This window comes from Ovis aries, chromosome 20 (genome assembly GCF_016772045.2).
Source record: "Ovis aries strain OAR_USU_Benz2616 breed Rambouillet chromosome 20, ARS-UI_Ramb_v3.0, whole genome shotgun sequence".
Taxonomy (NCBI): Eukaryota; Metazoa; Chordata; class Mammalia; order Artiodactyla; family Bovidae; genus Ovis; species Ovis aries.
Genome location: NC_056073.1, coordinates 18,109,252 through 19,138,239, shown reverse-complemented (window position 1 = coordinate 19,138,239; position 1,028,988 = coordinate 18,109,252). Strand labels below are relative to the sequence as shown.

The 1,028,988-nt window shown below is 41.6% G+C and overlaps 2 protein-coding genes, 1 long non-coding RNA gene and 2 other non-coding genes across 17 annotated transcripts; 3 read left to right on the top strand and 2 right to left on the bottom strand.

Annotated features, from left to right (window-relative positions):
* Positions 1-156,624: 156,624 nt before the first annotated feature.
* LOC132658283 (uncharacterized) lies at positions 156,625-223,861 on the bottom strand. Its single transcript, XR_009597692.1, has 3 exons — positions 223,651-223,861; positions 211,441-211,522; positions 156,625-156,838 (listed from the first exon to the last, which is right to left on the bottom strand). It is a non-coding gene; the product is annotated as an uncharacterized LOC132658283 (long non-coding RNA).
* A 3,934-nt stretch (positions 223,862-227,795) lies between these two features.
* Positions 227,796-571,936, bottom strand: RUNX2 (RUNX family transcription factor 2). Of its 9 annotated transcripts, none has more exons than XM_060403664.1 (9): positions 571,770-571,936; positions 571,480-571,602; positions 479,368-479,723; positions 470,351-470,507; positions 464,354-464,458; positions 402,627-402,800; positions 383,063-383,224; positions 349,550-349,615; positions 343,469-347,802 (listed from the first exon to the last, which is right to left on the bottom strand). In XM_060403664.1, exons 2-9 carry the CDS (start codon positions 571,535-571,537, stop codon positions 347,324-347,326), a joined length of 1,557 nt encoding a protein of 518 aa, XP_060259647.1. In that variant the 5' UTR covers positions 571,538-571,602; positions 571,770-571,936; the 3' UTR covers positions 343,469-347,323. The 9 variants fall into 9 exon arrangements, with proteins under 9 accessions (XP_042093070.1, XP_042093072.1, XP_042093071.1 ...); XM_060403659.1 differs by having other exon boundaries at positions 571,806-571,936; XM_042237136.2 differs by lacking the exons at positions 343,469-347,802; positions 349,550-349,615; positions 571,770-571,936 and adding an exon at positions 227,796-229,049.
* On the top strand, positions 399,911-399,983 carry TRNAE-UUC (transfer RNA glutamic acid (anticodon UUC)). The gene has a single exon. It is a non-coding gene; the product is annotated as a tRNA-Glu (tRNA).
* On the top strand, positions 525,951-927,525 carry SUPT3H (SPT3 homolog, SAGA and STAGA complex component). Of its 5 annotated transcripts, XR_009597733.1 has the most exons (14): positions 525,951-526,235; positions 536,529-536,629; positions 725,157-725,241; positions 787,403-787,489; positions 791,015-791,105; positions 795,916-796,055; positions 825,876-825,951; positions 832,768-832,880; positions 833,636-833,743; positions 837,304-837,471; positions 846,707-846,817; positions 859,222-859,311; positions 923,580-923,665; positions 924,630-924,692. XR_009597733.1 is itself a non-coding variant. In XM_015102735.4 (13 exons), the coding sequence occupies exons 2-12, from the start codon at positions 536,529-536,531 to the stop codon at positions 923,619-923,621; spliced, it is 1,122 nt and encodes a 373-aa protein (XP_014958221.1). In that variant the 5' UTR covers positions 525,951-526,235; the 3' UTR covers positions 923,622-923,665; positions 924,630-927,525. The 5 variants fall into 5 exon arrangements, 3 of the variants coding, with proteins under 3 accessions (XP_014958221.1, XP_014958220.1, XP_014958218.1); XR_009597732.1 differs by lacking the exon at positions 924,630-924,692 and having other exon boundaries at positions 923,580-923,720; XM_015102735.4 differs by lacking the exon at positions 859,222-859,311 and having other exon boundaries at positions 924,630-927,525.
* On the top strand, positions 873,972-874,044 carry TRNAG-UCC (transfer RNA glycine (anticodon UCC)). Its single transcript has one exon. It is a non-coding gene; the product is annotated as a tRNA-Gly (tRNA).
* Positions 927,526-1,028,988: the final 101,463 nt, after the last annotated feature.

Here is a 1,028,988-nt window from a genome sequence, read left to right as displayed (position 1 = left end):
ACCCACTGAGCCTCTGGGGAAGCCCATAATCAACTACATTTCAATTAAAAAAAGAGAAAAGAAAAACTAATAGAGGAATAACAGAAGGAAAAGCAAAAAGCATTTGACCCAGCCATCTAAAAAATGGATTTTTATTTTAGCAAGGCTAGAAATCCTATCGTAGTCCATGAGTCAGGTGAAAAAAATATACTGATGTTCCTTCCTGGGTCTCATTTCAGTTTCCTACCTGTATTGTACCTGGGGTGGGTCAGCAGTGACAGCGCAGGTGTGATTAGCACCTTAGAATACTGGCTCCCCTGCACTGAAAAGACTCTTGGCTCTCAATGGCCTCACCCTATCAGCCTTCCTGACCTGAAACTCCCACCCTTACCATCATGTCACTGACTCTGGATTAAGGTCTCCAGAATCCTCAGGAAGATTGACCTGGGGTCAACACAGCACCCGAGGAGTGCCTCTGTGAGCATTCGCGTTGCTGAATGGTGCAGCGTTCTTAGCAGTACCCTGAGCTCTCTGTGCGGCCCCAAAGTCTTATCTTCACTTTGGAAGAGATCAGACCCTTGCCCCAGGGGAGTCTTGGCAGGAGAAGCAGCTTGGAGCTCAGAGAAGATGCTGTTGGTGGTCATCTCTCCATCCTGACCACCCCTGTCTTCCTCTGGCCGATCTGATGGGCTCAGGAGTCTACTTCCCCATCCCTCCCTCCTCCGCACCCATCCACTCCCTCCTCCCCACCCATCCACTCCCTCCTCATCTTCCTGTGAGTCAGGTGAGAATGGTTCTAACCTCAGGTTCAAGGGTGAATCATAAATGGTCTAAGCCTGTCCTCCTGGCTGTGGTTGGTTTCAGAATGGGCTGTTGACCAAGTTTCCCCCAGTACTGTGAGGAGGTTTGTTCAGGAGATTCTTAGAAACATTCTATAGGAAGTGACTCCCCAAGTCACTGCCTCTGGTGCTGGGATGTGGGTGTGCAGTCTGGAAGGGCTGCTGCTCTCTGGTGACCATGAGGGGCAAGCCTCAGGCAAAGGCAATAGTACACTGAAATGTGGCAAGAGTGGAGGGAGCCCGGGGCCTTGATGGGCCCAGAGCTGCTGAGCTGTCAAACCCTAAAGTTGGTTCTGATCTTACATTTCCTGTCCTATAACACATTCGAGACTGTCTGAGGGTGTTTATTGTTTATTGTGTTGAGTAGCCAAAAACAACCTACACGATACATTAGCCAAGTTTGTTGTTGTTGCTCATAGCCAGTTAGATCAATAGCTGGCTCACCCATTGTTTGAAAGCAGAGGGTCTACTGTGCAGGTTGACCAAGAGCTGGGCGCTTGGGTCTTCACCTCTCTGTACCTGTTTCCTTCCCCATTTGCTATGATGAGACCAAGGGGCATGCAAGTGGCAATCACTGTGCTTGGCATTGAGGAGAATGGAGCCCTGCTCCAGAGAGATTTCCAGAAGGCGGACTTGAAACGAGAGCATCTTGTACACTTCAAAGATGTGCGCTGTGTCTGTTTTACTTTTATGTCTAGTAGCTAAGGCCCCCAGAGTCCTCAGTAAGTTTCGCCTTGTGGGGAAAGACATGGGTGTCAGTTTGGAGAGGTAAGAAGCTGAGGATTAAAAACCAAAGTCAGAATTTGAATCATAGGTCCATCACTAGTTTACTATGTGATTTGATGCAAGGCCCCTTTTGAGTCTCAATTTCCTCTTGGTGGGATTAGGAGTAGGTTACTAAGTCCACTTGCCTATGAGACTAAACAAATCCAAATGATGAAGCTTGGAGCAGAGAAAGGTTTATTGCAGGGGCAAAGCATTTTTAAAAGCCAGGTGGTGGCAGGTGGTAGAGGGAGGGTAGCAGGGTGTGTGATCAACTTGTGTCCAGTTCTCTGATTGGCTGATGGTGAGTTTACAGGGCGGGGTCACAGGGTTAACTTTATCAACCCTTAGGCTTCAGGAGGCTTGGAGTTCTGTGCTCAGGGTCATCAAGTAGTTAATATCTTCCATTTGGTGGGGGGTGGGGCGGGGGCAGGTTTCACATCTGCAGAACAACTCAGGAAATTTGCATCAAATACTAGTAACTATTCAATAGGTTCTTCCCCAGTGGCTCAGTGGTAAAGAATCCACCGGCCAATGCAGGAAAGCCAGGTTTGATCGCTGGGTTGGGAAGACCTCCTGAAGAAGGAAATGGCAACCCACACCAATTTTCATGCCTGGGAAATCCCATGGACAGAGGAGCCTGGCAGGCTACAGTTCATGGGGTCACAAAAGAGTTGGACGTGACTTAGTGACTAAGAAGCAACAACAGCGACAACACAACAGATACTTCAGAAAGGAGCTAAAGCAGAGGATACAAGGAAAGGCTTGTCCTGGGCAAGGGCCATAGGGTCCTGCTCTGTTACAAGAGGATGGAATCCCTGGTGAAGAGTATTCATGAATAATAAAGTGCTATTTCAAGTGGAATGACATTTCAGCCAGTTGGTATCTTCAGTCTCTTGGAAGCTTTCACTGTGGTTGTTAATAGAAACAGATGATCACCAGAAAGCACACAGATACTAGGAATTCATGTGTGGAGTCGAGAAGGTAGGGCTCCTTTAAAGAAAGTTGTGTGTGTGTGTTGCTCATTTTCAACCCCATGGACTGAAGTTCACCAGGATCCTCTGTCCACGGGATTCTCCAGGCAAGGATACTGAAGTGGGTTGCCATTCCCTTCTCCAGGGGATCTTCTCAACCCAGGGATCAAACCTGGGTCTCCCACGTTGCAGGCAGATTCTTTACCATTTGAGCCACCAGGGAAATTTCAGGCTATCCAGGAGTTCCTATCCATACCAGTCTCCTATCTTTCTTATCTGTATTGAATGAAATCTCCTTCTAAATGCAGAGTAAATTATTGTGGGCCCTGCAGTTAGCTTCATTGAGCTGCATTTATCTACTCAGAAAGTAAAGTAGACTGAAGTTTTGAAAAGATTGTCAATAGGAAGTATGGAAATTTTTTAAAGTTTGAGCTTAACCCATCTTTAACTCGAATACCTCAATATCCAAGCCTTCAAATCAATAAATTTGTTATAGGACTTGGAGTCTAGATCATACAAGATGCATAACACAAATATAATAGACAAGTGTAAAATCAAGCCCTGGTCCACCTGGGGCTTGCTTATATGCCATTTTGTAGCTACTTGAAATTGCTCCCTGTGTGTCAATCACTCCTTATAGCTCCCACTGAAAACTAAGCTCTTTCAGGGACTGGAACATAGGTTATTCAATTTTTATGCCATGCCTCTCCTGTCCAGCACTCAGCAAGTATTAGACGTGCCAAAAAATCAACTATACGCCAATAAATTTTTTAAAAATTTATCAGTGGTTGACTGGAGACGCATGAGACATATTCTAGCCTTCTGGTTCACCTTGGATCTTACTTTTCAATTCCTTGGAGCCCCTGACCCGTCACTTTGTCATCCTCCTGAAAATGGAGTGATAGCAGAGTCTAGGTCAGAAACGCATGTCTGGGTTTGTTAAAATATGCTTTCAATATACATCTGGAAAATGGATCCTTCTAATACAGTCTGTATAGTGCTATTCTGTCTGTTTGAAAAGATTAAAAGTTGTCTAATGCGTATTGAATTGCATGGTTGTGATTAGATAGTGATTTAGCCAATTTTCTCAACTTGGCAACAAAATTCTGCCTTGATTTGGTGTTGTGTCTAGAAATACCTTAGAAGTTTTGACATGAAGGCAATACTGGATACTCTAGTCCTCAATTACCTGGCTCAATATGAGTTGAACATATACTTTTTTTCTGAGTCTATGTTCATTGATAAAATCTAGAAAATACAGATAAACAAAATAAAAGAAACTAGAAGAACACCTGTAACTCCTCCACCCAGAGACAACCACCTTTAGTTTATATGTAATTATCTTCCTAGACTTCTTCTAGTGAGATTGAAACATAAATATGAATAACATTTCTAACAAAAAGAGAGCTGCTATTGACAGCTGAAACTAATGTACTTTCTTGTCTCTAGGATAAACAATGATGGGTACAACATATTTTCCTGTTTCTGTGCCAAACCATACTGGGACTAGGCAAAAATAAACTGCTATTTGCTCCAGAAAATACTGGCTTACTTATCAAGATCAACAGTTTGCTCAACAATGTTTGCTTCAAGAACTTACTGTGCCCATCAATCCAAAGCTGTTATAAATCATTCAGTCCCCACCAGCTCCCTACCTGGTAAGACCCATCTTGTAATCAATCACTCAGCTCTGACATAAAGCACTTACATTTCCTCCTCTAGCTTCCCCTTCCTGCTATATTACCAAGACTCTGTATTCATCCTTATTGAAATAAATCTAATAAACTTGGCTTTTCCTGATCAACAAGTTTCTCCAGTGTTTGTTTTGGCTTGCTTTTTAGCGTGTGGTATGGACTATAGCCTGCTAGTCTCCTCTGTCCAAGTGATTCTCCAGGCAACAATACTGGAGTGGGTTGCCATGCCTTCCTCCAGGGGATCTTTCCGATCCAGGGATTGAACCCACATCTCTTTTGTCTGCTGTATTGGCAGGCGAGTTCTTTACCACGAACACTACCTGGAAGGTACTTTGCCTTTTTTTTCTGGGGGGTGGGGGTGGGGATTGTGATAACTGTCAGCTAATATTCTTTATAAGGACTGATGCTAAAGCTGAAACTCCAATACTTTGGCCACCTCACGTGAAGAGTTGACTCACTGGAAAAGACCCTGATGCTGGGAGGGATTGGGGGCAGGAGGAGAAGGGGACAACAGAGGATGAGATAGCTGGATGGCATCACCGACTCAATGGACATGAGTTTGAGTAAATTTTGGGAGCTGGTGATGGACAGGGAAGCCTGGCGTGCTGCAATTCATGGAGTCACAAAGAGTCGGACACGACTGAGTGACTGAACTGAACTGACTCTTTATAAAGTTTTTTCAATGTTTCTTATATATCAAGAACATCTTTCTAAGCCCCTTTTCATCTACCAGCCCATCACCATAAAACCCGACATTACAAGCCACGCAACAGAGCAGTTCTCCTGGGTTTCCTTACCCTGCTGCTCTCCACCCGGGTGCTCTTTCCCAATAAAATCTCTTGCTTTGTCAGCACATGTGTCTCCTTGGACAATTCATTTCTGAGTGTTAGACAAAAGCCCAGTTTCAGGCCCTGGAAGGGCTCCGCCTTCCTGCAACAAATGGCGACTCTGGCGGGGACTCTTCTTCTCTGAGACTGACATCCTGACCACTCGGGGTACTCAGGGGCCAGCTTGCCTGACCCAGCAGCTGCAACTGGGACCTTTTTGTCCCTGGTCTCCTCCTGACGTGGACAACTGGCCAGAGTGCCCCGACCAGTAAGGAACAAGAGACTTTATCGACCTCTCTTCTCTTCCCTCCTCTTCCCTCTCCCTTTCTATTCTTCCCTGTTTTTCTAGTCCTCCGGTCCTGGATGCAGGAATCTGGTCGAAGGGCCCACAGCCTGAGCTGAGGGTTGGAGACTGATCACCTCTTCTTGGCAGAGAACTCGAATTCTGGTTCTGGTCTGTTCTGATTTCTGGTAGGGCCAAGTTCCAGTCCTCCCTTCTCTGGAGGCCCAGGGAAACGTCCCATAATGCCTGGGTATCTGTAGGTGGCAGGAGACGTCTGTAAGGCCACCCCTTTCCGCCCCCTTTCCTGCCTCCTCCCCCTTCTTCTTTCAACCTGGCTTCCTTTCCTCCCTTGAAATCTTTGATGTTAGTACTTGGATCTGAAGTTCTGTGTCTTTATAGGAGGTTTTCTGAGAGACTGTATTCTTGTATTTAAGGGCTTCCCTGGTGGTGCAGAGGTTAAAGCGTCTGCCTGCAATGTGGGAGACCTGGGTTCGACCCCTGGGTCGGGAAGATCCCCTGGAGAAGGAAATGGCAACCCACTCCACTATTCTTGCCTGGAGAATCCCATGGACAGAGGAGCTTGGTGGGCCGCAAAGAGTCCATGGGTCGCAAAGAGTCGGACACGACTGAGCGACTTCACTTTCGACTTCACTTTCATCTACAATATCATTCTTACATACCATAATCCATTTAACCAGTTTCCTATTATTCGGTCTCTAAGGTATCACTAATTTTTTTACTCATACTCATTGCTATCATGAAATTCCAAAAGGGGAGATTCTCTGTTAGTTCTTTTTTTTTTTTTTCTTAAAATAAATTTCTGAAGGTGAAATTGCTAAATCAAGTTTCGATTGCAGATCTTAAGGCTTCTGATATATACTACTGATAACTTTGCCTTCAGACTGTTTCAACTTACTCTCTCACGGGAAGAATGTGAGTGCTTCTAATTTTACATCATCACCAGTATTGAGTTATATCATTTTTCAATTTCTCAGTTTGAGAGGTGAAATATACCTGACTGCTATCTGTTTATTCACTTGTTGAAGATCTCTCTTAAGTGCACAATTCCACTTTCTTTACTGACATTAGGTTTTCTCTCTTCCAGTGGGAAATGTGCTTATTTCCTCCACTACAACTCATCTGCTGTGTACCCATGAGGCTGCCCCTTCATGGAATGAGTTGAGTATAAGCTGGTTCTCGGGGAAGTTGTAGATCCCCTTGGGACTTCTTGGTATATTTTTAAAGTAGAAAGAGAAAAAGGGTGTAGAATTCCTCCTTTAAGTAAAGCACACAAAAATTAAAAAAAGAAAAGATCTTTACTTTAGGCCACATAAGATTAAGCCTAGTGTACACTCTGCCAGAATAGTCTTAAAAGTATTGGGGACATAACATGGAAAAATGTGTGTGTGTTGATGGTGGGTAAAGACAGCGTCCTCTTTTACTTACAGCTTCAGAAGCATTAATATTGGACATGTGAAGTGCTATTTTCTACTAGGAATATTCCACCAGAAATTCTTGCTATTCATTGAATTTCTGGCTTCAGAATAAAGTTGGGGCCATCCTTAGGGAAGATGAGTGTGGATAAAGTGAAGAGAGAGAAAAAGGCAAGTTGGCAGGTCCCCCACTGAGATTTATAAAAGTATGATAGGAAAGTGGCAAGAGAGAACCTGAAATCCAAGTCTGTATTTCTATAATGCATGCATGCTCAGTCACTAAGTCGTGTCCAGCTCTTTGCAACCCTGTGGACTGTAGCCCACCAGGCTCTTCTGTCCATGGATTTTCCAGATAAGAATACTGGAGTGAGTTGCCATTTCCTCCTCCAGGGAATCTTCATGATCCAGTGATTGAACTTGTGTCTCCTGGATTGGCAGGCAAATTCTTTACCACTGAGTCACCTAGAAAGTCGTATCTCTAGGGTAATGATCTCCAAAGCATTGTGACCTCTAAAATAAAACCCAAGAGGTAGACAAAGCTTCGGTCTTAAATCCTGGATTAGTTATTGGAGACTTCTCTTTCACTCCTACCACATTCTCACGACTCCTTGAGCACAGTCTCTTACCACAGTGTCAGTGATTCTCAGAGGAATTCTCAAAGAAAAAAAAAAAAAAAAGACCAAGATGACACTATCTGGCCCTTGATTTATCAAGATGCCATATAACCTGAAAACACACACTAGGAGAAAGATGAGGATGAAGAATGGGAACGATCATGAAATTCTAACTGAATCACTATATAAATAAAGACCAAAACAGGGCCAAGTTCAACATCTGAAAGAGACATGGAGCCCAAAAGCTATCATGTGGTTATTTAATTCTAGAAAAGGGAACTATATGAGAGTGTTGAGGGGGGTAATGAAAGAGCAGTTAAAATGTAAATTGCCCTCTAGAGACTATTTTAAAATGCTCTTTTGGAGTACCTTACAAGGATCTCCAAAGTCAATAATAAAAGACCCTATAAATGCATCAAGGCAGAAAGCCAACTAGATAATCAGTGAGACCAATTAACCCAGAGCTGCACCGGGAGATGAAACAGAGAGAACACGGGGAGGCAGCTTTTCCTTTCAAAGACTGGAAAAGTGAAGAAAGACACGGGCGTCCTCACTTCCTCTTTTGAAAAACATTGTTATAAATAGAGATAAACATAAATAAGCCTAGTGGACTGAGGGCAACAGATGGCAACAAGAGGCATCTTGGTGGGGAGAGGGGGAATCAGTAGACACAATTTATGCTTAAAAATGAAAATAAGCTTCCCTAAGAGGAGCTGCACCCAGAGAATATTGAATTCTGAACTATTGTTGGTAGCTGCTTCTCTGAAATATAGACCCAAGGCTATTGTGGCCCAAAACACCAGCCAGACACTGGACCTCACCACGGGAATCTTGGGTCCTTGGAATAGCCTTGGCCATGACACACAAAGCTTGCTTCTCCTGGCGGAAAACCAGGCTGTGGTTCCTCCTGTTTACAGTTCCCATTGCCACACCCCATGGACTATGAATGATGGTAACAGCCACCATCTTGAAAAATGCCTACTCTTGGGTCCGCATGTGCTGGTTATTTCAAACTCTTACAGCATCATTGTAATGTATTCGATTTTTCTTTTATGGGTAGAGAATCTGAGGCCCAAAGCAGTTAAGTCGCTCATGTTCACAAGCCAGTAGGAGTTAGGATTTCAACCCCAAAGACTAATATCAAGTCTTAGAGGTGGGGAAAGAAAGTCGTGTCTGACCCTGCAACCCCAGGAACTGTAGCTTTCCAGGCTTCTCTGTCCTTGGGGTTTTCCAGGCAAGAACACTAGAGTGGCTTGCCATTTTCTTCACCAGGGGATATTCCCAACCCAGGGGTTGAACCCAAGTCTCCCGCACTGCCAGTGGATTCTTTTACTAGGTGAGCCGCAAGGGAAGATGGGGAAAGACAGAGCAGAACAAAAAACAGGCACCCTCGATTTGAAAGGCAGGGATGTGACATGTTCAAGCCCAAAGTAACGAACATTGGTATGGGTTGATCACCAAGTAGAAGTGATAGGTAACACAAAGTATGGGAAACCCTGAAGCAGTTAAAATTAAAACTACATGGTTTCACAATGTATCTTGGAAACTTCTGTATAAGTACATAAAAAGCTTTCTCAGTGGTTTGTTTTATAGTTGCAATGTTTTTTTCTACAAATATACTTTTGTTTGTTGATTTGTTTTAAAATATTTTTAATTTAAAAATGCACATAGTAGAAGTCATGTAGGTCAAAATCATGACAATGAAAAATAGGTGATCTGCCTTCTTCACATATTCTCACTTCCGTGCCAGAAGCCACTGCCGTGAGCAACTTTTATATTTCTGCTTCCAGGAATTTTCCATGTGTAAACACACACACACACACAACACAGAACATCAAGTTCCTTTGAATAAAAATACAGGATACCTGGGAGGATGTGTGTATATCAAATTTATTTTACCAAAAATTGGAGCACAATGCTTTTTTATATCACATTTTTTACTTTATATATCTTGGAGAGTTTTCCATATCAATAAATGTTCCACATTCTCTGGGATATCTGCATAATATTTCATTATTTGAATGTAACTTAATTCACTTAACCAGTTTACATTTAATATCCATTTAGGTCATTTCCAGCCTTTTGCTGTTGAAATTATCCTATAGTGAACTTCTTTGCAGATATCTTTGAACACGTGTGAGAAATATTTGTAGGGTAATTCCTTGTAGTATAATTATCAGATGCTAGGGATGTGCATCTAATTAATTTCTTTTAATTGTATTTCTTATTTTAAAGAGAAAACACATTTGCATGATTCAAAAATTAAAATACTGTAACAATAAATATTGGAAAGTTTTATCCCCTTCCCCATCTCTGATCATTATACTTCCTTCAGCATCTGTGAGCAAAGACGTTATTCGTTTCTAGTGAATCCTTCCAGATTATTTTTTATTCTGATGCAAAAATGCAAAATATTTTTGTTTCCTTTTTTCTTACCCTGAATACATACTACATATATTGTTTGTATCTTAAATTATTTACTTAATATATCCTATAGATCTTTCCATGTAAATACATATGTTTTTTGCATTACTATGCATTACTTCATAAAGGAGATATTCCATCATTTAACTAGTCCCCATTTGTTGGATACAAAAATTATTTCCAAATTTTTGCTTTTGCAGACAACAGCGTAATGAATAAGCGTGTATATACCCCACTTTGCCAAGTCACTTTAGTCGTGTCTGACTCCTTGCCAGCCTGTCAGGCTCCTCTCCCGGGGTTCTCCAAGCCAGAATACTGGAGTGGTTTGCCATGCCTTTCTCTAGGGGATCTTCCTGGGACTGCACCCATGTCGGTTATGTTTCTTGCGTTGGCAGGTGGTTTCTCTACCACTAGAGCCACCTGGGAAATCCCATATACCCCATTTTATACCTGTACAAATGGTGGTAGGAAAAAGCATATCGCGTGCTACGTGGTGTGTTAGTCAGTCGTGTCCGACTCTTCACAACCTCATAGACTGTAGCCCGCCAGGCAGCTCTGTCCATGGAATTCTCCAGGCAAGAATACTAGAGTGAGTAGCCATTCCCTTCTGCAGGGGATCTTCCCAACCTAGGAACCGAACCCAGGTCTCCTGCATTGCAAGGAGATTCTTTACCATTTGGCCTACCAGGGAAGCCCGTATAGCATGCTACTTTGATGTAAAAAAATAAAGGAAAACAGAATTGCATATCTATGTTAGCTGGAAAATTTGTAAGAATTCCATGGAGGAATAAATAAAAAACTACTACAATGTTCTTTGCTGGAAAGGATAAGAATTGACCAGAAAGAGAAAAGGTAGGAAGGAGATTTTTTTCTCTGTACAGCTTTTCATGTTGTATTAATTGGATTATGTGACTATGCTACAGTGCTGAATACCAATTTTGAAAATTATGTAATATGTGTCAAAATCGGTTTATGGTAGGTTCAGATGAGCTCACAGGATTTATTTTTGAAAGCAGACCATTCACAGCATCTTTAGGCTCCTGAAGCAAGCTTATAGATAGCCATCATACTTCTCTTCCAGATTCATCCCTTGGTGCTCAACCTGGCTTGCAGAATCACCATCCGTATTGATTTTCATGTGCTTTCTCCTCCAGGTGGTTAATTCAATATTGCTAGCATTAGCCGCTTTTCCTGAAACCTTAGAAATATTACAAATGCCAGCTAAGAGAGCCTTCTACAGAGTTCAATGAAGAATTGTAATCAATAGAACTTTATCACATGTAGACCAGATCCAAGGGCAGGTGAAGAGAGGATGCATGGCTGTGGTGAATCCCTGGGCAACCTGGTTTACATGGTCCTGCCCCCTTAGCTCATGTGTGATGTGCACCCAGGCACTACTTTGGTAGTGCCCCTCCCTGGGTGCCCCTGGGGAGAACCCCACAGACCTGCTCTCACTTCATTTCTCTTCTCAGCACCCCTAGTTCTGTAAGCACCCAACATTCTCCGACCACAAGGATCTTCTGGAAATGTTAGGACTACACACTCTAAACTGGCTCAGATGGTAAAGAATCCACCAGCAATGCAGGATATGTGGGTTTGAGCCCTGGGAAGATACCCTGGAGAAGGGAATGGTTACCCACTCCAGTGTTCTTGCCTGGAGAATTCCACCGACAAAGCAGCCTGATGGGAAAGAGTCGGCACTACTGAGCAACGAAGCGCGCATGCAATATAAGCCTGTGCTGCTTTGCTAATTTTCCTCCAACCATACTGCCTCATCAACAAGTCATGCTACGATCTGCCCAAGGTATTGGGGAATTTCAATTCACTAAGCTTCACTGATTAGTTTTCTCCTGCTTCCCAATCCTCTCCCACTTCTCAGAACACTTTCTGTGACAGTGAGGTCCTCAGCAGCTTCCCTGCCCCTTAGACAGAGAGCCTTTTCAACTTATATTACAATTTCATTATGCCTGAGTTTACTATACGTTATATTACATTATACCAGATCATCTCCTTTTAGAATTAAAGCCGAAAACAAAAAAGTCTTTGCTTCTGTTAGAGGATAAACTCAAACTTGAAATGACAATAGATTCAGTAAGTCATGTGAATAGCAACTTTGCTTTTTCACAGATCCATGAGGTATGGGTTAATTATGCTCCCCCAAGAGACATGCTGAAGTCCTACCCCCAGTACCTGTGAATGTGACTTTATTTGGAAACGGGGTCTTTGCAGATGTAATCAGGTTAAGGTGAGGTCATTAAGGTGAGGATTAAGATGGACCCTAAGGCAAGATGACCAGCAACCTTATAAGAAGACAAAAATTTGAACACAGACCAACATACTGGGAACACGGTTGTGGAAAGACAGAGGCAGAAGCTGGAGAGATGCTGCCACAAGCAAAGGGACATCTGGAGCCACCAGGAGCCAGAAGAGCCAAGGAATGATCCTCTCCCATAGGCTCTGGAGAAGCAAGGTCCTGCCAAGGCTTTGACTTTGGACTTCTGGCCCCCAGAACTTTGAGGGGGCCTCTGTTGTTTGAAGTCACCCAGACTGTGGTACTTTACTACAGAAGCCCCAGGACATGAAGAGATCGTGTCTTTGCTCATTTCTGAACACATCCTACGTGTGCCCCTTTCTGTTTCCACATATTCCAGCCAACACTGGATGCCACTTAAGCATCTCTAGCACCAGCTAAGAGCATTTTCAAGCATCACTCAAGCATCTTCAGAGAGGCTATCTGCTGCATCAAATAGGTTTGCATCTGGTGCCCTGAAGTCTGAGACCAAAAGGCTTGTTTGCACCGCCTCGCTGGAACCCACCTTATAAGCACTGGAAGGTGTCTGCATAAACAGGGCACTGGTAATGTCCCAGAAAGTCTGAGGAGATCAGAGGTCTGGCTCCATGCAGTTATTTCATGCATCATCCCACATCCAAAGGGCTTCCCAACCTGGCTGTGCCCTGACTCCAGGCAATTTGGAAAACACGCCTTCCTTTGCTTCCCTCAAACTCCTCCTATGAGGATGCACCCTGCAGCTTTGTCCACCCCCAAATACCCTTGAGTTCTGCAATGACAAAGGGCAGAAAAGACCCATTTCAAATCCATTTGCCTGCAGAGCACCTGGAAGATTTATTTGGCAGGTTCTTCCTTAGATTTCCTTTCAGGGGATCACAGATTTAGCCCTTGTGGGGCCCTTGGCAAATCCTCAAAGACAAATCAAGATGCACCATTCTTCTGCCCCATAATTATGCTATCCAGTCACTCCCTGTGAGCCGTGATAAAAGGAAATCTACTTAGTGGGTGCTTGACAGGCGGCCTTAAAAGGTTTAAACTGCTACCTGAAGCTGGGCTGATGAAAGGCGTCTGTGCAGGTGTGACTTGGGCAGAGGAGGACAGACACAGTTATCAGCTGGGGCCTCTCGGAGGGGCCACGGAGGGGATGGACAAGTGTCCTCGCTGGGTTCACCTTCATTACTGACCTGGATGCTGAGGCTAAAGCTTGGGCAGCATTAGAGTGATGGGCGGCACCTGGGAGAGGCGTTGGGGACTCTGCTGCCTTTGGTCATGTGGTACCACCCCGAACCACAGACCAATCCACATCAGGACTTCTTCTGATGAGACCCCAAAGAGCCCTTTATGATGGCTTTAGAATGTCAAAAGGCTCAGCTCAGGTGGGACTTAGTCTTCTGGATTCCAGCCAACTGGTCCCACTCCTAAGCAGCCATCTTCAGTAATGTTCTCCTACTTTTATTCCGTGGAAATTTGCAGCCTTTCTTGTGCCATGTTGGTTTCTTTAGGTGGGAACATTTTATCCCTTGTTTTTATTATGTTTTCGGAATTTTGAGGCTCTCTCATCCCTCCTGGGCTGTGTCCACATTTGAAGCTTCTTGGCACAGCATCCTATTTGTTTTTCTCTGAGCTCCTTGACTATCTTCCTAATGTCTACTGCCAACACCCAAGAATCCAGTGTTCCCTTGGCTTTCAGGGGCTCTGGGGTGGGAGAGACACTTTCTCCCTGGGTTTTCATGAATTTCATTTTATCAGCCTTCCTTTGGTATGAAATTAGTTTCTGCAGATGTCCAGAGAGTGGCAGTTCCCCACCTTTCCATGTTTTCTTTGTCAAATTTGTATCCGCAGTGGCACATCTTCCACATGCATCCATTTTGGGGGGCTGAATACTCCCCAGCCTTTCAATCACAGCCTTTCTTGGAGAAAAATGAACTTCTGTTGACCTCCTGGGTATAACATGAGTGAAATATTTAGGGGAGAGTGATCCTTCTTGGTAGTGGGCAGGGGTGGGGTGGGAAGTCTCTCAATAAATCTTTCCACTGAATTGTCTTTTTTTTCCCCACCCTTGATGAAAATTTTGTTTGTTTTTTTTTTTTTAACTTATTTCATGAGATACTCAGCATTTTTTCGTGTGCTTTTGACAGTTTATCACATATGAGCAGATATAAGTCATTATTAATCTCTGGAGAGATGAAAGGCTGAGTTTCATCAGTAATTGCCAATACGCCCTCTCTTCCAAAAATTGCCATGGTTGAGCCTTAAATCTCATTCCTCACCCATGAGGCCATTTTGTCTTCCCTTGTTACTGGTCATTGGGGTCCACATGTACCAGAAAAGGGATCCAACTGCGGCCATCAAAAACCACCGTATCTCTCGGCTCAATGGCATAAAAGACTAATATTCCACTGAGGACACAGCCCAGCTGAAGTGGCTACATCCTGAGTAGTGTCAAGATGATTGCATTCTTCTTCACCAGACACTCAGTGTCTCTGCCTTGCTTGTGCTGGGGGTGGCCATGTAACTAAACTTACAACTAGAGGGAAAGCAAGTCTTTGGGGGCTGCCTGGGAGAATTGTCTTCCATGAAGAACGGAATGCACTTTTTCAAGAGAAGTCAAGTCTTGCTAGGAAACTGGTGTCAGCGTGCAATACTTGTTAGATAATTTTAATTCTAGACCATCTGCTGCCTCTGGTCTCTCTTATCCCATTCTTGCCTTTACATTGCAGCCCAGTGACCTTATAAAAAAGACCTATGGATCATATCACTTCTTTCTGTAAAAAAAGAAAAAAGCCTGGCTTCCTTTGCTTATTGGATATCTTCAAATGCCCCTGTTCAAGGATAAGGCATATCACCCATGAGAAAGATGCCTGGTTCATGGATGCCATCTACTGACATGAGGCAATAGCTTAAGGATGAGAACCCAGAATGACGAGGAATAGCCAAGTGCAGGAACAGGAGGAGTCGACTTCTTATTACGAGAGATAATTAAGTCACCTCTTTCCATTGTTGCTGTTGTTAGGGTGTAACTCAGCAGTTAGACCCTTCATGGTCTGGTCCCAACCTAACTCATTAATCCTCGTTTCCTCCCTTCATCACGATGTGTCTTGCCCTCTAGCTGCTACAAGCTCCTTATGCACGCCCATGCTGTTTCCCCTTTATTCATGCTCTTTTTCCTTTCCAGAATGTTCGCCTTCTGCTTCTGTTCCAGGCACTTAGATATTCACACCTGCCTTCTGCTTCTGTTCCAGGCACTTGGATATAAACACCTCTCCTTCACAGCACGTGAAACTCAGGATCTGTTTCTGATGGTTCCTCTGTGGGAAGCCTTCAATGCCATGCACAGTCTCCTTGGGGTACTTTTTCTCTAGCTCAGTGACCAGCCGTTTTACTGCATCTGTTTGTTAACACCCAGTCTTCTCTGTAGGTCTTCCCGGTAGCTCAAACGGTAGATCCCATGGAGAAGGGATAGGCTACCCACTCCAGTATTCTCGGGCTTCCCTGGTGGCTCAGATGGTAAAGAATCTGCCTGCAATGTGGGAGACCTGGGTTCAACCCCTGGGTTAGGAAGATCCCCTGGAGGAGTGCATGGCAACCCACTCCAGAATTCTTGCCTGGAGAATCCCCATGGTCAGAGGAGCTTGGTGGGCTACAGTCCATGGGGTAGCAAAGAGTTCAGCATGACTGAGTGACTAAGCACAGCACAGCACATGACCCTCTATTAAGTACACTAAAGGTACTTAATGTTTCTTTTTATATAAGTAACATTTGTTTTTTGTTTTGTTTTGTTTCATTGAAGGATTTACAACATTGTTTCAGGTGTACAGCACTGTGATTCAGTGTGTCTGCAGATTATACTCCATTTGAGGTTATTATAAGATAATGACTACCCTTCCCTGCGCTAGGCAGGAAGTCCTTCTTGTAGATCTATTTTTATACATAGTAGTTTTATCTTATTACTTATCTATTTTTATATGTACTATTATTAAGCCTGCCATGCTGCAGTCCATGGGGTCTCAAAGAGTTGGACACAACTGAGCTACTGAACTAAACTGAACGAAAGACGATCAGAGTAACTCCTTCACTGTAGAACTTCTATGTCGGGAACTTCTTCTTTTTTAAACTTTTATATTGGTGTAGAGCCAATTAATGCTTCCCTGGTGGTTTAGTGGTAAAGAATCTACCTGCCAATGCAGGAGACTCGGATTCAAACCCTGGACCAGGGAAATCACCTGGAGAAGGAAACAGCAACCCACTCCAGTATTCTTGCCTGGGAAATCCCATGGACAGAGCAGCCTGGCAGGCTAGCGTCCACAAAGTCGCGCGAGAGTCAGACTCGGCTTCGCGACTAAGCAACAACATAGCCGATTAACAATGTTGTAATAGCTTCAGGTGGGCTGCAAAGGGACTCAGCCATACATATACATGTATCCTTTCTCCCTCAAACTCCTCTCCCATCCAGGCTGCTGCATAACTTTGAGCAGAGTTCCCTGCGCTGTACAGTAGGTCCTAGCTGGTTACTCATTTTAAATATAGCAGTACGTACATGTCGATTCCAAACTCCCTATCCCTTCCCCCTGTTCCTACCCCCGGGCAACCAGAAGTTTGTTCCGTAAGTCTGGGAGTCTGTTTCTGCAGTGAACTAATTTTACATTACCCTATGATATTCTAAGCTGTGTTAGGAATCTTTGAGAAAGGAATATAGCGGCATTTCTCAATGCCCTGCTTCCCGTTCCACCTCCTGCTGTGGAACCCTTTTCTCTTGAAGCTTCCCCTTGGATTCGGTGCTCTGGAGCACACCATGGCTCACTCTGATGCACCCCAGGCCCCTCATGCTGCAGGTGGGAATGCACTTCCTTGGGTCATTGTGCCAAACCAGCAACGAGGCTGTCTGCCTCCCGGCTCTGTTCCTCTGTTCCACTTCATGGCTCCATCTTGATTTTCTCCACCACTTCTGGCCACACCACTGATTTAGCGCTTTGCATGGTTGGTTGTGTATGCACTTATGTCTGGAACTAAATTATAACTTTCTCAAAAGGAGGGGCCCTTTCAACACTCTTCTTATCTCCTCCCAATTGTGTGGAGAATCAGGCATGAGGCCCAGATGCTCTTACTGAAGAATGAATGGCGGGGAAATGAGTGAGAGGGGTAAAAGTTTATCACAGAATTTGAAAAATGAGCATGTGTTTCTCTGGGGACTAGGATAGATGCACTAGTGTTCTTTTTTCCTCTTCTTTTAGCCACATGAAGGGGTTTGCCGGATGTTAGTTCCCCAACCAGGGATTGAACCTGGGTCCTCTGCAGTGAAAGCACCTGACCACTAGACTGCCAGAAAATTCCCAATGCACCAGTAAAAAGGGAAGTGCTTTCTGTCACTTCACCAAATTACTTTATCACTGTCGATTGTAAGGAGTATCCTAATTTCAGGGATGTTAAAAACAATCCTATATCTTAAAACTAACAAAATAAGGACTTCCCAGTGGTTAAGACTTCACCTTCCAGTGCAGGGGATGTGCTTTTGTTCCCTGCTTGGGGAGTGAAGATTCCACATGCCTCGTGGCTCAAAAAAGGCAAAACACAAAACAGAAACAATATTGTATCAAATTCAATAAAGAATTTTAAAATGGCCCACATTAAAAAAATTTTTTTAATTAATGAGCAAAGACATTTTCTCAAGGCAAAACTCAGTTCTACAGATAACCTCATTCTACTGCAAACACATTTCGAAATTTCCTGAAGCCTCAGAGTGGCAGAGGAGTGGGCAGGGAGTGGGAGAAGGGAAAGTCTGGAGTCAAAGGGCTGAAGAAGGACAGTGGAGGGAATTCTGCCAAAGGCCAAGGTTGTGAGTGCCTTGAGGTTTCAAGGGTGGTGGCCATCGCCATTGGGTGGGCTCCAGCTGAAACCCAACAGTCAGGGCACACAAATGGCATCAATTAATCTGAGATCAGTAATGACATGTTTGTTTTGGATGGGAGGGATGCTATTGTGGCTTTCATGCAGTGGTTGAGTTGCTATGGACGGAGGGAGGGGAAATGTGTATTCTGGGTACAGCTGTGCCATGGCCCTTGGAAGCTACCCAAGAGGGTTTAAGTGAAGAAGTGAAGTGAAAGTCACTCAGTCGTGTCCGACTCTGCGACCCCATGGATAGCCCATGGAATTCTCCAGGCCAGAATACTGGAGTGGGTAGCTGTTTTCTTCTCCAGGGTCTCTTCTCAACCCAGGGATCAAACCCAGGTCTCACGCATTGCAGGCAGATTCTTTACCAGCTGAGCTACAGGGGAAGCCCAAGAATACCAGAGCGGGTAGCCTATCCCTTCCTTCTCCAGCAGATCTTCCCAACCCAGGAATCAAACCAGAGTCTCCTGCATTGCAGGCGGATTCTTTACCAGCCACAAGGGTTACTGGGTGGGTTGTTTTTTTTTTTTTTTTTGGTAGTTGGGAATCTCTGGGTTAAAAGCATTTTCTCAAAGAACCTCAAAAAACAAACAAATAAACAAACAAACAAAAACCCAAATCAGTAATCGCTCATTCTAAACCTGTGAATCGGAAGATAAGGCTGACATGCCAGTGGCCACAAGGTAACACCCTAGAGTTGATCGGAACATCTTCACTTTTTTTTTTTAATTGGAAGTCTTCTTTCTCTGGCTGTATAAACACTGGGACCAGGACAAGTCATTTCCCCATTGGCAGAACACTGTTCAAATTCACGAGTTTGACATTTCAAACCAGACCCGTGCCCTCAGCGGTCAGGATGGTTTTCCTTTGACCAAACAAGACCTTCTGCACTTGAACGGGGCAGCCCAGGGTAGAAGGGCACTGACAGGGCTTCTGAAAAAGGGCACCAGAATCTGCTGGGAGAGAAAAGAACTCATTCCAGAGGGGTATTCATGATTAAGTGCAAATGAATCCGAAACACATGGGTCAAATTTCCCTGTAATTACACACAGTTTTAAAAATTAAAGGGGGGAAAGGGAATGGTTTTCCCAGTAACCCCAAAACATATGAAGAAGAAGCACACACACTCGGGCACAGGAAAACAAACCCAGCAATGGTGTCTGAGGCCTCCTGGAAATGCAGGCTCCAGCTGAACTCACGTTTCCTTGGTGAGTGAGGCTGACATCAGCTCAGGGGGAGACCCTGGGGCTGGGAGCCCGTCTGCCGCTGAAATGCCCTGCAGTTTTGAAGAGGGAGGCAGGGCAGCCTGGGCAAAAGCCCATTTTCTGTCGGTTAAGCCCCTCCATTAGTTACCTTTACCTTTATGAATGCTGCTAAGATTCAGGCTTTAACATACATAACTTTAAATCAGTGATATCCTTCATGGTCCCATGATTTGTTGACTCCATATGTAACCTCTTGGCCCATTCAATTGGCTCCAACTCAAACCCTGTAGTCCCTTTACTTTCAGCTCTCTTTGTGTTGGGAAGGGGCATGGAACAGAGCAAGGAGCCGGCCGGAGAAAGGAGGAGCTCGAGAAAGAAGGACAAAACGGAATTCTTTCTACTGAAACTTCTCAATGTGGAACTCATTGTCTGTACTGGCTTTGAGGTAGGAAAAAAAAAAAAAAGCTAAGAGTTTAAATGTTTGGTGAAGTCTAGATTTCTCCCTGTACCCGTCCCCCCCACCCCCCAACAACACTCCCCCCTCAACCCCGCCATTCCCTCTTGTAAAATTAAAGCTGAAGCTAGCAGTTCACATCTCGCTCTTGAAATGTCATCAGCAACACTGCTATTATTCTGATGTTCTGGGCAACGCCCGTCGGTTCCCGGCTGCAGCTCAATTAAGCGGACTTTGCTTCTCTAGGATCTGGCCTGACAGCTGCATTGAATTTGGGTTCTTGGGGTGATTTATCGGGCTTGCTGATGTACAGCCGCCTGATTTAGGAGTGCAAAAAACCCTGGAATGCTCCAAAAAGCAATATATGCATTATTAATAATAATAATAATAAAGATAAATGTCAGCCCCAAGTGACTCTGGTGGCCCTTGCCACTCCATTTAACATTTTAACGGTGGCATGTGGCCCCTGCGTGGCACTTGGTTCTGTCTGGTGCCTTCAAGGAGACTCAGGAAAGGTTATTTGTCAAATGCTGGGTCAGAGCTGGGAGGCGGGGTGGGTATTTTTAAAGCTCTAGGTCAGCCCAGCCCAGCTGCATTCCTGTCCCTGTCATTGAAGGAGCTGAACTTTGTCACATTATTAAGCTGTCAGCAGCACCAGGGCGTTGTTTAGATTTCTGGTGGGAACTCCTCACACATGCTCCAGGGCTCCATGGGGATTTTATCAACACTATTGTAAAACATGCACAAATGAGCTGTGCTGGAATTGCCCTGGGAAGACCAGGCTCCCTTGGCCTCGTCAGGCGGCAGTACTAGAGCCAGGCTTTCATGCCACCCACAGCACCCTTCCTGGTGCCTTCGGCAAACACCCACGCACGGCGGGTCCCTCGACTCATCTGGGTCCTTCCTCCCTGAGGGCTGACGGCTGACAGCCCTGCTGTGGCCTTGGCCAGACTGGAGGCTGAGAAGCTCTGGGTTCAGATTCAAACAGATAGCTGAATTCCACCATATTCATCCAATATGGCTGTGGTTCAAGTTCAAGTTCAGCCTCCCCGTTTATCCCTCTTTCCCTACCACAGGTCGGTCCCCCCTCATCTCTGAGAGCCAAACGTTCCCATATAGTTCATCTTCCAGACTGGGAGCTAGGAAATCTCCAGATACAAACTAGGGAGGCTGAATGATCAAGAATTATGGGGTGCACTGTCTCAGTAACGTAGGGATGCATTCACAGGGGGCTGGAATCCAGAGCTGGGCTTCACATTTTAGCTCTCAGCAGTCAGACTCCAGGGAGGGGACTCAGAGCTGGGGGTTTCCAGCAGCCCTCAAATCACATCACTGCACACAGCCCACACTTCATGTCTGCACAGAGCTGCCTCCAAAGAGTGCATGAAGGGATGAGGAGAGGGGCATGGGAAAATCTGAGCAGTGATGAGGACCACTGCAAGGATGCTCCAGGATCCCTGAGGTCTTTATAAAGCTAGGAAAAAACATTGTCCCACCACAGACAACCGCATTACTGGAAAGGAAGAGGGGAGGATAGCCCAGGACTCTTGGGATCCATTCATGTAGCGGACTAGTCTTGTGTGCGTGCTCAGCGGTTCAGCTGTGACCTACTCTTTGCAAGCCCATGGATTGTAGCCCACCAGGCTCCTCTGTCCATGGGATTCTCCAGACAAGAATACTGGAGTGGGTTGCCATGAATTCCTCCAGGGGACCTTCCTGACCCAGGGATTGAACCTGAGTCTCCTGTGTCTCCTGTATTGGCAGGCGAATTCTTTACCACTGAGTCACCAGGGAAGTCCCCACTCTAGCCTCGAGCAGGGTGAAAAAACCTTGTTTCCTACTGCCTCCGTGACCTTGAGTCATGACCATCTATACAGCAGATAGAGCAGCAGCATGTGCCTTGTGCGCTGGTGTAAGGACCAAACAAGGTTGTGCAAATCACAATGCTGATTGCTCTTCAGAACGTAACAGGCAGCTCTGCCAGGCTGATTTTTCTAAAGAAAGCAGAACCCGGTCCCTGGTGCTCCTTGGTGAGTCTGTTTATTTCTGCTCTGACTTGTGGCTGCTGCAGATCCTGGGCTTGGCTATGTTTCTATCCAGCTGCATGAACTTGGGAAGTGACCCTCTGGTCAGTAAGTTAGGTACACTCGTGACTCAGTCCTCCTATGATTCTTTCTCAACTTAGATGATCAAAACCAGAGTGAGGGAGCCAGAGCCACTGTTCAGAACCCCGGGGCAACATGGGGCCAAAACCATGTAGGCAGTGACACTTGCACAGCCGAGCACCTCACACCTAAGTGAAAACACATGGCCGCGTCCCCGCCTGTTTCCAGGGCACATACCACGTGGGTGGTCTCCACAAGGAAGTAGAAAGTATCGTGTACCTGCTCAGAGGATTTTTTTGGATTTTTTTTTTCCCATATAAGAGGAGCCCTAGATTTTTCTCCTGACCGCCCACTGCTGGCAACATGGTCCGTCACCTGGCAAAGAGCTCCCCAGAGATGGGAAATTTCTCCTAACAAGGTCCCTTGTGACCACCGTAGGGAGGCGGTTAACAACCTCATTAGACTGGGTTTGTCCAGACCTTCAGACGGATGCTCTGGGCACATCAGGTAGAAGCCACAGGCCTCTCCCGAGACCCGGAAGGCACTGCGATTTGCCCTCCTTCTGAATCTGTGGTGGTGGATATTGTTAATGACAGTCACAGATGGTACCACGTTCATTAGCAAGCAAGGCCAGTGAAAGACAAATCGTCACCTGTGGAGACGAGCCCCCAGGATGCTGGGACAGGTCACTGATGCATCATGATTCAGACTCAAGAATTATTTACTTATTTTTGGCTGTGCTGGGTCTTCGCTGCTATGCGTGGTCTCTCTAGCTGTGGCGGGCAGGGGTTACTCTCTAGCTGCAGAGCATGGGCTTCGCATTTTGGTGGCTTCTCTTGTTGTGTAGCATGGGCTCTAGAACAAGCGGGCTCAGTAGCTGTGGCTCATGGGCTCAGTTGCCTCAGTGCCTGTGGAATCTTCTCGGACCAGGGATCAAACCCATGTCCCCTGCATTGGCAGGCGGACTCTTAACCACTGGACTACCAGGGAAGTCCCAGCTCTAGGATTCAGATGGAGGGGCGCAGAGCTACTCCTGGTTCTGCCATCACATGACCCTCGGCAAGCTACTCTCACCACTCCACCTCCTCAATCCAGAATGCAAAGAATGAAGATATACTTGCCCTCCTTAAAGGGCTCAGGAGATTAGGAATAAGCGGGAGTGAGCTTTTAACAATACCCATCTCCAAGAGGATTTCGTAAAACAATACACCTAAAGTTCTTAATACAGAGGTGGGCATGCTGTAGGAATTCAGTAATTATTGGCCATTGTTACCATTATTAATCTGTCTCCTTTCTAGATGTACTTAGTGTTGGAAGCTGAGCTGGATGCCGTGAAAATACTACTTCACTTCATCCTCACACCTGACCACGTCAGTATTCTTTGGCACATTTCACAAGTGAGGAAGCTGAGGCTCAAGAAGATGCTTCCCCCTACCCACTCAAGGCTTCTAGATGGGGGCAGGAACTCATACCTAGGCCTTCTAACTCCAAAGCTGGTGCTTTTTCATTTCTAACTGAATAAAATAACCTAACACTAACTGATATTTTCAAGGTCACAAGAGCAGTTACATACTGCTGGCAGGTAATTGACATAGACATTTTGGTGCCAAGGGTGCGCTTTGGGAAACTTTGTAAAATGTTTTGGAACCTATGGACCTCGGTTTCTCAAAGCCTGGGCCTTCACCACCTTCAAAATCTGCATCAGAATCTCCTGAGTGCTTACTAAAAGTTATGATTCCTGGACCCCATTTCAGATTCCCTGAATAAGAATCTCTCTGAGTTAGGACCACATCTGCTATTTGAACAAACTGTCCAGATGTTTTATGAACCAAAGATTGGTACCTGCTGCCAGAGGGGTTGGCATTTCCTCCAGAGAAGGCTCACATGGACAAGCTCTAGGGCAGGGAGAAGGATTCACTAAGGACCCAGGCAAGACCTCCATGAAGACAGGAGAAGAGACAGGAAACACAGGGTAAGAACCTCTTGGATCTATTTAATCACTGTCAGTCAGAGCTCTGTAGGATTGTAGAGGCTGAGAAATTTGTTCAGTGCTGTGAATTTTCTCAAAGGAGTCATGCTGGGAAAGGAGATAAAGTGGGAAGAACCACTTTCCTGAGACTTGGCTTATACTCATCTCTCAGTCTTGGGCTTTATTTTCAGGATTAATTCTGTGGAGAATGTCACTGGGGAAGTCTGACAACTTGGAGGACAAATGGGCTAAAGACTCTTTATTTGTTTTCATTGATATGTAATAGATTACCAAAAGTTTGAAGCTTAAAAAATCAAACGTTTATTATTTCATGGCTCCTGTGGGTCTGGAGGATGGTCACAGCTCAGCTGGATCCTCTGCTTCAGAAATTCTCACAAGGCTGCAGGTAAGATGTCATCTGGGGCTGTGGTCTAATCTGAAGGTTTAACTGGGGAAGAATCTGCTTCCAAGCTTATGTCATTGTTGACAACATTTAGTTCCTTACAAGTTGTTGGATGAGGATCTTGGCTCCTCGTCAGCTACTAATGGAAGACTTACACGAATTTCTGATCATATGAGCAACTTACTTCAGCAAAGCCCACAAAGGTGTCTGCAACCAAGAAGTGACAATGTTTGTAATCTAATCATAGAAATATACTGAGATCATATAATCTAATCATCATTGCTGTGTTCCCCTGAAGCAGTTCACTTAAGGGAAGGGGATTATGGAAGGCTCTGAATATCAAGACGTGGGGATCATTGGAACCACCATATTGAAAATTTTCTCTCTCAACCAAAGTGGGTGAAACCACTGTAGAGAATCATGGATAATGCAAATCATGATGTGGGCAGGATTATATTAATCCCTATATATATCATCTCTCAAGTTACTTACTATGTTAGCTAGTCACCTCATACTTATTCATGAAATATTATTGATGACAGTCTAGAGGTAGGTGTTTCCAGGCAAACTCAATGTATAAAACAGGGGCCTTCCCCCAAGAGGACTTTAATCCAAGAGCAGAGATAAATTATTATAATACTTGTTGTTAAAATTCTTCTTGCTGAAATCCTCACTCTGAAGCCACTTCTGGGAGTGAGAGCACAGGACCTTCTAAAGGTTCCTATTAAATGCACATATATTATCCCCAGACAGAGAACACAAGTGATATATTTCAGCGAGATGTGGCTGACAGTCACAGAACAGGTGGAAGCAGAAACATCAGCTCAGACATGGTGACAGACTGATGGGGATCAGGCCTTGGGGGCTACAGAAGGGCCCCCTTCTTGCCTGGGGAGGGGGCTGTGGTAGCAAACCCTGGAAAGGTGTAGGCAGGCACTACCAAAGGGACATTCTTCACTGACAGTTCTGTTAGCAGTGGACTCCAGTTTCAGCCAACAAAAAGTTAGCAAAGAAAGGTGCTTGGTAAAATGTAAAATCGTTTAACCAATACTCTCCACTTCCAAGAATTATTAATGTGAAAGGAAGGATAAAAATAGGGTCATTCATTACTTTCACGCACCTAACTTTTTTTTTTTTTTTTTTTGGCTGCGTGGAATCTGTGCTCCTGTGTGTAGACTTTCTCTAGTTGCCAGAGGGGGCTACTTATCATTGTGGTACACAGGCTTCTCATTGCAGTGACTTCTCTTTCTGTGAGCATGGGCTCTACGGTGCTTGGGCTTCAGTAGTTGTGGCCTACAGGCTTAGTTGCTTTGAAGCTTATGGGATCTTCCAGGACCAGGGATCAAACTAGTGTTCCCTGCATTGGCAGGTGGATTCTTAACCACTGGACCACCAGGGAAGTCCTACACCCAATATCACTGTATTGAATTCTTTCTCTGGGCAAAGCATGGAGCCTTGTCTCTGCTCCCATGCAACTTTTTGTGGGACCGCAAAAAGATCCCACATGTCTAAGATCTTAGATAACTTCGTGGTTCATGGTAATAGACAGGGAGAGTTACTCTATGGCTCCCACAGGAGTCCTGCCAAGCAGGATAAAATACGGCCTCAGCCCTCCTTTCATGAAGCTCTCCAGGAGAGAACGATGAGAGAAGCCAGTCTGACATTTATAAGGTGGGAGCCTCAAGTGAAAAGCGCATTTTGGAAAGACAGCAGGAAGACAGGGGCACAGAGGTTTGGAGACTGTGTTTGATAACAATGGCAAAAGGGCAGCTCTTTTGAGGGATTTTCACATGTGCACTCAACTCTAGTGGTGGAGGGAGATACTGGGATGAAGACCTGAATGAACTGTCTATTGGAAGGAGGCCCAGTGCCAGGCCAGGTATCAGGCTCACTCCAGGCCAGAGCGGCAAGTGGGTCGGGTCTCCAGCCAAGGCTCCTGAGCAGAGTCCACTGCTTTGTGATCTCCAAAAGTCACTGTTGGAGGAAGAGAGGAGAGAATATTTACAATGCAAACACCTGATCTTCTTCTATTATAAATCTGAATTTCTTTGTTAACACTACGAGCTACATACTGCATACCTAATTATGTATCTATTTTGCTTTTATTTTTAAAGACTTTTTAAAAATTAAATGTGGGCAATTTTTTTAAAGTCTTGAATTTGTTACAATATTGTTTCTGCTTCACGTTTCGCTTTTTTGGCCCTAAGACATGTGGGATCTTAGCTTCCCGACCAGGGATCAAACTTACACCTCCTACGTTGGAAGGTGAAAGTTTAACCACTGGACTGCCAGGAAAGTCCCCAGTCATGTTTTAACCTTGCCTGGGCCCTCAAGTTCATGACAGCTCATGGAAACCCCTTATGTCAAGGAAGAGTGCTGGAACCAATGTCTCTGACCTAGGGTAGCCTTACAAGTTTGGGGCCATTGTCTCGGTATTCAAGAGCTCTTGACATTCAGCTCATTCTATGCAGCAGGCATAGGGAAGCTTCTCAAAGATGGACATTTAGAAGCTTTGGCATCTAGAATGGACATCGAAGCCCAAGGGCTCTAGAGGCAAGAATTGGAAACTTCAGCAGAGCTTAGAAACATTGAGACTCTAATCACAAGATGAAACTCATGGCCAAATGAGGTAACAGGGTGTTTCTCTGTTAGCAACAGAATAGCTTGTCTCTTTTGGAACACATCTTACCATCTTCCATAGATGCTGAGTGAGAAAAATGCATGGCAGCTGGAGAGGACAGACAATCTAAATGGGTGGTGGGTCTTTCCTGAGACTGTGCTCATGGCCTTCCTTTATATTTTAGTTTCTCTCCTGATTTTAACATGTGTGATCTTTATACTGTCTGAGAACAGAGAAGTACATAAAATCATCACAATTTACTATGTTGAGTTTATATAATATTATGATTTGCTTTCTTTCGCATTTCTAACATTTACTCCTTTCCTCCCAGTTGTTTTTCTTCTAGTGCGTGAGGACAATACATTAAGAATCTCCAGGGTGACACATATCTGAAAAAAACTCTAATTCACAAAGATACATACCCCTATTTTTCAAAGCAACACTATTCACAATAGCCAAGGCATGGAAACCACCTAAATATCCACCGACAGATGAGTGGATAAAGAAGATGTGATATATATCTCTCAGTTCAGTCGCTCAGTCGTGTCCGGCTCTTTGCGACCCCATGAGCCGCAGCACGCCAGTCCTCCCTGTCCAATACCAACTCCCAGAGCCCACCCAAACTCATCTCCATTGAGTCGGTGATGCCATCCAACCATCTCATCCTCTGTCATCCCCTTTTCCTCTTGCCCTCAATCTTTCCCAGCATCAGGGTCTTTTCAAATGAGTCAGCTCTTTGCATCAGGTGCCCAAAGTATTGGAGTTTCAGCTTCAGCATCAGTCCTTCCAATGAACACCCAGGACTGATTTCCCTTACGATGGACTGGTTGGATCTCTTTGCAGTCCAAGGGACTCTCAAGAGTCTTCTCCAACACCACAGTTTGAAAGCATCAATTCTTCAGCACTCAGCTTTCTTTATAGTCCAACTCTAACATCCATACAGGACTACTAGAAAAACCATAGCATATTCCATCGGTAAAGAATCTGCCTGCAATGCAGGAGACCTGGGTTCAATTCCTGGCTCAGGAAGATCCCCTGGAGAAGGAAACAGCAATCAACTGTGGTATTCTTACCTGGGGAATCCCACGGACAGAGGAGCCTAGAGGACTATAGTCCACAGGGTCACAAAAGTTGAACACGACCGAGCAACTGCACACACACACACCACCACCAAACATATATATGTATATATTCACTTATATACACTTATATATGTATTTACTTAAACACACAGTGGAATCCTACTCAGCCATACAGAAGAATGAAATAATTCCATCTGGAGCAACATGAATGGACCTCGAGATGATCATACTAAATGAAGTTAAGTGAGACAGAGAGAGACAAATACCATGTGATATCACTCATGTGTGGAATCTAAAATATGGTACAAACGAACTTATTTATGAAACAGAAACAGAGTCACAGACACAGAGAACAGGCTGTGGTTACCACAGGGGAGAGAGGGTGGGAGAGGGGTGGGCGGGGAGTTTGGGATTAGCAGGTGCAAACTATTACATAGAGGATGGATAAACAGCAAGATCCTACTGTACAGTACAGGGAAGTATACTCAATATCCCAGAGTACATCATGAGAAACGCTGGACTGGAAGAAACACAAGCTGGAATCAAGATTGCCGGGAGAAATATCAATAACCTCAGATATGCAGATGACACCACCCTTATGGCAGAAAGTGAAGAGGAGCTAAAAAGCCTCTTGATGAAAGTGAAAGAGGAGAGCGAAAAAGTTGGCTTAAAGCTCAACATTCAGAAAATGAAGATCATGGCATCCGGTCCCATCACTTCATGGGAAATAGATGGGGAAACAGTAGAAACAGTGTCAGACTTTATTTTTTTGGGGCTCCAAAATCACTGCAGATGCTGACTGCAGCCATGAAATTAAAAGACGCTTACTCCTTGGAAGAAAAGTTATGACCAACCTAGATAGTATATTCAAAAGCAGAGACATTCCTTTGCCGACTGAGGTCCGTCTAGTCAAGGCTATGGTTTTTCCTGTGGTCATGTATGGCTGTGAGAGTTGGACTGTGAAGAAAGCTGAGTGCCAAAGAATTGATGCTTTTGAACTGTGGTGTTGGAGAAGACTCTTGAGAGTCCCTTGTACTATAAAGAGATCCAACCAGTCCATTCTGAAGGAGATCAGCCTTGGGATTTCTTTGGAAGGAATGATGCTAAAGCTGAAGCTCCAGTACTTTGGCCACCTCATGCAAAGAGTTGACTCATTGGAAAAGACTCTGATGCTGGGAGGGATTGGAGGCAGGAGGAGAAGGGGACGACAGAGGATGAGATGGCTGGATGGCATCACGGACTCAGTGGACTGAGTGAGTCTGAGTGAACTCCGGGAGTTGGTGATGGACAGGGAGGCCTGGCGTGCTGTGATTCGTGGGGTCGCAAAGAGTCGGACACGACTGAGTGACTGAACTGAACTGAACTGAAAATATAATGGAAAGGAATATGAAAAAGAATATGTATATGGGTAACTGAATCACTGTGCTGTACTGCAGAAATTAACACAACATTGTAAATCAACTATACTTCAATAAAATAAATTTAAGAAAGAACTATCACCAAGGTGGTAAGCTGTGACATGTGAGTACCGGGAGGGAGAACAAGCAAGTGAAGATGGAAAGGGATTCTCACCCATGTCAAGTCTCTTCTGCTCCCTTGAAGTAGACAAGCTGGAGACCCTGGGCTGGGTAGCTCTGCCCACCAGGCCTGGGCTAGAATGGGTTTACCTTCAAATGGTTGGGAAAAAACGTACACAAAGAGTAATACTTTATGCCACATGAAAATCACAAGAGTTACATCACACTTTTGAAACTGATCTGGGAGCAGCTTTCGCCCCCTGGAGGGTGCTGGCCCTCCAGCAACGCGGGCAGGGTTGGTCGTACTCACGAGCTGGAGCAAATCTATCAGACTGACAGAAAAGTTATTAGAAAATGAGGAATCTCTGAATTTTAACAGAAGGAGCCACTTGGAGGATCCTCTGCTACAATCCATTCTCAGAAGTCAAGAAAGAATAGGGAATGTGCTCAGGTCACAGCAAAGAGCAATACTGGGACACCATGCCAGCTGCGTCTGGCTCCCAAGCCAGGATGCTCTCCTTATGCTGAGCCACCAGTGAGAAGCTTAGACACTGACCACAGAGGGGTTCGTGCATCAGACCTGTTTCTCCTTAGGCCATCTGCATTGGCCGCTTTCTGCTTGAGAACATAAATCTCTGTCCTTCCCTACAGTGGATAGGAAACACATATAAGCTTATCTCCTTTCTTGTCCCAATTCTTGTGTCTCTTCCCTGGTGTTCGCCATCACCCCCCAGCCCCCGCCTCACATATCCAGTCATTCTCTGGACCCCAGTACACAAGAAGAGGCTTGTCCAGTTGAATCGAACACCATGGTGGCAAAGGATCTTACCCACCTCTCTTTTGTAGATTCCTTGAGGCTAATCTTGTAATAAGATCTTCCCTGGTGGCTCAGTGGTAAGGAATCCTCCTGCCAATGCAGGAGACGTAGGTTTGATCCCTGGATTGGGAAGACCCCCTGGAGAAAGAAGCAGCAACCCACTCCAATATTCTTGCCTGGCACATCCCATGGACAGAGAAGCCTGGCGGGCTAGGGTCCACAGTGTCGCAAAGAGTCAGACACAGCAACTAAACACTCACACACACAATCTTAGTACTACTTAACACAGAAATGAACAATGGTTAACAAGCGGAATCTCAGTCAAGGGATAAGTGAATATTAAAAAGGCAAAGACTATCTTTCAGCACATAGAGCAGGGCTGTTCTGGAAATAATCTTTCGATATGCCTCTCATGTAACCCTTAAAAAATATAAGACCCTTGCAAAACCCCCTATCTTTAATTTCTTTTGTTGCAATTTTCCAATAAAATCTGGCCAGGGCCCAAGTTCTCAGAAGACTAATAAGGATAAGAATGTCCCTGATTTTCCTTCAAAATGAGAAATCATTTCAACGTGAGGAGTCCAGCCACAATGGGCACAATTCCCCTGGGTCTCTGGATTTCAGGAAAATGGACCTGGGCCTCTTTCTCTCTGGTCATCCCAGCAGCCTTCCAGACTTATAATTATTCAGTCAGCAGCCCAGAATTGTGGCCTACTTAGTTTTCTCTAAAAGCACTTAAGGACAGTTTAATGAAAGGAAAGAGCAGCAAAGAAGGTGGGGGTGGGGGATGCTTTTTTTAGGAACAGGACAAAATATCATGTTTTCTTCTCTCTCTATCTTTTTTTTTCCCCCTTTTTGCAATATTTCTCCTCAGAGAAAATTATAGTCTTGAAAGCCAGCAATGTGCTCTGTGTGTTTTGCTTATTACAGTGGTTAAAACGAGAACCATGGGTGATGGAGTATCATTATAACATTCTTGATACCCCTGATATATTTGTGCAAACATAGCTGCGGGAGAGGCCTGCCCAGCGATGAGCCTGTGTTGTCCAGCAAGTCTTCTCTCCCCGCCTTTGTTCATTCACACAGCCTTCCGCCTGTCTTTGGAATCCATCCTTTGTATTCCTTTTTTCAGTTTCTGCCCCTTATATCTCCCTGTTTCTCGACCTTACCTTCTTTCCCACCTCCCCTGAGGGGCATCGCAATGCTTCCGTACCAAACAATTTGCAAAGGAAATGGTTCAAGTTTAAATGGAGTAAAATGGAGGCTGTAATCACCAATGTAGGATTTCGGGTGGTGACCCCTTCATTTCCTTTAGTTTGTATCTGTGTCTTTCTTGATTTTCTGTTTCTGTCAGTAGGATCCCAGCAGGATGCCCCCACCTCTCCTAGCTGGGGGGTGGGAGGTGGTCTAAAAGTCAAAACATAGAAAAATTAGATCATAATACCAGTCAAAGGCAATATTGCCAAGCACTGTGTGTCTGTGTGTGTGTTGGGGGGGGAGGTCACTCAGTCATGTCTGACTCTTTGTGACCCCATGGACTATAGTCCACCAGGCTCCTCTGCCCATGGAATTTTCCAGACAAGAATACTGGAGTGGGTTGCCAGCTCCTTCTCCAGGGGATCTTCCTGACCCAGGGATTGAACCCATGTTTCCTGCACTGGAAGGCGGATGGATTCTTTACCACTAGGGCTACCTGGGAAGCCAAACACTGAGTCAAATGCTATTGGGGCAATGAGGAATAATACCCTTCTCTCTTCCATTCCTTCTTCTAAAAGTATTTACAGTGCACAGAAATGAAAGATATGAACCCTTAATAAGGCCAGACAGGTCAAGGGCCATAAGAGTTCAGAAGATGAGGGCCCTCTGAGGCTGGAGGGTTCAAGGAGGGCTCCATGGAACAGCTGAGCCCTGAAGGATGGATGGGGAAAAGCGGTGAGAAGTTAGAGGACTTTTCAAGCAGGAGAGGCTGTAAGCCTTAAAGTCAGCCCCTCATGGTTGTCCTGTAGGTCAATCCAACTTGGGAAGGCTGGTGGGACGTTTCATAAGAACACTTGCTAAGTTATATTCTAGATGGATTTATTCTAGATGGACTAATGTGCTCACTTTGTTGGACTCTGGTGCTAATAATGCAAATTTTATGAGTTTCAGCCTCTTAAAATTTAGTGGCAGCCTAGTTATTCAATTCTGGCCATTTGGGACACAAGCACCTTGGGATTCCAACAAAAGTTATGGGCTGTCTCCTTAAAAAATTCACATGAACACCAAATGATGCTTGTAATTGCAGAAGTCTCCAGAAGCCTCTTTATGAAACCCAGGTTAAGATGCTTTGACTAAACCACCCCCGAGATAGAGACTGACTTTAGTTTATTGTGCTGGAAGCCCAGTGAGCTGTTTTTTTGAACAGGCTTTGAAAAAAAAAAAAAAGGAAAGAAAGATGATCCAAAATTTGGAAATAACACAAAAGACAACTGAGTTCCCTTTTGGAGTCATACCAGAACACTTCTCCACAAGCCTTTTTAAGAGTGAGCTGACTTTGTCCTGGGGATCAGGACTTATTTTTTAATATTGACTTATTTAATATTAAGAGCCAGACTTTGTAAAGTTAGATGTTAACTTATAGAAGATTGATAAATGACATATAATTTTTATCTAGTAAAGTTGTAAGTAAAGTCTAATAGAAAAAATAACTTCAAGGGATATGGTTTTATGGTCCTGTAGGACATTACCTAATTTTGTATTTAAAGTTTCTATCTTATTCCATCAATCTGTCTTTTATTGACTATATATACTGCAGTCTCTTTCATTCTCTTGGAAAATAGTTTTAGCATCCTGTAGCTTTCTTGATTAATGAGTTCAGTGAATCTGTGAACTCACTCTATAGTTGTATGGGAATTCTGAGTTTAATTTTTTGTAGACTATCTTCTCAGTAACCTCAGATATGCAGATGATACCACCCTTATGGCAGAAAGTGAAGAGGAACTAAAGAGCCTCTTGATGAAAGTGAAAGAAGAGAGTGAAAAACCTGGCTTAAAACTCAGCATTCAAAAAACAAAGATCAAGGCATCCGGTACCATCACTTCATGGCAAATAGATGGAGAAACAATGGAAATAGTGACAGACTTTATTTTCTTGGGCTCCAAAATCACTGCAGATGGTGACTGCATCCATGAAATTAAAAGACGCTTGCTCCTTGGAAGAAAAGTTATGATCAACCTAGACAGCGTATTAAAAAGCAGAGACATTATTTTGCCAACGAAGGTCCAGCTAGTCAAAGCTATGGTTTTTCCAGTAGTCATGTATGGATGTGAGAGTTAGACTATAAAGAAAGTTGAGTGCTGAAGAATTGATGCTTTTGAACTGTGGTGTTGGAGAAGACTCTTGAGAGTCCCTTGTACTGTAAGGAGATCTAACCAGTCAATCCTAAAGAAGATCACTCCTGAATATTCATTGGAAGGACTGATGCTGAAGCTGAAACTCCAATACTTTGGCCACTCAATGCGAAGAACTGACTCATTCAAAAAGACCCTGATGCTGGGAAAGACTGAAGGCAGGAGGAGAAGGGAATGACAGAGAATGAGATGCTTGGATGGTATCACTGACTCAATGGATAAGCGTTTGAGCAAGCTCCAGGTGTTAGTGATGGAGAGGGAAGCCTGGCATGCTGCAGTCCATGGGGTCACAAAGAGTCAGACATGACTGAGTGACTGAACTGAACTGACCTGCTACATTTCAGCTATGGGCAGAGGCCAAAGTCAGAGGTATTTTAAGACCCAGAGAGCTGTAAGGTAGCACTTCTCAGACTCCAGTGGATGCACAAATCACCTGGGAACCTTTTAAGATGCAGATTCTGATTTGATGGTTCAGGAGCGGGGCACTTACAAGCCTCCTGATGCCTGGTATGCTGGTCCATGGACAAAACATCAGTGAGGCTGTAGAATGTAAGCAGTCTTCATTAACGATCTGTAAATCTGTGTCCCCCTCTCCCCAACTTACACCGCTGCCTCTGCCCTGTGAAAGTCACAGCAGAACCAACCAAGAGGCAGCCCCGGTTGCAAAGACCTGGGCCTGGCAGAGGATTTCTGGAAACTTTGGGGGGATATCCAAGTGTTGTGTAGAGGGGAGAGGGTAGGAGGGTGGGGCTACCGAAAGGAAATGAGGTGATTCATGATCAACTGCGATTGCAGGAACATTAAATACAATCAGAGGGAAACTCAATCTCCCCACTGCAAAGGGCAACGTCCAACTTGGAATACGGCTCTCCAAGCAATACAGCCTCCTCCCTCTCCTGACAGACCCACCCAGCCTCTTCCCCAGGGAGCCCTGAGGCAATGCTCAGGCTTTGTGTTTTCCGTGGGAGCTGAGCTCTTTGCACCTCCTTTGGGAAGAGGAGAGGTGGGTCCCTTTTGTTTTCAGTGGGCACATTTCAATTCGTTGGTGGCCCGTCTCCACTCTGCTACACACTCTTACATCATGGTGCACGCATATTTTTAATCCTGCACATTTCTCGGAAATACAAGGATCTCGGAGACTCCAAGAAACACACAACTGGTTTAGTTCACTCTTACCCCAGGGCCTCTAACAAACCAAAGAAGGATCTGTTCCCAGAGAAAATGGAAAGCTTCATTTCTGGAGCTCAAAGACCTGCTCATGGACTGCAGTGCACTGTGATGAGAAGGAGAGAGAGACAAGGGAGGAGGAGGAGGAGGAAGGGGAGAGAAGAAGGAAGGAAGCCAGGGAGGAAAGGAGGGAGGGAGCTGCTCACAAACCTAGATTTATCCTATGAAAGGGGTGTCCTTCACTCTGAGAGTATGTCCGCTTTATCTTTCTGGAGGTCATGTTAGATATTTTCACTGAGATGATACTCGTAGTAGATGACAGATTTAGGATTTTTTTGTTTTTACTTTTGTTTCTAATGTCCATGTTCAGTAAAATTTAAACATTGGCAATCCCATGTTAGTCCTCCAATTTAGGGGGAAATTCCTCTGCTCTGCCAAGCTACCCACCAAAGAACCACTCATCTGGTGCTCTCAGACTACAGATGGGAGACCCCTGAATAACTGAGTCCTTTCTTCCATCTTTCTAGAAAATCAGGCTTTGATTCCTGGGGCTGGCAGCGTGGGAGTAGAAACCCTTTTTCCAGACCTGGGAGCCCTTCTGTTCCTCCCATCACCTGTCTGCGTAAAGGGCAGAAACACTGGACAAAGCAGACAATGGAGTATCTTTGACAGTGATTTAACAAGAAGTATGGAGACTGGGTATGAGTTGGAGTTTGAATACCTGGGAGTGAGTCTTGGTTCCTCCACTTGAAAGCTGTGAACTTTTGCAAGTGGTATAATAATTCTGAAGCTGAAAAAACTTTCAGAGTTGCCAAGAGAATAAAATCTGTAACATATATGAAGAGCTCTTTAAAACATAATATAAAAGAGCTGTGAAAATATAATCTATTGTTACAAGACACCTCCCTTCTACCAAATTTCCCCACACAAATGAAACATTGTTGGGTTGATAGCTAAGATTTCTGGCTCCCTTGTGCCCACTTTTGGTGTGGGGACAATTAAATGATCTCAGAGACAAGCAGTCTGATTTTCAATTATTGATTAGATTTTTTTCTGGGGTTTGTCAAGGCATCAAGAGCTATCTGGGTAATTCAAACATGTATCCAAGGTCAATAACCACTGTTTACAGAAACTGGGGAAGAGAAAAAAAGATAACCTAACCTAACTAATGACTTGATGGAGATGAGTTTGAGTAAGTTCTGAGAATTTGTGATGGACAGGGAAGCCTGGTGTGCTGCAGTCCATGGGGTCACAAAGAGTCAGACTTGACTCAGTGACTGAACTGAACGGAACCTAACTAAGTTGCAGCTTATCAAATGCTCTGACATAACCATCTCATTTAAGTCTAAAAAAGATGAATTTTACTGTTCCCAATCACACATGAAATGCAGAGGTTCTAGAGACTAAATTATTGCCCAAATTCACACCATCAGAGCGACAAGGACAGGATGCTAATATATTTCAGGGTGACTCAGAAACCCTGCTCTTTACCCATCACTACCCTATGCTATCAGAAAGTCAACATTGAAGCCAACTCACTCACCATGGGGGAATAGTTTGGACAGGGTACCAACTTGGATAAATAGTCCCAACTTGACCATTTATCAGTCTTCCTTAGTGGCTCAGACACTGAAGAGTCTGCCTGTAATCTGCCTTGATCCCTGGGTCGGGAAGATCACTTGGAGGAGGAAATGGCAGCCCACTCCAGGATTCTTGCCTGGAAAATCCCACGGACTGAGGCGCCTGCCAAGTTACAGCCCATGGAGTTTCAAAGACTCAGACATGACTGAGCGACTAACACAACACTGATCATTTATCAAAAGTGTAACTGTGGACCCATTTCTTTTGATAGATCCTGTACCATTCATATAAGAAATATAATATCTTCTCAAATACTTTGCAGGAAGTGATTAAAAAAAAAAACCCAAATCAAAGTACTTTGCAATTATAAAAGTTATCATCATTAACTTTCTCTAACGAACTAACTTACCATTAGCCAAGACTTGCTGTTTTTGCCATAAATGAAATGTCATTCATTTTTTCTTGGTGGGGCTGGTAAACAGAACCACTCATATCTGAAGGGTTAAATAAAATATTTTATACTATTTACATTGAAAATTAGTTAACTCTCTGGGCTAATATTGGATATTATCCCATAAATGTACACTAGCTGTAGCATAGGCATCTGTTACTGATGCTAAACATCTAATTGGGGGAGAGGGAATATAATATAATAAGGAGAATGTGTATATGAAGAAAACTTTAAATTACAGCATGATGCCTTCCACTTTATTTAATCAAGTCCTTTCTTATAACTTGGTTAAAATGAGAGGGAAGAGAAGAAAGCGGGAAAGTAATACTAAAATGTATCCCTAATTTTAACTCTGAAGTATACAATAATCATAGTGATTTGGTGAAATAGTTTGAAGTTTCCAAAGCAAAAATAAAAAAAAAGAAGAAGAAGAATAGTTCAATGTTTTTCCTTTAAAGAGTGTCCTCAAGATGATAATTACAGAAACTTTACCTTAATCATTCTAATATTCTGATCAGTTTAATTTAGATGTTGGTAATGTTAACGCAGGGGTTTCCCTCACTTGCACAGGGGTTAAGATCATTAAAAAAAAAAAAAAATCTGCCTGCAATGCAGGAGACCAGGGTTCAATCCCTGGGTTGGGATATCATGGCAACCCACTCCAGTATTTTTGCCTGGAGAATTCCATGGACTAATTCTCTGAGCCTGGTGGGCTACAGTCCATGGGGTCGCAAAGAGTCAGGCATGACTGAGGGACTAACACTCACCCATACAATGTTAACACAGATGCTGTGGAAATAGACATGGACCCACAGTGGTGGGTCTGGGTGAAAAGGGTCAGTGCCAGAAGGTTCCTGGGGTCCTTTAAACCTCAAAAAATAGACAAAACCAAATTTGACCAAGTATTTCAGTTAAATCTGGAGAGGCGACCCAAATTAACCTTGAGAGCTACAAGTCTGCTTCTATGAGTTATGAGTATGTTTGATTTTAAAATGGCAGGAGGAAGTAGAAAATAAAATCTGTGTCCCCAAAATGTGCTTAATCTTGTCCCTCTAACAAGTCATCTTTCTTTCTTCCTTCCAGTTCTTCCTGTCCTAAAGTCACCAGAAGATGGAGAACACCAATAAAGACATAGCAGCATGGTAGGACACACTCTGTGTGCCTTAAGGGTGCTGCCCTATTAAGGGTCAACAAACTGCTCCTTTTTTATTTTTAAATAAAGTTGTATTGGAACAAAGCCATACCGTTATATATGTATCACAGAGGACTGCTTTTACACTAGGAAGACAGAGTTAAGTTGTTGCCGTTGAGATTGCATGGCCCACAAAGGGTAAAATATTTACTACCTTTACAGAAAAGGTAAGACAACTCTTGTACTAAAAAGAAAACCAGCCACAGAGCACCAAGACTGGTATTTTATCAACTCCCAAACTCTAGTTCTCAATCTTCCTGTAACCTTAGCACATCTTAGGGGAAAAAGCATATATCCATCAGTAATACCATTCTCCTCCTCAACGGAGGAAAGATTTTCCATGAAGCTAATGCTACTTAAGCCTCATGTCAGTCACTTGCACAAGATCTTGGGAGGGGCCCTAGTGGTGTGTCCACATGGCTAGATGTTTTTATAACATCTGTAAAAATGAAAGATAGAAGCTATTGTGTCTTTCCCTTCCAGCTTCCCTTCTTTCCAATCTCCATATCTTGGGTAGTGATGGAAGGCAAGTGGGCATCTCATGGATCAAATTAAGTAGAAGCTGAGACAGAGGGTTGGGGATATAGTTAGTTTTGTTTAATGAGAACATGGATAGAGAGACAGACAGACAGGCAGACGCTACCTCATAGCCGCTTCTCTTTAGGTTAAGTGCTTGCCAGTCAGTCTTCCCAAGATAGGAATAACTCTCAGGATTCTTCCCAATGCCCACAGCACCAGCTTACTGTTGGTGTGACATAAAAGCACGGCCTTAGCTGTCCTAGCACAGCACAGATATGTCCTACGGCCCCCATCATTGAAAGTGCGTGGTTGTAGGGGAGAAAAAGTTTTGAAATGAGTGAATCTAGAAGCTAGTCTATGGGAAAGTTACCCAAGCTTACAGTACATATATGAAAAAAACTTGATACATTCCCCCCCCAAATGTGAACACAGTCTTAATATCAAATGACAATTTGGTCAAATATCAAATGACAGTTACAAGCGGTGATGCTGCAAAAAAACCTTTTCTGTCAATATTAAATTTTTTAAATCAACCACACTAAAAAAGGTCAAAATATCTATTTCTCTTATAATAACTTATAATGGAAAATAATTTGAAAATAATATATATATATATGACTGAATCACTTTGCTGTACACTTGAAATTTATGTGTGTGTGTGCTCAGCTGTGTTCAACTCTTTGTGACCCCATGGACTGTAGTCTTCCAGGCTTCCCTATCCATGGAATTTTCCAGGCAAGAATACTAGAGCGGGTTGCTATTTCCTTCTCCAGGGGATCTTCCCAACCCAGGGGTTGAACCTGCATTTCTTGGGTCTCAGGCATTGGCAGGCAGATTTTTTACCACTGTGCCACCTGGGAAGCCTGTTGAAGCTTATATAACATAGTAAATTATACTTCAAACGAAAGAAAGAAAGTATCTCTTTCTGTAGAAAATAATATTACAACAAAGTGATTATATAAAGAAATGGTCAACGAGTATGCAGCCAACACATATAGGAAAACAAGTATTAAAAAGCACATCAAACAATTAATTAACAAAAATACCATGTTGTCTTCTAGATTTTGTGATGCTTGTGATCAGCTTTTTAAAAGTAGTAATTCATTCTTAATAAATTGTATATCCTTTTTCATAAATAGGGGCCTCTAAATCAATTCTGCTTTGGGCCCATAGGAAAAAAAAAAAAAAACCTTACACACACTCGTGTGTAATTAAAATTCTTTACCAGCAGCTGAGCCACAAGGGTAGCTGAGTGGGTAGCCTTTCCCTTCACCAGGGGATCTTCCTAACCCAGGGATCAAACCCAAGTCTCTTGCATTGTAGGCGGTTCTTTACCAGCTGAGCCACAAGGGAAGCCCAAGAATACTGGAGTGGGTAGCCTTTCCCCTCACCAGGGGATCTTCCTAACCCAGGGATCAAACCCAGGTCTCTTGCATTGTAGGCGGTTCTTTACCAGCTGAGCCACAAGGGAAGCCCAAGAATACTGGAGTGGGTAGCCTATCCCTTCTCCAGGGAATCTTCCCAACCCAGGAATCAAACCAGGGTCTCCTGCATTGCAGGAGGGTTCTTTACCAACTGAGCTATGGATGGAAGGACATAAATTGCAGGGTTTGCTTGACCTGGATCTGAATCCTGACGTCACTCTTTTGCCCTGTGTGCTCCCGAACAGAATACTGAATGTCCCTGAGATTAAGTTTTGTTGTTGTTTTTTTTAATCTGTCAAACAGGGAAATTGGTGCCAACTTCATAGGGTTCTCATGAAGGTGAAATGAAGGAACCAGTATTAAAGATGAAGCTCAAAGCCTGGCCAGCAGCAGGTCCTCCGCTCAGCGGCTCCTTCCCTTCACCATCAACATCTCTCTGGAAGCCCCCAGTGGCTCCTGAGCAGAGAACACAGCTGGCAAAGAGACACACAGAGGAAAGCCTCTGTAATTAATGTCATATTCACTCAATTTCAGGTCTAGACAATATTTTTCTAAAACAATTGCTTCCAAGGGCCAGTAATAAAAACAGAACAATGTCAGTCATCAGAACTCAGAAAGGGGAGGATAAATAGTGCCTGACGGGTCCATTCTAACTTTGATCCGAAATTCTGCATTCCTCTGGGAGACTTGTAGTAAATGATTTCCACACTTCTCCACGGCTGTTGGTCCTTGCTGTCCACGGCCCTGTGTCTCAGGAACAAAAGACAGGAATGCAGAGAGAAGATGGATTTAAGACCCATTTAAGGGATTCAGAAGGCTCAGCGACTGGGGTGGCAGATGCTAATTGTCCTCCAGAGATCACTGTCCCAGATACAGTGTAAGAGAGGTCCCCACAAAGCTATGAGTGTGTTAATCACTCAGTTGTATCTGACTCTTTGTGACTCCATAGACTGTAGACTGCCAGGCTCCTCTCTCCACAGGATTCTCCAGTCAAGAATACTGGAGTGGATAGTCACTCCCCTTTCCAGGGGATCTTCCTGACCCACGGACAGAATCTGGCAGATTCTTTACGTCTAAGCCACCAGGGAAGCCATGGGTAGCCCCAAATCTTTGACCTGAGTATTTCCCCAACCAGCATGCCAGGGTCTGAAATCCCATCTGCTATTTAGAATAGCTGCCTGTTGCCCTGAAGAAGCAGAAAATGAGATGAAAAGGAACTGGAATTGTCCCTGGTATTGGGCCCGTTGAAGGGGGTCTCTATTCTTCCTTGGCCCACCTCTACGCTCACCCCATCCTTGTTCTCCCTAGCTAGTTAAGTGCAGGGACTCTGGAAGGCTCTGACCAGAGTCCCCATAGTATCTTGACTCTGAGAAGGCACCATTTTGGTGGAATTCTCTGCAAATGGCACCTCCTGGAAATGGGCCCGGTTGTAGTCCAGATGCTGGCAATTTAGATCTTCAGTCCAGAGAAGTTTCTTCACCTCTCCCTTCATGAAGAAAGAGACCAAGAGATTAGAAACAGAGAGAAAGGGAGAGGAGGACCAGAGGAAAAAGAGGCGGTTCAGAGGGAGACACAGAGCAAGGAAACAAAGCAGAGGCTGAGTGGCCTTTGTTACAGTCCAAGGGAATAAAGCCAAGGCTCTTCAGTAAATTGAATTCAGCAAAGCCAACAGACATCCCCACAAACACAGGGCACAGACCACCCAGCACTCAGACTCCTTCACCACATCCTGGGTGTTGCTCCGAAGGAGTGTCTTGCTCTGCAAGGGCCCTAGGAGTCAATCCTATCTACCCATAGAACTTAGACTCCCATATTTGAATGAGGACATGCCTTTGCGATTCAAAAGGAAAATCTGCATCTCTCCCCCTCCCTCCCCGAACCCAGGTTCAGTAGCTCCTCACGGCAAGAAGGAGCATGCTGCGTCACTTCAGTGAGAGTCTGACTCTTTGCAACCCTATGGGCTGTTGCCTGCCAGGCTCCTCTGTCCATGGGACTCTCCAGACAAGAATACTGGAGTGGGTTGCCATGCCCTCTTCCAAGAAGGAACAGCTCAGCCCAAAACTGCACATGGCCTCCAGGGCATGCCCACCAACCAGGCACCAGCAACCCATTTTAAAGTTGACCTTCCCTCCTTTAAAATAGGGCTTCCTCCTGTAATTTCTCCAAACCAATCCAAAATCCCCTTTCTCTGATGAAAGTATTCCCCACCAAGGCAAAGGGGAGCTTGACTTAATTAAATCTTATGTCTGAGTGACTGATGATCTTCCTCAATCTTTCCTGGAGCATTTACAATATCAAAAAGCAATTTGTGGCAAAAAGAAGCAAAGAACCATGGTGATGAATCTCCCATTGGCAGGGTTGAAGGGGCGAGTGAAGGGAAGGATGAAGTTCAGGGAAAGTGGAGTCTTTGTGGCCACATGAGCTGTTCTGCCAGGGCCCCCAAGCCACAAGTCACAAGGGCAAGTGTTTGCTTTATCTAGGTCAAAAGCTGCTTCAGCATCCAGCAAGGCACACCTCTCCTCAGATGAGAAAGCAGATACATCTGTTTTCTGTTGTGGCATCTAACATAGCCAGGGAGTATGAAGTAGAGGTTCTTCAAGTAAGATCCCCACACCAACAATTCTATGAGAAATGCAAATTATCAGGCCCCTCCCTTGACCGATTGAATCAAAAACTCTAGGGTGGGACCCAGGAATCTGTTTCTACAAGACCTCTAGGGAAATCTGATGTACCTGAAGTTTGAGAGCTTTCTATGGAGTATGATAAATCAGGAGCCTATGTCTTCCTCCAGCCAGTCTGAAACCCTAAGTAACTCTGTGAACTTCTGGAAACCTCAGTTTCCTCAAATATAAAATAATATGATGGGTTTTAATAAGTGTCCTAGGGAAAAAAAGTTATGACAAACCTAGACAGTATATTGAAAAGCAGTGACATCACTTTGCCTACAAAAGGTCCTTAAAGTCAAAGCTATGGTTTTTCCAATAGTCATGTATGGATACGAGAGTTGGACCATAAGGAAGGCTGAGCCTCAAAGAAGTGATGCTTTCAAACTGTGGTGTTGGAGAAGGCTCTTGAGAGTCTCTGGAACTGCAAGATCAAACCAATCAATCCTAAAGGAAATCAACCCTGAATATTCATTGGAAGGACTGATGCTAAAGCGTCAATACTTTGGCCACCTGATGGGAGGAGCCTACTCAGTGGAAAAGACCCTGATGTTGGGAAAGATTGAGAGCAGGAGGAGAAGGGGGCGACAGAGTATCAGATGGTTGGATGGCATCACCAACTCCCGGGACGTGAGTTTGAGCAAACTCTGGGAGATGGTGAAGGACAGGGAAGCCTGGCCGGTTGCAGTCTGAGGAGTCACAAAGTACAGGACACGACTTAGTGACTGGACAACAACAAGGGAAAACTGGTTTCATCAAATGCTGTTTAAAAAAAAAAAATGTATAGCCAGCTTATTCTGGGAAATCGCACCTTAGACATCCTTAATACGTATTAGTCTCTTAAAAGCTTCAAAAATCCAACCATGAATAGAGAAGCTTGTTTACCTCCATGCTTGGGGACCATATTTGAGTGTGGATTGAGTGTGAATCAGCAAATGCTAGATACCATTTTGGGTTCCCCTGATGACTCAGTGGTAAAGAATCTGCCTGCCAATGCAAGAAGACACAGGTTCAATCCCTGGGTTGGGAAGATCCCCTGGAGAAAGAAATGGCAACCCACTTCAGTATTTTTGCCTGGGAAATCCCAAGGATAGAGAAACATGATAGGCTGCAGTCCATGAGGGTCACAAAAGAGTTGTACATGACTTAGTGACTAAACGAACAAACCTCTTAGTCATCACGTCCATTAACATCAGGAATATAAAGGTTTAGGTGACTGCCAGGGTCTTTTCCAAATATAGCATATTGTGGGTCTATATCATCCTGCTCCAGGGAGGCTGGCTCTCTCTGGTCTGGCCCATGTCTGCTGCAGCACAAATAAAATCAGCTCCAATAAGCAAAAGTTTGGCTCATAACAGGACCTGGGCCATCTACAGCAGTTTATCTACATTATGATTTACATGCAGTCAGTAATTTTGTTAGTGTCATTTACAATCTTACCCCTCTCCGCCACCTACTTGAAAAACCACATGATGGAGAGGGGCATTAAATAATTCTGAGGGCAAGAGGTGAGGCATGTGGGGAACAGCAGGAGAGGTGTGGAAGACATCCCAGGAGGACGGGAAGGGTGGTGGAGGGTGACTTCTTACAGAGAAGAGCGCAGCCCTGGGGAAAGATGAAGCTGACTGTCCCCAGCTATCTGCAAGACTGCCAGTAGCTCGCCACAGTTCTCTTTTTTCCCAAGTTATCTTATTTTAGGGCTTCCCAGGTGACAATAGTGGTAAAGAATCTGCCTGCCAATGCAGGAGATGTGAGTTCGATCCCCAGTTCTGGAAGATCTCCTGGAGTAGGAAGTGGCAACCCGCTCCAGTGTACTTGCTTTGGATAATCCCATGGCGGGTCCCTGCCAGGCTCCTCTGTCCATGCGGTCACAAAGAGTGGAACACGACTGAGTGACTGAACATGCACACATATTTTATTTTAACTTTTTACTTTATATTGGAGTATTGCTAATTAACAATGTTGTGATAGTTTCAGGTGGACAGCAACGAGACTCAACCATACATATCACAGTTCTCATCTCTTAATCCCTTATCCATCTCAGAGGGCAGAGATGAGTTGTGTGCATGGAATACCCTGCCCTCTGAAAGCAGTGATACCAAGAATCATGATTACTAACCAATAATTATCAGAATGTTCTACAATTTACAGAGTATTTCTGTTTAGATTCTTCCTTAATCTTGGCAATAACAAAGTTTTGATATAGGAATTACCTTTTATTCCCATTGTGCCAGTAAAACTGAGGCTCAGTTGGAATTTTTTCCCCCAAGGTCTAATGCTCTGTAAGTGGGAGTAAGTGGACTTACTTACTTGCTTGCAAGGACTCTTCCACTGTCCCAGGTGACAGTGGTCTCCAAGAGCATGTGATCTACCCTTCTAAGTCAATTTCCATTCACAAGTTCTCTCTGGTTTGTGCAGTGTTGAATTAACTTCACACCAGCCCACTGAAGCCTTGACAATACAAAGCCCCTTCCCTGGTAGTGTAATGACTGAAAACTTGATTCTAGGATTGACTGGTCAGGGTCAAGCCTCAGTTCCTCACACTGGTTGTATGATTTGGGGGTTTGTGGAGCTAACAAAGTAAGGTTTTTAGCACAGTGCCTGACATAGTAAGTGCTCTCTGAATGTTGGTTGCTCATCCATCGTTGTGAGAAGACAAATCTTAGCTGAGTTCAGGCACCAGGAAAGGTAGTAGTAAGCACCAGAGGGATGAAAATTCACGGACTATCTCGAGACCAAGGAAAGCAGCAATGCAAAGAACAATAGACTTGGGACTGAAGACTTTGGCTGGAATCTTAACTTTGCCAATTTCATTCCAAGTGTCTTGAGCAAAGAACTAAAATATTTAATTTTCTATTCTGTGGGTTGGGGATTGTCATGCCTAGCTTTCTTTTTTCTTAATTAAATTTAGCTGTGCTGGTTCTTAGTTGTGGCACATGGGATCTTTCCTTACAGCATGTAAGATCTAGTTCCCTCACCAGGGATCGAACCCAGGCCTCCTGCATTGGGAGTGTGGAGTCTTAGCCACTGGACCACCAGGGAAGTCCCATGTCAGGCCTTGCTTTCTCCACAAGGCTGTTGAAGGTCAGATAGAGCAGCCATTACCTTCTAGCAGACACTCTTTGTTGCCTAACTGATAGCCACTCACCCAAACTTCTTGATAATAAAACCCCAACTTTGTCCAGGTTTTGCCTCTTCCCCACAGTCCTGCCCTTTAGGGGATGCGCTCTGGCTGGTCTGAGCTCACAAAGGCAGCTCCATTCCTTCTGCCTGTGACTGGTGGAAGTCAGGACTTGTAACTGACTGGTCAGGGCATGTAACACAATTCAGACCTCTGGGATGTGAGATCAGGTCTTCTGGGGTCTTGGGGGAAAGATTTGTTTGATTTTAAAAAGACGCATAAGGAAAAACTGATATTTTCTTCCCCTGGACATGGCATTTGGGATATGCCCTTGAAAATACCTTGCTATCATAGGGGGATATGCTTGAGCATGATGCTAACTCATGTGGGATGGCAGAGCAGAGAGACAGGAAGCACATGGGTCTCTGATGGTGTCTATAAACCACTTAATTAGCCAGTTCTAAGAGGTCTCATCTCTGAAATTCTTTAAGAACAGTGGAGTCAGAGTGCTGGGCTGCTGACACTGAGACAGCTTGAGCGTCTCCCAGGTTATAGATCACTATAAAATTCCATTTTATGTATCGATGGAACTATCACTTGCACTGAATGCTCCAAACTCTCTGCAAAAAGGGGAGAATAACAACAAATGACCCAGAAAAACCCCAGTGGGTCATAGCACTCAGTAACAAAGTATAGATCAGGGATGTAGAATAGAATCTTGGTACAAAATCAGCCTAAATGAGTTTCACAGCTTATTTCCCAATGATGATGTTCAGAAATGCACTCTGACATGCTTTGTGTTCAACAAATGAGTGTCTTGGAACTTCCCCGGTGGTCCAGTGGTCGGGGCTCACCACTTCCACTACCTAGGCCTTGGGTTCAACTCCTGGTCAGGGAACTAAGATCCTGCAAGTCAAATAATAAAACTAAAATGAGCAAATGGGTGTCCTAGACAAATCACATAAGATAAAGGAGCCAAGCTGCTACTTTATAAACTTCACATGGCCTCTCCTTTGCCATCCTAATTTCCAAAGCGGACATTTACTGTGCATCAGGACACAGGCAAACCAACTGCATGAAATTGTCCAGAAGTCACAAGTTCATTGCTTCAGCTTTTTAAAAAGTGAAATAGAGAGACGCTGGCGGCAGCAAGTATTCCATTTTCTAAATAGAATGCTTTATTTGGCCAGACCAGCTATGACCTAATGACAGAGATTCAGTTGCATCTGAAAGGAACATAAATTAAGATATAAGTGGTAAAATTGCATACTCTTACTAAACTGAGCATATCACAGGATTTCTTTTCTTCTAATAGCTGTTCATTTTCCCTGGGTTGACAGTAAGCGGTCAATATCTTCTGAATTATTTGAAATCCTGTGGGATTTTGTTTGTTTTAAATTTGGTATGGGAAGGCAGGAAACTTCCTGGTAAAGACCCAGGATACTGTCACAGGGACAATGTCTTGATTGGATTTGTGACTCTCTGTAACTGCAAAACCCACGTTCATTCCTGGTGCATAGTAAGTGGTCAACAAATCTATTTTTCAAGCCCAGTACCCTGTTTATTCTAAGCAGGAGACCCTGAGCACCCTCTCAAGGAGGCAGTGTAATGTTCTACGAACAGGTCTGAGATGTAAATTGTCGTAGAGTACTAGAACAAATATTGTCTTTATTGGAAAACCTATGATTTTCCAAAAATCTATGACAATGGTAATTGATGAACTTGATGAGCCACTGTGATTCATAACCTCTGAGTACTTTAAAGTGAAGTCGCTCAGTCGTGTCTGACCCTCAGCGACACTATGGACTGCAGCCCACCAGGCTCCTCCGTCCATGGGATTTTCCAGGCAAGAGTACTGGAGTGGGGTGCCATAGGGGGGGCATTATCATAAAGATCATGAAATCTAGAGTTCACAGAACTAGGATTCTGTGCCTTGCTTCTCCATGTAGCAGTTGCATGACCGCAGGCAAGAAACCCAAATCTGCACCATAGCTTCTTTTTTTTCCAAAACAAACAATTTTTTACCAGCCCACCTAACCTGCCTCTTGAGAAATCTGTATGCAGGTCAGGAAGCAACAGTTAGAACTGGACATGGAACGACAGACTGATTCCAAATAGGAAAAGGAGTACGTCAAGGCTGTATATTGTCACCCTGCTTATTTAACTTCTATGCCGAGTACATCATGAGAAACGCTGGACTGGAAGAAACACAAGCTGGAATCAAGATTGTCAGGAGAAATCTCAATAACCTCACATATGCAGATGAAACCACCCTTATGGCAGAAAGTGAAGAGGAGCTAAAAAGCCTCTTGATGAAAGTGAAAGAGGAGAGTGAAAAAGTTGGCTTAAAGCTCAACATTCAGAAAACGAAGATCATGGCATCCGGTCCTATCACTTCATGGGAAATAGATGGGAAACAGTAGAAACAGTGTCAGACTTTATTTCGGGGGGCTCCAAAATCACAGCAGATGGTGATTGCAGCCACGAAATTAAAAGACGCTTACTCCTTGGAAGAAAAATTATGACCAACCTAGATAGTATATTCAAAAGCAGAGACATTCCTTTGCTGACTGAGGTCCGTCTAGTCAAGGCTATGGTTTTTCCTGTGGTCATGTATGGATGTGAGAGTTGGACTGTGAAGAAGGCTGAGCACCGAAGAATTGATGCTTTTGAACTGTGGTGTTGGAGAAGACTCTTGAGAGTCCGTTGGACTGCAAGGAGATCCAACCAGTCCATTCTGAAGGAAATCAGCCCTGGGATATCTTTGGAAGGAATGATGCTAAAGCTGAAACTCCAGTACTTTGGCCACCTCATGTGAAGAGTTGACTCATTGGAAAAGACTCTGATGCTGGGAGGGATTGGGGGCAGGAGGAGAAGGGGACGACAGAGGATGAGATGGCTGGATGGTATCACTGACTCGATGGACGTGAGTCAGAGTGAACTCCGGGAGTTGGTGGTGAACAGGGAGGCCTGGCATGCTGCGATTCATGGGATCACAAAGAGTTGGACACAACTGAGCAACTGAACTGAACTGATAGTTGATTTATAACCTTGTATTAGTTTCAGGTTTACAGCAAAGTGATTCAGTTATATGTATGTATATACATATATGTATTTCAAGTTCTTTTCCATTATAGATTATTACAAGATATTGAACATAATTCCTTGTGCTATACAGTAAGACCTTGCAGTCTCACACTCCTAATTTACTGCTTCTCCACCTTTCCCCTTTGGTTGCCATAAATTTATTTTCTTATATTTTTGAGTCTATTTCTGTTTTGTAAATAAGTTCATCTGTATCATTTTTTTTAAGATTCCCCTATGAATAACATCACATAATGTTTCTCTTTCTCTGTCTGACTTAGTATAATCATCTCTAGGTTCATCCATGTTGCTGCAAATGGCATTATTTCATTCTTTTTTTATGGCTGACATAGTCTACTGGGGCTTCCCGGTGGCTCAGATGGTAAAGAATCTGCCTGCAATGCAGGAGACCTGAGTTTGATCCTTGGCTCAGGAAGATCCCCTGGAGAAGGGAATGACTATCCACTCCAGGATACTTGCCTGAAGAATTCCATGGACAGAGGAGCCTGGCAGGTTACAGTCCATGGGGTTGCAAAGAGTTGGACATGACTGAGCAACTAGCATTTTCACTTTCAATATTTCATTGGGGTTTCCCTGGTGGCTCAACAGTAGAGAATCCATCTACAATGCGGCAAACATGGGTTCAGGCCCTAGGTTGGGAAGATCCCCTGGAAAAGGAAATGGCAAACTGCTTCAATTTTTTAAAAAGTGAAGGGGTGGGCTAGAGTCCAGGGGGGTCACAAAAGAGGCAGACACAGCTTAGTGACTAAACAGAAACAATATTCCATTACATTTGTATATATATGTACATATGCAAACATGTATACATATATCTACACACACCACATCTTCTTTATCCATTCATTTGTCAATGCGCATTTAGATTAAACTTTGGGGTGTATGGATTTTTCGAAATTAGATTTTCATCTTTTCTAGATATATGCCCAGAAGTAGGGCTGTAGGATCATATGGTAAATCTATTTTCATTTTTAAAGGAACTTCCATACTGTTCTCCATAGTGGCTGCACCACGGTTTGTTTACTGACCAAATGGATGATGAAAACAGTCTACGTTATTATGTGGTTTTGAGGATTAACTGAGCTAATGTGTGAAAATTACTCACAAGGTGTCTGGTGTATTCATCTTTGTCAGAATCACCCAAAATATAACACACTCATGAGTGTGAGGAAGGCAAAATGAGCTATGTTGGTGATAGCTTTCAAATCCAATCTATGATACCGAAGCCTACTTCTGTATGACCAATTCAAGATGACACATAAAAACTCAACTAACCAGATTCTTTGATTAATCAGTGTGCACGCTTATGACTGTGCTTTCCTTATAGTGTCTTCCTTATCTGTTTGCAATTTTCTGTGTAATCTTTCATCTTTTTAACGCCAAGACGTAGCCCAGAGTTTGGCACATAGTAAGCACTTAATAAACATTTGTCAAATAAGTGAGTGAGTGAATGAAGAATTTTCCCTGGGGTCAGAATTCTTTTCTATGAAATATTAAGTGATTGACAGGGGGGTCCATTGGTAGCTGCTAAGACAAGTCAAGATGAAGCCACAAGCGAGAGCCCTCTCTGAAGGCTAAAAACTACACATCCTCACTGCTGGCCCTGCTGCCAGATGAAAACCGCACCACGTGGCTATTTACATTGTGTTCTCCTAACACGGAGAGATTCAAGACAGCCTGGCTCCTGCCATCTTAGGAACAATTCGGCCCCAACACACTGGCTACTGTTCTCTCTATTGAATTGCAACTTCTTTTTTACCCTGGGTATCGATAAACAGCTGCAGAGTCAAATTAGTACTGTTTACTGTCAAATTAAGATGGAAACCGATCCTTTCTGTTCTTTGTTTACAGTGCCTGTACGGCTTGTCCCAAACCTCCTGAGTAACTAAATGCAAACGGACGGCTTCTGACGGTGGATGCTGTCCCAGATCAAACAGAAGGCAGATTTTGTTTGTCTTCTAAAATAAACTATCTTTTCAGGTTCATGGGCTCAGAATAACAGCTATCGTATTTCGCCAGCTGTTTTTTATTCCTTTGCTAATTTTACAGCTTGGTCTTTCAGAAGGAGTGCTCTTTGTTCCATTCCTATGGGGCTGGTTCTGTGCCAGGGGAACAGAATATTCATAGAAGTTTAGGAAGCAGAGAGAGAGAGAGAGAGAGAAGAGTGTGTTTGTAATTTGGATGCATGGATAATACTGTTCTGAAAGCTCATCATGAAATAACCAGTGTTTATTGTCAAAATAAACGAAATACTATAGCAGTCTCTAAATATTATTAGAGTTTTAAAAAATCCTAAGTCTTATTACTTAACATTTATATTCCTTCCAGGGCCTTTTCCATTTGCATATTTGATAAGCAAATCTTTTGTATATTCTTCTAAGTTTTTTCCTGAAAATGTTGAGCTCAATGGGTAGCATGGCGCTTAGAAACCATCTGCAGTTTGAGATCACTTTGATGGGTTTCATCACTCTGGAGGGCCTGTTTTCACACCAGCCCGTGCGCTCTCCTCCTCACCACTTCAATCTTGTTCATCAGCCTGTTATGAGGAAGAATCCTGCAAAGTTGCCTCACTGAAATTCTTCTGCGTATTCCGAGCAACGCTTACAACCAAGCGAATGGTATTGGGCCTGCATGAAGGGTGCTCAGGGAACCCAAGCTGCTTCCTGGACATGACAGCTTCTTAATGTCATGCTTGTAAACCACAAACCATGTTCTCAATCGTTTGATCTAGAATCTCACCCAAGAACCCTACCGTGTCAATTATTTAATAGTTAGTAGAATCTATCCTCTTACCTTTTATGGAAATGGGACTGATAATTTGCCAAATTCATTTACCATTCACAAATTTAATCTGCATGATGGTTTTATAGGAAATAGCTCCACTTTATTTTTTTTTAAAAAATCACACAGGTTAAATTCTAGAGCAAGAGTTGATCCTCCTGTTTGCATCTCTAGTTCAAACCCTCCCGCCACCATGCCCTGCCTTCCCCTGCCTGGAATTCACAGCCTAAAACCTGGCATTGAAGCCCTCTTTACTGTGACCTCACTCTTCTTCCATTTCAAATTTCCACTCTTCTTCCACTTGAAGCTCCAATCAAACTGGATTACTCCCTGAACCTAAACATGTCTGTATAATCCTGCTCCATGTTCACGCCATTCCTGTCCTCTTCACACAGCCAGGTTCCAGTTAAAAGGTCTCATTTTCCACCATCCTTCACACAAGCTCCCTCAGAGCTGTTGCAATGCTTGCTCAGTCACGCGACAATGAAAAGAAAGAGCATCTTGCTGGGAGGACTATGGACTTTGCAGTGTTTCAAGTCACTGAGGGACCGGGGCAGATCATCCAGGATAATGTGGTTGCATCAGTGGCTGGCATCACTCTGCTTCTCTCACCCACATTATACCTGGCGATGCGGATCCTTCTGCCATGTTTAGTGCATCAGATACAGGAGGAAACATCAAACTCGTATAATCTTTGGGAGAACTGCAGTCTTCTGCTAGGAAACTGCAAGGGAAAACTGCAGCTGGAATTCTTCCTATTAAAACAGTATGCACAGGTAGTCTCCTCGATCTGTGAGAAGCTGGAGCTTTTTTCCAATCGACGTTTCATTCCATCATTCCTTCAATAGGAAAATATTAACCACGACTGCTGAAAAGTACTCAAGAGGACGAAAAGACGGATACGAGATAGCCTTGCACATCAAAGTTACTGTTTGGTGAGAAAAATAATCTCCAAGACCACATAACAAGGCAGCAGAAGGATATAAAGGCTTAATGGCGCGTTCGAAAACAAGACACAGTCCAAGTTCAGAAAGGGAGCCCTTCCTACTGGATTTAGAGACAAGCTAAAAATGGAGGCATGGGAAAGAAGAAGGGAGTATGGATAAATGTGTGAAGGTGGAACTTGCCAGATGAGTTCAGAGGATGGCGAACGGAATCTAGGCTCCGTACAGATCATAGGGACCAATCACGGTGAGGCTGATGTCACCTGTGAGCACCAGTCTAATGAATGGGTACTCTTTGTACGCTCCTGTGTGTGTGATAGCGAGCCCTTGAAGGCTTTGGGGCAGAGGAGTGACGTGGCAAACACAACGTTTAGAAAGGTTAATCTGATCATTCTGTGGGAAAGGGAACTGTACAGGTCACAGGCTTTAACTTCATCATAGTTGGAACTCCTGAATGATCTGTGAAGCTCATTTTTTACTCATCCACACTCATCATGAATTATAAGGAAGCCCGGGATGGAGTCCCAACATATTTTTTAAATGCTTTTAATGAACAATATATCTGTATTAGTTCTAGTTATGAAAAACAATGACTATGGTCTGGTCAACCAAGGTCCTAATAATTGGAAAAACCTCAAGCTGAGGACCTTGATCTGGAACAGTACAAACTGTGTCATCACTGTCATCATTATCCATCATCATTATCGCCACTAACAGTTACTGAGCTCTCCACCAAGTGTGTGCTATAGACTCCTTTATTCCTTGTCACACTATAAGCTAGAGGGAAGGGGCTGACTTTTATCCTTGATCATCACAACATTTTGATTCCAGATTCTGTTTGGTTGTGTCCCTTGTCCAGGCCCAGAATAGAATTTTCAGCCTACATCCTGGGAACCAGCTCAAGGCCCAAGCTGGTTATAATCTGGAAATCTTATTTCTTTCAATCTTTGGTCCTGATCAATATTCAAATCTGAGTTTCTTCTTTTATTCTTCAAATATTGCTTGAGCATCTGGTAGGCACCCAGCACTTTAGTGACCAAGAAGCCGGGTGAGTTTTGCTCAGAATGAGTGAAGGTGGACACCTTCACACCCCTCTCATGATAACAAAGAAGTCTGGATATAAGACTTCCCCCAGAGGCTAATTATTCCGGGACCTGAGTGAGCATCTACACCTCCCTGAGCCTCAGTTTCCCTGTGGTTAGAAAGACAGGATTCACCTGGAGACTCTCAGATCTTCATCAGAGTCTGGTTTCCAGGGTTTAAAAAGTGAAGTTATGCTGCCATCAGATGACTTTCCATCTCCCCATCTCAGCCTTTCTGCTCTCCAGGGCTGCACAGCCTGGCCGTCAGTGGCTCAAACCTGCCCCATTGCAAGCCCTTCCCCAGTGAGGTTAATTGGAATCATTCTCCTCTCCCCCGACTCCACGTCCCACAAGAGCCTGAGAGGTCCAGCCTGGCTCTTTGTTCAGCGTCACTCTGGATCTAAACTTGCTCATTTGGAACATGACATTGTGTCTCTGTTTACTTTACCTAATAAGCAAATCATTTCCCTCATAAAAAGCTCATTTGGGGGATGGAGTGGTGTTCAGAAAAAGGCAATACTGGTCATTTTCCCTGACCTCTTCCATTAGCTAAATTACTTGCTGAGAGGTGATGTCATCCCCTGAGACACAGGCTAGACATACAGGGATAAACAAAGTCACTCTTCTCCTCCCATTGGAAGAGACCATGCCAATGGAGTTATACTGAGCTCTTCAGAAAAGGGAACCCAGGAACTCAATACCATTCTCATTACATAGACCCCACAAAGTTTCTTTGAACATAGGACTCTGTTGACTTAGAACATGCTGTTAAATTGAAAACAGGATTAAGCAAGGCAGTTGCAAATCACAAGGCACTTGAGCTGTCATTTATTTTCACCCTTCTCTCCTTCCAAATGAGCATGCAATTTCCTTTGTTCAATGGCATTTGGCCTCTGCCAACCCAGAGGCATTTTGATTTTTCATATTCACTGTGGTTTCAGCCATCCATTAGAGGCCTATATTTTGCCTTTATGCCCACATGAAAAAATTCATAATAGAACATGAAGTTGATGAGAAGACTGGAACTCTTTCACTGAGAGCCAAGAGGAAAAGTATAAAGTATTCAAAGAAGTTATTTAACACTTTTAGCCAACCGTGATGTTCTCTGAGCCTCAGTCTCCTCCTTCAGAAAAGAGGAATTGGTAGCAGCAACCAGAAAGCTGAGGGATTTCAAGTAAAACATATGTTCATTCATTCAACAGTTAGTAAGTACCTACTTTGTTCTACCGGGCTTCCTTGGTGGTTCAGATGGTAAAGAACCCACCTGCAATGCCGGGGCCCTGGGTTTGATCCCTGGGTTGGGAAGATCCCCTGGAGAAGGGAATAACAACCCACTCCAGTGTTCTTACCTGTGAAATCCCATGGACAGAGGAGCCTCGTGGGCTACATACAGTTCACGAGGTTGCAGAGTCAGATACAACTGAGCAACTAACATAGACACACACACACACACACACACACACTTTGTTCTATACCAGGATAACTTTTAACTCCCTTGGAAATATGAGAGTGCAGACCAAACTACCAATCCTATTAAAAAAAGAAAAAGATGCAAAATCACTGTATTTGCATAACCTTTTCCTCTTTATCTTCTTCTTTCTTCTCCTGGCCCAAACTTCAGTGTGGAGAAAAACTTCTTCCTTCAACAGCCCCAACTTAACTCCCTTCTCCATAAATCTTTCCTTGGATTCAGGAAATCAGACCTGGAGAACATGTCTTGGAGAACAGACACCTATGAGAAAAAATGGGTGATTTTTGATTGATTTGGTTTCCAGTGAAAACTTGAAGAGTAACTTCATTCAATCCCACAAACATTTAGTAAGTGCCTGTTAGACACACTGCCATGCCATGTGCTAGCTCACAAAGAGCTGGGTTCTAGTTGGCATTCCATTGCTAATTGATTCCTGACACTGGTCAATTTCAATTCTATTGCCTTTCTGGATGTCTTTCTCTATAAGAGGGGCTGGAAAAGATGGTCATTAGTGACCTTTCCAACACTAACATTTTATGATGCTGGTGAGTGCAGGGAAAGTAACTGAAAACTAGCTCTTGCAAAAATGGAACAGCTTTGCCATTTCTGTTCTTTTTTTAACCGCAGTCACTTAAATTATTTAGAACATATTTCCATGTTGAGGTCTAATTACAGAACTTCCTAATTTTTTTTTTTTTTTTTTACTGTTGTTGTTGCTGCTTGAATCCAACTTGTTTTGTTCGTTGCCTCGGGTGGAAACTTTTAATACTGGGCATATTTTTACGAGTGTCTTTAGAAGAGAGATTTAGATTCAGCCCTTTGGCCTCGATATGGAATTCCCTGAAATTTACAGGAGAAAAAAATATCTAGTCACTTCAAATCTAGGTCAAACCAAATTTTAATATCCAAAGAATTTAATCAGAAAGCTGGAGTCTACATTACTGTTCTAAGATACCAGATTTGGCAAGGATTCTATTTTGTTATGAAGGACACTACCCATCTCAAGGCTAATGCAGTACATATTAGCATTCAAGACCTCAGGAAATCTCATTTTGTTTAAAATTTAACTCTATATATCCCAGCATTTGCTAGATAAAGGGATCTCTGCTTCAGATGTAGTCTCCTACATCATATCAGATTTATTTCTCTCACTTATGATGTTCCAAGAGTTAGTTATCAATTGATTCAACACATTCCAAAAAAATCTGATAATATTTCATTAATTCAGACCTCACTAGTTTAGAATTTATGCACCTTGGAGGTGCAGATAGGCATGCCAAAGCCAGTTAGTGTAAATGACATTTAGGAAAATTTTAACGTTCTTAAGAAGGCATTGTTTTAAGTGCGTTTAAAGAATGCTTGCATTAAAATTAAAAAAAGTGCTTATGGGAACTCTGCTCAATGTTATGGGTCAGCCTGGATGGGAGAGGGGTTTGGAGGAGAATGGATACATGTATATATGGCTGAGTCCCTTCACTGTCCGCCTGAAACTATCACAACATTGTTAATTGGCTACACACCAATACAATGTTTTTTGGTATTAAAAAATAAAAGTTAAATTTAAAAAATTAAAAAGGTGCTACATACAAATGATCCTAAGTTAATCTCCAAAGTTAACACAGTACCCCCTCTTTGCACGATATATTTTTAGCCATTATTTGTGATACAGTTTAGAGTAGAAGTCATTTTTTAAAATCCATTCTGCAACTCTTGCTTTTTCCTTTTTGGTTTGGGTGTACTGGTGCCATGACTTAGTAGAAATTAATAACATAGTTGCTACAGAATATGCTATGTTGGAAAATGTGATGTGTTTGATCACAGTGTGAAATTTGCTTTCTATGACTCACCCCAGGGTAATGCTGAAAGCATTTGTGGTGGCAAGAATATTTGATTTGAGTTTGGGTAAACATAGAAGGAAAGCCTGTCATCAAAGAATTGACCCAATCACCTTATGATGAGAAAGGGAGGCCCAGGGAAACAAACTGTTTTGCCTGAGTTTCTTCAGTTTAGCAAGAAGTGGAGCAAAACATAGAAAGCATGACTCTTGACTTTGGGTTCAGGCTTTTTCACTACCCATTCTTCATTTGATGAAAGGGGGAAACCTCTCTAGTGCCACCTTGCTCTGCCATAAACGCTCTTATGCTGATCCTGAGCCTTCACACTAAACAGCCACAGAACCCCTTGTCGGAGGTACAATGAGAGCCTGCCTACAAAATTGTTCAATTTCCCCCCAAAACCATTTACTTAGCCTCAGGATTTGTTTTGTTCCAAGGCATCTGGTCCCATCACTTCATGAGAAATAGATGGGAAAACAGTGGAAACAGTGTCAGACTTTATTTTTTTGGGCTCCAAAATCACTGCAGATGGTGACTGCAGCCATGAAATTAAAAGATGCTTACTCCTTGGAAGGAAACTTATGACCAACCTAGAGAGCATATTGAAAAGCAGAGACACTACTTTGCCAACAAAGGTCCGTCTAGTCAAGGCTATGGTTTTTCCAGTGGTCATGTATGGATGTGAGATTTGGACTGTGAAGAAAGCTGAGCGCCGAAGAATTGATGCTTTTGAACTGTGGTGTTGGAGAAGACTCTTGAGAGTCCCTTGGACTGCAAGGAGATCCAACCAATCCATTCTAAAGGAGATCAGTCCTGGGTGTTCTTTGGAAGGAATGATGCTAAAGCTGAAACTTCAGTACTTTGGCCACCTCATGTGAAGAGTTGACTCATTGGAAAAGACTCTGATGCTGGGAGGGACTGGGGGCAGGAGGAGAAGGGGACGACAGAGGATGAGATGGCGGATGGCATCACCGACTCGATGGACGTGAGTTTGAGTGAACTCCAGGAGATGGTGATGGACAGGGAGGCCTGGCGTGCTGCGATTCATGGGGTCGCAAAGAGTCGGACAAGACTGAGCGACTGAACTGAACTGAACTGAACTGAAGGCATCTGATTCAGTGGCCGCCCCGTAGAGGAACATTGCTGTTTGGGTGGAGGTGGGGAGAGTAGAGGAGACAGATACTTATAAAAAGATCCTGCCACATTATCGAGCCTGACCCTTCTGCCTGTTTTCACCCCTTGCTTACTGGTAAACCAAGGGTAAGTGGGTATATTAAGGAGAATGTACTGACTGATCACCCAAGCAATGTGAACTCAAGTTGAGCAGAGAGCCACAGGCCACTGTAACCTGATTCTCAAAATGTTCACCACTGACCTTGGCAGATGTTTGTTCTCTGGTTTGTGATTTTCAATAAGATCTCAAACAACCAAAAGGAAGGAGGAGAAAAAAAAAAAAAAAGAGCAAGCAAAGGGAGAAATATCCCTAACCTTCCCAAACCAACCATTTATCACAGTCATTCACACAACGACCTCAAGGGAGGTCACCCGCTACTTAAGAATTGGCGACGGTGCTGTGGTGAGCACCGAAGGGCATTTTTGGCCTAACAGACCAATTAGCCAATGATCATATCCACTTCCTTGCTCCTTCCTGAATTTCTTAAACATGTGTTTCTTGGAATCCACCTCTATTGCCACATAGACCCAAGCGACAAATCATCAGCCCCCAAGAGCCAGCGCTCTGCAGCAAACCCACAGCACACGCTGCAGCTGCCAGAGGGCAGGAGGGAGTGATAAGCCAGACTACCAAATTTGGTTACAGGAAAAAAAAAAAGGAAAGGAAAAGCCTGTTTGCCTTGGCTGAGCAGTATATTCCAAAGTGCAGTGGTGGCACTAACTTCTTTGCAAAATGTTCTGAAATCCGTTACCCTAAAGAGGAAGTTTGGTGAGAGGGAGGGTGTCGTTGGGGGCAGGCTGGCCGGCTCCCAGGGAAGCAGTAGCAAGATGAAGCTCCTGCAGTCCACACACTGGTCCTGACCCCTGAAGCTGCAGCAGTTAGAGTTACCCCACACGGACCCGGAGATGATAGGTGAAATTTCTTACAGGCAGGTGTTTGATAACCAAACACACGAGGGGCTGATGCTAGTATGCCTCTAGATGGATCTGGGCTAGTGTGCATCTGGGATTTCTCTCTCCCCTCCCATCCCTGCCTGGAATGAGCCTCCAGAGATGAGATGTCTAAGTCTTCCACTTACAGTTTTAGACACGTGGTGTTGGGAAGAACTTTCCAGAGACTGGCTTCTGGCTCCACACCTTTATACTTGGCTTCTCCTCCACAGTCTCACCCGACCAGGGCCAGGTGCCTTAGGACACAGTCAGAATGAGATGATCTTGATTTTGACCCTGTGCCTTTAGGCCGGGATAGAGGTCAAGGCCACCCACCAGGTAGTAGGATTATTCCTGCTGTTCCTCCACCAGGAGTGTTTGCAATGACTTAATCGTGCATGAGTATGATGACAAAGCATGCGAACATACCCCAAGAAACCTGAACTTATGTATCCCCAACTCAACTGCCCTTTATCCAGATCACCGAAGCGCCCACAGCCACTCCAGTGTCACCTGACAGGAAGGGAGGTATTGGAGGGAAGGTGCAGGAGAAAAGACAGAAATCTCGACTACCTTAAAACAGCTTGTGTTTGCCAATTTTACAAAGACTTATGAGCACTAGGGCCTCTTATATGCAAACAGGGGAGGGAGGTCCTGAAACTTCAGCCTCATCAGCTTCATAGTAAATCCAGGCCTTAAATCTGGACATGCCAGACCTGTTGATAAAGCTCAGTGTACCCTTCTCCCCCCAGATGGCTCACCTGACGTCTGGGCTGAGGAACTGATCGTCTAGGTCTGCAGCTAGTGCATAGGGGTGGGGGGCATCCCAGATAATCCTTAAAATAAATCCATATGTGGCTGGATTTGTCAGATGAGTGGGGAGGAGAGTGAGGAACCAAGACCAGCAAACATCTATATTCATGGGTTGATTAGCATCGTGAGGGAAGGAGACCAGGAGGCAGCCTGGCTGGAGTGTGGGAAGCTGGGGCTGGAGGAGGGCGACAACTTGGAGTCTCTCTCTTACACACACACACTCACACTCATACCTGCCAGTCCAAATGTGCAGGGCCAATGGCTGGGGGAGAGGGCTGCTGGAGGACTTGGTGAGTTACGGGCACTCTGATCATCACCTGCTCAAGCTCTGGGTGACTGAGTGTGTGATGCAGAGTGAGGCAGCAGCCGTTCCCCATTCAAAGAGAACCCAGCAGGGCTCTGGCACCTTTAGGACCCGCCACTGTCTGGGAAGATGGCCCCGAACGTGGACGGCGATACTGCCGTGGGGTTGCAGGCAGCTAGGAGAGGTGGCTCCAGAAACTAAGGCACAGCGAGTGCTTCATCAGGAGGGCCTCAAGCAGGAGAGGAGGGGGGGTGGAGGCCGCCACGTGCTGATCACCCCTGGCACATGTGGCACGTCCTGCCAGGATCCCCACAGTGACTGGGTGGGCTCTTGCAGGCCTTGGTGCGCAGGCAGGGGCAAAACCACACTCAGACTGCATGGTTGTCCTTAAGGCCTGGCAAGATGGGAGTTCCGTATCATGGACACTAGCATCTCAGCCTTTTTTTTTAATAACTTTTTTTCTTTTTTAATGGATGGATTGTATTTATTTATTTATTAAGATTTTTGGTGTGGACCATTTTTTAAAGTTTCTATTGAATTTGTTACAATACTGTTTCTGTTTTATGTTTTTGGCCTTGAGGCATGTGGGATCTTAGCTCCCTGACCAGGGATCGAACCTCCATCCCCTGCATTGGAAGGCAAAGTCTTAACCTCCGGACCACCAGGGAAGTCCCTCGGCCTACTTTTTATAAGAACCCTATCCAGGAAATATTATTGCTCTGATTTTGAAGGTTGAGGAACCACATGGCAACCTCAGATCCATCAGTTAGGGGTGAGAGGGTCAGATGATTATGAGATTCTGCTTATGCATTTATTCCTTTGTTCATTTCCTCTTTGTTGAGCTCCTACAAGCTGCCAGGTATGATATGGGGTAGCATCTAGAGTTCCAGGTGATAGACTGCTGAGGGCACCGGCCATCTCTGAGTTAAGGCATCTCCATCTCACAGGAGCGGATGTGCAAACCAAGTGGGAGGCTACATCCCCTGAAGGTCAAGGGTGTGGACCCTGGAGCCAGATGACCCGGGTTTAAAGTCATAGCCTCTTTTTACCAGCTGCAAGGACTCAAGCCAGCTACCTCATCTCCCTGAGCCTCGGCTGTTGTGGTCCCTGCCTGTAAAATGGGAATAACTATATTTGCTTCCAGGGTAATTTTGAGGATTAAAGTGCAGAGTCCGCAGAAGTGTTTGGCCTCGTGTCTGGTGGCACAGGAAAAGCAAGAAGAGTGGGCCTGCTTCAGGGTCTATTCGTATGAGCGTGATTCTCTCCTTGTCCCCCGCTGGGTCTTGTTCTGCAGCACAGAGCTATGAGCCAGACCAGCACTCATTAAGATGCAGGACAGAAAGCACAGGCTTCTGCAGGTAGGAGCAGAGGACAGGACCGGGGTCGCTCTCAGCAGCTGCGGGGACCCAGCAGCCCGCTTCCCCTCATCAGAGAAACGGACTGACAAGTGCCACGAGGGAAGTGGCAGCCGCACACAAGCACACGGATGACGTCTTCTGAAGACTTTCAGGAAAACTAGAGGAGGGAGGTTTGGAAGGACCAAAGCTCCGCTCCCCCAGCCCCTCCCCGGCCCTCCTGTCGCCTTGCTTCCCCAGACACACCTTGCTCTTTCTCACTTCCGCATCATGCTTTCCACCCTCAGTGACACTGGAAATGCCCTCTTGCTCTATCTTCCTCATTCCTTCCACCCAAGATCCAGAGCACACTCCTTATCTTCCACTGGTCTCCCCTAGTCAAGACAGTCATCATCCCAAATGACAGTAGCAGTAAGGACAGTCCCATGCTGAAGCCCGCCAGCCAGACACTGTGAGTGCTGGCCTCAGCTGAGCACTCCCTCATTCTATAAAAAATAAGGAGCCCCTGTGACAGGCCAGGGACCAACCAGGAGCAGGGACCTGGCAGTGCACGAGACAGACCAGGGCCCTGTCCTCTCGGGACCCCGTGGTGCTAGCATCACAGGGGTCTTGGGAATAAATGGGCTGTCCTACACACACAGGGGCTTCCCAGGTGGGGCTAGTGGTAAAGAACTCATCCACCAGTGCAGGAGATGGAAGAGACATGGGTCGGGAAGATCCCCTGGAGGAGGGCATGGTAACCCACTCGTTTTCTTGCCTGGAGAATCACATGGACAGAGGAGCCTAGCGGGCTACAGTCCACGGTGTTGCAAAGAGTAGGACATGACTGAAGTGACTTAGCATGCACACACACATACATGCCCTGGGATGAATGTCAACGAACTCCTGCATTCAAGAACCGCTAGTTGCCAAGTTCCGCCTTTTAGAGTCAGTGAGACAATAAGAACTTGCTGGTTGTGTGTAAGAGCACTTATTTTTCATTAACATGGTAATTAATTCTCTGTCACTCAGAAGCATGGAACTAAAACTGAAAGGGGGATGTACAGGAGGCAGGCAGTGGCTCAACAGAGGCTATGTAATAAGAAAAAAGAGTTTCTGTGGTAGGTAATGAGCTCCCCATCAGCAGAAGTGTTACAGCTCGGGCAGCTGCAGGACATGATGGTCTATGCCCCAGGGACAAGGTGGGAAGACACCAGCATGAAAGCCCCTTGCCCCTCGCCCCCAAGCCCTGGCAGTCAATCTCAACAGGTTTCTCCAGATTTGCCATTTCCAAGACAGGCGCTCAATCAGCAGGAGGTGGCAGATGAATCAGACCAGCCTCAGCCTCCCAAGTGTTTGTAGCGTGATCCTCAGATTTTCAAACATCATCTTCATAAAGTTTCTGGGAGGAATTTCATTCCTTTTGTCTCCTAAGAATAAGTGCCTTCTGACCGGCCCAGTCACTCTCTCTGTTCTCTGTCTGACTCCTGAGAACCCTATGGGGATCCAGGTTTATTTTTTTAAAAAAACAAACAACCGAAACACTTGTATCATATGTTCTATGTCGCTGCCTCCACAGAGGAAATTCTCTGTGTTACTGTAAATAATAATTTGCAGGTCAGTGAAGGTTGTTAAATGTCCCTGATGCTTTTGCTCACTTCCCTCTAGACTTTCGTAATTACTACTGCCCTGAACGCAGCTGGCAGAGAGGCCTAGTTCTCTGTCCAGGAAATGACGGCAGTGTGGTACCCTCTTAGTGTGGTGAAAGCCTTTATGTCTGTGGATTGGGCCTGTCCTGAACTCGCATCAGAGCCACTCACATCTCTGCATGAAAATAGCCATATGAGAACTCATGCATTGCAGCCCCAAAGAGCCGAGGCTGCGGGTCACGATAGCTGGGTCCTAAAGCTGACTGTGCCACGATATGCGTGACTTCAGATAGTCACGGAACCTCCTAGGCTTCTGTGTCTTCACCTGCAAAGCTGAGAACACAGTAATTACCCTGACCAGTAAATATCATTGCTGGGAGAATTCATGCTTTTATCCAATATTTCATTCTAAATCCTTATAGATCATCGCTAATGGCCGGGGGGGTGAGGCCCTTTGTAGTCCCTGGGGAGAGGAAGATGCAATGGTGAAAACTGCTATGGTTAGCCATTCAGTCGTGTCCAGCTCTTTGCGATCCCATGGACTGCAGCCCACCAGGCTCCTCTGTCCATAGGGATTCTCCAGGCAAGAATACTGGAGTGGGTTGCCATGCCCTCCTTCAGGGGATCTTCCCAACCCAGGGATCAAACCGTGGTCTCCCACATTTCAGGCGGATTCTTTACCATCTGAGCCACCAGGGAAGCCCAAGAATTCCGGGGCGAGCAGCCTATCTCTTTTCCAGGAGATCTTCCAGACCCAGGAATCCAAGTGGGGTCTCTTGCACTGCAGGCAGTTCTTTACTAGCTGAGCTACCAGGGAAGCCCTTAATCATGAAAAAGGCAAACAAAAATCTCTCTCCTCCTGCAGCTCCACTGGGGGAAACACAGAAATAAGGGAATAAGCCAAACATACCGGATTTCTAGTGGTGCTAAGCGCTTTGACGAAAGATAAAGCAGAAGAAGGAGGTGGGAAGTGCCGGGCAGTGATCGGGAGGGCATCTCCAAGAGGTTGCAACTAGGACTGGGACCCAGAAGAGGTAGGGAAGTGAGCCCAGAGGACATTTGGGGGAAAAACATTACAGGTAGTTGAACAGCAGGTACAAAGGCCCTGGAGCAAGGGGTAAAGATGGGTTCAAAGATGGTGAGGCCAGCGTGGCTGAAGCAGAATGGCTGGGATGAGAGATCACGCTGAGGCCCCAGGGAAGTGGGACCAGACAGGGCAGGGCCTTGGGAAACTTTTGACTTGGACTCTGAGTGAGATGGGAGTCACTGCTTGGAGCAGAGGAGTGACATAATCTGACTTGAGTTTGCAAAGAATCTCTCCAGCTGCTGTGTTTAGAAAAGAGAGTGCATTGAGAAAATGTTTGCAAGTGTTTTCAGAAGCACAAAGCATGACCGGAAGATGAAGTACAGGGGAACCTCAGCTCTCTATAGTTCTGGAGACCTGGTGTGGGTGAGATATAACCACACAAAATCATTGTCACTTTCCCTTTTGAAAAGGGGAGAACATGCCTCTTCCCTTCAGTCTTGTTGGGCCGGCAATGACTTATCAAATAAGATGCAGTGGGATTAACGCCAGGTATTTTTTAAAGGTCCAGCAATACAGAAGTAGGACGCAGGGCTCCACCTTCCAGGCCATTGTTCCATCATCAGCTTCTCTGAGTACAATCCTCCACTGTGATCTGTAAGCCACCAGTGAGGCCAGGAAGCCCCAGAAATACCTTCCTATGAGGGATGGTGAAGCTCTAGGGGAAATGTTTCACTTGGCCCCACTACTTATCAGCCTTATGAGACTGCATGAGTTGCTTAGACTGTCCAAGCCTAGTTAATTCAGAATAAAAATTCCACTCTCCAGGATCGCTATGAAAAATCAATGAGAATACATTAGTACCTAGTTCAGTATCTGGCATTCATTTAATTACCATCAGTTCCTCACAAATGTAGAAAACAAACTTATGGTTACCAAGAGGGAAAGAGGCAGGCAGGGATAAACTGGGGGATTGGGATTGACATATACGCACGGTGTGTGCTCACTTAGTCATGTCTGACTCTTTGAGACCCCATGGACTGTAGCTGGCCAGGCTCTTCTGCCCATGGAGTTTTCCAGGCAAGAATACTGGAGTGGGTTGCCATTTCCTACTCCAGGGAATTTTCCTGATCCAGGGATCGAACCTGTGTCTCCTGCATCGGCATGCAGATTCTTTACCACTGAGCCACCTGAGAAGCCCCATACACACTACTATGTATGAAATAGATGACTAATGAGAACTCACTGTACACAGAGAACTCTGCACAGTACCCTGCAATGACCTACATGCGGAAAGAATCTAAAAAAGAGTGGCCATAGGTGTATGTATAACTATGTCACCTTGCTGTAGAGCAGAAACTAACACAACATTGTAAATCAACTATACTCCAATAAAAACTAACTTTAAAAACTACCATCATTTCTTTGTCATGTCCTGTGTCAGGCTTAGCCCTAAAATGGCATGTGAGGCTTCCTATATGGCTAGATTAAAGCTTTTCTTTCTCCTTGTGACTTTACCTACTTGATTGGACTATTCTACCTCTAGACCCTCCCATCTGGGAAGGAATTTCGAAAGGCAGGAGGCTGTCCAGGAAAGGCGTCTGCTGAGATGTGTATACATGGTGGGAGGCATTATGGAGAGAGCCCAACCAGAACAGAATCCAATTTTGCTGAGTCCTGTTTATAGGACCCTCTGCTGGGCAAGGGCTTCCCTGGGGATGGGGAAGAAGCCTGGTGTGCCAGAAAGCGAATGTTTAAAGAGGGGATAGAGCCCTAGGAGCCAGCGATGAGATGTAAATGCTTCCCATCCCACACCTCCCCCATCACTTCCTGAGGATGGTGAGGCCCCCAATACTTGTTTTGGAGAGAATTTTAGTCTGTGCTCAGAGGAAAGAGAGAGAGAGAGAGAGAGAAAGCCAGCAAATCAATAGCAGATTTTCCTTCCCATCAGTTGGTTTCAAGGTTTGAGCCAATGTCAACCAATCTAGAATTTCTAAGTTGTAAATAAAAAATTGAATGGTAAGATTTTTATCTGAGCTGCCTCATGAAAGGCACTATTCAGAGTCTTGGTTTATCACACTCCTCACGTAGTCTGAGCTAAGGTATGGGTGCCACACTGCACGCCAGTCCAGGAAATGCAGTGTGAACGTTTTCACTTCTTCCCATCTTGGGCTACCCGTACTCAGATGTGGCCCTTTTACTGGGTCTTCTTGTTTCCCCTCCATTAGTTTCTTGCCCTCTGAACTAAGCATACAGAAATGGTCAAAGCAAACGAGGACATTAATAGGACACAACCTCAATGTTCAGGATTAAACAGGCATTCAACTTACCCATCACTGTACCAGGTACTGTGGAAATTAACGACAACAACAACAACAATAATAGTAGCGATGGCAGCTTACTTACTGAGCTGGCCACTCTTCCTCTTATTTCTGATGCTTCAGAAAAAAATGGATCAAGTGGGTGCCATTGCTGGTTTTATGTGCTTGTCCACTAGAAATAGGCACTTGCCACTGGTGCTTGCCAACTACCTCCATAAGGATTAAATCAGGTGCTGTTGCAGCTGCTGATTTTCAACACCTCCTGAAAGGAGTTTAGAGTGGAGAGTAGAAATGAGGCACATTCTGTGCTCTGGGAAAACCGGCAGAACAGGTCTTTCTATAGTTAGATATTTTCAGGAACTAGTTTTATGAGCCCAATTCTTATATTTCCTCATATCTAGAAAAGCACTAAAATCCTTCATGGTGGCGACTGCTCCTTGTGGTTTTTGCCAAAAATATGTTTTTGATTGCATGTACTCTTCCTTCACCAAAATCACATATATACTGACCTTGACTCCTACCTCTTTGGAGCAGTTTCTCAGAGCTATATGAGGTGCTATCTCCCAGGCTATAGTCCTTATTTTGCCCCACATAAACCTTAGCTTGAAACTCTAAGGTTTTGCATTTTTTTTCAGTTGGCATATTGACAAACTGAGACTTTGAGAACTTAGGTAAGTTGCTCAAGGTTGCCCAACTAGTGAAAATAAAGAAACCATATGATCAATTTCTTGCTCCAAAGAGTTTTAAGAAAACCATCTTTTCATCAATCACCCAGAATTTTTCTCTTACTTCTAGCCATTTGCTGACATTCCTTCAGCAATAAATATGCATAAAGTACTGATGTGTATCTGTGAACACAACACTGGCAAAAGAGGAAAAAAATACAAAGAATGATGATTTTTCCAATGTGGTAGAATATAATGAAAGGCCAGAGTAATAGGATAGTGTGGGCCAGAGAAGCCAGGGAACATTTTACAGAGAAAGTGAGACTTTAGTTGAGTCTTAAACAGTGGGGAAAACATTTTCAAAGGGTCTTCCTTGTCAGGGGAACTGACTAGGATAGGCAAAGGCACCGAGGCTTGGAAAGTGTGACAGGATGATGAAGCATCCTGGAAGGAAGTCTGAAGTGAAAGAATGACGTATTTCCCACCCACTTCAGGGGTTGGGCTGGGGGTGGGGAGGAGGGCATTTGACTATGAATTGAACTAAAAAGGTTGCAAATGGTAATTCCAATGCTTCACATTTCTTATCCTCAGAAGGTTTGAGAGTCCTTTTAAAAGAAGACAAAGAAGAATCAAAAAAACAACCAATCAACCAACCAACACTGCTAGTTGTTAATACTTGAATCACTAACTCTACTATGAGAGCAACAGTCTACCAAACATGGGATCACTGAGAAAGTGTTTCTGGGGATTTCCCTGACCCATGCTTCCACTGCAGGGTTCATGGGTTTGATCCCTGGTTAGGGAATTAAGATACTAGATGCCTGCAGGGCAACTAAGCCCAAGAGCCACAACTAGAGACAGCCCAAGAGCTACAGCAAAGACCAGTCCAGCTAAAAACAAATACACTAACCAATTTAAAAGTAAAAAAAAAAAAAAAAAAAAAAATGTAAGTGAAAAACAGACCTGATTCAGTCCAGATATGAAGAAGGTTTTTTCTTGCATCATCAACAATCCTAGTAAAGAAGAGAAACCAGGGGCCCTGTGTTAATTTTGCCTAAACCACCAAAGGTGATTTTAAGACCCTTCTCAATCCAAGACTTTTAGTAGCATCAGATAGGGTTTCAGTTCTGAGCCATCATCCACGGGGGCTCTATACACACACAAAAAAAAATTGGCAAAGACCCGTGGTCTGTGTGGAAATATGGCTGAGAGGAACTCACCACACATTTATGGCACAGAGAATAATTTTTGTAAAAAAAAAAATTGTTTAGAATGAAACACAAGACAGAGTGGAACAAATTCCTCTAAAAATTTATTTTTAAAAATGTTTGCTTTTTTTTTTTTTTTGTTCAGTCACTTCTATTAAAAAGCCATTCAGCAGGATTTAAGTAGCGGACCCCACTTGAGATGATGTTTCACTTTAGCAAGGGAAAGAATTTGAAGCTGAAAAGCCAACTGCTACTTCATCACTTAAATGGAAATCCCCCTGAATTCTATGATATACTCAATCGTAGGCTCCTAGGTTGAGTCACAAAAAGGTAAACAGTGGTCAGGAAGAAAGGCACTGAATTGTGAAAAGCATTTCCATTTGGCTTTAGTACCTTTGAACCTGTTATTGTAATGGTTCTGGTGGAGGTGGGTGGGAGTGGAATTAAACATCGCTCCTTCATTCAGCAAATATTTATTTAGTGCTGCTACATGCCAGGCACCATGTCAGGTGTCTTTAAAAATGGATGTCAATTAGGGAAAGAAGTACTTCTCTGACGTGTGTAGCCTGCCTGTCCTCGTCCTTGGTGTGTGGGGGATCCGATTTACATTATTAGAAAAATTGTCTCATGGGATGCAGAAGACCTGAGTGCAAGATTCACTTCTGGGTCTAGTTGTGCAGACCTCGATCAGTTACCAAACGTCTCTGGGACTTGATTTCTCCATCCTCAAAAATGAGGGAAGGTCATGCTAGTGGTTCTCAATTATGGCTTTCACCTGGGGAGTTTCAAGGATATATCAATTTTTGTATCCTATTCGAGACTGGTGGAGAAGGAAATGGCAACCCACTCCAGTATTCTTGCCTGGAGAATCCCATGGATGGAGGAGCCTGGTAGGTTACAGTTCATGGGGTCGCTAGGAGTCAGACACTACTGAAGTGACTTAGCAGCATTCAAAACCAGCGGTCTCAGGATCTCTGGAGTTGGGGCTTGGGAGCAGGTTTTTCTTGGAAAGCTCTCCCTGCCCACCCACAGTGGTTCTTCTGGTTTTATCCTCTTTGCTAAAGACTAAAGACAAAATGCCAGAGCATGGGGTCCACCTAAAAACAAGGTGGCAACTCTGACTTCCTGGGCACCACAATTTTTAATGAAGAGGTCATGGCTTGCCTCTTCTCCTCCACTTCCGGTCTTAGCATGTTTATGCTTTCCTTCCTCCATTTCCACCCCTGTTACCAACTGTTTCCTGACTCCCTTTCTCCCCCGAGCCACTTGCTATGGCCTAGTGCCTGCTGTACTTCCCTTCTGCTTTTGGTAAACTGTACAGCAGTATCTGGGGCCTCCCAGGTGGCTCCGTAATAAAGAATCTGCCTGCCAATACAGGAGATGCAAAAGACACAGTTTCAATCCCTGGGTCAGGAAGATCCTCTGGAGGAGGAAATGGCAACCCACACCAGTATCCTTGCCTGAAAAATCCCATGGACAGAGGAGCCTGGCAGGCTACAGTCCACGGGGTTGCAAAGAGTCAGGCACGAGTGAGCACAGTATGCACACACAGTAGTTTTCATTTGAAGCTAAGAAAGAATTCATCTCAAGAGTTCCTGCTCTCAGGAAGGATGACCTGTAACAGGAAAATGAAAGGCCCTCTAACCCTGAGAATACAATTATAGTTCTCAAGAAAATAGGACAGGATACTTCTAAGAGTCAGGAGCAAAGCTAAATCAAACCCTGTAAAATAGTATCTTCCCTGATTATGCAGAAGAGCATATGCCTTCCAACCAGTGGAAAATTAGACACAATTGGACTTCCCTGGCAGTCTAGCGGTTAGAACTCTGTACTTACAATGCAAGAGGTGCAGGTTCAATCCCTGGTCAGGGAGCTAAGATCCTACCTGCTGCTCAGTACAGCCAAAAAAATAAATAAATAAAATAAATGAAAAGAAAAGTAAATTAGATGGAATTTCTCCAGGATTTAACCCCAAAAGCTAAAATATTGAAAGTCAATTGGGAAGTCTTTTGGTCAAACATTTCAGCCCCATGCTCAGGTTTCCAAGCCCATGAAAGTGACTTTACTAGATGTGTTTCCATTTGTGGGTATTCCCCTTTTAAAAATGAAAGTACCATTAAATTAAAACATGTTTTTAAAGATATCTATACACTGAAAACCCCAAGGGGCCCCTGTAAAGTACAGTTGTTTTATCTGCTTAAAGACAAGCAATGGGTTGAACATAGAGGGTATTCAACAGATGTTCCCTTCTTCTTATGAAAAAAGTAAAATTTACACTATTAAAGTTAACATGGGACCTTTTTGCTCAATGCCTTTCTTTTGAACCCCAAACCGAAACACTTTGGAGGGATGAGAAGAGCACTCCCAATTCAATTTTTATCACTTAGCAGAGGTTTTGGTACGAGGTTGAATGAATGAATGAACAACTCCCTCAATGGAAACTTCTCCTGAAAGTTTTCTCTTGCATAAACCATTCTCCTTTGCTTATTCTGAAAATGGCACTATTTGCCATCACAAGATTTAGACTGACTATTCCAAGGCGAAGCGACAATGCCTAAATGCTGCCCACACCACACCACCTGTACGGTGACCAAATGTCCCCTTCACTTCCCTTCTCATGTACCTCATGAAGCTGTTGCTCATGAAGTGGTGGTGTGGCCCCACCCAGACACTCAGAAAGAACTTTCTACTCTGGGTGTTCCATCTGGCCCCATGAAGCTGCCTTGAAGTTTCAGCTGAAAGGTTATTTATTCATTCATATCCCATTTAATAATCTATTTTTAGCTTTGTATTTTGAAATACTTGTATGGTCAGCAGTTCAGTTCAGTTCAGTTCAGTCACTCAGTCGTGTCCGACTCTTTGCAACCCCGTGAATCACAGCACGCCAGGCCTCCCTGTCCATCACCAACTCCCGGAGTTCACCCAAACTCATGTGCATCGAGTCGGTGATGCCATCCAGCATCTCATCCTCTGTTTCCCCCTTCTCCTCCTGCCCCCAATCCCTCCCAGCATCAGAGTCTTTACCAATGAGTCAACTCTTCCCATGAGGGGGTCAAAGCATTGGAGTTTCAGCTTCAGCATCAGTCCTTCCAGTGAACACCCAGGACTGGTCTCCTTTAGGATGGACTGGTTGGTATGGTCATGGGAAGTTGCAAAAAATGTACAGAGAGGGCCCAGGTACTCTTCACCAAATTTCTCCAATTCACCAAACTAATATGCAATTTGTCAGAATCACTTTTATCAGGCCTTTTTACATGAAGGAATGGGAAATAGAGTGACCAGCCTTCCTGGTTTGCCCAGTGTGTCAGGGGAGAGGGGTTTCCCACAATATGGGATCTTTAGATTTAAAACCAGGATAGCCCCAAGCCAACAAGTGAATCACCCTAAAAATATCCATATTAATGTGCTAAGCAAGCAATGTTTGGGATCCCCGTTACTCTTTCTGTCCTTCTAGAACTGGTTCCGTGACCCCTTCTGTGCTCTCCATTTCTCTGTTCCATTCCATTACTCCTGTTTGCAGGCTCTCAGCTCTCGCTAACTGGATCTGTTTCTCTTTCCTCTGCTTAAGAACTATCCCCTCACACTGTCCTGAGCCCCGCATTAGCTATCAAAATTTCCATTTTCTCAGCTCACACTGCTGATTTCAACAAGGTATTCAGAGGAAAGCTTTTCATTCCAATGCAGTGAAAAAAAGCCCTGGACTCAGAATCAGGAAGCAAGGGTTCACATCCTGCTCCTGCTGTTGGTTGAGTGACATGGTGTAAATGGTTTTCCAACTCTGAACAGTTAGTCTGAAAACAAGGTAACTGGTCAAAAACAGGCTTTCTCACCTACTGACACTATTGATTTCTGGGCCTGATTATTCTTTGTTGTTAAGGTCTATCCTGTGTCTCATATGAGTAGGATGGTTAGATGCATCCTTGGCCTCTGCTCTCTAGATGCCAGGAGAAGCCCAAAGCTGTGACAACCAAACACGTTTTCAGACACTCCAAATGTCCCCTGGGGAGTAAAATCACCCAGGTTGAAGACTGCTCTAAAACATTTTCCAAGTCACTTTTAGTTCTGAAAGCACTTGCTATCATCAAGTGAGTGAATGATGGTCTATCAGTCGTGTCTGATTCTTTGTGACCCCATGGACTGTCGCTCACCAGGCTCCTCCGTCCATGGGATTCTCCAGGCAAGAGTACTGGAGTGGGTTGCCATGTCCTCTTCCAGGGGATCTTCCCGACCTAGGGATCGAACCCGGGTCTTTTGCATTGCAGACAGACTCTTCACCATCTGAGCCACTAGGGAAGCCCTTTCACTGTCATTAACCCTTGGTAAATTAGAAGTGATTAATAGTTTCCACTTCACCTCCCTAGAATATTTGCATTTTCAAAGTATTACCTGTTCGGAGAAAAGTCTAGAAGCATCTTCACCAAAACATTAAAAACAGCTCTCTCTAGGCTGTGTTAGTAGAGGTTTAATTTTTTTTTTCTTTTCTTCTTTTCCTTCTCTTCCTACCCCTATTCTTCCTCTTCTTCTTCTTCTTCTTCTTCTTTTTTTTGGAGGGATGGTTAATATCAACATAATCTTACGTTATCTGAGTTATTTTTTAATTGGATGTTTTAAAATCCAGATGAAATCAGTAGGTTTTCAAGCCAACACTATGAGTGAAACAGGAGAGATTACAGGAAAAATAGGGCCTCACTAAGTCACCTCATTCTGAGTTCTCATACCTTTTCATATAGCTGTATTTACTTTGAAATTTTTATGATATATTATCTGAATCAGATTATTCTGGCAAGCAAACAAGATTTTTCAAAGTACTCCTCATACCAAAAGCATCCTTCCAATTCAGGGTCCCTCCGCTAGAATGAACAAAACCCCCTCTCAGAAGCACGTGTGTGCATGCCAAGTTGCTTCAATCAGGTCCGACTCTTTGTGAACCCCGGGACTGTAGCCCATCAGCCTCCTCTGTTCATGGGATTCTCCAGACAAGAATACTACAGTGGGTTGCCATGCCCTCCTCCAGGGGATCTTCCTGACCCAGGGATTGAACCTGAGTCTCTTCCATCTCCTGCATTGGCAGGCAGGTTCTTTACCATTAGGGCCACCTGGGAAGCCCCTCTCAGAAGCACAGTCCACCCCAAGCCCTCAGCCTCTGATATTGGGACTGTCTGGTTGAGGGAGGGTTCTAAACCACAGACTTCCAAAGCTCATGGATTATTCACTTCATACAAATGTGCTAAATATTTGAATGAGTCATATAAACTTACTGATAGCTGACTGTTTCTGACGTACAAAAGCTGCAATCTTATATGGGTTTCCCTAATAATATTCAGGAAGTGTCAAATAGATGAATCCCGCTTATCAACACTGGTCCTCCAGTCAAGTGCCTTGACATGAGAAGTGGGTAGAAAGGGTAGGTGGTAGAGGAAAAGCCTGGAAGGAGGAGATAGAGGAAGCTAGGCCTCTTATGAGTGATGGAGGACCCCTGGGGATGATGGTGGTCCCCCAACTGTCCTGATCCACGATTTCACCAAGACAGGTTGAGTCTCGTGATTCTGTCCTATGCAGAGTGTAAGCTCCCTGACAACAGAAACCATACCTAGTATATGCATCTGTATGTCTCATTCTGGGCCTCTCTCTCTGGGTTACACACAGCAAGGACCTAGTAATCACTGCTGAATGGTTAAGTGCATAGGAATATCGAGATCCTATTGTGCTATGAAATGATTCATTTACACCTTCCCTCATGTATGGGTTCCTCCATCCACTGTGTTTATTACCTAAACATGCAAAGAAAAATGTTATTTCATGTGGTCTGATCAAAAATCTTGCTCCAGCTCTCAAGATATTTCTAGCCCATGCAAATTAGGCCTAAAGAAGTGGTTTCCATGCTAGAATCCAAGTTCAGTGTGCTCCATGTGAACGGTTTCATCATTAAAGCAAGTGAACCCAGGGAACTCCCCCTTGAAGTTATATTTATGACCCCAGTCTCTCTGACAAATGACAATACCCAGTTAAAGCAAAGGAAAAAGTCTACTTGGAAGAGGGAAAAAAAAAGTTTACTTCATTAAAGACCAAATCTTTTCATGCTCACCAACTCATTTTTGGATTCTCAAAACCCAGGAGTTTGCCCCTGTCATCAAAAATACACAAAGGCTCTGAAAAGATTCCAGTACGCAAAAGTCAGACTGAAGCACTGATGAGGCGCTCATTCAAAATCTTTCCGATTATTTTTGAGGTGCTTTTTCCCTTTTAGAGCGTTTATAGTTTATGAACAGAATTGACTAGGATCAGGCCTTCTGAGTCATAGAAAGCCAATTAGATTTATTCCAAATGATTAGGGCTACTAGCTCTGACTTGAGGTCAGTAGAATAAAGGAATCATTCATTCAGGGATGAATGGTCTCACGTTTTTTATAAGAAGTTCAACAAAGTCCTTAAAATCTGACAAGCTCCTATGTTTGGATCATTTTCCTGTTTTGCCTTGACATTTGCATAACTAACAGCTCCATCCAACATGGCTTTGACCGGTGTGAACTGACTGCCAGAATTTGGACAGGACCATTTGTAGAAGGCCCAGCCCCCTATCAGCAGCATGTGACTGCCCCCCGAAACCCACTGACTCTCTCTTGGTTACCATGATGGAAAGACTGGCAATTTCCATTGAGTCCAGGTATTTATTTCCAGGAACCTGACCGAGCAAATCTTGCTTTCCTGACCTCTGATTTAAGAATACAGGATCTCCAGTGGAAAAGGAAACTGCCAGAGGACAGAAGAAATCTCAGTGCAGGACAAAGGTCATCAGGAGCTGTGAACCCAGGGACTGTAGCCCACCAGGCTCCTCTGCCCATGGGGATTCTCCAGGCAAGAATACTAGAGTGGGTTGCCATGCCCTCCTCCAGGGGATCTTCCTGACCCAGGGATTGGACCTGAGTCTCTTACGTCTCCTGCATCCCACCTTTCTGCCTCCTATGGTACACATAGCCAGCCACGCGCCCATTACAGAGGTGAATTAAATCGAAAATTGCTTCAAGGTCTAATTCTCTATAATTCTATGGCCACTTAGGAAAATAAGCCTTCCTCTCTTCTGCCCTTGCTCCTTCCCTTTCTCCCCCTCCTTCCTCAATCCATCTCTCTCTTTCTTTCTCCCTCTGCCTCCTGCCCCTTCCCTCCTTCCTTCCTCCTTCTCTCTCTCCCTCACTCTTTCTCTCCCCCTCTCTCTTTTTTCCATAGGGCTTACTAAGTCCTGGCAAATGCTTCCCGGCAGCCAAATAGAAGTCATTACCAGAAGCACCGCAGCTAAACAGAGGGAAATGTTTAGGTAAGCATTATAATGGGCATGGAAATAAAGAGACCACAATTCAAAGCATAAGTCATCGTAGATGAGAATGCACATGTCTGGGGCTTAGGTTTATGAGAAATGAACGGGATGAGGCTGGGCTGGCGAATCCCTGGGCTCGTGTTTTCTTAATGCCAGGAGTGATTTATTTTCTGGTAAACAGTTTTGCTCAAGTAGGGCATCCAATTACTACAAACCTTGTTTGGTATAAAAACTAACTGCATAGAAAAATATTGCTTTAGCAAGGTTTAACTGGTTGTTAATCCAAACATGTGGCAGAGCCCGAATTCCAGGGCTCAAAATATCCTCCTGATTCTTAGCAGCATCCGAACGTCCAGAGGAGGTCATAATCATCACTCTTAATGAGGCGTGACGCGGAGGTAGCCTATGGAAAGAGGACATTTCCATAAAAACCATGGTATGGAAACCAAGCCTGCTGGGGGAGGCAAGCGGTCCCTTAGGTAGGAGTTCTGCTCAGCTGCTTTGAAGTATGAGGCTGGGCTGCTTCGGGAAGATGAAAAAAAGTTTCAAAAATCCTCCTTTCCACACAAATCTCGTCACATACAGCTCTGTTCCCAGGGATGTTTCATCACCTAAAGAAATATATTTAAAACAGACACAAGTAAAAGTATCCTTTTATAAGGAAAGCAAAGCTCTGAGCTTTTATTTTTTAAACAACAACAACAAAAAATGTAATTGCCTCCTTCAAATTCTCTGGGTTCACCTCTCAGCATCCATGAAACCTAATTGTCATACTTTAAATACTTTGTTTTTAAGTTAAAAAAAAAAACAAACTTGAAAGAACTCAAGAAAGGAAAATGAAAGAAAGAGAGAGAGAGAGATCTGGTCATCAAGAACATTTAGCTTCTATGTTAAAACAAAAGAAAAAGTTTTAAAAAGAGAAAGAATGATAAGTTAATATCCACATCTTCCCAGCTTCCCACATCTCATTTCCACGGGGTTTCCTGCTGCTAATAGCTTACAGTTGCCTCTACGAGGTGTCCGGTGACCGTGTATTCTGAGTATGGCAAATACACCCATCCGCCTGCACGTCCTGGAGGGTTTGTTTAAAATACTTTTCCTATTTCAAGGTGGCAGTTGGCAGTCAGAACGGTCCTAAATGACTCTGGAGCCATTCGAGTCGAAAGGATCGCGAAGTGTCGGCTTACTCGGCACACAGACCAGGAGCTTGGCCACGAGGCAGCAAGCTCTGGCTCTGTGCACTGGGTTCGCTGCCACATGCAATACCCTCAGCACAGCGGAGTCGGGGCGCCCCGGGGGGACTTGGCCCACAGAAAACCCTCGGCTCGGCCATCCCAGGCAGATAACTAAACCAATCCACCGCGTTGATTCACGCCGATCACATTCATTTAAGAATTCGAAAGATGGGGATTTCATAATCTCCCTTGGTTATTCGTTCCAATGTCTTACAACGCTTCAACCAGGACCTGCTCCTCCATCTCCAACCCTAATCTCCCCTGATGCAATTCCAGCCCCTCCAGGTTTTTTTTTTTTTTTTTTCTGTCTTCACTAGAAATGAAAAACAGCTGGACACCATCTTCTGCATAAAAACCCTCCATAAACTAGGAGACCATTACTAAATCAACCCGGTCTTTGTCTTCTCCAGGTTACACGATGGATGCCAATGCCTTCAGAGTTCCCTCTGGGTGCTGGTTTCTTATTAGTTTCCTGACTTTCTGTGTCACTCAAAGCATCAAGGCCCAAGCTAGAAATTTTGTGAGAATTTGTCTCATAATAAATGTGTTCGTGTGTTCATGCATGTATAGGAGGAAAGTTAATTCACAGTGCCAATGAGTTAATTTTGCAAACTCTTCTGTTGTGAAAAATAGTAAAAAGAAGTTTACATAACATACACGCACAATTTAAAAAACAAAATAGAGTCAGAACTCACACACCCAGCACAAGTTATTTTTTCTATTAACAGTGACCTTGTGTTGGATTTGCCTTATTTGAGAGAGGAGGCTGAGAGTTATTTTGCCATTGTTTGTATTTTAAGTTACATTTACGTTGAAATTACACTTTGTTTTAAATCCAATGATGCTGTTTTAACTCTTTCACACACATTTGTTATAGCCTCTCTCAAACCTGACAATATTGAGCTAAGGCATCAGAAGCTTTATAAGATGGCCCATTCTAAAAAAAAAAACTGAATCCAAATTAAAAAAAAATTCTTTAAACCGGAATGTTTTCAATGAGCCAAGTTTACTAACAGTCTGCTGCTGCTGCTGCTAAGTCGCTTCAGTCGTTTCTGAGTCTGTGCGACCCCAGAGATGGCAGCCCACCAGGCTCCCCCGTCCCTGGGATTCTCCAGGCAAGAACACTGGAGTGGGTTGCCATTCCTTCTCCAATGCATGAAAGTAAAAAGTGAAAGTGAAGTTGCTCAGTCGTGTCTGACTCTTAGTGACCGCATGGACTGCAGCCTACCAGGCTCGTCCGTCCATGGGATTTCTCAGGCAAGAGTACTGGAGTGGGGTGCCATTGTCTTCTCCGTTACTAACAGTCTAGTTCTCTATTATTGAAATACTCATGTCTGAGCTAAAATACAATGCTTTCATCAATACATGTCAGGAAACAGGCCATTTAATCATGTTTCTAGCAGATGATATTTGATTGTATTGTTTCCATCATCCTAGGAAACTACTGAGAATCAGATGTGCCCAGCTTCGGTTGAGTTAGAGATGCAAGCATCTGTAGATGTAACATCATGGATTTTCTACTTCCTATCAGTCAAAGATGTTGCTTCACGAAACCAGTTGAGATGAAGCAACATGAACAAACCACTATCATTTTGTATATTTAAGGGGAAAAAAATGTGTGAATCAGATCTTCCTTTATGGTCATCCTGAATCTCTGCTTGAGTCAAAAGCCAGAAGGCTTCCTGGATATTAAGCCACAGTTCTCAGTTCAGCTGATGTGAAACCACGAGCCTGTGCTTATTGTCCAGAGGTAGCTGTAATCCCCTCTCCCACCCATAGGCGGCCCCTCTTCATTATTTTTTTTTATTGAAGTACAGTTGATTTACAATGTTGTTATTTATTGCTGTACAGCAAAGTGATTCATTTATATATATCACACTTTTATGTTCTTTTCTATTATGATTTATCATAGGATATAAATATAGTTCTTTGCTATACTGTAGGACCTTGCTGTTGATCCATTCTATGTATAAAAGCTTACATCTGCTAACCCCAAACTCCCACTCCATCCCTTCCCCAACGCCCTCCTCCTTGGCAACCACCAATCTGTTCTCCATGTGTGAAATTCTGTTTCTGTTTCATAGATAAGTTCATTGTGTCATATTTTAGATTCTACGTATAGGTGATATCATATGGTGTTTGTCTTTTTCTGATTTACTTCACTTAGTGTGATAATCTCCCAGTCCATCCATGTGGCTGCAAATGGCATTATTTCATTCTTTTTTACGACTGAGTAATATTCCACTGTCTAGTCAAGGCTATGGTTTTTCCAGTGGTCATCTATGGATGTGAGAGTTGGACTGTGAAGAAAGTTGAGCACTGAAGAATTGATGCTTTTGAACTGTGGTGTTGGAGAAGACTCTTGAGAGTCCCTTGGGCTGCAAGGAGATCCAACCAGTCCATTCTGAAGGAGATCAACCCTGGGATTTCTTTTGGAAGGAATGATGCTAAAGCTGAAACTCCAGTACTTTGGCCACCTCATGCCAAGAGTTAACTCATTGGAAAAGACTCTGATGCTGGGAGGGATTTGGGGCAGGAGGAGAAGGGGACGACAGAGGATGAGATGGCTGGATGGCATCACTGACTCGATGGACATGAGTCTGAGTGAACTCAGAGAGCTGGTGATGGACAGGGAGGCCTGGCGTGCTGTGACTCATGGGGTCGCAAACAGTCAGACACAACTGAGCGACTGAACTGAACTGAACTGAATATTCCACTATACATACGTACCACATCTTTTTTGTATATTCATCTGTCAGTGAACATTTAGGTTGCTTCTCTGTCTTGGCTAGTGTAAATAGTCTTGCAAAGAACATTGGGAAACATGTATCTTTTTGAATTATAGTTTTTTCCAGATGGAAAAAGGAAACCCTCGTACACTGTTGGTGGGAATGCAAATTGGTTCAGTAACTGTGGAAAACAGTATGGAGGCTTTTCCAAAAACTAAAAAATAGGACTACTTGCAATATACGTTCTGCAATCCACTGCTAGATGTATATCTATCTCTTCTTAATCACAGACTCTACCTTGGTCTTTCCACCTTGGCTCTGCTTTTTCCAGAATTCTCCACTGCGAACTTTTCCTGTCCTAGAAAAGGAGCAGAAGTCAAAGCTCTGTTCTCACCACTTTCATATCGATTTTTCCTCAAGCAGACCAAAGAAAGCATTTCTTGCTTTTTGTTATTTTTATTGTTGCTGTTGGGTTTTTTTTTTTTTAATTGACCTCTACTGTCCACCGATTCACTACAATGGTTTGGTCTATATCATCTCACTTGTTTTGTGTTTACAGGTCCTCCTTTCATGACTAGATCAAGGTTTGCGACTTGGCAACAAACTTATTTTTGTTTCTTTCAAGATTCCAGATCCGTTTTGAATTCAGACCTCGGTTGGCTTCAGAGCACATTCCCACAAAGCTGTGTGGAGGCTGGCTTCCTGCATCCAGTCTCTTTATCCAACACCAACCTTCCGTTGGCTTCAGGTTAAATAGTTTTAAACCATCGCCACGCTCGCTGAGAATTTATAAAGACTGTTCGCTTCCATTTTTTTTTTTCCCAAGCTGATGCCCATGTTTTATTCTAATTCCCTTTGGTAAAAGTAAGAAATATGCAGGGTGTTTGATTTCTCTTTGGTAGCAACTCCACTGTGGACACTTCTTGCAAAGATTTTTCTCCACCTGTCAGAACCGTGGCCAGACTATTTCCCATCCTAATGGCTGCTCCAAGTTCCAGAACAAGGCTAGACCCACCTGGCAGATTCTGTGTGGGATCCAAGGTTGGGATGAGCCAGGATACCTGTCTTGGAAGAGAGAAACTTCACCATTAGGACCACCCACCTGATACCATCCTGGAGCTTTGGGCTGGCCTTTAAAGAGGGAAAGGGGGGAAAAGAGAAAAAATAACATAGCAAAATTGATCTCAGCACTACCCGTGGAGTCATTAATGTGGTTCCTTGCAAACTGCTCATAAAATTCATGGCAGCAGCTAATTGCCACCATGTTCTTCCTCATATACTCTCATATTAAATTTGAAAGAAAGAAAGAAAAGCCCTTTCAAAGCCATATTAATCCATGCACAGCAGTGGAATGTGTGATCTAAAGCAAGCCTCTCGCATCGCCACAGCTATGTAGACTGGCTGGCAAGCGGTGGATTGCATGTCACTCACAATACAATGAACAATGCCTTTGCCAGCTGCTGGCTCTGCTTGGACCCAGCTCCCCTGAACCCCAACAGCCCTAGCCAGCATGGAGTGCCTGTGAGTGCCCACACGTGAGCACTGGCATGTGTGCCTGAGTGTGTATATCAGCCTCTGAGCCGACTCGATGGAATGCAAGCTAAACTTAGCATCTGTCTTTCTGTCTCCACCCCCCACATATGCTTGCTTGAAAGTTCTCAACAAAAGAGAGGTGGCCCGTGGCCAAGCTCTGGCAGCCGCTTTACCCTCACAGAGAAGTTTCACTGCGTTTGCCATGCAATGTGCTAAGAAGACCAGCCTTGCCTCGAGGCACCTCTTGCAAGAATTCAAAGAACTGCAAACTCCACAAGCCACTCATACTTTCTGAAATTCTCACTTGTAGAAGGCTCCTGTTGGAATTCATTATTCCAAGCTCTCCTGGGACCCAGGCTGCCCTTCAGCTGGTCTGCACAGGTGTGGTGCTATCAGTTTTGATGGGTCGTGGCATCCCTTCTGATTGGGTGTGGCATCCTTCCAACTGGTTCTGGCACCTCTTTTGATTGCTTGAGCCAGTGCTGAACTGATTTGTCCTTATTGTAAGTGTATTAAATGCCATAAATCTAGCCAAGAAACCAATATGTTTAAACAATATATCACAATAGCTGGGTGACAACTCACCTAAGACATGGCTGGGTCTGCAATGAGCAGTTCATCTGAGAATTTCCTGCTGCTGTGTGAAAATATCACCCTCTCCTAGGTTTATCCAGAGATGGTGTTGCAGAATTGCTACAGATGAATTTCTTTTCCCAAATCTGCCTGAACAGTAAAGCTCAAAGAGGACTAATATGGGTCTCCATGGTCAAGAAAGATCAATCCTGTAGCATCTTATGAATGACTCTTTGATCCCCCTGTCTTGTCCCAACCTCTCTTCTGACAAGAACTGAACTCTTTTCATTACCATTACCCACTGTGGCCCCAAGTCACCCTAACCAAGCCAGGCAGCAAGCCAGAAGCCCCATTCCAATCAATGGGTATGTTTGGTACTAGTCTACAATTAGTCTTGGAAGTTGATGGAAATGAAGCAACTGTTCTGTGTCCTGTCCACCGGTCTCTAACCTTAGCCTCATCTTCACAGGCATCCTCTCCCTGCATCCCATCATTTCCACAGTGATGGATGCCCTGCTCTTTATCACAGTCCACTGATGTTCAATCTCCACACTAACGTAATAATAGTGACACCCTCTCACCTCTACAAGCAGCCCAAAGCCTCCTGCTTCTCTCCAGGTGGCTTCCCCAATCTTCTCATCCCTCAGCCACATCCAAGAGGAAGAGTTCTGAAATCATGGAGTCTTGGGACAATTAGATCTCCACTCTGGGTAGTGAACTTGGAGATGGGAAGAGATGACATGGGCCTGAACTTGACCAGCATTCTTTTTATTTTGAGTTCATAATTTTATGTGCATCCTCACTATAGAAAGGGTGAGAGTGGAACCAGAGACAGACTCATATGTATATAGGTGGAAGAGGCCACAGAGATACGACTCTAGTCTTGGATTAGAAGGAAAATATAAGTTTCAGCTTCAGCATCATTCCCTCCAAAGAAATCCCAGGGTTGATCTCCTTCAGAATGGACTGGTTGGATCTCCTTGCAGTCCAAGGGACTCTCAAGAGTCTTTTCCAACACCACAGTTCAAAAGCATCAATTCTTCGGCACTCAGCCTCCTTCACAGTCCAACTCTCACATCCATACATGACCACAGGAAAAACCATAGCCTTGACTAGACGGACCTTAGTGGGCAAAGTAATGTCTCTGCTTTTGAATACGCTATCTAGGTTGGTCATAACTTTTCTTCCAAGGAGTAAGCGTCTTTTAATTTCATGGCTGCAGTCACCATCTGCGGTGATTTTGGAGCCCAAAAAAATAAAGTCTGACACTGTTTCCACTGTTTCCCCATCTATTTCCCATGAAGTGATGGGGCCAGATGCCATGATCTTCATTTTCTGAATGTTGAGCTTTAAGCCAACTTTTTCGCTCTCCTCTTTCACTTTCATCAAGAGGCTTTTAGTTCCTCTTCACTTTCTGCCATAAGGGTGGTGTCATCTGCGTATCTGAGCTTATTGATATTTCTCCCAGCAATCTTGATTCCAGCTTGTGTTTCTTATGATGTTGAAGCTGAAACTCCAGTACTTTGGCCACCTCATGCGAAGAGCTGACTCATTGGAAAAGACTCTGATGCTGGGAGGGATTGAGGGCAGGAGGAGAAGGGGACGACCAAAGATGGGATGGCTGGATGGCATCATGGACTCGATGGACATGAGTCTGAGTGAACTCTGGGAGATAGTGATGGACAGGGAGGCCTGGCGTGCTGCGACTCATGGGGTCGCAAAGAGTCGGACACGACTGAGCGACTGAACTGAACTGAACTGAACTACAGTTCACATATGACCCATCCCAGGGCCTCAGGCAAAACATCAGATAAGGATCTGGGGCCTAAGTATACGCCAGAAATAAAGGATGCTCCCTTTGTCCCTCTCTCTTAGGGGTCTGTGGCAATGATAAGCAGCTGATTAGGTACTAGAGATTCATAATTTTAGATTCATTTCAATAAATATATGGTTTTAGCCAGGCATCTTTCTCTAGGTTCGAAGCCTGTTTACTAAACCCTTCACCAGTGCCTGGGGTCCTGCTTCTCACAGACAGAAGTCCCTGGATGGCATGTCTCTGGTAGTCCAGTGGTTAAGACTTCACCTTCCAGTACAGGGAGTGTGAGTTCTGTCCCTGGTCAGGGAGTTGAGACCCCACTTGCCTTGCAGCCAAAAAAACAAAACAAAAAGCAGAAGCAGTACTGTAACAAGTTCAGTAAAGACTTTCCGTGGTGGATTCATGTCAATGTATGGCAAAACCAATACAGTATTGTAAAGTAAAATAAAGTAAAAATAAAAATTAAAAAAAAGAGAGAGAGAAAAAAAAAGGCTTTCAAAAAATTGTTTTTTATAAAAGAAGTTCCTGGATACACAAGTTAGCCACCCTCCAGACAAAAAATATCACCCCTGCCCAAACACTCTTGCTGTTAAGTCCTACCCACCACATTGGCATCCTAGGATGTTTTCATCACCACACATGCAAACCAAGTTCAAGCATTGATCCTTCTTTTTTTTAAAAAAAAATTCAAGACTGTTTTGATGTGGACCATTTTTTAAAGTCTTTATTGAATTTGTTACACTATTGCTTCTTTTTATGTTTTTGTTTTTTGGCCCCAAGGAATGTGGACTCATAGCTCCCTGAGCAGGGATCGAACTCACATCACCTGCATTAGAAGGCAATGTCTTAACCACTGGACCCTCAGGGAGGTCCCCAGGCACTGATTCTGTGATGCAAATGCAGCTATCCTCCTTCAGGACCAGTCTTGATTCCGTTGCACACTTTCCGACACACTCCCCTCTTCTGTAGTCCTATCTCAGAAGTTTCAGATCACCTTGCAGCTATAATAATAGAAGTGTTTGGTGCAGGTCCAAAAGTTTAACTGTTGTCTCTGAACACTGCTACGTGTCTGTGATTGTGTCAGGGAAAAGTAGCAAAACATGAGAAAATTGTTATTCAAGTTTAATTCTCAGTGGATGAGAGTTCAAGCAATAGTGTTTCTGAAAGTCTGTTGAGAGATCTGGTATCTTCCCTGATGGTTTTAGCTTCTCTGCTATTCAAAAAGAAGGATCCTCATAAATAGTACAACCCAACTGATTACAGGTCCATAGGCTTTGGGTACTATCTTCAGTCTAATATTCGTATAAAATAATTCATCTTTATCTTCTGTAACTGTGGGGAATCCAATGCTTTTCCAGTATTTCTCAGGATTTTGGAAGCTTGTCTCTACCCGCCAGCCCTAAACACTTGTTCCTGATTCCTCCAATCATCTCGGATTTCAGCGCATGCTCCTCACACCCTCATCACTGCCTCCAGGGGCCAATCAGCCTCCTTTTATTCCTCAAGGCAAAACCAACACTTGCTTGTGTGGAATAGACTTTGAAAGATTACAGCAGAGGACAGGAAGCAACTTAAAATTGGATATCTAATACAGATGCTAAGAAAGTTGGTTATCCTAGCCCTTGATGAGGGCTTAGATATCTACCATCCAAAATGGTGACTCCAGATCCTTCACAACCAGAGGAAAGTAGCAAATTGGGTTTCCTTTCTGATCACCTTTCTTCCCCAAGCTGCTGCTTGCCATTACCTCTTTTCTCCAATGCTGAACACTTAGACTAATCCAAAGGACACTGAAATTTTCATAAAAATTATGGAAAGTCATTTTAGGCCTCTCTTTGACTCAAAGGCATCCATATAGTTAAAACCTGATGTATAATCAAAAGCTCTTTAAAATGCTTTCTTTAAAAAAAGAGCAGCTCCCTGTTTAATACAAGGTCTGTCTTCCTCACGCCCTCTGCATTGGAAGTTGAAGTCTTAATCACTGGACTCTCAGGGAAGTCTCATACTCATGAAGCATTTCCAGGTGGAGTTTAAAGGTATCCTTGAGAGGAGGAGATGAGGAGAACTTACCTGAGAACCAGCATTTAGTTTGGTGCATAAATGAAGAGAAGTTAAGATGATCTCATGGACTGTGTTCTCCCAGGCATCCCCATGTCTTAGTGGGATGGATCTTAAAACTGGAATTCAAAAGAAGAGGACATTTTTCTGGAAAGGGAAGCTGAAAAGGCTTCCCCGGTGGCGCAGTTGGTGAGATGTGGGTTTGATCCCTGGGTGGGGAAGATCCCCTAGAGTAGGAAATGACAACCCACTCCAGTATTCTTGCCAGGAAAACACCATGGACAGAGGAGCCTGGTGGGCTGCAGTTCATGGGATCACAAAGAGTCGGACATGACTGAGTGATTGAGTATGCATGCATGCTGAGTCACACAAGTCAAGGAGATAGACGGCTATGTTAAAATTCCCAGACCTGCTATGAAAAGGTTTCTGGAAAGCATGTGAGTGAGGGGACCAGGACAAGGGAGAGGGTGCGCTGTGGTCAGAGTAAGCCGTGGTCAGCTAGAGGGCACTGACGGTGCCACCAGAGCAAATCTGGGAGATACTGAGAGCAGAATGCCTGACTAATGCTAGAATGTGAAGGCATTATTCCATGGCCCTGTGAGTCAGGCCGGGAACTTGTCTCTCAAATGTTGGAAAGATCTTAAAAAGGAGTGGGGAGCAGTTTTTCCTGTGGTGGAAAACTAAGATCTTTTGATCTCAAGTGCAAGGAAAGAGGGAAATGCCTCAAGTTTGGTGGAATGTTTTAATTTGGGGATTTTATTTCCTTTAGCTCATGGTACTGATTCCTATATCCCTTTTTAATAGCAGGGAACCTGATGTAACTTTCAAGAAAATTAAAAGTTGGTCTGGCTTGCTGTCATTTTTGAGAACTTTAGTATCCATTTAAAGCCAAAGAGTCACAAAAGAGATAGTACAATGTCCCAAGCTGGTTGCAAATGTGTGCCTTCTGATTAAGACTAATACAGATCTCAAAAAATCCCCTCTCTTAACTCAATACAACACAGCCTTCTTGTGGTTTCAGCTCCTTCCCCAAATAACATTAGAACCACCCAAGTCAGAAAGTGGAAGCAAGCTGTGTACGAAGGGGGATATTAGCAGGAAGCATGGGGTCAGCTTGGAGATACTTGGGCATCCTTGTGAGCCCTTGATTGTTTGTTAAGCTCCAGGAATTGGCTGTGCTGTAGCCTCCTGCCTTTCTGTACTGAGTTACAGGTCACCTGGCTTGCTTTCCTTTATCTGTGAAGTAAGATCAGCCTCTTGGTGTTTCAGATCCTTGGCGTCATTCTCTTAGTCAAGTGTGGGATGGTTTAGAATTCAACTGAAAGTCAGGAAAGAACCCAAGTAGCAAGCCAATTCCTGGAGCAGCTCTGAAGCCACACCCAGGATGCTCATGGGGAAAGTCCCAAGTAGCAGTTTATTCAATAGAAGTCAAATGACATCTCTACCTAGCCTTAAAAAAAAAAAAAAAGTAATGCAAACAGTATTCTCACACAACTCAGAACTGTATTTAAGAAATAGAGACAAAAGATGAACGGTCAATTAAACATGAATATAATGTGAATATATGTACAGGTTTGGAGAAAAAGAGCCTCAAGGAGGTCACAGTCCTGATAGGGGTGACCAGCTCTTTCTGAGAATGAGAGTTCCCAGGATATGGAGAGTTCAGTGGTAAAACTGAGGGAGTTCTAAATAAATCAGAACACTTTGTCACCTTGGTCTACAATAAGTGAGGTTAGTGATGATGCAAGTGTCAAAAGAGATTTCTCTTTTGTGGCCAGCATGGACTAACTACAGAATCAGAGAGAGGTCCAGGGGCCGATCTCAATGTTGCAGACTTGGAGGATGATACAATGAAAGCAGAGCACTCAGACTTCTGCTTTGCTTGTTCTCTCTGGAAAGAAGAAAAATCTTCAGGCAACAAAGAATAAAAGCAAGATTGGTGAAGGGTCTATCAGTGCTCAAGATGAATGTAGAGCTAATAAGAGTTCATCCAGATGCTTGAAATGAAATCATGAGTACTAACGCAGGAACTTTGAACCTGAAAGAAACAGCCATAGCAACTACCAAACTGCTATGGACAGTATTTAGAGTTCTCAAACATAAGTGTCCTTGATGTCCTCCTGGGAAGCTTGTTAAAGTTGCAGGATCCAGGGCCCCACCTTCAGATAGTCTTATTCGATGGGTCTCAAAAGTGAGGGTCTGCAGTCTCAATGAACACATCAAGTCATTCCCTTAAAAGTGGGCTTTTGTGGTCTACTCTTTGAAAAATACTTTTTTAAAAAACATGGGTGAGCAAACAATTACTGAGCAAACAATTGGTCAACCCCAACAACTGGTGAATGAACAAACAAAAAGATTAGGGATTTAAAAAAAGAACAAATACATACATGGATGTCTGTATGCCTGTGTATGCACATAGACATGTTTAAGTTTCAAGTCAGAAGTTTCCAAGATGGGTTTCACAAAGTTTAATGAGCTACTTGCCAGATTCTATCAGATGCAGGCGAAGGCAATGCCTCTTGGGAGGGCAATGCAGTTGGTGGTGGCAGAAGCTATACTCAATCCTCTCACGTCCAGACTCTCTAGAGACCTTTGAGCTGAGCACGCCATAGAAACATCTGTTTAGAGTCAATGCCTCCACCCAAAGGAATGAACTTCAGGTTAAAAATTGAAGACACCCTGACCAGTCAAAGCTTAATATACATCATTTGGGTATATTTTTGTCATTAGTGGGCTAGACAGTTACAGGTATGCAAATCAGGCATCACTGAAGACGCCAGGGCTGGAACCTCCCCTCTACCCAGACAATCTATATTCTAATAATGGCATTTCCTGCCTGTCTGGTCACTAATTCTCTGAGATGCAAAGAAGAAATGAGAAAAAAAAGAAAAAGAAATGATCTGCCAGCTAGCTCTATGGAAAAATTCCTGCTACTAAGTGAAATAAGTCAGACAGAGAAAGATGAATACTGTATGATATCACTTATATGCAGAATCTAGAAAACACAACAAACTAAATTAGTGAATATAGTAAAAAAAGAAACCGACTCATTGATACAGGGAACAAACTAGTCGTTACCAGTAGGAAAAGGGAAGTGGAGAGGGATAAGATAGGGGTGGGGGAATAAGAGGTACAAACTATTACATAAAATAAGCTACAAGGATATATTGCAGAACACAGGGAACATAAGCGATATTTTAAAATAAATATGAATGGAGTCTAACCTTTAAAAATTGTGAATCACTATATTGTACACCTGTAACATATAATATTGTATCGACTATATGTCAATTATAAAAAGAAATTCCCCCCCAAATTAAGATTTGTATCTCTTCTTAACTTTGGTTTCTGAAATAATAACTAATATGCATATCCCAGGGGACACAGTGGTAAAAAATCTACTTGCTAATGCAGGAGGCAGAAGAGATGTGGGTTCAGTCCCTGGGTGGGGAGAACCCCTGGAATAGGAAATAGCAAACCTGCTCTAGAATTCTTGCCTGGAAAAATCAGTGGACAGAGGAGCCTGGCAGACCACAGTCCATGGAGTCACGAAGAGCTGGACATGACTGCGTGAGTATGTGTACACAGACACACACACACATGCCTCATGCTTTATTCCTTAACAAAGTCCTTTTGAACGAATATAGTGTGTGTGATATCATCTCTTTATCCTCCTGTCAGCCCCTTGAGGTAGGTCAGACAGAGGGTTTAGTAACACCTAGGTCCTCCAGCTGAGAAGGGGCAGAGCTCAAATAATCAGAACTGAGACTCTATTCAGTCTCCTGATTGCAAATTTGAAACCACAGCTCTCTGAACCAGACAATCACCCCCTTAAATCCTTCAGGGAAAAAAGGAGGGGTGCAGATTACTTAATGAGCTAATTCTTCCATTGAAGAAATGGCTCAGACAGTCAGGGCTACTCTTAGGCTCACCATTACATTTGTGTTTGCTTTTCCTTAAAATTAACTTCATTATGTTCCTGAGTGGTGGATGCCAACACGTTTATCTGCAGGGAATTACAATTCTGGGCTGAAAGGAAGCTCCCTCTTGGACGCCTTGCAAGACCCATCAAAGAACCTGATGGAAATTGAGCCTGTCATTAATGAGACAAGGCAATTTGGCGCAGAGAAAACAATCTTCTAAAATGACTATGTTAGCAACCTCATTGGACTCCCTCCCTGAAACAGAGTAGGGATCAGTTCCCAGAGGGCAGAGGCCATGTGGTTACACATTTATATGCTCTCTGGTACTGAACACAGTGCATAGACTCAGTGGGGGCCCAGAGATGTCTATGAGATGGACTCTTCAGGATGGATGTGTGATTTGTGAGCTAGAAAGAGGTGCAGAGAATAGAGCCAAAGAATAATAAATTAAGGTCTGAGGGTTTTCATCCCAGCTCTAGCCTGTAAGAGCATTTTATTCTTCTTTCTCATGGGTAAAGTTCTTTAGTGAAGAAAAGGACAAGTTAAATATCTTGTTTTTCGATAATCAATATAAAATCTGCCAGAGGTGGGTAAGCAAGCAAAACAGTTAAATCAATTTAGCAACAGAAGGGAGGTAGTCCAAATTCAAAACTGAGCATCCTAGCAAGGAGAAAAAAAAAAACAAAACAAAACATAGATCACTTCCCTTTGTAAAACGATCCCCTGGCTAACACAAGGTTGATTATGCTTAAGGGTTAAATGCATTACCAGCTAGCAAAAGACTCTCTGGAGAGAGAAAGGGGAAGCAAGAGAGGCCAACGCTTCAGAAGTAACTTATTTAATAAAAATCATCTCCCTCTCGCATTTCTGACACCACCAGCCAGTCACACCTTCCTGCCTCAGGTCACCAGACATGGCTTCGCAAATTCAGAGGAAATTATTGAAATCCATCATGGCTGAGTTTTCTGAACTAGTTATTACTCGCTGCTTTTTATCTTCCAAACGGTTCCTAAATTTAATTGCTTCGTTGTAATGGATTAACCTCTGAGGTCCACAGTAGCATTTATATTGTGTTCAAAGGGAAAGTTGCAGGTTCTGAGCTCATTTGTGGAGTAGGTTTCATCAGACCAAAACGTCCTTGCTCATTGCAGGGTGGCTCTGACTGCTGCTTATCTGCAGAGATCACACAGAAATCCAGGCAAGGAGTAACCCCAAAAGACTTTTATTTGACCTGGAGAAATCAGTGTACGTCCCCGAAGCTGATTTCAAGATAAAAGAGGAGTGGGCAATGACTCGGGTCAAAGGGCAGTGTCACTCTCCAAACAGATGTTAAAGTACTGGTTTTCAGGGAGGAGTAAACACAGGTCTTACTCTCCTGCCTCATTTATTCCTCTGCGTCTTCTGTCCAATTCCCATCAGCAAGCAAACAAGTTCTATTATCTCCCATCTATAAAAAGGTGCCTCTCTTGGCCCCAGAATCTTTGCTATACTTTTAAAACAAAATTCTTAAAAGTATCACCTATCCTCCCCTCTCTTTTGGCTCAAACATTGCTTATCAGTGACCAACAGTCTTCATGGAGTCAGATGCTATAGACACTTTTTTGGGTTCATCTTCATCAGTTCGGTAGTGGCATTTGATACAGTGGACAAGTCTCTGAGTTTTAAATACTGCTCCCTCCTAGATACTATGAAACCCATGCTCCCCGGCTCTTCCTTCTACCTCTCTGGCCATTCCTTTCCCAAGGCCCTTCACTGGGTCCACTCCTCTTCCTACGCTCTCAACGTCAGGGCTTTGTTTTCTTTTTCCCCTGAGCCCTCTTCTCAGTTCTATTCTTTCCTAGAATTTCTCACCTGGGCCCTATGGCTCTAAATGCCATTTATACACTGATAACTCTAACATGTACATTTCTAGCTTCTGACTTCTTTATTGAACTTCAGGCTAACATATTCATAGTTTATCTGACCCACAATGAAATCCTTGAGCATTCACCATCTCAAGAAATGACTCCTACCCCTCTCTACCTCCAACCCACTGGCCTTTCATGTTGAATCTACCTCCAAAGTATATCTCATTGGTTTCTGACACAGGGATTTGAGCCAAGGTCATTGTTCTGGGAGATAGCTTCTTGGGGTGTCTGGAAATCATGTTCAGTTTTCATATATGTGTTGGAATTGGAGAGGCAGATGTGGAGCAGATGTATCCATCTTGAGTTCGAGGCCTGTGAGTACAAAGTCTAGGAGACAAGCTTGGAGAGATTGGAAAGCTGCAGTGGTCACTATCCGTGGTGCATCCTCCCTCCTTCCTTCATTCAATCGATTTTTCCCACAAATTGTCACACAATACCTCCTGTATGCGCCAGACCCAGTCCTGGCAGCTGGGGACCTCAGATGGAGAACCAAGGGGACATAGCCCCTGCCCAGATGGCACTACAGGTGGAGGAAATAGATATTAACAAACACAGAAAAATGCCATATTTCTTTTTCTCTATGATATTATGGATTATAAGAAAGTTCTTCATCACAGGTATACATGGGTAAGATGCAGCCCAGTGCCTTAAAATATTGGAAAGGAAGAGAAGTTTCTTGGAATGCAAGAGACAAGACACATAATTGTATAACTGTGATATGTGCTATGACGAAAATGCACAAAGCATCATGAGAGAATGCACAAAGCATCATGGGAGAAGATCAAGGGGTGTAGGCAGGACTAATTTAGACTATGGGAGTCATGGGATCCTTCTTGAAGGAGTAATGGTCAAGGTTTCTCCTTCCTTGAAATTCCCTTTGTCTCGCATGTGACTTTGGGAGCCATAGGAGGTAGTTAGTTTTGACCTGGGAACATCTCCATCATATCTTTTACAAATTTCTTCTTAAACAACGTAAGGACTTTTGAACAGATTCTCTTCTCAAATATTTGAAAAGATACAGCATCAATTGATGATAAAGTAAGTGTAAGTTCTGTGTCCCAAGTCCAGTCCTGCCTTTAGTCTTCATCATGCTGGGCAGCTCCCTTCACAAGCATGGTCTGAACAACAAGCATGAGAGAGAAAAAAGACTACAAAATGTAAATGTCCACGTACACTATCAATAATCCTAAGAACAACAACAATGATAACAACTCAAGCCACACCAACCACATCCTCCTGGTATTGGCGGGTGATGACCTCTCAAACCCATTTCTCACTCATATAATGATCAGAAAAGCCCCAAGTGTGACTCTGCCTAAGCTTTTTCCTCCTTTCCCTTCAAACCCACATGGACTTTGAGGTAAATCTAATCCACATGTTTCCGATTCATTTACACTTAACTCATCAAAATGTTGTTTTCGAACAGCTATGTGATGGCCAAGAAGTCATTCTTAAAGCGCCTTTCTTAGAAATAGGATGTTGTGGTTTGCCAAGAGAAAAAAAGGCTGAGCCCCCAAAGGTTTAAATTTTACTTGAAACTAAGAAATGGTAAAGTTTGGGCCAAATTTGGCCTGATGCTTTCTCATTATTCCCAAGAACCTTTCTCCCCTAGGTGATTTTTCAACTCTTTCTTTAGTGTTGGACAGAGGGAAAATGCTTGGATTAGGCAGGATTGTTTGTCCAGGATTGCCTTTGAGATGAATTTGAACTAGAAAATAGGATGCGTTCAGAAAGGATGTTTTTCCGTCGGCTCATTTTCCCTCTCTTGAAATTCCCGTTACCGCCGTGGTTTACAGTAAGCCTCTTGTCAGCTAAATAGCAGCTCCTTGACTCACCCTGGGGTGCTCTCCCCTAGAGTCCAGCTACTCATGGTGCATGGAACCACTGCCTCTTTCTGCATTTCCCCCTCTCAATGAAAGCTCTGTGTCAAAGGTTTCAGTAAAACAAAAGTCCTGGAGCATGAAGAATTTCATGGCCCTGCAAAGAAACAGAAGATACGTTAGATCAGATTTAGGCTGATAAACTTACCAACTCTCCTTAGCTTAAGACTTTAATTGAAATGACCCTTGTAAGGAGGATGAAAAATAAATACTCATTCATGGTTTTGCTCTGGAATCCCATAAAACCTACACAAATACACTGCTTCTGGTTTACTGTAGCTTCCCAAGACACCCTGCCCAGATGGATTTGATTCTTGCCATTTGGAATTAAGACAAATCTTGAGAAGCCCTCACAAGCATAGAGACTCTGATCTTCCTCCACGTTTGTTTCTCTTTGGGCAGCTTCCAGACATGGGCCACTGGACACATGGTACACTAGCGAGATGAGTTTATGAATTCTCTCTGGTGATGGAGCAAACTGTGTAGTCTGGTGGCAGTAACTAGGACACAATAAATGTCCACAAATATATATATGTTGAGTTAATGTCTATCAACAAAACTCAGTGGGCCTACAGACCTAAAGAATAGGGAAGAAGAACCATATTCATACTTTGCAAAGCAAAAGAAGGAATTGACAAAGCAAGGAGAGAATGAAATGAGGAGAAAGGCACATAGAAGATGCCTAGGAAAGTCATTTTTCAACTCCAACTGTTGTCTTTTCTCTTGAGATTGTGTGTGTGTGTGTGTGTGTGTGTGTTCAGTCTCTCAGCTGAGTCTGACTCTTTGTGACCCAGTGGACTGTAGCCTGCCAGGCTCCTCCATCCATGGGATCTTTCCAGGCAAGAATATTGGAGTGGGTTGCCATTTCCTTCTCTAGGGGATCTTCTTGACCCAGGGATCGAACCCACATCTGTTTCGTCTCCTTCCCTGGCAGATGGATTCTTTACCACTGTGCCACCTGGGAAGAAGCCTGTATGCATATAAACGCTCAAAAGTCCTTTGATCTTCATTTGGAGAAAGATGCCATTTTTAAAGATGAAATTAAAAGTTATTATATTAAACTTAAAAAATGTACACACACATACATATGTACACACACACACACAGTGAAGTACTAATTAGCCCTGAAAAAGAAAATCCTGCCATTTGTGACAACGTGAATGGAACTTGAGGGCATTATGTTAAGTAAAACAAGACAGGGAAAAACAAATATGGTATGATGCTATTTATATGTGGAATCTAAAAAACAGACAAACGTCACCAAACTCATAGAAAAATTGATCAGATTTGTTGTTACCAGAAGTGGGAGGTAGCAGGTGGGGGAATTGGATGAAGGTGGTCAAAAGGTACACACGAGCAGTTATACGATACAGAGTACTGGAGATGTGATGTACAATGTGATTACTACAGTGAGTACTGCTCTATGCTGTCCTGGAAAGTTGCTGAGTGACTAGATCCTGAAAGTTCTCATCACACAAAAAGCTTTCTTCCTTCTTTTTGTATCCACGTGAGATGACGGATATTAACTAAATTTATTGTGGTAATCATTTTGCAATATATATGTAAGTCGAGACCTTACACTGTACAGTTTAAACTTATACAGTGCCATGTTAGTCGTATCTCAATAAAACTAAAAGATAAATAAATGCCAACAGTTAGAAAATTTTAAACAGACCTTTTTTTAAATTGAAGTGTAGTTGATTTACAATGTTGTGTTAGTTTCAGGTATATAACACAATGATTCCGTTTTATGCATATATATTTTTTTCAGATTCTTTTCTTGTATCAGCTCAGTTCAGTTCAGTCACTCAGTCATGTCTGACTCTTTGCAATCCCAGGCACTGCAGCCCACCAGGCTTCCCTGTCTATCACCAGCTCCCAGAGCTTGCTCAAACTCATGTTCATCAAGTAGGTGATGCCATCCAACAATCTCATCCTCTGTTGTCCCCTTCTCCTCCTGCCTTTAATCGTTCCCAGCTTCGGGGTCTTTTCCAATGAGTCCGTTCTTTGAATCAGGTGGCCCAAGTATCAGAGCTTCAGCTTCAGCATCAGTCGTTCCAATGAATATTTAGAACTGAGTTCTTTTAGGATAGACTGGTTTGATCTCCTTGCACTCCAAGGGACTCTCAAGAGTCTTCTCCAACACCACAGTTCAAAACCATCAATTCTTCAGCACTCAGCCTTGTTTATGGTCCAACTCTCACATCCATACGTGACTACTGGAAAAACTATAGCTTTGACTAGATGGACCTTTGTCATCAAAGTAATATCTCTGCCTTTTAATATGCTGTCTAGGTTGGTCATAGCTTTTCTTCCAAGAAGCAAGCATCTTTTAAGTTCATGGCTATAGACACCATCTGCAGTGATTTGGGAGCCCAATAAAATAAAATCTGTCACCGTTTCAGTTTGTCATAAAGTGGTGGGACTGGATACCATGATCTTAGTTTTTTGAGTATTGAGTTTTAAGCCAGCTTTTTCACTCTCCTCTTTCACTTCCATCAAGAGGCTCTTTAGTTCCTCTTCACTTTCTGCCATAATGGTGGTGTCATCTGCATATCTGAGGTTATTGATATTTCTCCTGGCAATCTTGATTCCAGCTTGTGTTTCATCCAGCCAGGCATTTTGGTGATGTACTCTCCGTATAAGCTAAATAAGCAGGCTGACAATATACAGTCTCGATGTACTCCTTTCCCAATTTGGAACCATCTGTTGTTCCATATCCAGTTCTAACTGTTGCTTCTTGACCCGCATACAGATTTATCAGGAGGCAGGTAAGGTGGTCTGATATTCACATCTCTTTAAGAATTTTTCAGTTTGTTGTGATCCATACAGTCAAAGGTTTTGATATAGTCAATAATGCAGAAATAGATGTTTTTCTGGAACTCTCTTGCTTTTTCTGTGATCCAGCCGATGTTGGCAATTTGATCTCTGGTTCCTCTGCCTTTTCCAAATCCACCTTGAACATCTGGAATTCCTCAGTTCACGTACTGTTAAGCCTCACTTGGAGAATTTTAAGCATTACTTTGCTAGCGTGTGAGATGAGTGCAATTGTGTGATAGTTTGAACATTCTTTGGCATTGCCTTTCTTTGGGATTGGAATGAAAGCTGATCTTTTCCAGTCCTGTGGCCACTGCTAAGTTTTCCAAGTTTGCTGGCATATTGAGTGCATCATTTTAACATCATTATCTTGAAATAGCTCAACTGGAATTTCATCACCTCCACTAGCTTTGTTCATCGTGATGCTTCCTAAGGCCCACTTGACTTCGGACTCCAGGATATCTGGCTCTAGGCGAGTGATCACACCATTGTGGTTATCTGGGTCATGAGATCTTTTTTGTACTGTTCTTCTGTGTATTCTTGCTACCTTTTCTTAGTATCTTATGCTTCTGTTAGGTCCATTTTTTTCTTGTATAGGTTTTTACAAATATTGAGTAGAGTTCCCTGTGCTATACAGTAGGTACTTGCTGGTTATCTATTTTATACATAACAGTGTGTATATAAACAGACATGTATTTTGTGGAAGATAAGAGTTTTTGTCTTTTACTGATATCAATAAATGGAGATGGGGCAAAATAAACAAAGCTAAGCTTAGTGATAAAAGTGTGAAATAAATATCAGTTCTTGAAATGGGACAAAAGTTTGAATAAAAACTTATCAATAAACTCTCATGAATTTTTATAAATTTGTGAATTCCTTATGGAATGTGATTAATATGATCAGAGCACATTCCTTATGAAATGTGGCTAATATAATCTCTATTAAAAATATATGCATACACATTGTTGGATAGCAGAAACCTAGACAACCCTGTAAAGCAATTATCCTCTAATTAAAGATAAATTTTAAAAATATATGTATATATACCTATATGTACGTACAAAAATGTACATATATATATATACACACATATATGCCCACACTTACATATACACACACACAAGTGCACCCCCATTGAAGAAATGCAGTGATTTATGCTATATATCTATTTATATAGCAAGATTTACTTGGGCTAACGGTATTAAAGAAGGAACAAGTATTTGGAGATTTAATTAATTAGAGGCATGCATTCATGTCAGCTCATTGTTTGAATCATATTTTTGGATAGTAGCAATCCAACCAGTCCATCGTAAAGAAAATCAGCCCTGAATATTCACTGGATGGACTGATGCTAAAGCTGGAACTCCAATCCTTTGGCCACCTGTTGTGAAGGACTGACTTAATTGAAAAGACCCTGATGCTGGGAGAGATTGAAAGCGAGAGGAGAAGGGGATGACAGAGGATGAGATGGTTGGATGGCATCACCAACTCAATGGACATGAGATTGAGTAAGCTGTAGGAGTTGGTGATGGACAGGGAAGCCTGGCATGCTGCAGTCCTTGGGGTCGCAAAGAATTGGACACGACTGAGTGCCTGAACTGAACTGAATGCTTCCATAGTTTAAACCACTTTATAGATTTATTTCCTAAAAGATACTCTTAAAATCACATTGACAAGTAATCATACTCAAGCTAAAAATTTCATAATAGAACTATAAATAGAACTCTAAATAATGCATGTGCAATCCGATTATAAAAAGTGTAGGGCCCAGAGCCTCTGCCACACCTCCTATTTCTTCGGAATTAATTGCTCACAGCATGTGGCTCAGAGCTCAGTGCCTTAACAGGTAATTGAAGAAAAGACTTGACTGTTAACCAATTTAAGTTAAGCCAAGTTAAGACTTTACCTGAGTTTCTTTCATGTACACACTCACACATACACACATGCACACACACACACACACACAACAGAGACAGTCACATCTGTAGTTAAATTAAAGCCTCATTTATCTGACATTGTTAGTACAATTCCCAAATAAATAAAGCTCACCCATTGAAAGTTATATATTTTAATTGGGATCAAAAAACCCTCTGAAAGAAAATATGCACTACTCAAACTTCTTAAACATGAAATTCTCAGCACAATATAAACTGTAAACAAAGAGTCATGATGGTTGTAATTATGAACATCAGCCATTTCGCTGGGCCTCAGACTTTACGGAGGACCTTGTAGCAATCCTCATGTTATTTATTATTTCTAAACTGCATTCTAAACAGCTGAGACAGGGAGGCCTCTCCACCTTCTTCAGTGCCATGCATCTGGAGGCAGACTTTGCCTTCTGAATAAAACGTGAGCACTGATCCCTGAAGACAATGGATGTTCTGCTTGGGAAAGATTCGGGTGTGGGGTTGAGTTTGAGATTGTATTAAATCATTTGGTGACAGTAGCCATCTCTCCCATTCGATTCTTTTTTTTTTTTTTTTGGCTATGCTGGGTCTTCGTCAAGGGCTTTCTCTGCTTACAGAGAGTGGAGGCTGCGGTCTGGCTGTGGTACACCTGCTTCTCGGTGCTGTGGCTTCTCTTGTTGTGGAGCATGGGCTCTAGGGTGCTTGGGCTCAGAAGTTGTGGCTCCTGGGCTCTAGAGCACAGGTTCAATAGTTGCCATGCACAGGCTTCATTGCTCTGTGGCATATGGGATCTTCCCAGACCAAGGATCGAACTGGTGACCCCTGCTTTGGCAGGCAGACCTCTGGACCACCAGGGAAGTCCCCCATTCAATTCTTAGGGAAATAAAAAAGCAGCTCTACCCAAGAGTAAAACACACTGAAAGTTAATATCCCCAAATAGAAGCCCTCTTTCTTTTGCTTTTCTGTGGGCTGTCTAGCCTGCTCCATGCAGGGTACCCCATATGGAAGCGCATGCCATGCCCAAGTAAGCAGAGTAAGAAGGTTGTTCTCCGATTTATGGGAGAGGACTGTTAAGCAAACAGCCCTGTGCAAAAGCAGGGAAACCCTAAAACCAAAGGTCATCCAATATGGAAGGAAAGTTGATTCCATAACAGGGAAGGATCAGGTGAATAAAGCAATCTATTGTTATTCACAGAGCAGAAGTGACATTTTAAAAAAAAAGTGTGATTAGTATCTACAGATAATTTTAAGATGATGATGCATTCGGAAATGGAAAACAGAGTGCAGCAAAAAAGAAGCCTTCAAAGAACAAGAAGGAAGAAAGAACAACAAAAACAACATTCTTGGAAATTTTAAAAATGTTTTTCAAAATAAGGCAGTCATATGAACAGAGCACAGGAGGTTAAAAACCAAGGTGGTTGCCTGGAATTTGTAACTGGCAAACATTCCATAATATAGGGCAATATGACAAAGAGATGGAAAATGTGATAGGAAAATTAAGAGACATGAAAGAAAAATCTACTAAATCCAGTCTTTGTCCAGTAAGGGTCTTAGAAGGAGAGAACAGAGACAAGGGAAGGAGAAAACAATCAAAGACAGGAGGGAGGGATAACTGCTCCCTGAGCAGAGGAATGATAAGAATCTCCAGATGGAAGGTGCCGGTAAAATCTTAGAAGAATGCCTAAAGAGATCCCACCTAAGGGTACGAGAGATTTCGGGATTTTGAAAAATAAAGAGGAAGGCTTAAAAGCTTCTGAGAGCAAAAGTAGCTCTTATAAGGGGGATTTGAATCAGAGTGACATCGGACTACAGTAGATACTGGAAGTCAATAAAGCAGTTAGAAACACACAGTTTGGAGACAAGAGGGGACCCAGAAAATGACCCTGTGTATTATCAAGTAGTCTCGTGGCTGATACTGTTAGTTTCTCGCCTAATATTAGTGGTATCTTCTTTGCTGACAGAAATCCATTTTCTTAGGAAGGGGGATATCAATATTGATGTTGCTGCTGTTGTTTAGTCACTAAGTCGTGTCCAACTCTTTGCAATCCCATGGACTGCAACATGCAAGGCTTTTCTGTCCTCCACTGTCTCCTGGAGTTTGCCCAAATTCATGTCCATTGAGCCAGTGATGCCATCCAACAACCTCATCCTCTGTCATCCCCTTCTCCTCCTGCCTTCAAACTTTTCCAGCCCCAGCATCAGGGTCTTTTCTAATCAGTAAGGTCTTCACACCAGGTAGCCAAAGTATTGGAGCTTCAGCTTCAGCATCAGTCCTTCCAATGACTATTTAGGACGATTTCCTTTAGGATTGACTGGTTTGATCTCTTTGCAGTCCAAGGGACTCTCAAGAGTCTTCTGCAACCCCACAGTTCAAAAGCATCAATACTTTGGTGCTCAGCCTTCTTTATGGTCCAACTCTCACATCCATACGTGACTACTGGAAAAATCATAGCTTTGACCAGACAGACTTTTGTTGGCAAAGTGATGTCTCTGCTTTTTAGTATGCTATCTAGGTTGGTCATAGCTTTCCTTCAAAGGAGCGAACATCTTTTAATGTCATGGCTGCAGTCACGGTCTGCAGAGATTTTGGAGTCAATATCAGTGTACCCAGATAAAATTAGTTACATCACTAGACTCTCGTGATGCTAAGAATGAGCACAGTATCCAATTCTGACCAATGAGAATAAGCAGAAGTTGATAATTGGAAGATCCTGGATGGATTTTTCCAGGGAGACAGAGTCAATAACCTGAGTTTTTGTCCATTTTTCCTTTTGCTCTTATCCCTGCCTGCTTCTCAGAATGTGGACTTGATGCTTGGAAGTTCACAACCATCTTGTGACCAAAAGGATCACAGTCTACACAAAGAAGGGGAGAAAGAGCCTGGATCCTTCATGAAAAATAAAATCATAAAAGTATTAAGAGAAATGTGGGAAAATTTTTAAAATAGTTTTGGAGGAGAGAGGACCATTCTAAGTACATGACAAGATGCAGAAGCCTTAAAAATAAAGATCAATATACTTGATAAATTAAATCTTTAAACTTACAGTATGGGGAAAAGAATCCCACCAAAATCAAATAATCAAAGAGAAACTGTGAAAATAACATAGCTGCAATTCATCCTAAAAAAGATCATATCTTCAGTATATCATGAAATCCCTACAAACTGGTATAGAAACAAAGACTTAACTCAAAGAGAAAAATACACTAAGGATAAGAACAGTTCACAGGTAAAATAACACTATTGCACTTCTATGAGAAGATGTTCAACTCATAAAAATTAATGTAAACTAAAACTATGGTGAAATACCATGTGTGTGTATCAGTCACTCAGTCACGTCTGACTCTGCAACCCATGGACTGTAGCCCGCCAGGTTCCTCTATCCATGGAATTCTCCAGGCAAGAATACTAGAGTGGGTTGCCACTTCCATCTTTAGGAAATCTTCCCAACTGAGAGATCGAACCCAGGTCTCCTACATTGCAAGCAGATGCTTTACGGTCTAAGCTACTAGGGAAGGCCCAAAATACCATGTAGATATAGATATACAGATATATAGATATATTTCTGTTCAAGCTCATATATTCATTAAATATTCTGGACAGATAAGTAGGAAAAATTCCCCTGGAGGGAGGAAGTGGATGACTAAGAAACAGTGATGGATGGAACACTTACTTTTCATTGTATACTTCCCTTTATAATTAAACTTTAAAAGAAAAAAACAGTTACTTTTTAAAAAAATTAGTTAATTAAGTTATGTTTGTTTTTTTCTGGTGGCTCTGTTCATGGCTGCACACAGGCTTTCTCCAGTTGCATAAGCAGGGCCTGCTCTTCTTACTCTTCATTGTAGAGCCCCGGCTTCTTGTGGTGCTGGCTTCTCTTGTTGCCGAGCACCAGCTCTAGGCTCTCAGTAGCTGCTGCTCCCAAGCCTTAGAGCACAGGCTCAATAGTTGCGGTACTTAGGCTGTGTTTATCCACAATATGTGGGATCTTCCTGGATCAGGGATCAAACCCGTGTCCCCTACATTGGCAGGCATATTCTTAATCACTGGACCACCAGGGAAGGCCTAAACATTGTATTTTGAGGTAATGATATAGGCATCCTTGGTAGCTCAGCTGACAATCCACCCACAATGCAGGAGACCTGGGTTCGATCCCTGAGTCAGGAAGATCCCGTGGAGAAGAGAATGGCTACACACTCCAGTTTTCTGGCCTGGAGAATTCCATGGACTGTATAGTCTGTGGGGTCGCAAAGAGTTGGACACAACTGAGCGACTTTCACTTTCATAGGTTCATAGGCAGTTTTACAAAATAATACAGAAATAATACAGAGATTCCTTACATCCTTTAGCCAAGGTCCCCCAGTGGTAACAATTTGCAAAAATCTAGTACATTATCACCAGAGAAGGCAATGGTGCCCCACTCCAGTACTCTTGCCTGGAAAATCCCATGGGCGGAGGAGCCTGGTGGGCTGCAGTCCATGGGGTCGCACAGAGTCGGACACGACGGAGCGACTTCCCTTTCACTTTTCACTTTCATGCGTTGGAGAAGGAAATGGCAACCCACTCCAGTGTTCTTGCCTGGAGAATCCCAGGGACGGCGGAGCCTGGTGGGCTGCCGTCTATGGGGTCACACAGAGTCGGACACGACTGAAGTGACTTAAGCAGTACATTATCACAACTGGAATATGGCGAGTGATACAGTCAAGACAGAACATTTTCATCACCACAGGATGCCTCATGCTACAGCTTTACAGCCGCATCCACTTCTCTCTCACCCACAATCCCTCCTGAGCCCCTAGCAACCACTCATGGACATTTCAAGAATGTCACACAAACAGAATCACATATTATGCAACTAACCTCTTTGAATTGGCTTTTTTGCTGGCATAGTTATCTGGAGATTCATCCAGGTTAGTGCATGTTTATCAATAGTTTGTTGCTTCTTAGGGCTGAGTAATTTCCATGGTACTGTTCTTGTCTTGTTGTCATTCTTAGGGGGAAAGCAGTCTTTCACCATTAAATATAATGTCAGCTGTAGCTGAGGTCCTTATTAAGGTGAGGAAGTCCCCTCTATTTCTATGTTTCTGAGAGTTTCCTTTGTCTTTGTTTTGTTTAGACTGTGCAGGCTGTTTGTCGCAAGGCTCAGGCTCTCTAATTGTGGCACACGGGCTTGCTTGCCTGGAGGCACATGGGATCTCCCCAGACCAGGGATCGAACCTGTGCCCTCTGCATTGGCAGGTGGAATCTCAACCCCTGGACCACCAGGGAAGTCCCTCTGAGAGTTTTTATCGTGCATGCGTGTTGGATTTTGTCAAGTGCTCTTTCTGAATCAATGGATATGATCATCTGATTTTTCTTCTTTAGCCCGTTAAATGTGGTGAATTACATTGATTTTGTTCTGAGTATCGAAACAGCTTTGTATCCCTGGGAGGTACCCATGACAAGGATTATTAATGCAAGTCAGTTGTGGTATCTTTGAGCCTCATCTAAGGTGTTCTTTCTCCGAGCTCCGCCATGCTTCCTCACCTGCGGGAGAGGTGGTCAAGGCTGGCTGCAGCGGACACCGATTCAGGCAAAGATCACCAGGCCATGGAGCTAGCAAATCTCACAGGGCAGCTGGCATGCCAAAGAAGAGAATATTGTGGGTGCATCAGACTGAATCAGGGAGGAGTAAGGAAGAGTGCCCACCATGCCAAGTTTGCCACCTGCAGAGCCCAGTGAGGTATCAGCCTTCAGCTGGCCAACAACTCCTACTTGCGAGCAATGTGGCTGATTAATTCTGATTAACTTTGCCCATAAACATGCAAAGCGTGAAGGGAGTATGCTTCCAGCTATCAGTGGAATGCTGTACTTGTCCTAAGACCCTCAGGTCAGCTTACTTTGCCTTGCTATTGTTCTAAGAATATATTCTGCATTTTTATTTGTGTGGAACCAATTGCCCTCAACAAATCCCAGACTTGGTCACATTCATCCAATGCTCAGTCATAAAAATCACCCACAGACCTTGAACATTGCTCATAGACTAGAGCGGTGCATCAGTAAGAGATGAAAATGTGGAGACTATTCCTTCAAAGTCTGTATAACATTTCAGCTGCCTGGAGAAAACAGGCAAGATTTTGTGTGGGGAGGATTGCTCTCTGCTCCTCAGACCCCCCAGGGAAGCCAGAAAATACAGGCAAATCTCCATTTAGAAACAGAGGCCATGTATAAACCCACTTCTTTCATGTGAGTCATCTAGAGAGGAATTTATATGTCTAGTCAAAGTGGAAAAACATGATCCAGCATTTTAGACTGAAAGGGCTCCATTTTTGGTCTATTTTTTTCTTCCCTAGATCAGTGTTTCACAAACATGTTTCATTATATCTCCCTCTAAGGTGTCTTGTAAGACATTTCTTTTCTAATGTCCCCTTGCTCCCATGAAGAGTGAATACCACAGATATAGAGTGTATCTGTATACTTTGATGGGTCAGATTAAGTTTGGGGGGACCAAAATCATCATAATATCTAATTCTCTCCCAACCAATTCTTCCCCCTAAGGAGCAATTTTGCCTTGTTAAGGATGCGTATTTAGATACAGGAGTATCTAGATTCTTCACCAAAGTGGAAGAAAGGAATATTCTTTTTTTTTAATGGAAATTTCATTTATTTATTTTATTTTGGGCTGTGCTGGATCTTCCTTGCGGAGCGAGGGCTTTCTCTAGTTGTGACAAGTAGGGACTACTCTTCATTGTGGTGTGCGGCTTCTCGTTGGGGTGGTTTCTTTTGTTGAGGAGCGCAGGCTTTAGACACGTGGACTTCAGTAGCCGCAGCTTGTACGCTCAGTAGCTGTGGCACATGGGCTTCATTGCCCCACAGCATGTGGGATCTTCCCTGACCAGGGATTGAACTCGTGTAACCTGCATTGGCAGGCAGATGTTTTAACACTGAGCCACCAGGGAACCCCCCAGAAAGGAATATTCTTAAACCATTTTTAAAGTTGCTCCCATATCCTGTCCTCAGAATTACAATGACAGTTATTCTCCTTTATCTGGATTCAAGTATACATACTTTAGTCCAGAATCAAGTAAAAAGAGATTTATTATAATTAAGGGGCTGTCAGGGAAGTCAGTTTCAGAAAGTCCTAAAAGACTGAGAAAGTCACCCTCAGGCAGCTATCTTCCCCTTCACCCACTAGATTCTAGGTAGAGACTCTCATCTGCTTTTGCCCAGGGCTCTGTCTTGTGCAAAATCCAAATGCCTAAATCCTTCATCCCCACAAACGTCCAATGTCCCTTCACTGTTATGTTAAGGACAAGGGGTAATGGAGGGTGAGTTATATGGCACCATTTCAATATCTGATGGCCAGAGTCAGATGCAATGTTTAAGTGGACCAGCTTAATTTAAGACATTATAAAAAAAACTAGCATGTCTTAGAGTCCAACAGATTTTTGGTACATGAACCGTGACATATTTATCTAGGGTGGTAACTGCAATGTAATAATGAAGTTGGGTAGCTGATTTACCCACATTAAAGGTTTCTTTGATTCATTTCTATTGGACTTGAACAACCATAACAATGATGTCAGGTAGCAGGAAATCTGAAGCTGTGTGGAAGACGCTCAGCGTGCCAGGGTAGCAAGGTTCGCCAGGGAAGACACTTGCTGGGTTTGAGGGCTTTCTAACAATCTCTCCAGTCCTATAAGGAGTCTCAACTCACTGGGAGATAAACCTGAAATAGTTTGATTAGTTGAGTATCTGCTACCAACTGGGCTCTGAGGACCTGCCCTTTCTTCTGGATGCCTCACTGATAACCATAGCTGAGATGGCAACATGCCTTTCCCATTACCTTTCATGATCAAAGCGATCTCTTTTCAGCTCTTAAGAGTCAGTGCTGTCAGTTTAAAATCTCCAGTTCCATATTCAAGGGGAACATTTCTCTTTCCACCTTCTGGACTTTGGAGTAGGCTATGCTGGGAGCTCAACTGGCTTAGCCAGAGGGAGGGAAAGTGAGACTCAGGCTGCTCTTACACCCTTTCTCCTTCCTCCTCTACACTCTCATTTGGAGCTGGAGAGCACAGGATTAGAGGTATGTATCTTCTTATGTGGCCACTCATAGTGAGCTTTCACGCTGTCCCTGACTTCACCTTTGTTGGTCCTCACTGCCGACTTGGCTCATTATCTATGAATTCAAAATGGTCAGGTTGGTAGTTCCAACAGCCTTGCTGATAAAGGGCTCAATTTAGAGATGCTCCGCTAGGCATAGCTGATCTCTTGGGAGACTAAACCACCTCTTTCACTTGTTCTCCAGCCAATGGCTTCACCTAGTTGCACTGATATTTCAGAGCAACTTTTTCTACTTGCTGGACTTACTTTCATGAGACTATAGGAAAACTTATGAGTGATTCTCTTGAGATCTCCATCCTTTGACTTCAGAAAGTTAAACCTCCTTGGGAAGGGAAAAGGAGGATGGTTTGAGAGGCTCACAGCACTCACTCAAGTAGGAAGTCTCATTCCACCCCCAGTTGCCCTCTTCTACTGGGAGGAGAGATGGATGGACAGCAGCAGAGGCCATGCCTCTTGGCAAGCCCAATGGGAGTGCCTGATCCATTAGTGATGTGAAAACAGGATCTCACTCCCCCACTACATGGATCTTTCCAAGTCCCTCAGGTTTTTTTCCCTCCACGGTGATAGCTTGCAAATATGGCTTTGGGTTGCTATATTAACAGATTTGGCTACCTGACCTCAACTCTATTGCTCAGTTCCAACTACCTCAATCTCTGAGTTTCAGTGCATATTTTCAAAAGAGGGAGTCTGGCTCTGCCTTGGACAGATGTTCACTACTGGTTCAACCTAACGTGAACAGAAGAACGGGTAAAAACACATCTTCATAGTCCTACTCATTCATCAGGTCTAGGTTGGAATTACGATGTCCTCACATCCATCAAACTGAGACATTCGGAAGAGCAAGAGATGGGACCAACAATTCTTCACTGACAATAAAAATGGGATTATACTGAGCAAACCAATAAATACACTCATCCTACCCAGAGGAAATTTCAAAGAAGGAATAGTGGGTAGACAGGTGTCCCAGGTACATTTCTGATGTAGTGAGCCACAGAGTAGTCAGCAATCTCCTTGAGGGAAGAAAGTGTGTCTTGTACATTTCACACATTGGAATCTAACAAAGTGTCTGTCAGATAGGAGACACATAATGAATATCTGTAGCATAAATGAAAATTTAACAAGCTCCAATATCTCGGTGAAAAAAATATAGCTAATTTTAACACATGAACATGGAATCTTTTTTTCCTACAAGAGGGAAAATGTTCAAATTATTCTAAGAGATAATTTTATAGTCTTGTTGATCAAGTTGCCCATATAATGATGGAGAATTATGAAGCATGGGACATTGACCTTCTTGGAATTTAGCCTAAAACATAGCCTGCACCAAAGCAGCATCTTTTCTTTCATTTACGACATTTGTGATTCTTAAGTCTCTTCGGAATTTCAGTCCTTATATTGGGTTATATTGGCAATCTTACTTCAGGAATTTAGGCAGAAATGCAGTTTCCCTCCATCATGGTTGGACACTCCCAGCTGCAGGATAATAAAGCAAATCAGGAAGATGGAATATGGCTGGAGCTGGCAGAGTGAAAGATACAGAAAAGAGAAGTAAGAGAGTAAAAGGCAAGAAAGATACCCATAGACCAGAGAGAACTGGGAATAAGTTCTGTACATCATCTCCGGTCAGTTCCAGGTAAGTGGTACATCCCAGTGCCTCTGAAAACACACCAACTCCCAGCTACCTTCCTTCTCAGGAACTATCAGCTCCTCTCCCATGTAGAACTTCTTTAGGCATCTGCAGCCCATCCATACACCCATCTAAAGTCATCTCCAAGAACAACATCTTTGGAACCAGCAGAAGCACCCACAAGCAGCTAGACTGACCACCCTCCTGCCCCTTCTGCACCCAAAAAATCAGAGGGCACTTTCCTTACAGCTCTGTTAATATGGCCTTGGTCCTCTAGCTCTGTTCTGGAAGGCATCTCTGAGTCTGGAGACCCTAACAAAAATAAAACCTATCAAGTTTGTGAAAAGAAACTTTATTGCAGAGTAAGATCATTATCTTATTATTCTATTTTAGATGAATTTATATTTAATGATTTTAGATTTTTTCCTATTTTTTGGCTGTGCTGCATGGCAAGTGGGATCTTAGTTCCCCAACCAGGAATCAAACTCACACCTTGGAAGCCTGGGGTCTTAACCACTGGACCGCCAGGAAGTCCCTAAAAGGAAAAAACCCTGATACTGGAAAAGAATGAGGGCAGGAGGAGAAGGGGACAACAGAGGATGAGATGGTTATGTGGCATCACTGACTCAGTGGACATGCTGCTGCTGCTGCTAAGTCGCTTTAGTCGTGTCCAACTCTGTGCGACCCCAGAGACGGCAGCCCACCAGGCTCCCCTGTCCCTGGGATTCTCCAGACAAGAACACTGGAGTGGGTTGCCATTTCCTTCTCCAATGCATGAAAGTAAAAAGTGGAAGTGAAGTCACATGAGCTTGAGTAAACTCTGGGAGATGGTGGAGGACACGGAAGACTGGCATGCTGCAGTCCATGGGGATGTAAGGAGTTGGGCCCAACTTAGCGACTGAACAAGTGAAGTATAGGGACTGAACAACAAGAACAAAAATGAGAAGTGACTTGTGTAACAAGAGAAAGAGAAGAGATAAAGGGAAAAAAACTACTCAAAAATACTACTCCACCTCCTCATCTCTCCTTTCATATTTTGACACTACAAACCTATTTAAATTATCATAGATGCTGTATTTTGTTGATTCTTATCCTTATAAATGTTTAAGTTGCTTTATCTCTTTTCCTTTTAAAACTATATGCATGCATGTGCACTCAGTCGCGTCTGACTCTTTGTGACTCTGTGGAACGTAACCCACCAGGCTCCTCCATCCATGGGATTTTCCAGGCAAGAATACTGGTGTAGGTTGCCATTTCCTACTCCAGGGGATCTTCCTGACCCAGGGATCGAACTCGAATCTCCTGCCTCTCCTGCATTGTCAGGCGGATTCTTTACCACTGCGCCACGTGGGAAGAACAAGACTATATACTTTTAATTAAGCCATTGACTAGGCAATGTCCATTTCTTTGGGAGGAAAGCTCCCCACCTTCACCCTCCAATCTTGTTCTGTGGGAGAAGCTCTAATGCCAGGCATTTCCCCGCTCTGGGTGGCTGAATCACAGACAAAAAGCCTCAGAGTATTTAACTTGGCTTTAGAGAGTCTCCTTGCAAGCTTGAACTTAATGAGGACAGGAAAATTATTACAGAGGTGTTCTTGATGGCGTCCAGAATGAAAGCACATTTGCTATTGGTCAGTGACAACATGGTATACCTCACTCTGTCGCTGCCAACTTCAGGCTCCTGGAATTTCCCCAAGGCCTGGTTGTCTCAAAAACCCAATAAACAGTCCAGGTTGTTTACTGGAGAGGGGCTCTGCCTCTCCCCCACCTCTCACCATTGCCCTGGGTGGCCTGACCACCCTTGCTTTCAGGTTGGAAAATGGTAAATTGAGGGCCACATTTACACACTGCACTGAATTATCACTTGTAGGAAGAGAACAGAGAGAAAGTGAGCCTCAAGAAATCAGTTAATCTGGGAATGAGAATGTGAATGCATGTATAACATAAGGAAAATAGAAGGGTTAGAGGTTTTCTTGCCTTTTTAAGACTTCAGAATGTTTTGTGATGGTTTATGCCGATTAGATGTCACATTTTAGATCACAGGTTGACCACTCCTGGCCTATGGGCTAGATCTGACCAGTCATCTGTTTTGCTTTGCTTTTTATGGTCCACACATGTCTTCAGAGGTTTTCTTTTTTAAATTTATTTTTTATTTTTTTATTGGAGTATAGTTCACTTACAATGTTGTGTAATTTTCTCCTCTACAGCCAAGTGAATTAGCCATACTTATACATCCACTCTCTTTTGGACCCTAGCCATCTGTTTTTATAAATAAAGTTTTATTGAAACACAGCCACACACACTTATTTACATTTTGCCTATGAGTGCTCTTGTGCTGCAAGGCTGAGTTGAGTATGAAGAGACCATATGTGTCCATATGCATCCATAAAAGCTAAAATATTTACTATCTGGCCCTTTACAGAAAAAATTTACCAGCTCTTGATTTAGACCAATATGGAAGTACAGTCTCATTTTCCTAATTTAACAGGAGGACATTTATATATCAATGCAAACTAGAACCTAGGACCCTCCCTCGTAACTTATGATCACGTCATTGATTTTCTGCAATGTGGATGTGGATGTGGATGTGGATGTGGATGTGAAGCATCCTTTCAGTGGATGTGAAGAGAAGCATCTCCCCTCCATGCCTGCCAGGTGTGAGACTTTGGGCCAATTCTTTAAGTTCCTACATGCCTGTTTTCTCATCTGTGTGGGAGAATGGCAATTGGACCTCGCTCATAAGATTATAATGAAATTATGTGAGAGAATGTGAACATGAACGTGTTAGTTGCTCAGTTGTGTCCGACTCTTTGTAATCCCAAGGACTATAGCCCTCCAGGCTCCTCTGTCCGTAGGATTTTCTAGGCAAGAATACTGGAATGAGTTGCCAGTCTCTTCTCCAAGGGATCTTTCTGACCCAGGAATTGAATCCAGGTCTCCTGCACTGTAGACGGATTCCTTACCATGTGAGCTACCAGGGAAGCCACTGTGAAGGAATACACCTTTTGTATTCATGTCCAGACAAGTCAAGGATAGTGCCTGGCCATCATGTAGCCTCCGTCTACATCAGCTCTTGAGTGGTCCCTTTTTATTGCTGAGTCATCCCGGAACATCCAAAGTCCATGAGACACACGTTTCTAAGAAAAAAGGAAATAAGAGAACATGGAAAAGAGGTAGTCACCCACTGGCAATTTGTTTACTTTTTTAAGATTTTTTTTATTAATGTGGACCATTTTTAAAGTCTTTATTGAATTTGTTACAATATTGCTCTTTTTTGCATTTTGGTTCTTTGGCCCCAAGGCATGTGGGATCTTATATCCCTGATCAGGGATAGAATTTATGTCCCCTACATTGGAAAGCAAAGTCTTAACCACTGGACTCCCAGGGACGTTCCCACCCATTGGCAATTTAGCTAGATCTAAGTTCCTACCCCTTACTTTTTTTTTTTTTCTTAGAATCATTCACAACAATCCATGACTGGTTGTTCTAGGACACAGCCAACAGAATGGCTCCTATAAAATCCAAATGGACAGTGGATGAGAATGACAATACTTCTTTGCACTGTTGAGTTGAGTTTAGTCTCTCAGTCCTGTCCGACTCTTTGAGACCCCATGAACTGCAGCACGCCAGGCCTCCGTGTCCATCACCAACTCCCAGAGTTCACTCAAACTCATGTCCATTGAATCGGTGATGCCATCCAACCATCTCATCCCTGTTGTCCCCTTCTCCTCCTTCCCCCAGTCCCTCCCAGCATCAGGGTCTTTTCCAATGAGTTAGTTCTTTGCATCAGGTGGCCAAAGTATTGGAGTTTCAGCTTCAGCATCAGTCCTTCCAATGAATAATCAGGATGGACTGGTTCGATCTCCTTGCTGTCCAAGGGACTCACAAGAGTCTTCTCCAACACCACAGTTCAAAAGCCCCAATTCTTCTGCACTCAGCTTTCTTTATATTCCAACTCTACATCCACATATGACTACTGGAAAACTGAAATCCACTCAATTCACTGTCTCTGCAGATACAGCTGTGGCAACTCTCTCTCATGATCTAGTGGGCTCCTGTTCCTTGGATATGCTCAGCACCCAGCTCTCTTCAAAGGGCTCTCTACGTGTACCCATCTATGTGCCATGGAGTCAAGATGCACAGGATCTGGGCTGACCTAGGCTTGCAAACAGGAAAGCTAATCAAGTCATTGCCCCAAGGGAGTCCAAAGAGCACGTAAGTCATTTGCCTCAAGCCCCCAGCTCTGGTTGCCCTTCAACAGAATGGCTGAATCAATTAGTCTAATTAAATGAGGTGGAAAATTACTCCTGCAAATAAGTTGCCATGAAAGGCAAGTCTTAATTTGGCCTAAGGGAAAGCAAACAGTTCGCCCCTGTGTCTTGCCAGAGAGTCTATGAATGGGGAATAATTGGCAATTTATGTGTGTGTGTGTGTTTAAGGCCATGGTACGAATATGTTTTTGTTGACAAGCAGCTGAGGCTTTCCCTGGTATAAAGAGGGTTCTAATTAAAGGATAGTCTAATTGTGTATGTTGGCTGAAATGCTGCATGTGTACTCTGGCTGCACACATGGGGCCTGGGACCCGACCCACTGCGGGGAGCTGGGGCTGGGGCCAACATTGACCCCAGGAAGCAAGACCTCACATCAGCCCAATCAGCCTCTGCCTCCTTCTTGAGGGACATTTCCCAGCTCAGCACACCATGCAGAGAGAGTCCGAGGATTCTACTGAAAGCATCCTAGAAAGATAAGCTATGGAATTGGAAAGTAAAATTAAAAAGGGTGCCTTCTTGGCTCAGACGGTAAAGCATTTGCCTACAATGCGGGGGACCTGGGTTTGATCTCTGGAGTAGGAAATGGCAACCCACTTCAGTACTCTTGCCTGGAAAATCCCATGGATAGAGGAGCCTGGTAGGCTACAGTCCATGGGGTCACAAACAGTTGGACTTGACTGAGCAACTTCACTTTCACTTTCATCCCATGGAATCCCATTAAGAATGATGCTGGAGAAGTGTTATTTCTGAGTATATTGAAATTACAAGGAAATTATAAGGAAAAACAAACAAACAAAACAGCTGCATGATGATCTATGTCAGTGTGGATGTAGCCATCCGGCTCATCCATCCACAACCCAGCACCCAACCTCTGGGATCATTCCAGCACAGCTCCCTCACCTGCCCCCAACCCTCTGCACGGGAGACTCTGAGACCTCTGCGAAGCTCAGGGGCTGTAGGTCCTTGGGATCCTCAGAAAGGGGTATCTACAAACACAGCCTAGCTCTCTTTTGCCCATATTGGCCCTCTTGGGCACTGTAACTTTGATATTCTTTTCTAGGGTGGAGGAAGTGGGGGGGAGAAAAAGAAAGCAAAATGTCTTTTTTGGATGTCTTTCTCAAAGATCTCTTCCCCAACAGAGAAGAAGTCTTGAAAGGAAGAAGGATATGAGGGAGAAAATTTCTACTCTAGCAGAAGCCTAGTTACCTATAGCCTGTAGTTACTATAGTAGCCTATAGTTACTCAGGTAACTGAAAAGTTAAAATATTAATATAATCACAGGATGTGATCTTCTCCCAGCACCCTCTTCTAGGGGACTGGAAGGACCCAGAGAAGTGTGGTTCTGAGCCTGACAGGGAGGGATGTGGGATTCTCAATCAGCTCGGCTTCCTCCTCCTCATCCTTCCTTCACCCCCATTTTCCTGGTCCCTCGCATACAATGTGACCCTTGTGCATTTCTAGACCATGGGCTGTATCTTACAGGCTCCTTTCATCAAGCTGGGATGATAAAGGATTAGCTAATAACCCAGAATGGGGAAGCATCGATAGATCTAAGGCTCCCTTAGAACAGTGGGCTTGCAGTGATGGAGAGACCCAACAATCTTGTGGATGACCTAGGAGTAGGGCTGCATGCCTTGCAGATACAAAGAAAACCAGTCTCAGTCTCTCTTATGCCATGACAGGGCTCAGGTTCTGAGATATTATGTGTAAGAAGCAGTGTAGCTTGGGGTTAAGAGCAAGTTCCCACTAAACGCCCATTTTTTGCTCGGTAGCGTGTATCCATCAATCCCAATCTCCCAATTCATCCCGGCCCCTCCCTTGGCCCCTGCCTTGTCTACATGTCATCTCTACATCTACTTCTGCATCTCTCTTCCTGACCTGCAAATGAATTAATCTGTACCAGTTTTCTAAATTTCAAATATATGCTTTAATAGACGATATTTGTTTTCCCTCTTGCTCACTTAAAGTTCTGAAAGGATACATTAAAATATAATGTCTAGCTATTGAAGATACAGAAAAATGAGCATCCGTTCTGAAAACAGGCAACAGGAAGGAGGGAGAAAGAATGAGGGGAACGTGCTGACTCCAGCTCCATACGTGCCATGTGCTGTCTTTTAAAGACATTGTCTCACTTAAGCCTCTTCCTATGGAACCTATGGAACCAACCATCTGAAGAAGGGCATTTTAAAGAGCCCTCTTGCTAAAGCTCAGAAGCTATGTCATTAAATGTTTCATTTTTATCTGTAACCCTCAGCCCATCTGGGACCCTCACCCCTATCTCTGAGCATATTCCACTCTCAAACTCCATTTCACTCCTAAGATGAGGCTCAGAGATGGACAAGAGGCAAGCTAATGTCTTCCTTCTAAGCAACTTGATCATTTTTTAAAAGCTAATCATTTGGGGACTTTCTTTGAGTGTGGTAAAATGTAGTGTGAATGTCAAAATCTCTACCTCGGCCATCAGAGTGGAAGTGAAAGTCGCTCAGTCATTTCCGACTCTTTGCGACCCCAGGGACTATACAGTCCATGAATTCTCCACGCCAGATTACTCGAGTGGGTAGCCTTTCCCCTCTCCAGGGGATCTTCCTGACCCAGGAATTGAACTGGGGTCTCCTGCAGTTGCAGGAGGATTCTTTACCAATTGAGCAATAGCTTCCCTGATAAGGGAAGCCTTTCAGCCATCAAAGCGCTGAGTCAATTAGCCATGGCACCCACCATCATCCCTCATACAGATGAGGGCTCAGAGAGCTTCACTATCTGGTCCACTTACTGAGCTACACAGTGCTGGAGCCAGGGTTTCAAAGTAATATGTGTTGCTTTGTTTGAGTACATGGCCTCCCACTCCACCACACTGCATCCCCCCATCCCAGAGGCACCCCTCATCCATCTGTGCGCCCACAGCCTGGGCCAGGATGCAGATTTTCTTTCATGTCCAGAATCATGAACCAGCTTGAATCAGTCCCTAGCACCTCCTGCCTTAACTGTGCATGTCCCAGTAGCTTATTGTATGGCACTGGTTTAAAATAGGTCTGTTCAAAAAATTAATCTTGTGAAACGAGAAAAAAAATTCAAAAAAGATGCTATAAGAAAAAGCTTCCTTTTCTGACAGGTGCCATTTTGCTCAAACTCCCATGGATTTAAAGTGGACCAGGGGCTTCCCCGGTGGCTCAGTGGTAAAGAATCCACTTGCCAATGCAGGAGACATGAGATTGATCCCTGATCTGGGAAGATCCCGCATGTCATGGAGCAACTAAACCCATGCACCAAAGCTATTCAGCCTGTGCTCTAGAGCTGGGGAGCCACAACTACCGAGCCCAGGTTCTGCAGCTACTGAAGCCCATGCACCCTAGAACCTTGCTTGGCAGCAAGAGAAGTCCCTGCAATGACAAGGCCATGTACTGCAACTCGAGTAGCCTGTGCTTACCGCAACTAGAGAAAGCCACACAAAGCAATAAAGGCCCAGCACAGCCATAAATATTAATAAATTAAGAAATAAAATTATAAAAATTAAAGTGGACCAAGGCTGCTTCTTTTGGAATAACACAAGGATCAGGTGACTGGATCTGTGGTGCCAGTCTCTATTTTTCACTTACTTTGAAAGTGTTCAAATAATGTGAGCATGGTCAGGTGTTTAGAGGTTGGAGACGCTGTGGATCTTGTGAACAGCAAGATCTGGCAAGGAGTGTCTGCCAAGGGCCTGAACGGGACCTCGAGAACATCCTCGGGCTGTAGTTTTCATGAGGGCTTGTTGGACTCAGATTCCCGCTAAAGTACTATTTCTTTCCCTTGCTGCTTGTTGATGAAGTTTTCCTTTGAAACCTAAACGCATGAAGCAACTGATCCTTCCAACCAAACTCAAGAAGAGGGCCATAATGAACTAGAACTGACTCTCTTTTCAACTTTTTAGAAATGGGAAAGGGGTGGCAAGAACTTTTATCTTATTTTGTCAAAGGACATCAAGCTTCCATGATTCATCATTTTCTCATTTGATGCACATACAGGAGACTGAACAGAGTGGGTAGATATCTCTTTGTTCTAGCCCCAAGGTTACTCAGAGACAAAACGATTCTACCGCTTTCTCTACCCCTTCAAGTCTGACAAACATTGATTGTCTCTCATTTCTCACGTCTGTCAATAGATTTTTTATTTGAAACGTGTCCTAGTTGGAAAATGAATAAGTGTTTTTGGAAAGAAATAATATCGGCTGCCATTTACAAAGGTTTCTCATCTGTCCTAGGTTAAGACCTAAGTAGCCAGGAAATCAACCCTGAATATTCATTGAAAGGACTGATGCTGAAGCTCTAATACAACAGCAGACTCATTGGGAAAGACCCTGATGCCAGGAAGGATTGAAGGCAAAAGGACAAGAGGGCGGCAGAGGATGAGATGCTTGGATGGCATCACTGATTCAATGGACATGAACTTGGCTGAACTCCGGGAGATGATGGGAGACAGGGAGGCCTGAATTGCTGCAGTTAAAGGGATCGCAAAGAGTCAGACATGACTGGGTGACTGAACAACAGCAACAAAGCCAGAGGTTTGGAGGAAAGCGGGGGAAATGGGCTGACTGAAGCCCCTTCTCTGAATGCAGAGCATCTTTGGGTCCACTGTGCTCTGACTGTGACACAGGCTTATGGGCTTTGTCATCCAGAGACGCATCTGCCCAAGAGTCTGGAGGAAGCTGAAGTCCTCACCCACCCTGGTGATCAGCAAGACAGCGACAGGCAAAAACAAAAACAGATACAAAAAATACAGTTTTAAGCCAGAAAACAGCCCTGCTCCTAAGACAGCAAGGATTCCACACCCATGTCTACACCTTCCCCACACCGCAGAATAAGTCAAGATCCCCAACAGCGTATTCACGCCCCATCCCCAGTGTCATCCCTGGAAAGCAGCCCCCCATCAGTAGCCCCTCCTTGAGGCTCCTAAACGGGGACTCTCACTCCAGGAAACCAGTGGGAGCCCCAAGAAGCAAGGGCTTTTCCCACATAGCATTTTGCGGTCCCTTGAAACCTCTGCGTCTCTGCTAGATCTGTAAGGCTCCATGGAGTTGGGTTGGAGCCAAGCTGGGATTAAGTGGAAATGTAGAAGTTTTCCGAATAAGCAGTTTCCTACTATTAGCAACTTCGCACCTCCAGTGAAGGCTCAACTTCCCCCCACTCCCTTTCTTAGCCAAGAAGTATATGGAATAATTCTGTTGTGTGAGATAAATTGTGTGTGCGTGCATGTGTGTGTAGCAGGCCACATATGTGTCTGCACCTCTCTACATAAGAACTGCATGGCCATATCCTCACACCCCCTGCACTGCAGAGTTGGCCAAGTCCCAAAGAAAACATGCATTTTGGATGTCTGTGTAAGTGCTTTCAGTGTGTGTGCAGGTGTATGTATGCATTGTGTGTGTGTGTGTGTACAAACACAGATGCATATATATGTATATATAAATATATATATCCTTTCTCTCTTTGTTGATTCTCTTCCCAAAATTTCATGAAATCTGATAACCATTCTTTTCCATTCCTATCTACATCCAGTTTTCTGGTTTGTCTGCTTCAAATACCACAAAACAAAGGTTAACTTTTTTAACAGCCTCCATCATAGGACCTAGAGCTGCTGTTTCCACATCCTTGCCGGCCTTGACCTCGCTGGGCTATCTCCCACCAGAATCCCCCAGACACATGCCATCAACCAGCATACACGGCCAGGCATCTCAAGTGCTCCTTCTGGGTTGTGTTATAAATTTTGGCTGAGACATTGACACATGTCAACATGTTACTTTCAGTGACGTGTTTGTCTTTTCTTTGTTAGCTTGGTCCAAGGCCTTGAATCCATTTGGAGAAGCGACATTTCCAAGCCTAAGCAGAAGTCTTCTAATCTGCTTCATGGATTTTGGGGTTTCTCCATGCCTCCCCTCCTCCTTCCTTCGGTCTCCCTCCCCACTTATTTTTCTTAGAAACCCAAGTGAAAAGAATATTTGGTGATCAAAGGGAATTCAACTGGCAGGGCATGAAGGAAACAAACCAATGAGCTCCCGGTGACCTCTGTCTTTGGTTGGAGCTTGATGAGATCCATCCTCGGTACCCACGTTTGCTGCCTCTGGGGGGATCGCAGCCGTGTCTCCTGCTTTTCATCTGAGAGCTACAGTTCTTTTTTTTTTTTTTTAATCTTTTCAATGACAACAGTGGTCTATGGTGAGGTTTTAACCCTGCTTTGTCAAGTCTCTTCTCTCCTTGGTCATTATTCAAAAGATCTTTGATCTTTTTGAAGTCAGATTCCAGGGTACCTGCAACGTTTCTTCCAGGAGTTTTGAGAGCTCCAAAGCCATTTCCCTTTGCCCAGGGGACCTGCTTCTCTGCTCACTTCCTTTTGCCCTTGAGAGAGTAATTTCCTTTGAGGGTGGTTTGATTAGCTGCTGTGGGTAAGGAGGAGTCAGATCAGTTTGGCTCAAAGACATGGTATATGAAAAGTGGCCTAAAAGTGAAGATGTGTTACACATTCCTCAGGGCCAGCTGAAGGTGGCCAGCAGGAAGCTGGTTTACAGCAAAAGAAACATGGTTTTATTGCCTCTTTCTTTAAAGAAATGCTGCTTGGGCTTTGAACAACTAATATTCATATAAAGCTTGAATACACATCTTAATCATCAACCTTAAATCTAAATCAGTTTTGGCTGTCCCAGAAATCCATTCACAAAGGATAAAGATTTATCCCCATTAGTATAGCATAAAGAATTAGTCACAGACTCTTAAAAAAAAAAAAAAGCTATAGCAGGAGACAGCATGTGAGAATGAAAGGGGCAATTAAACCAGAAGTCAGACAACTGGATTCTAACGCCAAGACTGCTTCTGTATGACCGTGGGCAACTTATTTAATGACCTTAAGGTTTAATTTTCTCATCTGTAAAAAGGGAGGGGGTAGATTTAAACCTCTGAATTTCTATGGTTTTCAAATATGTTCTGAGCAAGCAAGCCATATTAGAATAAGCACATATTCTCCTAAGGTGACTACTTTGAAGGAAAAATATATTTATTTGGATATACAAGTTCTGGTGTTTGTTAAAAAAAAAAAAGATTTTTATTGCTTTATAGTCACACCTCGTATATTCCAGCTTCTGTTAGAAGCCTTTTATGACTCTGTCATTCATAAATTTGTCTAAACTCTTTTTTAATCCATTTACATTTCCTGTCTGTACTGCCTCTCAGGGTAATGAGTTCCATAACTTTATTACGTGCTAGGAGAGTATTATTTCCTTGTTTTCCCTAACTTACCTCAAGCTTCCAAGCTGCCTGCTTGCCCGAGTATTTCAGAATTAGGTGAAAAAGTTCATCCATCGTATTTGCTTTATAAACTTGAGTTAAAATCATTTTGGGCTGCTTCATAAAGCAGCAGGCCACCCTATACCGTTCCCCAAATCGTAATAATTACTTGTACAATAAATGTAGGTGCTGATGCTGTAAGAAAGCCTTAGCTTCAAATGGCTGAGAGTCAGGAGAGCCTGGAGGCCTAAAGCTTAGGCTCCAGAGTCAGACAAACCTAGATTCCGATTCCAGCTCTGCTATTTGCCTTGTGGTCTTTCTGAACCCCATTTCCTCACCTGGAAAAGAGAAAACAGTCCCTACAATAGAAGTTGTTGTAGAGCTGACAAATATAATTTTTGGAATGTGCTCAACACAAAGCCAGGGACATTGTAAACATCTCCCCAAATCTAGTGGTTGGTTTGGTGATCATTAATGGGTGCCGTGACACTGCTGCTGCTGCTAAGTCGCTTCAGTCGCGTCCGACTCTGTGCGACCCCATAGACGGCAGCCCACCAGGCTCCGCCGCCCCTGGGATTCTCCAGGCAAGAACGCTGGAGTGGGTTGCCATTGCCTTCTCCAATGCATGAAAGTGAAACGTGAAAGTGAAGTCGCTCAGTCGTGTCCGACTCTGAGTGACCCCATGGACGGCAGCCCCAGGCTCCTCCGTCCATGGGATTTGCCAGGCAAGAGTATTGGAGTAGGGTGCCGTTGCCTTCTCTGGCCATGACACTAGATAGACTTTAATGGGCGAGGTGTTCTAGAATCATGGCTTGTACCAAGAGCAGGGCCTAAATAAGTGGTTGATGAGCAATAATCTAAGTTTCAGCGCCTGAGATGATGGAAAGCATGGGTGGGAAGTGATGTGCTAGACACGTCCGAGTGGGTAGAGTTTTGAAGGGAGATCTTTGGCAACAGATAAAGAGGTGATGTGATCTCAGCTTGAACTAAAGTGGTATCTGATCATGGGCAATCAACATTGACAAGGGGTAGAGGATATTTTAAACCAAAGAAGGCAGGGGAAGCCAATAGTCTCTTTCCAAATCAATGGCCTGTGTGTCTCACAGAACAGAAATTCAATTTCTAGGTCTTATTAACAGTCTGGATGACTGTAATTCAAAGCTATCTCTAAGTCTAGGTTCCCTTGTGCACAGAAGGGAATCAGTCTAGTTCACTGACTTACAAGCCCTGTTCTTTAGAACCTGTATTAAGGAAGAGAGATAGGAATGAGGATAGGATACTAGTCCTTCAATCCAAGTGGCTCCCCTTCTAAGTTCCTAAATTGACTCATAAAGAAAAATTGCATAGGGCCAAAATCACTCTTTAAAAAACCCTTAATCACTCCAATGTATACTGTGATAAGTTTAAAGGAATCAAAACCAAGTGAAGAAAAGCAAAGTCACCTCTTCTATCTCATGCTCACTCAGGTTTGCCATCACTGAGCCAAGAGGTAGGTGAGTTCTCTTTCTTCTCTCACACACACGCATACATCCATATGGTTAAATACATGTATGAACTAAAGCTATTGCAATGGACTTCCCTAGAAGATTTATAATTTGGTTTGTATAAAGGTTTGCTAAGCTATAAAGAACATAACTGACACCACTAGATTAGATGCTGAAGTGCCTTCCACTCTACAGAATGGGATTCCAACCAAAAGACTGTAAGCATTGGCTCCAGGATTCTTATTAGAGAGATTTGGAGAGAATCCATAAGAGGAAATTGGGACAATTTATTTGCACACCTAATCAGACAACCAACAGGTGTGGGAAGTGGATGGAAAATAAGCCAAAATACGTAAGCATTTTTGCAAGAGTCTTGGAAGCCTAACAGCAACAACAACAAAAAAAGAACACTTGGCATCCAGTAGATCTATAACCCAACTGGGGCCTCTGCAAGAAACTGGTTACAAGAAAGGAATGCAGAAGACTCCACTGGTTATCCTCTGAAGACATGATCCCAATGTGTATTCAGGGCCAAAATGACCAATAAAATTCCAGGCACATCATCAGCATGATTGCTTTTTCAAAAATACATAAATACTTTATCCAACTCCTGAATACAAGCATGGTGCAACTCAAATAAGGTAATTCACATTGCTCTCATTCTTCCACCTCAGAAAGACATACTGAGCTGGGCAAGGCAACTCAGGAAACAAAGAGAGATAAAATAGAGCAAAAGAAGCAAGAGGAAGAGAGGGAGGGAAAAAACAGACTGAAGCATTTCAAAGAGTGGGTTTACAGTGATAAAAGATTCTTTAGTAGAGACTATTTGGAAGGGATGTTACCAATATCCACATACTACCGACAAAATTACAAAAGAGAAAACAAGGTGGCCGTGGTCTTTACCTTCCCCTCCCCCGCCATTCGTAGGGCCTTAGAGAAAGGAGCATGAGGACTAACAAAAAGCATACTCCATCCAATAAAGCAATGTATATTTAAAGGATATCTCACAGGTATAGTGCTCACATTTACCCATAGGAAATGCATGGAACTGGTTATTTCACCAGGAGAATTCAACAGATGTTATAAAGAATTCAAGAAAGCTTAGAAAAAAGATATAGCTAAATTTGGGAATTTGATTTAAGGAGAATGTAGCTCTTCATATGTCTTTGGCCAAAGAACAGACCATTTTTTATAGAATGTGTTATGTCTTCAACCGGGAGCATGATTCTGGAGAATACTGCTCAAGTGTTTCCACATTTCCCCATTAGTTTTCTAGTCCCTAAAGCCAAGGACCAGCTCTTATACTCCTTCATGTCCCTCTAAAACTCCTGTCAATCATGCTACCTTGTACAGAGTCAGCAATCATTTATATTTGCTGAAACAGACTTAATTGCATTGACTCTTTGCAGGAGCTGGTAAATATCATCTCTCTACAAGCCTTCTTGGTAATTTCAATGTTCCCTGGATCCATAAGATCAATCCCTAATAATCTTTACATTTCTTGTCATTTGGAAAATACTTATTTTGTATGTTTTTAAATTTTCCTTGGAAGTTCCAATTTATTGGGTTTCCCAAGCATTCCATCTAATACTCCTTTTTATAAAAGTATGCAATTTGAATAACATCAGAATAGATGCAGCTTTAGTCTACTGTGGTACTAGGAAATAGCCAGTGTCAATCAATTTCAAAACAAACCTCAGGGTTAGTGCATCCAAACACAATGGCAGTCAATCAGCAGTTTTCTTCAGAGCATGACTGTTAGTGCTGAGCCTGTGAAGGAAAGGAATATCTGTGAGGTCTCAGGGTTTGTCATCATGCTCTTGGAGGAGCAATCAACCCAAATGTAGGGCTTCCCTGGGGGCTCAGGGGTAAGGATCCATCTGCCAATGCAGGAGACATGGGTTTGATCCCTAGATCAGGAAGATCCGCTGGAGAAGGAAATGGCAATCCATTCAAGTATTCTTGCCTAGAAACTCCCATGGACAGAAGAGTCTGTCAAGCCATGCGGTCGCAAAACAGTTGGACACGACTTGGCTACTGAAATAACAACCTGGTTCTAAGAGATGCAAAGTCTAAGACCAGTCATATCATGAAAGCACCTGTGGCTTCAGGTGAATGATTTATCCCCCCTGAGCCTCATTTTCATCATCTGTAAAATGCAGAGGTTACTGTCTCAGATCATAATTTGATCTCAGCCTGGAATTTGATCCTTTTTAATTAAGGAAAACACTGTTTCCATAAAATGATATTTTGATCTCTATATTTGAGAATACAGATTCTCTAACTTACTTTAACTTAATTATGGGTCCATAACATATTTGGAGACCTGGAAAAGACTGTGTGTATGTGTGTGTGCACACACGTGTGAGCATGGGTGCACATGTGTATGTGGTGGGGAAAGTGAGAAGGGTTGTATAGGGCAAGAGATTAAGAATAAACTCCTAGGGTTCTAGATGAACTCCTTGGGTTCTAGATGAAAACTATTTTTTTCTCTGTGATGTGACCACACTTCATGTATTTCCATTTATACATTTATCAAGGAGACAATCCTCCAGGAAGAAACATTTTTTTCTGAAAATCTTCTTAAGATCCATATTTTACTGCACTCTAGAATGAAAAACTCCTGGAGAGTAGATACTTTGGGCCTCAGTCCTGGAATGGTTCAAGAAGTGGAAAAGAAGAGTCCTGTGTGAAAAGAATGGATCTAAAAGAGCTGTGGTCATGGAGAAGGATTAGATGCCTTGCTGGAAAAGTCAGAGAGGTGAGTCTCATTCATGACAGCTTCAAATCCACAAGAAGACAGAAGCCTGCCCCAGAAGATTCTACAATCATCCCAGAATTCCAGTTCTTTACCAGCACATAGAATAGACATTGGTGAATGACGTACCACACAGCACTTTACTAATGGGCCAAGATAAAGAAAATGACAGGAAAGGGCATGCTTTTCAAAGGTTCATGGATCAGCATGGCTAACGATTGGCTCCTGACAAACACTATGAAGAGTGTTTGTAAATAAATAAAATAGAAATAAAAGCTCTTGTTGTTCAAAAGCTACGTGAACTAGAGACTGCCACAGACATCTTGGAATGCTTTCAGCAATGTTATCTATAAGATTTCTCCATTCATATAAACAACAGGCCTGAGCTGTGACTGTGTCCTAATAAGAATGGATGGTGAAAGGTCTGGTGTACTTGCAGCCAACTTTGTAGGAACTGGAGACATGCTTTGCTCTGTGATGACAAGGAATATAACAAAATAGAATAAAAGGACTCTACCTACAAGAACACAGCAATCCAGTGGGTGAGGTAAATGATGCATGTGCCCAAAGTTAAACACCTCTCCAAGAGACACCCTCAGACAATATAAGAAAGAGCAAAAGACTAGTACAGACAGAATGTGTGATGAGCAAGAAGGATATGGATATAAGAAGGTCAGGGAAGTTTTCACAGAGAAGAGCTTTGAATTGTGGGCATGGAGGACACAGTGGAGACAAACAAAGAGACTTCCAAGAAACTGGAAAAGTAAATATGGCTAGGCACCAACACTGGGGAAGAATGAGCAGATCAGGCAGGATAACATGGAGAACCTACTTGGTGACAATATCATATGACTCTACAATGACTGGGTTGATCAGCTGGCTAGACTAAGCAACTCTGATTTTATCCTGATTCCCTGCTACTGCTGCTGCTGCTAAGTCGCGTCAGTCGTGTCTGACTCTGTGCGACCCCATAGATTCCCTAAGGGAGTCTAAAATTTTGATCATTGGTCCTTGCTCCATTGAGTCTCTGCTCCTTGTAACCATAGAAACACTATTCAAAGTTGCTCACATCACATGTAGTTTTAACAAATTTTCTTTCTAAGTTACAAGCACCCTTGCAAACTTGAAGAGGATCCTAGAATTGGAAGAAGTCTAAGAAGTTGCCAAATAAGTTTCTCATGAATGCAGACATTTTTCCTACAAGACTCTCAAGTGCAATGTATTCCCCAAGCTGAACCTAGGAGGAACTCAGGAAAGATTGAGGAGTAAGCCAATAAATTCAATCACTTCATAACCTTGGTCATTTGAATTTCACTTACAGGATTGGGCAACATTTATTTCTTAGAGTTCTTTCTTCCTTTGAGTTAATTGTGTCCTCCTATTTCTGCCACCCATGGGCTCTATTCTGTCATCCAAAGAAACATAAGAAGTTTACTCATTTTCCCATGCCCCTGCTCTTTTAATATTTGGAGACATTTGTTGAGTCTTAACCTTTTCATCTTCAATTAAACATCTCCAGTTCCTCCTTAGAGCTCAAAGTAACCAACTTGCTAATGTAAACAATGCTAGATTCTCTTGTATCTCTTAATTCATTGAGAAAAATGGGCTGCTGAGGGGGTTGGGTTATAAATTTTAGGGGGAGGTGTCACCCAGAGGCTACATCAGTGAGTGTTTGAACTTTTGCCATGCTTCCCTGGGATCTATGTTCTGTCTCCACTGCAGCTGAGACCACTTGGCCATTTTTTCGGAAGTCCTGACGCTTTCTCTCCCCCCACTGTTGTTGTTCAGCCACTCTTTGCAACTCCATGAACTACAGCAGGCCAGGCTTCCCTGTCCTCCACTACCCCCCAGAGTCTGCTCAGACTCATGTCCATTGGGTTGATGATGCCATCGAACCGTCTCATCCTCTTTTACCACCTTCTCCTCCTGCCCTCAATCTTTCCCAGCATCCGGGTCTTTTCCAATGAGTCAGCTCTTCTCATCAGATGGCCAAGGTATTGGAGCTTCAGCCTCAGTTCTTCCCATGAATATTCAGGGTTGATTTCCTTTAGGATTAACTAGTTTGATCTCCTTGCTGTCCAAGGGACTCTCAAGAGTCTTCTCTAGCACCACAGCTCAAAAGCATCAATTCTTTGGCACTTAGCCTTCTTTACAGTCCAATTCTCATATCCGTACATGACTTCCCCTCACTCCAAGCTCCCAAACTTCCCATGCTGTGGGGTCTATGTGACCTGTCATCCTCCCACTGCTTCCATTTCCATCAAATGGCGTCTTTCCAGGAAGGAGCTTTCTCATCATCCCACTGGCAGCTTTTACACTAGCCTGTCTACTCTAAATCACAGCCATTACCATTTAAGCCCACTTCCTCCAGCTTGGTCCCCAGCGCCTCAAGCAAGCAAAAGCAGCTGGTTCCTCATCCTCCATACCATAATCCTTCAAATCCTAGAAAGCCATCATTAAATCACAATTCCACCAATGTCACCACACCCCTAAGCTTCAGGGAATGCTAGGCTACAAACCAACGTTTCACCTTCTCAAGCAGAGGATCACAGTCAACATTTCTAAAAAGCAAAACAGAAAACACTCAAGTTCATCATACTTAATAAACATAAATAAAATTTCTAGAATTTGGGGGGTTTATATGCAGTGATAATTTTTTTAGTTATATACAAATATATTCTATATTTATCTATATAAATATTCTTCAGGCACTTCAATGTTAAATGCCTTTGAATTGTGGATTTTGGTCAAAAGAATTTGCTGAACAGTTTTTGTACATATTGACACATATATATAGTATATATGGTGTATATGCTCTACCATGTATAAAATACATAGCCAGTGGGAATGGGCTTCACTTGTAGCTCAGCTGGTAAAAAATCGCCTGCAATGTGGAGTCCTGGATTTGATCCCTGGGTTGGGAAGGTCCCCTGGAGAAGGGAAAGGCTACCCACTTCAGTATTCTGGCCTGAATGCTGGAGAATTCCTTGGACTGTATAGTCCATGGGGTCACAAAGAGTCGGACACAACTGAGCCACTTTCACGGTGGGAAACTGACACATAACACAGGGAGCTTGGCAGGGTGCTCTGTGATGACCTAGAGGGGTGGGATGGGGATCCGAGGGAGGCTCTGGAGGGATTATAGCTGATGCACATTGCTGTACAGCAGAAGCGTACACAACGTTGTAAAGCAATCATCCTCCAATTTAAAAAAGTATCCTACGATAAACCACAATGGAAAAAATATTTTAAAAGAATATGTATATTTATGACCAAATCACTTTGCAGTGTATGGAAATTAATAACATTGTAAATCAACTATACTTCAAAAAAATAGATAAATAAGAAAAAAAGAATTTGATAAATGCAATTTTCTACTAGCCCAAAGCTGTGGCTGGCCCCACTTAAGGGTTGTGTAATAAAAAGATGGATTCTGAAGGTAGACACCACATCTATCTTACTCACCTTGGCATCTTCACTCAGTATCTCCATGAAGTAGGAGTCTAATATTAACGAATATTTGCTAAATAAATGAAAACCACTCCCTGGCTGGGTGACCTCTGGGACTCCATCCTTTCATTTATAAAATGAGTTTTCAACACTTCTTGGTGAACTCTGAGTCCCCTCAAACCCTACCCAAAGCATCCATGACCATCTCTGGGTCCTGGAAAATATGTTTGCCATGACAAAGTTTGGTTCTGGTAACATCTTTCTTCCCCCAAACTCACACTGTGCAAATAACCACCTCTGGGTAGGAAGTGTAAGGATAAACTGGTGCTGAAAATGAGCTAAGCAAAAAAATTAAAAAATAAAGTAAATCCTGCCCAGTGGATGTCAGGCTGTGGTTTGTGTGAGATTAATGAAAGCCCCACATGGCATAATTGTGTTTACAGTGAGCTTATAGGAGTTTTCCCTCAAGGTAGGGAAAGGGGATCAGGTTAAACAAATTATTTAGCTTTTCCTGACCTGAACTGGCAACAACGATGGGGAGTAGGAGCTGAGGAATGGCCTTCCCAATCCTGCCTGGATTATGCTCACCTTGAGTTCCTCTGCAACTAGATGCTGGTCTTCCATCATGGAAAGGGATAAAGCCCCTAACTGTTTCCACTAAGCAAACAGTACTCTATCCAGTTGTATAGAAGTGACTTTCAGCTACTAGATAGCAAGTGACTGGTATTACAGGAATGAAAGGTCCTGCTTTTTGGAAGGAAAAAATGAAGCAAGTAAGCAAATCTGATTCCCTAGAAATGAAATCCTAAATTAAGTCAGAAAGAGAGAAACAAATATTAATGAGTGTATGTGGAATCTGAAAAATCGGTAAAGAAGATCTTATTTACAAAGCAGAAATAGAGACAGACGTAGAGAGCCAAAGTATGCATATCAACAGGTAAAGGGGAGATGGGATAAACTGGGAGATTGGGATTGACGTATATACACTATTGATACTATGTATTAAATAGGTAACTAATGAGAACCTACTGTTTAGGTCAATGCTCTGTGACCTAAACAGGAAGGAAATCCAAAAGAGAGGGAGTATGTGCGTACGTCTAGCTGATTCACTTGGCTGTACAGTAGAAGCTAACACAAGATTGTACAGCAGCTATGTGTGTGCGTGCTGCGTGGTCCTTCAGTCATGTCCAACTCTTTGCAACTCCATGGACGGTAGCCCTCAAGGCTCTTCTGTTCATGAGATTTCCCAGGCCAGAATACTGGAGTGGGTTGCCATGCCCTCCTCCAGGGGAGCTTCCCAACCCAGGTATTGAACCCACGTTTCCTGCGGCTTCTGCATTGCAGACGGGTTCTTTACCGCTGGCTTCCATGGTAGCTCAGCTGGTAAAGAATCCGCCTGCAATGTGGGAGTCCTGGGTTCGATCCCTGGGTTGGAAAGATCCCCTGGAGAAAGGAAGTGCTACCCACTCCAGTATTCTGGCCTGGAGAATTCCATGGACTATAGTCTATGAGGTCGCAAAGAGTCGGACATGACTGAGTGACTTTCACTTTCTTTACTGCTCAGCCACTGGAGAAGCCCAAAGCAGCTATACTTCCATAAAAAAAAAAAAAACAAAAAAAACCAAACTTAGAGTCCTGCTAACTTTATTGCTGTGATCCAGCTCTTCTTCCTGAAATGGAAACACTTCACGAAGTTACAAGCAACCCACATCAACAGGAGGGTGACCGGCAGTTCTGATAAGAAAACATCAATCCTATCTGAGTCTACACAGCACCCAAAATCTAGTTTGAGTGAACACTTCTCTGAATGGATTCAATGAATGATGTATTGCTGGGGCATGGTTGACTTCGGTCTAAAAGCAAATTAATTTTAACTACAGCTTGGGGGATATGAACATAATGTTGCTTAGTTTTATGGTGGTTTTTTTTTTTTCCAGTCAATCCATAGCCATTGCCAGTTTCTCTTTAGTCTCTGAAGATATTTTTAGGTATGAGACTGTACTAACAGGATGTATGTAATTTATTGGCAGAACTTTTGCTGTCAACCTGTCAGTCATTTCTGATTCCAAATTACACGGCCCAGCCCAGGTCTGGGATGCATTCACATTAAATGATTGGGGATCATTTATTTCAGAAATGATAGGTTGGAGAAAATGTGCTTTGCACATGAGAAATGAAATCCCACAGCACGTCAAGTTTCCTGTTTCCTTGAGATCCTTCTTTTTCCATTTAGTCTCTATTTTTGCTTTTTCTTCCTCTCACTTAAATTTCTTGAGAGGATCCAAATGCAGATCAGGAAACACCTAGCCACCCCCTCCCAGTCCTGGAGTTGCCTAAGACGACATTCCCAGGGGGAGAGGACTGAAGGAATTACCATCACAACTGACACTTTATATGGCCCTTGGGAGTCCAGCAAGCAAGGAGAGGGGTGTGAATACCCACTTTGCAGGCTCAGCTGGATTAGGTGAGTTGGCCAAGACAGTATCCCACCCAGAAGGGATGAGGATGCTGGAACATGACCGTGTGCTCTCGTGATGCTGAACGCTTTCCTCCCCACTGTTTGTGTTTCCTCCTGGTTCCTTTTACCCAGCACGGTATCTATATCAATGAGTCAAATCCCGTATCAGTCTGAGAAGCACAGCCTCTGTGAATGTCATGATGGACGGGATGCCTTCTGAGGGTAGGTCTTCCCATGGAGAAATTGGGTTACTAGGCTTCTATAAATCTTTTGCCTGCCATCAGCCGGGAAAGGAGGATAAAGGTAAAGTGGGAAAGGCTAAATCCAACAGGAAGGATATGCCTTGAAGCAAAATGATTTTCTTTAATAGAACTCCTCCATTGGGTGTCTATGCCTTACAATCAATCATAAAAACCTAAAAAGAGCAGGTCTCCTGTCTTGCAATATTTTTTCACTTAACTGGTGTGAAAATCATTTCACATCAACAGATATATATGCAAAGATTTAAAAATGGCTATGTATTATTCCATTGGGTGGCTAAAACATGAAATCTAACCAGCCTTCTGCAATTTGACCTTTAAGCTTCAAGGCCTTGCTTTTCCCCTTACTTCTTTTTTTCTTTCATCTTTTCCATATCTTAAATAGCAGTTTATTTCCATAAAATGAATTGCCAAATAATTCTTAGCTTATTTTAATCAAGTAAATGCAGAGACCAAATATACCCTCCTTCTGAAAAGATCCAAGAAGTACGTAACACTGAGTTTTACCAGAGGTAGCAAAACCACTACCCAACTTTCAAATATATAAAATGATCTTATCTATAACTTGTTCTGAAAGAGTTTGGTACATAATTTCCCCTTAAAAAACAGTAAGTGACATTCCCAGTAAAAACATCTTAGGAAAATTAAATACTTGCTCATTAAATAATATTGATTACTATAGTATATAGTATAGTTGGGCTTCCTCGAACCAGGTTCGATTCCTGGGTCGGGAAGATCCCCTGGAGAAGGAAATGGCAACCCACTCCAGTATTATTGCCTGGAGAATCCCATGGACAGAGGAGCCTGGCAGGCTACAGTCCATGGAGTCACAAAAGAGTCAGACATGGCTTAGCAACGAGAGAGAGAGAGAGAGATAGCTGATTAACAAAGTTATGTTAGTTTCAGTTCAGTTCAGTTCAGTCGCTCAGTCGTGTCCGACGCTTTGCGACTCCATAAATCGCAGCACGCCAGGCCTCCCTGTCCATCACCAACTCCCAGAGTTCACTCAGACTCACGTCCATCGAGTCAGTGATGCCATCCAGCCATCTCATCCTCTCTCATCCCCTTCTCCTCCTGCCCCCAATCCCTCCCAGCATCAGAGTCTTTTCCAATGAGTCAACTCTTCGCATGAGGTGGCCAAAGTACTGGAGTTTCAGCCTCAGCATCATTCCTTCCAAAGAAATCCCAGGGCTGATCTCCTTCAGAATGGACTGGTTGGATCTCCTTGCAGTGTACAGCAATTTATTTTTTGGCTGTGTTGGGTCTTGGTTGCTGCACAGGTTTTTCTCTAGTTGAGCGAGAATGGGGGCCACTCTCCAGGTGTGGCGCATGGGTTCTCATTGCAGTGGCTTCTCTTGTGGAGGAGTACGGGCTTCTACGGTGTGCAGGCTTCAGTAGTTGGGGCACGTGAGTTCAGTAGTTGTGGCTCACAGGCTCTGAAGCACAGGCTCAGTAGTTGTGGTACACAAGCTTAGTTGCTCTGCAGTGTGTGGGATCCTCCTGGACCAGGGATAGAACCCATGTCCCCTCCATTGGCAGGCAGACTCTTCACCACTGAGGCCACAGGAACACCCCAGGTTTACAGCAATTTGATTGGAATCAGAAACTGGCTTTTGATTAGAAGACAAAACTTGTGTATTTTCTTGTGAAACTGAAAAAGTGAAAGACTTAAAATGAAATGATTCAAAATAGTGGGGCATTTTATATATTCTTGGTGTTTATAATGTACTTGGACAAGGAACAGACTTCAGATGGATGAAAGAGAGCAGATGTCACAGCCTCTGTCCTGACCAGTGTAAGGACAGAGCTGCATGGTGCTGGTCCATTCTGCTGGCTTTGGACGAAGACTGCTCTTCTAAGAGCCAGATCTGAAAGCTCAGATACTAGTTATGCCTAATGAGGATAATTGGATCCCTCTTTCTCAAATCATAGGCTTGAGAAATTCCTTACTAAAGTGTTCCCTAAAATTAATTTTATTTTTAACTTTATTTTATAGCTAGAGCTCATGAAGCTCTGACTACTGAACTCAGGTAGCTGTGCTTTTCAGGGTGTTCGGGGTAGCAGGGGCAGCCCATATTTCTCTCTGAGTTTATTTTTCCCCAGTTGTTCCTCAGCCTTTGAATGGAATGGATTTTAAAGGCTTAGAGGGCTCCAGCAGCCACTTTAATTATTCCAGACAAATTGAATTTCCAGGAGTTAGAGTTATTTAGGAGGAAGAATGACAGGCAAAGGCCTGTGGTCTATGAGACAAAACCAAGGGGTCTGTGGGGTGTCAGCACAAGTCACTGCATGGCTGAGTCTGATGAAAAGTTCAGGCAACATGTTCTCCCTAAATTCTTAGATTATGTGACCCAGTTATCTCTGGGAGGACTTGAAGTTCTTTCCTAAAAGACTTAATCGCTTCGTAACTTGGAAATTCTCATTATTGTTGGACATAATTCTTTGAGGGGGAAAAAAAAAAAAAACCCCAGTCATTCCCTTTTGCCTTCTTTTAACTGCTGTAGGGCAAGAAGTTAACTCTACTTCTCCTTGGGCTTGGAAGCTCATAAAGAGAATGTTCTTAGCATGGAGCCTCTGTGAACCATCATAGCCTTGCTATCATTTTAAGTAATTCAATGGAGTTTAATAGCAAGGGTTTAATTCAACACACTGAATGGAATCCACCAGCCCAAGGCACCCTAGACTGACGATATTGCCGGAGACAATAGAAATTAATGAGTTTCCATCTTACTTCATTCAGACAACTAGCTGAATTTCTCTCCCTTGCCTGAGTTAGCCAACGCTCTGGTTCTCCTCTCTCTTGCTTCCTGATCACCTTGTACACCCCAGTGCCTTTGTGATGTGTGCACTTGGGCATATGGAAAAGCTCAGCTGACTGAAGATCCTGAAGGACTCTGGACGAGGGAATGAAGGTCAAACCGCAGAGAATTAGCCTAAAGCTCACTGTTAACTTATAGCCCACCGTTTCCATAGCAAAAGAGCAATTTTAATGCAAAAAAATTAGATGGAGACTCTGTAATATCACTTGTATCATGAAAATTGGGAGAGAAGAGTCTTCAAAGATGGGAGAGACCTGAGTGAATGAAACAGTCATGCTCACATTATAGGGAAGGGAAGTCCACTGGAAGACAAACCCCAGAGCCAAGGGAAAGGCAGCTTGTTGGAATCTTCCCTAGCTACCTTTTCAACCTCGGGGACCCCAGGGACCAACTGGATGGACAGTGAAGGGGGAATAAAGAGGTCATTGTTGTTGAGTTTGCAGTTGACCTTTCTTGACTTGTTTTAAGCTGATTTCACAGTCATAACAATGTTCATTTCACATTATCATAAAGTATTGAATACGAACTTGGGAAAGGAGCAGAGAGAACTAATTTAGGGCTGATGTCCCATAGCTAGGTTGGTCCAAGACTTTAACTTTTAGGGGACATCCCTTGAGGAATTTTAAGAAATGGACATGAGGAAAGAAACAAACAAACAAAAAAGGTATCCCTAAACTCATCCTTTGTCTATGTCTTGCATGCATGCTAAGACACTTCACTCGTGTCTGACTCTTTGAGACCCTATGGACTATAGCCCTCCAGGCTCCTTTGTCCATGGTATTCCCCAGGCAATAATACTGGAGTGGGTTGACATGCCCTCTCCAGGGGATCTTCCCAACCCAGGGATCACACCTGTGTCTCTTACATCTCCAGCGTTGGTAGGCGGGTTCTTTATCACTGAGCCACCTGGGAAGCCCGTCTATGTCTTAAGACATAAGAAAAGAGATACTGAAAGCTGTATCGTCAGAACTCTATTCATGCAACTCAACTTGGGAAAATGTCATCCTGTGAGAACCTGCTATATTTTGGAAATCTCCATTTGTCACGTGGCCCTAGAAAATAATTGTCATCCAGGTAGAATTTTATTTCTACAGTCTCCTGCTGCAATCCAGTTTTGTGACAAGTGTAGCTTCTATGTGAAGCTTAACTGCCTCTATGGATCTTTTTTTAAATAAATGCAAAAGAATATAAACTGGGAATATTGCCCACTAATATCTCATAACATACATTTTATTTTACTGATAGGACTTTTTTAATATTTAGTTATATAATGTTTAATTTATATTTTTATGCATATTTCAATAAATTTTCAATTTGGATAATATCCTGTATGCTTCTTTTTTCTTAGTGGTAGATATCCTTTACAAATTTAATTTGGTTTTGCATATATAATTACATACTTTAGAACTTTAGGTACTGAGCTTGCAACGTTATAATGCAATAAAGTGACTCAGAATAGAAAATCAAAAAGAGAAGTTCTAGGGACTTCCCTGGTGGTCCAGTGATTAAGACCACGCCTTCCAATGCAGGGGGTGTGGGTTCAATCCCTGGTCTGGGAGCTAAGATCCCACATACCTTGTTGCCAAAAAACCAAAACCATGAAACAGAAGCAGTATTGTAACAAATTCAATAAAGACTTTAAAACTGATCCCCATTAAAAAAAATTTTTACAAAAGAGAGCGGCTCTAAAATTTTTAATTGGGGAATATTGTTTTGTTAAATGCCTGCAATGTAAGAGTAAACACATTTGAAAACTAAATTTAGCTTGAAGCTCCCTTGCAGCCTTGGTGAAAATGGAAACATAGATTCTAATGAGACAAAGCCTTTCCCCAGGGCTGAAATACAATTGAAATATTACACAGAGCCCTCAAACTGAGACCTTAAAAATATAGTGGATTTCCTCATCTTGAGTTTTATATAAGACACAAAAATTGTTTTCAATATGGCCATACAATAAAATATGAGAGTACATTACCCATCAAGATGGACGGGAAACTTGAACATGGGGGCAAAATCCAGCACTTTTCGTGGCATTGGCCTGGTTGATAGTAATAACCCTTAACAGTGGAGGTAAGATTTCCCCAGGGAAAAATGAAAGTCCTAAGAACAGACCATATGTAACTATAGGAAGAAGCTCTCCACTCTGACACAGAGGATCTCTTACTCAAAAGGATAAGCATGACAACCCAGAGGTAACCTAATCTCATAAGTCATGTTCTAAAGTCACTCAATTCTCTGTTTTTAAACTCTTGCAGAAAAACCTTAAAACTGTAATTCTTTTCAAATGAATTTGGGGCATTTAAGGTTGTATTTTGTTAAATCAACACACCATATTATTTTGGTCAATTTCATCTACTAGAGAAAAAGCAAAGCAGTGAAACACTGACTTTGAATGGTGTAGATACCTCCAGAAAAGTAAAGCAATCAGAAAAAAAAAAAAAAGCCTTCTTTTGTATCTCTCTCTCCTCCATTGTACCAGAGCACCAGTTCCTAAGAATCTCAGATGCAGTAGAGAAATAATTATTAAAAAATTGAATTCTTGTCTACACAATGCCAAAACATCTAGTAAGTCTGGTTAAAAAAAAAAAAAAAAAGTCAATCCAGATGTTTGGCACTGTACAGACAAAACATCCAGATGACTGGCTGAACTTGCAAATAAACTGCTGAAATGGGCCAGATGTTCTGCCTTTAGGGCCTAGGGGTCCTTGGGGACACCAGCAGACACCAGCCAGTGTCCACTCTGGACCTTCACCACCTGCGTGCCTTCCTTGGAAACTGAAGTGGGTGTGTAATGGCAGGGTTTCAATTAAAATGGTCAACAACTGCTTTAGCAAAATCCAGCAAAAAGTACAAAAAAGGACGTAATGTGATATTTATCTGAAATCCATGTTTAGGGAAGTCACTGAGTCACAGCTATCTTGAGGCATTGTGGCTACATGTCTAAATATTCTCCCCCTATAGACTCTCTCTTTCAACCCAAGCTCTGGGTCACCCTTGCCCAACCCAGGGGACAGAGGGTTTTTCAACAGGCAACAGTTAAAACCTACAACATTCTTTTCCCCCATCATTTTGTCCCTTCCTTGATCTCTTCTTCATGGTTCCTGTTCTATCTTTTCTTTCTTTACAGGAGTGTGCAAAGCAGGAACTGGAAGCATCAGAATCAAGCCACGGGTTCTTCTGGTACAGCTCAGCCATGGGTAGCCCTGGGGGAAAGGCTCCATACCAGAGCTGGCAGGGCAAGCAGAGGGATGGAGGTAAGATGCTGAGGGTTGCTGCCTCCAGAAAGAAAAAGACCCACATGGCTGCCAGCCAGCCAGCCAGCAGAGGCTCCAGCAGCACGCAGGCAGCTATTAACTGACAGGGTGGGACAGAGCCACGGAAGCTGGTGTCCCCTCCAGCAAACTTGTCTAAAATGGTGCCTCGCAGGAAACTGAGGGCAGCAGAAAGGAAAGAGTCTCACCAACCACCATGTGATTACGGGCTCCCAACTGTATTTAGAAAACAGCTTTGGCTTCCGTCAGATCAGAAAGTTCCGAGATGCATTTAATCCGTGATCTAATTTTTGTTTTCAGAAAGGGGATCTGTTTTGTTTCATTTTTTTTAAAAAAGAAAGAAATCATTAAAAGATTTCCCTTGAGTCCATCTTTTCTGGAGTCTCCTTGCCTGGGAGACTTTTTACCACTCTGCAAAGAAAAGCTGGGATTGCTTTCTTCTCCTCCTCCAGGGGGACTTATTCAAAAGATCTTGCAACTGCCACTGGAGGAGGAGTTTCTGCGTCTCTCATCAGGATACAATTAATAGAACAAATGAAGTGATGTGGGAAAGAAAATAGAAAAAGGCAACGCTCCCAGTGTTCCTCGTGAGGCTGGCCCTGTACTCTCTGCTGGACTGATGGAAGTCAGAACAGCAAATCTGAATGTTGAAAGAACAGCAGCCACCCTCCCACCACCACCCCAAGACCCACAGGACACACCCTGATTTCACTCATATCAAAAGATGGTAGAGACAGATGGGACAATTTAAATACAAAAATAAAGAGTGTTTTTTTCCTCTCTTTGGATTAAGAAAAAAAAAAATCCCTTCTCCCATTTCTAACCACCTCCATCCTCTCCCCTCCCCTCGCCCCCTCCTCTCTCAGGGATTGGCTCTATTTAAAAAACTATATTTCTGCCCAGGCATTCAAAAATGCTGAGTGCCTCAAGCAAAGTAGTAGAATAAGCATGTTTCTTACTGCTTCTTGGCAACTCTGCGGCCCAAGACCTGCTTCCAATTAGGGATCATGTGGCTTCAGTTTAGTATTATCATGAAAATGAAATTACCACTTTAGAAAAGTCAAGTTATTTTGGAAGTGAAAACTGCAGGTCAGAGCCCACCAAAATTCCAAAAAATTTGCTCAAGAAACATCTTGTCGAAGGGTCAAACTGGCCTGGCTGATAAACATCCTGGGGTTAGTGATACGCACCTCTTCTCCGGCAGCACACCCATCACCCCCCCTCCCCCCGGCCTTAGGTCAAGTTCATTGTCCTTGGGAAAAAAAGCAGCCTGCTGATGGCGGATCCAAACTCTCTCTGCTTGCAGAGCAACAGCGCCGGCTTTTCGGATCCTCTGATGTACTTGAACCCATGGACCTCAACCAATCACCTGGCTGGGACATAGTTTACCTTAGCTGGCTTTTTCTCTACTGAGATTTCTATTCGCCACCCCCTCCTCCAATCCCTTCTCCCCAAACACAGGAGACTGTAAATTCCTGAGAGCAAGGGCCGTGTCTTTACTTTTTTGTAGCTTCATAAATTCTTAGAACAGGAAAGGACCAGGTCCAATCGCTTCAATTTAAAGATAAGGCCTATTAACTAGTTTCTGGCAGACACTGCTGAGGACTGAGGGCTCTGGCCACATCCAGGTCAGTCCTGAGCCCACAGTTTTCCTGACAGCCAGTTGTTGTTGCTGCTCAGTTGCCCAGCCTTGTCTGATTCTTTGCGACCCCATGGACTGCAGCAAGCCAGGCCACTCTGTCCCTCACCATCTCCCAAAGTTTGCCCAAGTTCCTGTCCATTTTATCAGTGATGCCATCCAGCCATCTTATCCTTACGGCCAGGATACCCTTCAAAAGTGCTTCAGACCAGACCCAGGAGACCTTGTATGGCTGCACAGCGGTTAAGACCCTTGATTCAGAAAGACTGAGTTCAAATACTAAGGCCATCACTGGCACCTAAGACAAATTGCTTTATCTGTTTTAGGCTTCAGTTACTCACATACTCCAGTACTCTGGCCTGGAGAATTCCATGGACAGAGGAGCCTGGTGGCCTACAGTTCATGGGGTCACGAAGAGTTGGACACAGCTGAGCACATACACGACCACAACTATTCGTGTGCAAAGTTGAGAAAATACAGTTTGCTGAGGATTAAAGAAGGTAATGTATGTATTTAGTCCCTGTATCTATTGTTAAGATGCACTATATAAATGGATATTGTTTTATTATCATGATTATTTGGCATGTTTGATGGAGCCCAAACAGAGGTATTCTTTTACAGAAAGCTCCAGCCTTTGTCATATGAAACGTGGGTTTATTTGGAGGAAATGGTCTGTATCGGCTTTTTGGAACCATCTCTGTTATTATGAAATTCCAGGAACTGGAATAAAATAACAAGGGGGTGGGAGAGAGGGTGAGTGGATTGTTCACAAAGCAACTGAAACCAACCAGCCAGGAGGTCACTAATCAAATGAGTCCCCCTCTGTGTGTCAGGCACTGTATCTGGCGCTGTAGGAAGTTTAGGCCATGTTAAACTTGGGGTCTGTCTTCAAACGCTCAAAGTCTACTTGGAGACCTAGAATTCATGGGCATAAAACTAAAATTCCAGCTGTGGGTAGTCTGTCTCGAGGAGTCTGTTGATCACAAATACTACAGAAGTTCAGGAGAAACGGTGATGTCTTCCAGGTGGCACAGGCAGCGAAAATGTCGCAGAGAAGGTGAAACTTACAGCAGGATTTGAAATTTTGCCATTTGTAGCAACATGGATGGATCGGAAGGCATCATGCTAAGTGAAATAAGTCACACAGACTTGATGACTTCACTTATATGTGGAATTTAAAAATACAACAAACTTGTGAATATAGCAAAAAAGAAACAGACTCATAGAGGACAAACTAGTGGCTCCCAGTAGGGAAAGGAAGGGGGATGGGACAAGATAAGAGGTGGGGGAGTGGCAGGTACAAGCTACTGGGTGTAAGATAGACTACAAGGATGTATTGTACGGCACTGGGAATATAACCAATATTTTGCAGTAACAGTAAATAGAAAGCAACCTTTAAAACTATAGAAAAATAAAATAAGATAAAGTAGCTTTTGAAAGACGAGGAAGACCCAGCTAGGTGGAGATGAGGGAAGACGTGTTCCTTTATATTAAAGGAAGAGTCTGTATGAAGCCCCTGATGTTGGAATTTCATGCTGTTTGAAGGCATGATCTGGCTGGCTAAAGTTAAATGTACATCTGTAGATTAAGGGAACATAAGATTAGAAGAGCCGCTTGAGCATGTACTAGGAAGAACTTTGAATGCTTTGCTTATTATGGAAACCTGTGACTGTGCCGAGTATGAGTCACCTTAGCATTGTACAGTGTACAACCTGAACAACTGTACCTAGCAGTCTGGCTGAATCTTTGGATGTCATCCTACAGATAGCTGTGAGGCACTGAAGATTTTGGAGTAAAATATCAGGCTCTGGTTTCTAAATATGTTGTTGAGGATATTGCACTCAACTTGAAGAGCTTTAGAACTGGGCATCACCAATTCCATGAAATAACTGACTACCAATTACGATTTGGGTGTGGAGAAGAAGAGAAGTCAACGTGCTTCAAAATCCTGGGTCTTGGCAATTCAGAGTCTCAGCATCTTTGGAGTTTAAAGAATCTTGTTCCAAGTGAACAATTTTTCAGAACTGACTAGGGGGGAGGGAATCAGAATCAAACATACTCCAACCATCCAAACTTGATTGTGGGCTCTTCTAAAATTCTCCTTATCTAATTCCAGAATGTCTGGAGGAGGTTAGAGGACAAGGGGCAGAATGAGGAGGTGGAGAGACAGCCATGGTGCTAACTCAACCTCCTCAGAGGCAGGAAATAAAGCAGCAGGTGGAAGAAGGGACCCAGTCAAAAATCTTCCATTCTCCTTTTCATTGTCTTTGAGAACAATTGTTCTATGACCTACATCAAAAAGAGAAGAAAATCCAGGATAGTGCCAAGAAAAACTCCCCTGGATGTAGCACAACTTTGAGCCTAACATGAGGTGGAGGGCAAGGGGCGGGAGAGGATTGCAAAAGAAAATAGCCATGTGTGGTCCTCCTCCCAAATGCTGGCAATTGATGGGTGAGTTTCTGTATCACAGGCTACTTTGAGTGCCTCCCAGCCCCGAGTCTCTAGTCAACTGCTCGGGGCAGACAGCCCCAGAGTATCCTGAGGTTCCAAGAGGCCCCCAACTCTGGGTTCCCCACGTCATAGCTCCTACTGACCGCCAGGGAAGACAGAAGCTCGAAGGAGAACAGAAATCTTCTGTGAGGCGGGAAAGGTGTGAAGCAGATGCCGGGAATGAGGGTTGCCGAGGGGATGGGAACAGATGCTGGGAGTTTCAGCCATCAACACCTACTTGTAGATTCGAGTTTGAGCCATCATTTGCAAATGCCTGTGTAAAATAATCCATCTCCCATGACCTCAATGAACATGACTTGGCTGACGGGGCAGAGCCTCCTGAGGAGGAAAAGCAGCTTGCCCGGATCTTCACAGAGAGCTGAAAAGATCCCAAGATGGGCCCCACGGCTTTAGGGCAGGAAGGCAAGATAGAGGTCAGGGACCCCATGGCCGCACCAAAGGAGACTTTCCTCCTGCTTGACCTCAGGAGGAAGAGACGTGCAGGGACAGCACGGGTGGCTGGCTCTCCTGCACACCCTCCGGGTCCCTGGGGAGCACTGGGGAGCACTTCCCCTGCTCCCTCCCCTATCCGCCACCCTGACACACCCAGAAGAGTCTCCCTCAGGGAGGGGGAGAGAGGCCCAGGCAAAGCCCAGCTGACCCCACAGCATCCCCTCCTGAGCTTTCCCAACCCAGGGCAGACACCTAATGGATGTGCCTGGGGCCCCCTGGAGGCCCCGGGCACGAAACCAGAATGGAAAAGAAAATGACTCGCAACTGTTGACAGGTAGCCCCTCATCTGCGGACTGCAAATGTTTGGGGGGAATGTGCAGACAAGCCATGTGGCCACCAGAGCCGGCTTCTGCCTGGCTGTCCTCCCACCAGCATGGCCACCAGGATGGCAGGGAGGATTAGCTGCATTTGGCCTTTTCCTGTCATTATTGCAAATGCTGCTTGGACCATCTCGAGATCAGGGCCTCGCATGGGACTGCAGAGCACCTCCAGGGCATTCAGTGTGCTATAAATTCAGGATAAGAAGATGCAGAGAAACCCCTCGCCTGTGGTCAGCACCACTCTTTGTGATGAACTGGACGTCCTTGACTTCCTGTCTTCTGCTGCTTTCTCTCTGCTGTCTTTTTCACCCACAGAAGATGCGTGTGTGTTGTTGCTGGTGTTGAGCCGTCCAGTCATGTCTGACTGTTCGGAACCCCATGGACTGCAGCACACCAGACCTCCCCGTCCCTCCTCATCTCCTGGAGCTTGCCCAAGTTCATTTTTCATTGCATGAGTGATGCCATCCAGCCATCTCATCCTCTGACATCCTCTTCTCCTTCTGCCCTCAATCTTTTCCAGCATCAGGGACTTTTCCAATGAGTCGTCTGTCCGCATCAGATGACCGAAACGCTGGAGCTTCAGCTTTAGCATCAGTCCTTCCAGTGAATATTCAGGGTTGATCTCCCTTAAGATTGACTGGTTTGATCATACACATATATGTATGTACGTGTACATGTTCATATATATCTATGTATGTGTACATATAGAATAGGTCCCTAGTGGTTCAGATGGTAAAGAATCTGCCTGCAATGCAGGGACCCAGGTAAATACCATAAAATATATGAAATATAGCGTAATATAATACAATGCAATAGATCCTTGGGATCAGCACAGAGGTCAGGATCCTTGAGACAGACTTTCTGGCAGGGGCCAGTTTTATCAGCCCCGCACTCTGAAAATCAGCTCAGAGCAGAGTCCACTCAAGATCTCTGGTCTACCACTATTTTCAGTGGAGAAACCAGGTGCATTTCCCTACAAGTGTTGCAAGGGTTCTCTAAGAGTAGACTCTTCTACTCAGTTCATGAAATCAGAAGCTTCCATGACAGTCACATCGACAAGTGTCCAAGGTGGGGCCAACAGTTGGTTACGCTGGAAGATGGGGAAGGGTCCCCTCTAAGCACCACAGGCCTGTCTGCCTCTTTTCCTGACTCCCTCCTCGCCTCACCTCTCCTGCTGGCCCACAGTGTTTGGAGAAGGAGCCAACGTCCCACCTATGCACTGTCCTGGCTCCACCCATGCCTCTAGATAGATAGCAGCAGGCACACCTCTCACTCTGTTAAGTGGCTGATGCCTCATCCTTTCGGTCTTCTATGTCACCAGACATGTAGAGATAAAATTCCAAGACAAGTGCTCCAATATCTCTGGGCATTCGAAACATCCACTGAGGCCATGAAATCTGAATCTGTGCATCTCCCAAGCTGTCACCACCGCCCAGAATCACCTCCTACTCTTCCTGGAGCTACTTCATCTCTGGCTAAACATGCCTGCTTCACATTCCCTCAAGGGGTCCTGCACTCATTCGTGCATCAGCCAATGTTTATTGAACATGCGTTACGTGCCAGCACCGCTGGTTCTAGATGCTGGGATAAGGTAGTAGGAGAAACTGCCAAAGTCCCAGCCCTCATGGGTCTTACAGTCAGGGGAAAAAGGAAATAAATATGTCATGTGTGAATACAGATGCTGTGCGTAAAACAGATAGCTAGTGGAAATCTGCTGTATACCACAGGGAGCTCAGCTTGGTGCTCTGTGAAGACCTAGAAGGGTGGATGGGGCTGGGTGGAAGGGAGGTCCAAGAGGGAGGCGATATACATAGCTGTACATATATGTACACATACAACTGATTCACTTCATTGTACAGCAGAAACTAACACGACATTGTAAAGCGACTATAGTCCAAGGGGAAAAAAAAGAAAGAAAATAAATATTTCATAATATGGCAGGGAGTGGTAAGGTCTAGAGTTGAAAACAGACCTACTTAAGAGGATTGAGAGTGAACTGGTTTGAGGGATTGGGTAGCATAGCAGATGGTGAGGTGCTGTTCAGGGGAGCCTCTCTGAAGGGGAGTCACGTGGCAGGAACTGAAGTGCAAGCAGAGAGTGTGCAGGGGGACATCTTCCACTTGTTAAAAAACCCTGGATTCCCCACGGCCATGGAAGGTGGTGATAAAAATTAGAGTGCCTCCTGTTACGTCAGCACTTAATCACTTATCACGCATGTGCATTACACTCACCACTTCATTTGCTTCTCACAACTCTCTGAGGTGTTATTTGCACTGTAAAAAAAGGCTGAAACAGAGTCTCAGAGAGGGAAAGGGACCTTCCCAAGGCCATTTAGAAAAACCAGTGACATGGCAAGATTAGAACCATAACATAATGCGATACAATGCAGTAGATCCTTGGGATCAGCACAGAGGTCAAGATCCTTGAGACAGACTTTCTGGCAGGGGCCAGTTTTATCAGCCCAGCACTCTGAAAATCAGCTCAGAGCAGAGTCCACTCAAGATATCCTAATTCCCACTCAAATACTCTTTGGGAGAATAGAACATGGTGGATGATCCTATTATTAGGCATAGTATACTCAAGTTTTCAGTCAGAGATACCAAGGGAAAATTTTAAGCAAAGATGAGCACAATAAAGGACAGAAATGGTATGGACCCAACAGAAGCAGAAGATATTAGAAGAGGTAGCAAGAATACACAGCAGAACTATGCAAAAAAGATCTTCATGATCCAAATAACCACAATGGTGTGATCCCCCACCCAGAGCCAGACATCCTGGAATTCAAAGTCAAGTGCCTTAGAAAGTTTCACTACAAACAAAACTAGTGGAGGTGATGGAGTTCCAATCAAGTATTTCAAGTCTTAAAAGATGCTGTTGTTAAAGTGCTGCACTCAATATGTCATCAAACTTGCAAAACTCAGCAGTGGCCACAAGACTGGAAAGGCCAGTTTTCATTCCAAACCCGAAGAAGGGCAATGCCAAAGAATGTTCAAACTACTACACAATTGTACTCATCTCACTTGCTAGCAAAGTAATGTTCAAAATTCTCCAAGCCAGGTTTCAACAGTATGTGAACCATGAACTTCCAGATGTTCAAGCTGGATTTAGAAAGGCAGAGGAACCAGAGATCAAATTTCCAATATCCGTTGGATCATCAAAAAAGCAAGAGGGTTCCAGAAAAATATCTACTTCTGCTTTATTGACTATGCCAAAGCCTTTGATTGTGTGGATCACAACAAACTGTGGAAAATTCTGACAGAGATGGAAATACCAGACCACCTTACCTGCCTCCTGAGAAATCTGTATGCAGGTCAAGAATCAACAGTTAGAACCAGACACAGAACAACAGACTGGTTCCAAATTGGGAAAGGAGTACGTCAAGGCTGTATATTGTCAGTTTGCTTATTTAACTTATATGGAGAGTACATCATGCAAGATGCTGGGCTGAATGAAGCACAAGCTGGAATCAAGATTGCTGGAAAAAATATCAATTACCTCAGATATGCAGATGACACCACCCTTATGGCAGAAAGCAAAGAACTAAAGAGCCTCTTGATGAAAGTGAAGAGGGATGTGAAAAAGTTGGCTTAAAACTCAACATTCAAAAAACAAAGATCATAGCATCTGGTCCCATCACTTCATGGGAAATAGATGGGGAAACAATGGAAATAGCAAGAGACTTTATTTTGAGGGGCTCCAAAATCACTGCAGATGGTGATTGCAGCCATGAAATTAAAAGACACTTGCTCCTTGGAAGGAAAGTTATGACCAACCTAGACAGCATAGTAAAAAGTAGAGACATTACTTTGCCAACAAAGGTCCTTCTAGTCAAAGCTATGGTTTTTCCAGTAGTCATGTATGAATGTGAGAACCGGACTGTAAAGAAAACTGAGTTCCAAAGAACTGATGCTTTTGAACTGTGCTGTTGGAGAAGACTCTTAAGAGTGCCATGTGATTTAAAGGAAATCAGTCCTGATATTCATTGGAAGGACTGATACTGAAGCTCTAATACTTTGGCCACTTGATGCGAAGAACTGACTCATTGGAAAAGACCTTGAACCTTGGAAAGATTGAAGGCAGGAGAAGAAGGAGATGACAGAGGATGAGATGGTTGGATGGCATCACTGACTCAATGGACATGAGTTTGAGCAAACTCCTGGTGTGCTGCAGTCCATGGGGTCACAAAGAGTCAGACACAACTGAGCAACTGAACAAAACTGAAGTCTTCAGTCAGAGAGACTTCCCTTCCCAGGTGGTCCAATAGCTACGTATCCACACTCCCAATGCAGGGGGCCAGACTTTGATCCCTAGTCAGGGAACTAGATCCTGCATAATGCAGCAATGATTGAAGATTCCACATACCTCAAGTAAGACCCAACAGAGCCAAATAAATAAATAAATGTATTTTTTAAAAAAGACTTCAATCAGAGATGCACACTCCAGACATATGCCTGTGTGTGTGCCGCCTCAATTCCCTTCCTCCTGGACCTAAAACATAGATACATGGTTACAAACAAGCAAACGAGTCCCTAAATCACTATAGGTATGCCACTCTTATTCCCTGGTGGGTTAGTGGTAAAAAAAAAAAAAAAAATCTGCCTGCCAATGCAAGAGATGCAGAAGGCACCAGTTTGATCCATGGGTCAAGGAAATCGGCAACCCACTCCAATATTCTTGCCTGGGAAACCCCATGGACAGAGGAGCCTGGTGGACTACAGTTCATAGGGTTGCAAAGAGCCAGATGCGACTTAGTGACTGAACAACAACAACATCCCACTCTTCAGTGAATCAGAGCTGAATATATTCAATCAGAAACCCGACAAAGAGGTTAAGAGCAGAGAGAGCACAGTATGTCTACTATATTTGCTGTAACTACTGCATACATGTTTGTGGGCTTGCTCCCCTCTGCATGTTAATAAATGGATGTCTTCTGGATTTTTGACTGTTGGGTCCCAGGTTTCCCCCTAGATAACAGATTCTAAATTGGAAAGCTGCCAGTCCTATGTGACTTTGGATAAATCATGTCCCCTCTCTGGCCTCAGTTTCCTCTTTTGTAAAATGAGCATTTGAATTAGATGGTCTGTAAGTTTCTTTCCCCTCCTGGTATCTTACAATTCTATACAAACATGTATTTTTTTAAATATTAAACAAAGATAAGGTCCTAAGTAAGCCCTTTGGTGCTATGCTAACTGTACCTGGCTAGAGACTCTCAACAATACCTTATCACCTCCTTGATTCATTTTCCCAACAAAGAGGCTCGCCCAAAACTAAAAAATTCCTGAGCCTTGCTGAGAAGAGAGGTGCAGAGATTGTTCATTTTTTTCTCTAATCAGTGTCAGTTCCTGACTAAAACACTGAGGCAGGATTAAGCCTTTGGGGATAAGTGTGAGAATGAAAAGGAACAACAGGAAAGGGGCAGGAAACAAGAAAAGGAGAAGAAAGAGTAACAGGAGGTGAGGAAAGGAGAGAAAAGAAGGGGTGGGTGGGGGGTGGGTGATGGAGGGTAGGGGCAGGGACAGGAAATGTCCTGGAAAGTATTTCCAGAGTTTTGTGATCTGTTTCTTGTATAAGGCATACGGGCTTCATTAATAAGAAAGTGTGAGTGTGTGTTTGTGTGTGTCCTGAAACATGTATTAATCATGCTGGTGACGAGCAGATGAAATCAATGATTCCCGAAACTTCCTCTGAAATCAACTCGAGAGACCACGTACGTGATGTTTCCTCAAACTGGCACCAGTCGAGTCATCCTTCATGGGCTGGGGTCCAGGACCCTTTCCTCGTAGGCTTACCCGTCACTCAGATGCAGCCCCAAGCTCTCTCTCTGCTTCTCCAGCCCTATCACTGGCTTTGCCTTCTCTCCTGGAAGGGGAAAATTTGTAATATCTCCCTTAGCCAGCTTCAGCCAGCGAGTTACTTACACACATTTTCTATATGCTTTGAGACTTTTACTCCAGTTTTTTCTTTCTGCTTTTGTCTCTTTTTAAAATATTTACTTATGTATTTATTTTTGGCTTCATTGGGTCTTAGTTGTGGAACATGGGCTCTTCGCTGCGGCATGCAGGCTCAGTAGTTTCCGCGCCAGGGCTCAGCTGCCCTGCGGTATGTGGGATCTTAGTTCCCCAACCAAGGATCGAACTCACAACCCCTTGCATTGGAAGGTGGATTCTTAAGCACTGGACCAGCAGGGAAGTCCCTGGTTCTCTTTTTCACTGCGGTCTTTCCATTTGCTTCACCTTCACCTACACCTAGAGCATCTTGTGTCTTATGGAAATAATCTTCAAGCTGGGTGTGTATACACCCCTACGAGGAATCATGACTTTCGGGGGGAAGGGAGAATAGTGTATATTTGCAAGAACAATGAGAAAATAGTGTTCCAGATCCTGAACACCCACAAATGCTCTTTAAATCAGCACCTCCAGTCTGCGGCATCTGCTTTCACTTTGCCTTCCATGCTCACCGCTTTCCTGCTTGACAAAGCAGAGTGTATTTCTTGCCCATCCAGATCTTTCTTTGGGGTATGACTTGGTGAGTAAAATTCTCTGGGACACCAGACAAGGGACAATTCGATAATGCATTGTTCCGAAAGGAACTCCTTGACAGCAAAGCCTGGAGGACTTGACTAAGAATTATTAAAAGGGCAGAACCTTTTTTCTTCCTGGAAACCAATTAATGACATGACTCTGTGACTTTAACTGTGGAAATATCTACCCATCTACGAATTAGAAATCAAAAGTTGCCATAGGAACATATCAAAAAGTGTATTTGAATTGAAATTTTAAGTTAGATTTTTTTTCTGACAAAAAAACAAGACCAATCTGACTGATTTATTTGAACATGAGAACCACCTTTGCCAAGGGGTTTTTATGTGAGTGGAAATTTTCACAAACTGAAGTTCTAAGGCCATGACAAAATATATTTAAAGTACATATGCACTATGCCAGAAATGATAACACTTGCAACTATTAAGCTTATGACTGAAAGAATTTAGATGTTGTGATAGATTGCATTTTTATCTCCAATTTTTGCTGTCCCATTCTTATAAAAGGGATATACTGATACCTGGGTCAGGCTTGGCCGTATGACTTGCTTTGGCTCACGGAATGTGAGCAGAAGCATTGTATACCATAGCTGCACAGCAGCTTTAAAAGTCATCAAACGGTTCTGCCAGAGCTCTTTTTCCCCCTCTGCCATAAGAATGTCATGTTCCAAACAGCAGGTGCTGCCTGCTTAAGCCTGGATCCTGGAAAGGAGAAGACATATGGAACAGGGCCATAAACAACCTGCAGCCAGTGTATCAGGTAAGCCAGAAATAAGACCTTGTTATATAAGCCACTACGCTTTGGGTATGTTTGTCAAAGCAGCATAACCTAATAAAATCTAAGTAGAGAGTAACATATGATCCAGCAATTCCACTCCTGGGTAAATATCTGGAGAAAACCATAATTCAAAGAGATACATGCACCCTTGTATTCATTGCAGCAATACTTGCAATAACCAACATATGGAACCAATCTAAATGTCCATAGATAGCTGAATGGATAAAGAAGATGTGGTACATATATACAATGGAATAATAGCCTGAAAAGAACAAAATAATGCCATTTACAGCAACGTGGGTGGACCTAGAGATGATCATACTGAGTGAAGTTAGACAAAGACAAATATCACATGATACACTCACATGTGGAATCTAAAAAAAAAATGATACAAATGGACTTATTTACAAAATAGAAATGCACTCACAGACTCAAAGAACAGACTTGAGATTAACAAAGGGTAAAGGTCAGGAGGAGAGATAAATTAGGAGGTTGAGATTAATGTATGCACACTATTATATATGAAATGGAGGCTTCCCCAGTGGCTCAGTGGTAAAGAATCTGCCTGCCAATGTAGGAGATGCAGGTTCAGTCCCTGAGTCAGGAAGACCACCTGGAGAAGGAAATGGCAACCCACTCGAGCATTCTTGCCTGGGAAATCCCATGGACAGAGGAGCCTGGAGGGCTATATTCCATAGGGTGGCAGAGTTGGACACAAGTTAGCAACTGAACAACAGCAACAATATGTAAAATAGATAATCAACAAAGACCTACTGTAAAGCACAGGAAATTCTAGTCAATACTCTGTAAAAACCTGTTTGTGGAAATAATCTGAAAAAGAACAGATGTATATGCGTGTTAGTCACTCAGTTATGTCCAACTCTTTTTGACCCCACGGACTATAGCCTGTCAGGCTCCTCTGTCCATGAGATTTCCCAGGCAAGAATACTGGAGTGGATGAACATTCCCTTCTCTAGGGGATCTTGGTCTCCTGCTTTGCAGGTGGATTCCTTACCATCTGAGCCGCCTGAAAAGCTCTAGATATATGTATATGCATAACTTAATCACTCTGCTATAAACTGAGACTAACACAACATTGTACTGCTGCTGCTGCTGCTACTGCTAAGTCGCCTCAGTCGTGTCCGACTCTGTGCAACCCCATAGACGGAAGCCCACCAGGCTCCACCGTCCCTGGGATTCTCCAGGCAAGAACACTGGAGTGAGTTGCCATTTCCTTCTCCAATGCATGAAAGTGAAAAGTGAAAGTGAAGTCGCTCAGTCGTGTCCGACTCTTAGCGACCACATGGACTGCAGCCCACCAGGCTCCGTCCATGGGATTTTCCAGGCAAGAGTACTGAAGTGGGTTGCCATTGCCTTCTCCAACACAACATTGTGAATCATATTATATGCTCAACTGTATACTCCAATTATAAAATTTAAAAATTTAAATAAAAATTTAAAAGAAAGCTGATTAAATATAAGTATCAACTCAGAAACATCTGACAGGAAGGGCAAATAAATTTTCAAAATTTATTTAGGGAGTATAACAGTGAAAAGGTTGCCAACCTCCATTTTAGATGAATGATCATTCCCCATTAAATAAGCCACCTTTTACACCTGGGCTTCCCTGACGGCTCAGCTGGTAAAAAATCTGCCTGCAAGGCAGGAGACCCCAGTTCTGATCCTGGGTCAGGACAATCCACTGGAGCAGGGATAGGCTACCCACTCCAGTATTCTTGGGTTTCCCCTGTGGCCCAGCTGGTAAAGAATCCGCCTGCAACATGGGAGACCTGGGTTTGATCCCTGGGTTGGGAGGATCCCCTGGGAAAGGGAAAGGCTACCCACTCCATTATTCCAGCCTGGAGAATTCCATGGACTGTATAGTCCACAGGGTCCCAAAGAGTTGGACACGACTGAGCGACTTTCACTTTCACTTTACACCTAGATGAGCACCTAGAAGCAAAGAGAACCTTCCTGTGAAGAGCAGGGTGTGGTAATGGAGTGGGGGTTCAAGGGACATAGAGAAGACCCATCTGTTAGAGAGAGGAGAAGGAGAATATAAAGAAACACAGGAAGAGAAGGATGAGAAAGTTGGTTGAAGGCAAATTTTTACCTCAAAAGCTTCAGGATCAATCGCTATCCTTTTGAGCTCATACGTCCTTTGCCTATCCACAATCATGTCACTCCCTATTCAACACCTTTTAATACTTTCCTGTTATCTTTGGCATAAAGTTAACACTTTCTCCCAAGATCTATAAGGCAATGCTCCATCTTGCCTCTGCCTAGCTTTCTGGCCTCAGTTCATATCCCCAAAATCCCCAGCATCCTGGACTCATTTCCTCAGAACACTCTGGTCCTCTATACAGCTAGGGTTGGCAGATGGAGGACAATGTAGGGAAGCTCTAGGCAGGGTTTCCCTGGACTCTCTTCACCTCAGTTTGGAATCCTTCTTTGCCCTGCAAGCTCATGGCACCTGCGTCTTATAGCAATTATCATCGCTATTATTACAGCCCTGGGTGAGTTGTTGAGTGTCTGTGGGTCTAGCTAGACTCCAGGAACCTAGTCTGTGTTGTCCACCACCATATCCCCAGGCTGTGTCATGCCTGGCACAGAGCTGACATGCAATAAATATTGACTCGATTAGTGGGTGGATCCATGGGCCCACCCTCGGCTGGAGGGTAACCCAACATAGATGACAGGAACCAAAGCTTGAAAGTTACATTCCTACCAGTGCTCACCCACTCAGGACAGACTTGCCACCAGACACAAACACACACCTCTAGCCGGCAGCAAGTGAACGTACCTCTACTGCCATCCTCTAAAGACGGAAAGAAGGTGAAAGGGATTGGGCCTGGTTTGCTATCTCTACACATCATATCTCCATGACTACATCATGCTTTTATTGGCAAGTGCTCACCGCAGACTTATGGATTGTTTTTTTTAAATCACCCCTCAACAGATAAGAAATCAAGAGATTTTGATACGCCTGGGGTCACATGGCAAACTGACAGTGGAACTAAAGGTTTAAACTCAAAACCACGAGATAGTCGACATATTCACTGAACAGGCATGATTCACACGTGAGCTCTTTGGTTTCATCTGGTGATTTCATTCCAATTGTATGTAGACTGAGCGAAACCCCAGTCTGGCAGAGGACTTAGTATTCAGAATGTAAGAGGATTTAGAATTTGCTGGGGTTGATGCCAAATACTGGACTGAGGACAGACAGTGAGTTAAGAGGAAATCAATGCCTGAGAAGAGTGGCCTTTTTCGGAGAGGTTAAAGGGGATGGGAGAGAGTTGATAAGGACTCAGGTTGGGATGCTGGGGGCCCTAGCAGGTAATGAGCAGGAATGGGTCAATGTCCGGTATTTTTAGAAACACAGAAGGGTGTTTAATCATGGAGCCACTAGGCTGGCTCTGCATCCTGTCTCTTCCTTTCTTAGCAACTGCAGAAAAGTGACTTAGTTTAGTTAACTAGTACCTATCTTATGAGATTATAATACAAATTAAAAGGGAAAATTCTGATTTATCAAGTCAGAGTTCAAAGTATAGTCTGTGGGCCAAACTGAGTAAAAAATTTTTTATTGAAGGATAATTGCTTTACAATATTATACTGGTTTCTGCCACAAATCAACATGAATCAGCCACAGGTGTACACATGTTCCCTCCTTCCTGAACTCCCCTCCACCCCTCCAGGCTGTCCCAGAGCACTGGGTTGAGCTCCCTGTGTCACACAGCTAATTCCCACTGTCTGTTTTACATACAGTGATGCGCAGGTTTCCATGCCACTCTCTCGATTCGCCCCACCCTCTCCCTCCCACACTGTGTCCACGAGTCTGTTCCCTATGTCTGCATCTCCATTGCTGCCCTGCTAATAGACTCACCAGTACCGTCTTTGCAGATTCCATACACATGCATTAATATACAGTATTTGTCTTTCTCTTTCTGACTTACTTCACTCTGTGCAATAGCCTCTAGATTCATCCACTTCATCAGGTCTGACTCAAATGCATTTTTTACAGCTAGGTAATATTCCATTGCATACATGTACTACGATTTCTGTATCCATTCATCTGTCAGTGGACCTCTAGGTTGCTATTATGTCCTAGCTATTGTGAAAAGTGCTGCGATGAACATTGGGGTCCATGTGTCTCTTTCAACTATGTTTTTCTCAGGGCACACACCCAGTAGTGGGATTATTGTGTCATATGGTAGTTCTATCCTTAGTTTTTTAAGGAATCTCCGCACTATTCTCCATAGTATCAATTTACATTCCCACCAACCCATCCTCTGTTTTTGTAAATAAAGTTTTATTGAAACACAGTTATACTCATTTGTTTACATATTGTCTGTGACTGTTTTCATACTGCAGTGGCAGAGTTAAGTAAACACAGCAGATATCATATGGCCTACAAAGCTGAAAGTACTTGCTGTAGGGTCCTTTCTAGAAAGCATTGCTGATTCTTTTTTTTAAAATTACTTATTTATTGGTTGCTCTGGGCCTTCGTTGCTGCTTGCGTTGCAGCAACGTTGCTGCTCAAGTTGCGGAGAGTGGGGGCTACTCTCTAGTTGCGGTGCGTGGGTTTCTCATTATGGTGGCTTCTCTCATTGCAGAGCACAGGCTCTGAGCCCACTGGCTTCGCTGGCTGAGGCATTGGGCTCAGTAGCTGTGGCTCTCTGGCCCTGGAGAGCAGGCTCAGTAACTGTGGTGCACAGGCTTTAGTTACTCTGTGGCACATGGGATCTTCCCAGACCATGGATAGAACCCATGTTGCCAGCATGGGCAGGAGGATTCTTATCCACTGTACCGCCAGGATCTTCCCAGACCACGGATAGAACCCACGTTCCCGGCATGGGCAGGAGGATTCTTATCCACTGTACTGCCAGGGAAACCCCTGATCCTTGATGTAAAGCATCTATTACATGTTTAGTGTAATAATTTAGTTCTGACTGTGTACACGGACACGACTGAGTGACTGAACTGAACTGAATTGTGTACACATTTAAATGTGCTTAATACACAATCTGGCACAAAGTAAGTGCTTCATAATTATTAACTCATTATGGAATCCCCTCCTGTTAGATGAAGGCCCAGAGAGGGTGATTTCTCCCAGGGCTGCTGAGTACATTGTATTAAAGAAACACGATCAAGAAAGAGGATCAAGTGCCAAACAGGGCAATCAGGAAACCTCACCCTCCACCCCCAGGGGAATGCACCAGGACACAGGAAGTTCAGTTCAAGAAGTCTGCTTGTCAAATCCAGTGTCTTATGAGTTGGGCTGGATATAAAACAAAAATTGACTATAATCAAGAAGGAAAAGCCAAGGGGAGTAACTTTCCTCATGTGTGTTCCCTCATCAGGAAAATCCAGGAAGTTTTCATGAAGGTTGCCTTTTTCTCCCAAGTGATGATTGTGACATATTACCCAAAAGTGATGAGATCAGCTAGAAAATCTTCATCTTAACTAAGGTTGGAGACTGGCTGGTCACTGCAGTCTATGATTTCCATTTCAAGCAAGTAGATTGAAAAACTTTTCATCTCATCGTGTGCTGTAACCCATCAAACACAATCAAGACAGTAAATAATGAAAACAGACCCTGTCGGGTCAATGATGCCTTTGTACAATCAAATAACTATTTGGGTGTATTTGAGGGGAGGCAGTTATTGTATATCAGAAACTCTTGAACAAGCATACAGTTACTTTTTTGGCAGTTACTTTTTTTTTTTGGTTGCACCATGAGACATGCAGGATCTTAGTTCCCTGACCAGTTATTGAATCTGTGCCTCCTGCAATGGAAGTACAGAGTCTTAACCATTGGATAACCAGGGAAATCCCAAGCATGCAGTTTTCTCATGAAGTAGCAAAACTGGAGATGAAAGTAATCTTGTTACTGAGGTTTATATTGCTTTATTTATTTATTGCTTACTCAGTGGAATCTAACACAGGGGTGGCAAATACTGATCCTGTATATACTGATCCTGGGTGCTTCTATTCCTCTATCCACGGCAGACATTACTAATTGATCTTGGTACAGTTTCCCAAGCTCATACTGAGCTCAGACTGCTTGAGAATTCTCTTCAGTGCGTGCAAGATGAAATAAAATTGCTATCCCTAGATGCATGGCGCATGGTTAATGATTATTAAAATTCTCTTGAATGATGAATAAATAAATAAATGGATGAATAGGTGGATGACTCAATAATGGATCTTCCTAAGTGCTGTAAACTGCTTTGTTTGTTCATATCATTGATTATAAGAGAAGCCAGTAAGGGGGTGATTAGAGCAGATTAGGGAGTTTTGCTGGAGGAAAACAACTCTGGCATATCCTTGGAGCCTGGAATTAATGGTAATGACTACGTCTCTGAAGAGGTGAGCATGGGGTACTTCCCTGGCAGTCCAGTGGTTAAGAATTTGCCTTCCAGCGCAGGGAATGCAGGTTCAATCCCTGGTCAGGAAACAGACTCTACGTGCTATGGGACAACTAAGCCTGAGTGCCACAACTACTGAGTCTGTGTGCTCTGGAGCCTGTGCACCACAACTAGAGAGAAGCCGCAGCCCACAGTGAAAGATCCCGCGAGCTGCAACGGAGACCTGACTCAGCCAAACAAACAAACAGAATTAACAAAACAAAAACCGAACATGGGAGGCAATGGCTCTCAGATCAGCTTGTTGCAGTTATTCAGAAGGGTGGCTCACTACAGTGAAGCCTCACTCATTTGCTCATTCAATAAATCTTAGTATCATCAGTCATGACTCCAGCAGGACACAGATAATGGTGAAAACAGATAAACTCAAGTGGAGTCATTTTCTGAGTTTAATGAAGCAACTATTACAAGGGACAGTACGGGGCCCTGGGACTAGAAGGAGGGAGGTGTTACCACCCCTGGGCTGACAGGGGCTGTGGCTGCAGCCCAGGGACTCAGCCAGCTCCTTGCTAATGCTCTCTGTTGCCTTCACTGGCTGGATCCAATGTCAGCCAGGGTTATCCAGAGAAACAGAACCAACAGGGTATATACAGACATGTATAAGCTTGACAGTGGGCATTGGCTCATGTGGTTTTGGAGGTTGAGAAGTCCCACTGTGTGCAGTCTGCTGGCTGTAGAACTGGGAAGGCAAGTGGGCTAAGAGAATCAGGGGCCACTGGCGTAAATCCTGGAATCCAATGGCCTGAGAACCAGGGTCTCTGACGTCTGAAGACGGGAAGAGATGGACACACCAGCTCAAGAAGAGAGAAAGGGAATTCACTCTTCCCTGACCTTTCTGTTACATTTGGGCCCCCAATGAGTTGAATGATGCCAACCCACATTACTTGGTCTATCAAAATAAAATGCTAAACTCTTCTAGAAACACCCTCAGAACCACTCCTCCAGAAATAATACTTTACCAGCTATCTGGGGGCCCATTGACCCAGTCAAGTTTATCCATAAACTTAACCATCACAGAGCCTTGTGGACGCGGTTGGTAGGAGACAGCCCCAGGGCACAGAGTGGGTGAGGAAGGGTATAGACGAGAGGCACAGTGTCTGGAGGGGCAAACAAAGACACCCAGATCGAAACCAGCTGGCAGTGTTGGTGACGCAGAGGACTCAACAGAGGATGAGGCGGGCAAGGTCCTGACTCACAGGACGCTGACAGTCCAATGATGGGAAAAGAAGTACAATGCTAATAAATAGGTGAAAATAAGATGATTTCACATATTTCAAAGAAAACCCAAAGCTGGTGGTATTTTACCAATATTGTTTCATCTACTTTTACTTAAATCAGAAGATAAGCCATCACCAGAAGATGACGCAAAAGCCAAGAAAGGGCCTTCTGTCCATTCTCAAAAGAGAAATGAAGCACGATTTTCCTATCTTGTCTTTTAATCACTAGCTCACTACCAAAGTTATTCTTTCTTTGATAATTTCAGAAAACGGATTTTTGGTTTTGGAATGGGTGACTTGTTTAATCCTGGTTTCTGCAATCTTGGTAAATCAGGGAGAAAGATATGTCCAGTGGACAACACAAGAATGTTTTATTTGCTTAAGAAAAAAAAAAAATAGAGATTTTTTTTTTCTTGAGTTGCATGAATCAAGTCTTGATCATACTTTGGTGTTTCACATCCATTCATCTCGGGAAAGTCTTTATTTCCAGTCTATTCTGGATTCTCTCCAAAGAGAACTATGACACTTCTCTTTACCAGTAATGTCTTATAGCATAATACGCTATAGGAGCTTTCTTAAAGATTCTAAAATGAGACAGGTTTGGTCAATGGTTTTGATACTTTTCCTGGAGGGATCTGAGTGAGGGGCTGGCAAGTGAGAAAGGGGAGAGTTTCTTTTTTATTCGAATGGTGTTTTTGTGTTTTTTTTTTTTACCAAGATACCAAGTACCAATCCCCAAATTGACAAGCCATGCCCAAAGTTACAAAAGTGGAGAAGGGTTGGCTGAACTTACCCGAAAACCTTACAATGAGTTCACAATCTGATGGGTTCACAATATTAAATGAAATCTTCAGCAATCACAAATCTTACAACGCATTCCAGAACAATGAAAAAAGAGAGAAAGGGAAATAAAAACCCCTTCCCTCCCCAAACCAACTGAGCCAGTATTTAAAGCCATTTTAATTTAACAGAACCTAGTTTTTACAGTATCCAGGATATGTTGCTGGCTTTTCAAGCTGTCACATGATCTCCCGTCCAGATGTGCGGGTGTATATCTGAGATGGGACCAGCCAAAAGCTTCAGCACCTCATTCGGGCTTGAAGCTCCATCCTGTGACTCAGATTCGTCCTCTTGGCTCCAGAAGCCCCGCATTAACCTGTGGTGGAACAACAGTCACACAGGAGGGGCCAAAGTTAACCGAAATATTCACAGGAATCTGGAAAAGCAGAGAGGCAGCGGGAGGGGCTGCAGGGGAAAGAGCGCCAACTCAGAATTTTATTGGTCAGCTCTGCACAGCCCTGAAAGTGAAACCTCCAAGTGTGTGGTGGTCTGGAAACTTCCTTTTTTTTTTTTTTTTTTTTCACCTACTGGGAACAGCTTTTACCCGAGGACAAGCCTGCCTGGAGCTTTCCCCAGGAAATTAGCAAATGCCTCTGTTTGGAACGTCAGGTGGCAGGAACCCACAGCAAGGCCAGCAGTGCCTCAAGAACCACAGAGAACAGGGCTTCTCCTTCAGAGAAATTTCTGGAAGCCCAGGCCTTCACCACAGAGGGGCAGGGATGGGCAGCCAGGGGGCAGCCGCCTGCCTGGTGAGTCTCTGCCAGTGACCTTTGGGGGGACTAACCCATCAGGCTGCTCGGCGAACTGCTGGCAATCAGTTCAATTGGTTAAGCCTCGATTTCTTCCTGTATGAAGTGGGGTTATTAATAGAACCCGCCTTGAAAGGTATTTTCAGGATTTGATGGAATCACTGTGAAAGCACTTAGCATAGTGCCCGTCACATATGAGGGTTCTGATTCATTCTTGAGTCAAAAATGCTGGCAGACCATTGGTGCTAGAGGCTTGGGGACATCCGTGAATCAGAGATTTTGGCCACTGTGAGGACCTTGCTTCTGGGGGGTCAACAGAGCCAACATCATAAGTAAACAATTTTATGTCTACAAAGTAGGCAGCACGTGTTATGGAAAAGAGAACAGAAAGCCTGGAAAAGGGGACTGAATGTTAAGGGCAGGCCCCATGGAGAAGATGACTTTAAAGTTCATTCAGTAGGGGCTTCCCTGGTGGTCCAGTGGTTAAGCTTTTGCCTTCCCATGCAGAAGGTGTGGGTTTAAACCCTGGTCAGGAAGATAAGATCCCACATACCTTGAGGCCAAAAACCCCAAACATAAAGCAGAAGCAATATTGTAACAAATTCAATGAAGACTTTAAAAATGGCCCACATTAAAAAAAAAAAAAAAAACCTTAAAAAATAGAATAAAATTCATTCAATAAAAACATGTGATTTACAATCTTATCTAAATTCATAAAGGACATCTATCAACTCCTTAATTTACAAACGACATCTATCAATTCCACAGAATTCCTAGTCCTAACCTTTGAGAACAAGGGACTTTCTCTGAATGAATGTGAGCATGTGGAGAATGTGGGAGTGTCTCCGTTATGTTTTTTGTTGTTTAGTCGTTAAGTTGTGTCTGATTTTTTTGAGACCCCCATGGACTGCAGCCAGCCAGGCTCCTCTGTCCATGGGATTTCCCAGGCAAGAATACTAGAGTGGGTTGCCATTTCCTCCTCCAGGGGCTCTTCCCCACCGAGGAACTGAACCTGAGTCTTCTGTATTGGGAGGCGGATTCTTAACCACTAAGCCACCAGGGAAGCCTGGGGGTGCCTCAGAGAACTCCCCCATTTAAGACCCAGACCCCAGTCTGCTGGGCTCATCACCCCAGACTCGATCAGGAATTGCTCCAGGAGTTGGTGGAATTCGCCTGTGTGTTTCTCCCTTTTGTAAAATAGAGGTTAAGACAGATAGAGCCCAGGGTCCCCTTTAGGATTCTCCACTAAAGGGGCATGAAAGGTAGGAGAGCTGGAGATTTATTAAGGGGAGTCTTTATATTCTTTTCTGCCTTAACTCGCAGGCTCTCAGTCCCACAGCGCAGTTGCTAGAAGGGCATTCTACATTGGCCCCTCACCCTACTCATACAGTTTTCAGGACCTTTTTCCCTCTTCCCTGGAGTGTCAATCCTCCCAAAGCCTCTGTACTCTACTAGGTTTGACTTCAGCTCGAGTGGTGAGAGGAAAGATTTATTTCCACGGCTTTCTGTGCCGAGTGTTTCACAGAAGATGTATTGTTCCGAGTGAGATTTTCACCGGGACAGTGAAAGAGGCAAGAAAACCTCCCTTCCTCACCTCCCTAGAAATCATGTCACATTTCTTCAAAATCATGGACTCTTGGGAAAAAAAAAAAAAAACTATAATCATTTCAGTTAGGTATAGGCAGAAATCTATATTGTATGTTTAAATATATGTGCATGTCTGACATAATACATACATACACACGTTAAATCATGTAATCTAAGGGTCAGGAGGGTATGTCTAGCAGAAGCCCTTCTCCCACTGTTGTGTGTTCTGAATGATGTCTGCTTGAGTGTGATACAGCCGGGGAGACACAGCCACCCCTCTGCAGTCTAGCCAGTCTGCTGCAGTTCTGCAGATGGCACCGACCAAAGGTAGGACCTTAATTTATAGCCTGGATTATGACAATTTCAAAACACTTTCATTTAATGTAAGCTGAGTTTAAAGGTGAAGAAGTTAGTACAAGGATTCACTGAGGTTTTTAAAATATTTTTATTTATTTACTTGGTTTATTTATTTATCTATTTATTTATTTACTTGGTCTTAGCTGTAGCATATGAGATCTTTAGTTGTGGCACGTGAAGTCTTAGTTGCAACCTGTGGGGTCTAGTTCCCCAACCAGGGATGGAATCCTGGTCCCCTACATTGGGAGCATGGGATCTTCACCCCTGTTGTTGTTTGATCATTAAGTTGTGTCCGACTGTCTGCGACCCCGTGGACTGTAGCCCGCTGGGCTCCTCTCTCTGTCCATGGGATTTCCCAGGCAAGAATACTGGTCCATTAGCCATTGGACCGCACTTACTGAGTTTTAGTGGTGGTTTTCATCTCTGGGTACACATTAGAAACACCTGGACCCTGGTATTTTTAATCCATACCTGCAGAGAATCTGTTTACAGCCAATTTCAGTGATCACTACGCTAGGTTCATCTTTTGCAACAGAATGAAATGTTTTGCCTATAACAATGAAAACTTCTGGCACGAAGGCTCATATGTAATTTCCCCCCAATGATGTTTAAAATATATAAATCATTCCCCTCTCTACCCCATAGTCATATTCTGATATTTTTCACTGGCCTTTGCAGAGGCCTTTGGATTCCTCTTGTTGCAGTTGTGGGTATAGTTGAGAATTGTGCTTGAGGAACCTAGAAACACGGTCGTCCCCTCCTTTGACATCAACTAGCTGTGTAATTTCAGGTGAGGCCTTTCTGGCCTCAGCTTGCTCCTCAATAAAATGGGCAGATTGTCCTAGGAGATCTTGAAAATCTCTTCCTTCAGAAAGAAGGCATGGAAATTATGGAAGGAGTCAGAAAGATGGGAGTGTGAATCCAGTTCAATCTCTTCCTAGACTTGGTCTCTGTTTCAGAACAGCCATTGCTAAACATGTCCTGGGAAAATGAATTGAGACGGCAAGCATGAAGCACTTTTGCAAAAGACACAAATATTCATTTCCATTCCATCTGGTTCCCTTCCTCCCCTCAGGCCCCTTCCTGAGTTGACAGAAGACTCAAGTCAAACACAAAAAGGGGTTCAGAAACCCACCTGAATGATGAAGGGATTTCTACTTGGCACTATTTTTTTTTAAAGTCTAATAAATTACTCTTCTCTTTCCAGGTAGCCTAAGGGAGACAGGGCATTGCTCACGCTGGCAGTGATCCTTCAACGTTCAGTGTGCTTCCTGGAGTAGATGACCCCCTTGGGGACACCAATGGTGGGCATTTGGGGCTACAGGAGAGACATTTTGGAGGCAAGCCCTGGATGGAAACCTCCGAATCACATTCCACGGTCACTCACTGGTTGTTTCAGTGTTAGATGAGCCCGACTGGTCTCAGCAACTGCCTTTCATTGCATGAGGGTCAGGCCCTCTGAGTAGCATCTTTGGATAAATCTAATGTTTCAGTCTTTTCAAGAGAGGAAAGAGACTGTTGATTCAAAGAGGATAGAAGGGAAAGCACACACTTTCTTGCAATTTCTGAAAGCATTATTCCTTCCAACAGCCCGGGTAGACTGGGAATTTGCTTAGTTATCTATGTGACGGGCTTTCTACCCTGAAAAGAATCATCTTTTTGACAAGTTCAGCATGTCAAACCCCGTGGTAGATAAAGCAAGTGTAATGCCCTACCATGTTTAGCTTTTATAGCTATAGAATATAAGCTTGTTGTGTCTATGGTTTTTCGAGCCTGGCAATTGGAAAAACATCTACCTCGGACTTGTTCCCTGAATGAATATGATCGGGGGTGTGGGGGTGGGCGGGAAAGGAGAAAAATGAACTGGAGCTGTGTGAAATTTGACAGTTTCAGTTCACAGGGCTCTGAGTTCACTCCTTTCAGTTTCAGTTCATGCAGGTTTCCCTCCCTTGGAGAGAAATTTTGACTTTCAGGTTGAAAGAAGTTAAACGGAGCCTAAACCACATTATTTGACGTACTTTCAGGTTGAGTCGAGGAGGAGAAAGAGGTGGAAAGGTCACCCCAGCTTCATTCCAATTTCTCCTACAAAAACTTGCCCCTGGTTCACCTCTAGAGTTCTGTGATTCCTGGTCAGCTTTCCTTCTAGCTGATTCAAATGAATTGGCAACCCAAATTCCCATTTCTTTAGCCTCTCCTAGAGCCTCAGTCCCTAAGTCCAAGCCCATTCTGGGGGAGAGGGCCAGTCACTGAGGGAGGGGCAAGACCTACCCTGAAAGACCCACCCGTCTCCAATGTCACTCTGCTGACCTTTCTGAAATCCCACTTGGGGCCTGGGATGGTGATCAGGGGAGAATCTGGGTTGGAACCCCACCTCCACAACCTATTATCTGTACAATCTTGCGCTGTTGTTAATCATCAAACTCTTGATGCAAATGTTAATGATTTTTTAAAATTCCTAACATTTGTCTGACTACCTCAAAAATCACGTTGTCACTCCAAGTTCGGTTCAGTGTGTTGATGTATTTAGTATAGGACTCCTCCACCGGTAACTGGCCCATTCCCCTGAAAGTGCTAAGTGGTTTGGGGAGAAGTTAGTAATGAAGCGGTTAAGAAATGTTTAGCAGAATGGGAGACCTGTTAGACACTTGAGAGGGACAAAGACAGGCTGCGTAAGAAGCAGCAGAACTCTAAACACAGGAAGCCCAGGAGGGAGAAGGAGGTTTATGAAGTGGAGCTGGTGGGCACCGAAGCCAACTCCACTTGCTCCACAATTTGGTCACAGAGAGGAGCTGTTGTTGTTCAGTCATTAAGTTGTGTCCAACTCTTTGCAACTCCACGAACTACAATATTGCAGGCTTCCTTGTCCCTCACTATCTCCCTGTTTACTCAAACCCATGTCCATTGAGTCAGTGATGCCATCCAACCATCTCATCCTCTGTCACCCCCTTCTCCTCTTGCCTTCAATCTTTCCCAGCATCAGGGTCTTTTCTAATGAGAGGAGTCACTCTCATACCAATGTGCTTAGCTCCCCCAAAAACCAAATGGCCCGTCACTGGAGGCTGTGAGTACAGGAGACCCTCGCAAGGCCACCCTAGGTCTGACTGAGGCCATCTTTCTTTCCAAACAACATCCTGTGCCTTCTGAGGTCTCTGCTGAGGAAATGGGTCACAGGGTAGCCAACACTCCTGCCTCGCATTCGGTGGCATTTCCAAATGGAAGGAGTGAGGTGGGGAGACAGAGAGCAAAAAAGAGAGATTTTCCTCCATGTAGAAGGAAGCACTGCTTCCAAGGTTACTCTGATTTCCAGAAATTAATTAGTGTACATCCTGACAAAATTCCTGCAGCACGTGGAACCACTTTAGATAGGGATCGCTTATTGGAACGAGAAGGAAAGATCAGGTCCGGAGTAAGAAGAAGAACTCTAATGAATACAGACAGGCCACAGACAGCAAGAATGTGATTTGCTAGATGTTTCAAGTGACCAGAAGGTCTGTATTACATGGTTAGAGGAAAAACCTTAAGGAGATCAAATAAGGCGATGAGTTTGTCTCTAGAAGAAAAGCATCTCAAAAGTTCCAGGTCTGATCTGGGCTTTAGTATTATATCGAGTTCATCTTTGACAATAGAAATCACAGGACCTGATTCCTGTGACTTATAATACTCAGGATTTTATGGACACAAGTCAGATTCCTTCAGTGTCAACCCATGGGCCAACGGCCAAAGTATAGACACCCACTGTGGGCAGGGGGACATCTCTACCCTGTGCAGTGATTTGCTGGACCGTGACTCAGAGAGGCAATGGTTTGGGGAGATGGAGGTACTTTTAATGAAAATCCTTGAAGTATGAATCCAAAACTCTTAGCTTGAACCCAAAGGCATCCTGTTACCAAGACAAAGATGGCTAAACAGTCTTTCCCCAAAATCCAAAAACTCCTTGTAGCAATGATTACTGACTGTCCCCTAATACATATTCTGTCCATCTGTAGTCCTTTGGTGCACAATTTTTTGTGGGGCACCCAACTAAAGACTACATTTCCCAGCCTTCTTTGCTGTTATGTGATTTCATAATTCAGTCCTGGCCAAGGAGGTTAAAGCGGTGTGTGTAACTTGCAGGGGGTGGCTTTAAAAGCAAATTATGCCCTTTGTCCCCACCTCTCTCCCCAGTCTTTTTCCTTTCCACTGGCTGGAATGTGGCTGTCATAGCTAGAGCCCCAGCAGCAAACTGGGATGATGACATTCTAGAGAAGCCACGCATGACGGAAGATACAGATTAAAGATGCCTGGATCCCTGTGGCCACAGAGTCCAAGAATGCTCTGAATCGCTTGCCTCCAAACTTACTGAATGCAAAGCAGGAAGAAATTTCTACTTGGTTTGCAAGGTTGTTCACTCTTAAACTTATTCATAAGTGATACATTCCCTCAACAGGCTGCATGTTTGCTTGCTTTGTTTCCTCTTCCTTTATTCCAAACTTAGACCTCTTCCTGTTCCAATCATTGAGTTAACAAAAATTAAAATAATCATACCTGGCATTTATGGAGTACTTGTTATGTGCCATGCACTGTTCTAAATGTTTTATAGGAATTGTTTGTTTGTCACAACAACCTATGAAGCAGGCCCTGCTTTTTTTCCCCCCTGTTTAAAGATGTTTACCATGAGAATGTTTGCAATGACAAAAAAGGAAGTAAAGTATAGGATAGGGGACTGATTGAGCGGACGTGTGTATGTGTGTGTTACACAGCTCTATATATTGAAATGGACACTCTCCTAGGTGTGTTGCTAAGTGAAAAAAAGCAGACTATTAAAGTATGATTTTACCAATCAGGAAACTGGCATAGAGTACTTTGGGAACTTGTTCAATGTTGCATTTCTTATAGTCTGATATGCTCAGTTGCTCAATCATGTCCAACTCTTTGTGACCCCATGGACTGTGGCCTGCCAGGCTCTCCTGTCCATGGAATTTTCCAAGCAAGATGGAGTGGGTTGCCATTTGCTCCTCCAGGGGATCTTCCAGACCTAGGGATTGAACCTGCATCTCTTGTGTCTCCTGCATTGGCAGGCAGGTTCTTTACCACTAAACCAGAACAGGTTTGTAGTTTGACACTTGAATTCAAATGGTCTGACTTCAACTCTGGAAAGTGAGAGAGAGGGAAATGGTTGGCCCAGGTTTTCAGCTGCCAGCTGAGGTTCATAGTGGTGGGGAATTTATCCACTGAGCAGAAAGCTGGATCTGATGATTTCCAAGATGCATTGTATTTATAAAATTTCCATAATTGCATGATTAGGAGACATTGTAAGATCCTCAGGCAACCAATGAAGATTCAGTGATGCGTATCACAGCTCTTCCTGAGACAAAGAGAGTGAGCTGGAAACTTTCAACCTCTCTGTTCCAAACTGATTCTAGATTCATCAGAAACTCAATCAGAACTCGTATTTCCCTAGGTTTCTGGTGAATCAAATCCTCTTCTCCATCTAGTCATGATTCATCCAGTCAAGAGCAACCTAACTAAATCCTTTCCACATTCAAGTCACTATGTTCCCTGATCAGAGAGACTTAATAAAATAAACTAAGAACATTGTTCATCCCCTAAGCCTATGAACTCTCAGCATAAAAGAATCATATAAAAGTCTTTGGCTTGAGTTCAGAAGATCTTGGCTTATGTCCTAGACCTTAAGAAAGTCACTTTTCTTCTTTGAGTGTCAATAACCTCATATTTGAGTTGGGATTGGTTTGGATCGAAGCATTAGCATTCAGATTAAGTAGGGTAACACACCATTGTCAAAAAACCCTCAAACCATGTGCTGTGCTTAGTCACTTAGTCGTGTCTGACTCTTTGTGACCATATAGACCGCAGCCCTCCAGGCTCCTCCGGACATGGGATTACCCAGGCAAGAATACTGGAGTGGGTTGCCATTGTCTCCTCCAGGGGATCTTCCCAACTCAGAGATTGAGCTCAGGTCTCCTGCATTGCAGGTAGATTCTTTACCATCTGAGCCACCAGGGAAGCCGGTATAATTCTTAACTGCTCTTTATAATCTCCATAACCCTCTCTCACACTTTTTCAATATCCTTTGTTTCTTATTACAATTCAGCAGGACAAGTCACATGAGTAATGTCACCCCATTTTGCAGAGGAGGAAACTGAGACCCAGAAACATGAATTAATCTGACCAAGTTCAAAGTTGCTCCAAAAAAAGTCAGCCCTTAGGGAAGACACCCTGAAGCTGAAATCCTGAGTGTACCATCTCCAGATGGTAAAACAGCAGACAGTGATTTCAACTGGAGCCAGGCTCCCCAAGTGTGAATCCAAGATCTGCGACTACATCATGGGCAACTCTAGAAAAGTGATCTAACCTTTCTGAGCCTCAGCTTCATCATCTGTCACGTGGAGAAGGAATAAGGTTAGAAGGTGAGGAAAGTTTAAAGATTATCGACAATATTTTGCTCAAATACTGGAAATTTCACTTTCAAATCTCTCCATTGTCTTTCTAAAGCACAGGACCAATCCTGCGCTTGGTTTGAAGGAGATTTCAAGTCTCTTCCTTCAGTTCATGAGGTTCTGGGGTCCACACCTGTTGCAATGGCCCAAAACCTTAAAGGAAAAGGCCATCATAAGAGGTACATTGGTTTCTCAGCTAGGCGCCAGAACGCTAAGCTATTAACTTCACCCCATGCAGAGCATTTCCACCTCTGAACAGGGAAGGACAGACTTTGCTGAACACCAGAGGAGAAGCAGGAAGGAGGGATCAAATCCTAACTATCCAGGCTCAACTCTCACTATGTAAACACTCCCTGGCTGTACACAGACACCCACGGCCACACTGGTGTATACATTTACACTGGGACCAAGCAGATGAATTGGCTCAATTCACTAACACTCTTGTTTAATTTGGAGCCTTGAACGTCCAACTGCCAAGTGAAATGGCTGTCTTAGAAAGCGCCTGTGTATTTTAAAGGAACATTGCATGCATTTTAACCAGAGATTTCCGCTGTGTGTTTATTTCCAATAGTAGAAGTGCCAAAGGGTGCTAAGTTTGCTGCCTCTCATCTGTGGTTGTTGGGACAAGATGACTGGCCTGCCTAAGGACGTTGAATGATGGGCTACAAGGAGTGAATTGGAAATCATAGGGGTTCCTCTGTGCCCCCATTGTCTAGCAACCAGGGAGAGGAAGGGGCTACTTGTATTCCGAAGGCCAGGGTGCTTGCAGATGCTATATTTTATCCAAGCCATCCATGCAATGTTTGGATATAGCTTTGAAGTTAGAATTCTTTCACATGCATTCTGCATGTCACTGGGCAGCAGGAAGGCTGCTGGTCTGGTTACACCAGGGCATCTCAGGTTATATGTACAGCCTGACACTAGCAAGAGCCATCGCCTAACTTAATTGATGACACATCCCAGCTGTGTGGTCTTGGGACCACAGGTCACTTGACCTCTCTCTGCATCTCTTTCTTCACATCTCTGCTTGTGGAGTTGTTAGAATTAAATGTCAGTGCGCATAAAGACCTTAGTGCCTAACCCATAGTGAGCACACAACAGGTTTAGTGACAATGATGCTAAGGATGGTCATGATAGTAAGGATGGAGGTGACGATGGTGGTGGTGATGATGGTGATGACAACAAGGAGGCTTCTCTCTCCTTTTCAGTAAAATAACAATAATAATAGAGTCCAATCACTTGAGGTCTATTGTGAGTCAGGAAGTCACCCTCTTGGGCACTTTGTAGACACTGTATTCAAGCTTTGATGACCTATATGTTCTAGTTGGGAAATGGAGACTCTGGCTGGTAAGTAGCCGGCCTGAGGTCACTGCCTTAATAAAAGGCAGAGAGTCTGGGTCTGCGGTTACCTTCCGACCACACAGCACACACCTCTGCTGCATCTCTGGGCAGTTTAGTCCTCTAAAATATTTTCCAGAGAAGGTGATGCATAATATGAATAAATGAGCGTACACGCAGATCTTTTGAAAGCTGAGTTCTTGGCTGCTTCCCCTTCCTCTCTGCATTTTGTGTCACTTGTATCCTGATTTTTCCACCACTTCCTAACAGCTTCTGTTTCCAAGTTTTCTGTTCACAACACCTCTTATAAAGAAACTATATATATTTTTAAATTTGAGGATGATTGTTTTACAATGCTGTGTTGGTCTCTGCTCTACATCAGCTTGAATCAGTCATCATTATACACGTACATATCCCCTCCCTCTTGAGGCTCCCTCCCCCCGATCCCACCCCTCTGTATTACGCACAGGCTCCCTGTGTATACAGGAGCTGTCTGTGTTATCTATGGGCTCCCTGTGTTACACATCACCTTCCCACTGGTTATCTATTTTACATATGATAGTGTCTATTTGTCAGTGCCACTTTCTCAATTTGTCCTACCCTCTCCTTCCTCCAGAGACATTACTTTGCCAACAAAGGTCCATCTAGTCAAGGCTATGGTTTTCCCAGTGGTCACGTATGGATGTGAGAGTTGGACTATAAAGAAAGCTGAGTGCCGAAGAATTGATGCTTTTGAACTGTGATGTTGGACGAGACTCTTGAGAGTCCCTTGGACTGCAAGGAGATCCAACCAGTCCATCTTAAAGAAGATCAGTCCTGGGTGTTCATTTGAAGGAATGATGTTGAAGCTGAAACTCCAGTACTTTGGCCACCTGATGCAAAGAGCTGACTCACTGGAAAAGACTCTGGTGCTGGGAAAGATTGAAGGCAGGAGGAGAAGGGGACGACAGAGGATGAGGTGGCTGGATGGCATCACCGACTCAATGGACATGAGTTTGAGTGAACTTCAGGAGTTGTTGATGGACAGGGAAGCCTGGCGTGCTGCGGTCCATGGGGTCGCAAAGAGTCGGACACAACTGAGCGACTGAACTGAACTGAACTGAACTCCTCCCTCCACTGTGCCCACCAGTCCTTTCTCTACATCTGAATCTCTCTTTCTTCTAATGCTCTGTGAAACAGAACAGCTTTTCCTGAGTCCCAGGCTATTACAATGTTCTTTTGGAAACCCTGGGTTAAGTGGACTATGTATTGATTGGATACGACAAGTTGCCTGGCTTATTTCTGTGGACCTGTGGGGACCAAGCACCTGACCTGTGCCAAAAAGCCCATCCTGCGCATAGGAACGAAGCCCCCACTCCCGCAGATTTGCATACTGGAGGATGATACACACAGCCCCCAGACCCAGAAGAGAAATCATTGTATCTTCTGTGTTAAACCAAAGTTGCATTCTTCACAGGAAAAGGCATGCATTTCAAAGCATGCATATTTTCAGCCTAGTCTGGAGTCAAGAATTTCAGAATCCAAGTCCAGTGTGGAGACAAGGTGTTAGGGACACTCAGATTCAAGCCTTGGTGCTATTTTCTTCATCTGTGACCTCAAGCAAGCATGAGCCCCTCTCATCTTCAGGTTAGTCCTTTGTAACAAAGATGACACCAGATGGAGCAGGTTAACCTAGTCCTTGAGTGCACACACACTGAATTCAAGTCCCACTTTTTCATTCATGCATGTGTGACTTTGGGAAAGTTACATGATTAAACAGATAGATGAACAACCATGGTTCGGACACACTAAGATGCTAATGTCACACAGGTAGCTAGTGAGCATCTTGAGAAAAGGAGACCACTTGGGTCTTGTTCACCACCATGTCCCCTGCCCCATTGCCTGGCATGCTGTTACTCCGCCTGTCTCACCTGGAGGAGATGGCCTGCTGAGAAAATCTGAACCAACTGCTACATCTGGAAAGGGACTGAGGACATTGTGCCAACTTTGTAGTGGTAAAACAGAACCCAGGGTTCCACCCGGGGGTGTGACAGATCCCCAGGCCACCTGGAATCTTGGGTTTTGAAGCCAAAGAGTCATGAGTTCTGATCCTGCCTCTGCCCTTCTGACTTATGGCACCTGGGGAAAGCCTCTCAACTTCCCAAGCCTCAGTTTGCTAATCTGAAAAATGGGACTGTGGGTATCCATCTCAACTGGGTTGATGAGACGATAAGTGTCAAGATGTTTGTGAATCACTGAGACCTGAGCGGCCTGGCTGTGTTCTGAGTTGCATTCTCCACCAACCTCAGGATCAACCGCTCACTCCATGCCTATGAACCTTCATACAAACATACCCATTGCCGTAATTTAATTTTACATTCAGAAATTGATTTTTTTTAATTGTTGTCATACTACACACCACAAGACACAAAGTTCAACAAAACTTTAGCCGGTAAAGATGCAAATTGAAAAAAGACCCAGACCTGTCCATAGCAGGGACCAGGGTTTGGTCGGCATAAAACTATCGTGCTCTCATTAGGGGGCAAGCGTCTTTAAGGTTGAAAATCTTGGACTCAAGGGTCTCCTCAGGGTCCCTCTGGCTACAGGATTCTAAGTCTGATTTGGGGAAGGCTGCAGAAGAGAGAATGTTATCCTCCAAGCCTGATGAGATCAGGGAATGAGGAGTGACTGTCTCAGGACTTGTCTTTCTCATCCTCCTTGGAATGGTGTATAGGACTGGGGGAGCTGGAGCACTTTTAGAAGCAGAGCACTTTCTGTGAGCCCTTTTATAACAAAGGACAAATACCAGAGTTCAAAAGACTGTAGTCCAGCACTCTCCAGAATCTTCCTGGAAGTTCTCAAGTTATTAGCCAAGTAGTCTCTCAACACCTAAGTGTTGAGAGAAGGAAAGAAAAGGAAAGAAAGGAAAGGAAAGGAAGGAAAGAAGGAAAAGAAAAGGAAAAGAAAGGGAAGAAGGAAAGAAAAAAGGCATCTTCTGCTTCCAGGGTGCATGCTGCCAGTCACCTCACTCATCTTCCAAACCTAACTTCCATCTCCCCTGCCACTTGAGCCAAGCACACAGAGGATTCTGGGTAGCTTCTGTACCCTTGACATCAAGTTTTAGCTTTCTGGAGAGCCAGAGGCCGATCACCACCACATGCACTGGCTGGACTGCATAGGGGCGTCCTAGTCTCTGTTGGGATATGACAATTATAGAGATTAGAAAGCAGCTGGACCCCAGCCCTCCCTTTCCCTGCCCAGAGTATCCATCTTCTGTCACATCTGCTTAACCTGATGGACTACAAACCCATTTTTGCAAAGGTAGGTTAAGGCCAGAGCCAAGAAAGCTGCAGAAAGAAGCAAACTGCTTGCAGATCTCCAACTGGGCTACCAGTTCACTCTGGTCCTAGAAATGACTAGACCCCAGTTGGGCATCCAACTGGTCCATCCATGATGGTCAGCTGGCCTCTGATGAAAATAAGGTCAAGGGAAATCTGGGCTTCCACCTTTTGGGAGCTGTGTTGATGCCGGTTACACCTGTCTTATTCACATAGGTGCCTTGAGAGAAGCACGTAGGAATGGAGAGATGCCCCAGGCCAGTCTAGGGAGGAGCCTGGAAAATCTGTAAATGTATACAAGATGCCGTGTTTACAAGGCCAAGTGTGGATACCCAGGTAGGTCATGCCCTTGAGCCATGGATGCATCCTCCCCTTACCTGCAACCCGAGCCAGCTGTCTTTATATCTGTGTGTAGACAACAAAAAAGCCAGGTGAGAGTGTGGATGGCTCTTGGAAAGCAGTCCCCATGGCCACAGGAAGACCCAACCAGCACTGGGGGCAGAGATAGGCTAGCATCATCTTGAAATGTAGAAAGGACCACCCTTCTTAGCATCTCCATCACCGTGGGTACCGAACACCTTCTCCACCCACTCAAGTGGTGGCAGGGATGGTTCATGATTGTTCAGGGCTGGAGAAACCATGTTAGTAGGAGTCCTGATCCCAGACCTGAAAGCAACATAGAGACTTCCATAAGCACAAGGCTCTCCTCCCCAAAGCCTCTTCCCGCTCTAGTCCTATGCTCTAGGCATGGCAGCCTTACATCAGTTTCTATGACAGGACTGATTTGGCAGAAGAGCCTCCTGCCTCCGGTCTGGGCTGAATCCAGGTTTCCAGTCAACAAGTCATTGCACTGACCACCTGGAGGAAGTGGATGCTCTCAAAATCAGTTGGCTAAGGTTGGATGATGTACGTGGAGAAAGAGCTTTCCGTTTCAAATCTGGTTGAATTATGTTTCCATACAATTTCTGCTACAACTATTTTTATCACACAATGCAACATGGACAAAGAGTCGAGTTGACAAATAAGAATCTCATGGAAGACAATGCTGTGACCCCCTCTATATACAACCCCTTAAGGACCCCCTTAAGGGACCCCCTAAGGCCCCTCATCCCCAAAACCTCTCTCTAACTGGCTTGCCACCATCCAAGGTATTGCCATCTTTATGGTTTCATTCCTTTGGGTTAAGATAGTGTCCCCTGTCAAAGTATAAAATTCCTGGGAGGATAACACACTGAGTATCGGTCTCCAGCATCTTAGAATCCATTCATCATGCTTTCATCACCTCACCCCGACCTTCACAGAGGCCCCCTTTACTGGCTGCCTTGCTCTGTTCTCTCCTCCATCCCACTCATCTTCTCCTCTTCTGCCAGTGATTACTTTTTAAAAAAATCAATCTTGTCACTTTACTGCCTTACAAAACCTCTGTGAACTCCCCTTCTCCTACAGAATCTAATTCAAACTTCTTAGAGTTCAGTCTCTCAGATTTTAGCCCCGGTATGGAGATGGAGGGTCTCCATCACCCACACCCTGAGCATTTGTTTACCAAGGGAATCAGGTTCTTTTGAATCTGTTTCCTCTGTGGTGTTCCACTGGTCTTTTCTCCTCCCTTCCTCCTGAATTGAGATGTACCTGAAATTGTATCCTGCTTGGACTGAGTTTCCCATGATTATGTATGAATCTATTGAATATAATGTAGAAAATAGATTACACTCTTTCATATATATATATATGAATACAATAGATATAATAACATTTCTTCAACTGTGAACTCTTTGTGGATCAGAACTTTGTTTTATTCATCTATGTGCCCCAAATCCCAGCCCCAATAGACAGCCAGCCTTCAGCCAATATGTGTTCTCTTCTATCTCTGACAGTCAGCTAGGAGAGTTGGACATGGGGAAAAGAAGTCATGGGCCAGAGGCTGGTAAAAGCAGTATATACTTTGGGCTTCCCAGGTGGTGCTAGTGTTAAAAACCCACATTCGCAAGAGACGCAGGAGTCGCAGATTCAATCCCTGGGAAGATCCCCTGAAGGAAGGCATGGCAACCCACTCCAGTATCCTTGCCTGGAGAATCCCATGGACAGAGGAGCCTGGCGGGTTAGAGCCCATAGGGTCACAGAGAGTTGGACACGACTGAAGTGGCTTAGAATGCATGCATGCATTTTGGTCTGAAGACATGAAGCTGTCACTTGAAGACTGGATGAAGGAAAAGCACCATGAAAGGTAAGAACCCAGGACCTTCATCACAACAAGAGCAGTAAAATAAGTCTTTCCAAAATGAAGACCTGGTCTCCAGGTCAGCCCAAGCTTAGCAAAGAGTGCCAGCAACTTAACCGTGTCTAGAACCTCTCTGCCAGCATCTATGTCGTTTCATCTGGATTCCCATGTTTACATTTCCAAATACATGTGGGTCATTATTCTGTTCTTGGTTTCTAATTTAACAGTACTGTAGTCAGAAAACATGGCCTGCGTGTTCCTGAGTTTTTGAAACGTAGTAACCTTTATTGCCTGATACACAGCCAATTGCTATAAACATTTACACAGGAAAGACTATGTAAGCCCCAACTGTGGGGTGCAGGGCTTCTTGGATGTCCACCGAGTCAAGCTTGTTCAGTGAGCTGTCCAAACCCTCGACAGCTGTGCTAACTCACGGTCAGCTTGGTCCTGAGGCCATTGTGTGCAGCATCTCTTGCTGCGATGGTGCGGGTCACAGGCGCTGCTCCCTCTCTCTCTCTCTAAAATGTGTCTGCTCCCACTTGCCTCACACAGCTGTCAGATCCAGGGAAGAAAGGGTTTGCGAACCATGAAGCTTCCCACGCAGGTTAATTATTCCTGTCGAGCATCTTCCGATAGCTCTCATCATCTTGAGACGAATAAAAGCCTCTTTAAAATTTTTCAGTTTTATTTCCGTGTTTTTTGGTTGTGCTGAGTCTGTGGCTGGATTCAGGCTTTCTCAAGCTGCAGCGAGCGGGGGCTACTCTCTAGTTTCGGTGCTGGGCTGTGCTTAGTCACTCAGTCGTGTCCAACTCTCTTCGACCCCGTGGACTGTAGCCCACCAGGCTCCTCTGTCCATGGGGATTTTCCCAGGCCAGAATACTGGAGTAGGTTGCCATGCCCTCCTCCAGAGGATCTTCCCAACCCAGGGATCGAACCCAGGTCTCCCACATTGCAGGCAGGTTCTTTACCATCTTAGTTTCAGAGCTGCTGCTGCTAAGTCGGTTCAGTCGTGTCCGACTCTGTGCGACCCCATAGGCAGCAGCCCACCAGGCTCCCCCATCCCTGGGATTCTCCAGGCAAAAACACTGGAGTGGGTTATCATTGCCTTCTCCAATGCATGAAAGTGAAAAGTGAAAGGGAAGTCGCTCAGTCGTGTCTGACCCTTAGCAACCCCATGGACTGCAGCCTACCAGGCTCCTCCATCCATGGAAGTTTCCAGGCAAGAGTACTGGAGTGGGGTGCCACTGCTAGGGTTTCTCATTTCAATGGCTTCTTGACTTGTTGTGGAGCAGAGGCCCCAGAGCATGCGAGCTTCAGTAGCTGTGGTGCAGGGCTCAGTGATTCCGCAGCATGCGGGATCTCCCTAAACCAGACGCTGAATTCATGTCCCCTGCATCAGCAGGCAGAATCTTAGCCACTGGACCACCAGGGAAGTCCAAATAAAAGCCTTCTAGTTCTTATAAGGCTTCTTCCCACCTTTCTCAGCATCCCTTCTATGGCTGAACACCAACTGTATGTGGGCTCTGTTCATTTCATTCCTGGTTTTCCCCTCCAATGCCTGTGAGGATGTGTCATTAGTCGCAGAGGGAAGAGCCATGCTCAGACCCCAAGTTAATAAAGCAGCGGAGCCTGGAGCAGAGCCCAGGTTGGCTTACCTCCAAAACCTAGGCTTTTATTATGTTTTGTTTCATTGCTTAAATTGTTTTTCTAATGATGAAATATTTCATATGTATATATAATCACATACATAGCACTATATAGAAAGTATGGAGAATAATCCCCACCACGCAAGCCATAAACACAGTACATTCTGGGTGCTTTCGAACTCACTTGTGTGTCCACCCCATTCTCATCCCCTCCACCTTTTCCTCTGGGGTACCCACTCTCTTCTCTTTTCCTCACCTTGCCTTTTCCTTGACAGTGTTACTATATATGTATATAAATATGCATATATATGTATATCTAGATAGATAGATAAATATAGATATTGATATGTATAATGACATTTTATTGAGTTGTACATAATTCTGCACTTTATTTGAATGGGTTCATACTACACATATTCTTCTACAACTTAAGAGATCCATCTTTATTAGTATGACTAATGGGATATATTCATTTTCCCTGCTGTATCATATTCCATTGTATGAAAAGGGAGTCACTCAGTTGTATCTAACTCTTTACAGACCCCATGGACTATACTATTCATGGAATTCTCCAGGCCAGAATATTGGAGTGGGTAGCCATTCCCCTTCTCCAGAGGATTGCCCCAACCCAGGGATGGAACCCAGGTTTCCCACATTGCAGGCGGATTCTTTACCAGCTAAGCCACCAAGGAAGCCCTTCCATTTTATGTATATATATATATATATATGTATATATATATATTTCTTTCTTTCTTCTACTGCTGATGAATGTATAGCTTGTTCTTACCTTTTTCTAAACAATGGTGCTGTGAATATACCTATTTCTTGGTGTACATGTGCAAAAGTTTCTCTAGAGTATAAATATTAGGGGTAACCCTTACCTTGGGCTGACATTTAAAAAAATACCATAGACTGGGTGGCTTAAACAGAAAAAAATTATTTCTCAAAGTTCTAGAGGCTAAAAGTCTAAAATAAGGTGCCAGCATGTGCATTATCTGGTGAGAACTCTCTTCCTGACTTGCAGACAGCCACTTTCTCACTTTGTCTTCACATGGCAGAGACAGCAAGCTCTCTTATGAGGGCACTAACCCCATTATGAAGACCCCACCATCATAGTCTCATCTAGCTCTAACTATGTCTCAAAGCTCCATTTTCAAATACATCCTATTGAGGATTAGGGATTCAATACTTGAATTGGAAAGGGGAGCACAGTTCAGTTCAGAGCAGAGTGAAATTGCTGGGTCATAGCTTACACTTATCTTCAGCTTTACTAGATATTATCAAACCATTTTCTGAAGAAGTCCGTTCAACCTCCATGCTCCTGGCCAGCTTCTTAACTCGGCCACCTGCCTCCTTCAATATGCCCCTCATGGTGTGCGTGCCAAGTCTCTTCAGTCGTGTCTGACTCTTTGCGACCACGTGGACCATAGACCCCCAGGTTCCTCTGTCCATGAGACTCTCCAGCCAAGAATGCTGAAGCAGGTTGCCATGCCCTCCTCATGCTTCCCATTCACATTCTTCAATCAGATTTAAAGTGTTCTTTATCCAAGAGTGTAAGAATCTTTTGTGGCATAACCTGTTTCTCTTCCCTGCCCCCTTGTCTGGCTACCCTACCTTGTTCATCTCCTCCCCACCATCCCTTCTCCCCACCTTCCCTCTGATGACACAGACTGGCTGGCTGACACACACCCACACCATACCTGCACTCCAAGAGTCTGTTGTGCTTCCAGGGTCAGAGCACAAAAGAGTATTTGTCTCTCAAAGCACACGGAGAGATGGTGCCGCAACCTCCCTTCTGTTAACCACCGTGAAGGATTCAAGCAGTGGTAGAATCAATGGGCACTGAAAATCTTCAAGGCAGAAGGCGTGCGAAGAATTATCATCTCCCCCCCCACCTTTTACATAGGAGGAAATGAAGAACGGGCTTTGCTCAAGCTCCTCAAGTCAGTGAGGGGCCGCTGGGCTGGAACCCTAAGACCTGAAGTTGCCATCCTGGCAGTTTTTAGGGACCAGGGTGACATTACTCTACCTCTGAGCTTTAGATACAAACAGTGAATCTCATTAAAGAAAAAATTTAAGTTGTCCGAAATAAGCCACCTATTTGGAGAATGTATTGTTGAGGGCTAATTTTATGTCCAACCAAAGATGACAATTATCAGTACATTATAGCAAAGTTTTTTTTATAGAGTAGAACAATAAATACCTTGTTCATACCTTCATTCATTCAAAAAGTTTTTATTGAACAGCTACTATGTGCCGTATTCTAGGCACTATATCAGAGGGGGAAAAAACAGGTGAAAATCCCTGCCTTCTTTGAACTTACTTTCTAGAGGATGATAAGAGACAATAACAAATCAAAAAACACAAAAAACCGACAAACACATAGAAACGTCAGCGTGTACGTGTCTGTGCAAGCGTCAGATGGTAATGACCGCCGTGAAGAACACAGCCGGGTGAGAGAGACAGAAAATAACCAGCCAGAAGGGGGCGCTGTTTGTAATGAGGCCTATGGAAGGTCAGTTCAGTTCAGAAGGAAATGAAGCCAGAAAGACGGCAGGACCAGATCACTTCTGGTCCCTAACCCTAACCCTAATCCTAATCCTAACCCTAACCCAGTTTCCAATTGCTGCTACAACAACACAAACATCTTGGCTTCAACCGTTTCAAATGTTTCATCTTGCAGTCCTGGAGGACAGCAGCCAGACACGGGTCTCACTGGGCAGAAATCGAAGTGTCAGCGAGGCTAGGCTCTTTTCTGGGGGCTCAGAGGAGAAGCCCTTGCCTCCTCCTTTACAGAGGCTGCGTCATTCCCTGGCTCATGAACCCTTCTTCACCTTCAGAGCCAGCTGCTGGAGGTCAGGTCCTTCTCACCTGACATTCCTCTGAGCATCCTTCCAGGCCCACACTTCCACTTCTCTGACCTCAGCCCAGCAGGGGGACTCATGGGATTAGAGTTGAACCCACTTGGGTGGCCCAGGGTGCCTTCCCCAGGAAGACCCATCCTCTTGATCACATCGGCAGGGTCCCTCTCACCAAGTGAGGTAGCACGCAGGCTCCAGGCATAAGGCCATGATGTTTGGGGGCCATCAGTCTGCCAACCACCAAAATCACTGGAGGATTCTGGTAGAAGAGTGACCTGGTTTCTGAACGGCTGCTTGACCGTGAACAGACCACAGAAGGCAGACGTAAGGGAAGGGGACTAGCGAGGCAGCTGGTGCCAAGTACCCAAAAAGGGGGACGGGAAGGGAGACATGGATCAGAGCCACGGAGGTGGCCTTTTTTTCCTGAGTATATTTTAAATTTAGAGCCAATAGGATTATCTGACCGACTGAATGTGGAGGGAATCAGGTAGAGAAGTGGCGTGATTCCAAGAATTTTGGAGAAATCCATTCTCTTCCGAGAATGGACTTGCTCATTGGAGGAGAAGATACGGAGAGAAACAAGGGGTGGGGAGGGATGAGACTGGGTAATACTTCCACCCATGGAAGTTAAGCTAATGAATCGACTTTGGCCCACAGCTTTCAGGATCTTGTATTTCAATGGGAAAATCAAGACACACAAGATATCAGAACCGATTACTTCTGATATATCAGAACTTACTCCAACAAGTGAACACTAACCCCAAAGCTGTCATCTCGGGAAGCCATGCACATTTATTCCAAGGCTGCTGCCAAAACGTCCTTGGAATTCCTGTCTAGGAGCTGGATTGATTTCTGAGCTGTACAGAGAAATCAGCCTTGCTTTTCTCTCTCAGAAGTTCAGTTTGAATGTTTACTTTATTCACCTGACCTGATTCGACCTTTCAAGAATCAAAATCATTTTCCTAAGGTGACAACTGGCCTCCAGGGAGGACAGTCACCTCTCCAGTTGTGACCATGTCTCTGGAAAAGTCAGCCACCATCTTCAGGAAGGATTTCCTTCTACACACAAACATCCCCTCCAGTGGAGGTGAGTGCCACCTCCCTTTAGGAGCTCCAGTATGACACCATTAACATAGAACAGAGGTCGAATAGCCCAGTCTCCATCTGAATGCATAGATTTGGGTGTAATATGGTCTAATACTGTACTGCTTGATGATAGTGGATCATCCATGTATTTCACAAGAGATGTTTTTCTCTGGTTTTAATACCAGGCATATTCATGTTTCCCTTAAGCTACTAGACTGTTCATATTGTATGGTCCCAGTGAAGATGTTGCTGGTCCTATTTTGTCCTTCATTCCACAGACTAGAAAATCTGCCTATTTTCTCTTCATTTCATATATAGCAGAAGTAATCAGTTGTGATATCTGATATCTTGTGTGTCTTGATTTTCCCATTGAAATATAAGATCCTGAAAGCTGCGGGCCAGTGGATACATTAGCTTAACTTCCGTGGGTGGAAGTATGACCCAGTCTCATCCCTCCTCACCCCTTGTTTCTCTCCACATCTTCCCCTCCAAAGAGCAAGTCCATTCTCAGAGTTGTGGGTTTTTATCTTGCTCCTTTGTCTGCAACATAAAGCAGAAACTAACATACCACTGTAAGGCAACTGTGTGCCAATAAAAATGTCATCAAAAATTTTCATAGAAAAGAAAGTATGAAAGAAGAAATTGAAAACAGAAGAAATGAATGCATTAAGTAACAATAAACAAAAAGTTGATAATATGTTATTAAATCTAAATAAGAATAAACTTTAAAAAAAATCTGGATCTAGTTTGCTCAGTTATAAAATATGAGTGTTCATTGTATCTTCTTAGGGTCGTTTTGAGGAGGAAATCAGACATTTCATACAAAGCACTTCACTCGATGCCTAAGAAACTCTTGAGAAAGCATATTAACCTCAATCCATGTGCAGGATCATGTTTACCAGACCATTGCTCACCTTATTTTTTCCCCCCAAAAGAACTTACTCCTTTTAGGCTCCAGGAGATTGCATTGCTTGGTTTTGATTCTTGTCTGGTTTTCCCACAACTCCGCTTGAGTCACTGGCTGTCCAGTAGGTTGTGGGGATCAGGTGGGTGAGCCATGGTCTTCTCCTACACCCCCTTTCCCTTGTCTCTCTCCTCTGACTGCCAGGCCATCCCAGAGACAGGCAACAGTCCTGCCATGCCAGCATCCTATAAGTCATCAGTCTAGCCTGCTGCCTTCATGACTGTCAGGACGCAGAGGCAAAACGGACCTGTTCCACACTTGCAATGAGCAATGAAGAGTGCACAGGCTCCGGGTGAAAAGCTTGGTCTTTGCTGTTCCCTGGATGCCCAGGGAGAGAGGTGAGATCTCAGTAAAACTTTGGGTCCCCATCCCTTTCATTTAAATCAACCCCCAAGTTTTCCATGAACCTGAGAAATAATTACATGCCAGTGCCAGGTAGACATTTCTTCTCTCAAAGGGAATTTTAGGGGCATTTTAACAGGGGCTCCAGGAGGTTGTGTGTGGCTCCTGCTTCAGATCTGATACCCTAGTGACCTAGCTGTTTGGAATCTTAGTCCAATGGAGGAGACAGTTTTGACCAGAATATCTTTCATGAGCACCCCAAAAAGACAGTGAATGAAGGCCCTTTTTCTCTGTCTGTCCATGAGATAGAGTGCCCCAAAGGGCAAAATGGGGCTTCCCAGGTAGCTCAGTGGTAAAGAATCTGCCTGCCAATGCAGGAAGGCATGGGTGCAATCCTTAGGTCAGGAAGATCCCCGGAGAAGGAAATGGCAGCCCACTCCAGTATTCTTGCCTGGGAAATCCCACGGACAGAGAAATCTGGTGGGCTACAGTCCATGGGGTTGCAAGAGAGTCAGACACGACTTAGTGACTAAACAGCAACAAGGGCAGTGTAAGGCCCTCCCTCTCTACCCTCCTGCCCTCTTTCTCCTCCTTCCCGACCCCACCACGCCCTTAAAGAGGAGTCATCACCCATGGTTAAGTGAACACCATCTCCTGGGAAATAAAATCTGAAAAGTTAAGAAGGGAAAAATAGAGAGATATGACTTTTTAATCCTATTCCAGATGCTCAAGTACCCTCCTCAAACAGAACATAAATTCAATGAGACCACTGTCCTCATTAGATGAGAAAGTGGATTTTAAAACCCCCTGCTCTGTTCCTGGCACCTAATGGGTCTTTTATCACTGTCAGGTTAACTATTTCTACCCCACCATTCATGTTTGCCCACCAACCCCACGAAGTCCAGACCCCAAAAGACCGTGTGCTGAGGCTCTGAACTGACTGCAAAGGTCCCCCCTCCTCCAGGACCTTCTCCAGCCCAATTATAACTCCCCAGTCTTACTACAGCTGCTGATGGACCAGCCATGTCCATCTTTCTTTCTGAGGATGTGGGACTTTATAGAAACTTCCAACTGCTTGATTTGACAAATGACTTTCTGAGTGGAAAGGGGTTTTACATTTAATACATATCATAAGAGACATCAGAGCTATGCTCAGGAGATCAAATAGTTTCTTCAGCTAAGAATGTAAGAATGATTCCCATTAATATCTTTCCAACAAAAGCCCTGAGCTCCCCACCCCTGTTCCTCTATGATCTCAGTTTATTAATGTGGCCGCCCCCTCCTCCGGTTAAGCTGCCCTCACCGCAGACTCTCATTCCAGTCTGATGTACACCCTCCATAGAACACACCTCCTTGGCAAGCATTTAATGTTTAAAAAAAGAAGAAAAGAGTCCTTCATCATCTTCAATCGTAAAATCAAACGACTGAACACCATCTCCTGGGAAATAAAATCTGAAAAGTTAAGAAGGGGGAAAAGAGAGGGCTATGATTATTTTAATCCTTTTCCAGATGCTCAAGTAGGATCCCCAAACAAAACCCAAATTAAACATGAGCCTTACTCAAAGGGATGATAAGCATGCAAGTGTCTAAGACAAGGTTTGGCAAATAGTAGGTGCTCGGTTAATGTTTATCTAAAAATAAATAGGAACGTCCATACAAACAGCCCCATGGACTGCCCTCTGTCATGCCCCAGCCTGAACAGACAAGATTGTTACTACAGTCCTCACCCAGACCAGGGTGACACGATTTTTCAAAGCACCTTCATGCTTCCTAGCTGCTTTGATTAATGCAGCGTAGCAAACCTTGCACCTGATCTCCAGAGAAGCGGGGCCTCTTCCAGGTCCCTGAAAGACAGGATTAATGCAGATACCACGCACTGACACCCACCAACACTGGGAAGATCTGGTTTTCCTAAGAATTTGGAAGCATCTTAAGATTTGGGGATCTCTGTCAGCACCACAGAAACTGCTGAGATCAGAGCACTGATTCCTTATCAAAACTAGACTGGATAAAAACCTCTTAAATTCCAACACCAGAATGTGTCGGAAGGATACTGACATTGTAAGATGGATATCTTGGCCCCTTTGGTCAAAAGGGCCAGTATACCAGTCAGAAAAGCTCTCTTTTTACTTAACCACTGAAATCAATGTCCAAGTCCTGTCATTCCCTGGGTCTCAGTTTACTACATCTATAAAATGGGAACAAAGAGATTGGCTCCATCTCCTGGCTGGCATTCTTGAGCGAATAAAATTACACAGGGTAAAAAAAGAATTTTCAAGAACGGAAACTTATATGTACAAATCGGCCACCACCAGCGAAGGGCTGATGATATGGGTACCAAAGAGAGCTGAAGAGGGAGCTCCTTGCCAACATGGTATCAGGTGACAGGAGCAAGGATGCTTAGATCATCACAGGTCGTGTTCTTCCTTAGAGGGCTCTGTCGTATCTTCCAGGTTCAGGTCACCCAGCTGTCCTGGGTGTGAATCCCAGAGCTGTCATCCACCAGCTAAATAACCTCATGATCTCACCTGTTCCCTTGGCCTCACGGGCTCTTTGCCTCCTTTCGTACAGAGCGGACTAATATCTTTTCCCTCATAGAAGACAGCTAGGATGCTCTGTAGGGATGCAGAGGGAACGTGGTGCTACCCAGATGTGAGCCCAACCTGCAAGCTTGTCCTTCAAAGGAACCATTTGACTCTCAGAGACCCTCAGATGGGAGGAGGAGCTTCCTTAGAATTGCTTGTGTAAATTTGTCTCAAGTTCTGCCTCATTGCTCTGGGTTTCCTCCCACCACCCTTTCTGTGGCACTTCCACGAGCCTTGGAGGGTCGCATGCTGGGAAGCAAATGGCCCTTCACCTTATGCTCCATCTCCTGCTGGTGGAGGCGGTGCCCAGAGGGGAGGGAGGCAGCCTGATGGGGTCGCTGGGGGCAGCTCTAAACCAGCATCTCCCAGAAGCCCCCAGGCAGTGCCCTAAGGCAGAAGGGAGCTTCCCAGGTGGCTCAGTGGTAAAGAATCCACCTGCCAGTGCAGGAGATGCACCAGACTTGGGTTTGATCCCTGGGTCGGGAAGATCCTCTGGAGTAGGAAATGGCAACCCACTCCAGTATTCTTACCTGGAAAGTCCTAGGGACAGAAGAGCCTGGCGGGCTACAATCCATGGGGTCGCAGAGTCAGACACGACTGAGCGACTGAGCACAGAAGCAGAAGGAAGAAGCAGGTGGAATCCTCTTGCACGGCTTTCCCATTCGCGTTTCCCCACCCTCCCCAAACAAGGCCGGATGTGTACAAGCGGTGCCGCCCGAGCTCACCCGGCCCCAGGTCCTCGTGTCCAAGCCTCCTTAGCCTCAGAACTCTGGGACCCAGTGGGATGCAGAGAGCATCCCTTCTAGGTTCTGATCTGGGTCCCTGAGCCCCCTAAATGTGCTGACAGGCAATAATTGGGGTGCTAGAGATTCTCTAACTGTTTTTCAAAGCTGCTCAACAAACAAGTGCCCCATGTGAGACTAGACAGGTTAATTATGTCTCTGTGTCTTTTGAATGGAATTGTATCCATTCAATGTGATCACTCTGGTTAGCTCATGCTGATAAAAGTTTTAATCAACAGTATATAATTTTTAAATGTAACAATGACTACTTCATGAATGCTGTTTGTAGCACTGACTCTTATTTTTTCTAAACAGGAAATCCATGGGGGGTAAAAAATAATGAAAAGCCTCCTTAGTGGCAAAGGGACAAAGACCACCAATCTGCCCCATTTCACAGGTGAGGATATTAGATAGCGGGAGTTAGATCTCTCCCAAACCCGAGCAGCTTCTCTGGGGTAGAAGCAAGATTACAAATGACAACCCCAGGAGTTTTGCTTCCAGTTCTGTTTGTACAAGCTGCTCTGCCCCCTGGGTCCCGTGCCCTTCAGACAGCCTTGATAATTACCAGTTGACACCAAACAAGGAAACTATATCTTGTTGGCCAGGTGACAGGACACATGTCAACAGATCCTTCTAAAACTGTATTGTCCATTAGGTAAGATACATGTGGATATTTAATTTCTAATTAATTACAATTAAACTTCAGTGTTTTCATTCATATTCGCCACATTTCAAGTGCTAAGTAGTCACATGTGGCTGGTGGCTACCATATTGGACCATATGGATATAAACCATTTATTGAGTTGGCCAAAAAGTTCTTATGGATTTTCCATAAGATCTTATGGGGAAATTCAAATGAACTTTTTGGCCAACCCAATACTGGGCAGCACTGGTCTAGGAGTGATTCTGACAGAGAAGAGCCTAGAACCTGTGGCTGGGCAGGGCTTAGAACTGCTTTACACATCAGGTCTGTGGGTCATCAAGGACCTGGAGACTTTGAGAGAGAAACAGTGTAAGGAACCACCTCCCTCCTAGACTGTTCCTGAGTTTCTATGACCAGAACCGCTCTCGAGATGCAACCACCGTGAATATTTACAGGCCACGTTGTCACAGGCGAGACAGCACTAAAATAGGTGTCCAAGAGGGGGTTTCAACCCCAGGGCTGCCTTTTGCCAGCCATGTGTGTCTTGAGCAAATAACTCTTCTCTAGTCCTCAACCCCCCACCAGGGAAACGACTCTGTCCTCTGAAGTCTGAAAATTTAATGCTGCCCCATCCTCCATGCGTTCATCAATCTTGGGACTGTGTCTCATCTTTCTTGGGTGTGTGTCCAGGCCACCATCAGGATAGGTATTAACATACAGAAAAACCATCTGAAGATGCTATGGGATTAGAGGGACTTTGGGCTACTGTTCTCCAGGCAAGAATCCAGTAGAGGGCGCTGTTGCCTAGAGGCGATTTTCTGACAGATTTTTACCTCAAGTGTGTCATAGTGGGTGCCCAGGCTCGCGGGGCAGGAAATGTGTCTTTTTCTTCCATGCGGGACCCCAAATGTCTCCAGACACCCAGACTTAATGAATCACCTTCAGAAGACCCAGAAAAGCCCCTCGTGCCCTTTCTGTGCCTTTAGCCCTGAGAAATGTTCCCTTTTCCAAATTATAAAATCGAAGCTATTTTCTCAGATTGTCTTTTTCTTAGCTGCTGCCAAAAGTTGGAACCTGGCAAGATCAATGACTCTTTGCCAGCTCAGAATTCACTCCTGTTCCAGGTGGGTTTTCCCCAGCTCTGCCCTCCTACTCTTTCCTCGGAGCAAACTTGCAAAGTCCAGCAGGTTTGTATGAGCCCCTGGCTGTATATGCCTCTTTCCATACAGAGCACTTTTAAGAAAATAAGTGCATCCTCCTCCCCCCATTCCCTTTTCCCCTAATTGCCTCATTTTCCTTCCCACTTTGACCATGGGACTTAGTCCCTCTCCCTAGATGAAGGTTGATTGGCAACCTTGATCCACAATCTCTCACCATTTTCTGAGAATAAGACTCATCCGGCCTCAGCACCAAACTGAGAGACAAAGCGTTCATCAGAATTTCCAGCTCCTCAGATTTCTCCCTTCAGTTCTTCAGAGGTAAAGATGAGGGCCAAAATGTCGAGAAGGCCCCTGGCTGTGCGAACCCATGGCGAGAGTTTTGGGGGACAGAAGGGCACACAGCTTTTGCAACTTCACCATGAGACTTCCGTAGAAGGGCTCTTTTCCTGTAAATGGCCCATTTAAGGCTTAAGGTTCAAGAGGGTCCCTGGATTCAGCCTGACTAGCATCGCTGGGCCCCAGACTTTCCAGGGCTGGGAGGAAGGAGAGGAGGGACGCAGAGGATGGTGGCAGTCTGGCAGGGGCCCCTTCTGTTGAAGAAGAGGCACCTGTCCTGGTAAGTTGAAGCTGTGTGTGCAGCTCAGCTGCTCTCTTAAAGCAATGGATGAGAACGTGTGCTGTAGGTGTAGGGAGATTTCGTTCCCTGAGATTGGTTCCAAGTGGAACAGACAAAGGAGCAAGAAATGGGGGAAATTCTCAAGCAGAATAATTCGCATCAGTATTTGCTGATCTATCTGAGTGAGAACTCTTGAAATATTTTCTAAAGCTCTGATCTGTCTGGAGAAGGCAGGCAGAGTGTAGAGGTAAATGCCTTGTGCTCCTTAGGAGAGCCCATGTGGATAAAAGGAAGAAAGAGTCAGGCTTTGGGGCTGAATGTTGGTTCAAATCCCAGCCTCACGAGCTTCTGCTTGGATAACTGTTCAAATTTGTTGTTGCTGTTTTAATTTTACTTTATTTTACTTTACAATACTGTATTGGTTTTGCCATACATCAACATGAATCCGCCACGGGTATACATGAGTTCCTGATCCTGAACCCCGCTCCCACCTTCCTCCCCATACCATCTCTCTGGGTCATCCCAGTGCACCAGCCCCAAGCATCCTGTATCCTGCATCGAACCTAGACTGGCGATTCATTTCTTACATGATATCATACATGTTTCAATGCCATTCTCCCAAATCATCCCACCCTCTCCCTCTCCCACAGAGTCCAAAAGTCTGTTCTATACATCTGTGTCTCTCTTGCTGTCTCGCATACAGGGTTATTGTTACCATCTTTCTAAATTCCATATATATGTGTTAGTATACCGTATTGGTGTTTTTCTTTCTGGCTTACTTCACTCTGTATAATCGGCTCCAGTTTCAAATTTTTTAATTTATTTATTTTATTTTTGTTTTATTTTTTATTTGTTTTATTTATTGTTTATTTATTTGTTTTATTTTGGGCTACACTGGGTTTTTATTGCTATACTCAGGCTTTGTCTAGCTGCGGCAAGTGGCTCCTCATTGAGGTAGCTTCTCTTGCTGTGGAACATGGACGGGCCCTAGAATGTGCAGACATCAGCAGCTGGGGCGCGTGGGCTTAGTTACCCTGAGGCGTGTGGGGTCTTCCTTGACCAGGGATCTCACTGGCAAGTGGATCCTTCACCACTGAACCACCAGAGAAGCTCCTTGGATAACTTCAGACAAGCCGTTTAGACCCTCTGAGTCTTCATTTTCTCAACTTTTGTAGAGTATTGCCAGTCATCAGTGAAACAATCTGTGTGAAGGCACTCACCTCTGGGCCTGGCATGCAGTGAGCACTCACATGTTAGCTACGGTCTTAATTTGGCAAATAAAATAACACCACAAGTTATTTGCCCTTCTAAGTTAAGCAGAGACAAATGAGAAAATTGTCTCTTTCTGAAAGCTACATGAATGTCTTTAGGTTTAACAATCATGCGATTTAAGACTGACCCCCAGAGAAAGTCACAGGGGCATTTGACACCAGCTTCCTAAAATTTGCTGTTCTCCCTGGTGACTCAGATAGTAAAGTGTCTACCTACAATGCAGGAGACCCCAGATTCAATCCCTGGGTTGGGAAGATCTCCTGGAGAAGGAAATGGCAACCCACTCCAGTATTCTTACCCGGAAAAATCCCATGGACAGAGGAGCCTGGTAGGCTACAGTCCATGGGGTCACAAAGAGTCAGACATGACTGAGCGACTTCACTTTCCCTTTCCCTAAGATTTCCTTCCTGTTCTCTCTGATAGCACTTGTGAGTATGGAGTTCTGTCACTGAAGTCACTTGGTCAGTATAAATGGTAGAGGAGTCACCAAAAAACCATATATTTCTCAGATCCAGTGAAATCCTGTGAAAAGACCATGCCCTGACTCCTAAATTAAAATCAGAAACAGAGATTGGGCCCATCATCATTCCAGCCCTGACTATAATAAAATGACCCTATGGCCCATTTTGGGCTTCCCCAGTGGCTCAGCAGCAAAGAATCCGCCTGCAGTGCAGGAGCTGTGGGAGATGTGGGTTTGATCCCTGGGTTGGGAGGATCCCCTGGAGGAAGGCGTGAAAACCCACTCCAGTATCCTTGCCTAGAGAACCCCATGAACAAAGGAGCCTGGTGTGCAGAGTCTGACGTGACTGAAGTGACTGAGCATGCTTGCATGGAATATTGTGGACCTCACTTAAAGCATCATAGAAGAGTGTGTGGATGTGTGTGTGGGGGGGGGGGGGGGTATGTGTGGGGCATGTGCCAACAGCCCCCAGGATGGGAAAGCATTGCCCCAATTGTGTTAAACAGCATGTGTGTGGTTCCCATTCTTGTTCTTCAGTCAAGGTCAGGTAGATGTTCTTGGAGCAAGTCAGTGGAAGCACAATTCCTAACGGTTCTAACCCCAGCCCAAGTCTAAATCCTGCATGTGAGAGTTACATTATCATGGGATAAAAACCTTGAGCTTGCACAAATAGTTAAAAGGGAGGGAAGAAAGGGTGTGGTTTCCAAGTTTGACGACCTCAAGATTTTCTAAAAAGAAATTAGCTATGACACGTGTGCCAAGCGATCAATAACATGTTGCCACTCACAATGGAAAAGTCGACTGGTTTATTCATTCATCTCACAAACCTTTATTAAGCACAGTGGCATGCCCAGGGCCAGACCCTGGAGAGTCAAGAGTGAACTGGACACAAGGTCAGTTTCCAAAAATCTCACAAGGGAATATGAGAAACTGACCATGCCTAGCAACAAGTGCCGGGTAGGGTAAGCACAGGGCACTGTCAAGCCCACAAGAGGGAGAGACTGTTAGTTGCATATAACTCTGCCTTGAGCCAGGAGATCAAGGTCTTGAGATGGGAGAGCCGGCATGCACAGAAGTCCTCCTGGGGGTGTGGAGGAGGAGACTTTGAGGCCAAAAAAGTCCACAGGGATCAGATCAAAAGCTCTGAGGAGGAGCAACCTGTGTGAGGGGGCATGCCCATGTTCTCAGTCACTTCACTCATGTCTGACTCTTTGCAACCTCATGAACCAGGTTCCTCTGTCCATGGGATTTCCCAGGGAAGAATACTAGAGAGGGTTGCCATGCCCTTCCTTCAGGGAATCTTCCCCACCAGTGATTGAACCAAGTCTCCTATGTCTCCTGCATTGCAGATGGATCCTTTGCCGCTGCACCATCAGGGAAGCCCAGATGGGGGTGGAGGAGCCTAATTCTTCAGCCCACATTCCTCCCACAGTTTCTCCGAATGATAGTTGCACTCAGATTCCAAATACACAAAGTCGTGGCACAATTAGCACTGAACTTGAGAGAACACAACATATATGCTTATTCTGGAACCAGGAGAGATTTGCAGGTGTCCTTGGAAATTTACGACCCTAACTCTCAAACACTGAGTGACAGCCACGTGTGAGGTTTCAAAGCTCTCTAAGGAAGCATGCATGTCTCAGAGATCTTTGATGACAATGTCTGACCTCCCTCCCCGAAGATCAGGAAACATTTCTTCACTTGGCCCCTTGTCACATTGTAAGTCAATTGACTATTACTCAGCATGCATTGTGAGGCGAACGTGTAAACCGCTACACTACAAAAACAGCTTCAGCATGCATCATGAATAAAGCTTAATATTATTCCCTTAATATAACTTAAAAAAAAAAAAACCTCATAGAGTGTTAGAATGAATGAAACGCCCCAGACCATACACTTAAGCCCTCTCTCTAAGTCAGCAGCTCCGAGTGTGAACGCTGGGTGTGAGCTGGTTGATCCAGTCTACGTGCAGACCCAAAGCCAGCTCGGCCCCACACTTAGGTAGGATTTCAGAGGCGCCAAGAAACCTACCCTTGGTGGCAGAATTCCAATAAGTTATTCATATTTTGAGTGAAGGTAGTGAGAGTTTGGGGCTTTGTTTGTTTGTTTTTCCCCCCCTTTTTTTTAAAGCAATGGAAACCTTCCTCCACATGAAATCCTGCAGAGTGCCCCGTGTAAAATCATAATAGCAGATTCTTCAATAGTATTTATTATGTGCCAGGTTTTTAACTCGTTTAGTCCAACGGCAACTCCATAAGACAGATACAGTGTACTGATACTGTTCAGTTTTCCCCAAATGACAAAACTGAGGTTAAATAACCTGCCCAACATTAAGCAGCTGGTCGGTAGTGGAGCTGGGGTTCAGATCAGGGTGGTCTGACTCCAGAGCCCACCCATTACTGACCGCCGCTGGGTGGCCCCAAAGTAGAAGGCAAATACTATCAGAGCCCATGGGGTGGATTTCCAGGGTTTCCGGGCACCATGGGGTGATCCTCGGGTACATTCATGGAAGGATTCCATGAAACACAACTCTAATCATTGCATTGAGGTGTTATCTACCAAGGGTTACTTTAAGATAACACCTCCTTGGAGGAAGTGAGGTATTAGTGTATTATAATGAATAGGTTTTAAAAACCTGGTTCTAAGGCCAGGGAGATCCCAGCCTCAGGACATGCATCTGGCGAGGACAGAGCTGGGTTAAGGAGGGGGCCGGACTCCAGAGTTCGAGTAGTAGGAGGGGCTGCTTGTGGAGAAATGGCATCTCCAAGACAACATGCTCCTGCCTGGCAGGTGAGCCGGAGATCAGGCCAAGAGCGAGGTGCCTGTGAGGGCCTTTGGAGAAGGCCTTAGGGTGGGCCATCTTCTGGTTGCTGAGTACAAAATAGGGGGTGCCTCCCAGCCAAAGCATAGCGTGACTAGAGTTGTGGGGAGTGGGTGAAAAGAACAGCCTGACGTGAGTGTCAGGGCTCCTCGTAAGGTGACACTCAAGAGTTTTCAGTTTCTATCTTAATAAAATTTTGCGATTTTCAAAATTGCGGAACGAATAGCAATGTGACTCATACTTCACAATTTGCTGGCAAATTTACTGCACTATCGCAATTCTGCCCATCACATGTTCTTCAGGGAGGGGGGTGGATGTCAAAAGAGAGTGTTTGGCAGAAGAGGTATGTGATCATGGAGGGACACCCACAGACTCCCCTCACGTCTCATGTTCAAGATCAGAGCCAGAGATTTATGTGGGTTATGGGACTCAGTGGCCCTAGGGATACAAGTCTTGACATATCTACCATGTGTGTGTTTGGTCTGCTTTTTAATCAGCTGTGAGCCACGTTTCATCCTCTGTAACTTCACCGGAGGAATTGCTTGGGACTCATCATGAACAGGATTAAAAATCGGAATGAGTTTGCAAATTGAAACTTTTAATGGTAAGAATTTGAGCAGAAATTCTCAAGATAATCTAATTTAAGAGGTGGTGATATGCACAATTAAATCGTGACGTTTTAAAGGCACAATTAAAATACCAAGTGAAACTGAAAAACCAGAGTTCTGCCCTTTGGTTTTTAACTGAGGAATCAAGTCAGAAAGTTTATGGTCTCCTGTGGAAAAAATAGACGTGGGAGACCACGGGAAGAAGTAGACAAGTTTCGTCACCGTTAGATGACACCTAGCATCTTGTCAGCAATAGAAGAGATCATCTCGTATTTGTTGAATGAATGAATGATAAATACATATATACAAACACTCATATATGTAGTCTGTACAAGTTGAAGCTCCAATACTTTGGCCATCTGATGAGAACAGCTCACTCATTGGAAAAGACACTGATGCTGGGAAAGAATGAGGGCAGAAGGAGAAGAGGGTGACAGAGGAGGAGATGGTTGGACGGCATCACCGACTCGATGGACTTGAACTTGGGCAAACTCTGGGAGATGGTAAGGGACAGGGAAGCCTGGTGTGCTGCATTTCATGGGATTCATGCAAGGAGTCGGACATGACTTAGCAACGGAACAACAACGGCACAAATTGACATACAATCTTACCATACTCTGGGACCATTTTCCTCTAGGATTTCGCTGGTATTTGTTCCTTTTAAAATGAGTTTATTAATCTCAGAAACTAGCTTATACAGAAAGAGAAACTGCTTCATATCTTGCGTTTGGTCACCGCCTTTCCCTCAGGTCTCATTGACATTGTCCGTATTTTTAATTGTCAGAGCACCAGCGGGCCATTCAGGCAAAGGTCATGGTCTCCAATACCTCACACCATCACGCTTTTCACTCTCTCTCTCGGGGGCCTTTGTGGAATAGAAACTACTCTATTAACTAAGAGACTAGTCTCATTAGATGATTCATTCAAATAGTCTGAAACTAGTATCTGGTGAATTGCCTGCTTCTATAGACATTGGGACAGACCCTTAAGCGTTATTTCATTTAATCCTCGCAAGTGTAGTTTTGCCCATTTTAGGAGATGAGGAATTGTGGGCAGAGAGATTTATCCAAGCCACCAAGATAGGAAGAGACAGAATTAGGATTCTAAGTCAGGCTGAGTCCAGCGCCCCTGATAGTTACATCAAGGGCTAACAGCGTTAGTTCAAATGGAGGAGGATGGAAACCAGCACCCTAACACAGGCTAGAGCCAAATGAGAGAGCCTTTAGGCCAGTGGGTGGAGCTGATATTTGGGGAGACCTTCTTGTTGCACCTCAGTTCTCACTGTGTAGCAAGTTGACCAGTCAGATGCTACAAGGGCCTCCCCGCCAGCCAGGAGCCCAGTCTGGTCCCCAGTCCGGGCCTCCCTCCACACTCAGCCAGAGTGATTAAATGGCAATTTGGTGAGGTCACTGTCTCATACAAAGCCCTTTAGCACCACCTGTTGCACTCAGAATGAAGACCCCAATCCTCACCTGCCAGAAGGTTCCCCCTGACTGGCCCCACCTGCGTCTTCCAGCTCATCCCCTCCTTCTGCCCGAGCTCTCTGCTCTCCAGACCCTGGGCATTCACTTCCTCCTTCCTGCCACAGGGCCTTTGCAAGGACATCCTGCTCCTTCAGGGTTCCATCCCACCTCGCTTTCTGTCAGGCCGCCTTCTTCCCACTTTTCCTCTCTCAGAATAAATGTCCCTTGCTCAGAGAAGTCACCCCCTTTTTTTTAAAACAAATACTCATCCCTTTATTGTTTTTTTTTCTTTTTGAAGTTTTCCTTATAAGTTTTTTTTTGCCATTTTATTTTTTTAATTGAAGGATATTTGCTTTACAGAATTTTGCAGTTTTCTGTCAAACATCAACAAGAATCAACCATAGGTACACCCATGTCCCCTCCATCTTGACCTTCCCTCCCATCACCCTCCCATCCCACCCCTGTAGATTATCACAGAACCCCTGTTTGAGTTGTCTGAGTCATATAGCAAATTCCCATTGACTACCTATTTTACATATGGTATTGTAAATTTCCATGTTACTCTCTCCATACATCTCAATCTCTCCCTTCTCACCTCCCACCGTGTCCTTAGGCCTGCTTTCTATGTCTGTTTCTCCACGGCTACCCTGAGATAAATCCATCAGTACCATCTTTCACATATATGCGTCAGTATATGATATTTATATTTCTCTTTCTGACTTCTTGATGAACAGTTTAGGCCCCCTGCAATGCATCCCAGGGCACAGTGTCCTGATCTTTTATTTAACTTATCACTGAAAGACTGCCACAATTACGTGCATGACTGTGTGTTGAATGTTATCTTATATGCCCCCGACCCAGAGGGAGATCTGACTTCAGTGACACTCATGCGTCAGGGACCCATCCATCTTGTTCATTACTGTATCCCCAGCATCTGCTTCAGCACTTGACATATAGGAGATGCTCAAAACATGCCTTTCCCCCTAGGAGGCAGATCATCACAAAACTAGACACTTGCTCATCTAGTTTCAGGCCCAGAGCTCAGGAAGCCCCACACTCTTACAGTCTGATTTCCTTGAGTTGAGAAGCCAGAGGAGCCAGCTTGTAGCATCCCTGTCATAGGAAACCGCTCACCATCTGGTGATCCTCTCTCCACCACGTTTTAATAAGCCTAACAGCAACAGCAGCGAACATTTATTAAGTGCTATGTTCTCACCAGTGGGTTAAGAGATTTTTATTCAACCTAAGTCCACACAGCATGATCCCGTTTCACTTACGTCGGATCCTGCCCCGGCTGTGTTCGCCTCCTGAGGCTCCATCTCATTTACAGTAAAAGCCCCCGTCAGAGGCCTGGCCCGCAAGGCCCAGAGGCTTGGCTTCTCTCTGACCTCATCCCTGGGACTCTCTGCCCCTCTCACTCCGCTCCAGCCACACCGATCTTACAGCTCCTAGAACACTTCTGGCAGGGAAGCCCCAGGGCCTGTGCACCTGCTCGTCCCTCTGCAGGGACCCCTCTTCCCCTCAGAGAGCCACGGCGCTAGCATCTACTTTAAACATCGCCTGCTCTCTGAGCCTCCCCGACTCCCATCCTGTATTCCCTCCAGCCTTTGCTGGGGAAATAACAATAACTATAACAATAACAATAACTATAGTATGTTATAGAATAACATACTATAATGTTAGATGTTCTGTTGTTATTATTTAGTCATTGTGTCCAACTCTTTTGCCACCCCACGGACTGTAGCCCACCAGGCTCCTCTGCCCATGGGATTTCCCAGGCAAGAATACCAGAGTGGGCTGCCGTTTCCTCTTCCAGGGGATCTTCCTGATCCAGGGATCAAACCCGAGTTTCCTGCATTGGGAGGCAGATTCTTTACCACTGAGCCACTTGGTAAGTCCCAGATGTTCTGTTAGCTGCCATGTATCTGTTTTTTTATTGCCTCTCCTACCCCCTTGGAATGGAAGCACCATAAGAGTTGAGGGGTTGCCTGTTTAGCTTATGGCTGTGCCCTCCTGCCTGGCACAGACCAGGAGCTCAGCACACAGTGACTCCACCAGTGAAGCCTCTCCTTCCTCCTGATGCTCATCCCGAGGACACAGCAGGAGGAAAGGGGGGGTCTTTATGCTGAGTGCAACAGGTGGTGCTAAAGGGCTTTCCTGGAGACAGTGACCTCCTCAGATTGCCATTTAATCACTCTGGCTGAGTGTGGAGAGGGGCCTGGATCAGGGACCAGACTGGGCTCCTGACTATTTGGGAGGCCCCCTATAGCATCCAACTGGTCAAGCTGCTACACAGTGAGAATTGAAGTGCAACGGGACAGTCTCCCGAAATATAAGCTCCACCCCCAAACACCTGTCACCCCAACACCTGCCTGGCCACTTGGGTCTGACGAGGCTACCCCTGCCACTGCACCCTCTAGGGGAAGAGAAGAGACCAGGAAACCCAGCCTCCAGACATCCGTGTGTACCACAGCCCCTAAAGCGTGATCTGAGACAGGCGCCCTGTTTCAACTTCCCATTTCTTCAGTGGAGCCAGAAGAAGCATTTCCTTCCCCATCAGCTCGCGCATTTGTTGGTGGAGGCGCCGCCCTTGGTGAGGGGACCCAGGGTTAAGAAGCTGGGAGGCATCCCAGCGGCCTTGTGAGCTTCTTTCTGTTGCACTGTTTTCCTGCTCATTTATTTTTCTAATCTCAAATATAGATTTGTGTTACCTTTCAAAATACGGTGCCTTTAAGAAAAGCAGTCTTTTCAAAAAGTGCTCAGGGCTAGAACTGAGAGCACTTCTTTCATACCTCGCGGCCCCAACCTCCAAGGGTGAAAGGGCTGCAGCTTGGTCCCAAATAGGAAAACACAACATTTTTTTTTAACCAGACAAGGGCTGTGTTTCCACACATAGGACAGGTTCTGAGTCCTGGGGCAGCAGTGAACTCGATCGTTTTTCATCTGGGATGCCACATCTCTGATTTCTTTCCCCAGCCCATGACGGCTCAGCATTGCTATTAGTTGCTCCAAATGTTTGGCTCGTGTTTAAGGCCACAGAGTTATTGCTCAATAAATACCCCAAACATGCTCGCGCCCCGCTTCCTATCCTCATTCCTGCCACTAGCTTCACAGCTCTGTCGTTCTCAAAGTGGTCCCGTGTACTTAGGACAACCTGTTTCTCCTGCTTCATCAAACCACCCTGTTTCAGATCCCTCCCTCCCGAGTGAAACCTTCTACCGTGGTCTCACGAGGAAGGTCCCTCCCTCTCGCCACCCCACCCTGAGAATCTGGAGCGGCAGGAGTAACAGCAGAACTGAAATAAAATGTCAGTTTCGGTTAACCCGAGCCGGCCACACTTCCACCAGGTGTTTCAGAGCTCGCCTCCTGGGGCAGACGAGGATCAAAAGAGTAAAGGCTGAGGAGGACCTCTTGTCCCCAAGACTACAGCCTAGACTGTCAGAGTCAGCACCTGCTTTGCAACGGACAGGGTATGGACTTGTCTACACATTTCGATTACAGGAATGAGCAGGGTATCATGCATCCGTTAATTCATCAACGTCATCCTTCAGTTACGTAGCAAATAGTGATGGGGAGGTTTAGTTGTTTGATTGCTGAAGGTTTTACAGTCTAACTTTAAGCATGTCCCAAACTGCAGATCTTTTCACAACATATTATATCTGACAGAACACACTTGAATTTGATAGAATGCAGCTCCTTCATTTGACCCTCCATGGTATTTTGCAGTGCAGTTAAAGAGCACTGGACTGGGGCTAAGGAGAACTGGAGAGGAATCCTGTCTCTCCTGCTTAACAGTGGGAAAGTCACATGACCTCTCCCACCCTAGCCTCAGTCTCGCTTATCCATAAGATGGGTGCGATAACACTCCTGCCAACACCACAGGAGTTGCTGTACCTTATTAATCTCAGTGTCTTTGGCCATTGACACAAGCTGCCCTGCCTACATCACAGGAGTTGCTGTATCTTATTAATCTCAGTGTCCTCGGCCCTCAATAAAATGCCTGATGTATAACAACCTTTCTAAAAACATGAGTCAAGTGAGTGAAATCGCTTAGTTGTGTCCGACCCATAGACTATAGCCTACCAGGCTCCTCCGCCCATGGGATTTTCCAGGCAAGAGTACTGGAGTGGGTTGCCATTTCCTTCTCCAGAGGATCTTCCCGACCCAGGGATCGAACCCAGGTCTCCTGAATTGTAGGCAGACGCTTTACCAACTGAGCCACATGACGCCAAAATGATTATAGTTGTTAATCCATTGAGAAAGTAATAACAGAAGACCTTTTGGTTGAATCAAGCATGACAGACACAAAAGCCTCATCTCTACTTAACAAAATTCTATGCATCCTTTAAGACCTAATTCAAATGCAGTTTTACCCATAAGTGGCCCACCTCTCAACCCTAAGATAGAAAAGAGTCGAGGAAGTCAGGTAGCATCGGGGCACCTGGCCATACGTAGGAGGTACTGCTCCGTGGACGGAGCTCTGGAGAGCTGCCAGGGGGAGGGAGCCAGTGCAGGTTATGGAGTGTGGACACCCAGGTCCTGCCTGGGAGGAGGGGCACACCAAGGTCCCAGAGCAAAGCGGGACTCTGAGCTACGAGGGCAGAAATGGAGCAGATGGGACATCTGAGAACAAAGTGGCAGGGAGGAGGTCTGTGGAGCCAGCAGAGACGGTGACATGTTCTCTGAATCAGGTTGCATGGAGACCTATCCTGTCCTTTCTCAAGGGGCACTTTGCCCTTCCTGGGGCGCAGCCCACACTGCCTGTCTTTGTGTTTCTTCAAATGTGCACATCCTTCATCCCTCCCCTAATATCAACTCTTTGAAGGCAAGTCCAGACCTTACTCATCTTTGTACCCCTTTCCCAGCCTACACCCAAAGCCTAGCCCAATGTCTTGCCTCGAGCCACTCTAATAAATATTTGTTTGATGGATTATGAAAACATGACTCTCCTTGGTTTCCAATAGGATCAAATAAAACATGGTCTGAGATACCACTGAACTTTATGACCTAGTTCACTCATCTAGTTTTATCATCTGAGTTTTGCGTTTTCTTTCTTATCCTTTAGCGTTTTACAGCACACAGTGTTCTTATCCACGATCACTCACTGCTCACCGGGCACTAGGTGTCATATGAAACCATTTGGCTCCCATCTGTCGAGCCTTGTGGCAAAACTGATGGGCGTTGGCCAGAAACATTGGGCACCCCTTGCCGAGTGCAGAGTTATTGCTCAGAGAGCCTGCTAGGCTGGGACTGTATTTCTCAGCTCTCCTTACACCCAACTGAGGCTCCAGTTCTCATCACGTCATGTGATCAAAGTGGGTGCCTCTCACCTCTAAGGATACTGGAAAACAAATAGGGCTTTTCCACTCTCTCCTTCACCACTTGAAGGCAGAGAACTCGAAGGTTCCAGAAGATGGGAGAGTTACAGGATGGAAGCCTAGATCCCCAAGTCACCGCATGGAGGAACACCTCCTGTTTCCCTGGGGAGTCTGTTACCAGAAATAAACTTTAATTATACAAAACCACTGGAATTTGGCTCTGAACTGTTCCAACAGCTAGGGTTACCTTAATTATTTCACTAAATGCTTATAATAGCTTTGCATGGTAGGTACACTCACCAGCTCTCTGTATTTTCCAATTGAGTACACTAACACGTTACTTAGATAAGGTGTCCAGGCTAATAAGTGCCAGAGCTGGAATTTAGCTTAGGTTTGCCTGTTTCCAAATGCCGTGTTTTCCCTCTATGCCTTGTCCTGTCTCCCATCCATCAGTGACCTTGGACTCCGTCTGTGACATCATTTTTAAATTAAGGGTTTCTGACCTACTCTTTTAAAAAGAAGTTTAGAGGCATGCCTCCTCTTCCCTTCACAGAACTCCTTCTATCACCTGGAAGAATTATGGATGCCAAACCCTGCAGTGTTCTACAAAGAACTTAATTTCTTTCTCACCTGCCTTGACACTTTTTTTTTTAACCACCAGAATTAAATTATTTCTCTAAGGAAATATTTAAACTTAATACTGTTTGGCTTCTGTGTTTTCTACCAGTTGGAAAGGGTGAGAAGAGAATTCATTTGGGGTTTTGAGTGGAGAAAGAAAATGGGGAAAAAAAGAGAACCCATATGGATTCGTTGAGTCCAGCCTGGCCTTTGTTGCCTTCAGTAAGCTCTCAAAAGCTTTGTACTTGTTCTCAGGCACTTTGTTGATAAAATGTATGCCACCGACGGTTTTGCCTGGGTTAGTTCTGTTTCTTTTTCACCTTCTGATTGAGGCATAAGAAAGTTCAAATGACTTATCCAGCATCATATGTAGCAAGTGACAGAACTGAAAAGCAAATTATATCAGCCTGAAAAGGAATAAGAAAAGAAAGGTCAGTGCAAATTCATCTGCAAGAAGGAGCTTTTAAAATGACAGGGGTTTCTTTCTTTCTTTCTTTCTCACCCTTAACATATAAAATGACAGTAACCCAGCTCAGAAAGGGGGAAAAAAAGCGTAGGCAATTCAGATTCAAATAATTGAAACCAGCTCTTTTAGCTACTTTTGAAAGTCACCTTTCTAAAACATACATACTGGTCACCCTCTTAAAGTATATTAACCATTCCTTGTGACTCCAGATAAACATCAGTCTTTAAACTGGGTTGTGAATAGAGGGTGCCTTCAGAGAATGCTGAAGAAAGCAAGGCTTTTGGTCTCTACACTCAACGTCCTCAAAGTGGTGTGTGTCACGGGTTCCATACCGCCCTTGAGGACGGGGACGTTAGTCCTTTTTGCTCAATAACGTAGCTCAAGGACCTAGACTAGTCCTGGCACGTAGCAGTTGCTCAATGAGCACGTGTTTAGTGATTGAATAAACAGATGAGTGTTTTACTTTCTAGTGATTTCATCTCCTCCTTCTTTATCAAGTCATGTGTTGACATCATTCCCTTGGCCCTTAATTTGCTATTCCTAATCTACTTTGAGTTGGGAAACTAAAATAGATAGACAGATAGATAGAAGACATCGTGATATAATTTCATAGAACTTTTAGAACTTTGCACAATGCTGGAAATTCCTCTGTGTGCTATCAACTTACCACTACTGAGTCATTGAAGTACGGCTAATTCTGCTAAGGGAATGAATTTTACTCATTTTGTCTAATTCTAGTTAGTTTAAATTAAATTTAAATAACCGTGTGTGGCTGATGGCTACTGGCCTGGACAACACAGGTCTTGAACAAGACGCTAAATAAGAGTCAATAAGGACTTGTCTGAAAGTCAGGGTATGAATATTTTGAAAATTCAGCATTTTTTTTAAAGTTTATTTCTGCCCTGATATGAGTGAATAATGAAGCCGATTGAAATGCCCTCCAACAAACCCAGGGACTGAAGGGGAGCTGGACAACGATTTGGTTCAAGGAAGACAGTTCAGTTTTCATGATAACCGATGGAGGGCAAAGGTGGCTGAAGGTGAGAAGCAGGGAAGCTTGGTCAGGAGTGTGTCCAAGTCCAGGAGAGTCTGCACAGAAGAGCTGCTTTTTTCAGGAATTCCTTCCATCCTGGTCACTCAGGGCCAAGAGCAGGGCAGGCAGAACCGCCCAAGACACCCAGGACCAGTTCGGAGTCCCCTTGGGCCCAACACACACACGTGACACCAGCCTGGATGATGATAGTATGCTGATGAGGGTCCTCGGGCTTTTTTAAATCCCCACGCTTGCTCATGATTTTTTCCAACACAAGGCTTCAAGCAACCAGAATAGGTACCAGTGCTCTTCTCTATTTGTATCCTAAGAGGCGAGGATCGTTCTAATGTCACTGGGAAGCTTCAGGATCTATTATCTGAGTAGATACTGGGTATTCTAGGGTGTCTGTGTTCTGCAGGGGCACTTGCTGGCTTTCTGAGTAGGATAGGAGTAGCTCAGCTGGCTGGAGGGAGTCCATCCATCTTTTGCATCTTTGTCTAAGGTATTCCCTGAAGCTCCAACAACCTCAGCAAGTTAGAACTCAAGAATCCTACACCAAATTCAAGGTCGGCTGTGTTCAGAAATGGCATCTGTCCATCTCTGCAGGGAGAGAGAGCCACGGTTCTGGATGCTGACACACACATACCTCTTTCCCGGGCAAGGATAATGTTGCTCGTCTACAACCTGTAGGTACTTGCCACCGGCTAGCACAGCTATCAGTTCTTAGTGAAAGCGACAGCTCTGATCTCAACCACCCACACTGAGGCACCAGGTCCTATTTCAGCATCAAATCTATGCAGTTCTTTAGTTTTTGAAATAAAGATATGCACAGTTAAATATTCATGTGCCTATTTAACAGAATATAAAAGCAATAACTGGGACTCCTCTGGTGGTCTGGTGGTTAAGAATCCACCTGCCGACACAGTGGACATGCATTTGATCCCTGGTCACAGAAGATCCCACATGCCGTGGGGCAACTAGATCTGTAAGCCACAACCACAAAAGTGTGTGCACTAGAGCCCGTGCTCCGCAACGAGAGAAGTCACCACAGTGAGGAGCCCGGGCATTGCAAGGAAGACCCAGTGCAGCCATAAATAAATATCTTAAATAAATAACATAAAATCAGTAACTGATCGTTAAAGAAAATGTAAAAACTAACGCGTAAGCAAAAACATCGTAAGACTCTCACCCAAAGGCAACCTCAGGTACCATTTGGTTGTTTCTTGCCTGTCATTTCTCTTTACATTGAGAGTTCCCCCTCTTGACCTAGTTACAAACATGTTATAATCAGAGTCTTGGCTTTTTGCTCCATCGAGAGCTTTTCCCTTGTAATCATACAGATTTAGCAAACATCATTTGTAATGCCCACACAGTATTGCGTTAAAGGAACTATCAAACTATCATATGTGCTTACTCATTCCCCTCTTGAAACACAATTTTTCCCAGGACTGCGCATTTCCAAATTATGATAGCAAATGGCTCTGTCTGCAAAGGCTTTCCCCCAACATATGCCACTTTTGGGGAAACTCTCCTCGGGATGGACTCATAGAAGAGGAATTTCTGAAGTTAGGGTCAGGAACAAGGAGCCAAGGTCCAGAATGGACCAGAGCCAAGCTTATGAACCAATAATCTTGACCTTCTTGGTGTTCCAGCTCCCAAACACTAGACATACTGCTACAGGATTACCTGGGCATTACCAGGGCATTATCAGCAACCTGGGGTCACCAAATTGCTAGGTGAGTTCTTGCTAATCACTGCTTGTGATCAATAGGAGCTCCAGGCGGGAACACATTTTGAAGAATGTGAGCTTTCTGTTTACCTGTTGCTACTAAAACATTGGCTCAGTGGTAAAGAATCTGCCTGCCAATGCAGGAGAGGAGGGCTCAGTCCTGGGGCTGGGAAGATCCCCTGGAGAAGGAAACGGCAACCCACTCCAGTATCCTTGCCTGGGAAATCCCTTGGAAAGTAGAGTCTGGCAGGCTACAGTCTATGGGGTTGTAAGAGTCGGACACAACTTAGCACCTACACAGCAACAGATTAAAACTACAGATAACAGGGACTTCCCTGAAAGTCCAGCAGTTAAGACTCCACAACTCTACTGTGGTGGGGGTAGGTTGAGGGTTCCACCCCTAGTTGGGAATTAAGAGCCCACATGCTCCATGGCATGGCAAAAAAATGAAACAAAACAAAATCCCTGCAAATAACAGGCCTATTCTTAACCCTGGCTTCTTGGCAGGGGGAAAAAAAAAAAAACCTCATAACAGCAATCAGTTCATTATTTAGCTCCTTTTTTGAAGTATTCATCTAAAAATTTTTAATCATCCCACATAGAGATATGGAAATTGAAGTCCAACCGATTAAAAGGCATGCCTTTACCTTATAAGATCTCTGAAACTTAGCCCTTTCTAATGCGGACTTCTTATTTTTTAATAGGAGTATAGTTGCTTTACAATGTCGTGTTAGTTTCTACTGTCTAGCAAACTGAATCAGCTGTATGTATATAGATATCCTCTTTTTTGGATTTCCTTCCCACTTAGGTCACCACAGAATATGGGGGTCCCTGTGCTACACGTGGGTCCTCATTAGATAACTCATTCAGACTTTTTTTTCCCTTGCTGAGTCTATCTACAATTTCCACTGTCAGGATTCTGGAGTCTTTTTACTGGGAGACACGGAGAGGGTCTCATCAGTTTTCATCATGACCCTAGAAGAGGTAGGGTGATTCCGTGGGACCAGAATCAGCAATTTGCATCACGGAACATTACACATCCACCAGAGGAAAAGTGATTGGGAGTCGCTGATGGGATCCTCCAAGAAGGAAATGGGAACCTGGCTCGAACCCAAGGAGTGCACAGAACACTCAAAACTCTTCCGCCTCCCTGAACCCAGGCCTGCTGCCTTGGTGTTCCTTTAATTAGGAGCAATGACTTCACACAAATCAAAGCTGAGCAGTAATGACAGAGTCAGAAACTGAGTCAAAAAGCAGAGACCATATTTGTTTTTCTCCTTCTGACTTTTCACTCTGTATATTAGGCTCTAGGCTCAACCACCTTGCTAGAACTGACCCAAAGAGTCTATTAATGCATGTATATGGAATCTAGAAAAGCTATATTGATGAACCGACTTTCAGGGAAGGAATGGAGATGCAGATGTAGCTAGAGATTGGGCTTGTGGATGCCGTGGGGGAGGGACAGTGAATGAATGGAGAAAGCAGCATCAACGCAAATGCACTGTTTCAGGTATAAGATGGAAAGCTGGTGACTAGTTGCTGCATAGCCCAAGGAGCCCAGTCTGGAGCTCTGCGGTGACCTGGAGGGGTGGGATCGGGAGAGGGGAGAGAAATTCCGGGGGGAGGGGAGGGTGTACGTGTAATTATGGCCTATTTGCCAAAGCCAACACACGATTGTAAAAATTTTTTTAATAAAGTTTAAAATATATATATACATACATATATTTAGCAAAGACCAATTTTGGAGCATGCAGAACTTCAGGCCAAGGTGGGTGTGATCCCAGGGGCTGCCACCCAATGGGGTTGGAGGGAAGCGTCCTGCCTCCTGCGTCCTGGCCCTGAGTCAAAACCACTCTCTCAGAGGAGGCACTGGAAAGGTGTCTGGGTATTAATTTGTCTGTTGTGAGAGGTTTTAGTGCTACTATAAATCACTCCAGATCACAGACACCCTCCACGGAGGTATCCCTGAGCTGCCTGAACTTGGTGAGACCTGAAAAGAAGACACTTCTACCCATGTTGGGAGGGGGAGGAGGGAGCCAGACTAAAGCCAGTGTTAATCAGCTGATGTGGTTAAAAGGCTATGGTTCTGGTCCCACAGAATCACCCCACAAGCATGAAACTGGTGGGTGTCATGTCCTGGTAGTCAAGAGATTTTTAAGGAGGATTTCTCAAAAATAAGATGTGCTGAGACTCAGAAGCTGTGCCTCAAGGTAAAAGGGACGGGGTCATGGAAGGGCCATATGCAGTTGTCTGGGAGAGGCTTCCTTTTAATATTAGACAAGCAGTCAGCCGGATTCAGATAGAGAAGTTGAGAGGCTGGTCCATGAGGTGGGGACCTGGCTGGCTCATGGTGTCATTTTAAAGAAAGAAAGTTCGCTAGAGTTTGAAGTCATCTCACCAAGTCTTCAATGATTCTCAGGCCCAGGCATGGCCTGATACAAAGAACCTAACCCAAGGTCCAATCTCTAGCATTCACAAGGAGAACAGAGGCCAGGGCAGAGTAGTGGAAGCAAGCGCTTGTGAAAAAATCTTATTTTCTAACTTTTTTCATTAAGATACCCTTTCTTTTTAGAGTGGGTAAGAAAGGCTGGAAATTCCAGACCCATTCGCCAAAGGTCTTTAGGCAGGTCCAGGAGTCTGTGATGTTAAGTGGCCTCCTGCCCCATCACGTGGTTCCAGTATCGGTGGCTGAAGGACCCATTGTAATCAAGACACCCCTGGAGCCCCAAGCATGGCTCCATTCAGGGGCCCCCAGTGTAACACTTGCAGTGTTGAGTAACTCCCAGATAAGCTCTCTGCTCCTGGGGTGAAAAGGCCATGAATTCTTGGCCCTTCTTTTGGAATGAATCACAGAAGGAAGACTCTGCACTTATTCTCTGGGTGTGCAAGCCAGTGATTCAATTCTGGCAGCAGCATTCTTGTAAGATGGCCTTTGGGGGCCACATAAGCCAAAGAGACAGTCAAACACACTGACTCAGCCAGCCGACTGGGGCCACACCACCCCCTCAGAGTGACCTTTATTGATCACGTTATCATCCCCCAAATGTTTATTCCCCCCTTCTCATTCCACCAGAACTGCAACCAAGCAATAGAGGATAAGCAAGAAAGAAATGTTTGTTCTTTTAAACCATTGAGCTATTGGGGGTGCTTCTTACTGGGGCAAAAAGCTGCTTGACAGACACAGCTCTGCACCCTGATAGACACAGGAATGTGGGATATTCTTTCACCCAACATACTTATTTGCCTACTCTATGCAAGGTAGTATTCAAGGATAAATGTACAAACTTTACAAATATAGCATCTGGCCATCCCTTACCATTCGGCATTATCCCCTTCTGCTACAGAACCAAATCATGTCACTCTTCCACTCAGAGCCCTTCACTGGTTCTCCAGCCTATTTATTTATTTTTTTTAATTTTATTTTTTTGACTGAGTGGCATGCAGGATCTTGGTTCCATGACCAGGGGTTGAACCTATGCCCCCTGCAGTGGAAGCATGACTTCCTGACCACTGGACCGCCAGGGAGGTCCCCTCCAGCCAATTTAAAATTAAAGCCCAAGTCCTTTATGATGGCCTGGAGGGCCCCCCAGGGTCTGGCTCGTGTCTCCTCTGTGACCTCATTTGCTACCACTATTATCACCTGTCCCTGCTGCCACCCTGGCTTTCTTGCTGTTCTCAAAATATGCCAAATGTGCTCCTGCTTCAGGGCCTTTGCACTTGCTGTCTTTTATTCCTTGACCTAAAGCTCATTCCTTCCCCTCCTTTCAGTCTTTGCTCAAGTGTCACCTCCTCCTAGAAGCCTGCCTTGACCACTAGTTTGAATTGAACCCTTCTTCCTTTGCTTTCTTATCCCCCTTCCCTGCTACAACTATCTCCATTGCATATATCACCATCTAAGGAGTTCTCAGAGCACGGTGCACCAACTCTGAAGCTCTCTGAGACTCATTCAAACTATTTTCATAACACAAAAATGCTATTTGCCCTTTTGCGTGTGTTGACGTTTGCACCAATGGTACAAAGGCAGTGTTGAGTAGAACTGCTGGCACCTTGGCATGAATCGGATCAGGCACATCAAACTACTATTGGTTACTGTGTCTCTCGCTGCCCCACTCACAATAGAGAAGGTTCTAGTTTCACATAAGAATACCCCTGAGAAATGAGTGTAGACTATTCATTTTATTAAATCTTGACCCTTGAGCACATGTCTTTCTAATATTCTTTATTAAAAATATTTATTTGGCTGTGCCAGGTCTTGGTTTGGACACCTGGGATCTTTAGTTGCGGAATGCAAACTCTTAATTACAGCATGTAGGATCTAGTTCCCTGACAGAGGGAACCTGGGTCCCCTGAATTGTGAGTGCAGAGTCTTACTCACTGGATCACCAGGGAAGTCCCTCTAATATTCTGAGGAATATGCACCAAGCTCTTCTATCACCTACCAAGAAGGGATAATTTTTGTACTTGTGTGATGCTTTGAGTTGTAGGCTGAATCGACTGCTTCTTTCATGGACTATGTTTTACTTAAAAGAATGACTGGCAAATTATGATCATTCCAACTTGGGTATTTGGCAGATATTTTCTAGAGAATAACGGATGGTGTTTGCTGCCAAAGATAAAATACTGGCTTTCAAGCAAAAATTTAAAATTTTGGAAGACTTGGATCTGTTACTTCCCAAAACTTTAAGCTTTTTCTGATAAGATTGGAGATGACATGAATAAATGTAATTTTGGTATTGGATCACGAAAGGCATGAACTTTTGAAAGAATCTGCATAACATGGCGAATCAGTTCTTTACAAATGACCGATTAGTAAGGCATGGGTAAAAGACCCATTGAAAGTACAAGCTTAGACCAACAGATTTTAAGGAAATAGAATATTGACGTGGTTTCAGATTCAACATTGCAACCAACCTTTAAGAAAAGACTCCTTGTTGAGTTCTGATGTAGTATGAGAGAAGAATATACACAATTAAAAGGCTATTCAAATATTCCTATAGGAACTTCTAACTGCCTATCCATGTGAGGCCAGATTTTCTCCATCCACTTCAGCCAAAACAATATACCACCACAGGCTGAGTGCAGAAACAGATGAGAATTCAGTCAGAAAAATAAAGAGCTCTACCAAAATATCAAATATGCCACTCTTCCTCTAAATTTTCATTTTGGAAAAAATAGCAGTTTTTCACTAGATATACGTTATTTATACTCAAATGTCATGAGCATATTGTTGCTTTTAAATGTTCATATATGAATATTTTCAACTGATCAGTTTTTATTTCTAGGGTTGTAATCTTCCATAGTGATAACCTATGTAGAAAAACGGAGAAGGCAATGGCACCCCACTCCAGTACTCTTGCCTGGAAAATCCCATGGACGGAGGAGCCTGGAAGGCTGCAGTCCATGGGGTCGCTGAGAGTTGGACACGACTCAGTGACTTCACTTTCACTTTTCACTTTCATGCATTGGAGAAGGAAAGGGCAACCCACTCCAGTGTTCTTGCCTGGAGAATCCCAGGGACAGCAGAGCCTGGTGGGCTGCCGTCTCTGAGGTCGCACAGAGTCGGACACGACTGAAGCAACTTAGCAGCAGCAGCATGTAGAAAAAGAGCTCTGAGTTCCTCAGTCATTTTTAAGAATAGAGTGAGTTTCTGAGACCAAAGTCTGAGAACAGCTACTATATATAACATGGGTTATTTTTTGTCTTCCTCTTTTAGAATGCAAACTACATGAAGGCAGGGGCTGTTTCTGTCGTGTTCACTGTCCCAGAGGTTAGAAAAGTCCCTGGTGTTAGGAGGCACTCAGCAAAGATCTGTTAAGTGAATGAACACCATCCAACCATACCCTCACTTCTCTGAACATCTCTGCGGCACGATCCACAAGACCAAGCTAAGGCCTGATACTCTTGCATCTGCTGTAAAATATTTTCCAGCTTCCTGCCATCTTCTAACCAAACCACTCTTGCCCCACTATACCATTCTGAGCTCCTACTGCACCGACACATCTCACTCATTGTGACCCCAAGGCCACCCCTTGCCTTGTCTGTGTTACCCACTTGCCTTTCCATCAGCCTCTGAGACCCCAGTCCCATGTCATGATCCCTTATCTCTTCCACGGCTTGAAGCCCAGCACTGAAGAAACACCTTTGAAATGAATAAACGCCTTTTACGTGAACAAATGATATGCAAGATGAACATCCTTTCACACCAATAAGCTTATGTATATAAATACGCAGAAGAATGTTGCTAGCATCCGATCAAAACATTTCTCCGGTACAGCCTGAATCTCACACATTTTGAAGGTTCGCTGGCTGACCCTCACTGGCACTTGCACCAGAGCTAGTCTCCCAGCCTCTACCTTGTGGCCACAGGTCCAGGCATTGATCCCTTACAGGAGTCCTTGCCTTAGTGGTAACAGTAGCATTTCTTGAGCATCTACTATGTATCAGTCAAACATATATTTAACCTCCCCAGACCTTCCCACAACCTCATAAAGAACCCAAAGAAACCAAGTGCCATGTCTAATGAATTTGTCGTTTCTCCAACCCCTAGCACAGTGCCTGGTACACAGTATGTGCTCAACCAGTATTTAGAGACTATGTAGATTAATGATTGAGTCCCATCCCATTTTACAGATGAGCAAACTGAGCCTCCTCAAGGGTAGGCAGCCCGTCCATCATGTGATTCTCCTTCCACATATTCAGGGCGCCAATGGTATACACCTTCGTTTGGCCCCCAAGCCTCTCTCCCCACTAGCCACTCAGTTTTCAACCACAGACCCTCCAGTCTTGGCTCGTCCCACTGTTCATTCAGGAACAAATCTCTGGGTGGCAGCCACCTGAGACAAGGCACCTTGGGGCTCCCAACCCTGCCATCCTCGGCACAGCAAGCAGGTATGCTTTCAAAGCAGGTATGCTAAACCCTGGCATGAAACTTCTTGATCTCAGCTGGTTGGTCCAGAGCAGCGACTACGAGCAGGAGGACCAGCTCACAATGCAGAGAGCAGCAAGCAGGAAGCTGTCCCACTTGCAATGAGCATGAAGCTAAGGGCCCTTCTTTCAGTCCTCCTCAGCTTCCGCTACTGGGGGAGAAAAAGTGAAGCAGGAGGTCGGGGAAAGGCAGACTGACCTGTACACTCAAAATGCTCCCAGTCTTGCCACCTGCGGCTACTGTTTTTGCTGGAAGGCTATAGACACGTGACCTGGCCAAGCCTAGGTTAGCTCATGCTTTACTTTCTGAGGGCTTCTAAGAGCTGCACTTAACTGGAGGAAACAGAGCCAGGAAGGCCAAGATTGGCCCCTCCAAGGGCTGGCCATAAGCATCCTTCACTCAGTTATTGCCACCAGCAGTACAGGGAGCAAGTGGGCCCTTGTGTATATGAGCTGACTGTGCATCAGAGAAGAAGCACCAGGGACCCAGATGGGATTGGAAGGCCTGAGCCTGGGTGTCCCCAAGGCCTCTGGTGTTCACTGTGGACAAACAACAGTACCTACTTAGCAACCGATTGGAGAAGAGACAGAAGAGGGCCAGGCCCTTCTCTTGCAACCGCCTCAGAGAACGAAGTGGCTGGGGTGCGGTCACCCCTCCCCTAAATTTTTTTCTTGCTTTGCAACTTTAAAAGTGATAAATTTTAAAAGGAGAAAATTTGACTAATACATAAAAGCCCTAAGAAGAAAACTAAAGTGAAAGTGTGAAAGTGAACTCACTCAGTCGTGTCCGACTCTTTGTGACCCCGTGGACTGCAACCTGTAAACCCACCCACAAACCTTCCAGTTCCTTCCTGGACACATGCCTTAACGTTTGTAACATTGCGATCTCATAATGGGCTTCCCTGACAGCTTAGTTGGTAAAGAATCTACCTGCAATGCAGGAGACCGTGGTTTGATTCCTGGGTCTCATTCATTTGATCTCATAATGTTCACACTGTTCTATAAACAAACAGTTTTATACCAAGCCCTGCAGGGTTAGTGTTTTCTTTATCATAATAAATAAGATGGTACTATTTTTAAAGCATACAGAGTAGCATGCTATTATATACTATTGTGCAGTATATTATACAACTACATAGCATACTGTATACTGTTTATCATCATCTGGAATTTATTGAGGCATTCATTATTTTTTTACCTCTGCCCTCTTATTATTGAACTTTATCACTTTTCTAAACAATGTGCTGAAGATCTTAAATTGGGCACTTCAATGATTGCCTTAGGACTTTGACTAGAAATGGAATTATTGGGTCAAAATGTACACACACCTTTGTTTTTTTAACAGATGCATGAAGGTATAAGGCTGCCCTGGTGACTCAGACAATAAAGTGTCTGCCTGAAATCTGGGAGACCTAGGTTCAATCCCTGGGTTGGGAAGATCCCTTGGAGAGGGAAATGGCACCCCACTCCAGTATTCTCACCTGGAAAATCCCATGGATGGAGGAGCCTGGTAGGCTACAGTCCACGGGGTTGCAAAGAGTCAGACACAACTGAGCAACTTCACTTTCTTTTAAGGTATAACTAACATACGATAAGTTACAGGTATCTAAAGTGCACAGTTTTGTCATTTTTGACATGGGTTCACACCCATGAAACCATCGCCATAATCAAGGTAAGGAATGTGTTCATCATCCCTGTAAGTCTCTCTGAGTCCCTTTGGCATCTCTTGCCCACTCCACTCTCCCTCTCCCCGGCACCACTGTCCTGCTTTCTGTCACTGAAGGCTGGTTAGCATTAACTAGCATTTTATGTACACAGATCAGACAGGATGGACTCTTTTCCCTCTGGATTTTTCACTTGGCATAATTACTTTGCAGTTCATTCACATTATTGCACATATCAATAGCTCCTTCTTTTTTATTGCTAAGTAGTATTCCACACACATTTTTAACATTCTTAATATATACTACCAAAGGTTTGTGGGGGAGGGCTTCTCAAAGCCCTCCATCAGAACAGCAAAGTGATTCAGAGCAGTAGTCATGTATGGATGTGAGAGGTGGTCTACAAAGAAGGCTGAGCGCCAAGAATTGATGCTTTCGAACTGTGGTGTTGGAGAAGACTCTTGAGAGTCCCTTAGACAGCAGGGGGATCAAATCAGTCAATCCTAAAGGAAATACAACTCTGAATATTCATTGGAAGAACTGATGCTGAAACTGGAGCTCCAATACTTTGGCCACCTGATGCGAAGAGCTGATTCATTGGAAAAGACCCTGATGCTGGGAAAGATTGAAGGCGGGAGGAGAAGGGGACGACAGAGAATGAGATGGTTGGATGGCATCACCAACTCAGTGGACATGAGTTTGAGTAAACTCCGGGAGACAGTCAAGGACAGGGAAGCCTGGTGTGCTGCAGTCCATGGGTTCACAAAGAGTTGGACATGACTGAGCAGCTGAATAACAACCCCTGAAAACCTAGGATTGAAATGCCACTTGTCAACACCACTCTGTCTCCTGAATTGCTTGGCCTCTAACACAAATTACCAGGAACAAATAAAAATGACCAAGAATAACTGCAAGAGCAGAAGGGCGGGGATGGGCAGCAGAGGGTCCTTGGGGTCCTGATGGTTCGTTCACACCTCAGCCCTCCAAGCCCAGAAGGGACCCATTTCCTGGATGCTGCATTGCTGGCAGGAACCTGCAGTAACTCAGCTTCTGATCACTGGCAGTCATGAGCAATCCCTGAGCAGGGTACGGGGACCATGCAGCCCATGCCAACAAGTGTGTGCGGGGCACCTCTGCTCTTCTTATAACCATGTACTAACATTGTGTCAATACAGGCAAATGTAACTATAAAACAGCAAAAAAGCCAGAAAACAAACAAACAAACCGTATTTGCTTTGCTACTAGACTGTAAAACCACTGCGGGTAGAATTTGTGGCTGACTCATCTTTCCCCACAGCCTCTCACTCTGGTAAATTCTCAGTACACTTTCGCAAACGCTATTGATGACGTGCTGTTTGAAATAGCTCAGCCCCTGCCCAGCACCATGAGAGAGAAATCAGGTGACCGCAGGGCAGACCAGCTAAGGGCTAGGGACTAGGGGCTGTGGGCTGCTACGATCAGGAAGGCTATGTCCTTCAGAGGACAACGAATGTGTGAGTAGCTGTGATATAGTTCATTTCCTGGGTCACACACTAATGTGCTCGTAACAAAATCAGGAGGAACGCTCATGACAATTGCAGGTTTCATTTCTATAACTGATCACATGGTAGCTGGTGTTTATAAATCCCTTCTCCCACTACCTACTCTGTATTCCCTTTGCCATCAGCAAGAACCTCTGCTGGTTGTGGTTCTTTACCTGGTGGGACGACCCAAACCTTCTTTCCCGAAAGGTCTGAGTCATTAGTAGTCCTGCCTGGGTTGGGGTGTTGTAGTTTTCCACTGACCTTAACCACAGGGCATGGAGATATTAAGACACGCCCTAAGGAGCTCCTGTATTTCAAACACACTCTTTCTTACCTCTGTTGTGGAGGAGCAGTGCTGTTTCCCCTTGGGAGTCAGGTTCAGTCACCCCAGTTAATGCTGTAACTCCTTTCTGTACCTGTTGATTCAGACAAAAGAGGAGGCCAGAGTGGCTTGTGGCCACCTTAGCTTCCAATTTAACAGAATCATTACTGCATTTGCTGGTGGAAGCCTTCCTCCCTCTGGAGCTAAGACCTCTAAGCCAGCAGAATTTTCTTCTCCAATGCATGAAAGTGAAAAGTGAAAGGGAAGTCACTCAGTCGTGTCCGACTCTTAGCGACCCCATGGACTGCAGCCCACCAGGCTCCTCCGCCCATGGGATTTGCCAGGCAAGAGTACTGGAGTAGGGTGCCATTGCTTTCTCCGAAAGTCACAGGAACAGAAAGCAAAATCTGCGATGGATGCTGGTGCTGGGAGAGATTGAGGGCAAGAGGAGAAGGAGATGGCAGAGTATGAAATGGTTAAATAACATCACTGACTCAATGGACATAAGTTTAAGCAAACTCTGGGAAATAGTGAAGGACAGGGAAGCCTGGTGTGCCGCAATCCATGGGGTCCCAAAGATCCGGACATGACTGAGCAACTGAACAATAACTCCAGGACTATAGCCTTCTTCCTACTCCCCTCCTACAAGCTCTTCTGCTTCCTTCAACACACAGCCACATGTCTTCTCTTTAAACCCACTTCTGAATTCCCCAAGTGGAGTCAGCCACTCCTTCTGTCCCCCTTGTTTTCCATTTTGTTCAAATAACTTGTCTATTCATTCAGTGAATTTATTGGGAGCCTCCTGTGTGCCAAGGACCCTGACCCTTCGCCATATGGAATCCAGAGTCTAGGGAAGCCAGACGACTGGAAGCAGTTCAGTTCAGTCACTCAGTCGTGCCCGACTCTTTGCGACCCCATGAATCGCAGCACGCCAGGCCTCCCTGTCCATCACCAACTCCCGGAGTTCACTCAGACTCACGTCCATCGAGTCAGTGATGCCATCCAGCCATCTCATCCTCTGTCGTCCCCTTCTCCTCCTGCCCCCAATCCCTCCCAGCATCAGCGTCTTTTCCAATGAGTCAACTCTTTGCATGAGGTGGCCAAAGGACTGGAGTTTCAGCTTTAGCATCATTCCTTCCAAAGAAATCCCAGGGCTGATCTCCTTCAGACTGGACTGGCTGGATCTCCTTGCGGTCACCCGTCCATATGTCAGGAGCAATGATGAAGATGTGCAAGGGGCACCACCAGCCGTTGAGGAAGAACACCTGTCAGAGGGTGGGTAGGGAAGTAGCAGTGGCTTTCTGGAGGAGCTGGGCCCTAAAATAAACCTTGAAGAATGAGTATAGGAGTTATCCTCTTCATCAACTCACAGGAGCAGTGATCCAGGGTAACAAATGAAGCAGGGCACAGGGAACAAAGGCAGAGAGGTCGGGGTGGGGGGGAAGGAGGTGGGTGCAGAAGGAAGAGTCAAAACCCCTACCCACCAAGAGGACCAGAGGCCAGTGCAAAGGGTGGAACCGTCAGCCTGGAGGTCAGGAGCATCTACTAAGGCGCAAAGCTGGAGAGACAGGTGCAAGCAGGGGCACCCAGGATTCTGCACATGGTAAGTGGGCCAAAGGGAGCCACTTGAAAGTTTGTCTAAGTGACTTAGTAAGATGTATATTTTAGGCGAATCTCTTAAGAAACAGTGTGGGAGAGTGCTGCAGAGGGATGAGACCAGACCAAACAGACTGGCCAAGAGGAAATTCCAACAATCAACAAAAGAGGCATGAAGGATCTAAACTAGGGGATTCTTGGCTGGGATGCAGAAGCAGAGACGAGTATGACAGATGTTTTGAAGGTAAAATTCACGAGACTCAGGGACTGATTGCAGTGTGGGGGCAAAGAGGAGGGAGAGTCGACCGTGATGGGCAGGTTTCCAAAGTGGCTCGAGCGTGGATGGTCGTCGCATCAGCCAGGACAAGCTTGTCCGACTCACCTTTCCATCCTCAGAGGCCAATAGAATGTCTGAGATACAGGCAGTGCATAAAATTATTTCTGAATGAAGGAATGCACCAGTCAAGAGTGGGGCCAGCGTCTTACCTCCATGCCCAACTCCAAGGAGACATCTACACAGAGTGCAGAGGGGTCAGTGCCCTGGCATTGGGCAGCTGGAGACCCTTGGCTTGGGGATGGTCCCCGGTCACAGTAGCCTGAGTGTCACAGGGAAAAGTGCTAAAAAAGGACTTGGCTACGGCAAGGAACGGAAGAAGCCAAATAGCCACAAATGGAGGTAGCTTAGATCCTTGTCACTTTCAAGCTATTGACGGTTTATCAGGTCAATGGCAGAACTCCAGGAGCTAGAGGGAGGGAAGTTTCTGGAGACTTTAGTCAGCAAAAGGAACTGAACGTGGACAAGATCCATGTTTACAAAGTCATGCAGAGGCTACCTAAGCAAGGTGGGTCTAGCCTCTTCTTAGTATAAAGAGGTTATTGACAGTGTTAGTCACTCGGTCATGTCTGACTCTTTGCGACCACATGGAGCCTGCTAGGCTCCTCTGTCCATGGAATTCTCCAGGCAAGAGTTCTGGAGTGGGTTGTCATTCCCTTCTCCAAGGGATCCTCCCAACCCAGGGATCAAACCCAGGTCTCTTGCATTGAAGGCAGATTCTTTATCATCTGCACCACCAGGGTTATTAGAGGTCAACTAAATGGAAACTCTAGTCCCTGTAAAGGAAGCACATAGAATTGTTGAGGGGAGGAAAGATCAAAGACTACAATAGAATATTATAAGTGTTCAATTGATGATGGCTGATAGAATTACCAGAAGTTATTGGGTTTTGTGGCACATCCCTTGTACAGGATGGGAAGACGAATGCTATTACCTTCCATCTCCTTCGTTTTTGTCTTGGTTGAGGACTCCTGTACCAGCTATATGGATCCCCACTGGGAACCTTCCTAGCTGAGTGTCCTTGAACAAGCTTTCCATCTCTCATTCTTCAGATTCCTTCCAGTAGAACAGTCACCATAATATCAACCTGGGAAGACTTAGGGTTGAATAAGATCCTGCACATAGTATGTGCTCAATATTCTTAGAGACAGAACCCCATCTTTAACTCAGACAAGATCAACCTTTCTGAATTTCCCACCAAAAAGGCATGACCAGGTTTTGAGAGAATTCAATGAGATAATGGAGTATTTTGTACCCCAGGAAGAATTTTCTAAAGGAAAAAATGATTGTTGTGTGGGGATGAGGAAGGAAAATCAGGCCCTCGACCCCCCTGCAGATAGTGAGGATTTTCATCCAGAGCAAGGAACGTTATGTCTTTCATTCAACACCTATGATTCAGATCAAGGATCTGCACACCAGGTTGCTTGAGGGCTGGGCTCAGAACCCCCACTCCAGGACCACCCAGGAGTCCGAGCAGCCACAGATGCCTGCAGCTTGTTGACTTAAGAATATGAGCCATTGGAATGTACTACACCTGTCTGGACTGGCTACCTAGTCTTTTAGTCCTTCAAGGTGTTTAATTTAATCTGCAGAACTCTATGCTGTGGGACCATCATTCCCTCTGAGGTTACTGCTTGCTTTTATAACATCAGACTTGGAAGTTATAAAATTTTCAGAATGTGGGAAAAATACCAAGGGCCTAACCTTGGTTTGACCACCTACAAACTCTGTGGTCCTGAGCTAATCATTTCACTTCTCTAAGCCTCAGTTTCCTAGCCTGTAAAACGAGTTTTTTAATCCCTGTTTATCTCAAAAGGTTAGGAGGATCAAGAAAATATTTTGTGCAGTATAAGCAATTATTTAAAATAAATATATGAAATCTGTCTGGTCATTTCTGCTATATTAGTTAGGTTAGGCAACACCATGCTCCAAGAATACAACTAAGAGTCATTTCTTGTTTAAAGTTAAATGTGGATTGGGTGGCTCTTGAGGGTAATGCTCCTCCACGCAGTGATTCAGGGATCCAGGCTGCCTGCATCTTGAGATGCCAAAACTTCAATATCCAGCTTCCTGGATTACGGAAGAGGAAGAGGTGGATGGTGACTTAGCCAGGATGTTGTTGCAGGCCGTGCTTGGGTTAGTTGTACATCACGTCTGCCCACATCCTGTTGTCAGAAACCAATCATATGGCCCCACCCTAATTGGACACGAGAGTTAGAAATGTAGGGGAGCCCATGAACCAGTGGGCAAATACCACTATCTCAGCTACATCTGCACTAGTAACAGTGATTTCACATGCTTAGGAAAATGCAGGGCAAAGTACAAAACCCTTAGAATCAGGCCAGCTGGATCCAAATCCAGGCTTTGTTGCTCACTAGCTGTATGAACTAGTTTGTTTAACTTTTCAGAACCTCAGTTTCCTCATCAGCAAAATGATTCAGCCATATGTGTGTGTGTGTGTATTTTATGTAGTATATATTATTATATATATTCTTTTTCAGATTCTTTTCCGCTATAGGTTATTACAAGACATCAAATATCGTTCCCTGTGCTATACAGTGGGTCCAGGTTGTAATATATTTTTAGAATGTATCTTTACTCATTTTTTCCTATGCATTATTTAAACAAAGACAAAGTCAGTGCTATTGAGAATTACAAATTCAACATTTTGCAATAACACATAATGGAAGATAAACTGACATATATGTAGGTATATGTGTATATATATGTATAACTGAACCATTTTGCTGTATACCTGAGCTAATACAATGTTGTAAATCAACTGTACTTCAGTTTTGTTCATAGAAAGAATTGCAGTAAGCTACAAGTTGAAGAGAAGCCTGAGAAACAGGAGCATAAAATAACTTAGAAGGCTTGTTTTTCCTCATGTAATTAGAAGTCCACAACGAGGGCTTTCTCAGCACAGATCCCATGGCCACACTCTCAGAGTTCTTCATCACATTCTCACTCCAGGCTGGAAGAATGAATGGACCAAAAGGTGTCCTCACCCCCACACCCCTTCAAGGAGCACCACTCATTTGCTTCTCATTGGCCAAAAGAGTGTCACATGACACAACTCCTATCTGCAGGGGAAGCTGGTAAATGTAAGTTTTTAGCACATGGTTCTGACAGTAAGGAAGAAGGGATGAATGGATACTGGCTGGACCTAGCAGTGTAGACCAGATGGTATATGTAACCAGCTGATTCACAAAAGGGTTAAAGGGAGGAATAAAAACTGTTAAGAGGTAACTCCCCACATCAGTCATCTATATCCACAGTAATTCTGCTGTTACTGACCAGGGTCCTTGGTCTCCTTAATCAATAGAAATTGATCGGAGGACAGATGAGAAATTCATGCATGGCTTTACTGGGGCTTGTGGTTTGTGCTACAGCATGAAATGGAAAACAGGCAGCAAGTGCTCTTGCTTGCTCCGCGAGGGCAGGTGAGCTGATCCCTCACTCCCCTTGATCAGCGGGTTGGGCCTGAGAGGTGGCTTAGCGGTCTGCCCACCCCCTTGGTGGTGCTGTGTTCAGGAATCACTCACAGTACCCTGCTTTTGTTCCTAGCACCTCAGAAGCGGCAGCTGCATTTGGGCCTTTTTGTATCTTCCTGTTCATAATTTGCCTCAACTGTGCATGCATGCATTTATCTTCAGTCCTTTATTTGTATTCTGTTGCTTGAGGAGATGTTTATCTAAGTTCAAGCACTGCAGTAAAGAGTCCCAGGTCCCAGTCTTTACCATCACTAAGCCTCAGTGACACGTAAGAGTCAACATCTAGGGTCAGCCGGAGGTCAGCTATGAGGTTCTGCTAGTCTAGGCTGGACTACCATGTCTGGGAGTTGGCTGGCCCTTGGCTAACCTAGACTGGCCTCATCTGGAACAACTGGGATGACCTAGCTCTGCTCCCTGATGTCAATTCCTTCAACAGACTAGCTTGAACATGTTGCCATGGCAATGAGAGGCACAAGAGAATGAAAAGAAATACGCATGACTTCTTGGAATCTAGATTCGGAACCAGTGCACATCACTTCCATTTGATCCTACTGGCCAAAACAATCTCCTAGCTGAGCTCAGATGCAGCCTTGGAGGTCAATGCAAAGTTACATGGCAAAGGCATGGATACAGGAGGGATGCAGAATTAGGACCATTTTTACAATCCTTCCCATCCGCCTCCATGGATGTGGGCCCTCAGACCTAGGGGCTAAAAGCAGAACTAAGTGGCTAAAAAGTGTTCTCTAGTCTATAGGGTCCGTCACATTCGCACTCACTCTTAGGTCTGCTGATAGAAGAATACATCCGAGCAACACAATCTTGATATTCCTTACAGTCTGTTTGGGGAGTTAAATGTCTTTCCAGAAAGCATAGAGAGAATGCCAGAACTTGCAAAAGGTGGGAGAGCCAGACATCAGGGGCATCAGGGTGAGGAGGGCGAATACAGATCTTCCAGCAGCAGAAATAATTCCTTCACCTGAACTTGACTCTTTGCCTAAACTTGGAACTGGTGGAAAACTAAGCCTGTTTCAAAGCCGCCTTCCTGCACAGAGCTGCTATTGTGCGGTGGGTGGTACAGACTCAGCTAACCCTACAAAATCCATTTCCCTGGACACATCCTGCAAGGTTTCTGCGGCCACCGGTGTTAAAACACCAACATGGAGCTCATTCGTCAAAGAGCGCTGTCATTCGGCCCCATTCCTCCTAGGGGCACACGCTGGAGGGGAGAATTTCTCTTCTGGGGCCTTGCGCTTGTCTGCTCACGGCCTTGTAAGGAGAGAGGAAAACACGGGGGGAAGTGAAACTGTTTGAAGGAAACAGTCAACTTGAATAGAAATGTCGCTTTCACACCGTGGCTTTCAGGAGAGAGTGACAAGGACTGTCTTTCCCCTCAGGGAGAAAGACAAGAATTTAGTTAGCATAAGGCTTGCCCCAGGATGAAGTGACCTGGTTTGCAGAAGGACTGAGTTCTACTTTAGATGAGTGATTACTCCTCTCTGGGTCTCAGTTTCCCCAAACAAGCAGATGAAACAGGGTGGGACTGAAGTCCCTTCCAGCCCTTAGAGTCTGTGTTTGGAGGCCATCACTCAAGGGATGTGTATGGCACCATGCGCGTGTCCTCCCCAGCAGGGAGAGGACAGCACGCTCATTGGACATTGGTGTGACTGGAGCAGAGTAAGCAACCTCAGCAAGGGAGAGTAGACCACTAACAATATGGCCTTAGGAGGGCAGAAGGATGTGCATGGTGCCCCCAACTGGGGCCATCAAACTGGGGGGCAGGAAGGTATCATGAGAGCAGGTTTTGGAGAAGGGAGTTTTGAAAAACAAACTTTGCATTAGAACTCAGAGGAACTGTGATGCGATTCTCTCTGCATGTGTGGGGGCAGCCTTCATAGCATACAGCTTTTGCTCCCAGATCCAAAAGGGTGACCCTGTCCCACAGGGATAGTCAGATGGCATTTCTGAACCTGACGTGCAGTTCTAAGAGGAGAATGGATCATTACCTCTAGTAATGCAATGTAGGGGCTCAGAGCCCTTCAAGGAATTAGAGCTAAACACCCAGTCATTACCCAAACATGACCTGATCACCCACTGTGTGCCAGTGACTTGGGGGGCGGCTTGCTCTCTTCCTGCCTTCAGGCCATGGAGACCCCAGCCAGGGAGACACCGCGGAACTTCAGATCAGTCTTGACCGGAAACACAACAGGACAGCCTCTGTTCCCCCAGCCTCCCTTCTAGACTGAATTTCCTGCTCTGAAAAGCTGTCCGCAGGCAGCCCAAGAAGCCAAAAAAAAAAAAAAAAAAAAAGGCCTTTTAAAATTAAGGTTCTAAGATACGGAGCTGGTGGGAGGAAAGGATGAAAAGAAGGATCTTGGAAGGACTCCAGCTATTTCATTCCAACTTTTTCATTCCAGTTTGGAGATCTGGGACACGTTGATTCACAACTTTATAGTTCTTATTCAGCCTTGATTTATGAGTTGACCAATCTGGGCCTAATCAGTTGGAGAAGGATTGGTTTTTTTTGGTCCAATAATGTTATATTTATGAGCCCGTGAAGTGCACTGGGGCTGCAGCCCTGCCTGGAGTCAATAGAACAGAACTTCTAAGATCTCGGAGAGGGGAGTTCACAGACCATTTTCTGCTCCCAGATCATGCTTAAAGCTCCCCTGTACATTAAAGGCTTCTGGTGTCATCTTATATTTAAACTCCAAACTGCCTGCCCATAAATCTTTAACGACTGTGAGCGGCTCCGACAGTTGGGAACGTTCCTGGTTCCGACTGCCTGTCACTTTCCCCCTCCCACCCTCTTTCTTTCTCTGACTGTGGAAGTTACTAGCCCGAGGCTGGAGCTGCAGACACCGCTGGGTGCTGGCTGGAGATCTCACAGCTGCAGAGAGAGGCCAGGGCAGGATTTGAATGTGCACACAGAGACGCCCGGCCAAGGCCACGAAAAGTTCATCGGGTTATCGTGGGCTTCCGGTTCGACTTGTGGTTATTCTGGTTCAGTGACTATAAAGAAATGAGCAACCTGGAGAGACAGGAACTCGTGGAGTAGCCTTCCTGCCGTGGTGAAGAGGAAATAGACTCACAGAGCATGCATCTCTGTGTTTCCCTTTGATGGGAAAGAAATTTTTCTTGCCACTCTCTGGGCAGTTTTCTGTTCCCAGCCCCCACCTCCGGGTCATCCCCAGCTCATCACTCTCAAGCTACCTCCAGGCAGCAGCCCCACGGTGGGTACCAACAGTCAATGTCTTGCCAGCCTTGACCCCCTATTTCCCTGTCGGAAGTCTTCCAGACAAGGGGGTCACCTCATGGTTTACCCTCAGAAGAGAAAATCTAGCAACAGCAAGACACCACTCAGCAAAGACACAAACCTCTGGGGATGAAGCCCACCAGGCTCCTCCGTCCATGGGATTTTCCAGGCAAGAGTACTGGAGTGGGGTCCCATTGCCTTCTCCGGGGGATGAAGGGAGAAGCTGCAAATTCTAAATTTCAGAGTCCAAGCCCTGTAAAGATGACCAGATCGATCTATAAAGAGGATTTTTAGCATCCTGGGAAGATCGTTTACCATCCCTGGATGAACAGTCAAATGAATTGTCCAGACCAGCAATCAGCAGACCTTTTTAATTTTTCTGCAGTCAGAGAGTAAATATTCTTGGCTTTGCAGGCCACATACAGTCTCTGTCATCTATTCTTTTATCAGGATTCGAATGTAAATGCAAAATGTTAAAAATCACTCTCAGTTAGCAAGCTAAATAAGAACAAAGTTACAAGCCAGGATTGCCTGATCCCTGGTTTAGAAAACTGAAAAATGTCCTTTTCATCTTAAAATGTTGATGCCTCTTCCATGTGTGTACATGTGTGTGCTGAGCATACGAGTGCCCCCTCTGCGCTGGAGGAGGCAGGCCAGCGGCTCATATAGCAATGGAAAGATTCACTCCGGGGAGCCAGGAAGAGTGCCAGCTGAGAGAACACAGGGTGCAGAGGACATCCGCCTGGCACCCCTGAGCAAGCCACTCCACATTTACGATCCTTCCTATACTATCTGCAAAGTGACAGGGGTCAGGTCGGATGTCATCCAATCTCATTCCTGGATGCGCGATTCCATTTGGCCATCTCAAACATTTTTGGAAACCAAGTGGGAGGCAAGAGAAAGGACTGGATAAAATTTGCTGGATCTGTTCACGCCAGCACAAAGCACAACGAGGTCGGAGGTGACTTGAGGTGATCACCGCCCCCCACCATCGGAATATCCCGCTTTGGGAGCAGAACCCCTCCCCATCCCCCAGGCAGTAGCCCTGCTCTGGGAAACCCTGAAGGAATGCTGAGCCCCAAGCGCCAGCCTTCCCTGCCATGCTCACCACGGAAACAAGCCATGCGGCCCGCACACCGCGCCAAGAATCCGGGCAGCTGAAGGAGCCATGCCATTGTGGGCAGACACCGAGGCTCCCAGAAAACAAGCAAAGGCGAGGCCTGGAAGCTGCAGCGGAGGCAGGTCGTCATGACCTTCCCTCCCGGGCCAGCACCAGACTGGCCAGCCGACAGGTCTTCATCTCCATCCAGGCGGCCCCGGGCAACCCTCAGGTGGCAGGAGGTGGTGCCCACCGCTGCCAAGCTGGACGCCCGGGGACTGCTCCCTCCATCAAGATTTCTGAGCATCAACTCCTTGCCCGAATGCTGCCGGGCACCGAGGGGACCAGGAAGAGATGGCCAGGCTGGAGAGTCAGTGCCCTCCGGAGAGCGTGTGGGCAAGAGACATAGCCCTTGGTGCACTTTGGAGGAAGAAGCTGAGCCGGGAACCTTGGGTGATGCCCTGGTGGCCCCCCATCAGAGGCTTTGCATATTTGTTTTATGGAAATGGTTTTTGAGCTGCCAGGTACCTGGCCAGCCTCATGTATGAAAGCCAAGGTTAGTCAGCCTGCTTGTCATTTGCGGCGGTCCTTAGGCGGATTCTTTACCACCTGAGCTACCAGGGAAGCCCTACTCTGCAGGAGGCTTAGCAATTGCCCCCGGGACACAGGATTCTAGTGCAGGTGCCTTGAGACCTGCAGAAATCCTCCCGATTTCTGGTTCTCCAAGCAGAGACGGTTGTTGGAAGCCAGGTAGCCCGAGGGGGTAAGGAGTGAGGGAAACAGAACACAATTATGGCTGAGTCTCCCTGTTCATGTGATGTGGCCAGTGATGCTGACCTTAAAGGACCCGAAGGTTACTCGAATTTCAGGACTACGGAGCGGGCTCAGCCCTCCCGAACTCACCTCCTCCACTCCTTCCTGTACCTTGTCTCATCCTCCAGTCCCCCTGCACACAACATCATTGGGCAGCGGGGGTTAGTGGTGGGGAGTCCCCTTTTGTTTTATGATTTATTGTTCCAATTTTCCAACATTTTGTGATATTTTTCAGGGACCTGTTACTTCCAGAGAGCAATATTGTTGCCATCCTGGGGAAGAATCATCAGCCAAAGGGTGTTCATTGGTCCTGGATCTTTGACCTACTTCTGAAAAGGGGAAGTCTAATGTAAGAGGCGGAGAAGGTGATGGCACCCCACTCCACTACTCTTGCCTGGAAAATCCCATGGATGGAAGAGACTCATAGGCTGCAGTCCCTGGAGTCACAAAGAGTCAGACATGACTGAGCGACTTCACTTTCACTTTTCACTTTCATGCATTGGAGAAGGAAATGGCAACCCACTCCAGTGTTCTTGCCTGGAGGATCCCAGGGATGGGGGAGCCTGATGGGCTGCTGTCTATGGGGTCGCATAGAGTCGGACACGACTGAAGCAACTTAGCAGCAGCAGCAGCAGTGTAAGAGGCAGCAGCGTGCGGGCACAGCCAGGGCCTTGGAGATAGACAGATCCAGGCCCTGTTGGTTACCAGCTGTGAGACCATAAGCAAGTCACATAACCTCTTTGTGCCTCAATTTCCTCATCAATGAAATGGACATGATAGGCCCTAGCTCCCAACTTGCTTACACATGCTGTGAGACATAAATGCAGTCCTGCACATAGCAGGGCCAGGCACCTGCTAGGACCCCAATCAATGATCATGCAGATGTCTTATAGATAAGGGAAGATGGCTCAGGGCTGACTTCCTGCTCTAGAGTGGCAATGAACACTGGTTAACCTATGATTATCCAGAAACTAACAGCCCACCAGAGCTTCCCCAGTTGTTCAGCAGTAAAGAATCTGCCTGCAAAGCGGAAGACTCAGGTTCTGTCCCCGGCTTAGGAAGATCCCCTGGAGGAGGGCATGGAAACCCACTCCAGTATTCTTGCCTGGGAAATCCCATGAGCAGAGGAGCCTGGAGGGCTACAGTACAAGGGGTCGCAGAGAGTCAGGCACGACTGAGCTCTCGAGTCCCTGCTGAGACCGTCACTGGCTTGCTTGTTGTCAGTCACGTTCCTGCTCTCCTTTGCTCTGTTCTGCATCCTAAGGGCTGAGGCCCCACACCCTGCATCTCCTAGACTTCCTCCAAAGGGCTTCCCTCTAGGTTCCCAGAAGAGGAGGTGCTGGCAGGGAAGGTGGGAGGCGGGAAGAAGCAACTCTCTCCCTTCCTCCCTGTGGTTCTTGTTCGGAGGGGAGGAGGCTGACAGGCAGCGGCAACAGCCCTAGTGACAGCCGAGGGTGACTGTGGCAAGGGCCACAGCCTGGCAGGGTGGCTCCTGGGTTCCTGCTGAAGCAGCTCAGCTCTGTAGCCAGGCCCGCAGCATCACACTGATTCAGGATCCTGGGTCCCCTTGGCATCTCCAGCCCAAGGCTGGTAGCACTCACTTGCCTGCAATCACTCGTCTTTGGGGACCTACCTTCCAGCCTGGTGGGTGCCGTCTATGGGGTCGCACAGAGTCAGACATGACTGAAGCAACTTAGCAGCAGCAGCAGCTTCCCCTCTACACTCCTCCAGCCTTCCAACACCCTTGCTTCCGGTTCCTGAATAAGTCCCCTTTGCGTGCAGAACCCAGGCGGTTTCCATCTCCTGACCACACCCGGACTAATGCACCATTTGAGTGACCATTCAAGATTCACACCTCCAGGGTGGTGACGCACCTCTGTTTGCTCCCCCATCTGCTGACTTGAAAGTTCAACATCCAGAAGGCAGACTTGTTTCTATTTCCCCCTTTTCCAGCATCCTGAATGGAACCACCCTAAGGCCCTGAGTTCCACCCACCATCCACTCACTTCCCCTTTGGGAATCTTGGGGAAGCTACTTGTTTAGTTGCTAAGTTGTGTCCAACTCTTTCAACCCCACAGACTGTAGACCACCAGGCTCCTCTGTACATAGGATTTTTTCAGGCAAGTATACTGGAGAGAGTTGCGATTTCCTTCTCCAGGGGATCTTCCCGATCCAGGGATCAAATCTGCATCTCCTGCATTTGGCAGCAACAATCTAAAACAAGAAGTAGGAGCCTTTGACCCTGCAATCACAGCTCTAGGAATTGACAGGAACAACACAGTCACAGAAAAGCCAACACGTGTATCCCAGACATGGTCACTACAGGACTGCTTGTGGCTGTGAGAATCTTGAAGCTGAAATAGAAGATGGACTAAGTAAATCTTGCTTCATATACAATGTCTATTTTTTTAAATAGAGAGATTTTCATCATCTATTATCAAGTTAACAAGCAAAACAGCAGACTACACACAGCAGACATGCTATGATCTGCAGAGCTGGACGCACATGGATGTGTTTCTGTTGAAGCACAGATGTTTCATATGGTAGTTGCCAGAAGACTGACAGCAGTTGTCTCTTGGGGCTGGAATTTGGGGTGAGTTTTATATTCTTCTTTGTTCTCCTCTGTGTTGTCTGAATTGTTACAATTGATGGGTCCCTTTTACAGCACGCTTTTTTTGTTGTTTAAAAGGCAGTATGCTGGGAAGACAGCAGTGAACAAAACAGACAACAGATTTCTTCTCTGCTGACATTCTAAGGACAATAAATAAAGGGAGACCTAGAGCGGGTGGGGTGGAAATTGATGTGAAGCGAGAAAGGAGGAAAAGAAATGCATCTGCAGATCAGAGGCTTAAGGTTAGGAGAAGGTTACTTTTAAAAGGATAATGCTGTTTGAGCAAAAACCTGAAGGAGGTGAGGGAGCAAGCCATGTGATATATGTGGTCCAGGCTGAAAAAATAGGCAGTGCAAAGGCCCTGAGGTAGACGTGTGCCCAGTGCATGGGAGGAGCAGCAAGGAGGCCTGGGTGACCTGAGTGGAGGAGCATCATAAGAGATGAGATCGGGCAGGTAACAGGAGATCAGATTATGTAAAACTTTGGCTCTTCCTCTGAGATGAAAGCCACCGAGAATCTTGTGCGGAGGAATAACCTGGTCAGAAATATTTTTGAAAGACCATTCTGGCTGCTCTGTAAGAGACGGGAAGGAGAAGGGAACCTATTTAGGAGGCAATTGCAGTAACTTAGGTGAGAAGGGACAGTGTGGTTTGTACCAGGTAGTAGCAGTAGAGGTGGTGAGAAGTGGCTGGATAACGGAGCTCTCTAGAAGGTAGAACTGAGGTGACATGGTCTTGGATTGGATGTAAGCATGAGAGATAGGGAAGAACCGAGGATTACCCCAAAGTTAGAGTCCTTAGATCCCTGCTCCACCCAGTGGAGAATCCCTTCTGCTGATGCACCACCAGTTCCCCATCTGGGCTCTGCTTGAATGCCTCCAGGAACAGGTCCCTCACTATCTTAAACAGATGAGCCTGGTAACTGCTGGCAGATCCTTCCTCGGCTTCACCCTGCTCTCCTCTGCCATAGGTTTTATGCTTGCCTTCAGCTTGCCACCTTGAACCGTCGTGTGCTTGTCTCAGGCTGTCCCCACCTGTGCAACACCCTACACCTGGGGAAAAGCAGGTATCAGGGCAAGTTCGTGCTCTCCAGAGGGGATGTTCAATCCAGAATCTACAAAACTAGATTTCCTCTTTTCTGCTCAGCTCCTTCAAATTGATATTTTGTTTGAACTCAACTCCATTCCCCTCCCCGTGCCTCTGTCCCAGAAACTATCAAATTTCCTTGGTTATATTTTCTGCAAGATGAAGGCTATCCTGCTCTTCTAACCCTCTTCAGCCCCATTTCCCAAAACCCTACAGCTCTTACTCTAGGGAACTCAGGGATCTAAGGACTTTTTCAGTTTCTAAAGCCCCACTCACCCCAAATGGGAGCTCAGACTTCTCTAGTGTGACTCGATGGGATCAGTGTTATGCCAGCTTCTTCTTCTGATAGCCTCAATCATATATGTGGGGATTCTGATCAAATGATTCAGCCACTATATCTAAATTTATCCAATTTAGGATTTATACGTCAGCCCCTCTTCATTTTGGAAAGGTTTATTTTGTTGCTGTTGTTTCTAATCTCATGCAAAAGAATTCAGTTAAAATGAAAAGACTGTTCATATGAGTAAAGACCAGAAGGTGATGCTCCCAGGTGTGATGCTGGCATTCCAGTTTAGCCGTTTCTTCAGCTAAAGAGTAGAACAGACTGGACCCTTTGAGTCAGGAATTCTCTTCCTGAAAAAATGAAGGTGGTGTGGGGGTTAGTCCCTCAGAGCCAGAGGGACTCAGACCTCAATGTGTGATTCTCACTCTACCCGCCTTCCTGATACAAGACCCAGGAGAGAGGACGTAACGATGCCCACTGACCTAAAATGGCATTTGGACAGCACTTTGGGGGCTGCAAAGCTGCCGTCACGTCTGTGTCTGATTCTGATTGGTAGATGTCATCATCACCGTTTGACACAGATCCGGAGACTGAGGCTTGGAGGGATTAAATAAGTCTACCAACATCAAACGTCCAGAAGCCCAGCCTCCTGACCATCATGCTCACCCTCCCTGCTGATTCCAGAGCCCCTGTAAGCTGCTTCCACACTGGAACTGATAATCCCTCTCCATGCAGGATGGTGGACTGGGAGCCCCTGAAGGGCAGGGCCCTTATTCTATTCATCCTTGGTTGCCCCGGGGCACCGGCATTGTAGACACCCAATAAATGCTTGTTGAATCGATTTAAACTCCACTGAAACTTTTTTAGAACTGGGTGGTTAGACCTAATACACGCTTGCTTTCAAATAGAGAAGTCCCCTCAAAGAGCTGCTTTGAAAGTTGGTTTAGGAATCCAGGTCCCTGCAGGGACAAAGACAAACAGCAGTTTCTGGGGACTAGTGGTGATGGAACCAGCAGGAACCCCAGATTAGACACCCCCTATTCATAACTGCGCAAAGCGTGTCTTCTGGCAAGCAGCATCAGCATCCCCAGGTGCTGATTAGAAATGCTGAGTCTCAGGCCCCACCTCGGAGCTACCAAAGCAGAACCTGCCTTGTAAGCTCTCCACACACAAGTCTGAGAGGCTCTGGGGGTGCCAGAAACGGCAGACACCAGGCAGCTCACCAGTTGTGAGCCCTACAAACGCTTGGGATGGAGTTTTGCTCTGTGCAGTGTGGTTTCCAATACCTGGTTTGTTTCTGGGAAAAGAGCAGTCAATTTGCTTCTGGCAGATGAGCGCACTTCATTAAAATTCTAATCCAAGCAGGAAGGCGAGAAGAGCCCTCCTCCTTATGGGAAGTCAGATCCTGGAGGGCACAGGTTCCTCCAGATTGCTGAAATTCCAGCCAGGTCTCCACCAGGGCACACTGGCAAAGTCTGGAGAGATGTTTGTTCGTCACAACTGGCGCAGGTGGTGTTATGGGCATCTAGGGGGAGAGGCCAAGGATGCTGGCTTCCTCCCTGATGGCCAGTGACTCAGTTTCTGCTCCAATTCCAAAGCAAATGGGTGGATTTACCAAATGTAGGGAGGTCTGGGAGTTTCAGAAAAGAATCACGAGAACCTTTAAAAGCTTGTTCTTACAAGTGTGAGAAAAGTGGAAATAAGCCCCAAGGAGTAAAGGAGGGCTGGTACAGGTAACTGAGAACAGAAAGAGCAGGGAAAGGCAGAAACATGGCACAGAAAAGCCAACACCCAGAGAGTACATACAAAAATCTTGTTTATTATACAAAATACTTTCTTATTCATAAGAAAGACTTAAATACCCCCCTTCTCCAAATACATCAGATTTTCCTCACTTCTCTGTTTTCCAAACCTCTCAAAATGTGGTTATTATGAGAAAAAAGTAAACTTATTTCTCCCAAAATAATTTTTTTTTAAAAGGTGAAAAAATCACAAGAGATCAGATACAGCATCAGCAACTCAAAAAAAGAACACTGGATCTGCCCTCGAGCTGCTGCTTAGGTAATGTGCTGTGCACCTGCCTTCCTTCCACGATTCTCAGAAGCCACCAATGGGGATGGGACGGGATGGTTCTCTGAGCCTTTCCCAGGATCCCACCACTGTCTTAGGGCACTTGTCCTGCCAGGAGCTCAAAGCCTTTACCAAAACAAGAAAAGGACATTTGAAGGGCCAGGAGAGCTCCGAGGACCCAGGTGGGCATGAGAGAAAGCCTCACAAGGCGGAAAGTGTGAGAAGCACCATCATTTCAGGTTGAAATGCCAGGGGAGGTCCATGCCTTCCCATAGGCAGGTTGAGCAGAGTAATTCTGTCCTCTGCTGGGTTTGCTGGGCTCAAAGGTGACTCCAGCAGGGATGCCTGGTGCATTCAGGATCCCTTTACTGCAGAGCTCTGATGCACAGTCGCAGGGCGGCCCCATCACTTGGCATCTGGGGCATCCGGCGGGGTCTGCGGCTGCGGCCCCAGGGACGAGGCCAGTTTGGTGAGGGCCCTCGCGATGACGTCCAGGTGACCGTTCATTGTCCTCAGCTCCACCAGGATGTCCCCAACATTGGCTTCCAAACTGGTGGAGGTAGCAGGCCGGGCGCAGGGCTGTGGGGAGGCGCCCAGGTCCTCAGCGCCCTCCTCCCTGCCAGCTGCGCCAGGGCGCGCGGCGCGGGGCCCCGGCCGGTCTCGCTCATCCCCGCGGGTGCCGGGAGGGGTGGCTGAGGGGCCGCCGGGGAGCCAGTCCAGGAGGCGCGAGGCTGCCTCCGGGGACGAGGCAACCACCGAGTAGAGGCCCGCGCGCCTAGGGGCGCCAGAACCCGAGGCCGAGGGCGCGGGCGCGGTGGGCAGCGAAGGCAGCAGGTGGGGCAGCGCCGGGGGCCCCGGGGAGAACGCCGAGGGCTCGCAGGACGACGAGGGGGACGGCAGTGCAGCGGTGGAGGGGCCTGGCTCCTCGGAGGAGAGGAACAGGGTGGTCGAAGACTGGGAGTCCAAGGTGCTGGGCTCTGAATCTGGCAAGGAAGAAACGAGAAAGGGTCACTGGGGCTTTTATTGACTGTCAACTGTATGCCCAGCGCCATGCTAGGGATAAAAGAGCTGGGTTAGAAGGTGGAAACGTATTTCCTAACCCCCAGATCTAGGATGGAGTAAGGAAGAGTGGGTTTCGGGTACACAAGAAGCTGGAGGCAGGGGAGACCATGGAGTCCAGCAAGCATCTTGGTGAGTAAGGCTCTCCCCCGCTGAGGTCTAGACCTTGAACTGCTGGGAAGTCAAGAGGGAGCTCCAGGCAGGGGTGGGAGGCGACAGTCTTGCCAGGGACAATAGGTCAAGGCTGTAAAAGGAGGGCCCCCTCCTCACTCTCCTCAGAGGATGTGTGTTAAGCAGAGGGCTTGGCCCACTGTCCCAACCAAGCCAAGCTCTCAAGGGGGAACTGAGAGTTTGGGGCCAGGAGCTAGATCTTACTGCTGGTTCCCACTCTGCCTGAAAATGCCATGGAACCATGGGCCAGGCCCATTGCCCTGGAGAACTTGGTTTTATTTCCTCATTTCTACAGGGAAGGTGGGCCCAGTGACTCCCCACCGCCCCCAGGTCCCTACCAGGACTGATCAACTTGCCTTCAAAAGTCTTCAGCTGGAAGCACAGGTCGCAGTTCAGAGGGATGCAAGCAAAGGGTCTACAAGTCTTTTATTGCTAGTTCTCCCCTAATCCTCTGAATTCCCAGGTAGAAAGTGGGTGGCAGCTCTTTGCGACAGGGTATGGCAAGAAGATTTACCAACCTCAGATCAAAGGACCCACCTCCATGCCAACAACCTTAGCTCAGCTGTTTCAGCCACCCCTTTCCTGCCTTTGGGTAGACGGCTAGTGATCACCCTGGAAACAGTTCTGAGTTTTACTGGAGCCAAGCCTCTCAGGTCTTGCTCCCCAATTCCAGCTGGAGTGTCTACTCTTGGCTCTCCTCCTTGGCAGCTCTGGTACCCAGCTTTCTGCCCTGCCCTTGAGGAGAACCCCTTGAGGGGGTTCCAAGGCTTTCCAAGGTGGACCTCACTTTGATTACCCCAGCCTGTTATCTTGCCGGGTGGGGGGGAGTGATATGATGACAGAGCCAGTGAGTAAACACGCTCTGCGTTGCCTGTGAACATGTGTGCTCTCGCCGCCCGTCATGGGTGAGCTGTTGCTTCATGTGGGATCTGGGTCTGGCAGAGACTCAGAGCAGCGCTAATCATCTGGTGAGAGCTTATTCCCTCATCCTGACATCAGCGCCCAACCACGTCCTTCCAGGACTCATAGACCCCAGATGGTCCGAGGTCCAGTCTGTGTGGTTGGGAATCTGGTTGGATGGGAGCAGAGAAGCAACGGCTCCTTGGGGACCACAGTTGAGGAGAGACACGCATGTGCCTGCAAATTCCTCTGCTGGAAGCTGCATGGGTACTCTCTGCTCCTGGCCATCACAGAACGGCCTCTCCTCCTCTGAAACTTAAGTTCCTCCAGTCTCTGTGATGATCTTCTTTTGTAAACCAAGAATCAAGACACTTCTGCGCATGTTACCTCCTGTGAATTGAAAATGATCAAAGTGAAGCCCTACAAACTCTTGGCTCTGCTTTTACTTGCAAAAGATGTTAATAAGCTTCATACATCCAACTCTTACAGCAGGCAGGAGGCCTTTATATTTAATCAAATAGAAGTTCCACATGTAAAATGAGATAGAGACAAGCACACTGAATGATCTAGCACCATGCTTCCTGAATTTTCATGTGCGGACCACTTCCCTGGGACGTTGTTAAAGGGCAGTTTGTGATTCGGCAGATCAGGGGTGGGACCTGAGACTCTGCACATCTAGCCAGCTCCCAGGAGACATGGGTGCTGCTGGTCTGGGGACCACACCTTGCATAGCAAAGGTATAGACCAAATATACAAAGTTGACAATAAAGCTTAGGGTTCACAATCATAGAAATTAGAATCATCAGGGGTAGAGGAGAAACCTGGAAGCCTATATGATCATGAAGATAGGAATAATGCTGATGACCTCATTTGGCTATCAGGGGAATAAGAGAGGTGGTCTCTCCTGCTGTTCAGTTCAATCACTCAGTCATGTCTCACTATTTGCGACCCCATGGACGCAGCACGCAAGGCTTTCCTGTCCATCATCAGCTCCTGGAGCTTGCTCAAACTCATGTCCATCGAGTCGGTGATACCACCCAATCATCCCGTTCTTCTCCTTCCTTCAATCTTTCCCAGCATCCGGGTCTTTTCCAATGAGTCAGTCCTTCACATCAGGTGGCCAAAGTATTGGAGTTTCAGCTTTAGCATCAGTCCTTCCAATGAATATTCAAGACTGATTTCCTTCAGGATTGACTGGTTTGATCTCCTTGCAGACTCTCAAGGGTCTTCAAAAGCATCCGTTCTTTGGCGCTCAGCTTTCTTTATAGTCCAACTCTCACACTTCATACATGACTACTGGAAAAACCATAGCTTTGACTAGATGGACCTTTGTTGGCAAAGTAATGTCTCTGCTTTTTAATATGCTGTCTATGTTAGTCATAGCTTTTCTTCTAAGGAGCAAGCATGTTTTAATCTCATGGCTGCAATCACCATCTGCAGTGATTTTGGTACCAAAAAATAAAAATAAAAATAAAGTCTCTCACTGTTTCCATTGTTTCCCCATCTATTTGTCATGAAGTGATGGGACCAGATGCCATGATCTTCATTTTTTGAATGTTGAGTTTTAAGCCAACTTTTTCACTCCACTCTCCTCTTTCACTTTTATCCAGAGGCTCTTCACGTCTTTGTTTTCTGCCACAAGGGTGGTATCATCTGCATATCTGAGGTTACTGATTTTCTCCTGGCAATCTTGATTCCAGCTTTTACTTTCACCCAGCCCAACATTTTGCATGATGTACTCTGCATATAAGTTAAACAAGCAGGGTGACTATATACAGCTTTGACATATTCCTTTCCCGATTTGGAACCAGTCTGTTCTTCCATGTCCAGTTCTAACTGTTGCTTCCTGACCTGCATACATATTTCTCAGGAGGCAGATAAGGTTGCCTGGTATTCCCATCTCTTTCAGAATTCTCCATAGATTGTTGTGATCCACACAGTCAAAGGCTTTGGCGTAATCAATAAAGCAGAAATAGATGTCTTTTTGGGACTCTCTTGCTTTTCGATGATCAAATGGATATTGGCAATTTGATCTCTGGTTCCTCTGCCTTTTCTAAATCCAGCTTGAACATATGGAAGTTCATGGTACATATATTGTTGAAGCCTTGCTTGGAGAATTTTAAGCATTATTTTGCTAGTGTGTGAGATGAGTGCAATTGTGTGGTAGTTTGAATATTCTTTGGCATTGCCTTTCTTTGAGATTGGAATGAAAACTGACCTTTTCCAGTCCTGTGGCCACTGCTGAGTTTTCCAAATTTGCTGGCATATTGAGTGCAGCACTTTCACAGCATCATCTTTCAGGATTTGATATAGGTCAACTTGAATTTTATCACCTCCACTAGCTTTGTTTGTAGTGATGCTTCCTAAGGCCCACTTAACTTCACATTCCAGGATATCTGGCTCTAGGTGAGTGATCACACCATCATGGTTATCTGGGTCATGAAGATCTTTTTTGTACAGTTCTGTGTATTCTTGCCACTTCTTCTTAATATCTTCTTCTTCTGTTAGGTCCATACCATTTCTGTCCTTTATTGTGCCCATCTTTGCATGAAATGTTCCTTTGGTATCTCTCATTTTCTTGAAGAGATCTCTAGTCTTTCCCATTCTGTTGTTTTCCTGTCTTTCTTTGCATTCATCACTGAGGAAGGAAGAGCAACTCTCTCCTGCTGTTAGTTTGATGGTTTTCTGGCAAAACTTTGAACCAGTGAGCACTGGCTTAGGGAGGGAACCATGAAGCTTGCTTAAGGAAGAAAGCCTTTCACCATTGTTTTAACTAAAACTTCAAACTTTTCTGCAATGACCACACATGGACATGCCTTCTCTCGTCACTGGCCTTTAGCAGAAAGGGACTTATTCCTCCTAAGCCTGTAAGTCAAGGTCTTCTGAGTACTTTCTGTTCCATCAATGCTGAGTCAGACTGAATCGTTTCTTGGCTGGTAACTATGTACCTTGAAAGTAGATCTTTTCTATCTTTTTTACACCCACTTGGCGTTCCCTGTCTCCACCACTTAGACCACCAGCCTAGGGATAGGCTTTCCCTGGGGGAAGCCTGCAGATAAGGCAAAATGTTCAGCTGGCCACTGGAACCCATGATTCATTTGCAAATTAACTCTTCTGATCATCCCCTAAAGCATGTTCCTCTTGCTGCCTTCCCCCTCTCAGTAAGTGACCTTCCCTTAGTTTAGCCAAACACCCAGGACCACCCATCTCTTTCCTCTACTCCCCACACCCAATATGCCAGTAGTGATTGTAGGCTCTGCTTTCAAACTGTATCCAGCATCTGATCAACTCTCACTGGCTCCAGGCAGTGGCCCAGCTATTGGTGGCTGAGCTGAGACCAGAAACCAGGGCTCCTGAGCTCCAGGTCAGTGTTTCCTCTGCAACACACTCCAAAGCTTGAAAATATAAGTCACTCAGTTATGTCCTATTCTTTGTAGACCCCATGGACTGTAGCCCACGAGGCTCCTCTGTCCATGGACTTCTCCAGGCAAGAATACTGGTGTGGGTAGCCATTCCCTTCTCCAGGGGACCTTCCCAATCCAGAGATCAAACCCCGGTCTCCTGCATTTCAGGTAGATTCTTTACCATCTGAGCCACCAGGGAAGCCCCAACCCCAAATCTTACTCGATTCAAATGCATCATTTAGAATTCTCCCCTGGCTCTACTGTGTATCCCTGGCCCTTCTGGCCATTTTCCACCATTTTCCCAGGAAAATTTTTTGTTGCATGAGTCCTAGCCTCTTTTTTTTATGTAAGATAATAGCTATATTTATTCAATAAATATACCATTCAACAGATATTTAGTAAGCACCTACAATATTCTGAGCAGAATGCTCCATGGTGTACAAAGCCAGATCTAAACCCTGATGTCATTGTGAGGGCAGAAAATAATCAAATAATTGCATAAACAAGCATATAATTGCAACAGCTATACAGTCTACATGCTATAAGCATCTGAAATAAGAGACAGAGTTTGACCCAATTGAGGAGGATTCCCTGAGGAAATGCTGTTGGAATGGAGTTCTGAAGGATGAGTAGTTAGGTAGGAAGAGGGGGAAATGTTGATGAATGATCAAGGGCCTGAGGCAGAACGGAGTGTATGTGGGACTCCCAGAGAAAGCCAGTGTGCTGGGAGTGGATAGAGCCAGGGGAAGGAAATGTGAAGGGAGATGAAGCTCAGGAGAGTAGGTGTCAGGAGACATAGTATATGATAAGCACTGCCCGTGTTGTTCAATATCTATTCTCTTCTTCCTTCTTTTCAGCTGGTTCATGGCCATTTAGAATAAAAATTATATTTTCTAGCCTCTCTTCCAACTAATTCTAGCCATGTCACTAAGTTCTGGGCAGAAAAAATGTCAGTAGAAGTGCTATGTACAATTCTTTGTTCCTGTGCCTAGGTTTTGGTTGCAATGGCTGGTGCACAAGCAGCCCCCTTGGACCATGAGGTAGAAATCACATGCTAAGGATGAAAGAGTAGAAGACTGAATCCTTGATAATTAAGAGGAACTGCTATGTCAATCCTAGTTAGTTCAACTGCAGCTGTTTTAATGAGAAAATAAAACCTTATCTATTCAAATTCTGTTAAATTGGGTTTTCTGTCACTGACAGCCAAACCAAATCCTGATAAACATGGCCTTGTTGAACTTGTTGAGGGGTTTTATCATTATCCTATGAGGAATGGAAAACACGTTTTAAACGTGTATGTGAGAGAGAGAGAGAAAGAAAGAGAGATGATCAGTTTTGTATTTTGAAAAGTCCACCTGGCTATGTTGGGCAAGAAGTAGATAGAATAGAAGTTGGGGACACAAGTCAGGAGAGAAATTAGAAAGTGACAGTGGTTTTTACTAGAGATGCGAGGAAGTAGACAGATTCAAGAGGCAGCTGGGACCCAGAAACCTTAGGATTTACTATCAGCAGGGATGCAGGAGGTGGTGAAAAGGTCATCAGAGAAATGGGTGCCCTCCTGGCTGGTGCTTCAGTGCCAGGCCCCAGAAATTCTGACTCTTGTAGGCAACTTTCCCTTTCTTATTCTCTGGAGTCTGGGTGGCCCCTTCCCAATCCATACCCAGCCCTGCAGCATAGCTCAGCTCTGACACACCTCAGTAGAGGCAGCCCGTGGGAACATTTTCTCAGGAGCCTGGAGGGAGGAGAAATGGGGTAGCTTTGGGCGGGGAACCAGGGAAGCAGAAGTCCGTGGGAAGAGGATGAAACCTGTCTGGAGGAGAAGCAACATCTCTCAGCACTGCAGTCGGGCCCTGGCCTTTGATGGTTCAGACTTGGCTGGGCCGCTGCCTGCTGCTTTCAGAAACCCCAGCACACAAAAGGGAGGGTGAGTGTCTGATGAACTCAACCCAATAATATTCACTCCTTTTATTTTCCAGAAACGTCATGAGGCCCACAGGGCAATCTTCTGGTTTTAAGACCTGGTGAGTCACGCCTACAAATACCTCTGACTCAGTGTGATCTCAAGTTCTCACCAGGCATCTCCCAGGAACGTGGCTCAGCAAGAGAGCTGGAGCGGGGCAGCTGGGCAGGGGATAGCAGGGCTGGTGTCTCTGGAGGGGGTGAGAAGGGCCAGTTGCAGTGCAGACCGTGGGATTGCTGACTTGACACTAACTGTGCCCCCAGTAAGAGCTGGCATTGACAGAGTGCACACTATCTTCAAGCCATGTGCTGAGTTCTCTCTTCTAGTCTCCGCGGAATATTACGAGTTGGATTCTGCTCTCTATCCCATTTTTCTGTGGAGGAGACTGAGGCTTTACTACGTTCAGTACCCTTCTCACGGTCATCACATGTGAAGGAGGGCACGTGCTTTATGGGGTTGTAAGGATGAGACAGGGGCTGAGGAGAGCCTACGTTTGTGCAAGGTTGGCCACACTCTGGGTTGATAATTTGCCACCTTGACTGCTTATTAAAATCACTCAGGGAACTTTGTAAATCCTATCGATGCCTCAGCCGATTCGATCATGATCTGTGGGGATGGTGTTCAGCCACCCTACATTTTAAAACTGTGTTAGTTGCTGAGTTGTGTCCGACTCTTTGTGATCCCACTGACTTTAGGCCGCCAGGCTCCTCTGTCCATGGAATTCTCCAGACAAGAATACTGGAGAGGGTTGCCATTCCCTTCTCTAGGGGATCTTCCCAACCCAGGGATCAAACCTAGGTCTCCTGCATTGCAGGCAGATTCTTTACCAGCTGAGCCGCCAGGGAAGACTTATTAACTTTTATGTATTATTTATTTTTTTATTTACTCTTAATTGGAAGGTAATTGCTTTACAATACCATGCTCATTTTTATCATACATCAACATGAATCAGCCGTAGGTATATATGTGTCCCCTCCTCTTGAACCTGTCTCCCACCCCCCACCCTATTCCCCTCCTCTAGGTAGTCGGAGAACACAAGTTTGAGCTCCCTCTACCATATAGCAAATCCCACTGGCTATCTGTTTTGCATATGGTAATTTGTATGTTTCAACGCCACTGTTTCATTCATCCCTCCTTCTCCTCACCATACTGTGTCTACAAGTCTGTTCTCTATGCCTGCTGTCTCCATTTGTAAAGTCTTGATATTCAATTTGTTACAATATCACTTCTGTATTATGTTTTGTGGTTTTTTTTTTTTTTGGCCGTGAGGCATGTAGGATCTTAGCTCCCCAACCAGGGATGGAACCAGCACTTCCTGCCTTGGAAGGTGAAGTTTTAACCACTGGACCACCAGAGAACTCCCCCAAAGGACCCCTTCTATAATATAACACTAATACACAGCTAGGGTTAGTTGACAAAAGCAATTTTTATATGTTTCCCTATTTAACCCTGACAGTGACCCTCTTGCCATTTGCAAATGGAGAAACTGGGGTTCACAGAATTTGGGTAGTTTGGACCAAGCCCACAGCCGCCAAGACTTGATCTGTATCTGTCTGACTCCCGTACCATCATGTTGATTCCATTCTCGCTCATATCAGGGCCTTCTCCATTTTGAAAGTATGTGAACTTTCTTTATGCAGATTTCTTTTTTAATTTGCATATTTTGTGTTCATTTGGAAATACTGTTTAGGCCAGCTATTGGAGAGCAGCAGTATAGCTAGAGCTGCTGAGTAGAACCGGCTGGCCTGAGGCCTCTGAAGCCATAGCATAGCTTCATCCAGGCTCTGCTACTGCCAATGGGCCAGGACCTCTGAAGAGATGCCCAGTAGCCCTGACCAGGATGCACTTGCAAACTCTCCCAGGAGAACACTGCCCACCCACTGGAGTGCGGGCCTCTGAGGATGGGGCCACCCTCTGAGGATCAGAAGGCCCAGCTCAGGGGAGATCTTTGGTCTCTGTCTCCAGGAACATGAGTGACTCCCCAAGGGTGACATGAGAAAAGTCATCGCCCTTTACTTCCAGGTGAATTATCCAGACTCTAATTTCCTAATGGCAGAAGGCTGGGCTAATGAGAAGAGGTGTTCACCATCGATCACCTTAGTAAAAAAGTAGTTGGGAAGGCAGAAGGGCAGGCAGAGACTGATCTGACCAGCCAAAAGGTGCTCCTGCCCAAAGACTACCTTTAAAGAGGGGGAGGGGGGAAGAAGTGACAGAGGTGTCTATCTGCCCACGTTCATGACAGCGTTATTCTCAGTGGCCGAATGTAGAGCATGGAACAGCAGACTGGCTCCAAATAGGAAACGGAGTGCGTCAAGGCTGTGTATTGTTACCCTGCTTATTGAACTTATATGCCGAGTACATCATGAGAAACGCTGGGCTGGAAGAAGCACAAGCTGGAATCAAGATTGCCGGGAGAAATATCAATAACCTCAGATATGCAGATGACACCAACCTCATGGCAGAAAGTGAAGAGGAACTAAAAGCCTCTCGATGAAAGTGAAACAGGAGAGTGGGAAAGTTGGCTTAAAGCTCAACATTCAGAAAACAAAGATCATGACATCAAGTCCCATCACTTCATGGCAAATAGATGGGGAAACAGTGGAAACGGTGGCTGACTGCATTTTTCTGGGCTCCAAAATCACTGCAGATGGTGATTGCAGCCATGAAATTAAAAGACTCTTACTCCTTGGAAGCAAAGTTATGACCAACCTAGATAGCATATTGAAAAACAGACATTACTTTGTCAACAAAGGTCCATCTAGTCAAGGCTATGGTTTTTCCAGTGATCATGTATAGATGTGAGAGCTGGACTATAAAGAAAGCTGAACACTGAATTGATGCTTTTGAACTGTGGTGTTGGAGGAGACTCTGGAGAGTCCCTTGGACTGCAAGGAGATCCAACCAGTCCATCCTAAAGAAGATCAGTCCTGGGTGTTCATTGGAAGGACTGATGTTGAAGCTGAAACTCCAATACTTTGGCCACCTGATGCAAAGAGCTGACTCATTTGAAAAGACCCTGATGCTGGGAAAGATTGAAGGCAGGAGGAGAAGGGGACAGCAGAGGTTGAGATGATTGGATGTCATCACCAACTCAATGGACATGGGTTTGGGTGGACTCTGGGAGTTGGTGAGGGACAGGGAGGCCTGTTGTGCTGCGGTTCATGGGGTTGCAGAGTCGGACATGACTGAGCAACTGAACTGAACTGAACTGAAAATGTAGAAGAGCCCATGTGTCCAAGGATGGATGGGTAAACCAAATGTGATCTCTGCATAACGAAATACTCATGCTCATGCTTGGTCATGTCCGACTCTTTGTGACCCCATGGACTGTAGCCCGCCAAGCTCCTCTGTCCATGGGCTTCCCTAGGGAAGAATACTGGAGTGGGTTGCCATTTCCTTCTCCAGGGGATTTTCCTGACCCATGGATCAAACCCACATCTTTTGCATTGCAGGCAGATTCTTTACCAATAAGCCACCTAGGCAGCATAATGGACCATTTTACTCAATCTTAAAAAAGAAAGAAATTTTGATACGCACTTGTGGGTAAACCTTGAGACATCATGCTGAGTGAAATAAGCCATTAACAAAAGCTGATACAGAAAATATTAGATGATTTCTGTTGGCTGAGGGTCTTGGGGTAGTCAGGTTCATAGAGGCAGAGGAGGAGGGTGTTGCCCCAGGGTAGGAGGAGAGGGGAGTAGCCAGTTAGTGTTTAACAGCTGTAGACTTTCAGCTGGGGAGGATGAGAATGTTCCAGAGATGCATAATGGTGAGTGTTACCTAACAGCAAAGGTATTTAATGCCATAGAACTGTGCGCTTCGAAATGGGCAACATGGTAAATGTACCCTCTATATATTTTACCACAATAATAAAAAAAAGAAAAACGTCGTAACATCCTAATTCACAGTTTTATCCAAGCGCTTGATGGATGACCTTTCTGGGGCTGTTTGTAAAAGCGTAATGAGAAGGACATAAATTATTGTTGAGAACATTACAGATCAATGTTCAATGTAGGTTCAATACCCCCAAAAGTCCCCTAAGGATGAAGACCCTTTCTGCAGACCTGGACATAAACATTGGTGCATCACAGACCACTCCATTTTCAATCACCATGGTGAAAAGTTCTAAAGTAGCTTTGTTGAGACCATGGACATAGGTTCTAAGAAAGTAAAGTCTGGAGTCTGACACATTTAGATCCACTCTTAGACTCATTGTGCTTTCATAAACAACGTTATATCATTCCTCCAAGCACTTCACAGCCAAGCTGCTGGCTCCTTGGGGTCCCCGTTTCTCACTAGCACCACTGGCCACCAAAAAGAGGTGAGAATCGTTTCAGTCCAAGAGCCTCAAGGTTCTCAGCCAGGCTACTAGCCACCCCACCCCTTCCTTGTTCACTCTGGTGCGATAATTCCTTGAAGGTATCAGGCATGTTCCAAGCTCAGGGCCTTTGCACTTGCTGTCCTGCCTGCCATGCTCCCCATTCAAAAATCAACATGGTTCATTCCATTACCTCCTTCAGTCTTCACTTAAAGTCACCTTCTCCAGAGACCTTTTCTGGAATCCCCGGTGGAAAGGACTATCCCCATCCCCCAACACTTGGTGGAGGGCATGACAACCCACTCCAGTATTCTTGCCAGTATTCAGCATTAAAAGAATCCCATGGACAGAAGATCCTGGTGGGCTGCAGTCCACAGGGTCACAAAGAGTTGGACACAAGCATGCATGCATGGACATCCTGTCCACAAGACGCTCTCACTGTCCCACTTATAGCCGGGGAGTCATTCCACATGGAGGGAGTCAAATTAATATGAGGCTTGAGGATTGTGGCCTGAAAGACAATTTGACATAGCAGAAGCATAGGGTACTCAGAGTTGGGAGATTTGCAGGAAATGACTTTACAAGGCAACAAGGAATGAGGGGCTTGTCTGAAGGCTAAGGAATTTGAATTTGAGCAAAGGGAAGCCACTGAAGGGTTTTAAGTAGGAGAGTGATTGATTTGATTTGCGTTTTTAAAAGATTACTCTGGCAGCCAGCCTTGTGGAGGCTGAACAGAGGGGGTGAGGCTGGAGGTAGGAAGACCAAATGTAAAAGGAACCTCTAGGCCATTCAAGGAGCTAAAATAATATTAGAGAAGAAAGAGACACAAGTGTGAAGCCCAGCCAACCAGTGTTAGAACCAAAAAAAAAAATTTTTTTTTTCTAGGAATGCATTAAATTTCCACAAAAAGAGACCTTCCTGCCACCCTTTATGGACAATACTATGAAGGCTGGCTCCTGTCTGGTTCAAGTTGGCCACCCTGGATCTTTCATGCGTCGCCATTCAATAAAAGCAGGCGTGGGTTTTATGGGATTGTTTGTTAAGCCTTGAGCCAGGCTTTTCTACTCACTCAGACAGGACTCCTCTGCCAACTTCTAAATTGGCTGTTCTTTACATATAGGGTGTGAGGGATATCTCTATGTGTCTTTACGAGCACACCCATTTGGAAGGAGACATGTGACTATATATAATGTCTTTATGTGATTTTGGGGAAGAGCTGTTTGTACAACCTGTATACTCCTTGGCATGCCCGTGTTTGTAGTATAGAGGAAGGGAGAGACAGAAGGCAAAAGCTATTCCCACACCATAACCAACTTTGGCTCCCAAAGAAAAATTCAAAATAGATTATGTTCCCTAGCAATGCCTCCAGCGTTGAACAATTTCCAAATCCACCAGCTTAATCCTTCCTCCTGGAAGGGCACTCACCTTTGAACTTCATTTTTTTTTTGTAAACTATCATTTAAAAAAAAAAACAATAACACGGGCCCAGACCAGACCCTGTTGCAGCTCAGGCTCCCTGCTGGCTTCCTTTCCCTCCCCAACAACAAGAGAGCAACAACAAGAGAGCTCACCAAAGGGACCATCTCGCTTGTAAAAAAAAAAAAAGAAAAGAAAAGAAAAAGCGGGCTGCTTGATGAACTTGATGGAAAGAGCCAGGCTGTAAAAGACGGCATTTTGGCTTTAACAAGGCCCACAGCCCGGAGCACGGCCAGCTGGGTAGTCTGAACCAACCCAAGAATATTAGAACCCGGGGTCACCGGGAGCTGGGACGCCACCAGGAATGCGGGGAGGAGAGACAGTCTGGCGGGGGGGCGGGGGAGGGTGCGACTGGGGATCACTGGGGCCCCGTGCTGCCAGCTCCCTGATGGGAGTCAACAGGCAGAGGGAGAAGCCAGGACAGCTGGGCGGGGGTGGTGTGTGCCCCTAGCAAGGGGCTGGCCAGCCCTCTTCACATGGCCAGGCTCCGGGACCCCTGAGGTCGGGCAAGTGGCCACACACATCCACTCACCAGCTCAGCAGGGACAGCACTTCAGGGAGGAAACCTCCTTGCCTTGTTACGATGCCCCCTCGACAAACTGTGGACCCACAGGTAGTGAGGAAGCGGTGGAGCATCCCATCCGCAGAGCGGGTTGGGGAGGGAGGGTCCCATTTCCTGAGGCCTGAAGCAGCAAGGTTCTGGACAGGGGTGTCCCTGGGTCAGTAGCCGAGCAGAGGAAAAGGCTCAGCACCCTCCAGGACCTTCGTTGTCCTCTGGACCAAAATGGTGGCGCCCGGCTCTGGACATGCTCGGTAAACATCTATTAACACAAATCACCCTGTTTTGCTCAGGATTCCATGCAGCCTTGGGAGCAGAGCCTCAGTCTTAATATCTGATGCCTCTGTGTCTGTTGCCCACCCCTCGAACACAGACACAAATAATGCCAAGAAACTGGCCATATGCGTTTCCTCAGCATGTTTAATACCTAGTCCTTTCTTGGAGAATTCCTCAGAGATCGGACCCCTCCATACCATGCCACTGTGTGTCTCCTTGGGAAAGCTTTTCTAATTTGGGTCTGAGCTTTCCTTTTTCTTCATCCCATGCCATCCCTCCTAATGATAACCCTTTGTGCCAGGTTCAATTACACACAAAGCTCAAATGAGCAACCCCAACTCTAAACTTGGCTCTATCCATTGGAATGGGTTGGAGGGGGGTGGATCTTGGGCATCTTGCTCTACCCAGAAAGAGAGATGCTGTTCCCGAAGGAGAAACAAAGCCAAGGATGGGTGGAGGGAGAAGGAGAGCGGGGGAGGGAATCGTCTGCAAAAATAAAAAGTCGCAAATGAGGAAACAGACCAGCGCCGGCTGCCCCAGGGCACTGGGACTGGAGGCTGATGCTCTGTCTTCAGCCAGGCCTGTTAGGACCCTGCCCTGCCCCTGGGCATGCAGAATCAACAGGAGTGCTTTGATTTTTTCCCCCTTTTTAAAGAAACACCCTCCAGCCTGACCCTACCTACGCTCTAACTGCAGGGTCAGCAGAGGGTGAGATGAGACCATTCACTGGGAATTTCCTGACTTATGTGAATTTTTCTCAAGATCTGGCCGTGAGTCAGTGTGAGGCACTGTGACACATGGTGTGACTTGCAGGGCCCCCCCTCCCTCCTGGAACACCCTGAAAAGCACCTCTTGGCTGAGTAACTGAGGACGAAAACCTGTAAGCCTCCCTTTGCCCTCCCCTGACTTTCCTTCCCCATTGTTGCCAAATTAGAGGAGATAAGAAACTCGGTTTCATCAGGATATTCATATTCTTCAGACAGACAGAAAGATTGGTGTTGATGCAGTTGCCTTCCTTTGCAGAATTAAGCTGTCTTGTATGATGTCTGTTGGTCTTGATGTTTGAGGGTTTGGCAGGGGGAATGGCGGCAGGAGCGATGGGGATGAGAAGAGGCGTGGAGGAGAGAGATGATTTCTTAGATTTACAATGTTCTGACAAGATCCTAGAACAGCCCCTGCAAGGTCCAGGTGAGCCAGACTAGGTAGGCAGGTAGATTTATGGGTCCAGTTTTACTGATGTTAACAAGCAATCTGAAACAGCCAAACACAGCAGATTAATTACAATCTTGTGTGTGACTTATGGCTGCCAGGACTAGAGATCGCTTGCCAGTGAAGACCAGCCACGCCAGTCTCTGCTAGTGATGGCTTATAATTCCCTCCAGAGTTTGGGGGGGGGGGGGGGGGGGAGCATTTGGATTGATGACATCTTTCACAAGATCCTGGAAATTAAACTGAAGGGAATACTGCTCAGCCATAAAAAAGAATGAAATTTTGCCATCTGCAGCAACATGGATGGAGCTGGAGAGTATCAACTCAATGAAATGAGTCAGCCAGAGAAAGACAAATACCCTGTGATAGCACTTCTATGTGCGATCTAAGCTATAATACGGATGACTGTATATGCAGAACAGACTCACAGATATAAAGGTCAAATTAGTGCTTATCCGAAGGGAGAGAGAAGGGAGAGGGACAAAATAGGGGTGTGGGATTAAGAGATGCAAGCTACTCTGTTTAAAACAGATAAACAATAAGCTCATACTGTCTGTCACAAGGAATTTCAGCCATTATCTTATAGTAAGTTTTAATGGAGTATAATCTATAAAAATATTGAGTGACTAGGACTTCCCTGGTGGCCCAGTGGTAAAGAAGCTGCCTGCCAATGCCAGGGACATAGGTTCAATCCCTTGTCCAGGAAGATTCCACATGCCCCTGGGCAACTAAGCCCAGGCACCACTGAGCCTGCACTCTAGAGCCCTGCGTTCTGCAGCAAGAGGAGCTGCCTCAATGAGAGGTCTGCGCACCGCAGCTAGAGTAGCTCAAGAGGAGGTACTAGAGAAAGCCCACGCACGGCAATGAAGATGAATCGCAGCCAAAAATACACAAATAATAAGTAAAGTTTTAAACAGACATTGAATGACTATGCTGTACACCTGAAACTCAGGTAATAATATAAATTAACTATGCTTTAATTAATTAATACACACAGAATGTTTAAAGGTGACCACTAAACTGTATGTGGAGCCTGGCCTCACTCGGGGTTCTTGGGAAGGGGTGTAGAAGCATTTTGCAAACTGTCATACATTATGCAACAGCGAGGAATCAGCATCCTTACAGTGTGTTAACACCCTGCCATTGGGCTACAGAAGACGGAGACTTTACAAATAGCGCAAAGAATTTCTAAACATCCTAGTGAGTTGAGAGTGCCTTAGACATCAAGGAGATTGAACCAGTCCATCCTAAGGAAATCAGTCCTGAATATTCATTGGAAGGACTGATGCTGAACCCGAAACTCCAATACCCTGGCCACCTGATGCAAAGAACAGACTCATTGTAAAAGACCCTGATGCTGGGAGAGATTGAAGGCAGGAGGAGAAGGGGACGACAGAGGATGAGATGGTTGAATGGCATCACCGACTTGATGGACATGAGTTTGAGCAAGCTCCAGGAGTTGTGATGGACAGGGAAGCCTGGCATGCGGCAGTCCATGGGGTCGCAAAGAGTCAGATACAACTGAGTGGCTGAACTGAGTGAGTTGCGAGGCCAATGTTTTTATGCTGCCCTTTCAAATGCAGAAAACGAAAGGCAGACACTAAGGGAGTCACCTAGACACTGAGGAAAATGAGGCACCTCGTGCCCTGAAGTCACCCCCGACCCCACCTATGCAGTCCCTTCCCCACCTTAGACCTCCCCCCAGCCAGGAAGACCAGAGCATTCTCAGTTGTAATAAGTCAAACTTGGGAAGGAAAATTCCAGTCTGAAGGAAAGGTCTCAGAGCTCCTACACCTTCTGCCATTCTGAGGCAAACATAAGATGAATATTTTCTGGGGCTCTTTCAACCAAGGTGAAGAAGGTAATTTTCCTCTTCCCCTCACCCTATCTCCCTCTCTTCTCCTTCCCCTAAATCCCCTCCCTTCTCTTCTCATCTTCTCACCACCATCCAAAGAGACAACTCTTTTGAGTTTTCTTCTCATTCTGGGAAAAAAACATTTTTCTGAATTGCTGCCTCTTCACTGACTTGTGAAGGCAAAACAAGAGAATTAAATGAGGCCGTTGGGTAAGAAGGAATTGAATCTTAGTGAACTATGATTTCTAAATTTTAAACAATGTTATTATATATTGTAGATTTTATTTTATACATTTATTTTACATTCTTTTTTTAATATTCTTTCCCATGATGGTTTATCACAGGATATTGAATACAGTTCCCTGTGCTATGCAGTAGGACCTTATTGTTTATCCATTCTAAAATGTAATATGTAGATTTACTTGAAATTATTTTCATTATAACTATATATATATATACACACACACATATATTTTAAACTAACAGAACCTTTCCTTGGCCATCTACCATCTGTTTTGCAGTTTTCTTGCTGAGATGCAATCCTGGGGTGGGCACTGGGGGCAGCCAGGGTTTCTCTGAGCCTGATCTGGTCTCTCTTACTGGCAGGCCCTGGAAACATTTTCTTTCAAACTCACCCCCGGAACCCTGGGCCATGCTGTGGTTCCCCCACGTATAAAATGAGCACCTCCCATGGGCAGGTGGTGAGGTTGAATTGTTGCAAATGTGTCCAGTGTTTTAAAGTCCTGGGATTAAAGAATTTACATGAGAGAAGAAAATACAGTCCCAGAGTGGGGTCCTGCTCCGTGGTCATGAGTTCTGTCCCTGTCTCTTCTTCCCCTTGCAGGTAAAGAATCTGTGTGCAATGCAGGAGACCCGGGTTCAGTCCCTGGGTCGGGCAGATCCCCTGGAGAAGGAAATGGCAACCCACTCCAGTATTCTTGCCTGGAAAACTCCATGGACAGAGGAGCCTGGCGGACTACAGTCATGGGGTCTCAAAGAGTCGGACATGACTGAGCAGCTAACATTTGCACTTTCCTCTTCCCCAGCCCCTCCATCCCTGTGTCTTACATGACTTAGAACAAGGACTGTGAGCTAAAAGGGCTTCAGAAATCCTCTAAGTCATTTCTTGGCCTGCTCTTCTTTATCTTTTAATAAATTCTATTAATAATTCTTCTCCTGCTTTTGTTTTTTTGCTTCTTCAAACACCCAAAACCTTCTCCCTCCTCACGTGAATTATCAGATGAGGAGCCAGCTGGTTGGACCCAGGTCCCCTCTCAACCTGCTACTTCCTCCTGTCTCTGACCCCTGCCTCGCCTCGGCCTGTGCTCCCCATCACATCCCTTGTTTTGAACATGCCAGACGTTTTGATAACTTAAGTCAAACTTGACTCCGAACCCTTGTCGGTAAATTTGCTTCTGCCTCCCGGACAGGCACTCTCTGAAAGGAGCCAGGAGCCTCCTTCGGGGTGTGGGCCACTGGAGCAGGGCCCTGCTGTCCCCAAGGAGGCGCTTCCCTGCTCGGGGCTTTCTGACATCAGCGTCCCACGTGGAATGTGGGAAAACACCCAGGCAGCTGCTGGGGCGGCCGTGAGACAGCGGCCAAGAATGCCCCTGGCCCTGGCTGCAGCTGTGGCCTCAACAGGTGCGGCCTGGCCTCTGGGCACGCCTGAGTGTGTCACCTCCTCCTCTGGACACACACAAACATCCCCGCTTGGGGCCCCCGACATGGCCTCTCTCCACTCCGCCTGCCCGTCCTGAGGCCTTGGAGGCTGTGGGCACAGGACAGTCCCAAAGTGACAGAAAGCAGCCGCTCACGTGTCCTCCGAACTCTGCCTTCAGCGTGAGGCTCACTGGACACATGATGGCCATTCGAGGCCTCACTACAGGGGAGGGGGCGTCTCCAGAGACGGCAGGACCCAGACGGGCTGCCTCCCCACACTGCCTGAGCCTGGGGACAGGTCACAACAAGGCGCCGCCCTCCTGCCCCTGGGCCCCCTCTGGCATCCCCTCCTGCCTTTCTCTCCCACACCTGCCTCAGAGTCTCCCCTCCCAGAGTCCATACTGTCAGGGAGAGTTAGTTACCTTAGGGTGTGTGTGTGTGTGTGTGTGTGTGTGTGTGCGCGCGTGCATGCGTGTGTGTGTGTGTTTTGCCTCCTCAATAAGAGAAGAGTAGGTTGGGACTTCCCTGGGGGTCCCATGGTCAAGACTTCACTTTCCAATGCAGGAGAGGTGTGGGTTCAATCCCTGGTTGGGAAGTTAAAATCCCACATCCTCATGGCCAAAAACCCAGAACATAGACAACAGAAGCAATATTGTAACAAATTCAGTAAAGACTTCAAAAATGGTTCATGTCAAAAAAAAAAAAAAAGAAAAAGAAAAAAAAACACTTAAGAACAAAAAAGGACAAGAGTAGGGGCCATGTTGTCTAGGGGGTCATAAAGCACCCCCACCCCTCACCCCTTGCCAACAATGTTGCATTCACCCCCACAGAAATCAAAACCAAATCAGAAAAACATCACGTGTGAAATCTCCTCTTCCAATCCCATGAGCTTTGGGAAGAAACTTACTTTCGTCTTCCTTATCTATATTTTACTCTCATTGTGTTTTACTTCGCATTTCCCAGAGGCTGATAAATGGAGCACCAGGAAACTTCAGTGGAGAAATGCTGACACATTCGGAGCTAAACAAAGTACAACAGGACTTCTCTGCACCTTAACTTAGTAAAGGCTGCCATAATCACCACGAGAGGAGTGCAGAATTTGGGGGTCTTCCAAATTTGCTTAACCTCGAAACCCCCTCTTTGAAAGGCTATTTCGAGGAACTGACATCACTTCCATCAATGCTTCAGTAGATGTCAGCTCTTCTCACGAAGGATGTACCACACCCAGCAAGGATGGTGCCCCAGGCCAACGCTCGTTAAGGCCCAACACCTCTGCCTTCCTCAGGCCAGAAGAATAGAAATGTGTCATCTTCTGGAACTCTTAATTGTCTCAGGAGGAAGAAGCCCTTTGGCCAAGGAGGGATTCCCTCTGGTCTTTGCCAGGGTGTGTTTCACCCTGGGATAGTGAGGGGATACCCAAAGCTGTTCTTTCTACCATGGGTCCTTTTGAAAAGCCAGACCCCTCAGTTGCCCATCCCTAGCAGTACCAGCATCAGGGCAATAAAAGCAGTGCAAAGCCCAGAAAAGTCCAGCCCCAGCACTGGGGCTGGGACGACTCTTTAAATTACAACCCTCACCCTCCTGCTGGTCACCTTCTTAGACCTGGTCTAACTTCTTTGGAGCCCCTCATGAATCAGCTCTCACCTCCTGGTGCCATGGGGGTTGAGGGTCACTGTAGTGTCAGTGTGACAAGCTATGGGACCTGTGCCCTTGTCCTGGATGTCTCCCAAACACCCTATGACCTGGACACACATCCACCCTGTGTTGCTTTCTTCAAGTCAGGGGGAAGAGAGGGGTGGTCTGCTAGCTTCCGGGGAATGCTGGCAATGTCGGAGAGTGGCCGGGAGTGGGGAGGACTATCAGGGCCAAGCCAACAGACTAGGGCATTTGGAGAAGCCAGGCCAGTTCCCACAGGTCGCCGACATGGAAGCTTTATACACAGAGCTCACTTGCAAAGGACCTGTGTGGCCACTGCCATCCGGGGCAGGATCACTGCTGACAGTGCTTCTGCCCATCACGTCCTCCTCATTTTCCCCCACACTGTCCCTACAAAGAAGGGTGGGAATTGAGTGGGAAGCAAGCAGATCCCCTGGGCAATGTTCAGGGTTTCTAAGAACCATACCAAGCACCTGCCAGCCAGCTCCTGTTTCTTCCTCTTCCTCTCCATGGGCCTGAGTGCCCTCTGGGTACTGAGTTGAAGCACAGCTCAGGGGACACCCACGCTCTGTGCTTTGCTGTGTTTGCTGTGCACCTTGGAGCCTCCGTGTGTTCATCTGTGACGTGAGCACAGTGGTTCCCTCCTGGCTTGTCTCATGGAGAGGAGTTGGCCTCTCAGATTCACAACAGAGAGAAAACTGAAAACGACTCTCCCTTCCATTTCCCCAAAGCTTTCCATTCCTGTTCTTCAGCCTCTCTCCCCAATGAAGATCACATCTGGACTCCCTCTCTGCCAACACCTGAGGCCACAGGAGACCAAAGGTCCCACCTCATTCGATTCCAATCACAGAATTTTCAGGGTGAGAGCCCCTGAGCTGCCCTACCTGGGCTGCAAATTGTATCACAGAAAAGACAGCCCCCACCTGCTTACCACTCATCTGCTCTAACTAGACCCGAGTGTCCCTTCCCCTCTGCAAAGCCCTTTCCTGGGAAGAACTCAGAGACTGTGGCCGAGCAAGTATGCCTTTGATCCTGACAAGAATGAATGCAAGTGACCCTACCTCCATCTTCCCAGCTGGTCCATTTGGAGCGAGAGGGCAGGACCACTGGGAGGAGGAAAGAGCGAAATGGGTTCATTTCTGCCCCCTCCCGACTTCCCCCACCCAGCCGCCAGGACAGTGCTTCCAGTTACGGAGGCTCTAAAACCGGTTCCCAGCATAAGTCAACTGGAAGACGCCCAGGATGATGAGAAGGTGCCTTAGCCCAGACAGAAGAGCCCTCCGGGGCAGCCACGAAGCGCTCAGGATAAGCCCTTTCCTGTTTCTGTGCTGCGGCTCCTTTATCCTCCTGATTGTAACTCACAAAGCCTCCATCAACCCCGTCTCAGACTCCGAGATCTGTAGATGGGAGTCCCAGCCCTTTACACACCCTATCTGTCTGCAGGGAGCTGATGGAGGTCATTGTTCTCAGCCTCCGACTTCCCTGAAGTCCCAGCAAAACCACCAGATCTCAGAGCTTGGGGCCGGACAGGGAAGAGGCCAGAGGAACCCCAAGCTGTAACGTGGGAGGGTGAGGACCCACTAAGCCAAGATGAGAGAGGAGGGGAGACAGAGGGAAGGAAAAAGAAGAAGGGAGGAACATTTCACCACAAAACCTTTCCCAACGGAGCGACGTGACTAGGGAGGAAGGCCGCAAAAGGGTACACAGACAAGTAAACATAAACACGGTTATTTTCGGGCTGGGGGAGGGGGGAATGGATGCTGGTGGTCTCCAGCTTCTTCCTGGTGGGTCGGGCGCTGGTCCCAGTGAGGAGCCTGGGCGCTCTCAGCCCTGGCACAGCAGCCCGACGGGGCGGCCAGCGCGGAACCGCAGGACCAGGGCGGCCCCGGGTGGAGGCTCGGCCGCACCTCGGGGAGGGTCGGGCGGAGGTGTGAGCAGCACTTTGACATGTGGCCGCGCCGAAGGGCGAGTTCTCAAAGCCCCCATTCATGGACCTGACGCGCAGGGGCGGTGAACAGGAAAAAAAATTGTTTCCCCCGTCGGCCTCGAAAGGTGGGTTCCTGTTTATTAATCGAGGACCACATCAAGAATGCTGGGTTACAAATGTTCCTTCTCAGGAGTGCAGTAGCTGGTGGCTGGAGGTAAAAAACTGAAAATTCCATCCGGTGGACAAAAAGCTGCCGCTGTGGGTGTACACACCACACACACACACACTGCGGTCAGTTTCACAAGGAAAATTCTACAAAAGGATGGGGAGGCAGCAAGAGAGTATCTTGCTGAGGGTGAAATGCTTTCCCTAGGGCTGGAAACAGGCCTCCTGCTGGAAGCTCTCTGGTCATGGGCTTAGCAGCAGTCCTTGCACCCCCTTTCTTCCTGCTAGGCCCGCTCAAACCCCCCCGCCCTCCCCTCACACACACACTTCTTCCTTCTGAGCTAGTAGTAGTCAGAAACGCTCAAGGGGATTTTTTTTTTTTTTTTCAAGATCATTAGCAATTAGTTCCCTGTAGAAATCGGGGAAAATCGAAAGGAGGCCCTTGGAAGAGGTTCAGAGAAATTCATTCACCAGGCAAGGCTGGGCCAGACCAGGAGGGTACCCGCCCCGCCAACCCCCGCCATTCGGAGACCAGGCGGCACTTCCCACCTACAGCAGGCACCGTGGAAAAGGAATTAAAGGAGCAAACTGCAGATAAGATGGAGACTCCGGTTCTCCTTTGAAGCTTAATTAAAGCAAACTGATCAGGCCTTACACTGGGCTGGCTGCAGACTTCCCAAACGGCAGGGATAATCGCTAACAGGGAGCCATGTTATTCCAGAGTCCAGGGATGAAGAGGAAGCTGATTCGGGCTTCCAGTGCGGTAGAGAAAAATCTGAACTGTGATAATTAAATACAAATCACGCCAGGGGGCAAAAAAAAAAAAAAAAAATCCTTGCCTTCTCCAGATAAGGGGGAAAAGGAGCAGCGGAGGAAATGGAGGAAGTGGGTTCAGGGCCATCTACATTTCCTTTCTTCCTCTGACAGATCCTAACAGATTTCTAGGTGAAGGGAATCAAAAAGGCCTGTCACCAAGTCACAAAGCTGTCTCAAACACATGCACCCCGTCCACTCCATCCAGCTCCCAGACTAACGGCATGTTTTATAATTTCTTGACACTACAAATACTTGGCAGTGCTGAAATTGCCCCAGTGAGATCAACCTGGGGCTTCATCTGCAGTTCTGAGGTGCTCTCCAAGAGTTTGTCAGAGCCCAGCCCCAAACAACCACCGCTCTACGGTAGGAAAATGCATCCTCCTTCCCATGCCTGCACACCACCCTCTAAGCGAAGGGAAGGTCTCCACTTGGTGTGCGCAGCTGTTGCTTTTGCTGTTGACTTGGCCTCTCTTGTTTTCCGTTCACACGGCAGCTTGGTGGCCTGAGTCAGAAGACCAAGACTCAGACCTTCCCTTTCCAGCCCTTTGGCTGCAGGCCCGCCACCCTCCTGCCTAGAGAAGGAGGCCAAGGCCGAGTCCAGGATGGGAAGCCATAGGGGAGAGCAGCCACAGGGGAGTCAAGAGTCAGAGGGGTCCACTGGAAGGGGACGAGGTAGGGTGAGCAGAGAAGGGAAGAGAAACAGGAAGCAGCTGCCTTGGCGATGCCTCCAGGAGCCCAGGGATGCCAGGCAGGTAGATGCTGTCAGCCGTGAGGTTGCTGTTTGCTTCTGGACACAGAGTAAGATTTCACCCCATGTTAAGACTTTGACATGGGACTTCTCTGGCCGTCCAGTGGTTAAAGACTTCACCTTCCAATGCAGATTGGTCAGGGAACTGGGCTCCAACATGACTCGAGGCCAGAAAACCAAAAGGTACAATGGAAGTAATATTATAACAAACTCAGTAAAGACTTTAAAAATGGTCTGCATCAGAAAAAAAAAAAAAAAACTTTACAAAAATAAAAGACATTGACATATTGACATCTTTCTCTTTGAAGTTAAAAGTTCTTAGAGCTTACAGTGTGCGTTTCACTCAATGCCATTTTGGTCTTAGAGTTGCTGCTGCTTTTAAGTCGCTTCAGTTGTGTCTGACTCTGTGTGACTCCATAGACGGCAGCCCACCAGGCTCCTCTATCCCTGGGATTCTCCAGGTGAGAATACTGGAGTGGGTTGCCATTTCCTTCTTCCTTAGTTGGAGAAGGTGGTATAATTTCCCCTCTCCACAGGTGAGAAGACAGACGTACAGAGAGGTACAGGATCAGGAGGAATCCAGGCAGGATTCCTCAGGCTTATAAGGAAAGACCCTGAAGATCTTTCAGGAAGTTTGGAGGAATCTGTACTTGTTTGCTAACCACCTGTGTCCAAAAGCTTCATTCCATCCTTATCCCCCTCCCTGAGCCAGGCCTGTGGACAGCAGGCTCCATCAGACCCCAGCTTCCAAGTGCCCCTCTCCAGGAATCACAGCTGGCCCTGGATCCCCAAGAGCAGAAACATGAAAGTCTGCCTTGCCCCTCATCACATGGAGACCTCCCCCAAAGCCTCAGACAAGCCCCATGGCAAGGCCAACAGAATTCAGTGTTTCTTCCTAGGCCATGCCATAAACAAAGTGACTACCTTTTAGTGATTGCCTTGTTGATGACATGCTCAACCCTGCTTCTTTCCTCCTGCCTGGGAAATGACTGAGATCTAACTTACTAAACGGGCCCCACTTCGTGTTCACCTGCAATCCAGAATAGCCCTCATTTTCCCTGGTTCCTCCCTGCCCATCATTCAGTCTGAGCCCAGATCTTATAATAAGCCTTTCCCCAGCCCTTCCTCCTGAGATGCCCATGGCTCTTCAGGGCCTGTTCCCCTCACCACAGCAAGTTAGTGAACTTGGCTTTATGTGGTGACGTGCATTCTTGGTGGTTCTTATCTGTTGAAAAGAGCAATGTTGGGGGAAGTAGTTGAGGCTAAGCCTTGCATCTGGCCACAGCCTCTGCAAACCCAGCTTCCTCAGGGATGATACTGATGCTAAGATATCACCTTGTTATCAACACCTGGTTCTCCAGAGAGAGAGGATACAGGCCCCAACCGTGGGGTAAAGGGCTCCGTTTCTTCTCTTCTCTCCTGGAGGCCACATCTCCAGTCTGCATCTAGGATTCCTAGAGGGGAAATGAGCAGAGGGACACCTTGAGATCTGAAATGTATGTTGATTTTGTCTTGTTGTTATTTTTAATGTTTACATTAAAAACAGTCATTTTTTCTGGTTCAAAAAGAATAAACAATTCAAAAAACTCAAACTCTAGAAAAATATAAGAAACTAAAACTAACCTGAAATCCACTAGTCGTTAATCACCACTAACTTTTTGGTAACCCATCTCTTTATATATCTGTCTGTGAACATACATATGCCTTCTGTATAAGTGGGAGATCATACATACTGGTGTTATTTTATAATACACATCTTTTTCTCTTTCACGGTCTTTTTTCTTATCTCCAGTCTCCGCCTCTTCAACACTTCCTCTGCAGGACACCAGCGCTGCCTCATATTCCCACCCTGATCTCCACTCACCTTTCTCCACACAGCAGTGAAAGCAAAAGTCGCTCACTCGTGTCCATCTCTTTGCGACCCCATGGACTGTATAGTCCATGGAATTCTCCAGGTCAGAATACTGGAGTGGGTAGCCGTACCCTTCTCCAGGGGATCTTCCCAACCCAGGAATCGAACTCAGGTCTTCTGCCTTGCAGGCGGATTCTTTACCAGCTGAGCCACAAGGGAAGCCCAAGGGCAGAGGGTGATAAAAGCCCCCATTCCTGGGGAAAGTCTAGATTTTGACAATGGACATTGGACAAAGAGACAAAGACAGATACACACATGAAATTAAGTAATCTCTGATTAGAAGTCAGAAGACGGGGACTTTCCTGTGGTCCAGCAGTTAAGACTCAGCATTTCCAGTGCAGAGGATGCTGGTTCAATGCCTGGTCAGGGAACTAGGGTCCAGCATGCCTTACCACGCAGCCAAAACAAAATAAAATAAAAGTAAGACAAAAGCTGCTATTGAAATGTTCCTATGAGAAACTTTTTAAAAAATCCTTGAGAAAAAAATTATCTAAAAATTAAAATAAAAAGTCAGAAGACTTCTATCTTGTGGATGTGGTGCTATCTATAATTTTAAAGATTGTTGCTGGGCTATAACTGAGTTTTCCTCAAAATATACAGACTGGAAGACAAACAGAACAACCCAATATCCTCCTCCTCTTCCTCCCAAAACAAAGTTGGATAGGGTGGGGTGTTAAGGGGGTGTAGTTTCTATGTGGATTTCAACACACCCCAAAGCCCCTTTAGATGGTACTTTCAGTCTGTTCTCTGCATGTAGCCGTGTTCTGACCCGGCTGGTACCACCCTACCAAACAGAATTCCCCTCTGTGCCTACAGAGCACTTTCTTGCTCTCTCTCACTTCTAATTATCTAAAATCATTCACCGTCTGGTATAACATTCTCAAGATACCAGCTATGATCAATGGCCGCGTTCTAATGCACAGCTTTCCACGGCGTGTGATAAAGATGGATGTCATTTTACTCAACTTTACTTTTTTGAAAATTCAGATGAACACTAAGGGTGAATTTCATGGTAGTTACTTGTTGAAGAATCAACTTATTGCACAAGAAAGGGATATCCTAAGTGAGGCTACAAAAATGCATGATTCACATCCAACTTTTCAGGAGCATGCTTGTTGCCTTAAAGGAGGGTGTGCATCTGAGTGCCTGTCTGGAAGTGTGTGTGTCTGCGTCCATAAGCCTGGACCTCTGGTCTCTGGCCTTTTAAATCAGGACCAGGTTGCCTGCCACATACTTCTCTTCTGCCTGTCACTCACCAGAAGTGGCCCCTTGCAGGCTGGAACTCTGCTGTGAAAACAGGTGCAGCCGAGTTCATCCAAAAGATTAAAAAAAAGAAAGACTCCAAAACAAAAACTTTCCACTCAGAGCAGGCAAGCTTTGCTTTTTTTCAAATAAGTGTTACTTAACAGAAGGTCTTGTAGAGCTCGTAAAACCCTGGAACATCTGGTAAACGGTGTCAGTTTTACACGTCCTCCAACACAGGGTACATGACTCGTGTTTCCACTGGCGTAACTCAAGGACGCTGGTGCGTCTCCGGGCATCCCGCCCATCCTGATTTTCATGGGATGAGCCCAAGCCAGCAGATCTGTCTCTCCTTCCACCAGGCCAGCAACAGACAACAGAAAACCTCAGAACCCAGACCCAAGAGGCGAGAGAGATGGCGGGGAGAGGGGAAGCCGCCGAGGACATCATCGCTACTGTGACAGGCGCACGTGGCATGCCGGGAGATTGGGGAGGGGACACAGATCAGGGTGCTGCACGTGACGGGCATGATGACTTCCCTGGGTGCCTTTAAAATACCATGAGAATCTGTGTCTTTAACATTTAGTCATTTATCCCAGTTGTTAAACAGCCCACCTTTGCCCTGAGTTGGATGCCAGGGGTTGAGGGTTACTCAAAAACATTGAAAATCAATATTTCCAAAGTTGTCTGGAAATGAGGTCACAGCCCCATCCACAGATGCTGTTTGTTATACCTGTTTTTATATCCTGGCAAGAATGAACCCCAAAGGCTCCACCATGAGACTCTGACTTTGCTATCAGAAGACAGCTTCTTGCATCCCTCCTGGACTGTGTTCCCACCATGTGACTGTCGCCCCAGGGACAGCCATAAGAAAACATCTGAGAAACCATCTAAACTTTGAGTTCCCAAGCAAACATCTCAGAAAACAAACTCTTGCTTTTTTGCAAACCCTCACACTCTTGCATTTCCCTTCAGAATATACCTAGGGCTCAGGATTGTCCTAAAACCTGGACACAGGGCAGTGCAAGCACCCAGGAATGAGCTGAGGACCCCTGGCCATAGGAGGGCTAACTGTGTGTATTTGGGCAAGTCCCCCACTTAAGCCTCGCTATCTTCATCAGAGAAATTGCTCTGTTTCTCACAGACTTGATGGGAGACTCACACAACTTAATACCCATGAATGTGGTCTGTAAGACATTCCACAAGTGTTACTTCCAGTTATACCTACGTAATTGCTGACCTCTTTGTCTTTTCTATAGTCTTCCCTAAAAAAAAAAAAAAAAAAACCCAGTTCTGGCTAATGAATTAACAGAAAGTCTGCCGAAAGATTTCTGGGAAAGAAATTTTGCTGCTGATGAAATACACTGATGTTCAACAAAAGAGCCCTCTGGTATGCTCCCTTCTCTGTGCTTCCTGACTTTGAAAGCAGAGCTTCAGCAGCCATTCTGTCATCATGAGACCACAAGCCCAAGAATAAAAACTCCATTATGTTGAAGATGGGCGAAGGCATGAAAAGGACCTGGATCCTTGATGACAACACAGAGCCAACACCAACAAATCCCTCTTTGGGACTTCTTGCTATGTGAAAAAGAATATGCCCTACTTGTATAAGTCCCTGTTGGTTTTCTGTTCCTTGCAGCTGAATGCCTTCTAACAGATCTAGCCCCTCTGTTTGCCGTTTTCATAGGACCTCATATTTTCCTCTGAAGAGCTTATCACAGTTATAATCACTTAATAAAGTATTTCTTAAGTTCAGAAGTTTAGTTACATTCACAACTTGGATGGAATTTATTTCTAAATATTTCAATATATTTGGTTAAATTACTGAAATAAATTATTTAATTATTAGAATGACACCCCACTCCAGTACTCTTGCCTGGAAAATCCCATGGGCGGAGGAGCCTGGTAGGCTGCAGCCCATGGGGTCTCGAAGAGCGATTTCACTTTCACTTTTCACTTTCATGCACTGGAGAAGGAAATGGCAACCCACTCCAGTGTTCTTGACTGGAGAGTCCCATTGACAGCGGAGCCTGGTGGGCTGCCGTCTATGGGGTCGCACAGAGTCGGATATGACTGAAGCGACTTAGCAGCAGCAGCAGCATCTACATATATATATATATATATATATATATATATATACATATATTTTTTTTTTTATAATTATCTATGGGGGCTTCCCAGGTGGCTCAGTGGTAAAGAATCTGCCCACTCATGCAGGAGCCACAGGAGATGTGGGTTTGATCCCTGGGTCAGGAAGATCCCTTGGAGGAGGAAATGGCAACCCACTCCAGTATTCTTGCCTGGAGAATCCCCATGGACAGAGGAGCCTGGTGGGCTGCAGTCCATGGGATTGCAGAGTCAGCTTCGACTGGGCACATAATTATCTATCCAGTGTCTCGGTCCCCATCTAGACTTAAGTCTATGAAAGCAGGAACCACCTTTGCCTGTTCGTTGCCAAATCCTCAGCTCCTAGATCAGGGTCCAGCATATAGAAGTTGCTCAGTAAATATTGGTTGGTTAAGTAAATAGCTCTGGTTCTGAATGGACACTGGTCACTTCACTTCTTAATCCCAGTAGCACTAATGAGGCGTTTGCTCTAATGACTGTTTAGGTTCTGGCAACATGAAGGGGCCTCTCCACCATTTTACTTCCAACGCTCACTAGAGTCAGATTTTTATGCCAGTTGAACCATATCCGTTGTGGAGATAACGCACAACACTGACCCCTTAGAGGATCCTCAGTAGAGACTTGTTGAACAGAATTTGCAGCCTCCCAGAGTTGTTTCCAATAAGATAAATGCATTCTGCTTTCCAAAGGCTGTTTGAATCCTTTCTTCAGAAGTGTGAGCTTCACCCTCAGCTTTGAGAGCAGGAAGACACCTCAGTAACTAATACCCACCCATACACTTTCTTGATTTTGCTTCAAAAAGAAGAACATTTTTCTCGGTGAGAAATCTTCCCATTCTTGCTGCTTCCTGGGCTGTGTTACCACTTCTAGCCTCAGCTGGAACTAGCAACCCCAAAGCTGCCCCAGAAAAGGAGAAGGAAAAAGAATTAAATCACACCACCCACCAGGGATCGGGAGTTTACAAAATAGTTTCCCAGTGGTTGGCTGCGAACACAGTGTGGAGGGTGGTCTCTGCCTCCGTTGCTGGTCCCCGCGTCCTCCCCATGCGCCAGTGGTGTATATTACCTTTCTCTCTGTTAAATGCCAACACACAAACTCCTGGAAAGGGTCCATCAGCAATTCCAAGACAGGATCTCCCACATAAAGCAAGAAGATCCTGAGTTTCAGCTTCCTGTCTCCATTCACAATGTACCTTCCAAATGGAGAGAGAGAGACTGGTTCCCGCGGGGCCATAAAGCATCACAGCAAGGACCAGGATTCCAGACCTGGGAACCCTGCCACTTCCTGGTTATATAATCCTGGCATCTTATCCAAATCTCCATAAAACTCACTCTCTGCCTTGCTCAAACTGGGACGTAAACGAGACAACCCCTGTGAAAGCGCAAGCTTGTCACAAAGTAAGCCTCGAAAAAACTTCAGATATTTTTATCCAGGCTCAACCAGAGACACTATTACCAATTAAGCTTATGCATCAGGAGTTGTTAAATGGCCTTTGAGACCTTTCTTCCTGATTGGCCAGTTCCCCTAGCCCTCTCTGGTCCTGCCTGTGTTGTCTCTGAGTCTACCCGTCTCTCCTAGTCTCACTTTCTAAAGGGGCTCCTCCCGCTTGAAAGATGCTTCCTACAACTTTTGTGGAGCCCAGGACCTGACTCGGTGACTGCCTTAGTCACCCCGAAGTGACTCTGCCAGGCAAGTCATCTTCCTTCAGCTTGTTTGCATCCTCTGAACATCAGGGAAAATAATTGCTCCTTTGCAGCACTGTTGTAAGGTAGGAAAATTAAATAATATTTGTTAAGTGCCAGGCATGTATTGGGCACTTAAGTTTGTTTTGGTTAACTCAGGCACATGCTAGGTTGAATCTCAAATAATAAATATTAATGATATGCATAATAATAATAGTATTGAATGTATAATATTACTGAATATTATTTACTATTATTGAATATTGATATTATGAATAATATCAATATTATTACTGAATAATGTTACTGAATTATTGGAGAAGGAAATGGCAAACCACTCCAGTATGCTTCCCTGGAAAATCCCATGGACAGAGGAACCTGGTGGGCTGTAGTCCATGGGATCACAGGGAGTTGGGCATGACTGAGCAATTAACACTAACACTAACATGAATTATCAGCTTTGAATAATAATGATGGTGATATTGTTTACTACAAATACTAGCAATATTAAGGGCTTTTTATTGCTAGTATTCATAATAAATAATATCACCATTATTATTATTATTCAAGCTAATAATTCAGTAATATCATTCAATAATAATGTTATTGATATTATTCATAATAATATCAATATTCAATAATGGTAAATAATATTCAGTAATGCTATTATTATTATGCATGACATTAGTACTATTATTTGAGATTCTACTTAGCATATATCTAAGTTAACCAAAACAAACAGACACACACACAAACCAGAAGTAAGGGCAAAAAATGTTTTCTTTTCTTAAAGCCGAGATGCAACTTGGCAGTCAGCTGGGGTCTGGAAAGGGAGCCTGCCAGCCACCCAGCGCGCTGCCGCTTGCTTCCCGGGAACACAGAACATTCTGCTTTAAAGCCGAAGCCCCACTGGGCAGGGTCCAGAGACGCCTGGCACGTAACTGGCATCACCACACAAACACAGATGAACGTGTGGTTGCAGACATGTACAGATCTAGATGAAAAATCAAGTCCCCGACGGACCCCACCAAACATATATTTTAGATGGGTTTTCTTTCTCTCTCTGTCCCTCCGTGTGTGTCCCTCTCTCTGGCAATATTCTGGACTCCTGAAAATAGAGGTTTATTATGGAAATGCTGACAGACCCTTAAATAGAGCACTGTATTTGCAACACTGTAATTATGCCTCCATTGAAAAGCTCCAAAGAAAATATGATTTCCTTGTGCAAATAAATCATGCATGACTCTAAAGGCCCAGATTTAAATCACCTGAACCATAAAGAACCGTCGTCTTCCATATATAAAGGGATTACAAATAATAAGGACTTTACAAAAAAAAAAAAAAAACTAGGCCTGTACCAGGGAAACGTAGACACACTTATACAGTCTTCATAAAATTGGACCCACATCTGACTAGCGTCCAACAGCATAAGTTAGCCTTATGACAGTGTTGATTTGATTGACCTAGAAATTGCCCTTGAATAAATAAAAGATCTGTATCTTCTCCCATCCACACCCTACACAGGACTCTCATTTCTCTCTCTTTCTCCTCCTCCCTTCCTCCTCTTATTCCGACCACACCTTCTGACCTCCACCCCCCACCCCAGCCCCACCACTAACATTTGCTCTGAGACATTTCTCGGCTCAGCAGATGATCTAGGGTCAGACCCTGCATTTAACTGCCTCAAGGCAATGCAATCACTCAGGTGTGTCTGGTGGCTACAGATAGGCTCACTCTCCCTGGAAAATGTGTTTCTCCATACTCTCGACACACATCTCATTGAAGACAGGAGGCCACCGATCCTTGAGAACAGCACCTTGACAAGCACCATGTGCCTGACATCCAGCGTGGCTCTGCAGCCTGGGCAAAATTTGCTCCAGATTTTGCAGTCATCCCACGAAGCCCTGGAAAAGGGGTCCTTCTGCGCCTCTGCAGCAGCTCCCAGCGGTAATCAGAGAAGCCCAGTACTCTACTGTAGCATGGGCTTTTTTGTTCCAGCCAGCTTGTGGTTTGCTTATTTTCAAACAGTTATTGATACTTCCAAATGGCAGTCACTAAATGACAAGTTTCATTTAGATGATTATCAAAAACGAAACTCACAGCATTTGAGGCCATCATTCGTTTTCTTAATAGCAAAAGGAAACCTGTGTTCTAATTCTACAGACCTCATGTGCTTATCCACACTTATTTATACCTACGAAAACCAAAACTGTTCTGCGGCATTAGTTTTTTCAACAGCATAACCATATCCAGATATTTTTCACAGATGTAATTTTCATAGTTGGGAGTGAGTTCACTCCTATGAAGCCTTGCACATTACAAATGATTCAATTATGTTCCTTCTGATTTTCTTATCAAATTTATTTATTACCTTCTGATTCTTTGAAAACTGAGTAACAGAGAGTTGCCTAAAACTACACATAACCCAGGTGGCTCAGTGGTAAAGAACTCACCTGACAAGCAGGAGACGTGAGTTCAATCCCTAGGTTGGGAAGATCCCCTGGAGAAGGAAATGGCAACCCACTCCAGTATTCTTGCCTGGAGAATTCCGTGGACAGAGGAGCCTGGCGGCTACAGTCCACGGGGTCACAAAAGAGTCAGACACTACTGAGCAACTAAATAACAACAAAAACCCCTACAAACTCACAGCCCCTGTGACCCAGGCCTGGTAAGGGCTATATTAAAAGCAAGTCAATAGAAAACAAATACACTCGAAAGCAATTTTAAATGTCCTTTTGTTCTTTTTAGAAAACACCAAATTAGGGGTGGAGAAGAAACATGTTTAATATAATAAATCAACTTTAAGACCCTTGTATGGACTGAACTGTGTTCCCCCTCAAAATCCTCTGTTGAAGCCATAGCCCCCAAAGTGACTGTATTTGGGGAATGGGGCCTTTAAAGAGGTAATTAAGGTTAAATGAGATCATGAGGTGGGCCCTAATCCAACATGACTGGTGTCCTTAAAAGAAGAGGAAGAGACGCTAGGGTGCACAGACAGAGAATAAGCCATCTGAGGACACTGCCAGGAGACGGCCGTCTACAAGCCAAGGAGAAAGACCTCAGCAGGAACCAGCCCTGCCAGCACCTTGATCTTGGATGTCCAGCCCTCAGAACTGTGAGAAAATAAATTTTGGTCTTTCAAGCCACCCAGTCTGTGGCGTTTTGTTATGGCAACCGTAGCAAACAAATATCAGCCTCTTTAGATGTTCATGCTTGTTCCCTCGCATCAGAGCTCCCTCCACAAAAACTCCACTTACTCCCTCTCTCCCTACAGCCCCCAAACTTTCCCAAATGCCCATTCTACACCTGCTTTCGTGTCTCTCTTCCTGCTACGCTCTGTGGTTCAGCTCTTTATTACGTATATCAGATGGGCCACCCTCGCCATCTTAGCCTTTGCCCATCTTATCCTGTCCAGTATCAGAGACTCCAGAAAATTAAAAGCCTTTCTCAGAGAGAGGGAGAGAGGCTATGAGGATTATCACAATCTGCTGCCCTTGTTACAGACTTTAAGATGATAACATAGGAAAAAAAAAAAAAAAGATAATAACGTAGAAGCAACTGGGACAAGAAAGAAAACAGTGAAGGTCAAAAAGACAAACGCAAATGCTGTGGTAGCATTGCGGCATGATGTCAAAAGTTTAGTAGAAAGGACCAATTATTTCTCATCATTAAAAACAAAGCAAACAAACAGAAAAGAATCCGAGTGTTTGACTAATAGGTTTGCCATCCTGACAATCTTGACTAAAAACGTTAATGTCCTAGCTACCGGGTAAGAAGGCAGGCTGCTTGAAAGGGTATGTTCGAGTCTTACAAGTCTTACACCAGCTCCTGGCTCTTCCCCAGGTGCAGGTGTAAGAAAAGCAAGCCTCGTCTGGCCATCCCAAACAGAAGAGAAATGAGGGAGAAAGAGGGGAACCAACAGTGCTCAGTGGAATAAGGACCATTTAAAATACACCAACAGAAAGTCTGATTTGTGTGTGTGTGTGTGTGTGTGTGTGTGTGTGTTTCAGAATGGGCTTGTTTACAACTGACTACCAAAATATTTAGAAATGTCATGGGGGAGAAAAGTTCACCACCAACTCCAACAAATTCTACTGTTAGTCAGCAGAGCGACTGCAAATCTGGATTCAGGCATCTGGGTGCAATTATGACAGCAGTTACAACACACCCTTCACCTTCAAAGCCCTTTTGCCAGCATTAACTTAGGAACCCTCCCAACAGCCTGGGAGGGGAGGTGTGATTATAACTATCTTGGAGAGAGGGAATAAGGTAGCCTGAAGAAGGCTCTCCCAGGCCTGACAGAGAGGCATCCTGCATGTCCAATTCCTTGGCAGACACTGGTCCTCTAGGGCTCCCCTGGTCTCCAAGGACTTTCCAGACTTCCTCTGGTATAGGAGCCACCCAGAGAGGTCGCCACTGACTTACAGCTGCTAGTCCCCAAGGACAGACATAGTTCCTCTCCCTTGGGGTGAGGAAAGCTCATTTCTGGATCCAAACAGAGAACTCAGCTCCAACCATTAGTTTTCAGTCTTCTTCCAACACATGCTGCCTTTGTCCACTGTCAACTCAGCTAAGCTGTAACTGGGATTCCCAGAACTCCCTTTCCACTATGGATCCAGATGAGGGCTGGCCACCAGAGAACTTGGAGTGGGATTTGAGGGCTGGAACAGAAGCAGCCTCTATCTCAATAGGAGGGCGGTGTCAAGCACCAAGTGCTTCTGCGGCCCGCACCTGTTGCCGCTGGTCCACTAGCCCGTCTTGTTGGAGGAGGGCTTGCAGGATTGCCTCCGTCTGCAGCTCTGAGTCCCAGGCCAGGCATGCATATAGTGGCATGGAGACAGACACCGGTTGCTACAAGGCAGCCATACAGTTAAGGTGAAAGGTGGTGAGTGACACACCCAGGTTCTAGGAGGCTCTCCCCCACTTCACATCCAAGCTTTTCTTTCCAATTGCTAACACGGACCAGCAGTGATGTCAGGCCACCATCAGACACAGAGGTAAGAGCTTTCCATCCATTTCTTCACCAGCTACAGTTGGGTAAGTGATCATTTTTTTATAGACAATCTCTTATTGACCATATCACCCATAGTGATTTTGCTCCCTTGATCAAACCCTAACTGACACAGAGCATTGACTACATATACAATCACAGAGCCTCCAAACCCAGTGGGCCGCACAGGATGCCTCCAAGGTATGTACAATGGTGTCCACAGTCAGGATGGAACTCCAGTTTCCCCATTTCTCTCTCATCAGTCTACCTGGACTCCGTCTCTGTGAATGAGGACTCAGAAGACCTGTGAATAGGAATTCTAACCCCAAAGCACATCCCCACTCCTCTCTTCTTCCAAGGACTCACTCCCATCCCACTGGTGTGGGCAACGTGGTGACCGCAGCTTGTGCTCTTAGAAGGAGAGTGTTTATTTAACGAGGAGCTGCCTAAAAGGAGCTCCATCCATGCACATTTCGGCAACAAGGGTGAGGCTAATTTGGGAGTGCAGCGGCTTCACTACGCAGTCTACATATTTTCCAAGAAAGGCCAAATAGGGAAGAAAGAGAGAAAGGGTTCGGTACAACCTTCCCAAGGGGCCACCACTTATCCAAGATGAGTATAGCCATATTCCCTCAAGGCATATTCCCTCAAGGCTACAAGGAGCATTGGGGGCATCTATGGATGAATGAGGGCTTCTTAGGTGGCTCAGGTGGTAAACAATCCTCCTGCAATGCAGGAGACCCAGGTTCGATCCCTGGGTGGGGAAGATCCCCTGGAGAAGAAAATGGCTACCCATTCCAGTATTCTTGCCTGGAAAATCCCATGGGCAGAGGATCCTGGCTGGCTACAGACTATGGGGTCGCAAAGAGCTGGACATGACTGAGCGACTAAACCACATGGATGGATGAATGCTGGTCATTTGTCTATTTATCCTCAAATCTGGTCCCTACCATTCCCCTGTTCTCTGTTCACATTCAGAGAAGGTGACCCCAGGAAACTAGCAAGGCTCCCTCGCCCACTGCTACCTGCTTGGTTTGGGCGAAGGGAAGCACAGGCAAGAAAGAGACTGAAGGGTGGGCATGCAGACAGTGAACACTCCCACCCCACCCCATACTTCTGGCTGAGTCTTCCTTATTCGGCATAAACTTCCCCTGAAACCAGATTCCAACAGGTAATCCAGGCTCTTGAGCTCAGGTAACACCTCTACACCCCCAGCCTCAGAAAGAAATAGTGAGCTGTAATTGTTGATCTTAGTGTTGTCTTGCCTTTCAGGGTTGCTCTTGCTATTCTTCTAAAACCTTTGTAACTAATTTCCCATATTACATTTCTTCTATGAAACGCTCTGCATGAGTTTGCTTTTTGCTCAAGAGACCCTGGCTGATACAGATGCTTTCAACCTGGGGATCAGAATTTGCCAAAAACGGACTGCCTTCCAAGATTTCTAAGTTCCCTGAACTAGTATTAGTTTTTAAAATTACTTATAGTCAATGACACACAAAGTGTTGTAGAAGAGGAAAATTTACAGATAACTCTGCACCCAGCTTTTGTGGGTAAAGATGTATAGAACTGATTCAAATCTCCCTGGGTACCCAACAGGAAGAGACCTATGCTAGAGGAGTTTCTCAAGTGATTGCAGTGGGTTTCTACTCATAGTAATGGGTTTCCACACTGTCTTACCCAAAGTATTCTCAGCTTTCATATAATCACCAGCATATGATATGACCTGCCAGGCCCCAGAGAGGTATAATAGGCAATAATGTTACTGACCTCAAGGAACTTTCAGTCTAGTAGCCGAATGTGATCATGTGTGTATTTATTCTAGCCATTAACATTAAAACTGCCCTTAACATTAAAACAAAGAGAATTCAGCTGGCCCCACTGGACTGAGTCTGTGGTTCTAGCTTAGAATGACCAGCTCTAATCACACCAGCCAGATAAATTCATCATAGACTTAAACCTTTGAAGTCAGCTGGGTAGAGGTGCCCAGAAAAATAAGGCTGGGCTATTCAAGTTCAACCTCATGGCAATGCCCATCAGTAAAGCCATTCATATAGGAAAGGCAGCAACATGCACCCTCAGAAAGGAAACCATATGCTTCCTCTCAAAGTCCAGAGTCCAGTCTCTTCCAGGATTGGACATTCCAGACTCCCCTTTCACTGCCCTTGTGTTCTGACTATGTATCAGTCTTACTGACTAAGCCTTCAAGGCTTGCCTTGTCTCACATGTTCAAAAGAGCTTATCTTCCCTCTTTCTCCTTCCCCAAGCCAGACACTGACCCTACCACTCATCTGGTCCCTTCAGATCATGGCTCCACCTCTTCCTTCTTAATCAGCTGTGTGTTTTCAGCATCTGGTAGTATCCGACACGTGGAAGTCCTTTCATGAGCCTCTGCTTGTTGAACTAATGACTGAATGGGCACGTGGATGATTGGTTTGGAGTGGGAAGCAATCACAGATGGATTCCTCAGGAGTTGACTGCAAAACACTGGTCTAGAAATTCTTCTTTAAATATCCACCCTTGATCATCATTAGAGTTGAATGCCAGAAATAAGACTTACAAGGAGCAATGCTGAAACCCCATCCCTGGGCATAGATCAGGACCAGGGTGTGCAGAAGTGACCAGATCTGCAAACCTGTGACCAGACCACAAAAACAGTTTCATCCAAGGATTCAGCTAATTCTGAAGAAATCAAGACTTCTAAGGAAAAGTTTGACACATTCATTTCCCAGAGTTCCCCCACGAAGCTGGCTCAGTGTGGATCCAATGTTTTAAAATCTTCCCCTGGCATTTTCAGTGATAGAAAATATGGATCACAACAGACTACAGGCAGATGGCTCCTTCATTTTCCTTTGCAAAGTGACCTGCAAACCCAACACCCCCAGACAAAGCCCTCTCTCTGCAGAGGATGAGTTAGAAACTATAGGGAGATGTCTGTTAGTAGCTGCAAGACTCTCCCTTTCCCCAGACTTTGAACTTTGGTCTCTAGCTTGTTAAAGATAGAAGGTAGACTCCCCAGGGGCCCAGACTTGTGCCCAGCCTACTAGAAATATTCAGGAAGCCAGAGATGACTCAGCACCTACTTCAGACTCAAGGTGAATTTTCTACCAGCCACTGCTATTGTTTTGAGGTACCCAACCATCTGGGTTCCTGATCTTGCTTGCCTTGATCTCCAAGACTTGTTTGTCCTGTCCTGCCATAACAGATCCACTAGCTGGGCCTCAGGATTGATCTTGGAGGGCAGCAAGTTCACAGTTTTTGGCTTGCAGACCCCTATTCTTCTTTGAGGGGGCAGGATACTTGCCTTACAGTGTTGTGGTGGTCTCTGCCATACATCAACGTGAATCCGTCATAATTATATATCCCCTCCCTCTCGAGGCCCCGTCCTCCCCTAGACCCCTCGTCTTCATTCCTGATCCATTTCTGCATGTCCAGTCCCGACAGAAGCCACCCACACCCCAAAACCCCTAGTACCGCTGCCTCAGGAGACAAACCAAATAAAATATAAATCAATAAAAGCCCTGGATGAAGATTAGATGGCAGATCCGCCGTGACCTGGACGCCATGCAGAATTAACACAGAATGGCTCGTGCCATAAGTTGAGATCACAGCCCCCAAACTAGCCATCTCTAAACACTCGCCACTTGGCTGAGACAAGGTGGCAGAGGCCAGCCCCCTCTCTCCCTTCTAGGCAGGAAGTCTTATATGGCTCTTTGCATTCCATCCCAAAGACAAAAGAGGGGGTGGATTTCTCTGAACCCTCGCCAGGTCGCATGGAGGTGGGTGTTGGGTCTTTTGAAACCGTCAGAATGAGTATGCTTCTGATTATGGGGTTCCCAAGACTCTGAGCCAGCTTTTTTTTTTTTTTTTTTAAAGCACATACATTTTCCTTCTGGACCAGAGCCACGTTGCTCTGGCTATGTTAATCCCCCCAGTAGTCACAGGGCTTCCCAGGGCATCCAGGGAGTTGCTCATTTTAGGGAAATCTGTTAGGTTGAACTCTGTTCAAGAATGTGCTCAGTGTGCTTCAGCCCAGAAGCAAAGTGAATTTTGCCTGGAGAGTTGAAAGCACTTGGGTTGTCGGGGCTGGGAAGGGATGATAGTATGTGAACCTCGGGGGTCAGTTAGCTCAGTCCTGCAGCTTTCTGACCCACGGTCTCAGAGCTGAACTAGCAACTGGAAGGTTCTCAGAATAACCCAGTTAATGAAAGGGCAAGTTAGGACTGATGTGGGATGGACAACTGTTAAGTGGGCCTCACTCTGCCGTGTTCTAAGACCATCCTCTCCCACTGGGTTCTCTGGGCCCACTCTGTGTCTGAGAAGCCCAGGAATTCTCAATGCAATGGCTTTGCAGATCGAGAAATATGTTTCCCTTTCCAAACTTTTACCTCTTATTTTCCCCACTCATCAAAACTCGCCTGTCCTGGGTCCCTACATTGATTATAGGATGTGATCATTCATCTCCGTTAATGCGTTTTCCAGGGTAACCCTTAAAAATAACTGAAGCAGGACACTTACTGTATGATGGGAAGTTAAAAGCACCAGTTGTTTGCTTCCTTCATCCCAAGAACTTTCCACTTGATTCAAGACCATGTAGAGGTTCACCATGATGTTCAACCATGATGGTTATGAACAAGCAAATCAGACGGTCCATATGCTATACGGGACCAACAACGCCACTAAGAATTGGGGACTTCTGTCTATCTTGCGGCTCTGCCATTAATGAGTTATGAGATCCTAGGCACTCACTACAGCTTTCGCTTTATGTACAAAAAAAACTCCAGGAAAGTTAGGAGAACAACGGCAATTTGGTGGTTCAATAAACTCACGCAGCCCCGAGGTCTGCCTGTAGGGGGCGCTCTCTAAATACTGGATGAACAAATGTGCTGGGCCATAGACTAGCCATTTATGTATACTTGTGTGCTCCTGAGATTCTTTCCCAATATTGGGTTTTCTTTGGTGGAGGGAGGGAGAGGGAGAAAGTAAGAAAAAGGGAGAGCGACATGGAGAAAATGAGCCAAAACATAAAACAGGCCATCAGGAAGAGAGAAAGAAAACAGAAAGGGAAAGCAAAGGTTAGCCACACTGAGGAGGAAATGACCCTCCACAACTTCACTCAGACAGCTTCCCTTTCTGGTAACCGGTTCAGATGCACCACAGGGCATGCGGCCCGAGTTAGGCTGAGAGGCTGTTCTGAATCTGAACGAGACTCTATGTCTCGTTTTTAGAAGAGGTATGACCAAGTATTCCTTGATTACTTTCAAAGAAGAGGTTCTGGGAATATTATGTTGCACTCTTTTAAAAAATAAGATTTTATAAAATGTGAACACTGGGAAATTTTAGACATTAACGGGTTTTACTTAATAAGTAATTGCTGAATGTATAAAATTTAATAAACTTAATAAAAACATGCTACTGATATACATAAGGCTCAAATTTGCCAGCAGCCTATTTTTGTTATTGAAAAATCTGTCCCGCTGGCTGAAGTTGGAGGAGACCACATAAAGCGGTTGGAAATTCAGCAAGGAAATGGGGAGCTCAGTGTTATCCCTGTAAGGAACTTGGTTCTGCCAACCCTCGAATGACCTTGGAAGTAGATTCTTCCCCCAGAGCCTACGGAGTCCCCAGACTTCTGTGAGTTAACAAACTGTGAATTAATAAATGGGTGTTGCTTTAAGGTCAGCAAAAAAATCTATCCTCCATCTGTGACATGATGAGTGAAGTATATATGTAACATAACCAAAAAATGAATTGTATATATATGAAGTCCATAAGTTATCTCCACATGACACAGACAATATTAACTATTAAAATATTGGTTGTTGTGCTCAGTTATGTCCAACTCTTTGTGAACCCATGGACTGTAGCCCACCAGGCTCCTCTGTCAGTGGAATTTTCCAGACAAGAATACTGGAGTGGTTTGCCATTTCCTCCTCCAGGGGATCCTCCTGACCCAGGGATCAAACCTGAGTCTCCTGCATCTCCTGCATCGGCAGGCGGATTCTTCACCACTTGCACCACCTGGGAAGCCCTATTAAAATATTGTGTTTGTGTTTAGTCCCTAAGTCGTGACCAACACTTTTGTGACCCTATGGACTGTAGCCTGCCAGGCTCTTCTGTCCATGTTGAAGCATACTAAAAGGAAAGAGAGAGAGAAAGAGAGAGTGTATTTAGCCTTTCTATGCCTTGATCTTCTCCTCTATAAAAGGAGCTCAACATTAGCAGCTACCTCCATGGGCTGTTTGGAGAATTAAGAGTAGCAATGCCTGTTAATCGCTGCCATGCTAAAGCATGTTGAGCCTTCCTCACTCAAGACTCACTATTTGTAGGTCTGTTAATATTTGGGAGGAACATGATGTCCTGCACTCCAGACAGGCGTCTAAAGGAGGAAGTATTTCTTAAATAGGAGGACAAAGGCAGTGAGGTTTGCAAGGCCTCTTGAGTTGAAGCCTGTGAAATGGGAAAATGAGCTATACATGGTGAGCTCCTTTAAGGACATGCATGAGGCCGATGTATAAAGCCCGGGTAATCCACAGGTGCCACGTTACCTGGTGCCCCGAGTGCATCACAGGTTAAAGGTCAGGTCAGACTGCTCAGAGTGTGAGATTCACCACAGCATGGAGACATGATCCCCCAGCTGCATTCAGAAATGTGATGGATCTGGACCAGTGAGTTATTTTTAGCTGAGAATGAACAGAGAGAGATTATAAAGCTCTTCACAAATTAAAAGGTTACCCAGAGATCAGGTTGGCTGGGGCCTAGGGGCACCACACTGCTTGGAGGAAGTGAGGATAGGATCCTGGGGGTGTCTTCTTCTCAAAGTACGACTTGGAATTTTTTTCGCTGAGGATAATGATGTGGATTCACAGTTAGGAGGGCAGAATGAGCTACCAGGGTTTGAGTGTAGGAACCTCCATGGTGTTACAGTGGCTAAGATTCCGAGCTTCCAATGCAAGGGTCACGGGTTTGATCCCTGGTCGGGGAACTAAGATCCTACATGCCATTCAGTAAGACAAAAAAAAAAAAAAAAAAAAAAAATTGAATGTAAAAGAAAATGTATCTAACAGCATGGTTAAGACATATATAAGCCATAGCGTTCTTTTCTGAACAAGTAACTAAATAAAATCCAAAGTCCTCACAATGGCTTCCACACGACCCACCCCTTTTGTGACTCACTAGTGGTCATGAAACCAATGTAATAGACTGAAACAAAAATCTTTATGCAATTAGTGAGAAAAGAATGGAAAATACCACAGTATTTTATTAAACATGTATTTCCACTTTGTGACAGTTTTTTTAATGTCATGAGATAAAAATAAAATTTTCACTCTGGGTCATGGTTAAAAGAGTCGAAAATTATTGATTTAAAGGAATCTATTATAGTCCTGATTTGGGGTGATTAAGGCCTGAATTGAAGTGGAAGCTATAAGAGAAAGAATAACAAAACAATAATAACTATTACTATTATCTTACCCTCCCAATAACCCTGTGGGGTTGGATTTATTGTGTTATCATGATTTTTCAGAGACTGAATAGCAGATCTTAAGTCACACAGCAAATAAGTGGGAGAGCCTGATTCTAACACAGTTTGTGTGCTTGGTTTCTCTGTCTACTCCGGATCCTATGATTAGGCTACCTGCCTCTTCAAGAAGGGGTCTGAGGGAGAAAGCTAAGGGAATGCAGCATCATTACTGAGTCCCGAGTGGTTGAGAGAGTCCTTGTACAAATGTCCAAAATGGACACATCAGCAGAGAGGACTGGTTTGGGAGGAGAGTGGGAACAACCTGAATTTAAAGTTTTTCATGCACCTCAGATGGAGGGACATCCGAGTGCTTCCTTTTCAGGTCAAAAGAGAACTTCAAGCCTTTGGTAAAGATCACTGGGATTCGGGTTTACACATCTTCTAGTCAGAGCCAGCACCTGTCCCTTCCGTGTAAGGGAGCACCTCCTATACCCTAGAAGAGCTGTCTGGCCCTTGTGAATCTACATCATGGCCTCATCATGGTGCCAGTATCCTATTGACAGCTTCAGATTCTGAGGAACCATCAGCCCTTTCCTGTGTGCACACCTCCTCACCCCCTCTGAATTGAAGTCCTCCACTCAGAGCTCGTAGAACATGCTCGAGTCACTTCCTGTTCTGTAGCTTCAGTCTCTGAGGGCCTCTCAAGGCTCCTCTAACTTCACGCCCCCATCAGACTAAGAAGCATTCATCGAACCTCTCCCATGCCTCTGCGGTCAGCCCTTCTGCAGAGCTCGCCCAGTCTCTCTTGCTGCAATGTGAGCCTGCTGCTTTCAGAAGATGTGGGCACCGGACAGGGTGTAGCCTTCTGGCAAAAATCATGACCCAAGGCAACCATACATTCAGTATCTAAACTGAACATTACCCTCATGCCAAAGCAAAAATTAAGCCTCATATATTGAGTGGGGGTCAACCACATATAACACATTAAAAAAAATTTTTTCACAAATATGAAAGTGAAAGTGAAGTCGCTCAGTTGTGTCCGACTCTTTGCGACCCCATGGACTGTAGCCTATCAGACTTCTCAGTCCATGGGATTTTCCAGACAAGAGTACTGGAGTGGGTTGTCATTTCCTTCTCTAGGGGATCTTCCCGACCCAGGGATAGAACCCAAGTATCCCGCATTGTAGGCAGACGCTTTACCCTCTGAGCCACCAGGTTGATGTGAGGCAAACTCAGGGGGTAAATGACTCTTCTCTTTTCTCAGTCCAGGTGGGCCTCAAAGGTGAGGCACAGAATTAATGATCTCTAGTCAGAAAAATAAGCAACAGCAACAACAAAATATACAAATGGCTAAGCTGTTCGCTTAGGGCATTCCTGAACACACATGATTAGGATGTGTGGTCAGTTGAATAATGGTCCTCCTAGAGAAATCCATATCACAGTTCCCGAGACCTGGGAATGTTACCTTATATGGCAAAAATGACTTCGCAGATGTTAAAGATTCTTGAGATGAAGAGGGTATCCTGAGTTATTCAAGTGGGTTTTAAACATAATCACAAGTGTCCTTATAAAGAGAGAGGCTAAGAGAGATTTGCCACACAGAGAGGAGGAAAAGGCAGTGTGACCACAGAGCAGAGGTTGGAGGGATGTGGTTAAAGTCAAGGAATGTTGGCATTCACCAGCAGCCGAAGAGGCAAGAAGCAGGTTCTCCCCTCAAGCCTCCAGGGAGAGTCTGGCCCTGCTCACACCTTAATTTCAGCACAGCAATATTTTTTCCCCTTTTTGGCCACGCTGCATGGCATGTGGGATCTTAGTTCTCCGACCAGGGTTTGAACCAGTGTCCCTGGCATTGTTAGCCTGGAGTCTTAACCACTAGAATAGCAGGGAAGCCCCTAGTCCAGCAATATTGATTACATACCCCTGGCCTCCAGAACTGTGACAGAATGCCCTTCTGTTGTTTAAGCCACTAAGTTTGTGATAATTCCTTCCAGTACCCATAGGGAACTAACAGCCTAGAGCACAGGATATGCAAAATGCAGTAAGTGGTAGGTAACAGACACTCCGTAAATGTCTGTTTCTCATTTGCAAGTCTCTCTATCCCTTCCTTCCTTCGTGCGCTTTCTATATTCTTATCCTCCTTTTAAAAATATATATCCAGGGACTTCCATAGTGATACCATGGCTAACACTCCATGCTCCCAATGCAGAGGGCCTGGGTTTGATCCCTGGTCAAGGAACTAGATCAATGTGTTGCAACCAAGAGTTTATATACCACAGCTAAGATCCTGAACGCTGCAACAAAGATCGAAGATCTTGCATGCTGCAACTAAGACCCGACACAGCCAAATAAATGCTTAAAAATAAATAAATAAAAATATATCCAGTCTGTTAGACATAGAAAAAGGAGCACAGGCTTTGGAAACTTAGTTCAAATTCCACCACTAGCCATGAACTTATGCTAGTCATGAACCTCAGTTGTCACATCTGCAAAGTGGGGATAACACCATTTATTATGTAGGATTCTTGTGAAAAACAAAGGCAATAATACACATTCATCTTTACACAGTTTGTTTGCATCATGTACCCATTTATCTTGTACTTTCAACTTTCCACATTTGGGGGGAAAAGAAAATGAGAGAAAGATAGACAGTAACAGCAGAAAATAACTATTTAAATCATACTAGTCATTAAGCCTGGTGTTTTTCTCCATAGTCATTTGTTGCAAAGAGTGTATGAGATGAAGGATATCAATCTACTCTTCTTTCTATGGCATCCAGCCTCAGGTGCTTCTGTTGAGTGCAGGTTCTGGGTACAAACCCAGCTTTTAAAAAATATCTATTTATTTATTTATTTGGCAATGCTGGGTATTCACTGTGGCATGTGGGGCCTTTACCTGCATTATGTGGGATCTGGTTCCCTGACCAGGGATCCAGCCCAGGCCCCCTACATTAGGAGCAAGGAGTCTTAGTCACTAGACCATCAGGGAAATCCCACAAACCCAACATTTAAAGATACATTTTGTTAGAGAACATGGTCCCTAAACACAGGTGCACTTCTTCATCTGATGTCTAACCCCAAAACAGCAACATGATCCAACCAAGAGGGAAAATCACTGGGATGCCGACCACTCTCCAAAGTGGTGCCTTCCTATGGTAACTTTTTTTCCTATGGTATTTAAGACATTATTATTAAGCATGCATGGTGTACGCTTTATAGCTACATCAGAATGTGGACCCAGGAAAGAAATGCTTCCGCTGTACTGACTGCTCATTATCCTCCCACACAGGTATGCACTTGGCTGGCCGGCCCTCTCCTTCCATCCTCCCACTAATCCAAGCCTCACTGAACTCCCATAGGCACCAAAGGCTACTGGGTTACTGGTCTTCTGGCCATATCATAGTTCTGGAACAATCATCCCACTTGTCTCTTATCTTCATGACATCATTTCAGTGCAAAGCTGCAAAGAGGCATAAAGAGTCCCCAGAGTTGGGGAAATGTAGCAAGCGTCAAAAGTCATGAGACTATTTGAATACCAAGTTACTGCTCCTGGCCATAAGCAATTTCCTCAAAGAAGTCATACATATTTATAGCACACTTGTCTTCCTACAGCATCTCCCACTTCAAAAGTGATTGTCTTTTAATTATAGCAGAACTCATTGCTAAACAACCATGTCTGCATCCGAGAGCTTCAGGGAGGTTATAAAACAGATAAGCAACTCTGTTGGAGTCATAACAGGGCAAAAACCTAGTCACACCACTGCAAACGAAAACCCAAAATTTACCCTACCAGCCTTAGAATGGGAGTCTCTCAGGGGGGAAAAAAAAAGGCTCTGGCTTCTTTAAATATCTCCCTGTATTTAATTTCACTGAAAACCACGCTTTTGGCCCCACAGTGCCAGCAACCTTCTCATTACCTCCAGCAATTTACATTGCATCTTTTTTGAACTCTGAATTCCCGGACAGAGTGTGGTGCAGCAAATTAGTGAATCATAAAAATTAGAGCTGGAAAAGGCCTCTGGGGTCATAGGGTTATCCTCTGCCAATTCTAGATGGTTCTCTGTGGTTTATTCCTGAGTGCTTTGTTCAAACTGGTTTGAAGTCAACAGTGCATCCCACAGGGAGTGGGAAAAAGAACATGTCCCCTGCCTCTCCGCTCCCCCAGCCAGCCCAACCCAGGAGAGGAAGGCTAGGGCCACCGGGAAAGGCGGGATGAATCATGGGATGTGATGGCTAGAAGCGACTTCAGAGGACATCTCATCCAACATCTGATTTCACAGGTAAGGAAAATACAGTTTAGGGAGCTTAATGCACAAGGCACAAGGATTACATGAGACCCATGACAAGCTCAGCCCTTCAGAGGTACTTGACAAATATTGGTCCCATTGCCTTCATCAGCTCAACTTGTACCTTGTGTTTGAGCTGTTGTATGCACGCATTAGGGGGCTTCACAGGTGGCGCTAGTAGATAAGGAATCCTCCTGCCAATGAAGAAGATGCAAGAGACACTGGTTCGATCCTGGGTCAGGAAGATCCCCTGGAGTAGAAATTCCTTGGACAAAGGAGCCTGGCACACTACAGTCCATGGGGCTGTGAAGAGTCAGGCATGACGGAGTGTGTGCACGTGCACACACACAAAGACACACACTAGACTGTGGCTTGTGAACTTCATGTGGATGGAGCCTCTATTTTATTTATTTTTATATCACCCACAGTGCCTAAATCAGAGCCTTGCTCATAAAGGATCGCTTAGTGAGTGCTGGTCATGTTGCATTAAGTTACCAAGAAATGGTCTTTCTTTCTTACACAGATCTTAATAGCCTGCATCCAAATGTGTCCCTACCCCCATCTTCTAGACCAAGGAACAATGGGTGTCCATCACAAGATCAATGTGAACCAAGCTTCCTATGGACAATGCTTTAAATAGACTGGGTTGTTATGGGAGGTGTGTCAGGCAAAGATGGAAACCGGGTAGAGCCATAATGAGGGGACTCAGGAACCCAATTTAAGTTGAGAGTATTGACCTCTGGGGTCCCATCCCACCTTCAAGCTTTTATGATATAAAAGAGCTTTATTTCCAAATGCACATAAGGTTTCAACTAGTTGAATCCCTTAAAAGTCAAAGCCCTCTCAAGACAGATCCCCCTAGCCTCTCCCCTTATAAATCAAAGACATCAAAATATGGCTCCAACCGTGGGTGTATGGGGAAAGGATTGTCCCCAAAGTTTTCTCCCAAATGCACCCCTTGATCTAGGTAAAAGACTTCAAAAGTGATCCTCTAATACACTTTTTAAAACCTCATTTAACATAGTCGAAAGTGGAATTAGTTCTGTGAGTTGGTTTGGCAGAGAGATGAAGTCACATCAAATCCATATCCATTAATCGACATCCCATATGTCATCTGTGAGGATGAATGAGGGCTTTCGTGTGGGAGGAAGGATACTTCAACGCAAATACTCTGGGACTCACAGAGACCTGTCTGCAGTCTTCCTGTTTCGCCTCCTTTTAATTGATTCATCTCAAACGCTGGGAATCCAGGGAGACTCATCTAGTCCAGCTGAAACCCTCTCATGTTTAATATGGTTCTCCCCACTCTTAGCACTCTAAGACTGAAATAGGTCTTTGAAGATGCTGAAACATTCTTCTTTGTTGTTTTTAAAATTAACTTAGTTAAAACTTGGAATGTCATTGTAGAAACGTTAGAAAATGTAGGTAAACGAAAGAAAACCTCTTGGAGAGAATGGCTATGAATATCTAGTAGGTAGGCTGTCAAGCCTTCTTTCTCTGTCTCCATCCTTTAGAGCAGCAGTCCCCAACATTTTGACACCAGGAACGGTCCCATGGAAGACTTTTTTCCACAGACCAAGTTGGGGATGGTCTCAGGATGATTCAAGAGCATTATGTACTGTTATTAGTACGTCAGCTCCACCTCAGGTCATCAGGCATGAGACCCTCGAGGTTGGGGACCACTGCTCTAGAGCAGTGGGAATGAGGGTAGTACTTGGAGAAAAACTTTGTTATCAAGGCTCCACTGAGTGTACGCTGGAACTTCTAGGTCAACCTCACTCTTGGACACTTGGAAAAGCCGACATTAGGGGTATGTGGAAAAAAGTTACAGAAATGATACAGGCTGTTTCAAACCAAACATCCTCTCCCTCTTGGAAATCATTCAGATTTCCATTCATTGTCAATAGAGCAACCTCACTGACTGAACATGTAAAATGTGCTAAGCATCCTTCATCTCACTGAATGGACATGTTCTAGAGCCTTCCCGGGGATATGATGGTAAAGTTTCAAAAACCAGCAAATCTTGAGGTAGAGTTGCCATTTTCTGTGATGTAAATACTCCTATCAGTTTCAAGTTATGACTCAGAGTTGGAAAGAGGAGCACAGCATCACACAGTGGTTTGAGATGTCAGAGTCGTAAGAGGTGATGGCAAAGTAGAGTCATGTAATTAGAAAGTGGTGAGTAGTGTGTATCGTATATTTACTACTTATGTTTCTAATATACTCTAGTCAATGGAAAGTGTATATATCTTAATTTTCATTAATGGCTGTGTTTTGCAAGCTGGCTTGCAAAATCCCTGAAAAGCAATAGATTGGTTCTCATGAGCCCACACACCACAAAGCCTTCTGCACCAACCCTTCCCCACTGTGTGTGTAAGCAAAATGTGATTCGTGAACTTTTGCTTGATACGGTTTTAGGTTTTCTTTTTCTATTTTCCATCCTCAGGATCTTCTTATCCTCCTTTGATTTTGCCTTCCGGCAACAGGATGGGAATGGAAGCTGGACTCCAGAGAGAAAAGCTTTTCTATGGAATAAGGATTTGAAGAAAGGGAGTGAACTAAAGCAAGAAGTGGAAGGCAAGCTCAGAAGCCTTGCTGTCCAACACGGTAGCCACTGGCCATGTGTGGCCACTGAGATTCGAAATGTGCTGTCTAGTTGGAATTGAGATGTTCTACAGTTGTAAAATACACACCAGATTTGGGAGATTTAGTCCAAAAAAATGCAAAATATCCCATTGATGATTTCATATTGGTTATATGTCAGATGATGTTTTGTATCTGTCAAGTTAAACTATGTTACAAAATTGATTTACCTGTATCTTTTCACTTTTTAAAAGACATCTACTAGAAAATGTCAAGATATATCTATAACTTGTGTTATCTTTCTATTGGACATCACTGCTACAGGGAGTTACCAGGAATCAACGATAACCTCTGTTGACAGTTGTTTTGAGTGTTTTCGCCCTAAGTTTCACAAACCGGCATGGTCTCCGAAACCCACTGGCTTGGTGAGAAACCTGATTCCTATAGCATCTTTCAGGAACTCAGATTGACCTGGACTTACTTAGTGCCAACCTTTAGAGTCAGTGTGAACAACAGCCAGCAGTGTGAACAACAGCACACTGCTGGACCCTCACACCATCTGACTTCCTTACTGCCCTACTGTCTCCAAGCCCAGCCACATTCAGCTGGGTCTCATGAGAAAACTGTGAACGCCTGCAGTCAAGTTATATCCCCAAGCAGTTATCACCTATCACGTGCTAGCCCTGAGCAGGTACTATAACAGAGTGGGGGCTCAGGAACACAAAAGACATGGCGTGTGTGCTCAGCTTCAGTCGTGTCCGACTCTTTGCGACCCTATGGGCTGTAGCCCACCAGGCTCCTGTGTCCGTGGGATTCTCCAGGCAAGAATGCTGGAGGCAAGAATACTGTGCCATCCTCCAGGGGCTATTCCCCACCCAGGGATCAAACCTGCATCCGTGCCCTGCAACTTCTGCATTGCAGTGTGATTCTTTATCCCTGAGTCACCTAGGAAGCCCCCAAAGGTGTGGACCCACAGGTATGTGGCCAATTGATTTCTGACACAGGTGCAAAGACATTTCAAGAGAGAAAGGAAATTCTCTTCAATAAATGTTGCTGAAATACCTAGCTATTCATATGTCAGAACAATGAAACTTGGGACTTCCCTGGTGGTCCACTGGTTTAAAATCACCTTGCAATGCAGGGGACCCAGGTTCCATCCCTAGTCAGGTAACTAAAATCTCCCATGCCATGGGGCAATTAAGCTCGTGCGCCACGACTAGAGAAAGCTTTCACACCACAGTGAAAAATCCCACATGCCACAACAAAGATGCCTTGTGCTGCAATTAAGGCAAGATGCAGCCAAATATATAAATAAATGTGTTTTTTTTAAATATACAGTATTTTAAAAAAAAACATCTTGATCCATATTTCACATTCCATACAAAAATTAACTCAAAATTGATCCTAGCCCTAAAACTTAAAGCTATAAAACTTTTGAAATAAACATGGGGGAAAATATTTATAACCTTGAGTTAGGCAAGGTTAACCATTGCTGCCGTTAATTCTCTGCTAAGAATCCTAACAAGCAGACCAGATTGATTCCTTTTAGGATCTGTATCCATAAAGTTCCAGCAAAGGGCCAGCTCCCAGAAGCCTTTCCATCTGTTTCTAGCATCTTCTCCTAGCAGTCTCACCTTTGCTTCCTCTTGCTACCTGCTCTGAGTGCCCTGTGGGGAGCTCTGTTCTCAGCTATTCCTACCCACCAAGGAATCAGTGCCTGAAAAATGTTTGTGTTGTTTCTCTCAATGGGACCTGCATTTTTATAGATCAGTGGAGCAAAAAGGCTTCATTTCTATGAGGGGACATTTCAGACTCTCCTGAGACCTGAGGGATCTTTCCATCACCTGGGCAATCACCCTGAGTTCCTTCTCACCTTCTGCAATCACAAGTCAGGAGACCTTTACTCTTCAGTTTTGGGAGCTGCTGGTAGAAGGAAGCTGACCTAATCTCTTGTTTCCTTTCAAATTGAACACCCAGCAATGAGCAGGAGAGAGGAAAGGCCTGGGGGTTTTGATGCCTGTTGGGAACCCAGTCATACTGGCCAGCAAAGTTCTACCGGAGATGGCGAGTTGCAGGCTGAGAAATGGGGCACAAAACTAGCATCCTGTTGAGACAGGCTGAGACCTGGGACCTGGACTCTTTGTGGCAGTGCCTTCAAAACAAAGAAACTGTAAGGGACTGAAAATAACTGTGCATGCTCAGTTGGGCCAAATTCTGGACAGTGAGATACCAAGTAACAAAAAGAACTGCTACTTCTGAAGGGCCAGGAGTAAGGTGCTGGGAGCAAAAGCAGAGTGCCCCCTGCACACAACACCCCCCAAGGGGTGGGCAAACCACCTAAGTCACTCTTCCAGCCCGACAACCCCTGGATACCCTCACCCCATAGAAGGAACCATCTCGTCCCCTCTCCCTGGGGAACAAGCAAGGAAACCTGTTACTTGTTTTTGCTCCCTCCTGGTGTGGCAGAAGCCCCAGTAAAGCCTTACCTGAATTTCTTGTCTGACCTCTAGTCCATTTGTATTGGTTGGGGAAGGCCAAGAACCCTGATCAGGGTCACCATGAAGGACACCTCCCAGTGAGACCGTGTCTACCAAAGAATGGCTTGGAATCTTCTGGAATGGAATTCTTCTTCCTTCCAAGTAATCACGACGGACCAGGTTAGCTCCCAATGGGGCTGGAGGATGAGCTGGGACCTTGACTGGGAGCCCCTGGGTTTTGAGATGGCCCATTCACCCCTCTGGAGTCCGACCCCCCCCCCACCACCGCCCAGGGCTGGCTGACCCCCAGGTCAGAACCCTGTCAGAGACACAGAACAACAATGTTGTTTCTGGAGTTTTTTTTAACTGCTCTTTAATTCTGTGGACAACTTAACACACAGGATCAGGAAATCTCAGTTGGAGGAACAGTAGCCGTATTCTAGCCTGACTACCTCGCTGACACATAAATCTCAGCTCCATCATCCCTGTCTGCTCTTTGCCTGAATGCTCCCAGTGACAGAGCTCTATTTTAAAACAAGCCCTAATTGTTAGAAAGTTCTTCCTTATATGTGCAGCTGTGAAGAAGAATGAGGAAGTTCTCTTTGTACTGATGTGGAAAAATCTCCAAGATATACTATCAAGTGAAAGGAAAGAAAACACACACACACACACACAAAACCTAGTGTTGAACAATGTGCACCATATACTAACTTTGGAATTTTTTTGAGATAAACAAAAATGATATTCATATATGCTTATATGTGCATCAAGAAACTCTGAAAGAATATACAAGAAACTTAAAAAATAAAGGTGACTTGGGACTTCCCTGGTGGTCCAGTGGCTGAGACTCTGTCCCAGTGCAGGGAGCGCCCTGGTCGATCCCTGGTCAGGGAACTGGATCCCACACGCTATCACGAGAGTCCACATGCGGAAGCGAAACGATCTCACGTGCGGCAACTAAGACCTGATGAAGCCAAATAAATAAATACTTTTTTTTTTGAAAAAATGTTTAAGTTACTTAAGGGGGAACAGAGAAAAATGAAGCCAAGGATAATGAAAGCTAGCGTGTATGTGCAATTTACTTACAGCAAGCCAAGAGCTACTCTTCAGTGCTTTACATGTACGAACCCCTTTCATCATCACTACAATCCTGCCTCATTATTCCTATTCGTCAGATGAGGATACTAAGGCTCAGAGATGTTAAGTAACTTCCCTAAGGCCACACAGCTAGTCAGCAGCAGGGATGGGATGCAAATCCAGGCAGCCTGGCTTCAGAGTCTCTGCTCTAAGGACCCTGCCAAACTGTCCCTTCCAGAGTATAAGGGTGGCAAGGAGATTTTCCCTGTGTTTGTGTTTGTTCTTAGACTTTTTATTAACGTGGTTGGTCGGTTGATTGGTTAATGAGTTGGCTACTTTTTTAACGACATGAATATATTACATTGTGCTAAATAAAATTTTCTCTGGTGGCTGTAAGGGAACAATATTACAAGCAGTGGGTGGGGGAAAGTTTGAAAAGAAAGGAAAAAAGAGAAAAATGAAACAAAAGTTCTCCCATAAGCTGAGGGAAAAAAACAACACCACAACTACTATCCTGAAGTTTTTTGGCTTTTTTGTCCTTGGTTGGTTCTCTGGGCAACTACCAGGTCCTGCTGAAAGTGAAAGTGTTGGATGCTCAGTCAAGTCCAACTCTTTGCGACCCCATGGACTATAGACCACAAGGTTCCTCTGTCCCCAGGGATTCTCTAAGCAAGAATACTGGAGTGGGTTGCCATTCCCTTCTGCAGGGGATCCTCCTGACCCAGAACCGATTGAACCCAGGTCTCCTGCATTGCAGGCAGATTCTTCACCATATGAGCCACTAGGTCCTGCTAAACGGATCCTTTTCCCGAGATGGAAAAGGACACTCTTGATTTTCTGCTGTTTCCTAGATGCCCTGGGCTTTCATGTCCTTCACCATGCTGGTCTATCTTCCTCCAAATACACTCCAAGATGTCACTGTCCTCTTAAGAATAAAGCCCCAAATAGAACCCAAGTCTCCAGCACTGGTCCAGCCAGTATGACTATAAACTCTCTTGTTTTGAGAACTATATTTCTACTAAGGCAACCGGTGTTTACACTTGCTATTCAGGAATCCTCATCTCTCCACTTGCTATTAACTAAAACACCCAACATCCATTCCCACCTGCTTCTGCTTGTTCCCCTCTCCTCTGTTACTTCCTGGCACAGTTGCTTTGAACCGGTGTCCAGGATGTTAAACCTCTTCCCATTAAACTTTCCCTTGTTAGTCTGTTTGACCCATTGGTCCAGCCTGCCTCAGTTGACTCCTGGCTCAGTTTCCCAAAACAGTCAAGATCCTTCCCAGTCAAGAGATTTCCATTTGGTAGATAAGGAGACTGACACCCAGCGAGGGGACTTGCCAAAATGCTCACAAGTGATTCGTGCGGGTGGGGAGGAATGAATCGAGGGCCTCGACCTCCACACTGTACCCTCTCCAGGAGGGTCACAGACCGGTGCCTGCGGAAGACTCCAGCCGGCGGGCATGGTGACATCCTCTGCCTCCCCGTGTGCAGCTCTAGCGCCTCCCATAGGCACCGGGAGAGAGTGCACCTAGGTACTCCGGCAGCTGAGAGTTGCAGTTAGGACGCGCAGGCAGGCATGTGCGCGGCACATGTTCAGAGTTGGCTGGTGATTATAGCGGCTTTAAACATCATGTTCTAGATTAGCTGCTTGGGGTTTTCTGAAGCTTGTGCCGAAATCAGAGATGCCGTGGGGATGACATCTTCCTTATCTGTGAAGTGATGTGATGCGGAGCTATTCAACAAGCAATCCCTAGAGACCACAGACCAAGGAACCCGTCCAGGAATTCCAGTCTCGCCTGCCCGCCCGTCCGCCGGCCAGATGTGCAGGTTGAAGTGTGTTTCGACGCTCCGCCTGCCTTCTCTCCAAGAGATGGGATCAGACAGCTATTTCGAGGATGAGTCCAGAGAAAAAGGAGGGAGTGCCTACCTAATCCTTGTGCTGGTAGCATGTCCGACTTGGCAAAGTGGGTGGAAAAAGTAAACACAGGGAAATTCCCCAGGATAAACGAATCCGTGGTCATGAAGAACCGCAGAAAATGGGGTAGGGGAGACAGAGAGAGTTTGATGGGACGGATCCAAGTGCTCCAGGATGATCGTCCATGGGAAAACTCAGGAAAGGACAAGTGGCAATGAGTGAAAATGCCTTGGAGATGAGGTGACCCCAGTCAGATTCAGAGGCCAGCCCTCTGCATCGTCGGTTTGTCTGGGGTCTGAGACACACCTGTGTGTCTAGAATCAGGTCTCAGAAGCCTTCAGCAACTTCAGCTTGCCTGGATCGGGTGGAACTTCCAATGAAAGCTTACTAACTTAGACCCCAAGAATGTGGTCTCCCATTCTGATCCTGCCTTACCGGAGGGGCTTTTGAACATCATGTCACAAGTGATCACCTCCCTTTCTCCCCTTCAGTGGTGACTCTTGGAAAGGTAAGAAGAAGAGAGATGATTAATAATCCCCACTCTGCCTGCCTAACTGATGTCTTATAAATACAGAGACAATAGCATCAGGAAATTCTTCTGTATTACCTCAAGAATGACAGAGAATAAATACAAGACTTTGTTAGTGCCATTATGCTGCAACTCATAAAACTGCCTATGGGGATATGTTTTCTGAAATCCCAAACCACAATTTTTTCTCAACTATGTAACCATCTTCACCTTATCAAAACACTTAACAGAAAGTCCCGAGGACTCCATCATGGGAAATTAAATCTCTGGAAAAGTAGAAAGGCCTCGAAAATATGCCCTTCTGACCCCAAACAAGGAGCAGGTTAGAGCGAGAAGCTATCTCAAGTATGTTCTGCTGTGAACTGGGTGCAGCTGGCATCTCTTAACGGATAAAACTGGTTCCAAGAATGAGTCATCCTGATTATACCCTTGGGACATCATTCATAAATATCATCTGTCCCCAGAGACTTCCAAAACACAGGAGTCATGGCAAAACACACACACATATATATACATGTAAGCAAGGTTTCTAACAATCGGGTCATTGTTCAGTGCAGAGAAACCAGGCACACCCTTTATCTAAGATAAAAAGAAAATGCAAAAGCAATCAAATGAAATCTATCTGGCCCAACCTGAAAAACAGCGGTTGGATTAGAACACTGTCTATGACCCATTTTTAGTGAATCTCCTTTCTGGGAACATTTCAGCTAGCAGAACACCTTTCCAGGCCAGCTACCCTCCAACCACCATCAAATGAAGAAGCGTTCCCTGCCACCTGTGCCCAGGTTCCCTGCCATGACTATCCCCCCCAAGTTGGCCCCATCCTCGCTTAAGGAGCCCAACATCTGATTAACTATTCTTCTTTCCTATAAAATATGTTCTCAGAAAAATAGCTCTCTTTTTTCATAGGGAGTAAAACTTCAGAAATGTTCATTTCAGGCTTTTGGGCACCTGAAGTTCCAATACTGTGGCCACCTGATGTGAACAGTTGACTCCTTGGGAAAGACCCTAATGCTAGAAAAGATTGAAGGCAAAAGAAGAAGGGGCCAGCAGAGGATGAGATGGTTAGATGGTATCATCGACTCAGTGGAGATGAATTTGAGCAAACTCCGGGAGATAGTGGAAGACAGAGGAGACTGGCATGCTGCAGTCCATGGGATTGCAAAGAGTCAGACATGACTTAGCAACTGGACAACAGTAACAACAAGCTCTTGGAACCAGGGTGAGGGGAGGCGAAGGGGATGGGTACACTATCCTATCCAGTTCCTCAAGGAAGAGCCTGCAGTTCATCACTTAGAGAGATACCTCCCACCACCCTTTTCCAGCCTGCACAGAACAGAAAGTCTGGAGAGGACTAGACCTACACAATGGCCGCTTGGCCCCACTGCAGCATCTTAACCCAGCACAAAGCTTCCCGAAGATGCTCTTCCACAGAAGAACTTAAGAAGAGTCAGCAGACCACACTGCCTAAAGCAAGGCACAGAATGTATTCATCCTTGCTGAGCCTGCAGCCCTGGAATAGAGGTTGGGAGGTTTCAGGCTGTCTCTACCCTCTTGGAGTCCTCCATAGCACCCAGGAGGCTTCTAGGCGCTCCCCTTGGAGAGACGTACTTAGAACTTGGTCCCCACGGCCCCTTCCACTACTCCTCTCTCCACCACATTTAGGAGTCAGGAACTAAGTGGAGTCTAGCCCCTCAAGTGCAAACCCAAGGGTGGCCGTGACTCCTACAATCACACCCTCCTAGAGCACCAATTTTAAAATAGAAATGACGCCCCTGCCCATGTCTACCCTTTAGAGGGCATTAGACCACCAGCCTCGCACTAGACACATATGTTTGAATTCACCCACCCAGGAGTTGTCACCCAAATGGAAAGAATTTTAGCATGATTCTGCATGTTCAAAAACTCATGCAAAGAGAGAAACAGAGAGAGGGAGAGTCTCACAGGCCACTTGGGCTGAAAGACATCCCCTTAGAATAAGCAGGTCAAACCACTAGCTTTTTATTTTTTTTAATTTCTTCAATGGTTATAGATCTATTAATTTTTTACTTATTCAGAGTCAATTCTGTTCATTTATTTTACGAGGAAATTATCCATTTATATTTTCCCTCTAGAAACAGTTATGGAATAATGGAGTAAGAACTTCTGAAAATCAACTCCTCCATAAAAGCAATAAGAACACTGTCAAAAATGTTAAAATCATTTTTTTTCATAATTTATAACAATCCAAGGAACATTATGACTTTTCAAATCAACTTTTCCATTTCTGCAAGAAAGGCAGTTGGAATTTAAAGAGAGACTGCATTGACTCTGCAGATCAATTTAGGAAATATTACAGACTTAACAATATTAAGTTTTCCAATCCACAAACACAGAATATCTTTCCATTTATTTGCATCTTCTTTAATTTCCTTCAACAATGTTTTATACTTTTCAATAGTTAAGTCTTACATTTCCTTGTTTAAATTTATTCTTAAGTACTTTCTTCTTTTTGATTCTATTGTAAGTGGAAATATCTTCTTGGATTATTCATGGCTAGTGTTTTAGAAATATAATTAATTCTTCTATATTGATATTTTTCCTGCAACCATGTTAGACTAGTTTATTACCTCTAAAAGATTTTCTATGGATTCCTTAGACCTTTCTATATTTAGGAGCATGTCATCTGCAAATACAGTTACAATTCTTCCTTTCCAACTTGGTTGCCTTTTATTTCTTTTTCTTGCCTAATTGTCCTGGCTAGAACTTCCAGTATAACATTGAACAGAAGTGATGAGAACAGACATCCATGTCTTGTTCCTGACTTTAGGGGTAAAGTTTCCAGTCTTTCACCGATAAGATTTATTTTAGCTTCTGGGTTTTCCATAGATCCTCTTTATCACTGGTGTGAAGGTAAAATGGTGAAGCTGCTTTGAAACACTCTTTGACAGTTTCTAAAAAGTTTAAACACAGAGTGACTATATAACCCAACAACTCTCCTCTTAGGTATATACCCCAAATAATGGAAAACTCATGTCTACACAAAAACCTGTATGTGAATGTTCATAGAAGGGTTATTCATAATAGCCAAAAAGTGGAAATATCCCAATGTCCATTAAGTGATGAATGGATAAACAAAATGTGGTATATCCATACAATGTATTATTCATTCATAAAAAGGAGTAAGATAAAGATACAAACTACAGCATGGATGGATCTTTAAAATATGCAAAGTGAAAAAAGGCAAACACAAAAGATCACATAGCATATGATTCTATTTATATGAAACATCCAAAATAGGCAGTCTATAGAGAGAGAAATTAATTAGTGTTTGCATGGGAACGGGGGAAGGGAATAATACAGAGTGACTAGTAATGGATATGGAGTTTCTCTCTGGAGTGATGAAATGTTCTGAAATTAGTGGTAAGAGTTGCAAAACTCTCACAGTTATACTGAAAACCGCTGAACTGTACACCTTAAAAGGGCACATTTTATGGAATGTGACATGTATCTCAACAAAGCTGTTATTTAACCAAATTTTCTTCCTAAGCACATTAGCTGCTTCATATAAATTTTTATGGTGTTTTTGTTTTCATTTAGTTAAAAATATTTTCTAATTTCCCTTGTGATTTCTCATTTGACCCACAGATTACTGAGACGTGTCATTTAATTTTCAAATACTTAGAGGTTATCCATATGTATTTCTGTTGCTAATTTCTAATGTAATTCCACTGTGTTCAGCAAAAATACTTTGTATCTTTTAAAGCTTCTAAATTTATTAACAGTTTGCTTTATGACCTGGCATAAAACCTGTCCTGGAGAATGTTCCATGTATGCTTGAAAAGAATGTATTCTGCTGATGTTGAGTGGAATGTTCCATAGATCAAAACAAGTTGGTTGGTAGTGTTATTCAAGTCTTATATCATTTCCAATTTTCTGTCTAGTTACCTATCAATTATTGACAGTGGGGCATTAAAGCTCCTAGATACTTTTGTTGAATTATCTATTTATCCCTTCAATTTCATCCGTTTTTACTTCATATATTTGGGACTCTGTCCTTAGGTGTGCATAAGTTTATAACTTTTATGTCTTCCTGGTAAATTGATCAGTTATCATTATAAGATGTCCCTCCACGTGCCTAATAAGATTTTTTTTTGTCTTAGAATCTATTTTGTTTGACAGTGTAGCTCTCTTACATTTACTTTTTATAAAGTATATCTTTTCCATCCTTTTATTTTCAACCTATCTGTGTCTTTGAACCTAAAGTGCATCTCTTTGTAGATAGCACACATTTGGACTTTTCATTGAAAACTGCCTTTTGATTGGAGTGGTTTAATCCATTTACCTTTAATGCAATTACTTAAATGCCTGGATTTGTGTCTGTCATGTTCTTGTTTTCCATATGTTTCATGCTCTTTTTATCTCTTCCTCCTTTACTACCTTCTTTTCTGTCAAATAGGTATTTTCTAGTATGCTATTTCAAGTCCTTTGTTGGATTTTTAAATTATTCTCTGACTGGTTAGTCTAGGGATTATAGTTTATATCTTAATTTATCATAATTCTCTTTGGATTAACACTAACTTAATTCCAGTACAATATTGAGTTCACTTCAATACAACTCTGTTACATACATAACCCTCCTTTTTGCTATTTTTGATATATATATATAATGTCTTTCTGTAAGCCCCAAAATATAGTTTTAGAAATATTGTTTTATATCATCATATTTTAAATCTGATATGAGAAGAAAAGAGAAAAATATGTAATGTAGTCTGTTATATTTGCCTATGGAATTACCTTTTCCAGTGGTCTATTTCTTCACGTGAATTCAGGTTACTGTTTGATGTCATTTCTTATAAGGTAGTTCTGCTAGCACTTTTCAGTTGGCCTGGAAAGAAGTTTCATCATTGCCACTTTTGAAGGACAGTTTTGTTGGATAATAATACTCTTGGTTGATTTTTTTCTTTCAGTTCTTTGAATTTGTCATCCATCACTTTCTTTCAATATTTCTAATGAAAAGTCAACTTTAGTCATATTGCCTTTCCTAGGTACGCATTGCCTTGTTTCTCTTACTACTTTCAAGTCTTCTGTTTGTCTCTGTCTTTCAACAGTTATACTATGATCTATCTAGATGGTCACTACAGTCTTGGTAGTTCAAGAAACTTGAACTTGGTTTGATCATAAATGCTGCAGATATGAATTGTTTTTATTATGTACAACCCATCATCCAAGTGCCAAGCAATGTCCTAGTGTATTTCAAATTTAATCCTCATCGCAATGCTGAGAGAGGGTGAAACCTAGTCATGCCCACTGTGCAGAGGTGGAATCTGAGGCTTAGAAAATCTCAGTCTTTAAGTGGTAGAGATGTGATCCAAACACTGACCTTAGGCTCTATGACTTACTGTTGAACATGGTTCAGTGTTCTTCAACTGGGATGTCATCTGAACATCCTGGAGTGTCAGCTGAAATAAAGTGAGTAACATGGGAGGAACCCTGGGAAAATTGATAACAATAATGCAAGATTTAGGAGTAGAAAACTTAAATATTGGGGATTATTTGGTCTAGAAAGGAGCTGAAATAACAATATATAAAGTGATATCCATGTTTGCTGGTAAGGACTAGATTATTATTTTCACTGAAGGGAAAAAAGCAAAACCGAACAATAGAAAGCACATTTCTGTCTCATCAGGAAAATCTTGTTCCTTTCAAGGATTCATGAGATGTCAAAATGTGTTGCCCGAAAGGTTGTGTGATCTCATTCTGCAGTAAGTCATTGCTTTTCAAGTCTCCTCAGTATATAGCTTAGGTGAAGGCAAGGGTGACTTCCCAAGACTCTTTTAGCCCTGCCTGTACTGCTCTAGTTAGAATGACAGGCTCCCGATCCACGCCCACCAGAGTCTGAGCTCCATATGCTGCTCACTTCTAGAGCCTCTGCATCTCCCTCTGGTTCACGTAACTAATTAAAGCAAGACGCTTGCATGAAACACCCTTCCAGGCAGGGCCAAATCTCTCTTGAAAAAAAGCAGGCCACCCTATGAGTTCTAACGTAGAGACATATAAAAGCCCCACTTGTTCTAGCTAATCCCCCTGACCAACTGCCATGAAAATCCTCCCCATTTGATTTAATACTTTGAGGTAAGGACTATGCATCACCTTGGGCACATCTGTTTGAGTAGATGGGTACCTCCAACTGGTTAACCGTCTCTTGGGAAGAACAGTGATTCTGAGATAATAATAGCTTACTTAGGTCAGGAGAAATTCAGTTTGTGGACAGGAAGGTAGATAGAAAGGTTGAGATTTTGCCTTGCTGGAGAAATGAGTCAAAGCGGGGTGAGAAAGGAAAAACCAATGAGAGATAAGAGCTAGCTGACATTCAGAAAACACCAGTGCAGACCTGAGACATTCTTGTCCTTCACAACTGTCCTTCAGCCCAGCTTTGACTCAGGTCATGCAACATCTATTCAAGTCCAAGAGTCTGCACCAAAGACCTAAGTGCTGTGCAACTTTGATTGTACCTCTCTCAGCCAGCTGGAATCATAAGCATATGTTTTTACGTTCACTTTTCTATGAACTTCGTTTTGCTAGAGATTTCATTAAAACCCACTTCCAGTGTTGATATGTGCAACATGAAATCCTCCAGATGAATTGGGTCTGTAGATGGTGACAACACTCTCGCCACACTCCATGGATCAAATTGCTCTGTATCCACTTGACTTGGCCGGAATGTAAAGGCAAATGCTAAGCAAATGCTATGAAATCAATAGCTACAGACTGTTGCTTTCTTGTTTTTCTTTTTTTTCCCCCTAGGCAGACCCCAGAGGAGACTGACACACAGATTAGACAAATCACTTTTCATAATCCTAAGGACTGCAGCATGACGTATCCAAAGTATTAATCAAAGGCTGGGACCAAGTAAAATGTGAATTAAATTTCTTAATGGAGAGAGACGTAAACTTTCTATCCTCAGATCTCTGGCTGTGGACATCTCTAAGGCAATGAAAAATTCAGCTACCCAGTTTATAATATTCTGAGAGATATATCACCAAAGTGACACAACTTATTGTGGTTACATTTTCTGTTTAGAGAACTTACTTTCCGACGTGGTTGAAAGGAGCTCAGGGGCAGCTGGCAGAGTTTGAGGGTAGCCCGTGAAACCTAAGGTCTTATATATTTAGGGTCATTTAAATATTTCTTTCCACTGGTGTCTGGGGGCCTGTCCTGGGGTCTCAAACAGACTCCAGGGCCTTAATATTTAGTCCATGGAATTGCAAAGAGGTGAAATCTTTTGCTTTCTAAGCCAGCAAAGCCAAGATGAGCCTAAAAGAAATTAGACTGAAACCAAATGAGATGTAACACTAAAATTGAAAATAAACCTGCACTATGGCTTTTTCAAAGGTCAAACTCACACCATCTAGAGTCCCTGCTATGACTCTGGTTAACTTAGGGATAAACAGCAAGGAAGAAAAAAAGTTAGTCAATGAGGTTTATGAAGCAAATAAGTTTTTTCTCACCCCTCACAGAGATCTATATCAGGGCAGGGGTGGAGCTGGTCATGCAAAGTCTCTCTAGGACCTCTGTCTATCTCGGAAGCAGTGGATGCAGCAGTAGCCAGGCAGGATTCCTTCTCATCCGGCACTCTCTGGCTCCTTGAGGATGGATGGGGCTATGAACACACATGGAATTTTTATAGGATGCAGTGTTTGTGCATAGACAAATTTTTCCTAAGGGGTTAAAAGCCTTTTATGGGCATTATCTGGCTTATCCTCCCCAATCTCCTGGTAGATGGAGGGAAAGGAGAGGAAGCCAGCAGTACAGAGTGGCACACCAATCAGAAATCCACAAAGCCTGCTTTAAGAGGTATCAGTGAACGTCCCTGGTGGTCTAGTGGTTAAGAATCTGGCTGCCAAAGAAGGGGACATGAGTTCGATCCCTGGTCCAAGAAGATCCCATGTGCCGCCGGGCACCTAAGCCCATGCACCGCAACTACTGAAGCCCATGTGCCTAGAGCCTGTGCTCTGCAACAAAAAGCCACCACAGTGAGAGCCCACTCACCGCAACTAGAGAAAGACCCAGTGCAGCCAAAAAGGAAAGAAAACTACTCCAGCATTAAAAAGAAGTATCAGTGACTTGCCCAAGAGAAAGCAAGCTGGTAGAAAAACGAATCAGAGGCATTCACTTTCCCCAGGAGACAGGGGTTGAAGAATTGCATGCCACATGCCACATACACACACACACACACACTCTGGGCCTCCCTGGAACTCGAGATTACAGAGTACACTTTCCAGGACAATTGCACTCATCCCACATGCTAGTAAAGTAATGCTCAAAATTCTCCAAGCCAGGCTTCAGCAATACGTGAACCGTGAACTTCCAGATGTTCAAGCTGGTTTTAGAAAAGGCAGAGGAATCAGAGATCAAATAGCCAACATTCGATGGATCATCGAAAAAGCAAGAGAGTTCCAGAAAACATCTATTTCTGCTTTATTGACTATGCCAAAACCTTTGACTGTGTGGATTGCAATAAACTGTGGAAAATTCTGAGAGATGGGAATACCAGACCACCTGACCTGCCTCTTGAGAAACCTGTATGCAGGTCAGGAAGCAACAGTTAGAACTGGACATGGAACAACAGACTGGTTCCAAATAGGAAAAGGAGTACGTCAAGGCTGTATATTGTCACCCTGCTTATTTAACTTCTGTGCAGAGTACATCATGAGAAACGCTGGGCTGGATGAAACACAAGCTGGAATCAAGATTGCTGGGAGAAATATCAATCACCTCATACGCAGATGACACCACCCTTATGGCAGAAAGTGAAGAGGAACTAAAAAGCCTCTTGATGAAAGTGAAAGAGCAGAGTGAAAAAGTTGGCTTAAAGCTCAACATCCAGAAAACTAAGATCATGGCATCCAGTCCCATCCTTCATGGCAAATAGATGGGGAAACAGTGGCTGACTGTATTTTTCTGGGCTCCAAAATCACTGCAGATGGTGATTGCAGTCATGAATTTAAAAGACGCTTATTCCTTGGAAGGAAAGTTATGACCAACCTAGACAGCATTTTGAAAAGCAGAGACATTACTTTGCCAACAAAAAGGTCCGTCTAGTGAAGACTATGGTTTTTCCAGTAGTCATGTATGGATGTGAGAGTTGGAATATAAAGAAAGCTGAGTGCCAAAGAATTGATGCTTTTGAACTGTGGTGTTGGAGAAGACTCTTGAGAGTCCCTTGGACTGCAAAGAGATCCAACCAGTCCATCCTAAAGGAGATCAGTCCTGGGTGTTCATTGAAAGGACTGATGTTGAAGCTGAAACTCCAATACTTGGGCCACCTGATGAGAAAAGCTGACTCATTTGAAAAGACCCTGATGCTGGGAAAGATTGAGAGCAGGAGGAGAAGGGGACAACAGAGGATGAGATGGTTGGATGGGCTCACCAACTCAATGGACATGGGTTTGGGTAGACTCCGGGAGTTGGTGATGGACAGGAAGGCCTGGTGTGCTGTGATTCATGGGGTCACAAAGAGTCAGACACAACTGAGTGACTGAACTGAACAAGGAAATGACTAAGGAAAAAAAAAATCCATAATAAAGGGCAATTCCCTCCTAAACCCTTCCCTCACCCTTCTCACTGCCATATCCATCTAGAAATGGGCCTCAGAAGAGGGCAGAATGTACAAAGCAGCCAGATTGGCAGCAGGAGTGAAGCTTCTAACAGCCCCTCAAACAAACTGACTATAGATTCTGTATATTCTGAGCTAATATACTGTCCAAGCAGCAGCCCCCAACTTTTTTGACACCAGGGACTAACTAGTTTCGTGGAACACAGTTTTTCCACAGACAGGAGGGGGTGATGGTTTGGGAATGATTCAAGGGCATTACATTTATTGTGCCCTTTATTTTTAATCTTTTATGCTACTGCTGATCTGATAGAAGGTACCGGTCTGTGGCCTGGAGGTTAGGGACCTCTGCTGAAGCACAGACTCAAATGTACTTTGTATTATGTCAGGCTAAGAGTGCACTGAGTCGCTGGCTGAACCTTCACCTTCTTCTGCCTTGCCCGACTGCTCCCCTTTGCCTGTGATGGCCTGGGTGCAGATTTCACCCCTTCCCTCCCTCTCCCCAACTTGGAGACCCAGGGATTTTATCGGCATGTATGCAGTAAATCTTGAAGGTCTATCCACACTTGAACGCAGCGTGCTAGAGCACACCGGGTTACAAGATGCATAATTAGAACTCATTCGGCTGACAGATTGATGGGGGTGCAGTGGAGGCCAGTAGCAGTAAATTAAGCAGCAACACACTGCAGACTCTGGAGTAACGTCAACACCAAACTGCATGACTTTCGTAAGGCCTCTTCAAAGTGTATCTGTTTTAGGAGGGGTTTTCTTCTCAAGGTACCTCAGCATAAATACTTTTATGGGGAGTTTTTCCTCCTGGAATTCACCACTCCACTGACCCAACTATTTCAGAATCACCTACTTAATACACACTGTATATCATTATGGCCTATTATGGGATGAATAGTCATGCATGACAACAATGACTTCTTAGTAGGACTTAGAAATACTCTACCTGACAAGCTAAAACAAAAAAAACCACACACACACACAAGAACATCCAAACAAATCATTTTTTTAAGTTCTGATTACCTGATTCTCTGAAAGTCAAATTGGGTAAGAAGAAAGTTAAATTTCAGAGTGTTCTGAGGGATGAAACAAACAAACCTGAGTGCTATAGGTGTCCTCATTCTATACAGGACCGCTCACCAAGATCTCAGATTAGACAAATTCATGTTTAAGGATACGTAGCCGATCTTCACCCCCACGCCTCCTAATCTGTTTCACTTGTTTCTATCTCCGCTTAGATGTCTGCAATGTTGAGAGCATTTTTCTGATCCCGGCTCCTTTCCGTCTATTAATGAGTTGTCCTCTTTATCTGTGTTTCCAAGCTTTCTCTACATCAGGGATCATCAAGTGTGTGCACTCACAAAAGAAATTTTTAAGACTCCTCTTTTCAGATGACATCTACATTTCATCGTCATGCACGTAGATAGCTATAAAGGATGTAGGCTTCCCAGGTGGCACAGAGGTAAGGAATCCGCCTGCCAGAGCAGGAGATGCACAAGACAAGAGTTTGATCCTTGAGTTGCAAAGATCCCCTGGAGGAGGAAATGGGAACCCACTCCAGTATCCTTGCTTGGAAGATTCCATGGACCGAGGAGCCTGGTAGTCTGCAGTCCATGGGGCTGCAAAGAGTTGGACACACACACACACACACACACACACACACACACACACACCCCCACACACACACACACCCCATCTGGCAGTGGTTATTCTTTACTGGTACTTCAGCTCTGTTTCAACAAACCCTTACTACAACAGGTTCAGGTGATCCCATTTATGGAAAAGGTTTGCTGTCAAAAATGCCTGCTCAAATTGTCCCTTTATTTAGGGACCCAGAGGATATTTAGACCCTGGAGTGATGCTCTGGAGTGAGATTGGAGTTGGTGAGAGAATGTTTTTTTGTTCAACACAGTCTTCTCTTTATTGGTTCTTTGTTACTATTGATAACAATGTTTAAGGCTATTGAAACAGCAAAAATATGCATAGTAAGGTGTTTGCCATTTTCAATATAGCCCCACACCCAGAATCCAAAAGAACATGGACTGTCCCGTACAAGAATTTTTTATTGTAAAATGTGAGAAGTGCAATCATAAAGGGATAATGTTCTCAGGCTGGTGAGTTTTAGAAAAGATGGAAGTGAAGAAACTCAAAACCCATGCCTTTAAAGCCACGTGCATCTGCGTAGCCCTGGAGAATCCAGGTACCCCCAGAAGGATGCATACGACAGAGTGAAGATGCTGTCCTTGAACAAGCCCACCAGACAGGGGTCATTCTGAGACCAGCAGTGAGGAACACCTGATGTGCCACCGCCTGCCTCTATTCCTCCAGTGATCGTGAGCAAGACCGAGAGCAAGAGCAACACTCTTCACTCACTCTTCGATTCATTCAACAAGCACCTTCTCTGTTGAATGACCATTCTCAACCAAATCCGGAGACTCCCATCAATCCTCATTTGTGATTCAGATCATAATTAAACCAGGGGGAGTGCAGAGAGCCACTGGTTACTTGGGAAGAAAAACCTGCCTTTGGTATTTCCAGACACTGGAGCCATCTAGAATTCCAGATCCCAAATAAAAATAAAATAAAAGGGGTGGGGGTGGGGGTTGCCTAAGGGAAGAAGTCATATCCTAAACTCATTGTTAAATTGCTGAGAAGTGTGAGTGATGAAAATGGCCAGAAAATACGATCCTTTGGTGGGTTGGGATCTCACTCATGTTTAATTGGGTCTCCTGTGAGGCATTTAAATCTATGGGCAGCTATCAAGGGTGAGAACTCTGCTCCAGTGGCCCCCAAATGATTTCACCTTCACTTTCATTTTAGTGGTGGAGGAAAGCCAGGACATTTGCTAAAATATTTGAACTGTGGGTGTGTGTTTTAAGGCCTGTCTGTGTGTGGCAGTCGCCATGGAGGAAATTCAGAGTTCCATGATTGCTTTCAGCATGTCGCTTACCAAAAACCAGGGCAGCCACCGTGGAGGTCCAGGCACCTTGTACATGCCCTGGATTTCTGTTTCCCAACACATAATTTTTTTTTTTTTAAGTATGGCTTAGAAATATATTCCAAAATATATTTATAGAAATATATTCCAAAATTTCCAAACTTCCTTCAGCCTGAAATCTAGGTGCTTCCAAATAAACAAAAATGGTTTACAAAGCACTCCTTAGGGACTTCCCTGGTGGTCCAGTGGTTAAGAATCTGCCTGCCAATGCAGAGGATCCAGGTTTGATCCCTGTTCTGGGAAGATCCCACATGCCATGGGGCAACTAAATCCGGGCACTGCAAGTGCTGAAGCCAGCGCTCGAGTCCTCGAGCCACAACAAGAGAAGCCACAATGAGAAGCCTGGGCACTGCAATGAAGAGTAGCCCCTGCTTACTTCAACTAGAGAAAGCCTGTGCACAGCAGGAAAGACCCAGAGCAGCCAAAAGGTAATTCATTAATTTTTACAAAGCACCCCCTCGTCTCTTCACTCCAAATCCATTCAAAATAAACAGGAGAGTAAGATGTTGTTTTGGTTTGGTTTTCAGTTCGACCTCATCATTAGCAACATGGGGACGAGAGACAGGTAGGAAAAGCAGTGGCTCAGGAGGCAGGAGACGGAAGGGTTTAGTCCCAGGTCTGTGGAGAGACCAAGGACACTCTAGAAGGAGGTGGTGAATCTCCACACCACACTCCCCTGCAAAGTGATCTTGGGGAAGTTACTTAAGTACCCTCTGCCTCCGTCTCCTTATCTGTAGAGTGAGGAGCCTCTGAGTGGGTTGGCGAGGATTCAAGGAGATAGGGTGTCGGGACTGCTTAGCCTGGCACAGGCATATACCACGGGCTCGGTCCTGTCTGCCGCTACCGCCAGTGGCATTAGGCAAGTCACTGAGTTTTCTTCTGCCAATGTGGGGAGGAAGAAAAGCACATTTTATGGCTTTACCACAATAAAGTTTTACTGCAAGGTAAATGGATCGAAAAACAGTTTCTCCCTCCATTAAACTGCAAATGTCTTGAGGTCCAGGTCAGAATCTTGCTTTTGAATTCCACTCCAAGCTCCCCAGCACCCCTCCATTGCCCATCAATACCTTATACAGGGTGGGCAGCCATCTATACACGTTCATGGACTTGGTGTGTCTCTAAGTTTATCTTTGTGATAAGCAAAGGAGTGAGGCCGTTTCTGTGGGGGTGTTCAAGTGTGTCTGGGAGAGCGTGTGTGAGCGAGAGTACATGTGTTTATTAGTGATTTACAGAGGAGGTGGGGGAGGGGCAGTTGCTCATTCATATGAGCATTTCTGTAATTACTGAGCCTGTTTTCACTGACCTACTACTAAATTCACAGTTGCACAAATCTCCGGGTCAGTAGATAGAGATGCTGTTATTAAAATTCTAAAATAATAATAAAGAAGCACATTTTAGCTCTGAAATGAATCAGATTTCGACACTGATCTTCCAAGGATAAGTTCATGTGGGGAGAAGAGATGAACTGCATGTTTTCCATCTTTGCCTTCCTTGCTTTGATTTATCCAAAACTCTCATCTAGAAGAGATAGCTTTTTCACTTCAAAACAACAAAAATCAACCCCTGCTTCTGCACAGGCCCCCGCCCACCTCCCTCTGAATAACACCAAGCAAATGAAGCCCTCTGCGACAAGCCTGGGTTTCTTAGACTTTACCTCAGAAACCCGAAGTTAAAAACACGTCTCCGCAGTGGCTGTCCATGTCTATTTCTTTTTATTTTGAAATAAAAGAAAGATAAAACAAAACCAAAACCCCCAGTGTTTTACCTGGCATGCGTTTTGTGATGACTCACTTCAAGAACATTCGATGGGGGAAAAAGAAACCCACTTCACTTTTACCTCTAGGAAATTCCCTTTTCATGGGAATGAAAATCCCGGCTCCCACGCGCTCATATTCTGGGGACTTGAGGAGGTGGCTCCGTCTTCCTGCCCTGGAGCTCCGAGCCCTAGGGCAAGGCAGTGCTTTCTCCCTAACCAGATCATATTTTTCGATCTGAACGGTTTTACGATGGGGGCTTAAGCAACTTCCTACAGTCCCGTGGTTGCTCTTAATTTCTCCGACTTGGAGTGAAACCCCTCCGGGGAAGCCGTAAAGAAAATAAAAGAAAGAAGGGAGGAAGAAACTGTTTCTCTCTTCTTTCCTCCCTAAACCCTCCTCATAAACATCCTACCCCGTGTCGCAAAATGTATGGCGCGCGTTAAGCCTTGGCAGTATTTTGACACGATGCGTGGTCCCTCTCTCCCCCTCTATTCCTTTGAGGTTCATCTTGCAGCCCAGGGCTCTGTTCCTCTGCCAACTTGGTGGGAGTGTTTAGTGACTGGAAGGCTGTGGCCTGCTCTCTCCAGAACTTCACACTTCATTTTTCCATATCCCTGGGAGCAGCAGCAAATATTTCACCAGCCTGGTTTGCCGGCTACCGCCATAAATCAGACTTAGGCCTCAAAAAAATATCCAGGCCTGTCAAGGCATTAAGCTTTTATTTTCTGACTCCATCCAGTGGTAAATGAGAGCCTGTATTTTCCTTTAAAACTGTAAAGGGATTTTTAAGGATTGTCGCTGGATGGTTACCAGCTCCGAAAGATACAATACGGAGTGTAACTGGTTAGGAGAGATTTGAAAAAGTCTTAAGTATGAAAAATGGCTTTTCTGAAAGGTTTTTCAATGAAACGAGAAACGGGGCTAAAATTTCATAAAGTTTTTTTCCTTTTTTTTTTTTTTTTTTTCAGAAAGACCTGAACTGTTCATGAGAAAAGCATTAGGAAGAGTTGTGTTCTTGGAGAAATGTGAGTTACATTGGCGAGGCGTGCCTGTCTCCCTCGCCCCATTCTCCCCCTCTTTCTCTGTGTACACAGATACTTGGGTTGCTTCATTAGGTCAGTTCCTGCCATCATGACGGATGATATGACAGCAAGAACAAACAGAGTGGACAGTTTTATGTGCTGTGTATTAATTGCTTCATCATTGAGGCCGGCAAACCAAGTCCTCTTGGAAAACCCTCGGCTTAAAATTTTAAACAAGTTTGCAAGGTGCAGACCTTGCCTCTGAGGTCACTTCTTCGTATCTCCCCCTGTTGAGGAATCCAGTCTCACAGTCCTAATGCCGAGAACATCCTTGCAGTAGAAGAGTGATGGAGTTAAATCGGCAGGTATTTGCACCAAAACACCATGTCCAGGAAATCTGAGGAAAGGTGCATGGAACCAGGCTGAAATCAGGCACTCGGGGCAGAAAAACAACCCCATGTAGATGCTGTGATGTGTCACATGTCATCAAGGTACGTGTCAATTTTCAGTGGAATACGGTGAAATGAGAATAAGTGTAATATGTCCCCGGCTTCATCCAGGTCATTGCATAGACTTGCCATCCAGGCTGGCAAGGAGGTGTGAAAAGGCAGGGGAGAAATTACTAAGGAAACAAGGAGTCTCTAGTTATGAAGATTTCACTGCATTGAAAACAGCATGAGACGGATCAGGAAGGTAACAGGCCATGTAGACGAAGAGATCTGATTTTTGAATCGGGAACCTGGGCGGTGGATGGAACTGATAAGAATGTCATGGATCCTGGAGGAGGAAATGACAGGTGTGCAGCAGAGCGTCATAGTGGGGAAGACATACCCTGGGCTGACTTCGCATGAACCCCATCCGTCCTGCTTGTGCAGTGACTGATGTACACAGCTCCCATCCACCCCCACCTCGTTAGTTGCATTACATTTTGGGTGTGACTTCCCTGGTGGCTCAGTGGTAAAGAATCCATCTGCCAATGGAGAAGACATGGGTTCGATCCCTGGTTGGGGAGGATCCCACATGGCACAGAGCAGCTAAACCCGTGCGCCACAACTACTGCATCTGTGCTCAGGCGCCAGAGCCACAACTACTGAGATCCATGCGCCGCAACTACTGAAGCCCGTATGCCCCAGAGCCCACGCTCCACAACCAGAGAGGCCACCACAATGAGAAGCCCGAGCACCTGTGCAGCCACAAAGACCCAGCACAGCCAAAAACAACAAATAAGTAAATAAATCAATAAAAACTAAAAAAAAAATTATCGGGCATTCCAAGGTGGGGCATTATTTTCCTGGTTGCTTTGTATTCTTGAGAGAGTACAGCAGAATCTGAAAGCAAACTTTCTGGACCAAAGCACTTTGAGCCATAGTTCAGGGCTCGCTGCCATGCCCACATGGACCCACTACTAACATTCCTCCCAGCTGATCCGGCTCCATGTCTTCAAACCCTTTAGCAATACCTGGAGCCCAGCTTCCAGGGGCTAAAGTCTCTGCAGCCACATCCCTCCCCTCTCGCTCCCACTCAATGGTCTGTGACCACCTTCTGTTAGTTCTTTCCATTTGCTGGGCTCTCACTTGCCTCTGGTCCTTTCCCCTCTGAAAACTGCAAAAAGTATATGAAATTTGGACTTCTATGTCCATAAATCAAGTTCTTTGGGGACATAGCCGCGTTCATCTGCTCACAGATTATCTATGGCGGCTTTCACAGAAGAACAGCACAGTTGGGTCGTTGTGACAGAGATCGTGTGACCTGCAAATATTTACATCGGGCTCTTTCCAGAACAAGCTCGCTGCCCTCTGCACCACTTCCCTTGTCAACCACGCACACCCACGCTGGGCCTGGCTGGCCCCTTCCTCTTCCTCCAGAGCTGCCTGCAGACTAGCCCTCAGGCTGGTGCTTCCCTTCTCGAAAGCTCTGAACAGAGCCTTGCAGAGTGAATATGTCATATGTTGAATTCATTTCTAAATGCTTTTTCACTCAAACTACAAAATGGCAAAACTACTACATGAAAAAATTTAAAAGTCATCCAGCGGTCATTAAAAAGAAAAACAAACAAAAAAACCCTACTAAACAACAAGGTCCTACTGTTTACCACAGAGAATTGAACTCAGTATCCTATGATAAACCATAATGGAAAAGAATATTTTTTAAATGTACGTATACATGTATAACTGAATCACTCTCCTGTACAGCAGAAATTTACACGTTGTAAATCAACTATACTTCAATAATAAATAAATAAATAAAAGGAAACGTTTTTAGTTAAAATTTAAAAATACCCTACTTGAAAACTGGAATCACATAACCAAAATGTCCATATTAGTTATCCACAAAGGGTGATACTTTAGATGAATTTAACACAGTTTGACTTATCTGCATTTTCTAAATTTTTATAGTGTACATCTCCTAACTTTCCTCTCTGATATATATGTTCTAAGTTTCCTAGAACATATATTCTATCATGTTTAAATGTTAATTCTAATTGGACTTTTATAAAAATATATATCGGGCATCTTTTATATGCAAGGCACTGAATTAAGTGCTATGGAAATAATCCATGCCCTCAAGAAAATCTAAAAGCTGGTAGTTTACAAAACAGGACATGCATAATGATGGTGACAATATGCCAGCTTTGCCTGCTTTGTTTGACTATTCAAGAGAGCAACAATCATTTGCTGAGGAAACTGGTTTGTTTTGAGATGACATATACATGTCTATCACCCTCTGTTGTATCCTGCACTTATTTACCAGAAGTCCTTGAGTATGTCTCTATCCTTTTTAAAAATGGAATGTATGTGTTTTCATTTACATTAAAGGTATTCTGGTATAATATCATCCTTTAACTTTTACATTCTTTGAAAGAGTTATTAAAAATCCCCCAAAAGGTTTTGGACAATCCTCTGTTAGCTTCATTCCCAAATTTATTGTGGGCTTAGCTGGTCTTGTGGATAGGGTCTCATTTCCCATATTCTTTTCTAGTTGGTCATCACCGATGGGTCATGAATCTTGAGCTGGTAATCTTGCTGGAGAAGGGAAAAGTCAGTAAAATGCAAAAGAGCCTCTGACAGATCACTGGGCCACAAACTAAGGAGCTGAGTCTGCCCCTGAGGTCTAAGAGCCTGGGGTGGGATGGGGTGGGGCAAGGGAGTCATCTGTATCTTTGTTACTCATCAGAGTATCTCATGCTTTTCACAACTGAGACCCCTGGAGGCCTGCTGCGTGCACCTGGCATTTCCTGACACCACATCACCACCACCCTGACTTTATCCAACCTCACCATCTATACACACCCACCGAACAACCCATCCTTTCCTTAAAAATCCCCTGCAGAGTTTTACCAAGGCTCTAAGCCCATCCTTTCTGCTGTAAATCTGTGGACAAGAAGCAGCACTGGGACTTCCCTGGTGGTCCAGTGACTAAGACCCCACCTTGCAATGCAGGGGACATGGGCTCCATCCCTGGCTGGGGAACTCAAATCCCAAGTGCTACAGAGAACCTAAGCCAGCAGGCCACAGCTGAAGATCCTGTGTGCTGAAACCCGTAAAAACGGGTTGCAGCCTAAGTAAATAAATAAAATAAATATTAAAGAAGGAAAGAAAAAAAACAAAAAAACCAGCACTGACATCTTTCCCTTTACCCCCTCCAGCTATCCTAGTAGGCCGAATGGCCTCCAGGATCCATCACATCCTATTGGGTAGAGCTTATTATTCTAGGGGACTCCCACTGGTTCAATAACATCTGGAGGACTCTGGAATGATCTGAGTAACCCCTGAGATTTCAGGTCTTGGCTGGTCCCTCTTACCACTACCACCACCTGAGCTAAATCATTTCATGGGTGTTATAACGACCTAGTTCGCCAAGGGCTTTGCTGAAAACAAGCGCCATTTTGGCAGAAGTCAAAAGAACCCAGCAAACAGATCCTCTTTGTCCACAATCATGAAATGTGGGGAAGAAGCTTTTGAAAAACTTGCCAAAGGGCTCTAGATAATCAAACCATCCTTAGCTAATGTTTATGCAGGAATAAGCTATGCTACTTCTCACTAGGGCCAGGCCCAACTTTCCCTAGTGAGTTGCCCTCTCTAAGTACAGTTAGTCATCCCAGTTCTTTCAGAAACTAGACGTGGCTCTCAATCACCTGGCTCTCAGCAAATACCAATACTGAGGCCCCACCCCAGAGAAACTACATCAGAATTTCCCCATTTGCTGTGCCAACGGTATCATGCTGGTCTCTGAGCCCGAGCGGGACCTGTCTGTCTGGAGAGGGGGAGGAGTGGGGTGGAGAGCCTGTCCTCCGACCCCACCTCTCTCTAACCACATCTAAGCTAAAACCCACAAAATCAAGTAAACAGGCAAATGAGGGCTGATGCTGTGATTGGAAGGAAGGGGGAGTGGTAGGGTGGGGAGGATGGATGAGGAAAGGAGGCCATGTTTGATTGACAGAGTCTTCCTCAAGGTCAGAATGGACCTTCCATGGAGGAAGTGATCTTGGAGGGTCAGGGGGAAGGACCGTGCCACCAGTGCCCAGGCTGAGGAGACGACTGAGCCTCAGCTGAATCCAGACCAGCCCCAGGAGTTCCTGCCCACCCTCCCTGCAGACCCAGGCTGCCCCCTGGCTCCTCTGTGTGGCCCCTTGCACACACACACACACACACACACATTCACTTCATCACCGCCTGTGCTTCTTGGGTGTTCCATCTGCCTCTGGCTGCCATGTGAGGGAATTCGTTTCCTAAAACGCCACAGCCTCGGCAGGCTGGCCGTTTAGGGAATAGCCAGGAGAGTTGGCACCTGGCTCAGGAGGCTGTGTCTCCACCAACCAGAGATGCCAAGACTCATTCTGGGGGCCCCTGGGGTTGGACGGTTTGCTCACCAGAGGTGTTTCCAAAAAGGAGATCAGCTTTCCCAGGCCTCCACGGACACTTTCACCAAAGTTACAGAGACAGAATAATTCTGCTTCCATCTTCGTTTTCCTGCCCAAAGGACCTCTCTTTCCCAGCCAAGGTAGTCTTTGCTTCATCTCCATAACAATAAATACCTTCAATCACATGCTAGCTAGTACCCAGGGCAGAGTGCTGAGTGCTTTCTGGGTGTACTCTACTGTAACAGTCCACGCCGAGATGAAGAAACAGGGGCCCAGGGAAATCAGGCAGCTTGCCTCACATCGCATGGCCAGTAACTGGCAGAGGACGATCAGAACTCAGGCCTGTCTGAAACCAAAGCCAGAGAAATCATCACATCATGCTGAGGATTTTGTAGGCCAGGGACCCCAGTCGTCAGTAAAGTCAGAGGTGGTGCTCAAAGAGCCCAACCATCTTCCACCGAATTCACCAGAATTCAGAGCCACTTGGTGGCTCCAGAGCAGTATAAGCTAGAGTTGGAAGCACCCACAGGCTTTGAAGTCAAACACTCACTTGACTATTCAAACCTTAACTTCCTCATCTGTAAACTAGGACAACAGTACCTACTTCATAGGGTTGTTGCAGAAATAAAATAATATAGCCCAGGGGAAATGTTTACTACAGGGTCAAGCGCCGAGTAAGAGCTCCATAATGTAGCCATTCTATTGTCAATGGTAGTATTATTAGAAATATAATAACCAGCAAACATTTTCTCTCATTCAGTGAATATTTATAGAGGGTCCTACATCAGTCACTGAGATAGAGTGAAAAAAAAAAAAAAAAAAAAAGCTCATTCTCTCCCCAGTTGGAAAGTCCACTCTGCAAAGCAAGTCACCATGGGAAGTTGCAAGTTGTGGATCATCAGAGAATGATGGCAGGTGTATTCAAGTTGTGATGGCTTGAAGTGGCCCCTTCCCTACAAGCACCTTTGGAGCCAGGCTTCAGGATGGCCTTTCACATGGAGGAGAATTGGGGAGAGAAAGAAGCTTTACGGAGCACTTCCTGGGTGTCAGGCACAAGGCTGTTTGCTTTCATGCAAGGCATTTTCCCCCTATAACTCAGGATGCAGGAAATGCTTGTAGGCAGGACCTGAAATGCTCTGGGTGTCGTGAAGTCAGAGCATTAAATAACTGACTCGCAGTACCGGAGAAGAAATAACACCCTGGTGACCAATCACTTTGATTCCCATTGTGTCTGCAGCCCAAACTAGCTGTGTGCTTTGAGCAAGTGATTTATTCTGTCAGCCTGAGTGCCTTTAGCTAGACAAGGGATGGAAATAATAGGACCAGCTGTCTCATAGGATGGTGAAATACGTGTAAAAAGAGGCTGAACAAAAACAAATATATATTAAAGCATAGATGTGGAATCTAAAAAAAATGGCACGGATGACCTGCAAAGCAGAAGTAGAGACACAGATGTAGAGAACAAATATATGGATACCAAGCGGGAAAGGAGGGATGGGATGAATTGGGACTGAAATTGACATATATACACTGTGTGCGTGAATGCTAAGTCGCTTCAGTCATGCCAGACTCTGCAACTCTGTGGACTGTAGCCCTCCCGGATCCTCCGTCCCTGGGATTCTCCAGGCAAGAACACGGGTGTGAGTTGCGATGCCCCCTTCCAGGGGATCTTTCCGACCCAAGGGTAGAATGCACGTCTCTCCTGAATTGGCAGGCGTGTTCTTCACCACTAGCCCCGCCCTGGGAAGCCCTATATATACACTACTTTGTATAAAACAGGTAACTAATAAGAACCTACTATATAGCACGGAGAGCTCGGCTCAGTGCTCTGTGGTGACCTAAATGGGAAGGAAATCCGAAACAGAGGAGATAGAATATGTATATGTCTGGCTGATTCGCTTTACAGAAACTAACACAGTCACGTGAAGCAAGTGAAAAGTGAAGTCGCTCAGTCGTGTCCGACTCTGCGATCCCATGGACTGTAGTCTACCAGGCTTCTCTGTGCATGGGATTTTCCAGGCAAGAGTACTGGAGTCGGTTGCCATTTCCTTCTCCAGGGAATCTTCCTGACCCAGGGATCAAACCGAGGTCTCCTGCATTGCAGGCAGACGTTTTACCCTCTGAGCCACCAGGGAAGCCCAATGTGAAGCAACTATACTCCAATTTTTTAAAAAAATCTACAAACAAAATAAAAGGGAGGAGAGGATCAACAAGGGGGCGGGAGGGCTCAACAAACTTAATCCATTTCTCTTCTCTTCTGTCAATCTTCTTTAATGGACCAAATAGAGTATCTTAGTTGTCTGTGCTACTAAGTTTATCTGACCTCTAACAAAAAGAGAGCAAACCGCAGGCTCAGAGTTCCACAGACAATAGTACCTAGCAAGGACTTAACAACCTCACTTTTTTTTCCATTGTGGTGTGTGTTATATGAAAGAAAGATTAACTTCTAATTGTATTGAGTGATACTGGTTTTTCATTTTTGCTAGTCACAGAAAGCTTCCTTTTAAAATAAACATCTTTTAATTTAAAAAGAAATCAACTTAAATGCAAATATTAAGGAAATAAAAGGACAGGTGTGTGCTAAGTCACTTAAGTCACATCTGACTCTGTGATCCTATGGAACTGTAGCCTGCCAGGCTCCTCTGTCCATGAGATCCTCCAGGCAAGAACACTAGAGTGGGTTGCCAGGCCCTCCTCCAGGAGATCTTCCTAACCCAGGGACTGAACTCACATCTCTTGAGTATCCTGCATGGGCAGGCGGGTTTTTTTGTTTTTGTTTTTTGTTTTTTTTTTTTACCACTAGCACAACCTGGGAAGCCCAGAAAGACAGATAGTAAGTGAATAGGACCAACATCTTGACTGTGACATTTGAATGATGGAGGTTTGGGAAACGAGGATAGAGAAGCACCCATGTCACAACTTCCAATCTCCAGTTAGAGATGAGTGCCCAGAAGCTTAAGAGCCAGCAAGCCAAGCTGAAGCTTGAAGTGTATGTGTGTGGGGGGGTGCTGGTATTCTGCCTCCCTTGGGCACCTACGTGTGCTCCTCAGTATGCACTACCAACAGACATATGTCTTTGCTTTATAGATACCCATTTTCAGACCCCAGAGAGACCACTGTCCATCAGACATCCCCTTCTTCTAAGAGGTCATGTACCATGGCTGTGGGTTCTTTCCCTGGAGTTTCCTCCTAGGCTGGGGGATACAGCCTTGTCCCCTTGGCAGGATCAATCTGGTTTTCATGTCTTCTTAGAAGCACAACTATAAGGTGACTCTAGGTGGGCCTACTTCTGCACGTGACTCACCCCACTCACAGGCTACCGGGTTCAACTATTAATACTTCCTTCCTTAGATGGCAATGGTGGCGGTGGCAAGAGCTGCTCTGATCCTACAGATGAGCATCTCATAAAACAGGAGCGACCAAAGCCACGTGAAGGATTGTGTCTACTGTGGCTCTTATTTCTGTTTCTCACTTAAGAGAAAGGGGGCCACTGGGCAGACATTACCCGGTAAACAGTGTGCTTTGGCGAAGCTGTGATGGTGGGTCTTAGAAGCCAGTGAACTAGGGAGTCCAGGGGATGTGGCTTGAGAGAGATGAGAATCACAGTATCTGAGATGTCAGCAGTCCCCCAAACCACAGTTCCATAACTCTGCTTCACATACAAGGGGAGTAAGGCTGAGAGGTTACTGGACCTGCCCAAGGTCACATGCCTCCCAGCCAGAAAACTGCCATGTGTCCCTGTGGGCTTCTGAACCCAGTTTGACCCTGAGCCTCATTAAAAATTCTTGCCATGTCTTCTTTCTTCAATGGATAATTTAAAATAGAAATAATAACAAATATAACACCTCGTTGTATATGTGTAGCACCTTTCTTCCAATAAATGGTGTTCTTTCAGCTTGCCCACCAGTGCTGCAGGGAGCGGAAGAGCTTCCACTGTGGACTCTGACACTGGTTATTGACTGAGCCTCGCCTCCAGCCCACACACATACCCCTATCAAAGGTACAGCTCACAGGACAGGGCTCAAGTCCTACAAGAAGATATGTGATTCACTACTTCAGGGTGGTGTTTAAAAAAAAAACTCTCACACATCATATACATGAGAATTATATTTAGAAAGCTAATGTTGTAACAGCTTTTAAAATTACTTATTTTTCTCCTAGTTCTTTGATTCTCCAAGGAATGACAGGCCCTTTTGTGTTTTTAGTAGCTGTTGTACTAGCAGTAAAATAGCAGTGACTACCATCATTTGTTAAATGTAATAAATGTAAGAGTGATTATCATCATTTATTAAACTTCACATTGGAGGCATTTATATCCAGTATCTTATATAATCCTCACAAAAATCTTAATGATACAGGTATTATGCCACTTTTTGAATGAAACAAACTAAAGCTCAGAGAAGTAATCTGCCCAACACAAAAAAGGTAAATTCTTCTATTTCTTTTTTATTTGGCTGCACCAGTCTTAGTTTCAGCATGCATGCTCTTTTGCTAGTAACCTGCAGGATCTTTAGTCGTGGAGTATGAACTCTTAGTTGAGGCATGAGGGATCTAGCTCCCCAACCAGGGATCGAACCCAGGCCACCAGCATTGGGAGTGTGGAGTTTTAGTCACTGGACCACCAGGCAAGTCCCAAGTCTTCTATTTTTGACAGTAAGGTCAACCAGATTTTTCAGAGAATTCCTAAGAGTACTAGGTAAAATATAAATTCTTTATTTTTAGTGCATGACAGATTTGGCTAGAAAGTGAAATAATTCTTTGTTTCCCAGAAATGACCAGCAAGCCAAAATCCAACAGCATCAACGAGTGCTGGAGTCAGCATTTCCCACACTTCAGGAACAAATTCTAAAGCCCAAGCAGAGTGAAAGATCAGAACAGAGACCAAAAATATTGCAGGGAACGCTCTCAGTGAGTGAACCAGAGAAATCCAAATCCCACAGAACAGGAAGGTGGAGATCGTGACCTCTTGGCCTCAGCTCTGAGAGGAGCAGAAAAAGAAAAAGATCCTCCTTCCCTATTTCTAATCACAGGCCTGGACTTTCATGAATTTGAGGCCTGAATACACACAACCATTGCAGGTGGAAGAAAACTGTGAAATGTTAGTTTCAACTGGTTCTAACTTGGTGATATCCTCAGGTACTGGACAGCAGCAAATTCCAGTTTTCACTGGAAGAAAAATGCTCTTAAATGGGGCCTCAATGAATCCTTACACATCAAGTTACAAGGAGAAGAAACTCTTTCTTTTAAAAAGTCACTAAACACACAAGGAAATAAGCCACACTAAGTGAGAGTCGGCTGGAGAAAGAAAGTCTACAATCAGATCTTCAGAGACCACAGATACTGGGACAAATCAAACATAGACTATAAAATTAGTATGACGAACAGGTTCAGAAATACATAGAGACATTGATATAGCAAAGGAAAAAAGAGACTACCATAACTGGCCAGATTTGATAAAAGATCAGATAGAAATTCTAGAAATGAAAAATGTGAACAATAAAATACGGGAAATATGAAATTGTGAGAATATTCTATAGGAAACAATAAAGACAATGAAGAAAAGCAATATTGAAAGAAATAATGCCTGAGAATGCTCCAGATTTAATGGAAAGGTGCCAGTACATGGATTAAGAAAGCCCAGAGAACCCTGAGCAGGATAAGTAAAAAGAAATCCATTCCTGGACATATTGCAGTGAACCTACACAACAGCGAAAACAAACAGAAGATTTTAAAACAATCAGAGAGAAAAAGCTGATAATCTGGGAAAGAATGACATGTTGACAGCTGAATTCTCAAGAACAGCAGGGAAAATTAGATGCATTAATATCAACCAACTAGTATCCAGTAATCAACAAATTAGAATTCTGAATGAGGAAAGCTATTTTCCCAAAGCCTAGGGTAGGGGCAAAATTTTCTCAAAGTATCACAAACTGAAAGAATTTACCAGAACACTCTCATTGTAGGAACTTCTAAAGGACATACATTTTAGAAAGAAGGAAAACGATCCTAGAATGAGCGTCTAAAATGCAGTTTAGTGAGCAAAGGAAAGGGTTGAAATGTGGCTAAACCTAAATAAATATTGATGGTATAAAAGAGCAATAATGTATAATTTAAGGGTTTTTTTTTAATTAAAAGAAAATTAAAATCCTGGACAACCGCATGTAACATTTGGAAGAAAGAAATTAGAATTCAAGAGTTCTTTGCTTCTTTTACCTTTTGGAAAGAGCTTAAATATATTAAATTTTCAACTTTATTATGTTAAATATACATATTGAAATGTCTAGGGTAACCTAGACATTCTTTAACCTAGCATAAAAGAACTGGAAATGATTTTGGGGGTGAATGAAACCAATCAATTCAAAACAAGGAAGCAAAGGAAGGAAAAGAAAAAGGAATACAGGAAAAGCAGGGTATTTATTACCAGAAAGTGCAACATAAGATGGTAGAAATGAATACAAAGAATTCAGTTATTGCAAATGATTTAAATGGATTAGACTCTAATTGAAAGACAAACCCTGTTAGACTAGAGACTGACATGGAGGAAGAAGTTGGTCCAAGTTGAGGAAGGGTAGAAATAAGATGAAGAAGGTGATGCAAAGCAGCACCATGTCACACAGTGATGTAAAAGCTTAGCACATGACCTTGACTCAACAGGGCTTGCTAGTATGAAACAGGGGGCAGGAGACTGTTGCTTTATTACAAGATTTCTTCTATTGTTATTTAAACAATTTTTGTATTTATATGCATGAATTATATTGATAAATATTTTAAAGTTAAAAAAGACTAAAAGAAAGAATCTCAAAAGATCCATCCTTTGGTTTGATGATAGATGGAAAGATAGATGATAATAGATAGATATGAGGTATTTTTCCTTGATACACCTCAATATTATTTGAATTTGGGACAGTGTTATTTAAAAAAAAAACTGTGATTTAAAAAAAAACTCAAAAATAGGTAATGGAATACTGTAGAACTTTGAGTCAGGGGCACTTGAGAATGAGATATTATTATTCGGGAAGCAGACCGCAAGATGGATTGAGAGGTCAGAAGACAACACCTAGAATCAGAGAAACAAATTGCAACAACTAAAATGATTGTCTGGATCAATGAGATAAATGTGGGATGGAAGGGAAGGAAAAATCTGAAAGGAAAGAAATGACGGTATTCATTGACTCTTCTTGTTTCTGCAGGTCAGGGGTAGTCAGAGCAATTGAGTTCCTGAAGATGAAGGAAGAGGCAAAAATTACTTAATGAATGATGGTGACAATGCTTGTTCTAGTCTGCCCTTGCAGGAGTCACTTCTACCCTAAGCCAGCTGCAGAGACTCTATTTGGACATTCTGGAGTGTTTGCAACAATCCCCAGTTATATTGTAACCCCCTGCTTGGTATCTTTCCTGGAAATAATTTGGCATAGCAGAGAACCAAACACTACTGTAGCCTTCAGCACCTCCAAAATACAAGGCAATTTGATTATAATGGGGAAAAAAGATCCTCATTTGCTATTCTTCTAAAACCTCCCCTACTCCCAGTCCACAGCCCTGGAGGATCTGGAAGGATTTTGGAATTTCAGATACGTTATAAAAAAGGAGAGGGCAGTGCCTCAACCATGCCATGGGTCCTGGCATAGGACGGGCAGGTCCATCCTCTGTGCCCTAAGCCAGGTTCTTCCTGGAGCCACCTTGTCCGGTGATTGGACAGGAGACTCTAAATGCCCAAAGGCAGGGAGCCAATTACCCGAAATCACCTTTATCATGACTTTTGGTGCCTCCAGAACAGTATCCAAACTGGCCATTTCCCAGACCCTCTAGAACTTCACCTGTGTGAGCTGAGCAAGCCACTGACTCTCTCTGAGCCCTGGTTTCCCCATCTGTAAATGGGCATGGCAGTAACAGATGTCTAAAGCTTTGTTATAAAGGTGAAATGGGTCAGTGACATAGAAATCATAGAAGGCTTGGCCAAAGTACCAACTTGATACTTATTTGTTACTTATGTTTTTAAAGAGTCTTATTACTTTTTAAAATTTATTTTTAAATTATTTTCAATTGAAGGATAATTGCTTTACAAGGTACTGTTGGTTTCTGCTGTACAACAATGTGAATCAGTCAGAAATACACGTATATTCTCTCCCTTTTGAGCTTCCTTCCACCCCCCATCCCATTCCTCTGGGTCATCACAGAGAACCGAGCTGAGCTTCCTATGCTATATAGCTTCCCAGTAGCTATCTGTTTTACACATGGTTGTATATAAATATGTCAAAACTACTCTCTCAATTTGTCCCATCCTCTCCTTCCCTCACTATGTTCACAAACCTGTTCTCTACATCTGTGTCTCTATTTCTTTCCTGCAAATAGGTTTATCTATACCATTTTTCTAACTTCCATATATATGCATTAATATACAATAGTTTTCCTTTCAGACATATTTCACTCTGTTTAACAGAGAGAGAGCCCTTCTATTTCTGAAGACGTGCCAGTAGAAATATCAAGGCAAGAAAAGACAGGAAAATTAGAGAAAGGGTAAAATCAATAGAACTGAACAACAGAAATGAAAGAGATGGAGTCTTTCATAATAACGCCTCGGTTATTATGGAAAGTGTGTTATCAGTGATCAAAATAAAGATGTCAGGAGGGGAAGTCTTGTCTCTGCAATGAGATCGTAGGATGTTTGAGACAGGAAACTGTGCTTCTTCATCACGATATTGAGCACAGTTTGAACATTATTTTAGTTCTAAAGAACTCAAAGTGTCTGTTGAGTAAATAAAGAATAAGGGAGTGAATGAATGAGAAGGAAAAGGCTGCAGAGGGAGGGAAGGAAAGAGAGCAAATTGTAACACAAGGCAAGTGCCCTCTCCTAAGGCTGAGATAGCAGCTGTCTCATGCTGAGAAGGGGGGAGGCAATGGCAGCCCACTCCAGTACTCTTGCCTGGAAAATCCCATGGATGGAGGAGCCTGGTGGGCTGCAGTCCATGGGGTCGCTAAGAGTCAGACATGACTGAGCGACTTCCCTTTCACTTTTCACTTTCATGCATTGGAGAAGGAAACGGCAACCCACTCCAGTGTTCTTGCCTGGAGAATCCCAGGGACGGGGGAGCCTGGTGGGCTGCCATCTATGGGATCGCATGGGGTCGCCCAGAGTCGGACACGACTGAAGCGACTTAGCAGCATGTTATCTATTCCAAAACAAGATGGGATTCTGAACCTTGTGGACATTTGGACCTGATTTTTAAATTAAATAATTAATTTGGCTGTACCAAGTCTTAGTTGTGGCATACAGGAGCTTCAGTTGCAGCATGTGGGATCTAGTTCCCTAACCAGGGATCGAACCCAGGCCCCCTGCATTGGGAGCATGGAGTCTTAGCCACTGGACCACCAGGGAAGTCCTCCATTTGGACATTATTATGCAGAATCTTTTCCAAGAAGTTAGCACTGGTCCTGAGCATCGTTCCCTCCTCCCTCATAGCATCTCCAGAGGTCTGAGATCTAAGAAATACCCAAGGGTGCCATCCAAGGTCATCACTGGCCTTGCTGGTCACAGGTACAGAGGCAGGGGCTAGCCTGAAGCTTAGAGCTAGCCCACAGCGCTGCTCCAGACCTGGCTCCCACACAAAACCAGTCTCCCCCAGAGGGATCAGCCGCCGCCCATCCTGGCTGGTAAGTAAAGTGGTTTCAGACCACCTTGTGCATGGAGTCAGGACACGGAAGGAAATATTTCTTTTCCCTGCAGACGGCTTGTACTTCTGATAAACTGCAGTCCGATTTTATTAATGCCAATGCTGGAGTGTATTTTCTCATGATTAAGCATCTTTTCCTCCCGCCTCTTTAGACTTTTGCTATAAATAGGAGCTTCTTTGTTCTGTCTCCTCTGGGCAATAATTGGAAACATAAAGTTGTGGGGGGGAGTGGAGACACCCTCATGTCTTTCCGAGTCTCTTGATTGTTTCTCCACAAGCAGGCAGTCGTGCAAACAAACAGGCTGCTTTGTTTGTGTTTTCTCCGAAGTCACAATTTCTTCCACTAAATGTTTATACATTCCAGCATCTTGAGGACTTGAGGACCAAGATTGATGGCATTTTAATATTCGTTTGAACATGTGCACTTAATGTGCTTGGTTAATTAGGGTAATTAGTAGTCTTTTCATTCCAAGGCCGTTGTTGAAATTAAATTGGGGCTGTTATTTCTTTTAACGAACTAACTGAAGAATTTTTATTTTGAAAATGAATCAGGACTGGCAGACATGAAGTTCAGCTCTGCAACAGAGGAGGAACGGACAAGGATGCTGGGGGTCTGGGGGGTCTTTGAGGGAGAGTTCCCAGGTTCACTTAAGCCCTCCAGACTCCCATCTGTCAGGAATTACAATTCCCAGGGTAATATGACTTTGCACCCAAACCAGGACACTTTTGAGAATGAAATGGGGCCCCATTGCTGATTTCAACAGGACCACAGCCCTAAACAGTCCCGGATAAGCCAGGACTATGGGCCCCCTACCCCACATATGTATAGCTCTTTACACAGGACATTCACTATTTGACCTCATCTGCTTTCACTGGGAGGGAGGGGTTGTTCCCATTTAACAGATGAAACAACTAAGGCTGCAAAGCTAAACCACTTGCCCCCAGCAGGAGAAGAAACCACGCTCAACTGAGCTCTTCCTTTGAGCCGTATTCTTCGTCCACCTCTCTGACCCACATTCCTTTTGGTCAGTCAGGAATGGCCACCATGTGGGTGGGGTGGGTGGTAGCATGTGAACGTGTGTAGCGAAACTGGGAGATGGATGGGAAGGTGGTGGAAAGAAGAGCCGCATTAAGGAGCTGGCAGGAGGCTCCGGCCAGGAAGACTGGCGGACGGCAGGCTGGGCTTCTGAAAGAGACTGACTTTCTCCAGGAGCCTCAGAGATGGCTACTCTGGGGTTCCAGCCCAGCATCCCACCCCTCGGACATGGATGCGGCTCAGATGAACTCCAGGGCTCCTAGGTGGCCAAGGGAGCTCTAAAGCAATGGCTGTTGTATAAGAATTTTCCAGGAGATAATATTTGGCCAACTCCTGGCCAGGAGGGCTGGCCACATGCAGCTGTGGGCTGTTGCAGTGACTGTATGTCACCCTCCTCGGTGACTCATCAGACAGGCAGCGCTGCTTCTGTCGTGTCAACGTGTTTCTCTCCACCTCCCGTCTCTCCTGCTGCCCTCATCCTTCCCACTTGGCGAAGGCAAACATCCTCTGCTCAGCTTAGCTAATCCCCTCTGATATCAGCATTTCTATCTTTACAATTTGGCGTCCCTGTGAAGTTTCCCTTTGTACATTTCCCCGTTCCTGTATTCCCATCATTCAGGTATCATCACTCAATAACCATTCGACAGCAGTAATGCTTTGCATATGGAAAGAATTGGTTTTTTATTGATGGCAAATGTTGTGATGAACTTTCATGCCCACTTGGAGCCAGAGGAACTTTTTATTGGGTGAACCGCACTAAGATGTGATTCCAAGAAATGTCTTTGGAGTGTGGACTGAGATGTACTTTTGGGAATGAGTCTTGTGGCAGGGGATGGGGGAGGGAGGGCAGCCTTTTCCTTTATTAAACTCTCATCAATCAAAATGTATAATAACAACATTATTAATAACCCCATAGTTGCATTGTGCTTGGTATTTTTTTCAAACACTTCTTTGGAATATTATTACTTCCATGTTACAAGTTAAGCAACATTGTAACAGGATTGACTGGTCAGGTGAGCAAGGAGTTAGCTGATAAGCAGGTCCCTGTCCCATGAGAAAGATACTTTTTAGCAGGTGTGAAATCCATCTTTGGGCACCTCTGAAGATCAGAAGTCCCTTCCAAGTTAAATTCTTCCCAAGATCCCCTTTGCCTGGTCAAAATACAAGATGAAGGCCAACACGCCCAGGCATAGTGCTCATCTCAAGGCTTCCTTTGATGCGGTTTAGCATCCTGACACCTAATCCAGATGCAGTGGGAAACCAAGGCTTCTTTAGCAACATGTGCCAATGGTATATGGTGTGGTCAACAGAATATGAATGTCATGTATTGTTCCCAAACCAGCGCCGTTCTCCACTCGGACTAACAAGAGAATGGTAAGCACTAGATGGTGGTGGTGGAGATACTGGTGTATTCCATCCACACTAGCTAGCTGTCCGATTTGAATGCCAACCCACCACTGCACTCTTCAAAAGCCATCCTTTGCACTGGCCTTGGTTAAATAAGGGAATGAAGGGACTCTATAGGAACTGGGAAGCCATCTGGGGCTACCACTATCACCATTTCATTAATAAGGAAGCGATTGATAAAGCCTAAAGAGTGAGGAGGAACTTGCCATCGTTAGCAGGGCAAGCCAGGGCAGAGTGGTACCAAGGACCCTCATGGAGAATGTGGCTCTTCACTCAGCCTCCCATATAGAACGAGAGACTCTCCTGACTCATCCTTCCTGACTTTTCTTCTCCTTTCTTAGCCCCTTGGCTCCCCACTGTTACTGGTCTGCAGTTGGTACTCAGGGACTCACCAGTTTATCTGAGTTAAGAGGAGGGTATCCTTCTACACGCATGGTTTCCCCCGCCCCACCCCCCATCCCGCATCACTTCCACATCTTTCATTATAAGAGAGCAGAACTCCCAGATCAGCAGGTTGTACTGGAAGCACTTGGAGGTGGTGTGAAGCGGCCAGATGCTGAAACTCAACGGGGTGCATGGTTAGCATCCAGCCGCCACGCCTGGAGGGGCGCCCTTGGGGATCTGTCCGAAGAGGTGGCCCCAGACAGGACAGATCACTCAGGAATGCTCTGAGAGGAAAGGTGCTTTTGTTTCTAGCACCTGCTCCCATCATTCACGGATGTCCCTCAGCAGGTCCTCAGCCTCGCTGCTTGTCTGACCGAATGGCTCATAATGGAACATCCGGACTCCATGGGGCTCAGATCTTGTGTCCTTTCAGACCTGACCCTCCCTGGCTCATGCTTCAGGGGATGTCTTCCTGACTACCCTCGTGGTTTTCTCTAGCTCTTCGTCTGCTCTTTCCGTTTTGCTTGGCTTATGAAGTGTCATTTTTCATTCTAAGCCAACAAGCTGTTCCTACAGCCAGTCTGTTTCAGTCTCAGAGCACCGAGGAGGGGCCCACATCCCAGTTGGCTTCTGCAGACTCTAGGGTGGCAGGAAATCCCATCCAGTGCATCCCAGCCAGTGTATCCAGTACCCTAGTGCATACCTGTGCCATGTGTAGGGCTCTTCACATTTTGCTTGGAAAACAGAGTGATTTATGGGGACTTTTCCTCCTCAATTTCCTCTCAGCACCATCTAATGGTGCTACTACCACCGAGTTAAGGGGGAAACCAAGGCCACCAGCCAGAGCAGTGGTGGCCAGTGAGGCCCTGACTTCACGCCTGTTACAGCCTCTCTGCCCAGTTCCATCTCATCCTCTGTCCTCATAGCATCTGTCGGGCCTTCCTCAATCCACCTTTTCCAGCCTTTTTCCTCTTGGCTTCCTGGCTGAGGGTAACTTAGGGGTTGCTTCCTCAGATACCCATGGCTGTTGCTCTTTACATTTAGGTTATCAAGAATGAAGCACCGATTCTGGGCCAAACACCGTGCTAGACACGTTGCATGCCTTGTGTGCATTATCTCCTGAAATCTGTACCATGATCTTACACAGGACACGTGGGGACTGAACTCAGAGAGGATAACCATTACCCAAAGTCCAGGCAAGATTTAAATCATAGCTTCCTGAGACCTCCCTGGTGGTCCGGTGCTTAAGAATCTCCCTGCCAATGGTTTGATCCCTGGTCTGGGAACTAAGATCCCACATGCCTCAGGACAAAACAGCCCATGTGCCACAACTATTGAGCCCATGCTTTAGGGTCCAGTAAAGTAAATGCTCTGCAGCAAGAGAAGCTATCACAAGGAGAATCCCAGGTGCTACCACTAGAGAGTAGCCCCCGCTTGCCACAGCTAGAGAAAGCCCGCATGCAGCAATGAAGACCTCCATATTTAGCTAATTCTCATCATATTGCTGAAGGTGACAACCGAGGACTCTCCTTTCAAGAACGCAGACCTAGTGACTACGTACAATGGCGACCTGCACACACATTCCAGTGAACAGATGCCACATGGGTGGGGTCACCAAACCTGAAATAGTGAGCCCTCCAACTTTAGCCATGTAGCCCCAAGGCACAAGCCATTCCCAGATGTCGCTTAGAAGCTGCATCTGTGGTTTCTACATGTGCTTAAACATGATAAGTCCAGGACTTCCAGAGATCCCTAAAGAAAAAGTTCCCAAGTATTTTTGCAGAGGCAGAAAGAAAAAGTGCCCTGAGCCAATTCTCACCAGCCCCTGAGAACCAGCTGTGCCCATCACTTCTCAGTTCTGGCTATAGTGACATCACACTGGTGTTTGAACTTGGCCAAAGAGGAAGTATTTACACCACAGAAATTGGCAAACTACACACAGGGCTTTTGGGTTTGCTCTGGGCAAGAGTGATGAAACTGACCAACTTTTGGAAGGACAGGTAGAATAATGAGAAACAATGGAGTAGCCAGTTTACCTATGGTGGGCTTTGAGGGGCTCCCACAAACCCCCACCTGCTCAAGACTCATTTGCCAGGTTGTCCCTCCACCAACAAGCCTGGGTCACTTCTCAAGACCAGACTGCAGAGGCAAGGGCTCTCCTGGAAGTCCTGGTCACTGTGCCCACTTAGGATCCCACTTGTAGTCCAGACTTTACCCCCTGCTCTGCCCTCAAATACAGAGGCCAGCACCCCTTTTACCCCAGGAGGAAGCTGCCACTTGGAAGCACAGGCGTGACTGGCAAGGACCCAAGAGGACCAGAGGTCCATGCTGAGGAGGACAGCATCTAAGTCTGAAGCTTTCTTACTCTCCAGATTCCTAGTTGTGGGAAGGAGCTACAAGAACACTTGGGGAAAGGAAGAAATGACGTTGCAGAGGCAGGAAGCTGGGTTAAAACTGCAGACTCTAAAGTTCCTGCATTTGGGCATTTCCCTTTTTACCCTCCAAGTTCTGGAAAAGAACTGTCCTTTAAAAAACAAATGACTGGAGTGATATTTATTTTTTCATTTAGTTTTTTGGCCATACTGCATGGCATGCAGGATGCTAGTTCCCTGACCCGGGATTGAACCTGTGACCCCTGAAGTGGAAGTGCCGAGCAATGAGCCACCAGAGGAGTCCCAAGAACTGCTCTACTTTGAGAACATCCAGGCAGGTGCGCCGTGGGCCCTCCTCCTTCCTGAGAAGGAGTCCAGGTGCCCCCACACTTGGCTCCACATTTTAGATGAAGCCTCTGAAGGATGAGTGGCAGAAGGGAGTCAGAAAGGAAAATGGGAGAGAGGAAACAGAGGATAGAAGTAAAGCCAGAGGCAGAGGAGGAGCATCAGAGACAGCGCTTTTGCACTGGAAACCAGAACAAGGAAAGAGGAAGAGGGTGGGGCCTGGCAAGGATGAGGATGCAGGCCAATGTCACCATCTTACTTGTTCCTTCCACAAGGCCTTTCTCAGGACAAATCCATTCTGTAGCCAGCAGCTACATGAACCATCCTACAACACCACTTTCAATAGGCCAAAATTTTCAATGGCTTCTTGCGGCCCCAAATTACTAGCTTTGCACCTAAAGTCTCCATTATCTGGTCCCAATCTGCCTTCTCAAACTCATCTCCCACTGAGCTGTTTATAGAGGATTATTCTAAATTATAATCCTCCTTGCCTGCTCCTTGGAAGAAAAGCTATGACCAACCAAGAAAGCATATTAAAAAGAAAAGACATTACTTTGCCGATAAAGGTCCATCTAGTCAAAGCTATGGTTTTTCCAGTAGTCTTGTATGGATGTGAGAGTTGGACTGTGAAGAAAGCTGAGCACCGAAGAATTGATGCTTTTGAACTGTGTTGGAGAAGACTCTTCAGAGTCCCCTGGACTGCATGGAGATCAATCCAGTCCATTCTAAAGGAAATCAGTCCTGAATATTTATTGGAAGGACTGATGATGAAGCTGAAACTCCAATACTTCGGCCACCTGATGAGAAGAACTGACTCCTTAGAAAAGACCCTGATGCTGGGAAAGATTGAAGGCTGGAAGAGAAGGGGACGACAGATGAGATGGTTGGATGGCATCACTGACTCAATGGACATGAGTTTGAGCAAGCTCCAGGAGTTGGTGATGGACAGGGAAGCCTGGCATGCAGTCGATGAGGTCGCAAACAGTCAGACATGACTGAGGACTGAACCAAACTGAGCCGATTCTAAATGAGAAAAGACAAGAGGCACAGACACTAATGCAAAATGTGATCCTTGGTTGAATCCTGGAGTTTTTCTTAAGTAGCTGTAAAGAATATCACTGGGACAATTTGAGAAATTTAATAGCTCACTATTTGTAATATAGTAACATATTTAAATAATATATTTTAATATTTAAATGATCGTATATCATATGATATATGGTCTTCCCTGGTGGCTCAGACAGTAAAGCGTCTGCCTGCAATGCGGGAGACCCGGGTTCAATTCCTGGGTCAGGAAGATCCCCTGGAGAAGGAAATGGCAATCCACTCCAGCACTCTTGCCTGGAAAATCTCATAGACGGAGGAGCCTGATAGGCTACAGTCGATGGGGTCGCAAAGAGTTGAACACGACTGAGAGACTTCACTCACTCACTCATATCATATGATACAATAGGTCAAAGTCTCATGGGTATGATCATTGTATTTTGGAATACACGATGAAATGTTTAGGTATGAAGTATCCTGATATCTGCAACTTGACTTTAAAATGACTGAGAGAAAAACAGAGGGAGTAAATACGGTGAAATATGAATTGATGAACAAACTAAGTGAAGAGTATTTATTGTAAAGTTCTCATTTCTAAAGATTGGAAAATATTTAAAATTAAAAGTTGATTTAAAAAGAAAATACCAAAGCCTAAAGTAGCTCGTGGCCTCTATCCACCATCACCACCAGCTTCTCTGGTCCAAAGTCCATCACAGCCTACGACTGACTGGTGGTCCATGAACTGGGCCTGGCTCCATCTCTTCCATCTCGTGGCTCTCTCACTACTCTCCAAGCTCATAAGCCTTCTCACTGTTTCTAGAGCCAAGCGTGGGTATTATAACTAGAGAAACAGACAACACATGTATTATCTGATAAAGGTCGCCTTGTGCGAGTGCAAGAAGAAAAACAAAGCATGTGCCTGATTCAGGGCCTTTGCACTTATAGCTCCTGTTGCTTGAAACAGTTTCCCCTGGGGTTAGAGCTTAGTCACTCACTTTCTTCAGGATTCTATTCAAGTATGACCTCTTCAGAAAGATCAGTCCTGGCAATCCTATGTGAAACAAAATCCTCACCGACCTCATTATTCTCTATCCCCTTTCTTCATTTCTTGTTTATGCAAAACACTTAGCACAACTTGACATTATGTTATTTATTTTATTTTTCATTTACTGTTTATCTGCCTTTGTCATCTGCAGTGTCTAGAACAGCAGATGACACATATTTTAAACTATATAAAGAAACAAGTGGATAACTGAATTTTTTATATATTAATTTGACACATAAATATGCCCGACTGGGCTTCCCAGGTAGCTCTAGTGGTAAGGAACTTGTCTGCCAATGCAGGAAATGTAAGAAATGGGGGTTAGATCCTTGCATCAGGAAGATTCCCTCGAGGAGGGCATGGTAACCCACTCCGGTATTTCTGCCTGGATAATCCCATGGATGGAGGAGCCTGGTAGGCTGCAGTCCATGGGGTCGCGAAGTCGGACACGACTGAGCGACTTCACTTTCACTTTTCACTTTCATGCATTGGGGAAGGAAATGGCAACCCACTCCAGTGTTCTTGCCTGGAGAATCCCAGGGACGGGGGACCCTGGTGGGCTGCCGTCTATGGGGTCGCACAGAGTCGGACACGACTGAAGTGACTTGGCAGTTAGCAATCCCATGGACCAAGGAGCCTGGAGGGCTACTCTCCATAGCATCACAAAGAGTCCCACTCCAGTATTTCTGCCTGGAGAATCCCATGGACCAAGGAGCCTGGAGAGCTACAGTCCATAGCATTACAAAGAGTCAGACACGACTGAAGCAACTTATCACGAACGCATACCTGACCGCCTATCGTTGTTTACCTTGTCCAAGTATCTTCCATCACACTTAGTTTTGGAAAGTTACCTTTTTGTTAATTGATTCTTTTTGTTTGTTTGTTTCCCAGTTGTCTCAGTGATAGTCAGAGCTTCCCAGGTGACTCGGTGGTAAGGAATCTGCCTGCAGTGCAGGAGACACAGATTTGATCCCTGTGTGTAGAAGATCTCCTGGAGAAGGAAATGGCAACCCACTCCAGTATGCTTGCCTGGGAAATCCCGTGGACAGGGGAGCCTGGTAGGCTACCTTCCATAAGGTCACAAAAGAGTTGGACACAACTTCTCAATTACACAATAACAGTTTTTCATGAGCTTCAGTCTCTTAACTGAAATAAAATAAAACAGAAACCATAAAGCCTACTTCATAGGCATGAGTTGGATTCATGGAGTAAATGAAACAGATGAATGAGACGCAGCGCCTAACACAGTGCCCTCTACAAAGCAGGCTGCAAGCTTTTCAATGGTCCCTTCACCCCAGGCACAGAAGGAGATGGGGGGCAGCACACCAGGTGTCTTGTCCTGGACCACACGGCTGCTGGGCTGCCTGGCCATGAGCGGGGCACCCCCCCTAGCTGCATCCACCTCAAGGTCACCCAGCTGGCATACACCCAGCCCCCCTTCCTCCCTCCATTCAGATCTCCTGAATGCCCTGACCTCACCCAGCACTTTGCTCTGAAGATCTCTGAGGGCTTCAAAGACTCCTCTTCAGATTCAATACAAAGCATGTTCCTTCTGGGTATGTACACAGGTGGGGGCAAGGCTAGAGGGTGGGGCCCAACCATCCCTCAAAATGAAGCCACAACTCCCTGTGCTCTGCTTTTAAGGAGACTTTCCTGCACTACTATTTCCTCTGGGGCTTCCCTGGTGGCTCAGAGGGTAAAGCATCTGCCTGCAATGTGGGAGACCCAAGTTTAATTCCTGCGTTGGGAAGATCCCTGGAGAAGGAAATGGCACCCCACTCCAGTACCCTTGCCAGGAAAATCCCATGGACGGAGGAGCCTGTTAGGCTACAGTCCATAGGGCTGCAAAGAGTCAGACACAACTGAGCGAACTCACTTTTACTTTCACTATTTCCTCTGCTGTCAGTGGAAAAAAACACAAAGTCCAGTTCATCACCACATAGCCTCTGGGGTGAGGGCTTTGGGGTCCACCAGAACGGTCTTACTCTCACGGGTAGAGAATGAAAATGTCCAGTCAACTGCTTAAAAGCCATACTTTCCCCCAAGATTACCCAAGGTAGTCCCATTTTTAATTATTCTGTCTCTGTAATCTTTTAAAATGCCCCAGAGAGCAAGTGTCCAAGTCTCATCTCTTTAAGACTGCCTTTCTTCCCTGAAGCAGCACCAAAATCCTTTGTTAGCTAGTGAGCTCTCATTATTCAGAGCCCAAGATCACCGTTTGTCCATGATGGTTTAAACTCCCTGGGTACCGGGTCTTTGATGCACCTCCCTTGAGAGACAGGATCCCCTCTTCTGGAATCTGGGTGGACTTGGGACTGCGAGGACCAAAGGATACAGTGAAAGTGACACCATGTGATTCTGAGGCCCCAGCATTAAAGGCCGTGCAGCTCCCCCACCCCAGGTTGACTGGACACTTGTTCTCAGGGCCAAGCAAGAACAAGAGAAGTCCAACAACCCTAAGGCCCTCACACCCAGAGGCGGTCCTGGCTCAGACAACCCTTCATCCAGCCCAATCTAGGCAACCAACAAGTGAATGAAGATACCCCTCAGACCTTCACATGTTCCCAGCTGAGGCCACTTGTGTACCATGGAGACAAGCCTGTTCTAATATCTGATCCATGGAATCTGCGAGTGTAATTAAATATCAACCTCCTGCACCACCATATTTTGGGGTGATTTATTGTTCAGTAACAGATGATGAGGCCCAAGTACCATGTCTCTAAACCGGGGATTCTGGAAAACTTAGTTATACAGACTGAATGCCCTAACTCTCAAGGAGGGGATAGGGAAGGTGGGGGAGGTGGCTAGGCAACAAGTCCACTAGGAGCTGTTGATGGAAGAAGAGGCAAAGTCGTATCCACGTAAGAGTTGTCTGGAGTAGAATTAGCAGGAGAGGACAGATAGACAAAAAGAGACATCTTCTCTTTTATTTTATTGTAATTCTGGACTGATCTTTCAATTAATTTTTTTTAATAAAAAGAAATTGATAGAGAAACAAAGACTAACTAATGTGATTTCAATGGATGGCTTTATTCAAAGATTTTCATGTTGCCTGGAAAGAAAGTGAAAGTGAAAGGCGCTCAGTCGTGTCCTACTTTTTGCAACCCCATGGACTATACACAGTCCATGGAATTCTCCAGGCCAGAATACTGGAGTGGGTAGCCTATCCCTTCTCCAGAGGATCTTCCCGACCCAGGAATCAAACTGGGGTCTCCTGCATTGCAGGTGGATTCTTTACCAACCGAGCTTTCAGTGAAGCCCTGTTGCATGGAACTCTGCTCAATGTTATACGCCAGCCTGGATGGGAGGGGGGTTTGAGGGAGAATGGATATGCATCTGATGGCTGAGTCCCTTCACTGCTCACCTGAAACTACCACAATATTGTTAATTGGCTAGACGCCAATCCAAAATGGTTTCGATATTTTAAAATTTTTTAATTAAAATTAAAAAAATAAAATTATAAGATTTTCGTGTTGAAATTTGCCAGTGTTGGAGGTGGTATTTTGTCTCATTTAGTTTCAATGTTTCTGCAGCATTTTATCTTCTGGTTACCCCAATGTTCTTTGGGGTCGTATGGGGCAAGCTACCAAGAATAAAGGCCAAAGTGGCCACTTTAAGTTGCAGTGTGCTATTGCAACTGAAATACCACGTGTCCTTAGAAGGACTCAGATGTCAAGGAGGAGCCTTGGGCTGAGAGGAGGAAATAAGGATGCACCAGTGTGCTGTGTGCATGCGTGCCGAGTCGCTTCAGCCTTGTCCAAGTCTTTGCGACCCCATAGATCACAGCCCGCCAGGCTCCTCTGTTCATGGGATTCTCCAGGCAAGAATACTGAACCGGGTTGCCATTTCTTTCTCCAGGGGATCTTCTCGACCTAGGGATCTAACTCGCATCACCTGTGCCTGCTGCACTGCCTGTGGATTCCTTACCCGTGAGCCACTGCGTAAACCCTAGTGTGATCCTTAAACCTGGGCAAGTCATGTTAACAAGTCCAGGCCTCAGTCTGGTCATTCACAAACTGGACTCAGTGATCCAAGTTCCCTATTCTAACATTTTGGAGAGAGAGAAGTTAATATTTATTTATTCTATGCTAATATTTAATACTTATGCTAGGGCCCTCTGTTTAGGTTATTTTATTTACTCTTCCAAACAAAACAAAAAAATTCCTAAGAACGAGTGTCCCCGTTTTGCCTATTGGGAAACCAAGGCCCAGTGGGATGAAGGTTTCAGTCCCTGGGAGGTGGAGGGATGGAGCTCTAGAGTCAACAGGGCCACCCCTCAGGGACGCCCCCTCCCTTTCTGCCCCCACAGTGGTTCCCACACCTTGCACCCAGAGGCTTCAAGAGCCCTAGTTCTTCAGTTGGTTCTAATCCTCCATAGTTAACAGGGAAGGTTCTACCCACATTCTTTTGTACTGTCATCAGCTACTTAAAGTGGCAAGAAACAATAGCCTCTTTCTCTGCTCTCCTGGAAGGGTGGCTCTTGGACCCTTGCTGAGTCTTTGAGTGACAACCAGGGCAGACTTTCCAGCCTGACTGCCCCCAGGTGCCCTGGCCAAGTCTAGAGGGATCCTGCCACCCAGGTCTTCCCTGCAGAACTGTTAAGTGGCGTGACCTTCTGCTTTCCCCATAAAGAGAGTCCCCCGACCCTAGTATATTTGGCATATGTTTGATCCATTACAGGACTCAGAAAAGCATATCATGACCCTTTTGACAAAATATTAGGGACTCCTCTTGATAAACAAACCCATTCTCTATGGCCAGAATGCCCCTTATCCAGATGCCTCACACCTGAGATCTCTTCTCCCACACCTGTCACTGCTGTCTGGATCCTGAAACAATCACCAAATGCTGACCAAGTCCCACTGCAGTGGACCCTGAGAGGGGTCATTGAGAACTGTAATATCTAAGGATGTAGCTACAGAGGGGTTAAGCTCATAGGCTATGCCTCTCTTGCGATGAAGAGTTGTGGGGTCTACTTCCCTTCCCCTTGACCCAAGGCTGGCCCCTGTGATTGCCTTTGACCAACAGAATGTGGTAGAAGAGTGACCTTGCCCATCTCCTCTTCAAGGTGGACCTTAAGAGAGATGCAGCTTCCACTTTTGTGCCTCTTAGAAGCCCTGACTGGAAGAATTCTGACTACCCTGGGACCACCATGCCATGAGGAAGCTCAAGCTAGCCCTGCCAAACTGCAGGACTGAGCCCTGCCAGCATTCTTGACCCACGGAATCATGAGCAATACAACAGCTATTGTTCTAAACCACTAAACTGTGATGCTGTTGGTTAAGCAGAAACATAGATAACCAAAAGAATGTAAGAGGATTAGAGCACCAAACTCATGGGGTTCAGGCAAGATACGGTGTCACTGAGCCCTTGAGTCAGAATGGCTAGAAGTCTGCACAGAAGCAGACCTGAAGATTTGTAAGAGGAGATGGATTTGGATGCATGCAAGGACGAGGTGTCGGGGAGGAAATTCCACAAGATCCAGCTACTCCACAGGCCTCTGGGAAAATGCTCTGAACACCCACCAGACTCCTCCTTTATTTTCACTTCGACTGCCTGACTGCAGAGAGCAAACCATTAACCCTGGGGCATCAGCCTGAATTTGACCCAAAGAAGGCAAGGCACCCCACTCCAGTACTCTTGCCTGGAAAATCCCATGGATGGAGGAGCCTGGTAGGCTGCAGTCCATAGGGTTGCTAAGAGTCCGACACCACTGAGTGACTTCACTTTCATTTTTCACTTTCATGCGTTGGAGAAGGAAATGGCAACCCACTCCAGTGTTCTTGCCTGGAGAATCCCAGGGATGGGGGAGCCTGGTGGGATGCCGTCTATGGGGGTCGCACAGAGTCAGACACAACTGAAGCGACTTAGCAGCAGCAGCAGCAGCCCATTATAAGTAGGAGATTTCTCCAGAGTCCTGTTTTATCTCTCCAACTCCTATGAATTTCATATTGCATTCCATACTTTATTCATCTATATCTTAACATTAAAAAATGTTTGAAATTTCTTAGCAGTTAAGTTACCTCAACCACTTCAAGGAAAATAGATACTCCAGGAAAAGGGGTCACAGTGAGATAGACTGTGTAGACCCAAAACACACGTGCACCCTGAGCAGGGGCATCAGGCTCACTCCCACTCTGCAGCCAAAGACTTTGGGATTTTCCTTTCAAGATCCAGTCACACATCCTTAGCAGCCATATCTAGCCTCTGGCATCCCCCCATCCTGTCTCATTCCCAGCTTGAAGCTCACCCTAGGTTCACAAGGGGCCCAGCTCAGGAAAGAACCCGCCAACTCCCTCCAGATGTGGATTAAAAATTACTGTCACCCAACACTTTTGTTCTTCTATCTCTGATCCAGGTTCCAGGTCAGCCACCAGTAAAGTGTTTGCAAAGCAACCTGAGGTGATTCTCAGCCTTTCCAACACACTCAAATGCTCCCCCAAACTTCTTTTTCTTAGAGAATTCACACACACACACACACACACACACACACACACACACACACACACATTCATATCTACAGCCTGTGTAGATACGTTGACACTTGGAAGCAATAGAGAGGAAAGCTTTTATTATTGTTTGCCATTTGAAAATGATTACCCAGCAGGATGATGTGTATTGAAGGAGACAACTCGCAGTTAGCATCCCGGGGAGCACTCCCTCCCTAACCTGGGTGAGCCTGCACCACCTCCCGGCTTCTCCACTGGGGACTGCCTGGTGCCAGACTTGGATGCCGACCAACACAAATTAAAGGAATAAACGGCCTCCTAGATGGGACGCGGGATGCGAGAGAGTGAGAATGCTGAGAATTTTAAAGGGCTCATCACCTCAGTAGGAGACAAAAAAATAAGCCTCAGAAGGAGCAGCTACCCCAACAGATGGTCACCTTCTCCAGTTCAGAACGTCTCTGGTTCCAGGTTACCCAGTGATTACAGAGGCAATCTCCCCTGTGCCCACATCCCTCCTGCCCGCTTTCCCCCTGCCCTGCCCTGCCCAGGGCCTCCAGTCTTCCCTACAGCAAATCCTCTCTCCTCTTGGGTCCTTTCTGGAAATACAGTCAAGCCTTGTTTAAATCATGAGGCTCTAAGACAGCACTCTGTGCAAGAACACAGCTAACCAGCTTGTGTTCAAAAGTGGACCTAGAGGTGGCCCGGGTTTAATGGTATCTGTTTGGGGTGATGGGAATGCAGCAGTCTTACAATGTGGAGAGTGGACTAAACGCCCCTGAATGTTCCCTTTAAAAATGGTTCATTCGGGCCCTTCCCTGGTGGCCCAGTGGTTAAGAATCCATCTGCCAATGCAAAAGACATGGGTTTGAGCCCTGGTCCAGGAAGATCCCACATGCCAAAGGGCAACTAAGCCTCCACACCGCAACTACTGAACTCCCCATGTCACAACTAGAGAGTCATGCATCACAATGAAAGATCCCGTATGACACATTTGCACACTGCAACTAAGACCCAACACGGCCAGATAAATACATATTTTTTACAGAAAGATTCATTTTATGTCATGTGAATTTCACCCCAAGTTGGAAAAAAAATGATCTCACAAGAAAAAAGTAAATCCTTCTAGAATTCTACTAACTAGCCCATATTCAACATTATATGATTGTTCCTAGTTCCTTGCGGGACAGGACTTGAGAGGCTCCTAGGACAGAGAGAAAGCAGAATCAGCGAGCTGCCCAGTAGGCTAAAATTAACCGACCCTCCATGATCTGGATTTGGCAAGTGGCTAAACTTCTCTCCTGATCCTCCTTTGTAAGCTCAAACGTGTCTTATGAGCCTCTTGAGAGGAGCTCATAAAAGCAATGATAGACTCAGGCCAAATCTTGGGGGGGCAGGCTGTATGTTTGACCTCCTAATAACTTAATTTCTTTCTCAGCCCCCAGCCAGCCATCTCCAAGAAGCCCCCACATCGGGCAATGCAGAATTTTTCTTTATATATGATTTTAATCTTCAACAGCTCTGGCTGGTTCAACATAAAGAGAAGGGAAGATACTGGGAGTGTGTCTCCTACAAATTTTAAAAAAGAAAATGAAAGCAGTCTTGTATTCCAACAAGTCCTTGTGATACTCAGAAAAGAACCCTTCTGGTCAAAGAATATTTTATTTCGTGTGTCTATATAAATAGGCTTTTTTTTTTTAATAGAAAGCACATCACTAGAGTCTAAAACAAACGTGGTTTTGATTGAACCAGACTTACATTTATATCTGAAGCTTGTTGGCTAACAATAGAACTGGTTTTCCCATTTGCCAACATCAATGTTGACCTGTTTTCACCTACATTTTATAGACGTCAGGAAAAGAAACTGCGCTAGTCAGGGGCGTACCCTGGCCTTTCTCAGCCACACTCACTTGTATTTTTTGCAGCTCCTTTAAATTCCCCTTGTCACAAAAACTAACAATAAGGTCAAGTATTTCAGAAAGAAATATTGAATTATTATCCAACTTTGTCAAACAGCCAAGAGCCTACGAAAGCTAACCACGAACTGCAGAAGGGCGGATTAACCTCAGGCCTCCCAGCCCTGCCTCCATTGCTCGGGGAAGGATTTTTGGCACTAGGGGGGCACCAGGAGTGTTGGGGGGAATGGGAGCTGGACGGCTCACAATCACGTCCCAGCGTCCATCCCTGGGGAGTGTCTTGTTGCTCTCGTTTGCTGCTGCAAAAGAGCCAGCTTTGATTTTTCTTGGAGAAGGTTCCAGGCACCCTAACATCTCAGTCATGCCAACACCACGAGGCTGCCCAGCTCTCCTGATCCCCTGGCCGTATCCCTGTCCATCAAGGCTAATTTCTATGACAACATAAACTTCACTGTGTCGCCAATAAACTCAAACCCAATGGAACTTGATGCAGCCAGGACGGAGAATGACAGACGGGCAAGATGTCAGGGCTGGAAATAGAACTCGTTCCGCCAGCCAGTGGTTTGGGAGGGGTACAGAAGGATTTATGTGTGTGTGCATGTGTTTTATTTGCTCTAATAAGTCTAATAAAGTTCCATTAATCAATAAACCGCCTCTTGCAGAGACAGGAATAAAATGCAAGGCCCCCTGATGTGAGCTTCAGGTAGAACCAGGACTCTCTCCCTCATTTTCACTCCAGCCCACAGTGGCTAAGAACACGGGTCCCCTATCACCTCACGGCATCTGGGCAGGGTTCTGAGGCAAGAGGGAGAGAGAAAGAAGAATGAGGGTTGGCTTTCAACGGGGCAAGGCAGGGATTAGCCTGTAGGAAGGCAGCAGCTCCAGGAGATGTCAAAAAAACCATCCCAAGCAACTTTTCTGCCCTTTGAGCTGGGTATGTGACTTTGGAAGTGAGGTTTCAGTGGTTCCAAAAAAAACCCTTCTTGAAATGCAAATACATTGGCTCCTTAAAGGTGAGTGTCGGGACATTTTCGTCTTATAAAAGAAGAGGTCCACAGTGCAGGGGTAAATGGTGTGGGCTCACGGAGAGACACAGGGTCCATGGGGGTCCTTCAGGGGCATGGCAGGCCTCCAAAGGAGGGATCTGCAGGGGTGGGTAGAGAAGATCCCCAAATCCTGCTTTAAAGTTTTACATAGGGTCAGTCGTGAGCATAACTCGCATGACATTCTTTGAATAGGTCTCATCCAGGGCATAAACGTGTCCCAACCCTTTATACTTGTCACTCTGCTGAACGCTGAAAGATCTCAGCCGGATCATCTCTCACTTTCTCATCAAGACTCCAGTCTAGGACTTCCCTGGTGGTCTAGTGGTTAAGACTCTGTGCTTCCAATGGAGGGGGCCCAGGTTCAATCACTGGTTGGGGAACTAAAATTCTTCATGCCCTGGCATGGCCCCAAAAGTAAAAGACTTCAATCCACTTGGTAGCAGAGGTTGAACAATCAATTTTATCTGAGCAATCAGATAAAATATATCTACACTTTGTCCTGAAATTTTGATATTTTGTGCTGTCATCCCTCAACGTTTCTTATAGTGGTGTTTCTTTAGTTAAACATTAAGATGGCACATTTTTATCTTCATGCTGTATATTTTGATAACATGGATCTTTAATTATTCTGATATTGAACATGGTTTCTGAAGTGAGACTCATATCACACAGAGATTCTGATTCTGCTCACCCAACTCCCTCACTCTAAAGCCTCTGAGAAGTCCTCTTTCCTGTCTTATTTATGGGTAGGTGATCTGGAACACTACAGAACGCCACAAGCCTGGGATGGCCATATCACTCTCTTTTTCCTTCTGGAGAGCTGTGGGGGCCTGCCTGCTCCCGGGTACCACACTGCAAGGTGGACATGGGGCTTACACTCAAGCTCGGCGGCAGACCCAGAACAGCAAGGAATTGAATACTCATTCTTCCAGATCCAGCTCAAGTGTCATCTTCCTATCGCTCCCAGGGGCTGCTGCCTGTATGGGGTTCCTCTACCCTTGGTTCTCTACCATTGAGAAGGGGACGACAGAGGAGGAGATGGTTGCATGGCATCACCGACTCAATGGACATGAGTTTGAGCAAACTCTGGGAGATAGTGAAGGACAGGGAAGCTTAGTGAGTGAAAGTTGCTCAGTCGTGTCCGACTCTTTGCAACCCCAAGGATTATACAGTCCATGGAAATCTCCAGACCAGAATACTGGAGTGGGGAGACTTTCCCTTCTCCAGGGGATCTTCCCAACCCAGGGATCAAACCCAGGTCTCCCACGTTGCAGGCAGATTCTTTACCAGCCGAGCCACAGGGAAGCCCAAGAATACTGGAGTGGGTAGCCTACCCCTTCTCCAGCAGATCTTCCCAACCCAGAAATCGAACCAGGGTCTCCTGCATTGCAGGCGGATTCTTTACCAGTTGAGATATCAGGGAAGTCCAATAGGGCCTGGTGTGCTGCAGTTCATGGGGTTGCAAAGATCTGGACACAACTTAGCAACCAAACAGCAACAACCCTTGGTTCACAGCTCACCTGTGGCACTGCTGTGCCGCGCTGTCACTTACAAGCTTACTTCTCTGTCTCTCTGAGGAGATGGTGAGTTTTCTGAGGGCACAGAGTATGTCTCATTCACTGTCATTTCCATCATTTCTAGTGAGTGTTCAATCAGTGTTTATTGAATGAATGGCCCTTGCCTCCAGGCCACATGAGAGTCTGGGGTTGTGAAGCAAAATAATAACAACTGTTCTCTCAAGCAAGGGATAGGGCAAAGCTACAGATTTTCCCTCTTCTTAGCCCTCCACTTCCTTCTGCCCTGTAAATGGCTTTGCACTTGTGTCTCACAATCACGAGACATAATAAGGCAGTGCCTATCATTGAACAAGCATTAGATGATTAATCACATTCCAAGTTTTGTCTAATAACACTACACCTGGTACCTGTGTCTGCCATCCTTGCACCACTAGCATGGTTTTCTGGTTACATCTTTAAAATTGAAGATATGTGTTGGTTGTAATGTAACTCAGATAGTAAGCAGATAAAAGGTAAAACTGAGATGAAATATCTGTCTTTTTTCAAGATTAGCTAACTTCTTTAGATGGCTAGGATATCATGTGAATGAAATCCAGAGTGTGGCCTCCTCTCTATAGTCAGAGCATGAAACAGCAAATAGAAAGACCTTGGATCACAGCAAGGTCATGACATCTACCTTTAGTACTGAGGACAAGGGGACCTCTTGTCCACTAAGGGACAATCAGTTTGAAGCATGTTGCCAACAGACAGATCATCTTTGTTCAGGAAAGAATGACATTCATCCTCTTACACCAAATTTCTCACTAGGTCAGACCTGGTATCTTTACCTATGATTTTAATGAAGTCATGTATAATGAGTCTTTCTCAATAAGGTTAGCTGGAAAAGATCCTGATGCTGGGAAAGACTGAAGGCATAAGAAGAGGGTGGCAGAGAATGAGACGGTTAGATAGGATCACGGACTCAATGGACATGAATTTGAGCAATCTCTAGGGGATAGTGACGGACAGGGGAGAGTGGCATGCTGCAGTCCATGTGGTCACAAAGAGTTGGACACTACTTAGCGACTGAACAACAGCTGGAGTATGGTATGGAATTTGTATGTTGTAAATTAATTCACATGTGTGTAAGAAATTTTTAACAAAATTAGTTTAAGTTAATAACAAATGGAAACAGGTTCATAAAAAGTAGAAAAGTAAACAAATGCTTAATGAAAGGATAACGCAGAAGATGCTACTCTAATAAAGGAAGGAAATGCCCCTTCCAGCCAATGAGCTTGAGAACTGCTCGGAAATAGATTCCAACCCTTGACGTCCCCTCATCCATCTACAGCGTGATTCTGCAAAAGTGATTTGACCTCTCTGGGATTTCATTTCCTAATCCTCTACAAAAGGGCCACTTTGGCCAATTCTGTGAGGAACAGTGGACCTCGTTATCTCGCTTAATGCTAGGCAGACTCTAGCTGCCTCTTAAAACTCCCCACAATTTCTCCATTCTGAAAACCACTCCAAATCTATAGGTAAGAGTTGCTGCATGGAACCTTAGCAGACCATCTGGAAGGTAATATATCACTGCCTACACTTCAGGAGAAGGTCAAGAGAGGTTAAGTGGCTTGTTCAAGGTCACACGTTTGGTTAGTAGGGATCTGGAACTCAGATCTTTTTTGCCACTTACTGCTTTCCCCTTTCTTTTGTTTTTATTATTATTATTTATTCATTTGGCTGTGCTGCAGGGCACATGGGATCTTAGTTCCCTGACCAGGGATTGAACCGGTGTCCCTTGCTGTGGAAGTGCAGAATCCAGACCACTGGACTACGAGGGAAGTCCCTCCACTTCCCCCTTTCAATACATTGCTCCACCCCTTCATGCAGCTGCATGGCTGTGACAATAGGAAAGAGAAAATGGAAGAGCTCTTTTTCAACACCAACTCTCCCATATATTATGGTGGAAATGAAAGGCTTGTATGACTAAATATAGATGTCGAGTATCTTACAAATACTTGAGTATTTTAGGAAGCGGGAAATGAAACTGGCTGTAAGCAGAAATCAAAACTATCTAAATTCTCTCTAGAAACGAATCTTAAACGTTTGAATCTCTGTTTTCGGCAACCTGAAACATTCATGAATTTGCTTAGAGAATGGCATGACAAACATCTCTTATTGGGATGGATGAATTGAACAGAGATGCTTGCCAACATGCTTTTTAATGGTGGTGAGCCTTCCACTATATTGCTCTGCTTATAGTAGGTGTTCAATAAATATTTCCAGAAAGAAAAAAGAAAATAAGGCAGAGAATGAAAGGGAAAGAGGTCATTCTATTCTCGGAGATTTCGGGAAAATGGGTATTAATTCCATATAAAATAGATGTAAGGAAATATTCTGTAAAATGCTTTAAGACAGTGGGAGAGAAACCTACTTATTCAGTTAAAGAGATTTAGATGATTTAGGGCAGAAAACACTGACATTCCATTCCCAGGCTCCTCCAGGCCCCTGTACAAGTACACAAAGCCATGTACACATCAGGTATCCCAACTCAGACCTCGGGCCTCCAAGATCAGTTCTGCCTCTTAGTGATGCTAGTTCAGAAATGGGGAACCTGGGTGCTGCTCCTTTGTCAGGTGGCAAGAAGGACCCCAGAGCCACTCTTGGAAAGGCAAGAGTTGAAGTTGATGGGAATTTCTTGGTCTGGGCCTTTCTCTTGTTAAATGAGTGCAATGCTGCCAAATTAGGTTCACTGATACCTTTTTCAGCAGCAACATCAACATGAAACTCAACACACCTAAATGGAAGACCTTGGAAGAGATCACAGATTGAGGGTTGAGGTTGGGGCAGAGTCGATATTTCTGTTTTGAATGTGCCCGTGCATTTTAAATTTGTCCTTTATGCTAAGTGATGTCTCTGAGTTCCTCTAGGGAAGAGGCTATGATAAGCCAATTGCCAAAGTTAGCCATGATGTTCAGTAGAAAATTAGTCTATAAAATAAGCTAAAAAAGACTACTTTGAAAGAGCAACATTTTTTAAATGTCCAAAGAATATTTTTAAAAAAGCATTCCACTTGGGGCTCCAGCTGTATTGAGAGTCAAACTATTTGGAATCTTTATAGACACATTTTAACAGAATCAATTTAGTCATTAGGCATAACAATAACGCTTGTGCATGCTCAGTTGCTTCAGCCACGTCTGACTCTTTGCAACCCCGTGGACTGTAGCCCACCACGCTCCTCTGTCTGTGGGATTATCCAGGCAAAACTACTGGAGTGGATTGCCATGTCCTACTCCAGGGGATCTTCCCAACCCAGGGATCAAATCCTCATCTCTTGCATTGCAGGTGGATTCTTTACCCACTGAGCCATACAGAATCTGCTTGCCAGTACAGGAGGCATAAAAGGTGTAGTTTCGATCCCTGGGTCAGGAAGATCCCCTGGAGTAGGAAAAGGCAACCCACTTCAGTATTCCCACATGTAAAATTCCATGGACAGAGGAGCCTGGAGGGCTATAGTCTATGGGGTCACAAGAGTAACTCTAATAGAATCCATCTGTTTTATATTTATTATGCTACAGACACTTTGCTAGGCTTCCTCATATCTCATTAAGTCATTGACTTTCTCCACTGATGATAAAGGAGAGTGTGTCTAAAATTTTAGCTTAGGGACACAGTCTTTAGAATCATACAGATCTAGGCTTGAGTCTTAATGGCTGTGTCACTTGGGCAAGTCTAAACCTGTTTCCTCATCAGTAAAATGGGGATAAAAACAGTACTATCTTCTTCCTATGTTGCTGGGAAGATTGAGATAGTCTCATGAGACATTCAGCCAAGTGCCAAGGGCACAGTCAAGTGTGCGATGAAAATTAAATCTTGTAAGTATTCTTATTTGAACAGGTTATCAATACCAAATATGACTTTTCCCCAAGAGGAAATTAAAACAATGGCCTTCAGTGCCATCCCAAGAGGTGAAAGAGGTAAATCATCCTCTGTCTCCATTGCCTTCTCCCTGGAATGGTCATGCTAGTGAGGTCTGGGCCTAACAAACTGCAGAGACAGCAATGGAGGAAGAAAACAGTGAGAAAATAGTAGCTAGGGTGTCCTGTCGCATTGCAGGGGAGGGAGCAGCAATCAGGAGAAGGAAGTACCAGGGCTTAGGAGGAGAAGGCAATGGCAACCCACTCCAGTACTCTTGCCTGGAAAATCCCATGGACGGAGGAGCCTGGTAGGCTGCAGTCCACGGGGTCGCACAGAGTCGGACATGACTGAAGCGACTTAGCAGCACCAGGGCTTAGGAGGACAATGGGGACAAAGAAGAAAAGCTGTAAGGAGGACTTCGTTGGTGTTGTTCAGTGGCTCAGTCATGTCTGACTCTTTGCCACTCCATGGACTGTAGTCCGCCAGGCTCCTCTGTCCATGGAATTCTCCCGGCAAGGATACTGGAGTGGGTAGCCATTCCCTTCTCCAGGGGATCTTCCCGAGCCAGGGATTGAACCTGTATCTCCTGCATTGGCAGGCGGATTCTCTACCACTGAGCCACCAGGGAAGCCCCAGGAGAACTCTGGGGACCTGATTACCAGTATGAACCTCTCTACCTGCTCCTAACATCCATTCCTTCTCTCACTGCTGGAGACTTTGGGCACAAAGCCCCAAGGAGAGACAGTAAGGGAGCACCAGGCACCCTTGCTCTCTGGGAAGAACTCCTGGGTGGCGAGAGCCGGCCTCAGTGTGCAGCCGGGTCAGTGTCTGCTGTGGTCAGCCCAGCCCTGCAGAGCACCACAGCAGCTCTGGCAGCTCCCTGGGAAAGAAGAAAGCAGCATCTTCCATGTGTGGCAGACCCCAAAACAAAATAAGAACTGCGAGATTTGATGGACTCTGACAGGGGGAAGAAGAGAGCGAAAAAGATGGAACAAAGATGCCATTTTATAATCGTTGGCTCAGGTTCAGGATTTCACTATTTTCTATGGCAAGGAGCAAGTAAAAAAAAAAAAAAAATCCCTCCTGTTGATGAGTTTCGTGTTTTTTTATTTTACAGTCAGTGAAAGCCGGAGGGCACGGGGCTTCCGATTTTTCCCTCTCGGGGACCTGGGAGCTGGTGCTCTGGAGAACTCAGGGAAGGGCAGGATGGCCAGGAGACAGCAAGGCCCCCAGCAGGCAGCACGAGTGGAGGAGGCACCGGGGCAGGAGGACACACTGTGTTTTCAACTCAGATTCTGTGATCTTTCTGCCAAACGGGGGTTTACAAAGCGAAAACCTCCAGAGCATTCTCATACTTTCTGGCTTATTCGCCTGGTGTTCATCTTAACAGGAATCAGCTGCTTGCCTTCTCACTTCTCCAGCATGTTGCCGGGGAGAATTTAGCATCTGGTCTGGCTATTATTAAAAACAAGAACATCCTGCTCCCTTGGGAGAACAGCACCACTGGCAAGAAATGGACAGAGATATTTGCATTCAGGATTCCAGAGCTGGTTTCGGTTCAATATCTGCTCTCCCCCCCCCCCCCCCCCCGCCACCCCCAACCCAGGCTTTCATTTTGAAATTTCCCCATGCATCTGTCATCCGCATCGTGGTCTCCTCTTGCCCGAAACAGAGAGACAGAGCGTAATTTTTCCTTTCACTGGGAGGCAAGAATTGCTGGAGTTGTTCAAATACTGCCCGGCTCCTTCAGTGTGATAAAGTTGAACTACCAGAGGAAAAAAATTTTTTTTTTTTACAACTGCGGAAATGAAAAAGTAAACAAGACTGGGGCTGCATGGGTATTCAGACTCCAGCTTTTTTGTTGTTGTTTTCATCTTTTGCTTTTTATTTTAAGCATTGGGCTAGAAGCCTGAAGGAACCATATAATATGAAAAACCCTGAGAGGTTTTATTAGCCAATAAAAAAAAAAAAAAAAACTGAGTTCCTATTAACCACTTAACTCCTTGCTAAAGTTCCGCCTTGCATCCCTCTTGGATCCTTCCCTCCCTTGGATGCTCGAGAAGAGTGAAAGTCAGTCCAGAAGTCTCTCCTAAATGGTTTGAGTTCCCAGTGTGCCCCAGAAGTTGCGGTAGAGAATTACAGTCAGTAATAATCTCTGCCTTTCTCATCTGTAGAACCACTAATAAGATCTTGATAAGAAGTTGGATTTTCTGCACCCACATAGCCACACCCAGAAAGACTCTCTGGGCACATGGCTAAAAAGGAGAAAGGTCATTGTGATGTTCAAGATTTCAAAATTAAATGACTGTGAAGGAAAAAGAGAATGGGGTCAAGACATTACTGGAGTCTTATCACAAGTCCCACAAAAGGTTCCTCTCGTTTTAGGGCAGAAGAATAGAGAGAAACTCACAGAGAAACAGAAAGTGAAACTGGCTAGAGTTGCTGCACTGTCAAAGATGGAAGCAGTTATTAAATAATGATCTAATTTAAGAAGGAAAATGCCCAAGGAGATTTAAATCATAAAGCCATCGTATCAAGGCTCTCATGATTACACACATCACATGGTTTTGTGTGTCGGCCTTTTGCTATTTTTAAATAATACATTTGCACTTTTTACACCAAAGCATCCTCTGATTGTGTTTTGGGAGTTGCTGGTACCCTCATCTCTCAAAACCCTGCTCCGGCTCTGCCACTGTGTCCTATATCTCCTGACTCCGTGGATCCCACTCCATCTTCCTCCCTGCACTGGTTTACCTCTGGGACTTTGGCTTCTCAGAGAGAAATGCCGTAAGGCAGTAGGAGAACAGGGCCACAGGAGACCTGGCTGCAACTGTGTGTTCTGACCTCTTCTGCGTGGTGAAGACAAAACTAGTTCTTGAGGGGCTTGTGTGGAAGTTCTTTAGCTTGTCCCTGGCCCTCCCCAGCCCCCATTTTTTTCTAGCATTCTGCTAGATGGTCTTGGTTTCTCCATAAGGATGGTATCTCGGGGTGGGGGCGGGTGCAGGGGGGCAGGGGCGGTATTCCTCCCTTCCTATTGGCTGTGGAGTGACACAGAACTGGGAACAAAGCATGGCAATCACGAAGTGAGCTAGCTTTGTGATGCTAAGACATAAAGTAGGTTTTTCAGAAAACCCCACCGAGTGGTCAGACATCATCGCAACAAGATCGTAAAAAAAAATAAATAAATACGGTAAGTTTTAGTAAACGTTCAGTGGGTTTCTAGAAATTTGATCTTTCTGCTTTCCAACTGGTTGAGCATGTCTGTCAGGACAGCAGGGCCGGCTGAATCATGGAACGCTTGTGAATAAAAATGCTTTACAAAAATGAATAATAGCCCTTCTTAGTCGTCCACATCACTGTGCTTCTCACATCTCAGGGAGGCGGCCGGTGTCCCCGGTCCCTTCTAAATAACCTATTTGAGGAAGAATAATTGCTTGCGGGAGGAAGGTGTGCCTTTTTTTTTTTTTTTTTTTTTTTGCAGAGTTTGCAGGAGCAAGAACATCTGAGGCAAATAAATGCTGTGTCAAGGGGCATCTGTGTGTGCACCGAGCCTCATCTTTCCCTGAGAGATTGCTCTGGCACCTCTTTCCATCCCTTCCCCCTTCTCCTTCCCTCTCCCTCCCTTCAGGCGTGCATGTACCCATCATATACACACACACACACACACAAATACACACAGACACACACCCCACTTAGTGTATTACCCTTTACATCTGCAGTGGATCCTAGGCTAAATTTTGATGAATTTTTTTTTAATTTAATTTTCAAAGCCTCGCAATTGAATGGCTACTGCAATGAAGCCCTGGGGCAACTACAAAAAAAGGTGCTTGTCTTTGCTCAGAGCTCATAATTTAAATAAGGACCTATCCATGTATTGGTTACTACCTGGCCTTCCTTCAGCATCGTCTCCAGGCCCGAGGAGAGAGCCCAGGAAGGAAGAGCAGAGGTCCGGTGGAGAAGGGATAGAAGTGGCCAGGTCACCCAGGGCGAGGGAGAAGCCAGCTGCCCTGCTATCCCACATTCTCTGCACCAACCCCCGGAGAGCTCAGGCGGTGCAGACCTTCCCATGAAGGCATCCTTCCCAGGCCTTCTCAGCTGACTTGAGGAGCTAATGCATGAGTCTGCCTGGGGTCTCACAGGGAAGCTGGCCTGCGCTCACTGAGACAGAGGTGGTCAGTTGACTTCCCCCAGAAAAACTCAGAGACTACAAAATAGCAATCTTATCACAAACCACCCCACAACCAATAAAAAACAAAACAAAACAAAACCCTTGTTTCCTAGGGCAAGTCTCTAAACTAGCTTTAAATGATTGTGACAGACACTGAAACTGGATTGCACCCCCATTAACCTGATCATCTAGGTAGGGTTGTTTGCTTACATCAGACCAGCCGGTACCTCCATTTCTACCCTGGCTCTCGGCTGGGTCAGTGCAATTAACCACCCGCTTCCAAAGGGGTTGAAAAGTCAGCTTGCAAAGATCTGCGGGCCCTGCCCTCCCAGTGAACGAGGAGTGCTTCCTCTACCTCCTTTCTGGCCTTTCCAGACTGTTCTCAAATCCCATAAATATAAACATGTGGCTCTTCAACCGCATCTGCAGATAATAACTTCAGGGGGCTTCCTGTTTACATGGCAATACCCATTTCCCAGCCAAATAAACTCTGCGACAGAGAGCTGAGGTGTTTATGGGGCTGGTCTCGGCTGGGATTGAGTTAACAGGAAACACCCACTCTCTAAGAAATGTCTGATGATTCAATATTTGGGGGGCAGGGGGCACGAAGGGTCAAAAACACTGGAGAAATTGCTTTCTTCTTCCGCCGGTCGTTTCCAGTGAGAAACAGACAGCCCAATGAACACAGCCAAGCTGGACAGTCCTAGCAAAGCCCCACAGCTGTGCTGATCAAGGGCTACGCGGCCCGTGAAGCGGGGAGGAGGGAGGCAGTGCAGAAGGGAGAGCCAGAAGCCGTCTCCTGACACATGCAGACCTCAGGGTGCCATCAGGTGAGGTGGTGAGAGAGGGTGATGGGCATGCCTCCCTGGGAAGTCCCTAGGTGTCCTGCCTGATTCTTCTGTTCGAATGAGCAATGTCTTCTTACACTGGTTCTGCACAGAATGCCTAAGAAGTTAGAGCCTTTGGCCCAATGGTTCTCAATCAGGGCAATTTTGCACCCCACCCCGGCCCCGCCCCACCCAGGGGACATCTGACAATGTCTGGAGACGTTTTTCACCGTCAGGACTGGGTAGCTGCTCGTGGTAAATGGCCGGTAGAAGCCAGGGATGCTGCTAAACATCCTTCATTGCACAGAACAGCTCCCTGCACACACGCCAAAGAATTATGCAGCCTGAAATGTCAACAGCACCAAAGTCTAGCTCAGCACCTTTCCATAAACCAAGAAGCTGAGACCCCCGAGGAGGACAGTGATGCACCCTAAAGCCTGCTGCCACTGGACAAAGGCTGGAATGGCCAAGAGAGCCACCATGCCCACCTCCCATGCAATGCCTTTTAAAGTCACACAGATGTTTAACTTACAAGAATAAATAAATATGCATCCTCAAAGAGCTGCAAACAAGTTCCCCGGCCTAAGCTCACCCCAAGTGCTTTTAGGATGTCTCCTAGGCTTAGAAATGAGCGGTTGCTAAGCTCTTTTAGAAAACAGAGCCAAAGAGGCAAGAACGAGCAGATCTGAAAGGCAGCCTCTAATTCATAGCTTGACGTGGGCCCCCAGCCAGTGGTCATGCTCGTAGGTACTGAGGTTTCCCTGTCTCTCCCTGAAAGTGTGATAAGCCAAGGCATACAGACAGCACAGGACAGAAAGAAAGCAACCACACTAACCCAGGCCCTCGACCTTCTTGCAGAGGAGGGACTTACCAAAAATAAACAGTGGCCCAGAATAAAAGTCTCCAAACTAGAGTTAAGGTCACTACTAGTAGAATTTTTCTGAGGCTAGAGTTCCCCAGGCCAAGGTCCATTTTTACTCATCCTGGTCTTTGGTTGACTTTCTTTTTAGGAACCCCAAAGAGACGTGACGAGGAAAACAGATCGCCCTCCTATGGTTGGGTGGCTTTTGTGATTACAGTCAAGGGTTCACTGCTGGCCCTATATATGTGCCTGGAGATGAGAATCATGGAACCATCGAGGTTGCTCTCTTTCCACCCTGACTGGTCCCCTGGTTGGAATAAGGGGCTTTACCCAAGAGTGGGGTGAGCACTCCTCCTTCAGACAACAGTCTGATAAGGAAGTGAGTGCACTCCTAGATTCTTCACCCACCCATTTCTGTGTCAATCGCTCAGTTGTGTCCAACTCTGTGACTTTATAGACTATAGCTTGCCAGGCTCTTCTATCCATGGGATTCTCCAGGCAAGAATACTGGAGTGGGTAGCCATTCCCTTCTCCAGAGGATCTTCCCGACCCAGGGATCAAACCTAGGTCCAAAGCAGAATCCAGTGCTTACCAAGATGCTTTTCCTGTCACCAATAACATAGGATCTCTGCTCTCATCCAGCCCTGGCAAGTCCTATGACCAATAAGTGCCCAGGTGTAGACAGGAGCAGGCGTCAGACAAGAGAAGAAGCCGCAGATGAGAAAAAACCCAGTGTACACACATAACAAAACCAAAAAAGCCATTTTATTGAAAATTCAATTCAAACTTCAAATTAATATTACAATCATGAGAAAAATGCCAAATAATTCAATTTACAGTTGCAACATACAATACAAATAGTCCCTTTGAAGTTAAGAGTAAACTCATCCACAATCATGACCTGTGGCACAAAGCAGAATTTGTACAATACGTGCACGAAAGCAAGTCTTGGGCAACAGCGATTGGAAAAAAAAATAAAAATTGAAAGCTTGTATTTACACAAAATGCTACAAATATTTTTGTTCCACAGAAATCTAAGAATGGTAAAGCATATCCAAAAGAAATGGAATTTTATTCAGAATACCTAAGAAATGACTGTACGTTATGGTTTTGGCTGATAATATTTCAAAGTACTGCATGAAAAGGCAAACAGTTATTTGTAAACATGAAGTAAACAAACATCTAAAAACTTCTCACATAGAAAATAAGTTTCAAAGGCATTATCTTTTTTAAGGACAACAAATTCAAGGTTTGGGGAAAAGTCATCTTTTATTTATTTATTACGGTTCCTTCGAATGTCATAGGTATAATTATTGTTTTTGCTAATGCTTTGTGTTTTCACATATTCCCCTAGACTCTGAGTCAGTCGCTTTCCTGGGAATGGAGGGAACTCTTTCAGCCAGCACACCCATCTCCTCCCCTCTGATTCCACAATGAATGGGGCCTAATGGTGTGCAGTTCTCTGCTCACTTTTAAAAGGTCCTGGTCGGGGTAAGACGGCCTGAAGCGTGAACCACAGCTAATCTGTTGAATCTTTGAGTTCTAAACTGGATGTCATTTCACAAAAAATCTAAAAATCTTTGGTACCTAATCTGGAACTCTGACACAGGCTAAAACAGGTTTTTTATGTTGTTTTGTTCTTTAAAAAGTAGCCATATTGGTGACACTGTAAACCATGTCATTTTAACCTGAAGAAAGCACACTGCTGGCTAGGTCACGGCTCCATAGTAGCAGTAAGGCTTTGTTTTAATCTTGAAATCACAAATCATGCACGTGACTCAGTGCAAATTAAGGACTTTTTTTTTTTTTTTTTAAAGCAAAATTTAACCCCCAGGCTGAAAAAGGGCCAAATTTGATCTAAGAAATATAAACTGCCCCATTGAAATGGTTAGAGTGAAGAGAGAAGGAAGAAGTGCTTGAATTTTTCCCAAGAAAAAAAAACTTTTAAAGTGTTTCTGGGTTGCTGCCTGCAGCCATTACGAACATTTCAACACAAAAGCGTCCCTCAAGTCACTTAGTATGTGTACTGTAAACTTAAAAAAGCCCTTTTAACATTAAACAAGAATGTACAGATATAGTACCTTTTTTATTAAATAGGGTACAGCTGGCACTGGAGATAACATTTTTATGTCAATTAATTAAGATTGAAATGTGTAACCAGACACTGGCTTTTTTAAGTGCTGCTGAAACAAACACACATATTTTACACTTAAAAATAAATGGACGGTGGTGTGCTTCAAGCTACCACATACAAACAATAAATAGTATCCATTACTACTTCCATCTTTAGGAATAGAAAAGTGGCTTATTTATCTAGGCATACTTGGTATACAACCTTTAGAAGGCAAAGTGTCTTGGTTTGGTTTGGTTTGGTGTTCCCCTTGATTTTTATTAGGGGGAGTCAGGGTGAATTCCCAGGTGAGAAGCACAGGTCCAATGCCCCTTGAGCTGTCCCGAGATGCTTGGTGGGTTTATGAAGTGGGCTGGGGGATGACCAGGGAGCGAGGGGCTTCTGGGGGCTGGAGGCAAATCTCTAACAGGTTCTGCTTAGGGTGGCGGGGGGGAGGGTGGCAGGAGTCGGGCACAGATTTTGAATGAAAGAGCCCTGACCTGTGGGGGAGGTGGGTGGGGATCTGCCTGGTGGTGTCGTGACATGGTCCTGGCTTGGATTAAGGACCAGGAGAGCTCAGAGTGCCTCCGACAGGAGGGCTTCAGCTCAAGTTCACACGCAGTAGTAGACACCAGATTCCACCAAGCCTTGCCTTCCTGACACCCTCCAAGGTGAGAAATACAACGAGTACCAGAGGCTGTGTATGGGTCCCCACAGCCTGTGTGTTCTCAGCTGCCTGTTGGAACTTGCCTGCTCCTTCAGATGACCTTGCTCTCAGAAGACAATGACTTAATTCTGCTCCTTTAAATGCAAATTCTGTGGAGAGCTGCCAGTGGGGCCCAGGCTAAGGCAGATTTGGGTTCCCCTGACTTACTGTCTGGGTAAGGCGGGTGGGGTAAGGCTCCCTGGCACAGTTCTGCTCTCCTGTACCTTGAGTATTGTGACTGATCCTTCAGCTCTGTGTGTGGCTTTAAGCTGACTGCGTCTTTACCGTGAAGCCTGGCAATTTTGAGTTTTGCTTTAACTATGAAACCACAGAACGCCATTCTGCAGTTCAAGGATTCACTTGTGCTTGTCTTTTAATATGACGAGAGTCATCACTATTTCAAAGAAATTAGGAAACCACATCACTCCAGCATTTTATGCTGATAAAGGGCAACATAAGTGATAAAGGACTCAGGGTTGCTTTTTAAATCTCTTAATTATTGCTATTTTTTTAAAAAAGGCAAAGCTGTGTTAGAGGCAATCAAAGATCTGAAAAGAACGAAACATATCAATTCCTTCATACATCGCAAAAACAAGCTACATCTAAAATATTTGGAGATGGAAGTATTTTTTAAAAATCACATTGTGCCTGGATGAACTGAAATTGCTTAGCAATATTTCAGATATGGCTCTAGCCCACTGAAGAAATTTGTTATTTAATAAAGAGCACTTTTAGAGACCGAAGTCAACATATCAATACACTAAGAAATGTTTCAAGGGTCCAAATGTCATTAAATAATTATAAATATATCTTTAAAGTTATATGACCATTCACGTTAGCAAGTTACCTCAGATTTTACACATATTCATAATTTAAAAAAAAAAAAGAAGACAAATAACACACAGCCAAACGCAAACACTATCTCTACCATTATGGCTATAATAAGGTATTGCCATTTTCAGTTTCGAATAAAAGAAGGAGTGGGTTGGAGGGGGCAGGTGGTTCAGGATTGGATTTCCTTTTGGTTCAATGGGAAAAGGAAAAAAGAAGTATGAAAAAGTAAAATAAAATAATCTATCCTGATCAGTATTTTTTTGAAGTCACTTTCTTAAAGTAGGAAAAATAATAATAATAAAAACAACTGAACCAAACAGTTCAAATGAGTACTTGCAGAAAGTATGAAAGCAAAAGTTTGGAACAGTTACTCTGAATGGATGGCAGGGGAGTGGAAGCATTCCTTTCTGCCTCTCTTCCCTTCGCAGGCACCTGGACCGGCTTTGTAAGCGGGTCTGCCCAGGGCACTGGTCCACATGTTGCGGCGCCGTGAACCGTAAGGACGTGTGGTTTCAAAACACAGAGAGGAAGCGGCTTTGCTCTTCCTCCCGGACTTGGAGTCCACCTCTCTGAACAGGCATCTGAACGGATGATTGAGGATAAGAGACCAAACGACAACAGCGAACAAAAAATAACTTTTTTTTTTTTTCCCTTTGTTTGTTTGCAAAGGTACATGTTTAAATAGAAAACGATCTGAAACCTGGTTAGGACTGTCTCTTGGGCCTTTTGCTTCACAAGATTTACCCTCTTAGGGTTGCAAGATCGTGACAGAGTGACTGAATGCCAAAAAAAAAAAAAAAAGAAGAAGAAAAGAAAATTTTCTAAAAAAACAGGCACTTTGTAGATAGCGAGTTGATATACATATATATGCACTCTCTATATATGTATATGTCGATACACTGGGGATGTGGCTCCCCACCGAGACCGCTGGGGCCACTGCTGAGGAAGTTTCAATAGGGTCGCCAAACAGATTCATCCATTCTGCCACTAGAATTCAAAACGGTGGGGGAACTGCTGTGGCTTCCGTCGGCGTCAACGCCATCGTTCTGGGTGGGCAGGTTTGGGTTTAATAGCGTGCTGCCATTCGAGGTGGTGGTGCACGGCGGTAGCATTCTGGAAGGAGACCGATCTCCCCCGGGCACCATGGGGAACTGATAGGATCCTGACGAGGTGCCATAGTAGAGATATGGCGTGCTGCTGGTCTGGAAGGGTCCGCTCTGGCTTTGGGAGGAGCCGGGGTAGGGTGGTGGCAGGTAGGTGTGGTAGTGGGTGGTGGCGGACATACCGAGGGACATGCCTGAGGTGACTGGCGGGGTGTAAGTAAAGGTGGCTGGATAGTGCATTCGTGGGTTGGAGAAGCGGCTCTCAGTGAGGGATGAAATGCTTGGGAACTGCCTGGGGTCTGAAAAAGGGCCCAGTTCTGAAGCACCTAAAAATTACAACAGAAGATGGGGGGGGAAACATCTGTAAATATCAGTTAAAATCATGAAAGAATTTTTTTTTTAACAAGGAAAAAAAAAAAAGAAAACTTTAGCTTTTCCCCAATGGAACAGCAAGCCACAAACAGACTTTCAAATGCACCAGTCACTACACAGTCTTTTGGTTTTTTTTTTTTTTTTTTCTTTTTTCATTGTACAGTCTTTTAGCCTCAAGTACTTCACACACACCCCACCCCCCACCGCCCCAGAGAATCCCAAAGGGCTTTAAAAAACCCAAATACGTGCTAAGTTGTGCATGTAAACCCCATACTTCATGAGATTTCACTCACCAGACTTTAAGACTGAATCCTCATTGATTTTTTTTTTCTCCTCCCTTTCTGTTTCTTGTGGCACCTCAGATATTTGGAAGTGACCTTTATACTAAGTCTGACACATTTCTTTTTCTCACCCAATAATAAAGAAATTCCAAAATGATCCGTTTTGGTATTGATACTCTTAGTAGGGTCCTTTCATCAATGAAGGACTATAAAAAAGATTCCCTAACGGGCCTATCACTTGAACTTGTAAAATAATGTAAAATCCTCATCTTCGTCATCAGTTTATGTATTTTTTTCCTCATCTTAGTAACTGATTTCAAAAAGAAAATCAAACTAGATTTCAATGTTTTCTAGAACTAGCTTATGTACCTGGGGTCATATAGGAAGAGTCTGACCCTTAGAAACTGCTGAGGGTCCTAAGCTAGCAGGATTGAAAGTGGCTGGCACCTAGCAATCACTGCACTTCAAGTCTTGACGGGAGAAGCAAGACCTGATTAAGGCCACATGCCAACAGCAGCTTTGGGGAAAAGCTCCCTGGAAAGGAGAAAGAACAGGAGGGCATCTCACCATCCACCTACTGGGCCCGTATACCACCTCCTACAGAATTAGCTGCAGGCCAGTTTGAACTGGGAACCTGAAGCAAAGACAGTTTTCCCCTAAAACATGAGGTCCTTTAACTTCTAAAACTAACAGGATGCCTTCTTAATAGGTATTTCTGGCACTCAACTTATGAAACCACGGTTAGAAACCACTTCATGTGGAAATTAGTTTTCGGAAATGCCAAAAACTTATAGTTGTGATCTTTAAAGACTGGGTTATGAATTCCTAACACTGACAGAATTGTGACCAGCCTTCGATAATACCAGTGTTCTTAAAGATTTTGTTCACACCTGAACTCTTCCAATCCTTTGGCTCTCATGTATTTGCTTTTCCTACCACTTTTATCTATAAGGGAAAACACTCAGTATTCTTTTAAAATTTTTGGCCACACCATGCGTGGCATGTGGGATTCTTAGTTCCCCCATCAGGGATCGAACCTCTGTCCCCTGCACTAGAAGGCTGAGTGGGCCACCTTAACCACTGGACCACCAGTGAAGTCTCACTTGGTAATTCTTGAAGGCCTTAGTGAGCAGGTACTTCCTCAGCTTCCTTTTTATTTAGCCCCCGTTCTTGGATCCTAAAGGAAGTATCCCAATCCTCTTCTTTCAAGGTGCTGATTGAGAGTTGTTCATTTCTGTTAAAATACACACTGCCTTGTGTTCTTTGTAAAATGCTCAGGTTAAGTGCCTTAGTGGGCACTGATAACTAAAAGTGTTTACTTCAAAGCAATATGTCGTTAACAAAAGTGTTTCTCACTCATCGGGCAGTCTCAGCCAGACAACCCCACCCAGCCCAACCCAGCAATTGTGAAAAGTCTCACCTGCCTGGCTCTTCTTACTGAGAGTGGAAGGCCAGAGGCAGAAGTCAGAGGTGGCAGTGTCATCATCTGTAAAATGAGGGGATGAGCTCTAAGTTCCCTTCTGGTTCTACCATTCTATCACCGTGAATCCCAAGACAGCAGGAGAAGCCACTGCCTTGGGGGAGGGGGAGGGGAGGCTGGGAAGTTCCCACCCCTCACAGTAAACCTTCCCGGAATCCACAGGCCCCATAAGCAGAGGGGGAAAAGCTGGTGAGCAGCTAGCTTCTAATACCGGAAGCAAACACTTTCAAGATGACAAACCAAAACTCGCACAGTCTGGGCAGTTGCTCTCTGCTTTTGATAAATTCTTCCATCCTCCACTGGCCTCTCCCTAACCCCTCCCAAGTACGAAATGCTGACAAGTTCAAGTGTGAAAAGGTGCAAGGAGGGACGAGGACAGAATTGCCCACGGTAGTGCAGACGAGACCTGCCATCTCTCTGCCCCGGGCTTCTGTAGTGCCTGACACGATACAGGCCCGGCATGGAGACCACAGATGCTCTCGGCCAGCCCCATTTTCATCGCAGAGCATCTAGGTGAACTTGAGTCGGGAGAGTTAATAAGTGTAGGCAGGCCACTTCTGTACGCATTAAGTTCAACACTCAGCTCGTGTGAGAGAAACCAGAATAACGTGAGCAATTTCAAAAGGAAAGAAGTCACACTTAAAACAGCAGCGTTTGCTCCACAGAAGCACAGAGCTCACACAAATAGGCTCATCGATGTAAAAAATGCTTCTTGTGAGTATTTATACTTAAAATATCCTGTCCTTATAATTAAAATTCCATGTGGTTTCCCTTATTTTAATGCAGAAGCCCTATTAAAACCCTTTATGTGGGACCCTGCCAGTAAACTCCAACGTGGCTTTGAATTTATCTCTCCGCCCCTTACCCCCAACTTCTCGATTTTACCTGATACGTTTGGCTGATGTTTTTATTATCCATCACATGCCGGGATCACTGTACCTTTTGGGTTTAGAGATGCCGGCTAATGCAAATTGACATTCATTTTTCAATTAATGAGCTCTGGTTGTGGTTTATAGAACACAATGCAACAGGTTTCCGCTAGGTTTATAGAATTTTCACCAATGGCTTCCAGTCACTTAAGACTGTCAGGTCTTGAGGATTTAACTCCTTCTGAGCAAAGAGAGCTGATGTGGACTTTAAAGGGATTATACGGCCATTTTTATAACTTAAAAAAAGATGATTCCCTAGAACTTGCTTAGTTATTTTGTGTCACACTGCAATGCATTCTGTAGGAAGAAATTTTAACAACTTGCTGCAGTCTCACGTGAGATCTCTGATATAATAATCAGTGGTGGGGAGACTGAAAGAATCCTCAACTTAAAAAGAAAGAACTTAAACTCCTTCCTAACTGTCAATTATTTTTTATAATAATTATTACAGAAACAAATGCTATAACTAAATTTTCTTTCTATATGTCTAATCTCTTTTCTGTACAAGAACTGTTTTTCTTTTAGATCATCTTCTCAGGTTGTTCTGATCTTTGTGTCCTAAACTACTCATGCCCACATCACCAACCACAATACATACAACTACAAACCATTTACAGACCTAGATATTATATCAACTAAAGAAAATGTAGTATCTATTTATTAAAAGGATAAGGACGAACACCTGGAGAGTTCTGGAAGTACTCTTACCCCAATCTAATTTTAGAAACATAAAGCCAAAGCTCAGTAACTGCCCCAGTGATCTGCCTTGTAGCCTGAAGCTCCCCAGAGCCCGTTTAAAACTCCAGATCACAACCTACAGATTAAATAAATCCAGTACTGCCAGGAGTTACTTGAAGCCCAAGATAAACATGGTACATCTTCCCAACAGGCTGGCTTTACTCAGTCTGGAAACAAGCGGATGCTGTACGGTAAACACGAATATGATACGGACTAGCACGACTGAAGCGACTTAGCAGCAGCAGCAGCAGCAGCAGCAGCAGCACGCAACACTTGGGTGAGTTTTCAGGCAAACAAAAAAACTGTTTCAACAAAATTTCCCATTTGTAAAGCTTTAGAACACTTAGATGAATTTTTAGACAAATGAAAACTGATTTCAATAAAATTTTGCACTTGGGAGGCTTTAGACTATGCCCCCAGGTTCCCTAAGGTACCCATTTATCCTCCTCTGCTGGTTTGGGGTATTCTGGTGACAAAAATCCAAACTCCTCTTTTACTGTCTAGATAATCCTAATCTAACCCACTAAAAAATAGGGAAGCTAAACAGAGAAAGGGAACCATTTACTCTACAAAATCACCCAGCTCCAGAGAGGCAAAACCACGGTTAGACAAGACCTCTCAGACTTCTAACCTCTCTTCAATCTTAGTCACCCTCAAGGAATTTGGTTGACACAATCACAGATACAGATATATATATATCTGCCTTAAAAGTTCTATATGCTGAAATAAATTTGCTTAAAAATATTTAAGTAGGTTCTTCTGGTGCCCACATGTTGCCCCCAAAGAGAGTTACCGTCCTTGGGAGACTATTTAAAAACTCTTTCAGCACTTGCTGACCTAATTTGCTAAACAGTGAGCAATTAATTCAGTTATTCATGGTGTAATCTGATTGAGACCAAGGTCAAGGGCTTGATTCCCTTAGGACCTGATGGTTCCCTACAGATGCATTTTATTCCAGAATGACCCTCTGCACCCCCTGCCAAAGTCAGAGACCTGCAGATTTCTCTCATCAGAAAGAGAGCTGCAGGAAACTTGCTCATTGAAACGGCGGCAGCGGCGGCAGCAGCAGCAGCAGCAATTTTTCACAATCTAATATACCTGGGGAAGAATATATTGATGAAATGCCCATGAAGCTCCAATAAAAATAAAATCAAAGTTAAAAATAAAAATTCCTTGGGAATTCCCTGGTGGTACAGTGGTTAAGAATCCACTGGTTGGGGAACTAAGATCCCTCATGCTGTGGGGCAACTAACCCCTCATGCTAGACCAAAGAAAGCCCACGCACCCCAACGAAGACCCAGCACAGCCAAAAGGAAAGAAAAGGAAGCACTGATTATTCTTCAGTGAATGCAAAGTCTAATCATTGTGAAAACCATTTTTTAAAAAGTAAAAATTTCTTGCCCCTCCCCTCCAAAGTCTATGGGGAAAAAGGAAATAGCCTGCTTTTACCCAACTATGTCTCTCGCATCTTCTGAGCGAGTGGAAAGTGCGGTGGGGAAGGAGTGAAACCAAGATAAGGGAGAATAAAAGAGAAACTCTGATCTCTGGTTCCTGTGGCCCGCAAACCTCCACTCAGCGCCTTCCACATGCTGCTGTCTAATGCTAGTTATCTTGACTTGTGCTGGACTCCTAACTAGAGGGAGCTACAGCAGCAGTGATCTAATACTCATTCATCTTCCCCTTTTGGGTTTAATAACAACCATGCTTGATGTTTCTTTCCCTAGTACTTTCACATACATTTTCTCATTCAGTAGACACTCAAACCATTATGGCTTGGTTGGTTGAAGATGGGCCAAGACAGTGCTAAAAACAACAGAGATAAGAGCTTGAAAAGAATATTGGACTGGGGTACTTGCCATTCAGGGCTCTCAGCTAGGAAACATCACACCCAGGAACCATCTCCGCTAGGGAGCGGAATTTACACATCCCAACTGCGGAGGGCAGGTCGGGACATAGAAAAGGACCAGGGACCTTGAGTCCAGGTGGAACACAGGTTGACAAATGCAGACTTCTCTGTCCTTTTTTAATGCAAGGGAAAACATATACTGTATGAAAAGCCATCAGACTTCTCAGCAATAAGGTATTAACTTCAAAGCTTCATGAAAGCCTTTTAAATGGTAGGAGTTATCACTTCACCAAATCTCAAGTAACATCCAAGTACTTTTTATTAAGGGCTTCCCTGATGGCTTAGTGGTAAAGAATCCACTTGCCAATGAAGAAGACACGTGGGTTTGATCCCTGGGTTGGGAAGATTCCCTGAAGAAAGAAATGGCAATCCACTCCAGTATTCTTACCTGGGAAATCCCAGGGACTAGGGAGCCTGGCAGGCTACAGTTCATGGGGTCACAAAGAGTTGGACATGATTCAGCAACTAAACAATAACACTTTTCATTAACCCCCTTGCAGCATCTTCTCTATTGGAATAAGAAGCAGCGCCTTTCTCCTCTAAGCATCTTCTTCCCCTTCTACATTTCGGCTGCCGCCTTCCCAACTGCTCTATTATATAATTTCCTATTTCACTCCTGTTCTAACAGCATTTATTTTCCATATCACTCTTTTGGGCCCTCAGCCACTGAATTATTAGCTGTTTCTTAGCCTGTGCTCTCCAACTACAAAGTAAACTTTGGATGGTAAGGTTTATGATTTATTTTCCTCTCATATCCCTCAGAACAGTCTACAGGGTAAGAGCTTAATTTTTTTTAATGTAAGCATATGAATGGATGAATAAATCAATGAACAAGGCAAATGGGCTAGGGATTCAAGAACTCTGTGCAACAGCTGGTATGTTTTTGATGCATTAAGAAAATAGATATTATAATAAGCATTCAGCAATGGTGGCATCAGACCTAAATGTAACTCAAATACAATTCCTAACTTATGAAATCTCATAAAACTCTCTTTAAAGGGTGTTCAAAGCTCTCCCCAAACATCACTACATCACTTGACTTCACGTTTCAGACAGAGGCCCACCAATGGTAGTTGCCACTAGTGAACAGATGCCACCGGGCTATGTCCAGTATCCTGAGAGCCCGTATCTATGTTAAGTCTGCACTGGGGAGTCAGAGGGAGAAAAGAGAAAGGAGAAAGAGGGCCAGGCTACAAGTGCACAGTGAATGGCACATTCCTATCCCCAGGATCCCAGGGTAACTGCTGCCACTAAGGTTTTGTCATTTATTTGGAGTGGGTAGTAGTAAAGCTCACATCCTGTTTGAATTTCTGGACAGTAGATAGAGCCACTATGTCAGCGTCACCCAGAACTGAGGATGGCCTTTATAGATGAAGAAGTGACTGCCTGGAGACAGGTGGATCTTCATGACCCTGAGATGAAAATGCAGTTCTGTCCTAGGCCAGCGTGAACATCTCCCCCTCGGCTGCCCTGACAGTGCATGCCAGCAGGAAAATGCAGAGCGTAGGCTTTAGATCTGAGTTCTCTGAAAACAAACACAGAACGGGAAAATCTTCCACCTTCTCAGGCCACGCAGGTGCAAGGCCTTGAAAAACCAGAGGGTATCACGCCAACCCAGCACAGGTCACGGCTACCCCTTACCAGGTGTGACCGAACAGCTCTGCAAGGCGGACATAAAAGATAATGGGAAAACTACTGGCATCGTCAGAGCTTCCTGTTCTACCCTTCCAAGGTCACATCTCACGCTGCTCAGGATGAACCTTCCTGTTTGTGGTAGGACCCTCACTGCGGCTCTGTGCATGCTCAGACTTACAGCTACTTCCCTGCTGTCTGCCAGACCCGGGTACTATAAGCAGGCCCTTCAAAGCTCACCACCACACAAGGACTTTCAGGTATACAAATCCTTATCATCTTTTCTTTACCCTATATATTCAGGACATTTACATATGTAAATCTTACCACTCTGTGGTAAAAATTTTGTCACTGGTTTTAGAGAAATATTTTCATTTTCCAACTAAGGTATTTTAAAGAAGTACTTAGAATATTTAGTGTTAAGAGTATTTAGAAGTACTTGGTATTTAGAGAAGTATTTTCATTTTCCAACTAACGGGAGAGCAAATGAAGAAGAACCATGTATCCTCCTTTGAGATCCGCCCTATTTCCACAGTATGGTGTTGAGAAAAGATGGGTACTTCCAAAAAATCTGCTAAATGAATTAACTATTAGCATAGTCCCAAGCAGATAACATGACAGAAGCAGAAATGCTGTATAAACATTATCTAAAAATCAACTTTCATCTCTACCCAGATTACTTTGCATTTTCCACACTGAGGCTTTAAGAGATTTTACATCAACTCTCTTTCTTTCCCTGAATTTATTCCTTCACACTAAAATGATCAAGTATTGATCACTCAATTAATTTTACTTTTAATTTCATTAAATCAGTCAGAAAACTACACCCCACATGGAAGAAATGTGATGGGTCAGGCTGGTGGGAAAGAAAGCAGAAAAATGAGAATCTGAAACTGATTTTTTGAAGATAATAAAAGGTCAGACCAGCAAGCTCCATAGTTGTGCAAAAGAGAGGAAAAGTGCCTCGACTATCCAGTATAAATATTTATTTTCGTGTTGTAATGAATTGTACTTTTCCACTGCACGCTCACAAATTCTGAGACCAGCTGATCCCAAGGCTAAGGAAGTATGCTACGTTGAAGGAAAGAGAGAAAAAGGGGGAGAAAAAAAAAAAAAGTACAACCTGGCAATTTTCAAAAACTTCAACCATCCCTTTAACCCACCCAAATTTTGAGGATATTGTTGGAATAATACATTTCCTCTTGGTGAGGGGGAGGAGGGAGGTGTTAGATGCTTAGTGTGTGTGTTCCTGCGTGCACAGGGAGGGAGGCTAAGAGGAGGAAGAAACCAAAAGATGGGGTGGTAGGGGGAGAGAAACGGAGTTTAAAAAAAAAAACACAGAAAACACGAGAGGGCTCTTCTCGCTAGGCCTTGATGAAGAACTTTTTAAAGGCTAGGAAGGGTGGATAGTCTTTGAAACCAGATCCGTAGCAGGAAGGAGGCCAGCACCCAGGACACCGTGTCTTTCAGAAGAGGCCACCCACGGTGCCGCGGCGGTCATATGATTGCTCTGTCACATCCTGAAGCCATTTCCAGCCCATGCACACGTCTGTGCTCCCATTTAGAGAGGATGGGATATATTGGGAACACACATATGGAAACACTTTCAGAGAATCAGTTTCCATGAAATTCATAATGAGCCAAGTGGCTTCAGATGTGGTTGCGTTCCTCCGATTAGCCAGAAAAAAAAGAAGGGGAAAAAAGGAGGAAAAAAGGGACAAATCCACCCTTTCAGACCTTATTTCAGTTTCAGAGAAATTAAAAACCGCTAATGACTTATGGCTACCAAAACATAGAGCCACAATTAAGAGACGAGGGACTAGGAAAAAGGGAAGAAGGCTGGAAAGCATAGCCTTTCCCTCCTAAAAATAACAGCTTCGGTATCAGTAATCTTATCTTGGATCAGGGGGCGGCTTTCCTGTGACTGTATCTGCCTCGGGTGATATAATTAATTTTCTGACATCCTGGCAACGTGGAGTGCGCATGCGCACGTGTGGGGTGGGGCCATGTGGACAGAGGCAGAGGCTAGGAAGACCCACTCTTATTTGATAACATATGTGGCCAATTAAGATTATTTTAAAAATTGCAACTAAATGATAAATTGTTCCTAAGTTAATCTTTCCAAAAAGCCTGAATTTAGAAGGGACAGGCTGGTATTTTCCTGTGGCCTGTGCTAGTGGTAACTCAGGACTATATTAAAAGCAGAAATTTATGAACTGGCTGAGATGTTATATATTAGACATCCAAGCCTAGCTGATAGGAGGGCATGAAATAAAGAAGGGAATACATGGGGGAGTTTTTTTCTTTCTTTTTTTTAAGGACATATTACTGATATTAGTAAATTAAGATGTTATTTTTATATTAAAACCAAAGTAGGCATATCATGGAGGAATATTCACAGGACATGAAAATGCTCTCCAGGCAGGAGCTGGGTGGTTTGAGGTTAAGTCAGCAGATGGGGGAGCAGAGTGTGCGGGAGGAGCTCCAGAGTTCCCTCTGCCCTTTGAGGTGCTTCAACGGGAGAACCTTTCAAGCATGGTATGTTGTTTAGGAATGCCATGAGGATGGGCTGGGGACCAGCATGGACTGGTGCTTAATAGCCCAGTCTTTGTTCCAACCATAGGGATCTTCCAGGTGTTTCTGTAGTCCCAGCATCTCGTGGTGTCACAGATTTTACTAATGGGGAAGAGATTTGAGGATCCCACCTGCAGAGCATCCATGAAAGACGTCTATTCACATTAGAGCATTAAATCCTCAACCCAGGAAGAGAGACGGTGTCACTGATCCCACGTTATGGATGACAGACTGAAGCTCAAAGATTTCCTCAAGGTTACAGACCAGTAAATGGTGGCCCAGAACCTGGCCCCAGACCTGGGGGGCTCCGCTGCCACAGTCCCTTCCACTGTTCAGAGATTCAGTGTCATTTAAAAAAAAATTTTTATTTTGTGTTGGAGCAGAGTCAATTAACAATGCTGTGATAGTTTCAAGTGGACAGCAAAGGGACTTGGCCATACATAAACACGTATCCATTCCTGGGGTCACTAAGAGTCAGACACGACTGAGCAACTTCACTTTCACTCTTCACTTTCATGCACTGGAGAAGGAAATGGCAGCCCACTCCAGTGTTCTTGCCTGGAGAATCCCAGGGATGGGGGAGCCTGGTGGGCTGCCATCTATGGGGTCGCACAGAGTTGGACACAACTGAAGTGACTTAGCAGCAGCAGCAGCAGCATTCTCCCCCAAATTCCCCTCCCATCTAGGCTGACACATAACATTGAGCAGACTTCCCTGTGCTACACAGTAGGAGCTTGTTGGTTATTCATTTTAAATATAGCACTGTGCAGAGATTCAGTGTCATTTTTCTGAGAGTGCTAACATATTGGAGGCCACGCCTACCTGTAGGGCAATGATGAAAAGAGTGCTGATCAACTACCCGTCCTGGGGGTGGAGGCAGAGATGGGATATGGAACTGGGAGATTGGCTGTTCATCCCTATCTTGAGGGCTCCACTCGGACTCTGAATTCCCACATGGTCTTTACCACTGAAGTTCTGAGTGATTGTAAGCAGGTCACACTTTATATTCCTCAGGCTCTCTCCCTGGATAAGACTCTTGTAAGTGAGAACTGGCAAATGGTAAACATCTCCAGCTCACGAGGGTATCCCTTCATATGGTATTATTTGAATTAGAAGAGCCAGAGAAGAAGGAAAATGTGAAAACTGGGGTCCAAGCTAGGAAAAACGTGAGTTTGGAATCAGAATCCTGGAAGCTCCCGATTAAACTCCACACACCCAGTGCCAGACCCAACCAAACTCTTCTGTAAAAATAAACATGCCTCTTGCAGTGGGAAAAGGAGGCTAGGAGAGCAAATAATCACCATAGCGACCACATTCCACCATCCCCTAAATGTACAGACTGTGTTTTCAGATCGGGCTCGATTCTCCCCTTCTTAAAGTCACAATAGATCTGCCCCTCTAAATCCGGCATCAGCACAGCCTGACTCTCCCTGTGACTGACTCGAGCGCTGACCCAGGAAGTCTCCAGGCGGCAGCCACCTCAGAGGGAGCATCCTTTAAAACGTTGACAAGCTCGGGGCACAGTTTTTCTTCAAATAAAATTCCCTTCAAAGGGCTTAGCGCCCTGGTGTGGTCCAACAGCCCTGAAGCCATCTTGAACCTTAATGTCTGTGACTCAAACCACCCAATGCCCCAAGACCTGGAACGCGAACCAGATGACCAAAATGCCCTGGTTCAGTCTCCGAGTCAGCTCCACCAGCTCTCCCAGGCCTCACACGACCCACGTTAATCTGAGATCAAAAGCACAGGCTTCAGCCTCAAGCCGTGTCCTGCGGGACCCAGCCTTACCATGCCCCTGCTCCCGCTCCACTCAGATGCATCCGCTGACCTGCCCCCTCTGCCCAGGCCCTGGGATGGGTTCCCGTCCATGAAGACCCTGTAAGAGGCTTCCTGGCTGTGACCAGAAGGTCGCCCTAGAATCAAGAGCCACTTGTGCGTGTGTTGTATCTGCTGCCCCGATGGCTCATCTGGGTTCCTGAAGCCTTGTCTCCTCCGACTTTCTGGCTCCTGAGGCTTTCCTTGTGGGTGACTGCCTATGTGTTCTGTGACCTCATGCCACGCTTTTTCCTCAGGTTTGTGTACATGTCTAGATCTCTCCATTAGGCACACAGCAAACACTTGCCGGAGGAACAGTCCTGTCCCAACTTGCCTTTCCAGTCTCGTCTCACTGTCCTTTGGGAACTCTACGATCCAGTCAGACTGGACCCCTGTCTGGGTTCTGTCCTGTCCACCCTCTTCTATCTTCCCTTGATCAGGCGCTGGTTTTACAGTCTTCTCTCAGCCTTCAGTGTCCCCAAGCTCACTCTATCTCAGTTCCTTGAGATTCTAAGCAGCCTGTAAAATCTACCTCACAATCCCCCTCGGCGTCCCACAGTCATCTTCCTGTGTCCTTGCTTTAGCCCAGAGTGACCCCTCCCTCCTCAGCACACCCACCCACACCCCCAACCTGTCTGTCTCTTCCAGGCAGGCATGCACGTGCAGAGGGCCTACAGTCACCTCACCACTCTACCAGCCTGTAAATTCCTTGAGAATGACAGCTCTGTCCTGCCTATCTACAAGTATCTGCAAATGCACTGTAGCTCCTCTCCAGAGTGACATTCGGAAAGTTTTTAAATGCGTTGTGTGTAAGGAAAAAGAGATGGTGATGCCAGGTTTGCCCTAAGTCCTCAGCTCTAACTGCAGTTTGCCTGTGCCTTCTGATTTCTGCCGGTCCATCTTCAGCCACCTGCTTTTCCTGACCTACTACACCTACAGTTTACCTGCACCTAAAGGGCTCAGGTCAGTTCTAGATTCACACCTCTGCTTTGCCCACCATTTCTGGGGTGCATCTCTCATTCCAACCTGTCCCCTGCATTTGCTCCCTTATCCTACGAGCTATTCTTTTTCAGTCCCAAGCCAACTCTCCTGTCTCAAAAGTAATAACTGTGTTTAAAAAGCATGCCTCAAATGTATGCACTGCTTTTCAGGTTGTCGCTGTTTTTACGTACATCTGGTTTAAGCCCGACTGACAGGTACCAACGGATAAGGAAACTTAGCCAAGGAAAAAAGGCAGTGATTCGTGGATGCAGCCAATTAGTGGCAGAGCCGGAGTGAAATTGTCAGGTTTCCTAATTTGTGTCCCTTTTCCCCACTAGACTTGTCTCATTGGCATCTACTACTTTTTATCCTAAGAGAAGTCCTGGTGTTTCTTTAACAATAGGGATCGTTTCAGTTGAAATTTTTTTTAAGTGATGACCGACATGCCTTCCCACATTGGAGGAACCAATATCAGGAACCAAAGTACTACCTTTTATTTAGCTGAAAACCTGACTCACTTTGAAAAGGACACTCGCTAGGATTTAGCCTAAAACCATGTACAAGACTCTTCCTACTGTCTCGGTGCAATACTCCTTCCGTAACTTCCCAGTCCACACACAGTGTTGCCGTAACTCATTCCCCCGACAGTCTGAGCTTTCCCACTCAAGCCCTGCACACGGAATTAACTCAAAACTTCTGCAAGAGAAATGTCCCTTTCAGAGTTTGATTTGGCATCCGTTTCAAAGAGCTGTTTGTATATTTTAGAATATGGAGAATTTTCCTTTGATTGAAACCTCTCTTTTCACAATAGACAAGAGATGATTTCTCTTCTGAGTGATTTAAACAAAAACAAACACATCTTAGTTACATAGAACCTTGTTCTCAAAGTGGGTTTTTTGACACAAATCAAAACTTACAGATTGTCAAGCATTTGGCAAAAGCCTTCAAACAGCCAAAGCCAAATAGTGACATTTTCCTTGTTGTAGGAGATAAACAAATACTAGATCAAACTGAAAAAAAAAAGGAAAAAAAAGAAAAAAGGACTTCCTTTCACTTTCTACTCTGCTCGATAACATTACCCTCTCAACACACCCACCCACCCCTGCAGAGGGGTTTCATCCTGTGTTTACTCCTGGTGCTAGAGTCATAAACTCGCCACAAATGGACAATGTCAACATCTGTTGTGGCTACTCCCAGACTCCTTGTATTTCTTTAGGACATGAAGCCCGCTGTCTCCCAAGTGTAAACAGACACACCTAATTATGTATTAAGGTGTCTGAGAGGAGCTACTTGTTTTGATGACCGAAAAAAAAAAAAAAAGAGAGAGAGAGAGGGCCTGGTCAGCTCAGTATCCTTGAGAGAAACACACAAAAACACAGCAAACAGTCCAATGGTAGCTCCCCCAACAGCGGAATTTCTCTGCCTGCCCCAGACCTGAGCCCTACTTTCCCCAGCCTGGGAATACTGTCCACCGAGCCTCCTCTAGATGCGGCCCAAGACAACTGATAGCTGGTCAAGAGAGATGGTGCTATCACAGGTGTGGGGCTAGGTCTACTGAGCCTCTTCATAAGGATTTAATTTGAGGGTGAAAATAGGGAAGGGGCAAAAGAGATAATTCATGGATATCTTTTTCAGATCAAAATGGCCAGGTACAGCAACAGCAACAACAAACAAGGGTCCGTGGCCTATCAGAAATGTAGCAGGAGGGACTTCCCAGCTGGTCTTGTGGTTAAGAATCCACCTTCCAATGAAGGGGGCGCAGATTTCATCCCTGCTTGGTGAATTCAGATCCCACATGCCGAGGGGAAAACTGAGCTCCACAACTGGAGAGCTCACACACTGCAATGAAGACCCAGTACAGCCAAAAAAACAATATCGAAGGAGAATAGGATTCTAGAGCCTTGGACTAGCAGTCAGGCTGAGGTTCTGGAGACAGCATTGCACCCAGTGGGCGGGGTGATGGTGGTGGAGCCCCTTCTCCCTGACCCCACACATTCATCGTAAAATGACAGGACCTGACTCAATTGTCTCTCTTGTTTTCCAGCTCTAAAATTTTGATTCAGCTACACATTACAAAACCTTGAGAATTCCAAAAGTACCTTAAAAAATTCTATTAGAAATACAGTTCTAAAGAAAGATGAAAAAGAGTATTACAGTTTTTTTAATGAGGTATGTCTACTGTGTGAAAAATACCTGGTTCCCCTCTAGATACAATGTGCTGATTAGAAAATGTAGTAAAAAAAAAAAAAAAAAAAAAAGTATAATTGTTGACAATAGTTTGCAAGAAAGCCAAAAGAAAATGCGAACACTATTAGCTTTTTAAGAGTTTTTCACCGTTAACTTTAGCAGGAAAGGGGTTTAAAATTCACTTTAGGCTCATACATTCAACGAGAGATATGATGTAAGCTATTTCTTTTTCTTCTTTGCTCTAGACTCTCAGAGAATTGTTTGGACCTGACTTATCCGAAATTAAAGTAACAATATTTATATCCACCTTTCCAGCTCTTGCAGGGTAGGATATATTGCATGATTTAAGTAGCTTAAGTTTCTTTGCCCCCACATATAAAAATATATACTTTCAGGTTTTAAAATTTCATTAATATATGCATTTTTAGTCTCTACAATAAAGGGTAGATTTACAAAAATCAGAAGGTAGATTATTTCCACTGTTGCTTCTGGTAGGAATCTGGTAAATTTTACCTTATTTTGCGTTATCTGATCTGTTTCAAGCACGGATATTGCCTACTTAGTAAGGAAGACTGGTGTTATGTTCCCTGAGAATACACTGGATGTGATTTAAAAAAAAAAAAATCCCTGAGGATAACACTCAACAGGCTTTTGTAGCAAAATCTGGCTTTGACATAGAGACTCCTATGACCATGCACGGTGGGGAAAGCACACTTGGAGCCCAAAGACTCGGGGTTGAGACCTCATCTCCCCCTTTTTCCCTGTGTGACCTAGAGATCAAGTCTCTGAATGCCCCTGAGCCCCTAGTTCCTGCAAAACAGGGACTACAATAGCATCGGTACCCTGGTGAGCTGCTGTGAGGTTACATGAGGATGTCTGTGAACGTCTTTTCTATAGATTTAAAACACTGTCTAAATATTATCATTATTAATCCTGAGGTTTTCTGTATACCCTTATTTTTACTGTCACCTTTGGACATAGTTGCTGTAACCCTCCCCATTTGCCTCTGCACCTAATTTGTTGTAACATGGCGTTCTTTAGCTGTAGGCTTTATTTATTTATTTTCAATATTCATTTACGGGCTGTGCCAGGTCTTGGTTGCGGCACAAGGGATCTCCGATCTTCCTTGCAGCATGCAGGATCTTATAGTTAGCTGCACCATGTGAACTCAAGGGACTGAACCCAGGGCCCCCTGCATCGGGAGCGCGGAGTCTTAGCCACTGGACCACCAGGGAGGTCCTTATCCACAGGCTTTCATTTCTGCCATTGGAAAAGCCACTGTTACTGACGGAGGGCGCATCCTGGGTCTTTTCAGTTTCCTCTTGTTCCTCCAGTTGCTGAATGAGAGCGGCAGATTTCAAGCTTCCCCATCGCGAGGACAATTCCTTCTTCCTGGTGGTGTCTTCAGTTTTTCTTCATACGTTCAGGGCGCCTGTGTCTCCTGGTCTCAGGGTCTCCATGTCTCCTGGTTAACTCAGCCTTCAGGCCACCATCCCCTAAGCCAGACGAGCTGCTAGAGCCTCTTCGTCCTCAGACTGCACTGGTCACGGTACTCGTCATACCCAGGGATGCTGCTGAAATCTCCAGTCCCAACCCGCAGGGTTATTTGTACAAATCTCTTTGTTCTTCCCGTTTTCCTCAGTGCTAACCTGCCTATTTGTTCTGTTTGTTAGAGCTTACTTGCCATATTTTTCACTATCCAAAGTTTTACCTCTGCATGAATGGCTGCAATTTGCCATCTGCATAACCTTACTTGGTCCTTGCTTTTTCGACTTTCACAAACTTTCAGATTTTTTCCCCAACTTCTAACTAGAAGTTCTGTTATTTGCAATTTGAAATGTTATCTCTATTAAAATGTTAGAAGGAAGACCCTTGGATGGGGTTTGCTTTGGTAAAATTGGTTTTTTTTTTCCTCTTTTAGGCACCGGGGGACATGGCACACAGCAGGGCAATTTCAGGTGGCCACATGCAGGGACCCAGGGCAGAAGCTATGGCTTCAAGCTGACATTTTATATACTAGTTGAGAGGATCTGAGTTGGGGCTGAAATACAACCAGATCACCAAGTTTCTAGCACCAATCAATGTCCCTAAATAGAGGTCTAGTTATATATCTCCCTATCCGCTTTTGTGGTGACTCTTTTAAATTAATTTATTAATGTCTTTATTTTTGGCTGTGCTGGATCTTCACTGCTGCATGTAGGCTTTCTCTGGTTGCAGCAAGTGGGGGCTACTGTCTTGTTGCAGAGCACAGGATCTAGGAGCAGGGGCTTGATTGCCCTGGGGCATGTGGGATCTTTTCAGACCACAGATTGAACCCATGTCTTCTGCACTGGCAGATGGAGTCTCCAACCATTGGACCACCAGGGAAGCCCCAGTGATTTTCAACATAATACTGCAGAGTTGCAGCAAAAAAGAACAGGGCCAAAGTCTTGAAACTGGAGGGAACCATGAGCCTGGTTAAGACCACCCCTCATCTGATGAGGAAGCAAGCCGCATCATCAGTATTCAGACCTCCTGGCTCCTGGGGCGAAAACAGCCCTCACTCTAAACCATGTTGTCTCTAAGTTTTATTCTTTTTAAAAAGTGACTATTTTTTCTCCAGTGGCCTGTTATTTGGTGTTTCTCCCTCTGGTCTTGCATCCTCCTTACACTGAGTCTTTTGGCTTCCATTCTCCTTGGGCCATGTCTAGACAAAGCCAGAGAGGAAGGTAAGAACTAGGTTCCAAAGCTAACGGAAGAGCCCACCTCTTATCCAGAATTCCAATCCAGCATGTTTTCAGAGCCCCTGGAATGATTCTGTCATCCCATCCTATGCGATGCTGATGCCCTTTGAATTGTACTGTATTTTGAGTTCTTTGAGCTTCCAAAACTCCATATAAATCCATCAAAGAAATTTTAAGTAATTAGGTCACTGAGAAATATGCTCCCTAGATTCTGATTTTACTGCACTCCTTTCCTTTAAAACAAGCTGACAAGGGACTTCCCTGAGGTCCCATGGTTTGGACTGTGTGCTTTTAATGCAGGGGGCTCAGGTTCAATCCCTGGTCAAGGAACTAATATTCTACATGCCTTGCAATGGCGTGGCCAAACAAATAAATAAATAAAATTAAAATAAGTTCTCTTAGAAAATAATTTTTTAAATAATAATAATAATAAGCTAACAAATTGTGGTAATGGTTTTAGGATGCTTCCCTCTGTCCTTTGGCATGGCAGGAAGAAGAGGTCACCGGTATCCACAGAGAGCAGGATTTTTGTGACTTCAAACAGGAAATGTTAAGAAGCACTCTTATCTTTATAAGATCTGGAAGCTAATTTCTAGAACCACAGATGGAAGGTTTGGGGGCAGAGGGAGAGAAGACTCTTTAAGGTTCGGTTAGAGGATATCTGAGAAGGGAGTAATCACTGACTACAATGGCAATACAAGTGCCTCAGCTATCTGAAGATTCCTCCGTTAATGTTAGCCTGTGCTTGAGATTCTGCTTAGAACAAGTCCCTCACCTCTTATCAACTCAAGTTATTCCCAATTTAAGCCATGTCTTTATTTTTCAGTCCTCTGGGAAGCAGCTGTGTGGGGTTGTTGACTCCATTCCCAGGGAGGACAAATGCTGGTGTCTCTCCCAGCTTTCCTTGTCTCAGATGCAGGAGCTAGGCTTGCAAGCCTGATGTAACGAGCCCCCAGCCCCTCACTCGGGGGTCTCCTCCCTTCAGGGCTGTTGCCACACGCTTTCTGTATGATCACCTAAAAGCCCCAGCATAGCATTTCATTCCATCTTTAAAAGCCGTGTATAGCAGTGGATAGAGCTTCTCAGATGGTGCCAATGGTAAAGAACCTGCCTGCCAATGCAGAAGACTCAAAAGGCTGGATTTCAATCCCTGGGTGGGGAAGATCCCCTGGAGGAGGGCAAGGCAACCCACTCTAGTATTCTTGCCTGGAGAATTCCATGGACAGAGGAGCCTGGCTGGCTACATTCCATAGGGTCGCAGAGTCGGACATGACTGAAGTGACTTAGCAGTAGATAAAGGCAATGAAAGATATAAAAACACACTACCTACATTTTAAGAGGACAAAATACAATGCTGGTCAGTCCCCCCAATTAATCTCATCATTGCACTTCATTGCACCGCAATCAGGGTTTGCAGCGTGCCAGGGAAAGGGAGCTACTGGAAATAATCAAATTAATGTGTCAATGAAAACACCCAAACCAAACATTTCAGCTCTCAGAGTGGATTGCTGGCCTGAATTTTCCAGGTGGGTGGTTCTGTATTCACCTAATAAATCAAGCAATTCCTGAATGACCGATTCACTCCAGGGTATAGGAACAGTGTATAAACATTAAGGTTTTAGAGGATGCAATATTCTTCCTTTCAAAGTAAATGAATGATGGGGGCGGGGGGGGGGGAGTATGATTAAAACATGTTGATGATACAGGCAGATACCACCGCCCCAGTCTCTCCATCCCCACCCTTCCAGGTTGAGCATAAACCACCATCTTGTTGCCATAGCGACTGCCCCAGCCTCCCAGCCACGTTCTTGGTCTGTCCCTCATCCTCCTACACAATTCTCCCCCAAAAGGCCAAAGTGACCTTTGGAAGATAGAAACACATTTATATTTTGACCCTACTTAAAATCTATGGTGGCTCATCACTGCAGGTCCCTGCAAATCCAAACTTCTAATTCTGACCAGCAAGACCTCGCATGACCCAAAGCCCATCTCTCTGACGCATCTTATCTGTTACATCTGCAGCTGCTGGGCGCCCTGCTCCCCGGTGAGGGTGCGAGCGCTAGCCTTCCCCACTGCCTGGGGGATCACACAGGGCTATGCCTCCTGGCTGTTCGGGTCTCAGCTTAAATGTCACCCTACTCATCAGGTCACCCTACTTTATTTTTTCACAGCACATGTCCATAGATAATATTTTCTTATTTTCAACTGCCTACCCTTACCTAGTAATAGCTAACACGTATTGTGTGCCAGGCATTATTCTAAGGGCTTTACATATATTAGCTACCTTTTAGTCCTCCTTTTGAGGTTAGTGGTAGTAGTATTATTATTAGCCCATTTTACAGATGGAAAAATTGTGGCACAGACAAGCTAAGTAATAACCCCAAGATCACACAGCTAGTGAGTGAAGAGGCCTGGCTCCAAAAACTGAATGTTTAATCACCACATCATATACCAGTAGAAAAAGCTTTCTAAGCTTTTCTCTGATTCATCACCACATTAGTAAAGTTTTTATCACACAGACATAAAAAACTGTGATAGCAATATTTTGCTAAACAATTTTGTTATATATGTCATAAATATAAATATATTTGTCATAAATATAAATGTCTAAATAAATCATTAAATATATAATCTCTATATAGATCTAATTTCTTCAATATAGAAGGTCTGGTCTTTTGATTCCATGTATTCTTTTATTAACAGAATTCACCTGCTCTTTTGTTTTAATAACCTTTAGCTTACAAGATTCTCATTTCTCCAATGAGATAAAGTGTACTTCATTATAACCATCCCCAAGTAAAGAGATGTAACACAGATATACTGCATAAAGCCATGCAAGGATGTGTAAAACATCAATGAGATAAAGTTTCTTAATTCTAAATTGAAGCTAGGGCTTCAGAATCTGTCTGCAGACCCTGACACACACGTACATATATGAGGCTTCACCATGTACAGAAGCTCAGCTGCGGGTAAGGTCTGAATGTACCTTGGCATTAATTAACCGGATCTCATGTTGCTTCTCATCAGAATCAACTGAAGTACAAGACAAAGCTTTCCTCGACATCTGCAGTATTTATTTCTATAAATTTAGCTCATAAATCAAGCCTTTATTCTTATTGGGGTGGCAGTATCCAGTTTTCTTATGTGCTTTCAAGCCTTATTTTAGTATCACAGACATTCAAAGCTTTATGAATATCTAGCCCAACTAACTCACCTCACACCTGAGGAAACTAAAACCCATGGAAATTAAGTGACTTGCTTAAGAACTCAGAGGTACATCCAAGATTAAACGCCAGGTTCCTCAATTCCCAGCCGAGTGCTGTTTCCAACACACTTCCAATGATGCTCTGAGTTTAATCACCATGCCATATGCCTGGGCCTTTCAAGAAATGTTTTTCTGATAAGCCAAGTCAATTCAACACAATTTTACTCAACAACTGCTACTTTTATCACTGTTGGGTTCTACTCTCTTTGGAGGTACATGTCCCAGATTTAAATGTTTCAATCATTTGCTAGATTAAATAGGTTATTTGAGACTTTACTCACCCTTCAAAGAGAAACCAATCCAAGTATATCAATAATCACAATAAATGTCAGTAGTTTAAAGGCATCAGTTAAGACAGAGATAGTTAGAGTGGATCAAAAAACAAGACCCAATTGGACATTATCTACAAGAAACTCACTTTAAATATAAAGGCACACAGAGATTACGTGAGTAATGAGAAATCTCATTCATTGCTGGTGGGAATGCAAAATGTACGGCCACGGTGGGAGACAATTTGGTGGTTTCTTTCAAAACTAAGCATACTTTTACTATGCCATCCAGTATTTGGACTCCTTGGCATTTACCCAAAGAAGTGGAAAACTTATGTTTACATAAAACCTACATGCAAATGTTTATAGATTGCAAGGTACTCACAATACCCATGAAGTGGTATAATGTTATTGGAAGTAGAGCTGGAGCGGTCACAAATGTATATTGCAAACTCTAGGGCAATGACCAAAAAACAAAAAAGGTTAAAAAAGAATCAGAACTGATATGCTAGGAAAGGAGAGAAGAGGAAATCAAATAAAACACTCAAAACCACAAAAGGTAGAAAAAGAGTAAAAGAAAAAATCGAATAAAGAACGACACTAGTACAAGCAAAAGAGTAACGAATACGGTAGATGTGAATCCAGCTACATCAGTAGTCACTTTAAATGTCAACAGTCTAAATGCACCAATTAAAAGAGATTGTCAGAGTGGATCTAAAACCAAGACTCAGTTAATGCTTCAAAGGTAGGGTACCCTTGACAACCAATTAACCTCTAAGGTCGGAAAAAAAATGGAACTTGTTCTGTTAACCACCCAGGAGGTCAAACTCTCCTTTTCAGAATCTTTAAGGTCAATTCTCCAACATATCTTTAGGTAATACCGAGAATCACTGTTTTCCCAAGGTATAGTATGGGAGCTGACAAGTTTGTTATTTTTAATAATGAGTGCCACAACAGTATTATCAGACTTTTTTGTTTTCTCCAAGGCTTGTTTTATTTCCTTTGTAGTTGTTATTTAGAAAGGGTTCTTTTTAATTACATGTGGATGTGACCACATCAGTGGGTATATTATTGATTTATCATGAATCACTGCTCTCCTTGTCATAGGGTGGAGTGTTTATAACCATCCTCATATTTGTTATCATTATTCCATTAATGATAGCATTATTATTAATGACAACAGGGAGCTGGAATGGTGACCATTTAGGTTGGAGAGAGCTGTAGCCAATGTTTGGATACAGAAACATTGGGCTTCTCCAGTCCACCATGCTTGGCTGGTTCTAAGTTGGTCGCTGAAGGTCAAAGTCTCTCTAGAAAAGATATGACACCTTCCAATCCTTTGAGATATTCAGGGACAATGTCACTTGAGCAGACTTTTAATTTACATGACTTTCATAGACTAGACATTCCTGAATTTCTTGAGAGCCACATCAAAAAAAAAATTTTTTTTAGACATTTTAGTCAAATGGGATCCTAGATTTGCTTCACACCAACTCACTTATATTCTGACCTAGTTTAATAATATATGTTTGTTTGTTTCTGAAAATAAACTGTTCAAAACAAAATACAAACCCAAAATGACTTTGAACTCAAGCTAAAGTGCCATCATCTGCATTTTATCATATAAAATTTAAATGATAAAAAAGCTTTTTACCTGTTTAGTTACCTCTTTAAATGTATCTTTCTAAGTTCCCCATACAACTGTTTCTATGTATTAACAAATCTAAAAACTAACTTAATATTATCACACAATTTCTCTTTCCCTTTTTCTACAAGCAGTGATCAATTAATACTTCCTGAAAAGTCAAAGGGCTTCTCTGCTAGCTCAGCTGGTAAAGAATCTGCCTGCAATGCAGGAGACCCTGGTTCAATTTCAGGGTTGCGAAGATCCCCTGAAGAAGGGATAGGCTACCCACTCCAGTAATCATGGGCTTCCCTGGTGGCTCAGACGGTGAAGAATTCACCCAAAATGTGGGAGACCTGGGTTCAATCCCTGGGTTGGGAAGATTCCCTGGAAGAGGGCATGGCAACCCACTTCAGTATTCTTGCCTGGAGAATCCCCACGGACAGAGGAACCTGGCGGCCTACAGTCCATGGGGTAGCAAAGAGTCAGACATGACTGAGTGAGTAAGCACAGCACAGAGAAGTCAATGCTCAATAAAGTAACAAAATAATACTAAAACATGGGGGTTTCAATGGTCCTATTTTTCCTGAAAAAAGTAGTAGCCTTGCTGATGGAGAAGGAAATGGCAACCCACTCCAGTGTTCTTGCCTGGAGAATCCCAGGGATGGGGGAGCCTGGTGGGCTGCCGTCTATGGGGTCACACAGAGTCGGACACGACTGAAGTGACTTAGCAGCAGCAGTGGTCTTGCTGATATATATTAATATTCCAAATAATAGGCCCAATCAAGGATATTTACATGTATATTCATTCTAAATGTAGGGAATAGATGACTTCATGCATATGTGCATATATATGTTACCGCACACAGCTAACTGTATTCCTTCACTTTAAAAGATGATAGTGGAAAATTCTATGATATAATCATGTGCGAGGACCATATCTGTATATATGGAATACGAAATCAGGGTAAATGACAATTGTCCTTAGTCTCCTATATAAACCCACTTCTAGATCTATTAGCCAATTCCTAAATATGGGCTTCCCTGGTGCCCCAGTGGCAAAGACTACCAGCCAACACAGAAGACCTGGGTTTGGTCCCTGAGTCAGGAAGATCCCCTGGAGAAGGAAATGGCAACCCTCTCCAATGTTCTTGTCTGAGAAATCTCATGGATAGAGAAGCCTGGCCAGGTTATAGTCCATGGAGTCCCAAAGAACATGACTTAGCAACTAAACAACAACTACGGTCAGAGCATAATCAACCCTGAGGCACGCAGCCTGGACTATTGGGTTGACCTCTCTTCTGTAGGCAAGAACTTCCCATGAGTACCCACATGCACAGCAGAGAGGGAGTAACAGAGACAGAGAAGGATAAGAAGGCCAGTTCCTTGGCCTAAGGGGAGTCTTCAATCTAGTTGAAGTCTTGGAGAGATAGCAAAGGATTAGGAGGCCCTTGGCCTATGGGAGCTTTCAGTCTAGCTGGGAAAAGACAAGATCTTGTATATTCGTGTCTTAAGAAACATTATGAAACCACATATGTCAACAAGCGTAATCTTTTCTTCAGCTGAAAATGTAACTGTCGAAGCAATTCAGAATAAAAATATCATCTGAGCAGAAGGGAACTGCTTTTTAATTTCCTCAAAGAGAAGACTTTAAGTTTATGCAGGGGTCAAAGGAGATCCCCGTTCACTAAAATCCTGAGCGTTTTTTGCATATTCTGGCATCCATGTGGGCTGGTATCATCATATAACCATGTCATATTCCCATCCTGTCTTCTGAATGAGACTGAAGTTTTCCTGAAGCCCGGGACAATGTCTTTTTATTCACTGCCTGCCTAAGCACATTTTAAGTCATGTACCAAGTATTTGCTGAACTGACTTGAAATGGCTGAAATGAACTGAGGAAAGACATCTCAGGTAGGATAGAAAGAAAGAGGCTACTACCAATATATTGGATGAAATTAATAAAAATTCAAAGTTCCTGACAGGCAGAAGCTATTACCTGAATTAAATAACATAAAACCTAACAGGAGTAAGTGGGTTTCCCTGGTGACTCAGACGGTAAAGAATCTGCCTGCAATGCAGGAGACCTGGGTTCAATCCCTGGGTCTGGAAGATCCCCTGGAGAAGGAAATGGCAACCAACTCCAGTATTCTTGCCTGGAAATGGACATGAGAAGTCTGGTGAGCTATAGATCATGGGGTCACAAAGAGTCAGACATGACTGGGCAATTAACACACACAACAGGAATAACCATAAATTTCCATACTTGAATCTTAAAAAAAAAAAAACCTGAAAAAGTAAAAAAATGGAAGAAATGCAGCTTGACAGAAAGAGGTCCATAAGAAAACAGTGTAACATGGTCACCAAAGAACCAAGGCCACTTTAGCTGGCACCAACAGGGGCTGAGAACGAAAGAGTTTGGTTCTGGATGCCAGGCCTCAAGAGGACCACTTGAGGAAGTGTGGTTTGCCCAAAGACCACTGACCAGGACAGTGAGGTCTTATGTCACAAAATCTCATCGTACAACAAGAGTTTAAAAAGGGGAGAAGAAGAGGGGAGAACAGGAAAAATTCAGAAGACTTTATGAGAAATGATAGTTGTCCAAACCAGATCTGTTGCTTTTTTTTTTTGAGGAAGAGTTTTGCTTCAGTTTATGGCTTAGTTAATATAGTTTCTATCGTTTTCTCAGAAAAGACTTTGACACTTTATTACATGACAGCTATAATTAATGTCAGACTCTAAATTAGAAATCAAAAACTCTATTTGATCATTTGGTTTCAAGCTGGACCTAAAGTATGTTTTGGCATGATTACCAACTGTTAGCAGCAAGTTCTGGAAACAGATGCAGTCTTGATATGTGTTCTAAATGTGAAACACATTTCAGAGAGACTTGGAGATAAAAATATACACTGTTCATGCACACTCTTACTGTGCTATTTCCTGTCCTTATCAGTCAAAAGTTTCTCTTGTTTTGCCCTTTATTTGTTGTCCTAGGTGAATAAAAACTTTTTTTCTTCTTTTTCCTTTTTCCCTTTCTACTTCTAATTTTCTCCCACATGCCCATCTTCCCTTTTTTTTTTTTTTCTTAATTTGCTCTTTTCTCTTTAAATTTGACCAGGCCATGTGACATGTGTGATCTGAGATCTCGGAGCAGGGATCAAACCCTCAGCCCCTGCATTGGAAGGCAAAGTCTTAACCACCGGACCGCCAGGAAGTTCCCTATCTTCTTCTTTCGTTTTTCCCCTGTCATCTTTTCCACTAATATTTGTTCCATTAAACATTTACTGAGCACCTACTATACACCGTAACTGTGTTGGTTATAAGAATACTCAAGAACATGTAAGGCACAGGCTTGTCCTTGAAGAAGCCTGTCTCCTATGGGAGGGTGAAAGCATGTAATCTAACTATTATCAAAGGAAGATACATACACATTAGAGGTGCGTCCAGTACAAAGAAATGGATGAAAGAGTGGTTCGTCTGGAGGAAAGTGGACGGTTGGGAAGAAGATGCCTGAGAAGGATCAGCCCGGCCCTGTCTGGGCAGTGCAGAAAAGTGGGCTGGCCTAAAACTGGAACAGCATAACACACGTGAAGAACACCAGGCATTCTTGGGACATAAACAGCATCCTTTACCTGGGAGAGACGTCCCTGTAGCTCAAACGGTAAAGAACCTGCCTGTGAGGCAGGAGACCAGGGTTCAGTCCCTGGGTTGGGAAGTTCCTCTGGAGGAGGGAATGGCAATCCACTCCAGTATTCTTGCCTGGAGAATTCCATGGACAGAGAAGCCTAGCGGGCTACAATCTGTGGGGTTGCAAAGAGTCGGACACGACTGAGTGACTAACACAGTTACCTAGGAGAGTTGGGTATTTGGGGAGGCAGCTAAGTAGCCACATAAATGGATTGTTATTTTTAGCTGGGCCAGTTCAGTACTTGAGTCAACAGGAACAACCACCTAAATAGTAAATGTTCCTACGAGCAAAACCATTCCTATGAGAAGAAAGTTTTCATTCAAAAATGAGCCAAAGATAAGGAAAGCCATAATCTGGGCCATTTGGTGACAATGGCTAAGACAGAGGAAATGTTCCCCCAGGCAGGAATGCATGAAATGCTTTCTAAAAAGAAATATCACTAAGTCAACTTCTTCAAGGACAAGCCTGTGTCTTACATGTTCTTGAGTATTCTTACAGCCTAGCACAGTTACGGCATATAGTGGGTGCTCAGTAAGCGTTTAATGGAACAAATATTAGTGGAAAAGGAAATGGTGTGGTAGTATTCAGAGGTGCAGCGAGAATGGCCTGAATGCTTTTAAAAATTTAATAACATCCTTACAATGGAATATCATTCAGTGGCAAAAGGAATGAGCTATCTAGCCATGAAAAGATATAGAGGAACCTTAAATGCATAATGCTCAGTGGATTAATCCAGTCTGAAAAGGCTACTTACTGTAATGCCAATTATATGATATTCTGGAAACAGCAAAAATATACAGACATTGAGCTCCCCTGGTGGTTTAGTGATTAAGAATCCACCTTGCAATGTAGGGGACACTGGTTTGGTCCCTGGTCCAGGAAGATTCCATCTGCAGAGGGGCAACTAAGCCCGCGAGTCACATCTACTAAGCCTGCATGCAGCAACTACTGAAATCTGTGGGCCCTGGAGCGCGTGCTTCACAAGAAAAGTCACTGCACTGAGAAGCCCGTGCTCCACAATTAAAGAGTAGCCCCCACTCTCCACAAGCAGAGAACGCCAGCATGCAGCCACAAAGAGCCAGAGCAGACAAAAGTAAAATACATTTTTAAAATATATACTGATAGGAAAAAGATTAGTGGCTGCCAGGGGTGAAGAGGGCAGGTGGGGAGGGATAAGTAGGTAGAACCCAGGAGACTTTTCAGGGCAATGAAACTATTCTGTGTGACTCTGTAATGGTGGATACATGGTACTAAGCATTTGGCAAAACCCACAGGCGCATACAACATGGAGAGTGAACCCTATTGTAAACTATGGACTTTAGTTAATAATAATGTACAAATACTGGTTCGTCAACTGTTAACAAATGTACCAAACAAAAGCAAAATGTTAATGACAAGAAACAACAGCTGGTGCAGATGGTGTTGGGGAGGGATATAGTAACTCTGTACCTTATGGTCAACTTTTTGGAAATCTAAAACCGCTCTAAAAAATAAGCATTAGTTAAAAAAAATATATACATGATAGTATGTTTCTACTCTTTTGAAGGGAATGACATAACTTAGTTCTTCCACTAGCATTTATCAGGTCAGACAAGCTTTCTTTACCAAAAGTCCTAAGAACAACAAATCCCTGGACAGACACAATCATACTCCCTGAAGAACCTCTGAGACAAGTGGCTGGACAGTTTTGAGTAACTCACTTCCACGAGACCATGCAGGTGTAATAAATTAACTGACATATTTGAGAAAGATGCAAAGACTCTTTAGTGACAATGAAACCAAAACTCAGGTTTCCTCAAGTTCAATTGCCTCCACCCTCACGTGGATCCCGGTGAACCACAGAAGCCACGGCGTCATTCGAAAATTAACTTTAATACTTTTGCTCAAGTTAGGTTCAAGCACCCAAACTTCTATGAAAAGAAAGGGATTACAGCAAATCTTTCACTAAAATATGTAACCACGTTTTTGCCATCCCCGCCTAAGCATGATCGCTTTCATTACTGAGTCTTTTCTCCATGTGTGGGTGGCTATAATAAACCCTCAATGAAAACAATCGACACGAACCACGTACACGGTCACAGTTGAACCTTGTACCCAGGTTCATCCTGGGTTTTGGTAGCTCATTCTAGCTACAAATAACAGTAACTAGTCACACAACCAAATTTTGTCAACTTTGTGAGCTGGGCCAACTATCCCTAATCAATCTCATAGGAATGGAAATCATTCTTGTATCCTCAGCATCAGAAACTCAAAAATTATGCTCAGCTGAGGTCCAGGGATGCCCTTGAAACTGGGCCTACAGCAATAAGATAAAAATACCCTCTGCTTGTGTCAGAAAATATCCTATGTCTAAAGAAAGCAAGATGAGTTTTAACTAACAGAATGCAAAAATAACCCAACCAATCACAGTCAATATTATAGGGAAGAATATTGAATATTCACTTGGTAACACAGGGCTTGCCTTTGTTTAGGGTCCATTAAATTTAATAACTTCCCCCTCTGTGGCTTTAAACAGAGAACTTCTTCAAAATAAGAGTGGCTCCTATTAAACTTAATTACTTGCCCGTGGCTGAGATGGCAGAGGTGTGTCTACCCAACAGGTAGGTCTTAATAAAGGAATAGTTCTGTAGTAAAAAGTAGATGGTCTAGTGTTTTATTATAGTTGCTTTACCTTTCTGATTTAATTGCTGGAGTTTTCCTTTTAACCTCTCTGAAGGCGTCACTCCCTCCTGTGAGTTAAGAGAGGCCCTGCTAAAATTAACATCCACATATACTTGGCACATTACTGAAGCTGCTGGTTTCAAACCCTCAAACCGGAGGAACTGACAGAAACTCAGCTATACAAGGGATATTTAAAAATGAACTACATCAAACATTGCTGGCTTTGAAATGACATGAAACAATCCTGCCAAGTGGCCTTGAGTGATCAAATGGAGTTTTTCCTCTGCAATTTCTAGATTTTGTAGAAGTAATAAAATAGTTTTTAGGAACTTTCTTTATCAGACTAACCCCTATTCTGCTGACTTTTGGGAATATTATAGTTTAGCAACTAAGAGTCACAAAAATGGAGACATCTTAGTGGTCCTGTATAGTTGATCAAGTGGCATTTGTTGATATTTAAATATTTTGAAAGAATAAATTCAAGACTGCTTGCTTAAACAGAAAAAAAAAAGATCTTCAAAAAGATTATAGTTCTTAATGCTGTCTTATGTAAAAATAACCCTACAATTGTAAAGAAAAAACATCCATATAACCTGTATTGGTCTCTCCCAGGGACCCCAAGGCAGACAACATATATGATCCTGTATATCTAATTCATGTGTCTTACATCTCTAAGAAACTTCCTAAAAGGATCACAGAGGCCCAAGGGTACAACGACCAAGACCACAGAAAAAAATGCCAAAGAGCAGTACAGACTTAGGCTAATCTAAGATACCTCAGGGCTTCCCTGGTGGCTCAGCAGTGAAGAACCTGCCTGCAATGCAGGGGATGCACGTTCGATCCCTGGACTGGGATGCTCCCCTGGAGGAGGGCATGGCAACCCACTCCAGTATTCTTGACTGGAGAATCCCATGGACTGAGGAGCCTGGCCAGCTACATCCACAGGGTCACAAAGAGTTGTGACTTTCAAGATACAACTGAAGGGACTCAGCATGCACACACACAAGATACTTCTAGGGTCTATGTACCCTAGACTGGTTGGAACCAGGAGGTTGATGATGCTGACTCCCCATTACCTCACCTCCAACCAATCAGAACATCCATGAGCTGATCATGCCCTGTTCCTTGCATGCTATAAGATTCCTCACTACCCACCCCAGGGTAGGTCACACAGTCTCGAGGGCATTAGCCCACTGTGGCCCCCTTTGCCTGGCAAAGTAATAAAGGTACTCTTTTCTGTTTCACCCACCCACCCAAACACAGTACTTAACTTATATGGGTGAGATGGGAGGAATTATTTGCAATGAATAAACCTATGTACAGTCTCCGTTAGAAGGCTAACAATAGCTCATACTCTGACTCATAAGTCAAAGAATAAGATTCAATAAATAGCTAGACATCTTTTCGTAAGAGTATAATTACATAAAATACATTTTGAAAGTCAGTAATTATGTGTCTACATGCTATTTTTTAACGAGCTCCAGAAAAGTAATTATAATCTTTGTGTTAAGCCTCACAAGTGCTTTGAACATCAAAAATGCCACGAGTGATAACAGTATTACAGTGATGAAGCCACGCAGTGGTCTGGTTTGTTGTCAAGTCTCCCTGCCTTCCCACACACCTTGCTCTTTAATAGAAATCAGTGAGAAACAACGTTGGCTACCTCTGTAGGGTGAATGTTCTTTTACAATCATGTAAGATGAAATAAGAGAATGCGTAAAATCACTGGGTGTTCAGGGGTGCTACTTAAATCCCAACTATTATGCGATAAGGCCATGTTTATCATTGTAAGTATGGCAGGGAGAGGAACCAACCCTCAAGGGCTTCCTCTGCACCAGATCCCTCTAGACTGGTTTCTGTTTGATTTTCATAATTCCGCTGGATATGAACTCAACACAATAAGGTCAACCCTATCAGTCATTTATAGGGCTTCCCTGGTAGCTCAGCTGGTAAAGAATCCACCTGCAATGTGGGAGATCTGGGTTCGATCCCTGGGTTGGGAAGTTCCCCTGGAGGAGGAAACGGCTATGCACTCCAGTATTCTGGCTTGGAGAATTCCATGGACTCTTAGATGGGGTTGCTACTTAAATCCCAATTATTATGTGATAAGGCCATATTTATCATTGTAAGTTCGGTGGGGAGAGGAACCAACCCTCAAGGGCTTTCTTGGCATTAGATCTCTCTAGACTGGTTTCCGCTTGATTTTTATAATTCAGCTGGATATAATCTAAACTCAATACAATAAGGTCGGCCCTATTAGTCAGTTACAGGACAACAGCCATAAACTTATAACTGCTGCTATTGTTCTTCTTATAGTACTGAAGGCTACTCAAGGTTAAAGAAATATTTCCTGAATCTTGGAACTGCCCCCTGTAAACTTTGAGATGTCTGGTTTTGCATCTTTATTTGCAGTAAAGTAAGGGATTGCAAGTAATGTATCTTTATCATCTTATTTTATTTACTCCTTGCTTCCATAAAGGATGTGGGGGAAACTACAGAATATATAATTTGAGCAAACTCTGGGAGATAGTGGAGGAGAGAGGAGCCTGGAGCCGCAGCCATGGGATCACAAAGAGTTGGACGCGACTTAGCGGCCAAACAACACCACCACCACCACCAACAGGACATATATACAGGCTTCCCTGGTGGCTCAGTGGTAAAGAAGCCACCTGTCAATGCAGGAGAAGTGGGTTCGATCCCTGGGTTCGATCCCTGGAGAAGGAAATGGCAACCCACTCCAGCATTCTTGACTGGGAAACTCCATGGACAGAGGAACCTGGCGTGTTACAGTCCAATGGGTCACAAAAGAGTTGGCTACAACTTAGTGACTAAACAACAACAGGGTATATATGGTATAGTATTATTGTCTTTATTGTAATTCATTAAGTTTGAGCATTTGCAGCCACACTTGATAAATGACTCAGAAGAAAGAACAACAAAAAAGGAAGTTGTAAAGCTGGATTCTCTGAAGGTCTTTAAATAGATTAAATTGTGGTATTTCTTTGCAATGGTCTTCTCGGATAAAATGGAATTTCCTTAGGAATATTCCTTTCTGAAAGATATTTCTGGTGACTTTTATGCTTATGATCCCTTGGAAAAGAACATTAGTATGCCTAATTACATGTAAGTGTAATTTAACATTTTCTGTCTTCTGACATCATAAATGAATAGTTATTTTCTCCTAGTGCTTTATTGACTTTTTGTGAATGCCTCCCAATTTCTTTTAGCTCTATGAAAATTCATAGTTAGTCTATGGAATAATAACAGTGACAAATATTTATTGAGTACTCTATGTGTTAGGCACTGTGTTACGTGCTTTATGAATGCCATATAGTATTAACTTATTTAAATATTTCATGAGTTTTTGTTTGTTTGTTTTAAATATACTCTGTGACCACCCATTTCATAAAGCAAATAACTCCTTTAAAAGTTTAGATTTTTATCAACTGATTCATTTAAGTCAGGGCTTGCCTACAAATTATAAATAGACATACAATTTTTACAAAACACTTTCAGCTCCTTAATATCAGCTACAATCTGTGTGACACACATATGGTGTGTCAGGCCTGCCCAAACACTTTACACCTATGCATCTCATTTAATCCCCATAGTAACCCTAAGAGCTAAATATTATATCCCCGTTTTACCAATAATAAAAGTTTCCAAGAAGTGAGAAGCTTGCCTAATATGAGCTGGGATTCAAACCTGGGCCTGGACCTCCACCCTTACTGTGTAAGTGATGAATTATATTCCTTCTCACCCAAGCTCATATGAGAATGTTTTGATTAGGGAGATGAGAACGGATTGCTCTACACTAAAAGAAAACAGGAACTATTCTGGAAAGCATCTCAAAAAGTGAACACAGAACTGCTTGGAGATGGCAACAGAGGTTAATATTTTAGCTGTCCATGTTATAGAGACATAGCGTCCTAGAACTTAGGGACACCTTTTGATACTGAGGGGGATAATAACACGACAGAAAGTACGCAATGTGTACCTGAGAATCTATGAGATAGACTTCTGTCCAAGGAGTGTCCTAGAACCAGTCCCAAGGGCACTGGAGATGGGGCTCACTCCTGAAGACTTGGCCCCGTAGTCCACCAGGCAGTGCTCTGGGGCATGGATGCAGCCCCGCACCCAAGAGCAAGGTCAGAGGAAGCAGGGCTCCTCTGGTTCCCTGACAGTTGACATCTAGTTCTTTCTTCCTGATTCGTTACACGCTGACAAGAGGGATTTTCTGTTCTCTTTGCTCTCATGTTTACACAGAACCTCCCACCCTGGCCCCACGCTACTTTGCCAGGAACAACTCATAGAGACGTTTGGGGTGGGAGGAAGAAACTGGACTAAACTCAGGTTTAAACTAGTTTCAAGCAGAAGCCCGTTCCTACCTTTGGCCTCAGATTAATACATGGCTGGATAATAAACCAGTCTCTGCCTCCTCCGTGAAATGAGAAAAGCTGTGTCATATTCGTTCATGCAAATGTTTTCAGTAGATATCATTAAACTGCCTCCAAATAACCTGGCTGCTCCATATTACACATGATAAATGATAAAACGCCATTTAGGCAGCTTTTTTTTTTTCCAGTGTTATTGTCAACGTTTTCCCATTGAATACACCTCAGAAAGAAAATGCTGGAGATAAATGTCTCTAAAGCTGCCATCTCTCCCTGAGGTTTTTTTTTCCCCTCCAGGTAAAGCCAGAGGATGAACAGCTTCAGCCACAGAGGGTTGGACAGACAGAAGCCCCAGAGAACCCTAAACAGAGGCAAAGTTGCACAAATCTGTCCTGGCAAAGTGTCACCTTGGCCCTAGGTAAGACAAAAACAGACTCAGCCTAAAATACGTAAGGGAGGACCAGAACTAACTCAACACCATCCAACATTGTCCCTGTGACCCTGCATCAGCCCTGGTTACCCCTGCTTCTCTCATCCTTTCCCGTGTCCTTACTTGACGTTTGCCTAAAGGAGGGAGTCGTGTTCCAGTAAAGGGAAGTGATCACTACAGCTCTATACTCTGCAGATTCCCCAATAAATACCATATGATTCATGACAATAACAGCAGTTGGAATGAGAAAGGGTCACGTGGTTTTCCCAAGACTCTGAAGGTTCCCGTCCAACCCCCCACCCCTGCTTTCCCTACTCACCCCTACGGGAGTCCGTCTGTGGCAGAAAAGGTGAAGGCCTTAGGACCCGAGAGCCCTTTCCTGCCATTCGCTTCAGAAACAAAGCCTTCCCTCCTCCCAAGTTGAAAGAAATAAAGGAGTCTGAGCTAATCGCAACCTGCAAGCCTGCGGGCGGCCCATCAGCTTGCCAGTGGTGCAACCCGGCGGAGCGAGTACCGGCTTCGAGCTTTTGCAGAAAAGGAGAGAGGGAGAGAAAACAGAGACAGAAACACAAAGAGAAAGAAAGAAAGGCATTAACCTGGCCAGGAGTCAAATAGGTGCATGGAGCCCGAACGCTGAGAGTAGTGTCGGACACATAGAGGGTCCGACTGTGTGTGCTTCTTGCAGAGGGGGTGAGGGGAGCGGGGCAGGGCTGCATCTGAATTGATGGGGGCAGGGCTGCAGTCCGGATGCAGGGGGTATATGACAGATTTTATTTTTCTTATTCACAGGACTCAGAGGGTTGGCCGAGAGCCTTTAACTTTCCTCCACTTGTCAATCTGACATCTTCGTGGATACTCTCTGGTTCCCAGGGACAAACACTCTATGGCGGGGGGGGGGGGGGGGGGGGTGAGGCCAGGATGTTGATCACACACACCCTCACCATGAGTCACAGAATTTCGTGGTGCCTTGGGAAGAGAGGACGGTGAGCCCTGGGGGCTGCCACGTTGCGAGCAACAGCAGTGAGCTGTGTGATTCATGGCGCTGCCTGGGTCTTGAGTTGGCTGCTCAGAGGCCACAACACGTGGCCCTTTAAGCCTCTTGCAGCCTCACTGTCCTTGGAGTGACTCGTGTCTGTCTGACGGGGATCTGAAGTGTGCAGTTTCTCTCTCTCTGAACTGGCTACCTGGAACTCCTGGGTGTTTAAGAGCCTCTAGAAACAGAGGGCTGTGCCTTCAGGCTGTAGTTTGGCTTTCAGGCAGATGTTAGGAACAGAAAGGAACGCAAGCAGAGGAAAGCTGGGTGGGCGGGCACAAGACCCTCAGGAGAAGGCCCCAGTTGGGAGACAGCGCCAACCGAAGGGGATGCAATTCAGCAGGACTGAACCTTGGGGACACTGAGCGTCCTCTTAGCAAAGGATGCCATGTCTGGTGGAGATTCAGGCTCTTGACCTCAATTTAAGTTCAAGCCCTCACTAGCCCTGTAATTCAGAAAACCTGGTTTGCAGCTGTGGGACCCCTGTCCACAAGCCTCTGACGGAGAGTTTACTGTGAGCGTAGCTGAGACAGCTGGGCCCACCCTGCAGCCCCAGTCCCACCCTTGCACCAGAGTGGGCTCTGAGATCAAGTGTGGTCTTTACCTGAAATGCGCCTGGGCACGTCGGTGATGGCGGGCAGCCCGGTGCCCCGCGTGGAGGACAGCGGGGTGGTGGAGTGGATGGATGGAGGAGTCATCTGGCTCAGGTATGAGGGGTAGGACTGGTCATAGGACCAGGGCGGGGAGGACTGCGCCTGCCTGGGGTCTGGGAAAAAGAAGAAAATCCTTAGCACACCAGCCACTCTGGCCTACACACACAACCCCAAACTTAGAAAGGATAAAGCAGGGAAAAAAAAAATCAGACTACACAAGGACGACGACTTTCCCACAACCCCACCCTGCAGGCCCTGCGGAGCGCACAGCTTTCTAGACTCCGAGTCTCTCTGAAAGTAACAAAATGCATCATGCCTAAGGACTATTTGTCTCCCTCACACATAAATATTTCTATTTGGAAAGACTAACAGTCATTTAGAAAACAATCTGTTTTGGGTATCTTCACAAAGTTGAACTCTATTTTCTTTGTTTTCTGTGTTTGTTTTTTTTTTTAAATTTATTACTCCAATGAACATGTATCACTTATTTCTTTTTTAAAAGGAAATGTTGGAACAATTTACTCGATTAAAAAGCAGAGAGATGGTGCCTTTTGCTGCTGCGCATCCAGTCAGTATCCTTCAGACATGCTTTCTGGTTCTAAAAAATGCATGATTCTGTTCATGCATTAGCACAGTTCACGTCCCAGGCAGGTCAATGGGGATGAGGAGTCTGGGGCAGAGACGAGCACAAAGGGGACAGCATTTAAGTACAACAGGAAAGAAAGGAGCCAGTTATGTTGGGCTTCCCAGATGGCTCAGTGGTCACAGGTTCGATCCCTGGGTCAGGAAGATCCCCTGGAGAAGGAAATGGCAGCCCACTCCAGTATTCTTGCCTGGAGAATCCCTATGGACAGAGAAGACTGGAGGGCTACAGTCCATGGGGTCTCAAAGGGTCGGACACGACTGAGCAAGTGAGCATGCACAGTTATGTTATTCTGACGCTAAAGCTACCCCAGAAAATAACCGTTAAGAAAAAAACAAAACTTAATTTCAAAACTAACCAAGAACAGAAAAGCTTTATCACCATCTAGTTTCGATGTAAAGCACATGAGTTTCTGACAGGAAGAAAAAAACCCAAAACACAACAGGGAAATGTCTTTAATCCTATTGGAATCTGTTTAAACGATGTCACATGTTTGGAATGTGGCCTGGAGTTACCTACAGTCACTACAATAATAAAAATAATGGGCAACCAACTGGTTAGAGTGAACGGCTGAGAATTAGTAATATCTTTCAATGTATCTCTAACAGAGTTTTTTGGAGATACACAAAGAATCATAAGCTAATTTCTTTTAACTTTTTTTTTTTTTTTGCGAAGTTCACTTTTTCTTAATTTTAAAAAATTCCAATACACCAGGCTGTTCTCAAAACAGCTTTGTATATCAGAATAGCCATAGATTTTGGAACATGTCGAATTAGGTTCAAGTTCTGAGACTTATATTTCTAAGCTGTGTGATTTTGGGTTAATCACTCAGTGACTCTGAACCTCGGTTTCCTCATCTGTAAAAGGGGATAGGAAGTAATAATATCTGAATCACAGAGATGTGGAAATTGCATGAGAAGACTATGCAGAGAAGACTAGCACAGGAGGTGCTCAGTGATATTAATTCTTGCCTTTTAAAAAAACTTTTGGTGACACAGGAATTGTTTCATGATTAAAATACATCTGAATTGGAGTTAATCCATTTAGAATAGGTTTAATTTTTAAATTATTCCCATATCACCTATCAGCCTCTGAAAATGGAAAGCTTGATTTTTGAAAACAATAAATATATTTGAGTCAATTTAGGTTTATCTCTACCAAAAAAAAGTGGATCACAAGATGTGGGTTTTTTTCTGAGATCATTCCTCCTTTAAAGCCTCTCAGTTTTTCTGTACAAAGCCATTTAGTTTCAGCTATTTCTTGTTTATTTGTTCAATTCAGAAACAATTTATTTAAAGACTATCTAAATGAGACATACTTTCTTTAACTCAAAATAATTAAATACATCTGGATATTTATCGAATGTTTACTGTATCAACAGATATACAGAAAAATTTCATCCAATTCTGTTTTAAGGAACATTTACCTGAGTTTGCAATTTGAATTTAAGTATACTATCGTAAATGGTTCACAGAGACGTTTCCTTCAGAAATTGGATGGATATTTAATCGTTCAAGTAATGAAATTTTGTGCTTTAAACTGTTCAAGGTTGAGATCGTAATAGATCGGCAACCTTTCAAACCTGATCCTTGTTATATATCTGATACAGATATACTTCCTTGTTTTAACCATTAATGTCATTTGCTATTCAGATAAATGGTAAATGATCTTCAGATGGAAAGAGATGCATTCCTTACAACATCAGAAAGCAGTCTCACAAAGACAAGGCCTTCCCTCAAGCACCATTTTTAATAGATACAAAAGACAAGAACCACACAGCAAAATGAGCAGGGCACATGGGACTCAGATAATCTAACATCACTGGATGACTTTCTGAGCAAGCAGTTTCATCTGTATCTCCACTCGCATACTGTAGCATGTTACCAGCAGTATAGGGCTCTCTGCCTAAAAGTGGGGGAAACACAAAGAAATCTAAAGAATGACTAAAATCACTGATGTTTAGACATGTCACAAAGGAATCAGGGGACTTAGCTTGAATGGAAGATACAGCTTTGCATTTCTCCTTAAGCTGAGAGGCAGCTCAGTACAAGGGGAAACAAGGGGCCTTTCTGATGAGAGGATCTGAGTTGGGGTCCCAGCTCAGCTATGTGTGAGCTGGATACCTTGGCTGTACTAGCTAACCCTCTGAACCTCAGTTTCCTCGTCTAGAAAATGAGGCAGCATAGCATGGTGAAGTGAACATAGCCAAGAGTTCATGTGTGCCAGTTGGACAGCCAATTTGGGGCTTGAATCACAGCTCTCCACTTTATTGAGCAAGTCACTTAGATTCTGAGAGCCTCAGTGGCTCACCTGGAAAACGGGTATCAGGATGCTGATTAGGGCTCTGTGAGCATTTACATGGACTAGGCCTTATCTAGTAGCTTATCTGCCACTCTTGGCACATACAAAGTATACAATAAATAGAAATGATCATTGCTCTCTGTAAAATGAGTATAACTACTATCATTTTTGTTTACAGAATTAAATGAAATAACACAAGAAAAGCCTTTTGAAAACTCTAAAGTACTATATGAAAATGGTCATTATTCTTATGGGATGTGGGAGCTCACATCACATGGCCAAGGCCCTGCTGTGTGACATGGGGTGTGTTTCTCAATGTGGCTGAATTTTAATTTCCTCATCTGTAAAATGGGTATGATAACACAGTCTCAGAGAGTATCATAAGGATTAAATAACACAGAGCGAATGGCTAAGCATTATTCAAAAAAATAAAAAAATCTGACTCTAGAGGACAAAAAAAAACCAAAACATAAAACAGAAGAAATACTGTAACAAATTCAATAAAGACTATAAAAATGGTCCACATCAAAAAATCTTAAAAAAAAGAAAATCTGACTCTAAACTATCCAGCGTGGCTGGGTTGTCTACTGTTAGTCTTAAAGATGTTCCAGAGCAGACTCATCACAATTCAATATAATGTCTGGAACATAGTAGGTGCTCAAGAAACAACCACTGCACGAACATCTGGGGTGGCTGGAGTGAATAATGCGATTTTATAAAGAAGTAGTATTTAGTCTTTCTCTAACTTCCCCTTAGGCTATAAAAGCACTTGTGTCAAATGAGGTTTTAGCTTTGATATAAACTTCCTGACTGCTAGAATACACACTTGAACTATCAAAGGATCACTATCCTTTGAGTAGAGGGCCTTTCTGAAGATTTCCAGCGTTAGCAAAAAGAACTTCTCACTATCCCTAAATAAGCGAGAAGATCTATCTTTGCTTTCTGTCTCTCAAAGAATAGGCTGCAGGCTGGCCAATCTTTCTTTCAAGGTCATCATCCTAAGATTCTATGATAAAGACCTACTTAAGGAGAATAGGACAGGGCTTGGCACTGAACAACAAGAAGGAGAGTTACTAAAGAAAAACAAAACACAAGAACCGCCATATGGGGCTTACTAGATCTAGTCTAAGGCATTTCAAAAAGGAACTGCAATCTTAAAAAAAAAAAAGGACTGGTCTCCAAATACCCCAGTCTTTCTCTAACACCCTGTGAAGGAGGCCTCATCAACCCCAGCTCCCTCATTTCTGGCCTGTGGGATCTTGGACAAATTATATAACCTATCTGACTTCAGGGTTCCTAATGTGTATAATGGGGATAAATAAGACTTCCCTCCTAAAGTTATTTTAAAGATTAAATGAGGTCATGTAGGAAAGAGCTTAGCACATGGAAAGAACCCAGTAAATGTTCACTACTATTAAAGCATCTCCTTTACTGAGCCTTCGTTCTGTATTTATGTTTCCAGCCCATAACCTCTTATTCTAGCAAAAGGCCATTTTTAGAAAGCTTCCTGCAGTTCTGAAGTCTGCTGTTTGGAGACTATACCTGAGACTATATCTGGTCACTTCGATAGCCTTTACAATCATTTAACCTGAGTCACGTTCCTTCTTCATCCTAGCTTCTCCTAGACCAAGAAATCCTAATCTATTTAGTGTCTTTTCTACTACTGTATGCGTCAACTTTTTTCAAACTGTTAGTGGGGGAAAAAATGGCTATAAAAGATCGTGACTTCCTAAATGCCCAACCACTAAGAAAATGTAATCTTATAAATATATGATTACAGCATATTTGCTTTGTTGTGGACAATTATTAAGGCTGACAATAGAAAAAAGTCACCTTAACCTGATCTCACCAATGATTTCTGAACTCAACTTCCTGAAGAAACCTGAGACTTCTGAGATTGACTCTGAACTTGGATGACTCAGAGCAGGTGACAGATGTTTTTAGGCATCAATCCTAAGATTACTAATAGGGAATAGTGAGTGTAGGACCTAGGTCTAAGACAAACCTACGAATTAACCATTAATAAACAAGAAACGATCTTCATCTACCTTGGGCCCCACAAGGCTAGTATAATACATTCCTTCCCTCTGCTCCATCCAGAGTTACACTAAAAGTCTTGTCAAGTCTACAGACACATGGAAGGAAGTACCTTGTCCTTCCAACCCAACCCAAATAAGAATATCCTTGATTTGGGGGTCTCAGAGGTTCAAGCCACTGTCTTGGTATCACATCCTGGGTGATCTGAAATTACCTATGAACACCCGTGAGTTCTCAGAAAATAACTGAACTCTATTTCATAAACAAAACTGCTGTTACACTTTTCGTTTTAGGGTGCTTTAAGAACAGTAATTCAGTACTTTTCTATGGCAATCTACAGAAACAGCCTCAATATTATTTTTATTACTATATTCCAGACATTCAAAGCATCGACAGATGTTTTTATATAGATATGATCACTGTAAAACAAGACCTTGGGTGCTGGGGTTTTTTATGGGCACATACTCTTTTGTGCTTGAGAAACCTGAAATATGAAATAACACATGAGCATTTTAATAGGTCTCCACCCCTATTTTTCCCCAAGTTTCTCTCCTATCACCTAAAAGGTGTGTGTGTGCGGGGGTGGGGGTGGGGGGTTACTTAAAGAGAGGTGATAATCAAGTTTGACCTGTAACATAAACTTTGAGAGAGAAAATCAGGTCTTCCTTATACAATGGGCAGCCGTGCTCACAGCAGGATGTGACTGATCACAATGACTCAATGGCAGAGAAGACCTAGGGCTGAGCTCCTGGAGGTGCTGGGGATGACCGAGGAGAGAAGAGCCCCCAGTCTAACTGGGGACTCACACTTGCAACTAGCACCTGGCTTCTGAGGTCAGGCTTATTGGACACCTCAGACCTACAGCTGCACACGTGCAGAAAAAATCGTGGTCTCCTCCGTGTCAGCGGACCAAGTCTAGCTATGAAGAGTGCCGGGTAAATAAAAAGGAGCCAGTCACGCCACTTGACAAAAGGAATCCCTTCAGCTTCTAGCTGAAGCAACGTCCGTTGGATGAACTTTAAAAAGACACCAGAAAGGCACAAACTATCGGGTATAAGACAGGCTCAAGGATGTTTTGTAGCAAAGGGGGAATACAGCCAATAATCTGTAATAACTGTAAACAGAAAGTAACCTTTAAAAATTGTATAGAATTTTTTAATTAAAAAAAAAAAAAAAAGACGGACTTCCCGAGTGGTCCAGTGGTTAAGACTGCTTCCGTTGCAGGGAGCACAGGTTTGATCCCTGGTTGGGGAACTAAGACCCCACAGGCCTCAAAGCACAGCCAAAAGTAATTAAATACAGAGTGAAGATACAAAAAATAAAACAAGTAAATAAAAAGACACCAAAATCCAGGGACCTGCATACACTTTGCACTTTCTCTCCCAACACTTTGCACTTTCTCTCCCAATTCAGTAAGTTGAGCACAAGGTTCTCATTTAGCTGTCCCTTTCTCATCTCCAAAGTACCAATGGTCATAACTGCCACCCTTAAAAGAGCTTTCAGGATGGGGTGGGGAGAGAAGTTTTTACATGGTATTCTGATGAGTCAGCAAACTATCCATTTTTCTTCTCGTGAACAGCTTCTGTAACCTACAGAGCAGTGAGATAGTCTAAGGAATAGATTAAAAAAAAAAAAAAAACCCAAAGACATTTCTTGCTGTGCAAAAGCTTACACAAGCAGGTGGGGAGAGTAAGACTAACAGATATAAAATGACAAGTTAGTTCAAAAACTGTCAAAGCATGCACCTGTGTGTTTTTAAAAGCTCTAAAGATAGACATGAACCATGGTGCCCTGATATCATTGTGGATCTTATCAGAGCTCCTTCTAGAGTGGTGCTCCTTTGGCTTAGGCTACCTGGAGACTGGCCTCACATCCTACAGACCTCAGAACATAAAAGTACCAAAGAAAACATCCCCGGAAGATGCTCAGAAACTGATGCTACCTGGGGGAGAAGTGGTTCATGCATCTCACGTGGTCTCTCTATCAAGCAGAAATGGAGACTTGCATTTATTTAAACCGTGGGTGTGAGAAAAGCAAGATCTCTCCTTTGAGTTAGACCATAGTTTCTGAAATTTAATAATGGGTGTGGAGAAAATGAAGCAGCGTCATGCATTTCCTGAAATGATTTGTAAAGAGTCATGGGATCTAAGAGTACCCAGACTTTTCAAATGACTGAGAAACTACATTTCATGTCTACACACTTGAACTCCGAACACTTAGGGTCATAATAAGAGGAAGGGGGAGGCAGATGGTTAGAAAAAAAAAAGCACTGTAGGTCAATTAAAAAAGCACCAGAGGAAAAACAAGTGACTCTAGGAGAACAGGTCTTTTCTTAATGAATAAGATAACATGGGGAGAGGAGAGTGGGCAGAGAGCTTTAGAAAAGCCCTTGGAGGAAATTCCCTGGGGATATAGTGATTGCAGCTCTGTGCTGCCACTGCAAGGGATGCAAAATCCATCTCTGGTTGAGGAACTAAGATCCTGCATGCCACTGAGCCAAAAAAATAAAACAAATTTAGAAAAAGAAAAAAAAAAAAAAGCCCAGGGAAAGGTACATATGGAAACTCAGGAGTTGCTGTTAACAGGTCCCCTTCGGTAAACACTCTGGTTAGACACCTACAGGTGTGAAAGGACTGCTTCCTAAGAACTGCTCACAACAGGGCACACCTTGGATATGGTGTTCAACTTCACGCAGAGATGGGAGGAGACTAGCCAACGGGGCCAAGCCCAAACCAGCACACAAGTGGCCCCTTCCTGTTTGTGCTGCCAGAGGGTTGCTGGGTGACGTGGCAGGACAGTGGCCAGCGGTTTCTGCCCAGACCGTGCACCCCCCGGGAGCACCTGCTATACTACGGGACCATCATGTTTGAAGAGCATCATATTCCCACCCCTTCTCCTCTACCCACTTCCCCCTCAATGGCACTCAACTCAGGCTGGAAAAACCCCAAATATTTCTTCAGAAAACTGGGGTATTTAACATGAACTGCATAGACCGTTCTCCTGAAGATTTTGCCTTTCTGTTGCAACCAGGGTCAAAGTCAATAATCTCAATGGAGGGGAGCAGATTTACAGTTTCCTATCCTAGGCTGTTTCTGTCATATTACTATCATTCATAATACAAGTAGATGCATTCATTCATATCCATTCATTCACATTTCCTAACATTTATACTAAAAATGTTAAGTTCCATGTCTTTCCTAATAACCCTGCTAATAACTAAGTGGACATTTAGAATGTGCTTTCCCACTCACTTCTGGTTCTCTTGACCAAGAAGAAACATGGGCCAGAAATAGGCTTCTTGGGGTGCAAGAGGAACCCTGGCTGGGGGGCCTCTGGGGCTAACTGTGCAATCAAACACCAGTGATTCGTCTTCTCTGAGTGTCGTTGTTGTCAGGCGTAACATGAGAATGGATGGTCTCTAAGATGTTTTCCCAAGATAAAATGCTGTGATGCTAACCACTTGCAAAGTTGGGTACCCTACTACACTCGGTCCTTTCTGGAGATGGTAGCTGCACCAGAAATTACTGAAGCCCTGCTGAGCTGATCTGGGGTGGCTGGGAGAGGGGAGCTGACACTCAGGGTGCTTCTCATCACACAGCTTGTGACCCATGTCATCACGGAAGACCTCAAAAGCAGGATTCTGACCTCCCTCCTTGTCCCCAGTCAGGGTTCTCTCCAACTGACTAAGGTGGCCAGAATCACTTGGCAGAAGACCAACCCAACCAATTCACAGAGCTTAAGACTGAAATTTGAAACTCCACTCAATGCTCTGATGGTGACCTAAATGGGAAGGCTATCCAAAAATGGAGATATATGTAAAGCTGATTCACTTTGCTGTAAGGTAGAAGCTAACACAACATTGTAAAACCACTACACACCAATTTAAAAAAAAAAAAAAGACTGAAATTTGATCAAAAAAGCAGCAATCTGTTTGGATAAAACCAGATGCCTCACGGGGTACACCAGGCACTAGGAGTTAATACAAACAATGGGAGGAGAGGGTCTCCATGAATCTCCACGAATCTTAAGAGACAATAGTGGAAGAGAGAATGAGAAATGATACAGTCTAAGACATCACAACCTCTAACAAAAGAGTAAAAGAAAAACCAGAAGGAAGCTAAGACAAGGTAAAAAGAGGTATCTTTTCAGTCTCACCAATTTGGGGCTGGAAGGAACTCATCACTGCCCTACAGAAAATGAGGGAATTTCCTTACTTCAGAGAAAAACCTACTAGAAGAAACAAGAGGGCATGTCATACGTCACAGCTAACCCGGTCTCAGCCGCAGCATGTCTAGGGCCTCAGTGTAAAGGCAGTAGAGGAAAGGGAACTAGTCACAAGCAGGTACGGCCAGAATCTGAGAAATGACAGGGACGTGGTGTTGGCCAGGGGACGTGACCTTCGTTCAAATCACAATATTGAACTGAATGCAGTAAATTCAAGTTCAATTCAGGCTATTAATATCCAGGGGGGTGAGCTTATGCAGGGGGAGTGTCACAGAAGGTCCTCAGGCATGGTGAGTCCTTTTGTCAGATAGATGATGCTATTATCTGTGGTTCTAAGAGCTGTCTGCCATCACTCACTCATTGATTCATTCAGAAAATATTTATTGAGCACCTACTCTGGTACTCTGCTAGGTTCTAGAGACATGAATGGTGAATAGTCTGCATGCCCTCAATGGAGTTTACAATTTGGTGGGAGAGACTGACATTAATCAACTAATCATATAACTGTGATAAAGTGCTAAAAAAGAGATGTCCTTGGCATTGTAAGAATGTGCCATGAGGGACTCCAGCCATGCCTGGGGGCCAGGAAAGGCTTCTCTAATGATATAATGATTAAGCCAAGAACTGAAGGGCAAGCAGAAGTCCAGAGGATACTCAGGTGGGGTTAAAAGGGCTGCAGGCTAAGTGACAGCATATGCCCAGTTCTGGAGACAGAGGTAGTACAGTTTCTTTTTTGAAGAGGTGAGAAAGCCAGTGTGGTTGGATGACTGACAGAAGGTTCAAAACAGTTTGAGAAGAGGCTGGAAAACAGGCAGGAAGGACCCAGGCTATGCAGAACCTGTCGGACCACGCAAGAGGTGTTGGTTGGTCTTTATACTAAGAGCAGTGGAAGGTCACAGGGGTGTTTTTAAGTATAGGGTGACATCATCAGATACGCATCTTTTTAAATCTCCCTCTGACAACATCACAATAGAAACAGGGCAGAAGTCCAGCCCAGGACTGGACACACAGGGAAGGGTGTGTAGGGAAAACAGCAGCTGAAAGGGAGGCCAGGGTGGAGTTCAGGAGCTGCACCCAGGGAACCAGGAAGCAGCCAGAGGCACCCAGCTGCCTCTGCACGTGGCCCGACCAGGGGGATGAGCCCCTGAGAGGCCTGGCCTGGAGCAGGTTGGCTCTGGGTGGGCGAGGTGAGCCCCAGGTCAAGGGCCTGGGGCCTGCAGCTGCGATCTGGGCAGGCTCCACCTCATACCTTCTGGTTCAGGGGTAAAGCCTGGGCCTCTGTACCTGTAACAAGTTCCACAGGAGATGCTAACAGACGCCAGAGTTGGAGAACAATGGGCATGATTTTTACTGATGACAGTTAGAAAGGAAAATTACCCAACACTACTTGATTTAATCTTCCCTATCAAGAAGAACAATCTCCAAATAGAACGAGCAGAACAAACATGCTTAAGAGGAAATGAAGGCCCAAGACAGGTGAGAAGATAAGAGAGAGCAACCTACTGCTTTAAATGAATTCAAGTGTCTGCTCCAAGATGAATTATGCCCCACAAAATTGCAAGAATGTATGGAGACTGGCAGATAAAGGGCCTCTATGTGACAGAGCAGGGTCGGCAAAGTTCTTTATATGAAGGAAAGCACGTCTTCCTGGAACTCTGTTCACTCCTAATCTTAGGTTCACCACCTGGGATTCCTTGTCCATATGACAGTTATTAAATTATTTGAAGATAATGCCTTTAAAGTTTACTACATAATTGTACTTTTACATGAGTTCACCCCATCTACCTTTTCTGGAGATGGCATTGCTATTGGTAAAATCTAAACTGCAACTAGCGTTTTGGAATCATTACTTGCAGCCCACTAAAAACACTGGAGTCACTTTTGACAGCCTGTGTACAATCAACGCTTCACACTTGATCCCCAAAGTGAGTATCAGAAAGCGGGATGGGTTCACTAAAAACTTGTTTCCCAGGATTACTTGAGCAATAGGTTAAGGGAAAGGTCCTCTATCTGCTGTGCATCTTGACCTCAGCAAGATACATACCTCTAATGGGATGTACAGGTACTTAAAAGGCCCACCAGAAAGTGATCACTGACATGGGTCATGGTCAGCTTTGAAAGAGGAACACAGTAGTATATTCGAGGGCTTGACAATCCTAGTGACATTCAGCATCTTTAGCAAAGTCTTGAAGGGTGAAAAGCAACTTTCCTAAGCTTCAAGATGAGATGAAATGGGGAGGGAGAGTCAACATAGTGGATGAGGAATCAGAGCTATAAAATAACTACGAGATGGAAAGAGGAGGTGGAAGTGACACAATGAGACTGGCAAAGGACAAAAGCGCAGCTGCAGCCGGTCAGCTCCCAGACAGGCCCAGGAAGGCTGCCTTGAACGCAGCAAGCCTTTTCCATGGCCTGCACACCACAGTGCGATGGGGTGACAAAAAGCCAACCCAGTCCTGGGTGTATTAACAGAGCACACGTGAACCCCTACCCCCAGATGAGACAGTGCTAGAGAGTTGTGTTTTCTCGAGGTGGGGTCAGCCCAGAACCCTGGAGGAGACGGAGCAAGCTGTGGGACCTCCATCTGTCACAGGAGGAATGGTTAAGGGACAGCCAAGAGCTCCCATCCACCCTCAGCCTCTCCCTGGGACATCTACTTCCCACCTGAACTAAAGCTTGGTTTTCTCCCCATCCTTCCTCCTAACCTCTCCCCTGGGCCTCGGCTCATTCTCCAAGGCCACAAGATGAGCCAAATCCTCTTCAGAAATTCTTCTGTCTTTCCTCTAACCTACCAACCTCTAGAACCTTCCTAGACACTGGTAAGAGGTTCCACATCTTTCTTGTTTCCCTGACTTGCACCAAGTCCTACAGAGTTCCACGAGAAATTGCCAATCCCACCGACATCCACCAAAGCAGAGCCCACTTCTATTTACAAACTGCAACCCCTGCCGGAGACAATCATAACTTTGCTGACTGGCTCTTCCTCACATCTCTGTCCTTCCTTGGGTCCTCAGTGATGCTCAAAGTCATTTTCCTTTCCCCGCCCACTCACCTTGCTGACAGCCCCAAAGGTGTACTGTTCTCCTAACTTTTTCCCTACATCCTCCCCACCTGAAACCACCTTGTCAGACTTTACCTTCCCAGCACACTGACTTATAATTTCAGCCCTGAGAGTTCCAGAAACTCTTGACACCTCAGTTTTCTTGTGTGTTAAAGAGGGTTCATAATACTGACTCTGCTGTGAAATCTGTCCTTTAAAGACTGTTACAGCCAACTGTTTTCAAACAGCTAAAAAAGCAAGTCCTTATCAAAATAAACAAAGCCCTGGAAAGAATCTGATGGTCTTCACTGGGAATGGTGCCATACAATTTTATTCCTGGAATACTTCTGCATGTATTAAAATAAAAAAGAATGGAATGAAAATACTTTTCAAACTGATAACATCTGTAATATGTTGTTGCTATTAATACTACATAGTACAATATACTCTGACTCTGAAGCCCTGGGTACCCATCCACAATTCAACATCAAAATACACCATCAGAGCATCCTATAACTGCATACCTGACTTGCCCCTCTCCTGGGTTAGTCCAGGAGGTTGAATATGTCATTATTAGACTCCTGTTCTGATCATTCTGCCCAGAATCCATTGCAAAAGGCAAAAAGGGGAAAGAAGGGTCCCTAGGCAATGAGTGACAGGGGAAGACACAAATACATGTATGTACATATATAGACATATATGTAAAGCTCAAGGTAAAAAGAGAAAGATGATGCTTTGGGAACAAAGGAGAGAAAGAAACACAGACTTCCACGGGGCACAGTCCTAAAGTCAGGCTAGAGATGGAACAGTCTTAGGGAAGGAGAGAGTGAGGTGTTATCAGAGATGGATTCTCCTTATCACAGCTAGATAGTAACTGAGCATCATGTATTCCAGACAGGAGGAAATGACAATGACAAGATTCTGGAACTCAAAAACTTGATTTTTCTTGGAACATTACCCTTCTCATCTTTTTGTAGAAACATAATAAGGCCAGAGCATCTTCATTTAAAAAGGGAATTTCAACCAACAGAAGTCCAGGGACCTTTAAGCAGCTCATCTATGGATGATGTCAACAGCTGTGGGGACAACATGGCACATTGATGGCCAGCCCCTCACAGGGTCATACTGAGCCTTATCCTTCAAAGCCAGCACAAGCCGGACCTGAACTCCACGTTTCCTTATTAGGAAAAGAGATTTGAACTTGTGTTCACTCACAGGACTTAAGCTGTTTCTTCATGATGATTGTAATGGGCAACCTCCTCTACAGAGCCTTCCTGCTCACACATGTGCATGGTTGCAGCAGATTTTCCTGGCTATTCTGCCCACAAGATCCCCAAGGAAGGAGGCAGGACAAGACTCCACAGTAACCTCAGAAATGAAAGCTCAGCACCACCCAAGTGAAAGAATGGTACTTCCAACCACCTGTCTTGAGTGTGGCGATTTCAGTTCCTTAAGACAAAAGATGCCTCTAGGTGAGTAGGACCTCAGCGGTCGAAAAGCAGGAGAGAGACCTCGGCAGACTCCCACTCCCCACATCCTACAGTTCTTCTCACCCACAGTCACGCTTCCTGCTCGGCTCCAGTCACTGCGCCCGCCGTGGGCTCACCCTCCTCACACTCAGAGCCACAGAAACTGCAGCCCCACCCACTTCACCTCCAACTCCTTTCACACTAAAGAATCTCGGGACCACTGGGCACTCGAATAGGAGGACGCTGCGCTCCCCTGTGTCTAACAGGCCTTGCTAATAAATGTTCCAGTGCAAGCCCAGCAGACTGAGGGCTAAGACAGCCAACTATCAACCTGGGCGAAACCCAGCTGGCAGGGATTCTCCTTCATTTTTAATTAAAATTTATTTTACTTCAACTTTAATTGGAGGATAATTGCTTTACAGTGTTGTGTTAGTTTCTGCCGTACAACAAAGTGGATCAGTGCTACGTGTACACATATCCCCTCTTTTTGTGGGTCACCTTCCCCTCTAGGTCACCACAGAGCACCAAGTATATCTCCCTTTGCTCTGCCGCACCTATTTTATACTGAGGACCGGTAGTGTGTATGTCAATCCCAATCTCCCAATCCATCCCATCCCCATCTTTCCACCTTGGTATCCGTACGTTCGTTCTCTTCACCTGTGTCTCTATTTCTTGGGTCCTCTTAATGCTTAAAGGAGCGTGTTTGCCAAGGAGGAGAACACAGAATCAGACTGAAGTTGGGCAGAAAACGACTTCACTTCCGTCAGGGAAACCATCAATAAGACCACATCATTCTACATGATGTCTGCCACGTCGTTTTTTTCAAGATACCCCTAAAAAGGTTACCTTGAGTATAGGTTCATATATAACTGTCCATTAACTATCAAAAACAATTATGCTGCCTTTTAAAGCATAATTCAGATATTCACAATGCATCATTTTTATGAACGTTTTGTCCCTGAGGGTCCTAAAAAGTATCCGAGGGGGAAAGGAAGATGTTGGTCCCTTAGGACACGTGTCAGATTGTCAGCAACCTGCCCAATTCAATGGCCATGATGCTGGTTGCCCACTAAGAGTCTGGAACTCAAAGTCAACTAAACTAGCTCCAAAAGCCTAGAGTAACACATTTCTTGAGAGTCCTTTTCCTCTACCTGCAAAAAACCATACTTTTCACAACTGCTTTAAGGCTTCAGTAAGAATTTTGTGTAAAACTAGTCTGTAAATGGTAACTGCTGCTGCTGCTAAGTCGCTTCAGTCGTGTCCAGCTGTGTGTGACCCCACAGACAGCAGCCCACTAGGCTCCTCTGTCTCTGGGATTCTCCAGGCAAGAATACTGGAGTGAGCTGTCATTTCCTTCTCCAATGCATGAAAGTGAAGCCGCTCAGTCGTGCCCAGCTCTTAGCGACCCCATGGACTGCAGCCTACCAGGCTCCTCCGTCCATGGGATTTTCCAGGCAAGAGCACTGGAGTGGGGTGCCACTGCCTTCTCCGGCAAATGGTAAAGAGCTGCACAAATAAAAGCCTGAAATGGGAGGAAACAGGGACAGGAGAGAAGTTCACTTCAGCCTCCCAAAGACGCTGGAGGTTGAGTGCGTAGGGTCCTCCAGCCATGTGGATCTTGCCCTAATTCTGGTATGAACGACTCACTAGAGGGTAAGTGGGACTCTGAGCAAGTTATTGAGCCTCTCAGACCATCAGTTTTCACATCACCACCTAGCTCATAGACCCGTTGTGAGAAATGCCTGCTACACCATATACAGCAGCCACGGCAGTACTGTTGACACACAGCAGCTAATAGCAATCCAACTCAAAGAAGTACTAGAAAAGAGATTTGGGCCAGAATAGTAACAGGTCACCCTTCCTGAAGAAGTCAAACACCTGCTCATTCATTCTTCACCAAATCTAACGTCGCCAAGCAGTGGGCACCACCAAAGACAGTGGGGACACAGATCAGTAAAACACAGCCCTGCACTTGGAAAATTCTGATGGAGGAGATGGACACGCACACACAGAATTGTCACCGTGTCCAACAGTGGTGTGGAGATTGGACTTGATTTGGGTAGGTTGGAAAAGGCCTAACAGAGGCGCCAGCATTTGATCTGAGTTCTGAAGAAAGAGGAGAAGTGCAACCAGTCTTAATTCCCTCCCAGGTTCCTGCTGCTGTTTCCTGAATGATGACCCTGCTCCTGCCTCTGCCCCCTTAGGACCCGTGCTTCACACAGCAGCCAAAGTGAGTTCTTAAACACATGTGAGTAAAACAGATGACTACTGAGAACCTACTGCAGAGCACAGGGAACTCTGCTCAGCGTTCTGTGGTGACCTAAATAGGAAGGGAATCCAGAAAAAGAGATATACGTATACATATAGCTGATTCACTGTGCTGGACAATGGAAACTAACACAACATTTTGTAAAGCAATTATACACCAATAGATTGTTTTCAATGTGAATGAGATAATGTCATTTGCCTGCTTCACATCTTTCAATAGTACCCTTCTGTGCTCAGAATAGAACCCACTTTCCTGAACAGGGCCTGGAAGACTCTCCGTTATCCAGCCACTGCCCATTCCCCTCGTTCACTCCACTCCACCCGCCGGGACCTTCCTGTCCCCTGAACGCACCACACTTGCAACTCCCTGAGAGATTTGGCCTGAGTTCCCTTTGGCCAGAAATTCCATCCTCAAAGCTCTCCAAAGAGCCCTTTCCCCACTTTCCAATCAAAATTAGCTTCTGCCCTGCTCTCTCTCTCTCTCTCATCCTCCTTTCATTTTCCCAAAGCTTTTACTATTATCTGAAATTATCTTGCATGAATGCTTGACCCAATTGCTGACTATATGTCACCAAAACACAAACCCCTGGCAAAGAGAAACTAGACTATCTTGTTCCCTTACATCCCTGTCTTGCAAACAGAAAGCACTCAATAACTACTTTTTGGAGGAATGAAGAACAGCATGGCAGAATGCCCACCTCAAAGGTTAGATGGATTTCCCAGTCCACCAGGGGCTGAGTCAGCTTTTTACTCCTTCTAGATGCAGCTTACCCTTCCAGAGAGCATTTTGAGTTTAAAAACAGTGCTTATGGGGAATTCCCTGGTGGTCCAGTGGTTAGGACTCAGCACTTTCACTGCCGAGGGCCTGGGTTCGATCCCTGGTCAGGGAACTAAGATCCCACAAGCTGCATGGCGTGGCAGAGATAAATAAATAAACAATAGTGCTTATCATGAGCAATATCTCCTGACATAGTTATCACCACCATTATCACCACATTCTGAATCAAAAGAAGTGGATATTTTTGACAGACTAGGTGTTTCCTAGTACCCAGAGACAGGCAACCGATGTCTGAAAGATTAAAAAAAAAAAAAAAAAAAAAAGGTACAGAAGAAGCAACTTCCTCAGGAAACCATGGGGAGGCCCTGGGCCCTCAGGCAGAACGACAGCCATTTAAGACCTCGACAGTGACAGGTCAGACCAGCGCTGCAAAGAAGCCAGCCCACTGCACCGCTAGGACCCTGAGCCCCAGGAACCGCAAGAGACACTAACATGAAACACTGAAGGCTTAGGACTTCCTCAATTTATAACTCCTAATTTCATGTCGCTCTTCTGGGAGTTCAACTTGACTTTTATGCTGGCAAGTGGGAGAACTCATAGTGATTATACAACCATGATCACTATTAAGAAAATAGATTCTTCTTAAAGGAATCTAACAACACACAAGCTCCAAAGGCCATCTTAAAGACATCAGTCATCAGCAAAATATAATTAGTAAACAGTTAAGGATCAAATTGGGCTTCCCTGATGGCTTAGTGGTAAAGAGTCTACCTGCAATGCAGGAGACACAGGTTCGATCCCAGGATTGGGAAAATCCCCTAGAGAAGGAAATGGCAACCCAATACAGTATTCTTGTTTGGAAAATCCCATGGACAAAAGAGCCTGGTGGGCTACAGTCAATGGGGTCATGAGAGTCAGACATGACTTAGCAACTAAACCACTACCAAGGATCAGAATACAAAAATCACACATTTAAAGAACCCAGGGATTGCCAAATCATAGAACATATATTTTCCTTATATATATCATAATAGCCATCATAGTCCTTCCAAATCACGTATAAACACATTTATATATGTGTACATATGGTTCTACACACACACACACACACACACACACGGAATCTAAAGATTCCTATAAAGACAAAAGGACAGCTATTACGACCCTTAATCACTAATATAAAATCCACCACTTAAACAAACTACTGCATATAAAAAATAAGCTATGAGGATATATTGTACAGCACAGTGCATACAGCCAGTATTTTATAATAACTATAAACAGAGTATAATCTATAAAATTTTAAAATCACTGTTATACATCTGAAACTAATATAATTCTGTAAATCAACTATACATCAATAAAAAATTAAAAAGTCCACTACTTTAAATGCATCAGCACCTATAGCCACAAGCTTCAAATTCACAAGTTAGTGTGAATTTCACCCTGGCATCTTTATCAAGGACCCATGTCTAGTGAATACATTAACCTGACTCCTACATTTCAACATTTGGAGATTTATTTAAATCTAACACATGATTCCTCTTCACAGAGTTCTAAGGATCTTCCCTAATACAGGTATCTGTTTCTCTTCAGTGCTTAGATATTTTATTTTTATAGTTCTATATTATATTAAACACATATACTCAGGCATACCCAAATTTTCAGACTAATATAGACCCACAGAAACATAAGTAAATATCCAAGAAGATATATATCTAATATGGGCAGGAGAGAAGCAGAGGCAGGTCATTTTGTTTATAAACAATTATGCTTACAAACCACTAAGGACACTCAAAACCTAACTGCTACAGACAAAAACTAACCCTTTGAAATGATCCAAGTTTATCATACATTTTATTCTGAATCATTTTCCCTCTCAGCTGGTCCCTCTGCCAACAATAGTAACTAGACGATCTATGAGTTCCTTGCTGCTCTCAATACTGTGATGGCGAATTAAAGATGTACAATGATTAGCACACTTTATCATCACCATGACATAAAAGCAATCAGACTAAGTCCTACAGTAAGAGCTGCCCAAGCCAGACAGGATTAAAAAGAGAAAAAGAGTTGGGAGTCTTAATGCACCAAATGTGAATGATTAGTCTGTAATGCGATGCTGATGTTCATTTTGAAGAAGAAAAGTAAAGCAAGAAGCACGCTGGAATGCATGAAGAAGAAATGTCGCATGAAGAACGGGAGCTCAATGGGAATGGGCGGGGGTGGGGGTGGGGTTCTGTCTGCCCAAGGAGCCGCTCCTTGGTCTTGCCTTGTAACCACCAATCAAGACTTCCTGTTAGCCCTGGGCAGTTTTCAAGCACACTTAATGAAATAGTTATACATGTAAGAAACTTAAGCCCAAATCTGAGCCAGTAACACTAATTTTCTAATAGTGAGGGTGTGATGTTATCCCCCACACCACCTGGACACAATATAGAGAAACACAACACACATTCTCCCAGAGAGCATGGTATAACCATCCCACCTCTGCTCAGACTGACATCACTATGGAGGACAGCATCCATAGAGACTTCCCCCAAGCTTCACCCCCAAGTTAGTGAATATTGGTATTTGCTTTTTATTAAAAAGAAAAAAAAAAAAAAAAGAAGAAGGTCAGTATCTTCAAGTGTCGATCTCTTTCATCGTAAGCCATTTCCCAGCTCCAGGAGTTGTGAAGTGAACGCGTCTCATCTGGAAGCCCCTCACCCCCAGCCTGCCAGAGTCTGCGCAAGTGAGACCTAGGAGTCTGTCTTACCTGTAATCTGACTCTGTCCTTGTGGATTAAAAGGACTTGGTGCAGAGTTCAGGGAGGGCCGTGGGTTCTGAGGCGGGACACCTACTCTCATACTGGGATGAGGAATGCGCCCTAAATCACTGAGGCGATCAGAGAACAAACTAGGTTTAGAGTCATCAAGCTTCTGTCTGTGCCCTGGAAATAGCAAATCATAAAATAAAAGCATATTAATTAGCTGAACAATTGACCATGCTAAATAGATACGTGAACATACATACTGGGGGGAGGGAGGGGTAAGCCAAGGAATTTGCAATACTGATCTTTATAATGAAGCATCTGTATAATTTCAAAGGGCTTTGTAAACATCATTCCGTGGTTAGTATCCCTGGCTTGGTTCTGAATGGAGAGCTGAGGGGTCCGGAGGGGTGACTTGGGGCCCAGTGTCAGTGGTGAGGTCTGGATACCAGAGCCCAAAAGGGACTCTCTGGGCGCCCTCTCTGGCCTCTTGGTGAGGCTGGGAAGGGTGACCATGTCCGGGACGGTGTTTGCTCATTTTAAGAAGGTGGAAACACCCCACGAAAGTTGAGTCTATGCATGGAACACATACTGGGCCGTACTTGGGGCAGAGACAGAGACAAACACACTTGCCAAAGGGACATTTCCATGATGACCATAAGTGACTTTTCCTTTTTTATGTTACAACTGTACCTTATGGCGACTCCTTTCTGAAAAATGAAAACTCAAACTGAGAACCCCTTTAAGAGGGAAACAGAAAAACAGGCAGGGAAACTCAAATTCTCGAGAGGAATGTGGCTATTTTGTGATATGCCAAAGCCTGAAAGTGTATAATAAACTATGTTTGATCAGAGAGAATGCTTTTTTATTTTAAATCGAGTACTGTGGTTCTGCAAGAGAAATTGAAAAATACCCTTTGGGTTACCATGGGAATGTGAGAATCCATTATTTGGAAAAACAAGAACAACAAAAACTTTGCTTTGCCTCTCTTCTAGTTTATTCGAGTATAAAATCCAAGGGAGTTCTAGATATTAAAGAACTATGCAAACTGAAATACAATCAAGATACTAGGACTTTAAAAAAATCAATCATTCTTAGCAAAGAGTATAGTATTGCCTTGGTACAGGTATTAACAGGAAAACATCTGAATCTTGATGCAACATTAGTTTACTATAAATCCATAGAATGGGACTGTGGTGAACAAGTAACATTATGCCTACTGGCTAAACAGAAACACATTTCATATACTGCACCAGTGAAGCCCTAGTATGTTGCCCCAACAGTTTAGTAAAATGTTAAGTAACTGAAGCTAATTTAAAGAAGAGCCATTTAAGATGATGACTAGAATAAGAATTTGCAGGAAAAAATTAAGGGCATTGGCAGTACTATCCATAATAGAATAAACCTTGAAGGCAGATTATTAAGAGCCATTGAGAATGGGAAGGTCAATTCTACAAGTAGCAAGAACACCTCCTCACCCACTTAGTACAGGATAAAAGAGATATATCAGGACAGGGTTAAGCCCAGCATTAGAATTTCCTAACTATAAGCTGTCCTCCTAAGACAAATTCCTTATTTTATTTGCCCCCAAATGTATTTTCCTGTCTCCTTTTTCATTGCCTACCCAGCCCAAAGAAAACAGACAGGAAGCCAAGGATTGGTAATAGGAGTGTAGCTGCCTTCACAGCCAAACATGTTCCAACTAAGCCCCATTAACTGAAGTGCACCCACCACCCTATTTCCTGCCCGTGTTAAGTCTGGGGCCTGCTACAACCGAGGGGCCGAAACTGGGAGAAAAATGATCAGGACAAACTAGGAAAGCTCATTGTTTACTGATGGCTGTTTTCCCCACCATTTATGACATTTTATCCAGATTACAAATAGATTGTAGAAATCTAAAGGACCTTGTGTGTGTCAGTTGCTCAGTCATGTCTGAGTCTTTGTGACCCCATGGACGGTAGCCTGCCAGAAATCCTCTGTCCATGGGATTTCCCAGGCGAGAATACTGGAGTGGGTTGCCATTTCCTTCTCTAGGGAAATCTTCCTGGCTCAGAGATCGAACCTAGGTCTCCTGCATTGCAGGCAGATTCTTTACCGTATGAGCCAAAGGACCTTCAGAGACTATCCAAAACAGCCCCCAGGCCCCAGAAAGAAAAGTGCTCACAGATGAAGTGACTGAGGCCTACAGAGATAAAGCAACTAGCCCGCAGATCTCAGCTACTGACCACCTCAGCCTGGATCAGGATGCAGTTCAGGTCCTAGCAGACTAAGTTTTCTACACATTGCGTGGCACCATCCACGGTGGATCCTAGCATCTCCCTTCCTCTCTCAGCTGCTACAAAGGACGGAAAAAACTCAGACTGCCAGAATGAAGGACCTGAGGACTAAGTCCTGCAAGGCGTCAGGCTGGTTTTCAAGACAAGCAGAAGCAGCAGCAAGGATTCATTCACAGAGTTAATAGCTCACCCATTACCCTAAACAAACTTCCATCAATACACTTTGCTGAATCTAACAAGGTTCACAATTCGAGAATTACACAGTACTCATCACACTTAGATCCATGGATTCTGTTGTTCATACACATACCCAAGAAAAAGTATTGCTGCGGTGTTGATACAGCTGTAAACATTAACAAGAAAGCTTATGGAATTGTCTCTGGAAGTTATTTTTTTAATAGGCCATATTTTGAGAATGGCAGATTCCCTGAGGGTTGAAGGGAGGGCTCCATGATCTCACATGGTTCCTCTATATAGTGGGGCTTTATGGGGGCCACAGTCACAAGGAAATTTAATGAGCTTTGCCTCTGCTTTCTACAGACCTTTCATTAGGTTTTCATGGAGACCATATGTGGGGGCTTTCCCAGTGGCTCAGATGGTAAAGAACCTGCCTGCCAGTGCAGGAGAGGCCATAGACAAGGGATCGATCCCTGGGTCAGGAAGATCCTCTGGAGAAGGAAATGGCAACTTGCTCCAGTATTCTTGCCTGGGGAATCCCATGGACAGAGGAGCCTGGAGGGTTACAGTCCACAGGGTTGCAAAGAGTCAGACACAACTGGGCATGCATGCCACGCATGGAGTCCGTATAAGGTGTGAACTCAGCACACAGGTGTGTGAGGACACATTTATTCCCTCTGGCGCTTCAGGGCAGTGACAGGAGGTCGTAAGCAAGAATCAAGGACTCTGAGGAGCACAAGTGTGTGAGAAATTTAAGAGCAGGTGCAATCGGAAAAGCCTCAATGACCTTTCGGAAATGATCCTCAAACATGAGCTACTACCAAGTATCTGCAGACACCCTACAGTAATTCAGGGAACGTCTATCTGCAGTTGCATCTGTACAGAAAACCCTGCATTTTTCCTTCTAGAATGTCTGCCCCTCCCAGCCACCACCATGACCACAATAGAATCCTTGTAGGAGAATGAAAAGCAGAAGCCAAATGGTGCTTCATCTTTCAACCACGACAAGTACCTGCTACTACTAAACCACTTCAGCGTGACACGTGAATGACAGGCTGAAAGAAGAGGTACTTAAACCCTCAGCACCCAAGACATCCCTTCAGAAATCGAGGACCCAGAGGACAAAGGGTACACTGACTTAAATCAAGGACAGACACTCTGCCATGGTACTGAGAGAACCAAATGTCATCTGAAGGGCCAAAGGAAGGCTTCCCTGGTGGTCCAGGGGTTAAGACTCTGCAGTTACACTGCAGCAGGTGCGAGCTGGATTCCTGGTTGGAGAACGAAGATCCCACATGCCACATGGTATGGCCAAAAAATAATAATAATTATTTTTTTTTTAATGTTTAAAAAGATAAAGGACCAAAGAGTGGATCTTCCAAGCAGGAGAAAGCTATGAAGAATGGATAACTGCTCTCTTGTATCTGTTGCTATTGCTGCTGCTGGTGGCTCAGTGGTAAAGAATCCACCTGCAACATGGGAGACTTGGGTCTGATCCCTGGGTCGGGAAGATCCCCTTGAGAAAGAAATGGCAACCCAGTCCAGCATTTTTGCCTGGAAAATTCAATGGACAGGGAAGCTTGGCAGGCTATAGTCCATGGGGTCACAAAGAGTCACATACAACTGGGAGACTAAACAGCAATCGCAGCAACAAGGAGCTTGGAAAAATATGAGTGTCCATCAGCTCAGTTACACCCGGGGCTCTGGAAGAGGGTCCTGGGAAGGTTATTCTTTAAAAGCTCACCACATAGTCCATCGCGCAACCGATACACAGAGCCACAGCCCAGGATGATCCCACAGCCCCACGAGCTCAAGACCACCAACTCACTCCAATGCCTTCCCCCACTGCTGCGGTGAACATTGACCTCTATCCTGAGATTCAGGTTTGTGCATCCTTCTGTCTAATTGACTTTCCCCTGAAGCATTTCAAAGGTATCTTCAATGCAGTGTATTTAAGACAAAAATCTTGATTCTTTTCTCCAAGAAATCCTGTTCCTCCCTAAGAGCTCCCCTCTCAGTAAATGGCACCAGCCACTCTGTCCCTTAAGCCAAAAACCTTGACACCATCCTTGACTTCCCCTTACCCCTCAAACCCTGCATTCAGCCCGTTATCGAGTCCTGCCATTCCCATCTTGAGAGTCTACCTTGAACCTATCCAGTTCTCTCATTTCCACCAGCACAGCCCTGGCTCAGGACCCCGTCAGGTCTCTCTGGGCATCTGCCATTGTCTCCCTCCAGTGTCCCATCCCAGGACTTCTCCATTTTCTGCTTAAAGAAATCACGCATCTGAAATGCTCTCCCTTCATTCTCCACATAGCCTACTCTTTCTCATCTCTTAGACCTCAAGGTGAACACCACCTCCTATGAGGGGTGCCTGCCTACCAGACCCAGAGTAGGCTCCCTCCCGCTTGAGCACACCCTGTTCAATTCCCCTGATGGCTGTCATCACAATCTGTAATCATCTCAAGCACTGATTCATCGCAAGACTGAGTCTCATGCAGACAAGTGCTCTGGCTTGTTTACAACTATATTCTCGCAACCCAGTTTAATCCCCATCATATAGGTGCTCAATGAATGTTTATACAATGAATGAATGGTCTCCTCTTTTAGATAAATATCTTGGTTTAGAGAACTTTTTCTGTCTCAGGATATTATATTACAGCACTATCTTCCTCCCCACCACCCTCAAAAAAAGTCTTCCTTTTTTGTTTGGAAATCACATGAATCCAGTGGGCTAGGCTCCTTTTTTAGAGACCAGCCTATATTGGGTGCTTCCTAAGAAATTTCCCTGAAGAACATTCATTTAAGTGAAAGCTTGCTTGCTTTCTGAAAATGTCCCATTTGCTCTTACTATAATTCCATTTCTTTTTATTGGCACATAATTGCTTTACAAGGCTGTGCTAGTTCCTGCCGTACAACGAAGTGAATCAGCTGTGTGTGTGTGTGTGTGTGTGTGTGCATCACCTCTCTCTTGGATCTCTATCCCATTCCCCACATCCCACCCCTCTAGGTCATCATAGAGCATCAAGCGGAGCTCTCTGTGCTATAGAGCAGCTTCCCAGTAGCTCTCTACTTTACACATGGTAGTATTCGTGTATCAATACTACTCTCTCAGTTTGTCTCACCCTCCTCTCCCCCACCCCACTTCCTGTTATGTCCACACGTCACTATAATTCTTAAGCATCGCTGCAAGTGATTTAGAATCACAGAGCTGAAAAGGACAAGAGAAATCATTTAGACTCAATTTTAGAGCAATGCACTTCTTTAATGGATGAGGACTGAGTCCCTGAGAGGGGAGGTGACCTGCCCAAAGTCACATAGTTTTAGTGTCAGGATAAGAACTCAGGTCTTCTGACTGCTGGAGCAGGGCTCTTTTCCCTCTCATGGCCAACCAGCTTATTTTAGATTAAAATGGCACATCATCTTGGACTCAAGGGAAATCAAGGTCAAAAATTAATATCAAATGGGGAAAAAAAAGGAGTTTTCAGAACAAATTTCTTTCAAAAAGTTTAGTGTGTTTGGCTGAATGTGACTTTTGTTGCAACAGACGCAGGGGCACAAGAAGAAAGCGTGATGGAAAGGTCACAGCATTCACACATCTCTAGAGCAGAGACGCATGAGGAACGTTAAGTCATCAACCAATAGTCTAATGGTCCCATTCTTCCCCGCCTGGCTCTTTCAGTCCAAGGGCGCGGCTCACCCCCAGCGAAAGCTGGTAATGTTGTCATTAGAACTTCCGCTTTAAAAATCATGCATCTGAAACTGGTCCATGAAGACTCTGAAACTGTAGTATGTGAACTATGAAAACGAACGTGCCACTCTGATGTGACCCATTTTGCCCATTTTTATAAAAGTCGACTGAGCCCGGTCAGAACCTCACGCTCTCTGCACTGCATCCACAGCGTGATGCACTGCCTCGGCTACAGCACCCTCTTGAAGGACGCCCAAGTGTACTGACGAAAGAGTACCCCTTTCACAAGGGGCGTGCCACATCACAGCCCATCCATCCTCATGTGGCACTGCGGGGTTCATTTTGCTGGTGCTGGTCACTGGGGCGTGATGCCTGACAGCTCCTCTCTTTACACAAGTATTTGAAATCGGTTTTAAGTGCTCCTTGCTTGGGACTTCCCTGGTGGCCCAGTGGCTGAGACTCTGTGCTCCTAATTCAGGGCGCCCAGGTTCAACCCCTGGTCAGGGAACCAGGTCCCACATGCCACAACTGAAAAACCAGCATGCTGCAATGAACATGGAAATCACATGTGCCACAAGTGAGATCTGGCACAGCCAAATAAACTCTTTTTTCAAATAAAAGCACTCACTTCTTTTATTAGATAGCTATCTACTTGCATCCCGGGTATCGGGAAGACACAATTTTTAAATAAATGTTAACAGGCAGATCTGCCCTAAAGCATCCATCAGGAACCAGTGCACGTCCATATTCAGGTCAGTTAGTCCAATCAGTGTGTCCTGATCGTCTACCATCCAAGTCTCACCGGGCATAGTAAGAGGAGGGGGGAGTAAATGTGTGAGACAATGTCCTTGCCCTCAAGCAGCGCACAGTCTAGTAGGGAAGAAAGAGGAACAATTACGTATAACTGTAAAGGACTGTGAGGCAATTACTGAAACACTACAGTTTGGGGATCTATTGAAGAACTGTTAGCATGGACCATTTCAAAATATGAAGGAAGAGGTGCTTTTGGTAATTAAGTAAGAATATGCCCTTGCCTTTTAGAACAAATAATTATAGGTTAAATGTCCTGATGTTTGGTGTTTCTTGTAAAATACTTCAGTAAAATAACAAATGAAGCAAATATGGCAAAATGCTATTCATTATAAAACAAGGTGACGGGTATCTGGGGTTTGATGAAATATAATTTCTTTTAATTTTTCATGATAAAAAATAACAAAATGCCACCAGAAGAGCAGTGGAGCAACTGGTATTAACTAAAAGGAAAAGGGAAACCCTCACCCATGAGCTCATTATGTCCTCAAAGGTGGAGGAGGATTTCGATAAGCAGAGAAAGGAGAAAAGCTAGCTGGAGGACAAATGATAAAAACTGTCTGAACAGTTATTATATATTACATATAATAAATATATATTATATATAATATAATATATATAGAAACTGACCCTAACAATAACTGTCCTGTGATCAAGATGGTGCTGAATATATATGTGACATTATCCTAAACAGAGGCAAACCACCTTCAAATCACTTGACACCTCTCGTTTGACAGCTATACAATCCTTTTCAACGATGCAGTATATATTTACATATGTTAATCTGTCCTTGTAAACAGATTATTCTACCCCTTGACCAATAAAGTGACACTTTAGAATCTGTGAGCCTCCCCGGCCATGCATTAGGCTTCCCTGGAGGAGAGCGGGGTCTGGGAAGATGTGAGCTAATTTCGCTGCCAACAAATAAGTGACAGAATAAGATCTGGGCCAGTATCCCAGGGCTCAAGCCACAGGATAGAACCATCTAACAATGTTGAGACAATGACTTAGAGAGTAAAAAGGAAGATGGGAGAGGACTTGCAGAGGGGAGAGAATTACAATCTTTCAGAGTTAATAGGTTATATGCAACAGGGATGCTATTCCACAGCAGCTGTGAGGAGGGGGGACAAAAATGATGCCTTCAATCCTAATCTCTCTACCCTGAAAGTGATACATGAGGGAGTGTTTACAGAGAGGGGTTAGGGGACAGGTTCACTAAATTTATTGATTTTTTTTCACTTTTAGCTTTTTATGTTGTATTGAGGCCAGTTAACAATGTTGTGATAGTTTCAGGTGGACAGCAAAGCTACTCAGTCATATACACGTATCCATTATCTCCCAAACTCCCCTCCCATCCAGGCTGCCATATAACACTGAGCAGAGCTCCAGGTGCTATACAGGAGGTCCTTGCTGGTTATCCATTTTAAATATAGCAGTGTGTATATGACCATCCCAAACTCCTTAACAATCTCCCTTCTGCAACCGTAAGTTCCTTTTCTGAATCTGTGAGTCTCTTTCTGTTTTTTTATGTTCATTTGTATCATTTCTTTTTAGATTCCACATATAAGGAATGTCATATGGTACTTCTCCTTCTGTGTCTGACTTACTTCACTCAGTATGGCAATCTCTAGGTCCGTCCATGTTGCTGCAAATCAGGTGAATTCTAAAGTCATAATTCAATTCCAAATGAAATTACTTGGAATTTTACCTCAAAGGATAAGCCTTACTCTATCCGAGAGAGTTTGGTTTAGATGGTTTTCCACAAAACCACTGTAACAGAGACGATGAGACAAACTCCAGTCAGTTCTTAGGGAAGCCATGCCAAGTTTGGGTCCAAACACTTTACTGAGGCTCTAGATTAAAAACCTTGACTTTCTGCATTCCTACATATGTGTGAAAATGAAAATACTATTGAGAAAAGTGAAACTCTTCTTTGTTTACATTCAGAGGACTACATTTCACTGGTGGTTTGTGAAAGTCTAAAAATCGAAGACCTGTAGCCTTGTCACGCTTGTAATGTTTAGACAAGCTCTTTGCCTCTCCCTCACACACCTCCCCACCCCCTGCCCATGCCACTGCAAACAGTCCCAACCAACTTCTCCTCAAATTTCCCTGTTTCCATTAATATCACCATTTCCCGTCTCCCAGGCTCAAAATCCAGCTGAGGTCTTTCCCACCTCCCTTTCCTTGACCCCAGCATCCATCCAGTCAAGCCCATGCCTATAGTATCTGCAGGTCAAGTCCATCTACAGGGATGTGCCCCTGGGTTTCGTTTCCACTAGGATCACGCCTAACCTCTCACTTGCGGCTAAGACACCAGAGCAGCAGGCTGGCATATTTGAAACAGCAATGACTGGTTGTTGCCATTCCCTTCTCCAGGGGATCTTCTCAACCTAAGGGTTGAATCTGGATCTCCTGCATTGGCAAGAGGATTCTTTACCATCTGAGCCACCAGGGAAGATTCTGTATGACCACAGAAAGGGTTTAATAGAACTCTCTGAGCCAACTAAAAATGAAGAGATAGTTTTCATACTTCCTAAAGTCCTTTTAGTGCCTGAATCCTAACAGTGACATTACTTACCTGCTCCAACCCTTCCCATTGTCTTAAAGTGTCTACTGAATTAAGCAGAGCCCCTGAGCCTAGCAAACAAGAACCTGGAGAAGATGGTCTCAAGGTACCTTATCAAGCTCTGTTCCAAAGGCTCCAACTGTACTGCTACCAACCTAAGCTCTGTTCATACTGGAGTCCCCACAGTTCTTCAGTGTCCCCGTGCCTTTGCCCCAGCTTCCTCCTCCACTCAGAATTGGCTCTCCTCAGCATCTACATTGGCCAAATCCCTTCCCAGCCTCAACCTGGTCATCACACTGTTCCGCTCTTTTCTGTCTCGAGGGCTTTGGTGAGTCTTCTGGTTTCTATCACGGCAAACTGAAATCAGCTACAACTGCTTTTTGTCCACTGCATGTGGTTATGCTTAAGCGTCGTAGGCATTCAGTAAGCATTAACTCCCTGGTGCCTCAGATGGTAAAGAATCTCCCTGCAGTGCAGGAGACCAAGGTTCGATCTCTGGGTTGGGAAGATCCCCTGGAGAAGGAAATGGCAACCCACTCTGGTATTTCTGCCTGGAGCATTCCATGGACAGAGATAGTCTGGTGGGCTACAGTCCATGGGGTTGCAAAAGAGTCAGATACAACTGAGCAACTAATACTTTCACTCTTCCATGAATTTATCTAAAATTTAAAACCCTCATATCTTAGGTTCTCCTGGACTTGACTATGAACCTGAAGATGAGTATCATGTCTTATATCTAGCACTCTAGCACAGAACTTAGAGTCTAAGTACAGAGAAGACACACAACAGATACTTGTTGAATTCAGAGAATTTAGAATTCTCTCTCCTTTTGTTCAGTAAAAGTCAGAGAGGAGAGGGGGAAAAAGGCTGGTTATTGGGAAACATTTCCCACAGTTAAATTGATGAGTCTCTAATCTTTGCTGGGAAAGGCTGCTGAGTCATCTTTTTTCCTAAGACTATGCTGTCTGGTTCAGGTCAAAAACTATTTTGGGACTAGAATAATGAAACAGACTAAGAAACTGTTCGTGTTTAAGGCCTGGAGCTCCTCTGAGCCGCTGGAAATTAGCAACTGCGCCCTGTGATGTGTGCCTGGGGCCCCAGAGTGCACATAGGATGGCCCGTGAGACAAGACCGCCCTAGACTACTGTTAGTGTTTGGTTCCAGTCAGAGGACCACAGATCATAAACAAATCCCCTTCCAGGAGATTCTTCTCTGATGGCATTTCAAAAATGAACTAACAGAGCTTCCCTCTGAGGGCCCTTCTTAATCTATAAACCAATTTCTAAAGGAAAAAAAAAATCATAACCACCACCACATATCTTCAAGGGCCTGCTTTCAAGCCCTTGAACATAGTCAAGCATGTAGAATTCAGAGTTCATCAGGAAAGAGAAGAAGAACAGTTTCACCCAAGAGAGGTCTGAAGCCTTCCAAGTCTCTTGGGTAAAAACATAATTATGGGAAGAAAAACATAATCTACTCAAGAGACATAATTACATAGTTAAGCCATAGACTACATAGAAATATTCTAGGAACTCCAGTTCATAGAAAAAAATGTTAAAAGCTGAATTTGCTTTATTTTAATAATATGAGGCGCCAGTTTAGATCAGTGAGTAAAAAGTTCACTCTCCCAAACTCGCATTGAGTCATTTTTTTAAATATAATTAGCATGAGAGAGATCATTGAAGGACAGCCTCTTTCAAAATTGAAGCCTTCTAAAGGTTAAAGAATTCAAGATCTTTCAATAAACACACAAATGAAAGAATTGTGAGATATTAATTTGTGTGGAAATAAATGCAAGTTCCTTTATAACTTTTAGATTTAAGGCAAATTCCCATGATCAAAGAATAAAGTATCTGGAAGAAAGGACAGTCACCCACCAGGGAATAACCTCTATACAACATATGCTCAGCATACAACCCTGTTTCTTGAAATAAAGGAGTCAAATAAGTTGAAATACCTAAAGAAAGAGAAATTTGTGGAAGGGAAGGAGAAAAAAGAACTTTAAAAATGTAAAGAAAGACCAGATGAAAGCAAAATGGAAATATGTAAGAGGGGACGTAATATGTTTGCAGGCGGGGAAGACAGAACTCTACAGGGAGCCTGGCTGACTTCAGCACAGCCCCTCTGCTCTGTCCCAAGACATCTCTAGTCTCCTCCGTCTCACCTCTCAGTTTTCTGGCACTTTCTTTCCACTTCCACCCCTGCTATCCTTGACTTTGTCTGCCTGTTGTTTCCAAGGAATGATCTCCACTTATATTCCCATTCAAAGTCAGATGATATGAATTTGAATTTTTCAGAGCTGGCAGAGAATGTGGGTTTCACCAGATCACATTTTTATTTTAGAAAAGGAATTGAGGGACTTTCCCGGTGGTCCAGGGGTGAGGACTTCAGGCTTCCACCACAGGGGGCACCGGTTCAATCCCTGGTCAGGGAACTAAGATCCCACAAGTCAAAAGGTGCAGCCGGAAAAAAAAAAAAAAAAAGAGAGAGAGAGAGAGAGAAAAGAGAAAAGAGAAGGAATTGATGCCCAGAAAACCCCAGTGACTTGTCTGAAGTCATGGAAGCAGGTAGTGACCCTGACCTGCCTTGGTTCTCTTCTTGATACACCAGGCTGCCACACAAGGAAAGAAGAAGGAAAAAAAAAAAGCTAAGGAAAAAAGACCTAGAAAGAACCAAAGAAGAAAAAGCAATGCGACCCATAATTCAGATATTTCATTACATTATACCCTGTCTTACTGACTCAGTTTTATCACAACATATCTTGTTCTGCTAATTACAAGCCAATGTCCACGACTGTCCTTGGGCCATCAGAATCCGCAACTCTCCCTTCAGTTTCTGGGAAATGAACAAAAGATCTCTTTCTCTATGTCTACACATTACTCCCCAAACTTGGTAAGACTCGAGTGTGTTAGTTCTGAAAACATTTCCTTTGCCTTCTTTGACTATAATATATTCTCACACACCACAGTTTTGCGTTACTGGCCTTTATAGAGACCCCACTGAGAGATGTAAAGATATTTTTTTAACGGTAACGTTGCAGGCAATGGAAATGGTAGTTTCCATAGTTGAACAAAAAGCATCACTGTTTATTTGCCAATAATCCAGCTAAACATGGATGGCATTATTCTTCAAAGGGTCTAGTGACAACTAGCCTACAGACTGTCACGCAATTCCTGGATCCTGGCTGAGTTTCCTTTGCATGCGATCTTCCCTGTTTCTCTTTCATTATTATAGTTTTGGGGCATGTGCTGTGTGACTGTGTGTGTGTTTCAAGCAAAGAAAAAAAAAAGGCACTACATAGAAGCAATTAAAAAGTGCAAAGGGCTCCTCTCTTGACATTTGCTGCTACAGCCAAGGAACATCATTTTCAATTTTCCCATTTCTGTAACAGGAAGAAAATGTTAAAAAGTAATAACCCAAGGAAAAAGTCAGCCAGCTCCTGCAGCCTGGTCTTGCTGTGCTGAATGGCAGTGAAGACCATAGAAGAAGAAAAAAGAAAAAGACAAAGCAGAAAAAAAAAGGGGGGGGGGCGAGAATTTCTTGCTTAAACTGGACCTAGTCCAGCTGGCAAGAAGAGGTGGTTTTCTTAACGCTTGCGAAACCTGATTAGTTTTTTAAAGGAATGAAGAAGAAGGAGATGTAAACACAGCCATTAAGACAGATTTAAGGTACTTAGTTTTAATCTGGTCTAAGGCTTCTCCAATTGTCTGCCGCTCCGCAATTCTCTGCTCCCTAGACATGAATCCAGGGTATGTCAGTGTTCGGAGCGGCCAATGCTGTCAGCTGAGCTCTGTGGTTACCCTCTCAGGTCAGGCGTGGAAGGAACAGCGGCTTAAGCAATAATGGATGGATGCCTGTTACGTGCTGTGTCTGTCAGAAGTCTGTTTTACTACATTAAAGGACTATTGTGTTTATATCTATACAACAGGTCTTAAACAGATTGTTTAAACATGATTAAACAGGAGATGTCTTTGAAATAACCCCCCTAATAAGAGTCAGATGGGTAAGGAACTAAAAAATGCCATCAACAACATTAAAAAATAACAACCTGATTTCTCTCTAAACTGCAAGGGTAACATGATATAAACTCCAAAATAAAACCGTTTACAAGTTAAACTCAGAAAAATTCCCTCGTGGATCAGCAGCTTTTTCCAATGGAATAGCGTTGATCCACCCATCCATCCACCCTTCCTAAATGCTGTTGCACAATGTTCTACAGTCTTGATAGACAGATAATTGCTTTGTTCAGTCGTGTGTAATGAAGGGAGTCTATTGTGTTAATCTCGGTATTCTTATTTTCTGCAAACTTGGAATAAAGAGCTGAAAACTCTACCTCTTCATTCCAAAACAACCAGCGTTTACTTGCTTTCAGATCTGCTAAAGTGTTCTTACGTTCCACTCTGTCACAAAAGGTGCCAAGTATTTTGAGTAGGATCAAGTTATTGTTATATAAAAAGGAATCTAAAGTAGTGCTAAATGGAGTTAGAAGATAGCAAGTTTTACCTTTTTTTTTTCAAGGCACAGCAGACTACAAAAGTGCATGCTTTTCAAATCCAAGGAAGTGGGTTGGTTTCCATTTTTCAGAAAATTTTCCATTTTCTATTCATCATCAGTACCCTCTCAATGAAAGACTATGATAGAGGCACCAGTTCAATACATTTTTAAATATTAAAAAAAAATACCTTCAGATGATTAAAATCAAACATTTTTCCTTCCCCAAAGGCAAATGTAAAGTTTTAAGGATTTTTGTTTGCTGGCTTCCTGCTGAATTACCTAGTCAGTGAGGACATATGAAGATTTTTCTTTGGTCTGCATAAAATGTATTAAGTATCAGCACTTCCATACATGCATGTGTGTGGTTATAAACTGATATCTCTATTATACGCATACATATATGTGCACAGGGAGGGAGAGCCCAGTGAAGGGGCAGAGTCACTACCAACGTCAGTTCCATGTCCCTTCCCAGAGAAGTAGGGTGCTGTCCTCTTGAGGTTCAACCTGCTGTATACTCTGCTTATACCAGGACACCAGGGCTCTTCTGATTACTGAACACATCACCAGCCTAATTAGATGCCTTGGTTCTATTTCACTATGGCACATACTCAAGAATTCCAGGCAGCTCACTGGAAAAGGAGGACTACGGTCTAGAAAGTAGGGTAAACCCAGGGAAAGAGCATCTCCGTTTGATTCCTTCTCTTCTGGGCACTGCTGCTTTCAGGGCCCTTCATGGTCACAGAAATGATGTCCTTTCTGCGCCAAGGGAAGGCCCTTCCTAACAGTCCACTGGCCTAATGGCTAAACAAGTCCAAGAGATTCAATAAAGCTCTGTCCAGTGTTACGGAGGATTGCCCAATGCGTATTAAGGAAGACAACCCGTGACTATTCATCAGGAGATCTGGATTCTACGCTAAGAGTAACTTGTGAACTTCTCGGGTACAGAATTTTCTCATCTGTCAGCTAACAGACAACCTAACTTCTAATTCTAAGAATCAGCGATGCCATGGATGCCTTACCTGTCACCATGGGTTACATACACACACAATCAGTGAATGTAATATAATGGAATGGTGAAAAGATCAAGCTGCTGGCTGACTAAAAAGCAGAATCCCGTATCTAAATCTGGGCCAGACTTGACAAGGACCAGAACATGGGGAGTGTGTTTCTGGCTTTGCCACGAACTCGATTGCAGAGTTATAGGCAAATAATTTATTACTTCTATGACTCAACTTCCTCCTATGACTCAACTTCCTCATCTATCAAATGAGGATCAAAGTATCTACATCATAGGGATGTCATCAGGATGAAATGTAATAAAGGTGAAAATGTCCTACGCAGGGCAACCATGGTGCAACTACAGCATTCATTCTTCAACTAAAATCCCTTAAGCACTTACTATGTACCATGAACGGCGCTAAATCAGGGGCTCAGCGTGCACTTGGGGAGGTGGCAGATCAACAAATAATGACAACAATGTGACAAATGGCATAACTGAGGTCTCAATAAGCAAGGGGGAATCGAGAAATAAATGCTTAACTTCCTTGCTGTATAGCCTGGTGCTTTCTGACAACCTAGAGGGGTGGGATAGGGTTGGGGAGAGGAAGGGATACAAGTATCCTTTCAAGAGGAAAAGGATATATGTATACTTATAGCTGATGCATGTTGTTGCAGAGCAGAGACTAAGACAACATAGTAAAGTAATTATACCCTAATTTTTAAGAAAGACAAAAAATAAAAATAAATAAATGCTTAACTTTCAAGAGCAGACAGGAAGGGCTTGCAGAGGAGACAGCACTTGAGTATAAACTTAAAAGGATGAGTAGAATTCAGTCAAGCAAATGAAGATGAAAAAGACATTCCAAACAGAAGCAACAGCAGGTGCAAATATACAGAGGTTAAAAAAGTATAAAGTGAGCAACTTGGCGGGGCTGGGGTTCAACCACAAGGGTATGGGAGGGAGGCGGTGGGGGCAGGTCAGATGCTGAATAGCCTTGTCCACAATGTCACAACATCAGAACTGCATCTTGTAAATAACAGGGGACCACTGAGATATTTTAGGCAAGGGTGCTCCACGGGCTGATTTATAGTTTCAGAGGACCACTTTACTTACAGGAGAAAACAAAACTAAAAAGCAGTGCAGTTTGAGGCATGAAACCAGTTAGGGAATTATTTTTATATTATAGACCAGAAAATAAACACGGATGAGTGTCAATTATAGCAGGAAAGCATTTCAGACACAGAGCAGAGAAACAGACCACACACTAGAACAAGAAGATGTAAGAGGTAAGGCGGGGAGGCTCAGCCTCTGGTTTCTGTTTTGGTCAAACAGATGAACTGTGGAGAACCTGGAAACTGAGAAACTGGAAAACCTGAGGGCATTCCTATTTGGGTGGAGGAGTTTGGTTAAAGTGGAGGTGGGGGATCCCGAATATTTGGGGAGATATCCCCTGAAGCACCCAGGGGATATACTCAGGTGGAGATGCCCAGGAAGCAAACCAGAAATATGAGTCTGAGATTTCAAAGAGGATGGAGATGCATTTTCAGGGGTCACAGGAACCTGAAGCCACCCGTGTAAATGACAGGGTCACCCAGAGAATGGCTATAGAGAATGAGCAGAGGAGGGTATCTAAAATGGAATCTAAGAAGTCCAAACATTTAAGGGGTCAGCACGCAAGAGGAGCAGGTAAACAGGTGGAGTTAGAGGAGGAGGAGGCGGTCAGTGGTGCCACGGAAACCAAAGTGGAGACAGCCCTCCTCCTGGACGGACACAAGCCAGGAGCCGCTCTCTTGCAGCTACTTCAGGGGCCCAAGGAAGCCTGGCAGGAAAGCAACCTCTCCTCTTGTTCCAGGGCCAAAAGCACAAAGTTAATTCAGCCACGGTGATTAAAAAAAAAAAAAAAAAAAAAAAACTTCCATGTCCTCTGTACCCATCCATTCCCCAAGCGACGCTATGCACACCTATGGCTTCTAGCAACCTCATACACCTACGGCTTCAAGTGCATCTCTGGTCTCTCCTGAACCTGAGATTCACACTTCCAGATGCCTCCAGGGTATCTTTTTAATAAAAATACCTTCACCAGCAACTGCGAGTGTGCACAGTGTCTTCTGAGTGCAATCTTGGTCACGCTTTTATAAAATGGAAAATTGTAACATTTCTTTTTTAAAGGGATACTTTCAAACCTCCCCACTGCACGGCAATCAGCCACCTCTGGGCCAAGTCACAAGCCAATCTGTGACTCTGTACCCATCACGGGCACAGGTCAGAGAGTAACCAAAACGTGGTCCAGTCTAAATATCACACTGGGAACATCTAAGCCAGCATCCCAGAGGAGTGAGAACAAGACAAAACAGGAAGCAACAGCAAAAATCTCTAAAACTAACCATCTTTCCCAGCATGACTTTGGAGAAAAAGGTTTCCCAAATCCCATGGAGCAGTATATCTTGATCACTTCTTAGCCTACCATTGGCACGCAAATAAGCTTAAGAGAAATATAGGAACAAAATCAAATAAACCCAATCCTTCTTCTGCACCTTCCCCCTTTCTGCAGTCTCACTCCCGGTGTCAATCAGAACGTAACCAACCCTGAAGAATGTATATGGAGATGGAAGGAAAGAATCCATCTGTTATGGATGGAGGCATGGCAGGGGTCCAGGACAAACAGTAGGAGTGATAGCATTTAAAGAACTGCAAACTTAACTAATAAACATATATCAAAGGACTTTGAAAAGAAAGTCTAAGCCACCAAGTTGGCCTGAAGATCTTAAGACCTTTTCCTTTTCCCTACATGGACACTGAACTCCAGAGGTTGCTAAATTCTACAGCAATTTATATGTCCCTTGAGAAAACATGATGGTCACCTCTATGATTCTGCAAAGGGCTTTTTTTCTGTTAATTTGAAAGGAGGCCTTAGACTGGTCAATAGTTTTAAGTACCAGTTCACAGCACAAATTTTCATTCCATAATACTAATCTGAAAAAACAAACTTCACTGTGTATTTTAAAAGGTAATTCAATTACCTGATCTACTTTGTCCCACTGAATTACCTTCAACTGAGTATCTACAAGAGGCAAAGCACTATTTGAACTGAGCCCTAATGTCAAGGATTAATAAAGAGGAATGCAGAAGAAAATTAAAACTGAAAAATACCACCCCAGCCAAAGTGCCAGGCTGTAACTTCCCTCAATCGGTCTGCAAAGAGTCAAGACAGAGAGATATCTGCTTTTGGATTGGAGGGTGGGGGCGGTTTAGCAGAGGGGGGCGGTTTAGCAGAGGGGGGTGGGGGGGTGGGGGTGGGGAGGGGAGGGGAGGAGAGGAGAGGAGGGGGGAGGTACTAATCAATTATAAAAATAGAAGAGGCTTAATGTTAAGTCTTCTGAAAGTCACTATCTATCTACCTAGAATTTAATATTCAAGAATTTCTGCCAGTAAGTTTAACTACTGATAGTCAAGATCCAGCTCACAGGCTTCTCTGGTGGTCCAAGTGATTAAGAATCTGCCTGCTAATGCAGGGGGACATGGGTTTGATCCCTGGGCTGGGATGATCCCGCATGTCGTGAGGCAACTAAGCTCATGCACCAACCTGCTGAAGCCTGTGCACCTACTGCCCCAGTTCAGCAACAAGAGAAGCCACCACAATGAGAGGCCCACACACTGTAACTGGAGTGTAGGACCTCCTCACTGCAACGAGAGAAAGCCCCCCCACAGCAAAAAAGACCCCGCACAGCCAAAAATAAATTTATAATACTAAAAAAAAAAATCCGGCTCACAGGACTTCACATGCATAAAGCCTTCCCTCCACCCGCCAAGCTGAAGCTGCTCCTGAACTCCCCTTCACTGCGGCTGCCACCTGCTCATGCCTATCTTATGCCACTTTCTCATTTCCTACCATTTTCTATCACACAGGCACAGTCATTTAACACCCGTGCTTTTTCCCCTTATCAGGTTGAGCTGCCTTCTGGGCAATCTATATGACTAAGTCATCTGTGCATTCCCACAGGCCTTTTTAAAGTACATATAGGTACCTAGGACTTCCAAAACCATGCCTGAATAATAGCGAGGACATGAAAGCAACCTAAAGGTCCATTGGTGGAGGAATGGATAAAGAAGTGGTGCATATATACAATGGAATGTAACTCCGCCATAAAAAGGAACAAAATAGTGCCATCTGCGGCGTGGATAGAACTAGAGACCGTCAAAGAAAGTGAAGTAAGTCAGAAAGAGAAAACCCAATGATAATATCATTATATGCGGAATCCAGAAAAATAGTACAGGTGAACTTATTTGCAAACCAGAAAGAGAGACACAGATGCAGACAACAAACTTATGGATACCAAGGAGGGAAGGGGGGGATGAACCAGGAGATTAGGACTGGCACACATGCACTACCAATATCATATATAAAATAGACAGCTAATGAGAGCCTATCGTAGAGCCCAGGGAACTCTACTCGGTGCTCGATGGTGACCTGAATGGAAAGAAATCTAAAACAGAGGGGACATATGTATAACTGATTCCTTTTCCTGTACAGCAGAAACCAACACAACATTACAAAGCAACTATACACCAATTAAAAGTACCCAATCAGGGTCTGTTGAATAAATAAATGGGCTGGCGCCTGAGAGAATCTATATGCTAACAACCATTCTCTCTAGTCAAAAACAGTCCTCATTACAAAAACACTCAAGGCAATAGGAAAGCCCCGTAAACGCACATATCTTGCCTTCTTTTTCTGGATAAGAAATGAAAATTTGGACTTAATATCTATGAAGCGCTCTCTGGGAGTCTGACACTTAAAGAGACTTCCAAACTTCTTAGTATTTCCAAGAGCCAGATAAAAGCTCTACAGATTCTTATCCTATTTTAGACTTACTAACAAAAATGAACAAATATCAACTTTTCTTCCTCTTACAGCAAACACTAGACAGGAAGCCTGCCCTCCTCAAAAAAGATAAAATGCACAGTGAGTCATCACAATGTACACATTGTATTGTGTCCTTAAATACTGAAATACACATACATGTATAATATAAAAGTATTACGAGCATTAGTTAACATATTTACCAACCTAGTTCTCCACCTAAATATTCCCTTAGCCATTATGCAAAGCATACTCTAATTCTTTACCTTTCCCTCCAAGACAGTGATCTCCAGGGAACATCAGTACTGCGGCAAGCAGTTCAGAGGAAAATGTTATAGCCACTGATGCTGGACAAGGGGGAAAAAAATTGCAAAGCAACTGAATCTGCATTAAAGGTCTGGGCAGACAGAATGAAATCATCCTGATCTTAAGATGTGCTTTCAGGGGACTTTGCCAGCGATCCAGTGGTTAAGACTCTGCACTTCCACCAGGTTCCATCCCTGGTCAGGGAACTAAGATCCCACAAGCAGCATGAAAGTGAAAGTGCTGGTCGCTCCGTCCTGTCCGACTCTTTGCGACCCCATGGACTGTAGCGTATCAGCCCATCCTCTGTCCGTGGCATTCTCCAGGCAAGAATACTGGAGTGGTTAGCCAGTGCAGGCAAAAAAATAAAATCAACATTAAAAAAAAAAAAAAGATGTGCTTTTGGGGTTAACAAATCACACGTTTCACTGCATTAAGAGCATTTTTTTCCCTTCTTATAAGAACAAAATCCCTTGGCCCAGATAATAATTCAAAGCGTCTATACCTGAGATGTTTGGACCCGCTGCAGCTCGGGGGGCCTCGTCCCAAGATCTTATACCTGTTGACCACGATGGCATTTGTGAAAAAGGCAAGAGAACTTCTGACTTTTTCACAACTGAGCTGGAGGCGGAAAACTTGACATTCGTTCTCAGACATATGTGACTCCTTTCAAGAACTCCTGACTCAAAATTTCAGAGGGAAGTGGCCCTGTAATAACATCTCTTCTGAGAATAGTGCCATATGGTTTTAACAGAGGTTTATTTCCTGAACCCAAAGAGGGCTGCTGATTCTCAATCCAAGGAAAATAATTATGCAGACAATTTCACTCTATTACTCTCAGTGAAACCCATTCTGTGTGGTCCACACATGCCTGCTGACACCTTCAAAGAGACATTAAGCCATTTTTATGTACCGTACCTTTAATGGGTAGAATGCAAGGGAAATTTCCCTGAAGATTAGCACCTGTCGCCATGCATAAGGCTCCCCCACTTTGACTCTCATGTGTTAATACTCTGAGCAGGTCAGGAAAAAGGCAGGAGATGAACGGAGCTTGCAAGTAACAGCTAATTATCAGTCAGATAGGAGGGCAAATACACACACAGACAGACACACACAGACACTGAGAACCTGAAATACTGCATCTCCCAAAGTCAACAGTGGTACTTCTGGGAAATTACTTCAGACACAATTGGCAGGTAGGAGGGCTGGCGGAGGGCAGTTGTTGAGGGGAGGCGGGGAGGAAAGGGGAACCACTCTCTTAAGTAAATGTTCACAATGTTCAACTGCTAACCTTAAAAATAAAATCAAAATCATAGGAAAATAAAACCCTTCCAGTGCCAAAGACGAACAACACAAATGCTGTAAAAATAAAGACTTCAACCAAAGAACACAATCATTAAAGTATAGCGATCTCAAAGGAGACCACCCTTTAAGCCTAAGAATATTCCCCTAAGAACAGAATATGCCAGGTTGCCCCTGAATCTGAATTTTATTATAGTGGTTGGCTAGGAAATGAACTCATTTCTCCCTTTCAGGCAATTAAAGATCACTGAGTTTGAACAGGAACCCAGGAAAACTACTTTTCATTTTGCCAGCATTCTTGGCACTTTGTAGAAAGAGCCTCTTTCCCCTATATTAGCGCTTTTTGCCTTCCAATACCTACCACCTCTCTTTGAATCAGCTGAGAAACAACCAAAAAAAAAGTAAAATTTCTGGAGATGTCTACAGGAATTTTACAAAATTGAACCAGAGAGAGGCAGAGACAGAGAGCCGTGTACGGCAGGCAGTGTCCAGACCCAGAGACTGGGAGCCAGATAGAAGCAGTACAGTATTCAGCACCAGGCAGGCCAGGGCTGTTTTCTTTAGACTGCCTCTACGTCGTGCCAAGAAACAGACGGATGCTGCTGAAAGAATATCTTCCACAGCTGGGCATCTGGGTTCTATGACAGACAGCCCTGTTCCCGTGTGTGGTCTGTAGAATATATCGAAAGCTTGGGATGGAGTTCTTGGCACAACAGGAGAAAAACCTAAGGCTGTTCTTTTTTGCGGGGAGACGAAATGAAATTCCAACATCATACACACCGGAGTGAAACTGCCTCTGTTGCTGACACCCCAGACCTAGATTTTGTTTCTCATTTTTGACCCTGTGTCTGCTATCTACTGATTGATTGAGCAGACAAAACTCACTTTCATTTCCAGGAAGACTTTCACATCTCTTTTTTTGCGCCAACCAACACTAAGGCATTTTTCGTTTCAAACAATCCAAGGGAATGTTAAACAAACTGGAAATCTTGAAATTCCTTAAAAACAGAAACAACAGGAAACAGCCTCACCATGCCTGAAAACTATGTTGCCAAACAGGTTTGGTTGAGTCTTCTTAAATTAAAAAATACATATATATGACTTACTTTCCTTGATCAGATTTATTTCCTTAACTCTCTCTCTGTGTCTCTCTGTCTCTCTGACTCACTCAGTCATGTCTGACCCTATGGACTGGAGCCCGCCAGTCTCCATCCATAGGGTTTCCCAGGCAAGAATAGTGGAGTGGGTTTCCATTTCCTTCTTCTACAGAGAATTTCCCAGATCAGGGATCAAATCCAAGTCTCTTGGATTGCAGGCAGATTCTTTACCCACTGAAGCCATTCTTAAAACACTGGACTACAAGGCGATCCAACCAGTCAATCCTAAAGGAAATCAGTCCTGAATATTCATTGGAAGGACTGATGCTGAAGCTGAAACTCCAATACTTTGGCCACCTGATGCGAAAAACAGATTCATTGGAAAAGACCCTGATGCTGGGAAAGATTGAAGGCGGGAGGCGAAGGGGACGACAAAGGATGAGATGGTTGGATGGCATCACCGACTGGGTAGACATGAGTTTGAGTAGGCTCCAGGAGTTGGTGATGGACAGGGAAGCCTGGTGTGCTGCAGTCCATGGGATGGCAAAAAGTCAGACATGACTGAGCAACTGAACTGAACTGACCCGAGTTTTACTGTGACAGTATACTGGCTGAAACAATAGAGCAAGAACAGAGCCTAATAAATAAAGCCAGCCTCTACTGTGTATCTTTCAGAGTAAAAGGCCAGAGCTCAATAGAGAAAAAGAAGGCTAGCCTGGAAAATTAACCATTGACAGAGAGTAGCGGCCAGCTTCCAACAGCAATGGAATAATACGACACAACCTTCTTGCCTTTGAAGATGCTTTGAAGATGCCTGTACCAGGTGTATAGTATTGCTTGAGTTCCGGAGAGGGAAAAAAAAAAGCACATTACACGAACCTTGCTTAATAGGAATTTTAAAATAGAATAATACTCTGATTTACATCCATAAACATCACCCAGACAGTAACAATTTTGTACAAAAGCCATACGTACTCGTTATAGTCAGGAATTCCTCTAGTCTGGATCTGCTTTTTGATGTAACAAATCTGGTGAAGCCAATGCCTAGGAATCACTCTACCCCAATTTAAAAACTGAGGCACTTTTGCTAAAAAAGAATGGGAAGGTATGTGGATTTCCCTGGTGGTACAGCATTCAAGAATCCACCTTCCAATACAGGGCTCACAGGTTCAATCCCTGGTCAGGGAACGAAGATCGCACATGCCATGGGTTCACACCACAACTAGAGAGAAGCTCATGCACGCAATGAAGACCCAGCACAACCAAAAAAACTAAAGAACGGGAAGCCACAGTATTCTCCCACCCCCACTCCCGACAGTCCAGTGTCCCCCTTTCCTAGAACAGCTCCTGGGTTGGTTTTCCATTTTCCTCAGGCTCTAACTGGCAGAACGGAAGAACTATACCATTTTAATTCCCACAATACCATTATTATGTACGTTTTTGTTAGATCTCTATTTTGGGGACTTGAATCCACAAAACGTATAAAAGTTTCCCTGGGTGGTAGAGGTAGGAAGTTAATATGAATCCATTTCATTTCTATGGAAGCTTTTGCCCTCCCAAAAGCCAGGGTACCTGCCAGAGTCCTGAGCTAACAAATGTAAAAACGACCGTGAGTTTGGGGCATGCCTTCAAAGAGGTGTGTTAGGAAAAGGAACAGGCCTGGAAGTGGCACATTTTTAATGCCCTACTTCCATGTTACAGAAGATACAGCGTCTGAGTGCCAGTGGAAGCACCTAGTGACCAAGAGATGTATTCCAGGTACCAAAGAAAGACAGTCTGATCAAAGGACCATCATGGACTCAGAAAGAGATCACAATGTTTTTTCTGAGTATTAGCGTCCACAGTGAGTGATCTTGTCCCCCAAATCTGAAGAACTCTGATCAGTGTCGCTCCTCTGACATGTATTATATACATTTCTTTGTAATCTCCCCCGGCAAGTATTTCTCAACTTGCCAACTCTACACGAAGTCCCGCAAGTATTTCTCAACTTTCCAACTCTACATGAGGTCCCTGAAGACAGAGCTCATCTTTACTCTCTATTATATCTCCCAAACCTACAAGAAGAGCTGGTGTTTCATTGGTTGGTTTGGACAAAGTCAAAGCTTTTTCTATCATGATTTATCATATGCTCAAATGCACATGAGTCAAGAGATGGAAAGAAAAGAATGAAAATTGATCGTGTCATTTGACCGTATCACTTTCTTGGATTACTTGACAGGGCCTTTGCATTCAAAGACAAATACTTTCTGCTTCAAAAAATATGTAAACATAGAGTTTTTCATTTTCTCATCATCCTCCACAGTAACAATGCCTGTGTTGATGAGCACCCATGGCTTGACTCGTAATTTTACACATGAAGACACAACCATCAAAACTACAGTTTGCCAGAGTGCTGTAGCTAGATTGACAGCAAAAAGTAATATCTACTTTTCCAGTGGCAACGGTGGTGTGCAGTAGCTTAAATGTGTTTTTCATTGTCGAAGGGGTCTGATTTCTTTCATACGGATATTGTTAGGGGGCCGAGGACTGGTGATGGAGTTAAGATGACAGAAAGTGAAGCCGTGGCGGGAGAGACTGCACAAATGCTTCATGCGCCTCTAGTTAGAGATGAAAGGTGGCTGGGGAGTGAGCCCTGGGCTTTCCAAGCTCATGTCCTTGGAGACAGATGCTCAAAAAATGGAGTAAGAAGAGAAAAAGCTGAAGGCATTCAGTTCTTGGAAATCTTGCTTACTCTTTAGAGCGTACGTGTTAGAAGTCGATCTTGAGGGAATTACCCATAGTGGTTTTGAGGTTTCAGAGTAAAGAGGGAAAACGAGGGAAATTGCACGAGCATCCTGATCGACTTCAAAAGTTGATTTTATCTGCACATTTCAGAACTGAATGAAAAAGAGGCACTTTATCCACATTTTCTCTACAATGTTTGAACGCTGGTTTAATTCTGCTCCAAACTCTCACTCTGGATAGAGAACGGTCTTATCTTTAATAATAATCCCAACAAACACACATCATAAATTATCACAAATATTTATGCAGATCAAACCTACAGACCCATAGACTTGTTGTGTGCTTTTCTGACAGTAACTTGTATTGTGGGAAATTTATGGCCTGAAGGTAAAATGTAAATATCACTTAAAAAGTAAGTTTTAAATACTAGAATCAGAACCAGTCTCTCATTTTGTTTTTCTCTTACCAATATTCTTTACAAACTATCCATTCATTTACCCAATAAACATTAGTTGGGTATGTACTATGTATAAGGTACTTTGCTACAAACACTGAAGAATATATGTTCTTTGGAAGGAATGATGCTAAAGGTAAAACTCCAGTACTTTGGCCACCTCATGTGAAGAGTTGACTCATTGGAAAAGACTGATGCTGGGAGGGACTGGGAGCAAGAGGAGAAGGGACAACAGAGGATGAGATGGCTGATGGCATCACCGACTTGATGGACATGAGTTTGGGTGAACTCCGGGAGTTGGTGATGGACAGGGAGGCCTGGCGTGCTGCAATTCATGGGGTCACAAAGAGTTGGACATGACTGAGTGACTGAACTGAACTGATCTGAACTGAACATATGGTCTAGGTCTTCAAGGATCTTACAAGGTGGTAGGTGAGATAATACCTAGACATAAGTGTGTGCTTAGTCGCTCAGTCGTGTCCAACACTCTGCAACCCCATGGACTATAGTCTGCCAAGCTCTTCTGTCCATGGGGATTCTCCAGGCAAGAATCCTGGAATGGGTAGCCTATCTCTCCTCCAGGGGATCTTCCCAACCCAGGAATCAAACTGGGCTCTCCTGCATTGCAGGCAGATTCTTTACCAGCTGAGCAACCAGGGAAGCCCTAGACATAAGTAACTAACCCAAAGCAACATATTTTAAAAACAGCAAAGTGTTGCAGTCAGTGTTACAAGATTTTAAATGCCGGACATTCTTCTAAAGGAAAGCTTAATGGAGTAGGTGCCATTTGAACTAGAGAGGTGGGTGAGGTTTCAAAAGATGGAAATGGAAGACGCATACTGAAAGCAAAAGGCACAGCATGAAGAGAGATGTGTAATCAGCAAAGGACCAGGCCCATTCAGGGAGCAGTAACAACAGCTCGGCTATAGCTGTGCTTCTCACAGGGAGCGCCAGCCCCGGGGGGAGCTTGGTTTTGACCATCACATCATTGAAGATGCACTACTGGACTTCGGATGTCAGTCGTCCTGCGATGCATGGGACAGTCCTACACAATGCAGTTTTCCCACATCCCTCAGGACTTTTGGAAAATCCATTAGGCATTCAAGTAGGTGAAAAAATCTGGTTATAGTTACCCGACCCTACAACCTAACTCTACTTAAACATAAAGATTTTTTTTTTTCCTAAAGTTTTAACACACTGAATTTTCTAGGAATAAAACTACCCAGAAGTCAAGGGAAGAGAATATACTTTGGTTAGGAATTTTACCAAGAGCTGTACATTTTACAAAACCTTTAACAGTGATGTCATTCTGGGTGTCTGAGTCTCTTAACGCACAATCCGGATCAATCTTAATCTGTAGCTGCCACACGTGAGATGGTTCAATACAACGTTCAAGCAGCTGCTTAGTTCATTAGTTTTCTACCCTACTCTTTCCCAAGTATTTAGATACTAAAATATATAAATATAATTTTGTTTTAAATTAAGTCCCTTGGTTTTTCCCTTTCCTTTATACTTCAGTCCTAACATTGTATTAATTTTTTGGAAGTGATAGGTAGATAGATGTATCTAGATAGATATAGAAAATCATGATTTCTTTTCAGAATAGTAAAGGAAGATTATTGGAGTTTTGTTATTTAAAAAAAAAAAAAATGGTGCTGGCTCTAATACATCTGAGAACTACTGGACTAGAAAGTGTGTAAGAAAGTGGAGGGAGACGTCAGGATAAGACAGGGCCAAGAGGAGACACATAAGGATAAGATGATCGTGGCTTTGAGAAACCTTTAAGTGACGGGGTAACAACTAGAGCCCCACAAGGGTGACACAACGGAAAGCCATCATGGTGAGACGATCAAAGCCTCTGGGCGAAGAGGACTTTAAGAGGAAAGAGACTGAGGGCAACAAGAGCAGTGAGTGACCCTGGCGTGTCACTCCCATTCCTATGTCAACACGAGGAAGGGATGGTTTTTATAAAAGGATTTTGTGGCATTTGTTTCAGGGATACAAAGATGGGGAAATTGAAGATGGTTAGGAAGGAAGATGAAAGATTTGGAGAGGAGGACTTCCCTGATGACCCAGTGGTTGAGACTGTGCCTTTCAATGCAGGGTACATGGGTTCAATCCCTGGTCAGGAAGTTAGAATCCCACAATGCCTCAAGGCCAAAAAAAAAAAAAAAAAGCCCAGAATATAAACAACAGAAGCAATACTGAGGCAGGTTCAATAAAGACTTGAAACATGAGAGAGAGATTTAGGGGCTGATCACAAAATCAAAGTGATTGCTTAGATGAGCGGGCAAGGAAACAGAGAGAGGAGAGCCAAGTTCAGGGCTCTGGGTGACGCTGACTTGTGGGAGGAGGTGGCAGTTTAAAAGATAAAGCGCCAGAGGGAGAGGAGCAGTCAGACCGGCAGGAGGAAGCCTGAGTAGGATCCAGCAGAAGCCAAGGACAGGGGCAGAGGACGTAATCAAGAGGGTCAGTGCCTGGAGAGGCCGAGGCTGGAAACCAGGAGAGGAGGCGGCCAGAGGGAGGCTGGGTCCTCCCAGCAGCTGAGTGGAGGCCGGCCTGCAGGCGGCCAGGGGTGAGTGCATGGGAGGAAGCAGAGGTTATAAGCCCAAGAGGCTCTTTCAACAAGCTGGGTGGCTAGAGAGAAGGGAAAGAAGGTATTCGCTCAAAGAAGGAGGAAAGAAAAGGGATGTCTTAGGAAGGTAAATCTGACTTGATAAACAAAAAATGTGGCAGGAACTGGTTTTCAGTTTCTTTATCTGTTAACTAAATGAAGTAAGCCTCAGTGACCTTAGGTAAGACTTTAAGATTCTCTGATGAGCCCCTGGGACAAATCACATTGGGCAGGAAATGAAGCCTCAAAACGAGTCTTGTTTCATGGAAACAGGATTTATCCCTCCCTGAAATTGAAAGACAGAAAAACAAATGTCCACTCCTAGGAGGCTCCTTCTACAGACTGCAGAGTACTCTAATACTTGAAGGGCACCCACCAGTGTCGTGTCCAACTCTTTGCAACCCCTTGGTCTGTAGCCCACCAGGCTCCTCCGTCCATGGGATCCTCCAGGCAAGAATACTGGAGCGGGTTGCCATGTCCTTCTCCAGGGGCTCTTCCTGACCCAGGGATGGAACCCAGGTTTCCTGCATTGCAGGCAGATTCTTTACCATCTTAGTCACGAGGGAAGCCCGTGCCCACACCCACCCATGAAGAGGTAGCAAAAGTCAGACTGGCCACCTTCTCAAGAGACCTGACAGCCGCTGCACAATGACGTCTCCGCCTGGCAGGAGCTCAGGCCCTGACGTTGGTGCTGGATTCCAGTCCTGGCTTTGCAACCCCGTGGGTTTGAGGACTTGGTCGTGTTCCTTAACTTTTCCAAGTCCTTTCCTCTTCTTTCACATTTACAAGGGTTATTCACTTATGTATGCAAATTTTGGCCACACCCTGCAGCCTGTGGGATCTTAGTTCCCCTACCTGGGATCGAACCCACACCTCCTGCATTGGAAAGGCAGAGTCTCGACCACTGGACCACCAGGGAAGTCCCACATTTAAACTGAGATCACACCAACATTCAGTCACAGAACTGTAATGTTATATAACATAAGGTCTTATTATTGGCATTTTTAATATCTCAGGATTAGTGTTCCTGCTGTAGTTTAAGAAGTACGAAACTGAGGCACGGGAAGATGCACTGGCTTTCCTAAGCTACCACAGATGCAGAATGGAGCACAGATTTCAAAGCTGGCAACATAGTGACCACATCAGCAAGTCCAAGTTCCTTCTTAATTGACTGAATAATCTGCACCAGCTCAGATCAACAAAGTATTGATAATGATCCACAGGGTAAGTGTGGTATCAAAATTAGAGCCCTTGAAGAATAAGACTCTCGTGACCAGCGATATTTATTCTCTTGCTAAATGCGTCGCATAAAACCCCTAAATGTGCTCAGTCACTTCAGTCTTGTCTGATTCTTTGTGACCCTATGGAGTGTAGCCCACCAGGCTCCTCCGTTCATGGGGATTCTGCAGGCAAGAATACTGGAGTGGGTTGCCATGCTCGCCTCTAGGGGATCTTTCTGACCCAGGGATTGAACCTATGTCTCCTGTGGCTTCTGCATTGGCAAGTGAATTCTTTACTACTTGAGCCAGCTGGGAAGCTCCTTAAATCCCTGAAGGACATGTAATCAACCATGAGAGAGGAATATTTTAACAGAAAGGATTAAAAAGATGCAGTGTTTTGGGGCTTCCAAGTTCCCAGTGCAGAGGGCCCAGGTTCAATCCCTGGTCAGGGAACTATATCCCACGTGTTGCAACTAAGACCTGGCACAGTCAAATAAATAAATTAATAATAATAAGTAACATTTCCATTCCGCCAGCCTCTTCTGATCTTGGAAGCCTGACCCACCTTACCCACCAGACGAGTACGGGGCTCAGGGAGAGAAGGACTTCCAGGATCTGGTGTCCAGGGGAGCCCAGCTGGCCAGGCACTGGGCCCATCTGAAAGTGTTCCATGTGGCCAAGGGACACCTCCAGTGTCTCTGGGGACTCACTGTCCCCAGTGCGTTTTTCTCAGGACTAAGACCCCAACTAGAATCACCATAGGAACTTGGAGCTTTCAGAGTACCTATGTAATGCCCATAAGGAATGGCCTGGCCAAGGCTTATAAACAAGTCACAACACAGGTGATCTTATTTCAAAAACAGGCCCCAAAGCCACTGGGTAAATAATAAGAAACCACAGCAGAGACGAAAGAAAAAGTGTCACACATAAACTCTTTAGAGCTTATAAACCTCTTATACGTACAAAAGAGAGCGGATCTTGCCCACTAAGCATCAGTGAAGCCCTCCTTAGACTCCCCTCGTGTCTAAAAGCAGTGGTGCAGCCATGTTACAGACAAAGGTCCCAGATACATAAGAGGCTGACAGGGTCCCCATGTGCAACGAGAGAGACTGCGATTCACGTCCTGCAGAGGCCATGTCCAGACAAATTTTAAAAACCGTAAATCCGACTGAGACATAGTCAGCTGCCTCAAGTTATCAAAATAAGGATATGATAACATTCATTAGGGTGAAATGAGCAAACTGAACCAAGAGGCTGTATCTATCTGTTCAATCCTCTACAGGTTCTAAGGGAAGAGATCCCTCTACTTTCAGTAAGAGTAAGTGCTGGATAATGCCGGGACACTGGTCTCAGCTGGTTCTTCCAGCTCTGTAAAGAGCAAAGGAAAGGACACAAAAATCTGGTTTGAGGCAGCTCATACCAACCAGGGGCCACTTGGAGATACAGGCTGGGGAGGCTGACACTGATCAAAATGAAACAAAGGATTTGCATTTCATTTCACATTATTCTCAGGTCATCATCCAAGTACCCTAAAGGGAAAAAAATAAATGCGTATATGTGGGGTGCTTTCTTGGGTTTAGCAATCACTTCACAGTAAGTTTACTCCTTCTAAACATTAGAGTTAACTACCACTTGCCAGGTACTGAGCCAGGAACCTGTACATTAGGATAAAAAGACCTAGTCCCTGATTAGCAACCTATAGATGTTCGTTTGGGAGCTCAGCTATCTCTGTTGTTGAGAACATTTTTCTAATTTTTAACACAATTCACCATGAGTCCAATTCATTGTCCAGTGAGTCTTATCCCATAAGTTAATAAAGATAAAAACATTCCTATTAATTAATTAATTTCCTGGATAAAAATAAAGATTTGGATGCAAATATTTCACTGTATTCTTCTGGCTGAAGAAGAATAACAAACTGAGCTACCTCTTCTTGCCAGGGAATAATTACACTGAGAGAAAACAAAGAACAAAAGTAAAACGAGAAAAAAATTAGTGTTTTAAAAAAAGCACTGGGACTCCCCTGGAGATCCAGTGGTTAGGACTACGCACTTCCACTACAAGGGCCACAGGTTCGATCCCTGGTTGGAGAACTAAGATTCTGCATGTCACAAGGTGCAGCAAAAAAGAAACAAAAAGGTACTTAAATAAATGTGAGCATCACTGTATCAATTTCTTTGCTTTACTACTATGACGCATGTGGAGGGAATCCATCAGTTTTAACTCTACTGGCAAGACAAAAGGGGGAAAAAATATCCAATATGCTAAATGAAATAAAGACTAATGTGGGAAAGATTTTTTTTTTCTCCCCAGCTAGAAAAGAAATATCTCCATTCTTTTAGAATAATATGGGAACATAAAATGCCTTCATGTCAGCGTGTTTAACATATAACCCACCTTAGAGTGTTTTTCACTGACTTAGTCAATTCACTCCATCTTTAATATGCCTGAGGATGATACAAATACTTCCCTGTATAGACTTTTCCTCTTGCTTCTGGGTCAGAAGATTTTACTTTTAATGGAGAGCAAGGGCATGCGTTCTCTTTCCAGTAGAAGGTATCACCCTGTTTGTTTCCTATGCTCATAAAACCAGACAGGAAGACAGGGAAATGACCCAGAACTAAACCATTTGGTGAAGACCCCTGCCCTTTTAAAAGGCACTGATCAATACTTGATAGAAAGAGAAACTGGCTGTGATACGCTCCTGTTCTGGCTCAGATCCACAGTGACCGCAGTTCTAAGAAGCTCCCTGTTTCAATGCATCCTTCACACAGTTCCAGATGCGGCTGACTTCAGCCTCGGGTTCTGGCCACTCAGTACAAGTCTGGGCTCAAGCAAGTAACTTGATTCTTTCCGACAGGACCACGGAGACACAATATTAGACAATGGCTCATAAAAAGTGTGCTGATGGGTGATGCTTTCTGGACATCACTGTCAAAATTAACCTGTAGTTGATGCCTACTCACTTGCGTTTGAATTATTTTGCTCTGAAAGGGAAATGTTTACTCTTGTGTACATTTGGTTTCAACCTCTGAAACCACTGCTTGAAGTTAATCTGAACCACTGAACATCTGCTTTAGAACCCAAATCCAGGTCCCTCGTTTTAATGACATCAATTAGAAGGATACTGTCTATAAAATTCTACTGTGAATAGCTGTGTGTTGTCACCAAACAAGCCATTAAAACCAGCGCCCTAGCCCTGATGAATTACTTAAAACTATAGTTCACAAATTAGAGAGTGTTCATTATCTCATGCTTAAAGCTAGTTCTTAGCCAGTTTGAGAGTTCTCTTATTCATGTGTCTGTCCATTCTCACCTGATTCTCCAGGCTCACTATTAGATGGTCTTCTACGCCACTGGAATGTGGTCATCTCATAGGCTCACCAGCACCAAGCAGGAGCAATGAATGAGGGTGGACCAGGCCCCCTGCCTTCCTGTTCCCTTGGTAAGGAGCACACCAGCACTTCCCACAGGATTAGAAATAGAAACCAGCTTACTTCACTGATATAAATAACTCTGTAGTGCCCTTCACTGAGCCCTAAAACCTTTCATGTATTAAAACCAATTTCCTTAAGACAGACTGTCAGAAATGGAACCTTTTTTTCCCCTTTATTTTGAATCCGTGTGTCTCTGTATGTTTTATGTATCTTAATTAATATCTTCTATTTATAATGTTTACTTGTATGAATGTCAAACGAATGGTGGAGGGGGGGTTGAATTTAATAGTATTCTAGTTTGACAAGCCAACTCAGATCATGCATTCTAACCGCAGCTGCCATGGGAACATTTTTAAGACTCGTAATTAATGTCTACTGACACATCACGTTTTTGTGTGTTTTTTTTTTAAACTGCACCAAGAGATTAATATGGCTAATTCATTTAACAGATGTTACAGACTGATGGAGCAAACTATATGACAGGCACAGAAGAATACACAGGATCCTGGTAAGATATAATCCCTCACAAAACACAAAGATGAAAAGAAAAGGAAACTTAAGCCCAGTGCTCTCACAGTTTGGCTTCCTCCCACACACTTCCTGCCATCAAGGGTATGCAGTCCATGTTCAGAACGGCGCTTGGAAGAGGGCCCAGAGGAGGGCCGAGAACAGCAGCAGCACATAGTAGGTGCTCAGTAAATACCTGCCAACTGTATGGAGCCGCCTTCCTTCTGCACTGTCCTTCTCCACAGGGTTCACACTGACTTAAAAGGCACAGAAATTCCCAAACAAGAAGTTTCAATCAACCCCGACTCTCATCACACTTGGGTCGTGGAAGGACCTTTCCAGCTGGCCTCCTTGGCCCCCTATATTCCTCACCTCCTGTTTCCTCCTTGCCTTTGGTTCCTCCTGCTTCCCCCACCAAACGAAAACATCCCCCTTGCCTCCCGATGTTGGACCTCTTCCGTAGACAGGCAAAATTTACTGCCATCCTTGCATGTAGAAATGCCAAGCCTTCCTCTTCCAACTCTCCTGCTGGCAAACCCCCAGAGCCACCCTCCTGCTGCCCCATCCGCTCAGACTCTTCTGGAGCCCGCCCGGCCCTGCATCCTCCACCCAAGTCTCCCCATCCAGCTGGGTGTTCCTCTCCTCCTCTCCATGCATGCTCTGTCCCACTCGGGCCTTTCTGCTGGCTCCCTCCTCACACCGCACGGTCCCTCCTTCCCGGTGCCTTCAGTGAAGGTCTTCAACTCACCCAGTCATGCACACTCACTGTCTTCGGGACTCAGCTTCCTCCAAGTCATTTCATCTTTCTTTAAGATTTCTACCACACGCTAAAGATGCTAAGACTCTCACATTTATGTTGCAGCTTACAATAACAAACTTATTAGACATGATTCCCTATGATCACCATTAGAGGTGGGTTTCATTATCCTCCTTGTTCCACTGACAATGCCAAGGCCCCGAGAGACGAGAGTTTGTCAAGGACACTTGCCCCTGAAAGAGGGGCCCTGGAGCTTCAGGTCCTTAACAAAGTCCTAAAGGTCCTCCCAACTGTGCCGCCTCCCCCTCCAGGACCTCCCCACTTCCATGATCCCCTTCCGGAGAACACTCTCAAAGGCTGTGAACCTTTTAGGATTTCCCTAAAGGGTCAGGGATTAAGAATCCTCCTGCCAACGCAGGGGACCAGGGTTCAGTCCCCGGACAGGGAAGATTCCATATGCTGTGGGGCAACTAAGCCTGTGGGCCACAACTACCGAGCCCACATGCTAGAGCCCATGCTCCACAGCAGGAGAAGCCCAGCCGCAGCTGGAGAAAGCCTGCACTGCAGAAACCAAAACCCAGCACAGCCAAAAAATAAATACATAAAACCTTTTTAGAAAGGCTGCGAACTTTAAAAATTCCTTCTCCCTACCTCCTGTCCTCCGTTTCCTCTTAAACTTTATCAAACCATCTTGCGAACCTGTCCTTCCACAGACATTTCTTTTGCCAAGATCACCGATGGCTTCCGTATGGCCAAACCTAATCAACAGTATCTGACACGGTCAGTGACGTTATTCCGGAACTGAGTCCCCAGCTTCCTGGACACCACACTCCTCGGGGCTCCACCTACTCGCTGACTGCACCCCCTCAGTTTCATTTGTTGGTCCCTTCTCCCAGTTCCAATTTTCAAATGTTGGAAACCACCCCAGGGCTATGTCCTTGGCCCTCTTCCCTTCTCTATCTAAAAATATTTATTTCAGTCTCACAGCTCCAAATAGGACTCCAGATCCATTCTGTTGCCTGAACTCCAGATCCACAGTCTACACCCAGATGATCTGGGCCTTCCAGCACCAGCCTCTGCCCACAGCTCCCTCTTTGGCCTCGTGGCCTGACCCTTCCCCGTTCTCTCTGCTACAGCCACACTGGCCATCTTGCCCCTCCATAAACATGCCAAGGGGGTGCTTCTCTGGTGGTCCAGTGGCTAAGGCTTCACACTCCCAATGCAGGGGTCCCGCTTTGATCCCTGGTTAGGGAACCTGATCTCAGATGCCCCAACTGAGAGTCTGCATGCCACAACTAACCCTAGTGAAAGTGAAAGTGAAGTCGCTCAGTCGTGTCCGACTCTTTGTGACCCCACGGACTGTAGCCTACCAGGCTTCTCCGTCCATGGGATTTTCCAGGTAAGAGTGGATTGTCATTTCCTTCTCCAGGGGATCTTCCCTGGAGGATCTTCCCCAGGAATCGGACCCAGGTCTCCCACATTGTAGGCAGATGCTTTTACCATCTGAGCCAGGGAAGTCTAACCCTAACTCAAATAAAGATCCCACATGCCACAATAAAGACCGAAGACCTCACGTGTCGCAACTAAGACCTGGTATAGCCAAATAAATAAATAAAATTATATTAAAAAAAATAAAAAAACTAATATACCAAGTAGCTTCTTGATGCTTTTGCTCTTCATATTCCACTGCCTGGATCCCTCCCCAAATGTATAACTTAATTCAGGTCTCTGTTCAAATGTTATCCATCAGCAAGGCCTGCCTGTCTTACGCAAAAGAGGACCCACCTCCCAAGGGTGATCTCTATCCCCTGACCCTGCCTCCATTTCCTTTAAAGTGATTATCACCACCCTGCATATTTGCATACTATATATGTATGTGTTTGCTTACTATCTCCTTCCTCCAATAGGAAGCAAGCTCCATGAGGGAAATAAATTTGTCTCTTTTGTTCCAGGCTATCTCCCTAATTGGGCTTCCCAGGTGGCACAGCGGAAAAAAGTCTGCCTGCCAATGCAGGTGATGCAAGAGACGTAGGTTTGATCCCTGGGACAGGAAGATCCCATGGAGTAGCAAATGGCAACTCACTCCAGTAATCTCGCCTGGAGAATTCCATGGACAGAGGAACCTGGGAGGCTACAGTCCACAGGGTTGCAAAGAGTTGGACACGACTGAGCACACACACACACATTCCCCCTAACATCGAGAAGAAATTTCTGGCATATAGCAGGACTTAATAAATACTTGTTGAAGAAATGAACATAGGATAATATCACATAAATGAGTAAGTATAGACCATCCAGTTGTTTAGTAATTGCAAGTGTTATCATCTGAACCATATTTCAATTCCTTAAGAGCAGAACCTTCTGCCTTACATTGCAATGTGTATGTCATTGGTATAGTTGTGGGCACACAGCAGGTGCTCAGTAAAGACTGTGGCTGTCTGACTGATTTGAGCAATGCAGAGAAAAGCAGGACCAGAATTTCAAGGATATTCAGCAAGTCATTATTTTTAGGTAATTCTGTGTGCAGATTTTTATGAAGAAAATGAACTGACAGACCCCTGCCCTGTGGGAATATAGTGGTATGAGATTGAAAACGAAAAACCATAATGTATGTGGAATTTAAAAAAAAAGAATGTAAATAACTATAAATAGGTCAGACCCTTAAGGCAAGCACCCAAGCTGAAAGAAATTCAACTAAAAGATAGGAGAACAGCGGTTAAGGTTAAAGAGGAAATGTGGGATTTTAACTAAAGAAATCTAGAAAGAAATATGAACTGAAGAATGATCCATACAAAAGAGGGAGGGGAATTAACCCAGAGAGAAGGAAGTAGGTAGCAGTTCAAAGCTACAGGCGCTGGCACTTCCCTGGTGGTCCACTGGCCAAGACTCCACACTTGCAGTGGAATGAAGATGGAGGACCCTACATGCTGTAACTCAGACCCGGAGCCACCAAATCAAAAAACAAACACTAACTGAAAAAAAAGCTACAGGTACCTGTCAGGGTTCAGAACCAAAGAACGCAGCCCACATCCCTGCGGATAAGTTTGCTCTGAGAGGAAGGAATACGAGGCTTTGCATCAGTGGCACCACTGACTTCAGACTCAGAATCATTAACAAGAGAGCAGCCGCTCTGGAATTTCAAGGCTTTGGGAGGTTTGGTAATGTTTCCAGATCTTTCCTCAAACTAGCCACTCTGTCCTGCCAGATCACTACCCATCAGTTTATCAACAAAAGGAATACATGACGCCTGACAGATCCATTAAGCTAACTACTAGAAGGTTCTGCTGGCAGTCGGCTATTCACATACTTTTAATGGAATTTTTTTTTTTAATCAGAGAGGAAAAACAACAAGATATTATTTTTGTTGACTTAATGTACATGGCAAGAAGGACTGGAAACCAAAGACAGGCGTACTGTATTTGCCATTGAACACACAGTTGGCATTGAACAAAGGTATAATTTGTGGAGGTTATCATAGCTGGTTCCTTAGGAACTCAGTTATTTCTTTGTGGTTTTTCAACATTACAACATCGAGGTAAGAATTCTCTGTATTATAGTTTCATCAAGAATTTAAGATGCTTAACATCTTTACGGTACACTGCCTCTGAGTTACACTGGACTGTTTTTACTGTTTGTTGTTTGTGGGGGGCGGGGGGGATTGTTTTCTTATTTCTTGTTTGTGTTTTGACTGTACCGCCCAGCATGTAGAATCTTACTTCCTCGACCAGGTCTAGAATCTACAACTCATGCCTTGGAAACACAGAGTCTTAACTACTGGACCACCAGTGGGAAGTCTCTGGATTGTTTGTAATTTCCTACCCTAGAACACATCACTGCCTCTATCATTTGATCAGAGCATCTTTATTTGTCCTAGTCCAGGCCTATAAGCTTCCTTGTCTCATTAATAGGGGAAACACACTTTAGAATGACCTCTGCAAACTTTCCCAGAGCTCTGGACCACAAAGACTGACTAAGCCTCTTACTTTTTTCCCCTCCATCACAGGCCCTCCTCAGCCAAGGCATCATCACCCTGGCTTATTTCTTCTGCTTGGTTCTGTGGGACAGACTCCCAACTTACACAAGAAGTCAGACACTAGACAGGCTGGTTTCCTTTTCACAAGCCCTGAATAAAAAATAATAATAATTCAAATGATAGTTCCAGGTAGATAAAGTAGCTTAACACAAAACATCTGCAAAGGATGCTTCTTCCTTTCTCAGATAGCCTTATGAACTGAGGATGTGTTAGATTTCAGAGATTTCTAAGAAGCTTGAATCTACGTGGTATATTCACACTTCTAGAACTTCAGAAATAGGAAAAGCCACTGCCTGATATTGGCCTTCCTTCCACTTGCCCTTCACCAGACACCCTCACTCCCAAGGAGATGGGCCAGGAGAGAATGAACAACTGTTCTACCTGCTGTCTGAGCTCTCCCTGTAGGCTTTTGCTGATGGGGAAGAGGAACTACTGTCTTTCCCTTCCAGTCCTGATAATGCGTGAGCTGCTATACTGAAGAGATCATCTCTTTCCCTACATTTGTTTTCCTTCATTAATTGGTTTAAATTGGCTTTTTTTTTAACTTGTATTTAATTTCTACTTACTTTGGGGGGGGGGGAAAGGCTCATAAAAAATAGTAATTTTTCTAGTTAGAGTAACCTAAACTTTTTTTGACTGTGGTAATGTTTTTTGCATTTTCTTTTCAATTCTCAGCAGGAAACTTTTCTTGAATTTTGTTTGAGTCAGACTAAGCTGTTTTCAAATATTAAATGTTCAACTGAGATGTGTGACCCTGGGCAAGTCCCTTAACGTCTCAAGGCTTCTTCCTCACCTGCAAAATGACATTTTCTCAGCCTACTCCACAGGGTTATTATGAAATCAGAAGTTAACGTGTGTGTGTGTGTGTGTGTGTGTGCACTCAGTTGCTCAATCATCTCTGACAATTTGTGACCCTAAGGACAGACTGCAGCCCACCAGGCCCCTCTGCCCATGGGATTTTTCCATCAAGAATACTGGAGTGGGTTACCATTTCCTTTTCCAGGATCCTGACTCAGGGATCGAACCAGCATCTCCTGAGTCGCCTGCATTACAAGTGGATTCTTTACCACCGAGCCACCTGGGAAGCCCCTAAATTAACATACACTTTGTAAACAACACAAATATAGCATATGAGATCCTAAGCGAAGGCACACAGAACCACTTGCAAGGAAGACACATGGAGACAGAGCCTCTAAGACGTTTGAAAAGAGACTCAAGAGACCCTCAAAGCACGATTGTGGTGCCCAGCATAGCACAGTCTTAGTCATTTAGCGAACAGGGCATCACATGAGCACCTATAAAACAAAGTACAGATGAAAGGAGAAAGAGATAAGAAGAAAAGCAGAGGCAAGGAAGAGAGAGTACAAATAGTGCGAGCTATTTTCTGAGACAGGCAACTATATTTGGAGATTAAATAATCCCATGAGCTATAAAATTTTTAAAGGAACCAGAATAGGAAATTTTACACTAATTTTATAAGCTAATTTTCACAATGTTTATCTTTACTAAACAGAAGACTTACCATTCTGATATTAAAAATCAAAGTGGAGCCCAATTCCTTCTAATAAGTGAAAAAATAAAATCAGCTTAGAGGATATGAGCAAAATTTTATAAAATAAAATCTGTGAACAACTATGCACGTACAGAAAACATGCACTTAGGAAAATATTAAAAGTAAAGACATCACAATATAAACTGGAGTCATCTTTGGCATTGAATTTCACAAGTGACTTTTACTTTCTTCTTCATCCTGTTTGTGTTTTCTGAAATTTACAACAAATGTGCTTATATAGTAATTACATTAAAACCAATATTACTGTGAGTGGATAAATAAGCTGTGGTATATCCAGACTGTGGTATTTGGCGTTACAAGAAATGAACTATCGAGCCATGAAAAGACGGGGAGGAATCTTAAATGAATATTACTAAGAGAAAGAGGTCAATCTGAAAAGGCAACATATTGTGTGGTTTCAATTATATGACATTATGAAAAAGATAAAGTTGTGGAGGCAGTGAGCAGATCAGAGATTGCAGGGTTTGAGGAGAGAAGGGAAGGGATGCCCAGGCAGAGCTCAGATTTTTAGGGCAGTAAAACCACTCAGGATGAAATTATAATGGTAGACACATGTCATACATTTGCGAAAATCTACAGAATATACAACACTGCGTGAACTCTAATGTAAAGTAAGGACTTTGGGTGATAACAACATGTTAATCAACACAGGTTCATCAACTGTAACCAGTTCCACTCTGGTGGAGGGGTTGCAGTGTGTGTGTGGGAGCAGGGGGTACATAGGAAACCTCTGTACCTTCCTCTCAATTTTTCTCTGAACCTAAAACTGCTCTAAAAAAATAAATCTTAAAAATAAATGTTATTTCAGTTCAGGGTTTTTGAGTACAAGCTACTCATTCTCCTTGCTTGGCCCTGTGATAAACCTTCCTCTGCTTAAAAAAAAAAAAAATGTATTTAAAATTTAAAAAGGGGACATCCCTGGTGGTCCAGGGGCTAAGACTCTGCTCCCAATGCAGGGGGCCCAGATTTGATCCCTGGTTGGGGAACTGGATTTCACATGCCGCAACTAAGACCCAGCACAGTCAAATAAACAAACATTTAAATAAAATGTCAGAACAAAGAATGGGCACCACTGAACATCATATTCCCACAACATTCCCATATGTTTTCATCAAATCAACATACTTTCCACAAAATCTAAACTACCAAAAAATAAAAGTATTAATACTTCCATGGCAGAGCATTTATCCATGGTGGCATTCACAACGAACAGGAAAAGACAAGTCTGCTATAGTACATGAGAATATTCATCTCCTGTGACTTAATAATTCCAATTTCTCTAAGAAGAAAAGATGGTGAGGCAGAGCTCAGCAAGGCTCAGAGGAGTCCCAGGTTGCATGGCTGGTGGTCACAAGAAACTCTTCGCACCCTAGTCCTTCACATTTCACCATGAACTAAGAACAACTCAAACAACTACAACAAATATGTGCGTCTAGCTTTGTCTTAACCTCTGATAGAAATTTCTATAAAGTTTCCCTTCCAAATTACACACAGATATTCAAAGCCTTTATTATCAAGCAGAAAAGGGAGCTTCCTTGGCAGTCCTGCGGTGAGGACTCTGTGGTTTCACTGCTGGGGCCTGGGTTCAATCCCTGGTTGGGGAGCCAAGACTCCACAAGCCTCGCCATGCAACCAAAAATTTAAAAAAAATTTTTTAAGCAGCAGAAAAAGTATGGACCTGAAGTCATAAAACAGAGTTGACTTTCTTAGCATGAAGGACGTGGGTCAGTTAATGCGACCCCCATGAGGCCTCAGTTTCCTCATTTGTAAAAGAGAAGTTAATAGACATAAGGCATCCAGCACAGAGCCTCATGAACTAATGAACATTAATTTTTGTCCTCCCCAGCCCTCCCCCAGGAGGCACACATAATTTAAATTAGATAAGTTTTATTACACTCCATTCAGCTTTGGTGGTTCAATGGGTAAACTATCTGCCTGCCATGCAGGAGACTCAGGTTCAATCCTGGGTCAGAAAGATCCCCTGGAGAAGAAAATGGCAACCCACTCCTGTATTCTTGCCTGAAGAACTCCATGGACAGAGGAGCCTGGAGGGCCCCAGTCCATGGGGTCACAAAGTCGGACATGACTTAGTGACTGAACAACAAAAATCATTCAGCTCTGGAAACCTTTCTTCGAACCAAATGTACTTGGAAGGCTGTTTTCTAAGGCAGAGCCATGCTTCTCTGTTCCAATCAGATGAAGTGATGCAGAGCAAGGGAGCACAAAGATGCTGGGCAGGAAGCAGGTCTGGTGACGGACGAAGAAGGGAAGAGAAGGGAACGATGGGATAAACTGAGATAAAGTCAGAGATGGAGGGACTGAATTCTCAATGAGGGCCCTGAAGGCTGTAAGAAGATGCCAGAGAGGGGACAGCTGGCTGTAAGGAGATGCCACGTGGCCAGAGAGGGGACAGCTGACAACAAAGTACAAGTAAATCACAAACTTCTAAGTCACTAACCCTGCTTATCTTCCCTACAAATAATGGCTTTACCTCCTGATGTGTTCAAAAAATACTGTGACTACCCTTAGGCTCAATTCCCCATCTTGCTGTGGCTCTTTCAAGTTAGGTTCTCAGTTATTCCATCAGCACCCCAGCATTCAGAGGCTCTGACACAGAGCAGTCTGGCTATTAATGTTTGCCCAATTAATGTAGAAATAAAGGATACATGTATGTATAAATATATGCTGACTTTTCTTCCTAAGGTTAACTTATTTAAACTACCAAAGTGATCATGAACAAAAGGGTCTAAGTATCAACATTAGAATTTCATTGCATTGCTAGAGGTACCTCGTTAAGTGTGTAGAGGTCTTGGAATTTCAGATTCTACTGTCCAAAGAATAATATTTTAAAACGCAGTTCTTTTCTATAATTTACAAACCATGAGCCATCCAATAGTCTGATTCAACGTAGAGGAGACTAGTGTGACTACACAAGCTGAAAACTACCAAAATCCACTCCCAGAACTGGTCAGACAGTATCAGGGATAGAACTAGAAATAGTGCTTGCCTCTAGTTTGCCTTCAGAAGCTCTCTGTAGTAGCAAAAAAAAAAAAAGTTGGCTTCCAATATATTTTTGGTGCAAATTATTACCTTTTCAAAAAGAATGAAAGGAGATGTATATAAATGAGCCAGAAATGCCACCTGTTCCTTCAAACTCAAGGCTCTCCCCCATCCCCCGTAAAAGTTTTTATTTACCAATGTATTTGGCTCATCCTATTGAGTGCCTAGCTGAGAGGCACACAGCAAAAGTGATAACAACCAGAGGCATCTATCTAGATCATCAGATTTCCTTCCTCTGGTCAGTGTGTGCCACAAATCTCATGCTGCAAAAGCGACATCTCATCTTTCAGTGTCAGATTTCTTCCAATTCCGTTGCAAATTTCTATTCTATTTCAGTTCCCCCAACAAAAGAGAAGCAGAAGTGGTGAGTCCCCACCACATAAGAGCTCCTCCTGAGCTGTCACTGATGGGAGAAGGTGGACCCACAGCAAAAAACGGACGGTCGGTGCAGCTACATCGCGTCCTATTCTAGTACTGACTTCTGTTTGCACGCCAGCACTGGGCCAGTATGTGACAGACCAACTACTGTCAAATCGAATCCCCAGTACAACTCCTAGCTGGACTGGATGAGAGCAACGAGGAAAGGCACGTGTCTTATTTTGGGTTTTCCAGATACTTGGCTCCACCAAGGAACTGTGGCCTCAAAGCTCACAGTATATAGAATCAACACAGCATAGAGTAAAAGGAGGCCACAGGACTTCCCTGGCAGTCCTTTGGTTAAGACTCTGTGCTTCCAGGATTACAGGGGGCACAGGTTCAATCACGTCTGGGTACTAAGAAGCACTGGGTTCTACGAAGAACTGACCACTGAAAGCTCTCAGTCTGTCTCTATCACAGCTTTCCTAAAGGAAGGGGAGGTTGGTTCACAAGTATTAAGTCAAGTCCTCAGGGAAGAAAGAAACTCACAAAAGGACAGACAGCCATATAGTTTCTGTGGACACACCAATGGGTCTTCTGCTGCTTCAGCTAAACCAACACAATCAGCTTAATCCCTGGGGAAATATAGTCAGCCCCAGTTCACAGTATTTCAAAACTATCACAGAAAATAAAGAACAAATGCCCTTCCACTGCCCACATATGTATAATGAAGAGACTTTTCCCCTAACAAAGAAGGATTCAGAAGAGCACTCCTTTTCACAATAGGAGTAAACCAAACCTCTTGTCAGTTGCTTTTCCTTCCCACTAGGCAACCCTGGGCTTCGAGAGCAGAAAAGAAGGGCCACCGACCCCCTTTAGGTCCCCTTTTCCTATGGAAAAGACAGCTGTCGGTTTTAAAAACCCTCAGAATAGGGTTTTGAAAATAAATTATCAGGGCGTGAGGGACACCCAAATGTAGAAATCACAAAAATAACTCAATCAAGTTCCAAAGTGCCAAAGCCACTAAGAAAATATCACAGACAAGGAAGAAAAGAGGCCAGTAAAAGGAAACGAGTTGTGACTTCTGACCCAACCGCGGGCTGTGGGTGGCTCTCCAATGGGCAGCGATGCCTTGGAAAGGTCAAGTGTAGTGGTTCAAGGGTCTAAAAGTACTTAATGAACCAAGGAGCGCAAGTTATTTTGGGAGGAAAGAAAAATATGTTTTCTGAGTATTTTTCCTTTCCTCTAGCTTAGCACCACACCCACCTAACCTTCTTCCCAGTCGCGTCACCTGTCTCAAAGTCTGTTTCTTTGGTCTCTTTGATTATTTCTGTTCCTTTAGAGAAAATTATATCCACTTAGCTCAAAACAAAGAACCCATCTGAGAACACTATGTGTGTGAGCTTTGTTTTTTCACCGTTGCATCAATGCTTGAATCCAACCATCTGCAGGTGGGTTAATTTATTATTACAAAAGTTGCTCAGACAGGTATTTAATCAGTGAAAGAGTGGATTCAGAAATACATTTTAAAATGAAAACCCTGACACTTGGCTTCCTTGAGAAAGCTTAACCCAGGAAGTGGGACTCTTGGCTCCCCTGCAACCCCAGCTCCACCGTGGAAAGCAACGGCGTACACAGTCAGCCCTTCTCAGATTCGCTCTGCTCGACTTCTCCCCTGCTCTGCCAGCTTTTAAATGCATGAAGGTTTCTGTTTTCAGAAATAAATCCTGCCTATTTCCCCTCTCCTTCCTTCTCCGCGCCGATAAATTCCTTGAGGGTGATTTTCGGATTGCGTCTCTTGAGCTACAGGTTATATGAACTTCGGGGTCACCTGGAAATGTTTTTAACTTCTCCCAGTAGGGAGGGAACAGAGGAAAATGAATCGACCTCCTAGAACTCTACCTTCTGAATCTGGCATATACAAGTCAAACAAACCTGAGTTTTTCTAAGGATAAAACGATCTCACCCTCACGCGGCCCCAAATTCTTAATCATGCGTCTCTTGTGATTATCAAGAACAATTTTTGTTTTTGCCATGTGGCAGATCTGTTCCTCTTTTTCGTCATATTTTTCTCAATTAAAGATTCTAATGGCCATTGAAGCAAGACAAATTACCCTCATCATTTATGTCTACAAACCTCTGTGACTCTGAGCTTCAGAATTATAATGGGAAACAGAAATCATGACTTTGATTTTAAAAGCAGAAAGGTGGCACTTTGTTGCACTTGATAAACACGCAGAGAATCACGAAGAGGGAAGGGGTTTGAAGGAGAAGGCCTCCAGTCAAAGTCCTCAGCCTTCGGTGACCTGTCCTATTTAACAGTTCTTAGAGTCCAGAAGTTCTTCTTTAAATCTAACCTAAATCTATTATGCTTCAGTGAAAACCTACGCCGTCTCTATGCCAGAAACAAAACAGCTGGTCACCATACACAGCTTAATAACTCCTCATAATTTCGAAGTCTGTTATTAAGTCATTTTTTAGTCTCCTCTTCTTGAAGCTAAATAATCCCAAGTCTTTCAACTTATCCTTATAGGTTCAATTTTACAATCCTTTAATCATCATCAATGCTTTTCGCTAAACATTCTTACGTTTTCCATGTTGCTCTTATGTCTTGAAACCCAGCTCACCTTTGGAATTGCTTCTCGCCGTCTCCAAAAGCCCAGGACTTTTGTGCATTACACACACCCCACAGGATGTACTCAAATAGGAAACCTACTGCTTTGTTTGGGTTCGTTTTGGTGCAAACCTGCTCCTACAGTTCCTTCTTTAAAGAAAACGTGTTCTTTGGGAACCAGTGTTTATTCCCACTCTTTCTTCCTCACCAGAGCTCTTCACAGCCTTTCTCAATCCACCTTCCCCAAATGATCCTGTTACACAATGAGTATCTACCTAATCAGATATGCTTATTTAAACCAAGTTGTTAACCGAAAAATGTCTTAAAATACGCTATGTTTTACTGATAACATCTATGAAGGTCCTGTCCTCAAAGTCTTAACTCAGAAAAGAATCTCCAGCACCCTTTGCCTTGAAGCCTCTTCTCCACTCTTCCTAGAGCTGGCTTTGTTTCACCTTCACGTATCTGCTCTGAAGCTGTGTCCCTTCCAGAACACTCGAGAACAGGCTCCCGATCCTTCCTTACTACTAGATCAGTTCCCTTTACAGAACTGTCACAACTTGCAATTAGATGCAATTACAGATAAAAGTTCATTTGCCCATTTCTTTCTGTCTGGCACGTAGAATGGAGGCTCCTCAAAGGTGGGGTCACGTCTGCTCTGCTTTGTATGCCTGGAACCTGGCTAATGGTACACATTTGATTTTTGAAGGAATCAATATCTCCACTGCTGGAAATATTTACATTTAAAAATATATCTGGGGGGAGGGGGATTGCACGACGGTAGTAAAAGGTACAGACTTCCAGGGGACTTCCCTGGCAGTCCAATGGTTAAGACTGTACGCTTCCAATGCAGGGGATGTGGGTTCGATCCCTGGTCGGGGAACTAAGATCGTGTAGGGTGCAGCCAAAAATAAAAAAGTAAATTAAATAAGATAGGCTATTCTTAAGCTCTCTTTAAAAAGCTGGAAAAAAAATGTTTTACAAAGGTGGAGACATCCAGTTATAAGATAAATACGTACCAGGACGTAGCATACAACATGAGTGATATAATTAACATCGTTATATGTGATCTATGAAAGTGGTTGAGAAAGCAAATCCTAAGAGATCTCATCACCAGGAAAAAAACATTTTTCTATTTCTTGAATTTTTAATTGGAAAAGACCCTGATGCTGGGAAAGACTGAAGGCAGAAGGAGAAGGGGACGACAGAGGATGAGATGGTTGGATGGCATCTCTGACTCAATGGACATGAGTTTGAGCAAGCTCTGGGAGATGGTGAAGGACAGGGAAGCCTGGCGTGCTGTAGTTCATGGGGTTGCAAAGAGTTGGACAGGACTGAGCAACTGAACAATAACAACAAGAAATAATGGATGTTGACTAAACTTACTGCAGTAATCATTTCATGACATAGTAAGTCAAACCATTATGCTGTAGACCTTGTAGGCATTCAGTGCTGGGTGTCCACTATATCTCAATAAAACCAGCAGGAATAAACATCTCTAATTGTGGTTTAAAAGGCTCTGTCAGCTGTTACAAACGGGGGTGGTATTTCAGGAGTGGTACATGTAGTGGTGAGACACGGTGGTGGGAGGAAGGGGCCCTTCTCATGTCTATCTAGTTAATCATTCAGGCAAAGCCAGGACCAAAGACCCCCAACAGAGAGAAAACTGCTGCCTCTTCCAAGACATTCAAAAACTGGAAACTGTGGTCAGTCCCACTGTCTTCCTTCTGCTCCTTAAAGTAATTAATCTCATTTCCAGTAATTCTCTCTCCTTTCAGCGTCAACACAGTCACACTTCTTGTAGTATTCCATCATCTTTCTGGTGCTACGTCTTCATGGCTGATCCCTTCACAGAAGCACTAGCATTTAACTTCTATGAAATTTAATGAATGATGAATATTATTTATTAATATTCAGGCTATCATTGGCAGTGGAAATCTTTGGAGATGGGATTATGGACATTTTTTACATTTCCTTCTTTTGATTAATTTTTATTCTCTAACTTTTCCTCCAAGGCCTTGTCTGTATTTTCTAGTTGAGTGATTTTTTTTTAAGGTTATGTGTTTGTGTGTTAGTCACTAAGTTGTATCTGACTCTTTTCAACCCCATAGACTGTAATCTGCCAGGCTACTCTGTCTATGGAATTCTCCAGGCAAGAATACTAGAGTAGGTAGCTATTCCCTTCTCCAGGGGATCTTCCTGACCCAGGGATAGAACCCAGGTCTCCTGCATTGCAGGCAGATTCTTTACCATCTGATCTACCAGGGAAGCCCTTTTTTTTTTTTTTTTTAAGGTTTAATGAGCTTTATTTTGGTGGTATTCAAAGTGAGATTCTACTGAGGGTTAACCTACAAAATTTGTGTTCATCTCATAGAATTCAATGTTTTAAGCTCTGGTGAACTTTCATCTTAATGAATTCACGATTCATTTCACAAACATATATATTGACTATACGCACACACACAGATTTCATATACATGTCTTCTGTGTATGAGGCTATACCTTGGGACTTTTTTACTACATAGTAAGGCTGCCGCATCACCAGGCTTGCCTCTCAGGTAACACTACTTCAGAGCATCAATCAAGAATATCCTGGGCACGGTACCAGGAGCTCCACAACTTTAATGACAAAGCACCAGGGAGTCTGAGCAGTGAATAACCAAACAGGAAGAGACCTGGGCTCCTTGCCCACCTCCATAAATCATCTGCTGACTCGGAGACCGACATGCAGCAAATGAGTTTTCAAGTGCCCATGCCTCAGTTTACCCACCTGTAAAAGGCATAATGTATTCCTCAAAGGGATATAAAGAGAACCAGTGAGGTAATGTCTAAGCCTCTGGAACTCCTTGGCAGAAAGGCGCTATATAATTACTATTTGGTATTTAAGTTGCCCTTCATGTGTGCCAAGTAGTTTATGATCGTTCCTTGCAAGTTACTCCCAGCTACTCTGAAGCTGTCTTCATGTCTACTTCCACTGAAAGGATGAAGAAACTGAACTGGAGAGCAATGTAGGGATCTGCCTAGGGTCACTAAGATGGCACTGAGATCTCAGAAGAGGACCTTTCAAGTCCTCTCGCTCCCTCAACCATAACTGAATCCACAGCTTCCACACAAACTATACCTACAGATGAATTCCCCATTACGCTGCTCTGAAACAGCCCTCATGGAGCAAACAACACTGTAACTTGTTTTTGTAGAATAGAGTGAATGGTGAGGAGGTGAAACAGAAACCAAAGCTCTAGAATTAGTAACCTAGACTTCACAATCACTCTTTTTTTTTTTTTTAACACATCTATATTTCTCTTCACTTCCGGTGTAACAGTGTTTCAGGACCTTCATAATCTCTCTGAAGGGCTCATGTTTTTCTATGAATAATTTTCAGGGCCAGCCCTAAGAAGGCATAGAGTCCAGGTTAAATCACTCTGAGCTTTGCCTAGCAAAATACATGCTAGCATTGTCACACAAGTTGTAGCTCATGAGAATTAACGTCAAGAAGGTACGGGACGAGAAGATGCATGTCACACAAGGTATATATAGAGTGCAAGGGTTCCTGGAAAGGCGGAAAGTGCCAGCTTGCGTGAGTGTCAGCTGACCTCTTCCCCACCAGCCACTTTGATGAGAGTTGCACAGAACTGACATTGGAGGCCCTTCATCCACTTTGCCTACAGAGAGTTCTTCCCAAGAGTGTGAACCCAGCTCTCTTAAACCATGCCCCTCTAGTCCTCACATCTGTTTTCTCCCCTGCTTCATTTAATGACTGATTCACCATCTTTTGGTAAATGAAGCATCTTCTGGTTCTGAATGCTATACTCTCACTAAAATGACAGAAAATGGGTGGATACAACATCTAAGAAGTGCTGCTCTGGTTGTTCAATGAGCAGCAGTCAGATGACCTCAGAGAGTCAAGTGCAATGGCGGAGCTTGTTACCATAAATTTGGATAGAAAGTTACAAAGCACCATAAGGGCCTGACCATGAGGAAACAGGGAAGTTGAAGGTTGAGTTTTGTCTCCCTAAATACCCCTTTCCTCTGTCTTCGCCCCTTCTGTCTGCAGGAACATTTCTTCCCACCACCCCTCCCTTCACTGGCCCTGGACTTTTCAGAGCACCCCTCTTTCCCTCATCCATCATCCATGGAAGTCCTGGGTCCCACTCCCTTAAGCGTGCTACTCCACTAGTTTGATCACGGCCGCCTGAAAGTCTCAGCCCAAAGAATGGCTGGGAGTGTGGCTCCCCAGCCCCCAGAGCAGCTGGACTCTCCACAGGGTGCCTCTCACACCACACCAAACGGGCAGCCAGTGGCCACAACTGCTGACATTTTAGGAACAAAAACTGGGTCTACCCTGAACAGGTTCTCACTGGAAGAACTACAAAAGAACAGACATCAAGAAAACTAAATCCAGAAGGAAGGACCCACGTGTAGGAAGGAATGGTGAGCAAATAAACTGATAAACATACAGGCAAATATGAAATAAACAGTTTCAGTACTGAAGATGACTAATTCAGGAAGCATAAAACAAAGATAAAAATATCAGACAACAACATGAGAAGAGACGGAATCAAACTTACAGTTACCAAAGGGAAAGGGACGAGTCTGGGATTAACCTGTGCACACTACTACACATATAAAATAGATTAAACAACAAGGACCTACTGGATAGCAGAGGGAACTATACTCAGTATCTTGCAATAATGTATAATGGAAAAGGATCTGAGAAAGAATATATACATCACGTGACAGATATATTAGATATAGAATATAGTTTTATATAGATATATATTATCTATTATGATATATTTCTATATAGATATGTAATAGATATAGATATATAATAGGTATTGATATATATAATATAGATCTGTGTATAACAGATATATAGATAGATCAATATTTATTCTTTTTCAGATTCCTTTCCATTATAGGTTATTGAAAGACATAGTTCCCTGTGCTATACAGTCAGTCCTTGCTGTTTAATCTATTTTATATATAATAGTGTGCACAAGCTAATCCCAAACTCCTAATTTATCCCTTCCCCTTCCCCTTTGGTAACCATAAGTTTGATTCTATCTCTCCCCCAGGAGCTCAGATGGTAAAGAATCTGCTTGCAATGCAGGAGATCTAGGTTCAGTCCCTGGGTCAGGAAGATCCCCTGGAGAAGGGAATGGCAACCCACTCCAGTATTCTTGCCTGGAGAATTCCATGGACAGAGGAGCCTGGCGGGCTACAGTCCTAATACTTCACTTTACTGATTCACTTTGCTGTACAGCAGAAACTGATAAAGCAACAATACTCCAATAAAAATTATCTTTAAAAAAAAAAAGTATAGTAAGGTTCTTCTATTATCTGACGCGGACAGAGATTATAATGAATTTCACTGAGACAAATAGATACATTAAAATAGTAATAATGATAATTAAAAGAAAATCAGAAATTGAATGATAATTTGCTAACCAGGAGAGGAAAGAGTCAGCACGTATCTAGAACAAAACTCTATGAGAGCTACTCTATAAAAGGGAAATATTGGCAAAGGGGGTAAATATGGAAATATAAAACCCAAAACTTCACACCATGAGACTGTAGAATCCTACATCAGACCTGACATCAGGAATCCACACTGCTAGGGCTGACCTGCAGCAAAACTGCAACACTTAAACTTGGCAATGACTGCCTTCAAGGCCAGCAAAGGCCCGGCCTGCCCACCTGACTCTGTGTTTACGTTTAGTACAAGGACTTGGTTGATCATTCTCCCTTCATCTTCCCAAGCCTCCTGCCAATAAAGGATTCGAGATGACTTATTTTTTATCTTAATGTAAGTTTAAATCTGAGTTACCTTTCTTAGAGGAGTCTGGACATAAGCCATACTCCTGAATTTTAATGAAGTACTTTTGTCTGCAAGCAGAGTCCCACCACCAAAGCACAGCAGCAGAGAAATTTCGAGAGGAACAGGGAGCTCTTCCTTTGCAATTAATACTTAAGCACCACATCCCAAATACAGTCTTCTGCATATGACCTTGAATTAATACTGCTGATTTATGTACTTTTTATGCACTGGCTTAATTTCCAAGAGTTTCTCGAAAGAGTGAGCAATTATTTTCCACGTTTGCCTAAATAAAAACTTCAGAGATTTTATATGAAGACTAAAGACAGGTCTATGACAAGACTATGATGTTAGCTGACATTATAAAAGTATCCTATAGCATGCTAGGTAGGAACAAGCATGAATATGAAGAGCAACATGACGAATCTTTTTTTCTCTGTCATTCTCAAGTATTCCCTATCTTCCTCTGGTCCAGCCCTTCCTGAAGCAAATGCTATAGTATAAACAAAATAGAAGTAGTTCAGTGATCTATTGGAAATTCTTTCTCTCAGGAAGGAAAATTTATTTTTTATAAAATAAAGCAAAAAAAATATTTTTTCTCTCTCTTAAGTATTTAGCACTGTTTTAAGAATGAATGACTTCTGACTTCCAGTGAGATTATAAGCTGGTGACACACTGGGTCCAATCGGTGTGTTTTGAGAGCACATAGAGCTTGAAAACCTGCCAGGCTGCTTGCTATATTTAGTGAGAAGTAAATATATCAATGGGAACTGTGTCTGCGGACAGGGAGCTCTACCTGGGAAAGCCATGCTGCTTGTGAACACGCGTCCCATACAGTGAGAAAGTACATTCAGAACTAAGAAGCCAGGGGAGAGTGCAAAGGAGGGACACGAGCATGTTTTAACGGCTGCGATAATTTGCCATGAAAGGATGTGAAGGCCTGGCTCCTTGCTGCAGCATGCCATGTGCTGCTGAATTCAATTACTGCCCTGCAGTCTGCGAGTGAAGGAATGTGTAAACAGGCCATATAGCCTTGCATCAGTTCCACAGAATATTGCACAACACAGAATGCCTCTCGATGTGTCATTTCCTTCTTGGCCATCTTCCCAGCTCCTGACAGTCAGTCAACAGCAAAAAAAAAAAAAAAAAGTACTGCAAGAGATTTAAAACTGCTCCTCTCAAGAGTACATTCCACCAACCACCAGACTTGACTTCCACCAGCGCTTCTGACTCCCTCACCATCCTCCTTAAGGAAAAGGGGAAAGGGAACAGTTTTTTTTAACGGTGATTATTCTCTTAAGTCAAAGGTGGTCAATGATGGTTTGGATCTTAGTGACCAAAAGATACATATTTATGACCATCAAACTGCTGCTTGTGGTTGCTGCCTTGTAAATATCAAAATGTGGCATGGACCCCTCACTGCCACTCCTTGGGCACTTCAGAGTCAGGGAAGAACCACAGGAAGTCTCAAGTCAAGAAGTGGAGGGCGTTTTCGCAGTGGAGGGCATCATGCAACGTGAAGTCAGTCAGACACAGAAAGAAAGATACTATGTGCTATCATTTATATGTGGAATCTAAAAAATACAACAGACTAGTGAATAAAACAAAAAAGAAGCAGACTCACAGATACACAAAGCAAACTAGTGGTTACCAGTGGGAAGAAGGAAGCGGGGAGGGGCCATGCAGGGTAAGGGGGGAATAAAAGGGGTTATTATGGGACAATAAAAAACCATGTGTAGGGACCACCCTGGTGGTCCAGTGGTTAAGACTTCACCTTCCAATGCAGGGGGTGTGTGTTCAATCCCTGGTTGGGGATCTAAGATCCCATATGCCTGGTGGCCAAAATATCAAAGCATAAAACAGAAGTAATAGTGTAACAAATGCAACAAAGACTTTAAAAAGTGGTCCACATTAAAAAAAAAGTCTTTAAAAAACATCATGTATGTGAAACATTTGAAAATCATAAAGCCCTATAGAATTTAAAGAATCTTTCATTCAATAAAAAAATTGTTTTCGCATTTAAAAAATGTTAAGGGTTTTTTTTTTTTTTAACTAACACTTCCAACCAGAGACTAAAATTCAGGCCTGTGGCATCAGGGATGTGGTACGAGGCTTATCAAGCATTTCTCAAATTGTCTATACAAACAGCAAGAATGTGAACATACAAACTGTGTCCAGACAAATCAAACAGCTTTAAAACAATTTTGCTGTCCCTTCATCCAACACACTTCACATGTTTCCCGTCCTTTTTCACATCTGACCAAGCTCTATATCAGCATCCACCACTGATAAATAAGCAAAGATCATGGGCCAGGCACCATTAAAAGTCTGTTCCTACACTCAACCAGGGTGAAGAGCAGTGGAGGATAAAAGCCAGCTGCCACCGACACCATCTGCAAAGAGGAATAGTGAATGCCAAGACCATGATTCTTGCCACCCTTTCTGGGGCTGGAGAACCGGAGAGGGCGACTGGCCTGGTGGTCCAGTGGTTAAGACTTCACCGTCCAATGCAGAGGGTATGCTTTTGACCCCCCATCAGGGAAGTAAGAGCCCACATGCTGCAGGGTATGGACAAAAATTAAACAAATAAATGAAAGATATATTTTAAACTGAACATTCACTGGAAGGACTGATGCTGAAGCTGAAACTCCAATACTTCAGTCACCTGATATGAACAGCAGACTCTTTAGAAAAGACCCTGATGCTGGGAAACACTGACAGGAGAAGGAGAAGAGGGCAACAGAGGATGAGATGGTTGGATGGCATCACTGACTCAACGGACATGAGCTTGAACAAAATCTGGAAGATGGTGAAGGACAGGGAAACCTGGCATGCTGCAGTCCACAGGGTCGCAAAGAGTCGGACACAACTGAGCAACTAAAGAACAGTGAACAACAACAGTATTTTAAACTTGAACAAAAAGAGTCTTTATGGAAATTTTTAATATTCATTAAAAACAAATTTTTTTAAAAGAACTGGGTGGAACAGCATGGGAGAAAAATGAGATGCTTCAGGGCCCAGATCACTGTTTTATTTAAGTCTGTCTTAAATGTTCAGTTTATAAGGTAAAACCTCTGAAAACAGAATAATAATAATAAAATGTTCTCTAAAGAATTAAAAATGTGCAATGAACTGGGCACAGGTGACAAGAAGCAAGCAGGAAAAGAAAACAGTTTCGCTGCAGGACATAAGCCTGACAAGTTGGTGAAGCAGAGCGCTGAGACAGCCCTGAAACACACAGGACATCCTGCACACCCAGAGAGGTTCTCCATCCCCTAAGCACTAGCCCTGCTGAAGTCATAAAAGGAGTTAAGCAGAGCAGTGCTGCAGCCATGCACTCCAAGCCTGCAGGAAAGGAGCCAGATCGTGGGAAAGAAAAGGCAGGGCTTTCCCCTTCTCCCCAGCTCAGGACGGGTAGGTGGCCAGCACTGACCAAAAGTGTCCCAGTAGCAAAGATACAGATGATGGCTTTGGTCTCTCCTGGAGGGTAACTATGATTTACTTCCCTGGGGCATAGCACATGGAAGCTCTTATAAACCCATTCATGTGCATTAGGAATCAGATTTGCAGGTGTACTGGCAAGGGAGAATTTGTTAAGCTGAGTGATAGAGAGCATAAAACCACCAGGCTTGTTCATCTGAGGATCCATAGACCACCTGACCTGCCTCTTGAGAAATCTGTATGCAGGTCAGGAAGCAAGTTAGAACTGGACATGGAACAACAGACTGGTTCCAAATAGGAAAAGGAGTACGTCAAGGCTGCATATTGTCACCCTGCTTATTTAACTTCTATGCAGACTACATCATGAGAAATGCTGGACTGGAATAAACACAAGCTGGAATCAAGATTGCCAGGAGAAATCTCAATAACCTCAGATATGCAGATGACACCACCCTTATGGCAGAAAGTGAAGAGGAACTAAAAAGCCTCTTGATGAAAGTGAAAGAGGAGAGTGAAAAAGTTGGCTTAAAGCTCAACATTCAGAAAACGAAGATCGTGGCATCCGGTCCCATCACTTCATGGGAAATAGATGGGGAAAGAGTGGAAACAGTGTCAGACTTTATTTTGGGGGGCTCCAAAATCACTGCAGATGGTGGCTGCAGCCATGAAATTAAAAGACGCTTACTCCTTGGAAGAAAAGTTATGACCAACCTAGATAGCATATTCAAAAGCAGAGACATTCCTTTGCCGACTAAGGTCCGTCTAGTCAAGGCTATGGTTTTTCCTGTGGTCGTGTATGGATGTGAGAGTTGGACTATGAAGAAAGCTGAGCGCTGAAGGATTGATGCTTTTGAACTGTGGTGTTGGAGAAGACTCTTGAGAGTCCCTTGGACTGCAAGGAGATTCAACCAGTCCATTCTGAAGGAGATCAGCCCTGGGATTTCTTTGGAAGGAATGATGCTAAAGCTGAAGCTCCAGTACTTTGGCCACCTCATGCAAAGAGTTGACTCATTGGAAAAGACTCTGATGCTGGGAGGGATTGGGGGCAGGAGGAGAAGGGGATGACAGAGGATGAGATGGCTGGATGGCATCACTGACTCAATGGATGTGAGTCTGAGTGAACTCTGGGAGTTGGTGATGGACAGGGAGGCCTGGTGTGCTGTGATTCATGGGGTCACAAAGAGTCGGACACGACTGAGCGACTGAACTGAACTGAAGATACTTTGGCTACAGATTTGCCCAGCTGCCAAGCAAGGCAAATAACCTCTTTATGTTCAAATATCTAATATTCTTCTCCCATAAGAGGACTGATCTGACTTGACTTGCTGTTGACCTGCTGATACCAAGCGCCACAAGGTATCACCCACCCCTCATTCATCTGGTAATTACCAAACTGGTTTAATTCAGAGTGAAGCTACTAGCACTGGAAATTGGAGTGACCTTGAAGAACTTCAGATGTCTTCCAGAATAAAAAGTCAGAAGACTTTTCAGGAAATGGTACCTCAAAAAATCATTTCTCCTGTGGCAGCAATGATATTTCCGATATAAGCACTTATGGAAGTAGGTGACATTGGTGATCCAGCGAGCCACCATCCCCATCATTCATCTTGCAAGATTTTTTTCCCCTCAAGCCCAGGCTGCACATGTATCTTGTTTTAACCAATAGAATATGTAAGAAGTGACTCTACTCCAATTCTGAGCCTTAAGAAGCCTTAGAAAGGCCTGAAAGTTCCCACTTTTGCACCCAAAGGAACCCTGAGCTGCTACGTAAGAAGTCAGACTCCGATAGAAAAGGCCACATGGAGAAGGTGAGGCTCTGGAACTACAGGAGAGAGAGAAAGGCCCAGTTGTCGCCTCCTTCCTGCTGAGTGTAACCTTCCAGTCACCCCATGAAGGGACCAGACGAGGGCCTAAGACCATCAGGATGTTCCAGCACCAGCTGCCATCTTACTGCAAGAAAGACCATAGACAACCCATCCAGATGAACCCCAGTCAACCCACAGAGTTGTGAGAAATAATAAACTGGTGGCTATTTCTTTCTTTTCTTTCTTTCTTTTTTTTTTTTTTTTTACTTTTTTCTGCACCAGGAAGCTTTCGGGATCTTGGTTCCTTGACCAGGGATCAGACTTGGGCTTCCTGCAGTAGAGGCACAGAGGGCTAACCACTGGACCACCAGGGAATTCCCTGGTGGCTATTTTAAGCCACTGTGTTTGGGGATGGCTTGTTATTTAGCAATAGATACCTGACGGAGCAGCAAGAGAACAGAAAGACTTCCGACTGTGCAGGGTGATTTACTTGTTCCATCCTCTGCACAGCCAATAATACCTTCCATCACTCTTCCTCCTTAACTCAGAACCGCAACAGTAGAATATGACACCACTGAGCAAGATTTCACCTTCCTGGACAAGTTCTTTCAAAAGGACTGCAGTTGGAAGCGACTGCATGCATGGAACAAAAGATCCTAATAGAAGCTGATGTTTGAATGAGTTGGGCATCCAAACGCATTACTGGAGCGGCTGCTGCTCCACTGACTTCTGCTGGTGAACATACGGCAGTACCTCTTCAGAGCTAACTTGCCAACAGAAGGTCAAAATGCCTTGCCTAAACACAAGGCTGACAAATTTGGGATCTTAAGTATGATGTCATGTCTTAAACTGATAAGCCGGCAGAGAAAATAAATGGCATTTTGTAAAGATGTGTACCGTTCTCATGTTTACGCTACTTAAGATGAAGGTTCTAATAAGTCATCGGCTGTGTTCCTTTAAAGGGAAGTTTTATAACTGAGATGAATCACAACTGCAAAAGATCAAAGTTAAAAAACATCAATGATGCCATGGGGTACTTTTTAATCTTGTAATGAGTGATGATCATGCGCTCTTATGAAGTTCGTCCAACTGCCAGCCCCAGATGTGTATATTAAGAGGAGGAGTTGTTTGTGATGTGACAGTACCCGTTCAGCTGCCAGAGACAGAAAACATAGAAGGATGAAACCTTTCTGATTTTTTGAGTGAAAAGCAAGCCTTGGCAGATGGGCTGATAAGTGGGGCCTCCGAGGGCGGCATCAGTGCCCTCGCATCCTCTCTTGGACTTTGCTGCGAACAAGCTGTTTATCATCAGTTCTGCCCAGCTGTCCCCAGGCAGCATGAATACCTGCTCCAGCACAATTTATAACACTTATTAGTGTCATTTACTAATAAGCAGAAATTAGTAAAGCCATCTGCAAGAAAAAAAAAATTACCCGAGAGAACAGAAGCTAGATGGTATCTATTTCCTGGAAGTGTACTCTAAGCAAAAACTACAGCAAACTTCTGACGCTGAAACTGATGTAATAATAGCTCATGCTTACTGAGCACTTACTGCCCGACAGTCCCTGGGCTGTGCATTTTAGATACACGACATCACTTAACATCTTTGCAGCAATGGATGAGGAAGATACTATTATTAGTCTTCTCACTTTATTATTAATTATTTTTCTCACTTTAACAGAGGAGGAAACTGAGGCCAAGAGAACTTAGGTAACTTGCCTATCACCACACAACTGGTGAATGGCGGCATCCCAGGCTTTCAATCCAGACAGCCTGATGCAAAAGCCCACACCCTTAATCACTGTCCTGTTGCTGAGTAAAGACCCAACCAGTTAACCTGGAACCTGTCCTTGTACAAACAGCTCATCTGCCCAAAGTAGTCTTTCCAACTTATACTGTATCTTCTAAAGAAGGAGTGAAATTCCATTAACAGGACCAAGAGAGCAAAAATACTCAATCCCTTCAAACTTTCGCAGTAAGAAACAGACGTACAGTCTTTCAATGACAACCATTACTTACAGAATTAAAATTTTGTGGGAGAAGATGCTAAAACAATTGAATTCACTGTCTTTTTTCTCCCCTCAGGAAAGCCTTTTCCTAAAGCTCTTCTCTGTTAACGGTTGAGAAAATAAGCCACTTTGAAGAAGTCTAGAGCAGTGGTTGGCAAACCACAACTTGTGTGCCAAATCTGACCACCCCCAACCTATTTTTGTAAATAAAGTTTTATTGATATGCAGCCACTACCATCTGTTTATGTATTGTTGAAGGCTGCTTCTGAGCTACATTGGTAGAGTTAAGTCCCTGTGGCAGATATCATAGGACCCAGAGAGTTGAAATCATTTTCTATCCGGCACGCTACAAAAAAAAGTCTGCCAACTCATGTTCTAGAGGAGTCTTCATTTAACATTATACACACACCTATCAATTAAAAGCCTTCAACTCACAGTTGAAGGAAATTTAAAATCTTGGGCATTTTCCACACCTGGGAGTCTCAAAACTAAAGAACAATATTGAGAAGAGGGTTTTACTTACAAAACATTCAATGCTCAGACAGCCAAGAGCAGGGCAGAAGGAAATAACCCCAGACCGAGAATACAGGCTGTAGGATTAAAACGTTACTGATACCAGACACAGCCAGACACTGAGTTTGGCCAGTCACCTTGTGATGTCAGAGAAACGACATCGCATCTCCACAGATATTTTTGGTTTGTGAGCAGATCAAGAGCAGTGGTCCGCCACCCGATTTCTATATCTGCTTCTCCCCAGCACCTTCAGCAGCATCAAAAGCCTAAACTCAGGTCACATGCATACTAGCTGCTCTATCCCTAACTCTCACTGCTTTCAGAGCAGTTCTCTGTCCTTTTTTTTTTTTACTTTATTTTAATTTACAATACTAGTTCTCTGTCTTTACAGGGACTGAGCCTAGCAACTGTTCATTCTGCCAATGGCCTCCTGGGAATGAGGTGATACTACCCTTGATTGAAAGAGAAGTGACTCTCCCAAAGCTATTCTACCTCCTTCTTTTTGTCACCACTTTCAGAATGAGGCAGCACCCACCTTCCCCTGCTTCCTCTCCCAACCATCAAGTCTGAGCATCAGCTTGTGAGCATCTGGAGATATACACAGAGAGAGAGACATACACACACACACAATGATGGTTTTTCCAAGAACTGAGAAAAGCAGCTGAGATCAGCAGGAAACATCTTTACAAGATAAGTATTAGTCGTGTTAAACATGAAAAGACTACCATCCTGCTTGGTGCATTATTAAGAGGGATGTCCCTGCCTTTTCAGGAACTCGGGGGCTAATCAGAGAAAATGTTAGATGTCTTCCATCCTAAACCATCGTTCCAGATGGAGAGTGGTCCAGAAAAGTCAGGCAAAAATCCGAAATCAGGCCAGATAGCCCTAGGCTGATCCACTCACCTGCACTGCGTGACTGCTGACCCTGAGGACCAGAGACGGGGCAGCCAGAGATGTGTGTGTGGCCACCGCCTAACAGGACACTCCTAACCTGAGCAGACAGAGCCAGCGCTCTCATTGCTGAGAAACCTAGAAGAACGCCATACACATGCAAGAAGGAGAAAAGAAGAACCTCAAAGACTGACTTTTCAGGCAGGAAACCTCCCTAGCTTGGCTGAGCAGTCAGCCTTCGTGAGAAGAGACCGTGCGAGAGGAGCGGAAGGCAACACGTCTTCCCATGGGTCAAGGACAGGCGGCCCCAGGGGCAGAAGGGAGGCAAAACTTCACCAGCCCTTTGCTCTCGATTTAGGAGCAGAAAAGCTATGCCATTGTCTTGGCAGGTGTATCATTATATAACAAAGATTTCTGCCAGCTGTCCCTCCACCACAAGCCAAATTAAACTCTCCGAACACAATGGCTACATCTCCAGTGGATTCACTCATCAAAGGCGGAGTTCTGTATGATGTTTCCATTGGCACGGAATTTTTAAGTTTGTATATATCAAATAATCTTTAATCCTTAAACATATTTAAATTCGGCTCTGGTAAGTATGTTCAAATCAGTTTTAGGGGTGGAGGGGGGAGCAAACCTGTTTTAATTTAGATTTAAGAGGAAAATGCATATTAGCCCAAATGGATGATGGGCACTGCCTTCAAATGATGCTGGTTCAACCTTCCAGATGTCCCAGGAGACAGAAAAACCAAGGAGGATTTAAACCTGGCTTGACTCTATCTGCTAAAGAAACTATCTATGGCAATTACTAGAACATGAGCAAACAACAGTGTTGTAACAATCAAGCAAGTTATCATTTGCAAATAAATTCTTTGTAATTAAGCAGTGTGCTCTCTATAAAGGGAACTGAGTGGGCGAGTTAAAAAGTTAAAACACATTCTTAGACCATGGGAAACACACGCAAAAGCTTTTTGACTAAGCTCAGGATTTTGCAGTTTATTGTTTTCTTCCTCAGCTCTCGTGGGTCTGTTCTGCCTCATCTATTGTGTCCAGTGGATGAGCAGAATTTTTTTAGCAAAAAAACTTACAGTAACGGAAATTCACAAAGTTATGTTGGGCTTAGCAATTTTGAGGCAAAGGTGAAAAGTGTAATTTGATTTTCCACTAACTGTGAAGATCTAATTGCCCCTCGTAAAAACATATGCAGATAGCAAACTTGGCAAAGTAACTCTTCAGGTGAAAGTAGCACTAATTTATCTTGGATAAATTCCTCACAGGGTCTCCACAAATTCTATTCCCATTTCCAATAGGAAGGCAAGCACTTACTTCTGGGTTCCCGGGGTCCATCCACTGTGACTTTAATAGCTCTGTGATAGGTGGCTACTTGGGGAGGATTTGTGAAGACAGTTATGGTCAAGGTGAAACTCTTGCCTGCAGATAGAAAAGGGGAAATCCACAGTGAATATAAAAAGACAGTATTGATATAATGGCAGTAATAATGTCTACATTGCACTTAAGCATCTCGGAAGAAGTAACCAAACACGGACAAGGGTCAAGACTCCTTACTCTAATGAGAAACCCTCTGATGGCCACTTTAGGGAGTTACTAAGCTCATGAGCACTAAAATCCTCATCTTCATGGCAGTCTTGTACAGGGAGGCTCCAATTTCAAAAAAGAGTTGCTCAGTAGCAAGAGCTCTAATGCAAACAAAAACTCTGGACCACTTGAAGAGGGTTCTCTCTGCTTTCAGTTTTTCTACAACATCAGGAACACATCCAAGCAGACAATTTTAGAAGTCTTTATTTAGGATTAGGTCATGACCCCGTGAGAGAACAATACTAAATCACTGTTGATTATGCTATTGACTTCACATGGCTTTAGCATTTCATTTGCTTAACTGCACTACAATGAGAAGATGAAAGAGTAAGATTCTTATGGGAATCATTTTAACAGGAGCCAGTGTCTCCCGTCCTGGCCTTAATGTGCCTGTGGTATGATGATTTCATCATTACTGGAACAAAGTTTTTCTCCTCCCTGCCCACCCCTTCCCTAACATACCTCCTCATCTAAGAGCCATCTTGAAATGACTCCCTGACAGTAACTTATTTTTGGTAAATGTACATGACATCTCCCAGTGTAAATATGAATGCTTGCTTTCAGCAGAGGTTGTGCTTCACTGAAAAAGTACATTTGATGTTTCAAATTAATGAGCTAAAAAACGGTGATGAAGTTGGGGTGGGGGGCTGGAAGGGCGAAGGATGGCAAAAATGATGGGGAAAAGTTTGGGTGCAGATCTGGCTGTTTGCTTTCTCCAGAAGAAGATACCAGACTCTGCTACCCAGACTCACTGACAGTTGTAATCAGTTAGATTTGCGACGGTTAGTCATGTCAGATAGTCAAAACTGCAAACTGTTACAAGACAGGAAAAGGTGGGCGTGAAGCAGTGACTCAATAAAACATTCAGCAATCTCAGGCCAGAGAATTCATTTAGCCTGCTCCTGGGACAGAGCTTTGAAAAGCTCCTTTCCTTTTGCCTTTTTTTTTTTTTTGGTCAAAGACTGTTTTTCCCTTTACTGAAAGCAGAGGGTATGAAATCAAAACACAAATCTTAAACAATATGTAGCAACACAGAGTTTAATGCAATCTTTTCAAAGCTTAATATGGGACAGGTTGTAGAGGAGGCTTAATGTAGAACAGGCCTTTGGCTGTCAACTCCAGTGAATGGGTTTTCTTTTCAACCCAGACCATGTAAGTTCCTAAAATATGTTTAAGACACATATCATTTGTTGCTAGGCATATATAGTTTTAAGTCTCTTTGGCTACCCTGAGGCCAAGAAGGTACGGGGAGGGGCTGGGGGGGGAAGGGGGGAGGGGGAAGGGGGGAGGGGGAAGGGGGGAGGGGGAAGGGGGAAGGGGGGAGGGGGAAGGGGGGAGGGGGGCGGGAGCAGCAGGGAAGAGAGAAAGGGAGGGGGAGGGAAATATGACGAAAATGAATATTGATTAGAAACCAGTGAAGTGCCAGTCACTTCATACACATTATCTCATTTAATCTTACCCACTCAGGTTTATCACCCTCATTTCACAAATAAGGAAACCGAAGCTCAGAGAATCTTACTAATTTAACCACACAACTAATAAGTGGAAAAAAATCAGGATCTGAAACCAAGTCTTCCAGACCCTAAAATTAATGCTCTTCTTTTTGACTTTGTTAGAGAAGATTTTTAGAAACTAATAGGTAATTTATTGCTACGTGTCCCAAACAGCTCTATCAGACCAAGAAACAAATATAAATCTACTAATGAAGTATGTCAGCCAGAATGATGAAATCATCTATCTTTAAAGCGTCACTGATATTCTGTATTTTATCCATTATATATTGAATGTTATATGGATTTAAGAAATTTAATTGTCTGGTTAGGGAAGAAAGGATTTATTATAAACATTAAGACTAACCAGAAGAATAAGGCAGCCAGGAGTCTGAACTACTCACAGAAAACTGAAAGCCTACAGAAATGGAGATTAGAAAGTCAAATAGGAAGTCACTGGATCCAGATTAGGACCTTAAAACAATGGGAAGATCTGGAGGAGTGAATGGGCTGAACTCCTAGATTGAAAGTTAATTTGCATTAAACCATAATAAAAAAAAAAAAAATCCATTCTGGGTTGGATCAATGGCCTGTGAGCCAGGACTGTGTTTCTAACAGTGCTTCAAGAGCGGTGCTTAGAAGACAGTTGTCATCCATGGCACGAATCTTCATAAACCAAGGATGTACACGTCTCAGTTGTCCTTAATGACTCTTAATAACTGCAAGAGACAGTGCCCGTGAATTTACCTAAAACACTTCTGAGAACACCGCTGTTTGAGACTTTCACAATGTACTCTGGATATTAAAATGCACTGATGCTTCTCCACAATTCATAGAAACACCTCACATAGGAACAAAAGAAGGTGAAATATAAAATTCACCATCCAATGTTCACATCAGAACTGACTTTCTATAAAGACTTCATTTTAAAAAGAGTTGGGTCTGAGAGAAAGGAAACCAATATGAAAGTCTGACTGAAGTCTTCTAAAATCAAATCCTAAGAATCAAGATGTACTTTAACAACTAAAACAAAAGACAAGGCGGTTCCTCCCACTTCTTATTGCCCCTTCAGAAGGAACGTGAACCTAATGGTTCCAGAAACTATCACCCAACTGGGTCATTTGCTCTCGTCCCTATAAACAGTGATACATTTCTGAAGTCAAATGTTTACATGAGTATTCATGATTTCCTCCTTTAAATTAAAAAAAAAATCCAAATCCCATTGTTTACTACTCTCCATAAGTGATAAAAAATGCAGCTCTTACTTAGGGAGCTAGCAATCGTTAGACAACTCATTGTAGCATCCTTAGCTTCATCTAGGGACTAGTTTTGCATTATGTCCTCAAGTCATATATTTTCTGAGATACACATAGGACCTGTCATTGAAAGACAATTCTAACCTAGCCCGAGGGGCTGTCAGAAATAGTGGGGAAAGTTAAGACTATAAGCACAGATTGTATCCAGAATTGACAAAGTACCATGCTCTGCACACTACCGGTGTTTAGAAGTGCTTGTAAATTAAAAGCAACTCGCTTGACATCAAAAGTGAGGAAGCACACCAAGAAAACTTAAAGACCGAAGTCACTTTCCATACTTGGCTTAAAATATAACAGAGAAAAAGTGAAAAGACAATTTAAAAACGTAAGCCACTCTGCACTGAATGCAAGTTTCACGGATGCTCTACTCGTATTCCAAAGCACTTCGAAAAGCTGTGGTCCTCGGATAACCCATGATGCCAGAGTAAGTAGCCATGTTACTGCTTTATAAATCGAAAACAGTTTTTCTAATTCCTGAGAGTGTATCTTTCTACCCATGAAAAAATGTAGCATTTGAGGAACTTGCTGGTTTTTCATTTTTTAATGCTACCGAAAATAGAAAATGTAAATAGCTGGGCAGCGAATACAATGGCAGCATCTTGTTGACCCAGACTTTAAAACTTGAGAGAAATAAAGAAGTGTGAAAATCAAAGAGGAAGCTGGAAAGGGACTGTTAGAAGCAGGTCAGGTACACAGGCAGGTTAAAGGATTTCCTGCCACTGAAGAACTGACCCATTTTTTCTTTTCAAAGGGTAGTATCTCATCAATATTCTCTGTCCTTTTTCCCCTCTTCATTTCAGCTTGATATTACTGTGTCCTTTCATATAATATTAATGTCCTGATTTAAAAATCTATTATTAGTGATACATCAATTTTTCTTTCTCTCTCCACTCGCTCCCCCCACCCCCAATCTAAGTCTCGAAGACAAGTCTGGACCAATTTCTCCATCCTGCCTCTGGCAGCAGACTGTGGCATTTCAGATCCTCCACCAAGTCCCGGCTGCTTCAAAGGAAAAATCCTACTTTCTTCAGTTAAGATCATAAGAAATATAGGGGGAGGGGGTCAGCTCTGTTTGGACATAATTACACTTCATCAAAAGAAGCTTTCTTCATCTTCCATGCGTGAAAAGTCTGCAAGCAGTTAAGTCTGTCTTTTTTTTTTTTTTTAATATAAAAATTGCTATTTGGGAAACCAGCCAAAACTCAGAAAGCCAATATAGTAAAACAGTGCACACCCTTTGTTTCCCTTTGAAGTTTCTTAAATAAATATGTTGAGGGTTTACAAAGTACACTATCACTTTGCCATAGTTTCTACTCAAACTGATCAGAGAAAAGTTATGCAGCATCTATATCATACAAAAGCAAGATAAATGAAAACTCTAGTTTGTATCTGTAAAATGATGTATAGCGCCTGGTCTTTTAAACACTAAAATTCAACAAAGTAATGTTACATTAGAAGAAAGATGCCTTCAGAAGATAGATATAGGTTCAGAAGATACATCATGTTCAAATTTCTCTTCTTACAAGAAAAAAAGAAATTTGAATTGTACAGTAGGCCTGCACAGTAACCGAGGGGAAAAATGAATAAACACACATACATACTTTACACCTAATCAGTCAAGAGTGAGACTAAGATGTATCTTTTTTTTCCTTTTAATGAAAGTGAACTAAACCTGATGCAAAGATAACCCCTTGAGTTTTGATTCTACCAGAGGCTCTCATTTTATTTCAAATCTTCAGTGACAGTATCTCATTAGCATGCATCATTTTTTTTTTTTAAGTTAAAAAGTACAACTTCTTGGCACTGTTCCTAGAAAGTAAACTAAAACTACTCACCGGAAACAGTCTTGCATGAATTTCCCTTATCAAGTTTTTACAATGGTAATAATTTGACATCTGATCCAAACTAAAGGGCAATTATTGGACATGGTTTAAAAATTGATGCTTCTCATTTCCTAACACAAACCTGGGTTAAAGTCATTCCACAGGTCTTTATAATTTATTTATAATTCATTTCACTCCAGTCCTAAAGTGGTCTATTTTCCCTCTTCTCATCAAAATACTTAAAATGGAAATGTCAGATTCAATCAATCAGTAAATGAACATAAAACTTCCAATGAATGATGATTAAAAGTCTTGCCATAGAATAAGTAAATAAAAGCCAAAATACTGGTTTTCTTTGAGACTTTTAAAAAAATATATTAACTGCATTTATGAAACAGCTACAAAAACCCTAAAAGGGATTATTTTCTCTTTTATGATCTTTTTAAAGATTCCTAATATCTGAATGGGGGGTATGGATGGTGGAAACTCTTAAATAATGTGGAAATATTTAGAGTCCCAATCATTCATCTGTCTAGGCAATTCCACATAGTCATTCTAACATAAGTAATACATTATTCACTTATTCAAATGAAAAGCCTTCTATAAAAGCCTATGATTTTTAAATAAGTTCCTATAGGAGTAAATTAAATCCTACAGAGGTAACATATGTGACAAGTGAAGAGCATTATGCTAGCTGTCCTTGCTACAACTTAGAGCAAAATTGATATTACCAGGAAATTGATCCAATGCACTCCCTTTTCTTTGCCCTTTGCCACTGAATGTACTCAGTTATTTGGCTCCTCATAACTCAGAACTTGAACCTCCAACTGTTCTTCCTTCCACCTCATATGCTCACACCCAGTGAAATTAGGAACTGGTCCTTCTGAAAACATTGTTTGAATTTTCAATATCATAAAACAAATGAAAAAGGCCTGAGTACTCACTAAAACACTCAACCTCATCTGGACGTATTTAAAGAAAACTTTCAGTAATTCTATTCAGTAGAAGGTGCTGATTTGTATACAGACTTAGCCTACATTTCATCAGAGGATCCTAAAGTGTTTATTCCATTATCCATATGAAAAATCAGAGACCTACCTCTTCCACTCCGGCCGACAAATCTCAGATCGTTGAACCTTGCTACTTGGTTTTTCATAACAGCAGAGGCATTTCGGAGCTCAGCAGAATAATTTTCATCGTTACCCGCCATGACAGTAACCACAGTCCCATCTGGTACCTCTCCGAGGGCTACCACCTACATAAAACAGGAAAGATAGCAGCAATAATGGCATCTCAGAAAAGCTGAAGGACTGAGAATATAGTCTCATCGTAAAGGATGCATTGTATCAGGACTTAGTGCTCTAGTCCAGGAATGGCAGACAGGAACGAGGCATCTGCATACGGGTTCGGATGCCACTTCAAACAGACCAGCGTTTCAGGGCCCACCCATTTCAAAGGCATGCAAAAGTTTCCTTCATTTGTTGTTGGACTCTTCACAGAATACATGTACATTTTTATTAAATCTCCATGTTAAGTTGTCCATAGGAATTATACCACAGAAGGAAAGCTGATGCCCCACGTGCAGACTGCATCGTACATATTAAGGCACTGCCTGTCTGCAGTGTGGAGCTCCCCGAGGTGTGGTCTCAGCCAGATCATAGCCCCCACCCAAAAAAAGGAAGTGTGGTCAGCTCCATGGGATAAGATATTTAGGGGAAACCTTACAGTTCTTGACTACAGGGAAGTCTAAATGTGGTATGGTATCCAGAACTACATTTCATCAACTTACTCTGAGCTGGATATTCAGCGTTCAATCACACTGCAAATCATGACAGAATGCCCACTCTGCAGTGGGATCCATTGGAATATACAAACCTATCATGAGCTTAAAGTCTAGGTACAGGAATAAAGACATGTAACAGGCTGAAAATGATCACTGACACATGAGTGGTACAGACAGAAAGTGCACCTTTAGCCAAACTTCTGTCTCATCCCATCTGCCATCTTGGAATGACACACTTGCCTCCTTAATCTTCAGCAGTTAGCCTGCAGCAGACTAACTCAGAAAAGTCAAGATCCAGAATAATCAGTCTTTGAGGCTAATAAACATTTTTCACTGCTGCCAGGGAACACATTTTTAACCAGGGTCAGCTAACTTGCAAATAGGTGCCTCTGATTAACATGGAGCCCAGAAGGGACTGTCGGTGCAGAGTCTTTGCTGTCATACATAAAACACACTATTTTTAAACCTATTACCAAGGGCCTGCCTCTTAATAATATCCTTTCTCACAGCTAACTTCCAGGATCCTATAATATTCAGATGATTTCCATCTCTTGCTCATTCGGCTTCCAGATGCCCTTGCAGTGAGTAAGCCAAGGCTCCAACTACAGTAACCCCTTCACCCTCCAATGACAATACCCACGTGTGCTTGCCTGTCTGGCAAATATTACCCTCATCCTTCCATTCTTCCCTCTTTTTTCAAGATGTCCATAAAGCAAACCAAAGCATTTAATTCCACGCTCCCAATACAATTCGTACATAACTCTCATTAAAACAGATTTCTTACAGCATGATGAAACAGACATGATCACTATACTTTAGAACTGCCTTTCCCCCACCAAGGAAGCCTGCGCCAACACCCCTCCGCTCTGCCCTTGGCTCCAGCCAGGGAAACAACCCAACAAACAAAAAGAAAAGAAAAAAAAAGTCAATATTTTTTTCACCTTTACTGTTCTTTTAGGGTTTCTCAGTTCTATGCCTCCTTTAAAGTGAAGTCACTCAGTCGTGCCTGACTCTTTGCAACCCCATGGACTGTAGCATACCAGGCTCTTCCATCCATGGGATTTTCCAGGCAAGAGTACTAGAGTGGGTTGCCATTCCTTCTCCAGAGGATCTTCCTGACTCAGGTCTTGAACCCAGGTCTCCCACATTGTAGGCAGATGCATTACCAACTGAGCCACCAAAGAAATCCATGCCTCCTTTAATACTCTGCTATTCGGTTTAAAATCTTAAAGCTGTCCTCAAATTATAGAACACACTTCTATAGCATCCCATTGTACTCAAATAATCCTCATTTCAATGTACATATAAGAATGACCATCATACTCCCTTTGATACGCTAGCCCAAAGCTAAGAGACTCTCTCTAGGGGCCCAGATTATATGAGACTAGAAATTACAAGAGGCAGGGGCCTTCATCTGCCTTGTTCACCACTTTGTTCTCAGCTCCCAAAACAGTGCCTGGCACAGACTAAGTGTTTGATAAATATTTTTGAAATGAATAAATGAAAGAGCTCCATAAAGAGCATCACGTCCCACCGCCAACAGTCCGTGAGAGAACCAGTTAAAGTTTGAGTCAGCACTCCCAGCTAGAGGCAATATGCCTTGCTCCAAACTAGTTTTCTGACAACTTTTTCCGTCCCAGAGGAGAGGGAATCATGCCCACTGTCCTTTACCCGGAATATACGGTTACTCTATTCAATCTGAGAAGTCTCCCAGGTCAAGGGTAAATCCCATGAGAGCATGACTTCCTTCCTGCATACTTGATCTAGTGCCTCAAGCGGCTACTGAACACAGGTAACGCAGTACCCCTGACGGAGGCAAGGCACTCATCAACTTTTCAAATTCACAAGGCCAAAAATGTGCACATCTGAAAAATACTGAAATAACTGACTGTGTTTGCCAGTATTCATTTGAATGCTTGACATTTTTTACACTCAGCATATTGTGTTTTAACACCTGCTGTGTGGCTTTCTATGTCAAAGTAAATATGGAACCAGTAAGTGTATTAATGAAGGCAGAAAAGTTGGACTCTTTAGAAGAGAATTAATGCACCAAAAATCAAGAGACCCTCCTCTTTACCCCCACCTTTATTACCCCTCTGCCATGATCGCAAGTAACTTCATCTCCTGAAACTACAGTTTTCCAACATAAATTGGAGATAATTTTTTTAAGTCTGTAAAATGTAGAAGATATACCATAAGTATAGAGTATAATTATAATGATGTGCTTTTAGTAAGATGAGCAGGCTAACTTCTGTTCCAAGTCGGCTGTGTGCTAAACACAGGCTTTTCCTTATAAGCATCCTTAAAGGGTTCAATTCAATATGTAATTCTTTACTTCATGTCCTGAGATGTTTTTTGGTGTTGTTGAGAGATATAGGACTGCTGATGGGTTTGACTCCAGGCTGGTGAAATTTCCAGAAAAAAAGTGAAGAAATCTGCCCCAATATAAAGATTTTTTAGAGCTCTGGGACATTATTATTTTACTGCATATTTTTAATATAATGGATTTTTTTTAGTTAGAAGAAAAGGAAAATTGATTCAATATGGGAAAATATGAAAGAAAAGATCCCTAAGAGTGAAATACATAAGTCCACTTTTCTTTGCTTAAGCAGTATAATAATAGCCATATTAAATAATGGTATGTTTTATGTATCACATTTAATAACAAAACAAATAGGTCATCACAAATTGTGTGAGTCTTCTATGAGGCTTACAACTTGGCCTGGAAAAAAAAATGCTAACTAACAAGATATAGTGATAACTTTTCCTGTTTTGGCTGAATTCTATTTTAGTAGCTAAATCTATTTGTTTTCTTTTGTTTTTGTTTTTTTTTTTTTTCTGCTATTCACTCTACCACATCAGATTGACTAATGTTTTTCTGAGGAAAAAAAGGGAGATACAGAGAATATATTTGATTTTATATCAATCAGAAGTGTAATCATATGTTTGAGGGTTTAAAAAAAAAAAAAAAAGAAGTAGATCTCTGAAGCTAAAAAGTTTCCCTTGGAGATTCTCAACTGTGTTTATCTAAAAGAAAACCAAAAGAATCAAGAAATTTTTACACATTTCATCTGCACCAAACCCAAGCAATACAAAACATTTTAAGGGGTAGAAAGCACTCAAAAATCACCTTTTAACTAGTTAGTTTAGCACTCAAAATTTTGTTTCCACATCACCCAATTCAAAAGTTCTGTTCTGCAAAGAATAATTTGTGATGAAACTTTAACAGTTACTTTCCTAGGTGCTTTTCAAATATAAAATCTACCAATTCAAGAAACTTCATGGGGAAGAGGGAAGTAATTTTGTGTCCTGACATTTCAGAACAGAGAAAGAAGTTCCTTTATTTAGCGCACCTCACGATAACAAGCATTTAAATCACACGATACAGAGCTTGTGAAAAATAAAGTAAAGGGATATTTAACTCTAAAAATGCTATTGAAAATTTTTATGAGGGTTCCTCTGACTACATCTGTGAGCTACTCTGAAAGAGGAGCAATGGAGAATTAACTCAGGCCCTTAAAATTGTTTTTGTGGTCTTATTATATGGAAATTTAAATTGCTTATGACATTTCCATAGATAGAAGTCAAGTCTTCGCTAATCAATTACTCTTCAAGACCAATATCACTTGGGTACATTGTACTTGCAGCAAAATTGAAATATAATTATTTTTCAAGATAGAATCTGACCAAATCTATCTTTGGAATAAAAAGAAAGGTAAGGGAGTAATTGCAAAAAGGAAAAGTTTTATTCCTATGGTAATTATGTAAGGATAACTTTAAATAAACTATCACAAAGTTTCACAAATATTAGTTACTTTTAGACTCTAACCTAGAACTTAGAAACACTTGACTGAACTGTACAGAAAAGAGTAAATGTAATATAAAATAACATTTCTTAATTTTTATACTATATGTCAGAGAAATTTGATGGGCATTATTTCAGTTTAAGCCAGAAATTCATGAGCCATGTATCAAGCTGATTTACAGCATCTAACAATGAATATTCTGGAATTCTAAAAAGATAAAAACAGCAATCCCAAAGGGGCAAAAATAATGAATGACATTTTACCATGCCTGTTTTCAAATATAAGTTTTTTTAATTTTTTATTTATTTTCCATCTAAAACTATTTGTTTCCATTATCTTACCAGTAAGTTTTATATTTACTCAGTCCTAAAATTTTGAATTTTAAATAATTTTTCTTGCATCTAAAGGCATAACACAAAAATAAGTCTGTCTTCAAACAACTTGAGATCTATTATGATGTACATAGTTTTGCACAGCAGCTCAGAGTAGGTTTAGCAAAGTTTTAACAGGCTTAATAAGCTGTTTTCTTTGTTTAGGTATAATTACATTAAAAAGACACAAACATAAAATAAGATCGCTAATTATGTAAGGAAAATACAACTCACTATGTCAACTAGGTATTAGCTACATACTTGCTTATGAAGAGAAAAATGGCCAATGATGTCGAAAAAATTATTTTCAAATAGAAATTGCTCCATCATTTTGAAACCCTACTTGTGACAAATACTGAAAGGTATTATTAAACATGCAGAATTAACTATGAGCAATAGATCATATATCGAAAAATGCGTTTTCTTTCTTTAACACTGCCAGAAAAACATATGATCCTGGTAAATATACAGACCAGTGTTCACTAACTTAAAGCAGTGCAATAGTCTTACACTACTTTTAACTTTAAAACACACATCTGGACTTAAAATTTCTGCATAGTGTTTCAGCTTGAAGCTATTTAAAGCAACTGAGCTACGAACCCTGAACACCAAGCTTCAGGATGAAAATGCGGACAGACTCCTAACTTACAAGGGTGCTACTGGCTACAGGGCTAACACGTTCTCCCCACTATTTCTACCTGACTATTAACTAATGCAATGAATTTGCATATCGCTTTCTCATCACTGCAACTACCCAAGACAGAAAGGGCCTGGGATCCTCTAATAGTATGCCTTAACTATTTTAAGCTTTCAGTGACATACACCTGAGAGAAACGTTAAAAATATTTATTTCCATTTCCTTGACACCTGGGAGGACTGAACATTTCAAAACTGCAGAACTTTGTTAAAAATATAATGCTAATAAACAACTTGGTATAGTTTAAAGCATACACGTTTCTGCACTTTTACATGTCAGTGTATTAAGTACTCTCGTATAATTCCAAAACAAGATCAGATGAACAAGGCTAGTACATGACATGTCTTAATGCAATACACTACCAATATCATTTTGAAGCACTGTTTTAAGTTAACATATCAAAATACAGTCTACTGAATTCATTTCTGATCTTCTACTTTGTAGAGCTCAGTGTCACAGGCATAAAATATGGGCTCAATAAATATTATATTGATTTGAATACCAGACTTCTCAACAATTAAGTTCTACATTAAATATATTTACCTGTCTGCTATCTACCCAACAACGCTATAATTTACTTTGTACATAGCTCTGAATATGATAGCCAAATTGCTGTCACCACTTTTAAAACTGAGACTTCTTCATATTACTTCTTCTTTGCAGATGTATTTGATTATGTCGCAAGAGTCTAGAAAGTCTACCGCTCACAGGCTTTTATCTCCAAAGTAAGGTAAAAAGAGGTTGATTTTACTAACATCCAGATGAAAACAAACAAACAAAAATATTGTCAAAATCTGGATGTTCCGAGCATCTACACATCTATTTTCAATAGAGACAAAACTTCTATACTGAGTGGATGTCAGCTGTCCACCACTATTTGAATTTTGTTAAACACAAGTTTAGGGAGGTGGGAAAACATGAAAGTCAAGATTTACATTAATTCAATTTATCTTTCAGTTAATACAAATTAAAACATTCAATTCAATATGGCCATGTGTTATCTATGGTTTTGTTTACTGGTTAAAAGTAAAATTACTCTATAATTTAAAATAAGTATGATGAATAACAGAGAAAGCAATTTATTTTCAAAATATTTTTAAAAGGGTGGTAATGAGAAAACCTAAAGATAGCCAAAACATCTGAGAACAGCTCAAACTAAATTGCATTCTATCTTTATGCCAAAAAGAGCCTTTCTAGTCAAAGTATTAATGCTCAGAATCAATTCAGCAGCATAAATGCAAGAGTATAGTTCAAGACATTTATACCTTAAAACCATGTTTAGCAAAACTAATGGAATGCAGAATATCAAACATCTAGAGCCTTAATTTTTTCATATCCTGACTTCTGGCATTTTACATATATAATATCTATTTATTTTTATTATTTGCTGTTTTCATCCAGGGCTTTTTGTTTGTGTTTTGAGGAGATTTGGGGAGGAGGGAGAGGTAGGTGAAAACAAATTTCCACTCTCACATAAGGCTAATTAGAAAATTCTGGACCCTTGGACGATGAATTGTAAAAGATATCTCTCACGTGAAAACCCACATTTCTACGATTCACCTATATTCTGAGCTTTCCATATTTCAAGGAAGGAACGCTTAACCTACAAAATGGGTGGTTTGTAAATGGGACGGTTAAAACACACACACGTTTCTTGAGCCAACTGCAAAATGAAACTTGCCTCAGAATGCAACATCCCCTTTCCATAATAATTCATTCTGATTCCTGCTCTGATAGAAGACCTAGCGAGATAACCAGCTCTAATTGACCTGGACTCCTCTTTCGTTCCACCCCACCCACACACGGAATCTGAATTGGTGCGTGGCGCAGGGGGGTGGTCAACAACAGGGAACTGCCACTGGCCCGTGGGAGTTTGGCCCCAGGGTCCACAAGGGAGGAACTGGCGGGATTCCTCCCTCCCCCCTTCACCCCACCCCAAGGCCTGGCTTACCCTGCTCTCCACAATCCCAGAACCCAAGGGACCCAGGCCCACCTTCGCGGGTTCAGAGGCTAGACTGGACCGGAAGCATCTTTCTGCGAGCCCTCTCCTCCGCGTCTGGCTCACCGCCCCCTCCATCCCAAGCGCCTAATCCCTCGAGGAGGAAGGGCCTGGGTACCTCGTCTCTCCAGCAACCCGGGGCGCTCTGCGAGGGGGCGAGGGCTGCCGGGCACGGGGGGACCCCAATTGCATCACAGAGAGACTCCGGACCCTCAACGTGCCGAGCCGCTGCCCGCGACTCCGGCTGCTGACATCCGCCCTCAAACTAACGGGCCAGGCGGACCGAGGAGGCCGCCGCAGGACGCGCGCGGGGTGCTCTCCAGCCTGGGGGGGTGGTCACTGCCGCGGCGCCCGGGTCGCGGACCCGAGCCTCCCACGACCTTTCAGAAGCGGGAGGGACCTCTGGGGTCTGAGTCCTCAAAAGAAAGAATAAGGCAAATCTCACAGCGTCACCTCAGTTTTCAAGGCGGGCGAGCCGAAGGCATTTCGCAGGTTTCCCTTCGGCCTCGCGGCGCGGCGAGCCCCCGCCCCCTCCAGCAGCCCGCGCCGCCTCGCACTCGAGGGTCTGGCTCCCGGGACTCCCGGGCTCCCCCGCCTCCGGGCGCGCGGCGACCCCGGCGGCCCCGCCTTCCTCTGCAGCGGGAATCGGCGAGGGTCTGCAGGCTGAGGACGCCCCCGTCCCGCCTTCCCATCCCTTGCTCCCCGAGACCCTAAATTTGCCCGGACCCTCTTGGACACCCGCAACGCGGCCCACGCGCCGCCGCCAGCAACCGGCACCCGGCGCCCCGCCCCGGGCGCGAACGCCCGGCGCCGGCACCCCGCTAACACTGGCCCCCGAGCCCGGGAGGGGCCGGGACAGCCACGGCGCAAGCCGGTCAGAGAGTGGGGCGCCGAGACGGGCGGAGGGCGTTTGGGAGGGAGGGGAGGAGAGGGTCGGAGCCCGCGGAATCCCGAGGCGGGGCGGCGCGGCGGCCCGCGGTCGGGTTCAGCCGGGATGCCGGGGACCGGGGCGCGGGAGTCTCAGGGGAGAACGCCGGGGATCCTCGCCCCGGAGGAGTGGGGGGCGGGGTGGAGCTCGTCCCGGCGGCGGCTCCGAGAGTGGGCACCGGGGGATTCCTGTGGGAGGGGAGAGCGGCTCAGAGGAGTGCGTCGGGACTTTGGCCGGGCGGCTCGAGGGGTGATGAACGGATAGAGGGGACACGGGCGGAGGTGGTGGCTTCGGGCACAAGTGGGAGAGGGAAGCATCTGTGCGGGACCACTAACGCGGCGAGCCCAGCTGGGGGATCCCGAGGAAAAGGGCCAGGCGGGGGTCCCTCAGGTCGGAGCCACCGAGGTACGAGCCTTGGAGGCCTCCCGGGTCGGGACCCGGGCCCCCGCGGGCTCGGAGACGCCTGCGGGCAGGTCCGGCGGCGCCGAGCCGGGGGCGGGGGTGGGGCGGGGGGCAGCCGCAGTTTCTTACCTTGAAGGCCACGGGCAGGGTCTTGTTGCAGCGCCAGTGCGAGGGCAGCACGGAGCACAGGAAGTTGGGGCTGTCGGTGCGGACTAGTTCGGCCGGGTGGTCAGCGATGATCTCCACCATGGTGCGGTTGTCGTGCGGCGGCCGCAACCGGGGCACCGCGGCCGCCGCTGCCGCCGCCGCCGCCGCCGCCGCCGCCGCCGCCGCCTCCTGCTGTTGCTGCTGCTGTTGCTGCTGCTGCTGTTGCTGCTGCTGCTGTTGTTGCTGCTGCTGCGCAGCCACCACCGGGCTCACGTCGCTCATCTTGCCGGGCTGCAGGCTGCTGGAGGGGGGGCTGAAGCGCCGGCTGGTGCTCGGATCTACGGGAATACGCATCACAACAGCCACAAGTTAGCGAAGTGGCCGGGGGAGGGGGAGGAGGGTGGAAATGAGGGGCGAGGAGGAGGAAATTGGGGGGGTGGAGGCCAGACGGGGGAAAAGGGGCTGGAGGTGATGGGGCTGAGGAGGTGAGAAATCAAGTTCGATGAAGCCGACTGCCGGGCGGAGTCTGACGGGAGCCAGCGGCGGCGTTGCGGAGCAGTCGGCTTGGCGGTTGGGGAGACCCGAGAGGCGCAGGTCTTGATGGAGCCTTTGGAACACCCGGGGTGGCAGCTGCGAACGAGCACCGGGACGTGTCTGGCCCGGGCAGGCGGGAGGCTTCAGTCTGCAGCAACTTGGAGTGGGGCCCCCTGGGGCACCGCGTCCTGGGTGCGCTGGCGCCCCCTCCCAGTTCGAGTCCGGCGGTGGAGCCCAGTGGGTTCAGCAGTCCAGCCCCGAGGCCAGGATCGCCGCGCGCTGCCCGCCACCGCCGCTCCGCGCCGCGCGCAGCTACCCGGCTGCAGGCGTCCGCGCCGCCGCCCGCCCGCCCGCGCCGCTGCCGCCGCCGCCGCCGCCGCCTCCTCCGCGGCGGCCGCCGCTCCCCCCGCGCCGGCTGCGCACTCAGATTCCTCCCGCGGCGGCTGCCAGCCCGGCTCCCCGGTCCGGCTCTTTCCTTTCCCTTCTCCTCTTCTCGCCCTCTCACCGCCACCTCCTCGCATCCACTCCCTCCTGATTTTTGCAAAGCTCCCCTGACCCTCGCGCTTCGAGGTGCCAGGAGGTAAGTCGCGGGCAGCGGATCTCGGGGCAACGGATCTCGAGGCTACGAATCGCAGCCGCTGCCGCCGCCCGCCGGCCGCGAGAAGGAGCCCCCGGGACGCCGCGCGCAGCTTCGGAAGCCGAGAGAGGCGGCCCCGGGCTAGCGGGATCTCGCCGGGTCGCGTCTTCTTGCTTCTCGCCCTCTCCTCCCAGGACAAGGAACCCCCTTCTTGGTCCAGGGAGATTGAAGCTGAGATGCCAGAGAGCCGCTGGCTGATCTGACTGTCGTTATTTTTCGTTTTAACTTCAGGAGAGGAGGAAGGAAAATTCTTGAGCGTCTGTGCTGACTTCTCAGCACTCTTCACCCTTCCCCCACCCTACCCCCCCCCCCACCTCTGCCGGAGCGGCTCCCTAGGGAAAAAAAAGATTTTGCAGGGTTTGGGTGTGTTTCTTTTTCTTTTTTTTTTTTTTTCACTTAAGTGACACAAAAATTTGGGATGGAGGGGACACTTGTCAAAATAGTTTTAGAAACGCAAGTGGGTGTTGGACACTTTTTCCTTCTATATTCAAACTAGTCGTTCCTAGAGAACAAGGATGAGTTTTTTTAAGCACTGGAAAACTGTCAGCTTGATGATTAAAATAAGTTGCAAAAACCCTCGCTGGGGGAAAACCCCAGCAGTTTTCCATGAATTTCAAACTTTTATTGTCTATTCTGCATCTAAAACTAGGTCTAAGGTCTTAATTTCTCCCCCACCACTCCCGGGGGAAAAAAAATTAAAAGTACAAAATAAAATATTCAAAATGTTTCAATGGCTATTTATTTATGTATTTATTTCCCAATGTGGGTTTAAAAAGCGACTTTGGATCCCCCAAAAAGTTGTGGTCGAGAGGATGAAGGAGCGCAGAAAAAAAGCAGCAGTTTTACCTAAAATGTGGTTTTTGGAGGCTGGGATTTCTAATGATTAGGTTTTTGTGGTTTATATAGACACGACTCTGGCTAAGGCGATCATTACGCTGATGAGAGTCAGAAGCACGTGGGTGTCTCCGACCAGCCTCAAACTCTGAGCCTTCAAAACAAATAAAACAATGTGCGGCGCCCGCAGAAGCCGGGAAATCCGCTTGAGGCTATTGCACCCCGAAGAAGGGGGCACCGGGCTGTTTCCCCTCCTCTAACTGTACTTCTAAGTTCCTGGCTGTCAATCTCCTTTAAACCTCTCAAAGCTTGAAAACGTGTCTGTAAGAATCATCCGTTGCCAACGTTTCAAAGATGCCTAACAGGGTAACTGACACTACACAGTAATAAGCGACCTTGTAAAAGAAATGAAAAGTTACAGTGCCTCCTCTTCGGAGTATTCAGGAAGATAGTTGAGTCATCACTCATTCTCAACCCCCTCCATCTTATTTAAACCAATTCACATACCCATTAATCGGCGTTTTTATTGCTCTGCGCAAACGCCTCTCTCACCCTGGTAGCGACCTGCCACGACCCTCCCTCCTGGTTTTTAAAACATCGCTTCCACGCGCCCAGCCGGCGATTGGGGGGGTCTGCGTCTTTGAAAGGGCCTGGAAGAGAGAGCGTGGGGGCCGCGGCAGAGGGGACCCGGTGCCTGTCCAGGACTCTGGAGCCTATTTCAAGAGCAAGATGAACATCAAGGGCTTCAGTTGCCTGCTCGGGGACCACTAAAGAGATGCCCTCTAAAAAGATGCTCCTTCGACTAAGGGGCTTCCAACCGTGGGAGCGGAGGCGGGGGCGGGGATGGCTAGGCTAGGCGAGCTCCCTTACGGGGGTAAGGATAGGGTTCAAGGGACACTGCTCCGTCTTTCCTCTTTGGGGCTTATTTTTACCTTCCCTTTCCCCATCGACAACTCCACGCCTCCCTCGTCCGACTTCTCCTTCCCCAATTTTCTCTCCGCGTTCCCGCCTCTCCTTCCCAAACCCCCGCAGATTCGAGCCTAGCCGCCGCGCCCCTACGTGACTCATTCTGCATCACCTGCTAGGACACCCCCCTGCCCAACCTACTCCTCGGGATGAGAGAACCCACTTATCACTACGGACTTGATGCGCAGCAAGGAACGGTGCTGTCTCCGGCGCGTGCGATTTTTAATTATCTTTTCGGTCACAGGGGAGAGCTCTAACCCTGGGCACCACCGCGCCGTCAGCGCGCACGAGGGTCGGGTCTTCCCCAGCCGCATGCAGCGGACCAGCAAAGGGAAGCCAGGCTTACCCTTCAAAAAGACAGAAGAGAGACCAGACTGCTTGCATTAATTTTCTACCTTATTCCCCCCACTCTTGCCTCCACTTAGTCACATGCACTGGGGCACACACGCTCACACATCCCCACGCCAACACAGAAAGACAGACACAACTCATACACAAGGCTTTTTTCTTCTTCTTCTTCTTCTTCTTCTTCTTCTTCTTTTTTTTTTTTTTTTTTGCCTTTCAGCGGGACAGTTTTATTTTGGGCATGTTGTACCTCAGTCTATCAAAGATCTCTGATTTGGTTTGTTGCCTTTTTTTAATGTGTAGGGGCTGCAAAGGAAGAGAGAAGTTACCGGAAGCTGATTATTTCTGTGGTCGAGGGAGATAAAATTTCAGTAACTATTAATACCACAGTCGGTGTTATGCCGCCTTCTCTGGGGTTGTCCTTCTCCCTGGAAATCCGAAGAACCAGTGACTACCAGAAAATGTGGTGACACTAAGTAACAGTCAGTATTTCGAATATGGGCGACCAGACGGGTTCTTTTTTGAATAAGAACTTCTAGAGCAGTTGAACTTAAGTAATCATTTTGGGGGCTTTTCCTCTTTCCTCATTGCTGTTTTGTTTTACTTAGTGGATAGCAAAATATGCAGGCCTGAATGTTTGGGTGCTTTGACTGGGGATTTTAAGGGTGATTTAATCAATGTTGAATTATTTATTTTAATTAATCATATCCGGTAATTTAGCTTTATAGCCTGTCCTTGGACATCCTCCCTTCTTTTCACATTTCAGTGGAGCTAATATAAGCAACTCTTGGAAGTTAGTAGTCTTGGATCCCTTAAAATATCCTACAGTTATTTATAATGTGGAAATGAAATTTTCCACTGAATACCCTAACAACGTTTCAGGTGTCTGGCACAGCGGATTTTCAGTCTCCTTTCAAAAATATCCTCTTGCTGAACATTCACACTTTCAAGTGGAGCTGACTGAGCCTGGAACTGATGATGTCTTGGCTCAGAGAGTTATTCTTAAAGGAAGAAAACATTTTTACAGACCCCTAAACTGAACCTCTCCTGGTAATAGTAGGCACAGAGGGAAACTGTGAAATTTTACATGTGTGTATTTTGTGCTATAGTTTGCATGAGCTCACTCTTGGGCTTAATTTTTTTTTTCTACCTCAAAATGTTCAGAAGAAATCACCCACTAGGTTCCTCTCCAGAAATATGCCTCTCTTCTGTTGTATGTTATGGCATTTAAAAACACACACACATTTCCTGAACATGTAGCTATTCCAGAAAATACAGGCATAATTTTCCCCTCCATCTCCTTTAACATTTAATATAACTGTTTAGTAACAACATCTGGAAATCCTGACTTTCCAGACAAAGAAAATGAGATATGAAACAGTCAAGTTACTTATCTAGTCAAAGAACTGAGTTCTCAAAACCAAGACCAGAAACCGTGCTTCTTTCATTCAGGTTTTCTCTTCTAATTGCTAAATCATTTTATATATTCTTTTTCTTGATAAAAAGTGAAAAAGCCACTGTAAAATCGTAAACTAGTTTTCAGTGGGTCAGTTGATGAAGTGGGACAACCTTTCAGACATGCAGTGAAAAATCATGACATACTGATGACTGCTAAAGTTTTGAATGGTTGGATGGGAAAACCTTATAAACAGAACCATCTTTACAGAGTTTTCCTTTGGACTGTGAGAATGAAATTCACTCAGCTCTTGTAGAAGTAGCACTGCCACTAGGCCAAGAATTGTCACATTACAGTCCATAGGCCAAATCTGGCCCAAAGCCTATTTTTGTACAATCCACAAGTTAAGGATGGTTTTTGAATTTTCAGATAGAAAACAATTTGGAGAAGAATAATACTCATGACATATGAATCTGATATAAATTCAAATTTCAGTGTCCACAGCTCTATTCATACAATTGTGTAGTTACGGAAAGGACTACGTGGCCTGCAAAGCCTAAAATATTTAATATCTGTTTTGTTTTGTTTTTACAGAGAAAATTTGCCAATCCCTGCCCTGAGAAGGTTACAGCACCAGAAAGGAGTAAGCTACTTTTCTGTATAAAATGTTAGTTAGACTAATATTTTTCACTTAATCATTTTGGATGTGCCAAAACAGAGAATGAGGAGTTAATAATTTTTCCCTAGCTGTTTAAGCACCCTCATCTAGCACACCTGTATATGTCAGCATCTTCAGCTATCCTTCATAGTGGGAGTACATTAACTGCATAGATGAGCAAGCAAGGGGTAAAGAAATGTACATGTCATTTGAACATGAAAAAAAATACATAAGGCTTGCATAGGTTTATTCCATCTGTTCTACAAACGATTACACAAGAAACATAAATGAGCTTACCAAGAATTTTCTGCTTTACTAGATTTTCACAAGGCCTGAAATGAAGGAAACCCTGGTTCAATTCCTGGGTCGGGAAGTTCCCCTGGAGAAGGGATAGGCTACCCACACCAGTATTCTTGGGTTTCCCTGGTGGCTCAGATGATAAAGAATCTGCCCACAATGCAGGAGACCTGAGTTCAATCCCTGGGTTGGGAAGATACCCGGTCTAGTATTCTTGCCTGGAGAATCCCCATGGACAGAGGAGCCTGGTGGGCTACAGTCCATGGGGTAGCAAAGAGTCAGATGTGACTAAGCACAGCACGTTTATACTTTTAAGACAGTTAGCTTCATAACTTATGTGGTCCCAAAGCTTTCTGACTTTTTTAATTTGAATTTTTATACAGTTCAATACTGTCTGATTTGTTGTAAACTCACTCAGTTTTTCCCTTTGTCAATGAACCTATAAAAATTTGCATGGCTGTAACAAGAGATGAAGTGTTTTGTAGTTGGGGGGCTTAGCATCATAAACTTTTCCTTGTTGCTCCAGTTAGCATTCCCATGGGCCATTTTCAGGCATTTATAAGAGAGTGCAGCATCGTCATAAAAAGGCTTACGCTTGCCATGTGGTCTTCCACATTTTTGGAGCACCTGCCTAATTGTATGCCAGCAGCGACACGGACTAGAGCGGTACATGTTATGTTTGACAAAAAGATCGGCTTCCTAAATGACACCCTCTCTACCTGAGGTGACAACATAATTTGTAAGAAGAATCTCATTTATTACCTAGAAGTCAGAGAAATAAAACTTACTTTCTTAAATCAGCCCTTTGGTATTTTGATGTTGGCAATTGTCCTGTGTCAGTGGCAGTGATCTCCAAGAAGTAGTGGAAAATTATATGTAAAACCTTATAAAAGTCTGTGATGAAGCACCTAAAAACACCCTAAAATAAGGTTTCCCATAGTAATCTATTTCTTTATTGATGTGCTTGCATTTTACCTTCTGGACACCAAGGCATGTTGCTATCCAACTCTAATCCCACTGCCTACAATTCTGAAGTTTCACTCTAGATTTTGGAATGGTAGCCTGAACTATTTGTCCCCTCTCTCCAACTTTCCATCAGGGTAAGAAATAAAAATCCTAACAGTCTTAGTCCGTATAAAGAAGTACAAAATCAGCCTTTGCACAGTCCGAGAAATTTGAATTCCCAACAAGAAAGTCAAGAAAGATAGAAGAAGAAAAAAGAACAGAATAGAAATAATCCAACTTGGTTTTCTTAGCTGCAGTCCTAGGGGATGCCAGTTCTGGGTCACCATCCTAATTATTTTTTTCCTCTTTATTTCATACCCAGAAACTCTTTCTCCAGTGTTTTCCCCCAGGAGTTCCTGAACTAGACTTTTCGCAGAAAAAGTACTTTCTTTTTCCCATCTAGCCATGATCAACACTCGATGATTCTTTACTTTTGTTTCATTTCACATGATTCCCCCAAATTATCCTGTTGTTGTTGTTGTGTGTGTGTGTCTGTGTGTGTGTGTGTCTGTGTGTGTGTGTCAGTTGCTCAGTCGTGTCTGACTCTTTGAGACCCCATGGACTGTAGCCTGCCAGGCTTCTCTGTCCTTGGAATTCTCCATGGCAAGAATGCTGGCGTGGGTTGCCATTTCCTTCTTCAGGGAATCTTCCCGACCTAGGGATTGAACCCAGGTCTCCTGCATTGCAGGTGGATGCCTTAAGGTCTAAGCCACCATGGAAGCCGTTGGGTGAGATCTGTTCATCACACTCCTATAAGTCACAATTTTTCTCTAGATCATTTTTCTTCCCTGAGGGTGCCAATAATCAACGTATTGCCTCTCAGGTCCAAAGTCAACTTTTTTACCTGCTCTGTGAAAATGGATCTGGGCCCTTTAAATATTTCTTCTTACCCACTGGCATCACCATTTTGTCAGTAGGGGGCACTGGAGAAACATTATAGAGGGAAATGGTTTTGCTTCCTGGTTCTCATGCTCAACAGAGCAGATTGCCGCAACCCAGCAAGTGTAGCTTCTTCAGCTCACAGCTCCTGCGATACACACTTCCCCAGGGCTCAGCTGCTCTAGCAAAGCTGGTTTCTCCAGTACCAGGCTCCTGTTGTGCACAACCAGCTGCCAGCAGCACCCAGCATTTTCTCCCAGCATCCTCCCAACTTTGTTTTGTAATGGCATGCCTCTGGCAAGACACCTACTTGGAAACAGCTTTCCCTAGCACCCTAGAGGGTAGATTTCTAGCAAGTTCCACCAGTGCAACTTCTGTGCCCCACAGTGAGTCAAGGCTGTGCTCTCCCAATGAGATCGGTATCTCAGGAGGTGGGGAGGGGCGACTCTTTCTTGGTTATGCTATTTCAGTCCTAAGGGTAGTGGATGCTCTTCTTCCTATAGTCTTAAGAATTCTCTTGACTTCTTCCTAGCCAATTTCTTGTGACTCCAATCCATTGTTATAGTCAATAATTCCTTATAGTAAACTTTCCTTGTTCAAATTACTATGTGAACATAATTTAAAAGAGCTTATTGCAAAATACAAAATATTTGAATTTCTTAAAAAGTGCTTTGTGGTCTTGTTCTCCTCAATTTTTCCAGACTGATAGAGTAGGGATTACATTTTCTATCCTCCAAAATGTACTTGTTCACAGTGGTTTCCATTTTGGGTGACTTCATTTGAGTCATTATAAGATGAGCATTTCCAACATTACATTACATCTATTTAATTTATCTCTACCTAAGAGGTAGGATAAATCTACACTTAGAAGACATTAGGAATTCCCTGGTGATCCGAGGGTTAGGATTTGGCTCTTTCACTGATGGGGCCAAGTTCATTCCCTGGTTGGGGAACTAAGATCCTGCAAGCTGCACAGAGAGGCAAAAAAAAAAAAAAAAAAAAAGACATATATTTTTAAGAGATGGCAAGAAAAAAAAAAAGATGTATATTTTTAAGAGAAGGTATGGAATGGAAAGAGAGTATAGGTTAAATGGGTCAATATTTTCTACCAGAGTCCTCTTGATGTCTCTCATGAAATCCCATAGTCCACAATGCGGTACACACATACTTAGCGGAATATTACTCAGCCATTAAAAGGAATGGAATTGCGCCATTTACAGAGATGTAGCTGGATCTAGGGGCTTCCCAGGTGGTACTAGTGGTAAAGAACCCACCTACCAACGCAAGAGACATAAGGGATTCAAGTTCGATCCCTAGAGAGGGAAGATCCCTTGGAAGAGAGCATGGCAACCCACTCTAGCATTCTTCCCTGGAGACTCCCATGGACAGAGGAGCCTGGTGGACTATAGTCCATAGGGTCTCAAAGAATCGGACATAACTAAAGTAACTTAGCACACACACAGACAGACCCAGAGACTTCCTGTCACACAGAGTGAAGTCAGAAAGAGAAAGTAAATATCCTATATGAACACATGTATGTGTAATCTAGAAGAATGGTATAGATAAACTTATTTGCAAAGCAGCAATTGAGGCACTGGCATAGGGAACAAGTGTACGGATACTGAAGGAGTAAGTAGGGGATGAAATGGACTGGGAAATTAGGACTGGCATATATACACTGCTATGAATGAAAGAGATAACTAATAGGGACCAGTTGTATAGCACAGGAACTCTAGTCAGAGCTCAGTGGTGACTTAAATGGAAAGGAAATCCAAGGAGGAGGGAATATATGTGTATGTGTGACTGATTCACTTTACTGTACAGCAGAAATTAATACAACATTGTAAAGCAACTACACTCAAATAAAAACTAAAGTGAAAATTTTTACATAAATAAAATCACACACAAAAATTCCAGAGCTGCCCCATGCCTAGATCTGATAAAAAAGCTGGTGTCAGGGAAGGTGGATAGGTATCTCCCAAGATGTGGAGAGCGAAATGCTGCCAACCCAAGAAAGCCAGGGAGCCAGAGTAGATGATGCTGACTTATTGTACTTGAAGTCAGAGACTAGGCAATGCTATCTTTCTACTGTAAAATAAACCAACAAACATTGGATGAAGCAAAATAAATAGACATGGTTTTGCCAATTTTCTCCCAGCTTTTAATATGCTATATGCATCTTGAAACTCCATGAAAAGAAACTAGAACATACTATTTCCCAAATTCACTTAATTATTGCTTCTGAGCAGATTTAAAGGTCTTTGATGTATTTTTAGAAAATCCAGTGTTAAGTCAAAGTGGAAAAAAAGTGTTGCAACATTAAAGGGACTATCCTGTCTAGAAGGGAATATTGTAACATAGTAGGAAAATAACGTTGGCTAAACTACTTACAGCTAGGTCACAAAGGGCCATGGTGCCATGATCCCTACCTTTGTACACATAGACAGGAAGGAGAATATTTAAGCTGCTTCTAGAAGCCTTGCTCTTGGTCCTCATCCAATTATTCTAGCCCATTCTTGGTCCAAACAGAAGAGTTAAATGGAAGTTTCTCTGAGCAGGGCCAGTAGGAGGGTGAGATAGAAGAGCCTGCAAAACAGGGTCCAATCCTGTTTTATTTTATTTTTTGGCCATGTTGTGTGGCATGTGAGATCTTAGTTCCCCAATCAGGGATTCAACCTGTGCCCTCTACAGTGGGAGCGCGGACTCTTAACCACTGGACCTCCAGGGTAGTCCCCATCCTATCTTTATTTAAAGTTTGACTCATACTTTGCTTATTGTGGATCTTTTGGTATTAAATTCGATTTTTAAGAATACTGCATGAATATATTATCGTGAATAATGGGTTTCTTGGAATGCCCTCAAATTTTCTATTCAAGGCCATCCTAATCCTAGCCCAGCTCTCTTGGATATGGATTACAGAGCGATTCCTGACCTCCCTGCTTTTCAACATCTTTCCTTTTTTAAAATCTATTCCTAAAGGCAAATACAAATTGTAATAATACTACATTCTCCCAGAAAAGAACACACATTATAACTTTCAGTACCTAACAGAGGTTTCAATAGCAGATAAAACAGAAGAGTTTGACCTTCAACAATGTAATAATATGTAAGGGTAAATCTGTGTATACCTGGTTATCACTCTGTGGCAACAAAAATACACATCATCCGTTTTTTATTATGCAATTTTAAAAAAGGCAGAAATATGCCTACTTTGAGGTTTAACTCTGTTTTTAGAAGAACTATCTTCAATTTTACTTAAATATGTTGCAAACACAATATAGTTAGAGCCTGTTATTTTTCATTTCTTTAAGTATTGTGTTGGTGTTAAATTCACTGGATTCTTTTAATAAATGGATTCCATTATCAAATCTTTATAACAATTGTGTTAAAGACATTTCCTACTGGTGCCAACGTGGCGGAAATAATCTTTCCGCAAAGTGGTAGTGGGGTGGGAGAGTTAAGACGTTTTTAAAAACAGGCTTACTTGACTACTGTCCTTTCCTCTCTCAATGCAGTTCTTTTTCTGTTAATTTACATCTTTGCCCAGAGATTATATTTATTTCTATTTCCTAAGTAAAATCTCTAACTTTTCTTTAGTTTTTTATGGCCAGATTTGAGGCTTAACCATGATTTGTTGACTCTTAAGCATCCTGAAATAGCAATTTTCCACATGCTTTAAAGCTTTCTACTTGACTATGCCTGGCAAATCTTAATTAAGATTATGACTTCTGCTTTTGGGTCAGATTTATATGAACCTGGCTAATCAACAAATCTAAAAATCCTATTAGATGATACTATTTTCATTATAGTCAAGTAAAAAAGAAACTGATGAATTGTTTCAGATATTTATCTGATTTACTTAGTTTAAAGCTTATTCTTCTCTAGGATTGCTGAAAATGTGGGTTGCATCTAGTAGTTTCATTGAACTAGTCTTTGTTCTGTTTTTAACTTCTTCACAGCAGTTTATCCTTATTAAAGGGCATATTATTATAGTGTGCCCATAACTGTAAACATGGAAATGACTTGAGGTGTTACAGTTTATTATGTATTATCATTTGAGATTTAATCATGGCTTCTCTACTACTGATAGTATTATTCACAGAAAAAAGAATACCTTTTTCAAAAGTATCTATGATAAAACTTGAACTGTGAAAAAATATTAATAAGGAGATAATTACAAGAGGTATGATACATAAGAACCATAACTCATCTTAAAGTCAGCCTTAAAATTGGAAAGTTTTTCAGTTTTCAACTTTGTTTTACAAACTTTTATAAACTCAGTCATAGAATTTCTCTCTCATCAGAGATCCAGCAAAAGCATTTCCATTCAGAGCTAAAGTTTCTGTAGAATATTTCCAACTGTCAGTGTTAAAAATTTTAAAAACTGGAATAAAAAATAGTTGGAAATTTGCTTTGCATTTGTCACTGAAAAAAGGGGATGGCTTATATCGAAATAAATTAAAGTCTAAACAGTCCATCTGTGATTTTTATTATACATATATGAAAAGAAAAAGAGATTTGTTTTAATTCATTCACTTCTCCCTTGAAATGATCAGAATCTATGTGGCCTTGATAATTTTAATACAAGTTGCTCAACTTTCTTTTCTTCTTGGTCAGGGAGCATGAAATTTGGAGCCACTGAAAGAAAAAAAAAACTTTCAGAAGGTTTATATTGGAGTGGAGATTTGGTCTCTTCCCTCTGAACTCCCTTCCAGGGGCAGAGCAACAGGACCACATGTAAGTGTATTTCTTCTCAGCACATTTTAGAAGAGAGGGTAGCAGTGCAAAGTGGGGCGTGTACTTGGCACATCTTTTTAGCTAACTCCCCATAAAACCTGTAACAAGGGCTCCAGACCATCATGTCCTATGACCTCACAGAAATTTCCATTTGAAGATTCATTCTGTAAACAGTCAAGGTCAATATGTCCAGTATACCTAGCTCATTGTTCCAAGCAGAAAGGGAAACAAGGGACATTTATGCTGTCAAAGCCCACTGTACGCAGTCCTTATATCTCCTCCACTTTATTAATATTCCCAGTCCTCTCAGGATTGTGAATTCCATAATGATAGCGACTATGTTTGGCTCACAAATAATCTGAAACCACATCACTGAAGAAATCCAGGGAATTCCATTCCTACTGTAGTCCATGTATAACAATGTGAATAATGTTCCCTGGAGTGATATAACACGGCAGCATATGGCAGCGAGCATAAAGCCTGGCTTATATTAGTAGCATGTGACCAGTATACATGAGTTGACTGAATGAATGAATATTCCCCTTCAGGCAGAAACTTGGGTATCAAGATAAACTAGTCTTCTCCATCATTTTCCACTTCTACTCTTTCGCCTAATTCTATTAACACTACTTTTTAAGTATGATTCATATCTACTTTCTTTCCATCTCCATAACCAGTGCCTTAGTTCAAGCCTCTATCACCTTGAATCTCAACTGCAAGAGATTTCTAGCTTCCTGGTGCCATTCATACCCACCTCAATCCCAAATCATTCTCTATGTTCCTATTAGAGGACTCTCTTTTTTTAATTTTAAAAAATGTTTCAAATTAATTTTGATTATAGTTGCTTTATAGTGGTGTGTTATGAAAATGAACCGACCATACATATACAGATATTCCCTTCCTTTTGGACCTCCCTCCAAAAGAGGTCTCTTTTTATAATACAGTTTCAACCACATCATTTCCTGGCTTGAAACCCTTCAGTGATTCTATATCAGCTATCATATGGGACAAGGGATAAAACCCTGTACCATCTGGCCACAAGCACAGGGGTTAAAAGGTGAAACCCAAATTTGAAAATAAACATATCTTATGAAAAACCCCATTCCATACATCTCCTACTCTCTTTTGCCATTGAGGGCAGGGCTTGGCTTTGTTCATTCTTCATCCCCAGCACTTAGCGTAATGTCCGGAATACGATAAGTGCCTATAAATATTTGTCTACATGAGTCAGTGAATAAACTTATTTGAAATTTTATTTAGACCTGAGTTTTCTGTCCTTTAAAATAGGAACTTTTTTATAGATAAAAAATAATAAATAAAATAGGAACATTTTGAACAAACAAATTGACACCGAAGGGGGAAAGTGGGGGTGGATGGATTGGGAGACTGGGATTGACATATACATACTTCTGTGTATGAAATAGATAACTAATGAGAACCTACTGTCTAGCACAGGGAACTCTACTCAGCGCTGTGTGGTAACCTAAATGGGAAGGAAATCCGAAACAGAGGGGATATGTATGTATATATACCTGATTCACTTTCCTGTACAGTAGAAACTAACATAACATTGTAAAGCAACTACATGCCAATAAAAATTAATTTAACAAAGTAAAATAAAATAGCAACATTTTGTGTTATTAAATCCTATGGTTCTGTCTAAAATGATCAAATACTGATTAGGATGTGGAACAGCTCATTCTGACACTTTATTGAGAACATACATTTCAGGGAAAGACTTGGGAATCACAGTTTGGCATTGTCTAGTAAAGCTGAAACTGCACTTATGTTCCATAACTTTGTAACCCCACACCTAAATATCTACCCTAGTTAGAAAACACATAGAAAATAATGATATGTTGCGTGTTATTCTGGAGTAAAGAAATGAAAGGCTTGTGCACAGAGGTAAGGAAGCAGAGCTTCCGCCACCTCACACTGCCCTGTGTCCTGAGTGCTCAGGGATCAATACTTTCTGCTGTAGCAGTGGTCTTCAAACTAGCAGTGTAATGCTGTTTGCTGGAATATTTAAAAATACTCATCCTACTTTAGAAAATAAGAGAAACAAATAAGGATAGATGAAACAATATAGAAGTTAGTCATTTGTAAGACATGGAACAAAGACATGTTTCTTTATGTAAAACATAAAGGAAACAGAGCTTAACATGCTTAACATCCGCTGGAAGGGGTAGAATGACCAACAGCATCAAACATTCATAACACGATAAATAAATATGAAGCACTCAATATTCTCAAGATCTTAAACGGGCATCCCATTGATGACATTCGTTCTGGCCCATGTGTCCTCTGCCCAATAAACTCAGCAGCTGCCCCTCAATCTAATTGGTAAGCTACAACAATGGCCAGGAGTACCATAAGCAAATGGGTACTGGTTCTAGGTACCTTCCTTCTTGCAGAACACTCTTGCACAGACCTCAACTCTGACTGGTAGTCACATGGTTGGCAGAATGTTATAGTATTAGAAAAAGAGATGGAATACACAAGCTTTGCATAATTTCAAACAATGCGCCCTACCCTAAAGTGTAACAATCTATATTGTCTCTGTCCTCTTGCTTCTCCTTCTGATTTCAATTAATTCAATCAACTGCATGATTCGAGAATCTTAATGTGGTCTGTAAGCCTTTCGTTCAGGCTTCCCTGGTGGCTCAGGAGGTAAAAAGTCCACAAGATGTTCGGGAGACCTGGGTTCAATCCCTGGGTTGGGAAGACCCCCTGGAGGAGGGCATGGCAACCTATTCCAGTATTCTTGCCTGGAGAATCCCCATGGACAGAGGAGCCTGGCGGGCTACAGTCCATGGGGTCACAAAGAGTCGGACATGACTGACTGACTAATCACAGCACAAGCCTTTAGTTTAGTGACAAATAGTTTCCCTTATTGTTCTTAGAGGCTACCATTGCATCAAGGTAATCTCCCATATAATGCTGGGTTACATGTACCCCTACAGGACAACAGAGGATGAGCTTTCCAAGAAAACAAATTGTTTTAAGAATTAATTTCAATATCCTCAAAGTCATATATTATTTTTGTTGTTCAGTCGCTAAGTCACATCCAACTCTTTTCAACACCATGGACCGCATGCAGCATGCCAGGTTTCCCTGTCCTTCACCATCTCCCAGAGTTTGCTCAGATTAATGTCTGTTGAGTCGGTGATGCTAACTAACTATCTCATCCTCTGTTGTCCTCTTCTCCTTTTACCTTCAGTCTTTCCCATCATCAGGGTCTTTTCCAATGAGTCAGCTCCTCATCTCAGGTGGCCAAAGTATTGGAACTCCAGCTTCAGCATCAGTCCTTTCAATGAATATTCAGGATTGATTTCCTTTAGGAATGACTGGTTTGAACTTGCAGTCCAAGGGACTTTTGGGAAATCTTCTCCAGCACCACAATTCGAAGGCATCAGTTCTTCAGTGCTCAGCCTTCTTTATGGTCCAGCTCTAACACCCATGCATGACTCCTGGAAAAACCATGGCTTGACCATACTAACCTTTGCTGGCAAAGTGATGTTTTGCTTTTTAATACACTATCTAGGTTTGTCATAGCTTTTCTTCCAAGGAGCAAATGTCTTAACTTCATGGCTGCAGTCACCATCTGCATTGATTTTGGAGCCCCCAAAATAAAATCTGTCACTGCTTCCATCTTTTCCCCTTCTGTTTGCCATGAAGTGATGGGACCCAATGCTATGATCTTTGGTTTTTGAATGTTGACTTTCAAGGCATCTTTTTCACTCTCCTCTTTCACCCACATCAAGAGCCTCTTTAGTTCCTCTTTGTGCTGTGCTGTGCTGTGCTTAGTTGCTCAGTCTTGTCCAATTTTTTGCAACCCTATGGACTGTAGCCCACCAGACTCTGCTGTCCATGAGATTCTCCAGATAAGAATAGTGGAGTGGGTTGTCATGCCCTCCTCCAGGGGATCTTCCCAACCTGGGACTGAACCCAGGTCTCCCGCGTCGCAGGCAGATTCTTTCCCATCAGAGCTACTAGGGAAGTCCTTAGTTCCTCTTTATTTTCAGCCATTAGAGTGGTATCATCTGCATATCTGAGGTTGTTGATATTTCTCCCAGCAATCTTGATCCCAGCTTGTGATTTATCCAGGCCAGCATTTTGCATGATGTACTCTGCATATGAGTTCAATAAACAAGGTGACAGTATACAGGCTTGTCATACTCCTTTCCCAATTTTGAACCAGTCCGTTGTTCCATGTCTGGTTCTAACTGTTGCTTCTTGACCTGCATACAGATTTCTCGGAAGGTAGGTGAGGTGCTCTGGTATTCCCATCTCTTTAAGAATTTTCCACAGTTTGTTGTGATCCACACAGTCAAAAGCTTTAGCATCGTCAATTAAGCAAAAGTAGATGTTTTTCTGGAATTCCCTTACATTCTCTATGATCCAACAGATATTGGCAATTTGATCTCTGGTTCCTCTGCCTTTTCTAAACCTAGCTTGTACATCCGGAAATTCTTGGTTTACATACTGCTGAAGCCTACCTTGAAGGATTTTAAGCATAACCTTACTAGTATGTGAAATGAGAGCAATTGTATGATCGGTTCAGTCACTTAGTCCTGACCAACTCTTTGCGACTCCATGAACTGCAGCATGCCAGGCTTCTCTGTCCATCACCGAGCCCCAGAGCTTGCTCAGACTCATGTCCATTAAGTTGGTGACACCATCCAACCATCTAATCCTCTGTCATCCCCTTCTGCTCCTTCCTTCAATCTTTCCTAGCAAAGAAATTGTATGATAATTTGCACATTCTTTGGCTCTGCCCTTCTTTGTGATTGGAATGAAAACTGACTTTTTCCATTCCTGTGGTCACTGCCGAGTTTTCCAAATTTGTTGACATATTGAGTGCATTCCTTTAACGGCATCATCTATTAGGATTTTACATATGTATTTCTTCCTAAAAGCAATCTGCCTGGGAACTTGCCTGTGCTTCCTATTTTCTCTCTTTATATTTCCCTTTTCCTACTTCACAAAAGAAAAGTCATGTCCTGGCCATCTTCCCTTCCTACTGTGTTTTGCTCCAGGGCATATTAAAAATATCCTGGCTGCCCCATAGCACTTTCATTAATCAAGACACCAAAAGCAACACTTCATTTGACATAAGCAATGCATTCCATTAGTCACCAAGTCGTTGCTTAATTTTCAACCCCATGGACTATAGCCCACCAGGCTGCTCTGTCCAAGGGATTTGCCAGGCAAGAATACTGGAGTGGGTTGCCATTATCTTTCCTGACTCAGGGATCAAACCTGCATCTCCTGCATTGCGAGGTGGATTGTTTATCACTGAGCTACCTGGGAAGCCACATTCAATAATTATTTGTAAAAGAGTATAATATATTTATGTTGTTTTCATCAACTGTATACTAGGAGAATACTACTAGTGTAATAACTCAAACCAGAAGTATTTTAACAAATAGAAACATATGGACCTAGTTCAGCTCAGTTCAGCTGCTCAGTCGTGTCCAACTCTTTGCAACCCCATGGACTGCAGCATGCCAGGCCTCCCTGTCCATTGCCAACTCCTAGAGCTTGCTCAAACTCAGGTCAGTGATGCCATCCAACCATCTCATCCTCTGTCTTTCCCTTTTTCTCCTGCCCTCAATCTCTCCCAGCATCAGGGTCTTTTCAAATGAGTCAGTTCTTCACATCAGGTGGCCAAAATATTGGAGTTTCAGCTTCTGCATCAATCCTTCCACTGAATATTCAGGACTGATTTCCCTTAGGATGGACTGGTTGGATCTCCTTGTAGTCCAAGGGACGACTCTCAAGTGTCTTCTCCAACACCACAGTATAGAAGCATCAATTCTTCAGTGCTCAGCTTTCTTCACAGTCCAATTCTCACATCCATACATGACCACTGGAAAAACCATAGCCTTGACTAGACAGACCTTTGCTGCAAAGTAACGTCTCTGCTTTTTAATAGGCTATCTAGGCTGGTCATAACTTTTCTTCCAAGGAGTAAGCGTCTTTTAATTTCATGGCTGCAGTCACTGTCTGCAATGATTTTGGAGCCCAAGAAAATAAAGTCAGTCACTGTTTCTACTGTTTCCACTGTTTCCCATCTATTTCCCATGAAGTGAAGGGACTGGATGCCATGATCTTAGTTTTATAAATGTTGAGCTTTAAGCCAACTTTTTCCACTCTCTTCTTTCATTTTCATCAAGAGGCTCTTTAGTTCTTCTTCACTTTCTGCCATAAGGGTGGTGTCATCTGCATATCTGAGATGATTGATATTTCTCCCAGCAATCTTGATTCCAGCTTGTGTTTCTTCCAGTCCAGCGTTTCTCATGATGTACTCTGCATAGAAGTTAAATAAGCAGGGTGACAATATACAGCCTTGATGTACTCCTTTTCCTATTTGGAACCAGTCTATTGTTCCATGTCCAGTTCTAACTGTTGCTTCCTGACCTGCATACAGGTTTCTCAAGAGGCAGGTTAGGTGGTCTGGTATTCCCATCTTTCAGAATTTTCCAGTTTGTGGAGATCCTAGGAAGCTAACAATTTCTAAGTTATGTACCTATTAATTATGTACCTGTTTTTGCTGCTGAAAATAGTCCAGCATGACTCGTTGAAGACTTTAAAGCATAAAATATTATTACATCAAGACATTGTCTGTACAGGATGTGCAATAGAAGTAGGATGAAAGGAAACAATGAAAACCTTTTGACCGACAAGGATCTTTTTCATATAAATGGTCTCAGATCACTATGACATTTATCTTGCACTGAATATATCTGAAAGAATGATGTATAGGTTTTCTTTTCAAAGTAAAAAATTACAATACACTGGAAATAGCATCTTTGATAGCTATTTAAGCCTATAATAGAAAATGTTAGATGTTTTATCAAAGTCCAGTGAAGAAAACAGAAACATTCCCAGGTATTTCTTTAAACAGAGAGAATTTAATAAAGGTATTTACAGGCTATGGAAGAGCTGAGAAGGCAACAGGGAATATGAAGCAGTTCAGAGGTTAGCAACAGCAGGAGTTCCTTCTAACCGCAAACTACAGCAACAGCAAGAGTAGGTTTTGTTAACAGAATGCAGGGCCACCTAGCAGTCAGGAGCATGGAGGGACCACGTTGAGGATGTAGAACCAGAAAGGGAAGAGTTGTTTAGTGTATGATGGAGTCACAGGGGCAATGCAGCAACTGCTAGAGGTACTACCTGAGACTGAATGAGGAGAGACATTTCTGGCTTCTTTCCTTCCTATTTGTCCTCTGCACGCGTGTCTGCATGCTCAGTTGCATCCAACTTTTTTGGATTCCTTCCCCAGGCAAGAGTACAGTAGTGGGTTGCCATTTTCTTCTCCAGGGGAATCTTCCTGACCTAGGGATCAAACCCTCGTTTCTTGCATCTCCTGCGTTGGCAGGTGGATTCTTTACTAGTAGTGCTAGTGGGAAGCTCTCCAATTCCACTAGCGCCTCCAGTGGCTGACCCTACTGGGAGCCTAGTGGTTAGAATGGTTAGAGAGCCTGGGAAAAGTAATTCCCTTAAATACACAGCAGAACATGGAAAGGAAAGACAAACCGGTGCCCAGCACAGGTGTGAACCTAAAACCGAGCAAGCAGTATGTAGAAAAATGAAGTTAGACCCCTGTCTCACACTGTATACAAAAAGTAACTCAAATTTGGTCAGAGGTTTATGTGTCAAAGCTAAAACCATAAACTTCTTAAAAGAAACCTCAAGTATCAGTACTTGTAACTGTGGATGTCAGTGGTTTGTTAGATATGAGACCCAAAAGACAAGCAACCGAGGAAAAACTAGCGCTACTGGACCTGATCAAAATTAAAAACTTGTGGACTTTGAAGAACACTATTAAGAAAATGAAAAGATAACTAACAAATTGAGAGCAAATATTTCTGAATCGTATATCCGATAAGAGTCTAGAACCTAGAATAGACACAGAACTCATAACTCCACAACAAAGCAAGAGAAAAGGCAAAACAACTCAATTTAAAAATAGGCAACATATCTTGAGAGACGTTTCTCCAAAGAAGAAATGCAAATGGCCAATAAGCCCATGAAAAGAGGCTCAACATCATTAGTCATTAGGAAATGCAAATCCAGACCACAGTGAGATACTGCTTCACATCCAGTAGGATGACTTTAATAGAAAAGATGAACAATAACATCTTTTGGAGAAGATGTGGAGAGGTTAGAATGCTGATGATGGGAGTGTAAAACAGTGTAGCCACTGTGGAAAATAGCTTGGTAGTTTCTTTAAAGGTTAAACATAAAATTGCCATAAAACGCAGCAGTTATGTCCAGGAGAAAAGAAAGCGTACATTCACATAGAAATTGTACACATATCCGTAGTAGCATTATTTATAATAGTCAAGATGGGGAAAGTTCTTAAATGTCTACTGACTGCTGAATAAATACATAAATGTGGTATATCCATTCAGTGGAATATTAGTCAGTTATAAAAAGGAATGAAGCAATGATCCATGCTCAAGCATAGATGAACATTGAAAACATAATGCTAAGTGAAAGAAGCCAGGCACAAAAGACGACATCTTGTAAGCTTTGTTTATAAGAAATGTCCAGAATTCAGAAAGTATGTTAGACGTTGCCAGGGGCTGGAGGGAGGGGTAAAAGGAATGGCTGTCAATGAGTATGGTATTTCTTTATGGAGTGAGGAGAATATTCTAGAATTAGATAGTGGTGATCATGACACAGCCTTGTGAATAAACTAAACAGCTATTGAATTCTACACTTCAAATGGTGGATTTTATGTAATAGAATTTTATCTCAGTTTTTAATTAAATTAAAGTTTTTAAAAAATGAATGACTGACTTTCCTGGTTGTCCAGTGGTTAAGACTTTACTTTCTAATGCAGGGGGCGTGAGTTCAATCCCTGGCTGGGGAAGTAAGATCCCTCATGTCATGCAGAGCAGCCCAAAAAAAAACCACCACCACAACAACAACACAAAAGTTTGGAACTAGAAATATACTGGGGGAAAGGAGCTTTAGTACTTCAGTTTGTAAATTATTCTTGAAAGAAACCTGTGCTCATGCACTCTAGGAGGATAAATGAATATTCATAGCAGCACTAGGAACATTAGCAGTAAAAGGATAAACATAGAATATTTATGCCATAGAACTATCTACAGTGAAAATGAACAGACAACAACCACACACAATATGGGGCTTCGCAGGTGGTGCAGTGGTAAAGAATCCATCTGCCAGTGCAGGAGATGCAAGAGATGCGAGTTTGATCCCTGGGTTGGGAAGATCCCCCAGAGGAGGGAATGACAACCCACCCCAGTATTCTTGCATGAAAAATTCTATGGACAACAGAGTCTGAAGGGCTACAGTCCACGGGGTTGCAAAGAGTCACATGTGACTGAGCACAAAAAGGACATATAGATAAAACTCAGGAAACCAATATTGAACTAAAACAACAAATTGCTTAAGTATAAAGACAGAGGAGAATAATCATAGCCATGCTCTTCATAATAAGCAGAAAGAAAACTACTCAACCAACACCCACAGTAGAATGGATAAATTATATTTACTGACACAGTGAAATACTATGAGCAATGAGAATGAATTAAGTTCAATCTATATGTAACAAATAGGATTAATCTCATAAAAAATATTGAATGGGAAAAGAAGTGACAGAGTACATATTATATGTTTTTCTTTATAAAAAACTCAAAACCAGGCAAAACTAATCTACAAGATTAGAAGTTAGGATACTGGTTACCCCAGGCAGAAAGGATGGTAGTGTCTATAGGTCTTCTGGGGTGCTGATAACGCTCTGTTTCTCTATCTCAGTGAAGGTCAAATGGATATAATAACTTGCAGGAATTCTACAACCAGCACACACATGATGTGCACACTTTTTTGTATGTATATCACTTATCAAAATTAAGTTCAAAAAGAAAGCAGCAACCATCTACTAAAGAATTATTGTGATACTATTTATATGCAATTCAATAACACAAAATTAAATAATATATTGGAGAAACTAACATTTGATATAAAGAAAACAATAAATCCCAAATTCAAGCTTGTGGTTATCTCCAAAGTGGATCAGCGACCAGATCAGGGTTTCATAGGTATCAGTAAATAGTTTATTTCATATGCGGGGTGGTAGGTACACAACTCTTCATTGTATTGCTATTCTGTGTGTGCCATAATATTTTATAAAATCCTCTTTACACTACTTAATATTTAATAAAAGTTATTTTTAAAAATTCTATGGTCCTGAGTGCCAAAGTCTATAACTTAAAGCATGTATACTTCCCAGTTATTGGGTTGGGCTGCAGATTGGTTTGGAAAATCTGTCATTTTTTTTTCCTATCTTTAAATACTATTAGTTATTCTATTAGTTGATTCAGTACACTAGAAAAGGAAAGGTTTTAGTCAAATCCCACGTGAACCAGTTAACCCAGAAAAGTTAACTTATTAGTTTTCAAGTTTACAATTCAAAAGAACTGTATTCCCAAATTTTATTTGCAAAAGGATTCTGGGGGGTTGGGACCACTTTTTCTCATAAAACAATATTATAAATATTGGTCAAATTCTCATCTGGCCCAAGAAAGCCTATTTAACCTGCAGTATAACTAAATATAATACTGAATCTTATATTCTCCCATTGATCCTGTGGTAAATGAGGCTTAACTTTTGCCCGAGAAGTCAGGATGCTAGAACATAACCAGCTACTGCTTTAGCCCCAGTCTCTCTATCAACGATCCTTCTCCTGTAAGTATCTAGAGAACAACATTTTCATCCCATGTCAGGTCCCCTTATCGAGGCCGTAAGTGAAGAAGATTTCACTGAGGCAGCAAAGAGTGTGTCCTCCTCTATACAGCGCAGGCACTGTGGGAAATGACGTTGCATAAATAGAGCATGGTTATATTGTAGACTTCCTGGAAAGCTTCACAGAGCAGTTGAGGATTTATGAGATAGGTCGTTAGATGATCTAATAAAAATTAGCTGTCAGCTACTGAATACTTACCATGTACCATGATTTTTTCCCAAGTAGTGTACATGCAGAACCCATACACTCCTTACAACAACTTTATGAAATATGTAGATAATTCAACATCCTTATTTTTCAGATAAAGGAAACTGAGAGGCAGAGTGGTGTCAGATGACTGAGAGGCGGAGTGATAGTTCACCTGATGTCATATGACATCAGGTAAGTGTAAAGCCAGATGCAAACCCAAGCCATTGATTTGTAGCATCTGCCAATTTCTATAGTGTAAATATTTCCATCACAGTTGGCCTTAAGCTACAAACATGATGTTACCAACACTGGGCAGGAAAGAGATCTGCACAGTTGGCTCTAGCAAGATGAAATGATGCAAAGCCAGCTCCAGTGCAAAGTTGAACAATGATTTATCAGTGCTTATTGTCTACACGAAGTACTGTGCTAAAGCAAAACAATTGTTTAGGTTCCAATTCTTGCCTTTCTGGTAGTGATAGGATGAATGGAGAGACAATATTTACAGTAGTGAAATGCTGAATAGAACTTATATATGTAACTTTATAAAAGAAATGATAGTTCACATTTAATTATCAAATAAATAGTATAGATTAGAGGTAGAAAAAATAGCAGTGAACTCTATGGACCAGTAAGATTTTATGGAGAGTTAATATTAAATCATTGCAGAATTTGTGTGAATGAAGAGAAACGCTTTCTAAAGAGGGGTGTGGACATGAACAAAAAGCGCTAGTAAGTGAATCAATGTTTTTCGAAATCAGCTCAGTTCGCTAAATCAGACTACAAAAGGAAATTGTAGAACCTCTCAATGAAAATTTTTTCTGTGACCGGATCAGCTTCAACATTGATCCACCAAGAGGCAGGGGGATGAACTGGATGACCTTTTGAAATCTTTTCCAAGTTTGCTAGTTCTTATAGTTGTAACTCTTTAGCCTTCCTGATCTTAAAATACATTAATGAAGGAAGTATTTAAATCTAATCTTTCAAAATGCTATGTTCTGGTTCTGGAATGCAGAGAATCTTCCTCTGGCTAAAATATGAGGATTTATATTTTTTTATATAAAAATCCTTTCTTTCTATGCAGTGAATAATTAATCAAGTTGGTCTGTTATGTTGATTGTTTAGGGTGTTCTTTGGCAGGAATGATGCTAAAGCTGAAACTCCAGTACTTTGGTCACCTCATGTGAAGAGTTGACTCATTGGAAAAGACCCTGATGCTGAGAGGGATTGAGGGCAGGAAGAGAAGGAGATGACAGAGGATGAGATGGCTGGATGGCATCAGTGACTCGATGGACGTGAGTCTGAGTGAACTCCGGGAGTTGGTGATGGACAGGGAGGCCTGGCGTGCTGCGATTCATGGGGTCGCAAAGAGTCAGACACGACTGAGTGACTGAACTGAACTGAGCCTGTTGTTGACAGATATCCTAAGAAGTGGAAATTCTGTTCCATTGCATGGATATTTTAAAGAATGAATTAATAAATGTCAATTGATAGCCACACTATCAAAAAGAATGGATGATCTCTTAGAGAGCGAGAAGCAAAAAATATTCAGCATGCAGGCTGTTTTTCTAAACAAGGAGAAGGAGAGATACCACAGAAATGTGCAGAGGAGGCTGAGAGCCAGAGACTGAGGATGTGGATCTCTCAGAGTCGAAGACAATCTGAAGAAAGTGAAGCCTTTGCACTTGTATTTCTTTATGCTCAGAGCACTTTTCTCCAGGACATCTACATGGATCACTCCCTCATCCTTTGTTATTTTTTGGCCACACTGGGAAGCTTGTGGAAGCTCCTGGGATTGAACCCATACCCTCAGCAGTGAAGGATAGGAGACCTAACCCCTGGACCGCCAGGGAATTCCCTCTTTCATCTTTTTAGATGTCACTTCTCCGAGAGGCTTCCCCAGAACTGTATATATTAATAGCAATTCATCCCCCCACCCCTCACCTCACCAGCTGGCTCCCTTACATCCATTCTCCTGTGTTATTTTTATCCATTTCTCTCCTGACAGTTTCTTGGACAGCAAGGAGATCAAACCAGACAATCTTAAGGGAGATCAACCCTGAATATTCCCTGGAAGACTGATGCTTAAGCTGAAGCTCCAGTATTTTGGTCATCTGATGCAAACAGATGGCTCATTGGAAAAATCCCTGATGCTGGGAAAGATTGAGGACAGAAGGAGAAGAGGCCATCAGCGGAAGAGATGCCTGGATAGCATCACCGATACAATGAACATGAACTCGGGCAAGCTTCGGGAGACGGTGAGGGACAGGGTGGCCTGGTGTGCTGCAGTCTGTGGGGTCACAAAGAATAAGACACGACTGGGCAACTGAACAACAACAACTACTAGTTGAGCGTTTGGTATACCTGTTTATTTCCTTATAATCCATCTTCCCTCTTTCCCCAACTCAAATGTATAAATTAGAACATCAGCTCCATGAGAGTGTCTGTCTGTTTTGTTTACAGCTGAATCCACAGCATCTGTTACAGTGCCTGACACACAGTGGGCACCCAATAAATACTCATTTGAATACAAGTATTCAAATATGGATGATCAAATGTGGCAGAGATGTCACATCTCTGGTTCCTTGAATAGACTACGTCTCTAACACTGATCAGCTAGATGCAACACCTCTATTGACTATAAGGAAAATAAAAATTAATAAGTATGGAAGAAGACAGCTTGAGCCCACTGCCAGCCACTGAAGAAAAACTAAGAAGCTCTTCAATCCTATTTTTGTGTTAATGACACAGGTAGTGTAATGAACTTAGATCCATACTATAAATTTGTCATGATTATATCCTTTTGTTTTATAACCCTAAGAAGAAAAACGTCCTGTCGGTTCGTGGGCCTCTTTTTAAAATCTCATAGGTCCACCAAAATGTTTTACAGACATTGTGGTAGAGGTCCTTTTTAAAAAAAAAAAAACTACATTTATGCCTTTCCAAAAAAGACCCTTGGAGGGTTTCCTCTGTGGTGCTAGTGATAAAGAACCTGCCTGCCAATGCTAGAGACAGAGGAGACATGGGTTCGATCCCTGGGTCGGGAAGATCCCCTGGAGGAGGGCATGGCAACCCACTCCAGTATTCTTGCCTGGAGAATCCCACAGACAGAGGAGCCTGGCAGGCTACCATCCTTAGGGATGCAAAGAGTCGGGCATGACTGAAGTGACTTAGCAAAAAAGACTCCTAAGTTGATATATTTAAGTATTGATTTTTATATGCCAGATTTTTAAAACATGCTGTATATAACCGATTACTGTCTTTTGACATTTCCTGAGAAGGTTTATAATCCCTAAAATATTCACTGAGAAATATATAAAATGTTAGTGTGTATTAACTAACTTAGGTGAAGTCATTTCAGGGCTCTTTAACCTCTTTTGCATTCTTCTTTTAAAATTTGGTTTCAAATGACTGTTTCTGGAAGACATCCTGGTATTGACTGGTCTTTCATAATTCAGCTTGTGATACATGATTCTGGCAACTCCAAGATCAGTAAAGGCAATTTGCAAAACTTGCTGGTTGCTGAGGGAACAATTATTTTAAAATTCCCATTTGTATACAGATCAGTTAAGGAAGTAGCCAAGTTAAAAGAGGATAAGGGATGCTTAAATTGTTTTCACTTTAGCCAATACCTTGTATCACCTAGTTATTTCTCATAGTGCTTCAAAGTGTTGAGTTGGATATTTTTTGATGCTCCAGAAGTAACTAGCAGAACCCAAGACACTAGGACCTGAAGCTGAAGAAAAAGGGAAGTTGGGTATCCACATTACCACTGTTTGGACTGATAAGGATGTATGACATTTGTTTGTGCCAAGTGGGCGCTGTGGACAGTAACAGTGCTAGAACCATCCGGACAGTAGCTCATTGAAGACAGCTGTCACTAGTCTTGGAAATGGGAAAGGGAGAAGGAAAGCCCCGGAAGAGGTTGAGCTGCCACAGGAGAAACATATACTGGTTTTTGAATTCCTGTTGTTCATTAGCCAGAAAGGCAGGGACCCCCAACAGTCAGACACATAAACAGGCTCTGCCCTCTCATTATCCAGTTGTTCAATTACTGGTTCTAGTTTTTTAAAGCCCACATTATCCAATTCAGTTCTTAGGGCAATTCTATCAGGTAGGCATCAAGAAAAAAAAAAAATAATACCTCTTTTTCAGATTAGAAAACTTGGAAATAGATTCAGACAAGTTATGCAGTGAGTCTAGGTCACACAGTTAGTGAGAGAGTCAGGGCTTAAACCAACATTTTTAGGCTAATTTAATGTGTGTCCTTATTTAATGTTTTCAAGATCTCTTTTAGATAAGGGATTGTTAGATCTGTTTGAGAGTATATAAACATAGGGACTTCCCTGGAGGCCCAGTGGTTAGACTTTGCCTTCCAATGCAGGGGCTGAGGGTTCAATCCCTGGTTGAGGAGCTAAGATCCCGCATGCCTCATAACCAAAACACCAAATATAAAACAGAAGCAATATTGTAAGAAATTCAATAAAGACTTTAAAAATGGTCCACTTCAAAAAAAATTACACAGTGCTTTATATATATACATATTGTTGTTTTTTTCATTGTTCAGTTGATCTGTCGTGTCCTGCTCTTTGCGACTCCATGGACTGTAGCCCGCCAGCCTCCTCTGTCCATGGAATTCTCCAGGCAAGAATACTGGAGTGGGTACTGTTCTCTTTTCCAGGCGATCTTCATGACCCACGGATCAAAGCCAGGTCTCCTGCATGGTAGGCAGATGCTTTACCATCTGAGCCATCAGAGGAGACCACATATATATATATATATGGAGAGAGAGAGAGAGTATGTAAATATGTATAAGATGGTTCTTATTAAAGAATTCTTAAGGAGGTCACTGTTGAGGGGAAGATCTTAAGCAGTCTGGGTGAAAAGACAGTAAGAGTACGAACAGTAAGAGATAATTCAGCAAAGAAGGCTAAACTGCTTTCCATTAGAAATAAACAGAAAATTTTGGCAGGGTTTTCCCGCTGAAGAGATAGTCCAGAATCAAAGAGAGAGAGCAGGATGAATGGCTGAATGAGTTGGCAGGAGACTTAAGGGATTTTGTTTTGCCTAATATTTGATTATGAAAAAAAAATTTTTAATAGCAAAGTTGAAAGAATATTTATAGCAAACACCCATTTAATTACCCACCCATGCTCTATGTTCTATATTAATATTTTATTACATGTGTTTTATCACACATCTGTACTTCTATCATCTTTCTATCTCTCCAGCAGTTCATCTTCCTAAAAAAAAATAATAATTTCAAAGTAAATTGCAGACAGTACAGCCGCAGGCATTTTCAAAACAGGGATGTATTGTATTCAATTTTAAGTTATCTGTGTTGTAGCACTGTAATTCCTCATGTCTCCTTACCTTTAGTAAAGCTTACTCTACACAAAGAGGCCTTGTAAGAATGGTGTTTTCAGATAATAGAAGTTCAAAAAAGTGGCTGACTTCCAAGGGTAAATAGATGCAGAAACTGAGATAAAAGAATATACAGGACAAAGGGGAGGAGTCAAATTTGGTGGAATTGGGAAGTCAGAACTAGAGGTGAGCACGAGATTATCAACTTCCTGGACCGTGCAGACATTTTGGGGAGAGCATAAGTTCTGCACAAGGTGCAGGTAGGGATCAGAGTTGGGTTAAGGTTACAGATTAACTATAAATGCACATAAAGGATTTTACTGGGGTGATGAAATGTTCTAAAACTCAATTATGGTGGTAGTTGCACAACATGGTAAACTTACTTAAAACCATTGAATTATACAATAAAAATAAGTATACTTATGATATGCAAATTATGCCTCAATAAGATTTATTTTAAAATCCTAATCAAAATAAAAAAACGAAAACAAATTTTTTAAAACATTAAGAAAAATCCTAGATGAATATGTAATGATAATCTCAGATATTGTATTTATTAATATGGACTCTATTTTTTGTTTTATATAATATTTTAAAAATGTATTCAATAACATATAATAATTATATGTATTATTAAAGTTTATATTATCATATATGTAATTATGGAGTAAATTAGAATATGGGAGTTTCCTGTACTATGGCTTTATAATTACCCATCACTTGATCATATCTACTCAGCTTTAAACTCTTATCTTAATTTTAAAGCAATTATTGAATTAAGAAGTTATTTCATAAAGCAAATAATCTTTTTATAATTAATATAGTGGTTAAAAATTTCTTGGGTTAAATAGTGTGTGACTTTTGAAATGTTTACCTTTATAGGCTATAGTATAAAGAACCATAGAAACTGTTGCCCTTTTCATTGAATTTTTGTGACATTACCTTCTTGTCCAAAGGTTTTCTCTTATAGTCTTCCTTTACTCTCCAGCAAGCCTATGATTTAGGAAGAGTGAATATTACCCTCACTTTACAGTTGAGTAAATAGAGCTCAAGTGGATTGGGAGACTCAGCATTCAGGTTAAAAATTATATCTGAGCATAAAACAGTGTGTCTTTCTATCACCAGATACTATCAGATACTAATTTCTATCAGAGTGGTGGTTTCAACTGATAGAAATGAGGGCTCTAATGTTCATTGTTGGACTTCCCTGGTGCCTCAGTGGTAAAGAATCCACCTGCCAATGCAGGAGAGATGGGTTCCATCCCTGGGTGGGAAAGATCCTCTAGAGAAGGAAATGGCAACCCACTCCAGTATTCTTGCCTGGGAAATCCATGGAGAGATGGGCCTGGCTGGTATAATTCTTGGGGGTCCCAAAAGAGTTGGACATGGCTTAGTGATTAAACAACAACAGTAACATCAATTCATAGATTATTTCTATATATGAAATTGGAGTAGGCTTCCAGTCTCCAGTCTGACACATAAAGAGCTTGGAAGTTGTCACTCCCATCCTCACAAAAACAGAAAAAAGCTGAACATAATTGAAAATCAACAATTCTTCATAGATCCATCAGGCAAACCATGGCCTCAAACACTGGAGAGACAGATGGTTTAGCTTACCCACAAGATAAAATGTTTTACCAAAGCCTAATTGACCTGAGGGAGAGTGAAAGTGAAAGTCACTCAGTCATGTCCGACTTTTTGCAACCCCATGGACTATAGTCCATGAAATTCTTCAGGCAAGAATACTGGAGTAGGTACCCTTCCCCTTCTCCAGGGGATCTTCCAAACCCAGGAATTGAACCCAGGTCTCCCACATTGCGGGTGGATTCTTTACCAGCTTAGCCACCAGGGAAATCCTGAGGGAAAGAAAATACCTAATTCCAGCCTCCTCTGGCTATGTATCTGAAGGAAGGGACATACCCAATTCCAGATCTCTCTAGCCCTTCTAAGCTACTTAGTAGGGTGCTAGAGAAGACTCTTGAGAGTCCCTTGGACTGGAAGGGGATCAAACCAGTCAGTCCTAAAGGAAATCAACCCTGAATATTCATTGCATGGACTGATGCTGAAGTTGAAGCTCCAATACTTTGGCCACCTGATGCAAAGAGCTGACTCATTGAAAAAGACCCTGATGCTGGGAAGTACTGAAGGTAAGAGGAGAAGGGGACAACAGAGAATGTGATGCCTGGGTGGCATCGCTGACTCAACGAACAGAAGCTTAAGCAAACTCTAGGAGATGGTGAAGAACAGGGAAGCCTGGCATGCTGCAATCCATGGGGTTGCAAAGAGTCGGACACAACTGAGCGACTGAACAGCAGAAAGCTGGGGAGGAAAAGATGAATCCTCTGGGAGGTCGCAGCCTAGGGACACAGGCTCACTGAAAACCTGAAATGTAATCATAGGCTATAGGACCTCCTAGGTGGCTCAAGAGGTAAAGAAGCTGCTTTCCAGTGCAGGAGACATGGGTTCAATTTCTGAACCAGGAAGATCTCCTGGAGGAGGAAATGGCAATCCATTCGAGTATTCTTGCCCAGAGAATCCCATGGACAGAAGGAGTTGGACATGACTAAGCATACACAAACACACAGTCAAACAATCACAACTCAAAGAACTGCAAGCCTCAGACCTGCTGAAGAAGGCACCTCTTGGGGATCCAAAAATAAAGACCCTAGAGGAATTGTAGCCTCTGACACTACGGCTGCAGCACCAGTGAACACAGCCTAACTCCTAGCTAAACAGAAAACTTCATACACTGAATGCTCTTACTTTTACCCAATACATCATGTCCAGCTTTCAGCAGAAAATTCCAAGGAGCACTAAAAGGCTGAAAATTCAATCTGAAGAGATAAAACAAGGATCAGAACCAGACAAAGATATGGCATCTGGATATGATAAAGATATTTTTGGTATCATTAGAATGGGAATTTAAAATAACTATGATTAATACACTAAAGGCTATCATGGAAAAAGTGGACTACAATGTAAGCTCTGATAGTTAATGTAAGTTGGAAAATGGAAATGCTAAGAAAGATTGAAAAAGAATTGCTAGAAATTAAAAAAATTAGAAAACACTGCAATCAAAATGAAAACTGCCCTTAATAGGCTCAGCAAAGACAAAGAAAGATTTCAGTAAGCTTGAAAATATATCACTAGGAACTGAAAAACAAAGAGAAAAAAATAGACTGAAAAAATTAAGACAGAGTATCCAAGAACTGTGGGACAATGAGAAAAGGTATAACGTAACTGTGATGGGAATACCAGAAAAAGAAGGATCAAGGAAAGAGACTAAAGAAATACTTGAATAATAGCTGAGCAGTTTCCAAAATTAATGACAGACACCAACCACAGACCAACCACAGCAATCTCAGAGGACACCAAGCAGAAGAAATAGCGCCCCACCCCCAAACCTACACCACCTAGGCATATTGTAATCACAGTGCAGATAATCAAAGGGAAACTGGAGCATGGATCCAAAGTGTAAAGGATTTTTTGTTTTGTTTTTTCTAATTAATACGACAACTACTTGGTTTCCCTTCTTTTTCTTCTGACTTCCCCTCCACTGACCTAAAATCTCTCCTATCTGGAGAATATGGTAGACTTGTCGCAGGGGGCTGTACAGCCAAATTATTTCCCCCTTTAATAAGGAAATTATATTTAAATATAAACAACAAAAAATAAAATGCTCTATTAGCTTTAGCTCTCCAAATGAACTGCAGATTTCTTGAAGGCAGGGATTGTGGTGGTGGTTTAATGGTTAAGTCATGTAGCCTGCTAGGCTCCTCTGTCCATGGGATTCGACAGGCAAGAGTACTGGAGTGGGTTGCCATTTTCTTCTCCAGGGTATCTTCCTGACCCAGGGATCGAACCCAGGTCTCCTGCATTGCAGGCATATTCTTTACCACCTGAGCTATAGGGAAAGCCTAATAACATAATTCTGAATCCCTTAGTGTATGTGGGCTTCTGTGGTGGCTTAGACGGTAAAGAAGCTACTTGCGGCGCAGGAGAGCAGGGTTCAAATTCTGAGACCAGGGTTCAATCCCTGAATCCCTGAGTTCAATATCCATTATTCTCTGGAGAATTCCATGGACAGAAGAGCCTGGTAGGCTACAGTCCATGAAGTGGCAAGAGTCAGACACGACCGAGCAACTTTCACTAGATTGTGTGGTACTGTTTATCCTGTTGAAGCAAATGACTTGCTTGCTGTTTAACTGATTGGACTTATCTGTAAAAGCTTAACTATTAACTACACTGAGACCTGCAGGTTAGGACTGGAAGCTGGTGAAGACAAAAGCCTCTAATCAAGTGGATTAAGTAGTCTTAAAGTATTCTTTATATGTTTAAAAAGTAAAACTCATTGGTCCCATAGTATGCTCTACCTTTATGAAACCCCAAATGATTTGTTTACAAGTCCATTTCTCCTGTTAAGGGGTAAGTTCCTGTAGGACAGATATCACACCTTTCTTCCTCTTTAACTGTGAGAGAAACTTGAGTCATATTTGGTAAATAAAAAGCTGAGAGATAGCTGATCAGAGAAAAGAGAGTCTAAAGCCATTCTCTAGTAATAAAGCTGTGCATTTAGAAGAAGTGCCTAAATATTATATTAATATTTCAGAGGAATTTTGAAAGAGTTATTCCCAGAGAAGAGATATGCCTGCATCCTTTGCCCCACAAACCCAATCTTCTTAGGGAGCCTGGATTCCACTTCATCTACTCAATGGCTATCTCACAGGTTTCTAGCAGCTCCTTCTTTCTTTTTTTCCTAATCTAATGTCCTTTTCATGAGGGGGAGACCCAACAAAAAAAGAACCAAAACTCTTTCTACTTGCACCGTAACTATTTCCGTCTTCCATCTTGTTTCCTTTCTTTCTTTAATGGCTGAGCTTCTCAAATGTGAGATTGTTGAATACATTCACATTTCAATCCCACTGCACCATCAAGACTAGTTATGTGAAGGTTAAAGAATGTCTGAGTGAACTCAGAAGTCATTTCTCAGTGACTGAATAACATCCACTCTAAGTTCCTTGGGCTTTAAAATATTTTCATAAAGCAACTGATCCTTTTATGAAGTGAATAAGCACATGCTAATTTATCTGTTTCCTGAAGTTGTTCAGAAGGAAGGCAGGACTCCAGGTTGGGGTGCTGCCAAGGAGGGCTGTCTGAGCCTCTCACAGTAGAGTTGTGGAGTTTGGGGTTTGGTCCCAACCTTTACCAGGTAACATTATTCCTGTTTCCAAGCTGACTCACCCTGACTCAAATAAGACCAGCGTTAAAACTGAAATGCTGAGTTAACAATTTGTAGTGAGGAAATATAACTGTTGGTTGGAATGAACCATAGTATCAGCTTGATCCTATCAACTGAATCTCCAATACTTTGGCCATCTGATGGGAAGAGCTGACTCATTGGAAAAGACACTTAGGGAAAGATAGAAGGCAGGAGGAGAAGGGGATGACAGAGATTGAGATGGTTGGATGACATCACCAACTCAGTGGACATGAGTTTCAGCAGTGATGGTGAAGGACAAGAAAGCCTGGTATACTCCAGTCCATGGGGTCGCAAAGAGTTGAACACAACTGAGAGACTGAACGACAACAATCAGCTTGATCATAATATTATTTGGAACAATATCCAAAGATTGCTGATCAGCGTAAGAGGAGTTAGCTATCTAATTTGTTCCCTTGAATGATGTTAGGACTCTGAAAGCCTGACTCATTTCTCTTTTCCCATTCTCCTCCACCATATAAAAATATGCTGTGCCAATTTCTAATTCTGCTTTTTCTGTGCTTTGTAACTTACTAACCTATTTTCAGATCTAGTATTTTAGTCAGGTTACAATTAAGGCTTGTGTTGATCTATATCCCTTCTATGATCTGCTACTTGTTTATTGTACAAACTAACTTTCAGAGATTAGTCTTATCAGTACTTACAGAAACATCTCACTGTCATCTGCTCTGTGCACCTATAGATGGTACATATGGATTTCCACATATGATGTCATATTTCTTTTTAAAATGTTTTATTTATGTATGTATTTATTTTTGGCTGTGCTAGGTCTTCATTGGTGGAAGGGCTTTTCTCTAGCTCTGGTGAGTGGGTTTCTCATTGCAGTGGCTTTGCTTGTTGCTGAGCACTGGCTCCAGGGTGAGTGAGCTCAGTAGTTTCAGCTCCCAGGCTCTAGAGCACAGTCTCAATAGCTGTGGTGAATCGATTTAGTTGCCCCATGACACATGGTATCTTCCCGACCCAGGAATCAAACCTGCGTCTCTTGCATTGAGAGGCAGATTCTTTACCACTGAGCCACCAGGAGAGCCTCATATTTCTTAAAGCAAGGCACATCTGGATAAATCAGCCTGATCACCCACCTACCTACTTGGCTATAAAATAAGTTTTTAAGATTCTTCCAGACTGTGACTGTTGGCTTTCCCATTGTTTAAGGTATTCAAAAGAACATCTTTCCAGATCCCAAAAGTAGTTCTAAGTTAGGTTCCAAGTATTTGAGCAAAGGCAACACTGTTGGAACAATGGTAGTAGAAATGGACTGTATTTTTGGTATGTAGTATAAAAATTATAGTTATGAACATGTGTCCAATTATAGACAAACTATTGAATGAAGTACGACTGGCTAACTTCAAGTTTTATTAATATTAATTTACTATTTGTTCACTTATTTTGTAACCTATTAGCACTTCTTTTTGCAAAATAATCAGCTACAAGGGCCAAAAGTTTAAGAAAAATTTATGGAAGAATAACTTAAAATTGAGAAGATTCAACTTGTATGCTTTCTCCCCATCTACCATTAATTAGAATGGGATGATTATTGCAGGAGCATAATTGAGAACTGCTGCTATACAGTGAGTTACTGAATACTTTTGACTGAATTAAGAACAATTTTATTTCTAATATAAAAGTAGAAATTGAGTAGAGAAGCAAAAATGTTTAACAGAATTCTCTTGGTAAAACTTGAAATAAAATATTCTCTTGGTTCAGATTTTTTAATCATGTATGACATCCATTTCCAGAGAGAAACCAGCAGAGTTTTTAAATCTTGAAGGATATTGTTCTGAATAAATATATTATACTATGATATGAAAAATGTAACTAAAAAATGACTAGAATATGGTTGAGTAGCCTAGTTTTTGCTTTATCATTTGCTTTCTAGTTGGGGGAAGTCACAAGTTCTGTAGAAGTTATTTTCAAATATTAGGGAATCTCAAAATTGGGGTCATTGGATATGAACTGCCTCAAGTTCTTGTTCTTTTCTTCCAGTTAATCCTTTTCTATTTTAAGGTTCATCCCACTTCCTGGACTATTGATCAAAAACTTCCTGTTTAGAAACGGAGCTTGCAGCAGGGATTCAGGCTGTGGAGGTGAGAATGCACGGTGCAGAGGTTTGGGGAATGAGGAGGCATGGACGGACACATGAGTGATACCTTGCTGTCAAAGAGGCAGTCTTAAGGAGAATAACGAGATTTTCAACAAAGTAAAGAAAACTAAGAGATGCTCCTAATAGGCACTCATATACAAGCCAATCATTGGGATCCTCTAAGGCTATCAACTCTTATATCTGAGAAGTGTACCCCAATGCCAGCTCTAACTTAATCCCACAGGACTCCCCAACTACTTAAGCCAGTGTTTTCATTGCAGCAAAATTACATTTACGCAGCAGTGCCGAAAGAGAAAATAACCATAGAAATGGAAATTCAACTTAAGAACTGACACTTTGGCCCAATTCATCGACTACAAAACCAAAAGGACAGAAATTATTTCCAGATTCCCTCAGTGCTGAAAAGGAGATCAAACCCTGCGCCTTTGGAGTGGGAGCACTGCCTCCAAGACCCTAGACTACCAGAAAACTAACCCTAGGGAGTATCAAATAGTGAGAACTCACACAAAGGAAACCACTTGAATACAAGACTGGGCATCACCCAACCACCAGTAGCACCCTGTGCAGGATGCCTCATCTTAACAACAAACAAAACAAAAATACAAACCCAATCATCAGCAGGCAGGATTACCCCCTCACTCATCCTTGCCCATCAGAGGAAAAATAAACAAAAACAAAAACAACTCAGCACAAATCTCACTCCATACAAAGCTTACACAAACCACTGGACTATCCTTAGGAGGGGAGAAACCAGAAGGAACAAAGAATTCATCCTGAAGCTTGGGAAAAGGAGACCTCAAACACAATAAGTTAAAAAAATAATAATGAAAAGGCAGAGAAATACTATGCAAATGAAGGAACAAACTAGAAACACAGAAGTCCAAATAAATGAAGAGGAAATAGGCAAACTACCTGAAAAAGAATTCAGAATAATGATAATAGTAAAGATGATCAAAAACCTTGAAAACAGAAGGGAGAAAATGCAAGAATAAATTAATAAAGACCTAGAAGAATTAAAGAATAAACATACACAGACAACACAATTACTGAAATTAAAAATACTCTAGAAGGAATCAATTTCAGAATATCTGGAGCAAAAGAACAAATCAGTGAGCTGGAAGATAAAATGGTGGAAATAACTTCTGAACAGCAGTATAAAGTAAAAAGAATGCAAAGAACTGAGGGTAGTCTCAGAGACCTCTGGGACAATATCAAATGCTCCAACATTCTAATTATAGGGATTCCAGAAGATGGAAGAGAAAAAGAAAGGGTATGGGAAAATTTTTGAAGAGATTATAATTGAAAATTTCCCCAACATGGAAAAGGAAATAGTCAATCAAATCCAAGAGACACAAAGAGTCCCATACAAGATAAACCCAAGGAGAAATATGCCAAGACACATACTAATCGAACTAACAAAGACTAAACACAAAGAAAGAATATTAAAAGCAGCAAGGGGAAAAAGACAGACAACATGCATGGGAAATACTATATCTTTAACAGCTGATCTTTCAGCAGAAACTCTGCAGGTCAGAAGGGAATGGCAGGATATATTCAAAGTACTAAAAGGGAAAAATCTACAACCAAGATTACTGTACCCAGCAAGGATCTCAGTTAAAACTGATGGAGAAGTAAAAAGCTTTTTGACAAGCAAAAATTAAGAGAATTCAGTATGACCAAACAAGTTTTACAACAAATGTTAAAGAGATTTATATAGTCAAGAAATACAAGAGAAGAAAAAGATCTACAAAATCAACCTCATATAATTAAGAAAATGGCAATAGGAATATATATATCAATAATCACTTTAAATGTAAACAAATTAAATGTGCCAACCAAAAGACACAGACTGGCTGAATGGATTTTTTTAAAAAAGACCCATATATATGCTGTCTACAAGAAATCCACTTCAGACCTAAAGACACATATAGACTGAAAGTGAGAGGATGGAAAAATATATTCCATGCAAGTGGGAAGCAAAAGATAGCTGGAGTAGCAATCCTCATATCAGACAAAATAAACCTTAAAATAAAGATTACAAGAGATAAGGAAGGACACTACATAATGATCAAGGGATCGATTCAAGAGGAAAACATAACAATTGTAAATATCTATGTACCCAACATAGGAGCACCTCAATACATAAGACAAACAATAACAGACATTAAAGGTGAAATTGACAGTAACACAATAATAGTGGGAGACTTTAACACCCCACTCACACCAATGTCAAACAAAACAGAAAATTAATAAGGAAACACAAGTCTTAAATGATACAGTAGATGTATCTAATTAGATATCTCATTGATACCTTTGGGATATTCCATCCAAATGCAGAAGAATACACCTTCTTCTCAAGTGCACATGGAACATTCTCTAGGCTAGACCACATCTTGGGTCACAAATCAAACCTCAGTAAATTTAAGAAAATTGAATTTGTATCTCCAGCCACAATGCTATTAGACTAGATATCAATTACAAGAAAAAAACTGTAAAAACCACAAACACATGGAGATTAAACAATATGCTTCTAAATAACCAACAAGTTACTAAAAAAATCAAAAGGGAAATCAAAACATTTCTAGAAACAAATGACAATGAAAACATGACAACTCAAAACCTATGGCATGCCGCAAAAGCAGTTCTAAGAGGGAAGTTTATAGCAGTACAATCCTACCTCAAGAAACAAGAAAATCATCAAAGAGACAACCTAACTTTACACCTTAAACAACTGGAAAAAGAACAAAAACCCAAAATTAGAAGAAGGAAAGAAATCATAAAGATCTGAGCAGAAATAAATGACAAAGAAATGAAAGAAACAATAGTAAAGAAAATGAACAAAATTGACAAACCTTCAGCCAGACTCATCAAGAAAAAAAGAGAGAAGAGTCAAATCAACAAAATTAGAAATGAAAAAGAAGTTACCACAGACAATCCAGGAATACAAAGGATTATAAGAGACGACTATGAACAACTATATGCCAATAAAATGGATAACCTGGAAGAAATGGACAGATTCTTAGAAAAGTTCAATCTTCCAAGACTGAACCAGGAAGAAACAGAAATTATGAACAACCCAATTACAAGCACTGAAATTGAAGCTGTGATTAAAAAATCTCCCAAAATACAAAAGCCCAGGACCAGATGGCTTCACAGAAGAATTTTATCAAACATTCAGAGATGAGCTAATGCCTATCCTTCTAAAACTTTTTCAAAAAAATTGCAGAGGAAAGAACACTTCCAAACTCATTCTATGAGGCCACCATCACCCTGATACCAAAACCAGGCAAAGACAATACACAAAAAGAAAACTACAGGCCAATATCACTGATGAACATAGATGTAAAAATCCTCAACAAAATTTTAGCAAACAGAATTCAGCAACACATCATAAAGCTCATACACCATGATCAAGTTGGGTTTATTCCAGGAATGCAAGGATTCTTCAGTATATGCAAATCAATCAATGTGATATACCATATTTACAAATTGAAAGATAAAAACTATATGATAATCTCAATAGATGCAGAAAAACCCTTTGACAAAATTCAGCACCCATTTATGATTAAAACTCTCCAAAAAATGGGCATAGAAGGAACCTACCTCGATGTAGTAAAGACCGTATATGATAAGCCTACAGCAAACATTATTATCAATGGTGAAAAACAGAAACCATTCCTGTTAAGATCAGGAACAAGACAAAGGTTTCCACTTTCACCACTATTATTCAACATAGTTCTGAAAGTCCTGGCTACAGTAATCAGAGAAGAAAAAGAAATAAAAGGAATCCAGATTGGAAAAGAAGTAAAGTTCTCACCATCTGCAGATGACACGATACTGTACATAGAAAACCCTAAAGATAGTATCAGAAAATTACTAATCAATGAATTTAGCAAAGTTGCAGGATACAAAATCAATACACAGAAATCACTTGCATTTCTATATACTAACAATGAAAAATCAGAAAGAAATTAAGGAATCAATCCCATTCACCATTGCAACAAAAAGAATAAAATATTTTGGAATAAACTTATCTAAGGAGACAAAAGGACTGTACACAGAAAATTATAAGATACTAATGAAAGAAATCAAATATGACATAAACAGATGGAGAGATATTCCATGTTCCTGGGTAGGAAGAATCAATACTGTTAAAATGACTATCCTATCAAATGCAATCTATAGATTCAATGCAACTCCTATCACTACCAATGGCATTTTCACAGCCCATGGGGTTGCAAAGAGTCGGGCACAACTGAGGGCGAGCACAAATTATGAATCCTACCACTGTATTGGAGCTGCTTTGCCAAACGTCGTTTTGAATGGGCTAAATCCAACTAACTCGTTTTAGTACCGTTCATCTCTGAAACTCCCAGCTCTCCTGGTTTCCATAATACTGCTTCCTTAGTGTATTTCACGAGCTCTTCCTCTCCCTGTCCTACTGAATGTGGGTGTCTAGAATCCAGTCTTTGTTCTGTGCATACTCTTCTCGGCATTTCATTGTCTCTCTTGGCTTCAGTTGTGTCCACAGATCCTTTAGGAGAACATTTTCAGGCCAAAATGTTTTCAGGGCTTAATTCGACATCTACGTGACATGTGTGGAATGTGACATACTGTGTGCTACTGTTTCCCAATGGGCATCTACCCTCTTGAACTCCAGACTTTATTCTGGCTTCTATCTCCACCACTCTGTCTGAAGTGTCCAGTTGGCTATTGCTTTATAGCTACCTGCAATTTCGTATGATGACCTTAAACTTAACACGACTAACTTGCCTCTAGGTAACTTGAGGAAACTTGGAATCATCCTGTTTCTTGTGGCTTACCTCCATCCTGATATCTTACCAGTTAGTTATATTTTGGTTCTGTATATTCTACTTCCTTAGTATTTCTTCCATCCGTCATGTTCTATCATTTCCTAGTCCACTGACATAGCTCTAGCCCATATCATCTCTTTCTTGAATTAACTTCTTCCAATTTTTCACCCTTCCAATATTTCTTGCACATCACTGCCAACCTCCTAACAGGCAAATTTAATAATGTCATTAAGATACATATTTCCAAGTTTCCCCATTTTTTATTAGATAAAGTCCAAATTCCATAAAACAACGCCCAAGACTTTCTCTGATTTGTCCCCTCCCAAGATTCTGGCTCCCATTTTTACACACTGATCCCAGTGTGCTGGATGGCTTGCAATTCCCTCTAACACATTGGCTTTGCTTCTGTTACTCCCTTTGCCTAAATTACCCTTTTTCATTTTGTTCAATTATTATTCACTTTTCAAGGCTGGGTTTTTTGAGTCATCCATCTTCTTAACAGTAATAATGAAAAAGAAAACATATTAAGTGTTTATTATGTGCCAGTCACCTTGTGTACATTTTCAGGCAATCATCACAATTAAACTCTGAAGTTTATATCATTCTTAATACAAATTATTATACTAATAAGTGGCATATGTGTGCTCAGTTGCTTTAGTATTGCCTGACTCTTTGTGACCACATGGACTGTGGCTGGCCAGACTCCTCTGTCCATGGGATTCTCCAGACATGAATACTGAAGTGGGTTGCCATGCCCTCCTCCAGGGGATCTTCCCAACCCAGGGATTGAACCCCGGGTCTCCTGCAGGCAGATTCTTTACAGCTGAGCCAATGGGAAAGTTTAGCATTAGGATTAGGGTGGCATAGAAGCCCATATTTTTTGGGTTAATGAGTTTGTTTTAAGTATACTTTGGAAAGAGAATATAGCTTCTGCTGCATCCATGAAAGACTAAAAATAAAAGTAAAGTAACTTGATTAAATTTTTTGATATAAACCCCTGGTCACTGGGCTTCCCTGGTAGCTCAGATGGTAGAATCTGCCTGCAATGCAGGAGACCTGGGTTCTATCCCTGGGTCAGGAAGAGCCCCTAGAGAAGGAAATGGCCACACACCCCAGTATTCTTCTTTGGAGAATTCCATGGACAGAGGTGCCTGGTGGGCTACGGTCCACAGGGTGGCAGAAAGTTAGACACGGCTGAGCAGCTAACACTTTCACTTTTCATTCCTGGTCACTAGCAGTTGATCTGAGCATTCTTTAGTCAATACTGGTTTGCATCCAGCTTCAGAGGGTGAACTAGGAGCAGCAGGCTGCACTAGCTATACTGTGGTTTATTGCGCTCATGGTACAGATTAATTTTCCTCCCTCTTTCCACATTTCATAGAAAAATTAATGTATATGCATAATAGAAAATGGAGACAGTTACTCAAACAATTCCCTGAATTAGATCCAGTTTTACATCTAAATATCTTAATGAAAATACTTTGTCGAACTGAATGTTTCTGTATATTTGTCTCAACTGAATTCTCCACTTTATTTTCAGGTATGATAGACCCTCTCTCCTCATCCCCTGAAAAACAATTATTGTTTTCTTTTATTCCTTTATTCTGGCCATGCCATTTGCTTTCAGGATCTTGATTCTCTGACCAGGGATTGAACCTGTGACCCCTGCATTGGAAGCACAGAGCCCTAACCACTGGACTGCCAGGGAATTTTTCCTCACATCTTCTTAAAGCAAAAATAAAATATTCCTTGACATATATTAGACAGGTCTAGATGGGCTTCTATTGTGTGAGCAGGATTAGAAATTCAATTATTATTAAAAGAGGTACAAACTTTCCTTCACTTTCATGAGAACTTAGGATGGCAAAAATGCTAAAGATAATACAAACTCTGTACTTCATTACTCATTTATGCCTAGAATTGGATTCTTGATCTCGTACATACACGTACATACACGAGATATACTCTCTCCCCAGTCCTTTCCATCTCAGTTGATGGCAAAGTCATTTTTCCAGTGTTTCAGAACACTTGAGAGTCATTCATTGGTTCCTCTATGACCTCACATTATGTTGTTCTTCTTTCTGGGTCATTCTTCTTCAGTTAACATGGCCTTCTGGACATTCCTGCAACTTACCAACCCTGTTCCCACTTCAGGGCCTTCGCGTGCATTGTTCTTATGGTCTGGAATTCTCTTTCTTTAAACATCTACAGGTACCGCCTTCACTTTCTTCAAGTCATTATCCAAATAACACTTCCTTAGTGAGCCCTACCCTGCTAGTCCAATAAAAAAATCACAATTCTCTTATTCCTTCTGTGCTTTATTTCATTCTATAATCTCTTCTCTCTTGTATAATTTTTCCACCTCTAACGCTAATGGCCTTTTAATATACTATATAATTTGAGTATTCATTTCGCTTATTGTCCAACTCCTTCTAGAATGTGAGTTTGATGATGGCACAGAGTTTTGTTTTGTCCACTGCTATATGTGGCTCCTAGAATAGTGCCAAGCACACTATAGACCCATCATAAATAACTGCTGAGTAAATAAGATAATTAGCACCTATTACTAACTCTCAACAAATATACCCTATTTTCAAAGGTAGAAATGTAAAAGTTGTTTCCAATACAAGAGGTATTATATAGCAGATTCTATGGGAATGGAGCAACTTAAGTTTCTATAAGTCTAGAGAGGTCAGGGGCCCAATGAAACCCTGATATTTTCTGATTCTCTTCCCATCAGAATCTTGAAAACATGATCATTTTCTAGCAGCCAAGCACTAATTTTAAAAGAACCTGGAATGTTAAACCTGCAGTGAGAGTTTCCTAAGAGGAGGGATCATGATTACAGTTCTACTAGCTGCTTTTAGTATTTCTTCTCTCATCACTTTGCTACTCTTCCTACTTTGAAATATATGAATATAATTGGAAGGTTTGGGAAGCCAATTTGATTACACTATATTGTATATAGTGTAATCAATTGAATAATTATTGCTGCACCTCCTCCAGTGTTTCAATAAATTTGATTAATATATACCTTTCCCTGTTGGTCTTTTAAAATGCACATAGTTGAACATTCAAGTTGGCCTAAAGCAAGAGCCTGACAAAGTTACTTAATTTTTGGAAGCATAAATATGAAAGCTAAAATTATTCTGCAAACCTTTAAGATCCATCTTTTGGTCATGCCTATTTAAAAGAAGCACAGAATTTTAGGGCTACAAGATTGTATTTTACTTGGCTTGATTGCCTTATTTTACACTTATGAAAACTGAGCCCCCAAGATACAAAATGACTTTCCCAGGTACCATGGAACTGAATAACTGTTTTGGTCAGAACTTCTTTTAAGATTAAAACAAGGTAACTCTGAGACTGCCACTGAACACCTGTTCTTAGTATAAGGAAATTAATTGACTATAGCAACAATTACAATATGGAATTCTAAACAACATGCAGTCTTACCCAGTTTATTTCCATGGTGACTATATAAACACTAGAAAAGCAAATTAAGCAAAGGATAAAATAATTGATAAAATGATAAAGAAAAAGTCTCCACAAGCATCCTAATAAATAATTAAGAGTCATGGGTCACATAAGAGTTAAGAATTTGCAGCTCACCTGAAGTGAACTGTTCCATAGCATTCACAGGAGGAGAAGTCACTTTCTCACAGAGATGGTTCCATAGTATGCATGGCCTCTGCTATTATTTGGAGGATTAGGGCTTCTTTTCTTACCTAACCAATCTAGTCATCTTTTAAGATGCCAAGAAGTATTTCTGCTTAGATAGATACCCTTTCTGTTTGCATTAGTGAGTCTATAGTAAGGTTAATATGCCAGAGGAATGTAAAAATCTCCAGTAGCAATGCTGTTTTCCTTTAATGGCTTTGTTCAAGGGATGAAGACTTTTTTGTGGCGTGATGAAATGTTTGGTCTCCTGGTGTGTTTTCTCCACATGTTTGGAAATCACGTATTTTTCTGAAAGCTGGTAATCATCAACATCTTATCGGCACTGGTGTCATTCTTTTAGCTATGTTATAATGAAGATACTTTAGTAGTATTGATAACTGAGGATCTTAAACTGAATGAAAAGTATTTTTGACCCTTTGTGGACAGGGGTGCTCTCAAACTACAAACAAAATGATAGTTAAGTCGCATTATTAAAATGGATTTTAACAGATTCCAGGAGGTAGGAACATTAAGATAATTCATGTGACTTCAAAGGTAAGATCTTTGTGAACAGCATGTCACAATTTCCTAAGAGTGAAATTTTGAGCTCCCTCTACCAGAACCTTGTTTAACTGTTTCTTTTCTCCATGACACCTTTCCTATTGTGTGTGATCATATGTAGGTCAGATACCAGTGGATTGAGAGTAAAGTCTGGGTACTGTTCTGAAAACTGGATTAAATCTGGTCCCCATGTGATGCAGGTAAAACTTCTATGAAAATATCAGTATGGCAACACTGATGGAACAAAATTTTAATTGAAATGATCTTTGGGTTCTATTTCTGTAGATCTAATATTAGTATTTCTCTTTTCTATTTTCTTGCTAATGTACTTGAAAGGGTTTTTCAACAATTTTATAAACCAGTCTTCCTTCCTAAGAAATTATGACAATTTTCTGTTACTTTCCCTTAAAGTCTACACTTTGTGCACCAATGAACTGAGCCTTGATTTACACATTATGGTGAGCTTTTACATCCGAAACATATTTATTCTTTTGAAACTTTAATTATTTGGCAAGTATTTAAGTGTTGGGGAGGTTGAAGAGACCTAAACACGAAATTAACAGAGGACTCAACTATAATCCACAGAGGAAATAATCAAATAAGCTGCTATTTTAAACAATGTAAGCAAATAGGAGGAAGGAAGGGATTATTTCAGAACACAAATATTCACCGGCAAGAAATTAACCGAAGTAGTAACGCTTAAAAAACTGGAAGGTTAGTAGTTAAATCTTTGAAAAATAAGAAAAGCAACTCAAGTCACTCTTATGACTGTATTATTTAAAGAAATATATCTGTATCAATCCTGAGAGGACAGGATGTACGCTCAAAAGTGGGAGTCAAGATTTAAAAATAAGGAGGAGGCTAAAATTCTAAGGAAAAATAAATATAGGATCATGCATCAAGAAGCCTTGAAATAGCAAAAAGGTTTCAATCAAAACGTAGTCGTTAAATGTTAAAAAGAGGAGGGGGGGGGGGAATTGTCGCTGCGGGGTATCATCTTCCACTGCCTGTAAGGGAAGGATGGAGTGGTGATACGCGGGAGCCGGCGGAAGACCGGATGTTTCACTGTCCCAGAAAGGGCCCCCTGTCCTCACACCGGCACCGCGAGCGGTCCTCTGGGGAAGCAAGCCTTTCTGATCTTTCCATTTCCCTGCACCATCCTAAAAGCACAGTCCCGCTGGGACCCCGGTTCATCCCAATTCTGAAGGAAACCGTTAGAGAGGCCAATCTCTGCCCTGAAGTTGAAAATAAACTTCCTCCGTCCCTCGAAAACCCCAGCCCTCTCAGCTCATTCTTAAAGGAGTCCAAGTTTGGCCCTGAACACCCTCCAGTTCTGTTCATCCCAGCAGCCCTCGTCCTAAAAAGGCCACGGCGTGGCTCGGGGTCGCCCGCCCGCCAGCCAGGCGATCAAAGCACCACGGCCTTAGGGAAAGCGGCAGCAGGCGCGCGCCGCGAAGCCCCGCCCCCAGCGAGTGTGGCGGAAGTGGCTGGCTCGGGAAAGGGGACCGCGCGCCACCTGGCCGAGCGCGCATGCGCCAGCGCCCGCGCCGAGAGTGGTGGGGGCGATCGTAGCCCTCCCTCCTCCACCTCCGCCACCCCCGCCCCACAGTGAGAATCGGGCTCACGCCATCTTGCCCCCCCCCACCCCGACCACGTCCCCGCCGAACCACCCTTTCCCTTTCGACACTTTCAGCCCCCCACCCCGCCCTTTTCCAAGCGTGTCCCGGGCCGCCGCCGCAGAAACCGCACCATCTCTAACCCCACATTCTCCACGCGGGACGCGCAGCCGTGTCTACAAGTGTTCTTAGAGCAGAGGTTGTAGGGGGCATCGGGGGCGGGACGGGGGAGGACGGGGGAGAGGGCTGGGGTCGCGAGGGGCGCCGAGCCCACGTGTCTGGGCCCCGCCCCGGCCCCTGTCCCCGGGGGGCGGCCGCGGGGGGTCCCGGGCGTTCGCGCCGGAGGCCGGGGGTAGAGCCAAAGCAGCTTCTCCAGAGCAGCCGGCCCCGCGAGGCGCCCGGGTTCCCCCGCGGAGTGTGGAGTTGGCCTTGACTCCTCCCCGTTGGCGGGTGGGCGTGGGGCCAGGGGAGTTGGGCGGGCGAGTGAGAGCGGGTACCGCTGGGTGTGTTAAGCACCTTCCGGCTGTCATCTAGGCCGCGTTTAGGGGGAAAGAATTCTTAAAAGAGGAAATTGTTGCTTTATGGGCGAGGTGGAAGAAGAGTTAGGTAGTGTTAGAAGAAGTATAGCATCCTGGAAAAGGAAAAGATTGACTCCCTCCTCTCTGGGGTGAGCCCACATCTGTGATCCCTGGGGAAATTATTTAGCGTGTTTTTGGCTGGATGTTTTGGTCTGTCAAATGGGGGTAGTAGTAACCTAGCTCAGAAATGTGAAGATTAGATGAGATAATACAGGTTAAATGCTTATTGCAAGCTCTGAGCACTGATCAATTACCTGTTAATTACCTGCCATTTTTATCTCTGTTTTAAGGAATTCAGAATGACTGTGACCTGGCTAAGTGAAAAAATGAAACTGGTCTCGATTTATAGGGGGCAGTGGAATGTAATATGTGGCGCTCAGAGGCGTTCCTGGAAATGTGTTATTAATGTACAGGGGAATAAATGAGCTTAACTCCGTGAGATTATAAGACTTTAAGCTACCAATATTTCCTTGCAAAGAAATGATGATGGATTTATTTGGGAGGGGAAGATCTAGAGTCTTAGTGTATGTGAGGGACAGAACTTTGGAAATAGAATTAAATTCGTCTATGAAGATTTACTTGAAGACCAAATTGAGTACCGAACTCGTGGAATTTCTGGTGTATGTTTGAGAGAGGATGGATTTGACTGTTATGAATACATTTCCTGATAGTTACTATTTTGCAAAAATAAAGTGCCCTTTAGTGTGCTATTGCGCATTTCTTGTCTCTGGGAACATTCAAGAAAAGATCTAGAGCAGCCCTGTCCAGTGGAACTTCCTGTCGTTATGGAAATATTGTATAATCTCTGCTGTCCTAATATGGTACCCACTAGACACAAGTGGCTCTTAAGTACTTGAAGTATGGCTGGTGCACTTAGGAATTTAATTTTTAATTTTATTTAAATTAATTGATGTCGGGAAGATCCCCTGGAGAAGGAAATGGCAACCCACTGCAGTATTCTTCTCTGGAAAATCCCATGGACAGAGGAGTCTGGAAGGCTGCAGTCCATGGGGTTGCAAAAGAATCCAACAGGACCTAGCAACTAAGCAAACAATTAATTGAAATATAAATAGCGGCTTGTGGCTAGTGGCTGCCTTGTTGGACAGCATAGGTCTAGAATCCAGGCCTTGAGACCTTTTCCAATTCTTGATTTGGTTGAATTTTAAGTTGGAGAAGCCAGTTCTTAGAACATTTGTTGCCTTAGGGAATCATAATTACATTCAAATAATACCTTTCATTCAAATACTGTAGTTCAAAGCTTGGGTCTGTTAATACTTATTTACAGCTTGCAAATTAAAGCAAAGCATTCTTTTGACTCCTAGGTTGTACAGCTAATGCCAGATTCATCTGGAGATTAAGTGGAGTTTCCTTTAACCATTATTGTACTGTATTGTGACTGGGTGTCCACTATCTTTTATCACTTCAGTTAGTTTTCAGTGAAAACTTTTCAACTCTTTCATTCCTAAAGTTTTTTGTTTGAAAGATGGTGTTTTTCATTAACTTTTTATATAAGAAATAATTTGATAAATTATAATAGTAAACTTTGAGCATTGGGCCATTGCAATAGTTTTGTGGTTATTGGTATTCAAAACTCTTGAAGAGATAAGCCTGAAATTTGACAGTATTTTTCAAGGATTCTTTCTTTGAAATAATTTTTTTTTTTCAAGCAAATGTTTATAAAGTTAAGTTTTGAAGAAAACCTTAAAAAAACCCCCACTTTATTTATAGATAACACAGCCTCAACTATGGCCTGGTGTCTGTAGAGTGGTACCCTTCGTCTCAAGGCTGATGATTATCCTTAGATCTGGAACAAAAACTTGAAGCTCGTAAATAAAGCATATACAGAGAATACACCGTAACATACAAATCAAATGGATTGCTGTTATGTAGGGTGACTGTATACCCTGCCTTTTTGTGTCAGTCATGGTTTAGAGCCTGTTTGTCTCAGCATAATTATTAATAGGGATCCTGTCATTTAAAAAAATGTTCCAGTTGGGTCCACATAATAATATGGTCACCCTCCTTTTAAACTTGTTGAAATTTGGAGTATATGATTTTAGGAGGAGTAAATGTACTGTGGCTTCAGAAATGTACTCACTTTAAAGTAGTGACAGATATTGCTTATGTGCATGAATAACACATGAGCTGTCTAGAATAAGGCCAGCAAGTGATCTGTCTGCTTAAGCCACTGATCATTAAAAATTTCTACTTTTACCAGTATAATTGGCTAGCAATCTTGGATACTTTGATTGTTGGTTTTCTCTAAAAAAATATTTTGTTGTAAAATCTGCAAAGAAAGCTGGACCATGCCAGTCGAATCAGAACATTGAGTATTCTTGTTATACCTGTTTTACTTTATGGTGAAATTGAGCAATGAAATTAGAAATCTGCTTGCCGCATTAAAGACTAGTTTCACTTAAATAGTAAAGAATAATAATTCAATCTAATGCATTATTGTATTAATTGAATTTATAGTGTAGTGGATTAAAATACTTATATTGAGAGTCAAACACATTTGGTTTGCTTCCTCACTGCTGAGGGTTAAATGCAGTAACTGGTGTGATGTGTTGGGTGCAGGGCTGGGTGCAGCAAAGCACAGAAGTAAGTACTCAGCAAGTATTAGCTGCTCTAGCCTTAAGTTGATCGAGTAATGGATCTGGAGATGCATTTTGGATTAGTTTTAACTAATGTCAAAATCCAGGTATACACCTTTTCTGCCCTATGATTTCAGTTGAGGTGTTTAACTTTTCTGAGTCTCGATTTCCTCATCAGTAAAATAGAATTAGGGCTTCCCTGGTGGCTCAGACTGTAAAGTGTCTGCCTGCAATGCAGGAGACCCGGGTTCGATTCCTGGGTGGGGAAGATCCCCTGGAGAAGGAAATGGCAACCCACTCCAGCATTCTTGCCTGGAAAATCCCATGGACGGAGGAGCCTGATAGGCTACAGTCCATGGGGTCACAGAGAGTCAGACACGACTGAGCGAATTCACTTCAACCTTAACCTACCTCCTCACAGGATTACTGGAGGCTTCAGATGAGAACTGGGTAGATTGTTGTCTTGTCTTTCAGATGTTAATTTAACTGGTTTAGTCTCAACTGGTCTGCCTCCTACCTCCAGTAAAGACTGACCTTAAATCTGCAAAAACTGCATGTATTTTAATTTGTGAATCAGCACATACATAAGATCATTCTCTTTTACAAATAATACTGTAAGTCCCAGCAGTGGTGCTTAATTGATCTGTTTCCAGTATATTCCCTGCACAAAACAACTCTATACTAACTGCTAAGGGAAAAACCAGTGTTTTCATGGGCACTTCGTGTGTTCCAAACTAATGCTCTATCTTATTTATCCAAAGATGTCATTCCCACTTAATAGGTGGTACTGATGAGTCTTTACTTTCTGGAATGGATATGTAAGATTCTTTGTTTACACTGCTGCCTCTGATAATATCTGACTAATAGTGGATATTGAAGTTTAAGTTTATGAATATGAAAATAACATTCTGTCTGGCATATAGTATGTATTAGTTGCTGAAAAACTGTTGTGTTCCTTAAATTTTCACAGGGCAGTAAATATGTGAACTTTTAAAATTATAAAATATACAAATATACATTACTTAAAAAGCTTAAAGTATACTTTTGCTATTTCAAATGCTGTAGAGGTTTTTTGACTGAATCCTTTATGTTTCACTTTTTTTTTATATTAATTTGTTTCTGAATCTTTCAAAGACTACTCCTAAGCATAGTATTCTTTCTCTGAGGATATACATGTTTAATAGTAGTACTTTGGGATATGTTTTCAAGAAACTGTACTTTTGCTTGGGTTCATAATCATTGTCATCATCATGATGAACTAAGTATTTCTAGGTAGCAGGCACTGTCCTCAGTGCTTTGTGTACATTACTTGATGTCACCTATGAGAGGAGTATTTTTAATCTCCTTTTTAAAGATGAGGGAACTGAGGCAGGGAGGTGATGTGACTTGCCCAAGGTCACCTGGTAAGTGTTAGAGCTTGTATTTGAACTCCAGAGCCCAGCTTTTTACCTGCTAAACCGTGAGTTGGCATAGACAGATACTTCACAACAAAGTTCACTATGACAGACACATTGTGGAGGACTTGTGAGTTAATTATAACCAGCTTTTATTTGTGTGATCCTTGTGGGATAGTAGAAAGAACTCTGGACCAGAAGTCAGGGGACCTCAGTTTTAATCCCAGCTGTATCGCTAAATAGTGATGTGTCCTTGGGCAGTTCAAGAAACCCCTCTGGACTTCAGTATCCTCACCTGAAAAACGAGGGATTTGGATGAAATTAGTGATTTTCAAACTGTAGTTCTGAACCTCCGATGTCTTTGGTCCCCCCTCCCGACAGTCCATGGTGTTGCCAAGAGTCAGACTCGACTGAACAACTAACACTTTCACTTTTTTTTTTCATCTGCCAGTGTGCATAGTTATATTTTGCCCATTATAGTTATGGTTGTTTATCTGTTTGCCTAAGGTTTACTTTTAAGCAAAGAATTCCTGAACTTAATTTTTAAAGTTGTCAGTCTCTAAGAAAACTTAATGACACGTCCCTTGGTACTGCTTCTCAGTAATTCCTATTTTAGTGTGTTAAAACTAAGGCACTAAGGTAGAAGATGGGTGAACTTTTGTATGTATGTAGGTGGACTGGATATTGCGGGTTATTTAAGATCAGAGCGCTTTTCTGTGTGTTAGATTTGTGGCCTCTGCCCAGTGCTTTTGCTCTTAACCTTCTTTGTTAGTTGGGGGGGAATCATGCCTAATAGGAAGGTTTTGAACAAATGTGAGCTAATACAGGTGAAAGATCCTTTATAAATTCCGAAATGCTTATGCAAACTCATCTCTTTTTTACATGCCTCCAGAAAATGTCCCCCTCCTTTTTCTGTTTAGTCACGTTAAGTGTGTTTTTAACCACATGAGATATTTTATTGAATTGTTTGTACTTAATATGGACTTCTCATAAGATTTAATATTTTTAAAATGTGAGTCTGGACTGGAAGAGAATCTTGATGTTTAAGAGATCTCCTTTTTTGACATCCTTGTCAAATATACTTACTTCTTATTATTAGAAGTATAATTGATTCCAAATTTTTGCACATATCTGGAAAGCTAACCATTGTCACTCAATTGTGTATTATTTTATGTAGAAACAAGTGTTTTTGATATGGGAAAAGTGAGCTTGCCATTTTGTCAGGGTTTGGATGTCACATATTTTAGGATGATCTGACAGGCAGATTGGCTGTGCGTAAGAAACATTTTTGCAAAAATAAAAATTTTTTTGAATCTCTTTTAAGAGTTAATACTTAAGAAACTCAATATTTCTTAAGGAGAGTACTGTATATGAAAACATATGGGGAAAAAAAAAAAGAAAGCGCATGGAGTAGAAACCTACATTAATATGAAACTAAAGAAAAAATATAATAATAGAACTTCGCCTGTCTCTGACCAGTGTGACACAGCTTCTTTGTCAGTAGGTTAAAAAAAAATTGCTCAGGTAGCCAACTGAGATATATAAACGTAGTTTATAATCTGTCTAGAGGGAATTTTCATACTTTACAAGTGTTTTGATATTTTCAATTCAAGTGTATTTTTTGAGTGCTCATATGTTGTAGCCACTGTCTTCTTTACAATACTCCTCTGAGACAAATTATTCTTGACATATCAAGAAACTAAATGAGAGATTAGTTAACTTGTTACCAAGTTCTAGTATGTATTAACTTGAATTGGGGTGTGTGTAAATATATTGGAATTACTATTGTGTTATCCCCAACTAGACATAGAAGTTTTAAAATTTTGCACATTTTAATTTGCTTTTTAATTTTTTTATATTCTCAGTGATTGATAATTTGGTATTCTTTTTCACAGCAGGAGGAAATTTATATCATGATATAACTTGAGCTTTTTTTTTTTTTAAGCAATAAAGCTGAAATGTAGTGTGTAATAGTGTTGGTTTAACCATAATCTCTTCCTGCCTTTGGAGTTCTATGAAAATGAAAATGTTCTGATTATAACAGAACATTATTACTTTATATTATTTGGGATTATTACTTTATATTATGTGGGATGCTCAGATTATGAATGATTGAAATTGAGACTCTTAGATGCTCAGAATCAGTACAGAGGTCTGCTGAATTAATTGTTCTCAAGAGTGAAACAAAAAATTCTGCTATCTTTTAATAGATGGCTAGACTGATGGATTTCACAATCCAGAGTTTGACATTGTTTTGAGAGTGTTTTAACTAGTAATAAAGTTTTCAACTCTGAGGTATTTTAAGCTAAAGATGTTTCATGGTATTTCTTTGGTCATTTAGTCACTAAAAATATGAGCTATAAATAAAAACTGAGTAACAGTTTCATTACATTTTTGCTTAATTCACATTTGTGATGTATAACTTTACTACATTAAAAAATTTTTTTTGTCATGATATTTTCTAGGAAAAGGGGTATATCCTTAAATTCCATTATTTTTATTAAAATATACCAGTTTTTCTACTCTGGAACAGAATTTTACAGATGTGATATAATATTGGCTATTGGCTTAATGATCAGGTTTAAATATAAGTATTAATCAGTGATGAACTTATTCCTTGAGTTCACATTTAAACTGTGGCATGTTGAAATAATCTAGGTCTCCATCTGCACATCTGAATTCATTTTGTAAAATATGGCAAACAGCTGCATTTCAATTGAAAGCTAAAACAACTGTAGGACATTAACCCATTGAGAAGATTACAGTAGGTTTTCAGTTCCATGTTAACTATATTTATTAGAGAAAATTGACTTGAGTGCTTCTGCTTTTAACCGACATTTATTTTTTTTAATGTCTGGGAGATAGGAAATAAAGCATTGGAATGATAGGACTTTGATGTGTTAAAAAGTTAATGTCTAAAGAAGTTAATTATCTCTATCATCAAACAAAATGTGGGCACAGGAAATAATTTTAAAGATTCTAATGCACTATCAGCTCATTATGTCAAGAAAAATGTTATCCACCTGTTTGATTTAAGAATTAAATAACTTGACTGTGAAAGGATGATCATGGTTATAATAAACTAGAATTGGGACCTTTTCCCTCTTACTAATAAATACTCTTGATAGGAAACATTTGCAGTAGGGGCACAATCTAAGAAAGCTGGAGTTTTGCTATGAAGTTACTTTCTGAAATGTCTCCTCTTCAGAGAGTGTTAAAGCAAGGTGACTGGATTTGCAAAATGAAAATTACTCTGGCAGTATCTCAGGAGAGTCCCACAGAATGGCATGCCCTCAGATCTGACTTGAGTCAGCCTAAATCATAACTGCTTTTGGAGGGTGGGGTTAACACGTAATCTTTAACATCTTCTCCAGGATGTCATATCGCTTGTCAGTTTCTCTTGGGACAAGTGGAAACATTTTCTAGGTTCAGTAGGATAGCCAAGTTCCTCTTTTAATCAATGTGTCCTGATTCTGTAGGACTGTTCCTGGAAGTACTTGCTTTCCTGTCTTATTTTTCCCCAGTCTTGGACTGATGATAAAATAATTTTAAAAAAAAAACTGAGTTCCAAGTGGTGTTTCCTCTTTCTCTCTAATACTTGTAAAAAAAAAAAAAAAGTACTTATCCCCCCCTCCCCCCTCCCACCAGAAGTCTTTGTGAACAAACAGGACAAATTTAGGCTTAAAAAGATTGATGGTTTTTCATAGCATTAGCTTCTTTAGTTTAGAATTTTGGTTTTCAGGCTCAGTTTGAGTGAAACCTTTTTCTTTCTGTTTCTCTGCTCTTACATTCTCTGTCAAATGAATTTTGCCTGGCCCTTAGGCCCCTCAGATTAGAGAGGGGGTTATGTTGGCAGAGAGTTGGTCCTGCCACGGAATGATATTGGGATGTTCCATCTGGCTACCCAGCTATAATTAGGCTTGCCTTAAGTCTCTGTCCTTTTGCCTTATCAGAAGCTTCATATGTGGCCCATCTCAGACAGTAGTTTGTAGTAGTTAATTTTTTGAGCTTTCACTCATGGAAGTGAAAGTGAAGATTGCTCAGTCACATCTGACTCTTTGTGACCCCATGGACTATACAGTCCATGGAATTCTCCAGGCCAGAATACTGGAGTGGGTAGCCGTTCCCTTCTCTGCGGCATCTCCCCAGCCCAGGGATCGAACCCAGGTCTCTTGCATTGCAGGCAGATTCTTGACCTTCTGAACCACCAGGGAAGCCCACTCTCTTTCACTCCTGGGGCTCCGACTTTCCGTCTCAGCCATCAGTGAGTGACTGGTTCAGGCTTCCTTGATCAATTTTAGTCTCTGTTGCCCACCAAAGTGGTCAGGTTAGAGGATGTATTAAGAAATACATTTGACAGCAGTATGGAGAGTGAATTGAGATGCAAGAAAGAAGCTATAAATAGAACTCAACAAGAAAGGGAGGAGGTAGAAACATAAAGTAGAATTTATTTGACTTCTTAGCAAATTTTAGGGTGCAGGAGAAGGGATCAAAGATGACGACTTGAGATTTTGAGCCAGGCTGACTAGTAGCAGCACTGATGTCAGTGTGAAAACAGAACTTATTTTATAAGGAAACTGATGAATATTTGTTGAATTATATTGAGGTCTTCTAGTGAAAAGATTCAAGTTACTTAAACTTTGTGATGGTGAAGTAAGGATAATCTAAATTTGTCATATAAAAGTTCTTAGCACATCAAGAAAGGGAGAATTCTTGAGTTCTTTCTGTTTACAATAGTTAACATTGTATACTGACTGCTCAGAACTGTTCTGGATGCTTTGTTCATGTTAGTTCATTTAATCCTTACAACAACCCTGATAATTGTAATCCTTACAATTATCATTACCATTTTACAGATGAGGTAACTGAGGTATAAAGAAATGAAGGAACTTGCCCCAAGTGCTAGTGAAGTGGTGGAGCTAGGCTTCTAACCTTGGCGGTCTGACTCTTAACTCCTCGTTATTTTTATTATACTTAACATTTCCTAGTACTGCTTAATTTTATTATATATTTTAGATTTGTTAATTCTTCTTTAACTCTGCAAACTATTTTTTAAAGAAAGTCATAGTATTGAAAAATTTATATAAACATAAAATATTAACTAACATTTGTTGAGCACTTACTGTGTCCTTGAGATAAAAGCCAAGGCTTTTATCTACTTTTATTACTTAAATGTTATTTTCACTAATTCTTATTTATGGGACTGCCACATACAGTAAATAAAATGGTGTATATTAGGATTGGCATCTAATTTTTCCCATTATGCATCAGCTTAATTTTATTGGGAAAAGAAATCACATTTTAAATTGGTGAGTATTATTTAACCATAAGACTATAACATATCGCAATGCTAATTTCTGATCTACTATTCAGCTTTATTTCTATTATTTGTATTTTTGGCTGTGGTTCAAATGGGAAGTAGGTCATGTTTTGGTTTTGTAATTTTGTATCTTACAGCTGTGCAACTTTTTCTTTAAATAAAATGTTACTTGAAACCCCAATATATAAAATAGAAAGATCAGAGTTCTTGTGTTCAGGATGGACAGTGAGAGCTCACTGAAACTGGAAACTTACTGAAATATTGCCAGGGAATCTTAGGGCTCCCTGGAACACATTTTGAAAACCACTGAGCTCTATTAAAATACTTTAATGAGTATATTTCTCCCAATACTTACTGTAAAATATGTAATGAAAAGTTTTTCACACAAGCAATTTTTTGATACCATATTTGACTAAGCAGTTTTCTACCTTGCCTTTATTTGATTTTAATAAAGAACAAGTATGGATAAATCAGATTTTTACATAAGGCAAATCAGAATTTAAAAAATTTCTGTCGTTTTTGAAGTAATTTATAATTGCTTCCATTTTCTATGCATTTACTTATAGCTAAATACATTTTGTAAGCTGGGTTCTCTTTTTTATTTAGATGAATAATACTGCAGCCAGCCCCATGTCTGCTGCCCCTTCAAGCAGTGGAAGAAGCACAGGGAAGTCAATAAGCTTCACCGCAGAATTGCAGAGTATGATGTGAGTATGGCTGTATGTCTCACTTACTACTCTTTTAAGTTTGTTCATGTTGACAGGAGACAGCAGAAATACCAAGACTTATAAAAGTTAACTTGAAAATTTGTACTTAAGTAAAAAAATGAAATAGTCTGATAACATTTTAAATAGCCATGTATAGAGGGGGCAAATTGGTTAAAAATGCAACAGTGTTTGGTTCATCTTCATAAAAGAATGAATACTCATGTAGACATTTGTGCCCTAATTATTATCTACCCAGATTTGTATTATGGATGGTTTATGGTATTTTAGATTTAGAAAATTTTGACATTGAGTATATTCTTAGATAGTGGGGAATATTTTCACAGAGTTCTCAAGTTTTTCTCAAATGTCAGTCATCATAATTCCATGAGCCTCATTTGGTTTTCAGTTTTGATAATATTTCTGTGTTTCAGAACTGGAGAAAAAACTTGGGACATTTAAAAAACACATTATTTCTTTTTTCAGATATTGCGTATTCATTAAGATTTCTTTCCTAAGGCTCTTTTCAGCTTGATTTCTGGCTTCTTTCATTGAGACTGCATAACTTGATCTGATGAGAGGTAGCAGATTTATTAGAAATGTCTGCTGGCGCATATTAGCTTTTCTTTATTATTGGTTCAGGAGACAATTTTCTGCATATGGGGGACAGCACATTAGAGCTCTTCTTTTCCTGTGGCTACATTATTCATGACATACCCAGCAATTTTAAAAGAATGTTTCTGTTTAAGTGGGTGTATATTGATAGTCTTCATAGTGGATTAACTCCTGTGTGTGATGATTATCCTTCAGAAGAAAAATGAGTTTGAGCATGTATCTAATAGTTGCTTGGTAAACATACTTTAAACAGCATTGGAAACATTCAAGTCATAGGTTCTCAAACTTTGGTCTTGGGATCCTTTTAAACTCTCAGTTATTGAAGACCTTAAGCAGTGTTTGTCTATTATTATTTATTGCTTAGAGTTTAAAACTAATGAAAATGATTCATGTGAAAAACAGTAAGCCTATGACATGTTAACGAAAGTAATATATACCCTATAAAATAATTATATTGTAAAGCCAAAAATTGGTAACACATTTTGTTAGGTAAGATAAGACTAAATTAAATGTATTAATTTAGGAGTTGTAGGAAGTTAGGCTGTCTTTTAAATTATGGAAACTTGTAAGGGCTTATGCATGTATACACTTTGTGTATTTAAAGATTTTAGCTATAGTTTTGGGGCTTCCCTCATAGCTCAGTTGGTAAAGAATCTTCCTGCAATGTAGGAGACCCGGGTTCGATTCCTGGGTCAGGAAGATTCTCCTGGAGAAGGAAATGGCAACCCACTCCAGTATTCTTGCCTGGAAAATCCCATGGGCAGAGGAGCCTGGCAGACTACAGTCCATGGGGTCGCAAGAGTCAAACATGACTTAGTGACTAAACCAGTGACTAAACCATAGTAGCTTTATGCTAAAATTTTATGTTGTACTGTTAATTATGTTTAAAAACTACTAAACATGTTTTAGAATGTTTATAATATAAAGCAAGGAAATTCATTTTCCTGTAGAGCCAGTTCATTAATTTACTCTGTAATTTTAAAAACTTTTAATTTTGAAAATTTCAAACTCATAAAATCATTGGAATAGTATAGTGAACTCCATGCATCTATCCTCAGACTAACAGTAATTGTGTTTTGCCAGTCTTCTTTAACCTTTTTCCCTACTCCTCACTTTTTTAAAATGAAATTATTTTAAAGCAACTCTAAGCTATCATATTTCAAATTTGGTATTATTGATTAAAACAGTGTATTTATTTTTAGGTGAAAAAACATGCTTTATAGCTGAGGTCAGGAAACTATAGCCATAGACTGGCTGCTTGTTTTCAAAAATGAGATTTTATTGGACCACAGTCACAGACATTGTTTGTCTATTATCTGTTGCTTCTTTCATGCTTCGTGGCGGAGTTGAGTATTTGTGACAGACACCATATGGCCTGTAAAGCTGAAAATATTTACTCTGTGGCCCTTTACAGAAAGTTTGACGACCTCTGATCTGTAAAAACAGCTTTCTGTAAGAAGAAAGCCGTATTTCCTTTTGTCATTTATACTTAAAAGAGGTTCTACTTAGTGCATTGCATAGACTGTAGGCCGTTTAAGAAAACTGAGAAAAAAAGAAAATAAAAGCTAAATTCAGCACTTTCTTATTAAATACTTTTGCAAAGATCTTCCCAACTAATGTGCTTAAGCTGGATTCAGAATGCAAAAGTTATTGTTGGCCACAGCTTTGGAAGAAATGTACATTTTCCTTCTATTTCAGACCTCATAGAGAAGCTACTCCTAATAGTTACATTCATCATTTATAGTTTGAAGTTATTTTTTTCTTCTTATGAATTGCTTCATAGAACAGGAAAATGGGGCCAAGATTAGGGGAATCCTTTTTTAATTTACCAATATTTTCTGATAGCATAATGTTTTCAGGCTTTTGATTATATAAAATTAGAATCAATATGCATTTGATCCTTGCTTATGTGATTTTAAATAAGAAAATGAAGCCTTAAGTCTCTGTGTTTATTTCATGTTGTAGGAATTTGATTCTGTGAATCTTTACTTTTTTTCCTCTGCATTTTCACAGTTCTTATAAGCCAGTGTGTATTGTGTTGCTTCTTTTAATCCTCTCCAGCTACTGTCTTCCCCAACCATTCACCAGGAATGAGCTGTTTTTTCTTGACTGCATGACCTCTAAATAAGTAACAATATTGTAGTGTCATTTCCAGGGAATGGCTTCACTGAAAGGTGTTTAGTTGTCTGGCACAAATGGAATTGTCAGGATCTGCTATTAAATACAGAGCTGGCAGTTGGTCTGTCTTCCTATTAGAGGCTTGATAGGACTGACCATATTTTAGGTTTGGGTGAGAAATACTTTGAGTGCAGCATTCTCTAGAACATGCTTCTACAGATTTTAAACAAAAGTATTGGCAGTCAAACAGTTCCTGGGGGGTTGGACAGCAGCTTTACCTTACCTATGCTTGTAACTTAACACTTGCTCTTTGCTCCTTATCACAGCTTTTTGAATAATACATTCTAGAAAGGGTTCAGAGGCTTTTCATTTAAAGTTATTGAACTCAAGTAGCCTGTAAATTAGAAAGTAAAATCTTTTCAACCCATATTGCAGGTATTTTGAATGACTTATTAAATAAATTAATTTAAACACACTTCAAGGAATCTTCATTTTTTCTTCCTTATTTTAATCTCATAAATTTCTTTGCTTGGTTATATTGTACTCTTGCAGGTTTATAGGCCTGGTGATAATGTCAGGTTTCATTGCTTGGTAGCATTTAGTAATTCTCATGTGACCAAATTAAAGAAAAAAGGATTTTGTTTGCATGCTACTTATATTTTCTAAGAACTCTTCCAAGTGAAATTTCATCCTTATCTAAACTCCACAGGGTGAAAAAAGTCTTTTCTAAATCAGAGTTTTCTTTATAGACAATGAAATTCACTCTTTTACTTGTACTATTCTGCAAATTTTGCATTTTGTTTTAAAAAAGCAACATTATTGAGCCCTTGTATGGCAAAACCTGAATGCCTTCGAGATAGTGTAGCAATAGAAAGGGTTGTGGAGGTGAATGAATGTCACATGATAGGATGTGAAAAATTCCATGGTAATACAAAGTGGGGAGTGATGATCTGAGTGTAGTCTTCCTGACTTTAGGTCTGTACTCCTGACTGCTTTCTGGAACATCCGTTAAGTATTCTGTTAGTAGCTCAAACTTAGCGTGTCCAAAAATAAACGAGTAGTTTTCTCAGTAAGATTTGCTTCTTCTCTTGGGAATTTTGGGATAAATAGCAATAACCATATATACATTGCTACACTAGAGTAAGGGCGCAGTTGTGTATGTGGAATGGTATCATTTGGCTATTATATAACATTAAGAAATGAGTTGGGAAAGAATGTGTTCCTCGTTCTATCCATACCTTAATCTGCCTATCAAGGGATCTAACATATAAATATATGAATTGATAATTGATATGTATTAAACATATCAATTTTGGAGAGGGAAATGGCAACCCACTCCAGTACTCTTGCCTGGAGAATCCCAGGGACGGAGGAGCTTGGTGGGCTGCCGTCTATGGGGTCACAGAGTCGGACACGACTGAAGCGACTTAGCAGCAGTAGCAGTAGCAGCATGTGTTAAACGGCCACAGGGTTCCTTCAAACACTGAGTTTCCCTGGTGTATTTAAGTTTTTCAGGAGGCTGGAGCAAAGAAATTCTTACTCGTGATAAGTGGTAACATTAATACTATTAATATTACAGTTTCAGAGATGCTTTAATAAGGCCAATGATAATAGCAAATGCTGCTGTGTGTACCAGGCATTCTCCTGAGCACTTCCACATACCATTTCATTTACTTCTCACACAACCCTTTGAGGACAAGTGTTGTTCCCTTTTATAGATGAGGAAACTTGAGACACAGGTGTTTGTAACACCGAAAATTGCCATTGTAGCAAGTGGTAAAACCTTGGTTTGAAACAGGAAGTCTAACTCTAGAGTCCATGCTCTTAACAAATTACGCTAAACTACATTTCAACTAATAAAACTTATTTTGATTTACAAAATTTAGTTTACAAATGAACTTTTACCAACTTATGTGTGACTAGTGTGGTATAAGAAAGAAATAATGGGAAAGGTGAGTAATTGGTTACTGTTATTTGTGATGAGGTCTAATTCTTATAATAAATATTGGATTAATTTGTATTTTCATATTATAGCATTTGTTTCAATTTGTTTCAATTTCTTATGTCTAACCACCAGATCTTTTTAAGCAAGGCCATATCAGAACCAATAAAAAGTATAATTTTTCATAGAAACTTAATACTTATGTACTCCTTACTGGATGCTTATATGTGTGATATTTCATAATTTTGAATTTAAACATGGCCATAGTGTTGAGTAGTTAAATATCTGTCCTACTTTTGTATTTTGTCACTATTAAATGATTTATTTTAATTCTTGATATTTAAATTTCATTAAAGTAAACGCATAACTTATCTTTGTACTTTCTGTGAAATTCATCAGTTTGGAATGCTTTAAGATATACACTAGTTTATAAATATAAGAATAATGAATATTTTCAAATTGTAACCTAAAATTGGTCATAATCTTTCCTGAAAGTGAGAAAATGTGCAAAAATTGATTGAGAACATAAAAGCACTGTGAAGCTGAAGGTGGTTTATACTTTTTTTCCTTTTAGAAATGAAATAAGGTAATGGTTAAATTGCTCAATCCAATTGAGTTAAGTACTTGCACTGAAAAAGCATATCATTTTATAAATGTAACAAAATACAGTTTTGAATTTGTATTTAAATATCATCAATTATTTCATGAAAAGAAGATAGCTAGGCCTTTTATTTTAAGATACATAATTACTAGAGGGAAAAAATTCTGTTCAGTCTTAGAAATTAATTCTTGAAATTCAGGGAGATAAGAGTCATTTAATAATTCTGTGATGAAAATCCTCGGGCCTGTGGGGAAGAATTCATGGATTTGTCATTCTGAGACTGTAGTACTGTGTGAGTGCAGTTACTAATGCTGGTCAGTGGGAACACCTGTTCTGAACTATTTTGATGGCAGCTGCTGCTGCTGCTGCTAAGTCACTTCAGTCGTGTCCAACTCTGTGTGACTCCATAGACGGCAGCCCACCAGGCTCCGCCGTCCCTGGGATTCTCCAGGCAAGAACACTGGAGTGGGTTGCCATTTCCTTCTCCAGTGCATGAAAGTGAAAAGTGAAAGGGAAGTAGCTCAGTCATGTCCGACTCTTCACGACCCTGTGGACCCGTAGCCTACCAGGCTTCTCTGTCCATGGGATTTTCCATGCAAGAGTACTGGAGTGGGGTGCCATTGCCTTCTCTGTTGATGGCAGCACCAGGACCTAACTGATTGATGGTTATTTATTGACTTGCTTACCTTTCATGTTAATATTCATACATTCTACTGTGCTCTTGAGTGCTTCCCTCAAGAGTTATGTAGTATACGGCTTTTGTGTAGTAGTAGCTGAAAACTTCTGAATTCTGAAATACTGCTTTCAGACAAGGCATTGTAGACTTGTATCTACCTTATACAGTTTATATAAAAATTAAGTGAGGTACTGAGTCAGAGCACATGAAAAACACTGGCCCATGTTTATTGTTCCTGGCACATGAGAAACAATTTCCTGTTAGTACTTATCATCACTGTACTTAAAAGAATGATTATCATCAACCTGTTGATTTAGGAAGTTTATAAAAATTTTTCAGGTGTAGGGAGAAAGGTTTGCAGTTTTATGGAGAAAATTTTTATAATTATATAGAAAAAATTAATTTGTCTATATTATATAGCATGCTGTCCAGGAGAACTTTCTGTAGTGATGGAAATTTCTGTTTCTGTACTCGCCAGTAGATAGCCGCTAACCACAGGTACCTTTTGAGTACATTAACTGAGCAAGACGACTGAGCTACAGAATTCAGAGCAAGTGAATTCTGCTCTTTGTTTTAATTAGTTTAAATTTAAATAATTACATGTAGTAAATGGCTCCCATTTTGGACAATACAGAAGAAATATGGAAAATAAATACATGAAATACTTCTTTTCTAGTATGCTTATATTTTTGTTGAAATTGGAAAAATACATTTTACATGTTACATTATTTTGTTTTGTATTTATTCTTAACGCTGACATCCATTAACTTTTTACTCCTCCCTTTTTTGGGTTGTCATTGTCTAACAGTTTTTCAGTGATTTGGGGATGTTAATTTTTGGTTACTTTGACAGGTCAGATTTGATGAGGAGGTTTAATATTACTTTCGTGTTCTGTTTTGTAGGCAGTCTGGATAATACTGAATATTAAAAATGTTCTTCTGTGAATTTACTTAATATATTTATATTTAGTCTTTCTGAAAATCCTGTGATTATTGGTGATTATTGTTCTGAGTATATTATATTGCACTTAATTGTCATGCCAGTTGTGTAACTGAGTGTGTAACAGCATTGTGAGTTTTGGGTGCTTGTTTTCATGTACCTGGATTTGCAAGACTTTTGGTTAGGTATATAAAATTGAGCAGTATGTCGCATAGCATTCTGTCAGTTCATTATTTTTATTTTAAATATGCTGAGATTTTGAAAACTTATTTTTAAGTGTATGAAGGTCAAAATTAATCGTTGAAAAAGATACTCAATAAAAATGGATTTGTAAATGCTGAAAATATATTAGAGAGTGGTTACTAATTTTGGGTAGGAAATTAAAATTTTTTTACCTATGATTATGTATTTCCTCCTTACAAGAAATTCTGTTGATACAGAATTTAAACAACTCATTATATGATATCTAGTATGTTTTTAATCCTCTTTTATTGGACCATTTGGTTATTTCCAATTTTTATACCGCTATTGAAAATGATGTAATGGAAGCTTAATATCTTATATAAAAGTCTTAGAAGAAGATTTTTTTCTGAGTCTAAAAGCTTTTTTGATAATAATTTCTTAATTTATCCTCCAGGGAAACTGGACTTTTTACATGTCTACCAACAGTTATGAGAGTACCCCTCTCCATCTCTGACATTTTCACAGTAAAAACATTGTGCTTTTCTTTTAACTATTTTACATAATAACTTTCCTTTGACTACTGAGTTTGGAATTATTTTGGCCATTTGTATTTCTTCATTTGTGGGTGTCTGTTCACAATCTGAGCACAGTTTTACTGACTTCTCATTTTTCCTCCCATTGTTTATTATTATGGGCTTTTAATATATTGAAGACATAAAGCCATTATTGATCATAATATAGAAGTCTCCCCACAGCCCCCCATACCCTTCATCTTTTGGTTTCCATCAGGTTTATTTCTTTTTAATCTGTTTGTTTTCATTTTCAGTGTGGTTAGATCTGCCTTTATTTTATTACTTCACTTTGACAGAAAGTCTTACCCACAACTTTTGTACAAATCATCATGTACTTTTCATGTTTCAGGCTTTTAGTTTCTACAGCTTAATATTTAATCCATAATTTTGTCGTACAGTGCCAGGGAGGGTTCTGAGTCAAAACAGTTTTTACTTTAAGTTCTCTTGCCAGTGGTCTCACCACCACAAATATATAAACCTCCCTTTTCTCTCAGAATTGAAATGCTACCTTTATCAGATAATGAGTTATTATTTTTGCGTTTTCTGCTTTGTCTATCGAATTGCCTCTTCTTTTGCCAGCACTACATTACTTTAGTTATCATAGCCTCTCAACATGTTTTAATGTTTGGTATTACAGTTCAGGGTCACTTGCATAACTTCTCTTTTTAAAATGTTTCTTGTCTCTTTTCCTATTTTTATTCTTCCAGATGAATTTTAAGGGATCATTTTATCAAGTTCCAAAGCAAATTCTAAGTGCAAATTTTAAGCAGTTTCGTTTTTCTTTTCTTTTTATGCTTTCTGCTGTATACTCAAATTTCAGACATTGGTCTGTGTGATTTATTTTAAAGTCGATTAATGAAATAATTTTACTTTTAGAAATTTTATCTGAAACAACGCTGGGTAGAAACTGACTACCGAGTGACTTGGTTAACTATTGTGCCATTAGAGATGCTGAAGAACTGTTTCCTTTAGTGTTGGTTTTACTTGCGTGAATGTAGAATTGTGCTGTGTCTGCAGTGTGTAACAATCAGCCAGACTGTCGCCTCGATTTTCAGTTGTACAATTATTGTCTTGGGTGAAGAGCATGATTGGAAACAAAAGACTAGCTTACAACTGTATTCTATTAGAATTAAAAACCAAGGCATCTATGCCATATATATCATAGAGAATAAATATATTTAGTATATTTATTTTATAAATATATGAGGTAATCCAAGTGATAAAATGGATTTTATTTTGACCATTTTAATGAAAATATTTCTATACTAAGGTTATTATAGCATGTTTATGATTATGTACAGATGGAATACCAGGTACAATTTGAACTTTTTTTTTAAACTGAAATTTCATTATAAAATATATCAGGTGTTACAGTCCACTTGGACCATTGTGATGCCCTAGGATACCATTGAGGCATAAAGTGTAGTTTGCTCCTGTGATCGACAGTCCTACTTTGATCTGCTATTTGAATTTATAATTTTGGGGGGTTGAGTTTTACGGTTTTTCTCTCGTTTGCATCAGCTAATTTTGCTGCTGTTGTGTTGTACTCTGGCAGGGTTTCACCTTGCCACCCACTTGAATGCTGCTTCTGGCTACTATGGACTAGAAATTAAATTTATCAGATTTGTGTCTAAAATAAGTCATACTCTAGGAAAACCTGATACATGTTCTCTTCTGAGAAAAGTCACTTGATCTTTGGTGTGTAAACTTAGTTATCAATTTTGAGAGTTGGTATACTTCTTACTTTTGGTTTTTGGTTGTATTTTAGTAGCTGAAATTGTTCAGGTAGCAGGTCAGAGTTTATTTGCAAGTCCTTTGTTGGGACCAAATCTGTTTTCATAATGAAACAATGTTAGGGATGTTAGATTGCTGGGTTAGTTCAATATGCATAACTTTTTTAACACATAAAAGTAGTGTGAAGTCATATTTTCAGCTATGCATAATTATCATTCATACCATTTTGAAGAAGCAGGCAGGGCCAGTGACTGGAGTTGGCATGGAAGGGATGGGGAGGTAGGGAAGCTTGAGAGTGTTAAAGGTTTGTAATGGCAGCAGTGGAGTTAGGGAGAGAAAGCTCATCAGGAATATGCTTAGTGTTGCCTAAGTTGTCAAGGGCTCTGACAAGTTGTTGTTGTTCTCTTGCTATGTCGTGTCCAACACTTTGTGGTCCCACGGACTGCAGCACTCCAGGCTTCCCTGCCCACTATTTCCCTGAGTTTGCTCAAGCTCATGCCCATTGAATCATAGAAGGGCTCTAACAGCAAGGTTGTATACTTTTCTGTGATGGTGCTCAACTACTGGGCATAGGACTGGAAAAGAAAGGTGATTGGGTTGATTTAGGAATTAAAAACAGAAGAATATTGAAATTCAAGGTGTTAGAGGGTCTAATCACTGAGCCTAGGCTAGTGGGGTGGGATGGAATAGAAAGGAATGAAGTCGATTAATTTGTTCAACAATGGGAGAAGGGTTTGGAAAGTTTAATGAAATCTAAAAGTCAGAAAAGTATGAGATTGAGAGAACTGGAGGAATAGGAAATACAATAAAATGGAAAATATCAGCTTGGACAGCTCATCCCCCAAGAAGACATCACTGGCTGTCCAATCTTGTTAATTCCTTTCTGTGTGCCATGGCACCTTGTATTAATAGTATACTCTTTAAAGAAGTCCTTACGTTAGTGTATTCCAGGGATCTGTTTACTTGCCTGTTTCTTTGCCCACTGTAAGTTTCATGAAGCCAGAGCTTGTTTTAACTTTCCTATTTTACAGTACCTGGTACATGTTAGGTACCTAATAGGTGCTGAATTTAATAGAATGAATAGGAAATTGTGTTCAGGGTGGGACATTATAATTTAGGAGGACAATCTCCATGGGTCTTGGAGATTATAACTTGATAAGTTTATTATTTATGTCCCTCATCCCTTGTCTGTTTTGCTTTCTTACTAACTTTAGAGCTGAAGTTATATTATTCCCTTTATTCTCTTCCGACATTAACTTGAGTTTCTTCTTCACCTTCATTGCATGAAAAACACTTTTTTTGTGTGTGTGTGTAGCATTCTATATTTTGAGTGTCTGATTTGCTTGAAACCTCTGCTGCATCCTTAGAAAATTGTGGCTATGTGTCACATCTGGTTTGATGAAAGAAGGATGATGTTGTGGAGTCATAAAAATTTGAGTAAGTACCATGAGTTCTATTTCTTATATCGCTGAGAATTTTATTTGTAAAACTCAAACATACACATCTCTCAAGATTTCTTTTGTGGCTTGAACCGGATTGTATAAATTATTTACAGAGAAGATAGATAGGTGTTCAGTACAGATCTCTATATAACATGTCTATACTTTTTACATCTAGTTTGACTTTGTAGGTTTATGGATAGAATTGAACCTCAGCATATTTTTGTAGGATCGCTTATCTGCCTTTATTCAGGAAGAAGGGAATCTGGCTAGTATCCATTACTTAGACTGAGTGGAAGATCTGAGAGTCTTTTTTTACTTAGAGTCTTTTTTTATTTACTCCTGAAGAAACTGGAGAACAGTGAGGTGAGGTGATTTGCCCTAGACTGTGTAGTAAGTTGGTTTGGTGTTCAAGGGCTATATACCTGGTCTTCTGAATATCAGTCCAGTTTACTTTCCCAGAGCCTGTCTGCTATAAATTCGAGTTAAGTTGACTATTCTTCACTTGTTCTTCATTTTTTAAACCACCAGCACTGACTCAGTTCTTTGTTTTACTTGTTTATTTGAGATGACACTACAATATTGGACCCACTTTAAAGTGAGGAGTGAGGCATATACTTGAAGTGTTTATATTGATTTAGAGCATAACTTCTCCATGTGCCTTAATTCCTATGATCATTTATTATAAACTGCTTTGAAAGTATAAAGGCTTCATTCATTTAGACACTACTGAGATGTCTGAATTTCCTGATTAGAACCTGACATTCAGTTGACAAAAAACTATCCTTAAAATTTTTTGTTGCTTTCATGTTTTATAAGTATCCTTTAAAAGACACAGTGACCTAATTATAACCACATTTCAGCAGCCAGACATGATTTTTTACAAATTATTCTTTGGTTTGAAGTTAGTTTTTTTTTTTCTCCTTTCAACTCCCAACATTTAGTCTAAAGAGGTGCCTGCCACTCAGTGTAACCAGTATGAGAACTGTTCCTTGTTGTCTTTTATAAGGTAAGTAGCCTGAGCCAGACTGTAAACCAGTCCCCTGCTTTCTTCATTGAGATAGTTTTCTTGTGATACTGGCAAAATTAAATGATGTGCACAGAAATGTACATTCTGGTGCAAACTCTTGGTCTCCTTGTGGACTCCTAATAAGCAGTTCTGTCACTTATAGGAAGAACTCATTTGATATAAAGGATTATTGAATGCTGATGCTTTTCATTTATTCATTCAGCAAATTTGTTTTGAGTGTCTATTTCCTGGCAGACTTCTAGGGGCTGAGGATATAGCAGTGAATAAAGCAACAGCAATAACCCCCACCCCCACCCCTCACCCCCAATCTCTTGGAGTTTATGTTCTAGTTCTGTTAGAAATACCATTGTTATTTCTTTTTTTTCTCAGAAGTTCTGTTGTTTTTGTATTAAAACTGTATTTTTTCAGTTTACAGTCTTATGTACTTGAACCTGTGACTTAGTTCTATGTATGTTTACATATTGCTGGTAATCCTACTATGAAAAAATTCTTAATCAACTTAATTTTTTATTTGATTCTCCTGAGCTTTCTAGGAAGAGAATTGTATTGTCTGCAAATAAGGGTTTAAGACGGGCTTCCGTGATGGCTCAGTGGTAAAGAATCTGCCTGCAGTGCAGGAGATGCAGGACACGTGGGTTCTGTCCTTGGGCTGGGAAGATCCCTTGAAGGAGGAAATGGCAACCATCGCTTGTATTCTTGCCTGGGAAATCCCATGGACAGAGGAGCCTGGTGGGCTACAGTCCATGGGGTCACAAGAGAGTTGGACATGACTGAGCAACTGAGCATGCACTCACGGGTTTAAGTCAGAACTTCCAAAACATCAATAATTAAGAGCGAGGATAATGGATCTTTTATTCCTGATTTTAATAGAAATGTTTTTCTTGTTCACTGGTAAGCATAATGTTGACTTTTGGTTTAAAATGGTTTAAATCACTTTGAGGAAGTAGTTTTATATTTCTGAATTTAAAAAAGAAAATGAAAGGGCATTGAGTTTTATCAGATGTCAGAAAGGTTATCTTTGAGATGATTGTATGCCTTTTTCACATTTGACCTACTAATATGTTATGTTAGCAAGTTTTCTATCATTAAACCATGTTTATAATCTTGTTATGGAAGTTTATTATCATTAATTATATCTCTAAAATAAAGATTAATCTAGAACCCACTTGAAGCTTTGGCTTCATTGTGTCTGTCTTTACATATAGAAGTAATACTGTAGAATAATCACATTTTTTGCTTAGCTCATTGTCTCTTTCCTGTGACTTACAAAACCTTTGACAACAGTTTGTATTTTTTGTCACCTTCTGACTTTATTTGAATTTAGTGGTTCTGAAGGAAGAATCTTTTTAGGAGGAGATATAGAGGGAGTTACTTTCTAATAAAAGAGAACAGGTACATCATGAATTGACTATGCAACTTATGTGGATAGAACAGTGTATTAAGCAGTCTTTCTTTGATTACCTGTTTTATATTTCTGACACATGTCCTGTTTCTCAGATTTTAGAGATTATACTCCAATTAGAATTTTAATCATGAACTATAAAGCCTAGCAAATTAGCTTGATGAAACTCAGTGAAACAGTCTACTGCTTACGAAGACTAGCTCTTCTAATGTGGTGACTCTCAAGCGTCAGTGTGCATTAGAGTCACCTCAAAGCCTTGCTTAGCTATAAGGCTGCTGGGCTTCACTTCCAGGCTTTTGATTTCAGTGAATCTAGAGTGAGCCCAATGATTTGCCTTTCTGGTAAATTCTGAGGCGATACCGGTATGGATGGTCTGGAAACCACACTTTGAGAGACAGCACACTCTCTCTCAGTGCTCTCTGACTTACAGTGAATAGTTGATTTAATCATAGTTCTAGCAGGTGAGGACTAAAAGAAAACTCTATGTGTAAACTAAAAGCCAGCCACTTTTCTTAACCCTTATTTTAGTAGACTGAATAATGGAAGATAAAGGATAAAATGTAGAGGGTTACTGTGATTCTGTCATTGTGATTAAGTGTAGAGATAGACTGAAATCCTAGTGATAGGATGTTCTTTTCTTTCCTACCTGTAGTTGTGCAGAAGTACTAAACTCAAATGTAGATCCCCCATCCATATTACAATCAATAATATTTCTAATCAAGATCCCACTGATTATATAGAGACATAATTTTATGATATCAGTGGGAAGATTACAAATTTGAACATTTTTATTCATAACTTAGTTTATAATTTACTAAATACATATGGTATGCTATGCATGGTGGATTCATTTGCATAAATAAGTAAATTTTGACAATTATTAAAGAAAATGCACAGGTCAGTCTGAAATTGTGAAATGTGGGAACTTAATTCAGGGAAAGCCTCTCTAAGGAAGTTCATATAAGCTGCACCCTGAAGGACTGGCAGAAGTTTGGGCTCCACAAAGATTATAGAAAGAGGAAATATTACTATCATTACTAAATCACTTATAGGTATTATACACTCATATCTTTCCATGTATTATTTCATTTACTAGCCCTGTTAGTTGGATATTTTTCCCAAGTTTCAGATGAAGAAACTGAGGATCAAAGAAGTTAAATAACTTTGCCACAGTTTCCCAATTATTATGTGGTGGAGCTGGGATTTCATTAGGTCTTTCTGATTCTACAGCCAGACTCTTAACTACCATGTTACATTAGGGAGACTTGAGGATATTTTCTAAATTACCAGATTACATGAGCTACTTTCCTATTTTATGTTTTCTCATTTTGCACCAGGGCCCTGCTGTTTCTATGAATTAGATTAGAGTAGGACATTTACAGACACATACGTTCAGATATGCATATGTATAAGGTGTTCGTATTTCTATAGCTTACTCTCATTGTAAAGATAACACTTTTGAGAGATTTTGAAATCTTTAGAAGAAAAAAAGGAAATAATATTATTCAGAGAACCATTTTGACAATTTTGTTCTGTTTGATTATTTCAGCATTTAGGCATCTGTAATTTTTTAAAAAAATTGTAATCATACTTTGTATACAAAATTACTTACTGATAAATAGACCTACAATGTTCAAGTGAGATCTGTATCTGTTTTTGGAATGCTAGTAATTTTATAATAGTTTCATTTCATAATATATTGACTTTAGACTTCATGTAAGTAGTGAGAAGGAAGGGGTTTTACATATTTCATGAAGTCACATTAAAAGCATTTTGTTAGAGTCATCTTTGGGAGTCAAATTTGGTAAATCATTCTTTAACCTTGTTGCTCTGATGGAGTGAAGTTTTTATAAGAGAGACTTATAATCTAATTGCTGATCTGTTTTTTTTCAATTTTAAGGAACAAGATGAAATCTTGACTTTTAGTTTATCCTTGAGAGTATTATGCTAATAGTGTCCCTGTTTTTTTTTACACTATTACTTTTCATTTATTGATTTTTATACATTGTATGAAATTTCTTGGGTGTGTTTTGTGAATACGGAAAAATCATTTAGATTTCAGCCGTATATTTAAATGACAATCCCACAGGCTTATGTTTCTTTTTGTTTGACTTTTTTTTTTTGTTTTTAGCTTGTATATACCCCTTGGTTTTTGTGGACAGACCCCCAAGGATGCCAGAAGAGTTTAAAAATATGTGGACTTAAGCCTTGCCACATTTTATGTTTATTAACCAATTTTAAAAAATATTAAAGGTCAGATTTTGTTTTATTGAACTTAACATCTTGCCTTTAGTGATATATGCCTATTCCTTTTGGGTTCATTATATGTCATGGTGATTTGTGTTGAGGTATTTCTTTTGTGTGCATCTACCTCCAAAAGATTTTAAATACAATTGCAGAACCTTACATTTATAACTTGAGAAAGGAGGAAACACATTTAAAAAAGAAAATCGGGACATCATTCCACAACAGTCATACATAAATCAGTGAGATAAAATTCATTAAAAAACATGATAATTGTTCACTATAGTTTAATGTAGTATAACTCTTATTTCTAAGCTCTTAGATGTAAATTGAGTTTAGGTATTAGCTAGATATTGTATTAGCCACACATGAGCCTTAAAAATCTTAGCTTCTTTCCTTGATAGCAAATATTTTATTGAAAAGTCTCTAGTTTTAAATACATAAAATACTGCTTTTTTTCTTTTCTAGACTTCAAAGTTATTTGTGAGGTATTTTCCTTTTTTATATAGTATTTATATATATTTTATGCAGCATTTACAGTATTTATATAGTATTATTCTATTTATGTAGTATTTTATATATTTTCTGTTCTTATTATCAAATCCCTCTTCCAAGTCTTTTTGTGTTTTGTTAAGACAACTTTTCATTTGCTCACCTATTCCACTTACCCATTAATTCACTCATTAAGTCATCCACATACTCATGAATTCACTCCAGAAATGGTTATTTAATTCCTTTTGTATAACAGACATTTGGGTACATGATATGGAAGGAAAGTGTGGGGAGGAAACAGAATGGGGATTTTTCTGCACTGATGTGTGTGTTTGGTACGAAGTGTGACTTTGATGTGTCTTATCTCTTGTCGTCACATGAGATAGGTTTTCCATTTTACAGAAGAGGTTCAGAGAGGTTCAGGGTTTGCATAGAGAACAGAGCTCTGATTTGATCCCAGGACTATCTGATCTTACACAGTGTTGCCTTCCTACACGGGAGATGGTGAATAAATTGAGTACACTCCTGGTCTTCACAGAGGCTATGGTTTGGTGTGCCGTGGTCTCTGTGCTTTGCGAAGATGTCTGCAGAGTGTGAGGTTTAGCTATCTTCTTAGTCTTTCTCCCTTGCAACCAGAAAAGCACCTTTAAAAAGCCCATTTTCCTTACTAGGCCTTCTCATACCATCTTATGTGAAAAATGGACTTTACAGCTGAAAAAAAAAGCTTCACGGTCACTGGTCAAGAAGAATTGTATGTTTACATGTATGTGTAAGTAGAGAAACAGTCTCATAGACAGAAACAGGTAATGATAGAAGATGAGTATGTGAAAAATGACAGGTATACTAGAGTTTGGGAATACAGAGGTAGGTTAAGGGGATTTTCAATTTGGAGTTTGTTAAAATAATGTCATCTGTGCTCTGTCATCAAGGATGGCTAATGTTTGGCATTGTGGAAATCTGGAGGGAGGCTGGCAATGAGGATAGGTAGAGAACACTATGAGTAAGGAAAAAAGCATGATGAACTAGCATTGTAATAGTATAATTGAGTGGTAATGACAGTGATTGAAGAATAGGACATGATTTTAAGTGATAATGCAGAGGCTAGATTGTAGGTATTGAGGGCTGATGGAATTAGTGCATTAGATACCAAAGTAATTTCAGGGTTTCTATTCTGGAGGAATTAGAAACTGATGGTGCCAGCTGGCAAGTTTGAGTGTTGAGTTTTATCATTTGTACCTTAGCTGATCCCAAAACAATTAGAAGAGTTTGTCATAATTGTTTATAATAGAATAGAAAAAACGAAAATCAAGATTAAACCTAAACGGAGAAGAGATGCAAAATTAGTACCGGTGGTATAAATGCAGTGAGATATGTATAATAAAGTCCCTCTCTGTTTGCTGAGTTGGGGCAAAAGTTTTACTGTTAAGCTTCCTAGAAAATAGGAAAGCATAATGTTAGTGTACTATACCGTCTCAAAAGAAACTAGATTCACAGTCCATGGTATAACTCATAGCAGTTATTTGGAGTTTAACATTTATTGGTATTGAGACCTGAGAGAATTTTCTTCCTTGGAAGCCTGTGGGGACACTTACTTTATTATGTAGTCGACAATATTCTTAACTGGATACCGGCAGTAAATATAATATCAAGTATCCAGTTGATTCTTCATAACATCTTTGACGTCCAGCTAAGGAAAACAGCGCTATTAAGTAAAAGCGTATTTATTTATTTTTAAAGAGGCTAATGGAAAGTCTGATCTCAAGATGAGTTGTTTCAAATTGTGCTTTCTGGAACTGTAGGTGTTTCATCACGGACCTCCAGGTTCCTGTTCCCTTATTCCCACTTTAGTCAGGGTAGCTCTGGCTTTATTTGTCTCATAGATGGGGTTTGCATTTTAAAATCTGATGTTGGAACAGAGAGGTCCATAGCTTAAAGAAGTTTGAAACTACTGACTTAGAGCCGTGATATCTAAAGTAGAGTTCAGGGAAAAAATATTAAGTGACTTCTGTTTATATGTTTTTTCATGTCTTGAATTTTCTCTTTTTGTGACTAATTTATAAGGTAAATAAAAGGTTATATGTATATTATTTATAAACAAATGTACAATGGTAGTCATTTCATGTATATTTTATTGATGGTTGTATTGTAAAAGGGAAAAGACCCACTGAGCTAGGGGAATGTATAGATAGAGTAACTTTGAGATAATTTTTAATGAATATTGTATCACAAAATTTAGTCTTCAAAACTGCTTGGTTTGCTGAAAGTTTTAAAGTGTAATTCTTTGGTTAAAAAACAGCAACAACAACAACAAAAAATCTGGCCAACCTGGAAGCCCTCATACGTCCTCTATTGCCATTTAAAGGCACAAGCATTTCTTTTTTTTTTTTTTTTTTTTGGCATATTCAGGTTTGACCTTATCTTTTTTTAATAGTACTAAATTATAGTGACTTCATATGATATTCTTGAGATATTTATTTGAGCTTTGACATATTTATCTCATTAACATCTCAAAACATCCATGGAGGGCAGGGCAGGTAAGATGGATTTTTCCTCTTATTTCGCAGATGGGTAAACTAGGGCATGAGGAGGTGGTTAGTTTTCTTAAAGCCATGCAGGAGAGTAGAATGCTTTAGAATTAAGTTCTTCCGCCTGTTTGTCTTTTTCATTACTTTTTCTACTTCTTATCACTGCCCTCTGTTAGTGCCTTCTTAAAACAGCTCTAGGGCTGCAGAAGGAAAAACTCAAAAGATAGATGTCAGGATTCAGTAGAAATGAGCATAGTTAGATGAAAGTTAGGAAGAAGAAATTGAATTTTAAATGGAAGGATAAACCTTCAGGCATGGAATGGTGAAAAAGCTTGTACAGATTCCTATTGTTTATTAGTGGCTCCCTAAAGACCAGGATTGAGAAGGATTGTGGTTATGCAGAGTCTCAGTGGGAAAAAAATGCCTTCTACCATAATGTCTGCCGAACAGCCTTCTGCTAGCCAGGAAGTACTGTTAAAAATAATCTTCTCTCCAGAATGTAATAAATATGGCAGACAGAGAATTTGGAAAAGCCATAGAGAGTTTGGAAAAGCCATATACAGTTCAGTGTGATAAGTGATGAAACTGAAACTCTGAAAAACTGCTTTGTTTTACATCATTATGACCCTGTAAGTAGATTTTACATTTGCGGCTTAGTCCTTTAAAAATCCTATCATACTAGAAAAATTGGGGGTGAGGTTGAAAGCTTGGGGAAAAAACAGGAAAACTGAACCCTGTAAAGAAATCAAAAGGAAAAATTTATTGAGACTATGTCCTGTGACTATAATTAGTCTTTCACTATGAATTTGTAATATCCTGGCTGGGTTATCATGCTTTGTATTTTTAAGTTTGTTTTCTCTGTGGGGCTACCTATTAGATATTCAGGTGTGCTGAAGAAGTAGATACCGATCATGAGGAACATTTTAATATACTGCCCTCTTATTAACATCGATCAGTTTGATTCGGATTCTATTAGGTTCAGTGGAGATGTTCTGAGACTCCTAAGAATGAAACCTGCTTTAGAGAATAGTACATGGCAACTGCTAAACTACCCTGCTTACAAACAGTCCCTTATACTTCAAATTTAAAAATTCTCAACTTCCACTTGTTTTACTGTCTCCCTTGTCTAGCTCATCACATTCTTCATTTCTTAAGTGAGCTTCCTTTCTCCACCCACGCGGTATATTCCTCTTGTTGTCCTTAAGGCCAGTTCATCTTTCATCTGCAGTTTTCTTCTCTCTAATTCTTTCTAGCCAAGAGTAAAATGCCGAATCTTACACAACTTCCTTATCTGAAAAGTTGACATGCTTTTGTTCTTAATTTTTAATGGATTTTAAATTTGTGGTAAGCATATCTCTTTGTGGGCTCTATCACTATTGATGTCCCGAGCCTAAGTGTTGCCACTTTAGGAAATTTATGTACACGTATGGACCTTCCACTGGAAGCTTGAAATCTGAGCCAGTGGTCATGTGGATATGAATGAAAAGAGAATTCAGATAGGAGAATGAAAAGAAATAAATAGTACCTGAATGGGCAACTAAGGGCATGTCATTTCTAAGGGTGGAGAGTAAGAGTAAGTATGTAGGTAAGGGGAAATTGAGTCTGAGTCCCTGAGGGAGTTCTCAACTGTGTAAGACGTAAAAGAGTTGAAAATTGTATTCGAAGTGGCCTAAGACATCCTTCAGAGGAGATGCATTTCTAGGAACTCTGTAAGAGTCTGACTGCTGTTAGTGTGCCACTGGATCTAGGAGATGGCCCAGACCTCGCAGACATCCTTCTTCATGTCTGCTTCCCACTGCCTTTCATTTCTCTAAATTGAGGAACTTGAATTGCTATTTCATCTGACAGGTTTTCACATATTCAGTTGTCTTCTGTATCGCCTGTTTCATTCAGCTGATTGGAAATGGAAAAAAAGACCCGACTGGGCACCTGCAATTTTAAAATACTTAACAGTAAATATTAGTATAAAAATATCAAAAGGAGTAATTAGTTTTCAAAATGAGAGTCTGAAGCCCTGTCAGTTCGAGGCCTCTGAGATTTTATAATGGGTTCTTAAAGACCTGACTGAGGAGCCGCCGAGCAGGTGAGTACTAGAAGCCAAACGGTTGCCCTCAGCAATAGCCATGCCTCCCGAGCTCTGCGCAGCCAGGGCTGCTGGGGAGCCATCTCAGGAACACGGGCCAGATAGTGTTTTTAACCTTCATTAAGGAACGGAGAAGTTTGTGGTGGTACTTCGTGTACAACATGGGTAAATACAGCCTGAAATCTAGTCAACATAGCTGTGCAGCTTAATGATTTATACAGTGTAATTGTCGAGTTATTAAACAATTTGAATTTGTCGAATTCTTAAAGACCTTGTTTTACAAGAGAGAGTTATGTACCACGGATCCACTTCATGTTCAGGCAAGGTGCATTAATTGAAGGGTGAACATGAGAGTTATCTTTAGGTTTGAAAAGTTATGTTTACAAGTGGAAATGATTAGTCTTTCTGTCAGTTTCTAGCAAGTCTCTCAGAATTAGTAATTAGGAGTGAACAAGGAGGTGTTCTTCACTCAGCATCAGACAAACTGTGGAACAGAAATGGAGTGGACAACTTCAGGGAGCTGGTAACACCTTCATTGAATGTTATTTTGAATGGGGCTTGTCACATTCTGTTTTTTTCCGGCGATCTTGTGAAAATACAGGTTCTGATTCAGAAGATTGAGGCCTGAGGTTCTGCATATTTATATATGCTGATGCTGCTGATCTGTGGACCACACTCTTGAGTAGTCAAATTTATTTATTAAAAAATTAAAAAAAATTTTTAATTGGGGGAAAATTGCTTTACATAAGTGTTGTGTTGGTTTCTGCCATACAGCAACACAAATCAGCCATAATTATATACATTTATCACCTCCCTCTTGAGTCTCCCTTCCCTCCCCTCAGCCCACCCCTTTAGACTGAGTAGTCAGACTTAGATTTTGAAGAGGATTTAAGAATTGGAAAGTTGATTATGTGTAATAACTGCAGTGATTTTTTTTTTTTTTTCTGATTGGCTGTAGGTACTTTCCATGTGTTGTCTTACTTTTCACAGAAAACGTTCAAGGTAGGTGGTAATATTTTTAGGATGAAGAGATTGAGGCACAAGGAGCTTAAGTAGCTTGCTCACGGTTTTGTAATTGGTGTGACTGGGATTTAAACTTAAAAGATATCAGAACCTTTGCTAGATCTGTCATGTTTCCATGAGATTCTGTTGTTTTTGTAAAACTGATTTTTTGCACATAAAGAGTTTTAAATTATGGGAATTTACTTCATTTCTTACAGCTTGAGCATGGGATAAAAAAAAAACCCAAACCCAACATTGTTCCCAGTAGCAAATTTGTTCTGTGGGTTCAGGAAAATAAGCTTTTTAAACGTTAAAGCATACTGTCAACTAAATTTTAAAAATAATAATATTTATTCATTTCTTAGTGGAAAAATATTAGAAGTATAAAAAACCAAAGTTTTTCATAATTCTGTTATCTAAACATAATTTTGAGTTCCTCTGATACACATGCACACCCATGTATAATTTTTTAAAAATTGAAATTGTGTTGTGTACACCTATTTTTTTTCCTATTAACTGCAACTTTAATCATGACATAGCGAAACTCTAATTTACCCTTTCCCATTTTTTTCTCTTAATCATTGACAAGTTCACCATTCTGTCTTCAGCTACAGTCAAATTGTCCTTATTCTTGGTCCCTCCCAATGATTGCTGCCAAATTCTGCTGGTTTCTTTGTGTTATCTCTTTAACTTGCCCGTGTTTTTCACATCCAGGCTCGATTTCTTTCTACTAGTTAATAATGACTAAATCACCATGTAATTCTTCAATTCATTCTCTTCTGCTTCCTTGGTTGACTATTTTGACTGCACATAAAACCTTTTGTCTTTTCTTACATCTTTTTAGTGACTTTGATGAAATCAGTGTGAATACTTGTGCAGTTTAAAGTCAATAAAGTTATCTGACCCTGTTAGCTTTTATTTTTAACTAAAAAAAAATTTTTTTTAACTTGGCACCATTGTGAGATAGGGTACCAGTTTGCATGTTTCCTTTTTAATGTAGTATCTATGATTTTATACTTGCATGTGTTTATTTAATTTTACTAAGTGATTTGTGCCTTATTTAGGCTTTCTGAAGTTGTTGGTTTGCAGAAGATTGGAGAAGTCTCTTGACGTTTGTAAATGCTCAAACAGCTTTCTCTTCTTAGTTTGTTATTCTCAAAAATGTCTCATCTACCTGTCATCACCTATGGCTTCTGGTCAATGCATCTTTTCTCAGTGGAGCCATATAGATTGAGAAATGTAGTCTCACAGCTTTATTCCTACCCTCTGCCAGGAAAAAAAAGCAGCTAGAGCTCTCTTGTGGCTTCTCTAAGATTTTTTTGTCTTAAATAATTACGGAGAAATGGTTGTGGATGTAATTGGGATGAACAGTGCATGGCAAAAGATTTACTTCCTAGAATCATGTACATAATCTCTTTGGTAGGTAAAGAAAAATGTACCCTTATGAGTGGATATTTGGGAGCATCAAAGATTCAAGTAAGAGATCAAGGAAGAGTTTAAGAAATTACAGTTAGAAATTAAGACTTAGAAATTAAAGTTACCTAGGTCACTTAGCCTAAGTGTGGCCATATAGGCCTTTTTAGTTTGGACAGTGAGGTCTGGTAAAGGGAATGTTGTGGATAGTTACAGGAACTAGGATTTGACTCCAGATCTGACAGACGCCAAAGCCTGTGATTAAAATGATTATTGTTTAAATTTTATAAAGAAGAAAGATTGTAAATTCCTTATCTTCAATTTAACAGCTTAATTTTTAACTCCTAAAATGGTATGTTCATATCATGTGAAGTATATGCTGTGTGGTATAAACATTAAATAAGATTTTTGATTCTAATGATAGGTTAAGAATTCTTCATTGGCTTGGAATTTTCATCTTCTGATTAAACCTGACCTAACCTTATCACTTGGTATCCTCTTCAGTTTTATTTGTTCTTAATCTTTCTGATCCTCACTGATCAGTATTACTAAAAGTTACACTTCGGGGGCTTGAGAGATGCAAAGATTCTCTCTTTGTATTTTGTCAATTTAATAAAACTTCATGTTACTGAGAAGTAACACCTTTACAGATGAAACTGGAGATTATGAATTGACTTCATTAAGGTTGTGAATAACATTGTAAGGTGGTAATTAAGAGTGAGAAGCTTGGGTTTGAATCCCAGTTCTTCAATAGTGTGACTTGGGCAGATTTTATTACCTCATTTTCTGTTTCCTCATCTGTAAATAATTATAATACCCATCTTATATGAGAGAGTTGAGAGAACTAAAGGAAATAATGTTTATAAAGGGTCTAGCATAGTGCCCTGCACAATAAACATTCAAGAAAGAAAAGCTAACATAAAAACAAAATAGAGTTTCAATTAAAAATCATGAAGGTATGTTGGGCACATACATTTTCTTAAAATATGTTACTGTGAACTTGAATGAATTTAAAGTTTAAAATATTAGATTTTCACAATAGATTGAAATTATATACATAGAATATTTATTTAAACCTAAAATAAATATTAATTTGGGGGGCTGTATTCATCTCATTGAATTGTCTGTGCTTCTGACTTCATTTTCCTTTTTGATGTTACTTGTTGGACACATCAGTGTTGACTGACATCTCTACTTGAAGGAAAGGCAGGAAAGTAACAAACTGAAATTTGAATGTTATCTGATTTGTGAAATAAACTTTACAAATGTTTATAGGGGAGACAGTTTGGAAATTTATATATGTACCACTTGTCTTAATAACTTATTTGTGTCTCTAGCTTATTATAAGTTTACTGTTGGCTCCTGAACTTGGCTAATTTACCTGGAAGCTTGGCTTAAAATAGTTTCCCAAGATCCTCTCTTCCCCCCTCCCCTTCCCAAGACCTGTTCCTCAAGTGATTCTGTTGATCAATCAGATCTGGGTGTCACTGGCCTGCAACAACTCAAGTGTAGCGCTATGAACTCCATAATGGAACATACTTAGTCTTTTTTTTTTTTTAATTAAGCAATAAGGCAGCTTAGTTTACTTTGAAAGGTTTTTATGGCAAATACAAGTCTCCTTTGAAGAAAATCTGTGCCATCTCAGAACTGTAACTACTCATTATAATATGATCATTAAAAAAGTATTTACATTTAAGTTGGAGTTGTTCCTTTTCTCTTTTTTTAGAAACATGTAAATCAGATAAAGCTAGAATCTTATTTATAATTTTATTACTCTTATATTACCAAATTTCTGTTTATGATACCTTGCTCAGAACATATCTCATGAGATTGTTTACGCCCGTGTGGCTCCAGAGCAGACCTGGGCTTAGAGTGAGGCAAGCACTGTGCCCAGGGCACAGTGTTTGAGGAAGCACTCATTCCAGGGCTGTGCTTTAGGATCTCCTAAAAGTCTGAACCCCAGGCGCCTGCGTGCTTGCCTCACTCTCTTCCAGCCCTGCTCCAGAGAAGTAGACTGCATATAAATTATTTTAATTTTAGTTTAGCATAATCTTATGCATGCTTGAATGTTTCATAAAAATAATCACAATGAAAGTAGTGTAGCCAAACCCAAATTTATATTATCCACAAAAAATCCGTTCACTGTTGGAAAAAGATAACATTATGATTTTATTCTTGCATGTTCAGTGATTGTCAGAGTTTCAGAAATTCCAGTTCAGTTGAATCTTGTCTCAAACTGAACTGTGCTTATTTTATCTGCTGGCAGCTATTTGAAATCATTAGTCCTCTATCATAAATTTCTTAATTTGATAAGGAGTACACTCAGCTCTTAAACTTATGGATTATTATTGAAGTAAAAAGTAGTAACTTCAGTTTTACTGTATTTCTGTTAATAATTTTAGAATTCTTTGAGAATTTGCCCATGATTTTTCTTTTTCTTTTTTTTCCTTTTTGAGTGCTACATCTGGAAATGCTCAAAAGTTGTTTGCCTTTTTAAGAGAACAGTTTGCAGTGAAAGTATAACTCCTTTAGAGGTGAGGTTCAAGTTAACGAATGATGAACCATAATATGAGGAAGCATAATATTGTGAATTATTATTTGGCAAACATAACTAATGCAGGCATTAGCTGCTGAAGCCATTAATAAAGTACTACTTGCAGAAAGCTAGAGAGATAGGCAACACAGAACTTTCTCTGTAAACTCTCAGAATGTAAACTAGAGTACAACCTAGCTTATTCAATAAGGACTAAATTCTTTAAGTTTGATATGTTTGTAGGTTCCATGATTAATGTGTAACTTGAGTATAAAAGGTGTATTTAGAATCTGTTAAAATTTGTAGATGTGACATCATTGTCATCAGGCATTTTATTTCTTAAAGTTAGAATTTATTTAAATGCACTTTTTTTTTCCAAAATAAATTTTTATTTCTACTTACAGGGGTGCCAAAGTAAGGTTTCCTAAATAAAATTATGTAATATTTAGGTCTGTTGATAGTGTTTAAAGTAAACAAAAATAAACCCATAACAACCAAGGGTGGAGGAGTATCTAGATATGTTTTTAGCTTTCTTTTTCATGGTTTCTCAGAAGTGTATCATATTATAAATACATTCAAAATGTTTTTCTCTGAGGATATGTAGCATTCCTATAAAGGTTAAATCAATAAAAATGATTTGGACACATTCCTAAGCATGGCTAGAACAGGTAGCCCGTTGTTTTAGGTACCCTTGAGTTTCTGGAGCAGATCATTATGGCGTAGCAAAAGAACTCACTAAAAGTTGCTTTCTATGTGCAGATGCATCAGCTTAAAAAAAGTAGGATTTTCTGACCTTCTAGAAATGAATGTTTTTAGGGTAGCCCTGTGAATATTGATTTAATGATATGTTTTAAACTCCAAGTTCGAAGCGTTTTTTTTTTTTTTTCCCTCTTCTCCGAAAGCTGAAGATACACCATAATTGATAAGGAAGAGGTACGTACAGGAAAAATGCAATGGGCGAGCCTTTCCAGCCAGTTTAGAATAAATGGTAGTCTTATGAGTAAAGAAAGATTCGCACATTATAATTGCAAAATTAGGAACGAGATGTGATTCTTTTTAGTCTTGCCAGTTTAGAAGAAAATTCCGTAGTCACTGGGATGTTATCTGTTCATTTGACCAGTTCAGAAGCCAAGCTTACATTTGAGCATTTATTTTAAAAAGCGTATGTGCCTCTCCTTTGCTCAGTGTTGATTTCTTAGTGTGGTATTGTTGCTAGGATTTTATTTTATGCGTTTGCTTCCTGCTCTCCTGTTCATTTCACGTTTGAGTGTGTAAGTTTTAAGTTCATGTGTAAGTTTTCAGATCATACTCTTTTCACAGCTCCTTTTCAAAAAATAACTGTCAGCTTATAATAATAAGGTAATTTTTTTTAAAGTTTCCTTTAAAACAGCATTCAGGATATTGGATGTTTTCTGATCATGGAAGCACAATGAATTGACCATGTGTTTGGCAGAATAAGGTTTAAATAGAAGTGGAGAATTTGAGTTACATATATTAATGTAGTTTCATTATACAAAATTTCTAATCTTGTACATGTAACACATATTTACTTTGTGCATAACTACTTTATCGAAAATACTGTTATTTGTTGGAACACATGATTTCATTTCGTAGCTAAGAAAATAGTTTGAATGTGTCTCAGTGAAAATTTTTTTTGTGGATATAAATTTATATAGAATGGTTAACCACTTAATAATGAAATAATTTAGCGATTTAAGCCAAATATTTTGCTCTCTTAAAAATAGTTATTGTCTCTCTTGATATATTCTGATTTATCATATTAAAAATAAGAATATTTATGAAAATAAAATAAGCTATAATCACGTAACTCAGTTTTCTCTCTAGATACTTGTTTATGATAATTTTTAAAAAAATCTCTTTAGGTGCTTTCCTTGGTCCTATTGGTACACTAAAATATTCTGCAATCCGCTTAACACATATTATAAGGGAAATATATTGTTAAATCTTTATTGTTAAATTAAGAGTGATGATCTTCTGACAATACTGATTATCTCAATCTAGGTTAGATAATGGCATTTAAAAATAAGGTGGATACTTGTGGTAAAAAGTTTTAAAAAGGTTATTTGTTTTCCTCCTAAAATAGAGAACATATTATGTGTGTTTAGTTTTAACAAGTGAGGGAATGTAAAGAATTCTGTGTGAACACTGGAGTGTTAATAATATGAGAAAGAGGAGTTTCTCCTTATGGAGAGAAGGCTGGATTGGTGATCAGAGGTTTGGATTACATTGACTTTCATGTTTATATTGCTTTACAGACGTTCTGCAGTGCGTTGTCTTTGTCAGTATATCTGGTTTATGGATTCCCTTCTTAAATCTTTTTATTTTTGTGTTGAACTCTGTAAGAGCAGTAGCAGTTTTTTCTGCATTTTGTCAAAAGCTGAATTACCTGAAAAGCTTTACAAATTTCATGAGAAGTAAAAATTAATCTTGCTAGATTACCTTTTGTAACTAGCTATCTTGCCTGATATTGGATGCTACTGCCTTAATAGAAATTTCTCGTAGACATCTTCTTATGATGTCTTATTATTTTTGAATTCGGTGCTAAGGTCCTTGGAAGAAGTGCTTGTATAGTTTTACATTTATATGTTTTATGGAAAGCACAGTGATTGATAATAATGTAGATTCTTAGCATAAAGAACTTTTCTTTCTGTGCTAGTATAATGCAGATTTCTGTGATCTGATAGAAATTTATAAAATAAAGTGAGAATTCACTTTTCAAAAAATAGGGTTTCTTTGAGCTGTATTTACAAAAAGTTCTTATAATAAAATTTTTATTGATTAAAAGGAACATGCACACTGTAACTTTTGGATACCCTTGTGTCTAATTCTGGGATCAGATTATGCTAATACAGTAAAACCAATGGGATAAAAAATATTAATTATAAAATACAGCCCTTTTTTTTTTTTTTCAGTTTCATAGTGAATTCACTTTATTTGGATCCATTTAAGTAGTTTTTAATCATTTGGTAGAAATGATGATACCTTTTCACTTGAAGATTATCCTGGAAATTTGAAGTTTAAATTGGGAACTTCAGTAGAAAAATTAGAAATAAAATTAATTATAATTATTACTATCAAAATAGCAAAATTAATACCATGCCAAATTGTTTAGCTAGATTATATTGTCAGTGAGTAAATATGTAGAAAATATACCTGTTTAGCACCAGGCCAGAATTATTCTGTGATATAATGTATGTAAATGGGTATTTGTTAACAGATTAATTGCATTTCATATTTTCCCTTGTGAGATATAATAATTTGTTTAACTGATATCAATTTTTAATGTAAATTTATAACTGGAAAATAACATCTTTGTGTTTTACAAGTGTATTTTCATCTTGTATTGCCTAATAGATGCTTAATCTCTATTGTTGGTTTTACAGATTAACATTTCTCTGTTAGTGTACATGCAATAAGTAATTGATTGTCTTTCCAAATGAACTTCAAACCATACCTCAACTAATTTATAATTATTTTCTTCCTGGTTTACAATTATTATCCCAAGTTTCTCTAGGCACTGATGTATATGCATGCCTATGCCCAGGCAAATTCATATACTACATATTAAAATTTTCATAATTGAAAGAAATTGAAGTTTTCTATATGTGGCAAATACACGCCTCTCTACAAAACTATGTCCATATCAATGGAAGATTCTGTGGAATACTGCAACATCATTATTAGAATTTTTCTAAAGAAAGAGTGCATATATATTATTTAAATCTTACTGTTATTGTGATTTGGCTTGCATTTTTCCTTTATTTCCTTTTTTCAGCTTGTGCTTTTACCACACCATACAATGGATTTAGTTGCTAGACATCTGACTGCAAGACATAGCTAACAATAAGGAGTAGTATAAACAAAGTTTGGCACGCTTGTGAGTCATATAATTTTCACAAACCTGTAAATGTGTTTTGAAATTTTGAGTTTTAAACTTTTAAGTCTTTTATGTAAATATGTTTTTATAGGTAAGGGTATAATAATTTCAGTAGGTACCTCTGATAATAAAATTGAAAAATAAAGTAAAATTATTTGGTTTTGTGGTAAAAGTTACTGGCCTTGCACAGGCTATTTAGATGTACCTTTTTAGGACTGTCACTTCTCTCATGTAACTCTTACGTGTAATTTCTTAAGGGATGGTAATAGAAGTCATGCAGATGACAGACTTTAAACTAATGGCCACCATAGTCTTAAGTACACGCCTGGGAATCATGCAGCTTGTTAAATTTTCTGACATCACTACATCTAATTTTAAAGTATCTTAAATGTCATTAAAATTGCATTCGCTTAATGTATGTCTGTGTAGTGCAGAAATCCTTTTTTTTTGTAGGCGGTTGATTAGAAAATTGAAAGTCACTTAGAGCCAAAATCACACCTGAGTTTTAGTCCTGAACTGCATATTGGATGTTGGACTTCTGAGTAGTAACAAGAACACAGAGTATTTATAGGAGATGTATAAATAATGAATTTTTTTTCACTGCATGTATTAAATGCTTATGTAGGACTCAATTCTATAGCTCATTTTATTTTTGAATTATCTTAAATATCCTGATGAATGATGAGGTTTTTATGTAAGACAGCATATTTATGAAAAAATATACCTTAGAGTTAACATCCTGTTCAACAACAACAGTAAATACCCGAAATGATTCATATAATGTTGCTTACATTCAGCACTGTACCAAAGTTGAATCCTACGTCTTTAGTAAATAATATAAAGGAGAGAAATTCTGAAGAATTCAACATAAGATGAAGATTTTTGTATACAATGTAATAAAAGAGCATTTAATCTCAGTTGCTGTACAGATCTTTAAAAAATTATGTGGGAATGTATGTGTGCTTGCTGTTAAATGGACAAAAGCTTGTGGTCAGCTGTGGTTAAAACTGTAAGGAGGCTCCCTTTGAATAAGGTATAGAATTTCCCCATTATTTTTTGAATTGTAACACATTAAACAAAATACGTATTGACTGAATTCCATAAACTTTGAAATGACAATAGATTGTATCAGGGTGTGTATTTTCATTATGTGAGACTTCCTTCTCTGACAATTTGTTTTAAAACTAACTGTTTCATATTTCTTGAAGCATTTCCATGTACTTTAGACAACTTAAAGTATTTTGCTCTTTAGAAAATACTTGAGTATGGACTTCATTGTTATCCTTATTATGGGAGACTAATGACAGGCTTTTTGTTTTTTTTTGGATAAAAATTTGTATTCAGTGGATTCACTGGTCTAGGAGAAAAAGGTAGTGCATTTTGGTTAGCTCATAGGAAGACTGCGTAAATTAGCACTGATTTTGCTAGCACCCATTTACTAATAAGTTTTGTATGGCGAATAGCTAGGAAAAATAGTTATGCTTTAATCATATTGCAGTTTTTTGTTCATGGGAAGAATTTTTTCATATTGAAGGTATTTGCCTGTTTGACCATATGTGTGTTATTTTTACAGAGGCCCAGTGTAGAGGTAGACTGTTCCAGTGAAGCTTAACGTAAAATTATCTCTAAAGACTTTTGTTCGGTAATTAATTGTGTTTGCAGTCTTGATTCTTTTGAGGAGCTTCGTATGACCTCCCTGTTGACTTAGAGTTGTCCCATGTAAGTTTCTTGGAACAAAGGTTAGAACAGCATGGAGGTTGGTATCTGTATGCTTTGGAGAGGAGTTTGAGATGTTACCCTGTTTTGCCATTAGTTTTCAAGTATGCATGGGTGCATCATTAATCATAGGAAATGCAAAAGTAAATAATCCAGTCCCATTGGATTTTTTTTTATATGAATACTTACCTTTTCCCTTTTTTGTATATACAGTTGAGGTATTTAGGTAACCCCTAACCTTTTGCTTCAACAAAGAAGTACAGTATAAAAATATTACAGTTTTCATGTGAGCAGCTCTTGAGAAGGGAAAAAAGCCCTCTAGATGAATATTTGTTGGGGGAAAAAAAGTTGTGATACAGAATGTCTTAACTCAGCCCCAATACAGTACTTGAGGACCACCAGTGTATAAAATTGAAAGCACATGAGTTTTGAAGCACTAGAAAAGGTTTGTAATTGATTAGCGCTGCTTGGAAGTATTGAAGTACAGTGAGTTTTGATTTGTGAATGGTTCTATTCAATAAAGATTAATTCTGTGTGTTTGATAAAATCTTACTGCCTTCAATGAGTTAGTTTTTTCCCCCCTCTGCAGTTTATTTAACCATCAAATATTTCAGTGTTCTTTTAACAAACTGGAACATTTCTATCTTACTGAATTTAGCATTAGCATGACTGATTTAAATAAGTCAGACTATCAGTGATTAGCTTGAAGGGTATAATTGAATAGATTAATTTTTTCTTCTTTTAAAATGACTAGAATATATCATAATATAACCATGTGTATTTCATGCTTTCTTATGATTTAAAGACTATCAGGAGGTTTACATAGACTAACAAAATTTTTTTTCTGATTTCTTTTAAATCTTTTACATTCTAAAATATAATGTTTAAATGTGAAATCTTTACCAGTTTTCATGTAAAATTATGCTTATTTACTCTTATGTAAAATAATTCATAATAAGTATCTTTGGAAATTACATCAACCTTGGTAGTTTTTAATAGGAGTGGATCCTCTGTGTATGTTCTTTTTAAATCAGGGGAGATCCCTGGATTTTGGAGTTTAGCTCTCTTATTTTAGAAGCAAGTTGTGACACTTTGTTGCTAGTCAATCTTGAAACTATAAAGTCACTATCATTGATATGAACCACAAGTATTGTTTTGGAAGTCAGTGTTCACACATCACGTTCTGTCCGGCACTATGATCAGTTGCAAAGTTTTATGTAGAAATTGTTTGTCAGCTGATATATTTTCATAAGTAAGTTTTTAATGGTAAGATGCTCCATGAGTTACATCTATTTATTTTAACAGACTTAATTTATGATAAATAATGAACAGATTTTGAGTAGCGCAGATTGAAAATTCATACACAACACACACACTCTCTTACATACTCACACATACACTCACACTCTTTTCCCTCATTATTTTGAGGTGAAACAGTTGGTCAGCTTTGTCCCTCACCTAGGAAGAGCCCGAACTTTTAAAAGTATTTTACAAAATTGAAGTACATACTTTTGACATTTCACTAGGTTATTTTGGTGATCAATTATGTAAACATTTAAAGCCTAAAGTGAGGTTTCAGACTTCAGATAGATTCCAGAAGGGGGAAATGTTTGTAATGTGATGATACCCTGTACCTTCTGTCCACCACCCACCTGTAATTAGTCCGGTGAAGTGGGTTCATTTTCTGTTCTCTATTCAGGCTCTCCAATACTGTTTGGGTGCGGGAAGGGGTAAATTCCACTTTGCAGAAGAAGAAGACTTAAGTTATGATGTATAAGCATATATGACATGTGATAGAAGATTATCTAATTCACTGTTAATGCCTTGTTTCTAACTTGGTCAAGTTTTGCAAATTTTACTATAGAAATAGTTATAAGGATGTTACAGAAATGTAAGACTCCCTGTCATGATAGAATAAAGAACATTTAAACATATTTTTTGTGACTATATTAATAACTTTAAATCTGATGCTGAAATAGTGCTTGAAATTTGTGTTCCTGATCTGGTTTGAAAACTCATTATTTTTTTTAAAAGCAGAGTAATATTGTGAAGAGTAACTTAACTTCTTGAGGTGCCTGTTTCAAGTTATCCCTCCATATAACAATTGTTTCAAGCATTTTTCCCCCTCTTCTTGAGTAGGTATAGCAAAAGTTTCCATGTAGAAACTATAATTATAAGAGTTGTTAATGCAGTCTAGTTGTGTATATGTTCTGCTTCCTTAATGCAAAAGTTTTTACAGTAATGCTCATTACCTTCCATTACATTAAAAAAATAATCTGTGATCATTATATTGGATGTGTTATAACCGAGGGGGCCCACTTAGAGCTGTTGAGGAGTCACTACAGCAGTTTTACATTTTTTAGTAAAATACATAGTACATTTCCTCACCCTTTTAAGAGAAACCTTTTTTCTCCTTCAGGTTTAATTATTTCTCTTTGACCGAAACTAAGACTGATCCTCTGGTAGCCAGTTAAAATGTGTGAAGTAGGAGGAGTAAAGGAAACTCCAATCGTTAGTTGTAAGTTATAAAGCAAAGTTAATACAGGTATACACAGCAAAAGGATTTATTTTAAGGGATAAAAGAAAATTTTATAAACTTGTCTTAGAGAACATGTTGGACATCATAAAGAAAATCTTGTAAGTGTTTAGCTATTTTACTACAATACCACTTTGGCTGATGAATGTTAAAGTAGTTTACTTTCTGTATCAACACTAACTGGAAATTAAATATTAATACTACATTATGCCTGTTTTATTTAAAGTCCAGCATGACTTAATTGGTCTGGCTCTTTTAAATCATGCAGAGTATCCTTACAGAATTTTCTTTTTTATGAGACTAAACGATAACTCACTTGGTAGGTTCAAGAATATGATTAAAAGAATCCTAGACATTTCGATGTTTGCTGTGGGTTTATAACAAGTTCTACATATGGGTAATAGTGTGTAGATGTAAATGAAAATTGTATAGAAAGTTATGATTGCATGTAAGGTTTTGAAGACGTCTGTGAGCTTTTCAATATCTTGGATTCCTGGGCAACTATAAAGAGTTTTTAAAAATGGCTGTTACATACTTATCATAATTTTTTTGAATGTATGCTTCAGTTCTGTAAAATTGTTTAGAAACAAGCTTGTGCAGATAGCTTATGATACAGTTTAAAATTATAAATAGATATCTTTTAGTTGAGCTGGTTAAAATGTTAGTTATACTGCAGGTTTCTTTCTCTGTTTGCATGCTTGAGTATAATGTCAAGATACTTCTGTGGTCTGTTATTTTGTAAAATTGCTTCCTTTTTAAAGTTTGCTCAAATATTGGGAGCTGCCGGAATGAATACTTTTCACAATACTTTGACTAATTTAGTGTCTAATTTTATTTCAGTGAGGGTTAATGAGAGTATTAAACTTTGCTTTACTGTTTCGGCTACCTCATCTCAATAACCCTAGAAAACATTTAGACTAATGTGAGATAATTTAATTTTTTCTATTTCAAGTCATTAGCCCGAGAAGTAGATAAGTTACAGATGCCAGAAGCACATTTGTACTGCAATTTCATTTTTCAGCTTTCAGTGCAACAAAACAGCATCATTATGACCTTTCATATAATGTTAGCCGGCGAAGCTAGCAAGTTTATCCGAGCAACATACCTTTCTGTTTAACAGGTTCATCTCTGATAGGATTTTAAAATATGATAACACTTACCCCAAAAGAAGTTTTGCTGACATGGTGTCACTGTGCTGAAGAGGCTGTTTGATGCCATAGTCCCTCCTTTTTTTTCAGATAGAACTTGGACCCTCTGTTGTAAATTCTGCTTGCAGCCTTAAACTGAAAACACAAACCATACCCAAGCCTTGTTTTAGTTTTACAGTATGCCTGCAGTACATAGACTTGATATTTATTTTTTTTCTGTCAAGAAATTATGTAGCTGGTAGCATGGGAAAAGCAAGGAAACAAAACAAAAAAGAGAATGAGCAAATATTGGAAGGACCTACTATTACTGCATAGACTGTGGTTTAGAGAGCACTCACTGACTCTGTTGGTCTCGGTGGCTGGTAGGGACCTGCGGAGATTAACCATTTAAAAACCAGAGACTTCTTGCTGTCCTCCTGGAGAAAGTTTGCACCGCACTTGTGGTTCTGTGGTTGTTTGTGAGGCGAATGAAGCATTCACACAATCCAAAAAAGCAAAAGCTTTCAAACTCCTTTTTTTTGCAAGCACTATTACTGGAGAGACAGAATCATGTGGTTTGTGACCTCACAGTACTCACAGTCAAGTGGGACTGCCTACCACTGTGGCTTCCCCCCCTTGCTCATGCTCTTTCTTTCTCTCTCTCCCTCTGACAAAAGGCTTGTGGTAAGGCCCTTCCTGGCATCCAGAAGGATATAGCTTTTTAATTTTTGTGACTCATGAGGATTTGGATAGAATACAAATGCTGAAGGAGCCCAAACTCCTGTAAGGTTAAGCGTCTGTGGAGCAGAGCTCTGCATTTGGGGGCTTTCTTTTCTATCCCCCATCCCTATATTTTTGGTGCCTCCTCCTTTTATTTAGTTCATTATTGTGTCTGTGGAGAAGTGAGCAAAATTGGCTCAAGAGGCGGTGTGTGAAATCCTGAACAACAGTGATGATTTACAATAATTTACATCTTTGGACTGTATCACATTCTGGGGTCTGCTTCATATTTGCTGGGTGATTGGAGTCCTGTTTTTCTTTTTCTTGTCTTCTTAAACTCGTGAATCTGTAACTCATTGTAAAAAAGTTTACCTTTTTTAAGGTCTGGTTGCAAACTGCTTGCTGGGCTTGACTGTAAATTGGCTGTCATGAAAGTGTTAGTCTGGGAATTCCTTTACAAATATTAAATCATGTCTGTCTAGTTTATGTATGATCAATATTGGATGCTGGCTCCTACAATAAAGATGAAATATAATTGGTACATTTTGTATTACATTTACCTTTATCTCATGGCTAGTTTGAGTATCTTATAAAAATGAATAGCAAGAATTATAGCAGCCCAAGTTTATTGGATGGATCTTAGTTTTCTTTATGCTTGTAATAATTTTTGAGTTTTTAAGGAAATATACTCATTTTGTATAATCCTTTAAATAGTTTCTTTGGATATTAGCTTTAACAGAGCCTTTGATAGCAAATCTTATACAAATATAAAGTAAAATTCTTATGTTGTAACTTAGATTGTTAAATGTTATTGATTTCTCTGAGCTCAGAATGGAGTGGGTTAACAGAAGCTGTGTTTTTTGTTTATAATAGAAGCTTTGAAATAAATTACAAAATGCTGTGTGTAGTAAGGAATAATGCACACAGAGTATGTGAGTCGTCTCGATTTGCTAATTCTGATTCAGAAGAAAATTGGAAACATCTTTGGGAAACTATCTCCTTTTTTGCCCCTTTGGACATGTATGTATAGAACTCATTTTCTTGTTAGGATGATTATATATCATAGGCAGAGAATTTCATATTTATGAATAGAGCTTCCTGTTTTCATCAGTTGAGAGCGATGGGGTATTTTTCAACAAAAATTATCAAGCTGAACAGACCAATTTTCTAGGCATTTTTTGGCCATTTATCCACGCCACTCTGAATTTGCATGTTAGACTTCTTCCTGGTGTGATAGTAACCAGGAGTGGCATGAAGTAAATGACTGGGAGGGTGGGCGGAGACAGTGAATTACACAACATTATTCAGGGTGTTTAATGGGGTAGGGCTGGGAAATACTAAGGAGGATATTAAAGCCAAAATGCCCCTTTGTGTGGTCACCCTAGCGTACTTCAGTATCTGCTTTTGGTTTATACTCGGTAAAGATAAATGTACTAACGTGTTCATTAGCTTCTTAGAAAAAAATAATTTCCCCAAAATACACTTGGGAGTACATTGAAATGACTTTAATCCTTTATTATTCAAATGTCTAGAACTTTTCCATAATAAACTTTTAGTGATAAAAGAAATACATTTTAGTGTTTTATTCAAAATACAGATTTATCGTGCCTCATCATGTATCTCTCAAAAACAGATTTTACATTGAAAACTAAAAGATTTCATTTAACATGCAGTTATTCGTGCAAAAAGAGAAAAGTCATTCATTGATTCTCTTTCTTAAATAAGGCGTGCAGTGGGATCTGTAGCTCTAATTAATATCTAAAGTAAGTTAAAAGACAACTTGTCCATGTAATTTGTGGAGTTTTCAAGCATAATTCTGTATGCTCACACGATAGTGCGGAATTAGGCAATTGAGAAAAATGTAGTAGTCTGATAAGTATAAATGTTTTTTTCTTTTCAGATTGAGTTTTCCGGTTAGGATTCTGTGACATCTTTTAACCCCAACGTTTTGCTAAATGTTTTCTCCCTTAAAATATTTTTCTTAATTAAGTGTACTTTGACCCTCTAAATTAACTGTGTATGTATTTGAATAATTTATAACATCTATGTGTCTCAACTGCTTGTTCTCTTTTGCAGGTAACCCTTCTGCACATAATTTTTCGGTCAGAGTAAAGCACTCTTACTGCTTAATAGCTTAGGAGATATTGTTGACTGTGACCTTTCTGCTCTGGGTGAGGCCCATCTCATTCTGACTAGAGAACATATGAGGTCATGAGCTTTAAAGTTTATATATTCATTATCTGCACACACAAAAACACATACATTTTTTTTTTTTCTTTTTCTAAATTGAAAATCTATCTGCTTTGGAGTAAATATTACCTTGGGGTAAAAATTTGAAAACAATAGTGATAACGGGTACACGTTTGATAACTGACCGTTTGTTTCATTAGAAATAGCTTACCACATGTGATGGAGAGAGACTGAACCACATGTGATGAAGAGAGACTGACTCAGCAGAGTCATTGCAGATAAAGCTCTTGATTATGCTTCACATCAGAAATGAAAACCACAGTTTTTTTTGTTGTTGTTGTCTGGTTTTTAAAGACCCTCAATACTTCATTTTTTCGAGGGATATATGAGTATTTGTTATGTTGAAGTAAGTAATGAATTTAAGTCTTCTGTATAAATTATGTATTATAATGCCATGGAAATTATAGCTTTGAACTTGAAAACAGTTTCACAGAAGTGATTTTGCTTCCCATTACCTTATGTTTAATAAGTTTGTCAACATTGGTTGAACTTTTTATATTCTATATTGTTAGATGATATAACACTGTAATGTTTTAAATACTACATATAGCTTCATTGTTACCTTTTGAATCGTTTTAAAAATTTTCGGAATTAATGATCCTGTTATAATCATTTTATCACTTTCAGTCTTGTGTCCATTTCTGTGTATTTTTTTAATTGTTTTAAACTTCTCTTTGTTGCTGTTCTATTTTTTCTTTTAGTTGAGAGCAGTAGAAGCAAAATAGGTTTGATGTAGGAGTTGTATAAATTGTAGAAATCTATTTTGGCTTAAAATGTTCTCATTGATTGTGAGGTTTTAACAGGGAATTTTCTTAATTTGTTGTTTCAGTGTGGTATGTGGCAATTTTTTTGACAGTTTTTTTGGATTTAATGTGTAGCTGTTGAGACATATATAGAATTTATTGGATCTTATATTGATGCTTTGAAAAATGTTTATATTAGTAAAATGCATATAATTTTATTAATATTTTAAATTATGATTATGAGAGATTTAATTCTACTTATTTTAATGGGATATCTATCCATGTGAACTGCACACATATGTGCGGTTGTATGTATGTACAAGGTATTATTTTGTGGTACTTTAGAACATTTATGTGGTGTGTGTATATATATGTATTGTATAAAATGTGATTTTTTTTTGTAATGGGAGTACTCTTTGTTTTCCTCTGCAGTGTCTTTCAGTTTTGTGAAAACCCAAAACACTGCCATTTCCATGATTGTTTGAACAACTTCATTTGGTTGGTATAAGCAGCTTTCTGGCTGACCGTGAGTTGATGTGGAAATTGGATACCAGAAGAGAAAGTAGTTAACTTCTGTCTCTCTCTCTCTCCCCTTCTTTTTTCCTTTCCACTCCTCCCACTTTCTTCCCTTTCTCCTCTAGGCTTTTTTGGTTTCTCTTTCTCTGTTTTGACATTTCTATAAAATCTCAAAGTAGATTCTTAAGGTCCTTGTAGGCAATATTGACATTAATCTTCACTAATGAATACGTAGGAGGTCTGCAGCTTCTGACAGTCAAGGCGAGTTATCGTTATAGCTTGATATAGTATACCTCATTTGTTAGGTGGTGGTGGCATCTGATTACAGAGATTTTCTTTCTTTTAACAATTTTAAGTCCTTCCTCAGTGTTAATTTACTTTAACATTATTTCATAAGAATTTAGGACTTTAATTGTGAGGATTACTTTTTTCTCCCTTGGACAGTTTTTCAAAGTACATAGTGATCCATACTTGTTTAATGTTACTGTATAAATAATTCATGTTTCTTATAATTATTAAAACAATTCATCTTCTATTGCTGTCACTTTTCTAAGGAGAAAAAAAGGGGAGAACTTGCAGAAAATATGGGAAACATGCTCATATGACAGCTGAGGATGTGGCTAGGGTAAAGCAGGAAACTCCTACCCACAATGCAATGTTACATATACTACCACTTAATAAAATTTATATCAAACATGCTACTGACAAAACCAAAGAAAAATAATATCCTTGCGATACTAGTTAACGTACTAAATATATCTAGGGAAAAGTGAAACTAATCTTTTTGGAACCTTTCTGCTTAGAGACTATAGTAAATGAAACTGGGACATCATAGCACATTGGAGCCTTTGTGCTATGGGTCTCGCTTGTAGGTGAAAGCCTCCTATAATGAGAACTTTTTGGATATTCACTTTCCTGGAAAAGGCACAAAAGGGCACTTTTTTTTTCTTTTTTGATTGAATTGTTGCAGTATTATACGAGGTTCGAGAACATTGTCATCTAGTAAGAAAAATAAATTATGAGATGTTCATCATATTTATATAAACTCTTTACCCAGCAAGGTATATTTCTTTGCCTTTTAAGTTGGTTTTTATTGCCAGATTTGACATGTGGTTCAAAGTGTTCATTGGAGGCAATTTTCTTTCCAAAGTAATTGTTTTTCTTGCTCTTAGTTATCGTAACCTACCTATAGCTTACCTGGCCAGTCTGTATGCTTTACTAAAGGGAGGTTAGTCTGAAGCAGAAAAACTGCTTCTATAATGTCATTGAAAAAAATATGAAGACATCATCTATAGAAGAAAAACAGGTTTTAATATCCTTAGAGTTTCTATTTTAAGTCTTAATTTCTTATGCTCTTAACTGTCAGATTTTAGTAATCTGGATGAATTTAGTACATTAGTAATTTAGATGAATTTTGAGGTTTTATAAGGGAGATTTTCAGATATTTAAATAAGGGAAGATGAGAGTTTTCAAATTGGTAAATAATGTGTAGTAATTGTGTGAGATAAAGAAGAGAAGAGACTATGAAGTTAGTGTTAGTTTTGGAAGATTCTTTCTTAGTATTCCCAGTTATGTAAATGGCTCCTGTTTCAGACCTGCCACGGTATTTGTCATCTCACATTAGTGTATTGTCTGCCTGTCTGTATCTTTGTTAAGGATGGTTTGTTTAATTGTTTGAAGTGTTTTCTTCTGTAGAGACTGCTTATCAATAACAGCTGTAGCACTGTGGCTTTTCTCCGTGGACTCATGGTGGTCTTTAGAACCACGTTCTTCAGCTTTGACAGGTGAGACAGAGGCTCTCCAGTGCCCCTGCATTCGGATGAATCTAGCTGTGGTTGGAGAAAGTGCATCTTGCCAAAGTATATGGGTGAGACCACACACAGCCTTTAAAATAGTTATTGTAGGCTTATTTTTAGGGATACATGTCTTGACAGTTCTTTTATTTGCATGCCAATTTCATCGCTGTGTATAGATTTTTCATTGGTTTCTATAAAGGGAGTTGCAGATTTAGGTCTCTATTTGTGTGTAATTTACACTGGAAAATACTTTGAGTTCAGCCATAATTAACAATGCAGAGAATATATTGAAAATGAATCACTAGAATACTGATCTTTTTGTTTTTATAAATTTGATGGTATTCCCCTTGGAAATTTCGCAGTCAGTTTAGTAGTCAAAAATTGCTTCAATTTGTACTTAAAGATTAAATAAATTATGAAAGAATTTGAAAATATTTATAAACTTTACTTGTATTCCTAGTAAGAAAAAACTTGTGGTTTGTGCTATTCAGGAGTATGTATTTTTATAATACTGGTATAATAAAGCAATATTGGTGTAATAAAGCATTGTTCAAAATATAAGTTCTGCGCTTAAATAAAAGCTTGAAAACTTTGAAACAAATTGCCAAATAAGTCAGTTTCTTAGTGCATAAGCATAATATGCAAGCTATTTAGTCTTTTTATGGGATGATTAAAACTTTAACTTGGTGAACTCTAAAAATTCACCATGTTTTTTTTAAAAAGCATGTTTTGTCTTCTAAAACTGGCTTTTTCAGTGACCAGTAAAGAGCACGTTTTAGACTTTTATAAAATATTGCTTCTTTTTATAAGATGATACAGTATTTGGATAGTCAGTTATTCATGATTCCTAGTATTCATGATAGTGGTGTTGAAACTTAATTTCTTAAGTCCTGGCATGTCTTGGTCACAAGACTTCTCACTTGATCAATGGATGTTGGCTAGGTATATATTTATAAAAAATATAATCAGCTATGATAAGATTGTGGTTTCATTCTAAATATTTTCATAGTGAAAACAGAATCTACTGAGATAATTGGAAATTTAATTTCCTTCCCATCATTATCCCAATACCTTTCCATTTCTAATGGTTCTGGCAGGAAAGGTCTGGGGAAGTTGTGTTCCTACAGCTTTTCTAGAGAACAAGTTTTTGGAAAGAAGAGAGAAGATAGTATACCCCAAAAGGTTATTGAAAGAAAACTTTGGTCCTTGTCACTCAGAAACTGATCATGTATGTGAACCTTGATTGGATGCTAGATTTTTAAAAAAGTTCTGTAAGTCATTTTTAAGATATTTGAGGAAACTGGAATATGACTTGATATTGATGATACCATGGAATGTTAGTTAAGCATGATAATGCTGTGCACATTCAAAGGAAAATATCCTTACTCTTAAAAAGGTATGTGATGAGTTATTTTCATGATGAGTTATTTTCATGATGAGTTATTTTCATGAAGTCAGTACTATATACTTAATCAAATTCTTACAGAAAACACATGTGGCAAAATGTTAACAATTGGTGAGTCCAGGTGAAGGACTTTTTTTTTTTTTTTTGCTGTTTATTTTATGCTTCCCTGATGGCTCAGTGGGTAAAAAATTTGCCTGCCAATGCAGGAGAATCAAGTTTGCTCCCTGGTTTGGGAAGAGCCTCTGGAGGAGAAAATGGCAACCCACTCCAGTATTCTTGCCTGAAAAATCCCATGGACAAAGGAGCCTAGTGGGCTACAGTCCAGAGTTGCAAAAAGTCAGACACAACTGAGCACAATAACTTCTGAAAGGTGAAACATTTTATAGAAAAAGTGTGTGGGGGTTTGATTTCAAACTGAAATCAGATAGATGGGGAAAATTCATCTATTTGTATAATAGTAAGTTTTTTTTTAAGTGAATATGGATAGCCTGGGGTATATATAGCAATTTTAGGTTTTAGTTTATAGTTTTGTTTTTACATTGGAATTCTGTTCATATTAAAACAAATAATTTTCACAAATTTATATGTGGCAAATGTAAATTGGAAATGGTAAATTATTTTTGAAAATCAGTTCAGTTCAGTAGCTTAGTTGTATCTGACTCTTTGCAACCCATGGACTGTAGCATGCCAAGCTTCCCTGTCCATCACCAACTCCTGGAGCTTACTCAGACTCATGTCCATTGAGTCGGTGATGCCATCCAACCGTCTCATCCTCTGTCGTCCCCTTCTCCTCCCACCTTCAGTCTTTCCCAGCATCAGGGTCTTTTCCAGTGAGTAGGTTCTTCGCATCAGGTGGCCAAAATATTGGAGTTTCAGCTTCAGCATCAGTCCTTCCAATGAATATTCAGGACTGATTTCCTTTAGGATTGACTGGTTGGATCTCTTTGCTGTCCAAGGGACTCAAGAGTCTTCTCCAACACCACAGTTTTAAAGCATCAATTCTTTGGCGCTCAGCTTTCTTTATAGTCCAACTCTCACATCCATACATGACTATTGGAAAAATCATAGCTTTGATTAGATGGACTTTTGTTGGTAATGTCTCTGCTTTTTAATATGTGGTCTAGGTTAGTCATAGCTTTTCTTCCAAGGAGCAAGTGTCTTTTAATTTCCTGGCTGCAGTCACCATCTGCAGTGATTTTGGAGCCCCCCAAAATAAAGTCTTTCTCTCTTTCAATTATTTCCCCATCTATTTCCCATGAAGTGATGGGACCAGATGCCGTGATTTTAGTTTTTTGAATGTTGAGTTTTAAGCCAACTTTTTCACTTTCCTCTTTCACCTTCATCAAGAGGCTCTTTAGTTCTTCTTTGCTTTCTGCCATAAGGGTGGTGTCATCTGCATATCTGAGGTTATTGATATTTCTCCCGGCAATCTTGATTCCAGTTTGTGCTTCATCCAGCTTAGCATTTTGCATGATGTACTCTTCAGATAAGCTAAATTTGAAAATAGCCATCTAAAAAATTACTCATCTGTATTATAGTAACTGAAGTCTAGACCAATAAGCTAGAGGTTTTTGAGCCTTAAAATATGTTGTTACTATGTCATTGTTTATTAATTGGATGCTTCTAAAATATGTAAAAATGCTTTTAAAAGTAATGATAAGATTCCTGTGACTTTTATCCACAGATTTGTTTTCTTTTCAGATTGTTCTGGATTTAATGCCCAAGCATAAAATATTTAAAAAATCTTGTTAGAGATTTTGAACTATTTTCTCTTTTTTATTTATATTTGAATTTAAATCTGAGTAAAGGAATAATTAATTTTGATATTATTTAATCTCTGAAACATTCACTTTACCCATCACTGTATATAATATCCAAAGTAAACTAGTTTTCTGAGAATTTATCTACATTACCTAGACTGACTATTGGGTGATGATGATGATTACAACAGATGAACAGGAAAAGGACCCATTGTTTGTTTTTCATTGGTAAAGACCATTTGAACCCATATTTTGATCTGAACTTGATAGTGTATCAAATTAATAGTGTATTAAAACTTTAAAATAAATGAAGTATTAATACTTAGTATATAAATACTTAAAATATGTGTTAATACTTTAAAATAAATGAAGTATATATAAAATGAGTGTCTTTTTTTTTTTTAAGTATTTATTTTTGTTTATTTCTTTGGATGCCCCAGGTCTTAGTTGTGGCATGTGGGATCTAGTTCCCTGACCAGGGATCAAACCTTGCCCCCTTGCATTGGGAGCGTGGAGTCTTAGCCACTTGATCATCAGGGAAGTCCCAAAATGATATAGTTTTAAGCAGAAGTTTACAGTTCATATTCTTAAACACCTTATTTTAGCCACGATTATTTTAAGCAATTCCAATTATTACATACCTAACTAAGGATCAGACAGTTGAAAAATTAGTACTATATAAAATTCATAAAATTTTATTGTAAAGGAGCAGTCTCCCTCACTTTTTTCTCCCCTGTAGGCTCTTGGTCTTTGCCTATTTATCCTCATTTATTATAAAGATCTAACATGATTGTTTTTACACTTATTCCCCTTTCCCCAATATTTAATTATAAGACAGACACATAAATCATGGCAAGTCATGAGACTAGCCTGTCTTGGAAGTAAACAGAAGCCTCAAAAATCATCCTCCAAGGTCATTTAAATGAGTTCAAACTCCCTTATCTACTTTAATAGTTTTTAAAAGGTATCACTGTTTTGAAAGTAGTTTAACAAACAGGAGGAACAGTTTATTAACCTTACTTTGTTTTAAAAGTTAAGGTAATATTTAATATTAGGGAAGATTTTTATCCAAAATTAATTCATAACAGTTTTGGCATTTAAAGTTATAATGTTCATTAATAGTAAGATTAACTTTTGAGGAATAAAACCTTGCCTAAAATTTAATGCTTATATACAGATTTATGTATTATGTTTTGCTTTTTCTTTGTACAATTTTAAATTTTTGGAGTTCTTGTCCTTTTAGCTATCAACTAATATTTTTTAAAAAATTAGAACTCCTAAAGGTTGCATGTTTCTGGAAGAGCATAGAGATTATTCCATGTGATTGGTATATATGACAGCATTGATCTGTAGTTATTTACTGTATGAAATCTTTATAAAGCTAAACACTGGAAATGTGAGAAAGAACCACTTAAAAACTTGATAGGTTTTATTTTTTAGAGCCATTTTTATTTTTACAGAAATTTGAACAGAAAGTACAGAGTTCCTAATATGCCTCCATCAGCCCTCAACTTTCCTTGCTAATATTCAGTTCAGTTCAGTCGCTCAGTCGTGTCCAACTCTTTGCAACCCCATGAACCGCAATATGCCAGGCCTCCCTGTCCATCACCAACTCCCAGAGTCCACCCATACCCATGTCCATTGCATTGGTGATGCCATCCAACCATCGCATCCTCTGTGGTCCCCTTCTTCTCCTGCCCTCAATCTTTCCCCGCATCAGGGTCTTTTCAAATGAGTCAGCTCTCCACATCAGGTGGCCAAAGTATTGGAGTTTCATGGGGCTTTGTGTGTTCTAATTGATGAACCAGTATTGACATGTTACCTCCTAAAGTCAGTAGTTTATATTGGGCATCGTTCTGTATGTTGTGCAGTTCTGAGGCTTGATCCATTGCCTCATGTTATATATATCCATTATTACAGTATGATACAGAATATTTTTTCTAGAAATTGCCATAAAATTTTGGTTATATATGCATAACAAAGTGTAACGTCTTAACTATTTTAGCAACTGGTGGTTTATTCTCTCTAAAGGGCTTTTTCAGAATGTCATAAAGTTGGAATCATACAAAATTAAGCCTTTTCAGGCTGAATTAACAGTGTTCATTTTAGCTTCTTCTGTGTCTTTTTTGTGACTTAAAAGCTGATTTCTTTTTACTTCTGAAAAATATTTCATTGTATGGATATACTGCAGTTTGTTTATCAGTTTACGTATTAAAGGAAATGTTGGCTTCTTCCAGTTTCTGGCAGTTATGAATAAAGCTGCTGTAAATATGAGTGCTGGTTTTTTGTGGGTTTAAGTTTTCAAATCATTTGAGTAAATACTTAGGAACGCAATTTCTAGATTGTTTGCTAGATCATGTTTAACTTTGTAAGAAACTGACAAGCTGTCCTCCAAAGTGGCTGTATCATTTTGTATTCATAGTAGTAAAGATGATAGCTTCCATTGTTCCCTGCTTGTCAGGTTTTGCTGTTCTCAGTGTTTGAGTTAGCTATTCTGCTAGGTGTGTAGTGATACCTCATCATTGTTTTAATTTGTAATTCCTTAATGGCAAATGATGTTGGGCAACTTTTCATGTGCTTATTTGCCATTTATATGTCTTAGGAAGGTATCTGTTCAGATCTTTCCCCCACTTTAAATTAAGAATTTTTAAATTGACTTTTAAGAGTTCTGTATACACACCACATTTTGTTTATACATTCATTTGTTGATGGACACTTGAATTATTTCTACCTTTAGGTCATCGTGAATAATGCTGTAATTGAACATTGATATACCTTCATGTACTTTCCTTGGCTTATTGCATTAGCTAGAACTTCTCATATGATGCTGAATAGGAGTGATGAAAGGTAATATCCTTGCCTTGTTACTGATCTTAGGGAGTAAAGCATCTAGTTTCTCACCATCAAGTATGACATTAGCTGTGGAGTATTTTGCATATATTTGTTATCAAGTTGAAGAATTTTAACTTACTGGGAATTTTTATCATGAATAGGTGTTGGATTTTATGAAATTTTATGTGTCAATAGGAGCATATGGTCTTTAGTCTTTTGGTATGATGGATTAGATATGTTGATTCTCAATTTCCATTTGGTTGTGGTGAATACTTCTTTTTATACATTATTGAATTTTATGGAGTTTTTTTTTTTTATTTATGTTCATGGAAAATGTTGTTATGTATTTTTCCTTACTTATAATGTCTTTGTCTAGTAATAGAGAATGGTGACCTCACAGAATGAGTTAGGACGTATTCCCTCTAGATCAGATTGTAGAGAATTGCAGATAATTTCTTCCTTAAATTTGCTAGAATTCACCAGTGCAACCATCTGGGCCTGGTTCTTTCTGTTTTGGAAGATTATTCATTCAATTTTTAAAATAGATATTGTCCTATTCAGATGATATATTTGTCATTGTGTAAGTTTTGGTAGCCTATGTCTTTCAAGGAATTGATAGTAGTCTAAGATGAGAATTCTTTGCAAGTGACTGAGGGCATGCTTTTAGATAAAAAAATTTTAAGGAAGAGGATAAGGCAACAAAAAGCCACCACTGTAGAAGAAATGAAGAATGCTTTTTCTGATTTTTGTTGTTCAGTTGTGAAGTTGTGTCTGACTCTTTGCGTCCCTGTTGACTGTAGCACGCCAGGCTCGGCTGTCCTTCACTAACACCTGGAGTTTGCACAGATTCATGTCCATTGAGTTGGTGATACTGCCTGACCATCTCATCATGTACCGCTCACTTCTCCTTTTGCCTTCAGTCTTTCCCAGCATCAGGGTCTTTCCAATGAATTAGCTCTTTGCATTAGGTAGTCCAGGTATTGGAGATTGAGCTTCAACATCAGTCCTTCAGTGAATATCTAGGATTGATTTCCTTTAGTATTGACTGGTTTGATCTCCTTGCAGTCCAAGGGCCTCTTAAAAGTCTTCTCCAGCACCACAGTTCAAAAGCATCAATTCTTTAGCACTCAGACTTCTTTATGGTCCAACTCTCACATCTGTACCTGACTACTGAAAAAAACAGTTATGAGTATATGGACCTTTGTTGTCAAAGTGATGTCTCTGCTTTTTAATATGCTATCTAGTTTTGTCATAGTTTTCCTTCCAGGGAACAAGCATCTTAATTTCATGGCTGCAGTCACTGTCTGCACTGATTTTGGAGCCCAAGAAAAGAAAATCTGTCATTTTTTCCACTTTTTCCCCTTCTATTTGCCATGAAGTGATGGGACTGGATTCCACGATCTTAGTTTTTTGAATATTGAGTTTTAAGTCAGCGTTTTCACTCCAGTCTTTCACCCACATCAAGAGGCTGTTTAGTTCCTCTTCACTTTCTGCCATTAGAGTGGTATCATCTGCATGTCTGAGGTTGTTGATGTTTCCCTCGGCAATCTTCATTCCAGCTTGTGATTCATCCAGCCCAGCATTTTGCCTGATGTACTCTGAATTTAAGTTAAATAAACAAGGTGACAGTATACAGCGTTGTTGTAGTTCTTTCCCAATTTTGAACCAGTCATTTATTCCATGTCCAGTTCTAAGTGTTGCTTCTTTACCTGCATACAGGTTTCCCCAGGAGACAGGTCAGGTGGTCTGGTCTGTCTCTTTAAGAATTTTCCGCAGTATGTTGTGATCCACACGGTCTTAAGTTTTAGCAGAAGTAGATGTTTTTCTGGAATTCCTTTGCTTTCTGCATGATCCAGTGACTGTTGTTCTTATCCTTTCTTTTCTTTGATTGTGGCCAGCCTTGTGGTTATGAACCATACTGTTCTTTAAAATTGAACTAATACTCATCCTAAGATTGTAAGGATCATTTAAATAACTTGGCAGATAAAATATTTGGCATATTACAGAGTATCAGACATTTACCTTTACTTTTTATGTTGTGATGTGCAGTTCAAACTGAAATTGGGTTTAAATCATGGGTATGTTTCTTAGTTTTTACAAGACATCTATAGAAAGGGAATCATAAAACTAGATTATGATCAACCATTGGGCAAACTAATTGAAGCCTACAGTATTAAGTTTTTGGTTATCCCTTTTTACTTTTAAAATATATTATTCTTGATAACAGTTTCTGTATAAGATGGCTGAGAAACTACTTCATTTTCAGTGCCTGTTTGTTGGCTGAAGGGCTGCATTCACTAAAATTTGCCATTGGTAGGCTTTGTTGTAAATCATGTTTATATTAATTTAGAAAAATGGCAAAATGTTGCATAATATGAAGAATATGCTGCTTCTATGGCTAAGTCGCTTCAGTCGTGTCTGACTCTGTGGCCGCATAGATGGCAGGCACTCGTAATTCTTTTTCCTAGAGATAAAATTTTAAATCAGTCTTTTTTCTTTTTGTAGGTATTTGATACATACAGATGTATATATGTATGTGATGTTTTAATTTAATTTTTAAGTTAATATTGTGATATGTTTTCTAAATATATTAGAAATCTCTGTAATACCGTTTTAGTTGCTATGTAGTATTCCTTCTTGTAGGTGTTATAGCATTTTCATATGGTTGAACTACTATTTCTCTAGTTCGTATATTTAACACCTTTTTTTTTTTAGTGTTTTGGATCTTCAATTACTTTAAGGTTTCTTTTATTTCAGGGGCTACCTGTTTTAGAACCTGTTACTGCTTTTGTTTTTAAATAGTCATCAGTTTAATATCATTGCTTTATATAATTCAGAGAAGCATCTTTACTTATTTTGATGCTTTTTAAACTGGAAACTTCTGTGATTTTTATGGCTTTTTACCAGGGATAATCAAAAGCCATAAGATTAAAATGAACCATATTTTGGAAGCATCATTTTTAAGTTTGGGTAAGTAATTTTAAAAATATAATTATTATTATTTTTTTTTTACTCCTTTTTATTGAAGTATATTTGATTTACAATATTATATTAGTTTCAAGTGTACAAGATAGTGACTCAGTATTTTTACAGATTATTCTCCATTCATAGTCATTAAAAGGTAATGGCTGTAATTCCCTATTCTATACAATATATCCTTGTTGCATATCTATTTCAAACACAGAAGTCTGTATCTGTTAATGCCATACCCCTAATTTCCCCTTCCTCCATCTGTTTCCCCTCTGGTAAATCCCAGCTTCTTTTCTCTATCTGGGAGTCTGTTTCTGTGTTGCATATATACTCATTTGTATTATCTTTTAGATTCCACATTTAAGTGAAATCATATCGTATTTGTCTTTCTCTGACTTCTTTGACTAAGCATAATATTCTCCAGGTCCATCGACATTGCTGCAAATGGCAGAATTCCTTTTGTTTATGGCTCAGCAACTTCTCACTGAATATATATATGTGGAGATATATATATCACAATTTCTTTATCCATTCAACTGTTGATGGACACTTGGCTTGCTTCTATATCTTGGCTACTGTAAATCATGCTTCTATGAACATCAGGGGTGCATATATCTTTTTTTTTTTTTAAATTTTAAAATCTTTAATTCTTATATGCATTCCCAAACATGAACCCCCCCTCCCACCTCCCTCCCCATAACATCTTTCTGGGTCATCCCCATGCACCAGCCCCAAGCATGCTGCATCCTGCGTCAGACATAGACTGGCGATTCAATTCACATGATAGTATACATGTTAGAATGTCATTCTCCCAAATCATCCCACCCTCTCCCTCTCCCTCTGAGTCCAAAAGTCCGTTATACACATCTGTGTCTCTTTCCCTGTCTTGCATACAGGGTCGTCATTGCCATCTTCCTAAATTCCATATATATGTGTTAGTATACTGTATTGGTGTTTTTCTTTCTGGCTTATTTCACTCTGTATAATCGGCTCCAGTTTCATCCATCTCATCAGAACTGATTCAAATGAATTCTTTTTAACGGCTGAGTAATACTCCATTGTGTATATGTACCAGAGCTTTCTTATCCATTCATCGGCTGATGGACATCTAGGTTGTTTCCATGTCCTGGCTATTATAAACAGTGCTGCGATGAACATTGGGGTACATGTGTCTCTTTCAATTCTGGTTTCCTCGGTGTGTATGCCCAGAAGTGGGATTGCTGGGTCATAAGGTAGTTCTATTTGCAATTTTTAAGGAATCTCCACACTGTTCTCCATAGTGGCTGTACTAGTTTGCATTCCCACCAACAGTGTAGGAGGGTTCCCTTTTCTCCACACCCTCTCCAGCATTTATTGCTTGCAGATTTTTGGATCGCAGCCATTCTGACTGGTGTGAAGTGGTACCTCATAGTGGTTTTGATTTGCATTTCTCTAATAATGAGTGATGTTGAGCATCTTTTCATGTGTTTGTTAGCCATCCGTATGTCTTCTTTGGAGAAATGTCTATTTAGTTCTTTGGCCCATTTTTTTGATTGGGTCGTTTATTTTTCTGGAGTTGAGCTGCATAAGTTGCTTGTATATTTTTGAGATTAGTTGTTTGTCAGTTGCTTCATTTGCTATTATTTTCTCCCATTCAGAAGGCTGTCTTTTCACCTTGCTTATATTTTCCTTTGTTGTGCAGAAGCTTTTAATTTTAATTAGATCCCATTTGTTTATTTTTGCTTTTATTTCCAGAATTCTGGGAGGTGGATCATAGAGGATCCTGCTGTGATTTATGTCTGAGAGTGTTTTGCCTATGTTCTCCTCTAGGAGTTTTATAGTTTCTGATCTTACATTTAGATCTTTAATCCATTTTGAGTTTATTTTTGTGTGCGGTGTTAGAAAGTGATCTAGTTTCATTCTTTTACAAGTGGTTGACCAGTTTTCCCAGCACCACTTGTTAAAGAGATTGTCTTTACTCCATTGTATATTCTTGCCTCCTTTGTCAAAGATAAGGTGTCCATATGTGTGTGGATTTATCTCTGGGCTTTCTATTTTGTTCCATATGGAAATACAAAAAACCTCGAATAGCCAAAGCAATCTTGAGAAAGAAGAATGGAACTGGAGGAATCAACTTGCCTGACTTCAGGCTCTACTACAAAGCCACAGTCATCAAGACAGTATGGTACTGGCACAAAGACAGACATAAAAATATAATTATAATGTGGATATGTTATGAGATCAAGGTAAAGTTAGAAAATTTAAATATAGAACTGGGGATTTCAAAAAATGTTGATAAATTCTGGCATTTTGGTAGGTAGTTTTGAGAAATTAAATTGGTTTAGTTTGCAATATATAAAATTTTCAAAATTTATCTTTTAGTTCATAAAATAATGAGTATGCTACTATTTTCAGTCATGTATTTTTCTCATTTGAGCAGACTGAGTAGCTGTGTATGTTTTACAATGTATTGTTTTGGACTTTTGAGTTATTTGTCATTAAGAATTAGATAAAATTTTAATAAATATTCTCTACATATGTTAGGCATATCTTGTAAGGTTTGTTTCTGTTTTTTTTAAATGATTTGATATTTTACAGATAGATCAAGTCACCGATGTATGGAAATTAACTGTGAAACATCTTTAATTCTCCTCTTCAATCCATTTTTCCTTCATTTAAGTAACTAAACTTAAATAAGAAAGAATTTTAGTTTTTCCTGATTATGAAACTTACACATGTACTTTGTTGAAGTGTAGAAAACAAAATTTTTCATTGGCACCATCATTCTTCCAGTCATTCAGTTTGCTATTTTGTCTTTGATTCCTTCGTTTTTTAAATTCTTATCACTTGTTTCTCTGTATCCTTTCTTTTCCTTCCATTTTTCCAACTTGGTTTAGACTCAGAACTTCCCTACTTTGGTCTTATGAATTAGGACCTCATTCCTCTGTCTCCAAAGTTATGCACTCTAGTACTTAAAAATTTTTTTTTTATTGCTACAGATCGTTTAGATACTTTTATATAGTTAGGTTACATGCTTGTTCTAGGTAACAGCGCTAAACATTATATCCTGAAGTTGTTTCTTGCTGTCTGTGCTGCTTTTTATTCCATTGGCTTCCTTGTATCCACTTTCTGAAGTCCTGGTCATCCTTCAAGTTTTCACAAACCCCACCTTTCTGTAAAACTGTTTCGTGAACTTTGGAGTGAGAACTGCGTGAGGCTCTAGAAACCTAATTGCTCTGGACTTTGTCAAAACTGTGTTCTAGCCCCAGCTCTGCTGATGATCAACTCTGTGATTCAACCTCTGACATTTTCTGCTTCTTCATCTCTACAGTGGGCATAATCATTTTATGAATATTGTGAAAATTAAATTAAATAATATTTGTAAAGTGCCTAATACAAGGAACCAGTTAAGTAAATTATGCTGAGTCACTCGTTCAGTATGTATGGGATGTCTGGATGTGCTGGGTCTTCTGTAGGTGATGAGCTACACAGGAAAGTAGATGTTAACATTTTAAAATTATACATGTCATTAATAATTTAAGTGAGAGGGGTTATGAAGGTAATAGAAAGTAGGACTGTCTTTTTTTTTTTTTTCTTTTTCTGCCTTTTTATTCTTTTTTTTTTTTAAGTTTTTTATTTTTTAAATTTTAAAATCTTTAAATCTTACATGCATTCCCAAACATGAACCTCCCTCCCACCTCCCTCCCCATAACATCTTTCTGGGTCATCCCCATGCACCAGCCCCAAGCATGCTGCATCCTGCGTCAGACATAGACTGGCGATTCAATTCACATGATAGTATACATGTTAGAATGTCATTCTCCCAAATCATCCCACCCTCTCCCTCTCCCTCTGAGTCCAAAAGTCCGTTATACACATCTGTGTCTCTTTCCCTGTCTTGCATACAGGGTCGTCATTGCCATCTTCCTAAATTCCATATATATGTGTTAGTATACTGTATTGGTGTTTTTCTTTCTGGCTTACTTCACTCTGTCTTTTATATTTTTAGTAATAAAAGCAAAAGTCCCTGGGCTTGAATAGCAAAAAGGCCTATTCCTACTGCAGCTAAAGAGACTCTATATAGAATGTTTATGAACCTATCTTTAGATTTTTAAAACCAGGGTAGCTTTAGGATGGTGTGATTGGTTGATAAATCTCGACCTCCCTGTTTTCATCTATAAGATAGGGTTAATAGTACTTCCCCTAGGTTCAGTTCAGTCGCTCAGTTGTGTCTGACTCTTTGCGACCCCATGGACTGCAGCATGCCAGGCTTCCCTGTCCATCACCAACTTCCGGAGCTTGCTCAAACTCATGTCCATCAAGTTGTTGATGGCATTCAACCATCTCATCCTCTGTCGTCCCCTTCTCCTCCTGCCCTCAATCTTTCCCAGCATCAGGGTCTTTCTGGTGAGTTGGTTTTTCTCATCAGGTGGCCAAAGTATTGGAGCTTCAGCTTCAGCATGTCCTTCCAACAAATAATCAGGACTGATTTCTTATAGGATTGACTGGTTTGATGATCTTGCAGCCCAAAGGACTTTCAAGGTAGTTCCTCTACCCTTGGACTTTTGTTAAGAATGTGATTAGATAATGTATGTAAGCCAGTTAGCACAGGGCTACAGTGCTATTGTAGGTCCCCAACACCACAAGAGATAAAGAAATGGAAGTATGTGAATGCTAAGTGACTTATCCACAGTCCTGCAGTTAGGAGTTGGTAATTCCTGTGGTCATGTATGGATGTGAGAGTTGGACTGTGAAGAAGGCTGAGCGCCTGAAGAATTGATGCTTTTGAACAGTGATGTTGGAGAAGACTCTTGAGAGTCTCTTGGACTGCCAGGAGATCCAACCAGTTCATTGTGAAGGAGATCAACCCTGGGATTTCTTTGGAAGGAATAATGCTAAAGCTGAAGCTCCAGTACTTTGGCCACCTCATCCGAAGAGTTGACTCATTGGAAAAGACTCTGACACTGGGAGGGATTGGGGGCAGGAGGAGAAGGGGACGACTGAGGATGAGATGGCTGGATGGCATCACGGACTCGATGGACGTGAGTCTGAGTGAACTCCAGGAGTTGGTGATGGACAGGGAGGCCTGGCGTGCTGCGATTCATGGGGTCGCAAAGAGTCGGACACGACTGAGCGACTGAACTGAACTGAATGGCAGCAAAAGCAGCTGCCATTGCCACCTTCCTCTCTCACTGCCTTCTGTGAGTTTGTGGTTTCTGGTATCACCGAAGTTTTATCCATGTTGTTTTTACTGCAGGTGTTTGTTACATGGAAGAATAGGCAAGGGGAGAGAATCATAGTGAATTTTCCTTGGCAGTTGAGAGGAATTTGCATATCAATGATACTTGCTGATTGTCAAGAGTCTAGAGAATCTAGTGAAATACTGTATGTCCAGAATTACTATTAGATTGCTGAAAGGTCATAAGATTGATAATCTAATTGTGGTTTAGATTGACTTCTAAGAGAACAAGTAATATTTTGAGAACTCTTTGTTCTACTTGGTGATAACATTGATATAAGGAAAGCTGTATTATCTTTGAATTCTGAAGGGTACCATTTACATTTTTTTTCTATCACTTAGTAACTGTGACTTTGGATAAACCACATAACCTCTGAGCTGCTATCTGAAATCATTAAAATTGATGATAATGCATCTTGAAAGATTATTGTCAGGCTAAAACGAGATAAAGTTTAATACCCCCTAACATAATGCTTCGCTTGTAGTAGGTGTGGCATTCATTCATTATATCATTCCTTTGTCAGCTGTGAAGCTTCTTATTTTATCTCCGTTTTGCAAATGAGGAAGCCGAAGCCCAGAATTGACCCAGCTCATACAGCCAATAGGTACTGGGTCTAGGATTGGAACCCAGATCCACTCACCTTCTTTGCTAACTAGAATTCGGTATAGAGGAGTTATTTTTTAAGTGGAGTTTAGACCAGAAAGCGTTTCTGATATCTCTTCTAGATTTTATTTTCTGAAGGCCAGTCTTTGTAGTTTCTCTCTTTTGCTTGCAGTGTAGAGGTTGAATAAGACTCTTTGGGGAAGTCTATGGGACTGAATGCTGGGTACTTCACTTTCCTGACCTTCCAGTTCCTCATTTGTCAACTGGGAGTAGCATGGCATCTTTCTCAGTGGGATTTTGTGACATGATACTGTGGGATAGTTTATTATATAGGATAAGCCCTCAGTTAGTGTTAGCCACTGTTATGATTCGACATTAGAATCAGTAGTATGCAGAGAGTTTGAAATTGGATAGACTTGAAGTCTGGTATAATTCTTCATACTTTTCAGCTTTGCGTGAATTAAGTTTTTGGAAACTTAGTTTTTGCCTTATCCTTATCTTTCAAAAGAGAGACCTACCGCAGTATTTTTGTTGATGTTTATTGGATAATTTTATTTAAAACAGCACCGAAGAGAATACATGCAAAATAAACGTGAGCCTTTTCTCTCATTCTGCTTCCCACTCCTGCCTTTTTATGAAATCGTCAGTGTCCTGTCCTTGTCTAGAAGGGGTACTTTGGTTCTAGGCTGCTGCAGTTCAGGAGTGCCTGCACTGCTATAGATGTAGTACAGTCTGTGCCTGGTGGACAGTCTGTCTCACTCCTTCTGGGCTAGTTACAGGTCATATTATCTCAGGCATTGTCTTCCTTTTTGTCCATAATTGAAAACAAGAGTCCTTCTTGCTTCCCAAATAATTTTTAAATTGAGATAGAATTTGTCCAAAGAAAGACAATTATATTTCAATATTTAAGTAAGAAATTGTTACTGTTGAAAATTCATACTTCAGTCTTGGTACTGGTGTTAACAATTGACTTATATAGTTTTTCTTTAAAAATTTTCAGCAAGCATATTTAGTTATTATTTCCCCCTCAGCAGTCAGACTCACCACACATAACACAATTTGGGTATTACTGATGGATATTTTCTCAAAGTTACCTCTTTTTTTGGAACTAAAGATAAGGTAATTATATGGATAAGGTAAGTATGCATAAATATTTTATAAGATGTCTATGTTAATGTATTATCTGACTTCTCAATAACTTATTGTTATATCTTTTGGATATAATACCACTAATGATTAGATGGACTTCCGGGTGGCTAGTGGTATAGAACCCACCTGCCAATGCAAGAGATGTAAGAGACACAGTTTGATCCCTGGTTGGAAAGATCCCCTGGAGGAGGGCATGGCAACCCACTCCAGTATTCTTGCCTGGAGAATCCCATGGACAGAGGAGCCTGGTGGGCTACAGTCTACGGGGTCGCAGGGAATCGGACACAACTGAAGCGACTTAGCATGCACATAATGATTAGGTAGTATGTCATAGATTATGTTCTTAAAATGTACATAGTCATCGTAAGAGCAAAATATTACATTTGCTGAGATCCTCGATGTTCACCCCCTCAGACTAAGTGACTCAAGTCCCATTGTGTATGTAATTCCCAGAGCCAGGACGAGATCTCAGATTTTAGTTTATATTTTCATGAAAGCTGCATTATTTATTTATATCCCTCATTGTTCCAAAAAGAACTTTAAATGACTTTTAAAAGTGGAAACAGCCTTGCAAGATAGAATACATTAAGAATGAGTAATAAAATGAGGCAAAAGGAATATAAAGTAGGAAAAGAGGATGGTGTTTGGGAGTTAGGTTTGTATGTGAAATGCATACAAAACATAGAAGTTTAGCTCTTGTTACAGTTTGAACCATTACTAAACCTGAGAACCTCTTACATAGGACTAGGAAACTGAGCACAAATAGGTATTGTTATTTTCAGATCTCAGTGATGATTCCTAAAAGGTATATAGGTTTCAGACCTTGGTTGCTGGTTGTGTAGTGACTCGTACCTTGAGGTTAAGGTGAAATATATTTGACATCATATCATGAAGGTTGAGGAGCAGAGGTTAGATGTGCCAGATAAGGAGGTGAGCTTAGGAATGCCTTGATGGCAGCACAGGGGTTTTCTTTAGAAAATAGTATTACATAAATTCTAGTAGGAAATGAGTACTTGAGGCCCTGCAATTTTGTATAATAAATGTATGACCATTGTAATATTAACCTGGAAACATTTTAAGGCAGATGTAACAGTCTTTCTCAGCCATAAAAAGATAAAATTATAGGAAAGCTTTGTGAAGCATATCTAACTCTGAATAGTGTATTATTTTAATGTACAAAATTAATGCTTATTAGTTTTAAAAAGTTATACACAAGTAATAACTAATTACTTGTGGCAAATTTGCCACAGGTAATAGAATAAATTGGGAAGATGTAGTTTAATTTTGGAAATAAGAAAAATTTGGCTTAAATTTTATTAATTTCACAGGGAGCCCAAATCCAGTGCCCTGTGGCAACCTAGAGTGGTGGGATGGGGTACGAGGTCAAAGGGAGGGGACATAATGTATATCTATGGCTGATTCTTGTTGATGTGTGGCAGAAACCAACACAATATTGTAAGGTAATTATCCTCCAATTAAAAATTTAAAAATTGAAAAAAATAGTGACAAACGCTAACTCTCTCATCCCCCTCCATTGAGACTAGTATGTCATAACTTTGTTTTTTCTGATGAAAGAAACATTCATCTCTGTTATGCATTGGTCATTTAACCAAAAAATAATATAAGAAAATAAACATTCTCAGCACAACAAAAGTTTTTATTAATGTTCATAAACTGTTAAAAATTGTAGCAAACCTCTCTCTCTCTCTTTTTCTCTCTCTCTCTCTATACATAATTTTTGCCATTTTAACCAACGTGTATAATGCAGTGGTCTTAAGTGCATTTGAATTGTTGTCTAACCATTACTGTCATCCATCTCCAGAACTTTTTCATCTTCTCAAATTGAAATTCAGTACCTATTAAACAGTAACTTCTCGTTCCTCCCTCCCTCAGCAACCACTGTTCTGTTTTCTCTATGAATTTGACTATTCTAGGTACAATCATACAGTATTTACCTTTTTGTGACTGCCTTATTTCCCTTAGTGTAATGTCCTCAAGATTCATTCGTGTTGTAGTGTGTTCCACAATTGTTTTTTTAAAGGCTGAATCCCATTATATGTATATGCTATATTTTGTTTGTCCGTTCATCCTTTTTGTGAATTAGGAAATGTGTTCTTTTTGGGCAAATTAATTAGCAAGAGTCCCATTCTGGGCTAAAAACGCTTGACTGTACAGACTGACAAGAAGATGACATCTTTGTATTAAAAAGCAGAAACCACCACCACTCTCTTATCCTGGTGTTCTTTGCCTTGCCCAAGGATACACCCCTGGCGCTTCAGCCTGTACCTGCTCTCTTAGCCAGTGCTTTTGCGCAGGGTGTAAATCCTCTAACCATGCTTGATAGTCCTGCTTGTTGCTGTATTTCCTATCTTTAAAACCATGTGCCTTATATTCTGTTGCTTAATTTTTTTTTTCATTCATTCATTGTACTGATTACAGTATGTGGTAGTAATTGTGCTCAGCTCTGGAGATAAAGAATGGATAAAGCACATTAAAGTCTATTAGGTAGTACTGATCCATGGATGAGCAAAACATTCTAAGGATGACAGAGATGGGGTACTTGACTTAGCTTCATGGGGTAACAGTTGGGCTGGATGTGATACTTAAACTAAAATTTAAGACAGTAATTATAGCTAACACTTGAAGTGTTTCTTGCATGGCTCCATACTTGTTAAGGCTTTATATGCATTAACTCATTTACATCTCAAATCTATATGAAAGCTATCATTATCAAGATTCACATGTAAACACACCATGACACAGAGAGATGAGGACTTTGCCAGAATGGTACAGAATTTAGTGCAGTTTGTGATAAAGATTCAGACTCAGGTAGTTGGCCCCCAAGTCTGTGGGCTCTGAACCATTGTGCTGGATTGTATCTCAGGACTCTTGGAGCCCCAGGGTTGAGGCAACAGGCAGAGTTGTGACAGACGTGGTGGCCGCTGTGGGGTCTTTCAGGGAGATGTTTGGGAACTCCAGAGAGATGCACTGGCTAGATAGAATATCATATGCAGTCGTAGAGGCTTGACAGAGCACAGCCACTCTAAGGGAACTGCAGGATCTACACTGGGCCCTTGACTGATACCTGTGAAAGGTTGGTGGGTGATGAGACTGAGAAGTAGATAGTTTTAGATACTGAAAGACTTGGTGTACTTGCTTGCATTACCCTGAAATCTTCTATTGTTTTAAGGATGGTAATCTCTGTTTGTTCCCTTGGTCTACATTTAAGTCACAGTTTATCCCCACACCTACCTTCATTTGTATCTCTCTGAAGGGAGGGAGTAGAGGCAGGGTGGGCAAGTAGTGGAAGATGAGATTACAGACATATTAGGGGCTCCATCAGGTCGGGCTTTTGAATAATTGAGAAACCGAATTCCACAGAATTTTAATTAGTGACAGTTGTATTTGGGATCTGAATGTTTTAAATTTCAAGAATTATTTTAATAGTTTTTCCAGAAAGATTATTCAAATCTTCATCTGTTTTACTTACGAAATAAGCTAGTTATCAAAAATTTTTGTCTGTCCAGTTATTTTTCTACTGCTTACAGGTCAGAAGAAGCCCTTTGTGTGTTTACTGTCTTACTCACGAGTGACTTATGGTCGTCAGTGTGCCTGCTTGTGGTCCAGGAATGCCACACTCCAGTGTTTCTAACGGGTCGTCTGTCATTCGTTACAGTCGTCTTTATTGAACAAGTCACAGACTTATCATTGTCCTCTTCTCAATATAATTCTTGCTCATGAGTTGTAGTGCTTTGAAGAAATCATTCCGTTCTTTTGAAATGACATTTAAAATGAAATCAACTTCTAGTTGTCAGAAAAAATAACAGCTGTGACTTTGTAAGCTACTCTTAGTGGCTTTGGAAGCTAGTGTTGGTTAGCTAGTTGTCATTATGAGGTCATTTTCCAAAAGAAGATGAAGTCATTTGCCATCTTGTTTTAGTCATACTGGGCTTTTTCTTTGACCAAATATTTTCAAATTATACATTCCCACCTACTTATTTTCATAGTTGATAATACCTTCATGGAATTAAATAATGATGGAACTTTTAAAGGGCAACAGTTCATACTTAATATGGTCAGTATTTGATTTGTATTTTATATCATAGTTAGAAAAAGACCTCTATAGGCTTGAAATATTATTAATTTATATATACTAATAAGAGAGTCTTATGTACTTATGTACACAGTATTGTGTACATAAATCTCAGCACATAGAATTTGAATTCTACCAAGAACTGTGTATTTCCAAGTCCCTGTAAAGTGATAAGCTAATCAGATCCCTGTAATCTCTGTCTGCTTGAATTCCTATTGTATTACTATGTATCACTTTAAATTCTCTTCTGGTGTCTGCCCCTCCAGATCCACTTGTGATGAAAATTAATAGGTAGTAGAGGTAAGAAGCAACTCTCCCAGTCATTCGCATCTGTTTTTTACTGGTGCCTAAATTGTTTCTTCTTCAGGGTTGCAGCTCATAAACTGTATGTTTACTTTTAAAATTTTTATTTTATTAAAAATTAATATATATATATATTTATTTATTTATTTGACTGTGCCAGTCTCAGTTGGAATCTAGTTCCCTGACCAAGGATGGAACTCAGGCCCTTGCATTGGCAGAGTGGAGTCTTTGCCCTTGGACCACCAGGGAAGTCTCTGTACGTTTATTTTAGCCTCATCATTCCAGACAGATAAGAAGGGCTAATTATAGATACTGGATGACCGATCCAATTGTCCTTTATTGGCAAGGAAAAATAATTAGTATAGTGTTGTTACACAGTAATATAAAAAGAGTTATATATAATGTAGGAAGTTATTTCTAGTAGTGAAAATTCTGTGAGGTATTATAATTTATCTTTATGTAATAATAATCTGAAAATAAAATCATGGGATAAATGGAGAGTCCCAAACTAGATTCAGTTGCTTTTAAAAATTTACTGTAAGAACCATAAGATGAGAATAAACAATTATTAAATAATGTCACCAGTTTAATATAAAGATAAGAAAAACTGATGGAAAATGGAAAAGCTTTTTATCTTTAGAGATGTTATAATTAAAATATAACATATAATTAAATATAATTAAAATATAATTTCCTGACAACCGAAGTATTAATGTTAAAGTAGTAAATAATGTTGACTTTAATTATTAAAGTGGCATAGTCTAAGGAACTAGTCTTTCCTCTACATTAATTTTTTCTTAACTGTGCACTGAGTAAAGTGTCCCTTCAAGTGCTTCTTGAAGAAAAGTTGTTCAAGTTAAATAAGTTGGAGGAAGGTGGTATTTTTGGTGCTTGCCACTGTATGTACTCTGTTAAAGGCTCTGAGCAGTCCTGCAGTGGAGAAACTTTTAATTCTGGGTTTCCCAACCTTAGTTATCTTTTGTTTTCTCTATACCTACTAGTGTGTTTTGCACTTATGTACCCTGAAGCACGTTTTAGTAAATGCTGCTCTCATTCTTTGTCTTTTCCTCGGGTATATTGATGGTTGTAGGAGATACCCAGGCTTTACTTATTTGGGTCCTTAGAGGAATGACTTTACAGCATGTGACCTTCAGTTATAATGCCCCCATTTCTCTGTCAAAAAGGCCTGCATGACACTGCTCTTTTGAAGATTTGGAAACAAGTTATATTTCCTGACTGTTCTGCTTCATTTTATTAGGTAAAACAATGGGAGCCAGTATGCTTTTCTCTTAACTTTAACTGATATGACGTTCAAAACAAAGATCTGTGTTCAGTTAATAAACCCAGACTAGGTTATCAGAAATGATTTTCCTTCTGAAACTATCACAACTATTTTCTTAGTTATCTAGCTTTTTCGTTTTGTTGAATAGTTTGGGGTTTTATCTGTTTCTTATAGTTTACTTTAAATACTTTTTTAAAAGTAGGTGAACTGCACATTTCTATAATTGCTCATTGCTAGAATGAGAGAAAAGTTCTTGTCAGTTGTCTTCTATAAGAATGTGTGGTGGTTATGTTTGAGAAATTGTATTTCAAATGATCTCCAGTTTGCCTTAATCATTCATTTAAAAATATTCTGCTACATTGGATGAGGTGCTTTTTCCTTTACCAGGTTAGGAAAACACATTTACAAACCATGTGTTTACTTGGATGCTAAGCAATGGAAAAACACATCAGTTACTGTTAAAGTTTGTTTGAATTTTCATAATTCAGATGATTTACAGTTATTAATTACAGTGCTGCTTGCACACCTCTGATTTTTTTCTAAAAGTTTTTATTGGAGTTGTGTGTGTGTGTGTTAGTTGTTCAGTTGTGTCACACTCTTTGCAACCTCATGGACTGTACCTACCAGGCTCCTCTGTCCTTGGGATTCTCTGGGCAAGAATAGTGGGGTGGGTAGCCATTCTCTTCTCCAGGGGGCATTCTCTTTTCCAGGGAATCTTGCCCACCCAGGGATCAAACCAGAGTCTTGCACATTGCAGGCAGGTTCTTTACCATCTGGGCTTCTAGGGAAACCCTTACTGGAGTCATAAGAAATAAATTATTTGGGTTTCTGAATCTGTTTGTCACAGTAGCAGGATTATGACTTCGTCTAATTATGAGAGATAGAGAAAGGAAAAGTCCACTTTTTTTCAGTGGTGTGTTTAAAGATTTTATTCCCGTTTGGTTATAACTTTGGAAATCAAGGTATTTGATTCTATGGAAAGAGAATAATTTTATATTGATGTTTCACTTGGCACCAAAGAGTATAAGGACTCTACCTATAAATCATTTTGCTGTTGCACAAACATGCCAAAACTCAGTGACAGCAATTATTTATTATTGCCTATTTGTTTGGGTCTTTTGACTGGGCCTAAGCAGCTCTGATTCTGACTGTACATGTGTGGGTGGGGGGTGATGGCTATAGTCCCCTTAACTTTCCTCTTTATTTTATGAGGTACCTCAGGAATGTTCTTATTTTGGTGATGGCAGAGTCTCAAGAGGGCCTTTTAAGGCGCTGGTTTATAACTGGCACATTTTGTCACTTCTGCCCATTTATCAACTGGCAAAAAAAGTTCACATGGCCGATTTAAAGTCAAGAGGCAGAGAAGTACACTCCACCCACAGTGAGGCCGTGGCAGTGTTGTGGATGGAAACACAGAACCTGTTATGTAAACTACCACAGTTTGAGAGTTTAAGGGAGATAAATTAATTAGACTCTTAAGTGATTAGTGAATATTAACTAAATTCCCCTAGTCACCATCCCTTAATGTCTCGGTTTTTTAAATTTATATTTTTAATTGAATAAATATCAATTAACTACCCTGACACTCTCAAATTTATGTTGGGATCATTTTAAAGCTTAAAATAAAAGCATTACACTTACATGCATGTGTAAAAACATGCATATATGTATTAATATTTATGTATGAATATGGTAGAGAAGGGAAAGAAAATTTTTTTCATTATAGACCCGTTTTATAAATTAGAATCTGAAATATGTGTGACATAGTCAGCCTTTTCATTAATACTATTGTATTAAATTTATTAACAGTTTTGGTAAAGAGGATTTCCATGACGACTATCTCTGTTATGTTTGAAAATACATTTTTTATCTTATGCTGTTAAATTAGTACATATAGCTGAGTATAGTGTCTTTGAATATAAGGCAGATTTTTCTTTTCACTGTGTGAGAAGACTGAAAAGAATTTAAATTAATATATAAATAAAAGTAATTAAATGTGTGATTTTTTTCCATTTAAATTTTATGAATCTTCAAATTGTTCACATGCACCTGATTTAATGTTTTCATCAGTGCTAGAGATGTTTTTAAGATTTCACACACAGTGTATATGGTCTTTATTCATTCTGGATTGAGGTACAGCATAATTTAATGTAATAATTAGAAATTTTTACTCTGTCGTAGTACCTATTTATTCTTTGTGATATTTACATGGTAAGTACTTTCACATTTTTTTAGCATTAATTTTTTTTCTTTTACAGTAACATTTAGCATTTCTAATTTTAAAGTAATACTCTCAGAAATAATGACTAAACTTGTATTGAATTTCTTTGTTGCTTCTCTCTCTTTATTTTTTAAATCTTAATTTTGTTAGGTGGCTTTTATAAGCTTCCAGAACTAGTGTTGTGTGAGATTGATTCAGGCTACTCTATGATTCCCAAATTATACTTCTTGATTCTAAATAAAATCTCTTGGTAGAGTGCCCTGCAGCAGGAGATCCTTTGTTAGGATTCTAAGATGAGACAACTCTGTTTTTCTAAAGGATAATTTTGTGAAGAAAAGAAGTTTGATTTATATTTGGGCAAAAGACATACATAAGTTCATTTTTGATCACCTTGAGAAGGTAGATTTTAACTTATTTCTGTCTTCTTGACATACACATTGTTTTTTTTTTCCTTTGGTGTAATCTTGTTTTTAACTACTTTCAAGGTATTAATTGATCAAACATAATATTCCTGCATGTATAATATATTCAAAATGTCCACTAAAAGAAATGGTTATAATTTTCATTGGATTGCTGCAAGGACCACACAAATCTTATGTGGTTTTTCATGGCCATGTGACATCATTTGTACTTCTTCTGAAAAATTATTTCCAAAGACAGGAGGTAGAAACCATAATTTGATGTGCTTTGTATATTTAACGGTTTTAAAAAATTACTTGACTTTAACCTTGATGCACTTAAAGGTATTATCAGTATTGCTCAGTGTCATTTCTTGCTTACTTGAAAGTTATGATTGCTAAGACGACTTATATCCTTATATCTGCCTTCTCTACCAAAATATTTTATTTAGAATCAAAAAGGAAATTCAGTACAAGTTTAGTCATTATTCCTGGGAGTATTACTTTAAAATGAGAAAGAATAAATAGGTGCTTACAACAAGAGAAGTAAGGTGAACAGAGTGAAGTTTTTTCAAAACAAAAACAGAAGTTTGTGTTAGAGGAACAAAAATGAAAACTCAGTATCAAACTTTTGAGATAAAGCAAAAGCAGTGCTCAGAGAGAAATTCACAGCTGTAAATACATTAAAAAGGAAGAAAGATCTCAAATCAATAACCAATATCACAACAGTAGATCACAGGAAAAACAGCTCCAAGAAACAGACATATTATAAGGGGCAGCACTGAAAGTGAAAGTCACTGAGTCGTGTCTGACTCTTTGCAACGCCATGGACTATTATATTCCATGGAATTCTCCAGGCCAGAATACTGGAGTGGCTAGCCTTAACCTTCTCCAGGAGATCTTCCCAACCCAGGGATCAAACCTAGGTCTCCCACATTGTAGGTGGATTCTTTACCAGCTGAGCCACAAGGGAAGCCCAAATTCAAGATGAGACAAAATCATGAAGATTAGAATAATTTGAAGTCTCTGGCAGCTACTAATAAAGCAAGCAAAGTCAAACTCTTGCATTAAGGGTGTATTGGTATTCATTTCAGTAACTGTTACCAAATATGACATGCCTTGCTGTCAAGAAAAAATTACAAGGCGTGCCAAAGGCAAAAACAAACAGAGAAAAAAAGCAATCATCAGAAACAAATTGTATATGACATAGATATTGGAATTATCAAATAGGGCATTTAAATAATTTAAAATAACTATGACAAACATGTTAAGGACTCTAATGGGAAAAGTAGACAACTTGTAAGAACAGATGGGTAACACAAGCAGCCCTGTAAATTCTAAGAAAGAATCAGAATGAAATGGTAAAGAAACTGAAATTCATTTTTGTAAAGGAAATGAAAAATCCTGTGATGGACTCATGTGTAGATGCAACAGAGACAAAAAAGGAATCTGAACTTGAAGATTGGTCTGTAGAATTTCTCTAAACTGATATGCAAAGAGGGGGGAAAAAAAGCATGAAAACAAAAACAGAACAGTACATCCAAGAAATGTGATGTAATATCCAGAGGCAGAACACTCACGTTATTGAAACACTGGAAGGTGGAGAGAGAACGGGGAAATATTTCAAGTAATAATAGCCAGAATGTTCCAAAAATAGTGACAGACAACAGGCTATAGATCCAAGAAGCCCAGAGTGTATCTAGAAGAATAAAATACACATACACACATACCTCTTGGTATATCCCACCGAAACAACACAAAAATCAGTATGTACAAAAAAAAAAAAAAAAAGGGAAAATCTTGAAAAAAGCAAGAAGGGAAAAATATATCTATAGAGGTACAAGGATAGGAATGAACAGGGTTCTTATCAGAAAGCATGCAAGCAAGAAAAAGACGTGAAATATTTTAAGTGTTGAAAGGAAAAACCCCACCAATGTAGAATTCTATATCCAGGAAAATTATCCTTCAGAAGTAAAAAGGGAATACTGTAGACGTTCTCAGACAAAGGAAAACTAAGCAATTTCATCACCAGCAGACCTATTCTGCAAGAAATATTCTCCAGGGAAATTTAAAAAGAAAGAGAAAGGGGAAAGGGGTGGGAATTTAGAAAATAGAAAAAACAAACAGTTTAAAAAATATTTTTTTAAGTGAGAGAAGACCTGATTTGCTTATATCAGAATGATAAATGAAAATAGAATGAACTTATCTATTAAAAGAAAAATTAATTTGAATTGAAATTTCCCCTATGATGTGTTTGACTGAGACGGCAGTTGCTATAATTAAAGTTTACCTTGACATATATACAGTTATTTTAAGATTTCCTCGAGAATTTTTATTCTTTTGATTAATGTTGTATTCTGTAAGTGAATCGAATACATACAATACAAAAGAGCACACAACAGATACCTAACACTATCATTTTATTGTAAATTATAAATTTGACCAATTGGCTGTTTAGGAGCATGTTAATTAGTTTTGACATATTTATGTATTTTCCAGTCTTCTGTCTTTTATTGATTTTAGTGATTTCTAATTTTACTTCATTGTGGTTGTATATGATGTTACCTGTTTATAATTTATTGACTTATTTTGTGTTGTTGCTAGCACTTTGTTTTGGAGAATGTTCTGTTAGTCTTGAGAAGAATAAAGTGCATTCTGTTGTTGGTTGGGTTGGTCTATAGATATCTGTAGGTCTGGTTGGTTTATAATGTTGTTAAAAGTCTTACAGTTTCTTCTTTCTACTTCTGTCTTACTATTGGAAGAGGACTTTTCTTAGCCATTTTTAAAATTGAAATGTAGTTAATTTGCAGTGTTGTGTTAACTTCACGTATACAGCAAAGTGATTCAGCTATGTATCTATATTCTTTTTCAGATTCTTTTTCATTATAGGTTTTTGTAAGACATTAAGTGTTATGCAGTACGTCCTTGTTGTTTATCTGTTTTATACACAGTAGTGTGTACATGGAGAAAGTAAAAATGTCTTGGTAACATTACAAGTTTGTAGCAGTTAGATTGAGTTTTCTTTCAGTTGAAATTTAGGCATTTCCAGGCTCCTGGTTTAGACTTAATAATGTCTTAATACTTTTATAATAATCAAATTTTAGTTATAAACTATAATGCTAATATAGTGGGAAGGTTTTCCAGTAAAAGGCCTAATGCAGTGATTTTGAAGAAACTATTTAGTCCAATTTATTACTCCAGTGTTCTTGCCTGGAGAATCCCAGGGATGGGGGAGCCTGGTGGGCTGCCATCTCTGGGGTCACACAGAGTCGGACACAACCGAAGAGACTTAGCAGCAGTATTACTCTTCTTATGTCATTTATTGGGAAGATACTTTCTTTTTCCGTCCTTAGTATTAGCTTGATTTTCTTGAGAAAGTTAGCAAATGAAAGAAAAAATGTTGATTGGTGAACTTTCCGCCATTTTCCTTCACCACAACAGTTTAAAAATGTGCATAAAACACTTTAAATAAAAGCTGGATTATCTGGTAATGCAGGTAATGTAGTGGTGGACAATTTGATTTGTTCAGATGAGGAATTTATTGAAAGGAATTGAATCAGGACTGAACAGACTGGGTCAGGTCTTTCCCACCAATTCTCATCTTGGTGACTTCCCATGTAGCTCAGTTAAGCCTTTCACATATTTCTTACTGGAAAATCAGATGTCAGATTTTGATATTTGTTTGGCTATTTACTCAGCTTGGTAAGAAATTCTTGCTGTTGTTCAGATGATCTTTTGTATAGGTAATTCATAAAAGGATTTTTCAGGGGTTTTCTGTTCTTCATAAATTAGGGAGGATTCTGTGAACATCTTTGTGCCACCGCTCCCCAAGAAGTTGGTGAAAGCTATTAATTTCTTACACAGTTAGTGTTAATGCATTGTTTTATTGGTTCAATTAAAATGTAGAATAAAAGGCAAATAATCTATATTATAAAAGACCTAAATATAACAATAAAAATTAATACAAATTTGACTTATCATTCCGTATACTTCTAGACATTACAATGATATATTGCCATTCAGTCAACAATGCTGCTAGAATGCTGTCACTTAGCTTGAGTTTTTTCTGAATAGGCTAAGCCTTTTTTTTTTTTAAGGTACATTGATGTCTGATAGGAATAAATTGAACGTGCAGTGACCATGGTGGCTTTGGCCATGATTTTTAGGTAAACCACGACTAATTCATAAAGTGCTGTGGACCCTTTAATACTTACCTACCAAAAGTGGGCAGGATGTCAGTTTGGAAGATTCCGTCTAAAACATATTCCTTTACTTTGCTCTTGAAAAACTCTCCTGCTGTACCCTGCATAGAATGTAGTTTATTTGCTGAGAGAAAGGAATGGTTGAGTCCACTCACAGGAGATAAATCTGTGGTAGGTGTTACAGGCTGATTTTTAAGCCATACACCGTCTCCTTTTTTTAGGTTATTTTACTTGCTAATATGTAAATTTTATTAATGAAGCTAGGAGAGCTCATTCAGAGATATTTTAGACTTCTTTTTAGTGAAGGAAAACAGTGCTTTTGTTAGGAATGACAAGTTAGTTTTGTCACTGAGTAAGTGCAGAGTTTTTGGGAGGGGATTAATTCTTCATATAATCTCTATTGAGATTCTTCATATAATCTCTATTAAGACAGGGGAAAAACAACTAGTGTTAATTTATAGTTTTAATAGTTAATTTGCAGTGTTATTTTCCATTAGATTAGCCAACAGAAATGTACCTGTTATTTCCAGTATCAGTTTTGAGCATCAATATTAAGTTGTCTTCAGTGGAAATATCGGTGTGTACAGCAGCATCTAGCTAAGACCCAGACCAGGCCTCAGAGTTACTAGTTTTTACATGGCTTGATTAAAAAAGAGGAGGCTCCTATGCACTGAAATTTTCTCTTTTCAAATGGGCACATTTCCCAGCATAAATATGATACTTCTGTACTAATCAGGATGGAGTCTTATCCTGCAATGGGACTTACATTTTGGGCTTTTCACCACATCATTGCTGTTTTCTATGTGGTCAAAAATAGATATAGAGTAAACCAACCCCAAAAGTCAATTACAGGGTTTTATAGTGATGTACTGTGAAAAATCTGGTCGTGTTTTTCATTATACAGAATGTTCTTTCCAAAGACATAAACAGAAAAAGCACATATGTTTGATTTTAAAAATAACTCTGCTTAGCTCTTTAAAATGCTGGAGACATTTTGGATACTTTTAAATGATCAGCATTATAATTAAATGATAAACCTTCTATCTAAAGGCAGCCGTGGCTTATAATTATTTATTCAGCTTCTCCCCCAACTTTAAATGGTTTTTTGTTTTTGGTGAGGGATCAACATAAATACTTTGAAAGTATTCCTAATATATGTTTGTATGATCTGGTAAACTCATCTTATTTTCTGATCTCTTCCCAAGGAGCAAATGCTAATACGTATTATATCATTTTTGGAACATACATTCTAATTTATAAGTAATATATTATAAAAAGTATGGAAAATGAAAACCATTTGTCCATTAGGAATTAGTACTACATTTAAAATATGATTTATGAAATCTATTTGCTAATATAGTTGCTAAAGTAATATAAAATGGTACTTAAAATTATTTGAAGTTAAACTTTACATTCTTGAGGAAAGCTTACCTGAGCCTCCCAGAACCTTAAAGTGAATGAAAACTTTTTTTGTAGTGGCATTTTATTGGAAGAGAGACTTAGAAACCTTATAATTTAAAATGTTGCATTTTATTAATGATTATTTGCCATTTTCCAGCTTTAAACTGTAGTTAATTTACATTTTGGCTGTTTGAAAATGTACAAATAAATTTTTCATATTTAATCCTTTGGTTCTATAGTTAAGACTTAATTTTCCATAGTCAGATTTCAGCCTAATGAAAGTCTTGGTTTCTTTGCTTTCTTTGTTAATTGAAGTCTTTTACTCAGCAACTGACATTATAATTATCCATTCACTCATACAGATAACACTGGCACAGTAGTAGCTAAGTGGTAACTTTTTAAACGTGGTAACTTCACTCATTTCTGAGGTTGAATAAACAAGAAAATCAGAAGTTTTGTTTCTTTCCATATATACTTGTAGCAGATACTTTTGATCTGATTGATTAAGAGCCATTCTTTCTTTCTTAAAGAGTTCTGATTTCACACAAAAGTCCTGACTAATCTAAACCAGTAATGATGACTCTATTCTTACAGTAATTGGTTTAGGAAGAGTTGTATGACCAAGACATAGTCTATGAGATAAGAGAAGTCTGAATGGCTCCTTGCGAAGTTTCCCTCACTGATGAAACAAATTACCTGGAAAAGGCTTCCCCTGAATGGAAAGCATGAAATTACGCAGCGTTATAGTGTAAGACATTGGGCTGTAGAACCACGCTGCCTGCATTTGAACCCCAGCTTTTCCCTTCCTGGCTTTGTGCCGGTGAGAAGTGTATTTTCTCTCTCTGAATCTCAGTTTTTCTTATTGTAAAACTGGGGCTCATACACATGGAACATCATTCATTAGGGAAAAATCATCACTAGTAATTAGAGAAATGTAAATCCTCAGTGAGATACCACTTCATCACCCACTAGGATGACTGAAATAAAAAAGTCAGACAACAGCAAATATTGGTGAAGGTACAGAGAAATGAGAACCCGCATACACTGCTGATGGGAATGTGAAATGGTTTAACTGCTTTAGCAAATAGTATGGTAATTCTTTAAATTATTAAATGTAGTGTTAACCAAATGACCTCGCAGTTCCAATCCTAAGTATATACCCAAGAGAACTGAAGACAGACATCAGCACAGAAACTTTTATACAGATGTTTATAGCAGCATTGTTCATAATAGCAAAGAGGATGAATGGACAAACAAAACACAGTATATCAGTGCAACATATTATTTGGCCACAAAAAGAACCAAAGTACTGATATATGCCACAACATGGCTGTACCTTGAAAATGTGGCAAATGAGAGAAGCCAGTCACCTAGGACCACATGCTGTGTTACTCCACTCATATGAAGATCTGGCATAGGGAAATCTACAGAGATGGAAAATAGGTTAGTAGTTGCTTAGAGTCGTGGGTAGAATAAGACAGGGAATGGGAAGTGGTAGCTAAAGGTTACAGAAAGTTTCATTTCCAAGTGATAAAAAAGGTTCAGTTCAGTTTAGTCACTTAATCATGTCCAACTCTTTGTGACCCCATGGACTGCAGCACACCAGGCTTCCCTGTCCATCACCAACTCCCAAAGCTTGCTCACACTCATGTGCGAGTCAGGGATGCCATCCAACCATCTCATCCTCTGTCTTCCCCTTCTCCTCCTGCCTTCAGTCTCTCCCAGCATTAGGGTCTTTCCCAGTGAGTCACTTCTTTGCATCAGGTGGCCAAAACATTGGAGCTTCAGCCTCAGCATCAGTCCTTCCAGTGAATATTCAGAACTGATTTCCTTTTAGGATTGACTGGTTTGATCTCCTTGTAGTCCAAGGGATTCTCAAGAATCTTCTCCAACACCACAGTTCAAAAGCATCAATTTTTCAGTGCTCAGCTTTCTTTATAGTCCAACTCTCACATCCATACATGACTACTGGAAAAGCCATAGCTTTGATGATACAGAACTTTGTCAGCAAAGTAATGTCTCTGCTTTTTAATATGTGGTCTAGGTTTGTCATAGCTTTTCTTCCAAGGAGCAAGTGTCTTTTCATGGCTGCACTCACCATCTGTACTAATTTTGGAGCCCAAGAAGTCTCTCAGTTTCCATAGTTTCTGCATCTATTTGCCATGAAGTGATGGGATCGTATGCCATGATCATAGTTTTTGGAGTGCTGAGTTTCAAGCCAACTCTTTCACTCTCTTTCACTTTCATCAAGAGGCTCTTTAGTTCCTCTTTGCTTTCTGCTATAAGGGTGGAGTCATCTGCATATCTGAAGTTATTGATATTTCTCCTGGCAATCTTGATTCCAGCTTGTGCTTCATCCAGCCCGGCATTTTGCAGTATGTACTCTGCATATAAGTTAAATAAGCAGGGTGACATACAGCCTTGACGTACTCCTTTCCTGTTTGGAACCAGTCTGTTGTTCCATGTCTGGTTCTAACTGTTGCTTCTTGACCTGCATACAGATTACCCAGGAGGCAGATTAGGTGGTCTGGTATTCCCATCTGTTTAAGAATTTTCCACAGTTTTTCTTGTTAAAAAGGTTAACAGGGTTCTTTTTCTACAGTTGAATATAATGATGACTGCCGTTGAATTGTACACTTTAAATCAGTGAAAATTGCATGATATGTGAGTTATATTTCAGTAGAACTGGTGCAAATGAGGCTACCTTATAGGCTGTTGTAAGAAATAAAATTAATGAGCTAAAGTTCTTAAAATAGTGCTTGGCTTATAGCAAGAGTTCAAATAATGATAAGTATGCTAAAAATTAATTATAGCCCTGAGCTCTAGCTAGTCAGGAGGGAGACACTGTTCAGAAGAGAGAAGATTCTAGAGTTGGAAAGAACTCGGGCTACCTTGCTTTGGGGCTACTTATGTGATAAAATAAGTTGTGTGATTCCAATCTGTTTCTTGAAGCTGAAGTCATCTTATTGATATAACACCTTCTGTGATCTTACTAGGGGCTTTCCTGGTAGCTCAGCTGGTAAAGAATCCATCTGTACTATAGGAGACCCCAGTTTGAGTCCTGTGTCGGGAAGATACATTGGAGAAGGGATAGACTACCCACTCCAGTGTTCTTGGGCTTCCCTAGTGGCTTAGAAAGTGAAGAATCCACCTGCAGTGTGGGAGACCTGGGTTCGGTCCCTGGGTTAGGAAGATCCCCTGGAGGAGGGTATGGCAACCCACTCCAGTATTCTTGCCTAGAGAATCCCCATGGACAGTGGAGCCTGGAGGCTATGGGGTGGCAAAGAGTTGGCCCCACTGAGTGAGTAGGCACACAGTGATCTTGCTTGCTCTGTCTCATTGCATGTTAGTTGTCATCTTCTCTTTATGCTTAGAGACTTGACTACCTTTGGCCTTTGTGTATGCTAATATCTGTATGTCTAATTTGGGTTTGTATGTAATCACTGAATTAAAAATTCTTTGCTTATAGCTTGGGCTGTGTTTTAAATTTTAATGTCATTTATACTGCTGAGAACAGGACTGTGGTTGCTAATAGTTTGTGGTTAATCATTTGTTAATCAGAGCAGGAAGTGATTTAGGTTTTCTTGAAATAATCTTAATTGATGTTTTATTTTTTGTAGAGTAATATACTTTATTTTGAATGCTTTCTTATACTTTTTAATTAAAAATAAGCAGTTTCAGTTGCAAACAGAATAATCTATTCATCTATTAAAACTAAGCAGTAATCTATATCAAAAACTGTGTATAGCAACTTATAGACACTAGATCATGATTCTTTTCTAGTGTGTATCTGTTTGTAGTCTTGATTTTATGTTAAGGTCCAATTTCAGTAACAGCAATAAAATTGACTTATTTTTCGATGCTTGTTTCCTCTGCTTCTGTCTCGTGCTTGTCAGCGCTTCATGATCGAAGCCTCTTTTTGTAGATTTAGTACAACCTGGGTTTCTATAGATTCTGCTTGAAGGAGAAAAATGTTTAGAATGCTGTCAGCTACCTGCTGCAGTCCTTTACCTCAGTTGCTGTATAGGGAGGAAGTCATTACTGTTTCCTGATTATAAAAGTAGTACATATCTATGTATAGAGAAAAGGCAGATCTAAAATATTTTTTAAAGTGCAAAATACTAATGAGCTCAGCATTTTAAAATAATTTTTGTTGTTTGGTGTATATTGCTCCAGTATTGATATAGGTATAGATATGAATGTGTGTGTGCATGTGCGTATGTCTGTGTGTGGGTATGTGTGTATGTTAAACACACATACGTATATAAAGAGGGAGAGAGAGACAGAGATTCCGGCACTTGCTTCAAACAGACTGTTTTCTTTGTGAATTATTTGTTATTTCTTACTCATTTTAAAGAGATAGAGATGTTTATATTTCCTTATTGAGTTATAAGAACTCCATGTATTAAGGGAAGGTTTTTAACTCTCTCCATTTTGTATTTCAACGCTTTTTTACTTTATTATTTGAAATAATGTTTGCATGTATATAGTACGATTTTCATTCAGAAGTTTCAAAATCTAAATGTCACATATAACATTATCATTCGTGGTTTTCTGACTTTGGTTCCTGGTTGATGAATACTTTCGATAGCATTAGTTTCAGTCACCTCATAGCTGATAGGAATATCTCATTGAAGATGGTGGGCTCACATGTTGCATTTTTGGTCTCCTTTAATGCTCATTAGGCCTTGGACCCAGTTCTCCCAGGAATAATCTATATAAGATTTAGAATATTTTCTTTCCAGGCTTATTTTCTTATGTTCTGATACATTATCCTTTGTTCTCTTGTTCATAATCCCAACACTACTTATTCACTAGTATCCATCTTGTTACTTACCACTAAGCATGACTGACATAGAATAGGGTGGTAGGAAATACTTTTGAATAGATAAATAAATGTCATGAACTGATTTAAGAGTCACATCTTTTGGTATTCCTTTTCTGAGAGGAATACCCCCCGCCCCCACTTAGGTACCAATTTGTACCTTAGAACTTTTAATCCTTCCCAATTTACATCTTTTAAGTTTTATTCTGCCATTTCCAGGTCTGAAATTCTTCTGGAGAAAACTTTGAGCACCAGAGCAGTGTTTATCATTTAGTAGGAAATGGGTAAATACTGAACTCAACTGATAATTGAATGAAAAGACAGCAGAGAGACAACCAGCAATACCACTTTCCTTGCATCTTTGTTATTTCATTATTTTGGTAGACGTATTATGGGTTTCACAGCAATATAAACATATTCTGGTGCAAGTATAAAATTTCATTTAAACATTGTATATAAATTTGCTTCAGATCAGAAGAACATCAGCTGTAGAATTAAATCAAAAGCTCCCTCTCCCCATTAACTGTGATCTTGGACAAATTTCTTAGCCTGTCTCAGTATAATATCCTGTCTAAAAATGGAACTAATGGCTGTTAATGAGGATTGAGGGAGATGTCTGTAGTACAGTATTTGGCACACAGGTGAGAAAAAGTAAATCTTTACATGTTGTTGTAACCAATCTCCTTTTAATTTGGGACCTAGAGTTAAATTTAGGCATGTCCCTTTATTAAACCTTTATTAAAACCACCAGTCATTTAGTGTTTTTTTTTCCTTCTCTCATTTCCACTCCCTATTCCTCTGCCCTATACAATGTTTATTTAAATATAATTTATTGAAATAGATTATTTGAGATAAAGGTCTGATTATCTTCTCTTTTAGATGGTCTTTATTATCGAACGCCCTGTCTTTTATACTTAAGAAAAGCTAATATCTAAGCCTTTGGAAGCCATATAGCATAGTGTAGGAAACACTGTAGTTTACCATCATGCTCGTTCATTCAATTAACCTGACTTTTGTCAGTGGTAATATGAAGCCTTCTGGCTTCACATACCTGTGTGAGGTATGTAGAAGTACTTTGATCTTCTTAAAGAAATAATCATTTAGTTTTATGAATATCAGATGGTGATATTTTATGAAGCATATCCTTTTCTGTTATACTTGAAAAGTTCATCTTTTCTATCAAATGTATCCATTTAAATTTCCCGATTTCAGAGTAGCCTTTATTATAAAGAGGATTTGGGGGGACTTGAAAATTCTGTCACTGGCTTGATGTTCTGATGGAATCTGACAGGCATAAATTTCTCTGTAATGAGCTGTACATGGGGATTATTCACAACAAATTTTTAATCTTACTCTTGTCTTTCAGCTGGCATTGAGCACTTTTCTTGGCAGCTTTCCTTCGTAGTCATTTAGAATCCACTTAAAGAAGAGACTGATTTCAGCATTAGCTTTAGAAAACCATGATTGAGATGTTAACTGTTGTTCAAAGATAAACATGAATTCTAAAGCCAAGTGAGAATGGAACGCATGACATGCATTTTGGATCATTTGTGTATCCTTTTCAGATCTTTTGACGTAGGTTTTGAGTGGCAAACCATTCTGCCTTAAAATCCTGTAACCCTTCTGCCACTATTTTCTGCTGATGCTGCTACTGACAAGGCTCATGTCATGCAGCCCTGGGAGCCTTTGTATCTGACCATTTTGTCCTTTTACTCTCAATACTTCTAGTATCTTTTCTTTAACTTTTGTGTTCCGGTATTTTATGATAATGTTGGTATAGTATGGATCTTTTCTCATCCACTTAGCTGGGTACTCTTTCAGTTCATAGAAATTTTCTTGAACTATTGTTTTGATAATTCTCTCTCCTCCCCGCTTAGCGTTCTGTCTGTCTCTCTTTCTTCCTTCCTTCCTTCTCTCCACCTGTTCCTTCAGCTTTCAGGCTTCATTCCCCTCTTTTCTTGAATTGCTGTTATTCAACTGTTGGGTCTCTTCAGCTGGTCCTTCAGTTTTCTTTTTTCTATCCCATTTAACTTTTTGGTCTACTTTCTAGTTTATCCTTAACTTCATCTTCTAAACTTTTTATTCAGTTAAAAAGTTTTGGTCATAATTTTAATTTCCAAGAGTTTTTTTGATTCCCTGAATGTTTCTTTTACTTACTAAAAAGAAAGCCCTCCTTTTCCTCTTAATGGGTGTGATATCATATCTCCACAAACATTTATGATTATGTAAAACATTCTTTTAGAGCCTTTATTTTCTCTGCTTCATTTGCTTTCCTTTTTATCCTCTTTGTTACCTTCTTTTATGTCAGAGGCTTTTCTTATTTTTGAGTTTTGAGCATTATTTATATATCCTGAATACCAGGCCTTCACAAGTCTTTTGCCTAATATGTGATTTGAAAATATTTCCTCCGAGTTTGAGTGTGTCTTTCTTGTCTTTTACAGTAACTTCTACAGAACAGAGTCTTTAATTTCAACTAAGTCCAGTTTTTGTTACTTTTTCCTGTTATGTATTATGCCTTTGATATTATATATAGGAACTCTTTGCCTGTCTGAAGATTGCAAGCATTTTTAACTGTTTTGTCTAATAATATGATAGTACACTTGTTATATGTTTAAGTGTATTTTGAATTAATTTTATATGAGTTAAGTATGAGGTAAAGTTTACTTTTTTTCTGCTTGTGGATATTTATTTGTTCTAACACTGTTGACAAGCCTGTCATTTTTTTAAATTGGATTGCCTTTACACCTTTGTAAGTAATCAATTGACCTTAGCTGTGTGGGTCTATTTCTAGACTTTTTTTCTGCTCAATTGATATTTGAGCTATCCTTTCTCCATTACTGTACCATCTTGATTACTGTAGATTTATAATAAGTTCAAAAACCTCTTAAGATGAATTCTCCAGTTTTATTGTTTTTTTTTTTTTTCCTTTTTTTTTTTTGGCTGTTCTAGTTTCCTTACATTTCTGTATGAAATTCAAAAGTGGCTTATCTATTTCTATTTTTTCTGTAAAAATTCCTAACGAGATTTTGATTGAGTTTGCCTTAAATCTATGGATTAATCTGGGACTAATTGTTACCTATAGTGACTCTTCCAACCCTAACTGATACTTAAATGTTAAACCAAAGTAGCATTCCTGAGATGAATCATAATTTATTGCAATGTTTTCTTGGTTATTACGCCAAAAGTAGCAAAAGAAAAAATAGGCAAGTTGGGCTTCATTAAAATTAAAAACTTTTGTATACCAAGGCATACTATCAATAGAATGAAAAGACAACCCACAGAGTAGAAGAAAAGATTTACAAGTCATATATATGCAAAGAAGTAAATATGCAGAAGTAAATATCAAGAATTCCTATTAATAGAACTCAAAAAACATAAAACAACCCAGTTAAAAACTGGCCAAAAACCTTCAATAGACGTTTCTCCCAAAGAGATATACAGATGGCCAGTAAGAGTATGAAAAAATGCTCCACGTCACAGATCATCAGAAATGCAAATCAAAACCACAACAAGATACCGTTTGACGTCCACTAGGATAGCTATTAGCAAAAAAATAAAGAAAAAAGGGAAAGAGAAGAGAAGAAGCCGTGGCAAGGATGTGAAGAAATTGTAATGCTTGTGCATTGCTGGTAGGAATGCAAAACGGTGCAGTTGTTGAAAACGGTGTGGTAGTTCCTCGAAAACCAAAAATATATTACAGTTTCTGAGAAGTTTTTTTTTTCCCCCTAATAATATTTAAATTAGGATCTGCAGACTTTTTTCTCAGAAGTGATGCTTTTTGAGCCTTGCAGGTTTCAGTAGAGAATTTATTCTGGATTTTGGTTCATCGAGTGAAAATACATATAGAGGATGTGATGTAGTTTGTCCTTTACCAATAATTTAAACTTTTCAGGTATTACAAGTATTCATAAGTATTTATAAGGAGAAATTTTTGGGATTTGGCCATTTAGTTGGTCTCTGTTTTGGCTTTTTTCCTAGGACCTTTTCACTCCTTTCTCAGTTTATAATTTAAGATAGTTTGTTTCCTTTGTTTAAATTTGAAAAAAAATTCCCAAGGGAGATATTTTTCCCATTGAGGAGATTAAGGCAGAATTTTGCAAGATGTCTGGTTTATTTGGCTGTTATAGTTAATTAAGAAGGCCTTTGTATTATACTGAACTGCTTTTAAGGGTTTTAAAAACATGCAGCTATTCACTTTTATACAAATCTGTTGTACCCTAGAGAAGCTTCCAGTCAGTGGAGATCTCCTTAGAAAACTTGTCATTTAAATGAAGAATATTATAAATTCAAGGTAGTAACTTGATACCTAGTTATAATTTGTTTACACTTTTAAAATCTTCAAGTATAATACTATTACATTGTTTCACTGTAGAGATAGTGATTAAGCTAGGTGAACAAGGAAAACAAAATATATAGTATTTCTACCAAAGATTAAGAAAGTCTAAGTAGTTGTTAAATTTGAAAATAAGTATTCAGTTCCGTAAAAAATAAGAAACTTGGAGTCTTATATCTGCTTTTATTCAACAACTTTGGTATAGTTTACCAGAGGATTAAAGAATTTTAAATAATTGAACAGTACATCACCATTTACTCAATAATGTATTTTATCCAAGAGTTGAAAATACATAGGAACATTTTAAAGGAAAATGTTTACAGTTTTTGTAGCTTTTCACAACTTTGTGAAGAGAATACTTGTTATAACTTCATAGCTGTTTTAGAATTTGGTACAGATACAGTGACTATCTTTCAAGGAGTCCAAACCATTTTTTTGAACAGTAAGACATAGTTGAGATTGTCTCTCTCTCTCTCTTTTTTTTTTTTAAGTGATGTCCCTGAGTACAAAATAAAGGGCAGCAATTTTGAAAGTAACTTATAATTTCAGTCATACTGTTCTAAAAGATTTACAGGAAAGTAACATATTTCTCTCTGGGGTAATTGTTGGCATAGTGTAGTGTGAACAATGTAAGCTTAGAGTCAATCTGAGATTTGAATGGAGGTTTAGCCAGTTAGTAGCTGTGTATTTTTGAAAAAGAAGTATTTGACTTCAGTTTTTTCATATTGAAAATGTGGCTGATGATGTCATCAAGGTTGGAGGCTGTTGAAGAAGATATATGACATAATAAATATGAAGTTTTTAGAACACCATCTGTATCTGGAGGGACTTCTAGTAAGGGCTTAGGTATGTGTCAGATATTATTTTGTTGTAGCCAAATGCGTGACTTACGTATATATTCCTCATTCTGTATATACCTGCTCAGGAGGCAATATCACCTCTCAATGAAACCCTCACCTAAATCAGAAAACTGCTTTCTCAGTGTAAGTGGATTTATAGTTCTCCTAGGAGAAATAATGATTTTAAAGGTTTGTAGCCCCTGCTGTGATACATAACAGAGTCTCAAGTTTATTAAACAAGTAGTTACTTCAGTAGTTACTGCAATAATAATAAGTAAAAATTAAAATCAGCAATATCTTTAAAAGCTTACTCTTTTTAAAATTCATGACTTTTATATAACAAAAGGCTATAATTTTGATTTTATATATATTTTTAAATGTTAGTATTCATCCTAGCACATTTTAGAGTGCTTATTAATTCATTGACTCAAGTAAAATAACTTCTGTGTGGAATTATTTCTTGTCACAGTGTCAGAAGTTTCAATATTCCTGTTGATAAACTGATTGTAAAGAATTTATTTTTGGAAGATGTGTTAGGGTTCTACAGAGAATTGGAACCAATAGGCCGTGTATGTGTAGGAAGAGATTTATTATAAGGAATTGATTCATGTATTGATGGGGGCTGGCAAGTAAGGTTGGAAGCTGCTGGACAACTGGGAACAGCTGATGTTTCAGTTGGAAGGCTCTCTGGAAGGGAGCGGGTAGGCCTAAGTCAAAGGCCATCAGATGGGAGAAGTTTTTGTTATTTGCAGGAGGGTCAGCCTTTTGGTCTGTTGGGACCATCACCTGATTACAGAAGCCCACCCACATTATGGAGCGCTTTTTGCTTTTTCCAGTCTACCAATTCAAATGTTCATCTCAATTGACAATATCCTCACAGAAACACCCAGAATAATGTTCAGTTTAATATCTGGGCACCTTCTGGCACCTTCACATGGACACACAAAATTAACCATCATAGAAGGTAAGCAGAAAATAATAAAAGCAAGTTACTGACTTTCTGTAGAGGCCACTCCTTCACATATGCTGTTGCCATGCCATTGTTGTTACTGTGTGTTTTCAAATTGTGTTTCAAATTGTCAGAGGCTTAAGATGTACTTAAAGTGTAGATGTTTTGTTTTGCTTTAGTTTTTCTTCCTCATCCATCTTTTTTGATTAAAAATAAGATAGAAAAGATTTTTTATTTTTTTGGAATACATTCTTTCCACCCACCAGATTTCCATCATCCCATCTGAAAACATTAGCTGTACTACCCTACCTAAAGTGATCTATAACTTCAGTGTGTTTTTTAGAAATTAGTCTTGGCAGACAAAATGGTAAATTAAGGAATAGTTACATTGAGCTATTTAGTAATGTAACCAGTTACCTATGTTTTTGTCTCTTTATTTCTTACCTTCATCTGTTATTCATAGCATAAATCTGCTAGGTGAATCTGGGTATCTTATCTCGCTAAAAAACTAATTGTGGTCAGGGAATGCAACAAGCGGCTGGTCCATCTTTCCCTTACCCTAATATTTAAGTTTTAAATCTGAAAGACAAAATGAAAACTGAAAGCAAAATATAATTTCTGTCTTGGAATCAGTCTAAAACTAGCAGAAAAACGTAGTAGTTGAAACTCCACAAATTTTTTTTTTTTGAATGAGCAATATCTTGTTTCCTAATAATCATTTGTATGTTTTTAAGGCTGAGATCTAAACTCAGTTAAATAGCTTAACATAGTTCTGAAGGGACTAGCACATGAACTTCATAGGATTAAAGAAAACATGAACTTAATTAACATCTTATAAATATTAAGAGGAAGGAGAATTTTTTTTTCTAGGATATATAATGCAAATCATTCCTTGTAACTATTTTGATTCTAAGAATTCTTCCGTTTTGAAGACATCATTGTAGTCTCCTTCAATCATTGAATTGCCTTTTAAATGTAACTTGAGTATGAACCTGTTTTTAAAATGTAGAATTTTGGCTTCTTGGAGCAACTGTATGGATATAGTGTGTAGAACTGTCCTTGGATCGCTCTACTTTTAATAGGTATTTTCTTTCACTGTTTCCTTTTCATTTAATTAAATAGGCTTATGATAATGTAGCTGGAGAGTATTTTCAGTATTTTTTAATTTCGTAAACTAAAAATCATTAAAGAGATCAAAATAATACAATTTGAAAATGTATTAAGCGTCTTTTACCAGCACATTCAACCATCATGCAGGCTAAACTTTTTCTTATTTTTCCCTGTATTTGAGTAAACAAATCATATATGTATATATATGTGTGTATATGTATATATATGTATACAAAACTATGGCTCTACATAAAGTCATAGTGTATACTCAATGATAGAAAGCGAAAATAATTTTGCTGCCTTAAAACAAATATTTTTTGCAACAGAATTTGTAGTTTTAATACACTCAACTCAAAAGAGTTCACTATTTCCTGGATTTGATGCATCTGTTGTGAAATTATAGCGATAGTATGTAGGCTTATTGAGAGAATGCTGCCGCTGCTGCTGCTGCTAAGTCGCTTCAGTCGTGTCCGACTCTGTGCGACCCCATAGACAGCAGCCCACCAGGCTCCGCCGTCCCTGGGATTCTCCAGGCAAGAACACTGGAGTGGGTTGCCATTTCTCTTCCTTTGAGAGAATAAAGTTAGTTAATACAAGTAAAGGGTATGGGTCTTGGTAGTTGTAAGTGCTCAATAAATCTAGTGCTTACTCTCACATATCTGATGATTACTTTGTTATATTGAAGTCTTATGAAGGTGATAGTCTTTCATTCCGGCCGCCCCCCACCTCCCACCGGAATGAATTTACACTCCCTCCAATGGTACTAAATAATTTGCAGTGGTTACCCATTATGTAAAACAGGAAGTTTTTTAGTTGTATATTTTAGTTTCACTAATAAACCACCATGGGTGTGTGGAAAGAGGGAGAGGGGAGGCTGTATGTCTGTCTTTTGGGGACATATCTGACATGTGGGTATAGTCAGGTTTTCATGAATATTTGAAGATTATATTAAAACCATGTTGCAGTTTCTGTGAAGAAGTGGAATTATACTATGCATTCTTAATAAACGACCTGAGACAAACTTTCAAGATTGGTAATTATCAGGGTTAAAAAATAAATACTAGCTAAGTACTAGTAATGAGGAAGAGGAAGATAGAAGGGAAAAGATAGTGGTAAATTGCAACCAGCTCATTTCTCACCATATTTGAAATACATACAAAAGTTTTAATTGTAGTAAATGGTAAAACAGTAGTGATCACAGTTGGGATTAGTTTTGACAGTATGATTGAATAGATCTTAGTGTGCTTTGGTATTGAACCCCAGCCTTGAAAATTAAGGCATATAAGAAATTTCATACCATGTAGATTAAATAAGGTAGCTATTTTTGCCTAAATGTTCTTTTGGCCTTGTAGTAAAGGACATAAACATCCCTTTACACAGTGTAGATTATTAAAAATTGTTTAAAAATGAACCAAACAGTTGGAAAGTTGTATATGTTCAAAAATATACATAATTATGAATAACTTTTTGCTCTTTCCTCATTCAAAATTTATTATAATGTATATGATAGACATTATAGTAAGCCAGTTTTTTTGCTTATATTCTGTAAAATCTGGTATAGCTTTAATTGACTGTTGTAGCCCTGTTTGTCCTTTTGTGAAATGACAATAACATATAGAGATTTAATTTGTTTGAGATTAATTGTGCCAAGATGCTGTGTAGTGTGAAGTTTCAGTGCTTTTTTCTTTTTTTAATAGTAAATTTTGTATGTGGGTGGTGGCAGAACCACACAGGGAGAAACTTTTTTTTTTTTACCATGTCATAGTTTGTTCTACTCAAACCATGAAGTAGTGTAGATCCTTTAATAATCCTATTGAGAGAATTTCATGCTGTTTAGGGGGAATGCTTACATATGGCTAACGACAACATTTTTAATTAGGCTATACAATTGAAAGGGGAAAGCTTCAGAAATAGTGTATGGTAAGAATGCTGTTGATTAATTTTAAGATGACATATTTATGTTTTATGTGATTATATTATGTGTGAATCCTATAATGAGTTCTAACTGAAAAGATACTACCTTTGATTCTTTGTGCAATTTGGTTCAAGAATTTTGTTTTTGGTAGATTGTCAGTTTTATCTCCTAAACTTAGTATGTATATAGCATATATTTTTCAATTCAGATATTTAGGCTTATTTTATGATTTGTAATTTAATCTTGATAAATATGTGATATTCATAAAATTATAGTAATGTTTTTGGTTAAGAAATTTAAAATAAACTTGGAATTTTGAGCATCATAGTAAGTTCTTAAATAGAATGCTAAATTTTATTTTATTAATATTTTTGTGCAGCAAGTAAATGCATTTTGTGCAGCAAGTAAATAGTAAATGCATTCTTAAAGTTAAGCTTAAAATATTTGCTACTTTGTGACTTACCATATAATCTAGCAATTATGTCAGAAGCATTGCTAGATCATATGGTAACTGCATATTTAGTTTTTTAAAGAAGTTGCTAAGCTGTTTTCCAGATATCTGTTCTATTTTTCTGTAAATTGTTGTTGTTGTTCCATCACTCAGTCGTGTCTGACTCTGCGACCCCATGGACTATAGCACGCCAGGCTTCCCTGTCCTTTGCTATCTTCCAGAGTTTGCTCAAGCTCATGTCCATTGAGTTGATGATGCCATCCAACCATCTCATCCTCTATTACCCCCTTCTCCTCTTGCCTGCAATCTTTCCCAGCATCAGAGTCTTTCCAGTGAGTTGGCTCTTGTTATCAGGTGGCCAAAGTGTTGGAGATTCAGCTTCAGCATCAGTCCTTCCAGTGAATATTCAGGGTTGTTTTCCTTTAGGATTGACTGGTTTGATCTCCTTGCAGTCCACAGGACTCTCAAGAGCCTTCTCCAACACCACAGTTCAAAAACATCAGTGCTCAGCCTTCTTTATGGCTCAACTCTTACATCCATACATGACTACCGGGAAAACCATAGCTTTTGACTATACAAACCTTTGTTGGCAAAGTGATCTCTCTCCTTTTTAATACTCTGTCTAGATTTGTCATATCTTTTCTTCCAAGGAGCAAGCATCTTTCAATTTCATGGCCACCATCCATCAACAATATGTGAGTGACACATTGTCATGTATCTGTATCCTTGCCGGCCTTTGATATTGACACTGCTTTTTATTTTAGAGATTCTAATATGCATTCAGTGATAATCTTGGGGTTTTATTTGTGTTTTCCTAATGGATAATGTGTTGAACATCTTTTCGTGGGCTGATTTGCCATCTGTATATCCTTTTCTGTGAAGTGATACCCTTTGCTATTTTCTAATTGGATTATTTGGGGTTTTACTTTTGAACTTGAGAGTTTTTTTCAGATATACATACTAGTTCTTTTGTCAGATATGTGGTTCACAAATATTTTTCTTCCCCCTCCCCTTTTTATTTTTGTTGCTTGTCTTTTTATCCTGTTAGTAGAGTCCTTTATAAAGCAAGAGATTTAGTTTTTATGATGTCGATTTTATAATATTGCCTTTTGTGAATCATGTTTTTGATATCAAGTCTGCCCTGCATCCCAAAGATTTTCTCCTATTTTTTTTTTTCCCTTAAATTTTGATGTTTTCTGTTTAGTACTGTGATTGGGCTTGAGTTAACTTTTGTTTAAGTCATGAAGTTGAGGTATATTTTTTTTGCCTGCTGTGTCCAAATGCTCTCTCAGCAGTTGTTAAAATGGTTAAAATGGCTGTAATTTCTCCATGATGTGATTTGTATTTGGTGGCTCAGAGGTTAAAGTGTCTGTCTCCAATGCGGGAGACCCAGGTTCGATCCCTGGGTTGGGAAGATCCCCTGGAGAAGGAAATGGTAACCCACTCAGTGTTCTTGCCTGGAGAGTCCCATGAACGGAGAAGCCTGGTAGGCTACAGTCCACGGGGTTGCAAAGAGTCGGACATGACTGAGCGCCTTCACTTCACTTCACTATAGTCCATATTTGTTTGTGTCTATATCCATGTTCCTTGTTTCAATCCAGTCCATTGTTCTGTGTTTCTCTGTGTACCAGTATCATAGTGTCTTAATTACTGTAGCTAAAAATAGTCCTTAATATCAAGTAGAATGAGTCTTCATACAATTTGTTTCTTCTTTTTAAAGATTGTTTTATCTACTTCAGTGGTACAGTATAAAATAAGATTCCTCAAAATGTTTTGAGACACTTGTTTTTTGATGTGAGAACTTCTATAGGACTGTTATGTCTTCCTTACGGATTGATCCTTTTATCATTATGTATATCATTATGTATATCTTCCTTTGCCTCTTGCCATTTTCTTTGCTCTAAAATCTTAGTTTATCTGATATTAATATAGTTATTCCTCCTTTTTATTGACTAATGTTTACTAGGTATGTCTTTTTTCAAGCTTCTGCTTTCAAAGAATTACTTTCATGTTTTTAGACACGTGTTTTGGTGAATTGTTACCATTTTCATTTAAGTTAATTATTAATGTGTGATAGCTTTTCTTTCTTCTTACTTTTGTTTATTTTCCTTTTTCTCATTTCTCTGTTTTCTTTTCTGACTTTCCTATATGTACTGGAACGTTTCTGGGGATTCCATCTTGGGTTTTAGATAATGTTTTTGAGTGTTCTGAGTGTATTTTGCATAACTTTTATGATTTTCACAGCAGTTGCTCAGAGTATGATAATACTTACATGAGCTGTGTTAAGTTACTGTTACCAACATTTTTTTTACTTCAAGTGACATGTAGAAGCCTTATTTCTATTTAGGCCCCTTTACCTTTCTCCTTTTTAGATTTAGTATCAGATGGTGGTAAAGATTTTGTTTTGAATCAAATATGATTTATAAAACTTGGGGGAGTGATGGCCTATTGTATGTACCTGTAGTTTTGCTTTTTCTATTTTTTCCTTACTTGCACTCTAATGTTCCTTCTTTTTCATTTCTTTTATTTTTGACAGACTTTCTTTAGTCAATTAGCAAAGACAGATTCCTTTATTTATTGTTTTTAAATATGAGATTATGTTTTTAAAGTAAATGTAGTATATACTAAAGACATTATATGCTTTAGTGGCATGAGGAATATTAAAACATATTCTTAGACAAATGAGATATTTTGTACTTGATGACAATGAACAAAAATATTTTCGGGTTGTAGGAAAGTGCCGGAAGAACACGTCTGATTACACAGTCCTCGCTTTGAAATAATGATGGCAAGAATGAGTAATAACTATTTTCCATACATTTTTTAACATTAAGGGAAGATCAAAGTGTTGTAATCAGACTGCAAATTAGTATGTTCATATGTGCTGATCTCAACTAATAGATTCTTATTAATAATAAACACAGTTTATACTTAATCTATAATGTTTCTCTACCAATTGTTTTATAAGTGAAAGAGTAATATTTTCCAGTTGAGATGTCAAAAAATAGTGTGATTTTTAAAGGTCTTTCTTGTTTTGGAGTTTCTTAAATTAACTGGCACTTTGTTTCTTTGACAATATATCTATGTAAGGTGATGGCTGTTAACTTTGTAAATAGTTAATTGTGAATTTTGGAACCTGGTAGTAAGTTATGATTATATAAATTGTTGATATTCATGTCATGAAAGCATTTTACTTCCGTTCAGTTTTATAAACAGATAGTATTGACTATTCATAATGTTCTCACAAATGTGTTTTTTCTGAATTTTCACAAATGTCTGGAGTGGGATAGCATTCTCTGTTTTAGAGTATCTTTATGATAAAACTTTCTGTATTTTTAATAGTTTAAATTAATAAATTCATGTCTAGACAAAAGTTTCTGTATTTCTTTCAGTTAATGCTGATTTCCTTTCATTAGTTTTTTTTATCATCAATTTTCTGATTGTCATCTATCAAATCATTCTCCCATTTGGCATAATTTATACTTTTCTTCATTTTTATATCATTTTTCCTGTTATTTTCGCTCCTCTGTAACTACATGGGTTGGGAATGTGTGTGGTCAGATATTTAAATTTTTTTCATAAGGTGTTGTAGAAAACCCGCTTCTTTCTTCTGAGCTGTTATGTACTTGGGTGGTCACTGAATCGTTTGATACTGTAGCTGTGAGCTATGCTTGCTCATTTATACATTGCTTTATTGTTTAAAATCTCTTCCTGGAGTTAATTGCTTTCAGTCTATTGACTCTCTTTTTAAAGTTTCACAATCTCAAAAGTCTTTTGAATGCTGTTGTATTGGCATAGTTATTCACATCATTGATAGGATTTTTATCTTTGGTAAATTTTGTATATTTAGATGAATTTTAGAAACTTTGAAATAAATCCTGTCTAGTACCAGCTTTCAGTGTTCTCTATAGTATATTAATTTGTATGAGAATTTAAGAGATCTTTAGGTTAAAATGATAGTGATTTTGTAATAAAGGCAAGTTTTATTTTAATTCTCAATTTGGAATAATTTTTGTATGACTTAAAATCTTCCTAGTGATCCAGGAAGATTATTTGGCAAAAGAATTCTGGATGGTTTTTTCTTTTACTCTTTTCTGTACATAAATATTCAGTATAATTTCAAAATTATCTTTATAATCTGGAAGATAGATAAACTTAATTTTGGAAGCAAAAACATAAAACCTTTTAAAATCATGTGTTGGTTGTGGACATCTTTCCTTGTCATTACTTACAACTCTCCTTTGTTAGTTTTATGTCTATATAGTTCTGTTATTTATTCTTGGCAGTCTCTTGGACATTTGGATTGTTTCCAGCTTTTAAATATTTAGCTAACACTTAATAGGCTTCTTTGTTCCTAATAATTTGTTCAACTTATTATCATAGGGTATATACCTGGAAGTGAAACCACTGTTACTATAAGATTGATCATTTAAAGTTGTAGTTAATGCTACCAGATTGCTTTATGAATGTATCGGTTTATATTCATTAAAATAGTGGCTATGAAAACTTGTTTCTGCAACGGCTTTACCAGCACTAGTGTTTATCTGTTTTATTATCACCAATGTAGAATGATTGTGCATTTAATTTAGAAATTTTTTAGTGAACTTTAACATTTTTTCAAAGGTTTTGGCTATTTATGTTTTCTCTTCTGTGAATTCCAAACAGTTCATTATTCTTTCAAGGCATTGATCTTTTTCATATTAAATTTAAATGACTTTTTGTATGTTATAGACAGTAACCCATTTTGTAATATCTGTTTGTTCTAGTCTTCATCTAGCACTTTGCTTTAGATTCAGTTGAACACCAGAATGCTTGTGTTGAGGGCTCCTATTGTTTGAAAAAAGGATAATCTATAGACACTGTGTGGTGAGATTCTCAAGCTAATTGAAACATGAGAGCACTGAATCCAGCTGAGCATATTCTGACTGTACACAATTGAATTATGTGGCAAACAGAATTGTTTCTCTTTCTGACTCTTCTGTTTTACACTATTGAGGAGAATGGCATTTGTATGACTAAATTGGTTTGTGTGTGAATGAATTTTTCTTTATTGTGACATTGCACATAGCATAAAATTTCATCGTAATCATCTTTGAGTGTATATAGTTCAGTGTTGTTAAATACATTCGTAATCTTGCTCAACTGCCACCGCCATACATCTTTATAACTCTGTTCATCTTGTGAAACTGAAACCCATTAAACAATAATTTCCGATCCTCTCCCTCCCCCAGTGCTGGGTAGCCAGCATTCTATTTGCATATCTATGATTTTGACTCCTTTAAGTACTTTATATAAGTGAAGTGATAACAGTATGTGTCTTTTTGTGACTGACTTACTTAGCTTAATGGCCTCAGAGTTCATTTGTGTTGTAGCGTGTGTCAGAATTTTCCTTTTTAATGCTGAATGTTATTCTGTTGTTCTGGATGGGTAGTTGAGTGGTTTCCATGATTTATCTATTACAAATGACTCATCTGTGAATATGTGTACAAATACCTCTTTGAGACTCTGCTTTCAATCATTTTGGATGTATACCCAGAAGTGGAATTACTGGGTCATATGATAATTCTATTTCAAATTTTTTAAGGAGCTGCCGTACTATTTTCCATAGCACTGCACACAGGAACTGCTAGAATCTGTGAACGGCAGCTAGAACCTCTAGAAGGAATGCAGGCCTGTTGTCACTTTGATTTTATCCCATTGAAACTCATTTTAAACCTCCGATCTCTACAGCTGTTAAGATACTACGTTTGTGTTATTATAAGCCTCCCCGTTGTTTTAAGCCTACTCCCAGCAGCAGTAGGAGAATAATATAGCCATTAACCAATATCAGCAGTCACCTACCTCTGGACTTCTCATTACACAAAACAAACCAAACAAAACTCTTATGTGTGCAAGTCTCCCTTTTAAACAGCCACATACAGTTCTAGTAGATAAGAGAAATTTCCCCATTCAGTACCTCTCTAGAACTTTTGATATCAGGTCAAGATTATCTGTAGACAGTTCTATTGAATTCAGCTATAAAACTGTCTACGGCCTTTGTGTGTATGTCTGTATGTTTGTGTTTATAGAGGAGAAAGGGTTTGGTTTGATTTTATTTTTTAACTGCAGCTTGAGTGTCTTGAACAGCTGTGGGTCTGTTTTCCTATTTGTTTTTTATTCATTTTTAAAAATTGCTATTTTCTAGGAAACTGTCCAGTTTGCCTTGTTTTTAGATACATCTTACTAAAGGTACTTATGGTAGTTTCTCTCTGTGTGGTAATGTTGCCCTTTTCATTGCTAATATTGTATCTTCCTTTTTCTAGATCAACCTTATATAAACTTATTTTTTAAATTAAGTTTTAAAAATTGTTATAAATTTATTAAAAACTTAAAAATTTTTTAAAATTTGGATTTCATTTGTAGGTCAGAGCTTCCCAAACAGTTTGCCCCATCACCCTGGAGCGTGTGAATGAATAATAGTAGTGCCAGGGTGCTGATTCAGAGAAGGCAATGGCACCCCACTCCAGTACTCTTGCCTGGAAAATCCCATGGACAGAGGAGCTTGGTGGGCTGCAGTCCATGGGGTCGCAACTGAGTGACTTCACTTTCACTTTTCACTTTCATGCATTGGAGAAGGAAATGGCAACCCACTCCAGTGTTCTTGCCTGGAGAATCCCAGGGATGGCAGAGCCTGGTGGGCTGCCGTCTATGGGGTCACACAGAGTCGGACATGACTGAAGCAACTTAGCAGCAGCAGCAGGGTGCTGATTATTTCAACTGTTAATGAAATACGCAGGAATGCCATAAAGATAGGGAAGCACTGTTATAGGTAATAAAAAGTATTGAAGGATTTTTACTTAGAGGAATGGAAATAGTCAAGATCTGAGTTTCCAGAATAATTGCTTTGGCAGCTCCATATGGGTTTTGAGGCAGGGAAACCAGTTATGAGACTGTGTCCAAAAAGCCCAGGTGAGACATGCCAAGGGCTTGTATTGAGTTGGCATCAGTTGGATTGAAGAAAAATGCAAAAATTTGAAACATACTGAAGAAGGAGAATTCATGGGACTGGTGAGTGGCTGTGAACTCAGAAGTTTAGAATGAGTTTTAGACTTGGGAGGTGGTGATGCTATCAGTCTTAACAGGTAATGTAAAAGTCATTGCCCATTTACAGGGTAAGTTGGTGTCTTCTGTTTGAGGCAAGCGAAATTTAATATGTGTTAGGACTTCCAAAATTGACAGTCTGGTAGTCAGTCAAAGTATGGATCAAGGATATTTAGGGGCTGAAGATAAATGTTTCAGAATCATCAGTATGGATAGCAGTTGAAGCCGTGGCCACGGTTGGTTTTCTCAGTGAGAATATGAGAGGGAGGAAAGAAAACTGAAAGAAGTCTCCAAAGGCCCACCAATGTTTAAGGATCATTTGGGGAAAGAGAAGTCAATAAAGTAATCCAAATGAAATAGCTAGAGAGTAGAAAATAATACCAGAAGAGAGGTCCCAAAACCCCAGCAAGAAAGATTTTCTGAGTGGAAGTTGTCAGTAGTATCAAATAAAATAAAAGGTGGTAAATAACCTTGTGTTTGGGAGGAAAAAAAGGTTACTTGTGCCTTTGGAGAGAATACTTTGAATGCAGTGATGGGCGTATAAGCCAGAATGGCCTAAGATGTGTGAGTCTAACAGGAATATCTGTGGGTTCCAGGACAGAGTTCACGTTGTAGCCCACTCTCCTGCATTCTCCCTCCCAGTCCTGGAGGACTTGCTTGCATGGATATGGGTACTCCAGCTGATACGTTCGTATTCTGCCCACCCCTGTATCTCCGCTTGGCTGTCCCTCAGATTTAACGGTGCATCAAGGAGCGGTATGGAGAGTATTCAGGAAGGTGGATCTGGGGAAGACATTTGCATAGGTTCTGAATCTGGACTTTGGACATTGATCAGGGTGTTTGAGGGTCCTGGTATCTGGAGCACATTCTAGAAAGGGGGATGAAGGCTTGGGTCAAGCAAGTCTTCTTGGCTCCCATGGACTGAACTGAAAGAGGGCCAGAGCAGATTCTTTAAAACATAGGGTTCAGGATAGGTCCCTGGTTGTGTGGCTTCAAACGGTGATATTAGAGATGTGAAGAATTGGTTAGAACTTTGAGATAACAAGTGGATGCTTTCTAGGTCCAAACATCTTGTCATTTGTCTAGCTACCAGTTTCCCTGGTCCTATTATTAATATTGTTATTGTCAATATTGGCAACTATTTTATAAACTCAGTTTCAAGACTTGCCCTCTTTGATCAGTACTGTTTCTCTTTATAGCACACCTCTTTACTATCCCAACTTAAGAAACCCATTGATCTGTATACTTTTTTATTCTCTTACCCTTCTTGGATTCTTGTCTTCCTCCTTTACCTACCTCTAGTCTCCCCTCTGTCATTATAATCAGCACAGTGCAAGTACCTACAACTCTTGAGCCTTTGTTGCTCTTTCTCCTTCTCCCTCCTCAGGTGTTCTGCTCCTCTTTCCCTCCTTCCTTGAATTAACTTCACCTTCCTGCCCACTCTGTTTAGGCTGGCTCTACATAGGCGCAAGTCAGTGTGTCTGAAGAAAATACTCGATACTGACTTTTCTAATTTATTTCATGACCACTAATTTCAACTTGTGCTTTGCAAACTTTGATTCTCCCAGTTCATTCCCTATTCTATTTTTTTAAAAAATAGCCCTCTTATACATTCTCCTTTCTTTCTAAACATTCAGCACCCCTTCTTTTAGCATTACTCTCAGTTGCTAACTTTTGCTCTCTGTTTCACTGAGATGATAAAAGTATTTACTGGAAAATTTAAATAAGTTCTTAGCGCCAAATATACATCTTCATCTCTGTCTATGCCCACTTCCTGACTGTAACTATGGATGAACTCTGTGCTCCTATCTAAGGCCAACCCCCTGCATATATGCATTTGATCCTATCTTCTCTCACCTCCTCAAAGACATTGCACGAGAATTTGTAGTTTTTATTTTGCTAATCAACAGCATTTGGAGTTGCACAAATTTCCTCTACTCTCAAACAATAAACAACAGTAGCAACCACAACATATTGATCCTGCATCGTTCTTAACATTCCCGTTGCTCTGCTTCCTTTTTAGCAGAACTTTTCCAAAGAGTTGTCTGTTCTCACGGTCTCCAGTTACCTTCTCTTTCTCTTGAAGCCACTTCATTCAAATTTTTGCTTCTATCACTCCACCCAAACTGTGCTTTTGAGGGTCCCTGATGACCTCTGCATTACTAAATCTAGTGGTCAGTTTTTGGTACTTAGCTTCATTGACCTGTAACATTTGACATAGTTGATCACCTTTCTTGTTGAAAGACGTTATTCATTATCCAGAAGAACCTCACTCTTCTGGTCTTTCTTTTACCTTGTTTAGTCACTTCTGCTTATCTCTTGGTTTTTGTTTGCTTCTCATCTCCTGGTCCGCTGAATGATGATGAGGTATAAGGAAGGTACCCTTCCCTTCCCTATTTCTCACCTATTTTTCTTATTCATCGCTGTCTGACACTCTAAATATTTAACTTATTCATTCATTCATATTAGTTTACCCTACTGAAGTATTTTCTTCATGAAAGTGAATAGTCAGTTCTGTCCCCTGCTCTATCCCCGGCACCTGTTAGGAGCGAAGTAAATCTTTGTTAAATGAATGTTACCATTCCACACAGGTAGGAAGACCACAGCTAAAAATTACTATAATGGAGAATCAGGTTCTTTTGCTTTTTTCCTTTCCTAGTAAATGATATGACCTATGTTGAAACTCCTGCAGTCCGAGTCTAGAGCCCAGTCCTCATCATGCACTCTGAGGTCTCCTGTGCAGATAGTTGGAATAGGGCCAGACTAGAAGAAAAAGGGGTGAGCTGAGCTGCTAGTGGTCTGGTTCCTGGCCTATCCTTAACTTTGCTGTGTGGCCTTGAACAAATGGCTTACTTTTTTGAGTTTCATTTCCTCATCTGTAAAATGCAGACTGTAGGCTCTATGTTATCTAATTCTTTCATAACCTTAGTAATTTTTCGTTGTGTAATTGTGAGATTTTATGCCAAGATTTAATGTACCTAAGAAGTACAAAGAATGCTCCAGTATAAAAGATTGCTCCTATAATTTGCATCAGTCAAACTAAGAGCGCAAAATTCTGCTTCAGTGTGTCGAATGCGCCTTGATCACTTAGGCCATGCAGCTTTGGAGCTCTGGTTTAGATGGGCAGACAAGAGAGTTGTCATGCATCCTGCTTGAGTGATAACGATGGACTTTTGAGAAAACTGAGCTAAGAAATAGGAAGTCTAGAAGGTTAAATAGATGGTTTGGACAGGTAAGGAGGATTTTAAAATCAGGCAGGGGAATTTTCTGTTATGGATAGAATGAAAGTACTGTGTGGAAGAGAGTCCAACATGGGTGTTTTTGAGGAAGGGGAGATTGGAGTTAAGTAAATTGCTTTAGAGGGCTTCCCAGATGGCTCAGCAGGTGAAGAACCTGCCTGCCAATGAAGGAGACATAAGAGATATGTGTTCAATCCCTGGGTCAGGAAGGTCCCTTAGAAGAGAAGTGGCAACCCACTCCAGCATTCTTGCCTAGAGAATTCCAGGCAGAGGAGCCTGGCAGGCTGTAGTCCATGGGGTCACAAAGAGTCGAAGATGACTGAGCGGTTGAGCATTAGCTGCATAAGATGTTGCTGTAGTAATTCCAGGAACAGAAGGATCTAGGTCTGTTTTAGTCTGGCAGCAGTGGTAATGGGGGAGAAGGGGTAGATGAGAGGAGGGAAGAATCCCAGGATCTGGTGATTGATTGGATATAGAAGAATCAAGGAAGCAGAGAATTAAGATGATCTGAGGTTTTAACCAGGGTTACCAGGGCATTTTCTATCAGGATATTACGATGTTAGGAGCTGTGGCTGGAGGAAGGACTCTAATAAGAATGGATAGAGTATACAGGTTAAGATTCAGAAGTTATTTAGGGCAGAGGATTTCAAGCTTTTCTCTTTTTTTTTCCCCAAAGGAAGTGTTATATGAAGACACAATATGTAAAAACGCATAAATGTGAATCTGATTTGGTTGGAGCCAAGGCAGCAGTCGGTGATAGATGACACCAGCATCTTGCTGGCTGGTCCTCCTCCTGGTCTTTGAGGCATCTTGTTGAATCTGAGGGCGCTGATGAGTAGAGTCAGAAACCACTGAAGTAAATCATCTATAAATGTTCTTCTAGGTTGACTATCTGGTGACCTGAGAATCTGTTATATCCTCTGACTCTTGGTTGTCAACATCTTCCTGTGTCTCTTTGACTTAGCATTTAGCAAATCTTTATTATTTCCCACTTTTGTGTCATCCCTGGAGAATGGTAGAATACTAAAGAGTCCCTTCGCAATGAAACCTCACAGTTTATTATAGCAAGCCACCACTTAAAAGATAATAAAAAGCCATCAAATAACTCTTAAGTGTAATCCACAGAGTGTTGTGACAGAGAAGTACCAGTTAATCTGAGCTTGTAAGACTATCTCGCTTTGTCGAGGGACTCAGGTGAGGGATGATCAGGGAGGACTTCTCTGTGAATGTTACAGTGGGGCTTGTTGGAGATAAAGAGACAAGGGAGCAGGTTTTGTCTGAGGAACTGGGAGGAGTCCTTCCTGGGAGGGCAGGGGCTCATGTAAGGCTGGAGAGGAACAAGGTCAAACTGAAAATACAGATAAGCACCAAATCAGTGCTTGTCATGTTGAAGATTGTAGACTTCATTCTGAGAGTGCTGGTAATCCACTGAAAGGTTTTTCAGTGAGGGGGTACAATGACCTGATTTACGTTTTAAACAGACCAACCTGGCAGAGAATTGGTTTCTTGTGAGGGTGGGATGGAAATGGGGACCAGGAGATACAGGGAGACCACCTGGGAGACCACAGAAGTAGTTCAGGTGCAAGATGCTGTGTCTGAGCCCGTGGGGGCTGGTACTAGGGGTTAAGATCTATTTGGGAGGCAGAGTTAACAGGAATTGGTAACAGTTGAGCTGCAGATTGTAAGAGAGAACATGTCATTGATGACACCTTAGATTTTGATCTGACTAGTTGGATAAATGTTAATGTCACTTATTAATTTCATGGCCTGTGCCTCCTTTTTTATTTGTTTTTCGAGCTGCTTTCCCATGTCATTTTTCTGTTCCTTCTCTCGCCTCCGTATCTTTGTTCATCACCATCTCCTCCATGCCTTTATGACCTTCTCTACCTGATGACTCAGACAAAGAATCTGCCTGCACTGTGGGAGACCTGAGTTCAATTCCCGGGTTGGGAAGACCCCCTGAAGAAGGAAATGGCTCCCCACTCCAGTATTCTTGCCTGGATAATTCTATGGACAGAGGAGCCTGGAGAGCTACAGTTCATAGGGTGGCAAAGAGTCAGACATGACTGAGCAATTAATACTTTCTCTTTCTACACACTTAAAATGACTGTTTCTCCTGGGTTTTAATTCAAATTGAAACCTTCCTCCACACCATGGTGCAAAACTTCCATCTTGGAATCTACCATCCTTGATGATGTTATCAGTATTTCTGTATTCTCTGTCTTACAGTTTTATATTTGATGTTGCTTTGTAATTTTCTCTGTTATTATGTGCATGTACATACGTTTGTAGGGTGTCCCCAATTTGCATTGTAATTTCCTTCTGCTTTATGAATGTTTGCATCTGAAAATCAGAGTAAAAAGTACAAATACCCCTCTGCTATAACAATTCATTCTTCAGTATGTTACGTACAATTTTATCTGGTTTATAAATGTTGTCTTTATGTTGTTGAGAACCATTAATTTCCTTATCTAGGTAAATACTCTAAATTGAATCGAAAGATATTTCAAAATAGGGATTTTCTTGAGAGGAGAGGTGATAACATAAAGACTTTATGAAGTTAGCTGTTAAGAAAGGCTTATGGATAAAGGTATTTAGGCAGAATTCCTAAATTGGTCATTTGACAGCTTTCTGGAAAAGATAATTGTTTAAAACCAATCTGAGTAAGTTTTCATTAATGTTGTAAAAACTTTTGAATTTACTATTAGATAAATAGTAATCTTAAATTTTTGTTGTTGTAGATTTTTGCTTTTTAAAATGTTTCATCAAGAAGTGCATACGGCCTTCACTATTTTCCTTTCTTCTCTTTATCCTCTCTCATAATAATTACTTTGATTTTAATACACCCTCAATCTGAAACTTTTTGAACTCATTTCTTAATTATCTGAAATATAATTTTGTAGATATTCCAGTAAGAGTATCATTGTTAATTCAAGGATGCCTAGGCCATGTTTTAATACTGCATATTTATTTTTAATTTATAATTATTGAGTAGGTCAAAAGAAAAGTAAAATTTTGAAACTGATCAAATACATTTTTGTATCTTATTTGCAAACTTTGATTCTATTTGAGAAGATATAGTCAAAGGGAAATTAAAAGTGAATTCACATTGATCTTAAAGTATATAATGTATCCCATTTTAGGAAGTTGTATGAAGGTCAGTTAAAATCAAGTAGAGTTTCAGAAACATTGGAAATAACTGATGTAAAACGTTGATTAGGTATGCATATGATACTATTTTTTAACATGTTAACATAATTTGAAAATTTGAACTCTATTTTATGAGCTTAACTAGTTGTAAATTAAAGTAAAACAAAATAAAACTACAATATTTTAAAAACTAAGCATAAGGCAGTTTGGTAAAGTTTAAGAACATGAATGTTTTACTTGGAACAGATGTGAAAGACATATTATTTTAAAGGAAAATGAGGTCCGCAGCTATCTGTTTGGAAATGTCTTTCAATTACAGTGGCGTCCGTGAATGTTGGATCTGAATGAAGATTTGGCTAGAACTTTTCTGTATCCTATTCTGTATTTCCTTTTGAATAAGAAATAGCATGTGTGAAATACATTTACTATAATCCATTCCATACTGTGTAATAAAAATTCTGTGAGGAATGATTATGCATGGTATGAAATTAGCCCGATTATATGTTCTTTTCACTTTTAGCTAGCTAGTATTTTAAAGTTTATATAAATGTTATAGAGTGTGTTGATACATTAATTTATTTTTCAAAATGGGAATATGGAGTAACTTACTCTCATTATAGATATTCACATTCCATTGGTGGTGTAACTTCCTATATTTAGCCAAACATGAAACATTGTTCACTGCAAAGAAAAGTAAGTGCCTTACCTAAGTGGACAAGAGCCTGAGCAATTAGAAATGAATTCTTGCTGAATAAGATGTTCAGGGGAATTGCTGAACAAGAGTATTTGCATTTAGCAATTCTTGCTTTAAATTCTAGAATGGCCTTCAGTTTTTTAAAATGCAGGATAATTGAGTTGAAAAGGGTAACTTTTAGTTCACATTAAAACTAAACTGAAGGACTTCCCTGGTGGTGAGTGGTTAAAATTCTGTGCTTCCAGTGTAGGGGTCGTGGGTTCGATCCCTGATCCGGGAATGAAGATCCCACATGCCACACAGTGGGGCCAGTAAATAAATAATAAATAAATTAAATTAAGTTAAAAAAATAAAGTGAATGATTACTATATTATCTGTTATTATTCATTTAAATGTACATATTAGAATTTCAGTAAACAAATGCAATTTAATATGTATTTAATCATTTTATTTAAATTACTAATCAGAAAATATTTTTATTCTTGAATTTAATAAGTTTATTAAATTTATATTGAAATCCTTATATTCTGTTAAGGAAGTTAGTATACATGTGCTTGTGTGTATATGGGCATATATGATTGTTTAGATCAGGACTATTCAAATTTTAGGATAGGTAAACATTTGATTTTATTCCTTTGAATATAGAAAATAAATAATGTATAGAATGCCCATTTGTTACAAGAACTGTATAATAATTTTATATCAGACTTAAACTGTGTATGTATGGTCGTATAATAATCCATTACATATTGGATTCAGGCATTAAGTCAATGACTATCACACTTTCCTTCCAACTTTAAAAAGTCAAATTTTCCTGTGATGCTTACTTATTAGGATAGACCTCAAGAGCATGAGCTTAGAAACCAATAGGCTGTCAATTAATAACTGTGTGACCTTTAGTAAGTTACTCACCTAGAAGTGAGTAACTTACTTTTCATCATCTATAAAATGCAAGGGTGTTCTGAGCATTAACTAAGTGCAAAAATACAAAGTGTTTAACATCTGTGCCTTGCATGTAATAAGTGCTATCAACAAAAATGTAAGATTGTTATATTAGCTGCATTTAAATATTGATTTAAATCAATATTGGAATCATGATTTTGGAATCTTGAAAATTTATAAATTTTTAAAAATTGTGAGTCAAAATTAGATCTGCTTCAGCTGTTTTACTGGACATTCTGATTGTGGATGTTTTTCATTAATGTTATACTTGCTTTCATTTAACATTGGGTGGCTTAGCTATCACTTAATATTGGTAACTTTAATTTCTAAGAAGGCAATAAAATATACATGACAATTATATGGACAGTATTTTGTATAATTAATTAGAGAACAAATTTCTAGATGCTTATTAATGATCACCTATGGCATTTGATCAAACATGGCACTCACTATGTTCACATATTAGAGTTTCATTAATATTTGCTGAGTTAAATAGAAACTTGCATAAATGTGTTATATAAATGTACAGATGTATTATTGCTGATTACTTTTTAAAACTATAAGTATTTATTTCCTCTCATCAATTTTTTTATTTTTATCTCTTATCTGTCACACAGAGTAATTAATGTTTGTTATAGTCTGTGATTTGATAGAAGGATATGCAACATTTTATTGTCTTCCCTCGCAGATATCTCTATGAATTGAAGCTAGATTATGGTGTTTTAATATGTAAACTGACTGACTGCTTGGAACAGAAAAATTTTTGTCAGTTAAGCCACAGACTCACATAAATAAGGCTCTGGTCTTAAAGAAACATTTTTTTTTTTTAATGTTTAACTGATCTTTGAGAAATCTTGAGTTCAAAGTCAAGCATTGCAAAAGAGGAAAACATTTCTGAATTATGAATGCTTTTTGTACTGTACACAGATAAAAGATATTTCTTCTAGAGTTAAAGATAGAAAAAACACCCATAGCGAAACAGAAAATGTGTTATAGGTTTAACAGTGGTTTCAAGTAATGTGAAAAATTATGCTACTGTGAAACTACTGAAGAATCATCATCTGACTATTGAATTACCTACAAATGTCAATCTTCAATATTTGGTAGGGTTTCTTGCCTGACCATAATGTAGGAAAAATAGTCTATTGGATTACCAAGTATTTTTGGTATATACTTTATTCCAAAACAAGTGATTTTTTTCACTATAAGAAGCCCAGGAAATGTTTTTCATGTGGTTAAAGAGTAAATGTGCAAATAATGTTTTTTTTCATAAAATTATTTAAAGTGCTGCTGAATTGTGAAGATTCATGCTTTAATTGGTAATTCCTCAGATATCAGAGTAGGTTTCAGGTTGCATTATTGGTACACGCTTTAAGTTGTGTAATAGTGTGATAAAATTGTTTAAAATTAAGTTGAAGTCTTTTTTTTTTCCCTGAAAAAGAAAAACAGACTTAATTCTGTATTAGAGGTATTCATTAATTATATACGTACTCTAATCCAATATAACAAGATTTAAAATATTTTTTTAAATAAATGCATCTTATCCTTAGGTTAATAAATTTTGAAATATAAATTTGTATTTCTGATTTTTAGAATATTCCATCCCTTAGTATCCCATGACAGCAGCCTTAATAAGCACTTAATATTTCTTTTCTTATGATTTTAATGTTATAAAATACCACAAATATTTGTAAAGAAAGTAACAGTACAGAAAATAAACTGTTGTAATCAGTTTATCTGTTGTGTTTCTCTTGGATTATTCTGTTATATAATTCCATATTATTTAGAGCTTAGAATAAAAGATATGATTAGAAATTAATGTATCTACTCAAAAAAGAATAAGCGGACTGTTGGCAATAACTGAAACATTAGTGTTCCAAACATTATAATTTAAGATAGTGTGATTTCACTCAGAGTAACTCAAGGACTGTATCTATAGAATTTAAAAAGTTATAGCTCTTTATGTAGTAAAAAACATTCATGTAGTCTATTGTAATTAACATAAGATCAACCAAATTTTCCTCAAAATCTTAAGTTATTTCACATCCTAAGAATGAAAGTTTTTTTCAGTATATCAGTATTATTATAGGTGACACGTTGATTCACTGTATGTGGTTACTCCCAAGTTCTAAAATTTGATTTGTTTCAGAAATGAAATTTCCAGCAAATTATTATAATGTAAAGACTCATTCTTTTTTCTCTCTGTTGTCTTTTGGTTAACTTTGTAAATATGTTTTTTAATAAAAAACTGTTACATTAGGAGATTTTGTAGTTTTAAATTGCAATGTTTATATGTTCCAGAAGCTGCTACTGTTTGATTCTTAACTTCTTTCCATTTCAGAACCTGTGGCTGTAGCAGCTGAGGTGGACATTTGTTCTTTTATTGTCTTTTTTCTACTTTTGGTGAATAAAAAATGACAGCTTCTTAAAATTTTTGTTAAAGTGATCCTATTTCAACTCAGAAAATTGCATCACTGGAATATATATTCCTATTTTGAAAAGCTGTTTTAAAAAATATTATTTTCTTTGTAGCTTTCATATTGATTTGACCATCTCTTATTTTAGGAAAATATGATTAAGTGTCATCTTAAAGTAGTAATGGACAATTCAGAGTCACTAACCTTTCAGATAATACCTTATTTAGCAGAAAATATATTAGATAAGTTGAGAACTTTGAAATGTTTTTAGATGATACCTAGAAATGTAATGATAGAGTATTATAAAGTTCATAGTATTTAAATAGCATTCAGAGTAAGAAATTAAGTCTGAATGCTTTTTGAAGTTCACAGTTTCAGTAGGTGCTGATTGTAGATGAGAAAAATATAGTGTTTATTAATTTATGATGTAATTTGAGTATTTTTTAGATTTGGTTAGCAGTTAGGTTCATTTCCCAGTGTGTAAATTTAAAGAAAAGCAATTGTCTCGCAAAAATCAGATGCCTTTTACAAGACAGAGGGAAAGAGCAATGTTTATATAACACATAGGGACTTAAAAATTCAAAGCATAATAGTTTTATAGTCTTGACTTTCTTATTTTCTTTTCAGTAAACTAAGAAATATAACTAGTTTCGTTTTCTGCAAATACCACAGAACTTTTGTCTTTCTCATTCAGTTTGTAGTTTTGTTACAGTGCCTATTTTAATTTAAATTTTTCCTTTTTTTTGGCTTTATAAAACATATAAAAGAGATATGATAATTTTCATCCCATTGAATAAGCCATATATTCAGTGACTCTTTAAAAATATCTCATAGTAAGTATTTTTAGTAAAAATGCATATAAAGAGGGACCACCATGAAAAAGAAGAGCCATTTAAAAAATTCCTTGGCAGTTTTTTTTAAAATTTCAACTAAGAAGAAAATGTAGAGTAATTGTTCATCAGCTTTTGAATTGCTCTTTTAAAAAAAATCTCATTAAAAGGAAAAGTTATCTGAAATGACCAAGTGCCATTTTCTCCTCTACTTAATCATTTGTTTACTCAGTACTAATTCAGCTTTTTAAAAATTTTATCAAAAGATTAACGCATGGTCTTTCACTTTTCCTAGCCCTGGTATTTAAAAACCAGTTTCAGTATGTAGCAGCAGGAATTTAAATACTGTGATAAGAAATAGAGTAGTGAAGAATTTGTCCTAATGACAAAACTCTTTTCTCCATTGTTGAGTTTCACAGTAAATATTATTTATTTCAACCTTTGGTACAAGAATGATTTTCCTTTCTCTGTCTCAGAAGCTTGAGGATATGTTATATTAGATAAACCGTATCAGGGAAGAGGCACTGAATCCATGTTGTTCTTTTTTTACATATTTTCTGAAACAGACTTTTTTCTCTTGTGATTTATAGTATCACAGTAAATCAGCCCTGTCTATGTTTCCCTGAATCACTTTCATATTTTCATCTTTTAGCAGTAGTTCTCACAATATTTTTATGGAACCAAATGCCTAATAATTGTAACACACATAATCTTTCGAGAAGTTATAAAAATACAATTCTTGTGCTAATGATATCCAGAGAGCATAATATTCTGAAAAAAGAAATTCCCTTTAGTCAATTTAAAATTAAACACTCTAATGCAAAAGGATATCTAAGGTGAAAGATGTTTGTGTAATGCTAAACATAACCAAAGAAACTGTGGTTTTAGCAAAGGTACTATTGCTCTATTTTATCAAGTGCCAGAAGTTGCATAATGAAAGTCTTTCAGTTAGTGAAAATATAAGTAAAAAAACATAAAAATACCACCCAGCTGGTAGAGATCTTCCTAATTTTTACCTGATTGTATTTCTGAAGAAATATGGCAGGGCTGTCATAAATTTTCAACATGAACTGCATTTTTGTTGCCAATTTCCATATCCTTTAAAAAGTGCTGAAGCGTGCATTTGCTATTTATGTTTGCAGTAGACTGAGTACACTTTTACTATTTGTGGTTTTAGAAATTGGAAACAACCAAACAGTGGTGCTATGGTCTAAAAAAATAAATTTTAAACAGCTGCGGGGACAGTATTTTTAGAATGGTAGGAGTCCTTCTAAAGCAATATTGCCGTCCCCTATCCCCTTTAAAGATGGAATATGGTCACATATATATAGTCAGGTTTCCATTGTATTTTATCTAAGATGGATAAATTAAATTAAAACTATGCTTTCGTTATATGTGAAATGTCCTTTTAGCATTCTAAAGTCAGCTCTCCCTGCTAACCAGCATGTTTGTCAAGAATATACACTCAAACAGGGGCTCTGTATCAAGCAAGAGGTGTGGGCTGGGGAGTGAGATGGGAGGCAGGTTCAAAAGGGAGGGGATATGTGTATACCTATGGCTGATTCATGCTGACGTTTGACAGAAAACAGCAAAATTCTATAAAGCAAGTATCCTTAAATAAAAAATAAATTAAAAAAAAATACCAGGCTAATCACGTTTTAGACTTGAATCCTCACAAAGACCCTTCTGTGGATAAGAATTATCATCATCTTACAAATAGAGAAACTGAGGCTCAAAGAGAAGGTAAATAGCTTTCCTGAAATCACAGTTTGTAAGTGGTAGGCCAGAGTGTCAAGGCCAGAGCTGTTTAACTCCAGACCTACTAACCAAATGCTTTTCAACCTTGTGTTTTGTCCAGATCCCATTAAAAAGGGGAAGGAAATCCTACCCAATCCCACTATTAATGTGAGGCATTGTTATGCTAACATTCCTGAAATACATACAAACATAAACATACAGATAGCAACTTCTTACTGCATTTAAATCTTACATAATGATACATTTTAAACATTGAGAGATTAAAACTAAATCCATAATACCAATAACAGTCAAATTAATGGTCTTAATTTAATGTGACAGATTTTTCACTCTTGGATAAACCCCCTTCCTCAGTGTGACTGCTGTGGTGTAAGAGTTGGTTACATTTTTTCAGGCATTTGCAGTGTTTTTTGCACATCACACCACAAGTAAAAATATTAGTATTCATAGGGCCATGGAATGTAAAAGCACAAGGTTGGTCCTGACAGGTGACGACAGACAGTGGGGAGCCTGAGTACCCCTGGCCCTAGCCAGCCGTTCCACCCACAGGCTGAGAGAGTTGAAATCTATGCACTTAGACCCAGTTGCATAGGAGATACAAAGGGCATGGTTGGAAAGCTCTGATCATTGCTGTCTTTTCACTTGTGATAACCCAATTTCCTATGACTTTTGTCTATTCCAGTTATTATGAAGTCTGTCTAGAGTTGTATCTTGACCCTATTTGACCATTATTTGCATATTGAGTTAACATCATCCCACGTTCCCTTTTCCAACTTCCCATTATCACACTACAGTCAAACAGGTTTTGGCTGCCACTTCATTATTTTTTATTGACACAAAAATTTAATCATGCAGGAAAATTACTAGAAACTTGCAAGTTTCCAAGAATTAGGAAGTCTTCCATTAAAGACACTATTCAACTATTTACAGGTCTTTTCACAGTAGTGTAAATCTTTTAATGTATATCTTTCGTGACCTGATATCATGGACACATAGATTTCCTAAATGAGTAGTCAACCTCTTTTGGAGTAAAAATCACAAAGTAGTGTGAAATTAGATGAATACTACTCAGGATGAGATTCGGTTTAAATGGGGTTGATTTAAGTCACTGTAATAAAAGCATTGTTGCAGATTCAGCTTAACTTTGTATTGCAGTCCATTAGTTTTGTTGCATACAACCATGATATATTTTTGCTAGAACCAAATATGTATTTATAGTAGCTTTGATGTCAGTTTGGAGAACTAATTTTGATTGTGTATATATGTGTGTATTTAACTAAAATATTTTAACTGCATGTACCTATAAGGCATTAGAAGGTAAACCATTTTTATTGTAACAGATATTTGAATGAAAATTTTGCTCTATTCTTTTTGGTGGTAAATAGTTATCACCAATATAATAAGCACTTGGATGACAAAACCCTGTTAAGCCAAGTTAATATTGTTATAGAACTGTGTTCTCTAATGCTATAATTAGAACATTGATTTCTCCTTTTATCAGAAGACCAAGAGAATTAAATTGACTCATTGAAATTGAGTAAGAGTTCAAATGTCTGTCTGCAGAAGTTAATGGAGGGACCCTGGGAAAAATGTTTATAAAAAATCTAAATAGAAATAATTTAGAGAATGGGAGTGCTGGACTAAGAGGCAAGTGAACTTATTACTGTGTCCTAGCTTTTCCTGTGAATTGATGTTACCCTTTTGAATGTACCAGTGTCTGACATCTGTTTACTTAGTAAATTTAGTGAAGATGAGGTGACTGCGGTAAAAAGTGTCAGAGACCTATAGCGGGTGTAAAATTATTTGATGACACTAATTAAGAGACTAGGTATTTTATTTTATTGCTTTACTTTCATGGCCTGAGTTGTTTTGATCCTTGGATACTAGGATGTTATTCTTTCTTACTCTGCTAAAGTAGATGACAAAAACATTTAAAAATTAGTCTTATTGTAGAATTTGTGATTCATTAAAAGTAATAATTTCATAAAATTTGAAAAGAAATAACTTTTTCTTACTTGAAATGCTTGCTTTTATTGTGTTATTTAAAAATTTATAGTCTTTATGTTTTAAGAACAGTTTTAGGTTTAGAGAAAAATTAAGCTGAAAGTATAGAGGGTTGTTGCCATATATTCCTCTACCACCACTGCTTCCCTGACCCCGCGTTTCAATTAAAATTGAATAGGCAGTTGTGTATGTATATAATTTTATTACTTGTTTTAATTTTGGCTGGGCTGGGTCTTTGTTGCTGCACAGGCTTCCTCCAGTTGGAGCGAGCGGGGTCTTCCCTTCCTTGTCAAGGGTGGGCTTCTCACTGCCCTGGCTTCTCTTGTTGCAGAGTGCCAGCTCTAGGGCACGTGGGCTCAGCGGTTGTGGCTCCCAGGCTCTGTAGCTCAGGCTCAGTAGTTGTGGCGCCCAGGCTTGGTTGCTCCAGATCAAGAGGGATTTTCTGGATCAGGGATTGAACCCATGTCTGCTGCACTGGCAGGTGGATTCTTCGCCTCTGAGCCACCAGGGAAGCCTGGATAGATCGTACTGATACGCAAGTATAAACTAAAGTCCTTAACCTGTATCAGCATAGATAATGGCAGCTATCTTTCATTATGGAGTAGTTTCACCGTCCTGAAAGTTTTCTGTTCCACCTGTTCATCCCTTCACTTCCCCTGAACCTCTGGCACCCACTTTCCTTTTGGCTGTTTCCATAGTTTTACCTTTTTCCAGAATATCGTGTAGTGGGAATTATACAGTATGTAGACTTTCTGGTTTGGCTTCTTCACTTAGTAATATGCACTGGAGTTTCTTCCATGTCTTTTTGTGGCTCCATTGCTCGTTCTGTTTACTGTTGAGTAATATTTCATTCTCTGGATGTACCACAGTGTGTTTATCCAGGCACTTAGTGAAGAACACTTTAGTTACCGTGATGTTTTGGTAGTGTTGAATAAATCTTCTCTAGGCATGTGTGTGTGGGTTTTGTATGGATGTGAGTATTCAGCTCACTGGTTGAATGCTAAGAAACATATTGCTAAATCTTGTGGTGGGAGTATGTTGAGTTTTGTGAGGCGCTGTCAAACTGACTTGTGCAGTGGCTCTGTCATAGTGCGTTTTCACCCACAGTGAATGAAACTTCTCATTGTTCCTCATCCTTAATAGCATTTGGTGTTTGACAGCACTCACGTGTTGGAACTTTGCTCATTTTAATAGGTGTATAGTGGTATCTCACTCTAATTTGCATTTTCCTGGTAACATATGCTTGTTTGACATCTGGATGTCTTCTTTGTTGAGTTCTCTGTTTAGATCTTTTTTGCTCATTTTTAAGTTGAAATCTTTGTTTTCTTAATATTGAGTATTAAGAATTCTTTGTATTTTGTGCTTACCAGTCCTTTATCACATATGTATCATTCAAAGCTTTTCCCACAGAATGGGGCTTGTCTCTTCATTGCCTTTCAATGTTTTAAAAATTTTCACTCACAGAGTCTCCATGTTTTTAAAATCTCTATCTCTAAAGTATCTGCTGCTGCTGTTGCTGCTGCTGCTGCTAAGTCGCTTCAGTCGTGTCCAACTCTGTGTGACCCCATAGACAGCAGCCCAGCAGGCTCCCCCGTCCCCGGGATTCTCCAGGCAAGAACACTGGAGTGGGTTGCCATTTCCTTCTCCAATGCATGAAAGTGAAAAGTGAAAGCGAAGCTGCTCAGTCGTGTCCGACTCGCAGCGACCCCAGGGACTGCAGCCTACCAGGCTCCTCCATCCATGGGATTTTCCAGGCAAGAGTAATGCAGTGGGCTGCCATTGCCTTCTCCTACTCTTAGCTTATTAAGAATGACCCAAGAAATTCCGCTACTTAACTATGAAGTATATTTTCACAAAGATTAGCACAAAGAATTGGCCTGTTTACAGAATTTACGTATGTCAAAACATTCTTAAAAGTTTGAAAGCGAAAGCCATTTGTTGTGTCTTACTTTGGGAAGCTCTGCATTGAACCTACCAATTCCTGTGGGCCAGTTAGAATTCCTCATCCTTCTCAGTTTACACTTTTGATAGCATTTCTCAAACTATATTCCATGAAACTTGAATATTTTTGAAGATATAAATAGATTTTTTTAACATACTAAGTTTTTATTCCTTTGTCATATATTTTGGAAAATACATTTCATACTTTATCTTAGTACTTGTTTAGCAATGCATAGTAAATCTTTAAAAGCAAGTTTTTATAGTAAAGAAACATATTTTATTTGTTTACTGCAGTGATCCCAGCAGTTTTCCATGATGGAACCTTTCTGGGAGAACATTTGCTTCAGCTTTCAGAATGCTATTGTGCAGAAGAGTAGTGAGGAAAATGATGCCCTTAAGTTGCATGCACTGGAAAATTCTTTTGGCCTAGTGCCAAAGGGAAGATAAAAAGTTAAAATGTTAAAAAAAAGAAAAAGTTAAAATGTGTGATTTTAGTATGAGAATACAGGAATTTTAAAATTCTGTTATTATTGTCCATGTTTAGCTGTGTTACATATAGCTTTTGATATCAAGGAAAATAGTATTTAATGGCTTTCCAATCAAAATAAAATCCTTTGCTATTCTTGTTTAAAAAAAGAGTCTGAAGCTTAAAGGTTTTGATTTGTCTCACAAATAAATTCCCCTTGAAAGAGTATTGTTTTCTTTGGTGGTGAGGACTTCCTCTTTGATTTTATAAGTTTTGTCCAGTGAAAATGTCTTTGGGTGGTCTTTTAGCCTGGAAGATTGATACAAAAATATTAATTTACCTTTTCTGATAAGTAGTTAACAGCAGTTCTCTTATTTAAACCCCATCTTATGGTTTCCTCTATGGATCTGCTGAAATGAGTAGAATTGGCATGTGAGCTTTTCTGAGGGTTGCTTTGAAAAACACGAACCATGTTTCTCTGAAATTTTGGACTGATGAGAACTTTAACGTTTTTCACTAGTTGAACTGAAATGAACCTGAAATATAACCACATTAAAATTTATATTTTTTACTTTAGAGACTGATATTTCAAAGGTTTTGTTTCTGGTTGAAGACTCTGAGCCTGTAATGCCAAGTTATGATTTATGAACATGGTGAGGAAAAAATAGAACATCTTTCTTTTGGTTTTTAGTTATCTCTTAGAGCATTTATGCTTTTGAAACTTAAAGATTAAATTTATATCTACACGACCCAGATAATCACAATGGTGTGATCACTCACCTAGAGTCAGACATCCTGGAATGTGAAGTCAAGTGGGCCTTAAAAAGCATCACTACGAACAAAGCTAGTGGAGGTGATAGAATTCCAGGTGAGCTGTTTCAAATCCTGAAAGATGATGCTGTGAAAGTGCTGCACTCAATATGCCAGCAAATTTGGAAAACTCAGCAGTGGCCACAGGACTGGAAAAGGTCAGTTTTCATTCCAATCCCAAAGAAAGGCAATACCAAAGAATGCTGAAACTGCTGCACAATTGCACTCATCTCACACACTAGTAAAGTAATGCTCAAAATTCTCCAAGCCAGGCTTCAGCTATACATGAACCGTGAACTTCCAGACGTTCAAACTGGTTTTCGAAAAGGCTGAGGAAACAGAGATCAAATTGCCAACATCTGCTGGATCATGGAAAAAGCAAGAGAGTTCCAGAAAAACATCTATTTCTGCTTTATTGACTATGCCAAAGCCTTTGACTGTGTGGATCACAATAAACTGTGGAAAATTCTGAAAGAGATGGGAATACCAGACCACCTGACCTGCCTCTTGAGAAACCTGTATGCAGGTCAGGAAGCAACAGTTAGAACTGGACATGGAACAACAGGCTGGTTCCAAATAGGAAAAGGAGTACGTCAAGGCTGTATATTGTCACCCTGCTTATTTAACTTCTATGCAGAGTACATCATGAGAAACGCTGGGCTGGAAGAAGCACAAGCTGGAATCAAGATTGCTGGGAGAAATATCAATAAGCTCAGATATGCAGATGACACCACCCTTATGGCAGAAAGTGAAGAGGAACTAATAAACCTCTTGATGAAAGTGAAAGAGGAGAGCGAAAAAGTTGGCTTTAAGCTCAACATTCAGAAAACGAAGATCATGGCATCTGGTCCCATCACTTCATGGAAATAGATGGGAAACAGTGGAAATAGTGTCAGACTTTATTTTTTTGGGCTCCAAAATCACTGCAGATGGTGACTGCAGCCATGAAATTAAAAGACGCTTACTCCTTAGAAGAAAAATTATGACCAACCTAGATAGTATATTCAAAAGCAGAGACATTACTTTGCCAACAAAGGTCCGTCTCATCAAGGCTATGGTTTTTCCAGTGGTCATGTATGGATGTGAGAGTTGGACTATGAAGAAAGCTGAACGCCGAAGAATTGATGCTTTTGAACTATGGTGTTGGAGAAGACTCTTGAGAGTCCCTTGGACTGCAAGGAGATCCAACCAATCCATTCTAAAGGAGATCAGCCCTGGGTGTTCATTGGAAGGACTGATGCTAAAGCTGAAACTCCAGTACTTTGGCCACCTCATGTGAAGAGTTGACTAATTGGAAAAGACTCTGATGCTGGGATGGATTGGGGGCAGGAGGAAAAGGGGATGACAGAGGATGAGATGGCTGGATGGCATCACCGACTCAATGGACGTGAGTCTGGGTGAACTGCGGGAGTTGGTGATGGACAGGGAGGCCTGGTGTGCTGCGATTCATGGGGTTGCACAGAGTCAGACGCGACTAAGCGACTGAACTGAACTGCACTGAATGTTCTTTGCATTTCTTCATATGCATATTCTCTTTGAGTATTTTGCCTTTACTGCATAGATAAATTTTTATAGTACATATGATATGTGTTTATTTTCATGTTGTAGTAGCTAGTTGAGGATGGTTCGAAAATGATTGTTTTTTTTTTTCTTTTAATTGGAGGCTAATTACAGTATTATAGTGGTTTTGCCATACATTGACATGAATCTGCCATGGGTGTACATGTGTTCCCCATCCTGAACTCCCTTCCTACCTCCCTCCCCGTCACATCCCTCAGAGTCATCCCAGTGCACCAGCCCCGAGCAACCTGTCTCATGCATTGAACCTGTACTGGCGATCTGTTTCACATAGTATAATATACAGGTTTCAATGCTATTCTCTCAAATCATCCCACCCTCACTTTCTCCCACAGAGTCGAAAAGACTGTTCTATACATCTGTGTCTCTTTTGCTGTCTCACATATAGGGTCATCATTACTATCTTTCTAAATTCCATATATATGCATTAGTATACTGTATTGGTGTTTTTCTTCCTGGCCTATTTCACTCTGTGTTTCATCCATCCACCTCATTGGAACTGATTAAAAAAAAAAAAAAAAGAAGTGATTCAAATGTATTCTTTTTAATGGCTGAGTAATATTCCATTACATATGTGTACCACAGCTTTCTTATCCATTCGTCTGCCAACAGACATCTCGGTTGCTTCCATGTCCTGGCTAGTATAAACAGGTGTGATGAACATTGGGTTACATGTGACTCTTTCAATTCTGGTTTCCTCTGTGTTTATGCCCAGCAGTGGGATTGCTGGATCATATGGAAATTCTATTTCCAGTTTTTTAAGGAGTCTCCTCGGTGTTCTCCATCGTGGCTGTACTAGTTTGCATTCCCACCAACAGTGTAAGAGGGTTCCCTTTTCCACACCCTCTCCAGCATTTATTGTTTGTAGACTTTTAGATAGCAGCCATTCTTACTGGCGTGAAATGGTACCTCATTGTGGTTTTGATTTGCATTTCTCTGATAATGAGTGATGTTGAGCATCTTTTCATGTGTTTGTTAGCCATCTGTATGTCTTCTTTGGAGAAATGTCTATTTAGTTCTCTGGCTCATTTTTTTATTGGGTCGTTTATTTTTCTGGAATTGAGCTGCAGAAGTTGCTTGTATATTTTTGAGATTACTTGTTTGTCAGTTGCTTCATTTGCTATTATTTTCTCCCATTCTGAGGCTGTTTTTTCACTTTGCTTATATTTTCCTTCATTGTGCAAAAGCTTTTAAGTTTAATTAGGTCCCATTTGTTTATTTTTGCTTTTATTTCCAATATTCTGGGAGGTGAGTCATAGAGGATCCTGCTGTGATTTATGTCAGAGAGTGTTTTGCCTATGTTCTCCTCTAGGAGTTTTATAGTTTCTGGTCTTGTTTAGATCTTTAATCCATTTTGAGTTTATTTTTTATTGGTTTTTAAAAACTGTTTCTGAAAGAAAGGAGGAAATGGAGAGAACTGTTTATTTCAAACTTTTATCAAATGGGTGTTAGAACTAGATAAGAGCCTTAAGTTAGTGTTAATAGCTCAGTCATGTCTGACTCTTTGCACCTCCATGGACTACAGGCCCACCAGGCTCCTCTGTCCATGGAATTCTCCAGGCAAGAATACTGGAATGGGTTGCCATTCCCTTCTTCAGGGATCTTCCTGACGCAGGCATCGAACATGGGTCTCCTACATTGCAGGAGGATTCTTTACCATCTGAGCCACCAAAGCCTTAAGTGATACAGTAAACTATCTAAAGGATTTTATTTTTCTTCTTAGTGTTTTTCACATACAAATTGCTTTTGTTTAATATAATTTATTTTGTTTGGAAAAATAAGGCAAATGACCTTTGACCTTTCTTTAAAAGTTCCTTCTAAGAAAGTGCCAACGTAATTAGCCACTTAGAGGATTTATTATACAGTGAATTTTTTTTTCCCACTCATAAAACAGAATAAAAAGACTGCTACAAGATGAATTCAAATTTCTTGTAAGAATGAGTAACATGGTTTCATAGTGGTAAGCTCTGAAGTGTATGCTGTGCCACAGTGGAAGGAGATACGAGCGAGTACAAGAAAATTGGTTTTTAGATTCTAAAATACGTCTAGCATACTTTCCACCAAAGACATTTGCACTTCCTGCTTCTTTCTCCTGGAATTTTCCTAGTTGATCCTTTCCAATATTTGTGATATTATACTAAGGTTTCTCCCTAGTATTTCCCCTTCTGAAATTACTACCCTAACCACCATCTTAGTTAATATAATACTCATCACTTTTTATTCTCATTTTTTTTTAATTCCCAGGAAGATTTTCACTTTATTTCCTTGAAAAAAATTTTAATTAATTTATTTTAATTGGAGGATGATTACAGTATTGTGGTGTTTTTTGCCATACATCGACATGAATCAGCCGCGGGTGCACGTGTCCCCCCATGCTGAGCCCCCCTCCCCCCTCCCCCCCCCCCCCATCCCTCTGGGTTGTCCCAGAGCTCCGGCTTTGAGTGCCCTGCTTCATGCATCAGACTTGCACTGGTCATCTGTTTTACATGTGGTGCTATATACGTTTCAATGCTGTTCTCTTAAATCATCCCACCCTCACCTTCTCCCACAGAGTCCGAAAGTCTTTTCTTTACATCTCGTCTCTTTTGCTGTCTTGCATGTAAGATTGTCGCTACCATCTTTCTAAATTCCATATATATGCGTTAATATACAGTATTGGTGTTTGTCTTTCTGACTTACTTCACCCTGTATAATAGGCTTCAGTTTCATCCACATCACTAGAACTGACTCACGTGCGTTCCTGTTTACAGCTCAGTAATATTACATTGTGTATATGTGCCACAACTGCCTTATCCATTGGTCTGCCTGTGGACATCTAGATTGCTTCCATGTCCTATTTATTGTAAACAGTACTGCAATGAACATTGGGGTACATATATCTCTTTCAGTTCTGGTTTCCTCAGGGTGTATGCCCATAACTCTATTTTATTTCATTTCATTGCACTTATTCTTGCCTGTTATTATCTTAATATATTTGTTTGTTCTTCACTTGTTTTGTTATCTCTGGTAGAACGTAAGCTAGGAGTACAGGCCCAGTATTTTGTTCTTTGCTTCATCTCTGAATCTTTTTTACATCTACCATAGGTTTTTGCTTATGGATTAAAGACTTAAAACATAAGACCTAAGCCATAAAACCCCTAAAGAAAACCCATAGTTCATAAGCTGCTTGACATCATTCTTGGCAGTCTGCTAAAAAGAACACACCAGAGAAAATGTCCCAGAGTGTTTAATAGAACTGAGACACTAAGAATACTTTATAGGAAGTACTTTAAGACATTGGTTCAACCATTTAAAAGATGTATCTTTTAAAGTATTTGTTTTATACAAAAAAATTTTCCACTGGGTGCTAGGAGTCAAGAGCCTTGGTTTCTAATTTCTAATCAATTTGTGATTGTGACTGGGCAGATTATCTAACCTATTTGAGATGTGCGTTTCACATTTGCCTAGAATAAAGAACACTAATTTTTTTCAACCCCAGAATTAGAGGATTCTGTAAAATATCATATATCCTTGATTCTAAGATATCTGCTTTAACTTACCGAAGGTAAAATGCCTCTTAAATCTGTTTAAAGTGATATTTGTTCTTATTTCATGTATGTAACTTTTATTAATCAGTGTTTTCTATTAATCAACAATGCCTCTATTTTAGGAGAAATATAAGTCATCTTTTTTAGTGGTGTGCGTTTAAAAGTGACATTTAACAACCTCAGAGTAAAATCTAGTTGCAGAGGTCCACGTTTTGCATGCACATGTGTTTTCTGTGATGTTTATAAATGTCTCTGCCTAGATAGTATTTTAATTGTTTTTCTAAGTGGATGGTGATTATTTGGGGTTATATTTCACTTAGTTTTTGGGGCTAATAAAATTAATTAGTATTATATGAATGTGTGTCAGCTAATTATAAAAAAGTTGATCAGAGGTGTCCTTATAATCATGCGGGGGGGAAATCCTTAACATTTTTGTGTAAATTGTGTACATATAATTAATAAAGTTGATATGTTATTTTTAAGTTCCATTTTGATAATATTTAAAAATATATACTCTAAATGGAAATAGCCCTTTTAAGTCATTATAAAGTGTTGTACATTGTAGTTATTTTCTATTTATAGTTTACTCAGAAATAATTTTGGAGAAGGCAATGGCACCCCCACTCCCATAACTCTTGCCTGGAAAATCCCATGGATGAAGGAGCCTGGTGGGCTGCAGTCCATGGGGTCGCTAAGAGTCGGGCACGACTGAACGACTTCACTTTCACTTTTCCCTTTCATGCATTGGAGAAGGAAATGGCCACCCACTCCAGTATTCTTGCCTGGAGAATCCCAGGGATGGGGGGAGCCTAGTGGGCTGCAGTCTATGGGGTTGCACAGAGTCAGACACGTCTGAAGCGACTTAGCAGCAGCATCAGTTGCCTAGAGAACATGTGGTAATACAAATAAGACACTCTTTTTTTTTTAATGATTAATCAACTATTAACAGAATATATACTTGAAACATGTATTTTATGGACCAATATTGCTCTTGAATTAAGACTAAGAAATTGATGTGGTAGAAAAAAAAACTAGAAATAGCCTTGCTTGTAAACTTTGAATCTAATTTTGGCTTTGCCACCAACTTTGGTCAAGTTGCTTCTTTTCTGTTAATTTTTTTGATTAGAATTAAATTATCTGCCCTCTAATTTTAAGACCCAATGTTGTAATAAAGCTCTTCATAGATTATATGTTCTCAAGACCTTTGAAAATTTTGAAGAGTTGTGCAAATGCATGATTTGGCCCTGTTTGTAGCTCTAAAATATTCTCCATTTTTCCCTCGCCACTTTTTTTAGTGAAAAAAGAAAAAAAAAAAAAAAAGAAAGATAATACTCCTCTACCCAAAATAACACTGCATGTCCCATTTTATAAATATCTTCTACTGAAGCTAATAATGGAACATTATATGTTAAGATCTTATTATGGCTTTAAAACTTATATTGGAGTTTTAAAATTAAACTTTTAATTTTGAGATAATAGATTCACATTCAGTTTTAAGAAATAATACAGAGAGATCCTTGGCACCCTCTACCCATTTTCCCCAGTGGTAAATCTTACAAAATTGTAGTTCAACATCCTGATACTAGCAAAATCAAGGTCCAGAACCAAGGTTTACCACAAAGACCCCTCTAGTTATCCTTTCAGAGGCATACCCACTGCCTCAGCTCCCACCCTTCATCTGCTCTACGCCCAGCAACTAGTCTTTTCCATTTCCACAGTTTTTTCAGCTCAAGAATTGTATATAAACAGAAACATACAATATGAAATCTTTGGGGATTTTTTTTCCCCACTCACCATAATTTCCTGGAGCAGTTGAAGTTGCATCTGTTGGTATTTGTCCATTTTTATTGCAGAATAGTATTTCATTGCACCAGTTAATTTAATCACTCATCTACTGAAAAACATCCGGATTGTGTCCAGTTTGAGACTGTGATATAAAACTGCTAAAAACATTTGTGTACAGATTTTTTGTGTGTGAACACAAGTTTTCATTTCTCTGAGGTAAATGCCTAAGAATACAGTTGCTGAGTCATAATAATTGGATGATTAGTTTTACTAGGTACTGCCAAATTGTTTGCCAGAGTGGCTGTACCGCTCTTCACTCCAATCAGTAATGTATGAGGGATCCAGATGCTGATGACCGAGATTTAGTTTCTTTGCAGCTTTTCCTACAGTGAGTGCTGCTATTGTTTTGTTTGTTTTAGGCATTCTAATAGGTGTGTAAATGGCCTTGCTTTATGACTTTCATCTGCATTTCACTAATGGCTAATGATGCAGAGCATTTTTCTTGTGCTTGTTTTCCGCATATTTCCTCTTGGTTGAATGATTGCTCCATTTTATTATTAGATTATTGATTGCTTATGTTGAATTTTTAAGAGTTCTTCATAGATAGTCATCCTTTATTAGATACGTACTTCGCAAATATTTCTTTCACAGTTCTGTAACTTGTCTTTTCATCCTCTTACCAGAGCCTTTTGCAGAGAAAGTTTTGAATTTTGAATGAAGACCAGTTTATGAAACTTTCTTCGTATGAATTGTGTTTTTGGTGTGAAGTTTAACAACTCTTTGACTATTCCTTTATTCTGCAGATTTTCCCCTATATTTATTTTTTCTAAAAGCTTTATAGTTTTAGGTTTTAGATTAAGGTCCGTGACCCCTTTTGAGTTAAGTTTTGTGAGGTGTAGTTTGAAATTTCTTTCTTTTTTTTTGGCCAGTGGATTTTCTAATGTTCCTGCACCATTTGTTGAAAAGGCCGTTTGTCTCTTCTCCATTGGATTGTATTTGGAACATTTTCAGAAATTAGTTGGGCATATTTTTGCATGTTTACTCCTAGGTTTAGATCCTGTTCCGTTGCTCAGCGCGTGTATTTCTTTGACAATTCCATACTGCTTTGCTTCATGTGGTAGGCATGAAGAGCAGAGAGAGTGATTTTTTTCTACTCTATTAGTTTTTTAAATGGTTTATTCTAAGACATATTCCTATCTATATAAATTTTAGGATTAGCTGTATTGTATGCCTACAAGTAACATTGTTGGGATTTTGATGGCAATTGCATTGAACTTAAAGATTAATTTGAGAATTGACATCTTTGCTGTATTGTGTCTTTTCATACATGGAAATGATGTGTTTCTCCATTTCATTTACCTATTCTTTGATTTCTTTCCTCAGCATTTTCTATTTTTCTGCATATAGATGCCATTCTTGTTAACCTTATAGAAAAAGTTACTTTTCTTTGTGTGATTATACATAATATTTTAATTTTGGTTTCCGCATGTTTCTTTTTGGCAAATAGAAATTTAATTTTTTTGTGTTAATTTTGTATCCTTTGCTGAAATAACTTAGAACAGTTATAACAGTTTATCAGCAAATCCACTGGTGTTTTCTATGTAAAGGATCATTTCCAGTTAAAGATACTTTTATTTATTTGTTTCTTATTTATATATCCTTTTATTTCTTTTTATTGTCTTATTGTAGTACCTAACACTTGCAATGCTTTGTTGAATCAGACACATAAGAGCAGACATTCTTGCCTTGTTCCTCATTTTAGGAGGAAAGCATTTCATGAAAATTTTTACTATGAAGTGATACTGGATTATGTCAGATGCTTTGTCTGCGTCAATTTACATGATCTTACAATTTCTCTTATTTAATCTTTTGATATGGTGGATTGTTTGTTGCTTAGTCACTAAGTTGTGTCTGACTTTTGCAACCCCCTGGACAGAGGAGCCCTCCAGGCCCATCTCTCCATGGGATTTCCCAGGCAAGAAAACCCGAGTGGGTTGGCATTTCCTTCTCTAGAGGATCTTCCCAACCCAGGGATTGATCCACATCCCTGCATTGGCAGGCGGATTCTTTACTACTGAGCCACCAGGGAAGTCCATGATGGATTACACTGATTGATTTACAAATAGTGAACCAGCTTTGTGTACCTGGAATAGGCTGCAGTGGTCATTGTGTAAAATTCATTTTATATATTGCTGGACTTGATTTGCTAATCTTTTGTTGAGAATTTTTCTATCTAAATTTATGAGAAATACTGGTCTATAGTTCGCCCTCCCTTTTTAATACTGTGTTTTGGTTGTGCTTTAGACTCCTTTTGTTTCCGTACCAGAGTGATAGTTCTAAAATAAATGTGCACATTTTCCCTCCTTTTTAATTTTCTGGAACAGATTATGTAAAATCTATATGAATTCTGCTCTAAATGTTTGATAAAATTCTTCTGTGAAGCCATCTGGGCTTAAAGATGTTCTCTGTCATGTTAACTGTAGCATTGAGTTCATCCAGTAAGTTTATTTTTTATCATTTTTTTCAGTTCTAGACTTAGTTTCATTATTTTCAAAATCTTATTAATTTGTGTTAACAAAACTTTAATTGCTTGTTGAAGCATGTGTTCCAGCTGCTTTAAAATCCTGTCAGACAGTTTTAACATCTGATTCATCTCGGCTTTGACTGTTGTTGTTGGTTTTCCCATTCCTGTTGTCCTTTCCTGGTTCTTGGTATGGCAGTGATTTCTAAAATTATATCCTGGTTTTGTATTATGAGACTCTTGAGCCTGTTTAATTATTATTATTTTTATTATTTTATTTTATTTTTTTAATTAAATTCTTATTTTTACTTTATTTTGCTTTACAGTACTGTATTGGTTTTGCCATGCGTTGACAGCTAGGCTTCCTGTTGACGTGGCTGAGGGTTGGATATTTGTGTATGTTCACATGCCCGCTAGGTTCCCCCGACTCCATACTCCAGGACCCCGATAGCAAAAGTAGAAGCAGTTGGTAGGTTGGATATTCACCTTCTCCTCCTGGAGATTTGAGCTATAGTGTCAGTTTCCTGCTGAGCCTGCCACCACCAGGGCAGAGACGGAGGGAGTGGAGTGCCAACCAGCTCTGCATCCACTCCTTCCTTGGGCCTTGTGAATTCACAGTAGTGTGGGGCTCTGTTTCCCCCAGCCACTACTGATCCGAGATGAGTGGGGAATAGGAATGTTGACCAGCCCTGCTCGGCTGTGTGGAGTGAGCATGGAGATTCAGCTCCCCACTGGGCCTCAGTGACCCTGGGAGCCCGGGAGAGGTGGAGCAGCGGTGAGTCCACCCTTGTGCAGTCTCGGTCCGTCTCATCCATTGTGCGGGGTGAGGCTCCTCTTTTTCTTGGCCGGCACTAATCTTGGTGACTGGCTCTGCTCAGACTGCCTTCTTACACATCTCACTGCTGCTGGGGAGGGGAGGAGGCTCAGCTTTTTGCTCCTCCTCGCAGATGCTCCTTCCTTGGGGGCATTCTAGGGACTAAGGAGAAGGAGCAACACTGACCGTTTGCCAGAAGGGAGGTAGCCGCACCCCCTGGTTCTCCCTGGGGGACGATGAAGGTCCGCCTGCCTGTCCAGCTGTCTGACTGACCGCTGCTGGGTGATGGGGTCACTGCTTCTGTGTGCGAAGGGTAGACTGGGTGGGGTTTCGAACTTCCACTTCTCATTTGGTCTGCTGGAAGGGGAAAGTGGTCTCTCCATTGGTAAGTGGAGGGTGCTTGGTCCTTTTGTTGGTCCGCCCTTTTCTTGGTCCTTGGCCGGGTGTTGGGTGGAGGAGAAGCTTTTCTTGGGGGTCCCACAGACTGTCTCCAGCTGTGCCCTGGCTGCAACACCGGGGCCAGTAGAAGGCCCGGGGCGCACACCGCCATGTTTTTCCCCCAGGGGCAAGGTCTCTAGGCAGCCTTCTTCTTTCCACGTTTTGGACACTTCCTGTGCTGCTTTGCTGTGTGACATCTCTGGTCTTTTAGTTGTGAGAGGAGACTTGGGAGGTATGGAGCTTCCCTTCATGACAGAACCAGAGTCCTTTGAGATACTGCTTTTGTCAACATGGCAACACTTAAAATTTACTGTTCTTATTATAGTGGAGTAGTGTCTCCTGAAAATATTTTCTGGTAAGAATTTCACCGATTTCTGCAGATTGTGATTCATTTACTAGCATTTTTTCCCCTGGAATCACTGAATTATTTTCTCATCAGACAAGGAGTGTCTCTAATCGTTTTGATTTGTGGTAAAACAGATCTAACATGAAATTTGCCATTTTAGCCATTTTTTAAAGTGTACAGTTTGGTGGCATTAGCTATATTCCCAATGTTATGCAGCCATCACCATTAACTGTTTCCAAAACTATTTTTTGTTAATTAATAGACTTAAAAAAAACTTTTTGGTTTATCAAAAAAGGAGTGGAGGAAAGTTCTCAGGTACGCTCTGCTCTTCCTTACCTGGTTTTCCTCTGTCATTAGCATCTTGTGTTGGTGTGCTCCATCTGTTACATATACATGCTGTAGGTTTTGACAGATGGTTAATAACATGCGTCCACCTTTACCGTGTCATACAGAATACTTTCACTGTCCTCAGTATGCCCCGGGCACTGTTCAGTCGTCTTCCTTCTTTCCTGCCCCACAGTTCCTACCACTCATCTTTTTACTGTACCTAATTCAGCATCCTATACATATATATATTTAAAGTTAGTTCATCAAAATGTTTGGAGAATATAATTCAGTTTCAGAACATTAGGAAGGTGAAATATAATGTAAAAACCATTTTTATAAATGTTTATTTTAAATAGAGCCTGTTACTACAAACTATTCCTGTGTTCTTCTTTTAGAGTGTTTCGCAAAGGTGGTATTTTGTTTGATAGCTTATGAAAGTGAAAACCCATTTAAGCAGTTTACATTATGCACCATGATGGCAGTTGATGTTCATGTTGGGTCAGTTTTCCACTCACTCACCTCACTTTTCATGCCCAGCGTTTCTTAAAATGCATCATGGTCTCTGTCTTCTTAGGTTAGAGCATGTATTACAGTTTAGCAAGAAAAGGGTCAAACTTTTTGAGGTAGTGTACTTAGAATACCCTTATGATCTTAAGGAGCAACCAACCTTAAGATAGTCTGCTATTGCCGGATAGTTTTGCCCGTGATGGCATACGATAAGAGATTATAACTGTGGAATCTTGATTGTCTGATACTTGAGCCAGGAATGTCTGATACAGATGTTCTATTTTCTAGTAAATTGTGAAGGTATAGGAAGTGCAAAGATAGAAAGGCAGAAGGCAGTGGGGTGATTAGAACAATAAAGTAGATAGTGACAGTGCAGTACGACGGAGCCTGGGGCACAGAAATACAGAGTAGGACGTCAGGGATCCCTTCCCCTATGAAAGAGACAGCTAAGCTGAATTTTGCTCTTGGCGTCATTCAGTTCAGTTCAGTCGCTCAGTCGTGTCCGACTCTTTGCGACCCCATGAATTGCATCATGCCAGGCCTCTCTGTCCATCACCAACTCCCGGAATTCACTCAGACTCACGTCCATCGAGTCGGTGATGCCATCCAGTCATCTCATCCTCTGTCGTCCCCTTGTCATCCTGCCCCCAGTCCCTCCCAGCATCAGAGTCTTTTCCAATGAGTCAACTCTTCACATGAGGTGGCCAAAGTACTGGAGTTTCAGCTTTAGCATCATTCCTTCCAAAGAACATCCAGGACTGATCTCCTTTAGGATGGACTGGTTGGATCTCCTTGCAGTCCAAGGGACTCTCAAGAGTCTTCTCCAACACCGCAGTTCAAAAGCATCAATTCTTTGGCTCTCAGCCTTCTTCACAGTCCAACTCTCACATCCATACATGACCACTGGAAAAACCATAGCCTTGACTAGATGGTAGACTTTGTTGACAAAGTGATGTCTCTGCTTTTGAATATGCTATGTAGGTTGGTCATAACTTTCCTTCCAAGGAGTAAGCGTCTCTTAATTTCATGACTGCAATCACCATCTGTAGTGATTTTGGAGCCCTGAAAAGAAAGTCTGACACTATTTCCACTGTTTCCCCATCTATTTCCCATGAAGTGATGGGACCAGATGCCATGATCTTCGTTTTCTGAATGTTGAGCTTTAAGCCAACTTTTTCACTCTCCTCTTTCACTTTCATCAAGAGGTTTATTAGTTCCTCTTCACTTTCTGCCATAAAGGTGGTGTCATCTGCATATCTGAGGTTATTGGTATTTCTCCCGGCAATCTTGATTCCAGCTTGTGCTTCTTCCAGCTCAGTGTTTCTCATGATGTACTCTGCATAGAAGTTAAATAAGCAGGGTGACAATACACAGCCTTGAAGGTGTGTTATTGTCTCTAAAGCATTTATCTGTAGGACTTTTGAAATATATTTGTGGTCCTTTCTCCCTCGGATGCTGACAGTAGTTCTCCCCAAACTACTAAGATTCTAAGCCCCCACTGAGAAAGCACAGTTTACGGTTGGTTTAGAACTGCTAAGAAGAATCATACCTTACAGGGGGTGACGTTGAGTGAAAAATAGCTTGTCTTGTAGTGGTAAGAGTCCAGGTCTGGAATTGGGTAGAACTGATCTAATTGACGGAGAAGGCAATGGCACCCCACTCCAGTACTCTCGCCTGGAAAATCCCATAGACGGGAGAGCCTGGTGGGCTGCCGTCTGTGGGGTCACAGAGAGTCGGACATGACTGAGCGGCTTCACTTTCACTTTTCACTTTCATGCATTGGAGAAGGAAATGGCAACCCACTCCAGTGTTCTTGCCTGGAGGATCCCAGGAACAGGGGAGCCTGGTGGGCTGCCGTCTATGGTGTTGCACAGAGTCAGACACGACTAAAGCAACTTAGCAGCAGCACCAGATCTAATTGAACCTGGATCCTGCAGTTATGTGACCATGGATAAAGTGGATAACCTTTGTAAAACAGGGACGCTACTGATTATAGATTAAATGAGATTATGCTTACAAAGCTCTTAGCATAGTACTTGGCATATACTGAGTACTGCGGGGTGGTTAGCTGTTTTTACTAATAAATGAGCCTTATCTAACTATGTTTGTAATTATCAAAATATTATATTAGTACATGTTACATTGGTGCTAAATTTGTGCTCAGAATAGCTGGGAAGATGTTTTATTTAAGTTCATGTAGACTTATAATATTTCCAGTAGCAACCATAAATTTAGACACATGTGAAGAAATGAGAATTAAGAGGAGTCCTGTTTTGGTAAATAGATATTAAACAGTGTTTTTCTAAGAAAACCACGAAGAATTTACCCCTAGAGTTCTTGAGTGTGCAGCATCCGGATGTTTAAAATGTGATTATTTATGTGTGCCCTGTCCAACAGCTGGAAATCTGTATGCTTTGTGTATATTTTTATTTCATCACGTCTTTGGATCAGAAAATTTTCGATAAAGAAACTTATCTCATTAATAATTTTAGATAGCTTCTTTTATCAGAGTTGAAGGATTCCTAGTGCAATTGCTCAACAACTAAAATTTTAAAAATATCTTCAGAATTTTTTTTTTAATATATTGAGTCCATTGTTAATCAAAAGAAAGTTGTGAACCCTTGGTTAAAGCAGTTTAAAATCTGAGATGAAGAGTAGTACAGATATATACAGGGTAACTTAAGAATAATATTTTGTACATAATAAAAATAAAATAAATGGTCATATTCTGTTGGAATCCCATCCCATCACTTAAAAAAAAAAAAAAAAAGCAAGTGGCATTTTTGTGAATGCCTTACAAGGAAGGGATAATTTCAAATAGTTGTCTACACTTTATAAGAGCAACGTGTTGATCTTACCTTAGATTGTGATCTTTTATCAGTCTTGAAGTGCCTCACTGTTCGAGTTGGGGGCACTGGTTTGAAAGGTCCTCTTCAGTTTTAAGCCGTAAAAATGCCATGGTGGTTTGGGGTTTTGATTAAAAATAGAGTGTACTGATTTCTCTGTAGGCTTGCTTGCCATATTTGTTTACATTTATTCAATGTTAGTATTGCTTTTATTTCTAGCAAATATTTCTTAAGTGTATTTTTGTCTTGTTTGTGTTATAAAACAGAAAGAACAAAACTAAAGGTGTAGATTCATATACGTTTTATAACATGTTAAATAAGGTATTTGTTTTTGCTATAGCATCAGAGAAGTTGCCCTTTTTTTTGGTTTTGTTTTCTTTGTCTCTGAACTTCTGATAGTCCTGAGATTAAAATCTGCTGCAGTTTTGATCTCCTTAATGGTGATGCTTAAAAGTAATATAGGCACCAAAACTGAATATTTTTTAAAAATATAAATAGAGATTTTACATGTGAACAGTTCTTCTGGAGATCACAGTACTCAGGGTTCATAGTGCAACCAGATGTGATAGGAGTGGGCTTATTTGGGTATATTGAAATTTGAAGAAAACCCGTAAGAACGTACTATTGATAATCTTCACTGGACAGAGACTTTTAAAGATTCACTTCTGAATAAAAATTAAAATCCACCAGCCGCTAACATGTGTGTAATAGCTTACTATTTGTAGAGCCTTGTATGTGCAGGATGGGCTTCTCTGGTGGGTGGCTCAGTGGCAAAGGATCTGCCTGCCAGTGCAGGAGACGCGAGTTCAGTCTCGATTGGGAAGATACCCCAGAGGAGGAAATGGCAACCCACTGCACTCTTCCTGTGTGGGAAATCCCATGGACAGAGGAGCCTGGCGGGCTATAGTCCATGGGGTTGCAAAAGAGTTTGACATGCCTTAGCAACTTCCCCTAAGATAAGAGGATTTCTGATATCCAGGAGACCCACTCCAGTATTCTTGTCTGGAAAATCCCATGGACAGAGGATGGCGGGCTACAGTCCATGTGGTCTCAGAGAGTTGGACGTGACTGAGCAACGAAACAGCAGTGGCGATGTACAGTGTCCTCTTGATCCTACCATCAGATTGATGCAGGAGTGTTATTATCTTAATTGACTTGCCTATGATTGTAACACCTAGTAAGTGATACCAACAAGATGTTAGGCTCCAAGGTCCATGTTGTTCTCTACATTCTCTAAGAACATGTCTTTATTTTAAAAATTAATCTTAATGAATATTGAGCTCATGATATCTTAGAATTATTTTGTATGATTTTCCATTGCATATTGGAAAAAACAAATTAACAAAAGGTTCCCCATCTTTCTTATGTTACTAGTCGGAAGTGACAACTGTAGCTGGGGAAGTGTGAGGCCCTATGGAAATAATAACTAATTGTAGGATCCACCTTAAGTAAAAGAAAATTATTTTCACATTCTGGACAGAAAACTAAGTGAGAATTTCATAGTCAGCATTTTAAAGGAAAAGAAAACTTAACCAAACCAAAAGGCAGTGATGCTATACTAATAAACTTTTTAAAGATTATGATAAACTGCACAGATTTGCCTTAATTTCCAGAAAAAATAGTTCAGAATTTCCTTGAACTCCTTTCACCTACAAAAGATTTGTGGACTTAGTCAATGAACATGAATATTTCATTTGGGTGGAGATGTCAGAAAGGTTTTTCTGTAGAAAAGAGGGGAAATGCTCTACATATGGAGACTGAGGAAAATTTCATAGGCTATGATTTTTTTTCTGTATAGTCCATGGAATTCTCCAGGCCAGAATACTGGAGTGGTCAGCTGTTCCCTTCTCCAGGGAATCTTCCAACCCAGGGATCACACCCAGGTCTCGCGCACTGCAGGGGATTCTGTACCAGCTGAGCCACTAGGGAAGCCCAAGAATACTGGAGTGGGCAGCCTGTCCCTTCTCCAGCGGATCTTCCTGACCCAGGAATTGAACTGGGGTCTCCTGCATTGCAGGTGGATTCTTTACCAGCTGAGCTACTAGGGAAGCCCCCTGATTTTGTTCTAGTCAGGAAAAATGTAAGGAAACACAGATCCTACCTAAAGACATTGATTGCAGTTCCGTGTGGCTCACATTTGTGCCCAGTGTAGGACTGCTCTTACAGTATTGTTCAAAAATGATTTTTTTCTTTTTCCACCAATCCATCTTTTGTAGCAAATATGTTATTGCCACTATGCCCTATGAAAGAGTAAATTTCTTCCCTGAATTTCTACCAAGAGTTGTTTTCCAAATCATAGCCTTTCCTTAATCACAGTGAGGCAACTGGTGATACTTCCTGGTGATACTGGTGTTGAAAGATAGGAGTGGGAAGTTTCAAAGCATACCAGGGGTCAGTTTCCTGTTCCCACCTCCTGGGACTGTGCCCTAGGGATCTATTTTGAGTTGCCAGACTCAAAGTAAATAATTCTATTTAGCATCTACTTTATATACTGGCTTGAAATTTAACTTTGTAAATTAAACTAAGTTCCACTGTAGGGCATCTAAACGATTCTCTTCTTAAATGATTCTTGTCAGTTTCATATACTTTGACCACAGTTCCTGAAATACTAGGATGAGTCTTATTTACTGTGAAAGAAGCAAAGAGATTTCAAATACATTCTTGTTCTGGCTAGAAAATATTAAAACCTTGTTTCACAGAATGAGTCTGTTAGAGGGTGCAAAGAACCATAGGCTGCTGACCAGGGGTCCATAGCAGAATAATCTGAAGGACTTTTCCACAGATTTCTCCAGGTCATTTGATTGAGTGGTTTTGAGGTGGCTGCTGCACAGGGCACGTTTTTATAAAGCTTCTGAGGAGATGATTGTGATTAACACACATAGTAAAGAGCTACTTTATTGTATTGTTTTAAGCAAGGCCCAGACATGTGAACTGGTTTGCCCAGAGACTGTTGATGGCAGAGCCCAGACCGGATTCTGGTCTCCTGCCTCAGGCCCCGTGTTGTTGTTGTTGTTTCCTACTTTATCATAGTTACGTCCGAGTTTGGATGTTTGCACTAATACTGGAAAATCCTCTTTTTTTCTCACTTGTTTCAAACTTGTGAGACTGTGGTCATGTCAAATGCTTAAAGATTTTTGCTCCAATATCAAAAACTTTTAAGTAACTTCAAGACAGAGACTGAAGATAGTAACATTTTTTTAAACCTCTGAGCAATTATAAGCACTTGATAGGTGCCTATTAAATGACTAGTGATTCACTTAATTATAAATGCTTAGTATTTGGAATAATGTAACATCCAGTTATACTCTAAACATTGTAATATGTAACACCTTTGGTTCTAGCCAGTGTTCAAGAATATTTATTGAATAAAAATCAGTCTTCAGGGAGTTTTCTTATAATATTGGCTATGAATATCCTTTTCTACATAATTTCTGCATAATTTAGAATGATTTTTGTCTTCTCAGAATAATTGTTTTGTTTTGCTTTTTGTGTGTAGTTGTTATTTCATATAGTAAGATCACATTTGAGTAGTTAAAAGGGTAGTGGACTTAATGTTAGATGACATCACTATCTTAGGCTTAGTTTTTCTCTGTCTGTAAATGAATGAATCAGGCTAGGTTTCAGGTCTAAAATTACGTAACTATATTCTGTTGGCTCTGTGTCTCTATATCTGTGTAAAGACAAATGCTATTGTCTCTGTTTCTCCGGAGACCCCTGACTAATACGATCTCTGTCTTTCTTTTTTGTAAGAAGTGTAATGCAAATGGTGGTATTGCTGAGCACTTAGATGTGGTGAAACAGGAGATAAGGGAGCAGAGAGTGGTGAGAAGTGCTGTTTCAAATAGAGGAGTCGGAGAAAACCTGTTTGAATAGACGACACTAGAGCAGAGTTTTGAAAAGAGTAAGGGAGTGAGACATAAGGATATCCTAGGGGCAGAGGGAAGTGTATCTTTATAACAACCTCATCATAATTTGTCAGAACTGGAAACAGTTCAGTGTTCATCAACTGATAAAAGAATAAACAAAGTACCTGTATACAGTGGAATCTGTATACAGGTTAGCAACCAATTATGGATAACCACAACATGAATATAGCTCAAAGACATTATGCTCCATGAAAAAATGTAGCCATAGAAGAATACTTTGTGATTTTGTTATTATGACATTCTAGAAAAGGCAAAACTCTAGGAACAGAGAACAGATCAGGGGTCAGCAAAGATGGGGCCCAGAATTTTCTATAAAAGGCACAAAAAGCTTGTGGGAATGATGGAAATATTTTCTGTCTTGATTGTGGTGGCATTTATACATCAATATTCAGTTGTCAGAACTCAATCTGTACATTTAAAAAGGTGAATTTTACTGCATGGAAATTATACCTCACTAAATCTGGCTTTAAAAAACTCCTTGTAAAGTACATAATGAGTAAACCTGAGGCCCACTGAAGGTATGCCATTTCTGCTTTATGACTTTCTGTTGTCATGGGAGATAGAAGTACCTCTATTCCAGTTTGAGAAGCATGGGACTAAGAAAATTCTCACAGATAGTTAATCATGCTGTTAATACTTACGATAGCAAATTTATGAGCAATTTCAGCTCTACTGAAGTACTTCTTAGCATAAATTGTGGAAGTGCTAGAAAGCAGTAGTATCTTGAGGAACACAGGGAAACAATGCTCTAATCACAAACTAATACCAAAGGTATTCTTAATACTATGATCAGGGATACAGTTTCATATGATGGGAGAAGGGAGCTTCAATTGTGTCAGAATCAAGACCTTAGTCAGGCTATTGCTATGTTTCATCAAAAAGTTCAGTAAACATTTCTCTCAGTGTTTTCACCATCATCTAAATTTTCCTTATTCCAGCCAGAAAGGAAAAAAATCAGCCAAAATCACCAGTCTCTTCCTTCCTAGGATTTTAAATTCTATGCCAAAATCCCTAAAGTAATAAATGTTGAGTCTGACCAAAAGATGCAACTGATTAAGACTTTAGAAAAATAAAGCAGCTAATTTAGCACATGAGCACAGGCAGAAAAGATTAGTAAAACAAAATTCATCAGGCCCTACCTGCTGCTTTTTTGGCCACACTACCAAAACTGACCCTTATAAAGTTTCTTAACAGATTTTAGCAGCTTTACAGGGAAGATAAGTGCTTAGTTTATTTTTTGGGGCTCCAAAATCACTGCAGATGGTGACTGCAGCCATGAAGTTAAAAGACGCTTACTCCTTGGAAGAAAAGTTACGACCAACCTAGATAGCATATTCAAAAGCAGAGACATTACTTTGCCGACTAAGGTCCATCTAGTCAAGGCTATGATTTTTCCAGTAGTCATGTATGGATGTGAGAGTTGGACTATGAAGAGGGCTGAGCACCAAAGAATTGATGCTTTTGAACTGTGGTGTTGGAGAAGACTCTTGAGAGTCCCTTGGACTGCAAAGAGATCCAACCAGTCCATTCTGAAGGAGATCAACCCTGAGATTTCTTTGGAAGGAATGATGCTGAAGCTGAAACTCCAGTACTTTGACCACCTCATGAGAAGAGTTGACTCATTGGAAAAGACTCTGATGCTGGGAGGGATTGAGGGCAGGAGGAGAAGGGGACGACCGAGGATGAGATGGCTGGATGGCATCACGAACTCGATGGACGTGAGTCTGAGTGAACTCCGGGAGTTGGTGATGGATAGGGAGGCCTGTTGTGCTGCGATTCATGGGGTCACAAAGAGTCGGACACGACTGAGCGACTGAACTGAACTGAACTGAAGTGCTTAGTTATCACTTAGCAAGCCCACTGAGAGCAGTGGAGCCAGATGTAAAGGTCCAACGGAAATTCCAAGAGAGCGTCACACTTTGGTATACCTGAAACACACACTTTTTGTGGTCGTCACTTCCTTCTCTCTACTTCCCTGCCATAGCATGAGGTTAAAGGTGGAAAGGAAGGTTTCAGTTCAGTTCAGTCACTCAGTCGTGTCCGACTCTTTGTGACCCTGTGGACTGCTGCACACCAGGCCTCCCTGTCCATCACCAACTCCTGGAGTTTACTTAAACTCATGTCCATTGAGTTGGTGATGCCATCCAACCATCTCACCCTCTGTTATCCCCTTCTCCTCCTGCCTTCAGTCTTTCCCAGCATCAGGGTCTTTTCCAGTAAGTCAGTTCTTCGCATCAGGTGGTCAAAGTATTGGGGTTTCAGCTTTAACATCAGTCCTTCCAGTGAATATTCAGGACTGATTTCCTCTAGGATGGACTGATTGGATCTTTCTGCAGTCCAAGGGACTCTCAAGAATCTTCTCCAACACCACAGTTCAAAAGCATCAATTCTTTGGCGCTCAGCTTTCTTTATAGTCCAACTCTCACATCTATACAGGACCACTGGAAAAACCATAATTTTGAATAGATGGACCTTTGTTGGCAAAGTAATGTCTCTGTATTTTAATATGCTGTCTAGGTTGGTCATAACTTTCAAGAGTGCCTGCAATTCCTATTCATTCAAAGCTCTTAACCCATTTGGAGAATCTTGCCCAGGAGCTGTCTTAGGTGACAGGCTTATATCTTCTTGGAGATCTTAGTGTACTCTTGACGATTCAAATTTAAGGCTGTTTTTTAACAGCCTTGGTTATCCTGTTGGTTAAATAACCTAGGAGTGGCATTGTTTGGCCAAGCAACGTGTGTTTAACTATATAAAAAAATCTGCCAACGTAGTTTCCAAAGGAAGGGGTCATATAATTTCACTTCCCCACCAAGAGGGCATGAGAGTTCTACTTATTTCACATTCTTGCCAGTGCTTGGTATTATGGCTTTTGAATTTTAGCCATTCTAGTGGATATGTAATGGCATATAATCATGGTATTCATTTTCATTTCCCTAATGAGTAATGATAATGTGCATTATTTCATGTGCTTACTGGCCGTGTGAATATCTTTTTCCGTCAAGTGTCACATCCTTTGGTCAGTTTTTATTGGTTTTATTTGTGTGTGTGTTTGGGGAAGAGAGTTTTCTTTCTTTATCATATATGTGTTTTGCAGCTGTTTTCCTTCAGTATCAAACTTATTTCTTCTTCTCTCTCATTCCACTTCTATGTATGTGAGACCATATAATAGTATCCCACGGCTCTAGGGTTCTCTGTTCTCTTTTTTTTTGTTTTCCCCCTTTGTCTTCCAGCTTGGCTAATTTCTGTTCACCTTTTCAAGTTTATTGATTCTTACCTTAGCGATTCTTCTTGTCCTTACTGCTGATGAACCCAACTAAGGAATTAATCTGTGATATTCTGTTTTTTAGCTCTCCAACCTGACTATTTTTTTGTTTTTGTACGTTCCCTCCCTCTCTTGCAGTTCCCCATCTGTTTATGCATGTTGTGCTCTTTTCCACCAGAACCTTTAACATATAGGTATAGGTATTAAAGTTTCTATGTAGTGTTCCCCGCACATGTATCATCTCTGATCCTGGGTTTGTTGTCTGCTTTATTGTTTGACAGTTGCTTATTGTGTAATTGCTTTATTGTGTGTTTCATAATTGTGAGTGAATACTGTATACTGCTTATAGAAGAACAGTAGTATTTTGCTAAATAGGTATTTGCTCCTAGAAATGGGCACACCTCTTCTGCTGTTACGAGTGGGTGCTTGAGTCAACCAGCCATTGAGCAGAGTTTGGATTTTGTTGTGGCTCTGCCACCTTTGGGCTTATGCATTGGATCAGCAGTAAAGAATCTGCCTGCAGCTCAAGAGACATAGGATATGCGGGTTCAATCCCTGGGTCAGGAAGATCCCCTGGAGGAGGAAATGGCAACCCACTCCAGTACTCTTGCAGAGAAAAATCCCACGGACAAAAGAATCTGATGGGCTGCAGTTTGTGGGGTCGCAAAAGAGTCAAACACAACTTAGCAACTAAACAACGATAAAAAATGACTTACAGACCACAGTAAGGTTCTCAAATCACACAATTGATTGAATGAATTGAAGTCAGAGAGAGAAGCAGAGAAGAGTCAGACATAACTGAGTATACCACGTTTAGGTCCCCAGCCTTTGATTTCCTCCACTGGGAGCTGGTGCTTCCTTGTGCTTATGGTGGGGCCGGTGGTGCTGGTGGGTTTTTCTTTCAACACAGATGCCTGCATCGCAGAGGAGACATCTCTCTCTGTTCTTTTCTCCCTGCAGTAGCATGCCTTTTTTGTTACTGGCTGTGGGGCTTGTGGTAGGGACAGGATGGAAGTTTCTCAGTTCTTCTTGTGCAGCCTTAATCTTAGGTGGCCCTGTGCACATCGACCTGAGGATGTGGCCTTCTCTGTGTACCGGCGCACCCTCCTGTGGAATCAGACTTTGCATTGTTTGTATCTGTGCGGTGTTGGGCTTTAGCAGACACTGAAGTCTGGCCCAAGAGGGTTTTCTGCTTCTCCCTAGTAGTGTGAGTTTTTGTTTGGTTTAAGATAATGGTCTGAGGAGGTGGTTGGGATTTTCTATATGTACCACTGAGGCCAATGTGTGTGCGTGTGTGCGTGCCAAGTCACTTTAGTTGTGTCCGACTCTGTGATTCTAGGGACTACGGCCCACCAGGTTCCTCTATCCATGGGGATTCTTCAGGAGAATGCCCTCCTCCAGGAGAGCTTCCCCAGCTAGGGGTCAAACCTAGGTCTCTTTAGGTCTCCTCATTGGCAGGCAAGTTCTTTACCACCAGCGCCACCTGGGAAGCCCGCTGAGGCCCATACTCACCCTTTAAAATTGATGACAGTTTGACCTGTTTTCTTTTTACTGACTTTTATGGGGCTGCCGCTTTCTTCTGTGCTCCATCAGGGGTGAGACAGTGTGCATCCTGTCTTTCCTGAGAGGCTCTGGTTACTCTTTGGAATTTGTTTACTTGGTGCCTTGTAACCTCAGTTCTCTAATGGGCTCAAGAAAAGTTATGATTTTATAGGTTATTTGGAGATTTCTCATTCTTAAGTTTGGAATAACATTCTCTTGTGGTTCTCTGCATCCTAAAGCAGAAGCAGAATTCCAAAATAAATTTTATATGTTGGGGTGAATTTTTATGATAAAATATGAATCTCCAGAGAAATAATCTGTTGACGGCAAGCTGTTTTGTGGCATACTCCTCAAACTGCCCAGCATGCGTGTTCTTCTCCTCTGACGTTGTGGGGGTGGGAGGGGGCTTCTGTGGAAAGTTTGAGAAGCAGTGAATCATAAGCCAAGCAAACAACAGAGGCAGAAAAATTCACCTTAAAGCATTCTTGAGTCATCAGTGACGTAGACACTTTTAGGTTGCACTTGTTTCCAAAGCCCTTCCCTGCCTGCCTCTATAGAGAAGTGGCTGGAAAAGGTACGTGCAGTTGATTCTTGTTATTGGCAAAAGGAGGGTTCTATAAATTTGTCAGAAACCTTCAGCTGTTGCTCCTAGGGAAACACACACATGAACGCACACCCCTCACACAGACCGTAATCTTAAGTCCTAAAAACAACTCATCTTGAGTCGAACTTCTTTACTTTATAAAAAAGAAAATGAGGCTCTGAGTGTTCACTCAGTTCCCCAAGGCTTCCCCACTGAAGGCCCCAGAGTTAAGATTCACACCCTCCGCAGCTCGCCCTGCTTTCCTCGGCCCCGCTCCATCCCCCTCCTGTGGTCACCTCTGTGCAGGAGCTGAAAGGGAAGGCACAGGTTCACCTTGTCAGACCTCAGCCAGGGTGTCATGTATCGGCAACTCAGATTTTTCTGCACATGTCCGTGAATGATTGTGAAAACACGGCAAGTATTGATTTTGGAAATATAAACAGATTTCAGTGAGTAGATGAATTCACAAATACAGAATCTGTGAAATATGAGGATCAACTGTGTTTACTTTTCCAATTACCCTAATAGTCAGAGGTGGGTAGGTGACTGAGTTCTAGCTAATAAGTAGTAAGTGAAAGTCTCCTGTAGGGCTTTTGCTGTATGTGATAAAGGTAGCGCAGTGTCCAGGGCCACATCCCTCTTTTTCTTCGGAAGTGAGTGTTGCCCTGAGTTGCAGAGTGTGGCAGTAGTCCTCTGACAACTTGGTGACAAGCATGGGGCTGAAGAGCAAAACTTTAAGGTGGTCCCTGGTGAGCAGCTGACCCCATCCTCACAGCAGGGAGATATCACTGGTGTGTGAGCTTGTAGAAGAGTACTGCCCTGCTTAGTTGTCAGGTCTCCTGAGGTGGGTGGAGTCAATGCAGAATTTATAATGTGGTTATGAACCAGGGTTCCTTTTCTGTGGCCTAAGAGTCATGTTTATCAAGCCAGGCCCAGGTAATGCTTCCTTCTTGACTCCATAACTTATTAGTTAAACATGACCCTATTTCAGAGGCAGGAAAATTTGTGGACTGGTTAAAGGATTTTGTTTGTAGAAAGTGTTTCTCATCAAGACCTAGACTAGTTATCTAGATTTTTCCTTGTATAACAGAAGCATCGTCTTTGCTATGAATTATACCTCCTTTGTGTATGTGAGTAGTTTTACTGTCTTCATTTTTTTTTCTTTTGTAGTTACTTGAATTTCTTATTCTACTCTTCTCATTTAAACATACAAATTTTACAGAATTTTATTTTTGTTTCAATTCAGTATTCATTTCAGGCAGTTAGGAAACTCACCATAATTCACTTACATATAAAAAATGTTTTTACCAGCTAAAACAATATTTTTAGTTTCAGATTTTGCTAGGCTTGCAGAATCTGTGTGTGTTGTGCTCATTCATTTTTATGGAAAATCTTTATATCTCTAGACTGTAGACATAGTACTTATATTTTTGGTCATCTAATTTTAGACCAATTTTCAAGAAAACATTTGGTCATGCATTTAAAATGTTTTCTCTTCTGCTCCAAAGCCCTACTGTTGTGCTATTCCTTCAAATACTTGCCACAGATCTATCTTTCTGTTAAAGCCCCTTTTAACATTCCAGAAAGTTTTAATTCCCTTGTTTGGAGACCTACCTCTAAAATGCTACCAATTTTTCAAAATAAGCAATCAGTAAGTTTGTATTTTAATTGACAAGAACATAAAAGACACATCTCAGCCTGCCAGATGGTTGTTTAAGAGAAACACACTAAGTGTCTTCATTAATGACCTCGGTTTTAACTATTTCAGAAGTAACCTGCCATGCTTGATAATAGCTGTTAGAGTCCCTACATTTCAAAGAATATTTTCCAATTCTATTTCACTTCTCTGATGACTGGAACATAAATGAATCATTTGGACCCAAATTTCTTTTGTTACTTATGAACATATAACTGATTTGAGGGATGCTGGACCGTCTTCTGATATTAAGAAGAGGTGGCAAGAATACACAGAAGAACTGTACAAAAAGAGCTTCATGACCCAGATAATCATGATGGTGTGATCACTCACCTAGAGCCAGGCATCCTGGAATGTGAAGTCAAGTGGGCCTTAGAAAGCATCACTATGAACAAAGCTAGTGGAGGTGATGAAATTCCAGTTGAGCTATTTCAAATCCTGAAAGATGATGCTGTGAAAGTGCTGCACTCAATATGCCAGCAAATTTGGAAAACTCAGCAGTGGCCACAGGACTGGAGAAGGTCAGTTTTCATTCCAATCCCAAAGAAAGGCAATGCCAAAAAATGCTCAGACTACCGCACAATTGCACTCATCTCACATGCTAGTAAAGTAATGCTCAAAATTCTCCAAGCCAGGCTTCAGCAATACGTGAAGTGTGAACTTCCTAATGTTCAAGCTGGTTTTAGAAAAGGCAGAGATCAAATTGCCAACATCCACTGGATCATGGAAAAAGCAAGAGAGTTCCAGAAAAACATCTATTTCTGCTTTGTTGACTATGCCAAAGCCTTTGACTGTGTGGATCACAATAAACTCTGGAAAATTCTGAAAGAGATGGGAATACAGACCACCTGACCTGCCTCTCAAGAAATCTGTATGCAGGTCAGGAAGCAATAGTTAGAACTGGACATGGAACAACAGGCTGGTTCCAAATAGGAAAAGGAGTACGTCAAGGCTGTATATTGTCACCCTGCTTATTTAACTTCTATGCAGAGTACATCATGAGAAACGCTGGGCTGGAAGAAGCACAAGCTGGAATCAAGATTGCTGGGAGAAATCTCAATAACCTCAGATATGCAGATGACACCACCCTTATGGCAGAAAGTGAAGAGGAACTGAAAAGCCTCTTGATGGAAGTGAAAGAGGAGAGTGAAAAAGTTGGCTTAAAGCTCAACATTCAGAAAATGAAGATCATGGCATCTGGTCCCATCACTTCATGGGAAATAGATGGGGAAAGAGTGGAAACAGTGTCAGACTTTATTTTTGGGGGCTCCTAAATCACTGCAGATGGTGATTGCAGCAATGAAATTAAAAGACGCTTACTCCTTGGAAGGAAAGTTATGACCAGCTTAGATAGCATGTTAAAAAGCAGACATTACTTTGTCAACAAAGGTCCGTCTAGTCAAGGCTATGGTTTTTCCAGTGGTCATGTATGGATGTGAGAGTTGGACTGTGAAGAAAGCTGAACGCCAAAGAATTGATGCTTTTGAGCTGTGGCGTTGGAGAAGACTCTTGTGAGTTTCTTGGACTGCAAGGAGATCCAACCAGTCCATCCTAAAAGAGAGCAGTCTTGGGTGTTCATTGGAAGGACTGATGCTGAGGCTGAAACTCCAGTACTTTGGCCACCTCATGCAGAGTTGACTAATTGGGAAAGACCCTGATACTGGGAGGGATTGGGGGCAGGAGGAGAAGGGGACTACAGAGGATGAAATGGCTGGATGGCATCACTGACTCGATGGATGTGAGTCTGGGTGAACTCTGGGAGTTGATGATGGACAGGGAGGCCTGGCATGCTGCGATTCATGGGGTCGCAAAGAGTCGGACACGACTGAGCAACTGAACTGAACTGAACCGGACCTTCTTGTACTTTTGTGTGTCTGTGTGTGTTTTAAACTGTCACTACTGTTTCTACTTTCTAGGAACAGGCTTAGAGTAATCATTGTTTTTTTAAAAAATTCCTGACCTTTCTGAACCAAACGGAAATGTATGAGTATTTCTATCTTAACAATTTCTGAAGCAAGCTTAGAATAAAATGGTTTCTAACCAGTCAATCCTAAAGGAAATCAACTCTGAATATTCATTGAAAGGACTGATGCTGAAGCTGAAGCTCAAAAACTTTGGCAACACGATGCAAAGAGCCAACTGGTTAGAAAAGACCCTGATGCTGGGAAAGATCAAAGGCAAAAGAAGAAGGTGACAGAGGTTGAGATGGTTGGACGGCATCACTGACTCAATGGACCTGAGTTTGAGCAAACTCCGGGAGATAGTGAAGGACAGGGAAGCCTGGCTTGCTGTAGTCCATGGGGTCACAAAGAGTCAGACATGACTGAGTGACTGAACAACAACAGCTAAATATAGATCTCAGTGTTATTAGTGAAACAAAGAGAAGAATTAAAGTACTTTCATTTAAAAATTGTAAATTTCTGGTAGAGTTATGTGGAAACTAAAAATGTTTGGTCTGTTTAAACAAACATGGAATTGCTAACTGATTGGAAAGTATGGGAATTGTGGGTTTATGGGAGAATCTGTGTGGGTCTCACTAGTCTCCGTGACACCTGTCTCTGAAGAAGGTTTGATGTTCAGACATTGGGTGAGGCTATAGATGACAGTAGATCCAGTGATGGTGACCGCCTCTCTGTAGATCCCTTCTGTGGGATGACAGTTTTGATCTGCAGATATCTGGAAGATCTCATTGACTATGGAGCTCTAGGTGCTCCACTGGCAGGCAGCCAATTAAGTATTTGGATGGTGACTTCATAAGATGTCCTCTCAGCCAGTACATTCAAACAGTCCCAGGATTCTTTCACCACAAGGAAGGACGGCTTCCCCAGGTTCAGTGCTGCCGTGCATCCTAGGAAATTGGGTCTGTTACGGCGCCAACAAGCTTGAGCAGATCTGGCGTGCTGTCAGATCGGATGGCATACTGACCTTGAATTATGGAGGCTTGGCCACCTGCCGAAAGACTGGAGAACGGGACAGCCTGGTCTGCCTTTCTGTGGGAATGGGAGGGTAGGGGTGTCGAAGCAGAACTTCAGCACAGTTGCAGAGAGTTTTTTACATCCTCCATTATGGATTGTGAAATGTGGCATTAGAGGTGGACGCCAAGTCAAGTCGAGAGCCACACTACTTACCACTTGGATTTGAACCCCTCTGCGTGCTCTTATTTCTTGGAGATTGAAGCCATGGTCCCCAGTGAGAGCGCCCCGGGAACTAGTCGGGTCTGCCTCCAGGTGTCTGGCAGTGGTGGGATGTGTGTTGCCGTTCTCACATTGTCTGCATAGTGGTGCCAGGAGCTATTCTGTGTGTTTATATCATGATACGACCTCTGGCTTTGTACCTTCATACATGAATCAGTACAGTGGGATACAGGGCTATTTCTAGAAGCCATTGCTGTATACTGACAACTACAGTAACCATACAAGGAAGTGACTGTTAACCACTAAATGTATCACAGTAACCCAAACAAAGGGTACCCCCATTTCATCCTTCCCTCAGCTAGATTCTTAAAACTGCCTGTGGCCACTTCAGAGTCACTAACAAGAGGGAACTGTCATGGAGGGAAGTTAATATGGAAGGTGACAACTTTCTTAACTGACTATAATGAAAATGCTTTACTTATGTTGATTTTTAAATGAAACCATATAACCGTGTATCTTAGATCTCACCAGGCCCATGGAAAGAGTGAATGCAAATGAGGCGACATGAAGCTTAATTTCATTAATTTCATGGTAAAACTTGTGTTTGTTTTTGTTAAGTGTGTGTGTCAGATAAACTTGAACATTATTGCAAGATCAAAAAGATGCAATGCAGATAGAACACAGTGAGTTTATTGATACAGTATTGTAAGAGCTGTTTTTCACTCTGTGTATACACACATACAGTTGGGGCTTCCCTTGTGTACACACACACACACATACACACACACAGTTGGGGCTTCCCTTGTGTGTACACACACAGACACACACACACACACACACACAGATCGGGCTTCCCTCATAGCTCAGTTGGTAAAGAATCTGCCTGTAGTGTGGGAGACTTGGGTTTGATTCCTGGGTCGGAAAGATTCTCTGGAGAAGGAGATGGCAGCCCACTCCAGTATTCTTGCCTGGAGAATCCCATGGACAGAGGAGCCTGGCAGGCTACAGTTCATGGGGTCACAAGAGTCAGACATGACTTAGTGTCTAAACCACCACCATATATAGTTTGCTGGATAAGCTATGTTAAGCGCTCTGACTTGATTATTTAATTTAAATCAAGTATTTATATTGAGTCTTTACTCAGCCTTATGTTGGGTTTTTGTAGGGATTACAAATATAATTCTTGTCTTTGGGAAATTTATACTTCTTTTTGGAGTAATAGACTCACATGGAATAATTTAAGAGCAGTTCTCAACATTATGATAACTATACCTAATAACTCTGTGTGTTGTGTGTGAGAATCAAATTGTCCTCACAACAGCTCTCACAAGTGTGAGCTATCCTGAAAGAAGTTGGTGTTTTATAGCTGCAGAAACAGAGTCAACAATAAATCTTGGAACTTCATCAGGATCCCTATTATTTGCCTTTTTGTCTCTTTTTCTTAATTAAAAAAAATTCCCTCTTTTTGTAAATATGAAACACTTATTATACTACTTTGTTTCATAAACTGTAGTTGTACTGTGTTTGTTTCCTGGGGCAGCTGGTAACAAAGTACCAGAAACTGGGTGGCTTAAAAGAAGATTAATTTATTGTCTCATAGTTCTTGAGGCTTGAAGTCTTAAATCAAGGTGTCAGCAGGCTTGTGTTTTTTTTTTTTTTTTTTTTTTTTCCTGCAAGCTCTGGGAGGGAGAATCTATCCCATGCTTCTCTTCTAGCTTCTGGTGATGCTGGCAGTCATTGGAAAAATGTCTCTTTAGGTCTTTTGCCCCTATTTATCATAGCCAGGGCATGGAAACAGTGCAAGTCCAACAACAGACAATTGGTTTAAGAAGATATGAGATATACACACACACAAAATGGATTCATATTCAGCCATAAAACAGAATGAAATATTGCCATTTGCAGCAACATGGATTGACCTAGAAAGTACCATACTAAGTGAGACAGAGAAATACAAATGTTATATCACTTATAGATGGAATCTAAAAAAAAAAAATACAAATGAGCCTACATACAAACCAGAAATATACTCAGAGATGCAGAAAACGAACTTATTACTACCAAAGAGGAAGAGGGGGCTGAGCTAAATTAGGAGTATGGGATTAAAAAACTACTATACATAAAATAGATAAACAACAAGGATTTACTATATAGCACAGGGAAGTATATTCAACATTTTATAATAATGCAAAATGGAAAACAATCTGAAAAAATAGGTATATAACAGAACCACTTTGCTCTACACCTGCGACTAATGCAATATTATAAGTCAACTGCACTTCAGTTTTAAAAGGAAGAATTAGTAATGAAAGTTTTAATGGTGTTATGGCTTAGATAATTTTTTAGAAAGAATTTTGTGTAACAGTTACAGAACCGCTTTAGATACATAAATGTGTACACTGTATAATCAAAAAAGAATATTTGAAGATTCCTTATTAAATAATCCATTTTACTTTATTTGATAACAAAGAATATAGAGGTTAAGAAATGAACATAGATCAAAGTTTGGGAGGTGTGACGGCATTACAGATTGAGATTATAAAATAAATATATTAAGTAGTTTTCAAAAGTTACAATTTTAGAAAGCTAAATTTTAGAATGCTGGTCAGGATCTACAACAGTGATTCTCATGATTGACTAAATATTAGATTTACCTAAGAAAGTTTTTTAAGAATATTGATGCCTGAACTCCACCCAGATCAACTGAATCAGAATGTCCTAGGGTTGGAGTTCTGGCACTTATATGTTTTCTGGATCTTTAGGTGATTTTGATGTGCTTTAAGGTTTGAGAATGACTCATCCAGAATGAGAAAATTTTACTTACATTATAAGTTAAATGTTCAATCATACATTTATTTTTGGAAACTGATTTTCATTACTGCATAAAAAAATCAAAAATAAAAAAATAAAAATAGTATGACATTTTAAAACATAAAAATTAACATTCCTTTTTCTTAGTTAAGGCTTCCAAGGCTTCCCAGGCAGCTCAGATGGTAAAGAAGTGAAGTGAAGTGAAGCCGCTTAGTTGTCTCCGACTCTTCGCAACCCCATGGACTGTAGCCTACCAGGCTTCTCCATCCATGGGATTTTCCAAGCAAGAGTACTGGAGTGGGTTGCCAAATCTGCCTGCAATGCAGGAGACTCCGGTGTGATCCCTGGGTTGGGAAGATCCCTGAAGAAGGAAATGGCAAACTACACCAGTATTCTTGCCTGGGGAATCCCATTGACAGGGGAGCCTGGTGGGCTACAGTCCATGGGGTTGCAAAGAGTTGTACACAACTGAGCAACTTCCACACTTTGAGTTATATTAATTGTAAAGCCTTCTAAATTACTATGGCATTACTAAAACTCCTTTCTAAAAACAGTGGTATCTATAAATGTAATAGAAGTGAATAATAATCCTTTGAAGTTGAAAGAAGGAAACATGAAATTTTCATCATTTTTAAAAAATATTTTATTTATTTATTTGGCCATGCAGGATCTTTAAGTGCAACATGCAGGGTCCAGTTCCTTGACCAGGGATAGAACCTAGGCCCCCAGGATTTGGTAGCTCAGATGGTAAAGTATCTGCCTGCAGCAGGAAACCAGGATTTGATCCCTGGGTTGGGAAGATCCTCTGCAGAAGGGAATGGCAACCCACTTCAGTGGGTTGGAGAATTTCATGGACGAAGAGCCTGATAGTCTATAGAGTGTGAGGTCGCAGAGTGGGACATGACTGAGTGACTAACGTGCGCACACACACACGCACACACACACACACGCACACACACACACACACGATATAGTTCCCTGACTAAGGATCAAACCAACTAATTGCATTTTCATTGAAAATTATTAAAAATGAAATTCCATTTACTTATTAGTATTCTCTGACCAAAACAGCAGAGGCCAGGATATATGATGATGGCTGTTAAATTCTTTGTACTTGTATCTCGACTTATACATATTTTGAATCCTGTGTTTTCTTTTCATAGTACTGTAGAAATTAGGGTATTACAGAGTCACAGTGGGGAATTCTCTGGCAGTCCAGTGGTCAGGACTCAGCGCTTTCACTGCCATGGGCCCAGGTTCCCTCCTCGGTCGGGAGACTAAGAGGTTTCAAACCATGTGGAGTAGGTAAAAAAGAAAGCCACAGAATTACTCACACTTTTTAACCAAGAAAGTTGCATATTATTCTTTCAAGTTAGTTATTCCAAACATCTTTCTCATCAAAAGTCAAAGAGTTCACATTCTATTATATATATTAGAGAAGTCCTGGATACTTTTTTATGTTGTGTATTTTATTTTCTCATACTTGTTTCTGATCCTATCATGGAATTGGAGCATTAAAAAAATACTTGCTTCTTGTCATGCTCATAAAATTGTTAATATTTTATTTGGAGTGATGAATGAGTACGGCAAAGCTGCATTGATTTAAACATTTTTAGAAGCAGAGAGATCCCAGAAACTTTTTGAACTCATGCTTTCTCATGCGAGAAGCCGAACAGAAAAGGGGGAAAAAAATGGAGATAGTGTTTTGAAATGTCTGTCAGTCATTGAGCCTGTGCCTTTAAATGTGGTAATGAATGTCCAAAGAAGTGTTTGCATCGAGCCTTTTGACCATTCTTGAGCTCAGGAAGGATGCAACAGTTTTGTTAGTTAAAAAACTTTATACAAATGTTGAGGATGTCTGCGTGACATTAGGGACTGAAAGCATTTTGTCATCCTGTGATAAGAACAAGGCCAGGTGGCTCTATTCTGTGGCTTAGGATGTGGGTTTCTTCGGCTGAGCTAGTCTGGAGCGCTGAGGGAAACAAGTTACATATGCAAAAGGAGCTGGTTTTTTATGGTCCGTGTAGCTTGGTGGAATAATTATTGGTCATGAGATCTGTTCTCTTGACCATTTTGTGACAAGCTATGTTCTGTCATGCTGAAGAATTATGAATATTTTGTTACTCTCAGAAGTTTTGTTTGGTTTTACTTTTATTGTGTTTCAATGTGAGATGAATTATTTGCTATAATGAATATTTTAAAAGTGAAAATTGACCACTTCAGGGTAGAATGGCCTCTGATGGGTATTGAAGGCAATTTTTCCTGATGCTCTTCAGCAGAATGCCTCATACTAGCCACTATCTAACTTCGTTGCCCTAATGCGTGGTTGATCCTGGGATCTCAGTCTTGTCCATTAGTCTTTCTTTTATTCATTGAAAGACAGCATTCTCAACCACTTGTTTGTAACACAAAATCTACTTACTCTTTATGAGAAATTAATGTCCTCTCCTCATCACCTCCTTTTCCTTATCTGCTTGTAAACCAGCACTTTGACTAGACGAGGTGTTTTGTCCTGTGGAGTTTCCTAGAGATACTCATAGTAAATAGAATGGATATTGAATCCTAGGGGAATAAACAGTCAGGATTTCAAAGTCCCTCTGCGTTCTCAACTCATCCTTTTCCCTCCATCCCATGCCTGAAATGTATCGGTTTAAGTTTTACATACTGGGCTTTTCATGTAAGATTCCAGTTAAGGACAGGATTCCAGTTAAGGACAGGATTCCAGCTGCTTAAAAAGGAAAAATCACTGAGCTGGATAATCTTTATAGTCTTTTCTTTTCCTCTCTTTTTCATAATTTCCTCATAATAAAGAATCTGTTATTCTAAGATGATTCTAAATATGAAGATGAAATCAAATTGAATTTTCTAGAAATTTCAATTATGTGATGAATATACTCTTCTATATCAACTTGTCAACAACAAGTAGATGAATTATATAAAGGATATTCATGTTTACAAGTCATTGTCTGAGTACATTTTGTATGCTGAGGGATGATTCATGGAAATACATGGTTAGACAGGGTGGGGTTATAGAAAAATCCCCGTCTCATGTTAGTAAGGAAAAAACTAAGTCTAATGGAGTGAGTGAATTTTTGAAACTTTTAATTATGAAGGTATGGACTTGGAAACTCATACAATATAGTACTTTCTAAATGTTTATCAATAAATTTTGACCTGTCTTTATTGTAATACAAATACGCACAGTCATTTTCCATTTAATAGTGAATAATATAGATATAGTTCCTATGAAGGTTTAATCACCAGTTTATCTATATTCTATTACTTAGTATGCTTTATTAAAGTTGTTTAATGAACGTGAGAAATATAGTATGATGTCTGTCTCTTGGTCCCTGTTAAGTGACTAGTTCTGACTAGTTCTTTTGTCTCTATTAATGTCCTAATTAAGAGCTAATGCATTCAATAAATTTTACTGTATACCTTCCATGCCACTGGGGCTACAGTTGTGAGCACGGTAAAGTTTCTGTCTTCGTGAAGCTTACCTTCTAGTCATAGAGGTATTTAGCAAATAAGTATATATTTGATATATCTGATAGTGCTGAGTCCTAGGAAGAATAGCGAAGCAGGCCAAAGGGATACAATATGATGGAAGTGACTACTTTCAGTATGGTGGCAAAGAAAGACCAATTTGAAAAGTGATATTTGAGCAGAAATCTGAATGAAGTTATGCCAATATTTGGGGAAGGAGCAGCTCCCGTCTGAGGGAATAGGGAATATAAAAGCCTTTAGGTAGGAACATGTTTTGACTGTTCAAGGAACAGTAAGAAGACTGTTAGGTAAGAGAGAAGGAATAAAAGTGGATAAGAGCCAAGAGGCCAGACCTTGTGGACCATGGCCAGGAGTAGTGATTTTATTTAAATATATAATTATTATTATTTTATAATTGGAGGACTTTGATCAGGGAGGAATGTGTTTCTTCTTAAAAGGCTCACTCTAGCTGTGGAGGAGGGTTTCCCTGGTGGCTGAGATGGTAGAGAATCTGCCTGCAGTGAGGGAGACCTGGGTTTGATCCCTGGGTTGGGAAGGTTCCCTGGAGGAAGGCATGGCAACCCACTCCAGTATTCTTGCCTGAAGAATCCCCATGGACAGAGGAGCCTGGCGGGTTACAGTCCATAGGATCACAAAGAATCAGACACGACTGAGTGACTAAGCACACACAGCTGTGAAGGGAAGACATGAGATGGGACAAAGGTGTAAGCAGAAAAGCCGGATAGGAGGCTATTGTAGCAGCCAAGGCTGGAGATGACGGTAGCTTGGACTAGGGCAGTAGCATTTGGAGATGTGAAAAGTGACCAATTTCTAGAAATGTTTTGAAGGTATTTGGCAATATTTACTAACATATCAGAAGTGGACCATAAGAAAAAAGTCAGAATTGGTTCTGAGGCCTTTGGTTTGAAGAATTTGATGAATGAATGTGTATAGTCACAGCAGTTCATGTAAAAGAGAATTGGACATTTAAGATGTCCACAAAGCGCATCACGTGCTAACAGTTTGGAGTGAGTGTATAAATAAAGGTGGGTGACCCTGTGACTTAAGATCATTGACTTTGATATGAGCAAACTTAGATGCCACTGAGTTTCTGCTATAATGCAACATATTCGTTGCTAAAAAGAATCATCATGCTATGCAAAATCACACACGGAAAGCCATTGGATTTATAAGAAAATGAGATTATAGCACAATACTCAGAGACTTGTGAGTGATAATAAAAAAGTTATAAATGTTGAAAGATTAACAAATAAATATTGCAGTACATTTGACACTTAATATTGCGAAATACGTTACTCCCTTGTGGAAGCGGTTGCAGCACTGTGAGTTCCTGTGAGTAATGGAAGGAAGCTGACTGAAATCTAAAGGAAAGTGGTAACACCAGATGTGAGTGGATGTGCTTCACATCTCATCGATGTTTGTGGTGTGTGCTTTTGGTGTATTCCAGCATGGCTCTGTGCCATGGGGGTGAAAGAAAACGGGGTGCAGTTTTCTGTATTTACCGTATGTTTCTTCTGAATGAACTTGCTTGTAAGCAGATACGAAATGTGAGTTATGCTCACGTTGTTCCTTGCTATTTCGGTTGCATTGAAACACATTTACATTCTCAAAATAAGGGTTAAAGCAGAACGAACTGTGTTGTCTAGTGACCTTTGACTCATTGCATAACCTCTCAGAGCCTTGATTTCCTGTGGGGCTTCCCAGGTGGCACTAGCGGTAAGGAACCCAACTGCCAATGCAGGAGATACGAGACATGAGTTTGACCCCTGGGTTGGAAAGACCCCCCAGAGGAGGGCATGGCAGTCCACTCCAGTACCCTTGCCTGGAGAATCCCATGGATAGAGGAGCCTTGTGGCCTGTATAGTCCATGGGGTCGCAAAGAGTTGGACACAACTGAAATGGCTTAGCTCAAAGTAGGGGATAATAGTGTTGAACTTTTACAGGGTTTGGGAGAGGATTAAGTGAATGTGTACATCTGAGTTTAGAATATGATATATGTTTGTTAAAAATGAAGCACTTTCCTATATCCTCTGCAGAAATTGTCCTGAGGAAAGTGAAAATATACGAATTGATGTTTTTGTCTAGTTATGTATAGCCATAGGAGTATAGATTTAGCTGTTTATAGGTGACTCAAGGGCAGTGGTAAAGGATCCCTCCATCAATGAAGGAGATGCAAGAGATGCTGGTTCAATCCCTGGGTCTAGAAGATCTCCTGAAGTAGGAAATGGTAACCCCCTCCAGTATTCTTGCCTGGGAAAGTTCCATGGACAGAAGAACCTGGCAGCCTGCAGTCCATGGAGTCTCAACTGAGCACAAGAACAAGCAAGCAAGGTGACTGAAGCCTATGCTGGTAATCCCAGTTGCTATCAACAGCAGTGCCTTGCTTTTCTGTGGGACTACATGGTAGAAAGTTTGTGTGTGATCATTGCTTGCTGCATTGTGCTTAGTCACTCAGTCGTGTCCGACTCTTCGTGACCCCATGGACTGTAACCTTCCAGGCTCCTCTGTCCATGGGGATTTTCCAGGAAGGAATACTGGAGTGGGTTGCCATGCCCTCCTCCAGGGGATCTTCCCAACCCAGGCATCAAACCCAGGTTTCCCTCATTGTAGGTGGATTATTGCTTAATTCTCTCTATAATGATAAATGTCTTCATTAAAACTATATCTTTCTGTTAGCTAACTGACATTATTTATTTCATCTTTTGTCCTTTACCTCCATTGTCTTGGTTGAGCCTTAATCTTTCATCTATAGTGTTCAGTTCAGTTCAGTTCAGTCGCTCAGTCGTGTCCGACTCTTTGCGAACCCATGAATCACAGCACGCCAGGCCTCCCTGTCCACCACCAACTCCCGGAGCTCACTCAGACTAGCGTCCATCGAGTCAGTGATGCCGTCCAGCCATCTCATCCTCTGTCATCCCCTTCTTCTCCTGCCCCCAACCCCTCCCAGCATCAGAGTCTTTTCCAATGAGTCAGCTCTTCTCATGAGGTGGCCAAAGTACTGGAGTTTCAGCTTTAGCATCATTCCTTCCAAAGAACACCCAGGGTTGATCTCCTTCAGAATGGACTGGATGGATCTCCTTGCAGTCCAGGGGACTCTCAAGAGTCTTCTCCAACACCACAGTTCAAAAGCATCAATTCTTCGGCGCTCAGCCTTCTTCATAGTCCAACTCTCACATCCATACATGACTACTGAAAAAATCATAGCCTTGACTAGACGGACCTTAGTCGGCAAAGTAATGTCTCTGCTTTTGAATATGCTATCTAGATTGGTCATAACTTTTCTTCCAAGGAGTAAGCGTCTTTTAATTTCATTGCTGCAGTCACCATCTGCAGTGATTCTGGAGCCCAAAAAAATAAAGTCTGAGAATGTTTCCACTGTTTCCCCATCTATTTCCCATGAAATGATGGGACCAGATGCCATGATCTTCGTTTTCTGAATGTTGAGCTTTAAGCCAACTTTTTCGCTCTCCTCTTTCACTTTCATCAAGAGGCTTTTCAGTTCCTCTTCACTTTCTGCCATAAGGGTGGTGTCATCTGCCTATCTGAGGTTATTGAGATTTCTCCCAGCAATCTTGATTCCAGCTTGTGCTTCTTCCAGCCCAGCGTTTCTCATGATGTACTCTGCATAGAAGTTAAATAAGCACGGTGACAATATACAGCCTTGACGTACTCCTTTTCCTATTTGGAACCAGTCTATTGTTCCATGTCCAGTTCTAACTGTTGCTTCCTGACCTGCATATAGGTTTCTTAAGAGGCAGGTCAGGTGGTCTGTATTCCCATCTCTTTTAGAATTTTCCAGAGTTTATTGTGATCCACACAGTCAAAGGCTTTGGCATAGTCAATAAAGCAGAAATAGATGTTTTTCTGGAACTCTCTTGCTTTTCCATGATCCAGCGGATGTTGGCAATTTGATCTCTGGTTCCTCTGCCTTTTCTAAAACCAGCTTGAACATCAGGGAGTTCGCGGTGCATGTATTGCTGAAGCCTGGCTTGGGGAATTTTGAGCATTACTTTACTAGCATGTGAGATGAATGCAATTGTGCGGTAGTTTGAGCGTTCTTTGGCATTGCCTTTCTTTGGGATTGGAATGAAAACTGACCTTTTCCAGTCCTGTGGCCACTGCTTTCTCATAGCTGGATAATATTCCTTTGTGATATATGTACTCTATCTTTATTCATTCATCCTTTAAAAGACAGTTTTATTTTCATGTCTTGGCTGTTGTGAATAATAAAGAGTAAACACAGGAGTATGGATATCTCTTCAAGATCCTGTCTTCATTTCCTTTGGATGTATATCCAAACATGAGATTAATGGATCATATGCTGGTTCTGTTTTTGACTTTGGAGGAATCTTTATACTGTATTCCATGGTGGCTGCACCAGTTTACATACTCACCAACAGTGTACTAGATTCTTTTGTCTGTACACTTCCGCCGACACTTTTTAATCTCCTGTCTGCTTGATGATGCCATTCTAACAGGTGTGTGGTGATATCTCATTATGGCTTTGATTTGCAAGTCTTTGATCATTACTAATGTTAAGCATCTTGGTGTGTACCTGTTGGCCATTTGTGTGTCTTCTCTGGAGCCTAAATTTATTAAGTTTCTTTGTTCTTTATAGAAACCAGCATGGTTTGTTTGTTTGTTTGTTTGTTTGTTTGAATTGTACACATTCTTTATATCAGTCTATCTGGATATTAACCCCTTATGTGATACATGATTCGTAAATATTTTCTTTCATTCTGTAGGTTTCCTTTTCACTTTTTTTACTTCTGTTATTTCTTATAAGACAGATTTGGTAGCAACACATTCTCTCAGTTTTTGTTTTATCTGGAGATTTATTTATGAAAAATGGTTTTACTGGCTATAGAATTCTTGATTGATTTTTCTTTTAGAACTTTCAACATGGCATTCCATTGCTTCCTGGCATCATTTTTGTTTGTTTGTTTTCTTTCTATTGAGGAATCAGCTCTTAATATCATATGGAACTAGTCATTTCTCTTTTGGTATTTTAAGATTTTCTCTGTCTTTGACATATCAAATGTATAGCTATGAATCTCTGGGTTTATCCTGTGTGGAGTTTGTTGAGATTGGTTGTATTGGGTAATGTTTTTCATCAGATTTTGTTTTCAGCCATTATTTCTTTAAATATTTTTGTTTTCTTTTTCTCTAACAACTTCTGGTACTCTTTTTAATACTTGTATACTTTATGTTCTCTGAGAGTCTGTTAATTTTTTATCAATCATTGTTTCCTTTGTTTTTCAGAATGGGTAATTTCTGTAGGACCAGTTCAGAGTCACTGATTTTTTTCCTTTGAATGCTCAGATTTGCTATGGTATCCTTCTAGTGTCTTCTTCATTTCAGTTATTATACTTAGCTGCACCAGAATTCATTGTTTATTAAGTAATATTTTGTTATGATTTCTATTTAGTAAATCATTGCTATCATACTTTTCTTTATTTCTTTCATCATGGTACAATGTTTAGTTCTGTGAATGTATTTAAAAGAGGTGCTTTGAAACCTTTATCTCTTAAACCCAACATTTAGAGGTAGCTTCAATTGATTTTTTTTTCCTTAGTCAGTAAGGTTATGCTTCCTTGTTTCTTTGCGTGCCATATAATTTCTTTTTGTTGAATACTGTACATTTTAGATAATATTTCATAGCAGTTTTAGAACATGGGTTTTCTCCTGAGATTTGTTATTCTCTTTGCTTGTGTGTTTGGTGATTATTAGGGCTTCCCTGGTGGCTCAGAGGTTAAAGCATCTGCCTCCAGTGTGGGAGACCCAGGTTCAGTCTTTGGGCTGGGAAGATCCCCTGGAGAAGGAAATGGCAACCCGCTCCAGTATTCTTGCCTGGAGAATCCAGTGGATGGAGGAGCCTGGTAGGCTACAGTCCGCGAGATCGCAAAGAGTTGGACACGACTGAGCGACTTCACTTCACTTGGTAATTATTTAGACTGAACCTCCACCCAAACTGTGTGGCCACTGATCTCTCTGTTTAACTTTTCTTCCCCAACTCTCTTTATTTTTAAGCCTGGCTACCTAAATATTTTCCTCTGTTTCTACTTAGCTTCTTCTTCAGGCAGCTCCTGGTCAGAGATTGTACTCAAATAGTTTGAGCTAGTAAGGCTTGCTCTGTCTAGTTTTGGATCTTTGTGTAGTTTAGAGGGTACACTCTGTGTTCTTGATGTTTTAAAATTTCTCCTGGCTCTTATATTCTGTTGGGTTCTTTTGTGTCTCCTCTGTGCCTTACCTCAGGTTCTGTTTACTAAAGATGTATGAGTGGCTTACCCCACTCCACTCTCTGCTATGCATATATCAGCCTCAGTCAGTGCAGGATACTTGTTGATCTCATCTAGCCCCTTGTGGCTGTCTCACCTCCCAGACTTACCTATTAAATTCCTTGCTTGCCTGCCAGTCTGTTGATTGATTACCTGAAAAACAATTAGGGGAGAGTGGCCTTCGTGTGCCACTAAGGTCACCATTTTCACTGACAACGTTTTAGATCAAGTGACATCCTCTTCAGTAGCAGCAGCTGAATTTCCAATTACTTACCTTGTTTTGCCTTAGTTGAACTACTGCATGTACAGAGCTGAGAGCTTGTCAGAAGCCTCAGGAAGATCACCTCGTGCTTTTCTTACTCACTGCTAAGTCGCTTCAGTCGTGTCCGACTCTGTGTGACCCCATAGATGGCAGCCCACCAGGCTCCGCCGTCCCTGGGATTCTCCAGGCAAGAACACTGGAGTGGGTTGCCATTTTCTTCTCCAATGCATGAAAGTGAAAAGTGAAAGTGAAGTCGCTCAGTCGTGCCCGACTCTTAGCGACCCCAGGGACTGCAGCCTACCAGGCTCCTCTGTCCATGGGATTTTCCAGGCAAGAGTACTGGAGTGGGTTGCCATTGCCTTCTCCATTCTTACTCACAGTTCAGTGATTTTTATGAACAGCCACTTCTCAGTCTGTTGTAAGCCTGTGGTTTATTTTTTGAATGCTGAAATGGTTGTTTTGACACTTCTGTTAAGCTGTATAGTTGGGGGAGATGGCAGAAGACTTGTTGCTCTCCTATCATGCAGGAGTGAATCTCCATGAGCATTTTAACTAAGTATGTGGTGCAGTTCATTTTCACACTGAAAATGATTCAAATATGAGAGATAATCAGAAATTCAGGTTTGTGAGGCTGTCCTCTCCTGCTCTGAATATTCTATATTGGAAGGAAAATTTCCACTAGGGAAAGGAAAGATTATTAATTTACGTTTCAAAACAGTTTTTGAAGTTAGGACTGCAGGAGACTATCTGGGTTGAGGATCTGAACAAGTTACATGGAGTATTAGCAAGAAAAGAATGAATTTATTTCAAATCGTTTGTTCCTCAGGTTTAGAACTTCTGCACTGCCGCCTCAATTTAAGCGAGTCTTGCAGGCTGAGCAGTGAAGTAGAATGGGGCTGAAAGTAAGCAGATGAAGATTATAACCACTAACTGTGTGTATGTGTGTACTTCTAGGAGGCTGCTCCCTCTCACCCTTCTATTATTCATGAGACTTTTGTTTCTAAGTCTTACTTTTCTTTTTTTCATATTTTCTTAGGATTGAATTACGGTATTTCTATTGCTATAGTTTTATTAATTTCTTGAGTGATACTTCTCTAGGCAGTGTTAAATAATTTTGAAAAGCAAAGAAAATTCCTGTAAGAAAGGAATTGTTTCCTAAATTTACTTGTATGGATTCAGGCGCATCATTTAAATTTCATCCTGAAGTTTATTTTTGTGAATTCAGATGAGTCACTCTGCGTTGTTGTTGTCCAGTCGCCCTGTCATGCCCAGTTCTTAGTGACTCCATGCATTGCAGCACACCAGGCGTTCCCAGCTCTTAGTGACTCCATGCATTGCAGCACACCAGGCGTTCCTGTCCCTCACCATCTCCTAGAGTTTGGCCAAGTTCATGTCCATTGCATCAGTATTGCCATCCAGCCATCTCATCCCCTGATGCCTTCTTCTCCTTCTGCCCTCAGTCTTTCCCAGCATCAGGGACTTTTGCGATGAGTTGGCTGTTTGCATCAGGTATCAGGGTGTTCCAAAGCATAGGGTGCCAGTACATTTGGATTTGTTTTCTTTCTCCCCCATGAACAGTCACCAATGACGAAATGCTAATCTGATAAGTCTTTTGTAAAATTACAGCAATTTTCAATCAATACTTTTTTTCAGATAATGTAATATATATAAAGTCCATTGGTCTCAGGAAAGGTCCAGTGGTCAAAGAGAAATGTAAGAAAGAAGAAAAAAAGAGGGTTCTTTTTCTGTCCTGTTCTGTTCTGTCACTTATTTCCTTGGTTGGACTTTGAAGTAGGTTATCAGGCAGTAGGGAAAGCATTTGAAGTAGATGAGCTCCATGGCTTTTTTTCTGCTTTTGTTCCTGTTTAGTATGGAGACAGACATGGAGCCATTTGAAGTCATCTTTTGAAGCAATTTTGAATGGGAAAATAGAATTGAAAAAGGCCTTACTATTATCTGACAGTCTGTGTATCAAAGTTAATGAGAGGTTTGCAAACAGTCTGAAGAGTCTAAACTTCCTACCTCTCAGTTTGGGCTGCTTCCATAGAATACAGAGATCCAATTTTAGAGGAGATTTGAAATTGCCAGTACCTAGGACTGGAAAATAATTCGAACATTGTTCCAACCAGCCTGAAATGTCTGGTCACTGTAATTACGATGAAATAATACTTAACTAAAGCTGTAATTTACTTGTTCTTCTCTATTTCACATTGCTTCTTGGGAATTATATTTATTCTGTATGTTTAGCTAAATTACAATTGTTAAAAAGTAATGAGTTAAGAATGGTATTTGATTTTGTTCTTTGCCCATAGTTTTATCTTGACATTTAGATCTTCCAACAATCTGAAAATATTTTTATAAATGATGTATGCTTATGAGCTAACTCTTTTTTTTCTAAGTTGCTAGTCAGTTTATTAGTACCACTAATTGAATAATCCATTCTTTCCTCATTGACTTGAGAATACCTGTATTATTCTTATATATACATGGTGATATTGTTGTATTCCACTTCCTTTCATTTACTTATTCATTCATTCACTGAGCAAATAGGTCTTGAGTACCTACTGTGTATCAGATGATATGTTGCAAAGTAGGAATACCTTTGCAGTTGAGACAGCCATTCAATAAATGTAAAGTTGCCAGTGTTACAAGGGGGGCAAAGGAGAGAGATGTTTAATGCCATGAAAGGTTACTACAAAACATTTATATATTTCTGAATGTTATACTGTTTTAAGTATACTATATTTTGATATAAGATAGTCCTTTCCTCATTGATCTATTTCAAAGTCTCCTACGGTAGTTTTATACATTTTGCTTCCATTTGAAATTATATTGAATTCATGGATTAACCTTGTGAAAAATCAACATCTTTATAATAAATAGCCTTTATATCTGAAAGTATATGTTTTGCATTTCTCCTATTTTCCTGCATATGCATCTTTAATTTGTTACTGTGGTAAAAGACATATAACATAAAGTTTGCCATTTTAGCCATTTTTAAGTATGCAGTTCAGTGGTATTAAATACATTCACATTATTGTGTAACCATCACCACCATCTACCCACATCTCTCTTTTCATTTTGTAAAACTGTAACTCTGTACCCACAACGTGACAGCTCCATTCTCCCCTCCCCCCACTCTGCTATCTACCATTATACTTTTCTGTGTTTATGATGATTTTGACTACTAAGTTGTTCATAAAAATATTTGTAGTATTTGTCTTTTTTACATCTGACTTATTTCATTAGCATAATGTCCTTAAAGTTAGTTCATGTTAGCTTACTACAGAATTTTCCTGCCTTTTTAAAAAGTTGGATAGCATTCCATTGTTACGTATATACCGTATTTCACTTTATCCATTCATTTGTAGATGGACAGTTGGTTTGTTTCCATATTTCAGCTATCGTAGATAATGCTTTTATGAACATAGGCATACAAATACCTGTTTGAGACCCTGCTTTCAGTTCTTTCGGGATTATACCCAGAAGTGGAATTGCTCAATTATGTAATAATTCTGTTTTTAATTTTTTGAGGAACACGATTCTGTTTTCCATAGTGTTTTCCATTTTACATATCTGCCAATGGTGTACATGGTTTTAAATCTTATGTTTAAGTTCTTGATCCATTTTTTAGTTAATTTTTTTGTATATAGTTTAGGATCTGCCTTTATGCTTTACCATATGAATATCCAGCTTTTCCAGTATTGTTTGTTGAAAGACTGCTCTTTCCCCATAGAGTGGTCTTGGTACCTTTATTGAATTTAGTGTACATGTGAGGCTTTATTTCTAGATTGTCTAGTCTATTCCATTGGTCTAATGTGTTTTTTCCTACGCTAGTTCCACACTGCTTTGATTACTGCAGCTTTGCAATAAGTTTTGAGATCAGGAGTCCTCCCCTTTTATTCTTTTTCAAGATTATTTTGATGGTTTGGGGCCTCTGGAGATGCCATGCAATTTTTAGAATAGGTTTTTCTATTTCTACATAAAAACATTAGAATTTTATAGGGATTGTATTTAAAGTAGGTCATTTTAGGTGTTATTGATATTTTAATAATACACTAAGTAATGGGTTCCATTCCAAGAGGGTGTTCGTAAGTCCAGTTTGTTCCTAATTCCAACAAAGTTAGCCTAGGTACCAAAGTAACACAGTTGGCTATATGGTACTATACTGTAATGAGTTTATAATACTTTTCACACAATAATGTGTAAAAACAAAAACATTTTAAATCTTTTAGTACAGTACCTTGAAAAGTACAGTCGTCTAGTGCAATAGCTGGCATACAGGGACTTGTATCAAGTGAAGAGGCAAGAGGAGTTACTCACGGTGGGTGTTTTCATTGTGCAAGTCTTTAATTTGCTGCCTTAAGATAATTCTTAAGTATTTTATTCTTTTTGAGACTGTTATAAATGGAAGTGATTTTATAATTTCCTTTTCAGATTATTTTTCTTTATGTATAGAAATGCCCTCATGGTTCAGATGGTAAAGAATCTGTCTATAATTTAGGAGACCCAGGTTTGATCCCTGAGTCAGGAAGATCCCCTTGAGAAGTGAGTGACTACCTCTCCAGTATTCTCACCTGAAGAATTCAGTGGAGAGAGGAGCCTGGCAGGCTACACTCAATGGGGTCACAAAGAGTCAGACATGACTGAGCAGCTAACACACACACACACATACACACACACACGCGCGCGCACACACACGCGCGCGGAAATGCACCTGATTTTTGTACACTGACTTTGTGTCTTGTTACTTCACTGAATTCATTTATTAGTTCTAACAGGTTCTTTTTGAAGTCTTTAGGGTTTTCTACACATAAACTCATACCATTTGTAAAAAAAAAATACAGTTTTATTTCTTCCTTTCCAATTAGGATGCCTTTCCTGTCTTTTGCTTTGTAGCTCTTACTAGAACTTCTAGTACTATGTTGAATAGAAATGGTGAAAGTGACATCCTTGCCTTATTCTTGGTCTTTGATTAAATGCTTTCAGTCTTTCACCATTGAGTATGATGCTTGTTGTGTGTTTTTTTTTTATTGGATTTTATCATGTTGAGTGTTTTTATCCTGTTACTGAATTTTATCAAGTACTTTTTTTCTTTTTGCGTCCGTTGAGATTGTCATATGTTTTTACTTTTCCTTTCATACTGTCAATACAGCATAATACATTGATTGAATTTTCTTTGTTGAACTTTATTGTATTCCAGGAATAAATCCCACTTGGTCATGATGTATATAATTCTTTATATGCTGCTGAAATCTGTTTGCTTCTATTTTGGGGAGGAAGATTTTTGCAAACAATGTTCATATGGGATATTGGTCTGTAGTTTCCTTTTTTTGTAGTGTCTTTATCAGGATAATGCTTGCCTCATAAAACAAGTTAAAAAGTGTTTCTTTTTCTTTAAATTTTTGGAAAAGTTGTGATAAGGTTTAGCATTAGTTCCTTATATGTTCGGTAGAACTCATGAGGACTTTTCTTTGTTGGAAGATTTTTTATTAATTTTTCAATATCCTTGCTAGTTATAGGTCTCTTCACATTTCCTTTTTCATCATGATTTACCCTGCATAGGTTTTATGTTTTTAGGAAGTTTTTCATTTCATTTACATTATCCAGTTTATTGGCATACTATTCTTAGTACTTTCTTACAATCCTTGTTATTTCTTTGGCATTTGTAGCAGTGTCTCCACTTTTTTCTTCTGATTTTAGTAATTTCAGTCTTCTCTCTCTCTTCTGAGTCTGTCTACTTTCAGGGCTTTCAGTTTTCTTCACTTTTTTTTTTTAAGAACCAACTTTTGGTTTCATTGACTTTTTAAAAAAATTTATTTTATTTTTGAGTATGCTGAGTCTTCATCGCTCCAGGGCTTTTTCCTTAGTTATGGGAGCGGGTCCTATTCTCTCGTTGCGGTGTGGGGACTTCTCACCGCGGTGGCTTCTCTGGCGGAGTCCAGGCTCCAGGGCACGTGGGCCTCAGTAGTTGCGGCACATGTGACTCAGCAGTGGTGGCTCATGGGCTCTAGGGCACATGCTCAGTAGTTGTGGCGCACTGGCTTAGTCCCTCCGTAACATGTGAGGTCTTCCAGGATCACGGGTCGAGCCCACCTCTGCACTGGCAAGTGGAGCCACCAGGGAAGCCCCCTGACTCTTTACACTTGCTTCTGTTTTCTCTGTTTCATTATTCTCTGCTTCGATTTTGTTATCTCCCTCTTTCTGCTGGTTTGAGGTTTAGTTCGTCGTTTTCCCAGTTACTAAAGTTGTAAAGGGAGGCTATTGATTTGAGATCTTTCCTGTTTTTAGTTTAGGCATTTATAGCTATAAGTTTGTCTTTTAGCATTGTTTTTGTTGCCTACTCCATTATCCTGATACCCAAACCAAAATATGTTAAGAAAACTAGAAATTATTGTCTCTCCTGAACATGAGATGCAAAGATTATTAGGTAAGTGTCAGCATATCTAATCCAGCGATATATATGTAAAGACTGTAAAGAATTTATCCCAGCAATGTATATTTGTTGCAACATTAAGAAAATATATTGGTATATTTCTCTGTATTAATACTACATATGGTAAAAACCATAATCATTTTAATAGATATAGAAAAAAGATAATATAAATGGAAATATGCTTAAACTGATAAAGATTATCTATGAAAACTGCCTGTATCATAGTTAATATATTAGGATATTTTCCCTATAAGATCAAGAACACAAGCATGATGTTTTTCTCTTGCTACTTCTATTTGATGTAATAGTGAATGTCTTAGTGCAGGAAGGCAACTGAAGATAAAAGAAACATTCTAATTGAGAAGAAAGTAAAATTGTTTTTATTCACAGATTATATAATCTTATATATAGAAAATGCTAAAGAATGATTGTAATAATAATAGTTTAAAGACTACTGGAAACTAAGAAAAGGATGTATTAAGATCACAGGGTATACAGTTAAGAAATGAAAATTCATATATTTTTATAACCAAGCAGTATAGAATCAGTAAATGAAATTTATTGTTTATAACAGCCAAAATGTGGAAGCAATCGGAATGACCATTGATGGATTAATGGATAAGGACATACATACAGTTATACTAGTATTCAGTATACTGAATACTAGTATTCAGTCTTAAAAACAAAGGAAATCCTTCCATTTGCAACAATATGTTGGAATCTGGAGGACATTATGCTGTGTGAATAATCCAGGCATAGAAAGAGAAATACTACATTATACTACTTATATGAAGAATCTAAAACAGTTGGACTCATAGACCTAGAAAGTTGAAAGTGATTGCCAGGGACTGGCAGGAGATAAAAACATGGAGGTATTATCAAATAGTACAGAATTTTTATTATAAAAATAATTACTATATAGCATAGTGCCTATACTGCATTGTATGCTTAAATTTTTTCTAAAAGGATAGATCTTATTTTATGTGTTCTTGTCATCAAAAAAAGTAAGAAAAAGACAGGAGGAAACTTTCAGACATGATGTGTATGTTTATGGCATAGATTGTGGGAATGGTTTCCCTGACATGGATATATACTTATCTCCAGTTCATCTAGTTGAATGAATTAAATATGTATAGATTTTTTTAATATAAGTCATATCTCAGTAAAGTGGTTTTAAAAGTAAAGTTCAAAATATAGCCCATTTATAATAGCATTAAGATAATACAATAGAAATAAATTCAAAATATGACAGATCAATACAGTTACAATTACAAAATATTTCTGAGCAGAAAAAAGGCAAATTAATGAAGACTTACACCCCTTCAACTTATTGTCACTTCTCCCCACATTGATTTATAGTTGAATGTCATGTCAGTCAAAATCACAGTTGGCTTTGTTACAAATAGAAAGTGACATGACTATTCTAAAATTCTATGTCCGCAGAAAATAGCCAGGACAGTTTTTGAAAACAATAATGTTGGTGGCTTTGCGCTCTCCAGTTCTAGACTCACTAAAAAGTGAAATGCTAGAGTAATCCAGACAGTGTGTAGTGGCAGAAAGATAGATATGTACCTCAGTGGTACAGAATGGAGAGTCCAGAAATAATGGCATATAGATGGCCAGTTGACTTTCTGCAAAGATTCCAGGGTAATTCAACCATGAAAGGATACCCTTTTAACAATTGTGCTGGATCTGTTGAAAACACATTCTGAAGAAAATGAATAGGTGGGCCACTGACTGAGAGGAAATGAAGACTTGCAGTTCTTACGTTTGACAAAGGAATTGTATTCAGAGTATCTAATTATCACACTTAAATTAAAGAAATTAAGCAAACCAAAAAAAAAAAAATTGGCAAAAGACTTGTCATTGTACAAAGGAAGGCATGCCAATTAGCACATGAAAACTACTGAACACCATTAATCTCCAGGAAAATGTAGATTAGAAGTATAGTGGGGTACCACTGAGTGCACCTGGTAGCAGCTCAGGATCCTCGAGCTTCTTTCCACTCTGGTTCTCCGTGTGCTTGCTGTGGTTTCTCTCTCTGGCTGTGGTCCTCCTCTTTACTGTCCTCTTTTCTGTCTTGCAGTTTTTTGCTTACTTGGATTGAATTGCTTTCACTCTTGTGTTTCTTTACTTTGCCTATTCTACTTCCTGTTGACTTTGTCAACTTTCCAAGAGAATAAATATAACCGGGTAGTACTTTATTATGTATGGCAAAGCTGATATGTGCGTCCACCATATTATCTGCTGGCTTGTCAATAGATACCTGCCTTTAAGGTTAAGCATTCATCCCAATTAGGTACAACCTGAGTACTCTTACGATTATCAGGGTAAGTTCCTGTTTCATTCATTCATTGTGTTCTGCCTTATGACTTGTGACAATAGGATGTTCAATAAATATTTGTTGAATAAATGAGCTACCTCTGAGAATGAAATTGAATGTGGTGGCTGCTTCCCTTCTAAGGAGGCATAGTATGTCATGTTCAGAATACGATTCTGCCAAAATGATAGTTTCAAGGAACTGTGCAACTTCTGTTCTATTTGAAGATCCAGAATAGCCTAATACTTAACACTGACCCTGGAACCTGCATCATAACAGGCAGTTTTACTGTGTTTGTGACTCTGAGCAAATGACTTAATTGCTTAGTGAGATTACCTGTAAATGGAGATAACAGTATTAACCTCATAGCACAGTATTGTTGTAGGGTGTAGGGATCAAATAACTTAATGATGTCAGGTGTGTAGGAAGAGTGCTTGGCACTTAGTATGATGGCAGGCTTCGTGTTATTATTATTATTATTGATTTGGAGGGAAAAGCATTACTAAAATCAGGTACAGAGTGGAAGTCAGAATCTTTAGAGCCCACAACTTCTTTTACCTAGTTTCTTTCAGGCAAGCCTTTTCTTTCTCCTCTCCCCTTTTTAAGAGACAAAATTAAATTACAGAGGTATTTAAACACTAGAGATCACTGTAGAATTTTACAGAAACATTTTGAATTCAGTAGAGAAAAGACATACAGTAAAACTTTGTTCCACGTCTATTTCATCCTAATTTCCCTTTGTGACGACTACTGTGCATTTTTTATCCAGGCCCTTCCCTTAGAGGACAGGCATGCTCAATGCCCTTAACCCTCACATTTCTGATGCTGTCATTCATATCTTTTTTGGGGAACCTTTAATTATCAATCCCAGAACATCCTATAAATCTTCATTAGGAAATTCCTTCTGAACTTTCGCTGAAAAGTAGTTACTGTGCACTGTATGTGTAGCAGCTGTTTGCCTAAGTTTAAAAAAAAAGTTGACCATTTTAATTTGCTTTAAAAATATCCACTGGCACTGGTTCTCATTACAGATGTGTGGTTGTAACATTTCATTTTTAAAATGTGTATCCATCTTTTTTCAGTTCTAAAGGAGTCCAAAGAAACCATCTAAAACCTTAAAAATAACCACTAAACCTACAGTGTTTTTGGTTTTTAAAAATTCTCAAGGGAGGACATTTTTTATCTTGGACTTAAGCTTCATACAGGGTGGCCCATTTAAAAGAGGCCCTGTACACAGCCACATTATTAAATAGGAACTGTTTTAAATGGGCCACCCTGTAAATCAGGATTTTTTTTCCAATGGATATTTACTTCTTTGCACACTTGTGAATTTAGTTCAAGTTTTCAGTTACTATGCTTGATAAGCATTCCAGAAATTTAAATTTGGTCTCCTAAATGACATTGAAATGCATAAATCTGACTTCAGAGACACTAAGAAAGTTTGTAAGATCATATTTGGGAGATCATGTTTGGGTCTCTCTGAAAATTTGGCCAACATTCTGTGCGAATCTGCTTTTTCAAACATTTTTTTTTTTTTAATGGATGAAATACAAATAAACTGGAAATGAAAACTTTATCATAAATAATAATACAGCTTTGGACTACCTTTTAGTGGAAATCTTTAAAAACAGGAAAGATATCCTATTTTTTGGAATAGATTAGGGTCAATAGTTCTTAATGTTTTTCACCCCAAATTTCTAAACATACTTCATTCTTTTTACTTACCAGACAGTGAATCTGTGCTAGAAATGAGATAGAAATTGTACCTTATTTGAACCATCATGTGTCTGATTCAGGTTTTGTTCAAACTTGTCCCCCAAAATGTGTAGGGCATAGTGTAAGAATTTAAATGAAGGCCCATGTACCACGTGTCATCATAAATATACCTAAAATCACAAATCAGAACAGGAAGAGAAGCGAGAAAATGAATCCTTGGCACTTTGTGAAAATAGTATGTTGTAGTGCCAGAATCTTTTACATTCATGCTGTCTAAGAAGATTTGAGAACTTCAGCATTTCTACCAATTAATCCCCCTGACTCCCCAGGGCAGTGTGCATTTCCCTTATCAGTAGTAACACAACCCACAAACTTTCATGGCATTCTGTTGCAGTAGGCTTCTGTTTTCAGAAATGTGGAGAAGTTTTCCCCTCAGGGCTGAATGGTGTTATTCAGGAGAGTGGATGATTTGGTTTATGTGCCTGTGATGAGTATTGATGTAGTTGTGTTTGTGACATTGAGTCTCAGGGTAGAATTCTCCCTGACCACATCTTAAGATAATCCTGTTGAACTCAAGTATAAGTTTTATTGATGGATTATAGAAACCCTCACTTCTACTTTAAATAGAAACAGAATCTCTGTCTCCGAATTTGTATCCCTCTACTAATTTACCACCACTAGGGTCTTTCTGTATATTTTCCCAGCTCTAATATTTGCCCTGAGAAGTTTTTCTTATCTTAGTACATTACAGGTCATTATAATCTTGGGACCATGGTTAATGGCTTGGAGAGAACCTACCACATTGTTTTAATTCTACACATTATAGAAAATAGTACATTGGGAAAACAGATTAGAAAAGATTCCTCATAAAGTGTTGGTATAAATGAGAAACCTGAGAAGGAAAAACAGAATGAGGAGTTTTAACAGCTAAATCTGGCCTAGATCCATCAGCTTTCTCTTTAACATTCCTCATAAACTCATATTTTCAGAGATGTTCTGTTAAAACATAGGGTAAAGATGAGAAGTGATATCTTATAATTTGAGTTCTTATTAATACTCTTAAAATATTCTACATTGTATAAGCCAAAGTTAAATGATTAATGTATACTCTTAAATAACAAAAAGGCAGTCTAACAATTCTGTGGTAGCCTTGATGTTGCTGACCGACTTTATTTTTACTGAGTGGCCTTGATCCAGGACAATACCCTGATTATTATTTTTTTTTCCTAAAGAAGTGTGACGATGCTCATGTTTAAAGCAGTAACAGACCATTTAATGAAAATGTTATAGCGTAACTTCTGCAAGAAAGAGCTCCTGGGCAAGGTAGCTATGCTTCTGTTTGCTTGAGGAAATGGTTTCTTTTATTCATTAATGTGAAGCCCTATCTTGAAAAAGAGAAATATTGACTTGGATCCAAATGAATTTCCTGGTTGCTTATGTTACCCCCATTTGAAAAGAAGGTGGTATTAGCAGTCATTTCTTGAATTACTCAGGAGCACCCCATGCCTAATGAGAAATATACCATTTGGATGTTGAGGACACCAAGGCCCTTAATTGCAGCAGCTGAATTACTCAGCTGCTTCATTCAGGAAGCTTTCACCTGACATCTGGAGGCAGCAAGCTAAATAAGTATGACTCTGATTTTCTGTCTGCTTGTTAGCTGTCCACCTTAGCCAAAGAACATCTGTTTTGAGGTACTGAGGGAAAAACAAAATAAGGAATGCTTTGTTTAGTATCTGTATCATGCAAAGAAAGTCCATTTAATTTGTTTTTAAACTTTTTGTTTGGGGTGTAGCTGATTAACAATGTTGTGATAGTTTCAAGTGAACAGTGAAGGGACTCAGCCATACATATACATATATCCATTCTCCCCCAAACTCCCTTCCTGTGCAGGCTGTAACATAACATTGAGCAGAGTTCCACATGCTGTATAGTAAAAAGTCGATTTACTTTTAACATGACAGTTTTAATGTAGCATTTATTTTATTTCAGACTTAATATTTTATTTGTTCATTATGTGATGATGTGTTTTGAGTACTGTAATGATAGTCTTAAAAATTGAAAAATGTCCTTAATACTTTGTTATGTTTGTATTTTAGTTTTGTAGAGCTTCTTTAACAAATCAGAAACTAGGGGGCTGAAAAGCACAGAAACTCATTGTTCCCCAGTTCTGGAGGCTAAAACTCCAAAACTCAGGTCTCAATGAGACCGTGCTCTCTCTCTGGAGGTTCTCAGGGAGGATCTCTCCTTGTCCCTGTGGCTGCTGGTGTTTGCCCGCCGTCCTTGGCGTGCCTTAGGACACAGACGTAGTAATCCGGTCACGGTGCTGTCTTTTCCGTGTCTTCATGTGGTCTTCCCTCCGTGTGTCTGTCGCTCTGTCCAGATTTCTCCTGTTTATAAGGATGCTGAATTAGGGCCTACCTAGTGAACTTATTCTGACTTCATTAGTTCTGTAAAAACCCTATTTCCAAGAACAATCGTATCCTGAGGTGCTGGGATTGAGGACCTACACCTTTCTTTTTAATTTTTTAATTTTCTTTTTTTCCACATATCTTTTTTGATAACCCCTGACTGTTTATTTTTTTGCCATTTTAAATCTGAATGTACAATATTTAAAAAGTTGGTAAGCTCTAAATACAGCTTGGACAGTATTGTGCTTAATTGCTTATTGTTGTCTGCATGTTTTGAGTAAACAGTGATTTTTTTTTTTCCCCAGAGAGTGAAACGGCTTTCTTGCACATATAAACTAGATTGGAGCTGCAGTAAATGAATTCTCACCATCCTTAGATCAGCTCAAGTCCTAGATCAAGTTCTTCTTACTCAAAGGAGTATTTCTTGATTGTTCAATTGTATTCCTTTCTCCTCTCTCAACACCAGTAACAATTATAGTCAGTACCTACTGGAGTCACTCTAAAATCATGTATTATTAATATTTGGTATTGGTGCTTGGTTATACAAGAGTTGGCAGACTAAGCCTGAGGGCCGCATGCTGGCGGCTGCTTGTTTTTGTGTATCATGTATACCTAAGAATGCTATTTACATTTTTAAACCGTTGGGAAAAAGCCTGAAGAATAATAGTATCTTGTGGCATGTTAACAATTATGTGAAATTCAGGTTTTAATGACTGTTGAGTCTGACTGGAATATAGCCGTGCTCCTTCCGTCATTCATGGACTGTCGGTGGCTGCTTTGGTGCTACAGTGACAGTTGTGTGATCGCAAGAGGGACCCCAAGGCTCACAAAGGTGAAAACATTTACAGCCTGGCCTTATACAGAAAAAGTTCGCTGGCCCTCTGTTTACCAGTACTTTATTCTCAATAGTTTATTAGTCTGCTTCACCTATGAAAGCAAAAGTAGATAATATAATTTTATGTTTGACTAAAAGGGACAGTGGTACTCGTATATTTTTATGTTCATATGCCAGTTGCTGTATATATTTTTAGAGTTCATAAGGACTCGGTGTTATTCACATTTACTTCTCTGCTTTTAGTGGGAGAATGATTATAGTTCATTGACTATTGTTAAGCAATTAAATTCATCTGTAAATGAAGATGTTTCTTTGTGTGTGTTGAACGACCAAGTAGCATACCTGGAATATTTCGCTGATGTAAGTAAATTCACGCCAGTTCTTCCAACGTATTAATGAGAAAGCCGAAAGAAGAGCGCATATAGGCCCTTAAATTTCCTCCTTTCCTCTTCAGTATGCAATCCAAAATGAAAGAATTTAGTGAGGTTCTCATGATCGTCATTCTGTTGACCGGATCCGGGAGTTTAGTGTTCAGTGTGGTTTAAACCTAGAGCGTACGCACGAAGTGCTCCTCCTCGTCTAAATTTCAAAAATCCCTCCTTCTGATGGGACTCCTCTCCAACATTACACCCATTTTGTTTATTTTTCACAAAAATTAAAAGCAAAACTCCTTTATGAGGATAAGAGCGACCGTCTCCTCTGTCTTTGCTGTTTTAATTATCTGCGTGGTGATTTAGCCTTAAGACATTAGGAGGAAGTTTAGTTGCTAGAATAATGCTGGTTTTTTTAGTGCCCTTTCAAAATTTTTTGTTTTGTTTTCTTGGAAAATTGATAAAAAAGAGACATTTTAAATATCAGTATTTTATACATTTAAATACATACATATTTTTATAAATATAATTTTTACTCCAGAAGTGCTGCCAAATTGTTCTTAAATTAAGTGTTTTAGAGAGAAAATGTGTAAGACCTTTAGCTGTAAAGTGTATGTCAGTTTAAGAAAATTGAGGTAGTTATACTAAATTGAACCATGGTTTTTTCTGTTATGTGTTATTTCTGTAACATTTACTAAAAGTGCTACAGACAACCTTGTTCGTTTCCTACTTCCTCACCAATTCCCATCTTTCACCCCAATCTGGAACAGATTGTTGTAGGCTATTGCATTTTAACAGAGCAATAAAGATGTGAAATATAGTGAATATACCTATATGAAAATATAGTAGGAGTAACCAGATTAATTTGGCATTTTCCTTTTAAAGTTTGTATATACAGAAAATAGTGTTTTCGTACTCTGGCACTCTTTCATCTTTAAAAAATGAAATCTCTTTCATCTTTAAAAAATGAAATCTCTCTTTTTCACTTAATTTTTTCCACTTAGGGTTTTAAGAACAGATCCCTAAGTAGAAACTAGCTCCCTGAATTTAAAGAATTGAATAGTACAGTATGAAGAATTTAATTTGAAATGTTTAGTATTATTTTGAGTCACCCACCTGTGAAATACATTTTGACAATCACCTAAGCATAATTTCTTAGCTTTTATCTTTTGGATGCGGAGGGGACTTCCTGAAGCTGAGAGAACTCAGCTTGTGTCATCCAGTATTCTGATTCCTTATTGCTACTGAGGGAGACAGATGGTACACTTGTTTCAATCTTGGGAGTCTCTGGGCTCCAGGGCATAGAGCATCACGTGTGTGCTCACTCACTCAGTCTTGGCTGACCTCTGTGCGGCTTTAGGGACTGTAGCTTACCAAGTTCCTCTGTCCGTGGGATTCTGCAGGCAATAATGCTGGAATGGGTTGCCATTTCCTACTGCAGGGGATCTTCCTGACCCAGGGATCAAACTGAGTCTCCTGTGTCTTCTGCATTACAGGTGGATTCTGTATCGCTGAGCCACTGGGGAGCCCCTAGAGCAGAACACTTTCCGTTTTTCCCTCTCAGAGTTGCCTAAGAATTCTGTCTGTAAAGGCTAAGCAGAGATTTGCCAAGGGGTTTGAGATATGAAATTTGTGTATGACAAAAGAAGTGTGAATTCTTCTGTGGGAACCTTGAGTTATTTGGGGAAGCCAAGTTCTTATGGTTTGAGGTTTTTTGGGATATTACTCTGTTTGTCAAACTCTCTGTGTGTGTTACATGAGTGGTATAACAGACTGGTTCCAAATTGAGAAAGGAGTATGTCAAGGCTGTATAATTGTCACCCTGCTTATTTAACTTATATGCAGAGTACATCATATGAAATGTTGGGTTGGATGAAGCACAAGCTGGAATCAAGATTGCTGGGAGAAATATCAATAACCTCAGATATGCAGATGACACCACACTTATGGCAGAAAGCGAAGACCTGAAGTTATCTAAAATTATTTATTTTATTTTTTATTGTTATGGAAGCCCTAAATAAATGACATATCAGGTCCCTTCAGTTCCTGTGGAAGACAGTGTTACAGTCCATGGGCTGATTTTTAAAGTTTGCAGTTAGACTGGTAAGAACTGGGAACCTATTTCTGCCATACATTAAATGTATGACCTTGGATAACCTAGTTACATTCTTCAAGTATAGAAATGGAAATAATAGTACCTACCCCATGGGCCTTTTTGACAGTTAAGTCAGTTCAGTAGTGTCTGAAGTGAAAGTCGATCAGTCGTGTCTTGGCTCTTCGGGACCCCATGGACTGTAGCCTGCCAGACTCCTCTGTCCATGGAATTCTCCAGGCAAGAATATTGTAGTGGGTAGCTGTTCCCTTCTCCAGGGCATCTTCCCAACCCAGGGATCGAACTCAGGTCTTCCACATTGCAGGCGGATTCTTTACCACTGAGCTACCAGAGAAGCCCAAAGCAAGAATACTGGAGTAGGTTGCCATTTCCTTCCCCAGGGCATCATCCCAACCCAGAGGTCTAACCCGAGTCTCCTGCACTGCAGGCGGATTCTTTACCACTGAGCCACCAGGAAAGCCCTAATAGTGTCTAACAAATAGTGAATCCTCAGTGTGTATTACAAATTTCTTTCACTGTTCTTTTCCTCATTTCTATTATTATGGTAACTATAAATCCTATGTCCTTTCAGACGCATTGATTTTTTTTTCTTTTTTATATCTGCTGCTGTGAGAAAATTATATTATCTAACAGTTTTTTGAATAATTTTTACCTATTTCCCAAAGCATACCAACTATAATGCAATTTTTAATGTTTTTTCTATGTGCTAATTTATTCAGTAAACATTATTGAGTTTCCAGTATATGCTCTTTCATTTCATACTTATGAGAAAGATCAAGTCTCCATTATCTTGCCATTACCGCTAATATAATGTTCTTATGCTATAAATATGCGTGTATAAATTCAAAGAGTATAATTAGTTGTTCCTTGGGTAGGTGTTAGAGATAATTTCATAGAAGGGGAAACATTTGATCAAGACCTTAAAAGATACAATGGTATTAAACAGGTGATAAAAAGTGGTGGCAAATTGAGGGAATACAACCAAACCTAGAGAAAAAGGTGTGGAAGAAGTAGTATGTGGGATTACAGGAGAAAATGAAAAATGGGGGCCCTTTTCCTTTGGCATCTTTGCAGTTCTGCCTACTACGTCTACATGTGAAAACGTTAAGATTTCAAATATACACCCTTTGATTCTCTGCCCTGGTATCTTTTACTACATATGTAAAACCACTCCATGCTCTTGGCCAGAATACTAAAGTTATTGGCTTTTTCCTGCCAACATCATATTCACAAGTCATATGAATTATAGTTATTTCATCTAAGAGGCGCTACCTATGTGCCTTCCAGTTTTGATCTGCTCTACCAGCAAATAAGAAGTAAAGGGCCTCTTGATGAAAGTGAAAGAGGGGAGTGAAAAAGTTGGCTTAAAGCTCAATATTTAGAAAACTAAGATCATGGCATCTGGTCCTATCACTTCATGGCAAATAGATGGGGAAACAATGGAAACAGTGACAGACTTTATTTTCTTGGGCTCCAAAATCACTGCAGATGGTGACTGCAGCCATGAAATTAAAAGATGCTTGCTCCTTGGAAGAAAAGTTACGACCAACCTAGACAGCATATCAAAAAGCAGAGGGGACATTACTTTGCCAACAAAGGTCTTTTAGTCAAAGCTTTCGTTTTTTCCAGTGGTCATGTATGGATGTGAGAGTTGGACTATAAAAAAAACTGAGTGCCGAAGAATTGATGCTTTTGAACTGTGGTGTTGGAGAAGACTCTTGAGAGTCCCTTGAACAGCAAGGAAATTCAACTGGTCCATCCTAAAGGAGATCAGTCCTGAATATTCGTTTGAAGGACTGATGCTGAAGTTAAAACTCCAATACTTTGGCCACCTGATGCAAAGAACTGACTCATTTGAAAAGACCCTGATGCTGGGAATGATTGAAGGTGGGAGGAAAGGGGGATGACAGAGGATGAGATGGTTGGATGGCATCACCGACTCAATGGACAAGAGTTTGAGTAGTCTCCGGGAGTTGGTGATGGACAGGGAAGCCTGGTGTGCTGCAGCCCATGGGGACGCAGAGTTAGACATGACTGAGTGACTGAACTGAACTGAACTGACCAGTGTTTAGTGTGGAGAATGGAGAAGAAGATTCTTGGGAATCTGAGATCTCAGTGTAATCGGATGGGAGGTAAACCCCATCTCAACAGCTGTCCTTCTTCATCACCTCTATGCTTTTCCATAAGAAGCTTTTCCTCTTCAACACAATAATCCTCTTGATTATTTCTTTCTCCTTCTTACCCTCTCTTCCTTCCTTTTTGCTTCCCTCCTTTTACTTTGCCTTTCCCCCCATATTTTCCCAAACTAGTATTTCATGTCCACATGCATCTGGCCTTGTGTTAGGGACTGAGAATACAGGTTTAAATAAGACTTACTCTCCTCTGAAGTCTAGAGGAGAAAGGTGAGTGAGTCACTATGAACGTGTGATGTAATAGGTGCTATGATAAGTGCTGTGGCAACGTTGAGGAGGGTGGACCTGTTATTTGCTGCCACAGTAGTGCTGCATGACAAAAAGCCACAGAACGTCAGTAGTAAAACCTCAGCACACGTGTTTATGTCTGGGACAGTAGATTATGCAGCTCCCCTACTCTTGACTGGTTCCTACCATCTGACTGGTCTCAGGTGCCTCTGCTGGGAGACCTGGACGGACTCAGCTCTGCTCCCTTTTTCTCTAGTCTGCCAGCACGCTAACTAGCCTGGGCACATGTTCATAGCACTGGCAGTGTACAAAGAGCACAACTTGAAATGTTTAATGCTTCTTAACCTCTGCTGGCTAATATCCTGTTGGCCAAAGCATACAACGTGATTGAGCTCAGAGTTCTAGTATAAAAGTACTTGAAGTTTCTTAGCAATGGGAATGGTTATAGTGTGTGGTAAAGATAGGGCTATCAATGCAATATACCACAGAGGAGCATCTAAATTACATGGGGATTAGGGAGAACTTCCCAAGGATGGTACCCCTTGAACTACATTCTGGAATAATTATTTGAATGAAAGAAGAATCAGAGGCCAGAGAGAACATCACTTACTGGGCCAGAAGATGTGAAGCTCATTGTATGGTCAGCTCTCTTCAAATAGTTTTGATATGTCACATGGGAACAAAGAATGCATGGCTGGAAGTAAGGCCAGAACAAAAGGCAGAGTCAGATTTCAAAGGTTTTTACATACAAAGCAAAGAATTTTGAAAGTTGTAGGATCCTATGATGGTTTAACCCTAGGTGGTAAGTTGTATTTTATTGATATTGTTACTGTGTGTGTGTGTTAGTCGCTCAGTTGTGTCTGACTTTTTGCGACCCCATGACTGTAACCTGCTGAGCACTTCTGTCCATAGGATTCTCCAGGCAAGAGTACTGGAGTGGGTTGCCATAACCTTCTCTAAGGGATCTTTCCAACCCGGGGACTGAACCTAGGTCTCCTGCATTGCAGGCAGATTCTTTACCTTCTGAGACATCGGAGAAGCCTTAGCTATTTTTATTTGCTTCTATGGAACTACTCCTCATGAAGATACTTAATAATATATTGGCTGATAGTTGGTACGTTTTCATTAATACTTTTCACACATTTATAAGACTGCACATTATTTATTGTAAGCTACTAGAAATATGGACTAAGATTTTAATAATGTTATTTATTTAAAGAATAACTTTCACTGATAATGTGTGTAAATATCTATAAAAAAGGATCTTCTTTATACATGCCAAAATGTTAAGGTGAAGCCAAAAGATCATTTATTATATCCTATTTATTTATTCTCACGAGAATTGTTATATATAATTGTCCTAACAATTTTCACTGTTACTTTTTTATCCATATTCTTGAAAACAGACTTAAAATATGTTTCTTCTGGGCACACCAAGTTTCATTTTGATTTGAGGAAAATTGTGGAAAGTAGAGATAAAATTTTTCTTAATTTTGTCAGAACAAAAGTGACTGATCATTGGCCAGTTTACATATTCAAGAAAGTCAGTTGTCTTATACACTTCCTGATTGAAACTGAAGCCCTTTGTGAGGGAGCAAATGGAATGTATTATGCACTGCAACTGGAATATATTATGTATTTTCCTGTTGGCAGTCATGAATATTTGCACAATTAATTTCTGAGTTGCTTAATTGGTAATATAACAATTTTGTACTGTTTTCTGTATTTTTTTAATTTACAGATTTATTTAGTCAGTATTATAGTATATGAGACTGAAGCTATTGTTTGGGGCGATAAATTAAATCCTGGAAATAAAAGTACATTAGGAGTGAGATTATTTACAACAGTGGTATTAATTACTACCAGGTGGTTTTTCTAGAATGCTATTTAAGGAAGTGTAATTAAGTTATAATTTTGGCACAAGTTTACTTCATTTAAAAATATGAAGGGGGAAGGGAGATTTCTAGTCATTACTCCCTTGCGAATTAGACATCAATCTCAGTAAAAATTCTGGGATCTGTAATGAGTAGGAACCTACATGAATTAACAGTTCATACTGGAGTAAAAATAATTTCCTTTCCTGATAGAGTAATGCCATGGCAGTAGAGTACAAAATTTCAAGAAGATGTTCTTATGGATAAGATGGAGAATAGTCCAGACAAAGGCAGCTTGATAGTTGGTTCAACTCTTGCTGGCTCACAAGGCGTTCTTTAGTGAATCTTTTGTCTCAGGGATATCTCTTAGATTACAGGACTTGATATTTGGCTTATGACTTGTTAAACACTTAGAGGTTTTCATTCCTTTTGTTTATTTAAAAATTTTGGAACCTTTTCAATCAAATGAAATCATCTTGGATAGGACCTCCGTGTATCAGTTACATAAATGCCTAATTGCTCTGATTCAAGTGAGGATTGGAAGTGCTGGTAATGGGAAAAGCCTTTCCAAGGATATGCCCCTTAAGTAGAGACCTAAATGATAAGAAATGGGGAATCCTTAACCTTGAAGAACAGTAGAGGGGGGTTCGAGGTTTCTTTGGGTAGATTAGTGGTTACCTAGGGCCAGGGATGGGAGCGGGGATTAACTGTAATTTGGCAGGAGGCATCTTTTTGGAAAGATGGAAATGTTCTAAGACTGAATTATGATGATGGTAGTACAACTCTGCAGATTTACTAAAAATCATTGAATTGTACACTTTATATGTGAATTTTATGGTGTAAAAATGGTATCTCAATTAAACTATTTAAAAAAATTCTACTTACCTGAAAAAAATTTTTAAGTAAACTTTTGTCATATTTTTGAAAAACCTGTTATATAAAAGATAGATTGGATATTTTATCTGGTTCTTGATTGCAAAACTAAGCGCTGTGTATGGAAGTGAGCAAATAGAACCACGCTTACTGTAAGAAATGTCTCTCCAAGATGGGGAGGGACCGGCATAGTGATAGGGGGTTGTTGCATCTTTCAGAGGTTTCAATGGCATCATTCATGTCAGGCACAGGTAAAGCACTCAGGAGATGTTTACTGTTCAAAGAAAAATAGATTCAAGTACATATGTGTATAGTGTGTAATGTGCATTTGTGTGCATTTGTATAACCATGTGTGAGAAAGCAAATGTGCTAACGTGTTAACAGTGATAATACTAGCTGAAGTTTTAGGTGTCCATTGTACTTTCATTTCAATTTTGCTGTTGACTTGAAATCTTTCCAAATAAAAAGTGGGAAAAAGAGAGCATAAGGGGTCAGGCTCACATGGTCATAAAGCAGTCTTTCTCAACACTGTGTGATAGTGTTATGAGACCACTGTTCAAATTCAGTATCTGAAATAGAGAAAACTAGATTTATTTTTATGACCACAGTGGAGAGAGGTATATATGCTGGTCCAGCACAGTCCTCAGCAGGGAAGATGGCTGACCTTATGTAGAGTTTTGGGGACGCACGAAGTTCAGGGATCAGTGTTGTCCTGGAGGCTGACGTCCTGGAGGCTGACGTCATCTGTAGACGAGGTTGCTCAGATGAGACTGATATGCATTGGTTGGCACATTAGAGGCAAGTTGAGTTTATTCCTAATTGACTTTGAGAAGTGAAGACCTGCCACTGTTAGGTGACCTGGTGAGTTTTAATCTGATTCTGGTGGCTCCTTACCATAGCTACAGAGAAATCCTTAGTTTGTGGTAACTTTAAAAATTCTCAGCTGGGGTAAATTTCAGTGCCTAATGTTGTTGTTGTTCAGTCACTAAGTCATGTCCTAATCTTGGCGACCTCATGGACTGTAGCACACCAGGCTCTTCTGTCCTCCCCTGTCGTCCATTGAGTTGGTGATTCCATCTAACCACCTCATCCTCTGCCCGCCCATTCTCCTTTTGCTGGGTCTTTCCCAGCATCAGTGTCCTTTCCAGTCGGCTCTTCGCCTTAGGTGACCAAAGTATTGGAGCAACAATCCTTCAGCAACAATCCTTCCAATGAATATTCAGGGTTGATTTCCTTTAGGATTGACTGGTTGGAAATCCTTGCAGCCCAAGGGACTCTCAAGAGTCTTCTCCAGCACCACAGTTGTGTACCACACAGTGCCTAACATAGAGAACCGCAGTGAGCATCTATCGAATAAGGGATTAAATGAGACAAACCCAACTACTTGTTATTATCAGCACCATCACTTCCTTGTTTAAAATTGAGCAGCCTTGCAGTTCTAGCACCTTAGCCTGCAGCATATTTGGATCCCATCACTGAAGTTCTTAAGTCATACTAGACTCTTTCTGCTTATGTCAGTGTTGCCTAAATTGATTTTCAATGCTTTATTACTAAGTGGGCTTAGAAAAATGATTACGTACACAGTAAATACATTAAAAACCAAAAGTTTCTTTCTTCCAGAACTCTTCAGAGTATCTAAAATAGGAACATGCATTGCAAATCTAGAGAAGAATAAAATACAAGTTATTTCATAAATTTATTTAACTACAGATTACTATTTTTCTGGGCAACATCAATTTGGGAGATGCTGGAAACAGTGTGCCACATTTTGCTAGTTATTTTAATATCTGTATGGTACAAAATTCTCTTATCTTTAAGTGACCATCTTAGAGCATGTAATTCTCAAGTTTACTATGGCTAATGCCATAGGCAAAATCTCTTTAACTTTCTTAAATCTCTGATACCCCAGTCCATGAAATATGCTTGGAAATTTGGGTGAAATTTGTTATTATGCTGTGTCTATATCCAATCTTATAGAAAGTTAATTTTTACTGTTACATTTCGGCAATTATAAGAGTTAAATCCTTGTGTGATTTAATGTTTCAAGAGCCTAAGGGACTAAAAATAACTTGCTTGAAGTTATTACATATCTCTCTAAAAGCTTCAGAAAATTAGTTTTATAAAGTAATTGACCTAAATTTCCTTTATATTATTTTTGTTAATCATAATCTTCGATAAATGAGCATTGAAGGTTAAGTTGTCTAATTTGTTACAGTTTTTATACATTTAACATGGTATTGCAGAAAAAGAATTTTGGACGAAATAACCTGTAAGTGGATTTGTGACCCTGAGATGGTTATTTAACCTCTCTGACCTTTATTTTCCCTCTCTTTAGAAAAGATGGACTCAATCTTTTAGGTCCTTCGCTGACCTAACATGCAAAGATTGGTATACTTCTCATTCATTCTCTTTTTTGTCCTGGAATAAGGAGTGCTTAAAATCTGTCGCTTTATGCTGTTGTGCATTTGAGTTTGAATACAGGGCTATTTGCTTCTTCAGAATGCAGGATATGTGAGAGAAACTGCTCTGTGGATTGTTAGAAGAAATTCATATAGATATGAGGCCATTTTCATAAACTTCCTCAGAGGCACAATTCTATGCCTCATGCCCTCATAACTCTAGAGGAGCTTTCCTAGGTGAGCATTTGGTTTTAACCTAGGTTTCTGATTTTTTTCTCTTTCCTATTTCTTAAAAGCCATTTCTTTCACATGTCAGAAACTAATAAATGTCCATTTTGATATTTCCTGTCTCCCTTCTGGTGTCTACATGTCCCATTTCCTCGTTCTGTTCTATGCTTTCTTTTTTCCTTTGTCATCTTTTTATCATATAAGCCATTTACTAAGTAATTTATCATGTATATTGTTTGGTATCCCTTCCTCATTGGAATGCAAACTCTACTCATTTTTTTAACCTATTTTGTTCATCGATGTATCCTAAGCAGGTGGAACAGTGCCTGTTACATTCAAGGCACTCAGTAAATACTTGTTGATTGGGTATTAATGCCTATAGTAATGAATACTTGTAGGTTATTTAAATGCTTTTTCAAAGGTTTAGCCTGTATTAACTTTTACTTTAAACAAATGTATGTATTTGTATATCTTTTTCCCTATCAGTATTGTAAATTTCACATCATAATGAAAATTTCATAATCTTTGCTTTTCTTATTTCTTAAGATGTTGTTGTTTAGTTGCTAAGTCGTGTCTGACCCTTCGCAGTGCCTTGGACTGTATAGCCCACCAGGCTCCTCTGTCCATGGAATTTCCCAGGCAAGAATACTGGAGTGGGTTGCCATTTCCCTCTCAAGGAGATCTTCTCAACCTAGAGATCAAACCCACGTCTCCTACATTAGCTCTTTACCACTGAGCTACCAGAGAAGCCCATTTATCTTAAGATATTTATACTTACTTCATGGAAGGTTATAAAATCCTAAAAATAATTCTCAAAGTTCATTTTAGTTATATGTGAATATATGCTAAACTAAAGGACAAGAGCATGGATATTGAAAATCAAGCAAGGAATGGAAAAAGATCATATCTAGAAAAACTGTTGTCTTACCTGTTTGATTATTTTAATTTATTTGTCACTTTGGCTTTCTCAGAGCCATTGCTAATTGGATTCATTTCTTCTGTTGGAAAACAGGTAGATAATCTCATAGAGTTATAAAGGTTAGTGGTATTAAAAATTGAAGAGTAAGGAGAATTTGCATGTGTTTATGACTGTCTGATTGCCTTAAATGACTGCTCATGGTCAAACTTCTGTACTTTTTTTTCCCCCCCGTTTGGACAGAGGATAAATCAGTCTCAACAAATATTGGGTAAGAATGACATAACAGTATGATGTCTGTGTTTGCATGTGCTGTCTGGTGCCAGGTTAGCTGACTGGAGTGTATGCTCGGGCTCTAGCCTGCTATTCACTCTAATTCCAGTTAGGAGAAATTCCTGGGTATTATAGTAATACCTAGCCTATAAAAGTATAATCAAATAAGTGGTTTGAAGAGAAAAAGGAAACTTTCTTTTGGGGACAGAAAGTCACCCAGGGCCTTCTAATACCGAGCAGTAGTCACAGTGGTCCATTCCAAAGTAATGTCGATTACCTGAGGTAGAAAACGTTCAGAAAACCAGAAGTAATTAAAAAAAAAAAAAAAGCATCTAGCTCCCAAGACCACAGCAATTACTTAACCACAGTATCCAGAATAATTTAACCACATTAGAGTTTGTAGCCAGTGGTAAGTACTGAAAGCAACTCAGCATCCAAAAAGACGCACACACGGCAGTAAAGAAATGTCTCTTTGTCCTTTTAGGTTTGGTTCCTGGATCTTTATGAGCAGATCTGCCTGTGGGCCTGGTGTTCTTCTGGACTGCTCTAGCAGGCTCTCTGTCACAGATTTTTACTAAACTTACCTCCTTGGCTTCTTTTTCAGACCCTCCTCCCAACCCCCAGCTTTACTGAAGTATAATTGACAAAATTGTAAGCTAAAGTGTCCAGTGTAATGCCTTGACAGACATACAAATTGGGAAAGGATCTCTTTAATCGAAGAATCTCTTTAATTAGAACTTACTCAGTCCTGTTCTTAATCAGGGCTTGAAAATTTGAAAACAAGTATTTTAGACTCAAAAGCTGACCCTGTCAAATATACTAAAAGTGAATAATATAAAACTCTGTGATACTTTCCCTTAATATAGGCACTCCTTTGTTTTGTTTTTATTCTCTTTTAAGGGGGCAGTGGAATGCTTCTTGGAAATTATTTCCACTTATAGGACAAGAATAAATTGTAGCTTTATTGCTCTTCCTCCAATTATTTTTATTTGTTTATTTCATTCTGTTACCCATTCAAATTTTTTTCTTCTTTTCTTAATTTCATGATTTTTGCCCAGTTTACTCAGTTTAGTAAGATTTAACTTTCTTACAAGAGTTATAAAAGTGATTTTCTTAAAATATAATTTTCTTTCAATTCTTAAAGATAGAAGTTTGAAGGATTTAAGGCTTATAGTCCAAAGTAAATATCTGAAAACGAATCTTAAAAATCATTGAATCCAGTCCCCTCCTTTCATTGTTGAGGAACCGAGGTCCCCAGAAATGTTACTTGCCCGAGGTTACAGTACTTCTTAGCCACAGAGTAGGAACCAGAACCAGGTCATCTAACTTTCAGTCTAATTTCTTTTCATCATAACTGATTGCCTCTTCTTTGTAGCTGATGACCAGGATGTAGTGGGACTTTTAGCTGCATTATTATAATCTTCCTAATTGGGTACTGGCCATATGAATTGTATCTGTTTTTTCTCGGCTCACATCTCTGGCCCCTCATTCAGCTGGGTGCTGTTTCTTCTTTGAGTGGAGGCAGTGACTACAGTGACATTCATCTGGGTCTCTACTCCTCCCCCACTGACTACATGAACTTAGTCTTCAACTCCACAACATGGAAAAACTTAATCTCCAAATGAGGGGGTAAATTCCCCACATGCTTTTTTTGGGACTCTAAAACTAAAATAATAAGATAATTGTTTGAAAGTAAATAGTATGCAAACTCTATGTATTATTCATTCATTGCCTTAAAAAATAAAATTTTCTGGCTTTTAGTATTAATTAAGCTGATTTATTTGGTAGAAAATAATTTGCAAAATCCCTGTCTCAGGCAAACTGGAAGTGTTGGTAAAGCTAATAATTTATATGTTTTTTTTAAACTTTTCGTTTTGTATTGAGGTATAGCCGATTGTGGTAGTTTCAAGTGAACAGCAGAGGGACTCAGCCATACGCATCCATGTATCCAGTCTCCCCACCCCTCCCCCTCCTATCCAGGCTGCCACGTAACAGTGAGGAGAGTTCCCTGTGCTATACAGTACGTCTTTGTTGGTTATCCATTTTAAATATAGCAATGTGTACATGTCCATCCCAGACTCCCTATCTCTTACCCTCATACTTCATATCAGCAACCATAAGTTCATTCTCTATTTATATCTGTTTTTAATCAGAGCAAATTTTTTTTCTCATTTTAATAAATAAAATAATTGTTGTTGTTTAGTTGCTAAGTTTTTACTGACTCCTTTGCAATCCCATGGACTGTAGTCTGCCAGGCTCCTCTCTCAGTGGAATTTGCCAGGCAAGAATTCTGGAGTGCGTTGCCATTTTCTTCTCCAGGGGATCTTTCTGACCCAGAAACTGAAGCCATGTCTCTTGCGTCTCCTGCATTGGCAGGTAGATTCTTTACCACTGGGCCACAAGAGAAGCCCAAATAAAATGATACTTACTTAAAAAATACTGTTTGATCCATTTTTACCTCTTTGAAATCTCTCTTTTGTGTTTGTGTTATGCTGTGTCATTGTACTAATATTACATGTATATTTGTGTGACTTAAAAAGGATAAATATACGCATTGTACATGCTTGCTGAAAAAGTTTGTTTTTCTTACAGTTACAGCTGTTAAATGAATTTGGTGTTAATGCTCCACATCATACATTGTTAATGAATTAATTATAACTTAAAACAATAATTAAGCACCACTAGATAGCTATTAGCATGACAGAAGTCCAAAACATCAAATACGAGACAGGATTTGGAGCAACAAGAACTCGTATTCATTGCTGATAGGAATGCAAAGTGGTACAGACACTTTGGAAGACACCTTGGCAGTTTCTTGCAAAACTAAACATGCTCTGATCATATGGTCCAATAAACACGCTCTTTGTTACTTACCCAAAGACCTTGAAAACCTTATACCAACACAAAACTTGAACGAATGTTTATAGCAGTTTTATTCAGAATTGCTAAAACTTGGAAGCTGCTAAGATGTCCTTTAGTAGATAAGTGTATAAACAAATCATGCTATATCCAAACAGTGAAATGTTATTTACTAATAAATGAAGAGTTATCAGGCCATGAAGGCATGAAGGAATGTTAAATTCATAATGCTACATGAAAGAAGCCAATCTGAGGGATCACATACTCTGTGTTTGCAACTATATGACATTTTGGAAAAGACAAAACTACGGAGACAGTGAAAAGATCAGTTATTGCTAGGGATTACAGAAGAAAAGGGATGAATAGGCCAACCCCAGTGGCTTCATAGTGAAACCATTTGTATGATAGTGTAATAGTGCATACATATCATTATACATCTGTCAAAACTAATAGAGAATCTCACGCAGAGTTACCCCTAAGGTAAACTGTAGACTCAAGCTAATAACAACTTATCAGTCAGTACTGGCTCACTAATACAAAATGCAAATAACAGGGGAAACTGGATGCAGGGAGAGATGGGGGGATAAAAGAAAACTCTCTGTAGTTTCCAGTTTGTTTTTCTTTAGCTGCTCTAAAAGCTGAAGTCTGCTATAATTATTTTAAAAAACAGAATTTAGAGTTGATTAGTTTTCAGCAGTTGGTAATAAGTGGATGTTAGGAGAATGGGTCTGTAGATAGATACATCATCAGATGTATCCATTTGCATAGGATCTGGAAGTTAGCCCAAGATTATGATACATAATAATGTATTAGAAATTTCAGACACATTGAGAGTGTATCACCAATACACTTGGGAAAATGTTGGCATAAGTTACTAATCAAAGATGTCCAATAGGGGTTAACATAGAGTAAGATAGCAAATATCTGGCATCTTCCTTCCTTTTAAAAAAACACATAATTTTTTTTAAACTGAGTGAAGTAAGCCAGAAAGAAAAACACCAATACAGTATACTAACACATATATATGGAATTTAGGAAGATGGCAATGACGACCCTGTATGCAAGACAGGGAAAGAGACACAGATGTGTATAACGGACTTTTGGACTCAGAGGGAGAGGGAGAGGGTGGGATGATTTGGGAGAATGACATTCTAACATGTATACTATCATGTGAATTGAATCGCCAGTCTATGTCTGACGCAGGATGCAGCATGCTTGGGGCTGGTGCATGGGGATGACCCAGAAAGATGTTATGGGGAGGGAGGTGGGAGGGGGGTTCATAAAAAAAAAAAAAAAATTTCCCATATAACTTATTTTTTAAAAGTCTATCCCACACTATGTTGGAAACCATGGATGAAAAATATAAGATATAATGTCCAAAAAAATAAAAAATAAAAAATAAACTGAGGTTAGAAACTACCGAAATAAGATTTCATTGTGTTTTTGGAAACACATAGTGACTGGAGTAATATTCGGTGTCTATTTTTAAAACTTTGTTTTCTGTATTTTGGAGATGTTTCTGTAACTAGTTCTTACTCTGTTTTACTCGGCACTGTCTAATAATAGTTGTTGTTTTTTTTTTTTTTACTTTAATAGATGTCTATATAAAGAATATCTCCCATTTTAGACTGTGTTAGGGTTACACATGACACACAAAAGTACTGAAAGGCTTAGTGGTAAGTTCTGCAGACTTTTTTGGAAAGGTGTCCCGTGGTTTTGTTCAGCATATGCCCTCCTCTGTCTAAGTGTACAGAATAAGAAGTATACATTCACCTCATGGATAGTCATGCTTCTTTCATACTTTCATTATGCAGTGGGAATTACAGAATCTGCTGCCCAAGTTCAGCTGCCCACTGAGACACTGTATTCTGGGATTGAATAAAAACCAGACCTGTTTGGGTGAGAAGGCAAGCCACTGTCTTGCTTGTTGTGACCATAGTTATTAAAGTTACATGAAAACTAAAATAGAAGCTTGTGTGTTACAGCAGTGAAGTTGCTGTAGAAGACCAAGGGAGAGACAACTTTTTCAGGAAAGTTTCCTGAAAGACCCTTAGTGGAAGCTTCACCAGCAATACTGGTGGTGTTATAGGCATCTAGGCAGTATGTGAAGAAATTGAGCATCAGACCCTTTTGCTTGGGAATAGTCCCAAGACAAGTCAGTCAAGGCATCAGTGAGTAGTACGATATAATGGGGGTAGAAAATAAAAAGATTTGTGTAAGTTTACCAGTTACTTTGATTCTGTCTTTAAGTGATTGAAAAATATTATATGTACTGTGCAAAAAGAGGTGACTATGGCTAGGTACCGGAGAAGGCAATGGCAACCCACTCCAGTACTCTTGCCTGGAAAATCCCATTAACGGGGAGCCTGGTAGGCTGCAGTCCATGGGGTTGTGAAGAGTCAGACATGACTGAAGTGACTTAGCATCAGCAGCAGCATGGCTAGGTACAATGGCTTTCATTTCTGTCTTACAAAAACCATTAGGACAATATCTAGCTTTCTATTTGTGGGGAAAAGAAGTGGGCAGAAGTAATATGAGAAAACATGTAAATTAAAGCTGGAGAACTAACAACCCTGAAAATTAAAATAATATATTCATCAAAGTCGCATCCCTAGTTATATCTTTGGCTGATTTTAGATACTTCACATGTTTATACTAGTGATGATCATTTTTAGAAGAAAAGTTTATAAAACCATGAGATAAAACTTGGTAATTATTTACACATTTTAATAATATAAAAAGTAGTTTAAAAATATTCTTTTTACTAGAGATGTGAATTGAATTCATCATTTTATCTTTGAGTTAATTATTTCCTTTTGATAGTTCAGTTCAGTTGCTCAGTCATGTCCGGCTCTTTGCAACCCCATGATGCAGTGTGCCAGGCTTCCCTGTCCATCACCAACTCTTGGAGTTTACCCAAACTCCTGTCCATCGAGTCCATCCAGCCATCCCCTGTCATCCCCTTCTCCTCCTACTTTCAGTCTTTCCCAGCATCAGAGTTTATCCAGTGAGTCAGTCCTTCGCATCAGGTGGCCAAAATATTGGAGTTTCAGCTCCAGCATCAGTCCTTCCAATGAATATTCAGGACTGATTTCCTTTAGGATGGACTTGTTGGATCTCCTTGCAGTCCAAGGGACTCTCAAGAGTCTTTTCCAACACCACAGTTCAAAAGCATCAATTCTTTGGTGCTCAGCTTTCTTTATAGTCCAGCTGTCATATCCATACATGACTACTGGAAAAACCGTAGCCTTGACTAGACGGACCTTTTTTGGCAAAATAATGTCTCTGCTTTTTAATAAACTATCTAGTTTGGTCATAGCTTTTCTTGAAAGGAGCAAGTGTCTTTTAATTTCATGGCTGTGGTCACCATCTGCAGTGATTTTGGAGCCCAAGAGAATAAAGTCTGTCACTGTTTTCATTGTTTCCCCATCTATTTGCCACGAGTGATGGAACAGGATGTCATGATCTTAGTTTTCTAAATGTTGAGTTTTAGGCCAACTTTTTCACTCTCCTCTTTCACTTTCATCAAGAGGCTCTTTAGTTTGTCTTCGTTTTCTGCCATAAGGGTGGTGTCATCTGCATATCTGAGGTTATTGATATTTCTCCCTGCAAACTTGATTCCAGCTTTTGCTTCATCCAGCCTGGCATTTCTTATGATGTTCTCTGCATAGAAGTTAAATAATCAGGGTGACAATATACACCTTTTTTTTTAAATTTTTTTTATTTTTTTTAGTTTTTTATTTTTTAAATTTTAATATCTTTAATTCTTACATGCGTTCCCAAACATGAACCCCCCTCCCACCTCCCTCCCCATAACATCTCTCTGGGTCATCCCCATGCACCAGCCCCAAGCATGCTGCATCCTGCGTCAGACATAGACTGGCGATTCAATTCTTACATGATAGTATACACCTTTGAAATACTCCTTTCCCAATTTGAAACCAGTCTGTTGTTCCATGTCTGGTTCTAACTGTTGCTTCTTGACCTGCATACAGATTTCTCAGGTCAGGTGGTCTAATATTCCCATCTCTAAGAATTTCGCATTGTTTTCTGTGATGCACACAGTCAGAAGTTTTGGCATAGTCAATAAAGCAGAAGCAGACATTTTGATAACTTTGTACTTTTGTGTGAGATTTCAGTTAACTTAAAATAAACAAAGAGAAACTTTGTTTAGGCAGTCCAAACAATTAAATATTGAATATGTCAGTGAACATAAAAGAAGCCTTTTGCCTTTGTGGAGCTTATCCTCTAATGGGGACTTTTCGTGCTCTTTCTCTTCTGTTGGTTTGTTTGTCCTTTTACCAGTAGCACACCATCTTTAATTCCTCTGGCTTTATAGTAAGTCCTGTAGGCTATCTCCTCCCACTTTATACTTCAAAAGTGTCCTGGGACTTCCCTGGTGGTCCAGTGGTTAAGAGTTCACTTTCCAGTGGAGGGGTTGTAGGTTTGATCCCTGGTTGGCGAGCTAAGATTGCACATGCCTCGTGACCAAAAAATCAAAACACATAAAACAAGCAATATTTTAATAAACTCAATAAAGACTTTAAAATAGTCCACAGAAAATAGATATATATATCTCTTGACTATTCTTGTCTCTTGACTCTCTCACAGAAAGTTTAGAGTCAATTTATATATATTTTAATTGTATTTTGTGCTTTTGTGTGCTGTTTCCCTCAGCTTTATTAAGATATGATTGATATATTATGTAGGTTTGAGTCTATGTTGATTTGATACACTTGTTTACTACAAAATGATTACCACCATAGCTTTAGCTCACACCTCCATCACATCACACAATTACTATTTCATTTTTGTGGTAAGAATATTTAAGACTCACTCTCTTTTAACTTTTAAGCATGCAATATAATACTGGGTCACATGTTATATGTTACATTCTAAGAACTTATTCATTTTATAACTGGAAGTTTATACCCTTTAAGGATCATTTCCCTATCTCCCTCGCTCCCAACACTCCATTATTTGCTTCAGTGAGTTCATTCTGCCTTTGTGTTAATTATGCTATGTAGATGCTCTTATAATTGAAAAACTTGCTGTCTTGTATTTATTGAAATAATTTGTCTCCCCATTATTTTGAGTTTTCTTTGTAGATATTCAGATTATATGAATAAAAACAATTTAGTTTTTTCTTTGCAGTGCTCATATAGTTTAAATTTTTTCTTGCCTTATGTTGTAATTGTAATCTTAGTATTATATAGACTAAAAGTGGTAATAGTGGGAATCCTTATGTTGGTATGAATTTCAGAATGTTTGAATGCTTCTGAGTATGTTATTTCCTATCTGGTTTTTGGTAGATTCTCTTCATCAGATTGAGAAAATTCTTTTTATTCCTCATTTGTTAAAATCTTTATCATAAAGAATTGTTTAGTGATTTTCCCACGTTTATTGAGATGATCATTTAGATTTTGTTTTCAGATTTTATATAGTTAATTGTATTAAAAAATTTATGGTTTACTCTTGTTTTCCTGACAACCAAAAGAAGTCTGCTCAACAAAGCAATCCTTCAGAATTGAAGGAGAGATGAAGAATTTCCAGGGAAGTAAAAGTTGAAGGAGTTCATAACCACTAAACTAGCCTATAAGAAATGTCAAAGCAACTTCATTGATACTAAACGAAAGGATACTAGTTAGTAGTAGTAAAATATATAAAAGTACAAATTCTACTGGTTAAATTCAGAATACACAAATGTTTTAATGGTGGGTAAATCAGTTATACATCTAGTATGAAGGTTATAAGACCAAAGTAGTAGAAATAATAACTACAGTAATTTGTTAATGATACACAAACTAAAAAAATGTACACTGTGAAACCAAAAACATAAAATGTGATGAAAGCGTGAAAGTGTTAGTCACTAAGTTGTGTCCCACTCTTTGCGACCTCATGGACTGTAGCCTGCCATGCTCCTCTATCCATGAAGTTCTCCAGGCAAGAATACTGGAGTGGGTAGTTATTCCCTCCTCCAGGGGATCTTCCCGACCTAGGGATCTAATGAACCTGAGTCTCCTACATTGCAGGCAGATTACCATCTAAGCCACTGGGGAAGCCCCAGAATGTGATGAGGGGAGGCTAAAACTACAGTATGAAGACCTGAGAAACAGTAGAACTGATGGTGTCCCAGTGTGTTCAAAGGCAGTCAAAGACCAGTGTCTCAGCTTGAAGGCAGACAGAGAAGTTGAGTTCTTTGTTACTCCTCTCCTGTTGTATTCAGTCCTTAACAGAGTGGATGATGCCTGCCCACATTGGAGACGCCGTCTGCCTTACTCAGTTTAGTGACTCATATGTTAATTAACCTCATGCATAAATAACTGCAAATACATATCAAACTAATGTTAACCAAATATCTGGGCACTTAATGGTCCAGTTAAACTGAAACGTAAAATTAACCATCACCCATATCAACTTGGCACCCATATCTCCTTAAAATATACTTAGTCTCCAAATAAAGATAATAACAGGGTCACAATTGTGCCTAAGATGATACAGTTTCCAGCACACAGTTGAAATTGCACTAACCCCTTTCCTAGAAGATGAGGTTAAGTCCATGAGTGACATTAATACTTCTCCTTAATATTCCTAGCTTAAATACTATGATATAAATACTGTAAGTCCAACACATTTTATGTTACATGATGAGGGAGTAAGAGAGGGAAGGAAACAAGATATTTCCCTAACAACCACACAAAGAATTATTCACACACAAAAAAGTATTCATAACAAAATGATCGTTACAATGCCCTTTATGTAACTGGTTAGACGATTCTAGCTTGCATTAATGACTACCTTCTCCCACTTCCTATTCCGTATTCCCCTGCCTTTAGCAAGCACCTCAGCTAGCTGTGGTTCTTTAACTGGTGGAGACCCAAACCGTCATTCTTGAAGGATCTGAGGTATTAGTAGTCCTTCCAGGATTGGGTTGTAGTTTTCCATTGACATTAATCACAGGGCATGGAAATTCTATGAGACATCCTGAATGATCTCCTGTATTCCAGACATACTCTTTCTTACCTCCACTGTGGAGTACCAGTCAAGTTTCCACTGGGGAGTCAGTATCGCTCACCCCTGCCAACCCAGTAACTCCTTCTTTGCCTGTTGATTCAGAAGCATGTGGAACCCAGGGTGACTCAGCTGCAGTCTTAAGTTTCATTCAATGGAATAATTGTTGTGTCAATGGAATAAATGTGAAAGCATTCCTCCCTCTGGAATTAAGACCTCTAGGCTAGCAACTCATAAGACCATGGGAACAGGAAGCAACAATTTTGCTAGTGGGTCTTTAGAAGTAATGATGAGTGGTGCCTCTCTCTACCACCCCTTAATTCCTAGACCTGTGAATTCTGTGTGTGGGAGAAACCGCACCATATATTGGATGCTGATTCATAGGCTGTATAGTCTTCTGGAAAACCTTACCTCTGCTCTACAAGGTATTACCACCTTACTGGCACTGTCGCTCAGCCTTCAAAAGGCCATTTCATCATTCTGTCAGACCAGCTATTTCATAATGGTAGGGAACATGTTAAGTGTGTGTGTGTGTGTGTATGCATGCGCGTGCGTTCAGACATGTCTGACTCTTAGAGACCCCATGGAGTGTAACTCCCCAGGCTCCTCTGCCCATGGAATTTTCCAGGCAATAATACTGGGATAGGTTGCCGTTTCCTACTCCAGGGGATCTTCCTGACTCAGGTATCGATCCTGCATCTCTTAACATCAGCAGGCAGGTTCTTTACCAACTGTACCACTTGAGAAGCCCTTATGTTAAGAATAGTGAGTTCCATTTAACCTGCAATATCTTCCTGTATGCTTTGAATCATCTCTAGATTACTTATAATACCTAGTACAAAGTAGATGTTATGTAAATAATTGTAAATACAATGTCAGTGATATGTGAATAGTTGCCAATACATGGCAAAATCAAGCTTTGCTATTTGGAACTTTCTGGATTTTTTTTTTTAATTCAAGTATTTTTGTTTCATGGTTAGTTGATCTGAGGACGCAGAATGTGAAGATATGAAGGGCCAACTGTATTAGTTGTTTGAGTATGGTAACATAATTTTCTGGTTACCAATATAATAAATTGGTTGTTAAAATTTTGCATTTTGAAATAGTAAACGCCCTCAAAGATGCCCACACGAATCAACAAATAGCGCTGATGACACTGTTCTTTTCTCTGGAAGTTTCAGCTTATGTAGGAAAGATGTAATTCTTTGTCATAGAAAATTATGAACCTACTCTGTCATTTGAGAGAACAGTTTGTACTTTATTAAGCAGACTATTATCATTGATATTTTTCACTTTTGCCTTTTGTAGTTTTACAGTTCTTAATGATGGCATATTGATTTTCTTTGCAGGTTTTCTTTAGGTGATGCTCGGAGGCCTCTTCATGAAACAGCAGTTTTGGTAGAAGATGTAGTGCACACTCAGTTAATTAACCTGGTAAGAGCATGTAGTCTTATTTGGTAGCTCTGCTCTGTGTTCTAATGTCTTTTTTTAAACGTCTTTTTAAAAAACATTTAACATTTCAAATTCTTTCGTCATCTCTACTGAAATATAATTTTCCTGTAACAAAATTTCACCAGTGCATGATTCAGTGAGTTTTGTCGACTGAGTCTTGTCATGTGACTAGCAGTGCAGTCATTATATAGAAATATTTCCATCATCCAAAAACATTCCTTTGTACCACTGTGTCATCAGTCTTTTCTCCCACTCCTGATAACGCTGGTCTGTTTTTAAATCATTATATCAGTGTAGTTTTTTTAGAACTTAAAAATGATCTTTTGCCCTGTATTTGAGATGTATGAAGAATTGCACAAATAGTACAGGTAATTCTCAGGTAGCATTCAGCTTCCTCTGTTAACATCTTGCATAACTGTACTACAGTTATCAAAACCAGGAGTAGCATTGCTATCATACTCTAATAAAATTACCAAGCTTACTTAAGTTTCATCAGTTTTCCCATTAATGTCCCTTTTCTGTTCCAGGATCCAGTCCAGGGTAACTCACTGCAGAGATCTGTCAGGTCTTCGTGGTCTTCTGCCTGCGATCAGTCTTTTCTTAGAGTGTTTCATGACGTATAGATTTTTGAAAATTACAAGACAGTTATTTTGTAGAATGCTCTTCTTTGTCAGCTGGTCTGATACTTTCTTATGGTTGGAATGCGGCTGCGCCTTTTGGTGGTAACACCACAGAAGTGATGGGCTTCTCTGTGTGTCATGCCAGTGGATTCATGTTGTTGATGTTTATTACAGTTTTAACCTGGATAACTTGGATAAGGTGATATGTGCTGAGTTTTTCCACTATGATGAGGTTACTTTTTTTCCCCCCTTTTTTTGTTAATAAGTATCTTGTGGGAGATATTTTGTGACTATGCAAATATTCTTTCTCTGAAAAAAAATTGCTTATTTAACATTCATCAGTGGGTATACTTTTCTTTTCCTTCTTTCCTTTTATCTTTTAAAGTTGCAGTTCTGAAAGGAATAGCTATCCTTTATCACCATTACATATAAATGTTTAAGGTACATATGTATGGACTAATGTATATTTAAGTTTTACTCTTATAATCATTATGTAATATTTTAATTTATGTTTATTGCTCAGTTCTTATTCCAGCATTGGCCATTAGAAATGATTTCACGTCCTCTCCTCATTTTCCTATCAAGTCTTCCGGTCCTGTATCTCGTAAATGTTAGGCATGTCAGTCCTTTGCTTGGGGCATATGCTACAGGTATATTCTTCTGCTGTGCAGTTTTCTTTTGACTTTGTTTTTATGACAAAAAAACATAAAACATGTTTTTTGGGGGGCATACAAGTATTTTTATTTTAATGTAGTCAAACGCATCAATCTTTTATTTCCTTTGTATTTTGAATTATAGTTAGTAACATCTTTCTTTTGCTGAGTTTTTAGAGAAATTTCATCCATACTGTCTTTTAGTACCTGTGTGGTTTCATGTTTAACATTTAGTTTCCTAACCATCATTTATTAGAAAGCACCTACTTTCATGATTTGAAATGCCTCTGTCTTTATTAAATTAGCATATATATTGGGATCTATTTCTGATTTCATGTTCTGTGTGTTGAAGTGTTAGTTGCTCAGTCATGCCCGACTCTTTGCGACCCCATTGACTGCAGCCCACCAGGCGTCTCTGTCTATGGGATTCTCCAGGCAAGAATACTGGAGTGGATTGCCATTTCCTTTTCCAGGGGATCTTCCCTACCCAGGAATCGAACCCAGATCTTATGCATTGCAGGCAGATTCTTTACCAGCTGAGCTATACCAGTGGTTTATTTGTCTATGCATGTGCTAATATAACATTTTTAATTGTAGAAATTTTGTGATATATCTTAAAGATTCTCATGACTAGATACCCCTTTTAATGTTATCTCAGTATATTCTTGATTATTCTTATATGTTTATTTTTCCATATGAACTTTAGTTTTAAAACTTCTAGCTCTGTAAAATAGCTTGTTGGTATTTTTATAGAGATTGTGTGAACTTTTAAATCAAGTTAAAGAGAACTGTATCTTAATGTTGAATCATTTTAAGGAAAGGGAATGTCTACATTTTGCCAAGACTATTTTTGTGTCTTTCATGAGTGTTTTGATCTTTTTCATCTATAGGCTTCATGTATTTCTTACTAGATATATTCCTAAGTCTTTAATCTTCTTATTTGCTATTGGAAATAGGCTTTATCTATAATTACATAATGGCTGAAAGCATCTGGAATTACTGAAATATATAAATCTGTAGTCTTAAGAAGCTGAGCAAACTCCAAAAAAGGATAAGCCCAAAGAAATGTATGTTCAAACTGCTGACTGTGAGAGACATAAATCTTAAAAGCACCCAGATTTATTACTATAGGGGAACAATGATTTGAAGGACCAGAGAATTTTTATGAAAATACAAAGACTAGGAGGAAATAGCACAACAGATTTAAAGTACTGGATTCCATATTCTCCACATCCTCACCAGCACTTGTTATTTCATATCTTTTTCATAATAGCCCTACCCAGGTATTGACATAAAGCAGACACATCGCTCAATGGAACAGAATTAGAGTCCAAATATTCTACATGAACATAGTCAATTAATGCACAAGAAAAAGTAAACAAAATTGGAGTTTTTGTTTGTTTTCTTTGGGGCTTCTCTGGTGGCTCAGTGGTAAAGAATCTGCCTTCAGTACAGGAGACATACAGCAGCCTCGAGTTTGATCCCTGGGTCAGGAAGATCCCCTGGAGAAGGAAATGGCAACCCACTCCAGTGTTCTTGCCTGGAAAATCTCATGGACAGAGGAGCCTGGTGGCCTACAGTCCATGGGGTTGCAAGAGTTGGGCACGACTTGGTGATGAAAACAAACTAACAAAAAGCCAAAATTGGAGAACTGCATGCAAAAGAGTGAAATTGGGTATTCTTTTACACTATACATAAAAGTTAGCTCAAAATGGATTAAAGAGTCTAATGAAACCATGAAATGCCCAGAAGAGAACAGACCAGTACCTTGACATCGGTCCTGGTGATGATCTTTTAAATCTGACAGCAAAAACAAAAGCAAAAATAAAGGTAAGTGGGACTACATCAAACTAAAAAGCTTGTGCACAGGAAAGGAAACTCTCAATAAAATGAAAAGATAACCTACTAAATGGGAGAAACTATTTGCAAATCATATATCTGATAAAGGACTGATATTCAAAAAATACAAAGAAATTATGTAAGTCAGTGGCAAAAAAATAAACAATCTGATTGATAAAATGGGAAGAAATCTAAATAGATATTTTTCCAAAGAAGACATCAAAATGGCCAACATATACCTGAAAAGATACTCACCATTATTAACCATCAGGGCAATGCAAATCTAAACCAATGACATTTCACCTTATACCTGTTAGAATGGCTGTTGTCAAAAAAGACTATAAACAACAAATGTTGATAAGGAGGTGGAGAAAAGGGAAGCCTTGTGCATTGTTAGTGGGACTGTAAATTGGTGCAGCCACTATGGAAAACAGTATAGAGGTTACTCAGAAAATTTAAAACAGAAATACCATAATCATCCAGCAATTCCAGTCCTGAGTATTTATCCAAAGAAATGAAAACACTAACTCAAAAAGACATGTGCACATCCAGGTTTATTTGTAGTAGCCAGGATATGGAAACAAGGTGTGTATTCATAGGTGGATGAATGGGTAAAGAAATTGTGGTGTAGCTACACAATGGAATATTATTGAGCCACAAAAAATAATGAAATCTTGCCATTTGCAGTACTGTGAATGGACCTCATGATTATTATGCTAAGTGAAATAAGGCAGGCATAGAAAGACGAGTACCATAAGAGCTCTCTTCCAACTGGAATCCAAAATAAAAATAAATCAAGCTCGTAGATACAGAGAAACAGATTGGTGGCTGACAGTGTCAGGGAGTGGAATGGAATGAACAGTTTTTGTTTTAGTTTAAATAAACTGATGTTTTTTATTTTAAAAATAAACTAATTTTTAAAACATTATCATAACTGATAATGGTAGTATTCACACAGATACAAGTTTGCACAACTCTAGTCTAGAGTTCTTCATGCTCTTGTATATACTCATCTCTATAAAAAACATACTTTAAATCTTTCATAGGAGTCAACACATATTTATTAAACTTAACTGAGGAAAGTAAGCATCAAGATAGAGGTAATAAGCTCTTGAGCTGTACAAAGATATAGCGTAGAATCTTTACAGATTTCACTTGCAGTATATTAAGATACAAATTTACTTGCCAACATTTTAAAATTAGATCACCTTTATACAAAAACTTAGGATTTCTGGCTTCATTTGAAACATTAAAATTGGAATGGTTGACAACATAGGTATGAATTTTGAAATGGAAATCTGAGCTAAGGAGCCACTTCTACCTGTAGTCTTTTCACAGACTGCTTTTTAACCAGTAAAAACCAGAGAATACTTAACCAGAAAAGTATTCAGCATTGATGAAGTTATATAGCATATTGTTGCCATATTTCCCATCTCCAGTTTCAGTCTTTAATTTTGGAAGAAAATGATGTTTTCTAAAGGAATTTTAAAAAACCTGTGAGAAAAGTATTATATACATCTCTGATGTTCATAGACAAAAATAATAAAGAAGTTTTTTATGTCATATGCTATTTTTCTCCTATGACTTAGCGCTGTTAATGCAAGAGTGATCTATCAAATGCTTTGATAGTGTACTGTCAAAGGTAATATATAATATAGAAGAAACCAGAAGAAACTTGTTCTCCTTTCCTGAAGCCCCTTACTTAATACCTTAATCTGAAACTTTCAGTTCAGCTGAGTTGCTTAGTCCTGTCTGACTCTTTGTGTCCCCATGGACTGCAGCATACCAGGCTTCCCTGTCCATCACCAACTCCTGGAGCCTACTCAAACTCATGTCCATTGAGTCAGTGATGCCATCCAACCATCTCATCCTCTGTCGTCCCCTTTTCCTCCTGCCTTCAATCTTTCCCACCATCAAGGTCTTTTCCAATGAGTTGGTTCTGTAAATTAGGTGGCCAGAATATTGGAGTTTCAGCTTCAGCATCAGTCATTCTAGTGAATATTTAGGATTGACTGGTTGGATCTCCTTGCAGTCCAAGGGATTCTCAACACCAGAGTTCAAAAGCATCAATTCTTTGGTGCTCAGTTTTCATTATAGTTCATCTGTCACATCCAGACATGACTACTGGAAAAATCATAGCTTTGCCTAGATGGACCTTTGTTGGCAAAGTAATGTCTCTGCTTTTTAATATGCTGCCTAGATTGGTCATAACTTTTCTTCCAACATGCAAGCGACTTTTAATTTCATGGCTACAATCACGGTCTGCAGTGATTTTGGAGCCCCCCCAAAATAAAGTCTGTCACTGTCTCCATTATTTCCCCATCTATTTACCATGAAGTGATGGGACCAGATGCCATGATCTTAGTTTTCTGAATGTTGAGTTTTAATCCAACTTTTTCACTCTCCTCTTTCACTTTTATCAAGAGGCTCTTTAGTTCTTCTTTGCTTTCTGCCATAAGGGTGTTGTCATCTGCATATCTGAGGTCATATTTCTCCCTGCAAACTTGATTCCAGTTTGTGCTTCATCCAGCCTGGCATTTGACATGATGCACTCTGCATAGAAGTTAAATAAGCAGGGTGACAATATACACCCTTAACACGCTCCTTTCCCAATTTGGAACCAGTCTGTTGTCCATGTCCAGTTCTAACTGTTACTTCTTGACCTGCCTACAGATTTCTCAGGAGGCAGGTCAGGTGGTCTGGTATTCCCATCTCTTTAAGAATTTTCCACAGTTTGTTGTCATCCACATAGTCAAAGGCTTTGGCATAGTCAGTAAAGCAGAAATAGATGTTTTTCTGGAACTCTCTTGCTTTTTTGATGATCCAGTGGATGTTGGCACTTTGATCTCTGGTTCCTCTGCCTTTCTAAATCTAGCTTGAACATCTGGAAGTTCATGGTTCACATACTGTCGAAGCCTAGGTTGGAGAATTTTGAGCATTACTTTGCTAGCATGTGAGATAAGTGCAATTGTGTGGTAGTTTGAACATTCTTTGGCATTGCCTTTCTTTGGGATTGGAATGAAAGCTAACCTTTTCCAGTCCTGTGGCCACTGCTGAGTTTTCCAGATTAGCCGGCATATTGAGTACAGCACTTTGACAGCATCATCCTTTAGGATTTGAAATAGGTCAACTGGAATTCCATCATGTCCAGTACTGCTGCTGCTGCTAAGTCGCTTCAGTTGTGTCCAACTCTGTGCGACCCCATAGACAACAGCCCATCAGGCTCCCCCATCTGTGGAATTCTCCAGGCAAGAACACTGGAGTGGGTTGCCATTTCCTTCTCCAATGCATAAAAGTGAAAAGTGAAAGTGAAGTTGCTGAGTCGTGTCTGACTCTTAGCAACCCCATGGACTGCAGCCTACCAGGCTCCTCTGTCCATGCGTTTCTCCAGGCAAGAGTACTGGAGTGGGGTGCCATTACCTTCTCTGATCACCTCCACTAGCTTTGTTTGTAGTGATGCTTCCTAAGGCCCACTTGACTTTGCATTCCAGGACTTCTGGCTATAGGTGAGTGATCACATCATCATGGTTATCTGGGTTACAAAGATCTTTTTTGTATAGTTCTTCTGTATATTCTTGCCACTCTTCTTAATGTCTTCTGGTTTTGTTAGGTCCATACCATTTCTGTCCTTTATTGTGCTCATCTTTGCATGAAGTGTTCCTTTAGTATCTCTAATTTTATTGAAGAGATCTCTAGTCTTTCCCATTCTGTTGTTTTCCTCTGTTTGCATTGATCGCTGAGGAAGGCTTTCTTATCTCTCCTTGCTATTCTTTGGACTTCTGCGTTCAAATGGGTATATCTTTCCTTTTCTCCTTTGCCTTTAACTTCTCTTCTTTTCTCAGCTATTTGTAAGGCCTCATCAGACAACCGTTTTGCCTTTTTGCATCTTTTTCTTGGGGATGGTCTTGATCACTGCCTCCGTCACAGACCTCTGTCCATAGTTCTTCAGGCACTCTATCAGATCTAATCCCTTGAATCTATTTGTCACTTCCATGGTATAATCGTAAGGGATTTGATTTAGGTCATACCTGAAACTTAAAGGGGAAGAAAATCCAAAACATACAGTTTAAAATCTGTATAAAACTTCTGACTGTGTTAGAGAGCATGTTAGATTATTAAAGCCACAGGATTTTTCTCTATTAATTTTTATTGGAATAGAATGGCACAGTCATAAAGAACCCGCCTCCCAATGCAGGAGATTCAAGAGGGTGTGGGTTTGATCCCTGGGTCTGGAAGCTCCTCTGGAATAGGAAATAGCAACCCCCTCCAGTATTCTTGTCTGGAAAATCACATTGACAGAGGAGCCTGGCAGGCTACAGCCCATGGATCTCAAAGAGTCAGACACGACTGATCACGCGTGCGCACACACAGAAACACACAGTTGCTTTACAGTGTTTTGTTAGTTTCTTGCTGTACAGTGAATCAGTCACACGTATCCATACGTCCGCTCTTCGTTAGATTTCCTCCTGGTTTAGGTCACCGCAGAGAGCACAGCTCCCTGTGCTGTGCAGTAGGTTCTCAGTTAGTTATAGATTTTACACATGTGTGCTTAGTCACTCAGTGATGCTAGTAATTTTAGTATTACTAACTTTCTGTAAGTTAGTCATAGTAAATGGTTACTATTATAATGGATTATGATAAGGTAACAGGGCTGTTTAATATCAGGATTTAGATTAGAAATAAATTGAAAAATTCATTGAAATGTTCTTCTAGATTTTCCAGAAAGATGCAGACATTTTCATATCCTAATCTTCCATCTTCTCCCACTCCACAGGGTCGTCTACACTTCTGTTTGAAGTAGGTAGAGATTTATGCCAACTTGAAATTGTGTGACAGACTTGCTCTTATAATTGCTGTCAATAATAAGATGTTTGCAAGTTCCCAAACTGTCATGATGTCTGATGACTATGTAGCTGCTTTCATTTTTTTTAATTCATTCAAAGTTAAATATCAGGGGGCCCTTTACATTTTATACATAAAATATAACTATCTACCATTCCACTTCAGAATCACATTGGATTTCCACTACTTAATCTACCAGGCAACCAGGAAGTTCTTCAGTCTGTTGTCCTGTGTTTTCACATCAGAACCAGTTTCTCAGGGTTATTCTAAAGGTCTTTAGTTAAGAAAACTAATAGCAAATTTGTGTGTTCAAAGTGATCGCTTACACCTCCCGTCTGTATTAGCATTCACCGAGTCATGCCTTCCTCACTCTGCTTGCTTGTAATGCTTTCTCACTGGACAGTTTATCTTCCTGGTAGATAAACGCAGGGCACTTGTTCAGTTCTCATCACGACTTCTGTGGGGCTGTCACTTATGTCACCTCAGCCATGGTTTATGAGTATGTTTTAAAATAGTAATAACAGTTTCCTGTGCAGAACTTCAATTAGTAGGGTTATCAAAATAGGACAAACTAATATAATTTGTGATTGCATAAAATAAAGGAAGTAGAGGTACCATGGGGACCTAATGAATCACCAAGTGGAAACAGTCTTCTCGCTGACTAAACATGCAGACTTTGTGCTAAGTCAGAGCGTGGAGATGTAGCTCAGCACACTGGAAAACCATCTGTGTTTACATGGATGGGACAGAGAAATTCACAAATACCCTCTGGGAAAAAAAATTCTTGGCTTATTTGTCTGTTTCTACTGTTGAGGAAATGAAGCACTGCTTATTTAGCATAAACATGCTGAAAGCACACCTCTTTTGTGGGATGCACATAACATGTGCACACACACACACAGAGCGGCTCACAATACACAACATGCTGTGTTACGAAAAAGTGATCGACTGCTCCGTTCTCTCTTTTTAAAGAATGTACTGTGGAAAGTTTACTAATTGTTTTGAACATTACTTGTTTCTGATTGTTCTGAATGTTTTCTATTAATGAATCATATTTTCTCTCATGTATTACTACCTCATGCCTTCAGATATAGTATTATATTTCCTCTTTTTAAAAAAATAACATTGCAGTTGACAGATATTTAATAATATATTAAATATAATAAATGACATTTAATAACATTTAATAATAATATTAAATAAAATTATTTAATAATATTGCAGTTGACAGATATTTAATTTTTAATCTGCTACACAAAATGGGCATATTCTCAGTGGACTGCCTATTTAGCTCTACTTTCCCATCAGTTCCCCTGGGTAGTTTGCCACAGCATAACCTAGAGGACCCCCAACAAGGAAAGAATTTCCAGTCCTTTCTCTGCTCTCAACATATCTTCTTCTTCCTCCTGTAGTACATTCATTCTACTTCTTGTTGTTGTTGTTCAGTCGCTCGATTGTGTCGTATTCTTTGCAACTGCATGGACTGCAGCGCACACGGCTTCCCTGTCCTTCATCATCTGGAGCTTGCTCAGATTCAGTCCGTTGAGTCGGTGATGCCATCCAACCATCTCATCCTCTGTCGTCCCCGTCTCCTCCTGCCCTCAATCTTTCCCAGCATCAAGGACTTTTCCAATGAGTCGGCTCTTCTCGTCAGGTGACCAAAGTATTGGAATTTTAGCTGTAGTCCTTTCAATAATAAATCATTCAATAATAATCAGTTCAATAATCAGGGTCAATTTCCTTTAGGAGTGACTGGTTTGATTTCCTTCCTGTCCAAGAGACTCTCAAGAGTCTTCTCTGACACCTCAGTTCAAAAACATAAAGTCTTCAGCTCTCAGCCTTCTTTACTCTCCAGCTCTCACATCCATACATGACTACTGGAAAAACCATAGCTATGAATATTTGGACATTTGTTGGCAAAGTAATATCTCTGCTTTTTAATATGCTATCTATACTTGTCATAGCTTTTTTTCCAAGGACCAAACATCTGTTCATTTCATGGCTGCAGTCGCCACCCATAGTGATTTTTGGAGCCCAAGAAAATAAAGTCTGTCACTGTTTCCATTGTTTCCTCATCTGTTTGCCCTGAAGTGATGGGACCAGGTGCCATGATACTAGTTTTTTGAATGTTGAGTTTTAAGCCAGGTTTTTCACTCTCCTCTTTCAGCTTCATCAAGAGGCTCTTTAGTTCCCCTTGGCTTTCTACTATTAGGGTGGTGTCATCTGCGTATCTGAGGTTGTTGATATTTCTCCCCGTAATCTTGATTCCAGCTTGTGATTCATCTAGCCCAGCATTTTGCATGATGTACTCTGCATATAAGTTAAATAAGCAGGGTCACCATATACAGCCTTGACGTATTCATTCTACTACTAGAATATATTATTCTGCTAATAGTCAATTATTGAATTCAAGGTAAGAGAATCTCAGAATATACACTGTTTACAGTTCCAGTAAGTTTAAAGCACCGTTTCATATTACATGGTTTTCTTAGTGGAGTTATAAAACAGTACCTTGCCTCCTTTCCATGAGTGTCAAGGCTTTTCCTTTAGTGTTCTTCATTTATTTCCTGCTGGTCAGCTAGAATCCTATTATCTAACTCAGGCTAAGATCTGCTTGGCTTCTTGGCTCCTGTGCCAAGTTTGGATTTCTGACCTGTGCTTGAAGTTTCAGTTCTGGCTGAAATTCCTATTAAATGCCTAGTGCATAGTTTCCAAGAATTTCAGATTTACCAAAGACAGGCAGCTCCTTCATAAAATATCCTCTCTCCAGATTGATTTGCATCACTGAATTAAAATAGGTACAGATTTGTGCCAACTAGAAATTGTGTGACTGACTTGATATTTTATGCTGTCAATAATATGCTTTTGATAGTATCCATTTTGAGTGCATTTCAAAAAGAAAACCCATGTTTTTTGATGACTGTATAGCTACTTTTAATTCCCTGTTTACTCACAGTTAAATATCATAAAGGTCTTTTTGTTTTATACATAGAATGTAATTATCTAGCATTCCATTTAAAAGTCATACTAGATTTTCACTATATAAATTTATCAGCCAACTAGTAAATGATGTAGTCTGTTGAAATTTGTTTAAAAGACTCTGATGCTGAGAGGGATTGGGAGCAGGAGGAGAAGGGGACGACAGAGGATGAGATGGTTGAATGGCATCACTGACTTGATGGATGTGAGTCTGAGTGAACTCCGGGAGTTGGTGATGGACAGGGAGGCCTGGCGTGCTGCGATTCATGGGGTCACAAAGTGTTGGACACGACTGAGCAACTCAACTGAACTGAACTGATGAATTGGTTTTCAGAGTTATTCTGCTGCTGCTGCTGCTGCTAAGTCGCTTCAGTCATGTCTGACTCTGTGCAACCCCATAGACGGCAGCCCACCAGGCTCCCCCATCTGTGGAATTCTCCAGGCAAGAACACTGGAGTGGGTTGCCATTTCCTTCTCCAATGCATGAAAGTGAAAAGTGAAAGTGAAGTCGCTCAGTCGTCTCCAACTCTTAGCGACCCCATGGACTGCAGTCCACCAGGCTCCTCCGTCCATGGGGTTCTCCAGGCAGGAGTACTGGAGTGGCGTGCCATTGCCTTCTGCACAGAGTTAGTCTAATAATCTTTAATTATGTAAATTAGATAAGAATAAGCTTTGCTGGTATGAAGAGTGACTGACTAACCTCCCATCTGGATGAGCAGACAGTGAGCTCTCCTTCTCTATCTGTTTCTACTTGTAATGCCTTTTACGTTGGCAAATATCTCCCAGCTGCTCTATTCTCACCCATCAGATTTTGTGTTCTCTTTTGTATCTGAACCAAGAAATTGTTTTCAGACTCCTATCCTCCAGTATCTTTCCCAAGGTCTTTGAAAGTCTTTTATTTATTTGTAACCCTGGATCTTTTAATGGAGTTGCTGTTTCTCTTGATAAATGGAAAATTACCCAGAGAAAAAGGAAATAAAAATTAGTTAACATCTACTGTGTGCCAACCAATACCCTATAATTTTTTTAATATATTATTTTGTTGTAGATATATAGTCCATTTTCCAGGGTTAAAAAAAAATCACATTATTATTTCTGTATAGCTTTTTAACTTAGTTTAACATAATTTAACTGTGCCTTATGTGTTATATAGGTATAATTAGATATAATTTATATATCTATATTATATATAGATATAATTAGATATAATTTCTCAGATCCCAGTATTATATATTAGTCTACACATAAAAATATAGTTCATTTTTTAAAATGTTTTTATCCCTTCAGATACTCACATTCATCCTCATTTTTATTAAGGATATTATTTTACCAATTGTGATATGGAGCAGTTTGTTTATGCTGATAGTTTCAAATGTTTCTAGTCATTTTTATGTCTCTTGATGCGTTTATATATCACATTCTGTTCCTTAAGAATGCACTATCTTTAGATACATCTCTAGAGTACTTGAAATTCTAAGTCACATAGATAATGTGAAACTCAAAAGATGTTAGTTATGTTTGAAAATTGATAAAAAATTGATTTTAAATTTTTAAAAAGAATGGTAAGAGAAATAAGGTCTTCCAAATAAATATTTCAATTAGAAAAGGCTTAAGAGAACATATTAAGAATATTTTGAGACTAATTTTGAAAATAATGTTTTATTTTCAATAAAATATTACTGACTTTGCACTTTTTAAGAAATTATATAAATTTATTTATTTTAATTAGAGGCTAATTACTATATTGGTTTTGCCATACATCAACATGAACCCGCCACGGGTATACACGTGTTCCCCATCCTGAACCCCCTTCCCACCTCCCTCCCCGTACCATCCCTCTGGGTCATCCCAGTGCACCAGCCTCAAGCATCCTGTATCATGCATTGAACCTGGACTGGCGATTCACTTCGTATATGATATTATACATGTTTCAATGCCATTCTCCCAAATCATCCCACCCTCTCCCTCTCCCACAGAGTCCAAAAGACTGCTTTGTACATCTGTGTCTCTTTTGCTGTCTTGCATACAGGGTTATCGTTACTATCTTTCTAAATTCCATATATACACATTAGTGATGTTCAAACTGGTTTTAGAAAAGGCAGAGGAACCAGAGATCAAATGGCAACATCTGCTGGGTCATGGAAAAAGCAAGAGAGTTCAGAAAAACATCTATTTCTGCTTTATTGACTATGCCAAAGCCTTTGACTGTGTGGATCACAATAGACTGTGTGGATCACAATAAACTGTGGAAAATTCTGAAAGAGATGGGAATACCAGACCACCTGACCTGCCTCTTGAGATACCTGTATGCAGGTCAGGAAGCAACAGGTAGAACTGGACATGGAACAACAGACTGGTTCCAAATAGGAAAAGGAGTACATCAAGGCTGTATATTGTCACCGTGCTTATTTAACTTCTATGCAGAGTACATCATGAGAAACGCTGGACTGGAAGAAACACAAGCTGGAATCAAGATTGCCGGGAGAAATATCAATCACCTCAGATATGCAGATGACACCACCCTTATGGCAGAGAGTGAAGAGGAACTAAAAAGCCTCTTGATGAAAGTGAAAGTGGAGAGTGAAAAAGTTGGCCTAAAGCTCAACATTCAGAAAACGAAGATCATGGCATCTGGTCCCATCACTTCATGGGAAATAGATGGGAAACAGTGGAAATAGTGTCAGACTTTATATTTTGGGGCTCCAAAATCACTGCAGATGGTGATTGCAGCTATGAAATTAAAAGACGCTTACTCCTTGGAAGAAAAGTTATGACCAACCTAGATAGCATATTCGAAAGCAGAGACATTACTTTGTCAACAAAGGTCCATCTAGTCAAGACTATGGTGTCCTGTGGTCATGTATGGATGTGAGAGTTGGACTGTGAAGAAGGCTGAGTGCCAAAGAATTGATGCTTTTGAACTGTGGTGTTGGAGAAGACTCTTGAGAGTCCCTTGGACTGCAAGGAGATCCAACCAGTCCATTCTAAAGGAGATCAGCCCTGGGATTTCTTTGGAAGGAATAATGCTAAAGCTGAAACTCCAGTACTTTGGCCACCTCATGCGAAGAGTTGACTCATTGGAAAAGACTCTGATGCTGGGAGGCATTGGGGGCTGGAGGAGAAGGGGACGACAGAAGATGAGATGGCTGGATGGCATCACGGACTTGATGGACATGGGTCTGAGTGAACTCCAGGAGTTGATGATGGATAGGGAGGCCTGGCATGCTGCGATTCATGGGGTGTCAAAGAGTCAGACACGACTGAGCGACTGAACTGAACTGAACTGAACTGATACTATATTGGTGTTTTTCTTTCTGGCTTACTTCACTCTGTATAATCGGCTCCAGTTTCATCCACTTCATTAGAACTGATTCAAATATATTCTTTTTAATGGCTGAGTAATACTCCATTGTGTATATGTACCACAGCTTTCTTATCCATTCATCTGCTGATGGACATCTAGGTTGCTTCCATGTCCTGGCTATTATAAACAGTGCTGCGATGAACATTGGGGAACACGTGTCTCTTTCGATTCTGCTTTCCTTGGTGTGTATGCCCAGCAGTGGGATTTCTGGGTCATAAGGCAGTTCTCAGAGAAGGCAATGGCAACCCACTCCAGTACTCTTGCCTGGAAAATCCCATGGATGAAGGAGCCTGGTAGGCTTCAGTCCATGGGGTCGCTAAGAGTCGGGCACGACTGAGCGACTTCACTTTCACACTTTCAAGGCAGTTCTGTTTCCAGTGTTTTAAGGAATCTCCACACTGTTCTCCATAGTGGCTATACTAGTTTGCATTCCCACCAACAGTGTAAGAGGGTTCCCTTTTCTCCACACCCTCTCCAGCATTTATTGCTTGTAAACTTTTGGATCATAGCCATTCTGACTGGCATGAAATGGTACCTCATTGTGGTTTTGATTCACATTTCTCTGAAAATGAGTGATGTTGAGCATCTTTTCATATGTTTGTTAGCCATGTGTATGTCTTCTTTGGAGAAATGTCTGTTTAGTCCTTTGGCCCATTTTTTGATTGGGTCGTTTATTTTTCTGGAATTGAGCTGCAGGAGTTGCTTGTATATTTTTGAGATTAGTTGTTTGTCAGTTGCTTCATTTGCTATTATTTTCTCCCATTCTGAAGTCTGTTTTTTCACCTTGCTTATAGTTTCCTTTGTTGTACAGAAGCTTTTAATTTTAATTAGGTCCCATTTGCTTATTTTTGCTTTTATTTCCAGTATTCTGGGAGGTGGGTCATAGAGGATCCTGCTGTGATTTATGTCAGAGAGTGTTTTGCCTATGTTCTCCTCTAGGAGTTTTATAGTTTCTGGTCTTACGTTTAGATCTTTAATCCATTTTGAGTTTATTTTTGTGTATGGTGTTAGAAAGTGATCTAGTTTCATTCTTTTACAAGTGGTTGACGAGTTTTCCCAGAACTGCTTGTTAAAGAGATTGTCTTTTCTCCATTGTATATTCTTGCATCCTTTGTCAAAGGTAAGGTGTCCATAGGTGTGTGGATTTATCTCTGGGCTTTCTATTTTGTTCCACTGATCTATATTTCTGTGTTTTGTGCCAGTACCATACTGTCTTGATGACTGTGGCTTTGTAGTAGAGCCTGAAGTCAGGCAGGTTGATTCCTCCAGTTCAAATCTTCTTTCTCAAGATTGCTTTGGCTACTCAAGGTTTTTTGTATTTCCATACAAATTGTGAAATTATTTGTTCTAGCTTTGTGAAAAAATACCACTGGTAGCTTGATAGGGATTGCATTGAATCTATAGATTGCTTTGGGTAGTATACTCATTTTCACTATATTGATTCTTCTGATCCATGAACCTGGTATATTTCTCTGTCTATCTCTTTGATTTCTTTCACCAGTGTTTTATAGTTTTCTACATATAGGTCTTTAGTTTCTTTAAGTAGATATATTACTAAGTATTTTATTCTTTTTGTTGCAATGGTGAATGGAATTGTTTCCTGAATTTCACTTTCTATTTTCTCATTATTAGTGTATGGGAATGCAAGGGATTTCTGTGTGTTGATTTTATATCCTGCAACTTTACTATATTCATTGATTAGTTCTAGAAATTTTCTGGTGGAGTCTTTAGGGTTTTCTATGTAGAGGATCATGTCATCTGCAAACAGTGAGTTTTACTACTTCTTTTCCAATTTGGATTCCTTTAATTTCTTTTTCTGCTCTGACAAAATTCAACATCCATTTATGATAAAAACTCTCCAGAGAGCAGAAATAGATGGAACATTCCTCAACATAGTAAAAGCTATATATGACAAATCCACAGCCAACATTATCCTCAATGGTGAAAAATTGAAAGCATTTCCCCTAAAGTCAGGAACAAGACAAGGGTGCCCACTCTCACGACTTTGCACTTCTAATCCAGCTAAAAATCTGACAGTGGAGAACAGAAGGGCAGTAGACTTCACTAAAATCATGCTCATTCTTTAGTGGTTTTAATTTAGAAGTTTATAGATTTTTCTTTTTTCCAGTAGAGTAGATGCAGCAGAAATGGTGAGGATCAAGGCAATTAGTTACTAAGACATGTGCCGATAAGCAGCAGCAAGAGGTTGTGAAAGTATCGGAGCTAAGAAAATGATTGCTTTAAAAACAAAATTATAGGAATCTATTTGGTATAAGAATACAGTTTATAAATTATGTTCCAGAAAGTATGTATTGAAATACCTAACGTCTGCTAATAAAGTTCATTGATTGCAGAGACAACCACTCTTACATATAGCAAGCGTGATGATTAATACTCAAAATTAAGGCTTGAAACAAGTAGAAAAATTTGGTACATTCAGAATACTCTTTAGAAAGTAAAGATAGCATGTGATACACTTAGAAAGATGTCTCTCAATAATAAAAGTTTATTTTTTTAATCTGGAAATTTAGTTATATATAATATAGCATATATTTCTTAAAAGATCAAAAAACATTTCCCCCAAAACTTTGTATATGAATTCCTTGATTTAGCAATTCCTTAATGAAATTTTAAAAATATATTTTCTTTTTAAAGTTTCTATCTGTGCACACATTGACAAAATGACATCTCTTAAAATCAACATTTTACTTAATATTTACAATAAACCTGGGGAGTTAAAAAATATCTTCATTTTGTAGGCATGGAAACTGAAGAACAGAAAGATTAAGTAACTTGACAGAAGTCACATAGGTTATAAAGTAGGAGATGTGAAATTCAAATGATTTCTTCTTCAGAGAGTTTGGGGAGGATGAAAAATTCTGATTCTTTTATGGATACTTAGTGGTTGAATTTGCTGTGTATCTCTAAGGTTCCTTCTAATTTTCAGTATTCTGTGATTCTCTGAAGTGAAGAGTATTGTTTCCAGAATAGATTCATATTCTGTAGAAGGTTTGTGGAGAATAGTGAACAAAAAGAAATGGTTAGCAGAGAGGAGCCCCAAGATAAGAAAGCAGAGTCTTCTTTTCTTGTGGAAAATAAAACTTCAGTATCAAGGCTCCGTTAAATATATCCCATATTTTAAATCTGTAAAGAGAAAAAGTAACATTCTTTAACATGAGAAATGGTCATTATAACCAGTAAAAAATTCTCAGCACGATGAATAATTTTATAACATTAAAGTGGCATCATTTGATAGATCTCTGGACAAAGGTAATTAAATGTTAAGAAAAAGGAGATTAAAACATACTCAAAAAAGATATTTAAAATGTGAACTTTTCTGGGAATTTACCATTTGCTGCTTGTTGATCATTGGCTTTAAGAAATTAAGTTCTAGATGTCTTCAGGAGTAGGATTCCAATTTTTAAATGTCAGATAAATTGCCCAGAACTCAAATTTAGCCATTGGTTTATATGAAATCTCCTTGATCAAGCTATGTGGATTTCTAGTTGGAATATAAATGTTTCTTAAATGTGTACTGGTGAAAGGAATGAAAAGGTTGGGACTAAGATATTCAAGGTAATTAAATTTCAAACTGAGAAATTTTTATGTAATTCTCTTGGTTGCTGGGGCACTGCAAATTTCAGAAAGCAGCATAGTCAGGAAAGTGGATAGAATAACCAGGCTGTTTTATATAGGACAGTGAAGGACTCAAGATGACACCTCCAGAAAGGTTTGTTTGGAGAAGAATGTTGAAATATTAATATTTAGGCAGGAATGTTACCACCTCTGAGTTGGATGGTGACAGATTTCTGTACTATATTTGCTATCTGTAAACAGTAATCTATTTTGTCTATAAATTAAATCCCATATCTGTAAGAATAAACAAATTCAACACAAAATATCGATCAAATCTGTTATGACAGATATCAGTGTTTATCTGAATAAAAAATTAATAGAAGTATGAGTTCTTAGTACATTCAGATGTACCAATTTGACATATTCTCTTACTAATCACTGTTCTAAGTGTGACTCTCCTGGTTACGTTCGCAAAACCCACAAGAGTTTTTGAACCGTCAGTTGGGAAATGCTGGTAGAGTGGAAAGCTTTTGGAGACATATCCCTGGGTTTGAATTTTGGCTTCCTAACTTGCTAGTTGTGCAACCTTGAGCATTAGTCTTTCTGAAACTTGGTTTACTCATCTGTGGGAATGTACCTACTTGATAGGCGTTATATAAAATGATTTATATAAATGATTTCAACTGCTGATGAAAACATGATTTCATTAATGCCAGCCATAAATTTAATCATAAATCTATACAATGGGAATAACACAGTGTTGAAGGCAGAGACACTAAAGAGCCAAAGAGAGCTTGGGTGTATTTCTGGGGCCACTTTCCTGACTTTGAATGTCTTGCTACATACAGTTCTGTCCTGATTTCTCCTACCTCTCTCTTCTGGTATACTTAGATATCTTAAAATTCTTAGGTATCAGTTTTGATAATTTGTTATATGTGGGTTTCCCTGTTCCTTCCTTGTCTATTCCCATCTAACATTATATCCCTGAGAAGAAATTGTTAGATACAAAGTGGTCTAAATTGCCTTTGTTTGAATCCTGGAGCATAGAAGACTTCCATAAACTTCATGCTTTCTCATCTTATGACTGCAATTCGAAATCGTAACTTAACTAGAAGTGAAAGCGAAAACAGGAGCACAGTGTTGACTGAAAGCATGCATTTTTCTCCATCAAATCCGTGAATGCTCTCCTAAATGATTTTTCAAGTCCCAGCATTTTGTATTTTATCGTGACTACTATGTTTAGTTTTTTCCCTTTCCCACAAGTGAATAACTTGCAGAATACTGTATGAAAAAGTTACCCAACGTGCCTGAAAAACACATGGAAAGATTTACGAAGTAGGTAGCAACATGGAGTTGGAGAGATAGTACAGAGAAATGCATAAAGGGTCAGTGAGAGAGGGTTCAGAGGACAGAAACGAAAGTCCAAGCCCCCAAAATGAGCACTGTGCTAATTTATTATATAATTATTATTGAGCCAGAGTCAGTTATTTAATATGAATATACCTTTTAAAATATGAGGCACTATATTTATTATTTTTATTGCTAATAATGATCTTTCAAAACCTGTTTTGAAAGTCTTTACTCTGAAGAGTAAGCTTTTTACCAAATATAAAGCTTTTTATCTGAAATATTGTTAGAGTTAATAGATGCAATTTTTATTATCAATATTAGCATTCATGGGCTTCCTGGGTAACACAGTGGTAAAGAATCTACCTGCTAATGCAGGAGATGTGGGTTCAATCTCTGGGTGGGGAAGATCCTCTGGAGAAGGAAATGGCAACCCTCTCCAGTATTCTTGCCGGGAAAAACCCACGCTCGGAGGAGCCTGACAGGCTACAGTCCATGGGGTCTCAAAAGAGGAGGGCACGACTGTGCGACTAAACAGTAGCAACAAATTCGCCTTCAGAGTTAAGTTATAACCTCTCGGTGCCAAGATTAGGGGAGAGTCAGACATCCTTCCCGTGTTCTATTTTCTGTGAATCAACCCTTATGCGTTTTACCTTCTAACACCTTGGCATTTATATAGGAGATTTCAGAGAAAAAGTTAAAATTCAATATTTTAAAATTAATCATCCAGCTTTATTATTTTTTAAAATAGTTTTTTCACCAACTGAAATCGTGCAACATAATACTTCTAGGCTTATACCTGTATTTAACACCATTTTTCAAAATATGTATCCATAAAAGTAAAATTACTTGCTGTGCTTTATGTAACTGAAGTTACAAAAAGACTTGTAACTTCTAATAATCAGCTTAATCTGATATTAAACTCTTGATAGTTTTGGAACAGGAATTTTTGTTTGAAAGAAAGATTGGCTTGTTAAATGAATTATGCAATTATAAGTAAATGTGGTTACAGCTGTTTTTGATTTCTTTGTTATACACCTGATTGGAAACAAGTTTTTAAAAATATTTTTCCATTTCTTACACTGACACCTAGTGTTCACTCTTCCTGATATCTTAAATATCAAAATGTAGTTATTAATAGCTCTGGAACTATTTAATTATTAATAGCTCTGGAATTAGAATTATAAAAAAACATGTTTTTAAGCAGTGCACCTGTTCACAAATCAATAACTCCTATTTTCAACACCAGTGAGATAGTTTTTCTTAGTTATATACATGACTCAATTGCTGAGGCCGTTTTGACCACAGCAAAACTCAGTGAAGGATAGAGTTTTAGAGGTGAGAGGAACTTAGGTGGATTTTAAAACCAAAATTCTTAAGACCCCAGTGCTTTGTTATGTACACAGTTCCTTCAAGTCCAAGGGGATGATTTTGTTTATGTGAGTTTGGCTCCTAGGCAATAGAGGTAACAAATCACATTTAATTATGTAGGTATTGAAGATTTGATATTATTCGTTGGACAGGAATGAAGCAAGATTGAGTTGTTTCTGATTTTCTTATTGAGGTTTATTTGGCATACATTATATTAGTTTCACATGTGCAACATAATAATAGCAAAATGATCACTACAGTTAAGTCCAATTAACATTTGTCACCATACATAGTTAAAATTTTTTTTTCTATTTCTCGTGATGAGAACTTTTCAGATCTACTCTGTTAGCAACTTTCAAGCTTGCAATACAGTATTATTAACTATAGTTACCATGCTGAGTGACCTTGTGATATTATATGTTTACTATTTCCTGTGAAGTCCTAAGGATGATTTAAGTACTCCAGTCTTTGTGGTAATAAAGTTTAAAGATCTAATTATCTGCAGTTAAGTAAACATGTATATAAGTTGGGGAAAATTTATTTATGTAGTAAGCAATTGTTAAACCAGAAATCCAGGTGGTCAGTGCAAATAGTGAAATTTATTCATTTTGTTTTTTATATATTTCATGAATGTAGGGAATGATATTATTGGTTAAGTTGAAAATTTTAAATAAGTTTGAATGTTTAATTTGCTTAAGTATCTACAAAGTCAGTGACAAAGAGTAAATTTCAAGTCATTCCTAATTTGCTACAGATTTCAGAGTGTTTGAGTAACACAAATGTATCTTTCAGTGATTTTTCTCATAAGTAAAAATCAAACATTTTAAACATAGGTAATCATAATTGAATTAGATTTATTGTTAATAATAATTATGTTTTTAGGTAATCTAAGAACTTTGCTCCGGGAGTTGGTGATGGACAGGGAGGTCTGGCGTGCTGGGGTTCATGGGGTTGCAAAGAGTCGGACATGACTGAGCAACTGAACTGAACTGAAGAACTTTGAAAGGGGAACTCTGTCTCATAAGCTATTTTTTATACATAGCACAACACATCTTTATATAATTAATATTCATAACTTAAATTTATTTATCATCTGCTATTTGATAGACACTATTTTTGATGCAGAAAAAAGGTGTTTAATGAGGTCTTCGTAATGTTTTGGTTAACAGAAATGATAAGACTAAAGATATACAGTACATTTCTCAAGTTGTGTTTTCAGGGTTATCAAGTTCAGCTCCAGATCAACCAGGTTCTTAGAAAAGTGGTGCCCAGTCCCTTTAATTGTACTCTAACACATGTGACATGAAAGGACCTTGTCAGATAAAGCAAAAATGAGTAATGAAGTCGGTAACCGTTGTGGAGCACATAGTTTTCCTTTGATTTAAATGGCATGAAAATTTTAATTCAGAATATTAGCATACATTAAGTTGAATGAAAACTGGAGCAGTAGTAAATTATGTCCATAAATATAGTGATTCTCTGTGTAGAGATATTTCAGAATGCTTAATAAAATATTTCAGTTTTTCTCTTTTAAATCAGGACAGTAAAGTTTCAAATTACACTTTTTTCCAGAAGCTTAAAGACAGTGCATGTTGTGCTTTTCTACTGTGTAAGCTCGTTGGCACCACTTTTATTCAAATCACTTGCTTCATTCAGAAGCCCAAATAAAATTAAAAGAAAGGCATCACACTTACATGTAACAGAGTGAAAGTTCACCTGGCTTTTTTCCCTTTCTGTTCCAGGTGCAAAAATTGGCTGAAATGGCTGGGACAGGCAGTTATGTTAGAATAGTTTCTGGTTTAATGTTTTATCAGGCCCAAGAGTAAAATATTCTACAACTATTGCAATTTTATATTGCTACTCCTAAGGTAGAACTCTGTTAAAAATAGTGTGTAATTATGTGGATTCTGATATAAGTAAAATCCGGTCTCCTCAATTATGCTGTGTATAACAAGGTAGAGTTAGACTGGATGGAATTGTTGGCTTCACAGGGGTTCCATCATTCAGTGATTCATCAAAGGTTTACTGATGAAACTTGCGAAAGCACTGTTTCAGGCACTGGGGATATAATGGCACACAAAGCCTCTGCCCTCATAGAGCTTGTATTTTGGTGTTCAAGAAAGATAATACATGAATAAATAATATAAAATAATAAATAAATAAATAATAAAGATAATTTCTTTGGTGTTCAAGAAAGATACTAAATGAATAAATAATGTCAGTAAATGAATAGATAGTGTTAACTGCTATAAAGAAAATCATGAAGGATAAGACAAGGGAAAGGGAAAGTTAGATTACTTTGAGGGAGGTGAAATTTGAGCAAAAAAGTAAATAACGTTAAATACAGTACCATACAGCAGTTTAGGAGAAGATCATTCCAGACAGAGTGAACAGGAGGTATAAAGTTCCTAAGACTGAAATGTGTTTCAGAAACAGAAATCTCAGGGTGTTTGGAGTGGAGGAAGTGGGGTCAAATGCTAGAAGAGGAGGTGTAAAATGTAGGCGGGGTCATGATTATGTAGGCATTGTGTTTCTCTGTGTCACTTTCACTTTTCAACTTTGTATAGGACAGAAGCTTTTAAAAGGTTTGAATTACTTTGATAAATCTTGCTAAGGAGTTGCATTTTGTTCAGAGTCTAATGGGAAACTACTGAAGTTTATAAATAGGGAATGGATTTGTGCTCCCAGGTACAGGTATTTTATTGATCTTCTAGAGTTTGACTTTAAAACTAAGCACATGGGTTTCATAAGTATTTTTGTCCCGGGAAGTAAATTCACTAATTCTTTCACTTCATCATTCCAACAATTTCTGAATTTGAAGTACAGTATTTTCAACCACATGTACATTGTTGTACAATGAATCCCCAGAACCTTCTTGATGATTTAAGGTTTTTAGAAGATCACTGTAGCTGGCTGTAGGAGTGGAAGCAGGGAGACCAACTAGTTAAGAAGCTTCTCATGTGGTTTGTGGTAGCTCACACTGGTGGTGAAAAGTGATCCAGTCTGGCTTTATTTTGAAGGTATGGTCATGAGCAGGACTTGCTCACAGACAGGATTATTAGATGTGAAGATAAGGAAGAAATCAAAGTGATGTCTAGAATGTTTGTCTGAGCAGCTGGATGATTAGTTGTTTGGGGCCAAAATTTAGCATTTATATGTTAAATTCACTGATTGTGTTAAAGTTAAGTAGCTGTTCTTCAGTCGCTTAGTCGTGTCCACCTCTTTGTGACTGCAGCACGCCAGGCTTCCCTTTCCTTCACCTTCTCCCAGAGCTTGTTCAAACTCATGTCTATTGAGTCTGTGATGCCATCCAACCATCTCATCCTCTGTTGTTCCCTTCTCCTCCTGCCTTCAGTCTTTTCCAGCATCAGAGTCTTCTAATGAATTGGCTCTTCACATCTGGTGGCCAGAGTATTGGAATTTCAGCTTCAGTCCTTCTAGTGAATATTCAGGGTTGAGTCCCTTTAGGGATTGACTAATTTGATCTCCTTGCCACCCAAGGGACTCTCAAGAGTCTTCTCCAACACCGCAGTTCAAAAGCATCAATTCTCAGTGCTCAGCCTTCTTTATGATCCTACTCTCACATCCATACATGACTACTGGAAAAAACATAGGTTTGACTATATGAACCTTTGTATAGTAGTGTCGTTGACAGTTAAGTGAAGGACTCCAGTAGGCAGTTTAATAGAGGACTTGAATTCATGAGAGAGATTGGCGCTAAAGATAAAAATTTTAGAGTCATTGGCATATAAATGATATTTAAAGTCATAAGATAGATGAGATCACTTAGGAAGAGAAGAGAAAAAAGAGAGATGACTGGAGAGTGGCCGAGGGAGGTATCCCAACATTCACAGGTTAAAGCCATAAAGACAGAGCCAGGTGGCCCACACGCCCGAGCTGTATGGCATCCTAGTAGCCAAAGGAGAAGACGTTTCAGATTCTGCTGAGAAGTTGACTAAAATGAAGACTTAAGTCTAAATCATAAGTGCACGCGTCTGCTTAGTCATGTGTCTGTCCGACGCTTTGCGACCCAGTGGACTGTAGCCCTCAAGCCTTCTCTGTTCATGGGATTTTCCCAGCAGGAATAACTGGATTGGGTTGCCATCTCCTTCTCCTGGAAATGTACCTGACTTAGGGATTGAACCCAAGTGTCTTGTTTCCCCTGCATTGCAGGCTGATTCTTTACTCCTTGAGCCAACTGGAAACTTGATTATTGCATTTGATAAGATGTGACAAGAATAGGTCCAATTCAATGGTGGGAGGAAAAAAGTCTTTTTCAAAATAATTACCCAGAGAATTGGAGATGAGAAAGTGAAGGCAGATGTGATACTTAAGCTAGAGAGGATTTTTGCTGTAAAATGTGAACACGTCCTGGCTTGCTCAGGAAGTCCTAGTTGGTGCCCATCATCCCAGCATAACTGTTATCAGCATTCTCTTTACTGTCAAAGACTGAGAGAGGGTTTGGTATCAAGGGAGGAGTTTATTGAACCTGATAAGTATTATTCTAATGGATCTAATAATATAAATGAAAGCTTACAGTGTATTCTTCTGAATCTAGCTGCTTTTACTCATCATGTGAGATTCATCACAATAGTTGTGATCAATTGTTATTTATTCTTGTGCTCAATGGCATTCCATTGTATAATTTTTTTAATTTATTTTAATGGTAGGATAATTGCTTTACAATCCTGTGTTGGTTTCTGCCATACATCAGTATGAATCAGCCATAGGTGTACATATGTCCCTTCCCTCTTGAACCTCCCTCCAACCCACCCCTATCCCACTCTTCTAGGCTGTCACAGAGCACTGGTTTGAGCTTTGAGTCATACAGCAAATTCCCATCGGCTATCTATTTTGCATATCATAATGGATGACATCACCGACTCAATGGACATGAGTGTGAGCAAGCTCCAGGAGTTGGTGGTGGACAGGGAAGCCTGGCGTGCTGCAGTCCATGGGGTTGCAAAGAGTTGGACATGACTGAGTGACTGAACTGAACTGAATGCGTATGTTTCCATTCTACTCTTTCCGTTCATCCCACCCTCCTGTTTGTCCACGAGTCCATTCTCTGTCTGCATCTCCACTGCTGCCCTGCAGATAGGTTCATCAGTACCATCTTTCTAGATTCCATATATATGGATTAATATACAGTATTTGTTTTTCTCTGACTTACTTCACTTTGTATAATAGGCTCTAGGTTCATCCACCTCATTAGAACCGACTCAAATGCACTCCTTTTTGTAGCTGAGTAATATCCCATTGTGTATTATGTACCACAACTTCTTTATCCATTCACCTGTTGGTGAATATCTAGGTTGCTTGCTTCCATGTCCTGGCTATTGTAAAATAGTGCTGCATCCACTGTACAAATTCAGCACAATTAACTTACCAGTTTTAATTTTAGTAAATATTTGGGTGAATCCAGTTAGAGCTATTATTAATATGACTTTTGTACAGGTGTTTTGATGAGCATATTTTTGTTGGATATACTTAGGATAAGAATTTTAATATAGTATGATTTACTTTTCTGATACTCAACATGTTAGTATACTACAAAATGATTTAATGTTTATTTCATTTTATAATTTAGACAGTCTCAAAAAGCAAAGTAATACCTTATTTTAAGTCTTTCCTTTGCTCAACTGTATTGAGTTCATCAGAATGTCTTATATTGAGCTTTAGGGGTACAGTGAGGGCTAAAACCTTCGAAAAGTACCATATAAGATGCCTTCTGCCTTACTAGAGAGGTTATATATAGTCCAGCAGGGGATATGATACATTATGGAATGAATATACTACTAATGAAGATGTAATATATGAGATGTTATAGTTGTTCAATGAGGGAAAAATTAATTTTTCCTCTAAGAATCAGGAAAAGCCTTAAAAGGAAATAATTTTTGTGCTGGCTTAGGAATTAGTGATATCTGATCTCATAGAGACTGGAAATAATTTTGGAGTTAGATAGTGGAAGTTATAGATAGGAGAATAGTTCGAGAAAAATGAGTATTTCATTTTGAGGAAAATAAGCATCCTTGAAGCGAAAGGAAATGAAATTTAAAAACCTAAACTATGAGATCACATTTAAAAGAAATTGAGAGTCTCTTCAAGTTTTGACCTTATTTTTCATTCTGTTTTCAGATAATAGCCTAATATCAGTACATGCAATAGCTTGGGGCCGAGAGACTCTTGCCTGGGGCCCCTGGCAGGAAACAGGGCGTTTAGACTCCCAGGGCTTGACGGTAAGTTAGCTGGTTGCAGGACATGTCGTGGGTGCCTGACATATGCAGTGGGAAGCAAACCTTTTGTTCAGAACGGATTGTGAGTAATAAAACATTAATGTTACTCAATAGGCTGCAACTTAAGTATTTTGACAGGAAAGAAGAGCTAGTAATTAACAGTGTTTATGTAAATTTCGTAAAAGTTTTGCCACATATGCTGAATATAACCTTATTGTACTCTTATAAAAGTACAGCAGCATTCTGACGGTAAAGAGTCTTTTGACTTTGCTGGCCAGCGTTAGTTGGGAAGAGCCTATTTTTATCACAGAAAACATCAGAATCTCTGCCCACGTTGTTTTTTTTTTCCCCTTCTTATGGTGTATTCTTTATGATATCAGACACAGTAACAGGAAGAACATCTCCATCTGGTAACCATTACCTGTAGCTTGTATGTATCTTCTGGAAGTTAACTTTTAATGTTAAACAAAGGAAGCTGATCAAAACCAGCTGTAAAACCTCTGCATAGTTCATATTTTATACAGTCAGCATTAGGTTACCATTCACATAACTGCATATCTGAAGTTGAAAAAAAATAATAAGGTAAATCTTTTGCTTTTATTAAAATAAATGTAATCCTGATTTTATAGTTAACACAACTTTAATTGTTTTCCTGTTTGGCAGGGAAATTTAATGCAGTTGGCATCATTATGTATGTATTTTATACACCTTGGAGAAATAATGGTTCATTTATTGACTGTATGTGCCACAATTAATATATTTTGGATGTAGTCAAAATAAAAACAGTAGGTTGATCTATAATTTTCTAATATAAAATTATGGGTTAGTAGATGTAGATACTAGCCAGCTAAACATATAACAGGCCATGAAATGTATTGTGGGAACTAATTCTATAGATAATGAAAATTACTCTAGTAATACCCTCTTTGACACATGGCATTTATTATAATTCTAGGTACATGCAAGCACAGTAACTTTAGATCGTTATTATTTATGATAAGAAATGATTCAGAGAACTTTAAATCAAGATGACTTTTTCCTTTAATTAAATTCTGAAGAACTAAGAAATTTAGAAAAATCAAAACATTCTGGACCATATTTTGCCTACTTTTGGTATGTCGTGTATGTTTAGTAATATTTTCTTCTGCCTGGAACTTGCAGTTGTTTTATGCATAGATATTTCGAAATGACAAAGAAGCACAGGAGTTTGTCATAGCACATAATTTTGAAATGTCTTTAACAACAGCATTGAGGATTTTTGCTATCATGAAATGGAATTTCCTATCAAGAAAATGCAGCAGATAATGAAATGACTCAAGCATAACAGTCTAGGTGGGAGACAGTAAGCATTTCTCTACCAAAGAAAAATTTTGAAATTCAGTGGTTCTTTTGCAAGTGATTAGCACTGTTTTGTTGAAAATGTTCTAGTCTGTGGAAACCTAAGTATTGCTCACAAACATCATTTAGGCAGAGAAGCCAAGGCCACTTCTAACCATCCAAGTATACCACCATTTCAGTTGTGACCAAGATTCGACAATCTGTTGTACAAGTTGTTTTCTCAGACCTTGATTAACTATCTAGCTTTAGAAAAGTATTTGAAAATATATAAGCACATAAATAGAGAGTAATATTGACAGCAAACATTAATAATTATTAAAGTATTATACTTGTAGTTTTCATTTTTGCAGATAGGAGTTTATTCTGTTTTTAAAAGATATGGGATATCTTGGATGCAGAAAGAGCACTGAACAATGTTGTCATCAGAGAACTGACACGTTACCATTCCTTAGGAGGGAGATTTACAGAGTGTTTTACTTTAAACATAGTATTTGTATTGGAACATTTAAGTCAGGTTAAGATATGTTCATGTTTAACACAAAAACAAGTAACGTCGCATCTGCTAGGAATTCAGTGTATGTTGACTGAATTACTCTTTGTGCAAAGAAGACTTAGTTAAATTCAGTCTTTCTCTTAGACCATATATATGTTATATGTAGAGAGAGAGTGTATATAAATGCATATATGTATGTGATATGTTAATATACATATTTGTGAATATAAAATAGGCACAAGGCAATGTACATTTTAGTTCCTCAGTTCAGGGACCTTAGGCAAATTACCATGTAACTGTCACCCCAAACTCGGACTGACATTTACATTCCTTAAGGAAATTCCCACCTTCAACGTGGGATAGCTCCTCTAGGCCCTCCTGTGCCCTCGCAGCTGAGGAGTGGTGGCTGCGCGGGTGCAGAAGGGCCTAGAGGAGCTATCCCATGTTGAAGGTCAGGAAGGGCGGCGGTAAGGAGATACCCATCGTCCAAGGTAAGTTGCAGCGGCTGTGCTTTGCTGAGGCAGCCGTGAAGAGATACCCCACGCCCAAGGTAAGAGAAACCCAAGTAAGATGGTGTTGCAAGACGGCATCAGAGGGCAGACACACTGAAAACGTACTCACAGAAATCTAGTCAATCTAATCACACTAGGACCACAGCCTTGTCTAACTCAATGAAACCAAGCCATGCCCGCAGGGCAATCCAAGACGGGCGAGTCATGGTGGAGAGGTCTGACAGAATGTGGTCCACTGGAGAAGGGAATGGCAAGCCACTTCAGTATTCTTGCCTTGAAAACCCCATGAACAGTATGAAAAGGCAAAATGATAGGATACTGAAAGAGGAACTCCCCAGGTCAGTAGGTGCCCAATATACTACTGGGGATCAGTGGAGAAATAAATCCAGAAAGAATGAAGGGATGGAGCCAAAGCAAAAACAGTACCCAGCTGTGGATGTGACTGGTGATAGAAGCAAGGTCCAATGCCATAAAGAGCAGTATTGCATAGGAACCTGGAATGTCAGGTCCATGAATCAAGGCAAATTGGAAGTGGTCAAACGAGATGGCAAGAGTGAACGTCGACATTCTAGGAATCAGCGAACTAAAATGGACTGGAATGGGTGAATTTAACTCAGATGACCATTATATCTACTACTGTGGGCAGGAATCCCTCAGAAGAAATGGAGTAGCCATCATGGTCAACAAAACAGTCCAAAATGCAGTACTTGGATGCAATCTCAAAACGACAGAATGATCTCTGTTCGTCTCCAAGGCAAACCATTCAATATCACAGGTATCCAAGACTATGCCCCAACCAGTAATGCTGAAGAAGCTGAAGTTGAACGGTTTTATGAAGACCTACGAGACCGTTTAGAACTAACACCCCAAAAAGATGTCCTTTTCATTCTAGGGGACTGGAATGCAAAAGTAGGAAGTCAGGAAACACCTGGAGTAACAGGCAAATTTGGCCTTGGAATGCGGAATGAAGCAGGGCAAAGACCAATAGAGTTTTGCCAAGAAAATGCACTGGTCATAGCAAACACCCTCTTCCAACAACACAAGAGAAGCGTCTACACAGGGACATCACCAGATGGTCAACACCGAAATCAGATTGATTATATTCTTTGTAGCCAAAGATGGAAAAGCTCTATACAGTCAACAAAAACAAGACCAGGAGCTGACTGTGGCTCAGAACATGAACTCCTTATTGCCAAATTCAGACTCAAATTGAAGAAAGTAGGGAAAACCGCTAGACCATTCAGGTGTGACCTAAATCAAATCCCTTATGATTATCCAGTGGAAGTGAGAAATAGATTTAAGGGCCTAGATCTGATAGATAGAGTGCCCGATGAACTATGGAATGAGGTTCGTGACATTGTCCAGGAGACAGGGATCAAGACCATCCCCATGGAAAAGAAATGCAAAACAGCAAAATGGCTGTCTGGGGAGGCCTTACAAATAGCTGTGAAAAGAAGAGAGGTGAAAAGCAAAGGAGAAAAGGAAAGATATAAGCATCTCAATGCAGAGTTCCAGAGAATAGCAAGAAGAGATAAAGCCTTCTTCAGCGATCAATGCAAAGAAATGGAGGAAAAGAACAGAATGGGAAAGACTAGAGATCTCTTTAAGAAAATTAGAGATAGCAAGAGAACATTTCATGCAAAGATGGGCTCGATAAAGGACAGAAATGGCATGGACCTAACAGAAGCAGAAGATATTGAGAAGAGGTGGCAAGAATACACAGAACTGTACAAAAAAGATCTTCACAACTCAGATAATCATGATGGTGTGATCACTAATCTAGAGCCAGACATCCTGGAATGTGAAGTCAAGTGGGCCTTGGAAAGCATCGCTATGAACAAAGCTAGTGGAGGTGATGGAATTCCAGTTGACCTGTTTCAAATCCTGAAAGATGATGCTGTGAAAGTGCTGCACTCAGTATGCCAGCAAATTTGGGAAACTCAGCAGTGGCCACAGGACTGGAAAAGGTCAGTTTTCATTCCAATTCCAAACAAAGGCAATGCCAAAGAATGCTCAAACTACCTCACAATTGCACTCATCTCACATGCTAGTAAAGAAATGCTCAAAATTCTCCAAGCCAGGCTTCAGCAATACGTGAACCGTGAGCTTCCTGATGTTCAAGCTGGTTTTCAAAAAGGCAGAGGAACCAAAGATCATATTGGCAACATCCGCTGGATCATGGAAAAAGCAAGAGAGTTCCAGAACAACATCTATTTCTGCTTTATTGACTATGCCAAAGCCTTTGACTGTGTGGATCACAATAAACTGTGGAAAATTCTGAGAGAGATGGGAATACCAGACCACCTAACCTGCCTCTTGAGAAATCTGTATGCAGGTCAGGAGCAGCACTTAGAACCGGACATGGAACAACAGACTGGTTCCAAATAGGAAAAGGAGGACGTCAGGGCTGTATATTGTCACCCTGCTTATTTAACTTCTATGCAGAGTACATCATGAGAAACGCTGGACTGGAAGAAGCACAAGCTGGAATCCAGATTGCCAGGAGAAATATCAGTCACCTCAAGATATGCAGATGACACCACCCTTATTGCAGAGAGTGAAGAGGAACTAAAAAGCCTCTTGATGAAAGTGAAAGTGGAGAGTGAGAAAGTTGGCCTAAAGCTCAACATTCAGAAAACGGGGATCATGGCATCTGGTCCCATCACTTCATGGGAAATAGATGGGGAAACAGTGGAAACAGTGTCAGACTTTATTTTAGGGGGCTCCAAAATCACTGCAGATGGTGATTGCAGCCATGAAATTAAAAGACGCTTACTCCTTGGAAGAAAAGTTATGACCAACCTAGATAGCATATTCAAAAGCAGAGACATTACTTTACTAACAAAGGTCCATCTCGTCAAGGCTATGGTGTCCTGTGGTCATGTATGGATGTGAGAGTTGGACTGTGAAAAAGGCTGAGTGCCGAAGAATTGATGCGTTTGAACTGTGGTGTTGGAGAAGACTCTTGAGAGTCCCTTGGACTGCAAGGAGATCCAACCAGTCCATTCTAAAGGAGATCAGCCCTGGGTGTTCTTTGGAAGGACTGATGCTAAAGCTGAAACTCCAGTACTTTGGCCACCTCATGCGAAGAGTTGACTCATTGGAAAAGACTCTGATGCTGGGAGGGATTGGGGGCAGGAGGAGAAGGGGACGACAGAGGATGAGATGGCTGGATGGTATCACTGACTCCATGGACGTGAGTCTGAGTGAACTCCGGGAGTTGGTGATGGACAGGGAGGCCTGGCCTGCTGTGATTCATGGGGTCAGAAAGAGTTGGACACGACTGAGTGACTGAACTGAACTGAACTGAAGGAAATTCCCATTTCCAGTCACAACCTGCCTGCTGCCCCCAGGCAGTCTGTCACCATAGATTAACTTGTGTTTTCTTAAATTTCATATAAATGGAATTATACAGAATGTACTCTTGCATCTAACTTTTTTGGGTTTTGTTAGTCTTTTTATTTTATATGTTCTAGTGGATATGTAATGTTATCTCACTATGATTTTTATTTCTAATTCCTTAATGATGAATGATATTCAGCATCTTTTAATATGTTTGTTGGCCATTCATGTGTCACTTTGTGACATATCTTTTCAGTTTTCTGCCTGTTTTTATTGGATTATTTGTACTTCTCACTCTTTGTCCGATGAACTTTGTGTATCCCACGGTCATAAAAATTCTCTCTTAGGTTTTTCTTCTGATATTTTTATGGTTATTGACTTTATGCTTAAATCTGTGATGTACATTGAATTGATTTTTATTTGTGGAATAAGGTAAATACTGGAGCTTGCTTTTCTCATCCACATTTGTTACCCATATTTCAGCAACATTTTGGGTACCGGGTAAAAGACCATATGATTTTTAAATTATTTTGTGTAAGTCATCGATATGCCATTTCTATTAGCTCCTTTGAGTTTGACTGCACCTTGTCCACTAGTGAGTTCATTAAACTGTACCTGCCCGTAACGTTTCAGCAAGCTGGTGCCATCGTGCATCCTACTTTTCTGTTCTCTTCCATCTGTGTACTCTTAGACCAGTTACTTCTGTTTGTCAATATGGAGTGACTTTTGGTGAATTTGTATCTAGCTGCTGTCTTAAAGTTCTCCTCAGAATCTCAGTTAATCTGTTTTTCCTGCTCTTCTCAAAATTAAGTGTAAAGACACAAACCCCACAAGCTGTAAGATCTTAGGTATTTTCTAAAGTTATTTAGCTGAGTTGTTATAACATGATGCCCCGATGTATCTTAGGTGTTGGAGTATAATGTGATGATTGAAGCCCAGTTGCTTTTCTAAGATTTCTTAGAATTCTGTGTTCATTTTAGAAACATTTTAATGACTCTCATAAGTAAAGTTAGGAAAACATTGATTTCTAGTTTTTCAAATAAAATAATTGTTTTATTGAGTAGTCTATTTTCACCATAGACTTACCCAATTTATAAACTAATTATAATTAATTTTATCTTCAGATTAAGGGTGATTTTTATCCTTATTGTTCTTCTCTATAGTTTCCAAACGTTCCATGATAAACGTGTATGGCTTTTTTATATAACTTGGAAACAAAAAGTAGCCATTAATAACGTCCAAGAGTAGACTATGTCCTCTAAACTTTTGGCAATGCCTAATTAATGAATAGAACATATTTAGATATTAGGATAATTTGGTTAATGAATTTTTCAAATCAGTATAAATAGAAGATGGAGAAAATTGAGCTTCTAGAGTACGTTGAGTTCATGTGATTAATTACATTGTTTGGGCTCCAAAGATCTGTATGTTTAAATAACGCTGCTTGTGGACTCCCCACACATCTTCTATGCAGATAATGAAGAGTGTCTGCTGAGGTGTCAGCCAGAATGTTGTTTACAAGGGACAAAACAGACATGGGGGAAAGTAATTTTTTTCAAACTTGTATTGGGAAAAATGAAGAGTTGAGAGCATCAAGAAATTTTAAAGATGACAGAGTAATAAATGATACCATTGTTTTCTGAACTCTGCGATTATTTTCTTGAACCTTGAGCTTTCTGATGTTTGAATGGTTAGTGATGTATAGTGACACAGCTGTCATTGTCTGAATCCTTCGGGTAAGATGGAGAGGGGATCCAAGTTTGAAGAGTGCTTTTTCCTGTCTGAGATTAAAACCCAGGAGCTGATTGTGGAGCAGCCTTGATAACAGAGGAACATGAGTCCAGATGACTCGGCATCAAAAATAGATTCAGAAGAGTCAAAGTTCTAAGTCCGTGCTTCTTAAACTATTTGGAGTAAAAGTCTGGTTTTTATTTTTATTGTTGGTATTTTTTACCTTTCCCACATTTATAAAATATACTAAAAAAGTCATAGTGATGTCACAATATTATAAAAGTTTCTAAACACTCATTTTCTCTTATTTTGCTGAATACTGACAGCAGTTTGTGGTCTGGTGCTGATCAGGGCCCGAATTTTGAGTAGCACCAATACGAAAGCATTGTATCAGTTTAATTGGCAGTATATATTTTTTCTTAGTGCCCAAATAGTGGTGATCTTACTTGCAGTGTTAGATGTTTGGCATATATTGCTTAATATGGTATATATTGCTTAATATTTAGTATATATTGCTTAATCGGACAAAGATGCCTGATGCCTAGACCTACAGAAGAAATTCAGAGGCTGTTGGTATTCCCTGAATTAAACCTGAATTTATTGGTGCTTGAAAAAGAGAGGTAATCTCTTTTACCTCTCTTTTACCCTTTCTGGCTGATGCCTAAGAAGATAGCATTGGCTCCATGCCTAGGAAGGACTGAGTTTGCAGGTTAACAGTCTTTAATGGATACCATTGGGCAAAGCAAAAACAGGCAAATAATAAGTTATTTAGTTAGGTAGTTTCCTCACTTGTGACATTTGTAGCTTTTTCTAAATGTTTCTGAACAACAATTTAAAAATGTAGATTAGAGCTTCCTGATGTTGACCTCCAGAATCCTCAGTTCACTGTCCTACAAAATAAAGAAAAATGTGGATTTCCCATATGTCTTCTAACCAGGGCTTTGTTATTCCTGTCATTCAATAAAACTTGAAACTCTTGCCAAATAAGAACCTGCCTGAAATAAAGATACATATCTTTCTATTACTTTATCCACGTTTCTTCATTTCATTTTCTAGAAGAGTAGCAGAAATAAAATACTGAGAACTTCTTTTTCAATCATGAGTTTACTACTCTTTATCATGTTTAAGTATAGTGAACATACTAATTATGTTAAGAATAAATGGCAAGAGAAGACATAGGAATAGGAAATTTGTTGTGTGGCTCAGATGTTTGCTGTTTATACATCTGCTTCATTTCCTGTGATTTCATTGGTGGTTTTGAACTTACGGGCGTCCTGCTGTACACTGGTTGTGACAGTTCTTCCATGTCATCACTCCAGTTTGTAAAAAGAAATTGCTTCCATTTTGAGATGAAAGGATTTCGTTTTCCCAGCTGTTGTCCATGCATGCAACCCCTTCAGCAGAAACTTATGTCTCTGAACACTGAATTAGAATAGATTGATCCTGTAGTTTACAGACTGGCTTTGGGGTGGTCTGAAAAGATGAGAAATCTACTTTTTGATCTGGAAGCTCTATAAATTCTCATAAATTTCAACATGTTTTAACTCCTGTCTGGATAATGACTGTTCCTTGGATAAAATGGGTTTGTTGGATAAGCAGTGATCTTTTTCCTCTTAAATTTCCAGATTATATGAAATAAATAATGATATGCTAGTAGATTAATAGCCAAGGAAAATGAGCAGATTTTTTCTTCTATGCAATCAGTAACCTAAAAACCTGTTAGAAGTCCTTTTTGGAAACAGAACATGGTGTATTGGTACATGGCATTAATCTGATGGCTCTTTGACATGTGACTACTTTGTTGAATGACTTTGCTGAAGGAAACTGAACAAGTTCCCTCTCCCAGCAGTTAACAAATACTGCTGCCAGTAGCTACTGGTAGTCTCCTCTCTCGGCATGATTAAGCAGGAGAAATGGAGTCACTGTGTTGTCCCTTTGTGTTGGAGTAGAGCTTCCCTGGTGGCTCAGTGGTAAAGAATCAGCCTGCCAATGCCGAGGAGCCAGGTTCTGTCCCTGGGTCAAGAAGATCCCCTGGAGAAGGGAATGGCAGCCCACTCCAGTATTCTTGCCTGGGAAATCCCATGGACAGTGGAGCCTGGCAGGCTACAGTCCATGGGGTCACGAAGAGTCGGACAGGACTGAGCGACTAAACAACGAAAACAAAGTTACCTAAAACCTTCAGAGGAGAAGGTGGCTCAACATTACCGTTCAGATATTATTCAAAAAATAAAACCAATTCGGTGGCTTTTTTAAAGGGTTCTCTACAAAATATAATTTTGTTAAACTGTGGATTTTTTTGTGGTTTCCTCCCACTCTACTCATATATCTCAGATTCTTTTGGTATAATGCTGAAACAGTTACTCTTAAAAAAAAATTAACAGGAACTTTCTAGGAAATACAGAGGCAACTTCGAGTATACTGTTTCCTTCCAATAGTTTACATATACTTATATGAATCATACTTACATTTTCTGCCTCCCAAGCTTCCTAAACCAAGCCAAATATGCTGTGCCAATTTACAAGGGTCTATAAATCTAAGTAGTATTAGGACCACAGATCCATCCTTTTTTCTCAGTCCCTTCCTGCAACTGTAAAATTAGTCCATGTGGTGATACCTGGATTTCAATTCTAGCTCCCCTTCTAACGCATGCTGTTAATATATAAACACAGCCTTTAACGTGTCAGCCCACCCACCCTCTCCCCCTGCTTAGAATGTTATACTGTTGAAATGTAACTCAGAATTTAGCAACTCAGAATAGTGAATAATAGCATGGCTAGAATTCTTTTAGATGTGGATATTATTTAAAATACTGGTCTAATATAGATTTGTATACTCATATATATTGGATTTTTTTAACTGCTCTACACATATGACATTGCAAAAACTTAAAATAATAAAAATTATGGATCTACATTGTAATAAATGCTAGTTTTAAAAGTATCACTAATTTCTAATTTCTGAATAGAATGTGTTCCAGTTCAATCTTCTAAAACTTGTGCTAAATGTTGAAGGAAAACAAAGCACAGATGAGCACAACACAGACCCTGCCTGCCTGATGCTTCTCATCTCGTTTCTGTGAAACATAGCAGTAAATGAAGTACAAGAGAAGAATTCAAGGTAGCTAGATACTCAGCGGAGGGAGAGAGCTTACAAGATCAAAAACATCTTTATAACGGGTAGGAAATCGGGGGTGAGTTTTGAATAAGATTTCAAGCGAAAAGATGGATAAGTGAAGAGGGCAAACATTCAAGGCCAAGAGAAATAGATAGGTGTGAATATGTGCATTTGAACAACTTTACAAATTAGTAAGCAGTGAATAATGAGTTTGGCTGGAGCTAAGAACAACGAGGGGGAAAAGGGTGAAGAAACTGGAGAGCAGCTGGAGTCGTGCTCTACGCTTCTCCATGCTTCTCAATGACAGGCCCTTCTTTTAGTCTGAAGGGTTTGGACCTTAGGGTTAAATAAAAGAAATGTATATGTATGTGTGAGGTGCTTCTAACATGGCCTTTCAGATATATTTGCTCCCTAAGGTCGAGCACTGTATAGGCCCTAAATGCTTGATGTCAGGCGCTGCTCTTATTACCATCTATGTTATGTGTCTGGGTCCGCTCTCTAGTCTTAGACACTTATGAGCACTTCACATATGCATCTGAAACCAGATTCCTTAGCTTCTCCTTCGAATTCCTCTTTGCCTATAGATGTTTAATTTCTCATGTGAGGATACTGCCTCTTAGCAAGTCAATAAAACTGCAAACCATAAAGTCATCCTTGACTTATTTTCTCTGCCGCTCTCTCCCCGTTCCCCTCCCTCCTACTCCCAACTTTCTCTGCCTGCACCTCACTCACTCACTCACTCGCTCACCCACACACACTTAGGTCTTGTGCCTTGCTTATACTTTCTTCTGCCTAGAGCATTCTTCTCCTGCTTCGTACTCTTCTCCCACCCCTCCTTTCTGGTCTGTCTTGCACATCAAAACATGACCTCCCGAAGGATGAGGACCACATTTCAATCGCCTCTGCATTCCCAGCCTCTGGTGTAGTGTCCAGTGCACTGGAGATCTCCTCAGGAGCGTGAGGTAAGTACAGCCAGTCTATGGGTCTGTTTCTCCTGACAGCAGGACTAAGGTAATGTCTGTTAGTAATAATGGGGCATTTTCTAAGAGCTGTATTTATGTAGAGGTTTTTGTTTTGCTATTGCTTTAAACTTGGTTAAATAAGAGTGTCTGCGTCAACGGTGTTTAATTATATTGACGGTCATCATCTCCTGAGAAATGCAGTCTGTACAGAATTCTGCCATTTGGATGACTGAATTTTTGCAAAGCCACTGAAGTATATTCATGCCATAATTTGGGAATTAGATTCAGCACGTTTCTAGACAACCTTTCAGGGAAACTTGGTATGAACATCTATCTGTTTAACAATCTTTCTTAGCTCTTAACACCTCTGAGAAACCAAATCTTTTAAAATATTAATTTAAATTTCTGATTGAATCAAATATGACAAAGCAAAACATAACAACCTTATTTTAAGTACACTTTTTTAAACTCAGAATTCCACAATGACATAATTCTCCCACCCTATTAATTATCCCATTTCAGAAAATGTGTTTCAAATCTTCTCTCACTGACTCACCTCAAAAAACCTTTTTTTTCACCTCCTTATTATGACTAAAATATTATTCCATAAAAAGTACCTAGGTTATTCCCTCTGATATGTTAAAAGATCTGGTTCATTTTCCTTCTGTCCATCATACTCCTCTTTTAATTCTTGGTCGTTTCAGTAGTTATATACATGATCCCTGCAATACCCTGTCTTTCACTTTCATTTCCTCTCCTCTGATGATACTGTCCTCTAGCCTGCTTCAGCCAGAATTCCCATAGTCGTACCTGGGACCTTGTCAACAATAACTGAACCCCCTCTACAATTTCACTTTAAACTCTTCCGCTCTCCAGTAAACACCTGCCTTTATCCCTGACCTGTTTTTAGATTTCACGGTAATCATTTCCTTGCATGTGTGTTAATTCCCCTCTGTGTTCTACCTAAGACATTTTTGTTTTCTTCAAACAAATTCAGACAATCCAGTGAAAAATGGACCAGAAAACTCATGAAGACACTTCACGAAAGAACGCTTGTATTTGTGAAGGACCAGTAAGCACATGCAAAGATACTCAACATCATTAGTCATTAGGGAAATGCAAATTAAAAATATAATGTGATACTGATACATCTCTACTGTATGTGTGTCCTTAATCACTCGGTGGTAACTCTTTGTGACCCCCATGGACTGTAGCCTGCCAGGCGCCTCTGTCCGTGGGATTTTCCAGGCAAGAATACTGAAGTAAGTTGCTTTGTCCTCCAGGGGATCTTTCCAACCCAGAGATGGAACCTGTGTCTCCTGCATTGGCAGGCAGATTCTTTACCACTGAGCCTCCTGAGAAGCCTGTATATAACACGTGCATATGCACATATTCATAGACGGATATATATGTGTGTATATACACACACATACCTATGTATGTATATTATATAAATAATACAGCTATCTCCACAAAGATAGTATTCTTATATACTTTTGGCCCCTTTTTGTTGTTGTTTTTTAATATTTAGCAGTATATCCTGAAAATGACTCTGTTAGGTATATCTAATAAAATTCATGTATTATATAGTAAGTTCTATTTTTTCAGAATGATGATGGTTCCACTGTTAGAGCAGAAATCTAAAAAGCTAAGTAAGAACTGCATTTATGTGTGTGTATTCTATACAGATACACATGTTCACACAGAAGTTCACTGCCTTATTAATTACAACTGTATAACTACATCCCATAAACAAGGTAGTTTGGGGTTATGACAGTATTTTAAAAGAATTTAGAGGTCTTTAATACTTTGATGTTTTTGGCGTACAAGGACAGTGTGTTCCCCTAAGGGGAGGGGGGGAATTGAGTTCCTGAATTACTGAAGAGGAAGCAGTTTCATTTCTTGTAACACTGGTTCTCAAAGTGTGGTCCCCACAGACCGCTGATGGGCTCCTCGGAGTCTCTGGGTGGTCTGCCAGCTGGTTTCTTCTAAGGCTTGTAATATGACAGTGTCTCTAGTCTGTTTTATGGCCTGGATTAATAATTTACTTAATGACATTTCTAAAGTATTTTCTCAGATGCCATTCTTCCCATGAGTAATGATGAGGTTTTTTTTCAGTGGCAAGTGAGTATAGGTAGGGTTGGTGGCCCATGCATTCTTTTTTTCCTCTCATGAAATAATCCACCGAGTGAAACTGAGAATGGCTACCTTAGAAATAGCAAGAAATCCTTTGAGAAATCCTTCACTAGCCATTTGAAACACTAAAATAATTTTTTAAGTGAAATGCCAATTTGCATGCTTTATAAGAACTCTTCATCTGGTTAGAGGGTGGTGCCTCTGTTTTCATACTGGAGAAATCACATCTGAGAACCTAAGCTAATACTTTCAGTTGACAGTGTAGGATAATCTGGCCTACAACCCAGCAGCAGGCCTGGATTTATCACTGATGCCATCACCTAGTAACTGTGAGACTTTAACCAAGTTATTTTCTAACTCTGAAATTACTTGTAAAATGTTGACGTATTTATTATACCATGTTGAAATAATTCTAGAATAATGCTGTACACATTCATTCATTCATTCAGCAAAAATATTTTGAAGGTATATTCTAATATTAAATGGTAGAGATACGTAAGAGGATAAGGTGAATAATGCCGTTTCGTAAAGTCCTTTTTAGCACAAAATGTTGACTATGGGATAATTCTTTAATAAAAATAGTTACATGTATATAACTTAGTCCTAGTAGTTTCTTAAGCACTAAAGGCAAGTTTTCCCTAATAATACCTTACATAGAGTGCCTTCCCTATTCTCGGCAGATAGGAAGCAGTAACCATGTCCTAGGCATTCTACCTGTGTTACCACCATAAGGGTGACTTAGACTAAATGAATTTTGAAGTAAGTTTGACTTTTTAAAAGTCTTTTAATAGTGAAAGGACAGTGTTTTCTCTTTGCATTTTGTGTTCTCTGAAATTTCCATTTCATAAGCATCTTTCTGTTTTGGAAAGTTTGTCATTTTTAATTTATTATTTTTTAAGTTTTATAAAGAAATGTATCTGAGTTAAACTTTGAGCTTACAGACTTGTAAATTAATGAAGTATTCCAAATCTAAGAAAACCTATCTGTTTTTGAGCACATTTATCTTTGTAGATTAAGGAAGCAGATATCCGGAAACCTGAGTTTAGCTTTACATAAGGATATCACTTTTTCTTAAAATTGTTTTTAATATCAACATTTGCTAGTACTTTGCATAAATGTTCACTTTGGGTATACAAGGGGATAGTTAAAAGGAAAATTACTGAAGATAGTATGCACATATTGGATTATAGTTTTATAATGTTTTATATTATGTGGTAGACTCATTGTATCTTTAAAAGTTCTAAAGTATTGTTTAGTCATTGGTATACTTCATCCCTATCAGCAGTACTTCACATTTTGCCAGTTTTAGCCTTGAATAAACTTACTGATGAAACATCAAGAAGTTCTGTTGAGTCTTCCTCCAAAATACCCATCTGCTGCTTCCATTCCCGGTGCCGATGTCATGCCCCACCCTCCCTTAGAGGACTGGCTGGAGCCAGGGCCTCCTGGTTTCACCTCTGCCCCCCTGCCATCCCTTCTCCTCACAGCAGCAAGAGTTCTTCAGATGCAGGCAGACCTGGTAGCTGTTCTGTTTAGGACAATCTCATTTGAGTCAGTTATCCAGGTGCAATTATTCATAATGCCCTCATGGTAACAAAAGGTCCCAATTAGGATAAATCAATGTGGTCAACCAGCATAAAGTTCTTGAGTGGTGTCCATTACACTTGGAATAAATTCAGACGTCTTATAATGGCCAGCATGAGTTGACTGCTGCCCTTCCATGTCCTCATTTGTTCATTTTTATTCTTCTTTAACTCACTGTCATCATGTCTGTTTCTCATTCAAGCCAAGTTCTTTGCTGTCGAAGGGTCTTCCAGCATGTTTTCCCCTGCCTGCATGCTGCTCTTCACCACTCTCTCACCAGTGAGTGCTCTGTGAATGACTAGATTCCTGTCATCCTTGGGTCTCAGTTCACAGCTTGAATGTCTAAAATGTTTGAGAGGCATTCCTTGACACCTCTGTGTAATATAGGTGTCTCCCGTGTCAACAATCCAATTTCCCCTTATATCATTATGACTTATAAATCTTTAACGTATCGATTTCTTCATTCCTGGTCATAATGGAAGTTCCTTGAAGACAGAGACCATGGCTATTTTTTTCAATATGGCAACCTAGTTCCTAGCACAGAGTACAATGTATAGGAGGCACTTGATGAATATTTGTTGAGAGAATGAATGAGTGAAGACAAATTGAAGGCCAGAGCTTGCTTTAGTCTTGCTTCTGTAAGACGTGACACGAAATCACTACCTGTTCTCTGTTGAGATTTCTTGGCTAAAATTGACTTGGCTAAAATTAACTCACTTTTGGAATGGAAGAAATAAATAACACATCAAGAGATTGACATCCAACTTTTTGACCACACATACAAAGGAAGGGAAAATCTCTCAAGGGAGGAGGGCTAATTAATATCAATGTAACAAATCTAAAGCTGTTGGTTCTTTGTGGATTTGTATTCTGGATTCCTTCTCACTGTCAATATATTTAATTAATTATGCATCTTAAAGTTGTGATTCTCCATAATTCGGCAGAATTATTGATCATATCAGGAGAATATAGTAGAAATACAGCATTTAGTGTGTTGCTCAAGAATACAAATATCTATTTGAAAAAGGTTTTTGTTTTAGGTGCTTATAGTCTGTGTAAAAAAGATAGGATTTTACAGGTATACACTTTGCAAGTAAAGATCAAAAGCTCTAAAAGCTTTTTTAATAAAATAGTTTATAAGATCACATCGAAACTTGTGAATAGCTAATATAACTAATCATGTGTTTTCCCAACTATTCTGTATCTGCATTTCCATATATGAAGCATGTGTTTAAACTCAAGTTTTTGTTGGGTTTTGAGTGCTACTTTTATTTTGTTTTACTTTATAGAATAGCGTTGTTTTTGTAACACAGTATCATTTTTATATTTTCTCCATAATGCTTTAGACTGGGGGCCAGCAAACCAAGACACATGGATGAAATTGGCCCTTTGCCTGTTTTTGTAAATGGTATTTCCATGGAACACAGCCATGCTCATTCATAGAACATGTAGCTAGCTGTGTGCTAAGTTGGGCAAAGTTGGGTAGATGCAACAGAGTGGCCTTCAAAGCTGAAAATATTTACTATTTGACGCTTTACACAAAGAGCTTGTTGATCTCTGCTGCAGATCATATGAAGGCAGTGATCCTGTCTGATCTGTGCATCTCTGCTCGTATGCCTGGTGCCCTGCTAGAGTCTGACCAACTCCAAAATCCTGCTGCATGTTAAAAAAAACTGAACGCCTTTATTCTTATTTCTATAGCCATTGTAGTAAATTTGGGACCTCTTGTAAATTTTACTCAAGCACAGCAAAGATTAATCCTACTTGTCTAATAAAATTTTTTCTACCTGTGCATATCAGAGTGTTTTTTTTTTAAGTAAACTGATAGAAACATTTCAGAGCAAAACCTAAATTCTTTAATACTACAGGACACTTATAAATCAATCCTAGCAAGCAGGTTTTTAAAAATTTCTTCCTTCAATTTTTACATGGCTGTTTTATTGTTGATTTTTGTTGAAAGCCTTTCACACCTTAGGAAAGTAGATTTGAAATATTTAGGCAATGCCTATCCATATATTAAAACACTTTTCTTCCCAGAGGAAGTATAGTAATTTATTCTTTTAGGAGTATTGTGACTTAAATGCATCTTTTTCTTCCTGTTCCTTGATCCAGTGTAATTAAATAATAGATTTTATTTCATAACTTTTCAGAAGGAATAAAAAGGAAATTATGTTCAGCAGACTTGTTTATTTTTTTCTGTGCCCTTCAAAAGTTTAAATGGGATCCTTTCTCTGCACTAGAGGGAAGTGAAATAGCCCTTTCAAATCAGTGTTCTTGGAAAATGAATGTTAATTAAAATACACTTTAAAGAACAGAAACATAATTTTTTTCTGGAAATATCCAGTGGTTAAATCTAAGTTAAATGCTACACTGAAAATAATGCTACAATTTTTAATAACATTTAAAAATGTTAAAAATAACATTGAAAAAATTACAGTGAGGTGTAATTTAGTTGCCAACTTAATCCTTATCAAGTAAGTTTCAGCTTTTATAACAAGAGAAATAGATATTTAAAACTTTAAAAAATCATGCTTCTTCAAATTATATTTTTATCTTAGATGCTACACTTTTTTAAGTTATATATGTACATTATAACTTATATACTTATGTATACTTAGGTTATGTATGTATAAATATATAGAAACTTTAACATATACAAGGTTTGTCCCTATTGTTGCTTTTTTTAAAACAAAAAATGAGTCTATATTATACATTGCTGCCTCTTGTTTCTCTTGCTAAAAATTACTTCGTAGCAGTTCCTCTCTTCTCCAGTTACCCGGTTTAGCTTGCCAGTCTTTTTCATCCCAACCCCCTGACTGATAAACGCATATTCGAGTAAATATCAATGATCCCATATGGGTCATCCCCAGAGATGCTGCAAGCACACACATGTCAGCTGAGACTCTGCCAGGTAAGTTCTGAAACGTGAGCTTTTCTCCAAGTCCTGATTTAGAGACTAGGAGGCAATTTGATTTGCCTTTAGGCTGGAAATTAATCATGGCTAATATCTGACAGAACTAGTTGGGATATTTTCTTTAGATTTCTTTCTTATATTTTACATAATCCGTAGCAATGTCTTGGGACTCTTTCCCAATGAGTAACCTCAGTGTAGTGTGTGGCTTCCTTGTGTAGCCTTTGCCAAGGTGTTAGCTGGACGTGCTTTTCAACACAGGGTATGAGTTATGGTACCTATCACTCAGCTCTGATTTTCAGCATTAACTTGTTTAACTTATTTTAAATCAAAATTTTGTAACATCTGCTGTTATTTATTATGCATCTTTACTAAAAAAAAAATAAGCATGATCTGTAAATCCATGAGTTTAGGAACCATTTTTTTTTCTTGTTTGCTTGCTTGCTTTACTTCTAATTAGCATAATATACACTTCCAAGCCCAGTGGTTGGTATATACTAGGTGCTTAATGGCTTCTCTGTTAGTTCAGTTGGTAAAGAATCCCCCTGCAATGCAGGAGACCTCAATTCAATTCCTGGGTCAAGTACACTGGAGAAAGGGCTAGGCTACCCACTCCAGTATTCTTGGGCTTCCCTTGTGGCTCAAGTGGTAAAGAATTTGCCTGCAATGCAGGAGACCTGGGTTCGATCCCTTGGTTGGGAAGATCCCTTGGAGGAGGGAAAGGCTACCCACTCCAGTATTCTGGCCTGGAGAATTCCATGGACTGATAGTCCATGGGGTCTCAAAGAGTCAGACACAACTGAATGACTTTCACTTTCAGGTGCTCAATAAATACATCTTGAACAAACCAGGGCCTAGTATTTGATTAACTCATAGGGTTTTAACCTCCATGCTTACTTCATTTTAACCTCATCTGTGTGACTACAGTTTGAAGGGTTACCCTTCCATGACTTCTCTTTTAGTAATATCACTGCCTTGTGAATCCACAGAAGGAAATAAAAGACTAGTATTTGGGGGCCTGATAATTGTTTTAGGCATTATCTTTTCTGCGTTTACTTTGTCTTCCTTACTGGTTCCTTTTAACATCCCTACAAGAGAATGGTTATCATTCCTAGGCGTGTGTGTTTTGGTTAGCGGGGTCTCTGTGATGCTTGGTTGCCGGCCACATTCACTGAGAGCTCACCTTAGGGTCAGCGGCCTTCAGCCTTCTAGTCCCTGTGCCAGTTTCCACGCGCCCGTCATGCACCTTTTCCTTTCACGTGACTTTTGCCAAATTGCTTCACTGTTCTTTCACTTGTTTCTAATACATTTTAATGAAAAGCTTACCTTTTAATGGAATCTTTCCTTCCACTTCTGGAAGGAAAGCCTTTTTCTTGTGAAGAGATCTTTACCAAGTAGGATGATAAGGAGTAAGCCAGCTGAAGTCCTACAAGGTCCCCAGGAAGCACAGTGGGAAGGGAGTGGTTAGGTCTTTGCTTGAGTTAGAGGAGACCTTCGAGGTGGGACACCTACCTTGCATTTCTGAAGGACGAGGGTTCTGTCTTCTCTATGCTATCTGCTTTCTCAGGATGTGATGGTGAGAGTATTGTTGAAGTTTGTACCATTTTATGTCTGATATGAATGAGTCCTTTGAGAATATCTTGGTTTGGGTTTTTGCCGCAAATCTCAAACATTTTCTGTGCCTGCTGAATTAACAGTGAAATTTTTTCTTTTCTTGTATAGACTGCTGTTCCACATTATTCACCCCCACGCCGTATCTTATGCTCGTAGAGTGCTTAATTGGTCTCTAAGAATGTGCATGTGTGCTGAGTTGTTTCAGTTGTGTCTGACTCTTTGTGACCCTATGGACTGGCCATGGAGCACCAGGCTTCTCTGTCTATGGGACTCTCCATCGCAGAATACTGGAGTGGGCTGCCATGCCCTCCTCCAGGGGCTCTTCCCAAGTCACCACCTGGGAAGCCCTCTCTAAGCATGTGCTCCACATCTTTTCATCTAATCTTCACAGTGGTCTGGGAGTGTAACAAGATCCATAGTGTATCACCTTCTTGAGCCCTTTTTAGTAACTTTTAAAATTCTTGAGTGGAACACAGGACTGACAGCTGAGCCTAGGAAACTTGACTTTTCATTTAGTTTGCATCTCCTACAGCTAATTTGATAAATACTATATACAACTTTGATGGGTTTTCCTATGCAAGCAGTGTTCGAATACAAAATTTGAATAAGAGCTACTTTCTCTAAGAGACCAAGGGGGAAGCGTATACAAATTACCTCTGCTCACCACATGATAAAGGCATAGCGCACACTGGAAATGGATAGAGAGGAGTCTCTTCTACACATTAGTAATTGCATTGCTTTAATCCCATTTTGCAACTGGCTTTGGCTTTCAAATGTATCTGGGACTATTGCGTAGGATGCTGGAATAATTATATCACCTGCTTATTTGTGTACTATGGCAAACATTCTGGTAAAATAGGTCATTAATGCTAAATAATAGTCCAGCCTCCTGCTTCCTGCCACACTCAGTTAATTGGATGGGTTGTCCTTTCCACTGGTATGACTAAGAGGATTTTTTTTTGAAAACCGACTCCCATGTGCCTCTCACTAAGTTGTACTATTTCTCCTTGTGATTCTTCTTTTTTGTTTCTTCTCGCATTGATGCAAGTGCTTAATCATGGAGCCAAAAGTACAGTATACCTAGTGTTAAATACTAAAATGAGAAAGGAAAAGCCAGAGGCTCTTTGGAGCTCATTTGTTGTTCACATCTGTTCAGTTCCCACTTGAAGAACTTGAGAATTAGAATGATCAGCTATTCCATTCAAAACTATAGCTTCAGAACGTATGCACACTGACCCATGCAGTGTATTTCATGGTGAGTTGATTCAAGAGAATTTATTAGAGAAACTACTAGTTATCTATCAAAAGAAGTCCATCTAGTTTTCCACTTGAACTCTAGGTAGAATTACTTTCTTAAAACTTGTAAAGAAGTGGTTCTAATGATATATACACACATATATATGAGAGTGTAAATACATACAAATATAAATCTACGTGTATATGCCTGTGTATATATTAAATTATATGTATATAAGTAATATACATATAATTTATCTGCATAAATATTTACATCCTAAATTTGTTTATGGTAAAATAAGTCATAAGTGCCAAGTTATGGTCCAGTGGTAGCCTGAAAGTTACAAATTTTCTTACGATAACACTGAAATTTAATTTCTTCTTTCTAAATAAGTGGAGATAGCCATTATTATTTTTTTTTTTTGGGCAATATCTTTATTATTTTTTTTTTTAGTTTTTTATTTTTTAAATTTTAAAATCTTTAATTCTTACATGCATTCCCAAACATGAACCCCCCTCCCACCTCCCCTCCCCATAACATCTTTCTGGGTCATCCCCATGCACCAGCCCCAAGCATGCTGCATCCTGCGTCAGACATAGACAGTGGAGATAGCCATTATTAAGGGCTTACTATATACTGCACGTTATTACCTCCCTTAAACATCAAACCGTAAGCATTTTAAAATTTCTTATGAAAGGAAAAAACTTAAGGAGGCTTTGGAAACTTCTTTGAAGTAATGATTTTCTAAAGCTTCTTAATTAAACTACTTGTGGAGTCAGTGTGTATAGTGCCTTGTGTGGAGACAATCTACTGAGTTAGTGAGATTTAAAATGGAGGCAGTAGTCTGAATTCTCTGGAACTCTCTTCAAGATACACTGTACTGACAGAGAAAACCAAACTTTAACTGAATTTCATAGCACACCCTTGCCCTCCTTGTTCATTGCTTAAGTTCTGGACCCAGTGTGAAAAGCTGCAGTTCTGAAATTCTAAAGTTGGCACTTTGTCCATATATTTTCTCAACAGAGACAAAATGGTAAAAGTGCTTTTGTGAAAACAATGCTGATAGCAATAGAGATAAAATTAGAAATCAGTTTTTCTCATTCCTCATGATTATTCTGTAGCATTATTCTTTCCATTTGGTAGTTTTTCCGGTCATTACGTTGGTCTGTGTGTGGTCTGGTGTAATTCAGTGCTTTTAATACCCTGACCTAAACATGAAGATTTAGGACAAGACCTATGTTTATTCCTAAACATTCTAGGGTAAAATGAAACCAAGTTATCATGTGAAAAAATTAGGTAGTGTTCTGCAGAAAAGTAATTAACTGAGTCTTATATCTGTTATTATTCTGTCCTTTGGAGAAATAAGTAATGACTATAGTTCTTTTGGTAGATGCCTTTTTCAGAAGTGTGAACAGAAGGAGGCACTAAGATGGCAGGAAATAAGCAGAGGGGAAAAAAACGACACATTATGAAATGTAGACCAGGAAAGTATACATTTTATAGGCTACCAAAAGTTTTATGCTTCTAGAATTTTAAGAAATGCAAATGAAACATATTTGTACCAGTACTATTTTTTAGTTATCAACTAACCAAAAGATAGTTGTATAAATACTGAACAAGCTCAAGATCTGCTGCCATATTTGTGCAATTCTAATATTTTAGTTTAAGTAGAGAGTATTTCAGTTTTAATAGTTAAATAGTGAATAGTTAAATTTTAAATAACATTACTATAGTTAGTTAATAATGTAGTATTTAACTATAATCTAGTATAGTATAGTATTTAAAGTGTCAGTTCAGTTCAGTCGCTCAGTTGTGTCCGACTCTTTGTGACCCCATGAATCGCAGCACGCCAGGCCTCCCTGTCCATCACCAACTCCCGGAGTTCACTCAGACTCACGTCCATCGAGTCCGTGATGCTATCCAGCCATCTCATCCTCAGTCATCCCCTTTTCCTCCTGCCCCCAAAGTTTCCCAGCATCAGAGTCTTTTCCAATGAGTCAGCTCTTCACATGAGGTAGCCAAAGTACTGAAGTTTCAGCTTCAGCATCATTCCTGCCAAAGAACACCCAGGGCTGATCTCCTTCAGAATGGACTGGTTGGATCTCCTTGCAGTCCAGGAGACTCTCAAGAGTCTTCTCCAACACCACAGTTCAAAAGCATCAATTCTTCGGCGCTCAGCTTTCTTCACAGTCCAACTCTCACATCCATCCATACTTGACCACTGGAAAAACCATAGCCTTGACTAGACGGACCTTTGTTGGCAAAGTAATGTCTCTGCTTTTCAATATGCTGTCTAGGTTGGTCATAACTTTGCTTCCAAGGGGTAAGCGTCTCTTAATTTCATGACTGCAGTCACCATCTGCAATGATTTTGGAGCCCCCAAAAATAAAGTCTGACACTGTTTCCATTGTTTCCCCATCTATTTCCCATAAAGTGGTGGGACCGGATGCCATGATCTTCGTTTTCTGAATGTTGAGCTTTAAGCCAACTTTTTCACTCTCCTCTTTCACTTTCATCAAGAGGCTTTTTAGTTCCTCTTCACTTTCTGCCATAAGGGTGGTGTCATCTGCATATCTGAGGTGATTGCTGTTTCTCTGGGCAATCTTGATTCCAGCTTGTGCTTCTTCCAGCCCAGCATTTCTCATAATGTACTCTGCATAGAACTTAATAAGCTGGGTGACAATATACAGCCTTGACATACTCTTTTTCCTATTTGGAACCAGTCTGTTGTTCCATATTTAAAGTATAGCATGGTATAATTTTTCATCATATATTTAAAGTATAGTCTATTTTAATAGTTTAATTTCAACTTAAAAATTTTTCAAAATATCTTTTTTGCCCTCAAAACTTGATTTGTTTAAACTTGAAATTTACTTACAAATAACTTACATGCAAAATAGTTTAAAAGAAAACTTTCAAATGGTTGTTTTTCTACCACTTTCACATTTAAATAAGAATAACCAAAGAATTAGTTTCTTGTTAGAATTGCTGTTCTTATTGGACATTTTTTTAAGCTTTCCAAGCTTGTATTGATTGTCATTGGTCATTCTTTGAAATGCATATAGAAATAAAAATGAATTATTTGAATCATGAGATACCGATAATTATAGCCTGTTCATATTTTTTAAACACTTGACTGTGTTTGACTTATCTTCTAAAAAGAAGAGTTAAAATGAAATTCTAAAACATTTGGCACATCTTTTAACCAGTTTATGTACTTGTTTGTGTTTCAAATGTCTAAGGCAGTGGAAGACTAGTTACCAAAATAGAACAAGGAGATCATATGATAGGAATGGATTAAGCCAAATATCTTACATTTATAATAGTCTGAATGTTGACTGCATTTAGTTACAGATCCATTTCCTTTCTAACACTTGCTGAGTTCTCAGTCCTTAAGCTGTGTCTCCATGAAGCAACTCACTTGAATGTTTTGATCCAAACCTCTTTCTGGCAACCATTTATTTGCCAGCAGTGAAAATGTTTTCAAAGGCAAATAAATGTTTTTGTGGGTAGATTTTCTATGCAATGTAAGACTATTTAGTGATCATACCTTCCTGTGTTCTGAATAAGAAATTAATCTTGGAGAGAAAGATGAATGGCTTAATGTTGGCCATTTATTATTTAGTCCCAGTTTTATGTACCTGGACATCTCTCTTAGGTTTGTTGTGAGGGTTAAATGAGATGATACATAGAAAGCAGGAAGCATGGGATAGTACAATTAGTAAATGTCAGCATATAAAGAGAACATCAGCTTCCATTTAAACATGGGTGAGACATTGCTTGTCTCCAAACCTTCTCAAAAACCCAACTGAATGCCAGCAAAATAATTTTTAAAAGTATAAATCTATCAAGATCAAGAAAATGGGATATTAAATAGCAAATGAGATATGTCAAGTAATTATGGACTGTTAAAAGTGGATAGAAATGCTGAGTGTTTAACATTTGAAGAAGATGAAAGCTTGGAACGTGGGGGGACAAATCAGGACTCAGGATCCCTCTGGAAACACGAGAGCATCATTGGTAGAAAGTCATGGAGCAGTTTTATTTCCATGCCTGGTCACAACCATACAGGCAGTCAACTGCCCCGTTGCCGTTCGGACAAAACAGTGTAGGTTCACCTCCAGAGAGACTGAATAGAAGGAACTCAGAGACCCCCCCCACAAAGACCACCAGCATGCAATTAATAGATATTCTGGAAAGAATCCAGAAAACAAAGGAAATTTTCACAGTAATCTAAGAAAATTTCCCAGACTTGGAGGACAAGAATATATGAGTTAAAATACCCCTGTGTCCAGGAGAATATGTGAAGAAAGAGCCTCATCAAGGCATAACAGCATGAAATTTTAAATTTTGGTACAAAGAGGAAAATAGCAAAAGTTTCTCAGGAAGGGGGAATCACAGAAGAGTTTCAGAATCAAACAAACAAACTGAATTTCTCAGCAGTAACATTTTAAGTTTGAAGATGATGGAACAGTGTTTTTAAATTTCTGAGGAAAAACTATTTTAAATCTCAAATCCTACACCTGGGTAGATAATAAATTGAATATCAGGGTAGCATAAATTATTTTTGGACATATAGAATCTTTAAAACTTTTGTTTTCCACACATCTTTTCTTAGGAAGCTATAAGAGGTATTTTTCAGCTGTATCCCACCACTGGAGGAAGACTATAAATACTACAAATTGAATTCATTTCAGTTAGCTGCCTGTTTAAAAAAGTTACCAGTCTTCTTTCAGTTCAGTTCATTTCAGTCGCTCAGTCGTGTCCGACTCTTTGTGACCCCATGAATCACAGCACGCCAGGCCTCCCTGTCCATCACCAACTCCCGGAGTTCACTCAGACTCACGTACATTGAGTTGGTGATGCCAGCCAGCCATCGCATCCTCTGTTGTCCCCTTTTCCTCCCTGCCCCCAAGACTGATCCCTCCCAGCATCAGAGTCTTTTCCAATGAGTCAGCTCTTGGCATGAGGTGGCCAAAGTACTGGAGTTTCAGCTTCAGCATTAGTCCTTCCAAAGAACACTCAGGGCTGAACTCCTTTAGGATGGACTGGTTGGATCTCCTTGCAGTCCAAGGGACTCTCAAGAGTCTTCTCCAACACCACAGTTCGAAAGCATCAATTCTTCAGCGCTCAGCCTTCTTCACAGTCCAACTCTCACATCCATACATGACCACAGGAAAAACCATAGTCTAATAGGTTACATGTATATATATGTGTGTGTGTGTATGTGTACATAGATTTATTATAAGGAATTGGCTCACATGACTGTGGAGGCTAAGAATCCCAAGTTCCATTTTTGGCAAGCCAGAGACCCAGGGGAAGCAGGTTGTAGATCAAGTCCAAAAGCCTGAGAGACAGGAGATATTTTAGTCCAAGTCAAAAGGCTGGAAAAGATCTACGTCCCAGTTTAAGGCAGTTAAGCAGAAAGAGATCCCTCTTCAACTGATTGGTTGAGGCTCACTAACATTAGCGTTTAGAGGAGGCTGTGGTCCTAGGGTGATTAGATTGACTAGTTTTCTTTGAGTATGGTTTCAGTGTGTCTGCCCTCTGATGCCCTCTTGCAACACCTACCATCTTCCTCAGGTTTCTCTTACCTTGAGCATGAGGTATCTCTTCACGGCCGCTCCAGCAAAGTGCAGCTTCGCTGCTCCTTACCTTGGACGAGGGGTATCTCATTACCGCCGCCGTTCCTTACCTTCAATGTGGGATAGCTCCTCTAGGCCCTCCTGTGCCTGCGCAGCCACCACTCCTCAGGTTGTTCCTCCCTGCCGCTGGCCCTATAACTCAATGAAACTAAGCCATGCCTGTGGGACAACCCAAGATAGGCGGGTCATGGTGGAGAGGTCTGACAGAATGTGGTCCACTGGAGAAGGGAATGGCAAGCCACTTCAGTATTCTTGCCTTAAGAACCCCATGAACAGTATGAAAAGGCAAAATGATAGGATACCAAAAGAGGAACTCCCCAGGTCATTAGGTGCCCAATATGCTACTGGAGATCAGTGGAGAAATAACTCCAGAAAGAATGAAGGGATGGAGCCAAAGCAAAAACAGTTCCCAGCTGTGGATGTGACTCGTGATAGAAGCAAGATCTGATGCTGTAAAGAGCAATATTGCATAGGAACCTGGAATGTCAGGCCCATGAATCAAGGCAAATTGGAAGTGGTCAAACAAGAGATGGCAAGGGTGAACGTCGACATTCTAGGAATCAGCAAACTAAAATGGACTGGAACGGGTGAATTTAACTCAGATGACCATTATATCTACTACTGTGGGCAGGAATCCCTCAGAAGAAATGGAGTAGCCATCATGGTCAACAAAACAGTCCAAAATGCAGTACTTGGATGCAATCTCAAAAACGACAGAATGATCTCTGTTCGTCTCCAAGGCAAACCATTCAGTATCACAGTTATCCAAGTCTGTGCCCCAGCCAGTAATGCTGAAGAAGCTGAAGTTGAACGGTTTTATGAAGACCTACAAGACCTTTTAGAACTAACACCCCAAAAAGATGTCCTTTTCATTCTAGGGGACTGGAATGCAAAAGTAGGAAGTCAAGAAACACCTGGAGTAACAGGCAAATTTGGCCTTGGAAAGCGGAATGAAGCAGGGCAAAGACTAATAGAGTTTTGCCAAGAAAATGCACTGGTCATAGCAAACACCCTCTTCCAACAACACAAGAGAAGCGTCTACACAGGGACATCACCAGATGGTCAACACAGAAATCAGATTGATTATATTATTTGCAGCCAAAGATGGAGAAGCTCTATACAGTCAACAAAAACAAGACCAAGAGCTGACTGTGGCTGAGATCATGGACTCCTTATTCTCAAATTCAGACTCAAATTGAAGAAAGTAGGGAAAACCGCTAGACCATTCAGGTGTGACCTAAATCAGATCCCTTATGATTATCTAGTGGAAGTGAGAAATAGATTTAAGGGCCTAGATCTGATAGATAGAGTGCCCAATGAACTATGGAATGAGGTTCGTGACATTGTCCAGGAGACAGGGATCAAGACCATCCCCATGGAAAAGAAATGCAAAACAGCAAAATGGCTGTCTGGGGAGGCCTTACAAATAGCTGTGAAAAGAAGAGAGGCAAAAAGCAAAGGAGAAAAGGAAAGATATAAGCACCTGAATGCAGAGTTTCAGAGAATAGCAAGAAGAGATAAGAACGCCTTCTTCAGCGATCAATGCAAAGAAATACAGGAAAAGAACAGAATGGGAAAGATTAGAGATCTCTTCAGAAAATTAGAGATACCAAGGGAACATTTCATGCAAAGATGGGCTTGATAAAGGACAGAAATGGTCTGGACCTAACAGAAGCAGAAGATATTAAGAAGAGGTGGCAAGAATACATGGAAGAACTGTACAAAAATGATCTTCACAACCCAGATAATCATGATGATGTGATCACTAATCTAGAGCCAGACATCTTGGAATGTGAAGTCAAGTGGGCCTTAGAAAGCATCACTACGAACAAAGCTAGTGGAAGTGATGGAATTCCAGTTGAGCTGTTTCAAATCCTGAAAGATGATGCTGTGAAAGTGCTGCACTCAGTATGCCAGCAAATTTGGAAAACTCAGCTGTGGCCACAGGACTGGAAAAGGTCAGTTTTCATTCCAATTCCAAAGAAAGGCAATGCCAAAGAATGCCGAAATTACCACACAATTGCACTCATCTCACACACTAGTAAAGTAATGCTCAAAATTCTCCAAGCCAGGCTTCAGCAATACATGAACCATGAACTTCCTGATGTTCAAGCTGGTTTTCAAAGAGGCAGAGGAACCAGAGATCAAATTGGCAACATCCGCTGGATCATGGAAAAGCAAGAGAGTTCCAGAAAAACATCTATTTCTGCTTTATTGACTATGCCAAAGCCTTTGACTGTGCGGATCACAATAAACTGGAAAATTCTGAAAGAGATGGGAATACAGACCACCTGACCTGCCTCTTGAGAAATCTGTATGCAGGTCAGGAAGCAACAGTTAGAACTGGACATGGAACAGACTGGTTCCAAATAGGAAAAGGAGTATGTCAAGGCTGTATATTGTCACCCTACTTATTTAACCTATATGCAGAGTACATCATGAGAAACGCTGGGCTGGAAGAAACACAAGCTGGAATCAAGATTGCTGGGAGAAATATCAATCACCTCAGATATGCAGATGACACCACCCTTACGGCAGAAAGTGAAGAGGAGCTAAAAAGCCTCTTGATGAAAGTGAAAGAGGAGAGTGAAAAAGTTGGCTTAAAGCTCAACATTCAGAAAACTAGATGATGGCATCTGGTCCCATCACTTCATGGGAAATAGATGGGGAAAGAGTAGAAACAGTGTCAGAATTTACTTTTTTGGGCTCCAAAATCACTGCAGATGGTGACTGCAGCCATGAAATTAGAAGTCACTTACTCCTTGGAAGAAAAGTTATGACCAACCTAGATAGTATATTCAAAAGCAGAGACATTACTTTCCCGACTAAAGTCCGTCTAGTCAAGGCTATGGTTTTTCCTGTGGTCATGTATGGATGTGAGAGTTGGACTGTGAAGAAGGCTGAGCGCCAAAGAATTGATGCTTTTGAACTGTGGTGTTGGAGAAGAGTCTTGAGAGTCCCTTGGACTGCGGGGAGATCCAACCAGTCCAATCTGAAGGAGATCAGCCCTGGGATTTCTTTGGAAGGAATGATGCTAAAGCTGAAGCTCCAGTACTTTGGCCACCTCATGTGAAGAGTTGACTCATTGGAAAAGACTCTGATGCTGTGAGGGATTGGGGGCAGGAGGAGAAGGGGACGACCGAGGATGAGATGGCTGGATGGATGAGGATGAGATGTGCGATTCATGGGTTCGCACAGAGTCGGACACAACCGAGCGACTGAACTGAACTGAACTGAACATTAGCAGGGGCTGGTGGAGAGGAGTGGCAATCTGCTTTCCTCAGCCTGGAATTCAAATATTAATCTCATTCAGAAATACCCTCGCAGTCACACTCAGAATGTTTGCCCAGATGTCTGGACACACGGTAGCCCAGTTAGGTTGACACATAAAATGAACTGGCACAAGTGTACAAAGACATAAAGACAGAATGGAACTTAGGGGAGAATAAATGTAGAAAAATATGACAGAAAAAATAATAAGAATGAAGTATAGGGAATATCTATGAGTTGATCTTTATAAACCACACTGAAGTCAGGTAACAGTGGATTATCACAGATCCTAGAACAAGAGTTATGGATATTATATTTGAGGAAGATCAACACTTAGTCTAAATAAGATACATCACCGTTTGGAGACATTGAAGTTTAGAAAGCAGTAAGCAAAAGCTCCAGGGTTTTCCTGGTGGCTCAATGGTAAAGAATTTGCCTGCAACGCAGGAGACATGGGTCAGGAAGATCCCTTGGAGAAGGAAATGGCAATGCACTCCAGTCTTCTTGCTTGGGAAATCTATGGACAAAGGACCCTTGAAGGCTACATTCCGTGGGGTTGCAAAGAGTTGAACGTGACTTGATAACAACAAAGCAAAAACCCAGAGGCCTAGGTTCAGATGAATACTGTGGAAGCAGACAGCAAATTCAAGACCCCTAGCCAATTAAAACAATAAAATCAACGGAAATTAGTGAAAATAAAATAGAGTGAGAAAGAATTTTCCAATGTTAGCATCATTGATGGCAGTGCGAAATTGAGAAGAGATTTATTTGTGGGATCAAAGATGAGGCATTTAAGATGTCATGTAAAGTTTAAACTTTATGCACAGCCTGTAAATAAACCATTGCAAAATATTTAAAATGCAAACATGATAAGTGTTAATATGCCAGGGAAAATATTTTTCTTTTAAACCGTTAAGTATAGTATTATTTTTAGTTTACACTAAAGAATGGAAATAATATTTATCAAGAAAAAAATCAGTGCTTTAAATGAGTTGCTATTGCAGAATAATATCTTTTAGCAAAATATTTTGCTGAGTTGCAAATAAATCTTTATAAGGTTCCTGTCACCATCCCTTTATCTGTATAAAGTTTATTCTGTATACTCTTTCAACTAGTTACTGGTCTTAAAATATTCCTCTGTCCTGTCAGTTCTTATATATTTTATAATACAATTAAATGTATGCCACTTTCGTTGTAATAAAAAATCATAAAATGGACTATCATGTCATTTTCAATACTGCCAGAAATATTTGTCTTGCCACAGTGAATGATGAAGTACAACTTCCATTTATCTTCAAGGAAAAAATTAAGGAATTCTTACCATATAGAATCAGCTTTTTCTTTCTTTTTTGACACTGAAGGTATTAGAAATATTTTGTGATTTGGTTTTCTGTTTCTAGTATTGTTTTCACACTAAATGCACTTGATCCTGAGCTTAGTGTCCAGTGGAACTGAACCAGCCTCCTGCTGACTTGCTTTTTAAGCTTGTGTTGTTGAAGAGGAGCTTTACTCTCTCATAAAATGTCTTGAAGTTAGCCAATGGGCAGTGCATACTTGAGCGTGAACACTGTCATTAGTTAACAAGCTTGCTCTCCTTCGTCAGCAGAGAAAAGGAGGTGAAACTGTGGCCAAGGTTGTTTTGGAGCATGGGACATGTCAGGGTCAGATGGGCTTTTTGCAGTGACACTGTGGTAACTTTCAGCTGGAGGACTCACTTCATGAGGTTCAGGGATTCTTGTAGAGCACCAGTAGGGCAAGTGCTAGTGAGGGAACTAGGTTAGGTGACCAGCAGTGCCTATGCTAGCGAAGGTACTAGGTTAGGTGACCAGCATTGTCAGTGCTAGTGAGGGTAGCAGGTTAGGTGCCCAGCATTGCCAGTGCTAGTGAAGATACTAGGTTAGGCGACCAGCAGAGCCAGTGCTTGTGAGGATACTAGTTTAGGTGATCAGCAGAGCCAGTGCTAGTGAGGATACTAGGTTAGGTGACCAGCAGAGCCAGTGCTAGTGAGGATACTAGTTTAGGTGCCAGGGTCCTGCCCCGGTGGATCCAGGGTAATTTGAAGCAGGGATCGCATAGGTGAGGAAAACTTATTTATTTAGAAATATAAAAGAGATTTGGAAGAAATAGTATAGTAGGAAAATTCAGTGGAGAAACGAGGCTGAATAACTTGGTTTACGGGGAAAGCTAATAAAACCTCAGGACAAGAGATTTGTACCATCTACGTTGGGCCACCAGTGCCCGTTTGTATAGCGGAGGGTGCCCCACCTTAGGCTCCCTCTCTCACGGATCTTAGAAGCCAGGGCAAGTAAGTAGACGTGGTGAGCCTCCCCGCTCCAGATGGGAATTCAGCCTGAAAATAGAGTAAAGAAGACACGGGGGAAACCAGTCTTTCCAGTGACTGGCCCTTCCTCTATTGTTGTAAAGTCTTTTTATACCTTTTTTTGTACATCAAGATCAATGGATAATATAAAATTATGCAGCGTCAGCAGCCCTGACTCTTATTGAGTCCAGGCTTTCTCTCTGCATACCTAGTTGTATACACAAGTCTTAGGTGATTTACATCATCTTCTGGCCAGAAGGCCAATTAACATTTTACAGCCCTTTTCTGATAAGGGTTTGTCAACCAGAAGACTTATTTGTGGTGTTCTTCCCAAAGTCTGGTGCCACTCTCAGAAAGCACTAAATAAAGTTACATGCTTACATAGCAAGGATACAGCAATTTATAACAGTGAAAGAAGTACAGTGATTTATAACAAAGAGAAAGTTAATTAACTCACAAGTCTACTATTGCTAACATCAAAAACTACTATATTCCTATTTCTGCATCCCGTTTACGTTGATTAATATCCTCCCAGGTGCCTAAAAGATAAAGGATATGGAGGCCTGGCGGCAAACATTAACTCAACAAACTCTTCACCAAACTAATTCTTAGCTCCAAAAGGCTCTATATCTTTAAGATGTTTTAAGCTTTGTGCCTCTCATGGTTGGGGGCTGTAAACAATCCACAAGTTGTAGAAGTCCCCAACTGTTAGGCAAGTTAGAGAGCCATCAAAGGGGTTTGAGCTGAAACATTCTTTTCATATGCAGGAGACTGTTAACTGAAGCCCTGAGTTAACTTTTTCCAGAGAATGTCAGAAGAGTAGAAAGCACAGTACAATAAAGCAGGCAGACTCTGGTTTTGGGGGGTAGATGTTCAGGAAAACCCAGGAGGAACCCCTGAAGCCAGATCACGCCTTTGCATTTTGTCGGGCTTCCTTCCTCATGACCTTTGCCACCGGCGGGATTCCTCACGCTGGCTCCCAGCAGTTAGGTGACCAGCAGAGCCAGTGCTAGTGAAGATACTAGGTTAGGTGACCAGCAGAGGCAGTGCTAGTGAAGATACTAGTTTAGGTGACCAACAGAGCCAGTGCCTGTGAGGATACTAGTTTAGGTGACCAGCAGAGCCAGTGCTAATGAGGATACAGGTTAGGTGACCAGCAGACCCAGTGCTAGTGACGATACAGGTTAGATGAGGGAAATAAGTAAATAATGTAGACAACACCTAAAGATAAAGTTTTCCTGCTAATTATGACAACATAACCGAGACATAAATTCCAGATCCCATGATAGTTGTGTACTGGTTTTGAAAGGATGTTTAAAATGGCTGACTCTTCTAAGTCTTTATTTTCCATTTTCTTTTTATTTTCCCTAGTTGAGTGTGTTTTTAAACTAACATTTTGGAGAGTGTTATAAATACAAATTATTTATATGTAGAGTAGATAAACAGTTGATTTATTGGGAAGACTACTTAGGGATGTATACTTATCCTGAGCTTTCCTTAACATGAGAAAAAATTGCTTATATCTGTGTAGTATTTTCAAGTTTTCAAATCAATACCATCCTTCGTCTGAGAAAATAAAAATGTTACCTGATAGTGTGGCCTTCCAGTTCTCTGTATGTGTCCAGACAAATGGATGCTGAGTCCATATTCTGCTCCACATTGATTGTGTGTGTTTTATGCTGTGACAGAAATGTTTTTGTTTGAAAAAAACACATGCACACGTATTTCCCTGACATTCTTCCAATTTTTAGAAAAATATGTTCACATTTTTCCTACTGAAAACTTAGTTTCTTTCTGGGCAGATATATCATCTTTTTAAAAACCTTTCCCCCAAGATTTCTTTTTAAATGGTTCACAGTTAAATTTAAATTTCTATATTTAGGTAGAATTATGTTTATATACCAACCACCAGTATCCAGGAAATTCAGCGGTAAGGCTGACACATAGGGAGTTTATAGTCTGTTTCATAGTCTGTGTATTTAGACGAGGTTGGAAGCTTACTTAGCAAAATTGCTTGAACATCCAGAATTTCTTTAGTACGAATGCACTATTTGATTTCTTTGTAATTGTTAAGATAACAGTGTGTCACTTTTTAAAGATTAGTTCTTAGGAATATGTGTTAGATTTATTCCTTTCAAAGAAAGATGCATTCAGGAACAGCTTTTATATGTAAATATTTTTATAATATTGGATAGAGTTGGTTTGCTGCAATCACCATTGATCAAATTTGGAAGAAGTTACAGGCACATTTTTGTACTGTTTTCTCCAGCATCTTTATTTTTTTCAGCTGGATGTATTTTATATTCCTCCTAACTAATCAAAATAAGAAACTGGTTTTGCCTGTGCCAAAAAAATAGAACTATCATTTTTCACATTCTTTTATTTTCCAGGTCATTTTCAAGTAAGATTGTGTTTCTGGGACTTCTGAATTCCAGAAAACTCTCAACTTTGTAGATAGAACAGCCCAAATGAACATTTCAGGGGGAATCTAACTTTTCATGCAGTATGTTTTGTGTTGTGCATTCCAGATACAGTTAACTTTTTGTGTGTATGTGATTAGTGTGGAAAGAAATTAATGCAGTCCAGTATTATGATTTATGGACTGAATCCTTTGCCCACTGAAGACTTGCCAAAACTAAAACTATTTTTTTTTCCTTTGGATATTAGAAACAGCTACTGTTTTTGTTGATCTTTTAAAGTTCTGAATGGGCCTATTTCAAATCATACCAGCATGGGAGCTCAGATTAATAATATAGTTATTCAACTAGTGATACTGAGCAAAACCATTGCTCACATGGATATGAGGATAAAATTTCATAAAATTATTTTCAGGTGCATTAATGCATTTCTGGAAGCTGCACTTGATTTTTCTTTTGCATGAAAGAAATCAAGGATTTCTGTTTATTGTATCAGTTACAGGTGGGCATATAAGTTAATTGCATTTTTTTATACCTTTAAACATAAGACATTTTGCTTTTTAAAGCAGTAATGTGATTGCTGAGTGATCCCCAAAGATTTTTAACTCTTAGTGTATTTATCTCTCTTGAGACATCATGACTGTAGTATATTTAATTTAGATTATTAAGAAAAATTTCCTTTGTTGTTAGTTACAGCAAGCTGCTGAAGTTTCTCAGCTTCGGGGAGCAAGAGTAATCTCTGCCGAAGATCTTCTGTTTCTGATGCGCAAGGATAAGGTAATGTAAAAGAATTTCACTGTATTGAAATGCCATACTTTGTGTTTAATTACACTTATGTAAGGAAGCTACCCTTGTTATATGGCTTTCATATTGGAATCATAAGTGTTGAACTCATGTTTGGAAATCATAGTTTGCACAACAACAAAATGGTTTACTACAACAGAATTGATTTTTTTTTTTTTACATGGACAAGGGCACTTATATAAAACTGCTGACAACTAATTCTCACTTATCCTTAACATATCTATTTAGACATTTTCATTGCTACATAAAATTCACTAGATCTCCACTGGGTACTTTGTTCTGGTAACTGGGATATAACTAAATGGCATATTTATTTTTCTAATTTTATACAGGATTATAGATGTTCATAGAGTAGTTTTTCACTTAAAATACAAAGTTTTTTCTGTGACACTGGTTAATAGAAAAAGGCAAATCAATCAAGATGAATTGCAATAGCATAAAATATATACTCTTATTACTTAGGTTTTTTTTATTTGCTAGAGATCTGTCTTTGAACTCTGATATTAAACTATTTAAGCATATAATTTTGTCATAACTGTCTTCCATGAGTAGCTAGTTGAAAACATTTTGACTTTCTGCATGTTTTTAGTACAGTTTTCATCTAGAAGGTCCTTACATGTGGAGAAACGAGCTGAGTAACCACAGCATGTTATAGTAGCTGCTAACCCAGATGAGCACCCAGGGCTTAGTTCCTAATGCTCCATCTTTCATTTCTCCATTGTTTTCCCCTGGTCTTTTAATTACACTTACTGATTTTTCTTTCACCATTTTTGTATGTTTGTGGCTCAGATTTTTATCAGAAGGCATCCCATCTGACCTTCAGGATATCCTGTCTTTCTGATACCCATTACTTAATATTCATAAAAACCTTTCCTTCTAATTGATTGAAGATTGACTAAACTTGGATGAAGGATTTTCTCTTCTTTATGCAGTGGGATATACAAACTGCACCTCCACCAGTCTACCATGAAATTTTATGAATTTTTAGTTCATTGACTCTTATGTGGTATGAGGACTACAAAGAGGAAAGAAATGTCTTTACTATCAAGAAGCTATAATCTGGTTTAAGAAATCTGTATCATTGAGTTGAAGAAGCATTTTGAGACACAGTATTTTAAGGTTGTGCGATTAGATGGAGAGTCTGTAAAATATGGTGGAATGGAGGTTTTCTGCCTAGGTTGAAACTCATGCAATTATATTAGAATGGAACTAACTAGGATGCAGGCTCAGTAATCAAGGCAAACCATGATTAGTATGATGGCTCTGGAAGTGAATAGGAAGGAAGGTTTTAGCGAGATAGTGAAGAGCAAGGCTATTCAGGAGCTAGTAACTTCACTAGGAAGACATAGGAGAAGTAGGCACCATACAGCAAGTGGTGCTGAGAGGAAGGAGCCTGAATGTGCCCTTGGAGAAGCAGGGACTGTGAGCCAAGTTCTTTATGAAGACAGCTGGGTAACAGTGGAGTTAGCATCAGTCCTTTGCAGAATACCTCCCGTAGGTTTTTCTTTTTCATCAACAGAGGTAATCAGGCCAGCACAAAAAGTAGTCCACGTCAACACTTTTTCCTACCTCTTGGAGGAGTCAACGTTTTAAATCCTATGGACCCTTCAGGGACATATACCAATGGTCAAAGCCCTTCTACTGGCCAGAAGGACTCTTAATCAGAATCTTTTAAGCAACCAGGAACATAGCTGTAATATGATAGTTGCCAGTGTTCTCATCTTTCTCCTCCAAATAATAATTTTCTTTATATGCTGACATGTTCCAAACAGAATTTAAAGTAGTTTACACAACTGTAATATAAGACAGAATCAGATCTAAAGTACTGAATGGAATCAGAGCAAAGAGAAAGGAGGGATAGCAAAGACCTGGATCCAGGTATATGTTTTTTCTCTTAATAATTCCAGTTTATATTCAAGTAGAAGTTGTTGACTACCCACTGTAGTTTACATACTGCACTAGACAGCTTCGCTCATTTTCTGATTTACTTCTCACAATATTCCTCTCAGGTAAGTACTTTACTTACCTTGTAAATAAGGAGATTGAGGTTCAAAGGTTATGTGTTCCTTCTGGCCCTGCTTGGTTCTAATTGTGAGACTATCCTGAACCTCAGTTTCCCTATATATAAAAAAAGATGATAATGTTTGTATCTCAGGGCTATCAAAAATATCAAATAAAATGCATGTAAAAGAGCTTTGTAAAATATGTTTCAGCTGCCATTAGGAATCTTAAACCTGAAGACCAGAACCCAGTAATCATCTACTCTAAGTGTAAGGATACAACTGGCAACCAGTTCTGTGTTCTTGCCTGGAAAATCCCATGGATAGAGGAGCCTGGTAGACTACAGTCCATGGGGCCGCAAATAGTCAGACATGACTGAGCACACACATCAGTTACTTTTAAAGTTAAGCGGTATTGTAGTCTTCTAATAAACCTAAAAAAGCCTCAACTATCATTCATCAGCTTTGAGTTTCATAAAAAATACGTTTCTCAGATTACAGGATGTTTTCCAGAAATATAAAACATAAGCCAACTCTTCTAAATAAAAGATTCTCAGGGAATTAAAAAAAATAAATAAAAAAGGAAAGTGCTTGACTTCTTCAAACAGTTGTTGCAAACTTTTGTATAGTGTTTATAAATCATTTTAAAAAATGAAATTTGGTCTTGACGGTGTACAAAATTCCACAAAGACAGTATTGTCAGCTTACTGTGGAGAATGTGATATTTATTGCAATCTTCAGAAGGAATTTAACAACAACAACAAAAAATAAAATAAAATTAATTGTGATTCTGGAGTATCTGAATACCTTCAAATCAAATGTGCTTTTAAAAATGCTTGTGTTGTAGCTTTTATGTTGAATTTGATGACTGAACTTTATATTCATAGTACTGTGCTGAGAATTGCTGTATTTTTCCAGTGGTCCTGGGTACAAGTTTATTCTGTTTAGTTATCAGTGTTCTTGTTGCTGTTGTTGATTCACTGAGTTGTGTCTGACTCTTTGCAACCCCATCGTCTGCAGCACGCCATGCTCCCCTGACCTTTTCTTTATAGCATCAGATTTTACTTTCACCCCCAGACACATCCACAACTGGACATCATTTCCACTTTGACCCAGCTGCTTCATTCTTTCTGGAACTATTAGTAATTGCCCTTCATTCTTCCCCAGTAGCATAGTGGATACCTTCCGACCTGGGAGGCTCATCTCCCGGTGTCGTATCTTTTTGCCTTTTCATACTGTTCATGGGGTTCTCTTGGCAAGAATACTGGAATGGGTTGCTATTCCCTCCTCCAGTGGACCACGTTTTGTCAGAACTCTCCACTGTGACCTCTACATCTTGTATGGCCCTACATGGCATGGCTTCATTGAGTTACACAAGCCCTTTCACCACGACAAGGCTGTGATCCATGAAGGGGATTTAGTTATCATAGTAGTTTTTAATCGTTAAAATGAATATAGGTGTTAAGTCTCTTCTTTACTTATTTCATATTTTTAATAGAAAAAACTTAGAAGACTGCTAAAATACATGTTTTTCCGAGACTACAAATCGAAGATTGTCAAAGGCATTGACGAGGATGATCTTCTGGAAGGTAACTTAAAGCACTAAACTAAAACTTATGTGACAGCTGTATGCCGATGACACATTTATACAGAGTCAACTTAGATAACTCCCATCAGAGTTCAATGTATGTCCTTCTGTTAAATATGTAGTTTAGTAACTGTCCAAGTATTTATATAGTCAGTACTTAAATCTTGTGATTTTTCCAATTGTGTGACTTCAGAGTAATCTGTTATTTTAATTCTTCTTTTAATAAAATAACCTGCTTTACTTCAAAATATCATGAAACTGAGAAAATTGTGCCAATTTAAAACATAATTGATTTTAGCAAATATAATTTTTCTGTTGTGAATGTAGGGAGCCTGAACTATTATAATATATCTTTGAAATTGACACATATGGTTTTTTGTTAATTTATTATAGAAAGTATCTGATATGTTTTATACTGTAAAGTCACATCATTTTAATGTTATTATTTTCGGGCTGTTTGAAATCTAACCAGAAATCTGACACAAAGTGGGAATTTTTCCTTAGCTGACTTTCCAACTTAATTCCCTGTTTTAGGATATTTAGAAAAAATATTTATGTTGCAAAAATCAAATACTGATAAGCTGAAAACAGATAATTACTAAATAATACTAATCAAAATAAATGTTTGTGTTTTTAGAAATAACACATCTACTTTGTATTGAATATGGTCACTGTATAGTGGTATCCTTTGCTAGTGATAAAGTAGCTAAACAAACTCTACTGTATTAAGGACAATTCCAGAAAATTGCTCAGAACCAACTAAAGAGTTAACTGACTTTGAAAGAGGACCAGTTACTTTCATTAATCCTCAACAGATCCGCAAGAGTAATAGCTGTGTCAAAAAAAAAAAAAACTGATCAAACATTTAATCAGTATTGTCTATTTCATATTCCTACAGTTCTCATACAATTTTACTCCTGCAAAATAGTTCTCCAAATGAATTTAAATGCTTTCATTTATGATGAGCATGAAAAACACAGACTTGGAGCAAACAGACCTAAATTCCTGTTAATCCCGGTTCTCTGCTTTCTTTCTAGAAGCATCATTGAGGGTCACTTTTCTCATTTGAAAGTCAGAAATTATATTACTGGCCATTATAGTTCAATATGATATATGAGAAGCACCTGATACACTCCTGCCACTGAATCAATGATGGCTGTTAATATGATGCTTTGAACACCAAGAAGCTCAGACTAGTATTCAGTTTTACTCACACTGTCATATGTCAGTTTGATGCCCTCTCCTCCTCAATTTATTTCAAACCTCTCCACTTTATCATTTAAATTTTGTAATTTCGTGTGCCTTATATAAACTTCTAAAATACAGTTGACCCTTGAGCAACATGGAGTTTAGGGGTGCCAGCTGTCTCTACAGTTAAATTTGCCAAAAACTTTACAATTGGCCCTCATATACACTGTTCTGTGTCCCCATACTCTCCAACCACGTAGAGTCATGTAGTATGCATTTAGTGAAAAAAAAATCCAGGTTTAAGTGGATACACGTGTTTCAAACTTGTGTTCTTCAAGGGTACACTATAGTTGATACAATTTATAAAATAAAATACTCGGGTAAAATACATTTAATACTGAAGTGGGTCTTCTGGAATGGCCAAGTGAGGACTGTGGTAGACTCTTTGCCCAAAGAAACATATTTAACTCATGAGAATGAAGAAAAATAATAGTTAAAAAAATAAATAAATAAAATAAAAAATAAAATCTCTAGTAACTGTTCTTAAGGGCAGACAGCAAATGGAGAAACATATTCAGAAACAGTCTACTAAATCTCATTAAGAACAGTGAGAATCTGTTGCCTTTGAGCCACAGTCTGCTCTCATCACCTCTCTCCTCCCTTCCTACCCTGGTGCCCCAGCTCAAAGTGATACAAGCTTTACTCTGGGTACATGCGTCCAAGAACACTGGGCCCCTGCTTCTCTAGCCCCTAATCTAGGGTGACAGTTTCACCCCAGGAAGGGCAGGAGGTCAGCCTCTCTTGTCTTCTTCAGCTCTGTGTTGCAGAACTTCACTGCTAGGCAAGCACAGCTACAAGGACTGTGACTGTCACTCATCCTCTAGTAATAGGGAAGCTCTCAGGTTGCCCCATCTTGACTTGCTGCTGCTGTTGCTAAGTCTCTTCAGTTCAGTTCAGTTCAGTTTAGTTGCTCAGTCGTGTCCAACTCTTTGCGACCCCATGAGTCATAGCACTCCAGGCCTCTCTGTCCATCACCAACTCCCGGAGTTCACCTTCAGTCGTGTCCAACTCTGTGCAACCCATAGACGGCAGCCCACCAGGCTCCCCCGTCCCTGGGATTCTCCAGGCAAGAACACTGGAGTGGGTTGCCATTTCCTTCTCTAATGCATGAAAGTGAAAAGTGAAAGCGAAGTCGCTCAGTCATGCCCAACTCTCAGTGACCTCAGGGCCTGCAGCCTATTAGGCTTCTCTGTCCATGGGATTTTCCAGGCAAGTGTACTGGAGTGGGTTGCCATTGCTTTCTTCACATCTTGACTTGCTCACAGGGAGTAAACTTCACACCAGAAGAGACAAGCCTTGAAGACAGGAGTCTGAATCTCTAACGAGGTCCCCCCTCTTAGATCCAGGACAGGCTTTCTTGGAGTACTGACTGCTCTTCCCAACTCCAGCTCTAGTACAGAAGTGCAGAGATTCAGCCAGTAAGAGAGAGCCTTAATAGCAGAGAGCTCTACAGCTCTTCCTGCAGGGACTGACTCTTTGGAAAAGAGCATTTGGAAGGTCTTGACTAAGAGTGTTTTAAAACAATGGAGATCCTGGTGGTGAACCAATAAGAGGAAGCTGGTCACTCTGATACTAATAACAACACAGAAAACAGTGCACCAGCTTAAAGTTTTGACAAAAGAAAGCAGTAGCTAAGAAGAGCAGTAGCTAAGAAGACCCTCTCCTGGGGTCAGAGCAAAACTTACAGGCTGGTCAGCCTTGACTGTGCAGAGTGACCCAAATTATTTAGATCAGTCTGTGGGGCAATTTGTGCTCAATAGTATTATTGAAACAGCAGAACTCTCAGCCAGCAGTTAGTGGAAGCTAACAGCTGTGTATGATACAAATAGAGTCAGACCAGCCAGAAACTTAATGGAGAGAAAAGTGACAGCAAAAGAGAACCTGACTTAAAAACCGCAATCATTCCTGGTGGTGGAGTAAGCTCTTCACATGCTCAAGGCTGTGCTATCTGAAGAGCAACACTGAAGGCTAAAAAAGAGACTTATTTGAACTAGTCCAGCCAAGTCACTAAACAAACAAACAACAACAAAAAAAAAACAACAAGCAAATGATGACAACAAGCCCCAGGATGGAAAGGGAATTATTATCTAGAGTTGCTCTAGTATATTTCCTAAAATATCCATTTTCATCAACAGCAACAACAACAAAATACTAGACATGCAAAAAAACAGATATATATGATCCATAAAAAGGACAAGAAAAAGCAGATAAGACAAAGTACCTTTGAGGAGGTCCAGATGTTGGGCTTCACAGATGAAAACTTTAAATAGCTATTATAAATACATTCAATTTTTTGGAGTATAAAAACTCCAATACTTTGGCCACCTGATGCAAGGAACTGATGTATTGGAAAAGACCCTGATGCTGGGAAAGATTGAAGGCAGGAGGAGAAGGGGACATCAAAGGATGAGATGGTTGGATGGCATCAGCAACTCGATGGACATAAGTTTGAGTAAGCCCCGGGAGTTGGTGATGGACAGGGAAGCCTGGCATGCTGCAGTCCATGGGATTGCAAAGAGTCAGACATGACTGAGTGACTGAACTGAACTGATAAATACGTTCAAAAGACTTAAGGAAACCATTTGTAAATATAACAAAAGAAAGGTATGGTTACAGTGTCTCACAAAATAGAGAATACCAATTGAGAAATAGAAATTATATTAATAGAAACAAGTAGAAATTAAATCCACATGCATACACACACACATCCCAGAGGGTATCTATAAATGTAATTATGTAGGTAAATAGAAATATGACTGTGTTAGCAATTGTATTAATATATATAACTGTACTGTCGAGTCTGTAGCATACAGATATGTAGTATATTTGATAGTAGCAACATAGGTGGATGATAACGAAGTTGTATTGGAGCAGGGAATGACAGTTTTTATTCTCACTCTAAAATGTTAGGGTTGTCTTTATTTGGTATATGAGTATATAATTTGTCACATTAAAAAATAATCCAGTTCTTACTAAGTCACACTGATAACCTTTGTGTATTAAACTGTACTAATTACGTATTGTATGTTACATTCCTTCCTGACTTTTTGCAGTAACCTTCTTAAGAGTTTTGTTTTGCTTTTAAGTATGATAGTTTTATCTCTTATGAGAAAAAGAGTAAAATCTCATCCCATAGATTTTACATAGATTGTCATAGTAATGTACCTAGTGTTTTCTTCTTTTAATTTCAAGTTGCAATCCTAATGCCTTTTATTTATGTCTTTGTTTTTATTTTCTCAATTGGGCTTGCCATAGCAGGATTCTTTTTCCAAATCTGATAGGCTTTTTTTTTTTTTTTGGTAAGAAATTTTAATCAATCTATAAATACTGTAGCAATTGATTATTTGGTATTATTCTCTCAATCTTATTCATGACATAAGTAGGTGATTCAATTCTGTAAGACATTATGCTTTTTTTGGATATAAGGGTTCTCCTTTGGAAGATTATTTTGAGAGAATTCCAGTTTTGAATTTTATATGCAGTATTCCATACTTAACAATGGTTAGGACTGATGTAAACCTATTTAAGAATATTTTGTTTTTCCTTCCTTTATCTTCATGAAGACAAATTGAGTGGCAGCAATAATGTAAACAAAAGACAAAAAATCGCTCAAGACTTTCTCAACTCTATTGACCAAACAGGAGAACTCTTGGCAATGTTTGAAGATGATGAAATTGATGAAGTTAAACAAGAAAGAATGGAGGTATAGTACATGCTTCCCTTGTTAGAGTAATAGAAGAACCATTGCAATGTGTAGAATATTGGATTATTCTATTCTTATGTCCTTTAAATGTTTGTCTGAATTGTCCAGATCAGTGGTTTCATGTCTGAAGCAGCATTGTGCAGTGAAGTAGTCCTGGGAAGGATGTCAAACTCTGCCTTCATAGCTGACTTTAGGAAACTGCTTCAGTCCCCTGTTTCTTTGTTTCCACCTTTGAATATGAGTAGATTTCCCTAAGCTTCCTTCTGGATTTTACTTTTACTGATATTATTTTCTTTCATAAAAGCTAGTTTATAATTAAATAATTTACTTAGTTTTTGTACCAAACCGTCCAGTTATCTTTGTGGGCAAAACTAATTCTTACTGCTTTTGTGTTGACATATAGTATGAAGAGCTATATTTTCCAGCATGTAGTTGCAGGCTATGGTTGGCCTCACCGGCTAAGGTAGTATCCAGGGCAATTACATGCTTTATATTGCTGTAAAGCAATGTCAGTGACAAGTGCTTGGATTCCCTGGGCATGTTTTAACAATGGATAAGAAAAATTGTATGCCTTCTGTGTACCCTAGCTATTTATTCATAAAATTGTTTCCTTAAATATTATACTTTGGAAAAACAAAAGTAGTGACTGATTTCATTTGAGTGCCTTTCAATATATAAGGCATTATTCTTATCATTCTTATAATGCTTTTACATGCTTTTAAAAAAAAAAAAAAAAACCTCCATTTTTCCCCTTCTCTTTAAATTGGGCAAGAGAGGTAATTCCAGAGTTCTGAAAGATTGTGCTAAGTGCTGACTTTATCATAGTCTCTATGCATGCTAAAAATATAATTATTTCATGTTAAATTTTGGAGGAAGTCCAGTAGACATCCATGCTTTATAAAATTTAACAGCCTTCTTTCAAGAATTAGTATGCTTAGATCATGAGCTGTGATCTAAAGGCAGTGTTCTTCTTAGGTATCAATTACCTTAGAAATGTGTGGTTATCTTGGTTTGAGGCAACTGCAAATGATTTTAGTTCAGCTTTGCCTTGGGCAAAAAACATGCTCAGTTGTCCAAAGCAGATGATAAACATATATTTCTGATGTCATTATGGCCTAAACAGGATATGATTGTTTAGTGGCATGGTTTTACTTATGATGTATTACACAGAGAGCAAATATTGTTTATGCTTTATTTTTTAAACATTTTTACATTATACAAATGGGCATTAAGAAAAATTTATTAAGAAAGGACTATACAGAAAACATTAGTGAAATTGAACAAGTAGCTCTTTCAATTTTGACAGGAAAATCTCTGTCAACCAAGTCTATTGCCCAGAAGGGCATTCCACAATCAAGGAGAAGAAGAGAAATGGAGCATGTTGTAACAGTAAGCTCATAATAGCAGGCTACTGTGGGCCTGGAAAACTGATGAGTCAGTAAGGTACAAGTTCAAATGAATCAAATATTTGGAAATGTAGGGCAGAAAAAGCTTAGGAGCGCATACGGTTTAAATTTCTCTTCCCTATAGTTATAATATATATTGCATAGTGGTGACCAGGATAATAAAATATCAATAGTTGATAGAAACAATTGCAGTCAAAGTCAGCTTCATCTATACAAGAAAAGTTAAGATTGCCAGCTTCTCCAAGCCTTGAATCATAACTAAAATCTCTAACCAAAATAACAAAGAGTAGTTTTGAGATTCTGTTCATCCAAATAACAGAACTTAAACTGGATAAAAAATGCTGAACTTGTAGACAAAACTGTAGACAGTAGAAAGTGGAACCGTTAGGAGCATAGTCCTTGCCTGCTTCTAATTTGACAGGTTATAGTTTCAAGCGTAAACCACAACTGTGGCAGTCCATATGAAACCACTTTGGACTCACAGACTGCAATCCCTGGCTTTTAAAGTGCAGTAGAGTAATCAGTCCTGGCATCACTCAGTGATTCAATTTTCCTCTAAGCATCACTTACAGTTGTAGAAACTTTGTTTACTACCTTCTCCCCTAGAATGTATGAAAATGGTATAGACCTACCAACAAAGCTTATTATTGTTTTTTTTCTTTTTTGTTTCATTTAACTGTAATTGAGAAGAGAAAAAGAAATATATAGACATAAAAACTCTCTTGGGACCCTAGCTTTTTCTCAAAACATTGAGGAAGCGTATGAAAAACTGAGTTCTTTCCTGTTCTTTTCAGCTGATTTGTGTGTGTGCTTGGCTTTGTGTTTTACTCATCATTTGCTTCGTTAAGTATTATATATTTGAAATTTTAAAAAGTCTAAATTTTTATGTCCATTTTTTATATCTGCTTGCTAGTCCATCATCATATTAAGTTAACTAACTCATACTCCATTTATCTTTCCCCATCACCAACACTTTGGTGAATGAATAGTAGAGATCTATGACCCATGACCTCTGAAGATCCCTCTTAAATTATCGTGTAGATTAAACAATGTTCAGAATTGCTTTAGTATATTTGAGAGACTAGGAAAGAGAAGCAGGGAAATAATAAGCATAATACATATAAATACAACTCCTCTCCAAGCACCTTTCAGACCCCCTCTACCCACCGCCAGAAAGACCCAGGTGCACTTGACTGTTGATCCTGTTTCTTGCATCCCAATCTTCTGAGATCTAATCAACTAAATGTGACTATCAACCAAGGCCAAGAAAGGATCACTAAAGCCTGCAGGTAGCTTTGTATTTTCTTAACAAAGGACCTGTGGTGACTCACATAAGAGCCTCACATATGAGCCTCAGCTAAGACCCTGCTGCTCTTCTCATTAACCAAGTAAAATATCCTGTCTAATGAGCTGCTAGGGTTTGTGAAGGAGGTGTAAATAAGGAACACTAAAAAGAAAATTGAGTGAATTCTCTACTTTCTGACTAATCCTCAAAAAGGTAAAATAAACAGGGGACCAAAGTTCAGAGCTCACCAAAGGGCAGCCTTTAAACAGCTTAGGGTGCTGAAAATCCCCAGTGACTGTTTATTGTTTGTTTTTAACTCAGAGGCCTAATCCTGGAATCTAGAAAGAAAGTAGAATGGAATACATAAAATTTGAGGCAGCTTAAAGATTGTTTAAAACTGACTGAAAGTTGAATAAGACCTCATGTGCCATCTGAATTGTACTGATAGGATGACCATGCTCTGATTGGCTTAGCCTAAGTCATATGCTCCATCTCCAAAGAGGGGGCAGTTAACCTCTGTAAAAGCATGAGTCCCTGCAGCTTTAAGAAGAAGGAATAGGTGCTGAAAAGGCAGACACAAAGGTCCTTAAGGATAAAGGACCTCTCATTATGTGTAAGAATTGGCAGAGGAGGTACGTCATAATCTTGACTCTCTGCTCAAATCTCTGGGATTTTTTGCCTTAGAGACAGCATGTTAGAATGAGCGGAAATCATTTTCTTTGGATTTAGGCAAACCATCCATCCATCCGTCCTTCCACTCTTTAATTCATTCAGCATTTGTCTGAGCTTCTTTTGTAAATCAGTCACTGTACTAGGTCCTGAAGTTACAACTATAAAAAAGACAAAATATGGTTTCTGCCTTCACAGGCCTTTAGTAATAACTGGCAAATCAAAAGCTAGCTGAGTGCACTGGTAAGGGGAATACAGGCTCAATAAATGGTTGGCATTTTTATGGCTATTTCTGTATTTGGTCTTGAATTTTGAACCTTCTTAGTAGATTATTGGTTGTGTGATGAAGACATGTATATTCTGTTTCACTTGCTGTTTTATTTGAAATTTTGTTTACTCTGAAGTAAAGCACATGTCTTCTTCAAGAAATATTTTGTGATTAACTTCAGAGTAGTTTATACAACTAGCTTCAGTGTGGTTTGTTGAAGAGGACACAAAACAGAATAATAGTACTAGGGTCCATTTTGAAACATAAAATAGTGTGATAGTCAGGATCTGTTTCTGAAAGAGATTCATCAAAAGAACACATCACTGTGTCTTTTTTATTCATGTCAAGGTAACTTTTGTTCAGATAATCTAAAAATACTCTGTGAAATTGTTCTTTGGGGAATACTAATAGAAATACTTCCAAAATCTTTGGTAATTCTAGCTAGCACAGAGCAGAATTAATGTAACTTAGTGTATATTTTTCTGGCCTAGAAACTGCAGACCAGGGAGCGTTACATGACTTTAGGAGAACCCAAAGGTTGGTATGATATATAACTCTGAAACTAATTTCCAGCTCTGTCAGACTACTTTTTATCCCCACCTTCTGATTATTGGGCTTCCCTCGTGGCTCAGATAGTAAAGAATATTCCTGCAGTGCAGGACCTGGGCTTGATCTCTGGGTCAGGAAGATCCCCTGGAGAAGGAAACAGCAACCCACTCCAACATTCTTGCCTGGAGAATCCTAGGGACAGAGGAGCCTGGTGGCTATAGTCCACGGGGTCACAAAGAGTTGGACACAGCTGAGGGACTAACACTGATTATGGAATGGTAGAGACCTGTATATTCATTGCAGTAAAACATCTGGAGAAGACATATTTCAATCAATGACACAAAGAGTAAGTTACAAATCTTACAACAATAGAATATTCCCTAACTCTTACCCACGTCCTTATCATCCTGTAGGTCAATACATCAGATTTGACAGATGTTCCTCAAAGAATTCATTCAGGCTTTTCTTATCCATGTGAACTATGAGCTGTGAACTAGGGTAACGTCAGACTTCTGTTTTGCTCAGAGTGCCCCACGTACCAGCTGTGAAACCAGAAGTGGTTGGGTGATGGTAGCAGTGTTTTGATCATTCTCTCACATTTAAGATGCTTAATCTCTTGGATTAAGCTTAACTGTAGAAAAATTTTAGAGCAAAATCAGTCAAATAAACAACTACCGTCTTGATGATAAAAAAAATTCAGTATCACATTCCAAGTATCATCTTCCACCTTCAGAGTCGTTGAGGATTTTTTACTATTTAATGTCTGGGTGAAATTGAAAAAAAAAAAATTTATCTTCCCTGCCTAGTCTATTAAGGAGCAAAATACACAGTGACAGCATTGAAGCAGTATTCATAGTAGTCATATTTCCCTTAACCCAAATCAGGACTTGCAATCCGACGTCCTTTGGTATCTTTTGTTTCGGAGATAGCGTATGTATTTTAAATCTGGCTTTGGTAGTAAAATACAGAAACAGTGATGGCCATCCACTTCCACCTTCCTCACCAGAAGTTTCAGCTTCAGTAAAGCAGAGCATCATTTGCCGGGGGGAAAGATGCACAGCAGTGATGCAAACCGACCATCCGTATCTCCCCGGCTTTGCTGCACCACACTGTTGAGTCTTGTTAAGTGCACTTTGTAGGCTGCACTGTTCAGTCTTGATTTTCCTCCTAACACCTCTGATGACACTGTCCAATTAAGTTTTTAATAGAATCAATCAATATTTTCTTTCTCAAATAATTTCGCCTTACCCTTTTGAAAATGAAATCCTTAACTTTTAAAAGATACATTTCAAGGGTTTCCTTAGAGATCAGTCTGCTAGCTTGTTTATAAAACACCTTGGCAGAGAAGAGTTTTAAAATATCATCGAGTTTAAGAACACCACAGGACTTACCACTAATTTACATTTAATGTTTATAGTTCTCAAATTGTGGCTGTTGTAATAACCAAAATATTTTTGTCCTGAATATTTTGTAGATTATGTTTCCCTATTCTTTCTCCTTCACCCGAATTCCCCACAGTAGGTGGGCAGATTTTTGTTACGTAGCTTGGCTTTTATTTATCTTTACTGGTTTAATCTCAACAAGTCAGTCCTTCTAAATATGAAAATAAATGTATTCGTGGAAAGAGTTTTGTCTTTTCAATGCCATCATTTATTGAGTGGAATTAGACTATCATTGATTGTGTGGTTAGGTAATTTCCTTCTGTTCCTTTATTTACATCCTTGCTAAGGAGCTGCCTTAAGATCAGTTCTTATTGTTGCCACCACCTTATGGTAAATCATGCAAATCAAGCTGCATTAGCAATTAGACTTACCCTTAGATCATTGTACTCCTCATTTAGAAATAAGAATTTTGGAGTAAGCTATAAATATTTAGTGATCAATGCAATCTGGTGCATGTGGATGGCTGTTGGGAATTCTCCTGTTTATTAAGGATTAATTCAAAGGGCAGATCAGATCCTGCCAGGCTTCTGCTCTTCCTGACTCCGTTTTCTGTAGAAGAGTCTTAATTCCCTAGCACATTATTCATGCATCTTTTATAATATGGCCCCAACAAACTTTTTCATGTTCATCTCCCACCATTCCTGCTCCTCCTCTTTGCCCATATTACTTCCCGAAACACACATGTATACACACACACAAACACACACACACCGCCATCACCACCCCACACTATTTAAGGAGCCCCTTGAACTTGCAGTTCCCTAAATAGGCATTCATCTTTTCTTGCCTTCCGTTAATCTTTCTCCATCTGGCCGCATCTGAGTTCTGATATTTTAGTATGTGAAAGATTATAACTAGTTGTTTTTTGCTTAGTTTGACTTACTAAGTAAGGTCCTTGAGAGCATGGGCATACTGTACTTTCATATCGTCTGTACCCAGCACAGTGGCTTGAACATTATAAACTTTCATTAACTATTTGTCCAAATAAGGGGAATTAATAGGTGATATATGCAAATATTATTAGTCTATCCTTTGGACAACCTGAATTTTTTCTCTTCTGCTTAAAGAATGCAGTTTCCAGGTATATAAAATTAGTCTTTTCTTCTCATTTACATAGGATTACAAAAAAAGCTGTATACCTTTGTGAAGGTTTTGTACCAGGAATTCTTCAACACACCTTTTAAGGTGCCTTCCAGTTGCAAATAGTTTTCATTGTTTGAATAATTTCCTGTTTAATTTAGAGTAGTGGCTTTTCCACAGCTCTAGCTGTAGAAGTTCTCCTAACCACACTGCTTCAGTATTTACCTGCAGTGTTCAGATATGTCTACAGGCTGATCCTGAGCATCAGTTTTAATTTTAATGAACAGATTTTTTTTCAGATGAACCAATACCATCTGTGACCACTGGTTCATTCCCTCTAGTTGTCAGTTCAGAACATTTGGCAATAAATGCTATGCACTTCTTGTGTATTTGCTATTATAAGATTTTACAATTTAGCATCTTCAAATAATAACATATATTTGTTCACTTCTCTGATCCATTAAATAACTTCTCTGGACAGTTCTGTTAGTTATTGGCTGATTTCTACTTAGAAAATAGTTTGAATTTGTAGATGCCTTTTAAGTTACTGTTTAATTTCTTGTGGCATGGAAATCTTGCATCTCCACATTTGCTCTATCACATCTTGTTGATAGAGCCTTCAGCATGTCCAGGTCTGGGTCTCTTGTTCCAGTGAACACCTAAGTTTGTTACAACTTTGCCTGTCTTTAATGTTAGTCTTTCTGAACCAGTTAGTTTGGTATAGTTGTCTTTAACAGTATATTAATATTTTTCCCCTTAATTTCTTTCAATTGATGATATTACCCTTATTTACATAGCACATGCATTTGTATCTTTTTTTATTCTTCCTCAGTTTTTTGCTTCCTCACCTGTTCTCATTAATTCTTTTTTATTTGTAATTTCAGACTTAACCTGTACGTAATTCTTTCAGTGGTTATTTTTAAATTCTGAGGAAGCATAAATATGTACGTCTCAGTTTATGGCCCTTAAAAGTGAAGTAGCATTTTTTTATTTCGTGTGTGTGCCAGCCCCTGTACTAGATCGTGGGGACATGGTATTCCCAATACAGTTGTTTCCTTGACAAAACATATAATACACCAGAGAAACAGATATAGTAGTGATAACTACAGAATCCTGTGTAGACTTAGTACACACCACACAGTGTTCTAAACCTTGACACAGACATCAGCTCATGTCTGCCCTTGGGATCAGTTCTGTTATTATCCTCTGTTTGCAAATGAGGACCCTAAAGCACTTGCTGAAGATCACAGTTAAAAGGTAAAAATGCTAGGAAGGAAAACTCATGGGTGCAAGCACTATTCTGGAAAAGGAAAATAGCAGAAAAGTGTCCTATTTCTTCCACCTTGGAAAAATTGGTCTGGAAGCAGTTCCTTGAGTTGTATATGGTTACTAGCCTCCCGAGCTTCAAGGCAAAGAAGCTTATTTGCTTTACTTTTGCTTTTCTTTGGCTATTTCAGGTAATGGCTGAAAAAAATCACATATTTTAAAAGATAAGAGATTTATCATATTTGTTTTACAAATGTGAACCTTTGTTATCTTAAATCCACGATTTTCAAAACCATGGTTGATATGAGAAAGCACTGTTTCTTCTTTCAAAATGTTTAAAAATACTTGCAGGGCCAAGGACACTTGGTTATTTACATATTGATGTGAATTACATTGCTTACCTCTTAATCATCTGCTGAAAAGGGATTTCTTTAAAGACTGTTGGTCAGCGAGGGGTAAAGGTATTTACCCCTTGAATTTTAGAGAAATTTAAGGGTAGAGAACATTACGTGATGTGCTATGTTCTATTTCTTTGGGAAAGAGAAGATTCAAGAGAGATATTCTAGGAGGTTGATGTTTCAGAAATAAAATAAGATGTCAGCTTTGTGTTTTTATAATTTTGCATAATTCTGGACAAGGACCAAATTCTCTTAATTAATTATGCCTCTTCTGATCCTTCCATAAACTGGATACAGTCCAGATACATATGGGTTAAAGAGGTTTTTGTAAGATTACTTCAGAACCTACGCACCATTTAAAACAATATTTCTATGAGAAGGTGCAGCCTGAATTCAGAACACACTTTTAGGATTTAAGTTGGAGGATTTTGTATTTTAGTTTTAAAAGTTAAGTTTTACGTATTCACAAATTTTCAGTACAATAGAACTGCTTCGCATCTCTAGAAACTGTTTTATCCAGCTTGTTTTCTCTGGTAACAAAACTACTAGTATCAGAGGCCAGTAAAAAATTTTGGCACCTCCACCTAAGTTGTTTTTATAAGGTTATTTAGGATGATCATACTCCCTACTGAGTAAAGGACTTAATGATTCCATTCAAGACTTTACATAATTTATGTCCAAGCTGCTGGCAATGTTCTGGTGGTAAATTAAAGATGTATATTAATTTACTGTGCTATTAAATAAAAGAAGTGTTGGTTACGCACAGCAAAGAGATCCTTTTTTTTTTTTTCAAGATGACAGTACAAAGTTATTCTGGGAGTTACACGTCAATAAGAATTGCCACTCTTCTTTCTGTAATTGGTGTACAGAGTATATAGACACCATGGATTCATTCAGAGGCAAGCAATGACAAGCTAAATTTATAAATTCACTTATAACCCATATGATATGTTGTTTAGAAAAATGTTGAGCTCTGCATACAGACAAATTTTGTCGTGAGAGTATCTGTATCTTCTAAGCAACCCAACAAAGGAAATATAGCTGGGCCTCAGGAACAGAGAAGCAGGTACCAACGAAATCAGCGTTGTTTTCACACCTTCTGATCTCCTGCTTCTCTCTCTGCACAGGCTTCATTTTTCTTTTCGAGTTGATTGACATTTTTTACCGCCTGGGTAACGCTCTGCGAGCACGTGCTCCCAAGTTAGCTTTTTCACCTGGAGAGAGGTAGACCCAACCCTCTGGTATAGGAATCTCAAATCTCAGTACATGGCCTCTGATTGACCTGGTTCATTTTGGGTGACCAGGCGGGTAGCTGGCCACATGGCTGGAACGCAGGGCCGCACAGTAGCCACTCAGCTGTGGAGGCTTGTAGGGCAACCTTGCAGCAATGGAGGCAGCCAGTGCCGTGGACGCTCACTACCTCCAGGCAGCCCTCCACTCGTCCACTCATCATTTCTAGCCTGCACACACATCCGCTAGATCCAACTTTGAGACTCTCAGTGTCTTCCTTCAAAAATGATTGTATAATTTTAATCTAAATCTAATTTCCTTTTAAAAGCTACAAGGGATACTCTCCAGTTATCTTGGACTTAAAAGAACATGGCTAATAAAAGAGTAAATATAAAAATCCCACTAAAGTTCCCAGAATGACAAAGAAAGTAAAATATTCTTCAGTCAAGCCTTTTCTCTTAAAAATATCCTCACTTAAAACTGTAAAACATTTCAACAAAAACATTTCTTCAAATATGTTATTTTAAATACTATATTACTTAAGCAAATATTTAAATACTATATTAGTTTCTCTGAATACTTGACTTGAATTTAATTCCACCTGTCTGCCAAATGTTGAAACTCCAAAACCATTTTCATTGGCCAGGTTAAATGTTTATTTTGTTTTCCCACATAATATGCTCTTTAAACTGTCACAGACATACCAACTCTGACTTCTTTTTAATAAGGACTTGGTAGGGATTTTATTCTTTCTTCAGTTAATGGTAAAGGATATGCTTCTCTTAAGGAATATGCAAAGGTATATTCACATTCCCTGTCTACAGAAAGCATCTACTGCCTTTGTTAGTGTTGGGAAGGAAACATTAACTTTCTTAAAGGAAGTTTAAAACATGTCCATTGTATTTGCCTACATTTTTGAAGCCTCACATTTATTTCCTTATAATCAAATTATCAATGACCTTTCTCATAGAGTGTCCAGTTTAATATAACAAGCGACGCTGTATAGACTAGTACAAGGAAAAAGTGTCACACTACACTAATTTATTTGATCACGGGGTTTCCCTTTATGCTCATCTGTTTATGTGATCAGATACCCATTTGAAAATGTTGTTCTTATTTTCAAAGAACACGTGTATCAGTTCAGTTCAGTCGCTCAGTCGTGTCCGACTCTTTGCGACCCCGTGAATCGCAGCATGCCAGGCCTCCCTGTTCATCACCATCTCCCGGAGTTCACTCAGACTCACGTCCATCGAGTCAGTGATGATATCCAGCCATCTCATCCTCTGTCGTCCCCTTCTCCTCCTGCCCCCAATCCCTCCCAGCATCAGAGTCTTTTCCAATGAGTCAACTCTTGGCATGAGGTGGCCAAAGTACTGGAGTTTCAGCTTTAGCATCAGTCCTTCCAAAGAAATCCCATGGCTGATCTCCTTCAGGATGGACTGGTTGGACCTCCTTGCAGTCCAAGGGAGGGACTCTCAAGAGTCTTCTCCAACACCACAGTTCAAAAGCATCAATTCTTCGGCGCTTAGCTTTCTTCACAGTCCAACTCTCAGATCCATACATGACCACAGGAAAAACCATAGCCTTGACTAGACGGACCTTAGTCAGCAAAGTAATGTCTCTGCTTTTGAATATGCTATCTAGGTTGGTCATAACTTTTCTTCCAAGGAGTAAGCGTCTTTTAATTCCATGGCTGCAGTCACCATCTGCAGTGATTTTGGAGCCCCCCAAAATAAAGTCTGACACTGTTTCCACTGTTTCCCATCTATTTCCCATGAAGTGATGGGACCAGATGCCATGATCTTTGTTTTCTGAATGTTGAGCTTTAAACCAACTTTTTCACTTTCCTCTTTCACTTTCATCAAGAGGCTTTTTAGTTCCTCTTCACTTTCTGCCATAAGGGTGGTGTTAATCTGCATATCTGAGCTTATTGATATTTCTCCCGGCAATCTTGATTCCAGTTTGTGCTTCTTCCAGCCCAATGTTTCTCATGATGTACTCTGCAAAAAAGTTAAATAAGCAGGGTGACAGTATACAGCCTTGATGTACTCCTTTTCCTATTTGGAACCAGTCTGTTGTTCCATGCCCAGTTCTGACTGTTGCTTCCTGACCTGCATACAGGTTTCTCAAGAGGCAGGTCAGGTGGTCTGGTATGCCCATCTCTTTCAGAATTTTCCAGAGTTTATTGTGATCCACACAGTCAAAGGCTTTGGCATAGTCAATAAAGCAGAAATAGATGTTTTTCTGGAACTCTCTTGCTTTTTCCATGATCCAGTGGATGTTGGCAATTTGATCTCTGGTTCCTCTGCCTTTTCTAAAACCAGCTGGAACATGTGTATATCTTTGAATATTATAGTCTTTTATACATACTTTTCTTAAAAGAACTAATAGCTTTCACTGTGTACTTATTTTTTTCTTTAATTTACTAGGCATATGAATTCCACGTGAATTGCATAGTGGTTTGTACTTTTTGCAAATTTCATGAGTACACCTTAGGTTTCTTGTATTAGACCTAATTCACTACAGTAAGGAGCATCTTGAGGTGGAGATATTTGAAGCCATAGTGGTAGTGATCTTCCTAACCTTTAACTTCCCTGAAAAGATGTACCTTGAATTCTTTTCTTTTCTCCATCTATAATGAAAGTACAGATCATTATGAATGCCACAGTCTCTCTTCAACTATCCATATCACAAGACCTGCTGGTTTCCTAAGTCCATTGCCCTTCTGTTTGAGTCAAGGGAGGCATAACAAAAGTTGATGCCATAAATAGCTATATCAGTGCTGCAGGAGAAGTGACTTCACACACGTTTTCCGTTTTGAAATGCCTGGCTATTTCCCAGGAGTTAGGAACCTCTTGGTTTCTTCCAGTGATGTTTCTTCTATATTAGAATCACTGCAAATACACTGAGGCTATTTTCTAGTATGGACTTGCACAGGTTGTCTGATCTCTTAAATCTTAGAATCTGTAGCTCTGAAGTATTTCTAAAGATTTCAGGACTTCACTAAGGTACAGGATACACATGGAATTACAGAACATCAGCACAATACAGAGGAGACAGAACTCAGTCACAGTGAGATGAAGCAGCTTAACCTGGAGATTCCCATGTTGTGTTCGAGACAAAACAAGACCTGGAATACAGGTCTTCTGATTCATGGGTCAGCATTCTCTTCTCTGGCCACTCTAGAATTTTTCTGATGGAATAGAATGTATCTCAGGGTCATATAAGAAGATATATCAGAGCTTTAGATTATGATTAAAAGCTGTTACCACTCAAAATTACTGATTTAGCGGATATAGAGATTGGATTTGAATTGTATTAACCCTATAATATACCCTATCCATTCCTTTTCAAATACACCTCCTCGAATGTTGTCTCATTTGCTTTCTGTTTATATCTTTATCATCAAAATAAAACAGTGCATAAATGGAGAACTTCCTAAGAAGTATGCACTATTTTTTTTTCAATTTTAAGTTTTTCATTAAGATGCGAAGTGTCTTCATTAAAATCCATCCTACATTTGCTTATATCCGTCTCTCAAGATAGTCTTTATTACTTTCAAGTTTCATTGTTCTCAAGGTCACTTCAGCCATCATCCCACCCCCAAGTCTGCTTCAGTTGTCTTTTCTCTCATTGATGAAGTTTGAGATGGATGGCTTTTCATTGGCTGTAGCTAAGATTCCAGTAAATTGTTAGGACAGGATAGGTAAAAAAGCAATGTCCTTATCCTGCCAGTCAACATTTATGTAGAATTTATAGATTAAAAATGGTAAGTATTGAAGAAGCATCCATTGTAGTGAATCGTTCGTCAAGCCCCTTGTTAAGTCATTCACCTGCATTTGACTTGTTTTATGCTATCTGTCATGTGCAAATAGGTAAATGCAAGTAAATCTATTTCTTTTTAAAATGGAGCATCTCAGTCTTTTTGGAGTTAAGATAATATTATTAGTTATTTGTTTGACTCCATGTTGTCCTCAAAAGCATTCCCTGAAGTTAAAAAATATATATAAATTGCATTAAAAAAAAATGTTGGTGAGTATTGTGATGAGAGAGAATACTGACTGCTTAAGCTCATTCATGGCCACTATGACTGCTAAAAATCAGGTCTAGAAATCAATATAATAGATCACATAAATGTGTAATAACTATACACTCAAAATGGAGTGGAGACAACTGCTCACCGTGCTGTATCCATCCTCCTTTATGGACCTGGTTTCTAGCTGTTGGCATCCAGAGTACCACACCCCTTCTTGCTTTGCAGCTAGGTTGGGTCATACCGTTGGGCTGTGGCCAGTGAAATGTAAGCATAAATTTCTATCTGGACTTCTCTTGGTTTTCTTAAATAGAAGGGGCAGAGGGGTATACCTCTTTTCTTATCTTCCTATGTTTGATTACTTGATCCAGATGTGATTATCTGGAGTTTCAGGGGTTATTCTATATCATGAAGATAAAGCTAAAGCCTGCACAATTTTATACATCAATTATATCTCAGTGAAGCAGGGATGAGGTGGTGGGAAATGAATGTACGAATGACTGAATGCATAAATATGTAAATAAATAACTTTTAAAGCATGGAAAAAAATAAAAAGCTACAGCTTGAAAATGTCAGAGCCAATGTTGGAAGTAACTGGGGCTCTCACAGCATCAGCAAGCAGTTAGGTTAAGCCTGAATTACTTGTCTCTAGAATTCACTTATGTGAGGAAAAATAAATTTCTGTCTTGTTTAAACATCTATAATTTGTAATTGTATTATATTCAGCCAAAAACACTTAGCTAGTAGTACCTGTGAATGAGACTTTGATAAAATTGAGAATATACTTCTAGAAAGTGATTAAATCTGTTTTTCATATTGAAGGAATATTCTGTCATGCAGCCTGTGATTTTCGAAGAATTGCCATAGCCATGCGATGAGTGTTAATACTTTAACACCATGACAAAAGTGTTTCGGCATAAGTCTCATGTTAATTACAGTTTTGTTTATCAAAACTTACCAACATCAGAAGGTTGAAGAAGTCATTCAACATTTAGTACTATGTTTCCTGCTGCTTAAATTCCAGAGGAAAATATGGGAAAGGATTTGATTTTATATTTTTTGTTTGTTAATCAAAATATCCATCCTGCTACTTAAGAAATTAAAATACTGTGCTATAGAAAATAAGTACCATCTGGGCTGTGTGTTTTTCTACGTCCTCTAAAGAACATTATGCAAAAGAGGTTATGCAAAGGCACGCTTCATTTAGCTATACTCACAGGATACCTGAGGTGGTACGATAGGAGTACTACTTAGAAATTGGTATTGTTGTTCTTTAGTCACTCAGTCGTGTCTGACTGTTTTGCAGCCTCACTGTAGCCTGCCAGGCTTCTCTGTCCATGGGATTTCCCAGGCAAGAAACCTGGAGAGGGTTGTCTTATCCTTCTCCAGAGTATCTTCCCGACCCAGGGATCAAACCCACATCTCCTGCATTGGCAGGCAGATTTTTTACCACTGAGTCACCAGGGAACCCCCCTATAAAAAATTTATGAACAACAAGGTCCAACCATACAGCATAGGGAACTATATTCAATATCCTGTGACACAGTATAATGGAAAAGAATGTATATGTGTATATACATGTTTTTAAACTGTGTCACTTTGCTGTACAGAAGAAATCAACATTGTAAATAGGCCATATACTTCAATAAAGTTAAAAAACATTATATACAAATCAGACTTTATTTCATCATATTGTAAATGTACCAAGAAAGCAACAATATAAATATAACTCTAGAGGATTACTTTTGTCCTATGAAGAACCTTAATATATTGTTTTGTTAAGGTCATATTTTCATTGTGTGGCTTGTCATCATTCATTTCAACATTGTCTATGTGTTGTTGGTTGTGTTTTTAATTCACCTCTAACATTTGGGCAACCTGGTTATGAAACTTGTTGCCCCCTAACCATCAGGGTTATTGGACTTCTCTGACCAGCTAATTAAATTCTGCTCTCCCGACCTCACCTTCACCCTGAGCTTTCTTGTTGCTTCTTACTCTTTGGAAAAGGGTTGACCTTCCAAGACAGATGAGAACATGCTTAGGTCACTGTAGTATGTTTCCCACTTAAAATCTACAAACTAAACACACACACACACACACACACACTATTTATTCTCAAAGTGCTTATCAATGTGTTTGTTTCCTTGACATCATTTTCTGAGTCAGTGATGTCAGTCATCACCAACGAGTAAAAAGCCTTTATCACAGAATGACAGTGTTTTAAAAAATCTTTCACCGAGCTGTTTGCAGTGCACCTGTCTTTCTTCCGAGATTCTCTTCATACTGCATGGTATTATGACCAGAGCATCAGCTTTGAGGTCAGACAGACCTTGGTACTCAAGTCACGGTTCCATGCCTTCTCTTGTCCTAGGTATCTTTGTTAGTATCCTAGGCGAGTTGCTTAATGTTTCTGACTCTCAGATTCCTTAACTGAAGCCACATCTTAGAACCGTTGAGGAGGATTTGTGAAAACACATGTAACGTACCTAGTTCAGTGCCCAGCACATGTGTGTCTAAAAAATGGTATCTGTCTTTGACAAAATCTTTACAAAAATGTACAATAAGGCTAAGTTCCTGTGCACATGCATACAAATGGAATATAGTTTAGGTACAGTCTTCCTTTCACAGTGACCGGAGACAGAGCCAGTCAAAGAGTTTGCAACACATATGAAAGATCAAATTATTGGGCTATTTTCTGACAGTGCCTGCTCTCACCCAGTAGAATGACTCTAGAAATGTAGCATGTATCTTCAGAAGGGACTATACGAGACAGTTCCATAACATTTGTCCCCTTGTATCTTGTTAAATGTCTTGCTCGCATTAGAAGGCTTTTCTAAGTCTTCTCAAAGCTACACAGAGCTCAAGTTGGAGCAGCACTAATGTCCAGTTGCATTCTTTGGGTAATGTTACTTGGGTAAAATTTACTTGGAGAATTCTATCCATATTTGGACAGAAAATGTTTGAGGGACAAGTTTTGTTCTAGCAATCAGTATCATAGTGGAAAAAGTCCTGGTTTTGAAGAAAGAGTCTTAACTCCCTAGCAGTATGCCTTTACCTTAAGGAAAAGCCACAACACTCTCATCCAAGTAGTGAACGCACCCTAACCCCACTTGGCTTCTGAGATCAGAAGGGACAAGGAGTCTTTGGGCTGGTGAGGCTGGGGGAAAAGTACACAGGAACTTTCTGTCCTGTTTTTGTAAGTTTTCTGTAAATTAAAATAATTTCAAAATATGAAGTTAGTTGGGTTTTTTTTTTTTTTTTCCGAAGCCACAGAGGTTCAGTGACATCAGTGTCTTCATGGGTCAAATGGAGATGGTAATAATAGCTGACCTTCTGACCCCGGACGGTTGTCAGGAGAATCAACAAGTAAAGCAATACACATAAAACTCAAAACTGGTGCTCTTCTGGGCTGAGTCTCCCTTACTTGACATCACCGTTTTACCACCTCCAGTCTTCCCGTTCTTCTTGCTGCCAAGGTTATCTTTACTTCTTAAAGTCTTTGTGGTTACTTCACGTAAGGTAAAGCACTGCTAAACATCACCAGTTACCAAAACAATTCTCCTTTCTTCCTTCCTTTGTAATCCGTTCCACACCCTCTGTGGCATGCCTTCGTTAAGCCTTCTTCCTGAAAAACCCAGCCTAATGGCCACTGACATTTAATCAAATAACAGTTACGATACATTTACTCATGAGTAAAGGCTGATTAAAATTTGGGCACCAACATCTGAGGATGGGAATTTCATCATCAAATATCTTAATAGAAACCATTTTGTTAAATAACCATAATTACAGGTTTTACATTTATGATTCTAGGGGATTTTGCTGTTCTGCATTCTTTGAAGCCCAAGAGGCTATCATAGTTTTCAGGCTGCTTGAAATACTAATTTAAGTACATCCAAGGCTTCTTCAGAAGATAAGGCCCTACGGGACTCTATCTTTCCAAGATTTTGAACCTGCAATTATTTTAAAGTTATTTAAAGTTATTTCTGTTTTTGTTTAATTGTTTTTAATTAGGTAAGTGTTTTTAAGGTAGAAGTAAAAATAGACAATTTTTTGAATGTGTAGATATTTCTGCTTTTTCCTGTTAATAATTTAAGAATTTTTCTTTTATTATGTTTGAAACCAAAGCAGTTGGGATAGCCAAAATGCCCTTGAATTCTCATCAGAGTCATATTTGGTCAAGTCTGTTTCTGGGTTTTTTCAGTGATTAAACCTTGGCATCGTCAGGAAATCCTTTTCTTCTTTTTGTTTGGGGTTAACTCATGCTTGCAGCTACATCAGTCTTTGTGGCAGATTTCTGTTGATGAACTTGCTCATTTCTGACTCATGAAAACAGCTCAGCCAATTATGAGAAAAGAAACGTCAGCTTGAAAATGGTTAAGAGCATTCTCTTTAGGGAAATAAACAACTTAATTTGGTTTGTCTTGTTTCTAATCTTAACTCAGATGGCGTCCAGTTGTAAAAGCCTGTTTTTTCTTCTGTCACATAGTCCCTTGAGAATTTTTCCTAGACTGATGACTTCGTTTCTTCACTGGTGCCTAATAGACTTCATTATTCCTCTTTTCATAGTTTCTTCTTTTGAATTTTTTTAAAGCATGTGTGATTCAAATTTATTGTTATACCTGTTTTTTTACACCCCTATTTATCAGTTTCATACAGCACTGTTTTCCTTCAGATGAAAATTACTAAATGAAAATTTTAACCATTTTATTAGAATACCTTCTTAGCTAGAGTACTTAAGATTTACTATATGAAATGCCAAATTTTAAATTATTTTATAAACTAAGAGATTGAAAGCATCAGCATAAATTGTAGGAAGCAGAGACTGTGAACTGGTTATTCTGATCCACCACTGAGCCAGTTATCTCTGCTGTTTCTGGCAGCAATAGTGTAGCTTTGCAGTAGGGAGAAGTGATGAGGGGCAAGGGTAGGTCCTGGTGTATTTGTTCAGAAGGATTGAAAGGAGCAGCATTTATCCTGGTCCTTGCTTTAGGAGCTCTATGTTGTCTATCCTCACAAGTAAGCCTGCCGTTTTTCCAACAGAGCGCTAGTGGTAAAGGACCCACCTGCTAATCCAGGAGACACAGGAGACTCGGGTTTGGTTTCTGGGTCAGGAAGATCCCCTGGAGGAGGGCATGGTAATCCACTCCAGTATTTTTGCCTGGAGAATCCCATGAACAGAGGAGCCTAATGGGCTGCTGTCCACAGGGTCACAAAGAGTCAGACATGAATGAAGTGTCTTAGCATGCAGTACCTCACAGTGATGTCAGAACTAAAGAGGAGTTAGAAACGACAACATGATTACATTTTTAAAAGGTCCCTGACTGATGTGTGGGGTGAGTTGTTCCTTTAGTATCGTGGTCATCCTGTGAGTCCCAGGCATGGTGTGGCCCCTGTTTTGAAACCATAGGGTGGAGGCACAGTGCTCGTCCCTTGAAGGGCAGGCAGCATGGGAGAGCCCTATGCTTTCCAAGTTCTGCCCTGCGGTTCTGGTGTTTGATTGAAACGTACCTTGTAGAGGAGAAAGCAACTTGACTCTTCAGACTCCTTCCCTCCCCTCTGTCACCTCTGCTTTAGCAGTTTCATTACTGAGGCTTCAGAGTAAAAATACTATCCTGACAGGAATAGAATATTAAAAGGTGGAAATGTCAGAATTCTAAAAGAAATGAAGAAAGAGGTGAAAAGGATTTAAGAGAAAGTGACAAGCATAGAAGTCAGTCAGAGAAATTCCTGCAGCTATATACTGAAACCCCCCAAAGAGGAGGACCAAATTTACGGAACAGAGCAAATACTAAAAGCCTATAATCCAATTATTGGTATATATAAAAGAGACAACTAATGAGAACCTACCATATAGCTCAGGAAACTCTGCTCGGAGCTCTGTGGTAACCTAAATGGGAACGAAATCCCAAAATGAGGGAATTTGTGCATTAGTATAACTGATGCACTTTGCTGCACAGCAGACATAACACAACTTTGTAATGCAGCCATACTCCAATTAAAAAATTCTTTTAAGGTAGGAAAAAAATCAGCATAGACTTTGGGATAAGACACACCTGGCTTCAGAATGTACATGCCTCTTACCTGCTTAGCAAACTTAGATGAGGTTACCTAATGTATCTGATCATAGATGCTTCATTTTAAAAACAGGAATCGTATCTGCCCATTGAGATTATTGGAAAAATTAAAAGAGATAATGAAAAGACCAAGGGTGACACCCACACACACATAGTAGTGAGTCAACCAGTGTTAGTCCCCTTCCCCTTAGACTAGTGGTCCTCAGCTGGTGTGATTTTGCTCCCAGCGGGACACTTGGCAATGTTTGGGTTTTTGTTTTCACAGCCCACAAAGTGGTGGGCAGATGGCATCAGCATCTAGTGGGTAGAGGTCAAGGATGCTGCTAAACATCCTTCAGGGCACAGAACAGACTCACAACAAAGAATTACTCAGCTCAAAATGTCAGTACTACCAAGACTGAGAACCCTTGCCTTAGTATTAACTTTTCTCTATAAAGACTGTAGAAAGGAACTTCCCTGGCAGTCCAGTGGTTAAGACTCCACATCTTCACTGCAAGGGGCTCAGGTTCCATTCCTGGTTTGGGGAACTAAGATCCCACATGCTTCATGGCACAGCCAAATTTTTTTTAATAATTATAAAAGAATATAGAAAAAAAGTATATATGGGTTTGTTCCACCAATATTTATGAAACACTACCGTATGTCAAGCTCTGTAGAAACTGGGAACTTAGTACTGAGTTAAGTAGACATCATCTCTGCCATCAGGTACCTCACATTCTAGTTGGAAAGAAATAGACAAGAAAATAAGAGAGTAATATTACTGTGGCAGATGGTAGTAAGAGCTAGGAAGAAACATGAAGCATAGTAATGGACAGAGAGTGACCTGAGGGAGCTGCTATTTTGTATTAAGTGGCCATAGACAGTTTGTATAAAGTGACTTTGGAACAGAGACCGAAGGAATTGAGGGAGCAAGCCGGACAATGATATAGGGTTAAAACGTTCTGGACAGAGTGTAGTAGGTGCAAAGACCCTGGTATGGAAATGTTATTTGACATTTTCAAGAAAGTTCAGGATAGGCCAAAGTAACTGGAGTGAGGACAGTGGTAGGAGGTGAGGTCGGAGAGTAATAGGGAACCAGATTGTGTAGGGGCTTTATGGGCCATTCTGAGGATTTTGGTTTTTATTTTGTATGTGATAAGAAGCTGTTTTTTGTTTTAAATTTTACTTTATATTAGGAAGAATAGCTGCATGGAAGTGCATGATCTGATTTTCAGTTTTTGAAAACTGAAAACTCTGAAACTCTGAAACTGAAAACTCGCTCACTCTAGCTAGTGCACAGTCAAGACTCAGGGTTGGGGATAGGAGCAGAGGCAGAGTGGAAGCAGGAAGACCCACAAGGAGATTATTGCAGTAGTCCAAGGGAGAGATGAGGACGATGGCTGGGACCAGAGAAGTAGGAGTGAAAGTGGAAGGTGATGAAAAGTCATTCCAGGTAGATGTTAAAGGCAAAACTCCTGGAACTTGCTTAGAAGGAATTAAGTAAGCTAAAAAAATTTTTTCACATGTTAAAAAAATCTTCATTGAAAATACTCAGATGTATCACATAGTAACAACAGGGAAATTCAAGGAAGGCTCTCTTGCTCTTATAGAGTTCCCTATATCCTTGACAAGGATGTGAGGCCTATGCTGCAATGACAGTCTCCCTGCTTCGCAGGATTTTATTTTTAAAAATATGTAAGTGAAGCTGGCCTGAGTTCAGTACATATGTTGGACTGCTCAAGAATTTGATCTAACTCAGGGTGAAAGAGAAAGCATGAAGTAAATTTTGTGCAATCGTTGGAACAAACATACATATTTTCCAGTTGTGAATTTTTGCCCTAAACAACCAACATATTTGACTATGTCCTCGTGTATTTGCTAGACTCTAAAAAGTCATGTCGACTCATCTGGATATTGCATAAACCTATGAGAATTTTTAGAAGAATTATTCAGAATACCTAAAGAGCTTACATATATTAATCTAATATGCTCAAAACTTTTGGGTATACAGCCAAATAGAAACCACAAAAAAGGTTATAGAACTCTCAATCAGGAAAATAAAAAAGAGGTCCATCTTCTGTCACTTTGAAGAGCTAGTTTGAACAGAAATTCACATTGCTTTTTATATTATTTGCCAGCTTAGTTATTACAAAGCCTGTTTACAATTTCAGGAAAACATCAGTGAACATTAGTACTAATACTACATGAGAGTCTGCAGCTAAATATGGGATTAGGTTGTTTGGTACTGAGTTAATAGGGAAAAATGATAGAGTTGTTTGCACAGCAGACACCAACACAACATTGTAAAGCAATTATGTTCCTTTTTTTTTTTTTAAAGTGATACTTTTCCTAGCTCGCATTTTATCCCAAGACAGGAAATGTTTTATTGAGAATAATTTTCTCCACTACTAGCTAATAAATTCAGATTTTAAAATGTGAAGCAGGCATTACCCCAATTTAAAATGTAGTATTTTGATTTTGATAACAACTATATTTTCCTTATATAATCATTCATGCTCATTCTTTATAGTTTAAAATATAGAAAAAAGAAAAAAATCCTATATTAACAGTAATATATTTAGACCCAGAGTACAGACCAAAAAATCCAATATTTTGAAACAACTCTATTATGAACTAATATCACAAATATCCTTCTGAGTATTTCTCAATCACTGATGCTTTATATTTACTGAGAATTACTAACTTATTTTTAGCACAAAAATTCTTTTCAAATTCCTTGAATGTTCTCCTAGAATCTATAGCTGTTTCTTCAGGAAACTTCATTTGACTAGTATAATACATTCTTAATACCTTGGGCATATAAAATTGGTGGATTGTAAAAATCACTTTGGGGGAAGAAATCAATACCAATGGAAACCTTTATTTTTAGGCTAGGAAATATATTGTATCTTTACTCAGTTATTCTTGGGCTTCCGTTGTGGCTCAGCTGGCAAAGAATCTGCCTGCAGTGTGGGAGACCTGGGTTTGATCCATGGGTTGGGAAGATCACCTGGAGAAGGGAAGGACTACCCACTCCAGTATTCTGGCCTGAAGAATTCCATGGACTGTACAGTCCATGGGGTCACAAAGAGCCGGACATGACTGAGTGACTTTCACTTTCACTTTACTAGTTATATAATTCAGAGAAAGCTCTGGGTCAGGCTTAAATGAACTTTTGATTTCAAGGTTACACCAACCAGAATTCTGAACTGGCTCCCTTAACATCACAGTGACATTCTCCTTTTTCACCCTCCTTCACTTTCTCTGAGAACATATATCCCAACTAATGCTGTCTCTCTGTGACTTTCTGCCTCTTGAGTCATCGCTTTGATAATGGTTTAGCACATGGACCTTTATTTAATGACCTTCTGTAACTCAAGATTTCACTACTTTCCAAATCTTTTTTTTTTCCTAATTGTAATTCAGTTAAGAAAAAAATTTTTAATTACTGAAATGTGTATCTGAAAAAGTAAAAGTTCCCTCTAATGTTGCTCCCAGAGATGAGTACTATTAAAAGCATAATGGGTATACTTCCAGATGTTTGCAAACATGTATGTATGTTGTGTGCAGACACTTTTGTGTTTCAACATAAACGGGATCAAGACACACAGCATTCTAATTCTCAGCTTGATTTTTTCAGTTAGTGATACATTCTTACAGCTATAATCCCTGAGGGGAGACAGAAGCAGCACACACAGAGAAGTGCATGGGGTATGATGCTAGCCAGAAGAGCGTGTATGGTTTAGAAGAGAGGAAGCAGTGTGGCCTGGGATCTTGAGGGAAAACTTGTTAAAAGAGGTGATAGATCTTGTTGGCAAACTTGGTAGAGGATTCTGCTGAAAGAAAAGGAGCTAAGTTGCCGTGGGGATGGGAGAGGGGATGTCCAGCACAGTCATGAGGGAGGGCAGGGGATAGCTGAATATGGCAGATGTGACAAAGGGTGACCTCTGTGCCTAGGTCTTTTCTCCTTGTTTTTGTTTAAAGTGATTGTGCCCAGATGGGTTGGGAGAGTTAAAATATTTGGAAGGCACCAGCAGAACCCTGTTGTGGTCCTCCAGGCCCAAACTGATGAGCATTGCAGTGGGCAATTAAAAGCAGGGGAATCTACAAGATGTTTTGCAGGAAACATGCTCAACTCTTGGGAGGGGAATCCAGTAAATTACAAACTGACCCAGCAAGCAGAGCCAGCACTCACCTGGGCACCAGGTTGCCTCTGCAGTAATCCAGATAAAGCCCCATAACCTTTCTGGACCTCAGCTTTCTTCTTTACAGTGAGTTGGGAATGTATGTGGTTTCTGAGATTCTTCAGGATGCCGTGGTGTTTACTGATCTTTGAGTATCCTGCTGTGGACCACAGCAAACATGCACACCATCAGCATTCCACAGTTCATGTGTTGTCATGTTGCTGGATGCTGCTGCAATTGCTCTGAATGTAGCTTTCAAATTCAGCAACCTATTCCTGTCTAACATAAGGTATTTGATAGGTTACCATTGGCACTTAGCGTTTTCCATCCAGAAAGAACTTTGCAATTCACTTGTAAGACTTCTAAGTGTCATCAAAATAAGATTTTTTTTTTAAATTCAAGGTAGAAGTGAAAGCAGATAAGCTTTCATCTTGGTTTAAATGTTATGTTCTGTGATTCTGTGTTGCTGAAGAAAGTCATGTGTCTTGAGAAGCCGCCGAGAGATACGCCAGTGCGCAGCTTCTGTAACATTTACATATGCTTCAGTGAAAGCATGAGAGAATTTAAATGAAACTGCATGCTACAGAAAGAATCCAGCCTCATACCTCAAACTGAAACACGCAGGGCAAATGGTGATTGTCGTTGCTGTCACTGAAAGTGTTTTTCAAAGATGCAAGCAATTTCACATCAACTGAAGTAAAAACTTTTCACTGAAACTTTGCATTAACAAATATATACCGAGAGTCTGTTTCGTTCAGGTATTGAACAAATTATACTACATACACATTTGTAGGGATATTTGCTCCCCTGTTTTCATTCAAGTAGGACCCAGAAAGTAAATTTACCTGCCTTGCAATTCTGCCTTTTGTTGTACAATAACCAGAAAGACCAACAAGCTTGATAATGAGGTGAATGATTGTTAGCATTACTCTTCTCTTTTACCTTGTTAAAAAGTGATTTCATGTAGATTTTAAAACATTGTTGGGCATTTGAAGATTTTAGAAGTGATTCTTTCAAGGTAATAATCCTTTCAAATGTATGCCCCTACCTGGTAGTGCTTTGCTATGTTGTAGTACTAGTAAGGTTCAATTGCAGAAAAGCCTCTGAGTATGAAGCATATTGTTATGAATGTTCGGAGCACTGCTGATTCCTAGAGAAAGGGGGGATTGGGTAGAAGAGCCAGATTAAGCGGAAGACGAACTGGACTTGTAGATACAAAAGCATGAGTAATGCAGACTTGACCTGACATTCATATGAGAGTCTTGAGATAGGAGAACGTGTGTCATTTGAGGATGTTCAGTTCTTGCCTGGAGAATCCCAGGGACAGGGGAGCTTGATGGGCTGCTGTCTTTGTGGTCGCACAGAGTCAGACATGACTGAAGTGACTTAGCAGCAGGATGAAAAAAAGCTGTGATTAGTCTGCTATGATTATTTAGTAATACTACCCCGCAGTAGGTCATTCAGGACCCACCCAAGATTTACCAAGGCGATGGCACCCCGCTCCACTACTCTTGCCTGGAAAATCCCATGGACGGAGGAGCCTGGTAGGCTGCAGTCTGTGGGGTCGAGAAGAGTTGGACACAACTGAGCGACTTCACTTTCACTTTTCAGTTTCATGCATTGGAGAAGGAAATGGCAACCCACTCCAGTGTTCTTGCCTGGAGAATCCCAGGGACGGGGGAGCCTGGTGGGCTGCCATCTATGGGGTCGCACAGAGTCGGACACGACTGAAGTGACTTAGCAGCAGCAGCGTTGACTGTTCATTAACATTATGCTTTAATTTTTTAAATTTGTCTACATCTCAGTGTGCTCAGCTTGTAAAATGGAGCTATGAAAACTGTTTATCCTAAAGGTTATTGTGCTGCTCTGTCTAAAGAGCAGGCATTGTTTTTTTTTGTTTGGTCATGTTATTTATTAGGCTTATGATTTTTCCCCCCTCGCATCTTTTTCCAGAGATTTCTTAAAGTTCCAGGAATAGAAAAGGGGCTGCCAATGTGCACTTTAGTGTGGATTACAGAGAGTGCTCTGAAGAGAAGCAGAAGGGAAAGTGGAATTAAGATAACACAGAAAACAAGAGCCAGCCTTAGTTCATTGTTGGCCAACATCTTGTTTTTTATGGGTCTTTGGCTTCAAAAAAGTTGCCTACTCTTTCTGAAATTTGTACAGTTGGATCACAAATATTACAGTTCCCGTTTGTAGATCAGCCAGCAAGGATTTATATGCATTTCTTTTGCCTCAGTTCACCCGTCCATCTGCCCAGTTGTTCAGCCAGCCAGCAAATGTTTACTGAGGCCCAGGTGAGTCCAAGCTAAGCAGTGGCCAACACTGAGATTAAGGAAGCAAAGAATATGTAGTCCGTGAAGGTTAGATACCTTCTGACTTTCTCAGTGTTTAACGTGATAGTGTCAGATTAGGAGATAGTATAATCAGACGCTAAATCATTTGGATGCTTTCATGAGGTCAGATTTGTCCCCCTTTTTTGGTTATTTGAAACAATTCCTTGGGAAGAGAGACAAGTAAAGAAAAATTAGCATGAGGGGCGAATCTGAATCATCTTCTTCATCCTCAGCTCCCAGTAAACATCTCTAATTTCCTGTTGATCACACTGGACCATGCTGTAAAAAGCATGAGTGCCAGTGTCCCATCACATGTATTCTGAGGATGTTAGCAGGAGGGCTTCCCAACCCCTTTCATGTTGTGAGGCACGTACAAAGTGGTAGCATTTTAAAGAGATATGCCAACCAAGGTAAGTACAGATTTCCTTGGTGGCTCAGTGGTAAAGAAGCTGCCTGTAATGCAGGAGACGTGGGTTCCATCTCTGGGTTGGGAAGATCCCTTGGAGAAGGAAGCAGCCACTCACTCCAGGAGTTTTGCCTGCAGAATCCCATGGACAGTAGAGCCTGGCGGGCTACAGTCCACGGGGTCACAAAGAGTTGGACATGACTGAGCGACTGTGGTGGTGGTGGTTTAGCCGCTCAGGGCCTCATAATTTCATTTTCTTAAGAACAGTTTGGGCATGTTAGTGACAGTGACTCTGTGATACATTTTAGTAAGATAATGTATAGAGGATGATCCCAAAGAAAAATATTGGATTAAAAACTAATGTAGGTTTGAGGCAACTCTTTATAATTAAAAAAAAAACAAATAGGCTTCTTCAAGGAATTGAGAGTCCTGGACTTCAATTCTCACTTGATCACCTTTGGCAAATCATTGCTGTCTGAACCTCAGCTTCTTTACCTTTGAAATGAGAGAGCTTTGTTGCCTTTTTGGCTAAGATCAAGTGTAAGACGAGGGAGACTGAACAAGATGGGTTTCAAGCTGCTCTCTAGCTCTAACGTGCCAGGATTTCGTACTGCCTATAAATCTTCACTGTTGAGTCAGCTGCTTCACGTTGAGTGTTTGCTGTATGCTAAGCACTCGGTAAGCAATTTCTGTACATGATCTAGTAGCTTCGTGGGCTCCCAATCGAAAGTTTCTGCATTGATGCTAAAGGAATTGTTAATAACATACATCAACTGTCACTCTCTAGGCCTGCCTGTATGTAGGTGACAGGTCTTAAATATTCAACTTCTGGAAGAAAGAAAGAAAAGCGAAAGTGAAGTCACTCAGTCGTGTCCGACTCTTTGCGACCCTGTGGACTGTATAGCCCACCAGGCTCCTTCGTCCATGGGATTCTCCTGCCATTTCCGTCTCTAGGGGATCTTCCCAACCCAGGGATCGATCCCAGGGCTCCCGCATTGCAGGCAGACGCTTTAACCTCCTAGCCACCAGAAAAGTTAATATTAAAAGTCTCGTCAGGAGCTTTTTATGTAGTTGTCTGAGTCCTTTCTGTCTAGTGTGTGTTTGGTGGGTGAGGCTGTCTAGCTGGTGGGTAGCAGAGGAGACCTGGAGAACACCTGGATAATCAAGGACTGGCGGCATTATGGTAATTTGCCCACAAGGTAGACCAATTATGGTAGCATTTGTTTATTCCACAAGTGTTTTATTCTCATTTACCACATGTCAGATATTTTCTGCTGCTGCTGCTGCTGCTAAGTCGCTTCAGTCGTGTCCAACTCTGTGCGACCCCATAGACAGCAGCCCACCAGGCTCCCCCGTCCCTGGGATTCTCCAGGCAAGAACACTGGAGTGGGGTGCCATTTCCTTCTCCAATGCATGAAACTGAAAAGTGAAAGTGAAGTCGCTCAGTCGTGTCCGACTCTTCGCGACCCCATGGACTGCAGCCCACCAGGCTCCTCCATCCATGGGATTTTTCAGGCAAGAGTACTGGTGTGGGGTGCCAGGGCCTTCTCTGCAGATATTTTCTAGGAGCTGTAAATTCAAACCTGAGAGGTTCCTGCTATAGTCAGACACAGACAAACAGTCAGATGCATATACCGACTTGCATACATAATATATACATAAATTAAAGATATCAGTCTCAGAGGGAGGGTTTTTTGTAATAAACACATTAGTAACTAATTTGAACTGTTCAAAGCACATAAATTATCCTTTCCTTGCTTCCCATTTTCCATTAGTAAATGTTTATTGAGTCATGTATCAGATACATTAAAAAGGACAAAACTAAATCATATCAAAAAAATACTTCTGAGTGCATAAAATTTCAGTAATATACCCTTCCGGAAACATGATGTTTCAGATACATGCACACCAGGGTACATGTACACATACATGCACGGGTGTGGGTGTAATATTTACTTGCAAGTGTCTGAAAAGAATACTTGAACCACGAGGATAAATAGAGAAGCCTGGGTTTGTGTCAGCACATATATATGTTTGTGAGTATGTATCAAGGAGATTAGGAAGGAAAGACGAGAAGGAGGGAGAAGAGGAAGAGAAGGAAGGGAAACAATAATTGATAGTCTTAGAAGGAACCACAGTAATCAGTAGATTTTGCCTTAACACCCCCCCCATACACACACACAGACACAATCTTTTCTGTATGGCACTGCAGCTAGCGCACCATTATTCATTCCATTAACTGATGGATTGTTGGAATTAAGTTGTCCAACCACCCAAATCTAACAAAATGCAAAAAAGAATAATTTCAGTTCCTTAAAAATATCCACAGACATCAGAAGTGGTACTTATTGTAGTCTACCAACTGTGATAAAGAAAACTTGCTAAAAGTCCTTCCAGTGCAGAAAAAAATTTTTTCTTAAATCTCAGGGAATTTTTTTTCCTTTACTGGCCAGAAACTCATTCCAAGAAGTACCAGCCTGTCTCATTTCAAAATGCTTCCTTTGCCAAGGAAGCGGAAGCGGTCATATTCTTTCCCACCAAACTGTGGATGAATTATAATTATCCTACCTCTGGTGGGACAGTGAAGCAGCAAACATCTGCTATACTGAATCCAAAAACCCACGAATGAAACTACATCAAACTGTGAATCATACCTGGACGCAGATTAAAGGATCTGTGTTGTGTTTACCTTTTTCTTGATTTTCTTTGCAATTTAAAATATGGATTTTTTAGCTCTGGCTCCATGTTCTATGGGGAACTATATGGGTTCCATTTGCTGACTCCTATGTTAATGTTGAAAAACCCAGCTTTAAGGCAGATGGGCAGTAAAAGTTAATAACAAATTTTCTGTTTAATTTGTTATCACCTCACAGTTTTCTTTTTCTTTAAGAGGGTGTTACTGGTACAGTTAAAGAAAATTCAGAAGTGCACAGTCTAAGTCAGGTCCTTTAGTATTTTTTTCTTCCAATATAGTAAAAGTAACAGAGGACTGGAAAATGGTTTTTTAAACTTTACTTAAAAAACAAGCAAGCTTCAAAACTACTGTAACTTATCAAAATTTTGTGTATCGTGGTGTTTAAGGTGGTACTAAAGTAATCACCTAAAGTAAGGAAAGGAAATGAAATTTATGCTCTTGAGTTTTAGCTGTGAAAACATATAATAGTCTGCTTGATTTAAATTTGGGTGTGTGTCTTTTTATTTTCATCTATCAGAGAGCAGAAAGACAAACTCGAGTTATGGATTCAGCTCAATATGCAGAATTCTGTGAAAGTCGACACTTAAGTTTCTGTAAGTAAGCATTTAACTTGGCTTCATTATATGTTTAAGAGATTATGTGTTACAGGTACACGAAAGTACAACACAATCTCTGTTCCTTAGAAATTGGTGAATTTAATACATACATGCAAAGTTATAACTGTTATGGAAACAGCCTCTGCATTGTAGGGGAACCCATAAAAGGTTTTAACCCACTCTGCTGTTTTGCAGTTCTAAGTATTAAGAGGTTTTAAAGAGTGCTGGTAATACACAAAGACCCATGTTAATTATTCACGTTACTTTTAGTCAGAAAAATTCCATTTTCCTTAATATTCCCGTTTAAATTTCTTTTTCGGTTTCTTAGTCATGTATTGGTATTGGCATGCACTGGTATTGGCTGACTGTGCTTGACCCATGGTGGGCTGTGGTGGTACACTCACGACATTTAAAAGCCCTTAATGTTAATAAATGCGCAGCTTCCCTTTCACGAGTGCATACTCCTGTTACCACAATAGGATACGTCAACAGCCTCTTCTGTCTTCACCTATAACTTCCTGCTGTAGTGTGTGTTCCCTGTTAGCCAAGTTCATTAGTCCACACCTTGTACCGATGGTAAAATTAGTGCCGTCCCACCCCCGCACACAGCTTATTAAGAGGACACAAAGGCTTGTGATAAATAGTGGGCTAGATTGTGTAGGAAAAACATCCTTACAGCAACAGTTCAGTGATGACTAAGACTTTGAGGGTAAAGGTCAAAGAGTAAGTGTGATGAAAAGTCCAGTTAAAAATATGACAAAGTAGCGCATGACCCTTGTCTGAGAAATCATAGACACAATGGTGTCTTTAAACGACAAGCTATTATGTGGTCACAATAACAGCATATTCAATTTGGAAAAAGAAAATGAGAGCTTCATTTATAGATCATAAAGTGCAAATAAATGACACATTTCAAATAGCACCCCATGTAAATGTCAGGAAAATATAGGAAAACATGTTTGGGAAGGGTTTTTTTTTTTTCTCCTGACTAAATATACTTTGCAGTCTGACTAACAATTTGGCATCATACATCTGTGAAGCATTAAGTAAATGACACTTCAGATCATGGCAATTTCAGCAAATGAGAGGTTTTTGTATTGTAAATTTTAGGTTTAAAAATGGCATTCAAGTCTTTTATAAGTATAAATCTCCATTTTATAAAGTAACATTCAGTGCTATTGAACTATTTTTTTGAATCATTCTTAATTTACTTAAAGAAACAAGTGCTATTTCACACTAAAACATGTAGTGTCCTAATACCTCTTTTGTTTAAAAATCTGATTTTTCATAACTTGAGTTTTTTGCTTCATAACAATAATAAATTGCAGTAGATTAAAAATTAATATTTTCCATTTCTGTATAAAATAATTATAAGGAGTATCTTATGCTCAATTTTTTATTCTTTAAAGAAGAGGGATTTGGGCATTGAAAAATATTTCTTCATATAGTGCCGACAGTACTTCATCATGAAGCCTTAGTGGGAGAATGTGTTTTCTGTGCCACGGTACTGTCTTTGAGAATGCTCAGTCCTAGGGGGTCAGCAGTTCCAGAACTAGACTCTTCTTTTGCTGATACATGACCAAGGTTCAGGAATTGTGATCCAGCCATTTGTGTCTTTTTAAATATTTAATCGTAGTACTCACTAGCTGAGGCTACTGGTGCATTTAAAAATGACCTGTCTGTAACTTATAAAGGCTGAGGGTGAGCTTTACCATTAGGACCCTGATCCCATTCACCAGTGTTTTGTTTTTTTATTTATAAAAGTCAGATCATCATTTCCCTTTAAAAGTCTTTTAAAATCTGATATTAATTCACAAAGCTCTAATTTAGTTGTAATTTGATAAACCTATTTCCAGTCCTTTCAACCCCATTGTTTCATGTGTGGTTTTTGTAAACAGATACCTAAATTTTCTTTTTAATCAATCTGAGAGTCTCTTTGTATTGTAATTGATGAGTTTAATTTACATATTCAATTACTGATACATTGGGGCTTATATATGCTATCTTATTTTGTGTTTTGAATTTACTGTGCTTTTTTATTTGGTTTTCCTCCTTTTATTCGGATTGATGGGCTTTTCTTGATTCCATTTTTCACAAACTATTTTGTATATTACTTATTCTATTGCTGTTAGTTGTGATCCTTAATTTTTCTAAAGCACATTCCTGGCCTAAAATGTCTCTAAGTTGGTAAGTACAGGCATACCTTGTTTTATCAATCTTTGCTTTAGTGTGCTTCATTGATAGTGTTTCTTTTGACAAGTTGAATGTTTGTGGCAGCCCTGCCCTGTGTCAAGCAAGTCTTATTGGTGCCATTTTTCAAACAAGATTATTTTTAATTAAGCTATGTACATTTTTTTAGATATAATGTTATTTTACACTTAATAGACTGCAGTATAGTTTAAACATAGCTTTTTATATGTACTGGAAAACCAAAAATTTCATGTAATGTGCCTTGTTGCAATATATGATTTATTGTGGTGGTCTGGAATCAAACCCACAGTATCTCCAAGGTATACTTGTATCTGAACTTTTCATCTCAGCCTAATTTTGTTTTTCCCAAGCCTCTGAAAGTACTTTAAAGCACTCCTTTTTGTCTTAAAAAAATGACTTTATTTTGTCCTCATGTTTAACTGATAGTTTAGTTAAGTAGGAAATTGTAGACTAATAGTTATTGGTTAAAACATGATTCCATTGTCTTTTTGCCTCTGTTGTTGGTTAGAAATCTGATGTCTACTTGTTTTATGGCACAATATATGGGGAAATTAACAGGCTGGCAAGCAGCAGCTGATCAATCTCTCTCTCTCTTTAGTCACTAAGTGGTGTCCAACTCTTGTGACCCCATAGACTGTAGTCTGCCAGGCTCCTCTCTCCATGGGATTCTCCAAGCAAGAATACTGGAGTGGGTTGCCATTTCCTTCTCCAGGGGATCTTCCTGACCCAGGAACCGAACCCAGGTCTCCTGCATTGCAGGCAGATTCTTTACCAACTGAGCTATGACACCATCCCTATTTATAGCTGATCAATAAATAGGTATAAAAGGAAAGAAAGAAGGAACCCCTACTCTAGAAGTTTCCAGGGAAGGAACTTCCCTGGCAGTCCAGTGGTTAAGACTTCACCTTCCAACACAGAGGGTGTGGGTTTGATCCCTGGTCAGGGAGCTGAGATCCCACATGCCTCATAGCCAAAAAAACAAAGCATAAAACAAAAGCAGTATTGTAACAGATTCACTAAAGAGTTTAAAAATGGTCCACATCAAAAAAAAAAAAAAATCTTAGGGAAAGAAAAAATTCCAGAGAAAACCATGCCCTCTTAGGAAGGCTATTTTTGATTCACCCAAATAACAGTGATTTTGCAGAGAGAGAAGTTGCAGACGGCTTTCTTTGGAGTACAGTGAGCATCACAGAGAGCCCTGAGGGAAGGGTCAGGACTTAAAGGCTGGTGAAAAGGGATATGGCAGAAATAATGAAATAACATGGAGGGGTGAGAGGTGAGAATGGAATGAATTTTGCCCCGATTACTGACGAGAAAGACAAAGTATATGAGAATTAACTAACCTTACATTTCCAGATGAAATTATTATGTAAAGTTTATTTCCAACACAGGCTAAAAACCAGGGAGTATCAGAAAGAGGATGATCCCAGGAACTTTTGACCTTTGGTCAAGGTTCTGAATAAATTGATAAATTTATTGATCATTATTATTTTTATTGATCATTATTATTCTGAATAAGTTGATATCAACTTATCTGAATAAGTTGATAAATTTCTAGGATTACCCTTAATCCTGATACAGTGAGAAGAGGGATGAAGGAAAAGGAACTCATTGAGTCTGAAGCCCCCTCAGATCTGGTAAAAACAAACCATCATGACTGGAGGTATCTATGCCTCTTGTGTTGGACCCACTTTTACCCTGGAAGGATCCATCTCTGAAACAGTCCTTCCCATGTATCAGGGTCAGAATTACCTAAGAATCTTTACCTGTTGGAGGAATAGGAGTAACCCAAGCGGTTTTGGAGAAGGAAATGGCACCCCATTCCAGTATTCTTGCCTGGAAAATCCCATGGACAGAGGAGCCTGGTGTGCTATACAGTTCATGGGGTCGCAAGAGTCAGATGCAACTTAGTGACACCAAGTAGTCTTATGGGACCTCTGTGCATCTTTTTTTGATGTATGGAGAAGTTTGGATCCTGTCCTTTTATTAAAGAACTAGCTATCATCTGTTTATTCTTTCACTCATTCACTCACTCATCTCTTCTAGAAATATTTATGGTGAGTACACAAATGCCAGGCACTCTTCTGGGTGCTAGGGTACCACGACACACCCAGGGTCCTCACCTCTGCCTCCTCAGTGCGGAAGAGCTAACAAGGGAGCTGCCCATTCTGTTGCGTAGATGGACAGATCTGACCAAGAGCTCTCCTTTCCCTCACTTTTAAAATCGAATGTTTGGAGCAAAGACACAAAATACCTGTCTCCCCGTTCAGTTCAGTTCGGTCACTCAGTCATATCTGACTCTTTGCAACCCCATGGACTGCAGCACACCAAGCCTCCCTGTCCATCACCAACTCCCAAAGTTTACTCAAACTCATGCCCATTGAGTCAGTGATGCCATCCAACCATCTCATCCTCTGTCGTCCCCTTCTCCTCCCGCCTTCAATCTTTGCCAGCATCAGGGTCTTTTCCTTCACCATCATCCATCAGAGGGCAGACAGACTGAAAACCAGAATCACAGAAAACTAACCAATCTAATCACATGGACCACAGCCTTGTCTGACTCAGTGAAACTTTGAGACCTGCTGTGTAGGGCCACCCAAGACAGACAGGTCATGGTGGAGAGTTCTGACAAAATGTGGTCCACTGGAGAAGGGAATGGCAAGCCACTTCAGTATTCTTGCCTTGAGAATGCTATGAACAGTATGAAAAGGCAAAAAGATAGGACACCAAAAGATAAACTCCCCAAGTCAGTAGGTGCCCAATATGCTACTGGAGATCAGTGGAGAAATAATTCCTGAAAGAATGAAGAGACAGAGCCAAAGCAAAACAACACCCAGTTGTGGATGTGACTGGTGATGGAAGCAAGGTCTGATGCTGTAAAGAGCAATACTGCATAGAAACCTAGAATGTTAGGTCCATGAGTCAAGGCAGATTGGAAGTGGTCAAACAGGAGATGGCAAGAGTGAACATCGACATCCTAGGAATCAGCGAACTAAAATGGACCAGAATTTAACTCAGATGACCATTATATCTACTACTGTGGGCAAGAACCCCTTAGAAGAAATGGAGTAGCCATCATAGTCAACAAGAGTCTGAAATGCAGTACTTGGATGCAATCTCAAAAGAATGATCTCTGTTCCTTTCTAAGGCAAACCATTCAGTATCATGGTAATCCAAGTCTATGCCCCAACCAGTTTCCCTGTTACTGTCTGTCAAAGAGAGAAATGAATAAGGTACATTTTATTGATCTTGCCAAATTGCTGCCTGTTAACTTCAGAAGTATTCCACAGATGTGAACCAAGTGTTTGTGAGCTATTGCAGCTTCCTAGTTAGATGGACTGTTACATGTCAGAGAGCACTGGGAAGATTGGTTCCTTTAGGGAGATAGCTTTGGTGGGGATCACTGTAACTCGGCCACAGCTGACAGCTTTGGATACGTGCTTCAATAGCAGGACTTAATGTCTCCTGTGATTTATTTCACAGAAAACTCTCTGTATGTGGAATCCAAGAGAACTGTATCTATCAGGATCAAAACATCATGCTTGGAGTTACCATTAAGTGTTTCACAGACTTGTGGGACCAGATTAATCAAAACAATAATCAGTGGATTTTTTTAAGATGATTACGTTATAGATGTGATAAAATCTTCACTATCAATCTTTTCCTCTAGATTACTAGTTAAGTTAGTATTATCTAATGAAGGCCCTATGTCACATTAGACTGCTTAGTGTTGTGGCGGTTTCGAGATACCTAACAGGAAATTCCTTGTGTTTTCAGTACTGTTAGGTATGCAGAGAGACGAGATGCATGGTATTGACCCACAAAACTTGTAATGTGGCTTGTGAAATCACAAGCAGACACAGAAGGATCTCTGATAAGAGTTCAGTAAATGATTGGAATGGGGATCGTGTGTCTGTGGCCCTGGGCAGGATTCATATGAATGAAGCCACGTGACAGGAGAGTATCCTGTGCAAGGGTCAACACAAAGAAGATTAACTCAAGCCTAGGTGACATTTTAATTAGGGAATAATATAAAGGCAGGTTGGAATCATTCTGGGTGGTTTTGAGAATCACACTCAAGGATTTGGACACGTTTTTCATTAAAAAAATGTAAGCACAGACTTAGATCAGGCCAGATATCAGTTTGTTCCACTTAATTCTAAATTCACAACTTCGAGCCTACTCAAGAAATAGACCTAATTTGAAAGGTAGTAAAAATACATTTCCGTGTGTGCCTTTTTTCATCACAGGTTCTTTCTTGCAGGATTTTCTTTCCATAAGAATAAAGTTACATCAAGCAAGTGATTCTTCTGACTATTGTTTGAACAGAAACTATGGTCAGTGATAACCTATTCTAACACACTGTAAGAAGTGCTAAGCATTCAGTGGTTTAGCATACTTTGAGGCAGCAGAGATATGAAAGACGCAAGTGTGTAAAGGCATTCTTGGGACTAGAATATATCTAAACACTAATAAGATTTTTTTTAATTGCTTTTTATACACATTGTTTTCAATAGATATATTTTTCATTCTGTGATAGTAATATGCAGTACTAAAACACTTCAAAAACTAAGTATTCTCTACTTTTTTTTTAATGACTAGCCAAAAAAGGGTCCAAATTTCGAGACTGGTTGGACTGCGGTAGTATGGAGATAAAGCCCAATGTTATTGCTATGGAAATTTTAGCATATTTAGCCTATGAAACTGTGGCACAGGTAAGAACTTGAATCTGTCGTATGAAGCTATATGTAGCTGCTTTCCCCTTATTCCTGTCCCTGATCAATTCCTCTTCCGCCTGCTGCTCTACCAGGACTGAAAACAGCCATGAGTTCTCTTCTATGATAATCTCACTATTTGCTGAAATTTAGGCCAGTTACATTTCTCTGCATCCTCAGCTCCAGTGGGTGTTAGGCAAAAGTGACTGCTGTTTCTTGCAACTTCTTTTCGTCAACATTGAATTCCAAGTATACATCTGTCTTGCTTAGAGATTACTTTTGGACTTTGAGAAATACCTCTCTAGAAATGTACCATCCACTGAGTGCTTACCGAAACCTGAGTCTGGAATCACTGTCCTCTAGTAGTTTCTCAGAGCCTGGTTCTCAGACTGCAAGCATCAGCTTCCCCTTGGTTCTTGCCTAAAATGTAAATTTCTAAGCTACATCCTAGAGCAGCCATACCGAATTATTATTGACTTTCAGAGCATGGAAGCCAGAAATCTGTATTTTAAAATGTTTCGCTGGAGATTATAAGCTTTGAGAACCACTCCGCTAGGAGGTTAGACTGTATCCTTTATGTTCATGAGTACGTCCGCTTACCAGCCATGAAAGCATACATTTATGTCCACAATACAGATTTTTTAGGCAGACCATCTGACTAATATTGGGATATAGTTGCTTGTATGTAGTTTTACCGTTTCGGTCTCCTTGGTGATTATTTCCAGCTCTGTGACTTTCTTATTCTGATCTTCTAGTTAGTGGATCTGGCCCTTCTTGTGAGGCAGGACATGGTAACCAAGGCAGGAGACCCCTTCAGCCATGCCATTTCCGCCACCTTCATTCAGTACCACAACTCTGCGGAGGTGAGTATTAAAAAATCTGGCTTTGACAGGTCTGTGGATTTTTTTTTCCTCATGTCTGATATTTACGTTAGTAGTTGTAAGAAAAAGATTATGTAGGAATATAAAGCCTTCAGTCACAGAATCTTAATACATTCAGCGTTCAAACAAATACCTACTATGTTTCAGGCCCTAACAGTCCACTTAATGCAGTGATCTTATCACCTTCTCTTAGCCTTATTTAGCATTCCTGACCCTTCAGTGAAAGAGTATCTCTCATTTCCATGGGAGATGAACACTTGCTTTAGTTAACTGAATAACATGGAGAAAAGTTATGTATTTAATTTTTGCTTCAAAGATGAAAGGATTATTTTATTCATGTAATGATAATTCCTAGCATTATTGATAGTTGGACTTTCCAGTTATGGATCCATCTCTAAACATGATTTAAAGAAATATGGCTCCATGTATCCTTTGTGGTGTGATTGATCCAATCATGTAAAAAATCACATCCTTTCTATATTCAGTTACTGTTGCTGGGATCCCCACCTGTGGGGGCTGTGAAGTTTTCTTTCCAATTTTTAAGGCTTTGTATAATAAGTATGTATCATTTTTGGCATAAAAAATAATTGCTATAAACAGCATGTGCCTAAAAACCAGAAATATAACATCTAGTTAATGAATTTGCAAATAATCTTTTTTTTTTTTTTACACGAACATAAACATTAGTCTCATATAATTCAACCTAATGACCATAAAGAGGGCAGCAAGGAGATTTGGTTAACATTCACATGTATAATATGAAGTGAGCCTCAGATCGAGTTAGGTGAAACCTATAACCTGAAAATGGCTACTAAGCCCCTTTGAGAATCCGAAGAAAACTGTAAATCCTTTCTCTGTAAATACATTTGCACATTTTGTATACAACTTCAGGGCATTCAGAGACTCTCTGAAACCATTCCATGAATATAAAGTATCTGTCAACCCACTGGACTCCATGTTTAAGTGTCTCTGCTCTGAAATACTTATGAGATATATAAAGATATATGCCTGTATCTTATTACAAGCCAAAAGTATGACATCTTTTTATGCCCCTTGTGGAACCAGATTGGCTTAAAACTAAAGTAGGAATCAAAATGTTTATGCCCATTAAAAATCCATTTTTTTTCTTGAAAAAGGTTATACATCATTATCAGTGAACATGATTTAAAAGTCCCTAAAGAACACTCAGTTGATTAAACAGTACTTGTTTTCTTTATGTTATGTTACAAACCCAAATTATGATGTCAAAGAACACCCTTTAAACTGTCTTTGGTACGTGTTCACTTTATGAATATGTGTATAAAGTATGCTTTTCATTAACATCAGACAAATTTGTTGTAACATTTCTAATTAAAGAAATTTACAGTGAACGTAACAAGCCTAGTTCAGGGATTGCTTACGTGGCTAGGAAAACTGTATTTCCCGACCCCCACCCCCACCCCCACCCCACCGACTTTCTTGATTCTCCAGGGTGGCCAAGCTGCCCTGGGCAATGCTCAGCAACCACAGCTGCTGCTCCCAGCTACCCAGCAGTTAAGAGAGATGGCTTGTATATGTTGAACTTCCTGGGCTCTCTGGGAGGTGGGAGCAGGCGTGTCAGAAAGCATCCTGGCTAAATATGTCGATACAAGCCTCCAGCATTTCCCTGGCCTGTCAGACACTCCTCCTCCAATGTGACTAGTGGTCAAAATGAACATTTGGAGGGACTGGAAGTCTTTCTGCCCTTTATTACCTGATTCAACACACAGAAATGACCACTCTAGGCCAGGAATTCCTATTCATCAGCATTGCAGGTCAGCAAGCACAATTAAGGGGCTGGTTTAGGGACTTTACCAGGTTAGGAACCCATGGGGGCTCTGGAGACTAATATGATCTGTATTCAGGGAGATAAAACATTCTGCAGAACAAGCAAAGCAATAAATGAACAAACAGACAATTCAAGATTTTATGTACTGATTTCTAAATGAGTGTCATAGAAAGTTCAAAGATAAAAGCAGCTCCCTAATTATAATGAAAGAAGACTTCAGCAAAGAAGTTAAGTGTTGAAGAAAAGATAAAAATTTGATGAGATGGTAAAAGTGGGGAAGATGCTGTAGGCTTTGGAGGCAGCATAAGTGCACAGGGAGGAAAAAACCTGATTAAAATATTCAAGCCAAGGAGTCATTGAGAAGGGAAGTAGGAAGTTAGAAAATAAAGGCCTTAGACACTTAGGGAAGGAAGAATTCAAAGTTTCTTGGCTAAGGAGTGATGAGTTCAAAAGGGTATTTTAAGAAGATCCAAATGGAGGTGCTGTGTACAGTCAATTGGATTGGAAACACAAGGCATGGAATTAATCACATGCATTCTATTTTAATAATTGTCATTCTTGAACACTAACCATATAAAGAACTGAGCTAGTTAAGCTTAGGTTTCTCAGATTATCAAGGTTAATATTAATTTGAGTTAATTTTTCAGAGTTTTTTTTCAAACATATGGTTTATATTCTGGAAGGAATGATCTCTAGGAATTACCTTGTTTTTCCTAAGAGCAACTCATGCCACATTAGGTTTATTCCTTCTTGTTTGATGTTTCTAGGCAAGCAGATCAAAGAAATACTCTTGAAAACAGTATCTGAATTTCAGCAAAATGTTTTACAAAGTTTAGCATAATTTTTAAAATACATTATAAAGAACTATAGGTCAGTAGATAGCATGGTTATTACACTTGATAGGATTGGGAAAATATATATGTATAATACCATATATGAAAAAGACTTATTTGCCTAAAAGTTTCTTATAATGATAAATATTGTGATGGTACTGAAAAGGAAACATCACAATATCTTTTGTTTCAGTGTCTAGGCACCGTCCTAGAGGATGGACATTGACAAAGTGGAGGCTATCTAAAGGAGAGCAACAGGGGTGGGAAGAGGACCCTGAAAGCATGTCTCATAACTGGTAGAAGGAACTTGAGGTGTTTGACCTGTAGAAGGGAAGAGACTGTGAGATAGAAAGTTTTCAAATATTTGAAGGACCTCCACAAGGGAGAGGGAGCAGACTTGCAGGCATAGTCAAAGAAAGCAGGTAGGTATGAGGGATATTCTGAAGGAAGAAGGTGTTGGAGGAGCTAGAGATGAATCTACAGTGACCCTAAAGCACGGAGTTTGAGTTATTTTGTCTTGAAGTGAAGGCTGGTCACCATGATGCAGAGAATGTCTGAAAGACATCCTGTTTGGGGGGACAGTTTAGAACTTCCTTTTGAGTACTTTTGGAATACTGACAAAACTTCTCAGTAAAAATATCTGTATCTGACTGAATCAGCAGAAATTTTGGAAGCTGTATCCAAGGAATCTTATTTTTTATCTGAATGATCAGACAGATTAGAAATTAATATATTTAGACCCTTAGGGGTAAGATGATGGCATCATTTCTGTGGACTGGATAATAATAAATTGGGTTTTTGTATTTGTAACTTTTAAATATTGTTGAATTAATGAGCTATCTAAATTAAATGTTAGTAGAAGTTCTGGTTGCCTGATTTCAGAGCCACATGTTTTTGAACAGGGGTCTTGCATGAAGCCCTATCCAGACTCTCCTGAGAACACACCACCTCCTACACCAACGGCTCCATCCGTGGGCTCACAGCACTTGGGGAAGACCACATCAGGATCCCTAGGGAATGGGAGTGCTGGACAAGACTCAGCTAAGACCAAACAAAGGAAAAGAAAAAAGGTTAATGATATTTTTCTATTTCTTTTTCTTTCTTTTTTCTTTTTGGTGCAAAGAGAGATCTTGGGGCTTCCCTGATAGCTCAGCTGGTAGAGAATCAGCCTGCAATGTAGGACATCCTAGTTCAATTCCTAGATTGAGAAGATCACCTAGAGTAGGGATAGACTACCCACTCCAGAATTCTGGAGCTTCCCTGATGGCTCAGATGGTAAAGAATCCACCCGCCATCTGGGTGACTTGAGTTTGATCCCTGCGTCAGGAAATCCCTGGAGGAGGGCATGGCAATCCACTCCATTCTTCTTGCCTGGAGAATCCCCATGGACAGAGGAGCTTGGCAGGGTATGGTCCATGGGGTCACCAAGAGGCAGACGTGACTGAGTGACCAGGGACAGCACAGCACGGGGAAATCTTAACTGAGCTCACAGGTACGGGAAATGTGTTCTGTTTCTCACTAATCAGATTTTAGAGACAGCCAGTTTACAGCAAGATATTGATATTTTCTAATATTTTATTTAAAAAATTTTTAAACATACAAAAAAGTTAAAAGAATGTAGAGTGAATACCATATATCTATCATCTGATTCTGTAATTAAAATTTTACTGTACTTAATATATTTACTATATTTACATTTACTTTATGTGTACATCTGATTATTCTTTTATCCATCCACCAGTTCTTTTTTTTAATACATTAAAAGGTAAGCTGCAGGCATCAGTATAATTCATGCCAAAACACATAATTTTGTGTAATGTATACATTATAAAGAAATTTATAAAGAAATTATAATTCTTTATAAAGAAATTTATAATGTATACATTATACATTTTTTTAAAGGTAAAGTTTATATACAGTGTACCACTCAATTCTTAAGTATACCATTTGCTGAATTTTGACAGATATATAAATTCATTGTTTATATACCCTCTCAAGATAAAAAAAATAACATTACAGTCAGTTCAGAAAATTCTTTCACACCTCTTCCAGGCAATCTCATCACCATCCCCAGAAAAGCAAACACTGTTCCGACTTTTTAGTTTTCTCTCTTCTGGAGCCTCATACAAAGAGAATATAATGTGTATACTCTTTTGTGTGAAATCTCTTTCACTCAGGGTGTTTTTAAAGTTTGTGTTTTTAAGTACAAGTGTAATTCATTCTTCCTTATTGATGAGTTGAGTAAGTTGCTTTGTATCAGTTTACTCATTCTCATTTTGGTGGTTAGGCTATTTCCAGTTTTGGGGGTATTATGAATAAACCTGTTACGAGCATTATTGTACAAATCTTTATAGACAAATGCTTTCATTTTTCATAGGTAAGTGAAATGAAATTACTAGCTAGAAATGAAATTATTGGATCATAGAGTAGCTATGTGTTCAGTTTTTAAAGAAACTACAAGAACTTTTTCCCAAATGATCATATCATTTTATCCAAAGCTACAGTAATCACAACAGTATAGTACTGGCCCCAAAACAGAAATATAGATCAATAGAACAAGATAGAAAGCCCAGGGATAAACCCGCTTATGCTTAACTATACCTGTGCTTAACTAATCTCTCACAGAGGAGGCAAAAATATATAATACAATGGAGAAAAGACAGTCTCTTCAGTAAGTGATGTTGGGAAAACTGGATAACTGTGTAAAAGCATGAAATTAGAACACTGTCTGACACTATACACAAAAACTCAAAATGGATTAAAGAACTAAATGTGAGACCAGATATATAAAATTCTTAGGGGAAACACTAGGTAGAACACTGTCTGATATAAACAAGATCTATTTTGACCTACCTCATAGGGTAATGAAAATAAACAAATGGGACCCACTTAAACATAAAAGCTTTTGCACAGCGAAGGAAACCATGAACAAAATGAAAAGACAGCCCACAGAATGGGAGAAAATATTTGCAGCCACTGCTTTTAATCACATGTCAGAAGATTTTATAGCTTTTTTTGGTATTTGTAATGTTCTATTTTTCTCTGGATGTTTTCCAAATAATATCTTTATTTTTTATTTTCAGCAGCTTGACCATGATATCCATAGACATGGTTTTCTTTTGTTTTTTTTTTTCTGTTTAGAATCCTCTGGGCCTCTTGAAAATTGAATACTTTTAAATTGAGGGGGGAATTATCAGCTATTATTTCTTAAAGTATCTTGCCTGCCTCATGTTCTCTCTTCTCCCCTTCTGAGATTCCAGGTATATTTTTGTTAGTTACTTTGAGATTGTTCAACGTGTGCCTGAAGCTCTGTTTAATTTCCTTTTCAGTCTTTTCTCTCTGTTCTTCAGGTTGAATAACTTCTGTTGATCTTCCCTTCCAAACTCTATCTACTGTCAGTTCAGTCTTAACACTCATCCATTAATGTCTTGTTTCTGATATTTTGTTTAGAGTTTTATAATTTCCTTCCGATTTCTTTTTATAGTTTATTGTTATTTTTTATTTTAACTTCCTTTATTTCATAATAGCTGTTTTAAAATTCTCATATGATGAATATCTGGATTGTTTTGATCTCCATTGAGTATAAGTCACACTTTCTTGAGTTGTTGCATATCTAGTAATTTTAAATTATATGCTGGACATTGTGAGTAGTATATTGTAGAGATTTCAGGTTCTGTAGTATTCCTATGAGAAGAGTTGGTGGTGGTGTGTTCATATGTATGTTAAGCAGACTGTTTACTCTTCTAGATGGAACTCTATAAACTCCAAACTCAAATGCCTCTTCAGCAGCTAGACCCTCTCTTCCTTTATTTAGTTTTACCTTGGTTTCTTGGATTCAGTCCCACAAAGGAATAGCTTAGAAGTTAATCAAAGATTTAGGTAAAATTTATACACTGCATATTTGTCTTCCTTTCTTTGATTCTGACCTTTTTTGGGATTTTCTTTTTCTCTTTACACCTACTGTGGTTGCCCTGAACTCTGAGATATAGTTCTTCATGCCTCTAAGGTCCCATGACCCTGTACTGACTAGGGCCTACCCTTAGGCTAAAACAGAAAAACAGAAAACCAACCCCTAGCTATTCCCTTCTCCTATATATAGTGTGCGCCCTTTCAGGTTTTGTCCTGGTTAGATCACCCTGTTGCTTTCAGGTACTTGTTTTTTATAATTTGTCCAAAATTTATACTTTTCTCTACAAGTTGGTTGGCACAATAGAAACTGTTTGCCACTACTACTAATGGAACTGTGCCAAGATATAATCTTAGAATTGATGGAAAGCAGATTTAAATTTCATCCTCATATCTGCATTCCCCCTTTTATTTTCAAAGTGACAGATCTCAGTGCTTATTTATTAAGGGAAACTCCAAACAATAAGGAACTTCTGTATTGTAAAGTAGTTCTAAAGAATTTCGGCTATAGCACTCTCCAACTCATTCAGTAACTAAAACTAGAGTATAAAATATTACTTAAGGACATCTTCAGTGGATTTGCTTTACAAACTATGTAGAAATTTATAATTAACCTGGTAATTATGCATATATAAAATCATTTATTTTTTTAATTTACTTATCCACATCTACATTCAAGAAAGTGAAAGTGTTAGTTGCTCGGTTGTATCCAACTCTTTGCGACCCCATGGACTATAGCCCACCAGGCTTCTCTGTCCATGGAATTCTCCAGGCAAGAATACTGGAGTGGGTTACCATTTCCTACTCCGTATTCAAGCTCTTGCTATATTTTGATTTTTTGCTCACTGGAAACCTCAGCTGTGATGGTACTAAAAGCCAAGGGACTTGATGTATAATCATATCTTAATACTGTCATTTTAATCTTGGGAGTGTCCCTTATCTTCACTGTATCACCTATAATGTGGGGAGTTGGGAAAGTTTAGAATAGATAATATCTTATGTTTTTTCCAAATTTTATAATATATGAATCTTTAAATTTGGTGATTCTTTATTGTTTTCTTTTCAAATACCTTTTCTAGTTAATTTCTTTAGTTTTAAAAAAAATCACTTCCTACTTACATAGAATGACAGATTATGCAACATCTCAGTTAAATTTTGGAATGAGAAAATTAACTGTATTTAACTGTATTATACTATAGCCTTTGGCCAAGGAGTGGCCCAGCTTCATATGAAAGGAAATCCTCTATAAACTCGAAGAACTAAGAGAGCTCTGTGTACGAGAGTGAGGGGAAAAAAGACACTTGCCTGCCCACTCTGATCATACATCAATCCATGTGATCAGTGAGGGACAGAAGTCGGTATTAAGGCTAGAAACGGCAGAGGAACCAGAGATCAAATTGTCAACATCCACTGGATCATAGAAAAAGCAAGAGAGTTCCAGAAAAACATCTATTTCTGCTTTATTGACTATGCCAAAGCCTTTGACTGTGTGGATCACAATAAACTGTGGAAAATTCTGAAAGAGATGGGAATACCAGACCTCCTGACCTGCCTCTTGAGAAACCTGTATGCAGGTCAGTAAGCAACAGTTAGAACTGGACATGGAACAACAGACTGGTTCCAAACAGGAAAAGGAGTATGTCAAGGCTGTATATTGTCACCCTGCTTATTTAACTTCTATGCAGAGTACATCATGAGAAATGCTGGACTGGAAGAAGCACAAGCTGAAATCAAGATTGCCGGGAGAAATAGCAATCACCTCAGATATGCAGATGACACCACCCTTATGGCAGAAAGTGAAGAGGAACTAAATAGCCTGTTGATGAAAGTGAAAGAGGAGAGTGAAAAAATTGGCTTAAAGCTCAACATTCAGAAAATGAAGATCATGGCATCTGGTCCCCTCACTTCATGGGAAATAGATGGGGAAACAGTGTCAGACTTTATTTTGGGGGGCTCCAAAATCACTGCAGATGGTGATTGCAGCCATGAAATCAAAAGACGCTTACTGCTTGGAAGGAAAGCTATGACCAACCTAGATAGCATGTTGAAAAGTAGAGACATTACTTTGCCAACAAAGGTCCGTCTAGTCAATGCTATGATTTTTCCAGTGGTCATGTATGGATGTGAGAGTTGGACTATGAAGAAAGCTGAGCACTGAAGAATTGATGCTTTTGAACTGTGGTGTTGGAGAGAACTCTTGAGAGTCCCTTGAACTGCAAGGAGATCCAACCAGTCCATTCTGAAGGAGATCAGCCCTGGGATTTCTTTGGAAGGAATGATGCTAAAGCTGAAACTCCAGTACTTTGGCCACCTCATGAGAAGAGTTGCCTCATTGGAAAAGACTCTGATGCTGGGAGGAATTGGAGGCAGGAGGAGAAGGGGACGACAGAGGATGAGATGGCTGGATGGCATCACTGACTCGATGGACATGAGTTTGAGTGAACTCCAGGAGATTGTGATGGACAGGGAGGCCTGGCGTGCTGCGATTCATGGGGTCGCGAAGAGTTGGACACAATTGAGTGACTGAACTGAACTGAACCTTTCACTTGCTCTGATCGGAGATACATATTACTCCTCTGTTACACCTCTGTAGAATCTAATGTATCAAGTTTAACAGAAGATGTAGTGGTGAAAAGAGTAAGAGAGTTATCTGAGATCCCAGGTCCTTCTTAAATATTACATTACCTGGCAAGGGGAAAGCTGAGAAAGGATTTTTTTTTTTAAGTTGTTTCTTCCCAACAGGTTTTATGTTGGGAAGAAAAGAGTCAGATAAGAGATCCTGGGGCAACCGAAGTTTCAGTGTAACTTCTTGTAGGGCAGTTGAGAGTTGAAACTGTTGAAGAATTTTATTCAGTTCAAGCCAGCAAGGACGGAAGAGGGACAATGCTCAGATACAGGAAGTTTGGAAAACTCCATGCGATACTTCATCTTCCAGCGTTGAGCAGCAGCTTCTGAATAAAAAGACATAACTGACAACGAAATGGAAGACTCCAAGAATGGAATATGAATACAGCCAGGGGAGGGGCACCTGACGTATGAAGAAGAACTTTACCAAGCACCTCGTTCTTGACTTTAGGAAATTAGTTTAGTCCCCACAGAAATTCTGACAAATACACTATAGACAACAAGATTCAGTATTTTGTCCAACATGTGGGTTTCATTTTTGAAAATTTAAAGAATATTCCAAGATGTGGGCTCAAGCAGAATGAGAAAGCTAAATTGGTATATAAATCTAACAGTCTTCATATGTATTTATAACATAATATTTTTATTAGTGTAGCAAATACATAAATTTAATGCTAATCCTTCTGTAACAGTTTTGAAGACTGTTAGAAAATTTATGAAGTCACTGCTGAAGTAAAAATTCTAAACTTGATATGAATTTTGAACTTAGATTACTAGTACTTTGGTGAGGGAAGGGATGTTTACAGAAATGAGAAGGTATTTTTTGAGGTGAAAGCAATACTGTAGACACAACATTTGAGATTTAAAGATTTCCTTGCAAAGAACTCGATGGGCAAATCAGGAGGGTGCAGAAGTGCATGTGGTAACTTATGCTGGTGTTTGCAGTGGCTTAATTGTAGCAGATAAACCAGAAACTGGCAAAATAGAAATTTTAATGACATTTTTCACAAAATTGAATATTCTTATTTTTATATAAGGTGAAGTGAAGTGAAGTGAAGTCGCTCAGTCTTGTCCAACTCTTTGCGACCCCGTGGACTGTAGCCTACCAGGCTCCTCTGTCCATGGGATTTTCCAGGCAATAGTCCTGGGGTGGATTGCCATTTCCTTCTCTAGGGGATCTTCCCAACCCAGGGATCGAACCCGGGTCTCCCTCATTGTAGACAGACACTTTACTGTCTGAGCCACCGGGGAAGTCCTTTATATAAGGTAACTTCTTCTTTTTAGCAATGATAACATGATTCAAACAGGATGGCTTACTTGCTGCCATCTTACAAATAGTGGCCACAAGTGGTTTCTAATTTACACTTCCTTCTTCAGTGTTCTGAAGTCGATTGGATCTCCATGCCAGAAGTTCTGGGAGATTTTGACCAACATATTCTATACCAAAATCAAACTTACTTGGGAAAATAAAGGAAGAGTCCCTCTTCAATGGCCATGTAGCAAAGAAATAAATCCACTTTTCAGGGAGAAAGGAGCTTTCACAGAGAAGAGCGCTGGAAGAACCCCTTACCCCCTTAGTCTGCAGGATATTGCCCTCTTAATGTCCCCGTGTTGTATGGGGTTGGCCAAAATGTCCGTTCTGGCTTGTCTATAAGATCCTGATCAAACTTTTTGGCCAGCCCAACTCACAGAAGAGTCTTTAGCCTCACCAGGTACTTGGTAATTGCATTTATTCTAATATACTCCAGTTGGAACAAAGTACTTGGGATAGAATCAAGAAAGCATTTTTTCTTTTTAAAGAAAAACTGTGTGTGCACTTTTATATGAGTGCCAAAGTGAGGGGTTAAGATAATTTAATCCTTGTTATTGTGGGCACAGCAGTTATGTTATTTAGGGTATTGTTGGAATGAAATTGAGAAAGATACTCTAGAGTATATTCCTATTTGGCTTATTTCAAATCTTGTTAAAAATAATTAAAAATAATCAAGCTCTCGTTTTATATTTTAGTCTTATTTCAGGTTCAGCTTGAATAATTAGCAGATGCTCTTTGTAGGAATGTTTTAATTACTAGTTCATAATAATAATAATAATAAAACACGCAAAGGGCACAAAAAATATATTTAAAGGGCACAGAAGGATATACAGTGAAAAATGTTTCTTCTAACCCGTATGCTCCAGATACCCATCTGTACTCCAAGAGAAAGAAATTCTGCACTGTTACTAATTTTCAGGGTGTCTTTGCAGAAATAACCTATGCTTAAATGAGCATATACTGTTCAGCCTTTAAAAAAAAAAAGCTGATAAATGGTTATCCAGTTGTACACATGGCATTTTCTCGAACAGTGTGTCTTATAGATAGCTCCATAGGAATCTATATGGAGCTGCCTCCTTCATTATGGTGGTTGCTGTGGTTTCTGTTGCATTGAATGAATGTATCATAATTGATTTTATGGTTCTCTCCTTGATGAACATTTGCTTCATTAATTCAGATAGTACAGCAGTGACTATCTATCTAGCTATCTATATTATTTTTTGCCTGTATAGTATATATCTGCAGGATAAATCCTTAGAAATCATGAAATTGTTGGATCAAACATGGTTGTATTTTTTCATTTTGATGAGATTTGCCATTTCACTCTCAACAGAGGTCATGCTGAATATACCTCTATAAGGAATTCTGAGAATGGTACTTCTGCAATGAGAATGATAAGTAATACATGGGCTACTATTTCTTTCCCTTGATTCTTTAATGTTGATGACTTGGCATCTGGTACCTACTGCACTTTTAAGTAAATTAGCTTATCATTTCAAGAACACGGATGTGCTGTTTTTAATTTAAATAATAACCTACTGCTGTTGATAGCTAACATATGTCAGGCATTGTTCTAAGAGTTTAAACATATCAACTCATTTAATTTTCACAGCAACCCTATAGAACAGTTAAAATTATTATCCTGTTTATAGATAAGGAAACTAAAATACAAGTATCGTACATGACTTAACAGAACTGGTAACTGAGATGGCTGGGATCTAGACCAAGGTATTTGAGAAGCCAGAACCTACAACTAAATCACAAACATATAATACCTCTGTTTCATTTGTTTAAAATCATGTTACATCCATTTCTTGAGTTGAGATCCATACTCTTATTGCAAATAATCTTTTTCGTTCTTGTGTCTTTGTGTACTTTCAAACCTATCTTTTACAGATGAGGCAGATTAAAGTAATAGTTTCTGTTTTATTTTGTTTTTGCACAGAGGACACTTAGAAAACTAGGAGCCAAGTTGAAATGATTTTCTATGACCATCCCCTGTATTATAAATAAATATATAGCAATTTTACATTTTTTATTTTAAAATTGATGACTTTCAGGTTATTTCAGAAATACATCCAACAAGCTCCCAAGAAACATTTATAGTAATAAATGTTTGTTTAAAAAAATAGCTTCCTGTAGTTCTTTCAGCAAGCTCACATGACACTTTTCAACCGCTCACAACTGGCTCTATTCTCCTGTACCTTGACATGCAGGCCTAGGTGAAATATTGGGGGCATAAAAATTGCATTTGGTTGGTCTGCTTGGAAGGGGTCATGTAAAAGTCATCTTTGATTTGCTAATGGAATTTTTTTTTGTTAGATGTAGTATATGGCAGCACTGATGTGCATCCTAAGGGGAAAAACCGTCCATTTTATAAAAGTTTATTTTCATATTTTATACACTGTAGTTGTGTTGTGTGTTTTTGATTTAGTAACAATTTATGTGTTTTTCTGTCGCAGAGCACTGCGGCCTGTGGTGTTGAGGCTCACAGCGATGCCATCCAGCCCAGCCACATCAGAGAGGCCATCCGACGCTATGGCCACAAGATTGGCCCCCTTTCCCCATTCACAGTACGTAATAACAGAGTTATAAAAAGTTATATTTATAATCTGAAAGAATTTTGATTTTCAAGTGGTCAAATGAAGCAGCAGTGGAATTGTTGAAAGCAATTTGTGGTAGCTGTAATTTTGTTGTATAAAAGTGGCATAATTCTCTTGGGAAATAAGAGTTAGTCATTTTTGTCTCTTTTTGGAAGAACAGTTTTTTTCTCTACAAAATATTATTTTCTTTCAATTACAAATTATGCTTTTTTTTTCCTTGGGGCTTATATTTTCTATTTTTCAAAGCTTAGGTTTATAAAACTTTTTTTGTCAAATTATATGTATCCAAATATTGCTAGAAGCACTTTATATTTTAAAATTGGTTAGATTGGCAATACCACTTCTATCAGATGTTCTGCTCCTAAACATACTTTGAGTTGGAAGAAGAAGAAATGATTTCGCTACTGGCTTTGAAGTAGGCTGAAAGGCAGACAGTCTTCCACATCTTCAAATGGTTTTAAAGCTTATAATCAAGGTTTGTTTTTTTTTTTAATGGAGAATTAAAGACTTTATATTTCAACAGCCTAAAGAAAGAGTGTGTGTATGTGTGTTAATTAAATGCTCATCTTATGGCTCTTTTAAGAAAAATCTTTATTCATGTTAATATAACTTTCTCCAAGTCCTTCTCTGTTTATAAGGCATTGGTTTGATTTTCAGAAAGCTAGGTTTGGTTTATGACTAAAGCACAGTAGAATTCACCATTTATTTCACTTTTTTGTATTCGCATCTGCTTTAACATACTAAAGCAGAATACGTATGTGTAACATTACACATACATACGTACATAGCATATGTTTTTTCCTGAGTGGATTTTGCTATTATTTGTTGATAGAAGTCATAATTTCTTCTAAATTATCTCATCATCTTTTTTCTTGTGTTTCAGTTAAAGAGAATGCTTTCTTAGCATTCTTTGTTTTCATTGATTATTGTTAATCATATGCATTATCAATATGACTGCAAGAATGTATCAGAGCTTCTTTGTCTAGAAGCTTTCTATAATGGTGACAGTTATTTCCACTTCTGGTTAATGTATTAAATATGTCATATATGTGATTCATATTTATATTAATATAAAAAGCAGTGTATCCTTTTGCATGAGTGTTTCTAGGTTATTTACAATTGAAAGAATGAAGTCTGTATCTCTTGTTTTATTTTTTTCCTACATGACAAGTGAGACTATTTTAAGTGATTAGCCAAAAGGAAGATGAGATTTAGAGAAATATGAGTTGATTGGAAGAATTTAAAAACCAACTGAAATTGAAAGAACCAATTTATAACAAAGGATTAAAATTTTCAGATGCATAGATAAGAGCCAAATAATGACTAATAGTCTGAGGCAATGGAATAGAGAGAGAAGAAAAAGGCAGAGTTGATAATAATCTAGAACTAATTAAAGGGTAGCAAAGAGCTACAGGGATTTTGAGAAATAACCTAAAATGGTTTCTAAAAGTAATGGGTAAAATTACATAAAGGAAAATGTATCTACTATAAGGGGAAATCTCCTAATCATAAGGTCTGTGATGTTTCTTCAAACGAAAGTGGTGATGGTGGTAAGCTCCTTAATTCTTCAGGTTTTTTTTGTTTTTAAAAACACTGGTCAGATCACTTGAGAACCATCTTGGCTGATGACACTGTGTGTCTGTGTATAAATATATATTCATTCCTCTGTATCTCAACCTGATGATCATGTATTGTTGCTTTTATAATCCAAGATTGTAGTATATGGCAGGAAATATACTTGAAATATTCAGAATATATATATATATATATATTCAGATATAGTTTAAGCTGATTTTTGTCTAATAAACATATAATCAATATGGTTTTTTAAACTAATAATTCAATGTAAAAGTGCTTAGTGTAAATAGATCTGGAAAATAGAATGAATAAGCCATGATCTTGAAGGCCCGCTTAACCACTGCCAGAGCAGATGAACAGAGTCAACAGAGATGGGAAAGAAGGCAGCACAGGCAGACACTGAGTCTTCTTCACGCCTCAGGCCTTGAATGGTCTACTCCATTACGGGGACTGTAAGGATCTGCCCAGCCCACAGGGCAATATATCCACTCCATTGTCTATCATGAATAGTAGGACTAGGCAGTATTATGTATTACAGTACATAAGTCTGCCTTTTAAAGTTAAAAATTCTCTTTAAAGTAGAATAGATTTGCAGACTACATATGCTAACAGTGTGAACACCAGTCCTGGTTCCCTCATACTTTCACCTGCTAAGAGGAGACGCTCCTGATGCTGGAGGATGCTGATGCTGAGTTCCCTGATGTCCACTCCCTGAGATGATATATGATGCTGCTTTAGGGACACTTTGCTTCCTGGGCTTTGGGCTGTGGCTCCTAAAAGGAGAGGAGGCATGTGGGCTGCGTCTTTAGCAAGCTTAGACTGGACCTAAATTATGCAGAAAGGCTGAGCTAACTTACCTCCAGTATGAAATTTCCTTTGTAAACTAAAATCGCATTAACAGCTAGTTTGTATTTATGAAACATAGAGATTCTGTCTTTGCAGCATGTCATTCTGTACATAAAGTGCTTGTCTAATGATGTATATAAATGAGATACCTCATTTAGACTACCCATAGCTTGACTGATGTATAGCTAATTCCTAAAACTATGAGACTAATTTGGAGAATTAAAATGACAGCCAGTGGGTTACTTGGAAACTGAATTCCAGCGTCAACCAGTAAAGCCAAAAGCATTCTGCTTTTGATGTGGCATCATTCTGTCCTCTACTGTGTGACTTGTGAAATGATTGTACAAATTTACACCATTACAGATTTCAGGAATACAGTTCATTATACGAAGAATTGAAAGTGAATTCTTCCCCTTGGGAATAGTTGGCTGAAATGGTAGAAGAAAGGAGTGATTAAAGCCGTGTAAGGTGGAGGGGAGAAAGGAGTACAGCAGTGCTTTGCACTGAGGAGCCGCTGGGTTGGAGAGGGAGGGGACAGTGTGACCGAAACAGCAGTTTCCTGCCATTCATACGAGGGCTGTGGAGACACTTCTAAACCTCCAGTCCCCACGCAGCCAATTACAGCTATATTGCCTTTGGCATGTTGGTTTTCCTCGGTGACTTCTTTCTTTTCAGTGTTTTCATTTATTCTCAATCCTTTGCAGAAGATCAGAAGAGAGTATCGTACCTAGAAGCTAAAAGATTAACTGAGATTAAGTTGAGGTTAATTTAAGTTAGGTTTGTTGTTTTTTTTTTTTTTTTGCAACTTTTCCCATAGCTGTATGCCTGATCTTCTCTGGTGGTGACTTAGCTTCTGTATCTATATGAAATACTAAAGAACATTTAAAAGGACTAGTTTACCTTTTTTAAATTATTGATTTTTCCTAAATGATTCTGAAAATCACTTCAGAGCCTGCAATTTGTAGTCATTACAGTACTTAGCAAACTGGGGTATCCTGAGACATTTTGATGCTTGTCATCTTATCCTTTGACTCATTGTAGTTGGCATTATGTGAAGTTATATTGCATGGTGATTGACCCTAGAACCAAACGGCCAAGATTAAGATCCCAGCTCTGCACCTACTAGCAAAGTAGCCTTAAGGAAGTTCCTTAACCTCTCTATGGCTCAGTTACCTCATCTGTAAAATGGGCTTAATAATAGAACATACTTCATGATAGAATCTAAGGGGCACTGTGAACTTGACAAGTGACAAGCTCTTAATGTATTTCATTAATAATAGTGGAAGTAGCAGTAATAGCTGGAGTATATTTTCTAAAAAAGAATCAGGTAAAAATACAAATGGAGTAAAGTAGAAACCATTTCCCCCACCACCAAACACAGATACACACACACAGAAGCCTCACTTTGTAATCCTAGAAGAAACTAAAATTTGAATTATAATGTGACTTCTTTACAGACTTATAGTTTATACCATCAAGATGTAAACACTACTTAAAGATTATTGTCCCTGGGAATAAATGAATGTTCATTTTCACTTTTTGAGTTAATCGTGCTTGAAGAACATTAATAGTTTGTTTGTTTTTTTACCACCACTCTCATATTGAAAGACAAGGTCTCAGCAACTGAGTGTCCATAGTTTCCACTTGATTTTTGCTTACAAGTTAGGTTTTGCTTCCTAGCTCCTGTGAAATAGAAATCTATGGAACAAATGGCACAGCCTCAGATTTATAAAGCTTCATCAAATTCAGTTTATATGAATTTATATATTTGTGTAAATTATTGTAAAAAGGTTTTCAGAGGCTGTTGTATATATCACAGTTGGTATAATTTTTAAGCATAAATTATTACTAGTCTCATTTTTCTCACTTTTTAAAATTTCCTCAGTTTACCAATTATGCAGATAATGCTAGTATGTTAGAAAATTAAAATACAAAAACGTAAAGGATAAAATAAAACTTATATTAAGAAACTTTTAGGGCCTTAAAAAAACAGTATAGCAAAAGCTTTAAAGGAGTTTTTCTATCAGACAGTTAATTGGTACTTAATTGTTTTAATTGAATTTAATTGTGTAACAGAAGAGTCTTGCAGCCTAAAGATTCAAATGCTTTTGGTAATGGTTTTTTTTTTTTTTTAATCTTAGAATATTCTTTTTCAGGTCAAAGGACAAGAAAGCATTTTAAAATTTTGTGAATGAAGTAGATTTTACAATTAGAGCATTTTGGTTTTTTCTCTTGAAGAAAATACCTGCAAAGAATAACTCAGTGGACTGTGTTATCTGTCACTAAAAAGATGGTCAGACATGTGTTTTCTCTAGATCCTGGCTGTGTACAAGCAGTGGGTGGTGCCCTTGGTTACCGCCTCTGAAGCACAGTCCCAGTGCTCAGTGAGAAGTGCTGGAAATGGCTGACAGAAAACCGGGTCTGTAATTTTGAAAGCCAGAGAAGGCAAAGTATGTACACCAAGGGGATGACATAATCCCATGTGTAATGCCTATATATGTTAGTTTCTCCTGAATGATATTCACAGTGGAAAACTCTCTCACCCCTCACCCTCCTGAACTTACACATTACCGGGTGGCTCTCCACTGAAGCAAAATAGTAAAACTAAAATTTCTCATTTAAGCATGGTCATTTATATGAATGGTACCTAAGTGTGTCCCTAGAAGTGAGCGGCTTCAAAACCCACTCGGCTGTCTTAAATTGTGAGACATTTGGCTGAGCATTTTAAAACTGGCTAAGAAAAGGGCTCCCCAGGTGGCTCAGTGATAAAGAACCTGCCACCCAATGCAGGAGATGAGGGTTCAATCCCTGGATTGGGAAGATGCTCTGGAGAAGTAATTGGCAAACCCACTCCAGTGTTCTTGCCTGAGAAATCCCATGGACAGAGGAGCTTGGCGGGCTATAGTCCATGGAGTCACAAGAGTCAGAGACGACTTAGTGACTAAACAGCAACAAAGACTTGAGAAAGTCATTTAATTCAGTCTCAGAGAAGCTTTGCCTTGTACCCAGTGGCACCTTGTAAGTGAATGACCCGGCTGGCTCTGGCATCCAGCCTCTCGACTCTTAAGCTGACTACTCTTCCCTTGTGGCCATTTACTTTGATGTGTTATGTCTATTAGGGATGCTGGAGATGCTCTCATATCATTGGTTCTTCAGAAATATTCACAATAGACAAATAAGTCAAAAACAAGAAATTTCCTTTAAGAATTCCTCATGTTAAACTTTTAAAAACAGAAGTGGCATAGCAGATTGCTTTGACTATTTTGATCTGGAATTTCACATTCGTGAATAATTCTTATGTCTTGAGCACATAAAATTTGTCTGCATCTTATGTGTTCAACCTGGAAAATAAAATGTTATAAAATATTAATTTTTAAATGTAAATACCAAGTAGAAATTGGGGATGAATTCATAAATATTTTTTAAGAATATTTTTTAATTGGAAGTAAAAATTTCTCAGTATATTTTGTGTAAGTACTAAATCTGTCACTAGGTTGGAGCCAAGTACGTTTTCATAGGTATGGGCCACTGGTTCTCAGAAAGAAAATTTGATGTGTGGCATATTTACCATCATCTGGGGCTTCCCAGGTGGCACTAGTGGTAAATAAGAATCTGCCTGCCAGTGCAGGAGACGCAGGTTCGATCCCTGGGTTGGAAAGATCCCCTGGAGGAGGAAATGGCAACCCACTCCAGCCTTCTTGCCTGGAAAATTCCATGGACAGAGGAGCCTGGTGGGCTACAGTCCATGGGGTCGCAAAGAGTTGACATGACTGAGCATCTGAGCGCACACACACACATATTTATCATATAAGAATAACCTAAAATTGAGCATTGTTTAGAAAAGGGGTAAATTTTTAAATTTAGTTTTTAATTTTAAAATAAAGTGGGGCAGAAATGTTAATTACAAGATTTATTATGTCAAATTATGTGAAATAATGGTTTCTTTAGGTCATAAGCAGTTGAATATTAGAAATCTAATGATTCAACTAACACAGTATTCACTTGAGGGTTACTTAGGGAGAGAATGTTTGAAATGGAATAATGAGAATACTAGAAAACTTCTTGAGAGGTAGTCATTAGAATCAGAAAAGTATTAGTTGATTAATAACATACAATATTTGTTAGGAACTTTTCATTTACTTTGTGTTATTCTTACAACACAGCAAGATGAGTGTTGTTTTCCCCACTTTATAGGTAAGAAAATTGATATTTAGAGAAAAATCAGGTAACCAGCTTAAGATTACATCATGACAAGAGCTAAATAGAAATACTCTGTGGCTCACAGGGATCACAGGCTTCAGTGAATCCTCGCTAATCTTCCTCATTAACTCTCTTTTTGCATATTGGCCTCTATTCTTAACTATTTAAGTGGTCTTATTGTGAAAATGTGAAATAGCATTTCTTCAGCTACATTGCATAGAAGACAAGTGTTCCAAGAGGAATTAAAAGATGCTCCATAAGAGAAGGGTTTCTTTATCAAATATTCCAGAAATCTGATTGTTATACGTAGAAGATCCACTCTGAAAATCTCATTCAATAGGAATAGAGAAGATGTTTCAAAATCAAAGTTATGTTGTAACATTATATTCATCACAGTATCTACTTTATTTCCACATTTTATTTTATTTACATTAAGCGTTAAGAAATTTCACAAATATAACAGTTTTTAATAATGATCAACACAAACCTGTAATCGTCTTGCCTCAAAAGAGAAATACTAAGAAATTTTTGGCTCAAAAATTGTTTCACTAACAATATCTAATAAGTGGTGACATTTTTAAACTGATTCTATTTAAAGGGAATCAATATATGGATTTCTTATTCAAGCATAACTCTTCATGGTTTTCTAGAAATATTTTTAAGGTGTCTTAAAACTTATGTATAAGCTATTTAAAGTGAAAGTGCAACTCACTCAGTTGTGTCTGACTCTTTGCAACCCCATAGGCTATACAATCCATGGAATTCTCTAGGCCAGAATCCTGGAGTGGGTCACCTTTCTCTTCTCCAGGGGTTCAAAGTTTCAGGGTCGGATTTGTTTGGCTTTGTCCCTTGAAGCCAGATTTGGTGAATTCATTACCAATACTTTTTCTGCTGTTGTCACAACGTCTTATTCTATATTGCTAAGTAGAGTTGGCATAATCATGTTATATGTTTACTTAATGTTTCTTAGTCATCAGACAGCGTTCAGGGAGAAGGGACAAGAGGTCTTATGTCATCTGAGCATTCTGCAGTAATAACTTAACATTGGGACAGCCCATGAATTTGTCTACAAAGAGTTACCCAGTTCCATTTTGAAAAATTCTGGTGTTATTAACAGCTGGTTTGTCTCTTCAGTAAACAGGGACATTTTGCTTTTTATCTGCCTTAATATCAGCAGTAAGAACCTCACACTTATTCAGCATGGGCTGTATACACTGTATGCGAAAGGTGGCATACTGACTTGCGCAGTTTTCCTTATTTACTTGGACTGCTTTGAATATCAAAACAAACAAAAACCTGAAAGGCCAGAATTCCAAGACATAGCTTCCTAAACAACAAAACATTTACAAGAAGTTCAGATATAAAACACAAGATGACAGAACCTTTATTTTGAGTAGCACAAAAAATTATAAATGGGCATTCACATCAAACATCTAAGAGGCCCCTAGAAATCCTACAGAGAATCCTAGAATTTTTAGGAAAATAATTTGAAAAGGAGACAATCAGAGTTCTCTAGTGGGGGTCATGGATTTGAAGTAGTTTAAGAAGTTAACTTATCTCTATTCATTGTAAAAGGCAGGCTGTATGGTGGAGACTAGAGGAAGAATTTGAAATGAGTGCAAGGAAGAAGCAGTAATTGACAACTAAGAAGCTTTTTGAGCAGAATATTCTAAAAGGACCACATCTTGAGACTTGAATGTGTTATTGTAGTTCCTAGGTTTTTGCAATCTTCTGAGAGAATGGAGAGAGAATAGAAAAATATTTTGAGTGACTCCTGGCAGGAAATTATTTTTTCTTTTAAAAATTCACGGGATTCTTTCAACTCATAAATTCATGAAAGCAGCAAAAATATTAGTTGGGAGGAACTAAACTAAGCTGAGATATTTCTGAGCTTAAAAAGTATGGCCTAAAAATGGCAAGAAATTTTCCTTTTAAATCTATAAATAAGATTGTAAACATTGAGTTAGACATAAACTCAGTATATTAAATTGCCAAGGTTCATCTAGCAAAAATATCATTTAAATTTTTCAGTTAATATTTTATATCTAAAGTAGATGAATATTAGAGAAGAACACATTAGTTTTATTGGGGTAGATTCTTTATTAACCATTGCCAGAAACATCTAACAGTCATAGCGTGTTTGGTTTAAGTAAAACATTCGTGTACTGTTTTATTGATAGTGTGACAAAAATTCCCTCCAGACAACCATGATGAGAGCCTGTTGAAGTGGAGATGATTTACTTTTTGATGATTTCTTAAATAGGGTTACATACTTTAGTCACCCAAATACAATCATTGAACTGTCACTTAATTTACTGATGTCGTTGCAGAGTTAATTCCTACAACATAATAAGTGGATTGTTTTTAGTGGAAAATTTACACCTTCCAAAAATGAAACTGATACCTGGGTCTTATTGTGCCCAACATATATTTAAGGCTGTATGCAAGGTAGGAAAAAAAATGCAGGAAAAAAATAATTATGCCTTGTTTTCCTGACTGGTGTTTTAATTATGATTTGATTTAAACCAAATCCCCCAGGCTGTGTATGCACAGATCAAATATTCCACTCCCACACACCGCCTCTGCATGACCCCAAGCTGTGAGAAGAGAAAATTCATAGCCCATATGTCAGTCAGATGTTAATTCTTGCCCTGGCACCTGGAGAGGCTCTCCCACCTGACTGGAGTGCGTTTGCAGTTCTGGGCGTATACCCAAGATATGGAGTAGGCTCTCCAGATCTGGAAGTATTTTGGCTGATGAGTTGGCAGAGGTCACGAGGGCAGAGCCCAGGGTCAGGTTCTGAATTTGCCCAGGTGCATTCAAGGTGACAGTCGGGCAACTGTGCCCCTGCTGAAAAGACCAGGGAAGGAGTATCTGAGTTGCCTCTCTGGCTTCAGAAGTTCACAGCCCGACCTGCCTGTTCCTGTCAATTCCAATTCAAACACTCATGCAGATTTTATAGTTTCCAGGAGAGAAGTTAAGGACTATTTTTCTGGCCCTGATTTAATTCTGCATTCCTGATCTAACCTGAAACACCCATTCTCATATGCTGGACTAATTAGGTTAAGAGCGTAATAAGTAAATAAGTTGTAGTTGACAAGCATTCCTCCTTGAAGCAAGCTTTTGGTGTTTAACGAAAAGACAGGGGGTGTGGAGAAGAGGAGAGAAAAGAAGAGAGAGGAGAGGAGGAAGAAGCAGGCCCGAGCTCCACACTGTGCTTTTCTCTGAAGCCACTGTCTAAAGATGGTATTAGGAATTGATCCTCATGTGAGTGAATGAACCTCACTTCCGGTTTTGGTGACAGCAGCATCTTGCACCCACACAACCGGTTTGCAAGTGGATAAAGGCAGAATGAATAAGGAGGCAAGACTGCACTGCTACAAGTCAGTCTGTCATCCGCCAGCGCTGGAAAGGCAGCTCGAAGTATATGCCTTCCTGATAGCATGAGCTACCCTTCACATGCAAAGGATAGCACTTGCTTTCTTGGTTTGGTTTAGATAGTAACCGTTCATCTGATAGAATCCTTATTGGTACGATTGAACCATGATTTAGAAGTGGAAGTGCTGCTGGTTAACATCCCCACATGGCCTGAGATCCTTATAGCTCTGGGATCTCCATTTAATAGTTCAGTAAAAGTTGCTAAACGTGTATTAAAAATCTGTTGAAAGGGGGCTATACTGTATGGAGATGAGTAGCTGGATGTTCCATGTAGTGAAGGAGATGCTCAGCTGCGCGTGTAAGCCGTGCCCTGTGGTTGGTGTTGTGGGGGTAGGGTTGGGGGGAGGAACACACTGAAGAGGCCACTGTCCGCCTGAGGAAGTCAGGGAAGCTTCATTGAGCCACTAACATTTGAACTGAGTTTATGAGACGGAGGTGAAGGAAGTGAGTGAGAACTGTGAAAAGACAGCTCAGGCAGAAAGAACAGCAGGAATAAAATGAGGGAAAATACAATGTAGGAAGACAGAATGGCTGTTTGGACCAGGGCAAGGATCTGAGTCTGGAGCGCACTGGGAGCAGGTGAAGCGCTGAAGGTGGGCTGACGACAGTTTGAGGGGGATTTTGAATCCCAGGCCAGTTTATATGGACTTCATCACTCAGGCCAGTGGTTATCTAATCATGCTCTACAGAAACCCCAGATTAGTTTACAGGTCTTCTGCAGAATAATAAAGCATTTTCCCTAAATAGTACAGATCAGCTTTTATCTGTCATATGCATTGAGTTTTCGGGAAGATTTTATTGGAAAAATTTGTTTGTAAACAACAGGTATGGTCAGCAGAGAGCGATTTTAGAGTTTTTGAGCAAGGCATTCATATGAACAAACCTGAATTCTGGGTGAAAAAAAGAAAGTAACCCAGCTATGGGATGGAGGAGGGATTGGAGTTAGGAGATGTAATTGGCAAAGAGACTGATCAGATGGCCACCACAGTATTACAGGCCAGAAGACAGAACAGCCTCTGTCGAGACAGTGACACTGAGAGCAGAGAAGACGGGGCTCTATTCAAGAGATTTTTGCCATAAAGCAAAAGTAGAATGATGGAATGAAAGAAGAATAACAGATGACAAGTTTGTGATTTAGGTCAGTGCATAAAGCAGATAATTAGAAATAGTCTCAAGAATAAACTCTATACCCAGAAGCTTACAGAGAATTTGCATTAGCGTAAAGATTCAACAAGAAAACTAATTTCAAGGGGTTTTCCTTAGGGGAAGGAGGGGGAGCTCAATGCATGGCTCACCTGAACCTTTAAAAAATAAAAATACACAGGCACTATAACTTTGTTTGAACTTCTGGGAGTGTTTAGATATATAACCAGAAAGTCCCATGTATTATTATGCTGTTTGGGTGGACAAATTGACTTTCTAAGCCATTAATGAATTTGGTCATGCATTCCTGAAAGATGACTATAATCTGGCCAGATTTTGGAGATGTTTTCATCATTAAAGCCATGCCCCCAATAGCTTTGTGCTGGTACAAATAACCAGAGCATCTTTTTTCTAAATGTTGGTTAGTGGCTTCCATCTCTGTGTGAACCTGTTGTCTCCATCACCTCCCCCAAAATAAAGTCTCAGGGAAGTAATGGGAGCAGCGCTGACTCAGACAGCAGATTTTGGAGGATGATGGAATAAGGTACTGTTAGCCTTTTTACCTTTACCTAAATCCAGTGTTAGCAATGATGGCGATGCTTCTAAGTGGAGACGTGCCATGCTCAGTTCATCCTCACCCTACACTCCCTGCTCACCGACACAACCATCTGTAAGAAGCTCAGTCTCAGACTTCTCTGCCCTTCCCCGCTACGAGTCCCTCCTTCAGCTTTATGAAAGAAAACATTTCTTTCTGTGAAAGGTTTTTGTACACCCGCATCTGGAAGTGTTTATTTCAGTGGCATGTAAGCTATCTGTGGATTTAGTTAGCACCAGACCCCCTTTTGTATACTCCTGCCTTAAAAATTTTATAAATGATCTTATTGAATTGGTGCCAGTATGCACATGGTTTGGCTGATTGCTGCATATATCCTTTACCTGCCAGTCACCTTTGATTTACGTTCCTTCTGCTAAGCTTTTACTTTCCAAAAATGGTGCCACTGAACTGTCCTCTAAATCATCTTATTGGTTAAATTACTCCAAGACGAGCTGATATGTTTTGGGTTGCATACAGACAGATGAATTTATATCTTTTTGCCCTTACCCACTTCTAGTAAAGCCAGCCACTTAGGAGGGTTGGACGTGTTATGTCATCGATCTCTTTATTCCAGATGAATACCATCTGAAACACTGTGCCAAGACCAAAGTGACAAAGAGGTGTTCTTCAGCATCCCCTTCTGCCCAGAGACCTTCTTGTACACGTAAGCCTGTATCTTGAACTGAACCTGATGTGGGGACTTTTCATGGCTCAGAAAAGGGGAAATAAAGTCTCTCAAACAATAAGTAAACTTCATCAGAAAGATCGAGACTTTGTAGGCTCTACAAAGCTTTACTAACTTGTGAGTTTTATGGTGTTTCCTGGAGAAAAGCAGGTGGCTTGGCAGTTATTTTGGATTTTGGCTATTTGTGGTAATGGTTTTGAGGGGTTTCATATTTCTAAAGAGAGATCCTAAAAAGCTAGTTCCTAAGAGAGTTTGACAAAGTGATGCATCATTTTAAACTAATTTTCTAGGAGTTCACTGGTCACTGAATATGCCATTTAACTTGATCTTGCAGGTTACCAGCTCTCTCCATGGGGGTAATCTTAATACTTTAGAGGGTAATCTTAATCACTTAATATTTAATAACTGGGAAGGTTAGTATGCTGACAGAGTAAAGCAATACTGATAGAATTTAAAAATAGCTTTTCAGTTCAGTTCAGTCGCTCAGTTGTGTCCGACTCTTTGTGACCCCATGAATCGCAGCATGCCAGGCCTCCCTGTCCATCACCATCTCCTGGAGTTCATTCAGACTCACGTCCATCGAGTCAGTGATGATATCCAGCCGTCTCATCCTCTGTCGTCCCCTTCTCCTCCTGCCCCCAATCCTTCCCAGCATCAGAGTCTTTTCCAATGAGTCAACTCTTCGCACGAGGTGGCCAAAGTACTGGAGCTTCAGCTTTAGCATCATTCCCTCCAAAGAAATCCCAGGGTTGATCTCCAGATATGCAAATATCTAACTTAAAAAAGCTTTGCAAAGAATGACTTTTTTCTGTTCTATATGGTGATAGGGGAGTATTTTTAAATTTCACGATTATACTTGAAATGGCATGGAAGCATTTCAAATGCTTGGATTACACAGATCTCAGTGTCATAGCTCACAAACTGTTGGAAGCAAAAGATCGAGCTTCTAGGTACCTTTACTTCTGGTCCCAGCAAGCCTAGAGGTGTTTATTCCGAAACACTCAAGAGGCTTCATTTGTCCCCCTGAGAGTTTATGTGGCACTCCCTGTGTCCTGCCGAGGCGAAAGACATCTCAGGAGTTCACCAGTCAGTCACGCTGGCACAGCCTAGTCAGTCCTTCTCCTGGTGTGCTTTTCAGAGATGTGGGGGACTGCATGGGAAATCAGCGCCAGGTATGTGAGCCCAGTATTTGCATTAAACTGTCACTTCTATTCAAAATGTATATGTGTGTTTATGTAGTCTTTTTGACAGGTAGAATTTATGTGTATGTGCATGTATACACGTAAGTAGCCTCATTTTAAAACATTGTCTTCTAAGGGTTTTCAATGTATAATACCATTTCATCATTCCAACAGCCTAAAAGATAGTAGAATTAGGACTATCCTAAATAAATAAACATTAAAAGAATATCTTAAGTGAACCAAATTTCACTGACACCATTTCATGTTAAGTCACCAGTTGACGTTCTACTGTCTTTAATAGTTGGAGTCAGATGACTGGCCTGAACCCCCGTTTAATCAGTTATGAAAATGACTGGTTTTTTAGCAAATATTTAGTAGTAACACTTGAAAGTTCCTAGCACTATGCCTAAAACAGAGAACATGCTCCCCAAAGCAAACACGGGTTTTTTTGTTTAAATCATTGTCATCCTCGTAGAACACAGAAGTAGAAATGGCACGGCTAGTGTGCCCTTCTGAAAGGTGCAGAGGAGATCCAGTCTGACATGGGACTATGAGGCAGAGACCCAGACCCACTGATTGTCTTTCTTTGTAGCTTTCAGAGAATTCCCTGCTGTTTTCATGTCTATATTCACGTGTACAAAGTGGGTAATACTGTGCTCTTTATAGTTTCAGAGTATCTTGAGCTCCATGACCGCTGGACTCCTTTCCTGCCCCACATTTCTGCCCCTGTGTGGGCAAACAGGCCCATGTTGAGGACCATTTTACTTCCGGTGGTGGTGGCATTACTGACCACATATGGGAAGTGAGGCTTAGAAGCAAAAAGGGTATGGTAAAAAGATGAAAAGCTACAGAAATTGTGGGTTGCAAAAAGTGACTGCCAAAAGCTTTTCCAGGAATGAGAGCTTAGAGAAGTTGGAAGCTCTAGATTGAAAGAATACAAGATATAGTACATCGCAAACTGGCTTTAATTGCACGTTTCCAGCTTGAGGATCAAGAAAGGACCTTTACCTAGAAAGGTTCCTATTCCTGCTTTCACTGATTTCTAAATCCTAAACTTCAGATAGCAGTCACTGACCTCTCTTAAAATATGTCTTGTACCCATGTGAAAATTTAATTTCAAGGATCTGGGTGAAAGGATTCATAATTCAACAAAATCATTTGGTGATGATACTTTAAGTTGTAGTCCTGGTCCGTTGTCTCAGTCCATCTTAGTAGGACCTGCCTCCTTTAGTTTTTCAAGATAAATGAGAATTTATACTGTTTTTCTACAACCTTCTAAGAATTTAACTGTGAAATCACTGTTCCCAGGTTATTTCAGCATCCAACCCTTACACTCTTTTCTTCCAACCTAAACTGAGAATTTTTCTCTATTTCTCCTTTGTGGAAAGAAAAATACTATAATATTATATGAACAAACTCTGAGGCCCTTTCTAATTTTGGTAGCAGTGTTTCTCACAATTGCTTGGAAGAATTTTGTCACTGTCTCCGCTTTAATCTTGAGACAGCTTCTGTGTACGCCCATACTTCTTTTAGGGGTCAAGGTCTAGAGAAGGAAACCTTTTCACACTTGGATAGATCTAGGCCCAGGGAGCTCCTGGTGATTCAGGGTATGGTAGGAAGTGTCAAATCCCTCCTCTTCCTTATTTCTTTGACTCTCTCTGAACTGTTTTCTCCTTCAGAGACAAATTTTGAACCCAAGATATTTTGTATTTCCTGGTCTACCTACCCCCAGATAGACCAAGGGACTGTGTTTTAATAATTTTGTATCTCCCTTAGTGAATTACAATGGCCTTTGCTTATTTGGAGCTCATCATAAAAGATGGATGAGTGAATGGACAGATGAGCAAAATGATGGTCTGAAGAGAGAACAGCCTTCCAATGGACAAAGTCCAATCTTAATCTCCCTGGTCAGGTTTAGGCCCCTGAACTTGGTATATCCTGAACTGAATCAGTTCAGTTCAGTCACTCAGTCGTGTCCGACTCTTTGCGACCCCATGAATCGCAGCATACTAGGCCTCCCTGTCCATCACCAACTCCTGGAGTCCAACCAAACCCACGTCCATCGAGTCGGTGATGCCATCCAACTGTCTCATCCTCTGTCGTCCCCTTCTCCTCCTGCCCTCAATCTTTCCCAGCATCAGGGTCTTTTCAAATGAGTCAGCTCTTCGCATCAGGTGGCCAAAGTATTGGGGTTTCAGTTTCAACATCAGTCCTTCTGATGAACACCCACGACTGATTTCCTTTAGGATGGACTGGTTGGATCTCCTTGCAGTCCAAGGGACTCTCAAGAGTCTTCTCCAACACCGCAGTTCAAAAGCATCAGTTCTTTGGCACTCAGCTTTCTTTATAGTCCAACTCTCATGTCCATACATGACCACTAGAAAAACATGGATATTAAACAGTATATAGATCACTGCAGAGCCATAAAAATGATATGGTTGCTTCATTATTAGTATCCAGCATTAATCATTGATTCCCCTGGAATCTCAGGCAAAATCATGCCCAGGTCACCTCATGAGCAGTATCTATTTTAAAATGAATATTTTCAGCGGGTAATTATATACCAGATGTTTTGAAGAATCCTTGGGCACTGAGAGAGTATGAAGCTTAGCTCCTCGCATCATGCTGGAGCCATCATGGGAGCTGACTCTGAATCTTTGGCTGTAGCGCACAGACTCTGTACTCGTGGTGTGTGAGTTCAGCAGTTGCAGCATATGGTCTTAGCTGCTCAGTGGCATGTGGGATCTTAGTTCCCCAACCAGGGATCAAACCCTCATCCCCTGCGCTGAAAAGCAGATTTTTAACCACTGGACCACCAGGGAAGTCCTGACAACTTTCTTGCTTTGGGGGTATTTTTTGTTTTGTTTTGTTTTGTTTAAATCCAAGAAAGCATTGTCTAATTCTTGGGCTTTGGAGTTGGCCTTGTTAGAGAAAATCCTTCTTCATGGGTGAAGTCAGATTTTACTGGTATGGGTATTTTATGAGCAATTAAACTGATAACATTTAAGGTAGGCTACAGTTGATAGTCAATAGATAGGTTTTTTAATGACAGGAATTATAAATATGAAACTATCCCCTGATAGAGGTGGCACTGAATTATCACTATCCATTCAGGAAGCTTTTGACTGAAAAATTATAGGCACCAGAAATAACCACTTAGAAAACAAGATTTGAAGAACCCAAAATAGCCGAATTATTTGGAGATTAAGACACGGCTATTACTGAGATGATTATGAATTCCCAGAGACACAGCCTAACTTTTCTGATAAAAGTGCCTTTGTTAGTGGTATGCTGCTGTACAGTTTCAGACACATTTTTATGATACATTTTTATGCATGGCCATCAATTAGGAAAAGAGTCTAGACATCTTGTTTTCAAATTTGGAAGAACTGTTTTCTCATTGGATAACAGCTTCACATGCTGTCATGAAATATGTCAGGTTCCCACACAGACTGTAGTTGTCTGCATTCTTAGTGGGGAACCTTTCTCTTGCCCCGTTAAGAAATTCATTCCCAGCAGATAGTATTTTGTGCTATAAGGCTAAATAAAATCACTGGTCACCTGCGGTATAAAGATGCAGCTTCATATTACCTCACTGAAGGAGAAGTCGTCTTTCTTTTTATGCCAAAGAAAAGCAGACATCCACAGGGATGCTGCAATTCTGCTTTGAGAGAAATAAAAGAATTCTCAGGATTGGACTAACTTGGTGGCTCAGTGGTAAAGAATCTGCCTGCCAGTCGAGCCAATCAACAGGTTTGATCCGTGGGTTGAGAAGATCCCCTGGAGGAAGAAATGGCAACCCCCTGAAGTATTCTTGCCTGGGAGATCCCATGGATCGAGGGGCCTGGCTGGCTACAGATCATGGGGTTGCAAAGAATCAGATACGACTTAGAAAGTAAACAACTAAAGGATAGTAACAAAGGAAGAATAGCACAAATGAGTATGTCCTGACATCCTGCTGCCAGCTAAAAGGATGGTGGTTCCTCTCCAGAGGCAGACGGAGATAAGATCGGGAAGGAAGACAGAAGAAATCACCCTCCCATGTGTAATTAGGAAACCCACTTCTCCGCAGCCTCCATCTTTTTCCTGAGGGCTGTGTTTGGTCTGCCTCTTCTCACTGGGCAGGGAGATCAATTCCCCTGATGAACAAGGAAGAATCAAGTTCATGAGTAATTCTCATATTTTATTCAGAAGAAACCATTTTCCAGTTAATTAATTAAGCAGCTATAGTTTTGAATTCCTGGTATGTGGTTAGTGCCATGTTAGACACAGGAGAAGAGAGGAAGGAAAAAAATGAACACCTGCTGAGTGCCGGCACCTCTCACAGGAATGGGCACGCTGAGAGCCAGTCTTTATTTGCACCTCTGCCAACTACCAGCACCAATGCCTGAGACTAGAAAGAGAGCTTGAAGTTCAGTTGTAGGGAGGGCAGCAGTAACTCCCTCTTTAGATAAATGGTAACTTTACCTCATTGATTGCAAGTGCTTTTGGAATTCAGAGGGAACTGTATGGCTGGATTCATCAAGAGTCTCCCTCAGTGATTCTTGTGCGTCTTGGTGCTCTCCTAGGCCTGGTGGGAAGGCCTCCTGCCCTCGACCCCACGTTGTGTGCAGAACCTCCTATCACAAACACTGCTCAGGCCCCCTTCACCGCCACGCCCTGAGCCAAAAGGCAGGCACTAACGGATGAGTAAGCAGATGTGGTCTATGCAGACAATGGCCTGTTGTTCAGCCCATGAAGGAATGAAGTGCTGATTCTTGCTACCACATGGGCGAACCTTGGAAACATGCTAAGTGAAATAAACCAGACACGAAAGGACAGATATTACATGGCTTCACTTTTGTGAAATAGCTCAAAAAGACAAATTCACAGAGACAGAAAGTGGATTTGAAGTTTCCCGGGGTGGAGGAGAAGGAGAATTATTGTTTAATGGGTACAGACCTTTTGTTCGGAGTGATGAAAACTTTGGGGAAACAGTGGTGATAGTTGTTTAGTTTGTAAACATAATGCCACTGAATTATGCACTTAAAATGATTACAGTGGCGAATGTTTTGTTACATATATATATATATTTCTTTTTCACTGTCCTCACCCCCCAAAAAAGCAGCTGCTACCAAATGACATGAAGGTCTATGGATTGTGCTGTGGCCAGTCTTAGGTGGGTGTTATGTAAGTCTGAGTTGGAGGAGGATTTGAGCTGCATATGTTTTTAAGTAAGGGAAAAGGCAGATCCGCTCAGCAAATCCTTCTTCTCTTCATGTTCTAATTCAAGATTCAGTATATGCTCATAAACTGACACAGTGTCCACAGTGGTTGCCTGTGCTGGCTGAAAAAGAGTATGACTGGGGCTTCCCGGGCAGCTCGCGGTGAAGAGTTCACCTGCCAACACAGGAGGCATGGGTTTGATCCCTGGTCTGGGAAGACCCACACGCCATGGCACAGCTAAGCCCTTGCACCACAGCTGTCGGGCCTCTGCTCTAGAGCCTGGAAGCTGCAGCTACGAAGCCTAGTGCCCTAGAGCCTGTACAAATAAACTTAGAAACAGGATGACTCATATTACTCTTAAATTTGCTGATGTATATGTCTTATAGATCCAGATAATAAATGCATGAAACATATTAGTTTTTTCTGTATATTAGCAACTAATTAGATGGGCATTAAATATTCAAATTGCAAATATTTATTTTAATAAAATATATAATATGATTCCATTAAATTTTCAAAAAAACTAAAATAGAAATTTTAATTTTATTTAAATACTTTAAAAACATATCCATCATAATGGTATTCACACAACTGGTAAAGGAAAAGATATACAGGCTAGAATTCGGAGAAAATGCCAGTGGTGTTTTTTTTATGCTTTGTACAATGCAAAGTTTTTCGAATTTGTTACTATAAGTTGTGGTCACAACTCTGTCAAAAACAGTGACATTCTTTGGAACAATTTGAAGGTTACTTATGATTTTTTCTGGATGTACCCAAAGAAAGAACATCTTGATGAAATGGATATCAAATTTGACCTTGTAATCACTGTCAAACATATGGTGGGAATGCTGACTAAGAACAGGTGAAGTGATTTGACTTAATTTTGAGAAGGTATAAGATGAACCATAAAGAGACCAACACAAGTTTCTCAGATCAAGAATAAACCAAGGTCTTTGGAGGAAAATAAAATCAATTTTAAATTGCACTGTCCACAAGTTACTCGGTATGAACTGTTGACTACTATGAATAATACTAGCCAAAGCTTATGCAAAAGTTATATCTAAATTTGGCTGATTCACTTATTTTAAAAAGTTATTTTTTTAAGAGAAAATTGTTTTCTAAATCAAAAGCAGATTTGAACAAAGGAATAAAAATACTCACCTAATTATGAAGGAGAATTTTCACAAATCATCTTAAAACTGATTTCTGTAGAAAATATTTTCTGTTTATTATAGATCAGGGTTATTATTACAAGAAAATCATTTCAATGAATCTCTTATTTGTTTTGTTGTTATTTCTAGAAAAGTTATGTAAATTCTCTGGGGTGAGGAAGGGGATAAGCATTGTCTGAAAAAGCTTCTCACTTAATTTTAACTTGGGGAACAGTGTTTATTCATTTGACATATAAACTACATAGGGTAAGCAGTTGTGTCCAGCAGGACATGTAGTGGAGAAACTTTGGAAGAAGCTGTCAGATTGGGAAGCAGGGAGAGAAGCACATGAAAATTAGAAACTAATGTGAAAGGCTGGGAAAGAGGAGAAGTGAGACTTCATTGAGGTCAGGGTCTAGGAGAAAAGAGCCAGGAGGGAGGAGAGGAAGAGAGGTTCAGCAGACAGGGGAGAGATGAGCCGTGGCCACAGGCACTCAGAAGCCAGTGGGGGTGTAGGCCCGGCTGCACAAAGGATCCGCGTTCACAGTGGAGGGAGGTGTAGGCTTTGGCCCAGAATTGCAACAGCAGTCTTCTTCCTCTGTAACACTTCTAAGACCTCTAGTATGTGTCGCCCAGGTGCACTCTAAAAGGGCTGTGCCAGGTTACTCTACCACCGGCAGTTCATGAGAGTTCAGGTTTTGCTGTGTTCATGCCAGTATTATTAAGTTTTAAACGTCATTAAAAGTTTAATAATTTGATGGTCTGCCAACATTTCTAAAATGTGGCATGGCACTAAAACGAAAACCATCCCTGTTTGTAAAATATTCCTTGGAGAATCCCAGTGCTGTCTGCCTTTGGTATAGTGGGAAGAACCCTTGCCCCCAGCCATGACAAGTCCATGAGCCTCTCTCCATCCATAATGTGAGTCATAACAGGACTTTCTGAGTCCCAGAACAGTTAAGAAGAATAAAGGAGATGATAAAACTGAACATTTGTAATTGTAAGCTAGATAAATGTAAACTCAAGATAGTTGGTCTATATGTTAACTCACATGGTAAGACATAACCTTGAGTACCTACCTCATAAGATTGTGTGAGACTTAAATTAAGCTATATCACTTCTAACCCCAGTTTTTAAAATCAAAATTTGAAGTAGAGGATGGACTGAATAACCAATCCTACTTCAAATTTTGATTTTAAAAACTGGGGTTAGAGGTGATATATCTGGGGTATATGTATAGAAGTGATATAACTGGGGTTAGAAGTGAAATATCTAAGAATAGCCAGGAAAATTCTCAAAAAAAAAAAATTGGGGTTGCTGTTGTTGTGTCCCTCAGTCATGACCAACTCTTTGCGATCCCATGCCCATGGACTAGAGCCCTGCTAGGCTCCTCTGTCTATGGCATTTCCCATGCAAGAATACCAGAGTGGGTTGCCGTTTCCTTCTCCAGGGATCTTATTGACCCAAACCTCCATCTCCTGTGTTGCAGTTGGATTCTTTTACCTTTAAACCACCAGAGAAACCCCTTATAATTGGGAGAAGGAGTATTAATTAGGTAGGCCAAATATTACGACATAGCACAAAGCTTTAGTAACTCACAGTTCAATGTTGGTATATAAATAGGTTGAGAACCCTCAAATTAACAAAAATATACCCAAATAATGGATGGTGAATTTAACATACGATAAAAATAGAAAAATAATCTCCAAAATTATGTTTGTAACCAAATGAAAACAACCACCAAAAACACCTAATATATAAAGCAACAAGAAGATATATTTTCCACAGTATCTGTCTCTATCTATATGTGTTTAGGTATGCATATGCTTGTAGAGCTATTTCAAATCCTGAAAGATGATGCTGTGAAAGTGCTGCACTCAGTATGCCAGCAAATTTGGAAAACTCAGCAGTGGCCACAGGACTGGAAAAGGTCAGTTTTCATTCCAGTCCCAAAGAAAGGCAATGCCAAAGAATGCTCAAACTACCACACAATTGTACTCATCTCACATGCTAGTAAAGTAATGCTCAACATTCTCCAAGCCAGGCTCCAGCAATACGTGAACCGTGAACTTCCTGATGTTCAAGCTGGTTTTAGAAAAGGCAGAGGAACCAGAGATCAAATTGCCAACATCCACTGGATCATGGAAAAAGCAAGAAAGTTCCAGAAAAACATCTACTTCTGCTTTATTGACTATGCCAAAGCCTTTGACTGTGTGGATCACAATAAACTGTGGAAAATTCTGAGAGAGATGGGAATACAGACCACCTGACCTGCCTCTTGAGAAATCTGTATGCAGGTCAGGAAGCAACAGTTAGAACTGAACATGGAACAACAGACTGGTTCCAAATAGGAAAAGGAGTACGTCAAGGCTGTATATTGTCACCCTGCTTATTTAACTTCTATGCAGAGTACATCATGAGAAACGCTGGACTGGAAGAAACAAGCTGGAATCAAGATTGCTGGGAGAAATATCAATCACCTCAGATATGCAGATGACACCACCCTTATGGCAGAAAGTGAAGAGGAACTAAAAAACCTCTTGATGAAAGTAAAAGAGGAGAGTGAAAAAGTTGGCTTAAAGCTCAACATTCAGAAAATGAAGATCATGGCATCTGGTCCCATCACTCCATGGGAAATAGATGGCGAAACAGTGGAAACAGTGTCAGACTTCATTTGAGGGGGCTCCAAAATCACTGCAGATGATGATTGAGCCATGAAATCAAAAGACGCTTACTCCTTGGAAGAAAAGTTATGACCAACCTAGATGGTATATTCAAAAGCAGAGACATTACTTTGCCGACTAAGGTCCATCTAGTCAAGGCTATGGTTTTTCCAGTGGTCATGTATGGATGTGAGAGTTGGACTGTGAAGAAAGCTGAGCGCTGAAGAATTGATGCTTTTGAACTGTGGTGTTGGAGAAGATTCTTGAGAGTCCCTTGGACTGCAAGATCCAACCAGTCCATTCTGAAGGAGATCAGCCCTGGGATTTCTTTGGCAGGAATGATGTTGAAGCTGAAACTCCAGTACTTTGGCCAACTCATGCCAAGAGTTGACTCATTGGAAAAGACTCTGATGCTGGGAGGGATTGGGGGCAGGAGGAGAAGGGGACGACAGAGGATGAGATGGCTGGATGGCATCACTGACTCGATGGACGTGAGTCTGAGTGAACTCCGGAAGTTGGTGATGGACGGGGAGGCCTGGCGTGCCGCGATTCATGGGCTCGCAAAGAGTCGGACACAACTGAGCGACTGAACTGAACTGAACTGAACTGATGCTTGTATATAATAGGCTTCCCTGGTGGCTCAGCTGGTAAAGAAATCTGCCTGCAGTGCCAGAGACCTGGGTTTGATCCTTGGGTCAGGAAGATCCCCTGGAGAATGAAGTGGCAACCCACTCCAGTATTCTTGTCTGGAGAATTCCATGGTCAGAGGAGCCTGACAGGCTACACAGTCCATGAGGTCGGAAAGAGGCAGACACAAGTGAGCAACTAACACTGGACTGGACTGGATGCTTCTATATGGAGAGAATCATCTGGAAGGTGACTGTAGTTGTTGACGAGTTCAGTGATGAGAGGGAGGCATACTAGTTAATGTCAACGTTTGCCATAGTTTGAAGTTTTAAACCAATTGCAAGTATTACCTATTTAAAATATGTTAAAGAAAATAGAAGCTCAGAGTAAAAGCCGGGCCAGTGGGAACTTTTACAAATAAAGTATCTTGATGATTTTTTAAGGTTTTACTCAGGTATTTTAATGCACTGCTATCTAATGTATCAGGAGTTGTATAAACCTACCTTTTTGCAATGCAATTCTTTGCCCAGTCCCAGGCACAGAACTGACTTGTAGTGAAGAGTTTCTGGAGTGTGAAGGTAGCTTTCCTTGACTACCCCAGAACTCAGGGTCTAATTTAAGAAGCAGGATGGCCGAGTTGGCAGTCCTCTTAAATACTTTCCCCATAGTACCAAGGTGAAATATCAAACTTTTGGCAGCCAAGTGAGTTCCATGAATTCATGTGTGCCATTTCTTTACCGTCTAGAATTGAGATCCACTGCCCCGTGCTTAGTTTTAAATTATCTTTCTGAAATTCTTGCTACATTTCTGCACTGGTTGAAATGAAGCCCTTTGAACACATGGGGAGTTGTTTAAATGTCTTGCTTTGGGAAGTCACTGCTGAACGCATTATGGCAAAGTTTTGTTTCTTGCTGCTCTTTCCAAGTCTCTTCTTTTTGGTCCTTCCTCACTGCCCACAGTCAGAGCCACTATGTCAGAGTTTATCTTCAAAAAAGTTAGAAACTAAGCAATTTTTCTCTTTTTTTAAAACTTAACATTGGAGAAAGCACAGTAAACATATGTTACCAGTAATTGTATCAAATTGGGGATTTTGCTGATGAAGTCAGCATCTCAGAAAATGGAGACAGCCATATCTTGTATATGATCACCTTGAAAAATACCACCTCCCCCCAAAATAATGCCTGTTACAACCAAATATAAATCAGAATGTAATGATGTAACTGCTGACCTTTACCAGCTGTGATTGTTCATAGTAGTTGGGTCTGTAATAACTGATGGAATGATAGTGGTTTATGGATGATAAGAGAATCACAGTAAGCCATTGCCTGCTCTCAAGGTTGGCAACAGTACTCATTATCTACTGTGTCATATCTGTGATGTCTGTAACAATCCCAGAACTCAGTGTCTTAAAACAACAGTTATCATTTGATGTCACATAATTACTATGGGCCCGGAATTTGGGAGCAGTAGGGTTGAGCCTGGCTTTTGTGATTTCCCATGAGATTATAGTCAGCTGTCAGCCGGGTGCTGACTGAAGTCAGATGGTTCCTTCTAAGGTGGCTCACTTATTATATGGCTGTCACGGTTAGTGCTGGCCATTGCCTGGAGATCTCAGTTCTCTGTGAGATTACGTGTCCTCATTGCATGGCAACTGGCTTATTCCAGAGCTGGAAACCCAAGAGAGCATGGAGAAAATCACAAGGGCCTTCTGCACCCTACCTAAGGGTCATGCTGATAGCTTTACCAATCCTGATTCAGTGTGGGAGGAGCCATGCAAGGGCAGGAATACCAAGGGGCAAGAATTACCAGGGACTGTCTTGGAAGCTGGCTGCACAGCAACCTATGCAGGATACAGTCTTTGGGAAAAGAGCAATTTGGACTCAGTTAAAAAACAAACAACAACAAACACACGACACCAAGTCAGAAACTTCATCTCATCTCCAAAAGTATCAACACTGAAGATTAGGGCACGTTGCTTCCAATAGCTGGTGATATTAAAGGAGGGCATTTCTATAGCCAAGAATTGCTGAACAAGTTCCGTTTCCCCTCCACTAAATCTTAAGTGAACATTTTCATCACAGTGGATTTCTGTATGATGACTAATGAACTGTAGGGTAATCCAGCCATTGTTTTTAAAAATCCGTTTTGACAAATAAAGCTGATATGCTGCTGAAAGAGTTAGGACCTGTGTGTGTCTCCTCCACAGAGAGGAGGTTTCTGTTCTCCACGTCCAGCCCAAAGCCCAAACCACGTCATCGGCCTAGCCTTCAGTTTCTCCTCTGTAGTAGGACCTTGGGTTGAGTCAACACAACTGGGATTTGGAATCTTGACTCCAGAAAGTCTGTGCTTTTTCAACCTCAGGCTCAGCCATTCTCTGATTTTAAAACTAGTAACATGTCAAGTTCTACTTTCAAAGGCACGTTTAGCAGTAAATGAGAGAATGTGCATAAGAGGCTTTGGCACAGTGACCTAACGAGAATCAGGGTGCAATTAATGGGGTGGTAATCAGAGTCATCCTAATCGTGCTGTCGTTTCCACTGTCATACATCTGACCTTGACCTGTCCAGCTGTACTCCATGCTGACTTTGAGGTATGCTGAGTCTTCTAACCTGTTTTTTAAAAAGCAGAAGACAACTTGTTCTGACTTTTCTACCCTAGAGAAATGTTATACATGTAAGTGAAAGAATGCATGAAAATTACTTAGAGAAAAGGAGAGAAGTACTTTTAAAAGGCCATTAGAATAAAATCTAGAAGAGGCTTGATGGCTTCAGTTAACAAGCTCTTTTGTGAATCTCAGAGGCCTCATATTTAGTTAGAGTTTAAGGCTTTTTGTTGTTGTCTAGTCGCTCAGTCATGTCTAACTCTTTGTGACCCCATGGATTGCAGCATGCCAGGCTCCCCTGTCCTTCACTATCTCCTGGAGTTTGCTCAGACTCCTGTCCATTGAGTCAGTGATGCCATGCTACCATCTCATCCTCTGTCGCCCCCTTTTCCTTTCTAAGGCTAGATGATCTTAAAGATCCCTTTCATCCATCATCTTAGTAATTTTGTATTTGATCTCAGAGCCACTCTATGGAATAAGAGCTCTCTTTGGGCAGTTTACTTCCATGACTCAGCTTCCTCATGTAGAAAATGTGACTAGTAATAGTACCTTCTCATGGACTTGTTAGGGATTAAATGAGTTAAAATATGTGAAAGCCCTTACAGCATTGCCTGGAATGCAGTCAGAACTCCATAAGTCTTAGCAATGGTGATGACAGTGTTTATGATGATGATGATTTTGCCGATGAGGAAGCTGTGATTCATCAAAGGTCATCATTTTTTTTTCTGAGATCACACAGTAGGAGAGCTGAAGCTTGAATTCAGGTCTTCTACTAAACCGCATTGTTTGTGCGTATATCTTTCAAACATTGTCTATTTTTTAAATGTAGAGTTGATTCTCACAGCATCTAAACAGTGCTGCCAAGACTGTCTTACAGAAAAAAGTGAGGAATGGGAAAGATGGGGTGGTATTTGCCCCTAGGATTTTGAGTCTGTGGGACATATGGCAACACCTCCTTCAAACCTAGGTCCCACCAGGGCGTCACCACCTAGGAGGGTGGAAGAGAATCCTACTTAATTCCCAGGAACTCTTTGAGCTGCCTCACTTGTGCTGACACTGCCTGTGAGATAATCACTCACTTTACCCTACCTCAGTTACATCTTCTCATTTCTCACTTATTTGGATAAGAGGCATGAATTCCATTGTTTATTGTATAGGCTGTTAAAGCAGTAAGTAATGGTTTGGTTTTAAAATAGATTCTTTGGGGACTTCCCTGGTGGTCCAGTGGTTAAGACTCAGTGCTTCCAATGCAGGGGCCGCAGGTTCGATCCCTGGTCAGGGAACTAAGATTCCACATGCCGCACAGTGCAAAGATTACAGTAGAGTCTTTGTTCTCTAGTCTTTTCCACTAAGTGTTGTTCTGCTTTGGGTGAATGCTCGAAAAGCAAGATCTCATTGTCTTCTATGCAGTTAATGCGTTAGGAATACACCACACTCCCAGCCAGTGCCAGCATCATCTTGAAGTGAAGTGAAGTGAAGTCGCTCAGTCGTGTCCAACTCTTTGCGACCCCTTAGACTGTAGCCCACCAGGCTCCTCCGTCCATGGGGTTCTCCAGGCAAGAATACTGGAGTGGGTTGCCTTTTCCTTCTCCAGGGGATCTTCCCAACCCAGGAATCGAACCCACGTCTCCCGCATTGCAGGCAGACGCTTTAACCTCTGAGCCACCAGGGAAGCCCCAGCGTGATCTTAGCCATGTTAAAAAGACAGGGGAAACTAGAAGCGATTTGACTAGTTTTATTATTCTTCCTGTTTTGTTTTCAAATATAACCAAGGCGTTATTTCTCAAAGGTTGTGTCTTTGAAAACAAAATGTCCTTGAGTAGCTCTCCAATTTTAAACAATGCTGTCTTTACTCAAAATATTTTTGAAATTACTCTCTGGTAATTATCTTCAGAGCTTGCAACACATTCTTTTGAAAAGACTGGTGATGAATCAAGTTACTTCACAAATACACCATACAGTTGTAGACATAAATATAAAAAGAAAAAGTATGGAATGGATTGTTTTGTGGCCCAGTTCAGTAGCTGAATCTAAGTTGATGCAGAAAATTAAAAACTTGTTAAAAATTTTTAAATATCAACTGGTACTAATAGGTTATTACCATTTCTGGACGTCATTGCCATATTTCCATTGTATCCACATCATTAAGAGTATTTATCTTCACATACTCTCGTTTACCTAGTGGAAAGTTAAATAAAATGTTCTATAATAACTTTTTTAACAAAATAATGCTCACTTATTATATTGTTCAATTTTATATTTTATATTATTTTTAAATGTTATAAAAATGTATTATTTTATTGCCCTATAAAACACACAGGCTTATTAACCTGGTTTTCTTGGCCTGTTTATGAGAATGTTTTATCAAAATGGATATTTTAAATGTTATAAAGATATAATACTATGCTAAATTAGACTATAAATGATTAATTTGGAAAACAAATACTTTTTATTATTTTTCTAGAATGTCTTTATGTGTTATAATAGGCGACTATTAGGAAGTAAGATTCCTTCCAATGTACACCTATGCTATCTTTGGGCACACAGGCCTCTCCTGCAGATGAATAATTGAGTCACCATTTGTCTCAATTTAAATGTTGGTTTTTGTGTGTATACTTTTGTATTTGTTGTTGTTTCGCTAAGTTGTATCTGTTTGCTGTACCCTATGGACTGTAGCATGCCCCGCTCCCCTGTCCTTCAGTATCTCCCAGAGTTTGCTCAAATTCATGTCCATTGATTCGGTGATGCTGTCTAACCATCTCATCCTCTGTCACCCCCTTCTCCTCCTGCCCTCAATCTTTCCCAGCATCAGAGTCTTTTCTGGTGAAGTGGCTCTTTGCATCAGATGGCCAAAGTATTAGAGCTTCAGCATCAATCCTTCAATGAATATTCAGGGTTGATTTCCTTTAGGATTGACTGGTTTGATCTCCTTGCTGTCCAAGAGACTCTCAAGAGTCTTTTCCAGCACCACAATTTGAAAGCATCAGTTCTTTGGTGCTTAGCCTTCCTTATGGTCCAACTCTCATATCTATATGTGACTACTGGAAAACCATACATATTTTGTGTTTGTTCAGAAGACTTCTCTGTAGAAGTCTGTATGAGTAAATTGATATGGACTACTGTAGGGTATATTGAGTTAGCTGCTCAGTTGTGTCTGACCCTTTGCAATGCCATGGACTGTAGGCCGCCAGGCTCCTCAGTCCATGGAATTATCCAAGCAAGAATGCTGAAGTAGGTTGCCATTCCCTTCTCAGGGTATCTTCCCAACCCCAGGATCAAACCCAGGTCTACTTCACTGCAGGCAGATTCGTTACCATCTGAGCCACCAGGGAATTTGTAATGTAAGAGGAAAGAGAAAAGTACAAAGTCCAAAAAAAATGGGGCTAAATTCTTGAAGTAGACTTCAGTAGGAGAAAAGAAATTAGATTTTTGGCTGCTAACAGTTGGCTCAAGGGGTGTTGATTTACTGAAGCTGTGTCATGTGGCGAAAAGAGCAGGAGTCAAGAGGCTTGGGCTTAAACTCTTTGGCTGTGCCACTAATCTCCCTGAAGGATCTCAGACAAATCACTTGACCTCTGTGAGCTTCTGTTCCCTCATCTGTATGAGCATTTTGATGACATAGTTGCTAAAACCTCCTCCAGCTCTAACATTCCATCATTCTAGTTCTGAATGAACTGATTCAGATCTTCTTCTCCCTCTGTGTTAACTGCATGCAGACTTCTTAAACATCCACAGATGTTTAACTTCCAGGCTCTGTATTAGTCAGCTCAGACTGCCGTTACAGAATACCGTAGACGGAGTGGCTTAAATAACAGATGTCTCTTTTCTGACAGTTCTGGAGTCCCAGATCCAAGTGCTGGCCAGCTTGGCCCCTGGTGAGAGCTCTCTGTCTGGCTTGCATGTAGCTACTCGGTGGGTATAACCTCACATGGTCTTTCCCACTCCCCTCCTCTTATAAAACCACACATCCTAGGGGTTAGGACCCCACCCTTATGACCTCATTTAACCTTAATTACTTCCTAAAAGTTCTGCCTCCAAAACCAGTCACATTGGGCAATAGGGCTTCAACATAGGATTTCTGAGAGGGAAACACAATTTAATCCATAGCAGTTCCTCTGGATATTTTACTCTAGAACCTCTCTTCATTTCAAGTGGTCTGAACTCACTATCCTCCTTTTTAGGTTATAAAGAAAACAATGTTAAATTTCACAAGCTTCCAAAATTAGAGAAATAATAAATGTACCCTCAACAAATGTGTAAAAGAAATAGAAGTGGAAATGACTTCTTGATGAACCGTTCCCCCAGTATTTTATTATGGAAACTGTAGCATAAAACACACAGGCGTATAGACAAGTTGATAGGATTTTATGGTGAGCACCCATATACCCACCACCTATATCCACAATTAATATTTTTACTCTTCTTATTTTCTTACAGATCTGTCTACTCTCTATTCATCAACCACCTCTTTTTTGTTTGAAGCTTTTCAAACTAAGTTCCAAACACCAGTACCTAAGCATTCATCTTATTTACTAATGTTTAATGTTTTTTTCTTTTAGATCATCATTTTAAATCATGCTATGTTCTGTATATGTTAAATTGAAAGAGTTATGTTGTGAGAAAAGGGGCATTGCTCCATTAGTAGAGGCTAGTTATAACATATACTTTGTGAAAGCATCATTATTTAAATCAATAAAAAGAGTTGAGAAATACGAGAATGAAAAATGTCACAATTCTTTTTTAAAAAGCAAATTTGGCAGAAGATTAGAAAAAAACAGGTTATAGGCTTTTGAGTACTTTTATATACATATATGGGAGAAGGCAATGGCACCCCACTCCAGTGTTCTTGTCTGGAGAATCCCAGGGACGGGGGAGCCTGGTGGGCTGCCGTCTGTGGGATCGCACCGAGTCGGACACGACTGAAGCGACTTAGCAGCAGCAGCAGCATATACATATATGGACTTCAAAATAATTTGCTTTCTACTTTTGCTTGAGGGTTGGGAAATGGAAAAAGATGCTTCTCTTCTCTACTCTTATCCCTAGAAATTCTTTCTCAACCAAGAGAGAGAATATTAAGTGTCTCCTAACATGTGGTTGTCACCTTGTAAAGATGGATAAATGAGGAAGTGAATGAGTGAAGATGAATGAATGACTAGCATTAGCATCTGAAAGTCCTTTCTAGAGACTCTGACTGGTGGCTGTGAGATAATGATTATCTTCTGATGGATCATGCACTGCCTTCTCTAAAGTGTGGGAGTAAAGGGTTCCAGGCAGGTTTGTAAAGGGCTTGTTCATTCATATGTGCCTGTGCTCAATAGTTTCAGTGATGTCTGACTCTTTGCAGCCCTGGTTGGACTATAGCCCACCAGGTTCCTCTGTGAATCAGATTTTTCAGGCAAGAATACTGGAGTGGGTTGCCATGCCCTCCTCCAGGGATCTTCCCCACCCAGGGATCAAACCTGCATCTCCTGTGGCTCCTGCATTGCAAGCAGATTCTTTACCCACTGAGACACCTCAAGAAGCCCTGCTCATTCATAGGCATCCATAATTGGCTTAGTTTTTGGTTTTTTGGGTTTTTTTTTTGCTTTTATTTATAGCAATAATATAACAACTATATAATACAGCTATATGTTTTATATATATATTTGTAGTTATATATCCACGGGCCTTGTTTTCTAGTCCCTGAATTGTAGATTTCTCAGAGCAGTTGCAATTTAAAGTCTGTCTGAATCTGCTGGAGTCTTAGTTGCTGTTAGTGGTTCATATCTCAGCTCTTTGTTCACCACTCAGAGCTCACCACTGTCTTAATGAGTCATCCCAGTATTTAGCAGCATCCAGGGCAATTTTTCTCCAAAGTCACTTGAAGTGAACTCCCAAGGCCTGGAAGGAATTGTTTGTACAGGAGACAGCTGGTAGAGGACTTTTTTGGAATTGCTGCACTTCTTGGGGTGTGATATGCTATTCCAGGCAGATACTCTTGGAGTGGGGGGTTGGGGGAGGCAAACCAACATATTCTCAGTGTGGAGAATTGTTTAGTTTTGATGTTTGGACAAGAGCTGACACAGCTAGAGAGGGTCTGCCTTTTTAAGCACTGTTGTTGCCATCTGCAAGGATAAGAAGTCTCCTAAAGACTCCCATCCTACTGCTGATGGATATGGGTAGTAGAAACATCGGTGAGATTTGGCCCTTTTATTCAGAGCAAATCAGAGTGACACACAGGAACCCAAATCAGCAGTGGGTCTACCATGGGGTGATATAGATAGATAGAAAGGAAGCCATCATCACAGAAGCCCAGCCGGGAAGCCAAAGAACAAGGGTCCAGGATTGCAGCGATTGGTCCGCAGTTGAGGACCTCAGACAAAAAGCAGATTAGGGATCTATGACCGGATGGCCAGGACTCTGTCCTCTTGGGAGGTGGGGCGCAGGAAGCTGTGGCTGGGGTGAAGTGCAAGAACTAAGGAGCTAAGAAAGAACTAAGGAGCTAGCTAAGAAGGGGAGACAGGCAGGAGTCAGTAGGTGTGGGAATGCCCATGGGCAGAAATGGAAGCTGAGAAGATGCCACCAGTGAAGTCCCAGTGGGATGGTGGAGCAGAGCGGGTGGCCCAGCAGCTGCCCAGGGGCTGCCCAGAGTTCATGGGGCAGAGACTGAGCAGAGAAAGTCACCTACTCATAGACGATTCCCTTGTCATCCTGCAAGACGGAAGCATCATGAAGTGTAGCCTCCTCTGGGCAGGCAGGTGGTGACATCATCCTTAAAAGGCTGAAATGGATGGTTCCATGCTTAAGAATTTTGTCTTTAAAACGTGTAATTATTGGGGGCAAGAGACACCCATTTTGAACTTGGTTTTTCAATTTTACTCTACATTTTCTTGGGGTTTAGTTCTATTTGCTTCCAGCATGATCCAAATACTTACTTCAAAGCAAACATTCTAACAAGAACTTGTTAAAAGGAAGGGAAACCAGCTCCTGTGGCTTCTTGTCCACTGGCTATGGAGGCACTCACAGAACCACGTTTGTGAGTTGAGTGTAAATGAATCCGAAACCTACAAATTAGATTTCCCTTGAAATACACATGGGTTTAAAACCTTAACGGGAAAAGAACTTGGCAAATCAAACCTGACCATATTCAGTAAAACCTCACTAATTTGCACTAATGACCAGGAGACCCATTGAGAATTACTGATATTTTGTGTGTTAGCATAGGAACAAGTACCAGAACAGGGGTGCAGGGATGAGGGAGTATGGAGGAAGAGTAGATGGGGGAACATCAAAGTACCAGAATCAAACAAACACACTTTCTGGTACAATGAAGAATGTACTTGAACAGTTACTGGAATGAAATTCAATAGCTTAATGAGGGCCTGGCCGTGGTGCGCCTGCCCGCTGCGGAGGCCTCCATATCATCCAGCCTGCCCGAGCCAGCAGCTAATGTGCACTTAGGTTAAGAGGCCTTTGCTTTCTCGAAAGTTGAGGGGTTGTGGTTTTTGCAGGACTGTGAACCGATGAGATTCCACCATGTGTCACACATGTGTGTGACACAGGCTTGCACAGGCAAGCTGAGACTATAGATCAGCATTGGGGTGGGATTGCTTATTACCTCTTAAGAAATAAAAAGTACTTGTGAGAAGAGATAGCAAGGGAAGTTAGAATTCAGACTAGCTGAATCTTCTTGTAGTGGAAGAGGTTTAATTTTTTCTGAACTGAAGATGGGCCATTTAGTAGATACTTATCTTGTGTATTTTACTAAAAATAAAAGTTGCATCTTCCTTCATAAGAAACAAGCTAAAAGGTTCTTTGAAGATTAATCATCTGTGGCCTGAATTTCAGTAATTATAGTGACTTTTAATTCATTTTATTTGAGAAATAGAATCTTCAAGTTGCTACTATTTAATAACTGTGGTTAAAGGACCACAATAATGCTTCCTTTGACTGTCCTCTCCATAATATCTAAGAATACCTAGGTGTTTGGATATTCTTTGTAACTGAGGAATTTCTCTTGACTAAACGTGTTATTCCTCTGATTCAAGAGCAGCCCCAGGTAATGATTTGTGTCTATACTGATTTTAATCACTCATTCCTACTTGCCTGACTGGGAGCTAATGTTTTACCAACTGAGGAATAATTTAGAACTTCCACTCAAGCAACCCCTGAAGGCTTCGGGGAATAATAAGTACGTGAGGCCAGAGCACTGTTTAGGACATGAGTCGAACAAATGGTTTCAAGTCTTCTCGTGCTTCCTCTGGACCATAAATGGAGTTGTCACCTCAGCTAGTGCAGAAAAAGACTGAACTTCCTGTGATTCACACTGAAACCTTCTGCTTTCGTCATTGTTAATCTTTTCTTTCTTTCTAACTGCCCAGTTCAACAATAAAACATGATTCATGCAGACTTTTTGTGCCAACTCCCCTTAAATCGGGCTTCCCTGGTAGCTCAGCTGGTAAAGAATCCACCTACAATGCAGGAGACCCTGGCTCGATTCCTGGGTCAGGAAGTCCCCTGGAGAAGGGATAGGCTACCCACTCCAGTATTCTTGGGCTTCCCTTGTGGCTCAGATGGTAAAGAATCCCCTTGCAATGTGGGAGACCTAGGTTTGATCCCTGAGTTGGGAAGATCCCCTTGAGGAGGGCATGGCAACCCACTCCAGTTTTCTTGCCTGAAGAATCCCCATGGACGGAGGAGCCTGGTGGACTACAGTCCATGGGGTAGCAAAGAGTCAGATATAACTGATCAGCTAAGCACACCACAGCACCCCTTAAATCAAGGGTGAGGAAGTGAGGACATATGAAAGGTTTATGTGTCATTAGCATCCTCAGTTGGAGAAGACAATGGCACCCCACTCCAGTACTCCTGCCTGGAAAATCCCATGGACATAGGAGCCTGGTAGGCTGCAGTCCATGGGGTCGCTGAGGGTCGGACACGACTGAGCGACTTCACTTTCACTTTTCACTTTCATGCTTTGGAGAAGGAAATGGCAACCCACTCCAGTACTCCTACCTGGAGAATCCCAGGGACGGGGGAGCCTGGTGGGCTGCCGTCTATGGGGTCGCACAGAGTTGGACACAACTGAAGTGACCTAGCAGCAGCAGCAGCAGCAGCAGCATCCTCAGTGGGAACTATACCAAACTGACAACTCTTCCCAAGCCCCCAGGTTTGCCCTCAGGACTCTCAGGTGGGTGTTCTGTTTTGCTTTAAAAGGAAAAAAGAAAGAGATCTAAGACCAAGTAGGGTTTCTAACCAAGTAAGTTTTGTTTTTAATTAATGATTTTTTCCAGTGTTTTTTTTTTTTTTTCCTTTGAGGAAAGTTTTTGAAACACTTTTTATTACTAAATAGAGTGCTGTTATCTCTGGCTGAACCTTCCTACTGCTTCTTATCAACAGTCATATCCTTTTGGAGACTCAGTTCTTTATTAGCTTGGATAGGTTTTTTAACAAGAGAATAAGCTGTGCATCATCAAGGCCTTTTGCAGAATTTTTGAAAGTAAAATTTTTGATCAAGTTATTTTATTTCTTCTTCCAATTTTAACAAATGTACAAGAAAAAGACCTTGCTCATGAGGTGTTTACAGCCCAGTTGAAAGAGACAGGGTAGAATTATATAATTTCATTATAATGTTTAATTGCTCTGATAATCTTTCATAAGACCAAATGGGAGCAACTTTGGTCCCATTTAAGAAGAAAGTTTGGTCCCATTTCAGAGAAGCCTTCACAAAGGAAGATTTCCTGAGCTGAGATTTGAAGGGTAAGAGGAGTTTAGTCAAGCAGAGGGAAGAGATGCAGGATGAACAGGAGCAAAAACAGAGATCCAAGGAGACGTGAAACAGTGCTGCATGGTCAGAAAATGACCAGCAACTTGGAAACATTAACACATGAAGCATGTGGTGGGAATGACTGGAGATGAGAAGAGGGGAGGTAGGGACTGAGGCAGGGAGAAATGCTCTTTGGGAACTTAGACTTAATCTTTGATGGGGTGCAGTTGGAGGACTTTTAAGCTGGAGAGTGACCAACAGAGTTAGAAGGAATATTGTACTCAACTTTTGGGTAGTTTTAAAACTTTACCACTTAACTTGTTCTTCAAACAAAATCTTCCATATTAACTTAATATTAAGAGCAGATCAAAGCAGAACTGCCCAGTTGAGGTTGGGGTAGAAAACTCAGAACTTCCTTGCTTGGCCTCCCCTGCACTCTTCCCCTGGCTTCTTTGTCAACTCCTGAGAGACTGTCATAGAACCTCACACTTAAATAAAAAAACAACCTTTTCAGCCTATGGACTGGAAAACTGGGACTCAGGAAGTAAGAGTATCTAAACTAATTCTTGGAAAAGCCCAGAACAGAACCAAGTCTGTTGATTCCCAAGTTAGCCATCAGTGGAAAGAGTTTGGTTTATAACATACGTTCATTGGAGAAAGACTACCTCATGCAACAGAAATTCCTCACTCCTGTTAACACAGGGGCAATATATGAGACAAAATGTCCAAGGCAGAGTCCATTTTCTGCATTTACCACATGCTAAATTAATTTTTATGCAAGTTTTTTTTTTAAAACATTTCAGATTCTTTTTTACATTTCAGATCCAGTTTATACAGTTACCTTTGCCTTTTCATGCTGAAAGAGTACCAAGTTACCCCTCAACTTGAACATGTAGGAATTAGATACAGGGAGTTTTCTGTTAAGGGCCCTTGTTACTAGAATCCCTTCCCATTAAGTCTTGATAGTGCCTGGGTTTACTGACCTTGTCTAAATAGTATATCATGGCTGAAGCCTGTCCTAATGGCAAAAGCAGTGGAGTAGGAGTCAGGAGACCTGGTTCTACTCCCAGTCCAGCCATTAACTGGCTGGATAACATTTGGATAAGTCACTCAAGCTCAACTGTACAATGAGAAGATTGAACTAAATTACCTCAAAGGCCCATTCCAGCTCCTACAGTCTGTGATTCTAATTACAATGCATGTGTTTTATCTTTGAGAGTGTTGACATTTTATAGACTGCCATGAGCTCTCATTTTTGGTGGTCCTAAAGACTCAAAATAGTTGGGTACAGGAAGAAACTGCTTGTGAATCTCTCGAAAGAGAAGTGGGCATTTTTACTCATCTAGGCAAAGGATATATGCTAATGAAATGGGTTAAATTATTTGCAGCTATATTCCCAATTTGGGAATTGGAATGGCTTCACTGATATTCTGGTAATATATTCCCCATGACCTTATTAATGGACAGCTCAGCCTTGGACAGCCCACCTAGCAGATAGGAGGATGTTTATGAAGAGCTCTGCTTATCTCTGTGAAAATCATGATATAGAAACTCTTTCCAGGCTCAGATTTGTAGAAGTCTTTCAGAGTCCTTCTCTGAACTCCCCTTCTGTATCTGATCCCCCAGTCTCATTTTCCTACATAAGCCCTTCCTCAGCTTGCTATTTAAAGCCCTTCACATCAAGCCTTACTACTTTAAGGAAAAGTGTGATATAACAAACAATGACATTATTATATTGTAAGGACAAGAAATAGGGGGTGAGTTATAAAGCAGAACATTTTTATTTACACAGCAGTGTTTTAATAACCAGTAAAATTTTGGAAGAGAACTAGAAAAATAGTTAAAAGATAAATGGACTTATGTTTCAATGTTATGATTTTTCACATACACTAAAGTTCATTTTTACTTAAAAAAAAAAAAAAATCCCTGAATTTCGGACAGAACCCTGGGAGAGTTGTTGGCATCCTTTGGTCAACACATTTGTCAGGGTATTTTTTTCAATGTCCTTCTATGGTTCTATTAAGCAATAACCTCATTAGCAACACATTCTGAGTGGTATAGTGTGATAGCTTTACTACAAAGGGGTTCTGTATTTCAGTTGCCAGGATATAACACTCTTATGACAGGGGAGAAAAAGAAAACTTGCTGTGAAGGGGAAGCTTAGACATTATTTACTCTAAATATTGGAGCTTTCCATCTGAAAGTTTACAGAGGCTGAAGAATTGTTGAATTTGGAGATTTTGAAATAAAAATCTCCAGCAAACTCTAAAAATGTTTCTCCCTGAAAACAGGTCTATTCCCTCCTGTGAGCATTTGCCTTACGGAGTCTGGGATTAGCCTATAAGTTATTTTCATCACAAATACCTTTCACTGAGACACAGTATCACGCTTTTCTAGAGTGACACAAATAAAACATTCTGATTCAGGGCTAGGCCACTGGAGAACAGACTGTCAGTTGTGTTGAGTTACACACAACTCAAAAAAAGGTGGACTTTTTTCTAATTTTTTTTAACCTCGTTCTATCAAGTCTATTTTTTTTAGGCCACTTCAGGTTAGAGCAATGCAGGCCTAATCCAAATTAACCCTGGCTATATTCCAAAAGTGCTGGAAACTAGCAAATTTAAATCATTTTCAACTGCAGATTCTATTTTTTCTTCTTTTACCTTTGGTTTTATGTCATCATATATGACCTAAAACTAGGGGAAAACATGTTACTGATTTTACCTCTTTTGGGGCCCTTGACTTTGTCTACATAGGCAGAATATGTTACAACCAATGTCACTGTTGAGTTCAGTTCAGTTCAGTCGCTCAGTCGTGTCCGACTATTTGTGACCCCATGAATTGCAGCACGCCAGGCCTCCCTGTCCATCACCAACTCCCGGAGTTCACTCAGACTCATGTCCATCGAGTCCATGATGCCATCCAGCCATCTCATCCTCAGTCTTCCCCTTCTGCTCCTGCCCCCAATCCCTCCCAGCATCAGGGTCTTTTCCAATGAGTCAACTCTTCGCATGAGGTGGCCAAAGTACTGGAGCTTCAGCTTTAGCATCATTCCTTCCAAAGAAATCCCAGGGCTGATCTCCTTCAGAATGGACTGGTTGGATCTTCTTGCAGTCCAAGGGACTCTCAAGAGTCTTCTCCAACACCACAGTTTAAATGCGTCAATTCTTTGGTGCTCAGCTTTCTTCATAGTCCAACTCTCACATCCATACATGACCACTGGAAAAACCATAGCCTTGACTAGACGGACCTTAGTCGGCAAAGTAATGTCTCTGCTTTTGAATATACCATCTAGGTTGGTCATAACTTTTCTTCCAAGGAGTAAGCGTCTTTTAATTTCATGGCTGCAGTCCCCATCTGCAGTGGTTTTGGAGCCCAAAAAAATAAAGTCTGACACTGTTTCTACTGTTTCCCCATCTATTTCCCATGAAGTGATGGGACCAGATGCCATGATCTTCATTTTCTGAATGTTGAGCTTTAAGCCAACTTTTTCGCTCTCTTTCACTTTCATCAAGAGGCTCTTTAGCTCCTCTTCACTTTCTGCCATAAAGGTGGTGTCCTCTGCATATCTGAGGTTATTGATATTTCTCCCGGCAATCTTGATTCCAGCTTCTGTTTCTTCCAGTCCAGTGTTTCTCATGATGTACTCTGCATAGAAGTTAAATAAGCAGGGTGACAATATACAGACTTGACGTACTCCTTTTCCTATTTGGAACCAGTCTGTTGTTCCATGTCCAGTTCTAACTGTTGCTTCCTGGCCTGCATACAGATTTCTCAAGAGGCAGGTTAGGTGGTCTGGTATTCCCATCTCTTTTAGAATTTTCCAGAGTTTATTGTGATCCACACAAAGGCTTTGGCATAGTCAATAAAGCAAAAATAGATGTTTTTCTGGAACTCTCTTGCTTTTTCTATGATCCAGCGGATGTTGGCAATTTGATCTCTGGTTTCTCTGCCTTTTCTAAAACCAGCTTGAACATCAGGGAGTTCACGGTTCACATATTGCTGAAGCCTGGCTTGGAGAATGTTGAGCATTACTTTACTAGCGTGTGAGATGAGTGCAATTGTGTGGTAGTTTGAGCATTTTTTGGCATTGCCTTTCTTTGGGACTGGAATGAAAACTGACCTTTTCCAGTCCTGTGGCCACTGCTGAGTTTTCCAGATTTGCTGGCATATTGAGTGCAGCACTTTCACAGCATCATCTTTCAGGATTTGAAATAGCTCAACTGGAAATCCATCACCTCCACTAGCTTTGTTTGTAGTGATGCTTTCTAAGGCCCACTTGACTTCACATTCCAAGATGTCTGGTTCTAGATGAATGATCACACCATCGTGATTATCCGGGTCGAAGAGATGGGAATACCAGACCACCTAACCTGCCTCTTGAGAAATCTGTATGCAGGCCAGGAAGCAACAGTTAGAACTGGACATGGAACAACAGACTAGTTCCAGATAGGAAAAGGAGTACGTCAAGGCTGTATATTGTCACCCTGCTTATTTAACTTCTATGCAGAGTACATCATGAGAAACGCTGGACTGGAAGAAACACAAGCTGGAATCAAGATTGCCAGGAGAAATATCAATCACCTCAGATATGCAGATGACACCACCCTTATGGCAGAAAGTGAAGAGGAACTAAAAGCCTCTTGATGAAAGTAAAAGAGGAGAGTGAAAAAGTTGGCTTAAAGCTCAACATTCAGAAAACGAAGATCATGGTATCCGGTCCCATCACTCCATGGGAAATAGATGGGGAAACACTGGAAACAGTGTCAGACTTCATTTGGGGGGGCTCCAAAATCACTGCAGATGGTGATTGCAGCCATGAAATCAAAAGACGCTTACTCCTTGGAAGAAAAGTTATGACCAACCTAGATAGTATATTCAAAAGCAGAGACACTACTTTGCCGACTAAGGTCCGTCTAGTCAAGACTATGGTTTTCCAGTGGTCATGTATGGATGTGAGAGTTGGACTATGAAGAAAGCTGAGCGCTGAGGAATTGATGTGTTTGAACTGTGATGTTGGAGAAGACTCTTGAGAGTCCCTTGGACTGCAAGAAGATCCAACCAGTCCATTCTAAAGGAGATCAGCCCTGGGATTTCTTTGGAAGGAATGATGCTAAAGCTGAAACTCCAGTACTTTGGCCACCTCATGCGAAGAGCTGACTCACTGGAAAAGACTTTGATGCTGGGAGGGGTTGGGGGCAGGAGCAGAAGGGGAAGACTGAGGATGAGATGGCTGGATGGCATCACTGATTCGATGGACGTGAGTCTGAGTGAACTCCGGGAGTTGGTGATGGACAGGGAGGCCTGGCGTGCTGCGATTCATGGGGTCGCAAAGAGTTGGACGTGACTGAGTGACTGAACTGAACTGAACTGAACTATCAAGGAATTCTAACTATAATGCTTTTTGTCCTGTACAGAAGTGGCTTCATGCGTAAAGGTGTTTTTATACATCAAAGGTCCTAGGTAGGAAAAATGGACTAAAGAAAACTGACCTGTGGAATACAGTAAAAAACTTGGAAACAAAATCTGTTCAGAATGCCACATAATAATAGCTATAGCATTGTGATGGTAGAAACTGGATGACCTATTTATCTGAATAAATCAACAGGCACATTAAAAAAAAAAAAAGGCAGTTAACATTGAACTGAACATGGACTTTAAAAACATGGACATCAACCCAACTGACCTGGATATTTTTTTCATCTAGGACAGAGTAAACCAGTAAATGCAAAAGATTGCTTATTAGGCAATCCCTTCCCTTCCAGCAAGGCTGTTCCCCCAAACGGAACCTTCCTTTCCTTCAGCAAACCCATCTGTGTTCAGAGAATATGTTTTTCTTCCTGCTTGTGTCCTCTTACTCAGCTCAAACGTGCATGTGCCTAAGGTACTTTATGTTTGATACTGATATTATAAGTGATGTCTTTTCTATTGTATTTTCAGAATATCTATTTTTAAAAGATTAAAAAGGTAAATAGTGTGAAAGAAGCAAAACAGACAAGAAAAATGAAAAAGATCATTTGCCAATCAATATCCCATTGAGAACCTGAATATTTAAGAAAGGGATATATTTGTTTCAGCCTGAAAAGACTGCTTACTGTTCAGCCTAAATGTTTTGGGATAGTTTATGATATAGAAAATTGAAATGTTTCGGGTTAGTTTATGATATAGAAAATGGATTGAATTGAAATGTATATCTTTCTCCTATATAATAACATACCTAATTCTATACTCATAAATGCTATAGTCTCCAAGATTTCTTTATTACAGATTTTATTCTCATTTATGAGTTCCATGTTAAACTGTTAAATCAACAGAATCATCACCTTAGCCTTGAATTAGCATAGCACATCATTAGGGAAAGCAGTGCTATGCATTTAATTGCTGTTTTTAAAAGTTATGTCATGTTGTCATGCCCTGCATTTGTGTTCATATGTTACTGTGTTTAATTTACAAGGAGTTTGTTTAATTTACAACAAGCTTCTGGGCTGCTTCCTGTTGTTCACTAGCTCCCTCCAAGCACAGCTATTTGGTAATAACTGTGGCTGTTGCTCAATGAATATTTGAAATACAGTGAAACTAAAGTGATATAGGATAAGAGAACACATGTTAGGGAATTGGCAAAATAGAAATACCAGGGCAGCATGAAATGTCAAACCACATTTTAGGGCACTTTTACTCTATTTCCATAAATGCATGCGGGAATTATGTTGCGAATACTTGAAACTGTTTGTTTTCATTTTTGGCCTGATTTTCTAGCATTGAAGAAACCATGTCTAATGATCTTGAGTGTTCCTAAAGAAAAAGAAATTATATTTTACATAATGGTTTGCATGTGTGAGCTCCCTCCGGCAGCAGCACTATAATTAGGGTGTCGTCTCTGTGAGGAGAGACTCCCTGTCTTAAAGATGCAATGGCCACATCTGACTGCTGGAGCTGAGCACAGAACATCATGATTTTGTTAAAAGATAAACACCAGCTCTTTCACTTATTCATTCCTTCTCCTTCCTGGTGCTTTGGCCCAAGCCGAAGAAGCCAAGGACAGCTGAGTGCAAACCATTTTCTTCCTTCCTCATTCAGCAAACCATGGAGAAAGATCTTGGCTTCTTGACATGAATAACTTTGCTTCAAGTCGACTTGGAACTATTTGGGCAGCTTTTCAAAAACGAAAAAGGTACAATAAAAGAGGACTGAACTTCCTGTTTTACTCTTAAAGTAGCAGATTCAGCAAAGTCTGAATCTCTTCTGGGAATGACCATATTCCTCCCCAGGGACCCACGAACTGTAGGATATTATTTCCTCACACAACTTTCACTGACGTTATTAAAAAGCCAGTCAGCTTGAGCAGGCCAGGTGAGAGACAGTAGATGCTCTTCAGTCTTTATTAAGTGTAGTGGCCATATAAATGACTGCCTTTTAGACAATCATGAATGTCCCCGATCAGAGGAAGCACAGTGGCTAGGGACCTAAAGGCGGTCCTTAAACCAAAATGGGGGGAAATGTGAACACTTCTATAAGAGGTGTATATGATGTATGAAAATATTTGACATCTATCTGCCTTATGTACATATGCTGACAAAACCATACACCATCTCTTGTCATAGCGGCCTTTGCTGTATATTAATTTTTGATTCCGTGCAATAGTTGAGAAACTGGAACTGACGAAGAGTCAAATACAACACATTTCAAGTCAGTACCTATGGCTGCACAGTAGGAGTAGTGGAAAGATATGAAGAAACCATTCTATGACTAAAAGTGACAGTTTCATTAGGAGAGCAAAATAAGGGGGGAAAAAAGCCTTCTGATTCTGTTTTGCATTAGTTTGCATTCATTTCTGAGTGCCCCAGAGACAGGATGTCTGCTGCCCCTTATCTGTTACAGTGTGTGCCATCAAGCCTAAGAGATGAAAACTGACCATCTCGATAGAAAGAAGCATCTGCCAATCAGAACTGGCCAGCCCGAGAGATGGGGCTGCAGACCACCCAGCTCCCTCCTCCACGGCAGAGCGATCCAGGCAAAAGCGGGCAGGGTTCAGCATGCAGTGTCCTCTGACCCTCTCGAGAAAGTGCAGCATGTTTATGTGCAATTCCGCGTGATGGAAGGAGCTTCAGTGTTGAAATCACAAAGCCTGAGTTTCTCCTTCAGGCCTGAGTGTGCTTTGATAACCCAAGAACTGCGGGTTGTGGAGTTGAATGGAAGAGAATGCACTCCGTGGTGGTTTTCATTCTAACACGTTCCCCATCAAGAACACATTTTGTGCTTCCTCTTGTTCATTTTTTATCTTTCAGATAAGGAAATACTGTTTTTATCTCGGGGGTGGGGGGTGGTTCTTGGAACTTCAGGGAGATAGCTAATCCTGTTTCATAAGCTAGACCTTCAGGTATTTAAAGAGAGCTATCCTGAGTGACTGAACTGAATTGAACTGATCCTGTTCCCAGATTCTGTTAGAAAAATCTCTGAGATAAAAGAATTATCTAAATGGTTAATGTTTCTTTTTATCTTTTCTATAAATAATATTTTTCTAAATCACTCTTAAGGTATATTTTAAATGCCTACACTTGTAGTTTTTGGTCCTGTACAGGGGTAGGGACAAGGTGCAAAGAGAGGCTGGCAGTTGGAGCCAGATCTACAGAGGTAGAAAGAGAAGAAAGGAGCACCCTGGCCAGGGGAGGTAGCAGATGGGGATGGGGGAAGACCCTCTGCAGAGGAAGCTGTTCAGTGATGTCAGCCCCCCTGCACAGTCCCACCACGTAGTAACCAGGTTCATCCGAGAAACTGAATGACTCATGGTATCTCCTCTTTGGTGTTAGCTTTTCCTGACTTAGGACTGGAATCAGGTCAGTAGTGACAGTCACTCACTGACTCTCACCTCCAGGTAGATGATAAAGGATCATCTGCTGTGAAGAGAGTGTCCCCTAGGCCAGAAGCAAGCGCACAAGGGAGACAAGTTCAAAGGCTACTCTGAGAGTCTGCAGAGTTGTTGCACAGTGTATTTTGCTTTGGGAAAGTTGATTTCAGCCAGTTCTTTTTTGGCCTGTTATTGCCATCTCTGCATTCATTTTTATTCCCCTACTTGGGGCCGCCTCTGTTTTGACTTTTGTTTTGAGTTGACCAAAAAGTTCATTCATGTTTTTCCATAACATCTTACAGAAAAACCAAGTGAACCTTTTGGCCAACCCGATAGTTCGCCCTACGTGCAGATGCCAGCCCCAAGCATGGTGCGACTGTTCACTGGTTGAGACGACCGGACACCATGCCAGTGGCGTCGGAGTTGTGTTCACTCTTCTGCCTCTAGAGCACAGCCCGAGGTTAGGGATGGAGTCAGCACTCAGCATGTGCTCGTGACATGCGTGCATTCAGTGAGTACGTGTTTCTGTGATGATTTTAGAGCTTCCTGAGGTGTCAGTGATTCAAGGCCAGGATGACATCCAGTTTGAGAATATGGACTCCGGAGCAGCTGCCTAGGTTCACATCATGGCTCCCCTGCTCAGTGGATAAGTGACCTTGGGCAGCTTATATAGCCTTACTGGTAGCACCCAGCACATAGGATTATTGTCAGAATCAAGTGTGTTCATATGAGTAAGGTGCTCAGAGCAGTGCCTGGCACAGAGGAAATGCAGTATGCTAGCCTTTATAATTATCTAAAGAAACAAAGCGGATTTCTCTCGTCTCCAGAAGAGCAAGGCAACCACTGGGTAAAATACTTTCTACAGCCACTGGGACATTATTTAGAAATGTTTAGGATATCAACTTAAAGCTTTCTGTTCAGGATAATTTTGAACCAGTTAGTGGACGGGAACCTCCCAAAAATAAAGGGTGAAATCACATTGTCGGGCAGAGGAGTAATGCTCCAGCATCCGTTCCCTCTGCCTCCTTGAATGTCAGCTCACCAAGGAAAATTCTAGGAGGCAGCATTTACTTTATGCAAATTAATTGTGAGTTTTGTGGGTGAACAAGACTATTTGTGTGCTAATCATCCTTTTGTTTAATAAAACACTAAAAGGTTAAAAAAAAAATAGAGAATTTATCATAGCTGTTCTTCTGTGAAAATAATCTGTTCTCCAAACTAGAAGAATGGGTAAACATAGCATCACTTTTTAAATGTCTTTATTCTCTTCTGATGTTAATAAATACTGTTTCTCGTGGAAAGGGAGTGTAGAGAGGAAGCCGAGGCATGGGAGACGAGAGGGTTCCTTCTCCATTCAGTTTTTTTCAAAGGATTCAGTCCCTTAATAGCCTTACAATCAAAAGTTAAGTTAAAAATGCAGAATTAAAGCCTTGCTAAAACTCGACCTCTAAAGCCATTTTAAGATGGCTGCCATGTATAGACTCACAGCTCCACAGAGTAGCTTTCAGGAAGGTTAATGAAGCTGACCAGAGTCTGAGCATGTCGCAGCCATGCCTCGTGCATAATTAGGGGAAAAACAGAAGAGTGGAACTAGTCGACAGGTAAAAGAAATCAGAATGGAAAGAGTGACTGCAGTGGGGAGTTTGTCTGGTGTCACGAATAACTGCTTTTCCTCGGGTGCCCATTTCCTTTTCTGGCTTAGCTGCTTCTAAGTAGTTGATTCTGAGCCTCTTCCTTCCTCACTTGAATACAATAAAAACTAGAAGCAAAGGTCTTCCGAGTTTCCCAAGGCTGGAAAATAGGAGATGTGGTATTATTACCATGGGTTGGTCTTCAAATGTCCGATGACGATGGGTTTTCCACTTCCTTCGGCATCCAGATTCATAGGAGAGGCCTGTGCGCCCCTCTTCTTTAAACAAGAAGTCCGTCTGCATCCCTTTGGCAGGTTAAGTTCCTGGAAAAGACCTGACAAGTCAAAATGATGTGAGTCAGTATTAAACTTTCCCATAGACAGTGTTCAGTAGGAGTTTATATTCTTGACCAAGGGCTTGATGCCCAGCTTTTTATAGAAATAACTCCAGACACCAAGATTTCATCAACTAAATTAATTAGAGAAGGGGCTGTAGTGTTTCATAATTTAAGACTTTTATGTATTTTTACTACAAGGGCATAGTAAACCATATGGAATCTTTTTTAAAAATTATTTCTGTCACATTTTTATTTTAAGGACCTAGAAGGCGACAATATGTCTGCCTTAGGATGGAAATTTAAAAGACTCTTTAGAGAATATTTTGACAAGTTTCCTCAATGAGATGTTGAGCCACTCAGCAATGGTTCCTTAATAAAGAAATCATACTTTTCTCACTGATAATTCAATTATAGCCAGCACAGGTTTTAGAGAATGAGTGTTTTGGTAGAACAGTTTGAGGTTGGATTCATTTCCCCATAATTGCCTTTTGTCTTTCTGTGCTGCCAGCCATACTGGGGTAGATACTAACACAGGCCTACTCACTGCCCTGAGTCACATCTGTGTCCTTTCAAGACTTCCTGTTTCCCAGTGAAAAAGGATCTCATGTGTCCCCACATTCTACTCATCCCAGCCAGTGTGGGAGACTCTCTTTAATCCTTATATAATTACGTTGCTTTATCCTACTCTTGTATTTATATAAATTTTTTATGCAAATTCTTCAAAAATATTTTATCTGAAAAGTCCCGTGGAAAGGTGTCATTCAGAATGACTGGAAGTGTTCCAGCAAGGAAAGCTAACAGCTCTCCCTTGCTCCGGTCTCTCTGCCCATGGAGAAGTCCTCACGACCTTGGCGTTGGTGTCTGTTAGAATCCTATCCCAGGATCCGTGTTCAGGGCTGGTGTGCATCATCTGCCAATGGTCAGGCCCCTCCTTAAATCTTGAGTTCCCAGAAAAGAGAAGACTTAGTCTACGGGAGTGATTCCTGCACTAGCAAATCTAGAACATAATCTGAATCTGTACTTCTAGATGAGTCAGTAGCTGATTAGGAATATAGCTATGACTACGCAAAAGGTGACTGAAAGCTGTAAGTGGTGACTCCGCAGTGCCTGTATGTGTTCTGTATACACACAAATACAGATGCATTTAGGTAAGTGGATGGATAGTATATAAAACCAATAACAAAAAAGCCCAGCTTCTCCAGACTTTGATTGACAAGATAATTTTTTTAAAAAGAAAGAGCATTCAGCATTTCAGTCATAAATTTCCAAGACTTATTTCTATTTGAAAATGTTTTTTTGTCTTGCTAACCACAGAGAGCAGTTGGAGCAACTGGGTCATTTTCTTTCGATTGCTTCTCCGGCGCTGGCCCTTGGAGACAGATGTGATGATCTAATAGGTCCTTTCCATCCCTAATATCTATAATTTTGGCTACTCTGTGGCAGCTTCTTATTGCTTTAAATAAGCCGTCTTAATTCAAAAAACATACATCTGGATTGGACCTGCCTAATATATTTCAAGAAGTGTGTGTGTCTCCAAGGCCCCACCAGGAACTCTGAAAGACTTTAAAAAAAACAAAACTGAAAAGCAAGAAAAATGAACAAGGAGAAGTGGGGAGACTATGAGTCAAACAATTTTCTGTTTAGTTTGTTTTATTTTTTCAGTAATGAGATCAACCCTTAGGCCCCTTTAAATCACTTTTTGCTTTGTTACTATCCAATTTGAACATTCATGCATCTTGCAAGCTAAGTCACTTTAGTTGTGGCCATGGTCGTTTTGCAACCCCATGGACTGTACCGTCAGGCTCCTCTGTCTGTGGGATTCTCCAGGCAAGAATACTGAAGTGGGTTTCCATGCCCACCTCCAGGGGATCTTCCCGACCCAGGGATCAAACCCGAGTCTCTTAAGACTCCTGCATTGGCAGGCGTGTCCTTTAGCATTAGCGCCACCTGGCCTGGGAAGCTCATACATCTTACTTTAATAGTTTTTCAAAATTGTTGACTCAGTTTCTTAGAAGTTGCCCCATCATTACTAGCATTTTGATGCTCACATCATCTCTGGCCAGTTCTTAGCCTCATATCCACTTTGCAACTTCTCAATGGAAATGTCTGAAGAGGAAGTGGCATTTGGGCATGCCTCTAAATGTCAGTCAGTGGTGGTCCTCTGGCCAGGTGTGTTGGGGGCATTATCACAAATGCATACTATCTTTTTCCCAGTTAAATACATCACCAACACTATGAAATAGCTTTCATAAATATATGAGCATGCAGCCTCTGCAGTTGTGCTTCACATCGTGTATCTGGTTGACCTGCCGTAATAGCTCTCCCTGACTCTTCCTGCACTGAGTTTCATTTAATATGTAGCTTTTTATAAGCTGTTGTTAGTTAATATTTTCTCCTGCATATATTTAGTTACTTCCTGAGATTCTTCTTCCAGATAGGAAGAATAGAGAACCGTGTCTGTGTGTCTTATTGTCCATTAGTCTGCCTCTGTCTTCCTCCAAGGCTACTTCAGCCTGAATGCTGAATTCCTTTTTCTGACCCTGTCTCCATATCTTTAGGGTTATAGGCAGATCAAACCAAGATGAAAACCGGGATTCATTTGGAGTGCTTATCTCCAGAGCTGTTCTCTATAGAAAGGTGATATACCTTGCCACAAGTAAGTTTTTGTGTATTTATTCACTCAACAGGTATTTGTTGACCACATACTATATTCCGGGCACCTCATTAAATTACATTAGACTGATTCCATATATGGCACCCAGTGCTTCAGCTGTAACTTAGCTCCTGATGTCACATTTGAATTGAAATGAGTCAGAGGATAACAAGAAAGCTGTCTCTGACTCACCTCTGTTCTTCTTCAGATGAAGGCCGAGTGGAGTGAAAGCAGAAGTTGTACCGGGCGGGGAGTTAAATGTGCTGGCTGCCAGTCCTGCCTGTGTCTGCGTCCCAGTCCTTCCTGAACTCTGAGGCTTAGACAAGTCATTTAACCTCCCTCCACCAGTTATCTCATCTAAAATGGGCGTAATAATCCCACCCGCTATCCAGAATTGTGGTGAGGGAATGCTACTAGGAAGACCTTGTCAATCATAGACCAAAGATGTGCAAAGATGCACGTAAAATCCACTGGTGCCAGTCCAAACTAAATGATGAGCGCTGATCAAGGAAAATGTCTCTAGAGCAAGCAGTTTGGGCTGCTTTAATACATAATGGAAAAGGTTCTAAGCTAACTGACAGAAAAACCCTGGTGAGAAAAAGCCAGTTGCAGATATTCACACAACAGTGTACACAGAAGGAAAGGAAAGGAAAGTTAGTCACACAGTCGCGTCTGACTCATTGTGAGCCCGTGGATTGTAGCCCACCAGGTCCTCGTGTCCATGGAATTCTCAAGGCAAGAGTAGTGGAATGGGTTGCCAGTCCCTTCTCCAGAGGATCTTCCCAACCCAGGGATCGAACGCAGGTCTCCTGCATTGCAGGCAGATTCTTTACCAACTGAAGCCCCCGTGTACACAGAATATAACTGTAATGTTATAATATTTTTGTTGAATCACAAGGGATGCAGACGGCAGGGAATTAAAACTCAGAATGATCCTGAAAGACATAAGAGGGTTTGATTTTTTTTTTTCCCCTCCCGTATCAGTGGTTCTCCATTCGGATTCAATGTTGGAATTGATGCCTCAGCCTCACTTCCAGAGATCTGTTATCTAGGGGTGCCATCTGGGCCATAGGATTTTATAAGATTCCCAGGTGGTTCTAAGGCACCATCAGCTGCTAGTGAGAAAAATCACTGTGCTAGAGAGATTAAAAAAGAAGATCTCCAAAACTCTAGGTACAATGGTGAAATTTATGGACCCAAAGAGATAACTATCAACAGTAGAAGTGTCTATGTGTCTAATGAAGATGGGTGGGACCGACAGGCCTCCAAGCATCATCTTATAGGAGCTTAGCTGACATCTCACCAGGTGGAAAATCGGAGCAGGAGAAGAAAAAGCAGAGGGGAGTGACAAAACTCTTCTCAGATTAAGTTTCCACTTGAAAAGTGAGTTTTCAGCCAGTAATATGATAGCTGTCGAGTGAGTCAAGTGGCAATAGGTATACATAAACATGAGCATTAAGTGTTATTTTCACAATTCTTGTTCCCTCTAGTAAATATTTATCTAACGGCTAATCTGAGTTGTTATAACTAATCATGGCCAGTTTCCCTTTAATGTGCAGACGCTATGATTGTGACCAGACTTGTAGTCTCAGGTCATTTACAGAAATGCCAAAAAAAAATCTTTCCACAAGAAAGACAGTGGCATTTTATGCTTAGCAAAATAACTGTATCAGCATTTGGAAAAGTATATAGTAGTTAGCACAGTCCCAAAATAAAATACAAGAAACAAAGTATTTGCCTTTCATTGTGTTCCGGGTCCAGTTCCCAGAGCATTGTCCTGATTTATGCCCAGAGGTTCAGTCTGATCCTTAACATCAGTTACCAGGAAAAAGTCACATTTATGTGTTTTAAAGTTCTGTTTTTAAACACAGAAAAAGCCAAGAAAGTCAAAGAAACTGTAATGCTAAAAACTCCATTCCTGGTATGTAAAGTTATTCTTCTTTACTCTTTAAAAAATATTCTCGATTGGGGAAAGACAAAATATTCAGAAAAGCCAGGCTTCCCATGTTCTTTGCAAAGACCTTTCTCATTTCCCAGCAGTATATATATGCTTCTCTCCATCTTCCTACCTCCTTTCCCCAGTTTTCTTGGATTCTAAAAGCTCTCTGTCTCTTTTGCTGTCTGCTCCACATGGTTTATTGTTGATCTGTAAAGTTCCTCACCAGTGTCTATACTATTGAGCATCTTGTCACTGTCATCTGTGGTTCACTTGGAATATTTAAGTCTGCCTTTTGAAGAGATCAGTGAACCCAGCTGTGTATTTTTATTAATAACTAGCTTTTTGCATTAAGTTGAGGCAAGGTTCATGATTGTCATGTCAAAAATTATCGTGCAGAAAGGAGCAAAGTTGGAGAGCAGATTGGTGAAAAGCAGCAAGAGTCAGAGATGGTCCAGAACAATTTTTCAAAACCTGGTGTTTCATGTACTTTGTATCAAAGGACAGTTATCCAGAATTAGATTTCAGGCATTCCACAAAGCGATGCAGTTTCAGGGCTTTTTACTGGCTGTTAATAGTTTCCAGTGATAGAATGTGAGTGGATGGCTTCAATCGACAACATTTGTGTCCCTGGACATGCTGTTTTTACGCCACATCTGTTTTCCTCCCACGCCTCGGCCAGTACCTGATACATAGTAGGCATTCAATTAATTTTTGCCAAATTGAGTCGACTTTATAAATATGTACACATTTAACTTTGGTTTTAATAATTGTAGCCACATATTTTTTTCTGTTCAACTACACCCTTCTAGTGAAAACATAGAATGCTGCCATGTCAAAAACTTGGAAACTTACTAAGTGTCATCTTTCATTTCCTGACACTGTTCAGGTTCAAATATTCTTCCTGCCTGTGATGTAGAAATCCTGACCATCCCCAGAAAAGCATATTTATTTGGGGTGGTTTTTTTTGGTTTATTTTACTGAAGTATAATTTACATACAATAAAATACATTGTTTAAAAGTATATAGTTTGATGTGTTTTGACAACTATATATATAGTCATATAACCATCATAATTAAGATATAGAGAATTTCCATTGCTGCAGGAAAAAAGTCTTAGTCTTTTCCCCTCCCATCCCCAACCCTGTCAACTACTGGTGTGTTTTCGGACCCTATAGTTTTGCCTTTAGAATGTCATATAAATATGGAATCCTACATTTGTACCAGTTTGAGTCTGACTTCTTTCATTTATCACAATGCATTTGAAACCCATCCGTGTTGTTTGTGAACCATAATCATTCTTTATCTATGTTAATAGATATTTTGGATAATTCCAATTTGGGGCAATTATAAATAAAGTTTACATTAAAATATATAAGCATACACTATAAGCCTTTATGTGGGCGTGTTCTCATTTCTCTTGTGTCTATAAGCTTTGAAGTTCAAAACTTGTCCATAAGTTCAAGTTGTCAGTTTTTGTCTTTGTGTATGAGTGTGTTAGCTAAGAAATCTTGGCTTATCATAAGGTCATAGAGATTTTTTCCTTTGTTCTTCTGGAAGTTTTATAGTTTCTAATGCTTAGGTCTGTGATTCATTCCTGGTTAATACACTTGACCCTTGAATAATAGGATTTTGAACTGTGTGGGTCCATTTATATGCAGTTTTTTTCAATAGTATACAGCTGGCCTTGTGTATTTTTCATATCTGAGGAGTCAGCATACCAAAGATCTAAATTTCCATCTGAGGTTGGTTGACTCTGCCGATGGATACTGAGGTTCAACTACAGGACTTGAGCGTGGTCGAATCTGGGCATACTTAGGGGTTCCTGGTAAATCTCCCACTTATATCAAGGGATGACTGTTTGTATTTGGTATAAGGTAGGGTTAAGGGTTTGGGGTTGGGGGTGTTGCATATGAATGTTCAGTTGTTTGAGCTTTGAAAAGATTATCCTTTCCTTCACTGAGTTATCTTTGATGAAAATAAATGCACCGAATACATGTGACTCTTTCTGACACTCTTGCATCTGTTCTGCTACACCTTTGTATGTGTGCTATTGCCACCCTGACTTAACTAATTTAGCTTTCTACTTGTTTTGAGATCAGGTGGTACATGTCTTCCAATTTCATTCTTTTTCAAGATTTTTTGGCTGTTTAAAGTTAATAGTTAACTAAAAAGTTATTAAAAGTTAATAGTTTCTTTGCTTTTTCATTTAGAATCAGCTTGTCACTTTCTACAGAAAAGCCTGGTGGAGTTCAGAAGCAAATTATACTGAATCTGTAGATACCTTTGTGGAGAGTATCTTAACAATATTGCCTTGCCTTGTGATCCATGAACATGAATATCTCTTCATTTATATAGTATTGTGTTTTTTTTATTTTTCTTGTCAGTATTTGGTAATTTTCATTGTACAGGTCTTGCATGTATTTTATTAAAATTTTCCCTGTGTATTTCATGTTTTTTCACTGTTTTTGATTTCAATTTCTACTTGTTTATAGCTAAAATACATAAATAAAATTCATTTTTATATTGACTTTATATTCTGAAATCCTGCTAAAATCAGTAGTTCTAGTATCTATGTTTTGTTTTGTTTTGTTTAGGTTCTTTGCTGTTCTCTGCGTAGACAGCTGTACTGTCTGTAAATAGAGGCAGCTGTATTGAAGCATTTCCAGTTTGTATGCCTCTTATTTCACTGGTATTGATTGTGAAGAGGAATGTTGAGAGTAGATATCATGCTTTGTTTCTGGTCTTATGAGAAATGTGTTCTAATTTGCACAATTAAAATTTATGTTAGCTGTGGATTTTTCTGTGATGTTAGCTGTAAGATGTTCTTTATCAGATTAGGAAACACTATTGTTTTCATTCTGTTTCTGTTTATGTGTATATGCCTTCTTGGAATTTCTAAGGCTTTCTATGTGTATCATTAGGATGCTAACTTAAAATAGTTTCTGCCACCAAGAAGTATTTTGTTAGCATGCCAAAGTATAACTGTCCTGAAACCAGACTTTTATTTGTTAATATTTCTAAAGTTTCTAGCAATATTGGGTACTTTCTTACCTAATTCCTTTTGTCATCTCAGTGGCCACAATGTGCCCAGGTAACAGTATTCTTCCACAAGCATGTTTCTTTTCAAAAGTCAGTGAACTTGGGTCTTTTTCATTGAGCTTTGTCTCTCTGATCACACCAAAAGCAAGTGACATCATTGTACATTTAATATGATTCATTCTGATATGAGCATTTATTCATAGTCACTACCATAATAACCTTTCTTGTTGCTGTGTGGTAATGTGATACATGGGCCCCTTGTATCTTACAAGAAACTGGATAAGCAGGCCTGTCTGTCACCACACAGTAATCAAATCTCTTTGACCATCAAACTGCTCTTATATGGCTAGCATTTTTCACATTTAAAATTTTTTCTAATCTTTACATACGCATATATATAATGTTTAAATAGGTATATGAAGGCATGAGAAGCCTTTGATTGATTTATGGCTGGTGATCTCTGTCTCACTCTCTTTCCAGTCATTTCCTTATACTGAAATAGTTTCAGTTGGGGAGCACTGAGCAGCCTCATGATCTCATGTCCTCACAGGTTTCTTATTAAACTGATACCAGTTACCCATTTTCCTAGAGGAAGCAGAACTTCCACATTTATTACTTAACCCAAGCTACTTTAGATAGGACTTTCTAACTTAGATGCTTTAGCATACTCAACAGTTGCTGAAGCCCCCAGTGCCTCTTGTTGAGTTTGTATTAGTTGCTATGGATCAGTGAGTGCTCTGAGACCTCAGTTAAAGTGGCAGGTTTGAGTTCCTCATAAAAGTGAGTTGTGTATGCTGCTCTAAGTCAGAGTTTCAAAGAAGTGCCCCAGATATACAGCATCTCTTCCTCCCGGATGACTTCACCATGGAGATAAGATCAGTGCACGTTTTCCCACGCCACGTGGCACTGGTTGGTTTAAGGGACTTTGTGAGGAAAATGCATCACCAAAATCTGACCTTCTCTGAAGAAAGATATGTTAACGGATTGAATTGTATTGAGGGACTTTTTTTAAAATTGGAAATTCATTGGGAGATAGTGTCTTTTTTATTTGCAAATGTGTTAATAGAGAGCTCACAGTCAGCCCTTGCATGAGCATTAGGACAGACTCCAGAAAACAGCTTTTTTTTTTTTTTGTAAACTATGGATCTGTCACTCACCTGGGACTAAGCTGGACTGTGACCATTCTTCTAGAAAAGGTCACGTTGGATAGTTTATGTGTACGTGTATGCGCATTCGTATACAGGCATACATGGATCCGTCTTAAGTGACTCCTCCCCGCTCCCTCCCCCTGACCCAAAGCAAGATCCTGGTGACTAGAACTGTGACTGGATCACTGCTCCAGGTCCTCAGAGCCTGCTGGGTACCTTTCATTCAGCACATGCACAGAAAATGCAGGAAAGAGGATAAGATATTCTCAGTGTTGCCACTGTCTGTCTTACAGGGCTTTCCCTTCCAAATACAATTTCAGTTCTGCCCGACCCCTCACTGCTGCTGCAATCCATAAGCTGTCCAACTTTGGTATCTGCGTGGCTTCCCTCCTCTACTTCATTCAGGCCTCTGAATGTCACCAGATCAAAGATACGGTGACATTGCTCCCATCCCATTGCTGTCTGTCCCCCCACCCTACCTTGTTTGTTCTCATAGTACTTAACACAACTGTCATTATGTTTATGTATTTACTTATTGACTGTCTTACCCACAAGAAAGTCAGATTTAGTATCTTCATGATGAGCCCCCAGCACATAGAACAGTAACTACTTGAGCCATCATAGGCACTAAGTAAATACTTGTGAGCTAATGAATAAACAGATGTAAGCTGCGGGGCATTTTCTTTCTATTTTTTTTAAATTTGTTTTTAATTGGACGATATTGCTCTAAGTGTACATTGGTTTCTGCTATACAACGTTTATCATCAGTTCAGTTCAGTTCAGTTCAGTCACTCAGTCACGTCTGACTCTTTGCAACCCCATGAATCGCAGCACACCAGGCCTCCCTGTCCGTCACCATCTCCCGGAGTTCACTCAGACTCACGTCCATCAAGTCAGTGATGCCATCCAGCCATCTCATCCTCTGTTGTCCCCTTCTCCTCCTGCCCCCAATCCCTCCCAGCATCAGAGTCTTTTCCAGTGAGTCAACTCTTCACATGAGGTGGCCAAAGTACTGGAGTTTCAGCTTCAGCATCATTCCTTCCAAAAGAAATCCCAGGGCTGATCTCCTTAAGAATGGACTGGTTGGATCTTCTTGCAGTTCAAGGGACTCTCAAGAGTCTTCTCCAACACCACAGTTCAAACGCGTCAGTTCTTTGGCGCTCAGCCTTCTTCACAGTCCAACTCTCACAGCCATATATGACTACTGGAAAAACCATAGCCTTGACTAGACAGACCTCAGTCGGCAAAGTAATGTCTCTGCTTTTGAATATGCTATCTAGGTTGGTCATAACTTTTCTTCCACGGAGTAAGCGTCTTTTAATTTCATGGCTGCAATCACCATCTTCAGTGATTTTGGAGCCCCCCAAAATAAAGTCTGACACTGTTTCCACTGTTGCCCCATCTATTTCCCATGAAGTGATGGGACCAGATGCCATGATCTTCGTTTTCTGAATGTTGAGCTTTAAGCCAGCTTTTTCACTCTCCTCTTTTACTTTCATCAAGAGGCTTTTAGTTCCTCTTCACTTTCTGCCATAAGGGTGGTGTCATCTGCATATCTGAGGTGATTGATATTTCTCCCAGCAATCTTGATTCCAGCTTGTGCTTCTTCCAGTCCAGCATTTCTCATGATGTACTCTGCATAGAAGTTAAATAAGCAGGGTGACAATATACAGCCTTGACATACTCCTTTTCCTGTTTGGAACCAGTCTGTTGGTCCATGTCCAGTTCTAACTGTTGCTTCCTAGCCTGCATACAGATTTCTCAAGAGGCAGGTCAGGTGGTCTGGTATTCCCATCTCTTTCAGAATTTTCCACAGTTTATTGTGATCCATAAGTATTCATATATCCCCTATATGTATATAAGTATACAAAAAGCCCATCCGTCTTGAGCCTCCCTCCCACCCCTCTTGGTGGTCACAGAGCACTGAGAGCTGAGCCCCCTGTGCTATGCAGCAGCTTCCCACTAGCCGTCTGTTTTACATGCGGTAGTGTATGTATATATATGTCGACATGTATATATGTATATATATGGCAACGCTACTCTCTCAGTTCATCCTCCCCTCTTTGTGGGAGGGGGTTGGGGGAGGCATTTTCAAACCTGTGAATCTGCATTCCCCAAGAGCCTTATAGTTAGAATGGCACATCCCCACACCCAAGGACACATAAGCACTGTCTATAGAAAGGATAACTGATACGTCTTAATGTGTTTTCAACTGTTGTAGGTACTGTTGTGGTAAATAACATTCATCTAAACCCATCATTGCAGGATTTTGATCAGTACCTATTTTCTCAATCAGTGGCTACCAGAAGTATAATTTCCATATGTGTTTTAAATTTTGTCAAATATCTCCCCATACACAAATTTTTTCACCATAATATATGTTTTTAGTATTCCCTTACACATTATAAAGATGAGAATTACTGATCCTAGGCTTCAGTAGGCCAAAAATAAAGTAACTTGATCTCAGTTATTAGGTTAGCCTTGAAGCAAAGGACTGTGGTGTGATGGATGGCCATTATCAGGAACTTCACTTTAAAAATATCTCAACTTTTTCCTTTGAGGGCCAGTACCTTAATATTCTCTCGTCTTATACTTTTATGCAGTGTTTGAGGTAAAAATGCCACTGTCTTGAGAAATACCACTTTAAGTTCTTTCTGCCCTAGATCTATCATTTAGGAAAGCCTTGCTTAAGCGTATACTTTGTTTCAGGTGACCACGGCACTCCCACTCCATACCTGCTGTGAAAACCAGAAGGGAAAAGTTCTGTCCAAGTAGAAGCAGAGCTCATCTCATTTGATGCTCTCAGGCCAGAAAAGTAGTGGGTTTTTCCCCACAAACGCAGCTGTTCCTACTAATTAGACTGACAGGTTTTCAAAGATTTCAGCAATGACCTTAGTTTCCAGGCCATTTGGTTAAAACCATACAGATCAATAAAAGTAACATAGTTAATGTAAGAGAGTTGCCTTTGTTTTTTAAGACTGCTGTTGACAAAGTACCACAAACTAGGCAGCTTGAAACAACAGCCGTGTGTCATCTCCCAGTTCTCCAGGCTAGAAGTCTGGAATCTAGGAGTCAGCAGGGCAGGCTCCTTCAGAGGGGCGAGTCTGTTCCCGGCGTCCCCCAGCTTTGTGTGATGACCAGTAATCCTTGGTGCTTGGTTTATAGAGGTCACCAGTCTCCACTTCTGCCTTCACATGGTACCCTTCCTTTATTTAAGAAAATTTAATCTGCCTTTTTAAAAATTAATCACAAATATATTATCATATATATATGAGAAATAAAAATTCTCAATCTGTAAAATAATTAGTGTGAAATTAATTCATAAGTGTCCATCTGTATTGGTTTTCTTTACATGAGGACTACCCAAGTTTACATGGGGTTTACTTATTTACCAAATATTTATTGAGCTTCTAAATGTAAGACATTATGGGATCTACAATAATAATGACCAAAACACAGTTTAAAAGGTAGGAGTTATTAATTAATATAATGAATTAAATTAACATTCTCAAATAGAAAGATGTATAATTAGAGAATTCTAATCCAAGTGCTTCTAGAGTTGAGAATATGCATTTCAATGAACATACATTTGTTAAAAATTAAAATTCTCCAAGCATATGATTTCATGTTGTTTTAGCTGTAACTTTTTCTTGGGGATGGTCTCCTGTATAATGTCACAAACCTCCATCCATAGTTCTTCAGGCACTCTGTCTATCAGATCTAAATCTGTTTCTCACTTCCACTATATAATCGTAAGGGATTTGATTTAGGTCATACCTGAATGGTCTACTGGTTTTTCCTACTTTGTTCAATTTTAGTCTGACTTTGACAATAAGGAGTTCATGATCTGAGCCATAGTCAGCTTCTGCCCTTGTTTTGTTGACTGTATAGAGCTTCTCCATCTTATAATCTAATTTCGGTACTGACCATCTGGTGATGTCCATGTGTAGAGTCTTCTCTTGTGTTGTTGGAAAAGGGTGTTTGCTATGACCAGTGCATTCTCTTGGCAAAATTCTGTTAGCCTTTGCCCTGATTCATTCTGTACTCCAAGGCCAAATTTGCCTTTTACTCCAGGTGTTTCTTGACTTTCTACTTTTGCATTCCAGTCCCCTATATTGAAAAGGACATCTTTGGGGGTGTTAGTTCTAGAAGGCCTTGTAGGTCTTCACAGAACCATTCAAATTCAGCTTCTTCAGCATTACTGGTCAGGGCATAGACTTGGATTACTGTGATATTGAATGGTTTGCCTTGGAAATGAACAGAGATCATTCTGTCATTTTTGAGATTGTATCCAGGTACTGCATTTTGGACTCTTTCGTTGACTATGATGGCTACTCGCATATCTTCTAAGGGATTCTTGCCCACAGTAGTAGATACAATGGTCATCTGAGTTAAATTCACCCATTCCAGTCCATTTTAGTTCGCTGATTCCTAGAATTCCTAGAATTCACTCTTGCCATCTCCTCTTTGACCACTTCCAGTTTGCCTCGATTCATGGATCTAACATTCCAGGTTCCTATGCAGTATTGCTCTTTATAGCATCAGACTTTGCATTTATCACCAGTCACATCCACAACTGGGTGTTGTTTTTGCTTTGGCTTCGTCTCTTCATTCTTCCTAGAATTATTTCTCCACTGATCTCCAGTAGCATGTTGGGCACTACTGACCTGGGGAGTTCATCTTTCAGTGTCCTATTTTTTTGCCTTTTTACTTTGACGACAGTTAGGTCCATCTAATCAAAGCTATGGTTTTTTCAGTAGTCATGTATGGATGTGAGAGTTGGACTATAAAGAAAGCTGAGTGCCAAAGAATTGATGCTTTTGAACTGTGGTGATGGAGAAGACTTGAGAGTCCCTTGCACTGCAAGGAAATCCAACCAGTCCATCCTAAAGGAAATCAGTCCTGAATATTCATTGGAGGGACTGATGCTGAAGCTGAAACTCTAATACTTTGGCCACCTGGTGCAAAGAACTGAATCATTTGAAAAGACCCTAATGCTGGGAAAGATTGAAGGTGGGAAGAGAAGGTTATGACAGGGGATGAGATGGTTGGATGGTATCACTGACTCAATGGACATGCTGCTGCTGCTGCTGCTGCTGCTGCCCCTGCTAAGTCGCTTCAGTCATGTCCAACTCTGTGCAACCCCATAGACGGCAGCCCATCAGGCTCCTCTGTCCGTGGGATTCTTCCAGGCAAGAATACTGGAGTGGGTTGCCATTTGCTTCTCCAATGCATGCATGCATGATAAGTCATTTCAGTTGTGTCCAACTCTGTGTGACCCCATGGACAGCACGCCACCAGGCTCCACTGTCCACAGGATTCTCTAGGCAAGAATACTGGAGTGGGTTGCCATTGAGTTTGGGTAAACTCCAGGAGTTGGTGATGGACAGGGAGGCCTGGTGTGCTGTAGTTCATGGGGTCACAAAGAGTCGGACACGATTGAGAGACTGAAGTGAACTGAACTGATAGCTATAACTGGAATAATAATACATGTTGAACATAAATGTAAACACCCTTACCCTTACATAAGGCTTCACATTTTACTGAACACTTTGATATATATTACCATAGCCAAAATTTCCAAGTCTCTCTTCTCCAAAGTTAGATCACAACGTTATGTTTTAAGGTATTACAACCTTGCTTGACTCTTTTTTCATTATAAGTTTGACTCTTTAATATCACCATGTAATTATGTTTACGTGAAGAATTGGAAAGAAGGCATAGTCTCCATATGTTCATTTCGGCCTGTGTGGCTAAATGGCTTATAACAGTCAGTGCGTGAAAATGGCCTAGATTGAATAAATTAGCAAAATCACAAAAGGAAACCACTGTAGGAAATAGTTTTACACGTGTAATTGCTGAAATCCTCTAGCGAATGTGTCAGTCTGTACTAACTAAATAAATTTGTTTATAGACATGTTCTGTATTAGCTTCCACTCTTTCACAGCCCTTTGCCAAGCAAAATCCCGCTAGAAGTAGGATGTTCACACCCGAGTAGGAGTTTCTTGGATAAATATTTTTACTATATGGAGACCAAAACCACTTCTACAAATTTCAGACTTTGATTGAAATACTATATTTCTTTAGCTTTTTTTCCCTCCCATCTTTTCTCCTGGCAGCTATTCATGCATTAGCTTACCTCCCCTCACCTCCCACGGCTATGGGGAACGAGAAGAGGCCAGCCGCACACACTGGAGACCAGTGGACCCTGGGAGTGGTGGGACCTGCCCATTCGGTCGTTGATACCACCACATGGACTAGACGGACAGACAGAAACTCATGTGCAAAAGAGCCTTCCCTTCCTTCTCCTAAATCCTGGTTGAAATGATTCATGGAATTAATTTCAATGTATATATCCCAAGGCTCTACTTTATAGAATGCCTGCTTGCATTCCATTGGAGTGCTCGACGAATAGAATACATAAAGGTAGAATTCATTCAGCCTTTCCTAAAGAAATCATGGTTAAGAGTTCTTGAAATAATGACAGCCACAGTCTTTTGGAAGGATGTCTCTGATCTCAACTTTCGCCAACAAGAATCTCTGTCTTCATTCCCTGGTCCAGGATTGGTGCTGAATTTTTCATAAGCCTTCTGAAGTCCTGTTTTTTAATTTATCTGGTGATTAATAAAACAAAATGTTCTATGATAAACTATTTTTTATGGTAATAACTGTTTAAAGTGAAATTAAGAACATTTTTTTAATGTGCTAAACCTACACCTTCTCAGTATTTTTAACAATATGACCAGTAAACAGCAGAGTCGAACAGTGGTGGAATAGGACTGGTCTGGGCCAGCACAGTATTCTAGTTACTATGACCCAAAAAGCCTGCCCTTTATGGCACTCAGTTATGTTTGACTCTCTGTGGCTCTATGGATTATAGCCTGCCAGGCTACCCTGTCCTTCGAATTTTCCAGGCAGGAACACGGGGGTGGGTTGCCATTTCCTCCTCCAGGGGATCTTCCTGAGCCAGGAATCGAACCTGAATTTCTTATGCCTCCTGCATTGGCAGGCAGGTCCTTTACCACTGGTGCCCCCTGGGAATCCCCAAAAAGCTTACCTTTTAAGGTTTATTAGAATAATGCCTAATAACACGAGCACTGTCGCTGCTATAGAGATTATGTATCTGATTTGGAATGATTCCATCCTCAGGGATTTAATCATTTAATATGCTAGCTCTCTTCAAATTAATCTTTCACACCAGAGAACACACTTTGGTTATTTATGATACTTGAAGGTGATTTTTTTTTTTTTTGATGGCTGAGGTAGATTGTAAATGTCTGTGGCAAATTCCATTAACACAACTCCATTATAGAAATATGGCAATTAATATGACAAAAGTATGTTCATAGTGCCTTCCACACTAGAAAGGCATGGAGAAGGCATGCCTGTCACTGAGAAGTCAGTACCCAGCAGTTAAAGTTTTTTAATATTTTTTGATGTATAGTTGATTTACAGTGTTTTCAAGTGTACAACAAAGTGATTCAGTTATATTCTTTTTCAGATTCTTTTCCACTATAGGTTAAGATATTTGAATGTATTTCCCTGTGCTGTACAGTAAATCCTTATGTTTATCTTATATATAGTGCTATGTCCATTACTCTCAAATTCCTAGTGGAACCCTCCCCACTTTCTCCTTTAGTAACCCTAAGTGTGTTTCCTATGCCTGTGAGTCCACTTCTGCTTTGTAAATAAGTTCATCTGTATCATTTCTTTAAATTCTACGTATAGGTGATACGTGATATTTGTCTTTGGCTTATTTCACAGAGTATGATAATCTCTAGATTCATCCATATTGCTACAAATGGCATCATTTCATTCTTTTTATGACCCAGTAGTATTCTATTGTGTGTATGTATACACACACACACACGTCTTTTTTATCTGTTCATCTGTTGCTGGGCGTTCAGCTTGCTTCCCTGTCTTGTTTGCTATGAATAGTGCTGCTGTGAACACTGGGGTGCATGGATCTTTTCCAGTTAGTTTTTATCTTTTCCGGATGTATGCCCTGGAGTAGGATTGCTAGATCACATGGTATCTCTGTTTTTAAGGAACCTCCACGCTGTTCTCCACAGTGACTGCACCGATCTACTTGCTCCTTCTCCACTGTTCTTTCTTTATACCCAAGTTTCTGAACTGTATCTGGAAACTTCCTCGTAACATTTTCCTATAAGCATGGAACTACTAGAAAATAATCCCCTCAGTTTTTGTGTGTCTGAGAAGATCTTTATTTCTCCTTTATTTATCTTTATTTATACTTCTTGGTGTTCCCTAAGCTCCCTGGGTCTATGGTCTGATGTCAACATTAATTTGGGAAAATCCTAGGTCATCATTTTAAAAAATATTTCTTCTGTTCTTTTCTTTTTTTCTTCTTCTAATATTCCTGCTATGCATATGTTATACCATTTGTAGCTGTCTTGTAGTTTTTAGATATTTTATTCTGTGTTTTCTGGGTTTTTTCACTCTTTGCTTTTTCAGTTTTGGAGGTTTCTCGTACAGTATCCTCAAATTCAGAGCTTATTTCCTCAGTCTTATTCAGTCTACTAATAAACCCATCAGAGGCATTCATCATTTCCATTACAATGGAGTTTTTATATCTAGCATTTCTTTTTTACTTTTTCTTAAAATTTCCATCACTTTGCTTGCATTGCTCTTCTGTTCTTACATGGTGTCTACCTTATCCATTAGAGCCTTTAGCATCCTAATCATTGTTGCTGTTGTTGTTCAGTTGCTAAGAGTCATGTCCAACTCTTTGCAACCCCATGGACTGTAGCACACTAGGCTTCCCTGTCCTTTGCTGTCTCCTGAAGTTTGCTCAGATTTATGCCCACTGAATCAGTGATGCCATCCAACCGTCTCAATCATAGTTGTTGTAAGTTCCCAGTCTGTTAATTCCAACATGCCAGTCATAAATGGGTCTGGTTCTGATGCTTGCTGTGTTCTTCAAACTGTTTTTTTTTACCTTTTATTATACCTTGTAATTTTGTCTTAGTAGACAGACATGATGTACTGGGTTAAAGGAACTGCTGGAAAAATAGGCCTTTATTATTGTGATGGTAAAGTGTGGATGGAGGGGAGACATGTGGTGCAGCTGTGAGTAGGTCTTAGTCTTACAGAGCCTGTGCCTCTGAACTGTGAGCTTCACGGCTGCTTTTTAGTGCCCCACCCACCCACCAGACTATTAGAATGACCACAGTGCACAGTTGGTATTTGCCTTTGCCCAGGTCAGTTACGCTCTTATAAACCTTAGGCAGGTTAAGCTCTGATTACATTCTTTCTCTTGTGCTTAGACCTTATTAAGAAGAAGGTAATGCCTTGGTGTATTTCAAAATGTTTTTAACCCTTCCCCCGCTGGAAGCATGAAGAGGTTTTTCTGTGATAGTCACTGTGAGAACCTAGTTGACCTCCAGGAGCTAAAACTCACAAAAGTGTGGTTCCCTTCCCCATGCCCCACCCCACCCGTGTCTGAGTCCCCCTGGAGTTTTAGCGCCCAGCTTTGTCCACACTGAGCTTTAGCAGTTTGTCGGTTACAGTTCAGTTTCCCCTACCCCAGCCCTGGTTCCCACAGAGGTTTTTGCTTATAGATCTCTGTTCCATTAAGTTGTGACTCTTTGTCTTTCTCTCTGTTTTAAGGGCAGTGGTTTGCCCTGTGACTTCACTTGTCCTTTGGATCTAAGAGTTCTTGATTTTTCACTTTGTTCAACTTTCACTTGAGTAAACAAGGACAGAGGGCAACTTCCAGACTTCTATGCCAGATCAGAGACCAGAAGTCCTCCAATTCTTCCAGTTAAAGAGATTATATCAGGCTCTAAAGTGGTGATTCAAAAGAATCAGTTGAATGTTTATATAACATGAGCGTTTCTTACCTGAATTTTGATAAACCCTTCAGTGGCAGGTGGTGTGGGTTAGTGTCTTAGGCTTAATATTTATTGTGACAAGCATAGCCTATAGACTGGCATTTGAAAATAAGTCAGACTCTCTCTCCTCTGGGTCTTAACCTAGAACATTTTTCTGTCCAGCCCTTTCACCACTCATCCCCATCCCCAGCTTGGCCTCAGCTGAATGTCTTTTCCTTCAAGAAGCATGGTTGATCACCACCCACCTCTACTGTCCTCTTATATGGTCACATCATACTCTACTCTGATTTTGTGATTCCCATTACCTTTGTCATTTTTCATTCACTATGTCTCCCCCATTAGACTGTTCACCATTGAAGGGCAGGAACCGCTTCTAAGATCACTGCTGTATCCACTGCATCTTGCAACCTATGTTATTAAATGAATGAATGACAACAGGTTCATACAAAAATATACCTTCTCAGGTGGCTACCACAGTGATTTTCATTATTAGTAACTGTGTCCTGATAGTTCTATGTTGTAATTTTATTATTCATTTTCTTCTAAAAATTCTTGAGAACTTTAATTATAATTTATTTACTGTTCTAAATTGGTGCCTTGACCATTGGTAAACAGCTGTTGCTATTCATGTACTTATTCCTCATGTTGTATGTTTTGACATAGCAAAGGCCACTGAGGCAGTGTTCTTTTAATTTTTATTATGTCGTTGTTGACAACTTTGAAAATGGAAAATACAATTGAGTAACATTGCCACCTAACCAAGACTGTTAAAACATTATTTTATACTACTGTAAGCTTTTCAGTAACAGAATGTTGGAACTTAAAATGTTTAGATGCAACAAAACAATTCAATAGTGTTGTTTTAGATGACTTGGATTCTTTCTTTCTGGCACACAAGGCAGTTGGCTCCATTGCTGCAAAAGTTTTTACTCCTGGCAGATAACAGTAATGAGAAGCCCAGAAATGCTCCCAGTGGGAACTGAGAACTAACATCAGAGTAACTCTCTGCAGCATTGCTTATGACTGAATTATCAAGGTCACTGATTTATTTTTCCTACTAATTGCTGCTGACGATTATCTGGTGAAATGATAAGCATTTAGTCTAAGCCTGAATTTTTTGGAGCTGACAATATCTCAGCCCCTGCTGTCATGGTGAATACGTGTTAGCATTTCTCATTGTCCAGAGGAAACTAAGCTATTTGCAGATCAAATGCATTAGATGATTATCTATTGAGCACCTACTTATACGTTGTACATTGGATTGTACCCTGGACATACAGAGACAAATAAAATAGCAACTTCCTGCCTCCTGGAGAGCTTTGAATCAAACAAGAAAAACAAGAATTAACTGTTGTTATACTGAGCACCTCTCTCCCCCACCCTGCCTGCCCACGCTGCCTGCCGTGGGGATTTTGATGACTAACTTCTGCCAATTTGGTACTGTTTATACATAACATGTGTCTGCAGCTTGGAATAGTTTGGAAATTTGTGTTTTAATTGTTTATAATTTAGGTGGAAGGGAAAAAAACCTTAATATTATTGTGATTAAATTATTACTACCATAAATGTATTTAAGTGCATACAATATCATGGAAAGACTAGTTTAAGCACAGAAATGGTACACTTCTATTTAGACTCATAAAATGGCTAAAAATAACATTCACAAAAAACTTATCTCTAAAATACAGTGCTGTTTGCATCAACCATGTAATTACTTTGCTCAGTGACAGCAAAGAAATTAACACATCTCATATAATTTGATTGAGATGACTTGGGCAATTAGAAATGGTAATGTTTAATAATTAATTTTAATTGAGAGATGTTTATATCCAGAATGCTGGAATAACTTTTAAGAAGAATATGATACAGACTTAGAGAAAAACATGCATAAAATGACACGTTCCATAAGATTTATAGGCTCACAGTTACTTGGAATAGAATGGGAGTTAATGCTATGTCTTTTTCCCATTCTGCCAGCCAGAGAAGACCTCTTATTTAGAGGGCAGGGCTCCCTCCACTGTCTTAAATCAAGGCTCTGCTGTCTGACAAACTGCCCTCCATGATTTTCACAGGATATTTATAACATGGGGAAGTACTCAAAAAAGGAACATGTTTAATGAAGAGCTTTGCATATTACAGTGCTGTACATCATATGGTTCAATTTAGATTCTCTGAAATTTATCAGAGTTAGAATGAAATTATCAAAAGGGGGAAAGTCACATGGCATTGGTACAAACAAGATGTGCCTATTTGAATTTATGTTTGCTAATGAAATTCAGCCATGAGCCCCACTTTGATTTTAAGAGTCTCAGACCACCATTCAGTTTTATTCATTATAATTAAATCTCTTGCCCACACGCAGACACAAGGGTAGCAAGAAAAGGGGGCATATTTTATCTTTTAAAGAGCTATTACATAGCTTTGATATGAAGCTCCAGGGGTTCAAAGATTTATAGTATTAAAGCGAAACAAGATGCCTCTCAGGGCACGGTCACCTCCTTCAGCAAATGGAGGAACTGGGAGGGGGCTTGGACTCTGAATCCAGTGACCCCACAGAGGGCAGGGCTGAATTGGGGCTGATGGGGGCCGTGGAATTTGAAACAAACTGATGTAGACTCCGATGTTGCTGCCAGAAGAGATAGAAAAAGGTAGATAAAAACACAGTTGGTCTTGACAGTAACTTGGGAGTGAGGTGGGCTAATTAATGTAGCTGTCTTGTGAAACAGCATTTTTAGACATGAAATTAACATTTTTATACATGAAATTCAGAGACATACATACCCTCATCCCCCACTCAACTGAATAGTCCAATAAATGGAACACTTAGGTTAACTTCATTAGTAGACTAGGGAAAGCCTGTGGGCTTCCCTGGTAGTTGAGTAATAAAGAATCCACCTGTAATGCAGGAGCCTCAGGAGACACAGGTTCGATCCCTGGGTGGGGAAGATCCCCTGGAGGAGGAAATGGCAACCCACTCCAGTATCCTTGCCTGGAGAATCCCATGGACAGAGGAGCCCAATCATAGAGAGTCAGACACTACTGAAACAACTTAGCAGGCATGCGGGGAAAGCCTGTTGCTTTCAGTTCACCCCACTGCCTCCCCCACCACATCCTCCAGCAAAGCCAAGCCAGTAGTCATAGAACCTCTGCCCTCGGTACCCTCTGCATCCCCATGGAGCAGAAGAGAGCTCTTGAGAAACCACCAGGCCCTCGGTAACCAGGGTGGCTCCTGTGGCCCGCAAATCATCCAAAATGCAGAGTCTACCCTACATTTAGTTAATTGGGAGTTAACAGTAGTTTGGGAAAGGGTGAATGTAGGCTCCAAATCTTTTTATTGTCCTTTCTCTCCTGGATTTAGCCCAAATTGGCCAACTCCAAACCGACCCAGGCAGGCCACATTGTATGCTTGACCCTAAATCAGACACTGAGCACAGACTTATTAGAAAGACTTGAGCGCAAATAAATGGTGCGTCATTCCCGTGAAGCTTCTAAAGGTGTGTGCTTTTGCCACAGAACTTTTCAGCCAGGTTGATCTTAATTACTTTGAGAGTTCGTCTCTTTTTCAAAACTAGTACTGGGGCACTCGGGGATATTAAGTGATTTTCCAAGGGAGAGCTAATCAGATAGCCGAAGAGGCAGGCATAGAACTAAAAGCTCATCATGGCGTGTATTGTTCTAACTACTCAGCTGTCCTGTTTTGGACAATGAAGTCCTTCCCTCCCTCCAGCCCCTTCACTTTTGTTCTGTTCCCAAGGATTCTTTATCTGGAAAAACAATTTTTCCCCTGACATCTGTTTTCCCCGTTAAGGTCAGAAAAGCTGAACATACAGCTTTGGGCAGAATGAGAACCATCCTAGGTTGTCTGCCCCGTGACCACAGATCTGTGTGTCTCTCTCTGGGCAGTAGTTTTTTCATCTGTTAGATTAGGAACTGGACTAGAGGAGTTCTCAAAGACACTTTGCAATTCCAAAGTTTTATTGTTCCTTGATTTTAGATGTAAGCAAAAGATTTGTTCAACGTGGTTTAGTAGGCTTAGTTTCCAAATCCCTCTGCCATTATGGAATTAAACGTGGTGTGGCGGGCTGCAGGGCTGCGCTCCCTCACAGCAGCATCCCGGCTCCTGGGAGGGAGAAGAACAATGACTGGTCTGCACGTGGCCCACAGTCAGAAGTGAGAGGGCCGCAGGTAGTCTGTCTGCTATCTTCATAAAAGGCACGTCTGAAAACCGGAATTTTAAAAACATTTTATTTTGTATTGCGGTATAATTGATTAACAAACAAGGTTGTGATAGTTTCAGGTGAACAGTGAAGGGACTCAGCCATATGTATATTTGATCCATTCTCCTCCAAACTCCCCTCCCGTCCAGGCTGCCGCATAACACTGAGCAGAGTTCCCTGTGCTATACAGTAGGTCCGTGTTGGTTATCCGTTTTAAATGTAGCAGTTGAAAACCTTAGTTTCTATTTCTTCTACATTAAATGCTAAGATTAGGATTCCCATTATGAAATACTATCTAATGTGTAATCGTGACAGACTGAAAGAGTTCTGTATTTGTTGACAAAAGCACTTTGGAGTCCTGTTCATGGCGCGCTCACCTACTCCACTGTCGTTCTCAGCCCTCGTTGTGCATCCAGGTCAAAGTGAAGAATTTTTTTCAAAATGCATTTATTTACTTGGTTGCCTCAGGTCTTAGTTGCGGCATGTGGGATCTTTTGTTGTGGTATACAGGCTCCGTAGCTGGGGCCTGTGGCCTTGGTTGCACCAGGGCGTGTGGGATCTTTGTTCCTCCACCAGGGATTGAACCCACGCCCCCTGCATCGCTAGGTGGATTCTTAACCACTGGACCACCAGGAAAGTCCCTGGATTGCTTTTAAAACATTCCAAACCCTAACTCCACTCAGACCAATAGACTTTAAAGAAGTGAAGCCAGAGTATCTGGTATTTTTGTAAAGCTCCCCCAAGTTATTTGGATGTACAGTGTTTTATTATTATTATTATTATTATTATTATTATATACTAACCTTTAAATTAGTCTGGAAAATAAGCACTAGTTGAGAGTGCCTCCAAACTGAAGACGATTTAGATTCAGGTCCCATCTCTGCACTCCAAGGATTGTGCCAAGCTAATCTAGTTTAAATCTTTGAAGTACAGTTTTAATTTAAGTGACCTTTAGCAAGACTTGAGTTTGTTAGGACTAGAAGAATAGATATGTCTACAGTAATCTAGATGGAATAAATTAAGCTAGATTTGGAGGGGAGGAGTTGTTTTCTTTTGTTTAGTATAAGATAATGGTATAATGAAAAGAATACAGGTCTTGGATTTTGAATCCTAGTCATATCACTTTAAAAAGGAGAATAATAAGACCTTTCTTTTTAATAGTTGTGGTAATGCTAAATTAGACATGGACATGAAATTATTGAATACTTCGTAAGCCAATTTTTAAAAGTACAGTATTTTTTTTAATATTTGCCCACCCCCACTTTAAGAAATATACAAATCTCATGCCTTGTATCTGAAATTAAATATTGTGATTAAAAGTAGACGAGCAAGCACAAAGCCTGCCTTATTTATTTTCCCCACTCTTGAGAATGACCCCTCAATGCATTTTCCTTGTGGTGGTTAAACCGTAAACATTCAGCTGGAAGCTCTAGTGGCTGCAGGACTGTGTCACTCATCTTCGAGTCCTCCGTACCACATAGTGGCTTACACAGAGTTGGAACTCAGTAAAGAGTTGCTGAAATCAGATTCTGCAAGTTTATAAGAATTCAGATAATAGAACAAAAATCTTCTGTCTTAGACCTTTGAGAAATGAAGTATGTAAAAGTGAATTTGAGGCCTGCTATAATGAGATTTCTTCCCCATTTTTTTCCAGCTTTATTGAGGGGTAATTGAAACATATAAGGTTATATAACATATCAGGCTAGGTTTATTTAAAATCTTCCTGTTGTCTTAATGTAGGCATTTATCGCTATAAACTTGCCTCTTAGAAGTTCTTCTGCTGCAGCCCACAAGTTTTGGTATGTTGTAGGGTTTTTGTTGTTGTTGTTTCTCTTGAAATTTTTATATTTCCCTTTTGACTTTTTTGTTGACCCATTGTTTATCCATGCAGGTGGGTTTTTTTAATTTCTACATATTTGTGAATTTTCGAGCTTTCCTCCTATCATTGATTTCTAGTTTCATTGTGTTTGGGAAATATGCTTGATAGGATTTCAGTGTTCTTAAGTTTGTTAAACCTTGTTTTGTGACTAACATATGAGAGCTGACTATATTGTTTCACTTAAATGATATCCACTAATTTACGTAGACTTTTATCACCCTTTTTTCATTCTTATTTCTTTTCTCCTCTTAATGGATATCAAAAAATGTCTCTTCAAGTTGGCACATTCTTTCTTCTGTTTGATTGAGTCTGTTTTTGAAGCTCTCTCTTGCATTTTTCACCCTTCAGCTCCAGAATCTTCGTCTCACTCTTTATGATTTCTGTCTCATTACTGAACTTCTCATTTTGCTCACGCATTATTTTCTTGAGTTCACTAACTCAGACAAGTCAGTCTGTCAGCTTTCTGACAGATAAATCTTACTGTGCTTTCTTAAGATAATCATTTTGAGTTCTTTTCCAAGTAACTCACAGATGCCTGTTTCTTTGGTCTTAGTCACAGGAAAAGTACTGAGCTCCTTTGGTGGTGGTACGGTTCCTTGCTTTTTCCAGTTTCTAGTAGCTTTGCATTGATGTTTGCGCATTTGAGGGGGCAGTCATCTCTTTCTGCCTTTTCAGACTGACTCTGGAAGAGAAGGATTTTCACCTGAAAGTGTCTGTGAGATCTCTGGCTGGATGGAATTCAGCAGCTCTGATGCTGGGGAAAGCACAGTGGCATAGTCTCCAGGCAGCTCCATCAGCAGCTGAGGTCAGCTTTGGCAAAGACTGCAGGGCTCTTCAGTGGCCCAGACCACAGAGGTCCTGCCAGTGGCAGTGGAATCTACAGCTGTTGGGGTCCTCAATGACAGAGGCTGCTGGGGGTCTTCTTTTTTTGCCTGTGGGAGGAATTTCTAGCCAAAGGGATCCTTCTTGGCACCAGATTTAGCACACTGGCACTCAGTGGCAGTGGAGCCGGGGTTTTGGCATCAGGCACACGGGGCAGTTCCTTGGTCCTGGTGCCCCAGTGCCGTTGCAGTGATGCTAGTACCAGTGCCTGAGGGTAGGCATGTGCACATCTTCCGCGGAGCCAGGGTCTGAGTCCTTGGGACTCACCACAGCGATTCGTGGCCCCAGGATGGGGAGATACAGTAGTGGCACAAACTGTGGGGTGGCAGCAATGGCACACCCTGTGGATGGTGGGTCCCAGTCCTGCCTCTGGCTCCAGGGCACAGGGTACGGAGCAGCCGCAGCTTAGCCTCAGCAATGCCAGGTCAAAGCCATGACTCAGGACCCAAAGGGTAGAACGCAGAGCTGTATCAGTGTAGCCCAGTGATGGCAAGCAATGCCATGACTTAGGACCCAGGAGCGGAACAGAAAGCAGCATCTGGGCCCCGCTGATAGTAGCTGCAGAACCCTGGAGGCAGGGTACAGAGAGCAGCAGTAGCTTCACTCCCATCAACAGTGAGATGCTATGGCATCATGGTCCCAGAGAGTGAGGCACAGGGGAGCAAGTCTCACCACAGAGACAGCTCCAGCCCCAATAAGGAAACACAGCAGTGGGGACTCCATGCAGCTCAATGACTGGGTTCTTTGTTGGTAAAGACTGTGGGGGTGCTTGGTAGCAAACACTGCAAACGTCCACAGCATTGGGGAAGGGAAGTTTGCAGGGAATCTCCTGCTTTCCTTGTCCTCTGGGATGATATCCCTCCAAGGTGGGTCACTCTTTGTACTGAGCTCCTCTGGACTGGGATGGGTGAATAATGCAAATAAAATGCTTCCTACACTTTTCTGTATAGTCATACTTTTTTTGTTGTAATTCAGAGCTATTTTTTGACTGTTTGTAGTTGTTTATTGTTTTGTTGGGGAGACAAGCTTTGGGACCTCCTAGTTTGCCGTCTTGCTGATGCTTGTCCCTACAATGAAATACTTGTTTTATTTTACTTTAAAAAGCAGAATAAATCAGGAAGTGTAGTAGTGAGAATAAAGTGTAGGTCTGAACTGAAGGGGATAGTTTTATCTGTAATTAAAGTCTTACTAATCAGACTACTGGCACAAACAACACAGATACACACACTTATATTCAACTTGGAACTGCAGGGTATGCTTTGTAGCATATTTATCTTCTTTTTGTTTAAGATATTTATTAACCTTTTCCTTTTTAATGTTAATTTGTATTCCTTAAAATGTGCAATTATGATGAACCATATAAGCAAAAGTAAACCAGTTTGGGATTTAAATGCTTTCCCTAGTTTGTTCATTGCCCCTGCGCACACAGACTTTTTAAATTCCTATATTAAAGGTACACACTTATGAGTTAATACCCCACCAGTGTCCAGTGCAGCAGGTAGAATCTATGTCTGCTTATCCAGGTAGATTGAGCTTCCAGTAACAGCTCATAATTTGGAGCTGAATCAATAAAAAAGAGTGTCAAAAATGGGGGACTAATGTGATACCCAATTTTAGGAAAAAAGACTTAAGAACTACAATTGGTCCTTAAAAAAAATTAAAATACATATAATATATATATATATGTGGAAGTGTTAAACCGCTCCATCGTGTCCAGCTCTTTGTGTCCCCATGGACTGTAGCCTGCCAGGCTCCTGTCCATGGAATTCTCCAGGCAAGAATACTGGAGGGGGTTGCTATTCCCTTCTGCAGGGGATCTTCCTGGATTGAACCCGGGGTCTCCTGCATTGCCAGCAGACCCCATCTGAGCCACCAAGGAGGCCACATACATACACACACACACATATATGTATACATATATTCTTTGCTGGTACTTTGAGAGATACTAAAATACCTGAACTTTTCAATACATTTACATGGAAGTAAATAATAGTTGAGAACAGAACTCTAAAATCAGAAATGAAGCTTAAGTGGTATATAGCAAGTCAGAGCTGGTTTGAGGAGAGGGAGTCTGTGTTATTAGTTAATTTATACTTTTCAGTAGTTGGGGAGGTCCTGGCTTTTTCTGCTCAAGGTCTGGGTTTTACGAAGAGTGTCTGTGAATTGTTCACAATATCTAACGATAGAGAGTGAGTGGGACGCAGAGTGTTTCATGAGAACGCGGCCTCTGGAAGGCCCTCACACCAAGCAATGTTTAAATTTAGTTTCAGCATTCGCAGCACAAATAGAGAGAAATTCACAGTTGACACAAAGATGAGTTGTCTCCATCCATCTTCCTTTCAAGTTGCTTACTCTGGAAGGGATGCCAAATTTGGGACATTCCCATAATTGCCCTACACAGACAGACAACATACATCCTTTATACATCAAAAGGAAAAAGCAGTGACTCAGGGTGGAGGACCCTAGGGGATTGGTTTGCTGAAATTGCTCTTCACTAATTACACATGCCTGTTTGTTCCTTCTTTATTTTAGAATTAGAATAGGAAGAACTTATTCCAGAAATCCAGGTCAGCTCTAAACTTTGGTTTTCTTATTAAACTTGAGGGCCTCTGTTATTCAGTAAGCCTGTCATCTTTTAGTTGTTTGCAAACAGCATTAATCAACTCACCTATGAAGGTGAAAAGAGACCTTTTCAACACTGGAGTAAACCATTTCATATCACCCACCCTGGAAAGATTAAACTTGGTAATTTCTCAGGTGGGCTCAGCCAAAACTTGGTCTTCTCCTGAGCCAAGATTACTTTTTCAAGCAAGGCTCACCTCAACCATTTATGTTGACGAGGAATCCAGCTTTACTCCCAGGTCTGTTTATCTCCATGTAAACCATCCCTGGGCTTTAAATATTATGTTATGTTGAAGGTTGTCACAGTGGTTGTAAAACGTGAAATATCAAGGGTAAGAAGCAGAAAGTATTACTTTGGTGTGAGCCTCTCGAAGGCGGCCGTGGTGGAAGGGGCTATTTCAGGGCCTGAGGCTCCCCTGCCTGTGGTTGTGGGAAGACACCCTATCCGTTCCTGCAAGTTATTTGTGGCTCTCCAAGGAGCTCATTTTCCACTGTTCTCCCGTGCATGGTCTTAGGAGCTCGAGTTAGAATTTTCTAGCCTTTGTTTGCACGTGTGCTTCAGTCCAAAAGCGCCCTATGACGCAGAGAGCCCGGTGGTAAGATGGAGCTCACAGAGCGAGCCCCAAAGAAGGGTTCTATGGGATCTGTTTTCTCATCCTTGATACGCTGATCCAGAGTGAACTGTGTAACAGCCCACTAATGAAATTTCAACCAGGGCTTCCAAGCCTGACAACCATAGTAAATCCTGTATAAGCAGGAGATTTGGAGGGAAGGTTTTGAAGCTAATTGAATTTTATGATTAAGAGAAAGTTATTCAGAAAACCGTTTTTGTTTCACCTCATGTTGGTAGAAGTCTTTGTCAAAAACTTGGGTTTTACCTTTCTTTTTTTTTCTGTATAATTAAAAATAATCATTTTTTAGAATTAAACTCTTCTGCACATTCCTAACATTATCTTAATCATAAAAGCTTATTCTGTATTTCCTGTAAGATGGCTGCTGAAGGTAAATTTATTGGACTGAAAGTTTATATACTCCAGAACAACCCCAGAATTATTAGCTTAAAAGAACAAAAAATTCATGATGTTATGAGTATTTGTCTTTTTTCCATTTTTCTGAAAATAAATTATAGAAAATTTTCATCTAATTGAAGGTTACAAATTCTCTGAAGGTGGCTGGTCCAAGTTTAACTAATGAAAACTATGGTGGTGAAGAGAGGAATTTTATTCCTAAATCCTGGATTTCAGTTCTGCTTCACTGTATGTCTCATTGTGAAAGGCCCTGTATGGCCCGATTCTTCCAGTTCTGAAATACAAAATATATCTCTTGAGGTGAAATGTTGCTTTCTTTATGGAGTATATTATATTATTATGCTGTGTTCCTTTCTTTACTGGAATATATTATATTATTACAATTACAAAAATTATTACATGTTTCTTTTATGGGTATATTTTTATCCCATCATGAGTATCTATCTATATATATATATGCATAATAAAATTATGTAAGATTCAAATTTTCTATAATGCCTATAATGTACAGAACTCCTTAGCGCACCATATTGGGTAAGGGGTCCTCTATTACTATCTGTTCCCATAGCTTTTTACTGAGACTATAAATTAGGCCTGGGAAGGATATAATGAGTCAGTAATTTATAGACTATTAAGATACTTAGTTAGAAGTGATTCTTGGGCATGTCCAATAGAGAACACATGTTTCTAAAGGACAAACAGATTCAACACAACATGTCTTTGGCCTAACCAAGCCCAATCAATTAACAAAATGGGATGTCTTATTTTACATTTCTCCCACTCCCCCGAAATAGAATCACTAACCACTTGTTAACCACACTGACTTTTTAACAGAGCAGTTGCTAATGCTTGGCCACCAGCAGTGTTCAGATGAAGCACCCTACTAGATTGTAGCCAGCCAAGCCCCAAAACAGGAAGAAATTGCTGCCTGCTCTTTTGCCCCCTTTCCTGGTTTGACTTGATGTGATAATTCACTGCAGATTTCTTCTTCTTTGACAGAGTGCCTACCGCAGGAATGGGATGGCTTTTCTGGCCTGCTGATGTGACTGCGACTGTGGCAACAGGAAAGGCAATGTTATATTAAGGTGATTTCTGTTCCCCTCCTTGGGCAAAATAAAATACAAGTTTACCCTCTCCACAGCCTTGGGAGTGGGTTGGTTTGTTGTGACTATCAACTGACTGACTCCAGCCCTTCTCCAACCCCCTCAACGCTTAGTCTTGTTTACTGGATGGGCCATTTAGCCAATTAATGGCAGGATGTTCAGGGTGGTGTGTAGGTGGACAAGAATGCTATTTTGCAATTTGAATTTGGAATAGAGCTGCTCTCAGCTCACATAACTTAAAAGCAGGGTCTTTTTTTTTTTTCTCAGTGTTTAGTCTGTGTTTTATTTGATGCATTTTGTAATCCAGGTTTGGGACAAAGGAAACACAATTAAAAGGACAGTCACATTTCCCTTTGCACTGTCCCACCAACTCTACTTTCTGACATTTGGTGACTAGATCTTCATGTATTTTACAGATACTTGTCCACCTTGTGAACTCAGACTAATCAAAGACCCAATAGGCCCGATGAACTGTCTGTTCCTGTCTTTTCTTCCCTTCACCCCACGTATTGTACATCTGTCCTTCTTACGGCGTCTGCCCAGCTTTCCAAGTATCTGCCTGTGGTGTGTTTTTTCCCTCATAGAACTCTTCCCGTCTTCATTTCTCTCCTTTCCCTGTCCCTTGGATCCCCAGGCCCACCCCTCACACACACCATACCCATTGAGAAGCCAAGCAGTTAGAATCAGTGGAAGGGCAGCTGAGTGATCGGTTTTCTCACTCTCTTATTCTTCCTAGACTGAGTGTGGGCTGGGCACTTCCCTGCTCTAGCAGCTGAGTCATCCTTCTGACATCTATACTCTCTCCAACAAATGAGGAACTGTCACTCTTGGAAACAAACTCGAATATAGAAGTAATATACAGATCTTGATTCAACTTGAATTGCAAAAAAAGGAAGTTCTCTCTTTCATACTTGATGAGTTTTGCGTAATTTTACTTTTATTGTAGTTTCTACACGCACTGAGACAACCTTTGTCAAGAATTAATAAAAATAGAAATGAGAAGCATGAAGGATTTTCCTGCTATGACCAGATCACAGTGAGACCCAGCTAATGGGATTGTGCCACAATAGCTTCCCTGGTGGCTCAGACGGTAAAGCGTCTGCCTGCAATGTAGGAGAGCCGGGTTCAATTCCTGAGTCGGGAAGATCCCCCGGAGAAGGAAATGGCAATCCACTGCAGCACTCTTGCCTGGAAAATCCCGTGGATGGAGGAGCCTGATAGGCTACAGTCCGTAAGGTCGCAAAGAATCGGACACGACTGAGCGACTTCACTTTCACTTTTTCATTCACATTTGTGAACTATCATTTACCTGTTCTGTGTTAGTCCTTCTGGAAAAAATCTTCATGTCAAGAACAACAACAACAAAACACAGATATATAATATCAAAAAATTGCCAAAGGGTTTTGATGTTCCATCTGTGATTGGTGAAATGTATGATTAAACTTTTCTTTTTATCATCATTCTTATTTTTCTTGGCGTCCCTAATCACAGAAAATTATAAGCTTGCAGTAAACATCCTAACTTTTTTAAATGACAGCATTTATTGTATTTGGTTTCTGTGCCAGGCTCATAGATGTATAAAATCTTCAGGAGCTGATTTTTCACATCAAAATTCCTCCTCTCCCACATTATACATTTTAAAGTATGCACAAGGCAGAAAATATAAGGTTTAGGTTTTTTCCCCTTCATTTTATTCTACCTGATCTCCTTATAGTCCCAGAGAAGGAAGACTCAACGTACATTTCTCTCAGAAACATGACAGGTCTATGTTTTTGTTGGTCTGGCGTATGTTTGTCTATCTTGAACAGTCTGACAGGTAATTATTTATAAAATCTGGTTTTGCCCAGTAAGTCCATATAATAACCTTTCACTTTTCATCATAAGCCAATGAGCTGAATTTAGAATAAAACAAGGTCATTTATGTCTGTCCTGAACCAGCCTAGATGTCCCCGTAATTGCTCAATATTAATATTTGTAATTCTTTTTTTTCTTGTCTACACTTAGGTTCTTTTTCTGACTCTTTCCACAACGCTAAATTTGAAGTGAAATAAAATTTCCTTAAGCAGTGAGTATAGGGGGAAAAAAGATTTATAAAAGGAAAGTTTCAGAAATCGTGACTTATAATTGTTCTTTCAAGATTAAAATATTATGTGGAATCATAAAATGTCACAGTAGAAGATGGTCTTAAAGACCATTGACTACATCCACTCATTTTACAGATGGAAAATGATGGCTTGGAGAGGGAAACTGACTTTCCCAAGGTCACTCAACAGCGGCTGTGACAGACCAGAGGCCAGACTCATTGTCCCTTATTCTCAGTTTAGTCTTATACCCTCCCATTCTGGATCTGCCTTAGATGTCACCAACACATGTCAGGGTTTTATGGCATGTTCATCTTAGACAATAGCCTAGACTTATTTTGTAAAAGTGAAAGTGTTAGTCACTCAGCAGTGTCTGACTCTGCAACCCCATAAACTGTAGCCCACCAGGCTCCTCTGTCCATGGAATTTCCCAGGGAAGAATACTGGAGTGCATTGCCGTTTCCATCTCTGGGGAATCTTCCTAACTCAGGGATTAAACCTGTGATCTGTCTTTGCATCTCAGGCAGATTCTGAGTCATCAGGGAAGCCCCGAAACTCTTATTTTTTAAATGACTCTGATTATGGACATATTCTAAAGCACAAGCGTTAGATTAAAATCTTCAGATGGGCTGTGATATTAATTAACTAATGTGTTATATGTCAGTTGTACATCAGTTTTTAAAAAGAAGTCAGGCACATGAAAAGATGTTCAGCATCACTAATTATTGGAGAAATACAAATCAGAACTTCAATGAGGTATCGCCTCACACTGGTCAGAATGGCCGTCATCAAAATGTCTACAAACAATAAATGCTGGAGAGGATGTGGAGCAAAGAGAACCTTCATACACTGTTGGTGGGAATGTAAATTAGTACAGCCACTAGGGAGAACACTCTGGAGGTTCCTTAAAAAACTAAAAATAGAGCTACCCTATGAGCCATCAATCCAACTCTGGGGCCTGTATCTGAAGAAAACCATGCTTCAAAAAGGTCCTGCACCCTAGTGTTCATTGCAGCACTGTTTACAATAACCAGGACGTGGAAGCAATCTAAATGTCCATCAACAGATGAATGGATGAAGAAGATGTGGTGCGTATAGACAATGGAGTATTACTCAGCCATAAAAAAAGAACAAAATGATGCCATTTGCAGCAACATTGGATGGACCCAGGGATTATCCTGTGTGCTGCGCTTAGTTGCTCAGTTGTGTCCTGCCAGGCTCCTCTGTCCGTGGGGATTCTCCAGGAAGGAATACTGAGGTCGGCTGCCATGTCCTCCTCCAGGGGATCTTCCCAACCCAGGGATCAAACCCAGGACTCGTGCAGTGCAGGAGGATACTAAGTGAAATAAGTCACTTAGTAGACAAATATCATATGGTATCATTTATATGTGGAATTTAAAAAATCATACAAATGAATGTGTTTGCAAAACGGACTCTCAGAAAAACAAACTTATGGTTACCAAAAGGGAAAGATGGAGGGCAGTGGATAAATTAAGAGGTTGGGATTAACATATACACACTCCAGTATACAAAATAAATATAATCAGCAAGAACCTACTGTATAGCACAGGAAACTCAACTCTCTCTAATGACCTATGTGGGAAAAGAATCTGAAAAAGAATAGATATATGTATATGTATAACTAATTAACTTTGCTATATACCTGAAATTAATACAATATTGTAAATTAACTATGCTACAACATAAAATGAAAAGTTCAAGCTAAACAAAATAAAAAGTCAGGCTCAATTCTAAATCAAATGGGAATATACAAAATAGTTTCTATTTTTGTAGCTCTGTGCTTAGGAGATGAAATTTGAAAAGAAATAAATCAGGTAAGTAAATAACTTCTCTTATGAGAAATTGATGCTGCCTTATAGACATGAGGATAAAAGAAATAGAAGTATTTCTCCCTCGGATCCCTTAGAAAACTAGGAATAAAACTACCATATAACCCAGCAATCTTATTACTAGGCATATACCCCAAGGAAACCAAAATTGAAACAGGCATATGTACCCCAGTGTTCTCTGTAGCACTATTTACAATAGCCAGGACATGGAAGCAACCTAGATGTCCATCAACAGATGAATTGATAAGAAAGCTGTGGTACATATACACAATGGAATATTGCTCAGCCATGAAAGGAAACATATTTGAGTCAGGTCTAATGAGGTGGATGAACTTAGAGCCTGTTATACAAAGTGAAGTTAGTCAGAAAGAGAAAAACATATTGTATAGTAACACATATATATGGACTCTAGAAAGACCTACTGATGAACCTATATGCAGGGCAGCAATTAGGGGCTTCCCTGATGGCTCAGAGGGTAAAGCGTCTGCCTGCAATGCTGGAGACCCGGGTTTCATCCCTGGTTGGGAAGATCCCCTGGAGAAGGAAATGGCAACCCACTCCAGTATTCTTGCCTGGAAAATCCATAGACGGAGGAGCCTGGCAGACTATATAGTCCATGAGGTCACAAAAAGTCGGACACAACTGAGCGACCACTTCAATGGAATGTAAACATAGAAAACAGACTTACGGACCTGGGGGAGGGTACAGGGAGGAAGGAGAGGGTGGGACAAATGGAGAGAGTAACGTGGAAACATATACACTACTGTGCAACATAGACAGCCAATGTGAATTTGCTGTATAATTCAGGGGACTCAAACCAGAACTCTAACAACCTAGAAGAGTGGGATTGGGTGGCAGGCGGAAGGGAAGTTCAAGAGGGAGGAGATGCATGTGTACCTATGGCTGATTCATGTTGATGTATGGCAGAAACCAACACAGTATTGTGAAGCAGTTATCCCACAATTAAAAATAAATTTAAAAAACAAATATTTCTCCCTTCACCTGAATTTGGAAATGCAACTTTCTAAACATGCCATTTTGAGGATATGTCATTAACCTTCTGTCTGCACATATTGCAATAGTTGAGATTCAAAAATAATGTTCCAGTTTTAGAGGCAAGAGTTGTTATTTAAAAACCATCAGAAGCATAACTATTTTTAATGGTGTATATAATTTCTGTATTTGGGATGAATTCCTTATTTCTTACTCTATGTTCTTTGTTCCTATAAAATAATAAACAATCTACTTTTAATGCTTTTACCATGTAGAAGACAGATAAACATCACTGGTAATTCTTGGTCTGAGAGTAAACAAGTTTACTTGTCTAAAAATAATAAAATTTAATTTTATGAAAAAAAATTTATATAGTTCCCAAATCAGGCATTTCTTTCCAGTTCATATAACCCCTTATGTAAAACTGAGTCACTACAGAGAAAACAGTCCCTCATCTGCCCTCCTGGAATTTAGATAGACCCTTCCCAAGTTGCATTTAAAATTCTACCATCAACCATGTATACATCTTATAAAATATTTTACAGTTTCCTGTATGCTCTGGCTGAACATTTCATAGTACATAAACACTTCTGCAAATAATATAAGGGCATCAAGTTGAATATGTCATAGCAGTGGCGGCCACATTAAGCTGATTCTTCATCAATTTATTTTCTTATTTTTATCTTCTTGTTTGAAAGACAAGATGAAACTCTGTGCTCTTATTGTATAGTTGGTGGGGGATGGGGAACAAGGGCAGACAGGGGACTCTAGCAGTTTCAGTGGAGTCGTGTTCATTAAAGGAAAGGCTTTCTGCAGAGGGCGTCAAGCCAAGCTTAAACAACAAATCTCTGCCTGCAGGAATTGGATGTAAATGTGATGGTTAAATAAGGGCCAGATGGTTTTAAAAGCTCAAATATTAAAAAGTCATATCTCTTAAAGTAAGTTTCTAGTGTCAGGACTAGGATAGTGATACCATAGCACTTAAGAAAAAAAAAAGAAAGAGACTTACATTTTTTTTCTGGAAGAAAATATCAAATATTCAGGCTGTCGTAAGTCATGAGAGTTTTGGCAATTGAAGCATATTTTAAAACAATCAATTCCTACAAAGTCATGAGAAACCCAGATACAATATTTCATTGTTGGAAACCACTGTAACTCTGTATAGGGTATTATATTCATGTTCTCTTTTCTGCTCATCACCACCCAATCTTCACTGTTCCTTTTTTTTTTTTTTTCCCCAAAGAGTATAAAACTAGAAAAAGATACAGGAAAAATCAAGAAGCAAGATGTTTACTTATATAACTGTTTAACAGTTAACTTGCTATCAAAAATAATTTATTGTATCAGCATTTTAATAGTGTTTCACATAATAATCATCGTTTCACATAATAATCGTAGGACACCATGTGCCACCCTGTATCCTAAGCACTTTATGTGATTATCTGATTAAATCCTCACAACCCCACTATGAGAGATGCATTGTCATTCTCTGTGTTGCCCGTAGAAAGCAAATTTAAGAACTGAAGGTTTGAACTTGCCTGGTGGTCCCGTGGTTAAGAGCCTGCCTGCCAGTGCAGGAGTCCCAGATTTGAACCCTGGTCCGGGGAGATTCCACATGCTAAACCCATGTGTCACAACGACTGAGCCCATGCTCTGCAACATGAGAAGCCCACACGCACCACTAGAGAAGGCCCACACATAGCAACAAATACCCAGTGCCACCAAAAGTAAATAATTTTAAAAAAAGGATGGTTCAGTGCCTTATGCAGAAGTGCCCAGGATGGAGCTAGCTTTAGTACCCAACACTCTGACCCCAAAGCTCATGGCCTAAACTAGTGTTATACCACATGTATTATACTAAAGATTTCTGATAACAGAATTGCCCTGAACTTAGAAGTATTTTCAATACCAAAAAACTTGATTACAAGAAAATTCTATTTTAACTTAACATTCCTTCCCTGAGGCCAAGTATTATGTATATAATAGAATATCATATAATGTATAACAGACTATAATTATATAGAATGATGCCAAGTCCTCTGTGATGTCTTGAACCTTAAGATAAATACATAGGATCAATACACATACTAAGAATCCCTGTACAAATTATGAGGAAAACTTCCCAAAGATCCGTGTATACAAAGCCTCTCCTTTGTGGAACCAGATTTCTCTAGAAGACTCTCATTACACGGGCTACTATTTTATGCTTTCGTACAAGCTATTTCATGTTCTAAAACAATCCCCATCATGTTTACATGTGTTTGCAGTGGCCGATCCAGAAGTACATGCAGCAACCCCTTGTAACTTTATACAAATGCCCCTTTTAGGTTATTTGCCTGTTAATTGTGATACAGTCTTGTTTCTCCCAGCCCAGGATGTGTAATTTTGTGCGTGGGATAGTGGTGGACAGAGATAAGGAAGGAAGTGGAAAAAAAGTTGCTGAACACAATTTGCATTAGAAATGATGGTTTTCCTCTCTCATTAGCAGCTTCTTTAATTCAGCCCTAGGTCTGTTTTGCCTCAGAACAAGTCACTTTCAAATTTCTATTTGTTAAGCTGTCCTCTAGCAGTGCAGCAGCCTGTGGTACTAGGTACCCGCAGGCTTCTTTTGCAAACGCCTTGATTTACTTCTGCCAACCACTTTACTTGGGAGAAGTTAGTTCACCTGCCAGTACATTGGCCTCTTCCCATCACTCCTTCCAGACTGTATGTGCCAATCCGTTGAGCAGTGCTTAAGCAGCAGTGACTCCTGCAGGTTGGCTGGCCACACTTCCATAAGTTTGGCCTGGAAAGAGACAGTGAGCCCAGATGGTGCTGGAAGTTGGGACTTACGTGGCAGCCTCAGCAAGATCAGCATGGTGTCAGCTTTCCACTGTCCTGGGACTTTCCTGGCAGTCCAGTGGTTACGACTCCGTGCTCCCAATGCAGGGGGCTCAGGTACAATCCCTGGTCAGGGAACTGGATCCCATGTGCCACAGCTAAGACCTGGCACAGTGAAAAAACCAAACAAGACTTTCCATGGTCCTAATCCCACAGGAAGATACCAGATCTAGGGGCCAGATGACAGAAAATAAGAGTGGTGGGTCACCGAGTCATGGAATGCCAACTCTAATTAAACCACCAGGCAGTTTTCCAGCTTTTATCCATACCCAAAAGGAGGTCAAGGTGGAAAATCTCATGTGTCTCCAGAACCAGGGAGGCAGATGATTCCTTGTGGCAGCCCCTCCCTAGACTGGCTATCTTGTCATGTCCCTGGGACATGTGAGGCCGAGTGAGGTAGAACCTTGCCACATGGCCCATGTGGAAACATGAAAGGTCTTAGGGTGCCTTCCGCTGAAATATGCAGTCACGTGTCTGTGAACCGTATGGAAAATCCGTCTGCCTCTTCCTGGATTTGCAAGATGGCCTCCTTCCCCAACTCCTTCCCATAAAACTTCCTGCCTGCCTTAGGGCACGGTGCCTTCTGCGTCTTCTGAGCTTTTTATGCTCCTATTGGTCTCTATACTTTCTGTTTTCTGTCCCTAATCATCTCTCCATGTATTTTGTAGCCTGCCCCAGATTAAGAATTTCTTGAGCGCAAGTCTTAAATCTACACCTCTTTGTAATCACCACGTGCACATATTAGGTAAACATCTATTGGGTGGTTGACAGAAAAGAAAATAGGCATTTAAACATCATTCTTTTCTTTTTTTGGTTAAGTCTATGTTTAATGTTCTATGGATACTTGTTTGCCTTTGGCTTCAAATCTCAAGAACTATAGATGATCCCAGCCTTTTTCATAATGACAGTAACACAGTATCTCAAGAGAAATCACTTCAAAGCAGGCCATGAGTCAGGTTTCTTGTGGCTTTTAGGATCTGACTACAGGCTTCCCAAGTGGCTCAGTGGTAAAGAATCTGCCTGCCAACGCAGAACATGGAAGAGATGTGGGTTCAATCCCTGAGTCAAAAAGATCTCCTGGAGAAGGAAAGAGCAACCCACTCCAGTATTCTTGCCTGGAAAAATCCTGGCGGGCTATGTATGGTCCATGAGGTTGCAAAGAGTTGCACACAACTGATCGACTGAACACACACTCAGACTACAGTTTGATCTGAAGGGGTTAATGACCTCAGACAGGAAGGGAACCTCAGTCACACTTGTATACTACTAAAGACCTCAGAACCTTCATGCCTGCTTGAGTCTAGACTTACAGGCTCACTTGCCATTTTTGTTTGTAGCACTATCCTTAAAAGCCTGCTGGGCCTCCCACTGGTTTACTGCAAGGACAGTGAGCCGTTTTAGGATGAGGTTTCCCTAAGGTAACATGTCCACTGAACTTAAAGTAAATATGAAGATCTATTTAGATTGGAAATAATGAGATTTTGTGAACTGGAAGCAACAGTTTTTCACCCAAAAGGAGCTGGCAGTTAGAATGTCTGCTTTCTTGATCTCTATTCATTCATTCATTGATTCAAAAACAAATTTTAGCACCTATGAAATCCAAAGCAACCAGCATGGATTGACAGTTCCCAAAGAGTGAGACAAGGATCTGGGGGAAACCAAGGAATTACAAAAGGGATTTGATTTAAAGGAGCAAGAGACACTTGGATTAAATTATCTATAGACTAAATATGTTACATGTTTTGCCAACATAGGGATCACTCTACTCTAGACATTTGCATACATGCCACTGTGATCTATAAAATACAAATTCATTTAAAATTGACACTAGGACTTCCCTGCTGGTCCAGTAGCTAAGATGCCGTACCCTTAATGCTGGGGCCTGGGTTCAATCCCTGGTCAGGGAATTAGACCCCACGGGCTGCCACTGCGGAAACATAGATCACATTCCCGAGTGCTGCAACAAAGACCCAGTGTAGACAAGTAAATAAACGTTTAAAAAATTTTTCTTTGTAAGTGACACTGAAATCCTGGTAGCTCTTTGACATTACATATCTCTTTTTCACTCAAGATGTAGCAGAAGTACATGTTACAGAATGCCTAGGTCAGGGACTTTGTTCCTGTTAAAAAGTGATTCTCAAGCTCAAAAAAAAAAAAAGATAACTGCTGCTTTCTGTGCTTTTACAGTAACTGCCATTGTCTCCATAGCCCTTCAGTGGTAAGTTGTGCTTCTGAAGGTTTTAAACTTGTTTAGCTTGGATTTGAGGGGTTTTTTTTTTTTTTTCTCTTTTGACATAAAGTATCACCTGAACTTTTTTCACATGTCTTATTTTGGGGAAAATTTATGATCTTTTTAACATTAGGAAGTTTTGCTTTTCCTGACATTTTATTGCTTTGCATATTTGAAACATTTCAATCCCAGACAATAAATACTATGTGATTATTATTTTCATATGAATAGGCTATTTCCTCCTGTTTTTTTCTAACCCACTTTCCCAGCTAATACTCCAAAATTTATTAATATTAAACTGTGCCACTCAGCTTTCTTAGAGTCACATATAATGAAAATTGAAAGAGGGGCAGGTTTGAGACAGGAGGGGGAAGTAAGAGTTCAGAGTAAATTGAAGTGTGTGGTTTTCTTTCAGTTCAATTTCTAATGTTTCTTGTTCAGTTGAAGTGAAGATTATATTTACCCCATAAATCATTTTTATAAACTGTCATAACCAGTTATCACATTAAATGGTATCTTTTTATGTCATTATTGTGGAAACTAAATGGGCCTCAACAAAGTGGATGGGTGTTAGCTGAGTACCCTGTGAGAACTCAGTGTTAATAGCACTCGCCTCTAAAAGCTCTCCTCTTGGCTCCCTCCCTGCATCAAGCACCGATTTCTCAGTAAGGCCTTTTCTAACCCCCACCTCTTTTAAATACTGAAGCCCCAGCCTCTGCCTTACACACCCTATCTGCTTCCTTGCTTTCTTTTTTCACTAATACTTCCATACCGTTTGACAGACTTATTGTTTTGCTTATTATCTTCTCCCTCTAGAGTGTAAACTGTCCAAGATTTAGGATTATGGTCGGTGTTTCCCACTGTTGTGTCCTCAGTGCTTAGAGCAGGGGCCTGACATTAATACACGTCCCATCAGTATTTTCCAACCCGCATGAATGATTGATCCGCCCTTAATTCTGCAGATTCTTGCAACAATATGCCCATGTCATTGTCCTCTGGTTCGTCTCACTTCTGTCCTGGCTTGTTGTCTGACTCCATGCCTCAACCGTTTGCCTTCCCTTGGCGTTGTTAGTTGCTCCCTATCTTTGCCGGCATTTGGTGTGATCTATTCTGTTCTTTTGTTTCAATTTTAGCCATCCTAATAAGCAAAGAGTGGTAACCCATTGAGGTTTTACTTTGCTTTTCTCTGATGACTAATAATAACTAAGCATTTGCATGTATTCACTTATCATCTTTTTCTTTTCCTTGTTGAAGTATTTGTTCAAACATTTTGTCCATTTTTTTAAAAAAATTGCTTGTTTCCTTATTACAGCATTAGAGTTCTTCTTATAGCCTAGATATAGAAATGTGGTTTTCACATGTTTTCTCTGGGTCTTGACTTTTCTTTAAAGTGTCTTTGGAAGATTTGAAGTTTTTAATTTTGAAGAAGTTTGATTTATCAGTTTCTATCCTTTTATGGATCATACTTTTTTGTGTCTTATCTAAGAAATCTTGATCTAACCCAAGCTCACAAAGGTTTTCTCTGATGTTTTCTTCTTGATATTTTAAATTTCAGCTTTTACTTTTAGGTATCTGGTTCATTTTGAGTTTATTTTTGTATATGGTACAAAGTAAGGTTTAAGATTTTTTTCTTTCTCCCTGCACATGGATATCTGATTTTTCCAACACCATTTGTTTGAAGACTATTCTTTCTTCACTGAATTATCTTGACACCTTTGTCTGAAACCAGTTGTCCATATATGTGTGGGTCCATTTGAATTCTGTTTTGTTCCTTTAATCTATATGCTTATCCTTAAACAGTACCTCACTGTCTTGATTACTAAGTCATGTAATCAGGTCTTACGAATCCTTCAGCTTTCTAATCCTAGGTCTTTTAATCAATGAATATGGAATAACTTTTCATTTACTTAGGTCTTTTCTAATTTCTCTCATCAATGTTTTATAGTTTTTCAGAATGTAAATCCAGTACATACTTTATTAGATTTATCCATAGATATTTCATATATGATGCTATAAGAAAGATTAAATTTTCTTAGTTTCTGGTTCATTACTAATATATAGAAATAAAATCAATTTTTTATGTGAACCTTTTCTCCTATAACCTTATTGATCTCACTTATTAACTATAATAGTTAGGGGAGGGGAGTTGTTTTGGTTTCTGTTTGTATATTATTTGGAATTTTCTACATAGATGATTATGTTATTTGCAGATAAAGACAGCTTTATTTCTTCCTAATCTGTATGTGTGTGTGTGCATGCTAAATCACTTCTGTTGTGCCCAACTCTTTGACCCCATGGACTGTAGCCTGCCAGGCTCCTCTGTCCATGGAATTCTCTAGGCAAGAATACTGGAGTGGGTTGCCATGCTCTCCTCCAGGGGATCTTCCCGACCCAGGGATTGAATTTTTGTCTCTTATGTCTCCTACATTGATAGGCGGGTTCTTTACCATTAGCGCCACCTGGGAAGCCCTCTAATCAGTACCCTTTTTGTTTTTTCCTCTTGCCTTATTGCAGTGACTACGATCTGGTAGGCTGCGGTCCATGGGGTCGCTAGGAGTCAGACACGACTGAGCGACTTCACTTTCACTTTTCACTTTCCTGCATTGGAGAAGGAAATGGCAACCCACTCCAGTGTTCTTGCCTGGAGAATCCCAGGGGCAGGGGAGCCTGGTGGGCTGCCGTCTGTGGGGTCGCACAGAGTCGGACATGACTGGAGTGACTTAGCAGCAGCAGGATCTTCAGTATACTGTTGAATAGGCATGTTGAGAACAGACATCCTTACCTTTTTCCTGATGGGAAAAACCTTCAGTCTTTAACCATTAAATTAGCTCTTAAGATTTTCTTTGCTCTTTGTCTTACTGAGTGAAGTTCCTTTCTGTTCTTAGTTTCCTGAGTGTTTTTATAATGAATGGATGTTAAATTTTATCAACTGGACTTTCTGCATACTTAAAGATAATACAGGGTTGAGGGGGTGATACATTGCATTGATTTTTTTTTATTTACTATAATTGACATACAACATTATATTAGTTTCAAGTGTACAACATAGTGATTTGATGTTTATTTACATTGCAAAATTATCACTAGGGTATATGTATTTTTTTGAATTAGTGTTTTTGTTTTCTCAATTTACCTTTCTTGCAGTTTGTAGAACTTCTTGACTTTGTGGCTTGCCAAATGGGCTTCCAGTCAGGTTTTCCCAGTTTATATTCTCATTAACAGTGTTTGAAAGTCAGTTTCTTTGTGCCTGCATCAACACTAGATATCATTACCCTTTATAATCTTTTCTAATTTGAAGAAGGGGAAGTCTGACCACTGCATTTATTTGTATTTTTAATACCACTGAAGTTGAACATTTTGAATGTGTTTATTGGCCATGCCTTTTCATACTGTTCAAGAAAGTGAAAGAGGAGAGTGAAAAAGTTGACTTAAAACTCAACATTCAAAAAACTAAGATCATGGCATCCGGTCACATCACTTTATGGCAAATGATGAGGAAACAATGGAAACAGTGACAAGACTTCATTTTCTTCGGCTCCATAATCACTGTGGATGGTGACTGCAGCCAGGAAACTTACTCTTTGGAAGAAAAGCAATGACCAACCTAGACAGCATATTAAAAAGCAGAGACATTACTTTGCCAACAAAGGTCCATCTAGTCAAAGCTATGGTTTTTCCAGTAGTCATGTATGGATGTGAGAGTTGGACTATCAAGAAAGCTGAGTGCCAAAGAATTGATGCTTTTGAACTGTGGTGTTGGAGAAGACTCTTGAGAATCCCTTGGACTGCAAGAGATCCAACCAGTCCATCCTAAAGGAAATCAGTCCTAAATTTTCATTGGAAGGACTGATGCTGAAGCTGAAGTCCCAATACTTTGGCCACCTGATGCAAAGAATTGACTCTTTGGAAAAGACCCTGATGCTGGGAAAGATTGAAGGCAGAAGGAGAAGGGGACGACAGAAGATGAGATGGTTGGATGGCAAGCTCCGGGAGTTGGTGATAGACAGGGAAGCTTGGTGTGCTGCTGTTCATGGGGTCACAAAGAATCGGACACGATTGAGCGACTGAACTGAGCTGATTGGCCATGCATCCATGTTGTTTATGAATTGCCTGACCTTGTACTTTACCCTTTTTTCTCGTAGGCTATTCCTGGTTTGCATGTTGATGTTTGTCCGAAAACTGGGTTATTAAAAGTTTAGTTGACCTCAAACAACCCTACTAGACTTTTAAATGTTATGAATTACTCTCACCCAAAATAATCTATCTGAATTTCCATTCCTTTATTCTGTGTTTCCCTGAGTCCTATCACCTTTTCCAGTTCTTTGTTTTCTCAACTTCACAATATTAGAACTGCAGAATCACCTCATTTTTCAGTTGAGCCTTTTGACACCAAAAGAAGAAAGGGTCTTCTCCTTTCTGAAGGTGGGTGGGAGTGCCTACTCAGTTTGAATCCACAGGACCACTCTTTTGTCTTCTGGCCAAAAGGACACCAACAATACATTTAGCCCCTTTACCACAGGATTGTGTCCTTGTGTCTGACACTAAGCAATTAAGTCTGTCCTTAATTTTTCTCATGAGTAACTCAGATCCTAAATTCCCCCTTACCCCTACTTGGCTGTTTGACATTTTATAAATTACTTTAACTTTGGGGCCTTGGATTCCCCATCTATTAAGTGGGAGCACTGAACTTCTACTCAGTGATTCTGAGACATACTTTTTACTGTTGAAGTTTGTCGTTTAAAGAGGGCATTAGAATGGATTAAGGGAAACTAGCATGGAAGTCAACCTTTAAGAAATTTATTTCCACCTAGAATTCTGTTTTTGAAAGGAGCCTAATCAAAGCTTTTTAAAAATAAGTTTTTAATTATAGGTTTGAAACTTTGTGTTATTTGTAATACCTTTTTAGAAGCATGAAAATAGCATTTCTCTCTGTACCAGCTTTGTGCTTTCCCATTGGGTAAACACTGATTTTATTTCACTCTGTGCCTGTAGAAGTAAACCAAGACAGCTCAGTACTTCCTGTTTACCTCCTGGTCCTACATATTGTAGATGGCGACAGACCTGCTTTCAAAATAAGCTTCCTTGGTTTAATTCTGCATTTTCTGGTTAGGCAACTGGCCTGTCAATACTTAAACAATGGAACAATTTGGCTGCTGAAACCCTGTTCTGACATTCCCCCTTCAAATTGTCAGTGGAAAGTCACTTAATGTAATGGTAGGGATCATATATTAATAATAGTAGGATTTATATTTAAATGGGGGCATCACACAGGCCCTTTCATTTGAGAATATGAAAGCATTTCCAGCTCTTCAACTTGGAATGTGTGACATGGCAAACACAAAGATAGTAAATAACCCTGTTTCCTCTGGAGATTCTCGCTGCTCTAAATATCTATTTTTTAAAGAGGAAAATTGAGTGTTATGTGTATTGAGTGACTAAAGTATAAGCTTAGAAATATTTTATGTTTCCATCATAGTTTATTCTGCTTAGCATAAATCATCAGAGCCAACCATAACTTACCATTTACGAGAGCGTTTTCAGTTGTATTACACTTTTCAGTTGTATTACACTCATGTCAGACACACCTTCATACAAGTCCTTCCAAGGTCAATAGTTTAGAAATTCTGCCTCTTCCATCCCCTTCTCCTCTCAACACTTATGGAAATATATGCTAATTGGAATAGAAGCAGCATACCCAACGAACAGGGTTAGATCACTCCTAAGGCAAGATTAATGAGATAGAAGTTTAGGGAAAAAATAACATTTTTCAAGCACTAAGGGTGTAGATGCCAAGTAAAAGCCAGCAACTCTCCTGGATCAGTCAGATCCCACGCTTTGCCCGCCCTCAACTTCCCTCAAAGGAGTTAGAGAGGAAATACTGTACGCCCAACTCTCTGGCCCTCCACTTTCCCCGAGGCCCCGGCTCAGGGGTCACCACTGCAGAAAACAGGACCACAGACTCAGGGTGCAGAACAGGACTCTCCGCACTGTTTACTGAGAGGACTCCACGCACTGCTGAGAGGCACGAGCATGCGCAGGTAGCTGCCTGTGTTCACAGTCAGCCTTTGTCAGTGTGAGATTTATGTCTAAAAAAGAGAACATTTAGAGACCACGGGTATTTAAAGTCACAGATATTAACAAGATGTTAAATTTGTGAAATAGTCTACATAGTTGATTCGTGATTCAACCGTGAGTTAACAGATGTCTAGAGCTGCTGCCTCTGGGGTCACACAGAGTCGGACACGACTGAAGCGGCTTAGCAGCAGCAGCAGAGCTATTAGAAGCTTGCTTCGTTCGCTTCAGTTGTGTCTGACTCTTTGCGACCCCATGGACTAACGCGCCAGACTCCTGTCCACGGGATTCTCCAGGCAAGAATATTGGAGTGGGTTGCCATGCCCTTCTCCAGGAGATCTTCCTGGCCCAGGGATCAAACCCGCAGTCTCTCATGTCTCCTGCATTTGTAGGGGGATTCTTTTCCACTGGCACCACCTAGGAAGTCTCAACAGAACAGTATTTGCTCAGAGGGAGAAAAGCCTAAAGATGTTATCAGTTTGCTGAGACTGTAATTGGCATCCCGGGTGACAGGTCTGTAATATGGAGATGAGAGGCTAATTTCCTTTTAGAATTCCAACTTTCAAGATCCTAAGGTAGCCTTTACCTCTGGATACTTGGTTTTTTATAGGCACCCTAAATTCTTTGAGACTGAAGAGTAAATTTTACACATTTCACAAGTGATGTTCTTTCATGTCTAGTACCCAGATCTTAGTTTCTAAGCATTCCCCATTGATATTCAGGCTTTTTGGAGAAGCAGCTGATTCCAGGAGTGAGGCAGGGAAAGATGCCCTGAAAAATTAGCCTGAAACATCTTAACTCACCAGAAAACAAAGAATTGCTCAAAGAACCAGAGGGACATGTCAAAAATGGGAACTTCAAGAGACTACCACTGGCTGAATCTGGGAAAATCTGACTATAATAATGGGTTATCCCCCATAGAATAAAAGAAATAGTTTTGAGTCCATACAACATAAATAATTAGAGGAGAAAGTGAAAGCTCTTTTTTGCCATCAATCACCAACTAGTAAGTATGGGTGGAATCATGATATTAAAAGATTGTCACTGGGGGAGAAAGACTGATAAGGAGTAGAAATTTACATAGTCTCAAGTTGTTTTTCAGTCACTCACGTCCATTGAGTTGGTGATGCCATTCAACCAACCATCTCATCCTCTGTCGTCCCCTTCTCCTCCTGCCTTCGAACTTTCCCAGCATTAGGGTCTTTTCCAGTGGGTCAGCTCTTCACATCAGGTGGCCAAAGTATTGGAGCTTTAGCTTCAGCATCAGTTCTTCCAGTGAATATTCAGAGTTGATTTCCTTTACGATTGGCTGATTTGATGTCCTTGCAGTCCAAGGGACTCAAAAGAGTCTTCTCCAACACCACAGTTTGAAAGCATCAATTCTTCGGCACTCAGCTTTCTTTATGGTCCAACTCTTTTTACATGACTACTGGAAAAACCATAGCTTTGACTATATGGACCTTTGTCAGCAAAGTAATGTCTCAGGTTATTTTCCCACAAATTCCTTATTAGTTGCAAAGGAAAACTAGTAACAACAAGAAAATCTGATGTTCTTTCAATGGTTCATTGTAAATATTGTTAATTAAATTTTTCATTGTTTTGATTCACAAATAGTTAAGCACTTCTTTGTCTGGAGTTTTATTTTTCTCAAGGTCATGCCATTAAATAAGAAATGCAGACAGAAATTCACTTATAACCATTCAAAGACTGCCTCCAATGATGACAAATCCTTTGGTAAGATATACTTTGGGTAAACACCTAACCAAGCTCTTTTTGTTGAGACCTAATGAAATTGTTCTCCCCTCCAACAGCCATATCAGGCTAACCCTGCAGCACAGCAGAGACATAGAGAAGCAGAACCACCCCCACCAAACTCTTGAATAAGAGAGGGAACCCGAGAGCTACAGCACTGGGTGGGCAAAGTGGTGGCTGTTCCAGGTTGGCCCCTGAACTGCATCTCGTCCCCCTAGTGAGGATTCTGCCCTTCTTTACTTGGCCTTTTACTGTCTACGTAAGATCAGAAACACTGCTTTCAGTTACTATGATGGTTAGGTGTTTGCGACAGGCAGGAGGCCGATGTCCAGAGAGGGCAGGCGGGGTGAGCAGAACCCCTAGATGTTGCTGGCTCAGCCGGGCTCCTGGCCACCTGGTTCTGTGATGGACTGCACCAGCATTCCAGGAGACAGGACAGGCCCCTCGAAGACAACATTCAGACATTAAAACACACACCCACAAAATAGCCATCCCAGACCTCTAATCTTACTTTATAACCCAAACTATAATTACATTACAGCAATTACTTGAATATTACATTTTTATTACTGTTATGTCATTATGTCTACTAGGAAAAAATATGCCTACTTTAACCAATAAAATTCTGAATGACTCATTTAAGCTACACGAAACCCCTGACTTGAACTTTTTGGTCAAAATAATTTTTAGAGCCTGGGGGATGAAGAGGGTTAATCTCCATCTCTATGATTACCCCCAAAGCAAGAAAACTTTCACTGGTAGATGGACTCCTAGAGATCAAAAAGTTCTAGCCAAGACTGGTCAGAAAATTACCATAGTGCTTCCATGCATGCATGCTAAGCCACTTCAGTCATGTCTGACTCTTTGCAACCCTATGGACTCTAGCCCACCAGGCCCCTCTGTCCATGGGACTCTCCAGGCAAGAATACTAGAGTGAGTTGCCATGCCCTTCTCCATTTTACATATATATTTACCCCTAAATGGTCTATGCATTGAACAAACACTTTCCTACAAGAAAATCAAGCGGCTAACAAGTTTCACTTCCCATAGGTAAACCGAACCTAAGGTTTGTCTTTTGCTTCATTTTCTGAAAAATCCTTTTCACAAGTATATGTCCTCGGTATTACTCTGTAAAATTCAGTGCCTAATTCTAAAGTTATGTACATCTGCTGGACATATACACTGTTAAACATTCATCAGTTCAATTCAGTCGCTCAGTTGTGTCCGACTCTTTGCAACCCCATGAATCACAGCACGCCAGGCCTACCTGTCCATCACCAACTCCCGGAGTTCACTCAAGCTCATGTCCATCGAGTTGGTGATGCCATCCAGCCCTGACTGCCTACAAATGTGAAAAGTATTACCAGGTCTATTTTTAACGTTGTTATGGCAAGGCTGTTGCTGCGGAGCGGGTGGCCGGAGGGGATGGGAATCCTGTAGAATCTTCATGAGAAAACTGAATGATTCTTGGAAATGTGGCTGTGATTCCCTAACTTACTAAGTGGTGATGTCACTGGTGCTGAGAAGCCAGAAACAAGTAGACGGGATAATTCACCAGCACACTCTGGAGATGCACCGGAGGGGAATGAAACTCGTCTGAGATGCAGTTTGTGCCGAACTGCGCCTCCCGCCGCTGCTCCAAGGACACATCTCACACACTCAATTTGTCATCCCTGTGAGCATGTGTCATGGAAAGGTATGCTCTTGGCATGCGGTTCTTATAGAACTTGATTGGCCCACTGGCCTTTCCTCTGTTCATTACCCACATTTGTCTTAGGAAATAACCACCTTGTTCAGCTGTTGGCAAAAGACAGGGGGGTTCACTTGCATCCCCTCAGTCACTTACTTAGCAAGTGACAAGAAGTTCAGAGAAGTCTTATCAGGACAAGAGAGAGTGATCAGACCTCCTTGTCACCCAGTTTGAATCCTGGGCCACACTCTGGGGCAGAGGACACCATGTCGCATCAGATGGTGCACTGGTCCAGTCTTCAGTGAGTTTGTAATATTACAAGAATAATAAAATATTAGTGCATGAGAGGTGCCCTCTGAAAGGAAAGCCGATGTTTCTCTGACATTTATAAAAACAGGTGAATTCTTTCTGTGAAATCTGTTAAACTAACATGCAGTAAATAGAATGGTTACAAGTCAAAATCCCATTCTTGATTTATAGATTTACCAAATTAACCTGCCAAACTCACATCCTTCTTGCAAAGACAAACAACAAAAGCCTTCCACAGTCACATTTCCCACCTCTGGCTACACGTTCCAATCCCAGACCTGTCCCGGGCACCTCGAAGGCTTCCCCACTTTTCCTCACATCGTCTCGGCATCTCAGGGTTGTCAGTGTGTTTTCTCAGGCCTGTGACCCCCATCCAGTGTTTACGGGACCAGCTGGTGACCTCACACACCCCTCAGCTGTGCTGCAAACCATTTCAATACAACCACCAGCCTCGGAGTTTTAATGAGAATTTTCCCTGGAGCTCCTGGGTCTGGAACAGCTTGGGGGCAGCTGAGTACCTGCTAAAGTGTTGCTTCCCCACCCCACCCATGCCCCTCAGAAGGGCTGTAAAAGGTTAGAGTTCTGAGAGGTGGGCAGAGGCTGTTGCACACAGGTTCCTGGGCCCACAGAGGATGGCCCCCTCCCTCCTCCTCCCTGCCATGTGTTTGTTCTGAAGCCTCCTTCCCTAAGCACCGTGTGTGAATGTGTATGTAAGACCAGCAGCCACGCAGCAAGCAGGGCCAGGTCTGGGGTGAAGTAAGAGTCTTATTAGTCATGAGGTTAGCTGAGAGCAATGAGAGGCAACCCCTTCAGCTAAAGGTCCCAAGGCTGCCTAATCCCAACAAGCAATTTACCAGCCCCACCGGTAACACCCCTCCCCATCAGTACTCCAAACTAGTCAGGGAGTGGGAAAAAATTCCCACCACTGACTATTGGACTTGCCCTACTCTAGCACATGCACATCTGCCATCGTGTGCTAAAGTAACTTTTGATGGCCATTGGACTCATTCAGTTCAGTTCAGTCGCTCAGTCACGTCAGACTCTTTGCAACCCCATGGACTGCTGCATGCCAGGCCTACCTGTCCATCACCAACTCCCAGAGTTTACTCAAATTCATGTCCATTGAGTCAGTGATGCCATCCAACCATCTCATCTTCTGTCGTCCCGTTCTCCTGCCTTCTATCCTTCCTAGCATCAGGGTCTTTTCAAATGAATCAGTTCTTTGCATCCGGTGGCCAAAGTATTGGGACTTCAGCTTCAGCATCAGTCCCTCCAATGAATATTCAGGACTGATTTCCTTTAGGATGGACTGGTTGGATCTCCTTGCAGTCCAAGGGACTCTCCAGAGTCTTTTCCAACACCACAGTTCAAATCATCAATTCTTTGGCGCTCAGCTTTCTTGATAGTCCAACTCTCACATCCATACATGACTACTGGAAAAACTATAGCTTTGACTAGATGGACCTTTGTTGGCAAAGTAATGTCTCTGCTTTTTAATATGCTGTCTAAGTTGGTCATAACTTTTCTTCCAAGGAGCAAGCATCTTTTAATCTCATGGTGGCAGTCACCATCTGCAGTGATTTTGGAGTCCAAGAAAATAAAGTCTCTCACTGTTTCCTTTGTTTCTCCATCTATTTGCCATGAGGTGATGGGACCAGATGCCATGATCTTAGGTTTTTTGAATATTGAGTTTTAAGCCAGCTTTTTTATTCTCCTCTTTTACTTTCATCAAGAGGTTCTTTAGTTCTTCGCTTTCTGCCATAAGGGTGGTGTCATCTGCATGTCTGAGGTTATTGATGTTTCTCCCAGCAACCATGATTCCAGCTTGTGCTTCATCCAGCCTGGCATTTCAATAAACTCTGCATAAAAGTTAAATAAGCAGGGTGACAATATACAGCCTTGATGTACTCCTTTCCCAATTTGGAACCAGTCTGTTGTTCCATGTCCAGTTCTAATTGTTGCTTCTTGACCTGCATACAGATTTCTCAGGAGGCAGGTAAGGTGGTCTGGTATTCCCAGCTCTTTAATAATTTCCCAGAGTTTGTTGTGATCCATACAGTCAATGGCCTTAGTGTAGTCAGTGAAGCAGAAGCAGATGTTTTTCTGGAACTCTCTTGCTTTTTCTGTGATCCAATGGATGTTGGCAGTTTGATCTCTGGTTCCTCTGCCTTCTCTAAATCCAGCTTGAACTTCTGAAAGTTCTTGGTTCACATACAGCTGAAGCCTTGCTTGGAGAATTTTCAGCATTACTTTGCTAGCATGTAAGATGAGTGCAATTGTGCAGTAGTTTCAACATTCTTCGGCATTGCCTTTCTTTGGGATTGGAGTGAAAACTGACCTTTTCCAGTCCTGTGGCCACTGCTGAGTTATCCAGATTTGCTGGCATATTGAGTGCAGCACATTCACAGCATCATCTTTCAGGATTTGAAATAGCTCAGCTGGAATTCCATCCCCTCCACTAGCTTTTATCGTAATGATGCTTCCTAAGGCCCACTTGACTTTTGCACTCCAGGATGTCTGGCTCTAGGTGAGTGATCATACCATTGTGGTTATCTGGGTCATGAAGATCTTTTTTGTATAGTTCTTCTGTGTATTCTTGTCACCTCTTCTTAATTAGACTCATTAACTGCACATAAAGATTCCATGAATACCTGTATCTAATTATGATAGACTGAATTATGGGAAAGACATGCACAGTAGAGCATCTTGTTACATAACCTGCAGCTGTGAATCTAGATTGTCAGTCAACAGTTATGGATTATGCAAATGACCTTGCCTTAAAAACTGTACAGCAGCCCTCCAGGGCCATTGCCTCCCTTGATGTGGCCCACCTCTCTCTTGAGGTGATCTCTCTCTTCTTTCTTCCCTTATCATTAATAAACTTTCTTGCAATGGGTAAGGCCTTACTTTGTATCCCTACCATGAATCAAGGCCCACAGGAGGAGGGGTCTGCAGACTTTCCTCTGCTAATAATCTGAAGCATCTTCAGTTGCCCTGCACGCTGGCCATCCTCTCATACATCATCCACTGCCCTCAGCCCAACCATCTGAAGCTGTGAAGAGGTGGCCTCGGGCAGACCAAGGCTGATTCAGAAATGTCCCTTTTAGGACTTCCTTGGCAGTCCTGTAGTTAAGATTTCACCTTCCAGTGCAGGAGGTATGGGTTCAATCCCTGATCGGGGAGCTAAGATCCCACGTGCCTCCTGGCCAGAGGACCAAAACATGAGACAGGGTTCAATCCCTGATCGGGGGACTAAGATCCCACATGCCTCCTGGCCAGAGGACCAAAACATGAGACAGGAGCAGTATTGTAACAAGTTCAATAAAGACAAAAATATGTATAAATAATAATAAGAAGAAGCAATGTTCCCTTTGCACTTCTTTCGCCAGAAAAATAGCAAGTCTTCGGTAGCAGAACTTGATCTTTCAGGAGTCTCTACGAATTGCTGTGTCTTCTGCTTTTACCAGCTAAGCAAAGCAGTATCCCCTTAAAAAGAAGAAAATACTGCTTCCAGATTTGCTCAAGACTGAATAATGACCCTTGGCAAGTCACAAAGGAAGAATCCTTAGCAGCCTGCTCCCTGCTCCCAGATTTTCTGATCGCTCAAAAATGGTGTGGACAGGGTGAGGCGGTGCAAATTGCTTGTTTATTTGGCATTTCCTCAGGGGGCTATAAAAAACAAACAACAAAAACACACACACAAAAGCCTGACACTCGATAAATAAACCATTGATGGTAATCCAAGACGAAGCGCTCCTGCAAGCGTCTGAGCCCGTCTGCTTGTTGCCATTCTGCAATTAGCCGAGGATGCCCGAGGATTGTGCTAACACAGCACGGAGCCCTGTGCCAAACACCTTCTCAGGTTTTTTCCCCTCTGCGTTTTGCTAATCCCTGGATGAAACATAATCACAGAGCAGTGTTCAAGGCTGGACACAACAGGGAGGGACTCGGCATTGGCTCCCACCCAGTGGAAATAACATGCCACTGGACTCGACAAGGCAGGAGGAAGGATGTTAAACAAATACACTCCCTCCAGCCTCCCTAGCAACAGCTTGCTGCTCTCCGCAGAAGCCCCAAACTTCCCCAAGCTGTTCACTCCGCCCCCAGGTTTCATCACCTGAGATATGTAGGAGAGAAATATACAGGGAGGTCAGCTGAGCTAAACTCTCAACCAGGAAAAAGATGGAAAGAGACGCAAGTCACTTATTCTCCTCTAAGACAAAACTTCGTGGCCCTCTCTTGCTCCTTGGAAGAAAAGCTATGACAAACATAGACAGCATATTAAAAAGCAGAGACATTACTTTGCCGACAAAGGTCTGTTGAGTCAAAGCTATGGTTTTTCCAGTAGTCATGTATGGATGTGAGAGTTGGACCATAAAGAAGGCTGGGCAATGAAGAATTGATGCTTTTGAACTGTGGTGTTGGAGAAGACCCTCAAGAGTCCCTTGGACTACAAGGGAATCCAACCAGTCCATCCTAAAGGAAATCAGCCCTGAATATTCATTGGCAGGACTGAAGCAGAAGCTCCAAAACTTTGGCCACCTGATGTGAAGAGCCAACTCACTGGAAAGACCCTGATGCTGGGAAAGACTGAGGGCAGGAGGAGAAGGGGATGACAGAGGATGAGATGGTTGGATGCCATCACCAACTCAATGGCCTTGAGTTTGAGCAAGCTCCAGGAGATGGTTGCTCAAACCAGAGGGAAGCCTGACCTGCTGCAGTCTGTGGGGTTATAAAGAGTCGGACACATCTGAGTGACTGAACAATAACAAGGGCAAAACTGAAGTTATGCAAGTATTTGTATGTAACGAATAGATAATTAAACATAATGATTAAACCCCAGTCATTTGCACTCATCGTTCTTTTTCTCTCAAACCAGAGGAAAACAGTTCTCCTTATTGTGGTTGCAGGTTCAGATTTTTGATGTAGAAGTTCCAGGTACCACCTGACTCTCGTCATCTTGTGTTCTGATGACAGTGGGAAAAAGGGAATCAAAATGGGACAGAATTCTCTCCAGTGAAGAGAGAAGGCTGTCTAAAGGAACTCATCTATTGTACATAATGTTCCCTAAAATATCAACCCACACAAATGTATGTATTTGTATCTTGATCTTTACAACAAGCCTCTGAGATTGATAGTTACTTTACAGATGAAAGTCTGGGGTGCAGTGGTCGGGGGAGGTTTTAGACCACACAGATTGAACCATGAAATAGTTGGAGATCCACATGGGATTCGGACAGAAAAGGGACTCCAAGGAATCATGTAGGCAAAGCTAGAGGTTAAAAACAATAACAGCGCAAATCCTTCTACTGTCAGATGGCCAAAAAGCAAATAAATAATAGAACCTGGCCACAGCGCTCAACCTTCTCCAAGGGAGCTTAGAAAGCGCTCAGCCGTGATCTTGCATCTGGCTATAGTTGCACTGGGTTGTGGGTTTGCCTGGGGGCACTATCATAAATTTGTGCTGAAGCTGAACCTGTAGCAAGTCTCCCCTGTCAAGCTGGTCCAGCTCTCATGAAATTGGATGTGACGGAACCAGGAGGAGGAGCGTCAGTCTTTCACCTGGTCCAAGGATGGGGAAGTAAAATAGCAGCATTTGTTACCACACCTCCCAGAGTGTATCCGTGTAGCCTTTCATGGACTCTCTCTAGGCTTCTCCTCTTTCTTCTGAAACTCTGAATCCTCTCTGGCCTTCAGGCCATGAAGCCGAATATAAGCACTGGCCCCAGACAAGCTCCTGCGGCTGTTACCAGTATCTGCAAGCGTGGCCATCACTCCATCTTCCTGCAGATCATCCAAAGCCCTCTGAAACCTTTTCTCTTCTATTCCTCGAGCCCTCGATGCACCAAGTACCATGGCACACAGCACAGGAAGGGATGCAGTTTCTGCAGTGTTTGCTCAGTCAAGTAAAGTGAAGCTGACCTCGACGTAGACTGACTACTCTGTGACTCTCTCAGCCCTACAGCCTAACGGAGTCGGCGGAATGCCCCTGGACATGGAAGCAAGGTGAAGTAGTGAGAGCCTTCCTCCAGGCTTTACATTCTGGCTCTGGTCCTGGTCAACTCTCCGCACTTGGGCACATCTCATTACCTCCTGGAGCTTCAGTTTCCTCACCTGTCAAGTGGAGGTGCTAATTCCTACCTCGCAGGATTTGAGGTGGTGCCACTGTGACCCCACCTCCAGCCTTCAGCAGCGTCTCTCTAACTCTCTGGTTTATTCTGAAGATTCTTTTCTTCCCGCTTCAGTCAGTCATCACCAAAAACCGAATGTTCTGTTCCACTCCCTGTTTCTTATTTGTTTTTTTGTTTGATGATTTCTTCTCCTGGGTGAGTGTATCCCTCACTAACTTCTTTGAAAACCTTTGGCAGAGGGGAGCATACTTCTACTAAATGCTGGCAGGGAAGAGAAGGGAGGGAGGGACAATACACTCCTTCTACCTAGAGAGCCTTTCCCTTTTCCCACATGCAGTGCTTCCTCACCTGCAGCCTCAGCTCAGCCCCCAGCAGCCCTGGGAGGTGCTCAGAGCTGAGACCCCTCAGCCCATCTTACAAATGAGGAAGCCAAGGTGCACAGAGATTGCATGGCTCACCCAGGGTGCACAGCCGATCCATGAAGCCAGATCTCTAAAGCAGGTCTCCAACTCCACATCAGTGCTCCTTCTTTCGCAAGGAACTTCTGGGAGAATTCCTCTTTCTGGTTGCAAATCCAAGAGGGAAGCTTTCTGACTTTGGCCCAGGATATGGGAGTGGGGCAGCAAGCCTGCCTTGCCTCCTGTAATCATTTGCAAGGCTTTTGCAACTGCTTCCTTTTCCAGAAACACAAAGAGTTAGGGCCTCTGTTTCTATATTCAGTAGTGGAATTCATCCCCATCTGGAATCACTGCAAGTCCAAGATCTCATCCACCAGCCCAGCCCCACTAAGGTCTCCACTTATTACTTCATGAGAAGGCTTGAATGAGTGATTACCCTGTTTGAGCCTTAGTTTCCTCATCTTTTAATGAACTGGGGATATGAATACCTACTTCTGTGAGACTTCCCTGGCAGTCCAGTGGTTAAGTCCCCGAGCTTCCGCTGCAAGAGTTCAATCCCTGATTAGGGAACTAAGATCACATTTGGCACATGGCCAGAAGAATTTAAAAATAGAAAAGTACCTACTTCTCATTGTTGGGATGATGTACTCTCGTATGTGAACAATTACTACACTCACGCATCTTATGACTGCGTTATGTGCCAGGAATTATTCTAGGTACTGGATATAAGCAGTGAACAGACAGGAGACCTTCCTCTTGTGGAGCTTACCTGCTAAAGGGGGAGTATCAATGATAATTTAACTAACAATGAAGTAGATAAGTCCCCAAGAGTAATAGCTACTGTGGAGATACATGATTGAACATATAAATGAATAATCAAACTGAAACAAATAAACTTAATTGTATGTTGTATGGTGAAACAGTCATGCAGAGAAAAGAATTGCTTCAGGTCATTTTTTAAATCTAGTATTCTGATTATACATCCCTTGTAAGATATATGCACAGGACAATAAGAACTGTAAAGAAATCTTAATGTTTATTTAGTAGGCTTCTTATAATTTGAAAGTTACATTGGAAAATTAATGAGTCCTTAATTCTTTTTTTCTCTTAAGAAATAACGTATTTCCTAGCTCTAACCATTGAAAGAGTTTCCCTGGTGGCTCAGATGGTAGAGAATCCATCTGCAGTGCAGGAGACCTGGGTTTGATCCCTGGGTTGGGAAGATCCCCTGGAGGAGGACATGGCAACCCACTCCAGTATTCTTGCCTAGTGAATACCATGGACAGAGGAGCCTGGTGGGCCACAGTCCATGGGGTCACAAAGACTTGGACACAACTGAGCAACTAACCACAGCCAGTGAAAAGGCTTAGAGGCTGATAACCCAGTAGCAATAAGTTCCTACTTTTGTGGTCTCTGTATCTGATTTAGAGACGCACAATAAGGGAGCCAAAAATTCATGACAAAATGGTTAATTCCAGGTCTCAGGCAAGAAATATACAAGATGAGCGTTGGATATCTTGCATGAGAAAGCAAGGAAACCACCAAAGACTAATTTTAATGTGTCTATTCAGTAGAATACAGAACATAAGAGAGTCTGCTTGAAAGGGTGTCTGTTGGCCTAAGGATAATATGAACATCAAAAAGATCAAATACATCAAATATAAAGGTTGATGGGGAACTTTATGATGGAAGAGTCAGGCTGGCACCCTAGTCAATCCTTGCATCCCTACAGGTGGAGCAGCTGCACATGGTGGGTTTCCCAATGCGATGTGCCCCTGTGAAGTGTCGCTAGACAAGTTAGAATCTGAGTCTGTAGCTCTAATTACCAGTGTACAGGAAACTCAGGAGACAGAGGGAAAAATTAGAGTAATCAGCCACATCGAAAATGTGGGCTTCAGGTCAAACAACCTGGTTTCTCCACCAAACAGATGGCATTAAGAAGGCAAGGAGGGAGACAACCTAAGTGGCCTTCGGTGAATGAATGAATAAAGAAACTGCGATATGGAGAGAGAAAGAAATACTATTCAAAAAACAAAATCTTGCCATTTGCAACATTATGGATGGACCTCAAAGGCATTAAGTGGAATAAGCATAATAATAAATCAGAGAAGACAAGATTAGTAAGAAAAATACTATATGATCTCTCATATCTGTATGAAATACTTAAAAATAAGCTTATAGAGGGATTTCCCTTGTGGTCCAGTTGTTAAGACTCTGAGCTTTCATTGCAGGGGTACAAGTTCAATCCCTGGTTGAAGAACTAAGTTCCCACATGCCATGCAGTGTGGCCAAAATGAAAAACACTTGTAGACATCAAAGGTACAAATCTGTGGTTGCCAGAGGTAGGAGTGGGGCTGGGAGAAAGAGGTGAACTGTTTTTGTTTATACTTTTGGTTTTTTAAATTGAATGGAAAAAAAGAAAATGAAGAGGTGAATAAAATATCTGTGGACTGGAGGGAAACTTCAAGAGGTATAGCATATGTGTGATTGGAATATAAGAAGGAGAACAAAGCAAGAACAGAAGAGAAATATTTTTGAAGTAACAATGGCCAAAATTTTTGAAAAATCAATGACAACACAAAACCACAGATCCAGATCCAGATCCAGAAGCTCAGAGAATCCAATTCAAGGTAAATATAAAAAATTCTACACCTAGGTATGTTATATGTGTATTATGAGTCAAGATTGTCCACAGAAACAAAATTAATAGGATATACGTGTAGATATATAAGAGGAGATTTATAATGCTATGAGAATTGGCTCACATGATTATGGGTGGAGTCCCACCAGTAATTATAAAAATTAAAAGGTGGGGTGGTGATAGACAGTGGAGGTTTTAAAGAATGAGGGAATAAAAAAATTGGGAGATATGAAAACCAAGTGCAATGTGTAGCTCTTGGTTGATTTTGAACAAATCAACTGTAACAAATCAGGGAACTTAGAATATGGGCTGGCTGTTAGCGATATTAAAGAATTAATTTAAAACTATTAAAATGTGATGATGTCACAGAGATATACTTTAAGAGTTAGAGATGGACATTGAATTATTTAGGATGAAATTAGATGATGTCCCTATTTGACAGGGAGAATAATAGTCCCCCAAAATGTTCAGATTCTAATCCATTTACATGGCAAAGGGGATTTTGCAGGGATGACTAAGTGAAGAATCTTTAGATAGAAGAATAGGCTGAGTGGGTCCAGTCTAATCACATAAGTAATGGAGGAAGAAGGCCAGAACTGGAGAATGTGCACAGCTTCTAGAAGCCGGAAAAGGCGGGGAAACAGATCTTCCCTGAAAGCCTCCAGAAAGAAACTCAGCCCTGCCAACATCTATAAAATAATCAATTAATTAATTTGTCTTAAGCCCTAAGGTTTTGGTCGTTTGTTGCAACAGTAAATGAAAACAAATGTGTATAAGATCTGTTTTAAAATGTTTTAGGGGGACAAAAATGGTGGTGAAGAATAGATGAAAGGTTAGAAAAATAATAATAACTGTTGAAGTTGACAGATACTTTGAGATTCATCATACTATTTTATTTCTACATTTGAAGATTTCCACAATAAAAGGATTCTTAAAAATGACTGAAGGGTGGGGAGTGGGGGAGAGGAGGAAGAGCTCCAAGGACAGGGTGGTCTACTGGTACAGCATGAGATCGGAGGTCTCTCACCGAAGACCACCAAGAGTGACACGTTACGTGGACTGGAGAAGTGCTCCCAGTCACCAGGGTGGTACTGAATACACTCTGTATGGACCAAACCAGGAGTAAAGGGCTCTCTCTAGAAAAAGTAAGTAAATCACTCATTGACAGAACGTTTCTTGAGCCTCTGCTGTGGTACTGAGCCCTAGATGCAGCTCTTGTGTTCTTCTTTTTAATATTAATCTGTATTTACTTGGCTGTGCTGTTTCTTAGTGGCGGCACTCAGGAGCTGATGCCTTTATTTGCAGCATGTGGGCTCTTAGCCGTGGCCTGTGGGGTCTAGTTCCCTGACCAGGGATCAAACCTGGACTACCTGCGTTAGGAGTGCGGAGTCTTTGCCACTGAACCAACAGGGAAGCCCCAGGCCTTGTCTTCTTGGCTAAAGAAACAGAAACAATAGCAGAAAGATGGCGGAATTCAAGCCCTGCTCTTTGACATCACACATGCCTTTGGTGGTGGAGGTCACTGTGAGGTCTGACTTGTCTCTGAGAGGGAGAACAATTTGTATCCATCCAGCAGTGGCCGCACCTCACCCCAAGAAAAGTATTTGTGTGGTCACCAGCCTGGCTGGCACCCATTCCAGTCAACTGAGCCACCTGGACCCTTCACACCACCTTAGGTGAGGGGAAAAAGTAAAAGAGGGAAAAGAGGGAAAAGAGGTTTCTGACATTAACAACAAAAACATTGGTGCTGAAAGGCGGGGTTTTTGATTGGTGAGAGTCAAGATCTTGTGGGGGCAAAAGAGTCCACTGGGCTCCAAAAACCAGATTTTGGAAACACAAAGGGCAAAATCCTGAAGAGCTCTTAATCCTATAAGCCTAGATGGATGGCCTAGATGATTAGGAGAGGGAGAGACCACCAGATCCCAGAGATCAGCTGATCCACAGGCTGGGAAATGGATGGGACAAATAAGGGGAAGTTGGCAGGGTCCAGAGTGAGAAGATGGAGGCAAGCCCATTACCTAGGGTCAGCCAAACTAGCTCCCAAGACGCCTGGGTCCCCATCGCCTGCCCGGAAGCCCAGTGGGGAGTCTCATTCAAGTCAAGTATCTCCATGGGTAGCAGCTTTCCAGCTCCAAGTCACTGCTCAGCCCCATCCTACGTGGATCTAATGGTGCCAGACATGCCGGAGTTCCCCAAACAGAACACACCGAAGGTAGTGTTGGACTGAAGGCCCCCGGTACCTCCCTTTACACGGGACTGAACGGTCCAGGAGCTTTCTCTAAGTGAAGACAATGATGAAACACACCCCTCTTACACTTAGACAAAAGCAGCCACTCTGGACCCAAAGGCGTGGACGGATCCATCAGCTTGAGTCACTGCATTGAGTCCTCAGGCTCGGGGTGGACAGTCCAACTGGCTCAGCTTTGGTCAAAAGCCTACCTACTCCTGTGGTTGGAGGGCTGGAGCCATGTGGCATGAATTTTATGTTTCTCATTCCCACAGGTTTTTATACTTTTGCAACCCACATATAGGTCTATAAACAGTACATAGATTCATGCTGTATGTTTTTAAACTTGATATAAACAGCATAACACTGCACACATCCTGCATCTTGCTGTTATGGGCTTGAGATTGAACCATGATGATAAATGCCGGGCTGGTTCAAACACTGTAACTACTCAGACACATGATTTATTTATCTCTTTGTTGATGGACATTTAAGCTCTTTTTTTTTTTTTACTGTTATAAATAATGTTGCAGTAAGCATTCGGGGGACACAATTTTTCCATCCCCCATCCATGCTTTTTTCCCAATGCCTTGCTATCCCCACCAGTGCCATAATATCTCCTGGACACGTGGCCCAGAGTTTCTCCCAGGACTTCTCCTGGGAGGAATCGCTGGGCTCTGGGATAGGCATGGCTTCAACTCTGCTAGCTTTTGCCAATTTGCTCTCCAGAAGTGGTTGTACCAATTTACACTCCCACCCTGCTCAGTAATTTTTCCATTATGCCAAGCTGCTGCCTTATTCTGCTTTCAATTCTTTCTAATTTATGAAAGGAAAATATAAAAGAGGTGCTATTACCTTATTTAAAAAAATCCAGCTTCCTTTCCCTGAAGAAAGGAGAGGAGGAGAGATGGGGAGCTGCTGGTTGGATGAGGGCCTGGCACGCATTCATCAACTTTATAGTAGCGCCGGCCTGGAATTCAGGTCTCCTGAGGGGGGGAGAGCCAGGCCACTGGAAACAAGAGACACTTTCACCGCGGCCTCCTCCAGGAACGCAGATAGAATTTACTCTACGGTACAAAAACGTTTGCACTTACAGCCTCCCTGGTTCCAATCAGGACATGAAGGGAAAGTGCCAAGACACCAGAGAATAAGCCAGTTCTCATAAACTTTCCAGCCAAACGGCAGACTCTGGAAGGTAGAACCGAGCCTGGTAATGAACTTGAGCACTCAGCTCAGGGAGGCTTGGGGCTCTTTTGAACAGTGACTGGCAGCGCCCTCAGCTCTGGGGAGGGTCCTCACTTCTCTCCCCAACCGAGCCACCCTGATGTCCTGCCAGCCTTCCCGATACCAACTCTGTGTCCTCTGCCCCTCTGCCCACAAAGGAGACCCCTGGGCTCCTCCGAATCCTGCTCAGCCCCCCTCTGCTCGGCCTCCGTGTTCATCTCTGTCACAGTGCTTAGAGCTTCGTTGCCTGCCGTGACCCAAACTTATGGGTGGATCTGTCGTCCCCAAAGCCTGTCATCCCCCGAAGGCAGGGATTGCATCTTCCTCACCCTGGTACGCTGCCCAGTGAGCACCCACTGGCTTGCTCTGGGAGGAAGAAAGAAAGAGACAAAAACACCAAACAACTGTTACCAGGCTCTCTTCCTGCTCCTCCATTTAGTCCCATTCTGTGCTGTCGCTCGAGTTGCTCCATGTGGTGAGTATCTGCTACAGTGTTTATAGCAAATAAAAAAAGAGAATCGAGTTACCCTACTGGGCTGTGCATTGCCGGAGAGCAGGGGCCCTGTGGTGGACAAGTGTCCAGTGGGAACTGAACGGCACTTAGTTGGTGTGCATTGAACTGGGTGGCATTGATATGTCAGTTTCAGACTCAACTCCATTCCCTATGTCTAGTTAGTCACAGGTGCCTCTTTATTGAGCTTCCCCGGTGGCCCAGGTGGTAAAGAATCTGCCTGCAATGAGGGAGCCCCGGGTTCAATCCCTGGGTTGAGACGATCCCCTGGAGAAGGGCGTGGCAGTGCAAAGAGAATGGAAGACGGAGCTCATTCGAGTTTGGGGCAGAAGGAGCGAAGCACCAGCCCTGCTGATGTCCTGAAAGAGCCGGAAGACCAGGGAGCGCCTGAGGCGGGGAAGGGAGAGACCCATTTTAATTGGAAAACTCTCTTAATTTTCCCTTTCTTCTTCTTCTTGTTTTTAAGTTCCAGTCTTGGATCCTAGAAATTACAGGCTCCTTCAGCATCGCCTCTGTGGTTGGAAAAAATGCTCATTTCACTTTTAAAACAAACAATGGAAAGTTCCTTTCAAAGGAAAAATCTTATTAGCCCAAGTCCAAGGAAATCTGCGAGAGTTTCACTCATGTGTGGGGCTGGTCCACAGGGCAGGGGCGGCCCCCCAGGAGGCAGCCCCAGGGACGGTCTGTCCGACCTCTCCGCCCCTCGAGGTCTCCCTTCTCGGAAGAAGCACCCAACCCAACCCCTCCCTGCCAGGGCCAGGCGTGCAGAAGACCCCACAGTGAACACATATGCAGGAGGAAACCACTCAGACATGAAAGGGCGGAGAATATCCTTTACCCAAATAAAAAACCAGACGAAGATGCAGAGGGAAGCGAATCCCATCAGACAAAGCCACAAATTAAGATCACAGGAGACCCGGCTTGGGAGTTGGGCTCTGTCTTTCAAACATCTTCCAGGAAGCTGCCCCTGGGGCCGCCCTGTCATCCGGCCCGTCCCTCTGCTCATGCTGGACCCCTGGTGGCCCTACAGTGGGCATCTGGGCATGAGCTGAGTCATCAGTGATGTTGGGAAATTGGAAGGGGCCTGAGCAGGGCGGGGGTGGGAATGAGATGGGCCAGTTGAGGGTCAGTGATGCAAAAGGGGGACTATGAGAGGGGAAGATGAGGCCCTACACAGAATATTAGGTGGCACCAAACAAGAGGATGGAGGCCTGTGCCTGGGACTTGAGCTTCCTCTCCGCCCCAGACAAGCCCTCCCCACCCCCAAACCAAGGCTGCAGGCTGTCCACAGAGACTGTGTGGCCTCATGCTTGGATTAACAATTTTGAAGCTGACTCTGCTCAAGCTGCTGTATCCTTGCTCCATCCCAGCCTTGCACCCAGGCCAGCAGTCAGCTGTGGGGCAGGTCCCAGGATCAGCCTGTCTCCACGAAGATGCCATTATCGTGTAGTGGAAAGAGTGTGGAGGCATTCTGTTGCTATCTGAAAGCTCACTAGTCTTATTTGGGAGGGAAAAACAAGACACCTGCAGATAGTGTGGAGATTAAACAGATAGGAGTATATCAGGAAGCATTTTATGTCCAAATTTTAAAATTCAGATGAAATAGATAAAAGTGACTTAGAGATTAAGAATCTGGGTAAACCTCTAACTAGTTAAGAAATTGAATCACTAGTTTAATTTTCAAAAAGAAACGTCAGTCCAAAAGGCTTTATGGTGAGTTCAGTAAGTCATTTAAAGAATCAGTCCTCTCTAGTATAAACCAAGGAATAGAGTAAGAGAAATTTATTCCTTCTGCTCCAATTTTTTGAGGAGGCTAGGAAGATGAACTCTTTATGAAGCATTAGGGAAAATTCAAAAATTCATAATGACAAGGCAACAGCTCTTTGCAAACTAGGAATAGAACTCTTAAGTCTGACAAAGAACATCTACAAAGAAGCTGCAGAAGTCCCTCAGCAGGGAGGTTTGTTGTTTTTTGTTTTTTGTTTTTTTTAAATCCCAGAAGCCCTCCCATTCAGATCAGAAAAACAAGCACATTTAAGGATATCCAAGAAATCAGTCCTGAATATTCATTGGAAGGACTGATGCTGAAACTGAAACTCCAATACTTTGGCCACCTGATGCGAAGAACTGCTCATTGGAAAAGACCCTGATGCTGGGAAAGATATTGAACGCAAGAGGAGAAGGGGATGACAGAGAATGAGATGGCTGGATGGCATCACCAACTCAATGGACATGAGTTTGAGCAAGCTCTGGGAGTTGGTGATGGACTGGGAAGCCTGGCACGCTGCAATCCATGGGATTGCAAAGAGTCAGGCACGACTGAGCGACTGAACTGAACTGATCCAACACATTGGAGTGAGTACCTATTGGAAATGAATGAAAATGTGAGTCAGAGAGAAGGTGGACACGGAATGAAATACAATGAGAAGGGCCTTGCTCAGGTTGGTGAAGATGGTGCACCGTGAACTAGAGCTCATGATTACCTCTGTCCCACTCCTGAAGTCTAACAAGAAAAACAAAACCAACAAAGACTGCCAATGTTACCTCAATGAGAATTCCCTGAACTTGACATTCAAGGCTGTTTCATTCTTCTTCTTAGTATCCATAATGATTTCACAAAATGTCCCAAAATTCCATCACAGATTGAGTATATCTTGATCAGCCCCATTTTATAATTATTAGGTATTGTAAATTGGATTTCATCAAAGCAAAACATGAGACAAGGAGTCTATGCAGATGTGTTTTCTTGAGGGAATGAATAATGCAGGCTAGGACAGGGGAAGAAGCTCAGCAAAAAGATGGGTTCAGCTGAAGTCCAGCCTCACTCTGATCCCATGAAGAGCTCTGGAGTATGAGTGACACAGAAAGGTTATTTATGCCTCTTAGAGGCAAAGAAATGATCTTTCTGTATCACAGTATCAGTCAGGGGTACTATGAGTCCCACTAGGGGCAGGTGTAACAAACATTCCAGGCATTTTCAGGCAATGTGCCTCCTAACAGGGCGGGCATCTTTGAAACTGGTGACTACAATCTTCCGTTTGCCCTCCCCGCAAATCCACATCCCCTCCCAAGATTCCTACACATCTCATGCCCGAGAAAGCATCAGGTTAAAGTCTAGAATCTCATCATCTAAATGAGGGCTAAGTACAAATGAGACTCCTGAATGTAATTCCTTAGGTAAGCTCCTTGAACACAATACCTTTCTATTTTAAGATCTCCAAACAGGATAGTCGAGTTATTCCCCACAACGTACAATGTTGGAACATGGTAGGAATAACTACAGGCATTCCTGTTCAAAAGGAGGGACATGGGAGGTACCAAGGAGTCACTGGCCCATAGCAATTCTGAAATCCAGTGGAGAAATTTTTGAAAGTTTCCTGAGGGCCTTCCAGTGGTTGAGACCCTGAGTTTCTAACACAGATGATGATGGTTCTATTCCTGGTCGTGCACAGCATGGCCAGAAAGAAAAAAAAAATGAATAAAGAAATTTTCCTGATAAGAATTCAGTCCAAGTTCTGCCAGGAAATGATTCTCCTCAGTTCTTACCGTCTAGGCTCTCAATTCTACTCTCTGGAGCTCTCGGCTTTGTCTTCTGAGTCATCCTTTATCTTATTTCTTTCTTGCCAGTAGAACTTTAGTGGTCCAAACCTCTATTTATTTTGTACCGTCTCTGTCCATTTCAGTCCAACCTGAAGATACTTTTGTGAATGTAATTATCCTTTAAAATTTGTGGCTTTCCTATGAATGATCTTGAGATTTTTCTCCATAGACAAAAGCCAAATACAAAAATCCCTTTGAGATAAGCTCTTCTCTAGCTTCTTCTATTGCAATAACTAAGTTTGCATGTAAGCTTCTTAGAACCCCCATTGTTTGATGGAGAGGATCTGTGAGACAGATCCTTAAACACTTTAGAACACCTTTGGTCTAGCTGAATGGTACTCTAAGGCACTCTCGTCGATTTTTCTGACATTTTCCCAGAGGACTTTACAGCCACATTCACGGCTTTGTTTTTTGACCATGCTTTTCTGGCATACTTTGCTCTTTGTTAGTCGCTCAGTCTTGTCCGGCTCTTTGAGACTCAGAGGACTGTACCCACAGGTTCCTCCATCCATGAAATTCTCCAGGCGAGAATACTGGAGCAGGTTGCCATTCCCTTCTCCATGGGATCTTCCCGACCTAGAGATCGAACCCAGGTCTCCCGCACTGCAGGAAGATTCTTTACCGTCTGAGCCACCAGGGAAGTCCAATTTGCTCCTTACTTGAAAGATATTTCTTAACTTTATAATCATTTGGATGCTGAAGTTTTTGTTGTTGTTTTGGCCACACCACGCAGTCTGTGGGATCTCAGCTTCCAGACCAGAGATTGCACCCGGACCCTCAGCAATGAAAGTGCCGGGTCCTAACCACAGGTCCTAACAGCAGGAATTCCCTGCTGGAGTTTCTTGAAAACTTCTAAATCATCAAATCTTAGTTCCTTGTGGTTTAGTTAATCTTTCCTCTGGTGCATCGGCTTCCTTGTGTATATTAGTACAAACAGGAAGAATCAGGGAAACTTTATCACTTCAGCTGGAAATGGTTAGCTCAGCCAGCTCATCAGGTGCATCCTCTATTACCAAATAACTACAGGTGACACTGTTGCTAAACTTTCTGCCTCTATATATCAGGGATCCTCCTTTATCCAGTTTCTAATAACATGCTTCTCGTTTCCTGTTAAGCTCTCACCAGTAGCCTCCTCAACATCCAGACTATTCCAAGCACTTCAGGCTTTTGTTTACACTCTCATCAATGTCCTCCTAGCCTCTCCTCACTTCCTGGTTCCAAAGCCATGCCCAGATTTGTATGTATTTGTTATAGCAGCCGCCCCCTCTTCCAGGTACCCCAAATCAGTATTAGTTACTGATTTCCATGAGTCCAACATTTATTATCACACAGTTTCTGGGGTTCAGGAATTCAGGAGGAGCTTAGCTGAGAGGTTCTGGCTCAGTACCTCACATGTAGTTTTGGTCAGGATATTAGCAGAAGTCGAAGTCATTAGAAGGAGTGCCTGGGATGGCAGGACTTGTTTCCAAGATGACTCACCCACGTGGGTGTTGGCAGGCAGTCTGCCTTCCTCACCTCTTGGCCCTCACCTCAGCCTGCTTAAGTGTCATCTTAACATGGCAGCTGGCTTCCCCCAGAGCAAGTGACACAAGAGAGAGGCTAACTTTACCCTTTAACAGGGATCATTCTGGTTGTTGGGTGGGGAGCCAAGGGCAGAAATAGGGGCCTTATTAGGAAGCTAATAAAGTGATGTGAGCGAGAGATGATGTTGGCTTGGACCAGAAAGGAAGCCGGCAGATCCTGGCTACATTTGATAAGAGGATTGATGAGAAGACATATTGGATAAGGAATCCTAGAGAAGGGTCTAGAAGATGTATATAAAGTTTCTAAGCTGTTTTTAAAATTATCTGTCTATCTATTTGGCTGTGTCAGCTCTCAGTGGCAGCAGGCAGGATCTTGGTTGCATCTTGTATGCTCATTTGTCGTAGCGCATGAGCTCAGGAGCTGCGTCACTCGGGCTCTCTAGTTGTGGCAAGCGGGCTTAGCTGCTCCACAGCCCCTGGGATCTGAGTTCCCTGTCTAGGGATAAAACCTGAGTCCCTAGCATCGCAAGGTGAATTGTTAACCACTGGACCACCAGGGAAGTCTGGATCAATAAGGTTTTGATCCAGGCAAACTGGAGGAATGAAGTTACCACTGACCAAGATGGCCAGCCTGCATAGAATGTGAGAATCTTCACTATCCACACTTTTACAAGTGAGCAAAGTGAGATTTTGAGAGTTTAAGTCGCTTGCTGAAAAGCTCCCAGGTAGTAAGTGATGTAGCTCGTTCTCAACTACTGTACACTATTGTCTGCTGAGCCAGGAATATTGCTAGATGGAGTCGGTTGTCAACATCCTTCACTAAGAGCAGCTGGCAGATGCCCACATTGCTTCTGGGTAGCTGGCTCAGCCGTGGGGCAGGGGCAGAGCAGGAGAGTCCCCCCTCCATTAACTCACTGCCTGTGCCCCTGCTATCCTGGGACCCATCCATGGCATGGTGATGAATGTGAGCCAGACGGATGTGGAAGCTTCCAGAGAGGCACACAACACCACAGAGAGAAGGTCAAGGGAGACCTGTCCCCCTTGTGCCACCAGACTGCGTCCTTTCCAGCCGGAGGATGTTAGCACCACTTTAGGAATCTGCCGCCAGGGCCAGCTCTGCCCTAGGAGACCCTGAGCGCAGAGCCTGGATCATTCGGTGGGGGCCCTGGGACAGTAATTTCTGCAGCTGCCCACAGTGGGCCTGCCAGAGGAGGCGGAGCCCAGCATTTTCTACTCTTAACTCAGTTTCCATCCTCACCTCCTAGGCCACAATCCAGTTCCTGAGGAGGAGGAGGAAAATTCCGAGTGCCCTCCCTAGGGAGGAAAGGACCTGATTTCCAAACATTCCCTGTTCACTTTGTCCTTGCTCAAGAATCTCTTACAGTTTTGAGAGCAAAACATGTTTTCCATTTTCTTTTTCTTTTCCTTCTTTCCTACAGGAGAGTATGCAATGGATGCTTTATGTACCTGGTGACAGTTTGTGGATAAGCCCCAAGAGAAACAGTGAATTTTCTTCAGCCTGTGTTAAAGAAAAAAAAATTCAGAGGGGCCAAGCAAAGAACATTTCAGTGGTTCCACCTGGGGCCTAATTAGGAGAGTTTTCTTGGGGCATTTAGAGCGTGGGGACCTTGGAGTCTTCTGTTGACCTGGGAATGTATCTGGTGTCACCACCTTATCATTTCAAGTAGGAAACACAGGGACTCAGAGAGAACCCCACCCCCACCCAAGTGGAGATCACAGATCTATAGGACCATGTCCTGCCTCGCTGGGAGTGGAATACACCCAGTTAAAACAAGTCACCGATTTTCACCCAGCAAATCACTGGGCTTATTTTGAAATACAAATCCATTATGGGCTAGGGTGTTGTAAAATAGCTGTTCCTGTGGGAGCAGGAACATAAACTCTTACAGCCCTAGTAGGAGCCGCCAGGGAAGCCCAAGAATACTGGGGTGGGCAGCCTGTCCCTCCTCCAGGGGATCTTCCAACCCAGGGCTCACACCCAGGTCTCGCGAATTGCAGGGGATTCTGTACCAGCTGAGCCACTAGGGAAGCCTAAGAATACTGGAGTTGGCAGCCTGTCCCTTCTCCAGGGGATCTTCCCGACCCAGGCATCGAACCAGGGTCTCCTGCATTGTAGGCGGATTCTTTACCAGCTGAGCCACCAGGGAAGCCCAAGAATACTGGAGTGGGCAGCCTGTCCCTCCTCCAGGTGATCTTCCCGACCCAGGCATCGAACCAGGGTCTCCTGCATTGCAGGTGGATTCTTTACCAGCTGAGCTACCAGGGAACCCCAGCAGTTTGGCAGTTTATATCAAAAGCCTTTGAACAGGGCTGCTGTAAAGCAATTGTTCTGGATGTGCACAGGGCTTTTTGCGTTTCCAGCAGCTTCATTTATATGAGAAGACAGTTGGAAACAATGACAGGAAACTGGTTAGTAAATCACGCATCCAAATGCTAACATTAAAACTTACTAATACAGGAAAATAGGCATCTTGTATTGTCAAATGAGAAAGCAAGATGCGATAAAGGGAGACACATCAGATAAGGACCGTATATGGATCACAGAGCTGTATCTATGTCTGACCAAAAACAGCCTATCAGAATGACTAAGGGCTCAAGGTCCACATTCACATCACCCGGGCAGCCTAACTTATTCTCCCAAAGCCTCAGTTTCCCCACCAATGAAATGGGGATAAAAGGCCCTTCCTCACACCCGAGGTCAGAGGGCTTCAGGCCACCCATCCCTGGCTGAAGCTCTGGCCAGCTCTGGGTCGGGAGGTCAGGTCCCCTCGGTTCCTGTTCTGACTGCGTGGTGCTGAGCCCCTCCATGCAGTGCTAATTCCGGCCATGGTGGAGACCCCGTGGGCAGCACCAGGCCTGTCCCCACACAGATGGTACGTGACCTCCTCATCCGGAAGTTTCTCACCTTCACCCCAAGGGCTCACCTGTCCATCTTCTCCCCCGTTCCCTGATGCAGGCCACGCTTAAGCCTTACTGCCTTCGGGAAGTCCCCTGGGGTTGCCTGAGTGAGGCCCTAGTCTCTTCCTACCACCCCACTCCTACCTCAGCACGCTCATCTACCCCTCAGCCTTCATCCCAAGCAATGGACCTGGATGCAGGCTTCCTGCATGGGTCACCTGATTCCATGGGGCCTGCCTCCATTTCTCATCTGTAAAATGGGGATAAGCACACCACCTCACAGGGGCATCAGGTGTGAGAAACAGAACTTGCAATGCACAGCACTCACTGCGGTCACTCAGTGAGGGGCAGCTCTTCTACTGGAGAGTGAGCAGGCTGTGACTGGAGGCCTGCGGTTCCCTGTGTGAGGGGGCACGCATGGGCTCTCAGAGGCTCGCGGGCTCTCTGCCCCCACCCTGGTTCCCAGCTGTGAGTAGTCCCGGGGCTTCCCAGCTTGTTGCATGACTTAACCGTTTTGTGCAGGTTTCTGTTCCCCTTGGGAAAGTGTGTTTCACCTCCAAGCCCACAAGCCCTGAATTTGAGTAAAACTCTCCAGGACTTTCCAGGTTAAAAAAAAAAAAAAAAAAAACCTGCTTTGTGAAAGAATTTCCCACCCTGGTGAGTCAGTTGAGGAAGCAGCATTGGCCAAGACCACCTGTACTTCACATCCAAAAAGGGGGCTGGCGTGTGTCTTGGAAGGGCTCACCTAGGAGACCACAGGCGTACAAACCACCGTGCAAGCCACAGACCAAGGTGGTAGGGGACCACTCCAGTGGGGGAAGGGGGCAGTCACAGGCAGTTTCCAGGTCAGGGCCTGTTGACACAAGGAACAAAGTCTTGAACTAAGAGAGTGAACAGTGGGGACCCCTTGGAGGCCTTTATGGTCTCCCAGGCTGGGTTTCACCATGTCCAAAATTCCCCCAGAAGTGTTTCATTCCCCTGGATTCCTGTCCCTGTTGTTGTTGTTGTTGTTGTTGTTGTTTTTTGATGTGTAACATTTTTAAAAGTCTTTATTGAATTTGTCATAATATTGCTTCTGTTTTAGGTTTTGGCTTTGGGGATTCTAGCTCCCCGGTCAGGAATCAAACCTGCACCCCCTATGTTGGAAGGTGAAGTCTTAACCACTGCACCAACAGAAGTCGCCCTCTCCCTCTTTGACATGAACACACTCTAGGTGGGGAATTGCTCAGCCACCCATGCATACCTGAACTAAGAGGCTACCAACTGAAACGTGGCCAAAGAGTATGAACAGCAAATTCACAGAAAGAGAATATAAAGAGTCGCTATGGATATAAAGAAGGCTGAGTGCCGAAGAATTGATTCTTTCGAACTGTGTTGCTGGACAAGACTCTTGAGAGTCCCTTGGACAGCAAGGATGTCCAACCAGTCAGTCCTAAAGGATCAACCTTGAATATTCATTGGGATACTGATGCTGAAGCTGAAGCTCCAATACTTTGGCTTCCTGATGCAAAGAGCCAATTTATTGGAAAAGTCCCTGATGCTGGGAAAGATTGAGGACAGAAGGAGAAGGCGATGACAGAGGATGAGATGGTTGGATGGCATCATTGACTCAATGGACATGAATTTGAGCAAACTTTGGGAGATGGTGAAGGACAAGGAAGCCTGTCCTTTAAGCCTGTCCTACAACCCCATGCAATTCATGGGGTTGTAGAGTTGGACAGGACTGAGCGAATGAAACAGTGACTACAACATATATAAGGAAGTGGTCAGTCTCACTCATTGTAAGAGAAATGTCCATTGAGATACCATTTCTCACCTATCAGGTTGGCAAAGAGGCAAATGTTTGACAACACGCCTTGAGGTCAGCCAGTTATTAAGTTATTCAGCTCCAAACACCCCTTCTCTCTTCCACTTTGTTGACACTGGGCTCTGCCAGCCGCACCCTCTCAGCCTCTGCCATTAGGGGCACTAGAAGAAGCCTGCAAGCTTGGAAGAGGGAGGAGAAACTGTTGCTGTTGTTGTTCAGTAGCAGCCAACTCTTTGCAACCCCATGGACTGCAGCACGCCAGGCTTCCCTGTCCTTCACTAAGACCCACAGTTTACTCAGACTCATGTCCATTGAGTCAATGATGCCATGCAACCATCTTATCCTCTGTGGTCCCCTTCTCCTTCTGCCCCTCATTGCTTCCTGCCTGTTTATTGTTCTTGAGAGGACTGCCCTGGCTGTTGACTGACCAAGCTGGTGAAAGCACAAGATGGTACAACGCCTATGTAGAGCAATTTAAAAATACCTAACTAAACTACAATACAGTGACCGTTTGGCCTACTAGTCAACCCTTCTTTAATTCTAAACGGCATGTGTTCAGGATCACCTTTTCTAGCCTCTTTTGAAACAGCAAAAAATGTCCATTTATAGAGGACTGGCTAAGTAATATGCATACAATGGCTACTCTACAAAAGTGAAAAAGAATGAGGAAAAACTCGGATTGGTAAATTTAAAAAAGCAAAGTGCATAATGATGGGTACAGTGATCTGCTTTTATGCAGCAAACAGGTTAAGGTTCAAAAACATACATATTTGCTTACAGTTGCCTATAGACACCCTGAGAAGAAACAAAAGAAACTAGCAAGAGGGACTTCCCTGGTGGTCCCTTGATTAAGACTTCTCCTTCCAGTGCTGAGGGTTCAGGTTCAATCCCTGGTCGAGTTGCTAAGATCCCACATGCCTCAGGGCCAAAAAAAAAAAAAAAAAGCCACAAAACATAAAACGGGAACAATAGTGTAACCAATTCAATAAACATTTTAAATGGCCCACATCAAAAATATCTTTAAAACAGAGAAACTAGGAAGAGACGTTACCCAGATGGTTGGAGTGAAGGTGTTGAAAGACAAATTTCTGCATATCTTCTGACCAGAGGTTGGACACAGTTTCGCTGTGAATTATTTTTTCAAAGATGTTTGTGTAGAAATAGCCTCAGAAGATAGAAGTGGTGTCCCTCTCCAGAGCAGTTTGTTTGCTATCTGATATTAATAATATTAAGATAAAGTCTCCCAGCAGGGCAAAGATTGGGCAGGTGTGTTATTCTCAGCCCAGAATCAGAGATTGGGGTTCCTCAACTGTGAGGCAAGCCCACTGCATATGCAGCACCCACCTGGGGCTGTGGAGGACCAGTGGGAGCAGCAGGCTCGCTGCCTCCTTCACCCCAGTTGTCACAGGTCTCCTGCTATTGAAAAGTGGCAGAGGTGAGACTTCCCTGGCAATCCAGTGGTTGAGACTCCTTGCTTCCAAGGCAGGGGGCGCAGGTTTGATCCCTGGTCAGGGAACTAGGATCCCATGTGGGTGCCGGGTGGCCAAGTAAATAAATGAATAAATAAATAAATTTGGTTTGTGTTAAAAAAAAAAAAGTGGCAGAGTTACTTATTAGCTCACAAGTAGAGTAAAATCTAAGACCCTCCACAGTTCTTGATGGGGAAGAAGGGAATGTGATATATGAGGATGGAATAGGATGAGGCTTCTTATGGCATATCTTTTCATATTACTCTGTTTTTTTAATAGATGAATTTTATTTACTTTGTTTACGTGTAGCTGTGCTGGTCTTCATTGCGGTCCACAGGCTTCTCATTCACGGTAGCTTCTCTTGTTGCGGAGCATGGGCTCTAGGGCGCACAAGCTCAGTAATTGTGGCTCTCAGGCTCAGTTGCCTCATGGCATATGGAATCTTCCTGGACCAGGAATTGAACCCATGTCATCTGCATTGCCGGGCAGATTCTTAACCACTGGACCACCAAGCAAGTCCAATATTATTCTGTTTTGAACCACGTGACTGTGTTATCTGCTCAATCTTTAAGTAACATTCAATTTGAAATTTAAAATATTACTCTTGTATGAATCATAAAACTTTAGACTTCTGAGCCTGTCCATGAGAGGGCATCATTTATGACCCTGGACTCCCACAGAGGAGGAGATCAAGGTCAAGGGTCACATGGTGACACCCAGCTAATTCCTAGTGGATCCTGAAAGAATCCAGACTTCCTGATCTCCCACCCAGTATCATTTCCAGCACCCAGCATGGACTGGGAAGACCATTAGATAAAAGTGAAAAAGACCATTAGATAAAAGAATCCAGACTTCCTGATCTCCCACCCAGTATCATTTCCAGCACCCAGCATGGATCGGGGAAACCATTAGAAAAAGTGCAGACCATGGTTTAAACTTCACAATTTATCTGAGATCCAGTCCCACCCAAGGCTTCCCTGGTGGCTCAGACGGTGTAAAGAATCTGTCTGCAATGAGGGAGACCAGAGTTTGATCTCTGGGTCTGGAAGATCCTCTGGAGAAGGGATCTTACCTGGAGGATTCCACAGACAGAGGAACCTGGCAGGCTATACCGTCCATGGGATCACAAAGAGTCGGACATAATTGAAATGAGTAACACTTTCATTTTCTTTCAGTCTCACCTGAAATTATCCTACCAGCCTCTCAAAAATCCCTCAACATTTTGTTCTTACTGTAACATCTACCACAGAACATACTGTTATAGTGAATGGCTTTCAACTGTGTTCAGAAGCAAACAAAACATTTAAAAATTGCATGCTGATATGCTTGTCCAACCTAAAAGACTTTCCCATCCTGTCAGAAGCAACTGTGGAGAGAAGAGGAATTCAAGGCTTCCTGGAACTGCCCCCGGGAGGACGTGTGGGGCCAGTGTCTGCAGTGAGGTCCCTGAGGCCGGGTGTCCCACCACCCCCTCCGTGTTGTCTGGGCTGGGAGGGAAACAGGTTGCCTGTGAATGTATGAGGCCACGCACAACACACATTTCCTCAATAACATCAGGCTTGCTAATGCCTGAGAAAGACCACACCGCTGTCCCTATTGCTGTAGAGTTTGATAGAGGGTGGAAAAAGGATACAGAATGGGCCCTTAGAAGATGCCTCTTCAATCAGACCAGCTCCTTCTGGTTCCATCCATCCATCTATGCATCCTCTAACCTCTCCCCATCCTCCAGGATCTTTGAGTCTGGATGGAAGGGTGATGTGCAGAGATCACCAGAATATAGTCAGAAAAGTGCCTACTGCAGATACGTCTCCTGCAGATATGTCTCAGGTGGAAGGATAACGGAAAATGTTTGTCTTCTGCCCTGTTTCCTTTACCCAGTGGTGAGCCCCTGGAAGTGTGTGTACTGCACAACTGAAAGGCAGTGGACTGTGTTTTATTAATCTCCATGTCCTCTGGACTCAGGATGGCACATAGTAAATCAGCACTTGTTCAATAAAGCAATACATGTACGTGTTTTGCTGCTGCTGCTGCTGCTAAGTCACTTCAGTCATGTCCAACTCTGTGCAACCCCATAGACGGACAGCCCACCAGGCTCCCCCATCCCTGGGATTCTGCAGGCAAGAACACTGGAGTGGGCTGCCATTTCCTTCTGCAATGCATGAAAGTGAAAAGTGAAAGTGAAGTCGCTCAGTCATGTCCAACTCTTCATGACCCCGTGGACTACAGCCTACCAGGCTCCTCTGTCCTTGGGATTTTCCAGTGAGTACTTGAGTGGGTTGCCATTGCCTTCTCCGACATGTACGTGTTAGTATTAGTCAAAATGGAATAGATCATGCCATAGTAACCAATAAAACCAAAATCTCAGTGGCTTAGAACAAACCCAGGGAATTCCCTGGTGGTCCAGTGGTTAGGACTCTCTGCCTTCACTGCTAAGGGCCCTGGTTTAGATTCCTGGTCAGGGCACTAAAATCCCACAAGCTGTACTACACAACTATTTCTTGCTCATAAAACAATGGGCCAGAAGCTCTAAACTGTCACCACACTGAACTCAGGCTGATGGAGCAGCCATCATCTGGACCAGCGCCTGCCATCACCACACAGGAACAGCTGGAGAACGGTGAGCATGTGCTGCCCAGAAGGGTCCCTCCTCACCTCCGTTCACGCATTGTTGACCGGAGCAAGCCATGAGGCTGCACTGCCAGGAGAGAACAACCCTGAGGTGCTCAGAAGGAGGTGGGGAAACACTCGTCATGGATAGTCTGATTTCTGCTCACAGTATGTTTGACCCACCCTCCTCATCGCATGAGAAATCAAGTCCCCTCCTCCCTGGGGAGACAGACGGAAGGTCCCCTACAGGCGTCTGGTGGAGGCCCATGGCTCTGGGTGATGCATGGGCGCTCCTGGCCAGGGCTCTGTGTGGCTTTTCCTGATAACCTGATGAGTTGTCTGCCCCACATCCCCAAGGTACCCGCGGGCCTGGGGCACAATGGCGCTGCAACCCTGCGGAAGCCGGGGCCCCAGCCTGAGGGCACCGTCCCTCTGACGGGTCATGTCCCCTTTAGGTCCCAAGTTCACTCTCTGGAGAAGCTCGCCTTGCTCTCTGAGAGCTCTGGATCGGCTCTCTGGGAGACTCTTTGTCTCTCATTGTTTTCTTCATCCGGGTCATGAGTGAGCTTCAGAGACCCTGTGCCCTGGGGGGCTGAGTGGCTTTCCCCAGCTCCTGCTCTCATCGTGGTGGCCACCACAGCAGAGGGGACACTCGGGCATGGGAATCGCACCGCTTGGCCGTCAATGCTTCTGCCCCAAGTGACGGGTTCCTCTTGAGTTCACTCAGCATCACCTCCCAAGTCTGGCTCTGCGGGGCCGGGACATGCAACCCTCCCAGGCACCTGGAAGGAGAATTGGGAATCCCAGCCAGTGTGATGAGTGATTTTTATCGGGTTCCAGAGAACTGGCCTGTGGTTCATTTAGAGGAGGACAGCTCTAAGCAAGAAGAGTGGGAGGAGAGGACAGGAAGCCTGGGGCCCAGTCCCTCCAGACATGACGCTGAGTGGGGTGAGGACTAGGGAGGGCAGACCGGCACCTGCATTATACCCCTCAGCACCCCCAAGAGTCTAGTATGAAAAATTCTGCAGTGGGGACTGCGAAGTTAAGTTCAGAAAGTAAAAGGAAGGACATCTCCTCCACAGAGGAGGGGGACCAGATTCTCCCAGCTGGGGACTCATAGAGGATCCCGTCACCTCTTAGGTGATGCCTGTAAGCCCGACGGTCAGGAAGCTATAGGTGCGCAGAAACGTCCCTCACCCCTTGAGGGTGATGTCACCACATCTTCCAGCATGTCCCCCTCACCCTTCCGTGGTGCTGGAAACCAGAGGGGCCCTGGGGGCTCCTGGGTGGCCATGGTGATGGGCCTACTGCCTGTGAACTACTGGAAATGAATGTGTAAAGACGCTCAATTACAGACTGTTCTTAAAGCAATCACACACTGTCTAAAGAGACACAGCTTGTTGGCTCTGAGGACAGAAAGGAGCCTGACACAGGCTTTCGGCCAGAGGACAGCCTAGTGCTGCCTTTGGTGCAACAGTAAAGACCGAGGTGGAATGAACACATCCATTGATCACACGGCAACAACGTGTCTAAAGAGCTTAAAAGCTATCTTTTCTCTTAAGTGCGTTAAACAGCTCCCCTCCAGCTTTTCCCCCCCTTACATCTGTCTGCTGTCACTGGACAGGCAAGGCCCGGCCTGGCCCCTTGGCCCACTCTTGCCCCTTCCCCGCTGCTTGTGGGCTCTCACTAGCCATGATGTTACTCTGCTAACAAGCATCATTCTCTCTGGCTGGCTTCCGCACCTTGTCCAGAACTGTCTTATATCGTGGATTATTCCTCTAATCAGTAATAAAACACACGTGACTGAGGTTCCTGGTCTCGATTCTGACAGCTTTAAAGCACTGTGTCCATGCGATCAGGGGAGAGGCAGAGAGTGAGAAACACCACTCACAGGTGGAGTGTTGAGGGAGAAGGCTGGAGTCCCCTGAGGTGACATTTTTGCAGCTTAAGAGCCTTCTCTAAGCTCTGGGTTCAAAGAGCCATGCCCCCACAGATCCCAAGAAACCCTTTTTGTGACAACACTAAATTGCAGCCACCCCAGGTAGCGCTGGTGGTAAAGAACCCCCCTGCCAATGCAGGAGACCTAAGAGACGCAGATTCAATCCCTGGGTAGGGAAGAGCCCTTGGAGGAGGAAATGGCAACCCACTCTAGTGTTCTTGCCTAGAGAATCCCGTGGACAGAGGAGCCTGGCGGGCCCCAGTCCTTGGAGTCGCAAAGAGTCAGACATGACTGAAGTGATTTAGCGCACACTCCATCTGGTCTATAGACAGTAATCCAAGTCTATGTCCCGACCAGTAATGCTGAAGAAGCTGAAGTTGAATGATTCTAGGAAGATCTACAAGACCTTCTAGAACTAACACACAAAAAAGATGTCCTTTTCATTCTAGGGGACTGGAATGCAAAAGCAGGAAGTCAAGAAATACCTGGAGTAACAGGCAAATTTGGCCTTGGAGTACTAAATGAAGCAGGGCAGAGACTAATAGAGTTTTGCCAAGAGAGCTCACTGGTCGTTGCAAACACCCTCTTCCAATAACTCGAGAGAAGTCTCTGCAGACGTCACCAGACGGTCAATACCGAAATCAGATTGATTATATTCTTTGCAGCCAAAGATAGAGAAGTTCTATAGAGTCAGCAAAAACAAGACCGGGAGCTGACTATGGCACAGACCATCAACTCCTTATTGTCAAATTCAGACAAATTGAAGAAAGTAGGGAAAACCACTAGACCATTCAGGTATGACCTAAATCAAATCCTTTATGATTATACAGTGGAAGGGAGAAATAAATTCAAGGGATTAGATCTAATAGACAGAGTGCCTGAAGAACTATGGATGGAGGTTCCTGACATTGTACAGGAGGCAGGGATCAAGACCATCCCCAAGGAAAAAAAAATGCAAAAAGGCAAAATGGTTGTCTGAGGAGTCCTTACGAATAGCTGTGAATAGAAGAGAAGCTAAAGGCAAAGGAGAAAAGGAAAGATATACCCATTTGGATGCAGAGGTCCAAAGAATAGCAAGGAGAGATAAGAAAGCCTTCCTCAGTGATCAGTGCAAAGAAATAGAGGAAAACAATAGAATGGGAAAGACTGGAGATCTCTCCAAGAAAAAGATACCAAGGGAACATTTCATACAAAGATGGGCTCAATAAAGGACAGAAATAGTATGGACCTAACAGAAGCAGAAGATATTAAGAAGAGGTGGCAAGAATACACAGAAGAACTATACAAAAAGATCTTCACCACCCAGATAATCACGATGGTGTGATCACTCACCTAGAGCCAGACATCATAGAATGTGAAGTCAAGTGGGCCTTAGGAAGCATTGCTACGAAAAAAGCTAGTGGAGGTGATGGCATTTCAGCTGAGCTATTTCAAAACCTAAAAGGTGATGCTGTGAAAGTGCTGCACTCAATATGCCAGCAAATTTGGAAAACTCAGCAGTGGCCACAGGACTGGAAAAGGTCAGTTTCACTCCAATCCCAAAGAAAGGCAATGTCAAAGAATGCTCAAACTACTGCACAACTGCACTCATCTCACACACTAGTAAAGTAATGCTCAAAATTCTCCAAACCAGGCTTCAATAGTACGTGAACCAAGAACTTTCAGATGTTCAAGCTGGATTTAGGAAAGGCAGAGGAACCAGAGATCAAATTGCTGACATCCTTTGGATCATCAAAAAAGCAAGAGAGTTCCAGAAAAACATCTACTTCTGCTTTATTGACTATGCCAAAGCCTTTGACTGTGTGGACCACAACAAACTGTGGAAAATTCTGAAAGAGATGGGAATACCAGACCACCTGAACTGCCTCTTGAGAAATCGGTATGCAGGTCAGGAAGCAACAGTTAGAACTGGACATGGAAAAACAGACTGGTTCCAAATAGGAAAAGGAGCATGTCAAGGCTGTATATTGTCACCCTGTTTATTTAACTTCTATGCAGAGTACATCATGAGAAACGCTGGGCTGGAAGAAACACAAGCTGGAATTAAGATTGCCGGGAGAAATATCAACAACCTCAGATATGCAGATGACACCACCCTTATGGCAGAAAGTGAAGAGGAACTAAAGAGCCTCTTAATGAAAGTGAAAGAGGAGAGTGAAAAAGTTGGCTTAAAACTCAATATTCAGAAAACTAAGATCATGGCATCTGGTCCAATCACTTCATGGCAAATAAATGGAGAAACAGTGAGAGAGAATTTATTTTGGGGGGCTCCAAAGTCGCTGCAGATGGTGACTGCAGCCATGAAATTAAAAGATGCTTGCTCCTTGGAAGAAAAGTTACGACCAACATAGACAGCATATTAAAAAGCAGAGACATTACTTTGCCAATAAAGGTCTGTCTAGTCAAAGCTATGGTTTTTCCAGTAGTCACATATGCTTGTGAGAGTTGGACTATAAAGAAAGCTGAGCGCCAAAGAATTGATGCTTTTGAACTATGATGTTGGAGAAGACTCTTGAGAGTCCCTTGAACTGCAAGGAGATCCAACCAGTCCATCCTAAAGGAAATCAGTCTTAAATATTCATTGGAGGGACTGGTGCTAAAGCTGAAACTCCAGTACTTTGGCCATTTGTTGCAAAGAAGTGACTCGTTGGAAAAGACCCTGATACTGGGAAAGATAGAAGACAGGAGGAGAAGGGGATGACAGAGGATGAGATGGTTGGATGGCATCACCAACTCAATGGACATGAGTTTGAGTAAACTCCAGGAGTTGGTGATGGACAGGGAGGCCTGGCGTGCTGCAGTCCATGGGGTGCAAAGAGTCAGACATGACTCAGCGACTGAACTGAACTGAACTGAACAATCTGGTCTGAGCCGTTTGAAGCGGTGTATGCAAGGGGAAGCTGCTGGGACATTCACATGTGTTGTGCTTATTCCTCTTGGTGGCAGGTAGGCAGCCTCTCTGTTCCTGCCCCTCTGGAGCGGGTGACCATGCAGGCTGGGGGTGTAGGTTGTTTGGGAGCAACCCATCTTCTGGGCCTTTGCCTTCTAGAAGCTGGAGAAACTTAAGGGGATCAGGCAGTGGGAGGGGGGCCCATACAGGGAGCCTGTGGATTTCATCTAGGCAGGAGGACCTGCAGCCTGCCACCCCCACCCCACGGAGGTGACAGGACCGCCCAAAGAGACAGTCACCCAGAGCATCTAGGAGATGGAGATGGACAGAGGGTGACCCACCATCCCGGTTTGCCCAGAACTGAAGGGATTCCCTGGACAAAGGGCTTTCACAGCTTAAACTGGGAAATTCTTGGGTAAACCAGGACAAGTTAGTCACCCTGGGTGGAGCAGACATCCCAGCTGACCCTGATGTGAGCGCCTCCTATTCTGAGCCACAATGAAGGAGCTACAGAGGACCCTGCCCCACTTTCTGCTCTATAAAATCTCTGATCCTTGTGTCAGCTCAATAGAAACTCACCCCCCTATCCAAGTCACAGTGGGGACTAGGGGTCAGACTCAATTTGATTTACAGCAGATTAAATGGGGTTTGATGGTCCTTCTATGCCAAGAGCTGTCTGCTGTCTCTTTCTGTCTCTGTGTCAAGCCTTCCTCGCCTCTGTCCTGTCTGCACATTAGACCAAATGAGACCTCCTAGAGGCTCAGGGCCATGGGGGAGGGGAGGGCCTGAACACCCGGCTTCCCTCTTAGCCCCGAATCTGGACCCGGGATATTTGTGTCCAAGAGGGGCCGCCCTTTCTACCCCATCCTCCAGGGCAAGGGGAAGCCCTCTGCCCCCCTAGCAGCTGGAGTGGGGGATTCAGCTCCCTCTCAGGAGCTGGCTGCTCAGCCCCTCCTAGGGGCCTTGCCTGACAAACAGTTGGATAGGAGGGAATTCCTTGGCAGTTCTCTCTTGCTCAGATAACCGGCAGGTCCTGAAGTGCCAGCCCTCAGCAGGAATAAGCAGAAATCACTTCCATTTGTTTTCTGAGACTTGGCCTGACACTCACCAGCTGCAGTGGGGGGACTGCACCGTCAGGAGGCATTAATGCACCAGCCAGAATCCCTAGCTCTGGGGAAGCCGCCCACACAGCTGTCTGTCCCTCATAGAAGTTGCCAGAACCCCCACTGTCCAGCCAAGGCCAGGCAGGGGAGACAATGAAAGGACTCGACCGCCAGAGTCCCATCTGGGACAATGGCTGTGCAGTTAAATACAAATTCCCATGTTGTTGTTCAGTCGCTAAGTCGAGTCGACTCTTTGTGACCCTATGGACTGCAGCACACCAGGCTTCCCTATCCTTCACTATTTCCCAGAGTTTGCTCAAACTCATGTCCATTGTGTCAATGATGTCATCCAACCATCTCATCCTCTATTCAGTTCAGTCGCTCAGTCATGTCCGACTCTTTGCAACCCCATGGACTTCAGCATGCCAGGCTTCCCTATCCATCACCAACTCCTGGAGCTTACTCAAACTCATGTTCATTGAGTTGGTGATGCCATCCAACTATCTCATCCTCTGTCGTCTCCTTCTCCTCCTGCCTTCAATCTTTCCCAACATCAGGGTCTTTTCCAATGAGTCAGCTTTTTGCATCAGATGGCCAAAGTATTGGAGCTTCAGCTTGAGCATCAATCCTTCCAGTGAATATTCAGGGTTGATTTCCTTTAGGACTGACTGGTTACCCATGAATCCCCGCCAAGATTTGCAAGGTGGCATATGTCCGCTGGGGCCACTGGCCCCTTATGATGCAGACCTGGTAGGCTTGTCCGGTGCCAGCCCACCACCCCCTCCATCCCAAGCCTTTGGGAGTTCTTGGAGATTCATGTTTATTCTGCCTCCTCTGATTCTGATTCTGAGCTTCGGCTGCAATGTCCTCCTCTCTGCATTTTGTTGCTCTTCCCAGGATGTCTCCCCTGTACTGACCCAGAAATGGAAAGACCCTTTCCCCTGAACCCCAAGTCTCTGCATACAACCAGGCATGGAAATTGGGTGTAAAGATTTTTCTGAAGACTCAGGGGCAATGGAAAGAAGCATGTATCTCACTCCAAACTGCAGAGAAAATAAATAGTGGAATTTAAAGTGCTTAAGAAGTCCCTGAAATCTGTCCTCCCCTTCAGCTTCAGGTCCTCATGGCTGCAGCCCTCTCTCACCTATGCCCATCACCACCTCCTGGTCCTTTGTTATATAGATGTTCTCTAGTCTTCCTCTTCCTTCAGCCTCCCCTGGGGAGCCCCCACCCTTAATGTCCCATCTTTGCATCTTCCCAAACTAAGATTGTTCCTTTCCTAAGTGAAAATGAAGACAGTTGTGGTGAAATGGCTCTTTTCTTCCTCTAAAGTACCATTCTTTTTTTTTTTTACTAATTTTCAAAATATTTATTTATTTATTTATTTAGCTGCACCAAGTCTTAGTTGCAGCATGTGGGATCCAGGGATTGAACCCAGTCCCCCTGCATTGGGAGCATGGAGCCACTCGAACACCAGGGAAGTCCCTGAAAATACCATTGTTTAGAGATGAGGACATTTCGGCTGGCTAAGACAAGCTAAGCAACTTAGTTAAGGTCACACAGCAGACAAGAAACAGAGCTGGGATCCCACGGGGATCTGTCTTCACACAAAGTTACGTTTCCTCCTGGGCTGACACCTGGCTGAGGCTTTACTCTGGAGGAATAAAGGGCAGCAGGAGGAATAGGTGGATCCTGGAAGCAGTCTGCATGACCCAGGGAACCTGGGAGGGAACAGGCAATCCTGAGATCTAGAGAGCTGACGGTGGGTGTCTAGGCCAAGGCCACCCGGCCCAGTCCTGGGGTGAGGGGCTGGCACAGAAGGCCAGGCATGGCCCTCAAGCAACAGGATTCAGGGTGGAGGAATCAGGAGGAAGGAAAGCAAGCAGGCCTGGGAGGGTTGTCAGGGAGACCTTAACTCTCCACAAGCTTCTTATCTCAGGGATCCTTCATCTGCCTGCAGGGAGGCGGGGATCAATGAAAATAAAAAGAAATTGTAAGCACTGTGTATCTCAGATGAAAAGCACCACAGTCAGAGGACCAGTCCCAGCCAGACTGTTCGCCCCTACAGGTCACCATTGCTTTGTCTGGGAGATTTCTATGTGGGTGTGAGGTTGACGGTTTAAAGGGAAAACAGCCGTTTCATGGAGCTATTATGGGATTTTCTCCGTAGGAGCAGACAACCTCTGCACCTCCCTGAAATGTTTTGACAGCTTGGGCAAATCCTCAGGGAAACCTGGGGCCTGAGCATGCCAAGGTGATGCTTATCGCTGGCTCTCCAGCCCCCAACGTGGCCCCGGGAGCTCCTCCACGCCGGCTCCCTGCCAACCCTGCCGCCACCCTGCCCCTGGGGACCCACACACACACTGCCCGGGTATGAATCAAGCTTGTCCTCCAGGTCAGATGCGGGAAAATGGGATGATGAATGCATTGCCATCAACACGCTGCCCATAAGTCACAGCTCCAAAGGCCTTTTTAATTTTTTTTGTTTGGGAGTTTCCAATGACGAAGATTTCATTATCCGAAGCAATAATTTTTAACCAGAGCAATGCAAGGTTTCACTCTACCTGGATTAGGCCCATACGTGAGGGGGAAGCCCAGGAGTTAGTGTCTGGAGGGCAGCGTGGGGGGAGAGGGGCTAGGCCTCCTGGTTCTCACCCCGCCCACATCCTCTTCCTTTTTCTCTCCTCCCCTCCCACCTCGTGCCCTGCATCTCTGTGTTTCTCCCCCAGGCAGTAACCCCTGTTTCAGCAGCAGCCTTAAGCCTGGGCCGACCTCCTCTGTCCCCACCGCCTGCCTGCTCTCCCCAACCCCCCACCCCGAGTCCAAACTCCTTCCCCCAACACGCGAAGCTGAAGAGAGACAGAGCTGCATGTCTTAACCTTTCCCCCCACAAAATGAATCTTCTGCATTAGTTCCAAGTGCAGCCTAAGGACTTTTTCCTCCTAAGTGGAAAACCAGTTTCAAAACCACTGCATGAGAGAGGATATCCCAGAGTCTGGCTGTCGCTAGTGCTCTGGTGTGCCACCTTCTGCCAGGGCCCACCTGCCTCCTTGTTCATCTTCACGCGGAGGCCATCTTTTTCCAAATCCAAAGTCTGATGTCATAGGAAGCATAACTAAGAATCTAAAGAGGGAAATATGTGAACCTTCCACCGCAGCTCAGCCCTCTGCTCTCAGCCCTCCTGGGAAACAGTACTTTCTATTTATTTATTTGGCTGCACTGGGCATTGGGTCTTGGTTGCAGCATTTGGAATCTTTCGCTGCAGCATATAGACCTTCTAGCTGTGCCGTGTGAGCCTAGTTGCTCGTTGGCACGTGGGATCTTAGTTCCCTGATCAGGGATTGAATCTGAGTTCCCCACACTGCAAGGTGGATTCTTCACCACTGGACCACCAGGGAAGTCCCTAAAGCAGTACTTTTCTTTGGGGGTTTCTTCTGGGGAGGCTGAGAGCCCTGCCAAGAATGGCTCACCCTGAGATTGGATAGAGGTGTCCCTGGCACATCCCCTGCCCCATGGAGCCTCCCTGCTCCATCTTTCTTGCCATCATGGCCCTGCAGGGAGATGCTGTCCTCCTAAATAAGTGGTGTTCACCAGTCCAGGGGCAGGCCCAGGTCATATCACCCATTTGACAAGCTCAACGTGAAACCCTGTTAGATGAGTGAGCTACAAACTGCAGGTCTGTATTTATTTATTTTTATCATTTCTAAAAAATTTATTTATTTTAATTGGAGGATGATTACAATATTGTAGTGGTTTTTGCCATACATTGACGTGAAGGTCTGCATTTAAATACCAACTATTATTTATTGAATACCAACCAAGCGCAAAAGATATAATAAATGAAAAAGATGAAGTTGACGTTCTCAAGGAGCAAATGCAAAGCATGTCTGATCCTGGAGTTTTCAAATCAGATGACCAACCTCCATTCCCATCTGGGTAGAGTAAATACCAAGAAGGAGGCCCAGGCTGGAAGGGGGTCTTCCCAGAGGAAGTGGTTCTCTGTAAAATGAGGAAAGGGCCTGTCAGGGAGGAGGAGGTGCCACCAGGGGTGTAGTAACAACCCTGAGAAGTTCAGGAGAGTGACAAGGGGAGGAGCAGTGTGTCCTCCTGAAAGAGGTGGGTGATATTAGGGAGTTAGGGGACCCAGCCGTTGAGCTTGGAAGCCCAAGCCGAATGTCTAGCCTCAAATACTCCTGCTGTGAGCCACAGAGAATGTGCCTGAGGCCTTCTCTGTTCCGCTAGTTCTCAGCCACCAGCATTACATGTGCTAACTATCCCTCAAAACACAGTGATGGACTTCCCTGGGGTCCAGCGGTTAAGACTCTGCACTCCCAAGGCCAGAGGTGTGGGTTCCATCCCCGGTCAAGGAACTAAAGTCCCACATGCCGACCACCGGCACAGCAAGAACCAACAACCACAAACCCAAAACAGCCAGGTGACAGTGGGCCCGGGGACGGGGAGAGAGAAGCCGGCGGGGCGGGGGCTGCCCTCACTGCCTAAGAACAGCGCTGTGCCCCCTTCCCTGGCCCCATTATGGGCCCATGTCCGAACTCCTTCCCTGACAGCCTCCGCAGCCACCTCCTGTCATGAATCTGGAGTTCTGGGTGAGCAACTAGAGGTATGAACGACGGCATACGTACACGCCAGGGTGCAGTCAGGTTTGGAGGCAGTGGGAGAAGTTTTCTGATTAAAAATTTCTTACAGTGAAATTCACATAACATAAAATGAACCGTTTTAAAGGGTGCAGTCCAGTGACATTTACTGGATTCACACTATCCTGCGTCCATTACTTCTATCTGTTGTTCCAGAACAACATTTCCATCACCCCGAAAGGAAACCCTGCAGCCTTTAAGCAGTCACCCCCTGCCCCTCACCCCCCAGCCCCCAGCAGTCACTGGTCTGCTTTCTGTCTCTGTGGACTTACGTATTCTGGACGTTTCATATAAAGGTAGTCCTACAATACGTGGGCTTTAGTGTCTGGCTTCTTTCACGGAGCGTAATGTTTTTGAGGTTCATCCATGCGGCAGCACATGCCGGTACTTCATCCCTTCTTAAGGCTGATTCATATCTCGTTGTATGTAGATACCAGATTTTGTCTATCCATTGTCTATTGAACATTTTCCCCCAGCCTTTGGCTGCTGTGAGTTATGCTGCATGCCTGTACAAGTATTTGTTTGAGTCTCTGCTTTCAATTCTTAAATACCTGGGAGTGGAATTGTTGGGTCACATAGTCATTCTTTTTTTTAATGAAAAAAGTCACTTCTTTTTTGTTTGTTTGTTTGTTTGTGCTGGGTCTTTGCTGCTGCACGGGTTTTCTGTAGTTGGGGTGCTCGGGGGCCCCCCTTTGATGTGGTGCACAGGCTTCTCATTGCGGTGGCTTCTCTTGTTGTGGAGCACAGGCTGTAGGCACATGGGCTTCCGTCATTGCAGCTCATGGGCTTTTGCTGCCCACAGTGTATGGAATCTTCTCAGACCAGGGATAGAACCCACGTCCCCTGCATTGGCAGGCAGATTCTTATCCACCGTACCACCAGGGCAGTCCAACAATAATTCTATATTTAACTCTTTTTTTTTTTTTTTTTTGGCTGTGCCATGCAGCATGTAAACTCTTAGTTCACTCTCCAGGGATTGGACCTGTGCCCCCTGCTTTGAAAGTGCAGCATCCTAACCACTGGGCCACCAGGGGATCACTGTGTCTAACTTTCTGAAGGAGTCCTGAGATGTTTTCCACAGGGTCTGCGTCATTTATGTGCCCACCATGGAAAGGTTCTGAGAATCCTCAGGCGGACGGTAGAGGACTCCTCTGGGGGTTTTGCATGATATGCGAAAGACTGAGACGGGGCTCCTGCGCAATGTTCCCAGGACTCCCAAGTTCCTTGCCTTCAGTGCCCAGAACAGTGTGAGCTCAGAGGGCCCCCAGAGTCCAAGGTGAGAAGGAAGCCTCCCTGACTGATGGGTTCAGGGAGGATATGTGGGCCCAGTGTCTGCAGTGAGGGCCCAGAGGCCAGGGGTTCCCTCTACCCCCTCCAGGTGGGAGGGTGGTGTAGGAAGGCAGTCATGATAGAAGTTCTGGGACACAGTTTTGAGACATGACAGGGCCACAGTGAACATCCCCCCAGGCTTCTCCCTGGGGCAGCAGTCTGGGGAGCCGGATGCCTCTGCAGATCCCATTACTGGAGACTGGGCTGCGACACGAAATGACGAAACTGTAAAACATGAGGGAACAGGCTGTAAATCACTTATTGGCAGCCTGCTTTCCTACCAGCCACGCCCGATCCGAGGGTGAGGCTGCAGCCGCTGAGGGTTTTCTAGCAGCCTGGACCAGACTTTCCCTTCGGGAGCCAAGCTCCCGACCTGAGAACTGAAACCTTGCGTGAGGAAAATACCTCGGGGCGCAACTCATCCCACCCACCTGCCAGTAGCATCTCCTGGCAGGGAGCCCGCCAGCTCCAGGCCTTGAGAAAACCCTGCCCTTCCACTCCTGCACGTGTGACGTGATGACGCTGGGCTCCATGGCCTCCCAGGCCCCCCAGCCTGTTCCAGATGTGTCTTGGATTCACAGGATTTCCCACAGTCTTGGCTCTCCTCACTTGGTCCCGGGAAGGAAATTGGAAAATGGAGAGAAGTGACTGATGGGTTCAGGGAGGACATGTGGGCCCAGTGTCTGTAATGAGGTCCCAGGCCAGGGGGTCCCTCTACCCCCTCCAGATTTGGCTGAGCCAGATGGGGAAAAGGCCACCTGTAAATGCGTAAGTCTGTGCACAACACACATTTCCTCAAATGTGTGCTGAAGGGAAGGCTCCCTGGAAGACATACTCGGATTAAAAATCTCCTAGGAGGACTTCCCTGGTGTTTGCCTGCCAATGCAGGAGACATGGGTTTTGATCTCTGGTCCAGAAAGATCCCACATGCCCTGGAGCAACTCAACTGCTGTTCAAGTGCAACTTGAACTGCAACGGCAACTCGAGTGCCCAGGAGCCTCAGCCGCTGAGCCCGTGAGCCACAACTACTGAAGCCCAGGCTCCCTAGAGCCCGTGCTCCACAACAAGAGAAGCCACCACAATGAGAAGCCTGTGCACCGCGACTAGAGAGTAGCCCCCATTGTTCACAACTAGAGGAAACTGGGGTGCAGGAATGAAGATCCAGCACAGCCGAAAATAAATAAATTTTTAAAAAATCAACCAAGAAGGAGAGGAAATGATGGGCTGACTACTTTCAGAAAGAACTCCCCTCCCCCTCTACCCAGCCTAGGATGGCTTTACATGGTTTGCTTCAAGCGGGATTGATGTCCACACTCACGCAGCAGCCTGTGTGTCCTCTGAGGCAGAGATTAATGTGTATAGCATTGCTTCAGCTATGGGCACTTTCTTAGTCCAGCTAGGAGCTGTCCCCTTCCACCCAGCTTGGCTTGGCCACCAAAGCAGCTCTGAACTGGAGTGCCCCACTGGGGGTCAGGAAGAGACTGAGGTGGGAACTGGGGCTTCTTGGCCCCAGTAATGAGGCATTCCAAAACCCATGTGCCCTCCAACAAGCCCTCTCAGCTCTGGGCCTCAATTCCGTCCTCTCTACAGTGACACGAGCCTTTGTGATCTCTGAGTCGCTCAGGGATTGAACCCAGGTCTCCTGCATTGCACGCAGATTCTTTACCTCTGAAAGGAATGAAGAGAAGCTCAGCAAGACTAAGAGACCAATCACCTGAGACGCGACAAAGGGAGTGCAAACCCTGCTCACACCCTAATCTTGTCAGAGACCCCACCTTTGACCCATGTTATAAAAACCCTCATCAAGTTCTCTGGGGATGAGACACACTGTTTTGGGGGGCAGAAGCCTGGTGTGTCTCCCTTTGCTTGGCAAAGCAATAAAGCTATCCTTTTCTACTTCACCCAAAACTCTGTCTCCAGGACTTGATTTGGCACCGGTGTACAGAGGCTGAGCGTTCAGGAGCACTACCATCGGCAGCCTGTGCAGGTCCTCCCACACTCTGTGGTCCTTAGGAAGCTGGAGGATCGTGCCAAGGTCAAGAGCCTGCACCTAGCTGAACAATGGCTTGGCTTCAGTCTCCAGCTCTGCCGTGCACCAGCTCTGTGAACTTGCCCAGGCACCTGCCCGGGCTTCCTGAGCCCCAAGTCCACCATCTGAATTGTCTTGAGGGTTGAATCTCTGCACAGCACTCAAAATAGCACTGGTCAGAAATAAGCATCAGGCAAGCATGTGCTAATATTATTTATGATGAATCCTCACAGAAAGAACTTTTTCCAACTTACAAAAATAATATATGTGTTGTGAGTGCTCAGTTGCTCAACTGTATCCAACTCTTTGCAACCCAGTGTACTGTAACCCACCAGGCTCCTCTGTCCATGGGATTTCCCAGGCACAAATCCTGGAGTGGGTTGCCATTTCCTCCTCCAGGGGATCTTCCCCACCCAGGGATCAAACCTATGTCTCCTGCTTTACAACTGAGCCACCTGGGAAGCTACAAAAAATAAAATCTACTAGATATAAAAAAGAAACAAATGAACCTTGCAAAATCTGAGAAAGAGAAAAAGAGAAACCTCACTCTCTACAGTCCCAACATCCAAAGAGAAGTCTATTAACTGCCTGGCGAGGACACTGAAATTCCACACATGTCCATTCTCCTCTGCCCAAAAAATTGTCTCAAGCTATTCATACTGTTCACAGTCTGTCCAATAAAACTTAACACTGTGACAAAAATATTGGTCATATGCATTCTATCATTTATCTTAGAGGCTACATATGTTTCATTCTTTGAAGGATCCCTTATCATGAAACATTTATAGGATTTGGAATTTTTCATGCATCTATTCTCCTGTGATGAATATCCTCCCTGTCCCTGATTATGTCCTCTGAACAAACTCTTAGAAGTGGACATGCCAGGTGCAGAGGGCAGGCCCAGTGTTAGGGTTGTTTGTTCAGATATTGCTTCCCAGTTGGCTCAGTGGTAAAGAATCCTCCTGCCAGTGCAAGAAACACAGGTTCAATCCCTGAGTTGGGACGATCCCATGGAGAAGGGAATGGCAACGCACTCCCAGTATTCTTACCTGGAAAATTCTATGGACAGAAGAACCTGGCGGGCTACAGTCCATGGGGCCACAAAAAGTCGAAGATGACTAAGCAACTAAGCGCACACACACGCAGAGGTTCGGATGTTCCTGGACCGACCTGGATAGAATGAGTGTCCCTAGAAGGCACGGGAGCAGAGGGACAAATATATGCCCTCCCATGTCTTCATGGGCCGCAGGGATGGCCTAGAATCCTTCCTGGAGAGCAATGGTGTTGGCCTTGAGAGCCTGGATACCCTCCGCATGTATCCTCTGGGTGTGGCCTCCCCCGTCTCCCCCAGGAAGTAAGCAAAAGCCAAATCCCCTCCAAAGCCCCAGGAGCCTTCCGCCTGCCTGTGACTGCTGATGTGCCCAGGTTTCCACCTGACCCTCCAGCAGCCTACACACCAGGCGTTCCCACTCTGTAACAGGTAACCCCAAATCCACTTGCCCAGCTTTGATGCCCATCTCCCACCTGGACCTTTACCTCTGCCTGGCCGTCCCAGAGAAAGGTGCATCGTCTTGGGTCTAACCTGATAACCTGACCTCCTTGTCTTCCCCTCGGGCTGCTCCTACTGGCTGTGTAAACTGAGGCCCAGACATTGGAGTCTGGGAGCCTGGATTTGACCCCTGGCTCTGCCATTTTCCAGCCAGACGATGGTGGGAAAGTGACTTCCAGGGTTGCTCAGCTGCTGAATAGGGGTGGTCATCCTGGCCTCTCAGGGCTGTGAGGATTCAAGAAAGTGACTTCGGATCCTGACACAGAGTCAATGCTTAATACATGGCAATGGGAGCAAGGTTTATTATTATTTTTGTCCTTACTACCCAAGGCTGGAATTGGAAACCTCCTGGTCACTCATCCTCTTCCTAGGGCCTCTGATCCTCCACACACCTGGGAAGTAAACCTCAGAAAGAGCCCTGCTGCCCAGCTCCGTGCATGTGCATTCAGAGTGCTACCTGCTCACACACACACACACACACACACACACACACACACACACCAGATGCCTGGAAAGCTGCTTGAGGGAGAAGTAGGCCGGTCCCGGCTCTAATAAGCTGTGTGACTCGCAGATCACTTCCTCCGCTTCCTCTCTCTGGAGCCTCCTTCCCCATTTGTAAAGTTATCTCCCCGGGCTCTGGCAGCAGCCGGGAAATGCTGTGACTCCCCATCCCTTCACTGGCTCCCAGCCCCAGGGAACACGGGAACCTGGTCCCATCACTCAGGCAGGCAGATTCTGAGCAGGAGTGGACGAGATGAACAGCTGCAGAGATAATTCCTCCTTTTATCTCTTAAACCATCAACCTTCCCCGAGATTTCTGGACTACTGTCCCTTGGCTGGCTCGGAAATTTATTAGCTCTACCAATATTTTCTTTCGTAGTTCTGTAAAGCAAGCTCAAACTCGGCGAGCACTGCCTATGCAAAGACCTTAAACCACATGTTTATTTTCCTAAGCTATAAAAAGTTTATAGCGGGAGCTGGACTCCTTGTTCGACACCAGGCTCAGAATCGCTACTGCATTCCACAGGAAGACAGAGGGCTCTGTGTCAGCCCGGGGGCGACGGGAAGGGGTGGAAGAAGGCTGTCCAGCCTCCGTGGAAAGCACACAGGGAGTGGGGCAGGACGAGGGAGTTGCAAACTCGTGGGGTGGAGGGGGCAGGGGGAGAAAGGATGGGGGAGGATGGAGTGTGGACCAGCGTGCAGCAAGCTGACATGGTCAGACTGCAGGTGTGTTTTCTCCCAGTGTCTTCCTTCTGTCCAGGCAGCTTTGGGGTCACTGTGTCAGCAGAACATGGGGCTAAGCCTTGGCAGAAGGCCCCCTTCTGACACAGTCCCTTTATCCTAGAATATGAAGTTGGAGTTGCTTGACTCTAGATTAAACTACCAAGAGTTGACACCTTTGCTTAGTTGCTCTCTAGCTGGCACTGACCTCAGCCCATCTGTCCACTCAGCTCCACCCAGCCCAGTGCTTCTTGAGAATCAGACTTGGTTACCAGGAGCCATGCTGAGCCATGGGGTTTTTGTCCACAGCTTGGATTTCTGGGATCCTTGATAAGAACTGAGCCTTGGAGAATTGAGTATTTCCACTTGGCAAGCAGGCTTGGGTTCTCCCACTGGTGCCTGGAGATTCCAGTGGACATCTGAAGTGGCTCTTGGACCCAAGTAGCCGTAACACCTCCTGCTGAGACACTGTAAGACTTTTGGAGTTTGGGTCCTTGGTCCTTCTGGGGCATCTCGGGATCTGCTTTATCCTGGCTGCATCAGAGGAGGAAGGAAGCAGAGGTGATGGGAAGGCTCCCACTCCTCACTCCAGCCACCCAGATTTGAGCACTTGATGGAGGCAGCGGCAGGACAGGTGACCAAGTTCTCTTCCAACCCTGCAATCCAGCAATTCTTAGGAAAAGAAGGAAACTGCCATTTTCTCAGAGTAGGGCTTCTCAACCTTCTCAGATGCAATGCTTCTTCCCTATTACGAACATTTCATAATGTTCCTTTACTGCCCCAAAAGGGAGGGAAAAGGTAGTTGAATCTACACACAAAATTGCAAAAGGTCAACATCTCTCCTGTGAAAGAAAGAAAGAAAGAAAGCAATTTATGACAAATCAATGTGGGTTGCCACATGCGAATGCCCAGGTGAGATTATCCTGTAAGCCCAGATGGAACACGGCGGCACTCGTGCCTGGTCCCTCAAACCCCCACCACACTGAGCCAGGTACACTACTGGTGCACGGGTATGCGAGTGGGTTGTCCTGGGGTTCAAAACCTCCCAGCTGCATTTCTATCAGGGACAAATTTTAATTAATCCTAAACATTGTTGAAATACAATCTTAGGTACTGGTCATATTCCTGAAAAACATTTAATGTGCTCTGAAGCCATGCAAAAATAATTTCTTGGGTTCTGGAGTAAGATGAGAAAAGCAGGGCTTTCACCTCCAGGAATCACTGTCCAAGCTGGATGCTTGACAGTCGTGCAGGCCAAGGACCAATTCATTCTATGGGGCAGTCTCAGGAATGGCAGGCGCCAGACATTCTGTGGCCACCACCTGCTAAGAGCCAGTCATGAACCCCTGGCTGGCAGAACCACCCTGTTCAGAATGGCCAAAGTAAGACAACCCTGGTGATCTAACGGTAAAGAATCCACCTCCCATCGCAGAGGACACAGGTTCGATCCCAGGTTCAACCCCTGGTCCAGGAAGATCCCACATGCCATGGAGCAACTAAACCTGTGCACCAGCGCTGCAAGTGCGGAAGCTTACACTCCCTAGAGCCCGTGCTCCGAAGTGAGAGAGGCCTCTGCAATGAGCAGCCTGAGCACCACAACTAGAGAGTGGCCCCAGTCGCCACAACTCGAGAAAGCCCACGCATAGCAATGAAGACCCAGTGTAGCGAAAAATCAATTTAAAAATAATTTCTTTTTAAAAAAGCAATGAGCCTTTGAGGTTGGCTGCACTAACCTGTAGTCTCTGTGTTAAAAAAAAAAAAAAGAATAGCTGAAGTCTCTTCTTTGTCCTTGACTTTGGGAGGCAAGGAGGTAGGGACACTGGGCATCACGAGGTTAAGGACCCATGGGACTTGCCAGGACATCACTATGATTTTCTGAAACAGACATAGTGGTACCTGATCGTGTCCCTGCCCCCACCTTTGTCTCTCAGGTGGTCCTCCACCTCTGCCCCAGCCCCAACACCCCAACATCTCATGTCTCCTGTAGCTGTAGACCAATTTATAAACCAAGCTGACTGCAGGAGTGACCTTCTCTTGTATGGGACGCCTTCAGAAGAAATTGGACACCCTCTTTTTGGATTAGACAGTCCTTGGAGGTGTAATAGACAGCATAGTGATTATAGTTAATAATACTATATTGTGTATTTGAAAGTTGCTAAGAGATCAGATCTTAAAATTTCTTACTCACAAGGAAAACAGTTTTGCATGTATTAATATGTGTTTGATGGATGTTGACTAGACTTACTGTGGCAATCATTTCAAATGATCCATACAAATATGAAATTATCATATTATGCACCTGAAACTAATATACTGTGTCAATTATATCTCAATTAAAAAAAGAAAAAGAATGCTAAACTTCCATTTGAGGTGAGAAAATGAAAAAATGTTTTTTTCTTCTTATCCAAACTGGGGGCCCCTTGAAATCTTAACTGCAGGTTAAGAAGACCTGTGCTGGAGAAGCATCCCTGTTGGAGAGAATCCTAGAAGCTTGCCCGGTTGAGGCTAAAGGAAAAGATCTAGCATATGTGAGCCCACCTTCCAGTCACACTGATAGTGTGGCAGGTAAATGTCCTCCCCATTACCCTGAGTCCATCTTTGGTCATTGGATAAACTCAAGCCAGGATGAAAGACATGGACAAGAATTTATAGGGTTCACACACTCCGCGCTCTGCTGTCCCTTGTTCCCCACCCCCTTCTGTGAGTTTTGACCTCCAAGTGCTCCGGAGAACATCGCCTTCCGGGTCACATAGTCATTTCCGGGAATCCCTCACTGTAGAGGAGGTGAAGGGTTGCTCTTCTGAAGGACAGACCATGGAAACCTCTCCACTGTGGGAAATGAAGCCAAGACCAGGAAGGGCCTTTCAAAGCTTCAAAAGTCAACCACTCAGTCCTCCCAACCACATCTTGAAGCATTTTTACTATCAAGAAGGATCTGCATGCAAATTTCAGATCCTGCCTTTGCAAGGAGTGTTGGAACTGTGGCATGAAAGGAAATCCAGAGAGACAGGGTAATGGGTGTGGATGACTGCTAATGGGACCCTCAAGTCCCTGGGCTGTCAGCCCTGTCTCCCTTAAGCACGTTGGAGTTCAAGTTTAGCCAGGTGGAGGTGTGTTCTGATTTGCTGATTTGGGTTGGGGGTGGGGAGGTGGGGAGAAAGTAAAGAAGAGGAAAAGCCTAAATCACTCATCTTTTGGAGTCTTTGTTTTTTAGAAAAAAATTAATAATTTAACCATTCACGTATTCAGTGAGGGCAATTTTCAAACACTAGGCTGTGGGACAGTATAAACAATTTTCCTCATATAGTAAAAATTATTTCTTTATGTTCCGTTCCACACACTCTGTATTTGGGAAGAAAGAGTGACATTGTTTGTGAACAGGAGGATATTCCTTTACAACTTGCTACTGTTCTGTTTTTTGTTTTTTTTTTTTTTCCAATAGATTTTTCCTCCTCACGATGAAGTATCTCAAGATGAAATATTAACCTGAAAATTGTCATAGGAATACACCTGGAAGAGTTGACTTCACAGTTTGGGAGTCAAAATACAACCACCCCTCCAAGAGTATCTCCAAGGCAGTGCTTGAGACTGAAGCATGTTAAGTCTGCCTCTCAAGCCCCTCCCTCTCTCACCTCCCTCCCCTGTGTGCCAAGGAAACTCCAGTATGTCAGTCTGGCTGCTCCCATAGCCACATCCTAGCTATGCAGGGATTGAGAGACTCCCTGTGATGTGGCCACTGCCTTCGTGCAGGAAGCACTGTGGCTGTTAATGAGGGTCCTGAGCCCTGTTCACAGCCTCTCCACTGGTTTTAATTCTGGAGGCTACACACTCCCGTGTCCCTGGATTATAGCCTGGGGTTTAAGTCCATCCTGACTAATGTCCACAACTTGACATCTCTGCATAGAGGGACTGAGGTTTCCTTCTGGTTTCTCCCAGCAAGCCCCTGAATTCCTTATGCAAATTTTCTCACATAATCCTGGTAAATTTTAAGTCATAGGCAAGCTGCCAGGGCAATCAGCCTGCTACAGATGGTATGTCCATATCTTTGACTACATAACAAGCTACCCCATGTTTTAGTGGCTTAAAACAAGAAGCACTGATTTGCTTATGACTCTACAGTTCAGAAGCTGTGCTGAAGCTGAATAAATCATGAAAGTTTCATTCATGTGCCGGACCCTTCAGGCACTGTAGCTGGAAAAGCCCCGGGGCTGAAGGAACCTTTCTCTCTGGAGGGCAGTTTACATGAGTGGTCCAGAGTTTCAGGACAGCAGACGCTGTCAGGCTGCTTGAAGCCTCAGCTCAGAAGTCCCGGAATGTCACTTCCACAAGGTCAGCCCAGATTCAAGAGAGAAAGAATAGACCCTCCCTCTTACCACTCACAGGCTTCCCTGGTGGCTCAGCGGTAAAGAATCCTCCTGCAGTGCAAGAGATTCAGGAGATGTGGGTTCAGTCCCTGAGTCGGGAAGATCCCTTGGAGGAGGGCATGGCAACCCGTTCCAGTATTCTTGCCTGGAGAATCCCATGGACAGAGGAGCCCAGTGGGCTACAGTCCATGGGGTTGCAAAGAGTCAGACACAACTGAAGAGCCTGAGCACTTGTGTTCACTGCCCATCCGTGTGGAAAGAGTCGTTATTGATTGTATTTGTAGACAATCTACCCCAATCAGAATAAATCTCTTTTTAAAAAGAAATACAGAGAGGAAAGAAATCTAATATCCAAATATTTGCATGTTTTGGCTTTAATATCCTCGAACTAATGCGCTTCAGGACCACTTCTGATGATTATAATCTTATAAGACTCCACGTGCACCCCAGGACCAGATTCGTTCATATCTCAGACAGACACATAGCCGTACTTCGTAGTCATTTTTCAACTGAAAATTTCAAAGCTCTTGTAAAACAACTACATATTAAAAATACTGGTATTAGTGTTTTCTTATACAATTTAACAGTTTTTTAACAAAGAATAAGTCTCACCCCTGGACAGCATTCTAGAAATGACAATTACACCCCAAAACTGGCAGGATCCATGATAGCATGAGAGGAGGATCTGAGGGCTGCTCCCAGGTGTGGGTGAGGGTGGGACACGGGAGCAGCTGTGGGGCAGGAGAGACCCTGAAGGGAAAGGCTGGAACCCATGGGGTTACAAAGAGCCAGACACGACTGAGCAACATATGTATGTATGTATGTATAAGTAGTTAAAAGAAACCTGATTTTTGTCAGTAGATAATTCAGGCTGATCAAAGGCAGGAGAGGCCAGAGACCCTCCAACACCTTCCAAATAAGGACCACAGCAAGGTGGGAAATGCGGGCCAGGAGAGTATGTGGCAGATGGATTTCTGGCCAGTCGGTCTGTGATTGGCAGAGCATGGCCAGTTTACAGTGTGTTCTGTCATCACTTATTTCATACGGTAGATAGAAATCCACCTCATAAGCTGATAGCTCAGGCTGTAAGTGCATGGTATTTTTATTTACCCACAACCATAATGGCAACCCACTCCAGTATCCTTGCCTGGAGAATCCCGTGGACAGAGGAGCCTGGCGGGCTACAGTCCGTGGGTTCGCAAAGAGTCGGACATGACTGAGCGACTAACATTCCACTCCGCCGTTTATCAGGACACACAGAGGTGGCCTCAGGAGCAATTGGGAATCTTTTGGGTGTTGTGACCACAGGGAACACCTGAAGGAACACAGCCCAAGAGACAAGGCAGCTCCTGGGGACCAATGTGACCCAGTTAACAAAACACCCGCCGGAGTCAGAGGGAAGCCACGGTTCTGAATGAGCATGAGCTTGAAATCTGTGACTCTGGTTTGTCACCAGTGAAATACACACTGACTCACTTCTGGGACCTGAGAAGATAGAAGGCTAAAGGCAAACAGAAGATGTATCACCAACAAAACCTGGAGGCAGCACAGCGAGGGGGAGCCTTCGATGGTCTCACAGGAGAGGGAACCGCTGCCCTGCGGGGCATGGGCTGTGTCTGTGGGGACGACTCCCAGAAACACTTACGAGGGGGTCCTTCCTGACAAACAGGTGAGAGCCAGTAGGACTGGGTTCTTACCTTTCATTGGCCTTCCTCCCTCTGTGCTTATAGCCTGAGGGACACAGGAATCCCTGGGGAGAAGAATTAGCCCCAGGAACGTGATATAAATAAAACCACAGCACATTCACTTACTAATTGCTGTTCTGCTGGGGACGTAAATCTCTGTTCAGTTTTTGAGATAACCCAAAAAGAAAGTTTGAAAACTCTCTCTTGAGTGATCAATCGTCATGGACTTACCAAGGAACTAAGGGATCCTAGGAAGACCAGCATCCACCCTCCTGAAGACAAGGAAACGGCGGAGGTCAGAGCAGACCAGAGGAATTCCGCAGGTATGCCTCCTGCCTTCACGCGCTGCATGATGACTTAGAAACTCACTTAACCTCTCTGGTTCAAAGAAGTTGGGAAAATATGTCTAGAAGCAATTTTTTTTTAGTGGATGATGCCAACATTTCCTATCAATTCAGCAGTTTTCACATAGTGTGAGGTTGGAAGTTCAATTACATCTATGGACATGAATGTAGAGCAAACATCTGCTGAACTTTCAGGTTAGGACCTGGTTCTGCTGCAGGTCCTTCCAGATGCCTGTGGGTTTGGGAGTAAAGCTTTTATGCTGCGGATATATATAAAAGGCAAAACCGAAACTGCCTCTGCCATGGTCCTTCCATAGCCACGGACACGATATTCTGACGCCTCTAAGGCTGCCGTGTTTCAAGATGCCAAGGAGCCATGATTTTCAAGGAACTTTCTGATGCAAAGCCAGCAGGCTCTGCAGACACGCCGACCTCTCTCTCTAGAGCACTGCTTTGCCTTCTTGCTCCGGTGAGCAGCAGAGAAAGAGGGTCAAAAATCCTATGTTCGGGCTTTAAGCTGAACCAAACTGTGGGCCCCCAAACCCACCCAAGCTGCTCCCTTCAGCTGAAAGCCAAACCAAACCCGAAAGCTAGTTTGCAGAGTTTGCCCGCTAACCAAACCAAAGATTTTCCAGCAGCCCAGCGAACCTACTCTGAAAAAAAGAAAATAATTGGACCTGTCTAAATTTTTTTTAATGAAAATAAAAACCCTGAACTGGAACAAAAACAAAGCCTAAAAGTGCTCTCCAAATCGGACGGTTATTTTGCTTGGTTCAGGTATCTGGTAAGTATAAGGTTAGAGTCTGTGTTAAACTGGAGAATTCAGCCAGAGAAAGCCTATTTCTTAGAATAGGAGCTGTCTTTCAGGGGGTTAGGATGATTTTATTCATTCAGCCCTCCTAATGTCTATGAGATAGGTTCCACTTTTGTCCCCATCTTATGGAAGAGGAAACTGGGATGCGGGGAGGTGACAGATAAATTCGCCCGTGACTTGTTGAGCCGCCGGAGCTGGATCTGACAGCTCAGCGCGCCTCCCTCTGTGACAGGGGCGGACTGGGAAGCTGCATAAGTCGGACAGGGCAAGAGGCTTCTCAGTGGAAACATTGGCACTGAGGACGCTTTCATCATATGTGGAATATGAAATGATATTTTTATTACCCACTCATTGATGTGGGCTTTTAAATGAGGCAGCTCAGGAAATAGCAGCTTATAATTTTGTAGCACATGTTTAAACAGATTTGGCACCTTGGAAGACCCCTCAGCTCCCGTGAGCAAGGCCCCAGGCCCCACTCCGGAGCTCCTGGAAACTTCGAGGGTGCTGCCTTCCTCTGCTCATCGCCCTCCCCTGCTGCATCTCTGGCTCTCATTGCCTCCCTGCACCTGCTTCTCTGTAAGGAGGCTTAAGGAGGCTTGGTTTTATTTAGGGCTCCTGCTCAGTAGCGTCTAGTTCTTTGAGACCCCGTGGACTATAGCCCACCAGGCTTCTCTGTCCATGGGATTTTTTAGGCAAGAATATGAGTAGGTTGCTGTTTCTTCTTCCAGGGGATCTTCCCAACCCAGGGATCAAACCTTGTCTTTTGCATTGCAGGTGGTTTCTTTACTGCTGAGCCATCAGGAAAGCCCAAGGCGGCCTAGTGTTTGCTTTGGGCAATGCTCTTGAGAACGGCCTGGCTCTGTCCAGCAGTCTCTGGGTCCATTCTGGGCCCTTGGAGCCCCTCCCAGGGGGCAGTTCAGGAGAGGTGCCTAAACCTTTGGCCAGGTAGAGCCTCCAATAATACCCATCCCTGAGGAAATCAAAGCATGTGCCAGACTCTCTCACCTCCAAGGTCACACACACCCCTGGGTGGTTGATAACAAGTATGCTTTATTAACCTTAAAGAAGGAGAGAGGATTCCTTGGAGAGGTAGGTGGTTAAGGGTGAGCAGAATCATTCCTGTGCATGAGATCAGACCTCCAGAAACACCTGAGTGAGGAGGGTAAGGTCCACCACTCACATAAATAGGGGCTTGGAACCATCGAACATTGGACATTAATGTTGGCAGATATATATTGGTGAGTTTGGGCTAAATTGTGACGATTAGACCCAAACAGTGCTTCACTGGTGGCTCAGGTGGCAAAGGATCTTCCTGCAGTGCAGGAGACCAGGTTCAATCCTTGGAGAAGGGAATGTCTACCCACTCCAGTATTCTTGCCTAGAGAATTCTATGGACAGAGCAGCCTGGCAGGCCACAGTCCATAGGGTCACGAAGAGTCAGACGTGACTAAGTGACTAACACACACTGTCTCAGGGCTTCCCCAGGGGCTAAGAAGGTAAAGAATCTGCCTGCAATGTGGAAGGCCTGAGTTCTATCCCTGGGTCAGGAAAGTCCCCTGGAGAAAGAAATGGCAACCCACTCTAGTATTGCCTGGAGAACATCATGGACAGAGGAGCCTGGTGAGCTATAGTCCATGGGATTGCAAAGAGTCAGACATGACTGAGTGGCTAACATTTCCTTCACACATACTGTCTCAACAAAATACAAGCTTATTTCTTTTTTTAAATGAAAATTCTTTCTCCTTAAATTTGACTCATCATTGCTTTATTTATTTATTTATTGGCCACTTGGCATGTGGGATCTTGCCTAGATTGAACCATACCCTCTGCAATGGAAGCTCGAAGTCTTAACTGCTGTACCACCAGGCAAGTCTCCACGCTGATTTCTTGATCACATAAATACAACTGTTCAGAAAGGCAGTGTGATTCTCTTCCATGTCCTTCAGGGGCCCAGAGTCCTTCTGTCTCATAGAAGGAGAAAACTATGGTGAATCATACATAGGAGACTTTACGATCAGGCCTTGAAGTGTGAGGCCTCACTTCCTCTGAACTGCATGGGCTAAAACTCAACCAAGTGACACACCTTCCCTGTGAGGCAAGCCGGGAAATGGGCCTAGTTGTGTCCCAGAAGAAGGAGAGAAAGACTTTGCTGAGCAGCTACATCTTGCTGAGACCTCCTGCAACCATTTGGAAGTTGCTTTATAAAGAATCAAGGGAAAACAAAAAGGAGATCAAAAGAAAAAGAGGCTTAAAAATCATTACTGACCACAATGAACTAAACAAATGTGAAATTACAGGTTAAAATAACTAGCTTAATCTAAAGAATCCATCTAATCTATCCTGAGAAAGTAGTCCTAAATCTTTCATGCAAAATTTGTTAATCACTGTGTAATGGTGTGTGATAATTGACTATGAGAGATAAATTCACAATCATAGGGGAAAAATAAACTGAATCTACCCCTTTAATCATGATATTCTTGGTAACAGTAACATTTTTTAGGGTAAATGAAAAAAAAATAGGACAGAAAGTTTTATACGCAGTATAATGGCTGCCGTGTAATACTATGGAAAAAAAAAATGCTGCACAGAGAAAAGGTGAGAATAAATGCATCAAAATGAAAGACAAAATGGTTTTCTTTAGTTTGTGTATTTATTTATTTGCAGCATGCAGGATCTTCAGTTTCAGCATATAGAATCTAATTCCCCAACCAGGGACTGAACCCAGGCCCTCTGCATTCAGAGTGTGGTCTCTTAGCCCCTGAACCACGAGGCAAGTCCCACAAGTCTGGATAAGGGCTCTAGGAGATTTGTTCCCCAAAGATGTTAGTTTTCTGTAGTGTTTAAAAGTGTCCAAGGGAGTGTGTATTGTTTTATAATGGGGAGCGGTCATAGAGGAAAGAGTCAAATGCCCTGTTGGCTCCCTGCTCCTCCTCTGTCCTAGGTCAGCCTTCCTCCCGTCCTTTCTCCCCTTCATGCTCCAGAGGGTTGATCCAGATTGGACAACATGGTCCTGCTCCCCCGGGTGCAGCGGAGTGTACATGCTTCCCAATTCACTTACCAGTGACCAGCCAGGGTCCCAGGACCTGATCATCCACTATCGGGAAGAGCAGAGAAGCCCTCACTCACAAGACCACCATGGCAGGGGTTCCTGGACTAGGAGGGTCCGGGGTTACAGTTGCTTCCGTTGTGAGTACTTGTTCACCAGCCCCAGCCCTGCTCTCACCAGCCCCTCTTCAGCAGTGCAGTCCTCACCGGGAACAGCAGGTAATGTATGTGTCATGAGTTGATGTTGTGTGTCCATGCATATGGGTGTGCATACAAACACATCCTTGTGCTAAGAAGTATCAAAAACTAAACAGAAATTAAGATCAGCAGCCAGAAAACTTTCCTATTTTCTACTCTAATTAGTGGCTGACTTCCATCAAAGTCTTGGGACTTTGGATCATTATTATTTGCTATGAACAAATAGGAGAAATCCTTTAAGCTGAGACTCAAAGGAAGTGGGAAGAACCAGTGATGTGTGTCTGAGAGGGCTTCAGATGGAAGGAGAGGGGTGTAGCTGGGTCCCAGGGAAGCCAGGGTGAAGCACAGAGGGGAACTCTTCCCAGCAGAAGCTGGGTCATACGAGGTTTAACCATCACAGTGAGAAGTTTGGATTTAATTCTAACTACAACGGGAAGCCATTAAGCAATTTTGTGCAGAGAAATGCATAAAATTCATCATGATCTGAATTATGTTTTGAGAAGAGAAGCAGCCCCTGGGGCAGCTGTGTGGAGGGTGGATTGGCAGAAAGGCAGGCAAAACAGCGGGTGGAGATGGTGGAGGCCATCTTGGAGGGGATCGAGGTTGCCCAGGCAGAAGATGCTGGTGACCTGGAGGATTCAAGAACCCTGGGGGTCTGGGAGTTACACTTCTGGGGCTTCCTTGATAGACTGGATCTGAGGAATGAGCAAGAGGGAACAATCAAGGAGGAATCTGAGGGACTTCCTTGGAAGTTCAGTGGTTAAGAATCCACCTTCCAATGCAGGAGACATAGGTTCAATCCCTGGTTGGGGAACTGAGGTCTCACATGGAAAGAGGCAACTAAGCTCTTGGACTGCAACTACTGAGCCCAAGCACTGAAACAAAGGCCTAATGCAGCCAAAAAAAATGAAACAAAATAAAGTACATGAGAGAATGTGCATAGGTTATGACAAAAAAAAAAAAAAGAAAACTCTTAGATAAAAAGGTAAGACAGTAGCAGAAAGTAGAGCCCCAGTTTAGATGTGTTCAGTGTGAACTAATCAATCGATGAATACTTCTGACATTCTAGGAAGGACCACAGTTGGGCCTATGAAGGAGTGTCTAAAATTTTCAGTAGAACGTTAACTTCAGGACAGATTCTGAGTGATCCTCCAGGCACTTTCCATTCTGCCATCCTTTCCAAAACATCACATCCCAAACTGGAAAGCAGGCTTCTCCTCTGATGAAGGTGGCATGGTGGCAGTAGTCACAGACTCGGGTGGATTTGGGAGAGACTTACCCTGAATATTCACTGAAAGGACTGATGCTGAAGCTGAAGCACCAATACTTTGGCCACGTGATGCAAAGAGCTGACTCATGGAAAGACCCTGATGCTGGGAAAGATTGAGGGCAGGAGAAAGGGATGACAGGATGAGATGGGTGGATGGCATCACTGACTCAATGAACATGAGATTGAGCAAACTCCAGGAGATGGTGAAGGACAGGGAAGCCTGGCATGCTGCAGTCCATGGGGGCACAGAGTTGGATACGACTGAGTGACTAAACAACACCCTGGAGGAATGGAGACCCAAGAGGGCAATAGCTTCTCTTGAGGATATTGGACTAGCACTGCCCCGCTTGCAGGAAGGGTGAGGGCTGGCCCAGGGACCACTGCTGGGCCGAGTCATTGTCTCCAACTCCACTCCCAGTTTTGAGCCCAACAAAACCCCAAATGCATTTGGGCCCCAAACTCCCTTCCTTCTGCATGGAAGTCCATACATATTTCAGGGAAATCTGTAACCGATTTGTGAGCAATCTGCCTGCCCTGGAGCAACTTTGTCACAAAATATAGTATTTTCGCATTCTTGCTGAAACCACTGATGTGTCCGCCCCCGCCCCTGCCCCCCAGCACTCCCAATCCCACCAATCACAGTCTCTTTCCACACATGTAATGCTGCAGATCGGATGCCAAACTCAGCAACTGGCTATCTCCAAAATGATTTCCATCTCCCACGGGGCCATGTGCTGCGGGGGCGTTGTTAGGAGAAGGTATACTGTAAATTAGAACAGCTTATTTTCAGAAGCCATGTCTTAGAAACTTGATAGCAGCTCTGGTCCTTGATAACCACGTTCCTCAGAGGTCTGCATGCACAGCCTCTGTAGGCCCTGGGTTGGAGGCTCCTGGATGAGCCGGTTGGATCCCTCGTGTGGCTCGAACCCCTTTCCTTGTATCTGGGCTCATGGAAACCCCAAACGCTACCCCTCCTCACCCCTTCCCTCTCAGTTGAAATTCTGTGTATTTCAGATAAATGTTATCCATCTGTTTCTGATTCATTTACCCCAACTCATCATGCTATTTGTTTTGCAAGAGATATTCAACAACTAAGAAGTTATTTTCAAATTCTTCCTAGGCAAAGAAGAGCGTCTGATCTTGTCAAAACACCCGAATCCCTAAAACAGAGTCAGGAGAGGAGCCGAGATGGTGAGAATAGAGGTTCAGACCCTGACTGTGTGCCTAACCCCCCATTCTTACTAAGTCCCAGTCATCGAGGAATCAGGAGGGGACCGGCTCATGCGGGGTTCTGGGCTGCATTCCTGGGAGGCAGGGTCAGGAGTGCAGAGGGAGACAGCAGACACGACCCAAGTGACCACCCAGGAGTTACGTGCTAAAGGCAGCAGAGATACAGGGGGTGCAGCCGGGGATGAGAGGCTCCTAGAAGGTGGGATGGTACCAGCTGAGGGTGATTCATGGAGACCTCCAGCCCCGATGCCACAGGACCAAAGATGATACGGGATGGTTCCTCGAATTATGACAAATACCTTGCCTTATTTCAGAAAGGGTTGGAGGCTGCTCTTAATAACCGGTCCAGAGGCCACCATAGAGGCCACCACTGTTTACTCACTTCATCTTCCTTTTTCCTTGGAACACTAAGGGTAGATGTTTTTAATCCCCATTTTACAGACATGAAAACTGAGGGTCTAGGAGGTTAGATTGCTTTTTGAGCATTAAAAAAGAAGGCAAAATTCTCCCAAGTCAGGAGAGGATTTCTGTCTGGCCATGCCCCTCCTCAGTGGCCATACCTCGTGGGCCCCCAGAGCATGGTGAAGAGCAAGTAAGAAAGGCGACCCCATGAGGAAGGAGGCACACTGCCCCTCGGAGGGACAGAGGCAGGAGCCCAGCCACTCTGAAGGGCACTGGCTCGTGGCTTGTCGTTTCCATGATGTTAACGGGGTTTCTGTGGCCACCTGCCCCTCCCACCAAGGGCCCCGACCTTCTGCTGCCCCTCTGCCTCTGGCTGCAGTCACCGCCAAGGGACGAGGGTCCGGCAGCCGTCACCACCAGCGTGTCTGCCAGGCTGGGGCTGAGACTCGGGGAAACACCAAAGCAGGCAAAAGCAGGCACCATCTGGGAACAATTAAAGGCTGACTTTTATCCTGAGGCCTCTATAAACCATCCATCAGGGAGGCCAGGAGGAAAAAAAAAACACACACACACACACAACCTTCTTTCCCTTTCTATTTATTTATTCTCTGTTTTGTTTATAGTGACAGTGGTCAGTTTCCCTGAAAGGAAATCACTAAAAATTACAGGGTGTTTGGTTGGAGTTTTTAAAAATTAATTTCCTCTATTTTTGCATGAATTTGATTTGTTCTCGTTCCCTCCCCCTAACTCACGCTTAGTGAAAAATCTCTTTTGATTTGTTCTTAATGTGGAAAATGTTGGCAGTTCCACATGGCAATTGGAAAAAGTCCGAGTAGCATAAACCAGGTGGAACTTTCGGCTGGCTTCCCTGGGCAGGGAGATGGTCTCCCTGAGATCTTTGCCCCAGCTCAGCCCTAAGGTCCTCCTGGTTCAGTCCGTTGCCCAGAGGCTCTGCTGTGTTTCTCCTGCTCTCCCAGCTCCCTCCTTTCTCTTTCTAGTTAAATTGTCTTTCCAAAAGAGTTTCCCCTCTTAAAGATCCACTTCTCCTACAAGGTGTCCCCAAACTGGAAATTCACTCTTCTAAATTTAGCTCAAGATGCTGCTTCCTGAAATGGGATGGCTTCTATGGGCCCAAAGTGAAAGGTCTTCAGGATTCAAAACAGGTCTGCCCCTTACTCCATCACAAAGACAAATCTCCTGGACATCGGACATCAAAGGCTGCAGTGGCCTCTGGGGCAGAAGTTCCTGAAGGAAGTTCAGAAGAGCCTGGTTCCAGACCTAGTTCTGTCATTTCCTTGGACAGGTCACTTTACCTCTCAAAGCTTCAGTTTCCTTAAGGATGGTCATCACCATCTTTGTCATTACTATACCTTCTGTGTGTGGATGTCGTCCTGTGCCAACTCAGCCTTAAGCTCTTTACTCACTTCCCCTTCCTTCTTCCTTGTAACAACCCTAAGCATAGGTGTTTTTAATCTCCATTTTACAGACGTAAAAACTGAGGGTCTAGGAGGTTAGATTCCTTTTTGAGCATTAAAATTTGAGACTCAAACTTAGATGGCCTGATTCTAAAGCAAAGGCTCGTGACCACCACTGTTTTCTTCTGCCCGATAATAAGCGCAAATAGCTCTTGGGCGTGACCCCGTTCTACATGTCTTCTGTGGCTTAAGTCCATTAGCCCTCACTAAGCCTTTTGAGACAGACCACCAGGAGGGGGTGGGACCAGGACCTGAATGTGGGCAGCGAGGCCAGAGTGCACACACACCCACCACAGCTCTAACAGTCATGGATGGACAATTTGCCACTCGGATTGTCAATTAAGAAAACAAGGATGGTCAAGCCTGAGCAGCAGCCAGGAGTCCATTTCTGCAGGCACCAAGGAGCCCTGTCACAGGCTTTCCTGCAGAGGACAGTTTAGTCCAGGCACTCACATGACCCCGGTTCTCAGCTCTCGCATGGAAGCTCCTTCCTCGGTGCCCACACCACACCTACACCGTGGTGCATGCATACAGTGCGAACCATGACCCCCACCATCCAGCATTGGCCCAGCCCGGGTCAAGAAGGGGGGATCATGTTTCAGGTCCCAGGTTTTACCAGGGTGTCTGCATTATGTCCCTGAAATGGACCAGAGTTCCAAGCAAGCTAGATAAAAAATAAATCACCATGCAGAACACCAAAGACAATGGAAGTATAACAAAAGCAACTAGAAAGGAAATACCTTTACAGAAATAATAGACTGATGGTAGACTTCCTTAAGCAACAATAAAGGCTAGAAAGCATGCACCACCTAAACCTGTTGATGGGAAATAATTCCACCTAAAATTCTATGTGCAGAAAAACTGGCATTCAGAGAGGGAAAATAGAGATTTTTCCAATAATCCAGAGATTAGGAGAATTTTATAACTCAGAGACCCTCACTCAAAGATCTAAGGACAGAAATCATTTTAGAATTTGTTAGAGACTTCCAGTGCAGAGCATCCCACCCAGTTCACAGCACTTGTCATTGGCACATATGCAAGGTCTAGCCCTTGGTCCATTGCTTGCCCCCAGCTCATTCTTCCAGAGGCAACTCTCGAATGTGTGTCATGTGCATCCATGCACTTGTATGCACACTTCTAAACCCACAGTCCTGCATTTAAGCATGCCAATATTTATTTATATAAATAATGTGGTCTGAGAACCTCATTCTGTTTCCCAGCATTTGCCCCCATTAAACACCATGCTGTTAAGACATGGCCGCACCAGATTATGCTTGCCTGCTACGCAGTACTTCAGAGCATGTGTCCACCCACTTTGCTCGTCTGCACCAAGGTTACCTCCACCTCCCGCTTCCACGACAATCTGAGGTGAACATTCTCGTACATATTCCCTTATGGACTTGGAGGATGAGTTCCCTGGGGACGCATGCAGGAGTGGGACCACTGAGACATGGGACATGAACACACTTCACGGGATAAGTGTTGCTGGTTGTTTTCCAGCATGAGTATACCTATCCACACTTCCACCAGGAGTCCACAAACTTCCTGTTTCCCCAGATCCATGCAACTTGGGCATCAACTAGCTCTTCAGTTTTGACATCCCAGGGTGTATAAGGTGATACACTATTATTGATTCAGTTTGAATTTCTCTCATTTCTGATGTTTGAGTATTCCCTACCACCATGTTTCTTCAGTCATTTGGGTGTCCCTTTTCTGTAAATTGCTCATTCACGTCTTTTGTCTATTTTTTTTTTTCTATTTGGGTTTCCTTTGTAATACATATTGATGCTGGGTCAGGCAAGTCTCTCTATTTTGTTCATCTTCTGTTGACATAATTGTCTGTGGATGTCTCTGTCTCCAAGAAAATTTTGGAATATGTATATTGAGTTTTTAAAAAATACAACAGATTTTTATATATTATGATCATATTTCATTTATAGATCATTTGGAAGAGATATTTCAACCTTATAATATTATGCCATCCCAACCAAGCGTATGGAGTAATGTTCCCAGTTATTTAGATTTTCTTTGGTATCTCTTAAAAGAACTTTAACTTTCTTCCATGTCATATTTTTTAAATTAAGTCCTGGATACTTCAATTTTTCTGTTAGTAACAATCATGTTTAATCTTCTCTTATATTTTAGTTGTCTATTAGCATAAAATGCTATTTAGCTGATGTTTTTTTGTAAGTTAAACTTTTAATCTAGCAACTTTGCGAACCATCCTTATCAGTTTTGTGTGCTGATTTTTATTTTTTCTCATGTAAGGATAGCTATTTCTTCACTGCTAATCTTTATGCCTTTTCTTACCATTGACTTGTTCCACTGTGCATATTTTTTGGGTGGGTGGGGGTACTTGCAGTTTTTTTCCATACTTTGCTAAGTCATAGCACCAATAGTGGGATCCCTGTTTTGTTCCAGTATTAAAGGGGATCGCTAAAGTTTCTTCATTAAATATGATGTTTACTATAGCTATTTGATGTATGTGACGTTTATCAGGTTGAGGGAGTACCCATCTCTTTCTAGTTTATAAGAGGCTATCTTCATTTTTTTTCAGGCTACTGTAACGGAAGAGCATAGACTAGGTGGCTTATGAAAAACAGAAGTATATTTCTCACAGTTCTGAAGGCTGGAAATTCAACAATAGGGTGCCAGAGCAACCGGGTTCTGGTTAAGACCTTCTTCCGGATTGCAGGTAGCTGACTTCTCACCTTGTCCTCAAGCAGTGGAAGGGGCAAGTGGTCTCCACCTTGTCCTGTACTTGCCCTGGTTTTCCAGGCTCCTCGGACCTGCTGAGTCCTCCTGGGTCCCCAGACAGCGGGGGAGGATGGAGAGAGCAAAGCAGGAAGCTGTTCTTACCTCTCCTGAGAAAGCAATGCTTTTTTCTGGAGGAGGGAAGCCCTCCCAGGCCACTGCCTGCTGCACTCTGAAGTATATCCCCAGGCTGATAAGGGAGAGATGCAAACTGCTTCCTCTGAGAGGCGGTGGACTTTAAACAGGAGGTAAGCACGTTATCCTGCACATCTACGCTGCTCTACAGAAAAGACAGGCCCGGAAGCCACAGGCCTAACTTTCATTGGAATATATATGAGACCTTCAGTTCAGCGAATTCCCTGGCAGTTGAAAGGTTAGGACTCTGTGCTTTCATTCCCTTGGGCCTGAGTTCAATCCCTGGTCAGGGAACTAAGATCCTGTAAGCCACACTGCACGGCCAAAAAATAATAATAATAATTAATTTTAGAAGTTTTTTTTTAATTTTAATTTTTACTTTATTTTACTTTACAATACTGTATTGGTGTTGCCATACATTGGCATGAATCCACCATGATTGTACATGAGTTCCCAAACATGAACCCCCCTCCCCCCTCCCACCCCATATCATCTCTCTGGATCATCCCCATGCAACAGCTCCAAGCATCCTGTATCCTGCATTGAACATAGACTGGCGATTCGTTTCTTACATGATAGTATACATATTTCAATGCCATTCTCCCAAATCATCCCACCCTCTCCCTCTCCCTCAGAGTCCAAAAGTCCACTCTACACATCTGTGTCTCTTTTGCTGTCTCACATACAGGGTCATCATTACCATCTTTCTAAATTCCGGTTAATTACTTTAAAAAATAAAAAATAAATGAGACCTTCATCATCTCTTGGTGGAAAATAATTTATTTTTCTCCTGAATTTCTCTGATACCCCCAGGGCCCCCAGCTTTCCCAGGACTGGGTTCCTTGACCCTGTGGAGATCACCTCTCAGAAAAGACAGGAAGAGCTTTGGAACCTGGAGGGGGTCACAGCAGGAAAACCAACTCCCAGTGTGTCCTCTCCAGGAGAAGAATCTGCAGTCAATCTCAGCAAAAGCAGCCACACAGAGCGACACTTGTAATAGGGCTACTGAGCACTGTCAAAGGACCACTAAGTATCAAGATCTCATGTAAGTACCTGACCAACCTGATAGGCAAACCTATGATGCCCTTTTTATAAATGGTCCAAGCACAGCTCTGCAAGGTTAAATAACTCACCCCAGGTCGTGCTGTTTGCTGTACACGGAAAGGCCTGGATGTAAACCAGCCTGTTTCACTACCTTTCTGAAGCTTTTAAGTGACCTGTAAGAATTGTGCAGACAACTCAGAAGAGAGGGCACCAGAAAGGAAGTTCTCCAAGCTGAAGCCTCCTCCCACTTCTGCCCCCTGACTGGCTGTGGGCCTCCCTGAACCGCTGTTTCTTCATCTATCCAATACGCAGGCTGAGTAGATGACTTTTAAAGGCCCTTCCAACCATGCTTTTAGGGCCAAAAAAACATCACACGCTATTTCACACTAAATTCCAGCAAATTCCTCACTTCCAGAACCAAGCAGCTCACATGGAAGAGCCTCCAATTAACAGCTTTGTGGGTCTGGGGTGTGGACCAACGACCTCTCGAGCAAACAAACCGAAAAAACCATCCCACAGGCAAAGACCACCAACGTGCTCTCCAAACCTGGGTTCTGAGCGGCTGGCCCTGATGGAAATCTGCAATTAGCTGTTTTAATCCCTAAAATAGCTTTGCTACTGTTGTACATAGTCACGTAAGAAAAGGAAAAACCAGGGGCCGCCCCAGTCGGGCCAGGGGGGCGTTGGAGGCTCGGGGCTCCGAGCTCCAACCTTCTCCTCGAGTTGTGTGTGATTGCAGATAGTGTTCTGATTTCCAGCGAGCTGACAGCTGGGATGAACGGCTGCTCAACCCGATTAGATATGCCTCAGCCACAGACTCTGGGGCCACAGACAACCGCTCATTTGAAATGCATGCCACTGGCACCCGACGGAAAGAATAAAGGCTGGCCTCAAACAGACAACACATTCTTGGATGCAAACCTTATGGTTTCAACACAGCTAAAAAGGTTTATAACTGCCTGGGGTTCCTTTTCACTGAATATTCTTTGTTGAAGAGTGTTTAGAACAACTTGTAACTTTAGCGCTTTCCTGTAATTGTAGCTTGTCATTTAGGACCTGGTGGTATGTGAGGAACCCAGGAGGTGGCGGGAAGCCAAGAGCTACTCAGTTCCCGCATTTGGTCCTCTCTCTGTGTCCCTTCGGGCCATGGGGGGAGCTCCCGACCGTCCGATCAGGGCCCTGGTGGAGCCAAGTGGCCCTGCTGTCTTCCTCCTCTTATCTGGACTGTGCGGCATCTATTCTAATGCCAACTGGAGTCACTGCCCAGAGGGGGACCTCCTCCCTGATGCGCTGGACCCCAGCACAAGCTTCTGGAAGCATCTCTAGGAGCCATGGCAGCCTCCAGGGTAGCCCCAGTGATGATGGGAGGGGTCAGAGGGACTTTTCCATTTAAACATAAGCAGAAGGTATTTTGGCCTGAGCACACACTACTGGCCTGGAATTGAGGACTGCATCTCTTTTGAACTCTCCCTGGAAGGACTAGCTTTTCCTTCTGCCCATCTCTCCCGGAAGCACTGTGGCCCTGTGTAAAGTGGAGGCACATGTCACACCCACAGGAACAGCAGGGAATCCATTCTTCACAAACCACATGTCGGAGCCAAGGACACACACTGAGTCATATCGATCATTCTTCTACACTTTGAAATATTTTTTCAAGAACTGGAGACTACTCAGATACTAACTATAAACCATGAATCCTAAATCTTTCTGTTTGCTTCTCTGCAAACCATAGACTTTTTAAAATTTTTTATATTTATTTTTGGCTGTGCGGGGTCGTTGTTGCTTCTCAAAGGCTTTCTCTGGTCGCAGCGAGCGGGGGCTACTCTCTGTCTGTGGGGCTCAGGCTTCTCACTACTGTGGCTTCAGCTGTGGCGCAGGACAGGCTCTAGGACACAGGAGCTCCATTTGTTGTGGCTTGCAGTCTCTAGAGCATGGGCTTCAGGAGCTGCAGCACTTGGGCATAGTTGCTCTGCGGCATGTGGTATATCCTCCTGGACCAGGGATCGAACCCATGTCCCTTGCTTTGGCAAGTGGATTCCAAACCAGTGAACCACCAGGGAAGCCCTCCAAACATGGACTTTTGTAAAAGTCTTTTATCAGGGCCTCCCTTCCTCCCCTCTTACTACAGTGATTTGGCTCTCTCTCTACCTTGGGTGGAGAAGGCAATGGCACCCTACTCCAGTACTCTTGCCTGGAAAATCCCATGGGCAGAGGAGCCTGGTAGGCTGCAGTCTGTGGGGCCACAAAGAGTTGGACACGACTGAGCGACTTCACTTTCGCTTTTTACTTTCATGCATTGGAGAAGGAAATGGCAACCCACTCCAGTGTTCTCGCCTGGAGAATCCCAGGGATGGGGAAGCCTGGTGGGCTGCCGTCTATGGGGTCACACAGAGTTGGACACAACTGAAGCGACTTAGCAGCAGCAACAGCTACCTTGGGTGTGAATCCTTCTCAGTTGAGCCTCTGTTTCCTCATCACTTAATTGGAATAATATGAGGAGCTCCTTGCAGTGAGTGCAGACCAGGCGACAGAGGACCTGACTTACCCGACAGGCTGAATGAACCTGAACTATCGTTATTTAATATTTATTTTTTAATTAATTTATTTGGCTGCACCAGGTCTTTGTTTTGACATGCGGGATTTTTTCTTTAAAGCTGCCACATGTGGAATCTAGTTCCCTGACCAGGGATCGAACCCAAGCTCCCTGCATTGGAAGCACAGAGTCTTAGCCACTGGACCGCCAGGTACGTCCCTGAACTATCATTACTATCATCAATAATCCTTCCTCAACATGATCATCAACTTTGACTTTGCTTGACCCTCGCTTTCTGAATTTAAGCTCACCCCAGGGAGGTGACTGAGCAACTTCACTTTCACTTTTCTCTTTCATGCATTGGAGAAGGAAATGGCAACCCACTCCAGTGTTCTTGCCTGGAGAATCCCAGGGATGGCGGAGCCCGGTGGGCTGCCGTCTATGGGGTCGCACAGAGTCGGACTGAAGCGACTTAGCAGCAGCAGCAGCAGCAGCATGGAGGCAGTATTCTGCCCAGTCCTGTCATTGTTCCAGTACTTGCCTTATTCCCTTTATTAGAGTCATAACTTTATTGCAGGAACTGGGTCTAATTCATTTGTGCATTTCACACCAGGCCTCTCACATGGTGTGTTAGCTGCATGTCAGCACCTTAGCCAAAACCCTCCAAGGTGCTCCAGAGCCATCTGAGAGGGCACCAGGCTCCTATCTTGATGTCTGACCCTCAGACATCAACTGTGCCTTGAATTCCCACCCCCCTCACCATTCGCTCATGCTCTTCGCGTTGCTTGAAACTCCCTTCCCACCTCAACTGCTTGAACTTATTCATCCCTCCAAGCTCAGCTTGGGGACACATTCTGGGGACAACAGTCAGATGGGCTTCCTTCTGTCTCTCATCTCAGATCAAATTTTACGCTAGTCCAGGGCTCAGCAAACTGCTTCTGTTAAGGGCCAGATAATAAATATCTTTGTGTCACAACTACATGCATGCATGTGAAGTCACTTCAGTTGTGTCCGACTCTGTGAGATCCTAAGGACTGTAGCTGCCAGGCTTCTCTGTCCATGGGATTCTCCAGACAAGAATATTTGAGTGGGTTATCACACCCTCTACATAACTTTGCAAAAAGAACGTAAGCATAAATGGGCATGGCTGTGTTTCAGTAGAAACTTACAAAAATGGGTGGCAGGCCAGATTTGGACTTCAGGCTGAAGTTTGTCAGTCTCTGCCCTAGTCTTTTAGGGTGTTTATCACAGATTGCCTTTAAATTATGTGCATTTGAGGTCACATATCCTTCCAACTTCTAGAATAAAAATCCCTTCAGGGCAAGAATAGTATTCTTCTGTTGCCATCGCTTAAAACAGGCGCATAGAAGTTACTTATTAGATATTTGAGAATAGGCAAGAGAGCCCCCAGCAGAACCTCCCCAGTGCAAAGGTGTAGAGAGATTAAGAACAGGGTATTTGGGGCTGAATTGTGTCCCTCCGAGTTCATGTGTTAAAGTCTTAACCCCCAGTGCCTCAGAATGTGACTGTATTTGAAGATGGGGCCTTTAAAGAAGTAATTAAGTTCAAATGAGGCTGTCGGGGTTGGCCCTAGTCCAATCTAACTGGTGTCAATGTAAGAAGAGGAAGTTTGGACACACAAAGAAACTCCAAGGATGAGCATCCACAGAAAGATGACCATGTGCAAACACAGGAAGGGAGAAGGCGATGGCACCCCACTCCAGTACTCTTGCCTGGAGAATCCCAGGACGGAGGAGCCTGGTGGGCTGCAGTCCATGGGGTTGCAAAGAGTCGGACATGACTGAGCGACATCCCTTTCACTTTTCACTTTCATGCATTGGAGAAGGAAATGGCAACCCACTCCAGTGTTCTTGCCTGGAGAATCCCAGGGACGGGGGAGCCTGGTGGGCTGCCGTCTATGGGGTCGCACAGAGTTGGACACAACTGAAGCGACTTAGCCGCAGCAGCAGACACAGGAAGAAGGCAACTGTCTGCAAGCCAAGGAGAGAGGCCTCAGGAGAAACCAGACCTGCCAACACCTTGATCTTGGACTTCCGCCCTCCAGAATTGTGAGAAAAATAAATAAATTCTTGTTGCTTAAGCCACCCAGTCTGTGGTATTTTGTTATGGCAGCCCTAGCAAATGACACAAAGGCCAATTAGAAAAACAGAGAGGGAAAGCCCAGTAAATGTTAATGATTTCCAATATTTTGCCTGTTATTTCTCAACATTATAGCTTTCTGAGGACATTAGGGTTTTATTCTGTTGGGAGGTGAGAGTAGGGGCAAGAATGGATTCCGTTTTCAAGTCCTGGGTTTCAAGTTTGTAGCTCCAGGCTTGCATTTCTAATACTGTCAAACCCTGATGATTCTGACGAGGGCTGTCCATGCCTGTTGCCCCACAGTTTTCCAGAAACATTTCTTGCTTGTCCACTCAAACTTAATCACTGAAATACCTGCCATTTCTCATGGACTTTTGAAGGGTTGTGTTTGCTTTGTAGAGTTTTAGGAAAGCATTTGATTTTTCTCCCCTTGTAAAAACTCTAGTTGGGAGAAATCATTTTATTTTCCCCTCTAGGTTTATTTTGTTTAGCTAAAGCCATTAGAAAGAGCTTCAGTTTTACATTTTTCTTGTCTGCTTGCAAAGTGTGTTGCCATGGTGGTTGAATTTCAATGGTTTGGATTGTTTTGAATGACTCCTGTGTTTTTGTTCCCAGTTCCTCAAATACTGGTTGCTATCTTAGGTAACCAGGTGAATGAGTTAATTAGTAATAGGCATTTTCACTAAGTGTAGGTATAAAAGTATATTTTGAAGTTGCAAATCTGATGTTCCCGTAGATACAATACAATTTGTGTACCAAGAGACCCAGAGGCCAGGATTTCCTCTCTGGAGCAACTGACTCTGAGACCTCCCAAAAGTCAAATCTTTGGGGCCCATCCTCTGCTGGGTCGATATAGGTCAATAACCAAAACCACTTGGAAGGTTGTACTGCCCTGGAAAATGGTGTCATAGGAAGTTTCCACTTGACTAGTATAATGTTGAAACAGTCATGCAGATTTCTGGACATCATTACATTTTCTTGACAGTCCTCTGGAGCTAGGTCCTATTTTTGTTGTCATCATCCCCATTCTACAGATAAAGAAACTAAGGCTCAAAGAGGTTGTCAAAAGCTGTCTTAGATGTCAGTTCTCTTTTGTGATTGTGCCTTGTCAATCAAAGCTTGCAGTGGGGGACCTGGTTTCTTTCACTCCTTGATGTTCCCTCTTGGTACCTTGTAATATTAGAAATAGCCTTGGGCGTTTCAATTCTCACTAGTACTTGTAATTTACCAAAATCCTCAGCTGAGGGGTTTTAGGGATCTGTGACAAAAAGGCAGTGTGGGAGAAATGGTTTTGACCTCAAATTTTCCTAAAGGCATTCCTAAAATCACACTACAATGATGGCAGTTAATCCTGTCCACCCAACTCACCCCATAAACCTGTTCCTTTGTCAGACAAACATGCCCTGAAGTGCACTCCCTTCCCTAATAAAACTCTGTCTGAGATGGATGTGGAGGGAGGGTCCCTGGGGGAGGCCCTCCTCCCCGGGTGGAGGTGTTCTCTCGCTGGCCACAGCAGAAGGCTGTCCCCTGAAGCGGGTGTGCAGAAAGCAGCAGTTGACATTGATCCCTAAGAGGAAGGTAAGTTCTGAATGATGAGGGTAAAGCCTGGAAGAGGTATGAACCCCTGCCCACCAGGAGATTTTTTTTCCCCCTTTTCACCAGTTTTAGGGTGTCTGGAGTTCAGTTTCGCTGAAGAAACCCAGCCTTTATGCACACACATCAGATTAAGAGAACAGCCTCTGACTTCTTGCCGTGGAAAGAGACTTCTGCCTTAAGCATTCATTCTGAATTGGCACTGTTCCCTTATCAACTTGGAAAGCTGCCCCAGCCTGACAAGGTCCCTCAACTGACAGCGTCCCGGGGCTCTGGCCCTGATTCCAGCTCCCGCCCCCAGTGGCCTTCACACCTGCGGCTCCCTGATTTAATGAGGGCTGTCGGGGATTATCAAGTCATGAACTCGCTTGCATCCGCCAGACTCTCATGAATGAGGCATTTTGTTCAGCTACCTCTCGTTTCGTGTTTCTTGGAGCCAAGGCAAAGGGAAAAGGCAGTAAGTGAGCAGCTATTTTGGGCCAAGGTTCTAATATTTGAATATTGCATGATGAAATAGTGGGTATATCAAGTCTGTTTTTTTTGGTTTTTTTTTTTTGGTAACTTTCTTTTCTCTCTTCCTTCCAACTCTCTCCCCACCTTGGCCAGGCCTTCCCAGCCCTGCTATGTCCTTGCTGGGTGGGTTGGTATATCTCTGTAGCCAGTGTGTCCCAGCTCAGTAACTGCAATGACGAACGTCTGCCCGGCAAATCCCACAATGAACGGTCACCGGAAGTGGACCTGCGAAAGTGGGGCCATGGGCCAACATCTGAGCTCCCTGAGCCAGGCGGATTTCGAGTCCGAGCCAGGCGGATTTCAAGTCCGACCCACTCCGAATCCTTCTTGATCCAAGTTAATTTTCTGTGGGAAATCCGATGGGGAAAGGCCTTGTAATTTAGGGGTGTTTTGAGACTTAAACAAACAACACTGGTCAATAGCAGAAGGAGAAGATGGTGGTTTGGGTATTCAGTGGCTTTTGGTTGACAATATTTTGATCATGAAGAGTTAGAGAAATTTTCTGTATGAGGCCCTCCTCCCAAGAGAAGGCTGAGAACACAGCAGGGCCAGCTTTTGGCCTCAGACAGGATTATCCTTATTACAATAATAATTGCCATTATTAACAATTATAGGAAATTATTCTTCGCCTGTTTTCTAGCCATTAGCACTCAGCTGCCGTTGGAGAAGAGATTACAATGTTGATTCTCATTATCCTTCAACACCTCCTCACTGCCAGCCCCAAAGTACTTTGAGTGGGAATTTATAACTTATAGGATTCTTTCACAGGCAGAAGGAAAATCCTATCTTGGTTTCAAACTTTTCTCCAGCTTTAACATTATTTTTCCATCTACACCGAGAAAGTAGTTCTTTCTTAAAATACACCAGCCTCTGGAACCTCTGAGAGGGTCTGTAGACTGAAAGACACGAAGATGGAAAACAAAAGGTAATATGCTTGGAGGTTCACAAGTGAGAGGTCAAGGGGGGCAAGGAACCTTTGTCCAGTTGGTGATTACTAACACAGGATTAGAGCAAGAAAGTGGCTCTTTGTGGCTACTGAACTGGCTCCACCGCAGACCATGGGAACACTCGACCTAGAGGTCCTTTGAAAGCTGAAAACATCAAACCTGGACTCTGGGGTCCTCCTCCGACTGACAGGGGTTGTTGGTTACGACGTGTGTCATATCACGTCTGATGCTAGATTGCCCCGAGGGAGCTGCCCACCCCCGCCACTCCCACTCTCCATCCAGCAGAGGCCTTGGCACTTGGCTCCATAGCCGGGGTCGGACGTCCGGAGGAAGGATGAGTGTGGCCGTGCACAGCTGCACATTGTGCCTGAGGTTTCTTGTGATTGCTGTGGATGGAGTGGCGTTGACTGTGGTGTCCTGTAACCAAGATTAGTCGGCAATTCCGGAAATCTGAGGGTAAAAATAGCTGCAGAGTCGCCAACCCCCACGGGTGCCACCCCGGGAGAGAGGAATGGTGGCTGAAAAGTGCTGAGTGTCATGATCTCTGCTTCCGTCCGGTGGTGGGAGGTTCTCAGAATAAGAAGCTTTGGCCCTTGGATTTCCCCCAAAGGGTTTCTCCGTGCTTTGCAGCCTGCTGAGTCAGTGGAGTAGGGTTCGGGTGAACTTTCAAGGAGGGATGTTGGGTTTTGAGAGAGGGGGTGTGTGGAGCAGCCATGTGGGGCTGAGCGGGGGGAGTGGAGGGTGGGAGGGTGGTAACCACTAAGGGAGCCCACTGGTTGCGTTGACCTCCAGCGGCTCCAATATCCTGTCATGGAGGATTCATGGCCACCCAACAACCTTCCAAAGTAGATCCCTCAGACCCAAAGCCTCTTCCTGCTCTGTTGGTCTTGCCTCTTGCCAACCCTGCCTCCAGACATGGACAACTGTTGACTAACATCCTCACCCAGCTTCTTCCCCTTCTGTCCTCCAGGAAATCTGGTTAAATGCCAAGTTTGTGGTTCAGTTCCCATCCTTTCGGTACAATCCAATATGCTCTCCATTTGATCCTTGTTTTAAAAAAATATTTATTTATTTGACTGCACCAGGTCTGAGTTGTGGCATGCAGGATCCCCTATCTTCGCTGCAACACACAGGACCTTTAGTTGCAGCATGTGAAATCTAGTTCCCTGACCAGGGATTGAACTCAGCCCCCTTGTTTGGGAACACAGAGTCTCAGTCACTGGACCTCAAGGAAGTCCCTCCAATTGATCTTAACCTTGAAACCCTCTGTACCGTATTCTCCACATTTTCCTGGGAAATGTTCATTGCAAAAGAGTTCTCTGGGACCCCCTGAGAAATGGAAAACAGAAGCTTTTTTACTCATGGCCCACAGAAAAGCTGGACTAACTTGGACTGAGGGGACCATGTGTTTGAACTAAATAGGGATCTACATTCTAGAATAACCCTAGGAGAGGGAAGTCATATTATTTGAAACTCATGGAATAATTTCTACTAAGCTTACTAAAGTTGAGGTGGTATCAGCCCTTTGATCTCCTGCTTTGATATCCAACTTGATGAGAATAATTCTAATTGCTAAGTTAATCTTTCAAATTGAAGGGATTTTTTTTTTAAGGGAGTGTGTTCTAAAATAGTTGACTGATGCTTAAGTTTTTTCCGACTTTGCCAAACCCAGTTCATCCCTCTCATCACTGTGCTCATGTACAGCTTGATTTTTTTCATTAAAAATTTTTTTTAATGTAGTGTTTGTGTGTGTGTGTGAGAGAGAGAGAGAGAGCAAATGTTTGTGTGTGTCTGTGTATGAACACTTAGATGCTTGTGTCTGGGCTAGGCTGTGAGCTCCTTTTGAAAGGGAAAGATTCATTCGGTTTTGTATCTCCAACACACTTATGAAATGTTTATTGAATTGGAAAGGATTACATGGATTAAAGGTTCTTTGGGGAAATCCTGTTTACATTATTAATTTGCTTGGCAAGTTTCTAGACAGCAATAAGATACAGTTCCTTGGCAGTGTCTGTCCAAATTAAAAATTCCACCTTAATGAAGCTCCATCATCTTTCTGTGAGTCTGTGGCTTGATGTCACCAATCATGTCTTTATTTCTTCTCCAAGTGTTCCTGGGAGGACTCCAGCCTGCAGGCTGGCTCCATTGCCTGGAGCGTGAGGTCCATAGGCCCTGAGTCAGGCATTTGGCCTGCTGGGTCCCCTCAAACTCATAAGCCCTGTCCTGTGCACTTGACCCAAGTCGGCCATTGCACACTTGGTCTCAGAGGGCATAGTGAAGTTGGAAGGGCCCACCTGGTACCCATGGAGGAGAATGGTGTTCTGTGTGCTTTGGCACCAGACCCAACTGGTACAAATCCTGGCTCCAGCACGTTCTAAGTGTATGGCCTTTGTCAGCTCAGTTATTCTCATTGAGACTCAGTCTCCTTTTCTGTAAAGTGAAAAAAAAGAATGCCTTACTGAGCACCGAAGAATTGATGCTTTTGAGCTGTGGTGTTGGAGAAGACTTTTGAGAGTCCCTTGGACTACAACGAGATCCAACCAGTCCATCCTAAAGGAGATTAGTCCTGAGTGTACATTGAAAGGACTGATGTTGAAGCTGAAACTCCAATAATTTGGCCACCTGTTGTGAAGAATGGACTCATTTGAAAAGACCCTGATGCTGGGAAAGATTGGGGGCAGGAGGAGAAGGGGATGACAGAGGATGAGATGGCTGGATGGCATCACCGACTCAATGGACATGAGTTTGAGTAAACTCCGGGAGTTGGTGATGGACAGGGAGGCCTGGCATGCTGCAGTCCATGGGGTCACAAAGAGTCGGACACGACTGAGCCACTGAACTGAACTGAACTGAATGCCTTGCCTATAAGAATGCTGAAATAGTTGCAAATAAGGGTGCAGAGTGGCTACTGCAATGCTCGGCAGCTACACATGGGAGGGAAATCTTTCAGAGATGTGACACACCATCTTTACCAAAATCAACTCTATGTTTCAGAGTCAGAGGCCAAGGGGATGCTAAAGAAGCCAGAGGCTGTATCTGGCTGTCAAGAGGGAAGAAGTCAGGAAAAAACAGCTGCAGCATCAAGTGTTAATTGAGCACTCACTCTGAACCAAGCACTATGCTACGCATTTTATGTGTAACATTCTATTTAATTTTCCAACCCCCTTTTTTCAGCTTTATTGAGATATAATAAAATTGTGAGATATTTAAAGTGTACATTGAGATGATTTTATATATATATATATATATATATACACACACATTCCTCCCATCTAGTTAATTAACACATCATCACTGTTTTTTCTTTTTTTTAATTTAGGGGTTGAGAACATTTAAGTTCTACTCTCTAAGCAAATTTCAGTTATATAATCAGTGTTATCAACTACAGCCACCATGTTATACATTATTCATCATACAGCTGAAAATGTGTACCCTTTTATCAACCTCTCCCTATTTCCTTCACCCTCATTCCCTGGCGATCACTTCTACTCTCTGTTTCTGTGAATTTGACTTAAAAATAAAAATTCCAGGAACTTCCCTGGTGGCCCAGTGGTTAAGACTTGACCATCCAATGCAGGGGGCATGGGTTCCATCCCTGGTCAGGGAGCAAAGATCCCACAGGCCTCTCAGCCAAAAAACCAAAACATAAAACAGAAGCGATATAGTAATAAATTCAATAAAGACTTTAAATATGGTCCACACCAAAAAATAAAATAAAAAATTCCACATGTAAGTGATCCCTTGCAGTATTTGTCCTTCTCTGTCTGACATTCCATTTAGCATGATGCCCTCAAGGTCCATCCACATTGCTGTAAATGTTAGTACTCACAACTCCCATTTTACAGATTAAAACACTAAAGCTCAGTAACATGTCCAAGCTCACCCAGACAGACAAGTCAGGTCAACCCCAGATAAGAGGCGGACACTGCTCCCTGGGTTGCAGGAGGTCTCATAGCCTCAGCAGGACCCTTGAGATGACCCTTTGTGCGACCTCCATAGCTGGGGTCAACCTTGGAGCAGGCACTCATGTAAAAGGAAAAACAAGCAAACAGGGATGGTGAGAGGTGACTGGAATCACCCTTCCCACGAGGACAGAGGCCTACAGAGGTGGGAGGAAAGCTTTGTCCCTTCCTGTGACTGGTTAGGGCAGATCTGGGACCAACCCAGCACTTCCACCTGGGGATCAGCCAAGCGAGAGGGACCCAGCCCGCTTCCCCAGATCCACAGCACCCTCTTTCTGACTCACACCTGACAAGCTTGTGGGGTGGGGGCTGGAGAAGGAAAACTGACAAAACCAGCGATAGAAAAAAAAAATGGATTGGCACATTTATTCGTTCAGGACCAACTCTAAACCGCACCTCCGCCTGCCAAGGCTTAATCGTCATCCCATGGCAGAGTCCCTCCTTAGTCACTGTCTGCCCCTCCAGAGGCACTTGTAAGGCAATTACAAGAATTCAGTGATAATCTCTGCCTATTTGCATCTTTCCGTTTTTATTTCCCAGCTTTTCCAGCATTTGCTTTCATTGAACATCCAACCCCAAAGCCAGCCGAAAAGGCTTTGTCAGCATGTTCTGGTACTGTCTCCTTCCGCCTGATTCTATTACTTGGGTGGAAGTCCCAGGGTTTTGTGTCAGCTTCCGAAAGATCAAAGGGGAAAGCTTAGGCCCTTGGAAGGGGACAATCATGAGGACCTGCGAGGGAACTGCGCTACCAGCTCCACTGTCTTTTATGTTGGAGATAGAACATTGAGGCCAAGAAGGGGCTGCCTGCTGGGCACCCTGGGGGCATTACCCACTGGTGCTGTCCGCTGAGGTCTGGGGAAAAGCCAAGTCTGGTGTGAGAGTCACCATTCAGAATAGCTGGGCCACTGGCACACTTAGAGCACGGAGGTTAGAACACAGCTTCCATAGGGCGGCCTCTTAGAACCTCTACCTCAGTCCTCTCTAGCTAGCGCTTACGGCACCACACATGCACAAACACACATGTGCCAATTCACATGCGCACACACACAAACACACACACATACACGGCCCCCACACTCTGTCTCTGCATAAAGAGAGAATGCTTGGAAATTCTTTCAGAGGGGAGTTCTGGGATGACAAGGACTTAAAGATACTGCTTCTTTGAAAGGCTGTCCTGGCCTGTTTGAGGTTACAACTTGGTTGGGACTGAGGGGAGTAGTCAGAGCTATGGGTTATGGAAGACCCATGAGGATTGCCCCCCACGCCCACTGCCAGGGTGTTTTTCTTCCTTATCCCTGAAGACCACCTGCTCTTCTGCTGGCATTTCACCACCTTGGTCCTTTCTACACATCTCTGGAAAGATTGAATCCTGGGAGAGAGGGGTCTAATTTTTCCTCTTGGGTAGTAGTTCAGTTCAGTTCAGTTCAGTCGCTCAGTCATGTTCAACTCTTTGCGACCCCATGAATCACAGCACGCCAGGCCTCCCTGTCCATCACCAACTCCTGGAGTTCACTCAAACTCATGTCCATCGAGTCGGTGATGCCATCCAGCCATCTCATCCTCTGTCATCCCCTTCTCCTCCTGCCCCCAATCCCTCCCAGCATCAGAGTCTTTTCCAATAAGTCAACTCTTCGCATGAGGTGGCCAAAGTATTGGAGTTTCAGCTTCAGCATCAGTCCTTCTAAAGAAATCCCAGGGCTGATCTCCTTTAGGATGGACTGGTTGGGTAGTAGTAGTAGCAGTGAAAGTCACTCATCGTGTCCAACTCTTGCAACCCCATGGACTGTAGCCCGCCAGATTCCTCTGTCCATTGGATTTCCCAGGCAAGAATACTGGAGTGGGTTGCCATTTCCTTCTCCAGGGGATCTTCCCAATCCAGTAATCAAACCCATGTCTCCTGCATTGCAGGCAGATTCTTCACTGACTGAGCTAGGAGGGAAGCCCTTTCCTCTTAGGTGCCACATACAATATCCCGACTTTGCCTTTCATAGTTTTAGCAAAATATACCCTCTGCAAAAAGTAATTGTAATTAAGGAGTATATCCTGGACTGGGGTAGTAGATAGGATGGAGGCCATGTAAACTGCTGGAACCAGGAGCCTAATTGGACTGAAGGCTATTTGTCTCCTGACAGCCTGGAGGTGAAGGGTCCAGGCCAGCAGGGAAGCTCTGCTCCACACAGTCACTTGGCTCCCAGGTTCCGTGTCTTGTTGCTTTGCTCTGCCATCCTCTGGAGAGTTGTCTTCATTCAGGTGGTTAGAGCTCTTACTCACAGGGAACAAGGCAACTTATTGTCATAGTAGAAGTGGGGGGACAATTTGTTTTCATGTAAGCAAGTGATGCAGAAGTTACACACCTCAGTTCTGCTCATATTCTACCAAAGAACTTAGTTACGTGGCCACATGTAGCTGCAAGGGAGGCTGGGCAATGTGGTTTCTAATAAGATGAAGGTCAACTGCAGAGGTTAAGGTTTTGTATGAACATGTACATATGGGCTCTTCATTGACAGCGCTAGATGGTGAGAGTTCATTCTTCCAAGGATGACTCTGAGACACTACTAGCGTGTGTGCATGCGAAGTCACTTTTGTTGCATCTGACTCTTTGTGACCCTATGGACCATAGCCCGCCAGTCAGGCTTCTCTGCCCATTGGATTCTCCAGGGAAAAATACTGCAGTGGGTTGCTATGCCCTCCTCCAGGGGATCTTTCTGAACCCTTGTCTCTGGCATCTAACTGCATTGACAGGCAGTTTCTTTATCACTAGTACCACCTGCCATCCCTATCTATCTATCTGTCCATCATCAACCAGTCATCTGTCTACCTATGTATCATCAGTCAATCATCACTCACCTATTTATCTATCAATCATCTACCTACCACCTATCAATCAAACACTATCTACCTATCATCGATCAATCCATCTATCCTCTATTTTGTCTATCAATCAATTATCTATCTGCCTTTTATCTATCTATCAATATCATCATCTTCACTGAGGACATAGTGGAAAGCTTGGTAGGAAGACAGACTAGGGATTAAAACATCAAACAAACTGACCATTTGTTCATTCATTCAACAAACATTTATCGAGCTCCTACTACAAGCCAGGTGCTGTGCTGGGCACTGAGATATACAGACATGAAAAGCATGTTTATGACTCTGAGTAAACTTGTCTGTGGTTTCTAAACTTGCCAATTCACCCAAACTCTCAGAGAGACAGGTGAACTTGTTTTTAAACAGACCTCAAATGATGCTTCTTAGCCATCTCTGTTTAATTGAAGGGTACCCTAAGATTGAAGCTAATTAAAAACAATTACTATTTGCAACTACTTATCTTCTTAATCGCCTACAACAACAACAGTTGGGAATGAAATTGAATGCTGATGTCAATGTGATTATAACCGTCAGCTGTAATCCTGAATTTTCAATTCTCAAGTCCATCAAAATGGAACCCCTATGCTCATTTATGGGCTGTATAATACACCAATGGTATAAAATTGAACTTTAAAAGTACTGTTTCTGGTTATTTCGTTTTCTTTTGACAAAACTACTGAAAAAAGCTAAAGACCAGTGGAATCAAGCTTCTTGATTCTTCCAGTGCAGAGGCTCGCTAGCCCCCTGATTTTCTGTGATGACTTATAGGGTTGGGATGTGATGTGGGACCACTGACAGGCAAAACAGCATAAAACACCAGGGAGAGGTTGGAAAGATGGGTAACTTGGTGGTTTGTCAATAGCCCCAACTGAGAACAGTGAGTGGGTGAATTAGGTTTCCCTCACTGCCTTTTGGGTGCAGAAATGCACTGCGTAGGAGTCAGAAGTCTGACCCGGCTTGGAAAACCCCTGGGTCAGAGACCTCCATCTCCTCCAGCTGCCAGACTGTGTCGAAGGAAAATGATTTTCCTTTCAAAAATGTGCTTTCAACCCCCACAGCTGCCTTGCATGTGGGCTGTAGCAAGGGCCTGAGCCACCCCTCACCTGCCAGGCACCCCCAGGGTAACCACCGAGAGAGTCTAGCCTAAAGCAACCAAGAAGCGCAATGCCAACAGATGGTCTAGAATTGAAGTGGGTTTGCCTGGTTTCAATATTATCCCCTTCAAATCCCGGAGCAACGTGATGACTGCCAGGCACAGCTTCTGGGCTCCAAGAGCAGGAGAGGAGGTTCCCTGGGCCACTTGGTGAGTCACTAGTTTTGTCAACATCCTCTTTCCTGTTCTCTCCAATGTGACAGTCGTCTCGGTCAGCACAAAGGTGCCCATGGTTTAACAAGGAGGAATCACAGTGACAGACCCCACTGCCAAACTCCATGGCATTTCAGTCCTGTGCCTTTGGTGCCCTGTCCCCTGCCGACAATCTTACCGCTCAGACAGCACAGGGGTGAGCACCAGGCTTCAGAAGAGTTGGGTGAACATTGAGGGGTTAAGACCCTGAGCACCAGCACCCTTGCAACCCATGCACTCTTTATCCCAGCTCATCACCAGGCAGCATCTGGGATCTCACCTCATCTTCTTTCGAGGAAGAAAAAGAGAACTGAGGAAGAAAGAGTAGCTGCTGGCTGTGCTAAGAACCCCACAAGTATCATCTCTCTTGATTCTCTCAACTGCATCCTAAGGCATGTGTGATGGTCCCCCTTTTATGAAATCTGAGGCTCAGGGAAGTTAAGCAGTGCTGAGAGTCATACCACTTGTAAGCAGCCAAGCTGGAATCTGGACCTAGATCAGTCGGAATTCATGAGTTTTCAAGGTTTAGTCCTCCTGGGTCTAGTATGCAGTAGGTACTCAATAAGTGTGCTGAGTCTGGTACACAGTAGGTGCTCAAAGAGTATGCTGAGTAAATGAGTGGGTGGAGTGAGAGCAGACAAGGCTGAGGAGGGTGATGTGAATCGGTGGTTCCTGGTGGTTCCTGGTGCAGGGTGGAGAATGTGGTCCTTATTATGAGGAAAAGGATACTGTGGTCCTGGGGAAGATGGGGGAGGGTGAGACAGCCAAGCTGCCACCACAGACAGGGGACAGGTTTCTGGAACAGGGGACACGGTTGGAGAAGGCGGCTGTTTTCCTCTACTCCCGTCCTCCACGCCCACCAAGCCAGGCAGTCATGTCTGTGTGTGTGATTGTCACCCGAGAGTGGAGGTGATGCCTTGTCCCTCCGACCACTTCCCTCCCCTGGGAGAGGAGTCATGCATGCCCAGCAGAGTCACCCTGGGGAGCTCACTGCCCCACTGCCCATGTCTGCCTTTCTTCCCAGAGGTGATGTAAGAATTAGCAACCTGAGGAGAGGAGCCCTGGCCCACCTCCGAGGGGGTTTGATGGGCGCCGACAGCAGGCTAGGCCAAGACGCATCTCCAAACCACGGGCCTGGGCCCCCCTGCCTGAACTCTCTCCAAGCCTCCTCGTGGGGTGGCCGCTGTCTATCACCGCGGTTCCTGAAGAGCTGATAGCTTCTTCGTGCTCAGGAGTCACAGGAGGATTACGACGGTCGGCCCCCTCCTATTACCCACTCCAGCTGCCTGGGCCCCCCAGAGAATCCCCTCCCAGTGTGCGAGGATGTCATCATCACAGCAACATTAAAACAACTTGTAAGCAACATTCTCAAAACGGGAGCGTGACTGATGTGTGTGTGGGGTGGGGGAGCAGGGAGGAGGGAGACTCTAAGTCATAAATACACGGAATACATCCCTCCAGCCTCCCACGGTAGGAGACAGAGTTGAAGCAATGTGCGAGCTCTCCTTAGGGTCCTGTCCTCCTCTTGGTCCTGGCTGTGATGAGCTTTTCATGTCTCGAGATCCCATTTCTGACACTCCAGCATGAAAGGAATCCCTATGGGGTCCAGGAGTGGCCATCAGGAAAGGACTAGCTGGAGACCAGCCTCGCAGACACAACACAGCCAGCATGCCTGCACCCCCGGGCACACCCCCTCCCCGCCCTCGTGCCCCCTGCTCTGCCACGCCCCCTGCACTGTGTGTGCATCAGAAGCTCCCATGTGTCGGGAGGCCCCGTTACTCAGACACTTCATCAGACTCAGCAGGTCTGGTGGAGCCTACCCTACAGGCAAGCATCCGGTGTGCGCTGCCCCCGGGGAGGCCAGGGAGGGCCATGTCCCTCCAGGTCGCACTCCAGGATTGTGCGGTGTTCCCCATGAGCTGGTGGGGCTCGGAGTCAACCCACCAAGAAGTTTGAGTGAGGTTCCCATCTGACAGAGCAGGCGGCATCCCCATGGCCCGTGACAGCTCTCCCAGACTTGGAACGTGGGTCTCCCGGGAGGAGCAAGGTGGTGAGGCAGGGTATCACCGATTTTGAGGTGTTTTCATTCCTAGAGACCTAAGGAGCAGATTCTCTTAGGGGCCCTCTCTCTGCCATCCCAGGAGGCCTGCTGCCCCTACAGCCACGCACACTCTCAAGACACACTCTGTGTCCCACTCTTGGCGACCTTATGGACAATACAGTCCATGGAATTCTCCAGGCCAGAATCTGGAGTGGGTATCCATTCCCTTCTCCAGGGGATCTTCCCAGGTCTCCCACATTGCAGGCAGATTCTTTACCAGCTGAGCCACTAGGGAAGCCCAAGTATACTAACGTGGGTAGCCTATCCGTTCTCCAACGGATCTTCCCGACCCAGGAATCAAACTGGGGTCTCCTGCATTGCAGGCGGATTCTTTACCAACTGAGCCACCAGGGAAGCCCATTCCTAGAGACCTAGGGAGCAGATTCTCTCCGGGTCCACTCTCTGCCATCCCAGGAGGCCTGCTGCCCCTACAGCCGTGTACAGTACCCTGGGCTTGAAGTCCGGGGTCTCCATTTCCAGCGAAGATGGCGAGTCCATTTCTACCCCTGGCGACCTATGCCTGGAAGAAAACATGGATCCTGTTCCCTTGACTGTTTCCTACGTTTTATGAAAAGCTGTGGTTATGTGTCAACACCGGACAATGACTAAAAGAAACTGGAATATTGCTTTGTAAAAAAAAAAATATGGATTGTATTATTTAATTTAAGCTTCCCTGGTGGCTCAGATGGTAACGAATCCATCTGCAGTGTGGGAGACTGCATTCAACCCCTGGGTTGGGAAGATTCCCCTGAAGGAAGACATAGCAACCCGTTCCAGCATTCTTGTCCTGAGAATCCCCATGGATACTAGAGGAGCCTGGTGGGCTACAGTCCATGGGGTCACAAAGAGTCAGACATGACTGAGGGACTAAGCACATGTACTCCCCTACTTAACTTGGCTTCTGCTATCTATCATTTATTATTATATTAGGAACACCCTCTAATATGGGATGGGATGGTTATGGTAGATGCCTGGACACTATTAAAAATATACAACCAGTCATTATATATTATAACTGTAGTGCTGACTGTTATGCATTTTACATCTCTATTATTGAAAGAATCATATGAAATCATTCATTGGAATGTCATATTTAATTAATTGGCTTCATCTTTTTAGTTTTGCTCATCGTCAACCCAAATATTTTTTGATCATACTTCAGGATTCGATCAATTGAAAGAACATAAACACTCATTATATTTTTCACTTTTTGTTGTCTAACAATAGATATTTTTCTTCCTTTTAAAAACAGTCTAACAGTTTTACTTTTAAAAAAATCTAACACAAGTAACAAATGTTGGTGAGATGGAGAAAAGGGAACCCTTGCACACTGTTGATGAGGATGTACATTGGTGCAGCCATTTGGGAAACAGTATGGAGGCTTCTCAAAAAGTTAAAATCAAAACCACCATATGACCCAGCAATTCCACTTTTGGGTATATATCTGAGAAGAACAAAAACACTAATTCAGAAAGATACCTGCACCCCGACATTCATAGCAGTAATATTTACAATTGCCAAGATAGGTAAACAACCTAAGGGTCCATAAACAGATAAACAAAGAAGATGCGGTATACATATACAATGGAACACCACTCAGACATAAAAAAAGAAAACTTTGCCATTTGAAGCAACATGGATGGATTCTGAGGGCATTATGCTAAGTGAAATAAGTCAGACGATGACAAACACACTATGATATTACTTATTTGTGGAATCTAAAATAATAGAGCCAACTAGTGAAGATAAATGAAAAGCAGCAGACTCACAGAGAGCAACCCGGTGATCACCGTCGTGGGGGAGACAAAGAGGTGGGAGAGTGGGAGGTACAAAGTATGGGGTGTAAGACAGGCTCAAGAATGTAATGTATAACATGGGGAATATAGCCAACATCTGTAATAACTGTAAAGGGAAAGTAACATTTCAAGTGGTATAAAAAGTAAAAATTTTAATTGTTGTTCAGTTGCTCAGTCATTTCCGACTCTGCAACCCCGTGGACTGCAGCATGCCAGGCTTCCTTGCCCATCACCAACTCCTGGAGCTTGCTCAAACTCATGTCCATTGAGTCAGTGATGCCATCCAACCGTCTCATCCTCTGTCACCCCCTTCTCCTCCTGCCTTCTATCTTTCCCAGCATCAGGGTCTTTTCCAAAGAGACAGCTCTTCATACCAGGTGGCCAAAGTATTGGAGCTCCAGCATCAGTCCTTCCAAAGAAAAAATAAATAGTTTTTCATTCTCCCTTGGAATAGATACTCTCTTTTTTTGTTGCTTCAGATGGATACAAATCAGTTAGGGTCTCTGCAGGAAACAGATGGCACATGCAAACTGGGTGATTGGGGGAGAGTTTAATGAAGTGACTCTTAGAAGTGTGGCCAGGAAGAAAGAGTGCAGCACCCAAGAGCTGGTCACAGTGGGGAGATACCCAGCCCAAGCCAGAGGAGGCGTGAGCAGACGCCAGCATCTCAGGAGAGAACTGGGCAGGAGGAGCAGCTGCTGTCCTTGGTAAGACTCTCCCCTCCACCACCAACCCCTGCCGCCCCCCAGGCCGGGAGGGAACCCGCTATGATCACCTGGACTCAGACCCTCCCTTTCTCAGATCTCTTACTGATTCTCCAAACTTGCCAAACCCCAGAGGCAGGCTGAGTACCCAGAAGCAGGACAAGCCCATAGGGTCAGCTTTGCCAAAACAGAGAGCAGAGCAGAGAAGGAAGGAGGGTCTCTGGGGACAAACCAGAGGGTCACCCACTTCGTGACAGCTTCAGCTTTTCTCCCCTAGTTTCTCGTATTTACCTGAATATACTATCCCCAAATTAACCATCACAGAAACTTTTTTTTTTCTTATAAAGCTCAAAAAAGAATTGGTATGGGAATTCCCTCACAGCCCAGTGGTTAGGACTCTGGGCTTCCACAATAGGGGGCAGGAGTTCAGTCCCTGGCTAGTGAACTAAGATCCTGCAAGCTGTGTAGAGAGGCCAAATGTTGGCTTTTCTGTTAGGATATCACTTATTAAATCTGAATCTCTAAAAAATTATTTTCAAAATGTTCCACTATTGCTCTCCATAATTTCTGTTTAAAATAATCCAAATCTGGACACAATTTTCAATCTGCTTTTGTAGCTCTTAAACTGTAGAAGGCCCCTTGAGTTTTCCTCCAGTTTTTACTTTCTAAGTTTTAAGCTCTTTGAATGTATTAGTCAATCCCTAACCGTATTTTTCTTTTTGAAAAATAAAAGTTTATGGTAGAAAGATTTAAAGTGATTTATCCCACTTACATCTTTCATTGCATCTTTCAAAGATAATTGAACACAGTGACTTACCAACTTAAATCAGACTGGAAATTCTCCTAAAATCTTGGTTGAAATATCACAAACTTTCCATAGCATTATACTGGTACTCTGTACGAAATCCAATGAGATTTTCATATAACTATTGTTCAGTGAAAAATTATTCTTCTCAAACACTGATGATAAAGTTAGATATATTACTTCAAACATCACTATTTTAAGTTCCATAAGATAGACAAAATCTATTAAACCAATTTCAAAGTCCTAAATTTCACATATTTAAGTAAATTTTTAACAATACTTCAGTGTGAAAGAGCTAACGCTTTGTCAACCATGATTGACACTTTATTGCTTTGATGCGTAAGTTTTCCAAAAAGCAGTTATGTATTTTAGTAGGCAAATGTTTTATAACAAGCATGACCATAAACTAGACTATAATAATATGACCTTATTGAAAATACTGTTTCTGAAGTCTATTAGATATTTTACATCTGAAAATTCTGGGTATATTTTAAATAACCACTTGATATTGCTACCAACTCTAATTAATAGTCATTACTAATTTTTTACTTCTTTATTGACAGTCATTGATAAACTTTTTTCCACAAATTTTGATGATTTCAAATCCTTTTTTTATATAAAATTGACCCCTGGTAATCTCTTACTTTCTTCCTCCCTGATGATCTCAAATTTTCTTTATTGGGATCTTGAACTTGAACGGAAAAGAATTGCCATTCTGATTATATGGTTAAGTGTTTAGCACTTTCAGTTTTTAATGGTGCAATTTCTGAGCACTCTTTACATCCCCCATTTCCAATACTAGCTAAAAAAGCTAGTCACATTTTTGTTGAAATAAATTGTAAATTGTTTCCCACTCTAGCAATATAAATTATCTGGTTGATTTTGTATTAATATTTCAAGAATATTCATAAGACATTCTGTTTGGATTTGTTGCATGGGGTTGGGAGATGTTCCAGGTTACAGCTGATGATTAATATCCTATCTTCTTTGTTTTCCTGCAGAGTCAGAAGATTCACATGTATGATATTTTTCAAAGGAGCATTAAAAAACTTATCTCAGCTTTGATGTGTTTTCATTCTGAGTCTTCAGGGTTTTGTTTGCTTTCAAGTGAGCACATATCAGCAGAACCAGTAAGACAGTAAGACTGATTCAAAGAAAACTGGAGTGAGCAAGCTATTTATACTGACTAATTTAGAAACATAACTGCTTAATAACCCACAGAGCAGAAAAACATTGTAACCTTTGGAGTTTTCTTTTCTACAAGACAGAAACAGTTATATCTCCTCTGGACCAAATTCATTTACACTGCTATTGGACAAAAATCGTTTGTGTCAAATCTAAATTTTATACAGGTTAACACTTGTCTTTCTGGGTCTATAAAATATTCTATGTCAACAGTAAGCAGTAAGTAGTCTTTTTCCTATTGTCTTGCTCTATTTCCTTTTTTAAAATTATGTATTTGTTTGTTATTTATTTTTGGCTGTGCTGGGCCCTGGTTGCTGGGTGCTGGCTTCTCTTGTTGTGGAGCATGGGCTGTAGGGTGTGTGGGCTCAATAGCTATGCTGCACAGACTAAGCTGCCTCTTGGCATGTGAAATCTTCCAGGACCAGGGATCAAACCTGTGTCCCCTGCATTGGCAGGCAGACTCT

What these genes read in the sequence shown, in the direction of transcription:
- SUPT3H (XM_015102732.4), top strand. Translation starts at nt 536,529, where the DNA reads ATGAATAATACTGCAGCCAGCCCCATGTCTGCTGCCCCTTCAAGCAGT. An exon ending in ACACTCAGTTAATTAACCTG is followed by an intron (nt 725,242 to 787,402) that starts GTAAGAGCATGT and finishes CTTTGTTGTTAG; the next exon opens with TTACAGCAAGCTGCTGAAGT. An exon ending in CCTATGAAACTGTGGCACAG is followed by an intron (nt 832,881 to 833,635) that starts GTAAGAACTTGA and finishes CTGATCTTCTAG; the next exon opens with TTAGTGGATCTGGCCCTTCT.
- RUNX2 (XM_042237136.2), bottom strand. Translation starts at nt 571,537, where the DNA reads ATGGCATCAAACAGCCTCTTCAGCACAGTGACACCATGTCAGCAAAAC. An exon ending in TGTCGGCCGGAGTGGAAGAG is followed by an intron (nt 464,459 to 470,350) that starts GTAGGTCTCTGA and finishes TTCTATCTGCAG; the next exon opens with GCAAGAGTTTCACCTTGACC. An exon ending in CGTGCCCAGGCGCATTTCAG is followed by an intron (nt 229,050 to 383,062) that starts GTAAAGACCACA and finishes CTTCCTTGCCAG; the next exon opens with ATTCAGAGCCCAGCACCTTG.